We start from the raw sequence: 973,683 nt of genomic DNA on the forward strand, positions 1-973,683 counted from the left end.
AGTGGATAGAGCATCAGCCTGCGGACGGAAGGGTCTTGGGTTCGACCCCAGTCAAAGGCATGTACCTCGGTTGCAGGTTTGCCAGGTCAGGGCCAGAGATCAATGTGTCTTTCTCACATTGATGTTTCTCTCTCTGTCTCTCCCCCTCCCTTCCACTCTCACTAAAAATCAATGGAAAAAATATCCTTGGATGAGGATTAACAAAACATTTAAGAAATGGTTAAAATAGTAAATTTTATGTTATGTATCTTTTACTATTAAAATAATAATAATAAATAATAATAATAATAATAATAATAATACAGGAGGGGACAAGCAGGTGAGGCAGAAATGGAACAATATAGCCATGAGTTGATGATTGTTGAAGCTGAGTGATGGAGGTTATATGGAAATTTATTGTACTTTTCCCTCTACTTCTGTGTATATTTGAAATGCTCCATAATAAAAATATTTTTGTACCAAAACAAGATTTAACAAAGATACAAGCAAATTCTGTTCAAAAGAAAAAAAAAACTAAAACAGAAAAATGGCTCATAATACTCACCATAAAAATGTTAACACAGCCGAAACCGGTTTGGCTCAGTGGATAGAGTGTTGACCTGCGGACTGAAAGGTCCCAGGTTCGATTCTGGTCAGGGCATGTACCTGGGTTGTGGGCACATCCCCAGTAGGAGATGTGCAGGAGGCAGCTGATCGATGTTTCTAACTCTCTATCTCTCTCCCTTCCTCTCTGTAAAAAAAAAAAAAAAATCAATAAAATATATCTTTAAAAAAAATGGTATCACAGAGATGAAAATTGACCAAAAATTTTGTCCCAAATCACCACAGCCTAAGTAAGATATCTAGTTGAAATCTCAATGAAGAGATGGAGAGCTAATGGAAAAAATAAATCTTGAGCCAGAAATGCCAAAGAAGAAAAATCTCAGTTTAAAAGGAAAAAGACAATTGAAGGTTAAGGGAACTGTTGGTCTTTCTTTTGGTTTTCTACTAAGTCTTGTAGAATTAGTTGAGTTTTTAAACTATGTTTATATGGAATTTTTTAAACACTAAATTTAAATTTTAAATGTGTGCTTTTTAAAGGAGGCAGAGCCAAGACTGTGTCAAGATTTCAAAACCTGGCCAATGTTATGTAGACACCAAAAGTTAATTGTCACATTGACCTAATACTTTTGCTTTGCTCTGTTGCCCACATTTTAACCTCTTGGGTTCTCTTCGCTTCACACTTTCAGTGTTCACACCGTGGTTTGGGGTCACCTGTGGAGCCACCTACTTGCTTTAGAAATGCACGCTGTAGGTTAGCTATCAAAAAGCTATCTACTGCCTTCTGCTGCTGTATATTCCTTTGTCAGAGAGGCTGGAAAGCTAAAATATACCTTTTCGGGCTCAATCCATTGAGCCATGGCAATGTGACATAATTCTGCACAATGAGACTACAGGGAAAGCATTCTCAAGTGAAAAGGCAAGACCTCAAGAGAGTGGGTTCTTGCCTCTTCCACTTCCATTCTGTCCAACACAGGCATCAGACCTTGCAACTCAGAGGACGAAAGCCACTGGAGGAGGCAGAATAGAAAGAAAGGTTGAGAGCACCCGGGTCCCTGAGTGCACACATAAGCAGCTAGAGCAGACCTGGAATGCTCCGGGTGCCGCCCTTCCCCAATGATCCACCTCCTTGAGTCAGTGCCATACTCTCAGGTCCTCCTAACCTGGGACTCTCCCCTGGGGGAAGCCTAGCAAGTCACTATTCCTCAGAGCTGTCCTCTGCCACTTTCCTCTCACAGACATCCTTGAAAGCTGATCTTTCAAGGATGTCTGCCCCCACAAAATACAACACACCCTTGAGGTCAGTGATTTCCACCAAGGTTAAGCCTTCTGGGCATAGAAAGCAATTTTCACACCATTCTTCAATATTTTTTCTTTTGAGTACAGCATACTCTTCCACTGTCATATTTTAGCCACAAGTACTATCCAGTCAAGCTTCAGGGGCTGTTATAAGAGTATATTTACCTCCAGGTAGTAAAATGTGTTTGCTTGTTGAACTTCCATCAAGTTACAGATTTTTGCAAATAGAAATTGTATAAGGGAAAAGGAATAAAAACAATCTATAATAATAAGAGCATAATATGCTAATTAGACCAGATGTCCTTCTGGATGTCATTCCTTCCAGACAAAGCCGCAGCAGGCAGGGGCCATGGCAGAGGCAGCAGAGGCCCCCAGCTGTGGCAGGCAGAGGCCGAGGCCAAAGCCCTTGCACAAATTTCATGTATCGGGCCTCTAGTATACACATAATTAAATAAGTCTGTATATATTGTTTTTATATATTATCTATATATATATAAAAGCTTAATATGCAAAGTGTCCCCTCGGGAGTTCAACCGACTGGGAGTTCGATTGCTCGCTATGATGTGCACTGACCACCAGGGGGAGGCACAGAATGAAGAAAGGCCCCAGCTGGCAGCCAGCAGCCGCTAAGGACCCTACCTGTTCACAAATTTCGTGCACTGGGCCTCTAGTATCTGTATAATATGTTTAGAATATAAGTCAAATAGTCAATGTATAAAAATAAAAAGGACTTGAAACAGAAACAAAATAGAAATGAATCATGAACACACCCAAATCCCTGGGTTTGTGGTCCCCAGTTTTACTCTCTTTGGTCACCTGCCTCCAGACCTTAGACTTCGTTCTGATATCTTTTCCAACCTGGTTTCATGTACTTTTCCATGCAGTCCCACCTCAGTACTCACCCTGAGCCTGTGTTCATTCATTCATATTTAGCTCATTTTGGCTTCTGCTCCCCTCCCAGGGTGAGCTCATCCCAGCCACACAGTTGCTTTTCTCAGCTCCTTGCTTTCACAGGCACCAAATACACAATTTGGCTTCCAGAGGGCCTGTCACCCCACCACCAAACTAGTCTTCTGTGTGATTCCTCAATGAGAGAGATGATATTTTTTCATTTTAGATACGTTAAGAAATCAGATATTAATGAGGACTTCATTTCAGGTGCATCTTTTAATTACTGAAATAATTTATTGCTGCACCCTGCCCTTTTCTCTTTTTTAAAAAATATATTTTTATTGGTTTTAGAGAGGAAGGGAGAAGGATAGAGAGCTAGAAACATCAATGATGAGAGAGAATCATTGATTGGCTGCCTCCTGCATGCCCCCTAGAGATCGAGCCCACAATCCAGGCATGTGCCCTTGGCCGGAATCAAACCCAGGACCCTTCAGTCTGCAGGCCGACATTCTATCCACTGAGCCAAAACCGGCTAGCACTCCTTTTCCTTTTTACCCCCTCCCCCCCCCCACCCGTTTTATCTTTTAAGATTACCTAGGTATGACCTATGGATTAAGGGCCATCAGAATTGTATCTGATGACCATCTTTATCAAGAATTCCTAGCATAGGGAGCAGGAGCGGGCAGGGAAAGGAAAGGAGACATATATAATACTTTCAACAATAAAGAATTTAAATTTTTTAAAAATCAAAAAAAAGAATTCCTGGCACAAACAATAGGGTGATGAAGGCCTGGGGTGGTGGGTGGAGTGGGAGAGCTAGAAAGGATCAACAAGGGGGAAAAGGGGACATATGTAATACTTTCAACAATAAAGATTTATTTTTTTTAAGTTAAAAACAGCCTGCCACCTAGTGGTCACAGCAATTGATGCAATATGTTACTTGGTGTCTCCAGTCTCCACAGGATCCATACACCGTCATGTGCCACTTAAGAAACGTTCTGAGAAATGCCTGGTAAGGGGATTACAGCCTTGTGTGAACATCATAGAGGGTACTTACACAAACCTAGATGGTATCATGGTAGGCAGTTAGACAGACCAGGACGATGGGCCAGGTACCGAAGGTCACCAGAGTAGGATCTCATTCCCAGGGTGACCTTTCCTCCTGTAGCAAGTTGCTGGTCATGGGGTTCAGACCCCCTGACTTTTCACCCCTAGAGATAACATCTAGGCCTCAGTTGTATTTTCGCTCCAGGCCAGAAAAGCAGCAAAACCAGACAAGTAAAACCACGACTGACCTTAAGACCAGCTGCATTGAACAATGATGCCCCGCTCTGGCACTGACCACTCAATCAGTGGAGACCCTAAAAGGACAAACCTAGAAAACTGATGGATATTCTACTGAAATCTTCAGCTGGAACCGCCCCTAAAATCTCCACCCTAAAAGCCCTAGGACAGAGGGCTCAGCGTGCTCTCCCTCCTGGGAGCATGCCCATGCCTGTCCTTTCCCCCTATTAGACTGACTAAACTCCAAAACACTCCAAATGCTGGTGAGCTCCCAGGTATTTACCCAAATGAGTTGAAAACTTATGTCCACACCAAGACCTGTGAGCAAATGTTCCTAACAACTTTATTCATAATTGCCAAAATTTGGAAGCAAGCAAGATGTCCTTCAGTAGGCAAATGTATAAATAAATTGTGGTACACCCGTGCATTGGAATAATATTCAACCATAAAAAGAAATGAGTTATCAAGCCACAAAAAGACACAGAGAAAATTTAAATGCTCTTTTTAAAAAAATATATGTTTTATTGATTTTAGGAAGAGATAAAGGAGGAGAAAGAGAGAGAAACATCAATCAGTTGCCTCCAGGGAATCAAACCCTGGTATGTGCCCTGACTGGGAATTGAACTGGCAACCTTTTGAAACAGGAATTTTAGGGATAAAATTTGACAGGTTTAGGAAATTTTATAAATTAAGAGGACAATGGAAGAAGCACAGGACTGAAGAGCAGCAAAAGGTACATTTCCATAGAATAGGGAAGCTGAAAGGCTGCAACAGGTGCATTTCCATAGAATAAGGAAGCTGAAAAGCTGCAACGGGTGCATTTCCACAGAATAAGGGAGCTGGGAACAGCAAAAGGTCTATATTTACAAAATAAAGAGAAGGAAGCCCTTCATCCAGAAGGAGAAAAAGAAAGCCCAAAGGGAATAGGAAAACAATAAGGAAGTGGGGGGGTCGGGGAGAGACCCTCACATGTCCCAAGTGAAGTTCAACCTTTGAGCCCAGGAGTTACTATAGTAACCAGTCCAAGGGAATAGTGACCAATCAGAGGGGATATCAAGGCACCAAGAACTGCAGCCTTTATAAGCCCTAGGGAGCAGGGACTCAGTGGGACCCTTTCCCCCTCCCCACGTGGGAGTCCGTTCTGTGGGACTCTTTCCCTCTCCCCACATGGGAGTCTGTACTTGTTCTTCAGTAAATCTCCACCTTTGCTATACAACTCTCTGTCTGTGGATTCATTCTTCAACTCCAGCGGACAAAGAATCTGGGTTCCAGTCCAAAAATTCCGTTTCAAATTGGTGTGTTGGCCGGGAATTTCTCCCTAAGTCAGTCAACCCTCTCCACATCGAACGGTGAGTAGCCACGGAGTCTGTCCCTCTGTCCCTTTTCTGTCTCTTGTATGATTTTTGGAGGCTGACGACTGTCCGCCAATCACTTAAACTTGGCTGCCATCTAAAAAGCGGGTCTCTCTCTCTCTCTCTCTCTCTCTCTCTCTCTCTCTCTCTCTCTCTCTCTCTCTCTCTCTCTCTCTCTCTCTCCTCCTTTCTAGATGTATTCTCCAGGGCCAAAACCAAAGCGGGCATGGATCAGTCAAGTAAAGGTCACTATGGCAACTGCAGCTGCAAAAAAAGGTCTCCCATGTAAGGATAAACTGGTGCCAGGTCGTTAGCGTTAGGCTTCCGCCAGTCGCAAGTCAAAGCCCAGCCATCGACTAAATGAGTGCTTGGGTCCCTGCCCTGCTCCGAAGATCAAAGAGGCAATTCCTCCCCCTGGTTCGAGGATCTCAAATGTCCTTAGGTGAGTACAGGACCTTGCAGGGGTGTCTGGGTTGTTGAACCCTAAAAGCCGTGCAGGGGCCTCACAGAAACAACACGTGTAATTAAATTCTGACCTGTCCAGGGGATGCAAATAAGGTTGGTCACCCAGCATTCTGGGTCCTCGTGGTTGTCCTAAACAGCCTAGATAGAAACTGAGACACAGTTCCAAGAAAACAGCATGTTGCTGATCCACTCCACACACCCACTCCCCTAGCCCAGATCCCAAGCAGGTTTTAATTGGAGAATCATCTGCCTTTTTCTTCTGCTCTCTATCTCAGTCAGGTCAAATAGTATCCAGCCAAGACCGTTGCCTCACAGTCCAGGTCCCACTAAGCTTAACTCCTCAGTCTCCATTTGTGCAGGCCTTTATAGTAAGGCTCCTAAGGAAAAACTTCTAGGCAAGAGTTAAGAAAGGGAGGGCCAGCTAACTGTTTTCCACTCCTGGCATATGAGCATGGCCCCTAGATCTTCCCACCAGGCATAACAGGAATTAATCACAGCCCTTAGCCGCTTCTGCCACCACCCCTGTAGAGGTTTTAGCCTTTCAGAGAATTCAGCATGACAGCCAGACACAGCTGTTAAGTTAGCCCATTAATTACTAGGTAACTCGCCTCTTGTCTTTGTTGTGATTCTGTAATATGGTCACACACTCTCAGGAGTGTTCTTAAAAGCCTCATTTTCGCCATGTTTTTATTTCCCAGTCCATCATTTGAAATTTGGATAGATGAGACATTGCTCACAATTTAGGGATACTTCCGGGACTTCTGTAACCGAGGGAAAGGCTAGTTCAAGGGGAGGCGCCCCACCCAATTTTGGGTCACCTCTTGGCCTGAGTCCCATCTCTTTGCGGGTGCTATAGAATAGGCCCCAGACGGCTTTTCTTTAGAAAATGGTGAAAATGAAGCAAGGGGAATAGACCCGAGGCAAGCCACATGGCCAAAATAGTCCATTGGAAGAATGCTGAGGTTCTGGGAAGGGTCAGTCCCCCAAACCTGGGATGAGAGACATTGCTTTTTTAATGGAGTGCTTTCTGGAGTGTCTGGATTGTGTGCACTTGTAAATATAGTGTATAAGAGTGTTTCTATTGATGTTTCCTGTTGATGTCTGAATCAATCTGTTTAAAGATAGGGAACGTCCCACTTTGCTGGGGCCCAGCTGCTTGTGGACAGGCGGAACATGTGGCAGAGTTTGAATCTTGAGAGTCATTTTGTCTGTAATGTATCTTGGTTACTGATTCTTTGCTTAGTTTGCTCCGCGCTGTTTTTATGAACATAGAAAGCCTTCTGTCTCTGCTCTGTGTAGGCTTTGTGTCACTCAGAACCAAAGGTTATTTTACTGTGCTGGATTAAGATTTTAAGATTCTAAGACTAATTGGAAAGTGTAAAATTTGTGAAGGTTACATATATCTTAACCCAGGGAAGTTTAAACAAAGACCACTAGCTAAAGTTGTAGCCTGACTGTGGTTGGCAAACCATTGTCATCACCGCCTGGGGCGAAGCGGGAGGGGGAAGGAAAAAAAAAGCAGTTTTACTCAGACGAGTGGCATTTGGTTCCAAAAGCGGCAGAATAAGAGGTGGCACTGGCCAAACCTGTGCGGGTGCTTAGAAAAGAAGCAGGGAGGGGGAAATTTACAAGGCCCTGTCCAGCATCGCATCCATTAAACATCCGGTAGGCAGCTTAGGTATTAATAGGGACGGGGGACCAGGTGGTCCTCGCCTGCCTCTGACATCACAAACCCGCGCAGGCTGGCCAAAGTGGAACTGAGCCTTTGGGGGCACGGCAGCAAGGTAATGGGCAGACGGTAGGCTTGTCCTCCCTGCATTTTCTCTGTGACATTCAAAGTTGTTGTATCTGTGACCTTACTAAGATATAAAAATGTAATGGCCAAAATGAAAAGAATTAATTCTGTGGTCAAGACCAAATCTTTAATATTAAAGCCAGTTTAAGTTTTAATAATCTTTAAATTAGGTATATTTGACAGCTTTTCTGAATGTAGTATTTCAAGAATTTAACGGAGACACAGCTTTGTGACACTCCGAGGGTCCTGAGGTGACACAAAGATTTATTCTCTCTCCCTAAAAAGAAATATTTTGAACTAAATTAGACCAATGCAATATACTTGAGATTGCATGAGGAAACTCTGCCAAACAAAAATTGATAGCAATGTTCTATTTGAAATACATATACTTTGAATGTTATAGAAATTTTTGTCTTCTTCAGGAAAAAAAAGAAAACTTACACAGATTCGAAGTTCAAACAGAAAACTTTCAGTCAGGGAAAAAGGGCAAGAGGGATAATTCTCTGTGTCTGCCAGTGACATTCTGGGGGGTTTATGTTTATTTTATTAGGATTTATAAATGGTTTTCAATGCTTTAATGCACTGTCTGCAATAAGCCATGTGCCACACGTTATATATACAAATTGTTTGTTGTACTAGAAGGTTGTTGTCTCAGAATATTATAAAGCAAAGGCTTTATCAATTGCATTTTTTTAATAATATATTTTTATTGATTTTTTACAGAGAGGAAGGGAGAGAGAGATAGAGAGTTAGAAACATCGATGAGAGAGAAACATCGATCAGCTGCCTCCTGCACGGGCTTTAAGTCTCCCAACAGGTCGGCGGCATCGACTCCTGGATACATCTGTCTCCAGTAAGGCTTTGGACACCAGCCCAGGAGGAGGATGAAGCTGCATTACCCTCAGCTGAGTCACCAAATCCCTATTCATGTGAACCTCTAGAGCAGGGGTCCTCAAACTTTTTAAACAGGGGGCCAATTCACTGTCCCTCAGACCGCTGGAGGGCCGGACTATAGTTTACAAAAAAACTATGGACAAATTCCTATGAACACTGCACATATCTTATTTTGAAGTAAAAAAACAAAATGGGAACAAATACAATATTTGTATGTGCATGTGGCCCGCGGGCCGTAGTTTGAGGACCCCTGCTCTAGAGGACCTGAAACTTCTCTTTCAAAGGTATCCTGAAGAGTTAACAAGTACCAAATAAGTAACAGTATACTTATCTGGTATTTTTTAATAATTCTTATTCTGTCTTTTTATAAGTGTCATCTAAACCCTAGGCTGGTGCCTGGAGGAGACCTTCCCTGTCCTTACTGAGACCCAGGAACACCACAAGATACTCCTACTTATAGCCCCTCTCTGTAACCCTGGTACAGTAAATTTCTCAAGCCATACTGGTTCCCCGAATCCCTAACTACTAAGTATGTTATAAGTAGCCCAATTCAGGGTCAAATAATCTCAAGTAGATATGTATCTCCCACATCTCTTTCAGAGTAAAATGTGCTAAACCTTAGTCTATAGAACAATGTATGCTACCACTACCACCAACCAGAACCACTTCTCAAGCCTCTATAGATTTTCACTCACAGAAAAGTCTTTGATTGAGCAGGGCAAAGTCTGTGCCATGAATAACACTTCTTGCTGCAAGCAGCTTAGCTAAAAGGAAGGCCTCATAGCCTCTTGCCCCAGAAGTCTGGGCACCAATTAAAGATATAATGCCATCCCTATTAGCTAACTCCCTTCCTCAGACCTTGGTTTATACTGTTTTATTATTACTCATCTTTAATCATTGCTTGTTATGTTTCATATCCTCCCATTTAGAAGCCCTAAAGCTACAAATGGTCCTCCACATGAAACCGCAGAATAAGGCCACTGCATCCATCATCCATGGACCCTTAGTTAGCCCACTTCTGATGGGACCCTGACTGCCGCGCCCCCCAAACTACGACCCCTTTGCCAGCAGGAAGCAGCCAGACAGATCGGTGTCCATTGTCCCCACAGCAGTTGGGGTTTTCTAATCGGAGGGGGGACTGAAACAGGAATTTTAGGGGTAAAACAGGACAGGTTTAGGAAATTTTATAAATTAAGAGGACCATGGAAAAAGCACAGGGCTGAAGAGCAGCAGAAGGTACATTTCCATAGAATAGGGGAGATGAAAAGCTCCAACGGGTGCATTTCCACAGTATAAGGGAGCTGGGAACAGCAAAAGGTCTATATTTACAAAATAAAGAGAAGGAGCCCTTCATCCAGAAGGAGAAGAAAACCCAAAAGGAATAGGAAAACAATTAGTGGGGGGGGGGGGGGCGGGCGACCTCACATGTTCCATGTGAGGGTCAACCTTTGAGCCCAGGAGTTACTATAGTAATCAGTCCAAGGGAATAGTGACCAATCAAAGGGGATATCAAGGCAACAGGCTCTGCAGCCTTTATAAGCCATAGGGAAAAGGAACTCAGTGGGACCCTTTCCCCCTCCCCACGTGGGAGTCCATTCTGTGGGACTCCCTCTCCCCATGTGGGAGTCTGTACTTGTTCTTCAGTAAATCTCCACCTTTGCTATACTACCCTCTGTCCTTGGATTCATTCTTCAACTCCATGGACAAATAATGTGGGTTCCAGTCCAAAAATTCCGTTTCACTTTCAGTGTATGGGAGGATGCTCAACCAACTGAACCACACCAGCCAAGATTGAAATGCTTATTCTTAAGTGAAAGGAGCCATCGTGAAAAGCTACATACTATATCATTCCAAACATATGGCAAAGGCAAAACTAGAAAGACAGTAAAAAGATCATTAGTTGCCAGGGTGGGAGGACTAGATAGGTGCATAGGAAATTTTTACAGCAGAGAAACTATTTCGTATGATGCTGTAATGGTCGATACATGACATCATGCTTTTGGCAAAACCCATAAAATTGTACCATATGATGTAAGCTATGGGTTTTAGTTGTTAGTAACAGATCCATATTGATTTATCAGTTATAAGAAATGTACCACACAGATGTGCCAATGCAAGATGTTAATAACTGGTGAAACTGGGGGGAAGAGGGGGACTGGGCAGAGACAGATAATATGGGAACTGTCTATACTTTCTGTTCAATTTTTCTGTAAACCTAAAACTGCTCTAAGAAATACAATCTATTAATGCTTTTTTAAAAGAGAGACATATCAACCAATTTAAATTGAACATATTTTGGATCCTGATTCTAACAAATTAACTATAAAAAGATATCTTTGAGCCCAGGCCAGTGTAGCTCAATTGGTTGGGTGTTGTCCTGGGGCACTGACAGGTTGTTGGTTCAATTCCAAGTCAGAGCATATGCCCGGACTGCGGGCTTGATCCCCAGTGGGGGGTTTGCAGGAGGCAGCCGATTGATGTTTCTCTCTCTCTTTCCCTCTCTCCCTTTCTTTCCTAAAAAAAAAAAAAAAAAAAAGTCAATAAAAAATATTGTTAAAAAAAATCTCGTTGAAACAACTGGGGAAATTTGAATATGGATAAGTAATAGGTAATATTAAAGAATTATTTGGACCAGTTCCAGCTGGGAGTGGGGGAGTTATGGGGTTCTTTTGGGACTGGGTGTTGGCGTCCCTTCTTGAGGTTCCCAGGGTGTACCCTCTTAGGTGAGCAGTGCTGGGAGCAGAATTTTTGTGAGTTTACTTGAGCCAACCTGTTGACAATTGCCAGGAAGCAGAATCTCAACATATTGGGATAATGCTCCAGAGAGTGGCAGTTTTTCACCTTGTTTTATACATTACAATTAAAGGAGGAGACATAAGTGGGTTGCATGAAATCCACTGGTGATAGATTAGGGAGGTGGGAAAAAGCAAAGGGGGGGGGAACCTCTGGGGTTCGATAAAAAAATAAAGTGATCGACACATACTTCTTTTACTTAGGTGGGTACAGGATAGTTAACACTCCACAATCAACAAGAACAATGAAGTGATTTATGGCATCAGTCCCAGGGCCCAGGCGCATTTGGTTGTGCCCTGAGAGGTCCAGAAAGAGGGAAGTTACAAGTTACCCTGACATTTCACAGGGATGTTATCTTAGATGCAAAAAGACAACAGGCTCAGTTAAGGTAAAGATTGACCTTTGTCAGGGAAGATACTGTCCTAGGACATGACTACCCACTATAAACTGTTTCTACTTAAAGTTTTAATTTCAGACCATCCTTTGTGGTTACTTCAGGTCTTTGAGTTTGTAAGACTGCCATGCAGGCCTTCCCTGAGCCTGTCAGGTTAGCACAGTGATGGCGAACCTTTTGAGCTCGGCATGTCAGCATTTTGAAAAACCCTAACTGGGAGAACCAAGATGGCGGCATAGGTTAATGCCGGAGTTTGCTGCTTTGAACAACTACTTCAAAAGTGAAACTAAAACACGGAACGGACATCACCCAGAACCACAGGAACGCTGGCTGAGTGGAAGTCCTACAACTAGGAGGAAAGAGAAACGCATAGGGACACTCAGAGGAGGCGCAGTGCTGAAGTCAAATTCTGAGGTGCGGAGTGCGCGGAGCGGGCTGGTGGCGGAGGGCGCAGTTGTTGTTTTCAATCGGGAGGGAGTCGCAGACTCTGAGCTCCAGATACAGGCGAGTCTTTAGGGACCCAGGCTCAAACGGGAGAAGCGGACTGTCTGGCTTCGGTCAGAGCGAGTGCAGCTTTCTCTCCGAGCTTTGCAGCGGGTGCTGGGACTCAGAGAGGCAGAGCCCCTGGGGACAGGACTGAGAGCCGCCATAACTGCTCTCTCCGGCCCACCCTGCTGATCCTGTGCAACCCGCCCCGCCCAAGCCCTGCACAGAGGCATTTGCCAGATAGCCTCAGGCAAAGGCTAGATTAGCACCTCCCTAGAGGACAGAAGTTCTCTCACTGCTGACACAGCTGATTCTCATAGCCACTTGGCCTGGAGGTCAAACCCTCCCTGGAATTAGCTACAACAATCAAGATTTATCTATAAGACTGCGAACAAAGACCACTAGGGGGTGCACCAAAGAAGCATAACAAAATGCGGAGACAAAGAAACAGGACAAAATTGTCAATGGAAGATATAGAGTTCAGAACCACACTTTTAAGGTCTCTCAAGAACTGTTTAGAAGCTGCCGATAAACTTAATGAGATCTACACGAAAACTAATAAGACCCTCGATCTTATATTGGGGAACCAACTAGAAATTAAGCACACACGGACTGAAATAACGAATATTATACAGACGCCCGACAGCAGACCAGAGGAGCGCAAGAATCAAGTCAATGATTTGAAATGCGAGGAAGCAAAAAACATCCAACCGGAAAAGCAAAATGAAAAAAGAATCCAAAAATGCGAGGATAGTGTAAGGAGCCTCTGGGACAGCTTCAAGGGTACCAACATCAGAATTATAGGGGTGCCAGAAGATGAGAGAGAGCAAGATATTGAAAACCTATTTGAAGAAATAATGACAGAAAACTTCCCCCACCTGGTGAAAGAAATGGACTTACAGGTCCAAGAAGCGCGGAGAACCCCAAACAAAAGGAATCCAAAGAGGACCACACCAAGACACATCATCATTAAAATGCCAAGAGCAAAAGATAAAGAGAGAATCTTAAAAACAGCAAGAGAAAGAAACTCAGTTACCTACAAGGGAATACCCATACGACTGTCAGCTGATTTCTCAACAGAAACTTTGCAGGCCAGAAGGGAGTGGCAAGAAATATTCAAAGTGATGAATACCAAGAACCTACAACCAAGATTACTTTATCCAGCAAAGCTATCATTCAGAATTGAAGGTCAGATAAAGAGCTTCACAGATAAGGAAAAGCTAAAGGAGTTCATCACCACCAAACCAGGATTATATGAAATGCTGAAAGGTATCCTTTAAGAAGAGGAAGAGGAAGAAAAAGGTAAAGATACAAATTATGAACAACAAATATGCATCTATCAACAAGTGAATCTAAGAATCAAGTGAATAAATAATCTGAACAGAATGAACTGTTGATTATAATAGAATCAGGGACATAGAAAGGGAATGGACTGACTATTCTTGGGGGGGAAAGGGGTGTGGGAGATGTGGGAAGAGACTGGACAAAAATCGTGCACCTATGGATGAGGACAGTGGGTGGGGAGTGAGGGCGGAGGGTGGGGCGGGAACTGGGAGGAGGGGAGTTATGGGGGGGGGGGGAAGGAACAAATGTAATAATCTGAACAATAAAGATTTAATTTAAAATAAAATAAAATAAAAAAAAGAAAAACCCTAACTTAACTCTGGTGCCGTGTCACATATAGAAATTTTTTGATCTTTGCAACCATAGTAAAACAAAGATTTATATTTTTGATATTTATTTTATATATTTAAATGCCATTTAACAAAGAAAAATCAACCAAAAAAATGAGTTCGCGTGTCACCTCTGACACCCATGTCATAGGTTCGCCATCACTGGACTAGGCAGAGTATGAGAATTCTCTATCCTATTTCTGCAACGTTTCTGTAAACCTAAAACTTTTAAATAAAAAGTGTATTTTTGAAAAAGGATCTTCCCTAGTTTGAAATGTTTCAAATCTCTTGGAATCTTTATTCCCTGGTCCAAGTCCTCTATAACCTAACTATTCGAAGTGTGGTCATCGGTGAACTTCTCAAAATCTCAGCCCACCCCAGATGTACCAGTCAGGGTCTCCAGAGAAACAGAACCAACTGGATGTAGGTGTGTGAAATTATAAGAAATTGGCTCATGCAATTATTAAAGCTGGCAAATCCAAGTCTACAATGCAGGCCACCGGCCTGGAGGTCCAGGAGATGTGCAGTCCAGACAACTTATCACTGATGATTATCACTGGTGACATCACATGCCTGAGATAGTGTTTGCCGGGCGTTCCCCCCTGTAAAGTTACTCTTTTCTTCCCCTCCCTTTCCGTACTTTTCTCTTTGGAAGGAAGTGAGTATGTGCAAAGGATGTCTGAAAGCAGTCTGCGAGGAAATGCCCCCTCGCTCAGAGTTGGCCTTTTTGTTCCACTCGGCCCTTGATTGATTGCATCAAGTCTACCCAAGTTAAAGAAAGCAATCTGCTTCACCCACAACTTGCTCTTTTAAATCCAAAAACACCCTCCAAGCGGACACACAAAACTTATTGTCACACCAGACCTGACCAATCTGAGTCTGGATCTGCCAGGGGATTTCATGCCTATTCAAGTTGAGCAGCATTGCTCTACAAGGCTCCCAAAAAGCTGGAATCCCTTCCCTCAGAGCGTTTCAGATCTACATGGTAATAACTCAGAAACAAGGCTAGATTTGTTGTTTTCAACTTGGTAACTTTTCTAGCATTTACTGATCTGGAGGTTAGGGGTATCTTCGTAAACCCCAGCCCTCCTTGTGGGGCAAGGGTGACCTTCCCATTGTTCTCGACCTGGACCTCACCAAACCTCTGATCTGGTTTATTCAATGACTGGCTTGCAAGTCTTCCCTGGCCACAATGAACTCCCCAAGGTCACCTACCACGTATTTTTTCCTTTTCCTTGCATGTCTTTATTACCCACAAAAACCGATGGTCAGGACAGAGGCCCCAGGTCCGTTCCACCCTCGCCCCCACCCGCCTCCCAAGACAAGCCGGTTCCTCTTGCTCCTCTTCCGGCGTCAGCAAATACCAGGGGAGGCTGCTGGGAACCTCAGACCGGCAGGGGGCACACCACCCACCTATCAGAGGATTCTAGGGGTGGAATCCTATGAAACTGCCGACATTGGGTTACTTTGACCTACACAATCGGGAACTTCACGGGACTCAACAGGTTTCTGCTGCCTTTTTCCTTCTCCAAAGCTACTTTAGGGACAGTAGGCGGCCACAGGTACATAGCAACAGGGCTGCTAATACTCATGGCAATTTACCACCCACAAATGAACGTCAAATGTGCACCATCCACTTCCTAAATCCGAGCCAAACTCTCCTTAACCACGCGCGACCCCAGGGCCCTCCGTCAGCCCCCAGTTCCCACTCCTCCGCGGCCCCGGAGGGCGGCCCGGGGGCGGACCGACCGGAGCATTGTGCGTCAGGCCCCGCCCCCCAGCCGAACTCCCAGAATTCCGCTGCCCATTGCCCAGTCGCCCACAGCCAAGATGGCGGCGGGGGCGGAGTCAGCGCGGCCGCCTCGGGGCGGGACCGCGGCGACCGGACGGGGCTGAGGGGCGTTGCCAGGCCGGGGGCTGCCCCGGGGTTCGGCGGTCCGGCCCGAGCGCTGCCCTGCGCCGGTAGATCGGCCGCCTGCTCCCCGGAGACGCCATGAGGTCTCCGGTTCCCGGCCAGTCCCCCGAGGGCGAGAAGGTCTCGGACAGCACACCCCTCTTGCAGGGCGCCCCGCAGGCGGAGGCCGGTGAGCCGCGGCGCGATCCGGGGGCTTCGGGCGGCCGTTCGGCGCAGGGATGGCCCGAGGCCCCGCGCCCTGGGTCTGTGGGGCGGGCGGGGTGGGGGAGAGCCAGGCGTGAGGGGGCGCGAGGACCGGGGGACCCGCTTCTGGGCCCCGGGGGCGGGCGGGAACCGTGAGGCCAGGTCCCGCCGCGGGTTGGGTGGGACCTCGGCAAGTGGCGCCGCCGGCGATGTTGGGTGGTATCGAGAGGGGGACCCCACGGGAGAATGAATGAACGGGGGGAGCATCTATCAATCAATGAGACCAATAGGCCAAGGGGCGGGCGGAGGACCCCGCGTGAGAGCGAACCGGGGGAGAAACCTGCGAATGGACCGGCCGGACAGAGCTGCCGGCTCTTCCTCCCCGTCCCTCCGGGTTCCCGCTGCACGTCCGCCAGCTTGTGGTCGGAGAGCTCCTTGGGCGAGGAAGGGAGACCAAAAAGGAGGTTTATATTTGTGAGGACGCGGATGGAAATCATTGCATAACCCAGCGCATATCTTGAAATTGTTTGGTAAGAGATAAAAAGTGCTGCGCTCTGTTATTTCCGTCTTGACATTTATGTTAGGAATCAGTTGGGCTATCCTCAAGGGATATCTATAAAAGTCTCTTCCAAGGTAACTTGCCAGAGGTCTTGCAACAAATAGGAACGGGGAATACTTCACAACGCATCCTCCCTGAACGGGGGGAGAGGGGGAAGATATTGTGCTCTTTGCTATTTCTGTAATGAAACTTCTTTAAAAATAATTGAAACTACAGAGCAAAACAGCTTGCGTGCTTTCGGTAGTTGCAAAGAAGTGTGCATAAGAAACAGCTGAATTAGAAATTTGACTTTTCCTGACCAAGAAGAGTATAGTCCTGTAGTGTCTTTTTTATTTAACGTTCCCAGATGGCAGCCGTAGAGGTGGCAACGTTATAGTGCCGTCTGGCAGCTGGGAGCTTGTGTTGGTGGACGTTCGTGTAAATACTGGGAGTTGGACTTAGTTCCATAAATTGATTTTTTACCCCCTGTGGCATATAATGTTAGATTTCTATAGTTTTCCTCTGTAAAATAATCTAGTATGGAAATACAGAAATAAAGGTCATAATAAAGATATTCCCTAGAGACTACTAAAGTCTGTTGCAATTTGGGAGGAGATATTTCTGTGTGTGTGTGTGTGTGTGTGTGTGCGCGTGTGTATAAAATTTTAGCTCAAATATTAAACATCATTAGTTGTCAAGAAAATGCAGATTAAAATCACAACTATGTCACTATGTACCCGCTAGAGTTGCTAATAAATTTAAAAGGCTGAAGATACCAAATGTGGACTAAGACATGGAGTAACTAGAACTCTCATTTTGCTGGTAAGAGTGTAAAATGTTACAACTACATTGGGATCTGTTTGGCAATTTATTTTAAAGTTAAACATATATTACCATAATATAGCAGCTTTATTTATAATAATAAAAGACTGTCAACGACCTAGGTATCCATCAACAGGTGACCAGATAAACATTGTGGTATGTCCCTACAATGGAATACTGCTCAGTAATAAAAGGAAACTACTAATATACATGTTAAACAATAACCTTCCAGGCCAAAAGTTTTTCTGAAAGAAAGGGTTTATTGAGCAATATGCTAACCAGGAAAAGGACCAGGTCTTAGGACATACCATCTTAACCATCAGCAATAGAGCTAGGTGGGAAGAACAGACATGCCCGCTGTCCTAGCATTGATAGGGCTCCTTTATGCAGTGATTTTGGGGATGAAAAAATAAAGGGGCAGAGGTGGTAGTGGTCTGATGCAGGGCTAGTTTGGGGATAGGTGTATTGTCCATAAGGAAGAAGTGTACACTGCTTTTGGGTTGGTTGTGGGCAACAGTCCAGAGAGTTTATGCGTAAGCAGCATGCCAAGTTATCTGGTGGTGGGCTATCTTTTTAGATGAGATGAAATAGCCACCTAGGAGTTGATTCATAGCTTCAACATACATTTAGGAATATGAGCAGTCTTCATTGGTTTCTTGCCCCCAGTTCTATTAATTGATTAACCTTCCTCCTCCATCCTCGTTTATTTTAATTTAGGACATTTCAGAATTTTTCTCTTGTCACATATAACAATCTGGACAAATCTCAAAAACACTGAGCAAAAGAAGCTACCATATTAACATATGGTTCCATCAGCATGAAGTTCTAAAATAAGCAAAATTAATCTGTAATAGCAGAAAGTAGATCAGTAGTTGCCCTCAGTTCTATTAACTGATTTTAATTTAGGACATCCAGAATTGGCTTTATTAGGTCATTCCAAGAGGCCCTGGAATGCCTCAAGAATTTGTTTTCTCTCCTTTGTTTCTTCCATTCCATGAACAGGTAGTATATCTTTTCATTTTTTTCTGTCTTCTTCAGTTTCTCATAATAATGCCTTGTGGTTTTCAGTGTATAAGTTCTTCACATCCTTTGTTAAGTTTATTGCAATTGAAAAATGAATTGTTTCCCTTTTTCATTTCTTTTTATGAAATGTTATCAATGGATTTTTATACATTTTTCATTAAATTATGTTCTATATATATTCACTTTGCACTTTCATGAAAGTAAGGATGTTTAGAAAAAAAGCTTCCCATCCACATCAATACATACAGACCCAGGGAAAGGTCCTGGGCCTGAAAATCTACCTCCCTAAATGCAGGGCAGAGTAAGATCAGAGAATGAGGCTGCCACTCCACTCTGATAATTAGAAGTTTATTAAGGGAGCATATGTGACAAGGCGGTTGCAAGACTAAATGGATCCCTGCACTGCTTGGCATGTGCCAGAGAATTATACAGAACAAGACAGGATAGTCACAAGTACTTTTAAGTGACCGGTCCTAGCTACAAATGCTTTACATGCTTGACTGATTGAGGACAATGGCCTCTTCCAGGAGCCAGTATGTAGCAGCAGGCAGGGGAGGGGTGGTGATTTACATCAGAACATCGACTACCATAAGACGGTCTCTAAGTCGGGTTTGCCATAAGTAATCTCCAATCTGGCTCAGTCAAGCTAGAGAGCCTGGCATTAGTCACATTATGAAACAGTCTAGACTTTTCCACAATTCAGAATTAGTTTTTTTAGGTATGGTGCCTGAAGGAGTAAGTCTTTAGAAGTCCTAAAAAATTTCTCTTCCCATATGTTTGCATACATTTTATTTATCTTTTATGTTTGTTTCTGGAACAAACTGATAATGGAATTAGCTGTACCTCATCTATGCTTAAGTGTATGGTTTTGTTTTTCAGAAGAGAAATGCTGATAAATGTCAGTCATAAAATTGTACTTAACAGACCTTAGAAACCAATTACCACCTACTGGCACATGCTTTCATATATAAACTAGTGGCCCGGTGCATGGATTTGTGCACATTGAAAGGAAATTAATTAGAAGAAATATTTTAATATCGCTATTCGCCCTTTCTCTATAATTGAAGTGTCAACCAAATTCACGATCGACAATGACAGATTAAAACACACGCATGTGATTGGCACCAGCGAGAGCTTTATATGAATCGTGCATGCGCATGTTTATTTTTAAATTGCCAGCGTGCATCATATGTACTGGCTGGTTTGTCAGTCGGATGGACAGTCGGTCACTTAGCCATATATATATATATATATATATATATATATATATATATATATAGATAGATAGATAGATAGATAGATAGATAGATAGATACCTGAGGGCCAAAGAAGTTAAGTTCCCAATGATTGCATGAAGCTCTATTAATGACTAACTTGAATTCTGAATTTTAGTCCCATCCTCCTTCCTTAACACAACACTGCCACATTTGTGTTATATTTGAGAAATTCTTGTTTGCAAAATGCTTCATTTTTACATGATCCTTAACAAAATTGAAAGTTTTCCACTTCATTAGGAATAAGATGACATGGTTTTAAATTATGTATAGTGTTTCTTTATTGAGGGAGCTAAAATTAGGATATAGTTCTTTGGTGTTAAGAATTAATACCTCTCAGGTTGATATAACAAAATTCTCCGTAACCCTACTGTGGTTTGCCTCTCAAGTATTTGCTTTAGTACTTAGGCCAGCGGATTTCAGAGATGCACACCGAAATGATTTGGGAAGGGTGGCTCAATGCTCATAAACAACAGGAAGTCTATGGAGTTTTCTAGCTAATTTAGGTAGAAAGAAGGGAGGGAATTAGGTAAGGAAGAGCAAAGCGTCCCCTCCCATACATAAAAATTCTTTATTCCTCACATTTTCCACTAATTGAAAGTTTATTTTTGTATGAATGAGATGTGACTTATATATACTTAAATGGATTTTCAAAATACTGTTGCACCAAAAATGAGCTCATTCATGTTGAGCAAATAAGCTTTAGGGCTTCTAAGACATTTGTTTGTGCTTAAAGGCAGAGCATGGATTTGGAGCCAGAGTGCCTAATTGCCAATCCCAGGTCCACTAACTATTTGTGTGAGTTACCTAATCTCTCGTGTTTTCTTTATTCATAAGTCAAGGAAAATAATACACCTGATTCATAGGGTTATTGTGAATATTAAATAAGCTAATAGAAAGTGCTTAGAATAGTGCTTGGCACATGGTATTAGTTACTATTAGTATCATTATCATAATCATCATGATAAATAAAAAGACCATTTGGACTTTATATTGCTCAGAGAAGCAGGAATCCACAAAATGAGGGCCCCATTCTTCACTATCATGCTCTGTAGGAACTTGTGATTTTCTAGCTTAAAATATAAGGTATGATGTGCTGGTAAGCAGCAACCATGAATGGAAATTGATTGGGGAGCTAGGAAGGCATAAGGATTTATGAGGAATTAATAAGGCAGGGTAAGGCCAGTTGAAGATTACCCTTTTTTTATAAATATAGTTTATTGATTTTTTACAGAGAGGAAGGGAGAGAGATAGAAATATCAATAAGAGAGAAACATCGATCAGCTGCCTCCTTCACATCTCTTACTGAGGATGTGCCTGCAACCCAGGTACATGCCCTTGACCAGAATCGAACCTGGGACCTTTCAGTCCGCAGGCCGACACTCTATCCACTGAGCCAAACCAGTTTCGGCGAATATTACCCTTTTTAAAAGCAAAGCTTATGGGACTGTAGAAGATGGCAGCGGAATAGACAGGCACGTCCTAAGTCTTGCCCAGAGCAAAGGAGTGAGCAGCTGAAACTAATAACACCCACCCCGAATTGGGGAAGTATACTCAGCTGGTGAGACATTTTGCAGCCGGGAAGGGCAGAGTTCCCCTGGAAAGGTAAAAACCAGGGATCTGGGCAGGAAAGTTTGCCAGACCTCTGAGCTCAGAGGGTCAGAGGGAGACTGCGTGGCACACAGCCGCGTCTCTTGGGACAGGCACAGCCACTGACTGGAAAGGAGATCCACAGGACTGTTGGCGCTGGGGGATTTGAGATCTGGGTTCTGTAATTACGGAGGACTGAGCCTAAAAGGGGCAGCCTGAAGCGCTGACCAGACACCATGCAGTGCCGGTAAGAGAGGAGCTTACAGAGACTCAGCCTTACCTGTTTCTGTGGCCAGCGTTTGTTTGTTTGTTTTCACTGAACCCTATTTATAAGACATTTCGGATACAGACACTCACCCGTGCTGAAGAGCGGGAGAAGGTGCAGACGAGTGGAATCTGGGGAGAGGCTGGGGAGAGAAGGGGGGCCAGGAGAGGTGGCAGCAAATTGAGTGCTGAGTCACCCCTGAGCCCAGAACTTGGGCAGCCATTTTTTCTCCTGAAGCTATAATTCCTCCCTCCAGGCCCCAGGCAAGGAATACAGCCACACCCAGATTCCACCCTGAATGAGATGAAGGATTAAAATAATCTGATTAATCCCTGGGAGTTAACAGGGTGTGGCCTATAGAGGGGCTTTCAGTCCCAGCAACAACAACAACAACAGAATCACAGACATTCCAGAAAACTGGGATCTTAAGCCAGCCAGAGGAATGACATTTCAATTTTTCAATTTTATTTTTTTATTATTTTGTTAGCTTTTTTTTTCTTTTTTCTTTTCCCCCCCTTTTTTTGTTTGTTGCTTTCTTTTTCTTTCTTTGTTCTCCTTTTTTTTTGTTTGTTCCTTCATTTCCTACTTCTGTTCACATTATTTTTTCAACCACATGAGCAACAGACACGTGAGCGGCACACTCTTGTCCAGGTAGCATCAACCCTGTGAGCAGCCTGCCTCGAGCCTAAGAGCAGCAGCCTCATGTGGCCTGCCCCTGTCCAAGGAGCAGCAGCTGTGTAAGCAGCCCGCTTCCCCATCTGAAGAACAACAACCACGTGAGCAGTTCAACCTGTCCGAGGAGCAGAAGCCGCACGAGCAGTCTTCCTAAGTCTGAGGAGAGGCAGCCCTGCGCAGCCCGCCCCCATCCGAGGAGAAGCAGCTGCGCACAGCCCACACCCTGCACTAGTCCGAGGAGCAGCAGCTGCGCAAGCATCTTGCCCTCGCCCAAGCAGCAGCAGCTGCACAAGCATCCTGCCCAATCCGAGAAACAACAGCTGTGTGAGTGGCCCGGCTCCATTCGAGGAGCAGCAGCAGCCCACCCTGGTCCGAGGAGCAGCAACCACACAAACAGACCACCCACATCCAAGGAGTGGCAGCTCTACGCACTGGTCCGAGAAGCAGAGCCACAACAGCCAGCACCTGTCCAACGAGCAGCAGCCGGTCCTAGGACCAGTAGCCCCACAAGCAGCCCACCACATCAGAGGAACAACAGCAGCGTGCAGCCAGCCCCCATTCAAGGATCAGCAGCCACATGAGCACTCCGCCCCAGTTCAAGGAGTAGCAGCTGCGTGTGTAGCCCGCCCCATCCAAGGAACAGCAGCCTCGTGATCAGCACCTTTTCTGTCTGAGGAACACCAGCTGTGTGTGAAGCCTCCCCCTACCAGCCAGAGGAGCCACCACAGCGGTGAAAAGCACCCACCACCAGAGCTCCTGCCAACTGAGGAGCAGCTGCTACCATAACTGCCCAAGGAGCAACCACAGCCACTCCCTCCCAAGGAGCAGCCACTGAACGACTCAACATCTAGATATGTCGGTGAGATCAAACAGGGTAGACAAAGAAACCCCCAAAGGAAAGAAAAGGAGGACTCGCCAGAAAAGTAGCTAAGTGAAACCGAGGCATGCAGCATGACAGAAAAAGAATTCAGATTAAGGGTCCTAGAATGCATAAACCGGATGGAGGGAAAAAATCAACAACTTATGCAAGAAGCAAGAAGAAACAGATGAAAAAATTAATAAATTATGTAAGAACCAAGAAGAAATGAAGATATAGCTGCAATAAAAAACACCATTGAAAGTTTCAACAGTAGACTAGGAGAAGCGAAGGACCGAATTAGCAAATTGGAAGACAGGGAAACAAACCACACCCAAACTGAACTGCAATTGGAGAAAAAAATTAAAAGAGGAGGAGAGCCTAAGGGAGCTATGGGACAACATGAAACGAAACAACGTACTAATAATAGGGGTGCCAGAACAACAGAAAGATGAACAAGACTTAGAAAACCTATTTGAAGAAATAATATCAGAAAATGTCCCTGAGGTGGGGAAGAAAAAAGTCACACAAGCACAGAATGTACCAAACAAGGTGAACCCGAAAAGACCCACACCAAGACACATCATAATTACCATGGCAAATGTTCAGGACAAAGAGAGAATCTTAAAGGCTGCAAGAGAGAGACGGAAAGTTACATACAAGGGATCTCCCATTAGATTATTAAATGATTTCTCAACAGAAGCACATCAGGCCAGAAAATAATGGATGGAAATCTACAAAGTGATGCAAAGCAAAGGACTGAATCCAAGAATATTCTATCCGGCAAGGCTATCATTCAAAATTGAAGGGGAAATAAGAAGCTTCATAGAAAACAAAAAAGGCGAAGGGAGTTTATCAACACCAAGCCAGCAAATCAAGAAATACTAAAGGGACTAGTGTAAACAGAAGAAATAAAAAGCTCAGAAAGAAAACAGCCACAAAAAATAGAAATGGCTACAAACAAGTACCTTTCAATAATAACTTTAAACGTAAATGGACTAAATGCTCCAATCAAAAGACATCAAGTGGCTGAATGGATAAAAAAACATGACCCATACATTTGCTGTCTACAAGAGACCCACCTCAGAAGAAGGGACTCACACAGACTGAAAGTGAAGGGATGGAAAAATATCTTTCAGGCAAATGGAAATGAAAAAAAAGCTGGAGTAGCAATACTTATATCGGACAAAATAGACCTCAAAGTGAAGGCCATAACAAGAGATAAGGGAGGACTCTTCATAATACTAAAGGGATCAATACAACAAGAGGATATAACCCTGATAAACATACGCACCCAATGCAGGAGCACCCAAATCCATAAAAAAAAACTCCTGGAAGATATCAAGGGAGAGATCGACAACAATACAGTCATACTAGGGGACTTTGATACACCATTGACATCACTGGATAAATCCTCTAGACAAAAAATCGGCAAAGAAACAGCAATCCTAAATGACTCACTAGATCAGATGGGCTTAATTGACATCTTCAGAACATTTCACCCCAAAGCCACGAAATACACGTTCTTCTCAAGTGCTCATGGGACATATTCAAAAATAGACCAAATATTGGGTCACAAACAAAGTCTCCCCAAATTCAAGAAGACTGAAATCATACCAAGCATCTTCTCAGACCACAAGGCCATAATATTAGAAATAAACTACAATAAAAACAACCCAAAATTCTCAAACACTTCAAAGCTAAATACCATGTTATTAAATATTGATTGGGTTACCAATGAGATCAAAGAAGAAATTAAAAACATACTGGAAACTAATGACAGTGAAAACACAACAATCCAAAACCTATGGGAAACAATGAAAGCAGTCCTGAAGTTTCTAGCTCTACAGGCCTATCTCAACAAACAAGAAAAAATGGTAGTAAATCATCTAAATCTACAGCTCAAAGAATTAGAGAGCAACAAGAAAAGCCCAGAGTGAGCAGAAGGAAGGAGATAATAAAGATTAGAGCAGAAATAAATGACATAGAGACCAAAAAAACAATACAGAAAATCAATGAAACCAAGAGCTGGTTCTTTGAAAGGATAAACGAGATTGATGAACCTCTAGCCAGGCGCACCAAGAATCAAAGAGAGAGGACCCAAATAAACAAAATCAGAAATGATAGAGGCGAAATAACAACAGACCCTGCAGAAATACAAATGACTGTTAAAAAATACTATGGACAACTCTACTCCAACAAACTAGACAACCTGGAGGAAATGGACATATTCCTAGAAAATACAACATTCCAAAACTCAATCAGGAAGAATCTAAAAATCTCAATAGGCCAATAACTATGGAAGAAATTGAAGCAGTCATCGAAAAGCTTCCAGCAAATAAAAGCCCAGGGCCAGATGGCTTCACAGGGGAGTTTTACCAAACATTCAAGGAAGAACTAAAACCTATCCTCCTCAGACTACTACAAAAAATTCAAGAAGAAGGAACACTTCCAAGCTCATTCTATGAAGCCAGCATCACCCTAATACCAAAACCAGGTAAAGACAACACAATAAAAGAGAATTACAGGCCAGTATCCCTCATGAACATAGATGCCAAAATCCTCAACAAAATCTTAGCAAATTGGATCCAGCAGTACATCAAAAAGATCATACACCATGACCAAGTAGGATTTATTCCAGGGATGCAAGGATGGTACAATATCTGAAAATCAATAAACGTGATACATCACATAAACAAATTGAAAGAAAAAAACCACATAATCATATCATTTGATCCAGAAAAAGCATTTGACAAAATTCAACACCCATTTTTGATAAAAACTCTCAGCAAGATGGGAATTGAAGGATCATACCTCAACATAATAAAAGCCATACATGACAAACCCCAGCCAACATCATACTCAATGGACAAAGACTAACACCATTTCCCCTAAGAACAGAAACAAGACGGGGATGCCCACTTGTACCACTCCTGTTCGACATAGTACTGGAAGTATTAGCCATTGCAATTAGACAAGAAATAAAAGGCATCCAAATTGGACAAGAAGAAGAAAAACTGTCCTTATTTGCAGATGACATAATATTATACATAAAAAACCCTAAAGACTCCATCAAAAAACTATTAGACTTAATAAATGAATTCGGCAATGTAGCAGGACACAAAATAAACGCCAAGAAATCTATGGCATTTCTATACACCAATAGTGAACTTACAGAAAGAGAGACTAAAAAAACAATCCCATTTACCATCACACCAAAAAAATTAAGCTACCTAGGAATAAACTTAACTAAAGAGGTAAAAGACCTCTACTCAGAAAACTACAGGACGTTGAAAAAAGAGATAGAGGAAGACATAAACAGATGGAAGAACACACCATGTTCTTGGATTGGTAGAATCAACATCATTAAAATGTCCATACTACCCAAAGCAAACTATAAATTCAATGCACTTCCCATTAAAATACCAACGACATATTTCAAGACCTAGAACAAACTCTCCAAAAATTCATCTGGAATAAAAAACAACCCCGAATAGCTGCAGCGATCCTGAGAAAGAACAAAGTAGGTGGGATCTCAATACCAGATATCAAGCTGTATTACAAAGCCACTGTTCTCAAAACTGCCTGGTACTGGCACAAGAACAGACATATAGATCAATGGAATAGAATAGAGAGCCCAGAAATCGGCCCGAACCCATATGCTCAATTAATATTTGACAAAGGAGGCAAGAACATACAATGGAGTCAAGATAGTCTCTTCAATAAATGGTGTTGGGAAAATTGGACAGATACATGCAAGAAAATGAAACTAGACCACCAACTTACACCATACACAAAAATAAACTCAAAATGGATAGAGGACTTAAATATACGATGGGAAACCATAAAAATACTAGAAGAATCCAAAGGCAACAAAATCTCAGACATATGCCGAAGCAATTTCTTCACTGATACAGCTCCTAGGGCAATGGAAACTAAAGAGATAATAAACAAATGGGACTACATCAAAATAAAAAGCTTCTACACAGCAAAAGAAACCATCAACAAAACAACAAGAATGCCCACTGCGTGGGAAACATGTTTGCCAATGTTATCACCAATAAGGGTTTAATCTCCAACATTTATAGGGAACTCATACAACTTAACAAATGGAAGATAAACAACCCAATCAATAATGGGCAAAGGTCCTAAATAGACACCTTTCAAGAGAGGACATTCAGAAAGCCAAGAGACATGTGAGAACTTGCTCAAAGTCACTAATCATCCAAGAGATGCAAATCAAAACAACAATGAGGTACCATCTCACACCTGTCAGACTGGCTATCATCAACAAATCAACAAATGACAAGTGCTGGAGAGGATGTGGAGAAAAAGGAACACTTGTGCACTGCTGGTGGGAATGCAGACTGGTGCAGCCACTATGGAAGATAGTATGGAGTTTCCTCAAAAAACTACAAATGGAACTCCCATTTGACCCTGTGATCCCTCTTCTAGGAATATATCCCAAGAAGCCAGAAACACCAATCAGAAAGGATATATGCACTCCTATGTTCATAGCAGCACAATTCACCATAGCTAAGATCTGGAAACAGCCTAAGTGCCCATCTGTAGATGAATAGATTAGAAAACTGGTACATCTACACGATGGAATACTATGCTGCTATAAAAAAGAAGGAACTCTTACGATTTGCAACAGCATGGATGGAACTGGAGAGCATTATGCTAAGTGAAATAAGCCAGTCAATGAAGGAAAAATACCACATGATGTCACTCATTTCTGGATAATAAAGACCATTATAAACTTATGAACAAAAATAGATACAGAGGCAGGGCTGCCTCGAACAGACTGTCAAACTGCAGCGGGAAGGCCAGGGAGGGTTGAGGGGCAGGAGGGGAGGGGTAAGAGATCAACCGAAGGACTTGTATGCCTGCATATAAGCATAACCAATGGACATAAGACACTGAGGTGTAGGGGAGGCCAGTGGATTGTCAAGGGCGGGGGAAAAAAGAAGACATATGTAATACTCTTTGTAATACTTTAAGCAATAAAACAATAAAAAAATTTTAAAAAAAAGAAAGCAAAGCTATGGTATCCATTTAGATAGGAAATCTTTTTAAATGTAATTCCCTGGCCACGGAGGCTCACTAGATCCAGTTCCCACCCTCATCTAGAGAAAGCCTTCATCTTTGCATAGGTCAGTGCCCCTCGCCAAGGGTTTTCCACCTCAGTCTCAGCCTTTCCCTGTTAAGTATTTACATGCTTCTCATCCAGGCCCACACCTCCCCACTAGCAAATCCTTCCACAGTGAATAAATGCTTGACATACTCGGGTTTTCACCAGTCTTGCCTGACCACCTGTGCCTTCTCTCTTCAACAGGAACCTGGCTTCTGAGCATACCACTCTCACTTTCCACTGCTCTCTCAAAAAGTGGTCATTTTCAATTTTCTCTTGCCTTGTGTTAATTGATGAAATTGATGCCTCCTTATTCCACATTAATGCTTCTGGACAAGTACCCCTGCACTCTCAATGCCTTTGGTCTAGATCACTTTTGCCCTACATTTTTGTGTCTTGTACCCACTTCCTGGCACTTTGCTTCATTTATCAAAGGTTTGCCATCTGACACCCCTCCATCTTCTACAGTATTTCTTGCCATTTTCTTGAGTGACTTCTCATCCAACACCATGTCCCCTCAGTTCTCTGGACTTCTACATGTCTAATGACTTCCTTTCCTCCTGTCCTCATAGATCAGCGGTTCTCGACCTGTGGGTCGTGACCCCTTTGGGGGTCGAACAACCCTTTCACAGGGGTCGCCTAAGACCATCGGAAAACACATATATAATTACATACTGTTTTTGTGATTAATCACTATGCTTTAATTATGTTCAATTTGTAACAATGAAAATACATCCTGCATATCAGATATTTACATTACGATTCATAACAGTAGCAAAATTACAGTTATGAAGTAGCAACGAAAATAATTTTATGGTTGGGGGTCACTACAACATGAGGAACTATATTAAAGGGTCGCGGCATTAGGAAGGTTGAGAACCACTGTATAGAGCTTTTATATTCTATTTTCTTGCCAGTACTCGAGATTCCCTTGTCCTTTGTGTTGTTACGACCTCCATCTCAGTGCCATGTCTTCTTTCCCAGTGACTACCTCTGAGCACAGGTGTGAAATTCTTAAAGGTCACACACTAGGACAGATTGCTCCTGCCAGTTTTGTATGGGTATCTATGCACTTGGCAATCTTGTATGTTTCACTGGGAACTTTACACCTCTACTCTCTTGTGCCCTGACCAGGAAACAAACCAGAGACCTTTTGGTGCATGAGACAATGCTCAACCAACTAAGGCACACAAGCTAGGGCTCAGTTAATCTTTATATAAGCAAACACACTTGGACTAGTGTAGTGACAGGAACCTAGTAATACTCAATAAATATTAGTTATTACTTTTTGTTATAAAACTCAATACCCACTGTCCCCCTCACAGTTATTATAGTACCATAGTCCAGCCACATCAAATTATTTGTAGTTTTCTTCTCTCCCTTTGCTTGACTTTCTCATTTCCTCACTTCTGTACATACTGCTGTTTTTGCTTACATTGTTCTACCTCCTCTAATATGTCTGGTGAATTTTTGCTCATTGGCAAAGACTCAGTGCAAATGTACTTTCTCCAAGAGGACTTCCCTGATTCCCTCCCTCCCCCCTCCCCCACACCACACGCAGATTAATGTAATTCTTTTGTCCCTTGTTACACACATATGTCTTATTGGTATAACTTTCTCCAGGGTCAACAGGAAAGGAACTCACTTTTACTGCATGCCGACTATACCGCTCTACAGTAGTTTATTTAATCACACAAAACTCAGTGAGGTGGATGGTGGTCACCTCATTTTCAAGCTGAAAAACGTGAGAATGAAAACTTAACTTCCCCAAAGATACACAGCCAGTGAAAATCAGAACTGAGGTTCATTCCCACACCTGCTTCATTCTAAATTAGCCCGTTTTCTTTCAGTTACACCCACTACACATTTCCTAAGTTTAAATCATATTTGAGAAGCTGATGTTTGCTTTGGTGGGTGCTCTGTTCAATATGCAAGCATGATTTTGCTTTGAACTTGATTTCAGTGTGTCAGATGCTCAGTGGATATTATGTTCTTTTTGTCATGCAAGCATGCTTTCATTGGACCAATTTCAAACATTATCCAAATTCATAAGCACATTTTGCTTTATCACCATACTTTTTTGAAATAAAATTTTTCTGACTTCTAATCAACAACCATTTTTATAAAGATATGAACCATCTATCTTTGATATTTCTTAAAACCTCATAGTCATATACTTTGTGGCATCTGTGTTGGGTTTTTATTTTCTAATTATTGACCATGCCCCCAAAAGTTGAAGTAGTGTGAACCACAACTTCTACGTCATATTTTCAAGTAGTATCCTATCTAATAATAGACAAAGATTGAAATTAACCCTACCTCTGCTACGCTTCCCATTGGCTAATCAGCAAGATATGCAAATTAACCAACAACAAAAATGGCGGCCGGCAGCCATGCAGCTGAAGCAAGCAGGAGGCTTGCTTGCTCCAGTGATGGAGGAAGCCAAGCTTCCTCCCTGCTGCGGCCAGGCTCTGAGCTCCACTCTAAGCAACAAAGTTCCAATTATAGAAGCTAAACAAACCCCAGATACCTGCTTTCAGCACGCCGTGGCGTCAGAGCTGGAGTGGCAACAAAGTTTCATTTATAGAAGGTAAATAAATCCCAGAATAAAGAAAAAAAGGAGAGGCTGGGAGCTTCAGTCGCCAGCAGGCTTGGCCAGCCTGAAAACCCTCAGCCCCTCATCCAGGCTGGCCAGGCACCCCAGTAGGAACCCCCACCCTGATCCGGGACACCCTTCAGGGCAAACTAGTCGGCCCCCACCCGTGTACCAGGCCTCTATCCTATATAGTAAAAGGATAATGTGCAAACTGACCCTAACAGCAGAAAGACTGGGAATGACTGGTCACTATGACACACACTGACCACCAGGGGGCAGATGCTCAATGCAGGAGCTGCCCTCTGGTGGTCAGTGTTCTCCCACAGGGGGAGCTCTGATCAGCCTCAAGCCAGGCTGATGGCTGCCCGTGTAGCGGTGGTGGTGAGAGCCTCTCCCGCCTCCTCAGCAGTGCTAAGGATGTCCTACTGCAGCTTAGGTCTGCTCCCTGCTGGCAAGTGGACATCCCCCGAGGGCTGCCGGGCTGCCAGAGGGATGTCTGATTGCCAGCTTAGGCCCAATCCCCCGGGCAGCAGGCCTAAGCCAGCAGGTGGTCATCCCCTGAGGGGTCCCAGACTGCAAGAGGGCACAGGCCAGGCTGAGGGACCTCCCCCCACCGAGTGCACAAATTTTTGTGCACCGGGCCTCTAGTCACTAATAATTTGAAATAATTCACTTCCCAAGCTTTTAGCCTCACATCTTAATCAAATGATAAGGTATGTCAGAGTCCAAATCAAGGAACATATGGAAGAAACTAATAATATACAATAAAAAAGTAACTAAATAAGGATGTAATGGGGTAATAGCAATACAAATCAGAATAGCATAAAATATTATTTAGAGTAAGAGAATAGTAACTTCATTCCTCCCCTTTTTTCATCCCATATCTAATACATATCTCAAATCTGCCCATTTCTCTCCATTGCCCCTGCTCTACTCTAGTTTAAGCCACTTTCATCCCTTACCCAGAAAAATACAGTAGTTCCTAAGTAATCTCCCTGTGTCTGCATTCCCTACAATGATTCACACTTCTCTCCTTTGTAATCTCCATACAGCAACCAGAGAAGTTCTTTAAACCATAAATTGCACCTTGTCACTCCTGCTAAAGTAGATAATGAACTTTGCAAAGCAGACTGTATCTAAATGTAGATTTTTCTTACTGTAAATTACTCAAAGTCATACAGTCTAATAGCCAAAATTTCTAGATTATGAGTCCCCATCCAGACTTCTCTGTATTATTGTCCAACACAAAATGATTATTTAAAAAAAAGTGTTCTCCTATTAAACATGCCTTGCAATATTCAGACTGTCCTTAACCAGACCACTGCCTATTTGGTTGGAGCAGAGAGCAAATGTGTCTAGATTTCAATAACAGACACCATGAATGGAGTCTGGAAATGCAGTTTTCATGGGTCTGGATCTAACTGGCAGTGCTGCCATAATCTGATAGCTGTAGTCCTGAAAAACAGATGAAAACTTCCCTGTTAAGAGATGTAAATCTTGAAAGAGTAAAAATGATAGCAGTTGTTTAAGTGTGTGAGCGTTTATGGAAAAGTGAGTTGGATTGTAGTATATTATATATCTAAGTATAGTTATGGCCTACTTATTAATGCTTCAGTCCAAATAAGTACCAAAACCTTGGTACTCTGAATAATGTATTATTGTTGGAGGCTAGGTCAGTGAAAACATCAGGATTTCTGAGTAGGAGACTCAATAAAAGTAGAAAAAAGGAGATAGAGGAAGCAAGATGGTGATGCAGGTAAACTCAGTACTCGCATCCTCCCACAACCACATCAAAATTACAACTAGCTCAGCCAGAGTGGCTCAGTGGTTGAGCGTTGACCTATGAACCAGGAAGTCATGGTTCTATTCCTGGTCAGGGCACATGCCCACGTTGTAGGCTTAATCCCCAGTGTGGGACATGCACAAGGCAGCTAGCTGATCAATGATTCTCATCATTGATGTTTCTATCTCTCTCCCTCCCTTTCTCTAAAATCAATAAAGACATATTTTTTAAAAATTACAACTAAAATTCAGAACAACCATCATTCAGAACCACTTGAAATCTGGTGAATGGAAGCTCTACAATTAGAGTTAAAGAAGAAACCACATTGAGACTGGTAGGAGGAGCGGAGGCCTGGAACAGGCTGGTTTGACACCCGCATCTGGAGTTTATTTAATTCGGAGGGACATCTTGAGTGTGGAGGTACCCCCACCTTGGAGGAGATAGGGGTCCTTGCCCCACACCAGGCCCCCAGCCCAGGGTTTCAAAGCTGGGAATAGACGTCCCCATAACTTCTGGCTGTAAAAACCAGCAGGGATTGTGGCTGAGTGACATGGAGGCTGCTGGAGTCCCATGCAGTTCTGAAACTGGACAACCAAGGGGTCTGGACTATCTGTCACTACTTGAGCCAATTAAACAGAGACAGGGGTGAATCATATATGTGCATTTATTCCAATAATGCCAGCAGTATGGGAGAGCAGCAGTTCATCCATGAAAATCTGCTCTGTACCTCCTCCCACCCCCCCCCCCCCATAAGCCAGTTGCTTATATTGGGTAGGACAAAACTTATATGGGGAAGTAGGCAAAAGAAATAAGAATGGGTATGCAGAATGGGTATTACAGGCATGGGGAAGTAGGCAATGTAGGCTGGGGTGGGACTCCTTTGTTTAGTTAATAAGGTTGCTAATTTTCCATGATAATAAGCAGTTCTCCAATGAGAGTGGACTGCATTCCAAGATTGATTCCTAGGTCCAAGGTTGACTCCTAGGTCCCTGGGACATACAACTCCTAGCTAGGTTAGAATGTGCTTCATTTAATTAGAACAAAATAATCAAGGTTAACAGAACATGGTTAATACTTTTATAATTATAGCTAGTCTCCAATATTCTATTTCTGCCCCCTAACAGTTCCTCTTAAAGGGCCCAAGCATGGACTTACTCAGACTTACTTCCTCTGAGCTCTAGCACTTAGGCAGTAGCTTGAAAAAATCCAAGGACAGAATTTTTCCAGGGAGGAAATAAATTGTCTGGCATTAGAGCAAGAACTGGGAGACAGCTTTCTCCCAGACAAAAGTGGTGACAGATGTCATTGTTCCTCTGCTGAGACCTCCCATGCCACAATGCTGAAAGGCAGTTGCCATATCTTAGTCTCCATCAACCTTGCTCATACTGTTCATCCCACCTTGCTGATTCCCTGAGATCCTGCCCCACCCAATTTGCAGCCCACCTAAGCTATTTGTAGTGGCTTTTCCATTCAAATGGCCTGTCCTGGATCAGACTCCAGACTTTCCTAAAATCTCTCAAACAAGTAGCAGCTGATCTCAGTTTGCCCCATACCTCTTGATAAGTTGACCCCTGGCTCAGCACTAACAGCAGCTTGCCAAGGTTCACAGCTTGGCCTCTCCTCGGCACCTCCAAGCCCAACACAAATAGCAGCCATCTGCAGATGCTCTCCAACTCATGCCGGGTGGCCCCAGGTGGGGCATAGTCAGTGGCTGACTTTGTACCTTCCAGGAATCCCCAGAGCCAATACACCCAGGGGACAGCTTCAGACCACACTAGATTACAACTCTACCACATCCACCAGTGACACACTCAAGGGGCAGACTCAGTGAGCACCAAAGCCCCACTGAAGCAAGTCCTGCTCCATAAGGGTTTCTCCTGCACAGCAGTTTTTCTGCTGTAGTCACAACTGGTCCTCACAGCTAATTGGCCTGGATGTCAGTTCCTCCCAATAATGCCAACAGCAATCAAGGCTCAACTACAACAGGACAGTGCACACAGCCCACACAGGGGCACACCTAAAATGCCCAGCTCAGGTGCCTGGGCAGGCTGAGCCACTGGGCCCTACAGGACACACTACATATGGTCACTCTACCAATTCCAGGAGAAACAGCAGCTCTACCTAATACATAGAAACAAACACAGGGAAGCAGCCAAACTGGGGAGACAAACATGTCACAAATGAAAGAGCAGAAGAAATGTCAAGAAAAAGAATAAATGAAATGGAAGCAAGCACACTACTAGATACAGAGTTCAAAACAATGGTTATAAGGATGCGCAAGGAACCTAATGAAAGCTTCCAGGAATTTAGTGAGAATGTTAAGGAACTTAGTGAGAATTTCAAGGAAATTAGTGAGAACATCAAAGACATGAAAAAGGACCAGTCAAAAATGAAGGAGCCCTGCCTGGCTTGGCTCAGTGGATAGAGCATCAGCCTGAAGATTGAAGGGTCCCAGGTTTGATTTCAGCCAAGGCACATGCCTGGGTTGCAGGCTTGATCCCCAGTGGGGGGTGTGCAGGAGGCAGCCAATCAATGATTCTCTCTCACTATTGATGTTTCTATCACTCCTCCCTTCCTCTCTGAAATCAATAAAGAAATATATTTTTTAAAAAATGAAGGATAATTTACAGTAGAGTAGAGGATGCAGAGAATCAAATCAGTGATTTGGGATATGAGGAAGTAAAAAATACCCAATTAGAAGAGCAAAAAGAAAAAGAATCGAAAAATATGAAGATAGTGTAAGGAGCCTCTGGGACAACTTCAAGGGTACCAACATTCGCATCATGGGTATGCCAGAAGGAGAAGAAAGGGAACAAGAAATTGAAAACCTATTTGAAGAAATAATGACAGAAAACTTCCCTGCCTGGTGAAAGAAATAGACGTACAAGTCCAGGAAGTGCAGAGAGTACCAAGCAAGAGGAACCCAAAGAGGCCCACACCAAGATGCATCATAATTAAAACACCAAAGGTTAAAGACAAAGAGAGAATCTGAAAGCAGTGAAAGAAAAGCAGTTAGTAACCTATAAGGGAGCACCCATACATTGATCAGCTGATTTTTCAACAGAAACTGTGCAGGCCAGAAGGAACTGGCAAGAAATATTCAAAAGTGATAAAAACCAAGGACCTACAACCAAGATTACCCAGCTTTATCGCTTAGAATTCAGTGGTTCTCAACCTGTGGGTTACGAACAATGAAAATACATCTGCATATCAGATATTTACATTACGATTCATAACAGTAGCAAAATTACAGTTATAAAGTAGCAACGAAAATAATTTTATGGTTGGGGGTCACCACAACATGAGGAACTATTAAGGGTCGCAGCATTAGGAAGGTTGAGAACCACTGGAGATAAAGAGCTTCATAGACAAGAAAAAGCTAAAGGAGTTCACCACCACCAAACCAGTATTACATGAAATGTTGAAGGGTATTCTTTAAGAAAAGGAAAAAGGAGCCCTAGCTGGTTTGGCTCAGTGGATAGAGCGTCGGCCTGCGAGCTGAAAGGTCCCAGGTTCGATTCCGGTCAAGGGCACATGCCCGGGTTGTGGGCTCGATCCCCAGTGGGGGACTTGCAGGAGGCAGCCATCCATGATTCTTCTCTCATCATGGATGTTTCTATCTATCTCTCCCTCTTCCTTCCTCTCTGAAATCAATAAAAATATATTTAAAAAAAATAGGGTTGAAAGGTCTGAGTTAGGCCCAATTCTTTAAAAAAAAAAAAAAAAAGGAAAAAGGAGATAAAAAAATATGAACAATAAAATGGCAACAATGGAATCTAAAAATCAAAATAAACAAGAAATCTAATGAACAAAATAAACTGATGAATAAAACAGAACCAGAGTCATGTAAACCTAGAACAGACTGATGAATCTCAGAGGGAAGGAGGGAAGAGATTAACCAAAGAACTTATATGTACATATGCATTACCTATGGACACAGACAATAGGGTGATGAAAACCTAGGGCAGGTTGGGATCAGGGTGGAGGAGGGCAATGAGAGAGGAAACAGGGCAGCGTCTGTAATTCAACAATAAAGATTTTAAAGATGAAGAAGGAAAAAATATGTGCATAAGCCTACAATTAGAGTTAAAAATAGGTCAGATTTCTCTCACATGATCCTTCTTTCACTGGCTCCTCCAACCTACTCTGTTGGCCTTTTTTTTTTTTTAAAGCATTGCAGTACCTTCACTTATTTCCCTTTTTGCTGTGGGCCCTATAAGCATGATCAACTTAGCAACTGCCACATATGCTGCCATTTTCATATATTCTGCAAGTTTTTCAAGGTAAGAAATTTATCAAGGGGAGTTTCCTGCCTTAGTGTTGGCAGTAAATTTTTTATGCTATGCTACATTTACAATGAGATGGCTACTAACCTGTATAATACATGCTATGCCCTAGCGAGTACTCAAGTACTTATTGGCCATGTTTTAGATAGTTTTTTAGAAATAGTGATGCCATTAAACCCTCTCATCTATTTTTCTCATATTTTTGCCAGCCAGCAGGGATTGGGTTCAGTATTGATTATGGAATGGAAATTTTTCTGAGCAAAGTTGATAAAGCTATTGCCTCCCATGTTTTTTGTTTTTTTAAATAAATCTTTATTGTTCAGATTATTACAGTTGTTCCTTTTTTCCCCCCATAGCTTCCCTTCACCCAGTTCCCACCCCACCCCATGCCCTTATCCCCTCCCATTGTCCTCGTCCATGGGTGTAAGATTTTTGTCCAATCTCTTCCTGTACCCCTCACATCCCCTCCTCCCCACCGAGAATTGTCAGTCCACTCCCTTTCTATGCCTCTGATTCTGTTATATTCACCAGTTTATTCTGTTCTTCAGATTTTTTATTCACTTGATTTTTAGATTTCTCTTGATTGAGGTTCTCTGTGCTTCCTGATTGTAAGTCTATTTCTTTCACCAGGTAGAGGGAGTTTTCTGTCAATATTTCTTCAAATATGTTTTCAATATCTTGCTCTCTCTTCTTCTGGCACCCCCATAATTTGGATATTAGTATGCTTGAAGTTGTCCCAGAGGCTCCTTACACTATCTTCATATTTTTGGATTCTTTTTTCTTTTTGCTCTTCTGGTTGGGTGTTTGCTTCTTCATATTTCAAATCTTTGATTTGATTCTTGGGATCCTCTCGTCTGCTGTTGGATCTCTGTATATTATTCTTTATTTCAGTCAGTGTATGCTTAATTTCTGATTGCTCCTTTTTCATATCCTTGAGGGTCTCACTAAATTTCTCAGAGGTTTCTAGAAAATTCTTGAGTAACCTTATAACCGTGTTTTTGAACTCTATATCCAGTATTTTGCTTTCATCCATTTCTTTCATTTGTGACTTGTTTCTTTGTCTCCGCATTTTGGCTGCTTCCCTGTGTTTGTTTCTATGTACTGGGTAGCTGATAAGTCTCCTTGAGTTGTTAGAGTGGCCTTGTGTGGTTGGTGTCCTACAGGGCCCAGTGGCTCAGCCTCCCCAGTCGCTTGAGGTGGACGCTCTTGGTGCACCCCTTTGTAGGATGTTTGCACAGTCTTGTTGTAGTTAACCCTTGATTGCTATTGATATCACTGGGAGGAATTGACCTCCAGGCCAATTGGCTTTGGTGACCAGCTTTGTCTACACTGGAAGATCTGTTGCATAGGAGACACCCTTATGGGGCAGGACTTTCTTCAGCAGGGCTTTGGTCGTCACTGAGTCTGCCCCTTGAGTGTGTCTCTTATGGATGTGAAGAGTTGTAATCCGTTATCATCTCCAGGGAGTTGCAAGGTCAACCACTGTCTGGGGCCACTCAGCCGGAGCTACAGAGACATCTGCAGATTCCTCTTCTTTGTATGGAGTTTGGAAGTGCCCAGATGAGGCCCAGCTGTGGCGCAAGGCCACTGCTGCTACCAGGTATTGGGCGTTCTTTTGAAATCTCTGGGACTCTCTGACCCAGGTACAGTTTGTTTTAGGCAAAAGGCCAGGCCATTCATATGCAAAATCCGATGCACACAGCTTGGGTGGAGTTGTAAATTGGGAGGGGCAAGGTCTCTGGGAATCACCAGGGCAGAACAAACAGCAATGGCTTCCCTGAACAGAGAAGTCCTGCACACCAGCTCAGGAACAATGATTGCTTCGAGCACCTCTACGAGTAAGTTGCCTTCACATTCCTGTCCCAATGCCAGACAGTCCAGTTTCTCCCCATATGTGTCTGGGTCCCCCAGAGTCTCACCTGTAACTAGAATCCAGGACAAGCGGGAGCTTGTATCTCCCTCCCGGTTTAAAGAACAGCATATCCAGGTGCCAGCACTTTCCACACCTCTGCACCTCTTACCGGTCTCAGTGCACTTTCTTCACCTCTTTAGTTGTAGAATTTCCACTCAGCCAGCTTTCCCGCGGTTCTGGGTGGTAGTTGTTCTGCCGTTTAGTTGTAATTTTGGTGTGGTTGTGAGAGGCAGCAGGTATAGGTGATTACCTATGCCACCATCTTGGTTTCTCCTCTGCCTCCATGTTTTAAGAAATTCTTACAGTATAGGCTTGCATGTGTTAAGTGTTTATTAACTACAGATACCAGGAACAAATTCTTTTGTTGTTGATGTTGTTTGTTTGTTTTTTGTTTGTTTTCTTTTTTTTAAAATATATTTTATTGATTTTTTACAGAGAGGAAGGGAGAGAGATAGTTAGAAACATCGATGAGAGAGAAACATCGATCAGCCGCCTCCTGCACATCTCCCACTGGGGATATGCCTGCAACCCAGGCACACGCCCCTGACCGGAATCGAACCTGGGACCTCTCAGTCTGCAGGCCGACGCTCTATCCACTGAGCCAAACCGGTTTCGGCTTCTTTTTTTTTTCATTGCTTAAAGTATTACAAAGAGTATTACATATGTCTCCTTTTTTTTTTTCCCCGCCCTTGACAATCCCCTGGCCTCCCCTACTCCCCAGTGTCTTATGTCCATTGGTTATGCTTATATGCAGGCATACAAGTCCTTCGGTTGATCTCTTACCCCTCCCCTCCTGCCCCTCAACCCTCCCTGGCCTTCCCGCTGTAGTTTGACAGTCTGTTCGAGGCAGCTCTGCCTCTGTATCTATTTTTGTTCATAAGTTTATAATGGTCTTTATTATCCAGAAATGAGTGACATCATGTGGTATTTTTCCTTCATTGACTGGCTTATTTCACTTAGCATAATGCTCTCCAGTTCCATCCATGCTGTTGCAAATCGTAAGAGTTCCTTCTTTTTTATAGCAGCATAGTATTCCATCGTGTAGATGTACCACAGTTTTCTAATCCATTCATCTACAGATGGGCACTTAGGCTGTTTCCAGATCTTAGCTATGGTGAATTGTGCTGCTATGAACATAGGGGTGCATATATCCTTTCTGATTGGTGTTTCTGGTTTCCTGGGATATATTCCTAGAAGTGGGATCACAGGGTCAAATGGGAGTTCCATTTGTAGTTTTTTGAGGAAACTCCATACTATCTTCCATAGTGGCTGCACCAGTCTGCGTTCCCACCAGCAGTGCACAAGTGTTCCTTTTTCTCCACATCCTCTCCAGCACTTGTCGTTTGTTGATTTGTTGATGATAGCCAGTCTGACAGGTGTGAGATGGTACCTCATTGTTGTTTTGATTTGCATCTCTCGGATGATTAGTGACTTTGAACATGTTTTCATATGTCTCTTGGCTTTCGGAATGTCCTCTTTTGAAAGGTGTCTATTTAGATCCTTTGCCCATTTTTTGATTGGATTGTTTATCTTCCTTTTGTTAAGTTGTGTGAGTTCCCTATAAATTTTGGAGATTAGGCCCTTATCAGATATGACATTGGCAAATATGTTTTCCCACGCAGTGGGTTTTCTTGTTGTTTTGTTGATGGTTTCTTTTGCTGTGCAGAAGCTTTTTATTTTGATGTAGTCCCATTTGTTTATTTTCTCTTTAGTTTCCAATGCCCTAGGAGCTGTATCAGTGAAGAAACTGCTTCGGCATATGTCTGAGATTTTGTTGCGTTTGGATTTTTCTAGTATTTGTATGGTTTCCCGTCGTATATTTAAGTCCTTTATCCATTTTCAGTTTATTTTTGTGTATGGTGTAAGTTGGTGGTCTAGTTTCATTTTCTTGCATGTATCTGTCCAATTTTCCCAACACCATTTATTGAAGAGACTATCTTGACTTCATTGTATGTTCTTGCCTCCTTTGTCAAATATTAATTGAGCGTATTGGTTGGGACTGATTTCTGGGCTCTCTATTCTATTCCATTGATCTCTATGTCTGTTCTTGTGCCAGTACCAGGCAGTTTTGAGAACAGTGGCTTTGTAATACAGCTTGATATCTGGTATTGAGATCCCACCTACTTTGTTCTTTCTCAGGATCGCTGCAGCTATTCGGGGTTGTTTTTTATTCCAGATGAATTTTTGGAGAGTACGTTCTAGGTCTGTGAAATATGCCATTGGTATTTTAATGTGAAGTGCGTTGAATTTATAGATTGCTTTGGGCAGTATGGACATTTTAATGATGTTGATTCTACCAATCCAAGAACATGGTATGTTCTTCCATCTCTTTATGTCTTCCTCTATCTCTTTTTTCAACGTCCTGTAGTTTTCTGAGAAGAGGTCTTTTACCTCTTTAGTTAAGTTTATTCCTAGGTAGCTTAATTTTTTTGGTGCGATGGTAAATGGGATTGCTTTTTTAGTCTCTCTTTCTGCACATTCACTATTGGTGTATAGAAATGCCATAGATTTCTTGGCGTTAATTTTGTATCCTGCTATATTGCCGAATTCTTTTATTAGGTCTAATAGTTTATTGATGGAGTCTTTAGGGTTTTTTAAGTATAATATCATGTCATCTGCAAATAAGGACAGTTTTACTTCTTCTTTTCCAATTTGGATGCCTTTTATTTCTTCTTCTTGTCTAATTGCAATGGCTAATACTTCCAGTACTATGTTGAACAAGAGTGGTGCAAGTGGGCATCCCTGTCTTGTTCCTGTTCTTAGGGGAAATGGTGTTAGTTTTTGTCCATTGAGTATGATGTTGGCTGTGGGTTTGTCATGTATGGCTTTTATTATGTTGAGGTATGATCCTTCAATTCCCACCTTGCTGAGAGTTTTTATCAAAAATGGGTGTTGAATTTTGTCAAACGCTTTTTCTGCATCAATTGATACGAATATGTGGTTTTTTTCTTTCAATTTGTTTATGTGATGTATCACGTTTATTGATTTGCGGATATTGTACCATCCTTGCATCCCTGGGATAAATCCTACTTGGTCATGGTGTATGATCTTTCTGATGTACTGTTGGATCCGATTTGCTAAGATTTTGTTGAGGATTTTGGCATCTATGTTCATGATGGATATTGGCCTGTAATTCTCTTTCATTGTGTTGTCTTTACCTGGTTTTGGTATTAGGGTGATGCTGGCTTCATAGAATGAGCTTGGAAGTGTTCCTTCCTCTTGGATTTTTTTTAAATATATTTTATTGATTTTTTTACAGAGAGGAAGGGAGAGAGAGAGTTAGAAACATCGATGGGAGAGAAACCTCGATCAGCTGCCTCCTGCACATCTCCCACTGGGGATGTGCCGACAACCCAGGTAAATGCCCTTGACCGGAATTGAACCTGGGACCCTTCAGTCCGCAGGCCGACGCTCTATCCACTGAGCCAAACCGGTTTCGGCTCCTCTTGGATTTTTTGTAGTAGTCTGAGGAGGATAGGTTTTAGTTCTTCCTTGAATGTTTGGTAAAACTCCCCTGTGAAGCCATCTGGTCCTGGGCTTTTGTTTGCTGGAAGCTTTTTGATGACTGCTTCAATTTCTTCCATAGTTATTGGCCTATTGAGATTTTTAGATTCTTCCTGATCAAGTTTTGGAATGTTGTATTTTTCTAGGAATATGTCCATTTCCTCCAGGTTGTCTAGTTTGTTGGAGTAGAGTTGTCCATAGTATTTTTTAACAGTCATTTGTATTTCTGCAGGGTCTGTTGTTATTTCACCTCTATCATTTCTGATTTTGTTGATTTGGGTCCTTTCTCTTTGCTTCTTGGTGAGCTGGCTAGAGGTTTGTCAGTCTTGTTTATCCTTTCAAAGAACCAGCTCTTGGTTTCATTGATTTTCTGTATTGTTTTTTTGGTCTCTATGTCATTTATTTCTGCTCTAATCTTTATTATCTCCTTCCTTCTGCTCACTCTGGGGTTTTCTTGTTGCTCTCTTTCTAATTCTTTGAGCTGTAGATTTAGATGATTTACTACCATTTTTTCTTGTTTGTTGAGATAGGCCTGTAGAGCTATAAACTTCCCTCTCAGGACTGCTTTCATTGCGTCCCAAAGGTTTTGGATTGTTGTGTTTTCATTGTCATTAGTTTCCAGGATGTTTTTAATTTTTTCTTTGATCTCATTGGTAACCCAATCAATATTTAATAACGTGCTATTCAGCTTCCAAGTGTTTGCGTATTTTGAGTTGTTTTTGTTGTAGTTTATTTCTAATATTATGGCCTTGTGGTCTGAGAAGATGCTTGGTATGATTTCAATCTTCTTGAATTTGGGGAGACTTTTTTTGTGACCCACTATGTGGTCTATTTTTGAAGATGTCCCATGAGCACTTGAGAAAGGTGTCCCATGAGCACTTGAGAAGAACGTATATTTTGTGGCTTTGGGGTGAAGTGTCAGGAACAAATTCTTTTTGACAAATGTTTTTAGATATGCTTAATCTGAGAATATTTGCAGAAAAATATTCATGATTTATTAATTTGTGCACTTCGAAAATGTAACCTTTTTAGTAATTTAGTCAATATTATCTGTTATTCTTTTAATGAACCTTTTTCCCCAATCTTTTATTTCAGCTCCAGTGTGCTGCTCTGCTCGTTACAACTTAGCAGTTTTGGCCTTTTTTGGTTTCTTCATTCTGTATGCATTACGTGTGAATCTGAGTGTCGCATTGGTGGATATGGTTGAATCAAATACAACTTTAGCAAATAATAGAACTTCTAAGGAGTGTGCAGAGCATTCTGCTTCCATTAAAGTTATGCATAATCACACAGTAAGTACTATTTTTTTAAAGCAAGCAATCTTAATCTTAAAATATATCTAAGTAAAAAATATTGAAAGGTCTTTCTTCATCCTACAAAAAAATCAAAAACATTTCTTCATGTAAATTCTGAATCACTTTCTTTTGTATTTTCCCAGGAACAGGTTGGACAGTAACTTATAACTAACTTTTGCTATTGTGCTTTAATACTTGTAACATGTGTAATATACCTTGATCTGTTTGAAAAGTTGTCATTTCCTCTATAAACATAACACCCTTGAAGAAAATTTGAAAACCTGTTTGGCATACCAGTGAAGGGGTTCAGAACAGGCCTCTTCAAGATATGCCACTTTGGAATGTAAATTATATTCAGGTGAAGGCAGTTGTGACCCTGTGAGCTTACAAGAAACTTTTATCTCTCCTTTAAAATTTCAAATTAGGGGCCTTGCCCATAATAACAGTTATCACCAGAAATAACTTTTTATGACCTATCTGTAAGGGACGGACAAACTTCTTTTATTTATTGATTGATTTGAGAGAAACATCGACTTGTTGTTTCACTTATTTATGCATTCATTAGTTGAATCTTGTATGTGCCTTGTCTGAGGATTGAAAACTTCTAATTATGGAACATCTGCTTTCATCATTCTGCAGTGACCTTCCTCTCCTCTGAAGCCCAAAGGTTTCTTGCCTCATCCTTAGTTCAGAATGCCCTATATACCCTTGTTTAAACTTTTTGTCTCTGAGCCTCTCATGTATGTGGTGTTTTCATATCTACATATATAACTAAATTTGGTTATTTTCTCTTATTAATCTGTCTTATGTAGATTTAATTATTAGACCAGCCAAAAGAACGTTGAGGGTAAAGGAAAGTTTCTTCCTCCCACACAGCACTGTGAGCAGAATATCTCACAGGCTATTTACTGCTCACCCCGACGCTATTGCAGTAGAAAGTTCTTTGGTCCTCTAACGTGGCCCAGCAAAAACATGGTAAGAATTCTTGCCAAGCCCAACTCCCGGATCTCTACCTATAGAGTTTGGTGGATTAGAATGGTGAGAGTCCTTTTTTCCTTTTCTAAATTTAGGTTAGCAGGAGAAAATATTTTTAAAACTAGTTTCTTGGGCTTAGTGACTCTTGGTTTTTTGGTATGACTGCACATAGGTTTTGTATTCTGATTTTCTTTGTCTCTGGTATTTCTCCTTTCATTTTGTTATATGTTCTGAGAACACAGCTTTAAGACCATTCCATGCTCTCAAGGGAGTTTTCTGTGTCTATCCATTTTCTCCCAGAAATCATGAAAACAGGGCCCCTCATTCTTGTTTTGCACCAGTCAAAGGATGCATATGTATCTGGCAAGCCCTGTGTAGGCTGTGAATCTAACCCCATTAAAAGGAGTAGAGTTGGCCCTGGCCGGGTAGCTCAGTTGGTTAGAGGATTGTCGTAATATGACAAGGTTGCGGGTTTGACCCCCAGTCGAGGCACATACAAGAATCAACCAATGAATGCATAAATAAGTGGAACAACAATCTAGGTTTCTTTCTCTGTTCATATCTCTCTCTCTCTCTCTCTCTCTCTCTCTCTCTCTCTCTCTCTCTCTCTCTCTCTCTCTCCCCAAAATAAACAAATAAATAAGGCATCAGGGAATACATGATTCCCTGTGTTTTAGAATGGCTTTTTCTAATTCTGGGAGTGAATTTTATCTTGTGGAGTTGCATCTTTTTTAAAAAACTGATTTCGGAGAGGAAGGGAGAGGGAGAGTATCAATGATGAGTGAGAACCATTGATCAGCTGCCTCATGCACACCCCCTACTGGGGATCAAGCCCACAACCCGAGCATGTGCCCTCAACCAGAATCAAAACCAGGACCTTTCAGTCTGCAGGCCGCAGCTCTATCCACTGAGCCAAACCTGAGGGCAGGGTTGCATCTTTTTGCACTCTTCTGTGGGGATGTCTCTTGTATCCCCAGTTCTTATTGGTTTGAGTTGCTATTAAGATTCTACTTGTCAAGATCAGATGGTGGATCCTTTGAATTGGAAAAACTTCTAAATTGAAAAGAAAGAGAAAAAAAATTTAGAGAGCTTTCATATTGTTATAATTGCTGGTCATTCAGGTTCGCTTAGTAAGATGGAAGAACATCTCTAGCCGATTTGGCTCAGTAGATAGTGTTGGCCTGTGGAGTGAAGCGCCCCGGGTTCAGTTCCGGTCTAGGGCACATGCTCGGGTGGCAGGCTTGATCCCCAGTTGGGGGGTGCATGCAGGGGGCAGCCAATCAATGATTCTCTCTCATCATTGATGTTTCTTTCTCCCTCTCCCTTCCTCTCTGAAGTCAATATAAAAAATTTTTAAAAGATGGAAGGACAGAAATTAGAAGAAAAATAAAAGTCCACTCGGACCCATTCTTAATTGCCTTCAGATATCTGTAGATACTGTTTTAAAAAAACAAAAAAACAAAACAATGGAAGTACAGTTGTCCTGCGCTTAAGAATAAAAAGGGAAGGAAAAAAATTGGCAAAATCTTACTAAAAGACAACTTAAAATTTTTGTGTCCTAAGAACTCAGCTTGGTAACCATCAGGTTGGAAGCTTTAAAACGTGGTCAAACGAATATGGGCTAAGCTCTTTTTACAGGTAGGGTCCTACCAAACTACTGCCAGCCCTCAAGAAAAGTGTAACCTAATATTACAATGGCAATTGTGCCTAATGTTCCAATTAGATTAGATCACTTAAAAGTGCACTTAAAAGCAAGGATTTCCAAATCAAATAAACACAATGAAATGCCTGTTGTAAAATATTGTAACTGTGAAACAAAGAGAAAACAAACTGAAGTCACAGAACTCGTCCCAGTAGGGTGAAAATCTTTAGGTCAGTGGTTCTCAACCTTGGCTGCACATTAGAATCACCTGGGAATCTTTTTAAAATCCTGATTTCTGGGCCTCATCCTCCGGAAATTCTGTTTCTTTGTTACTAATGTTGTGGCCCCACCCCATAACAAAGAAACAGAATTTCCGGAGGATGAGGCCCAGAAATCAGGATTTTAAAAAGATTCCCAGGTGATTCTAATGTGCAGCCAAGGTTGAGAACCACAGCTTTAGGTGATTATTAAAAAGGGGAGGGAATACATAAAATGGACATAGATGGGGTTAAAACAAAGCTCTTACTATGGTATTACAAAAGGCTGGATGGACCAAAGTGGCCCCGTGTTGGTCCCCCAACATTAAAGGGCCTCAAACAAATCTGTTCTATTTACCCCAGTTTAGAAAAAGGGAAGGAAAAAATTGGCAAAATCTTACTAAAAGACAACTTAAAATTTTTGTGTCCTAAGAACTCAGCTTGGTCAGTGGCAGAGATTACAGTGAAAAACCTGACCAGCAATCATTTGGGGCAGCGGTCAGGCTGGTTAATCAAGTTAGAGATTGAAAACAGGGCAGGGTCTCTTGGCTGGACCCTTCACTGGGGACCTTTTTACACAATTGTGGGTAAATGGTCAGGGAATAGAAAAGAGAAACTTCCAGAACTCCTGACTCAGGCTTCAATTAGATTAAAATAATATAGAATATAGGGATTGATAAGATTATGAAAATTTGAATGTTTAAGCAAGCTTTATGTGAAGTTACTGGGTCTCTTTTACCTGATCTATTACAGAGGTGGACATTGTCTCTCACTGGGAAACATTTCCCCTGCCTACTTTTATAAAATGAACAGCATATAAATTCACCACTCAAGCAATATTAATTAGACATGCTAAAGAAGAAGAAAAAATGTTTCATTGAGTGATTGTTGGAAAGAGCAAATTAGAAATTAAAGAGATAAAAGGTACCTAAAATAAAAGACTGTATGACTGACATTACTCCTTACAGATGATTTTCCTCAGATAGTTTTCACTCCTTGGTCTAAGGCCAAATGAAAAGGCCATAATTAGATAATTCTTAAACTCAGGGAGGATGCCCAAAAGTTTTTGTAAATGGATTACCTCATAAGCCCAGTGAGAGAGGGAAATAAAATTTCACACTGCTCTGACTGATGAATCTCAGAGTGGGGTATGTGGGGGGAGATTAATGGGGGAATTTATATGCATATATGCATAGCCCATAGACACAGACAATAGTGTGTTGAAGGCCTGGGAGGGGTGGGTGCAGGGTGAAGAGGATCAGTGGAAAAAGGGGAGGCATTGTAATATTTTCAACAATAAAGATACATTTACAAAACATAAAAAAAAAAAATTTCACACTGTTCCTTCCTTCCCAAATCCAGACAAATTGATTATTGATCCTCTTTCTCCCAGGGATAGCTATTGCCTGTGTCCTAAGGGCTTGGAGTGGCTTTCTGCTTGCCTGGGACATGCAGACTGTCAGTGTTTTCTTTTGCCTATCAGAGGAAATGACTCTGGAAGGTAATGACTTCTGCATCCTCTTCATTCAGTGGGGAAGGAAGAAACTTTTCCTCTACCCTCACAGTTCTTTCGGCTGGTCTAATAATCAAATACACATGAGACAGAGTAACAAGAGAAAATAACCAAATTTAAAACATCTACTGGTACATGGAACCCCCCATACATGAGAGAGTGAGAGACCTTACACACATGAGAGGTTCAGGGATAGAAAGTTAAAATGAGGTATACAGAGTGTCCCCCCTAAAAATGTATTCACACTTTAACAGCTGATAACAGCTGATAGCTCAATTTTGAAAATGGAATGTATTTAATAAACTGCCTTTATAATTATGCAAAGTGTGAGTATACATTTTGGGGGGATAGCCTATATAAGGCACTCTGACCTAAGTATAAGAGGAGGGGCCCTGGGGGCAGCTTCAAGAGGTCATTACAGAACTATAGGGAGAGAAGATGTTTAGAATTAGAAATTTGCCCTGCCCTATAGATAGGCCATAGTAAGTTATTTTTAGTAATAACTCTTATTATGGGCAAGGCCCCTAGTTCTTTAAGAGAGAGGTAAAAGTTTCTCATAAGCCTGCAACGTCTTAATGTCTTCCGCTCAAAATAATTCACATTGCAAAGTAGCACATTTGGGGAGGCCTGTTCTGAGCCCCTACAAGTCCATGATATTGTTTAATACTGCCAGAAATATTGTCCAAGCTGAAACCTGACAAGACACTTGAAAAGATTTAATAACTTTTTGGCTCAGTGGTTGGAGCCTCGGCCCACGAGCCAAAGGGTCTCAGGTTTGATTCCCGGTCAAGGGCACATACCTGGGTTGCAGGTGTGCTCCCCGCCACTGGTGGGGATGTGTGCAGGAGACAGCCAATCTATGTGTCTCTCTCACATCGATGGTTCTCTCTGCCCCCTCCCCTTACACTCTGAAAAGCAATGAAAAGAATATCATGTGAGGATTAACAAAACAAATTTGGAAAAATTGGAAGCTAAAGATTAAAAGCCTGATGGGAACTTTTAAAAAAGCCTCCTCCCCTAAGCTAAAATAAAGAATATATACCCAGAGGAAAAGAAGAAAATTAGGAAGATGTAGTTGTCACAATTGTATTGTAGTTAACAACACAATTCTTTGGGGAATTGAGAATAGTTGTCATTACCTTACAAATCTGTGAAACCAGAAATGCAACTGTAGAAGTCATTTAAACCCTGTGACTTGGGACCACTGAGAACTAAAACTCCTTTTCCCAAAGTCATTAAGAGCTAAAGTTGGACAACTTGATGTAAGCTTCAGAGAAATCACCACTACAGCTCTTATACGGACAGTCTTTTTGCCTATTGCCGAAAGATCACCAGAGACATTCAAACTTCAAACCAAGAAAATCCATCAAATTGTCACTGCCTGCCTTCAATCCCTTTGAAAAATGCCAGATATCTAGAAATCTTCTTGACTGCCTTCAGAATTCAGAAACTGGGATTATAGTCTGCTCAATCATTAACTATAGTTATTCTTTTGTTTCTATAAGGATACCTCCTAAATACTTGATTGTTTGCACCATAGGCCTAACTTTGGAACTCAGCTGCATCACTGGTTCCTGAAATAAAACTGTTTAATTAAACTGATCTATTTTCAAGACAAAGACTCTTTTACTGAGATATGGAACAATCTATCAACCTAGTTTCTAGAATATAACTTCTCAGGAAGTTTCAAAGGCAGGACTGAAAGGGTTCAGAAGAGGCCACCCCAAGATGTGCCCCTTTGGCATGTGAATTATTTTGAGTTGGAGCCTTGTGAGAAACTTTTACTGTTCCCTTAAAGAATTTTTTTTAAAATATATTTTATTGATTTTTTTACGGAGAGGAAGGGAGAGGGATAGAGAGTTAGAAACATTGATGAGAGAGAAACATCGATCATCTGCCTCTTGCACACCTCCCACTGGGGATATGCCCGCAACCAAGGTACATGCCCTTGACCGGAATCAAGCCTGGGACCCTTCAGTCTGCAGGCCAACGCTCTATCCACTGAGCCAAACCGGTTAGGGCCCCTTAAAGAATTTAAATGGGTGGCCCTGTCCATAATAAGAGTTATTACCAGAAATAACCAGGGCAAACTTCTAATTACTGAGCATGTCTATTCTTATTGTTTTGCAATAATCTTCCTCTCCTCTGAAGCTCCTAAGTGCCTTACCTTATCCTTACTTCAGAAGGTTATATATATACTAGAGGCCCAATGCACAAAATTCGTGTGAGGGGCTCGGCCGTCCAGAAGGATGTCCAGAAGGATGTCTGGTCTAATTAGCATATTATGCTTTTATTATTATAGATCATTTTCCCTTTCTGTTTCTGAACCTCTCATGTATGTGGGATCTCTGACTCCTCATGTACTAGTACGTGGGTTCTCACATAGAGGTAATTAAATTTGTTAATCTGTCTCATGTAGATCTAATTATTAGAAGCTGAAAGAACCTGGGAGGGTAGAAGAAAATTTCTTCTTCCCTCACACCAGAAAATTTGATTGTTTAATGTATTGCTGAATAGTTTTTATGGGTCTATTATTTAATAGCTGTTTTACTTATAAAGCTTCTGTTGTAAGAGAGCTTAGATCATCTAAACTACAGGATGAAAAAATAAGATTAGATCAATTTCTTGGGACATTCTTTTCCAAAATTTATACAAGCCTAAACTAAGTCATTTAAGTCACTTTGCCTGCCTCATATTATAGTGGAATTGATCATTGTGTTTATCATTTGTTCAGAATTGAGTTTTAAACACTTTGAATACAGTCATGTGCCACTTAATGACAGGGATTCATTCTGAGAAATGCATCATTAGGTGATTTTGTCATTGTGTGAATGTTATAGAGTGGCCTTACACCAATCTAGATGTTATAGCCTACTACACACCTAAACTATATGGGATAGCCTATTGCAGTATAGGGAAGGAAAAATAATTTTACCTCTACCCTTAAGGGCTCTTGGCTAGCCAGCCCTGTAATAAAATACAGATTAACAGGAGAAAAACAAACAAAAGTTTAATAGCATGTACACTTCCTTTAAACATGAGAGAGACAGGAAAACTGAGTAAACTGCCAAAATGGCTGAAGCCACTACCTTAAAGATCATCTTCAGCTAAAGACAAAAGATGTTGGGGGTCTAGGGAGTCATTTATTTTCCATCCACTTCTAGAAACTGTCTGTATCATGGTGGCTCACCTACCTTGTAGGAAGTTTGCTTGTTTGTCAGTCTAGTAAAAGGAAAAGCCCAGTACACAAGAGTAAGTTTGTTATGGAGATTTAAGTCATATACTTATTCACTGAGATGAGGTCATCCCCACCTTCCAGATATAGAGAGCAAAACACCCTTACAAATGGAGATTTCTTAGAATCTAAGTGTCCTTTGTTTTATTTTTGTTGACACTATTACAGATGTCTCCCTTCCCCCTCTTTGCCCACCTCCACCCAGTACCCCCCCCCCTTCCCTGGCCTTCATCACACTGTTTGCAAAGATGGGCTATGGATATATGTTTTTTGGCTAATCTCTTCACAGGGTAACTTCTACTTGGTTTTCAGAGCTTCTCCCATATATGCTGTTTAAAATAAAGTTAACCAGCCTAGCATAATCCTTATGCCAAATAGACATATTTGGGGGTAACAAATTCTGTTCCCCTCCAGCTCCTAGGCTATAAACCTATAAAGCATGTTACTGTACGAAATACTGTAGGCAATAGTAACACAATGTGAAGTATTTGTGTGATGTGTTGCACTACAGTGTCACTAGGCAAAAGGAAATTTTCAGCTCCGTTATAATATTATGGTACCACTTGACTATATGTGGCCCCTTATTGACTGAAATGTCATTATGTGGCACGTGACTATATTTTATTTTGCTTATCACACAGGGAGACAATACAGGGAGAAAAGCCTGGTGTCCTTTTTTATGAGTATATTTTCATCCATTTTCAGTGCTCACAAAGGAGCCAGATCACACTTGGGTGAGTCTCCGCTGCCATTTACAAATGAAAGCATTCAAGCAAGGTTTTCTTACCCAAGGAAGCACATGTACAAAAAATCTTTACATTTGACTTAACTAATGTTGCTAAATACATATTTGGGTACATATCACCCACTTTCACCCATGCCAACCTTTGACATATAACTGTATAACTAAAGTCCTAAAATTGTACAGATACACTACAAATTGGTACCATAAACAAGGATAATTAGGGATTTGTTTTGTATCTTTCCCTTTTGCAAATGCTTTTGTTGATCTAGCTACTTATCTTCATCTGCCTTATAAAGAGAAATCATGGAATGGTTCTTGACACCTTGGCTCGGTTATACAGCTATTAAAAATGTCAAATATTCAGATCACTTACTAAATCTTCATTATTACCTTACTATGTGCCGCTACTAATTAAACAACATTTCCTATTCACATGAAGTTTGTGGAACGTTTGTGGCTTGGTTTAAATTCTTGTTCTTTTGTATTGTTCTATATGCTTATTCAAGTGCTTGGTCTGAAATGGGGAGATATTAGTGATCCATATTTATGTATACTAAAATCCAACATTAAGTGAACGCTTAGTATGTGTCAGGCCTTATTTTATGTGCATTTTCATTTATTCTTCCCAGAACATAAATCCAGTAAGTAATAGAGCTAGCCTGGAACCCAGGCCTGGCTTCAAAGCTTGGCTCAGCCATTACAGTAGCCTATTTAGTAGTTTTCTGGATTAAGCCTGTGCCTCTTTTTTGAGCCTTCTTGGTCCTGATCATTCCAAAACCTCTGCAACTCATCCTGTAATCTAGTTTCATAAAATAGTAAGCCTTCTTGAAGTTTTTGTCTTTCAATTATTTTCCATTCACTTCTAGATAAGAAACTGCATGCCTGTGTCATGGTGACTCGCCTACCTTGTAGAAAGTTTGTGTGTTCTTCAGTCTAAAAAAGTGGTTCAGAATTACATTTTTATGTACTTACATGCCAGTAAGATAAAGGAGCTGTTTAATGAAGGTCTTATAAGGTTGGTGTTTTTTTCCTCCCTTCTACTCTTTATAGGGTAAAAGGTACAAATGGGATGCAGAAACTCAAGGATGGATTCTTGGTTCTTTTTTTTATGGCTACATCATCACACAGATTCCTGGAGGATATGTTGCCAGCAAAGTGGGGGGGAAACTGCTGCTAGGATTTGGGATCCTTGGCACTGCTGTCTTCACCCTGTTTACGCCCATTGCTGCAGATATCGGAGTTGGAGCTCTCATTGCACTCAGAGCACTGGAAGGACTAGGAGAGGTAATTTTTTTCTCTCTTCTGGTTTTATTCTTGCTCTATATAGCTTTCTTGTCTTTTTAAAGATACCATTCTTTGGTATGAATATGAACCAAAAACTAATATTGGAAGATAATAGGAATTTATTTTTTAATGAGAAAGATGATTAACTAGAAAATCACCTGAGTGGATTTCCTTTATGGTCAATAAAGTCTCGAGTGGGAGCACCCTGACATTGGAAGCTTTACTGAAAGAGCAGAGAAAACATTTTCCAGGAGACATTCCATTGCTCTCTCTTTTACTTTAGGAGCTAATAAAATAAAACACTATTAAAACAGTTAAGACAGACCTCTGGAACTTTTGCCATAGTTTATCTCTGCTATGTCAATGATTGCACAGACCTAAAACACATTTTACACAATAGATTATTGAATTACCTTTTTACTTTTAAATTTGTTGCTTATTCAAAGAACTTCCTCTATATCATTTGTTCTTTTTTCTGGTCCTTTAACTTAGATAAATTATTTTATTTGTCATTTTATGTAAGTTTCTTTGTTTCTGTGATTCTTCTGTTCTTTCTGTTGCTTTTAGAATTATTATTAATTTTTATGTCTTTTCTCCCTCCCCTACTAAGACTTTTATCATTTTAAAATTTTTTAATTCCTTATCTTTTTTCCTTTCCACTTCTCCTTTGCATTTCGTATTTGTACCTCCATCTTTAAATAAGGATTTCTTTTTGTTTCTTTTAACTTCTACCCTTGAAACCAAGGCATAGGTTAGTTTTCTCTCTCTTAACACTTCTCTGACCCAAGCAAAATAGTGGCCTTTGGATTTGGTGTAGAGCATGAAGTTATTTCAGGTAGTAATATATTATGCTATGTTAGAAAACCACTAACTGGAGTCATAAAAACAGAGTTTGAATAATACCTTCACTGTGAAAATGTTAGGTACATCCTAATGTCTAGGCCTCAATTCCATCATTTTTTTAAAATTGGGACTAAAATACCTGCCCCATATTCAATCACAGCTCAAATGGATAATGATTGCTAGAGTACTTTGGAAATTGCCAAGTACTAATTTAATTTAAGCTTTGATCACTCATCTGAACATTCTTATTTTGTCCTTATCAAATAGAGATGTACTAAATAAATCCCTCTTAACTACAAAATAAAAATTATCCCTGTAATACCAGGTTCCTCTTCTCCTTACTTAAGTAGATTATACTTAATTGTAGCATATTTTCTCTGTTCCAGGTATTGAATCTCCTTGCTGCATGTATTCTCATATTTTAGCACACTGTCTATTGATGCTACTAATTTAGCATTATAGCATATTAATTGTATTACTACTGCTATCTCAAGTGACTATTTTATTTCTGATAGAATTTAATTTGTGTTTATTCTGAGGTTCTTTTGTCTTTCTTTATTCCTCCAATATGTATCACATGTACATCGCCTCATCCATAAAATTAGGCCAGCATCTCATCCCTAGCATCTGATTCACCATAAAATATACCTACATTGTGCCTAGGGTTTTATAATAAAGTTTTCCACAATATAATCTCGGTAGACATTTCTGAATGTTTTATGATTTATTCTATAATGACTCCCCCTCTTGCTCCATGATACAGATTATTGCCTATTTGGAATGCTGCCTAAGTCATTTTTGCTTCTATTAGTCATTTTTGCTTCTATTAGTATTTCTTCTTTGGGAAAGAATTAGCAGAAAGTACAAAGTAATAAAGCATATATTCTTCTCTCCATTAATAATAGCACTAGTACCATTTATTTTTACAACAATCATGCAAGATAGGGAGTATCTGTTTTACATATAAAGAAACTGAAGTTTAAGGAGATTGAGACTACACAAAGACTATACACACTGTAATTGAATGTATTCCCCACCCCCCTGACCTTTTTTTTTTTATCAATTAAAATCAACTTGAATTTCTTCCAGTATCCCAAAGTATTAGCTCAGTATTTTTAAAAGTTATATTGGTGCCCTGTCTGGTTTGGCTCAGTGGATAGAACTTCGGCCTGCGGACTCAAGGGTCCCAGGTTCAATTCCAGTCAAGGGCACATGCCCAGGTTGCAGGCTCGATCCCCAGTAGGGAGCTTGCAGGAGGCAGCCAATCAATGATTCTCTCTCACCATTGATGTTTCTATCTCTTTCTCCCTCTCCCTCTCTGAAATCAACAAAAATATATTTAAAAAATAATTTTAAAAAAGCTATATATGTTGGTAACATTTCCATTTCATTCAGGCCTTTAATAAAGTTAATGAGTAAAATTAACCTTGAGAGGGATCTTTTATATCATCATTCAGTCTGTTCTTTTAGATTTATTACAACCTTTACCTTAGTTCTCAAATCAGTTGATAGAATTCACAAATCTTTGTTCAGATTTTGAAAGTACTTCATATAAGGTATTGTCACTTAACACTATAAAGACATTTCCCTTTATGGAACCTGATTCTGGTTTGATTCTTATCCAGAAATTTCTCTTGCAATAAAATTCAACTGAATTTAAAACATTAGCACAACTACCTTATATTTCATCAGAAATATCCTTTCCTCTCCTCAGGGTGTTACATTTCCGGCCATGCATGCCATGTGGTCTTCTTGGGCTCCCCCTCTTGAAAGAAGCAAGCTTCTTAGCATTTCATATGCAGGTGAGATAACTATTCTTATAAAAATTTTGCTATAATTGATTATGTACATAACAACCTTGGAGAAAAATGCCTGCACACCAGCATCATATAATGTCAGATGCCTCCTTTGGGGGAAAATTAACTTTTGGGGGTATAACTTTATTTTTCATTTTTTTCCTTGGCTCAACTGTATAAAGCAATGTGGCTTAACTAACTAATGTTATTTTCTTCTACCATAATTTATTTTTTAAAATGTTGACTTTCATCGCTTCTCGGCCTTTTGGCTAAGATCAAGTGTAAAATGTTGACTTTCCAGATATCCTATATAATAAAAGGCTAATATGCAAATCAACCGAACGGTGGAACAACTGGTTGCTATGACGTGCACTGACCACCAGGGGGCAGACGCTTAACTCAGGAGCTGCCCCCTGGTGGTCAGTGTGCTCCCATAGGGGTGCACCACTCAGCCAGAAGCCCTGAGCCAGGCTCATGGCTGGTGAGCACAGCGGTGGTGGCAGGAGCCTCTCCCGCCTCTATGGCAGCACTAAGGATATCTGACTGCCAGCTTAGGCCCAGTAAGCCATCAGTCGGATATCCCCCGAGGGCTCCTGGACTGCAAGAGGGTGCAGGCCGGGCTGAGGGGACCCCCCCCCCCGCAAGTGCATGAATTTCATGTACCAGGCCTCTAGCTGGTATAGAAAATGCTATGGGTTTTTTTGTGGGGGGTTTTTATTGTTGTTAATCCTCACCAGAGGACATTTTCTCCATTGATTTTGTTTTTAGAGACAGTGGAATGGAGCGGGGAGACAGAGAGAAACATCTATGTTAGAGAGACACAGCCATTGGTTGCCTCCTGCATGCTCCCCAACCTGTGCTGGGGATTGAGCCTGCAACTGAAGCACATGCCCCTGACCGGTATCCACCTCCAACCCTTCAGTCTGAGGGCCAATGCTCTAATCACTGAGCAAAACCAGCCAGTGTGAGGATGCTATGTTTTTTTCTTAAGTCCTATGGCTGGAAAATTGAAGGCTTATTCTTAAATTGTGATTTCTGATTTTATCGTCTAATGCACATATCATGACTCTCAATCCCTCTCTTCATATATCTTTTTTCTATGCATTTATTTGCCATCATTTTTTATCTATAAGTGAGATAGCATAGGCTTTATATATGAATTATAATTTTACCAGATTACACAAGAATTTGAGCCTTCTTTTAACTGAATTAAATCTTTTTTACCTGACTGCTGTTAAATACAGAAAGGCCTCTCTGTGGTGACTTACAAGCTAAAATATAAAGGGTAAGAATGAACTAGTCATGCAAAGAGCAGAAAAAAGATCATTCCACCCCATCAGAACAGCATGTACAAGGGCTCTCAGGCAGGAAATACATAAGGGTTCAAAGCAATGAAAAACCACTACAAGTGGCTAGAACATAATGAATAAAAGGAATATTACCTAAAAGTTTTGAGAAATAGACAAGAGCCAGATAATATCAGGCCTTATAGGCTATAGGAAAGAATGAGGATTTTCATTTCCAAGATAGAATGCAGAGACATCAGAGGGTTTTATTTTTTGTTTTTGTTTTAGTTTTTTTTTTTCAATCCTCACCCAAGGAAATGTTTTTATTGATTTTGAGAGAGAGAGAAAGGGAAACATCAATCGGTTGACCCAGGGATCAGACCCACAATCTAGGTGTGTGCACTGACCAGGAATTGAACCCACCACCTTTTGGTGTATGGGATGATGCTCTAACCAAATGAGGCACCCAGCTAGGGCATAGATATCAGAGGTTTTTAATCAAAAGAGAGACATAATCCAATTTATATTTTAAGAAGATGATTCTTACAGCTGTATAGAAATTAACATGAGAAATCTGATTATAAGTTCAAGAACAGGTACTATCTGCGGTTCCCCTTCACCAATTGAATACAGTCTAACCTCAAATTATTAGTCAACATTTTTTACACTCTTCACCACTTCATGTCTGAACCATGTCCAGCATAGTCAGTGGTGAACTTGAGGAGGGGTGGTGAAGGATTAAAGAAAACAGACAAGAGAATACAATTGGGGACAGATGGATCACTGTGCCTGGTTGAGGATACAGTGACACAGCCTATAAGCCAAAGCTTTATTTTATAGTCAGGTCACACAAAGCAAAACAAGGACAAGATGTTTACAATGTTCTTGCGAGTTTCAAATCTGCTGCTTTCCTGTTGTTGCCATTCTCTGAACTTTTATCTAGCTTTGTTTTGGCAGCACTTGCTGCACCTCCCGCAGCCCACATCTCTTAGCTACCTCGAACTGTAGGGTCCGACTATAAGGTCAAGTTTACAACTATAGCCTTTGGCTATAACCGTGCTGGGAGGGCTTTGCCCTCCAAGATGGGACTTGTATGTGGCTTTGCCACAAGTCAGTCCAAGGCTTGATCCTGTCCGAACGCTATAGCCACTCTCCACACATGTCAACCAGCCTATGCCCTGGCACATAGTACCTGGCATGGAGGACATATTCAGTAACTATTCGACTTGTTTTTCCAGCCTTTATCTTCTTTTCCTTCAACCAGAGTTCCCAAATCCACTCTCTGCTTTTCTACTTCCTTGACTCATCCTATTACAGTTCCCTCTGTATCTTCTTACCTTGTTTCTATGGGTCTAAATTTTACTCATCTTTTCAAAGCCCACTGCTGCTTCTTATATCTTTTCCTGACCTCTGAAAGTCAGAGGTAATCTGTCTCATATTTGAACTTTCATATTGCTCTGTGACACTTAACACTTTCTAACATCTATATATATACATAAGCCTAAGCAACCAAACGACTGGTTGACTGGTTGCTATGATGCACACTGATCACCATTGGGCAGATGTTCAATGCAGGAGCTGCCCCCTGGAGGTCAGTGCACTCCCAGCCAACCTCCTGTGGCTGGCCAACCTCCCATAGTCCCTCCCCCTGGCCAGCTGGCCTCAATCGGGATTGGGCGAGATGGCCCTGATCACCCCCAATCGCCGACCAGGCCAAGGGACCCCACCCATGCATGAATTTGTGCACCGGGCTACTAGAATAATATTAAGACCACAATTTGAGCCAAGAAACAATATCTGATTATTTTAGCTCCTATCATACCCACTAAGGTGTCTTGTGTATGGCAGTTAAACTTAATTTTCTTTATTTCTCTGAAACAATTGTTTGTAACATATTGTGGACAAATTAGATTATTACAAGTTTCATTCTTATTTCATTAAGTATGCTGCTGTAGGTTATGTTTATCAGCCTTAGAGACCACCTTTGAACCTCAGGTACCTGGATTCCTAACACATGTGACATTTACCCATTCATATTATAATAGGTCTTATATTGATAGATGCCTTCTAATGCAATAGCTACATAGTTGTAACTAATGGAACTACATATTAACATATACATTTTACATATTGTGGATTTTCTGGTAAATGATTCCTTAAGAAAATGGATTGTTTGTATTTACTTGTGACTAATTCAGTTCTTGGAGGGTCTGAATCATTCTTTCTCTTCTCCATTATTTGTTACCCATCTTCTTTAAGCAATAAATGGGTAACAAAGTCTTTGTTCATCTCTTCAAAGTTTACAAAGTCTTTGTTGTTATTCTAGGAGCACAGCTTGGGACAGTAGTTTCTCTCCCTCTTTCTGGAATAATTTGCGTCTATATGGATTGGACTTATGTCTTCTACTTTTTTGGTAAGTTCATTGAAAAATTTAACCTAAATTATAGTGTAACGAATCCAAAATGTAATAGTAGTCTTATAATTGGTTAAAATATATATATTCCAACTCACTGAAGTAATCATCTCCAAAATCACAAAGCTCTAAAACACTGATAACCTATTTTTCAAGTTGATATGGTCAAAATGATCTGGCTGAGTTTTGACCTGATATTAGTGTGGGGATATTTCTCAATAGAAACTGCTGTTGAATCCAAGACTTAAAGCTATACTTACTATCAAAAATTACTATGTTGAATATTATAAAAATGTATATTTTGAAAATTTTCTTCTCAAGCAAGGTAGGAAGCTTTCACTTGTTAGTTTTAATTTTGTCTCAGGGCCTTTTACTTCTCAGTCTCATTAGCATAGTGATACATGTTTTCAATAAATTAGATTGCCACAAAGACATTTTATGCAGGAAATCTAACTGCAATCAAAACAAAAGAAAACCAACACAAAACAAAGCAGATACCTGTGGAAATTTATATTTTAAAAGGTTTGTCAGCTTGCTCTTTCTCTCTCTGGAGCACACCCATGCCTTTTCCCCTCTCTGTCTCTCTGCCTTTCTTTTTCCTAAGCTCCAGGGCCTTCTTTTGTTTTTGTTGGTGTGGGGGTTTTTTTTTTTGGTTTGGTTTTTTTTTTTGGGGGGGGGGGGGTTCTCTTCTTTTTTTTGTTAATAATTCTTTATTCTTGAAAGTATTACATATGTCCTCTTTTTCCCCCATTGACCCCCTCCAGCCAACCCCCATCCTGCTCCCCAGGTCTAGGGCCCTTCTTTTGTCTCTAACTTGTTTCCTGAGCCCACAAAGCTCAGCTGGTTCTATAGCTCACTTCTTCTACCTCTGACTTTCTAAAGAAACTTTTGCAAATAAATAAAAATTAAAGATTTGTCTGGTATACTCTGAAAGGCAGAGTCATATGGTCAAAAGTTGTTCTCTTCAAAATTTATAGGAAATAATACAGATAGCAATTATCCCATTAAAGAATTATGATAGGAACTTGAAATAAAAACTAAACTGAAACCAATATACATTGATTTTATAATTACATACTTTTTTCAACACTGTAAAAACTACTGTTGGTGCATTCTAATTTTATTTCTTATTTTTCTACTTTAAGGTATTGTTGGAATCATTTGGTTTGTTTTATGGATCTGGTTAGTTAGTAATACACCAGAAACGCACAAGACAGTCTCTCACCAGGAAAAGGAATACATTCTTTCATCGTTAAAAAATCAGGTATTGACTTTGGCATATTTTAAAAATAATTTTGAAACTTTTTTTCTTCATAAATAAGATACCAATTGTTTTTGTTTTTTTACCACGTTGCCATCTTAACCAGAAGCCGAAGATCCCAGTTTTTAACAGATATTTTCATTATGCATGCTCTAGGCAAAATGGAACAGGCAAATGAAATAAATGTACAAAGTATTGGTTTGTTTTGCTGGAGGAAATCTAATTCTCTCTAAAATCTATGAAAAAATTAATTTTTAAAGTTATTTTAAACCTTCTAGAGCAGCAGTTTTCAACTTTTTTCATCTTATGGCACACTAATTACCAAAATTCTGTAGCAGATGAAAAAATGTATATATTTTTTGCTAATCTGACCAAAAAAATAGGTATAATTTTGATTCTTTACACCAGATGGCTATTGTTGTGGTGGCTCTTGTCATTTTTTTATAAAATATGTTTTTATTGATTTTAGAGAGAGAAGAAGGGAAAGAGAGAGAGAGAAATATCAAGTGGCTGCTTCCCAAGGATGAGGACCTAGCCCACAACCTGGGCATGTGCCCTGAACAGGAATTGAACCAGTGACCTTTCTTTCAGTGCATGACATGCTGCTCAACCAGTTGAGGCTCACTGGCCTGGGCGGCTGTTGACTTTTTTTAAATTTGACAGTCTAAGGGAAAAGAGGTCAGTGCCCCTGACTAAATAGTCAGATATTGCATGTTTTGAAAATTCTTGTGGCACACTGGTTGAAAATTACTGTTCTAGAGTAATTATCAGGCGAATCTTAAATATGTTTTCTTCTTAATTAGTAGAAAATAAAATGTGTTATTATGAAAGGAATCTTATAGCTACACTAGAGGCCCAGTGCACGAAATTCGTGCACCAGGGGGCAGGATGGTGGGTCCTCCAGCCTGGCCTGTGTGCTCTCACAGTGCAGGAGCCCCGCAATTGATCACCTCAAAGAGGTAGGTCCCACCCACCCATCCGGGGCTCCTCGATGGATTGCTCCAAAGAGGTAGGCCGGAGCCAAGGGACCTGCCTCCGTGCTGTGCATGCAGCATCAAGCCCCCGCCCACCCAATGCTCATGCAGCCTCCTGGTGATCACTCGTTATGGTGTGAGGGCATCACGACCGCATAGGCTTTTAGTAATAGGATTCTAAATGTTAGCTGTTAGAAAACTAGTATGTTTTTATCTGTATTTTAAATGAGTGTGATTTAATGATGATAGCACATTTAATATAAATACCTGTTTGCCCCTCTACAGTAGATCTTTAGAAAAAAACATCTTATTAAAGCTAGATTTCTATCACTTAATCAAACACAGTAGCAAGTCAGAAATAAAAGTCTGTCATAATTTAATATAAGAAATACTCAAGCCATGAAAACAAAATATTTGGCCCTAGTTGCGTTGGCTTAGTGGACCGAAGGGTCCTGAGTTCAATTCTAGTCAAGGGCATATACCTTCAATATAGGCTCCGCCTTGGTCAAGATGCATGCAGGAGGCAACTAATCAATGGGTTTCTCTCACATCAATATTTCTCTGTCTTTCCCTCTCTCTTCCACTCTCTCTAAAAATTAATGGAAAATATCCTTGGGTGAGGATTAAAAATATATATATTTGCCTTTTGGGGAGAATAAAAGATAATCTGAAATCATTAGGAAAAATTAAAATATATATAGTCCTTTCTTAGCTTTATTAATGGCTTCAGAGTCACTTTATTAGTTTAAGAACATAAAATAATTCATTTGAAACTTTTGCCCAATAAGTTACCATTATTGATATTTTCTTTTCTTTTTTTCTTTTTTTGATATTTTCAATGTTTCTAGAAAGTATAGGCAGGTAGAATTTAAACATTTACTCATTTACATTTCTTTTAAGTTTTTAAATTTTGCTACAAATATATCTACAAACTGCTGAACTTTAGAAAAATATGGCATATCTTGTTCTTTGCCAAAGGTCAGCAAAAAATTAGAAGAAATCAGCAATGTAATAAGGAAAGTTACTTTGAGATCTTAGTGTCCTTCATGATGTTAATCAAATGTATCACCCACTTTTTTCCTTGAAGAAACCAATAAAAAGAATTTAATGCCATGTTAACAGGTCTTGCCACATAAAACTTTATATGTTTGTCACGTTTTCTCAGCATTGCTGGGCAACAGCGAGCTTCTATTATTATTTTCATGGACTTATGAAACTTTTTAGTTTTAGATTTTTTTCCAAAGCTTTCTCTACTTGATGTGTGTCTAAATCTGTCCATTATCCAAACCTACGGCTAATTTGTTCTTTCATATGTTTCAGAAAGTAGAATATTCAGAAGCAAGAGGAGTTAGAAGGATTAAGTTTCATAGAACCCCAAACTGCATTCTTAAATCAGATGATATCATAGTTGAAATGTCATAAAATAATGTGTTTCGTGAAACTTCACCTTTAAATCTTGGATCCAAGAGATCTAGATCATCTGCTGTACTTTATTCATCCTTTAAACATTTTTTGACAATTTACAATGTCCTAGTTTCTTTGTCAGGTACTGGGAGCTTAAAAGATAAGAGAAAGAAAATGAACAAGACATGGTTCTTGTGGGATCTGTGATCTCCAGAGGGAGACAGACATGAATGAACAGAATTTCAATATAATGTAGTCTGCATGATGCAGTGCCATAAGATAGACACATAAGCTCTGGCCTGTGTGGCTCAGTTGGTTGGAGCATTGTCCTGTACACCAAAAGGTGGCGTGTTCAATTCCTGGTCAAGGCACATACCCAAGTTACAGTTAGATCCCATAAGCAGGAGGCAACTGGTGGATGTTTCTCTCCCTCCCTCTCTCCCTCTGCCCCCGCTCCCTCCCTTCCTCTCTCTAAAATCAATTACATAAATTAATTAAGTAATGTTTTTAAAAAAAACAGACAGATGCACAGGAAATCTTTGAAACAGAAGGCAGGGCGTCTCAGCCAGCCTGGGACATGTCATAAGTCCTCTGGTATCAGTGCCCCCCGGCCAAAGATCATTACGAACATACCTGTAGTGGAACAGAATTGGGTTTCTTGATTTGTTTTAGTGAGGGAGAAAGCACATCATGAGGAACCATAGGGCATCTCAGTGAGAATTAGGAGCTTGTTATAATTTAGACTTGGATTCATTGACTTTGGGGAGGATTTAAAGAACTGTTTTGGTGTCAGTAGCAATTCTATAATTATCTTAATTTTTTTCTAGAAGGTGGACTAAAGCTGTTAGCCAGTAGAGGAGATTTTTGCTCCTTTTTTGTGGTTCATAGCATTCTTATTTTGTCTGTGTTCAGACATGATTATAGAGTGGTCTTGTTTTTGTCTCATTCCATCATGTTTATAGAATGGCTTTGTTCAAGTTCGATGGTTGAACACCAGGACCTAGTTGTTACAAGCAGGCAAGCTCAGGTGACAATAGCCTGGGGATGCTTTTTTCTTTCTCACAAATAAAAGCTTTATATGATCAGTCTAGAAAGGGAAATTGGAGTCAGCCAGACAGATTGGGGGAAGTGAGAGATGTGCAGGCATTCCAGGCCAAGTATATGGTGCAGCGAAGGCACAGGAGACAGGGTAATATCTCAGGAAGTCAGCAGTTAGGTAGGGCTAAAAGTAAAAAGCAAAGAGCAGCAGAAGATATAGGAGGTAGGCAGAAGTCAGATCAGAGGGTCCCCTATGTCTCACTGAGGAGCTCAGATTTTATCGTGCAGGCACCGGGATGCCATGAATTGTTTGTAAGCTTGGTGACGGAATGAGGCTTGCATTTTAGAGAACTTACACTGACAGCTGTGTGGAGAGAAGACCTGAGCCAGATAGGCGAGGTTCCAGTTAGATGCTTTCTTACTTACTAAGTTCAGAAAAAGTCCATACTTACAGGCAGAAATGTGATTTCATTCTTACAGTTGGTAGATCTTACATTTATGGCAGCATGTATAGTTCTAATTCTGATTTAGAAATTGTTACAAAAAGAACAATAAAATCTTCGGGGAACTCTACAAGTAAACTCCCAAGGCCAGCTCATAACTAGTGAGCTCTATACTTGTGAGTGCTTTAAGATCATCAACATCTCTGTTTTAAAGATCTCTCTTTAATAAATTATAAACAGACATTACCACTTCACCCATAGAGGTTTTCTTTCCTAGAGATCTCATATTGGTTTTTTCTTTTCTTTACTTAATTCTTGAGAACAGCATGTTTTATAACTGTTTTTGCCTTTATACCTTTAAGAAAGAGTATACAATTTGGCAACATTAAGTAAATGGGGGCCTTGGTTTGAACAGTTAGTTGCTATAAATTAAGAGCATCTATTGCATGCAACTTTTTCTAAATCAATTTGTTGTTACTTGCATTTGACAGGAAAACGTGGTTTTTTTGTGAAGTTGCACATAGAAGATACTCAATATATGTTGAATGGCCTTACCCTTCATGTATTCTAGAAAATAAACACATTTTACGACAAATAATTTTTTTGTAGTTATCAGAGCAGTATGTGCCTTGTCTTCCCCCAGTTACTGCAGGGAGCAGGATTCTTGTGATATCCCGAGAAAAGGAATTTTCTGAGACTCACACGGGATGATGAGACATAATAGAAAGCTTTATTTCTATGGAATTATATCCCTGGGTTTCCAAAGTCCCATTTCCTTTAGTCCAGTCATAGAAGTGTAGCTGGGATTTCAATAGAGCTGGAAGCAGAGCCAGTGTCCAGACTTTCCTTTCCATGTTGGAGCAGGTCCAGTCCAGCATCAAGGTAGTTTAGCTTGTGTTTCCCACTGCCGTCTTGCAGTCCATTGCATGTGGGGTCCGCATGGCTGTGGGCCATCCAGGCAAAATAAGGAAGCCAAGAATCACAAGAGTCACGAGCCAAGTGCACCAAGAGTCACAAGGGGAACCAAGCGAGTGAATTTCTTTGTTTAGGGGATTATGTATCCTCCTACTTCCATGCGCTGGCAGTGGCCATGCCCCTTATGTACAACTATCTCAGTGTTCAGATGTAACTGACAAGAAAGCAAATTAGCAATTATATTCCCCATATAAGAGTCCAGACCTCACTGTTTCATCAGAAATTCCATTATCATTCAAGTATCTAAAGAAAATTTGCTGTCAAAATGTTGGCTGGAAAGATGATGTGAGCAATTTAAAATTTTCCTTCCCAGTGTATTTTCATTTATCAGCAGTGGCATTTCAGAATAATGTAGAGCTCTCATGTTTTTGCCAACATGAAGGTTAATGAAGCCATAGAGAATGTGTGTGTGGACACTGTTTGATTGACAAGTCTTCTCTAACAGTAATATTTCAGAATCAATAGCAAGAGAATAATTTCTAGATCTAGAATATCAGAAAAAGCTGTTTTGTACTTCATTAAGGTCTTACCTTAAACCTGTGTCATCCATTACGGTAGTCACAAGCCCATGTGGCTATTAAATTCTTATTTAAACTAACTTAATTAAAAATTTGGTTCCTCTGTTGTGTTAGGCAAAATGCAAGGGCTTAATAGCCACACTGAGAAATGCAGATATAGAACATTTCCATTGTTGTAGAAAATTCTACTAGACAGCACGACCTTAAAACCTTGAAGGATTTTTTTAGTGTCTGCTGGATACGTGGATAGTTTCTCTTAGTAACATTTAAAAAAATCCTCTTTAACTTGAAACATAATGTATAATGTGAAAATGCTGTAAATTGATCTCATAATTCTTATTGGGAGACAAGACTTTTGTTTTGTACCCAGTTTACAAATGAACACGAAGCTGTAATATGTGCATATCCTATTCTTTCCAAACCTCACATAATTACCATTCCTTTTTGTGGAGAGAACATTTAAGATCTGTCTTAGCACCTTTCAAGTATATAATACGGTATTATTAACTTTCGTCACCATGCTGTACATTAGGTTCCCAGAACTTATTCATCTTATAATTAGAAATTTGTACTCTTTGACCGACACTTCCCCCTCAGCCCCTGGCAACTACCATCCCACACGCGTTATATCATACAGTATTTTTCTTTCTCTAATTTTTTCACTTAGCATAACGCCCTCAAGGTCTAGTCATGTTGCAAATGGCAGGATTTCTCTGTGGCTGATTGTCTAAGTCAATATTCTGCACGGGCTCCCGGACCTCAGCCAAAAGGGGCTGGAGCTGGTTCATAACTGCCTTTAGGGTTCATGGCCGGGACCATGATTGGTATTTGTTTTACCCAATGCACAGGTGTGTGAGGCTCCTCCCAGGTCCCTTGGCAAATGGAGCTGGATCCCACAGCTCCCACAAAGGCACTTTTGTCTATGGATGGATGCCAGATGAGTCTAGGACAGTGATGGCGAACCTTTTGAGCTTGGCGTGTCAGCATTTTGAAAAACCCTAACTTAACTCTGGTGCCATGTCACATGTAGAAATTTTTTGATATTTTCAACCATAGTAAAACAAAGACTTATATTTTTGATATTTATTTTATATATTTAAATGTCATTTAACAAAGAGAAATCAACCAAAAAAATGAGTTTGCATGTCACCTCTGACACGCGTGTCATAGGTTCTCCATCACTGGTCTAGGACATCTTATTTGGCTATCTTGCTGATGTCATTCCACTTATAGCTGTTCTTGGTTGGGTGTTTCTCAAAAACATCAGATTATCAAAAATTCAGTTGATATGTATAGGCCGTGAAAGTACGCTAGTATGGCTAAATTTGCTTCATTTGTACAAACAAGATTATGCCTAAATACTGTTGAAATGCTATTATCAGAGCCATATATTCTTCTAAAATAATACTGTTAAGCTCCAGCCAGTGTGGCTCAGCTGGTTGGAGCATCTTCCTGTACACCAAAAGGTGGTGGGTTCTGTTCCTGGTCAGGTTGTGGGTTTGATCCCTGGTTGGGGCATGTATGGGAGGCAACGGATCGATGCTTCTCTTTCTCTCTAAAAAAAAAAATTAAAATAGCCCAGGAGGGGATGGTTCAATTCCCGGTCAGGGCACATGACTGGGTGCAGGCTCAATCCCCAATAGGGGGTGTACAGGGGGCAGCCGATCAATGATTCTCTCTCATCATTGATGTTTCTACCTTTCTCTCCCTCTCCCTTCCTCTCTGAAAACAACAAAAATATATTTTATAAATTAATTAGTTAAAACATCACTGTCACTACATGCAAGTACATGCAGCAGGAATCTTAAAATTATTACATATTTCATACTAAAGTTTCTTTTTCTGGAAGGGGGGGTACATTATTCAGAATATATTTAGTTTCCAGAGATCAGATACATTTAAACATGTACCTTTCAACACAGAAGTGTGATTCATTTCCTTTGTGGGTTTCAAAGCCATATAAAATATATCTATGTTCCAAATTCCTTTAAATTCTGAAATCTCTAGACTGATCTTGTCCTTCCTCTTGTCTCTAACTTTTCAAGCAATAGGGGTGGATGGGGAGGTTGCAGACCTCTTATCTCCATAACTGTGGGTGACTTCTGCCATTCAAAAGGAATGTTTGGAGTTGACATTATCACTCTAATTACATTTCAATTTTTCTTCTAATCTGAAAAATGGACTTTATTACTGTATAATATTTTTAAAGAGTTGGTTTAAAAATCTGTAATTTACTAATCAAGGCTGATAATGTGTTCTAGATGGGATTTTGGCTAATAAGGTACAGATCTAAACATAGCTGTAGCTTATCCTAAATGCCCCTGGTTGTTTGTTTTTTCAGCTTTCTTCACAGAAGTCAGTGCCATGGATACCCATGCTAAAATCCCTGCCACTTTGGGCCATTGTCGTTGCACACTTTTCTTATAACTGGACTTTTTATACCTTGTTGACATTATTGCCTACTTATATGAAGGAGATCCTAAGGTTCAATGTTCAAGAGGTAAGAAAATATAATCTATGCTTCTTATATAAAGTACAGATTTTGAACTGCACACAGAATTTGTTTTTATCCATGAGAAATTCAGTTATTTTTACCTTCCATTTTACTCTAATTACTAAATTTGAAAGACTTCTCTTTTTTACTTCACAGTTGTTCTTTCTTTTTCAGTCAGTGTGTGTAAACTCTTGATTCATGGTATCTTTTGGCTGGAACCCCAGTAACCATAAAGTCTTGCTAATCCCTAGTAACTTGCAGGATATCAGATCTATGTTCCAAATTCCTTTAAACTCTAAAACTTAAAGTGGCAACAACATTCACTTCTACAAAGGATGGTAGCGGGACTGCTGGCAGCTGAGCAAGGAGTTGGAAAGTGCAAGGTTCTTGTGCAGAGGCTACTCTGCAGCATCATTTAGGATTGGAAAAGCTCTAGTTGTAAAGCTGTATAAGAAGGACCTTCCTGAAACTGCCAGTTCCTTTGAACTCATCAGTTGAGGTAATTCCTGTTATCTCTATTTACATTGATGGATTTTGTCTTTAAAGAGATTGAGGAAGAGCCTAAAGAGAAAGAGGCACAGTGTGTAAGGAAAATTGGTGGCATTTTTGCTTTCAAAATTAAGATAAATTAAAGACAAACATAAGAGTTAAAATGATAAAACTCTTAGAAAGTATACATCTCTGTGACCTTGGACTAGGTAAGTTTCTTACATATAACACCGAAATCAAAGTAAAAAACTAGGTAAGTTGTACTTCATCAAAGTTAAAAACTTTTGTGCATCAAAGGACACTATCAAGAATGCAAACCCACTGGAGGGGAGAAAATATTTGCAAGGCACATATCTGATAAGGGTCTAGTACCCGCATTATATAAAGAACCCTTACAACTCAATAATGAAAACACCATTTTTTAAATGAGCCAATGATTTGAATGGACATTTCTCCAAAGATATACAAGTGGCCAATAAGCCCATGTAAAGATGCTCAGCATCATAAACCATTAGGGAAATGTCAATGAAAACCACAACCATATACCACTTCACACCTATTAGAATTAAAAACAAACAGAAAATAACAAGTGTTGAGGATGTAGAGGAAATGAAACCTTCATACACTACTGGTGGGAATGTAAAATGGTGTAGCCACTGTGGAAAAGAGTTCATCAGTTCCTCAAAAAAAATGTAAACGAAGTTATCATATGACCCAGTAATTCCATTCCTAAGTTTATACGAAGAGGATTGAAAACATAGGTCCACACAAATACATTTACACAAATGTTTGTAACAGCATTACTCATACTAACCAAAAAGTGGAAATAACCCAAATGTCCATCAGCTAGTGATTAGATAAACAAAAGGTAGTATATTCATATAATGGAATATCACTCAGCCACAAAGTGAAAGATAGCCCTTGTTGGGGCCCAGGGCAGGCCAACCCAAGATATCCCACAATGGCATATTGATAATTTCTAAGTGGTAAAATCACTTAAGAAGCATATATTCTTTCTGATGTTCATAGCAGCACAATTTATAATAGCTAATATTTGAAAACAGCCCATGTGCCTATCAGTAGATGAGTGGATAAACAAGCTGTGGTACATTTACACCATGGAATACTGTGCAGCAGTAAAAAAGAAGGGTCTCTTACATTTTGAGACAGCATGGAGGGACCTGAAGAGTATTCTGTTAAGTGAAATAAGCCAGTCAGAAAAAGACAAGCATCACATGATCTCACTCATCTGTGGAATCTAATGAACAAAATAAACAGTTGAACAAAACAGATCCAGAGACATGGAAGAAGGGAACAGAAAGGGAAGGCGGAGGTGGGTGGGTGGGTGGGTGGGAAGAGATGGACCAAAAAACGTGTATGCAGATCTAAATATTATTCCACTGAGGTTTGTATTTGAGATTTTCCCGGGAGAACTATGGAAAGAATGAAATATCAATAGCTAGCCAGTAATTACTGCTGTGCACTTAATTGCCTTTATTTTTTTAAAAATATATTTCATTGATTTTTTACAGAGAGAAAGGGAGAGGGATAGAGAGTTAGAAACATCGATGAGAGAGAAACATTGATCAGCTGCCTCCTGCACACCCCCTACTGGGGATGTGTCTGCAACCAAGGTACATGCCCTTGACCGCAATCGAACCCCGGACCCCTCAGTCTGCAGGCCGACACTGTATCCACTGAGCCAAATCAGCTAGGGCTGCCTTTATTTTTTATGGAATTTTTAAAGTTCTATAATGAGAGAATTTAAAATAGGAATCTTTTATCTTGCATTTCATATTTTTAAAGACATTTTCTTTTTTGAATCAAATTTTTTAAAAATTTGAATAGAGTTTGACAGTAATTCTCTACTTAAATAGAAGCTTTTTTATTGAGGTAACATTGATTAGTAACATTATATAAATTTCAGGTATACAATATTATAATTTGATATTTGTATACACTATAGTAAGCTCATCATCAAAAGCCTAGTTTCCATCCGTCATCATATATTTGACCCCCTAAAAGCCTCTTTTTAACATGGATTTTTTTCTTGAGAAACCAATTTATTACATTCATGAAATGGCCTTTCCTTAGGATAAGGCTAGCTTTGTATTTAAAATTATAATCTCATTAATTAAAAATTGTAAAGCTTTTGATCTTGTTATAATCTTGCTTTTTCATGTAATTTTAGTTTCATTAGTTATCCTACCATTTCTTTTTTTCCTAGTTTTTTTCAATTCTAGCGTCCATATTTCTTACAACTCAGTGAGAGCCGGGGCAATATCTATTACCCTATTTTAGATATTAATATTTTGGGATCAATTTTTTAAAATAAATGAATACAAGGAATTTTATCCTTGCACAGAAAGTTGAATAACTATAGAAGATACTCATGGAATGAATAAATGTTGAAGATTTTAGTAGTTTTAGGTTGTTGGGAGTTTTTAACATTGTAGTTTTAGAAAAAAAAATTGGAGCTTTAAGTGGAAAACTTCAGTAACTCTGTGGAATTATCAGCCTTATCCCATTAGGGAACAAGACCAAGATCTGAAAATTCATTTCTCTACTTGCTACAGCTTATTTATCTTTAGGATTCTTCCCCAAGTAACAATAGCTTTAATCCCACTATGGACAAGTCTAAATGGAATAAAATTTAAAGAGGAAATTACACAGCATAATACCAGAAAGAAACAAAAATTTTCAGTTAGAGCCCTAGCTGGTTTGGCTCAGTAGATAGAGCGTCAGCCTGCAGACTGAAGGGTCCCAGGTTCAATTCCAGTTCAAGAGCACATGCCTGGGTTGCAGGCTTGATCCCTGGTGGGAGCTATGCAGGAGGCAGCCAATCATCAATGATTCTCTCTCACCATTGATGGTTGTATCTCTCTCTCACTCTCCCTTCCTCTCTGAAATCAACGAAGATACATGTTTTGTTTTGTTTTTTTTAAATTTCAGTTATAGAAGAACTGGAAGCATACAGCATCTGAATACAGAAAACCAAACTATGATGAAAGAAATATTTTCTTAAGCACTTTAATTTAAAATATTAAATTTTTCTGGTCTGCACCAGGAATGATGCTTAAATGGATTATAAGATTTAATTATTGCTGATAAAATATCTTTCTGCCTTTTTTGTGTTTGTAAACACTAACACGTGTATCCATCTCTCTTAGACTATAAAAACATTTGTATGTGTGTGTGTGTTTGTGTTTTGGTGTTGTTGTTTTTCATTTGGTCTTGGCACCTCAGACTTATGCTGAGGAAAAATGAACGGAAGAAAAATTTCTCTTATTCTGAGTGTGTGTTCTTCATTTTACAGAATTTGTGATGTCCTAAAAAGCTGTCAAGTAATTTCCTAAAAAAATAACACATTTCCATGATTAGTTCTGTTTCATATCTCCTGGTGTTTTCATTTTGTTTAGGTGGTAACTTAAAGCAAGAGGGAAAAGATAGAGTGTCTCTCAATCATAGCCTTTGTCCTCTGCTCAAAGTATGTGCTAATGCACCAGGCACCTGACCTAGATGGTGTTCACTTAAGAATAACTTGTTGAGATATATATTTGACTTATATGTTTTCTTTATGTGTTTTATTTTATAATAAAAATATTTTTAAGATAAAAATAAATGACACTTAAGACAAAAACTTCAGTGGGGAAAATCCATAGGCTAATAGAAAGACTTATCTTCTCTCACTGAAGCTACTGCCCAAGTCCCAAAATAACATTCAAGACTGCCTTGAGCAGATTGGACTATAGTGAGCCCTGGTTCCCTTTGAGACAGGATCTTAGGGACTGCATTGAACTGAATCCCAAAATCCTTCTATAGACCAAACTTATTTACTATCTATAGTAATACCTGGTAATATGCTAATTAGACCAGACATCCTTCCGTATGACCTTCCGGACAAAGCCGGGGCTGTGAGGGAAGCCCAGGTCCCGGGTGCCTACCAGCAGCCGAAGGGAAGCCTGGGTCCTGGGTGCCAGAGGGAAGCCGGGGGACGGAAGACCTACTCTTGCACGAATTTCATGCATTGGGCCTCTAGTACCTATATAAAAATTAAGTTTATTGCTATGGATTTACTTTGTTTTTGAGTGGTGAATGCGTGCGTGCGTGCGTGTGTGTGTATGTATGTATGTGTATGTGTTAGTTCTTTCTCTCATCATAATTAATTCCGTATCTTCTTATTCCTCCCAGAATGGAATTTTATCTGCAGTGCCTTATTTTGGCTGTTGGTTATGTATGATCATGTCTGGTCAAGCTGCTGACCATTTAAGGGCAAAATGGAATTTTTCAACCGTATGTGTTCGAAAATTTTTTAGCCTTATAGGTAAGTGATGTGAATCAGGTTTTGTTTGGGCTCACAATTATTTACTATGTTTACAGTATAAAGCAAGCTACAAATGCTAATATTAGTCATTTATTTTGTTCACATATTAAAATATATTTTAATGCATGTAGTATATTTGTTTATAGAATTATTCCAGGTAGGATAATTCTGTAAACATTCTGGGCACCTACCACTGAAAGTTGCTGTCCTGTTTCACTGCTTACTTACTTCAACTCTCAAGAAGTTATTCCACATCTTTAAGTGAAATAAATCTCTTTAGATTAAAAAAGGGGGGCCTTTCTCTTTTTTTGGCTTTCTGTGGACCTGCTCTCTTCAGTATGGTAGCCACCAGGCAGATGTCTCTATTGTAATTCAGTTGAAACTTAAAAATAAGTTTCTCAGTTGCAGTTTCAGTATATACAAATACAACAATTCTATTCTCACAGAGATAGGATTGTACTGCTGTAGACACAGAAAAAATGGCAGCCCACTCATAAGTCCTCTTCTGTTACTTGTATTCCATGCTTAACTGCCTGTAATAAACTATGTGTATTGTTTGCAGTTGTTAAGACCTATTTGGAGTGTTTTTCTAACTTTATTTAACAGTTTATCATTTAGTTTATTTTCTTTGAATTTTAAATCACACTCTGTATCAGCTATTGCCTCTCTCTGGGACCATATTTTTCATCATTCTCTTCTTGCTCTTTTCTATAACATTGTAGAACTTTAGCTGAGTCTTGGTCACATGTAGATTTAATGGCAATGCATAATAAGACTTTACTTTTACTTTTATATTGGTTGCATTATGCCTATATGTTTTCCACAAATTTTTTTCATGAAACTATTAATTTAAATTGAGTCTCCTAGGCAATACAATGTTTGTACAGTAGGTGGCAGTAATATCCAATCTCAGATTTATACTATATTAAGGTAGAGCAGGCAAATATTAATGCTGGGGCTTCTTTTCTTTTTGTAACCTTTTCACTTCAGGAATGATTGGACCTGCAGTATTCCTGGTAGCTGCTGGATTTATAGGTTGTGATTACTCTTTGGCTGTTGCATTCCTAACCATATCAACAACCCTGGGAGGCTTTTGTTCTTCTGGATTTAGCATCAACCACCTGGATATTGCTCCTTCGTGAGTACTAATAGAAAGATTGGCTGTGATTAAATTATTTTGTAATTGTGGTAAAATATACATAACATAATATTTATCATTTTTAGTGTACAACTCTGTGCCATTAAGTGCATTACCATTGTTGTGCAACCATCACCACAAATCCATCTCCAGAACTTTGTCATCTTCCCAAACGGAAACTCCCTAACCATTAAACACTAATGCCCCATTCCCCTTCCCCTACAGTTCCTGGCAACCACCGTTCCACTTTCTGTCTCTATGAATTTGACTACTCTAGGGATGATTTTAAATTCTTGAAGATGTTTTTAAATTTAAATTTCTAACTACCAACATTTCTGCACACACTGTTTCCATAAAAACATTACATAAAATACATTATAAGTGCTGCTGATCATACTGAGAAAGTACCATCAGTGCTGCATATACCCTTAACAGTGGGGAATCAAGTAGAGAAAACCTGGAACAGTTAGGACCAAGAACCCATTTGAAATAAAAGGTAGCCTAAGCAAAAGCTCCAAGACTGTAAGCTCTGAGAGTGCAGAGGCCAAGTCTGTCTTCTGTACCACAGTAGTACCGGCACCTGGTCCTGCACTGGGCCATAGTGAGTACTCAGTCAAATACAGAATTCTCAATCAACATGCAAAATCCTCCACATTATGGTCCCAACCTATCTTTATAATTTTAGTCCTCCCTCCCTTACCTCATCTTCTACTGATTCTTTGCTGTAACTGAACTAAACTACTTTAATTTTCTAAAAATATCCCCAACACACACACACACACACACACACTTTCCTACCTTTGCCCCTTTGCTCATGGTAATCTATATACCTGGAATGCCCACACTCAACTATGATTTGTCTCTCATCTTATAATTAAATTTAGATAATGTATCCTTGGCCAGAATAACTGGCCTATGACCTTCTCAGGAAATCATATCCAGAGGACTCTAGTGATGTTAATTTTAATCACCCAGTCAAGGTGTTGTCAAGTTTCTCCAATAACTAATTACTTTTTTCCCCTTCAACTGAAAATGCATCTCTGGAGAGATGCTTTGAGATCATACAAACATCCTGCTCCTTATCAAACTCCCCTCACCTCTACCACCTTAGATTTAGTGTCTGTTGATAATCTATGCCAAACCAGGTTTTCTGTGGTGATTTCAAAATGAAAATATTTCAACTCTATCCTCAACATGTATCAGTCGGCACTCTGTTGTAAGGAAGATCTCTCCTTCTCCATTTGTTTATCTATTAATGATCAGTGTGGGCTTAGAGATTTGTAATTTATTTACTGTTATAATCCATTATTGTCCTTATTTATTTTCATGTTCACATTATCTCAGTTTTGGCTAATGGGAATGCTTTTTAGCTGGCTCCTGTGACCTGTTTTCATGCCCCATCATTGTTTTTGGGGGTTTTTTTTGTACTTTCTTATTGATGGAACAACCAGATGTTTTGGCTTCATCTTACACTTTCCCTGACTTGCAATTGAATATTTCTCAAAGGAACCTTGGTTCCTTTTAGCGATGAATGGTATTTAGCAAAGATGATATGCTTTCATTACTAAGTATATTGCCTTTCCTACAAAAACCTTTTTCTTTTTTTAATTTTTTTTAAATATATTTCATTGATTTTTTTATAGAGAGGAAAAGAGAGGGATAGAGAGAAGCATCGATGAGAGAGAAACATCGGTCAGCTGCCTCCTGCACGCCCCCCACTAGGGATGTGCCCGCAACCAAGGTACATGCCCTTGACCAGAATCGAACCCAGGACCCTTGAGTCCACAGGCCGACTCTCTATCCACTGAGCCAAACCAGTTAGGGCTTCTTTTCTTTTTTTAAATATGGAACACTTCACAAATTTGCATCATCCTTGCACAGAGGTCATGCTAATCTTCTCTGTATCATTGCCATTTTAGTATATGTGCTGCAGAAGCAAGCACTATAAAATCTTAATTACTACTTACAAATCACATAAAGCATTAACAACTGTCAAAGATTTATTTACAAATAGAAACAAAAGTCAGCATTTTATCAAATTATTTCTTCCACATCTTTTATATGCTGATTCACCTACTAGGTTTTGTTTTAAACCTTTTCTCACTTTCTTTGGGATTTTGAAAATTTATCCTATAGCCTTCAGAGAATTATAGTTATCAGTATAGACTTGTAAATCTTTTTAGAGTGAATTGTAGTGACATCTTTCTCCACAAAATCAGCAAAAGAAGACAGCTTTAAAGGTATATTACTTTTTTAAAATTGATTTCAAAGAGGAAGGGAGAGGGAGAAAGAAATAGAAACATCAATGATGAAAGAATCATTGATCGGCTGCCTCCTGTATGACATCTACTGGGGATCAAGCCCACAACCTGGGCTTGTGCCCTGACCAGGATTCAAATCGTGACCTCCTGGTTCATAGGTCGACACTCAACCACTGAGTCACACGTGCTGGGCTAAATGTATATTACTTTTAATGTTATACTTTCCTAATTCTAGTAAATGAAATATGAAACTTGTTTAGTTATCTCTTCATTTCTATAACCATAACTTTTAATTAGAGAAGTTAATGGGTTAAATAACTGAGTTTACATATCAACTACATGTATATATATTTAAATAGCTACAAAAAGTAACTGCATAATAGTGAATTCTACAGGATATTATTTAAGTTTATATTAGGAATAAAATTGAGGTTGAAATAGAAAATGTAATATATCCTGAGATTAGGAATAGAAAGGAAATAATACATCTAAATTTATCGCACTAATTTATATCTTGATAATCTAATCACAGTCCTTCAATGGAAGGGTCCTCTCAAGGTTCAGAATTCCAATAAAAGTTAAAGTGCCCAAGTCTAGAGAGCTTATTCTTTTGTGTGACTATGAAGCTGATAATTGCTCATTTGATAGTGGTAACTATTTGTCTTAAACAGTAATATTTTTATTAGTAACTAGAAATTTGTAGGAATAATAATTGCTTCTATACTGACCTCAAAATAGCCACTCATTTTACAGAGAAAATGGTACCTTCGTGGGTCAATTATTTTCATAGTTTTCCATATAATTAAAATTGACTTAAACTTTTAGAATAAGAAACTAATAGTTTCTTATCTGAATCCTTTCCTATAGTTGAATTTGGATTTATACTGTCAGAATCTGTATTTCATACCCTTAATAAAGTCTCACTTGTGAGTAAAGTACAATTTTTAAGTTGAGCATCTGAGAGAGAAAAGCTAAAATAAAGGTTATGTTGCAGAAATTACTGCATTATGGTGGTGGTGGGGAGACATTACTTACAATCTTTGCAGTGTTTAAATTTTGAATTTCAGATTTATCCTTGTATAGTTTTATATGATTTTTATTTTTAAAAAGCTAGAAGTTTACATTGATCTGGTTAAATATAAAGCATTTTGTCTTTCTAATATGAATATAGTGGCTGAATGACATTTTTAAATGCATAAGGGTCTAACAATCAGAATAATAAAAATATTACACTGTATGTGGAAAGTCTATTGTGATAAATAAAAACCGCTTTGAAGATATCTCTATCCAGTCTAGCAATGTAAACATTTTCACATCCCAAGATTGGTCATGCATGAAAGTTTTATTTTACAGTGCCTGTCACATAGAGTATGCTCAGTAAATATTTGTTGAATGAGTGACTTTCTGGTTTTAATCATTGGACTAAATGTCAGATGTTGAAAGTATTTACAATACAGCAGAAACTTTTGTCAAAAAGAAAACATTTAAATAGAGGGAAGAATTTTGTAAACCTTATAAGCTAGGAAATTTTTATTTAGTATACATATGGGTCAGTTAAGAATTGAAAGAGTTTAACATAAAAATGAAAGAAAAAAAGAATACTTGAAAAGCGAATTAATTTTAAAAAATTCTTTTTTTCTAATATATCTTATTGATTTTTTACAGAGAGGAAGGGAGAGGGATAGAGAGTTAGAAACATTGATGAGAGAGAAACATCGATCAGCTGCCTCCTGCACACCCCCCACTGGGGATGTGCCCACAACTAAGGTACATGCCCTTGACCAGAATCTAACCTGGGACCCTTCAGCCCACAGGCCAACGCTCTATCCACTGAGCCAAACTGGTTAGGGCCAAAAAATTCTTCTATAAGTTTAGTGGTAATTTGAAAGATCTGATACACACATAACTGAAATAATAAAGAACCCCTTGAAGTTGAAGGACTAAAGGCATAAGAAGCCATTTCTGTGGAAGAGAGGATGGAAAGAAGTTGACGTGCCTAAATAAATGCTGTACAGTGACTTGAGGCATGTATTTGGATTTACAAATTAGAACCTAAATCTGATTACCCAAAAAAGAATTCGAGGAAATAGCAAATAATTAAAGGACTAAGATATATTTCTCTATGCTACTGACTAAAAAGAAATCTAGAAATTATCTCACTTGAAATAAGTTAAACAAATAACATTGTCTAACTATGTGATTTATCCTATCTAATAGAGGGAATATGCTAATTGACCCTCATACCATCACAAAGATGGCAGCGCCCACCGCCAATAAGGCCAATAAGGAGGGAATATGCTAATTGACTGCCCCACCCTCAAAGATGGCAGTGCCCACAGCCAATAAGGAGGGAATATACTAATTGACTGTCCCACCCTCAAAGATGGTAGTGCCCACAGCCAATAAGGAGAGAATATGCTAATTGGCTGCCATGCCCTCAAAGATGGTGGCGCCCACAGCCACAAGATAGCTGGCAAGGGAGGGCAGTTGGGGGTGACTGGGCTGGCAGGGGTGGGGGGGGCAGTTGGGGGCAATCGGGTCTGCAGGGGAGCAGTTAGGCATCGATCAGGCTGGCAGGAGAGTGGTTAGGGAGTGATCAGACTGGCAGGCAGAAGCGGTTAGGGGCAATCAGGCAGGCAGGCAGGTGAGCGGTTGGGAGCCAGCAGTCCCGGATTGTGAGAGGGATGTCAGACTGCCAGTTTAGGCCCGATCCCTGTGGCAGTCTGACATCCCCCAAGGGGTCCCAGATTGGAGAGGGTGCAGGCTGGACTGAGAGACACCCCCCCCCCCCCGTGCACAAATTTCGTGCACCGGGCCTCTAGTAGAATTATATAAAGTTAGAACTAGGAAGGCTTTAGGGCAGTGGTTCTCAACCTTCCTAATGCCGTGACCCTTTAATACAGTTCCTCATGTTGTGGTGACCCCCAATTTCATTGTTACAAATTGAATATAATCAAAGCATGGTGATTAATCACAAAAACAATATGTAATTATATATGTGTTTTCCGATGGTCTTAGGTGACCCCTGTGAAAGGGTCGTTCGACCCCCAAAGGGGTCGAGAAACACAGGTTGAGAACCACTGCTTTAGGGTAATCTCATTTCTTACTACTCAAAGTATGGTCCTTAAAACCTGCATTTTAAGATCCTCAGGTGATTCTTGTTCACATTCATGTGTGAGGCCCTGGTCTAGTCCAGGCCTCTCACTCATACAACAGGCATGTATTATTTATAACATTATACAGAACTATATATTTAGCACTCTACATGACTCTACAAAAGATAAAACCTAGGTCCTCCTTGCTAGAAGATTAGTCTATTTGAAGAAAGAAACAACAAAAAGAAATAATTGTAATATATTATAATAACGCTTGGTTGAGTATCAGATGCCTGCCAAGTGCCAGCCATAACAGACACAGTCCTGGCCTGTGGAACTTTTAGTCTGGAGTGATAGACATGAATTACACAAATGAAAACCAGCTTTTGGAGGGGCGGGAAATAAGGGAATATAATAAGGGGATATAATGTAGTTCAGGGAATAAGAGAAGGTCTCAGGAAGTGATCTTTAAGCTAAAGACTAACGAGGAGCCCAGCTGCTTTTGCTCAGTGGTTGAGCATTGATCTATGAACCAGGAGGTCACTGTTCAATTCCAGGTCAGGGCACATGCCCGGGTTGCAGACTTGATTCCCAGTGGGGGGCATGCAGGAGGCAGCCAATCAATGTTTCTCTCTCCTCATTGATATTTCTATCTATTTCTCCCTTCCCCTCTCTGAAATCAATAAAAACATATTTTTAAAAAACACAAGAAAGCAAGAAAATATAACCATCATAGATGTGCTTGGCAATATAGGCAAAATAGTTAATAAAGTTAACTTTAAAAGAATAAGAAGTTAGCCACGTAAAAAGGAAGTGGTATTCTTTTTTTTTTAATATTTTATTGAATTTTTACAGAGAGAAAGGGAGAGAGATAGAGAGCTAGAAACATCGATGAGAGAGAAACATCAATCAGCTGCCTCCTGCACATCCCCCACTGGGGATGTGCCCGCAACCCAGGTACATGCCCTTGACCGGAATCGAACCCGGACCCTTCAGTCCGCAGGCTGACGCTCTATCCACTGAGCCAAACCGGTTTCGGCGGAAGTGGTATTCTTGACAAAAGAATTTATACGAGAGGAACAAGAAATTGTGCATGTCTTAGCCTGGTTGGACTGCCATAACTAAATACCACAGGGTAGGTGGCCTAAACAACAGCAATTTATTTCTAGCACATAGTTCTAGAGCAGGGGTGGGCAAACTTTTTGACTCGAGGGCCACAATGGGTTCTTAAACTGGACCGGAGGGCCAGAACAAAAGCATGGATGGAGTGTTTGTGTGAACTAATATAAATTCAAAGTAAACATCATTACATAAAAGGGTACGGTCTTTTTTTTTTTTTTTTTAGTTTTATTCATTTCAAACGGGCCGGATCCGGCCCATGGGCCATAGTTTGCCCACGGCTCTTCTAGAGGCTAGAAGTCCAAGATTAAGGTGCCCACATGGTTGGTTTCTAGTGAGAACTCTCTACCTGGTTTGCAGAAGGTCTGCCTATTGCTTCTTGCTTACATGGCCTTTCCTAGGTGTGTGCATATATGCAGAGAGAGACTCTGGTGTCTCTCACTCGTCTTACAAGGGTACCAACTCTACTGGATTAGGGCCTCCATCCTTATGACCTCATTTAACCTGTATGAACTCCTAAAGACCCTGTCAAACAAACATTTAATCCATAGCAGTCTGTTTTATTAACTAAGGGAAGTCTGTTTGTGGCTGAGATGTAGAGAAGACAGACGAGCCTGAAGTAATAAGCATTTTACATTGTATCCAGAGAAAGTAGGAAATAACATTTTCTGTATTTTAAGATCACTCTTGTGTGGACAAGAGTACAAGTAGAAGAAACCAATTAGGAAGCTATTGTAATAACCCAGATAAGAGGTGATGAGTATAATAGGAAATATAAAGATATAGATATACTTGAGATACTTTGTAAATACAACAGGTGGGGCTTGACATCTGTTAGACCTGAAGAATCAGGAAGATATCAAAGATGATTATTTCTAGATATTTTGTATGGGCACCTGGGTAGATGTGCCATTTACTGAATTGGGATGGCTGAAGGAGGAAAACTCTTGGGAAAAGGTAAGAAGTTCAGACATGTTAAGTTTTATATATTTTTGAAAACATATAGAAAATAGTAGTTGTACTAGTGGAACTCAGAAAAGAAGTCTGGTTGGAAATGAAAATTAGGGAATAGTAATCCACAAATAGAGTATTTAAAGACAAGGATTGCCTGGGGAGAGAGGGTGGAATGACAAGCGATCCTAGGACTGGATCTTGACAAACATTTACAGACCAGAAAGAGGGGAAATAACCAGAAAATAAAATTTAAAAAGGAACCACCAGAGAGATAGAGGAAAATCAAGAATATGGTGTCAAAGAAACCAGGACTATCCAGTCTTCAAGAATGAGAGCTGGATGACAGATAAAGATTTAGGAGTCATCAATGTATGAGTAGTAGATGAAGCCATGGGATTGGATAAAATTACTCAGCAAACTGATGAGAATCTTGGGAATCCATTAAGTGAAACAAGAGCTTGATGCAAAGATAATTGATAAGAAGCAACAAGAGAAGAAGGAAAATAAGTAGAGGTTGGGATCCCCAGAGGGAGGGCTTGATCAGCAGTGTCAGGTGCAGCACTAGGTTGAAAAATCTTAACTGTTAGTCTTTCGTTATTCTTTGATTTCTCTGTGATATAGGAGTCACTAAGAAAGGTGATAGGCAGAATAAAAGACTTGAGAGTAATAAAGGTTCGAAATAGCTACTGAGAAAAATAGTCACTAAGAACTCAAAGGGATTTTTGGCATTGGTGAGGATCTGCTGAAATTGGAGATTAATTTTGTACTCTCGTTGTTGTACTAAATTATTTCTTTCTATGGCATTCAGCAGCCCATGTGTAGGATTGAAAATGTGCTGTTGTATTGATCTAGGCTTGAGATTTTAATGAGCTTTGGGTTGATGAACAGTCAAAAAGGGATATGGGAATTGAGAGTTGGGCACAGAAGAGATTTAGGCTGTGTTATCTCTTAGTTACTTTTAGTTAAAGTAAGAGAAATCCCAATTCAAGCTGGCTAAACAGCATACTCTATTGATTCACTTTAGTGGAAAATCCAAAGACTTCAGGCAAGAGGTGATCTCCAGCTGTCTACTAATATTCTTTTCCACTCCCTACCCTGCCTTTCATGATAGGTTTATCCTAAGACTGGATCTGCATGTAAATTCACACAAATGAAATGATTGCCAATAACAACTAGAATTACATTCACATCAAGCAAGTAAGAAAAAGGATTTGTTCCTTTCCCACCCATGGAAATAAGGGGTTGGGAGAGGGCTTCATTTTGATTGAACCAAACTGCATCACATATGCACCAGTAAACCAATCCCTATGGTCAAGGGAATACCATTTTACTTTAGGACAATCAACACCCACCCCTAAAGTTAGAGGTGAAGGGGTCAAAGCCCCTCAAACCTCATGGGAATGGATGCTGAGGAAGCCATTAGTAACATATATAAAGGACTCACTCTGAAGATGAAGCAACTCGGGCACAGAGGAGTCATTGACTTTTAAAGTCACAGCTAGTAAATGGTGGGCTTTGAATCAGATCTTCCACCTCCATAATCCAAGCATCTTTCTGGTACATTAAGTAGCCTTTCAGTTACTTATTTGGATGATCCTAAAAATTGGTCATTGTAGAGGAATTAGAAGTTATTTTGAGAACTCAGAATAAAGAACTCATTGCAGGGAACAGACACATACTCTGGTTGCCTCAGTTAATGTGAGTTTGTTAAAGATGAAAGTGGATGCTGGAAAAACAAATGTGCATGGTACCTACCTTCTAATAGTGAGGATTAAATAGAGCACACAGACACTCACACATAACACTTAGCTCATAATGTAATAAGTGTGTTTGCACATGATTTAATAAACAACTATTATTTTATGTCAAACTTTGAGTCCAGTGCTGTGACCAGGGTCACAAATCAATCCCCATAAAATATTAAAAGGATGATTAATGAACTCCTAGAAAAGAAAATATTGATCACTAAGGAGCCGCCATTGGATTACTAAGAGCCAAAATAACAAAATAGTCTAATATCTCAGTGTCATATTAGTTTCATATATAGAGGAAATAGTATTTGGTATAGCAGGATTTCAACAAGATCTCCCAATGTATCCTTTTGGACAGGATGGGAAGAAATGCACAAGACATACAGTTATGTAGATTTGCAATTATGAAATTTTAGTATCATAGCTAGCTGATTAATATATCCAGTCATTTAACAAACACTGTGCCAGGCACTGTATCAAATATTGAAGACACAAATATGAAAGTAATGGTCCCTGCTTGCATCTATAAGCATATGCAGGCTTGGAGGGCAATAAGGTCATGTCCTGAAGCATATACTGATACTACTTGTAGGTAGGGCCCTGAAACTGGGCTCCAAGCATTAGCTGAGTGGTTGAACTCTACAATTTTTTTTCAATATATATTTTTATTGATTTCAAAGAGGAAGGGAGAGAGAGATAGAAACATCAATGATGAGAGAGAATCATTGATTGGCTGCCTCCTGCATGTCCCACACTGGGATGGAGCCTGCAACTGGGCATATGCCCCGGACCTGAAATCTATCCATGACCTTCTGGGTCATAGTCAATGCTCAACCACTGAGCCACACTGGCTGGGCCAACTCTACATCTTAAAGACCCTGGTCCAGCCCTAACATTTTGTGAGTCTTATAGGTTCAAAAAAGACATTTATCTATATATCTGCAACACTAAACCATTTAGTGGCATGAATGGTGCCAGCAAATAGTCCTAAAAGTTAGGAGAATGGTAAGTGCCTGTAGACCTCAGGTAATGAAGAAAGTTGTACGTTCTCTAAGCTGATGGAGGCACCAGATTTATGGCTGTGATCAACATATGTATATATGTATGTATATGTGAACAACATATGTAACTTTTAAAATTATGCAGCTGTACAACTGTAAATTAATCTAATCAAAGGCAAAATTATTTCTCTCCATTGCATTTTGATTCAACTCTTCAGATGAGCTTTTGGTTTCTGTTTTCCTACTAGAATTTCTTTGTTCAAAGCATACTAGCTGTTTCTAGTTCCCTGTGTCTTGGTTAACTGAGGCATTCCGTGTCTTATAACCATGTTGTTGCATAGTTGCTTTTTGTCTTGGTAATCACTGAGTCCCCACACAGTGGATAGCACTGCAGGTTAGAGCAACACTTGAGTACCACTGACGAATAAGCATTCAGCACTGAGGCTTGTAAAAAATTAAGCATGGGAAAATTGGTCTTATAGATTGAACTCAGTAATGGCTACATTTTTAACAAGGCAACATTAGAAATTATAACATTAAAATATTAAGTACTGATTTAGAATCAGACAAATTGGGTAACATATTAGTCTTTCTTCATATATAGAATGAAGATAATCCTCATGGAGTTGAGTTTACTATTCAAATGAGATTATATCTATATGTGTGTGTGTGTGTGTATGTGTATGTGTATAGCCTATCTAATAAAAGATAAACATGGTAATTAGCCGTATGTCCGCTACCCTTCCCATTGGCTAATCAGGGTGATATGCAAATTAACTGCCATCCAAGATGGCGGCCGGCAGCCAGGCAGCTTGAAGCAAACATGAGGCTTGCTTGCTTCAGTGACAGAGGACTCCAAGGTTCCCCGCCTGCCTTGCCGGCCTCTGAGCTTGCAGTTTGAAACATTGTTACAATTATAGAATCTAAACAAACTCCAGAAACCTGCTTTCAGCCAACCCAGATCTCAGAGCTGGAGTTGAAACAGTGCATCGATTATAGAACCCAAACAAACCAGATACCTGCTTTCAGCAGCAGAGGCCTCAGAGCTGGATCCAGAGCTCAAGCTGGCCCAGAATAAACAAAAAAAGAAAAAAAGGAGCAGTTGGGAGCTTCAGTCACCCGCGAGCTTGAAACAGCCCTCAGCCCCTCACCCAAACTGGCCAGGCACCCCAGTGGGGACCCCCCACCCTGATCCAGGACACCCTTCAGGGCAAACCAGCCAGCCCCCACCCATGCACCAGGCCTCTATCCTATATAGTAAAAGGGTAATATGCCTCCCAGCACCGGGATCAGCGGAGCCGAGAGGCCTCCCAGCACCAGGATCAGCGTGACAGGGGGCAGCGCCCAAACCCCCTGATCACCCTGTGGCTCTGTGTGTGACAGGGGGCGGGGCCACAACCTCCCTATCCGTCCTGCTCTGTTCGTGACAGGGAAAGGCGCCCCAACCCCCTGATCAGCCCTGCTCTGTGCCTGATAGGGGGGAGCTCCCCAACTCCCTGATCGCCCTGCGGCTCTGTGTGTGACAGGGTGCGGCGCCCCAACCCCCTGATTGGCCCTGCTCTGTGTGTGACAAGGTGCGGCGCCCCAACCCCTCCCCCCACGGGCCCTGCTCTGTGTGTGATGGGGTAGAGCCATAACCTCCCCATCGGCCCAGCCCTGAATGTGACAGTGGTGGCGCCCCAACCCCCTGATCTGCCCTGCTCTGTGTGTGACGGGGCGGTGGCCCAACTCCCCTATCGGCCCTACTCTGTGAGTGTCAGGGGGGAGCTCCTCAACCCCCTGATCGGCCCTGCTGTGTGTGTGACAGGTGGGAGCTCCCCAACCCCCTGATGGGCCCTGCTCTGTGCGTGACAGGGTATGGAGCCCCAACCCCCCTGATGGGCCCTGCTCTGTGCGTGACAAGGGGCGGCGCCCCAACCCCCTGATTGGCCCTGCTCTGCGCGTGACAGGGTACGGAGCCCCAACCCCCCTGATGGGTCCTGCTCTGTGAGTGACAGGGGGCAGCGCTCCAACCCCCTGATTGGCCCTGCTCTGTGCGTGACAGGGAGTGGCGCCGCAACCTCCCCATCGACCCTGCCTTGAGTGTGACGGGGGGCGGTTCCCCAACCCCCCAATAGGCCCTACCCTGAGCATAGCTGAGGGTGGCATCGCAACCTCCCAATCCGCCCTGGTCTGTGCATGACAGGGGGCGGCGCCCCAACTCCCCAATCGGCCCTGCTCTGAGCCCGACCAGGGGCTGCACCTAGGGATTGGGCCTGCCCTCTGCCACCCGGGAGCAGGCCTAAGCCAGCAGGTCGTTATCTCCCGAGGGGTCCCAGACTGCAAGAGGGCACAGGCCGGGCTGAGGGACCCTCCCCTCCCCCCCGAGTGCACAAAAAATTTTTGTGCACCGGGCCTCTAATATATATATCTCCTATATAATAAAAGGGTAATATGCAAATTGACCCTAACAGCAGAACTACTGGGAATGACTGGTCACTATGACACACACTGACCACCAGGGGGCAGACACTAATATAGGAGATGCCCCCTGGTAGTCAATGCGCTCCCACAGGGGGAGTCCGCTCAGCCACAAGCCAGACTGATGGCTGCCAGTACAGCGGTGGTGGTGGGAGCCTCTCCCGCCTCCTCAGCAGCGCTAAGGATGTCCGACTGCAGCTTAGGTCTGCTCCCCGCTGGCAAGTGGACATCCCCCGAGAGCTGCCAGGCTGCCAGAGGGATGTCTGACTGCCAGCTTAGGCCCATTCCCCCAGGGAGTGGGCCTAAACCAGCAGGTGGTCATCCCCCGAGGGGTCCCAGACTGTGAGAGGGCACAGGCCGGGCTGAGGGACCCCCCCCCCGAATGCACAAATTTTTGTGCTCCGGGCCTCTAGTATATATATATAGTATATACACACACACACACACACACACACACACACACATATATATACACACACATATATATATACACACAAATACATATACACATATAGATATAAATTTAGAACCATGCCTGACATAAGGTTTTTCAATAAACAGTGTTCCTATTGACATATAAATATGCACATGGTATTTTCTAAGCCTTTTCTTCTATAGACTGAAATAGGGATTTTCTATGGATGGTTTTGTTGCCCGGATTCAAGGGAATTGGGTAGGTTTTTAACTATTAATGCCACAGAATTCTAGTACTCCAATAGCAAAAAATCCAGACTGAGTCCATGCACCATGTTTTTTCCAATCACTCATCAACCTTTCATGGCCCTTCCTGGCCTAGTGTAATATAAATACTTGAATGAGCTTCTTGGTGCTGACATTTAGAATTTCACAACATTCATCTGCACTTAATATCTGTCACTGAAAAGATCTGGCAGCACTGCTGTCAGTTCCTCCTACTGCCAAGGTGTTAATGGTTTTTTTAAAAAAGACAGGTTCTGCCAAGCTTGGTTAATTTAAGATACACTCCCTAAAGGGCATAAGCCAAGAAAAGTCCGTGCCACATGGTTTTGTCATTGTATTCTGTATGCATGAGTTTTGAACATAAAAATTTATGATGTTCATAGATAACTGAATTAGGTTCAGGATTTTTTTTTTTTATTCAGGCACTGTATTAGTCAGCTCAGGCAACCATACAAAAATGGACTAGGTACCTGAAAAACAAGACTTTATTTTTTCATACTTCTAGAAGCTGGAAGTCTGAGATTGTAGTGCCAGCATGACCAGGTTCTGGTGAGGACTCTTCCTTCTCCCTGTGTCTGCACATGGCCTTTCCGCGATACTTCCTCAACAAAGATCAAGAGAGCATCTCTCTCTTTCCTATTCTTATAAGACCCAGGGCACATTTTCCTCTTCATTTGGGGACGTGTGGGAGACAACTAATCAATGTGTGTCTCTCACATCAGTGTTTCTCTCTCCCTCTCTTCTCCTCTCTCCTTTCCATTCTCTCTAAAAATTAATAGGCCCTAGTTGGTTTGGCTCAGTGGATAGAGCATTAGCCTGTGGACTAAAGGATCCCGGGTTCAATTCCAGTAAGGGGGCACATGCCCAGGTTGCTAGCTTTATCCCAGCAGGGGATGTGCAGGAGGCAGCCAATCAATGATTCTCTCTCATCATTGATTTTACTATCTCTTCCTCTCTAAAATCAATTTAAAATATATTTTTAAAAGATCAGTAAGAAAAATATCTTCAGGTGAGGATTAACCAAAAAATTTAAATAAAAAGAGGAGAGGAATTTTAGGTCAGTAGCCTACAGCCGAGGAATTGAGAATCCTAAGCCCTAATAGAAATAGTATTATACCACTTTAAGGTTCTGTAGACTAGCCCTGGCTGGGAAGCTCAGTTAGTTAGAACATTCTCCCAACGCCAAGGTTGTGGGTTTTATCTCTGGTCAGGGCACATACAAGAATCACCCAATGAATGCATCAATAAGTGGAACAATAAGTCAATATGTCTTTCTCTCTCTCTTTCTCTCTTTTTCTCTCAATCAATCAATAAAATATATTTTTAAAGATTATACATACTAATAATCATCAAACTTCCTTAATTTGACTGGAATTTTATAATAACCTTGAATATCATAAAAATTAAAAGGTCTAATTGGACTTTTCTTATATGTAGGTGATTTTTATGACAAATAAATGCCATTTACTTGATTAATTTTTCTTTTAAAAAAATACTTTGATTAAATTCAGAGAGGAAGGGAGAGGGAAAGAGAAATAGAAGCATCAATAATGAGAATCATCCATCAGCTGCTTTCTGCACACACCCCCTCCTCCCACTGGGGATGGAGCCCACAACCCTGGCATGTGCCCTAACCGGGAATTAAACTATGACCTCCTGGTTCATAGGTCGATGCTCAACCACTGAGCCACACCAGCTGGGCTCGTTAACTCATTTTTAACTACACCACCACCTTTAAGTTTTCTTGCTAAAAATATCAGACCCAAATCTAATAAACCCTCTAGGATCTAGTCTAGATACTACCAGTGTGCAGGGGACATAATATTATGTTAAGTGATACCTTAGGGAAGCAATCTACAAAATCCAGAAAGTAGGACTATCTACAGGATAAAATCCTAGTTCCTTCAGTTAGAGAGAGAACAATGAAAAAGGAATGAACTACTGATCCACACAACTTGGAATGATGCTCAGCAACCCTAGTATGTAACTTAAAAGGTGGGATACAATATGATTCCATTTATAAGAAATTTCTGCTTAGGAATTGTCACCCTTTGGAGTTGATGCCCAAGTTGGGTGCCAGTCTCTGTGGGACTAAGCTCCAGCAGTCAGTGCAGCCAGAGCCCCATGGATCCATGCAAGGGGCCTCGAACAGCTGTGGGTCATGTGCACCGTCTCTGTGTATTGGATGAGCACATATGTTGTACTGGCCACTGGAAATAATAAAGGGGAGTAAACCATGAGTTTGCAGTGAGACTAGCGTCGGAATTAGCAAACATGAATTAGAGAACAGAGCCTCTTAAAACACATAGTACCAGCTTTAAAAGCATTAAAGATTCTGAAAAGACAGAGCTCAGTATGAGCTGAACTGGACAGAAAAAGCTTCATGGAACAGGTGCCAAGCAAGTGGTTTGGATGGACAGGAGTGTGGACTTCAGATAGTGAAAATAGATAAGTACCAGGAATGAGCATGGCAGAGTGAGCAGCTGGAATGAGAGCTGTCTGGGTCTAAAGCTGAATACTGTGTGGTGCTAGGAAACAAGGCTGGGTAGATGAGCCAGGGCCAGGCCACTGCAAATCAGGCAGAAGATGACAGTGAGCATTAAACCATCTTTGTAGGTTTTTGAGTAGGAGAGAGGTGACCCAACAAATTTAAACTTATACAGTCTGAAAGGCAATTCAACCATATATAAAATGTCCTTTAAAATGATTTTACCAGTGGGTTCTGTTTCTTGATCAGGTGCTAGTGACATGATTGTGCTCACTGTGTGAAGGCCTGGGGAAGGGGTGGGAAGGGGGGTCAACAGGGTAAAAAAGGGGACATCTGTAATACTTTCAACAATAAAGATAAATTTAAAAGATTAATAAATATAATAAAAACGATTTGCATTTATTTTTTAAAAAATTTTCAAGCTCCATATGGTTTTTACACATTTCCATATGTATATTCTACTTAAAATTTTTCTTTTCATATACTTGGTGGGATATGGGGGAGCTCAGGTGGGACCACCAGATATTTTACATATACACATCTGTGAACCCATCAATGACAAGGGAAGTAATTTATCACTAACTTGCCCAAGGTCACATAGATGGTTAATGGTGGAACTACGTAGGAATTTTTAGGTCTCCTGATTATCATCCCTATGACTTCTTTATAGAAAATGATAAGCATTTCATTCTTTTTAGGATGGTAACCAAAATATTGGCTATGGTAGCCTTGTTTAGTCTATATACATTCTTTATGTACTGGAAAAATCAACAGTTCATTAGCATTTCCCAAACACAGGCAGGAATTCTTTAAGGATTTGCATGTAAACATAGATAAGAATATCACACTCCCCTAAGATTTACCCTTAAAATAAATCATAACTTTTTCTGAGCTTATTAAAAATGCATTCTCTCTCTCTCTCTCTCTCTCTCTCTCTCTCTCTCTCTCTCTCTCACACACACACACACACACACACACACACACACACACACACACACTGTAGACTCAACTTGTCTACTTCTGGGACAGTATGAAAGGATTTCAGTATAAGTAGATATATAATAAGTAGAGCAAGTAAGATGTAAAATTGATATTCAGTATGATCTCATTTCTATAATAATATGTTAGAAATATACATAGAAAACATAATTAGGATATTTACCAAAATGTTAATGTTGATTATATATGGAAGGATTATAGATCATTTTATTTTTTCTTAATGTTTTTTGTTTGTTTTCAACAATGAAATAAATTTTGTGATCAGGAAATAACTTTTTTTAACTTAAAAAACGTAAGACATATCAAGCTTCCTATTTAGATATGCTCATGATGAAAATCATCTCTCAGCACTTTCCTATATCACTATAAACAGGATTTATTTCAATGGCCGTGTTTAAATAATGTTAGAATGCTATTTAACTATTTAAATGCAAGTTTTCACTAGCTAAACATTTCAGTAATGTCCTGTTCCAGTAAGGCATTTAATTTAAAGTTTCATAAGAACACAGCCTGGAAGTGGTATAGCTATCTATTGAAAAAAGTTACTTAAGTGTGTGATACAATATAACCCTCTATGAAAATGTTCCTGCAGGTATGCTGGCATCCTCCTGGGCATCACAAATACGTTCGCCACTATTCCAGGAATGATTGGGCCTGTCATTGCTAAAAGCCTGACCCCTGAGGTAAGGAGATAATTAACATATAAACTGAAGAGATCTAAACAGTTCACTGGAAGCTACACATCTGTGTCAAAGTTGAATGTACTTTAATTAAGAGTAAAATTCTGAATGTTTATTCTTATGCAATTCTTTATAGCAGCAAAAAGTAAATGTCTTAATGGGTAGAAATGTATATTTTCAAAGAACACTCCTTGGATTAGACAGAACAATAGAACTAAGTTTAAAAAAGATCTTATAGCTGAAACTACACAAGTACTTAAAAATTGTGATATTATATCATACAAATGACTGTGCTTTTTATTTGAATGAATAAAAATTGGTAATGTATAATTTTTCAAAAATTGGATGCACGAAGGTAAGGTACAGGAAGTCATGTGAGAATGAATAAGGAACAGTTGAAATAATGGAGACTGTTTAGAGGAGCAGAGACTTGGGAAGACTTCCACATGAAAGACAGCAACTTGCTCTCAGCAGTTTCACAAAGACAGATGGAGAGAAGTCATGAGGAGACCATAGGAAAGTTTTTTGTTTAAAGCTGTTGCTATATGGGATGAGCTGCCTTATGAATTAGTGAGCCCTGAAATAGTCAAACATGTTTTCAAAGGCATTTCTTGGGTGCTAATTAATGTGCCAGATACTGAGGATTCAGTGGCAAAAATGACAAGTTTCTGCACTTGAGAAAAATCATCATTTAGAGATTATATGAAATCAAATAAAATAAAGCATGACAAATACTGCAGAAAAAAAAATGTGTGCAGAGTGTTCTGGTCACAGAGGAGAGAATAGCTAGTCTGTGGGGATGGAGCACTAGAGGACTGAGCCCGGTGGGTGGGAAGAGGCCTGTACAGAGGTCCTAGGCCAGGGGTGGGCAATCTTTTTGTGAGTGCGTGCCCAAACCAGCAAAATCTCTGACTCAAAATTCTTCTGCGTGCAAACCCTAGTTTTTTGAGAACATGTTACGCCTACTTGATATCTCTTAAGGTGTACATATGTAAAGAACCTTGAAGAAATACTAAAATTCATTCAAGTGACAAAAACACAGTATATGATGATGAAAAATACATTTATTTTTTAATGTATACCTGTACACTGATAGTCCGACAGAAAACTATGACTCCGTTTGATATTATCAGTGGGACTTTTGCTGCTGCATCACTGATGACAGAGATTTTACATCAGGTTTATATTTCATGACCTTCAGAGATATGCACGAGCTGCTACTATCATCCGTCAGGCTACTCCTATTACGAGACTTAACAAAGTTCATCACTGAGAACAAAGATTCACAAGCGTATGTGGATGAAAACATAGAGAGTAACGCTGTTGCAAAGTTTTTTAAACAGAAAAAATTTTCTGGAATGGCATTCCAAGTCTTCAGTAGTTCATTTTCAACACTGTTGAAATTGCTCTTCCCCTCTCTCATCAATCCATGTCTATGGTTTTTAAGATAACTTGTTATGTAAAATTATTTATTTATCTAAGATGCACCTACACTGAATTTATCTGAAAAATAAAAAAGTTGATAGTAAGAAAAAAATTGTAAATGGAAGATTATAAGAGAGGGTTTCGCGTGCCAGCAAAAGTTATTGGCGTGCCATGTTTGGCATGCATGCCAGGGGTTGCCCACCCCTGCCCTAGGCCTTGAGGCCTGAGAAGTAGGGTGGGCCGAGTTGTCCGGCCTGCAGCTGGCAGCATGGGGCCAGATCAGTAAGCAGAGGCTCTGCCATCTAAAAGAGTTCCTCCAGGGACAGCCAAGATGGCGGCATAGGTAACACCTGAACTTGCTGCCGCGCACAACCACATTAAAACTACAACTAAAAGACAAAATGAATATCATCCAGAACCACAGGAAGGCTGACTGAGTGGAAATTCTACAACTAGAAGGAAAGAGAAAAGCGCATTGAGTCCGGTAGGAGGTGCAGATGTGTGGAAGTGTGGAGGTATGGAGGCGTGCGCGGAAGGGGCCGGCAGCTGGGTATACTGTTGTCTTTTTTAATCAGGAGGGAGTTGCAAGCTCCCGACTGCTCTGAACTCCAGTTCCAGGCGAGAATCTGGGGACCCAGACTCATACGGAGAGAAACTGGGCTGTCTGGCATTGGGCTAGAATGTGAGGGCGGCTTTCTCGCAGAGGTGCTTGCAGCGGTCATTGTTCCTGCACGGGGCCGTGGGACACAGAGACCCTGGGACCTGTCTGGGGCAGAGCAGATTGGCAGCCATTGCTCTTTGCTCTGCTCTGGTGATTCTGAGATCCCACCCCACTCAATTTACAATCCCACCCAAGCTGTGTGCAGAGGCTTTTGCATATGAATGTCCTGGCCTTTCTCTGCCTAAAAACCTGTCAAGCTGCAGCTGGGTCAGAGAGCCCCAGAGCTTCCAAAAGAAGGCCTAAGGCTCCTCAGCAGCCTGCACTGCTTCACAACTGGCCCTCATCTGGGCACTTCCAAACCCCACACAAAGAGGAGGAATCTACAGATCTCTCTGTAGCTCCTGCTGGGTGGCCTCAGGCAGTGGGTGACATTGCACCTCCTTAGAGATCCAAGAGCCAGTGTACCCAGTGGTCAGGGTGAGACCATTCAGATTACAACTCTTCATATCCATAAGAGACACACTCAGGGGGCAGACTCAGTGAGCACCAAAGCCCCACTGAAGCAAGTCCTGCCCCATAAGGGTGTCTCCAGCACCGCAGTTCTCCCATTGTAGACACAACTGGTCCTCACAGCCAATTGGCTTGGAGGACAATTCCTCCCAGTGATACCAACAGCAATCAAGGCTAAACTACAACAAGACTGTGCACACAGCCCACAAAGGGGTGCACCAAGAGTGTCCACCTCAGGTAATTAGGGAAGCTGAGCCACTGGGCCCTATAGGACACCTAGCACACAAAGCCACTCTATCAACACAGGGAAGTAGCCAAAATGCGGAGACAAAAAAACAGGTCCAAATGACAGAAATGGAGGAAAGCAAACTACTGGATATAGAGTTGAAAACCACGGTTATAAGGTTACTCAAGAATCTTCTAGAAACCTCTGAGAAATTTAGTGAAACCCTCAAGTATATGAAAAAGGACCAATCAGAAATTAAGCATACATTGACTGAAATAAAGAATATTATACAGAGATCCAACAGCAGACTAGAGGATCCTAAGAATCAAGTCAAAGATTTGAAATATTTGAAATACCCAACCAGAAAAGCAAAAGGAAAAAAGAATCCAAAAATACGAAGATGGTGCAAGGAGAGGAGCCTCTGGGACAACTTTAAGCGTACCAACATCCGCATTATAGGGGTGCCAGAAGAAGAGAGAGAGCAAGATATTGAAAACCTCTTTGAAGAAATAATGACAGAAAACTTCCCCTACCTGGTGAAAGAAATAGACTTACAAGTCCAGAAAGCGCAGAAAACCCCAAACAAAAGGAATCCAAAGAGGACCACACCAAGACACATCATAATTAAAATGCCAAGAGCAAAAGACAAAGAGAGAATCTTAAAAGCAGCAAGAGAAAAACAGTTAATTACCTACAAGGGAGTACCCATATGACTGTCAGCTGATTTCTCAACAGAAATGATGCAGGCCAGAAGGGAGTGGCAAGAAATATTCAAAGTGATGAATAGCAAGAACCTACAACCAAGATTACTGTACCCAGGAAAGCTATAATTTAGAATTGAAGGTCAGATAAACAGCTTCAAAGATAAGAAAAAGCTAAAGGAGTTCATCACCACCAAACCAGTATTATATGAAATGCTGAAAGGTATCCTTTAAGAAGAGGAAGAAGAAGAAAAAGGTAAAGATAAAAATTATGAACAACAGCCCTGACCGGTTTGGCTCAGTGGATAGAGCGTCGGCCTGTGGACCGTAGGGTCCCAGGTTCGATTCCAGTCAAGGGCATGTACCTTGGTTGCGGGCACATCCCCAGTAGGGAGTGTGCAGGAAGCAGCTGAATCGATGTTTCTCTCTCATCGATGTTTCTAACTCTCTATCTCTCTCCATCTCCCTTCCTCTCGTAAAAAAATCAATAAAATATATTTTTTTAAAAAATTATGGCCGAAGCCGGTTTGGCTCAGTGGATGGAGCGTCGGCTTGTGTACTGAAGGGTCCCGGGTTTGATTCCGGTTAAGGGCATGTACCTGGGTTGCGGGCACATCCCCAGTGGGAGATGTGCAGGAGGCAACTGATCGATGTCTCTCTCATCGATGTTTCTAGCTCTCTATCTCTCTCCCTTCCTCTCTGTAAAAAAATCAATAAAATATATTTTTAAAAAAATTATGAACAAATTGACAGCAAATACATATCTATCAACAAGTGAATCTAAAAATCAAGTGAATAAAAAATCTGACGAACAGAATAAACTAGTGAATAGAATAGAATAAGGGCATAGAAAGGGAATGAACTGAAAATTCTCGGGGGCAAGGGGGTGTGGTGGGTACGGGAAGAGACTGGACAAAAATCATACACCTATGGACGAGGACAGTGGGGCGGGGGGTAAGGGTAGGGCGGGGTGGGAACTGGGTGGAGAGGAGCTATGGTGGGGGGGGAACAACTGTAATAATCTGAACAATAAAGATTTATTTTTAAAAATTTAAATAAATAAATAAAAGGGTTCCTCCATTGTGTGTGAAATCAAAATAAATGATCTCAAAGGCCCTTTCTAACTCCAGTTTCCTATTTTTAAAAAAATCTAATGAACTGGTGAAATATATTCTTCGAGAAGCTGACTTAAACTTCTAAAAGAGACTTAGTTTTCTCTGTTTTGTCTCTGTAATCAAATTAACACTTTTAGAATATGCAAACTTTTTCATTACCAAATAGACTATTTCAGACATCTATGTGTTCACCATAGGCAATGCTCCTATACTCTGTTCCCACCAATTCCTTACTTAAATGAATCAGTATCAGTGCCCCTTGTTACTGTGTTCTCACATAACGGAAAGATATGTTGGGAAAGTGTTTGTTTTTTTCCTAAAATTCTGTGTCTCCATGTGGACATGTCAGAAATGTTCAACATAGATCATTGTGACAACACACTACCACATGTTACTTTCACTTATTGATACTCCCAGCGCTTATGCTAGGGAAATATGGACTCCTGAATTAAATCTTGAATGTTTGTAAAATGGGAACTGAACTGGATTTTGGATAAGTTACTAAAGCATTAGTTTAGTGATATCTTTTAAAAGTAAAACCACATTTGCTTTAAAATTAAAATTGCTTACAATGAAATTTACTGCCTCAAAAACTTTGTGGAATGAATCAGAGTATATATAAATAATTAAAAGTCAAAGTGTGTCTGAGATTCAGGTTTGGGGGTGGGGTTTTTTTATATGTTTTTTATTGACCTTTTGAGAGAGATAGAGAAATAGAAACATTGATAGATACTGATGGATTTTTGTCACATGTACTATTTGTTGAATCAGCTGCCTCACTCCCTACTGGGGATCGAGCCTGCAACCCAAACATGTGCCCTGACCGGGAATCAAACCAGCAACCTCTTGGTTCCTGGGTCAACACTCAACCGCTGAGCCACACCAGCTTGGCTAAGATTCATTTTTGTTACAAACAAAACAGCATTCTCTAAAAACTGGTGAAATTTTTGTTAAAAAGCCAACTAGGAGCTATGTGAGATTTCTGGTACAATTGATTGATTTTAAGTTACTCACTGTCTCCAAATAACACTAAGGTGTTATTGTATCCCATTAATGACACAGAGAAGCTTGGTCTTTAGGAATCCTAAGAAGCTGTCTTAAACATTTCTTCCTGGCATATGATGTAATTATTGACTGACTCCTCTAGGGTGGCAACACCCTGTTGGCATATCTAAATAGTTACTAAAATTCAAGATGGATTTCTAAGATTTTTTTCACCAAAATACATTCATCTCAGATAAGTATAACTTAACCCCACAGTGCTCCTTTCTTCAGATTTTTCCTTTTTTCTTCAGTAAATGACCTCATGCTAGCTTTCTACTGCCTTTTCTTTTTCTTTCTCATTGCCAGTTCTACTGGGTTGTGTGTGTGTGTGTGTGTGTCTCTGTGTGTCTGTGTCTATGTGTGTGTGCGCGCAGTGTGTGTTTAGCATTATAGAGTGAACAAGAAATTTTCATGTGCATTTTTTCTTTCTTTCTCTACAGAACACTATTAGGGAATGGCAAACTGTTTTCTGGATCGCTGCTGCTATTAATGTATTTGGTGCCATTTTCTTCACACTCTTCGGTAAAGGTGAAGTGCAAAACTGGGCCCTCGATGATCACCATGGACACAGAAACTGAAGGAACCAATAAATAATTCTGTCTCTACTCATGTATTTTTGCTTATCAGTAACCTAAAAGTGCCTTTGATATTTTAATATGTAAGCATTCTATATACAAGAAAAAAATTGTATGTGTATTAAATTTTTAAGGCTTGTAATCATGAAATGTCATTAGTGGCCAGATTAGTAAAATTAGCTATTTTTAATTATTAATAACATATATGCTGGAATTCATACTTAAGGGTCACATACCTGGCTGCAAGTCAGCAATATGAAGTAGAGGAGTTCTATTGAATGAGCTGAAGTGGACTCTTCTATGCCTTTGCTTAATTAAACTAGATTAATAAGTCTCAGGTCTTGGTAAACACCTATTTTCACCCACTTTCTTCATAATTATTTGTCATCAGCAATCCCTGACACTTAAGTTTCAAACTTTAGCATCTCCATGGCGCTGCCAGCCATTCTCTAATTCGGATCGGCAGCTGGGCTGAGGGAAGCATGCCCAGGCAGCTGCCACGCAGTCCCTTCCTGGCTTCAGGGACAGTGCCCAGCATTTATCAGAGGCGGCAGCCAAGCCCAGGCACAGGGCCAAGTCTCTGGATGGTGTTCTTCCCCTGGGGGCTGTTAAGGTGCAGATACAACCCCGAGGAGGCAGGAGCATTGAGATCACAGCCATGGCTCTGAAGAATCCTCAAACTTTCCCCTCCCAGGAATATCGATTGGCATGTAACCTGCGAGAGCAAAGTGTGCTGCCCAATTAACCACTAACGCCATCATCCTTGATTAAAACTACCTTTGAGTAGATCAGACTATAAGTTCCAAGTCCTGTGTTCTATGAGCTACGCCAGCTATTTGTCCAAATGTAAGACCCTGGTTGCAGTTTAAGGTTTAAGTGACTTTTAAAGGCCACGTCTCCTGAGACCAGTTATAATGTAAAGGTGAAAATCATCTTCCTGCCGATTCTTGAAATCATACTTCCATTTTTTCCTAGACCGTCTTCCAGTGGGTTTTGAACATACTTTGAGGGCTTTTATGTGATTAGAACTTGGTTTATGTTATATGTTTGTTCAACACTACCTGTAACATTTTAATAAAACTGCTTAATGTAATATGATGTGAATAATTTCTGTAAATTTATTTTTAAATCTGTAAATAGCTTTGGGTTGCAGTGGTGATATTTCTTTTATAAATCATCAAAATAAACCTTTTTTGATTGATTTTTGGATCTGACAGTTCTATGATATTTTCTAGTGTCCACAGTGGCTATTTTACATCTTTTCTGCCATCCTCCTAAAGCCCCCAATGTACCTCGACATGCATCTCTGCCACACCAGGTAGAGGAGAAGTAGGCCAGCTATTTAAAATGGAAATCAAGCCCTAGCTGGTTTGGCTCAGTGGGTAGAGCGTCGGCCTATGTACTGAAGGGTCCCAGGTTCCATTCAGGTCAAGGGCACATGCCTAGTTTGTGAGTTCAATCCCCAGTAGGGGGCATGCAGGAGGCAGCCAATCAATAATTATCATCATTGATGTTTCTATCTCTCCCTCTCCCTCTCTGAAATCAATAAAAATATATTAAAAATAAATAAAATAAAAGAGATATTGCTATTGCCATTGACCTGCCCTTTCTAGCCCACCACTGATTCTGTCCTGTTTTACCTTCTCTAAGACCTTGCTTCAGTAATTCCTTTTTAATTCTTTAATCTCTCTTCTTCTTTTCCTTCTGTCTCAAAGACAATCTTCTCTGGCCTTTAAAAAACAAAAATACAAACTCTCCTAGGGACATATACATGCAGAATATCTTGAGAATCGTTCTCAAGAAACCAGAATCCGTGGCTACCTCTGGAGAGAGAAAATAGGCAATCAGCAGTAGGAAGGAGAATTAATTTTCACTTGACCAAAAGTGGCAGTGGAATAACCTATTCAAATAAATACATCATTTTTTTAAAATCTGTTGCTCAGACTACTACATAATCACTATCAGGTTTTCAACTACCTGCTGGACATCCCCAACTGGCGATCTTCTCTGTACCTGAGACTCTGTACCTAAATCCAACCTCACTCCCTCATCGCCATCCCCAATGAACGTGGCTGTTCCTGCCACTTATTCCTGTTAAAAGTTTCATTTCCGCAGTCACTTAGACTTGGACCCGAGGTTATTTTTTATTCTTCCTCCTTTCTAGTCTCCCACCCCCAGCCCTGTGTCTAATTAACCACCTGCCTTTTCCATTCCAGTTTTTCAAGTCTCTTTTAATACCCCTGCCATCTCCTAAATAAAATTCTTGTAGCTTTTGTTTCCACCTAGAATGGAAAAGTTAAGTGGCCTCACAGCCGTTTTAGTCAGATCCTTCTCTGTCCAGCTTCCCACCAGTGCTGGTTAATGCCCCCAATACAGTGGGGCCTTGACTTACGAGTGTCATGACTAACAAGTTTTTCGAGATACGAGCAGTCTCTCGGCTGATTTTTTGCTTTGAGTTGCGAGCTACAGTTCGGGTTACGAGCCAGCTTCAGAGACCCCACTGCTAGTTGGCTAGTCTATTTGCATATTAGCTTTTTATTATATAGGACTAGAGGCCCGATGCACGAAATTCATGCAAGAATAAGCCTTCCTTCCCCCCCCCCCCGCCCCGGCTGCCAGCACTGGCTTCCCTCTGACACCCAGGACCCGAGCTGGCTTCCCTCTGGCCACCTGCAGGCACCCGGGACCCAGGCTGTCTTCCCTCTGGCCCCAGCTTCATCCGGAAGGACATCCAGTCTAATTAGCATATTACCCTTTTATTATTATAGATTAGATTCATCTTGAGCATCTTGAAGGCAGGGTCCATTTGATTCATCTCAGCATGATAGTCCTCATAACTAACTATATATGCTTTGTCATAATTTTCAGTTGCTTAATATTTAGAAAATAACCCTTCATTAAATAGACAAAAAATTGAATTTGGAATATATATACACCTATATGTATGTATATTCTTATATTCATGTTGTTTTCTCAAAAAAAAATTAAATGTGCCAACACCTTTTAAGTGAAGAAATGCTCACCTCAAAATGTTATGTGGCAGTTATTGGTAAGTGGTTTTGAGAACAGCTTAGTTCCCATAGGCAGAATACTTCCCCTCCCAGTTATGCAACTGATACTTACTGAGCATTCATGGGCCCGGCTTTCTTCTCTGCACCTGGGACACAGCAGTGAAAAAGCCCCTCCCTCTGCTCACGGAGCTCAATTCTAACTTATCGAACCTTTCTCTTCATGGGCTCCAGCCTTTGAAACCCTGCATGTGAAGCGTCACTATCCACCGAGCAGTCAGATCCAGAGGGAATGGGCATGCCAACTGGCCTTGTGAATCAGTTATGGAAGAAATTGAGACACACGCTGAAGTCAGCAGTTTGTATTAACCATTGTAATGTCTTTCTTACTTCAGCCTTTATTTCATTTTCAAGAACCAGAAATCAAGGTGTTTGAATTTAAACCTTGTTGCAAAGTAAAAAAAAAAAAAAAAAAAAAAATCGTATCTCCTCTCTACGGGCGGCTTATCACCGCTGTTCAAAATAATATTCCCCCAATAGAAAGATATTGATAGTATTTAAACTTGAAGGCAGGACGAACACCATAGGACGTGCCTGGTTCCTCTCAGGAAAATCACAGAACTGCCTGAGATGAACAGAGTGGGACAAATAAATGTCTAATTTCAGTTCAGGAATAAATTATCTTTCTCATGGAAATGGAAATTAAGATGGATCACAAAGCCTTTTCAGATGCCTATGCGGGTTAGAGCAACCATAAGCAACAAAGCAATTATAAGTTTGTGCTCTAAGGGGGCGCTATAGAAGAGACTTCCTAGGAGCTGGGGTCTGGGGCGCAGTGAGTTCTGGCAGTGCCAAAAAGAAAGGAGATGGAACACATTTTCTGCCACCGCTTTCACGTGCCTTGCGGAGGAAGGACACGAGTAATTTTCCAAGCGCCTGTTTACTTTCACTTTATCTTGATGTTGGGGAGGAGGAAACTTAGAGGGGCCACGTCACTGCAGGCCTGTGCTGTGAGAAGCCATTATGTTCCACTGAGCTGAAAAGGCATTTAAATGCCCTCTTCCCGCCACATGCCTCCCTGCCGCGATAGGCTGCACTTTGGGCCAGGGGGAGCCTACTGTCCTACATACTGCATTAAGTCTTTTCCTGAGGTGCTCTTTTTGACAGACAGAACAAATATGCCAGCATTTCCAACATCCTTGCCTCTCAGGCTTGAAGTCGGTGCTCCTTCAAGCGCCACAAATAGCCCAGGTTTTATGCATTTCACAACTTCACACTCACTCCACAGGGCTCCCCACAGAAGCGTGGTGGAGGTTGACGGCAGTCTGAATAGGGTACAGCCTGCTCTCTCATGCTCAAGAACCGCTTTGTGTGAAGTACTAGCAGGCAGCTAGAGGAGATTCAAACATGTATATTGGGCAACCTATACAATTACCTATACAATATCTATTATAATGCCCTTTTAAAATTGTTTTACTGATCGAATGATTTTAGAGAGGAAGGAAGAGAGAGGAAAATATCAATTCGTTGTAATATTTATGCATTCATTGGCAGATTCCTGTATGTACCCCGACCGGGGATCCAACCTACAACCTTGGTGTATCGGGATGATGCTCCACCAATGAGCCACCCGGCCAGGGCATCATGCCCCCCTCCTTTTTCTTTTAACACCAAGGTCATAGTTCAGAGGTGTGCCGTGCTTTACGTTATCCTGTCGTCAACAGCAGGAACCCTGCGGCTGGCCATCACCAGCTACAGAGAATCATATGATCAATCTGATCGATTTGTGTGGCACTGTCACGTAGTTACCTCAGTCAATGCTATGATGCCCCTGAATATGCCGGGAGCAAGCCTCGATAGACCTGGGCTCAGAGACACATTCTCTGACTGCTCACGGAGGGTGTCTGGCCCTTACAGGGACCCACCTAGTAACCTGCGCTCCCCACACCAACTTCAGCCGAACAAGCCCACAGGCTCTCCTATTACATTAGACAAAAAAAAAATATTCCTTAACAAGATATGTCGCCAGCACAGAAGCAAATGATTATTTAAAGGACAAAGCTGCTTCTTATTAATTAAGAAAACAAATTCTACAAGAAGCCTGTGCATCGGGGTGCACTGAAGGTTTTTACCTTCTCCCAGAATAAGGTGTGAAATTAACCCTGGGCCCCAAAGCAACTCCAGCTGAGAATTTATTGTAATATTATCTTAGCTCCTTGTATTAGGGAATATTTAATTATTCTATCTTTATTCTATAGTACTATGTTTTTAAGATGTTTTCTGTAAACCTAGGCATGCCAATACACAATTTAGTTGCTTCTGTGAAAAAGGAAAAAGAAAAATGAACTTATTATTCCTACTAACAAACCAGTTTGAAAGTTTTAATGATTAGGACACTCTGAAGGGGTGCCAAAGACCAACCCTCCCACTCTGTGCTGTTACTGAAGAGTAAAGTCCTCACAGAAGACCTGTGGGCATTCAAACCTTGTAATTTCAAATTATGGGACAAACCTTGCAATTTCAAATTATGGGATAGGTAACAAGGACTTGGGGGGAAGAACCTCAGCTCCCATTGAGAAGGGAAAGTTCAGAATGCCGGAGGAAAATAAGTGTAGACACCTCACCCTGTGTTTTCTATACCTCCCCTCCCACACCTTCCTCACTCCCTGCCTCTGTGACACGCTCCCCTCACAACCACCTCTTTTCAATCTTCCCTGTTAGCAGGACTGTTTGGTGTCATCGCAGGAGTCATTACGAGGGCACCTGGCCTCTCTGTTCTTTCTGGGAGGTTTGCTCAGTTCTTCTTCCAGCTCTCATTTTTTAAAATATGTTTGTATTTCACAGAGGAAGGAAGAGGGAGCGAGAGGTAGAAACATCAACGACAAGAGAGAATCGCCCTTTGGCTGCCTTCTGCACACCCCACACTGGGGATCAAGCCCACAATCCGGGCATGTGACCTGACTGGGAATTGAACTGTGACCTCCTAGGTTCATAGGTCCATGCTCAACCACTGAGCCACACCAGCCGGGCTTTCTGATCTTACTTTTGACCCACACAGTAAAATGGAACCTAAAAAGGCTGATGGGGAACAATGGTGAGTTTCTCTCCAGGTTTAGAGTGGCCTGAAGAGCAGGCAGGCATGTGGTGCACATTATTGCATCTTCTGAGTCCCCTTCTCTTCCACTGTAAGTTGAGAAGGTTGAAAAGAAGAGGAAGAAGGTGAAATGGACTGAACCAGGACCATCTGAGGCTGTCAATTGAATAAAAACTGAAGCAGATAAGGAAATAGTGAAGATATGTTCCAAATTCAATGTAGTAGTACCTAGTATTATAATATTATAAATGCCAATATTGATAAATTTCCCAGAGTAGAGAATTGGTGCCAGGTATTGTATGAGGGCTCTACATCAATGTTTATTTCATTCTCCCCACTGCCCTGTCACATAGGTATTCGCACCACCGTTTATAGATGAGGACACTGAGAATGTCACACAGATAATTAGCAGAGACAAGATTCAAACTAGGTCTCTCTAATGCAATGGCAGACTCTCTTTAGTCCTATGCTATATGCTGTCTCCATTAAAAACTCTGTTTGTGGGGAGGAGGAAGAGAATAAACAAGGTCAAATATATGGTAATGAAAGGAAACTAGGTGGGAATCCTGCAATAGAATAAATGGATGTTAAATTATAATCTTGTACCCCTGAAAAGTATATAATGGTATTAATTCATGTTACCTCAATAAATTTAATGTTTTAAAGGAGTAAAGGAATAAGCCTCATTCCAATAGGGGGGAAATCATGTTTGAACACTGTTAATGAACATAAAAATTACAGTTTTGGAGAGCAGTTTAGCAATATGTCAAAATTAAATAAATATGTTCATTGAAACAGCAATTCTACCTATGGTCATCTAGTCTAAAAAATACTTGAGCCCGGCTGGTGCGGCTCAGTGGTTGAGCATCGACCTATGAACCAGGGAGTCACAGTTGATTCCCAGTCAGGGAATACAGGAGGCAGCCAATCAATGGTTCCCTCTCATCATTTGATGTTTCTATCTCTCTCTCCCTCCCCCTTTCTTTCTGAAATCAATAAAAATGTATTTTTTAAAAACACTTGAATAAGCACCAAACAATTTTTTGGATTATTGTCAATTTTTCATCAATAAGAAAATTTAAAATAAGTTCAGGTACATTTAAAATAGAGAATACTATGCAGCCATTTAAAAAAAAAAGCAGGAGAACCAAGATGGCGGCATAGGTTAACGCCGGAGTTTGCTGCTTTGAACAACTACTTCAAAAGTGTAACCAAAAACGGAAGGGACATCACCCAGAACCACAGGAACGCTGGCTGAGTGGAAGTCCTACAACTAGGAGGAAAGAGAAACGCACACGGACACTCAGAGGAGGCGCAGTGCTGAAGTCAAATTCTGAGGTGCGGAGTGCGCGGAGCGGGCTGGTGGCGGAGGGCGCGGTTGGCGTTTTCAATCGGGAGGGAGTCGCAGACTCTGAGCACCAGATCCAGGCGAGTCTTTAGGGACCCAGACTCAAGCGGCAGAAGCGGGTCTGTCTGGCTTCGGTCAGAGTGAGTGCAGCTTTCTCTCCGAGCTTTGCAGCGGGTGCTGGGACTCAGAGAGGCAGAGCCCCTGGGGACAGGACTGAGAGCCGCCATAACTGCTCTCTCCAGCCCACCCTGTTGATCCTGTGCGACCCGCCCCGCCCAAGCCCTGCGCAGAGGCATTTGCCAGATAGCCTCAGGCAAAGGCTAGATTAGCACCTCCCTAGAGGACAGAAGTTCTCTCACTACTGACACAGCTGATTCTCATAGCCACTTGGCCTGGAGGTCAAACCCTCCCTGGAATTAGCTACAACAATCAAGATTTATCTATAAGACTGCGAACAAAGACCACTAGGGGGTGCACCAAGGAAGCATAACAAAATGCGGAGACAAAGAAACAGGACAAAATTGTCAATGGAAGAAATAGAGTTCAGAACCACACTTTTAAGGTCTCTCAAGAACTGTTTAGAAGCTGCCGATAAACTTAATGAGCTCTACACAAAAACTAATAAGACCCTCGATCTTATATTGGGGAACCAACTAGAAATTAAGCATACACGGACTGAAATAACGAACATTATACAGACGCCCGACAGCAGACCAGAGGAGCGCAAGAATCAAGTCAATGATTTGAAATGCGAGGAAGCAAAAAACATCCAACCAGAAAAGCAAAATGAAAAAAGAATCCAAAAATGCGAGGATAGTGTAAGGAGCCTCTGGGACAGCTTCAAGCGTACCAACATCAGAATTATAGGGGTGCCAGAAGATGAGAGAGAGCAAGATATTGAAAACCTATTTGAAGAAATAATGACAGAAAACTTCCCCCACCTGGTGAAAGAAATGGACTTACAGGTCCAAGAAGCGCGGAGAACCCCAAACAAAAGGAATCCAAAGAGGACCACACCAAGACACATCATAATTAAAATGCCAAGAGCAAAAGATAAAGAGAGAATCTTAAAAACAGCAAGAGAAAGAAACTCAGTTACCTACAAGGGAATACCCATACGACTGTCAGCTGATTTCTCAACAGAAACTTTGCAGGCCAGAAGGGAGTGGCAAGAAATATTCAAAGTGATGAATACCAAGAACCTACAACCAAGATTACTTTATCCAGCAAAGCTATCATTCAGAATTGAAGGTCAGATAAAGAGCTTCACAGATAAGGAAAAGCTAAAGGAGTTCATCACCACCAAACCAGGATTATATGAAATGCTGAAAGGTATCCTTTAAGAAGAGGAAGAGGAAGAAAAAGGTAAAGATACAAATTATGAACAACAAATATGCATCTATCAACAAGTGAATCTAAGAATCAAGTGAATAAATAATCTGATGAACAGAATGAACTGTTGATTATAATAGAATCAGGGACATAGAAAGGGAATGGACTGACTATTCTTGGGGGGGAAAGGGGTGTGGGAGATGTGGGAAGAGACTGGACAAAAATCGTGCACCTATGGATGAGGACAGTGGGTGGGGAGTGAGGGCGGAGGGTGGGGCGGGAACTGGGAGGAGGGGAGTTATGGGGGGAAAAAAAAGGAACAAATGTAATAATCTGAACAATAAAGATTTAATTAAAAAAAAAAAAAAAAAAAAGAAATTCCATAAAAGCATAAAAAAAAAAAAAAAAAAAAAAAAAGCAGAGAGACAGAGATGTAGGAGACTGTCCATATGTTCTGTTGGAGGATGAAAGTGTTACCTAATAATATACAAATTGTTTTATCGTATTTTTAAAAAACAGCAAATTGTGTATATGTTGATATGTGTATTGAAAAAGACCTACTCATACTAGTAAGCAAAATTAGAAAGTGAATAAGAAAAATGTTAGAAAATACCTATACAGCCTAGGAGTACGGGAGGGAAATACTAGCTGGATGTCACTACATTAATAAGTGCTTCTGTTCAGCAAAATATGCCAAAGCTAACAGATGACACAATGGAGGAGAGACTGTAACATCTTTCAGGATAAGAAGTTAATATCTAGAATATTCAAAGACTTCTTGCAGATCGACAAGTAGAAGGCAGAAAACCCAAAAGAAAAACGAACAAATAATGAAAAGATAATTCTCTTAGGAGGCCTAATGTCAACCAATTATATGAAGAGATGATCCAACTCCTAGTAGTTACAGAAACAAAGAGAAATACGATCTAAAACTATAATGAAATATTACTTTAGACCCATCAGATTGGCAAAAATTAGAAAGTTTGATGCTACCCAATGTTGGTAAAGGAAATGAAGAGATGAAAATTCTTGTCCACAAGGGAAGAGGAGAGACTATAAACTGGCATATCCATTCCAGAAAGCAGAATATTTATATTTACATTAAATAAGAATACACCATTTGACCCTATATAATGCCCCCCACCTGGTATATGTCATAGGGTAAATATGCTTAAGTCCTTAAGGGAACACATAAACCACCGTTTATTGTGACAGTATTGGTGGCAGCCCAGGTGTCCCTCACTGGGGAAACATGTAAGTTAAATGTGGTGTTTGTTTACTATGAATACTATCATTCAGGAATATCCAGAGACCTCAAAAAGTATTGAGCAAAAAAAGGACTTATACCACTTCTGAAAATTGAAAAAGTAGTATTTCCCAGATAGTTGCATAATTTAGAACATATAACAAACTCATTTGTGCTTCTATGCAGGAGAGAAGAATGAGAGTAGAGATGGAGGAAGGGGAAAATTAAAAATAAGCCTGTGGGCTTGAGCTAAACATAAGGTTCTATGAACAGAAGAGTAGGAGACAAAAATAATTTTTAAGTGGGCACCCTGCAGGTGTTGAAGTTGGGCAGGGGACGAATACTTCTCTTTTTAATTTTAACTCTTCTGCATTATTTTTCTTACAATGAATGTGCATTACTTAGATAATTAAAAATAAAAATGTTGCACAAGAGTAGTTATTGGGAATATTCGGGAAATGTTCATAATATATTACAGTGTGATTACATTTTTTTGTTTTTTTAATAAAAGTTCTATGGAGATATAACTCACATACTCTAAAATCACCTTCTTTACAGTGTACAATTCAGTAGCTTTTAGTATATTCACAGAGTTGTGCAACTATCACAGATCTAATTCCAGAACATTTCATCACTCCAAAAAGAAACCCCTTAGCGGTCACTCCCCACCCCCCTGCTGCACCCCTAGAGCCTGCCACCACTAAGCTATTTTCTGTCTCTATAGATTTGCCTGTTCTGGACATTTCATGCAAATGAAATCATATAGCATGTGGTCTGTGTGCCTGGCTTCTTCCTCTTAGTATAACTTTCTTTTTCTTTCTTTTTTTTTTAACATAGCATTTTCAAAATTCATCCATGTTTTAACATGTATCGTACCTTCTTCCCGTTTATTACCAAATGATGTTCCCATGGATTACTGTACCACTTTTGTTTACCCATTCATCAGCTGACGGACATATTTGGATTGTTTGCTTTTTGACAGTTATGAGCAATACCGCCATGAACATTCATGTGCAGGCGTTTTTGTGTGGGCATATGTTTTCAATTATCCTGGGTATAGTGATTCCATTTTTGTTTCAATAAAATATGCATATGGGGCAAAACTGAATACATACATCAAAGTGTGAACAGGAATTATTTCTGGATAGTGGGGCAATCGGCACATTTTTTTCTCCTTTGTGCTTTCCTATTTATTTTAAATATTCAAAAATAAAAATTGGGTATTTTAAAATCAGGGGGAAAAATATACATTGTTTTAAAAAAAACCAAAAAACTAAACTAAACTAAACTAAAAAAATAACAACAAAAAAACCCTCAAGGTCAGCTTCAAACCCAGGGCCTGGCACTGGAGCTCCAGGCAGCCGTGCCCTGCGCCCCGCTGTCATCGCCCCGGGCTTTACACCTCGCGGGCACAGAGCGGCTGCTGCGGCCTGCAAAGTGGCCCTTGTTGGTATCCGTGTCAGCTCCCGGCCCTGCCAGTGACCCCTATTTGCTCGCCAAAAACAGACACCGGCGGAGGGTGCCACTCAGTTCTGCTGTTTTCCTCCACTTCCTTCTCCACTACAATATCCATCGTTTCATTGTACGGATTTTGTATTTTAAAAATATTTTTTAAAGAACTGATATTAAAGCGCGCGCGCAGCACTCCCGGGCCGAGGGGCGGTTACCCGGGCACCGGGAACCCTCCAGACTGAGCCGCTGGGCGCGGGGCCTGAGCCCCCCCCCCCCCCCCCCCCCGCCGGGGGTGGAGATCTGTCCGCTCTCCGCTCTCCGGAAGCGGGTCTGACTCATCTCCCGCTGACAGTGAGTCAGAACTGCCAGAGGCTGGCTGTTCCCCGAGGGGAGGAGAGGAGCGCGAGAGCGACCGTGTCCCCGCCATCGCCCCAGAAAACAGAGGGAGAAGAACCGAGGTGACTCCGCGGGGCGCGGCCGCGCGAACAAAGGGAAGCGGCCGCGGGCGGCGTCTACACCGCCCCGCAGCGTCTACACCGCCCCGCAGCGTCTACACCGCCCGGCGGCCCGTGGAGGGCGGGGCTGCCCGCAGCCTGCAGCAGCGGGGACACTAAGAAATGTGACTATCTTTTATCCTCATTTCTTTTCACCTAAAACGCAGAACCAGCTATTAAGATAGCAACATAATAATGACAAATTTAAAAAAAAAAAACCCACAGGTGCTGTGGGAGCAAAAGCCAGGGTCGGGGCCTCGTGCCCAGAGGCCAGGGTCCCCGCGGCCGCAGCTGCAGACCCAGGAGACCTCACATCGACTCCTCCGCACCCCGCCCCACGCCCTGAGCAGGACCCCGCACCCGTTATCTAATTCACCCGAAAACTAACCTGGGAAAAGGCCCCGTGGCAAACCTGCGCTCCAGGCCCCAGGTGAAGGGTGCGCTGAAGTCGGGGGGCCAGCCTGGGCCGCACAGGATGGAGCCCGACGTTTGGGCAGAAACAGGGACTCGATGGTGCTGGCGTGAGGCCTGGTGGACCCAAGGTCGTTGCTGGGGGATGCAAGGTCTCCTGCAGGATGTGTGAGCTGGGCATTCCTGTCCGGACTCGGTTGCTCTCAAGGAAAACGCAGCTGCAGCCAAGACGGGAAAATCAACGGAGCGGTTAATACCCCGGTTTAGGTCGTGGCGTGTTCGGTGCCTGGGATGCAAGCGTCCTGGGCGGGGCAGGCCAGCTCTGAACCTGCCCGGCCAGCGTCCCCAGGGCGGGCCGGCCGCAAGGTCACCCCCAGCTGCCCGGGCGTTTCCAGGGGTTGCCCCGGTTCTGCGGATCTTCTCTGCGGGAAAAGGGGGCATCGCCTGGGCGTCCAACCCGCGCTGCCAGCACCCCTCGCCTGGAGTCCGCGCCACCGGGCTCCCTGCCCAGGACAGCCTCCTGCCAGCCCCAAAGCCCAGAAGGCCGTCCAAACTCAAAAGTTGCCCCTCTAAGTCTCTCTCCCCACCTCCAAGAACACACCACCCCTCATACACTGACATCCCAAACCCCAGACCCTCACACATGCAAGTCCCTCTCCTTTCCCCATCTGTGAGATGGCCTTACCACCCAAACCAAGGCGTTTAAGAGGGAAAGGAACGCTATTAGTAATCACACCTGCCTGGGGCAAGCCGGGAAACCAGTGTTGGGTCACCTTGGGGGATTTGAGCAATTTCTCTAAATTCAGAAAACATTCTTGACTCCTCACACTCTTCCAATGAATGAGAAGGAGGGAAGCAGGTGGGTGTATTTTAAAAAAGAAAATAAAGCCCAATTCAGCACTAAATTTTGGAAAATATCCTATTTCATTAGGAACACTTAGACCTAGTTAGTGTATTTTGCCCCGCTTCTGTTAACTACTTGGAGATTTATTTGTAAACGCTGCAACAATTTCTGTGGACGTCAGCAAAGCAGAGCTAGTACGTCTTGCATGAGATGCGGAACTAGCCTCACTGTGCCAGACTGACCTGACAATGGTATTTCTTCTCGAGGGATTCTCTCTGTGCATTACCTTTATATGTGTTTTGTGCATTACCTTTATATGTGTCTAGTTATCACATTTATACAGCTTTTGAAAAAATAGAGACTTTTTTAAGCAGTAGCATTCTAGCTGCCTAGCTATGCGTAATCAGCAATAGCCAAACAATTTTAAGACAAAATAGCACATACTGTGTGCTTACACTATGCATTCTAAATTATAAACTCATTTAACCCTCCTAATAACCCTATGAAGTATAGTGTTATCATTCCCATTTCACAGATAGGGAGCCTAAGGCAAAGGAAGGTTAAGAAAATTGCCCAAAATCTTACATCTAACAATTGCACAGATGGGATTGCCAAGTCCATGCACTAACTAACCGATGCTGACTGACCAGCCTGCGAGCACCTCCAAAGGGCATAGGACAGTGGTTCTCAACCTTGGCTGCACATTAGAGTCACCTGGGAATCTTTTTAAAATCCTGATTTCTGGGCCTCATCCTCCGGAAATTCTGTTTCTTTGTTATGGGGTGGGGCCACAACATTAGTAACAAAGAAACAGAATTTCTGGAGGATGAGGCCCAGAAGTCAGGATTTTAGAAAAAGATTCCCAGGTGATTCTAATGTGCAGCCAAGGTTGAGAACCACTGGCATAGGAGATGTGCGCACTGGCTTAATGAAGCTCATTTGCTAAAGTGCCGAGGCATGTGTTTTACTGCTGCCCATTGCGCTTTAATAAATTTTCCCATCGGCTGTCCCCGAATGAAGCTGCTACTAGGATTCCCCCAAGGGGCCCCGTAGGCCTTTAGCCGTGTGACCCAGTCTTCTTTTCCTCTCCCCCTCAGCTTCCGCTAAAGCAAAACTCCAGTGTACACTTTCCTGCCTCAGCGATTTCCCTGTGCTTTTCCCTCCACCTAGAATGCCTTCCAAGCCAACTCTTGGCGCTTGACTTCTTTTCTTGAAACCCCATCTACCTTCAAGGCCCAGATCAAACTGGCATTCCACCGTCACTCAAGACAGAATCTCTCTCGCCAAAGTCTGAAACCCTAAAGCCTTTATGGACGGCACCGCTCGCACGTCTTTATATATCTCCCCTCCTCAGTCAGCAATTTCCCCCCCAGCACTTAGCACAGCACATTTTCACAGAAACAGTTCCCAGGGAATGTATGGCCCTACATTGTTTGCACTTCATCCGTCCTGTCCGTTAAATATCTGCAGAGAAAAATTACGTATTGATTATCTCAAAAAGAACAGATTCCTCTTTCGGAAAGAACCATGGTTTTATTCAGGTGTCTCTCTCTCTCTCCAGTTCTGGAAGGAGACTGGTTGGTCTGAGCCAGTGCAACCCAACAGAAATAGAAAGGGAGTTTAAGTTTTCTCGGAGCCACATTAACAAAGTAAAAATAAGCAGGGGAAATTAATTAAATTTTATTTAACTCAGTATACCCAAATGGTATCATTTCAACATGTAATCAATATAAAAAACATTAAAGAGATATTTTACTTGTCTATGTGAGAAAGAGAGAGAGAGGGAAAGAGAGAGAGAAAGAGAGAGAGAAGTTTTTGGAGTCTGGTGAGCATTTTATACTTACAACATATCTTAATTCAGACTAGACACTTTTCAAGTGGCCAACGGCCACATGTGCTAGTAGTTGCTATATTGGACAAAGCAGGTCTGAGTCCATCAACACAGCATTCCCATGGCCACGAATATTGGTCCCGGAGCGGTAGGCTGCTCAGGCTGAAGGAGAGGAGCTATAGTCCCTGTCTGGGAGAGGTGTCTGCGAGGCGGCAGGAAAGCCTGTAAGTCTAATTGCCTGGCAGCCTTGGGAACCATCTTGGAACCATGAGGGTTGACTTGCAGGACTGGGGTTAGAATGACACCAACATTGGGGGTTGGGGGGCTGGGTGAAAAAGGTGAAGGGATTAAACAAAAAAAATAAAAACAACTCATAGGCACAGACAACAGTATGGTGATTACCGGAGGGAAAGATAGGGGAGGGAAGAAGAGCATATAGGGAGTATAAATGCTGATGGAAGGAGACTTGACTTGGGATGGTGAACACACAATTCAATACACAGATGCTGTATTATAGAATTGTATGCCTGAAACCTGTCAGATTTTATTAATAAATGTCGCCCCAATAAATGAAATAAAAGGATTTAAAAAAAAATAGGATGACACCAACATTGAGGATGGGAGGAATGTGAAGACAGAAAAGCCTGGTGTCCTTAGCGGCATCGAATTTAATTTCCCTTTCGTTAAGCCAGACTGGGCCAGGGTTTTCTGTCGCAGCCAAGCACATCCCAACATCGGAGGCAACCCTTGAATCCAGGCCGGCAGCTGCTCTAGGCCCAGACTTCTCTATCGGGTGCCTCTCAAGATTGGTGACTCATTCTTTTGGATCCCACTTAGGTTCTTTCAATGGCCTGGTGGTTCCAACTGCCAGTGGATTAGAAATAAAGACCCCCCAAAATGCTGGTGCTTGTGAGGCCTCACCCACCAGGTGGGTTGGGGCAGGTGCAGGTGCAGTCATCATCTGGGGTAAGAAGTCCCCTCTCAGGGCAGCCGCTGCTGCACTGCACTCTCGCGTTAGCCAGGGCTTGCCCATCTGCCAGGGCAGGCATCTGTCACAGCCGTTCCTCACCTCTCCTGGAATCCGTAGACCTTGGGGCTGGCCCAAAGCTGGACAAGCAAGAGCCCTTTGCCAGCAGGCAGCTCAGGAAGCCACACTTTCCGCTGTGCGGTGGCAGCTTTCTCTGGCAGGTGCCAAAGATAGGATTAGGTGTCCTAGGCCAACTGCTGGTGCCAGGAATTTGGCAGAAAGGTTGGCAAGAGCACTGACAACTACGGGGCCATAAACTGAAGAGAAGCAGCAACAAGGAAAAGGGACTGAAAAATAATGCCGCCACAGGAGTGAGATGAAATAGCTGATGAGCCCGGGCCATCACATTGTGCCTACAAGCCATGTGTGCAGGAACCTGCCCTGAGTCACACAGACCTTACTGTTCACTTACAATGCACAGGTCTGATAGCCACCAATAACCGCGCCTCCCTCCCATCTGTCTTGGAGAATATGCACCTTGCGCTGGTTGGTGAAAATCTGGCAACGTGGGACAGTGAGATGAACGGACTAGAGATCTGCCGCTTGGTGCTAGCGCGCTGGCGGGCAAGTCACAAGGTCTCCTTGAGGCTCAGCCCCTAACACGAGGATTAGTACATCGCTCTCATAGCTTTCCGAGGCCTGTGTTCTAAAATGCATGTAAAACCCCTTGTAAGCTCTAAGTACTATAAATGTTCACTGTTATAAGAAAAAACACCTCTGATTGGTTTTTTCATACCAAGAAGCTACTACCTCCTTATTGTGGTGCTTCTGAAGAAGAAATGACAAAGATAGTGTTTTTAATAAAAGTATATGTTCTTTTTAAAAATATATATTTTATTGATTTTTTACAGAGAGGAAGGGAGAGGGATAGAGTGTTAGAAACATCGATGAGAAAGAAACATCGATCAGCTGCCTCCTGCACACTCCCTACTGGGTATGTGCCTGCAACCAAGGTACATGCCCTTGACCGGAATCGAACCTGGGACACTTAAGCCCGTAGGCCCATGCTCTATCCACTGAGCCAAACCTTACAGCATTTATTTCTACCAGCTCACTCTCTCTGCGCCTCTGGTTCCTGCATTACAAGGCCAGACCTCACATTCCTGTCCTGCACACAGTGGGGGACTGGAGTGATGGGTTGCAGATCCAAAAGGTTTACTAAGACTTAGAGTTTACACATCAGGGGGTCACCCCCAAAACATTTATAGCATCTAATTGCAAAAGTGCCTCCAGGGTGTGTTCCAAGTCCTGTTTTATGAAACGTTTCAAACATTGGAAAGTACAGAAACGAGTAGGACACCCACATTACCATCTGTTAAATCTGGATGATGGTCACATTGGTGTCATTTTATTTTCTGTATGTATTAATGTTTGAAATGTCTCATAAAACAATTTTTAAAAATAGTAATTTTTAAAAAGACCTAAGTCAAATATCCACATCTTCTCTTGGATGCATTTTTAATGTCCCAATCTTTCATACATTCGTTTCCCAAAATTGAATTAGATGCCGGTCATGTGCATCTCTGTGATATGCTGAGGTGACTTGTGTTAAGTTACTTACCACACTTCGTTAGAACGTCTCGTTACCCTAGGTTTTGCAGTCTGAGGGCAGGAATCAGGCCCCTCATCTGTCTTCTCATCAAGCCTCACACCTGTCCTATTGTAGGGCTTAATAAATGTCTCATAAAATCTAAATAAACTGCCCTGGCCGGTTTTGCTCAATGATTAGAGCATCGGCCCATGGACTGAAGGGTCACAGGTTCAATTCCTGGTCAAAGCACGTACCTCAGTTGCAGGATTGGCCTGGTCGGGCCTGTGTGGGAGGTAACAAATCGATGTGTATGTATGTGTCTCTCTTCCCACCTTCCTTCCTCCCTCCCTTCTATTCTCTCTAAAAAATCGATGGAAAAAATATCCTCGGGTAAGGCAAAAATAAATAAATAAATCTAAGTAAATTAATATGAATGAAAGACTCTGTTTCTCTCTAAGCCAGTGGTTCTCAACCTTCCTAATGCTACGGCCCTTTAATACAGTTCCTCATGTTGTGGTGACCCCCAATTTCATTGTTACAAATTGAACATAATTAAAGCATAGTGATTAATCACAAAAACAATATGTAATTGTATGTAATTGTATGTGTGTTTTCCAATGGTTTTAGGCGACCCCTGTGAAAGGGTCGTTCGACCCCCAAAGGGGTCTCGACCCACAGGTTGAGAGCCGCTGCTCTAAGCCATCACCAACACCAGAATCTTCTCTGCTCCCCAAGACTGTTTCTCCTCTCCCTCCCTCTTCTGTATTAGACATAAATCATTCTGAATGTTACAACTCTACATGTCTAAGGAAAATCTGACAGCCACATTTCAGAGAACCATGCTTTAAGTTGATTTACATATTGCTATAGATTGAATGTTTGTATCCCCTCCAAAATGCATATGTTAAAAACTAATCCCCAATGGGATGGTATAGTGGAAGTGATTAGTTCATGAGAAAAATAGCCAATGAATAGTATTAACGCCCTTATAGAAGAGACCCCAGAGCGCTCCTTTGCCATGGGAGGACACAGTGACATGACAGCTGTCTATAAACCAGGAAGAGGGCTCTCACCAGACACCAAATCTGCCCAGTGTCTTGATCTGGGACTTCCCAGCCTCCAGAACTGTGAGAAATAAATGGTGTTTATAAGCCATCCAGGCTCTGGTTTTCTATTAGGGCAGTTTGAATGTACTCAGACACGGCACTAAAAATGCAAAAGAAAAGGCAAATTCAATTAGAACATCCTGCTTCCTCTAGCCCAGTGGTTCTCAACCTTCCTAATGCTGCGGCCCTTTAATACAGTTCCTCATGTTGTGGTGACCCCCAATTTCATTGTCACAAATTGAACATAATTAAAGCATAGTGATTAATCACAAAAACAATATGTAATTATATATGTGTTTTCCGATGGTCTTAGGTGACCCCTGTGAAAGGGTTGTTCAACCCCCAAAGGGGTCGCGACCCACAGGTTGAGAACCGCTGCTCTAGACATTCAAGACTATAAATTTGAAAAAAATATGGCAAATATTTAACATTGATAATCCAACAAATCAATCCCATGACCCGTCTCCACATTGCTTGAGAACAAACCCCCGCCCTCTTTTTTTAAGGACACATTTTATTTACTTTTATTTTTTTAATTTTTTTTATATTTTTTTATTGATTTCAGAGAGAGGAAGGGAGAGGGAGAGAGAGCTAGAAACATCAGTGATGAGAGAGAATCATTGATCAGCTGCCTCCTGCATGCTCCTCACTGGGAATGGAGACCACAACCTGGGCATGTGCCCTGGTCGGGAATCAAACTGTGACCTCCTGGTTCATGGTTGACACTCAACCACTAAGCCACACTGGCTGGTGGGAACAATCCCCTTTTGATAAGATTCCTGTCTTCTTCTTGTTATAGTCATGATATTCAACCAGTATGACTGAAATAAGATAGTAATGTGTATCTACCACCATCCTATGGAGTATTGAACTTTTTGATCACCTACACTGCCCTTTCTAATACATATTTAACTGAATGCTAGTTTTAATTTCATTATAAACAAAGGCAGTTGTCTTTAAGGTTAAAATTAATAGGCTAAAAACCACAATTCGTCATCTCACACTTCTTGAAATTTCCCTACTTTATAGCTAAACAATTTGTTGAAATGCTATCCAGGACCAAAGCTGGAAGATCTGATTGCTTTATTTGATGTCCTTGTTTACCTTTCCAGTCCCATCTGCTGCCTCTCCCTTGCCACACCCTGTCAGGCAGCCTTGCTGGGGAAGTCATTCTCTTTCTGACCTCCTTGCCTTTATATGTATTATTTCTTTGGCCTCATTAGAATGTCTCTCATCCCCCAAGTCTCAGGCCCATTGTCACCTCCTTGGGGATCTCGTCTGAGCCCTCCTTGCTCTATCACACACCTCTATTCCAATACTCGCCTCTTGGCTGGAAGGATCTGCTCCCCGTGTCTTGTCTCAGGAGGACCCTGAAAGCCAGTGCTGGTCTGAAACCTCAGTCTGCTCATCTTTGTGGTTCAAACACCAAGTATGGCACCTGACACTGAACCAATGCTCAGTGAACGAATAGCTGAGACTGAACAGATAAGCAAAATGAATGTATCTGACACAAAGCTGTGTGTAAAATCATTTGCTCATAGGTGACAAGGGAAGTTACAGTGAAATGATTAAGTAAAATGCATAGACACACAAAGAAAAATGACTTAACCAAGGATCCATTTGGTTACACAGGGAGACGGTGGGTTATGTGTGCTGGACAGGGCTGGGCCGCCTCATTGGGGTCCTTGGCCCTGCTCAGTCCCTAGCGCTGTGTGCCTGTAGAGTTTGGAGAAAGCTCAGTGCTAAGGCAGTACTTTTTACTATGATGAAGGACTTCCTTGGCTGAAGCCTGCTTGCTCATCATGCCTTGTCTGCCTCCTGCTTGCTACTCTGTTCCCAAATTGCTGTTTCCATAAGTTTTCCAAGGATTATAAAGCAGTGTGTATATGAGGGTGAGCAGAGGGGAAAACAGCAACACCCAGGAAGCCAGAAAAAAAGGGCAGATTACATAATGAGGAGGCATCCGCAAGATTAGCTACGGCTAGGATTGTGTTGGAGCCCCCAGAGTTCAACCACCTGCTTTCAAACCACAGTGCAACTAGGAGAGCGGCCTGATCTCCCATTTACAAGTATGAATCCTTTCCAATTAGCCTACACTCTGTGCAGCAGCATTCTTAGTATATAAAGACATTATTATATCTAAAAACGTACTTATTCATCTATTGTACTCGACATGCACATAAACTAACTGGGAAACTTACAGCGATTCAAAATGACTGGGAAATAACCTCTTCTGAGACGACTTTTGAAGACTGGCAGGATTCGGGGCAGCCAGAGGCTGGGAGTGTGCAGAACTGGCCCTGAGGCATGCTCTGACTATTAGCAAGCTGCTAGGTTTCGGAGTCTGACCTCTAAGACATGATTTGTTCACAGGTCACCATGTGCAGGCAATGGTTCTCCAAGTGTGGTCCAGGGACCAGTAGACTGTGCATCACTTTGAAATTTGTAAAATGCAAATTATTGAGACCCTCTCAAACTAACAGAATCAGAAACTCTGGGGCCCGGCAATCTGTGTTTTCACCTGACCCCCAGGTGTTGAGTATGTATCCTGAGGTAGGAGAACAGCTGCCCTAAAGTGCTGGGGGCTCCGGCAGGAGCTGCAGAGTAAAACCCGGAGCCAGATCCTGCTCATCCTGGAGTGCATGGAATTTGGAACCAGGCATCCCCGATTAGCCTGTTGTATTAACAGCCACGGCAAGAATCCACTTTCCACTTCAGCGCACAACCCTTGGCAATCCAAACACTGCTAGTCCCACCCCCTTCTCTACCTCTGCTCAGCTTAACCTCATCACTCATTCGTTCACTCATCTTCCAATTTACCCTCATGCCACTGGCCTCTAAGCCATTTCCAGATAAAACGTGTAACAGACCCAAATGAATGCAAACGGAAGCATTACCTGTGCACTTTGTACCCTCCTCTCTTACACAACCGCAAACTGCCACAAAGCGGGCTGAGCACAGGGACATCAGACCCCACCCTGCAAGCGGAGAACAGGACGGGGACACCTCAGAAAGGCCTCTCTCCGTAATCCGGGGAGGGCCTGCTGGGAGGATCTGTTATCCTGGCTCCCTCGAGGTAATAGGAAATCAAATTATACAAAGCAATCATAGTTTATACGTTAAAATAGCTTGTGGGAATATTGCTGTGTGCTACATTTATCTAGTGCTTTAAAATAATTCTTATGTTTTATTTTACTATTTTATCTTGAGGTTGATGCTATGACATAGGTTTTTAAAAATCAGAAATTATCATTACTTTAAAAGTTTAAAAAAAGTTTTGGCGGGGTTCATCATTTCTGCAGCTCAGCTGTGAGGAGCTGCATTAGATCAGGTGATTGTTGCTGAGGCCCTTCTGGGGGGTGTTGAAGCCGGTCCCTCCACTTGAAGGCTCTCTATCCTCTTCTTGGTGTAGTGAACTCCTAGGCATTCTTCAAAACCTCAGTTAGAGAAGCATCACTTTTCCACAAAATGTTATAATGGCTGGCATGTGCTTCAGAATACTTCTGTAGGAGAGGGGGTTAGTAGGTGGGGACAAGAAGAAAGAAGACTGGTCATAGGTTATTAACAGTTGCATCTGATGGATCTGTGCATGGGAAGTTGGGGTTGGGGAAAGAATTAGGTTATTTCCCCATTCTCTCTACTTTTGCATGTTTGAACTTTTCCATAATAAAAAGTTAAAAGTATATGTATATAAATAAATATTTTAAAATAAAATACTTTAAAAACAAATTATATATAATAATAGTAACAATAATAGTAAACATTTTGGACCAGCACAAAGAATGGGGCAAATGACTCTTACTGGAAATGCTGAGAAAGGTAAATGTATGTATATTATAATCTCTGTGCTGGCCCAAATGTTGTTTTGTTGCTTGTTATTTTATATGTCTATCTTCCCTTTAGACTGTCAACTTTTTGTTTTGTTTTGTTAGTCTTCACCTAAGGATATTTTTCCATTGATCTTTTAGAGAGAGTGGAAGAGAGGGAAAGACAGAGAGAAACATCAATGTGAGAGAAACACACAGATTGGTTTGCCTCCTGCACATGCCTGACCAGGGCCCAGGCCAAGGAGGAGCCTGCGACCAAGGTACGTGCCCTGACCGGAATTGCCTTTGGTCCGCAGGGCGATGCTCTATCCACGGCGCCAAACCAGCTGGGGCTAACTTCTTTTTTGTTTTGTTTTTGCTAACTTTAGCCTGTCAACTTCTTGAATTCAGACCCTATTGTTCTGTATCATTTATCTATATACTAGAGGCCCGGTGCACAAAATTCATGCACAGGGAGGTGGACCCCTCAGCCCAGCCTGCACCCTCTCCAATCCGGGACCCCTCAGGGGATGTCAGACATCCCTCTCACAATCCTGGACCATTGGCTCCTAATTGCTCACCTGCCTGCCTGCCTGATTGCCCCTAACCACTTCTGCCTGCCAGCCTGATCACCCCTCACTGCCTCTGCGTGCCAGTCTGATTGCCCCTAACTGTCATCCCTGCTGGCCTGGTCACTCCCAATTACCCCCCGCCAGCCTAGTCACCCCTCACTGTCCCCCCTGCCAGCCTAATTGCCCCCAACTTCCCCCCCTGCTGGCCTAATCGCCCCCAACTGCACCCCCCCCCCAGCTGGCCTGGTCACCCCTAACTGCCGCTCCCTGCTGGCCTGGCCGCCTCTTACTGCACCCCCTGCTGGGCTGGTCACCCCCAACAGCCCCCTTCTGCCAGCCTGGTCACCCCTAACTACCCCCACCCCACCAGCCTGGTTGCCCCATGCAGCCTACTTGTTCAGTCGTTTGGTCATCCCTCACTAACCCCCCTGCCGGCCTGGTCATAGGCAGCCATATTTGTGAGGTTGTGATGGTCAATTTGCATATTACCCCTTTATTATATAGGCTCTTGGGACTTAGCACATTCTCCACTAATTGAGCAAATGCAAAATTGTCCCTAAATATATAGTTTGTTAACTTCTAATAGAAAATGGGACTATAGCCTTAGAGGACAGAAACATTTTGATGTTTAATGGCATGTAATAAGAGTGACATTGTAAACTCCCGTGTGGTTTCAAATTAGAGAGCAATAAACTCTTTCTTGAATCTGACTAATGAATAAAGAGCAAATCAAAAGATGGTCAAATGGCACACTGTGTGCTGAGTATCTATTGAAGGAGGCCTGTAGGCTACACCATCTTGCTCACAACTAAGCTAGCATTTGCAAAAAAGCTTTAGCAAAATATTTGAGCTACTGTCTCTCAAGCTTCTCTACAGCAGTGCTTCGGGCCAATTCCTAATAGGTGGGTGCTTCCGCTGGCCAGGAAGCTCCTTTCCCGTCAGCAAGTCACAAATGCAGGCTGGAGATGGACTGTGGGATACTGGCTAATTTGATTATCCTCCTGTTATCAGCTTTCTTCAAAATGCCATGGCAAAACTAATAGTAAGCCATGCAGACTTGCATATGGCTTCCTGTTCTCTGGCTTGCATATGGCTTCCTATTCTCTGTAGATTTATATGCAGGAATCCCACAGGCCTGAGGCAGGAATGTGATTTTAAATGGCAGACATTCTTTAAATGTCTGTGGACCCTGTCCCTTCGCTCCTCTGTCTCCAAATCTTCAAGCCACCCAATCTCCTAGTTGCCAGACTTGCCCTCCTCCAACCCTTCAGCCAAAGCAGCACAATAGAGTAACAATGCTTCTTATACTTGAATATGCACACAAATCATTTGAGATGCTGCTGAAATAAAGCTCTAGATTCAGCAGGTCTGGGTGGGGCCTGAGATTGTGCCTTTCTAACAAATTCCCAGATGCTACTTGCTGCTCCTGATCTGCAGACCACACTCTGAGCAACAAAGCTCCACAATAGGCATCAGCAGACTTCCTGTAAAGAGACAAATATCCCTAACAGGCTTGGCTCAGTGGGTAGAGTGTTGGCCTGTGGATGAAGGGTCCCAGGTTTGATTTCAGCCAAGGGCACATGCCTGGGTTGTGGGCTCAATCCCCAGTAGGGGGCATGCAGGAGGCAGCTAATCAATGATTCTCTCTTATCATTGACTAGAGGCCTGGAGCATGAAATTTGTGCAGGGGGTGAGGGCGGGGTCCCCTTGGGCTGGCCACAGCCGCAGGCGCCCGAGACTGCAGGCAGGCGGCTTCGCCCGGGCCAGCTTTGTCAGGAAGGACATATGGAAGGTTGTCTGGAAGATGTCCGGTCTAATTAGCATATTACCCTTTTATTAGTATAGATGTTTCTCTCCCTCTCCCTTCCTCTCTGAAATCAATAAAGAAATTGATTTTTTTTTTAAAAAGAGAGATAAATAGTAAAATTTAGGCTTGTGGGCAGTAGGTTCTCTGTTCACCCACATGATTCTGCCATTATAACATAAAATCAGGTGGATAGCCCTAGCCAGTTTGGCTCAGTGGATAGAGCATCAGCCTGCAGACCAAAGGGTCCCAGGTTGGATTCCAGTCAAGGGCACATACCTTGGTTGCAGGCTCCTGCCCAGACCAGGCCCTAGTCAGGGCTCCTGCAAGAGGCAACAAATTGATGTGTTTCTCTCACATCGATGTTTTTCTCTGTCTTTCCCTCTCTCTTCTACTCTCCCTAAAATTCTATGGGAAAATATCCACAGGTTTTGAAATAAAAATTAAAAATGAATAAATTGAATATAAATAAATAGGAATCTTTATATGGAAAAAAAAAAAAAGAAAGCTGAGAGCAAGTGTGGTTGAAATCTACTCTTAGTAGCTTTATAAAGAGTGAGCCAAACAGTAGTGATAACAACAACAAATGTGAATGTACCTCCATAGCCATTTATCAGGGGGAAATGCCTAAAATTATTTTCCATTTTTTGAAGAGTCAAGGGACTCCTGCTATTAGTACTAGTTAAAAACATTTACTAATAAATGAGATTTTCACACGTCTAAGAAAAACCCAGACTTGAGATAGTTAAAATAACCCCCATATACCTAAAAATGAGCTCTGCATGTGGATCTAAACTTAATTTCCCTGGTAGTGAAAAGGGTGCAGCCAAGGTAGCTGCTGTGGTTTTCAATTCTTGGGTGTAATTTCTCAAGAGCAGCTCAAGGGCGGCCGGCTGGCTCGGCGGTACCTTCTCCAGGGGCGGATTTAGCGGCTCCGTCTGTGCTCATGGGCAATTAGAGCCAGGTTTCAAGCACAGACTGAAAAATTAGTCTCTAGAGTCATGAGGGGAATTATCAAGGCCACTTGGCTCGAGGACCGAGTGCCTCGAGTGCCTGGGCCTGGAGTTTCTTTTCCCTTCGCCGGATGTGCCCGGCTGTCCATTGTCTGGGCTTTCTTCATTCATGCTGAGAGGACACAGTGCAGCGTTGCTGGAGAGCATGCAAATGACTCTAAGATCCTTCCCAACACAAGTTAGTATGCACCTGTTTTCCTGCTTCTGTTGATTAGAGAATCTGGTCTCGGATAGGCATTTTTCTTGTGTGTAAATATAGCACATAGTGCAGTTCCTTTTCATAACTAAGAGGCCTGGCTTCTTTAAGAGTGGAAAGAAGTGATTACCCAAGACCACTCTCTAAACTTGAGGGGATCTCTTCGGCTCTTTATTATTTGCTCCAGGGGAAACGGAGGTTGAGAAAACTGTGACCAGCTCAAAGATGCAGGGCCTGGCTTTCTCCTTGCCCCGTAGGGTTGTTAAAAATAGCAGTGGAATTATAAAGAGGAATCTCAGCCCTCCCGGAGAAAGAGGCCATACATAGCGCAGTGTGGTTTGTTCTTACAAAGCAAGACCGGACAGTGGCTCTTTCATCCCGGCAAGGCCCTCAGCTGCTTCCCTAACACAGGCTTCACAGTTGGTGGGACAAGATAGGATCAGCAAGAAAAAGAGAAAGATAGGGCAGAAGGGGAAAGAAACCTAGAGAAACTGGTTTAATTTGTGTGTGTGTGTGTGTGTGTGTGTTTTACTATTCTCAAAAAGTATGCCTAACAGTGAAGAAACAGAGAGCTATAACATCCAAAACCTACTCTCCCTCCTTTTAAGTGGTTTGGGGTGTTTCCCCCCAACAGATTTCTCCCTTCTCATACATATGGTTTTAAGTTTTCTCACTGGCTTAACATGGGCAAACCTGAAAATACAAAGTGTGTGTGTGTGTGTGTGTGTGTGTGTGTGTGTGTGTGTGTGTGTGTGTGTGTGTGTTTTGGGGAAATCTATCCACATCCCCATGAACTAAAGACAACCACTACTAACATTTTAGTATATCACTTTCTAGCATTTTCATACTAGAGAGGAAAAAAGAAACAAAAGAGGAAGGAAAATGAAATGGGAGGGACAAGGAAAACATTTACGTCATCGACAGCATTATTAAGTGCTGAGAGCTTCCTGCTGTCTGCGTAGGGAGGTCAGGTGCCCAGGACTCTCTCCGCGGAGCCAACTAAAAAAATGGAGGGTGAAAAGAAGGGAATTGTGTGTATTTGCATTTAGAAGTGATCTGTAATTTCTAACCCGGGGGGCTGATATTATTTACATGTCTAATCTGGAAACTCTTGCTTCCCCTAACAACCTGGAGTTCAAGGCTGCCCAAAAGCTACATCAAAGTGAAGTAATCGATGCTGAGAGCTCTTGGCAGCCGCTGTAGGGGAGCGTGTTAGTGTGAGTAAAGAATTGAGAGATGCCAACCGTTTTTTTCATGCTTGAATGTATATAGAATTACTCGGGAAGCTGGTTAAACGGGCAGGTTTCCAGGCCCTTCCCCAGAGATTGTATCCAATTGACCTGAGGTTGGGCAGGGCCCCAAAATGTGCATTGTTAGCCTGTATCCTGGGCAATACTCCTGTTATCCGTCGAAGGCCACACGTTGAGAAACACTGCATAGCATTAAAATTAGCAATCACTTAAGTGTAAGGAAGAATTTCTTTTTTATATAGGCAAAAGTTTACTTAGAAAGACACAGAGGTAGAAGAAGTGAGCCTAGAAGAAACAGGTTCAGGAAACAAGTTACAGAAGCAAGAGAAGAGCCCTCAGAGCTTGGGAGAAAAACAGAAAGAAAAGGTAAAGGTAACACGCCTTGGGGGGGGGAGGGGGGAGGGGGGAGGGGGGGAGGGGGGCGGCGAGGGGGGGAGTGGGAAAAGGTGTCAGCATGCTCCAGGTCCTGCTCCAACAGGGAGAGCGCCAGGAAGAATTTTTTTCAAGTGAAATAGAGTTAGAATTTTGACCGCAGGACTTTTCAGGGCCTTTACTAAATAATGCTCACTATTAATATCCCAGTGGGGATAGTATGCCAAATTTCCCAGATTTATTTCCCCAAGAAAGCCTTTTTTCTCCCCCAAGGAACATCTTTGCATTAACGTTCTGTGGAACATACTTGGCATTGCTGGTTTATTTCAGAATCACTTTCTTTTGGATACTCCAGTAACGAAACATAAGGAGAATCAAAATGTCCTCTTTCGTTGGTTTCTGTAAATACGCCATTCTCTAACCCAGTGGTTCTCAACCTTCCTAATGCTGCGACCCTTTAATACAGTTCCTCATGTTGTGGTGACCCCCAATTTCATTGTTACAAATTGAACATAATTAAAGCATAGTGATTAATCACAAAAACAATATGTAATTATTGTTTTAGGGGTCTTAGGTGACCCCTGTGAAAGGGTCGTTCAACCCCCAAAGGGGTCGCGACCCACAGGTTGAGAACCGCTGCTAACCTATCAAATAAAGTCAGCATGGTACTGAACTATGGAAATTCCAGTGTGGTCATTGTAGGAAGAATATATTTTAGATGAATAGGAAAGAGGTTTTACATTTCTTGCTAAACCTTGTGGGGTGGTAGCAAAAGGCTTTGGAATTGATCAGATTTCCCTCCAGTGTGTTACTAGTTGCAGATCTGTAAAAGTCTAATGTCTCAGAATCTTTGTTTCCTCACAGGCAAACTGGGGACGATAATGCCTATCACACTAAGAGGCACTTTTGTAAAGATTAAATGAGACAGCATTTGTAAAGCACCTGGGATACAATAACCCAATGTTAAATTCCCCTTATCAAAGTTCATCTGTTTGTAAATAGTTTACTGAAAAAGTGGATACACTGGTAAAGACTCTATTTTAGTGGTGAAACTTTCATTTCTTTTAGGATCAGACAGCAAAAGAGAAGTCAGATGGGAGGGATATTTCAATTTTATGTATATGACAGTTGAAGTTTTTGCTATAATGTTATCACTTTCCTTATTATTATAATGCCTCCGTTTAAAAATGTAAATAATGGAATTCCTAACAGTCTATATTTTACAGATGAACTAGAAAAAGGTTTACTAACAATGTAAATAAAATTGAAACTAAAATTCATTCCTTTGTGAGAACAAACACTGATTTATTGAGGTTTACATAAAAGGTGGTTAACTTCTTGGAATAACTACCCAATGTCTTTATTTCTAACAATAAAAGGCTGTTAGGATTTCATGGGTTTACAAAAAGCAATGTTGGGGAAGGATTGCTTCCCATCTTCCCAAGATGCCATTGAAAGATATTTTTATTTGTATTTTGGAATAATCTTAGATTTACAGAAAATTTGCAAAGAGAATACAGAGAGTTCCCATATACTCATATTCAATAGAAGATTTACTTTTAAAAATAACCTAAGCACTTTGTTGTACATGAACATTAATCACAACATTCTAGTAACATAATCTTGATGACTTCGTTGTTTTGCTGGCGAACCGAGGCTGGGTTTTCTTTCTCCTTGTTCTCTCTGTACCAAAGTTATCATTTCCTAACCCCACTATATCTCAGGACAAAGCTCTGTAGGGGATGATAATGTTCTCAGCACCCTTCATTCTAACTCCTGGGGGTTTTGGCATGTAACAATAGGTAGGTGATTAAATACCTTGGTGGCAGCTTGGCGTTGACCCATAAATGATGCTAGCATTGCTGACCTCCATGGACCTCAATTAAAGGAGCTAACACTTAAGATCTAAGTGGGAGGCATCCTGGTTCCTTCCCATTCTTCCATAAAGAACCCTTAGAGGTCTTTTGTCATGTCTTCTGGGGACTAGAAATAAATCATTTCTGCAGATCATTTAAGGATTTACATCCTTCAATAAAAATCTATGCTGCGCTGGTGTGGCAGCTCAGTTGGTTAGAATATCATCTGGATACACAAAGGTTGTGGGTTTGATCCCCAGTCGGGGCACATAGAAAAATCAACCAATGAATGCATAAATAAGTGGAACAACAAATTGATGTCTCTCTCTCTCTCTTTTCCCTTTCCTCTCTCTCAAATCAATAACACACACAGAGACACACACACACACACAGTCTTGTAAATCAGGTTGTCTGGTATGAACTTCTTACATCAGCATGGCTTTTGGCCAACGCACATTATTCCCATTATATTGATTCTAGCAATCGCCATTAGTATAGATCATTGAATTAGGAAGTAAATACGTTATTTTTCCCATGTTAACTCTTTATTCCCTTAATGGAGGAGCTTGCACTCAATAAAATGAGTGGTGGAAGGAGGAAAGAAATTGCTTTGGAGCCAAGCAGTCACTTGCAACTTGCCACTTTGAACAACTTAATTTCTCATAGCCCCAGTTTCCTCACCTGTGAAATGGTTACACTAACTATCTCATTTGATAGTTGTAAGTGACAGGATTTGGAACATGCCAGTCCAACGTGTGGCACTTTGGCATATTGAATATTTTAAACTGAAGAAATGTGAGACCTCCGCTTTCTTCCCTGAAGCAGGTCGGAAGACCCTCTTGTGAGAAGTGCCTTCCCTATACTTGATGGGAAAGAGCATCTTCCCCTCCAAAGACAGAGATACTGAGAGAACCGGAGTGAACAGGCCTTGCCGAGTTTCCCCTGGTTCATTGCCCTTGTCCATGCCTCTTTGTCCTGTGATTTTCCCACAACTTCCCACTCTCCAAAACACTCAGGCTCAGCCATCACTTTGGGTCTTCATTTCCTTACCAAAGCCCCTGGGTCACATAAAATTCTGTTCGATAACTCTATACACGTTTCTTCTGTTACTCTGACTTTTCTCAGTCCAATTTACAGGCCTGCAGCCCAAGAACCTAAATGGGTAGTAGGAAACATAATTTTTTGCTCCTCTATATCAGGACAAAAATGACATAACATATAATTCAGTGACTTGTAGGAAATGGGTGTTCTCAAGGAATTAATAAATCCATTATGGTTTCTTGTATATTCATTTTGTCTTTCCCACTGAAATGCAAGCTCCTCTAAGGTACAGTAGTTCTTTTGTGTGTCCACAAAACTAGCACAGTACTGAATAGGAAATAAATTCCAATTGACTATATTACTGTGCTCCCATCCTCCAAGTTTCCAACCAGTTTGAATTTTAATAAAAGCTACTTGTGAGGTGATATTGACTCACTAAGCTCTCAAACAGTTGCAACATAAACCACACAAACTGAGTAAAGTTTCATCTCAAAAACAACAACAGCAGCAATAAAAACTCTAACTATTTAATGAGGTTATTACAAAACTACTCTTCGTGTACTGGAATAGTTCAGCACTGAAGATAAAGTTAAGTGATTAAGTGGAACAAACTGTGACTGCATTTGGAGGTAAAGAAGATGAGATCATGCTTAATATGTGACCAGAAGTGTGAGTGACTTCAGAAGGAGCTTTTGGAAAAGAATAATTAGCAAGACTGTTAATTAAAGTGCCATCTGTAGTCTCAAAGAATAATAACTGGTTAGCCTGAGTAAGATAATGGTTTTTGATCTGTCCTTTTACTATTTAAACATGAGTGGGACTTGACATTCTAAAAAAATGTAATGACTGTTCACAAATTGTGAAACTCAATGGGCCTAAATGAGCTATAAAGACCTCAGTGCAAACAAAAATTAGTAAAGAGCAGAGGTAATGAAACTGCGATGGCCCACAGGCTGAATCCGGCTGTTTTTGTTGGGCCTGAGAGCTAAGAAAGGTTTTTATGGGTTTTTTTTTTAAAAAATATATTTTTATTGATTTCAGAGAGGAAGGGCAAGAGAGAGAGAAGTAGAAACATCAATGATGAAAGAGAATCACTGACTGGCTGCCTTCTGCACACCTTCCACCAGGGACCGAGCACAGAACAGGCATGTGCCCTTGACTGGTATCGAACCCAGGACCCTTCAGTCCGCAGGCCCACGCTCTATCCACTGAGCCAAACCAGTCAGGGATAAGAAAGGTTTTAACATTTTTAAATAGTTGAAAACAAATGTTTTAAAAGGTTAAAATTTTATGACGTGAAAATTATATGAAATTCTAGTTTCGTATTGAGACACAGCCACACCCAATCATTTACATGTTGTCTATGGCTGCCAGGGAATGACAGTGGCAGAGCTGAGTATGTGCTTGCAACAGACACCACATGGCCAGCAAAGCCGAAAATATTCACTAGAAAAAGTTTGCATAGGTTACAGTAGGAGTTCAAATTGAGCTCAGTAAATGACTTGAAGTAAAATATATTATTCTTAATACATCATTGATGCTTTCTATTGAATTTTATTGAATCAAAAAGGATTCTGCTTATTTCTACGTGGCCTTAAAGGGAGGGAAGCGCCTGTGGCCCATCACTGGGCACTTTGAGGTGCAACAGGGCCTATGAGTTTCAAAGATGTATGAAGGTTGTCCTGACAAATGTTTTCCAAAAACTTGTCACAGAGGATGGCTGTGAAAAAAGTCACTAGAAGCACAACTGCATGTAATGAGCATATATGTAGCTGCAGATGAATGCTCAAGCCCTTAGCTAAGTGTTATACCTTAAAACTTCTTTATTGCTTCACGTGTGGCATGCAACCTTTTAGAAGGAAAAATGAAGAAATGACCCAGAAGATATGAATAGAAGCAAATGATGAAAATTAATGTTATTTGACATTCATCACCTCACAATAAATTATGTAGAAAAAAAAAAGGATTCTATACAACAAATTGTTTTCATACTATTTGATATCTGAGGACACACTCCCATTTTTCTTCATTCTCACACAATTTCTTCACTTCTGACACCAGATTTGTAGGTGTTCCTGACACTAGCCGAGTGTCCTGCAATTCAGTTCAGCTCTGACACTACCTGCCAAGGGTTAGCGTCAGGTCCTACAAGACTACCCCCGGCTTCAGATGCCTATCGCCTAGTCAGATTGTCACTTCTGACCGGCCAGCCGGAAGGGTTCTTACAACCCCTCCATGGGGGTGATCATTTGTTAGATGCTCACAGAACTTAGGAAAACACTTATGTTTACTGGTTTATTACAAAGGATATATAGTAAAGGAGACAGATGGACAGCCAGGCAAAGAAATGCAAACAGCTGGACACAGGGAACTTCCATGGCCTCTCCAGACACACCACCCTCCCAGCTTTTCCAAGTGCTCAGCAATCCAGAAGCTCTTCAAACCCCGTACTTTCTGGATTTTTATGAAGACTTCATCGTGATGATGGATGATCATTAACTCAATCTCCAGCCCCTCTGTCCTTCCCAGAGGATGGAGAATGGGGCCAAATGTCTAAGTTTCTAACCATGGCTTAGTCTTTCAATCCATAAGCCACCAAGAGTAGCCTCATTAGTACGTAAGACACTCACCCTAGCTGGTTTGGCTCAGTGGATAGAGTGTCGGCCTGCATACCAAAGGGTCCTGGGTTCAATTTTGGTTGGCCCGAGTCCTGCTTGGGGCTTGTGCAGGAGGCAACCAATCGATGTGTTTCTCTCACATTGATATTCCTGTCTTTCCCTCCCTCTTCCACTCTCTAAAAAGCAATCGAAAAATATCCTCGGGTGAGGATTTAAAAAAAAAAAAAAAAAGAAGAACATAAAGCACTCTTATCACCAAGGGATTTAGGAGCTGCACCAGGAACCAGAGGCCCAGACCAACACATAGGTTTTCCGCTATTTCACACTTGGTATCTACATGTTTATATGATTGACTTGCATGCAGGCTACAATGTAGTATGTATTTCATGCATAGTCATATCACCAGCACTTAGAATATGGTAAGATTAGTCCCCAATGCCAGGTAAATGAAAATGCCTTCCTGAAAAGCTATAAAACATAACTTTTAAGAATCTAATATTTGCCAAAACTGGTTTGGCTCAGTGGATGGAGCGTCAGCCTGCAGACTGAAGGGTCCCAGGTTCGATTCCGGTCAAGGGCATGTACCTGGGTTGCGGGCACATCCCCAGTGGGGGATGTGCAGGAGGCAGCTGATCGATGTTTCTCTCTCATCGATGTTTCTAACTCTCTATCTCTCTCCCTTCCTCTCTGTAAAAAAATCAATAAAATATATTTTAAAAAATGAATCTAATATTAAAAATGCTCTTTCTGGTAGAAAAATAGAGGTTACCAGAGCCTGGCGGGGGCTGGGGGGGGGGGGGAATTGTCATTTAATGGATACAGCGGTTTTGTTGGCGATGATAGAAAATTTTTAGGTATAGATAGTAGTGATTATTTCCCAGCATTGTGAATGTATTTAATGCCACTGAATTGTACACTTATGGATAGTTAAAGTATAAATATATTGTTTTGTATTTTTACCACAATAAACCCTACACACATATACCCCCAAAAATCTCTTTCTGGGTTCTTTCCAAAGCTTGATTATTTTCCATAAGGAATAGATTTTCTACCTGACCCTGTACTTTGTGTTTAGCACAGAAGGGAGAAAAAATATTTGACCTCTTCGAGCACATTTTTATGGTTATTTTATTCTATCTTGAGGTCGTAATCAATTAGTCTTCAATTCTCAAACTCAAACTTCACAACTACAAACCATAAAACAAGTCAACACCAGGACAAACAAACAAACTACCCACCCAATAAGTAAGTCAGGAACCTGGAGGAGTGAAGCTGTGGTGAGAACTGTAAGTATCTCCTTCCTCCCACTGGATTCTAAGAACTTCCTTCCCACCATTGTTTGTTAGAAAGGGCCTATTTCAGCTATTTGGGCCTGAAAACTGATAATGTGACTTCCAGCAACATAGTCATTATTTAAAAATCTCACCAAAACATGACCAAATACTCAATGGGTTAAATTAAACTAAGTACACATGGGCAGTGTGTATTTTGTGCACACTCTGCCAAAGATAAACACAGCTGGACGCTAATTAAAGTGCTAAGGACAGATTTTAATCAGTAATATATCATTGTAATAGGGAACAGTCCAGTGTAAACTGAACTCAACTTCGATTTATACAGAGGTGACTGGGCATTTTAAGGGGAGAATGAAGGAATAGGTGGGGTGAGTAAGGGCTCAGTAGCGTCAGGGAAATGAAAAACATGGGGAGGGTATGGGCCCCTGTGAAAACCGCCTGGGTTTGTTCACTGGCACTTATGGAAGTTAACAAACTTCCTACCATGTCACACCTCCACCCTCATGACCTAATCACCCCACACCGGCCCCACTCCCAATACCATCAGGCTGGGGACTGGATTCCACCATGTACATTGTAGGGGACGCACTCAGTCCATAGTAGTTACCACACAATTTAAGGCTTCCCTTTCCATCCATTTCTCTATCTACAAGATGACATAAGTGTGAATCTTATTATAATGTGTTGAAAGTCATCATTATTAAGACAGGCACTTGCCTAATACAGGCCACATCACTCCTCTGCTCGAAATCCTGTCCTGGCCCTCTGCCTCATCTGGAGTAAAAGTCCGTCTTTATAATTAGCCATAAACCCACGTGACCTCCTTTTCCTCTCCATTCTCCCCCTGGCCACCTCTCCATTCCCGCCTCAGGGGCTCCTGCTTTCTGTTCTCTGGCTGCAATGTGCTTGCTCTGCTCCACATGGCTTGCTCATAGGTCCTAGGTCGTATTATTAGAGAAGCCTTCCGTGAACATCCTATAAACACACTCTAGCCCAGTGGTTCTCAAAGTATGCTCCTGGACCACAGCATCAGCATCACATGGGAACTTGTTAAAAATACAAATTCTTAACGCTTCCTTTCAGGGAATACACTGATGATTTAAAAAAACAAAACATAAAACCCACCTCTCCCCATGAGGCTAATAATCTTTCCAGCCTGGTGTTTATTTAGACTTTGTCAGAAACCATAGTAACAATCTCAAAAGAGCTGAGGAAAAAACACTGAAACTTAGGGTTCATCTGGTCCGACCCCCTCATTCTACAGATGAGGAGAAATGAATGCAGAAAAACGGTGGGACCTGCCCCCAGCCAGTCCGTGGCCCCGAACCTAAGTCCTCAGAGGTTGTTCTCCCCCCACACACACTCTCTCGCTGCAGTGCTCCTGATAACCTGCAATTTACCCACACTCTCCTCAGATCTGTTCAGTTTCACATCTTCACCATGCTGCGTTATCAGGACGTTCGTTTATAACCTGATAATTTATAACCACTGCAGAAAAGCTACGGTTAGTCAAATGGGCATCGATATAAACTCTGTTAACTGCTTTAGTCTATAATAAGCATGATTTTTCATTTCAAAATGAAAATAACTTATATTCCTATACTTATATGATAAAAGGTTGATTACTACGTGCTTATATAAAAAGCTTTTATTCCTACCACCTAGACACTTAAAATGTTCAGAGTATATATTTCCAGACATTTTACATTAAAAAAGTAATACAGCCCAACTGGCATGGCTCAGTGGTTGAGTGTCGACTTACAAATTAGGAGGTCAAGGTTTGATTCCCAGTCAGGGCACATGCCTGGGTTGCAGGCTCAATCCCCAGTAGGGGGCATGCAGGAGGCAGCCAATCAATGATTCTCTCTCATCGTTGATGTTTCTATCTCTCTCTCCCTTTCCCTTCCTCTGCAAAATCAATAAAAATATTTTTTTTAAAAAAACTGTATCACTAAAGTTCTGTTTAGTTAGAAAAAAAAGTAATACGTATAGGGGGAATAAATGGTGATGGGGAAAAAATAAAGGGGAAAAAGAATTAAAAGTAATACACATTCTTTCCCCCCAAATTCAAACCTGACAAATATGTATAAAGTACAAAATAAAAATACCCCTTCTTACCTCTGCCCTTTCAGAGAGCAGAACTCGGAGATGGCCCCCAAGAGTTCCTGTCTTGGTGTATAGGCCTCCATAGTCCCTGAGACTGTGACGATGATGGACTTTACCCTCATGGTTGGGTTATTACACAACACAGTACAATCAACCTTGACATAGGAAATTATCTGAGTGGCCTTGATCTAATCACATGCAGGTGATTAGATCCCCTAAAATCAAAGAGGGTTTTTTCTGGATGATGACAGAAGAGGAAGTGAGAGGTTTGAAGTGTGAGGAGATTAGGCACACTCGAAGATGGAAGGAAATTCCAAGAGTCTTAGGAACTCTGTGTCAGACACTGGGAGAAATGTCAAATGTGTATTTCTTATTATAAATCACAGCATCACAGCAGCCTGAATGGGCTTGGAAGTGGGTTCTTCCCCATCGCCCTCCGAGGAGAATGCAGCCTGGCTGACAACCTGATTTCAGCCTGTGTTCACGGAGCAGAGAACCAGGCACCCTGGGCCAGACTCCTAACCTACAGAGACTGTGACATAATCGTGTTAGTTTGAAGTCGCTGAGTTTGTGGTGGTTTGTTACACAGCAATAGAAAACGAATAAAAACCCAATCCTACTTCTGGGGAGGTAATTACTTTACATACTTTTAGATTATTTGAAAATATCCCTTTCCAGATATTTTAATTCATAGATAAGTATATATTTAAATGAGATCATTGCTATTATTTGCATCATGTTTTCTTCATTTAATATACTGCCAGCATCTTTCCATGTAGCCCTTGGGTATGTTTTATAAAACAGATTTCTAGAATCTTTGTCAAGGTGTATGCCACTTAAAATTTTGGAAGAGACTGTCAAATTGCCTTAAAAAGGAAAAAAAAAAAAAGACTACATTGATTCCCAGTCCCACCAAAAATATAATGAGTCCCTACTTCCCTACATTCCCTCCTTTACTGGATATTCTCGCTCTTAGTAATGTTCCCTGCCCACTGGTATTTTTTTATAGCCAACAAACTTATAGAGTCGAGTAAAAACTAACCGCTATAGTCTGTTTTTGTTTATTAAGCATTATTGAAAGTCTAGGAATGTAACTTAATAGTGATCTTTATACTTAAATGCACATAAAGCAGGGTACAACTACTGAAATTTGGCCTACCGATTGACTAAGCAAGTGTTGTTTCTAGGCATAAATATCTATTTTGGAAGACTTTCAAACTTTTCCTGAGTTTTGGCAGGATATCTTTTAAAATCAATTTGCATTAACTTTTTTAAACCTCAGAAACCCAAAACATTTTTTTTTTAAATCTCTCCTATTTCTTACTTGAATTACTTAAAAGTCCAAAAGCATGGTCAGCCAAAACTCGTAAACAACCAAGGAGTCCTTCAGACATCTTGCTATAAACACCTGTGTGCTGGTATTTGTGTGGACATGTTTTCAACTCTCCCAGGACTGTTTAGTTTCTATTATCCATTCCTGAAATTTAATGAGATTGCACAGCCAGTCATCAAGTAGGATTACACTGCCAATAAAGTGTAACTCAAAGAATAAGTATTACTTCGCCTGCTCGTCCCTCTGTGGAAATGGGAAATGGTTCTCAGCGGAAGACCCTCTGAAAAATGACATATTCTAGAGAGAACTGACCCTGCGCCTGCCTGCCTGGCTGAAGAGGAAAGTACCTCCTATCCCATTCTGGGTCTGGAGAAATGTCCTTCAACATTTGCCCTCAATTTAGCATTTAACTGGTTTTCAAGTCTTAAATTCATTCCACAAGCATTTGCTAGTATAAGTGTGTCCTAATCAGTGTTTGAGGTTGTCAGGATGGACTTGGGGCTTTCCACAATAAAGCCTTAAACTGTGTGTCCAACTCTGTTTATTCTGGAACAGGGCTTCTCAACCCCAGCACTACTGACATGTTGAGCTAGAATCACACATAATTCTTTGTTGTATGGGCCTGTCCTGAGCACTGTAAGGTATTTCCCCATCGCCCTCTGAGGAGAATGCAGCCTGGCTAACAACTTGAATAGGCCTCTGCCTAGTCAATGCCTGTAGCGTCCCCAAGTCATGACAATAAAAACTGTCTAGGCCCTGGCTGGGTAGCTCAGTTGGTTAGAGCATCATCCTGATAGGCCAAGGTTGCAGGTTCGATCCCTGGTCAGGGCATATACAGGAATCAACCAAGGAATGCATAAACAAGTCAATGTTTTTTGTTTTTTCTCTTTCTCACTCTCTCTCTTTCTCTCTCTCTCTCTCTCTTAAATCAATAAATTAAAACAAAGTAAATTAAAATAATCTTTTAAAAATGTCTCCAGACATTGATAATTATTTCCTGGGAGAGGCGGGTGAACTCACCCCTGTTTGAGAACCAGTGTTCTAGAAAAACACAGGATTATTGAATTTTCCTTAAACAAACCATGAATTTACATATATTGAATTACTGCTTTCCAACCTTGATGACAGTACAAATCCTTTACACTTTAAAGGCCCATATCCTCTGTGAGGGTTGCCCAGGCACAGGGAATCCAGCAGTAAACCATATATGTATATAACAGCTTTCTCGAGGCCTATGTGGCTGTGGGTAGGGAGGGATTACTACGTGTATAAGTACATGCTAAAACAAGTAACCCGAAGGAAGACAGTAAAGAAATGTGGTTCTATAAACACTTATGCAAAGGAATCGTCGTAGTTTTGGGGGACAAGGGAGCAGAATGTGTGAGGAGAGGGTCAGGGCATGCTGCTCTGTGATGGTGACAGAGGGAGATCTGAGGGACCACTCAGCTTTAAAAGAAGTGAGTGGCTCACCCAGGCCCTAGTTAGTGGATCCCCGGACACTTTTTTTCTGCAGGAATTGATAATCTAAGGGAGAGGGTCATATCAAGAGTACTTTCCATGTGGCAAATGACAGCAAGACATTGCAAAATGGATGGAGAAGCACAGAGAGCCTTTAGCCAGGTCTGGGGGGTTCAGGAAACTCCTCTAGAGAACGTCGCTCTCACTTCCCAGGTGTAGAAACTGATCCTCATGCACGTGCCCAAGACACAGAGCTCATGGGAAACAGACCTGATTCAATCCCAAGCCTCCAACCCCAATTCCACGTTCTTTCCACTCTTCAGCTTCCTCCCTGCAGCCCTTTGCTCATTTCTCCTCTTTAGCACTGACTTCATCCAACGCGTGTTGCATGGCAACACTTCCCATAATCTGGGACAGTGCCGGGAGCCGGTCCATCCTTGCTGTTTCAAGGGACCCGGCATATATGGAATACTGTTCTTAATATGTTTGCTCACCTTCTTGGCACTGTGTTTTAACCAAGGTCACCTCTCCGAGAAAGGTTGTTTCCCCAGGTAGGGATTTTCCCCTGAAGTTAGGGAGGGAATAAAACCTTTTAACTAAATGCCAGGCGGGTAATTAATCACTTTAACTACAAACAATCATGCTTAAGCTGCATAATCTTTACTCCCTGGAATGGAGATAAGAAACGCCCTAACCTTTGTAATAGAGATTGATAGGATTGAATCAACTGGTATAAATACAGATGTAACAAGACAGAAAGAGACAGAGCTTAGAAGAGAATTCAGAAGACAGAACTTAGAACAGAATCAACAAGACAGAACTTCAGAGACAGAATTCAGAAGACAGAACCTACGCGGAACCTGGAGATGGAGGAGCTTCGCTGGAGAGAACATGGCAAGGGATCCTGGACTGAACCTGACTGCAGAGGCTGGCAAGAGAGCCTGACTAGAACCTGGTGACCGAACCTGGCTGGAGATCTCAGACAGAACCTGGCTGGAGAACCTAGCGAGGGAACATGGCCACAGAACCTGGCTGGAGATCCGAAGCAGAACCTCTCTGGAGATCGAGACCAGAACTTGGCTGGAGATCCTGGCTAGGCTGCTGATCAACTGAACGCTGTCTCCGTGTCATTCCTTCTTCGCCGACTCCGTCCACACCTTTGGGGACCCCTGGACCCGCTGGGGTTGGATCCCGGCAGGACAGTACATGTAGTTTTGCTTAAATACTATTCCATTATGATTTCATGGGTCAAAGGTGATTTGGAAAATTATCAGTGTTTTTTTTTTTAACTACATTATCTATCTGATTAGAAAGACTGTCAGCTCCTTGTCAAAGACTACTGAGCAATAAATGCTTAAGATGTGGTTATCAGTTTTCTCATTTATAAACTGTTAGAGTAACTGTAAGGATTAAATTAATTAATATGCATAGGCCATCCAGAACAGTGCTGGTATAGGTCTGAGCTCAGCTATAATTACTGAATGAGAGGATGACTGATGGGTGGGTGGGTGAATGGATGGAGAAATAGGGCATGTGTTTGTTCTCAATGAGCTTCCACAGCCCTCACCACCCCCTACTTGATTCTAAGTCAATCCCAGTTATAAGTGTGGTCGACTCCCCTTTCAGGCCACATTAAATGTCATTTTCTATTTGCTAGGCAGACATTAGGGCAACAATGTCCAGAATGTTCCCTGCCCCCACGAAGGCTGGGGTATAACCCTCATTCCTCATCAAACCTAAAAAAAAAAAAAAAATCAATTAAGAAAACATAGTCCAAAATAGAAAGAGAGAGAGAGACCAGGGCCCATTAGGAGGGCTACTGGAAAACACATGAATTTTAGAATGATTTTTAATACCAAAGGAAGATTTTTACAGTTGATTCTTAAAGTGAAGACAGCATTCATGTGTCAGTAGAAAAATATACTAAAGGTGAAACAGACTGCATTCCCATATTCCCTCTCCATTTATTCAACAATGTTTATTGACCATGGACTATGTGCCAGGCACCAGATTTCATGGTAAAAGCAAAAAAAAAAAAAAAGAAAGAAAGAAAGTCTACAAGGTCTCTGCTGTCATGGAGTAGAGGAGACAAAGCTGAAACAGTCGCCAAGTGAATAAAATAATTACATGTTGTGAAAAGTGGTAAAAAGGAAACAAAGAAGGGACTGTAATGGAAAATAACAGGGAAGCTTCTCAGACAGACTCCTCTGAGAATACAGCAGCTGGAATGACACCTGAGGGAGGAGGTGGAGCCAGCCAGGCTTGAGTCCTGTCCTTCGCTCAGCTTACCAACTCCTGGGCCATTTATGATGTAAAACAAGTTATGTGAGCAAAATATTCCTGCACTGATTGCTTCATTTCATGATAAAATAAATTGCATTTTCCCCAATTTTCTTAATTTTTTTAAAATATATTTTTATTGATTTCAGACAGGGAGAGGGAGAGAAAGACAGAAACATCAATGAAGAGCTGCTTCCTCCACACACACACACACCGGGAATTGAGCCTGCAACCCAGGCATGTACTCTGACCAGGAATTGAACCAGTGACCTTTTGGTTCATGGATTGTTGCTCACTGAGCCACACCACAGGACTATATAGTTCATTCCTCTTTACTGCTGAGCGGTTTTCTATTGTATGGGTATACCATCATCTGTTTATCCAGTCACCTGTTGATGGACATTTGGGTTGTTCTCAGGTTTTGGTGATTACAAATAAAGCTGCTATGAACATTTGGCCCCAAGTCTTGTGGACACGTGCTTTAATTTCTCTTAATCAATTCGTAGAAGTAGTAATATGGTAAATGTATGTTTAACCTCCTTAGAAATTGCTAAACTGTTTTCTTAAGATATTGTAGCATTTTATATTCTCACTAGCCATGTTATTTCCAGCTGTTTGCCCAAAGTTGGTACTGTCTTTTTAATTTTAGCCTTTTTAGTGTGTGCGTAGTGATATCTCAGTGTGATTTTTATCACCTCAATTCATGAAGGATATTTTCACTAGATAAAGAATTCTGGGTTGTTCAGGTTTATTTTTTTTCTTTCAGCACTTCAAGATGTTGTTCATCTATCTCTTTGCTTCCATCTTTCTGATGAGCTGTCCACAGTCATTTCAATCTGCCTCTTTATATGTGCTCCCCTCTTTTCCTCTGAGCACTTTCCGTTTTCTTCTCAACCTTTGTGTTTTGGCAGTGTGACTATGATGTATCTAAGAAAGGTCTTATCTTTCGTGGGCTTCACTGAGTAAATTGTCTCTGTCCTTCACCAATTTGGGAAATGTTCGGCCACTATTTCTCCATACTATATTAACCAATGTAGGGGAAAAAAGAAGTTCTACCTACAGCTTTCACTTACCTTTTGCAACAGAAACTAATCTGCTGATGTCTGACAGTGAGGGTCATCTTTCCACAAAAATACAGAAAAACTCTTTTTGAGTCGATTAGTCAAAGATAGCACAGAGACACACTAACTCATCCTTCATCCATTCACAGGTACTGTTTTAGGTGCTGAGGACAGAATAATGAACAAAACAATAATAGTTGATTTGCCGAAACTGGTTTGGTTCAGTCGATAGAGCGTCAGCTTGCGGACTGAAAGGTCCCAGGTTTGATTCCGGTCAAGGGCATATACCTGGGTTGCGGGCACATCCCCAGTAGGAGATGTGCAGGAGGCAGCTGATCGATGTTTCTCTCTCATCGATGTTTCTAGCTCTCTCTCTCCCTTCCTCTCTGTAGAAAATCAATAAAATATATATTTTTAAAAAAATAGTTAATTCTTAGAGAATGTAAGGAACACTTAAAAATATATATATTATCTTATTTCATTCTCATTATAACTCTATAAATAAGTCATATCCCCATTTTACAGATGAGGAAGCTGAGACTTAAAGAGGTTAACTAATATGTTAAGGTTACATAGCTAGTAAATACCAGAGATAGACTTTGAACTTAGCTAGTCAAGCTCTGCATGTGCACTTTCAATCTGTACTACTTTACTTGCCAAAGGCAAGAAATGGAGGCCAGAGGATGGGCAGCCTTTATCTTTAACCATGTGAGTACTAGGCAAATCACTCATTCTGACACTTTTCCTTGTCTGTAAAATTAGTGGGATTCACTATCAGTGGTTCTCAACCTTCCTAATGCCGCGACCCTTTCATACAGTTCCTCATGTTGTGGTGACCCCCCAACCATAAAATTATTTTCGTTGCTACCTCATAACTGTAATTTTGCTACTGTTATGAATCGTAATGTAACTATCTGTTATGCTATATGTGTTTTCCAATGGTCACAACCCACAGTTTGAGAACCGCTGCACTAGATGAAAACTAAACTCTCTTCCAGCCTGGAGAGTTTATTATTGTAGACTTTGAGAGCAAAGGCAGGTACAGGTTAACTAAAATTAATGAAATCAAATATGGAAACAATATCTCTAATAATAAAAGCATAATATTATTCCGGATGACCTTCCGGATGAAGCCAGGGCTGTGAAGGAAGCCTGGTCCCAGTGCCAGAGGGAAGCTGGTACCAGCAGCCAGGGGAAGGAAGGCCTACTCTTGCACGAATTTCGTGCATCGGGCCTCTAGTAGTATTATATAAAAAAGGACAGTAGTTGCTATTCCAGAGTGGATCCACATATATATACAAATTCATGGAGAGATCATCAATAGTTTTTATGCATATGATGGCTTTCAGATTTTTTTTTTTTTCATTTTGAATGAGTGTGTTAAAAAAAAAGAAAAAGAAAGTGACCTAATAGCTTCCCATAGTGCTTCCCCACTTACTGAAACCTGGTTTTCCCTTTTCATTGATGAGTATATGACATGCTGTTTCCATAACAATCATATAAAAGAGTTGTGTTTTAAAAAAAAAATAAGTCTGCAAAGTTCTTTTTGTAGCAAAAGCAGCTTGCCAGTAGACATACCGGAAGCAGATGGTACTAGAAAAACAGAAGAGATGACATAGCAACAATTTAAAAGATACCAAACTAAAACATTTTTAAAGGATGGACATTCAATCTTAAAAAGTACAAGGATGTGACAGGACTTTAGAATTAGGAGGGACTGTTAATGCTGCCTTTGATTTTTAAAAATCCTAGTTTAAAAATAACTTTTTAAAACATATCTAACTTCAAAATATTTAAAACACAGTATCTTTGAGATTTAAAAATGGAGCTGATAAGGAAATTAATAAGTAAACCTAAAATGCAGGGATGTTAAACACAGAGATCAAAGCAAGGTCGTAGTGGGCCCGGCTGGGTAGATCAGTTGGTTGATAAACTAAGATTGCAGGTTGATCCCAGTCAGGGCACAAAGAAGAATCAATCGATGAATGCATAAATAAGTAGAACAACAAATCAATGTTTCTCTCTCTCCCTCCTCTCTGTCTCTAAAGTCAATAAATAAAAAATAAAATAAAGCAAGGTCATTATGGTATTTTCTTAGTAAAGAAACTTCATTCTATGACAAGATTCTAGTTCATGAGGACTCTCAAATAACAAAAAACAAAATAGCAAACAATTAAGATTTATCGAAGGATATTCAGATGCTGGGCACTGTGTTAAGTACTTTACATTGATTGTCTTATCCTCACCACAACCCTAGGGAGTAGGTATTATTTATTATTATTGCACTTTATAGATATGAGAACCGAGGCTTAGAGAGGTTAAATCACTTGCCAAAAATCCCATCGCTAGCTGTGGTAGAGCCAACAGGGATCTGAGTGAAGGCTTTCTGACTGCCTCACTCTGAAAGCACTACTAGTATACTATATACATAACGGATAAAAACAAACAAAAAAGAAAAACTCCCTGCCAATTATTGTTCTAACTTGGTGCAAAAACACATGCTCAGCACTTTTCTTATCTAATTTTCATAGTGGTCTTATGGGATAGGAATTGTCATCTTCTTTTTATGGATGAGGAGGCTGAAGCTTAAAGAGGCCAAATAACTTGCCCAGAGCCATTCAGCCAGTAAGTGATGGATTCAAGACGTGGATCCAGGTCTGCCTATCTCTGAAGCCCCAATGGTTTTCACAGGCCCCTGGGAGGGTGGAGGGGGTGGGAATCACAGTGAACACCCCAGACAGATATGTCTTGCTCTCTGTACCTGTCCAGGGAGGAGCAAGATCCCTCTCCCACCTTTTTTCAAGGGCAATCACCCAAAACACTCATTCTCCAAGGTTTCTACTCTGTTTCCACCCAAACAAGGTGAAACCCTCTCTATTCTGAGCAGGTTTTTCTTCTAATGTCTTAGCTCCACCCCCCGCCCCAGCCTGGGTCCCTCCTGAGTGCTCAGAAGCACCCTGGGCTTACCTGGTTCCAGCACTCACACGCCCCTGGAATCCTCTGTTTGCTGCTAGTGTTCCCCCTCCCACCTCTCCAGGGCTCTGCCGCACACACCATCCAACAGTGATTGTTTTTTGTCTCCTCGATGTCTAGCTAAGTACCCGGCACACAGTAGCTGCTCAGTGAATGTTGATGGATGAATAAAGACTGACTTCTGAAGTCCTGTACAATTACCAACTGAATACCATAATATGAAAGTCCCTGCCACTTACAGTACACACACACACTGTCACATGTATTTGTGAATCTATAGTTTTATACTTAAGTGAAATGGACCAAAGAGTACTCATTACTAGAATAAATAATGATAATTGATAGAGTAAATTTCTCTATAGTTGGAGCAGAGTTTTCTTTTTTCAGCTTTTTAAAAAAGAGCTAATGATTGTTTTCTAATTATAATAAGCACTAACATTTGTAAAACTGGTCTGCATGTTCAGGTACATTTTCTCATTTCATCCTAATGGTCAGTTCTGTAAAATAGGTACTATTAGTGTTTTTTTTACAGTAGAATACCAAGTTCAAGGGTGATTTATTCCAGATCACACAGCTAATAAATAAGATTGCTGAGAACAGACTCTAGCTCTTTAGTCCAGTGTTCTTTCAACTATGTCACCTATGAAGACAGAAATACTGAACTGAATGCTGTCTATAAAATGTGTATTCGTCAAAAATAGTGAGGGAAGGCTATCCTTTCTTCTCCTTTTATTTTTTTTTTTAAATCCTTTCCTTCATACCAAATGAAAGGGCATCTATCCTGATAGGCACTGGCTTTGGAATCATGAGAAAAGTAATAGAAATAACTTTAGTTTCCTGGCATATTCTTTAGACTTCTCTAAACCCCTAAAAGGAAATTAACACTTCACTATATAACCCCCTCTACAATTTTTTACTATGTACATATATAACCTATTTCAAAATTTTTAGAAATAGAAAGATACCAGTGAGTTTATTTTCTCTACTCTCAATGTCACAAGGCAAACCAATTGAGAGCAGGTGTTGTCCAAAAAGCTTATAGAAACACAATTTTAATTAGATAACTGAGTGCCCCCATATGATTTCATGTCATTGCATGACATTAGAATTGTGAGGTAGATACTGAGGTTGAATCACAAGCAGCCCTGTTACAGATGCACTGAGAAACCAAGAACTACTGGCTATCACAGCTCTGTAAGCATTAGAACCGAATGCCTGATTTCCTGATTTCAATGCTATTACTTAGACCTGCTAAAAAAAGTTAGGGCTAGCTCTCTGGTCAGATTCCTGGGTTCCAAAGCTGCTATACTGGGCCCTAATGTACTCACAATAAAGATCTCCAAGAAGTATTAAGTGAAAAAAGCAAGGTAATATATTGTATTTTACCATTTTGTGCAAAAAAAGGTAAAACTTTAAAAAATAATATGTCTGCCCTAACCGGTTTGGCTCAGTGGATAGAGCGTCAGCCTGCGGACTCAACGGTCCCAGGTTCGATTCTGGTCAAGGGCATGTACCTTGGTTGCGGACACATCCCCAGTAGGGAGTGTGCAGGAGGCAGCTGATGGATGTTGCTCTCTCATCGATGTTTCTAACTCTCTATCCCTCTTCCTTCCTCTCTGTAAAAAATCACTAAAATATATTTAAAATAATAATAATAATAATAATATGTCTGCATTTCCTTATGATGCATAAGCTATCATTTGCCTTAAGGTCCCGCCATCTGCAAAATGAGGGTTGTGGGGTTACATTAAATACTGCAAATGTTAGAATAGTGCTCGGCACACTGAATGAAGTACCCATTTTACTTGGATTCTCAAGCCAAATATTCCTTGGCTTAATCATATTCTAAAATATCCTTTAAAAATATATTTTTATTGATTTTAGAGAGGAAGGGAGAGGGAGAGATAGAAACATCAATTAAAGAGAATCATTGATCGGTTGTCTCCCACACGGCCCACACTAGGGGAAGGAGCCCGAAACCCAGGCATGTGCCCTGACCAGGAATCAAACCCTGACACCCTGGTTCATAGGTCGACCACTGAGTTATGCGGGCTGGGCTTAAAACATAATTTTTAATTGGCACAGGCAAGATGAAAACGTGGCAAACCACAGCAAAATGTAATTACTTAAAGCTGCTTTAAATTAGGTCCAATAGAGTAATTAGCCAATACTGAAAATGTTTGGTGAATCACAATTACAGATATCAAAGAACTAGTAGTGTTTACCCGTTTACTAAGCAAATTAATAACTAAAATCCTTTTTTTAAAAAAAATAGGGTCTTGCATATGATCTCTACAGTGTATTTTAACAGTCTGCTACTCTAAATAGTATGTGCAGCTTTAAGAAAAATCTTCAGGAAAATTCGACCTTAGGTTGTTGACCCCAAAGCACATTGACAAGTCTCAACAATGTTACTGTTACCGTTTTAACATTTAAAAGGCATACTGTGTCTGCTCTAAAGTCGTGGGGGGAAACGATTATGGATTAGGATTATATTCAAAACATAGGGTCAGGGGAAAAAAGCTTTTTTTTTTTTTTTTAAGTGTATTTGCTTCAGTCTTTTAGAGGCCAAGCCACCCTGACGAAAACCGACCCCCACCCTGAGCCACGTGGGTTCTCCGCCTCCGCCCGGCGCTTCCTTCCGCACTCGGAGCGCCGAAGCAGTGACCTCAAGGGGGGGCGTGTCCCGGGGCGGATCGGGGTGACCGGGCGGGCCCCTGGCCGATCCGAGCCAGCGGCCCGAGCTGCCCGGTCCATGTCGCAGGACCTGGCCCGCCCACGCGTGTCCGAGCGCCCGGGAAGCGTGGACCGCGCGGTCGGGGGAGCCGGAGCGAGGGAAGGACCGCCCCCGCCCGCCTCGCCTTCCTCGGGACCCCCGTTCCCGTCCCGCGGCGGCCCCGATGGGCCGGGAGGGTGGGCACCGCCCCGGCCGGAGGCTTGGCCGGTGTCTAACCTGAACGCACCATCTGGCTCGAGTTCCCCGCTCCCGCGCCCTGGCCCCGGGTCTGGCCGGTATCGCGACACGAATAAGGGCGCCCACTCAGAAGTGCCCAGGAGGTTACTAGGAAAATGCAGGGAGAAAAAAAGAATTTGCGAGAGAAGCTAGGAAAAAAAAATATAGAAAAGATTTTTGTTGCTAGAAAAAGATGTATTCTAGGGAAACTCTTACGTGGCCTGGTTTCTTTCATGAAAACGATCTTGAAGTTAAACTGAGGCTAGAAAAACCTCTTAAGAAAGAGAAAAACCTGATTTTAGGAGTTTATATCCACAAAGACTGGTAAAACAAGAAAACATAGGAAGGCTATTCCGAAAGGCTTCTTTCATTAAAAGGGGGGGGGGGGCATCTGAGTGTGAGAAGTAACTGAAAGCCGACTGGAACTATATCCTACAATAGAATAGAGAGCCAGCACACGTCTGCCCTTCACTGCTCCCCAATTGTTTTATGCATCAGCTTTGCTCCTCCCGTTTGATTGAGGTTCCTCTCCAGAAAGTGTTTCTATTGCACGTGCCACAGAGCTTCGCCCAGCACTGGACACGGCAGGCTCTCAACCATTTGCTAATGGGTTGGCTGGAGATGTGGCATCAGAATGATGTCGTGATCAGCTAATTTTAAAAAGGTGCTTTCTCCAGGGGAGTATTTCTGAGTCTGCCCCATTGGCCGCCAAAAGGGCCTCATCCAGTTTCCCAGGCGACTGTCGAGAAGCAGTGATTTCACACGGGGGGGGGGGGGGGGGTGACCTTGCCGATGCGTCTCCACATGAGGTCATGTGGAAAGGCTGAATTTGAAAATTCCTTTTAGATTGCTCATGCGTGCAACCCGAGTGAACGACTAACTGGGGGAAAATGCACCACGAGGGTGACACGCCATCAGGGTCCCTTTAGTTAGTGTAATAAAACCAGCGGTAGAAGGAAGGCAAACTGTAAGACTAGAGTCTATTCTACACTGAAACACTGGACTGTGGGGCGAACGGGTGAGCCGGGCTTTGACTGGAACAAGGCAAGTGGCCACCCCGATAGCATGTCGGTGGGGCTGGTGGCCACCCCGGTAGCATGTCGGTGGCGCTGGTGGCCACCCCGGTAGCATGTCGGTGGCGCTGGTGGCCACCCCGGTAGCATGTCGGTGGGGCTGGCGGCCACGGAGGCGCCTGCTCACCATCCTCTAACGCGAAGCGCGGGGCTCTTCAGCTGGGAGGGGCGTCGAGGGCAAAGGCGGGGGAGGAGCCAGCCGGAGGGGCTGTGCGACCCGCAGAGGAAGCGGTTCCAGGGCCGGTCCCAGCCGAGACCTGCGAGGGGACAAAGGTGAGCACGGAAGGTGCCTCGCGGGGTGCAGGGAGACCCCAATCTCGAGGTCACATCGTTGCAGCTCCGCCGGGAATGGCGGAGGGAAGGTCCCGAGCATCCCCGCCCACCGCCTCCGCGCCGCCCATCCCCAAGCCGCGGCCGGGAGCCATTCCTACAAAAGGGGGCCGCGCCGGGGCCGCGGGAGGTCCCAGGGACCGTCGGCAAACTCCCACGAACCTAGAATCCGGGCGGCGCGCGTCCCCGCCCCGCGCCCCTCGCGCGCGTCGTCACCGGCGTCGGCAGGAGCATGCGCGAGGCGACGTGTGCTCTTCGGCGGGGCGAGCGCACCTCGCCCACGGCCCCCGGACGGCGGGGGGAGGGCCGGCGCGGGCGCGGGGCGCGCTGGGAAAGGCTGTCGTGCGCTGGCTCCGCCCCGTTCCCCGAGGGTGGGGGCAGCGCCGTATATAAGTGCCGTAGTCCTGCCGGACGTTCTTTTTCGCAACGGGTTTGCCGCCAGAACACAGGTGAGTACCGGGCGTGGCCTCCGCGGGCCGGGCCTCCGGGAGCCGGCCGCGGCCTCGCGGGCCTGTCCCCCCGCCGCGCCCCGGCGCCCCTGTGCGCGGTTCCGGGCCCCGAATTTCGGGCCGGGAGCGGGTGGGGGGTTCGAGGCCTGCGCTTTTTCCGGGAGCGCCCCGCGGCCTCGTGCTGGGCTTGCGGCCTGGTTGGCGCGCCGTACCGGCCGCGTGCGAGCCCCGCTCGGCCTCCCGGCCTGGCCCGGCACCCTAAAGCCTCCGGCCCTTTGCGGTTTCCAGGGAGAGCACCTCTCGTGCTTCCCGTCGGGGTGGTTCAACCGCGGTTGGTCGGGATCTCGGCAGGGTTATTTTTGAGTTGGGGGGGGGCGCCCGGCGGGTTCGCGGGGGACGGCGGCGGGGCCCGCCAGGCGCACATGGCCGGCAGGCAGCGGCCGCCTCGGGGGGAACGAGGCGCCCGTGGCGAACGCCTGGGACCCACCCCGCCCGCCCGCACCAGTTGCGTGCGCGGAAAGATGGCCGCTCCCGGCGCCGGGCAGGGACTCAAAATGGAGGACGCGGCCCGGGCGGGCGGGTGGGTCCCCGCACAAAGGAAAGGGCCTGTCCCCCGCGGCTGCCGCTTCTCGGGGCCGCACCGTGAGCCGGCCCGGCCTGGCGCCGCCTCCATTTCTACCCGTGGCCGCGGAGCGGGGCCGGCCGGCGGGGGAGGAGCCGGGCGCCGCGGAGGTGCCCCGCTCGGTGGGTGGAGGCCGGAGCGGGGCCAGCTTGGCGTTGGTTCCGATTCTCCTTGGAATTTGCCCTTTGAGTTTGGATCCTGGCTTATTCGGAAGCCTGTGGGGCAGGGGTTTAAAAGGTTTTTTTTTCCCTTAAATGTAGGTGTTGTGAAAACCACCGCTAACTCAAACCCAAGATGGGAAAGGAAAAGACTCACATCAACATCGTCGTCATCGGACACGTAGATTCCGGCAAGTCCACCACTACCGGCCACCTGATCTACAAATGTGGGGGCATCGACAAGAGAACCATCGAGAAATTCGAGAAGGAGGCTGCTGAGGTGGGTACATTAACTTGGGCGATTACAGCAAGTGGTACTTTTCCAAAAAATAGTCTCCCGTCCACACCCGCATGGCACACGAGTTTGGGGATGGGCCAACATGCGTGGAATCGCTTTGCTCCGTCCATGTTCCCAGACCAGGGTAAAGCGACCTGACCTGGGGTTAGCAGTTGTAAGCTGGAACCCAGCGTGTATGCCAACTAGCGGAGTCAGGAACTTCGGGTTGGGATTTGAGCGTCTTGGTTCCCGAGTAACCATTCTTAATCCTCACAGATGGGGAAGGGCTCCTTCAAGTACGCCTGGGTCTTGGATAAACTGAAGGCCGAACGGGAGCGCGGTATCACCATTGACATCTCCCTGTGGAAATTCGAGACCAGCAAGTATTACGTGACCATCATTGATGCCCCAGGGCACAGAGACTTCATCAAAAACATGATTACGGGCACATCTCAGGTTTGTAGAGTTCACCATTTTTTAGAAAGTTAGCTCTCTGGGTCTGTTACTTTGGGCTCATCCTTTTTGAAGAGCTTCCCTTTACTAAAAGGATATGGCCTTGTTTTCTTTTAAAGGCTGACTGTGCTGTCCTGATTGTTGCTGCTGGTGTTGGTGAATTTGAAGCAGGTATCTCCAAGAACGGGCAGACCCGTGAGCACGCCCTTCTGGCCTACACACTGGGTGTGAAACAGCTGATTGTTGGTGTTAACAAAATGGATTCCACTGAGCCACCCTACAGCCAGAAAAGATACGAGGAAATTGTTAAAGAAGTCAGCACCTACATTAAGAAAATCGGCTACAACCCTGACACAGTAGCATTTGTGCCAATTTCTGGTTGGAATGGTGACAACATGCTGGAGCCAAGTGCTAATGTGAGTTTTAAGACCATTGAAAAAAGCACTGGAAAGAAGCGGGCCAGGTATGGGGGCAGGTAACAGTAATTGATGATCTTCTGTTCTTCAGATGCCTTGGTTCAAGGGATGGAAGGTCACCCGTAAAGATGGCAATGCCAGTGGAACCACGCTGCTTGAGGCTCTGGATTGCATCCTGCCACCGACTCGTCCAACTGACAAGCCCCTGCGTCTGCCCCTCCAGGATGTCTACAAAATTGGTGGTAAGTTGAACATTAATATCAGAATGTGACATGTATGGGAGGCTACAATTTCTTCACAAGCATTTATGACTGTGCCCTAAACATTTCAGGTATTGGGACTGTCCCTGTGGGCCGAGTGGAGACTGGTGTTCTCAAGCCCGGCATGGTGGTCACCTTTGCTCCAGTCAACGTTACAACTGAAGTAAAGTCTGTTGAAATGCACCATGAAGCTTTGAGTGAAGCTCTTCCTGGGGACAATGTGGGCTTCAACGTCAAGAACGTGTCTGTCAAAGATGTTCGCCGTGGCAATGTGGCTGGTGACAGCAAAAATGACCCACCAATGGAAGCAGCTGGCTTCACAGCTCAGGTAACACTGCATGTCATGTTCTTCCTCCCAGACCCTTAACTGTCTTTTGAGACTCGGGAAATAAATTCAAATCCTTTTTCCCAGGTGATTATCCTGAACCACCCAGGCCAGATCAGTGCTGGATATGCACCTGTGCTGGATTGTCACACAGCTCACATTGCTTGCAAATTTGCTGAGCTGAAGGAGAAGATTGACCGTCGTTCTGGGAAAAAGCTGGAAGATGGCCCCAAGTTTTTGAAATCTGGTGATGCTGCCATCGTTGATATGATTCCTGGCAAGCCCATGTGTGTTGAGAGCTTCTCTGACTACCCTCCTCTGGGTAAGATCGAGCATTTACAGTAATGATACGTTTTACTTGATGAAAACTTTGTTTTGTGTACTGTGTCTAATGATAATACGAAATTTATTTTAATAGGCCGTTTCGCTGTTCGTGACATGAGACAGACCGTTGCTGTGGGTGTCATCAAAGCAGTGGACAAGAAGGCAGCTGGAGCTGGCAAAGTCACCAAGTCTGCCCAGAAAGCTCAGAAGGCTAAATGAATATTATTTCCAACACCTGCCACCCCAGTCTTAATCAGTGGTGGAAGAACGGTCTCAGAACTGTTTGTCTCAATTGGCCATTTAAGTTTAATAGTAAAAGACTGGTTAATGATTACAATGCATCGTAAAACCTTCAGAAGGAAAGGAGAATGTTTTGTGGACCATTTGGTTCTTTTGTGTGTGTGGCAGTTTTTAAGTTATTAGTTTTTAAAATCAGTACTTTTTAATGGAAACAACATGACCAAAAATCTGTCACAGAATTTTGAGACCCATTAAAATAACAAAGTTTAATGAGAAACCTGTGTGTTCTTTTGGTCAACGCTGTACCTTTCTGTTATACTACTTAGGTAAAGGACTTCAGAATTGCCCATGACCTCTTTCCAGTATTATATCTGCTGATACTTACAATTGGATGGTTCTGTTAACATTTTTTTTCTGGGTGGGAACTTTGGGGGGTTTTTGTGGGATTTTTTTTCCCCCACTGAATTGCCTGTCTCATGGTAAAAGCTATGGGAAAGGGGGGCTGTTGGTGTAACACTAAATAGGTTAGAACAGGTAAGCAAAGAGTATAACTGTGTTTGTAAGCTAGTTTCAAAAGGCCAAATTCTGTTAAAGCCATGTGTTAACGTAAAATTTTGTAGTTATATCAATATTGAGTAAATTCGTTGGTCTGTCAAATTTTAGTTTTCCAGTTTTACTGGAATGTGAATTCACATTTACAGATGCTGAGGTAGCTTAACCTTAAGTAAGGTTTGAATAGTATTGAGCACTGTCTTGCTGCAGTTACTGTATCCAAATTCTAGGAAAAAATAAATTGATGCTGGAAGTTGAGTGTGTTTTGTCACTTAAATGCTTCAAAGTCCACTTCCAATAGGAATTTTCATCTAAAGTTGGAGAAATACTACCACATTGGAGATTAGGCAGTTTAAGGAGATATAGTTGCAGATTGCTCTGATTTGAAATTTTGCTCAGTGCCACTTTAAAAGTAACCTCACTGAAAATTAGGTTCTAAAATGTGACAGTTGGGTAGGATGTAAGAAAGCACTTTTAAACTAGCTGGGGTAGTTGCATGCAGTGATGGTTTATGGTTAAGTTGATGTTTGCTTGAGTGGTAGCCATCTAGTTTTTGATAGTTGGTAAATCAATGCACAGAAAAGGAATTCCACGAGTCTGAACATTTTAATTCTGTGTAATAGTATCCAGCTCAAAGTGGCAAAATCAGACAGCTTGTATGTTAATTGTATCCTGTTAGGTAATGACTTTCAAATGGATAGCAATTTGTGAAGTTTTTGCCTTTGTTGAAATTACATGTCCCCCTTTCCTCCCAATGATCTCCACCCAAGAGTGCAGCCTTGCCCCAGCTGGTTTGTCTTGGTGAATAGAGTGTTGGCCTACAGACAGGTTCCGGGTTTGATTCTGGTCAAGGGCACATGCCAGGTTACTGGCTTAATCCCCAGTAGGGGGAGGGCAGGAGGCAATTGAATGACTGACATTGATGTTTCTCTCTGAAATCAAAATACATTTCTTAGGTAGGCCTTGAGAGTACAAGCTGAAACATTAGAGGGGTGTGAAAAGGCTAAAATTTCTCTAGTTCCATGAGGGAAGTAGCCCCCTTAAGTTTTTTGTAATTTGCTAATTTGTACAGGTGAGGAAAAATTGGCCAACTCAAGTGGTAGCTGATACACAAATTTGTCACAGCTGTAGGATTTACTAGAATAAGATTGTTGCAGCGCCCCGCCCCCGCAATAGTGGTGGTTAACTGCAGAGAACACTATTAGAAAGGGTAGGAAGGAGGGTGACCAGAGTCAAGGAAAAGTTCAGTTGCCAGCTTCCTCCACAGAACCGGGTATCTGTAGGCTTGCCAAGACAATTGCCTGGTTTTGAGCACCACCTACTGGTCACTACAAACTAGTTTTACATTCATGAACAAAGATTTTTGCACCACCTACTGGTCACTACAAACTAGTTTTACATTCATGAACAAAGTTACATTTTTTTTAAAATACATTTTATTGATTTTTTTTACAGAGAGGAAGGGGGAGAGATAGTTAGAAACATCAATGGGAGAGAAACATTGATCAGCCGCCTCCTGCACATCCCCTACTGGGGATGTGCCCGCAACCCAGGTACATGCCCTTGACCGGAATCAACCCGGGACCCTTCAGTCCGCAGGCCGACGCTCTATCCACTGAGCCAAACCGGTTTTGGCAACAAAGTTACATTTTTGCTCTGAGGTTCTACACTAATGGCATTTCCTTGTGTTGCCATCAATGTAAAGATCTCAAAGTCCTGTTGAAATTTGTTCCCGGGAATTGTGTTTTTAGGATATGGAAAAGGGCATTCAGGTGTTAAAGATAGATTGCCTTTAAGGCATATCTTTTTAACATCTTAAGCCCAAAATAGTCAATGCAGTATAACCAGATTTCGATCATTTCAGAACACAATTTATTCCCTCACCTTCCCTAATTTACCTCCCAAGTCTCAGGTGCATCAAGAACTCTGGCTATCTGGATCAAGGACCCAGTCTGGTGATGACAGTTTATTCTGATCTAACATTTAACCCAGTCTCTGCTCTTTTTAGTCTCTGATTTTGTCACAAAGAATGCATATGGTTCTTCTCAACGTTACCTTGGGGTTTTAGTGACAGCATTCATATCTTCCTGTGGTGATTCTAGAAGACTTAATTCAACTAGAGATTTCGATTTGTAAATATCCCTGGCTCTGATCAGATTATTTGCAGCTAACTAAAAGTTCCCCCATGGCACTAATAAACTAAAATCACCTTGGTTTTTTTTTAAGTATTTGGTATTTCTAAATGTTTTTAGTCCTCACCCAAGGATATTTTTCCATTGGTTTCTAGAGAGTTGGGGTTGGGGGGGGGGGGGGATATTGGCTACATCCTGCACATCCCCTACTGGGGGTTGAGCCACAACCCTGGCATGTGCCCTTGACCGGAATTGAACCTGAGACCCTTCAATCTGCAGGCCTATGCTCTATCCACTGAGCCAAACTGACTAGGGCCAGAAGCAGTTTTTTTAAGAACACAGGTGCTCATTTGGTTTTTGGTTCTGCCCAATAGACTATTGACTGTACAAATCAGTGAAGAAATAGTGGTTTTCAGTAATTTTCAGTAGGGGATGTAAAAACCCTGAAGAATATTACCAGGACTATGGTTTCAATTTTATTAAAATTTATCTTGGTATCATTTCCTGTTGAGTTGAGAACTGAGCTAATGCCAAAAGAATGTTTTCATGGTTGTAGTATTCACAATTACTCAAATGGCAACTTGAGATCAAGGGTGTCTATTTCATGTGTGTCAACATGGCCTTACATGTTTTAGATAGTCAAATGCTAGTTCACATGTCATGAAATGCTGTGGAAATAAATCCAGTCAGTTCAGAAAGTTGCATTCTGGAGTGAGTTCTGGATTCTGATGATGGAGACTGTGCTGTTTCAGGTGAGAGAAGAGGGGGAATAATACATTTCCTCCTCTTTTTCTTGCTTACCTCCCTAAAGTTTTCTTCTCTAATCGGGTTTTGCTTTTCATAACTGCTATTTCCCCCCCCACTTACAAACCCATAGGTTCTTCCAAGTAGCATCAAAGTTACGTAATGACTGGCCTCCATTTGCATATTTCTGGAAACTCTCATGATTAGTTAAAACCAGAATTGAAGCATAACTATTAATTAGAGGCCCGGTGCCCTCTCGAAGTCCAGGAGCCCTTGGGGGATGTCCGACTGACATCCCTGTGGGAGGGTACTGACCCCGCCCCCTATTACCCACTGCGGGTGGCCTCCGTCTGTGGGAGGTGACTGGAGGGCAGCGAGCAGCGGGCCCCACCCCCTGATAACCCCTCTGCCACTGCTGCTGGTTGCACCCCCCCATCACTCCCCTCCCTCTGTCCACTGACACCCGCCTTGGCTGGCCTGGCGCCACCCACTCGCCAGCCCCTCCATGCCACCGCCATTCAATCGATTTGCATATGAGGCTTTTATTATATAGGAGGATACATAACTTGCTCATCCAGTGATTTAAAAGAGAAAATGTATTAACTTCGTTAGGAAACTGCCACATGGCTCTTGAAGGTTGACTCAATCCAATAGAAATCTCTCAGAGGGACCATATCATTTTGCTGTTTTCTAAAGAAAGGGTTATGCTGTAGTCCAGCAGTCACCAATAGAAATGAGTGAAGTAAATAGAAGGAATATTGTCTTTTATCTTTAACTGCTTTTACTAGGCTCCTGGATCTCTTAAGTGTTTAGAGCTCAGTTTGGTCTCTGTGGGACAGATATGACAACAAAAATAATGTTTAATTGATGTTACAATAATCATATCCTAAGCAAGCAAAGGATATTAAAAAACCTAAGCAAGAGATTTCATATATAGTTTTTTAATATATTTTATTGTTTTTGTTTTTTTTACAGAGAGGAAGGGAGAGGGATAGAAAGTTAGAAACATCAATCGCTGCTTCCTGCACACCCACTATTGGGGATGTGCCCACAACCAAGGTACATGCCCTTGAACGGAATGGAACCTGGGACCCTTCAGTCTGCAGGCCGACGCTCTATCCACTGAGCCAAACCAGTCAGGGCTCATTTATATATTTTTAAAATATATATATTGATTTCAGAGAGGAAGGGAGAGCGAGAGAGAAACGTCAATGATGATAACCATTGATTGGCTGCCTCCTGCTCACCCTATACTGGGGATCCAGCCTACAACCTGGGCATAAGGCCTGACTGGGAATCTTAACCATGACCTCCTGGACCATAGGTCACAATGCTCAACCACATGCTGGCTGGGCCTTCCCCACTTTTTTATTATTTACCCTTTTAAAGTATATAGTTCTGCAAGTATTTTTTTTTAATATATTTTATTGATTTTTTACAGAGAGGGAGAGAGAGATAGAGAGAGAGAAACATTGATCAGCTGCCTCCTGCACATCCCCCACTGGGGAAGTGCCCACAACCCAGGTACATGCCCTTGACCGGAATCGAACCTGGGACCTTTCAGTCCGCAAGCTGATGCTCTATCCACTGAGCCAAACTGGTTTCGGCAGTTCTGCAAGTTTTGACATGTATACAGCTCATCGCAATAAAGTTTCCATCCACCCTTCCCCTGAAACTTTCCCTGTGTCTCTTTGTGGTCAACAGCTATCCTCTCTCCCAATCTTTGGTAACCACTGATCTATTTTCTGTTCTTATAATTTTGGTTTTGCACCAATATCATATACCTGTATTCATACAGTATATAGCCTTTTGAGTCTGGTTTCTTTGATTTACCATGATGCAGTTGAGATACCCATTTTGCATATGTCATTAATCAGTGTTGTTGTTTTTTTTAATAGATGTAAAACAGTTTACTCATTCCCAGCAACTAAGGGACATTTGGTTGTTTCTAGTTGTGGACAATTAAAATAAGTCCACTGTAAATGCTCACGTATAGGTTTGTGTTTAACTACAGGTTTTCATTTCACTTGTGTTAAATACCACTGGGATTACTAGGTTCAATGGCAGGTGTAAGAAACTGTGAAACTTTTCTCAAGTGGCTGAGCCAATAATAATAGATTAATTTTTAAGTGACATTTTAAATTTTGCTATGATTAAATTTTTAGGGAAGAAAAATAATTTGATGAAAGGAGTGTGACACTGAGATTCTGTAGGACAGTGAAGAGCTGACAATGTTATAAACTATATTTGCGTGGTTAATTTTTGTCTCTTTTTTTTTTTTTACAAGCCTTTTATTTTGGAGTAACTTTAAATTTATAGAAAAGTTGCAAAGATAGGATAAGAGTTTCCATATACACCCTCACCTAGTTTGTTTCCCTTAATGTCACCATCTTGCATTTCCAAAGTACATTTGTATGTACTGTTCATGTACTGCTAATCAACATTGGTACGTTACTGTTAATCTCCAGACGATTCAGATTTTGCTACTACTCCCAATATTGATTCAATCTAAGACACCAATGTATGGTTAAAATGAAGAACTCCAATGTTGGAAGTTTACATATATCTCTGCTATATTTCATCATCTTGTTGAGATACTTTTGAATCTCAAGCCTGCCATCTAGAATGTTAAAATGTGGACTTTGTTATTTACACATCTGATACTTATAATTATGTTTCTTTAGTTTTATTTAAATTATTGATTACTACTAAACAAACTAGGCCCAAAAACAGAGACCTAGGTATTGCACTAGAGAATGTTCTTTGATTATGGTCCAGCCAATTGCAAAGTCACCTAATAATCTTGCAGTACCAAAATTATTATCTAGGTCACATCTAGATTATTATTATTATTACCAAGACTATAATCTAGTCACTTTCCACCATTTTAATCAAGGTATTCGTGAAAAAAAATTTTATCAAATGTTTGGTAAAAGCAAGATGAAGCAGGTGATAGCTTTAAATTTACTTTCTCTCATAACTATATAGAATTTAAAAAACATAAGAAAGTCTAAAAGTCTTTTAACCTAACCCCCTCAAGTCAACTTTGAATATATTCATTGAAATCTAAGGTCAAGGTGGGAGTAAAATCTCTATACTAGGAATTTAAATGTTCTATGTTAAGCAATCATGGTTTCCCTAAAAGAGTTCAGTTGGTTTGGGCTTTCTGTCAGACTTTACACTTAGACTAGATCAAAGCAACAGCACATGCAGTCTGGATATTGTTTTTGACACAATCTCTTTTGAGACATTATCTAAAATGTGGGCTATTGCTTATATAAAGCAGAATAGATTTTAAAATAGACATAGTCAAAAGGTAGGTAGTTTTGTTTATTCTAGTGAGAGTAACTGGCAGCAAAAACTGACAGAAGACAGGGTGATGTGATCCTGCAAGTGTGGTTTCCAGAGGTCAAAGGACAAATGGCCATTATAAGAAAAATCGTGCCGAAACCGGTTTGGCTCAGTGGATAGAGCGTCGGCCTGCGGACTGAAAGGTCCCAGGTTCGATTCCGGTCAAGGGCATGTACCTGGGTTGCAGGCACATCCCGGGTAGGAGGTGTGCAGGAGGCAGCTGATCGATGGTTTCTCTCTCATCGATGTTTCTAAGTCCTTATCTCTCTCCTTTCCTCTCTGTAAAAAATCAATAAAATATATTTTTTAAAAAAAGAAAAATCGTAAGATATTCCACTTGGTTATTTGAGTAAAATCATGTGATTGAGAGAATATCTTAGTTGGTGTTGCAATAAACTAGGGTTGCCACATAAGCAATTTTATCAAATGTTTGGCAAAAGCAAGATGGAGCATGATGAAATAGTTCTCAGCCCCTGGTGACAGCATCTGTAACATTTTCTGAGGCCTGGGTTGTAGCCATTAAGTGTAAGGACTGCAGCTGTGTCATTGCAAAAAAGGAAGGGCCTGACACAGGCTTGACCTGCAGTCCCTCACTTTAGCTATTGTCATACCTTCTTGACTGGCCCTTTGGACTTTGTTGAACCTCCTACAGGATTCTGCATAGAGCTGACAACTCAGTTAAATGTCTTATGAGAAATAAGGTGGTTTTATTACGTTATAGTTAGATATAGTAAACATTTTCTCATAGCCAAATCTTTATATGAAAGAGGGAATACATCTCTTAGAACTCAGTTTCTCATATTATATAGAACTGCTCATGAGTGTTTTTCAACGCTCTGATACCTGACTGGTGTTTATTAAACTGCCCCACCCTTGAGGTGGTTCTTTGTGAAACTGGAAATACAGAAAATTCAGTAAGTTTTCTTTCATTGTTTGAAATGTGTGTACACACACACACACGAAGTCTGGTTTTGTAATAAATACGGTATAGTCTAAAAATGTTTCCTTTGAAATTTAGGCAGTGTGTTTTTTCTGTATCTTAACGTGCTATTTTAAATTTGGATTGTCCATATTTTAAAAGGGTGTAGAGTAGACCAACGCTGAAAGAGAATTCAAAGAACAACCAACATACACTGAGTGGCCAGATTATTATGACCGGCCAGATTATTATGACCACCCCATCAGTACTTCATTGACACTTCCCAAAATACTGAATATTGAAAACTTCCTAAGCAAAGACTCTCAAGGTTTTATTATTATTTGCTCAACTAATTCACTTCATTGTACTGTGAGTGCTATAATGGCTCAGTAAGCATGGCAATTCCATAAATACTTAGCATGAACTGAAGGTTAAATAAAGAGAAACAGACTTCTAGATCGTTTAGAAGGGATGGAGAAACTTTTATCTAGTGGAGGACCTCTCGTTCTTAGGAGAAAAAACCCCCCACTAAATATTGCAGACAGATATCCTGAAGACTGATGCTCAATAGCTACTTGCAATTATACTTTAATCATATTACTTAACAAGCTACAGCATAGGAAAATATAAACAAGACTTGGTTTTTAAAGCTTTAAAACATTCTTACTTTGAGGAATACATTGATGTAAAAGAATCCTACTGTATTGAAATTTTCCCATCAGGGAGTAGTGCTATTCAAATAGATTAGTCTTTTTTGAACATTTTTTACTAGGATCCACAGTAAGGAATATATATTTTCTATTATAATACAGTATAAGCACACCCTATTTCATTGCCTCTAAGACATTTTCAACTGGAAGTCACAAATGCTGCCAATCATAATTGTGAGATACTAGAGCAGTGGTTCTCAACCTTGGCTGCACATTAGAGTCACCTGGGAATCTTTTTAAAATCCTGATTTCTGGGCCTCATCCTCTGGAAATTCTGTTTCTTTGTTATGGGGTGAGGCCACAACATTAGTAACAAAGAAACAGAATTTCCGGAGGATGAGGCCCAGAAATCAGGATTTTAAAAAGATTCCCAGGTGATTCTAATGTGCAGCCAAGGTTGAGAACCACTGTACTAGAGCATGATTATAGAGCATACACCAATTTAGAGATGATAAAATACAGAAAAAAATATGCATTTTAAAATTGGTGAAGTGTAATTTGTATATAAATCACTGAAACAAATTTCAGAGAATAGTACTTATACTTTAGCCTATACTTGTCCAGGCAGACATTCAAGTGGCTTAAAAACTTGCATTTGAAAATAATCAGGTCTTGTCCACAAATCATCGCAGCCCACTTCTCATTGGAATGTAGAGTGACATTTCATTCAACTTAAATTTCTATAATAGAATGCAAGTTCAGTTTTCTGCACATAGATTATTTGTATTCTAGGTTCCTGAGCCAGCACAAACTGTAAAATTAATTGCAATTTAGTTTCTGCCAAAAGCAGCTGAGACAATGGATATTTATTGAAGCAAGCTAGTGGTTCTCTCAGTTGGCTGGGCACCAGAATAACCTATGGAGCTTGTTAAACATAGATGCCAAGACCTTTCCAGGCCAAATGAATTAGAATTGCTTGTCATAAGGCTTGGCCATCTATTTTAATAAGCTTTATGGGAATTCTGATGTCCAATCAGATTTAAGAATCATTGCTCAAGGGCTTGCCAGTCATACATTACTTTAGTTTTTGTTTTTACATAACAGCTTATTGATTATATGTCATATTAGAAAATTCACCCTTGGAAAGTGTACAATTCAATGGTATTTAGTATCTTCACAGAATTGTACCACCATCACCACAATCTAATTTTAGAACATTTCATCACTTTAAAAAGAGGTGTCCTTTTTAATGGCTAAGAAGCCACCCAGAAGACTCCTTTTATAATTCATCCAGTCAGTTTCACACCAGCCTCAGGCCTAGACTAAATGCTAAATGTGAGGGGGATTGCAAAGACCAAAATTGGTTTAAACTTTGAAGATTTACCTCCTGCACTTCAGAAGGGAGTAAACAAAACCATGGTTCTTTTGGCAAGGCAGAGGGCAGTGGACAGACATGGTTATTGGGAACTCAACTGGCAGTGTTTATCATAAGCAAGTTATTTAATGTCTCCAAATCTTGTTTCCCTTTTCTTTGTAACAAGGAACAGCTTTGTTATGGGATTAAATGCAATAATGCAAGTAAAGCATTTAACTTCATATCTGGCACACAGCAAACATTAGGTAGTAGCTACTTTTATATAAAATCACTAATGAAAGCATTGTTTTCCATAAGAGATTGTGTGATAAATGGCTTTTAAATGTGTTTTTATGGATTTTTTAAAATATATTGATTTCAGAGAAGGGAGAGATGAAAACATCAATGATGAGAGAGAATCACTGATTGGCTGCCTCCTGCATGTCCCCTACTGGAGATTGAGCCCGCAACCCCTGCATGTGCCCTTGACCAGAATACAACCTGGGACCCTTCAGTCTGCAGGGCGATGATCTATTCACTGAGCCAAACAGGCTAGGGCTTATTGATTTTTTTACAGAGAGAGAGAGAGAGAGAGAGAGAGAGAGAGAGAGAGAGAGAGAGAGAGATCAATGATGAGAGAGAATCATTGATTGGCTGCCTCCTGCACACCCCCTGCTGGAGATCGAGCCCAAATCTGGGTATGTGTCCTGACCGAGAATTGAACTTTTACCTCCTGGTTCGTGGGTTGATGCCCAACCACTGAGCAACACTGGCCAGACTTAGATTTTAGTAATAGGAAAAAATATTTCCTGGTCCCCTTGTATCAGTGCCAGGAAGCTTTGAGGTAGAATTTAATGTTTAAGTGTAATCTGCCTTTTCCTCAGCTGATCTTTAATTCTGAACTGTTTTGCTTTCTTTAAAATGTCTCACCATTTTTAGAATAAGCAGGGGATAAATTATCAATCAATAAGCCAAATAGGTTTTGGAATCTTGAGATATGTATAAATTAATTCATTTTTACAAAAAATTATAAAATACAACAAAATTTATCATCTGAACCATTTTTTTTTCTTGAACCATTTTTTAAAAATTATGTTGTCGTTCTCTTTTCTTTTCGTTAATCCTCACTCAAGGGTATTTTTCCCATTGCTTTTCAGAGAGAGTGGAGGGGAGGGAGGGAGGGGGAAAGAGACAGAGAGAGAGAAACATGGATATAAGAGGGACATATTGATTGGTTGCTTCCTGCACCTACCCCAACCAGGGCCAAGGATTTAACCTGCAACTCAACTATGTGTCCTTGACCCCCTTGACTGGGAATTGAACCCTCAACCCTTCAGAGTATGGGCTAATGTTCTAACCAGTAAGCTATGCTGGCCAGGGCACCATTTTTAAGTATAGAATGGTATGAAGCATACTCACATTGTATAGCTATCACCACCATCTTCCTCCAAAAACACTTTTCACCTTGCAAAACTGAAACTCTGCACCATTAAACAGTAAACTCCCCATACCTGCAACTCCTGGCAACCACTCTTCTATACTAGGTACCTCACATAAATGAAATCATGTGTTTGTCCTTTTGTGACTGTCTTATTTCACTTAGTGAAATGTCCCCAAGTTCACCCATGTCCTAGTGCAGTGATGGCGAACCTTTTGAGCTCGGCGTGTCAGCATTTTGAAAAAGCCTAACTTAACTCTGGTGCCGTGTCACATATAGAAATTTTTTGATATTTGCAACCATAGTAAAACAAAGACATATTTTTGATATTTATTTTATATATTTAAATGCCATTTAACAAAGAAAAATCAACCAAAAAAATGAGTTTGCGTGTCATCTCTGACACGCGTGTCATAGGTTTGCCATCACTGTCCTAGAGTATCAGAATTTCCTTCCTTTTAAAGTCTGAAAATATTCAATGTTATTTATATACTAGTGACCCAGTACACAAAATTCGTGCACAAAAGGGAATTAGAGGAAATATATATATTTTTAAATATATTTTATTGACTTTTTAAAGAGAGGAAGTGAGAGGGATAGAGGGTCAGAAAGATCGATGAAAGAAAAACATTGATCAGCTGTCTCCCACATACCCCCTTACTGGGGGTGTGCCCGCAACCAAGGTACATGCCCTTGACTGGAATCAAACCTGGGACCCTTCAGTCTGCAGGCCGACGCTCTATCCACTGAGCCAAACTGGCTAGGGCTAGAGGAAATATTTTAATATTGCTATTTGCCCTTTCTCTATAATAGAAGTGTCAGAGATGAAAGAAAATTAGTAAAATGTATATGAAAATCTTCCTCCTGTCAGAGTCGGGTGCGCCACTGGAACCAGAGTCAAGTCTCTGCCCACCCACGTGTGCCTCAAAATCACGTGAGACCCACCCCCATTGGGCTAGATCCAGACCCAACCAGCCCCACCCCCGTCAAGCGCCGCCAGGTGGGGGTGTGTGACCTCAGATCCCTTGGCCTGGCGCCAGGGCAGGGGGCGTGGCCTGAGGTCCCCTGTCCCAGGCCAGGGTGTGTGCCTTGAGGTCCCCTGGCCCAGGCCATAGGGCATAGCCTGAGGCCCCCCATCAAGCCCCGCCAGGCAGGGGGTGGGCACACAGCCTCAGGTCCCTGCTGATTGCTCGTTAAGGCTTGTTCCGGGAACTCCTCCACTATGGGTGCAGCCATCTTGACTGTTACAATGTGATAGTCAATTTGCATATTCCTGCTATTAGATAACATTTTGTTAATCAATGTGTCTGTTAATGGGCACTTAGGTTGCTTTTACCTTTTTTTTTTTCTTTTTATAATCTTAACTTTTTTTTTTTTAATATATTTTATTGATTTTTTACAGAGAGGAAGGGAGAAGGATAGAGAGTTAGAAACATCGATGAGAGAGAAACATCGATCAGCTGCCTCCTGCACACTCCCTACTGGGGATGTGCCCGCAACCCAGGTACATGCCCTTGACCGGAATCGAACCTGGGACCTTTCAGTCCGCAGGCCGACGCTCTATCCACTGAGCCAAACCAGTTTCGGCTGCTTTTACCTTTTGACTATTGTGAAAAATGCTACTATGACCATGACTCTGTTCAAGGGTCTTCAAGACCCTGATTTCAATCCTTTTGGGTATATGCCCAGGAGAGGGCTTATTGGATCACAAAATAATTCTACTTATAGTTTTTGTGGGAACTGTCATACTGCTTTCCATAGCTGCTGTACTGTTTTACATTTCCAACAATAGTACACAAGGGTTCCACTTTTTCCACAACCTTGCCAACACTTGCTATTTACTGTTTGATAATAGCCATCCTCATAGTTGTGAGATGGCATCTCCTTGTGGTTTTGATTTGCATTTTCCTAATGACCAGTAACAGTTGAGCATCTTTTCCTGTGCTTTTTTTTGCCAATTGTATATCTTTGCTTGTTTTTTAATGTTTTAGTTGTAGGAGTCTTTCATATATTCTAAATATTAACCACTTGTTAGACAGATGATTTGCAAATATTTTCATCCATCCCATAAATTGCCTTTTTACTCTGTTGTGTATTTCATCTGGCTTTTAAATTAGGAAATACTAATAACCTGCTTAAATAAAAAATAAAATATCATAAAAATTAGCTTCAGTATCATATTAGGGACAGTGAAAAGCCGGGACAATGCATGTAGGGAGGAAATGAAGCTGTAGAGAATGTAAAGACAGAAGAATTATGGAGAAAGGTATGAAGTCCTTAACATTTGTGTCATAAATATTTTTATTCCGTTAATTCAGTTAAGTTTTAATTTTGCCATCTTTTACCTTTAGCAATAGTCATTCATTCATCCATTCATCCAAAAAGTATGTTCCTGCCCTAGCTGATTTGGCTCAGTGAATAGAGCGTCAGCCTGCGGACTGAAAGATGCTGGGTTTGATTCCAGTCAAGGGTACACCTGGGTTGCAAGCTTGATCCCCAGTAAGGGACGTGCAGTTCTCTCATCATTGATGTTTCTCTCTCTCCTTCTCCCTTCTCTGAAATCAATTTTATATATATATATATATATATATATATATATATATATATATATATATATATATATATATATATATATATTTTTTAAGCATGTCCCCAGTGTCTATAACTATGGCATTGCCTGCACTCAAGAGGCTTTTAACTTGTTAAGAGGTTAAGGTAAGACAGATATTAAAAACTAAGGTGGAATGAAGTAAGTGCAATACTAGAAATGCTGTGAAAAGGGTGCCTAAAAGGAACAATTTATCTTCTCTGTGTGCCTTCCAGCATTAGCGGATCTGCCCACTCTGAATGAGTCTCTAGTCACTTAGGGGGCTTTCCTGGTATTTCTGACCACTTCCCTTGGACAGGGCATTTTCTCGTAGTTGATATTTTTTTGAAGTGGAAAAGCCATGGCTATTCCAATCTAGGTTGAAACTCAAAAATGAAAAAAATATTAAAACAGTAATAAAATCCAAACTCTTGGCTATAAGGTAACTTTATAATTCAAATCTATGATGGTTTAATTTAGCATAGGTCTCTATCTTCATCCTCCCTCCCGCCCTCAAATTTTATAAATGTTTAGTGTCTCCTAGCTGTTTCCTCTTTTGATGTTGGTTTCTGTTGAACTTTAGTACCTATAACTATTAGGCAATGTGGTCTGCGGTGGGTAGAGGAAATCACAACTGTGACCAACTTCTGCTGGAGGCTGACTATTGTCATTACTGGGAGATTTCTATTAAATAACTGGACTGAGTAAGGTTACATTCTTAGCTGATCTTTTCCTAGGGCATCCTAGTCTATCGCACTTCTGGCTAGCAGTACCAGAAGGAAGGCTGTTTTAAAATATTATTTGAGGTCAAGTAATTTTATACAAGTTAACATATATTTTAAATTGTAGATTTAAAGAAGTTTTACATTCTAAACTAAATGGAAGAATGTGTAACAAATGTTTTTCATAGAACATTTTTCAGTGAGTTACTATTGTAACAAAATTGCATTACAAAACTTAAATTTCTTTATATGAATAATGTCACTAGCCCCAAATTGAAACTCTCAAAGCATTTAACCCTTTGCAGTCCAATTTTATTTTTGGAACTCAAACAGTCTGGTCCAAATTAATTGACGGGATTGAATGTTGAACTTTTTAATGTTCTTATTTTAAAGTTTAAACCAAAAATTCACTGGTTATATTACTTAGTATGTTCAATCAAAGAGTTTATTCTTTAAAACATTTCATAGTGTGGTATCTTTTGAAACTGGTCTGTCGAGTCAGCCTCAACGTTGGACCGAAAAGGGTTAAGAACTTTCTATTTCCTCAAAATAAATTTTTGTTGTAGTCCATTCAATGAGCACTCCATTCACTACTTTTACTCTTCAATTTAATCAGAACAAAGTTTAAAAACAGTGGTTTCCTTTCTAGTGATAAACAATTACCACAGATAGCTTATCTGAAAAAATATGTAGTATTGTAGTAAACATTGCCTCTGCAGTAAGAATTCTGCCCAGAATAGCCATGATAACTAAAGTTATCCTTTTTATGAAATTGCTAAATCAAATATCAAGAACAATCAGTCATGCCCTAGCCCAGCAGTTGCCAACTGGTGGTCCACAGACCACTGATGGTCCGTGAGGTCCAAAAGGTTGGCGACCCTTGTCCTAGCTGGGTTGCTCAGTGGATAGAGCGTTGACCTGCAGATTGAAGGGTCCCAGGTTTGATTCTCGTCAAGGGCACATGCCTGGGTTGTGAGCTCGATTCCCAGTAAGGAGCATGCAAGAGGCAGCCAATCAATGATTCTCTCTCATCATTGATGTTTCTATCTCTCTCTCTGAAATCAATAAAAAGTATATTAAAAAAATAAAAGAGCTCGAACCGGTTTGGTTCAGTGGATAGAGCGTGGGCCTGCGGACTGAAGGGTCCCGGGTTCGATTCCGGTCAAGGGCATGTACCTTGGTTGTGGGCACATCCCCAGTAGGGAGTGTGCAGGAGGCAGCTGATCGATGTTTCTCTCTCATCGACGTTTCTAACTCTCTATCCTTCTCCCTTCCTCTCTGTAAAAAAATCATAAAATAAATAAATAAATAAATAAAAGAACAGCTCTAGCTGGTTTGGCTCTGGGGATAGAGCGTCGGCCTGTGGACTGAAGGGTCCCAGTTCGATTCTGGTCAAGGGCACATGTCGGGCTGCGGGCTCAATCCCCAGTAGGGGGCGTGCAGGAGGCAGCCAATCAATGATTCTCTCTCATCATAGATGTTTCTATCTCTCTCTCCCTCTCCCTTACTCTCTGAAATCAATAAAAATATATTTAAAAAAAAGAATCAGTCACTACTATATGATCAACATTAGAAGTACTTTTTACTTGCTACTGATCTTTTTTTTTTTAATCCTCACCTGAGGACTTTTTTTTTCATTTTTTTCAGAGAGAGTAGAAGGGAGGGAGAGAGAAATATTGATGTGAGAGAGACACATCGACTGGTTGCCTTCCACACCTGTCCTGACCCGGGGCAGGAAGCAAACCCAAAATCCAGATACATGTCCTTGACTGGGAATCAAACCCGAGACCCTTGGGTTTGAGGGCCAATGATCTAACCACTTAGCATACTGGCCAAGGCTTGCTACTGCTCTTGACTGCTTTATGGAAAAACTTAAGTTAGATGAAACAAATCTATGAAAACTGCGCTATATCCAAGTAGCCATATATAATTATAGCAAGATATTTGCCTGCCTCAACCCACAATCATGCTTAACCCCTAGATCTGTAGTCAGAGTGACTTCAGGGTTCTTAGAGCTATCTTAGTACCTGGTTTGGCCTGAAGCTGACTTGGGAAGCATCTCTAGGCTGATGACAGATCTGAGTTTGCATTTCCAGGGACAATTAGGGCCCTCTGGCCCACTTGGCTATATTCTTCCTCCAATCTCTCCAGAAAGGTTCAGGTGTCACCCAAAGGGCCCAGCTGGCCAGCCCACTCTGACCTTATGACTATGTACCATGGAAGTACTGGAACGGACGAGTGATAGCATCATTCTGACTTTCTGTCAATTCTGATTTAAAAACAGGGAAACACTAGTCACCAGTGATTATGGATTTGCCTTCCATGTTAAAAAATTGTATCCATGAGTTCCATATAATATAAAATAACTACCTTTACTTTACTCTGCCTTAATCAGTTTACCAAGAAATTTTCCACACTGTAGATGACAGGAAACTATGATAATTTCCAATTTTTCTATTTTATAGGAATTAATCAACATTCATTAATGTTCAAAGACAATTACTGATGAGGCTTTCCTGTAGAAGTACAGAAATCTTAGAAGTCAACTTTCACCCTCCATACTAGATTCTGATATTGGAAATTAGTTGAATGATTTTGATAATTTTGTGCAGTTTAAAATTTTTAGCTCTAAGAATTTAAGGGTTCTGAAATTGCCTCCTAACCTAGCATAACCAAATAGAAGACTGCTAACTTTCAGAACAAGTTGAAAAATAAGTGTTTTAATTTGGTACAGTTAATGGACAAAATCCTTATGGGTTGAGTAGGCAAATCTGCAAGCTAAGATTTTTTTTTCAGCTTTAGTTTTAGGTCCACTATCTCTCTCTCTCTCTCTCTTTTTTTTAAATATATTTTATTGATTTTTTTACAGAGAGGAAGGGAGGGAGATAGAAACATTGATGAGAGAGAAACATTGATCAGCTGCCTCCTGCACATCTCCTATGGGGGATGTGCCCGCAACCCAGGTACATGCCCTTGACCGGAATCAAACCTAGGACCTTTCAGACCGCAGGCCGATGCTCTATCCACTGAGCCAAACCGGTTTCGGCTCTCTCTCTTTTTAAAAAAGATTTTTTAAATTGATATTTAGAGAAGAAGGGAGAGGGAGAGAGAGCGCAAAGCATCGATATGAGAGCAAAATACCAAGCAGCTGTGCAACCTCGTTGTGTGTGCTCTGACTGGGAATTGAATCATCAACCTTTCAGTACACAGGACATCACCCAACCAACTGAGCCACACCAGCCAGGCCACTATATCTCTCCTTTAATGGGCTTTGCACAAAGTTATATTAATAGGCTCACTGCATTAGAGCACCTGAGAGAAAGAGTATAAATTAAGAGTCTATAACTATTTTTTCAGATGTACAAAAAAAGCACAATAATATCTGTCTTCTTCATACATTAATGACAAAACCATAATAATTAAGGTTTTATAACAGGTGTTAAGTAGAAATACTTCTTATCTCCTATCTATACTCTTACATTGATTATAAGTCTTCGATGAACAGAAAGCTATAACTGTCTCTCTTCAAGTCTGTCTGTATCACATAAGTATTGATCACTTTTGGGCAACTCATTCATAGCTGCCTGTCTTTGCTGAATGGTCTTCACAAATCTGAGCAGATTGACGATGGCAGCAGGTGTCACTCCAGGTATCCGACTTGCAGCCCCAATCTATGAATTGAAACCACAAGAAAAACATAAAGTGAGCTATGTCAAATAAAATTTTCTTCCAGTAACAGTAACAATTTATATATTACAATTTATAAAATATTTTCAAAACTATTATCTTAATGTTTTCAAAATAACTCTATAAAATAGGTAAAGGAAATGTGTTTATTATCTTCTTTTTTTTTAATGGGAAAATGACGCTTAGTGAAATTAAAATGACTTGTCCAAGACCACATAACTAACAGATGTTGGAATACCTACTTTTTCTTTTCATTAAACTAATGTAACATCCCTAGCAGTGTGTTGGGCAGCACCCTATAATTAATCTCAGTATTTCTGTGTTGTATTTTTACAATGAAATATATGAATATTAACTCTAAGTGATGTAAAGACTAGCCTCAGGCCAGTTCAGGTCAGTTTTTTGTGATAATGGATATTTTCTATAACATTTGCACTGTAACAATATTCTGTCCAACATGGTAGCCACTAGCCAAATGTAACCACTGAGCACCTGAATTGTGGCTAATATGAGTGAAGAGTTGAATTTTAATTTTTAAAAATTTTAATTAATGTAAATGGTCTATTTGGCTAGTAGCCATAATTCTGGGCAGTGCAGCCTATGACTATCCATAAAAATATAACCCCAAAACGAATAGTATATATAGAGGTATAAAATTTAATGCTTGTTTCCCTGGTTTCCATGACTACTGCTAGGAATACCATGCCATATTGATGAAATCACTCCTTCCTTTAAAAATCATTAAAAAAATATTTACAGACCATATTTTTGTTAATTGTTCCTTTTTTGTTATGAACCACTATTAAAAACAATGACAAAAAAACCCACTGTCATTAAACTATGGCACACTATCAATTTTTAAGGTACAACTTAGCTTTTCAGAGATGTTAAAATATATGTCTTAGAATCAATAAATACAGCCTATCAGTCTTCAGCTATTTATTAGAAGTTCAATACTATAAACTACAAAGGTTTTTATAGACATTTACAGATGTGTGTACATGCATGTGCAAATACACACACACACGTGGGCTAAAGCATGGGGCAGGAAACCTCTTTGGCTCCCCTTTCTCCTAGTTGCTCCCACGGCCACACTATGGAGCCCCTAGAGAGGGATCCAAGAAGTGATTTGAAAATCACCAAATTATAATCAACCGAATTCTTTTTTTTTTTTTAAATATATCTTATTGATTTTTTACAGAGAGGAAGGGAGAGGGATAGAGAGTCAGAAACATTGATGAGAGAGAAACATCAATCAGCTGCCTCCAGCACATCCCCCACTGGGGATGTGCCCGCAACCAAGGCACATGCCCCTGACCAGAATCGAACCTGGGACCCTTCAGTCCGCAGGCCGACGCTCTATCCACTGAGCCAAACCGGTCAGGGCTCAACCGAATTCTTGACTGGTGGTTATTTAGACTAAGCTTTTTCTTCATAAAAATATATTGACATCTGTCACAGAAAGAGATATTGAAAATAAGAAGTTACATTTTTTATGATGAAATAAACCATTAGTTATGTGACCATGGTAATTCCAGGTTTAAAAAAGAAAGCACTGGCTCTTAATTTACAACCTATTCCTACCCATTGCTCATGTTCTTACCGTCTGTGGGCGACTGAAATGTAGCTTCTCTCGAACTTCATGGGACAAGGACACATCCCTGAGAGTCAAGTAATCTAGGTCTTTTGGCAGCTGGAGAGCTTCATCTCGCTGAATGTCCTTTATTTCTTGTTGCTGATAGGACAATACTGTTTCATAAGTGGCTGGTGAACAAAATAAATTATGTCATGATAGATTACATTAACAAGTTACATTTTTATAACTTTTTATAATTTATAAAGAGCTTTTGCCGCATTATCTCATTCAACACTTAATCTTAACACCATGAGATAGGTGGGGTACATGTTCCCTTTCGCAGATGAGAAATAAAAGCTAAAATAGAGGGAATATCTTACATATTACTACAACATTCTGTCTGGTAGTATACTGCATGCCCTTTTCATTTCAAAAATTTGGAAAATTAAGAGAAATTGTGTGTGTTTCTTCTCAGTGCAAATTTTGGTGGAACATTCCTCAACAGGCTGTGGGTTTGAATTTTAAGTCCTAAAGAACAGATGTTTCTTCAAGAAAATGGTTCTGAATTATGAACATATAAAGCTGTATTTTTTTAATTTAAAGCTTCTCAGATGATAACATAATTTAACTGAGGTTTTACTCAGACGTAAAGTTAAAAAGATAATTCAGCCATTATTTTATAATTAAAGCATTCTGCTCTTAGAAACATAAATTCAAAATTTATTTTAAAACCTAACCTGAGGTAGTCACTCTGTCCTGTTCAAGAAAGTACGTCTTCCCTGAAGGTTTTGGTAGCACCTGCTTCCATCACTTGTCTGGCAGCTCTGAGCCTGGCTCTACCAATGAATTACCCTCTAAATATGGGCATGTCATAATCATTCTGGCCCTCAGTTTCTTTATCTAGAAAATGTAAGTGCTAACTTGGATGACTTCTGATGGTCTTTAATGATAAAAAGGGTGGTTGTGAAGCATAAAGGCCTAGTCAGGCAAGCTAGATTCAATCCCAGCTCTGCCACTAACCAGTTGTGTGTTCTTGGGAAAGTTACCATTTATCTGTAAAATTAAGGTAATAATGCTAATACCTATTCTTCACAGGACATCTATAAGTATCAAAAGAAATAATGCACATAAAGGGCTTAGTACAACATGACAAAATAACAATTTAGTACAACAAACTGTAATACAACTTTATGACTCATGAATAGACTTGGCAAGGGATCATGGAATATAAATGAGAAAACATATATTAAAGTATATTTATTTAATCTTTCAAATATGTATATAGCAAAAACATCAGAGATAATACAAAGAATCTGAAGTTGATTTCTGCCTTTAAGAAACTTAAAGATCCTCTAGTGGAGGATCTGTGAAGTAATTGGAAAACCACTGATAAGTGTTATATTTTAACCTAGTGTGGTTTCTTTTAAGGCATGAATACGAATTAGAGTCTTTATTTACAAACAAGTTAAAAATCATTATTCTGGATTATTCTAACCTGAACCTGGTGATTTATTGGACAAATTAAGTTGCAAATCAAGTTTAAAATGTAGAATTTAATCACTTTTTCCCAGTGCTAAGAGCCTAAACATTCAATAAAGTAACTTTTACTTAATACAGAAATCATAATATTGAAATAAAAGGTCAACATTACTTCTTATACATTAGTACACTACTAGTGTCTGGTTATTTGAAAGAATGATTCTAGAGTTTAAATGGGTTTCCTTTCGTTGCTAGGCTTTTGTTAACTTGCATGGTGGGGTGGCAGGCAGCACTTGGGTCATCCTAGAAAAGCAGCCAAAGCATAGCCAGGTGATAGGCTCTGGAACTGACAGAAGATGCCTCGGCTAGAAAGAATGTAGCATTCTTACCGCCTTCGCTGGGCCCAAGGAGCTTTAAAGTCCTTTCCTGTGTGAACAGCGCATCATCATCCAACTTTTACTACTGTTCTCCCCATCTCATTCTGTTCCTTGCCTTTTTACCACCCCAGGAAAACACTTCCTCTATCAAAATACAGAAGCTGATCTTATTCTCAGTATTTTTATGTTTGAAATTTTTCACAATGAAAACCTTTTAAAAGTCATCTGTAGCTTTGGGAATCAATGCACTGACCCAGGGTAGGACTCAAGAGTATGGATTTCTTTGCCTGATACAAAATAAGTACCTGTTAATGGTAAAATGTTCCAGTATACTGTGAAAGCCAAACATAGTAATATTTTTCTCATTATTAGAATATTATATGAGGAAACTGTAAAAAGGAAGTTAAAAAAAAAAAAGTTGTTGCTTTTTTCTTTAAGGGAGAGATTTACGGTAGTAGTTCCTAAACTTGAAATGTGCACAGTAATCACATGGGGATCTTGTTAAAATGCAGATGTTTACTCAGTGGGTCTGCAGTGGAGCCTGATATTCTGCATTCCTAACGAGCTCCCACGTGTTGCAATGCTCCTAGCCTGGGAACTCCACTTTGAGTAGCACGGAGCCTAAGACTATGCTGGTCCTATGGTAATAATGGCCCCTCTTAAAATAGAGCTCTGCTGTCCATTCATAATTTGTACAAATGGAAAAGAGATAATATATATAGGCATCTTAAGTAAAAGAAGTATTTCCTACCTTCTATTTTCAGTCTTTCAGCTAGCTCTCTACATTCAGTATACTTCTTCAAGGGCTCTGGAACAGCCTTTGCCAATAACTCCAGGTCAACTTCTTCATACTTCAGAACATCTAGAGCTCTGCAAATACACAAAAATTTCATTAACAGAGGGGTCCATACAATATAAGACAGATTAAGAACAGGATTCCTTGGAAATAATAATCTCAGAATAAATAATATCAAAAGACACCTAATTTTTTCCAAGGACAGTGAACAAATGCAGCAGCATCTGCAACACAGAACCTCAATAAGATGTGTGTGATTCTCCCCAACTCCCTTCCCTTATCATGAGAAATGAGTTGTTGGTAAAGTTTGCATTGCTATAATCCATTTTTCCTTTCTTGTAAGGACAGAATATCCTCTGATAACAAGGGTTTGATTGAATTCCCTAAGAATTTATATCTAAGCCATAGCCATGTAAGCCCATGTTCTGTAAGAGAGTCATCCTTTTGCATTCTCGGACCCAACTGAAGGAAGTCTCCTGCTTGCTCCAAGACTGCAAAATATTCTGCACTTTCCCTCTCATTTTGTGTGGTTTTCACAAGGCCCCACTGATCTGTACAGTTTGCCTATATTTACTACTGTAATTCATTTTATTTTTATTTACTAACTTTGATCTTACCCTCTTTTTGTAGATTGCCTTTTTAATAAATGCTGCCCACCCAAAACCAATTAAAACAAGTCATTATCAAATTAACAGGAAGTCAGATCTGCCCATCCAGGGGTCCCAAGTACTCCCAGGCTTCCCACCAATCTTATTTATAGCACATTCTATTATCACAGTCACGCATTACCACCTTTTGCAGATGTCTGACTCATCTATTCCTGAGGAAGCCTGCTCTAGGAAAGTCCAAAAATTCTCTCTCCACAGGAGACTGGACAACTAATTACAGAGGCCTCAGCAGATAAGCTACACTGAACCCATAGAACCAGATGCTCCAAAAGGGTAATGGTTATCAATTTCAGAAATTATAGAACACTAGAGGCCCAGTGCATATATTTGTGCACGGGTGGGGTCCCTTGGCCTGGCTGGCGATCAGGGCTGATTGGGGCCATCTTGCCCAGTCCTGATCAGGGCCCATTGGGGCTGGCCAGCCAGGGGGAGGGACTGTGGGAGGTTGGCTGGCCGCAGGAGGTTGGCTGTGGGAGTGCACTGCGTTGAGCGTCTGCCCCCTGGTGGTCAGTCAGTGCATGTCATAGTTATGGGCCGGTTGTAATGGTCACTTAGGCTTTTATATATATAGATAACGGAATGCACTTCCTAATGACTAACCCAAAAAAAGAGTTACTTTGGAATCAAATAGGGTTGTGACCTCAAATAAGAACCCCTGACCATCTAACTTATTAAAAAAACAACAACCCTGGAGAAACTAAGATGGCGGCATAGGGAAACACCGAAATTGCTGCCTCCTACAACTTCAAAACGCAATAAAAAGACAAAACGGACATCATCCAAAACTTGCAGGAAGGCTGGCGGAGTGGAAATTCTACAACTAGAAGGAAAGAGAAAGGCACATTGAGGGTCAGGAGCTGCGGAAGTAAAGTGCAAAGGTACGGAGGCTCGAGAGTGCGCGGAAAGGGGCTGGTACCTGAGGACGCAGCTGTCTTTTTGAATCGGGAGGGAGTCACAAGCTCCCGACTGCTCTGAACTCCGGTTCCGGGAAGTCTCTGGGGACCTAGGACTCATACGGGGAGAAACTGGACTGTCTGGCAGCAGGCAGAACTCGGAACTCAAGGGCGGCTTTCCCTCAGAGGTGCTTGCAGCAATTGGATTGTTCGGGACACTGAGACACGCGCGGCCTCTTAGGGCAGGGCTGAGAATCCGCCATAGTTCCTTGCTCCGCCCTTTGATTCAATGAGACCCCGCCCCACCCAGGCTGCGGCAGAGGCTTTTGCATATGAATGCCCTGGCCCTTTGCAACCTGAAAATTACCTAACAAACTGCAGTGGGGCCACAGACCCAGAACTTCCAAGAGAAGGCCCAAGGCCCCACAGCAGCTTGCATTGCTTCACAGCTGGGCCTCATCAGGGCACCTCCAAACTCCAAAAAAGGACGGGGAATCTGCAGTTCTCTCCATAGCTCCTGCTGGGTAACCTCCAAGAGCCAGTGTACCCAGTGGTCAGAGGGGGACCATCCGGATTACAACTCCTCAGATCCATAAGGGACACACCCAGGGGGCAGACTCAGTGAGCACCAAAGCCCCACTGAAGCAAGTCTTGCCCCAGAAGAGTGTCTTCAGCACAGAAGTTCTCCCACTGCAGACACAGTCGATTCTCACTGCCAATTGGCCTGGAGGTCAATTCCTCCCAGTGAGCCTACAACAACCAAGGCATAACTACAACAAGACTGTGCACAAAGCCCAAAAGGGGGTGCACCAAGAGTGTCCACCTCAGGTAACGGGGAGGCTGAGCCACTGGGCCCTACAGGACACCTAGCACAGAAAGCCACTCTATCAACACAGGGAAGCATAAAAAATGCAGAGACAAAGAAACAGGTCACAAATGACAGAAATGGAGGAAAGCAAACGACTGGATATAGAGTTCAAAACCACGTTTATAAGGTTTTTCAAGAATTTTATGGAAACCGCTGATAAATTTAGTGAGACCCTCAAGAAATCTAGTGAGACCCTCGAGGATATGAAAAAGGACCAACTAGAAATTAAGCATACACTGACTGAAATAAAAAATAATATACAGAGATCCAACAGCAGACAAGAGGATCCCAAGAATCAAGTCAAAGATTTGAAATACAAAGAAACAAAAAATACCCAACCGAAAAAGAAAAAAGAAAAAAGATTCAAAAAATATGAAGATAGTGTAAGGAGCCTGTGGGACAACTTCAAGCGTACCAACATCAGAATTATAGGTATACCAGAAGAAGAGAGAGGGCAAGATATTAAAAACCTATTTGAAGAAATAATGACAGAAAACTTCCCCTACCTGGTGAAAGAAATAGACTTACAAGTCCAGGAAGCGCAGAGAACCCCAAACAAAAGGAATCCAAAGAGGACCACACCAAGACACATCATAATTAAAATGCCAAGAGCAAAAGACAAAGAGAGAATCTTAAAAGCAGCAAGAGAAAAACAGTCAGTTACCTAAAAGGGAGTACCCATACGACTGTCAGCTGATTTCTCAACAGAAACCATGCAGGCCAGAAGAGAGTGGCAAGAAATATTCAAAGTGATGAATAGCAAGAACCTACAACCAAGATTGCTTTATCCAGCAAAGCTATCATTCAGAATAGAAGGTCAGATAAAGAGCTTCACAGATAAGAAAAAGCTAAAGGAGTTCATTACCACCAAACCAGCATTATATGAAATGCTGAAAGGTATTCTTTAAGAAGAGGAAGAAAAAAAAGGAACTCTTACCATTTGCCACAGCATGGATGGAACTGGAGAGCGGATAAATACCACATGATCTCACTCATTTGTGGAATATAACGAACAACATAAACTGATGAACAAGGACTGATCCAGAGACGGAGAGGCATTGATTGGACTGTCAGGCCTTGGAGGGAAGGTAGGGGAGGGTGGGGGTAAGGGGGAAAGATCAACCAAAGGACTTATATGCAAGCATATAGGCCTAACCAATGGACACGAACAACCGGGGGGGGGGGGTGAGGACATGAGCGGGGGGGGGGAGGGGGTAACGTGGGGATAAGGACACATATGTAATATCTTAATCAATAAAAAATATATTTTAAAAAAAAAGAACAACCCTTTGTTTATAAGGCTTGGTTCACAGGTACAGACTTAAAGACATGCTCTGAGTCAAGCCTAAGTCTCAGAGTACAGAGGTCTGGCACACTTCAACAGAAGATAAGAGAACTTCTGAGCTGCCTAACTCATCAATGGGTTTCTATGTAATCCTGACAGGAAATGAATGTGCACATGCATTTGTGTATCTCTCTAGTTAAAATGCCTGCTCAACCCAGCTGGTGTGGCTCAATGGTTGAGCATTGACCTATGAACCAGAAGGTTTGATTCCTGGTCAGAGCACATGCTTGGGTTGCGGGCTCGATCCCCACTGGGGAGTGTGTAGGAAGCAGCCAATCAATGGTTCTCTCTCATCTTTGATGTCTCTCTCTCGCTCTCTCTTTTCCTTTCTCTCTGAAATCAATTAAAAAAAAAATGCCTGCTCAACTTGTCAGTGCTTGGCACAGAGCCTGGCATGTATGTAGTAAAAGCCATCAATGTATTTTGACCAACTTTCTATCTTTTTAGTTTTATATACCGAGGCATTGATAAAGTGAGTTCATTTAGGATATTAAATGTCAACGTAATCAAAATATAATTTTTTATTTTTATTTGTATTTTATTGATTTTTTACAGAGAGGAAGGGAGAGGGACAGAGAGTTAGAAACATCAATGAGAGAGAAACATCGATCAGCTGCCTCCTGCACATCTCCTATTGGGGATATGCCCACAACCAAGGTACATGCCCTTGACCAGAATCGAACCTGGGACCTTTCAGTCCGCAGGCCGATGCTCTATCCACAGAGCCAAACCGGTCTCGGCTGATAGCATTTTTATACACCAATAATGAACCCTCAGAAAAAGAAACTAAAAAAAAACCAATACCATTTACCATCGCAACAACAAAAAGATAGTATACTTGGGAATAAACTTGACCAAGGAGGTAAAAGACCTATACTCAGAAAAATTTAGAACAATGAAAAAGGAAATAGAGGAAGACCCAAAAAAGTGGAAGCATATACCGTGTTCATAGATTGGAAGAATTAACATCATTAAAATGTCCACACTACCTCCAGCAGCGGTTCCCAACCTGTGGGTCGTGACCCCTTTGGGGGGTCGAACGACCCTTTCACAGGGGTCGCCTAAGACCATCGGAAAACACATATATAATTACATATTGTTTTTGTGATTCATCACTATGCTTTAATTATGTTCAATTTGTAACACTGAAATTGGGGGTCACCACAACATGAGGAACTGTATTAAAGGGTTGCGGCATTAGGAAGGTTGAGAACCACTGACCTAGAGCAATCTAGAGATTCAATGCAATCCCTATTAAAATATCAATAGCATATTTCACAGCTCTAGAACAAATATTCCAAAAACTTACATGGAACCAAAAAAGACCCTGAATAGCAACAGCAATCTTGAGAATTAACAAAGTTGGAAGGATCACAATACCAGATATCAAACTATACTACAAAGCCACTATAATCAAAAGAGCCTGGTGCTGGCACAAGAACAGGTATATAGACAAATGGAACAGACTAGAGATCCTAGAAATTGACCCATGACAATATGGCCAATTAATATTTGACAAAGAAGGTAAAAGCATACAATGGATTAAATATAGTCTCTTTAATAAATGGTGCTGGGTAAATTGGACAGGTACATAAAAAAAACAAAACTAGACAACCAACTTACACTATACATAAAAATAAACTCAAAATGGATAAAAGACATAAATGTAAGACATGAAACCATAAAAATCCTAGAAGAAAACATAGGCAGTAAAATCTCATTTTTACTGATACATTGCCTAGGGCAAGGGAAACAAAGGAAAAAATTAACAAATGGGACTACATCCAGCTAAAAAGTTTCTGTACAGCAAAAGAAGCCATCAACAAAATGAAAAGGGAGCCCACTGTATGGGAAAACATACTTGCCAATGATACGTCTGATAAGAGTTTAATTTCCAAAATATACAAAGAACCCATACATCTCAACACCAGGAAGACAAACAATCCAATTAAAAAATGGACAAAGGATCTGAATAGACACTTCTCCAAAGAGGACATACAGATGGCCAATAGACCCATGAAAAAATGCTCAAAGTCACTAATCATCAGGGAGAGGCAAATTAAAGTGACAATGAGCTATCACCTCATACCTGCCAGAATGGCTACTATCAATAAATCAACAAACAACAAGTGCTGGTGAGGATGTGGAGAAATGGGAACCCTAATACGCTGCTGGTGGAAATGCAGACTGGTATAGCCACTGTGGAAATCAGTATAGAGGTTCCTCAAAAAACTATAAATGAATCTGCCATTTAATCCAGTGATCCCACTTCTGGGACTATATCCTAAGAATACCAAAACACCATTCTGAAAGAATATATACATCCCAAGTTTCATGGAAGCATTATTTACAATAGCTAAGATCTGGAAAACAGCCCAAGAGCCCTTCAGTAGGTGAATGGATAAAAAAGCTGTGGTACATTTACACAATGGAATACTACACAGCTGTAAAGAAGGATCTCTTACCCTTTGAGACAACATGGAGGATCCCAGAGACTATTATGCTAAGTGAAATATGTCAGTCAGAGAAAGACAAATATTACATAATCTCACTTGTAAGTGGAATCTAATGAACAAAATAAACTGACAAACAAAATAGATCCAGTGACATGGAAGCAGGCAACAGACTGATAATTCTCAGAGGGAAATGGGAGCGGGGAGGAAGAGATGAACCAAAGAACATATATGCATATATACATAACCCATGGTGAAGGCCTTGGGAGGGGGCAAGAGGAGGGAGGGGACAAGAAGGGGATATCTGTAATACTTTCAACAATAAAGATAAATTTTAAAAAAATGAGTAGGGAGTCTTTAATATCTCTCTGAAATGATCTCATTTTTCTGTAAATCCTGTAATTTGTAAGTTCTGTAATTGATATTAAAAATGCATACCTGAGAGATACAACTTTACCCATACTTATAGAAGCCTCTGGGATTAACTTTTTCCATTTAGAACTTGAAAACTCAATGGATTTCAACACAGAAATGCCTTCTTCTAAAGAAGACTTCATCCAAGAAGCTCTTGCATATCTTTGTTGGGACACACAGCCAGCTTCCTTATACCCTAAAGAAGGGAGGAGAGAACATAATGAGAGAGGTCTGAGAGAAGAGTGAATCTGGTTGGCAGACTCAGTGAAGAGTTACCTCGGAATGTGAGGCGGCTGTCAGCATTATCAGGGCGCAGTGACAAACGGAACTCTGCTCGACTGGTAAACATTCGGTATGGTTCATTAGTGCCCTGTGTGGTGAGGTCATCAATCAGGACTCCTATGTAGCCTTCCGTTCGGCTAACGACAAAAGGAGGCTTGCGTCTGACCCGAAGACTTGCATTGATTCCAGCTATCACACCCTATAAGAGGACTGAAATGTTTAAAAGGCCATTATGAATTGAATAAAGAGCTGTCCTGTTCAGAACACTACCTAGAAAAAAATAGCCTGGGGCAGTAAGAAAGCAAGCACTGCCCAGAATGGACAGACTCAGGCAGAAAATCTGAACCTTATTCAGAAACAGAATATGGGTAACGTACCACTTTACAACGCTATGATTCATTCAATACATGCCTAAAAACTTTTCTAGCCATTTCCCGCTTTTAAGTAAAAGGAATATAAATTCCCACTTAATAAGAATAATATATGATCATTTTCAGTAAAGTTATTTTAAAAGAGTAATAAAGCCGCAAGTGTTTTTTTAAAAATTCTATTGTATACAGTAACCATCTCCACATAACCTGAAACAGAAATGTCTTCTATTAGTTATGTGTTGTATCTAAGATCTATATGATTATCGTAACAGGCATTAAAAGGAGGAACACTGGTTAAATAGTCCCTTTCTGTTGACATTAACATTTGAAAAAAATCTTACTTGAGCTGCAGCTTCCTCATAACCAGTAGTGCCATTTATCTGTCCAGCGAAGAAAAGCCGTTGCACCAAATGAGTCTCGAGAGAAGGAGTGATCTGACGGGGGTCTAAGTAATCATACTGAACACCATAGCCTGACCAAAGAATAAATGGTACAAAGTAAGTAAAAACAGAGCTGGATTTGTCTCAAGGTAGAGATGCAAAGATTATCATTAAATGCTCTTTAAAAATGGACACAGACACTGATGGGGGGATGAAGGAGGGCAAGTGCCGGAGGGTAGGAGAGGCTAGGGGGGTCAATGGGGGGAAAAGGAGATATAAAGTATTACTATTTGTAATACTTTAAACAATAAAAGAAAAAAATGAAGACTATTTTAAATGTCAAGTTGTTGGGCTTTGTCTTCTGAGGCTCTAAGCAGCCCTGACTGCAGTTACCATCTCCTCACTATCTGCTAAGGCGATGCTGAGCTCCTACTGAAGGGCGCCGTGATTCTCTTTACCTGGCTGGATCATTTTAGCTTTCTCCAAGCCTCTGATGCATGTGATCATTTTCTCCTGTAATTCAGCTGGTAGCGTCACAGATAACCCTTGGGGGTAGATGAGGTCAGAGTCTATTCCTTCAGGTTCCAACCAAACCTGATGTATACGGTTTGGAAAACGCAAAACCTTTGATTCAATGGAAGGACAGTATCTAGAACAGGACATTGAAATAAAAAAATTTAATGAAACAAACGAAAGAGGCTGGCATCATTTCTTAAAGTAATTGAGCAGTGGCACTTTTTCCTTACCGGGGTCCTTTTGTAGTTTCCTTAATGTGACTATTAAGGTGCAGGTTCTCAAGGATAATCTCATCCACTCTAGGGTTGGTGTGAGTCAAGTAACACAGCAGCTGATCTTCTGGCTAAAACACATGAATTAGTTATAGCACTTTTGCCTCTCTACTAGTTTGCTTCTTATTCAAATAGACTGCACACATAATATTGGATGATGTTAAGAAATGATGTTGTTGCTGGATGTGATAATGATATTATGGTTAATGTTTATAACATTTTTATCTGTTAAAGACATATAACTAAGTATTTATAAGTGAAATGATGAGATATTTGAGACTGTTGCTTAAAATCAGCAAGAAGAAAGTGATAAGGGAAGATAAAACAAGAATGCCAAAAAAAGTTATTTGTGGAAGCTGGGTGATGGACACACAGATTCATTATACTATTTCTTCTATTCTCTATAAACTTAAATTTTATAATACAAGTTTTAAAATACACATACCAAGAAAGTGTCACAATTTATATTTTCCCAAAGCAAAAATATAAAAATGAGTTTTCAAAAAAAAACACACAACAATATTTGAAGCCACTCATTAGGATAACACAAGAAACTAGGGCCATCAATTATTAGTCCTCAATTCTAAAAACACAACATACTATTTTTTTTTTAATATTCAAAAGACAAGGCAAAAGTAACCTGTCACTATTGTGAAAAACTGAAGAATTATTTCAGATGAAAGAGAAATGATGGCCCTAGCCAGTTTGGCTCAGTGGATAGAGTGTCAGCCTGCGGACTGAAGGGTCCCAGGTTCAATTCCGGCCAAGAGCACATGCCCAGGTTATGGGCTTGATCCCCAGTGGGGGGCATATAAGAGGCCGCCAATCAATGATTTTCTCTCATCATTGATGTTGCTATCTCTCTTTTCCTCTCCCTTCCTCTCTGAAATCATAAAAGAAATATATTTTTAAAAAAGAGAGAAATGATGATTAAATATATGATCCTAGATTGGAAAAAAAATGGTTGCTATATTATAGGACAATATTGGGATAATCAGTAAAATCTGATTATGGACATTATATTATAATTCATGCACAGGTGGGGTCTGACCAGGACGATCAGGCTGGCCAGCCAGGGAGAGGGGCCACAGGCAGTTGGCCGGCTGGCCCTGCCCTCTGGTCGAACTCCCAGTTGAACTTCTGGCCAAACTCCAGGCTGAGGGGACAATTTGCATATTATCCTTTTATTATATAGGATAACACTATTGAATCAATGTTAAATTCCCCAAATTTCATCACTGAATTGAAGTTCTATAAGAGAATGTTTTTGTGTTTAGTTCAGATACAGACGGAAGTATTTAGGGGTGAAGGATCATGATCTTTGCAATTTGCTCTCAAATGTATCAAACAAAAAAGAAGAGTCAGAATGACACACACACACAGAGTGGCCAGATTATTATGACCACCTGATGTTTGTAGGCAAATTAGCCATACACTGCATCTTATGGGATATGGAAGCTGAAGGCCTGTTCAAACACCTTTGCTGTCTGCAGTTACCAAGATAAAACGTCTCCAATTCGCACAGGAACACAAGGATTGGACAGTCGAGCATTGGGAAAAAGTCATGTAGTCCGATAAATCACGTTTCCAGTTGCATCATGCAGATGGCAGAGTGAGAATTTGGCAGAAACAGCATGAAAGCATGCACCCCATATGCATGAGTACAACCCTTCAAGCTGGTGGGGGCAGTGTTTGGTTTGGGGCATGTTTTCCTGGCATGATTTGGGCCCTTTAATTCGTGTGGAACAACGTCTGAATAGCACAACATATTTAAGTATCGTTGCTGATCAAGTTCATCCTATCATGTTGATGGCATATCCCAATGGAGATGGCTTCTTCCAACAAGACAATACGCCATGCCATGGTGCTCATATTGTGCAGGAGTGGTTTCAAGAACATGAAGGAGACTTTACCTTGCTTAGGTGGCCTCCACAATCACCAGATCTCAATCCAATTGAGCATTTGTGGGATGAAGTTAAAAGAGCCATCAGGCACCTGGTTCCACAACCATCAAATCTCACAGAATTGGACAGTGCTATTGATCAGGCATGGTGTCAGATTCCTCGCATCACCTTTCAACATCTCGTGGAATCAATGCCAAGAAGAATTGCCACAGTATTGAAGGCAAAAGGTGGCCTAACAAAGTACTAATGGGGTGGTCATAATAATCTGGCCACTCATCATAATATATATCCACATTCAAAGGCTGTTAAATCATTTTGTTTACCCATATCTTCAGAAAAGAAATCACTTCTAATGTCGTGGTAAACAACTGGCTTCCCTATTTATAATGGTCTGGCCCTCTAGCAACTTCAGCGCAAAATTACAGGTAATTTGCCTACAAACGTCAGGTGGTCATAATAATCTGGACACTCAGTGTGTGTATGTATGTATACATATATATACATACATACACACATATAGATATGTATCTAGAGAGAGAAATATGGTAAATTATTAACAATGGGTGAATTTCAATTGTTTATAGGAGATTGTTTTAGCTACCTTGCAACTTTTCTGTAGGTCTGAGATTGTTTCAAAAAGTTTAAATAGGCAACGTTACTGAAGTAATGAAACTTAAGAACATACGGAGAAATGACCCAATCAGCTAAATTAATCCTTTTAAAGATCCTTTTTTTTTATACACTAAGTAATAGTGATGTAAAGTGCATTGCTACTCAAAGAAAGAGAGAGAGATCACAAAAGAAAGAGAGAGAGAGAAGGAGGGAGGGAGGCAGGAAGATGTGTTAGGCTATACAGACAGTCCTCGGGCTACGTCGGCACGTACGTCATTTTGTGGTTATATCGCCATCTCCCATTTATTAAAAAAAAAAAAAAATTCCATCATTTCGATGTATGTACATATGTGCTTTATGTTTTTTATTATTTATTTACCACAAGTAAAGGTCAGGAATTGTTATCTTTCTTTTAATTTTTTTTTTTTTACTGTTTCACTTCATTACTGCTGTGTATGTGCTCCATGTGAGTGCCGTAGGTGCTTATGTAGGTGGGTTCCGACTTACAGCGAAAATCGCTTTACGTTGCACCATAGGAACCACAGAAACCATAGGAATGGATCTCCGACATAACCCGAGGACCTACTGTATCCTTCTGTGAATGGCCACTATTTAGCTGTAAAGCCAAATTTTCATAATTATCTTACCTTAATCCACACTGTTTCATTAATAAAGCTGAATGGTATGGATGGATTATCTGGTGTCTGCTTGTTTAGAATACTGAAATTAATGGACTCTTTGGCAATTCGGGGTGGAGTCCCAGTCTTCAATCTTCCCACAACAAACCCCAACTTCTCTAGAGTCTGAGCCAACCCAATGGAAGGCTGGTCTCCTAAACGTCCTGCCGGATGCATCTCCAATCCAATTACAATCATGCCTCTCAGAAATGTCCCAGCAGTCAGAATCACGCTGTCTGCATATACTTTGCTTCCATCCACTAAAGGACAGGAAAGACAGTAAAAATCATGTTCTAATTGTACTATGGATCAAACTGAAATCTGACTACTTTACATTAGTACAGAAAAACTTTCTCTTTAGAAACCTGAGAAATAATTTCAAATGAGTAAGAAGGCTACATGTTATCAATCTCTAGAATCCAAGAAAGTTGGGAGGGAGAACATAATGTACTACCATCTATTCATATGTTCCTAAAATTATACCAGCACTGAAAAAGATTAAATCAATTGATTTTAAAAATTAATTAATGTAAGACTTCTGGTTACCAGTAAATCTGATAGACTACCTCATATAATTCCTTCTTCCTCCTGAAACTTCAAGAAAATGAAATAAAGGGGCAAAAGGGGTATAAAACCACAAGGACAATGAATGGGAGAGAGCTTGCCAAAAGATGAGACATTTAAAAATATTTTTAGAAGACAAAGTGGTTGGAAAAGTGATTAATGATCTAGCAAATGGGAGAAGACTATAAATCAAGAATCTGAAGAGAATACACCAATGGGGATGAACTAATTAGCCCTACAAAGCCCAGAAATGGGAAACTGAGGAATGTAGGAATGAAGCTTGGGGCTGAAATGAAGAGAAATAGTTGAAATCTACACATAAAGGTTATATCTGCAGACAATTCCTTACAGGAAAATTAGGTTTATTTTTTGGGTAATGGGGAGTTACTGTTTAATGGAAACAGTTTCAATTTAGGATGATGAGAAAGTTCAGAAAGTTCGGGAAATGGATAGTGGTGACAGTTGTACAATATAGTGGATGGACTTAACGGCACTGAATTGTACACTTAAAAATGGCTAAAATGGCCCTTGCCGGTTTGGCTCAGTGGATAGAGCGTCAGCCTGTGGACTCAAGGGTCTCAGGTTCGATTCCGGTCAAGGGCATGTACCTTGGTTGCGGGCACATCCCCAATAGGGAGTGTGCAGGAGGCAGCTGATCGATGTTTCTCTCTCATTGATGTTTCTAACTCTCTATCCCTCTCCCTTCTTCTCTGTAAAAAATCAATAAAATATATTAAAAAATAAAACAAAATAAAATGCCCAGCTGGAGTGAATCAATTGGTTGAGCATTGTCCTGTGCATCAAAAAGTTCCTGGTTTAGTCCTGGCCGGGTGGCTCAGTTGGTTGGAGCATCATCCCATATACCAAAAAGTTCCTGGTTCACCGAAACCGGTTTGGCTCAGTGGATGGAGCGTCGGCCTGCGGACTGAGGGGTCCCAGGTTCGATTCCGGTCAAGGGCATGTACCTGGGTTGCGGGCATATCCCCAGTGGGAGATGTGCAGGAGGCAGCTGATCGATGTTTCTCTCTCATCGATGTTTCTAGCTCTCTATCTCTCTCCCTTCCTCTCTGTAAAAAATCAATAAAAAAAAAAAAAAAAAAAAATATATATATATATATATATATATATATATATATATATATATATATATATAAAAAGTTCCTGGTTCAATTACCGGACAGGGCACATACACCTAGGTTGTGGGTTCAATCCCTGGTTGGGGCACATATGGGAGGCAACCGATTAATATTTCTCTCTCATATTGATGTCTTTCTCCACCTCCCCACCCCCACTTTCCTCTCTTTAAGCATGTCCTTAGGTGAGGATTTTTTGTAAAAAGGCAGGCCCGGCCAGTGTAGCTCAGTGGTTGATTGTCAACCCAGGAACCAACAATAGGTTGCAGGCTTGATCCCCAGGAGCGGGATGTGCAAGAGGCAGACAATCAATGATGTTCCTCTCTCATTGATGTTTCTATCTCTCTATCCCATTCCCTTCCTCTCTCTCTAAAAATCAATAAAAACATATTTTTTTAAAAGGCAAATTTTATGTTATGTTTACTTCCCCATTTTGCTGGACTATATCTCCCAATAGCTTCCTAAGAAAAGATGCATGGGAAATAGGTTGTGTGAGTCCTGGTATATCTATAAATGTATTATTCTCCCCTTAGACTTGACTCTTAATTTGGCCAAGAATAGAATTCTAGTTTAAATCTTTTTTTTCCTGAGAATTTTGACAGTCTTGCTCCATTTTCTAGCTTCCAGTTTTGCTGTGAAGATCAGTGCATATTTACTTAAATTTTTTTGTATATGACTTTCTCCCCCATTTCTGGAAGCTTCTAGGACCTTATATGTGTCTCTGGTGTTCTGAAATTTTAAAATGATGTCCTCAGTGTGGTCTTGGTTCATTCATTATGTACTAGGTGTTCTCCTAAAACTAGAAATCTGTGTTACAGATTACAAAAAAAGTTACATTATTAAGCCTATAAAGTAGACAGGGTAAAACACAGCATTTAAAGATATGAAATTAAGTAATAAAAACATAAATAAAGGTATAAGGTCTATACTAATAAAAACAATATAATCATTAAATTTGAAGAGGATAGGAGGCAGAAGAGAGAAAAGGAAAATAAAATAAAATTAAGTATTCATAGTGGAAAGTCAACAAACACTGACAGAAGAAAAAGATTTAGTGTATAAAAATCATAATTAAAATAATCACCAGAACAAAAATACAAGCTTCTAAAAAAGAAACCTAGTTCCTAGATACAAAGCAAACACAGACTAAGTGTTTAAAAGAAAGTACAGAACAGTGTATATAATATGCTGTTATGTGAAACACACACACACACAAAGATACATGTATATTCACAGCCAGAAAGACAACCCAAGACACTAGGAATGCTCCTAAAAAAGAAAACTGATTGGCTGGGGGACAGATGAGAGAGAGACCACCTTTTCACACTATGTTCTTATGTCCCCTTTAAACTGTTTACTATATATATATGTATTCCCCATTTTAAAAAATTAATAAATCTATAATTTTATACTAGGGAAATTAAGTCAAGATTTGTATTTTAAATATATTTTTATGGATTTCAAAGAGGAAGGGAGAGGGAGAGAGAGAGAGAGAAACATCAATGATGAGAGAGAATCATTGATCAATGCCTCCTGCATGCCCCCTACTAGGGACTGAGCCCAAAACTGGGCATGTGCCCTGACCAGGTATTGGCACTGTGACCTCCTGGTTCATAGTCTAATACTCAACAACTGAGCCACACCAGCCAGTCTCAAGATCTGTATTGTAAATGTTGAGATTCTCCAGCACAGCTCCTCTCATCATTTAAAAAAATATATCTTTATTGATTTCAGAGAAGAAGGGAGAGGGAGAGATAGAAACATCAATGATGAGAGAGAATCAATGATCAGCTGCCTCCTGCACACCCTCAACTAGGGATCGAGCCCGCAACCCAGGCATGTGCCCTTGACCGGAATCGAACCCGAGACCCTTCAGTCGGCAGGCTGACGCTCTATGCACTGAGCCAAACTGGCCAGAGCTCATCATTTTTTAAAACTGATTTTTAGAGAGAGGGGAAGGGAGAGGGAGAGAGAGGGAGAAAGAGGGAGGGAGGGGGAGGGGGGGAGAGAGAGAGAGAGAGAGAGAGAGAGAGAAATCAATGTGAGAGCAAAACATCAATTGGTTGCCTCCTGTATGCTCCCTGGGACCCGCAACCAAGGCATGTGCCCTGACTGGGAATCAAACTAGCAACCTTTTGGTGTACATAAATGAAAACATAAATTTAAAAAATTAATTACAAAGATTTGGAAAATAAAGTTAAGGAAATCTCCTAAGAAAGTACGACAAAATGACAAAATGTACAAATAGAAAAAAACCTAGAAGACCAATCCAGGAAAGGATAGGAGTTACAAGAGAGCATGGAGAAATAATAGAAGAAAATACCTCAGATATCAAGGACACAGATTTCTAGTTTCAGGAGAACACCTAGTACATAATGAATGAACCAAGACCACACTGAGGACATCATTTTAAAATTTCAGAACACCAGAGACACATACAAAATCCTAGAAGCTTTTAGAAGGGGGTGGGGGGAGTCTATATACAAAAAAATGTAAGTAACTATGCACTGATCTTCACAGCAAACCTGGAAGCTAGAAAATAGAGCAAGACTGTCAAAATTCTCAGGGAAAAAAAGATTTAAACTAGAATTCTATTCTCGGCCAAATTAAGAGTCAAGTCTAAGGGGAGAATAATACATTTATAGATATACCAGGACTCACACAACCTATTTCCCATGCATCTTTTCTTAGGAAGCTATTGGGAGATATAGTCCAGCAAAATGGGGAAGTAAAAAGGAGACAGACTGAAGTTCCAGTAAATAAGGGATGATGTAACACAGCAGAGTATTAAAAGGAAGTTGAAAAGGACATCTGTGGCCCTAGCCAGTTAGGATAGAGCATTGCCCTGAGGACTGAAGGGTCCCGGATTCGATTCTGGTCAAGGGCACATGCTGGAGTTGTGGGCTCGATCCCCAGTAGTGGTTGTGCAGACAGCAGCTGATCAATGATTCTCTCTCATCATTGATGTTTCTCTCTCTCTCCCTCTCTCTTCTTCTCTGAAATCAATAAAAATACATTAAAAAGAAAAAAAGCACATCTGTGGCCCTGGCTGACGTGGCTCAGCAGCTAGGGCATTGGCCCTGCACGGAAGGGTCTCGGGTTTGATTCCCAGTCAGGGGCATGTGCCTGGGTCCCTGCCCCCTCCACTCTAAAAATCAATGGAAAAAACATCCTTGGGTGAGGATTAACAACAACAAAAATGACATCTGTGCAGAAGGCCTAGAGAGCAATTGTCCTGATTATAGCAGTAAATTGTGGGGGATTCGGAAGTTGATATTTTTGGAAGGGAAACATTACAGAAAACAACAGAATTGATAAATTATTTGAGCACTGAGTGTTTTTTTAAAAAAAATATATTTTATTAACTTTTTACAGAGAGAAAGGGAAAGGGATAGAGTTAGAAACATTGATGAGAGAGAAACATCAATCAGCTGCCTCCTACACACCCCCTACTGGGGATGTGCCCACAACCAAGGTATATGCCCATGACTGGAATCGAACCTGGGACCCCTCAGTCCGCAGGCTGACGCTCTATCCACTGAGCCAAACCGGTCAGGGCATGAGTTTTTTTCTGATGAAAAAGTTGAACAGGTCAGGTACACAGGTAAAATAAGTAAATAAAAAATAAAGCAATTATTAACCCAAGGCAACAAAAAAGAGGTATATAACATAATACACTACTTGAACCTGTAGTGAACAATATTCAAATAATCATAATACTATAAATATTATCAACCAAAATTTATGGTATAATTATATTGGAAGGATAGAAGGAAGGAAAGCAGGAGATTAAAGAGAGCTACCATATCCCTAGCCAATTTGGCTCAGTGGATAGAGTGTCGGCCTGAGGACTGAAGGGTCCCAGGTTCGAATCTGGTCAAGGACACATACCAGGGTTGTTGTGGGTTTGATCCCCAGTAGGGGGTATGCAGGAGGCAGCCAATCAATGATTCTCTCTCATCATTGATGTTTCTCTCTCTCTCTCCCTCTTTGAAATGAATAAAAATATATTTAAGAATAAAAAAATAGAGTTACCATAAAAAAGTTAATAGATAATGTTTAAGACTGATAATTTAGGGGGTAAAAATATAAGCTTATTATTGAGAAATATGTTAAGTATAGATCAGAAGTGACAGTTAAAAAAACTGAACTATTAGGTTTATAGAGGGGGATACAGAAAATAAACATGTATCTATACACATTTTTCTAAGTACATTCTTTTTTTTTTTTTTTTAATATATTTTATTGACTTTTTCACAGAGAGGAAGGGAGAGAGACAGAGAGTTAGAAACATCGATGAGAGAGAAACATCGATCAGCTGCCTCCTGCACATCTCCCACTGGGGATGTGCCCACAACCCAGGTACATGCCCTCGACCGGAATCGAACCCGAGACCCTTCAGTCCGCAGGCCGATGCTCTATCCACTGAGCCAAACCGGTTTCGGCTAAGTACATTCTTTTTAAAAAATATATATTTTATTAATTTTTTACAGAGAAGAAGGGAGATGGATAGAAAGTTAAAAACATTGATGAGAGAAACATCAATGAGCTGCCTCCTGCACACATCCTACTGGGGATGTGCCCGCAACCAAGGCACATGCCCTTGACCGGAATCGAACCCAGGGCCTTTCAGTCCACAGGCCAACGCTCTATCCACTGAGCCAAACCGGTTAGGGCTATCCACATTTTTTAATTCTACTTGATTTTTATAAAAGGTAGGTGCATGTGCCATTTTGATTAAAAAATTAATACATAACCCTTTTAAATATAAAATATGTAATAATCTTATAAATATAAGCTTTAAAGATTTAAGGTCAGAACTAGGAAAAATAAAAAGTACAACAGAAAAACCAAGAGAAAAAAGACACAATTATTCAGGCTAAAGTCGTACACGTGGTATAGATGAGCCCAAAATTTGACTAAGCTTCACAAATGCCAAAATGAAAGAATTATGATCTTTTTATACAGTTTTCCTCATTCATGAAAACACAACAATTTCCTAGAATAAGTAAAACATCCCCATACTCTGCTCTGAAATAAACTGCTTACACGGAGCCTGATACTGTTATTATTATCTATAACTAGTACATACCCAAAACAACACCACTGACACGGCATTTCCCAGTGTGCTCAGGTTCTGGTTCTGTAAGTATAAGATCTTCTACAGCTCCCTCCTGAACGGTAAGCAGTGGTGTATTTAGGATTTCTTTCTGTCAAAAGAGAGTGCACGTTGAAACAACAGTTAAATGATCACTACAATCTCGCCTGTTTTTGTGCCTTATTCTCACCTGCATGTTCTGTTTGTAGAGTTTCCTATCAATTTGAGCTCTCAGACCCCAAACAGCTGGTCCCTTACGTCGGTTTAATACTTTGTAATGTACACCAGACTGGTCACAGATTCGGGAACACAGGCCATCTAAAGCATCTACTTCCCTCATTAAATGCCCCTTTCCGATACCACCAAAGGAAGGATTACAGGACATCTGACCTAAAGAAAATAGACAAAATAAATATATGAGCACCTTGCAATAGTGAGTGCAATAGAAAATTGTTTGTACAAGTGGCTAGAATCAGCTCATGTGATAAAAAAAATAAGAGACTTGAAACAAACACTAAAAAGAAAATTCCAAAGTCCCAATAGGGTATCATTCAGGGCATTCTGGAAGACAAACCCTTGCCTGTAGTTTCCTTTCAATCTTTTCCTTGATGCATATTTTATTTCATTAGGTTGCCTTTTCCTTTAAAATGTCGTTTTTGAAATCTTTACCTCATGAAACCTTTCCAAATCAAGAATACTTTAGAAGTACCTTGGCAATGGTTCACTGTTATAATCAATTATATCTTCTATAAATGCCATCTGTTTTCTTTTTTGCTTATTTTGCAGAAATAATTAAGTTATAAGTTTCTTCAAAGTAAAAACCATATTTTATAGCTTTTCTTTAAATTTCCCTAGTCTTATTTGGAAGTCTGGATACTGCTACTCATCAAAATGACTTACCTTTATTTATTTATTTTTTAATATATTTTATTGGTTTTTTACAGAGAGGAAGGGAGAGCGATAGAGAGTTAGAAACATCAACGAGAGAGAAACATCGATCAGCTGCCTCCTGCACACCTCCCACTGGGGATGTGCCCGCAACCCAGGTACATGCCCTTGACCGGAATCAAACGCGGGACCTTTCAGTCCGCAGGCCGACGCTCTATCCACTGAGCCAAACCGGTTTTGGCCTTTATTTTTTAATTGATTTGAGAGAGAGAGGGAGTGAGAGAAAGAGAAGGGGGGAGAGAGAGAGAGGGAAAGAGAGAGAGAGAGAAACATCAATTTGTTGTTTCACTTACTTAAGCACTCATTGGTTGATTCTTGTATGTGCTCTGACTGGGGATCAAACACAACCTTGGTGTATAGGGGAAGATGCTCTAACCAATTGAGCAATTGGGCCAGGGATAATGATGTAGCTTTTATTTATTTATTTTTTTTAAATATATTTTATTGATTTTTTACAGAGAGGAAGGGAGAGAGATAGAGAGTTAGAAACATCAATGAGAGAGAAACATTGATCAGCTGCCTCCTGCTCATCTCCTACTGGGGATGTGCCCGCAACCCAGGTACATGCCCTTGACCGGAATCGAACCTGGGACCCTTCAGTCCGCAGGCCGATGCTCTATCCACTGAGCCAAACCGGTTTCGGCAATGATGTAGCTTTTAATATTCATTATATATCAGTTAATTTTACAGAAATTTCTGAATCCTACTAATTTCTTACATGTTCTCAAACTTCGATCCCCAGAAATGAGTCTCCTCATACACAGAAGGGGGAAAAAACAGAACACCTAAAATACCAGAAATTATTGAAATTCCACTACTTTTTTTATTAAAATATATTTTTATTGATTTCAGAGAGGAAGGAAGAGGTACAGAGAGACAGACACATCAATGATGAGAGAGAATCATTGATCGGCTGCCTCCTGCATGTTCCGCACTAGGGATCAACCTGCAACCCGAGCATATGTCCTGATTGGGAATCGAACAGTGACTTCCAGTTTCATAGGTTGACGTGCAACCACTGAGCCATGCTGGCTTGGCTCCACTACTTTCTTATATCCCTAAACTAGAGAACTTCTAGGCACTTTATTAAATTAGTGTAACTATATTATAAACCTATTTATAAAATTTACGTTTGTGAAAGGCAAAGAAATCCTCATGTTTTTAAATTGCTGAAAACTTTTTCTCAAAGAAATGTATGCCTATAAGGAGCTTCTCCTTATGGGCATTGTTGAACATGTCACTCTCTTTTGCTTAGTCCTCCAAATTTTTCTCAACAGAGAACTCTAGGAAGCCAGCATTCATTCCCAATCATTTGGAGTTGGAATAAGATCTACTAAATCATCTGTGCTCTTAAATAGAGGCTACTAACATCCCAAGTGTGGCACCAGTACCTGGGCAGTGGTAGTAGAAATGTATAAAGAGGTAAATTTTTCACTCTACTAAAAAATTTAAGTCAGCTATGTAGAAAAGCTCATGGTAAAACAACAGTTAACAACTGACCACTTAATATGGGCCAGCCATTATCCCAGGTGAGTTGTATGTATTTTTCTAACTTAAACTTTCTGACTTAAACCTGATGAAGTTGATACTATTACTTCTATTTCATGGAGAAAGAAAGTGAGGCTTAGATAAACTGTCCCTTGCCAAGGTCACCCAGATAATACATAGCAGAGCCTAGAATAAAATTCAGAAAGTCGCCGAAACCGGTTTGGCTCAGTGGATAGAGCGTCGGCCTGCGGGCTGAAGGGTCCAAGGTTCGATTCCGGTCAAGGGCATGTACCTGGGTTGCGGGCACATCCCCAGTAGGGGATGTGCAAGAGGCAGCTGATCGATGTTTCTCTCTCATCGATGCTTCTAACTTTCTATCTCTCTCCCTTCCTCTCTGTAAAAAATCAATAAAATATATTTAAAAAAAAATTCAGAACGTCTAACCGTCTCTTAATGGACAACATTCTCCATGAAATCCATAGATGATACAGCATAGAATAGACAGGCTCAGAAGGCTAGTCTTTTATGGTGAAAGGCAAAATATAACTTTGCCAAAAAACATTATTTTCCAGGTGAGTGTGAAAATAGAAGACTTTCTTTCCACCTCTGACTTCACCATTGGCAAATGGTATGACTGAATCATAGCAGGACAAATCTTGCAGTTCAACCTACTAAGCCAAAGCTATCTTTATGAGGTCACACACAAATATCTAATACTCCACTATAGCGAATTACCTTAGGAAATGAAACCTTGATTTTAAGATAGAATTGTTATTCACTAAGGTCACCTGTAAGAGTTATTAAAGTATCTCTGAAATATATTTACTTTTAAAACTTATATTTTGTTGAGAATGAGTTTTGATAGGAATCCCTTTATCCCTGACAGAACTACATAATATACTATATAATGATCACTTTAGTTCAATAATACTTTTTTGTTCATTAGATTTTTGTTATTATTATTGAAAGGTAGTACTATAAGCAATATTGTACAATAAGCTAAGAGTAATTTTTTTTGGAAATCATATCGTTCCTCTCCAAACGAATCACAGTTAAACAGTGTATATTTCTCCACAGTTATGACCTGGATGGCAATTTTAAAAACGTATTTCAGTATACAAATATGTGATTTATTCACAACTTTTACAAAGCGCAGTTAATATTGTAATTGATCTTCACTCCTAAGTAAAATTCAGGAGGAAAGACATAGGCATGCATAACTTACCAGATACTGTTTTGGCTAGCATCTACCATGATGCAAGAGAGCGATCTAGCGCCCTACCTGGTTTGGCTCCGTGGATAGAGAGAGCATCGGCCTGGGGACTGAAGAGTCCCAGGTTCGATTCTGGTCAAGGGCACATGCCCGGGCTGGGGGCTTGATCCCCAGTAGGGGGAGTGCAGGAGGCAGCCAGTCAATGATTCTCTCTCATCACTTTCTAATCTCTCTTTCCCTATCCCTTCCTCTCTGAAATCAATATGAGAGAGAGAGAGAGAGAGAGAGAGAGAGAGAGAGAGAGAGAGAGAGAGAGAGGGAGAGAGAGGGAGGGAGAGGGAGAGGGAGAGAGAGATCGATCTAGGCCTAGCAGATTTGGCTCCGTGGATAGAGCATTGGCCTGTGGTCTGAAGGGTCCTGGTTCCATTCGGGTCAAGGGCATGTACCTCAGTTGAAGGCGCTGAGGCTCTATCCCGGCCCTGGTCGGGGCAGGCGTGGGAGGGAACCAATCACAAAACCGGGGAACAAACATCCAGCAGAAATATAGAATGCAACAAGAGGTAAACGATCACTAATAATGCTAGCTCACTCTTTACCCAAAGCAACAAGCTAGTCAAGGTTAACCGGCAGCAATGCAATCAGAAGCTACCAGAAAGCACCACATTCTTAGTCTCCCCCTTTCCCGAGGCACCGCCCCCACATCCTCCAGGCAACCGCTTTGGTGGGCAGCAGCACAGTCCGTGGTGCCCGGCACAGCTGACCCGGAGTGCGGACCCGGCCCGCCTATTCCGCGAGGCACAAATCGGGCTTAAACCGCCGACCCCAGGATTCTCGCCAGCCTTGCGGGAGGGAACAGGCTGCCCACACCCGGCACTGGAGGGGGGTGAAGGGGACGGATTATTCGCGACGTGCGTCCTTCGCAAAGCGCCACGGCGGCCGGGCCCCTCACCGATCGTGTCCACGCGGTGCGTGAGGAGCAGCGTTCGGGAGCCGCACCGCGCGGCCGCGGCGGCTGCCTCCGTGCCCGCGTGCCCTCCGCCGACCACCACCACGTCGTAGTGCGGGGCCCAGGGCGCAGCGCTGTCGCCGCGGAGCCGGGCGAGCGGAAGGTGCTGTTTGGCGAGGGAGGCCGCGACCCAGCGACCGCAGCCTCGGAGAGAGAACATGGCTGGAGACGGCAGAGTCTGCCTGACTCCAAACCTGACACGAGCTACGCGCAATCGTAAAGGGCACCGGCGTGAATCTTCAGGGCGCCGCCACCTACTCTGACGTCACGGCGTAGCACGTCTCCGTCCAGCGTCGCCGCTGATTGGCGGTTTGGCGCGACTTGCCTAGTAAATCCAGACCCGGTCCCGCGCTGGTGGCTCCTGGGACGTGCACCTGGGTTGTGTGACCCCCTGAGGCACCGGAGTGAGAGACATTGATTTATTGTTCCGCTTCTTTCTGCACGCATTGGGACTTTCTTATATAGGGTGTCCCAAAATTCACGCAAGATTTGAATTTTGCGTGAGCATTAACAACAACAACAACAAAATAAAAGCCTAATTTGACTTGGTTTATTGAATCAGATTCTAATATCTGTTGCCCTTTGATTTCAATCCCTTCAATTTGATAAGCGTTACCAAGTACCAATTATGGCCCAGAAGCAGGGACAATGAAGACCAATGAAGACCACGGCTTTGCGTATGTGAGGAGGCCATTTACCCGATGTGCTATTCCATACATAACCCTATACTGTATACTTTATGAATCAATAAAAAATTTACAATTTTTTAATTATAAACCTGTGTTTTCTATCAAAATTACTTCTTGCGTGAGTTTTGGGACACCCTATATGTGCCCTGACTGAAGATGGAACCTCCACCGTGGCATATGGAGAGGACGCTCCAAGCAACTGAGTTATCCAGCCAGGGCCTTATTTTTCTCCCCTTTTCAATTCAACTTAGCATCTTCTATTATCTGTTTATTGGCTGTTTGGCCAAGCCAAAATGTAAGCTTCAGGAGGGCAAGGATGATCTTTGTTTACCAAGAACCTAGAATAGTAGATGCTCAAACACTTCTTGAGGGACTAAGTAAATTACTGAGACAAACATGAAACATAAAGGATTAGATGTAAAATCAAGTAGGGCCCTAGCCAGTTTGGCTCAGTGGATAGAGCTTCGGCCTGTGGACCGAAGGGTCCCAGGTTTGATTCCAGTCAAGGGCACCATCTCGGTTGCAGGCTCCTCCCCATCCCAGACCCTGGTCAGGGTGGGGGGGAGGCAACCAATTGATGTGTTTCCCTCGCATTGATGTTTCTGTCTTTCCCTCTCTTCCACTCTCTCTAAAAATCAATGGGAAAATGAATCTCTGGTGTTATTTTTCTTCTAGATAAAGTCCAAGATTCACATCAAGACAACTAAAAAGTCATTCCCTCTATGATCTGGCAAAGTGGATACTGTTGTCATCAATGACCCCTTCATTGACCTCAACTACATGGCCTACATGTTCTAGTATGATTCTACTCATCGGAAGTTCAAAGGCACAGTCAAGGCTGAGAACTGTAAGCTTGCCATCCATGTCCATCTTCTAGGAGCCAGATCCCGCCACCATCAAAAGGGTTGATGCTGGTGTTGAATATGTTGTGGTGTCTGCTGGTATCTTCACTACCTTGGAGAAGGCTGGGGCTCACTTTAACAGTGGAGTCAAGAGGGTCATAATCTTTGTCCCTTCTATGGGTGCTGCCATGTTTGTGAAGGGGATAGAATCATGACAAGTGTGACAACTCCCTCAAGATGGTCAGCAGTGCTTCCTGCACTACCAGCTGCTTGGTCCCCCTGGCCAAGGCCATCCATGACAACTTCGGCATTGTGGAGGGACTCATGACCACAGTCCATGCCATCACTGCCACCCAGAAGACCATGTGTCAGGGCCAGCCTGACAGGGTTGAGCCGGGCTGAGGCAGGGAGGTGGGAATTGAGAAAAAAAAGAAAGACAGGAAAACGGGGTCGGGAGGACCCCAGTTCTCAAAGAACTGAAGCGAGTTTATTAGCTATACAATCCTATTTATACACAACACACTGAATAGGAGGTCTGTCAAGAGGAATGTATTCTTTGTTCCTCTTAATCTCTAAGGGAGAGACACAGCACAAGGACAAGTTCTCAGCACAGCATATCTCAGTAAATAGACTTCTTGGTAAGCTATGAAAGGCTGTTCTCATTCTACAAATGTTGCTCTCATTCTACTGATAATCGCCATCCAAACAAGTCTGGGAAAACTATGTGGGTAAGGGTCCCAGCCTTGCTAGGCCCTTCAGGTGCAAGGACCTTGCCAGCTTACATATGGCCCCCAACAACCATGGATGGCCCCTCTGGGAAGCTGTGGTATGATGGCTGAGGGGCTGCCCAGAACATCATCCCTGCTTCTACTGGTGCTGCCAAGGCTGTGGGTAAGGTCACCCCTGAGCTGAATGGGAAGCTCACTGTCATGGCCTTCTCTGTCCCCACCCCCAATGTGTCAGTTGTGGATCTGACCTGCCACCTTTAGAAAGCTGCCAAATATAATGACATGAAGAATATAGTGAAACAGAGGGGCCCCTCAAGGGCATCCTGGTTATACTGAGGACCAGGTTGTCTCCTGGGACTTTAACAGTGACACCTACTCCTCCACCTTTGATGCTGGGGCTAGCATTGCTCTCAATGACCACTTTGTCAAGCTCATTTCCTGGTTTGACACTGAATTTGGCTACAGCAACAGGGTGGACCTTATGGTCCACATGGCCTCCAAGGAGTTAGAGCCCCCTGGACCACCGGCCCCAACCAGAGGAAGAGAGACCCTCAGCTGCTGGGGAGTCCTTGCCCCGAATCAATTCCCCAACACACTGAGAATCTCCTGACTTTCACAGTTTTCATCTCAGACCCCCTGCAGAAGAAGGGGAGGGTTTAGGGAGCCCTACTTTGTCATGCACCATCAAAAAGTTCACTGCACCCAGCCAAAAAAGAAACAATTAAAAATAAATATTTATTACAATTACAGTAATCTTAATCTTGTTTAGTCTTGTAAAAGATGAACATTTACTTCACATTAATTTAAAAAAGGAACCTCATTAAACTTATATTGAAAAAGCTTGTGAACTTCAATGGGCGAGAAAGCTTGTAGTTTTCCACAATTCTTTTAGGTGGCATGCCAGCAAATGCGTCGGGCTGTCAGTACTGCCGAGGGTGTTTGCAGCTTCTCTCAGGTTAGCTTTTTGCCTTGGAGCAGAACATTAGCTTCTCTTCAGGACCGGGGCGTGGCTCCCAGGCCGCGCTCCCGCGTGGGGTCACATTTCCTGCGCGTGCTCCCTGACCGCGCCGCTGCCTTCCCGCCAGACTTCAAGTTTTAAGTTTCATTTCCAGTCACTGGCCGAGACTGCAGGTTCCTCTAAGCGAAGCCGAGTCTATTTTCCAGGAGCAGAGAGCGCCAGCTATGGATCCTCGGTGCGGAAAGGCGACGCGGACAGCTTCGAAGGCGGGAGCCGCCACCCCCAAGATTTTGGCGCAGAGTGCGAAGGGCGCCCCGACGAAACCCTCGTCGACGAAGCCCACCCAGACGGAGCCCGTCGAGTGTCCGGTTGTCCCCAAAGCTGTCCAGCCCAACGAGCAGAATTGCAGCTCCTCGAGAGCGTCGGGGAACCCGCGGAAGAAGAGCCCCCCGGGCTCCCGGGAGAGACCGCAGGTCCGCGCGCGGGGTGCGCGCGCCGAGAAGGCCCCTCTGAGCGGTGACGCGGTGAACGGGCACACGGATCTGGCCATGGCGCCGGAGCCGCCCCTTCCCAGAGCTGGATCTCGCCGAAAAGGGAGTGCATGTGCCAAGACAGCGCCTCTGAGTGCCCAGGACTCCTTGGACGGGCAGCCGGGTCTGGCCCAGGAGCCGGAGTCGCCCCTTCCCAGGGCTGGATCTCGCCGAAAAGGGGGCGCATGCACCCAAAAGGCGCCTCTGAGCGGTGACGCGGTGAACGGGCACACGGATCTGGCCATGGCGCCGGAGCCGCCCCTTCCCAGAGCTGGATCTCGCCGAAAAGGGAGTGCATGTGCCAAGACGGCGCCTCTGAGCGTCCAGGACGCCTTGAACGGGCAGGCCGGTCTGGCCCAGGAGCCGGAGTCGCCCCTTCCCAGGGCTGGATCTCGCCGAAAAGGGGGTGCATGCACCCAGAAGGCGCCTCTGAGCGGTGACGCGGTGGACGGGCACACGGATTTGGCCAAAGCTCCGGAGCCTCCCGCGGCTCCGGAGCCACCCCTTCCCAGAGCTGGATCTCGCCGAAAAGGGAGTGCATGTGCCAAGACAGCGCCTCTGAGTGCCCAGGACTCCTTGGACGGGCAGCCGGGTCTGGCCCAGGAGCCGGAGTCGCCCCTTCCCAGAGCTGGATCTCGCCGAAAAGGGAGTGCATGTGCCAAGACAGCGCCTCTGAGTGCCCAGGACTCCTTGGACGGGCAGCCGGGTCTGGCCCAGGAGCCGGAGTCGCCCCTTCCTAGGGCTGGATCCGCGCGCTCCGCTGGGGAGCGGAGACCTCCGTCCAGGCCAACGGAGGACGCCGGCCAGGATCCGCTGGTTCCAGCCCCTAGTCTGGGCCGGAGGGACGCGGTGCCGGGCGCCTGGAAGCTCGGGACGGTGCTGAAGAAGTTGAAGCTACGTAGCGCAGAAATCTCAGAAGCCGCGGAGGTTGTAAACAGGGTCGTGGACCACCTGCTACGAGGACTGAGGAACGGCTGGTCCGAGTTTAAAGGTGTCGAGTTGCTTGGCACTGGGAGCTACTACGAGCAAGTGAAGGTGAGTGCCAATCGCCTGCCCTCCCGTACCCTAGGCACGCGCCCGGCTTCCTCACCCCTCTTCTAACGTCCCCGATATTCCCCATCTCCTATGGTTCCTCACTTTACGTTGTAAGAAACTCAGACTAGTTCTTACGTTCTAATTGAAACGACATACCTTTGTTCTTTCGTTTATTCATCACTACATCCAAGGAACATAGAGCCAACCTATATTGATTGCTAGCCACTGTTTTGGGGGGAATTCAAATGTATAGACTCATTCATGTAAGCAGACCTGCATTGTGTTTCTCCAACAGTGTTATACTTGGTAATTTCTGGTCAGATTATGACTTGGATGATTAGGAGTGTGATCTGCGAAATATCCACAAAATTAATATATCTAAGAAACTTTTTTCCTATGAGGATTTTTGTACTGCAAAAGAAAAATATTTTCAGTCTCTCCCTCCAGCCCCTGCGAACCCACTCTTTCTCTCAATTTCTTATTTAGATGTTATGGGAAGCTCCCAGTGAATGATGTTAAAAGTAAATTAAGAGAAAATCTCCTACAGGTACTAAAAAGCATTCTTCCTAAATACACATCAGATGGAACTATTTTTAAGTGTGTATTCCACAGCTCCATTTGTCTGTGGGTGGTTGTCATTAAAGCCATCATTCCAGTATAAATGGAAGGTTTAGGAGCAGGTTTCTGACTGGAGTTTGTTTCCTGATCAGTGGCAGTGATGAAAGTGGACCACCTTGTCGTATTCTTGATCTTAAAGAAAATACTTTTAGCTTTCCCCTGTTGAGTATGATGTTAGCTGTGTGTTTGTCATATATGGGCTTTTATTAAGTTGAGGTATGTTCCCTTTATTGCCACTTTGTCGAGTTTTATCATAAATGGGTGCTGTATTTTGTCAAATGCATTTCTGCATCTTTTGATATGGTCATATGGTTTTTATCCTTCATTTTGCTTATCACATGGTATATCATAATAATTGATTTGCAGATATTAAACCAACCTTGCATCCCAGGAATAAATACCACTTGATCATGTTGTATGATCTTTTTAATATATTGCTGAATTTGGTTTGCTAACATATATATATATATATATATATATATATATATATATATATATATATATCCTATCTAATAAAAGAGAAAAATGGTAATTGGCGTACGACGATACCCTTTTCATTGGCTAATCAGGGCTATATGCAAATTAACTGCCAACTATGATTGGCAGTTAACTGCCAACTAAGATTGGCAGTTAACTGCCAACAAGATGGCGGTTAATTTGCATATGTAGGCACAATGCAGGGAGGCGAAAGGGAAAGCAGGAAGAAGCCCCCTGCCACTGACAGTGATCGGAAACCCAGCGGGGAGCTAAGAGCTGGGGGGCAGGGCAAAGGCAGCCCCAGGGCTGCCTTTGCCCTGCCCCCCAGCCATGATCAGAGAATCAGGCGCCTTTGCTGCCCTGGCCAGTGATAGCAGGAAGTAGGGGTGGAGCCAGCGATGGGAGCTGGGCACGGTCGAAGCTGGCAGTCTCGGGAGCTAGGGGTCCCTTGCCTGAGCCTAAAGCGAAGCCCATGATCGCGGGGCCGCTGCAGATGCGGGTCCCCGCTGCCCGAGCCGGATGCCTAGGCCAGAGGTGTTAGGCCTGGGCAGGGGCGGAGCCTGCAACCACGGGGAGCTGGGGGTCCCCCGCCCAGGCCTGACACCTCTGCCGGAGGCCTCAGGCCTGGTCAAGGGGCCGATCCGGTGATTGGTGATCGGAGGGTGATGATGGTCAACTCCTCTGGCCGAGGCATCAGGCCTGGGTGGGGGGCGGAGCCGGGGATTGGGGGGATATGATGGTCCCCTTGCCCAGGCCTGAAGCCTGGGTCAGAGGTGTCAGGCTTGGGCGGGGGGTGGAGCAAGCGATCAGAGGGAGATGGGGGTCCCGTGCCCAGGCATGATTCCTGGGCCAGAGGCCTCAGGCCTGGGCGGGGACCAGAGCCAGTGATCAGGGGGAGATGGGGGTCCCCTGTCCAAGCCTGACACCTCTGGCGGAGGCGTCAGGCCTGGGCAAGGGGCCGATCCTGCGATTGGAGGGTGATGGGGGTCAACGCCTGAGGGCTCCCAGTATGTGAGAGGGGGCAGGCTGGGCTGAGGGACACTCCCCCCCCCCTACACACACCCAGTGCACGAATTTCGTGCACTGGGCCCCTAGTATATATATATATATATATACACACTAATAAAAGACAAAGATGCTAATTCACCGTACCTTCACTATGCCCACCAGCCAATCAGAAGAGTGTGCAAATTAACCCAACAAAGATGGCTGTTAAATTTGCATCCTGCAGGTGGGGCGGGCAGTGCCAGATGCCACCCGGGGAGGTGGAGCCGGCAATCGCCCTGGTCAGAAGCCTGAGGCCTGGGTAGGGGCAGAGCCGGCGATCGCCCAGGGCTGGGGATCCTCTGCCCAGGCCTAATGCCCCAGCCAGAGGCCTGAGGCCTGGGAAGGGGCAGAGCCTGCAATCAGAGCAGGCTGGGAGTCCCCTGCCCAGGCCTAACGCTCTGACCAGAGGCCTGAGGCCTGGGCAGGGGAAGAGTGGGCCATTGGAGTGGGCTGGGGGTCCCCTGCCCAGGCCTATGGCCCGGGCCAGAGGCCTTAGGCCTGGGCAGGCAATCGGAGCGGCCTGGGGTCCCCTGCCCAGGCCTAGCCCCAGCCAGAGGCCTGAGGCCTGGGTAGGTGATCAGAGCAGGATGGGGGTCCCCTGCCCAGGCCTAACGCCCAGCCAGAAGCCTGAGGCCTGTGTAGGAGTGGAGCCGGCTATCGCATGGGGCTGGGGGTCCCCTGCCCAGGCCTAATTTCCCTACCAGAGGCCTGAGGCCTGGGCCGGGGCATAGCCAGCTATTGCCCGGTGCTGGAGGTCCCCTGCCTAGGCCTAATGCCTGGCCAAAGCCTGCGATTGGAGTGGGCTGGGGGTCCCCTGCCCAGGCCTAGCGCCCCAGCCAGAGGCCTGAGGCCTGGGCAGGGGTAGAGCCAGCAATTGCATGGGGCTTGGGGTCCCCTGCCGAGGCCTAACGCCCAGCCTAAGGCCCTAGGCCTGGGCAGGGGCCAAGCCGGGGATCGGTGTGAACTAAAGAGGAAACACATTTTCTGACCGCTCATTGGCTAAGCTCCCTATATGCCACTGGTAATATTCCTAGCAACTTGGATAATAAGAATCCCAAGAAAGTGATGTAGGGTTTTTCCACCTTACTCCTAGAGAAAAAAAACGAAGGCCTGCTGCAGGAGGGGCTAAGAAATGTCATATCCTGCCCTAGCCAGTTTGGCTCAGTAGATAATGCTTTGGCCTGCCTACCAGACGGTCTGGGTTCAATTCTGACCAAGGGCATGTACCTAGGTTGCAGGCTCTTCCCTGGCTGGGGCCCAGGTCAGTGCTCATGCAGGAGGCAACCAATCAAAGTGTTCCTCTCACTTTGATGTTTCTCTCTGTCTTTCCCCTTCTCTTCCACATTCTCTAAAAATCAATGGAAACATATCCTCAGGTGAGGATAAAAAAAAATAATAAAAAAATGTCATATCCTATGAAAGACACATCTTGAAAATGCCTAAAGAAAGTTGTCATTTTTTCATGGTGAAGGGACTGGAATCAGTGTTGATGAAAACACCTTGGTGGCTGTGGTGACTGGCAGTGGCTGCAGCAGCGGGGTGATGGGGCTGGTGCCTTCCCCTGATCAGCCCGGTCACCTCCCACAAAGGGAGGCCAGACAGCGGCTTATGCCCGCTCCCCAAGGGGAGCAGGGAGCAGGCCTAAGCCAGTAGGACATCCCCTGAGGGCTCCCAGTATGTGAGAAGGGGCAGGCTGGGCTGAGGGACCCCCGCCCCCAGTGCATGAATTTCATGCACCAGGCCCCTAGTGTGTGTGTGTGTGTGTGTGTGTGTGTATCCTATCTAATAATAGACAAAGATTGAAATTAACCGTACCTCCGCTATGCCTCCCATTGGCTAATCAGTGAGATATGCAAATTAGCCACCAACAAAGATGGTGGCTAATTTGCATACTGCAGGCAGATCCCGCTGCACGGCCCAAGGCGAGATCCTGGCCTGCCATGTCTTGGGCGGGGTGGGCAGGGGTGGGGGGGTGGGGGAGCAGCAGCGTGATCCAAGCTGCTGTCTGCCCCAGCGCGGGATCCGGGACTGCAGTGTCTTGGGCGGGGTGGGTGGGGCTGGCGGGGTAAGGGGCAGCATGATCAGAGCTGCTGTCTGCCCAAGTGCGGGATCCAGGCCTGCCGTGTCTTGGGTGGGGCGGGCAGGGCGAGCAGCAACATGATCAGAGCTGCTGTCCGCCCCAGCGCGGGATCCCGGCCTGCTGTGTCTTGGGCGGGGCAGGCAGGGTGAGCGGCAGCGTGATCCATGAGAGGGCACAGGTTGGGCTGAGGGACTCCCCCTTCCCTGCCAGTGCACAAATTTTTGTGCACGGGCCTTCTAGTATATATCCTATCTAATAAAAGAGAAACATGGTAATTAGTGTACAACCGCTACCCTTCCCATTGGCTAATCAGGGCAATATGCAAATTAACTGCCAGCCAAGATGGCGGCTGACAGCCAGGCAGCTTGAAACTAACATGAGGCTTGCTTGCTTCAGTGACGGAGGACTCCAACGTTCCCCGCCTACCGCTGCAGGCCTCTGAGCTGCAACTCTAAGCAACTATGTTACAAATATAGAAGCTAAACAAAACCCCAGAAACCTGCTTTAGTCCGCTGGGCTTCAGCCAGCAGGATCGCAACATTGTTTCAAATACAGAAGGTAAACAAAGGCCAGAAACCTGCTTTCAGCAGCGGAGGCCTAAGAGCTGGAGCCAAGCCTCAAAGCTAAAGCTGGCCCAGAATAAAAAAAGAAAAAAGAAAAAGAGGAGCGGTTGGAAGCTTCAGTCACCCGCCAGCCTGAAAATAGCCCTCAGCCCCTCACCCAGACGTGCCAGGCACCCCAGTGGGGACCCCCACCCTGAAGGGTGTGTGACCAGCTGCAAACAGCCATCATCCCCTCACCCAGGCTGGCCAGGCACCCCAGTGGGGACCCCCACCCTGATCCAGGACACCCTTCAGGGCAAACCAGCCGGCACCCACCCATACACCAGGCCTCTATCCTATAGAGTAAAAGGGTAATATGCCTCCCAGCACCGGGATCAGCGGAGTTGAGAGGCCTCCCAGCACTGGGATCAGCGTGACAGGGGGCAGCGCCCAAACCCCCTGATCGCCCTGTGGCTCTGTGTGTGACAGGGGGCAGGGCCACAACCTCCCTGATGGGCCCTGCTCTGTGAGTGACAGGGAACAGCGCCCCAACCCCCTGATGGGCCCTGCTCTGTGCATGACAGGGTGGCGCCGCAACCTCCCCATCGACCCTGCCTTGAGTGTGACAGGGGGCGGTGCCCCAACCCCCCAATCGGCCCTACCCTGAGCGTGACTGAGGGTGGCATCGCAACCTCCCAATCCACCCTGCTCTGTGCATGACAGGGGGAGGCATCCCAACTCCCCAATCGGCCCTGCTCTGAGCCCGACCAGGGGCTGCACCTAGGGATTGGGCCTGCCCTCTGCCACCTGGGAGCAGGCCTAAGCCAGCAGGTCGTTATCTCCCGAGGGGTCCCAGACTGCGAGAGGGCACAGGCCGGGCTGAGGGACCCCCCCTTCCCCACCGAGTGCACAAATTTTTGTGCACCAGGCCTCTAGTGTATATATATATATATATATATATATATATATATATATATATATATATACACACATACACACATATATATATAAATATATTTTTATTGATTTCAGAGAGGAAGGGAGAGGGAGAGAGATAGAAACATCAATGATGAGAGAATCATTGATTGGCTGTCTCCTGCCTGCCCCTTACTGGCATGTGCCCTTGACCGGAATCAAACCTTGGACCCTTCAGTCCACAGGCCAACGCTCTATCCACTGAGCCAAACCGACTAGGGCTGGTTTGCTAATATTTTGTTGAGTTTTATATCTATGTTCATCAGGGATATTGGCCTATATTTGTGTGTGTGCAATGTCCTTGTCTGTTTTGGAAATGAGGGTAATGGTTACCTCATAAAATGAGCTTGGGAACCTTCCTTCCTCTTGAATTTTTTGGAATAGTTTGATAAGGATAGGTGTTAGCCCTAACTGGTTTGGCTCAGTGGATAGAGCGTTGGCCTGTGGACTCAAGGGTCCCAGGTTCGATTCCAGTCAAGGGCATGTACCTTGGTTGTGGGCACATCCCCAGTAGGGAGTGTGCAGGAGGCAGCTGATCGATGTTTCTCTCTCATTGATGTTTCTAACTCTCTATCCCTCTCCCTTACTCTCTGTAAAAAAAAAAAAAATCAATAATATATATTTTAAAAAGGATAGATGTTAATTCTTCTTTGAATGTTTGGTAACATTCACCTGTGAAGCCATAGGTACAGGACTTTTGTTTGTTGGCAGTTTTTTGAGTACTGATTTTATTTTATTGGTTAGGTGTGTAAGGTTAGATTGTTTATTTGAGATTTTTGTTTGTTTGTTTCTTGAGGTAGGCCTATATTGCTATGAATTTCCCTCTTAGGACTGAATTTGCTGTGTCCCATAGATTTTGGGTCATTTGGGTCATTGTGTTTTCATTTGTCTCAAGGTATCTTTTGGTTTCTTCCTTGATCTCATTGTTAACCATTCGTTGTTTAGTAGCATGTTATTTAACCTCCATGTGTTTGTGTGTTTTTCAATTTTTTCTTACAATTGTTGTCTAGTTTCATACCATTGTGGTTGAAGAAGATGCTTAATAGCATCTTTTTCAATCTTTTAAAATTTATTCTTACTGTTGTATGGCTTAATATGTGGTATATACTAGAAAAGGTTCCAAATGCACTTGAAAAAATGTATATTCTGCTGCTTTGGGGTGAAATGCTCTGAAGATACCAGATATCCATCTGGTCTAATGTGTAATGTAAGGCAGCTGTTTTCTTGTTGATTTTCTGTCTGGAAGATTTATAGTTATAGTCCCCAGTGTCCTCACTGTGTTCTTTGGTATATGTACACAGAGAGAATGCAATCTTTCTCTCTTCCTTTTTTTTACAAAGTCACCAATCCTGTCAGATTAGAACCACACCCTCATGATCCCATTTAACCTTAATTACCTCCTAAAAGTCCTGTTTCCAAGTACAGACCCTTTGGCGATTAGGGCTTTAATATCTGAATTTGGGGAGGACAGTTAAGTACACAGCACAATACATCTAAGTTTGGACTAGACACATTTCATGTGGTCAGTAGACATATGGCTGCGAAGTACCGTGTTGAACAGTGCAGTCCAATAGCTGTACCTGAAGCTTATCCTAACTGGGTAAAGGCATTTTTAACATAGCAAAAACAAGCATTTATTATAATTGCTTTAGTTAGTGTGAGAATGGAAAAGGCTCTTTGAAGCTTCTACAAATGCTTCTAAGACACTATTATTGTACATAACTTGAAGCTCACACTCACTTGGGTGACCAGTAGATATGAGATAACCCTTGTGCAACTAGCCAGTAGGTGAATACACACATTTTTGAGAGCATACAATGATCTCAAAATTGTAACAGGAGGGTGGCTGCAATGTGTATCTTGTGATGTGAAAGGTAGCTCCTTCCAGGTCTTTAATTTTATTAAGCTTTAAACTTAGAGTAAACCTGGTACAGATTTTAAAAGCTTACATGCTATATTTTTGTTGTTGTTGTTAATGCTCACTCACCCATGGATATTTTTCCACTGAATTTTAGGGAGAGTAGAAGAGAGAGGGAAAGACAGAGAGACATATCGATGTGAGAGAAACACATCAATAGGTTGCCTCCTGTATGAACCCTGACCAGGGCCCGGCAGGGGAGGAGCCTGCAACCGAGTGAGGTATGTACCCTTGACAGAAATCGAACCCAGGACTCTTTGGTCCGCAGGCTGACGTTCTATCCACTGAGTCAAACTGGCCAGGGCACATGATATGATTTAAAATTATTTTAAGCCTGATCAGCATGGCTCAGTGGTTGAGCAATGACCTATAAACCAGGAGGTCTCAGTTGGATTCCCAGTCAGGGCAAATGCCCAAGTTGCGGGCTCTATCCCCAGTGTGGGGTGCGAAGGAAGCAGTTGATCAATGATTCTCTCTCACCACTGATGTTTCTCTCTCTCTCTCTCTCTCTCTCTCTCTCTCTTCCATTCCCTCTCTGAAATCAATAAAAATATATTTAAAAATAAAATAAAATTGACTTAATAATCCTGGCCAGTGTGGCTCTGTTGGGTGTGGATCCTGTGCACCAAAAGGTTGCCAGTTCCATATCCCGTCCTGACATACTAGTATGCTCAAATTGTGGGCTTGAACCCAGGTACGGGGTGTGTCGGATGCATCCAGTCATGTTTCATTCTCACATGAACATTTCTCTCTCTCCCCCTAAAAAAAAAAAAAAAAATCAATAAAAATATATTTTTAAATTAATAAAAGTGTTTTAAAGTATAGAAATCCTATATATATATATATATATATATATATATGTATATGTATATATATATATATATATATATATATATATATATATATATTATGGTTAAAAAAATGAGTATAGAAACCACAAACTAAAACCAATAATACTTTCCCAACTCCACTGGTCCTAATCCCAGAGGGTATAAATACTAGGAGTCTTGTTTTTAAAGATAGGGTTTTAAGTGGAAATTTTAAGAAAAAAATTGCAGTTGCTTGGAAAATATTCCTAAGCAAACATTTCACTGTTGTTTTTACTTTTTCTTAGGTTTCTGCTCCTAATGAATTTGATGTTATGTTTAAACTGGACGTCCCCAGAATTCAGCTAGAAGAATATTGCAACAGTGGTGCTCATTACTTTGTGGAGTTCAAAAGAAACCCCCAAGGAAGTCCTCTGAATCAGTTTTTAGAAGGGGAAAGATTATCAGCTTCTAAGATGCTGTCCAAGTTTAGGGAACTCATTAAGAAAGAAATCAAAAACATTAAAGGTAAGATTTTTGAGTTTTAATCCTTAAAGTTCTAATCATACCTACTAATTGCCCATGTATATTCCTCTCCTGATCTTTCCTGACCTCCTACAGCACACTGTTGACCACTACTTCCCAGAAACAGCTCTTTGCACTTGATGTTATTCTACTACATTTTCTTGGTATTCTTTTTTTTTTTTTTTTTTTGTATTCTTTTAAAATGTTGATTGGCTCTATTTTGGTCTCCATTGAATATTCACTGAACTGCTGCCTGTGCCACTGGGCATATGTGGTTGAATAAAATAATAGAATCCCCTCTTGAAGCTTGGATCTTGGAAACACAAATTGTAGTGAATACTCTGACGGGAATGAACTGGGAGAAGGGGTAGCAATTGAAGTGGTGGAGCAAGGTTCTGAGGCAGAAAAGAGCTTGGCAAGCTCAAGGAACTACAAGAGGCCCATGTGAACAAGGAAAGGAAAGAGGAACAGGAAGTGTAGTTGAAGAGGTGACCACAGACCAGATTCTTCAAGGACTTGGAAAGGTTCAGATTTTATTTTATGGTCATTGAGAAGCCAGGTTTTAATTACAAAATAGTGATTCCAATTGTATTTTTAAAAAATATGTTTTTATTGATTTTTTGAGAGAGAGGAAGGGAGAAGGATAGAGAGAGATAGAAACATCCATGGGAGAGAAACATCATCCATTGGTTATCTCCTGCACATGTCCTGATCGGGACTCAAATCCGTGACCCTTGGTTCCTGGGTCGATCTCAATTGCTTAGCCACACTGGCTGGGATAGCTTTATATTTTTAAATGTTTACTCTGGCTTCTTTGGAGAAGATATTATAAGAAAGCAAGTAAGAAGATAGGAAAGGAAAATATTTTAATAGTTCAAATGAAAAGATGGGGGTGAAGTGGGGTGCCAGGATGGAGAGAAGCAGACACACCCAAGCTGGATTACCGTAAGTATCGGGGTGAGAGAGAGGATGGAACTGAAGAAAGCTCCCAGGTTTCTGGATTGAGCACCTGTGTAGATTGTGCCATTTACTAAGATTGCAAGGACAGAAGAGGAACACTTCGGGGAATGAATGAAGAGTGCGGCTTTGGATATCTTAAGTTAGATATCCGTGTGATATGTTAAACTGAACGTGCCAAGTACATAGTTGGATATGGTTTGGAGTTCGGAGGACACATTTGGCTACATGTCAACATATAAGCGGTCCCTTTGACAGAGAGTGCAGAGGAACTTATTCATTAATTTAATCAATATTCATTGATTATCTAATGTGACAGATGGTCTAGATGTTTGGGATATGTTAATGAACAAATAGATGAAGACCCTCACCCTTCTGTACCTTATAATTACGTAAGAGCAGATATGCAATTAATGACGAATAGAAAATATAATTATCTTGTATATTAGAAAGTAGTAAGTTCTATGGGGGAAAGGCTAGCAAAATGAGAGGGATCTGGAGTGTTAGGAATAGGATGGGGGAAATTATAATGTTAAGTAGAGTGGTAATAAGAGGATCCCATTAGAAGTTGGGGAGAAGAGAAGGAATGAAAGAGGACTGAGTGGTTTCATAGGAGCAGTGGTCAGTGTTTACAATGCTGCTGACATCCAAAAACCATTTGATTTGGTCCGTGGTTTAGTGGGGATTGTTGTTAACTTTGACTTAGCAGTTTTAGAGAGATTATGAACACACAAGAAAAAAGGGACAGGGATGCAGTAGAGACAGCATGTATAGGCCATTCTGGAAAATTTTGGCTGCAAAGGAAGAAGAAATATGGGTAAGTATGGGGAGAAAACTGATTTAGGGCCAAAAGAGAGGTATATTTTAGAATGAAGGACACTGGGACCCTTTGTATGTGGAGAGGAATGATCCAGCAGGGAGGGGGAGTCCAGTGATGCAAGAGAGGGAACAATTGAAAGAGCGAGGTCTTGAGCAAGTGAGAATCCAGAGGCAGGTCCGGAGTGGCCTTGGAAAGGTGAATGGACGTTTCCTCGGTGGTAATAAGAGGAAGAAGGATAAAATGGGTAAGAGTGGGGGAGGTTTGCAGATTTGATGATAAGAAAATGAGAGTGTTCTCTAGGATTTTCTCCTTGGCATTCGTTCTCACTGTGGTCCCTTCCAGAGGTCTTATCTTGGAGTAGTCTTTACTGCTTATACACCCCTAAACCCCAAAGCCAGGATCTCTCATCTGGAAGTCTTTCCTGAATTTCTGACCACCATAGCTACTTGTCCAGTGGCTATCTCCACGTGGGTGTCCCATAGGCACATAGAGCTCAGTGTGTCTAAAATGAAGTTCATTTCAGCTCAACCCTTCTTCCTCCTGCTTACTCTATATCAGCGGTCGCCAACCTTTCAGACCCCACGGACCACCGGTTGGTGACTGCTGCTCTCTACAGAAGAATGGAATCAACATTAATCAATTCCTAGGCTAAATTTCTGGCTGGCATCCCAGAACTTGTACCTTCTTCCTTATCTTGCAGGTTCAGTCCATCTACCAGTTCTCTGGTTTTTAACCTCTTTAATTGCTCTCACTTCTGCTACCTGTGTCTTTAAAAAAATAAAAATTGTATTTATTTAAGATGCTTTGATACACATATACATAGTAAAATGACTTCCACAGTCAAGATAATTAACATATCTCACATAGTTACCTTTTTTGTGTGTATGGTTAGAGTACCTGAAATCTACTCTCTTAGCATAATACTTAATATTGTACAGTTTCTAGTCGTCAGTGTGGTGGTATTAATGACAGTCATCATGCTGTACACTAGATGTCTAGACTCACTCTACCTAACTGCAACTTTGTTCCCTGTGACCAATATCTCCCATTTCCCTCACCTCCTCACCTCTGGTAACCACCATTCTACTCTCTTCTTCTGTTGTCTTCCGCTTTTTTAGATTTCACATAGAAGTGAGGTCATGCAGCATTTGCTTTCCTGTATCTGGTTTATTTTCTCCAGGTTCACTCATGTTGTCACAAATGACAGGATTTCTCTCTTTGTTAAGATTGAATAATATTCCATTCATATACAAGCATACCTCATCTTACTGCGCTTCAGTTCGTTTCACTTCACAGATAATGTGTTTTTACGAATTGAAGGTTTGTGGCAGCCCTGTGTTGAGTGAGTCTGTTGGTGCTATTTTTCCGACATGCTCAGATGATGCTTTAGCATTTTTTAGCAATAAAATATTTTTAATTAAGGTATTTACATTGTTTTTTAGACATAATGCAAGAGCACATTTAATAGACTACAATATAATGTAAACATAACTTTTATATGCACTGGGAAACCAAACAATTTGTGTGACCTGTTTTATTGCAATATTCACTTTATTATTGCAGTGGTCTGGGATTGAAGCCACAATATCTCCAACGTGTGCCTGTACATACCACAATTTCTTTTTTAAGTATATTTTTATTGATTTCAGAGAGGAAGGAAGAGGGAGAGAGAGCTAGAAATGAGAATCATTGATCGGCTGCCTCCTTCACACTCCACACTGGGGATCGAGCCCACAACTCGGGCATGTGCCCTTGACAGGAATTGAACCCAGAACCCTCAGTCCACAGGCTGACACTCTATCCACTAAACCAAACCAGCTAGGGCCATACCACAATTTTTTTTTTATCCACTCATCTGTCAATGGACTCTGAGATTGTTTCCATATATTGGCTATCGTGAGGAACACTGCAGTGAACATGGGTTGCTTCTGCCGCTCATCTGCCCTCTTTTCCAGGCTTCTCTCCAAACTGCTATTCATCAATTTAAATGAAAATCTAACCAAAGCGCTCCCAAACCCCAGTTTTCAGGGGCTCCTCATCATCATGCTAGACAGATTTTGACAGTACGTTCCCGCCATAATACATTATCAATGAATATTGGCTAAATGAGTAAAACATTTTGTGTTGTGGGGTCAGTTTCTGCTTTAGAACTAATTTTCACCTTAATACTCTCTAGATATCCAACTATAGTTATGCTATTTTTCCTATATTTTCAAGAAAATTAGATTGCTAAACCCTTTTTTTCCCTTTTACATGTTTAAACAGATACAGATATTATTGTGGAGAAGAAAAAGAGAGGATGTCCTGCTGTAACACTTCTTATTAAAACACCTAAAGAAATATCTGTGGATATAATCTTGGCTTTGAAAGTACAAAGCAGCTGGCCACTTAGCACCCGGGAAGGCATGCCCATTGAAAATTGGCTTGGAAGAAAAGTAAAGAAAAGCCTGAGACTACAGCCATTTTACCTGGTACCTAAGCCTGCAAGGGAAGGAAATGGTTTTCAAGGTATCTTAAATGTGAAGGTTAATTTAAGAACATCTTAAAGAGTTGTTAATGTTATATACAAGGGTAGTAAAAGTTCGACGACTGCTGTTGGCATTTCAAGAGTCATCAGGCTCAATAGGCTACCAGTACAAGATGGGAGTTTGATGAGTGATGGAATTGAAAACGGCATAGTTGTAGTAGTAACATCAAATACTCAGCTTTAAAATGTCTAGTAGCCCACATTTGAATGTTACCTTTTTTTTTTTTTTTTTTAAATATATATTTTATTGATTTTTTACAGAGAGGAAGGGAGAGAGACAGAGAGTTAGAAACATCGATGAGAGAGAAACATCGATCAACTGCCTCCTGCACATCTCCCACTGGGGATATGCCCGCAACCCAGGTACATGCCCTTGACCGGAATCGAACCCGGGACCTTTCAGTCCGCAGGCCGACGCTCTATCCACTGAGCCAAACCGGTTTCGGCAAATGTTACCTTTTTTATTTAAAAAACTAGAGGCCTAGCCCTAGCTGGTTTTGCTCAGTGGATAGAGCGCTGGTCTGTGGACTGAAGGTCCCAGGTTCTGGTCAAGGGCATGTACCTTGGTTGCGGGCACATCCCCAGTGGGGGATGTGCAGGAGGCAGCTGATTGATGTTTCTCTCTCATCAATGTTTCTAACTCTCTATCCCTCTCCCTACCTCTCCATAAAAAATCAATAAAATATATTTTTAAAAAAAGAATTAAAAAAAAAACAACAAAAAAAACTAGAGGCCCGGTGCATGAAATCGTGCATGGGTAGGGTCCCTAGGCCTGGTCGGTGATCAAAGCCAATCAGGGCCTTCCTTTCCCCAGTTGCTGGCTGCTGGCCATGGCCTTCTTTTGTTCTGCACCGCCCCCTGATGGTCAGTGAACATCATGTCATAGTGGGCGGTCAAACTCCCAGTCGGTCAAACTCCCGAGGGGACAATTTGCATGTTTAGACTTTTATTATATAGGATATTTTTATTGATTTTAGAGAGTAAGGGAGAGGGAGAGAGATATAGAAACATCAGTGATGAGAGAGAATCATTGATTGGCTGCCTCCTGCACACCCCCCTCTGGGGATCAAGCCTGCAACCCGGGCATGTGCTCTGACCAGGGATAGAACTGTGACCTCCTGGTTCATAGGTCAATGCTCAACCACTGAGCCACACTAGCCAGGTTTGTTGTTAATAAAGAAAGGCAATACTGGCCTCAGAGTCAGACTGCTCTTTGGTTCTAGACCCTAAGGCTTCTACTCATAACTAACTGAGATTTTGGACTAGTTACCAAGCCTCTCTAAATAATATTTTATTCACATTTCCTTAATTTTTACCCATGTCCTTTTCCTGTTTCAGGATCTCATCTAGGATACCACATTACATTTAATTATCATGTCTCCTTAGGCTCCTCTTTTTTGTTGTTGTTAATCCTCAGCCAAGGATATTTTTTCCATTGATTTTTAGAAAGAGTGAAGGGAGGAAGGGGGAGAGAGAGAGAGAGAGAGAGAGAGAGAGAGAGAGAGAGAGAGACATATCAATGTGAGAGAGACACATCAATTGATTGCCTCCCGCATGCACCCTAACTGGGGCCAGGGATCGAACCTTTAACCCAGGTACGTGTCCTTGACCGGGAATTGAACCTGTGACCCTTCAGTACGCAGGCCAACACTCTGACAACTGAGCCACACCAGCCAGGACTCCTTAACAGTTTCTCAGCCTTCCCTTGTTTTTGATGACCTTGACAGTTTTGAGGAATACTAGTTAATTATTTTGTAGAATGTCCCTCATCTGGCATGTATCTGATGTTTTTCTTTCTTTCTTTTTTTAAATAAGTGGCCTTAATTTTTTACCTTTTTATTTATTTATTTAAATTTTATTGATTTTTTTTTTACAGAGAGGAAGGGAGAGGGATAGTTAGAAACATCAATCAGCTGCCTCCTGCACATCTCCTACTGGGGATGTGCCCGCAACCAAGGTACATGCCCTTGACCAGAATCGAACCTGGGACCCTTGAGTCCGCAGGCCGACGCTCCATCCACTGAGCCAAACCGGTTAGGGCTGATGTTTATTTTATGACTAGACTGGAGTTCTGAATTTTGGAGAGGGAGACCAGAGTATTCTTGACCCCTTGTATTTTCATGAAAATTTTCATATCATCTTGTCAAGTTCTATCAAAGCATTTTTTTGAATATTGATTGAGAGTACATTGAATCCATAGATAAAATTTGGAAGACTTGATATATTTATAATGAGTTTTCCAATTCATGGATAAGTGCATATCTCCATTTATTTAGATTTCCTCTAATACTTCTTAGTGACATTGTAGAGTTTTCTCCACAGAAGTTTAATATATCTTTTGTTAGATTTACTCATAGGCAATTGTAAGTTTTTAGTCTGAAAATTTTAAAACCAATAGAAAAGTAGAATGAAGAATTTACTAAACTCATACATATCTGTCACCTAGCTTCTTGTGTATTTTCTTCCTACATAGTTGTATTATCTATCATTAATGATACCTTTGTTCCTCTCTTTCCAGTGCCAGACCCCTTATATGCTTGCTAGGATAGCCAGTGCATGTTGAACAGAAATAGGGATAGCAGACATCTGCCTAACTGATTTCAAAGGAAAAACCTAAGCTTTTTACCTTATATTATCATGTTGCTGTGTCCTTTTTAAAATCTGTCTTTCATCAGATCAAGTTGACAGCCAAATTTAAATTGCTGAGGCTTTTTTAAAAAATGATGAATCAGCCATGGTCGGTTTGGCTCAGTGGATAGAGTGTAGACCTGCAGATTGAAGGGTTGCAGGTTCGATTCTGGTCAAGGGCACATGCCTGGGTTGCAGACTCGATCCCCAGTAGGGGGCCTGCAGGAGGCAGCCAATCAATGATTCTCTCTCCTCATTGATATTTCTCTCTCCCTCTCCCTTCCTCTCTGAAATCAATAAAAACATTTTTTCAAAAACTGATGAATGAATGTTAAATTTCATTACCCGCATATTCTGGGTTTTTTGAGATCATGTTTCTCCTCAATTCTGTTAATGTGACAGATTATATTGATTGATTTTTAAATTATAAACCAATCATGCATTCCTGGTATAAAACCAACTATATAATAGGATAGCCAAAACTTAAAAGAGCTGGCCGTGCTAAAACTTGTGGGAAGGGGAGAAATCTATTCTTAATTAAATTCTCACAGGGAATAGAAATGTTCCCTAATTCATTTTACATGAATACCAAACTTGTAAGAATGGTATAAAAATTTTTAATCAATTAATTCAAATTGTTATTGAAACAACATATTAACAAACTGAATTTAGCAATATGACAGTTTACATGGCTAACTATATTAAGCAACCTGCTCCATCCCTTCCCTCCAGTGTTTTCCTAATTTGGTCCATTGTTTGCTTCAAATGACTTCTTTTAATATGTAATTACATTATATGTTCATTTCTTTGTGTCTATATCTCCCTAGAAATTTTTCAGAATGATAGTTTAATGAAGGAAATCGTTTCAATATTGTGTTGTTTATATGTAGGCACTTTGGGTAAATTACTTCTCTATTTTTCTTTTGGAAATTAAGAAGAAACATGGCGGCTATCCTTCTCTCACATTGAAAAGGACATTTTGAAAAATCATGGAAAAGAAAAAACATGCTGTGAAAGTAATGGAGTGAAATGTTACAGGTAACTTTCTTATTTTGTTAATTAGGGGCTTATCTATGATGGAATGTTTATTTTTTTAATGGACTCCATAGATCAGACCTAAAGATGGTCATTACTGGGTTGAGTCCTAGGGGCAGCACATGGCTGGGCTGACCTGGAATATTATCTAGAGAGTGAGCATGAAACTAGGGAAGCCAGATCCAAGGGACCAAGGGAAGAGTGTTGTCAGAAGGCAAGGCCAGGGACCATAGTCCTGAACCTGGATCAGATGGATGTATAAAGTAGGACAGAACAAGAAGTAGGACAGAAAGGACACTAGCCATGATTAGCCATTAGCCACTGGTTGTGTCTTAGTATTCTGGTTGCTTCAAGGTAATGAATATTAATGTCACATAATGGGAAGGTGCCAGAGGATCAATCTTTTTTTTTTTTTTTAAATATATTTTATTGATTTTTTACAGAGAGGAAGGTAGAGAGATAGAGAGAGAAACATCAATCAGCTGCCTCCTGCACACCTCCTACCCGGGATGTGCCTGCAACCAAGGTACATGCCCTTGACCGGAATCGAACCTGGGACCCTTGAGTCCGCAGGCCGACGCTCTATCCACTGAGCCAAACCACTCTTTTTGATACTGGTGCTGCTTTGAGATGGTTTGGCTGCGTTGAAAGCCAGGACTGACTGGCTAAATTTGAAACAACTAAAAATGGGTAATTCTTTTTCTTGGTAGCATACACACCATAAAAAAGTGAGGCCCTAGCTGGTTTGGCTCAGTGGCTTGGTCGGCCTGGCAATTGAAGGGTCCTGGGTTTGATTCCAGTTGAGGGCGCATGCCTGGTTGCATGCTTGATCCCCAGTAGGGGGCGTGCAGGAGGCAGCGGATCAGTGATTCTCTCTCATCATTGATGTTTCTATCTCTCCCTCTCCCTTCTTCTCTGAATTCAATAAAACAAATATTTTTTTTTTTTAAAGTGAGATTGGAAAAGAATTGTTCATTTGAGTTTCTAAAGTTGTCCAGTATAAGGGTAACAAAAGTTAAAAGGTCAAAACAAGAATGTCCAACATGTGGGCCCAGGAGGTTCTTTAAAGCTTCAGGTACAGGCTTTGAAACCAATGTTGAGAAAAATATATTGCTGGTAAAGCTAAGTATTTTTAAAAACATTAAATTTTCTCAACTATGAAATAATTGGATGAATAATGTAAATATTTATAGTCTATCAAGTCATTGGATGAATAATACAAATATCTGCTAGTTTTATAATTGAATTAATCCTGATAAAATAAAATATTTCAGCTAGGAATGGTGAAGCAGGAAGAAAAAATATGTTTTTGAAACTTCAAAGCATATATTTGAAAAAATAGAGTGACTAGAATTATATTTATATGCTTTATCTTTGTGTCTTTATATGTATTATAATATCTGTATCGTTTATTGTATCTTCCTGTAAGATACCTAAAACTCTTTGTGGAATGAAGCAGGTTGTAAATAAGTAAAAATAAATGGTTTTCTTTTTTATTGAACAGGAAACGTTGTTTACAACTAATGAAATATCTTTTAGAAAAATTGAAAGAAAAGTTTGAAGACCAAAAGAAATTGGGTAAATTCTGTTCTTACCACGTGAAAACTGCCTTCTTTCACGTATGTGCCCAGAACCCACATGACAGTCAGTGGCGAGACAACCTGGAGCTCTGCTTTGATAGATGTCTGGAATACTTTCTTCATTGCCTCAAGTCAGAAAATCTTGAGCATTTTTTTATTCCTGAAGTCAATCTATTCTCTCGAGATAAAATTGACAGGATAAGTAAAGAATTTCTGACAAAAGAAATTGAATATGAAAGAAACAATGGATTTCCAATTTTTGGTGAATTTTGAAAATATATAAAAATATACATCAATTATATATATTTAACTTATTTTTATTGTTGAGAGCATTACCAATGTCCCCCATTTTCTTCCCTTTTGTCCCCCTCCACCCAGCTACTGCCCCACCCCAGGCCTTCACCACACTGTTGTCTGTGTCCATGAGCTATGCATATGTGCATACTAGCAGCCTGGTGCACAGATTCATGCTGCACATTGAAAGGAAATTAATTAGAAGAAAGATTTGTGTGGTAATTACATTACTGCAAAAAATTACATATCAAAATAGTATATTTAGCCCTGACCGGTTTGGCTCAGTGGAGAGAGCGTTGGCCTGCGGACTGAAGGGTCCCGTGTTCGATCCCAGTCAAGGGCATGTGCCTTGGTTGTGGGCACATCCCCAATGGGAGGTGTGCAGGAGGCAGCTGATGGATGTTTCTCTCTCATCGATGCTTCTAGCTCTCTATCCTTTCCCTTCCTCTCTGTAAAAAATTCAATAAAATATATTTTTTTAAAAAAATAGTATATTTAATATCCTATATAATAATCCTATATAATAAAAGGCTAATATTCAAATCGACTGAACAGCAGAATGACTGGTCGCTATGATGCGCACTGACCACCAGGGGGCAGATGCTCAACATAGGAGCTGCCCTCTGGTGGTCAGTGTGTTCCCACAGGGGGAGTGCCTGTCAGCCAGAAGCTGGGTTCATGGCTGATGAGCACAGCGGCAGTTGCAGGAGCCTCTCCCGCCTCCACGGCAGCACTAAGGACCTCGGGGGATGTCTGCCTGCTGGCTTAGGCCCACTCCCAGACTGCGAGAGGGCATAGGCCCGGCTGAGGGACGCCCCGAGTGCACGAATTTCATGCACCGGGCTTCTAGTAGTATTATAAAATTACAACACTTGTGCAGTTGGCACCAGTGAGAGCTTTATATGTATTGTGCATGTGCGAGTCAATGTTTATTTTTAAACAAGAGGCCCGGTGCACAAAAATGTGCACTTGGGGGGGCTCTCAGCCTGGCCTGTGCCCTCTCGCAGTCTGGGACCCCTCGGGGGATGTCCACCTGCTGGCTTAGGCCCGCTCCCCGGGGGGATCGGGCCTAAGCTGGCAGTCAGACATCCCTCTGGGAGCCCAGGAGCCCTCAAGGGATGTCCACTTACCAGCGGGAGTAGTCCTAAGCTGCAGTCGGACATCCTTCGTGCTGCTGAGGAGGCGGGAGAGGCTTCTGCCACCACCGCTGTGCTGGCAGCCGTCAGCCTGGCTTGTGGCTGAGCGCTCCCCCTGTGGGAGCGCACTGACCACCAGGGGGCAGCTCCTGCATTGAATGTCTGCCCCCTGGTGGTCAGTGTGTGTCATAGTGACCAGTCATTCCCAGTCATTCTGCTGTTAGGGTCAATTTGGGTATTACCCTTTTATTATATAGGATTGCCAGTGCACGTCATATGTACCGGCCAGTTGGACAGATGGATAGTTGGTCATTTAGCCTTTTATATATAGACTAGAGGCCCGGTGCACAAAAATTTGTGCACTCGGGGGGGGAGGGGGGTCCCTCAGCCTGGCCTGTGCCCTCTAGCAGTCTGGGACCCCTCGGGAGATAACGACCTGCTGGCTTAGGCCTGCTCCTGGGTGGCAGAGGACAGGCCCAATCCCTAGGTGCAGCCCCTGGTCGGGCTCAGAGCAGGGCCGATTGGGGAGTTGGGGCGCCGTCCCCTGTCACACTCAAGGCAGGGTCGATGGGGAGGTTGTGGAGCAACCCCCTGTCACGCACAGAGCAGGGCCCATCAGGGGGTTGGGGTGCTGCCCTCTATCACCCACAGAGCAGGGCGGATCAGGGGGTTGGGGCGCCGCCACTCTCACACTCAGGGCAGGGCTGATGGGGAGGTTATGGCTCTACCCCGTCACACACAGAGCAGGGCCCGTGGGGCGGGGGGGGGAGCTCCCCCCTATCAGGCACAGAGCAGGGTGGATAGGGAGGTTGTGGCCCCGCCCCCTGTCACACACAGAGCCGCAGGGCGATCAGGGGGTTTGGGCGCTGCCCCCTGTCACGCTGATCCCGGTGCCAGGAGGCCTCGTGGCTCCGCTGATCCCGGTGCCAGGAGGCATATTACCCTTTTACTATATAGAATAGAGGCCTGGTGCATGGGTGGGGGCCGGCTGGTTTGCCCTGAAGGGTGTCCTGGATCAGGGTGGGGGTCCCCACTGGGGTGCCTGGCCAGTCTGGGTGAGGGGCTGAGGGCTGTTTTCAGGCTGGGGGTGACTGAACTCCCAAACGCTCCTTTTTTCCTTTTTTTTTTTTTTTTTTTTTTTTTTTAATTTTGGGCCAGCTTTAGCTTGAGGCTTGGCTCCAGCTCTTAGGCCTCCGGCTGAAAGTAGGTTTCTGGCCTTTGCTTACAATGTTGCGAATCTGCTGGCTGAAGTTGGGCGTATTTGTTACAGAGTTTCTTAAACTGCCCGCTCAGAGGCAGCAGCAGGCGGGAACGTTGGTTTCCTCCGTCACTGAGGCAACCAAGCCTCATGTTAGTTTCAAGCTGCCTGGCTGCCGGCCGCCATCTTGGCTGACAGTTAATTTGCATATCTCGCTGATTAGCCAATGAAAAGGGTATCGGTCGTACGCCAATTACCATGTTTCTCTTTTATTAGATAGGACTAGAGGCCTGGTGCATGGATTCATGCACCAGTGGGGTCCCTAGTCCTGGCCTGCGGGGATCGGGCCAAAACCGGCTCTCCAACATCCCCCAAGAGGTCCTGGATTGCAAGAGGGTGCAGGCCAGGCCTAGGGACCCTTCCAGTGCACGATTGGGGCTGGGGAGGGACCCCGAGAGGGCTCCAGGGCGTGTCTGGCTTGTCTTGCCCAGTCCCGATCAGCCAGACCCCAGCAGCAAGCTAATCTACCAATCAGAGCATCTGCCCCTGGTGGTCAGTGCGTGTCACAGAAACTGGTCGAATGGTTGGACACTTAGCATATTAGGCTTTTATTATATAGGATAGATAAGTTCTTTGGTTAATTTCTTCCCAACAACCCACCTCCCACCCCTTCCCTTTGAGATCTGTCAGTCTATTCCATGCTTCCTTGACTCTGCCCATGTTTGTTCACCAGTTTATTTTGTTCATTAGATTCCACATGTAAGTGAGATCATGTGATATTTTTAAAAAGAGAAGAATTAGAGTGACTATAATTGAAATGTTTGGCCCTAGCTGGTTTGGCTCAGTGGATAGAGCGTTGGCCTGTGGACTGAAGGGTCCCCAGGTTCATTCCAGCCATGGGCACATGCCCAGGTTGCAAACTCAATCCCAAGTAGAGGGTGTGCAGGAAGCAGCCGATCAATGATTCTCTCTCATCATTGATGTTTCTATCTCTCCCTCTCCCTTCCTCTCTGAAATCAATAAAAATATATATTTCTTAAATGTTTGAAATTTGTCACCGTAATGATGGCTAAAAATGAATAAACAATTATTCTGCTCTATTTGTCTTAAACTAATTAATATTAAAGGATTAATTTTTGGGGAAAGAAATTAGTCAAGGAATACAAAGCAAAAGGAGTATTTAAAATCTGAAAGCTTTACCAGATTGGAATGATAAAGACAAAATATATAGTTATCTATCACCTTCATTCATTAAGCCCTTACTGAACACCACTTTTCACCAAGCTCAAATGTGTGGAAGGTTGCAAGAGACAATATTAGAAATGACCATTGCCTCCATAAAACTGGTGGGCTTTGTTCAACATACAAATATATTTGGAAGCAGTGTCCTATCCTAAATATTAGGATATATAAGAAGGAAATGAAAAACTAAATTCTACATTGTCTTTACATGTCTCAGGAAATTCATAATGTTATAGGAAAATATTGGCTAAATTAATACACGTGGCTAAATATAAAACATGTAATATTTTTTTAAAGTAGCACTTTTATATATATTTCAGAAAAGGCAATACATACACATGGTACAAAACTAAAAGAAACAGGTGTGGAGTAAAATTTCACCTATTCTCTGTGCTCAGGTAGCCTTTAACCTCAAGACAGAATATCTTGAGAATTTTTAGTGACAGCTGCTGTTTGTTCACTTTTTTCGGTTCCTATATTTTGCATATTTTCTTTTTGGCTATTTTATTGTTTTCTAGAACTTTAAAAATGTATTTTAGATACAGTCATGTGCCATATAGTGACAGACCACATATATGATGGTGATCCCATAAGATTATAATGGAGCTGAAAAATTCTTATCAACTAGAGACATAGCCATGGTTACATCATAGCACAACACATTACTCATGTGTTTAAGGTGATGCTCATGTAAACAAACCTAAGTCAAATCACACATGCAGTTATATACAGTACTTAATATTTGATGATAATAAATGACTATGTTACTGATTTACATATTTACTATAGTACACTTTTTATCATTATTTTAGAGTGTTACTTTTTCTACCTATACAAAAAATAGTTTGTGCCCTGGACAGTGTGGCTCAATTAGTTGGGTCTTGTCCCATGCACCAAAAGATTACTGGTTTGATTTCCAGTTGAGGCACATGCCCATGTTGCAGGCTCAATCCCCAGTAGGGGGCGTGCAGGAGTCGGTTGATATTTTGCTCTCATATCAATATTTCTCTCTCTCCTTCTGTCTAAAAGTAAATTTAAAAATTTTTAATAGTTTGCTGTGCCCAGCTGGTGTAGCTCGGTGATTGAGTGTTGACCTGTGAACTTGGAGGCTACGGTGCACATGCCCAGGTTGCAGGCTCGATTCCTAATAGGGGACGTGCAGGAGGCAGCCAATCGATGCCTCTCTCTCATTGATGCTTCTCTCTCTCTATCCCTCTCCTTCCTCTTTCTCTAAAATCATTAAAAAAAATAGTTTGCTCTAAAACAGTATACTGTTACATTGGCAGCAGCCTCATCTCATGTTTACCGTGTCTCTTGATTGCATCATTTTCTCTTGTTACTGATTTAATCTCATTTTATAAATTTAGTGTAGCCTAAGTGTATAATGTTTATAAAGTCTACAGTAGTGCACAGCAATGTCCTAGGCCTTTATATTCACTCACCACTCACTGACTCACCCAGAGCAACTTCCAGGCCTGCAAGCTCCGTTTAGAGTAAGTGCTATGTTGGGATTGTGCCATTTTTATCTTTTATACTGTATTTTTATGTTTATATATGTTTAAATATGCGAATATTTACCATTGTGCTACAGTATTCAGTACAGCAATATGCTGTACAGGTCTGTATTCTAGGAGCAACAAGCTATATCATATAGCCTTCGTGTATAGTAGGCTACACCATTTAGGTTTCTCTAACTGCAGTCTGTCATGTTTGCACAATGACAAAATTGCCTAATGATGCGTTTCCCCGAACATATCCTCGTTGTTAAGCGGTGCATGACAGTACTTATATTTGGTTGGTTGTCTACACAATAACTTCTTCCACTGTGTGGAAAGTCTACCATTTTTGGTTTCTTTCTTTTAGTAAACAAGGTTTAAATTTTTAAAAATTCTAATTGATTTTTTTAGAGAAAGGAAGGGAAAGAGAGAAACATTGATTTGTTGTTTCACTTATTTATGCATTCATTGGTTGATTCTTGTATGTGCCCTGATCTGGGATGGAACCTGCAACCTTGGTGTATCAGGACGACACTCCAACCGAGATACCCAGCTAGGACTAAGTTTAAAAAAATTTTTTTAATCACCTGATATTTTTTTCCATTGCTTTTTAGAGAGAGGGGAAGACAGAAATATTGATGTGAGAGAAACTCATTGATTGGTTGCCTCCTGCACAAGCCCTGACCAGGGCCAGGGCCAGAGAGGAACCTGCAACCGAGGTATGTGCCCTTGACTGGAATCGAACCCTGGATCCTTCGGTCCACAGGCCGACGCTCTATCCACTGAGCCAAACCAGCTAGGGTCAAGTTTTTAAATTTTGAATGTAGATGAATTTGTCAGTCTTCTGATTTTTGTATTTTATGTATCTTAAAACAACCTACTATATTTGAACATATAGTAGAAAAGTTAGACATCTGTAGGAGAGTTTTGGGGACAATGAATGATAGAGAACTAGGCAAACAAAAAAATCTAAGCTACTTCAGGAAAAAAAAAATGTGTGCAAAAGAAATCAGTCTGATTTGAGAGTATTGTTCAGCCATAAGTATTGAAGTCAAAGTGACATAACCATTGACTATTAATCAAATTCTATGGGGAGGACAGGGCAACAGGCTGAGTGCTTGTGTGGTGATAGTGGTGGTAGAGTGTGTTGGATTGATTTGTTTCCTGGGCTTTACATCTGTGTGGATAGAACTACCTCATCCTTCCTAGGGTTTGCATTTTATTCCATTACAGTATTCAGATTGCTGTTATCGTCTAGATTTATGTACAGAAGGGAGAATGGTTTGACTTTTGTGCTATTTTTCAGTTTTGATACCAGTTATGCTAACTTTATAGAATGAGCTTTGAAAAAATCTTTTTTAATGTTCTGGTTTGTAGAATTTACCCTCCTGTTGAAGGACTCTAATTACCTTTCATGTTTCTTCTGTTTTGTCTATTGAGCTTAACTACCTGAGTTAATTTTGGTAACTTAGGAAAATATAGTCAAGCTTATGAATTCATATTTGTTGACATAGTGTTATACACTGTTCTTAAAATTTTTTGCCTCCATATTCCTAAGGTAGTTAGAGTGGGAAGAGCTGTTCTTCCCTCCCCACTCAGACTTATCAGAAACGTATCTATTTGATGGTTCTTACTAAAGAATCAGGTGTTGGCTTTCAATGAACTCTGTATTTTAAAATAATTAATATATTTTTATTGATTTCAGAGAGGGAGAGAGAAAGAGGGAGAGAGGGAGAAAGAGAAACATCGGTGATGAGAATCATTGATCAGCTGCCTCCTGCACATCCCACACTGGGGATCAAGCCCGCAACCCGGGCATGTGCCCTGACCGGGTATTTAATTGTGACCTCCTGGTTCATAGGTCAATGCTCAACTACTGAGCCACGCTAGCCAGGCTGAACTCTGTATTTCCTAATTAATTAATCTCTACTTTTACCTTTATTTCCTTATTAATCTTCTTAGGAAACTATTACTGCATGAATAATGTAAGATGAGATGGTGAAGGCCTAATTATACACAAATATAAATACCTACCTAAATACTAAATGTTAATAAAAGTAACTATCATATATGGAATACAGGAAGCTGTACACAGAACTGTAAGGGAAAGGTGGGGAGTATCATTCGTCATGGAAATGAAATTTTCCTACGATATATTTTAGCATGGGGCTATAGGCTAAAATGTAAGGAACAGCTGTTGCATATTTTGTTGCCATGAAATCCTTTTACTGTTTCATTTCAAAGTAGGTGAAGTATAATCACTTAAAACCCCCGAACAAAATACTATTTATTTTTTAATATTTTTTGTTGATTTTTTATAGAGAGGAAGGGAGAGAGATAGTTAGAAACATCGATGAGAGAGAAACATTGATCAGCTGCCTCCTGCACATCTCCCACTGGTGATGTGCCCGCAACCCAGGTACATGCCCTTGACCGGAATCGAACCTGGGACCTTTCAGTCCGCAGGCCGACGCTCTATCCACTGAGCCAAACTGGTTTCGGCTAAAATACTATTTAGTAAGCGCAAAATTAAAGGGCTCTGCAGACAGACAAGAGATCAGCATGTCTTTTATCATAGAAAAATTTTTATTTTGTTAGTATCTTTTTCCACTGCCATGACAATATCCAAACAAGCTTTAAACCCTTTAAAGACTGACCTTAATACAGGAACATTACAGAAGACAAAATTTACTTTTATTTTTAAAAAGTGAAAAAAAAAATTATGCTACATTCCTTAATATCCATTAAAAAAATTTTCAACTCAAGTTGAAATACTTTTAATTTTGTTAAACTATTGAATTCTACATTTTAAAGCACTATTATTTTAATAATCAGTCAAGTCTTTCAAACACCATCAGCATGTTTCCATATTTCCATACAGCTGAAGTACTATATCTGTAAAAAATCTTGAGTTCTGAAAAATAAGCAGAAAAAAATGTAAACCGCTGTTCCCAAATTTTTAAGTTATAATTGTGATGAAATACATAACAAAACTTACCATGCTAGTGATTTTTAAGTGCACAGTTCAGTAGTAAAGCATTAAGTATATTCATTTTTCTACAACCAATCTCTACGACCTTTTCTTTTTGCAAAACTGAAACTATATCCCCATTAAACATTTCTCCATTTCCCCCTCTCCTACTAGCTCCTGGCAACCACCATGCTAGTTTGTCTTTTTATTGACCACTCTAGCTACCTCAGGTCCTTATTTCATTGAGCATGATATCCTTTCACTATCCTATCCATGATTTCAATGGATCTGACACATCCATTTTATAGGATGTGTCAGAATTTCCTCTTACGCACCACTTAGTTCATCAATGCATTAACACCTGGTTGCCTCCACCTTTTGGCCATTATGAAGAAAGCTGCTATGAACATAGGTGTACAAATACCTCCTAGGGACCTTGCTTTCCATTTTGGATATATACCCAGAAGCAGATTTGCTGGATTCTATTTTTAATTTTTTGAGTAATTGCTAGTTTGGATAGTGGATGCCCCATTTTACATTCCCACCAACAGTGCACAAGGGTTCTGGTTTCTGCATATCCTGGCCAACACTTACTTTCTGTTTATTCGGTATTAGCCATCCTAATGGGTATGAGGTGATCTCATTGTGGTTTTGATTTGCATTTCCCTAGTGACTAGTGAGACTGAGCATCTTTCATGTTTGTTGGCCATTGGTACAGGGTGGGGCAAAAGTAGATTTACAGTTGTTGGTATGGAAAAGAATATAATTAATAAATAATAATACAAGAATAAGCTGTTATGTATACTCAAAACTGTATATCTTATTTGGAGAAATGTCTGTCCAAACCCTCTGCCCATATTTTATCAGGTTGTGTGTTTTGTTTAGTTTTAGTTCTCTATATTGTGGATAAATAGTCCCTTACCAGAAATATGATTTGCAAAAGTATTTTCTTCATAGTTTATTCACTTGGTGCCCTACTGGACATTTATAGTCTCTTCCTACTACAAATATTGCTGTAGTAAATCTTTACTTGTACATGCCGACATATTTATAGAATACATTCTTAGAAGAGGAAATGCTGGATTAAAAGGTCTATGTATTTTAATTGAGACATTACCAAATTGCTCAGAAGAGGGTATGATATGTGTACCTACACCAAGTCCATTACACTCTTGATCTTTCTGTACAATTTAAAGAATTAATAGTTCTAACTCTAAATAAGATATATTACCTAGAATTTAGGTAACAGGTAAAGAGTAACACCTAATAATTTATTATGTTAACAACTCTTAAATACTGCTGATTGCAGTAAACATACAAACAAAGCCTAGTTAAGGAAAACAGGCATTTCAAAGACCATGTGTTATTCAAATTTTACCTCCTATAAGTAGGCTGAAACCACTTTTCAACACAGACATTAATAATGAAACTTCTTGGGTTTTCCTTGGGGTTTTCCCAATTTTTTTTCCACTTCTTTTTTCAGTTTATTTGCCTTATATCTCTCAGCCATCGATACAAGCTCCTCTGGGATACTCTGAAACCATTAAATGTGATTTTAGGATTGAGATTATTCTTTTAGTAGAACAGCTTTCCCACCATATACTAAAATGCCTACAAACCATTCAATCAGAGCATGTCCAGAACTGTTTACATGACATCTTTCAAATGTGTCTCTGCATATTAAACTCTGAATTTATCTTCAAGCTATAAAATCAGGCTGATCTTAAAAACACCCATCATTATACACTCCCCCGTTTGTATAGCCTCCCAGTTGCTTTCCAAGTCCTTTAACTTGCCTTACCTGGTGCCACTTTCTTTATGTTCTTTCTCATCTCTAGGCCTGAATATGTTGCCGTGCTGAAACACTTACCCTATTCTTCTACAACTCTCCTAACCCACTTGTTTCTTCCTCAGCAGGGCTTTCAGTGATGCTCATCTCCATTATACTAGTGGCCATAATTATATAACTTTATAGCTCCTCATCTTTGCTAGGCTACAGTCCTCATAACATGTTTTTATTTATTTGAGAGAAAAAGAGAGAGAGAGGGAGGGAGGGAGGGAGGGAGAGAGAGAGAGAGAGGAAGAGAGAAAGATTGATTTGTTATTCCACTCACTAGTGCATTCATGGTTGCTTCTTATGTGTGCCCTGACCTGGGATTGAACCCACAACCTTGATATCTCAGAACAAAGCCCTAACCATATGAGCTACCTGGCCAGGTCTCATAATATGTTTAATTACTTGTTTAATATCTGTCTTTTCTGGTAAGCCAAGTAATGAGAACAAATGAAATTATTTGAACATATGTGACATGAGGTAGTGTTCTAATGAGTTTTATATTCTCACCTGGTTTGCTCTTTCCAGAATGTTAATTAATTCATTGGCAACCCTCCAATCATTTCTAGTGATAAGGGTAATTGACACTCCAGTCCTCCTTTAAGGGGGAGAAAAACGCGCAATTTTGATTTATAATTTATATTCATTATTCAGTTAGCAAAATAGAATAAAAACAGCTGCAGCAAAACCTCAACTCTTTCACAAGCCCAAATATGTATTATACATCAGAATTTAGCATCATTTAAACAGCAATATGGAATCTAAACACGCTGTAGTTGTTTAAACAGCACGTTACAAGGGGTGTGTGATAGTGGTGCTCTGGGAAGGAAAGTCCTCTTACTTACGCCAACTTGGACAAGAGTAACCACTGGGTATATGACACTATAGATATAAAGCAAAGAGTGGAATCAGAAAGTTACATGCAGCTAACCATAGAGGGGTCTACTGAACCAGAACAGGCCAGTTCAACAGAAGTAAAGTAGCAAAGCAGGTTATAGGGCAGTGATGGCGCACCTTTTGAGCTCGGCGTGTCAGCATTTTGAAAAACCCTAACTCATTGCCCCACCCTCCTGCTGATCTGGTCATTACTTGGCAAGGTGTAACGACCATTTGCATATTACCTCTTTATTATATAGGATGTCTGTGAGGGGAGTAATGAGGAGACAAGGTTGGCTTCTCACAGGTAGACTATGCTTACTTACCCTGCTCTTCCAGTGCGCCCTACTCTGTGCACATATTCTTCAATGTTCCGGGGAAAGTCATAATTATAGACATGTGTGACATCATGGACATCAAGACCTCGAGATGCTAAGTCAGTAGCAATCAGTATTCTCACTTTACCTAAAGAGTAAAGCCAAAAAAATATAGATACATTTTTGCATAAACCCAAGATATATCAGAAAACATATTTTCCCCTAATATCTAATCGGATGAAATATTATCATCTTTAATATTAAAACACTTAAGGTAAAAACACTTAATATTAAAACACTTAAGCATAACCCCTGGACATAGACAGTAGGAGGGTGAGGGCATGTGCCGGGGGGTGGGAATGGCCGGGGAGAAGTCAAATGGGGAAAAAGAAGACATGTGTAATACTTTTAACAATTAAGAATTTAAATTTTTTAAAAAGGGGGAAAAACCAAAACACTTAAGGTAGTGAAAATGGGAAAGGGATATTTATTTAGTCTTTCTTGTTAACTGCTGGCAAGTTACAACACAGTAGATACCATGGTTCAGCAAATGCTCCCTAAATCATCTGAGCCATATCACCAAGATACATGTGTCTCAGGTAAATTAATAGAAATATCCCCCATTGCAAATTGTTGCCTTGACATCCAGGTTTAAGCATTAGCTCTCTGAATTTGGACAGTCTTAGTCTGATTAGTATTTAGAGCTCTACCAAGTATAGTTTTGATGTCTATAAGCTGAGGACAGATCTTAGAAATGGGTTCTATGAAGAAGAGCTGCCACACAGCCAATTACATGCATTGTACTCATTTAAAATGCAACATATAACCCCAGCTGGTTTGGCTCAGTGGACAGAATGTCAGCCTGCGGACTAAAGGGTCCCAGGTTCGATTCCGGTCAAGGGCATATGCTCTGGTTGTGGGCTCGATCCCCCCCAGTAGGCGGTGTGCAGGAGGCAGCCAATCAATGATCATGGATCATTCTCTCTCATCATGGATGTTTCTATCTCTCTATCTCCCTTCCTCTCTGAAATCAATAAAAAAAATATTTAAAACAAAAAAATAAATAAAATGCAACAAATAGTAATTAAATAAATGTACCTGTTTTAAAGTTTTCTAATGCTTTCTCTCGATCGCTCTGTTCTCTGTTGCCATGCAGAGACTCTACTGATATATGCCGGAGAATCAGGTCACTTGATAAGTGATCAGCACTGAAGCAAAAGATCAAGTCAGTGATCTTAAGTGCTTATTCTAATACCACCATCAATTCACTATTTTACTTCTATTAGCATATCCACTCTCATTTGAAAATAGGATACAAATAGAAATAATGCTAAATAAATCCATTTGATGACTAAGGATGTAAAAGAAAAAAATACCTACACAGCTTTTCTGCCGACAAACACTATGACTTTGTCTTTGGGAGACATGCTCTCTAAGAAGGTTTGGACATGAGATCGTTTCTCCTCTTCTGTGGTGACAATTATATTTTGTGTCACAGTACTTACAGCCTAAAAGATTCAAAGATCATAGTACATCAACATTGATAGGCAAATCCCATACCTCCTTGGCTCACAATAGATCTTACTTCACATCATTGGTTAATGCTTTAATAAACTGCCAACAGGAAAAAGAGCAGCAGGTCCTTGCAAAACTATTTCTATTCAAGGATTTGTAGAGAAGTTGGAAATTCTTTCATAAAAAAAATATTTTATTCCCTTTTTATGATTGTATTGGGAGTGAACTGGTTAACAATATTGTACAGTTTTCATGTGCATTGGAAACTCTTGAAGGCTTGGCAGTGTGTTGAAGCTATTTGGTTACCATTGTAGGAAAAGAAATACCCATGGGGTGAGGCTAATCTGACAAAAACATGAATATAGCCCTTTTGAGTATAGCCCTTACAACAATGGAGGATTCTTGGCTTATACACAAGAGTTTCCATTCTATGAATATTTTGACAATTTAATGCAAAATTTCAAAATATCTCTGGTACCATTTTGATCCAGAGATAAAATAGATTTTTAATACAGTGGGGCCTTGACTTACGAGTTTAATTCGTTCCATGACGGAGCTCGTAACTCAAATTACTCGTATGTCAAATCAATTTTCATCATTACAATGAATTGAATGCTGGGCTGATGTTGTGGCGTTCACTGTGACGTTCGCTGTGCCAACTAGCGGTGGGTTATCTGAAGCTGGCTCGTAACCCGAATTTTAGCTCGCAACTCAAAGCAAAAAATCGGCCAAGAGACGGCTTGTATCTCGAAAAACTCGTTAGTCAGGACACTCGTAAGTCAAGGCCCCACTGTAGTATTTAATAACAGGAAAGAACCAACCATTTATCCTGCCTTTCATGAAATCTAATGAAGTGAGCTGAGGCAAAGAGCCATTATTATTACCAGTGACTGAGTAAAAAGGGGCAATTTTCATTAATGATTACCTGAAAGGCCAATTACAATTATTAAGTGAAAGGCGAGAGAACTTTATAATGGAAGAGAGATATAATGGAGATCTTTAGTTATAAATTGTATAATTACTAACATCATCTGAAACTACTGATCTATCTTAACTTCACAAAAAGAGAACACCAGGCTTAAGTATATGCAAAGATATAGACCTTGTTCAGGACCTGATTCTAACAGGGTTAATAAAAATGAGACACCAGGAAAATAGAAACACACAGGACTGGATATCCTATGGTATTAAAGGATTCTTAAAATTTTAGGTATACTACGGTATGCTAAATTAGTCTTTTAGACATATATACTGAAGTATCTACACTAATAAAAGAGAAAAATGGTAATTGGCGTACGACGATACTTTTCATTGGCTAATCAGGGCTATATGCAAATTAACTGCCAACTATGATTGGCAGTTAACTGCCAACTAAGATTGGCAGTTAACTGTCAACAAGATGGCAGTTAATTTGCATATGTAGGCACAATGCAGGGAGGCGAAAGGGAAAGCAGGAAGAAGCCCCCTGCCACTGACAGTGATCGGAAACCCAGGGGGGAGCTAAGAGCTGGGGGGCAGGGCAAAGGCGGCCCTGGGGCCGCCTTTGCCCTGCCCCCCAGCCATGATCAGAGAATCAGGCGCCTTTGCCGCCCTGGCCAGTGATAGCAGGAAGTAGGGGTGGAGCCAGCGATGGGAGCTGGGCACGGTCGAAGCTGGCAGTCCCGGGAGCTAGGGGTCCCTTGCCTGGGCCTAAAGCGGAGCCCACGATTGCGGGGCCGCTGCAGCTGCAGGTCCTCGCTGCCCGGGCCGGACGCCTCAGCCAGAGGCGTTAGGCCTGGGCAGGGGCGGAGCCTGCAACTGCGGGGAGCTGGGGGTCCCCCGCCCAGGCCTGACACCTCTGCCGGAGGCCTCAGGCCTAGTCAAGGGGCCGATCCGGTGATTGGTGATTGGAGGGTGATGAGGGTCAACTCCTCTGGCCGAGGCATCAGGCCTGGGTGGGGGGCTGAGCCGGGGATTGGGGGGATATGATGGTCCCCTTGCCCAGGCCTGAAGCCTGGGTCAGAGGCGTCAGGCTTGGGTGGGGGGTGGAGCAAGCGATCAGAGGGAGATGGGGATCCCGTGCCCAGGCATGATTCCTGGGCCAGAGGCCTCAGGCCTGGGCGGGGGCCAGAGCCAGTGATAGGGGGGCAATGGGGGGTCCCCTGTCCAAGCCTGACACCTCTGGCGGAGGCGTCAGGCCTGGGCAAGGGGCCGATCAGGTGATCAGAGGGTGATGGGGGTCTACGCCTCTGCCTGAGGCATCAGGCCTGGGCAAGGGGCAGAGCCAGCAATCGGAGGGTGATGGGGGTCAACGCCTGAGGGCTCCCAGTATGTGAGAGGCGGCAGGCTGGGCTGAGGGACACCCCCCCCCACACACACCCAGTGCACGAATTTCGTGCACCGGGCCCCTAGTTTATAAATAAAATCATATGTATCTAGTATTTGCTCTAAAATTAGGGAGTGGGCAGAGAAGACTTGCCAAAACACAAAGTATATTTTTGAAGATGGTTTTACTTTGGGTGGTAGACACACAATGCAATATACAGATCATGCATCATGGAAATGTACACTTGAAACTTATATGATCTTACTAACCAATGTCACCCTCAAAAATTTAATAAAAAAATAAATGTGATAGCATTTTAAGCAATCAAATAAAGTTCTCCATTTGCATTGGAAAAAATATTTTTTATAGTATTTATTGATTTTGAGAGAGAAAGGGAGAGGTAGAAACATCAATGATAGAGAAACACCAGCAAACAGCTGCCTCCTGTACACCCCCCATTGGGGATCGAGGCCGCAACCTGGGCATGTGCCCTGACTGGGAATGGAACCAGTGACCTCTTGATTCCTAGGTAGATGCTCAACCATTATGTAACACAAGCGGGGTTGAAACATTTATTAAAATAGTAATTAAAAAACAAACTTACAACTAGGTCCAAAGTACCAACATATACAATCATTGGCTCTTTTAAATAAGATTGTGAAAGCCGACGGACTGCATATGGCCATGTTGCACTGAAAATTAAAAAAAGGGAAAAAGATACACAAACATTAAAAATTTACTCTAAATCAAACATTACTAAGTTTCCTAAGAATGCTATGAACCAAATTGCTCACGAAAGACAAATTTAGTACTTTTCAATAAGACAGATTTTACAGAAAATATATGCTTCACAAAGAAGTGTTCAACTTTAGTGCAACTACTAGGAGAAACCTTCAAATATGTTTTTTTAAGTTAATAAATCTTTGTTGTTCAGGTTATTACAGATGTTCCTCTTTTTTTCCCCCATAGCTCCCCTCCACCTGGTTCCCACCCCACTCCATGCCCTTACCCCCTGCCACTGTCTTCATCCATAGGTGTAAGATTTTTGTCCAGTCTCTTCCCACACCCCCCACACCTCCTTCCCCCCAAGAATTGTCAGTCCACGCCCTTTCTATGCCCCTGCTTCTATTATATTCACCAGTTTATTCTGACTTAATTTTTAGGTTCACTTGTTGATATTTATTTGTTGTCACTTTGTTGTTCATAATTTTTATCTTTACCTTTTTCTTCTTCCTCCTCTTAAAGAATATCCTTCAGCATTTCATATAATCCTGGTTTGGTGGTGGTGAACTCCTTTAGCTTTTTCTTGTCTGTGAAGCTCTTTATCTGACCTTCAATTCTACATGACAGCTTTTCTGGGTAGAGAAATCTTGGTTGTAGGTTCTTGCTATTCATCACTTTGAATATTTCCTGCCACTCCCTTCTGGCCTGCATGGTTTCTGTTGAGAAATCAGCTGACAGTCATATGGGTACTCCCTTGTAGGTAACTGTTTTTCTCTTGCTGCTTTTAAGATTCTCTGTCTTTAGCCCTTGGCATTTTAATTATGATGTGTCTTGGTGTGGTCCTCTTTGGATTTCTTTTGTTTGGGGTTCTCTTTGCTTCCTGGACTTACTTCTTTCATCAGGTAGGGGAAGTTTTCTGTCATGATTTCTTCTAATAGGCTTTCAGTATCTTGTTCTCTCTCTTCTTCTGGCACCCGGATAATTCGGATGTTGGTACATTTGAAGTTGTCCCAGAGGTTCCTTACACTATCTTCATATTTTTGGATTCTTTTTTCATTTCGTTTTTCCGGATGGGTGTTTTTTGCTTCTTCGTATTTCAAATCTTTGACTTGAATCTTGCAATCCTCTAGTCTGCTGTTGGACCTCTGTATATTATTTTTAATTTCAGTTAGTGTATGTTTAATTTCTGACTGGTCCTTTTCCATTTTTTTGGCATTCTCATTAAGATCCTCGAAGGTCTCACTAAGTTCCTCAGAGGTTCGTAGAAGATTCTTAAGTAACATTATAACTGTGGTTTTGAACTCTATGTCCTCCATTAGTTTGCTTTCCTCCATTTCTTTCATTTGTGACATGTTTCTTTGTCTCCGCATTTTTGGCTGACTGCGAGGACCCGCTGTGTCTACAGTGGAAGAACTGCTGTGCTGAAGACACCCTTATGGGGTAGGGCTTGCTTCAGTAGGGCTTTGGTGCTCACTGAGTCTGCTTCTTGAGTGTGTCCCTTATGGATGTGAGGAGTTGAAATCTGATATCTGACCAGGGATACCCTGGCTCCTGGATATCAAAGTCAACCACTGTGTGAGTCCACCCAGCAGGAGCTACGGCGATACCAGCAGATTTCTCCTCTTTGTTTGGGGTTTGGAAGTTTTGGAGCTCTCTGACCCAGCTGCAATTAGGTTAGGCTGCAAAAGCGCAGGTAATTCTTTTGCACCGCTGCGCACAGTTTGGGTGGGGATGTAAATTGAGTGGGGCGGGGTCTCAGAGAATCACCAGGGCAGAGCAAACAGCAATGGCTGTCATCAGCCATCTCCATGTCTCTGTGTCCCAAGTCCCCGCCCCACAGCAACAATGATCCCTTCGAGCAGCACTGCAAGAAAATCACCCTTGCTTTCCGACCCGCTGCAAGACAGTCCAATTTCTCCCCGTAGGAGTCTGGGACTCCAGAGTCTCGCCGTAAATTAGTTCAGTGCATTTGAGAACTTGTATCCCTTCCGATCGAAAAAAACCACGCACCCAGGTGCAGCCCAGTTCGTGTGCCTCCGTACCACTGTTCTTGGCGCCTCTGCACCTTCTACCCGGTCTCAATGCGCGTTTTTCTTTCCTTCTAGTGGTAGAACTTCCACTTGGCCAGCTTTCCTGTGGTTCTGGATAGCTGTTTTGTCTTATAGTTGTAGTTTTAATGTTGTTGTGGGGGGCAGCACGTACAGGTTTATACCTTATGCCGCCATCTTGGTTCCTCAAATATGTTTTTTTTTGTTTGTTTTTGTTAATCCTCACCCAAGGATATTTTTCCATTGATTTTTATGGAGAGTAGAAGAGAGAGGAAAAGACAGAGAAACATCGATGTGAGAGAAACACAGCGACTGGTTGCCTCCTGCGTGAGCCCTGACCAGGACCCGGGCCAGGGAGGAGTCTGCAACTGAGGTACGTGCCCTTGACAGGAATTGAATCCAGAACCCTTTGTCCTGCAGGCCAACACTCTATCCACTGAGCCAAAAGGGCTAGGGCTCAAATATGGTTAATACCTAGGTTTATAAACCAATGGTGAAGGAGATTTATACCTTAAATTCTAATATTTGAAAAGGTAAAATGAATGCCAAGTGTTAGATTTCTCTTGGCCTTTATTTTAAAAAAAGTAAAAACCTTGTATTTTTCATACAATGTCAGCAGGCAAAACTATGCCCCAAAAAACATTTTAAGCGTACTTATGAGAGGATATATATATTCAAATGTTTCTTAAATATATATATATTTAAGTATATATATACTTTCACAGAAATTAGATGGAAAGATTAGTAAGAAAACAAAGTGAGGGCCCTGGCCAGTGTGGCTTAGTTGGTTGAACGTCATCCTGTGCACCAAAAGATCACCAGTTTAATTCCTGGTCAGGGCACATACCCAGTTTGTGGGTTCAGTCCCATGGGAGGAAAATCTCTAAAATCAATTAAAAAAATTTTTTAAAAAGAAAACAAAGTGAAGAAATTTAGTATAGTTCACCAAGTATATACCACTTTTTTATGCTAATAACACAAAGGAGAAAATAGTTTACAAATCACTTTGCATTAGTTTTTATTTTATTTTTTTAAGATTTTAAAAATTGATTTTAAACAAGAGAGGAAGTGGGACAGAGAGAAACGACCGTTGGTTGCCTCCTGCATGCCCCGACTGGGAATCAAGCCTGAAACCTGGACATGTGCCTTATGGGGAATCAGACCAGCAACCTTTTGATGCCTAGAATAACGCCCAACCAACTGAACCACACTGGCCAGGGTGAGATCACTATGCATTTAAATAACAATCACTGCTTCCTCAGTTTGACTTTGGGCAAAAAGTACTCAGTAATCAAATGTTTATCCCTAAGGACAGGGGATCATTTATTCAAATGTGAGAGCCCACTATGAAACACGACCTCCCCTTTAAGAGTCCCCTCCATGTTTTTATAGAAATCTCTATCTGTAATTTAGGAAACACAATAGTCCTTGTTACACTGATACATTGAGTTGCTATACTAAGTGATGACATACCTTTCACCTAAGGATCTCAAAATACTTTCAAGAAATGCTCTGAAAATCCTGTGGGGAAATCAACCGAAGAACGAATCTATTCCAGATTTATATGTTGTAGGCTAGCAATTAGTCACATACCTACCTTGTCATAATAGTCTGCCTGTCTGGGCGCACATCCAATAAAATCTTCATTATCTGTGGTTCAAATCCCATATCCAGCATCTTGTCAGCCTCGTCTAATACCTGCATTAAAAATGTGGCTCGATTAGATATGAGAGGTAGCTAGTATGTATGCTCTCTATGAATAGAATACTGAGATAATTTTTTCTCATTTTCCCTATTACTTAAACCTCTATTTTAACTTCTCCAGGAGAATATGACAGTGATGGCGAACCTATGACACGTGTGTCAGAGGTGACACGCGAACTCATTTTTTTGATTTTTCTTTGTTAAATGGCATTTAAGTATATAAGTATCAAAAATATAAATCTTTGTTTTACTATGGTTGCAAATATCAAAAAATTTCTATACGTGACACGGCACCAGAGGTAAGTTAGGGTTTTTCAAAATGCTGACACGCCGAGCTCAAAAGGTTTGCCATCACTTATATAAAAGGTCTGTGTTTCCAACATAAATTGATTTGATTATTTATAAGTTGGCTAAGTTTCTAAATCTATTTAATGAAAAATTGTATCTAAATATCCATGTGGATTTTTATTTTCTTTTGTACTTATCTACATTTTTCAACATTTATTAAAAAAAAGCATTAAAATAAAATTATCTTAAAACCCTTACTTTAACATAGTAGAGGAAATGAGAAATGTTCCTATGATTTAAAACTATTATAGCCCTAGCCAGTTTGGCTCAGTGGATAGAGCATCAGCCTGTGGACTGGAGGGTCCCGCGTTTGATTCTGGTCAAGGGCACATGCCCGGGTTTTGGGCGTGATTCCCAGTTGGGGGCATGCGGGAGAGCCGATCAGTAATTCCCTCCATCATTGATGTTTCTCTCTCTCTCCCCTCCTCTGTGAAATCAATAAAAATATATTTTAAAAAATAAAACCATTATAAAATGAACAGTCATTTGAAAAGTATTTTAATAAGAGTTCAGCTCTTCCATTATTCCAGACCCCTGTCCATGATTACCAAGTAGGTTATGCTTTTCAGGTTGACAAAGTTATTCATTTGCAGGTCATTCAATCTTCCAGGAGTTGCAATGATGATATCTACACCTTTTGTCAGGTCTTGTATTTGTCCATTTCTATCTCCACCACCATATATACAAACACTTAAAAAAAAAAATAGAGGTTCACGTTCAGATGCCTTTGGAATTACATGCCCCTTTCTGAGAACTATCAACACCCATCAACCCATGCTGGTGTGTCATAAAGAGCCATCTTTACATCACTGTTATTGATTCCATTGCCCTGGTTATAATTATATTGTCAGGGATAATACCTGAGCCATGCCAAGCCAATCATATTCTTGAAATGTGTGAAAAATAATAGGAAAATGTATAAAGCTACAAATGATCAAGATGCTGATGCAGGTGCAGACAAAGAAATGACTTACTTTTTAAGACCTTTATATGAATACTTAGAACATTCAGCTTGCACTTGAAGAGCTAATTCCCGAGTGGGTGTAAGGACTAACATGCCAGGGCCATTCCTTTTCTCTCTAGCTCTTCGGAGAGAAAAACAGACTATTAAAGTACCTGTCTCAGATACATGGTACATTCATTCAGTGCTTTTAAAATTTGTAGCAATGAGGAGTGTCAAAGTCACATATATTCACCATAAAAGGTGGAGAAATATAGAAAGACAGTAAAACAAAAAAATCCAAGGGCCCAAATAGAAGCCTTTTCATTGAATATGGCCAATGCTTTCCTATGTCAAACATTCTCTCACACAATTGTACTGAACATGATAATTTAAATAAATTGTTTCCCTTGTTTCGCTGTTAAGACCTTTGGTAGGTACTATCTATTGCTTCATCAGAATGTTTTATCTGCCGAACCGGTTTGGCTCAGTGGATAGAGCGTCAGCCTGCGGACTCAAGGGTCCCAGGTTCGATTCCGGTCAAGGGCATGTACCTTGGTTGCGGGCACATCCCCAGTAGGGGGCGTGCAGGAGGCAGCTGATCAATGTTTCTCTCTCATCGATGTTTCTAACTCTCTGTCCCTCTCCCTTATTCTCTGTAAAAAATCAAAAAAAAAAAAAAAAAAAGAATAAACAAAACCTGACAAAAAAAGCTAATCAAAAGTCCAGTGGTTCAAAAACGCATTATTTAAAAAAAAAAAGAAAAGAATGTTTTATCTATTCATACTTTCACCAGCACAGTGAAAGTGTATTTCCCTGGGACTAGGCATTACCTTTTGACTGATACAATATGTCAAAGAAACTTTAAGTGAATTTTTGGTATCCACGTCCATTAAACCCCTAGAGAACCCAGCTGTAGAAATTCTTACACTGGTTGAGAGTCAAGGTGAATAAATCCAGGCATTAAGTAAGACAGTGTCTTCCCTGTTCCAGTTTGGGCTACTCCTATAAGATCTATTCCTTGTAGAACTATTGGCCATGCCTGCGACTGAAATAGAATGATAAATAGTGAAATCAAAAGTGCATTTCTTTGTGTCAAGTGTCCCTCCTATTCCAGTCCCAAACTTCATTCAACAAATATTTTCTGAGTGCTAGAAGTGGTAGTGCAGGAAGTGCTGGAGGAGTGCTCATAAGAGACAGTTGCTCCCTGGTTATTTAACTTCTAACAGATATTGTTTGGGGGTGGGGATGGAAAATGGCCAATGAAATATTAGAATTAAAGAATTATTCAGAAAAAAAAAGAATTATTCAGCATACCTGAATTGGTGTTGGTTTTTGAAAACCTGCCTTTTTAATGTTTTCCATAACTTCAGGATAACATTCAAAGGCATCCTCAAATTTACAAGTAGGATTGGGGATAGGACGTTTCTCACCATCTTTCAAGTCATCACACACTATATTATAATTTTCCTTCCTTTAAGGGAAAAAACAACAACAACACAGAAGAAATATTATTGGTTTTGGTCACTTTACTCCCCAAGCAAGAAATTTTCCAGCATTAGTTCAGGTCATATCTAGAAATTCAATTGCAACTGATTAAAACCAGACTGTTAGTACAGTTACAGTAAATGAGCACATCTTTTTTCTTATCAGAATAGTTGCAGAAAGAAGGGAAAAAATTACATTGTATATGTGAATGGGCCAATGAAAGTTTCATGGAAAAGTTAAGAATAGAGCCTGAGCCTGAAGTGTGTGTGTGTGGGGGGGGGGCCGCCAAGATATAACGGGTCAATGGGAGAAAAAAGGGGACATATGTAATACTTTCAACAGTAAAGATTTAAAAAAAAGAATAGAGCTTGAAAATTATATGGTTCATGATTCAAAATTAGATTGGCAAACACTTGAGGGCCAACATGTTACACACATATTTCCTTTTTCTAAAAATTTTTTTAAAAATTTTCTTAGGAAGGGAGAGGAGAGGGAGAGAAAGAGAAACTTCGGTGTAAGAGAGAAACATTGACTGGTTGTCTCCATCATACATCCCGACTGGGGATCCAAGCTGCAACCTTGGTATGTGCCCTGACCAGAATGGAACTGGTGACCTTTTGGTGCACAGGGGGACCCTCAGTCAACTAAGCCACACCAGTCAGGGCTTTATTTCTTTAAACCTCAACAATCCTGTGAAGTGGGAATTATTCCCATTTGGCAAGTGAGTATTAGTTACTTTTCCAAGGTCTGAACCCCATCCCAATCTCTAGAATAACTATTGTTTCTGCTATACTATCTTAATTTTCTAACAGGCGTTATTAGAAAAAAAAAATGTTGCCAATAGGACCTTTAATTCCAGATAATAAGGATTGAAGAGTAAAAAATTATTCTAGTATTCAGATACCAGATCAATTTCTTATGATTTTCAGTTGCAGAAATAATTCTCTAAAACTTCTACTCAATACAGCAAGCATCAACCACATGTGCCTTTTTAAATTAAAAAATTTCAAGTAAGCTGTGGCGGATGTTTCTCAGTGGTTAGAGCCCTAGCACTGAAGGGTTGTGGGTTTGATTCCTAATTAAAGTCATTAACCTGGGTTGCACATTTGATCCCTGACCCTGGTAGGGTTGGGTGTGCAGAAAGCAACCAATCTATGTGTCTCGCTTTCTCCCCCTACCCCCTTCCACTCTCTCTAGAAATCAATGGGAAAAATACCCTTGGGTGAGGATTAACAAAAAAAGACAAAATAAAATAATAAATAAATAATTTAAGTTAAAATTTCAGTTCCTCAATTATAATAGCCATACACACACACACATATATATACATATTTAAATATATTTTTATTGATTTCAGAGGTGAAGGGAGAAAGAAACATCAATGATGCCTCACACTGGGGATGGAGCCTGCAACCTGGGCATGTGCCCTGACCCGGAATCAAACCATAACCTCCTGGTTCATAGGTCAGGAGGTAGCTATATATTAAGTGTTCCATACCTATATATATACTAGAGGCCCGGTGCACAAAAATTTGTGCACTCGGGGTTGGGAGAGGAGGTCCCTCAGCCTGGCCTGTGCCCTCTCACAGTCTGGGACCCATCAGGAGATAAGGACCTGCTGGTTTAGGCCTGCTCCCCGGTGGCAGAGGGCAGGCCTAATCCTAGGTGTAACCCCTGGTCGGGCTCAGAGCAGGGCCCATTGGGGAGTTGGGGCCCCGCCTCCTGTCATGCACAGAGCAGGGCGGATTGGGAGGTTGCCATGCCACCCTCAGTCATGCTCAGGGTAGGGCCGATTGGGGGGTTGGGGCACCGTCCCCTGTCACACTCAAGGCAGGGTCCATAGGGAGGTTGCAGCGCCACTCCTGTCATGCACAGAGCAGGGCCGATCAGAGGGTTGGGGCTCCGCACCCTGTCACACTGATCCCGGTGCTGGGAAGCCTCGCTGCTCCGCTGATCCCAGGGCCAGGAGGCCTCTCGGCTCCGCTGATCACCGGGGCGGGAGGCCTCTCGGCTGATCACCGGGCCAGGAGGCCTCTGGACTCCGCTGATCACCGGGGCTGGGAGGCCTATGGACTCCGCTGATCACCGGGCCCGGAGGCCTCTCGGCTGATCACCGGGCCGGGAGGCCTCTGGACTCCGCTGATCACCAGGGCTGGGAGGCCTATGGACTCCGCTGATCACCGGGCCGGGAGGCCTCTGGACTCCGCTGATCACCGGGGCTGGGAGGCGTCTCGGCTGATCACCGGGGCTGGGAGGCCTCTCGGATGATCACCGGGCTGGGAGGCCTCTGGACTCCGCTGATCACCGGGGCCGGGAGGCCTCTCGGCTCCGCTGATCACCGGGGCCGGGAGGCCTCTCGGCTCTGCTGATCACCGGGGCTGGGAGGCCTCTCGGCTCCGCTGATCCCAGGCCCTGAGGCCTCTCTGCCCTGCTGCTTCAGGGCTGTTTGGCTTCGCTCTGCTTGGAGCCTGAGTATGCAAATTAACTGCCATCTTTTAGCTTCTATAATTGAAACATTGTATCTTTTGGAGTTGTTGCTTCAGGAGCTCAGAGCCCTGCAGCTGCGGGGATCCTTGACTTTCTCCATCGCTGGGGCAACCAAGCCTCCTATTCTCAGCTGCCTGGCTGCCAGCCGCCATCTTGGCTGACAGTTAATTTGCATATCTCGCTGATTAGCCAATGAAAAAGGTACCGGTTGTACGCCAATTACCATTTTTCTCTTTTATTAGTATAGGATAGTGACTATTCTATCAGACACAAATATAGCCCATTTTCCATCTTTGCAGAAAGTTTTATTACATAGCAATGCTCTAAAATATGTCAATAGGTTACCAAGTTTTCATTTTTATATCAAAGGTGTAGACTTCAAATGCAATCATTTCAAATCTTTGCCCAAATTAATTTAATAACATAACTATACAAATACTCATTTGGAAAAGTAACCCACCTCCAAATGTCTATTTGCCCTTGTGACATTGACCTTGTTGTTTCTGACTCCATGTAAAAGTTTTTCTTAATTGGAGGTAAATCTGAGACAAAGGTGAAAATTCAAACTTTGATGAATAATGACAATTTACATTTCATTGACACTTAAAGTAACACAAATCAACCAAAACACGTATCAAGTTCATCCATACAGTTTTAGACAATTGTTCCACACTTTGTCAGCCAGGCTTATGCCAGAATTTTAGTTTGTCTTTTAATTACATTTTTCACACAAGAAAGAGGTCTTTAATTATAAAATTAAATATAAAAGAAACCATGCTTTGCAAGATCACAATGATCACAGTTGATGAATCTTCTCTCAAATATAGTAAACTGATTTTATCTTTTCTTTAAAGGTATTTCCTATTACTACTTAAAAATAAAATATTTGTCCTTATTCTACCCTCAGAAGCTACTCATCTTTAAGTGCCTTTATATCTCCTCCAAACTTGAAAATCCTTTTTCTGGTCACCCATCCCAAATCCCCTCAACTCATATATTGTTGAGGTGGCACTGGAAACTTAATATGAAGAAAGGTTGACTGCCACTGTGGAATTAATCATCGTTAATATTTGTTACATTTAGTGCATTAGCTTTTTAATTTTAAATAAATATATTGCTGCCTCATTCTGATAGACAAATTTAGTGCTCAAATTTACTCTGAAATTTGGTTATGGAACATTTCACTCCATATATAATTCCAAGTAAGAATTTCATTTAAAATTAAACAAATTTAAAAAACTCATATCTTCTCAAGAACTGAACGCTTATTAAATGTTCTTCCCTTGTTATTTTGTCCTCGTCAGTCAGGATACTCCAAGATCAACTTTTGCTCAATCACAGCAACAATGTTAATAACTCATGGTCAGCATGTCTATTCCCTTCATTTCCCCTTGGGCCTGATTTTCTATTTTATTAAACTTTTGCAATAAGTTACCTCAAATAAGACAAAGAGTGGGTAAGTTTAATATTTTAATTTCCTACTTATAGCATAAATCACAACAAAGAGAACATAGAAAGTATCATGTCCTAGGAAATAATTGCAGCATTGCAAACTTGACTATCATTTTTCATATAGACCTTATTACTAAAAGTAACACATTTTACAGAGGATAAAAACCTCAATTAAGAGAAACATCAACACCACATGTAAGTGTTAGAATACAACACTTGCCTGGCTCAGTGGTTGAGCATCAACCCATGAACCAGGAGGTCACAGTTCAATTCCTGCCTGGACAGGACACATGCCGGAGTTGTAGGCTTGATCCCCAGTAGGGGGCATGCAGGAGGCAGCTGATTGATGATTCTCATCATTGATTTTTCTATCTCTCCCTCCCTCTCCCTTCCTCTTGGACATCAATAAAAACATATTAAAATAAATAAATAAAAGAATACAGCACCAACCTGCCCACTTTTTTTCCTCCCATTTCAAAGCATCTTCTCGAATTTGGTCCCAATCAAGTAGTGGCTGATCTTCTGTAACAACACTGTCATCTGTCCTTACATCTCTTCGAAAAGAAGGTTGGAATGCAACAATATCTGTTAAAATATTTTTACCGAATTAGTTTCAAAACAAATCCTACCAGTACAAAATGCTCAAAACCATTTTACTATTTTGTGTTTTAATAACCTGACAATAATGCTTGCAATATAAAAATTTAGGATTTTAATGCTATAGTACCATGACAATTCTGGTCATGGTTTTTGTCATCAGTTATCTACTTCAGATTTATGAAATGTAACTTATTGGAGAAGTTAAATAGCATGAGAGCCTAGTGTCTACTAATAAATCACACATATCACTTAATTTTTATTATAATGCTGTGAGCTGAGTTTACTCCAGGTTAACAGATGAAGAAATGGAGTCTTAGCCCTGGCCAGTGTAGCTCAGCTGGTTGAGTGTTGTCCCGTGCACTGAAAGGTGGCTGGTTCTCAATTCCTGGTCAGAGCACATGTCCATGTTGCTGTTTCTCTAGCCCAATCAGATCTGAGATTTTTAAAATACCAAATTTATTAGGCAGTTTTCAAAGTCAGTCACGTTCCAGGGAAGAGACCATAGAGACAGGAGGCCAGGACTAATCTTGCTCTATCATTAATAGAAGTATGTTTGAAAGGCTAGTCTGTTTTTTCCCAATCATCTGTAGCTAAAAGTAAAACTGCTAGGCTTCACCAAGGAGGTTATGTGTTTTCATTTGAGGAAAATGTATCCTGGAATTCCACAGAAAAAAAATCCTATAACAGACTAGATTTAATGATGGCAACCTAAAGCTTTATTATCAGGAAAAGCATCAGCTATAACATGGCTTATAATACTGAATGAAATTTTTAAAAAATTTTACAGGGCTTTAGTGGGCAAAAATCACTTACCAACTCTGGGTTGTGAATTGTAATTTTGTTGTTTTTTAACAAGATTATCTATCACTGCTTTTGCTTTTGTCTGCATTGCCTTGCTACCAAAAATTTTGATTTCTGCTTCAGGGCACCCTTTTATTACCTAGATTCAAGGGAAAAAATTGGTATGATTGAAGTCCCCTTGCCACTCACCCCTCCAACAATCACTCAAATAATATAAAAGCACAAGTAAGTATAGTACTGCTATCAGTGTCTGAGATATTATGAAAGGCTTTTATGCAGAAAAGGTCATGAACACACATAATTTGCATTTTAGAAAGATTGGTCTGGCCACAGTGGAGAATGGTTAGAGGAGGACCAGTGGAAGCAGGATGCTTCATTTAGGGAAGAATGCCCCAAGTGATGGGATTTTTCCTTGAGAAATACAGGAAATAGAAAGGACTTAACAATGATGGGCTGGCTGTAGATTAATGAGACGTTAGTAATATGAGGTTCCTGGTTTGGGAACTTGGTGAGTGATGTGGCTGCCCACTGAGAGTGGGAAACAGGAACAGCTCAAGGTCTGAGGAATGGGGGTCAGGAAGGGCATATCAGATAGTCCCCAGAGATCTCATTCTTCAGTGAAGCTTATCTCTAAAGATTTTTACCTCCACCCTGGCCGGTATGGCTCACTTGGGCATCATCCCATGACCAAAACGTTGCGGGTTTGATTCCTGGTCAGGGCACATGCCTGGGTTTCAGGCTCCATCCCTGGTAGAGGGCGGGCAGGAAGCAGCCAATTGACGTTTCACTCACATCAATGTTTTGCTCACATAGATGTTTCTCTCTGTCTCCCTCCCCTCGCCCCCGTCTAAAAATCAATAAAAGATTTTATTTTTTTAAAAAGATGTTTACCTCCATGAATCAAAAAACTGAGACCTGGAATGGCCCATAGCTTAGGTGAGTTCTTGAAAAGAATGGTAGTATAAAGAGCTTTGGCAGCTTATCTAAGTTACCACGGTATGTTAATAACTGAGCAGAAACGAGAGTTATGAATGAACTATGCATTTCGGGATTTAAGAACACAGATCACGTACCTGTATTTTAGTGTTTGTTGCACTTTGGATGTCTTTTATTTTTGACCCACCACGACCTGTTTTTAAAAAATAAAGGAAAATAATTTTTTTTTAGCCAAGTTGAAATCAGTAAGAGGGATATACCTACTTTCCCCAAAGAACCTTGTCTAGTTCTTTCCCAGATCATTCAAACAAAGGCTCCTGGGGTCCAATAATCATTTTCAGTTTGGAAAAAGGAAAGCAAGCATTTTCTATTTCAAATTTTGGTGCATGGAAAAGGCTCATTTTCTAGACGTAGATATTAAGGATTCATTAGCAGTCCCAACAAACTAATTAGATCCAAGGATGTGGAGAAATTAGAACCCTTACACACACCAACTCAACAACAACAAAAATCCAATTAAAAAATGGTGAAAGCCATAGCTAAGATCTGGAAACAGCCTAAGTGCCCATCAGTAGATGAATGGATTAGAAAACTGTGGTACATCTACACGATGGAATACTATGCTGCTCTAAAAAGGAAGGAACTCTTACCATTTGCAACGTCATGGATGGAACTGGAGAGCATTATGCTAAGTGAAATAAGCCAGTCAATGAAGGAAAAATACCACATGATCTCACTCATTCATGGATAATAGAGACCATTATAAACTTTTGAACAATAATAGATACAGAGGCAGAGCTGCCTCAAACAGATTGTCAAACTGCAGCGGGAAGGCCGGGGAAGGTTGGGGGGCAGGAGGTAGGGGGGTAAGAGATCAACTAAAGGACTTGTATGCATGCATATAAGCATAACCAATGGATATAAGACACTGAGGGATAGGGGAGGCTAGGGGACTGTCTAGGGCGGGGGGCAGGGGGAAAAATGGACCCTTTGTAATACTTTAAGCAATAAAAAAAAAATGGTGAAAGGTCTTGAATAGACATTTCTCTAAAGAAGACATACAAATGTCCAACAGGCATATGTGATAAGATGCTGAGATCATTAGGGAAATGTAAATTGAAAATCACAATGAGAAGTTACTTTATAAGTGTTACAAGGGCCATCATCAAAAAGATAAGAGGTTAAAAAACAAAGGTAAGTGTTCCAGAGGATGCTGAGAAAAGGGAACCCTTGTGCACTGTTGATGTGAATATAAATTGGTGGAGCCACAATAGAAAACAATACAGAGGTTCCTAAAAATAAAAAATGGAATTATAGTATAATCCAGCAATTCTACTTCTGGGTATTTATGCAAAAGAACTGAAATCAGGATCTCAAGTGATATCTGCACTCCCATGCTCATTTTGGCATTATTCACAACAGCTAAGAGGTGGAAACAATGTCAATGTCTGTCAATAGATGACTCTATGAAGAAAATATGGCATGTGCACACAATGGAAGTTTTCAGCCTGAGGGGAGAAAAAAAGAAATCCTGGATTTGTGACAACAGCGATGGACCTTGAGGACATTATGCTAAGTGAAATAAACCAATGATGAAAAAAAATAGTGCATGACTCTACATCTATGAAGGATCTAATGAAAGCAAAGTAAAATGGTGGTTGCCAGGGATGTGGGATAGGGAAAATGGAGAGAGATTTGATGGGTTGGTTCAGCCATGCAAAATGAGAACATTCTAGAGGTCTACTACACAAAACTGTTCTTACAGTTATCATTTTGTACTGTACACTGTACACTTAAAACTGTTATGTGTAAAGTTGTATTTATTTTGAAAAATTGGAGCCAGAATCAACATCAGTTGTTCTTATAGTTAACAATTTTGACCTGTACACTTAAAATTGTTGTGTGTTATATTGTAAATCAGTGAGCTAAACAGAGGATGCCTTAATTAATCAGTAAGCCAAATTTTAGAGTCTTTTATTACACCAGTGGGCTTAGAGGAATATTGTTTCCAGAGTCTAAGCAAGCACATGGAGGAAGCTTTTCCCTTTTATACTCTTCCCAGCCCTTTGTCTCCCAAATATGGATTATACTTCCGGACCTTTTGCAGGCCTTGCTTGTAACCTGAGCTTGTAACTTGAGCATAGTACATTTCAGATAACTGGAGTATGGGAGTAACCAGGGACCCCCTGGAGCTGCTCGAAAGGTCAGACAGCTGAATCCACCCTCCCTATTATTCAAGTAAGCAAGCGTGCTTTACAAAAGCCAAGAATAGCCAGGTTAAAATTTCAAACAGCAGTTTTTACAAAATGGAGGAAACATGAACAAGATGGCCTATGCTTCATGTGTAAATTAAAGTTGTATTTATTTATTTATTTTTAAATATATTTTTATTGATTTTAGAGAAGAAGGGAGGAGAGATGGAAACATTGATGATGAGAGAGAATCATTGATTGGCTGCTTCCTGCCCACTGGGGATCGAGCCCACAACCCAGGCATGTGCCCTTGACTGGAATCGAACCTGGGACCCTTCAGTCCACAGGCTGACGCTCTATCCACTGAGGCAAACCAGGTAGGGCTATTTATTTATTTATTATTGTTTAAAGCATTACATGTCTTTCCCCCCAATTGAACCCCTCCCCGCCACTCCCTCCCCCCAAAGTTGTATTTATTTTTTAAAAAACTGGATCTAGAACCAACATCAAGTCGGTGCTCTTGAGCACAGTGCTTGCATTTCACAGGTGCTCAATAAGTGTTGAGAGCTTAAGTGATTTTTACTGTAACCTAGTAGTGGCTTTCATTTGTGGGGCATCATTCTTCAGATCTTTGAGCCTGAGCCACCCTGAGAGGTCAATTACTCTCTGGCTGGTCAAGCAACTAGTCTTATATTGCTCTATTTAATAGCAGCCTACAAAATCTGTTCTTTTTTTCTTTTTTTTCAAAAGAGGTTAAAAAAGGGGTAAAACAAAATGTTGGCTCCCATACTTACTGGTCAATTGTTGGAACTCATCTTCAGACTTGATGGCAATAAATGGAGCAAATCTAAATTCCAATAATTTCTAAATGCTTTTCGAAAAAGAATTTGTAAGACTCTAGATATACTAAGAAAAAAAGATGCCGTTTTCAGCAGATAAATCATATTTAAGTTAAACTATGTGCAAGATATGGCTAATGATCTGAGCTGCCCTACATCTTCCACCTCCTTATTTGTGGTTAATGGCTCCATATGATGCTGAGATTGATTTCAGCACTGCTGTATTGTTCATTTTGGGGTAAGCTGTCAAGGGCCTGATCTTTCATTCCAAAGCTTTCTGGAAGTCTTCTAAAAGTTCGTACCTTGGTTGTGGGCACTTCCCCAGTAGGGAGTGTTCAGGAGGCAGCTGATCAAAGTTTCTCTCTCATCGATGTTTCTATCTTTCTCCCTTCCTCTCTGTAAAAAAATCAATAAAATATATTTAAAAATAAATAAATAAAAGTTTGCACTCCCATCGGCCCTCAGACTGAAGGGTCCCAGGTTCTATTCTGGTCAAGGGCTGGATCCCCAGTAGGGGGCGTGCAGGAGGCAGCCGATCAATGACTCTCTTTCATCGCTGATGTTTCTATCTCTCCCTCTCCCTTTCTCTCTGAAATCAATAAAAACATATTAAATAAATGAATATTTTTTAAAATAACAAATAAAAACTAAAAGTTTGCTCTCCCTAAACAATGTCTTTGTAAACATCAAAAGGTGTGCTAAGTGATTTATCATTCGAGTCCCAGAAGATAATGGAAATATCACCAGGGATGCTCTTGCCGAGGCCCCGCCCCTGCCGAGGCCCCGCCCCTGGCCACAACCATTCTCCTCTTCCGGCCCTGCCCCCGCACACCCATCCTCCCGCTCTCACCGATCACCACGCCGACCCAGTCGTTCTTCAGTCCAAAGCAGAGCGGTGGTTCCTGGGGGACATCAGCCACAGGCTGCTGAGGGCTGGAGGGCTCCCTCCACTCGCCGCCTCTGCCGCCCCTACGGCCTCCTCGCCCTCTTCGATTCGGCTCCTCCGTGGGCCTCCATTCCGGAGTCCGGGGCCCTGCCGAGCTTCGCTGAGAAGCAACGACCCAGGAGGAGGAGGAGGCGTTGGCTCCGGCTTCCTGCCTAGACATGGTGCCTCGAAGGGAACCCTGCGCCGCCGACGTCGCTCCCGTCCGGCCCGCACCTCCCGGCCGTGCCGTCGTGTGGCTGACCTGCCAGGGCGTCCACGCAGCCGCTACTTAAGGAGCCCGCGCGAGGCGCGCCCCGCCCTTGCGCCGGCCCTCGTGGCCTCACACCCATTGGTGGACGAGACGTTGTGGGCGGGGCACTCACGGCTGGACCAATCCGCTCTTTTCAATCGTGTGAGCGAAACGTCTGTGCGAATGGATCCCTGCGCCTCCGCTGTCTGTTCCCTTTGAGGCGTGGGGCGTCCCTGAAGCCCGCTGGGCGCTTTTCCTGCTCAACCCCCGAGCCCTTTCCATTTCACCAAGGCCCTCAAACGCCGTCACCTTCACAGCGTGGTGCTATGCACGCATAGAACAGTTGAAACAAAAGGTTGGCAAAACAGCATTTACCATGGCGCTGTGAGCAGCACTTTGATGTAATTGAGCCGATATTAGTTTTCAGAATGTTGGTGGTAATCTACAAATTTAATGATCCACAATTTTAAAATCTCGGACCTGAGAGATGTGGCTTCAGCACTTGACCTGAACTACCTGGTGTAGTTTTATTTTTTAAAATATATTTTATTGATTTTTTTTTTTTTTACAGAGAGGAAGGGAGAGGGATAGAGAGTTAGAAACATGGATGAGAGAAACATCAATCGGCTGCCTCCTGCACACTCCCTATTGGGGATGTGCCTGCAACCAAGGTACATGCCCTTGACCATCAATCAGCTGCCTCCTGCACACTCCCTATTGGGGATGTGCCTGCAACCAAGGTACATGCCCTTGACCGGAATCGAACCTGGGGACCCTTCAGTCCGCAGTCCCACTGAGCCAAACCGGTTAGGGCAACCTGGTGGAGTTTTAGATCTAATGCAATAAACTGAGTAAATGCCGGAGGGCACTCCAATCTTTGCAGCCTGGCTCTGTTGCTGGGCATATTATTCCAGGCAAGCAAGCCAGCTGGGAGTGCCCCTGCTTTGATTAGGATCTTCAAATTGTCTGAACAAATCTCATGTCAATCATCTGTCAAACATGGTAGACATCTATTATGATGCTAGGATCTGTGGTCTGTGTCCAGGATTGAAGCACAAAAAGTACTACACCTTTAGATCAAGTGTTGAAGTCACATCTCTTAAGTCTGAGATTTTGAAACTCAGGTCCATCCAGGATTAACTAACACAGAATTAACTTTAATTCTTAATGTGATTGTTTCTGGACAAATAGGATTACAGTGCTATTGGAGCCCCCAGGAAATAGAGAAAAAGATAAATGTTCTATGTATTTAATCTCTTTTCTCTGATCTTTAACCTGAAATGGATAATATGAATCATCTTTACAAACGAATTTTATTGGATTCAATTTACAAATATTTTATTAAGTATTTTGCATCTGTGTTCTTAAGAAATAGTTTGTGATTTTCTTGCAATGACTTCATCTAGTTTGGTATTAGTTCAATGCTGGCCTCATAGAATGAATTAGGAAGTTTTCCCTCTGCTTCTATTTTCTAGAAGATATTATAGAAAATTGGTGTAAGTTTTTAGCCCTAGCTGGTTTGGCTCAGTGGTTAGAGTGTTGGCCTGTGCATCAAAGGGTCCCAGGTTCAATTCCGGTCAAGGGCACATGCCCAGGGTTGCTTTTGCAGGAGGCAGCCAATCAGTGATTCTCTCTCATCATTGATTTTTTAAAATATATTTTATTGATTTTTTACAGAGAGAAAGGGAGAGAGATAGAGAGTTAGAAACATCGATGAGAGAGAAACATCGATCAGCTGCCTCCTGCACATCTCCCACTGGGGATGTGCCCGCAACCCAGGTACATGCCCTTGACCAGAATCGAACCTGGGACCTTTCAGTCTGCAGGCCAACGCCCTATCCACTGAGCCAAACTGGTTTCGGCTCATCATTGATTTTTCTCTCTCTCCCTTCCTCTCTGAAATCAATAAAAAAAATTTAAAAAAAGAAAATTGGTATAAGTTTTTAAATGTTTGTTAGAATTCACCAGTGAAACATTTATGTCTGGTACTTTCTTTTTGCAAAGTCATTAATTATTGACTCAATTTTTTAAATAAATATAGGCATATTCAATATTATCTGTGCTTTAATATAGTAATTCATTTTGCTCTTCTCTCTTCCTATATTTAATATGAACTCTATTTACTTTATGTCTAATGTATCTCATGAGTTAGCATCTATGCTTAGTTTCATCTATCTTCATTTGTTTCTCGTGTTCTCTACATAGCAGATTTATTATTAAAATACCAAACACACATGGCAATCTACATCTTGAATATTATTTCCTAATCTTCTTTCTATACCATGAGTCATTTTTTAGTAGTCCTTCTGGGTTGGAGTGCTCCTTCCTGAATATTTCTTTGATTTGGAAAGGTGATTCTTAGCATTTATTCGGGATGCTTTTTAATTGCACCCCCTTCACATTTCTAGCCACCACAGTAGGAGATTTCCTCGATGCAGTGATGTCTCCAAGTACTCTATGAGGCAAGATGTCCCAGAGCTTACAGGACAGACCAAATCACACAGTTATTGAATCAATTTAAAACATTCAGTGAGAAGCAAGTGAAAAGAGAGATGGAATAAGTTAACACACGTTAGACTGCAGGCAGGATCAAAAGACCACACTACATGAATCCTGCGTTATGCAATGTTCATGTCTTTTCCCTGCTGCATCAGCCTTTGGGGTTTGAGCGAGGGGAGAAGGAAACAAGTGCTGTTCAAGTGGAGATACCCTGGCCACAGCTGTAACTTGCTAAAGTGCTGAGCAGCTGTGAATTTTATCTTATGTCTCTGGGCAGAGAAAGCATCAGACCAAGATGGGTGTTACCAAAGATTTAAGGCTTGAACATTTGGTGCCTCATGAATGTTGGGTACTATTTGTTTTTCTATAGCAAACTGAATCTTCTTATGTAATACAATAAACATAATTTATATTCCATTTACTTCAATAAGAGCAAATAATGCCCTTCTGGCCCCCAATCTAGGCAGAAGTAAACTTTGCTACTTTCAATCAAGCCAAGCCATGGTCCCAGTTCGGTAGAAGATGTTAATTCAGCACAGAACTTTGTTGAGGCTCAGAGGAGGAAACAAGTGATAAATTGGGGGCCTACATCAAGAGAAGGGATAGAAAAAGGAAAATGAAATACCAGGTCACCAGTGAGTTCAAGACTAAAGTGAAACAAACAAAAAGACTAAAGTGAAAGACTAGGAAATTCTTTTCTAGGAAAAAAAAAAAACCTACTGAGAGAAAAAAAAATGTAGTGGGAAAAGTGACTTAAAGAGGTCAAACTGAGCAAAAAGCAACAAGAAAATGGCTAAGTTACAAGTTAATACTCTGAAAGGGGAATAAAGGGACATGAGCAATGCAAGTAAAAGTTTTATTTTGTAAGCATGAATTAAAAGCAAGGGACATGAGCCCAGCAGGTGTAGGTTGACCCATGAATCAGGAGGTCACAGTTCGATTCTGGGACAGGGCACATGCTTGGATTTCGTGCTCGATCTCTAGCAGAGGGCTTGCAGGAGGCAGCAATCAATGATTCTCATCACTTATGTTTCTATCCCTCTCTCCCTCTCTCTGAACTCAATTAAAAAAAAACACACAAACGGATCATTGTGTCAAAAAAAGCAACTTTTAAGGTTATGATCCTATCGCAGCCTTCGAAAGATTAATATATGGAGGGTCAAAGAAGACATTATAAAATATCAACATTTAGCCCCTGATTTTGAAAAGGAGGAATGGAAAAAATTTGGTTGTACCCTTTACTCAGTCTTTGGCACTTTCAGTATGGCCACTTGGTGGCTCCAGATTATTTTAAATAGATATTAGCTAAGTTTATCCATAAAATCATCCATCATGGAACAGACAAATTTGTTATTATCTTAAGTCAGCATTGATGGGGAAACTTTATAAAGACAGCTGAGGTTATTTTCAGATTATGTATCACCTGTCAACAACATAATCCTTAAAAAATTGCAAAGGTGGGACAAGACCTGGAACCAGAGCCTCAAGGACCCTTTGACAGTGTTTGTTAAATATCTCCTTACAACTCTACTTTCCTTATTTTAACCATTTTTTTCCTATCGGTGACATACATTTTTGATGTTATTATTTGGTACAAAAATTGGTATTATGTCTTCTTTATGCTTTGTAACATTTTTCACTGTATAGAGAGACTTCATCCTTAGAGTCGAAGGTTACAAGGAGTGAAGTAATGAAGAACAAAGTTTCGCAATGAGAAATTACAAAACCAATTCACTCACGTACTTTACTGTCTAAATCCAAAGCCCCTCAGACTGGTTCCTCCAGGGCTAAGCAAAGAAAATGAAAGCAGCTCTAGTCAGTTTGGTTCAGTGGAGAGAGCGTCAGCCAGCGAATTGAAAGGTCCCAGGTTTGATTCCGGTCAAGGGCACATGCCCAGGTTGTGGGCTCTGTAGGGCGCAGCTATAGGGTTAAGCCTGGAACTGACCTGTTGGCAAAGCCACAAACAAGTCCCAGCTTAGAGGGCACAGTCCTCTTAGCATAATTAGGCTTGACCTTATGACGGCTTCCTAGATCCTTCCTAGGTAGCTAATGGGCTATGGGAGGTGCAGCCAGTGCTGCCAAAACAAGTGAAACTCACAAGAACTATTGTAACTATGGTGACCACTACCTTGTTTACCTCTGGCTATAAAATAAAGGCTCAGCTTGCCTCTGGATCTCTCTCTGTGGCCTCAGCCAGGCACAGGAGGATCCACCTAGACCCAGCTTATTCTCTTTGTCATTTCTTCATCCTTCACCGCCCTCACTCAGGCTTTAGAACCCTTGGCTGAGCTGGCTCAGCACAGGGCTCGATCCCCAGTAGGGGGCGTGCAGGAGGCTGCCCACCCATGATTCTCTCTCATCAATGAATTTCTCTCCCTCTTCCTTCCTCTCTGAAATCAATAAAAATATATTTAAAAAACAAACAACACAAATGTATTTTTTTAAAAAAAAAAAAAAAAAAGGAAAGAAAAATGAAAGCACATGAGCCACTGGAAGTCTTCTTGGTAGAAGAGTTTTAACTTGCACTCAGTCACACAGCTAGAAAATGTTGGAGCCAGAATTAAAACCGTGCCCACCTCCCACTCATCAGAGCCAAATTAGGAAGCCTTGGAGATAAGAGAGTGGAAAAACTGATTCATCTTGGCAGATTCTGCTAACTTCTAAAAACCTTTCTGTTTTGAAGCTGGCATGGGGTCAGCAAGTAAAACTCAAGGCTTGCCAATTGTAGGAAACTTTTTTTAAAAAAAACATTTATTTTATTGATTTTTTTACAGAGAGGAAGGGAGAGGGATAGTCAGAAACATCGATGAGAGAAACATCAACCAGCTGCCTCCTGCAAACCCTCCACTGGGGATGTGCCTGTAACCAATGTACATGCCCTTGACCAGAATCGAACCTGGGACCTTTCAGTCTGCAGGCCGATGCTCTATCCACTGAGCCAAACTGGTTTGGCCAATTGTAGGAAACGTAATATGGGGTCTCTGTATAAGACCAGGACCCCAGATGACTATACTTCCAAAAATGAAACTAAATCAGAATTAAATTTTGCCATCCAGATGGAAATGTCAAAGAACATAATCTTAACTTTGCCTTTCTCAATTATGTCTATATATATATATATATATATATATATATATATATATATATATTATTGATTTTTCACAGAGAGGAAGGGAGAGAGATAGAGAGTTAGAAACATTGATGAGAGAGAAACATCGATCAGTTGCCTCCTGCACATCTCCCACTGGGGATGTGCCCGCAACCCAGGTACATGCCCTTGACCGGAATCGAACCCGGGACCCCTCAGTCCGCAGGCCGACGCTCTATCTACTGAGCCAAACCGGTTTCGGCTCAATTATGTCTTGACCTAATAATTAATTACTACAAACCAGCCTTGTGACTAATTCTACGTGTAGGAGTCTGAAATTTTCCAGGCGATAATGTGAACTGGCCTCAGGTTGAATGCATCCTTGAGAGAATGGCTCAAGCCAAAAATTATCATTTTATAAAAAGGTGACATTATCTCCCTACCTAATGTCAATTTTAAAAAATTAACCCCAGGTGGTACAGGATTTAAATGTTAAGATAGAAACGTCAGCATTCTCAGTAGGAAGTATAGTGAATATTTGTAGACCTCCAGGCAGGAAAGGATTTCTTAAGCAAGACACTTACTGTAAAGATTGATGAACTTGACTGCATTAAAATTAAACAGTCATCAAAAGACACCTTAAATAAACTGAAAAGACAATTTAAACTAGAAGATACTGAGAATACACACAACTGACAACGGATTAGGAAGAGACTGAAGAATACATTAAATAAAATGCTTTCACATTTTTATATCTTCCATACTTGTTTTTTACAATGTGCATCATTATTATGTGATTTTTATTTATTTATTTTTATTATTTTTCTAAGAGTCTTCACATGAGAATACTTTTTCCATTGATCTTTAGAGAGAGGGAGAGGGAGAGAGGGAGGGGAGGAGAGAGAGAGAGAGAGAGACATCAATTGGCTGCTCCTGCATGCCCCTTACTAGGGATTGAGCCTGACACCCTGGCATGTGCACTGACCTGGATCGACCTACCTCTTGGTGCATGGGACAACACTCAGCCAACTGAGCCACACCGGCCAGGGCTGTTATGTTGATTTTTAAAATTAAATTGAAGAAGTAAAAACATCCACTAAAGTTAGATTCAACACCTTCTCTTATACAAATTATCTATTGATAACTGTTGATGCCTAGATGATGCGGATGAGGGAGTTCAGTATATTAATACTATCTCCCTTATATAAATGATCAAAAATGTCCATTAAAATGATTTAAAAAACAACACATAGCTAGTTGTAAGAACAAAACAGTTTGTGCAGCAGCTGCTATCTATTCTAAAACAACTACCAAATAATATTTCTAGAGATGCATTAGAAAAAGTATATAAACATGCATGGAATGATATAGACCAGCTTCAGGAGAATGATATCCTGTGGCGAGAGAAAGGAAAGCTATTTGAGTGATATCTATTTTAAAGAGAAGAGAAGTGAGGCAATGTGGGGAAATGTTAACATATTGTAGGGGTGTTGTTCATGGGTGTTTGTTATATAACTTTTTGAATGTGTGAAATCTTTTATAATTTAAAGTTTTACCTAAAATTAAAATCATTGGGAAGAAATGTACATCCATATTGTTTTAGGGTTTTGGAAATAAATGGGATTTGTCTATACTTGCTACATATTCTATAAGGAACAGCTTTGACTTTTATATTTTAAAACACAAAACACTTGCTTGAATGACTTAGAGGTAGTAACTAACCAGACAATCAGAAGATAACAGGAAGCAGAAGAGAGAAAAATGTAGATTCAATGAGCCTGCCCTCAGCCTGATTTGCCTACCAAACTCTGGTTCTCAACCTTGGCTGCACATTAGAATCACCTGGGAATCTTTTTAAAATCCTGATATCTGGGCCTCATCCTCTGGAAATTCTGTTTCTTTGTTACGAAGGTTGTGGCCCCACCCCATAACAAAGAAACAGAATTTCTGGAGGATGAGGCCCAGAAATCAGGATTCTAAAAAGATTCCCGGGTGATTCTAATGTGCAGCCAAGGTTGAGAACCACTGCCTTAAAGTGACTTCCAGTCAACATAGTCTCCAATGCAAACCACACTGTTAGTCAGCTGGGGGGAGAGGAGAGGGGAGGGGTCTTGGAGGCCAGGTGATGCCTTACTTGTGGAGATGACCTCTGAGACCCAGCTGGAGCCAAATAAAGACTAAGTCAAGGTCCCAAAGAAGTCCTGGTGATTGATGCAGAGCAGGAAGCGCCCTATGGAGCCTGCAGGCCCTGGTGCCCAGTGTCCATTGGGCTGGGGGTGGGGTAATGCCAGAAGGGGCGGGGCTGCACGGAGACCCTAAAAGCGGGCACAGGCTCCGCCTCTGATTGGAGTTCTGCGAGAGCCGCTCGACCTCGCCCTGAAGCTGCAGCTCCCAGCATGGTCGACCAGCCCGATGCTGTGGTCCAGGAGGACCCATGGATGTCCGCGCAGGCCCTGGACAGGCTGCTGAAGATGCCGCTTCCACTGCCACGGATTCGCACCCGGCCCTGGTGGTTTCCTGCGCTGGAGCTGAGAGACCCATTGGTGTTTTACCTGGAGGCATGTCTGGCTGACCCCATCTTCGGTGAGCGAGCCGGGTGTGCAGGTGGCCTGGTCCCCTCCAGTCTGGGAGGCCGGCCAGGGCACCTCTCTACAGCCTTTCCCAACTTCGAGGGCCACGTTTCACGCCAGGAAAACGGCGGCGGCGGCCTTCCTTTCCCATCTGCCTCCTCTTGACCTTCGACCATGCCACCCCTCAGTCTCTCTCTTCCTGTTTAGGCAAAAACGGAGCCATGATTCCGGAAATAGAGTGGATGAACCAGGTCCTGCTGACGGTGGAAAAGGTGAACTCCGGGAGCTTAATCGAAATCACTGTTTTCGGACAGCCCCGTGTCCAAAATAGGGTGAAAAGCGTGCTCCTCAGCCTGGCAGCAAGGCACCGGGAGAACCGTGCCCGAGGTGAGGCTCTTTGCAACCTGCATGTGGAGGGAGCCCAGGTGAACCGCCTGGCGGTACCTGGCTTCCTTCCAGCCTCTCTTCCCTTCCCAATACTTTCTGCAATTTCCCAGGTCCAGTAACGTGCAGGCAGCCCCTGGGCATCCCTTTGTGCTGAGTCCAAGTAGGAACTTGGGGTAGTAAGCTGAGATCTGACACATTCATGCCCTTCACTGCCCATGTCGGCCTCAGTTTGATTATACAACTATTTCCAGATCCAAGTTCAGAACCTCCACCCAGAGAAATGGTGTTGCCAGCATCCCCCCCCCCTCCAGCCCCTCCCCCTGCCCGCAGTGACCGAGTAATTTGAAACTGAGTATTTTTGCTTATCCAGATAAGAAGATAAAACAACTTGAGAAGTTCTTGAAGGCCCATGGGTCACCTCCCCCGACTCCTCAGTCTGCCGGGTCTGGGTCTCCTGTTGCATGATATTGGCAGGAGCATTATGAGAACCGACCTGCTCCTGCTCCTGCTCCTGAAGTTAAAAGAAGGAAGTGTCCTTAAATCTCAGCTTCTTTCTTTCTTTTGCTGGATGGATGGGTGGTTTGGTTATTCTGATGCAGATGTGAGTGCTGTTGTAATAAAATGAATTTCCTTTTTGTCCACTGAAATAAAAATCTTTGCTCACTTAAAATTAAGCAGATTTACAAAAGATTAACAGTTCATGCATGTCTTTTTAAAAAAAAAAAATTTGTGGGTTTATTTGAGCCAAACTGGACAGTTGCTGGGAAGCAGAACCTCAAAGAATTGAGATAATGCTTCAGAGAATGGGGGTTTCTCATTTTTATACATTGTAATTAAAGGAGGCCAAGTAGGTGAGTTACATGAAATCCATTGGTGATAGATTAGAGAGGCGGGAGAAAGCAAAAGGGAAACCTCTGGGATTGGATAAAAAGTAAAATGATAGACACACACTTAGGTGGGTGGAGGAATAATTAACATGATAACAATGAAGGAATTTGTGGTATCTGTCCTGGAGTCCAGGCACATTAGGTTGTGCCCCAAGGGGTCTGGAAAAAGGGAAGTTACAAGTTACCCAGACATTTCAAGGATATGTTATCAGAGATGCAAAAAGACAGATAGGTTCAGTTAAGGTAAAGGTTGACCTTGTCAGTGAAGACACCTGTCTAGGAGGTGACCACCCACCATTACTGCTTTCAGTTAAAGTTTAATTTCAGACCATCCTTTGTAGTTACTTTGTCTTTGAGTTTGCAAGATAGTCATGCAGGCCTTTCCTGAGCTTATCAGGTTAGTTGTGTGGCCCCTTTCGTCCATACATCTGAAGTATGGTAGCAACCATTTCAGGTGGAAACTGTAGTTTAACTTTAACCCTGTTGTTTGGCTTAACGATAGAAAGGTTACTTTGATTTTCTAAATTGTATAAGTCATCCCATTCGATTGAATGCCTTATTGATTGAATGACTATTCCATTGATTGTTATCATACTGGTCTTAGAGAGCACATTCTTCTGTACCTGGGAAACAGGACAGCACAATTACCCTAAATTGTTTTAGTGGCCACAGGTGGTGCGTTCCAGCTGCCTCAGTGGTCCCGAGACCAGGACAGCACAATTACTCTAAATTGTCCTGACAACTCAGTTGTCGGGAGACCCGAGGGCTCCAGATAATGTGTTTCTATCAACTCAGTGATCCAGAGACCCAAAACTGTAATTTAGATAACATGCCTAAGTTTAACCCAGGTTACCTAAGGACTCTAGATAATGTATTTCTGTCAATTCAGTGACCCCGAGACCCGAAACTGTAATTAACATGCTTAATTCTGCTTCTGTAATCTGCTTTTTTGGGAGCCAGGTGCCACATTCCAAACCCTGGGATGTAATCAATACCTTTGTAATTTTTGCCTATATAAGTCTGGTTTTGCCACCATCTTATGGCTATGAGATTTGGGAATGGCCCCTCATAGTCCCGGATTGCAGTAAATGTGACTCTTTAATTCGACTTCTTGAGGCGTCCTTCTGTGATTCGCGAGGTACATTATAACACATCTCCCTTTTGGTCATAAATCAAACCAAAGGATTCATGCATGTCTTGATGTGCGGGGTAGGTATAAGGCCTGATGAGTGGTTTTCTTTTGGTCTGTTTGTTTCTACCATTTTGAAACTATTTTATGATTTTTATGGTGTCAGTCAGGCCTTCATTCACAGGAGGTAGAGATGTTGGGTCAATATACTTTGGGTCTTTTTTTGTTTGTTTTTTGTTTTTTGCATCATTTATTCTCAAACTTGAACATGTGTGTAATCACCTTGGGAGCTTACTAAAAGTTTAATGCTCCTCAAGTGATTCTGATCAGTACATTGGGCCCATGAATTTGCATTTCTAACAAGCTCCCAGGTAATTCCAATCGGTGATTCTTCTTTGAGACTCTCACTTTGAAGCTGCTGTGCGTTTTCTTCTGGAGCAGTGGTTCTCAGCCTTGGCTGCACATTCGAATCACCTGGGAATCTTTAAAATCCTGATTTCTGGGCCTCATCCGCCGGAAATTCTGTTTCTTTGTTATGGGGTGGGGCCACAACAGTAGTAACAAAGAAACAGAATTTCCGGAAGATGAAGCCCAGAAATCAGGATTTTAAAAAGATTCCCACGCCCTAACCGGTTTGGCTCAGTGGATAGAGCGTCAGCCTGTGGACTGGAAGGTCCCAGGTTCGATTCCGGCCAAGGGCATGTACCATGGTTGCGGGCACATCCCCAGTAGGAGATGTGCAGGAGACAGCTGATCGATGTTCCTTTCTCATCGATGTTTCTAACTCTATCTCTCTCCCTTCCTCTCTGTGAAAAAATCAATAAAATATATTTAAAAAGATTCCCAGGTGATTCTAATGTGCAGCCAAGGTTGAGAACCACTGCTCTAGAGGGGTGCCTCCCTCTCTGCACATGGGTGGGTGTCCTAACAGGAAAGCTAAGCCATCAGCGTTCATTCTGCTGGTGCTGGGATTCACTGGAGAGCTGTGATCCTGGGCAGTGTGTCCCGAAGGAGGTGTTCTATCCCCAGGCTGGCTGGCTCCGCTCCCCGCTCCCTCCCACACACACACTGGCCTGCAAAGGTGTCCTGAACCAGGGGATTTGTTTTTCTATTACCAGTGAAATAGTTATGAACAAATTGTGCAAAACAACCTTAAACCCTTGCTGTCTCCACTTTCAGGAAGCAGATTTCTTGGGAGAGGCAGCTAAGAGCTCGGCAGCTTCAGACACAAAGTTTGAGCTGATTTAACTCCTGCACTTTCTTTACCCCTTAGTAGTGAAGGATTTTACCTGTTTCCAAGGGTTTTTAAACACACACGTGTCTTTTAAAATATGTCTTTGATTACAGGTGATATTGATCAGATTCCTAGTTTGCTTCTCATTTTTGGTCCATTAGAACTAATATTTTTTTTTGCATGAGAGAAATTGTTATGTGTAGCTAAACCAATTGTTTCCTGTGTGATTTTCCCTCATCCTTTTTAAAAAAAGTTTTAATTGATTTTTAGAGGGAGAGGGGGAGAGAAAAACATCTATGAGAAACATCATTGATCAGCTGCCTCCTTCACACCCCCTACTGGGTATCTTGCCTGCAACCCAGCCATATGCCCAGACCTAGATAGAATCCAACTAGCAACCTCTTGGTGCATGGGCCGATGCTCAACCACTGAACCCCATGCTATTGGGGCCCTCATCCTTACTTTAAGCTTAGGAACTCCTGCTTGCTCTTATTCTGTAGATTTTTATTTTATTTTATTTTATTTTATTTTATTTTATTTTATTTTATTTTATTTTATTTTATTTTATTTTAGAGAGGAAGGGACGTATGGGAGAGGGGGAGAGAAACATCGATGTGAGAGAACATCGTTTGGTTGCCTCCCACACTTGCTCTGATCAGGGAGAAATCCACAACCTGGGTATGTGCCATGACCGATAATCAAACCTGCTACCTTCTGGGGTGATGTGCCAACCACTGAACATCACCAGCCAGGGTATCCTGTAGAAATCTGATAAATATTCCTGCAGGTTTTCCTATTGGGATTTCTCAAAACCATTGAGCATTTTGGACTGGTATTTGGAGGAAGAGGGTTATGCTTAAAATTTATTCCAATTTCCCCCAGATTAATAAAAATTAAATTATTAAATGATTCTGCACTTCTTACCCCCCATTACTTCCAAATTTAAGTGTATTTGGAGGTAGGGCCTATAAAGAGTTAATAAAGGTAAAATAAGGGTATATGGGTGGGCCTTTTCCCAGTATAACTGGTGTCTTTATAAGAAGAAGAATATGGACACAAGATAGGTTGAACACAGAGGAAAGCCCATGTGAAGACATACATACAAGAGGGCAGCCATCTGCAAGCTAAGAGTCTTCAGAAGAAACCAAACCTGGGAATACCTTGATCTTGGACTTCTAGCCTTTAGAACAGTGGTTCTCAACCTGTGGGTTGCGACCCCTTTGGGGGTCGAACGACCCTTTCACAGGGGTCACCTAAGACCATCGGAAAACACATATATAATTACATATTTGTGATTAATCGCTATGCTTTAATTATGTTCAATTTGTAACAATGAAATTAGGGGTCACCACAACATGAGAAACTGTATTAAAGGGTGTCGGGCATTAGGAAGGTTGAGAACCACTGCTCTAGAACTTTGAGAACAATAAATGTTGCTTAAGCCACCCAGTCTGTTTTGTTTTCTCTCTCCCTTCCCCTTCTCTAAAATCACATTAGGTTGTGCCCCAAGGGGTCTGGAAAAAGGGAAGTTACAAGTTACCCAGACATTTCAAGGATACTAGTATGTTATCATAGATACAAAAAGACAGGCTCAGTTAAGGTAAAGGTTGACCTTGTCAGTGAAGATACCGGCCTAGGACATTAACTACCCACCATAACTGATGTTAGTTTAATTTCAGACCATTCTTTGTGGTTACTTTAGGTCTCTGAGTTTGCAAGACAGCCATGCAGGCCTTCCCTGAGCTTGTCAGGTTAGCAAATGGCCCCTTTCATCCACAGTGATCACCTATTAATGGTAACCAAAGGGCCTATGACAGACATACCACTGCCCTGATCTTTAAAGTGAAGTTCTCTTAAAATTTATTTCAAATCCTCAACTGAGGATATTTTTCCATTGACTTTTGTTTTTAGACTGTGGAAGGAGGGGGAGAGGAAGAGAAACATCGATGTGAGAGACATATCAATTGGTTGCCTCCCTCATGCACGCTGACCAGGGCCAGGAATCCGAGGTTGGTGCTCTTGACCAGAATTGAACCCCGGACCCTTCAGTCCGCAGGCCTAAGCTCTATCCACTCAGCGAAACTGGCTAGGACTTGGAAGTTTTTTTGTGTCTTAATTTTTAAAATGTTTATTTTAGAGAGGAAGGGTGAAGGAGAAAAACATCTGAGAGAAATAGCAATTGGCTGCTTCCTGTATGCCCACTCCTGGAGATAGAACCCCAAACCCAGGCTTGTGCACTGAAAGAATCCAATGGAACTGACCTAGGTGCATGGGAGGATGATCAGGCCCCTGAGCACAAATGAAAGTTTTCCTAACACTAAGATTGGTGCTTGCTCTTGTCTTTTAATCCCAGTGCCCAGCTGTTAACAGTTCGCTTCCGTCTAGCAGGCACCTGGTGTTGGAGCTGCCTGGAGCCAGAAGCCAAATCTGACAAAGTTGCTAATTATCGCTACAAGGGCATTCATAATGTATCAAATTAACATGTTACATACCTTAAATTTACATTGTATTTCAAACATCAATTTTAACCGTGAAAAGGGTGCCCCACTCCAGGTTTGGAGAGGTTTCCCAGTGAGGGCAGACTCCTTGGGCCAGAGGGGCTGCTCAGTGGGCAAAGCCAGGTGTGTGCGGTCAAGGAGCATGAGGGATGCACCTGTCTGCGACCTCTGGACGCTAGAATTCCAACAGGTCTCACCTGCTTGTAGACAGAAAGCAGCCTAGAGCTGATATTGCCTCCCCTTCTACCTGCCAAACAACAGACGGTAGGTAATGCAATTCTTTATTAAGGAAATTCGATTCTTTTGTTACAATTTTAGATTTGTGCTTGCAAACATTTAACATGGGGGTGGGGAGGGGAAACCAAGAACAACCCACACCACCCTTTCCTTTCCCCAGCTTCTGCTGCAGAACTTGGACCTAGAATAGGGCTCCAGAGAGGGGTTTTCACTTGAACCTTGCCTGGCTCGAGCTCCGGGCCCCGAAATGCCTTCATAACCTGGGAACCGGGCTCTAGGTAGTGTTGGGGGAGCTCTAGGTAGTGTAGGGGTCGCCACCTCCTAGACTGTGTTGGGGAACAGCTGGGTCGCCACCTCCCAGACAGCGTCGGGGGACCGCTGAGTCGCCTTCTCTTGGACAGCGTCGGGGGACCGCTGGGTCCCCATCTCCCGGACAGCGTCGGGGGACCGCTGGGTCGCCTTCTCCCGGACAGCGTCGGGGGACCGCTGGGTCGCCTTCTCCCGGACAGCGTCGGGGGACCGCTGGGTCGCCTTCTCCCGGACAGCGTCGGGGGACCGCTGGGTCGCCATCTCCCGGACAGCGTCGGGGGACCGCTGGGTCGCCATCTCCCGGACAGCGTCGGGGGACCGCTGGGTCGCCATCTCCCGGACAGCGTCGGGGGACCGCTGGGTCGCCTTCTCCCGGACAGCGTCGGGGGACCGCTGGGTCGCCTTCTCCCGGACAGCGTCGGGGGACCGCTGGGTCGTTTTCTCTTGCACAGTGTCGGGGGACCGCTGGGTCCCCTTCTCCCGGACAGCGTCGGGGGACCGCTGGGTCCCCTTCTCCCGGACAGCGTCGGGGGACCGCTGGGTCGCCTTCTCCCGGACAGCGTCGGGGGACCGCTGGGTCGCCTTCTCCCGGACAGCGTCGGGGGACCGCTGGGTCGCCTTCTCCCGGACAGCGTCGGGGGACCGCTGGGTCGCCTTCTCCCGGACAGCGTCGGGGGACCGCTGGGTCGCCTTCTCCCGGACAGCGTCGGGGGACCGCTGGGTCCCCTTCTCCTGGACAGCGTCGGGGGACCGCTGGGTCGCGGCCTCCCGAACTTTGTCGGGGGATCTCTGGCTTTTGACCACTCGGACTTTGTCGGGGGAGGCCTGGAGCATAGCCACCCGGACCGCAGCGGAGAAGCTGGGCAGCTCGGCCTGCTGGGCAGCGTTCTTCAGCGAACCTGGAAGAAAAGCAGGTGAAGAGGCCGCATCTGTGTCCCCATACTCTCCCCCCACAGGAGTCACCCGTGAGGGCTGCAGGGGTGGGGCGGGAATCTGAGAGCACGGGGTCCATTTGGGCTTCTAGATGCCTTGCAAAGAGGAAGCCCATTCCCGGAGGACTAAGAGGACGAGACCGCTGCCCGGCCACACCCAGGACGCATCAGGATCCCTCCCAAGTGAGCCAAGGTCTGCCCAGGCTTCCCCTTACCATTCCCGGCCCCCTACCTTGTGCCCGGAGTTGGCGGTGGTAGTGAGCCAAGTTCATGATCATCTTGGACACATCCTTTTGGTAAGAAGGCCGGCCAAAGATCAGGATCTCGGCCTCGCCTTCGGGATCCCACTGGTTAATGCGAAGCAGGGTCTGCGACACACACTCGACGTGCGGAATGTGCTCTCCGCCGGGGCCTGCACAGGAGGGAGAAAGGCCGTGAGGGGCGCACAGGAAGGGGAGGTGTCGGGAGGGGGAGAATTGCCAGGGCCACAGAGGAGGCTCGCCCCCAGGTGCGGTGAGGCGGGGTGATGGGAGCTGGGGAAAGGAGGCCACTCACCGAAGATCGCTTCCACCAGCCACGCCTCGAGGTGAACCATCTTCGGGCTCTTGAGATACTCAGTGTGGAACCAGTAGGGCTGCTTGGCGTTGTCGCCCAGCACCTGGAATGGCGCCCCTCCCCGCTGCTCTAGCTGCACGAGCGTGGGAAAGCGCTTGGTGGTGGCCATGCTGCGGCGGGATACGCAGACAGAGCCGGGGCAGATGCAAGTGGGCCTGGCTACGGCAGCGGCTCGTGGGCCCGGGCCTTCTTATAAGGGCCGTGGCAAGCTCCTCCCCAGCGCGCCCTGCTCATTGGATTCCAGGCCGAGCCGTCCGCAGCCGGCGTCGATCCGAGACGGCACAGGTGCGCTCTGTTGGCCGGGGGTTCCCACGGGGCCCGCCCCTCCCTCCTTCCCCGCTGCCCGCACTCGGGGAGGGAGAGGCGGAGCTCTAGCGTCAAAGGGGAGATCCAACAGCAGGACAATATCCGCAGAGAAGCAAACCGATATTTTCAGGGACCCGGGTGCTTTTCAGACAGTTCTAATGGGCCATTTTAGCATTCCTGAGGAGTTGGGATAACTTTCTAATGGAAAACTAATTAAATACACACACACCAAAAAAAAAAAAAAAAGAGCAAAAATTCAAAGGGTAAAATAGTAGTCAAGGGCTAAAGTCTCCCACTTCCTCCTGAACCCCTGACCAATAAGTTTCCTACCCAGAGCCAGCCCATTTCCAGTTTCTTCCTTAACCTGCCAGAGACAGCTGAACACAACCAACAGCAGGTGGTCCGTGTGGTTTGGACGTTAGAGGGGAGTCCCTTGAAATTTTTGATGTCTTAATTCTCTAACACAATTACATTTCCATTTCTCAATTTTTCTGCCCAGCTTAAAGCATTACTTATTACCTGCTACTCAGGAAGATGAAGTTATTTAGCTCTCACATCAGTAGTTGGGTATCATTCCCAGGCCCAGTGGGCTGAGACCCTCAGAATACAGGCTCATCCTTGAATCCTCCATGGAGATCTGTTGGCCAAAGAAGTGCATGAGAAGTTTGTGGGTATTTGACATGGTCCACAGTCTTGAGACCTAAGCAGAACATGCATTAGGAGCCAAAGAAAGGCAACATCAATTCAAAAGGTCACAGGATTGCCTTGGCTGGTTTGGCTCAATGGAGAGAGTGTCAGACTGGGGACTGAAGGGTCTCTGGTTCGATTTTGGTCAAAGGCACATGCCTTGGGGGGGGGGGGGGGCTCAGTTCCTGGGGGGATGGTGCAGGAGGCAGCCGATGAATGATTTTCATCATTGATGTTTCAATCTCTCCCTCTATGAAATCAATAAAAAATTTAAAAAAATAAATAAAAGAAACATGACTATAAAACAAAACAAAGGCCGAAACCGGTTTGGCTCAGTGGATAGAGCGTCGGCTTGCGGACTGAAAGGTCCCAGGTTCGATTCCGGTCAAGGGCATGTACCTGGGTTGCGGGCACATCCCCAGTAGGAGATGTGCAGGAGGCAGCTGATTGATGTTTCTCTCTGATTGATGTTTCTCTCTCATCGATGTTTCTGACTCTCTATCTCTCTCCCTTCCTCTCTGTAAAAAATCAATAAAAATATATTTTAAAAAAAAACAAAGATCACAGGATGGACTTATAAACTCCTGTGGCTAGGCATCAGAATTAGATGAATGTATAACTGAAACCCAAGGATCTGGGCTCCATGACTGCCTCCCCTGGAGCTATGGAGTCATTAACACAGCGACTATAAATTGAAATCTGAGGCCGAAACCGGTTTGGCTCAGTGGATAGAGCGTCGGCCTGCGGACTGAAGGGTCCCGGGTTCGATCCTGGTCAAGGGCATGTGCCTGGGTTGCGGGCACATCCCCAGTGGGAGATGTGCAGGAGGCAGCTGATCGATGTTTCTCTCTCATCGATGTTTCTGACTCTCTGTCTCTCTCCCTTTCTCTCTGTAAAAAATCAATAAAATATATTTAAAAAAAAAAATTGAAATCTGAGGTCCCATCGGATTTGAAGGATCAAATCCAGGAAGCATCTCCATGACAATCTCTAGTCTGAAATCTGTTTCTTCTACCAAAATGATAAAGGATGATAATATTTCCCCTTAGTTGACATAGGGATACTGCAGTTCTATGCATATTGCTGTCATTTGTGTGTGTGTGTGTGTGTGTGTGTGTGTGTGTAGATCTTTTACTTCCTTGAAGTTTCAGAATTGGGTATAGAAATATTTAAGAGAATTAAAACCATAGTATTAGTAATTATGTTAAAAAAGAATCTGTATTTAAATGAAATCCTAGACTATGAAAACTAATCTATAGTGATAGAAAGCAGGAAGTGATTGCCTGGGAAAGGGGATGGAAGGAGGAAGGGATTAGAAAGAGACACTAGGAAACTTGGGGATGATGGAAATATGCATTAGCTTGATTATAGTGAAGGTTCCACTGGATGTATCTATATGTCAAAATTGGTCAAATAGTACACATTTTAGTATAAGCAGTTTATTGTACTGTATTCTTCAAAGTGGCTAAAAAAGAAGGAATCCATATGCATGGTACTTTATTTTCCTGTAATATTTTAGATAACAACATATTAGAGAAATAGTTTTGTAATTCCAATTTGAAATATATAAGTAATTGATTTATATATGTGGGTTAAGATGAAATATTAGTTTATATGCAGTATTGGATTTCTGAAGAGAAATTCAGGTTCAACATATTAATAAATTGTATTTATTTGATTTATAGGAATTATTTGGTAATTGGGAAGTTATTTAAGGCTTAAAGTACCTTGCAATGCTCTTTACCATGTATGAGAATATTTAGTTAATTAAATTTGTCAGTGGAACCTGTGATATTTAGAGACCATTAAATGTAATTGTTAAAACTTTCTGCCTGGTTCAGTGGCTAGAGCATTGGCCTTCAGACTGAAGGGTCCCAGGTTCAATTCCAGTCAAGGGCACATGTCCAGGTTGTGGGCTCAATCCCCAGTGTGGGGCATGCAGGAGACAGTCCATTGATGATTCTCTCTCATCATTGATGTTTCTATCTCTCTCTCCCTCTCCCTTCCTCTCTGAAATCAATACAAATATATTAAAAAACAAAACTTTCTGCCTGGTCAGAGTGGCTCAGTTGGTTGAAGGTCATCCTGTGCATGGAAAGGTTGCCAAGGCACATACATGGGTTGCGGGGTTCCATCCCTGGTTGTATGGAAGGCAACCAATTGATGCACATCAATGTTTCTTTCTCTCTTTTCCTCTCTCTAAGCATGTCCTCAGGTGAGGGTTAAAAACACAAAAATCCAACTTTCTATGCTTATGAATGGGATAATAAGGTTTGAAAGTGAAACTTGGAAGCCTAAGAAAGAACTAAAGTTTTGGTTTTTATAATTTTCAGGAAAGAAAAGATGACTTTTCAAATAAGCCATGGTCATAATAGCCAGCTGAGGGATTATTAGATAGAAGTTCCCAGAAGGTGGCCTTGGGAAGACCCAGCTTCATCTCCATCTGTGAAGCCCTAAAACATTGAAATCATACCCTCATTGGGTGAACCCCGTACACTGCTTCAAGCAATATATTTTAAAAAATAAATAAACCAGTTTATTTAGAGCCAGAGATCTGGACCATACGGTGCGGTTCTAGTGGCCAGGCAGAGCCAGATGAGCTTCGAAATAGCAGACTCAAAATGTCCAGGCCCAGGGGCTTCAAGGAACTGGAACAGTGGGAGCACTTTAGAGTCCCTTTACGATCATGAATTTCTAAAATCTCGTTTCCTCTTTGTTAAGTGACAGGAATGACTCCTGAGGTCCCAGAATTCACACTTGTGATGTGAAGACCCAGGATCCAACCCTCAGAGAAGGAAACGGACCCTCCTTTGGAACGTGGAAGGCCGAAAGAAAGGCTGAAACTCGATTGGCAGCTCCCGGGTGGTTCTCGCACCCTTAAACCTGGATTTCCACTTTCTGGGGTTCAGGCCCAACCACTCGTTCCTGGGGCACGAGTAGCGCCTTTGCCCCGCGAACTTCCAAGGCCCAGGGTTTCTGGTGCGGAAGAGTCAATCAGGTGGAAACCCTTGTAACCTTGTGACCTTGCGGACAGCTGGGCCCACCAGCGCCCGGGAAGGTTCAGGAGGTCACCTCCTAGATCCCAGTGCAGGCAGGAGGCGGGGCGAGCAGGGCGATGTGAGCCCCGGATTGGGCCTCCAGGTGGGCTCTTCCGGGGCGGGGCCTGTCCGGGGCGGGGCCTGGCTGGAGGCGGGCCCTGGCTGGGGGCGGGGCCTGCCCGAGAGTTCAACTTTGGCGCGGCGGCGGCCGCGCGGGTTACTCTCAGGCCTAACGTAACGCTGAGGGCGGGTTTCCTTTCGAGGCATTCGAGATGGGGACGATGCCGAGACGGAAAGATATCCCCCCGTGGGTGAAAGTCCCCGAGGACTTGCGAGATCCGGAGGTGCTGCAGGTCCAGACGGCGCTGCTGGAAGCCATGTTTGGTAAGGGAGCCCAGTCCTGACTGGGGTGCCTCCACCCGGGCGGGCGCCTGGGCCTCCCGGGGTGGGGGGGTGTCGGAGCGCTCCATCTTCTTCCCCCACGTAGGCCCCGGAGGATCTCGAATCCCATACATCGAGCAAGTGAGCAGAGCCATGCTCGAGCTGAAGGTTCTGGAATCCTCGAACCTCACCGAGGTCGTGGTTTACGGCAATTACTTGTACAAACTCCGAACCAAGTGGATGCTCCAGTCCATGGCCGAGAGGCACCGCCTGAGGCAGGAGCGAGGTGAGAAGCCTTCGCCGGGTGCTGGGGGCGGGGGCGGGGAGGGGCAGCTTCACCCCCACCCCCGCTCCCAGCCCTCCGCACCCCTGCCTCCTGTGCCCCCTGCCACCGCCGCACGGGCCTCACCGCCATTCCGCCCGGCCCTCGGTGTTGGGCTGGTCCTGGGCGCCTTGGGGAGGCCCGGGGGCTGTTCCTCGGGGCCCTGGAGTGAGACTTGAATGGGAGGTGGCCCCGGGTTGGTCTTACCGGGTGGGGTTATCTGAGATCGCAACCCTGCCCGCCCCCGCCCCCCAGTTCCTCGGAGGTGGTTGGAATGCGCCCAGTGGTTCCACGTTCCGAGGTCCCTGAGGATCCCAGGCCCGGAACGTTGGGCCGGGACCTTGGAAGAGGCCGGAGCCGGCCAGGCTGTTGCCTCCCTTTCCTCACCACGCCCGCCTTTGCCTTCTGATCCAGGGATGCTCAGACTCGAGGACGCCATGAGTGCCCTCGAGCTCGGCCTTTAGCCCAAGCGAAGCGCGCTTGCAACCGGCGCACCTGGGACCAGGATGTGGACAGGAGGCTGTGCATCTGCAGTGGGTCTGCTCCCCGCGCAACAAGGGAAAACAGCGTGTTGGGGATTTTTGCATTGGCCTCATGAGTCCTGATGTAACTTTTTCCCAAGGTTGCTAATTAAATAAAATGTTAACAGTTCCTCGACCTGTGGTTGGAGATAATATCTACCTTGTACTTAAGCCTTAAATGAAACCCCCCTCCCCGCCAAAGCTAAGTGTAGAGGTCCAAAAACACACTTGGCTAGCGTATCTATATATAAAAAAAGGGCAGATGTCTAGGAGCAAAGTTTTGAGATAAATCTCCAACCAAAAACCGGTCAATCTAGGGGAGATGTGAGGTGGTCTGGAACTGACTCAAAAATAATCGCTCTGCCCTGGCCTGTGTTGCTCAGTAGTTAGAGCGTTGGCCTGCAACTCAGTCTTGGGTTCAGTTCCCAGTCAAGAGCAGGTACTTGGGTTGCAGGTTGATCCCCGGCCCTGGTTGTCTGTGTGGGAAGCAACCAATCCATCGATGTATCTCTCACATCTGTTTCTCTTTCTCTTTCCCCCCCCTCCCTCCCTCCTTCCCTTGCACTCTCTAAAAAAACCGTATGGGAAAAATATCCTCAGGTAAGATTAAAAAAATAATAGCCCTATAATACATTACCATAACATGTATACAATGAAAAGCAACTATTCTATAAAACAGATACAGAAGTGTCAATAACTTGTTAGTATAGCAGTTTTATATCTTTGTAAACTCATTCGGTTCTCATCTTCAGTCTGCTGCAGAATGTTATTTAGGTGAAATTTGAAGAAAATTCAGCCTTACAGATAGGTTCTCCTTTTCCACATACCTAACAGACCTCTTGAAGGGGGCTTTGGGGTTCTCTACCACACTTACAGGGGTTCCCAAAGGGTATGTGAAATTGCAGGCAGATAAAGGCATTCTAGGTGGGGATCACCCCTGATTTGTCGAGGGGTCATCAGAATGGGGGCTACAGTTTTCCCTAGTAGAGACTAGCTTAGTAGTTCCAAACCAAAATGAGTCCCACTGGGGGAACTTTCTGGCCCTATGGCTTTAGTCAAGTTGTTCTATCCTCTCAGTCTCCAAATTGAAGATAACAGCATCTGACTCCACATGAAGTTGTGAGGGTTAGCTGTTAATACAGGTAGGGAACTTAAAACAGGCATCACACTCTAGCAAGTGTTGACTATTCCTAGAGATTGACCAATAATGGAAGAGAAGACTAATAATGAGCTGTCTTCTGATGGCATGTCTGTCAGACAACCATAGGCTAAATTCACAGAATGCTGGTCCAAAGGGAAAGACCATCTATAATTTTGCTAGATGCTACTAACTTGCCTTCCAAAGGGGTTGAGATAATTTCACACTCAGCAACAATATATGTAAGATTGCCTCTTTCCCCACAACCTCACCCAGAGACAATTGGCACACGTTTCTTTGCTGAGCTGTTAGGCGAAGAGTCTTCCGTCTTTAGTACTTCGTGATGGAGTCTGCTTTGTGGGCCAATAGTTGTGGACCCTCAAATTGCCCTCAGCTAGTGCACCCTTCAGAGTCAGTGGGCAATGAGTGATTGTATGTAGGACTGTAAACAAAAATGAAACCCAATCTAGTGCAATCCTTTGGTTTATAAGTGGCTAGCAATAGACAACACTGATTGCCAGTGGAACTCAAACCACCTGGTGCATTAACTCAATTCTCTCAATATTACCATGTTACTAATTAGAAAATCAAGACCCATCAATCACTTCCCCTCCCCAGGATTCATCTGAGTGGAGAAAGGAAGGGGAAGGTTCCAAGCTGGTGTGAATGCTCCTAGGAGAGCCCAAACTGATCTCATTCCCCTCCTGAGCTCTAGAGTACTATCTGCCTGGACTCCAGGGACCAAGGACCTCTGGGGAAAGGGGTCTCTGCTGTTGTGTGTGGGCTGGAGTAAGTTTACCAACCTCTGATGACAGAAGGGCCTGGTCCTCCAGGAGATTCCAATCTGGTTGGGGCATTAATCGGATCTAAGAGGCAGTGACTTTATGACTGCATTGTTTTTTGAGGAGCTCCAGGTTCTTTGGGAAATGGCAATGGGAATTTGACCTGAACAAGGTCAAGGAAGGTTCTAGGAGGAAGTCACTCCTGGGTGAGAGCAGAGTGGCAGCAGTGACCCCCAGCCCCCTAGAGACCTGGGGGCAGGGCCAGAAAGGGAGGTGGGGAAGCAGGTTGGCCCAGAGCCTTGCTGACTATGCTAAGAGCAGAGGAAGCCACCAGCAGGTAGTGAGTTTTCTAAAAATCTAGTCCAGTTTTCCCTATACCACTTATTGAAGAGACCATCATTTCTCCATTGTGTATTCTTGCCTCCTTATAGATTAACTGACCATATAAAGCGAGGGTTTATTTCTGGGCTTTCTTTCTTTTTTTTTTTTTTTAAATATATTTTATTGATTTTTTACAGAGAGGAAGGGAGAGAGATAGAGAGTTAGAAACATCAATGAGAGAGAAACATCGATCAGCCGCCTCCTGCACATCTCCTACTGGGGATGTGCCCGCAACTCAGGCACATGCCCTTGACCAGAATCGAACCTGGGACCCCTCAGTCCGCAGGCCGACGCTCTATCCACTGAGCCAAACCGGTTCCGGCATGGGCTTTCTATTCTGTTTCTTGATCTATGTGTCTGTTTTTATGTCAGTACCACATTGTTATTGTTTTTTGTTTGTTTGTTACCACATTGTTTTCTGTAAGATTTTATTTGAGCCAAACTGATGATGATACTGGGAAGCAAGATCTCTAATACCACATTGTTTTGATCACTATAGCTTTGTACTGTAGTTTGAAATCAGGGAGTGTGATACCTCCAAGTTTGTTCTTTTTCAAGATTGCATCAGATTCCACAGATTAAGTGTTTAGGCCAGAAGGGAGTGGCAAGAAATATTCAGAGTGATGAATAGCAAGGACCTACAACCAAGATTACCCAGTAAAGCTATCATTTAGAGTTGAAGGTCAGATAAAGAGCTTCACAGACAAGAAAAAGCTAAAGGAGTTCACACTAAATCAATATTACATGAAATGTCGAAGGGTATTTTTTTAAAAAAGGAAGCAGCACCCTAGCCCAGTGGTCGGCAAACCACCGCTCGTGAGCCACATGCGGCTCTTTGGCCCCTCGAGTGTGGCTCTTCCACAAAATACCACGTGTGGGCGTGCACATACAGTGAGATTGAAACTTCGTGGCCCATGCGCAGAAGTCGGTTTCTGGCCTGGGCAAGTCTATTTTGAAGAAGTGGTATTAGAAGAAGTGGGGGTACGTTCGCTGAGGTCGACCCCTCAGGTTGAGGACGTTTTTAGCAAAGGCCAGCTTAGGAGTACCCTAATTAAGTTAATAACAATGTACCTACCTATATAGTTTAAGTTTAAAAAATTGGCTCTCAAAAGAAATTTCAATCGTTGTACTGTTGATATTTGGCTCTGTTGACTAATGAGTTTGCCAACCACTGCCCTAGCTGGTCTGGCTCAGTGGATAGAGCATTGGCCTGTGGACCAAAGGGTCCCAGGCTCGATTCTGGTCGAGGGCATGTACCTTGGTTGCAGGCTCCTCCCCAGCCCACAGGCTTGTTCAGGAGGCAACCAATTGATGTGTTTCTCTCACATTGATGTTTCTGTCTTTCCCTCTCTCACTCTCCCTAAAAGTCAATGGAAGGATGTCTTCAGGTGAAGATTAACAACAACAGCAAAAATTTAAAAAAAGGAAGAAGAGATTAAAAATATGAACAATAAAATGCCAATAAATACATATCTATCAACAATTGAATCTAGCCAGAACTGGTTTGGCTCAATGGATAGAGCATCGGCCTGCGGACTCAAGGGTTCCGGGTTCGATTCCGGTCAAGGGCATGTACCTTGGTTGTGGGCACATCCCCAGTGGGGGGCGTGCAGGAGGCAGCTGATTGATGTTTCTCTCTCATTGATGTTTCTGGCTCTCTGTCACTCTCCTTTCCTCTCTGTAAAAAATCAATAAAATATATTTAAAAAAACAACAAAAACAATTGAATCTAAAAGTCAAAATAAATGAACAAGAAATTTAATGAACAAAATAAACCAATGAATAAAATAAAACCAGAAGCATGAAAACATGGAACAGATGGATGAATTTTGGGGCGGGGGGCGGGGGCAGGTTGTCAGGAAGAGATTAACCAAAGATCTTATATGCATGAATGCATTACCTGTGAACACATAGACAATAGGGTGGTGAAGGGGACATCTGTAATACTCAACAATAAACTTTTTTTTTTAAGGCAGAAAATAAAAGATTTTTGTGGAAAGGAACAATTCTGAGTTTAAAAAACAAAAGATAAAAAACAAAATTTAACTGAGTAAATTTGGATATACTAGTTGGCTTTATTAAGCAATTCATGAATTAGGCAACATCCCATCTAGCAAACAAAAGGCTGCTTTGAGGGGTTGTGCAAAATGGAAGATTTTCATAGAAAGAAGGGTGGGACAAGGGACCTAATGACAAAAGAAAGATTATTTGGGGGCAGGGACATCTTTTATTTAGGGAAAGAATAGAGAAGAGGTTTTTTTTTTTGTTTGTTTGTTTTTTTATCATGCAGATTGCTTTTTTTCTATGGGGAAGGGAGGAGGCCCATGTGACATTGCCTGGCTAGACCTGGTTGATTTCAAACTGGTTGATTAAGGTTATATTTCTGGGAGAGGTTGAAACTGCAATTAGATCAGCTATTAAATCTAGATTAGGTATCATGGGATTTTAGCACAAGTGCTTTGTTTTCTCCATCTGAAAATGGGGGTTATAACTATAGTATCTCCTGAAGTGAAGAGGGTTACATGAGTTAATATATTTAAAGACTTAGAAAATATCAGGCAGGTATTGAGCACTCTATAAATATTAGCTATTCTTTAAAAATTTTAAAAAATATTTATTGATGAGCGAGAGAGAGAGAGAGAGAGAGAGAGAGAGAGAGAGAGACATCAATTTGTTGTTCTACTTATTGATGCATTCATTGTGTTTCTTATACATATCCTGACCAGGAATCAAACCCACACCCATGGTATATCCAGCCAGGGCAATATTCACTATTCTTTTTTTTTTTTTTTAAATATATTTTATTGATTTTTTACAGAGAGGAAGGGAGAGAGATAGAGAGTTAGAAACATCGATGAGAGAGAAACATCGATCAGCTGCCTCCTGCACATCTCCCACTGGGGATGTGCCCGCAACCCAGGTACATGCCCTTGACCGGAATCGAACCTGGGACCTTTCAGTCCGCAAGCCGATGCTCTATCCACTGAGCCAAACCGGTTTCGGCAATATTCACTATTCTTATTGTTGCTGCTCTTACTGTTCTTTTTCTCAAACTGCTTATTAACCATTCTTTCTTTGTATCTAGTAGGCACGTGTAACCAGTATTTTATTGAATTCCACTTGGTCCAGTGCAAGCAAGAAGTAACTTTTTTCTCACTCACTATTTCCCATTAAATTTACTCAAATTGTTTTTCCACACACCCGGAATAAAATCTCAAGCAGATTCCATAGCTTTTTTTTTTCTTTATCACTTTCAGATACTATTGTGTTCCATTGATTTATTTGTCCAATACCACACTGTATTGATTACTGTTGCTTTAAAGTAAGTCTTGAAGTCAGGTAGTGTTGGTCCTTTGACTTAGTTTTTCTGTATCTTATTGTTTTAATATTCATTTTTTAACCTCAGAAGATCATCTCACACACTTATAGGTAATTTATTTTCCCTTTCTGTGAATTGCCTAATCATATTCTTTATCCATTTTACTATTGGGATCTGCACTGTTTTTGTTTATTTTGAAAAATTCCTTACATGATCTATATACCAATATTCTGGTGTTGTTGGGTTTTTTTTGTGTGTTTAAGTATCTTTTTCAAAATCTGTCATCTGTTTGATGATTTCATGATGTAATTTTTATGTCTTTTTATTGAAATATAATTGATATAAAAGAAAACAAAAAAAAGAAATATAATTGATATACAACACTGTATTAGTTTCAAATGTCAAGATAATGATTTGATATTTGTGTATATTGCAAAAATGATCACAATAAGTTTAGTTAACATCCAATACCACTCATAGTTATACTTTTTTTCTTGTAATGAGAACTTTTAAACTCTACTTTCTTAGCAACTTTAAAACACAATACAGTATGATTAACTACTAGAGGCCCAACGCACAAAATTCATGCAAGGGGCCCGGCCCTCACAGCCCTGGCCGGCCCTCACAGCTCTAGCCGGTTCTCATAGCCACTCGCAGCCTCGACTTCATCTAGAAGGTCGTCCAGATGGTTGTTCTGCTGTTTGGTCTAATTAGCATATTAGCTCTTTATTATATAGGATAGTCACCATGCTGTCCATTATATCCCCAGCACTTATTTATTTTATAACTTGAAGTTTGTACCTTTTGACCACCTTCAGTCATTTTGCACCTCTCTCCCCCCCCACCCCAATCTGGCAACCTCTCATTTGTTGAAATGAAAAGTCCTTAAGTTTTAGGTATTTGGGACAAATACAAAAAATTTTATCTAAAATTCAGATAAAACTGGACATCTTGTATTTTATCTGTCAATTCTGGCTATGAAGGTTTTTTGCTTTCCAGGCACTCCTATTTGCTCTTAAGGATTGTGTCTGTTAATATGCTTTTATGTTGTAAATAGCCAACTCTCTCTTTACATTTAGTTTGGGACTAATTCTAAAATAGATGGTCAGTCAGTTCTTCTTGGTCATCTTTGAAGAGTAGAGCTGAAAAATACAAGCACTGCCAAAGACTAACATTTGATCATGCTTGTTTTACCTAGTGCTCTTTTACCTTGGCATGTGGACAGACCTCCCCTCAACCCCTCACCTTTGGTTAAGAATGCTCATGTCGCCCTAACTGGTTTGGCTCAGTGGATAGAGCGTCTGCCTGTGGACTCAAGGGTCCCAGGTTTGATTCCAGTCAAGGGCATGTACCTTGGTTGTGGGCACATCCCCGGTGGGGAGTGTGCAGGAGACAGCTGATTGATGTTTCTCATCGATGTTTCTGGCTCTCTATCCCTCTCCCTTCCTCTCTGTAAAAAATCAATAAAATATATTTAAAAAAAAAAAAAGAATGCTCATGTCTTTGCAAATTTGGCAAATTTCTTGTTTCAGGTTAATCCCATTGTTGGCCACTAGGTAGAGCAAGAATCTTATTTATGCGGATTCTAACTCTCCCTTTCCTGGATGTCTCATTTAAGAGGTAAAGTGGTCTTATTCTTGGGATTTTTAGGCACTTTTTAGCACACTCTTCATCTTAAAATTCCTCACAGATTATTAAGGATTTAAAAGGAAAAGGAAAGGGAAGAACTTCTAAGTTCGTCTACCTATCATGTTTCAGCATAATAACTATAATTTACTTGAGAACGAGTCTCACAATTGTACTCAGTTTGAGGGAATTCTACAGCCTCCTTCTGAAGTAAGTCTAAGATGGTTTAGGTGACTGTAGCCAGAGGTCAAGGACACACCCATTTCTTTACCAGGTCTTAAACTTATCAATTGTTTCTTTTTTTTTTTTTTTAAATATATTTTATTGATTTTTTACAGAGAGAAAGGGAGAGAGATAGAGAGCTAGAAACATCGATGAGAGAGAAACATCGATCAGCTGCCTCCTGCACATCTCCTACTGGGGATGTGCCCGCAACCCAGGTACATGCCCTTGACCGGAATCGAACCTGGGACCTTTCAGTCCGCAGGCCGATGCTCTATCCACTGAGCCAAACCGGTTTCAGCATCAATTGTTTCTTTTAAATGGCAGTGAGTATATGATTGAGAACTTAAAAAAAATTTTTTTTTTTGGTGAAAATCTTTTTATTTCCTACTCAGTATAGTATTCAGTAATACAAATGTTGCTCACATTGGTTTGTAAGCCAGCCCTCTGCTAATGAGGTTTTTATTGACTTGTTTCAGAATTAACAAAGTTAAAGCCCTTGTCCCTTCTTTGGAGTGGTAGATCTGTAGAAAGAGTGGTTGGCAACAGTCAAGCTCTGAGGACATAGCCTCATAGGTCTGTTGGAGCCCTGGCCGGTGGTTCAGTTGGTTGCAACATTGTCCTTGAACACCAAAAAGTTGCAGGTTTAATTCCGGTCAGGGCACATACCTCCGTTGAGGGTTCGATCCCTGGCTGGGGTGATTGGGGCATGTATAGGAGGCTACTGGTTGATGTTTCTTTCTCACATCAATCTGTACTGTAGGTTGTAAGTCATGTAAATTCTGTTTTGGAAGAGAATGGCTCAAGACTTGACTGCCATGCTCTCTTAGTTGCTATTTATCAAATGCTTTTTCTCATATGTAGGAAGAATTGTCACATTGGGAATGGCCATGAGTCTCAGCCTGCTGGTTTGGCTAGTTCAAGGGCTTCCTGACACAACAGCTGTTTAGAACCTTGGCTCTGCAGAAGGGAAGCAGTTGCCATACAGTCTGCTATAGTTCCAGACTAAAGCAAAGCAAGAAGCAGCACCAACTACCAACAAAAAACACCGCAAACTACCCGGCCCTTCAGTCCAGAGGCTGACGATCTAGCCACTGAGCCAAACCAGCCAGGGCTGGAAGAGACAGGGAGAGACAGAGAAAATATCAATGTGAGAGAGACTAGAGACAGTAAACTCTTGGTTTATAGGTTGATGCTCAACCACTAAGCCACACACACTAGGGGTGGCTATGAGCTTGGCTTTTCTAAACTAAAAAGGAAATACAGACAATCCTGGATAACTTGTTTTGCTCAACTTGGTTTTATTAGAAAGTTGATGTGAAAAAAATTAAGGGCCCAGGCCTAAAACCGAGGTATGTGCCCTTGATTGGAATTGAACCTGGGACCCTTTGGTTCATAGGCTGACACTCTATCCACTGACCCAAACCAGCTAGGAAAGAAATGCATTATCTTAAAAGCAGTCACTGTAAAGCAAAGAATGAAGGTAAATATATTAAGAGGAGAGGGTGTTTCTATCCTTCCTCATCCACCAGTGGAGAAAAGAATGGGGATGGGAGTAGGGGTGGGTGGAGAGGAATTTTTCCATGAAATACTCATCTATATATATAAAAGCCTAATGGACCAAATGACTGAACAACCGAATGACCGGTTGCTATGACACACACTGACCACCAGGGGACAGATAATGCACAGGATCAGGCTCCCTCCTGTCTGGATTGGGCCTGTGAGAATCGGGCTCTCTCCTGTCTGGATTGGGCTTTTGGGGATCAGGCTGAAACCGGCTATCCGACATCCCCTGAGGGGTCCTGGATTGTGAGAGGGTGCAGGCCAGGCTGAGGGACTCCACTGGTGCACGAATCCATGCACAGGGCCTTTAGTGTAAAAATAATACCATCAATAGTTTATGCCCAGTTGGCCTTAAATACTTGAGCTTTTTTTTCTATTTTTTGCAAGTAAAAGATGATTATATTAAGTCCTCATTTAATATCCTCAAGTTTTTGGAAAATAAGGAAACCAATTTTGCCATAGGCTAAATGAAAAGAAAAAAAGAGCTAAGTTCCTATGACATATTTCTAGTCACAAAAGCATCACCTAACTTCTAAATAAAGACCCAAACATTTCTGGCCCTGGCTGGGTTGTTCAATTGGTTAGAGCATCCTCCTGATATGCCAGGGCTTTGGGTTTGCTCTCTGGTCAGGATACTTACAGGAAGCAACCAATGAATGCAGGAATGCGTGGGACAATAAATTTATGCTTTTCTCTCTCTCTCTCTCTCTCTCTCTTTCTCTCTCTCTCTCTCTTTTGTTCGCTCTCTCAAATCAATAAATATAAATTAAAAATTAAGAAAAGAGAAACAGACCCAAACATTTCTACTATTAAACACTGAAGTAAATGTAGATATACATACATTTAAGAAAGATTAAGGTAACGATTTTCCAACCCATTTATTCCCAGGTATCACGTGGCAGGACCCTATCCTGGCAGCTCAGGGTGAAAGGCAGTATCTAATCCTAGACAGGGAGCCACTCCATTGCAGAGTGCACCCTCACACATAGTTTGATGTGCTAATTCACCTCACATTGCATATCTTTGGGATATGGGAAGAAACTGGAGTACCTGAGAAAACCCATGCGGACATGGGGGAAATGTACAAACACCACAGTGGCCCTGGCTGGGAATTAATTTTTTTTTACATCAATGTTATAATAAAACCAGTTGATCAAAACAAGTTACCCAGGGTTGTGCTGTATTTCCTTTTTTGCCGGGAGCCGGTCCATCCTTGCTGTTTCAAGGGACCTGGCATATATGGCATACTGTTCTTAATATGTTTGCTCACCTTCTTGGCACTATGTGTTTTAACCAAGGTCTCTGAGAAAGGTTGTTTCCCCAGGTAGGGATTTTCCCCTGAAGTTAGGGAGGGAATAAAACCCCTTAACTAAGTGCCAGGCGGGTAATTAATCCCTTTAACTACGAACAATCATGCTTAAACTACATAATCTTTTCTCCCTGGAATGGAGATAAGAAACGCCCTAACCTTTGTAATAGAGATTGATAGGATTGAATCAACTGGTATAAATACAGTTGTAACAAGACAGAAACACTCAGAACTAAGAACACAGAACTCAGAACACAGAACTTAGGACACAGGGCTTGGAAGACAGGACCAAGAGAGACAGAGCCTAGGCACAGAACCTACACAGAACGTTCTCTAGGGACAGAACTTCGCTGGCGAGAGCATGCCGGAGGATCCTGGGGAGGGACTGGCCTCGGAGCCTAGAGACAGAGCCTAGCGGGAGAACATGGCAAGGGATCCTGGACTGAACCTGACTACAGAGATTGGCAGGAGAACCTGACTGGAACCTGGACACTGAACCTGCCTGGAGAACCTGGACAGAACCTGGCTGGAGAACCTAGCGAGGGAACATGGCTACAGAACCTCGCTGGAGATCCGAGGCAGAACCTCTCTGGAGATCGAGACCAGAACTTGGCTGGAGATCCTGGCTAGAGATCCTGGCTAGGCTGCTGATCAACTGAACGCTGTCTCCGTGTCATTCCTTCTTCGCCGACTTCGTCCACACCTTTGGGGACCCCTGTACCCGCTGGGGTTGGACCCTGGCACTTTTTAGTTTAGAAAAGCCAAGCTCATAGTCCCACCAGTGTGTGTGGCTTAGTGGTTGAGCATCGACCTATGAACCAAGAGGTCACTGGAAGTCACTAGTTCCATTCCCAGTCAGGGCACATGCCTGGGTTGTGGGCTCAATCGCCAGTAGGGGGCATGAGGAGGCAGCCAACTTATGTCTTTCTCTATCTCTCTCTCAAATCAATATATATATATATATATATATATATATATATATATATATATATATATATATGCCAATTTCATAGAATTGCCTAAGATCACATAACCCATAAATGACCAAATCAGTACTTTAGGATCGATCTAGTACCATTTCTTATATATACTATCTCCCCAATTTGTTCCCACTCCCTGTTCTCACCAGCTCTGGTGAATTGTGAAGGTTGCTTGGACATGTGTCTGGAGCTATCCAAATTCAGAGTTGCAAGTCAGGGGCCTGTAGTGCTCACCACTAACTAGTTCAGGCTCTTGGGCCACAACAGTAATGGTCATAGATAGTCCTGAACATTACTGCAGGTAGCAAATAAGAGACAAGGTAAGGTGAAGGCTCAAAAAAAGGACTGAAAAAGTCTGCCAGTGGTTGAAGGAGAGGTACTTTGTCTGGGACCCTTTGCCTGGCAAGGCAGAGGGGGAAACCCAGCAATATTTGTTTTTGTTTGCATGTAATAGGGAAAACAAATAATCTGTGATAAACAGAGTAGAAGAATAGGTGTGAAAAGGCAAGGTTGGGGAAATTATTACAGATCCTGCAAAAAATTCCAACACTTAACCACCCCCCCCCCCCACCGAAATGGCGCCACTTATGTGCGAATTCTATCAATTGCACCACCACAATGCAAAAGACTGCATATAAGCGTTTAAAGGCAGATCTGCGGTTGAAAGGCAGATGAGAAGGTTCATCCACATCCACAAGGGTGGTGAGCCAGGTGCAACCTAAAGCGCCAGGGATGGGATCTCACTTTCGGCCGGCGGGCCATGTATCAACCTCTTTGCACCGACTCCATCCAGCTGTGAATCCGCTGGTCAGACGGTTCCAGTGATTGCCAGGGGTTACCCAACGCTTGGGGTCAAAGAAGCGAGGGAGGCTGCGCCTCGCTGGGCCATCAGAATGTTGGAGCTGCTCTTGGGAAACGGGGTGCCTGGGGGTGCCAGGCGGGGAACGCGGTGCCCACGGTGGAGCCCCACCTGCCTTGCGGTCCCAGGGGACTGGCTTCGTCCAGCATCTCCCCCTGTTCACACTTTCAGCGCGGAAGTTCGAGTCTGTAAAGTGGAATGCCTGAGTAGGGGCACCTGGTCTCTGAAGGATGGCTCGGGCCTTCGAGCCACAGAGCTTTGCATTCAATCGCAGGTTTCCCCCTCCAAACGAGTTGTTTCGCATCTAGGGAGCCTCTGAGGCCTGCAGGTCACCAGTGAGTTCCACGGCCAGGATCCGCACATGGTTGCAGGCTACCCCCGGAAAGGCAGGTGCGGTTTCCGCGGCTGCGGGAGAATGCGGACCCCGAGACAAGGGCCTTCTACGTGGAGACTTTGGGGATCCTAGAATCCTAGGAGGCGACGCGGTTTCCATTCAGCTGCCACCCTTCAGCCCCCCTCACTTACAGACTCCCCACGCTTGGCACCCAAGGCGCCCGTCTCTTGGCTAATTTGTGCCCGGAACCTCGCCAACCTGGAGCCTGGAAGGCCTGGGATGTGCTCAGGCCACCGAATGGCAGAGGCCGCGAAAGAGCATCGCCGAGCGGGACCTGTGCTTTCGGACGATCCGATCGAAGAAATGGGATGTCCGACAGCCCGCGGGCGGGGGATGGGAGCACCAGGTGTGGGCACTAGGAGCGGCGCGCAGGGGCGGGGCGCGAGGCGCCATAAGGGGGCTGCCCGCACCCGGCCGCCCCGCGCCTCCTGCGGGATGTCCCTGCCTGCTCGCCGCCAGTGCCGCCGCCAGCGCCTGGACCCGCTCACGAGGCATCTTTACGACCAAGTCCTGACCTTATTACAAGACGACCCTTTCACAGAGGTCGTTCACGTCGAAGTGTGGATGGTACCGACGCGGTTTGGTGAGTGAGCGCGGACCGCATGCCCTTGGAGGTCCTGCCAGGCGCATCCTACCCCTTCCCGTAGCTCAGTGCCCACTTCCCTGCACAGGCCCGGGGGCCCAAAGGCTGGCCGCGTACGAGAGGTGCTTGGGCATTTTAATCCTGATGAATACGGCCTCCAGACGCAGAGTCCTGCTCGTCGTTACCGAACAGCCCTTGAGCCGGCGCGCTGTGCCGGCCCTGATGACGCGCATGGCTGTCCAGCTTCTGGCCCGCCGAAATCGAGGTGAGTGGCTTCGGGGGGCCTGGTGGGGGCGCTTCGCTTGCCCAGGGGCCCAGAAAGGTGCACTTCACTTCCCCGCATCTTTCTGGCTCCAGTTCCCTAGCCTGAGGGCCTGGGCCAGTTCCATGGAGTCTAACCCCAGGGTGTGGGTCCTGGCTCCGGAGGGCAAAGAGCGAGATGCGAGATGCGGTAGGCGAGTCCATGGCTAGACCCGAATGTGGGAAGTTCAGGATATGTGCACGCCAGGGCTGGCAGCCCCTGGGGCGTCTTCAGGGTAGCACTCAGGGGACTTGTCTTCCGCCAAACCTCTGCTGTGGGCACGCCCCGTCACTTACGTTGCTAGGACTCAGCAGAACCAGCCTCACCTAGAAATGTGCTAAGAATGCAAACTCCGGGGCCCACCCCAGACCCGTAGAATCGGAACTCTGGGTTCGGGGCACTGTCACCTGGGCTTTAACAAGCCCTCCAGGTGATTGCGATGCCGGACAGCATTTTAAAACCACCGCCCCAGGGTATTCTCCAGAAAGCATGCACCTGACCAGCTGCTTTCCTTTTAGCCAGAAGGAGGGCCAGACAGCTGCAAAGTCCTGCGTGGGCCTCGGGGCGCTCTGTGTAAGCCCGGCCTGCTTGTGGCTGACCTCGGGAGCGGACGGCATTGCTTGTGGAAGGAATGCTGGCCTGGAGGTCAGGTGGCTAAGGGCTCCATCTAGTTTTGTTTGTGCCATGAAAATGGGGTTGAGGAAGGGTGTGGGGCAATGGTTCTTAATTCTGTGCCGTTCACATTATTGCAAACTCGATCTTTTATGGGAAGTTTCAATGGTTTTATAATAAACGATTTTTACCGGTTTTGTGTGAATCAGTTTTCCTTCCAGGTTATAATGAGGAAAAGAAAAATTGTTTTCACAAAGTAGTTTCAGCTCTTCACAGTTTTGGGTGCCTGTATGAAACCCCCTCTGCCACTTTAGACTCCAGCCCTCCATTTTTGCCTGGGTTCCTGCCAGTCAGAGTGCGGAATTTCAAAGAAAGTAGTGGGAAGGCTGTTATCTGCCCAATCAGTTGAGGGCAAAGAATTGCCGCTTCGCTGGTGTAATAGGCTCTCTGCTCCCCTTTGCAGGAACGGTTCAGGTGTAGTTCTGACAGTCTTAGAAGCCAGTTTGGAGAAAGTTGAAGAACTTAAACGGAATTGCATGTGGAGTATGTCTAGTGGTCTTCATGAGTAAACAGAACTGATGTTCCTGGGAGGTAAAACCTGAGTCATTTTTGTTGAGGTGGGGAACAGAGAAATAGTTGGCAACAGAAAGGGCTTTGGGTTAAGAGGGAGAGAATCATTTCTGTAGGAAAGGGCAGGCTGCTGGTTGGGGTGAGGATGAGGCTTGGGAAGGAGAGGCGAACAATCTGGAGCAGCGGTTCTCAACCTGTGGGTCTCGACTCCTTTGGGGGTCGAACGACCCTTTCACAGGGGTTGCCTAAGATAATCGGAAAACACATATATAATTACATATTGTTTTTGTGACTAATCACTATGCTTTAATTATGTTCAGTTTGTAACAATGAAATTGGGGGTCACCACAACTTGAGGAACTGTGTTAAAGGGCCGCGGCATTAGGAAGGTTGAGAACCACTGGTCTAGAGGCAGATGGGGATAATAGAAGCCTCCAAGCCCTTGTGAAAGCAAGAGCGATGTAACCCAGAGCCCTGGTGGAGGCACCAGCCTTGGGTAGGAGGAGGAGCATATGTAACAGGAGGCCTAAAGGGTAATGATTCAGGGAGCTTTGTGGAGAGATTCGTTCTACCTAAAGGGAAAGAATACTCTTATTTATACCTTGTCTGAGCTCTGATGGCTTAATCTATGACTTTAACATTTCTCTAATAGAAACACGAAATACTTATGCACTACATTCATGACTAAGAAATTAAAACGTATGTACTATGGGGGCAGGGGGAAAAAGGGGACATCTGTAATACTTTCAACAATAAAGCTAAATTAAGAAATATGTACCGTATTTCAAATGTATTTGCTCAAATTTTTAAATGATTGGTCATACATTTCCCCCATTATCTGAAAATGGAGTGTTCCTATGAAACTGTCTGTAAACTGAAATGGGGAAGAAGCAATTACCACCTTACGACATATCTAGGACACGCAAAATAAATTGAGATAAATAAAGCACAGATACTCACACACATAGTTCAAAGCTAAGGTGGCTTGTTCCTGCGGAAGGAGCTAGTGGTACCATTCTCCCTGCTCAGGGTGAGTGCTGGCCTCTGAAATGCTCTCCCTGCCAAACAATGCTGAACACTACTTTTGCTTTTCTTATTCTTTTGTAGACTTACAATTCCTTTTCAAATTTCTTTTGGTTAGCAAAAACATGTATTAGTGTAGGTCTTTTATAAAAGTGAAGTGGCATAAAGTAAACTTTCAAAAAGCAGTAGATACTTGTAGTGAATGAAATGTAAATTTTAATTAAATCACGGCTCTAATATAAATAGATCCTCTTAAATGCTAAAAACTTTTAAAGTAGCTAGAACATTTTCAAAATATACAGGGCGTCCCCCCAAAAATCATACATATACACACTTTAATAGCTGATAGCTCAATTGATGTCTTTTTCTTTACAGATTTAACCCATTGGAATTAATAATTATTCAAAGTGTGTATACTTCTTTTTGGACACCCTGTATTTGCTATCATTTGAGACCTTAAACACCAGGTCCTGCTCTGTGTTAGCTGTGTGATTTTAATATCCAAACCAACCATATGAAATTATTCCCTTGAATCTCAGATACAAAGAAAGTAAGCATATCGTAGGCCAGAGGACGGAAGGATCATGGGTTTGATTCTGGTCTAGGGCACGTACCTTGGTTTCAGGCTTGATCCCCCACATGTAGGAGGCAACCAGTCGACGTGTCTCTCTCACATTGATCTTTCTCTCTGTCTCTATCCCCCCTTCCATTCTCTCTAAAATCAATGGAGAAAAATATCCTCAAATGAGGATTCAAAAAAATGAAACCTATGCTCTTACTCGATCTTTCCCCTTTATTATTATAGTGAATACAAAATAGATTAAACAGTTTTGTTAAAACTAGTTAGAGAAATGCTAATATCATAACTTTAAATTAGTTTCCTTATTATCTCTATTTAATGACTGAGTGGGACATAATTTGTTATGTATAGTGTGCCTCCCAGAGGTATATGCACACTTAGAATAATTATAAAAGAAGTGTTTATTAAAAAACATTTCATTTTTAAAATTGAGCTATCAGTTGTTGAAGTATATATAGACTTTTTGGGACACCCTGTATATTCCTAGAGATGCAATAATATCACCAGGCAATATGTTTATATTTTACTTGGGTTTTAAGACCCCAAAAGGAAAAACATCCCAGATTAGACATATTTTTGGCTCATCGATGCTGGAAGGAAAATGGACCTTGTTTTACAGTCTAGTTCTTTAAAATCTGAGCTGATCGTTAAGTTGAGTGCTTTTTATAGTAAAGTGTAGCAACCCACTAATTATTTTTCAACTTCACACAGATTTTACTTAAATTTTTAGTTCTATAAATATATAATACATGCACATGGTAGAAAATCCAGAAGATACAAAAGGGTATGTGGAGAAAGGTAAGCTTCTCTCCCATTCCTGTCCCTCAGTCATTCAGTCTGTCCTCAGTGGTGTTATATCTATCTATTTAGGCACATTTTATATTGCATATATGGATGTATTTTTATGTGTGGCGGAATATCTCACACATTGTTCTATACCTTTATTTTTTATTTTGAGCTAATTTTAGACATAAAAGAATTGCAAACATAGTAGAGAGAGTTCCAAGATGAGCGTCACCCAGAGTCCACTTAGGTAAACATCCTACATAACAGAACATTTTTTAAAACTAAGGAATCATTTGGATTGCAACAGTTTTCCCACTCATGTAGTTTTTCTGCTTGAGGATCCAATTTAGGATTCCACATCATGTTTAGTTGTCATGTCTCCTCAGATTCTCCCCACTTTTGACAGTTCCCCAATCTTTCCTTGTCTTTCATGACTTGACACTTTGGAAGAATATCGGTCAACTATTTTGTAGAGCGTCTCTCAGTGTGGATTTGTCTGATTTTTATTTTTCTTGATTAGATTGATGTTATGCAGTAATGGAAAGTATGCCACAGAGATGATCTGATCATGTGCCCTTCTCATTATAGCTCATTTCTTTCATGCTGAGAGTTCTTCCAGATCTATTCCTATGGTGTGTCCTTTCAATATGTATTAGCCTTTTTTTTTCCCCCTGAGAACTTTCTTACTTTTGGCACTACAAGATGCTCATATATGTTATTTTAATATGTGGGAATATATTTCATTGATATGTATATTTTAAACCCAATTTTATTTTGGAAATTATTCCATATCAGAAATAAACTACTTAAAAATGCTAACTAGTATTCCAATGTATAGATGTTGTATGATAACATTAATATAATATTTTACTGGTCTCAGTTGATGGGCTTTTAGGAAACTTAATCTTTAGCTATGATAAGCAACGTATGTCAGAGGACATTTGTAGCATGAATTCTTAGCAAAGTTTTTTTCTGGGATATTTTGTCATTCCCAGAATATTTTAATGTTTTTTTATTGTGGAATATAAACACAAGTAGGAAGGTGCACAAAACACAAAGGTGTAGGTCAATGAATTATCACATGGTGACTATCCATGTGATAATCATATAGGTTTAAAAAATAGGCCATTGTCACCCTGGCCGGTGTGGCTGGTCATCCCATACACTGAAAGGTCACAGGTTCAATTCTTGGTGAAGGTACATATCTTGTTGCAGGTTCAATCCCTGTTGGGGTGCATGTGGGAGGCAACTGATTGATGTTTCTCTGTCTTCTTCCCTTCCTCTCTCTAAACATATCCTCTGGTGAGGAAAAAAAAAAAAGATGCTTGTCAACAGGCACCCTAGAAATCCCTCTTGTACTCTTCAGTTACTCCCCTCCTTAACAAAAGTTCTTTTTTATACCTCCACCTGGATCAGGCTTTGGAATTGGATGCCTTGAGAAGGGGGCATGCCCTCAGTGAGGCAGCTCTTCTCTGTGGAGGCCAGGCCCACAATGCTGACAGCTGAGGGCTTTCTGCCTCAGGGTCTCCCTTCAGCTGAGGCTGATTCTAGAAGGATGATTGGGTTGACCCATTTCACAGCTCATCATACTGTTTGACGACTCTTCCTTCACCAGGGACAAAGACAGGCTTGATAAAATAAAATGTTACTGCCCTGGCCGGTGTGGCTTAGTTGGTTGAGTATCGGCCAGTGCACCAAAAGGTTGCTGGTTTGATTCCCGGTCAGGACACATACCTAGGTTTACCCAGGTTTTGGGTTCAATCCCCGAGGTGCATATTAGATGTTCCCTTTTCTCTCTCTCTCCCTTTCCTTTCCTCTCTCTCTAAAAATCAATAAAAAACATTAAGAATAAATAAATAAAATGTTACTAATAGAGCCTAGAAAAGCAAGATTTATGCACCATTCATGAGAGATTGGATAAGTTTTAGTAAGCAGGAGGACTATGGGAAGGTGAGAGCATTATAGGCTTCTTAAAAATATTTATACTTTGCTCTTTGTCATGAGAAGTTCTGCATGCTCATCTTTGCAATATTTCTTTAGAGAGTAGAAGAGGCATGGCTTTCAGTGGTTCAGTTGATAAATGAAAAGTTGATCTGTGAGTGACACTGTCCATTATTTCAGGTGTAAATGAGGGAAGAATGTCTCTTTATCATAGTCTCTTCTTTTCTCTATAGTTCTGAATTTTGATATAGTTCAAGGAAAAAGATCCACTATTATCTTATGTAAACCACATAGGGATATTTTTGGACATCCTCCTTGATATATTTCTGTCAGAGTTCACGCAGGAAGCAGCCGATCAATGATTCTCTCACTGATGTTTTTAAAAATATATATATTTTATTGATTTTTTACAGAGAGGAAGGGAGAGGGATAGAGAGTTAGAAACATCCATGAGAGAGAAACATCCATCAGCTGCCTCCTGCACACCCCCTACTGGGGATGTGCCCGCAACCAAGGTACATGCCCTTGACCGGAATTGAACCTGGGACTCTTCAGTCCACAGGCCGACGCTTTAGCCACTAAGCCAAACTGGTCAGGGCTCTCATTGATGTTTTTCTCTCTCTCTCTCCCTCTCCCTTCCTCTCTTCATATATACAATTGTTATATATATATAAACAATTAGAGAAAAGAGGGTCAAGATGTCGGTGTAGGTAAACCCAGTATTTGCCTCCTCCCATGACCAAATCAAAATTATAGCTAAACCATAGAACAACTGTCATTCTGGACAGCCTGAAATCTGGCTGAATGGAAGCTCTACAACTAGAGAAGTAAAGAAGAAAGCACATTTAGACTGGTAGGAGGGGCAGAGGTGTGAAAGGGCTGGGTCAACACCCATGTGTGGTGTGTTTTTAATTGGGAGGGATATCTTGGCTGCAGAGGCCTCCTGTGAGGAGCAAAGGGTACCAGCCCCCCAGCCCAGGGTTCCAGTGCCAGGAAGAGAAGTCCCCGTAACTTTGGGCTGTAAAAACCAGTGGGGATTGTGGCTGAGTAATATAGAGGCTGCTGGAGACCTGGACAGCTCCTCTTAAAGGGTTGGCACACGGACTTACACTCCCTTGGAGCTCCAATGTTGGGCAACAGTTTGAAAGGATCCAGGAACATATGAGTGGATAAAAAAGCTGTGGTACATTTACACCATGGGATACTAAGCAGCAGTAAAAAAGAAGGATCTGTTGCCTTTTGAGACAGCATGAAAGGACCTGGAGAGTATTATGCTCAATGAAATAAGCCAGTCAGAGAAAGACAAGTATCACCCGATCTCACTCATTTGTGGAATCTAATGAACAAAATAAACTGATGGATAAAATAGATACAGAGACATAGAAGCATGGAACAGATGCAGAATCTCAGAGGGAAGGCAAGGGAGGGTGGGAAGAGATCAACCAAAGAACTCGTATGAATATATGCATAACGCATGGGCATAAAGCCATAGACAATAGGTGGTGAAGGCCTGGGGCAGGGGACAGGGGCTGGGGCAGGGGCAGGCTAGAAGAGGTCAATGGCGGGGGAAAGTGTGTTGGGGACCAGAGGACATGGCAAAGCCCTGGACTCTACCCTATGTTGATCCTGGAAGATTTTAAGGTCGAAGCTCAGGAAAGGCTTAATTAGAGTTTGCAGCAAAGCAGAACTACACAAGGCTTAACCGAGGCACGACCTCTGTGGCTAAAAGCAGTAAAGGGCAAAAGTGCAGTTAAGCTAGCATAACCTGATTGTCATAGTAACTGTCAAACATAGATGAATCTAGGCAAAGCTTGCCCAGTCTTGCCCAGCCTGTAACAATCTGCTACTTGCCTATAATGGGCCAAGTCCTAGCAGTGATCTATGAAGCATGACCAGCCACAGCTTATATATAAAGCAGTGTGTGTAAAGAATAAAGTTGCTGGTGCTGGTGCCTTGTGCCAGTCCTCCTAACCCCGGTCTCTTGTATTTCATCCCACGCCACCTCTACCCTGCGGGACCCCTTGGGTGCGGGCCTCCACAAAAGGGGACACGTAATACTTTCAACAATAAAGATTAAAAACAAATAATGATAGAAAACTTCCCCTACCTAGTGAAAGAAATAGACATATAAGTCTAGTAAGCACAGAGAGTAGCAAACAAGCAAGATAAACCCAGAGGCCCACACCAAGGTGTACCATTATTAAAATGCCAAGGTTAAAGACAAAGAGAATCTTAAAAGCAACAAGAGAAAAGCAGTTAGTTACCTACAAGGGAGTGTCCATATTACTGCTAGCTGATTTCTCAACAGAAACTTTGCAGGCCAAAAGTTAGTGGCAAGAAATATTCAAAGTGATAAAAAGCAAGAACCTACAACCAAGATTACACTACCCAGCAAAGCTATCATTTAGAATTGAAGGTCAGATAAAGAGCTTCACAGACAAGAAAAAGCAAAAGGAGTTCATCATCACCAAACCAGGATTATATGAGATGTTAAAGGGTATTCTTTAAGAAGAAGAAAAAAAACCAAGAATATGAATAATAAAATGGCAATAAATACAAATCTATCAATGATTGAATCTAAAAACCAAAATAAATGATCAAGGAATTTAATAAACAAAATAGAATTAGAATGGGGATATTATTCTATTTTATAAACAAAAGGGTTAAGTGACCAAATGCCTACTGATTGCTAAAAGTTGAGATATTTATCCTTCTTTCCCTAAGTAGTCCCAGAACTTTTGAGCCATACCTTTACTATTCAGGCAGGAAACCTCAGGAGTCTTTGCAGGGAATCTGACCAGCTCAGAATACTGACATCAGGGTTCCCCCACCAAGAAACCAGTCTGCGGTAGAGCCCAAAGTTGCCAAGCTCTCACCATGGACTAAAAACTTCTAATCGGCTTTTTAGTGCTGAGAGGGATCAGAATCTGCCACACCAAAACATGCCACTTTTGCATGCGGATTATTTTGAGCTGAAGATAAGTGGGGCCCAGGAGACTCAGTTTTTTACCTCTCCCTTACCTGCTGAAAGAATTTTGGTATGGGGCCTGTTAATCTGTGGTTGGGATGGGGAGAATTACCCGCCTCTATCCTTCTTTAGTTCTTACGACTGGACTAATGATACAATAAAAAAATTAACACAAGACTAGATTAACAGGAGAAAAACGACTTAATGTGTGCACAGGGGATAATCGTCATATGAGGCTGTTTTGTTCTCATTTTGGGGAGGCAGCAAAACTTATACTCAGAGACTAAAATCTGTCTTCGACAATTTATTTAGCACAGGTTCACTGTGGGAATTATAGTAATTTCACAAGCCAAATGCATACAGGATAATATCTCTTAATCAACCAAATAAAGAAATAATGAACTCCAAACAAGTCACAGATTAATTATGCTATAGTTCCAGGCAAAGGAAGGTGAGAGAAGGAAAGTCCAAATTTAGTATGAGGTTTACCTTGTATATGAGTAGGCTCTTAGGAGAGTGCTTGCCCAACCGAAGAGTCATTCCAGCTGCCAGCTGTTAGTATACACAGACTCAGGGAAAGGTCCTAGGACAAAAACCTGTGTCTGTAAGCCAAGGACAGGGAAAGACCGAAGAAAAGAGTCTAGCCACTCCAGTCAGATAATTAATAGAGTTTGTTAAGGGAATCTTACATATGAGGTATGATTTGGATGGCTGCAAGCTATCCAAATGAATCCCTGTGCCAGTTAACAGGTGACAAAGAATCATACATGGGCAAAAATGGGATAGTCACAGGCACTAGTAAGAGAATGCTACCAGGAACAGGAAATTATTTACATATTTGACCAGGTCAGGACAAAGGCCTATTGAACCAACACATAGTAGGAGGCAGGAGATGGGTGCAGATTTATGCCAGAACAAACATCGATTACAATGTTGGAAGCAATCTCCCCCTTCTGGCTGAGGTCCTGCTCACAGCCCAGACTGTGGTCATGTCATACAGCAGTTGCTATTCCACACCAGTGCAAAAGCGAATGTCCCCTGTTGCTAGGTAACAAAGACTCTTTCATAGAGTACTGCTCAGTTTCTCACCAATGTCTACAACAGCGGTTCTCAACCTGTGGGTCGCGACCCCTTTGGGGGTCAAACGACCCTTTCACAGGGGTCGCCTAAGACCATCAGAAAACACATATATAATTACATATTGTTTTTGTGATTAATCACTATGCTTTAATTATGTTCAATTTGTAACAATGAAAATACATCCTGCATATCAGATATTTACATTACGATTCATAACAGTAGCAACATTACAGTTATGAAGTAGCAACAAAAATAATTTTATGGTTGGGGGTCACCACAACATGAGGAACTGTATTAAAGGGTCGCGGCATTAGGAAGGTTGAGAACCACTGGTCTACAAGGAGCACCTCACCAACATAGGAGCATATGTCCCAAGGGTGTTTGGAGAGATCTTAGGTTAGGGAAGAATGGCCTTGCCCAAACGGAAACGCTCAGATAGTCCTCACAGACTCTCGATATTTGTAGTCTAAATATCCCCTAACTATAGTTGCTTCTCCACATTTAAAAAAAATTTTTTATTGTCGAAAGTATTACATATGTCTCCTTTCCCCCCCATTGACCTCTCCCAGTCTGCTCCCGCCCCCCAGCATAGGCCCTCACTTCCCTACTACCTGTGTCCATGGATTATGCTTATATGCATGCATACAAGTCCTTTGGTTGATCTCTTACCACCCTCTCCACCCTCCCCTGCCTTCCTTCTGCAGTTTCACGGTCTGTTCAATGCTTGTATGTCTCTGGATCTATTTTTATTCATCAGGTTTTTTTTTGTTCATTATATTCCACAAATGAGAGAGATCATGTGATACTTATCTTTCTCTGACTGGCTTATTTCACTTAGCATAATGCTCTCCAGGTCCATCCATGTTGTTGCAAATGGTACGCGTTCTTTCTTTTTTACAGTAGCATAGTATTCCATTCCACATATTTTGTTGTTAATTCCCATCCAAGGAAATTTTTTTGATTGACTTTTTAGAGAGAGTAGAAGGGAGGGGCGGGGGTGGGGGGGGGAGAGAGAGAGATGGGGGAGGTAGAGAGAGAGAGAAAAACATCTATGTGTGAGAGACACATCAATTGGTTGCCTCCCGCACGGGCCCTGTCCAGGGCCTGGGATTGAACCCAGATATGTACCCTTGACCAAGAATTGAACTTGTGGCCCTTTGGTGCATGGGCTGATGCTTTAACCACTGAACCACACTGGCCAGGGCTCCACATGCTCTCATTGATAAGTCCCCAGCAGGACTCCTCAGTAGCTGGGCTGCTGACTGCTTATCAAGGACAACAGATATAGAACGATGACATCTGGCACAGCTTTCTTCATTTTTATATCAAAGCAATGTGGATTGATGACATCCCAACACAACTTCATACTTATGTCAAAGCAACTTTATCTCTTTGTCATAATCAAGTGGATTAAAACAACTTCACTTAAGTCATAAACAAATGGATTTGAAATTATTTTAAACCAATATACATGGATGATCAGATCATAAAATGATGTTCAAAGAAATGATTGAACTAGGCACCTTTTTATCCTTTTTTTGTTTTTGTTTGTTTGTTTTTAAATCATATATGAGTGTTTATTCCAATAGTGACGGCAGTATGGGAAAGCAGCAGGTCATCCAAGAAAATCTGCTCTGCACAACCCCCGCCCCCTCACCTCCCCCATAAACCAGCTGCTTATATGGTGCACAAGGACAAAGATTACATGGGGAAGTGGGCAAAAGGAATAAGAATGCTTACAATGGTTACAGATTGAAGGCAATGTGGCTGGAGGGTTTGCAAAGTGTGTGTGTGTGGGGGGCGGGGGCGGGGGATCCGGAACTCTATTGTTCCTGTCCTCAACAAGATTGTTAATCTTTCCATGATAAAAGGCAGTTCCCAAATGGGGAGGATGGGCAGCATTTCCAGGTGAGCTCCCAGGTCCCAGGTACAATTCCCGCGCAGGTTAGAATGTGCTTTCTCATGATTCCAGTCAGATATGACATTTCTGAAAAGAGAAAACTATGGAGACGGTAAAAAGGATCAGTGAGTGGCGGAAGGACTGTGTGTGTGCGTGTGTCCCTTTTTATACTTTTTAGACAAACAATACATTTATAAGAACTGACAGGACAGCCCAGCCATTGTGGCTCAGAGGTGGTGCATTGGTTCAATTCCTAGTCAGGGCACATGGCTGGGTTTCTGGCTCCATTCCCAGTAGGCAGTGTGAAGGAGGCCACAAATCGATGTTTCTATCTTTCTCTCCCTTTCCTTTCCTCTGTTTAAAAATAAATAAAAATATATTTTAAAAAATTGACAGGACAAAGAAAGTGCTCATTAGAAAGGAACCTAAGGGGAGTGAGGGCAGGGTAGAAGGTGGGTCCATGGCGGAGGGGGGGCGGGGAGGAGAATATCTGTAATAATTGCAACAATAAAGATAAATTAAAAAAGAAAGTAAGGAATCTAAGCAAGGTGTGGGTATTAGTGAGGAATCTAAACAAAGCTTGGGCTTGGGCAGCCAATTAGGAAAGGCCTTCCAAGGCTTGTTTATATAAGCTTTGAGTCTGGATTCTTTTCACCCTTGTGATGAAGTTGTCTCTCAGCCTTAGCTGCAGGGAGGGCACCTATCCTGGAGATTTGTCTCCTGCTTTCAGAGGAACACAGATGTCAGAGTTTTCTTCCTGCAAAGGCAGTTTCCTAAGTGACTGTAATTCAAAATGGTCCATATGCCATTGTGGGATATCTCGGGGCCGCCTGCCCTGGGCTCCAACACTGTCCTATGTCACTTTAATGATCAGATCAGCCAAAGTACCTGGAAGGGGCGTTATCCACCCCTACTACCTCCCAGTCGTAATCAGGAGCTAATCAGTGGTTCTCAACCTTCCTAATGCCGCGGCCCTTTAATACAGTTCCTCATGTTGTGGTGACCCCCAATTTCATTGTTACAAATTGAACATAATTAAAGCATAGTGATTAGTCACATAAACAATATGTAATTATATATGTTTTCCGATGGTCTTAGGCGACCCCTGTGAAAGGGTTGTTCGGCCCCCAAAGGGGTCGCGACCCACAGGTTGAGAACCGCTGAGCTAAGTGATAAGTTAATGTACAAATTTAAAGATGATTGTAATTCATCTAAAGAAACAAATGGATATGTTTAACTTTTAATAACTGGTAGGAGGGTAGACATGTGGGTGTTATTCTATTAAATACAGATATGAGTATAAAATATAAATAGGTGCACTTCCTCTATATAAGTGGAGAAGATGGATTTAGTAAACTGAATAGGCCAAAGGAACGTAGAGAAAGTAGGAATTATAACCAAGAATAGGAAGGGTAAGAAACAATGATGCTCACACCCAAAGCAAAATGGAAAGAGGGACCAACGGTGCCTCACAATAACAATGGGTTGGACACGTGTCCTAAGGAAACAGCTACGATGCAAATTGGATCCCTCATTAGGAATCTTTAGTTGACAATTCTAATTTATTTATTTATTATTTTTTTTACAATTCTAATTTAAATAAAATGCAAACAAGACAAGATTTCAATTATGTTAATAGAGCAGTTTCATAGATAGTTTGACAAAAACAATATAATCAGAACCACTTATCAAGCAAAGCTTATGTCCTTAAGGAGAGAAACAAGCCTAAAGTCCCAATACTTCAGCAAGTAAATAACAACTATAAAACAGGAGCCCAGCCGAAACCGGTTTGGCTCAGTGGATAGAGCGTCGGCCTGCGGACTGAAAGGTCCCAGGTTCGATTCCGGTCAAGGGCATGTACCTGGGTTGCGGGCATATCCCCGGTGGGAGATGTGCAGGAGGCAACTGATAGATGTTTCTCTCTCATCGATGTTTCTAACTCTCTATCTCTCTCCCTTCCTCTCTGTAAAAAATCAATAATATATATATATATATATATATAAAAAATGGATTATAAAACAGGATCCCAGGCAGCTCTAGCAGGAAGCTGCTTCCTTCCCCAAACCCCAGGGTACTCCCAGGATCGAGGCTGAGGTGGTGGTGGTGGTGGGGGTGGGGGGTGGGGCGGTTTGAAGTAAGCCTGAGAGAGAAGATGGGCTTGCAGTTGTAGATGGAAATGGAACACTGCCTCTTCTTGTGCCAGTGGGGGCAGAACCCTGTGGTCCGTCAACAAAGATGACAGAATAGAAAAAACACCTCCTGCAGCGGGGTTGGGCCGGGACAGACTCTGAGACCCTAGGCCCCAAAGCATCTGAGAGCCACCCTGGATCGAGATGACCTCAAATTAGAATTCCTAAGAGTCTACTGATCATGGCCATGATGAGTGATGTTATAGTAGTCTGCTCATTATTCGTTGTTTAAGCTGCCCACTGTCAACCATTGGCCTGAAAAAATATATATATATAATTTTATTTATTTATTTATTTGTTAATCTTTACCTGAGGATATTTTTTCCATTGATTTTTAGAGAGAGTAGAAGGGAGAGAGGTAGGGGGAGAGAGAAAAAAAGAAAGAAACACTGATATGAGGGAGACACATTAATTGGTTGCCTCCTGCATGCCCCTGGACTGGGGCCCAGGATCAAATCTGCAACCCAGATATGTGCCCTTGCCAGAAATCGAACTCGTGACCCATTGGTGTGTGGGGTGACATTCTAACCACTGAGCAACACTGCCAAGGTGAGGCCTGAAAATATTAAATGGAAAGTTCCAGAAACAATGCACAAGTTTTTAAGTTGCATTCCATTCTCAGTGTGATAAAATCTCTTGCTGTCCAGCTCTGTCCTGGCCAGGACGTGAATCAGCCCTCTGGCACCTCCGGGAAATATATGCTCCTTGCCTTTAGCTACTTAGTAGCTGACTCAGTGATCAGATTGACTGTTGTGGTATTGCTGTGCTTATAGTCAAATAAACCCTATTTTACTTAATAATGACCTCAAAGCCCAAGCAAGAGTAGGGATTCTGGCAATTTGGACATGCCAAAGAGAAGCTATAAAGTGCTTCCTTTAAGTGAAAAGGTATGTATGTATAGGAAAACATAGTATGTATAGGGTTCAATACCATTCACTGGGAGTCTTGGACTGTATCCCCCGTGAATAAGGGCGGACTGTTGCATTTATGCCTGGGTGGCCCCCAAAGGCCTTAGTGTTGCAGGCTGCAGCCCATTTGAGGCCCAAGGGGAAGCTGACCTTTGTCTTTTAGAGTTTCTCCATGTCACATGATCTAGAGCTCCCCTGAAGCCTCCCGTTTACCCATTCATTCTGTGCCTCTGGGCTGGTGACTAACCCCAGCCACAGCCCCGCAGGGCAGCCTGGGGGGTGGGAGGTGGGGGGTGGGGAGGGAACGCCCACGAACCTACTACCAGTCTTTTTTTAAGCCCAGCAATAATTTTTTTCTTTAGTTCTTAGGCTGAAAAGAATCTGGGGACCCATATTATTGCTGAGGGAAATGGAAGAAAAACATTTCAGTAAATTATCCTGATTATTAATATGAAACTTAAGCAAGGACTTTTCTTAATACTGTATAGTATATATAGGGATTCATGTATGGCCAAATGGCCATGAGGTAGATCTGTTTTTTTTTAAATTTAATTTTTATTGATTTCAGAGGGCAAGGAAGAGAGAGATAGAAACATCAATGATGAGAGAGTATCATTGATTGGTCAGCTTCTTCCTGCATGCCCCCTACTGGGGATCAGGCCTGAAACCTCGGCATGTGCCCTTGACCATAATGGAACCCGGGACCTTTCAGTCCTCAGGCCAATGCTCTATCCACTGAGCCAAACCAGCTCTGGCTAGATCTGTTTTATAGACATTAATACCATTATTTGCATTAACTAGGCTAACTGGTTGATAAATATGACAATCACTGTTAATAGTCAATAATCCAGTGTTTGTCTATGTGCCTCGGACCTCAGGGGTAAAACTGAACCATCTTCCCTAATTCCAGAAAGTTTCTAGCCTAGTGTAACAGGCAGGACACACATTATTATGTTTCCATTTTGCCCTTTCCTCATTTGTAAAATAAGTATCACATCCATTTCCATAGGATTATGATTTCATAGAATTATTATAAAGATCAAGTCAAATGTATGTAAAGTGTATGTAACAGGACCTGTCACACACCAGATGTTCAATAAATCGTATTTTAAAACTCAAAAAAGGGGGTGGGGCAGTTTTGACTATTTAGGCCTTGGGAGCTGAAGCAGAAGTAACTGACAGTAAACTTGAATATACAACCTCAGTTGGGCTGAGATAGAATCCTTTTACTTTTATTTATAATAATACTCTGAAAAGGTAAACAAAATTATTTAATCCAGGAAAGCTATCCTATTCTATGTAGATTATAGAAATAATGAAGAAACATACTGATGCCTATTAGTCTTACAATAGCTTTCATACTCAGTGAGGGTGTTTTGCCATTTAAGCTATTAATAAAGACATAATAAACACAATAGACTTATTTTTCATTAAAAGCTAAGGAGGACAGAATCAGTTTGTCATCAATGTTTTAACACTTAAGAATTCGATTTAAAAAGCTTGTTTTATATCAATGAAACATTTTTTCAATATTAGCATTAATGAAATAAACAGTAATGTTCTTCCTTATCCACAAAAGCTCCCGGGACATGAAAGATCCTCCCCACAACCTCCTAGTACAAAACACTATGAAAAGCAGAACTGATCTTTCATAATTATTAGCCTTTCCCCATCTTGGAACAAGCAATGATGCTTTGCTTGATAACCAGTACTAATCCATATACATGTGTGTATGTGTGTGTGTGTATCTTTTAAAATTTATGTATTATGACTCATATTTGAATCTTTAGACAAGTGTCTATGCAGGAAAAGGGCGGTAGACCATTAGCAATTGTTTCCCCTCAGTCACAGGAGCAAAAGCAGCATTTAGACTGGGCCTTAAACACCAAGGCTCCTGACTCAGACCCAAGCCCCTACACCAAGGTCCTAATCACAGCAATGGCCTTATTTTGGGAGATTTCTAGACAATCTTATGACCTATTTCCGGTAATTGCATGGCTTCACCCCGTCTGTTCATCACGGTGGCAGAAGGAAAGTACTGGAACGAACATTCTTTCTTTCAAGATGTTTCACGGTTTCCAGGCTTCATGAGCATCGCTGTCCCTGGAAGGAAAGCAAGAACTTGAGCATGTACTCTGCCCAGGGAAACATACTGACACAGAGGGAAAGTGACTGCACAGAAAACACTCCCCACTGGTCACCTCCGAGCAGACCACCTACATTAGGACACCCAATGGGAAAAGCCTGAGTAGTTTGCCAGGATTCTTAACTCCTGGCTGGGGAGGGGGTAGGGAGGAGGTCCTTCCTGCTGGGCTATCTGCATTAGCACAGAGCGCATTCTAAGTCTGAGAATCGCCGAGTGGGGGATCTCTGTGGCTGGAGTTTTTATCTCAGAAAATGGGGGACAGCCCTAACCGGTTTGGCTCAGTGGATGGAGCGTTGGCCCGCGGACTCAAGGGTCCCAGGTTCGATTCCGGCCAAGGGCATGTACCTTGGTTGTGGGCACATCCCCAGTAGTGGGTGTGCAAGAGGCAGCTGATCGATGTTTCTCTCTCATTGATGTTTCTAACTCTCTTTCCCTTTCCCTTCCTCTCTGTAAAAAAACCAATAAAAATATATTTTAAAAAGTAAAGAAAATGGGGGACAGTAGGTCCTCCCAAGCTCTGAACAGTGTATTCGGTGGGAAGGGGTTGTGATGGCGAACCTATGACACGCGTGTCAGAGGTGACAAGCGAACTCATTTTTTTGGTTGATTTTTCTTTGTTAAATGGCATTTAAATATATAAAATAAATATCAAAAATATAAATCTTTGTTTTACTATGGTTGCAAGTATCAAAAAATTTCTATATGTGACAGGGCACCAGAGTTAAGTTAGGGTTTTTCAAAATGCTGCCACGCTGAGCTCAAAAGGTTCGCCATCACTGCCTAGGCATTCCTTAGACCTCTTCCTTCCTGGGGGTTTCTGGCTGCCACCCAGTGCCCTATTCCAGGGCGTCCCTGCTTACTTTGGAAACCCAGGAATCCTAGCATCTCAGGGGGTGAAGTCCCCGTCTTGTGGGAGGGAGCGGTGGAATTAAAGCCCTCTCAGCACAGCCCAGTCTGCAGCGCCCACGACCTGGCACAGAAAGCTCTTTACCTCGATACCGCTTCCTTCGGGATTTCTCAGTCAAGCTCTGAATCATCTTTTTGGCGCGCTTCGGGCACCAGTGTCTCCCCAGGATATTGATTTCAACCTTGCCCTCGGGGTCTGGCTCTCCCATGTGGAGCAGGACTTGGAACTCCCGCTCGAACACCGGGAGGAGCACTCTGTTCGGACCTGAGTGGAACAGAGGGCTCCTGAGAGATCAGGTGGGGTGGGGAAGAGATGACTCAGACCCTGGCTGATTGGGGGACCCCGGAGACCGCGGTGGGCCGAGTGGTAAAGAGCCCAGCGCACTCACCGAATATCTTCTCCAGCAGACACGCTTCCACTTGGAGCACCGATGGTTTCAGAAAGAACTTAAGCTTGGACCTGTAGGGAAACTGTGGGAAAGGGGCCACTTCCTGGAATGGGAACTCTTCCTGTTGGTCCCTGGGCAGTGCGATCTGTTGAGGACCCTGTTGGGGGTCGTCGGGCCGGGCGCCATCGAGGATACTCGGGAGAGGACCTGAAGGAAGAGAGAACCCCATGTGGAGGAGAGGTAGGATGCGAACGCACACAGTCAGGCCACGGCTCCAGGTTTATTCCTTTCGTTCGCCCCGCCTCCTCCAGGGGCGCTTGCTCATTGGCTCGCAGCCAATAGAGGGTCAGCAGCTTCCAGCGCCAACCTTCAGTCCGCCCACTGGGTGCTTTTCGCCGGTTAAGGATGGAGGAACCTGGGTCGGAACACAGGACTCCTTTGAGTTACATTGTTTTCCCAGAAATAAAGTCACAACACTGTGGGATTATGGAAAACACATTGCTCACCAACATTACAGTTCAGAGATTTCATGTCTCCCAGCCTGGATGCACTCGTATGAGGACTATTTCTACAGTACCAACCCGGTAATATAATAACATTTATTGAGGTCTAAGTACTTCAAAACAACAGTATGAGGAAGATACAATTATTATTTCCATTTTTATAGATTAGTAAAATGGAAATGATGGGATTGGGTCAAAAGTCCAGGCAGGAGGCTGCTGAGTTCCTGCTTGACTATGGTGCTAAAAGAATTTCATTATTTCTTATAATTGACACTTCTAATGTTATCAGAGCTTTGCTTGCCCACAAAATATCAGACAATAGGGCTGCCTCTTAGTACTAAAAAAATCAGCTAAAAAAAAAAAAAAGGTTTTGCAGATTTGTAGTGATCCTAAATACTTTGCTGACACAATGAAATCCACAAACCTAACACCTACTTCAATGACCATGCCTTTACACGACACATTGATTAGAAGCCTCTTTTCTAAGGATGCCACTTCAGGAGTTTTAGTGTTGCTATCGGTCTATTATTTCACAGATCTTTAGCACATGCTCTGATATAGAGAACCTCGCCTGAGTGTCCCAGTGAGTCTCTAAGAACCTTTTAGGGGCTTTATGAGGTCAAAACTATTTTCATAATACTAAGGTCTTATTAGTCTTTTTTTAGTCTTATTCTTTCATAAATGTAGAGTGAACTTTTCCAAAAGCTACATAACCTGTGATAGCATAGCAGGTCATATGCAAAGCAGCTGTATAAAAATCCAGCTGTCTTCTATTAAACTGTACATTAAAGAGGTTTGTAAAATGATACCACTCTCCGCAATAAAATATTTTGTTTTGGAAAATACAGTTTTTTAAAAAATAAAAATGTTATTTATGTTAACATTTAATATCTTTGTTACTTTAAAAGTAATAAATGAATATTTTGAAATGTTTAACTTTTAATTTCTAATACAGTGAGTATCAATAGATAATATAATTGATACATAGAAAAGCTCTTTGGGAGGCAGGTCTCCATAATTTTTAAAACCGTGAAGGAGTTCTGAAATCAGAGTTTGACAGCTCCTACTCTAATAGAAAAAAACATTAGCCCTAGCCAGTTTGGCTCAGTGGATAGAGCATCCGCCTGCAGACCAAAGTGTCCCAGGTTCGATTCTGGGCCCTGGTCCAATTGATGTGAGAGAAATGCTACTTCTTTCTGTGTTTCCCTCTCTTCCACTATCTCTAAAAATCAATGGAAAAATATCCTTGGGTGAGGATTAAAAACAATAAAAATAAATAAAACATTAGACTTGGTGTCAGGAGTCCAGCTCTGACGTCCTCACTTACGATTTGAGTGCTCTTAGGCAGTTCATTTTCCTCTCTCAGTCTTAGCTTATTTACATATACATTTAGGAGACAATATTTGATTGCAAAGGAATGTCATACAGTTTAAATGAATCAAGTCAGGAAAGAATATAGATTATTAAGCACTAGACCAATGTCAGGAATTAATCTTATTACATACAGTATTTGACCAAAAGCCTGGATTGGCAGTTGAAATTTAGCTGTCACTGAAGAACCCAGATTATACTGTGCCACTGCCAAGAGTTTAGATATTTGACTATTTATTTTTATTTTATTTTTTTAAAATATATTTTATTGATTTTTTTACAGAGAGGAAGGGAGAGGGATAGAGAGTTAGGATCATCGATGAGAGAGAAACACCAATCAGCTGCCTCCTGCACACCCCCTACTGGGGATGTGCCCGCAACCAAGGTACATGCCCTTGACTGGAATCGAACCTAGGACCCTTTAGTCCACAGGCCGACGCTCTATCCACTGAGCCAAACCGGTAAGGGCATATTTGACTATTTAAAACCTTATCAGAAGTAAACACACACACACACACAAGCTCAGTTTATCCTTAGGAGATGCATGCTGAAGTATTTAGGCATTATGTGTCATAATACTGGCAACTTATTTCAAGTGGTTTTTAAAACAATATTAATTTATAACTATATACATACTTATAAGCCTGGTGCATGAAATTCATGCATGGAGGGGGAATGACACCTCAGCCCGGCCTGCACCCTCTCCAATCTGGGACCCTCGGGGGTGTCTGACGGCAGTCGGACATCTCTCTCACAATCCAGGACTGCTGTCTCCTAACCACTTGCCTGCCTGCCTGATTGCCCCTAACTGCTTCAGCCTGCCTGCCTGATCACCCCCTAACCACTTCCCTGCCAGCCTGATCAACTGCCCTCTCCTGCTGACCTTATCGCCTCCAACTGCCCTCCCCTGCCAGCCTGGTTGCCCCCAACTGCCATCCCCTGCAGGCCATCTTGTGGTGGCCATCTTATGGCAGCCATCTTGTGAGATGTGAGGGTGCGAGGGCGCCAGGGTGTGAGGGCCACCTATGCTTTTATTAGTATATGTATGTATAAAGTAAAAAAGGGAAACAGATAATAAAATTGTTGAGTCAAGCTATAGCTGGTTTGGCTCAGTGGGTAGAGCGTCAGCCTGCAGACTGAAGAGTTGTGGGTTTGGTTCTGATCAAGGGCATGTGCTTAGGTTGCAGGCTCACCCTTGGTCTTGGTCAGGGCATGTGCAGGAGGCAACAATCTATGTGTCTCTCTCACATCAATATTTTCTCTTTGTCTTGCTCCCTCCCTTCCACTCTCTCTAAAAATCAATGAAAGCCCAGCTGGTGTGGCTCAGTGGTTGAGCATCGACCTATGAAGGTTTGATTCCCGGTCAGGGCACATGCCCAAGTTGTGGGCTCAATCCCCAGTGGGGGGTATGCAGGAAGCAGCCAATCGATGATTCACTTTCATCATTGATGTTCTATTTCTCTATCCCTTCCTTTCCTCTCTGAAATCAATAAAAATATATTTTTAAAAGTCAATGGAAGAATATCCTCCAGCAAGGATTAACAACATCAAAAATAACCAAAAATTGTTGAGTCAAGATGGAAGTTGTGAAAAAACAAACAAAAGAAAAAAAAGATGGAAGATGTGGCTGTTCATTGTACCATTCTTTTTTTTTTTTTTTTAATGTTTTTATTGACTTCAGAGAGGAAAGGAGAGGAAGAGATAGAAGCATCAATGATAAGATAGAATCATTGATCGGCTGCCTCCTGCACAGCCCCCACTGGGGATCCAGCCTGCATGTGCCTTCACCGGGAATTGAACCCTGACCTCCTGGTTCATAGGTCTATGCTCAATCACTGAACCACACTGGCCAGGCAATAGTTTTATTACCTTTAAAGTCAATAGACATACTCATCTTCACAGAAACTATTAAAATAGGAGGATTAGTAATATAAAGAAAAATATAAGGACTGCCTGGCTGGGCATGGCTCAGTGGTTGAGTGTCAACCTATGAACCAGGAGGTCAGGGTTCGATTCCTGTCAGGGCACATGCCTGGGTTGCAGGCTGGATCCCCAGTGTGGCATGCAGGAGGCAGCCAATCAATGATTCTCTCTCATCATTGATGTTTCTAGCTATCCTTCTCTCTTCCTCTCTGAAGTCAATTATAAAAAATATAGGGAAACCCATTTTGTAAACAAAAATACTGTATGCACTACCATGTTGCTAGATACAGGGTCACAGGTAACAATGATGCAAAGATATCCTGCAAATTTAGAAAACTAAAAATAAAATAGGATTGATTGAGGGATTAGGAGGAAAATTAACCCCAGGGACATGGATATATAGATTTTTTAAAAAAATATATATTTTATTGATTTTTACAGAGAGGAAGGGAGAGGGATAGAGAGTTAGAAAGATTGATGAGAGAGAAACATCGATCAGATGCATCCTGCACACTCCCTACTGGGGATATGCCCGCAACCAAGGTACATGCCCTTGACCGGAATCAAACCTGGGACCCTTGAGTCCGCAGGCTGATGCTCTATCCACTGAGCCAAACCAGTTAGGGAGGATATATAGATTTTTAACAATTGATGATAGACCACCCATTAAGGCTAACTGCCTTCTAGGTCCCAATTTTGAAAACATTTTTAGAATGGATGTAATAGGACACCATATCCTATATTATAAAAAACCTGTGGTCGTGACACCCTCATGCCATAGTGACTGATCACCAGGAGGCTGTGTGCGCAGCAGGCATGCGTGGGTGGGCAGGAACTTGATGCTTTGTCCCTGAGGGTGCTGGCGGGGACTTGACCAGGAGGTCATCTGAGGAGTCCCACAGTGCCAGCCACGGGGCAGGACTTGGGGGAGTCCCACGTGGTGCCAGCCCTATGGGGAGGGTCTCTGGGATTCGGGGAGTCCTGTGAGGCTGGTGAGGGCTTGACGCTGCGTCCCCGTGGGTGCCAGCAGATCTGGGTCCCATGCAATTTCAAGGAGCACGCGGGTGGGTGGGGACTTGAATTGTGGCACCAGCAGGACTTGACGCTGCATCCCTGCAGGCACCGGCCCAGACTCTGACAGGAGAGAGGAGGGAGTCGGATACTGTATCCAGGACTTGACTTTAAATTAGAGGCCAGTGTCAGATGGGGACCAATGAATTCTTCTATTATAGAGAAAGGGCAAATAGCAATATTATAGAGAAAGGGCAAATAGCAATTTAAAAATATTTTCTCTAATTAATTCCCTTTTAATGTGCATGGATTTCATGCACCAGGCCACTAGTAACAAATAAGGATGTAACAATTTCCAAAACTAATTTGGCTATAGCAAAATGGACTTCAATTAAGTTACCTATTCCATCTAAAATAACAAATACACTCCAATATGATCTTAAGGAAGGACATACTCAAATTAAGGGAAAAATTCAGGAACTCCTAAGAGAAAAAATTATTGTGCCTACTGTTTTACAGTATAATAGCCCAATCTGATCTGTTAAAAATCCAGATGAGTCATATAGATTTACAGTGGATTATAGGAATTTAAACACTCTCCCAAAAGAGAGTGTACTCCCAGATACACCATAAAGAATATCACCACTGGATCAGAATTTATGCAGTGATATATTTATCTGACATGTTCTTTGCCATACCAATTGATGAAAAGAGCCAACCCATGACAACATTCACATGGGAAGGTAGACAATATCAGTTTACTAGATTACAACAAGGTACCCTAAGAGCCCAGTGATAGCCCATAAACTTCTAACAGACATCCACACACAACACACACACAAACCATTATTTCCTATATTGATGACATCCTTGTTTATGGTGGTAACTTGCAAGAACAGATGAAGGTCAACATAGACAATTACATTTCTTTTTCTTTTTAATATATTTCATTGATCTTTTACAGAGAGGAAGGGAGAGAGATAGAGAGTTAGAAACATCGATGAGAGAGAAACATCGATCAGCTGCCTCCTGCACATCTCCTACTGGGGATGTGCCCGCAACCCAGGTACATGCCCTTGACTGGAATCGAACCTGGGACCTCTCAGTCCGCAGGCTGATGCTCTATCCACTGAGCCAAACCGGTTTCAGTGACAATTACATTTCTTACACTGAGAGGATGGACAGTCAATCCAGGTAAAGTCCAAGTACCTCAAACTACAGTAAAATTTCTAGGCATAATTTTGTTCTCAGAAGATAGGGAAATATCAGACCCAGACATAAACAAAACAGATTGCACCCTGGCTGGGTGGTTCAATTAGTAGGAGTGTTGTCCCATACACCAAACGGTTGCAGGTTTGATTCCCGGCTGGGGTGCATACAGCAGGTAACTAGTCCATATGTCTCATGTTGTTGATTTTTTTTCTCTCTCTCTCCCTTCCTCTCTTTCTAAAAAATAAATAAAAACATATCCTTAGTGAGGATTAAAAACAAAACAAAAAGAGCAAGATAGATTGCCCACCAACTCTTACCACAAAAGAATTGTTTGGATATTGGAAACAGTGCATACCCCATATGGGGATAATATTAAAACCCATCTATGAAATAACTAGGAAGAGTAGAGGATTTAGATAGATAGAGACTCAAGAGGCTGCCTTTACTTATTTGAAAAATGCTGTCTGAACTTTTGACACATTAGTATTAGCCAATGTGGACACATTAAAATATATATATATATATTTTTTTTTTTTAAATTTATTTTTTTTATTTACTGATTTTAGAGAGGAAGGGAGAGGGAGAGAGAGATAGAAACTCAATGATGAGAGAGAATCATTGGCTGTCTCCTGCACACCCTCTACTGGGGATGGAGCCTGCAATGGAATCGAACCTGGGACCCTTCAGTCTGCAGGCCAACGCTCTATTCTCTGAGCCAAACCAGCTAGGGCTAATGTGGACTCTTAAATACAAACTAGAGTGCTTACACTGACAAGGGTTTGCAGCATGGTCACTGTGGACTAAAACACTACAGAACCCCAAATCTTACCAAATTGGATTTCGGACCAAGAAGTACCAATAGTTTGAGACTAGATGCCAATCAATTGAAAGGCTCACCCAGCACTTTATGAGTCTCTACAATATAGAGTCACTAACAAAATAAGCCAATTATACTTAACCTCCAACAGCATGTTTTGGAGTGGGAAAAACAGATCCTTGACAGACAAAGGGGAACTCTCCTTGACTGTGATGTGCTAATATGGAAATGGTATCTGCCATCCAGAAGGTGCATGGACCAGTGCATTTCACAGCCAGCCAAACAGACTGGGGATATGGGCAGCTGTATGCAGTAGGACACATGCACAGGAATTTACCTGGAGCTTGCAACTAGGTATCTCCTTGTCTTTATGTCCCACTCTACCAGTTCTCAATGGAATTTGTCATGATGGGCCCTAGTCCATAAGGGATCTTTGTCATCCTGACCTTGTTGCTTTACTGCCTGGAGCAATGAAGGGCTTTCACTGCCTGAGACTACTCTGGAGGTGAACTTTCTACATCTTGTGAGGGCTGCATCCTTTGCATTCTTTTGTGGAAGCCTCTTGCTTCCTTGTTAAGCCATAAAAGCCTTGTATTAAAAGCCCATGATACCAAACTCAGATTAAATTTTTTTTTTTTTGTTAATCATTTTTTGTTGTTGTTGTTAATCCTCACCTGAGGATATTTTTCCTTTGACTTTTAGAGAAAGTCGCAAGGAAGGGAGAGAGACAGAGAGTAACATTGATGTGAGAGAAGCACATTGATTGGTTGCCTCCTACACATGCCCGACCAGGGCTGGGGCTTGAGCCTGTAACTGTGATCCTTTGACCGGAATCGAACCTAGGACCTATCGTTCCACAGACACTCTATCCACTGAGCCAAACTAGCTAGGGCCCAAGTTCAGATTTAATACCAAATCTAATTGCAATTTCAAACCAGTTTTAAACCAGTCAGTCTGGAATTTCCTGATCCTGACTAGTGAGGTAACATGACTGATAGGATCCCCTGCTTCCTCTAAGGCAGTGGTTCTCAACCTTCCTAAGGCCGCGACCCTTTAATATAGTTCCTCATGTTGTGGTGACCCCCAACCATAAAATTATTTTTGTTGCTACTTCATAACTGTAATGTTGCTACTGTGATGAATCGTAATGTAAATATCTGATATGCAGGATGTATTTTCATTGTTACAAATTGGACATAATTAAAGCATAATGATTAATCACAAAAACAATATGTAATTATATATGTGTTTTCTGATGGTCTTAGGCGACCCCTGTGAAAGGGTCGTTCGACCCCCAAAGGGGTCGCGACCCACAGGTTGAGAACCGCTGCTCTAAGGGAAGGTGTCCTTGTTTGAAATAATCACCTCCAGAGTAGTTTAAGACAGTAAAAACTCTTCCTTGCTACAGACAGTAAAGCAACAAGGTTGATATGACAAAGACCCCTGATGGACTGGGACCCCTCATGACAAATTGAGACATAAAGACGAAGAGATATCTAGATGCAAGCTCCAGGTAAAATCCTGTGCTTCTGACCCACTGACAACAGCTGATGTCATTGCAAGCCCCAGGTAAATTCCTGTGCACATGTCTTACTGGATACAGCTGTCCAGATCCCCAGTCTGTTTGGCTGGCTGGCAGATACATACTGAAAGGTGTACCTTCCCGATGATGGAGATCGAAGAGGATATTCTGCTTTTGTTTTTAAATTTTAATTACACTTTACATTCAATATTAGTTTTAGGTGTACAGCATAGTGGTTAGACAATCATATACTTTACAAAAGGCTACCCCTGATATTTCCAGTGCCCACTTGGAACCATACCTAGTTATTACAATATTATTGACTATATTCCTATGCTGTTCTTTATACCTCCTTGATTACTTTGTAGCTACTTCTTAATCCCTTCACCCTTTTTCACCCAGTCCCCCAACACCCCTCCCCTCTGGCAACCATCAGTCTGTTCTCTGTTGTCTATGACTGTTTCAATTTTGTTTGTTTATTTTGTTCTTTAGATTCCATATATAAGTGAAATCATATGGTATTTGTCTTTCTTTGACTGACTTTTCCCCCCCATTTAGCACAATACACTCTAGATCCATTTCACAAATGGTGAGATTTCATTCTTTTTCTGTAGCCAAGTAATATTCCATTGTATATATGCACCACCACTTTTTTTATCCACTCGTTCATCGGTAGGCTCTTGAGTTGCTTCCATATCTTGGCTATTCTAAATAATGCTGCAATGAACATAGGGGTGCATATATGCTTGCAAATTAGTGTTTTGGGTTTCTTTGGATATATACCCAGAAGTGGAATCATTGGGTCATAAGGCAGTTCCATTTTTAATTTTCTGAGGAACCGCCATACTGTTTTCCATAGTAGCTGTAGCAATCTGCATTCCACCAACAGTGCATGAGGGTTCCCTTCTCTCCACATCCTCCACAACATCTGTTATTTGTTGTTTTATTGATGGTAGTCATTCTGACAGGTGTGAGATGATATCTCATAGTGGTTTTATTTTGCATTTCTCTGATGATTAGTGATATTGAACATCTTTGAGGCCATCTGAATGTCCTCAAAGAAGGTATTCTTATCAGTCAAAACCAAGTTCTCAAAACATAGAACAAGGCAAATAATATAACAAACAGGTGACAAAGAAAGTTAGTCACCAACTTTGGGAGGAGAAAAGATCTATAGAAGAGTTGCTCTGCCCAAGGATCTCAATAGTGACTCTAACCAATAAGCCTTTTTATGGCTTACCCAAGGCAAACAGTTTATTTCCAGAGTTAGAAACAGCTGTTCCAAAACACAGGCTATCACTTGTTTTCCCCACTTTTGAACAGACTATGATGACTTATCAAGCCACAAGTTCACCATTTCTTAGATTCCCTAAGCTTGGATCCACAGCCTACTTGGCTGCATGCCTGATGCATCTATATCCTCTGGCTGGTGGAGAATGAGAAATATGAGAGGCCCTGTTTTTACCATCTCTGAGAGGAAAAGAATTAACAAAAACCCATGAGTACTCATACCAAATAACCAGAGGCACTAAACCCCAGGAACTAATTCCACAGATATTTTCTTCTGCTAAAGTAAATTTAGAAAGAGAGGAAAATGACTTTAGCCATGTCTAACTCCCACCGAACCCCACTGACAGAGATCTGGGAGGCTGACTGGGCAAGTGCTTCCTTCTTGCCGGCTGTGCCTCAGACCTCACAGGATTGCTCAGCTGCAGCATTCTGGGCTGGGGATGGGGTGGAGTGGGCGCATGGGTTTCCTGCCAGTAAATTTTATCCTGCTAATAAACCAATTGTTGGGGAAAATTTTTTCTCTCTACTCATCTAGGTTCTTCTGGATGGCCTAATAATCCCATTGACATGCGACAGAATAGCAGGAGAAAAATGAATTAAAGTTCAATGACATAAACACCTCCTATATACATGGGAGAGACTCAGGCAAACTGAGTAACTCGCCCAAAGGGCAGAAATCATCACCTTAAATACCACCTTCAGCTAGGAAAAGCACAGTAAACAATAGTAAGATTGTTATGCTTATATACTAGCAAGTCTGTGTCTTTTGCATTGATAGTGAAGGCAGGCCTCTTTTTTTTGTTGTTGTTAATCCTCACCCAAGGATATTTTTTCCATTAGTTTTAATTTTATTTTTTATTTATTATTTTTAAAAATAGATATTTATTGATTTCAGAGAGGAAGGGAGAGGGAGAGAGAGATAGAAACATCAATGATGAGAGAGAATCATTGATTGGCTGCCTCCTGTGCACCCCTTACTGGGGATCGAGCCCACAATCCAGGCAAGTGCCCTGGACTGGAATTGAACCTGGGACCCTTCAGCCCGCAGGCTGATGCTCTATCCACTGAGCCAAACCAATTAGGGCTCCATTGGTTTTAGAGAGAATGGAAGGGAGGGAGGGAGACAGAGAGAGAGAGAGAGAGAGAGAGAAAGAAAGAGAAACATCAATGTGAGAAACATTGATTGGTTGCCTCCTGCATGCGCCCGGACTGGGCCAGGGATCGAACCTCCATCTCAGGTATGTGCCCTTGACTGGCAGTTGAATCTGAGACCCTTCAGTGCAGAAGCTGATTCTCTAACCATTGAGCAATGCAGGCCAGGGAAGGCAGGCCTCTCCCAGTGAGGGAAACACCCTTACAGGTGAGGATTTCCCTTACAAATCTAAATGTGCTCTTACAAAGGGTAACCTCTACTTGGTTTTCAGCGTTCTCCCCTATCCGTTGTTTTTTAAAAGTAACCAGCCTAAAATAATGTCCCCAAAGAGGCATATTTTCGGTGGCAAACTCAGCTCCCCTTCAGTGACAATAGAAAAAGATATTATTTAAGGTGAACATAAGTAAAGGACCTATTAAAATAACTGGAGAAATGGTTCACATTGAACTTGCTAAAATTAATCTAGCAAGGGTAAGGCATACATTAGAAAATTTAAGACAAGTAGAACATCTGGAAGATGAGACTAATAAAATAAAAATAACTTTTTTGCAGGAATTTAAAAAGAACAAAAACATGTTTTCTCTAAAATTATGATGTTATGGCAATCAAATATGTGCTTGATAGTGTTAATGGTCCAATGCTTGGAAAGGCCAAAACTCAAAACGTCAGAGTTTGGAGTAAGGAAAGACGTTTTATGAAAAGATGCCAACTGAGAAGATAGGAGACCTAATCCTTAAATCCATCTTCCCAAAGTACAGAGTTTAGGCTTCTTTTACGTCAAGGGAAGGGTAAATGGAAGGGCTGTTTTTATAGAATTTCTCTAGTGATTAGCATGTCTATTTGCAAGACTAAGCAGAAGCCTGAAGCCATGGGAACAAGGCAGGCTTGGAGTCGGAGAGTCTGAGCAATTTTCTCTGTTAAAACAGTGCCATGCAAGCGTGTACATAGTGGGGCTTTAGAAAAATGGCTTTTACATGGAAACCCAATTGTCAAGGAAGCTTAACTGAGTGTTTTAAAAAACTTAATTTTTGGTCTGTTGGTGATTGGATATGGCATTATGTTAAGGAGTTCTTTTTCTATCTTGCATTTGACATTTGAGCTGAATCCTGAATATTTTAATTATATAGCATTTTATTTTTATTTATTTTAATTGAGGAAATATGCTTAATTATTAAAATAAATATTTACTTTGAAATAGTTAATTTAGTAGCTTTCTTCACATTTTCACACTTTTGAAAGAGCTACAGACAGTGGATGAGCATCAACCTATGAACCATGAGGTCCTGGTTCGATTCCTGGTCAGGGCACATGCCCGGGTTGTAGGTTTGATCCCCAGTAGGGGGTGTGCAGGAGGCAGCTGATTGATGATTCTCTCTCACCATGGATGTTTCTATCTCTCTCTCCCTCTCCCTTCCTCTTTCTGAAATCAATAAAATATATATTTTAAAAAAAGAGCCACAGAGATTTCCTTCTTGTTTTCAGCACTTCAGTTGGTAAAGATCCTGTCTCCATTTCACAGGAAATGGCTTACATCCAATTACTCCTCACAGCAGCCAACTGGAAGATTATCCCATTACTTCTGAAGGACTGGTTTGGCTGGCATCTGCAATGGTAGCCAAATAAATGAGATTTCTATGGAACACATGCTGGTACTGGACACACACATTGACCAGGCCTTTGTTCTGTCACTCCACGATGCAGCAATCAGCTGGTCATGCTCCTCTTGGAGCCGCTGATCGTCTCCTGATTGACATGTGCCTTGCCTCTCAGCCAGTCGGGTAGGAAGGCCACGGACATTCCGGGAAGCCAGGTTGGAACCCGGTCCCAGGCCCTGTGAACCCCCCTGCAGCTAGAGCAGAGCCAACCAGCAGCTCTAGACACCCCAGGGCCGCAGCACAGACCCACAGTCCATAGCACTTTAAAAGCACTTTTACATGTCCTGGCTCATTGAATCCTTGCAACTTCATCAGATTATTTTGTTTTGTGAAAAGATGGTAACTCAAATTGCTCAAAGTTCAATAAGTTAGAAAGTGGTCATTAAACTTATATTAGCAGTATACACTGGTCATTAACGTTGCTGTAAAAGAACGTGCGTCAAAAGAAAAACACCCATAAAACATGAGTGTTTTTGGTTAGATTGTAGGTGATGTAGAAACACAGGATGGACTGATATTTTCTTGAGCTTAGATTTGTACTGGGCAGCACTACTGAACAGGATTAATTAGCATGTGAGTGATTTGAAATCGCAGGGTGGATTATATTATATTGCGTTAATATGATTTCACATCTACTTGTTTATGATTTAAGTGAAGCTGTTTTAATTCGCTTGTTTGTGACAAAGAAAAAAGTTTCTTTGATAAAAGTGTGAAGTCAGCGGTGTCAGGAGGTTGAAATTCTCCATCTGTTGCTGATAAACAGCGGCCCAGCTGCTACACAGTCCTGCTGGGGGCTTGTGGGTAAGAAGGAGCATGTGGAGAAGTAACTATGGCAAGGGGGACATTGAAACTATAAATACTGACAGGTTGTGAGTCCTATTTGAGAGTTTCTGTTTGGGTGATGTGAGCTTTGCCAACCTAAAAGCTCTCTAAAGACCCCGGGGGCATCAGCTCCCCTCTCAGCCCGGTACTCTTCCTAGACCAGTGATGGCGAACCTATGACACGCGTGTCAGAGGTGACACGCGAACTCATTCTTTTGGTTGATTTTTCTTTGTTAAATGGCATTTAAATATATAAAATAAATATCAAAAATATAAATCTTTGTTTTACTATGGTTGCAAAGATCAAAAAATTTCTATATGTGACACGGCACCAGAGTTAAGTTAGGGTTTTTCAAAATGCTGACACGCCGAGCTCAAAAGGTTCGCCATCACTGTCCTTGACGGTGGTGAGGAACCACACAGCTGCTGTGAAAGAGATCAGCCTCCCCAGCAACATGCTGTAGCCACAGGGGACTTTCCCTTTGTACCGGCAGCTGGAAATCAGCTCCCGCCTCCTCATTCCTGCCCACCAAATGTGGGCTTGGTGGCAGCCAGACTCAGCGCCGGTGAAGGGGCGGAGATGCCTGGGTCCTGGTGGCATCACTGAGATGCTCAGTTCCGAAATTTCCTCTTCCTCATGGGTGGACTCAGTTTGAGTTGTGGGTCCGCAGAAAGCATCTTATCTGGTGAGTCTTCATCTAAATCTTGAACATTTCTTATGTTCATCCCTAAGGATATTTTATAGATAAGGAAACTGAGCTCCAAAAAAGTGAAAAACAATGGAAACGTAAAATAGTTGACAATATAAAGAGAAATTAACCTAGATAGCCTGACTTCCACTCTATTGTCAATGATTCGGGATATTTTAAACCAAGAAATAAACAGAACCATAGGTTTTGACATCGGAAAATGGGCCAAACACCTTTAAAATGTAAACCATTTAAACGTTGATAGGCCTGGCTGGATATATTTGTATTATTCTGAAGTCACTTAAAATAATGACATGAAATGTTGGTTGTTGTTGGACCAGCAGTTTCTTTAAGGGACAATATTCAGTTAAAGATGCAGTGTAGGAAAAAGAGAGAAATAATACTGTCATAGGAAAGAAGGAGAAGAAGGAGCATATGAAAATGGCAGAAAGTGTTGCCTTTAAAAAAAATCCTCACCGGAGGATATTTTCCCATTACTTTTAGAGAGAGTGGAAGGGAGGGAGGGAGGGAGAGCAAGAGAGGGGGAAACAGCAATGTGAGAGAGACACATGGATTGGTTGCCTTTGGCATGGGCCCAACCAGGTACATGCTCTTGACTAGAATCTAACGGTGACCCTTCAGTCCACAGGCTGACACTCTATCCACTCAGCCAAACTGGCTAGGGCAAGAACTGACGTTTAACAAAGAATTAACTATGTGTCAGGCACTCTTTTAAGCTCTTAAACGAATCTAATCCTCACCACAACTCTGTGAAGTGAGTGTACGATGGTCACGCCTGTTTTACAAAGAACGTAGCGAAGTCTGGAGAGGTTAAGCAACTGGCTGAAGGTTACACAGTAAGTGTCTAAACCTTTGCTTGAACTTTAGCACTCTGCCCCCAGGGTCTGTGCTTCTAACCACCATGCCATATTTCCTCTGAAAGAGAGAGTAAGACTTGAACCAATCGTATCTGATGCTATGAATGGGGGTAAACAAGAGAAGTTTCAAGTGTCATCATTCCATTTCTATGCAGAGGATGAGGGCCTGGGCTGGGAGGTTGCATATGACAAAAATGCCATGAATACAGTTAAAAGGGAGAGAAAATATATATAGTGGACAAAAGATTAGTATTTGGAATAGACAGTGGAAGGATATTATATAACCTTATAGAAAAATGGGCAAATGTGTAAATAGGCAATGCACAGATGAGGAAGTAAGAATGGAATAAAAATGACCAAATAAAAAGACGCTCAACTGCACTAGCGACTGCTGGCACGCAAAGCAAAAGAAAGAGAGATGCCATTTGCCTCTCTCTGACTAAAACTGAAGATTGAAAATATCAACTTTGAGGGCACATGGATGGATATTCTTGGTAGGAATATAAATCAGTATAGCTACTTGGGACATTTGACTCTCAATTCCAGTTTGATTCTGGTCAAGGGCACGTGCCTTGATGTTTCTGTCTCTCTCCCTTTCCCTTCCTCTCTGAAATCAATGGAAATACTAAAAAACAAACAAAACAAGACAAACACACATCAATTCCCCTTCAAATCTGAAAGGGTTTCCTCTAAGCTACTATCTGAGCTACTCCTTCCTTTCATCCAAATACCACAGCCAGCACCCATAGATTTATTAGATAATCAGTCTTTTTCGAGAGGGAGCTATTAAAAAAAAAAAGCCAGCTTAAATAATTAATACCCAGAGAGGGATATTTTAGTGTGAGGCTGCTCCCCCTCACACTAAACAAATGTCGATTGCTTACTAGGTGCTAGGTGTCAGCACCAGAAACGTCCAAACTGTACAGAATTTTTATGAGTTTATTTGAGACAAACTGACGACTGTCCACTTTGGTGGACACAGGATAGTTAGTAGTTAACAATGAACATGATGACAATAACAATGAGGGACTCTGGGGTCTCTGCTCAGGTGCAGTGATTGTGCTCTGAAGGGTCTGGAGAAAGGAAATTACCCAGACATTCCAAAGGTACATTATCATAGATGCAGAAGGACAACAGACAGTCTCAGTTAAGGTGAAAATTGATCTTTTGTCAAGGAAAATACTGGCCTAGGACATGACTACACTCCATGACTCGTCTTTAGTTAGCAGGTTTTAATTTCAGAGCGTCCTGTGTGGCTACTGTAGGTCTCCGAGTTTGTAAGGCCACCATGCCGGCCTCCCCTGAGCTCGTCAGGTTTAGTATGTGGCCCCTTTCCCGTCCACACTGGCATTATTCTGATCATTGAGAATAAAAGGACAGTTATCTTTGGGAACTGGAGGAAGATGATAGGATGAAGCAACCTTCCATGTAAAGGTTACGTTTACAGCCCAGATGCTTCCCCTTAATTCCTTCCGAGGGCTTTGATAGAAGGATTTCAAGCTGCTCTATGAATCACATTGGACCTCTGTATACTACTACAACAGCTCTACTTGTTTTCATAGTTAGGTAGGCTGCAATCTGAAGGGTGAAAAGCACAAGAGAGAACTAAAACAGGGATGAGGAAAGCTGGGAAGGAGGGTTCCATGCCTATCATGACCATCAAGAAAAGCTGGAAGCAGAAGTCCCCACTGCCTGAATGACTGACTTCACTGAAATGCAAGAAATTGTCTTCTTCTTTTTCCTTTTTAAAGAAGTGATGTATTTATTTTAAATATATATTTTTATTGATTTCAGCGAGGAAGGGAGAGGGAGGGAGAGATAGAAACATCAATGGTTTGATGTTTCTATTCAATGCACACCGCTGCTAGGGATTGAGCCTACAACCCAGGCATGTGCCCTTGACCAGAATCGAACCCAGAACCCTTCAGCCCATAGGCCGATGCTCTATCCACTGAGCCAAACCACTAGGGTAGGAATTATCTTCTTGAATATGCTCCCAAAGATCTGTGTCCTACTCCCTGAACAGCTTTTAATGAAGGCAGGAAATTGCCAGATAATTGGTTAAGGAGAAAGACTTCAAGGGGCTAATTTCTTATTGTGTTTAATGTCTAGTTAGGGCAAAGACAGAGAGATTGGCCCTGGCTTGCTCACATCACCTCTGGAGAATAGATTCAATTACAAAAGAGATTGATGTCTCAGCCATGGCCAAAAGCTTGGCAAGCTCTCAGCTAAGACCATAATGTGGCAGTTTAAAGTGTGGGGAAGAGGCCAAGTGAGGGAATAACATAACAAGGAGTTAATAAATCTAAAGGATGACTTTCCTGATGCCTCTAAATACTATGGGACTGCTTCTAAGGCACTCCCTCTGATTGACCCTGAGCTCTGAATGTAAGCAGTTTTGCTCTACAAGTTGGGGACCAGATCTGGTATCAAGGGGAAATAAAAAGAGCTCCAAGATCATTCTCTTTCCAAATAAGTTATAAACTTGGATATTTGTCTGCAGTGAGACTTTCTAAGGCTAAAAAGAGGAAGGCGGGGATGTGCACTTGGCTTCAACTCTGAGGTACAATGATACCTGAATCTCAGAACCAGGTTCTTCGAGCAGCTCTGTGGGTCCCCAAAGCCAGGGCCCAGAACAGCTCAAAGCTTGGGACCGCAGTTGGTGGTCCAATATCCAATAGTCCCACCAGCCAATCTCCACCTGGGGATCGGATCCAGTGCCTGCATGAGCAGCCCACCTGTATCTGAGGGTGAGGTAGAGCCTGGCATTTAGACACATTAACATATGTGCCCCCACAACTCCTGGGAAATTAGGAATTATTAGTGCCCTTTTGCAAGTAAGGAAACTAACACTCAGAGAGATAATAACTTTTCTGAAGTCACTCTCCTCCTTATCTCTTGAAATCCCTGTGAGGAATTTTCTAAGCTCATGGAATGATTAAATGCACATTTTTCTCACCAACAGCAGGGGCTGTGACGTATAGACACAACATTCATTTTCTTGGGGCTAAATCTTATGTGACTCTTTCTTGTCGGCCAAGAAGTTCTTAGGGACTTTTAGGACCCACGTCTACTTTCTTTTATTTCTATGGAACTGGCATCTTTGAGGCTGAAAGAGTTTTGGTTTTACTTTTTAAAAATTGTGATAAAACGTACAACATAACATTTGCCATTTTAACCATTTTCACTGTGTACAATACAGTGGCATTAATTATATTCACACTGTTGTGCAACCATCACCACTATTAGTTTCAAACAGAAAGTGTAATCGTTAAACAAAAACCCCCTAATCCCTCCTCCCTCGAGCCCCTGGTTACCTCTAATCTGCTTTCTGTCTCTATGAATTTGCTTACTAGTCAGGAGGTTTCATATAAATGCAATCATACAGATTTGTTCAAGGGTCAAAGAAATTTAATTTACTACAAATATCACACACCATAGCTGCTAATTAGCTATTCAAGAACAAATCATAATTAAGAACCAAAGACAAAAGATTTCAACCATGACCACAGATAGCTGCAATTGCTTGCCGTGGTTAGAGAATTCATGAACCAATGACCTAAGAAAGGCCATGCCTTTGTAGTAAATATTAGACATAATGTCTTTGACTAATATTTAAGGATCAGCTGGTATTTTTAATTATGCTAATAACTTAGCTGCACCTCTAGAGAATTTGCTTAAAATATTTTATTTTATAAACATTGAGCACATGCCTTAGTGGAAGGAATATAAACCTTAGCACCAGGAGAGTTGGGTTCCAATTCTAACTCTACCATTGCTAATTAGACACCTGGTGCTACTTGTCATATGGGATTTGATAGCAACTAGACTTCTTTTGAGTGCATATTTATTAGCATCTTTCCTTGCTTTAAAAAAACTCTGCAATCAGAAAATTGACACTTTTGGTTTCAGATGTGGCTGCTGCTCTGAGTTCACATTCATCAGGAGACAGCAAACCCAAGAGCTCAGGGTCCTGTCCGTGTTGGTGTGCACACTCATAGGGCTGCAGTGAAGCAAGGTGAGTGCTTACTTCGTAGGTTATACTTGCAACCTTGCCTTTTTTGTTGCTCTAAATTATGAGGCAACGAAGATTGTGCCTTATTGGCATTTGATAATCCACAGCACACTATTTCTGACTCTGGTCCCATTGTGTTACTTTGGAATTATGTTTATTTATGTAATTTTGCATAAATATTGATTAGTGTTTTTTCTTTCTTTTTCTCCAAAGATAGTTTTTCTACTTTGAATCTGATTTTTTTTTTTTTTAGCTTTACCACAAAAGTTAAACCATTGCTTTATATCACCAAAGGGTTAATGTTAGAGAAAGGAAATGTCAACATGTATACAAAGCTAACTACAAGGTCAACTTTCTCAAAGTAGAAATCCAAGTTTCCTGTTAATACTGGTGTCACCAGCAAATGTTTGAAACTTTACCTTTTCTTTGGCCCCCACTCTCTCTCCCTCCCAAGGCCACACCAGGGAACATCAGGAAAGTCACACTCTATTTTAAAAGAAACCTTTAAAGCTCAGACAGTGATGTGCAACACCAACTAGCATCACGGCACAAATGGGAACAGGGAAAATCAGATGGTTGGCACTTACAAGCAGTCTGTCCCCGCAACACCCAGTGTCCCAAGAAGAAAATCTCAGGGCGATGCAAATAAATAGCTGAGCGTCCGTCTGGCACCCTTAAAGGGAGGACGGACCAGGGCCTGGCGCCTGGGTCCCTACTGCTCTCCCTGCGTAGAGGTTGAGGGAACACATTTCTCTCGCTGCCTCTGCTCTTGGACTCGCAGCAGGCAACACAAAAGGGGAGTGTGGTTGTGGGTGTACGGGAGGTTTTACAGGGCCCGCAGCTGGTCCCAGCTGGCCATTCCAACCGACACACATCTATGTCTTCAGGGCACTGAACTCCCCTGGTATCTGAGCACCCCTCTTATCTGAGCACCACCCTGGGGGACATGCAGCAAGTTAGGCTGGAGGGGCAGTTTTACATCGCAGGTGTTGACTGCTGCTGCTACAGAAAAAATAGACACTAGGGGGCACTACTCAGTCTCAAATCTGAGCTTTAAAAACTTTTTTTTTTGAGTCACTTGTGGAAAATATTCAAGTCAGAAAATCCTACTTGCTCTAGCTTCAAAATACACCCCAAATTCATAACTTTTCTACTATTTCAACCACTTGCACTTTAAGACACACCTTCTTATTTCCCCCCTAAAATTCAGGCCCCAAATCCAAAATAATCAAACCATTGAGATATCTTTTATTTTGGTTTTTGCTCTTTTAGTATATATAGGAAAGAAAAATAAGGATATTCCATTTTGCATGACAATCTCAAAATTTGGAGTAACTAAAAATACATTATGAATATTTTTTTTTGTTATCAAATTAGAATAATATAAAAAAACTGACGAAAGAAAAGTTAAGTTTTTTTTTTAAAATATGTTTTATTAATTTTTTACAGAGAGGAAGGGAGAGAGATAGAGAGCTAGAAACATCGATGAGAGAGAAACATCGATCAGCTGCCTCCTGCACATCTCCCACTGGGGATGTGCCCGCAACCCAGGTACATGCCCTTGACCGGAATCAAACCTGGGACCTTTCAGTCCGCAGGCCAACGCTCTATCCACTGAACCAAACCGGTTTCGGCAAAAGTTAAGTTTTCCTAAGTTAATTATCCTATCTAATAAAAGAGAAACATGGTCATTAGCATATGACCGCTACCCTTCCCATTGGCTAATCAGGGCAATATGCAAATTAACTGCCAGCCAAGATGGCGGCTGACAGCCAGGCAGCTTGAAACTAACATGAGGCTTGCTTGCTTCAGTGATGGAGGTCTCCAACGTTTCCCGCCTGCCCCTGCAGGCCTCTGAGCTGCAACTCTAAGCAACAATGTTACAAATATAGAAGCTAAACAAAACCCCAGAAACCTGCTTTAGTCTGCTGGGCTTCAGCCAGCAGGATCGCAACATTGTTTCAAATACAGAAGGTAAACAAAGGCCAGAAACCTGCTTTCAGCAGCGGAGGCCTAAGAGCTGGAGCCAAGCCTCAAAGCTAAAGCTGGCCCAGAATAAAAAGAAAAAAAAAGAAAAAGAGGAGTGGTTGGGAGCTTCAGTCACCCCCAGCCTGAAAACAGCCCTCCGCCCCTCACCCAGACTGGCCAGGCACCCCAGTGGGGACCCCCACCCTGATCCAGGACACCCTTCAGGGCAAACCAGTCGGCACCCACCCATGCACCAGGCCTCTATCCTATATAGTAAAAGGGTAATATGCCTCCCGGCACCGGGATCAGCGGAGTCGCGAGGCCTCCTGGCACCAGGATCAGTGTGACAGGGGGCAGCTCCCAAACCCCCTGATCGCCCTGCGGCTCTGTGTGTGACAGGGTGCGGCGCCCCAACCCCCCCCCCCCACCCCCCCCCAACGGGCCCTGCTCTGTGTGTGACGGGGTAGAGCCATAACCTCCCCATCGGCCCTGCCCTGAGTGTGAGAGTGGCGGCCCCCAACCCCCTGATCGGCCCTGCTCTGTGGGTGATAGAGGGCGGCACCCCAACCCCCACCCCATGGACCCTGCTCTGTGTGTGATGGGGTAGAGCCATAACCTCCCCATCGGCCCTGCCCTGAGTATGACAGTGGCGGCGCCCCAACCCCCTGATCCACCCTGCTCTGTGTGTGACAGGGGGGCGGTGTCCCAACTCCCCTATCGGCCCTACTCTGTGAGTGACAGCGGGGAGCTCCTCAACCACCTGATCGGCCCTGCTCTGTGCGTGACAGGGTACAGAGCCCCAACCCCCCTGATGGGCCCTGATCTGTGCGTGACAGGGGGCAGCGCCCCAACCCCCTGATTGGCCCTGCTCTGTGCGTGACAGGGGGTGGTGCCACAACCTCCCTATCGACCCTGCCTTGAGTGTGACAAGGGGTGGTGCCCCAACCCCCCAATCGGCCCTACCCTGAGCATGACTGAGGGTGGCATCGCAACCTCCCGATCCGCCCTGCTCTGTGCATGACAGGGGGCAGCGCCCCAACTCCCCATTCGGCCCTGCTCTGAGCCCGATCAGGGGCTGCACCTAGGGATTGGGCCTGCCCTCTGCCATCCAGGAGCAGGCCTAAGCCAGCAGGTCGTTATCTCCTGAGGGGTCCCAGACTGCGAGAGGGCACAGGCCGGGCTGAGGGACCCCCCCCCAAGTGCACAAATTTTTGTGCACCGGGCCTCTAGTTTATAATAAAACTAGGGACGCAGGGCATGAATTCCTGCACCTTGAAAGGAACTGTGATCCACGAGGCAGTGGTGGGCACAGGGGCGGGTCTCGGCCCATCCTCCACACCACCACCTGGTCCCTCCTGCTGCGGCCCCTGGTCCCCTGTCTGCCAGCAGCCCTGCTCTCGCTGCCATCGCTTCCACGCGCTTACAGTGCAGGCCCAGCTTGCATCTGCTTATGGTGCAGAGCGATTGGGGCTGGTGCCAGCAGTGAGTGAGAGTAGGGCCCGCGCCGTTAGTGGGTGCAAGCGGTGACTGCTGCCCCAATCGCCCCTCAGGAGCAGGGGGAGGTGAAGAAACCCTAAGGGGACTGGGGGGTGGGGGGTGGGGGGTGGGGGGTGGGGGGGGGTGCAAGTTGAAAAAAAAGAAAAGAAAAAAAAAAAAAGAAAAAAAAAAAAAAAAAAAAGAAACCCTAAGGGGAGATTGGGGCCAGCACTGGGCATCAGCAGCGGTTCGAGTGGTGGCTCTAGCGCTGGCAGCGGGTTTGAGTGCTGGGTGGGACCACAGTGTGCGGGAGCAAAGAATTTTCAGTAACCACCAGAGGCTCACCCCGATGACAGCGACCGGTGCCCCGCCTTGGTCTAGCGCCCACACTCACCTGCTCCACCATCCCGCCATGCCCGATGCCCGCCATGTTCCGTGTGCGCCCCCTGGTGGTCAGCGCACGTCATGGCAACTGGTTGTTTGGTTGTTCTACTTGCATGTTAGCCTTTTATTATATAGGATGATGAGTACTTCTAAACAAGAACCTCTTTTTCATTATGCAGACTGATATAATAACTGCCAACATGTCGATTTTAAAAAAGACAATATTTTGTCAACTGGTGACATCGATGATACACCTTATGGGATAAATGAAAGTCCCTGGGTGTTTGTTAATGCCCTTGTTAACTCTCCTGGCAACTCTCCTTTTCTTACTTGGGGAAGGAGAGTTCGTGATTATTTCACCAATACTGTGTTAGGGCACGGTGCTTCGCCTGTTTGTTTGTTTTGCCTGAAACTCCTTTGCTTAAGATTATTTACTGTGGCTGCTTTGCCCATGGAGTCGTCTTTTCTCTGTCCCACTCCACTAATTAGCTCTCTTTCACTTTAAACTCTAAAAACAAACAAAACAAAAGATTATTTAATGTTGTTTGTTAATGGTCCATACTTAAAAATATAAACTAGAATTATTTTCAAGTATTCCATGTGATTACAGAGAAACGCACCATTAGAATATCACCTTCTCCCAGAAATTACATCAGCTCACATGGCTGTTCTGCCTCACTGGAGCTTGCCAGCTAACAAGAGATTAAAAAAATAAATATTTATGTAGGCATGTAGTTGGATTGGTCCATTTCAGAAAGCTTTGAAAATAGCGAGTTTTTGAAATTGTTATTGAATTTATTGAGATGACATTGGTTAAGTTATATTGGTTTTGAGAGTTTTTGTTAAATATATTTTTATTGATTTCAGAGAGGAAGAGAGGGAAAGAGATAGAAACATCAATTATGAGAGAGAATCATTGATCAGCTGCCTCCTGCACCTCCCCTCCTGGGGATTGAGCCTGCAACCCAGGCATGTGCCCCTGACCACACCCAAACCCGGGACCCTTCAGTCCTCGGGCTGATGCTCTAACCACTGAGAAAACCAGCTAGGGCTTGAGAGTTTTTTTATAGCACGATTTTCCTATTTATTGTGAACATTTTCCCATAGCAATCAGTGGTTTTCTACAGCAATTTACATGACCATTTGTTTATGAATGTACCAAAATGTATCACTCTCACTCTAAATAATGCTGCCCTAAGCATTCTTATCCCTAGATCATTGCAAACATGTTTAAAACATCTGATGCCTGTGTTACCACACAGCTGGAGTTTATGCCTTGACAGCAATGTTGGTCTGTTTCCCATACTCAGTATCATTTTTTTTGAGTGATACTGCCTTTTATTTATTTAACCATTTTAAATTTTTTATAGTTCTTGCCTCATCCTAATATCCTAGCATTTGATGAATAAGTCTACATGATCTTAGCTAGATATTTCCTTTTTTTAAGAGCCAAATTTCTAATCTGTTTTCAAATAGCTGCCCTCTCTTGCCACCTATCAGTTTAGCTTCTTTTAATCTCTCTTGAGGCTTGGTGTAGTAACTTTCTATTGCTACTATTACAAATTCCCACAAACTTCATAAAACAAAAATTTATGATCTCCTAGTTTTGTAAGTCACAAGTTTGGTCTGGGTCTCTCTGGGCCAAAATCAAGGTGTCAGCAGCCTGCATTCCTTTTGGAGGCCCCACGGGGGAATCCATTCCTTTGTGCATTGCTTTGACATTTTCTTCTGCCTCTTCTTAAACTTTCTGTTTTCTGTGGTGGGTGATTTCAACAGTGATGAAGAACGGGATGAAAACGTAAGTGGAGCTCTCAGCTTTGACTGAGCCAGGAAGACCTCTGGCTTCTGTGTTTCTCTCATAGTTCCATGTCCTTCCCAACCTCTTCACTTTATTACCAACTGGTCAGAGTAGATTTATTGTTATCTTTTAAAAAATATATATTTTTATTGATTTCAGAGTGGAAGGGGGAGGGAGAGGGAGAGAGAAACATCAATGATGAGAGAGAATCATTGATCGAGTCTGCAACCCAGGCATAGGCCCTGACTAGGAATTGAACTGTCAGGTTCATAGGTCGATGCTCAACCACTGAGCCATGCTGGCCGGGCTTGCTGTCATCTTTTCACTTCTCCATCGATAGCAACAGATTTGTATAACGAAGTTCGTTGTTCAGAACCATCTTTGGTTGCGTTCCCCAGTGGAGAGATTGGGTCGTATTCTCAGGATCAACATCTGTGTGGCGTGAGACAAGCAGGAGCAGACAGAGAGATGTCAGATGTTGGACTGTGGTATGGTTGTAGCAGAGGACCCAGCCAACCTGCAGTGCACCTTTATTTATTTATCGTTAACTTCTTGTGCAAGTCTCAGAAGAAATGACAAGAAATTGAAGAACTTTTAGAAGCTTTGTTGTTCCCAAGGGGATAGCCATAATAAAAAAGTGGAGGCTCATTCAAAGGGTAAAGGGCCAGAATCCGGAGGAAATACCTAAGCTTACCACTGCTAAAGAAGTAGCACGGAGCAAAGCAACAGCCCCCAGTGATGGCTTATAAATATGCGCTGGCTATTGTGTGCTTATTTTCAGGATGCAGTGAGAATATTCCTGATGGATAGCTAGGGTTCTGATGATAAATTGCTTGATTGTTATTCTGGACCTAAGAAATTCCAGCTGATTTCTTCAGTGATGTGGGGCACACATTGCACTGTGCTTGTTATTAAAAAGCAGCTCCAGCCCTGGCTAGTGTGGCTCAGTGGTAGAGCATCAGCTCGTGCACTGAAGGATCATGGGTTTGATTCCTGGTCAAGGGCATGTACCAGGGTTGCAGGTACATTCCCCGGTCCCATTCAGGGCTCAGGTGAGAGAGAGGCAACCAATTGATGTTTCGCTTTCTCTCTCTCTCTCTCTCTCTCTTTCTCTTTCTCCTCCCTTCCACTCTTTCTAAAAATCAATGGGAAAAATATCCTGGGGTGAGGGTTAACAACAATAACAACAAACTACAACCTCTCCAAGCCCCCCAAAACAGGTCCAAAATGTCCTTTATTAAAAAACAAACAAAACATCACTGTTCCAAATTGATGTCGAGAAAAACCAGAAAGAAAAAATGAATTCTAAATCTAAATTTGAGAATAAATACTCTCCAAGTCTCTTGAACATCCATAGTCTGAGAATTGCTATTAGCCTTGATGACAATAAGAACAACTCCTGGGATTTGCTTCTGCCATATTGCAAGCTTACAATTCTAAGTATTACAAAGGACTCATTTAATGCATCCAGCTTTATCATTAATATAGGTATATGTAATATATCCCAAATATCCACCTAATCAGACTGCATGATTGGAAATCAGAGATGTATTCTTTTGAAAGAGACTTAAACTGAAGATGTGTCCTCTAGCAGCGAATGATCTTTGGAAAAAGACTGAAAAACCAAGACCTTCAGAGCAAGCCAATGATGACATGAGGTAGATAGCTTCCACTCAAGATAATAAAACAAGACAGATTTTTTTGATATCTTTCGCCTCCTTTTTTTCATTTTGCTCCACTTTTCCTTTTATTTTGGCGCCCCCTAGAGGCCAACCAAAAAGTTCCTTGGTTCTTGCACATACCTGCACATTTTATCCTTATCCTCTGTCGCATTTGTCTGCACCTACGGAAATGAAAACGCTCTTGTGTGTTTTACTCAGGCTATAGCTATTGTTCTTAGTCTAACGGAGTAATGGATTTGTCACCCTCTACCTGATCTGACTAACAAAAATTTGATAGCTGTTCCTTTCAAAACTTTGTTAAAAGCTGGATTTTTTTTGCCCTGGCCTGTGTTGCTCAGCAGTTAGAGCATGGGCCTATGCACAGAAGGGTCCCAGTCAAGGATGCACACCTGGATTGCAGGGTGTGCAGGAAGCAACTAATCCATGTTTCTCTCTCTCTCTCTCTCTCTCTCTCTCTCTCTCTCTCTCCCCATCCCTCCCTCCCTTCCACTTTCATATATGAATAACCCATGAACACAGACAATAGTGCGGTGAAAGCCTGGGGGAGTGGGCTGGAGGGGATCAATGGGGGGAAAAAAGGGAACATCAATAAAGATACATTTTAAAAAGGCAACTCCAAACAAAACAAAACAAAACAAAAAAGGTAGACTTTCTATAGATCTCTTCTGGAATTCGAATTTTCTCACAATATTAATCCTAACCTTCAGTTCTACCAAAATTGGACATTGACTCCAAATATCAAAACACTTATGCTCACATATGAAGTAAGCTTACAGGAATAGAAACAAATATTTGAGGCTAGCCTTGCCATATTAATCTGCTATCTTCAGTGACTCCCCAGCCTCTGCTCAAACCTTATGCTAAGGGACTAATAATTGTCCCACTTTCATTGTGATTAATGATACTTATTTTCCAATTTTGTTTGTGCAACACTAAGGTACTACTCTTAACACAGACACCAGGCTTCCACCTGATTATTATAGAAACCTATCTTTTAAAAAAAATTTAAACATTTATTTTATTTTTATTGGTTTCAGAGAGGAAGGGAGAGGGAGAGAGAGATAGAAACATCAATGATGAAAGAGGATCATTGATTGGCTGCCTCTTGCACACCCCTCACTGGGTTGTGAGCCCCCAACCCAGGCATGTGCCCTGACTGGGAATCGAACCGTGACCTCCTGGTTCATAGGTTGACACTCAACCACTGAGTGACACTGGCCAAGCAATAAAACTATCTTAAAATTTCTTCTTCTTTTTCAATCCTCACCTGAAGATATGTTTTTAAAATTGATTTTTAGAGAGAAATATTGATTTGTTGTTCCACTTATTTATGCATTCATTGGTTGATTTTTGTATGTGTCTTGATGGGGGATTGGACTGTGACCTCCTGGTTCATAGGTCAATGCTCAACCACTGAGCTATGCTAGCCGGGAAAGACTTTTCAATATTTGAAATACCTACTTCTTCAGGAACGATGTTTCTCTGAGAAAGATAGAGACCTGAAATGAGGAAAGCAAGGACTATTCAGGAAGCTCCCAAGAGAGATAGCTGACCTTTTCATCTATACTTTGGTGCTCCAATTCTAATAGAAGTAATAATACAATTAGAAAAGGTGCTCCAAAATTATCTCTGACCCTAGCAGAAGTCATAAATGAGCTTAGCCGGCGTAGCTCAGTGGTTGAGCATCACCCTATGAACCAGGAGGTCATGGTTCGATTCCCAATCAGGGCACATGCCCGGGTTGCAGTCTTGATCCTCAGTAGGGGGCGTGCAGGAGGCAGCCGGTGGATAATTCTTTCTGATCTTTGATGGTTCTATCTCTTTTTCCCTCTCCCTTCCTCTCTCTGAAATCAATAAAAACATATTTTAAAAAGGTCATAAATGACACCACATCTGCTCAGGGGGTACAATAAACTAGTTTATTTTAAAGTTCTGTGATGGTTATAGATGATTACGTGGCCTCCAGAACTGGGAGAAATAAATGCTTACTCACGGGCACCCAGTCTGTGGTGTTCTGTCATAGCAGTGCAAACAGACTAAAGCAGTGCCTGTCCAAATCTAGGGAGGCCGTTTTGGAACCTTCTTGATTCAGGACCTTCTATCCCTCAACCCCTGCCTGGTGGATCTGCTCCAAAATATTTAGAAATTTGAATGAAGGTAATTTTGAATATCTGGGTATCATGGAGGCAAGAACTAATCATATAATCCAATCTGGCATGAAAGGATTAAGATCAGAATAGCTAGAGGGCCAGGCCACCCCTCCCTAAGGTGGTCCAAAAGGTGGGGTTCATTAGAAGTACATACCTGGGCCTTTTCTGACTTCTTCCAAGTCCTTTTGCGACAGGTTACTTGGGCTTGCCCTATTCTGAATCAGGAAGGAGCAGTTCAGAACATGGAGACAAGGCCTCACAGCAATGAGCCATGGTGGACCGTGTCTGGAAATTTTTACTTTCCACTGATGCTTTACATGGAAGAGGAGCAGGAGGAGCGCATCTTTGGTGAGTGGCCTTTGCCCACACCCCCTCCCCCATCCCTTTCTTCTGGGCTTCCAATCCCAGGTCTCTACCCCGGAATGCACCCCACCTCCGCCCCCCTCCTCCGGCATCCCGCTGCTGGTACTTCAGGAATCCCTCCTTGGGCTTGGCTCGCAGGCCGCCTGGACGCAGACCTTGGCTGCATAGAGGTGCACAGCCACACCCTCATCCAGCTGGAGGGGTGGTTCACAGTCACAGGCTAGACTCGCGTCACTGTAGTCAGACTTCCCCAGGCCAGGAAGTGGCTGTTCCTCATGATCTGGAGCATGGAGAGTGGGGACCCTGTCATGCAGGCCCAAGGTAGGTGTCCTTGGCTGATTGTGGCTAAGGGCCTGATGGTGGTGTCTTGGTCTCTTTAAGAATCCCTTGGGCTCCGCTGGCGTGGCTTAGTGGTTGAGTGTCAGCCTATGAACCAGGAGGTTACAGTTCGATTCCCGGTCAGGGCACATGCATGGGTGTGGGCTTGATCCCCAATGTGAGGGATGCAGGAGGTAGCTGATCAATGATTCTCTCTCATCATTGATGTTTCTCTTTCTCTCACCCTCTCCATTCTTCTCTGAAATCAATAAAAAGAAAAAAAGAACCACTTGGGTGGCTGGGAATCAGGTATTCCTTGGAGCCCTTGAGAAGTGGGGGCCTAGAGCCAAGCTACCTTCGTGGGATGGGGCAGCCAGGAAGGCCCAGACCGGGGTAACACTCCTCAGTGTTCCCGTGGGGTTCTTCCCTGCCCTGGGGTCTCAGTTGTGGATTCTGCCTCACCAGGACTCTCTTGCAGGCCTTGAGCTGCTGCAGCGCGTCCAGAGCCAGCTGCTGACAGAGGATGACCTGGCAGTGCCCCTGGGATGCAGCTGCACCCCACCGCCCTGACTTTGCCAGCCTGGATGGGCAGGCCTGCCCCTGATTAGTTGGTTGGTTCTTCTGGATTTTGTTAGATTTCACTCTGTCAGAAATAAAAGCCTGATCTGCCCAAGGCAGTTGAGATGGGAGGGAAAGTTTTGCTTAGCCATTGCTGAGAAACATGTGAAGGGCATTGACTGAAGTTGGAATTGGTAGCCTAATCCTGTGTCAGGCCTTCTAGGCATATATTTGAGACATGTCTCCTAAATGTAAGAAAGTGCTCTTTGGACAAAGATATCCAATAAAATAAGAGACTCAATGTGCAAGGTCTTTGATGTGCTGTCCTTTTTCCTTTGGATAACTCTTATGGCCCAGCAGGGGCTCTGGGCAGGCCCAGTGCTGACATCTGGGGAGCTGGGGTGTGTCGCCTGTGCAGCCCCTGGAGACAGGGCAGAAATGGACTATGAAACAGAAAAGACAGCTTCTTCACCAACAACTTCTCTCAGACTCAGAGACTGGTCAGGCTGCTCTGAGTTAAAAACAGGGGCTTCTAGAAAAGAAGGAACCCTTCTAGGGTCCTCAGGAGCCCCCTATACCTTAAAAGACAGATAAATGAGAGAAAAAAGGTATGGGGAGGGTTGTGTCTAGATGGAGACAGAAAGTGGTCCCACTCCAACTGCCTGGGGAAACAGGCAGCCTGGTGAACGTGGGTACCCAAGCATTGTCCCGGCTGCCAGAAGTTTGGGGGTGGGACTGGGAAGGGTTTTTTTTTTTTTTTTTTCTGGAGCAAAGGATCCTGAGGTTCCCTCAAGCTATGAATAAATTGATTAGTAAGGCATGCTAAATCTCCATTCTAGAACTTTCCTGAATGCCAAATGCACATTTGGATCTCTTAACCCATGATTGTGGTAAGCTACACATGTCCTCACTTGAACTCTTCTCTTGAGCCTTCTCCAGCAGCCAGCATCTCACAATGAGCTTTTATAGTATTCCAGGTGTGAGAAGGTGGTGACTTGGACTACAGGGCAGGGATGTGGTGAAAATGCTACGAAATGTTTGAATTTGAAATATAGTTTTGAAGGCAGCAAAATTTGTTAATTTCATGTGTGTTTTTTTTGTCCAGTTATTAAACAAAAGTTAGATGATGTTCATGGTAGAGAAATACTCATGAATTTGTCTGGAAGAAAACCAAACCATACTATTCTTCTTTTTTTTTTTTCTAAATATATATATTTTTTATTGATTTTTTACAGAGAGGAAGGGAGAGAGATAGAGAGTTAGAAACATCGATGAGAGAGAAACATCGATCAGCTGCCTCCTGCACATCTCCTACTGGGGATATGCCCGCAACCCAGGTACATGCCCTTGACCGGAATTGAACCTGGGACCTTTCAGTCCGCAGGCCGACGCTCTATCCACTGAGCCAAACTGGTTTCGGCCTTCTTTTTTTAATCCATTGATTTTTAGAGAGAGTGGAAGAGAGAGGAAAGACAGAGAGAAATATCAATGTGAGAGAAACACATTGATTGGTTGCTTCCTGCACGAGCCCAACCAGGGCCCGGGCCGGGGAGGAGCCTGCAACTGAGGTACGTGCCCTTGATGGGAATCAAACCCAGGAGTGACCCTTTGGTCTGTAGGCCGATGCTCTATCCACTGAACCAAACTGGCTAGGGCATAAACCATACTGTTCTTAAAAGCAATACTTCCTAATTAATAATTTAAATATTAATGGCTCAAAGTGGAGGGAAAACTTCTCATTTTGTAAAGACACTTACAAAAAAACCCTATTTTCTCCCTCAATTAAGTTTCATATCAAGAATTGTCCTGTTGTGGAGTATAATGAACAACATGAACCGATGAACAAAGCAAATACAGAGACATAGAAGCATAGAACAGACCGTCAAACCTCAGAGGGAAGGCAGGGTGAGAGGGAGGGTAAGAGAGCAACCAAAGGACTTGCATGCATGCAGATAAGCAAAACCAATGGACACAGACACTAGGGGGGTGAGGGCATGTGTTGGGGGGCCGGGAGTGGTGGGAGAGAGGTCAATGGGGGAAAAAGGAGACATATGTAATACTTTCAATGATAAAGAATTTAAATTAGAATGGAAACCAAGATGGTGGCATAGGTTAACGCCGGAGATTGCTGCCTCGAACAACCACTTCAGAGATATAACTAAAGGACAGAACGGACATCATCCAGAACCACAGGAAGGCTGGCTGAGTGGAAATTCTACAACTAGGAGGAAAGAGAATATCATACCCAGACTCAGAGGAGGCGCAGTGCTGAAGTGAAATACTCAGGTGCGGAGTGCGCTCGCGGAGCGGGCTGGCGGCGGAGGGCGCGGTTGTTGTTTTCAATCAGGAGGGAGTTTCAGACTCTGAGCTCCAGATCCGGGCGAGTCTTTAGGGACCCAGACTCAAACGGGAGAAGTGGGACTGTCTGGCTTCGTTTGGAACTCGAAGGCAGCTTTCTCTCCGACGTTTGCAGCGGTGCTGGGACCTGGAGAGGCAGAGCACCTAGGGACGGAACTGAGAGCAGCCATAACTGCTTGTTCCGCCCGCCTTGTAGATCCCCAGGGACCCGCCCTGCCCAAGCCTTGCACAGAGCCATTTGCCAGATAGCCTCAGGCAAAGGCTAGATTAGCACCGCCCTAGAGATCCAGCACAGAAGCTCTCCCACTGCAGACACAGCTGACTCTCATAGCCAGTTAGCCTGGAGGTCAAATCACCCCTGGTATTGCCGACAATCAAGGCTTAACTACAACAAGACTGCCCACAAAGACCACTAGGGGGTGCACCAAGAAAAGATAAAAAAATGCAGAGACAAAGAAACAGGACGCAAATGTCAGAAATGGAAGATATAGAGCTCAAAACCACACTTTTAAGGTCTCTCAAGAACTGTCTAGAAGCTGCCGATAAACTTAGTAAGGCCCTTGAAAAGACTGGTGAGACCGCCGATAAATGTAGTGAGATCCTCAAGAAATCTAATGAGACCCTCGATGTTGTGATAAAGAACCAACTAGAAATTAAGCATACACTGACTGAAATAAAGAATATTATACAGACACCCAACAGCAGACCAGAGGAGCGCAAGAATCAAGTCAAAGATTTGAAATGCGAAGAAGCAAAAAACACCCAACTGGAAAAGCAAAATGAAAAAAGAATCTGAAAATACGGAGATAGTGTAAGGAGCCTCTGGGACAACTTCAAGCATACCAACATCAGAATTATAGGGGTGCCAGAAGAAGAGAGAGAGCAAGATATTGAAAACCTATTTGAAGAAATAATGACAGAAAACTTCCCCACCTGGTGAAAGAAATAGACTTACAGGTCCAGGAGCGCAGAGAACCCCAAACAAAAGGAATCCAAAGAGGACCACACCAAGACGCATCATAATTAAAATGCCAAGAGCAAAAGACAAAGAGAGAATCTTAAAAGCAGCAAGAGAAAGAAACCCAGTTACCTACAAGGGAATACCCATATGACTGTCAGCTGATTTCTCAACAGAAACTTTGCAGGCCAGGAGGGAGTGGCAAGAAATATTCAAAGTGATGAATACCAAGAACCTACAACCAAGATTACTTTATCCAGCAAAGCTATCATTCAGAACTGAAGGTCAGATAAAGAGCTTCACAGATAAGGAAAAGCTAAAGGAGTTCATCACCACCAAACCAGGATTATATGAAATGCTGAAAGGTATCCTTTAAGAAGAGGAAGAAGAAGAAAAAGGTAAAGATACAAATTATGAACAACAAATATGCATCTATCAACAAGTGAATCTAAGAATCAAGTGAATAAATAATCTGATGAACAGAATGAACTGGTGATTATAGTAGAATCAGGGACATAGAAAGGGAATGGACTGACTATTCTTGTGGGGGAAAGGGGTGTGGGAGATGTGGGAAGAGACTGGAAAAAAATCGTGCACCTATGGATGAGGACAGTGGGTGGGGAGTGAAGGCGGAGGGTGGGGCGGGAACTGGGAGGAGGGGAGTTATGGGGGGAAAAAAGAGAAACAAATGTAATAATCTGAACAATAAAGATTTAATTAAAAAAAAAAGAATTTAAATTAAAAAAAAAAGAATTGTCCTGGCCAGATAGCTCAGTTGGTTAGAGAATTGTCCTAATACGACAAGATTGTGTGTTTGATCCCCAGTCAGGGGACGTACAAGAAGCATCCAATGAATACATAAATAAATGGAATAATAAATCAATGTTTTTCTCTCTCCAATCAATAAAAAAAGTTATCAAATTAACATTCTGCTTTCTTGGAGCTGTAATTCTGATCTTTAAATCCCATCACCAAAGATTGCTGTGTGGACACAACTCAGGCATTAAGGTAGAGTTAATATCTCAAACAGTGGAGTGAGACTACATGCATTTAAATCTTAGCTCTACCACTAAATAGCTTTACAATCTTGGGCAAGTTATTGACTTCTCAGTACATTTATTTTTCTCACCTAATAGTAGCTACCTCTAACTATACAGGTATAATAAATACATATATTTTGCCTATATCTGTTCACTGACTTTCTTCTAACAGGATTATAGTTTTATAGGCCTCTCCCTAGTTTCAAAAGCAAGGAGGAGGGTCTCTTATTGGCTTAAGCCAATCCGGGCATACACCTGGTGACTGTTACCAGGTTCAGGAATAAGCATGTGACCTCTATTAGTCTAATCAGGTATCAGAAGCGGGCTTATATTTCACTGTTGGGTAAAGGACTCCCCACCTCCTCCTCTGTGAGATGAGATCAAAGAGTTATGTGACACCAGTTGCCACTGGCAGCCTGCTTGTGAACAGCGAGAGGAACCACCAGTATATCCTGCTGACAAGGAGGAAAACAGAGAAGGAACTTGGAACCTTGATGATATAATTGAGCAAGCTGTACTCTGCCTGGAACCACCCTACCGCTGGCCTTCAGTTATATCAGATAATAGAATATCCTTATGTTTAATGTTGTTTCAGCCAGCATTTTTATATACCTGCAACCAAATGCGTCCTAACTGATACATTACCTGTGGTAATGTGAGGATTAAGTGAGATAATACCTAGGAAGCATTATTGGCATGATACTGGAGAGCTTCTAAGCATGGATTGTTATTCTAAAGTCTGGGATCCAAAGACTCTGTAGTCTGGCTCTGGCTATGGGCCTGGCATTAGTAGGTTATAAAGAAAAATGGGGTCAGTAATGTGTTACAGGGCTCAGGGACAGAGGAAGGGAAACTAGCACCTTCTCAGGCATGGGTGGGGTTGACAATCCAGGAAGGTAGTCATAGCAGTGTAGGCAAAGGGGAAGGAAAGGAAGCAGCAGCAATGAATGGAGAGATGAACATTACTAATGATAAGAAAAAAAGCATATTGGTGACAAAGTGAATGCTGATTGTAAACTTGTCAACAAAATTATGATAGAAACTAGAGGCCTGATGCACAAAATTCATGCAAGAGTAGGCCTTCCTTCCCCCAGCTGCTGACACCGGCTTCCCTCTGGCACCCAGAACCCAGGCTTCCTTCCAGCCGCCGGCAGGCACTGAGGACCTGAACTTCCCTTGCAGCCCCAGCTTTGTCTGGAAAGATGGGAGGATGTCTGGAAGGACATCTGATATAATTAGCATATTATGCTTTTATTATTATAGATGAAGTGCCTCATGTGAATGGGCAAAGAGGAGTATATCATTCCAATGTGCCTTTGGATTTTCCATTTATTTATTTACTAGAGGCCTGGTGCACAAAATTCGTGCATGGGTGTGTGTGTGTGTGTGTGTGTGTGTGTCCCTCAGCCCAGCCTGCACCCTCTTCAACCTGGGATCTCTCTCACAATCCAGGACTGCTGGCTCCCAACTTCCCGCTTGTCTGACTGCCTGATTACCCCTAACTGCTTCTGCCTGCCAGCCTGATCACCCCCTAACCACTCCCCTGCCAGCCTGATCTATACCTAACTGCTCCCCTGCCGGCCCGATTGCCCCTAACTGCCCTCCCCTGCAAGCTTGGTCGCCCCCAACTGCCCTCCCCTGCTGGCCCGATCACCCCTCACTGCCCTCCCTTGCCAGCCTGGTTGCCCCTAACTGCCCTCCCTGCAGGCCTGGTCCCCCCAATTGCCCTCCCCTGCAGGCCTGGTCCCCCCAACTGCCCTCCCCTGCCGGCCATCTTGTGGCAGCTATCTTTGACCACATGGGGGCGGCCATCTTGTGTGTTGGAGTGATGGTCAGTTTGCATATTACTGCTTTATTATATAGGATTTAGAAAAAAAAATTCCATTCATCAGTTCTGTGGTGCTGTGATATCCAGGGCAGTGCATAAAACCTATGGTATAAAAAATGTGTCTGATGAATTTCTGCTTTGAAATGTAGTAAAAACTTCAATAATTTGGAATTAGGTAGGCATTAGGGTGAATTACTTATTGTAGTTAGTGAAAATTTAAAAATTTTTAAAGAAATGATTTTTACTGTACTAGATTCTGGAGGCAGTTAAAACCAGGCTAATAAAACTGGTCACTTGAAGGTCTGGGAGCCAGTATTTATCAACTAGAGGCCCGTTGCACGAAGAGATTCGTGCACTAGGCCTTCCCTTCTCCTGGCTGCTGGCACCGGTTTTCCTCCGGCACCCGGGGCCCAGGCCTTCGCTCTGGCTGGAGCCTTTAGTTTTCGCTCCACCACTTCGCGCCTACGTATGCAAATTAACCGCCATATTTGTTGGGTTAATTTGCGTACTCTCCTGACTGGCTGGTGAGCATAGCAGAGGGCGGTCAATTTACATGTTTGTCTATTATTAGGTAAGATGGTTAGGGCAGAATAATTGTCCTAAGTATATTTTGTTTCTAAATGGTGGGGGTGAGAAGTACTGCTAAAGTAGTTCAAAGGCGTTTGGAAGGGTTTACACTTTTACGTAGGTTAAGCGGCATGTTCCATGCAGTTTTATTTTCACTGGTTGCTCTGGGAGGTGGTAGAACAGGCACATACTTTTTCTGACCTCATTTAGAGCCATGATGGGAAGGCCCCTCATGTAATCCTCACTCTTCTTCCTACGGTCTAACACGCCTCTGTTAGGGCTTTGTTGCTGTGTATTACAGGGTTCTAACTTTCTGAGCCTCCGCTAAGATCATTCCCGTGGAATTAACCATGGACACGTAGTGCAAAATCGCTAGTGGAACAGAAAGAATGGGGATTTTTTTAGGGAAGAAGGAAGAGATTCCTTTTGGAGCAGAAGCCCTCCCCTGGTAAGGCAGAGCGGGGTGGGTGCTAAGAATGGTAATTGTGAGTAGCCAGGGGCTGGGGCATTTGGGCACTGCCTGGCCACCACTTCCTAGCACTTGCTGAACAAGCCCTTTTATCATAGTCAACGTGAAGCCCACATGCACTAGTATCTGAGTTTTGATATATGAAACAAAAAAATAAACTCAATGGCAAATTATTTTTTTAATAAAACCCTCAAAAATATTTTCAAGCCTCTCTCCCTGCCAAATTACCAATGATGTCTTCAGCCACCCTGCGGAAATTTACTTTTTGTATGTTAGCCCCAAATTTGTATACGGCCAGTTTGGTTGACTGGGACCAGTCAGGTCGGAACCCACCAATTAGTTCCAGAGAAAGACAGTCACATTAGTTGTTTATTGACATCTTTTTAATGTTTTACTTTAAAACAAATAATCCCAGTAAAAGAGAGCAAAGGAAATGACATTTTCATGGTAGCTTGAAATGGATATGGTATTCCTGACTTATTTGTTTTCAGGAAACAGACAATTGCATTGTCGTACATGACTTTTAGAACTGCTCACGTAAATGCACGTACTTAAATTAAGTTTCTCTTACAAAAACACAACCAAGTCATTTTAAGGCAAAAAAGAAAATAATCAGCTTTTGGGGAGATAAGGTAATATTGTGGTATTTTCAGAAGTGACCCATTAATTTAGTTGCTCGTGTGTCCATATTCCTTACAGTTTTGCTTTGCAAATGGGCAAGAGAATTAGTCACTTTGTGCCTGGTGTCCTCCTCTCTCTCAGACTTGTTTTACCTGCGGATTAAGAACTTTCAGAATTGCTGAGTCGATGGGAGGTGAGAAAGGCACCCTTGAGCAGGGGATAATGACTAAAAAACTCAATAAAGCGTCTCCCTTTAAACAAAACTTGCAATCTACATATATTAACTTAGTTAAACACAATGCAAACATTTAGATCAGACACAGAACATCTGTTAGTTAACCTCATATAAGGGATGTCTGCAATGAAGTGTTAGCTTGATCAGCCCTGCATGTTGAAGAAGGCAGACAGACTGGAGCTGAGAAAGCATGTGGTTACTCAGTGCTCAGCGAAACTGTGCTTCTAGACACCATTTGGGATTGTCCAATGGGACTCTGCTAGGCATAAACGGGAGACCCCTCCGAACTCCCCAGAGAGACACACAACAGACAGACCCTACATTTTCCACACCACACAACTATCTTTGAATATCCAGTAATTTTGTGTGTGTGTGTGCTAGAGTTAAGATAGACACAATATGGTCATGGCTTCAATGTACAATAGTTTCTCACAACATGGTTCATTGCATTTTGCTGTGATTAAGACCTCAGTGATATTTGTAGGGTTTGTTTCTGAATCTTCCATCCTCAGCAATGCTGGCTGAACTGCGCTGGGTTTGAAGCCCAAGGAGGGGTCCCCAATACATTCAGAATTCCTGCTGCCAGTGGGGTTTGACCCAGGACAGAGCGTGTCCAAGAATCAGTGCTGCCTGAAAATTGCTGCCTCCTCCCGCTTCCTCCGAGTATATGGAGATGTCTGGCTTTAGGTCAGTGGAGGTGTGTGTGCGTGCGTGTATTTGTGTGTGTGTGCAACCTCCTCCAGAGGGTGTATCACAACTTCAGGTTGAGCAGAGACATGGGTCGATGAAAAATTGCATTGGATAATTGACTAAGATTCTATGTTTCAAAAATGAAAATAATTGCTTTAAAAGTTTGGCAAAATCCTTTCAGCTGGAGTGTAAAATCAGACTCTACCTTCAGTGTGCCTCCAGCGGCAGAGAAGATTCTGAATGATACACTCCAGGGGAATGTGCTAGAACTTGGGCAGGCGAGAAGAGGAAGCTTTCAAAATGTCGGTGTCTATCAAAAGGGACAAGGACTTTAAAAGGTTGGGAAGCTCATTTTAGGTGGAGTGGAGAAGTGGTTTCCTTGGGGTTGGAGGCTGGGTAAGGCTAGTGAAGTTCAGAAGCAAAACAGTGGCAGAGAATTGACAAGCAGTTACTGGAGAAGAAAAGTAAGGAGAGAGTCAGAGGTGGAGAAAGCAGGTTGTGAGAGAGAACTGGGGGATTTCAGGGCCTCCTCCTGCCTTTGGCTGCCCAGTTGATATCCTTGCTCATTCTTTGGGCTGCTGGAGTTTTTCAGCAGGCAGCACTATTTGTGGGGGGTTGAGTGGGGAGGGGTTAGGGGGAGGAGGCCTTTAAAAATGTCCTTTGTGGCTAGAGTTGAAGTGAATTGAGTGCTATCTTGCTTCTCCTTGCTTTTCGAAGACCATTACCTTGGCTGAAGTTCTGCTGGTCTGAGATCAGTAGACTGGTTTCTAACAAGCTGTCAGCATTGCTTGCTTTCCGGTAAATACATGTTCTATTTCATTTCTCTTGGGCTTTTTGTGGTCCTGTTATATGATGAAGTGTTTTGATTTGCAGACCCTGCCAGTGTTACCCGACTTTTCTAACTATAAATGCTTATACTGTACCAGGAAACCGAACCAATCATTTCAGATTTGGGACAATATTCTTGGGGAGAATAGAAAATGTTCACTATAAGAAGTAAAGGAGGTTTCGTTTTAGCCGTTCATATGTAAATGTACTACATAATAGCAAAAAACATTCAGGGCATATTAAAAAATAAATACCTTGCAAAATTCTCTGTTTATATATAAGAATAAGATGTTTAGGTAGTTGAATTTCTTAGTAGTATTCATTTTCTAAAAAAAAAAAAAATTGAGTTCTTTTATTTTGGTATTTTTCTCTCCCTCTCATTGCCCTTTGAGGGGAAGTCACTTTCTTGAACTTTACTGACTTCCCAGTGTTGTGTCTCGGTTCTTCTCAGGCCTTCCCCATCTCAGTCCCACTCCCATGTCTCAGTCCCTGGGATCCTGCCTGTGAACCAGCTTAGTGGGAACGGCTTCTCACACTTCCCCTTTCTGTGGGCAGCATTGCCAAGTCTGGGCAGGCGCCATTGCGGAGAGCTCAGCCCAACCACACTGGCCATCCTACTGATCAGCATTTCCTTTGTTTGGGTAGAAGTTGACAACTTATAAAGTTGATTCCATTAGAGGAATATGTTTCCATAACGTCAAATGTGTCAAATGGTCAGTCTATTTGCCCCACTGGCCCTGAATTTCATGATTTGTACATTTTCTAACTGAAGAACATTCTCATCATAAAGAACAACATGAAAGTGATGTGCAAAATTGCTTGCCACAGCAGTAAATCGCCAAAAGCACACATACTGACATTCAAAGTACATTAATAATAATATGACTGAATAAGGAATGGGTTGGCAACAATATATCTTGAAATAAGCAGCCATTTCTACTGTTCCCAAATTCTGCTTTACTTGGTACCTTGTTGGCAGCTGTTGATGAGTGCCATTGTGTTTAAATATACATTATGGCCTAATTTTGAAAATATAGTTTGCATTTAATCGCAAAGCAGAAATGGCTGAAATTTGAAGGTGTTTACTCCCATAATTTCAAAATAGAGAGTCAAAATCTTCTAAGTGGCCTAATTTTCATACATCCCACAGCATTAGCAGTGTTTGGTTTCTCAAGATTATTAACTCAAGGTACGTTACTAAATGAGCGGGTTAATGTTGATGTACCTCGGAATTTCAGCCATCCCTAAACATGCATTTTCATGCAATTAAAAGATAATGGGCTTATAAACTGCCTTTCATGTTCTTCCTGATTCTTGCAAATTCAACTTTAGAAGGGCTTTCGAAATAGTTCATGCAAATGATATGTATGGCTAAAGGAACTGCTATGCCTAGAAAGAAGACGAACTTATTTCAGTTTGACGTGAGGCAAGCTGAGGGCATCTGTGCTTTCTCCGGCCTTACAAATGCTCTGAGATGATCGAGACCTTCCAGTCCTTAGCGAGTCTGATGCAAAAGCAGTTTCCCTGGCAGGCTGCGGCGCGGCGTCGAAAGCGTCTGTCTCCGCCTCTTCCGAACCCACCTCTTCATCAGTTATAAACAATTTGGATTCCCTCCATTTGGGGTAAAAATCTTGGCTGCCCCTGGAGCCACTTGACTCACTCCCCGAAAGCTGGATGTTCAGCTCCTCTGTGGACCTGACCAGGTTTTGTACAGACAAAGATTTGCCCAAGTCCTTGGGCGCCACTGGGTGGACGGACAACAGAGTTTCTCCTCCCATGTCAAAGCTCTTCCGCAGAGAACGGTCCCTGGTCAGATTTGACTGTGCAACCTGGACATTTTCCTTGGAGGCAACAAGGCAGGCGGTGACATCAGGAATGCTCTCCTGTAAGCCTGTGGGGTTTGGGTGCAGGGTCTCTGGCCTGGGCGGGTGCTTGATGGCTGGGAGAGGAGGCGGGATCTGTAAAGTTGCTGGGGCTGCGGGCTTAGGGGCCGCATTTATTTGGTTTGCAATGTTGTTGGTGGCCACCACCGAGGAGCCATCGCTTTGACTCAGCGGCACCTGGGTTGCTTGACTGTGCATAGTGGGGCTCAGCGCGTAGAAAGTCTGCGCACTGAACTCATTTGGCGTCAGGATGAACTGCAGGCCTCGAGAGATGTTGGCACTAGCTGATCTGGTTAGGCAGCCACTGTTCCGGGCGGAGCTGGACAGGTCTTTGCTGTCCACGGGGCTGTGATAGTCAGATGTCTGTTCACATTCAAACGGTGGGATCTGGAATGAGGCCAAAGCGAGGGCTGAGGCGGAGCCTTTCCGGAGGACCTGCTGGTATATGTCCAGTAGGCAGTCCAGCTTGGACTCAATGGACTGGACCTGCAAAAGGGGAAATGGCCACGGATGAGTATAACTGTTACCAAGACAGGGCTTCACCGTTAGAATTAAAAAAATGAAACCATCGTGTGCCAATGCAGTAGAATACAGAGTTTAAGGATAATGCAGACCTGATATTTATTATTATTTTATTTTATTTTTAATTTTTTTGATTTAGTACCATTTTGCAACGTCATGTCTAGCAGTGCTGGGCAAGGGAGGACTTAGGAGAGGGATGCTTTGGCCTCTTTGTAATCTTCATTGGCACCCCTCTCCCTCAGTTCTTTAAAATGGACAATTGATATTCTCCAAACCCATGTAATCACTGTACAGATGCAACTTCACGACTGCCCAGCCCAGCCAGGTTGCCTTTCCCAAGCCTCTTCTGTGGAACTCTGCTGCAGTGTAGTAAGGAACTTATTCTATAATAAAATCAAGACCTTAAATAGCAATCTAGGTGATTCTGAATTGAAAAATAAAGATACAGAATGCTTCAGAATTAATACCTGAAGTATTTATGATTAAATTGGGGTAGCAATTTGATTTCTGGAAAATGGTCTTTGTAGCGGTAATGATTTTTTTTTTTTTTTTTTTTTTTTTTACAGAGTGACCTAAAAGAGAGACAATAAGAATAACCAAAACACAAATAAAAAATAGATTTTTTGCCAAAACCGGTTTGGCTCAGTGGATAGAGCGTTGGCCTGCGGACTGAAAGGTCCCAGGTTCGATTCCGGTCAAGGGCATGTACCTGGGTTGCGGGCACATCCCCAGTAGGAGATGTGCTGGAGGCAGCTGATCGATGTTTCTCTCTCATCGATGTTTCTAACTCTCTATCTCTCTCCCTTCCTCTCTGTAAAAAATCAATAAAATATATTTAAAAAAAAACAAAACTCATTAAAAAAAATAGATTTTTTTTTATCTTAGTGTTGAAAATCTCCAATTGCTTCCTGTGTGATGAGGTGAGATTTTCTGTTCCTTATATGGAAGTCCAAACGCTTAGAGAATTCTGTCTATGCACAAAGAAAATTTCATTTCATTCGTTCTTCCTTGATTTTATTTCTTTATCTACCTTTCAAAATATATTAATCACTAAAATACATCCAATTGCCAAATCCAGTTTTTATTTTAAAAAATTCTGGTTAAAATCTTAACCAATATCGTTCAGTTGTACCTGTTTTTCAACCTTGACCACCCGGCCGAGCATACTGAGGTCATCTGTGGTCTCATGTTCTGCTGGTATTTTCTCTCGGCTCTTCTTATCTGATGTGATTTGACCTTTTCCAAGAATTTGATCAACACTAGCAGAGAAAGAGGACATCTGATTATGAGTTGAAGATGGAGATGGAGGTTGCCCTAGGCCAGAATGAAGTGTTTTGAAAAGAAAAATTCAATACAATTATTTTTAATTTATGTAAGTGAAATAAAAATGAACTGGTTTCAGTTGATGTGCTTTATTTTCTTAACATGAGAATTACATAAAATATTAATTTTCTTATTATTCTGGTCCAGGATGAAATCACTTAAGGGTGATCTTCTGGAGGCAAAATTGCCTTAAACTACAAATTACAGAGTGACCTAAAAGAGGTCACTTGTCTGTTTTCATCTTTGACCAAGTATTTCCAAAATTAACTACTTAAGCTATTACAATATCATAATTATGATGATTTCACATTAATAGATTACTCAATGAACACTTACTGTTCATCTGATATGTGAAAGATAAGCAGATAAAAAAGCTATTGGAATTCTAGTTGGAAAATATACTCTACATGAGTTAGATACTCTAGTTCTGAAAATTCGGTAGCAGTTCAACTTGCTAAAAAAAACCCCTAAGAGCCACAGATAGTTCTATTAAAGGACTTGGAAGACTGCTACCATGTAGGCAAAGATTGTCACATGACCACAGGATGAGTTAAAACCATTTCCAAGGGAACTTGATCACCCTAACTGGGAATTACAGTACTTTCCCATTTTGTGTGTTTTAGAACTGAATTACCAGGAGGACCGACTCAACTTCCCGGTTACTTTGTCTGCATAGAAATACAGGCAGTGCCTATCTTCTGTCATGACATCTAATCTATCAAACTCCAAGCTCAAAAGAATGGAGTCATTATTTTATTAATATCTGGATGCCCACAGCACGTGGCACACATTACATGCTCAATAATTATCTGCTAAAAGAATGAATGAATGAACAAATTGTAATTTTTTTTGGTAACTGATTAACAGGTGTTTTACTAAGGGTCTAGTTTATATCCCTTACCCTGGGCTAAATGCGCTGTGGGCATATAAGCCAATGTTTCTGACTCAGTCCTTATATTTTAAGACTATTTCATCACAAATGCTGGTAATTTGTGCCTAAGAGTGAAGCAAAATCCTTAAAAAATGGAATTGACTAAATATTTTGCCTTCAAGATAACACAATTAGACACATATAGTTGGAATAACATGTTGAACTAATTTCTTCTAATCACTCAGTAAGATGCTCACTGGAAAAACAGTGTGTATCTAGTATATACAGGACATGAAGGAAGGGAAGGGCCCAGTCTTAATCACAAGGAAGGAGAACAAACTTGCAACCAGGAAACAATACAAGAACCAGCCAGTCATTTTTCAGTCTTGACTCTGGCACAGTATACCGAGATTCCGAGTGCTTTTATTCCCATAGTGGACTTTATTTTTTTGTTAATCCTCACCCAAGGATATTTTTCCAGTGATTTTTTAGAGAGAGTGGAAGGGAGAGGGAGAGACAGAGAGAAGCATTGATGTGAGAGAGACACATCGATTGGTTGCTTCCTGCACACACCCCGACCAGGGCCAGGGAACCTGCAACCAAGGTACATGCCCTTGACTGGAATTGAACCCAGGACCTTTCAGTCCATGGGCCGATGCTCTATCCACTGAGCCAAACTGGCTAGAGCTCCATAGTGGACTTTAAATGCTTTGGGAGGTCAGAGTAGGGAAAGGTATTTTTGTGGGCTGTATAGTCAGGTAAAGCCAAAGAGGAAAACTAGTTTATTCCTGAAGGATGGTTAGGATTTAGATAATAACAAAACAACAGCAGCAGCAATGATAATTCAGATGGCATCAGAACAGCCATTAACATTTATTGAGCACTCATTTACTGTGTGTTTAATTAACTCGATCCCCGTGACAACCCTAAGAGGCAAGTACTAACATTATCCCCATTTTTTTTGTTGTTGTTAATCCTCACTCAGTATTTTTCCATTGATTTTTTTTAGACAGAGTGGAAGGGAGGGGGAGAGACACACAGAGAGAAACATCAATGTGAGAGAGACACATCCATTGGTTGCCTCCTGCGTGCACCCTGACCAGCGCTGGGGATTGAGCCTGCAACCAAGGTACATGTCCTTGACCAGAATCGAATCTGGGATCTTTTAAATCTTGGACCAATGCTCTATCCACTGAGTCAAACTGTCTAGGGCAATCCTTATTTTAAAAAATATGTTTTTATTGATTTCTAAGAGAGGAAGGAAGAGGGAGAGACAGATAGAAATATTAATGAGAGAGAAGCATTGATTGGCTGCCTCCTTCACGTCTCCTACTGGGGACCAAGCCTGAAACCTGGGGAATTGAACCGGCGACCTCCAGGTGCATGGGTCGATGCTCAACCACTGAGGCACACGAGCCGGGCACATTATCCCCATTTTTACAGATGAGGAAACTGAGACACTGTATCATTGAAGGCTTCTAATACCTGATTTACATCCTTAAATAAAATCTATGCTAAAAGCAAGGCCCCGTTCCCCACTGAAAATGAATTAGAACTATGGAATTTAGAAGTTTTCTCTTCTACAGAGTTCCTCCCAGGTAGTTTCTGTGCCTTTCCTTTACAACCATAACATTTTCATTGCTCACCGTGTTTGAAGGCTCTTAATTCTACACAACATGTCCAGGTGACCAGCAGAATATTGTTCAATTACATCTTTTACATCATATGGGCGTAATGTTTCTTTAAACTTCCGTTTTGCAACATGAAATTTCATTATTCTGCAAGAGCAACAAATGACACATTGTAAAGTAAGTTACCAAAATAGCATACTAGTAAAATGTAAGAAACTCTGGGGGGAAAAAGTCATGCACCAAATTATTTTAGACTCCTATGAAAATGCAATATGAAAGCCTGAGATTACAGTGGACAATTTCAGAATATCTCATTTGGGGCAAACCACTTTTAGTAGAAAAACACACTAAAAAGAGATTATGTTTGAAGTGTTGCACCTTTTTATTGTACCTTTTTAATGTTCACTGAAACCCTGATTTAAAATTAAGGTCAAAATGCAATTCTCCCTTTTCCATGTGGCCCCCAGAAGTCCAAGATATAGCACCTACTGATTGCATCCCTTGTGAAATATAAAAATTGTTAAAATGGTCTTTTATGTAACGAAATTCATTTTAAAAATATATTTTAATTCACTTCAGAGAGGAAGGAAAAGGGAGAGATAGAAACATCAATAATGAGAGAGAATCATTGATTAGCTACCTTCTGCACGCCCCCTACTGGGGATGGAGCCCACAGCCTGGGCATGTGCTCCGACTGGGAATTGAATCTGCAACCTCTTGGTGCATGGGACGATGCTCAACCAACTGAACCACACTGGCCAGGGCATGAGATTTTTTTTTTTATTATTACTATGCCTCCCCCATGTTTTAAAACAATATTTTATAAATACATTCCATGATGCCATAAATAGCTAAGCTGCCTAAGATAACCAGTGCTTGCAATAACTTGGTATAATTCCTGAAGAAAGCAAAGAAACAATGGTTGAATGAGTCTGTGCAGCCTTATTGCAGGTAAATGTTAAGTCTTGGTGTTTTTCACCTATGAAGTGGCTCATAGACTCCCATTATCACATTCAGGCCGGGAATCAATCAAGGAGGCTCTATGAACCAAAATTTATTCTCCCTTGGTGGAAAGAGGGAAGATGAGGAACAAATGAGTTTAAACAGAAAATCCTCATTACCTATCCTACGTGAAAGCCAATTGCAAGGAATCCAAATTACTATATTGGTTAAAAAGCCCCCAACTCTCTTGTAATTGTATTAACTTCAAATTAATTGTATCCTAATTAATCCTGAACCATCTATCCATAATATATATTGTTTTCTTAAATTCAAGTATACTTGTAATTGACATACTGTATTAGTTTCAGGTGTGCAACAGAATGATTTGATATTTAAATACAGTGGGGCCTTGACTTACGAGTTTAATTCGTTCCAATACCGAGCTCATTAAGGAGCTCGTTAACTCAAATTACTCTATCAACTCAATGCATAAAATCCGCCAAGAGACAGCTGGTATCTCAAAAAACTCGTTAGTCGGGACACTCGTAAGTCAAGGCCCCACTGTATACTGTTTTACAAAATTATCACCACAGCAAGTCTAGTTAATATCCATCCCCATACATAATATCCATAAGAATATGAACATCCAGGAATGTCCATAATATTCTTTCTCTCTCTACCATATTTTCTCCTCCAATCTCTTCTTTAGTTAGGATAGGTTTTTGTTTGCAAAGACGTTTAAACAACGTTATCAGCAGAAAGTAAAGAAAATCTGTTTTTAATGTAACCTCTTAGTATTTAGCTTTGGTTCACAAATTTGTTTATCAGCATTTAGGTTTGATTGGGGCTCAGCCTCCTATATTGAAAAACTGGGGAAAAATAGTGCAATACGTATCCCGTGAAATTTTTCGCCCTGAGTGACCACGTTAAACATATCTGTTTCCTCACACTAGGCTGTCAGCTGCATGAAAGCGGATGGGCTTAATAAAGGTTAGCGACTGTTACTACCCCTGCCATGGCTGTTACTACCCCTGCCATGGCTGTTACTACCCCTGCTATGGCTGTTACTAACCCTGCTATGGCTGTTACTACCCCTGCTATGGCTGTTACTACCCCTGCTATGGCTGTTACTAACCCTGCTATGGCTGTTACTACCCCTGCCATGACTGCTACTACCCCTGCCATGGCTGTTACTACCCCTGCCATGGCTGTTACTAACCCTGCCATGGCTGTTACTACCCCTGCCATGGCTGTTACTAACCCTGCCATGGCTGTTACTAACCCTGCTATGACTGTTACTACCCCTGCCATGGCTGTTACTACCCCTGCTATGGCTGTTACTACCCCTGCCATGGCTGTTACTACCCCTGCTATGACTGTTACTACCCCTGCTATGGCTGTTACTACCCCTGCCATGGCTGTTACTACCCCTGCTATGGCTGTTACTACCCCTGCTATGGCTGTTACTAACCCTGCTATGGCTGTTACTAACCCTGCCATGGCTGTTACTACCCCTGCTATGACTGTTACTACCCCTGCTATGGCTGTTTCTACCCCTGCTATGGCTGTTACTACCCCTGCTATGGCTGTTACTACCCCTGCTATGACTGTTACTAACCCTGCTATGGCTGTTACTACCCCTGCTATGGCTGTTACTACCCCTGCCATGGCTGTTACTACCCCTGCTATGACTGTTACTACCCCTGCTATGGCTGTTACTACCCCTGCCATGGCTGTTACTACCCCTGCTATGGCTGTTACTACCCCTGCCATGACTGTTACTACCCCTGCCATGGCTGTTACTACCCCTGCTATGGCTGTTACTACCCCTGCCATGGCTGTTACTACCCCTGCTATGGCTGTTACTAACCCTGCTATGGCTGTTACTACCCCTGCTATGACTGTTACTACACCTGTTCTTCAACACTATCCTCAGGGCTTAGCACAGTTCCTGATACACAGTGGAAAGAAACATTTATTGAATAAAGGATTAAGGGAAGAAAGAGAAAAATAAAAGATCCTCTGATAAGATTTAAAATAAAGACAACAACAACAACAACAAAACAACCCAGAAGAAAAGCTAATCTAACAGCCCAGAAACCATTTTTGCTTCTCTTCAATGGTGCCTAGATGGGCAGGAAAAAGGGAAAATCTTTTTTATGTGCCGTAGGTGTTTTTTTGGTTGTCACTGTTTGTGTTTTCAATATTATTACCACTTGTTATGTGAAATATTTTATATGTCTTACGTTTAACAGCACTTGATAAGATATTTTTAGCTCCCCTCTTTATAAAATTTATTTCTAATCTGTATTGTTGAAAGCATTGCATATGTCTCCGCTTTTCCCTCATTGATCCCTTTCAGCCCGCCCCGCCCTGCCCCCAGGCCTTCACCACCCTGTTGTCTGTGTGCATGGGTTATGCACTCTGTGAGCTCCCTTTTGTATTAGGGAAACTGAGGTTCAGAGAACTTAACTGACTTGGCTCCAAACTAGAGCCAGCAGGAGGCAAAGCCAGGATCCCACCCAGATCTGTCTGGTTCTCACCTCACATCACCTCTCAATCTCCCACGGCATCGATTCTGGAGAAGTTGAGTTAACTGCGATCTTTGGCAGCTTTTGTTGCCTATGGTGGCAGAAGCCGCCCTACATGCAGAGGGGCAAGCTTTGGCGCAATCAGTGCATCTGCTCTGGCTGTAGCTCAGGCATTTGGGGCCAGTGGGGTGTGTGCACTGCACCTCCAAACTGAATTCCCTGTTTTGCGCTAATGGGGACCTGCCCTTGTTTCCTGGTGGAGAGCTGTGTGAGTTTGATATCATAACTTGTCTCCAAGTTGTGCATTGCTTTTTTCTTTTCCTTTCACAAATGTTTTAAGAGAAAGAATAATCTGAAGGCATTCAACGGGCAGTGTTACACTCCAGCCCTCGGTCATATTTTAAGCAAAACTTAAACAATTTCATTTTTATTTACACAATTTACTATAAGAACTAGCCAAATTAAAAGAAAATCTGTTTTAAAGTTGTGATCATCTCTTATAATTTTAATCAATATTAAATAGGAAACGAGTAGTCTTTTGTGTGATTTCAGTATGGCCATATGCAAAGTAAAGTAGATATTAGAATTCTTAATTGGCTTCCCGTTTATTTTCACACATCCCATCATTCTTTCGGTGGCATTGTTCCTCTAGTGCTTTACTCAGATTTTCCCACCTTCATGTGAAATAGTGCAAGTTGGATTAATAAGTATCACTTTAATTATTTGGAAAAGAGGAGTATATGCAGTGATGGGCTGGAGCAGGCTTGTACTCACCCCCAAGAGCTGATTATTACACTTTCAGGAATTTTCTGTTTGTTAAACACAGCCATTATTAAAAATCAAATTACATAAATGTATAATAAAATAAATTATATTAAAAACAAAGGTAATGTACCCTCAAAACTCATCACTTCCTAATTATTTTACCACATGTTACTTTGTTCTTGAGTTATGCACATCAGTTGTATCAGTATGATGGAAATACTATCTAACACTGTAGTATTGCACATGTCTCCCCAACTTTTTGTCTAGTGATGTCACACTGAGAGTGTGCAATTAGCTATGGTAAGAGTATTTATACCATGGAAATCGGCCAACACTACAAATCAGGCATTGATGGAAGCATTTACTAGTGCATTACTGAGTGTATAAACCATCTCATCTAGTAAGACTTGCGTTTTCTATGATGTAGATCAAATAGATTTTCTGGCTTTGTTGTGGGTTGAAAAGAAAAACATTAAAGAGGTCTGAGGGGAGATATGAGAATTCTAAGTCAGGTAATATGTTTTATAAATGTGGAGGAAATGTTAAAAAGCATATTTGAAATCAATAATTTATAGAAAGGATAATGACAGTCATTTTGCCTCTTCTGAGAGCAGACCAAGTATGTACTAATAGCTCTCAAAGCTGTCCCCTCCTTTCCATCTGCACTACTGCAGCCTTAGAAAGAATAAACCTTTCAAATGCAAAGATTACCATATTACCCCTCCCCCGCCAGAGCCTTTATTGCCTATCGGGTAAACATCAAATTCCTTAGCACATCCTATAAGACTGTTTTGGACTGGCCTCCGTCTATCTTTTCCGCCTCATCTGCTCTCACTTCCTCCTTGGAACTTGAGGTTCCAGCAACAATAAGATATTTGTAGGTTCACGAAAACAACATTAAATCAAATATATACATCAATTATTTGCATACACTATTTCTTCTTTCTGAAATCTTCCGATATCTTTGACTCAGCTCTAACATCACTTTTTAATGGAAATTTCTATAATTTCCCCAAAGTAGTTCATCAGTTGCCTATCAAACTCTATTTTAGTATGTAACACACCACATTATAATTATTTGCTTACTAGAGGCCCAGTGCATGGATTTGTGCACTGGTGGGGTTCCTCGGCCTGGTCTGCAGGGATCAGCCAAAACCAGCTCTCCGACATCCCCTGAGGGGTCCTGGATTGCGAGAGGGAGCAGGCCAGGCTGAGGGACCCCACCGGTGCATGATTGGGGCCAGGGAGGGACTGAGGGAGGGCTCCAGGGTGGGTCTGGCACATCTCGCCCAGTCCCAATTGGCTGGACCCCAGCAGAAAGCTAACCTACTGGTTGGAACATCTGCCCCCTGGTGGTCAGTGTGTGTCATAGCAACTGGTTGAACGGTTGAACGGTCAGACACTTAGCATATTAGGCTTTTATTATGTGGGATAGATCAGTCTCCACCACAAGACTGTATGAAGTCCTGGAATGCAGGGTTGTGTTTCCCCATTGTAAACCAATACTTGGCGTACAGTTTAATGGGCAGAAGAGGTTTGTTTGCCTAGAAGCTTTTCAGTGAGGCTCAGTGGGCGACTTGAGAGGGAAGAGAGTAATGGGCGGAGAGAGCTCTTGCCTTTCCAGATGCTCATCTCTAATCATTCCTCTGCACAAAGGTGCAGTCCAGTCCTCTGGAATTTCTTGTCCTCAAAGTGCTCATTTCTCAGCATTCTGTCTTGGCACACTTCCTAAAACTAACTGTTCCAGATTCAATTCAGGCATTGACTTCTCTAGGCAATCTCCCTTGAGGGCTCCATGGGGGGGTAGATGGTCTTTTTTTAAAAAAATATATTTTATTGATTTTTCACAGAGAGGAAGGGAGAGGGATAGAGAGTTAGAAACGTCGATGAGAGAGAAACATCGATCAGCTGCCTCCTGCACACCCCCTACTGGGGATGCGCCCACAACCAAGGTACATGCCCTTGACCGGAATTGAACCTGGGACCCTTCAGTCTGCAGGCCGACGCTCTATCCACTGAGCCAAACCGGTTAGGGCAGGGGGTAGATGGTCTTGCTCTGTGCTCTCAGGTAGCGGAATCTGTGGCATTGTATCTCACCCACTGGATGTAGTGATATCAGAGGCTGGGTTTTACACTAGCACCTCACAATCTCTGGCCAGTATTAGAGATGCAATATGTGCTTGCTGAAGAAATGATTGAGTATTAGCTGCCCTCTAGTTGTTCAAAGCTGTTCGTGTTCTGTGGCAAGGCACACGCTTGTAGAGATCTTCTAAAAAGGTTGCCTTAGAAGAGATCTGAGGTCTTCAGACACATTTCAGAAACAGTATAAGCCTTTGCCTCTATTTCATGAATACCAAAGTACTTCCTAAAGTAAAAGAAATGTTCATTCATTCATCAATAGTCAGGACCTTGCCTGGTTTAGAAAAGTTATTTAAATAGAACTGCTTCTGAAAAATCATAAAAATATAATATTCTTTTCCATTAGATAGCTAATATAAAAGCATTTCACAAAGCCATTAAGGCACAACAATAAACTGTCATTGTGAGGAAGTAAAAAGAAACACAATAACATTAAAAGTCAAGGAATAAATCACACTGTCATTCAGTAAGGGCCAAATATGGAGAGAGCTAACAGCAAAATGAAACTGTCCAGAGAGAGGGAGAGGGATAGTTCGGTGGGACACCGATATGTTGGTTGAAGGAATGTTTAGTATCATAAGACCATCAAGAAACAGAGATGAGCCCTGGCTGGTTTTGCTTGGTGGTGAGAGCACAGGCCTGTGGACCTAAGGGCCTCGAGTTCAATTCCAGGTCGAGGGCACATACCTGGGCTGCAGGTTCCACCCTCCACCCCCACCCACCCCTGGTCCCAGGCAGTGCACTTGGGAGGCAACCAGTTGATGTGTCTCTCTCACATCAATGTTTCTCTCTCTCTCTCTCTCTCTCTCTCTCTCTCTCTCTCTTTCTCTCTCTCTCTCCCCCCCCTCCCTCCCTCCCTCCCTCTCTCTAAAGATCAGTAGAAAAAAAATATGCTAGGGTGAGGATAAAAAAGAAAAGAAAAAGATGAAAACATGCAGTGGAAGTCTAAAAACAGTAAAACTTAGTTCTTTTTGTTCCCAAGAGACTACTCTAAGTGCTTCCAAAAATCATGTCACTCAAGAGGGAGTGAGTGTGCAGCACAAAAGGTTCCTGACCATTTAGCCGGAGTATGACAGTCCTTCTTGAGTGAAGACTCCATGTCATCAGGGCCAGGTGATTTGAGATGTGCCTATCATTCAATTCCCTCAGCCTCCTTCCCTCCACCCAACCCTCTCCTCCCCCTCATGTCTCCTGAGACTGGACATGATTTTCATGGTTAAAACCAGAGTGGGCCACCAGTAGTCCCTAGGCAGAAAAAAACATGGTTTAAAGTTCTGCAATAGGAGAGAACCAAGATGGCGGCGATATAGGCAGACGCGTCCCAGGTCCTGTCCCAGAGCAAATGGAATGAACAGCTGAAACTAGTAACACCCACACCGAATTGGTGAAATTGCTCAGCTGGTGAGAGGGTTTGCAGCCGGGAAGAGCAGAACTCCCCTGGAAAGGTAAAAAAAACAACCAGGGATTTGGGCAGGAAAGTTTGCCAGACCTCTGAGCCCAGAGAGTCGGAGGGAGACCGCGTGGCAGACAGCCGCGTCCCCTGGGACAGGCACAGCCCCTGACGGGGGGGAAAGGAGAACCGAGGGATTCCTGGCGCCGCCAGGAAAATTGAGAGCTGGGTTCTGTGACCGCGGAGGACTGAGCCTAAAGGGGGCAGCCTGAAGAGCTGACCTGACCATGCAGTCCCGGTAAGAGAAGAAGCTTACAGAAACCAAGCCTTCCCCGTTTCCGCGGCCGGCGTTTGTTTGTCTGTTTTCACTGAATCCTGTTCATGGGACATTTCGGATACAGACACTCACCTGTACTGAAGAGAGGGAGAGTGTGCGGAGGAGTGGAATCTGGGGAGAGACTGGGGAGAGAGGGGGAGCCGGGAGAGGTGGCAGCGAATTGAGTGCTGAGACACCCCTGAGCCCAAGACTGGGGCAGCCATTCTCTCCAGAGAGTGAGGCTCCTCCCCCCGGCCCCCAGGCAAGGAACACAGCCACACCCAGATTCCACCCTGTACGAGACCAAGGATTAAAATAACCTTATCAGTCCCTGGGAGTTAACAGGGTCTGGCCTATAGAGGGATTTTCAATCCCAGCAACAACATAGCGCCGGTAACTAACTATTACGCAGTCAGCTCTGGGCAGTGAACTTCCACTGGACAGAGAGGCCCTATAGCCCCAGAGGCCAACCCCAGAACACTGCCACCCAGAGGCTGACCCACAAACTGACTCTTTGCTAAACACAAAATAAGGCAGTCTGGGAAATAAATGCGACCTGCTTTAAAATAAGGACTGTGGTTCACAACACAGAGGAACAGTATATCGCAGGGAAACTCAACACTCTCCTGAATACCTGGAAGGTCTAAGGCGAGCCACACTGAAGAATAGAAGAACCGAAGGACCTTCACTACTGCATTTTTTTTTTTCTTTTTCCACTTTTTAACTAAGAAATCAATTTTTTTTAATTTTTTTTTCTGTTCTTTTTTTTTTTTCTTTTTCCATCACCTGATTTTACCCTTTTAATTACTACCTTCTTATTTTTTAACCAGTATTATTACTGCTACCATTTTACCATTTTTTAAAGTGCCATTTTATTTTCTCTTTATTTTATTTTGGGATTAGTGTTCTCCATTCTATTTTCATTGTTATATTATTGGTTGTTTCTAGTTTGCATTCATATCCAGGGAGCTGTTGCTGGAATTTGTTGGGATTAATGGCTGTTCTATAGGAGTATTCTCCTCATATAAAAAGTCTCTTCCCCTCTTCCACTTCATTCTCTCTTTTCGCTCTTTTTTTTTTTTCTTTTCTTTTCTCGCTTTTATTTTCCCCCCTCTTTTTTCCCGATTTCATTTTTGCACTCCTTTTTTTGGTCCCTACTTTTCTTTTCTTTTTTTTCTTTTATCTTTTTCTCTTCCTTCTTCCTTATCCCCTAATTCTCTTAATTCAGGTGGTCACCTTTATTTGGAGTTATTAATATCGTGAATATATTTGTGTATAGTGCCTGGTACGTGGTGCCTTGTTGTGTTGTATTTTGTGCCTTCAAATCAATGCAGCAGATCCAAGCAACAGCAACCTCCTGAGCACCACATCCTCTGCCGAGGAACAGCAGCTGTACGTGAAACCTCGCCACACCAGCCAGAAGAGCCACCACAGTTGTGAACAGCACCCACCAGAGGAGCTGCTGCCAACTGAAGAGCAGCAGCTACCACAACCACCCGAAGAGCAACCACAGACCAAGGAGTCACTGCCACCCAGGGAGCAACCACTGAACGACTCAACATCTAGATATGTCAGTGAGATCAAACATGGGTAGACAAAGAAACCCCCAAAGGAAAGAGAAGGAGGACTCTCCAGAAAAGCAGCTAAGTAATACAGAGGCATGCAACATGACAGATAAAGAATTCAGAATAAGGGTCTTAGAGTGCATAAACCGGATGGAGGAAAAAATCGACAACCTCTTCAAGAAGCAAGAAGAAACAGATGAAAAAATCGATAACATATGGAAGAAGCTAGAAGAAACAGATGAAAAAATCGATAACATATGGAAGAAGCTAGAAGAAACAGATGAAAAAATCGATAACATATGGAAGAAGCTAGAAGAAACAGATGAAAAAATCAACATCTTAAGTAAGACCCAAGAAGAAATGAAGAGTGATATAGCTGCAATGAAAAACTCCATTGAAAGTATCAACAGTAGACTAGGAGAAGCGGAGGACCGAATTAGTGAATTAGAAGACAAGGAAGCAAAACACACCCAAAATGTACTGCAATTGGAGAAAAAAATTAAAAGACAGGAGGAGAGCCTAAGGGAGCTTTGGGACAACATGAAGCGAAACAACATACGAATAATAGGAGTACCAGAACAACAGAAGGATGAACAAGGATTAGAAAACCTACTTGAAGAAATAATATCAGAAAACTTTCCTGAGGTGGGGAAGAAAAAAGTCACACAAGCCCAGAGAGTCCCAAACAAGGTGAACCCGAAAAGACCCACACCAAGACACATCATAATCACCATGGCAAATGTTCAGGACAAAGAGAGAATCTTACAGGCTGCAAGAGAGAGACGGAAAGTTACATACAAGGGATCTCCCATTAGACTGTCAAATGATTTCTCAACAGAAACACATCAGGCCAGAAAAGAATGGACTGAAATTTACAAAGTGATGCAAAGCAAAGGACTGAATCCAAGAATACTCTATCCAGCAAGGCTATCATTCAAACTTGAAGGGGAAATAAGAAGCTTCACAGACAAAAAAAGGCTAAGGGAGTTTGTCACCACCAAGCCAGCAATGCAAGGAATGCTAAAGGGACTGGTATAAAAAGAAGAAATAAAAAGCTCAGAAAGAAAACAGCCACACACACACACAAAAAGAAATGGCTACAAACAAGTACCTTTCAATAATAACTTTAAACGTAAACGGACTAAATGCTCCAACCAAAAGACATCGAGTGGCTGAATGGATAAAAAAATATGACCCATACATCTGCTGTCTACAAGAAACCCACCTCATTAGAAGGGACTCACACAGACTGAAAGTGAAAGGATGGAAAAATATCTTTCAGGCAAATGGAAAGGAAAAGAAAGCTGGGGTAGCAATACTTATATCGGACAAAATAGACCTCAAAGTGAAGGCCTTAACAAGAGATAAGGAAGGCCACTTCATAATACTAAAGAGATCAATACAACAAGAAGATAGATATAACCCTGGTAAACATATATGCACCCAATGTAGGAGCACCCAAATTCATAAAAAAACTCCTGGAAGATATCAAAGGAGAGATCGACAACAATACAATCATAGTAGGGGACTTTAATACACCATTGACAGCACTGGATAAGTCCTATAGACAAACAACCAGCAAAGATACAGCAATCCTAAATGACTCACTAGATCAGATGGACTTAATAGACATCTTCAGAACACTTCACCCCAAAGCCAGAGAATATACGTTCTTCTCAGGTGCTCATGGTACATCTTCAAAAATAGACCACATATTGGGTCACAAGCAAAGTATTCCCAAATTCAAGAAGATTGAAATCATAAAACCAGAGTGGAAAACTTGAGAGACTAAGCTAAGCTAGAGAAAGCATCTCTGAATAAGTCATGTTATGCTGGGTCCCTGTAGCACTCCTCATTTCTCTGGTCATCACTGGGATGTCTAAAACTGCTCCTGTCTCTAGCAATGAACTTGACCTGAGCGCCCAGTTCCCATATACTGGGCACACAGCTTGATAGCAGGGATATGAAGATGAGCAAGACACAGATCTTGCCCATGTTGGCGTAACTTCCAGAGGGCTCTGATAGTGAGGCGCTCGCTGGATGGCTGGTGCTACAGTTAAACCTCTAAGAGTTCCCCACCTTTGTATTTGGGTCAAGTGAAGGCTCAAGAGGTTGAGTTACCTGTCCACGGTCACACAACTAGTCAGAGGCAGGTTATTGCTGATGCCGTGGCCTGTGTTTTTACCACTCCACTAAGCTATCATCACAGGGTGGATCCTGGCAGGCAACCTGGTAAAGGTTAAGGAAAATGTCTAGGCTTTCTACTGGTCTGACCTGCTGTTACCTGTTCTCTCTGACACACTCATGCAGGTAAGTCTGAGTCCATGTTACTCTATTCAACCCAACTCCATCTCCGTGTTCCCAAAGGGGACCTCTTGCTTGGCACGCACTCTGCCCTTCAAATTGGCCACCTTCATCTCTCAAAGGCCCTCTCCAGGATCAAGGCCATGGCGAACATGGGTTCCCCATGCCCCCAAATTGTAGTGTTTTCCATTTTACCACAAATTCTAGGGGCCCTCTGCTTACTATGCCCCAGATGTCGGATATGCCCCTCAGTTTCACTGTGGAAGTCGGTTTTGCTTGACAGTTATTTCCCAGCTTCTAGCTACAAGGGCACAATGAACCTTTACAGACAGAAGTGAGCAGCCCACTTTCTGGTTATTGGCAGGAAGAAACGAAGCCCAGCGTACAATAGTTCTCAATTCCAGCAAATATCTGAGGGTGCTGAAACTGAAGAAAAAGTCCAAAAGTAGCTGTCAGACTATGAATTTGAAAGGCTTTTCAATTTCCTGAATTTTTTTCTCTTCAAGACCATGCAGTTCAGATACTAAGGATTTTTTACTACAAAGTGAGGGGGAGAAAGGAGAGCTGGGGGCTGGGGGTGTCCTAGGTTGACATCTTGGTTCTTGCACAGGCTAGCCAGTTTAGAGAGTCGAGAGCGATAAAACCAGAGCATAAAACCAGAGCAACTTGTAGTCTAGACAAAGGGCCAGACAGTACCCATTTTATGCTTTATGGTCATCTGGTCTCTGTTGAAATCACTCTACTCTGCACTGTAACATGGGAGCAACCATAGAGCACACATACACAAATGAGTGTAGATATGTTCCAATAGAACTTTATTTACAAAAAGTAAGGATTGAGTTGGCTTTGGCCCCCCTCTAGTTTGCTGACCCCTGGTCTAGATAAGAAGAGCCATGAGGAAGTGCCTTGAGACTGGGAATAAATGAAACATTGTGTACTGGCCTGGGAAAAAGAGGCAGAAGGACTTGGTGGTCTCTGCATGCTTATTAAGTTTAATATAATCTATGCATTGCTTCGCAGAAAGGAATGTTTGAGCAAATCATTCTAGAGTAAAATTGGGACTTTTAGAATACATTTAATGATTAAGATTAGAATAATGACAAAGAAAAAGCTAAAGGAGCTCATTACCACTAAACCAGCATTACATGAAATATTGAAGGGAATTCTTCAAGAAGAGGGAGAGGAGCCCTGACTGGTTTGGCTCAGTGGATAGAGCGTCGGCCTGCGGACTGAAAGGTCCCAGGTTCAATTCCAGTCAAGGGCATGTACCTTGGTTGCAGACACATCCCCAGTAGGAGGTGTGCAGGAGGCAGCTGATGTTTCTAACTCTCTATCCCTCTCCCTTCCTCTCTGTAAAAAATCAATAAAATATATTTTAAAAAAAAGAAGAGGGAGAGGAAGAGGAAGAGCAGGAAGTGGAAAAGGAGGAAGAGAAGAAAGATAAAAAATATGAAAAATAAATGGCAATAAATACATATCTATTAACAATAGAATCTAAAAATCAAAATAAACAAACAAGGAATCTAATGAACAAAATAAACTGATGAATAAAATAGAACCAGAGGCATGGACGTGGAACAGACTGACGAATCTCAGAGGGAAGTGGGGCAAGGGGGCAGGAAGAGATTAACCAAAGATCTTATATGCATTACCTATGGACACAGACAAAATAGTGGTGAAGGCCTGGGATGGGGTGGAAACCAGGTGGAAGAGGGTAGTGGGGGGACCTAAGGGGGAAATTCATAATACTCTCATGATGTCAGGTGGTACTTTATAGTATAACCCTATGAGAAGGGTACTATTGTCATCTCCATTTTGCAGATAATGAAACTAAGCACAGAGAGGTTAAGTAACTTGCTTGGGGTTAAACATATTGCTCTACTATTGTTTTAATATTAAGATCTTAATATTTTAACATCAAATAACAACAGAAAAGATACTTTGATATGAAATAGTTCTTTTTACTCATATGTGCCTGGTATATAATAGGTGCTCAATAAAATTTTGCTAAGTGAATGGCCTGTTCTTACAGGTGTTAGAAGGTCCTTTGGAGGACCAACAGAAGGTGAGGAGTGAATTGCACTCTCATTGTCTTTTTCTCCTAATGAGGGTAAATTGCACCACTGGAGCTGATACAGCAGCAAAGAGCAAAAGGCCCTAAAGCCAGTCTCCTCTGCTGCTGTTGGGAACTAAGAGGGTAGGAATCTAAGAGAAGAAAACCTGTTGCGCACAAAGCTGATATGCCCCAGCACTACCACTAGAGGGAGACAAAGATTCATCACAAATCTAAACTGGCAACTGCTCTTGAAACTGAAGGAAGTCTGCTCACAGTTTTCGGAGCACGAAGAAATAACTAAAGCAAAGTTAAACTCTATCTATCTATCTATCTATCTATCTATCTATCTATCTATCTATCTATCTATCATCTATCTATCTATCATCTATCTATACATACATACATACATACATACATACACAAACACATGTGCACTTATAAGGAAATGTAGGTGCATTTGCTGTGCTGCCATGAGTTATAAAATCTTGCAAAAGTCTTGTTCCAGCCCTCTAAGTCTGGGCAAAATATTGCATGTGGATATGCAGAGATAAGAATGATTAGAAAACAGAGGCGGCAGTGACTGTTGCTGCCACCAAACAGATGGAAGGGCCCGGACGGCAGCCAAACCACGTGCAGTGTGGAGAGGCCCAGCCGACCGTGAACTGAAGGGCAGATTGATTGACTGTAAAGACAGCCGTCCTTCCCAAGCTTGGCCACTCACTGGAATCAGCCCGGGAGCTCTCACAATGCCACCACCTGGGTTTCATCTCTAGGAATTCCGTTTTAATTAACCCAGGTGTGGTCCAGAGAGGGTATAAGACTCTTCAGGTGATTCTAACGTGCAGTTCAGGTTGAGAACTACTGACATGGACGTGGGATTGGATGGAGAGGGCAGAACCATCTGCATACTCCCTGCTTCCATGCAAAGAAGTGATGTGGGTTTTGCATACGAGTCACACAAATCACACCCTTGAGGCAGAGTGTCAGTGTGTCTTGGTGTCCTGCTTCCAATCATAGCCCAAGTGCTTCCTAACCCCCTCCCCTACATCAGGCCTGAGGTTTTCATGCAAGAAGTTCAATTAGTTTTTTAAACAACTACCTTTGGAGGGAAGGGGGTGGACCATTCACTCATTCATTCAACAGATAATCACTCGGCACCTTCTGTGTTGTGCTAGGCACTGTTCTAGGCGCCGAGGAGCAGTGACTCCGCGGAGTTGAAGGGGCCCCCAGCATCACTTGGCCTGCAGCTTCTTCCCGCTGCAGCCCTGGTGGAAAGCAGCAGTCACTGCACAGGAGGCCTGATAGGATGCTAGAGCCCAATAGGTCAGAGTTTGGAGCTCTTTAGATGAGTTCAGTGTGGCTGCTCCCCGAAGTGATGCCAAAAAAGTGATGCCAAGAATTTATTCATTCATTCACTCATCAGACATTTATTGAATGCCTACTATGAGCTGCGCTCTGTGCTAGATGTCAGCGATACATCGATGAAGAAATAAACCCTGCTGTTTGAGCACTTCCAGTCTAGCGGGCAGACAGACAAGCAGGCAGACAGTCCTAATTCACCTTTGAATGGAAGGTGGTGGGAAGCCACCTTCCATTTCAGTAGCTTGATGGGGAGTGCGGACCAGGAGGGTTTACCCCAGGTCCATAGGGGTGATAGGAAATGCTTGCCGGAGGAGAGCACAGTCCTTTACTCATTCTGCACCCACACCTCCTCGGTATATTACCAAATTTCTCCAGGCTGCAGACATGGAGAAATAGAGAGTAGGAGGGAGGGGGAGAGACAGAGAGAGAAACATTGACTGGCTTGCAACTGAGGTACATGCCCTTGACCAGAATCAAATCCAGGACCTTTTGGTTCGAAGGCCAACGCTCTATCCACTGAGCCAAACTGGCTAGGACCCAGAGCTTACATTTTTGGTGTGGATCTCCTCTCGACTCCTCTTCTTACTCTTTGTTGGCTAGTTGGGTTGACTCACTCTACTGACATGCATTCCATACCGCTCTCTTTTCCAGTTTGGAAAACTCTATCCCTTGATTTCTGACTCTCTGTGAGAAACATAGCAGCTATGGTGTCACTTAGGGAAGTGGCCCTTAAAAGCAAGGGTCTCAGGGCTCAGTCTTGAGGTGGCTCAGAGCCTTTGGTCACCTAATCTTTCCCAAAGTAGCCCTCTCTCGCCTTTTAGAGATTGGTTGTGGGATGGTGTTGATCATGGGCAAACTCAGCAGATAAATAGGACTATGGAACTTGATAATTTGGATCAGTATTAAAGGAAGAGAGAGAGAGAAAAACATTGATCGACTGGCTCTTGCACACTCCCTACTGGGGATCGAGCCCACAACCCAGGCATGTGCTCTGACCAGAATCAAACCAGTGAACTCTTGGCGCATGGGATGATGCTCAACCGACTGAGCCACGCCAGCCAGGGTTCTTATGATTTTCTTAGTAAGATTTTCCTTTCTCTAGTTTACTTTATTATAATACAGTATACAATACGCATACAAAATATGTATTGATTGACAGTATATGTTATCGGGAAGGCTTCTGGTCAGCAGCAGGCTATTAGTAGTTAAAGTTTTTGGGAGTCAAAACCTATATGAGGGTTTTGGACTATGGGGTGGTGGTGGTGGTGGTGTCAGTACCCCTAATGCCCTAGTTGTCCAAGGGTCACATGGCTAGTATTTAGATTCCGAAAACCCTTCAAAAGTAGTTATAGAATTACAAATCCAGTATTGCTTCACCTTCCTTTTATCTCAGATTGGGCTCCCAGCCAGGAGGGTCTGGGTGTACTGACCTGTCTCATTTTCTTGCTTTCAGCCCGTGGTAGACAAGTAATTGAGTTTCATCCATATACGGTCTAACAGATGTTCTTACTGCAGGAGCAAGCCGGTATCTCGCTTGGCTGACCCAGGGATCAGGAAAGTTCTGTGGCCACACTGCTGCCACCACGGGGAGTAGGGCTGTTCTGCTAGTGCTCGTTATTATTGTGTTTTATATTCAGAATCCAGTAGACTCTCCAGTGCATTTTGTTGGGTTAACTTTTCTTTTTAAATTAAAAATATTTTTGTTGTTGTTGTGTTTTCTCCCAAAGAGTTTAAGAGTAGTAAAACCCAAGCGAGAACTTCTGGATCCTAGCAACTCTGCAATGGTGAACGTCTCTCCTAGGATTTTGTGAGCACGGATACAGTAACTAAACTCGGGGATTTTATTTTCCTAGGAATATGAAATTCTAGTAATAAATAAATAGATAAAGTGCTTATACATGCTGATTGCTCTTGAATACGTTCAGTCACGGCAATGAATAGGAGATTCAGTTTAAATTATAACCAAATAAATGGTTAAAAATTAGATGCTGCAAAGTACATCTTCAGTGAAAACACTAGTTTAATGTGGCCTCAGAGCCAAGTGTGGCCACAATTAGCTTCAAATTAGAAACACACAAAAAAAGATTATTCCAGGGAGTATATTAGCTGATTTTAAAAATATGTGCTAAATGATTCATAAAACGTTCTCCCAGCAGCATCCTTTCCTGTAACATGTCGCAGACGTGGTTGTCAAGAATGCCTTCCTAGTGACTTACAGACTCCTCACCTCTGCTGAAGAGCAGCGATGCCATCCGCACAATGAAGAACTGGTGATGATGAAACAGCTTGTAGTTTTAATAACAACCCACAACGTCAAACATGTGCCTCCCTTCTCTATTCGTGTCAGATGTATGAAGTGTGATTTGAGAAGAATTCAGGGTTGAGAATACCTGTCAGGGCATGGTCAAGAGAATGGCCCGGTTCTTGCCTTTCCGAATAGGAAGAACACCAGGGCAAGGAAACTGGGCAACCTCACCACCTCACCGAGGGGTACAGCGAGGACGGATTTGCATAACCCTCCTCCAACACGCCAGCGTGTCAGCAGTGGTTCTTCTCTCTGCTGATCAGATCGGAGCCGTTTTAGAAGAGCTGATGAGCTTTGCTAGTTAGGAAGAAATTCTTGACACCTCATCTATGTTTCTGTTAGAGTGAAAGATTCTGGTAGATAATGTTAGAAATTACACTCTGGCTTTAAGCCTTTTTGCCTGTATTGAATTTTTCTCCAAAGCCAGTGGGGGCCTCCTTGTGGTCACTTTTGAAGGACCTCGCCAGTCTTTATCTCCTTGACCTCTTGGCAGCATTTCCAGTCGGCCATGGAGTGTCTCCTGATCGGAACACGCCTCTTCCACATGCTCTCTTCGTGCCCATCTGCCTGGCTGCTTCGAGTCTGGCTCCATCACAGGCTTCTTCCTTTTGCCGCTCCTCTCATGCTTGTGAGCCTTGGATTCTGTGTCGACCGTCATCCCTCTTGACTCCCACACTCTCCCTGGGGTGATTCTTCTGTAACTTACCTATTTCTGTGCTGACATCTACCAAGTTTGCCTTCTGGGCCTCAGATCTAGGAATCCACCTGCCTGCTGGGCCCCACTGAACGCCCCAAACTCAATGCTTGCAACAATGCACTATCTCCCCCAAGCAGGCCTCCAGGCACCTAGAAGTATCACCTTCGATTCCTCCTGATCTTTCCCTCTGTCCTCTCAACCAGTAAATGTTCAAGCCCTATTATTTTTTACAGCTGAGGAGCTCTGAAATCCATCCTTCACTACTCTTCACCCTGACTGTCTGGCTCAGGCCCCCAGAAGGTCCAATCTGTTCTTCACACTACAATCAGAGTCATCTTTCCCGGTGTTAGAATAAAGCACCAGTCTGATCAATTTATTTCTGTACTGAATAGTCCTCACGCCTTCCTGCTTGTTATAATGGTTCCTGTTCCTCTTTTCAGTATACCCTCTCCTTCCTATATCCTTCATCCTCCACCAGCTCACATGCTTTCTAATGCCACATTCACCTTTTGACCACTGCAGTTCCCTCTGCCTAAATGCACACTCCTTCAATAACCTGCCTAGAGCCTACACATCTACCAGATCTCTGCTTGGATACCCCTTCTTCCAGGAAGCCTTCCTGAATGCCACCTCCCATGTAAGTGCCCACATTATGTCTGCCCGAATATCTTGGACGTCTATGATTTCAGTGAATTGTTGCTCTGTACCCTAATTGACTCTACTTTTCTAGCTGCCCTTCCTGACACTAAACAGGGATCCATCTTTCTTGTTAATGTTTACCCCGCTGCCTGGTGTAGAGTAGAAGCTCAACACATTTATATATATTTTTGAGTGCATAAATTGAACCCCTGGGAGAAACTTTAACAAGTTGTAGGCAGGCTTCTGTGTGGGTAGGGAGAGGACAGGTAACTTCTACCTCTCACTGTCCTCTTACTTCTTGGGATGGTTCCTGCAGAAGCAGCAAACTCACCCAGAGGAGAGGTCTTCTTGGAACATCGCTTCACAGTTGGGTGAAAAACATTGGTCTTCTCACCTTGAGTGACATTACTCTGAGTGATTCCTCAGCGCAGGTAGTGAGGAGGAAACTCCAAGGGCTAAGAGCAACTGCTTTGGGGGGAAGTGGGTGTAGGCCAGCTTATCAGTAAATGGTTGGAAGTTGGGAGCACCCCTTCAGAAGAAGGAAAGAAGCGCTCCTCTCACGTGATGCTCATAGACCTCAGAAAGGAGAGAGTCTGGCGCGAGTGGAGGATGGGCAGTGGAGGCACTAAGAAGCCTAGGCCCTAGACACCTGGTTGTACTACGTAGCATTTACATAGTGCTTACCATGTGCTCAGCACCGTCCTAAGTGCTCTGCAAATGTTAATTCATTTAATCCTCACCACAACCCTACGGGTCAATACTATCACCATCTTCACTTCACCAACAAGAAAGCAAAGCACAGAGCAATGACCTGGGACACCCAGGGCTGCACAGAGGCCACTGTGTCCTTGGACTACCTCTCCTGGGCAGCTCTGGTGCCAGGGTAAAGTCGGGCTGTAGCTTTAACGACAGAATTCTTTGAGTTGTCACTCAAGGCCTTATTTATTCCCTTGATTCTTGAGAAGGATGGTTTAGTCCGAGAAATAAAAGGTTGCATACAAGTGAAATGTGGCCGGCGTGGTGATGACTGCATAGAGATACTAGGAGAACAAGATAGAGTCAACGGCTGTTCTGTGATTTCTCTGCAGAAGAATGAGCAATCTCCATTGGGTTGCTTTGGTTATCTTCACAGGAAGAACAGGTTGTACATTAATCTGATTCATTTCTTGATGACTGGCAGACAACATGGTTGTCTAAAACAACTGGACAATTAACCAAAGAACTTATATGCATATATGCATAACCCATGGACATAGACAATAGTGTGGTGAAGGCCTGGGGAGGGGGCAGGAGGGAGGAGGAAGGGGTCAATGGGGGGGATAAAAGGAGACATCTGTAATACGTTCAACAATAAAAATAAATAAATAAATAAATAAATAAATAAATAAATAAATAAATAAATAAATAAAATATGGAAGGCAAAGGTGCAATAGTAACCCTGAAGCAACAATCAGGAAATTGTCTAACTTTTACTGCTTCCATTTCTGTGGAATTTTAAAAAAATGTCTGTAGAGGTACATTGCCCCAAAATTTTAATAGTGTTTTAGGAAGAAATTGTAGGTAATCTCTGAGCATCCAGGTAGTCTTCCTGTATGGTGTCTCTTTACTTCTTTTTGTTTGTATCTTGGAAAAATGCCTCTTAGATTTTTAATCAGACTATGACTCTTCATTCATAAAATAAAGACATATTTCAAAACTCAAAAAAAGCAAATTAAATCATAACATACCACAATAGACTTATTAGAATGATTAAAATGAAAATCTAATAATACCAAGTATTGACAAGGATGCAGAGATACTAGATAACAGATACATTTTGGGTGGGAATATAAAACCGTAGGGCCACTCTGGCAGTTTCTTAAAATATTAAACATATACTTTTCATACAACCCACAAATAACTCCTGGGTATTTTCCCCCAAAGATATAAAACCTGAAAAAGAAATCACACACACACACACACACACACACACACACACACACACACACACGCAGCGTGGCCAGTGTGGCTCAGTGGTTGAGTATTGACCCATGAACCAGGAGGTCATAGTTTGATTCCCAGTCAGGGCACATGTGTGGTTGCAGGCTCAATTTGCAGTGGGTGTGTGTGTGCAGGAGGCAGCAGGTTAACGAATCTCTCTCATCATTGATGTTTCTATCTCTCTTCTGCTCTCTCTGAAATCAATAAAATTATATAAAACAACAACAACACACAAAATAAAACAAGTGGAGGAGAGAACAATTGTTCTTTTTTTTTAAAAAAGATATTTTTATTGATATCAGAGAGGAAGGGAGAGGGAGAGAGAGATAGAAACATCAATGATGGGAGAGAATCATTGATTGGCGGCCTCCTGCATGCCCCCCACTGGGGATCGAGCCTGCAACCGGGGCAAGTGCCCTTGACTGGAATTGAACCCGGGACCCTTCAGTCCGCAGGCCGATGCTCTATCTGCAGAGCCAAACTCACTAGGGCAGAGCAATTGTTCTTGATGATCTTAAGTGTAGTTTTGATCTGACATGTAGTAGTTCTGTAAAAAACACTGGTAAGAAGCAGGTAAGCTTTGCATTGCAATATTTTAACAGACAAAGCTCTTTCTCCAGTTGCCCAATCCTTGACACATGCTTGTATGTTGCCTTGGTGTGCATATCTGAGAATTTATCTAGCTAGTTTGGCACAGGAAAACAAATACAAAAATTTCTTTTGCATTTAAAAAATATTCTGCGACCCTTCTACAAATAAACATTGTATTGAGCATGACTTAAAATTTACTCAAACACACATGTTAATTTTTGTGTGGAATTTTGCCCAAGATTCACACTTATGTAATATTTACACAATGCCAAGTGCACACTTGAAAGGTAAATCAGTCAACCCATTCAGATAGTCTCAAATAGCCAGATGTTTAATATTGTGAAGGAACATATCCAGGTAATAAATGAGCTTATTTTTAACCTGAAAAGTTTGACATTGTGCCTGAGAAAATATTTTTCAGTGATACAAAAACAGGGGTCTTGCCACGAGTTATGGACTGAATTGTGTACTCCCAGCTCCCCCAAATTTGTATGTTAAATCCCTAACCCTCAGTACCTTAGAATGTGCCTATATTTGGAGATAGGAGCTTTAAAGAGAAGATTAAGTTAAAATGAAATTGTTAGGGTCGGCCCTAGTCCAATCGGACTGTGTTATTATAAGAAGGGGGAAATTTGGGCACAGATAAGTGGGTGCATGAAGGAAAGACCATGTGAGGACACTGTGCGAAGACAGCCATCTGGATGCCAAAAGAGAGGCCTCAGAAGAAAGCAACCCCACTGACCCCCCTGGATCTTGGACTTTGAGCCTCCAGAATTGTGGGAACATAAGCTCCTGCTGGTTAAGCCACACCTCCGTGGTATTTTGTTATGGCAACCCTAACAAATAAATATCCACGACACAGTGAACAGTGAGTGTGTAGAATGTTCAAGAGTTTATCAATTTGCTTGTCAATCTGTTTACTTCCCTGCTAATTTATAAATTACTTTCTGAATGGAAAAAAGACACTTAACATTGTTTGAATTAGCCCATCAGCAAGCTATAAAACTTTTCTTAAAAATAAGTACAGTCTTCACTCCCAGAAATGAGTTTGAAAACACATTTCCAGTGACTTTGTGCATTCCCACTAACTGATATTTTGAGAATAATCTGTGGTAATCTTGAGAAACTATGTAAAACTCAGTATTCTTTTGTCTTTTAATACACATTTTGGAAATGTCTACATTGCTCAGTACTATAAAACATGATGTCATTCTTTGAAAAATGTCTCAAAATGCATTCGGGTAATAGAATCCAGACAAGTTGAGAGTGGTCTTAATCATTTCATTACCTGAGAATCTTTACTCTCAAAAATACGCCCTGGCTGGTGTGGCTCAGTTGGGTGTCGTCCGTGCAACAAAAGATTGCTGGTTCAATTTCCATTTAGCCCACTGTTGTGGGCTCAGTCCCTGGTAGGGGGCCTGCAGGAGGCAGCCAATCGATGGCTCACTCTCACATCAATGTTTTTCTCTCCCTCTGCCCTCCTCTCTAACAACAAAAATCTTAAAAAAAACCACCTAGATAATGGAAGATGCTTAATAAATATTTTTTAAAAATATATTTTTATTGATTTCAGAGAGGGAGGGAGAGGGAGACAGAGATAGAAACATCAATGATGAGAGAGAATCATTGATTGGCTGCCTCCTGTACACCCCCCACCGGGGAGCCCACAACCTGGGCATGTGCCCTTGAGTGGAATTGAACCTGGCTCTTCAGTCCAGAGGCCAACGCTCTCTCCACTGAGCCAAATTGGCTAGGGCTAGTAAATATTTTTAAAGAATTCCTACTTTGTTCTTTGGGAAGGTAATGAGATTATTTTCCCTGCTGTCATCCTTGCAGTGGAATACATATTTCCTGTTACACATTTTCATTTTAATTTGACTTTAAGAAAAACTATTGTTATTGTAAAAGCTACTGGAAGACAAAGTCATGTTCAAGTAGTTACAGTCAATAATCAAACAACCAAAAATAACAAGGAGAATGCCAAAACAAAGCCGCTATTTTAGAGATGAACGATGAGAGGAAATCATTGATCAGCTGCCTCCTGCACGCCCCCTACTGGGGATCAAGCCTGCAACCTGGCATGTGCCCTTGATCGGAGTCAAACCTGGGCCAAACCAGCTACGGCAGAACCCAATAATTTTAAATGGAACTTAGAAGTGAGAAAAACACCACACTCTCTGCAATAGTGTCAACAATATAAAATAAAAAAAGATGAGTTTGTTAAAGTGACTAATTCAGTTTTACTTAAATAAAATCAAATTGTAAAATAACCAACTTATAACTGTGGAAAAATAATGTGTATTTCAAAACTGCTAAAATAAAATGTTTAATAAAAACATAATAAAACAAAACAAAAAGCACTAAACAGAATCAGATATGGGGGAGAAAAACATTCCCCCTCAAGTGTCATGAAGCAGCAACCAGAAAGCTTCCCAAATCTACATGTAAGATATGAAGTTCTGTTAAAAATAAAAACCAAGAAAGAATTCTGAAAAGAAGGGAATAAAAGAAGGGAATTCTGCAAAGGACAAAAATCAGTCAAGTTTCTAGAGGAAGGTATAAGGAATTAATCCTAAACTGCTGCTAAACTGCTTAGCTGGCAGAACAAACCTATTTCATTTTCTTTCTTGCTGCTCACGATTCTTTTTATAATTTGTGAGGCAAACGTAGAAAGTTTCTGCAGGTCTTGGGAAATGACACAAACTGTATTAAGTATGACTTTTAGGAAACCTAATCTGCTCCCATTAGATAAGATTTTACTATACTTGCTGGAAATAAGACTCATCTGTTATGAATTGCCCTACCTTTGCTTTAGGGCAGCGATTTTCAACCTTTTTCATCTCAGGGCACACAAGCTAATTACTAAAATTCTGTGGCACACCAAAACATATGTTTTGCTGATCTGACAAAAAAGTATAATTTTGATGGAATTACAAAAAAGTAATAATAGTAGTAATTACTTACCCTTTTTGCTCCAAAGTGACTGTAAAAAAAAAAAAATCAGAAGCCCATACTTGTATATCAGGATTTCTGGTACCAAGAATTAACCAATCAGCTGTATCCTTATTATGTGATATGACCAATAAGATGCAACTCTATTATATAACCTATGTATTTGTGGTTCAAGACAGGGCATTCACACTGGATGGCTATTGTGTTGGCTATTGTCATTTTCTTTAACAAATATATTTTTTATTGATTTCAGAGAGGAAGGGAGAGGGGAGAGAGAGATAGAAACATCAATGATGAGAGAGAATCATTGACTGACTGCCTCCTGCATGCCCCCACTGGGGATCGAACCTGCAACACTGGTATGGACCCTTGACCGGAATTTGAACCTGGGACCCTTGAGGCTGCAAGCTGACACTCTATCCACTGAGCCAAACCAGCTAGGGGGGCTGTTGTCATTTTTTAAAAATTTGACAATCTAAGGGAAAAGAGGTCAGTGTCTCTGAATAATCAGGTATTGCATGTTTTAGAAATTCTTGTGGTACACTGGTTGACAATTGCTGCTTTAGGGTCTTTGATAGATATGACGAATGAATGTAAAGAATTTCATGGTGACTTCTAGATCAGCAATGTCCAATGGAACTTTCTGCTATGATGGAAATGTACTATATCTTCTCTGCCCAATATAGTGGCCACTTGCCACTTAAATATAGGTAATGCTACCAATGAACTGAATTTTAAATTTTCTTAACAAAATACATTTTATTTAATTTTAATTAATTTAAATAGCCTCATGTGGCCAGTGGCTACCATATTGGACAGTGCAGTTCTAGATCCTTTTTATCCCTTTATCTGAAGGCCTCAGGCATCATTTTACTGCATTTCCTTGGGTTTTCTGGGATTAACTATTATCCAAGGCTTCTAGGTTCCCAGGGGATAAAGTGATCATATAATTGTCCAAACCTGGATACTTTTCGAGAGACAGGGAGTGTTACTCCAATTATGGTGAAGCAAGAGGCATAATCTGGGTTATCCAGGGCACACAAGAAGGCTGTTCCCCCCCCACCCACAAGGATTGCTGCTTGAAGATTCTATTGGGAAGTCACTGGACTTTTCAGACTGCTGTTACAGATCAGGTTTGAGCATCTCTTTGAGGCACACATGTCATCATACCATGATTTTCTTTGCCCCCAAAAATATTTACCAAAAATCTTTATAATTCATTTCTGCTTTCTGGTGACTTCCAACCATGAAGTAAAGCAATGTCTAATAAGAGGCTAAATGACCAACTCAAAACAGAAGTAGATAATCAATCATACTGATTTGAGTTTAGACCAAGTATCTGAATAGCTAATTGGGCTCATTGTTAACTTTTCCCCTGGCTTTTGGGTAAGAAGCCAAAGAGAGCCAAAAAGATCAGAGCGATTTCTTTGCAGTGTAGTCACTCAGCATTCCTGGATGGACACAACTTCTCCCAAAGGGGTTAAAGTGGGCAGGCTGAGCACGAGGCAGTTTATTTAGTCCAGATTCTGAATTTTCTGTCAGGAGTGGATCCCAGAAATAAGTTGGGTCCTTGCTTACCTTTCTGCCATCAGTTGAGGAAGCATATTAAGAGCTGCTTTTAACAGTTACATTTCAGCAGGATATGAGCAACTGCAGAATACTTCAGGGTTCCCATTTTTAGAACTCAACCTGTTTTGAAATAACCTAGAGGGCTTTTTTTCCCCTTTGACACAAGGTACAGAACATGGATTGAAACATCAAATCATAAAAATAATTTCAAAATTCCAATCCAAATGCATCTATACACTAAATGTCTTTAAAAGCAACCAAGTCACAAGACAGGCCAATTCTCATGTAATCTCACTGACATGCCATGGCTTTTCACATCCTGCCCACCTTTTGTAGCATACTTTATGTTGAACACAGTAGAGTTTTGTGTTAAGAAAAAATATTTCAGAATTTAATAGGCATGTGGGTGAATAGGAAAAGAGAAGGCAATTATTCCAGGAGATTTACCTGCCGGGAAAAGAATTTAGCTGCATAGTAATTCAAATAATAAAAGCGAGGTCTCTGAATCATTTTGTCAGAGGTTTTCCACCAACCTGATAGCTCGAATGACAGTTTTAAGTGGTGGGGTGAGGTCTTCTACAGATACATCACACTGGCATCCCTTTTCATCATATACATCATCAGTGCCAAGGGCGGTGTCAGCTGCAAGAGAAAATTCCCAGTTAAATGCCACCAGCAGCAATTTAAAACATGGTGCGGAATTTGTCTCACAGAGCAATAGGGGGGAACTCACAGACTAACCTTTCACATCAAGTATAAGGTCAGCCAATTGTTTTCCTCAATGTTATTTCTTCTCCTTTCTCTACAACCTCACCAATTTTCTGTCATTTAGCTTGAATACCCTCCTAAGCTGATCTCCACAGGGAAGATGAAGATGTTGATGCGCTGTCTTTCCTTCAGTGGTGATGGATTTGTGTTGAACCACCCCTGCTCTTTGCCCAGTTCTTTGAAACTAACAGCCAGCATTTAAAAACCGGTTGTTTGGAGTTAGGGAAACAATCTATGGATACTTAACTAATTGAGCTCTATCAATAGAGCTTGAAACCCATGACAATGACCCTGTTAGCCCCAAACCCTGAACAGGCAAGTAAGCCCTCAGACCCAAGAATCCTGATTTATCAGTTACTGCCTGACTACACAGGCAGTCCATGAGAGAGCTTGCTTAAGGCAACACAACCAATGCCGAGAGATTTTCAGGTTGGTAATAAAATCAGTTCCTCATAAACTGAGCAAATTAACTTTTTTTTTCTTTCTGAAACAAATTAACTGTTGGGTTAATAGCAAAGGTTGTAAAAGGGGGTAGGGTTACAATAAACCAAATTAGTAAGGATTTATAAAATTAATAAGAAACTCATATCATTGCAGCTTTATTTTCAGCAACAAAATATCAAAAAGAAATTACAGTTTTTGGAATGGGAGATGAGTGAAATAAATATTGGCAGGTTTATATAATAGAATATTAGGAAGCCGTAAATATGATGTTGACTATGTGGAATCCAATTAACAAAATAAACTGATGAACGGGATGGATCCAGAGACATGGAAGCGTGGAACAGAGTGGAATCTCAGAGGGAAGGCAGGAGAGGGAGGGTAGATGGGAGGTAATCAACTAAAGACGTTGTATGCATATACTTATAACTCGTGGACACAGACAGTGGGGTGGTGAGGATCTGGGGTGAGGGGTGGGGGCAGGCTGGATGGGGTCAATGGGGCATACGTAATACTTTCAACAATAAAGATTTAAAAAATTGCTAAAAAATAAATAGAAAATAAAAAATGGTGTTGAAGACTAATGATTGAAAAAAAAGTCACAATATATTATTATTATTTAAAATGTTTAAAACAATTTTTTAAATTGATTTTAGAGAGGAAGGGAGAGGGAGAAAGAGATAGAAACATTAATGATGAGAGAGCATCATTGATTGGCTGCCTCCTACATGCCCCCTACTGGGGGTCAAGCCCATAGTCTGGGCATGTGCCCTTGACCAGAACTGAACCTGGGACCCTTCAGTCCGCAGGCTGACTCTCTATCCACTGAATCAAACCAGTTAGGGCAAAATTATTTATTTATTTATTAAATTTATTGGGGTGACTTTGGTCAACATGAACATATAGGTTTTAGGTCACAAAATATTATTAAAGAAAAAATCTATATATCTATTGGGATTAAGCATAATTTTATTATTTTGCTTGGCTATATTTCTAAAATGTCTACAATAAACATATATTACTTTGGTAATAAAGTAATAAAAAAATCATACATGAGATGAGTTATATAGCCTCCAAATATGCGGCTAAGCCTCTTTAAATGCTGACATACACTACAGGACTAACACTGCTCTCTGTTGCCTTTGCTCTGCCCAGTGGTCATGTGCTAAGTCATGAAAGTTCCTTTGCCATGGGCTGTCCAGGTTGGGTTAAAAGTCCTGCAAGACTTTTGGAGGTCCATTCATTGAAGCAGTGCTTAATGAAAGGCAGTTGATGTGTCATTTAATTCAACTATTTACTGTGTGTTTATTCAGTTTATTGTGTGCTGAGAGTGGAGGTGGTGGTGGTGGAAGAGATGGGTCTTCCCAGCTCTTCTTCATGGTCCCTCTGGCCTGATAGTGATGAAGATGATGATAATAATAGCAGCCACTCACTGAAATTTATGCCAGGCACTTAGGTGAAGCTTCTGAAAGCATTAATTTTCTTCCAGGAACTCTGTAGGTTGTTGGTGATATTATGTCTAGTTTTTAGATGCCAAAACAGGCTCAGAGAAGGTAAGTACCTTACTTGAGGCCACAAAGGTGGTAAGTGTAGCTAATAAGTTGCAGAGCATGTTATTAATTTTTAAAATTTATTGATTGATTTTAGAGAGAGAAAGAGGGGAGGGAGAGAGGGAAAGAGAGAGAGAAAGAGAGAGAAAGAGAGAAAGATTTGTTATTTCATTTATTTATGCATTCATTGGTTGATTCTTGTATGTGCCCTGATTAGAGATCAAACCCACAACCTTGGTGTATCTGGATCATGCTCTAATCAACAGAGCTACCCGCCAGGGCTGCAGAACATGTTATTAAAATTCTGTTTCTTGAGGCTTCAAAGCCCTTGCCCTGGCATTATGCAGTGTTAGATGCATTCAGGGTTCAATAGTGGCATGCGACATGTCAGGAGAGGGCCGGGGGAAGAGCTCAGCTGGCGTGCTGCCTCTTGGGTATATTCCAGTTCTCTCCAGACAAGTTTGCCACTGGATAAGAGTACACTGATTAACTCTGTCAGTAGGTTCTGACTCAGTGATGACCTTGATGGTAGCTAGCCATTTTGCTTAATCAACCACCCACACAACACAACCCTTTTAGCTTATAACATCATGCCCAAGGTTAGATGACATTCTTCCAGGAACTCTTCATGATTTCTTCCTCTTAGCTGGTGAAGTAGGTTGAATAATGTTGCCTCAAAGTTCATGTCTACTTGGAATATCAGAATATAACCTTATTTGGAATAAGGGTCTTTGCTGATGTAATTAAGGTAAGGTGTCAGATGAGATCATCCTAGGTAAGAGTGAGCCTTAAGTCCAATGAAAGTGTCCTTGTAAGATAGAAAAGGAGAACACACAGGAGCACGAGAATATGGAAGAATAGGAGGGAATGATGGGTCTCCAAGCCAAGAACACTGAGCCTGGCTGTCAACCGCCAGAAGCCAAGGGAGGCACCTGATGGCTTCTCCCGCAGAGATCCCAGAAGGAACGGACTGTGGAGGCACTCTGCTTTGAGACACCCTGATTTCTCAAATTGTGAGTGAATACATTTTTATTGTTTCAAACTACCCAGTTTGTGGAATTGGTTATGCCATCCTTAGGAAACTGATACAATTGGGAACACTTTTCTTTATGGTTTCTCTTCACTCAAGAACAATAATTATGATGATAATAGTAGTAATATGTGCTTTTAAGGGAAATCTAACTATGTGCCAAGGACTTTGATTAATTGCTAAAAACCCCAGGAAGGACATAATATTATTAGCTCCTATTTTACAGATTATGAAAGTGAGGCACACAAAGCTAAGAAACTTGCCCAAGGACACATGGGGCAGAAGCAGAATTTACATCTGGGCAGTTGGGCTCTGGAGCTGCACTGTTAAACCTGGCTCCTTCCAGATTTGTCTTTCTTGCCCCTCTTGTTAGCATCTAGATTTCCTTCTCCTGCATTTCCTTTTCCTTCACATGGCTGTGAGCACCTGGCTGTCGTGGTCTCAGGTGAAGTGACCCCACAACATTGAAAAAGGGTCAGACTTGGAGCAATGAGGTTCCCAAGACCATGTGCTGAGCCAGTCCACACCCCAAGGAGACCTGGAAATACACATACCCTGAAACTGCAAGGAGACTGTGGGTGTGGGGGGCGCAGGTACAGGTCAGGTGGCTGTCAGAGCCACAGTCACCAGGCACCACTATGGAGCCCTGAGAGACACCCTGATGTTACCTACCCCAAAGAAATATAGAATCATGCCCTTTATCAGGATTCCCAGCAAGGAATTCAGGAGAGTATTCTATGCTGCCCTTGACAATAGAGGCATGTGACCTCTCTCCCTCATCTGAAATCTCGTGAGAACCACTCTGACATGGTCCCATTTTACACCTCAGAAAACTGGGGAGAATGAGAGAGGCTCCAGGGAGGGCAGTTCCTACTTGAAAATACAATACACCCAATCATAACACAATGATGCAGGTCCAAACAATGGAACAGTATAAAATACAGGGTCTTTTAGAAAAATTAAAAAAAAATTGGTCATTGGTCATTTTATTTTAATTATTTTTGTTAATCCTTACCTGAGGATATTGTTCCTTTGAGTTTTTTGAAAGAATGGAAGAGAGAGGGAAAGATAGAAACATTGATGTGAGAGAAACACATTGATTGGTTGCTTCCTGCTTGAACCCCAACCAGGGCCCAGGCCCAGGAGGAGCTTGCAACCAAGGTATGTGCCCTTGACCAGAATCGAACCTGGGACCCTGGTTCGCAGGCAGACACTCTATCCACTGAGCCAAACCAGCTAGGGCAAAAAATATTAATATTTTTAGAAAGAGAGATAGAGGAAGGGGGAGATAGGTAGATAGAGATTTGTTCCGCTTATTTATGCATTCATTGGTTGATTCTTATATGTGCCCTGACCCAGGATCGAACGTACATCCTTCATGGTATTGGGATGATGCTCTAACCAACTGAGCTACTTGTCCAGGGCCAAAAACAGGTTCTTTTATTATGAAACTTTAGTGCAAAACTTTTTCAGCAGGTTTACACTGTCACAATAAGCACAAAAGTAAAGATAGCGAAATTACATTTGCACTGACTGTAAATAGAACTGGGGACATCCCAAATGATGATGAGTTTCCTCCCAGCTTAATGCTGCTCCCCCTCAACCTTGTCCAGTATCCCAACAAGAGCTTTAATCTATCATCTTGTTTAAATACAGGACTGGGTAGAAGATGGGAGTCAGTCACCAACTGCATCATATCCAAAGGCATCTTATTGTGGAATTTTAGTATACTACCTAAACTTGATTGCTCACAGCACAAATTAAACTCTCAGTCTTTAAAAAATTTTCTTTGTAGGTTTAGTCAGAGCAAATGAATAAGAACTATATCTTTGCTGGCCTCTATTGAAGCCAGGGCTCAGTTAGAAGTTTTTTCTCCTTATTTTAAAGTCACAAAAATGGAGAAAATGCCATCTTTCTGCCTTGTAAATATCTTGAGTTGTCAATTTTCTTTCCAGTAAGGTTAACACCACATTAAATGTCTTTCTCATGATTCCTAGAGGATTAAAACCCTCTGTGAACTCTAAGGCACCTGGGTGGGGCTAAGTTTTCAGCCAAGGTTGGCTCTCACTCCCCAACCACGCATCTGGCTCTCTGTCCTGGCATTTGGGGAGAAGTGGGTTAAGGGAACATAAGTTCACGGGAACACTGACCTGCATAAAACGGAGGCATGCACGGCAAGATCCCTGTGGGCAACCCGTCTAGGGATGGTGAGCCCAACCCAGTGCAACATCCGTGCTGCAGAAAACCAAGTGTAAAATGCAACCTTTCATCTCTCCCAACACTCTTCTGTTTCCTATTAATTAGCAATGTTCAAGATTTGCTTTCAAAAACCTTGTTCCCCCACATTTTGGAAAAATGTGTCTTATGGTGTTTGGAAAGGACCACTGGGACCTTAGATGATGAAGAGGGAGGAGGTAATAAAACATTCTGGAAGCTTCTGCTATGTCCAAAGACCATTCTTCTGTTCCCATTAGATGTAGGTATTTATGAAAAAAAGGGTAGGTAGTTTCTAGTTCTTTCTTTTGGTCACCTTGTCCTACAGATTAGATTTCATTTTTACATTTCTTGATGAAATGATTAAAATAGTTTTCATTATTTATATTTCTTTTTTTAAAAAATATGTTTTATTGATTTTACAGAGAAGAAGGGAGAGGAATAGAGAGTTAGAAACATCGATGAGAGAGAAACATCGATCAGCTGCCTCCTGCACGCCCCCTACTGGGGATGTGCCCACAACCAAGGTACATGCCCTTGACCAGAATCGAACCTGGGACCCTTCAGTCTGCAGGCCGATGCTCTATCCACTGAGCAAAACCGGTTAGGGCGATTATTTATATTTCTTGATGACATGATTAAAATAGTTTTCATTTGAATCAAATGGGGAAGGTTAAAAAACCCCTCAATCCCCATAATGCCCTCAAGACCAATCATATTAGGAAACTGAGCGTTGGAATCCAGGCATTAAAGGTTTTTTTTAAAGCTCCCAGAGGAATCCACTTTGCAGCCAAGGGCCAGGACCATTATTGTAAGTGGAAAAATGATGTCCCTGGTTTCTCTCAGCCAGAGCTGAGGACTGTGTTTGGCTAATCTGCCATTGGATTTGGACTAATTCTCCATGTTTCCCCTGGTGCCACTGGTATGTTTTCCTCAGGAACAATCTATATATATAAAAGCCTAAGTGACCATCTGACTATTCGACAGTTTGATCGTTTGACCAGTAGCTATGATGTGCACTGACCACAGGGGGCAGATGCTCAACACACAGGCATGGAAACATGGAACAGACTGATGAAACTCAGAGGGAAGGGGGGGTGGGGCGGGAAGGGTGGGAAGAGATTAACCAAAGATGTTATATGCATACTAGAGGCCTGCACCAGTGAATCCATGCACCCGTGGGGTCCATTGGCCTGGCCTGTGGGGATTGGGCCTAAACTGGCAGTCTGACATTCCCTCAAGGGGTCCTGGATTGTGAGAGGGTGCAGACCATGCCGAAGGACCTCACTGATGCATGAATCCATGCACTGGGCCTCTAGTTTGAGATAATATAGGTACTTCACAAGACAACAGGAAATGATTGAGTCATAAAAAATAGGGAAAAACCCCCTGAGAAATTGGTGACATGGGAAGAAGTTTCATCATTTTTGTACTTGGCTCGAAGGCCTCCTTTTTCCAAATTCCAGCTGTTGTCCTCTATGCCTCCATCACCTGAAACCTCATTCTTTCCAGGCCTTGGCACTGTCCTCTTGGAAAAGGACTACTGGTTTTCAAAGACCTTGCATGTATATATGCATAACCCATGGACACGGACAATTAGGTGGTGAAAGCCTGGGGTGGGGGTGGGCTGGAGGGTGTTAATGGGGGAAAAAAGGGGACATTAGTAATACTTTCAACAACAAGATTAAAAAAAAAAAAAGAGTCACTACTGGTTTTACATATGAGTAGCTTACATGTTCATAGGCCAAGATCAAAAGGTCAAAACCTAGCAGAAAACATTTGTTGTCTGAGGAGGAATGATAAGGTCCCCTGTTTGCATCAATAGAAGAAATAAGAGGACAGGTGACAGCTTTGATCATGAAGACAGAAAATATTACTACTTGAAATAACTAATTAGAATGCAAAGAAAAATGTTTGACTAGGAAAAAATATAAAGAGACTTAATATTTATAATGGATAAGGAGCTTATAAGATTGGTCACAATCCAAAATATAAATGTACAAGTAGAGCAATCAGGAGAAACCACTAGTGGTGAAAAAGGACTGAAAACTATTCAAGCTTACTAGAAATAATAAAGAAATTAAAATCACGTGAAAGCATGGACTTATGCCTATTAATTAACAAAAGAATTATGAGTAATGCTAACAAAGATGAGGTGAATCTGGTATATTTTTACATTGCTAGTAATAATGTAAACTGGAACAAATTTTTATGCCAATAAAAAATAGAAAAACTTATAGTCAGCAACTTATAATTTTAAACCAGAGAAATTTTTTTTGGAAAATAATTTCAAAGAGAAAATAAAAACAGAAATTAATACAAAATAATATTGAATATAGACTGTAATTTAAAAAATTAAAAAAGAAAAAAAAGATAGCTTAGTACAATAATGTTTATTGAATTATTGCCTATTATAGAGAAGTAGTTATATATATTTCAACATCCCAAAGTAGGAAACTGTAAATTATAGTACTTGACAATGATGATGTATTATCTATATATATAAAAGGCTAATATGCAAAGTGTCCCCTCGGGAGTTTGACCAGGAGAATGAGAGTTCAATCACTTGCTATGACATACACTGACCACCAGGGGCTGTATGGACCATGGTGGGTGACCAGTGGTGGAGGCAGGGAGCGAGGGAAGGAAGAGGCAGGGAGGGGCGGAATCTGATTGGCCCTGATTGCATGAATTTCGTGCACTGGGCCTCTAGTATAGCTATAAAAAGGTAATTATGGATAGTATGTAATATGAAACTATTTTTAAATGTTCAATAAAATTAAGCTATGAAACGAAATATTCATGTTGATTATAACTATGTACAATGATATTTGAAAAGAAAACCAGCTAGAAGAGAATATGTAAAAGTGAAATTAGCTATACTAGTGTATGAGATTAAAAATAATTTGTATTTCTCTTAAAATTCTCTAAGAAATTTAAAGATTTTTTCCATTACAAAAGTAATATATGGTGGAGAAACCAAGATGGCGGCATAGGTAAACACCGGAGATTGCTGCCTCACACAACCACTTCAAAAATAAAACTAAAAGACGGAACAGACATCATCCAGAACCACAGGAAGGCTGGCTGAGTGGAAATTCTACAACTAGAAGGAAAGAGAAAAGCATACCAAGACTCAGAGGAGGTGCGGTGCGGAAGTAAAATACAGAGGTACAGAGGCGCATGCGGCTGAGGACACGGTTGTCTTTTTCAATCGGGAGGGAGTCTCAAGCTCTGAGCTCTAGTTCTGGGCGAGTTTCTGGGGACCCAGACTCATACGGGAGAAACTGGACTCTCTGGCATCAGTCGGAACTCGAGGGCAGCTTTATCTCAGGGGTGCTTGCAGCAATTGCCTGGACACTGAGAAGCAGGGCCTCTGAGGGCAGGACTGAGAGCAGCCATAACTGCTTGCTCTGCCCTGTTGATCCCCTGGGACCCCGCCCCACCCAAGGCTTTTGCATATGAAAGGCCTGGCCCTTTGCAATGTGATAATTACCTAACAAACTGCAGCTGGCCCAAGGCCCCAGGGCAACTTGCATTGTGTCACAGCTGACTCCTGCTGGATAGCCTCAGGCAGAGGCTAGATTAGTACCTCCTTAGAGATCCAGGAGCCAGTGTGCCCGGTGGTCAGAGTGGGACCATCCAGATTGCAGCTCCTCGGATTCATAAAGAACACACTCAGGGGGCAGACTCAGTGAGCACCAAAGCCCCATTGAAGCAAATCTTGCCCCAGAGGGGTGTCTCCAGCACAGAAGTTCTCCCAATGCAGACACAGCTGATTCTCACAGCCAATTGGCCTGGAGGTCAATCCCTCCCTGTGTTACCTACAACAATCAAGGCTTAACGAGAACAAGACTGTGCACACAGCCCACAAGGGGGTACACCAAGAGTGTCTACCTCAGATAATTTGGGAGGCTGAGCCACTGGGCCCTATAGGACACCTAGCACACAAAGCCACTCTATCGACACAGCGAAAGATAAAAATATGTGGAGACAAAGAAACAGGATACAAATGACAGAAATGGAGGAAAGCAAACTACTGGATATAGAGTTCAAAACCACACTTTTAAGGTTTTTCAAGAACTTTCTAGAAACCACTGATAAACTTAATGAGACTTAGAAGAAATCTAATGAGACCCTCGAGGTTGTGATAAAGGGCCAACTAGAAATTAAGCATACACTGACTGAAATAAAGAATATTATACAGACTCCCAACAGCAGACTAGAGGATCACAAGAATCAAGTCAAAGATTTGAAATACGAAGAAGCAAAAAACCCCCAACCAGAAGAGCAAAATGAAAAAAGAATCTAAAAATATGAAGATAGTAAGGAGCCTCTGGGACAGCTTCAAGCGTACCAACATCCAAATTATAGAGGTACCAGAAGAAGAGAGAGAGCAAGATATTGAAAACCTATTTGAAGAAATAATGACAGAAAATTTCCCCTACCTGGTGAAAGAAATAGACTTACAAGTCCAGGAAGTGCAGAGAACCCCAAACAAAAGGAATCCAAAGAGGACCACACCAAGACGCATCATAATTAAAATGCCAAGAGCAAAAGACAAAGAGAGAATCTTAAAAGCGGCAAGAGAAAGACAGTCATTTACCTACAAGGGAGTACCCATATGACTGTCAGCTGATTTCTCAACAGAAACTTTGCAGGCCAGAAGAGAGTGGCAAGAAATATTCAAAGTGATGAATACCAAGAACCTACAACCAAGATTACTTTATCCAGCAAAGCTATCATTCAGAATTGAAGGTCAGATAAAGAGCTTCACAGATAAGGAAAAGCTAAAGGAGTTCATCACCACCAAACCAGGATTATATGAAATGCTGAAAGGTATCCTTTAAGAAGAGGAAGAAGAAGAAAATGGTAAAGATACAAACTATGAACAACAAATACACATCTATCAACAAGTGAATCGAAAAATCAAGTGAATAAATAATCTGATGAACAGAATAAACTGGTGAATATAATAGAATTAGGGGCATAGAAAGGGAGTGGACTGACTATTCTTGCGGGGGGTGGTGGTGGTGGAAAGGGGTGTGGTGGATGCAGGAATAGACTGAACAAAAATTGTGCACCTATGGATGAGGACAGTGGGTGGGGAGTGAGGGCGGAGGGTGGGAGGGGAACCGGGTGGAGGGGAGCTATGGGGGGAAAAAGCAGAACAACTGTAATAATCTGAACAATAAAGATTTAATTAAAAAAAATATATGCTTTCCAAGATAGAATATTGGAAAACAATAAAAACTTTTAGAATAAAAAAAAAAGTCTTTCTAAGTTCTAGAACTTAAAGGCAACAGTTATTGCAATATGTTTCTTCTAATAAAAGTGTGAGGACTAGAAGTTCACAAGAAAATTTTATATTAGGATTTTAAATGAAGCATGTGATTATTCTATTTCATTATCCTATGGGGAGCACAAATGGCCACTATTTACAATGGTGACAACTAATTAATTACATCCTGTTGTGAATTACAATTTATTTCTCCAGGGTTCCTTCCTTCTGCTGCTGGTTGTGTTTCAGTTACCTTTTCCCCACGATCATTTCTAAACACTTTAAATACCATCCTGAATTTAGAGGTTCCAGTTTAGTCATGTGTTAGTCCAAAGGCAATTCCTTTAATCCAGCTAGGGGTTAGAACAACTGCTTGGGCCTTGAGGTAGTAGCACAATTTCATTTTGCTGTGTCCTTGGCTCAGGTCTCTTTAAAATTTCTGTTCTGTGCTTGATGCTGCAAACTCACCAAGAGACATTTTGGGCCCTCAAGACACTAATGAGCCCAGAAAAATACTCCAGATAATATATCTTTTTTTAGACTTTCCTCTTTCCAAATACTTTTTATTTTAACTTTGTTAAAATAACTTTATTTTATTTTCTCTCATTATAATCGAAATATTTGCTCTCTGCAAAAACTTTGAACATTTGAATTTTAAAGGAAATAAAAGAGATTGAGAAAAAATTCACATACTTCTAACACTCTGAGCCAAATTCTATTAAATTTTGGCAGATTTCCTTCCAGTCTCTTCTCCACTGAATCAACTGATGTTGAATGTCAAAGTAAACACACACTGAAGGTTGACCATCCTTGGTGGCCATGTGAGGGAACTTTATTCTGATAGCTCAGAAGCCCCCATTCAGGCTCCTCTTCTTATTGCCTTCCCATCCATGCTCCTGCTACAGCGGACTATACTAGTTTCTTGACGTGCTCTTTAAGCATGATTACCTTTAGACACCCCCACAGGGTACTGTCTACGCACCTCCATTCACTCTCTCCTTTCCTTTCCTTATTTTTGGCTGGCACTCTCTGGGTGCTGAATTTGCAGTGAACAGACTATGATATGCATACAGTCCAAGAAAACCAAGAGGCACCAAAAAACAGAAGACCATCAGAATATTTAGAACAAACCAATTAAGTTTCAGCACCCTTATTACTTTTGTGCCAGTTTGAAAACAAGACTTTTATTTTGTAGTTTAGCAATTACTTTTATTTGAGTTATCCAAAGCAAAGGGAATGAGGCGTGGAGGGCAGCGTGACAGTTTAGAGCCTGTTTCAGCTCTGCAGTCACAAGCCCTTCAGGACCCATCACCTCCATGAAAACCAGCCTGATGCCCAAGACGGACCCAGCCCAGCCTTCCTGTACTGTGCACAGATATCTCTTATGGTCCTTATTATAAAGCATTCCATTTGAGTGCTTGCAAGTACCCTTCCTTGTTCGACAGAAAGCTGTGTGAGGGCAGGGACCACGTCTTCTCATCCTTGTATCTATCTACCATCTATCTTCTCATTCCTGCCCCAGCTGCCCCTAGGACACAGTGTGGTGCAAAGAAGACACTCAACACTCGTTTGCTACATGAATGATAAAGGATTTCTCTCGGCACCACGACAGCAGCTCCTGTGACTTCAGTAATGTCTGGATTTAAGATTTTAAAAATAAATAAAAACACATAAACTCTGTGGTTGGGTAGACGGTCCTTCACTGTGTCCTTGTTCACTTGGTGAATCATCTCCTGGAAGTCAAGGGGCGAGTGTCTTCCCCGAAGAAGCTGTCAGCTGAGAGGCCGTGACGGCCCGTTTCTCGGCTTGGTGTTTAGAGGTGCGTGATTTCAGGGCTCTGCCTCGAGCACCTTGTGGCATGGAGGCATGGGCCCCTTTCATTAACGACAGCTGTAATTTATTCAGTCCTTACCTATGAACTGGCTCACAAATATGAACTGCAATTTAAAATATAATATTACCAGATTGGAAATATTATGCTCATTTTACAGTCGAAGAAACTGCAGCTCAGCAAGGTTAAATGGCCTGCCCAAGACACAGGGTTATTAAGGGCAGAGCAATCCTTTTAAAATTGAGATCATGTCTCTCTGCTTACAAGTCTTCAACGGTGCCCCATTTCCGCCAGGGTAAGAGCCCAAGTCTTTACTAGGCCTACGGGCCCAGCATGTCTGACCCCTGGCCACTCCCAGCCTGCCCTCATTTCCCATCACTCTCCTGCTTGCTCTTTTCCTTCAGGCCCCCTTCTCTACCCCAGGCCTCCTACGTGCTCCTTGAAGGAGCCAGGATCTCTCTCTGCAGGGCCCCCTTTGGGGAATGCTCCTCTCCAGACAATGTCCAGGCACCTTAGCAGCTGTAGGTCTCTGTTCCATGTCAGTTTTCCAGGAGAAGCACCTGGACCACCCTCTGCAAGGTCACTACCCCCTCCACCAACCTGAATCCCCATACCCTGTTCTCCTTTTTCTTTTTTTCATAGCACTTGTCAGCTTCTAATAGATCAAACAATGTACTTGTTTGTGTTCATTCTTTATCTTCCCTATCAGAATGTTAGCGCCACAAAGACCAGGATCTGTTCTCTGATGTTTCTCAAGCACCTAGGACAGCGTCGAATATTTATTGAGGGACCCGTCAGGGTGAGAGTGATTGATCATTCTATCTTATTGATGGCAAAGTATAACTCACTAGCTAAGCTGGATTTGGGCCTCATAGTGTTCTCTTGTGGCTGTGTGTGTGTGTGTGTGTGTGTGTGTGTGTGTGTGTGAGATTGTTCATGATTAGGTATATTTTGAGATCATACAGTGAAAAATATTCCAATTTCCCTCATCGTGTGTAATTTTTATAGGATTTTAAGATAGAATCCCTACCCAGTGCCCCATGAAAATATTTAAGAGGCAAAGTGAATGTCAAGTAAAAGAATAAGTAACTTCTACAGTAGAACTCAGGAAATGATGGTTGAATAAAATCATACTCTGGAATTTTATTTTTAGGTTGAAATGCAACCTGTAGGTCCAGTTTAAATTATTTTGGGTCTCTAAGTTTATAATCATCTACATTAATATAACAAAAAGGCAACCTAGACATATTTTTCTTGTCAGAAGCAGTGTAACACTAATAGAAATGGAAATATATTACAGTGAGATATAGTGTAGCTTCATATGTCACTTTTGAATATTCACACCCATGTGTTTTACCAAATGTCCCCTTTGTCCCAGTACCTCAGATGGCTAGTACTGTAGAGACAAATTGTGAAATTTTAGTCACATGAACATTATTTACTCAATTCTGAATCTTACGAAATTTAAAGTAATAGCTTAAAAGTGAGTTCATATTAAGAACTAGGAAATAATCTCATTGAATTCCCATATAAACAAAAGATAACATAAAAAAAATTTCTGATGCACCTCTGAAAATATTCCATTAAATTTTTTTCTAGGTTGTAGCATTCAAATGCTATAGTATTTCAAAAAATTTGATAAGTAAAATATTTTTTAATTGGAAAACAGTTTAAGTATTAATATCTGCAACATATATTGGTCTGACAATAATAAATCCTCTTGAGTTTTTAAACCAATATTCTAGTTAGAGAGATAATGTTAACATTTTGAACAGGTGATGAGCATAATATTTCCAATCTGATAGTATTATATTTGTGTATTTTTACCATAGTAGGTGCAATTTATATAGCAAATGTTAGCACAGTTGAGTTACAGATTGATAGAGATTGCATTTAGCTGTGCTTGCTGTTTATTTTACTTTTCGTGTTATGATATTCTTAACATGGAATAGAAAATTTGGGACCCGGAATAAATAATCCCAATATCCTGAATATAAATAAAGAGGCACATTTGAATACACTATCAGAGGAAGTGCAGCTTGTCTTTTTTCTCTTTTTTTTTAAAAAGAGTTATTAGGTCTAGAGTTTTCTGTGAATACCACATTCTGAAAAAAATGGTCCCATACACCTTTAAGACTCCCTCAGATCCATGGAAGACTTTCAAAGTAAAGACAAGCTACAATATTAAGTGCCTTGTATGGATTTGACTGCTTCGTTGTTGGCATGGCCTAGTAGCGGTTTTTAAAATTTTTAATTTCCATCCACAATAAGAAAGGCACTTAATATTGTGACCCAACACACCGACACACACACACACACACACACACACACACACACACACACACACACACACACGAAGGACATTCTTTTCTGGGTTAAGATGGTAGGTTTACCACACACATATAATTTTGATCTCTCTGAAAAACCCACTAAAACTATAGTGATGAGAAACTTTTAAAAAAGACAAACTCAAAAAAGGATAGAATGGGAGAGGAGGCAGTGACACCATAATTTTGGAAGTGGGAAAGCAGATGGACAAGTTAGGTAACTGACTAGCTGATACCAGAGAGAAAATCCTATGCCAACACTGGGAAAAGCTGAGAAACAACAAAATTTACACTTCAGAAAACTCAAAGGCCTCCGGAATTGGCAGCACTAGGGACCTCTGCGGATAACAAGGAAGGTCGCGTGCAATCTGCCCCACACCCTTGGGCATATGCATCTTTCCTTTGCCAGCAGGGGACTGACTGGAAGTCTTTGGAAGAAGGGTTGAGGATGGGTATTACACCAGAAACTAGTGCACCAAGTGACCTCATGCAGCATGAACGTGGAGACCTACTGGCACCCCATCACCATGTAACAATGGCGGCAGGACCGTTCCCCTCCAGTTAGGAGTTTGAATCAGAACTCTCAATGGAATCTGAACAGCCCTCCTCCCCCTTCCCCAAAAGAGCTACATACACTGACACCAGTTTTCTAAGAAATGGCTGACCCAGATCAGCCTATGGTAAAGATCAAAGTTGTTGATTGGCTTCAACCATGTGCTTAGAAATTCCAGTCACCCTTGTCATCTTCCACACTTCATTATGAGGAGACATCCAAAGTTTACTAAATATCTAAGGAAATCTTCCCATACAACGACAGAGATAAAAATGAACTGGAAGGAAACAGAAATGAAGGAAACAAAACTTCAAAATACTGTCATATTAATATCTTCACAGAAATAAGGCAAGATGCTATATCTATGAAACAAAACCAGGAAGCTAAAACAGAAGGACACTTAGCAAATGACAGCAACAATAACAAACCTTAGAAATGATAGCAGAAATACAAATTGGAATTAGAGGTTTGGTTGATAAAGTTGGTCAAAACTCCTAGAAAGTAGAGCTAAAAGGTACACAACAAAATCAGAAATTTAAATTTATAATTGTAGAGTCACATGGAAAATAGGAGAGAAAAGACAAGAAAATCTAAGTCCCAGTCCACAAGCCCTACCTCCCAATAATGGCTTTTTGTAAGAGACAACAGAGAAAAAGAAGGGAAGAGATCATTAAAAAAAAAAGCAATAACATATTCCAGAACAGAAGGTCATGAATTACCAATTTGAAATGACCCCTTGAATATCCACTGTGATTGATAAAAATACACCCATACCAAGAAATATCATTATGAAAATTCAGAACACTGGGGACAAAGAGTGAATGCTACAGCTTTTAAAGAGAAACAAACAAACAAACAAACAAACAAACACCCCCGCTGCTCATATAGAAAAGTCAGAATGGCTTTGGATTTAACAACAATACTGAAAACAAGCGCACAGGGTGCCATGCTTTCAAAGATGTGAAGGGACATTATTTCCAGCCTAAATTCTATACCAAGCCAAACTATCAAGCAGCATGAGGATGGGAAAAAAAGCCATTTCCAGACATGTAAGGTCTCAATCAATTTTGCTTTCCTTGAACTTCTTGTCAGGAATGTACTGGATGATGTGCTTCATCAAAATGGGAAAGTTCACCAAGACAGAGGAGACCGAGGCACGGGAATCACAGGATGATGGTGAAGGAAATGCCCTGTGTGAGCACAGTTCTCCAGGAAGATGGTAATCGGTCTGGGTAGGACCAGTGTGAATCAGGGGCCAGGCACACTGACAGCTTTCAGGATCACACCTGTCATCGCATCATCTTTTTGCCTGAAAAATACTGAAGTTTTATTTTCTGAAATAAGAATAAATAAAAAAAGACAAGAACATGAGATCCTGTAAACTGGGAATTCAATCCAGAAGAAAATAAAAAATTCAAAAGATAAGGGCTGTGCAGCAGGCTTGGAGGGCAGTCAGCTTAGCCAAAAAGGGGGTGGAGGTTTTCAGGATGGATTCTCTAAGAAAAATCACAATGAAACTGATAGGTGACCTGATACAATTGACTTTGTGGAAAATTTTGCTGAGATAGTTTTGGAAGAGGTGGGAAGAATTATGAAAGCGACAACAGCAGCAATGAGCAGGGCGTTTATTTACTACAGGAAAAGCAAAAAAACTTGTAGTACAATATAACACACCATGTGGACAATGAATTTTGACTTATGGAAAAATTGTAAAATGTAGATTAGAAGGATCGGAGGGTCTATAGAAGGGAGAGAGTAAAAAAAAGACCTGACTCTTCACTTAGTAGAATTGGGATTAAACAGATAATGTTCAAAATTGATTAACCAGAAGTCAGCTATACACACATACTATTGAGAGATACATCGATTGGTTGAGGGGATGGAGCCTGCAACCGAGGTACATGCCCTTGACCGGAATCAAACCCACAACCACAACCCTTCCGTCTGTGGGCCGACGCTCTATCCACTGAGCCAAACTGGCTAGAGTGATGCACACAGTCTTTCCTGCCTGGTGCACTTCCTGAGTTTTTACTTCTTTTCAATATTTCTCCTCCTCCTTCTCCAACTTCGTCAATCCTATCTCATTAACAATTCTATCTCAGATGTTTTACAAAAATCACCCATTGCTCTTTGACATGAAGGATAAAATATCTTTTTTTGTCCTAAAGTTTATTAAAAAATATTTTTTATTGATTTCAGAGAGAGAGAGAAAAACATCAATGATGAGAGAGAATCATTGATCGGCTGCCTCCTGCACTGGGGATTGAGCCCACAACCTGGGCACGTGCCCTGACCTAGAATCAAACTGTGACCTCCTGGTTCATAGGTCAACACTCAACCATTGACTCACACCGGCCAGGCTGTCCTGAGCTTTCTTATTGCTCTCTTTTCACATTTTCCCCTACCAGATGGTACACAGAAATGCACACAGGTTGCAATCGATTTAACTTAGAGTCCTACAGAACAGTAGTCCCCCTTCATCTGAGGGGGTACATCCCAAGACCCCAGTGAATGCATGAAACCTTGGATAGTACCAAAACCTATATGTACTATGTTTTCCACATACATACATACATACACGCACTTTACCATTTCTCTTTGGCATATCCAAATTGCCAGCATCATTTCTCTTGAGCTCTGGGGTCATTATTAAGCAAAATAAGGGTTACTTGAACACAAGCACTGTGATACCACAACAGTCTACCTGATAACCTAGCTAGGTATGAAGTGACTAACAGGCCTGCCAACCACAGAAAAACTTGGTTACCACAGGATTTAAAATAGTACTCTAACCATGTTTATCAAATGCACTAACCAGCACTCTTTTGATCTGGCAAACTTGATTTTTATTGTGTTCATTCTCAGGCTTGCTAATTAGAAATACTAATAGACATTAATGAGGATTTTACTACTAAGACACTTCTGCACTTTCTCTTTAAGGCCAAAGTTCCCACTTACACTGATTGAGTAGGTAATTCATGCATTATCAGCATTTTAAATTATGTTAATTATAATACAAAGCTCTCTAAGGTTCTTTACTCAAGGTTTTCAAATATGCTTCCTGGTTAGCAGAAATGCTGGCAAAATTTCATAGAAGATAGTTCATGACACTTAATTAAAAGGAGTCTTTCTGTTTTGAATGATGATATGAAGCACTAGAGAGTTTTCAAAAATAATTAACATTGTCTATAGTGCTAAAATTGCTGATCACATTTTAATAATAGCTTAGGACCTGCCCATAAGGTAAAGAGGAAAAAAGATAAAACCTTTTTTCTTTCTTCTTCCTTTATTTTAGACAGAGAAAAGGGGGGGGGGGAGAGAGAGAGAGAGAGAGAGAGAGAGAGAGAGAGAGAGAGAGAGAGAAAGAAAGAAAGAAAGAAAGAAAGAAACATCGATGTGAGAAACATAGATCGGTTGCCTCCCTCACACACCCTGACAGGGGATGGAGCCCAAAATCTAGGTATGCGCCCTGACTGGGAATTGAAACTGTGACCTTTTGGTATCTGGATGACACTTCAACCAACTGAGCAACCCAGCCAGAGCTTTTCTTTCGTCTTTTAATTTTATGTGTTACTATATTATCTATCTTTATTCAAATGGGAACACTGAAGTATGTTTTCATGTGTTCTTTTAAAATTACTGTAATGCAGGAATTTCAGTTCCTTTTTAAAAAGTCAATGGTGTGCTCAGTTGGTTGAGCGTAGTCCCATGCACCGAGATGTCATTGTTTTGATTTCTGGGCAGGGTATATCCTGGGGATGTGGGCTGATCCCCAGCAGGAGGCTGATGTTTCTCTCTCCCTCCCTCTCCCTTCCTCTCTCTTTAAAAAAAATCAATAAAAATGTCTTTTAAAAAATCACTCAAATACGCCCTTTATTAAATATCTCAGCAGCCTGTGATTCAGCAACAGACATTTTTAATTGTATCATACTTCATGCTTCAGTGATACATTTTATTTGTGTGTGGGCTTTTCACAATCCCGAAGCAATTTTCATCACTAAGGTTTAATGAATTGACCTCTGGATAACTAAACAATAAATCATTTACTTGTTCATCAGCTGTTCATCATTCATTCACAATAAATATTTTTCTCAGCAACTATTATGCTTCATGCATTGTGCTGTCAACTAGTGAACCAATGCCTCTCCTCCAGAACAAATGAACTATTTGTCATCTTTAATAAAGGCAACGATCCTTCAAACCCTCATTCTCTTTGTGATTATATAAATTATTCAACAAGAGGATTCCTAAAACTCAGTCTAACGAATAAAGGGAACAATTTTGCATGAATATTTATTTATTTAAAATAAATCTTTATTGTTGAAAGTATTACATATGTCTCCTTTTTTCTCCCATTGACCCCTTGTAGCCCCCCTACCCCTAAGTCTTCACCACCCTACTGTCTATGTCCATAAGTTATGCATATGTGCATATAAGTTCTTTGGTTGATCTCTTCCCACTCACCCACCCACCCCTTACTTCCTTCTGAGATTCCCATAGATAGGAGTTGCCATCAGTTACTGGAAGAAGGGAAGATGAAAACATGTAAATTAATCAAGCCTAGCCCTTTAACTCATGAAAATTAAGGCAGAAATTAGCATTAATGAATTAATAAATAATAGCAATCCATTCAATTTATTGAGTATCTATTCTCAATAATAGATATTATGCTGGGAATTGTACAAGGATTTTATTCATACTGTCTGTCATACTACTTTAATGATAGATAGATAGATAGATAGATAGATAGATAGATAGATAGATAGAAAGAGAGAGTGAGCCAGCACCGGTTTGGCTCAGTGGATAGAGTGTCCGCTTGTGGACTCAAGGGTCCTGGGTTCGATTCCAGTCAAGGGCATGTACGTTGGTTGCGGGCACATCCCCAGTGGGGGGTGTGCAGGAGGCAGCTGATTGATGTTTCTCTCTCATTGATGTTTCTAACTCTCTATTCCTCTCCTTTCCTCTCTGTAAAAAATCAATAAAATATATTAAAAAAGAGAGAGAGAGAGAGTGCAATGAGGATCAGTCACTTGCCTCATCTCACTCAACCTAGTGAGGGAATGAGAATTTGTAACAAGTTCCAGTTAATTTCAAGACTTTTTCTCACCACTGTGTCGAATTAATTCAATTTTCGTAAAAAATTCCTTGAGGACTCACCATATTCAAGGCACCAACTCTTTCCAATACAACAAAAAAAGACATACAACTCCCAGCTTTGTAAAAACACAAAATGACTTTTGTAGGCTTTTGTAGTTCCTCTAGTAAATCATCTAAATGTTTGTAATCAACACAAGGTAAATTCATAGTCTAGCAGGGCTGCCGTTATTAGAACAAATGTTCTGGTAATCCTAGCAAAGCCAGGCAGTTATAGCAAAGCAGAGGCCAACCACACGTGGATAACTGACACAGACATTGATCTGGGGCTGACAGCAACATGTCAGACACCCGCCTTGCACAGCACAATAACTTAGCTAGGTCAAATTAGAAGAGATCGATGGATTGCTCTTGCCATTCAAGACCAAGACAGACAGTACTTCACCTTAGGGAGAAACATTCTGAATCAATGAGAAAGAGACTTAAAAAAAGTATTTAATCTTATTTTCAAAAGGATGAGATCTGTCTTCTTTGAATCATATTGAGAGACATATAACCTCAATCAAAGCAGTCATGGTTTTCAATGTCTGACAAACTGAAGAATCACAAATCTGCATTATTTATCAATCAAATCTTTTGGAGAATTTGAAATAAACCTGAATTTTTTAAATCAATTTTCAATTATTGTTAGCTTATCAATAATACTGCCAGGAAATGCCAATGTGTAAACCATTTAGACTAGACTGGCAGAGATGGCAATGTTTTGTTGCTTTAAAAAAATGAGAATTGCTGGTGCATGACCTTAATTGACACTTGAAGGGATAGGGAGAGAATATTTATAGAGTAAATATAATGACAGAGGCATGCCTTGAGCAGATTTGCCATGTTAACTGAAAAAGAAGATAAATTATTTGACTAATAGTAAACTTACAGCTGATTTAAACCAAGTTTCACTCATTCAATTATTAGTGATGAGACTTACAAGAAAGAAAACATGCTGAGGAGCATGGTCAAACATAAAGAGCTTTGGAATTATATCTAAATGCAATTTCAAACTCCAACTCCAGCATTTGGACTGAGCTACATGAAAAAGTTATTTACATTTTCTTCTGGATCTCGATTTTCTTATCTGCAAAATGGCTATGTCGGCATCAAATGAACCAATAGAAAATGCCTAGTCTGTGCCTGACAATATTAGGTGCTAACAATACTATTTTCCTTCCCTTTCCTTCTTAGACTCAAGAAGTGAAGGAAACTACAGGGAGGAATAAAATGTGAATCAGACACTAACACATTGGCTCATAGAACCAACATAATATTGCAAAGAGTAAAAGCAAATAAGCTACAAATGACTGTGGTGGTGGATTGCAGTACTGGCCACAATACTTGCAGCTCCTCACCTTAAGAGGCAGAGCCTTTTTCTCCACTCCTTGCATTTGGGCTCTCCTTGTTATTTGCTTTGACCAGCAGGATCCCGTGGACATTACTCTGTGAGAGTTTAAGCCTGAGCCTCAATAAGGTGTTCTTTATTACTCTTAGAAACCCACGACCACTATGTGAACCAGTCCGATTTACTGGACTGAGAGACCACATGGAACAGAGAAGAGTCAGCCCAGCTGAGGCCTCCTTAGGCCAGTGAGCCCCCAGGTAACCCAGTAGCTGATCACAGATGTATGAGCTCAGCCATGACCAGAAATACTGCCCAACAGAATTGCTGTTTTAAACCAATAAATATGGGGGGAGGGAATAGTTTTGCTACAACAGATAACTAATCCTATATAATAAAAGCCTAATATGCCAAATGTCTGGTCATCTGTTCAACCAATCAAAGTGTAATATGCTAATGATATGCTAAGGCCACTCAACTGCTCGCTATGATGCACTGACCACCAGGGGGCAGACAGTCAACTGGTTGATCAGTCACTATGATGTGCACTGACCACCAGGGGACAGACACTCTGACCGGTAGGTTAGCTTGCTATTGGGGTCCAGTTGATTAGGACTGAGCGAGATGGGCCTGACATGCTCTGGAGCATTCCCGAGGTCCCTCATCAGCTGGCCAACCTCCTGCGTCCCTCCCTGGCCATGATAATGCACCAGTGGGGTCCCTCAGCCTGGCCTGAGCCTTCTTGCAATCTGGGCTGAGGGACCTCCCCACTCTCCCCCCCCCGCCCAGTGCACAAATTTCATGCACTGGGCCTCTAGTATAAATATAAGAAGACACGAGGTCATGACATTTTTCAACCAAAATAAAATCAAGGGAACATAGGTTCAAAACAATTTTGGGAAAGATTAGTCACCGACGCCAACAGAATGAATGATGTGGTATAGCAGTTGCTACTGCATTAGATTAATGAAAGATGCAAATTTCTCACCACTGGGAATTAAGAATTTCATGTGCAAATGAATCTTTGTAACTAGAGATACAGAGATTAATTTTCCCCAGTTAATATTCTTCTGAGGTTTCCTATATTTTTGGAATCCAGGAACTGTTGTTATGCATTGCACATGGCAACAGAAGAAAAAATGTCAAGAGAGGAAATGCTGGTAAAAATTAGACATTGACAATAAAATAAAAGGAATTTGGGACAATGTAAGTGAGTTTCATGCTGTAAATAGCAGGAAGCAAAGCCTGGGTAACATGTCTTTTTCCATCCATTGCAGAAAATGGATCCTGGCCTTTCCCTAACCTTTTTTCCTCCTTCTTTACCAAGTAGAGTACACCATGAAAGTGATTAAATATAATTTTAAAATTGTGTCATATTGGTTTCTCTTTGTGAAGCAGACAACTAAGTGTGCCTTTGAAGGAAATAACCTGGGAAGTACAAATGAAAAATCACCATGCAGCTGCAAAGTGCCTCTCAAATACAGGCTAAATTCCGTGATTTGTGCAGTTGTTAACTTTGTGCTTATTTTGTGCAAATTTTAGTGGTCACCCACAGGTTATTTCTGAAGAGTGTAAAGTCTGAAGAGTGAGGAAGATGCTTTTTGTTCTTCTCAGTTTCAATCAATATTGTAACTGGGGTGAGGCTGGGTAGTAAAACGTATAGATAGATGGCAAGTTCTTTGAGGTGGCAGTTATCACGTCGACTCACTTTATCCTCATTAGTGTCCAGGAAAATGCTAGCCCTAAGAACAGCCCCCAAATACGTGGTGACTTGACTTGAAACCTGCTAGTTGAAGACTTATCCAAATTCTGTGAATGCTCCATTATGAAGCAGACACATAAGCCTCATAAAAATAGGTGGGACACATGACACAGTTCGCAGGAAATTAAGGGCTTCGGCTGACAATGGAAAGGGTAGAGAAAGAGAGGGACTCCTGAGAGGTCAGAAGCAATGGGAAGCACTTTTCTCTGTGTCAAAGAGAGATGGGACCGGCGTCAGGACAGAAATCGTGTTCCTGGCATTCCCCAGCCAACCCTTCCCTCCCTTTTCCACATTTCAGTTTAGAATTCCCATGGAGGATAAGAGGTAACAAGGAAGAGCCAGAAGAGTAGTTCCAGAAACTTGGGTTTGGAAGAAAATTTCTTAGGGTTGTCTGGCCTGATCTCTTTAAGGGCCCAGAAATTCTTGAATGTTGACCATCCAAGTTCGGTTTGAAAGCTTCCACTGGTGGACTCTATTCCATTGGCATGGGTTCTCTAATTGCTAGGCTGTCATGATGTTGAGCTAAGAATTGGTACTGCACCTTTGGTTCTGGTTCTGCCCTTTGTAGTGACCAAGAACATCTCTTTATCCTCTTGAAGCAGCTGAAGACGAGCCACATGTGGTAAAAAATAGAGCGCTGGGGTAGAGGTTGGAACACTTTGGTTTTGCTACTGACTAGCTGGTTTCCTGCTCTCTCATTTTTTAAAATTTTGTCACACTAATGAAATGCTCAATATATTTTTTTAAAATATCACTTTTGAAAGGCTGCACTAAGAATGGAATATAATTATCTAGTTCTAATGTGATCAAGGTTGAGGGTGTGAACTATATACAATACAGAGAATACTGGACATAAAATGGTTAGGTTAGAGGTTACAAACCCAAATGCCTTTAGAGGCAGGCAGGTAAAGGAAAAGTTTGAAAAGGATGGGAGCTGGTGGTTAGGGTTTTGGCAAAGACCACCGGGAATGGTAAAATACTGCCACTTGAAAGATGAACCCAATTTAAAAGCATTGTGGTAGTTAGCCACTAAGGTAGTCTCCAATGATACCCATATCTCCTGGTACTCACTCCTTTTTACAGTCCCCTCTACATTGTACCAGAGCTGATCTGTGTGCCCACTAGCACATGGAGGAAGTGATAGTATGTCACTTCTGAGGTTAGGCTATAAAAGGCTGAAGCCTGCCTTGGGCACTCTCTCTCGCTCAAGTGTGTACTCTTTCTCTTTGTCAGCTGGATGTCATGAGGATATTTAGGCAATGTATACAGTTGCTGATATAGTGAGGAGATGAGACCTGCTAGCAAATGCTTGAGTGAGCTTGGAAATGAATCTTCCCCCCCAGGTGAGCCTTGAGCTGACTTTGTGCCCAGCGAGAGCTTGACTGCAACTCATAAAAGACTGAGCCAGAACCACCAGCCAAGCTGCTGGATTCCTGACCACAGAAATGGTAAGACAATAATTGTCTATTATTTTAAATTGCCAAATTTGATGCAAATTGTTATGTAACAGTAGATAACTAATACAACCTTCTAACTCATTTTTTTTTATTTTGTTTTTTTTTATATTTTATTGATTTTTTACAGAAAGGAAGGGAGAGGGACAGAGAGCCAGAAACATCGATGAGAGAGAAACACCGATCAGCTGCCTCCTGCACATCTCCCACTGGGGATGTGCCCGCAACCCAGGCACATGCCCCCAACCGGAATCGAACCTGGGACCTCTCAGTCCACAGGCCGACGCTCTATCCACTGAGCCAAACCGGCCTCGGTATAACTCATTTGAAAGCACCAGTGTACACATGCACAAACACCCTTTCCTGTGCTGTGAAACAGAATTCAGAGCTCCTGTTTACACCTCTGGGTCTATTGAAATCCTGGGTCTGTGGAAATCAGAAAGGTATGGCTTACGGTTGTACTCAGAGGTAATTTGGCAGTTTAGATTCTGCTTAAAGGGAGGACATGGAGTCCATTTATAGCTCATATCTTAAGTAGAAAGCTATTTTTCTCACCAATGGGAACAAAATATAATTTTTCTTATCACTGTAGGGTGACAAAAATTATTGGGGCAGAACTTAGAAAAATCTGGGCAGAAATACAAAGTACTTGGACTAGAATAGAAAGCCAGGGGAAACTCCAGTCCAATCAAAATAGAAATACATTTCTCCAGTAATTAAAAACTAGGAACAAACGTTTCACAAAAAAGTATTGGAAAAAACAATCCTTACCAGAAATACAATAAACACTTAGTCACTTAGAGTCCATAACCAGAGATTGACAGGTCTCTTCTCTTCCCTCCAACCAATACCAATAACAAGAACCTTGGAACACAGAGCAGATCTTAGGGAAATAGGACCAGTATAGAACATACAGGAGAGGACTAGGGTGTGTCTTTGAATGAAGAAATGACTGACTGAATGAGTGAGGAACCTGGATAACTAAAAGACAAAAAAACCTTTGGACCAGAATTCAGAAAATTCCTACAGGTAATGGTTTTCACCAATCCTATATCATAAAAGGGTAATATGCAAATTGACCCTAACAGCAGAACCACTGGGAATGACTGGTCACTATGACACACACTGACCACCAGGGGGCAGATGCTCAATGCAGGAGCTGCCCCCTGGTGGTCAGTGCGCTCCCACAGGGGGAACTCTGCTCAGCCACAAGCCAGGCTGATGGCTGCCAGCAGAGTGGTGGTGGCAGGAGCCTCTCCCGCCTCCTTAGCAGCGCTAAGGATGTCTGACTGCAGCTTAGGCCTGCTCCTCGCTGGCAAGTGAACATCCCTTGAGGACTCCCGGGCTGCCAGAGGGATGTCTGACTGCCAGCTTAGGTCCGATCCCCTGGGGAGCAGGCCTAAGCCAGCAGGTGGACATCCCCCGAGGGGTCCCAGACTGCGAGAGGGCACAGGCCAGGCTGAGGGACCCCCCCCCCCCAGTGCACAGATTTTTGTGCAGCGGGCCTCTAGTTCCTTAATAAAGAACTGGAAGTGTGTTTCAGAAATGTTGAATAAGTTCTGCAGGCTTTTGCACAGAATGATGCTAACAATGAAGTGGTACAGAGTGAGCCACAGAGTGCTAATTTCTAGAGTTTAGAGTCCAGTCATTCTCAAGAAATCCTTTAGTTCTACCATGAAAAAACCCCTCAGGCTTTGTGATAGAGAGAGCTACAGGAGTGGGCATGCTCCTCAGTCAGGGATCCCCTGCCAAAGATGTGCACAATCAGGGTAAACTGAATCCCTAATCGAATGCTGCTTTAATAAGAATTATTTCTCTCATGGGGTTACCATACGACACAGCAACCCATCTCCTGGGTATCTACTTGAAAAATTTGGAAGCATTTATTTGCAAAGATATAGACACCCCGATGTTTATTGCAGCATCATTCATGGTGGCCAACACATGGAGACAACCAAAGTGTCCTTAGATGGATGATTGGAGTGAGAAGATGTGGTACATATATACAATGGAATACTACTCAGCCATAAGAAAAGATGAAATACATCCACTTGTGACAACATGGATAGATCTTGTGAATATCATTCTAAATGAAATAAGTCAGGTGGAAAAAGTCAAGAAACTTACATAAAAAACTGAAAGCAACAAAGAAGCTCTAGCCAGTTTGGCTCAGTGGATAGAGCGCTGGCCTGCAGACTCAAGGGTCCCAGGTTTGATTCTGGTTAAGGGCATGTACCCCGGTTGTGGGCTCATCCCCAGTGCAGGAGGCAGCTGATCAATGTTTCTCTCTCATCGATGTTTCTAACTCTCTCTATCCCTCTCCCTTCCTCTTTGTAAAAAAATCAATAAAATACATTAAAACAAACAACAATTATAAATACAGACAACAGTATGGTGGTTATCAGGGGGGGATAAGAGGGTTGTGTCAGAGGAGGTAGTAAACGGTAAAGGAGGTAAAATATAGGGAGGTTTGACTTTGAATGGTAAACACATAATGCAATATACAGATAAGGTATTATAGATTGTACACTTGAAACCTATATAATTTTATTCAGTAATGCCACCCCAATACTGGTACATTTAATATTTAAAAAGTGGTGGATACGTTTAAAAAAAGTATTTCTGTCAACACAATGCAGCGTCCTTATCAGGTAATTTCCAAAAGTGCCAGGAAGCTTCATATATTGTGGAACATGGTAACTGAAGTCTAGCTTAAGCTGGGCCATCTACATGGAAAATCAGGAAAAAGTGCAGCAGAGTGCTTGGCATTTTGGGCAAACACCAAAACAAAAATGTCAAGTGGGGAGACTTAGAAACACATGAGGAAAGTAGAGGCCACTGGAAAATTAGTGTCAAAGAGGCCAGGAATGAGATGAAAGCCCATGTGGGTAAAGTAGTCAAGTATAAAATGTTTTTAGCTTGTGATTTATGCTGCTTGGAAGAAATTGTGGCATTGTTGGTAAAGGAGTCTGTTAGTTCAGGCTAATTATCAAAACCACTACACTAAACTGCTTCCTTTTTGTCACTATTCTGGTCGATCTTAGACTGATAATCTCAAACAAGAGCTTTAGGAGACAGAAGTTAAGGAGGAGAGGAAAGGGATGGACTTACTATCTTCCAGAAGAGTTAAGGGTTCCAGCAGCTCATGCTGTGCATTTCTACTCTTTAAAAAAAAATTTTTTTTAAATTGATGAGAGAGAGAGAGAGGGAGAAAGAGAGAGAGAGAGAGAGAGAGAGAGAGAGAGAGAGAGAGAGAGAGAGGAGATGGATTTGTTGTTCCACTTATTTATGCATTCATTAACTGTTTATTGCATGCGCCCTGACTGGGGAACAAACCGAAACCTTGGTGTATCAGGGCGATGCTCCAACCAATTGAGCTACCCTGTTAGGGCCTCTTTCGTTATTTCTAAGGGAGACCAAGTTAGTAATCTTTAGCCTGAAAGGGAAGAAGGAGCCCTCAAGGCAAGCGGCGTGAGGAATGAGGCATCTTGGGACTGGTGAAGACAACTGCACCCATTCTCCCTTGGTGGGGGCACACGGCTGATTGTATGTCAGGGGGTATTATGTGATCTAAATGCGAATTCATTTATTTTTCCCTAGATCTTCCTTCGCCCACTTTTTCCTTTTGAAATCCAAGGAGTTAGGCCAGTCTCTGCTCATTGTCTCATGAAAAGTATGTGGCAAAAGAATGCAGAAAGAAAAGAATTCTAAATCTGGCTTTATGTTTAAAAAGCATAGCCACTTAGAAGAACAGAAAGGACATGTAGACAGAATACTTGGGAGAAGACATGTTTAAGGGCCTTCTTCCTCCTCACTTGCACCAACTGAAAATATTTCTTGGCTGTATCAGACATCACTAGAGGTTGCTTTCCCAACATCCAGTCTCTGAACACGAATCCTCAAATCTATCCAGTTCCAGCCCACACCCGGACCCATGTGCTTCAGGGGAGTCTGGCCCCAGATTCAGGTGCCCCGGATCCTGACCGGTGATTGCCAATGCCCATTCTCCTTGCCAGTGATCATTTTAGGCGTGAGACCCAATTCTGCAAAATAAGAAGGGAATGGACAGTTTCCCTCACTTTAAGAAGAGATACCAACAAAGGATGGTCCCCTTTCTGCCTCTCAGCGTGTTGTGCCTGGAAAAGACGCATGAAGCCACTACAGCATGTTGCTCCCTTCCTGAGGGAGAGGCAGACGCAGAGACTGGCAGAGACAAAGAAGACGAGAGGATCACAGGGAAGTGAAGCCGGACCCCGATGGTCCTTGCCAGGAACTGTCCTGCCTCTGAACTTCTTTTTTTAAAAAAATATATTTTATTGATTTTTTACAGAGAAGAAGGGATAGAGAGTTAGAAACATCGATCAGCTGCCTCCAGCACACTCCCTACTGGGGATGTGCCCGCAGCCAAGGTACATGCCCTTGACTGGAACCGAACCTGGGACCCTTGAGTCCGAAGGCCGATGCTCTATCCACTGAGCCAAACCAGTCAGGGCACTGAACTTCTTTTTATGTTACATTATTGTTTAAGGTACTTGCATTTGCTCGTTTTGTGCCCTGCAACCAAAGGCATCCTAACTGGCTGAGGGGAGAAAGGAACATGGAAGACAGAAGAGATAGTAGCAGTGCCTGAATGAGGGAACTAGCCTCCAGGGACTCTCAAGATTAGAAGGTATTTCACATTTTCCACCCACTCGGCCTCTGATCAGGTGACCACCACACATTTGTACCCAGGGTCCTGCTAGTCTTTCTCATTAACATCTGGTGAGGATGTACCTCCCACAGAGCCAGGGTAAACCCTGAGAATTGCCCAGCAAAACTGATATGCTTTCCTTACATGGAAACCATGTTAAACATGTTAAAACATACAGGTTATACATGTTTGTTGGACAGATGTTTTAAAAATACATGTGCAGGCAGCCAAAGAAAATTATGCATCACCTTCTCTGAAAACCTGCAGCATACTAATGGGACAGATTTTTAAAGCACTGCAGTGTGGGGCTACCTCAAACCACCTCCTTGTGCTTCTCTATAAAGATGATTGTACTCGGAGTGTAATTCTGAAAGGCATTTCCAGGTGCAGCAGGGTCCAGCCAGGATAGCCCTCCTTGGTAGCAAACTAGACAGTGCAAATCTGGACTCTCCCCTCGCTCTCCTTTAGTTTCACTCTTGTGGATTTTGGCTACTTGGTCTTCCTTTTACTTGCGGTTTGCCACTTTCCATTTCTTCTTTCGTTGTTGACAGGTGTCCAGCTCTTGATACCACCTTTTGCATCTTGAAACAGGCCTCAGATGACCTCACCATTTGCCTCCTTCCCTGGGTAAACAGACACAGCCCAGCACGGCTGCTATTCTGAGTCTCTTCCCAGATACTCGATCAAAAACAGAGAAGGGTCATCTAAAGGTCATTTCCCCAATTTGCCTAATCTTCTAGCTCTGGCAGTCTTTGAAAGTGATGTAGTTCAGAGGTTTGGCAGCAGCGACTGGGAGAAAAATGGGATGGGATAGCGGCAAGGTCAAATGGTTATAGGGGAAGAGGATCTGACCAACGGAAGATGGAAGAGTGAAAGCAGGCGGGAGTACGTTGCAGGAAAAAGAAGATATTAAAGATGCTTAAAGGGAAATTGATATGACATCTGGGAGCACATCGGAGACTGTGTCCTCCAGGAGGGCTATGAAAATAGACTGCGTGGGTGTGTACTGCGACTCACTTCAATCTGTTAGACTTTGGGCAAGTGACTTAGCCTCAAGGCTCAGGTTCCTCAACCATAAAATGGGGATGAAAGGATTAAATTAAATAATAGAAGTAGAGCACTTAGAACAATGCCCACCACAGAGGAGGATCCAATAAATGTTACTTTTATCATTTTTCCTACCTAATTTCTTTTATTTTTAAAATAAAATTGTATGTTTAAATTGTACAACATGATGACTTGATATACACATATATAGTGAAATGAAATTGTGGTATAATAATACAATGGAATATTATTCATTCTTAAAAAAGCAAAGACATCCTGCTATTTGCAACAACATGGATGAACCTAGAGGACACTATGCTAAGTGAAATAAGCCAGACACAGAAAGAAAAAGCTACATGATCACATTTACCTGTGGAATCTAAAATAGTCATTTCCTACCTAATTAAAAAATTATATGAAGGGGCTTAACTACTATTGATTAACTAATGAAACAGTCCTCTCTCATATTATTGGATTTATAAACTGAAAATACTATTCACATCATATTGATCAAAATAAATTTGCTATGGCAATACCACACTAGTCTTTTATAGTTTACTCCTTCCTTTTTGCCATTTGTCTTTTTATTTTTTAAATTGATTTGAGAGAGAGAGAGAGAGAGAAAGAGAGAGAGAGAGAGAGAGAGAGAGAGAGAGAGAGAGAGAGAGAGACAAGGATGTGAAAGAGAAACATCCATCCATTGCTTCCTATACACACCCAGATCAGGGATAGAACCCACAACCCGGGTATGTGCCCTGACCTGGAATCGAACCTGCAACTTTCAGTGTACAGGGCGATGCTCCAGCCAACTGAGCCACATAAGCCAGAACTTCTTTTTGCCATTTGTAAATTTCTGGCTTCAACATCTATTATTTTCCACTTCTCTGGTACATATGGATGTGGAATATTAGGAGACAATTGTAGCCCTTTTAAGTATAATACATAAATTTCATAGATATTTATAGCAAAGAAAAGCAGCATGGGATACTTAATAACCTTTTGTAAGAGCCATTAAATTATAAAAATAATACCATCTGCAGTAAAGGGTTTTATTTTTATTTTTTAGAATATATTTTTATTGATTTCAGAGAGGAAGGGAGAGGGAGGGAGAGATAGAAACATCAATGATGAGAGCGAATCATTGATCGGCTGCCTCCTGCATGCCCCCTACTGGGGACTGAGCCTACAACCTGGGTATGCGCCCTTGACCGGAATCGAACCCAGGACCCCTCAGTCTGCAGGGCAATGCTCTATCCACTGAGCCAAACTGGTCAGGGCTGCAGTAAAGGGTTTTAGATTTCACAGGAATTATTAACATTTACAGATTAACTCTAAATTTCTTTTTTTCCCTATTATAGTATCTTTCAGTTACAGGCCCATTATTTTCCAAATGTAACTTAGTTATTAACTTAAAGGTCAACCTGAATTTCCATAATTCTTGCTGCTATGCATCCACCCTGCCAGAGCTGTTAATGGGCAATGAAATGCCTACAATATGTAAAGGAAAGAGAGAAGTGGAAGAAGAGAACCCAAGAAGCGAGTGAGCATATAGATTTGAAATACAGGGTGGGGTAAATGAAAGTTTATAGTTGTGCGTATGTGAAACAGAGTTTATTCTTGGATTATTATTTATTAACTATTGTATTATTTTCTATCTGCACAACTGTCAACCTACTTTTTCCCCAACTTGTATTTGGAGGTTGGCAATAGTGTTATGTATTATTTTCTATGAGTAATAGGTGGATTTTAGAAATACTTAAAACCTGGACAGGCACCATAAATAAAAATGCATAATTCAGGAGTAAAGTGCACTTCAATGAAAGCTGCTTCAGGGTTTTTTTTTTAGTTTTTTATTTTTATTTTTTTAATAAAAAGAGAACTTCTGTTTCCCCAAGGCCTAACTTTGAGTTAAGGCAGAGGTAAAGATTCTGGACTGTTGGATGCAATGAGGCGTCAGAAGTCATGATCTCTTCCAGGTGGGCAGCCAACAAAGCTACTTGAACAGAACAGCGGTCAGGCCTCCTGTCACTTGGGGAGCTCAGAGCCAATCGAGCAGGACATCAACCAGAGAAAGCAACTCCTTTCTAACGAAACAGAAGTGCACTTGTATGGGATGACGTAGAAAATGGATGGCCGAGGCCGTTCCGATTTGTGATCCGGTAGAGAGTAGGACTTCTGTTTCTGTCTGTCTAAACTCTGAGACATCTTTGCCATAACTGAAAGTACTGTGATGAATAGTGCCGACTCTTGGAGTCCATGAAAAATGCTTTTCCTCTGGCCAAACATACAAGTAAAATTCATTTTTCATATTCAGAATCCAGGTTCTATAAATTTTATATTTAGATGTGCTCAGCTCACCCTAAGGACCTCACAGCACACAGTCGAATGCTTTTTGAAGCCCACATTCACAAAGGGTATGAACCCATTAGGGCTAATTTATTCTTCCAGCACAGCGTGAAGCCAGGGCGAGGCCTGAAGATGTAGGCACACCCCAGCTTTCCCTGGGATGCTGTGATGTGGTGAATTGGGGCTCTGTTATGGGCTGAATTGTATCCCATCAAAATTCATAGGTTGCATCCTAATCCCCAGTACCTCAGAATGCCAACCTATTTGGAGATAGGATATTTAAAGAGATAATTAGGTTAAAATGAGGGCATTTGTATGATCCCTAATCCAATAGGACTGGTGTCCACATAAAAGGAGGAAATCTGGACATAGAGGGAAGATAAAGTGAAGACACAGAGGAGGTGGCCATCTATAAGCCAAGGGGGTCAGACTTGTAGCCTGCAGAAGGGGAAAAATACACTGCTTTTGTTTAAGCCATCTCGTCTGTGGTACTTTGTTACAGCAGCCGTAAAGCCTAATAGGACAGCTCTATTTGTTCTAGGAACTGTTAAACCTCATTAGACATTCCGTGTCTACATTCAAGAACGCTGATCTTCCACTAATAGAGCTGGTGTTCCTTCCACTTGGGGGGGAACATCAACATAAGGAGAGGGGTTTGGTGGAAATACAGGTGAACAAAATGAAGAAATAAAATATAACTATGATTGCACCACTTAGAGGTAACTTCATATATTGCCAATTTTTCCAGACTTTACTATAAATACTTAAATTTACACACACACACACACGAAAATGGAATCATTTACTTTTTGTGATCATCTTTCCATGTCAATAATTTTGAATTTATAGCATCACTTCTAATGTCTGATATCATTTCAGTGCATCAACTATATCCTAGAAGTGGAATTGGTGGGTAGGGTGTGTCCAAGCTTAGGCATATGTAAAGGCTTTTGATATATGTTGCCAAATTGCCTTCCAGAAATGAGAGATTCATTTATATTCAGAAAGCCTATTTTGAGAGCAACATAAAGCCCTGTAACTGGTAACTCTTGACTCAGCTGTTCATGGGCTTTCAGCCAAATGCCTAGGGAGTTGAGTGTGGAAACCAGGGGACACTGAAAATCTGTGTTGCCAGGGCCTCAGCACACTCCCTGATGGAAGAGTGTCTGGGGCTGGTGGAGGGACATTTCCCACCTTAGCGAAGTGACAGGTGGCGGGAAGCCTGGTAGGATCAGCACCCTGCAGCTGGGATGGGAGCCGCAAGCCCCGCCAGGAGGGGCCGCCTCGGGTCAGCTGCTAGGCTTCTCCTGGCAGGGCGTGGCATCCATGGGATTGTGGAGAACGGAGTGGGAAGAGGGACTCACGTTGCTCACTCTCGTCCCCAAGGATCTATGAATGGGCTGGGAGGAACCCATGGGCTGAGGTTTGAAGGATTTCACTGCAGGGAGCCTGAGGTCACTGAGATGGCCCCCGGCTGTGAATTTTGTCCCTCGGGCTTTCGGGGCCTGGGAAAATACAGGTTATGCTAGGGAATGAGACGAGAAGGACTGATAGCCTCCGCAGTTTTCATGCATTAATGGAAGATGCCATTTGATTTTGGTTCCTTGCCCAGTATTAGAGATCCCAGGGGGCACACTTCAAAGGAAAGCCAAGCTAATCTTAAATGAAAAAGAAAATGTTTTCTTTCATAAACACAAAAATTATGTGGCACTCGATAAAATGTGCTGGCAAGTAAATGTCTGACATGTCGTGTGATAAATAAAATAGGTTAATTCCTCGGGAGAAGGACTTGAATGCCACTTATCATTAGATAGAAACTTTCAATGGGATCTTTCTAAGGAAGATAAGCGGTGGCCTCTGATTTAGTAACGAACGGAGCTCAGCAGACGGGAGAACAGCACCTTCACTGTTGCCTGGAAAGGGGCTGTTCCCCTTCTCAGTGGGTTTCCAGACCGTCACAGAGTCTGCTTTGGAGGCTGGGCCTCTGCTGGTCAGACATAACCTACACAGCAAAAGGACAGTCACGTTGATCTTGGTACAGACCTCGTCTAATAAATGATAATGTGTTGTAGGTATGAGTGCAGAATTAACAACATTTTGTTGGATTTCTTTGAAACTGAGATTTAGCTGCCAAAGTTGCTTCCCAAAGTAAACGTCGGTTTCGTACATTTGCCCGAGGCAAGGACTAAATTTCCAATAAAACAAACGAGCGACTCTTTCCCGGAGGTTGTTTCCTTCTATCTCCAAGTGGTACCGAGGAGAATGAATTACTTCATAATCTCACTCACTGTAGCCTATCAGATTGAAAACGGTTATGGAAAAGCAGCGCTTACCGTCTACCATGGGTTTGGGCTGAGAGCTTTTGAGGCGCAGCGAGGGCCGGAAGCGGGTTCGGTCGTTGAAGCTCCAGCTCTTCTGCACTTTGGTGGGGCTGCCCTCGGCTGTGATGTCGGTGCTCGGGGACCTCCTGTCACCTATCGAGGCTTGTCTGCTCTTAATACTCTGGCCTCTTGGGCTAGCCATGCGCACCCGCTCCTTAAAACTTAGCTTCTGACTGTGGACAACAGAGGCACGATTATTCCATTTCAAGCAGTTTCTTCTATGCCACTTGGGTAAATAATTTGATGAAATGGTAAATGGTCATATACTTCAGTAAATAAAATGTTTTTAGCAAGTAGGAGCATAGAAATATATTTTCCTCCTATTGAAAATCTGAGTTTTGTTTAATCTGTTGGCATTCATTTGACATTAATCTCATGCTACAGGTATACACACCCTTTCTGCATTCATCATAGAAAGAGCTAAGATCAAGTGCAGTAGTTTGTATACAATTAATTACACTGGAAATAGCCAAGAGCTGGTTTGGTCATCACTTTTAAACAGATTTTAGTTTTAACCTCAACTTTTGAGATAAAAAAAAAGTTACTTTTTTATTTGGGAGCATCTCTTTTTATAATTTCTAAACATTTCTACAGGAAAACAGGGAGACAGTTACATATACATATATATATCTACATTCTGCATGCATTTTATATTCCAGGCAAGATTACGATATCCATAAATTCATGCAATCTCATAGCAGTTGGTAGCACTGCATACGTAATATTAAACATACCAACACAACACCGCACTTCTTTTATGTTGACACTCATTCTTGTGAGATGAAACCACACAAGGTACAACAGCCCCAACATATAATGAATGTGATGACTGATGAACAGAATGAGACGTCATGTTCACTAACACAATTTCCTGCTCTTAAACAGGTTTATTGATTTGCTGTGGCAGCTACTGGTAAATTATATCTGTTCAGGTATTCAGTTCTTAGATGCCAGCTAGGATTGAACTGTTGGGGATTGATAAAGGAAACATTAACAACAATGATAAAATCCAAAGTACTGCCCGACTGGCATGGCTCAGAGGTTGAGTGTTGACCTATGAACCAGGAGGTCATGGTTCCATTCCTGGTCAGGGCATATGCCTGGGTTGCCAGTGGAGGGCGTGCAGAAGGCAGCCAATCAATGATTCTCTCTCGTCATTGATGTTTCTGTCTCTCTCTCCCTCTCCCTTCCTCCCTGAACTCAATACCATTATTTAAAAAAAAATCCAAGTGCATCTCCATGTTTTCCTGATTAAGAGATGTGGGGTGATGTGGTGGGAAGGGCAGACTGAAATCCGAGAGGCTTGGGTCCTGGAGTCCTCATCTCTCACACGGAGACAACAGTAACAACCCGGCTAAGGGATTCCTGTGGGAGTCAAATGAACTGCAAGAAGCTTTGTGTACCTATTTTGTTTGTGTTCTTGTTTCATTTAGAAACTGCTGTGTTATTTATTAGAAAGTGACCGTTATCAGGTAAGAGGTCCAGGATTTTCCAGGGCCTGCAGACATGAAGGGTGTTGGATTGGAGGGGAGTCACTGAAGCAGCTACGCGGAGCTGCCGAGACCCGCAGCGGTTGTGGGGCGTGAAGCAGCGTTCTCATGGAAAGGGATTATCTGAGACGAAGTGGAGGCCTGGTCTTTTCCACTTACCGCAACGTCCACTGTCCCCAACTGCAGCATGCCAACAGCAAATGTGTTTAGTGGATATGTGTTTTGCAGCTAACAAGAAACAGTAACATTTATTTTTCCATGCCTAGTTGCTTAACAAATGATATTCTAAAAAGACACCACGTTTTATGTGTGTTTACATGAAAACAAATCAAATAATGAACTATGGTGATCAGAAAGTCCTGGGAACAATAACAATTGACCATGCAACTGACAGCTCTCCTCAGAAACGCAGACGTAGCTAAATCCAGCACAACTAGCTGAAGGCACATGCAAAGAACAGGCTGGGCAGTTTTGTGATGGGGTCAGGTGGGTTCAAGAGTTCTTTAAAACAATCCCATCAGTCATCGGCTTTTTCTGTACTTGATAAGTGTGTGATTAAATGGTAGATTACATTAAATAACAGCAACAATAACATCATAAAACTGCATCTTTTTATTCTCAGGCTAGGATCTACATGTACTCTACAGCCTTCAAATTATTTCAACAAATCCTTCAAGGGATAGTGCCCAAAATGACTAACTACTCTTCTCAAGCTTTTTAAATTTTTTGGGGGGGTAAAAATTTCAAATCTCTTTTTAGTGTTAGCACATCTGTTCCATCATTGAAATTTATGATGATCTGGTTCAGGAACATATGTTTACCTCTGCACCTTGATTTAGATTAATGAGTGGCTTAAGTGGACATGGCTATCATTACAAGTGTTCTCACTATACTTGATCTAATCGATTACCTTTTCTGGAACAAACTGATCCTAATTACTACAGAAGGTTGCATTTTAGTTAATATAAAATTATTTTTTTCAAACTTTCAAGATATATCTTTTTCCTAGGTCAGTTAAATGAACAGAAAACTAATAAATATATCACAAAAACATTTGATATAGAATCTAATTTTTCCTTTAAAAAAATCTCAATTACTAAAAAAAGTAACAAATACCCCAAATAAGTATCAAATCCACTGTGGCTCATTTACAATAGCAAAATATATAAAAACAATTGTTTCCATGAAAATATTTTAAAAATTGCTCCTTTGAAGTATTTTGATATTATCTCTAAGAATAAATGGAAAGTGAAAATATTATTCTCTGAATCTTAATAGCATTTAAAACACTTAAAGTTGATATAAATGAGTTCTAGGTACCATTTTGCCTTCTGTCCTTCTAAATTACATGAATATTTGCCCATGTCTACTATTTAAAAAATTCTCAAGAACTCTTTTAAAGTGAACTCAACATATTAGAAACATATTAAACACACGAAATTAGAAAAAAATGCAATATTTTCACTCTCTCTTTTGACATAATTGTATGAAAGTTACGAATAAGATCCTAATCCAGAACTTTTAAACCAGGCAACATTTGTTTTATTAGTTTTCCTACTTCATTTCCTCTTTGGAAATCAACAGAGCATCATGATTAGATGGCTATTAAACAGATTAGGTAGCCATTATTGAAAACACACATTGATGAAAAAATATAGGTTCTTCACTGGCCCATTGAAGTTTTCATTATTTCCCTGTTGTGTGTGTGTGTGTGTGTGTGTGTGTGTGTGTGTGTGTTGATCAATAAACATGATTTTATATAAAGGAAGATTTATGTAACATTGTTTTTTTGGAAGAATGCCAAGGATTATCCCCAGGGCAACAACAAAGAGGTCACTCTTTGGAGAAAGTAACTAACGGGTCGCTGTGGCCATTGACGGCAGGATCTGAGTATGCAGTCTCACATTCCCAGCTGAAGACTATACCCAGGGGAGCCTGTACAACTGCTCTGCAAGGGAATGCTTCCCTCTCTAGGAACCAGATGTACAATTTACTCAAACGGCCTAGCATGCAGTCTACTAGTGGGTATTTCCTGCCAGAGAATGGTGTGGCATCACTGTAAACCCACAGTAATCCTCTTGGACTTAGAATGCTGTAGTTATTGTTATATTTAATTAGGGTTTTAGCCCTTCATAAGATAAGCATTCTACAAATGCTCGCCTCAGGCACAATATGGCAAGTGAGCCATTAACAATCCAGTGCGTGCAGCAGCTCAGCAGTTGTTCCACCACAAGGAGGCGCCAAGGGGATGACTGCCAGTACTGTGCGGGACCTGCCAATAGGACAAATGTGTCCCAAGGGTCGAGAGTATCAAAGCAGGCAACAGGCAAAAAGGAAAATTACAAGCGGGTTGAAAACCCCAGTCGAGAAGTCCTTAGAAAGAGTGAGTCTCAGACAGGGCTCAAGTAGGATGGCGCTGAAACCTGGTCATGCACCTGAGGTTAGCTGGCATTCTCAAGTCTCATGTCAATAGCTGGGATGCTGGGTACCTCTGCTTCCGTGTGGTGTACATTCTGAAGAGCTTCTGCTTATTACTACAGAACTGACTAGGAGTGAGGGAAATAGAGTAGCACATTATTAAGCATTTTACCACCAGGAACGTGCTGAGGGATTTTATTTTCCATTTTGAAAAATAAAGTCATGTGTTTATATTGCTTTTTCAGATATAATAATACAGCGTATTTAAGCAGTAAGTACTATGCAGTTTCATTGTGCTGCTCAAAATATATCTAGTGCTCTTAATGGTTAGAATGAAATAATTAGCTTTGATAGAGGCATTAGAAATGATGATAATCTCTGTGTTAGCATATGATACATATGAAAATAAGAATATAAATATTTTAGAATACAGCAACCCTTATAATTAATAGCAGTGCAACATAGTATAAATAATTGAGGAACAAGATATTTCAGAGCTATAAAAAATATTTACAGGAAGTTGGTAACATTAATTGCTTTGAAATAAAAAAAAAATAAGTTCTGGATTTGTATGAAACACCTGCAGTTATAGTTAATACAGGTAACCAATGTCAGGTAGAATACCTGTTCAAAATGACAGAAGAAAGGATTCTAGGTTGCTAGTTTGTTAGAAAAAAGTTTTTTATTTTAAGTCTTATGATGTGTTTTTCCCCCTCTATAAATAAATGTGAACAGAAGAGACCACTTTGAAAAAAAAATTTGAAACAATCTAACATTTTGCCAATAAGGGCACAAGTTGGCTATCCTGGGAAAAAAGCCTAGTCTTACTGCATTTAACAACACATGCAGATCATTCATTGCAGACAGAAGAAGGAGGTGTAAATAATGGAAAATAAATGCGGAAGAAATATAACATAGTTTTTGCATCAGTGTTCTAGAATTCTTTCCTAAGAGCCACACATTTCCTCCATGCCTAATAAAGCCAGCCATGGAGGAGCCATTTGGACAAGGCACTCAGCGGATTGCAACACAGTCTTGTAATGTAATAAAATAATATCATTTATGCTTTAACTTTTAAGACGATGCATCTTTATAACAGTCTCACAACTACCTGTTATAGCAACTCTAGGTAGTCTACTAAGAAGTCTGTCAGAGTTCTGTTAATCCCTTAGAAACTGCAAGCAAGGCAGCTGAACTCCGAAGCACATATTCAACAATGGTTGAGAAGGAGACAGGGTAAACAGAGGCACACAGCTTTATAAATGATCCCTGAACCTCTGATGGTGTGATTTATTCTTGTAGCAATAAAAACTTAACAGGTAGGAAGAAGTAAAAGCCTGCTTGTACCATCGTGCTGGCTAATTCACCAACTACTTGATGGCTAACTGACCTTGTCAAGGAGGGAGGGATGAGGACATAAAACCTCAAGGTGAGAATAATGGCTTAATCTGGCTCGATGGGTTTACAGGCCAATTCTATTCTCTGAAAGTGATAATTTATACCCAAACAAAGAAAAACTGCCCAGTTTAAAAAGTGAGTTGGAAGAATTACTGAATGGAATGATTAATCAGAATAAAATTAATAAGCACATTCACTACCACATATGAGATTAGAACTCTTTTAGTGGGAAGACAGAGGAAAACAAATAAATAATTAATTAACGTTAAAGAAGTTGTATTTATGGTCTCAGTAGAGGAAGAACAGAGCAGGCTCAGTTGAGACTAACAGTAATTCGTACTTGACCCTCTACCAAAGAGAGTCAAAGAAATATTATTTTCACTGTTGTTCAGTTGAGCTCTTCTTGAGACTGATAGTATTATTAAAGAAAATTTTGGATCTGTCACAAACAATACTAAGCCATGTCAGAACTGGATGTCTTTCTTAGTGGCCTCAGTCATTGTAGATGAATTTTTTTGAACATACCCTGACCTCAGTGTGGAAAGACAAAATATCTTTAAGAAGAATAGTCCAGAGCAGGGAACCTAGTTCACTCAGTATGATCCTTAATCCATTCTGCAGAGAGGAAATCTCTCTGTGTGTAGGACAGCCCTGTCTACAATGTGGCCTTCTCTTCCGGAGGGAGTGAGTGCCAGGCACCAGGAGAGGGCTACTGCTTGCTGTATTGAACTCATCTACACTTGGGTTATTCCCAGTTCTTAACACAATGAAACACCAGGAGGAAGGATTTAGGGGATCACAGGCTCTGAGATACCTGGCGAGTTGGCTAAAGGGTATTTATTTTGCTTATCTGAATCACCATCAATAACCCAATAGCCCCAATCTGTCAAGTGCTCTCCATGTGGGCTGTATTCATCATTCCAATTAAAAGTGGGCCAAGCATTAATCAACAATATTCTGGACCCAGATCTGCTTTCTGCTGAGGGAGAATTCTCATTATAAATGCATTTTCCTTTGTGCATATTTTGGTTGAGAAAGGACCAATTTGTTATTTCCTAAGATGGTACTGTTGCCATTGTTATTACAATAGTCTTTCTACATTTATTATGCAATGTTATAAATTTCATTGCCAAGGTGAAAGCTAAGGTGATAGTAAAAAGGGAGCTTCAGCTTCTTCCCTTCAGATTATTGAAATGTTTTTCAGTTATTCTCTCTTTATGTTTCTCCTTTCCCCCCATTTTTGTTGCTGTTTTCTCTTTTTGCATAAACTACTTGAGATCAGGGACATTTTATTACACTATCCAAGAATTATTGACTAAGCACATTCTCTGTCAGAACTTTACACAGGGTGATATGATATATGTTTGGCAGATAGAATACCTAAGTGTCTGAACAGTAAGTAAGGCATGCATGCTAAATAGTAACACACGCATGGCGTGTTTCAAGGTGGTTTTGCCAAATGTCCAATGACCACAGAGAAGCAAGAACTCCCTGTGTGTGATTTTCTGTGTCAATAACTTAGCTCAGTTGTTCTGTATATATTTAGATCCTCAAGTGAGTTACCTTTGATAATCTCAGACACGAGTATGCAGAAAAAATTTTAATGTTTCAGGTACATATGAGCATCATGAAGTTGAAAAAGCTTGGTTGGCAGATTTTTTGACAGCTGACTACGAAGTTCATTTTTTGACTGAGGGGCTGAAGCTCAATAGTTAATTAAAAACACACACAACAATTCTGAGTAATTTAATGGAATAAGTGTGCTGGAACTTTCATATAAATGTGTTTCTCCAGGCTAGTGTGCCATCACAATGAAGATGTGCGATAGTTACCTTTTAACCCTGTCTCTGCTTTCTGCCTTACTAACATTTGGAACAAGAGCGATATTATCATGTGAGCCCAAGGTGACCCCTCACTTAGGACTGCCACAGAGGTTGCAAACTCCCCCTTTAGGTGCCAACAGCTCTGTTTTGGAGAATGAAACCAAGACAGGTGACCTTACTCTCAGGTGGCTATCAGGTTTGTGCCAAAGATGGTATCTGACCTTAGCATTTGGAGACAAATCACTCTTTGAGATAATTTGTAAATGGCTAACTCGTGAGACAAGGAAAGCTTTTTAAAATACCACCAAAGATACTAAACAGCTTACAATGTTTAATTCTGTGTAACTTTTTTTCAAGTAAATTTGTCACAGCACAAGGATGGCGGAGTCTGCTCTAACTCTATTCCTACTGAATAAGAGAAGGGTCTTTAGTGGCCTCCCCTGTGTAGGCGTACCTGCCACATCTATTGCCATCATAAATGAACCCATTTGTGATTTGATTTGTGAATCTCGTTGATCTAATGCAGAACCTCATCACCCCAAGTGAACTTTCAACACTAGTTTCAGTGCTGTATACAGTCCAGTAAGTATATTATGATTAATGCCGTTCGAATAATGAAGCTAAAGGAACAATTCCTGGACCCGCACTGACCCCCACCTGGGGGCTAACTCTGGGCAGGAGACGCCTTTGTGGCCTCATTACTGAAGCAAGTGGCAATAACGGAAAAAAAGACTTGTGTCCCTTCTTCCCTCCCAGGCACCTGGGGTTCTCCTGCTGGTCCTGCCTCTGCTACATCTCACGCCATCACCTGGCTCTGTCCTCCAGGGCTTTGCTCCCAGACCCAGATCCTCGGGGCCCTTGCTGGTACTCACTAATACCAATTAAAATGATGCCCTTCACGTCCTATTCCCTCTAGGTCTAAATCTCTGCTGTTTGATGAAGCATGCCCTTCTAAGGCATAAAAGAATGACCCTAAATTATTTGGTTAAGTTTCTGGGAGGGTTATCTTCCTTTTAAAGGATGGGAGTGGGGGCTCTTCTTTTGAACCAGGTCACCTAAGTAAACCTCAGCACTCAGTGAGCTGGAGATGCCGCACAGAGACCGTTCTCACCTCCTGTACACAGTGTTCCTTTTCCCAAAAAATGAAAAACCCCACAAAACAACCAACCAAGCCCAATGTCTCACTCTAAAAGAAGGACCCTGATGAAGGGAATGTATCTTATACTGCTTCTTGGGGTTGAAATGCTTGGGTGAGACTTCTGTCTGGGAAAATGGTAGCAAGGAAGAACCAAAGACTATAATGATTATTTCCCCCCCGAATGTTGCACGCTCTGCAGATTGTGAAAAGCAGTGAGTGGGTTAGGGAAAGGCACTTATGCTCCCAAGGGGAGGGGGGAATCGATAACACCGCAACCTCTGCAGGCAATCCTGGGAAAGGCCACTTTTAATCACTCTGCATTTGTGGATCGATTTTACTCACATGAGACACATTTAAAACACCTGTTAGGCACAGATTTATAAACAAACATGCGGCAGAAAAGATCACAAACCTGCTTGATGCTTCCCCTTGTTCTTTCCTTCAGGTGCGTGTGGACAGAAGAGAAATGATGATAAACTGGTGAATACATTTACAGCACTTGACAATGGCCCAATTGGGGGTTGGGGGACATAAGTACCTTAAGTAATTCATTTCAAGCAAGATCCACGGAAGCCATTTTAAAAATAATAAATGTATCTAGCTTTTTAACATATATTCTTTGTGGCACAGACCAGAGATAGCATAGCATCTACTTAGCAACAACAATACTGCCTACATGTAATGAAAAGCTATGGGCGCTTCCGCAGCCAGAGTTATTCATGGCTAAAGAAAAGTGGTTCTGATCTGATCAGCTTTAGCAGAGACTCTTAAAGCAGTGCTGGCCACGCTGTAGCTGCAGTCCTCGAGCTTTAGACAGACATTTGGGTTCTTAATCTGGATTCATGAATGTGTGGCTTATGTACCTCAGTCACTTTGTTGAGGCAGACGCTGCTTTCCTATTGTATAAAGTACGAATTCCTTTGGAGCCTAGTAGGCACAGAGGAATCTGTTAGAACTCTTCCAGCCTAGTGTTGGGTAGTGTTCTTAATTACCGAATTTAGCAAACCCAGGTCTATACAACATGGTGCAAATGACCCGTTGTCCTTGGGTGGACACCTCACTTTCCTATGGGTCTTGATTTTCTTATGAATAAATTGAAGGCATTGGATTAGATAATATCTAAATTCTGACTTCTTAAGATACCGCTGGGCATCTGTGTGCTTGATAATCCCCTATAGCTTCATAAAATATGTGACTCATTCCCTAAAATAATACGTTTACCCATGTTTCACCCTTTGCATAGCCTACATTCCCTTCAAGAAGAAAATCAAGAAAAATATGTTCCCTTTATGAATCCTTTTGTTATAAACAAAAATTTAAAGTAGCAATTGTGGAAACCTTAAAGGAAATGTAAGAGACAAGCCAGACCAGAGAGGAGAGTAAGAAATTGCTGGTGTGTCCTTGGCAGGTTTGAGTGGGTGTGGCATGCCCCTCACCCCACCCCTCTCTCCCCGACACGGTTCTCACTCCTCTCTCCTATATTACTCCTCAGAAGAGGTGGTGGAGTCAATGCATCCCATTGTATCTCTAAACTGTGGGGAACAAGAGCATGGTTGGTTTTTTAATGATGATGATGAAGATGATGATAATGCTATTGGTAATATGATCACTTTGCTGGCCACCTATTTAAAACTGCAGCCCCTAATGCTTCTTAAATTCCTTCCCTATTCTACTTTTCTCTTTAGCACTCACCACCCTCTGATCTAGTAAATATTTTACTTATTTATTTTTATTGTCTCTTCCCAGCAACCCTTGAGTATACTATATTCCCCAAGGTCCGAGATTCTAACCGGTTTGTTTTTGTTTTTCTCTTTCACTGCTGCATTCCTAGTGCCTGGAACAGTGCCTTGCACATAATAGGTACTCAATGAATCCTTGTTGAATGAATGCATGCATGAATGAATGATCTCTCCCTTGGGAAGTTTTTAAGCCCTAAATGTTATGGATTAAATGTTCCTATTTACATAGAAAGAAGTTTTGGTTTGTTTCTTACTACATATCACTTTGTGCTCATAAGACACTTGGTTTTATAAATGTAAAAATATCCCTCGAAGTCACTGTAAATTATTTACCTCACAAACCCACACACTTGATTAAAGCAGGTTTGCTTTCTGAAACAGAGATTCTGAACTTGGCTTCAGGGAGTTTATAACTACATTAAAATTGTAGGCAAAGTTTTAATTTTTTATGCAGTAAACATGTTTCTTGGGAAAGAGTCCACAATTACCATCCCATTCTCAGCAATTTAACAAAGAAAAATGACAACAACAAAGATTAAGAGCCACTACAGTTTAGAACAACGAAGCACGGCTGGTGGGAGGGATGTTAGTACACCCGGGATCCCATGAACTTGGCCAGTGACTGCGGTGTCATTCTGGACAAATCCCTGTTATTCAGTAAATGGGGCTGAGTCTCCGGGGTGAGTGAGGGAGTGCAGGGACGGGGAGTGAGAGGTGGTTGATAGTCACAGTGGCACAGAATAAATGCAGGTGTTCGCATAAATTCTCCTCTACCCTGTCCCCACTTAAAACAGGAAAAATATCAAAGGAGAAGAGAGAAATTATGTGAGTAAAATAAGTTTATGCATTGGAAGAGTCTGACTCATTAGTAACGTTTTTCTAGGCTTCAGAATGAGTTTTCTTCCAAAAACTGTGGAAGGGGAAAGCCAATCAATCACATGTGCTGACAGGCCACTCTCTTCGGTCACCTGAGAACCGTCTTTTGGTTTCTCTGCAGGCCTTCCTCTTATGCATTTATGAAGAAAAGAAATACAATTTTTATGTAATTCCCAGTTTTGATTCATACCCCCAAGAAACAGACAGCATAAGAGTTATATTCATTTTTTCTTCCCTACTACAACTTTGAAAGAGTCCAGTACTCAATAAAGGGCATATGACTACATTTTAAGATCTAAATGAAGAGGATTCTCATCCACACATTCACTCAACGGCATCCATGCTTCTGTCCTTGCTAAGGTCCCATCCCTTTTAAAATCCTGGCGTTCTCTGACTATCTCTGTCACAGGTGCTGGCAGAGTTCTGATACCAACTTTTAGGAGACATGTCCCATGAGAGCTCGGAAGTTATCTTGCCCAGCTCTTGCCCTTCACTTTGTGGATGGGAACACTGAAGCCCAGGGCAGGACAGGGAAGCCATACAGCAGATCCCATCAGTAACTGGTGGATCTGCTGCCCTCTACAGTGTGTATTCTGCTGCATCACAAATGTCCTTTTGAGACTTCAGTTCCAGGGAACACCTCATGACGGTTTCCTGAGCCCATTTCTCTCTCACATCAGTAAGAAAGAAGTTTCCGGGTCATAGTAGTTAGTTGCCTTGAATCCTACGACGCCACTAGGATGAAGGTTTCGTTGGATTATGAAGGGAAATGGCTGACGCTCTAAAATCCTAGCTCAGATAAGCAATTTGATAATGTTTGAACAATCTGAGGAACTGACCGCTGTAACCAAGCTGGGTGACTCACAGAAAGCCTTTCCCTTGACTTACGTACTTTGGTTATTTCAATGAAGCGTTCTTTAATTAGATGGTGATTATGATTTAATATGTGCTCTGCCAGTGGAACTGGAGTCCAGGATTCCAGGACTAAAGATCGTTTTTGAAAATTAAACTTCACTGTCGTAACCATCAGGACTGTTCATAACTTTTCTAGTTCTCCTCTCTTTCCAGGCACGTGGTAGGACTGCACTCCCTGTCCTCTTGGAGTTTTGCTTTGGCCAATGAAATGTGAATGTAAGTAATATTACTTTAAAATTCTGAATGCTAATTCCAAATTTTAATTTGTTTGGTCCCATTGCTTCACTGTAAACTGTAATCCTATTAGGATTCCAACTCTTCTCTTATTTTGCTACTAATGTTAGTTTGATCTGCAGGTAAAAGCTGGAGAGCCAAGGGGACCTAAATGAGAAATGACTTTGAGGAACTTCAATGTGCAAAGATATATTGATCTCAAAGCACTCCCTGTTTGGGGTCAGGTGATGGATGGAGTTTAAACAACCATTATTTTTCAAAAATAGTGGTGCTTACCTTTAGAATTCTGGTGGGTTTTATGAAATGAGATATTAGAAAATAGTATCATGAGATAGTAGAAATAAATCTCTGGAAAGTTTAAATTCTTTTAATCTTTAAACCCCATCAATGGATGGTGAGGAATGATACTGGGTCAATTGAGTTTTGTGCCTGAGTTGCTATTAAAAAGGTTTGAAAGAGAAGCAGAGAATAAGACAAGACCCAAATTGACACTGTGTGCGTGTGCGTGTGCGTGTGCGTGTGCGTGTGTGCGTGTGTGTGTATGTATGTGTATGGTTTGTTTTGCAAATTTGAAGAGACTCGACTACAGCACCAGCTGTCACACTGATACCTACTTGGTGGGGCTGCAGGTGTGCAGGGCCTTCAAATGCGGCTTCCAGGTTGCAATGGAAACAGATTTTTCATCAGCTGCATAACTACGCCAAACACACTGCATGCAATATACGTGGGGACATAAAAAAGAAAAAGAAAAGAGAGAAGAAGATAGAATGAAATAAAGGGCTATTATTAAGTTAATACACATGAAGAATTTTTAGCCCTGAAAAATACCCAAAGGGGTGACGACTTGTTTGGCATTTTCAGCTGGCTATGAAACATATTATGCCACATAAGTAGAATTGCTTTTCAAAACAACGCACACCAAAGAACAAACATACTAAGAAGTCCAACATGAAGTAATTTTTGAATCAGTTAGGGAAAACTATGACATTATCTGAGATAATCTACCCAAGCGTGAACATGCATTGCAGGACCCAACTGCACATCTTTAGTCACTACTTGATAAGATGGAGGCAAACGACTACTAGAAACTCACAATGCAACTAGTAAACTGGGTAGTAAATTAATGATCACCAGAGTATGTTAATGACTTAGTGAAATTTCATGAAGTTGAACTGTGCAACACTTATAATGCTACAAATGAAGACAGTGCTAAACAAGATAGAGGAAAATGTATTCTCTAGGAATATAACTGGAAGGCACTTAAGGATCTAATGTCATGGTCTAAGAATACGTTTGCAGCTCCTTGATATAAACAGAACTCTGTCTACTTCATATAATTCAGGGGTGAGGAACCTTTTTTCTGCCAGGGGCCATTTGGATATCTATACCATCGTTTGCAGGCCATACAAAATTATCAACTTAAAAGTTAGCCTGCTATATTTGATGAAACATTTAATTAACTCACCCCTAATGCCAGACCAAATGATTTCCTGGGCTTCCTCTGGCCTGCGGGCTGGATGTTCCCCATCCTGATAGAATTATACCTGACATATATAATATGAAGTATTCCATGTAAAATCCTCACCGAGTATGAATTAAGACCCCCATTTTACAGATAAGGAAATAAAGGCTCAGATAAAATAAGAACTTTACACAAGTTTGGAAGGGTTGACATTGTCTCCGGTGACTGGCTCCTGCTCTTAGAATCCCTCACTGTCCTTTGCTGACGGCTTAATGATTGCTGGAAAAGCTTCCCTCTGAAACTGTCCATTGCCTGAACTTACTGTTTATACAGATTTTGGCAAATTTCTTCCTTTGTAATAAATCTGAAAACGTTTCTAATGACCAAGTGTTGACTCAAAAATCCTCAGAAAAAATTTTTTCATTATAATTCATAAATCAAAGCATTCTATTTTATGTAGCAAACTAGAGGCCTGGTGCATGAAATTCTTGCATGGGCGGCGGCAGGGTGTGTGTGTGTGTGTGTGTGTGTGTGTGTGTGTCCTTCAGCCCAGCCTGCACCCTCTCCAATCTGGGATCCCTCTCACAATCCGAAAGTGTTAGCTTCTAACCACTTGCCTGCCTGCCAGCCTGATCGCCCCCTACCTGCTCCCCTACCAGCTTGATCACCCCCTAACTGCTCCCTGCCAGCCTGGTCATCCCCTACCTGCCCTCCCCTGCTGGCCTGATTGCCCCTAACTGCCCTCCCCTGCCAGCCTGATTGCCTCTAACTGCCCTCCCCTGCCAGCCTGATCGCTCCTAACCATCTCTGCCTTAGCCCCCGCCACTGTGGCTTTGTCCAGAAGGATGTCTGGTCTAATTAGCATATTACTCTTTTATTAGTATAGATTTGTTTAAACAAGTCATATTCCTATTCTATAACCACCATTCATGATTGTGAAACCTACAATGAAGAAAACAGTTATCTAATAATATTCCTTTTCCTGAGTATCATTAAAGCAATGTGTGCTGAATAAAAAGTTAAAAATCAACACAACTACTTTGGAAAGTTGTCTGGCTATTATCTAGCAAAGCTGAATACATGCAGACTCTCTGACATAGCTACACACTTCTTCATATATACTCAATAGATACGTTTATACATGTTCATTGAAATATATGTGCTATCATGCTGAAAAAAACATGAAACTTCATAAACCTGCTCAAACACCTATCAACAGTAGCATAAATAGATACGTTGTGAATATTAACATAATGGAATAGTACACAGCTAGAGTACTCTACCACTACATTCAAGAATATGGATGAACTTTACATGAATAATGTGAGTGAGAGAAACAAGACACAAAAGAGTACATGCTGTGTGATTCCATTTCCATAAAGTACAAAACCCAAAACTCCTCAGGGGAAACAAATTTTAAAAGGCAGCACAGTGGTTACCCTTGGGGACAGTGATTGAGAAAGGGTACAGAAAGGTCATATTCTGATTCATTAACTGGGTGCTGCTTACACACACAGGAGTGCTCAGTTCTCTTAGGACATGTGCTCTTTCCTGTATGCACACTATGCTTCAGTAAAATGTTCAAGAAGTGATATTAAAAACTAAAAAAATATGTAGTAGGACCTGAGGGCTTTTTAATATTATTAAAGAAGGTTTAAATAATTGAAGCAGGGTTCCTTGCCTAGAGTCTTACTTCCATGGCTCACGTTGATTTATCCTACAAATCTGTGAAAACTTATGCTAAGCATTGGGGCATCTTATAGAGAATAAAGCAAATATTGTTGTGTCAATGTTAGTTTTTGCAATTATTGCACAAACACAATTTACAGAGTGGTCTAAAGTAATCCATGGAAACACATGGATTTATTATTACAGCTTCCGATGTAGTGAGGCCCAGAGAACCTCCAATACCATGAAGGCCTAGATGGCTGCTCTAATGAAACAATCTTCATACAAGGCACCATATATACATGAACTCAGATGCTTTGAAAGCAAGACTCATGTAAAACTGGAAGTATACAGCAGGACTGTGCATTATTAGATGCCAGTGAAAAAACCCCACAACAATACAACAAAAAACGGGACCAAGACATCACCTGCCAATGTTACAAAGAACTGGGGACAAAAGAGGCCACTCTCAGAAAATTGAAGATTTTCTTAACAATGCAACCTGGCTTCTTGCCTTTTTCTATCAAATTGATCTAAATGGCTAAGCTCTGATTCCTTTCATTACTCTTTTCCTAACATGTCTTCTAAATGGGAGGCACAGAAGGAGTAAGTGGTATCTATCTCAGGGCTGATATGAGCTAACAAAGTCTAAGTGGAAAGTGTAACTCTATTACTCTTATACTCTAATAACTTTGTCCTGTCCTTAGCTCTCTCTCTTCTAGTAGCACAACCATAAGATCAAGTAGCCGATGCTCCCATATTTTAGCCAAAATCACAAAGTGGTTGGCAAGAATAAAATTATGAGCCAAAGGGATTTAATTTACAGGGCACATATACTCCAAAGGACAAATCAAGATGGAGCAAAAGGAAAGTTTACCATCTTTCAGGTGACTCTGGTGCTCTAGGCAGCCAAACAAATTCAAAATTTGGTCTATAATTATAATTACAATGTCAGTATAACTAAGTTTTTAGGGAGTATTTAGTTTGTATTGTCTGGAGTATTACCACTATGGCACATTTGACCCTTTCTAAAATTTTTAATTTCAGCTGACCATCCAAAGGTATAATGAACATGGAACTGATTTTTTTCAGGGTACACAATTTAAGAAGTCAGAGATATAAAAGATTCAAGATGAAAAACAGTAATCCCTTTCTCTACCTTGCTTCTCACTAATTTTTGTTCCTTAGAGGTAACTGCTTTCAATTCTTATAGTTGTTGCCTCTATTTTTTAAAATATATTTTTATTGATTTCAGAAGGAGAAGAAGAGAGAGATAAATGACTTTGATGAAAGTCATTGATCAGCTGCCTCCTGCACACCTCCATTGGGGACCAAGCTAGCAACCCGGGCATGTGCCCTCACCAGGAATCAAACATTGACCTCCTGGTTCATAGGTCAACACTCAACCACTGAGCCACACCAGCCAGGCTGTTGCTTCTATTTTTAAGAATCCTAATTTCTATTTTTTTAAAAAATATATCTTATTGATTTTTTACAGAGAGGAAGGGAGAGAGATAGAGAGTTAGAAACATCGATGAGAGAGAAACATCGATCAGCTGCCTCCTGCACATCTCGTACTGGGGATATGCCCGCAACCCAGGTACATGCCCTTGACCGGAATCGAACCTGGGACCTTTCAGTCCGCAGGCCGACGCTCTATCCACTGAGCCAAACCGGTTTCGGCAAGAATCCTAATTTCTAAGGATTGTTCTCATACTTACATTTCTTGATTTTTGAATTTTAGGCACTATCAATTAACTTCTTATAATGAAAAATAATGACATCCCACCTACACACTCTCTTCCCTTCTTCTCATTCTAAGAACAATTTTTAGTTGTTACTATTTAGTGTTTGCTTTATTATAACCCTGTAACTATTGTTTATAGTTCAGCAATGTGACGTAGCATGACTTTTTCTTTCATGTTGCTTTTATGTACCTACTAGAGGCCCAGTGCATGAATTTGTGCATGGGTGGGGTCCGGCAAGCCTGGCCCCAATCAGGGTGGATCAGGGCCGGGCCTGTTGGGAGGAGGAGATGGTGGGAGGTTGGCCAGCTGGCCCACCCCAATCAGGGCCAATCAGGGCCAATCAGGGCCGGGTCGCCTGGGGGAAGGGGCTGCGGGTGATTGGCCGGTGAGTCCCACCCCCTATTTGGGCTGGGGGGCAGATTGAGGGTGGGGTCGGCCATGGGGAGAGGCTGTGGGTGGTGGGCCAGCTGGCCCTGCCCCTAAATGGGGTGGGGGTGCTGATTGGGGGCCAGCGGCATGGGGGAGGGGCCATGGGTGGTTGGCCAACTGGCTCTAACCTTGATCAGGGTGGGGGGGCCCATCTGGGATAGGGCTGAGTGGGGGGAGGGGCTGCAGGAGGTTGGCTGGATGACCCCACCCCCTATTGAGGTGGAGGGGTGCAATCAGGGGTGGAGTGGTCAGGGGGAGGGGCTGCGGGCTGATCAGGGTGGTGGGGGCCCATCGGGGGTGTGACTGGGTGGGAGGAGGGGCTTCAGGAGGTTGGCCAGCCAGCCCTGCCCCCTATTGGGGTGGGGGGGTGCGATCAGGGGTGGGGCTGTGGGCCTATTGTGGTGGGGCGGGCTGATCAAGGGCGGGGGGGAGAGGGAGGGGGTGTTTGGCTGGCCAGCCCCCTCTTGATTGGGTTGGGAGAGTCCAATCAGGGGCGGGCTGGCAGTTGGGGTGGGGCCGTAAGGTTGGCCTGCCGGTCCCACCCCCTGATCAGGCCGGTTCACTGGCCACAGTGGGTGTCATAGCAACTGGTCGTTACAGTTGTTATGGTCGCTGGCTTTTTATGTATATAGATTATGAATACATTTCTGAGTTCTCCAAAAGAACTCTAAAATTCCATTAGTTAAATATGTTATGAAAAGAACAAGAGCATTCTGCAGAAGAAGAGCTAAATGAATGAAGGCAAGCAATTTATCATATATAGAGGTCAGAGTAAGGATGTTCAACACCATGAAAAAGGAGTAGAAGTCACAAAAAAGGACTGGTCAGAAATGAAGAATGGAATCAACACTAATAAAAGAGAAAAATGGTAATTGGCATACGAGCTACCCTTTTCATTGGCTAATCAGGGCTATATGCAAATTAACTGCCAACTAAGATTGGCAGTTAACTGCCAACAAGATGGCGGTTAATTTGCATATGTAGGCACAATGCAGGGAGGCGAAAGGGAAAGCAGGAAGAAGCCCCCTGCCACTGACAGTGATCGGAAACCCAGGGGGGAGCTAAGAGCTGGGGGGCAGGGCAAAGGCGGCCCTGGGGCCGCCTTTGCCCTGCCCCCAAGCCATGATCGGAGAATCAGGAGCCTTTTCCACCCTGGTCAGTGATAGCAGGAAGTAGGGGTGGAGCCAGCGATGGGAGCTGGGCACGGTCGAAGCTGGCAGTCCCGGGAGCTAGGGGTCCCTTGCCTGGGCCTAAAGTGAAGCCCACGATCGCGGGGCTGCTGCAGCTGTGGGTCCCCGCTGCCCGGGCTGGATACCTCAGTCAGAGGTGTCCTGCAGGGGCAGGGGCGGAGCCCGCGTGATCGCGGCACCCCCTGCTGCCACTGCAGGTCCCCGCTGCCCGGGCTGGACGCCTAGGCCAGAGGCGTCAGGCCTGGGCAAGGGGCCGATCCTGCAATTGGAGGGTGATGGGGGTCAACGCCTGAGGGCTCCCAGTATGTGAGAGGGGGCAGGCTGGGCTGAGGGACACTCCCCCCCCCACACACCCAGTGCACGAATTTTGTGCACCGGGCCCCTAGTATCTGAAATAAAGAATACACTGGGGAAAATGGCATAATGGGGGAAAGGGGATAAGAGAGATCTGTAATACTATCAACAATAAAAGATATGTTAAAAAAGGAATACACTGTAAGGAATAAACAGTAGGTTGGATGAAGCAGGGACTGAATTAGATATTTGGAAGACAAGGTAGGAAAAACCACCTAATCATGCCTGGCCAGTGTGGCTCAGTGGTTGAGCAATGATCTATGTACCAGGAGGTCATGGTTCGATTTTTGGTCAGGGCATATGCCCAAGTTGCAGGCTTGATCTCTAGTGCGGGGCATGCAGGAAGTGGCTATCAATGATTCTCTTTCATCACTGATGTTTCTCTCTCTCTCCCTCTCCCTTCTTGGAAATCAATAAAAATATATCAAAAATAAAAAGACACCTAATCAGAGCAGCGACAAGAAAAAAGAGGGATAGTTTAAGAAACCTCTGGGACAACATGAAGCATAACAACATCTGCCTCATAGGGGTACCAGAAAAAGAAGAGAGAGCAAGAGATTGAGAACTTATTTGAAGAAATAATGAACCAAAACTTCCCTAACCCAGTGAAGGAAAAAGACAAAGTTCAGGAAACGCAGAGAGTCCCAAACAAGATGGACCTAAAGAGGCCCACATCAATACACATCATAATTAAAATGATGGTAAAGACAAAGAGAGAATCTTAAAAGCTGTAAGAGAAAGACAATTAGTTACCTATATTCATTGCAGCATTATTCACAAGTAGCCACGACATGGAAACAACCTAAACAACCTAAGTGTCCATCAACGGATGAATGGGAAAATATGTGAGATATATAAATTTTATATATATATATATATATATATATATATATATATATATATATATATATATATATATATATATAATATACACATATAATATATATATAACATATTTGAAAGGTAAAGTTTTGAGGTATAAAAATGTCTGTATCTTACTCATAAATTCAATGAATAGTTTGGCTGAGTATAGAATTCTATGTTGGAAAGGATTGTCTCCATAATTTTAAAAGTATTGTTCCACTGTTTTTTATTGTTAGCGGTATTCATGAGAAATTCAACACAATCCTGATTCTTGAACCTTTGGATATGTCATGACCAGAAGGCACTTAGAATTCCCCATTTTTGCAAGTGGTATTTCACTATGATGTCCTCAGTGTGAAGTTTTCTTATCATAGGGCTGGGCACTTGGTGGGCCCTCTTATTGTGGCCACTCAGTTTCAGAGAATCCTATATAATAAAAGCCTAATATGCTAAATGTTCCACTAATTGGTCGACTGTTCAGTTGACCGCTAGATCAGTTGCTATCATGTGCACTGACCACCAGGGGGCAGGGTTCTGACCGGTAGATTAGCTTGCTGCTGGGGTCTGGCAGATCAAAATTGGGCAAGAGGGCTGGACATGCCCTGGAGCCCTCCAGCGGTCCCTCCCCTTGCTGGCTGGCCCCCACCGGCCCCGATCAGAACTTTGCGAGATGGCCCCAATTGGCCCTGATCGCAGGCAAGGCTGAGGGACCCCCCCCCATGCACGAATTTGTGCACCAGACCTCTAGTAATAATATAATATCCTCCTCTTAGTTTTCCTGTACTCTTTTTGAGATACTCATGTTACTTTGATGTACCCCTGGAAGGGTCATCCAATTTTCCATCTCTGTTTTCATTCTTCTTTCTAGGAGATTTCCACAACTTTATCTCTTCTTTGCTTTCTTTTATTCTTCTGTCGCATTTTTCATGACTATGATTTTTTTTTCTAAGTCTGTTCTTATTTATGACTGAATCACTAAAAAGATATATAAGCTCCGTATAAGTGGTTTGAGTTTATTGACTGGTGGCCTCACTCTAAGGTAACTGGGTGCAAACTCAGTTATTTTACTAGTTAAAGCCACAGTTTCTAGATAGATAGATAGATGAATTTTTCTTTCTTTTTCTTTTTGGGCCAGTTAGCTTCTCCATAGCAGCATCTTCTAATCTCTTCCTTTCAAGAAAATAAGCCCATCATTCAGCATTATTTCATAAACTTTCACTTAATTTCCCCATTTCTGTTTCCATTAAAGCATCTTGGTTTCATCTGAACTGGCCTAATCTCTCCAGAAGTGAACCTGTAACATAGGACTTTGAAGTACCTTTAAATGCTAATCTCAAGGCTTCCATAACCTATATATATAAAAGGCTAATATACTAAATGTCTGACTGTCTGACTGGTCGCTATGACATGCACTGACCACCAGGGGGAAGACACTCAATGCAGGAGCTGCTGAGCTGCAGTGACTTGGCAGCGGAGGTTCTTGGGTGACGCATCCTGAAATCAGAGAGGAGGGAGCCCAATTCCTCACGGGGCCGTGCAATTCCACCTTTGGCCGTGGGTTATATCATTGCTGGGGCACTGTTGGCCTGAATCTGGTTTACTGCATACTTGCGTTTGCGTTCCACACTCTGTACCACAGCAACTTTGCAGAGTGCCGTCTCGCATCCTGGGACCCCTTGGGGGATGTCAAAGAGCCAGTTTCGGCCCGATCCCCGCAGGCCAGGCCGAGGGACCCCTCCTGCCAGAGGGACCCCGCTCACTGTGCAGACACTGGGGAGGGACCGTGGAAGGTTGACTCCAGGGCATGTCCGGCCCATCTCTCCCAGTCCTGCCCCACCAGCCACCTTCTAATTAATTTTCTTTCAATGTGTACAGATCCATGCACTGGGTCAGTAGTAAATACATAGGTGATGATGCAACTGCTGCTCTTTGAAAGGAGTAATGGATTCAAGTTCAGACACCAGGGATTTGAGTCCTAGCTCTTCCTAGGCTTGCCCTTAGGATCAAGTGACTTAATGTATAGAAACATTCTGCCAACTAAAAAGCACATCACAAGTCTTAGGTATTATTAAAAGTTGCTACATTTGGGCAGGTATTCAAAATGTTGGTGAGAGCTGATTTCTTTTCCCAGACTGCTACATTTGAAATAAAAAGTTAATTTAAATGAATCATGCAAAGATATTGACACAGCTAAATTTGCTGCAAGCTGCTGGGGTGGTTTTTAAACTTTTCCCTAAAACCCGGAAATGCTGGTTAATTTAGTTGCCTCGCCAACCAAATGACAAGGCAATTTGGGCATTTCAGTGCCCTTTTAGAAAGATAGTTGCTCTGGCTTAACACTAATGAGATTGCTCTTGAGCTTGATGCCTTGTGTGTTCAGCAAACCAAGGCAGGTTTATTGGGTAAGAAAATAAATGGATCAGCAAATGATGCTTGCTTTTCAATCTAGTGCATCCTTGAAAATAAATTTCTAATATATATAACCAAGGTTTAAAGCCCTGAATTCTGGCTAAGGGCCATCAAGAAATAACAGTGAATACATTTAATTATATTATTATTCTTATGGCTAATAAATAAATTAATAGCATTTGGATGGGGAAACAATTGCTTTTTAAATTAGTAGATCCTACTTTGATTACTGAAACTATGATTAGATTTTAAAGTGTTTTTGAGTATTTCAAGTCTTTTTTTCCCCTTTCCCTTTTAATCCTCACCTGAGGATATGTTTCCATTGATTCTAGGAAGAGAGAAAGGGAGAGGGCGGAGGGGGAGGAGGGAGAGATTGAGATTGAGAGGGAGGGGGGAAGAAGAGATTGAGATTGAGATTGAAGGGAGGGGGAGAGAGAGAGAGAGAGAGATCAATGTGAGAGAGAAACATTGATCCATTGTCTCCCACACATGCCCCCGATTGGGGATTGAACCTGCAACTCAGGTGTGTGTCCTGATGGGGAATCAAACCCTCGATCCTTTGGTGCATGGGACAATTTTCCAACCAACCAAGCCACACTGATGAAGGCTTAAGCCTTTCATTTATCCTCACTCAAGGATACTTTTCCATTGTTTTTTGGAGAGAGTGGAAGGGAGAAGAAGAGAGGGAGAAGGAGAGGAAGAGAGGGAGAGGGAGAGGGAGAGGGATATTGATGTGAGAGAGACACATAGATTTGTTGCCTCTTGTATACACCCAGGGCCGGGAATAGAGCCTGCAGCCAAGGTACATGCCCTTGACCAGAATTGAACCCGGGACCCTTCAGTCCACAGGGTAACTAGGACTATAGCTAGGGCTACAGTCTTTTTTTTTTTTGTTTGTTTTTTTTGTTCAGAACAACACATGAGCTAAAGTTTTAAGTAAAAGAAATATTAGTGGTTTCACTCTACTGCTACCCAACATTTGTACAAGTTCAATTATTGATCACAATGTTTACATAACAGAATTCCATGAAATATACTTTTAGATCTCCAGGCAAAACTGTTCAGTCAGCCTCTCCTCCACTTAAGAGGAAGGCCTTGTCTTGCTATGACTGTGGAGATATAAATGTCTTTGGTCCAATGATTTGCTGCAGGAGTGGTAGTCTATTTTCAAGTTCAGTTGGAAATTGTTTTTGCACAATTTAGTAGTTGATAATGATAAGTTAGATTTGGAAAGTTTCTCCTATTAGTCTTGATATCTGCCTTGTGCAATATGATGGCCAATAGCCACATATGGTTATCGAACACTTGGAATGTGGCTAGTGTCACTGAGGAATTGACTTTCTAAACTTAAATAGCCACATACAGCCTAGTGGTCACTGCACTGGGCAGCACGGCTCTATATCATCACAAGGAATACATGCATAGAAATTCCTCAGAGGGCTGACTTTCTAACAGAATAGTTAATACTGTAAGATTTTTTTTGATATAGAGCCCCCTTTTAACATCCAGAAGTATCAAAGATCTATACACAGAAGTGGCTGTATTTTGAGTATGTGTTGATTGATAAAATATACAATAGAAAGCTAATAAATAACTTATAAGCTTTAAATAAGTTATAACTTTAAATATAACTATATTTATTACATATAATAAATAACTTTAAATAAATTTGAACTGTATTCATGAGAAAGCAGTCTAGATATGTGTAAGATATATCATTGGTTCCATACATAGCTAGGGCTTGTTGCCTGGATGGATGCAAGGAATCTATGAAAGAACTTCTATATTCACAGATTGGAAAACATTGTTCTGAAATTAAAAAATAAGAAATAGATGCAAGGATAATGAAAAGATAAAAACAGTAAGGAGGAGAGTTCCTTTGAAGGATGGAAATGCCTCCACAACTAGTCAAGAAGAATCAAATGATGGAAGGCCATCTGTGCTGGGGCAGCTGTGCGTGCACTAGAGTCTGCGACACCTCTTTCATCATTTGGCTTTAGATCTTAAACTCCTACCACTTAGGGATTTTTTCCTTCAAGCAAACAAAGCTTACTTTATCGTTAGTGCTCTTTTAAAACCTAGACATTTAAAAAAAAATAGAGACTCTCAGTGGTTCATATTAGGAGTCATGCCCAATGGCCAATTCCCTTGTCAATAGTTGCAGAATAGCTTGATTTAAAAACTAATATCCTCATTTAATCATCAGATACAAAACAGATCTCTTTCATAATATAACTGAGCCATGCTCACCCACTTTTTCCTCTTGGTCCATTTCTGTTGGAGGTACTTCATATCATGGCCACAGGGAAAGGCTAAGGGTAGGGTCGTGTAATGGTTCCCCCATCCCGCAACCCACCCACTTAAACCTACAATCTAAATGAAAACAATGTGCATGTTACTCCAGCAGGAAGACAAGTCTCCTAGCACCTCAGGTCACCAGCCCAAACCCCTTAGTTAGGAGTTCTGGACCTCCCACTGGCTGGCAAGGCGGGAGGAAACTAGATTGTATAATCATTGTGTCCATAATTCAATACCAAATCCATCTTGTGGATCTATAAAAAGTATATTTTGTGATTCTTAAACAACTTAGTTCTAGGATGGTGCTATGCCCAAAATATATGGATGGCAAAGGATGAGGGTTTCTTTTAGTACTGAAGCAATCCTGAGTTATACACACACACACACACACAAAGTTAAACTATATATTGTTATGAGTTAGCTTTCAAATAATATGTTAATGATTTTCACATTCTCAAACACTTATGTATTCCATAATCCCACCAGCTCTTAAAAATAACTATTTCAAGTAATTGCTCTAAACGGCATTAAAAATGATCCCACAGGTACTAAACCTTGACATTCTAAACAAATACATTGTTCTGCAGATCAGTGGCATCCATTCGGCTGGAGAAAGTGCTTGTAATGCAGGGAACAATTCCATGTTCTGCTCCACCACTTAATGATCAATTATATGTCACCAAGTAATTCATAAGACATATTAGGTTATTCCAGGAGCAACACAGCTGCTAACCTCTACATGGCCTTGCTGGCACGGCTAATTAACCCGAACAACACATGGACCATTTACTGAAAATATATATTATTTTTCTGTTTGGGATGGGGGGCACTTGCTCAAATCTAAGACTGTACGTTAAGTTCCAGCTTCATTAAACACACACACACACACACACACACACACACACACACACACCCCAAAACAGTAGCTTGAAAGCAATGGAGCACAGAGATTGGAAAATGACCCAGCAAGCACTTATGAAGACAGATGTTGCCATCTACCTATTACATTGACATTTACCTGAATGAGGTTGGCAGCTGGGTTCCTTCTTTTCTCAAAGTGTTTCTGGCGGTGCTGTTCTTGTACTTTTAATGCAAAACCTGAGCCAAGAATGCCCTGGAACAAAACACAAAAATAACACTCAAGTTTTTTTCCCCTCCCAATAGCACTGTTAAAAATTAAAACACACACACAAAAACACAACTTCTAAAAAGAGGCTGAGAAAAGACACAGTATGTATGCAACCTGTCCAGAAATATTAAAACAAACTTATTAACACAAACACTATTCACTTCTATTATATTACCAGTGGCCAATGGCGAGTTGTTGGGCAAGACTGCCTAGAAATATAATAGCTTCCGTTCTTTAGTAAATCAACCAGGCATTGCCAGTTATTGTCTCTTATGATATGGTAGAGGCACTCTAATTACAAATAAAAATCACCATTAAAAAATGTCTTTTGTGTGCCCTCTCTAACATTTCTTTCTGCCTAAGTTAGAGTAAATGGTCCTACCCAGTGGTGGAATATGGAGGACATGAATTCTGCTTTTGAACAGAGGTGGATATGAAATTTGGAAGAGTTAAAGTCTTGCTGCTGTGGACATGGGAGTGTTTCTAGCACTTTGGTGAAAGAACTGAATTTTCTATTTGTGAAATGGGGGTGTGTGTGGAGAGTGTTTAAAATCTGTCCCCGTTTAGTTCTCATAATGCTATAAGTCTACACCTACCAAAATAAAGTGAAAGGGGAGGGGAGGACAGTTTTTCAGGTGAGACAAACAAACACTCAGTTTTCAAGACATAGGAGGTTTTCCATTTTGCCTGTTTGTGCAATAAAGACAAGAACTTGGGTTATTATTGCAAAGCACATTCCTGTTTCTCGGAATTTTAATCTCACACTTTTGGCATTCCTTACTTTTTGGTCTTGGCTCATCTATTCAGATGTTGGGGTTGGTAAGATTAGTATGTCCCTCTTATGTTTATGTTAATTTTTGGCCTGGCTTGCTTATGTATCATCTCCATCTGCCAAAGTTCTGGCTCTTTGAAACGCTCCCCTCTTCTCACTTTGCTTTGGTCTAACACTGTGGACTCAAGATGCTGTGTGTCAGCCCCGTGCTGGCTTTCAGAGCTTGCTAAATCCAGTCTCCGGGCTTTGTAAGTCTCCAGTTTATTGCCATGGGACATGGAGCATCACTGCTTTCAAGTCTGTGGATGTTACTTGCTAGCTATAAATTATTAGCTTTTTATTAAACTTCAAGGAGTCTAACCCTTTGGTGAGAGATGGGTATCTGATAAGTGCTAAGTCAGTATTTGCCACAGATAAGGAATGGTTGTTTTTCTTTTCTTTATTTCTTCAAAGAAGCTCAAAGATGGTATTGGCTGCCTGGGAGGTGGTGGGTTTCTCTTCTTTAGGAGGTGGTAAGTCTCAGCGGGATGAAACTTGGCTAAGATATGGTTACACTCTAGATAACCTTGAACCTTCCTTCTTATCTTGAGAAGCCACAATTCTGAGTACATCTGTGACAATAACCAGATAATAAGCAATGTGATTATAGTGGTCCTCCCAGTTATTCACGGGGATATGTTCCAAGACCCCCAGTAGATGCCTAAAACCACAGATAGTACCGAAGCCTATATGTACTGTTTTTTCTATTCACACATATCTACGATAAAGCTTAATTCATAAATTAGGCACAGTAAGAGATTAACAACAACAGTAATAAAATAAAACAATTGTAACGGTACACTGTAATATAAGTTATGTGAGTGTGGTCTTTCTCTCTGTGTCTGATAACTGGTTTGATAACAGAGATGACTAAGTGACTAATGGGTGGGATAAGGTTTACAGCATGGATATGCTGGACAAAGTCCCAGGCAGGACGAAGCACGAGGACAGGAGATTTCATTACACTACTCAGAACGGCATGCAATTTAAAACTATGACTTGTTTATTTCTGGAATTTTCCATTTAATGTTTTCCAATCAAGATTGACCATTGGTAACTGAAACCACAGAAAGTGAAACCTCAGAAAAGGGGGGACTACTGCATGTTTAAAATAGTTATATAATACTATTAATGAGCAATGATTAACTCTATTATTAGCTAGGGTAAATGACTATCATTAAATTAGAACTTATGTCATAGGTTCTGTTTTCCATTTCTTTTTCAGAGACTGTCTCTTGCTAAGATCTTCATCTTATATAGCTTATGATTGATTGCACAAACTAAACTTGATAAAAACCGGGACTGTATAGCCTTGATTTTAGATTTAAACATTTCCCTTCATTAGAGGTTATAAAAATGGCCCTCCATTTTCAAATCCAGGTCAACTATAGTTAATCCTAACTTTTAATTTTTTTCTGCTATTTAAAATAATTTAGGAAAGATTTAGTTATTTTCCTTTTTTGAAAATATATATTGCATTGATTTTTTACAGAGAGGAAGGGAGAGGGATAGAGAATTAGAAACATTGATGAGAAAGAAACATCGATTAGCTGCCTCCTGCACACCCGCTACTGGGGATGTGCCCACAACATGCCCTTGACTGGAATCGAACCTGGGACCCTTCAGTCCACAGGCTGATGCTCTATCCACTGAGCCAAACCGGTTAGGGCTAATTATTTTCCTTTTGATGTCAATTTTCATGAAGTATAAACATGTAAGAGAATAGGAAGCATTTGAACTTATAGCATATGTTTATACTATGTATTATATATAAACCACTCATATGCAGCCTAATTCTGATTTTGTAGATATTGCATTAACAGCAATAGCTACCATTTTGGAGCACTTTGTATGGGGGTATGAGGTTCAGAGTTAAATCCCTCTTGAAAAATGAAGACAGGCCCTACAAATCACAGAGTTAACATCTGCCAAACAAACTAAAATGTGCTAAAAATCTTATTGGTATTGCTTAGAAACATTAATAGTAAATGTTTGTTCCCATCTCTTGCGCCAGACTGTACATTACAACTATTATTAAACCAGGTCTGCTGATCATCTCATGATGGCTCCATTCCAACCTTCTTCTGCGTCCCTGAGGCTACAACATAGCAAACCTAACTGGAAGTGTGTTAAAGTCTATTATGTATATATATTGGTGTAAGTTTATATGTATCCTCACATGTAACTTACATATATATATAATTTGTGTGCCTTCTCTTCAACATACAACTTCTTAGAAATTGAGTTTTGTTTTAATTCATTTTCTCATATCACATAACTTACATTTTTAGGTTTTGAGTTTTAGTATTATGCCAAGAGGTGATAGATATACTAAGTGGCAAGGAAAGATGTTTTGGTAGACATTTAAAATATTTATCCCTGTTTCCTTCCAGAGTAAATGAGCCCAATTTGTACCCCACACATGGTGAACGGACTAGACTGAAAGCCACTCCTAGAAAGAGGGAAGAACACGCCCTGAAGGGTAGGAAGCCCTGTTCCGCAGGGTGATGCTGAAGCTGGGGCTGCCCCTGCGAGCTCCTTAGCCTGTTAGCCCCGGGAGGCAGTGGGCCTCAGGGAAAGTAACCTCCCAGAGGAGCTTGGAGAGGCTGACCTGTATGCCTCTGTGATGTGCAGGAGAGTCCTTCAGCTTTGAGGGGAAGATGAGAAAAGGCTCTTCTCTTTCTTTGTCCTCAGGTTTCCAGGGTGTGAGAAACCCCAAACAGTGGTGGCCCACAATCCACCTCTAACTTTCATAGCAAAATGCCAATGCACTATCCTAAATCTCAGACAACATGTTGGCCAGTGGGTGTATAGACATAGTGGCAATTCCAGTCACCTTGTTTTTTTTAAGGTATATATGAACAATTTAGTCTTTCATTAAATACATAAGAGCCTGGCTGGTGTGGTTCAGTGGTTGAGAATTGACCAATGCACCAAGAGGTCACCGGTTGGAGTCAGCAGTTGGATTCCAGTCAGAGCACATGCCCCGGTTTCGGGCTTGATCCTCAGTAGGGGGTATGCAGGAGACAGCTGACCAATGTTGATGTTTCTTTCTCATCATTGATGTTTCTATGTCTCCCTCCCTTCCCCTTCTTTCCTTTCTAAATTCAATAAAAACATATTAAAAAAAAATATAAGAACTCTGCACCTGATGTGAGGTTGCAGTAAAAAGATCCATGGTAAAGTTAACTTTTCTTGGCATTGTTAGGGAATGTTCTGTTCTGTGCAAGCAAGTTTTTATATTTCCAACATATATTGATTTAATTGGCATAAATAAAAATTATAATCACTTCATTGGGAAGCATTTCCAAGAATGATTATTTAGTCTCTGATCTTGAACTGAGCAGAGAGACATAGTTCAGAGTTTCATGTTGGGGACCTGCTATCTCTCTGACAGATTCAACCAGCTCCTGGAGGCGTGGTGACCCTAACACTAATTGGGCCCTGGTCTTTACACATTTGGAACACTTACGTCTGCTTGTTTCCTACAGATTTTCTATTCTTTCCCTTGTTAGTCTTTCACCATCTCTTCCTGTTTGTTCTATCAACCTACCTTTTCATTTGCTGTTTATAATCTTCAAGGAATTGTGAAACGATCAAGTTTTCCTCTAAGAAAAGTTCATGCGTAGCTCTTAAGAGGCTCGCTGATGAGGACAGCACACACACTGTTGTCAATTCTAACAGCCCAGAAGTTGCCTACTTCCCTATTTGTAGGTTTTCACTGGATCAGAGTTGTTACACATGTGGCCTCAGGTTAAGTATAAACACAAAAGCAGCAGGCATTTTGTGCCATTATTTTGGGGAAAAAGCCCAAGACTGCATTTTATTTACAGGTTTTTCCTGTCGGAAATCTGATTATTGAGCGAATTGCTGCTCTGCTCTAAACTGTTGAGGTAAACAGGTAAGTTGATTCTGGATAAGTCAGATGCTGTTTTTACTCTCCTTGATTTTTTTTCATTTCACAACAGGAAACATACATCTGGATTCATATAGGAATTTTTTTTTTTTTATGACAAGCACTGGTCTGACATTATCACATAGGTCTTCACAAAATTTCTCAGGGTATAATAATTCTTTCTCCATTATCTAGATGAATAAATGTACCCAAGGTTATTGGTATGGGCAGAATGGCTTCCCTCCAAAATTCATATGTTGGAAACCTAATCCCTACTACTTCAGATGCTGACTCTGTTTGGAGACAAGGTCTTTTCAGAGGTAATCAGGTTACAATGAGGTCATTGGGGTGGGTCCTTATTAAATAAGACTGACATTCTTAAAAGATTGGGACACAGATGTAGAAAGAAAGATAATGTAAAGACTCAGGGAGAAGATGGCTACCCACAAACCAAGGAAAGAGGCCAGCATTCTTCTCTCCTGGCCCTCAAAAAGAACCAATGCTGTCATCTTCTTGATTCTGGATTTCTAGCCTCCAGAACTGTGAGACGATGCATTTCTGCTGATTAAACCACCCAGTCTGTGATGCTTTCTTACAGCAGCCCTAGAGAACTGGAACAGTCACAGAGGTAGTTCCTGACAAAACTAGAATTCAAAATGAGGTCTCCTGCTCAAGCTTCTGCATGGTCTTTCAGTCTCTACTCTGTGATTCTGTGTGGTCTGCGCAGAACCAGCTGGGCGATCTGGAGTTGGCAGTGGCCATGGGAAGGACAAGCCCCTCTGCACTGGTTCACAGGCACAGAAGGAGCCCGTGAGCTCAAGGCCATGGTGTTGAAAATCCCCACTCGCCTGGCTTCCCTTGGAGGGGTGCCCGGGGTCTCTGCTAGGCAGAGGCTGTGACGAGTCAGCTCATGTCTGAAGTGAAACTGGGGCTATTTTTCCTTAAGCATGACTGCTGCCACTCCTTTAAAAACTCCTTTTTGTTGGCTCTGTTCCCCCCATGAGGGGTGACATGAAAGAAGTGAGAGCTTGTGGATGGAGGCAGATTGCAATATCTTGACCAATTTCCTTTAAGGAAATAAGAGGAGACACAATGATCGGAAAGACAAGCTTCATCCATTAAGGAGAAAATAATCAGAAACTTGGGAGAAGATAAATGTGTTCTCCATTTTGATAAGATGCAGAAACTGCTCATTATGAAAAATCAATGATGATGACACAAAGAATAAATCATCTGATATAATGAAAACCCTTTAAGGTCATATGCTTTTCACACAAATGGACTGGGAGAAGTAAATACTCCACTTGTGAACATCCTCCTCTTCAGTAGCACACAGTATAAACCAAATTGGAACCATCTGTTTAAAAAGAAATCTTTCGGTCTTTACAAATCTTCTAAATGTATTAGTAGCATGTGGACTGAGTGGTGATGCTATCTGAATTGTTATTTGGTCATAAAGACCTAGCTGGTATAAAACTCCCAGGTTAAGCGTCTCCAAGAGAAGACTATATTTTCTACATTGTCCACATGGATATATGTAGAAAACTCAAAATTATATCAGAAAAATTATATTTGTATATGATATAGATATGTTCCTGGGCATATCAATTTGTGAAAGCTCATACTAACAAACCTCTAAGATCGAATGTAAACTGCTTTATTTTTGCGAAGATACTCACGGCAGGAAGTGCAAAGAAAGAAATGCCAAGGAGCGCAAAGCCTGCAGAAAGCAATCTTCCCAGCCAAGTTAGGGGAGTTTTGTCTCCATAGCCAATCGTTGTCAATGTAATCTAAAAACAAAATAAATAGAACGTGCAGCTTAAGTACGTGAGAGGAAAGTCAGGACCTATGAACAGGAGGCAAAGCAACGTTTCCACTAAATCAGTATTCAACAAGTCTTGTTGGCTCATTTTATTACTGTGCTTTAATTTTCCATGACGCATAACAGAACTTCTCTTTGTTTAAGATAGGGAATAACCTACATACTTGTTCCTACTTTATAACACAGTTTTCCATCTTTTCTAAGGGCATTCAAAGAAAGGTTATTTAAGTGAGTGGATAACCATCAGTGATACAGAAATGATAGCACCGCGGATTTAGGACTGATTCAGTACACAAAACGATAATTTATGTCAATTATGGCTGTTCATTTATTACCTTGGCAGACATTTCCTAAAGGTCTGGTGCATGCAAGGTACGTGCTATGATTTGTAGTGGAACAAAAACAAGTGGTACATAGTTCTTGTCCTGAGATATTTACGGCATAAGAGGGGAGACATGTCACACAAAAATCATTAAAACAAAAAAGCAAGACAGGTATTATTATGGATGCACAGTTAATCTGCCATGGGAATTCAGAGAACAGATGATTACTAGCTTGGGTGGTTGAAGAGGCTTTACTGGGAGACGTCATTAAACCTAGGCTTTGAAGGATACACACATATACATATATATATATATATAGGTGTATATATATATGTATATATATATACATATATATATACACCTACACACACACACACACACACACACACACACACACACATATATATATATACCTATATACCTATATACCTATATACCTTCAAAGAACATATATATATATGTTTTAGAGAGAAAGGAAGGGAGAAGGAGAGAGAGAGAAACATTGATGTGAGAGAAACATATCAATGGGCTGCCTCCTGCATATCCCCTACTGGGGATCGAGCCTGAAACCTGGGCATGTGCCCTGACTGGGAATCGAACCAGTAACATTTTGGCGCATGGGATGACATTCAATAAACTAAGCCACACTAGCCAGGACAGGACTTATATTTTGAGAGGCAGAAATGATAAAGAGGGTGATCTGGGTGAGGGTGACCAGCTGCACAGTAATGAGAAGAAATAGGGTAGGTTCTGGAAAGCATAAGTTGTTCAGTTGTTCAGGTAGGTCTGAAGAGGATTAGTGAAAGGGGAGGTTAACCAGATCAGGGAGTGCCTTTGTCTCTCCCATGGTCAACTGCCCAGAGGCTTTCCATGCCCCTTAGAACAGTCTCAGCTCCGCTCCAGTGCCTATGCGGTTCTGCAAGATCTGGCAGAATGAAGGGCAAGGGGACTGGAACAGTGGCAGTGGGACTCTATGGGAGTGGAGGAGGAAGAGATGCGTTTAGGAAGTTCAATAGGAATACATTTATTGACTGCCTGGGATGAAGGGGAAGACTAAGTGAACAAGGGCTTGACAATTTCAAGGGGAAGGTAGTTGTACCATAAATAAAAATATAATAATGAGGAAGAGAAAGCTTTGGAGCAAAGGTGAAGAGTTTGGTTTTGCAAGAAAGGGTTTTAAAAATGTCAGTGTGATGCTGATCTAGAAATGTTGAGCAGGAAATTGAGATCGAAAGCTTGAGTCTTGAGAGAGAGATTATTGGGGTTGGCATGAGATTTGGGTTTTGGATTCAGGCACAGGGTGATTATTGAAGTTCTGTGAATAAAGGAAATTGCAAAGCATTCAAAGAAGGGTCCCAAAGACACTTCAGGAAACACAGACATTTAAGGGAAAGTAAAATAAAATAAGAATTTTGTTTTTTTAAAAAAACAAGAGAACTAAAAGTGAGTAATAGAAATGTAAACTTAATGGAGAAGAGTTTCACAAAGGACCAGGTGATCCCTGATGTCACAGGCTCATAGATAACAAGGAGAATGAGGACTGAGAAAAGATATTGATACAGAGATAGACTAGTGATTTTTAACTAAGTGGTTGCTGTGGTCACATCATCTTACCAGGGCTTTGAAGGAGGGTTAACATTTTTAGAGGCAGAAACAATAGAAGGAGGTAAACTCCATGATGCCAGACTTTTCAGAAGCATTCCATTCAGCTGACCACCCCTTCCTAGACTCTCTCTCCTCTCCTCACTTCTTTGGTTTTCCCTTTATGTCTTTGGTGGCTCCTCTTACGTGGCTCCCCCTAATTTAGTCAACCCTTGAATTTTGGATTCTTGAGGGTTGTTTCTGGGTCTTTTTCTGTTTTTTAAAATTATATTTTCCTCTAACTTTCCTTTCTCTTCCATACCCTCCTCTCCCATTCCCAGGTGATCTTAAATGCTCTCATGGATTTAAATACTATATTAACGCTGAACACAGCAAATTTATACTTCCAGGCCAGACCACTCTTCTGAACTCCAGGTTCACAAATCTGCACTTGATTTTTTTTCTATTTGGATGTTGCACAGTCATTTAAACTTAGCACGTTTAAAAGAAATCTTGTTTCTTTCCAACCCATTACTCCCCAAATGTTTCCCCTTTCATCCTAATTCAGAGCACCACCATTTACCCAGTTGCTCATGTCAGAAGCCTCAGAGTCATCCTAATTGCTCCTTCCCTCACTCCTCTTACTGAATATGTCAGCAAGACCCATTGTTTCTATCTCCCAAAGATACTGCATACTCATGCCCTTCACTCTGTCTTCACTGCCACCACAGTAGAGCAGGTTGCTACTGCAGCCTCTTAATTGCTCTGTCTTTGCTCTTGCCTCTTTCCAATTCCTTCTCCACACACCTGCAAGGGGTATCATTTTCTTGTTGTTTTCTAAAAACCCTTCAATGGCTACTTATTGAATTCAGAATAAATTCTAATCTCCTAACTATGGCCTACATGATCAGGTCTCTGCCTACCTCCGCAAGAACATCCTGATTTCCCCCTTGCTCACTACCCTTTAATCACAGCGTCCTTTCAGATGCTCAAACAGGCCAGTGTATTTCTGCCTCAGGGCCTCTGCACATCCTATTCCCTCAGCCAGAATTGCTCTTCTCCCCACTCTTTCCCAGGTTCTTTCTCATCCTTCAGATCTTCTCCAAAAGACCCCAACAGCAGAGAGGCCTTCTCTACCCACTTCGTCTATCATGGAACCTCATTCATGTCAATTTCAGATCCTTGTTTCTTAAGAGCACTTGGCATTAGTGGTAGGTAGTTCACTGTCTTTTTCTTTGGTGGAAGGGCTCTTATTTCCTTTACTAGAGGGAGGAACCACGTCTTTAATCTTTGCTAGCTCCCTCATATCTAACACAATGCTTGCCACAAAGTAGAAGGAGCTCAATGAATATTTAGTAAATCAATGAAGAATCCTTTCAAGAATATTGGTGACAAATGGAGGGAGGGCGAGAACTCCCTGACTTGAGGAGAGGCTTTCCAGGATGTATGTGCACCTGTCTGCAGAGAGGATGAGACTGAGGGGGGAAGGGGTGATGGTTTTATGATGGGGTAAGGTACCCAAGGAGGCAGAGGAAAAAGAATCAAGGGTACAGTTGGAAGGGTTAGCCTTGGCAGTGTGAAAAGACACCTATTACACGCTGGGGAGGAAATGTGGATGGACACAGTGGGAGTGGAGGGCAGGACTGGGAAGGTTCTAGCCAGTTCCCTTCAGTTCCAGTGAAGGAGATGACTGGATTACCTGTGGGGAGGAAAAGGCACGTAACAGAGGAAAAGACTTGGGCTGTGAGGGTGTGAGAGGCATCAAGTACAAATCAACCAGAAGCAGAGGAAGGCCATCAAGGTTGAAGAGAGGGACTTTGTAGTGGAACCCAGTGACCAAGTTAGTAAAATGCCACCCACAGTATCAGCAGGGGACTCTCAAAGGGATTCCCTGGGTTTGCAGAAAAAATATCTGGCTCAATTTTATTACAGGTTCCCAATCTGAAATCTATGGGAAAGATTTTAATCTACTGCACTTTTCCTACAAAATACCTTAATCCTTTTACAGCCGTTTATTAATTGTAATAAACTGAAGGAGAAATTTCATAGTTTGGTCACAGCAATAATGTCACATTTCACGGTTTGCTTTACATTCTCATTATACATGTGCATTATTCTCCTGGGCCCTGTGCTTAGAGAGTGGGTTTTAAACCACTGCCTCTAGCTCGGAAGAATGAGACATGGCCAAGTGATGACGTGCTCAGTGTTGCTTTCTGAGTAGAGGAATGCCTGCTCTCTCATTCCCAGAGGGTTGCCCTCAGTCTTACAGGGTGGTTTGTGCGGGAGAAGAGCGTTGTGAACTCTGAGAGCAGCACCCTGGAGTCCCTCTGGGGGCAGCAAAGACTCTGCCCACCTTCTCTGCACTCTGGTTCAGATTTCTGGATGATCACGTCTCATCACGTGCAGGAGACTGGAATGACCAGCAGCTTGGCCACAGCAACTTCCTCCACTCCGATTTCAAAGTCACTCCAATTTCAACATCTCTCGGGTGTTGCTTGGTTGAAAACATAGGGGCCTTTTATTGCCAGGCTAGGTTTGAGAAGGATCTGCCAACTGAGTGGCAGTTTGTCTCTTTCTGAGCCAGGGAGGGGGTTGGTGAGGGGTTTCCTGGGCGTATCATTTCACCTCCTGTGGCTAAAAGGGGACCACTGAGCTTTCTGATGTGAATGAAGAGATAGCAGCAGACATGAAATTAGGACGTTTCTAAGATGAACGTACAATAAAAAGATGTGAGCCATCTCGATATATTCATGCTGGCCCATCCTTTCCACGTAGCTGCTGACTCTCTAAGGCAATGCCTGGCTGCATTCGGTAAAACCATCCTCAGATGAGGCTTGCATAGGTGTTCACTGATTTTCTGGACTTTCAGGTCAAGCTGTCCTTGAAGTACAAGTGCGTCTCCTTGGGACAGAACAACTACATTATGTTTCTTATCCTAGCACTCGGCAGGCTCTGCTAAAGGTTATCAGCGTGTCCTCTGCCCGTGGGCTGGACAGCAGGGGCCCCTTTGGTGCTTATTCTCCTATCCTTATGCTGAACAATAGACCCACGTCTGTCTCCCCGAAAACTTGTGACTCTGTCAGTGGCTGGGCCCAGTAATGATTCCTTTCGCGTGGATCTGAAGTCAGAGGAAGGTGGCTTGCACAGGACCCCGAAGGCACCAGCTCTTCAGGGGGCTCCTGGCACAGCAGCCTGTTTCAAGGGAAACTTGGGAGGCGGCCTACGTGAACTTCAGGGGATTGCAGAAAATCACACTTGGAGGAAATCCACTATATTGGGCATAATTCCTTTTTTGACCTACTTCCAGGGTTTATAAGAGATATGCTAGCTAACATATGCTAGATTAAATTTTAAAGATTTATTACTCTATTTATTTATGCACTTATTATTTATTCCTACTCACTGACATTTTGTTTTCTTTGCCAGTTATTTATTTAGCATAGGTTTGCCATGGCAATTATAATAAATTTGCTAGTCAATGCCACACAGGATAATGTTTCTTAATAAGCTAAATAAAGAAATAACATACTCCAAACAAATGACAGATTAATCACATTATTGTTCCAGGCAAGGGGAGATGATAGAAATAAATTCCAACTTTTAATAGTGGTATATCTTTTTATACACTGCTCATTAACTTTTGTTGCTGTTGTTAATCCTCATGGGAGGCTATATTTTCTATTGATTTTTAGAGAGAATGGAAGAGAGAGGGAGGGAGGGGGTAGAGAGAGAGAGAGAGAGAGAGAGAGACTGACTCATGGACTGGCTCCTTCATTTGCCCCAACCAGGGCTGGGGATTGGACCTGCAACCCTTTGGTGGGCAGGCTGGCACTCTAACCACTGAACAGCCAGGGCTGCTCATTGACTTTTGACCATGGTGCTTACAATATCATTAGAAATGGTCATGAAAATTTTGAATTTACTTTTAAAAATTAAAAGATACATTTAAAACATTTCCAGTATCTTTTTAGTGCAGTTTCAGTCAGAGTAATACTTTGATTAAGTGAGAGGATGCCATTCGCCAACCAGCCTGTATGGCTTGAGGTGAGGCTGGCAGATGTGTCCTCAGGCTGTGCCTGATGGGACAGCTGGGGGCCTGAGAGGAAGCGACGTCAGCCCCTGCTCCATCCCGTCAGCCTCAGGAAGGCTGGCAGTCCGTGCTGCCTCCCCCCACCCCACCAGGTGGACCATTTATGTGAAGGTGACTTGGCAGGTAGGAAGAGCTCAGATAAATGTTTGCCCTCATATTCCATATGCTCAACTGCAGTCACCCAGGCGAGAAAGGATATTTTCTGAAAAATCTGTGGGTTGCAAATATTGGCATAAAGGTGTATTTGCATTAGCAAAGGCTGAGGTGCATTGGGAGTACTTAGTGTGTTTAGCAATCAAGAATTCTTCCTTAGGAATAACACTACAAAATAAATGCAAATTCTGATTTTAAAAAATGAAATGGCATAAGCTATGGCCAGATTATAATTTAGACATCAGTTAGGCTAGTTTGTTTTTTTAATAGCAGAATTAATTCCAGACCAGGAGTTATAAATCCTTTCTTCTTTCCTTCAAGCAACAAATCAACAAAAATTCATTGGTCTGATTTGGAAGATACAATTAAGAATACTAGTTTATAGTTAATTCACTCATGTGAGCAAGTTAAGAATATACTAGTTGTAGATTTCCATAGCACAGTATAGTTTCTCCACAAGGTGGGGGGGGGGTCCTTTAAGGGAGGATGATTATCATTGGCAGTTTGTCGACAATTTTTCTCCCCTTCCCTCGCCTCCCCTCCTCTCCTTTTTCTCTTTTCCCTCTCCTCATTTCCTTGGGTCACCTCCTGAGTACCTGGTTTCAGGTAGTGGGTACACAGAACCTGTGCAGTTAATTTTGAAATTTGGTCACCTTGGACTAGTAGATCGGAAAGGTTTTCAATCTTTAAACATCAGAAGCTCCTGTGGTGGTGGCATCATATAATTTGGGTTCTGCTGCGGCAGGTAGCTCAGGGCATTAGCATTCTATATTTTCCTACCAGGCTTGTGGTCAAATATGTAACAACAGGAGTGACTAACATTTGTCCAGTGCTCGATAAAGCACATTTACATGCCCCGATTTAACACACACAGCAACTTCATGTTTGGGTAACATTATAATAGCCATTTTATGGAGATATTAAATGATTGCTTAGTATCACACCTTCACTAAATCATAATGATGGGGCTGGAACCCAGGTCTCCTGACTATTACTTTGTCATTTTCTATATAGCATGTGCTCAATAGTTATGGAATAATACCGAGCAAAAGTGTCCAGAGCCATGTGTGAGATGACATTAAAAAAGGAACAGAGTTCTCAGGAAAGACTTCTCCAAAGAGGCTTATGACCAATGTACTTCATAAGTGCATGCCATTAGGTAGGCCTGGGACTTGTCGATGCTCCTAACAGCCAGGGTGCTTTGGTGGGTATGGTTGGGGTATGTGTGTTTCAGTATTTACTCGGTGGTTAGCAATATTCTTGAAGAGTTAGAACTGGTGTGTTGGTTATCTCACGGCAAGTAAGGCTTTGATACCATCAGGTAATGCATTGGTGGTAGGAAACTTTTGTTAACTTTTATTTAATGTACCAGCACTGAGTCAGAAAACAACAGCTCATAAAAGTTGCAGAAAACACTTTGTCCTGGGAAACCCAATGTAAGGAGGGTTGATTCTCAGAATTATAACTGGTATTAACAAGGGCAAAGGTATTTTTGTTCATTCCACAAATCTGTACCATTTCTTATTCTTAGATTTTGTAGGTGGTACGACCTGTTGAGTACACAGTATACTATATTATACACAGAGCCTTCCATATTGTTTGCTTTGAGACAGATTGTTACGATATTCAGCATGTATTATAGGACTAACTCTGGCTGATACTGAATTCTTCTACATGCCTAAAGTAATTTCAAGGTGAAGGTTATATTCAGATGCTACTCAAGAGTATATTTATACTACATGCTACTGTACTTATTTTATTAAAAAAAACCCACCCCAAACAGCATCTTCATCATAGGAATAGCAGTAAATAGAAAGAGGATCAGCTGGTCTTTACCAGGTTATTACAAGAAAAAATTACTTCAGGAAAACCTGATCTTAAGTTATTTCAGAACAAATCTAAAGCAAATCAAGAGGAGAAAAATAATAACAGGAAAAAAGGTAATAAAAAATAACTGCAATAAAAACTGTTATAAATTTATTTCAGGATAAATCTACAGTAACTAAAGAGAAAGAAAATAACAGGAAATAACATTAAATGGAGCTCTGCCCAGCAATTAGAAGCTCCTTCTTCCAGGAGCTGGTGCTATCTCAGCCACTAGGTTTACTTCACACACCCCTCCTCTGCTTCCTTTGTCATCAACACCCTTCAGTTGCCACTTCAGAGCCCAGAACATCTTTTCGTCTCAACCCCCAATCCCAGCTTCTTTGCTTAAGCTCTGGGTCCGCCATGAAGCATATAGCTTTGTTTGTTCCTTTGGTTATAAAGGTGCTAACATCCAGGACAGCAATGTCTACATCAACAGTAGCCACCATTTCTGACTGGGCACTTGCTGTGCTGTTAGTATTGGACTCTTTTTTAATTGGTTATCCCACTTACTCAATGAGCTAATAAGTACCATTATTCACTAGCACAGAATTGTTTTCAGAGAACAAACTTCTTTGAATTTCTGTTGGCTTTAAGCAGTGCTGATCACGCCATTGTATTTCTCTAAAAGTTGCTCTTGGAAATAGCTTTCAGCATCTTCTTAATGAAAGAAGTTTAGTAGCTGATATTTAGAATTCACTGGGATGCTGTTACCCTGGGCCACAAATTGCATTTTGATATTTAATGTTGATACTTTGGGCTTTTTTAATAAAGGAAATTTCCTTTTTTTTTTTTTCACCAAGCCTAGAAACACTTACTTAGAAACACTCCATTCAAGACGTGTTCACTTCCCTATTTATTCTGGATTCTTCCATAGTTAGCAAGGTGTCTGTTATGTGCAACGCAGACAATTTTAACTAAAAAGTATCCAGATATATATTCTTTAATGTCTTGATTAACACATAATGGAAAGTATAGTATTCTAAATTTATTTTTATTTTACACTGAAGATGTACATATTCTTATAATGAATAGTAATAATAAGTCCACTGTTTGCTTATTATTTTAGGCTTTAGACAATTTCATTAATGAGTCAGTTAATATCAACAAACCACTGTGAACCAAAAAGGCCATTTTACTCCTAGAAACTTAATGTCTTAGGAGATTTTCATTCTTATATTCAAGACTAGATTTTTTTCTTGAAAAAAACAAACAAACACACACACAAAAAAGAGACATATTCAGCCATTCAAGAAGCCAGTTAAGTACTGGTTAAACTTCAGTCAAAATAACACTATTGAAATGCAAATTGATGAAAATATGTTGCTCCCCTCATGTGGGAAGAGCTCAGGAGATTTATCTCAGTGCAGTGGCAGATGCAATGGCGTGAGCGCACTCCGCCTATACAAGCTTCCTCGGCACACCGGGAAGTGGTAGCGCCCACCTGAGTAAGCCCCCTAGAGCCCCTACATAGTACCCTGATCTTTCCTACCATTGGTTGCCCTAAGGATGGTGTAAACTTCTGATTGGTCTGGAATGTTATATATGTTGCTGCACTTAAACAATAAACTCAGACTGCGTCTTGAACCTGTCTCCGGAGTCGGGCATGCTTTGTTAGGACTCCGTCGGCCTCACCCCCGCGGGCCCCCCTGCCTCACCCTCACCTTCCCCAAAGTCACAGATATGATCTTTGAAAATCTGCTGCTCAGATTATTCTAGCAAAAGAAGCAAGCTGTTGACTAAGTGAAAGATATAGTAAGAGTTTCCCATATACTATTTAACACAATACAACAATTCATATCTATACTAATAGTAGAGGAATATGCAAATTGTCCAGGACGCTGTCACAGTAATGACTGAACAGCAGGCTGTGTGGGGTGACCAGGCTGGCGGGGGTGGGGGTCAGTTTGGGATGACCAGGCCGGCAGGAGGGGCAGTGAGGGGCAACCAGGCTGGTGGTGGGGCAGTTGCGGATGAACAGGCTGGCAGGGTGCGGGCAGTTGGGGGCAACCAGGCTGGCAGGGGGGGCAGTTAGAGGTGATCAGGTTGGCAGGCAGAGACGGTTAGGGGATCGGGCGTAAACCGGCAGCCAGACATCCCCCAAGAGGTCCCAGATTGGAGAGAGTGCAGATTAAGCTGAGGGAACCCCTCTCATGCACGAATTTCATGCACCAGGCCTCTAGTGTTATAATAAAAGCCTAAGTGACCGTTACAATGGAATGACCAGAATGACCGGTCGCTATGATGCGCACTGACCACCAGGGGGTAGATGCTCAACACAGGAGCTGCCCCCGGTGGTCAGTGTGCTCCCAGAGGGGAGCGCTGCTCAGCCAGAAGCTGGGCTCACGGCTGGTGAGCGCAGCGGCGGTGGCAGGAGCCTCTCCTGCCTCCATGGCAGGACTAAATAGCAGCGAGCAGGCAGGCAGTAAGGAGAGAGGTCCAGGACTGTGAGAGGGCACAGGCTGAGCTGAGGGATCTGCCCCCCCCCCCATAGTGCACGAATTTCATGCACTGGGCCTCTAGTTAGTAATAAGGGGGAAAGGAAGACCAATGGAAAAAGGGGACAGAGCTGGCAGGCTGAAGTCCCCAACAAGGGCATCCCAATGGGAAGAGGAGCACCCAAGTGACATGGGAGTTTAAATAGTTAGAATTATCAAAGAGAAGCAAACACTAAGCTTAAATTCAAGTCATTGCTTTAAAGGCTGGGTTTATAAATTCTCTTCCCCTCATTAACTAGAGAAGTCTTTTGTTATCTCAGTTTACACAATTTATCCCACCATGAGTCACAGATTTTCATTCGCTCTCTACATACAGGGGTGGGCAAAAGTAGGTTTACAGTTGTGAGCATATGAAACGGTTTTATTCTTGTATTAATTATTAATTATTGTATTATTTTCCTCACGAACACCTGTAAACCTACTTTTGCCCACCTCTGAATAAGAAGTGTTTGAAGAATGTCAGATGACTTTTCTCTTTTGGGGTTTCTATTTTCCTCCTTTCTAAATGACCATTATTGCTGGTGGGCGTGGGAGGAAGTGGTGTTGAAAACAAATTAGTACAACAACGGAATGCTTTGTTGTCAATGGTGCAATCTTGTAGACATTTACTCTGATAATTTAAAAGATCTTAATCTAGAGGTGAATACATTTTTGATTCTTACTCATTTTATTGCTGCTATACAATCAACAAAAATACCAAGTTCTGCTTAATATAAGCCCTGACAAATTTCCTTTGTCCTTGACAAAAGTTCTGGTTCCTGGTGATGTGGTTTTGGGGAACAATGCAACAACTGGTAATAAACCTATACTCCACAAAGTTAAAACAAACAACTTGCCAATGTTTTAATCACAGTTTAAGAAAATGATTTATTTTTATTTTGGCAACAATCCAGCCAAAGTTATAAGAGAACTTAACATTGTTAGACCAAAGAGATGGAGAGACTCTTTAAATAAACAATTATAAATGCTGTATATTTTCACATAACACTCTGTTGGAATGTCTTAAGGAATAAAATAAAAAGGATATAGTTATGAATTGAATAAAGCACTTCTTTATCCTGTGACATTCTTATTAATGGAACATGTTTCAATGAATATTTTTTATTTTATTTTATTCATTTATTTATTTTTTCTTTTAGGCAGTACATTTATTAAATGCATAGTAATATCAACATATTTGCAAACATTGAACTTGATAAACTTGTTCTGACTCAGATCTAGTTAATGTCAATAGTTTCATAGAAAGAGGGCCTTGGGAGTTAGTGTTGCCCTGGCCATTACTAGTTATAAAATATAAGGCAATCAGTCGCGTTGGCCTTACATTCCTCAATAGGTGATAAGATTATGTGACCTCTAAGGCCTTTTCTAGTCAATGACTGTTTTTTAAATTCTTTACAATGCAGGGAAATTTTGCTTCAATGGAAAACTATGCATTGTTTAGAGTACCCCTTCCAGGTTATTGAATTGTGATTTTATGGGGCTCTGTACCTTGCATGGCCTTTGAGTTATTTTACAGCTCTGCAGATTGTAGATAATTGGTAGCAATGCAAAATAATTCTTGTCTATAGACATGGAAATAAATTCTGTCTAGTGGTAGTTTAATTGACTTCCCTCTCACACTGTTCAAAGCAGCCAGATTTGCCTTTATTTGTACATTCATTTAAGAGGACATACAGATGGCCAATAGACATATGAAAAACATGCTTAACATCACTAATCATCAGACAGATGCAAATTAAAATCACAATGAGTTATCATCTCACACCTGCCAGGATGGTTACCATCAATAAATCAACAAACAACAAGTGCTGGCAAGGATGTGGAGCAAAGGGCACTGTGGTGCACTGTTGGTGGGAATGCAAAGTGGTGCAGTCACTGTGGGAAACAGTAGGAAGGTTCCTCAAAAAATTAAAAATGGAACTGCCTTTTAATCCAGTAATCCCACTCTAGGGATATATCCTAAGAATCCTGAAATACCAATTCAAAAGAATATATGCACCTCTATGTTCATAGCAGCATTATTTACAATGGCCAAGATATAGAAACAACCCAAGTGCCCATCAGCAGATGAGTGAATAATAAAGCTGTGAGACAGATACACAATGGGATACTATGCAGCTGTAACAAAGAAGGAACTCTTACCTTTTGTGACAGCATGTCACAGGTGAGGGACTGGATGAAAGAAACTGAAGGGAGCAGCCAAAGCACATATATTCATAACCCATAGGTTCCCACTTCCACCCAGCCCACATCACCCCTTCCCTCTGGCCATCACCATACTGCAGACAACAGTGAGGTGATGGCCAGAGGGAACAGTTGGTGGGGGCTGGGTGGAAGTGGGTAAGGGGAAAATGGGGACATCTGCAATAGTGTCAACAATAAAAATAATTTAAAACATTTGAAATTTGTATTGAATTTATTAGGCTAACATTGGTTAACAAAATTATATAGATTTCAGGTGTACAATACTGTAATATATCATCTGTATATTACATCATGTGTTCACCATCCCAAGTCAAGAATCCTTCCATCACCATTTATCCCTCCTTTAGCCTCTTCTACCTCCCTCCAACCCCTTTCCCTCTGGTAATCACCGTACTGTTGTCTGTGTATAATTTTTGTTTTGTCTTGTTTATCCCTTTGACAGGGGCAGAAACAGAACATTGGGGAACCAGCTAGAATTGTAAGAAATATTAATCATGCTCTGTTAACCGGGATTGTTTTATTCTGATTAAAGAAGGCACATTCTAACCTGGCTGGCAGTTACCCACATGGGACGTGGGAGCTCACCTAAAAATGCAGCCCATCCTCCGCATTTGGAGCTGCCTATTATCATGGGAAGATGAACAACTTTGCCACAGAATCGACAGCTCTTTGAAGACCCCCTCCCCCAGCCTTTGCATATCACTAAGCCCTTTGAAGACCCTCTGCCTTTTTGCATCCCTTTGAAGATCCCCAGCTCTCTACTTATCTGTTGACTGCCCATGTGGCACACCTTTTTGTTACTTCCCCATGTAATCTTTTGTCCTTTTACCTTATATAAGCAGCTGGCTTATGGTGGGGTGCAGAGCAGACTTTTTTTGGATGACCTGCTGCTCTTCCATATTGCTGGCAGTATTGGAATAAACACTCATAATGTTTCAACCCTGTCTCTGCTTAATTGGCTCAAGTAGTGACAGGCAGCCCAGACCCATTGATTGTCTGGTTACACCTTCACCTTTTTCACTCAGTCCCCTAAACCATTCCCTTCAGACAGCAGTTAGTCTGTTTTCTGTATCTCTAAGTCTCTTTCTATTTTGTTTGTTAGTTTATTTTGTTCATTAGATTCCACATATAATTGAAATCATATTGTACTTGTCTTTCTCTGACTGGCCTATTTCACTTAGCGTAATACTCTCTAGGTCCATCCATGCTGTCACAAAAGGTAAGAGTTCCTTATTTATTATGGCCACATAATATCCCATTGTGTAAATGTACCACAGCTTTTTGCACCTTCATTCCTGATCTTGATATGTTTTTGTTCTTTAGGTAGTCCTTCGAACTGCTTTTGACATCTTACTGGTGCCATCATTAATACTAGTACTTACTTAAATGATCAAAAAAATCAGTTAAAATATTTAGCATATGTTATTTTCTTTCTGTATGAGAGTCATGATTACTTTGATTTGGTTAAAACTAGCCATTAGTAAAAATATAAAGGGAAAGGAGGTTTTTGAATGCAAAGTTTTGAAATCAGGTGTTTATAATCTCTGATCTCACAGATGGTTACCAATCTTCTCGTTTTCACTTTTTGTGCCATAATTTCACCTTTATAACTTTTGTTCAGCTACCATTCCTTTACTTTTTACATCATTTTGATGAATGACAAACCAATGTAGCACTTGGTAATTTAAATCTGTGCTCCATAAAGCTAAACCAAACAAATGAGCTTATAAACATTTTAATCACAGTTAAAATTGATATGCTTTTATTTTGGCAACAATCTAGCACTCAAGAATTATGACTAATGATTTTTAAGAGAAGTTAACTTTGCTGAGCCAAAAGGGGGTGGGGAACTCTTTAGACAATTATAAGTACAGTATATTTTCACATAACTCTCTTTTGGGAGTTAATATTTTATTGAAAATTTTCATCAGAATCATTACACTACACTGTATTCGAAGGGGAAAAATTTTCACAACATCTAATAAATAAAAACAGATTTTTATACTTACTGTGCCCCACCACAGAGCATCTGCATATGTAGAAAACTCCTTGTTGGCATCCTTTTCCACCAGGTAGACAAGGAAAGATGAAAAAATAAGAACCAAAAATCCTATGTACCAAGCTGTGATTAATTCCTAGGTAAAAAAGGAATGAAAGATTTTTAGAAGTGAAAACAATCTTTGAAAAAGGAAAACAAATCTATTTATGCACGATTCCATTCATTTGACTACTTCTTGGATACTTATGATGATTTTTAAACAATCCATTATATACTGTGCCTCTAAATTACTTTGGCCAATTTCTGAAATGACTAAGTTCGCTAATGACAAGCTTATCAAATATTTCAGCAAACAACGCAAGAGTTTAAAAAATCTTGTTCTATGAGTCAGAAAGTAAATCTTACCTTGCTGTGAGCATAAACCACAGAACCTAGTAATTTCCAAGTGCCTCCCCTTCGGTCCATGCGCACCATACGGAGGATCTGTAGGAAACGGAGACTTCTGAGTGCGGACGTGGCAAAAATATTACCCTGAGTTTTTGCAGAAACAACTGCTATTGAAGCGATAAGAACAATGGTATCTGAAAGAAACAGGTTGAAACAGCCATAAGAAGCACGACAAGGCATTTTTAGTTCCAAAAAACATTTCAGAAAGGTTCACTCGGACCTGCTTGAGGTACAAATAACCAGATCTCGAACCCCAGCACCGCGTCGCGCTACTTGGGCTCTGCGATGCCTGGACAGCGAGAAGGCAGAGAACAGGACTATCCATCCTCGTAGTTCTGGCCCATCACCATCCCATGCTCTACCTATGCATTTTTGAACCACTTACTACTTAACCCTCAGCAAATTGGCAACAGCTTTCGGAAAGTCTGGGGTTCCCGGGAGCCTTGAAGCTGTGGGCAGCTTTCCCCAACATCCCGGTTTCCTCAGCATCCCTGCGGGGCAGGAAGGAGCTTGCCCCTCAGCCTGCACACCTCGGCTTCCTGGTTGATGCCACAGAGGATCATAGTCTGTCCAGCCACGAAAGAGCCACTTGGGACAATCATGTCTCTTGTTTACTTTTTTTAAAAAAATATATTTTTTATTGATTTCAGAGAGGAAGAGAGAGGGAGAGAGAGATAGAAACATCACGGATGAGGGAGAATCACGGATCGGCTGCCCCACACTGGGGATCCAGCCTGCAACCCAGGCGTGTGCCCTGACGGAGAATTGAACTGTGATCTTCTGGTTCATCGGTTGATGCTCAACCACGGAGCCATGCTGGCTGGGCTCTCTTGTTTTCTTGACAAAGAAGCTTATAGCTCCTCTGGGAAAAAAATTTCCTTATGTTGTAAAGTCTGCAGCATTACATTTTGTCTAACAAAGGCCTCAACTAAGCGGAATACTCTAAGCTCTCTGCATAAAGTACGCTTGATATCTGGTCAGCCCATTATGTGCAAGTTTGGAAACACAAATTAAATAACATTACATTTGTTACAATAGAGTATGCAATTATACACATTGTGCGTTGCATGGGAATAAATATTTAATTTTTGACATATTGGCATTTGGACTGAAAAAAATCTTCCCTTTTGTAAGCTAAAATGAGGGGAAAAAATGCAGCGAATGAAAGCGTGGAAAAGATAAAAGAGGACTTAATCGCTCCAAGGGTAAATATCTGGACGATGGAAAGTGGGCTTTGAAGTGGAAGACGTGAAGTGAGGATGAATGGCCTCCTATGACAATTTAAAAATGAGTTAGCTTGACCTTAACATCCTCAAATAAACTTCCCTTCCTGCTTCAAGTGGACTGTGCATGACTGGGCATCCACACTCCAAGAGGAGTTTCACTTCGAGGGCGCTGCATTTATAATGTTTCTGTGATCCTTGGGATTGACTGCTGGATGGATGTGAGCCCCTCACTCAGCTCAGTCCTCCCTGCACGTCGGAAGCTCTGGTCTGGACTGAGAAGATCTTCTGAGTCATTCTCCTGGTGCCCTTTGGGGCCAGGACTTTGAGAGGGAGAGAGGGTAAGTAGATGGCAGTACAAAGGTCAGCAGGAAGGTTTCATTCCCCCAGTCAGATCTGAATGCTCTGTGGCTCTATGGGACATAGAGAGCCACATATGCATCCTTGAGTTGCTGCTCTCTGCAGCTGTTGAAAATGAGAAGGAATTAAATGTGTTGACACAAACACCAAAGACATTATATAAGTGAATAAAAGCCAGTTACAAAGCAGTATGTGATTTTATTTTAATAAATACATATATAACTAGGAAAAACATATGAGAACATACACAGATTACTACCATGAATTATCTCTCGGAATAAAGAGTCCAGGTTTGAATAAATAGTTTTTTTGCTTTCTAAGTTATTAATTTCTCTAATGTTGGAATTTTATTCATTTATTTAAAAAATATTATAGTAATCAATGAAAAGTTTTAAAAATATTGTTCTATAACTCAGAAAGCACATCTTACTTTATTGTTAGCATAAATTTATTTTTAAAAAATGTATTCATTTTAATGTTGGAATTTTATAACAACGATGGTTTTTTGAAATCAGGAAGAAAACTTCAAAGAAAGAGTTAAGTGTGAAAAGATCTCGGTTTTCATCATTTTAAGGGATTGACTCCTGAGATAAGCAGTTTACAAAGAGATAGTCTTTATATGGCCCTGCTGGATATATGTTAGCCTTTATTTTTCATTGTAATCCTGCTTCCTCCCAAGAGTACAAAGGAAATAAAAAATGTACAATACTCCCATTGACTGTGCTAAAATATTAGAAATAAGTAAATGACTAATAAGGGTACAGAAAACATAGCACTTAAAACTTACCATGTCCTGCCCTTTCTTCAAATCGAAGTGTTTTCAAATGTTATATTATTGAATACGCATAACAACCATGCTGGTTAAGTATTCTATAGTTCCCATTGTACAGATGAAAAGGTGAGGCATACATTGTATGAGTTTTTAAAAAATCAGCTATAGCTCTGTTAGACTAAAGCACAGAACGTATACTATGAAGTTAATTCATTAGAGAAAAGCTAGAAAAAGTGAAAGGAACACCGCTGGCTTCAGACAATTTAAAACGTTATGCACACAGTGATTCGTAATCTAAATGTTTGAAGTCACAAAATATGCAAAGGTAACCAAAAACTTAATTTAGTACCCTCATTGAAATTCAGATCAGAAGAGAATGTCAGAGATTAGCAAAATGAAATCATAAATGAGCAACCAAATGGCAAGCAATGAATGCAGTCATAAAAATGTTTCTGGTTGGATTGCAGTCATCTGCTGGAATTTTGCTGTCAGTACCACCTAGACTATTTTCTAGGCTCATATTTTAGAAGTTAAAAGTAATCTTTACTTTTATTTATGTAATTGTTATTTTTATAGTACATTACTTTATAGAATGGAGGTTCCACAAGGTTGGATACTTGTATTCCAAGTGCCTAGAACAGTGCCTGAAATATGGTAGGTATTAAATAAGTATTTATAAAATGAACTTAGATTAATAAACACCTAAAGGTAGCTTGAGCCTTATTCTCTTATCACATCAGCGGCTTAATAACTGAAAGTATCAATCTAAAATACTCTTAGGTTAGTCGATGATCACTTCAATATCTATCACTGAATTCAAATGCAATATAATAGTTCATAGCTATTATCCATTAAAGTTTATTAAAGACAAATCTCACTAACATTTACTTTTTGTAAAATTGGGTAGGGGCAGTTCTTAAAGATGGCAACATAGGAGGCTCTTGAACTCTCCTCCTCCCACAGGAACACTGAATGGACAGCCATACAGGGAATAATTCTCTTTGAAGGAAATACTGAAACTAGCTGAGGGACTCCAACACGTCAGTTGAATGAGAAAATACCCACACTGAAATCGCTAGGAAAGGCTGAGACACAGCCTATATAATAAAGAAGTAATATGCAAATTAACTCTCACACCCTCACAAGATGGTTGCCTACGACCAGGCTGGCAGGGAGGGGGCTGTTGGGGGCAACCTGGCCAGCAGGGGGGAGGGGGAGCAGTTAGGGGCGACCAGGCAGGCAGGTAAGCGATTAGGAGCCAGTGGTGCAGGATTGTGAGAGGGATGTCCAACTGCCAGTTTAGGCCCGATCCCCACATTGGAGAGGGTGCAGACTGGGCTGAGGGGATTCCCCCCCATGCTCCGTGCATGAATTTCATGCACCAGGCCTCTAGTTCTTATCATAAACCCCATTCCCAGCCTAATGCCACACAATTGGGAGAGAACCATCACCTCCCAGCTTCTCCCTGAGCATCTAAGGGTTTGAATCCCACATCTAATACCCCAACTTTTAAGACTCCCACTTGAGAGACAGGCTCCCAAAACATCTATCTCTGAAAGCCAGTGTCACTTGCATCCATGAGACCCACAAGACTATAGCAAACAAAGAAGCAGTTATTAATGAATATGAACACTAGCTGTGGCTGTCCCGCAGGGCTCAGTGCAGAGGAAGTAGGCAGAAATGCTCACTTCCCAGTCTTTCCCTGAAAGGATTCTATTTGCATACTTCAATTCTGCCTGGGGGTCAGGCTTCTAAATTAGTAAGCATTTAGGGGCTGGCTGCAATCCCTCTCTCTTCCCTCTCTCTCTAGCCTTATCCAAGTTGCCAGAGTCTCCCTGGAAGAATCTAGTATACACACCTGGCGCCTCAGCTCTTCAACCCCTTCCACCCCCCAAAAGAAGACAGAACACTTCTAGTAATTTTACAAGGCCAGAATTACCCTGGTACCAACACTAAAGACACCACAAGAAAATAAAATTGTGTATTCCCGATGAACATAGATATAAAAATTCTCAATAAAATCTTAGCAAATTGAATTCAATAGTACATTAAAAGGATCAGACACAGCTATCAAATGGGACTTACTCCAGGGATGCAAGGATGGTTCAATACCTGCAAATCAATGTGATATACAACATTAACAAAACAATGATAAAAATCATATAATCTCAGTAGATGGCAAAAAAAACTTTGACACAATTCAACATACTTTCATGATGAACACTGTCAACAAAGCAGCTTTAGAGGGAACATAACTCAACATAATAAAGGCCATATATAACACACTAATAGCTAACACCATACTTAATGGTGAAAAACTAAAAGCTTTCCCTCTAAGGTCAGGAATAAGATAAATATGTCCACTCTCACTACTTTTATTCAACATAGTATAAAAATTTTAGCTAGAGCAATTAGGAAAGAAAAATAAATAAGAGGCACCCAAATCAGAATGGAAAAAGTAAAATTATTACCTTTTGCAGATGGCATGATATTATATATGGAAAACCCTAAAGACCACCAAAAATGGTTGGAACTAATAAATGAATTAAGTAAAGTTGGAACTAATAAATGAATTAAGTAGAGTAATTCTTTATGTACAAATAGCAATATATAGAAATCAGCTGCATTTCTATACACTAACAATAATGTCAGAAAGAGAAATTAAGAAAAAAGTGGATTTACAATAGCATAAAAAAAATCCTTAGGAATAACTTAGACCAAGGAGGGAAAGGATCTGTTCAGTGAAAACTATATGACATTTGATGAAATAAATTGAAAAAGACACAAATAAATGGAAAGGTATTTCATGCTCATGAATTGAAAAAATTAATATTATTAATATGTCTATGTAATCCCTATCAATATTCAAATGGTATTTTTCACAGAAATAGAGCAAACAATCCTAAGTTTATATGGAACCACAAAAGACCTCAAGTAGTCAAAACAATATTGAGAAAACAAAACAAAATAAAACTAGAAGCATCACACTTTCTGGTTTCAAATTGTATTACAAAGCTAAATACAAAGCTATAGTAATCAAAACAGTATTGACATAAAAACAGGCACATAGATCAATCAAATAGAATAGAGATGCCAGAAATGAAATCATACATATATGGTTAATTAATTAATGATAAACAAGTCAAAATATATATAATGGGGAAAGACTAGTCTCTTTAATAAACGGCGTTGGGAAAACTGGACAGCTACATACAAAAGAATGAAAATGGACCACTATCTTACACCGCACACAAAAATCAACTCAAAATAGACTAAAAACTGTAACACCTGAAACCATAAAACTCCTAGAAAAAGACACAGGTGGTGAGCTCCTTTAATATGGGTCATGGCAATAATTTTTTTTTTTGGGGAGAGAACCAAGATGGCGGCATAGGTTAACGCCGGAGTTTGCTGCTTTGAACAACTACTTCAAAAGTGAAACTAAAAGACGGAACGGACATCACGCAGAACCACAGGAACGCTGGCTGAGTGGAAGTCCTACAACTAGGAGGAAAGAGAAATGCATACGGACACTCAGAGGAGGCGCAGTGCTGAAGTCAAAATCTGAGGTGCGGAGTGCGCGGAGCGGGCTGGTGGCGGAGGGCGCGGTTGGCATTTTCAATCGGGAGGGAGTCGCAGACTCTGAGCTCCAGATACAGGCGAGTCTTTGGGGACCCAGACTCAAACGGGAGAAGCGGGACTGTCTGGCTTCGGTCAGAGCGAGTGCAGCTTTCTCTCCCAGCTTTGCAGCGGGTGCTGGGACTCAGAGAGGCAGAGCCCCTGGGGACAGGACTGAGAGCCGCCATAACTGCTCTCTCCGGCTCACCCTGTTGATCCTGTGCGACCCACCCCGCCCAAGCCCTGCACAGAGGCATTTGCCGGATAGCCTCAGGCAAAGGCTAGATTAGCACCTCCCTAGAGGACAGAAGTTCTCTCACTGCTGACACAGCTGATTCTCACAGCCACTTGGCCTGGAGGTCAAACCCTCCCTGGTATTAGCTACAACAATCAAGGTTTATCTATAAGACTGTGAACAAAGACCACTAGGGGGTGCACCAAGGAAGCATAACAAAATGAGGAGACAAAGAAACAGGACAAAATTGTCAATGGAAGATATAGAGTTCAGAACCACACTTTTAAGGTCTCTCAAGAACTGTTTAGAAGCCGCCGATAAACTTAATGAGGTCTACAAGAAAACTAATGAGACCCTCGATGTTATGTTGGGGAACCAACTAGAAATTAAGCATACACGGTCTGAAATAATGAATATTATACAGACTCCTGACAGCAGACCAGAGGAGCGCAAGAATCAAGTCAATGATTTGAAATGCGAGGAAGCAAAAAACACCCAACCGGAAAAGCAAAATGAAAAAAGAATCCAAAAATGCGAGGATAGTGTAAGGAGCCTCTGGGACAGCTTCAAGCGTACCAACATCAGAATTATAGGGGTGCCAGAAGATGAGAGAGAGCAAGATATTGAAAACCTATTTGAAGAAATAATGACAGAAAACTTCCCCCACCTGGTGAAAGAAATGGACTTACAGGTCCAAGAAGCGCGGAGAACCCCAAACAAAAGGAATCCAAAGAGGACCACACCAAGACACATCATAATTAAAATGCCAAGAGCAAAAGATAAAGAGAGAATCTTAAAAACAGCAAGAGAAAGAAACTCAGTTACCTACAAGGGAATACCCATACGACTGTCAGCTGATTTCTCAACAGAAACTTTGCAGGCCAGAAGGGAGTGGCAAGAAATATTCAAAGTGATGAATACCAAGAACCTACAACCAAGATTACTTTATCCAGCAAAGCTATCATTCAGAATTGAAGGTCAGATAAAGAGCTTCACAGATAAGGAAAAGCTAAAGGAGTTCATCACCACCAAACCAGGATTATATGAAATGCTGAATGGTATCCTTTAAGAAGAGGAAGAGGAAGAAAAAGGTTAAGATACAAATTATGAACAACAAATATGCATCTATGAACAAGTGAATCTAAGAATCAAGTGAATAAATAATCTGATGAACAGAATGAACTGGTGATTATAATAGAATCAGGGGCATAGAATGGGAATGGACTGACTATTCTTGGGGGGGGGAAAGGGGTGTGGGAGATGCAGGAAGAGACTGGACAAAAATCGTGCACCTATGGATGAGGACAGTGGGTGGGGAGTGAGGACGGAGGGTGGGGCGGGAACTAGGAGGAGGGGAGATATGGGGGGGGGGAAGAGGAACAAATGTAATAATCTGAACAATAAAGATTTAATTTAAAAAAAATAATTTTTTTTGATTTGACAACACAAAAGTGACAAAAGCAAAATAAGTAAGTGGGACTACATCTAACTGAAAATCTTTTCTATAGCAAAGAATGCCAATCTATATATATAAAAGCCTAAGCAACCATTAAGATGGAACGACCAGTCGATCAGTTGCTATGACACGCACTGACCACCAGGGGGCAGACGCTCAATGCAGGAGCTGCCCTTTGGTGGTCAGTGCACTCCCACAGCCAACCTTTCATGATCCCTCTGCTCTGCTGGCAGGCTCCAAGTGGCCTGTCGCCCACCTGCCACCGTGGCAGTGTGGCAGTGAGGGAAGTAGGAAGAGGGGAGGCGGGGAACTGTGGTGGTGGGGGGCCTACATAGGCGTCCGGCATCCGTTCCTTCCGTGCCGGGCCCAGCAACTGTCTAGGGACCCTACCTGTGCACGAATTTGTGCACCAGGCCTCTAGTAATGAAATAAAAAGGAAACCTATGAAATGGGAGGAAATATTTGCAAATCACATATCTGATAAAGTGTTAGTAGCCAAAATGTATAAATAATTAATATAACTGAATAAAAAGCCCAAAGAGTCTGATTAAAAATTGAGCAAAGAAACTGAGTCCCCCTCCCCCCAAATATTATTAATCATCAGGGAAATGCAAAGTAAAACCACAATGAGATACTACCTCAAACCTGTTAGAATGGCTATTATAAAAAAGATAAATCACAAATGCTGGTGAGGATGTGGAGAAAAGGAAACCCTAGTGCACTATTGTGGGAATGCAAGTTGGTGCAGCCACTATGAAAAAGCATGGAGGTTCTTAAAAAAATTAAAAATATAACTACCACATGATCTAGCAATCCCATATATAGGTATATATTCAAAAGTAATTAAAACAAGATCTTGAAGAGATATTTGCACATACAGTTTATTGCAGCATTACTCTCATTAGCTAAGATATGAAAACAACTTAAGTGCTCATAAACTTAATGGATAAAGGAGAATATATATATATATATATATATATATATATATATATATATATATATATATATAGTGGCCCGGTGCACAAAAATTTGTGCACTCGGGGGAAGGGGGGGGTCCCTCAGCCCGGCCTGTGCCCTCTCGCAGTCTGGGACCCCTCGGGAGATAACGACCTGCTGGCTTAGGCCTGCTCCTGGGTGGCAGAGGGCAGGCCCAATCCCTAGGTGCAGCCCCTGGTCAGGCTCAGAGCAGGGCCGATTGGGGAGTTGGGGCGCCTTCCCCTGTCATGCACAGAGCAGGGCGGATTGGGAGGTTGTGATGCCACCCTCAGTCACGCTCAGGGTAGGGCTGATTTGGGGGGTTGGGCACCGCCCTGTCACACTCAAGGCAGGGTCGATGGGGAGGTTGCGGTGCCACCCCCTGTCACGCACAGAGCAGGGCCAATCAGGGGGTTGGGGCGCTGCCCCCTGTCACTCACAGAACAGGGCCCATCAGGGGGGTTGGGGCTCTGTACCCTGTCACACACAGAGCAGGGTCAATCAGGGGGTTGGGGAGCTCCCCCCTGTCACGCACAGAGCAGGGCCCATCAGGGGGTTGGGGAGCTCCCCTCGTCACTCACAGAGTAGGGCCGATAGGGGAGTTGGGGCACCGCCCCCTGTCACACACACAGCAGGGCGGATCAGGGGGTTGGAGTGCCGCACCCTGTCACACTCAGGGCAGGGCTGATGGGGAGGTTATGGCTCTACCCTGTCACACACAGAGCAGGGCCCGTGGGGGTCGGTTGGAGCGTCACCCTCTATCACCACAGAGCAGGGCCGATCATGGGGTTGGGGTGCCACCACTGTCACACTCAGGGCAGGGCCGATGGGGAGGTTATGGCTCTACCCTGTCACACACAGAGCAGGGCCTGTGGGGGGCGGGGGGGTTGGGGCGCCGCACCCTGTCACACACAGAGCAGGGCCGATCAGGGGGTTGGGGCGCCGCACCCTGTCACACACAGAGCCACAGGGCGATCAGGGGGTTTGGGTGCTGCCCCCTGTCACGCTGATCCCGGTGCCGGGAGGCCTCGTGGCTCCGCTGATCCCGGTGCTGGGAGGCATATTACCCTTTTACTATATAGGGTAGAGGCCTGGTGCACGGGTGGGTGCCGGTTGGTTTGCCCTGAAGGGTGTCCTGGATCAGGGTGGGGGTCCCCACTGGGGTGCGTGGCCAGCCTGAGTGAGGGGATGATGGCTGTTTGCAGGCTGGCGGGTGACGGAAGCTCCCAACCGCTCCTTTTTTTCTTTTTTTTTATTCTGGGCCAGCTTTAGCTTTGAGGCTCCCGCTCTGAGGCATCCCCTGCTGAAAGCAGGTTTCTGGCCTTTGTTTACAATGTTGCGATCCTGCTGGCTGAAGCCCTGCGGACTAAAGCAGGTTTCTGGGGTTTTGTTTAGCTTCTATATTTGTTACATAGTTGCTTAGAGTTGCAGCTCAGAGGCCTGCAGTGGCAGGCGGGGAACGTTGGAGTCCTCCGTCACTGAAGCAAGCAAGCCTCATGTTAGTTTCAAGCTGCCTGGCTTCTGGCCGCCGTCTTGGCTGGCAGTTAATTTGCATATTGCCCTGATTAGCCAATGGGAAGGGTAGCGGTCGTATGCTAATTACCATGTTTCTCTTTTATTAGATAGGATAGGCTACATATATATTATATGTAATAGCATATTCAGCCACCAGAAAGAAGGAAATCCTAATATTTGCAGCAAGATGGATGGACCTTAAAGACATTATGCTAAATGAAATAAGCCAGACAGAGAAAGACAAATACTGTACATCACTTATATGTGGAATCTAAAAAAGCTGAACTCATATAAACAGAGACTAGAATTATGGTTATCAGGGGGTGGGAGTATAGAAGGGGGGGAAATGAGATGTTGGTCAAAGATTACAAACTTCTAGTTATAAGATGAATAAGTTCTGGAAATTTAATATACAACACAGTGATTATATTTAATAATATTATATTAAGCATTTGAAAGTTTCTAAGAGAATAGATATAAATGTTTTCACCACAGAAAAGAACATGGTAATTATGTAGTATAATGGAGGTGTTAGCTAATAATCAATTTCTAATAAATGTGTATCAAATCAATAAAATTTTAACTTACACAGTATTATGTCAATTATATCTCAATAAAGCTGGGGAAAATTGGGTGGAATAGATTACACTGTGCAATTAATTAATTATCTAAAATGTCTTTTGAAACATAGGTGCTTTGTCTTAGGTGCAGATACCATATTTTAGTATAAGAAATAAACTATAGACAGCCCTTTAAGCTCATTGGCTTCAGATACATTTGTTTAAACATTCATGAGTTAAGCAGTTAATCAAGTACCAAGTGTTATACTAGACACTTGCATTAGAAATGAATATTCATTCATCCATCTAATAATCAATCTATCACAAATATTTGTTTAATCACTACTAAGTACCAGGCATTGTGCTAAATTCTTTATGTACATAAATGACTGTCAAATGGGGACAATTTTGCTTCCCCAGGGAGAATTGGTAATGTCTGGAGACATGCTATTTGGTTGTCCTAACTGGGAAGGGGGTTACTACTGGCAACTAGTGGTAGAGGCCAGGGTTGCTGTGAAACATCCCTCATTGCCCAGAACAACCCCTAGGAAAAAGAATTACCCAGTCCCAAATGACATTAGTGCAAATGTTGGAAAAGCCCGATGTACATTTTTAAATTTAATCCAAACAACCCTATGAGGTAGTGATTATCATCTCCTTCTTACAAATGAAGAGCTAAGGCTTGCAGTGGTCTGTTAGTCAAGGTCCAAATCCACGAGAGGCTGAGCTGGCCCCTAATTGACACCAAAGTTGTGCTCCTAAGTATGGTACACTATTCCTTGGATAAAGAAAATTCAGGGTGACATAGGTCAAGGTGGGGTGGGGATGAGTGAGGGGAGAAAGGGAGAGGCTGTGAAAGCAAGTGGATAATAAAGCAAGAATAAATTGTTACTGCATAATGCATTCAGGGAAAAGGCAAGTGCAAGGAGGATAAAGCAGACATAAAATGACACTAAAAACAGATGGTATTTTTATGGATGCATCAAGAGAAAATGGGGCTAGAGAAAGAAATAGAACTGCTAATAAACAAGGAGGAGCTCCAAATTGCATGGAAAACAAAAAAGCATGTGATCCTGAGCTCTTAAAATCTGCCTCTCCCAAAGGAAACAGATGTGAGCAAGTTGGGAAGTAGTGAAGAAATAGTTATTGATTACAAGCAGCCCATTAGAAATGTGAAATATAGGCTTATAAGATATTAGGAAGTAGGCTCACATACTTACTGAATCACTTAGAGTGATTTATGGACGAATTCTTGAGATTTGAGGAGGCTGCAAAGATTTGAACAAAGTAAAAACTGTAATGATATTTAAGACACATAGGGACTATAAAAGAGCTTATTATGAGACTCCAGTGGAACTTTGTTCCACTATTATTTACAAAATCAATATAAATTGATCAATGTGAACCCTGTTTGAGAGAAATCAGCCACTGAAATATTGAAAAGCCCTCACTATAGGGTGGATTCACATTCAAGGGTATCCTATCATGCAGCCAAAGGTTGGGCTAAAGCAAGGTCATTTGTATATCTGAACTCTAATGCGCTGTATTATGTTGCTACAATTACATGGAACAATATACCTACTAGAAAGAATACAGTCACCCCTTGGTGTCTGCGGGGGATTGGTTCCAGGATCTCCCATGGATACGAAAATCTGAGGATGCTCACGTTCCTTATATAAAATGATGTAGGGTTGGCCGCTGTAGCTCAATGTTGAGTAACCTAAAGTCCATTTACCCATGAACCAAGAGGTCGCCAGTTCGATTCCTGGTTATGGCACATGACCAGGTTGTGAGCTTGAGCTCCAGTAGGAGGCGTGCAGGAGGCAGCTGATAGATGTTTCTCTCTCATCAATGTTTCTATCTCTCCCTCTCCCTTCTTTTCTCTCTAAAAAACAATCAATAAAAACATATTTTTTTTAAAAAAGATGTATTTGCATATGACCTACAGATACCCTCCCATATACTTTAAATCATCTCCGGTTTATTTATAATACCTAATACAATGTAAATGCTATGTAAGTAGTTGTTGTTACAATATATATTGTTTAGGATATAATAACAAGAAAAAAAAGCCTGTCTATGTTCAATATGGATACAACCATCATAGGCCTAACTATGCAGTAGACATGAGCAACAACGTACACCGCCCCCCCCCCCCCCGAATATTTATGATCTGAGGTTGGTTGAATCTGCAGAAGTGGAACCCATAAATATGGAGGATCAACTGTATGCTACATTTGACTTTATTTAAAATCATAGTGGGAAGAACTAAATAATATGGATTAAACCAAGCACTTCTGGATTATAATAATATGGATTAAAAGTGTTCAAACACTTTTAAACTTGTAACTGTAGGACAGATAAAATTTCTAGAGGTAAACCACAAAAAAAGTACTTCTTGACTCCTAGAAACTGTCTGAAGTCTCAGAAAAATTTTCCCTAATAGCTAACATATATATCCCTTTTGCACCTTAAACTCATTGCATCTTGTTATCTCTGGGAAAAACAGAAGTGCAGCAACTGCAATATTCCTGATGATTGTATCCTCCTCTCCCACCACCATTTTTGTTCCAATTCCTTGAGCTCTTTTTAGTGGCCTCATTATAAGCTAAAATTTGAATAGATTTAACCAAATGCATGTTTGAACATTGTAAAAGTGACAATTGCCATAAGCTATCAAAACATTGGACATATGGATAAGATAGGAAATAAATTTAATGACTTGATTTACTTAGTCAACAACTTGTTAATGACCTTTGGATTACTTACTTTTTGCTATTAAAATGTAAGGACCTTGAGGCAGGAGCATGGAAGTGTGCTTGGGGCGGGGGGAGGAGGGGGTAAGGAGGTTAATTTAGCTTGAGTGGAGTGAGGATGGGGGACAGTAAGTGGGCCCTGGTCAGGTCACAATGGCTTTGGGAAGAACCATAGATGTCCTGATGGGTTTTGAGCAGAAGAATGCAAGATCAGATTTGCATTTTAGAAGATGGGTTTTGTTGCCTTTGAGAAAGAGATCAGGAGGGGGCTGGATGGCAGGCATGGCGGTCAGAAGCCATTGCCATGCTCTGGACAAAGGGTGAGAGTGGCTTTAGAAGAGACAGGTTAAAGTGAGGAGCAGCAGAGAAGGGGTTGCATTTGGGACATGTTGTGAAGGCGGAGATGTCAGGACTTGCTGAAGGACTGATTGTGCGGTGTGTCACAGAAGGGAAGCCAAGGGTAATATCCAGGTTTCTGGCTGAGCAATTGGGTGAATGAAGTGCTATTTACAAAGATGGGGAAATACTGTAATGGGGGGAGGGAGAGCAGAAAGGAGGGCTATTTGAGGAGTAAAATTAACAGCTTGGTGTTAGCCACATTAATATTAGGATGCCCTCTAGACCTCTGGTAGAAAGTGGGTGAGGCTGGCGTTCTGGAGAGAGGTCAGGCCTGCATACTTAGGCAATAGATGTTTTGTTTGTTTTTTATACCACAGGACTAATCTCCTCCAACTCAGTAACCTACTGAAACTATTGCTTCAGAAGGTGGGATCACAAATGTTTAATTTCAGATGTGGGTTGCAGATTGGAGGATGTAGGACACTGTGTTTCAGTATTTATAAACAGGAAAGGAGCATTTGTCCTCTGAGAATCACTGTGAATGTGTAGGAGGAAAACCATCCTCTTTAAGGCACGCTACAGTATCTTGAGTAAATTACCTAGGTGCAGTCCCATCAGTCCTCAATAAATCAAAAGGATGAAAAGTCATGCATAGTTTTGGATGATTCAGGACACGTTTTAGGGCAATGACAGAGTGGCTATATATTATGTTCCTTTATATAGAAAATTAAAAAAAAGCTTTTAGAAGCAGCCATTTTGCATGCTGATATCTTCAGATGTACTTTTCTTTCAGCCTTTATTTTCGCACGCACCAAATGAAAACCTGCAGCCAGTTTCAATTCAGCAGAGCCCCACACCTGTATTTGACTGCAGGTCTAAAAAAAAATTGGGGTCCGACCAATGAATAATCAAAGTTGAAACTTCTTCTGGAAATCCCCTAACATCCTAGGATGAAACCCAATGCTTAGATATCTTGTTCAGTGTCATACCTGAGTGTTTATTCATCAACAGTCAAACAATGTCATTACAGGTTTAAATTTACAGAGTGAAAGCAAAATACCTAACTTTCAACACTCCCTTTTTGCACTTATTCTAAGCAGTTGAATGATACGGACTCTTTGAATTTTGGCAGCTGGTTATGTTTAGTAGTGCTGGGAACTGTAATTTTTCTTTGAGAAACCTGATACGTATTTTCAGACATCAGGTTATGGTTAATTATCATCTACTACTAAAAGTTTTTGAAAGGATATCTTTAGGAAGTGGTTTGAATAGACTGTGCTATTTGGATTTTGCAGAGGAACATGCCACTTCAGCTAAAATGTCACTAAGCAAAGGGCACCTATGGATGGGGTTTCATTTTAAGTCTTCTGGAGGGAAATCGAGAATTACCTGGTACACCTGGCTTTCTTTTTTTTTTCTTTTTAAATAATATATTTTTATTGATTTTTTACAGAGAGGAAGGGAGAGAGATAGAGAGTTAGAAACATCGATGAGAGAGGAACATCGATCGGCTGCCTCCTGCACATCTCCTACTAGGGATGTGCCCGCAACCCTGGTACATGCCCTTGACCGGAATCGAACCCGGGACCTTTCAGTCCGCAGGCCGACGCTCTATCCACTGAGCCAAACCGGTTTCGGCAACACCTGGCTTTCTTAATCTTTTTCAATGTGCAACTTCTTATTTTTAGAAGTAAGAAATAGATACAGTTTAGGCTCCTGAATAATCCTTAGGGATAAAAACTGGAGTGTGAGAAATGGACTTTTTCTTCTGTAAAGAATGAAAAGATAGTGCTTAAAAGGAGTAAACATGAGTAAACACAAGCCACAAATAAATACCTGACACTCATAATTTTGGAAATCCTGCCTGTTGCCATGTGCAGATCTATCCTACCCTCTATCTGTATTTTTAGAGGGGTTATTAACTAAACAAATTGTGTTTAATTACACTCTAAATTCCATCTTTAATTATGAAATTCTTGCCCAAATTTGCCCTCATTGGCACTAGCTACAGGGCAGTTTTTAGAACATTTTAATTTCATATTTACTTTTATGTGCTACTGTTTATGAACCCTACAAAGTATATTTCTGTTCTCATCCATGTTTAAAAGGAAAGAAATGGTGTCCTGGAGAGGCTTATAGAAGATAACATAAGCCAGCACAGGATTAGAATTCGTGGTAAACAACTCGGGAAGCTGTAGCTCAGTCTGCAGAACATACATACGGTCTCATAACACATCCTAAGCTATGAGAAAAAAATCCTACTTTGGACTCACTTCCTTTTCATTATCAATTCCTTTCCTACCATTATGAGCTTTTTGAATGAGACAAGCTCTGCTTCAAGGAGAACAAAAACAAGGGTTATTGAAAACATGTGATGATTTGACCTAGGCATCCTTCATAATGAGGCCGGAGATGGCCGACCAGAGCGCATTGCCATTCGGAGCAGGATATTTTCCCACACACTAAATGTGGAGACGTATCAAGAAAACGTAACTCAAAAATAGTTTCAGATGTGCACATTTTAACATTATGACCAGTAAATACTCCAGAAAACCACAGAAACTTGATAAGAAATGGATTCTTAAGGGCAAATGTCTTGAGGATTAGCTACAGTCCTTTGATCTCCAAATTCCAAACACAGATTTGGAGTCTGTGGTAGGAGCTAAAAGCAAATACAGTATTTAAAAGGCAAAAGTAAAAACACTGAGAGAAAGGTAACATGGGGGTAGAGGAGCCTCCTGTAAAGAAGCCCATAATTAATTACAAGCATGCAAAGTAAGCACTTTACTTAAAAATATCATCACATTCACATAATCAAATGAAAGTAGGGAACTGAAGCAATTAGACCAAAAAATGAAGGTAAATATTATTCTTCTGAAAACTCTTGATAACTGAGGTAAAGGTGCTATTTTACTTTATTTTTTGTCTTGCATTGCTTGGATAATGGTAACAGTTTTTCCCTTCATTTTCTCATATTGTTTTTACACTGTGTATGTAGAAGGACAACGGGAGGGGGCGGGGTACGATTCTACATGTGAATGTCTACTAGCTCGAGCTGTTTTGAACTTTTTATTCACTTGATACACATTTATTGTGGCCAGAAACTGCTGGCACCTGGGTATACAATAGTAAAGGCACGGATGGCACTTGGATGGGTGAACAAGAGAGATGGCACCCTGCACATACGGGGATGAGAGGACAGTCGGCATAGGAGACACTGAATGCAGGAAAACAAGGAGCACAGTGGAGGGTCAGCTAACCTAGTTAAGGGGCCAGGAAAACCAGGGGGAAACATAGGCTAAGCCACAATGGACAATCAAACCCCGCTTCTTAACCCAACATCCTTTAGGTACCATAACACAATCATATCTGACATGATCACATCTGAAGAGCTCTAGACTAAAAAAGTACCTGGAATAGTTCCCTCCCCATCCACTCCTCTTTGAAAATAAAATATATTATTACTTAAGATACATAGACTCTCAAATTCTAGGAAATAAGTATTGATTGAGAAAAAGCAACCAACAAAAACATACAAAGAGGTCTTACAGAATTGATACTTTTTCTTCTGATTGTATTTATTGATTCTGGGATTGATCAGAGATCAGACTGAACCCATTACGTTTTTGATTCAATGTATTCCACTAACAGTTATAGTGTACTAGTATTTATTACATGCCAGGCACTAAGCTAAAATTTTTACATGTATTATTTTATTTAATCTTCTTGGGCAATCTTTTGGGAAAGTACAATTAAAATTCTAAGTTTAATATTAAAGAAATGTGTGGAGAGCAAATTAAGGCCAATCTTAGGAAACCTTTCCAGACAGGGCTCTGTTAAGGGAGTTAAAAATGCTGTTTTGTGTTACTTCAGCCTAGGGCTGAGGAACATTCAAGTGAAAATCCTATGGTAAGTTACCTCCAACACTTATCTTTGCAATGACAAAAATGCCTCCAGTGTGAGATTCTGCATAATGGCACATTATGGGAACCGATCAACCCATCCCAACATCACTGGACAACAAATATAATAATAGTCAGCATTTATGTTGTGCTTATTATGTGCAGGCACATTCTTTTAATTTAGTTTTTAAATAGTTAATATGTTTATAGTTTAAATATCAAAATGGTATAAAGAGAAATTAATGATTACTCTTGCTCTCAGCCCTATCCCCATTCACTTTGCCCTTTCTCATTAACAAGTGAACATTTTTATTTTTTTTAAAAACATGGCCAATGTGTCTTTATACAAATAAAAAAACCAATATGACTATATATTGCTTGTCTTTTCTTACACAAAAATATAGCATACTACATATGCAGTATTAAATTTTTTCCTTTTGCTTATATATACTGAGATCTTTCCAAACTACATAACTATATAACTTCATTTTATGTTATTTATTATATTCTTAGCTTATTCAGCTACACTGAATACTTATTATACATTAATGAAACTATTAGGAAGCACACTTTTGAGTTGAAGTGTAAATGCCATGTAATTTTATGAGACATTGACACTTTTCCATAAGGGTGATACCATTTTGCATTCTATGGAGTATAAATGCCATTTCCCTCATGGTCTCACTAAAAATGTGTAGTCAGATTTTGGATTTTTGTCAATCTGAGGAAATACTATGAGGACAACAGATATTTTTTCTGTGAACTGTCTGTTCATATTCATTTGACATCTTTTATTTTCTACTGGGATGTTAAATTTTTCTTCTGAATTTCTAGAGCTCTTTACATTTAAATGATTAACTCTTTATCTCTGATAGGAGCTGTATTTTCCCATATTTGTCTTTTGACTTTGCTTGTTTGTTTTATTTTATGCAGCATTATTTGATTTCACTTAGCCTAATTTTATAAATTTTTAATTTTTATGTAGTCTAAATTTATCAATATTTTCTTCTATATCTTCTATATTTTTAGTTGCAGTTAGAAAGGTCTTCTGGTTCCATGACTATAAAAAAATTTACCCAATTCTGCTATCCAGTATTTATAGTTTTATTTAAATCTTTGATTTATTTGGAGTTTGTCTTGGGATCTGGAAAGATATATATGGATCAAATTTATCTTTTTCAAAATGAGTAATTAGTTGTTCCAATATCACTTATAAACACAGTGAGAATGAAGTTGAAATTCATGAATTTGAGCACATGGGGTTGTTATTAACTTTTGAGAACATGACCTTTTTGTTGATGGTGATGAAGAATCCATTGGGAGACATTAAAGAAAATGATGGAGGAAAAGCAGAATCTGAGAGAATCGTTTTAAGAATAGGGGAATTTCAGAAAGGTGTGGAATTAGGGAGAACAAATGACTTCTTTTTAGATCACATCAGAATCATGAATATTGGGGCTCACTTTGCTATAAAGCTCCACTGGGCCTTGGTAGACATTTTAAACTTTTTATTCTGTTCAAGTTGCGCTTTAAAGCTCTAACTAATGTGCTTGCAGCTGGCCCTCCACGGGTTTCCTATCCAGAGATTTAACTGACTGGGAAACAAAAATATCCCAAAGAGAAAAGTTATGTTGTTGTTGACATGCACTATGAAGTTAGACCTAGGATGGTTGCAGACTTAGTTTCTTTTCATTATTCCCTAACAATGCAGTATATGTATGTCACTTACATTATATTGGGTATTATAACTAATCTGGAGATGAATCAAAGTATATGGGAGGGAAATATATGCGTAGGTTATATGCAAATACTAGGCCATTTTACATAAGGGACTTGTGCTTCTGGGGATTTTGATATCTGTGGGGGTTCTGGAACCAACCCCTGCAGAGACTGAGGAACAACTGTTCGTATATCCTTCAGCAGGCAAGCATAGTTAGTATTGGTCTCATTAATGTTTGTTTGAAAAGGGACTTTCTACAAAATAAAGTTAGATTTAAGTAATGGTCCTTCAGGAGTCTGTATAGTATTGACTTTTTACATTAATTGGTCTCTCAACACTTCATCTACGTAAACGTCAAAGTTACATTCATTTACCAGATCACGAAGAACTTCTCCTTAATGACTATATTTTAATTTGTTTTATTGATCCAAGTGGTTAAATATGAATTTTAGAAACTTCTGCTTATGAAAATAATTTTCATAGAAAAACAGATAAAGTAGAATCATTCAATTTCTATGATGATAAAAAATGTCACGTAAGTCAGCCTAGCTGTAATTTATTACCATGAAATATTCTAGGCATTTTTATATTTTGAAAGGAATGGTCGCATTCTGGAAGACAGTTTGGCAATTTCTGATAAGGTTAAAGAAACACTTACCATATGACCCAGTAATCTCATTCCTGGGCATTTACCCTAGAGAAATAAAAACTTATGTTCATACAAAAACCTGTGCACGAATATTCATAGCACCCTTATTTGCAATAGCCAAAATTGAGAAACGATCCATTGACCATTTAAAGGTAAATGGATAAACTATGGTATATCCATATTATGGAATACTATTCAGCAGTAAAAAGGAATGAGATACTGATACATGCAGTGACTTGGATGGATATCAAGAGCATTATGCTGAGTTAGGGGGAAAAGCCAATTTTGAAAGGTTACTACTATATGATTCCATTTATATAACATTCTAAAAATGACAAAATTACAGTGATGGAGAATAGATTAATGATTCCCAGGGGTTAGGATCGGGTAGGGGAGTGACTCTAAAGGGATAATGTAAGGGATAGCACTCCAAGATACTTTAGGGCAGTGGTTCTCAACCTTCTGGCCCTTTAAATAGTTCCTCATGTTGTGACCAAACCATAAAATTATTTTCGTTGCTACTTCATAACTGTAATGTTGCTACTGTTATGAATCGTAATGTAAATATCTGATATGCAGGATGGTCTTAGGCGGCTCCTGTGAAAGGGTTGTTTGACCACCAAAGGGGTCGCGACCCACAGGTTGAGAACCGTGCTTTAGGGAGATGGGAAAGTTTTGTATCTTGACTGTGATAATTAAATTAATCTATACATGTGATAAAATTTCAACGTGGTATATATAGAAAAAATTGAGTGCATGCAAAAATTGGCGAAATCTGAATATCTGCAGTTTAGTTCGTAATACAGTGGGGCCTTGACTTATGAATTTAATTCGTGACGGAGCTCATAACTCAAATTACTCGTATGTCAAATCTTAAAGTGAACGAGTGAGACGTGTGATGCTGGGCTGATGTTGTGGCATTCACTGTGACGTTTGCTGCGCCAACTAGCGGTGGGGTATCTGAAGCTGGCTCATAACCCGAATTTTAGCTCGCAACTCAAAGCAAAAAATCGGCTGAGAGACGGCTCGTATCTCGAAAAACTTGTTAGTCGGGACACTCGTAAGTCAAGGCCCCACTGTATATATCCATATCAACTTCCTGGTTTTGATAATTGCACCATACTTATGTAAGATGTTACCAATGGGGGAAGCTGGATGAAAGTTCATGGGTACAAGGGAACTCTTTGTATTATATTTGTAAGTTCTAAGTCTAAAGTTATCTCAAAATAAGAAGTTGAAAAAAAAAAGGCCTGACCTTAGGAAGATGGCTAATGGGAAAAAGAATTGTACATTTATGACACTGATGTCTATTTTCTTTTAGACTTCAGCTAAAATGTGGGGTGGAGGAGCTTTGGGATGGGAATCAGACTTCAGCACATGGTTTATTCATTTGTTCCTATGCCACAGTGGGTAGTGGAGGGAGATGTGGTGTCATAGAAACACCTTGGGACTTGATGTGAGCAAATCTTTCTCTGTATTTTTTGTTCTGATTCTTTTGCTTATATGTAGTGCGACCCTTGATAAGACCCATAAGTTAACACTCCATTTTTAAATTTATAAAATGGGTATCATATGGGGGGGAGATGGAAGAGGGCATATGGGAGATAAATGGTGATGGAAGGAGACTTGACTTGGGGTAGTAATGTGTTGTGGAATTCTGCAACCTGAAACCTGTATGATTTTGTTAATCAGTATCACCCCAATAAATTCAATACAAGGAAAACAAATAAAATGGGTATCATAATCTTTTCCAACTTTAATAAGATTTTCATAGGATTTAGCTGAGATAGTCCATAAATATGATTTATAATTTAAACTATGAAATTTTATTCCTGTTCATGTAACACCAGATAGCCCAACTCTCAACCTTCTGGTATTTTCAGCTTTAAAAGAAGATTACTTATGTAAGTACATAACCACAGTGAATTAGTGGACAAGTAATCAAAAGTCAAAAATGAAGCAAAGGCTCACTTATCTTTTGTTTCAAGGAAGGCTGTGAGTTGAGCATTTAGCTCAATGTGGTTCTTTCTTTCAAACCAGAAGGGTCCAGAGGGAAAGTAATGCACTGTTTTCTTTCATAATTAAAGAAAAAAAAATCAGTAAGCTATTTCTAACAAAAAAAGATGGTTCTGCAGCATTTTCAGTTGGAACTTTTGCTTATGTTTAAAAATGAGGAAAATAAAAAGTCCTTTCCAATTGTGGCCAGTAGAATTAGGATCATCTCTTTCATGGCATCAGATACCACATGAAAATCTGGATCCTGAAAAGAAAGTTGCTAATCTAACATGGTCTCCCACCAACCCTTTAATAAATTCATTTTCCCTGCTCCATCATTATTCTTCCAAATGTAGATTAAATGGATTATGCTGTAATTAAATTTGACTCTCAGAAGAGGCAGTGCTTTAGAGCAATAGGCTCTAGGGAGGCAGAATTCTATTACTAGCTTCACTGCTGACTTAGGGGCCAGGTATGAGCCCTCCCCCCCCGCCTTATTTCACGGCACCTCAATTCTTCTGTCCATAGAGGGAGGTAAACAATGTCTCAGAGGGACACGGTGCTGCTGCTTTATGAGCTCTACATTCTAATTGTGCTCCAAATTCCTTGATGGAAAAGTGCTCTTTGAAGAATTAAAGATGTATTTATATTGTTGTTGTGACTCTTAACAGGAATGAAGCTTTAAAATCTAATTTTAAAAGCCTCCTACTGCACAGTACATTACCCACTTTCTTAAATACTGCAATCAGCTGTGCACTGAGTAGCTCTGTGGTATTTATTAAAAATAAAAAATAAAACACTGCAAAAATGTACTGTGGAACATTTTCAAAGCCATGCGCAGCGGTTTAACGGCAGGACTTCCATTGAAGTGAATGGGACTCATACTGGCAAATTCCAAGCACCATTTTGAAAATTTACCCCATAGTGATAGTTTAATGTTTCTTATTGATCATAAGTTTTCAGATAACATTTCGAGGCAAAAAGGGACAACTTATCAAAGGAAATAAATAATCTTTAATGAGATAACTCTGCATTGCCACCGTTCTAAGTAAGAGGATGCTCACAGTCCTTTGGTAAGTAGGCTCTTAGGGATTGTTTATCGGCAACTGCTGTCAATGGGGCTGAGAAAAGTTTTCACCATATTCTCTTAATTCCTGTGGCTTATAGAAAATAACACATGTCCTTTTCAGTTTTGATATTTCATGTTTGCAAGGGTAGAGATATAGTTATATGGGAAAGTAAGAGCGAATAGGCTTATATTCTTCTGAATGAATAAAATTTGCATATATTGCTGCTACAAAGTTCAAACAGGTATAGATAACTAAAAAACCCAGAGCTTTGTATATCCATACTTTTTGTTGCCTGATCAAAATGTGTTTTTCTTAGTCCAAATATTCAGCATCATACTTGCCACTGATCTATTGAACCGTTAACTAGTGTGGTAACCCGATATTAGAAGCTGCCTTGTATCAGGTAACTACTAGTATATGCCCTCATATGGCCTACATGACCCTCATGTGGCCTCTGCCTATCTGTCCATCAGCTCCTACTCCTCTCCCCACTACTCACTGAGCTCCAGCCAAAATGTCTCTCCCTTGGACAAGCCAAGCTCATTGGGTTTTAAGAATGTTTGCAATGACCATTTTCTGGCCTGGAAAGATATCTGCCTAAATCTTCTCATGACTGGTTCCCTTTTACTATCCAGATCAACTTGAAGGTCTATTCCTTAGAAAGACTTTCTCAGGCCCCCCAATCTAAAGCAGCCCCTGACATCTCTGTTTTATTTTCTTCATTGCATGTCTCTCCAGTTGATATCTTACTTCTCAAAAATATGTTTGTGTATTTTTTATTTCTGTCCATGGGATAATCGTTCTATGAGTAGGACCTTGCCCATTTGGTGCAACACAATCTCTCCAGCATCTTGAATTATGCTTGGACAGAGTGCACATTGTATAAATGTTTGTTGGGTGACTAAACTAAAAACCTGGGGTACCTTTTGCTCCGGTGTCTCATACAATTTATAATGAGATTCTATATCTTCTCCCCACAAGTACTTCCACCTCCATCACCTTTACTTGGTGTCACCATAATTAGTCTCCCTCCTTCCAGTTTTGCCCTTCTTTAAGAGCCCAGGAGACTGTACTCTTACAGGCAGGGACCATGTTCCATTCATCTTTGAGTTTTTTACACATAAGACCATGTTTAGCATGTAATAAGTGCTCTGTCTGTGAATGAATTTTCTTACAGAACATTTGATAGTACAGAATATTAGTACAATACATCACAGTGCTCTACTGAAGTTTATAGAAAGAGTGGGAAATAATCATTTGTTATTCATTTCCCTCTAAGGGCATTTTCTCTATGGTTAAGTCATACCAGCTAATCAAGCTACTTTGTAAGTTCAAATTTGTGCATCAGGTCAACAATCACCTAAACAGGTTTCTGAATAGTCTACTAATGTTAATAAACATTCAATGGCTTTTCTGGGAGTAACATTACATATCCTGGAGATGTTTCCAATTAGGAAATACATGGAGAACCTCATGATAATTCTGCTTAAGAGAATATGCAATCTGATACAAGGCAAGTATAACTACTTTAGAGCCCAATTTCCCCTTTAGGTTAGAGAACAGAAATAAGTGACCTGATACTAAACCTGGTAAAATTAAGACTGATACTGCAAAGAAAGTCATTTTGTAAAGTCCAACTTCTCATTAAAAAATCTTGGATTACTAAAGATGTACATAAAAGTATCAGGTTCTTTTGTGAGTTGATGACAATGAACAAGATTCAATTACACTTAAACAAGGGTAATTTTGTCATAGTTGGGTAGTGTGGTACAACGGAAAATAGATAATTTCTTGGTCGTTGTCCTTGGTATGGGAAATAGATAATTACTTGGTCAGTGTCCTGGGTTCCTGGCACACTGCTCCCAAAATCCTTGGAATCTCTCGAGTGATAAATGTCTTTTGTATGCTAATGAGATGACCATAGTTTTAAGATTGGGACCAGTTACCAGAAAGACCAAAGCATTGTCAGAAAGTTGGAATTTCAAGCCCAACCCTGGACCTCTGGAAAGGGAAGGAGGTCTAGAGATGAGTTCAATCAACAATGGTCAATGATTTAATCAATTGTGCCTAAGTAATGAGAACTCCATGAAAATATCTAAACCATGAGGTTCTGAGAGCTTCCAGGTTGGTGAACACATTGAGGTGCTGGGAGGGTGGCATGCCTGGAGAGGGCATGGAAGTGCCATGCTAGTCATTTCCCCACGCCAAATAACTGTTCTATACTTCTCTTCCATTTGCCTGTGCTGGAATTGTATCTTTTATAAATAACCAAAAATAGTAAGTAAAGCACTTTCCTCAGTTCTGTGAATCATTTTAGTGAATTTTCAAACCTGAGATGGGGAATATGGAAGCCCTTATAGTTGTAGTTAGCTGGGTAGAAGCATGTGTAGGGAACCTCATTATAGGTGGCAAGTCAAGGCTGGGAGTGGGGTGCAGGGGGAGTCTTGTGGGACTCAGTTCTTAACCTGTGGAATCTGCACTAACTCTGTGCAGTTAGTATCAGAATTTAATTGAGTTGTTGAATACCCAGTTGGTGTCTTGAGAGTGGGAGGATTGGCTGGTATGAGAAAAAAAGCTTCAGATTTGGTATTGTGAATAAAAACAGCACATTAGGTAAGTATATTTTTCTAGAGTGAAATCACAAAACAGCGAATCTTGTTTCTTTAACCTACATCTTTCTGTGGGCAAGTCTCTTAAACCTTGTCTTACTTCCTCATACAAAATGGGATATAATATTTATAGAGTGCTCAGAGCAGTACCTAGCATAGAACAGGTCTTAATAAATATCAGCTATCAATAACTAAAGGGATTGAAAAGACTTTAATGGCTTTTTGTGATAAATCAATCCAATAGGGTTTAATTGTCCTCAGATGGTTCAATGAATCATATGGAATAAATCTATATGTGAAGTAGTTTGAAGACTTAGAAGTAAAGAGAAACAGAAGAAGATAGGAAATAAGAGAGGATATAATTTCTACCAAAAGAGAGAAAAGATTAGAAGGTATATAAAATGATGCAATTCAAAGGCTTAGAACAAAATTCTATGTTTCATAGAACTGAAGATGGAGAAGGCAGAGAAGCAAAAAACAAAAACAAAAAAATGCTGAATGCTTGTTGATGGTGATGAAGAATCATGTCTCAAATCTTCAGTTGAGAGGGCAATGGCAGTTCTGGGAATCTCTGATTTAACTTTTGAACACATTAGCAGCTGAAGTTGCCTTTTAATAGGATGAACTCGCAGATATATTAGAGTGGCCTTGGCTGTGTGGTTGATTTTAATAGAGGCTTCTATTTTGTTTTAGCCAAGTAAGAGGCTGGTTACTTTTTTCTTATTAAAAAATTCACTTGTTGGCATTTTCCTGAGAGACCGTTATCTCATGTCAAAGGCACATGTGCTCAATTCATGGGGGAAAGATCTGTGCTGTGATTTTTCTCCTTTGTCCTCTTGTGGAAATATTACACTGAAGGAAAACTGTTAAAACTGCATTAAGAAATCAACATAAATTTAGCATCAAGTACAGATCCAAGATTAATAACAGGCTGGTATTTTCTGTTTCTTTAAGATGCATTGCAAGACTGAAAAATATGGCCCTATTATACCTGTCTTTAAAATCACCAGGGAATCCAAACAAGCCACTGTTGGAAGTAATTTGTTGGCTTCCTGACACATCAGGCTCATTATCCTGATCTAAGTACCAGCCTTTGGTATTATTTGCAATTTTCAGGTAGGTCATTAATAAAAGCTTGAAAAAAGAATGACTACAAAGTCAGTCTTTGAAGTTATTTCACACATTCTCAATATTGAGGTCATTGAATGAGTGATTTGTGCTTGAATGTAGAAATATTGTATAGGGAGACCTGGATTGTCATCCTAAAATATGCTTGACCCTACAAATTGGTAAGGCAATGATTATTGCCTATAGTTGTAGAAATGTTATTTCAACCGAGTCTTTGAGGGGAGATGTAAATTAAGTATATAGGACTAAGGAATAATTTTGTAATAAAAAATAAATTTTACCACTTTCCAAAGGAAACTCCCCAAACCAAGCAGAGATAATTACAGTAATGAAAGACAGCACCTAATAAAAAAATTAATAGACTTTTCTCTTCCCCTAGGTAAGCAACTGTTGTTTAAAATGTTTTCCCAACACACAAGTATACAATGATTTCTTAAATCAACAAGTTTTTTAAATGCTCCTGATTCTGGTTAGAGTGCAGGGGTAAGAGGTTGGGCAGTTCAGGAGGGGGGAGTTCTAAAGTCTTTGGGAATTAGCCTGTGCGACCTCTATCAAATTGTGTCCAAACATTATCATTTGGTCTATAGGGCTCAATACTATAGAAAGGTTACTAGATGCCCACTCAAGTAGCTTTCATCTCTTTCCAATCGGAAAGAATAATATCAGTGTGCTTACAGAAAGCATTTTTCACATTGAAGGTACAGCCAACTTATCACAATCTTATCTGTATCTTTTTCTTGAATGCTTAAGACTTCTAAAAACATTTGGGTGTGTATTTGGCATGTTCAGAGTAATCAAGTCATACAAACACAAGGAGATCTGAGAAATTTTAGCTACATTTTCAAACTCAGAGCAGTTACCATGGACAGATGAGAGAGATATTACTCCTTGTTCCATTTCATCACAGTAAATTATGTTGAACACGGGAACTACAAGGTTCAGTTTACATTATACTTTATCATTTTACCATGACATCAATCATTTTTATGGACCTATTAAACAGGCCCAGAAGGGGTTTTGTCATTTGTTACAGCCTGCTGCCTTCAGGCCGGTGACATTTGGTTCCTCTGTGTAAGTTAAAATTGTATTGACCTCATACTAACGAGCCACATTTGAACATGTTTCACTATTACCTCAATTCGGCTGGGCCATGGATCAAACTGTTACATGCACTTTAAATAAAAGACTGAAAAATGCATAGCTACCTTAAATGTAAGTATAAATATTGTCGTTGTTCTAATAGGGACTCATTATATACTTACCCATGAAATTTTCTTCCAAAGTGATTAATTTACAAAAATACCCAAATGAAGAAAAGGCTTAAAGAGTTAACTAAACTTGAAACTATGCCTAAGCCATGTTGTACTAAATTTTTAAGGTCACTATTGACAGGGTCAAAGGTGTCTAAAATTACATATAACCTAACATCATTTTTAGAAACATGGGCCACATCCAAACCTCAAGGATCTGATACAGGGAGAGAACGATTAAAGCACTAAGAGTGGCTGATGCATCCAGAGTTGAAAACAGCTATCAAAAGGCAGCAGGCATCTGGGAAAGAACTTTCTTTTCAACTCAGGGGCCGGAAATACATTGGCATTGCCTCTGGAACTGGAACCAAACCAATTTGTAATTGGTTTTAAAGTCTGGAGTGGAACATTCCTGCAGCCATCCATGAACCAATCTTATCCTGTAGAAGCTGAGTGAGTCTTGGCTAACCATTTGCCTTGTAAATTGTTTTGTTTGGTCCTTTAAAGGACAGAAAGTACTCGTGCAATAGTTTCACATCAAGTTACAGCCTTCTGTGATGTTGCTTGAGCAGAGAATTCCAAAAGAGAAAAAAATCTCCAGGGAGAAAAATCAAAAGCCTTCACTAATATGTTTTGGGGCTGGATCAGCCTGCAAGGCTGGGAGTTCCTACCTATTTTCCTCTCTACCTGAGCAATGGTTTCCAAAGAGGAGAAAAGCCCACTCTTGCAGAAGAGAGGCAGTTGGACAAATAAAAATTCATTAGCAGAGGCCAAACAGGACATTTTAAGACTGTGTTAATTTAGAATTTCACTATTGTCACTGCAGTGCTTCACACACCGCAAATTTCTATAAAGTTTGACTGAATAAATGGTGACTGTTTTGAAGTGTGTATACTATGAAAGGGCCTCAGTGGCAGAGAGTGTGGGGAGCCCACCCATTCTTCCATCGCTACGACAGTGCTCTTCCTTTGCAACAAGGGTGGAATGAAAGATTGTTCTTAACAGGACCCATGGATGGGGAGACCTTCTCCAGTGCGTCCTTACATTTACTCTGCCCCTGCCTCAGGGAACAGGGGTAAAGGAGGAGACTAAGAAGATTGCTCAACAATTCCTGACTTCTAAAACAAAATGAAAACCCGTCGTGGATGAAGAAGATAGTCTAAATCACTTTGTAGATTAAAAATCCACTTTCTGCCGAAACCGGTTTGGCTCAGTGGATAGAGCGTCGGCCTGCGGACTGAAAGGTCCCAGGTTCGATTCCGGTCAAGGGCATGTACCTGGGTTGCGGGCATATCCCCAGTAGGAGATGTGCAGGAGGCAGCTGATCGATGTTTCTCTCTCATCGATGTTTCTGACTCTCTATCTCTCTCCCTTCCTCTCTGTAAAAAATCAATAAAATATATTAAGAAAAAATAAATAAATAAAAATCCACTTTCTGAGAGTGGAAATGGTCGAAATAATAAGTAAGCCTCCCCAAGAACTTTCAGTATTTGGATTTGAATGGCTGCCAAAGAAGTGAGAAGGCAAAAAGAGCAAGAAAACCAGGTTTAGCTGTTAAATAGCAACAACAACCATAACCATATAGCTTATATATATGTAGGGTTTTTCTGCTCAAAAGGAAGAACATTCTATTTTTTAAAAAGGGGGTGGGGCTGAAGCTATGTTCTTCTAAAATGTCAATGTCATGCAGCAAAGAAGGTCTGAGGAATTGTTCTAGATTAAAGGTGACTAAAGAGACATGGCAACTAAATGCAGTATGTGATCTAAATGCAGACTGGATCATGTACTGAGGAGGGAAAAATGCTGTAGAGGACATTATGGGACCAGCTGACAAAACTGGAATACAACCAGGAGATTAGATAAAGTGTTGCATCAATGTTAAATTTACTGAAGGTTATATAAAGGAATATCTTTATCTTTAGGAAATCTACATTGCAATATTTAGGGGAAAAGGACTTGGATGTAGGCAATTTACTCTTTTTTTTAAATTATTTTTTGAGATATAATTTACTAGAGTTTCCAATTTTATGATATACTTTTAAATATATTACTGGTAGATCATCCCAGATCTTAACCCCAGAATGCTATATGATGTCTTCATTAATAAGTATAATTTGAAATTGGTACCTAGATGAATGGAATCCCTCTGAAAACCACAGCATCTAGGGGGATGCAGAGATGTGATTCTTACTTAGGGACTGCAGGGAGGGTGACTCATATTTCAGAGTATAAAACACTTAATCCTGTCTGAAGTTACCAGTGCATAAAGTGAAACAAACTTGAGGCACACTAATTGACATGCATTACCAAGTCTAATACACTTCTATCCATTCCAGTTAATTAGAAGCAAAAAGGGACATTGCTTATATTATAAGGGAGAAAAGGGTCTTATTTATATTTGCTGAAATTAATGCTTCCCTAATTCAGGTCAACACTGAGAACCATATAGTTCAGTGTAACGTAATTGATACAGGTGGGTGTTCTAGAGCCAGACCTTCTGGCTCAAATCCCAGCTCCACCACTTACTACTGATATGACTTTTAGTAACATATTTCACTTTTCTTTGCCTCAGTTTCTTCATTTGTAAAATGGGGATAATAAAAATACCTACCACACAGTGTTGTGGTGAGGATTAAATGAGTCAACACTTTGAAAAACACAAGCGTGCCTGACATGATAAATACTCCACAAATATTAATTTTAATATAAATTAAATGTTGCAATGCAGTAGGCAGAAGAAAAGGATGCAGAAGTCCAGGCATCTGGACTTTGATATTTACCTATAACACAGAAGGGCTTTCGGGCAAACCTCAGTCTTCCTTGCCATCCTCTGTACCGACAACAGCAACCTGCAGACCAGATTCGAATGATGAACTCCAAACCAAAGACGACAATCATCACAAATTCCTAAAATATCAAAGCGGACATGTTAGAGGTATTGTGGAGCAAACCAGAGCAAGAAGCTCGGAGCGTATTTCTGAACACTTAGGCACTTCATCTAAAACGTCTATTTGTTAAATTTAGACAATTGAAGAACATCTCTTCTCCAAACCAAAGTAAACCTGGAGAACACTGAGAACTCATATTGTCTGCATTTGCTATTACGGAATGCCATTCCTTTCCAAGTCTTGAACACTGCAGATTTAAGAGTCAGTTTCAATACTAAATTTGCAGGTTGAATTACCAACCTGCCTTGTACAGCTGACTTACCAGTGTAGCTGACTTCAGCTACCTGGTAACATGTGAAGGATCTGAAATGAAAGAGAGGACCCTGAAAACACAACTTTACAGTTTCACAGAAAACAGACCATTTGGCTGCAAGAAGTGACTATCTCTAAGCCCTCAAGGGTTGTTCTTACTAGCAGAGAAAAAGAACTGACTATTTAAAACTTTGCTGAGTTCTTTTATTATGGTGTCTAAATCTCCTCATAAAACAGCAAGTTTCAGAAACATTACTGTGCATGTGGCATATGCACGCTTTGTCAGACATGAGACCCTAAACTTTAGGGCCTAAAGTCTTCGAATCTGAAGGTTATTAATTATCATATTGGCCTTTGGTGAGAGCTGCTTGGAAAATAACACCTGCTCCAGCAAAAGGACTTTGAGATTATTTAGGAAGAGTTGTGAGTGAACCTTGGGGAAAGGCCAACTAAATTGGCTCATTAAGCAGTGGGTCATAGAATGAGAAACCCAATGGAATTTTTAAGAAGAAAGCATTTTTGGAGCAAGCTAATCATACCACCTTGTTTCCCCTATAGGGACAGGCACTGAGTTGATCAAAATTGGTTTCTTTTTAAAAACAATTCTCTGTCTTGTTTTGAAATAAGGGTTGGTTCAGCATCAGTAATGTAGAGCAGCTATCTTCAACCTTTTTCATCTCATGGAATACATAGCTAATTACCAAAATTCTGTGGCACACCAAAATATATATATTTTTTGCTGATCTTACAAAAAAATAGGTATACTTTTTGACAGCCATTGTTGTATTGGCTGTTGTCATTTTTTAAAATTTGGCAATCTAAGGGAAAAGAGGTCAGCGCCCCTGACTTAATAGTCAGGTGTTGCATGTTTTAAAAATTCTTGTGGCACCTGTTGAAAATCGCTGATGCAGAACAACATATATATATATATTTAAAAATTTTATTGAACTTATTATTTATGAAATTATTTTTACTATAATTGCTTAATTATAAAAGTGATACATGGTCCTTATGAAAACATGAAACATTACAGAACTATAGAGCATAGAAAGTAAAGGTTCTAAGCCACTCCCCATTCTCCCACCCCATGCACCAAGATAAAAACCGTTATCAAATTTAGAAAAATGGCATTTGTGTTGCAAGTTTCAGGCAAATGTCTATTTCTTCAGTTAGAGTATGTGATGATGTGTTGCACTTTGGAAATGCCTAGTAGAGATACATCATTTTATCCGTCTGTTATTTTGCACTAAGTAACCCACAAATATTTCTCACGATGGGAAATAAATCTCCAACATCATTGCTGCTTACTTACAGTGATTTAAAACTATTTATGGGTTAAATCTCTGAAGATGACTTTACACACAGATGACCAAAACTATACAACATTATTAGTAACGAAATGAGGGTTTTTGTTTTTGTTAATCCTCACCTGAGGATATTTTTTCCCATTGATTTTTTTTAGAGAGAATGGACTGGGGGCAGTGGGAGGGGAGTGTAAGAGAGAGAGACAGAGAAACATCAATGTGAGAGAGACACTTCAATTGGTTGCCTCTGGCATGTGCCCTGACAGGGGCCAGGGACAGAGCCGCAACTGAGGTACATGCCCTTGACCAAATTGAACCCCCGACCATTTAAGTCAAAAGGCCAACACTCTATCCACTGAGCAAAACTGGCTAGGGCTGAGGGCTTTGTTTTGTTTTGGCTTTGTTATATATCAGGGTGGTTGCGTCTAGTAATTTATTAAGGTGGCTACAGTACTAGATCACTTGTGTTTCATCCAGCACATCTTCCCACACACAGAAAGCATGCCAAGGCCTATGATGCCCTTGGAGCTGTGCCCCATCAATATCTAATGGCAAGTCCACTTTTCTACCTCAGCCTCTAACTCCTACTTGTGCCAGAAAGGTTGGCACACCACTGGTGACAGGTCATATTATAAGATTACCCAAGAATATCCCAAATATGCCTGAGGGCCCAGGCACTGCCATATCATGATGTTTCTTTTTTTGTGGGAATTGTTGACATTATTCTAAAGTAATAAATATTTAACCATTGTAATTTTGCACCATTTTTAGGTGGCACTGAGGTAGGATAAATTAAGTCTACAAATTCGTTACTCAGGATTCCTTGTTCAGGAATATTGCTTACAACTTTTTTTAAGGGGTAAGGGAAAAATCTTTCATTTCCAAATAAGCTAGAGGAAGTTGTAACTGGATTTCACCACGGGAACATAACTTGTGCCTTGAGGGAAATAATAATGGAATTAGAATTTTCTTGTCCTTCCTTGCTAGAGACCATTACTTAGCATTCCCTATGAGGGCTTGGTTTCAGACTGTGTGAAAAGTAACCTCGAAAATCTTCTGTCACTGAGTAAGCAGCGGTGGGAGGTGAGAGCTCAGCAGGTGTGGAGAGCTTCCTCAGGCCCAGCGCAGCAGCTGTGGGGAAGTTCTCTCTCCAAGACTTGGATGGATGTGATGGGGACAAAAGTGTGAAAACCACTTTGAACAGACTCTGTCTCCTGGTTCTTGCAAGTTGCATCTTATTTCAGTAAAAAGGAATAAATTTTATTGAGCTAGAGAAGGGCAATCACCCCTCATCTGACAGGTGTAAAATGAGTGGGGAGAGGAAGTGTGAAAAGACCACTTTTCCCCTCTTTTTTCTTTCCCCAGCTTTGTTGAGGTGTAATTGATAAATAAAAATTGTATATATTGAAGGTATACAACATGATGTTTTAATATACATATACATTGTATAATGATTATCATAATCAATCTAATTACGTATTTATCACCTCACAGTTAACATTTTGTGTGTGGTGAGAACACTTAAAATCAACTTAGCACATTTTTAGTACACAATACAATATTATTAACTTCTATTACTAGAAGCCCAGTGCATGAAATTCATGCACAGGGTGGGGGGTGGGGGTGTCCCTCAGCTTGGCCTGCGCCCTCTTGCAATCCAGGACCCCTTGGGTAGGGTCCCTAGGCCTGGCCGGCGATCAGGGCCTATCGGGGCTTTCCTTCCCCCCAGCTGCCGGCAGCTGGCCCCACCCCCACCACTGCCTCTGCTTGCCATTTGTGCAGCACTGCCTCTCCTTCCCCCACCACTGGTCACCTCCCTCTGTGGGCGACAGGTGTGGGGTGCGATCGCTTGGCTGGCCTGGGCCTCCCTCTGCAGGGTGATTGCTGGCTGGCCCTGTACACCTGCCACAGCATCCCTGGCCAGTGGCCTGGGCCTCTCTCTGTGGGGCAATCAATCACCAGGATCTGCGATTGATCACCCAGCAGAGGGAGGCCCTGCCACTTGGCTGGGGTTTTGCAATCGATTGACGTGCAGAGGGTGGCCTGGCCTCCCTCTTTGGGGAAATCACAGAGCCCTCCCCCACCCCCGATTGATCGCCCTGCCAGCTGGTGGTCTGGGTCTCCCTCTTTGGGGTAATTGATCGTGGAGCCCCCCCCCCCCCATCGATCACCCCACAGAAGGTGGCGTGGGCCCCCCTCTGTGGGGCGATCATGAGACAGTGGCAGGCCCCTCTGACCAATCGCATCACACCTGCCTTGGCTGACCTGGCACTAGTGCATGTCATAGTGTGGTCATCTGGACAGTTGTTCTGCTGTTTGGTTGTTCAGTCGATTTGCATATTATGCTTTTAATATTATAGATAGTCACCATGTCATACATTAGATATCCAGAACGGGTTCATCATGAATAACTGAAATTTGCATAGCTAAGCAGTAACAACTCTCCATTTTCCCTGACACCCAGACCCTGGTAACCACCATTCTACCCTGCCCTTATGAGTTCAACTTTTTTAGATTCTGTATAATTGAGATCATGTAGTATTGTAGTTGTCTTTCTCTGTATGGCTTATTTCACGTAGCATAATGTCCTTCATGTTCATCCATGTTATTGCAAATAGCAGGATTTCCTTCTCTTTCAAGGCTAGTCCACTGCACATATACACCACATTTTAAATCCATTTGTCCTTTGATGGAGACAAAGCTTGTTTTCATATCTTTGATATTGTGAATAATGTTTCAATGAACATGAAAATGCAAATATCTCCTATGATCCTGGCTTCATTTCCTTTGGATATATTCCCAGAAGTGGTATTGCTGGGTCATATGGTAGTTGTAGTTTTAATTTTTTGAGGAACCTTCATACTGTTTTCCACAGTAGTTGCACCAATTTAAATTCCCACCAACAATGCACAAAGGTTCCCTTTTCTCCATAGCATCACCAGAACTTATCTTTTGTCTTTGAAAATAGACATTTTAACAAGTGTGAGATGATATCATTGTGGTTTTGATTTTCATTTCCCTGATGATTAGTGATGTTGAGCATCTTTTCATATACCTGTTGGCCATTTGTATGTCTTCTTTTGAGACATGTCTATCTAGGTCCTTTGCTCATTTTAAAAATAGGTTATTTTTGAATTTTAGCTATTGAATTATAGAAGTTTTATATATATATTTGTTTTAGATGTTTTCTCCCATTCTGAAGGTCGTCTTTTCACTCTGTTGATTATTTCCTTTGCTGTGCGGAAGTTTTCCAGTTTGATGCAATCCTATTTGTCTAGTTTTGCTTTTGTTGCTTGTGCCTTGGGATCTTGTTTAAAAAAAATCATTGTCCAGATCCAAAGTAATGTCAAGCTCTTCCCCTAGAGTTTTGTTCTAGAGTTTTAGGCCTTACATTTAAGTCTTTAACCCATTTTGAGTTGATTTTTTGTACAGGGTATTAGATAAGTGTCCAATTTCATTCTTTTGCATGCAGATACCCAGTTTTTCCATGTATTATAAAAATCTCAGCAAGTTAGAAATAGAGATTTATTATCTCAATTTAATAAATAACATGTACAAAACCCCAATGAAACATTTAGCTATGCTCTTAGCTATGCATGCTAAAATTACAAAATGTTGATAGAAGAAATCAGAGAAGACCTAAATAAATGGAAATACCATGTTCATGAATTGGATGACTCAACATAATAAAGACGTCAACTCTTCCCAAATTGATTTATAAGTTTAATGAAATTCCTATAAAAATCTCAAAAAGCATTTTTTTTAAAGAAATAAACAAACTTACTTTAAAATTAATATGGAAAAGCCCAGGTCCTAGAATAGTTAAAACAATCCCAACATAGAAGAATAAAGTTAAAGGAATCACTCAACATGATAGTAAGACCTACTACATAGCTCCAATATTCAAGACTGTGTGGTACTCTCAGAGGGACAGACACACAGAGAACAATAGAGAGAACAGAATAGAGAATTTGGAAACAGACAAATATGCTCAATTGATTTAAAAATATTTTTATTAATTTCAGAGAGTAAGGGAGAGGGAGAGAGAGATAAAACATCAATGATGAAAGTGAATCATTGATCTGTCTCCTGCATGCCCCACACTGGGGATCAAGCCCACAACCGGGGCATGTGCCCCGACTGGGAATCAATCAGTGACCTCTTGGTTCATAGGTCAATGTTCAACCACTGAGCCATAATGGCTGGGCTGATTTTTCTTATAAAAGTGCAAAAGCAATTTAGTGAAGGAAGAAATAGCCATTTAACAAATGATGTTGGGGCAATTGGGCATTAATAGGCCCCCCCCAAAAAGTGAACCTAAATCTATACCTCACACCTTATACAAAAATCAATTCAAATATAACACGGACTTAAATGTTAAACTATAAAACTTTTAGTAAAAAACCGGAGTAAATTTTGGGAATTTGAGTTAATAAAAGTTGTTAGACTGAACAGGAAAGCACAAGGTATAAAAGGAAAAATTAATGACTTGGACTTCATCAAAAGCAGAGAGAATGAAAAGACACACTATAGTCTGGGGGAAAACATTTACAAACCACATATATGACAAAGGACTAATATCTAGAATATGTAAAAACTCTTAAGACTCATGAGTAAAAAAACAACACACAAATTCAATTAGAAAATGGGCAAAAGTCATGAATGACATTTCACTGAAGAGGATTTATGGATAGCCAATCAGCACATGGAAAGATATTCAACATCAATAGCCATACAGAAAATGTAAATTCAAATCACAATGAGATAACACTACACATGTGTCAGAATGGCTAAAATAAAAAAATAGTGATAACATATAAAATGCTGGGGAGAATGCAGGGAAACTGGATCATTCACACACTGCTGGTGGGAATGTTAAATGGTACCACTCCTCTGAAAAACAGTTTTATTAATTCTTATAAAAATACCGTTGCTATATTCATGGACATTCATGTCAGAGAAATGAAAACTTATTGTTTATACAAAAACCTGTACACACAAGTGTTCATAGTGGATTTATTCATAATGACCCCAAACTGAAAACAGTCCAAATGTCCTAACCATGTGAATGAGTTAAACAAGGGTTACTGTATCCATACCATGCTCTACTACTCAACAATAAAAAATGAATAAACTGTTGATACACAAGACAACTTGGATGGATCTCTAGAGAATTATGCTGAGTGAAAAAAGCCAAACTCAAAAGGTTGCATATCATATTATTCCATTTATATAACATTTTTACACACCATCTTAGCCAAAAGGCTGAGAAACGATTATATAACATTTTTAAAATAAAAAAAAAATAGAAATGCAGAACAACTAATGGTTGACAGAAGTCGAGGATTGTGGGGGGGAGTCGTGGGTGGGTAGGAAGGAGGAGGTGGGTGTGGGTATTAAAGGGCAATCTGAGAGACCCTCGTGGTGATGGAATTGCTTGGTATCTTGATTTTTGTTACAGATACATGAGCCTCTAACATTGCACAGAACTACAGCCACACATTCTAACGTGTACAACCAAAACTGGAGAACTTTAAAAAAAGATCTGCGGATTGTAGCAATATTAGTATTCTGGTTGTGATATTATACTACAGATTTGCAAAATTTTATTGTTTGAAGAAACAGGGTAAAGTGTACCCAGGATACCTCATATTATTTCTTACAACGGCATGTGAATCTGCAATTATCTCAAAAAAATTCCAATAAAAAAGGCATTGCCCATCATCCAACTAATGGGGGAGACTTATAAGAGGAAATGTCTTCCTCTTTAAGTTCAGATGCTAGCTCTGAGCTCACTGAGTTTTGGTTTAGCGGTGTTCTCCAAATGATCCTTTGGAGGGGGTCTCATTTTATTTTCAAATGAGTTAGAAATTCAAAAATCTTTTATGTTCAGTTGAAAATGTTTTATGGGTGGTTCTTCTGACTCTTGCTGGGCCAGCAGGGACAGGTGCCTTTGCTGCTGTACCTTAGGATAAACCCGTTCATTTTCTCTTGCTTGTTTTTAATTGAAATAAGATGCCCACTATTTTTTCAAGTGGTTGCTAAAGAGATAAGTGAGTAACAATCAGAGTACTTAACCTACTTGGAGGAAAGCTGTAATGTAAAGCTGGTATTACTAACAATGGTTCTGTCCTTCCTAATGGAAGTCCCTAGGCGTTTGGCTTTGCCAGCCCTCTACAACTAAAGGCAATGTTTATTATTTTTACCATCGGTCTTAAAGGAGTTTTATTATTTCCCCATTTGTCTTCAGAGAAATTAGGTAAAACAACAAGCATTTTTCCTACTCTCTTAAAGACTAAGGGAATGCATATAGAACTTTAGAAATCCAAGACACAGGGGTAGAGCCAGTCTATCTTGAATATCTATTTGGAATGCTAACTTAGCATTAACCCTCTTTACTAGAGATTAAGGAAGAATCTTTATATGTCACACAAGAGAACTGTGGTGCTATTTTATTGATATTTATGAATTTGCTGTATAATTTGAGATTGAAATTCTATTCTTGCAGTTATTTTGCTCTTGAGTTACTCAAAGTGGTTTTAAGTAAGATTGATTGATTTTTGGGGGCACAAATTCACAATGCCTAATAGCTCACATTCTAGTTGTTTTCTCATTAATTAACAACCACTGTTTATTAAAAGACAGTGACCTTTGTCTAATCTACAAGCTGTCTTCTGTGACCATTAGTTTTTTTCCTGGTTTTATGCCATCAAATAGCATTTCTGTGAAGATGAAATGCCGACATTATAAACCCTGTGACATTTGCACCAATTTTTGAAGAGCTGTGGCTAATTAGACATACAAAATTGGAACTATTGCCTTTCTTCAGAATATCAACATAATCAATTTCCAGCTATTTTTGCTCCTTTTGTGTGTGTGTGTGTGTGTGTATACTTAAAGTAACATAGGGCAGCAGTCTAGCGTGCCTCTTTCAGACAATTCCTGCAGAAAAAGGATGTGTGATGTAAACTGAGTCATAAATTGCCAAGAAAGGCATCAGCCAGAAAGGTTGCAGTTATAATTCTTTGTAATTTGGAAAGTTTTGCTAGTACAATAGATATTAAGGAAACAAAATTAAGGTATAGAGATGGCCCCACACAAATCAGAAAATGGGGATAAATACACAAAAGGAAATCATCTTTTGATTTTTGTCTCTTTAAAGCGCAGAAAGACCCTACCAGGGGTCCTCAAACTTTTTAAACAGGGGGTCAGGTCACTGTCCCTCAGACCGTTGGAGGGCCGGACAATAGTTTAAAAAAAAAACTATGAACAAATTTCTATGCACACTGCACATATCTTATTTTGAAGTAAAAAAAACAAAATGGGAACAAATACAATATTTGTATTTGCGTGTGGCCCGCGGGCCGTAGTTTGAGGACCCCTGCCACTCGCCATCATCAATTTAGATTACTTTCACATTTCTTTTTACTTTTTAGGAAGATATATTGACTATCAGCACATTGGAAGAGAATTTGAAGGAAAACGTGTGTCTGTCAAAGGGGCTGATTTGACCTGGAGTTGACATATCAATGCCTTTAGAATCATGTCTGCGGGGGCTGGTGGTGAGACTACGATGGAAATTTACTAAGTTACTTAGTAGACACTGAGTGGGGGTTGTGTAGAGAAGAGGGACATAGAAGTAGGCAGTGGGGTGAGGATGGGGAGACCAGAACAAGGTGTGAAGAGCATCAATGGCTCCTGCCTTGGGAAAGAGCAATTGAGATAGTCTAGAAAACCAGTGTATCTGGGGGTAGACTTTGTGAGCTGGAAGGATTAGGAAGACACTGAAAAAGGAATTCACTTTGGGAGCACCAGGAGAATCAAGTGGCTCCTGAGGTCCTCCTGATTTTTTTTAAAATATATTTTTATTGATTTCAGAGAGGAAGGAAGATGGAGAGAGAGATAGAAACATCCATGATAAGAGAGAATCATGGATTGGCTGCTTCCTGCAAGTCCCCCACTGGGGATCGAGCCCACAACCCAGGCATGTGCCCTTGACCGGAATCGAACCTGGGACCTTTCAGATCCCAGGCTGACGCTCTATCCACTGAGCCAAACCGGCTAGGGCCCTCCTGATTTTCTGTTGGGTGATTCCAGAAATTTCTCTAGAAACAATTTATCCCTTTAAGTTTTTTACACCTGATAAAATGTAAATCTCCCTCTGAAAAGTAATTTATTTAACCACACTTATATAACAGTGTTCATTTATCTCCAAGGTTCCTCAGAGAGGCATAGGGAAGGGAATAGATTGAAAATGTCCCATTTCAAATGACTGATTTACAGCTGGTTACCAAAGGAAGATCAGGGACAGGTCTTTCTCAGGTGTTGGGGCCACAGGTTGAGAGCAAATGGGCAGGGGCAGGAAGCGGATGCCGCTTGCTGGGGAGGAGAGCAGTACTACAAACACGGGGAACAGAGGACATCCCAGGTTTCCCCCTCTGTTCAATCTAGCAGGGGTCCTATGCATCCTCGTTGCCAGGGGGGATGCCATGATGAGGACTTTTGCCCTCTTGTATTGATTTTAGACTCTTAGGCTTGGGCTGGCTGCTATAAAGGGCTATAATGCCCATCCAATATGGAGGAGACACTCAAGAGACACCTTCTGTGTTCATGTTCTGTGTTCTTAAAGACATATCCTACAGCAGGGTAAAACATGACTCCATCTGCCGCGGGGGCATCTCTCTGTGGGACAGAGCCACAGCGGTGCTCTCTGCTGGGGTGCCCAAGTTGACAGTGCACATAGGGGCTTCCCTCACATTCTCCTCTTCCCTCCATTAGGAACAGAAAGCGGGTTTACTGATTTTTTTACGGTTGTCTACCCTCCCCCACTCCAAGCTAAATTGTATCTGGCTGTATATGGTTGTGCCTGCAAGCAACCACCTGTGTATATAGCAGGGATTAGAACTAAACCTCTGAATCATGAACTCCAAGCTGGAAAAATTGAAAACAGTTTGCCGCACCTTGAACTGAACCTAGATATTTATTCTGCTACAGTTTTGCCAAATAATCACAAATGAGTCAGTTCAACTTAGAACTGAAGCCGAAAGCCCTGAATCAGATAAAAATGGAAATATCAAGAAAGCCTCCAAAAGGTTCCTCAAAAAAATTAAAAATGGAACTGCCTTATGACCCAGCAATTCCACTTCTGGGTATCTATCTGAAGAAACCCAAAACACTAATTTGAAAGGATATATTCACCCCTATGTTCATTGAGCTTTGTTTACTATAGTCAAGATATGAAAGAACCAAAGTGCCCATCAATAAAGTGGCTAAAAAAAGCTGTGGCACACATATACAATGGAACATTACTTGGCCATAAAAAGAATGAAATCTTACCATTTGTGACAACATGGATGGACCTGGAAGGTATTAAGTTAAATAAGTCAGAGAAAGACAAATACCATATGATTTCACTTATATGTGGAATCCAAAGAACAAAATAAATGAACAAACAAAACAGAAACAGACTCATAGATCCTCGTTATGTCTCTGCCCTTACACCTGCCCTTGCTTGGACCAAGAAATTGCTCTTATATTGAGAGATCCCTTCACTTCAAAACAATCTGTCCCTTCCCTGTTCCTTTAGGGTACTTGCATTAGTCATCTAGGCTTACCAGAAGAAAAGGAGAGACAAAACTCTAAGAATGAAAATCTACAGTAGACCCTATTAACAGAGCATATTACCACAAATAGAAAGTGCATATCAACTCTAGGTGCAATCTCTGATACACATAAGATGTTAACTATCCCCAAAGTATATAAAACAATGAAACAATGACATTATAACAATATTCCATTAATAACACTTTCTAAATTGAAGGGAAATTTGAAGATTTCTGCCCTCTGAAACATTCAAATCACTAAGAAAAATAAAATATAACTGGAGTTATTTTAATAGTTTCAAGTTTATTAGCCATGTGAATCTTCACATTGGATCCTTTATGAAATCTGTCAAGATTATAGGATATTTATTTATGTCTCTAGTTAATTGTTTCTAGTTATCCATCAAAATCATTCAAGATCAGCCATGCTATAAATCAAGTGTACTCTTAAATTAGATAAGACGAAGGGCCTGTTTATAGGTAACCTTGAACTAATTTAATAAGCTTCTCTGCCTGTTGTTCATTTGAACCATTAAACAATAGATTAAGAAGGAATATATCTTCTATAACCATTGGCTTAAGAAAAACTGAGATGAGAGTAAAAACAAGAAAACTTTGGGAAATTTCCAGGTGTTTTAGAGCGCCAATTTTTTTATGATCCTTAAACATAAAATATAGCACGTGACAAATATTTATTAATTTGATTGAATGGTGAATTATTCTGACAGCTAAATCCAAGGAGTACTTGCAATAGCCTTTGTGTCTTCCATTTCTCTGCTGTGTTATTAATTAAGCTGTGTTCTCATCCTAAAGCCTTTTGGAGAGAAAATGCCTTCTCTTGATACATCTAATCTTTAATTCAGACAGAGATGGCTTCTATTGTACATAAACCATCATTTTTATTTGCCTATAATAGTATTTAGAATGTTATTTCTCCAAACACCTGTGTTTACATCATCAGCATATCTTTAGTAATACACCACTGCCTGCTTGCCACCCAGTATGCACACCTGCCAAACAGCCTCTGATCGGTGATGGACTGATTTGGAAAATCACTTAGTGTAGGAGGGAACTGATCTGCCACAGCAACTTGAAACCCTGCTCTGCTCTCCCGCTCTTTTGTTTGGCTGTGGACTTATTCCTATCTGGCAACACGACACCTGACTTGGAGACCATAGTAGTAATATAATGACATATGAGAGGACTGATTCACATGTTAGCTAATAAAGCATCTTGTGCACAACTAATGCCCAAGCCATGGTAATATAGACCCATACAACTTTATAGGACATTAACAACAAGTAGGCTCTGAGCAAAAATAACTGTCATTTAGAAGTAAGGCTCTGCCCCCAGAAAAGAATGCATTGGAGCAAGTATACTCCTTACCATTTCTGAAGACACATGGACTGCCTGGGTAGATGTAAAGTGATATAGCAGGGTCAAGTTGACCTTCTGTAGAATCTAGACAAAAGAAGTCCTGGAGCGGAATTACTCTTTTGCCATCTTTCCACCTCTCAGTCAGATGGCCCAGAGAGGCTTCTGGAAGTGACATCATTATGGCCGCCCAAGGAGAACCCCAAGTTCAGTTCAAACTTATATTGGTTGGCGATGGTGGGGCTGGGAAAACTACATCTGTGAAACACCATCTGACTGGGGAATTTGAGAAGTAAGTAGCCACCCTGGGTGTGAAGTCCATCCCCTCATGTTCCACACCAACAGAGGGCCTACTATGTTCAATGTGAGGGATACAGCGGGCCAGGAGAAGTTTGGGGACTTCTAATGGCGAGCCCAGGGTGCCATTTTAATGTTTGCTGTAACTTCGAGAGTGACTCACAAGAATGTGCCTAACTGGCATCGAGCTCTGGTACGGAGCGTGTGAAAACATCCCCACTGTGTTGTGTGGCAACAAAGTGGATACTAAGGACAGGAATGTTAAGGCAAAATCAATTGTCTTCTACCGCAAGAAGTATCTTCAGTACTACGACACGGCTGCCAAAAGTAACTATCACTTTGAAAAGCCCTTCCTCTGGCAGCCTAGAAAACTCACTGGAGACCCTAAGTGGGAGTTTGCTGCCGTGCCCACTCTTGACCCACCAGAGGCTGTCCTGGACCCAGCTTTGTCAGCACAGTAAGAACCCGATCGAGAGGTTGCTCAGACTTTTGCTCTCCTGGACGATGACGGCCTGTGAGAAAGGGAAGCTGAAGCCCCGAGTCGGAAGTCCAGTTTTATAGGCGACTGTCCTGGGGTGTCAGTGGTGCCGCGTGTTTGCCACTTTACTGTGGAGCTCAGCGGGGCCTGTGCTTGATCTCTGGGCCGTGAAAGGAGATGAATGGGCTTCGGAGTGAATGTGGCAGCTAAAAAACACCTTCATTTTTTGGACCTGCATACTTAGCTGTGTTGGAATGCAGTTGCTTCCTTATTGAGTTTCAAATATAAGACTGCTGCAGTCACGTCACGATACTCAGTGGTGAGTCCTTGTTTATTACTGTCATTCCCATTTCTTTTCGTCTAGAATCAGAATAAAGTTGCACTTCCAATACCTTAAAAAACAGAAAGAAAGAAGAAGTCCTGGGGCAAGCTGTGCGGCTGCGAAATGTCCGCAGCCTGAGGTGGAGGCAGGAGGTGTTAGGCTGGAGGGAAAAGGAGCAAGGAACCCACAGAGGTGGGTTCTCCCGTTGAAGCAAGCAGGGCCCTGGAAAATGTGTTCCCCTTTTCGTCCTTGGTTATCTTCCAGCCCGACCATGAAGCTTCCAAGGAAGAGATGCTGTGAGGCTCACCTCAAGGTAGCCTGGCTGCGCAGCTGCGTCCATCACAGCCTCTTGTCAGACTTCCCTGCTGCTCCCCCACCTCCCAGCCCCATATCCTGACAGGCAGGAAGAGAATTGTATTAAAGCAAGCATTTCACAGCCCCTGGCCCCCCATCCTCCATAATAAAGAGAACCTAAGAGTCACCAAAGGTATAGTTTTCCAAGACTAGCTTTATGTATTCAAAATTGATATCTTATCAGAGAGTATAGCCTGTTTATATTGTTGAAAGTTCCTATTTTTACACCTTCTTCCGTTATGTTTGCTCTGCTTGTTTGCGTAGTAAATGCAGGCTCAGTGGATTCTTAGCTTCTTCAAGAACACAAATACAATTCATTACTTCCATTCCGACTCCCTTGGTTCAGGGTTTGTGACAATTCTGCTGGACTTTAGGTAGCACTGATTTGGTACCATTGATTAAAAGAGGATTTAGGAGGCAAATTAAGAACAGGAATGAGAGGACACGGGAAAAGGTTTAACATATTTAAGACGAAAGCATTTTCAAGGTCTTTAATAGCACTTATTTGCATTTAAACAATTAATGGAATAGTTGCAACCAAGCCATCTCATTAATTAAAGAAAACCCAGCAGGATCTTTATTTGGCAACAGTTTGTTAGCAGAAATTCCCTAAGTATTGACTCAATGGAAAATTGGTAAGAAATATGTCTCCTCCCAAATTCTAACTACCCCCTTTCAATCATCCTAAATGTTTTCCAAACATTGCAATAATCATTCCAAAAAGCTATAGCTAGCTGCATAAATTAGTATGTAAATATGTGTCAGTCTGTCCCACAGGTAGCTCTAGGCCCCTGTGAGGGTGGGAATTAGTCCCCAGCCGGGTAGAAGCATGCTAGGGTGGACCCACAGGAAGGGTCTCTAGCGCATCCAATGGGCCTGAGACCCACCAGTCTGTTGCTCTACATTTGTGTGTTCTGTTCTGATCCATTTTTGTACCTCTCTTACAACTGGCCCAGTAGATAGGCCCCCTTGCCCCCCTCTCTTCCTGAAACTGGCCTTGGAGACCTAAAAAACTGCAAGTTCTTCTTCTAGGAGGCAAAGGACTGGCACAGTGATTTGATTAGGTCCCTATAAAACACTGGGGTCATTAATTTGGTCATACTAGGAAGCTCAAGACAAAGTGCTAAAAAATGGAGACTCCACCATATTTCATTCATTCATTCATTCATTCATTCATTTGGCGGAGAAAGGGTTAGGAGCATGGAGGGGGTTCTGCTACTTACTAGTTACTGGGCAATTTAACTTAACCTCACTGCACCTCAGTTTTCTTTTCTATAAAAGGGGGATAACAACTCCTTCTTTATAGGGTTTTTATCATGGTTTAAATGACTTAATATTTAGACATGGCTAAGTACAGTGCTTGATATATTAAATCACTTTTCTAACTGCTATAAAGTAAATCCACTCATTTGAGAGTTATTGAGTGCTTACTATGTGCCAGGTACTCTTTTATAGTAGATGCTGGAGATACCTAAGCGAGCAAAGAGTCATACATTTCTGCCCTCTTGATCCTTCTAGTGAGGGAGGCATAGAGTAAATATAATGAATAAGTGCATTTTATATAACAGAAGGTAAGTGCTACGGAGAGTGATAAAGGAGGGTGAAGGTGCTGGAGAGAGCTGGCAGGTGTCCAGCCTTAAACAGATAGTCAGCATAGGCCTTTCTGAGAAGACTAGACAGTGTTAAGGGAGTGAGCCAAGCAGATTTCTGATGAAAGAGGCAGAAGGATCTGTTGGTGCAAAAGCCTTGAGGTATGAAGAGGAACACAGAGATGGGTGGCTGTAGTAGGTCAGGTAAGGTTAGAGGGGTAGGAGGTAAAGACAGAGGGGAAAGGAGGGCCAGACTGTAGGGTCCTTCAGGGCATTGCAAGAACTTTGGTTTTTACGCTGAGAAAAAAGGGGAGCATTTCAGGAGAAGGGCCTCAGGAAGAACCAGCTTTCATTTTCTGTCTCCTCACCACAGCTGCTCTAGGCACTCACCAGGTTTTGGTAAAGGTGGGGTTTCTCTCTCTGAGAGCAACTGGGCACCCACAGATGATCCAAGAAGCAGGGCATGGGCTCTGGGACATAAATCATACGCATGTCTATTCCAGGCAAGGGAATAGGAATGAGAATCTAAGCTAAGAGCAAGACTTTTCCCTGACACAAAAAATACTAAAAAGTAGAAGCTTGGAGATATAACATATCCTTGATGATGATTTCCTATAAGAATTAGAACTTATTAGAACTTCCAAGTGGATTTTGTTCTCCTCATTGCCAAGTGACAACCCAACGTTCTTCATGCCTAGTCTTCAATGTGGCCCTGAACTCACAAGTTTCCAAGAGTGGCTCTAAGGAGACAAGAAACAGTGTTAGATTTGTTATCATTTGTTACCAGTAAAGGAAGAAAAAAACCACAGCAGCCACACAAAGAATCATCTTATATTTGATTGTTATATACTTTCAAGATAATTTTAGAGAGAGAAACCAAGATGGCGGCACAGGTAAACACCGGAGATTGCTCCTCGCACAACCACTTCAAAAATACAACTAAAAGATGGAACAGACATCATCCAGAACCACAGGAAGGCTGGCTGAGTGGAAATTCTACAACTAGAAGGAAAGAGAAAAGCATACCGAGACTCAGAGGAGGTGCAGTACGGAAGTAAAACAGTAAGGTGCAGAGGTGCATGCAGAGCGGGGCTGGCAGTTGAGGGTGCGGTTGTCTTTTTCAATGGGGAGGGAGTCTCAGGCTCTGAGCTCCAGTTCCGGGAGAGTCTCTGGGGACCCAGACTCATATGGAAGAAATGGGACTGTCTGGCATCAGTCGGAACTCGAGGGCAGCTTTCTCTCAGAGGCGCCCGCAGTGATTGCTGGGGCCTATTAGGGCAGGACTGAGAGCAGCCATACTGCTCATTCCGCCTGACTTGTTGATCCCCTGGGACCCTGCCCCGCCCAAGCCATGCACGGAAGCTTTTGCATATGAAAGGCCCTGCCTTTATAATCTGAAAATTACTTAACAAACTGCAGCTGGCCCAAGGCCCCATGGCAACTTGCATTGCTTTACAGCTGGCTTCTGCTGGGTAGCCTCAGGCAGAGGCTAGATTAGTACCTCCTTAGATCCAAGAGCCAGTGTACCCAGTGGTCAGAGTGGGACCATCCAGATTGCAGCTCCTAGGATCCAAAAAGGACACACTCAGGGGGCAGACTCAGTGAGCACCAAAGCCCCACTGAAGCAAGTCTTGCCCCATAAGGGTGTTTTCAGCACAGAAGTTCTCCCACCGTAGACACAGCTGATTATCACAGCCAATTGGCCTGGAGGTCAATTCCTCCCAGTGATACCTACAACAATCAAGGCTTAACTACAACAAAACTGTGCACAAAGCCCACAAGGGGGTGCACCAAGAGTGTCTACCTCAGGTAATTGGGGAGGCTGAGCCACCAGGCCCTATAGGACACTTAGCACAGAAACCCACTCTATCGACACAGCGAAGCATAAAAAATGAGGAGACAAAGAAACAGGACACAAATGACAGAAATGGAGGAAAGCAAACTACTGGATATAGAGTTCAAAACCACACTTTTAAGGTTTTTCAAGAATTTTCTAGAAACCGCCGATAAACTTAATGAGACCTTCAAGAAATCTAGTGAGACCCTCGATGTTGTGATAAAGGACCAACTAGAAATTAAGATTACACTGACTGAAATAAAGAATATTATACAGACTCCCAACAGCAGACCAGAGGAGCGCAAGAATCAAGTCAAAGATTTGAAATACGAAGGAGCAAAAAAACACCCAACCGGAAAAGCAAAATGAAAAAAGAATCCAAAAATATGAAGATAGTGTAAGGAGCCTCTGGGACAGCTTCAAGTGTACCAACATCCAAATTATAGGGGTGCCAGAAGATGAGAGAGAGCAAGATATTGAAAACCTATTCGAAGAAATAATGACAGAAAACTTCCCCCACCTGGTGAAAGAAATAGACATACAAGTCCAGGCAGTGCAGAGAACCCCAAACAAAAGGAATCCAAAGAGGACCACACCAAGACACATCATAATTAAAATGCCAAGAGCAAAAGACAAAGAGAGAATCTTAAAAGCAGCAAGAGAAAGAAACTCAGTTACCTACAAGGGAATACCCATATGACTGTCAGCTGATTCCTCAACAGAAACTTTGCAGGCCAGAAGGGAGTGGCAAGAAATATTCAAAGTGATGAATGCCAAGAACCTACAACCAAGATTACTTTATCCAGCAAAGCTATCATTCAGAATTGAAGGTCAGATAAAGAGCTTCACAGATAAGGAAAAGCTAAAGGAGTTCATCACCACCAAACCAGCATTATATGAAATGCTGAAAGGTATCTTTTAAGAAGAGGAAGAAGAAGAAAAAGGTAAAGATACTAATTATGAACAACAAATACACATCCATCAACAAGTGAATCTAAAAATCAAGTGAATAAATAATCTGATGAACAGAATAAACTGGTGATTATAATAGAATCAGGGGCATAGAAAGGGAGTGGACTGACTATTCTTGGGGGGGAAAGGGGTGTGGGGGATGCAGGAAGAGACTGGACAAAAATCATGCACCTATGAATGAGGACAGTGGTGGGGAGGGGAGTGAGGGCAGAGGGTGGGAGGGGAACCGGGTAGAGGGGAGCTATGGGAGGAAAAAAGAGGAACAACTGTAATAATCTGAACAATAAAGATTTAATTTAAAAAAAGATAATTTTAAATGGGAATTCAGAACTTTTAGATTCTAAGACTTAGAATGTTTTTATTTATAAGTTTGTAGAACATAAAACTTGACAATACTTGCTTATCCTGTTCTTTTGCTTACATTCTTCTTGCTGGGGTTCTAGAGCAACAATTATGTTGTAACAGTTTTGGAAAAAGGCCACATTTTTCTTCAAATTTGACAAATATCTGTGTCAGAAATCTTTGAAGTAGTATGAAGGTAGTGAGAATCAGATTACTCTTCACTTTCTGACAGCTAAGCCAAAGTTGGAGAGAAGAGACTTCAAATATCCCTTATTTCTGAGTTTATGGCTACATGTAAAGGAGTGACCATAAAATGAGACTATTTTAAAGAGATCAGGGACAAAATAATACTGTCTTCCTCAGTCTTTTAACCAAATGTTGAATGTTTAAGATTTTAAGAAAAGCATATGGCTGACCCAGCAATTCCACTTTTGGATATATTTCCAAAGACATTCTAAAACACTAATTCAGAAAGATATGTGCACTCCTATGTTCATTGCAGCATTATTTATAATAACCAAGATATGGAAGCAAACTAAGTGACCACTGATAGATGAATGGATAAAAAAGATATGGTACACATATACAATGGAATATTGCTCAGCCATAAAAAGAATGCAATCTTGCCATTTGTTACAAGATGGATGGATCTAGAGGGTATTAAACTAAGTGAAATTGGTCAAACAGAGAAAGACAAATACCATATGATTTCACTTATCTGTGAAATCTAAATAACAAAATAAACTAACAAAACAAACAAACAAACTCACAGATACAGAGAACTAATTCATGGTCACCAGATGAGAGGGGGGTTAAGAGAATAGGCAAAAATGGTGAAAGGGTTTAAGAATAGCAACTGCTAGTTATAAAAACAGACATGGGGATGTGAAGTACAGCAGAGGGAACACAGTCAATAATATTGTATTAACTATGTATGGTGTCAGATAGACACTAGACTAATTGGGGTCATCACTTCCTAAGTTATATAAATGTCTAATCACCATGTTGTACACCTGAAACTAGTATTGTATGTCAACTGTAACTGAAAAATAAAAATACTTTTTAAATTAGAAAAAGAAAGCATATGGCTTATAATTGATACTATTACTTAAATGTTAAAATTTTTAAGTGTCAAGGGGACTTTTAAGCAGTGCTGAGCTGTGTCAAGGAGGGATGACCATTGGGCAAGCAGCATGCTCTTCCTACCTTAGCATCCTTAGGCTGGGACCCAATTCATAAAAGTTGAGGGTGGTTATTTGCTTTGGTGATTTTTTTTTGTCTATTGTAAAAAGAACCTACTTGAATAATGTTTTTGTTCATCTGAAATGCCAGTCTTATAAAAAGTAGCTAGTCACCATAGTTGTTAGAAATTTCCATCTTAAAATTTTAAAAAGTTGTCATCAACAGAAATACAAGAATGAATTTTGGTTCTGGCTACAAGTCAAATCAGGTTGAGATTTTATTTCATCCCTCTATATTTCTGAATATTACTTAGACAAGAGAAAGGGAAATCCCTCATTTCAAATTGATTTTTCTTGGAGATTTCCCCAAGCAATTAATTCCTTTCCTCTTCAGTGTTCCCTCTCTCATCTCCTGAAAATCTCACACTTGGATAGTTTTTTATTTCCAGCTGTCATTTCATGACATATCAAGAGAAGCACACATATGTAGGTTACCCAAAACCTCTTTTAAAAAAATTGTTTTCCTTTGATCATTCTGTCCTAATGATACAGACACTTGTGCCAGTGATTGAACTCTTATATTGATATTTGCTGTTCAGGTATTTGGCCAGGATTATTTATGCCTGAGGCTTACGGCTAAGGACTGACTTTTTACTGTTCACAACAGCTTAGGTGAGTGGTTCTCAAATTACCTACCATGTGGTAGGAAGTGATTTTGATTATTGAAAAAAGATTGATATTTGGGGAAGATGCTAGATTTCTGAAAAGCACTGTTTCCACACAACCTTAGACATTTGTGTAGATGAAAGGTAACAAACCTTCCAAGGTGCTCCATTTCTTGGAGAACTCCATCCCTCTATGATGTGGGAAAATGGACAGCAACGGGGGATTGCAACACCCTTAAAGCTTCCTGGATTTTTATCCTAGATTTAGGGTAATTAAGAACAGCTCTCAGAGTTTTGCTTTAAAAAAATTAATTAAAATCACTGGATCCTCGGTGCAATATTGACCCATAGCTCCTCAAGGGAAGAAGGCTCCATCCACAATTTTGTATCCGTTATCCAGGAGCCACAACACTTTGGACAAAGACTGCTGCAAACGAATGCTCTAACCATTTAAATTCCAGTGCTGAAGATGACATAGGTGGTGAACCATGTCCTGGGAAGTTGCCTAGTGAAATGACTAAAGTCTAACTTTTAACATTGGCATTAGGTTTCTAGGGGCATGGAATAAAGAAGAGTATTCATAAGACATCTGATCTCAGAGTGATTTGCTCTCCATAATGGTGGCTGCTATTTCCTTTTACAATTTTCTCACTGTCCACCTCTCAGAGTTCTTTCATTTCCCCTACATAGCATGATCTCCAAATCTAGACTCCTACATCCCCTGGACTAGAGATACAATATTTCCAATATGTTCTGATGGTCCCCAAATTAATGAAATGTTATATTTTATAAGCCAGCTTATCTTTCCTCTGAACCTGTTCTGTATTCACAGTCTTGGGCAATGATGTCACTATCTGACCACAACCTAAAGTCAGATTCACAGGCATCTTCATCCCCAGTCTCTCCTTCAAATACCATTCCTCCTTGCTCGATCTCAGAAATGCCACCTGAATCCAGCCTTTTCTCTCCTTTCTCTGTTTCTATCTTAGTCCAGATGCTCATTATGTGCCTCAGGGCAATGCAGCAGTCTCTATTCTCATCCATACCTCCTCTATTCCAATTACTAGTATCCTCCGAGGAGAACTCAGAATTGTCTTTCTCAAAACCACACTTGATCAGGTCATTGTACTACTTAAAGACCTCTTTTTGATTTCCATCACTGACAGCATAGAATCCAAATGACTTTATTTGGGAAAACTAGGTTCTTTTTCAGCACAGTTTCAACCTTCCTCTGAGTCTCCGTTTGTCTACCTGACCCCCCTAAAATCCAGCCAGACTAATCTAGACCTTTGTGACTTTAGCCAGGTTTAAAGCAAAATATGTGTCAAAAGTGAAATATAAATAATATATTGAGTGAAATCTGAGGAGGGAGTGATAACTATGTCTTAGTTTGATTAAGTTCTGTTGATCTAAAATGCTATCATAGGAAGCTATTTAGAGACATTGGTCCCTATTTCTTTTTGCCTCTAGAGACCATTAGTGAATGACTTAGTCATTACTAAATGAGTTTTTAATTAAAATATGTTAGTGTTGAATCACTGGCTAGGTCATTACAGTAATTCTCTCTTGTTACATGATCTTATTAATTTTTAATGTTGGCTACTGATTCATATTATACTATTATTCTTTAATGCTAATGATCAGCCTGCTTTGATATTAGGTAAGAGTATTTGTTTTAATAACATAAATCTCTTGATTATACCAGATTCAGAAGAGCACATGAAAGTCAGCAGAAAATGAGGATGAGTGAAAAAAAAGGTAAAAATTAGCAAATAATCATTTTAGATTATTGAACCTTGTATTCTGCAATACTTATACTTGTCTTTATATGTATTCCATCTGAGTAAGAAATTGGTTTTGGAATTTCATACTGCTAAACTTAAAAGATTAATTAAAAACAGAGTATCTTAATGTCTCTCTAGAGGCACTGACTTTATATAGTAACTTATTAAAAAGCTTGCTATTAGTTGAGGAGAACAAAATCTGGATCGCCTCATTCATTTCACACACTTGATAGCTTACCTTGTACCTTTCTTGTTGTTCTAGGCATTGAGTACATGTTTTGTGTAGGCATGGGGTGAAAGTAAACATAATAACAAAAGTCCACTTGTATTCTAGTGACAGAAACCAGCAATGAAAAAGAGTTCCAAATAATCAAGAAAATATCAAGTAGTGGTAGACACTATAGAGACAACGAAAGAAGCATACATGTGGAGAATTACTGCTGGTGTCTTTAGACTGGATGGCCACGCCACTTAGTTTTCACATATTTATTGAGCATCTCCTACGTGCTAGGCACTGTGGTATGTACATTCTAGGAAATAAAAAGACTAGTGACAGACAATCCTTAGTCTTATGTAGTTTTCAGTCTAACAGAAATGAAATACAGTATATGCTTGGAAACTAACAATCATACTGCAGTGTGAATGCTGCTATCAGCCATTTCTTCTGAGCTGTGCTGGACCCCAGAGCACAGAGGAAGGGAATATCATAGCTCCTGGGGAGTCAGGAAGAACACCCAGGAAGACGGGAGATGAGCTGAGACTTAAAAAATGATAGGAGTCATTAAGGTGGTGAAGAGAAGTGGTAGAACTGGGCTTTTCAAATAGAAGAACTAAAATTAATAAAGGCACAGAGGCAGTGTGCATAAAAATATGAATGGCTTAATATTGCTGAAGTGTAGAGTGTGACTGTGAGAGAAAGAGAGAGAGAGAGAGAGAGAGAGAGAGAGAGAGAGAGAGCACGTACACACATGCACACAGGGATACATACATACAATGATACTGTGTGGGTGACTTTAAGGGAAACATGTTGAAATAAGCCTCAAAATTTAAGGTAAAGTTAGAGCTATGTGAGAAGCCTGTGTGTGGCAAGGTAAGGGATTGGATCTTTTTTTTTTTTTAAATATATTTTATTGATTTTTCACAGAGAGGAAGGGAGAGAGATAGAGAGAGTTAGAAACATCGATGAGAGAGAAACATCGATCAGCTGCCTCCTGCACACCCCCCACCGGGGATGTGCCCGCAACCCAGGTACATGCCCCTGACCGGAATTGAACCCGGGACCTCTCAGTCCGCAGGCTGACGCTCTATCCACTGAGCCAAACCGGTCTTGGCAGGAATTGGATCTTTTAATTCAAAAAATTATTTGAAATTTTACTTCAAGTTAAAAGGAGGATAAGATAGGATGATAAAAATGCTACATTTTTTTTTTTTTTACATATTGAGGAGATATCAAAAGACTTAGAGTTGCTGGGCCAGTGTTGATCAGTGGTTGAGCTTCGACCTATGAACCAGGAGGCCATGGCTTGATTCCTGGTCAGGGCACCTGCTTGGATTATGGGCTCGATCCCTAGTAGGGGGTGTGTAGGAGGCAGCCGATCAATGATAGTTTCTCATCATTGATATTTCTATCTCCCTCTTCCTTCCTCTCTGAAATCAATAAAGATATATTAAAAAAGACTTAAAGTTAAATAAGGTGAAAAATCTTTAAAATAATTAAATCAAATTATGTTTTTAAAAATAAAATATTCTCAATTTGCTCGAATGCAACAGTGTTAAAATTTAATTCTATCTATAGCACTATATAACATTATTTTTCTATCTAAATTGCATAAAAGTTTCTTTTATTAAAATTTAGGCTGAATGTTAAAATTTGAAAGCTTGAAGGTTTCTTTAACATCGCTTGATAAGGGAAGAGTAGAAAGGTTTGAGTAAAGATGACTCTAAACCACCATTTGATATATAGCTTTTTAGCCTTTTGATTTATTTGACCTAAGGATGACACCCCCTCCCCGTCACCCCCCCCACACCCAACTTAGTGCCGCCGATGCCTTTCACTTGAAAAGACCATATTATCAAGCCGAATACTGGTGCACTTCTGAGTAGACAGAATATATAAGCTTGTTCCACTTACATACTGGCTTTCCAGCCACAGTGCAGTAAATGCATTTCTGCTTTAACACAAAGCCAGGTTTTAGGGCAAGACTGCTCACTAAAAAGAACAGGGCTTATGATGAAAATAGAGCTAGAGCAAACCACTCTACACCCATAGAAGCAGAGATCTTACAAAAACAACAATCCTAATAAGACTTTAGTAGAGTTAAAAAGATATGTCAACATCAGAGATTCAGAGAACCAACTGATGATTGCTAGATGGAAGTGGGATTGGAGGGGTGGGTGAAAAGGTGAAGGGATTAAGAACTGCAAATTGGTAGTCACAAAACAGTCACGGGGATGCATGAGAAATATGGTTAATATTCTCATAACTATGTATGGTGTCACATGGATACCAGACTTACTGGGGTGATCACCTTATAAGTTATATAAATGTCTAATCACTATGTTATATACCTGAAACTAATATAAAATAATATTAAGTGTCAATTGTAATTGAAAAATAAAAAAATAAAAAGATATGTCCACCAAATAAAGGCCATATTTCTATAATCTAAAAAAAAGCTATGTCAACATCTAATGAGAAAACGCTGCAGCACCCCTGGCCTTCACTCCACAAATGTGAAGGTAGCTCGATGGGAGGGCTGTCAGGAAGGGTGCAGGTGCTGTGTTATGGAGACAAGGGCCCAGCATCACGTCACTAGTAGAGAGAGTTGCAGACTTTGCACAAAATGTGGTGAAGCTAAAGATGGATCTCTTTAGTTTCCCACCTTATGTCTGTGTCTTTTACACAAAGACTGGGAGAACTGCCTAAAAGCACTTCCAAGGCAGAGTAAGTGTCCAAAATAAAGAAGGTGGACGGGGCAGTTTGCACTCCAGGCTTGCTGTGTTCAGCTGCTGTTATTTGGGAAAAATCACTGTCACCTTCCATGTTACACTGACATCATTATTCTATTTACAAAGCATGTGAGGTAAACTGCATTATGGAAATGTAAGGTAAGAGAAGGGACCGCATATGCATAAAACTAAAAAATTTCCATCTGATTTAGTTAGGGGAAAAAAAGAGTAAAGAACCATCACAGACAGGGATGGGGTGTGTAATGTGGGCAGTGCCTCTGGCTCACAGCCTACCTCATAGGTGCTTAGTGAACATAGATGGATGGGAAAAAAAAAGAATCAATGAGCAGCTCAAAAAAAAAAAATCCTTCAGTCTGCAGAGGCGACTCAAGGAAACACATGTCCTCACAGCGTTGGACTTCTGAACGACCCAGCTGGATGCTTTCCCATTTTGGACCTCCAGCCTAATGCTCTGCATTGCTCTTTCCTGGACTCTACAAATAGATGAGCTTCCCAACCTGGTGACACAGCTCACTTGCTTCAGCTAGTTGAATGCCTAGCCGTGCCTGGCAACAGTGACCCTGATTTGTAATTTTCCACTGCTGTGGGCCATAGGTCCAAACCAGAAAATGACCCAGGAAGGAGTGTTTTTTTTTTTTTTTTGGAGAGAAGCCAGTGGGTTGGCTAACTGGGAAGAAAATCCTCCAGCTTTATAGATATGCAATGCCCAAGTCCTCCAGTCTTTATTATCATGACATCTAAAAGGCAGGATTGCTCACCATCCCCCTTCACTTCTGTATAACACTCTCCCATTATGCTAGGGTTTCTCTTTCTCATAAGGTTGCATTTTATATTGATTAGTACTTGATTTCACCTGATTGAAAAATGGCCAGTAGAGTTAGGGACTGGGGAGTGAGAAACACTGAATTCCCCCTCTTGACCTCACTCATAGGGGTGGTGGTTCCTCACTCCCTGCCTCCACCTTACCCAAGGGTGGCTGAGGTCTGGGGTTGGCATTTCCTTGTTAAGCCTGCTCTGCAGAAAGGCTTTCCAGGTTTCCCATGATGCTGAGTTCTTGCAGCACTGAATCTCCCTCAATTAGTCTTCAGCGAGCAGGGCTGGAGGGCCTGTCACACGCGCAATCTCTTTCCTGTTCTCCATTTTCCAGTAATGTTCTGTGGATTCATTGTGATTTATAGTCCCGAGGGAGCCAGGTCTGCAGCATTTTCATTGAATCCAGCCTGTAATGCTGTTTGTCAAGCTGCCATTTATAGCTTGGAAATTTTTTCTCTGACCCATTATGCAGAAGCATGATATGGCTTGTCACTTTAATAGTGACCCCTGATGTATGGCTGCATGGGGGCAGGGGCCCACCCACTGCTTCTAGTTTTTGGCCTGGTGCAGTACCAGCCCAATATCCAATATACAGGCATGATTAGTAGTAATCTATATTGAAGATAGTTTTTGATGATCTTATTTGTGATTTTCATGAGAAATAGATCACTTGAGATAGGTCTATTCTCTCAAGTGCACATGTCTTAAAATGGGAATTTTAAAAAATAACAAATTAACCCATTTATTTTTCATCTCCTAATTTCACCATTTATACTCTATCAATCCATGATTTCAAGGCTTTTATTTTTTCTATAGTTGGTCAGAGATTGTAGACAAGAAGGTGCTTTAGACACGCTTCCAGGGCAGGGCATGAATATGCATATTTAGGACTCCAGCCCCCAGCACAGAGGCTGGAATGCAGGAAGCACTTCATATAGATTTGAGTTAAAACTGCAGTGAAGTAAGAGATGGGGCCTGGAGAGATTAGGAGAGGGCCTAGCAGGATCCAGGGAACCATCTGACAATCGATGGAAATCCACAGGATCAGAGGCCAGCTGGAAAATCCTGACAGGGATACACAGGTCAGAGCAAGATGCAGATCTAAACCAGAGAGGCAGTGAGGAGAGAGAGGGCGAATGAGAACTACAGGTTGGCACAAAAAGCATCTGAAATGAGGCAGCAGGCGGCACTTGGGAGCCATGTAGTGTGCACCGGGCAGACTATCTCAGTTCTGAGAAGAAAAGCCCTCCCAGACTTTCTGTGAGGCACCGACCAATTCCACAGGATGATCAGCTTTGACCTGACCCTGGAACTACTCTTACTGCTGCAGTGCATCCCCTCCCTCCGTTCACAACTCCGGTTTTGTCTAGGTTTCCATCGTGTTTTCCATGAATGACTTCAGTTGCTTCCTAAATGGCTTCAATCCTATGACTCCCTGTTCCAGTCCATGCATCTTGTTTTAATCTTGGCATCATATTCATGATACTGTGACAATTCCAATATGAATGTTGTATATTTAAATAATTGGCCATCTTCTCTCACCAAATATTTAATGATAATTTGCCGCCAGATACCACTATGTTAGTGCTATCCCTGAATCAGCTTTGTATCCTATTCTCAAGAAATTTATAGTCCACCTGGTGCCTCATTTTTCTCCATTCTGCCCCTGGCTTTTTCTCCATCAACTGTTCTGGTCTCCATGCCCTTCCTTTATTCCGCAGGTGTGCTCCTGCCCAGGGCTTTTGTCCTTGAAGCTCCATCTGCCTGGAATGTTCTTCCCCCAAATCAAATCTCTACACAGCTTGTTGCCTCACTCCACTGAAGTCTCTGCTATATGCTTCCCTTTCTTTTTAAAAATATATGTTTTTATTAATTTTAGAGAGAGGGGAAGGGAGAGAAAGAAACATTGATGAGAGAGAAATATCACCCATCGGCTGCCTCTCGCATGCCCCCTACTGGGGATTGAGCTCACAACCTGGGCATGTGCCCTGACCGGGAATTGAACTGGTGACCTCTTGGTACATGGGTCGATGCTCAACCACTGAGCCACAATGACCGGGCTAAGCCTCCTCTTTCCAGTGGTCTTCTCTAAATATGTTATCAAAACACCACTCACTATCTATTCCTTTTTTTGCTTTTCTTTTATTTATAACATTTAACATATTGGTTTGTTGATTTGTTTACTATATGTTTTCCCCACAAAAATGTGACTTCCCTGAGGATAGAGATTTGCCTGTTTTGCTCATTGCTATATCCTTCGGTGCTGCATAGATATTCTTGAATAAATGAATAAGGAAGAACAAGTAGCCAATGCTGAGGGAAGGCAGAGGGAAGAGATCATTTACTCTGGGAAAGCAAAACTGTCTGATCCAGGTTCAAGTGGTGGAAACTATTTAAACCCGGAAAGATCCTAAGAGAAGGGTGTTCCTCCTTTATTGCCAACCATCTTGGACTCTGTTATTCTCTGATAACCCTCAGATATTTATCATGCCACCTTGTTTCTCTCTTTCTCTCTCAGTCTAAATACTTTGTGGAGCTCAAAAGCACATAGGGCGTCAGTGCAGACCTGCTTGAGTTTGGCTCACTGAGAGCTGTTTGGATGTCTGCTGGGCTGTGCGTCAAGTCTCAAAATAAAATTGTACAGAGCAATTCTGTGATATAGACTGGGCCAGCTGGTTAGATACCATGCTCGCATCAGAAATGTGGAGAGTTCTTTCCTTCCTAATTGTAGAGAGAAATCTGGTCTTTTTCAGACACTATTTCATTACCTTTAATGTGAACAATTCTTTGCTCTAATATCTGAAATACTTTTCATAAGGCAACTTACTATATTATTATCCCTCAGTTAAGAGTCAGTGTAGGTGTTATGCTACTTCTGCTTTTTCTTTTCAGTCCTCACCAGATTGATGAGGTTTGTTAGATTCAATAAATCATTTTAAAGTTTATGTGCATTTTCCTTGATGAAAGACAAGGAAAGGAAAATAATTACAGTTTTCAGTGCTCATTGGGATATTCTGAGAGCTTTCTGCAGTAAATTACAGGGGTGTGATAAACAACAAGAAGCATCACTCATTCTTCATATCTGATTATTTAGTATCTTAGACTCTGTCACTTCCATTGCAAACATAAGATTTAATATTCTCAAATGGATTCTTATACTCTCTTATACCTTCTTACAATGTTTAGCTAGTGCTTTGAAATCGAACACTTAATGTAATCTCATTTTCACACCAAATCCATACAATTTTATGTGCAAATCTTTCTACTCTGCAAGGACAGGAAAATGTGTTTGGGACTGATTTCCCCCCTCTACTAATATTGATTGATAGCAAGTGGCAACAACCTCTCTAATTCTTCAATACTGCATTATATCATGGACAGTTATCTAACAATTTAAAAACCCTACAGGCACTCACATTAGAAGAAGAAAACAAACATCAAACAGATTAATTATGTAGCTGTTATTAGCTTTTCAAGAGGACTCTTCACTCTACAAAAGGATTCACTACAGATTTCCTTTAAATAGTAAGCTCCACTAGTGCATTGAAGATATAATTAGATCTGCTTAAACTGGATTTGTACACATTTCAGGAACTGATTCATTGTGCAAAGGAACAGCAAACCCATGTTTGCTTTGCTACATGAAGCAAAAACAGCAAATATGCATATGCTCTATCTGGAAGGTGCCAAACACCCAGCTGTTTGGACAGACCTGAATGTTTGACCATGTGTTTGAGTGCTTGTCCAGATGCTCAGTACAATCCATTTGTGGTTTGGAGTCTTTTTGACACAGTAGGAGGAGAGAGGCACAAATTCGCTGAAACATTCTCTATCTTGCTAAAATTGATAATGGTATTCCTTTTACTGCGTTGTGGCTGGGCACTTTTAGAAATGACCATCTTTAGTGAAAATTTTACAAATGAGAATAATCACTTTTATTAAGTGGAGAGGTAGCCCATTTTCAATATGTTCAACAATCTATATGAAGGGCCTAAAATGAATACTTTAAAATTAATCTGGAAGGCAAGAAGTTATCCAATCAATAGAAAATGTACTCTAAACAGCATTGTTCTTAAGAAAGTAGGATATGAAATGCTAAAATATACAACTTAAAGGTAACAGAATTAAAACAAGTCAAAACAAAACTTTTCACTATATGTTAACCTGGAAACAGGAGCTTTCCCTTCAATAGCATAATGCTTATTGAAACAAAGTGAGCTGGGACTAGAAGACACAGCTTCCTTTATACTTGACTATTTACCCCACAGGTCAGGATATTGACTGTTGACAAAATAGTATTTAGAATTCTTGATACAAAGACCTTATAGTGGTCTGATTTGATATAGTGGTCTGATTTGTGATAACTTTGTAAGTGAATCCTTTATAAAAAAGGAACAGACATCCCTAGTACAAGGGTGCAGGCATCACTTGGCATATTTGGAACAAAAATGAAGCCATGGACCTCAGTGCTTCATTGACTGGTGGAAAGTGCACTTCAGTAGACCTGTCAGTCTTGATTAAGAAGCAAGAGAATGAGGTTGCGAGGTTGCTGGATGCCTTGAAGACAATCCAGGTTTTCAGTCAGCCAGGCCATGAAATCCTGGCTCTCTCTTAGGCTGGGTGCATGATCTGCAACTTAGTTAGCCATTCAGTAAAATGGGAGTAATTTATTCAGCAAGTTTTTTTCTTTTAATAAGAAATCAATGAGTCATAAACAAAAGTTACTTAAAAATATGCCAGCTCTATTTCAGTTTTAAAGAATTTACAAACATAGGAAATTAACTTCAGCTTTTAATTGTCCTTGGTGTTATCCCTGCCCAGTGCCCCATTAAGAAGAGCTAACAGAGCTATGGCATTGTCATCAGATACATTTGTCAAAAAATTACAACAATAAAAATCTGTTTCATTAGTCATCAAAAAATACGTGGTTATTGTGAACACACATTGCACGCTGAATGTGTACCACTGACTCAGTTTTAGTTAAATGAATGTTTGTGAAGAAAGTTGCCCTAGTTCACAGTATTTGTGGTGAAAAATACCTGCTTTCTTTTAGAAAAGTAAGATTTTTCTCTCAAATATAGCATTTTCAAATAGTCCACGGTTCACCTGTACTTGGGAGAGCCAGTGATTATTATAATATTTGCTAGCTTTCCCTATGCTGGGCCCAGATCTGAGCACTGGAATTTAACTAATTCTCACAACAACTTTATGAAGTAGGATATATTATTATCCACTTTCAACTGATGAAAAAACTAAGATACAGGAAGTGATTTCCCAAAGTTACACTGCTATAAAGTGGTAGAAGTGAACTTGAACTCAGTGTTGTCAGTAACATTCTTCAGTATATGCTCTGCTGCTTCTGTGGAGAGAGATAAGGAACCTCGTATATAGCATGAAACCCTAGTTCATACAAGAATAAAAAAGAAAATTAACATGGGTGTTCATTTGACTTGTAACTGAGGCAAGTAAGTTACAAGTTTGCAAGTAGCATTGGGGGTGCAGATCTGGATGAGAATGATGAGAGCCTCCCCTTAGGGTTGGGGATGGAGATTGAAGACTCTATGGAGACCTAGAAGGTGAGCAAGAACAAGTCCAAAGTAATGGCCTCTACCTATTATGCTGATGCCCTCAAGGAAACAGGTGTAAAGGGTGTCAAAGAGGGTCCTGGGCAGTCTGTCCAGGGGCCAGTTTGGCTGGAGTGTGCTCCCTGACAGAAGTGTGGGTGCCTTTTATTTTCACAGAAATAGAATCTGAGTTAGAATATAGGAACGTCTTTTAATATGTTTAAAAAACCCAAATGAGACAGAATTATGAAAAATATATAATTGTGATATATGATTATCTATCTATCATCTATCTATCTATCTATCTATCTATCTATCTATCTATCTATCTATCTATCTAATCTGTATCTTTTTTCCCTGTAGTGATTCAGTTTCTGGTTTTCTTTTTAAAAAATTTATCTTTATTGCTGAAAATATTACAGATATTCCCTTTTTTCTCCCCACTGACTCCCTTCCCTAGGCCTTCACTACACTATTATCTGTGTCCATGTGCTATGCATATATGCATATAATTTCTTTGGTTAATCTCTTCTAACCCAACCAATCAACCACCCACGCCTTCCCTTGAGATTCGACAGTCTGTTCCATGCTTCCATGTCTCTGGATCTATTTTGTTCATCAGATTCCACATATGAGAGAGATGATGTGATAGTTGTCTTTCTCTGACTGGTTTATTTCGCTTAGCATAATGCTCTTCAATTCTCCTAAATTGACTCCACTGTTATACTTGTGACCAAAAGTACACAAAAGTGACTTTATTGTAAATTTCTGCAAACACTTTTAAAGCCATTCTTATTACTATTTGGGTGGCAATTCTTTAGATATGTTTCATCTTGGGAACTAATCAGAACTGTGTTCTCTGAATCATGTTTGATTAGATGTTCAGAGTACAGACATACTTTGAAATCAAATGAACTATCTCAAATGTGCAAGTTAAAAGAATAAGTAAGAGATTCCCTAAATAATTGAGATTTCTCTTCTCCCCCTCACCAATATTCTACAACTGATCAAACTTTCATCCTATACTCTGCTTTCTAATTTATTAATTGCTAAAGAATAAAAAGGCTAGGCTTGATTATTTTTTTGTTCGAATAAAACATAATTTTGGGAGAAAACGTTAATGAAGAAGAATAACATCAGTATGATCTTAGACCTGTATCACAATCTGCATATTCCTAGGTAGGTTTTAAGAATACACTTTGGGTTAAAAGGTACCCTAACAATTTATCACTATAGCTTGAAAATAGGAGGGTAACCATACTCTCCCTAAGAAAAGCCATGCAGCAACACCTTTCTACCTGCAGCACTTACCACCATGCTCAAAACAAAGGCCTCATTTGCATTAAGGGACTAAATCCAAAGGTATTCAATACTGAAAGAAGATATACAATGGCAAACAAGCATAAGAAAAGGTGCTCAACAGTACTAATCATCAAGAAAATAAAAATAAAAACTACAATGAGATATCACCTCACGCCTGCCAGAATGGGTATTATCAAAAACACAAGAGATAACTAATGCTGGGCCAGGATGTGGAGAAAAGGGAAACCTTTTGCACTGTTGGTGGGAATATACATTAGCAAAGCCACTATGTTAAACAGTATGGAGGTTCCTCAATAAATTAAAAATAGAACTGCCATATGATCCAGCAATCCCACTTATGGATATATACCTGAAAGAAATGATGTCACAATCGCAAAGAGGTATTAGCACTCCCATCTTCATTGTAGCATTATTCACAAAAGCTAAGACATGAAACAACCTAAGCGTTCATTAATGAATGAATGCTTAAAGAAACTGTGGTATGTATACAATGCAATATTCAGCTATGAAAGGAAATTTATCTTGCCATCTGTGATAACATGGATGGACCTTAAGGGCATTACTCTAAATGAAACAAATCATCCAGAGAAAAACAAATGTTGTATGATCTCATTTCTATGTGGAATCTAAAAAAACAGTAATTAAAAACAAAACAAAACCCAAACCAAATTCATAGAAACAGAGCGGGGTGGGAATGATGAAAGTGGTCAAAGGGTACAAGCTTCCAGTTATAAAACAAACAATTCTGAGGCTCTGATGTACAGCATGGTACTTGTAGCCTACAATACTGTATTGTATACTACAATACTGTATTGTATACTTGAAAGTGGCTAAGAGAGTAGATATTAAAAGTTTTCACTACACACACAAATGGTAACTATGTGAGGTGATGACATGTTAATTAATTTTATTGTGGTAATCATTTTGCAACATCTACATATATAAAATCATCACATTATACATCTTAAATTTACACAATGTTTTATGTCAGTTTTATCTCAATAAGGCTGGCAAAAAAAAAGACTGAGGTATGTGTGACATCTACATTTTTATCTTCTCAAATGCACTCTAGTTACTAAACTCTGATCAATTGTTCAGAAGTTTTAAAATCAAGACACTAATAAGCTTTGGGCTTTTTACTAACATGGGTTCCTTAGAACTATTTACCAACTCATGAGCAATGACTGAGTTTATATTTCAGAGATTTAGAGAAGGCAACATTTTGGATTCTTGACCTGATTATAAGAGACACCTTTTTGTGGCATGCCTATGTTTGATTTCCGCATACTATTTCTCAGGGGTCATGCAGTGGATCTAGTTTTTCATGTTTCTAAATATAACAATCAGATTTATATTTTGACTCGAAAATTCCTAGTTGTAGTTCTGTATGTAAACATGAAAGCCAGCTGTGCCTTAGACCTTGTGTGCAGATCATTCGTTGTTATTAAAGGGGTGTATGAGGCTAAAAGGCCACTTGTGACCCAAATGGAAATCTTGCAAATGGAACAGATCTCCAGTGTGCTCTTTGGTCTGTCTGTCTACTCTCTGTGTTGAGTTTCAAAAGAGTAACCTTAAAATTAGCAATATGCAACTGAGCACAGTTTGTATGAAACAAACTGGAATAGATTTGTCCCAGGCTCAAAAATGATTTCTCCCTGATGTAGACTGAGACTTGATGAGGTCTTGGTAACATCAGCAAAAACTAGCCATCTGAAGCATTGGTGAGAAGAGTAGCTGCCCTCTGCTCAGGTTATACTAGTTGACATCTTTCAGTTTCCACCTTCAAGGCAAGAATGATTTTCTTGTAGTAAATGCTTATTGCTGCACACACCAATCTCTGTCTAGTAGGGCACACAGCCATTGTATCCCATTCTCTCTTTCTCTCTCTTCCTTTGTAGCTCATCAGGTTTTAGAGTGGAAGTGAGTTCCAGTTTAGAGTTCATTCAGACAGTGCTGAGACTATCAAGTCTGATATTTTTGAACTAAGCAAGAAAGGTCAAAATGGAGGTACATGAACAAAACTTTCAATTGGGTGTGATTTGAGAATACAGTGCTATAGTTTAGTTGCAATAGAAAATTTAAGAGCTCAAAAATTCCAGAATAATTTAGAATAAAATACCTTGGGTCTTTTTCCATTTTAAAATAAATTAAGCAATTCTGTGTGGTTGAGGATTGACAGCAAAATGTAGAATTTCTCACCAGGGAATTGTATTAGCAGCAAAACTCATAATGCATTCCATTTGTTGAAAAGACCATGAAGGAGCCCTAGCTGGTTCGGCTCAGTGGTTGAGCGATGACCTATGAACCAGGTGGACACGGTTTGATTTTTGGTTGGGGCATATGTCCAGGTTGCTCAGTACCCAGTAGGGGACATGCAGGAGGCAGCCCATCAGTGATTCTCTCCCATCATTGATGTTTCTATCTCTCTCTCTCTCTCTCTCTCTTCCTCTCTGAAATCAATAAAGATATATTAACCAAGAGGTCGCTGGTTTGATTCCAAGTCAGAGCATATGCCGAGGTTGTGAGCTCCATCCCCAGTGTGTGTGTGTGTGTGTGTGTGTGGGGGGGGGGGCAGGGGGGAGGAGGTTGTGTGTGTGCAGGAGGCAGCTGATCAATGATGTTTCTCTCTTATTCATGTTTCTATCTCTCTCTCCCTTCCTCTCTCTAAAAAATCAATAAAAACATTTAAAAAATGGAAAAGAGCATGAACCAGGTGCTATATTCTTATAGTTCTTGGCCAATTATACTTAGCTACAGCCAAATTGTGGTTATTTGGAAAGTGCTTTCTATATTGTAACTTTTATCAATGTAATAAGAGACCTCATGGACATTGATTCTTATAATGTGTTACCATAGATAAACATCATTAAAACTGCTTCCAAGTATTTACTTGCATCAGTGATGTAGCTATAACACAAGATATTCCTCTGTAATAGCAATCCTGAACATTGACTAAAGGTTAACATGGTAGGCAAACGTTTCAGTGATCTTTGAACCTTTTATACTTCACAGTAACTCTCCCTTTTCTAGATAGAACTTTTTGTGTGCATTGCATAAATATTATCGACAGTTCTTACATTACATAAACTTTATGTACATTTTTGTTCATAGGTTTCACTTACCAGAATCAAGAGGCAACTCGAGGCCAATTTTGTGTGCTCAGGAATGGTGGAAAACACTGACAAAATCAAGCAACCAAAGACAAGGAGAAAGCTGTAAAACGACAACAAAAAAGAGAAATCTGATGAGAACCTTGCCTTATCATGACAGACTTAATTTCTTCTTTCTAATGAGTAAAGCAACAGATCCATGTGACTTGTTACATGTGATTGGTTAAATCATACATGCCCTGGAAGGGACCAACCATTTTTAATAGCAACATACAATATGATGTACGTGAAAAATACAATATGATGTAGGTGCAAATGGGGGTCCTTCGTAACTTAACTGGTGAAGCGAAGGTTGTGTGTGTTGCATGCTGTATTTAAATGTCCACATCCTAGAATCTAGGAATTTCCCATAAACATCTTCCCAAGCAGGGGTTCTGAGAAAGGCCCAGACAGTGTGCACTTGAACTCCTATCCAGGAGCAAGTGCCGCAGCTGCTCTCCCTTCAGAGAAGCCGAATATGCCTCCCATTCACTCTTCTGGTGACCCGTCAACTGTTCTAAATAGTTGTTACTAAGCCCCTGGCTCATTTTCAGAGTCTTATATTGCTCATGGATTCTAATTTGTTATTTTATTTTTTTTCAATCCTCACCTAGGGATATTTTTTTCTATTGATTTTTAGAGAGAGTGGAAGGGAGGGAAGAGGGGAGAGAGAGAGAGTGAGGGAGAAAGAAATACCAATGTGAGAGAGACACATTGATGAGTTGCTTCTGCCCCCCACCCCCGGGGCTGGGGGTCAAACCTGCAACTGAGCTGTGTGTCCTTGACTGGGAATTGAACCCACAACCATTTGGTGTGCAGGCCAATACTCTAACCATTGAGTCAAACCGGCCAGGGCTATTTCTTTATAATGATAATGATTAATAATAATAATAATAATAATAATAATAATAATAATAATAATGTAAGGGAATAATTTCCTCTGATATCCACATGCTTTCTGTGTCCTTATAGTCAAACTACTAGAGAAAGGAGCCCTCAGCTCTGTCTGCTCATACACAATGATTGGGATCAGAAGTCAGGAGCAGACTTTTCTACAAGTCATCTACAGAGATTTTTATTCCTAGAAATATGCAACTTCTGAGGGCCAAAGGAGGAGCCAATTTCCCAAGGAAATGTCTAAGAAAAAGGGAAGACTCTGTTGTAAAGTTGAAGTTATTTATCCTGAAATGCAAGATTAAAAAAACAAACAAATCTAACAATACCTGAGCTACTTGCTCTAGGCCAGTGATGGCGAACCTTTTGAGCTCGGCGTGTCAGCCTTTTGAAAAACCCTAACTTAACTCTGGTGCCGTGTCACATATAAAAATTTTTTGATATTTGCAACCATAATAAAACAAAGATTTATATTTTTGATATTTATTTTATGTATTTAAATGCCATTTAACAAAGAAAAATCAACCAAAAAAATGAGTTCATAGGTTCACCATCACTGCTCTAGGCCATATTTTTCACTTTCACGTATTTCTGGGAAGTTCATATAATAACATCCCTGAAAATATCAGTCTCCACGTTCTTTAGTATGGCAGTGGAGTGGGTTCCCAGCTCCTCTGGCTCACCTTGGCAAGTCTTATAAGTCTGTCTACTGCACTTGACTGGGAGCCCAAGTGATTGGTGAATTACGGTCTTGAAGACAAATCTGGACTCTAATGCCTATTGTTAAAAGTAAAGTTTTATTGGCACACAGACACACCCATTTGTTTCTGCATTGTCTATGGCTACTGTCATGCTACAACTGCAAAACTGAGAAGTGTGACAGAGAAGTATGGTGCACAAGAGTGAAATATTTATTCTCTGGCCCTTCAGAGAAAAAGTTCCCTGACTCTAACAAATATCACGTATTCCTTATCTCTTTATATCTATCCCAACACCGAACTAGAGTGCAAGTTCAAACTGCTTATATTCTATGTGCTTAAAACAATTACCAACATCCACAGAGCCTTTTCTACAAGCTGGACATGGGTCTAAGCCCCTTTCACATGCATCACCCACATTATCCTCACAAATGTATGGAATAGAAATATCATTACATTTACAGATATGGAAACTGAGAACGAAAATCATTTTGTAACTCATTCAAGGTTGTGTAGCAGAAAGAGTATGCATGGATGAGAATGGAAATAACACTATTGGCTCAGCGAGACTTTTGGGGATACTTCTCTGTCTCTTCACACTGAAAAGGGAAGTAGTTATCATTCCAAATAGAAGCCTATAAGGGAAAGGAGTTCACTAGTGAAAAACACCCAGCACACAATGTTAATAACTACACATCAGACTTTTCACTCATGCGTATAATGATTCAAGATACTTTAGATGATTAAATTGGTCCTGATGGACTGGAAATTACAAACCAGGAATCAAATTCCATTGCCCCTATATGACTCACAGACTCCTAATGAGAAGTTGAAAATCAGGGATCAGGAAGATAGTTTGGAGGATGATGTGGCATCAAATAAAGACAGTGACACATGTTTCTTGGCTGGTGAGTGCCTATTACCTACATATGCCCATGAGTTCAGTCTTCCCAGAAAACATTAGAAAAAGCAAGCAGGGGGATTGCTTAATCACTAAGACACCACCTTCTTTCAAAAGCATCCCAATACTAGCTGCATTTGTACTTAAAGCAGATCTATGCAAAGATTCTTTTTGCTAGTTCCTTCTTCATTAATCTTTTTGTTTAATATTTTTGCTTCATGTCATTACTTTGCCCATTTTCTTCCTTGAGCTGATCTTACCCTTTCTAACAAGTAGTTTCTGCACTAGAATTCTGTTATTGCTATAGGGGCCCATCTGAGGACTGCAAGCCAAACACCTCCAATGCTCCAGCTGTCCAAAGGGCTATGGATGGTCAAATACATTCATTAATTTGTTAGTTCCTTTCCTTTTTCCTTCCCTCAACCACTCAGCCACTTATCCAATCATCAAATATTAATTATGTATATAATACTATGCTCAACCTTGGGTATATAACAATAAATAGTGTTCTTTTTTCCCCTTTCAGAACTTAGGATCTGTTGAGGCACACAGAATACTAAACAGATGTAAATAGAAAAGTAAAATTCTGAGTGATTATTGCAGAGATAGGAAAAATACAAGAGGAGACAGAAATATACAGAAAGGAGAGGTTAGGCACAACTAACTATAGTTAATTTGTGGAGTCAAGTGCAAAGTGAATATGCAGAGACCTTTATTAAAAAATTATTAAAAATGTAATAGATACAGAGGCAGAGCTGCCTCAAACAGATTGTCAAACTGCAGTGGGAAGGCCGGGGAGGGTTGGGGGGCAGGAGGTAGGGGGGTAAGAGAGCAACTAAAGGACTTGTATGCATGCATATAAGCATAACCAATGGACATAAGACACTGGGTGATAGGGGAGGCTAGGGGACTGTCTAGGGCGGGGGGATAAAATGGATACATATGTAATACCCTTTGTAATACTTTAAGCAATAAAAAAAAATAAATAAATAAAAAAAACAATAAAGATAAATTTTAAAAATAAATAAAATATACAATAAAAAAAATTATTAAAAATGTCAAGATGATGACAGCAGAACATGACACCAAGTATTGAGTCCTTCTTGGTGTTGGGTCCTTGGGACTACACAGGTGACAGGCCCATGAAGCCAGACTTTGGGTTAGGGAAGACCTCCTGAAAAAAGCACTGACCAAACTCAGTCCTGAAGGTCCAGCAGGAGTTTGCACAATGGTTGGAATGACTAGTCCATAAGACTGTGGGTTAAGGCCAGGTGCAACCACAGTGTCACTAAAATTCACTAGTTAATCAATAAATTACAATTAGTGAACACCTGCCAGCTAGCTTATTCTTTGGTGGCACATGGAAAGTGTAAGGTAGGGCATTCCTGCAACTCACTTTCTGTTTAGGGATCATTTCAGCTCAACTGAAAACATGCACTGAGCACCCATTGTAAAAGAGACTGTGCCACGCACTGCCGAGGTACAGGATGAATTAAAGCAGCCCCTACCCTGAAAATATAGTGCAGTGGGTGAGATCAACATAATGGATCTTAATGAAGGATTGAGGCAGATAAGTCATAAGAAAAATGTTTAGAGGCTGAAGTGGGGAGGGTTCTATTCCACCAAATTGGGAATGGTGGAAGCACATCAAAAACATCTCCAAAAATGGGTGGTGCTTGAGATGGTCTTTGGAGGAAGGGTAGGGCTTCGACCAGAGAAGGTTCTGGGGAAACAAATTCCAGAAGGAGGGTACAATATGAGAAAGGCAACAAGCCAGAAAATAAAGGAGGTAAAATATTTGCTCTCTGTTTTATGGAACAAAAAGTTATCGAGTTAGACTGAAGCACTGGGTCAGACAGGTGGCTGAACTGGGAGTCTGGGGACATGATCAGGGGAAAAGCTTGTATGGCAGGGTCTGTCTTTAGTTCAGTGGCGCTGCCCTCTGGTAAAATCAAGTTGGCAGCAGTGTATGTTAGGACGTATCTGAATAGTTGAGTAGCAGAGGCAAGGGTAGTGGTGATCTAGGCTAGGTTGTAAAGTAACTGGTGGAAATGAGAATAGAATGGAGATACAGACTATAAATATAGGGGCTCCTTGCCGTTCCTAGTTATTGGATTGGGGAGTAAAGTTTGGGAAGGAGGTGTGGTGGTTGGAAAGTCTGAAGTTTCTATACCTCATTATTGGTGATGCTCCTAACAAGCCATGAGGAGAAAAGTCAGGAGGAAAAACTGATTTTGGGGAGAAGAGGATAAATCCAATTTAAGGCATCCACATAGATTGTGGATCTAAATCTTGGGCACAAAGTCTGGGTGGAGACATGAAAGTACTTCTTTCCTAGAGGAAGTTAGTGTGTGGAACATGTTATCCTCAGGAAAGTTGTAGACCAAGCATGTAAGGTGTAGCTAAATAAACAAAAAGGATATTTGGGGAACATTTCCTGATGTTGGAGAATGACATTATGGAGAACAAGGAACATGTTTTTGTATACCAGAGACAGACTCTCTGGCTGGGGAAGCACTGAATTGACATGGAATGACCCCGGGGAGTGACAGTGTTTAGACATCAGGCTCATTGGCAGTGAATGGCGCACTGCTGGGTTTTGAGTGTGACTGCTGACATCATTGCTTCTGAGGGTCCCATGCACATGCATGCATGCTGACCACTGACCAGTACCCCACTCCACTGGTTGGATAAAAGTGGGAGCAAGGGAAAGAGTCATTGGATGCAGTCTTAATCTAGGGTCCATGGGCCACCAAGGGGTCTGTGGATAGGATTTGGGGGGGTTGTGAATATAGAAGGGAAAATTGCACTTTTATTTGTCACTAACCATGGCAACAAAACATGATGGTATTAGAAGTATTTATGACTTTCCCATTCATAGAAATCACAGATATTTTTATACCCCATTTTATAATTGTAGATAAAACCATAATTATTTCATCTTGAATATTGATTTTGCTCATCACTATGTCAGGATTATTGTAGTTATTAGCCTCAATGCCAGGGGTTATTTTTTAATGTATTAATAAAGAAGCATGTGTGCTAATATATCAGAAACTTATTTAATATTTTAATAATAGCATTTCAACATCACTTTTTTGTGTGTGTTTTATGCATTTAGAAACGTTGTTCTGAGGGATGGTTCATAGGCTTTATCAGACTGCTGAAGGGTCCATGGTACATACAACAATACAGATGCCTGTGGTGGGGGATCAGGAAGGAGGGGCTGAGAGCTGGAAAACGGGTAATTTTGGCGTGGGTCACCAACTTACTCAGGTAAGTTTTAAGGTAAGTTAGAAAAAATAGTGCTATTTCTTCTTTTATACATTAATCCCAAGATATTGTAAGATCCATATTCCTTCAAAATTATTCTGTAACAGTCATTGGTCTTTATTTTGCCTGAAGCAATAATTCCTATTTTCTTTCTGAAGAAATTCTCTTAATGCAGATCTTTTGACAAAAATTCTTCTTCAGAAAGCACTGATTATGGTAAGAGGAGAAGAATGGCATTTATGATAAAAAATATTATCAGTTCAATGGCCTATACATGTACGCAATAAAACAACGACCACCACCTTTTCTTGTGGGTTAATTAAGAATCGATTTGTCAGATTTAATCGGATAAAAAAGTTTTACTTGGAAATATCATGGTGCTTGTGAGAAGATAATGCCCAGTTTCCAAAGCTCGTGCTTCAAGCATGGGTTCATTTAGCAAGAATTAAAATGATATGAAAACAAAGCATTCGGAGAAGCTCAACTGATGTTTCATCAAATGACCCATGGCAAGTTACACAATGTCATGCACACAAGCACAACCCCCAGCCACTCACAAGCAATTATGAATAACACAGTGAAGAAAGAAGTGGAGCTGGTGTTCAGAGCAGACATCTCAATGAATTTAGCTCAGTGGAGCAGGCAACTTTACAGAATGGGCTTTGCGGACTGAAACAACCACATGTTTCCACCTAGAAGGCGCTCTTGGGTGGACTTTCAGCTTTCCACGGCACAATGCCCATGTAAGTAAACCATTAAAAAAAGCTTTGGGAGGGGAGCGTTCTTAAAAGTCTTAAAGGGAATGGAATCTTGGGATTAAGATAAAAAATGTTATTAAGAAGTAGTTATAGATTTTTTAAGGAAATCATTCTTCAGAAATAACTTCCAAAGGAAATTCGACCCTGCCTCTGATTTTGATACATTTTTAAGTATTGCTTTGATAAAGTGCGTACTTCAGCACATTTGATGGAAGTGCTCACAAGTACATCTTGAATTATAATGGCTGAAATACACATGCTAGCATTACTGACTGTGGATGACCCACTGGCTGGCATGACATCTTCTAGAGATCATGCTGCCTAAAGAAATTAAAGCCTTACCATCAGATGAATGACTGAAACTCATTTTTTTTTTATTTCCAGTGTCTCGAGTTTACCTTTCTGTATAAACTTGGCACTTCACAAAATGTCCTTCTGCATATTTTTCCATACCAGAAAGGCATTTTGCACATAAAATCTATCCACAGCATGCACAGCTTCCATTGCATAACAATAAAAATTAAATATGACATTTTTGGTGACTGTGCAGATGATTCGGAATATTTGCTTATAAACACAGCACAGCCTGGCTGGTGTGCTCAGTGGTTGAGCATTGACCTATGAACCAGGAGGTCATGGTTCGATTCCTGGTCAGGACACATGCCCAGGTTGTGGGCTCCATCCCCAGTAGGGGCCGTGCAAGAGGCAACAAATCGATGTTTCTCTCTTAATGATGTTTCTATTTCTCTTTCTCTCTTCCTTTCTCTGAAGTCAATAAAAACATTAACAAAATAAAAAAATAAAAAAATAAAAACAAAGTACAACTCTGTTTTCCAAATGCAATAAATCCTAAATATTACCAAAGACCCTTATCAATAAATACTGTCTCTGTGAAGTTGTAACATCAACTAACAGTTCTAAAAAATGAAATGTATTTTACATGTGTGTGATGTGAAGAAGAAATGGGAAGGAGTGGTTTCTGCTCACACCGCGTGTTTCTGTAAAGGACTATGGCTGATGTAAATGAGCTAGAACAAGGCAAGGGGATGCACAGTAGTTCACGACCCTCCCCTCAGAGCAGTTCCTGGACTCTACACACAGACACAGAACACACTCAGCCTGATTTGCACTCAAGAACAGATAATCCTTGTGGCTAGAAGAATTTCTGACTGAGCTCCTCTCCACGACAGGGATTAACTTTAAGCCATCACTAATAGACCATTGTGCAGATGGTTCTCCCTGAACCCTTCCAGCATCCAGAACCCTCCCAGGACTTAAGGCAGCACAATGCTGTTATAGATGGCTCGACTGTTGGAATTCTCTTTTCCCCTCTGAGTCAGGTCTCCTCATCTAGGGCCATGACTCATTGGTCCTCATTCAGGCCCTGCTACCGAGGATATGTTATCCCCTCCTCCGTATGTTAGTTTTTCAGATATTAGGTTTTATCATGACTTCCCCGTCAGTCTTCAGATGAAATCTACCAAGCCCAGTTCTTTGTCTACTTTGCATATAGAACATTGTCCAGATTTGTCATTATTCTTGTCACTGTTATGTAGATATACCCACTGTGTTCCTGCATCCTTCAAAGTTTGACTCACTCTGAGCAAAAGGTTTAGCATTGAGTCATGAACATGAAAGACCTGCACTGTCGATTCTTGCCAGGGAATCCAAATTCAAACTTTCCACTGTCTAGCTGCTAGCAAAAGTTTGGTTTCAAAAACTGTCTTGAAGATATTCATTTGCTTATTTTCCTGTATTTTTCCTACCACACCACAGGGTCTGGAGCAAACCTGGCCATTGACTTAGACCTCATTCCCTTGATCACTCATGGGATACTTTTACTAAACTCTGAGTTTTTGCTATTTTCTTGAGGAATAAAAAGCATTCAATCAAGTACTATATTTTAAGTTTCTCCATACTTCACATTGTATTTATTTAATGAGGTAGCATGTTGCTGGGTCTATATTTATGCTATAAGGCATCAAGTACTGATGGATAAAACTGAAGAACTATTATTAATAAACTTAATAAATCTTGAAAAATGTAACAGGTGCCAAAGGACCAAAGAGAGGAAAATATTCTGAGTGTCAAAAAAAGAGTAAAGTAGGGGACTCTAGACTTTGTATATTGATAAGCTCAATTACAACTTTTAGGAATATTCCAGATAGACTATTAAGCAAATTATTTATAGTAAATTCGAAAGAACAACCATGATTTCTAGAAAAAAATAAAAGTTAACCACCATAAAGAAACACAAAACTATGCTTGTGTTCTGCTTCTATAGGCTTACCACCTTGTTATAAGAGGGGAATAGAATAGATAAAATGTCTTGATTTCAGCAAAGCACTGAAAAGTGTTTTATAATATTCTTGAGGAAAAAAAGAAGAAATTCAGGCAGGATAATATGACTCTTGGGAAAAGTCTCCAGAAATGAGCCACCGTTATTTTGTAAGAAATCTCTGAAGATAAGTGTCCTGAAGCAATTGAAATTCCTTGATCCATCAAACCAAAACATCATCTGTTATTTCAGGAAAAAAAATGACAGAGTGTTGCTTTATGGAGACAGTAATTTAAAAAAAATGTTTTTATTGGTTTTAGAGAGAGGAAGAGAGAGAGAGAGAGAGAGAGAGAGAGAGAGAGAGAGAGAGAGAGAGAGAGAGAGAGAGAGAGGCATCGATGAGCAAGAAACATTAACTATTGATCATCTGCCTCCTGCACCCCCGCTTCTGGGGAATGAGCCCACACCTAGGGAATCAAACTGGCGACCTTTTGGTGCATGGGTTGACGCTCAACCACTGAGCAACACCAGCTGGGCTCCTAGGAATCTTAGAGGTGAATTTGCGACCCACGTTAATAATGGTGCAGATCCTTCTGGTATACGTGTTTATGGATTACCTTCATCCCTGACTTCTTTATATCATCCTATCATTACTTTGCCTTCACTATATTATTTCAGTTACAAATATTTACAGACACTGGGAACTTAGGCATGGTTTGTGCCTAACAGGGCTTTCAGTTTGGAGGGAAGACAGACCTTTGCTTATTTTTATCCATGTGTATTTTGTTAGCAGGCTAAAGTTCTTTCTGGATGACACAGGGTATTTGGGATGTACTTGACTAAATATGAAAATGATAAAGATGTGGTTTTGGTTATCACTACTCTTTACTTGGAATAGGAGTATTAATGCAGCTTAAAGGTGCATTTTTAAAAAAGAAGCAAGTGATACTATTGACTCAAAATGACTTAATGTAAACTAAATCTAATAGATTTCTCTCATTTGGATTTCTGAAAAGTTTTTTTTTTTACATTCGTTATTTTTTTTAACTGTGTATTATGTTGATTTTGATTCATTTGTACCTAACATGAGCTACCAACTCCCTGCTCCAAGAATCTTTAAATGTCTTACTTTTGTCTTCAGAGATTTCTTATAGATCCCGTGGCTCATCTGTGGAGACTTTTCACCAGGTACAATGCCTCCCAAGAGTCATATCATCCTGCTTGAATTTCTTCCCAGTTTCTTCAAGGATATTATAAAACACTTCCCAGTGCTTTGCTGAAATTAAGACATTTTATCTACTCTATTCCTCTGATATAGCAAACTGGCAAACCTACTCAAATAGGAAATAAGCATAGTTTAATGTTTCTTGCTCTTGTGAATTTGTGCTGTTTTCTAGGAATCATAGTCATTCTTTTGAATTGATTAGAAATCATTTGCTTACTATTCTATCTGGAATATTTCTAGTTGTTATTGAGCTTATTAATATACAATGTACAGAGTCCCTTTCATTACTCTTTTGGACACTCAGAATAGTTTTTTCTCTCTGGTCATTTGGCACCAATTGCATTTTTCAGGGTTTATTAAAAGTTCTTCAAATTCACCCACAAATCATTTGATGCCTTATAACAGTGGTGGGCAAACCGCGGCTCGTGAGCCACACGCGGCTCTTTGGCCCCTTGAGTGTGGCTCTTCCACAAAATACCACGTGCGGGCGCGCACGTACAGTGCGATTGAAACTTCGTGGCCCAGGCCCAGAAGTCGGTTTTCGGCCTGGGCGAGTCTATTTTGAAGAAGTGGCGTTAGAAGAAGTGAGGGTACGTTCGTTGAGGTCGACCCCTCAGATTGAGGACATTTTTAGCAAAGGCCAGCTTAGGAGTACCCTAATTAAGTTAATAACAATGTACCTACCTATATAGTTTAAGTTTAAAAAATTTGGCTCTCAAAAGAAATTTCAATCGTTGTACTGTTGACATTTGGCTCTGTTGACCAATGAGTTTGCCGACCACTGCCTTATAACATAATAAATTTGGACCCAGTGACACTAACTCATTAAAAATGGCCAATAATTTGCCCATTATATAATTTCATTTTCTCTGAACCACCTTAAAAAATTCCTTTTAGTTTGAAAATCATACTTTTTGATGAAAAAACCACACACAAAAAAACCAACAACCAACAACACACAAGAGGTTAGAATTTGAATAGTTCTGCCTTTTCTCTGTGTAATTGTAACAACACTGGTCCCCAACAGTAGGACTATACATGCCTTCCATTGTCTCTATGGTTAAAAAATGCATAGTAAATATCTGAGTTCTTTGGAACATTTCTGGGTAGGATGTCTGAAAAGACGAGGTTGGTTTCTTTCAATGCTCCTTCTTTCTAGGTCTCCTAATAGGTTTCTGTCTTTCGTTCTTACTCTTATTAAAATTGTTTTCCTGAAGCAAAATCATAGATACAGAGAACATTTTGATGGTTTCGGGATGGGTAAAAAGGGGAATGAATTAAAATGTACAAATCTCTAATTACAAAAACAGTCACAAGGATGTAACGTACAGCATAGAAAATATACTAGTAGTCTATAATATTGTAATAGCTATGTCTGGTGTCGGATGGGTATTGGACTCATTGGCGTGATCACTTCCTAAGTTATGTAATGACTAATCACTATATTGTCACCTGAAACTAGCAGAATGTTGTATGTCCACTGGGACTAGAAAACACATAAATAAAAAATAAATTGTTTTCTTGACTTCTATGTTCTCTGTCTGCTCCCATCTGTGTTTTTTAAAAAAGGATCCTACCTCCTTGGGAAGTGGTCTTGAGATGGGGAAGTTCAGACTTTTCAGTTGTTGCCCCATCTTCAGGTACCGATCATAAGTCTGAGTTCTGTGGAGACACTCACTTGGTCTAAAATCAATCGAATGAATCATGGCCTATCAAAATTAAATTTAAAAAAATCTTTTTTCGATAGCAGTCAAAAAGCATGTTTTTCATCCTGGTAGATGATGAAAGCATGTTTTACATCTTGGTAGACTGTGTAGGCAGTCATCGGCTGAATGGAGTGGCTGGGAATGAATGGTCTTGCTGAATAGAACAAGGCAACTTGAACATTATTTCTTAAAGGGTCTTAGGTCTGCAATTTAGAAACCCATCAGTCAGGTTCTTGCCTTAGTAAGCTGTTTCTGTGTCCTTTCCAGAAAACATAACTGAGATTGAAAACTGGTGTATACTGTTTAACAACAATGCCTTTAAAATAAAAAACAAAAATGGTCTTTCCTACTGTCATATATTCAATGCATGCAATAGGAGAGCCTTCTATTTTTGATATATACTTTATATTCTTGTTACCCTGTTATATTTTCCTCTGAGAAAACAGCACCATCTGGAATTCTTATATGTTTTGGGCTCCTCTGCTAGAATGTTAGCTCCTTGAGGGCAAAAACTTATCTCCCTATTTGCCACTTTATTACAAATACCTAGAATCAGGCCTGGTACAAGTACTAAAAAATTCAATAATTTATGCAACTTGTAGTACCCAGGGCCTGCTATGCACAACATAGTGTTTCATATGCTGTAGGTATAGAAGTGAATAAAATAGACTAAAATTTCTGCCCTGACAGAATTTACATTCTAGTAGAAGACTAGGTCATACTAGTAGACAATGTAGATAATAAAATGTATGCAGTGTTAGAGAGTGATAACTGCTAAGGCAGGGGGTAGGGGGAGCGATGGGGGCTCCACATATAGCAAAGAAGGAGAATAGGATGCAGACTTTGAGGATTTGCAAGTTTGGACAGAGTGCCAGGGGAGGCCTTACTAAAAAGGTGCCATTTATTGAATGGCAGAAGTGACATTTCATGCTCCATCGCTCCATCGAGCCAAAGCAATAGTGCCTTAGAAATTCAGCCTGCATAGGCCTCCCAGCCCTGCTCCCTGAAGAACAGCTTTCATCATGCCAATTCCTTGTTCGAAAACGTATGGTTCCTCTCTCCTGCCGTCATTTCCAAACCTCTTTGGTTTCTAAGATCCCCACCAGAACATTAATTCCTCCATTCTTCCAGGGAGGCCCTTTGGGCGGGCCTATCTCCTTTCTAATTTCTGCACAATGTCATGCTGTAATATAATAATGTGATATAATAACCGAACGTCACCCTTCTGTGTGCTGCTTGTCCTGCCTGCAGCCACAGTCAGCGAGTCACACGTCCGTGGTCTGTCTCCAGGCTCCAGCTTTCTGTCCCACTCGGCCTCACAAACCCCATTGCCTCTCCCCTACAGCTGTTTTAACAATGAAACGAGAGCATCAAACTAAAAAAATGTGTGTTCTAATGTAACCATTAAATACACAAACATACAAATGAGTTTTAAAATGCTCACTGAACATCACGTGGGCACCCAATTGCTACCTAATTCCAACAAGTTTTGAGTCACACGGATAATATTTATGACCAAGAATTAAAGTGACTTATCATCTAAGATCTCTCCTTATCAAGCACAATATCTGAAAATGTAAAACATGCAACAGTGCTCAGCAAAGTCTGAGAGGCTGGAATAATTCAACCGTGTGCCTCAGCAAACCCTTGGGAATGACAAAGTCCTAGTTGGGTTTGAACCTGTGCGATGGTGTTCTCAAGGTGGACCTGCACAGTGTCTTCCTGACACACAGCAGCTTTGGTGAGCTGAACCTCAGGGTGCTGTCCCTCCTTAGCCTAGTTCCTGGGAAATGACATGAGGCTGCCCTAAAGTAGGACAACTGTGAAGCTGCTGGACAGCAGTCAGTTTGTGGGCATGAGTCAATTGACCAGGCAAAGACTCACCACCATTCAAATGACCATGAATGACCATGAATGACTGCCGACCCAGGCTGTCTGCTCCACCTGACTGAGAAAAGGGCCACATTAGAAGAATGTGCTAATTATAGCCATGAATGAAATAAATGTTAACCATAAAGGGCGAGGAAGAGACAATATTTGTAAAATCTATGTGAATGTTCCTTTTAAAGTCATCTTTTCAAGAGATAATTTTGGTGCCGACACCATGGAAAGTAATCCAGTCTAATAGTTTTGATACTGTGAACCCATGTGGATTAAATTTTCCATGCTTTGTTTCAAAGGGTCTGTTTATGCAAGAAAGTGAGTTATGACAAAGGTTGAAAACATATGTTGAAAGATGTTTGACAATAGTTGTCTGGCCTAAATTGTTTTGCCACAAAAAAGGTTGTAAATTTATTAGACAAATATTGACTTAATCATTGCCATTTGTTATGATTATATGATAATAACCATTACATTATCTGAAACTGAAAAATAGAAATTCTGAAGTACATTTATTTAAATATTATTATTGGGAAAAAAAGTAAAAGGGGCTAAAAATAGGCTTCAAGTTATTCTTCCCTGCAAACAAAAAGCTATTTTTAAAGTACTATATTTGATAATAAAAATTCTATTATGAATTTGGTTCCTTTCAACTGATTAAACTCATATGACCTAATTGCTTTAAAAATAGGCTTTCCCTGAAAGGTTTTTTGAGAGCATTCACACTTCATGGGAAATCTCTGTGCAGCTCTTTGTTGCACATATACACAAGAGAACCCATCGTGCAATGAGAGTTTTAAAGGTCTCACAGAATAAAAACTTGTAACCAAATGAAACCAGGTTATGCTGTGAGGGCTATGGCTGTGGAGTGGGAATTGCTACTGGTGTTCTCTACTCTACTTGGCTTACAGAAATAAAGTAGAAAAGTAAGTAAAACAGCAGAAAACAAAATCTTCCTGACTAGTTAAAGGACTTTTGGCAGTAGACTTTATGATGTGGTACAACATCAGGAAAAAATAAACTCAGCAGACAGATGTCTCCAGAGAGTAATAACCATAAACCCTGAAACTACTACACATGTAAGTACCTGCCCAGGGGATGTGGAAGATACATGTTTCTCTCAGGACTGGCCCACAATGGCACTTGTTGCTCTTGCTGACCCGAGTTGAAAGGAAGCTCAAAGCCAGCATTACACTGTAGATTCACTGAACTATTTTATGGACCAGCCAAGTTGGCAAGCCGTAGACAGACACTAGACAGCACGTACTTTTGGTCTCCAAAAATATATTGGCAGCCAGCTTAAAAAACTCTACACACACTTGCAGGACTGGGTAAGTAAGTAAAAGAGTCTGCTCTTGCTGCTGCTATATAGATAGACATAAATTTGTGTGTGTGTATGTGTGTGTGTGTGTGTGTGTTCAAAACATTGAAGGTGGTGATTTCATGTAGATATAAACATAGTTGAAACAAAAGTGGGGGGGGGAAGACAAAATGTAGCTGTGTTTAACATAATATTATGCCCTTCAGTGAAGATTTTAGAGATGTTTACTTAGATTTTGTTGTATTGTTTCAGGTGCAGAGTTAAAACTAAACCATGTTAAGTGGTGAAGGATGATGTAAAAGTGACAATTGTATGGATGTTTGGCCCTAAATCCTCAGTTTTCATGGGTACTGATTCTTCTCTCTTAAAATGGAAGCATATCTTAGTTTTCTCATCAGTAAGCTGGCAGAGATGCACTAAATGAACCCTAACATCCCTGCCAGTTAGCAATTCAGTGGTTTCTGGATATTGTGATGTTTTGCTTCTGTTCAGAGAGCAGTGGCAGGAAGGCCATGCTATTGAAGGGTCAGAAACGGCTTCTGATTCCCGGGTTCTTTAATGCATGAGGTTGGCAGGGATCCAGAAGTATCACCTGCACAATAAAAAACCCCCAAACTGCCCAGCCAGCTGGTTCAATGGTTGAGCGTTGACCTGTGAACCAGAAGGTCACAGTTCGATTCCCGGTCAGGGCACATGCCTGCGTTGCAGGCTTGATCCTCAGTGTGGGGTGAGCAGGAAGCAGCTGACCATTGATGTTTCTCTCTCTCCCGCTCTCCCTCTCCCTCTCCCTTTCCTTTCCTCTCTGAAACCAATACAAATATAAACAAACAAACAAACAAAACCCCAAACCAAAACATTATTTTCTACTTCTTGCCATAAGACATTCTAGGCTGTCTTTGCTCACTAATTATTGCCATCTGCAGGAAAGGAAGGGAAAGGAGAAAGATTTACAGCAGGGACTGTCAAACTTTTCTGTAAAAGACTAGATAGCACATATTTTGAGCCATACAGTCTCTCCTGCAGCTACTTACCACTGCAGTTGTAGCAGTAGCCTTAAGCCAATATGTAAACAAAGGGGTGTGGCTGTGTTCTAATAAAACTTTATTTACAAAAACAGGTGGTGAACCAGATTTGGTACACCAGCTATAGATTGCTAACCCTATATTTATTGTTGAGGGGGCCACAAAGTGATTTCCACTCTCAACTGGCAAGACAATTGTAATTCTCCTGATCTGTAGCTCATCCCCAAGAAAGGTTTTCAGTGTATCTCCTCCTACTCAAGCCCTTGTGATAAAGCCCATCATGAGTGTACTTTTACGCCAGAATTTGTTTCAAATTTAAAGGTTCTCATTCAAAGTAATTTTAAAATGCGAGAAAAAATTTGTCTATAAAACTGAACGCTTTTTGTCTCTTTAAATATAAAAATAACCGAAGGACAAATAGATGCAGGCAAACTGATGTCACACATTTAAAAGATTTTTTGGCAGAACTAAATTTAATACTACTTTTTGATTGACAGGACAAAGAGAAAACCAAATTCCTTTCTTTATTATTCCCATGTTGTCATTTGATTTAGATAAAATAAGCACCAGCTGATCAGAAGAGTATTTAATCTTTGTCTTCTCTGTTTAATGTCGCAAATTAAGGTGGAAAATATTAATTGAGAGAAGAGCATTAGTAAATCAATGAGATACTATTTCTGCAATGGGTGTCAGGCAACTTTTTCATCATTATAAAATTTTAAGTGTTTGAAAAGTTTTCCAGAGCATCTCTCTTTGCCATGAAGATTTGGGAAATATAAATTAATTTTATGTTCTCAAATATCAAAATGATTTTCCATAATAATTCAGTGTTGCAAAGGATTTCTATAAAACCCGTACCCTCCAATAAAAAAGCAAATGCTAGAATGTGCCTATGTACATACATACTTTTAAAATGCATCTGAGAATAACTCTTTAGCATTAAATGCTTGGAAAAAATCCATAGCATCTCTAAAATGTACTGTAGACCCCAGGGTTTTAACATTTTTCTTTCCATGGAGTAAAATTAAAAACTTTTAGACATGGATTTTCTTTTTACTAATGAAAAAATTTATAATTCTATCAATATGATATAACTGTGATAACCAAGAACCTAAAGCCAGTAAATTATTACCTAAGGGCCACATGCTGTTGAAAGTGGGTCATTTTTTTTCTCGTTTGGGGCATTGGTGAGTAAATGAATGGATATTGTTTTCTTCTGTTTGCCAAGATATTTTCTTTTTAGTTTCATTTAGTGAGTCTGGAAGGTTTGGTGGAACCCGTGTTGGATTAGGCATTAGAAGGCCTGGATTTTAATTTCGCTTCACTACTTCCTACCTTGGAACCTGTGAGGGTTAATTTTATGTGACCACTCGATTGGCCGTGGGGTGCCCAGGTTACACATTATATCTGAGTGTGTCTGTGAGGTGTTGCCAGATGAGATTAGCCTTTGAATTGGTGCACTCAGCAAGGTAGATTGCCCTTCCCAATGTGGGTGGGCATTGTCCAATCTCTTGAGGACCTAAGTAGAACAAGAAGTATAGAAAGGAGGAACTCACCCCCCTTTTCCTGCCTCACTGCAAAACTAGCACAGCTCCTCTTATCTTCTCCTGCCTCTGGTCTGAGATTTAGCCCATCAGCTCCCCTGGTTCTCATGCCTTAGGACTGAATTACATCACCAGCTTTCCTGGGTCTCCAGTTTGCTGATGGCAGATTGTAAAACTTTTCAGCCTCCATAATCACAGGAGCTGATTCCTTTTAATAAATATCATATATATATATTCTCCTGTTTGTTCTGCTTCTCTGGAGAACCTTGACTAATACAGAATGCTTGGCCAAATCTCTTATCTTCTCTGAGCTTTGGTTTCCTCATTTGCAAAATGAGAAGTTTAATACGTGTCACAGGTGGGTAAGATTTGATTATGCATGTGATGAAATAAAAGTATTATACAAACACATGGTACTCTTGTGAGAGGATTATAAAATCCTTGAGAACAGGCCTTTGCCCTACTTCTTTGGCTTTAATTTAAGAAAAATTCATTGAACACCTACTAGGCCCCAGTATTATCCACCAGGGCTTCATACAATGAAGCAGCTCAATAATTATTCACTAACTTGTATTATTTAAATGCCATGTTTAATATTCAACTATTCACTAATAAATAGAAACAGCTGGTTCTTTTAAGACGTTGCCTGTTTCTACATTAGATTTCTGAAAAGAAGAATTTGAAAACCAGCTCTCTGGCATGGCAGCTTGCGTTTGGATTGATAGTGGTTTGCAGAGGTAGAGGCTGTGACAAATGCTGTTAGGGTTAGAGAATTTCTTTACCAGTAGCTAGGAAGGCAGTGCAACCTTTGACACCATGCAAAAGCCATAACATACAATTGTTCCTATTTCTATCAACAGATACCTGTCACAATACTCATTGGGTCATATTAAGCACCTCCTATAAAGTCTAACTCTCTTCACCTGGGTAATTAGATTTGGTATTACTGAAACTCCACGTGGGAAAAACCCACTGCAATTTATATTTTCAGGTCATTGTGTCAATATTGTATACATATGCATATGTAATACACACCTGGGGGTAATCAAACTATTAAACAATCACATCAGGTTTACATACTTAATCCATGGAAGCTAGTACTATAGTTATTTTGATCTGTATTCATAGTGGGGAGCAGTGAAGAATGAAATACAGGGGACAAATAAACACAAGCATGCTGAAGTTTGGGGGAATATTGTTTTTAAAAAATAATTATTGCCGTAGGCCAGTGGTCGGCAAACTGTGGCTCGAGTGCCACATGTGGCTCTTTGGCCCTTGAGTGTGGCTCTTCCTAAGCCTTAGGAGTACCCTAATTTAGTTAATAACAATGTACCTATCTATATAGTTTACTTTTAAAAAATTGGGCTCTCAAAAGAAATTTCAATCATTGTACTGTTGATATTTGGCTCTGTTGTCTAATGAGTTGGCCGACCACTGCCCTAGGCGGCTTGGCTCAGGGCATAGAGCATAGGCCTGCAGACTGAAGGCTCTCAGGTTTGATTCTAGTGGAGGGCACATGCCTGGGTTGCAGGCTTTATCCCCAGTGGGGGGTTTGCAGGAGGCAGTTAATCAATGATTCTCTCTCATCATTGATTTTTCTATCTCTCTCTCCATCTCCCTTCCTCTCTGAAATCAATAAAAATATATTAAAAAATAATTCTTTATTTTTCAATTACAGTTGACATACAATATTATATTAGTTTCAGATGTACAACATAGTAATTGGGCACTTATTTAACTTACTAAGTGATCACCCCAATGAGTCTAGTGCCCATCTGTCACCATACATCATCATTACCATATTATTTACTGTATTCCCGATGCTGTCCTTTACTTGCTTGTGACTATTTTTATAACCACCAATTTGTACTTCTTAATCCCTTCACCTTTTTCACCCAGCCTCACAACCCCCTCCCACCTGGCAGCCATTAGTCTGTTCTCTGCATCTATGGTCTGTTTCTATTTTGTTTGTTTATTTTGATTTTTAGATTTCACAAATAAGTGAAGTCATATTGTATTTGTCTTTCTCTCTCTGACTTATTTCACTTAGCATATTACCTTCTAGATCCATCTATGTTGTCACAATGGCAAGATTTAATTCTTTTTTATGGCTGCTTAATATTCTATTGCATATATGTACCACCTTTTCTTTATCCATTTGTCTATTGATGGACTCTTAAGTTCCTTCGATATTATGGTTATTAGAAATAATGCTGCAATAAGCATAGGGGTGCATATGCCTTTTTTTTTTAAAAAAAAATCCTCACTCAAGGATATTTTTTCCTTTGATTTCTAGAGAGTGTGTAAGGCCAGGAGGAGGGGGGAGAGAGGGAGAGGGAGAGAGAGAGAGAGAGAGAGAGAGAGAGAGAGAGAGAGAGAGAGAGAGAGAGAGAGAGAACATTGATGGGAGAGCAACACATTGATTGGTTGCCTCTCGAACTCAACACGCCCCCACTGTGCCACACTGGCCAGGGAAGCATATGTCTTTTTGAATTGAAGGAAATATTTCTTGACAGCATTTGTCCAAGAACCAGTCTTCTATGCAGGCCTTTCTGCCAAGCAATTCACAGTGACATCAGGCAATCAGAGGTTGACATCCTACAAAGTCTCCTTAGGTACCTGGATTTCTAGGATCCTCTATAAGCTTTTAGATAGAATTGAGAGTAATAGAAATAGGGACAGGTAATAGAGAAAGAGCAACACAGTGGATTAATTCTGTGTCCATGACACTGAACTCAATATGAGAACTTCCTCTGGCCTTAAAGGTCTGAGGTCTGATAATCTGCCAACCAAGAAATGGATCAGCATATAAGAACTACTATAAGTAACCAGCCTGTACAGTAATCTTTAGGAGATAACAAGAGTCAGAATAGAATGACATAGAAGTAGAGAAAGCCAGAAAAAAAGGAATTCTGACCCAAATTGGGGGTATGATACATAACACCCCAACAAAATTGGCAAGCTGTCTACTGAAGTGAGGAGAGACCACTGAATGAGGTAAACTCTAAGGTTGAACCATATGAAAAACTGCCTTTATTGCATTTCAGAAACAATACAATTTCAGCAATTACATGGTCCAATCACACATGTTATACCTGTATACTTTGCCAAATACATGTATATACATTTTTTATACTCAACACAATGTTTATATACTATGTCTTTTTCCTAAATCAAAAAAATTCCCTTAAAATAGTATCTTATGGATATGAAGGAAACCATGGCTTTCCAAGCTTACAATAATCTTTACAAAATTTTCTGGGAGGGTTTTGAATTCATTTACTTTCAAACTTGGTTACATTTTCAGATTTAAAACTTGTGTTTTAGGCACAAGTACCTTATTGAGTATTAAGGAATACCTGAATTTGCCATTTTTAAAATAAAATGTACCTTAAAAATGGAATACACTGAAATTGAGGAGCAACCAAAAGGTTCCTTTTTAAGGAAGCTGAACTATAGTTAGGAACTGCAAGTTGGCTATTTTTCAGATTACTCCTCAGCTCATCAGTTTCAAGTATAAATTCATCACATACTGATTGGATGACTTGCCAAAACAGAAACTTAGTAAGGGACCACATCTTTAAATCTCATCCCCGAAGTCAGCCATACTTGAAAGATGAATAAACAACAGGTGCTGTCCAAGTTTAAAATACAGGTTGACACTGGTGCTTCAACTTGTTTTTGACCAAGACATTGTATTTATACAGATGTTTGTGAATATTTCATGCACACACATATACTATATATTTTATATATATATAAATTATGGAAGTAAATATCTATATACATCTTAGTTAATCTGATAGGTAAACCTCAGTAAATTTTAGGAAAATATCATCTGATTATAAAAACAAGCCATTGTATTACAGAATATGTATTATAAAAACAAGAATAAAAATAATGCAAAAACTATAACGTAGATAGTCAAAGTGCCTAGTAATCATTGTTACACCTTTGCAGCACTCCCTCCCCCCAAATAATCAACCTGAACACTGGGGAGATATAACTTGAGTTTCTCTTTCCTCATCTCAGTGTTCTGCTTTTATCTCAACTACACCTGTATTTCTTTTAAAGCCCAACTCCTTTTAGATTCTTTTCTTCACCAGCTTATGTCATAATGATCTTTCTCTTCTGCATCGAGTTTGCACTCAAATGTTAATAATAAAATGCTATCTGTGGCTCTCTAATTCAGAATTTCCCAACTGGTTTTTTATAGAACACCAGTATCCCAAGAGATTTTCATCAGTCTGACTCAACAAAATAATTTCTCTGTTAAATACACCTAGGGAAGGCTAGAATAACAGTAACTGGGGGTATCTCAGGACTTCTGGGACACCTTTAAGACTTACTGTGAATGGCAAAGTTTTAAGGAAGATTTTAGTATAGCATATTTCTGAAAGTTGGATCAGGAAAAACCATTATTACCCACCCACTTTTTGATATCCTAAAGGACACTTCTATTTCTTAGAACCTGGTATGGCAAACATTACATTCTTGAAAGCTGGGAACATGTAATTTATTCCTATTGATAGCCCTGTAGTGCATAGTATAGTTCTGAAAACATCAAAGTATGTAATAAATATCTGTTGATTGCTTCATATGGCTGAAGGAAAATAAGAAGAAAGGAATAAAAAATACACTGAAAAATAATATGTGCCAAAGGCTTTCACAATACATTTTCTAATCAACTTATTTATCTTTAATTAAGAGAGGGATACCTGTTGTTTTAGATGTATGTCTTAAAATTACACAATGCCATTATATTGCACTATGCTGATCAAAAGTCATTTCAAAGGAAGGGTACAGGGACTAGTTATCAAACCATGAAGAGGAACTTGAAAAATTTATTGGCTAAAATTTTTACAGAGCAAGAAATGTGTTTCTATCCTAGAGGGTAATAAAAAGGAGGAAGTAAAACACTAAAATTAATGCCATTAAATTTATGGCAGTTCATTTCTGATGTGTGAATGGAGTCTAATGGAAAATGCCTTAACTTTGGACCATATGCCTTGACACTGCTGAAGGGAGCCCGTGCTGACATTTTATTCCATTTAGTGTATTGTATGGTAGAAGGAAATATTCTGCTATAAATATATCTCTATACACTATGCACTATAAGGACACAGAGCTTCCTCTAACTGCTACAAGATACAAAACAAATCACTTTTCATTCCTTAATTTCTCTAACTCCCCCCCAAAACAAGACTTCAAGGCACAATTGAGTGAGTTTTATTGAAATCAGCTGTTAGTAGACCCTGCCAAGCACCTGTGCCAATTATTGAGTCACCAAGGAAGTGCTGGATCCCCAAATATAGTCTGTATGGAGCAAATTTTTCTCAAAGCATTTCCCTTGCATTGCTACCTTGCCCCATAGTGCCTTTCACTTTGATCTGCACAAGATCCAGTTATGGGTTTCAAACTAAACACTGTTGAGTTTCTAATGACAGTTCAGCTTTAATACTAACATTTTAATGTCATCACAGATTAATAGAAAGGTACCTTTCAAAATATTGTTTTCCCTTTTAAAATGAAAAGATAAAATAAAGTTTCTGATTCCAAGTTAATTGGAAATATTTGACTTCTATTCATAAATGTGCTTAAACTAATGAGGAAAAAAAGTAATAACAATAAATCCTCTTGGGCCTGGGATGATATCTCAGAATTGTAAAAATGTATTGTCTCACCCTTGCCGTTGGAGCATCTTCCTGTGCATAAAAAGGTTGTGGGCTTGATCCCCGGTCAGGGCTTGTGCAGGAGGCAGCTGATAGATGTTTCACTCCCACATCGATGTTTCTCTCTTTCTCTCTCCCTCTCCCTTCCTCTCTCTAAAATCAATGAAAGCATGTCCTCGGGTGAGGGTTACAAATAAAGTATACTCTCTTCTTCAGGACTCAGGGGAAGGGTGGTGTGACGGAGGGAAGCATGCTCATAGGGCTGAAAGGCAGCCCCTCTCCAGCTCAGCCCTACCATCTGCACTTGGGAGGCACCTTCACCCCTGGGCCTGGCATTTCCCTTCTGGAAAACCAAGAGGTTGATCTGTATAAACTCACATATCTCTTTAAGCTACATCCTAATTCATGACCCTATTATTACACATAAAAGCATGCTCTAGATTAGTGATGGTGAACCTATGACACGCCTGTCAGAGGTGACAAGCGAACTCATTTTTTTTGGTTGATTTTTCTTTGTTAAATGGCATTTAAATATATGAAATAAATATCAAAAATATAAGTCTTTGTTTTACTATGGTTGCAAATATAAAAAAATTTCTATGTGTGACACGGCACCGGAGTTAAGTTAGGGTTTTTCAAAATGCTGACACGCCGAGCTCAAAAGGTTCACCATCACTGATCTAGATCCTCTCATACAAAGGAGTTTACTCTCATACAAAGTAAGTTACTCTCTGCTTACATAGTGCTAGCGCTAAAGCAATAGGAGTCTATTCTACTCATCCCAGTGATGAACCTTTCCTAAACATTTAAGCATTAATTCCTAATAAGTTAAACTTTAGTAGCAGCCTGATTGTTGAAGTTAAAGAATACATGATCATCCAATGGTTAACTGTGGTCACTACTGGGCTACTTTTTTTTAATGCTGTAGGTCAAGGGATAGTGCCAACAAAAATGGGTATGAGATCATCTGCCCAAATGGTGTAGTTCACATTCACAACCATCATGTAATGGTTCATAGTAAAATGTTGGGAAAATGGCTTCTAGGAAAGAGCAAAACAGAAGACAATCGATTTTTGTTATTTGTCATAGTTAAATGTTCTGTGAAGTTGCAGGGAACACTGAATTAGGGAACACTGAACCAATGCTGTTAGGGAAAATACAAGGTAGGGCTCCTGTGAGTCTCTGGTCACAACAGTTTTTTCAACCATTCAATACATAACCTTGTTTCATGTGTGCTTCTATTTAAAGACATCTTATTTAACATATATTGCGGATTCATTAACATTGAACTCATGGCCAGTAGCCTGAAAGAAGCTTATCTAACACATGTATTTTCTTCATAAGGCACAACACAGCTTTCTCGTGTTTGGGAACACTAAGCAGCACTTCAACACTATCAGTTCACTTTTCCCTTCCTATTCTTGGGGACCATGTTAGGTAGTGAGATCATCAACAAAAAGCACAAAAATGTGAAAAATGTGGCAGTAAATAGGCCGTGAAAAGGACACTTGTTTACAGTGTGGGAACTAAAACAAGAAAGCAGAGTGCAACCTTGCCCAACTTTAACTGGAAACATGTGCGTCAAGGGACTGAAATTTTTTCTTGCTTTGCCAGTGACCACAAAGTGCCACAAATATTGATTTTCATCTCACAAGTACATTTTAGTCAGTTGGCAAGTTTTTAAGTATGAAATTCATGAATAATGAGGATTGACTAGATATAAACTGCATATAAATTTCTAAGTATGTAAATATCTGAATATAACTTCCTTTATGTAACAAGATGGTATTACTATGATCAGTTTATGTAAAATATGAGCTTAAATATATTTTCTTATGAATATGGTAGATATGAAATCAATAAAATATTTATAGTTCACACAAAAATAAAAATAATACATATTTTCACTGTGGGTGAAGGTTATAGAATCAACAAATACACAGGAATTACAACATGAAGAACTATGGCAGCTTGTTCCTACAATTGATTAACACAAATTATTTGGCCATATCCTTACAATAATCCACATATAATACTGTAAGGGCCACAGACAGAAGTAAAACCAGCCACTTAGATGATGCTATTATTCTTAATGTTTCACAAATTACACTTAAACGTCTATCAGGGCATAATTACAATTATTGAATCTATTGATTGAATAAGTACAAAGCTGCCAAGCCACTCACTCTATGACTTGAGAACTAATGTTGTAAAAATGGCCAAGACAACATCAATCTATTTCAGTAGATATCCATTCATCTTAATTTTCCCAAGCAATGGATAATTGTGGGGACTCAAACGAGTCACTAAAACGCATCATGACCGACTTGACAAGATATATAAACTTGCCATATTAAAAATAAGAGCTGTGATGAATAGGTAGAGCAATCTAATTGAAGGTTTCAATGTCAGTCTTTAACATGAATGCTTCCCACTCTCGTTTAAGTAATGTATATTTGCTAACCAATACTCCTTGTAGATCTTAGGTATTTTCATGCTAGTAGAAATGCAGATGTCAACTGGTTTTCTATGGCGTTAAGTAGAAAAGAATAATCATGTATTAAAATAAATAATAAATTGAATTCCCAGTAAGGCTAAGGTTTGTTCTGTGAAAAATTAGAATTAAAAATATATTAGTTAAATTATATTGTCTTCCAGCTTTAAATAGATCACTCACAAATATGAATTCCATATATGCAACGCCATGTATTGCACTGTGGCCAAAGAAAAATATTTGATTTTCCATCTCCATTGTAACTTTATACTTTTTAATTAACAAAGGTAAGGAGCCCTTCTAAATTATTTTACTTTAGATCTGCAGTTTAAACCAATATCACTGCCTCCAAAGGAAACTGACTACAAAGTCTCTAAAATTACCTCATCACTTAGACTCAACCAGCCTTAGAATGTTTTTTTATTATGTAAATAGGTTAACTCTTTTTTTGAGTAATATTATAATGTTTGAGCTTGGCAACAGTAGAATTTGGATGAAACTCTGAATTTTTCTCAGAAAAATATAAGATATAAATTATAATATCTTTAAAATGAATCTAAATCCCCAGGTAACAAAATTTGTAAACTCAAGATAGCTGTTGATAGTACATGAATATTACATAATAACAAGCTTAAAGTCTTTTGCAGAAGGGACTGTGTGGCCCTAAGAAGCAACCAAACTGGCTCTGTTCAGTCCAGACTCCAAAGGCCTCACAACTAGATGCTCCCATTGGCTTCTTATCATTCTCTCTGGCTCCACTGTTTTTTCTGCTGCCACATAGTCTACAAACTGCTCCTAAATCCTCCTTTTATCAGTTCACTTTCCCCTTCCAACAACCTTTAGTGGTTCCCTATGGCCTCTTGAACTGAACAAAGTTTTGCCCACCATTCAAGATCATCACACATGACCAGACCTGGTCTTTCTGTTCTCCTCTGTCAACCACAGTTCTTCATACCTCCGATGCTCTGGAGTGTGGTGGTGGTGGTGATGATGATGAAGGAATCCCCCCATTTTCATGCTTATTTGGCATCTTACTCAAATTCACACCTGAAATACTTTATCCTGTCAGCTCAACACATGCAAAATTCCACCAACCCCACCTTCTCCAGGCCACTCCCCTCCACTTTCCCCTGATATTACCTCCTGTCATGGCTATAGTCTTGCGTAATTTGACACATGATCACACACTGTTGTATGTTGTTATCTAACTTTTTATTTATATCGGTCTTGGCCATAGGTAGATAAGGGTCAGCATCATATTTTATACCCTGTTCAGCTTAGTAAGTTGTATCAGTTTTAAAAGTGAATTAATTAAGTTATTAATTTAATTAATCAATGAGATCAATGAGGATAGTCACTTTTTTGTTTTCTATGATAATACTTCTAACAACTTATCTGGGGGCATTGAAATGAAATATTGAGGGAATTATTTAAATATTTATTTAATATTTAATAAAAGGTAAGAAAATAACAGGAATAGAGATAACTGATAAATAATTTTATAAATTGACATTAGGGGTAGTTTAAAGGTTGTCTTGATGGCTACTATTAGATCTTGATCATTTGTGCTAGTGATACTATAGTTCAATGTCTGTAGGATCATTTGGGCACCCCTTCCTCAAGTTCTCAGTCTTATGTTGGTAATTCTCATTATGTGACAGGCTCAGATGTCACAATGCCTGTAGAAAGGCTGTATTGTCATGCCTCTTTCATTGCAATCCCGGTCTATCTCAGATGAAAACTCAGCTCACACAAAATATTGCACATCAAAGTATTCCTTTTCATTGTGGTACATGGCTGGGCAGGTTTTCAAAAATTCTTTGCAGTGCAGAATCACTCAATATTATATATATTTGTTTTACAGTATTAGATCAAAAGAGCTATTGCTGCAAGTTTCGTTAAAAAATTAAACACACTCGAGATACTCCCCATACCTCTGTGCTCTGAAACGCCATTTCTGTAATTAGATTTGAATTGTATTGTGAATTTCCTAGATCCTCAAGTTTATAAATAAACTTTTATTTACCAATAATTTCAGTCTGGGTTTCTTGAAAACAATTAAAATGATAAGACGATCATTTTGTATTATAAGCTCTGCAATGAGAAAATGTAATTTATTTACACCCTCCCTCCCCAATTTGTGACCAAGAATTCTTGTTTTCTTTCACATTTCTGAATCTCAGAATATTATGTAACTGATAATATTGTGTGCTACCTTTTAGATTCAGATATGCTGTTCTAAACCTTGTCTCCTAAAATATTTTCATGGCATCCTTAATTGGTAGTGCAATTCTGGAATAAGAGTCTGTGTTGACTGTCTTTGTGGATAATCCATATATATGCATACTTCCTAAAAATATGGAAACCTGAACTTTAATTGGGAGCTATGTTCCTTGGAGAGTTCCTTAACTCCAGCAACTTGTAAGCATCTTCCTTTTCTTGCCCAAATAAGAAAGTTAGTGTTAATTTGATGCGTATAAATGAAATAGCAAATATGAAACAGCAAAAATGAGAGCCAAAAATGCCCTGGGCAAGATTCCCAGTCAGAGCATCTAGAATTCTATCTCTGATTTGCAGGATCATTACTGTCCAGTCCTAGCCTGGAAGCTAAATGCATTTTATTCTGCTTATTGATGCAGACTCTGCCTCATAACAACACCAGAGATTACTAAACTCATTTTCTCCTGCAAAAAATCCGATTTAAAGTTCACATTTTCAAAAGGGAAAGCAAAAAGCACTGGCTGGTTGGTAACACCCTGAGTATTAAAATATAACTCAGAAGAAAAGAGGAGAAAAGAGAAGGATTAACACCTTCCAAACCCTCCTTTTCAACTTTACTGCAGTAAACAGGTAGCCTATATATAGGCTTGCATGAAGTTTTGTATTCATTGTTGTTATTAGTAAAGTGGGTCCTAGTCATGATATAGAAATATTAACATCTCTATGTAATGTGGTACTAATAGATGGTCACCATATGTTTTCCTATTTTCAGATAATATATGGCACTTTGAAAATGTAAGAAGTCATGTTCCTATAGTACCAATTAAGGCAATTCTCTCATTACTGTCAATGGATTTATAAGCTGCTGCTTGCCCTTTGTGTGAGGCCTGTTCAACATCAACTGAACATATATTTATTGTGTATCTCATGTGTTAGATCGAAAATGTTTTTCATATTTCATTTACCTTAATATATCAGCACAAAAATCTAAATTCCCTATCATATTGTTCAATATAGAGACAATGTTTGACTTTAATAGCTTACAGACAGACACTTAATTTAAAGTAAGAACCTAGCAAGTGGACATGCTTTTGATAGAGGAAAGTGCTTTGTTTGTGCCCATGGGTATGTTAGGAGGAAGTGCAGAATGAATTTTTGGGGCTAGGCTGACAGAATATTATATCTCACATACAAAACGCCTATGAAACAGTGTTCATAAATTGAACATAACAGCAGTTTTGTGCTCCTACTAAATATATGTTATGGATAAGTTATTTGGGATAATCTTTATCCTTGATACTGTAATTCCATAAAATCAACCAGTTGTCTTTCCAAGTGGTAAATGTGGAATGGGGATGAGGAGGCTATAACACTGAGTGTCTCAACTGCCTATTTGCTTTATGGTAAATTGAAATTGTTCTCCTGTAATGGGTAATTTGAAGCCTCATGAGGGAACTGTATTTGTATAACACTATTCTGCTTTCAAGAATTCATCGGCTAAATTGGATGCCTTTCATTTACTAAGAATAAAAAAGGAGCACCGATTATGTGCCAGTGATTTACGGTATTAGAGGCTGGGTACACATCAGTTCCTAAGGCACAGAAGGCCCCGAGGAATCTAGTAGAATAATGTAGTCATTTTCAAAGAGGGATCAGAATTTTTCTTTTTCACAATTTGTGAGGCTTAGCATTCAAGAATGATGGATAGAAAACACCTCAATGGTCTGCAAAAGGAAAATGAGAACAAGAGTAAAGTCTTTTCCTGGGCAGCCCTTAAAGCCTTTCTCTCGGGTTTCCGGTGGCCAATCATGTGATTAAATCCAGTCCATACATAGTATGGTCACAGGGGAGGGAAATTTATAAAATGAACCTCTCTTAAGCTCGTGATGCCATGGAGCATGATGGCGGAGACACATAAGAACGTCCTCATCAGGATTTCAATGATAAGGCAATGATCAGTTAGAAATGGATAGACTCAGGGAGATCATCTCTACCCGTGGTTCTCCATTCTGACTACACATTAGAATCATCTGGGGAGCATTTAAAAAATATTCATGTTCAGGTTTCAACCAAAGATGAAAGCAAATTGGAAGCCCTGGGGGTGGGACTTGGGGATTGAAATTTTAAAAAGATTTTAATATATGTCCTGCCAGTGTTGAGAACTACTGCTTTGGGTCACCCCTCACTCATCTCAATGCTTAGAAAACACAGATCCTTAAGTGATGCACTCAAGATCGTACTGTAAAGTAGGAGCAGAGCTGAGCCTGCGAAGCAATTTCTGTACAATATAATGGTCTGGACACTAAGTGCTCCAAACATCTGCTTTTATCCATGCTGACATCGGAGGAACCTCTCAGTAGTCTACCAACAGTAACTGAACATTCAGAACCTCACAAAGTTTTGAGATGTCAAAAGCTCATCTTGATGGGCGAGGGGGTAAAGCCAGAGTTTCGGGAGTTCAACCTGCCCTGCCTCTCCCCTCCTGCTATCAGACAATATCAGTTTTTATCTGTTTAATACATAGGTTTTCACTACAAGATTTCATGTAAAAAAAAAAGCAATTAAAAAAAGCAATTAAAGTCTTCACCCCACCCTCAAGGAATACAATGGTGAGAGTTCTTATTTAGATATTGTTTAATTTATGCCTCCTGTCCTTGAAAAAATATTTCTGCAAGAAGGAGGGTTAGACATTAAAGGCAATATAATTATGAGGTTGCTAAATAACTTGGTCCTGGTTTGGGTCCCTTCTCTGATAACTGACTTGCTGTGCGGCTTTGAGCAATCTGAGATTTGGTGTGTTTTTTTTTCATATGCAAAATAAAGATATTGACACTGAGTATTATATGAAATGATGAATGTGTGTGTTTGAAATTCATTAGCTTCATTCCTTTCTCTTTTAGTTGACAGCAAAGAAAAAGTTTCTATTAAATGGTGACAGAATTATAGGCTAAAGAACTTGGCACTTAAAATTATTAAGATTTGCCTTATTTTGAGAACAATTGGTATTGCATAGGAGCTTTAAAAATGAAGACGCAATATTATTATTATTTTTTAAGCCTTTTCCAAGGACATGTCTTCCCTGATTCATAGAGAGGGGAAGGGAGAGAGAGAGAGAGAGAGAGAGAGAGAGAGAGAGAGAGAGAGAGAGAGAGGAGGAGCATCTATTGGTTGCCTTCTGTACACACCCCAACCGGGGATTGAACGTGGAACATAGGTGTGTGCCCTGATCGGGAATCGAACCCGCAACATTTTGGTATACGGACCATGCTCCAACCAACTGGGCCACCAGCCCAGGGCCAGAAGACCCATTTTTTTGGTACAGGCTTTAGTGCATCACAGTGCTTCCAAAGTACAAAATGCAAAATAATTCAGTTTCAAGATCGTTAATATCAGAGACACTATTCAGGTCCTAATTCCTTCTATATCAACCTGCACCGTTGCCCAACTAACCCAACCAACATAAGGTAGATTAAGTCACCTACAATAAACAACTTCTTTTTATTAGAGGCACAAAGTTCTTATAGTTATAATAGATTAAATGAGCATGCATTTTGGCAACACCCAAAGCAATTAAAAATGATTTAAAGTGCAAAAAGAAAAAATTACCAGAGATGCAATATGTCAAAATAATCTAGTTGTTCCACTTTTATTTAATCAGAGGCCTCAATTTGATTTTTTTTGTATTAACTTTAAAGAAGTGTATACCGAACAATTCAGAAGACTTTTGGATGATTTATTCATGCTCTGCCATAATGTTTATGTATCCAATTTGAATTTAAATTTCATGATTACTTAGGCTACACAATGATAAGAATGGACAAACAGGTTCACTTTAAGAATGACGGTTGTGAGTGATTATGTTAAGTGTTTTTAAAAAAAGAGGGGATGACAAATTGTGGAACGATCGCCTGTGAAAATAACCTAAACTAATATTTAGATCTGCCCTAGTCCTCAACTCACTGCCAAATTTCCATGATGCTACTGACTTAACTGCCTTTGAAGAAATCTGCCAAGAGACTTCTCCTATCTGACGGAAGAAAACAAAGGGAGATCTTTTCCATGAGCTAAGAACAAATTTTGAGTTAACAGGAACCAGATAAAAAGGTAGGTAACAGCTGACAAGACTGGGAAACTGTGAGATTATAAATTTTCACATACAAATACATAGCGTCGTGGCCCCCAGGGTCCTTCAAGTGTAATGCCAAGGTTTGCCCTTCCTTTTAAGCATCATGTGTTCATTAACCAGATGTCAGACAGTTTAACCACACATTTGAAACCAACTATTTACTGTTTGTCTGGGGAAGGGCTACATATCTAGGAAAGCATATTTGTCACTGTATCATGCTTTCAACTTAAATTCCTGCTACCCTTTACTGTAGAGTGACATTTTCTATAACTGATGAGAGATTAACAAGAAAAAGCTTATTCTAAGTTTACTGGAAGTGAGAGTTTTATCAACACACACACACACACACACACACACACACACACACACACAGGCCTTGAAAAATCTTCAGAGGATACAATTATACCCTACATCAATTCCTTGCTCACCAAAGTTTAACTGTATTAATAACCCTTCCTTAAGTGGATGCACTGGAATGCTGTGTTCATTATCTCAGATTGTTTTCCTGCAGCAACATTTTGTACTTATTTGCACTCATTCTTCACCATCTACCTCCACCCTGTCAGGCCTCCTGCTGCCCCCTTTCTCCCCTCCTCCACCCCACTTTGCTCTTTGACACAGCACCGATGCCAGACAGACCTGGATGTGAAACAGTTGATTTGTCAGGTGAGCCTCTCTAACAGAGGCCTATGGTTGGAACAAGAAGACTGGCATGGTCTTAGTGAATCTTGTACTGTCACTGATAAGGAAGCTGCATATAGTATCTGAAGATGAACCTAGAGACAAAATACTCTTACTTGGTTGTGAGGAGTTAGATGGGATCAGGCAATTTAGGGAAAGGGCCACAGGGAGGGAAGATGGTAGATAAAGAGGAGATGAGCCAGATGGTCAGGATTTGAGCAAGATAGGGGGAATGTACCAGTCAACCATAGAGCTGCCCTTCCCCCTGAACCCATGAGCGGGAACTAAAAGTGGGGAGGTGACGGCAAAAGGAGATTGGCCAGTGCTTTTTTGAAAAAGCCAATAGAAGACAAGTGCAGGAAATTTAAACCCCTAGACTAGTGAGCTTCTGTGGCAATCCTTTTCGAGACCCCTCTCATGAGCTGAGAGCTTTGTTACTTTCGCTGTAATAAACTTTGCTTCCCTTAGCTTACCTTTCCCTTGTCCATGAATTTATTCATCGACTTCTCGAGATAATGAATCCAACAGCTCAGATCCACATCTCAGTTGTACTGAGGTTTGCCAACCCCCTCCCCCGCACCCCCCCTCAAAAAAAAAAAATCCTTGAATGATTGCCAAGGAATTTGAACTTTAGTGGCCAGAGACTTTTGTTGATACAATTTTGCTACTGTTCTTTGTTGATGGATAATCATGATTGAAGTCTCATAAATTTACTCCAGGGAAGCATTTTGGGCCCAGAATGATGAGATAAAGAATGAAGATTGTGGTAAAATATTGGCTGTGTTGTCTTCTCCAGTTGGTTGCATTTTCTCACCAAACTGTCTTTCTTTACTTTCCTTACATTTTTTTTCTTTTAAATTTCTGTTTGAATAGATAATACTTTCTCATGCCTGACATGTCACAAGTCTGTAATGTGTACGCATTGAGGAAGTCTCATCCCACTCCTGACTCTCTACCCTGCTCCTGCCTCCACAGGTAACTGCAAAAACCAGCGTCCTTGCTTTTTTATTTTAATTTTTTGCTCAACTTTTGTATAATTACAAATCACCCCTGAAAGGATAACTTGCCAAGGCATATATAACTCCTCCTGTGCTCTTTCCTGTGGAGAGGAGCATTATACGACTAGACATCCAGGTGTTAAGGCTGCTGAATCAGGGGGTGGGGTGGAGGCGGGGGTGTGGAAAGGAGGAGGAGGGAGCCATAAAGTATTGATCTCTTGATAGATACCACAAACAGGGAGCTCTTTTCCTTTTGTTTCCTACTTCACTCTCCAACATTACAAGGCATGGAAAAGAGAAGTCCTCAAACCATGAAAACATTAATTACCAAATGTGTCACTTATGAAACTAGTTCCCACCAAGACTCCCTCCCTGCTCGCAAAATATTCAGGATTCTTTGAAACTGGCAAAAGATGTGTCAGAAAACTGCTGAAATAAAGCTCCAAACTCTTGCCAAAACAGCATGGGGGAAAGAGTTGGATCTATTAGCAGTTGAATCTGAGGAAAATAATCTGAGGATGGTGATGGATGAAAACTTCCCAAAAGAGAGGTTTGAATAGCAAATGTTTAAGGAAGGCTTTTAGGTATTTTTCCAAAAATTATTCATTTTTTTATATTTAAAAAAACTATGAAATAAAGGATGTCATGTCATGGTATTGTACAATGTTGACAGAAAAAAAAATAGTCTGGACATTAACTCTTTTTTTTTGCGACTTAAAGCAACAGTATAATGTCATTTCTTAAAGGTCTATGGGTTGATTGAGTTGAGTTGGGTGCTGCTCACTTGGGGCCTTTGCAGCTGTGGTCAGATGGTGACTGAGGCAGCAGTCATGTGAAGGCTGGACAGGGCGGGGCACCCAGATGCTGCACTCACCCGGTTCATCAGCAGCAGGGGCTCAGCTGGAGAGGTCATCCAGATTTCCTACACATGACCTCTTGTTATGGCTGGAATTTTTTTTATAACATGGCAACTGTGTTCTGAGAGGAACCCTCCTGTGAATGAGCTTTTCCAAAAGGCCAAAAATTAACTATTGATTTTTTTTTTTAAAAAGAATTAGTATCTGGTAAAATTGCATAAATTTTGATAAAGGCAAACTAAAAATTTTAAAAAATCTTTATTGTTGAGATTATTACAGATGTTCCTTCCCCCCCCCCCCCCCCCCCGCCTCCTCCACCGAGTTCCCACCCCATCCCAGGCTTTTACCACCCTATTGTCTGTGTCCATAGGTAATGCATAGATGCATAAAAGATTTTTGGTTAATCTCTTCCCACCCCCACTTCCCCCTGAGATTTGTCAATCTCTTTCATGTTTCCAAGCCTTTGATAGTATTCATCAGTTCATTAGAATTCTTGTTTGTTTATTTTGACTTGTAGATTTAATTGTTGATAGATATGTATTTATTGACATTTTATTGTTCATATTTTTTATCTTTTTCTTCTTCTTTTTTTCTTCTCCTTCCTCTTCTTAAGAATACCCTTCAACATTTCATGTAATATGGTTTGATGGTGATGAACTTTTCTTAGCTTTTTCTTTGTCTGTGAAGCTCTTTATCTGACCTTCAATTCTAAATGATAGCTTTGCTGGGTAGAGAAATCTTGGTTGTAGGTCCTTACTATTCATCACTTTGAATACTTCTTTCTTTTTTAAAAAAAATATTTTAACATGGAACTTATTCAGAGATATTATAAGCATTTTATTTCATAATTATTTTACAATTTGAGTAGTATTCTTTTTTGAGTGGAAAATAAGCTCTTTCATTATTATTTAGTAAGTGTTGTGCAATATCATGGTGTTAAGAAGTTGTTTTTCTGTGGTACATTTATATTAATTATAAAAAAATACCTATTTTCTATGTGGAAAATTGTATGACTCTGACAAATTAAATATCCTGTTATGTTATCTCACAATCCTCTTTGGTACTTGTAAAATAAAATAAACTAACAAATGAAAACTTATAAAAAAGTGAAGTAAATACCTATTATTTTAAGCTTTTGAGTACACAGTACAAACAAAGTCATCTTCTTCAGTTCACTATAAAAGATCTCAAATATTAAGGTCACAACTTTGAATATTTCTGGCCTGCAAAGTTTCTGTTGAGAAATCAGCTGACAATCGGATGAGTGCTCCCTTGTAGGTAACTAACTGCTTTTCTCTTGCTGCTTTTAAGATTTTCTCTTTTTTTAAAAAGTAATTTTAATTTTACTTCTCAAAATAATGTACTACACTTTTTTTTCTTTCTTTCCTCAGAGTTTACTATGAAATTTTGGTTTCTTACTCTAACAAGCTTCTCTTTTAATGGACTTTTACCAAAACTAGTTGTCCCTGGATAAGGAGATCCTCTTGTTACTCGTGGTGTTGGCAGCAAAATTGGACCTTGGTTCTTGAGTTCGGCAAAGAAAGATTTCAGAGCCAAGAACTCAAATTATAAGAGAAAGTTTATTTAGAAAGTTACAGAGGTCGTAGAAGTGAGCCAGCTGGGCTGCATAGGCTCAGGAAACAAGTTACAGAAGCAAAAGAAAGGACTTCAAAGTTTCGGAGAGGGAAAAGCAAAGGGAATGTGCCTGGGGGTTCAGAAAAGGGGCTGGAAAAGGCTTGGGTGTGCTCCCCAGAGGAGCCCTTTCTTGAAGCAGGCAAAACAGACCAAGATTTCTTAGTGACAAACAAGGGATGGCCACAAAAGGACCTTAAGGGGGTGAAGCAAACCAGAATATGTCACTCTAAAATATGCCATTTTGGCATAAGGATTATTTTGAGCTGATTATTTTGAGAAACAGCAGACACAGGAGAAGCTCTGGAAAAAGAGAAGTTACCCTTTTCCAAAGGACATTTACACTTATAAAGGAAATTTCCATTTGTAACGGTGTGCCCCTCTCTATACCAGAAGAGAAGGATGGCTCTAAATCACAAGAGAATCTTTTCAATGGAGAAGATTTGGCACTTAAATTTGTATGACAAATCTTACTCTTGTTTACAATACTTTTTTCTGGTCAGCTTCCTGTAACTTGCCTCCCTCACACCCATCATTCTTCATTTTAGCTAAAGATGCTGTTCCAGCCCAAATTCTAAGTTATATCTTTGAGCTTACTTATCCCTGAGTTTCTCCCATGTATATATATTAGATATATATACATGTTAATAAACTTGTTTTTTTCTCTTGTTAATCTGTCCTTTGTTACAAACATCCCAGCTGAAAACTTAGAAGAGTAGAAGGAAAATAAATTTTTTATCCCCTAAAAAGGGCAGCAGGCTAGAGCAGGGGAGTGAAGGAGCTGTCCTAAGAGAAAAGCTCTTACTCTGTGAGGAGGAAGGAAGGACAGAGGTAATAGAGTAGTATGATTCACTGGATTTGAAGGTAGACTTAAGTGCAATTGTTGTTTCCGTAATAGTACACATTTTACAATTTGTTGATGTCATTTTCTATTTTCTTTAATAGGAGAAATATACTCTGCAACTAAAACACACAGCAGCCTGTTAAACAGAAACACCAACTCTGAAATGGAGTCACTTGTGCTAAGCCCCACCAGCACCTAATACCTAGCTTGACTGCAGTTTCAGTTTCTCCCAAGATAAAAATTTAAATTAATCAGCCTCGAATTTCCTGGTCAGCACTAGTGAGGTAACCTTGCCTGAAATAATCCTCCGCTCATTTAACTTCTTTGTCCTATTCTCTTTCTGCCTATAAAGACCTTCCATTTTTACAACTCTTCAGAACATCGTTCTATTTGCTAGACATAATACTGCCTGATTCATGAATCACTCAATAGAGCCAAGTAGGTCTTTAAACTTACTCTTTGAATTTTAATTCTTTAACAAGTTCAATACCAGTGACCTTGGTTACATTTAGTTAGTAAACTCCCCTTCCAGAACCAAAGGATTAGTTAGCAGCTCTTATTCTGAGGGCTAGTAAGGTTTTGTTTATACCGTTGTAATTAACCTAGTTATTAATAACAGGAAAGGAGCAAACGGGGAAGCCCGCCATTATAGGCATATCAGTTGGACAATTTCACAACTTTACACTCCCCAGCTGTCCAACAAAGGAAGATAAATACATGCCTACTAAAGTTGGGGTGACAAAGGAAAGGTACTTTTGTCAGTCACACCTGGAAATGGTGATCATTGGATAGAATGGGTGTGGCCACTGCGATCGTGGTTAGATTTGGGATATTTAGTCCCTGACCAAGGGAACTTGCTCTCTTGTACTTTGGGGGACGTTGGGACTCTTGCTGCTTGGGGAATGTTCTGCTGCATTCTCCCTCATGGCCCATGGCAATATGGACCTCCATACGCAATGGACTAATGGACTGCAACTAGCCTGATGCTGTATTTGACCCGCTCCTACATAGAAAGGAAACTTTGGACACTGGCTCCTTTAGTTCAGCTAAAACCCCAGCTACACTTTTTCTCTGACTGGAAAGGAAATGCTACTTTAAAAACACAAATATTTAATTCCATGCAAATAAAAATCACTTATCCTTCCATATGAGTCTCAGAAAATTCTTGTTCTTGAGATATTGTAAGAATTCTATCTACCCCCAGCACCCAGTTGGGAAAAGGACCCCCCCACCCCCACTTCATCTGATAACATTGTGATTCACAATCTGCCAATTGAAATATCTACAAGAAGAAAAGACAAACATGCAAATTGACCGTACCTTCGCTATGCCTTAAGCCACGCCCACCAACCAATCAGAGCGACTATATGCAAATTAACCCAACCAAGATGGCGGCCAGCAGCCACGGAGCTGGAGCAAGCAGGAGGCTTGGTTGCCCCAATGATGGAGGAAGCCAGGCTTCCCAGCTGCCGCAGCCGGCTCTAAGCTCTACTCAAAGCAACAAAGTTTCAATTATAGAAGGTAAATAAACCCCAGATACCTGCTTTCAGCCGGCCATGGCCACTGAGCTGGAGCGAGCAGGAGGCTTCCCTCCCACCTGCTGCGGGTGGCTCTGAGCTCCACTTAAAGCAACAAAGTTTCAATTATAGAAGGTAAATAAATCCCATAATAATAATAATAATAATAAAAAACAAAAACAGAAAAAAAGGAGAGGCTGGGAGCTTCTGTTGCAGGGGGCTTGGCCAGCCTGAAAACGGCCCTCAGCCCCTCACCCAGATTGACCAGGCACCCCAGTGGGGACCCTCCCACCATAAAGGGGGTGTGGCCAGCCTGAAACAGCCATCAGCCCCTCACCCAGGCTGGCCAAACCTCCATGGGGTGAGGGTCCCCACTGTGGGGGGACTTGACCAGCCTGCAAACAGACACCAGCCCCTCACTCAGGCTGGACAGGCACCCCAGTGGGGACCCCCACCCTGAAGGGGGTGTGACCAGCCTGCAAACAGCCATCAGCCCCTCACCCAGGCTGGCCAGACACCCCAGCCAGGACCAACACCCTGATCCGGGACACCCTTCAGGGCAAACCAGCCGGCCCCTACCCATGCACCAGGCCTCTATCCTACATAATAAAAGGGCAATATGCAAATTGACCCTAACAGCAGAAAGACTGGGAATGAGTGGTCATTATGACACACGCTGATGCTCAATTCAGGAGCTGCCCCCTGGTGGTCAGGGCGCTCCCACAGGGGGAGCTCTGCTCAGCCACAAGCCAGGCTGATGGCTGCCAGTACAGCGGTGGTGGTGGGAGCCTCTCCTGCCTCCTCAGCAGCGCTAAGGATGTCTGACTGCAGCTTAGGCCTGCTCCCCACTGGCAAGTGGACATCCCCCGAGGGCTGCCGGGCTGCCAGAGGGATGTCTGACTGCCAGCTTGGGCCTGATCCCCCAGGGAGCGGGCCTAAGCCAGCAGGTGGACATCCTCTGAGGGGTCTCAGACTGCAAGAGGGCATAGGCCGGGCCGAGGGACCCGCCGAGTGCACAAATTTTTGTGCACCGGGCCTCTAGTTATTCATAAGAAGAAATTCTTGATTTATAGCCAGTTGGTTGCAAGTTAGGTTGAAATCTAGTTGGAAAAATGTTAATTAATCAATTTTGGTACAAATATATTGAATAAAATGTGTCAAAAGAAGTTCTCATTGTGTAAGCTTCATTATTGGACTGTAAGATCAGAGGCCTGGGATCAAGTCTGTTTCACTCACCTACTATATCCAGAGCCTAGTAATAGGCCTGGCACACACTAGGTACTCAACAAATAATCACTGAATGGATGTATAATAGAATCAGATGGAACCAGCCTGCTGGAAAGCTCCCCCCCATTTTCCTTTTCATTAGCAAGTATTTTCTATATTCAAGAGCACATTATTGGGTCCTCAGATGAAACAGAAAAAGAATGAAAGAGGACAGATGCCTGTTTCTGGAATTTATAGTCTAGATGTAGCATAAAAGTTTATGACTTTTGACTTAAAACAACAAAAATAGACTAAAGAAAAAAGTCTTCAGTTAAGGAATAAACTTGGCAGGATTATAAAATACAGGACGGATGGTACAGAATATTCCTGAGAATGTCCTTCAAGAGCTGTGCTAATTAGAGAATTTCTGAGGAGGGAACGTGTTACTATCAAAGTGAAAAAAGGACTTTCAAAGAAGGTGAAATCTGATAATTTGGCTTTGAGATTCACAATGTCTAAACTCAGTTCAAGCTGGAAAATAATTTATAAAGTGGACTTATGTTTAAAGTTCACCAATGGTGTAGGAGGCTGAAGAGGGGCAGAATTTGTTACCCTAAAATAGGCCTGTTTGGGATAAGGATTATTTTAAGCTAATTAGTTTTAAGGAAATCAGACATAGGAATATGTAACTCTGAAAACCAAGTAGAAGTTACCCTTTTATAACAGACATTTACATTTGCAAGGAAAATCTCCATTTGTCTCTCTCACTGTACCAGAAAGAGAAGAATTACTAAATCTCTAGAAACTCTCATCAGTGGAGAAAACAAGAACTTAAATTTGCATAACAAACATGCCCTTGTTTATCATGCTCTTCCTGGTAGTCTCCCATAACTGACCTCCCTTCCACCTCCAACATCTTTTGTCTTTACCTGGAAATAGTATTTAAGGTGATGGCTTGGGCTATTTAGGGGATTTATTCAATTTTCCTGGGTACCTTCCAGGTACACATGGTATTAAACTTCCCTTTTATTTTTCTCCTGTTTATCTGTCTTTTATTACAGGGGGTATCTCAGTTAAAAACCAAGAACGGTAGAGTGAAAATTATTTTCCTCCCCTAGAAAATTAAAATATTTTTGTCATGTTTCCAATTCTGAGGTGATTTCACACCACTATAAAAATATTTTTCTTTCTAAAATTATGGATTGCGTATTGAAACAGTTGCAAGAACAGACTCTAGAATACTGTGGTTTAGAAGGAGGAGTTCTGAGCTATGTATAAGAAGTGTACAAAGCTAGGTCTTTAAAATTTTTCTTATTGATTTTTAGAGAGAGAGGAAGGGAGAGGGAGAGAGAAACATTGATGTGAGAGCAAAACATCAATCAGCTGCTTCTTGCAAACCCCTATGAGGAATTGAGCCCACAACCCCAGTATGTACCCCAACCATGAATCTAACCAGCAACCTTTTGGTGCATGGGACCACATCCAATTTAGTGAGCCACACTGGCATGGGCTACAATGCTAGGTCTTAAAATGGATCTAGCATCATGTCTAATGAAATTTCTTTTCAATGATGCAAATGATGAGGCATCTTGGAAAGGAAAACTCCTGGAACAAATAAATAGTGAAGTTGCTGGCATAAGTAAGAGAGAGAGTACTGGGTATTTGTGTTTGCTTCCTGTGTCTATGTATATATGAACATGTGTGCTTTCTTGGAATGTTTTCTTTGAAGTTGAACTTTGACATTGCCTTCTTTATGTGACACAGCAACTATCCTCATTTAACAATACTTTACTAATCTCAGTGAATCCTTCCTTTTAGCTTTCATTTCACCACCTACCCTTCTAATTTACTTCAACTTGGCAAACTTACAATGGCCATTTTTTTCCACAGGGACAAATTGTTCTTAAGTAATGACCTCAGCTGTCAGGCACAAATACTATCCTTTCATATCTAACCACAGTTACACAAGCCAAACTATTTAATTTCAGAGACATGACAACCATTTTATTTGGTAAAATGTTAACTACTGTTTCATCAAGTTACTTTATTTCTCCTTTAATTTAATGGATTTGGATAGAATGTGAAATTCAAAGTACATTTCTTCTATGCTCTTCAGGAATGAAATAATCTTTGTCATGTATTAAGAACTATATTTTTCCTTTTGTTCTAGGTATATAATCTTCATCTCTATTTGTTCCCTGGGATGTTCTATGACAAATGGTTGTGGATTAGGAAAAAATAAAAGTACTACCACCAAATAAAAAATGAGCAAAGGTATATATATGGTACTTTCATGATTACTGCCAGGTTATATATGTTAGAGGAGGGCATAGGGTTCTGTACTAGCAAACTAAGGGATAAATTAAGCAAGGATAATTTCTGGGAAAAGAGATTCTGGGACAAAGGAGAGATTTGAAAATTTAAATCATGGGGAGAATATACCCAATATACCCACTTTTACTTCATGTTCAAATGCTCCCTCTGCATGTGAAAATACTCAAATTTTCAACATTCCCCCCCATCCCCACCCCCCTGGGTTTGGGGAGCAGCAGAGAGAACTGAAAATCAGGCTCAAAGTTTTCAGAGAAACATTTTCAGATCTAAGAAACAGCAATAGGAAAGGCTAGAGAAGACTTGTTTTAAGGTCTTGGAACCAGATATCTAATCTAATCATTAATAGGAGCTTCATTTCACATGACTTTTTGTATAGCACAGAAAGTTACATTTGGATGATTAATCCTTATGACATCCTCATAGGCAAAAAGAGTTAATATTTGGATTTCCCCTTCCATGGTATGGTCTTCTTCTAAGTTATGGAAGCATATCCTTTGTAATCAAGATGAACCATGCCAGACTGTGATAGTTCTACTACTTCAGCCCTTGGCATTCAACTCCTTGGCATTCAACTCCTCTAACACATACACAGCTGTGGCCCAATTGCCCACATCCGTGTGGTCATCACTGTGGTCATCACTGCAGCTGGCAAACGAGTCTTAGTCATGCTGTGACCAGGTGAATACAGGGCACAGCAGCTGGCTTACCCACCCGAATGAGGCAGTGAGAGCTGAGAGAGACTCAGTGGCTCCTGTACTCATGAGTGGGGACCATACAGTTAGAGTATTACCAACCAGTTGGGCTTTTCTTTCATGCTTCACACAGGTTGGCAATAGGCAGTGAGGATTTTCTGCTTGAATTTTGGACAATTTTTAGTTTTCTTTCTTGTGAAGTGTTAGCCTCATCAACTCCATTTAGTGACACTAAACTGTGTCCTGACTCCAAGCAAGTGAATCAGTATAAAGGATAATAAAATTCTAGATGATAGATAATCTATTTTTTAAAACCATATTTTTATTAATTTCATAGAGGAAAGGAGAGGGAGCAAGAGATAGCAACATCAATGGTGAGAGATAATAATTGATTGGCTGCCTCCTGCATGCCCCCTACTAGGGATTCAGCCCGAAACCTGAGCATGTGCCCTGGTTGGGAATGGAATCGTGACCTCCTGGTTCAGGTCGGTGCTCAAATATTAGCCAAATGGGCCCGGTGACAGATAATCTTTTAATCAGTTTGTTTACCAAACTGGCCACTGGTGGTATGCCATAAAAAAATGATATTGGGTACTCTACCAGTTTTTAATACAAACAATTCTCAAGGAAGACTTTTACAACACACAATAAGAGATTCAAATTTCTAGTGGCCCTTGAGAGCACAATTTTTAGTTTTTCTTAGCTATTCTTGATTTTTAGTGATTTGGTTTATGTGGATAGTTGTTGAAAAAAATATTCAAGAGACATTTTTGTGATTTTTTTAATACTAATTCTGTTTCTGAAAGAACAAAAGCATTTTTTTAAATGTTTCCTTTGGGAATTTAACAAAGGTAGAAAGTTTTGAATAAAAAGATTATTCAAGATAGTTTTGAATAAAAAAAAAACACTTGAGAGAGTAGATCATTTTGAACAAAAAGAAGTAAGTCTGTTTTTCCCTCATGATTAAATATGGCATTAAGTTAATAATCACTTTACAAAATGAATTTAGTTTATTAGGGGAGGGTGAAGCAAATCTTACTCTTGCTTTCCAGTGTAACCTCAGTGAGACTAACAGCTAGACTTATTCCTATTATAAGTTTTGAAAAAGATTGATTTATTAATCATTGCAGAAATGTCCACTTCACATTCCATTCAGCACAGATGCCAACATTAAATATGATAAAATATTAACTTGAAATATATGTAAAAATGATTATAATATAAATACTTTTAAAGTTATACCAATGTAATTAAAATGTTTCTGTATAGTTTGTAATATTGACAGTATACTGTGCATACAGCATATAAACTCAGGAAAATCTCACACTGATTCATGTTGATGTTGCATAATCAATTCTAAAGAAACAGGAGAGATATAAAAGTACAGGGTATTTACAGCTGTCCTTGCCCATCACTTCACCCGGGAGGCTCTGTTCCAACATGGTGGATCCAAGTGTCCTGCTCCACTTTACATGGCTGGCAATGCTATTTGCCACATGTAACTCTATCCTGCACCCTTGGATTCCAGGCCATGAAAAATAAGTGCCACAATAGCTTCAAGAGAGGAAACAATACTTTCACTATTCATATTTCCTATGAGATAGTACAGGCAGATGATTTGTATAATATTATAGAGAATTAACATTAAAATGCAAATCAAGTCTCAACTTTCCAACCATTTGAGATGGCCAATAACTTGTGTCTGTGTTTTACTTTAATTTAATTTTATTAAAAAATTTTTTTAATGTATATATTTTTTATTGATTTCAGAGAGAAAGGGAGAGGGAGAGAGAGATAGAAATATCAATGATAAGAGAGAATCATTGATTGGCTGCATCCTGCACACCCCACACTGGGGATCGAGCCCACAACTCAGGCATGTGCCCCGACTGGTTATTGAATCATAACCTTCTGGTTCATAGGTCAGTGCTTGAACCCTGAGCCATACCAGTGGAACTAATTTTAACGAGTTAACGATAAAAGTGTTCCTTTCTCCTTTTCCTGAATCAATGTAAGTAAATATGAACACTGCCAATCAAGGAGCAATTCTGATCTAATAACAATGCTAACCAGAAGAGAGTGAAAAAAATAGTTTTAAAAAGTAGTAAGGGGAGTAGAGATTTGTGAGATTGTTTAAATGTGTTTGCTATCTAAAACTTCCTTTGGTTCACGGATCTACCATCCTCTCCCATGGAATTTCAAGAAGATAATGTTGTTAACACTGAGTTATTAAAAGAATCACATAAAATCTTCATGATCTCTTGATAAAACTCAAGTACTTTCAGGCCTTCCTTTATGAATCTACTTAAAGAAAACCAAAATAAACTGTAGGTATGTGCTAATCTAGTAGTATGGCAAGTAACCTAAGTACTAAAATACAGACAATAACTTAAGGGAATATTTTTATAAATATGGAAACATGCATTGCTTTTCTTTGGGGCAATTTAACGTTAAGATAACTGGCAACCTTAGTAACTGGCAAAGGTAAAAGATAGTCCATCTCCCACTTTCTCTTTTCTCAGAACACATACCTTGAGAGGAAAAATGGGTACTGACCATAAATCCATGAAAAAGAAAAAAAGAACGATCCCTTCCATGGGAGGAATGAAGCCAAAACCTAATAAAACACTGTGTATATGTCACAGAGGATGCGTGCTCACTCTGTAGATGGAGCCAGCCAGAAGGTGCAGAACAACTTCTTCTCATGATCCTTCACTGCGAAGGGTGGTTACAATAGGTCAGCTGAATTTATAGGCTGGCTGAGTTAGAAAGGTCTTGGCCATTTGTGAAGTCAATCTTTTTTTTTCTTTTTCTCTTGTAAGAATGACCTGAAGGCATGTTAACAAATTTCCTTCAAACTTGTGGTATTGTTCATCAAAGTTCAGTCTAGCAATTATTTTAAAATTAAGTATCTGACCACCATAAAATTTGATCCTGTGATGGGGAAATATAATAATTGCTTTTTAAACTGATGGGGTGCTACATGAATTGGTTTCTTAGTATTCAGGGAAAACCCCAGCATGTTGGTTCCTCTTAATAACATTGTATAATTGGACTCCAAGGACTTTCCTGAAATTTTAAAAATATGTTTACTGTATCTAAATTGTGCAGAAGTCAAGCTTCTAATTAAAGCATTAAATTGTAAAACAAAATTAACTATAAGCTATCTCCATGTAACATCTGTGTAACTTTCCAGGGAGATCTGTCCTCTGTGTCGGCAATAATACATCTCATTATTTAATATTTGACAGAATAAGTGTGGTCATTATAGATAGATCAATAGACTAATAGTGACATGTGCTATGGGGTCTCTTTAAGGATAAATAACACTTTTTGTTTTCTGAAGTGCAGAAAGATAAGCGGGTAATGCTTCTGGAGATGTGGTGCAATTATAGCTATTGAATTTTATACTAAGTGTGAGGAACCTTTAATGCTTCCATTGGTGTTTCATTGGAGATACTCCACTAGCCTCTGGGTATCCCAGACAAGTACATAATAGGCTCATGACCTACTAAGTATGCAAGAAGTTATATTTATCAGTCCAAACCTTGCTCTTCTTCTGTATTATTTTCTGATGATAATGACATTAGATACTTCAAGCTTTCCTTCCTGTCTTAGGGTCACAAGAGTAATTAAAAGTTGCCTGACCTCACATTTGCAGTATGAAACAATGCCTATTTCATATGTAAAGCTCAGGAGAAACAGCATGTCAAGTGGAGTATATTTTTTAGTTTACATGTAATAACAAAATTTTACTCTTTTTTTCTCTGAACATCATCATTATTAATTATGATCCAGGCCCTGGCAGCTCACTAATACAGTTGCAGTTAATATTGAGGTTCAAAGGCTATTGTGGATATTAGTCACCTCGGGGTAGAGTTAAAATAATCCTTGGTGGAAAACTAAAAGTGCATAACCTACGACTATGAAGAGCTGTGAAGCTCTGACCAGCTGGAGAGCCAGGCTCCCTCCCAGCCTGGAGACTGGGCAGGCTGCGCAGCTCAGCCTGCACTCTGGGTCCCTCACCTGCCACGGTTCATTTTCCGGTGGAGAAAATGAGAGAAAGGAATCTTCTTCTTCCCGTGTTGTAAACGAGGCAAATTTAGTTTTAATACTTTAAGATTTCTGTATGCAAGTTGTTCTGTGGTTAAAATATAATTAACAGCAAGATCAAGCGCTTTTTCTACCAGCAAGTTTGTACTTATTTCCTGTTCTCTTTTTCAATTAGATTTAATAGATGTTTAGGTGAGGAAGAAACAAATGTGTTTGGTTTCTTAGAAGGAACAGTTAAATTCAAAGTCATACAAAATATCTGTAAGCTTTTTAAAAAAACCCTGAGAGAGAGAGAGAGAAAGAGAGAGAGAGAGAGAGAGAGAGAGAGACATTGATGTGAGAGAGAAACATCAATTAGTTGCCTCCCATACATGTTTCGATCAGGTATCAAAATCTAGGTATATGCCCTGACCAGAATAGAACTCCCAACCTTTGGTATACAGGACAATGCTCCAACTAACTGAGCCCTCACCCCTGCTCCCCCCCACCCCATCCCCTGCCAGGGCTATCTGTAGGCTTTTGATTTGATTCCACTCTTCTTACAAATGGGTACAAAGATTTTCCAAATCACTACATAACATTTCTATTGTAGTTAAAATGGCTCATGACCTATTAAATAAATAATGTCTTGCTTTCCTTATATCTCAGTTAAGTTTTCCAGTCCAAACCCTGATCTAAAAATTACAGTGTGTAATATTATTTGATGATGATGATGACTTTCAAAGGTATATAATAAAATGAATGGAAAAGGTGTTAATTTCATCTATGCCAATTACTTAAGTTTTATTCCTTTTAAAGGATCATCAAGTAATTTGTTAAAAATGCAGCACCTGCAAAATATAATTGATTTAGAATTATTGTGGATGGCTATCAATTCAACAATTTTTGATAAATTATATGAAAGCATATAGAGATGGTTCTTCATACTAATATTAATGTGATATATATATATCTCAATAGAGTCTATAAAAGACAGTTCAGAACTGCTTTCTCTTTGAACTGCAGTGGTTTCATAATTATCTGCATGATCTCTGTCCAAGTAATATACTATGCTGTCATGGACTATACCATACTACACAGCTGCTATAGTCCTGGCTCTGCTTCCTCAGTGAACTTGGAGTAGATACATGGCTTTCCTGAATTTCTATTTTCATGTGGTTAAATGCACTTACTTCCATAGTTGTTGTGATAATTAAGTGAGATTATGCGTGTTAAATTTGTGGGTGGTCAATTTATGTAGGTTTCCTTTCTCCCCTGTCATTTCTTAAGAATAGATCACCCAAACTGCAGAATAAAAGAAACACTCATGTTCTCTTAAATTTTTAGGAGATTACATTTTTTATGAGCTCAGTTATTTCCCCTCAAATAACAAAATGACGGAAAAAGTGTCTTGAATAATAATGTTACAATAATGAGTTGTTTTCCCTTGTATATCAAAGGACATAATCTGATATGAAACGCCTTCACTAATATAATTAATCACTTTGCATGATATTGATGGTAGCAGAATATGAAAAAAAATAAAAAAGAATACCTGCAAGAGAAAATAGCCTTAAGGGAATAAAATAAATGGTCAAAGTCTGCCCTCAGGAATTTAAAATCCTCAGCTTCTATTTTGGAACTCGGATGGCTTTTCTCCATGCAGCAACAAGGAGAATGGACTTGGAGACACCCACTCATATGCCAGTGGAGAAAAAAATGGCCAGCACATTCCTTCCCTATGGGCTTCATTAATGGATGCAGTTCTCAGGGATCCTGAAATGCCTTTTCTTAAGTGTGTGGGGGAAAGCTGGCGACACAGAGGACTGTGGCCTGTGTAACGCATCATCCTGCTAATGTCCCAAGAGTGTAACAGTGGAAGATTTCATTTTAGTTATAGCACTGTTTCCCAGGATTAAAGGCTGAAGCTGGAATTGAGTCAATGGCACAATGATTTATTAGGAGGTAAGATCTCTGACATCCAGGACCTGGTCTCTCTGGTTCTCAGTTGAATGCCCTATAACAGTTCCTGTAATAATGCCAGGCAGTTAGTAGGTGCCTTATTCTACAAGTAAGTACTTGTAGAAAAAAAAAAAGAATGAATGATTTTTAAAAACTGACCTTGTTTCACACTCTGGTGTGTGAAATTATGGAAACCAAAAATGTGTGATGGCTTTAGTGTATGTTGACCCCAAGATAGCCTTATTAAATCCCACCAAACATAGCTAAATATGGTGTAAAATGGAAAATTTGAGTGAAATGTTATTCATTGCAATAAAAGAGACACCATAACAAAATGTGGCTTATAACATTTATGAACCAGTAGCAATAATTACTGCTCATTGAATATTACTAGAACCACACAATGGTCTAAGTGCTTTATGTATAGGATCTCCTTTAATAGTCCCATGTTGACTTGTGCATTGGGCACTATAGGGTAGTGACTGAGGAGAAACTTTGGGGCTAGACACCCTGGGTCTAAATTCAGACTTTGGCAGTTAGCTGCCTCTGGGCAAGTTGTTTTACTTCTTCTCAGTTCCTCAGTTTCCTTATATGTGAAGAGGGGGAAATAGTGCCTGCCTCATATGGTTGTACGAAGACTAAATGTATAATTGATCTGAGAATAGTACCAGTCATGTAACATCTATTCTCTCTCTTTCTCTCCCCTTCCCTTTCCCTCTCCCTCTCCCTCTCTCCCACCTTCTCTCTTAGAACAGTGCCTGCCTGGTACATAGTAGAGGGCTATGAAAATGTTAGTAATCATTGTGTATTATTATCATTCCCATTTCACAGGTGAGAAAAGTGAGGCAGAAAGAAATAACTTGCTCAGGATCACACAGCTAGTTGTTATTGAAAATGTTTGGAATCTAGATAGTCTAGTTCTAGAGCTTATACTCTTAACCTCTACACCACCGTATCTCCCCAAACGGATGTACTGAAAATGTAGTTCTTAGTAATAAAATGCTCCTAGAGTTTATTCAATAAAATAATAATTTGACACTTCTTGCCGAGAACATCATTTTGAAGATTTCTTGTGAACAAGTACAGGTGTTTTTGTAGATGATTAATAAAATGTGCTATTATTAACCCAGTTGCCTGATTAAAGAGCTAATATACTAGAAAATGGTTGCTATTTTCTGTAGTCTTCAAAAATTGTTAGTAATTAAAAATAAACCTCAGCTCAGTGCACTTGACACGAACCAATTCCTAATGTTTGATTCCCCCCCGAGGTAAAGGCTCCTCCCTAATGCGGTAGTGCAGGACATAGCCATGCAGATTGCATGCTGCATAAGGAAGGTGAGGTTATCCTTCAGTGACTGCATAAGAGATCAGTGTTTTTGAACAGCAGTTGAGCCACATCTTTAATTAAAAAAAAATAATGTGGGACAATAACTATGCTGACTATATTTAATAGTAAACGAGGAGAAACTGTGTTTGTTTAAATGTTGAATTGCATCTTTAGTTGCATTGATGGCGTGACCATGAAATGAATAAAAGAATTGATTATCTAATTTCCACATCTCCCCTCAGAGTAGTTGTAAGTTGAAACATCCTGTGAAACCTGGCTGGGTCTGTAAAGCACACTATTTGTAAAGCGAGAGGCTGAAACTTCAAACAGGTTATTTCCCATTAAAAATTGCAATCGTCTTCCTTCCTGGAATCAGCCAAATAGGTTGATACGCATAGATACAGGCCAAGGCTGAAGTGATTAACCTTTTGGCTAATTTAACCAGTTATTTTAGCTCCAGTCACTGCCTCTACTGCAGTCTTTCCATGTGACCCAAGAGTCCTTACAGCACCACAGTGAACATTCAAGGAAAAATTGATTTAACAAAAGCTGCATTTCTTTCTACTTGGAAAATTCAGTTATACTTTTGAAGCTTCAATTCTATATTCAAATTTTTCTCAAATATTCTGAAAAGTTAGAAAGCAATTAGAATAGTGAAAGTAGAATCTCTGCAACTGGGTTAGTTCTTTAATGCTTTTATCTGTCAATCTCTTTAATTTTTATGGGTAAAAATTATTTTTGAGCTTTTTCTGGATGCCTACATGACAGCTACAGAGCTTGAGGTGTCAAGAATGACTCTACTTCTCAATTTTTATAGAGTAATCATAAGATCCTCGATGGGTATTTGGCTGTATTGGGGTAATTCTCAATAATTTATTAAAACAAATTTATGTAGAATAAGGAACATAGGTTTAATTTTAATACTCCAGGTCAATCCATAAATAACTACATATATTTAAAACACATGATCCTATAAATGCAAAAGAAACTCTTATTTAGAAATAAATCACAAGGTACTATTTGGTTATCTGTAAGGCAAAGCATCCTTTTGCTTGCTATTGTAATATTCCCCCAAATCTCTCCAGTGTATCACTTTTTGCCTTGGCACCATTATGGCATCTTTCTCCAAGTTTCAGTCTCATTCTTAAAATGCCCGCACTGGCCACAGGTCTCTGTATGAGCGATTGTTTCCACAGAGAAGGTCACCCCCTCCTTTGGGCTTGGTAAACTCCATCACAGCCTTCAGATTGAGCAAATCCTCCCATCACTCTCTCACAGTCAACGGCTTCTAACATGTCCTTATGAAAGTGTTCTGTTGGCTTAGGACGCTTACCTAAAGTTGTAATTATGCCTTCATTAGTGAGGCAATCCTTCCTAGATTAGATTAGATTAGATTAGATTAGACAAGAGTCAGAACCATGTTGACCTGCTCCCCAGTTGTATTCCCAGAGTCCCCATAGTGCCTGACATGGGGGAGGAAACCAGTGATCATTAGTTGAAAGAGAGAAGAAGAAGAGGAAGAAGAAGAAGAAGAAGAAGAAGAAGAAGAAGAAGAAGAAGAAGAAGAAGAAGAAGAAGAAGAAGAAGAAGAAGAAGAAAAAGAAGAAGAAAGGGAGAGAGAGAGAGAGAGAGAGAGAGAGAGAGAGAGAGAGAGAGAGAAGACAGATATCTAGAGAGAAGAAGAATATGGAGAAGGATTAAGAGGAGGGGAGAAAATAGAAGAGAAAGTAAAGGAAATAAAATTAAAGATACCAGGTAGGGGAAGGGAACTAATACTTATGGAGACCTATCTTACTTAGTCTAGGCATTTTATAAACAGTTCATTTCAGCTCCTGTCAACCTTACAGAACAGGGATTTTCTGATTGTGTTCCATAAGACTCCCCCAGTGCCAGTACCCTTCATGTTATATCATATTGTTTTTGCCCATATAAATGTTCTTTTCTTTATGGTTCAATTTTAATTTTTTTCTACATGGAGGAATGGCATACAGACAATTAACATAGAGTGTTCATCATGTGCCAAGTACTTTTCTAAATACTTATACTACCTCACTCAATCCTTGGAACCCTATTATTATTCTCATTTTACCAGCAGGGAGCACCAAAGCTTAGAGTCACAGAGCTTAATGTGCAGAAGCCATGACTCAAACCAGGTGGTCCAGATTCAGAGTCTGCTTGATTACTGCCGTGTACTGCCTCTTCATGTAGAGCAAACAGGTTTGTCTGAATAGTCTTTGTTTTTCTGACCAAAGTGATTCACTTGAATGCACACACCAATGGCATCTCTGCCGTCTTCCGGGATTGTGACTGAAAGCTGGTCGCATCACAGAGTCACACACAGGCCTGTATACCCAGTGGCCCAAGGCCCCCGCCACCAGTGGTTGAACATGAGCACTGCAGCCCCAGTGGCAGGAGGAGGGATGGGAGCACACTTTTCAGTCAGACAAAAATTAGGCTAGATTAGGTGACACCCATTCTACTCATGAAAACAGAGTTGGGCAAAAGATTTTTCCTGATGAAATTTTAATAATTTGATAAAATTATTAAACGATAGCCACCCCAATATTATTGCATAAATAATCAGCTTGAAGGAATGTGTCTTCTGGTGGATGCAGTCAAATCATTAAGCCTTGTTTTTGGTCCAAACTCTACTTATCGCTGTGGAGCTAAGGGCTAAATCTTGGGTATGATTCAGAGTCTCAAAGACTATTTAAGTTTAAAGAGGACTTGGAGGTCATAAATTCACCCCCTGTATTTTATAATAGAAAAAACTAAGGCCCAGAGAGATAGTTTAAGAAGAATAGGTATTGCTTTCAAACCTTAAAATGACTCAGAGAGAAAGACACTGGAAATAATTATTTTTCATGTGCTGCCTCATATTTAGCTACAAAATTGAGGAATCCAGTAAGTAAATGATAGTTGCTATTGATATTTTAAATCATTTTCACATTTTATTCAACTTCCACAGAAGTGAATAAAAGGAAGTCCCAACCTGTCTGTGCTATGAGAACACATGTTTACAGTGTTGTCCGGGGCCAAACACAAGATCTCTATTGAGAGATGTCCATGTAGGTTTATGTGATTTAGTACCAGAGACACTATCTGATTTTATAGATTTGAATCAACCTTAAATAAAAAACATTTTGGTAAATATTTGTTGAGTGAATGAAAAAAGTACATAAATTAATTGATGAGCAAATGGGGGGGGGCCCTTCTCTCATCTGAAGTGTACAGATCAAGCTGGAATAAGGTAACATCTAGTATATTTTTAGGGCGGTAGACACTGTGGAGAGACGTATTTCCAAGGAGGAATTGTCTGTAAGTTGAAAAGGAGTGTGGGGGTTTAGGATTTAAAGTGGGATAATCACTGTAAATTCAGGAAAACTTGGAAGAATTGGGATCCAACTTCAAACTGAGAGCAAGGGAGTCCTTTGCGTTGTGCTAAAGCAGGAAAGTGTCTCTGGAGATAGGAAGCATGGATTGAAATGGAAGACTCATTCCTTCTGTCTGGAAGCAGAGCTCCAAGCTACGGTGGGCTTGAGGTCACCTGCTCTGCCTAGCACCTTCCATTCTGCTCATTCTGTGATCTGGGATCCCCGACAGGCAGCTTGGCCTGGGGGTCGGTTCAAGCAAATGATTGTGTCAGGGCTTGGCCCGTCCTCTCCAGCCTAGCTTCCACCTGCTCTCCAAACATCACTAAGGGTTCTGTTACGCTCAATCAGTGTCAAATTTAAAACATTGGCAACATTTCCAGATATATCAGGGCCATATTTCTGTTTTAAAGAAAATATTTAAAAATCATTTTTTAGAGAGGAAGAGAGAGAGAGAGAGAGAGAGAGAGAGAGAGAGAGAGAGAGAGATGAAAGCACAACATCGGTAGGCTGCCTCCTACGTGCCCCCTACTGAGGATCAAGCCCACAATCAGGGCAGGTCAGCAACCCTTCATGCACAGAATGATGCCCAATCAACTGAGCCACACCAGCCAGGGCTGCCATATTTCTTAAACTAAAGTCTCATACATGGCAAGTTCAGCATAAGGGTTAATGAGTTGTTGTTTTTTAAATTTTAGATATCGTATGTCTCTCATAGAGTGCGAAATCTGTTCTAGGTTTGAAACAGTTTTGCTATGGAACTAGCATTATGTTAATGTGTTTTTTTCAAATACAAAAATCATTTTTCAAATACAAAAATGATTTGGAAAAAAAATACAACTGTAGGTCAACAGCATCCATATTTCTCCAGCATATTGTAGCATTTTTTGTTTACATGTCAGTCTTCCCCATTAGACTATAAGCTTCCTGAGAGTAGAGACTATGCCTTATTTATTTACAAAAAGCTTTATTGAAGTATAACATGCAAACCTTAAAATTCACCTCTTTTAAATGTACATTTCCATGATTATTAGTAAATTTACAGAATTGTGCAATCATCATCGCAATCTTATTTTAGATCATTTCTATCGCCTCAAACAGAAACTTCATGCTCATTTGCCTTCGTCCCATTCCTACTTCCAGTCCTAGGCAACCACTTATCTACTTTTTTTGCCCTACTCATAGAAACCAAATGCTCTGGGAAATATTGGGCACCTAGTTGGCACTCACAAAAGTTTGTGCAATGTTTTAATTAATTAACTAATTGGGTACTAAGGGCAAACACTTTCTGCTAACAAAATTTGACTTTTTGTTTGTGTACAAAGCACTTTAATACGGAATCATACTTCATCAGAAGAACTCGTGAGGTGGTCAGGGAAAGATGAAAAAAATAGATCTAGAGAGGATGAATGATGAGTTCAAACTACCCAACTACAAATGGGAAAGCTGTGCCTTTTGACTATACAGCCAGCATTCACTCCACTGTGGTCAAATAAAGGTGAAAGGATTTTGAGAAGACTATGGTCTACCTAAACGTATTTGGAATTTCACATAGAGTGTGAAATAAAAACTCCCACTATCCTAACCCCTAAGTTTATTTGATGTGGTGCAATAAGAAATAATTTTACTTTAATATGAAGTTTACAAATGCAAAACTACAGGAACTGAGAATTTACTTAGGGTTTCAAAAAACACACATTACTCCTGTTATTTGGCTAATTCAAGACCTTGCAGCCTCCGTGAGGTCCTCTTTGTATGGCTGATAGTTCAACTTTGCTCTTCATTTTGGGCAAGGAAGTATGACTTTGATATCACCGAAGTGCTATGGGAAAGAATATTAAAAGGTGTACAAAGGAAAGAAAATTACTTTTCATTAAAATGTACTTTAACTTGATCAAAATTTTATCAGTTTTCATGTGTGCTATATTTTGCAGATGTGTGATTCTGTGGTGGAAACAAGCATAATTTTGCTTGTTATGCGCATGCCTATGGCACAACTTCCTATACCTTGGCACAGATTCTTGCTGGTTCAAGGAAAGGATGACATAGTTCTTTGCCCAAAGTGACTTGGGCTTCAGTTGGCAGCTGAATTTGACCTGGGTTTACAAAATATCACACAGGACCTTCAAGTCCTGTTGCCCTTAAATATCCCAAAAGTGAGTTTTCTGGGCACCTAAAGCTATAATTCCTTTTTATGGAGCATTATTATAAATTACTGCAATGAAATTTTACTTCTTTAAAATCCCAGGTTACATGTATAATTTATCAATATGAATAGCTGCTTTTATGAGTTAGCTTATTTTGTGTGTTCTCTCAGCTCCCGGGGGACTCTTAAAGCCCCAGTTAGTTATAGCTATGGCTCTATCCTAATTATGCACAATGCGCAATTGAAAATCTGGAGCAATTACAGAGACATACAAACACAGGAACGCATTTGTAGGATGGTAATGTTAAGGTGGAGTCAGAGTATTTAAGGTTTAGAGAGATTAAACAATGTGTGGGAATTTAAATTGAGGAAGAGGCAAGAGGAGGTTTTGACAAAAGCCATGAATTTGCTAGAGAATTTATATTTTAATGAGTTAAGTAGATTTATCAATTTTAAAGACCACATATATGTATATAACTGAAATATAAAATGAATCTTATGTACTTATAAAAATAATTGAAATGTAATATTTATCATGGTTGAAGTCAGTTGTAAGAGGTTGGAAAAGTGATAAATTTATCAGTCCAAACTTTGTATGTGACTCATTTTAATACAATATCTAATTTTATGCCATTTTTCCTCCTTTAGAAAAAACCATCATGTAATTAAGGTTAAATATAAGGTTAAAGTTGAAATGTCAAATTTTTAATTCATTAATTTTATAATAAATATTTACTGACTGTCAGCTATGAACCAGGCTTGTTCTGTGCTGTGGGACTAAAGTCAGAATAAGTCTGATAAGCTCTCTGCTCTCGTGGAGCTTACATTCTAGTAAGGAGGCAAATCATGCACAAAAAAATAAATAAGCGAGTGAGAATTTCTGATAGTCAGATCTACAATGAAGAAAATGAGAAAAGGGCAATAGGATAGAGTGACCAGGCAGCCTACTTTACATAAAATGGCCAGGAAGATCTTTTGTAGGGAAGAGCATTTGAGTTGATACCTGAAGAAGACAGTTCTAAGAAAAGCAAGACATGCAGGTGTATTCCATGTGGAGTGATCAGCAAGTATGAAGACCCTCAGGCAGAAATAAGCTTAATGTATTTAAGAAATAGAAAGACAAAATGGCTGGAAATGAGTGAGGGAGAGGAAACTTTGTAGAGAAATGTGAAGAAAAATCAGGAACCAGATTAAGCATTTTCTTGCACGCCATGATAAGGAGTTGGGATTTTCTTTTAAGGGCAACAGAAAGTCAAGAGCATTTTAAGCAAAACAGAGTCAGAATCTGATTTATGCTTTTTAAGGTTTTGGCTGCTGTTCGTATAATGGGTTATAGGGGGAATGGTGGAAGCAGGGGAGTAGTTAGTAAACTATTGCAGTAACTCAGGAAAAAAAGATGGGCGCTTGTGATGGTGACAGGGGGAAGGGACAAGTAACACAATAAGTGAAATGGACATATTTGAAATATTTTGGAAGTAGGATGGACAGGATTTGCTGATGGACTAGAAGTGGAGCAAGATACAGGAAAAAAACCCAAGAATGCTTGTAGTCAATATGAACAACTGAGTGGAGAGTGCCAGTTACTGAGACAAATCAGTAGACATGTCAAGGAGCCTTCTAGTTGTGTGAGACTGGAGTTCAGGGCAGCATACAAAAGAGGAGCACAAAAATGAGATTCGAAGACCTGTCATTAAGGGGAAATCTGAAAATAAAGAATGTCCAGTGCTGAGTCCTGGGACAATCCCAAGTGTAGAAGTATGTTAGGGAAGAGAAGCATTAAAGAGGTGGAGAAGGGTTCTTCCAGAGAGAGGAGAAAACCAGGAGAGTGTGAAGTCTCAGAATGAAGAGAGAAACATTTCTAGACAGAGGCTGGTCATCTGCGTGGAATGCTGCGGTGAAGCAGAGTGAGAGGAGGACAGAGATGATGCCATTGAATTGGGCAAAGCAAGATGGAAGCTCAATGGGAATTAATTAGAGTGAATGGGAGGCTAACAAAGTGGAGACGGCAAGTACAGACCACTCCTTTGAGAAGTTTTGCTGTAAAGAGGAACAGAGAAGTTGACAAAAGTTGGATGGGGATTTGAGACCTAAGGTGTTTGTTTTTTAACAGGAAACATTAATCGTGTTAAATGCCAATAAGAATGATGCAAAGAGACTTGACTTTGAGTGGTCAACACACAGTATAATATACAGATGATGTATTACAGAATTGTACACATAAAATATATATATATATATGATATTAACAACTATCATGCTAATAAATTCAATAAAAATTAAAAAAATAAAAACCATTTTTATTTTAAAAAGAAAGGAAACAATTACTCATGCAAAGGAGAGAAAGCTTGATGCAGCTATCCCTGAGTGTTGGGAATTACACTTAGCAGGAGTATGATGACCATTTGAGACAAATGGTTACGGATTCTAAGGGACCAGTGGGCATGGCTTGTGATTTTCTCAAATGCCATTTAGTTTCTCAGGCACAGGACATGAGAGGGCCAATAATTGGATTTAGTCAAGGTTGGGGTTTTGTTGAGAGAGGGGTCTGTAAGGGAGTATTATAGTGAAAATACATGGAATGTACACTCGTCAAAAGAAGGAAGTGAGCACACGAGGGTGATAATGGATAGGAGGTTCCAATGGGCTGAAGATTTAGTGGCATTGGGGGATACCTACATAAGTGCTGCATGGGTAGAAAGTGAGATGCTTAAAACATTTTCAGAGTTGGTGACATTGTTGGCTGTGGAGTGAAATAGTAGACCTGCTATGCAGGTGATGAGAACCCAGACAAATGAAGAGCGGCCTGTTACCAACCTGGAGATAAGCTTCAGCACAGGATGAGCTCCTGTAGTTCAGGAAGTACTTAAGGAGTCTTGAAGTTAGGGGATTCCAGTGAAGATATGCCTGTTCTCTAAGAGCGCCTTTAATATGACAGCAAAAAGTGGACATTCAGGTCACCCTTCAAATCTCATTGTCACTAAGTACTTTGGTTTGGGGGCCAAATCATTTACAATTGTGTGGACATGGGCATTGTATTTAGTTTTTGAGTTTCATTTGTAAAAGAACTGTGTTACCACACCCACCATTATCATTACTATTACCACTATCACCATATCATCATCATCATCATCATCATCATCATCATCATCATCATTCTCACCATATCATTGTTGTCTTTGTCATCATCATCATCATCATCATCATCATCATCATCATCATCACCATCACTGCTATGTACAGGGTGGGGTAAAAATAGGTTTACAGTTGTTTGTAATGGAAAATAATACAATAATTGATAAATAATGATACAAAAAATAAACTGTGTTTCAAGTACTCACAATGGTAAACCTACTTTTGCCCCACCCTGCATAGGTTGCTATAATTTATTTAGGGTCTTTCTACTGGCTCTGCAGGGAATACTCTGTCCCCAGATCTTTGCTCAGTCGTTATTCAATCTTCATTTCAAACATTACCTCCTCAGAAAAGCCCAGGCACTTAAAAATTTAAGGAGGACCCCCTTGTTTGCTGACATCCTTTATTTCTAAAACACCCAGTTTTATACCTTATTGCATTTATGGCTACCTGGGATTATCTTTTTAATGGGAGACATTATATATTTATTGGTTTAATTACATTTATATATTCACTTATTTATTGTTTGTACTATTTCTTTCAAGAAAAAATTCTATGAGATCAGGGACCTTGTCTGAAAATTAGAACAATGACTTGCTTATAGTAATGAATAAAAAATAAACTGGAAATCCTCTGCAGTAACTGTTATTGTTAGAAGATACATGAGCTCAGTATAATCAGCTTAAAGAAAGGAAGTAATAGTTTGTAACTTGAAGAGAAGGCAATTGATTTTTATATTGTATAGTTGATGCCTAGTTGTTATATAGATTAAAATTCTTTTTTTAAAATATACTTTTATTGATTTCAGAGAGGAACAGAGGGAAAGAGAGATAGAAACATCAATGATGAGAGAAAATCATTGATTGGCTACCTCCTCATGCCCCACACTGGGATCGAGCCCGCAACCAGGGCATGTGCTCTTGACCAGAATTGAACCCGGGACCTTTCAGTCTGCAGGCTGACAATCTATCCATTGAACCAAACAGGCTAGGGCTATATTTTAAAATCCTTAAGACTTAGGCTTATGGAGTTAAAAACAACTGGTCAATTCATTAGACCTAATTTGAAATAATCAAGTACAATTAATTACCTATGACAGATGACAGAGATCATTAACTGGTACTTACAGCAGAGACTGAGCTAACATAATGCAGTCAGAGGCAAGGTTCAAATCTCCCTGGATAAGGGTGAGTTGCTTGCCACCCACTTTACCCCCAGGCCGTAAGCATCATGGACTAGAAGCAAAGCTATCATTCTTTAACAGATGGTAGAAACTAACCTGATGTAGAGATGAAACAGGAAAGGTTAATCTCGTAGCTCCTTTGACGCTCATTGACAGTTTTCCTAATACCTCTCAAGGTAAATCCTAATCTAATTAAGACTTTTAACTTAAATTCTTAAAATGATTAACAGCATATATTCTGTTCAGAATTCTTTCCAATCTAAGCATCTGAAGGCAATTTTCATTTAACATACTCCAAAATAATTGGTTTCTAAAAATGCAGATATTTTCCCTTTCTTGCTGCTTTTCTGAGGACTGTTACTCAAGAATGGCACTGCATTTATTTTTTTCATGCTCAAACCTATTTTAAGGCAATATAAGTAATTTGCATTTCATATAAATCATAGTCAATTGACAGACTTATATTCTTAGTTAAGAAAAACGTTATACATTAATTCATGAGAATTTTCAAGAAACATTTTCTAGGCACTTTGGAAAGCAGCTTTAGTATAAAATAAAGTTCAGAAAAGCTGATAATGCTAACAAATAAATCATCAGGAAAATGAGTTCCTTGAAGCAATACTACTTTAAAAAGCAAAATTATAAAAATCCTCTTAAATTTTATACCACATATAATTTATATTCAATGTAGAACATAGATGCATTTTTAAGTTATTTGGTATGATGTAAGATGGGTCATCCAAAAATAATAATTCCTAGGGCTATGTAGGTCTTAAGATGACAGACCAGCATGAGGATATACATGAAAATAGGTTATAAAGGATAAATGCTGGGGAATTGGTAAAGAAAGAATAGTAGCTTTCTCTTAGACTCACTAAAGTTTGCTCTTTTTTTTTTTAAAAGAGAAATATTTAAGCATGTATTATAATTTAAATTTAGGGTTTTAAAAATCAAAGTTATTCATGTATACAATTAAGAGTCACATAGTTTCCTGTTTTCAAGTCTAACTGATTTTTTAAAAAGTACAAGACCTCTGGCACTTACCATATATTTTGTGCTTTTACTTCCAGCTCTCTGGTAATTTTGTGTTAGTTTTTCAAATATTCAGATCTCATTTGAGCCACAGGGAATGAACTTTTGCCACGGATCTGGTTGGCTGAAGACCTAACTTAACTGAAAACCTAAGGCTCACCTTTAAGGAATCTTTGTTTCATTTAGAAAAATGTCTAATAAGCTATTGAGCCCCATGAAAGTAATTATTGAGAAAGGTCTTTCTTTGCTTACAATTTGACCCCAATTTAAAAAATCATCAAAATAAGATGCCTCTTTGCTGCTTCTTGGTTATTCAGGTGTTATCTATTGATTTGTCTTAGGAGGATAAGGATGTAGCCCCCTTTCTCCTCATTTTCCTGCCACCCTCAACGCACACACACACACACACACACACTTTCTGTGCTCTAGCTCTCACTCTTCTAATAGAGTTGGGTCATACTTTTGGTAGGATTTATGTTCAATGTTTCTATTTCATTCCCTAGTATATATCTGAAACAACCCAATATACTAATTCAAAAGAACATATAAACCCCAAAGTTCATTGCAGTGAATTTACATTAGCCAAGATATGGAAGCAACCCTATTCCCATCAATAGACAAGTAAATAAAAAAAATCTATAGTACATATACTGTATACTAGTACAATGGATTATTAATCAGCCATAAAAAAGAATGGAATCCTACCATTTGCTACAGCATGGATGGACTGAGAGGGTACTATGCTAAGTGAAATAAGTCAGTCAGAGAAAGACAAAAAACACACAATTTCACTTACATGTGGAATATAAAGAACAAAATAAATGAACAAACAAAACGGAAATAGACTCATAGATGCAGAGGACAGACTAAGGGTTGCCAGATTGGAAGGCAGTTGGGAGACTGGATAAAAAAGGTGAAAGGATTAAAAAAAATACAAATGGTAACTACAAAATAGTTATGTAAATGTAAAGTATAGCATGTGGCATATAATAAACTATCCTACCTAATAATAGACAAACATGGTAATTAACTGTACCTCCGACACACTTCCCAGTGGCTAATCAGGGCGATATGCAAATTAACTGCCAACCAAGATGGCGGCCGGCAGCCAGGCAGCTGAAGCGAACAGGAGGCTTGCTTGCTCCAGTGATAGAGGAAGCCAAGGTTCCCCGCCTGCCGCTGTCGGCCTCTGAGCTGCACTCTAAGAAACAATGTTGCAATTATAGAAGCTAAACAAACCCCAGAAACCTGCTTTCAGCCAGCTGGGCCTCAGAGCTGGAGTTGCAACAGTGTTTCAATTATAGAAGCCAAACAAACCCAGATACCTGCTTTCAGCAACCGAGGTCTCAGAGCTGGAGCCGAGCCTCAGAGCTAAAGCCGGCTCTCAGTTCCAGTGACAGCCATAGACGGTAAATAAATCCCAGAATAAAAAAAAAAAAAAAAAAAAAAGGAGAGGTTGGGAGCTTCAGTCACCCACCAGCCTGAAAACGGCCCTCAGCCCCTCACCCTGACTGGCCAGGCACCCCAGTGGGGACCCTCACCCTGAAGGGGGTGCGACCAGCTTCAAACAGCCTTCATCCCCTCATCCAGGCTGGCCAGGCACCCAAGCGGGACCCCCACCCTGATCCGGGACACCCTTCAGGGCAAACCAGCCGGCCCCCATCCATGCACCAGGCCTCTATCCTATATAGTAAAAGGGTAATATGCAAACTGACCCTAACAGCAGAAAGACTGGGAATGAGTGGTCACTATGACACACACTGACCACCAGGGGGCAGACGCTCAATGCAGGAGCTGTCCTTTGGTGGTCAGGGCGCTCTCACATGGGAGGAGCTCTGCTCAGCCACAAGCCAGGCTGATGGCTGCCAGTACAGCGGTGGTGGTGGGAGCCTCTCCTGCCTCCTTAGCAGCGCTAAGGATGTCCGACTGCAGTTTAGGCCTGGTCCCCCCTGGCAAGTGGACATCCCCCGAGGGCCGCCGGGCTGCCAGAGGGATGTCTGATTGCCACCTTAGGCCCAATCCCCCCAGGGAGCAGGCCTAAGCCAGCAGGTGGTCATCCCCTGAGGGGTTCCAGATTGCGAGAGGGCACAGGCTGGGCTGAGGGCCCCCCCCCCCCTGCCGAGTGCACAAATTTTTGTGCACTAGGCCTCTAGTATTGTAATAACTATGTATGGTGCCAGGTGGGTACTAGAAATACCAGGTTGAACACTTTACAAATTATATGAATGTCTAATCAGTATGGTGTACACTGGAAACTAATACAAAATAATATTGAATGTAAACTGTAATTCCAAAAAAAAATTTTTTTTTGAAAACCATACAATCTATATTCTCAGCTGAGATTCTCAGTGATGAGCCTAAAAGCTGCCCGGGAGCTGGGAGATGGGTGGGCTTTAGCATTGGGGGATCTGGCTGGGCCTTTTCATGGGGATCAGCTCCACAGCCCCCTTTACTGTGGAGTCAAATCTTTGTTTTTAGGCTGTGAAAATTCCCCCAAGAAGGCTCTTCTAGTGCCTGGGAGTGCAATATTTTTGTCCATGTTTTGGGAGTCAGGGTGGAGACAGCATACTCATATGTTAACTTCCATTTTACCTGCCTGTGTTCAGCCCAGTGTTCCTCTCTCAATGTGTGGGTGGACCACAGTCTGGAAGCTCTCTCTTGCAGTCTCTCCCCTTTTTGCCAGGGTAAGGGAGGATCAATTACGTGGTTGTGTGGAGTGGGAGGAGGGCAGCGTCTGGGATGTAACTGACTCTTTCACAAGCTTCCAAGGAGCCTTTTGTCTTGGCTCCTTTCATGTCCACTTCCAGAGGCGCCCAGTGTCACAGTCCTGAGCCTTTTGGTGCCAATATAAATCAGGGGGCTTTTTGGCTTTTCCAGCTGCTGACTTAGGATTTAACTATCTAGGTTCTGCTAAGTCAGTTACCACTCGTCCATATGTTTTCCATGTTGCTTTCTCTCTTTTATTTCCTGTGTCCTAGTGAGTTAGGACCTTTTAAAAAACTCTTTATACTCATTTTATTGGGATTTCAGAAAGGGATCAGAGACAAATGCATGCATTCAATTCACCATCTTTAACCAGACATCCTGAAATTTGATTCTTAACAAAAGTGTTTTAAATACTATTTAAGAAAAATATGTTTTAATATGTGATTCTTTAAGAGTAATGTATTACCACACTATATTGGTCAACATAGCAGATTTAGGGCAACAAACTCATGTAACAAAAAAAGTAAACTTTTTTAACAAAATAAAAAATGAGTTCTCTTAATTAAAAAATGTCATCTATATATATAAAAGGTTAATATGCAAAGTTGAACCTTCAGGAGTTCAACTGGGAGACCAGAAGTTTGCTCACTCGCTATGATGTGTGCTGACCACCTGGGGGTGGTGTGGAACATGGTGGGCAACCAGTGGCAGCGGTGTGCTAACGGAGCAAGGGAAGGAGAAGGTGGGAGGTGGGGAGGCAGGGAACCTGATTGGCCCTGATCCCTGGCCAGGCCTGGGGACCCTACCCATGCATGAATTTTGTGAACTGGGCCTCTTGTCTATATCTCTCTAAATACAAACTTTAGTATCCAGTTAAAAGTGGCCATAAAGGACTCAGGCCTGTGTATTTCTGTATGAAGAACAGGTGTATATTTGACTGTTTAAAAGCACAGATCAGTTCTGTCACAATGAAAGTAAATCACAGTCAATGATGACTCAATTAACTACAGACAGCAGAAGATAGAAACAAATGCAAAGGTTTACAACTTTATTACTGAGCTAAGTATGACTAAACAGTGATTAAAATTGGAATTACACGATCATCACCTCCCAAGTGTCTTCTCTAATGTATTAAGAGTCAAGACAGCTTGAGATAGCAGATTTAATTTAAACAAGTAAACCAATGGTTTATTCATTTATTTTCTTCAATCACTTCCACAGCTGGTGTGAACATTTGTTAAGTTTCAAATAAACCAAAGCCAACGTGTGTTGTAGTAATTAACTTATGAAAGCAATTAATGTAAGCAACATATGCATGAACATTATCATGTAGTAGTGCATATGCTTAATTAAAGTTTAACATAAATTAGATCTATTTAACCTTATTTCAAGGACCGTAGGCACAGGTTTTTTCATAAAATGCCCATATGTCTTAGCTAAGGCGATTAACTGCATTATAGCCATGACCTCAAAAAATTAGCCAAGGCCTTGTAGTTTATTACTTAGTTAGCAGCAAACATGGCTCAAATGCTCTGTGTGTTTTCAAGATGATTTAGAAAACCAAGACTGGTTACCACACACAAAAGCCAAATCAAGGGTCAATCTTTCTGGAAATAACTATTCATGAAAAGAAAAAAAAAACAATTGCCTTTGTAAAAATTAAGGTTATAAAATATTCCATAGTTGCTCCTCTCAGGTGAACTTTAATTGCTTTTAATAAATTATTGGATGTCTTTTTCTCTTTATTTACTTTTTAATGAAAGACTCCACCAATAAATTAATACTTAATGTGGTAAATGTGTGCTAAGCTGCTACTCTACCTAAGGAACTCTGTTCAACTCTATGATACAAAGGTACATATTTTTTATTATATACCATCTCCTTGCAATGATTTAAGAAAGCTATAAAAATGGTCATTCATCTAACAAGATCAACATAGAATAAGAAAATCAAATGGTATGAACAGGAAGAGAGCACAAATAATTACTATTTACTATGACTATGCATCAAATCTTACACTGAACATCCTGACATTCATGGTAAAAAAATATCTTAAATTACATAAATGAAAAATGAATAAAATATAGTCAGTGCTCTTGGAATTTCCTGTCACAAAGTTGTGTTTAATATTAACATCTACCAAATGGTTTTCTTGATATTCTTTTACGATGTTGTCAACAATTATATTTAACAAACTGTACACAGTTTAAATGATCTTGGATAAAATGAATGGTTTTAATGTTCTGGACTTTGCATGTTCTTACCCTGGGTCATTTTTCTCTCTCCCATTAAATTTCTGTTTCAATCTAATGTATTCTATATATTCCATTTGCCACAACAAAGGTTTGTATAGGGACACCTTTTCAGTTCACATAAAACACATGGAGCTGGCTTTATATTTCGAAAAGATAAGATTTTTAATTCATATATTTTGCAGTGAATAAATAAGAAACCATGCAGATATTTCCTTGTACCCAGATAAGTGAATGTACATTTTCAAGTCGTGTGCCTGTGGGAGGCTCAGGAGCAGTAACCGGTTCATACTGTCCATTTGGTCTATTCCACTGAACTTTATTTTCTCTTTCCTGTGGTTAACCATCACAAGCTCTCATCCCTCCACTTCTCATCCACATTAATGAAGCTTTTGATCAATGGTCACTCTCGGCTCAATCCCATAAATACAGACATTTCAGCATTTTACAATCCAAACTTCTCAATTCATTGGAAAGTTAAGGAATTTGCTCATGGCTTTTGAACTGGATAAGTAGCCTCAGTTATGAGTCAGCATTTCTGAGGCTAGAGTTTTAAAATATCACATACTAATTAATTACATAATCATAATGATCCTCCTAAACTTTTATACACTGATCCTCCTATTGTCAGTCCTATCTACAGGATTCAGGATTGGGAACTAGCCGTTAGTCAGTGATGGCGAACCTTTTGAGCTCGGCGTGTCAGCATTTTGAAAAGTCCTAACTTAACTCTGGTGCCGTGCACATATAGAAATTTTTTGATATTTGCAACCATAGTAAAACAAAGACATATATATTTTAAAAAATATATATTTTATTGATTTTTTACAGAGAGGAAGGGAGAGGGATAGAGAGTTAGAAACATCGATGAAAGAGAAACATCGATCAGCTGCCTCCTGCACACCCCCTACTGGGGATGTGCCCGCAACGAAGGTACATGCCCTTGACCAGAATCGAACTTGGGACCTTTCAGTCCGCAGGCCGACGCTCTATCCACTGAGCCAAACCGGTTAGGGCAAGACTTATATTTTTGATATTTATTTTATATATTTAAATGCCATTTAACAAAGAAAAATCAACCAAAATAATGAGTTCACGTGTCATAGGTTCGCCATCACTGCTTTAGATGCTTTGTTAGTCTTTGACCAAGTCTTATTTATCTCTGTGTCTACAACACTTAGAGAAGTGCCTGACACAATATTTAATAAATGTTGGCTGATTGAGTGAAGAAATTCGCAAATGAAAAATCGAAAGTTTACTGGCACCTGCAGAGTAAGAAAGTATGCTGGGGGGCGTTAGTTCATTTTAATGTCTGATGTCTATAGCAATCAGACTACTGATTATTTTTCCCCATACAGTAGATACACATATAGCCATACATTAGAGTATATTCTATATCAATACTACCTATCTAGGGATTACTGTTTTTCTAAATCAAGGCTTATTTGAAATAAAATGAAGATTTCTCATGCCACCACACATCTGAAAAATATGGACCTCTGTTTATCTTCTCTCATATTAATTCTAATTTAAGTGAATTTTTCTTCAAATGAAGTGGTTGAAGGCTAATAGAAAATTATTTAATGCTAAGATTCTTCCTAAGGAGAGGGAGAGAGATAGAAACATCAATGATGAGAATCATTGATCTGCTGCCTCCTGCAAACAACATACTAGGGATTGAGCCAGCAACCCAGGCATGTGCCCTGACTGGGAATGGAACCGCAACCTCCTGGTTCATAGGTCAATACTCAACCACTGAACCATGCTGGCTGGGCTAGAAAGGATATTAATATAAATGTTATCTACTGAGCAATTATGAAACGCACTGTGGAATCTCCAAGATTTCTCAGAATTTTTTCAGAATGGGTTCTTTCAATTGCATATACTAGTACAGTAGTTCTCATACCATTTGATGTTGGGGCATATTTTAGAGTATCCTCTTCCCTAAATTCAGTTAAGCATCTAATAAAATATTTGCCCAGTATAACTGGCTAAAAGCAAAGTTGTATTTCTGATTTAGCCAGTTAAATTAGAACATCACAAACCAAGAACTTTGCAATCTGTTGTTTACCTGAGGACTGACTGACACGTGTTAAAGAAATTAACACAAAGGCTTTGTTTTCTTCTCAAGGTAACCTTATCTGTCTGCATTTAACAGAAGCAACAATTTTGTTGCTTAAAGAGCTCTAAGCACTACACATTTTTTAAAAACATGTAATTTTTCTATTCTTCTTCCTTTTCATGCTTTTATTTCCTGGACTGCTGTTGAAGGGTCATATTTTTTTTTTTCCTCCAATGCTTTCAAGGTCTCAAGTACAGGAATGGGAACCATTGTTTGCTGAATGTCTGCTGTGACCAGGAATGTGCCTAGAAATCTGAGTCAGGAATTGCCATTTGCAAAAATAAGTGGAAAAAACACTTGCATTGGTCACCTATATATTAATACCAATATACTTAATTAAAACAATACTAATTGATAAATACAATGCAATCTTAGTTGGAAAATTGAAAACAACAAAGTATTTAATATTATAGAAAAGTACAGAGGACGGTTGAGTTGGCACTCATGCTATTTACAATATAGCCTTTAAGTATTTTCTTTTCTGATAGGAAGAAATTAGCCAGATTTTCCTCCCTCCTTCCCCAGCCCATTTTCTCATTTCCATTGACTGAAATGATTGTATGTTTTAAGACACTGAATTTTTAAAAAATTCTTGTGTTAGTCTCATTGTCATCTACACGGGCTAAGAGCCTTTGTTTGTAGAAAAAAGCCTTTGCTTAACTTTAGGATCCTCAGTCATAGGAGAACATTAAAAAACAAAACAAAAAAACAAGCCATCATAAAATAAGAGGGGGCACACTTCTCTGATTTGTAGTATAAACAAATTAAGCAGTTTTCCACAATGAGATATGAACAAAGTCATATTTCCTGAAAAAAATTAAGCTTGTAATAGTTGAAATATTTGAGAAGCTCAGTGGAACTTAATCCAGGGATATTTGCCACATATTAAAACTACAGAATTCTGGGTTGTAAAAGTTTTAGCATTTCCACATGGCTAATAAAGAACCACTAAATACTACTGAAGCTACTATAAAATTTCCCACTGTGAGACCAAAGTTAGCCAGTTTTGTAGAATTTAATTCCTTGTGTCAATGTTTTGTAAAGCTTTGATTTTTATTTTTTAAATGAAGCCTCTGAGTCTTTATCAAAACATTTACCAAGTAGTAAAAATGATTTGTTGAACTTAAGAGACAAGGAGTTGCTATGGTAACGAGAAACTTGTTGGAGCACATCATTTGTCCCCTCATATCTATAATAATAAAAGCATAATATGCTAATTAGACTGGACGTCCTTCCGGAAGAAGCTGAGGCTGCAAGGGAAGCCTGGGTCCTTGGTGCCAGAGGGAAGCTGGTGCTGGCAGCCAGGGGAAAGAAGTCTTACTCTTGCACAAATTTCATGCATTGGGCCTCTAGTTTTTAATAAAATACAAGTCTTATATCTTCCTCAAAAATGTTAGAGAAAAGCAATAGCCGGTTTGGCACAGTGGATAGAGTGTCAACTTGTGGACTGAAGGGTCCCAGGTTTGATTCTGGTCAAGGGCACGTGCCCGGGTGGTGGGCTCAATACCCAGTAGGGGGTGTGCAGGAGGCAGTGGATCAATGATTCTCTCTCATCATTGATGTTTCTATCTATCTCTTCCTCTCCATACCTCTCTGAAATAAAAAAATATATATATTAAAAAATGTTAGAGAAAAGAGATTTTGAATTTTCACAATTAGAGCACCCCCTCTCCTTCCCAAAGATTTAAATTGAAAGTTCTAAGGAATAGTAGAGTTGTTGGCACCCCTTAGATATTGCTCATTGTCTTTTAATATAATTTGAGGCTTAGGGAGTCATTAGGCATCACTGTACATAAGAAACTATGTGATTAGAAGTAATAAGTATAGTTAAAATATACTGACTTCTAGAAGCCAGAATATAATACCAAAGAGAAAGAAGAGAAGTGGAAAGGAATGATGCCTCAGCAGATACAGTGGATAGATGTTTTCCATGAACAAAATAAGCATGTGAGTTTGAATACAGTGCAGCTTTTCATGAGCTGATAATTTCTTGCAGCAGTAAAATTAATTAATCTTTTTCTACCAAGTTCTGTGTCCCAAACCAATAAAATTCTGTGGGGCAGAGCAATTTATCAACTTCCTGGCAGTTAATGGGATGAATGAAGACTGGATCCCTGAAGGCAAAATAGCGAGCAAGCAGACACTCTGTTATCCATCTCCACCTCCGGCCTCCAGAGGACTCTTCCCGGGGTCACCATATAGGCCAGAGGCAGCCTCGTTTGGTTCCCTGGTTCCTGCTATTTCTCTGGTGTTTCCATGTCTGTTTTCAACATGGTGGATGGGGTAATCTGTATACAGCATCAACTGGACCACACATCTAAGCATCCAAGGGTAGAGCCCTTTGGTGGCTTCTTATGGCATTTCATAAAAAAATGCAAAGCCTTGCCCTAGCCAGTTTCACTCAGTGTATAGAGTGTTGGCCTGTAGACTGAAGGGTTCTGGGTTCCATTCCTGGTCAGGGCACATGCCTGGGTTGCAGGCTCGATCCCCAGTGGGAGCATGCACGAGGCAGCTGATTAGTGGTTCTCTCTCATCATTGATGTTTCTATCTCTCTCTCCCTCTTACTTCCTCTCTGAAATAAAAATATATATTTTTTAAAAATGCAAAGCCTTTGCCTCAGCTCACAGGGTTCTACGCAATCAAGGACTGCCACTCTCAGCAGGATCTCCCCTTTGCCTGCAAATTTCCAGTTGCAGCACAACCCTCAGGTTCCTGAAACTACTGAGCAAGCTCCTCCTTCACATAAACTGTTCTCTCCACTCAGAATCCCCCTTCATCCCTACCTGGATGACGCCAACCTTCAGATTTCAACAAAGCCACCTTTCCTCCTTGCTGTTGTACCCATTTGTTTTCCTACAGAGCCCATATTGTGAGTTCTAATTATATATCTACTAGAGGCCCGAGGCACGAAATTCGTGCAAGAGTAGGACTTCACAGCCCCGGCTGCCTCGGCTTCATCTGGAAGGTTGCCCAGACGGGTTGTTCTGCTGTTCAGCTGTTCGGTCAATTTGCATATTATACTTTTATCATTATAGATTGGATTACTTTTTAAAATGTCCTCAGTATATGATAAACTCTGTGAAGCCAAGAACTGAGACTGTTTTGCCTAGAACATGGTAGATACTCAATTAAAAATGGTTGGTGCTTAAATGAATAATAATTTGCTGATCTTTTCTGACGACCTTGGTCTCAGAGTTATAACTACAAGATAAAAAATAACTAGATGTGTTATTAAACATTTAGTTAATTGCTTCAGATGCTAGACAATATGTTTATTATATATTTTTTCTAAAAAATATGTTAAAATAATTCCGTTTATTAAGAGTTGTTAATGTTTTACTGAAAGATAATTTTCAGTGGTAGGCTCTATTTCTGCTCCATATTTCAAATAAAAACATTTTCATAGTTTATAAAATGCATTCAAATCAGCCCTAAAATGATAAATTATGGAAAAAAGAACTGAAGAGTAAAACACTCTCACTTTCTTTTTCACATACTTTCAGGAACAAAAAGAATTTAAATTTGCATAGCTCTGGGAAGAGAAGGCAGGGGCCTGCCAGCTGAGAGAAATCTCTGAGCTTGAAGAGCAGATTTTGAAATAACAGATGGAGCTCAATACAGTGCTGTGCCATGGATGACAACCAGACTCTGGGGTCTGTGAGGACAGGCTGGTGCCCATAACCAAGGTGGGCATGGGGACTGATGGGACTCAGAACATGCTATCCCAAAAGATGGCACCTAGGCAAGCTGAATATTTTAAGCTGAAGGAATTTGAGAAAATTGCAGAGGAAAGAAGGTCATTCTGACTGTCCCCACCCCCTGGTCCCTGCCTCCTGTCTGAAACAGGTCATAAAAACCTGATGTGAGAGGTGTCCTCCTTATTCCAGGAGGAGGGGAGAATCCTTATCTCTGAAGACAAAGGAATGCCAAGAAGAATTCTAACAGGCCATACTAAGTGTCCTTCAGTTTACTACACTTCCTTCATATCCTTAACCTCTCATACTGCTCCACAATTTTCCACTCTTCATCAAACTAGTATAAAAACACACAGGTTTAACTGTTTCTTTGGTCTTCATTTCTTTATGTCATGTAAAACTTCTATTAAATTAATTTGTATGCTTGTCTTCTATGAATCTGTGTTTGTCACTTTACTTCTCTGACCCAGCCAGGGTCCCTAAGAGGGGTGAGGAATACTTTTTCTTCCCTTGCAGGACCACCCAAGCAGACACTTTTACTTTATGCTGAGGACCTCTAAGTGGGATTTTAGTGACTCCTAGTTTTGATTTTTATTTAAAATTACTGAGTGGAGAGTCCAGACACTCATTTCTCTACAGAAAAAAATTGCTATTTCTACTTTATAGTTTCAAAAAAAAATCTGTTATGAGTTCTTATTTTAGCTACACTGCAAGTTATTTTGAAATAACTGGTGAGTCGTAGGTGAGCATGTTATGGCATGTAATGACTAGAAGATGAAGTATAAGAAAACTTCTTTTCACATTAAAATTCTTTAGGAAAAGAAACTAAAAGGAAAAATAGTACAAATATCTGCCAAGTTGAATGCTATTGATGTTACCCACATAGTATTAGCAAACATTCTAATTTAGTACACTGTGATTGAATTATTTTAGTACCTTTTTCCAAACTCATCTTGACCTAAAAAGAAAATCACTGTGTACAAAACCATCCCCAAAGATAAAAGCTGTGTTTCTAGTTCTCTTTTATTTAAAGACTAGAGGCTCGGTGCACGAAATTCATGCACGGGTAGGGTCCCTAGGCCTGGCTGGCAATCAGGGCCAATTAGGTTCCCTGCCTCCCTGCCTCCTCCTTCCCTCACTCCCTCATTGCCCCACCGCTGTTGGTCACCAGACATGTTCAGCACCGCCTCCTGGTGGTAAGCGCACGCCATAGCGAGCAATTGAACTCCCAGTCTCCCGGTTGAACTCCCGAGGGGACAATTTGCCTATTAGCCTTTTATTATATAGGATCATACAAAGAAGCAGAGTAGTATATTTTAGGTGCTAAAGCACAAGTAGAAAATGTTATATTCTTCTATTAAATAATTCACTGAAATTGACTGAGCATCTGTTCTACCAGTAAGTTTATTAGGAAGTTTACGTAAAGTATGACCACAAATATGAAGTCAGTCTTAATACAGAACTGGGGCTGGTACCTCAAATTTCTTTTGAGTGAATTACCATTGCCTACTAAACTGTAAGATGGATTTTTCTGGCATTGTTCTCTGCTAACCTCCTTCCCCTTTCAGAGAAACATCCTTTGACATTATCAAAAGTTTCAAGCAGAAGGAGCTACATGTCTTAACTTTTTTTAAAAAAATATATTTTATTGATTTTTTACAGAGAGGAAGGAAGAGGGATAGAGAGTTAGAAACATCAATGAGAGAGAAACATTGATCAGCTGCCTCCTGCACACCCCCCCACTGGGGATTTGCCCACAACCAAGGTACATGTCCTTGACCTGAATCAAACCTGGGACCCTTCAGTCCACAGGCCGACGCTCTATCCACTGAGCCAAACCGATCAGGGCTTAATTTTTTCTTTATGTCCTTAGCTGACAAAGTTACCATATTAGGATCACAAAGCCAATTTAGATTTTAGATTCAGTGAGTTATACACTGTTTTGATTTGGTCCACTGGGAAATTTACTGTTAAAATGTTCAAACCAAGGCTCTCTAGGATAAAAGATTAGCTAACAAAATTTGAGTACTTATGAATAATTAATTATTATGTACCTATTAAGAATTTAACATGGCTTTTAGCTCATGTAATTTATACTATAATGTAATGAAATAGATTCTCATATTTTTCCCATTTTAGAAAGAAATAGAAGCTCGAAGATCCTCATGTGAAAGCAAGGTTGTAGTAAGTAGCAGAGCCAGGACTCAAACCCCGATATTCCTGGTTCCACTGTCTTGCTCTTTGCCTCTCATCACACACTTGGTTTGCCAGAAATACCCCGTCAATTATTTCTGGCTCATCTCTCACTCTTCTCCTGCACTTTACATGCTGTTGAGCTCAATCAACCTTCACACCATCTCTAAACCTGCCATGCATATTCCTGTTTCCATATCTTTGCTCATATACCTGGACACTGGTTAAAAAGGATGGCTGATCTATCCAAACTTTACTGTGTAGCACTAAATATGCATAAAAGGAATTGGCTAAGCTTTAGTAAGAAAAGCATTTCTAAAAGAGCCTAGAATTGGGTGAGGAATTGGAACCGTTAACAGCATTGTGAACAAAAAATGTAAAACAGAGAAAAAGAAAAGAACATCAGGCCTTTTCTTCAAGGCAATAAATGTCAGGAAAATGTTAACGGTTACAGTTCCCTGATTCTGAAAGAACACCTGAGTGGCAGAAGTCTTCAGGAAGTAGCTCTAATGGCACCTTATTAATAAGAGAGCCAGTGAGGGAGAGTATAAGTGATCTGCATAAGGTCACAGATGGCCTTAGGTGTGGATTCCCACACTCAGGTTCAGAATGCTCCATTATATTCCATTGATTAACCAATGAAAAAGAGATACACAGATCGTGACACAGGCAGACGGGAGGGTGAAAAGGGATGCAGGGTCCCCTCTCTTGAAGAGATGAAGAGGAGACCGTGCTGCTGTAAGACAGCTTCAGGGAGCATCTGGGACTCGGTGGAGATTGAGCTGAACAGCCCCTGGGCTCTCGCTCTTGGGCTCCACGCAATAGGCACACTCCAAGTGCTGAAAATGCTAGTGAGCTCACCTAGAACACATCTATCATGGGCACGAACCCTGTGAAATAGCTACATGATTGATCTATAACCACCGGCAGGTTTCCTTTAATATCACCTGATGCTTTTTCTGAAATAACAGCCCACCCAGGATAGTTTGTTAAAAATCTAGGCATCTAACTGCCTACAGCTATATTTTTACTTTCTGATTTTTTTTTTTTTCGCCAGAGAGGGATGTCAGTAGAATAACTAAGAGCATAGGCTGAGTCAGATAGCTAGGTTTGAATCCATCATTTAGCAGGTGCTGGGTTTAGGGAACTTAACTTTTCTGCTTTTCTGTTTCTTCACCTGTAAAATGGGAAAAATAATTGTATCTATTTCATAGATTTGCTATGAGCATAAAGTAAGTGAACTACAAAAAAGCATTTAGAAAAGCACCAGATGTACATACAGGCTGCATTCAACTACTCAACAAGTGTTAGGTATTATTATTATGGTTTGTGTCAGGACAATTGTAAATGGAACATGGCAGTGGGTTGTAACAGCTATGCTTTGGGGTTTCTGTCTCACCCATAGCCTCTTTCTTTAAGAGTGGCCTTGGCCCTCCTAGCCTGCTGAATGAGCAGGTCTAGGCTACCCTATAAATATTTTGTGCCTGTCCATTCTTCCCCCGTCCATGGATTGCTAGACCAGAAGCAAATACCTGATCCAGGGCCAACTAAATAGGCCATTGGATGGCCACAGATACTCAAATCATTTGGGAAAAGGTCATATAAACTCAGGGCCAAAATCAAGCCCAGATCAGAAGAAAGTCATGTGCCAAGTGAAGTTATGAGAATTGAAACAGTGAGGAAGCAGAAACCTGTCCATGGAGTGCAGGATGGGGCAGCCATTCTGAGAAAAGAAAGGATGAGAAATTGTGAGCGAGTGAGAGAATGGAGAGAAGGGAAGGGAAGGGAAGACAAAAGAAGGGAAAGGAAGCGAACCAAAGGGAAATAGAAGGGAAGGAAAGGGAAGGGAAGGGAAGGGAAGGGAAGGGAAGGGAAGGGAAGGGAAGGGAAGGGAAAGGAAGGGAAGGGAAGGAAAAGGAAGGGAGATGAGGTGAGACTAGACAAGAACAGAAGGCACTTTAGCCCTTGAAGTGAGCCTGGTTCCTAGCTCTAGTCTCTACGAATCCTTTTTGAACTTCATGCAACTTTTCAATACTTACTATTTGTTTACTTGGGGTTGTTTACATTAATGTTTGTTCTTTTACCGTAATATATTATAATACTGTAGAAGTGTATATGGCATAGGAACCCCCAATTTATTGATAGGACCCCAAAATTTTATCTGGCAGCTATTAAGACTAGGTATTGTCACATATGTCTCTCATTGTATTAATTGGTTGGTTTGGCTTGATGTTCTAGAAGGGAAAGGAATTCAGGGCAGCCAGCATTCAATCTCCTTTGAAGTTCGGATCAGGAACTTGACTGAGGGGCAGCTTCATCTTGTTATCTATTGCTCTGACTCTCTCCCAAATTCTCAAAATTCTGGGAAGAATAAATTTTGCCTCTCCTCTCAAAAGACCTCTTTCTTGTGACCTTAAAATATATTCACAAAAATGATTTCCTCTTTGTTTAGAGATTTTTGATCACAGAAACCATTAAAATAATAACATAAAGTGTTCACTATACTAGGCTCTATCAGTCAAAGCCTATTAAAAATGTGTTTCAAGGACAAAGAGCCTCACAAACTATTGATGAATGTTTATGAAAACAGGGGTACCATGCTTAAATAAATTGGGCTTTGGTTTAAACAAAGTCAAGCAGGGCTTCTGAGAGATTTTAACATGCTAACGTGCGTGGGAATCTTTGAGAAGGGGAGAGAGCGTGCACCGGCTCCCAAGGTGTCACTTTTTCATGGAGCATAGTGACACTGAGAACCCACTTTGGAAATTTAAACTAGATTCGGGGTTCTCAACTGAAGACAGTTTTGTCGTCCCCCCCTCACTCCCCTCACCTTCCCTGAGAACATCTGGCAGTGTCTGGAAACATTTGTCACAACTTGGGAGAGTAGGAGGTTGCTATTGCATCTGGTGGACAGAAGCCAAGGATGCTGCTAAATACCCTACAATGCATAGCGCATCCATCTATAACAAAGAACTAGCTGGCCTCAGGTGTCAATAGTACTGAGGTTGAGAAATCCTGATCTAGATGATAGTAACTTGATCTAGTGATATTAACAGTAGCTTTCAAGGGGTAGAGGGAGAAGGGGGTGGGAAGCAGGCTTCTTGGGCACAGCCTTCCTTCTACGGCCAAACACCTCATAATAAGCCCTTAAATATTTCAGAATTTGTACTAGAATAAGTCCTCTGCAGGTTGCCCATGTTCCCAGTTCAACAAACTAGCTCTGAGTCTTATTATAATCATTCTTTTAAAACGATTTCAAATTTACAAAATAAAGCAAAATTTACAAAGGAAAGCAAAGTTGAATTAAGTATTGGTACTTCCCCCCCCCCCCTAACCTCACACTTTTTAAACATTTACTCAGTCTAATTTAATTCTACCACATGCGGTGGGAGAGGAGCAGCAGCAGGGGTGCCCCTGGTTACCACGGTAAAGCGATTTTGAGTACTGCTCCCTTCCTCTCTTCCTCCCTTCCTTCTGCATTACCTCTTCCTTCAGTGTCCAGGACTTCTCTGGAGTTGCCCTGCTCTCTTCCTAGATGGAGAACTCACTGCCGTGAATGTAAAAGAACAAGAGCGCCTTATTCCTCCACAGCTAGGAAATGAGCTCCCAGTGCAGAAAGTGGACAAAGAAATGATCATTCACATGGAAGTATTAGGTATCTGCATTTTAGTGCAGGGCCTGCCTGGAACCTCTTAAATCTGTCCTGTAGATGACCGATTTCTCACATTGGAGGGTGCCTTTCTCAGGCATTCATCATCATCAGGAAACATCACTGCCCAAGGCAGAAATGGCCTAGGAAGCATAGGCTGTGGATTCTTTCTCGACTCAGCTAAGCCATGTTAGGATTCTTTCTCAAATCTGCTGCCCCCTCCTCTAGCTCACTAGTCTTCCCATCCTCCATGGAGGTTCCCAGTTTGTCTTGGAATGCTGATACTCTGAGATGTTTGGGAAAGGCATCCTCATTGGGGTGCAGTGAGTGACCCTTGCCCAAAATAATATATACCATAATCCTATATAATAAAGAGCTAATATGCTAATTAGACCAATGGCAGAACGACCATCCAGAAGACCTTCTGGACAAAGTGGGGCTGCGAGGGCCAAGGCAGCCGGGCCTGCGAGGGCCGAGCCCCTTGTACGAATTTCATGCACCGGGTCTCTAGTATATTATAATACTGGGAGAATGTTTTCTCTTTCAGACTTGAGAAGGTATACTGCTGAGGTCTCCAGCAGGGATAATCGAGCTGAACACAAGCATGCTCTTATCCCCTCGTGCTTCAGAAGCAGTGCTGTCCGCCCAACTGTCCCCAAGGAGGCGCCAGCTGACCATTGGCACTGGCCTCTCATTGCAGTACTCTGCTCTCTCCTTATCATCAGTGCCGTCCTTAGTTTTCTATTCCCCTCTGGCTCACTTTGATTTTTCTCCTGGTCTAGGCCCCTGGAAGGTCTAAGAGAGCATGGGCCAACATCAGTTTCATCTGAAATATTTCGAGGCAGGCACACTATCTGGAAGTTATTGGGTTATGGTCAAATAAAGCTGAGGGTGAAACCTGAATTGTTCTAGCTTTGTATTAGGAATTAATACCCATTACTGATCCTGTGTAAATAATGAAGTGGCTGGGGAGAAGACATGACATGAGGAATTGCTGCCATAGAAACTGCCAATGATTCTGCTCTGTCACTGTGACTTTGGTGGTTGTATCAAAGAGCTTAGTTTTAATAATTTAACAATAAAAATGAATCAGTTTTCTTCAAAAGACTGATTTTATAGCTATGTCTCAATTCCCTAAGATTAACTATTAGGGATAAAGCCAAGGCCACTTCATATACACTGTCTTGGGAGAGATTCAATTAGCAAATTCATGTGTGGGGCTCTGTTTGCACTGGAATTTCTGTGCAAATTCTGGTTTAGGTGAGAATCTTGGTACTGACTATGAACTTTAGTGGCCAGATTCATTTGTATGTGTTAATATTCAAACAGGATCTTACATAAGTGATGACACAAGGTTAGACATGAAAAGAGAAGTATAATGAATCAGTCATTTTTCTAATGGCTGAAAGATTTTTGACAGCACTTAAAATTTAGTCAGTGTGCCTGTGTGTGACTATAAGTGTGTGTGTATATGTTTGTGTGGTGGTGAGTGTGTGTTTGTGTGTGTGATGATGAGTGTGTGTGTGTGTGACAGTGAGTGGGTATGTGTGTGTATATATGTGTGCATGATGGTGAGTGTGCCTGTGTGTGACTGTAAGTGTGTGTGTGATGGTTAGTGTGTGTTTGTGGTGTTGAAGGTGTATTTGTGTGTATGTGTGTATTATGGGGTGTGTGTGGTGGTGAGTATGTATGTGTGATAGTGAATATGTATGTGTGATAGTGAGTGTGTGTGTGATATGTGTGTGTGTGCATGATGGTGAGTGTGTGTATGTGTGTTTGTGCGCATGTACACAGGTGAGGCACATCACAGAAAAGGATCCACTACCCTTTAAATCTTCAAGCCTTAGCAAAGACACATACATTTATATTTTATAGAAATGTTTTCTAAAATTTAAATACTTAAGATAGAATCTGCCATTTTCAGGGAGATTTATGGAATGTTTATTTTGGAGAAATTCAGGAAAACTGCTTAATATGGAAGCCATTTGATTAATTTTTCTGATTTAAGTGGTCATTATTTTCAGAAAAAAGGAAAAATGTGGACCTTTTTATTTGGGAAGCAAAGGACCAAGAGTTATTTAAAAATTTAAAAATAAGAATCAATAGTTACTTAATCTTTTAAAAATAAGAAACCAGACTGTCTCAGAAGCAGCTAGGCTATATATACATCCCTTTTAATTAGACAAGACATCCTGGAAGTCTAGAAGTTTGTCCTCATGTCTAACCTAATCATATCTTGCTGACACCTCTGACTTCTTATTTTGCCTCAGTGCAAAAAGAAAATAGATCTGCATTTTCGCTGTAGCACATTTTTTAACTAAAAGCCATTATTAACTTGTTCCTTTGGCATCCCTTCTCGTGACTAAATAACCCCAACTCCTTTACCTTTTTAAATGAATAGGTTCTATTTTCCGGTTGTTGTATTATTCTTGTAACTTTTCTCCCCACATCTTTTTGTAGAAATGCTGAACCATAGCAAAGGCACAATCTCTGTTGATTGGGGAGAGCAAGCCAGCTTCAGCCAAGAGTGTTTATTTGGTCTGGGTTTTGCATGTTTCCTTGGACCAGCAGGCCTGCTGAGCTTGCACGCTTCCCAGGGTTTCCCCCTTCCTCCCGCCCTTTGCAGGTACACAAACACATAACTGCCCAAGTCCTGGCTTGAGGCTGAGTGTGGGGACTCAGCCAATAGCACATAGCTAGCTGCCCAGGTCCTCCTGGCTTGAGGCCTGAGTGTAGGGACCCAGCCAATACCTCTCCCAGGGCCACCACTGTCTGGAAGGCCCCTTCCCCCTTCTCCTTTCCTTACCTCCCCATACAATCTATCCTCATAGAAACCAATATTTATCCTTTAGCTCTTCAGGGCCTGGAAACTTTTTCTTTCTTCCTTTTTAATCATAGCAATGGGTGTTTTACTGTTTTATTTTACTTTTTAAAAAACCCTGCTTTTACTGCACTTTATATTTATATTTTCACACTTCAGATGGGGAAGAGAGAGCCCCGTGGCATGGCAGATGTGTTGGTGGGAAGCTGGGGCCTCAAAACATGGGACCAGCACTCTCTCCCTCCACCTTCTGCTCCTGTCAGCACTGAAGAGGTTGAGTTCACAAGGGCAACCTGGTCCTGAAAGAGCCCCCCGTAGAGCCTTGATCACCCCACCCCTGAAACACCTGATTCTGGTAATAGAACAAATTAATTAATTTTCAGGCTAAAAATGATCTCATTGCCCCTTTTCTTTTTCCTTTTTTTTTTAAAAAAAAATATTTTATTGATTTTTTACAGAGAGGAAGGGAGAGAGATAGAGAGTTAGAAACATCGATGAGAGAGAAACATCGATCAGCTGCCTCCTGCACATCTCCTACTGGGGATGTGCCCGCAACCCAGGTACATGCCCTTGACCGGAATCGAACCTGGGACCTTTCAGTCCGCAAGCCGACGCTCTGTCCACTGAGCCAAACCGGTTTCGGCATTGCCCCTTTTCTTACCAATAAAACAAGACCATGCATCCTTCCTAGCTTTTCTCTGTACCGTTATTAGTCTGTTTCATGAAGTTCCTCATTATGTTCTTCCCCAGACTGGACTGAGTTAGTAAGCTCTCCCAATGCCTTCTGGACATGCCACAGTTTCTGGGTTCCAAGTTTTCATATTCCAAGTCCTTGACATTCAAGTGCATGAGCCCCCTTTAAAATGTCCACATGTTCTTCTACATGAGTGCAGTTGTACTTTATGCAACTGTTCACTGAGAAAGCACCTAACAAAACACTACTCAAATTTAGTAATTCTTTAAATATTTTTTTTCTAATCACAATAGCATTTGTACACCTTTGGAAAAACAGTTGTACATATGTGGGATACCTAATTCTGATTTTTTTATAGACAACACGTAGTGGACCCATGAACTCACATACCTCTGGCTGAGACTCGGTTTCCCAGTGGTCCCCAGGATACACAATGGGAACAGCTGCTCCAAGGAATAGTGAGATCTACATGGTACATTCTATTACTCTAAACTCTCACAATGATGTGGTGGCCCTGAAGGTCAATTTTAGGTCTGAGTTTCTATAATTTTGCTGCAGGAGATAACCTGAGAATTATCCAAGCTTGTTTGGCATCAACAATACCACTGATTAAAATCTAACTGAAATTTATTGGTGATGAAGAAAAAAAGAGGGAAACACATACCTGGAATGTTAGATTGTAGCTAATATTCTAAACATTTCAGTTAGGATTTTAATGTAAATAATATTAAGCTTACTCTATATATCATGACTGAAGAGTGCAAAAGTATGTGTCAGACTCAGACAAGTTAGACTTCTTGTGCATGATTGCCAAGCTGAAGTGTCCCATGACTTGAATTTGAACCCAAGTCACTATGATGACAAAGCCTGAGCACTTCACATTACACGAGGCTACAAACTTCTCTGATAAATTCAGCATAAAGGAAAACAGTTGTTCCTAGTTCTGGTAAATCACAAACAGCTCTGAAACTAAGCAAGAGGGGCCCTGGATTAACAAGGAGGTGGAATGCTCTACTCTTTAGCGGAAGTATCTTATAAATTTAGTAAACAATTCATGCCCATTATGAGAACGTTATGGATTAATAAGCCCATTAACTCTATTTCATTTGCCTTCCATGTGCATAGCCCTGTGTGACAGCAACAGATAATTCTGCCAAGCAATGAACTATTTTCAGTGGTGGTGAGTATTTTGGATCCTATCCAAGCTTGATCTGTCAACATTTGGGATGATAATGACATCAATGAATAGAAATACCCCGCAATAACGCACCAGGTGTGGATCTGCTTACTCTCTCGTTTGCTCTCCAATCTCTTCCTCTCCTAGATGTTAATAATTAGAAAACTTATATATGTCTGAACCTTGCTGTGAAAAATGAAGGAAGAAATGTGCACTGCCAAATGGGGAAGAAGAAAATGTATGGGCGAGCCTTCCAAAGCGCAGAAGCCATCAGCAAAACTGCCAGCTCAGAAATAATGCAACTTCAGTGGCAAAAGAATGCAACATCTTTAAGGAAAGGAAACTGCTAAAAGGGACAGGCTCTCTTGTCAAACAAAATAAAAAACCTTTCTTTAACTCTGAATACATAAGATGCTCTTCATTTTGCAGACTTGTATTGGACACTTAATCCTGATGCACACTCGATGACAAGCTACCATGCTGGCCTGGTAAACGCTTCTCACGCCTGGATTTCTGCAACAACTGGTCTCTCGGCTACCATGCACACTCAGCAGTCACTTGTTAATCACCTCTTATTTTCCAGGCACTATTCTAGGCATCTGTCTTACTTTCCACTCTTTCTCCATCCTTCACATTAGAGCCAGAATGGTTTTTCTAAAACATAAATTTGCTCATGTCATTTTTCCTGCTATAAACTCTTCATGGGCTTTCCATTGCTCTTGGGATAATGGTCAGAGCTCCTTAGTTGGAACAGCTAGCAAAGCGTTCCACAATCGGACCTTGGCCCCAACTGGAGTCATGAGCGCAGGCCCTGTGTCTGAGCTCCCTCCCCAGGCCTCCCCCCCCCACTCCCCTTTGAAAATGTCTCAGACAACGTGTCTTTCATCCAGGACTTCTTGAGGACACAGTTGTTGTGAAGTTGATGTACCTGCTTCAGTGCTGCTCATACAGTGAATACTAAGTCACGTCCATGTTCACTACTTTATATATATATTGTTACTCGTGTTAATTTTAACCTCTTTCAGCTTCTCTTTTAGAAATTTGTCCAGGAACTCAGAGCAACCAAATTAAAATTCAAGGATATTTGAGTAAGAGGAGTAGGAGGTCTAGAAAGAGATGTAGTATATGTAAGAGAACAGAACACAGGGGACAATAATTTATCTGCCTCAAGCATACACAAATTCTATGAGTGATTATAAGTGAAAGGGTCAAATTTATGAATGTTTACACATTAATCAACTAACCAGATGAAGAATGACATATGATAGCAATAAAAGCATCCTGCCCTGACCGGTTTGGCTTAGTGGATGGAGCGTCAGCCTGCAGACTCAAGGGTCCCAGGTTTGATTCCAGTCAAGGGCATGTACCTCGGTTGTAGGCACGTCCCCAGTGGGGGGTGTGCAGGAGGCAGCTGATCGATGTTTCCAGCTCTCTATCCCTCACCCTTCCTCTCTGTTAAAAAATCAGTAAAATATATTTTAAAAAAATAAAAGCATGCTATATAATAAAGAGGTAATATGCAAATTAACCCTCACACCCTCACAAATGGCTGCCTGCGACCAGGCTGGCAGAGTGGTTAGTGAGGGATAACCAAACGACTGAACAGCAGACTGCATGGGGTTACCAGGCCGGTGGGGGGCAGTAAGAGGTGACCAGGCTGGGGGGGGGGGCAGTTAGGAGTAACCAGGCCGGCAGGGAGGAGGCAGTGGGGGCCGACCAGGCCGGCAGCGGGGGGCAGTTAAGGGCTACCAGGCTGGCAGAGGGGAGCAGTTGGGGGTGACCAGGCCAGCAGGGGGGGGGGCAGTAAGGGGTCACCAGACTGGTGGGGGGACAGTTAGGAGTAACCAGGCCAGCAGGAAGGGGGCAGCTGGGGACAACTTGGCCAGCAGCGGGGGAGAGTTAGGGGTGACCAGGTTGGCAGGGGGGCAATTAGAGGTGATCAGGCAGGTGAGCGATTAGGAGCCAGCAGTCCAGGATTGTGAGAGGGAAGTCTGACTGCCAGTTTAGGCCCAATCCCTGGGATCGGGCCTAAACCGGCAGTTGGACATCCCCCAAGGGGTCCTGGATTGGAGAGGGTGCAGGCTGGGCTGAGGGCCACCCCCCTGCCCCCCCGCCACACAAATTTCGTGCACCGGGCCTCTAGTAATTCTTATAATATTCAATGTAAGCATTGAGTGCATTGGCAGGTGGCTTCTTTTCTATCTCTGTCACTAACTGTAACATTGGGCAGATTTACCTTTATGGTTTTATTTCCTCAACTGTTAGGATGAGAAGTTTAAAATAAATGAACTTTAATGTCATGTCTAGCTCCAGATTTTTTTTTAATATATTTTATTGATTTTTCACAGAGAGGAAGGGAGAGAGACAGAGAGAGTTAGAAACATCGATGAGAGAGAAACATCGATCAGCTGCCTCTTGCACATCCCCCACCGGGGATGCGCCCGCAACCCAGGTACATGCCCTTGACGCTCTATCCACTGAGCCAAACCGGTTTCAGCCAGATTTAATAATTTGATTAGCATGTTCTTAGAAATGTGTAAGGTATAAAAACATAATTAATCTTAGAGCTTAGTGTAATAAACAAGGATTAGATTAGCTGTATGGGTAAATACTATATCTGCAATTTAAGTATATCACCATCAGGTGGCAGTAATGTGCTTGTATCATGCAATTCAAGTAAAAATGATTTGTGTTTGATAAAGGGATTTATATATTCTTTTTCTTTAAAATATATTTTATTGATTTCTTACAGAGAGGAAGGGAGAGGGATAGAGAGTCAGAAACATCGATGAGAGAGACATCGATCAGATGCCTCCTGCACACTCCCCACTGGGTATGTGCCTGCAACCAAGGTACATGCCCTTGACCAGAATCGAACCCGGGACCCTTGAGTCTGTAGGCCAACGCTCTATCCACTGAGCCAAACTGGTCAGGGCGATTTATATATTCTTTTATTTTATTATTGAAGATATAACTATGCATTAAAGAAATTTGGTAACATTTAACTGTAAGGAAACAATCAGGGATTGTTCTCACTGATGATCATCTTTTACTTTAACCACTAGATATGATCTTGGTGTCTGAAATCCTTCTGATGGGATGTCCTAAATCTTTGATCTTACTAAATATAAAATTGCCTATGATTATCAGTTTGGAACATTTACTTTTTTGCATTAGCCATAGTCTATTTAGAAACTCCCAGATATTTCTTTCAGTGTCTCTCCTTTAAATGGTCTATTTTCTATATTGAGGCAGCTAAGAAACCTCCAAATAGGGTCATGATGACCTCCAAATACTGAAGCATTGGCCCTCATCATAGTTCTTAAAGCCCTAGCCCTGGACTAGAGTCACAATACAGGCTGGCTGTTTCCCCACTTAAGTTGCTACAACTGTAACCTTTCCTCAACTCCCATCCATGGGAACAATCTGCTGTTGGCCAAAGATTATCCTTCTCTCTTCACTTTGGTGTTCCATCAGATTGATTAAGGAAAAAGATTTGGGATCCCTTATGTTCTATCTTCTGATCTAATCTTCTCTTTCCTTTTAAAATATATATATTTTTATTGATTTCAGAGAGGAAGGGAGATGGAGAGAGGGATAGAAACATCACTGATGAGAGAGAGTCATTAATTGGCTGCCTCCTGCATGCCCCACACTGGGGATCAAGCCCACACCCCGTCATGTACCCTGACTGGGAATCTCCTGGTTTTTAGGTCGAGCATCATCGGGCTAATCTCTTTAATTCTTGAGCTTTCTCTGCTATTAGTGTTTCAGTTTTCTTTATTTCTAATACTTCGCTTAGTATCACACCTCATTTCTCTTCTGTCTACCCAAAAGCTATTTTCTCTAGAGAACACTATCAATTTTTGTCTGCTATTTCTCACAACCATTAAATCTTATTACCTGTAACTTTTCTCCTTACACTTACATTTTCTTTCAAGTGATTTAAGATCTGACTATGCCTCTACTGCTTTGCCTTTTGTTTGAAAACTTCCCATTGAAGTATTATTTCAATTTTAAAATATCTGAGATTTGAGGGAGAACCAAGATGGCGGCGATATAGGCAGCCGTGTCCCAGGTCGTGTCCCGGAGCAAATGGAACGAGCAGCTGAAGCTAGTAACACTCACACCGAATTGGCGAAATTGCTCAGCTGGTGAGAGGGTTTACAGCCGGGAAGAGCAGAACTCCCCTGGTAAGGTAAAAAAAAAACCAGGGATTTGGGCAGGAAAGTTTGCCAGACCTCTGAGCCCAGAGAGTCGGAGGGAGACCGCGTGGCAGACAGCCGCGTCCCCTGGGACAGGCACAGCCCCTGACGGGGGAAAGGAGAACCGCGGGATTCCTGGCGCCGCCAGGGAAATTGAGAGCTGGGTTCTGTGATCACGGAGGACTGAGCCTAAAGGGGGCAGCCTGAAGAGCTGACCTGACCATGCAGTCCCGGTAAGAGAAGAAGCTTACAGAAACCAAGCCTTCCCCGTTTCCGCGGCCGGCGTTTGTTTGTCTGTTTTCACTGAATCCTGTTCATGGGACATTTCGGATACAGACACTCACCTGTGCTGAAGAGAGGGAGAGTGTGCGGAGGAGTGGAATCTGGGGAGAGACTGGGGAAAGAGGGGGAGCCGGGAGAGTTGGTAGTGAATTGAGTGCTGAGACACCCCAGAGCCCGGGACTGGGGCAGCCACCCGCTCCTGAGAGGGAGTCTCCTCCCCCCAGCCCCCAGGCAAGGAGCACAGCCACACCCAGATTCCACCCTGTACGAGATCAAGGATTAAGATAACCTGATCAGTCCCTGGGAGTTAACAGGGTCTGGCCTATAGGGGGATTTTCAATCCCAGCAACAACATAGCGCCGGTAACTAACTATTACGAAGTCAGCTCTGGGCAGTGAACTTCCACTGGACAGAGAGGCCCTATAGCCTCAGAGGCCAACCCCAGAACACTGCCACCCAGAGGCTGACCCACAAACTGACTCTTTGCTAAACACAAAATAAGGCAGTCTGGGAAATAAATGCGGCATGCTTTAAAATAAGGACTGTGGTTTACAACACAGAGGAACAGTATATCGCAAGGAAACTCAACACTCTCCTGAATACCTGGAAGGTCTAAGGCGAGCCACACTGAAGAATAGAAGAAACGAAGGACCTTCACTACTGCAATTTTTTTTCTTTTTTCACTTTTTAACTAAGAAACCAATTTTTTTTTCATTCTTTTTTTTTCTGTTCTTTTTTTTTTCTTTTTTTCTTCTTTTTTTTCCTTTCTTTTCTTCTTTTTCCATCACCTGATTTTACCCTTTTAATTACTACCTTCTTATTTTTAACCAGTATTATTACTGCTACCATTTTACCATTTTTTAAAGTGCCATTTTATTTTTTCTTTATTTTATTTTGGGATTAGTGTTCACCATTCTATTTTCATCGTTATATTATTGGTTGTTTCTAGTTTGCATTCATATCCAGGGAGCTGTTGCTGGAATTTGTTGGGATTAATGGCTGTTCTATAGGAGTATTCTCCTCATATAAAAAGTCTCTTCCCTCTTCCACTTCATTCTCTCTTTTCGCTCTTTTTTTTTTTTTCTTTTCTTTTCTCGCTTTTATTTTCCCCCTTCCTTTTTCCCAATTTCATTTTTGCACTCCCTTTTTTTGGTTCCTACTTTTCTTTTCCTTTTTCTCTTTTATCTTTTTCTCTTCCTTCTTCCTTATCCCCTAATTCTCTTAATTCAGGTGGTCACCTTTAATTGGGGTTATTAATATCGTGAATATATTTGTGTATAGTGCCTGGTACGTGGTGCCTTGTTGTGTTGTATTTTGTGCCTTTAAATCAACGCAGCAGATCCAAGCAACAGCAACCTCCTGAGCACCTCATCCTCTGCTGAGGAACAGCAGCTGTACGTGAAACCTCGCCCCACCAGCCGGAAGAGCCACCACAGCTGTGAACAGCACCCACCAGAGGAGCTGCTGACAACTGAAGAGCAGCTGCTACCGCAACCGCCCGAAGAGCAACCACAGACCAAGGAGTCACTGCCACCAAGGGAGCAACCACTGAACAACTCAACGTCTAGATATGTCAGTGAGATCAAACATGGGTAGACAAAGAAACCCCCAAAGGAAAGAGAAGGAGGACTCTCCAGAAAAGCAGCTAAGTAATACAGAGGCATGCAACATGACAGATAAAGAATTCAGAATAAGGATCCTAGAGTGCATAAACCGGATGGAGGAAAAAATCGACAACCTCTGCAAGAAGCAAGAAGAAACAGATGAAAAAATCGATAACATATGGAAGAAGCTAGAAGAAACAGATGAAAAAATCGATAACATATGGAAGAAGCTAGAAGAAACAGATGAAAAAATCAACAACCTAAGTAAGACCCAAGAAGAAATGAAGAGTGATATAGCTGCAATGAAAAACTCCATTGAAAGTATCAACAGTAGACTAGGAGAAGCGGAGGACCGAATAAGTGAATTAGAAGACAAGGAAGCAAAACACACCCAAAATGTACTGCAATTGGAGAAAAAAATTAAAAGACAGGAGGAGAGCCTAAGGGAGCTTTGGGACAACATGAAACGAAACAACATACGAATAATAGGAGTACCAGAACAACAGAAAGATGAACAAGGATTAGAAAACCTACTCGAAGAAATAATATCAGAAAACTTTCCTGAGGTGGGGAAGAAAAAAGTCACACAAGCCCAGAGAGTCCCAAACAAGGTGAACCCGAAAAGACCCACACCAAGACACATCATAATCACCATGGCAAATGTTCAGGACAAAGAGAGAATCTTACAGGCTGCAAGAGAGAGACGGAAAGTTACATACAAGGGATCTCCCATTAGATTGTCAAATGACTTCTCAACAGAAACACATCAGGCCAGAAAAGAATGGACTGAAATTTACAAAGTGATGCAAAGCAAAGGACTGAATCCAAGAATACTCTATCCAGCAAGGCTATCATTCAAACTTGAAGGGGAAATAAGAAGCTTCACAGACAAAAAAAGACTAAGGGAGTTTGTCACCACCAAGCCAGCAATGCAAGGAATGCTAAAGGGACTGGTATAAAAAGAAGAAATAAAAAGCTCAGAAAGAAAACAGCCACACACACACACAAAAAGAAATGGCTACAAACAAGTACCTTTCAATAATAACTTTAAACGTAAACGGGCTAAATGCTCCAACCAAAAGACATCGAGTGGCTGAATGGATAAAAAAACATGACCCATACATCTGCTGTCTACAAGAAACCCACCTCATTAGAAGGGACTCACACAGACTGAAAGTGAAAGGATGGAAAAATATCTTTCAGGCAAATGGAAAGGAAAAGAAAGCTGGGGTAGCAATACTTATATTGGACAAAATAGACCTCAAAGTGAAGGCCTTAACAAGAGATAAGGAAGGCCACTTCATAATACTAAAGGGATCAATACAACAAGAAGATATAACCCTGTTAAACATATACGCACCCAATGTAGGAGCACCCAAATTCATAAAAAAACTCCTGGAAAATATCAAAGGAGAGATCGACAACAATACAATCATAGTAGGGGACTTTAATACACCATTGACAGCACTGGATAAGTCCTATAGACAAACAATCAGCAAAGATACAGCAATCCTAAATGACTCACTAGATCAGATGGACTTAATAGACATCTTCAGAACACTTCACCCCAAAGCCAGAGAATATACGTTCTTCTCAGGTGCTCATGGGACATATTCAAAAATAGACCACATATTGGGTCACAAGCAAAGTATCCCCAAATTCAAGAAGATTGAAATCATAAAAAGCGTCTTCGCAGACCACGATGGCATAATATTAGAAATAAACTACAATAAAAACAACCCAAAATACTCAAACACCTGGAAGCTGAATAGCATGCTATTAAATATTGATTGGGTTACCAATGAGATCAAAGAAGAAATTAAAAACATCCTGGAAACTAATGACAATGAAAACACAACAATCCAAAACCTATGGGACACATTGAAAGCAGTCCTGAGAGGGAAGTTTATAGCTCTACAGGCCTATCTCAAAAAACAAGAAAAAATGGTAGTAAATCATCTAACTCTACAACTCAAAGAATTAGAAAGAGAGCAACAAGAAAACCCCAGAGTGAGCAGAAGGAAGGAGATAATAAAGATTAGAGCAGAAATAAATGACATAGAGACCAAAAAAACAATACAGAAAATCAATGAAACCAAGAGCTGGTTCTTTGAAAGGATAAACAAGATTGATAAACCTCTAGCCAGACTCACCAAGAAGCAGAGAGAGAGGACCCAAATAAATAAAATCAGAAACGATAGAGGCGAAATAACAACAGACCCCACAGAAATACAAATGATTGTTAAAAAATACTATGGACAGCTTTACTCCAACAAACTAGACAACCTGGAGGAAATGGACAAATTCCTAGAAAAATACAGCATTCCAAAACTCAATCAGGAAGAATCTAAAAATCTCAACAGGCCAATAACTATGGAAGAAATTGAAGCAGTCATCAAAAAGCTTCCATCAAACAAAAGCCCAGGACCAGACGGCTTCACAGGGGAGTTTTACCAAACATTCAAGGAAGAACTAAAACCTATCCTCCTCAGACTACTACAAAAAATTCAAGAGGAAGGAACACTTCCAAGCTCATTCTATGAAGCCAGCATCACCCTAATACCAAAACCAGGTAAAGACAACACAATGAAAGAGAATTACAGGCCAATATCCCTCATGAACATAGATGCCAAAATCCTCAACAAAATCTTAGCAAATCGGATCCAGCAGTACATCAGAAAGATCATACACCATGACCAAGTAGGATTTATCCCAGGGATGCAAGGATGGTACAATATCCGCAAATCAATAAACGTGATACATCACATAAACAAATTGAAAGAAAAAAACCACATGGTCATATCAATTGATGCAGAAAAAGCATTTGACAAAATTCAACACCCATTTTTGATAAAAACTCTCAGCAAGGTGGGAGTAGAAGGATCATACCTCAACATAATAAAAGCCATATATGACAGGCCCACAGCCAACATCATACTCAACGGACAAAAACTAACACCATTTCCCCTAAGAACAGGAACAAGACAGGGATGCCCCCTCTCACCACTCCTGTTCAACATAGTACTGGAAGTGTTAGCCATTGCAATTCGGCAAGAAGAAGAAATAAAAGGCATCCAAATTGGAAAAGAGGAAGTAAAACTGTCCTTATTTGCAGACGACATGATATTATACATACAAAACCCTAGAGATTCCATCAAAAAGCTACTAGACTTAATACATGAATTTGGCAATGTAGCAGGATACAAAATTAACCCCAAGAAATCTGAGGCATTTCTATACACCAATAGTGAACTTTCAGAAAGAGAGATTATAAAAACAATCCCGTTTACCATTGCACCGAAAAAACTAAGCTACCTAGGAATAAACTTAACTAAAGAGGTAAAAGACCTCTACTCAGAAAACTACAGGACGTTGAAAAAAGACATAGAGGAAGACATAAACAGATGGAAGAACATACCGTGTTCATGGATTGGTAGAATCAACATCATCAAAATGTCCATACTACCCAAAACAATCTATAAATTCAACGCACTTCCCATTAAAGTACCAACAGCATACTTCAGAGATCTAGAACGAACTTTCCAAAAATTCATCTGGAATAAAAAAAGACCCCGAATAGCTGCAGCAATCCTGAAAAAGAACAAAGTAGGTGGGATCTCAATACCAGATATCAAGTTGTATTACAAAGCCACTGTTCTCAAAACTGCCTGGTACTGGCACAAGAATAGGCATATAGATCAATGGAATAGAATAGAGAGCCCAGAAATCGGCCCGAACCAATATGCTCAATTAATATTTGACAAAGGAGGCAAAAACATACAATGGAGCCAAGATAGTCTCTTCAATAAATGGTGTTGGGAAAATTGGACAGATATATGCAAGAAAATGAAACTAGACCACCAACTTACACCATACACAAAAATAAACTCAAAATGGATAAAGGACTTAAATGTACGACAGGATACCATAAAAATTCTAGAAGAATCCAAAGGCAAGAAAATCTCAGACATATGCCGAAGCAATTTCTTCACTGATACAGCTCCTAGGGCACTTGAAACTAAAGAAAAAATGAACAAATGGGACTACATCAAAATAAAAAGCTTCTGCACAGCAAAAGAAACCATCAACAAAACAACGAGAAAACCCACTGTGTGGGAAAACATATTTGCCAATGACATATCTGATAAGGGCCTAATCTCCAAAATTTATAGGGAACTCATACAACTTAACAAAAGAAAGATAAACAATCCAATCAAAAAATGGGCAAAGGACCTAAATAGACACCTTTCAAAAGAGGACATCCAGAAAGCCAAGAGACATATGAAAACATGCTCAAAGTCACTAATCATCCGAGAGATGCAAATCAAAACAGCAATGAGGTACCATCTCACACCTGTCAGACTGGCTATCATCAACAAATCAACAAACAACAAGTGCTGGAGAGGATGTGGAGAAAAAGGAACACTTGTGCACTGCTGGTGGGAATGCAGACTGGTGCAGCCACTATGGAAGACAGTATGGAGTTTCCTTAAAAAACTGAAAATGGAACTCCCATTTGACCCTGTGATCCCACTTCTAGGAATATATCCCAAGAAACCAGAAACACCAATCAGAAAGGATATATGCACCCCTATGTTCATAGCAACACAATTCACCATAGCTAAGATCTGGAAACAGCCTAAGTGCCCATCAGTAGATGAATGGATTAGAAAACTGTGGTACATCTACACGATGGAATACTATGCTGCTGTAAAAAGGAAGGAACTCTTACCATTTGCAACGTCATGGATGGAACTGGAGAGCATTATGCTAAGTGAAATAAGCCAGTCAATAAAGGAAAAATACCACATGATCTCACTCATTCGTGGACAATAGAGACCATTATAAACTTTTGAACAATAATAGATACAGAGGCAGAGCTGCCTCAAACAGATTGTCGAGCTGCAGCGGGAAGGCCGGGGAGGGTTGGGGGGCAGGAGGTAGGGGGGTAAGAGATCAACTAAAGGACTTGTATGCATGCATATAAGCATAACCAATGGACATAAGACACTGGGTGATAGGGGAGGCTAGGGGACTGTCTAGGGCTGGGGGATAAAATGGATACATATGTAATACCCTTTGTAATACTTTAAGCAATAAAAAAATAAATAAATAAAAAAATATAAATAAATAAATAAAAAAAAAAATCTGAGATTTGAAAACACCACAAGGATGCTCACTTAGTAATCTGTTAGTACTTTCCTATTTCAGGTATTCAACTTCATAAAAATATTAAGTTATATTTGTACACTTTTAGTTGCAGAGAATGAGAAATATTTTCAAGTTAAATGCATTTTTTTCTCAATTTATATAAAGAATCTGTTGAACATTGCAGTTAAAACACAAGTGATAGATTCAAATTAGCAGGCATCTCCAATTTAAAAAAGAAAATAGATTTATAAGAATTTTTTCAATTAATTAGATTCTTTTAAAAAATATTTTTATTGATTTCAGAAAGGTAGGGAGAGGGAGACAGAGAAACATCAATGATGATAGAGAATGACTGATAGGCTGCCTCCTGCATGCCCCCTACTGGGGATGGAGCTGGCAACGTGGGCATGTGCCCTGTCTGGGAATTGAACCTTGACCTCCAACTTCCTGCTTCATAGGTCAATGATCAACTGCTGAACCATGCAAGTTGGGCTAATTAGATTATTTTTCATGCCACCAAGTTAAATGATCCTGAATATCATCACATATTAATTTACAGAGCTTTGGTTCTACAGCACAAAATTGTTTCCTTCACTCCTTTGGTCTCCTGTTTTGAATAATTCGCTACGGCTTGTTGCATTCAGCATTATTCAAAAGTCTCTTCAAATTCCAAAAAGGTTTTCTTAATTTTAGAAAGTCCATATGCTAAGCTTCTGTTGATAAATGCTTTCTGGAGACATAAATGGATATGGAAAATCTGCCTGTGAATAAAATACATTTTTTTCCATATATTTTTAAATGTCTAGGGGAAAATAAAGATCAAAATTCCAAATTCTTGTTGATAAAAATGTTGAACAAATGTACATACTAGGTAAAGGCACTGTGGAAGAAAATGTTTTTGCCTGTCAACACATTTCTATTAATATTACTGGTTCAGACTGGCTGCATGGTACTTTTATTTTCCAGTATGCAAGAAAATACACATATCTATCTGGACTGAGGATAAACTACTATTACTCTGTCTCAACGAAACAACAAAACAACAACATGGAAAGGTATGAAGTCATAAGGGAGGGTTGAGAGAGCAATAAAATAGTATTCAGGAGATTAGACTCAAGCCTTGGCTTAACCACTAATAGCTTTGTAAACAGGGCTTGTTTCCGAGGAGGATTCTTCATGTGCAGATGGAAGGTGAGCCGAGGACCTCGTCCTCCAGCAGTAAAATGCAGTGCCAGCACTCAGGCAGTCTGAGAACTGATTCGAAAGCTCAGAATTTCAAATGTATATTATTGAGAAGGTTAAGTAGAAACCAATTCAGCAGATTGGTTTAATAATAACACTGTGGCAATATTCACATATATTAAAATTTCAAGGGTCATGATAATTGCTTGTCATGGTTCATTGTATGTGCTAATCACTTAAGAAAAGAAAAGCCTACATCCCATTGGTGTCACAGCATGAAAGGTGGTTAGAGAAATTAACAGAGAAAGACACCACTAGGCCTTTAGTCTCTTGATGTGGGTTTGGAACACTACATATTTTAAGTGGTCTCCTCCTCTTAAAATAAAAAGTACCTAAAAAAAAATAAATAAAAAAAAAATAAAAAGTACCTAAAACTCACTTTTTATGGAAAGTACTTGATTGCTTAAAATCCAGAACTAACCTATTTTGCACATGAAGAATATCTACTTCGAATTAACTAAAACATGTTATCTTGATTTGTCATTAACTGTTTGAAAGTTTATGTTTAAAATCAAAATATAAAATATAATAGTTAAGATGGTATGCAACATCATAAGGATAGACCTATCAAAGATGTAAAGAGATAGCCTAGGATGCAATATACACAAAATTCATTTTACCTCTAATGAAAGAAATGTCACAGTTAGTGGAGAAGGATTAATATATTGTTATAAAACAAGTGGCTAGCTACTTAAGAAAAAACACAATGAAGTCTTTGTCTCATACTCATTCACCAACAAGAAATTCTGTACATATTGGGGATAACTGTAAATAATGAATAGCAAACATTCTAAATAAAAATGTAAATGATAAGTTATAGAAAACCATGTACAAAATAACACATAAAAAGTAACAATTTAAAAATTTTATGTAATCCAAAAGAATACAAAACATAATGATCAGACTGGTGAGAAAAAATACAGTATAGTCAACAATACGATGACAGCCATAGACTACAAAACTGTTCCAAATCTTTAATAAAACATTATGATCCCAATTAGTAATGGGCAGTAACACAGATAGAAAACTTGCAAAGAGGGAGATGAGTAAATAGGTTTGACTTTGCTGGTAATCAAAGTGATTTAAATTAGGAAAAATAAATAGAATAGGTTATTATCAAAATAATGAAATATGAGAAACAATTTTACACACGACAGAATATATGTAAAGAGTACAAGCGTATTTTCTTTTTCTAAAAAATATTTTATTGATTTTTTTACAGAGAGGAAGGGAGAGGGATAGAGAACTAGAAACATAGGTGAGAGAGAAACATCAATCAGCTGCACACCCCCCACTGGGGACGTGCCCGCAACCAAGGTACATGCCCTTGACCGGAATCGAACCTGGAACCCTTCAGTCCACAGGCCGACGCTCTATCCACTGAGCCAGACCAGTTAGGGCGACAAGCGTATTTTCAAAGTAATTAGTACATCAAATATAGTCATGCTGCTTGATCCAGTAATTTTTAAAAAAGTAACTGACTTTTTTTTTTTGCTCAATCCCTCCACCCAGCTAGAATCTGTATTTTAAACAGGCTCCTCAGCTGCTTATTAGTTGAGGTTTGAGAACCACTGCTCTAAAAGGTTTTTTTTTAAACCTATGTATTTCTCTGTGATTCTCTTTAAATAATTTTCCTTTAACCCATAATGGAGATCATCATCAATACATTTTATAAGTAATCTGTATAGGATGTCTTTAGTGTAAAGTACACAGATAAAGTTAAAACTTGATTTCTGTCTGCCAGTTCTAAGAATGCACTTAAGTCCATTATAGGGTATTCAATTTAAAGACTTGATTTAAATACTATAATTATATAAGTATTGTTTTATACTATTTTTCAGGACAATTATATGAAATTTTGATTATAATGTGGCCTCCTTTACAAACTTTCATTGGGTACTTTATTGTAACCTACACATACTGTTATTATAACTTAATAGGCTTGCTAAAAAAAACTTTTGGAACTCAAGTCATGTCTAATTGAGCCTATTAAGTTCTGTGACTCAAGCACATTTTTAAAATAAAAGATTTTCTATTATGTCCACATCTCTAAAGTTTAGAATCTGTACAATTCATCTTGTAAAGATCTTATTGAAACTTTCACCAAATAAGTAGATTTTCTGGAGTAGATCAAAAAGTTTTCTGAGTTGTAACCCATTATAAATCCTTTGACAATTAATGTAGATTATTTTAGATGTAAGAAAATAGCTTTTTCTAAAGTCCTTTTTCCATTCTTTAAAAAAACTACCAGTTTGTATATATATAGTTAAACATAAAATAAATGCATTAGGCCTGTTGCAGCTAGATTATAAATATATCATCAGTGGTTGAATAACATGCAAATTGAGCACTTTATAGTGTACATGGTAATGAATAATTCAAAGTATCAGTTAATGTTCTTCCTAATGCTGATGTACCTTGGTTTTGTAGTCTTTTGAAAGAATCCTTGATAACTGCATGCTATCTTTTTCCTCTCCATAAAGGTCCTGCTCTCTACCCTCACATCCACCCCCAAATCCCCATATTCTTAAGGGCATGCTCCTGAATTTTTCATCAGATGTATGGCTAACATTCTTGTCATTTCACAGCCCAGCTGAAGTTAAAGTAGTATATTTGCTGTCACTTAACCAGGAATAAGCAACTGCATCACCTTGGAGCTTTTTGAAAATACAGACTTCCAGCCCCCACCTTAAATCTACCGCATAGAACATATGGAGCTGAAGCCTACATGTGTGTGTTCTCATGGTCATCCCCAGGTGACAGCTGCTGCACGCCCTTCATTAAGAAAGAAACCACTGAGAGCTAGAGTGCAGAGGGCTGATTGCTTTAGAATTTGAGCTTTAGTTTTCAGGGAAAGATCTAATTCAAATCCCTGTCTGGCCAAATGACAGTTGTGTGACCATATTATTTAATCTCCCTGAGATTAATTGCTCCTCTGAAGTTATCATATTGAATTCAAAATGTTGTTTTTGATAATCAAAATAATGTGCATGAATTTCCTTCCATGTAAAACACATTTCCTTCGTTAGCTTCTAAAAGGAATAATTTTATATGAATAATAGTCTTTATACAATCTCCTTATGCTAGTTTTCACTTAATCAGACAGATCTGACAGTCTCAATGAGGAATCATAAAAATAATCAACCTTACCCCAGAAGAGTTGTCAACTAAGACACAGCCGGAGAGAAATTCATTTCACCATCTCTTTAAGTAACTTTTTTTGGAGGCCTTTCTCACTTTGAGAATAAAAGCTTGAGACATAATCTCTTGGAAAAATTTGCATATCATTTCTAACAAAGATGTTATGACCATCTATCAAAGCTTGATGCCACTCAAATTGCTGGACAAGAACTAAATTACTATAGAAGTAACAGTGACAGCACAAAGAAACAGGGAAGCATTAAGGCACCGGGTAATTCTGTGTATTCATGGCTGTTTTCTAAATCACTCCCTCTTTAAACGCAATATATTGACCCAAACAGGAGGGGTAAGGATGTGTATAACGTGTTTCCTAGGAAGCATCAAAGGTAAAGTTTCAAGTGTCAAGAATAATTTTGACAGATTGGAGTTGAGAGAGATGCCTTTTTTTCTTTACTTGGGACACTGTCATCAGGGCCTAGGCTCCATCTCCTTTCCCCTGTGTATATGTGATCTGAGCTCTGAGCCACTAGCCATTGGCAGAAGCACATGGCAGAGGCCAACTGCCTTCTCCTTGGATTCATGATTTCTCCTTAATTGTGGCTGTTGAAGAGCTCCCTTTCTTTCCTACCAGTTCAGCTATGCATTTTTTAGGTGGTGTTTTAAGAGAGCTTTCAGGGTACCTATTCCATCATATTGTTAGAAAGGTAAGTCCTTTTTTTAGTATTCTTTGTTTGGGTATATTTTTTATTGTTGATAATATTACTGATGCCTCCTGTTTAGCACCCCTTTACTCACCGCCTCCCAGCCCCAACCCACCTACCCCCAAGTCTTCACCACCTTATTGCCCATGTCCATGGGTTATGCATACAGGTATATAAGTTCTTTGGTTTACCTCTTCTCGTTCCCCCACCCCCACATCAGGTCTGTTCCATGCCTCCATGCTTGGGGTCTTAATGTATTGGTCAATTCATTTTGTGCAGTAGATTCCACAAGTGAAATCATGTGATATTTATTTTTCTCAGATTGGCTTATTTCACTGAGCATAATATTCTCCAGGTCCATCCATGCTGTCCCAAATGGTAAGATACCCCTCTTTTTTTTTTATAACTGCATAGTATTCCACTGTGTAAATGTCCCACAGCTTTTTTTATCCATTCATTTACTGATGGGCACTTGTTTCTGAATCTTAGCCATTATAAATAACACTGCTATGAACATAGGGGTGAATATAGTCTTTCTGATTGGTGTTTTGGGATCAGTATTCTGAATTACTCATTTGATAACATTTAGTACATTCTTTTGTAAGTTTCAATGACATTTTCTATCTCTCCCAATTGATTGTGTTCATTCGGAGGGCAGAAACTTTCTTACTAGGTCCTAATTTATTCAGTAAAGAAATATTATTCAGTTTCTATTATTTACTAGGTACTGATGCACTGAGTCAGTTGTTGTACATAGATAGGTGGTCTGAATGAAAAGGCTCACTGAACTTAAATAGATGGCGCTTTAAAAATAATAGAAGCTAACTTTTGTTGAATCATTTCTAGTTCAACAAATGGTCTGTTGTTCTGATGAATGCTTTACATATATTATCTCATTATTCACAATTACCCTATCAGTTTGTCATTTTTACTTCATTTTAAAGATTATATTGAGAGAAGTGACTTTTAGTTATTATGGTAAACTAGCCAAGTCCTAATTAAAATATTAAATAATCTTTGCTATTGAATTCTCTTAATGGTTACCTGCTGCTAGAGACTCAATGCTCTACATAGATTCAGTAATTCACTTGAACATATGTAAAGGGAAGTGGGGAGCATCCCTGAGGATGGACTCAGTCATAGACTCTAGGTTATATCCAGGATCAAAGAGTGAATATCTTCATGAAAGAACACCATTCCTATCATAGCAAGAAACCTCTTGCTAAAGAATTCTAACCTCTGTTATTTTACATGTAAAGAATTCTCACTGAGTCCTATCTTCAAATACCTACATGACGTGGCAGAGTTTTATCTTATCTTATAGATGGGAAAATGAAGACATATTGTATATGCCCTTAATGGAATGGATTCTTAATATGTATCAAGCCATGATAAGAGTTCTTACTATGGAATATACAGATGCATTTAATTTTACTAATGACATCCTGTCAGCAGCAACTTGTACTTTATTCAGCCTCACTTGGGCTTGACATTTTAAGTCCCCCTCCCACTCCTCTTAATCTGCCTTATTTTAGATTCCAGCCTCTTGTGTGCTTTGTTCTCTCCACGTCCTTATCTTTTATGGCAGCCGAGGTGGCTGCCTGGTCCCTCATTCGCACTCATTGCCTGCTGGGTGATGAGTTGCAGCATGAGATTCTCCTGCAGGTAGCAATGGAACTTTTCTGTTCAGTTCCGAACCCTGGCCTCTGTGCATACACAATGCTGGCTTTCTGAGAACTTTGTTCTTTCCGAGTCAGCTCCATTCTAAGCATATTTGTTTCATATTGGACTCGTCCCTCTTTTTTTCCTCTTTCTTTCTCTTGCTAAAGCCTTTCAAAAGTTTGGCTCTGAATTTTCAAGATAAGTTTATACACTCCAAGGCTGGATGCTCCAGGGATTTTTAGTAGAGCACGAGTCTAGCAGGAAAAGTAGTCTTATTAGGATTTTCCATGTTATAATTTCTCACATTGTTTTACCAAGACAGTACACCAGAAAAACACACTGGAAGGCAGCAACTGTTCTAGAAGGAAATGGTAGTATAAGTAAGTAGATGAAAGCAGCATAAGGGGGAAAATCATCTTGTTTAACATTTTGAGAAGTGTGGGCAGCATAGGTGTTCTAGTTTTCAGCAGCTCTCATCAGGCAAGGATTGCCTGGTACATCTTAAGGGTGGAGAAGGAAGATGGGTGAGTGTAAGGCTCACAACTGCTGGAAATCTCACGGAAGAGTGGGTTTTTGATAGATCTTAGGCCTGTGATTAATTACAGACCAACAACTGCATGAGTCATAGCTTGTTAGTCACATTAAAAAACTCTCATCTGAATCAAGTTGAAAAATAAAATGGGGATATATATATATTTCCCACATGAAAACATAGAAAAGCCTTTCCACATTAAAGGCCATAAAGCTCCTACAATGATGTGTGCACTGCTGTCAAACTTCCCTCAACTCTTGAGGAAAACATCTCACAATCAACACAAATCCAACAAAAGGCAGAGAAATGAGTGAAACCATCCCTACAAAGTGTGTGATGTGTGCTGATGAGAAGAAAATAATAATAACCCTCATATGCATGATTACTCCAAAACTTTCAATAGTAAACTTAAAAGGACTGATTTTTAGAAAAATGAGTACCTAAAAGTTAAAGACAAGTCAAGTAAAAGTATCAACACTTCTGAGCATTTATTTTTTTAAAAAAATATTTTATTGATTTTTCACAGAGAGGAAGGGAGAGAGAGAGAGAGAGTTAGAAACATCGATCAGCTGCCCCCTGCACATCTCCCACTGGGGATGTGCCCGCAACCCAGGTACATGCCCTTGACCGGAATCGAACCTGGGACCCCTCAGTCCACAGGCCGACGCTCTATCCACTGAGCCAAACCGGTTTCGGCTTTTTTTTTTTTTTTTTTTTTTATAAAATATATTTTATTGATTTTTTACAGAGAGGAGGGGAGAGCGATAGAGAGTTAGAAACATCGATGAGAGAGAAACATCGATCAGCTGCCTCTTGCACGCCCCCTACTGGGGATGTGCCCGCAACCAAGGTACATGCCCTTGACCGGAATCGAACCCGGGACCCTTGAGTCCGCAGGCCGACGCTCTATCCGCTGAGCCAAACCGGTCAGGGCAACACTTCTGAGCATTTAAACCTGATTCTCTCAACAACTTCATACAATATTGGTGCCTTGTGCTTTTCCTGAGGACATTAACTACTGATAGATTCTTTCATTTTTCTTTATTTTTTTATGACATCTTATGCATTTAGAAGTTCACCCAAGATTTGTTTGTGCAGATTCAGGTCTTTTAAAAGCAGTATTTTCCAGGTGATGCCTGTACCCTGTTACGCATTACTAACAATTATGCAAATGAATCCCTGAACCACCCACATCCATTTGTAACATGAAGCTCTCTGTACATTAGAACTAACTTTTAAAGATTAAATACGTACATCTATAATAGTGCTGGACTTTTAAATTTTAAATTGGAACATTTTGTCTTTTGAAGTGGCAATAATATATTTTATAGAGTATACCAGTGAAATGGTGGTATACTGTCTTTTTTTCTCCCCCATTCTGTTCATTAAAAAAATCAAGTGCATGGACACGCCCTCATAGTAACTCACCAATTCTCTCCTTTACCTTTTTATCAGTAAGTACACAATCAAAAAACTGAAAAGTAAAGACTGAATTACAGAATCACCAGCTGGAAAAAGTCTCAAAAGATAATCTAATCTATTCCCTGGCTTTCATCCCAAGTAGCATTTTGCTTTTACTTATCATACTTCTTTTATTCTGCCAGTGATTACAGTTGGTCACATCCTCAATAGTTGCTTCAGAAATGTCTTTGAGGAGATTGTGTTTTTATCTATTTTTGAATGTCTCATGCTTAACACATAATAGGTGCTCAATCATTGTTTGTTAAGTGGAATCTAAGAAACGTGGCGTTCTATTCTGTTTTTAAAAACCTCCAGAGAAAATAATCAGACATACTTGAGTAAGAAGTAAAAATGAGCTCAAATGATTTGTTCTGGAATTGTCCATTACTTCTATTCTGTCCTTCATAGAACTAAACAAATTAGCTGATGGTTTAATGTGGAGAGTTCTAAGGGAGATAGCTGAATTTTACATCTTGTATCTATCAATTCCTAGCTGTATGATAATGAGTAAATTACCAAACTTACTAGGATTCATTTTCTCATCCCTAAGATGGTGATAATAACATTTATCTTCCTCATATGGTTTTCCTAAGGATTAAATATGATATAGGTATAAAATATTTAGCAGTTTCTGATATGTAGTAATATTCAGTTATTAAATGTTGATCATCATCATCTAGCTGTATTGTTACTGTCAATAGTTTAAAATATAATCTTTAATTTCTTTAATTCCTTTCTGCTCCATCAACCTGGAATCAATTCAACTGCCTATTTATTTATTTATTTATTTGCGCTTGCCATTTGCCTTTTGAATCAGGGGTGGGCAAACTTTTTGACTCGAGGGCCACAATGGGTTCTTAAACTGGACCGGAGGGCCGGAACAAAAGCATGGATGGAGTGTTTGTGTGAACTAATATAAATTCAAAGTAAACATCATTACATAAAAAGGTATGGTCTTTTTTTTTTTTTAGTTTTATTCATTTCAAACGGGCCGGATCCGGCCCGTGGGCCGTAGTTTGCCCACAACTGCTTTTGAATGCTATTAATCCTACCTTTAACTTTGCACTGGAGTACAACCTGAAATTGAGTTCAAAAGGTAGAGAAAAAAGTTGACATGATTGATAGATTTGATAGTATATATACAAAATCCATGATAACATAAAACCACCTATTAAAACTAAATAGGCAATTCAGCAAGGTGGTGGGCTATATGACCAATCTATAAAAACCAGTAGCATTTCCATACAGCAGCAATAGCCAAGTAGAAAATGAAATAGAAAAAAGACACTTTGATAATAGCAACAAAATGTTTAGGATTCCCAGTCATAAATATGACAAAGATGTGCATGAAGGCCAGAAGACCAGAATGAATGGCAAGCTAGGACAAATTCATGATAGGAAGACACAATATTATTCAGATACATTGTTTTCAAAATTTTCTATAAATTCTGTCAATTTTCAAGCAACTCATGAGTGTTTTTTTGGGAGGCGGGGGGAAAGAAGGGCATACTAACAAAGTGATTTACTTATCATGTGGAAGAGTAAAGATCCAAAATTAGACAACTAGGAAAAAGAAAACAAAAAGGGGAGAGTTGCCCTACCAGATGTTTTACTTATTTTATTTTATTTATTTAAAAAATATTTTTATTGATTTCAGAGAGGAAAGGAGAGGGAGAGAGAGATAGAAACATCAATGATGAGAGAGAATCATTGATTGGCTGCCTCCTGCATGCCCCCTATTGGGGATGGAAATGGAAACAAAATAAATTAGACTTGCATTTTCATACCATTCATAAAAACAAACTCCAAATGATTTAGAGACCTAAATGCAAAAAAAAGAACTTGAAAAATGTGGAAAAGGTAGGAGAATAACCCTATTATATTAGGCAAGAAAGGACTTAAATGAGTCCTTTCAATTTTCAACACAAGATGATGAAAATTGATACATTCACTATAGCAAAATATAAAATTTTTCTACAATAAAAATCACCACATGCTAAAAGTGAAATACCTGAAAAAATGTTAACATATAAAATGATATACATTTAGAATACATAACATCATTTAGAAAAAGACATAAAAGAAATATAACCAAGGATGTGAATTGGACATTCACTGTATAGGAACCCTGAATGGCAAATAAATGTATAAAAAGATACTCAATCTCTTATATCTCTTATAATAAGGGCAGTGAAAAGCAAAAGAATGAAGAGGAGACATTTCATGTTATCAGAAGTGGCAAAAAGTTAAAATGTCTGACAATATCAGGTATTGATGAGAATAAGGAGAAACTGGAAGGCTTTTGTGCTCCTGGGGTTAATGAAAATTGTCAGCCCAATTTGAATTGCAATTTAGCAATATTTAGTAGAGTTAAAATTAACTTATGACCTAATAATTACACTTATAGATACAAGATCCCAGAGAAACTTTAGCACCTGATGACAGAGATATATTTAAGGACATTTGTTTACAGCATTATCTCTAATAGCCACAAAGCTAGAAAAACTCTAAATTTCATGAATAAATACTTGTAAAGTCATATGAAGGACTAATACATAAATACAGATCTTGAAAAAGGTAATATCCATCCAAAAATGAATGGTAAAATAATTTACATAAAGAGAAGACTCAGTTACTACTGATGTGGATACAGGATTTAAACAAATCACATCTCATTTTATTAAGGTTAGACATTCTCATAATTTAATCATATAATCTGATATAACATGGCATATTTGGACTGGTGAAAGAATGATAGTCTAAACGGGAAAAATGAGATAAAATATTTCATATGAGAACAAAATTTTTAACAGATTTTACTAAAATGGAATTTAAAAGGTAAAATAAACTTCATAAAGTTCACATAAACTTCAAAAACTGCCTCTCTTTGCTTTGTTATTAAGTGTCCTGGGGAAATGTCACCATGTCTATGTCCAGCACTCGTGAGTTACAATCTGACATGCAACCCTGGTGCCCAAATTTTGGCCTCTATGTTCTGTAAAAGAAGCCAGGATTCCTTGACATGTAGTTAATTGCCTGTCAAGGAGTAGGGAAAATGAAGTTATACTTGAAATGCTTAGTTGTTACCAGAAAGTGAGCCACTTTCAAAATGACTGGGGGCAGTACTACAGGGGAAAATGCCTCCAGGGGTTGTGACAATCAGAGCACCAAAAAAGAAAATAATTCTGTCACAGGCCATGAGTTTATAATATTAGTCAAATTAGGTCAATCCTCCGAGTATATAGAAGCAAAGGCATCTATGGATTTCCAATAATGTCTATAGAAATACATATTTCAACTGAAACTATGTAGGTATGTTGAAGTTTATTTTCATCAGTTCCATTAGGAAAACTCAGATAGTAAACAGTTGTCTTTGAGGTGATAACAAGACTATGGGTAAGGGTGACAGTTAAGGGCTGCCCAGGAGACAGGCTGCGAGAAACCATTTCTTAACAGTAGACCAATGGCATGTAGCAGCTGAAGGTACTGCACAGGACTCCAGCCCAATATCACTGGCTCTGTGGGACCATATACGAAAGCACACCCAGGTTCTTGTGTCTCAACTCTCTGGCTAATAATCTAAATCTAAAAACATATCAAGGTCTTAATTCTATAATCCCTAAACCTAATTTCTAACCAAACAGCCAGCTTGAGATGGTCATTTTGTTTCCATGGCAAATGATTCTGACATGGGATGGTATGAAAAATGATGGAGATGATAAAGAAACAAGCCAGATTCTGAGTATTAGTAACTTTTGTGTTAAGTTAAAGTGTAGTTTAACTTAATTTGCAATTACTTGGTTGACTCGTATTTGTACTATCTGCTTTTTAAAGAGAGACTTAGAAAGGATTCTGAATTAAGGAACTTGAGATTTTCAATTAAGTACTCAGAGATTTAACCTTGTGACCAATGTTTAGATGCTCAAGGCAATCTGATTTCTTAGAACAATCTACTTAGATTTATTGTATGGATAAGCTATTGTATGTACTAGTATAAGCAGTGTTTTGAGTGTCTTGCTGTGTTTTTGTTTTTTGTGGGGGTATTTTAAAGCCTGCCTTTCTGGTTGTTATAAGTGCTAGAAAAAATCAGAGACATAAAATTTGTGGTTTTATTTAAAAATGTTTAAGACAGTTTGCTTATAATTTCTTTAAATATTTTTAAATGTGTAGGGATTTTTATCCACCAAATGCATAAGTGAATAGAATATTAGTTCAAGGGCAAATACAAGTTAGTGTTTAATGTATCCACAAAATTGAAATTTTAAAAAAAATAAGATTTATAAATTTGCTTTGAAATCTTATGAAAGATGGGCTTTAAAATTAAAACTCTAGTAAACAGGATATTAATTTTAACACAAATTACTAACTATAGATATTCTTTTTTTGTGTATAAAAGAAAGCCACTTCCCCCATGGCATCAAAAAGGCAATTGACTAGATTAAATGAAAAAAAATTATAGAAAATAATAATGAAAATGATATAGAAAAATTATACAAACAACTCCACATACTATACATGAACTAGAGGCCTGGTGCATGAATTCGTGTATCAGTGGGGTCCCTCAGCCTGGCCTGTAGGATCTGGCTGAAACTGGCTCTCCAACATCTCCTGAGGGGTCCTGGATTGCGGGAGGGTGCAGGCCAGGTCTAGGGACCTCACCGGTGCACGATCGGGGCCAGGGAGGGAAGCGGGAGGTTGGCCAGCCGTGGAGGGGCCATAGAAGGGCTCCAGGGCATGTCTGGCCCATCTCACTCAGTCCCCACCGGCTGGACCCTAGCAGCAAGCTAACCTACCAGTTGGAGCGTCTGGCCCCTGGTGGTCAGTGCATGTCATAGCAAGTGGTTGAGTGGCCTTAGCATATCATTAGCATATTACGCTTAGATTGGTTGAACCGACGACTGGACACTTAGCATATTAGGCTTTTATTATATAGGACTAGGGGCCCGGTGCACGAAATTCGTGCACTGGGTGTGGGGGTCGGGGGGAGTGTCCCTCAGCCCAGCCTGCCCCCTCTCACATACTGGGAGCCCTCAGGCGTTGACCCCCATCACCCTCCAATCACAGGATCGGCCCCTTGCCCAGGCCTGACGCCTCCGCCAGAGGTGGCAGGCTTGGACAGGGGACCCCCATCTCCCCCCGATCACTGGCTCTGGCCCCTGCCCAGGCCTGAGGCCTCTGGCCCAGGAATCATGCCTGGGCAAGGGGACCCCCATCTCCCTCTGATCGCTTGCTCCACCCCCCGCCCAAGCCTGACGCCTCTGACCCAGGCTTCAGGCCTGGGCAAGGGGACCATCATATCCCCCCAATCCCTGGCTCAGCCCCCCGCCCAGGCCTGATGCCTCGGCCAGAGGAGTTGACCCTCATCACCCTCCGATCACCAATCACCGGATCGGCCCCTTGACCAGGCCTGAGGCCTCCGGCTCAGGCAGCGGGGACCCGCAGCTGCAGCGGCCCCGCGATCGTGGGCTTCGCTTTAGGCCCAGGCAAGGGACCCCTAGCTCCCGGGACTGCCAGCTTCGACCGTGCCCAGCTCCCATCGCTGGCTCTACCCCTACTTCCTGCTATCACTGGCCAGGGCGGCAAAGGCACCTGATTCTCGGATCATGGCTGGGGGGCAGGGCAAAGGCGGCCCCAGGGCCGCCTTTGCCCTGCCCCCCAGCTCTTAGCTCCCCCCTGGGTTTCCGATCACTGTCAGTGGCAGGGGGCTTCTTCCTGCTTTCCCTTTCGCCTCCCTGCATTGTGCCTACATATGCAAATTAACCGCCATCTTGTTGGCAGTTAACTGCCAATCTTAGTTGGCAGTTAACTGTCAATCATAGTTGGCAGTTAATTTGCATATAGCCCTGATTAGCCAATGAAAAGGGTATCGTCGTACGCCAATTACCATTTTTCTCTTTTATTAGTTTAGATTATCATACAGATAGTAACAAAGATATGTAAGTGTGAACTGAGGAGAAAATATAAGTAGACATGAATTTTAGCTAAAATATTTATGAAAAAATCTAAAATAATAACAAAATGTTAATTTTTTTGAGTGGCAAGAATATTGGTGATTATTACATTATTCATTGTATTTTTTATTTTCCTCAGTTAAGATATCCATAATGTAAAGATTCAAATAATAGTGCATGAAGAACCTAAGAGAACAATAAAAATAATAAATTGGACATAGGCCTGGGATATTAGAATAAATTATGAGAATAATGGCTAAATAATTAAAATTATGTAACAAAATATTTTAATTTAAAAGAGAACAACTTAAGACTAAAAAAAAAAATAAAGTTGGAAAAAAAAGAATGAGAGAAATTTCTGCCAAGATGTCTCACATTATGACTGACAAAAAAACACAGTGACAAGTTAAGCTTTGTTGTGTTTTTTTTTGCAAGTAAGGGGACAAAATAATGTGTTTTTGAGGAAATTAGTAACTGGTGATGAAATATGTTCCTTCCAGTAAAAGTCAGAAATGAATCATAATAGTCTGTCATGGAAAACAGCAACACAGAGAAAAGTTTACCTGCCAAATTCTAAGTGAGATGAATGATGATTTATTTCTATGATATCAATGACATTATTCATGAAAAATTTGTATTATTAAGTAAAATACTCGAATTTATTGTGATGGAGAAATCATGATGCCTCTGAGAGCTTCCTTATAAAACAAAGCTAAGGGATTGAGGGGCCGTGGCTGACTTCACTATGAGAATGATGCCACAAAGATGTTGCTGTAAACATTTTTGAATAAATATATTAATTGCTTTTATCACTCCCTTTATGCATAAAACAAAGTTCCAAATGCTTTCAGGCTGCTTCTACATGAAACCCATCTCTCATGGACTAAGATTTTCTATCAGTGAAGATAGTCAAAGAAAATGTGCTGCAGGATTTATAGTAATTTTAGAACCAGACTTGGAAGAATTGTATATAGCTTTATTTAAAGAAAATAATATTTGACTATAAACCCTGCTGTCCCTTTTCGAGAAAATTGTCTATTTTGCAAAATATATGATTTTGTGTTTTCTGTAATAGTTTAAGGACAAATATTTCAGGGTAGGGTATAACATAATGAAGCACATGGGCTCACATGGGCTATGGATTCAGCTAGAGATGAAATTCTATTCATCCCTTTAAGTAATGTATTGGTCTCAGTTTCTTTATCTGTAAAATGGGGATGAGAAGAATTCAGTGGGGTGTGAGGCATGGCAATGAGTCAAGTACCTAGAACTGCCTGGTATGGCAGATAATAAGAGGTAGCTATTAAGACTATGAGTGTTATTTTGTTTATATTATGTATTCGACAAAAGGTTTGTCAACTTTTTACCTTTTCATTAAATTACTTCCATTAGACTTGAGAAATATAGGCTTTTCAGTGTTGGTTTTAGTACCTCAGTGATTGAAGTGAACATATACTTCCCTAGAAAATCTCATAGTATGATTGTTAAATCATTTGCAATGAAGAATTATGTCAATAGACCACTTGGGCCCCAGAATTATGTTGCCCATCATTTCTACAGCTTTTTCTAAGATATTCAGTTCAATGATAGTATTTATCAGTAAATGAATGTATTAGCTTTCAAATTTTTCTAAAACAACAACAACCAAACCTTCATTTAACTTATCTGACCACTTTGGTAAAATTATCAGTAGTATGTTTTCCAGGAAACTAAAACTATGATATTTCTTTGCTCTCAATACAACAAAGACGAATTATGTTTCATACTATTAAAATATTTGCTCTTTCAGTTTGGAAGAGACTTTCTCATTTGGGCTAAGTCACTATGACTTTTAATGCTTAAATTATACCCAAATTAAGACATTAAATATAACATCAGCTGAATTTAGGTTTACTCATGTGTACGTAAAATGAGGAGCCTTAAAACAAAGGCACATTTTCAGAGTCTATATTTTACTGAGTGTCATACTTTATACAGTCTTTTCTCAACTCATACTATTAATATACTTGCTGAGTGTCATTAAAGTTTTATAAAAGATATATATGTATATATATTAGGGAACACTTCAAATATATATGCATGTACCTATTAAAATGACTATCTTAGACTTTTTCTAGCCAATGGATCTTAACTCACCTAATTATCAAGTGGGCAAAATGGAGTTTTTCTAGATTGCTTTAATGTGCTACAAACACGACTTCTATTGAGATACTTTGGAAATATAATTAAACACAAAGACGGTTACTAATACAATTAAGGAGAAAGTACAGTTAGGCTTTTCTAACCCAGTTAAAACCATTGTGTCGGCTGCCTTAGTCAATAATAAATCACAGCTGATATCTGGAAGCAGAAATACCGTGTAAGCATTTCTGTTCTTTTCCTGTCCACAGAAGTTTGGAGGGTTGTATTAGAATAAGATTTCTGACGGGATCAAATGAAATATCACCCAGATTGTGCAGGTACCAGCAGAGCCATTTTATTTAGTGGAGTTTGAGGCTGTTTTGCAAGATTGATAGCGTTCTTCAGGAAGGGTATATCATATTTATGGTAGATATGACACAGACCCATAAACTACAATAATTTAGATTACCTGAGCTGCAGAGCATAACTGACAAGTACCAATAAGGAGTTATAACAAAATACACACATTACATTTGAATCTCACTTTCAATTGGTTCATTTTATCTTAGTTTTAATAATATTAATGCCAATGAGAGAAGGTGAATAGGAAGACTATGTGAACACAAGAAAGTGAAAATATGCTCATTGGTTGAAAAGCAATTGAAAGCTGTATTAATTCTAGAGCTTAAGCGAAAAGAAAAGGGGATTCCCTCTAAGTGTGTAAGGGTCTCTAAGAAAAATGTGAGCACTCTCATTCTTGCGACTTTTAGAGTAGAAATATCATGCATATCTTTCTCATTTTGTTTTTGTATAAGAGGTATTTATTAAGTCAAGAAGGATTATAAAGTTTTGCCAATACCTGTGTAAATGAATGACTGATTCTACATAAAAATGATTTAATGTATAATATGAAAACCAATTTCATTTCTCCCCAAGTTTGGTCACACAATACATAATTTGAATACTCCCCAGAGATGGCAGTAATGAAGGGTATTTCATTAAGGTAGCTTTGAATGCAGATCCCTCTATTTTTGTACAAATTGGAAAATGAAAAATGTCCTTTTTTTAGAGCAGCAAAACACAGGCTCTGGGGCAAGATGGCCTAGGCTCATATCCTGGCCCTACCAATTACTAATTGTGTAACCTTGGTCCAGTTATTTAACCACACTAGGATATAAAATAGGGGTAACAATACCTGCCTGAGAGAGTTCTTGAGCGTATTAAATGAAATAATACAAGTGGAGCTTTTGCAAAAATGTCTGCATGTAGAAGTTGTTCAATAAGTGTCAACTTTCATTGCTATTTCAAAGCAGTGGCCCGTGAAATTTGTTTTTTGCTGAGACACACACGACAATGTCCACAGGTGCAACCTGCTCTGTTGGTCCATTTTGCACAGAGCTGCGTTCCATCCTCACTCATGACACACGTATTGGAGTGCAAATAAGCGAGAGTGACATTATCACAGAGAGAACTCTAATTCTGTTCTAACTTAAAATAAGAAATAATTTAAAAAATCTCAGCACTTAATATTGGTCTCAGGTTCATACTAAAACATGTCACAGTAGATTATGACACAGTCATGCTGCCAACACTTCTTTTAGGAAGTAAAGTGAAGGGAGAGAAGTACATGGTTTGGGATAAGTCTATGAAATTAAAATCAGTTCCTTTTCCATTTGTCCATCAATTCATCTGTTCATCCATTATCCGCCAACCATCCTCGCTTTATCATCAAATATTTATTGAAAACCTATAGGGGCTTGAAAAGACGGAAGAAACCCTGCCAAGAAGTTTGCATGCTTGCATGGAGGTCCAGGTTCCTTTGTTTTATTGTAGTTCTTTGTTCTGTTTTTGTTTCTTACTCTCTGGGGAACCTCCTATCCTAGCAGGAGGGAGGGAAGAGTAAAATTTCTCCTTTACTCTTAAAATGAGCATTCATCTCTTCAACAGTACATTTGAGAGAAAAAATCCGAGGTGGCAGATAAATGTTTGCCCAATCTCAGATTCTGCTAGATGGAAAGTATTCTATTCAAAGGAGTGGGAGAACGAGGGAGAGGCATGTTTATGTGCAAAATTGAAATATGTACATGGGTCAGTTTCTTTGATTTTTCACTGGCTTTTATTATTCTCTATTTAGTGAACTAACAAAGTGGCCGTTAGTTTACATTTAGGTTAAATGTTGTTCTTTTTGGATTAATAAGGCAAGTGTCATTTAGAATATTTTTGTTTAACACTGCTTTTTACTACTATAAGGGAGTTATCATACTCAAAGTAAAATAAACCTTTAACTTTAGTGAGTAGCTACTTCTTTAATGATTGATTTCAACATACATTTGTTTATTTAACAGATTAAATGATGAAGGAGTTGACAGCCATATTATCACAACATTTACTAATAAATATGCAAATACATCACAGAGAGGGGGATATAACAGAAAAAGCTAGCAATTTACTTTGATTTATTTCCCAGAATTTCCTGCTTGGTTGTGCATAATCAGTAATAATATGTTACATGGTCAAATAAAAAATTGGACATAAAACTATAGAAATGATAGGTATTGAAATTACCTCCTGTTCCAATTTTTTTTAAAAATAATTTAATGAAGAAGTCCCTCTCGGGTGAAAAAGGCGGAAGGATTAAGCAGTACAGATGAGTAATGACAGAACAGTCACATCTGCAGATTACCGCAGAGGGAATAGAGTCAACAATTTCATGATAACTATGTGCGGGGCCAGGTGGGTACCTGAAGCGGCAGGAGGACCACTCTGCAAAGTACATACTTTTCTAGTCACTTTGTTGTAGATCTGAAACTAATCCAGGAGTATATTGTCTACAAACTGTGACTGAAAAAAAGAAGTTCTCCCCTTGATGCTGCAGGCTTCTGTTAAATGGGGGTGCTAGTTCTTTCCTTGAAAACGTGAGGTGACCATTAGGAGGACAGTTGGTGGAGCAATGCACTCAGGACAGTAGACACTCACTGACAGTGACTCAAACTGTATGTGAAACATCAGTCAGACCAACCCTGAGCCAGTGTGTATCAACTCTCAGGTAGTTACTTGAAAGCTAGAAAACCTGTTCTTTTCAAGAGTATTGCTCTCAAATGATTAAAACATAAAAGGGAAAAATTAACACAAGAGAAAACTGAAGCAGGAGGGAAATAACCATCACCTTCTATTGAGTTTTTGATTTTTAAAAATCTATGCATTCTATGTAGAATTCTAGTCATTATAATGACATACGCAAAAAAATCTGTCATGGACGGACAGTAGTGCAGGGAAGGCCTAGGGAGAGGATGGGAACAGGGTGGAGGGGGTCAATGTGGGGAAAAGGGGGGACATCTGTAATACTTTCAACAATAAAGATAAATTTTAAAATGAACAGAAAAATCTGCATCACTGGGTTATATATTATATATATTTTTCCCTGGGTATGAAATTTCCAATGGTTACATGTTAGATAAAAGTGCATTAAAAATATACTATAATGCCCTGACCGGTTTGGCTCAGTGGATAGAACATCAGCTTGCAGACTGAAGGGTCCCAGGTTCTATTCTGGTCAAGAACACATGCCTGGGGTTGTGGGCTCAATCCCCAATGGGGGGCGTGAAGGAGGCAGCCAATCAATGATTCTCTCTCATCATTGATGTTTCTATCTCTCTCTCCCTTTCTCTTCCTCCCTGAAATCAATAAAATTAAAAAAAAAAAATATATATATATATATACCATTTTCAGGACAATAGAATTATGATAAATTGGTCTAAAAATGAGTGATGGCTTTAAATATTTGAATGCATTTTAATAAAGACGAGGAAGTTATTATATTTTTTTGCCAAACTCTTAGGCATATCAGCATGGAAATAATAAAAGTTATAAAATAAGTCAATGGGTAGCAAGGTTCTCCTGAAGTCATTGTGGTCACAGCAGAAATCCAGTTCTCTGATAACTCAATGTAATACTTATACCATGATTCCGAATTTTAATTTTTTTTTAAATATTCAAAATTATAATTATAATGCCAGCGAATCAGAAATAGTTGTATTTTACAGAATGAGCATGTGCAAGTAAAATGGATATGGCCAGTTTGATGCTGTGGACTTTTCAATGCAGCAATATGAGAGAGGGGACATTCTGATATTCCCTAAAGAGCAGACCATTAAATTCTCAACTTCTTAAAATGTCAAGTTCTTTACACAAAAGCCATCTGCATTCTCTTCCTGACACTCACCAAACCCCTGGAGCCCGAACTGTCTGGAAGTTGCACTGAACCCATGTTCACCCTAACCTGACATTGAGTCTCACTCACCAAGTGGGGAACATCGTGAAGGATGGCACAGAGGGCCAGCATCTCTTATGCTCATTACTTAAACATACCACCCTCTTTAATATTCTTTTTTCAAGTTTTACATCTTGAAGTGACTAAATGTCAAAAAGGCTGTGCCAAAATGCTCTGTCTTTACAAGTGCTATGATTATAAAAGATGAGCAAGGAAACCCATGGAAGAGAAGACATTCATGCATTTGTCTAAAGTACATGTAAAAATGGAAAATCTCACTGCAAAAAGTTCAAATATTAATACAGAATCAGGGTATTTAAAGATTGGAAATGCTGACAAGACCCTGCAGTTTAAACACTGACCTAATAAATGAATTATCCCCATGCTCTTGCTTCCCTGATATCATAGGCTGCTCTCTCTTCAGGTAAGAGCCACTTGACCCTCACCTGCAGTGTCAGTCTGCCCCAAGCTCAGTTCCCCAGATGGTGAGGTTAAAAGGAATTCTGGTTCAACACCCGCGAAGACTCGACCTGACCTCTTCCAAAGTCCTGTTCATTGGTGAACGCTAACTCTAACCGAGAGTTTTATGGTACTTATAGTGAAGGCTAAGCTTGGGTCAGAAACTGGCTCTTGACATTGTTTCTTGTGCTTGAATCTCTGTTTTCATTATGTATCTTCCCTGGGAAATGAGAGTTGCCTCATTCTCCTCGGGTCCTACAAAACACCACATTTAAAAAATTTTTTATTTTAAATTTATTTTTATATGCATTTATTTTTTTTAGTTAACGCATCCTTCACCTTACACAGTTATATTTTTGTTTTTGTGATTGTGAGGCTATTTAGGGTTTACCCTTTCAGCAACTTTCAGATAAATAATACAGTATCATTATAGTCACAATATTGTACATTAGATCCCAAAACTTCTTACAGCTGAAAGTTTGTACCATTTGACCAAAATTGCCCCAAATCTATAATGCATAGATTTTTAAATACTCAATAGAAGATGATGGTTATTTCCCTCCTGCTTCAGTTTTCTCTTGTGTTAATTTTTCCTTTTATGGTTTAACCATTTGAGAGCAATACTCTTGAAAAGAACAGGTTTTCTAGCTTTTAAGTAACTACCCTGAGAGTTGGTACACACTGGCTCAGGGTTGGTCTGACTGATGTTTGAGTCACTGTCAGTGAGTGTCTACTGTCCTGAGTGCAGAGTCCTCATTGCTCCACCAACTGTCCTCCTAATGGTCACCTCATATTTTCAAGGAAAGAACTAGCACCCCAATTTAATCAATGGAATCACCATTCTATTCTCTCCTATGAGTTCAGCTTTCTCAGATTCCACATATAAGTGATATCACACACTATTTGTCTTTCTCTGTCTGACTTGCTTCATTCAATATAATGCTCTCAAGGTTCATCCATGTTGTCTTAAATGCCAGGGTTTCCTTCTTTTTTATGACTGAATAATATTCCTTTGTATACATATACCACATGTTCTTCATCCATTCAGCTGACAGTGGACATTTAGGTTGTTTCCATGTCTTGGGGATTGTGAATAATGTTGCAATGAACATGGGAGTGCAGCTATCACCTCAAGGTCCTGATTTAATTTCCTTTGGATATGTATCCGTAAGTGGTATTGCTGGATCATATGGTAGTTTTATTTTTTATTTATTGAGGAATCTTCATATGTTTTCCATAGTGGCTGTACCAGTTTAAATTCCAACCACATCCTCACAAACATTAGAGCACCACCTTTTTTTAAGGAGTTCTTCTGCCAACAGACATTATCTTTCTGATGTAGACTGCCATCATTTAGCTGTATTTCTAGAGCTTGCTGTTTGCTGTTTTTCCTATGATTGTGCTCCACTTACTTGCTACCTTTGCCTGGTTCTTCTTGATGCTAGTCGCAACTGCGGAGTCACCTGCTGCCTGTCACAATACTCACTGAATGCAATGTGGCACCTGCTGAATCCATTTCCTCCCATTCCAGGTAGGCCCACTCTAACAGCCTCTGCCAGTGTTGGGATTCTCAGATCCTGTCCTTCCCAGGCTACCTTTGATTAACACGTTAAGCGCCCAGCCTGTTATTTCTTCTGGATGGAAAGTATAGTGTCAGTCACCGGTGACTGACTGGGCGCTTAACGTGTTAATGGCTTTCCTGTATCATGAATTTCTATTAAGTGATCATCTAATTGTTTGAACCTTAAAGGTCCAAGTACTCACTAATTTTTGAGGAAGTCCATTTTCTTATGAAAACTAACGACTAATAGAAATGTTTTCATTGTATGAACTTGAAATCAGCGCCTACACTGCACACACAATGCTTTTGTGTAAATTAGGAAAAGACACTCCCTGTAGACAGACCAATTTCCAAAAAGGGCCTTTACCATTCTACAGTCTAATCCAGGCCACAGGGCTTGGCCAAAGGAATATGGGCAGAATTTCGGTCCTCATGTAACCCCTTCGCTGTATGTCCTTGTGCGGGACACAGCCCAGGCAACTCTATGTGGTGGTCTGTGGATTGGTTCTGGTTCTGTTTTTTCAAGTCTAAAATAACAGATCTAAATGGCTCTTTCATAGAAGAATTTTTCAATTATTTGGTAATGGCTACTCTATTCCCGTTGCAATTTCTCTTCTTTGGATTAAACATCGTAGGTGCCTTCAATTATTCCTCTTCACAACTGTTTTAAAATCCCTCCACCTCCCTGTTGGCTTTGTTTGGAACATGCTTCCATTTTCTGTATTTTCATTTAAGTGCACTCTAAACCAAACAAAGCAATACTCCAGATTGGTTTCACCAAAGTGGAGTGGATTGGGTTCTGATTCCCCTTGTTGTACAACATTCTGTGCTTCTTTTTAAATTAGCCTATGATTTCAGAGAGTTGGAACAGGCTGGCAAGAAAGACTCAGAGCTTTAAATAGCAAGTATTTGAAGTTAAATAACCATTAAACAGAACAAAACCAAAGTTATGTTTTCTTAAGATCATCTTTCAAAAATAAGTATAAAAAGTTGTGAGTTACTTTGAGAAAGCAAAGTCAAGCCAATTTTGCCTGATAAATTTAATTAGATTAACATTTAGAAATTTATTTTACTTCATAAAGCAGATGCTGATTTACATACATATTTTAATTCTATTTTCTTTCAAGTCTATGTACACACATATATTTATCATTCAATTATATGCAATTTGTGCCTTGTATCAGTGTCAGAGCTTAATGGGTTAGATTAATTTCATAAAGGCTAGACAGAAACAAATTTAATTATATTTTTGGGGAAAATAATTTGAGATCATTCAAAAGAAAGATGGCAAGAACAAAGAGGCTTAAGTAGTTTTCCATATCAAGGAAGGATTTTCTAATATGCTTTGAGTGGTATTGAGAATGTTGATGATACAGATCATGAAGTTCAAGGTCCTTGGGCACTATAGTTAGATAATGGCACAGTTTGAGTTCTGCAACTGTTTCCATGTTTTTAAATTAATTGACTGATGATTTGGATGCATGGCAAGATTTAAACTGAATTAAAGGACATGACTAAGGTATGGTTTGGAGTCAGACCTATGTGTCTAACTATTAACACACCTTGGTATCACCTTTTTTGTGTTTCTTTTTAGTAGATCCTCATAGGGGAGGACGAAGAGAGAAGTGGCTGAAATAAAGAGAGGAGAGGGAATGAGAATCAGCATGATGATTATGAGGTGGCATAATAAAGTTGTAAACATGGAGACTCTGGGGTCAGACAGATACAGTTTCAGCCCTGACATTTCACAGTGACATTTGGCAAAGTTATCTAAGTTATCTGAGTCTTAGTATTTTTGTTTATAAAATGGGGTTAATAATAGCTATTTTGAAGCATGGCTAGAACAATTAATCTCCCAGTTTAATAAAGTGCCCAGCATATAGCACATGTTCAACACATTGTTATTACCATACAACAGTAAAGCTGACACAACAATATGTACCAGGAAGTGACTGAAAGAGTGGATAGCTAGGTTTAGATCTTCAATTTGCCATTTTTGTTTGGTTCCAAGGTTGGTTAGAAACATCAGCCTTTATCTCTTCACTTTAAATGGATGTGCTCTGCAGTTTCCATCAACACACACAGAGGAGCAGTGTACAGTAGCCCTTCTCTGGAGAAAAACAATATTTCTCTTCCAATTGCCCCACATGAAAGATTCTGGGGACTTAAAATCAGACAGTTAAATGACTGCTACACACTGATATGATGACTTGAAATCTTCCTGGATAAGGGCACATATGTGTAGAAGACATGATTAGTAATCTCCAGTTGTCAGTGGGAAAGTATGTAGCCAGGAACTAAGTAAATGATATGTCCTAATTTCAAAATACTGTTGGCCTTGGAATTGGGGCCAAGTGTTCATGACATGTCTCCAGCTGGCATCACAGTAGTGCTGGTTTTCTAGATGGCAAAACATCCTGTTTGGGATCAAAAGAACTCAGCATGGGGATTAGTCTTTCAAAGAGATAATGCACTGAATCTTACCGAGAGTATGATTGTGACAAGACCATTGTATAACCCTGAGACAGGTCTAATATTTTGTAGTGAATCCATTAATTCCACTTAATTCCTTTAATTATGGTGGATAAGGGAGATTGTATATATGTGATAGTTTGCCTATTAATTTTCTGTATTTTGGCCAAGTCTATCTTTCAGTATACATTTTCATGATGACTTTTAGATATTTACACGCTTGAATGACAACGGAGTCTCTATATAGAATGGCAAAAAGGAGAGTGATAACACAATGGCAGGAAAAGAACCTGAGATCCAGATCCAGAGGATTTGGGATTCAGGTCCAGGTTTTCACTTACATTAGTATCATGGTAAAGTCACTCCACTACTTTAGGCTCCAGGTTCCTTATCTACAAAGCAAGAATTGTGATATCCACCTTCAGAGACACTGTAAGGATTAAATGAAGAAATATAAGCAATGTACTGTAGACCCTAAAGGTAAAAGGGAGTCAACAAATGTTTCCTGGGTCAAAGACATGAAATATTTCTCATGGGGGTGGTTCTCCAACATAGCAGGAACTTGACTAATAGAAACAATGTTCAAATATGGACTCAGATGGAAAAAGCTCTGTGTAAATCTTAGGACTCCAGTCTTTCCATTTCCATGGAATGCCTATCAGTCCTTCTGACAGAAGATGGTAAATGACTGAATCAACAAAAAATATCAAAACTGAAATTTTATTTTTCAAAATTTACAAAAATAAATAAATGAAAAATATATATATAATTAAACATGCAAATGATGTAAGTTTATAGTATGATAGCATTTATATGTACAAGTTAGACCTAAAACCTAGCTAAGACTTTTGGTGCGTGCGTGTGTGTGTGTGTGTGTGTGTGTGTGTGCAACAAAATTATGTAATTACTGATAGGAACTAGCATTTTCAAATAATTCTGCATGGCTTCATAAAGTCCAATTGATTCAAGCTCTGGCTACTGCTAACATTTTAATGTTTAATAAGTGTTACCGTGTGCGAATATCTGATTATTTCGCAACGAACTGGGCTAATACCACAGGAAAGTACCTGAGATAAGGAAAAGACAAGCGGCTTACCTAAGGTCAGGTACTGACCCAGATTTTCTGTGAGCAAACATTGCTTCTGAGGAAAAGCTTGGTGGTTTGGAATTGGCGTGAAGTAGTAAGGCTACTAGGATAGTATTTAGTCATTTATTTTATATTTTTACTAAGTAGATTTGTGTCCTGGCTAATACTGATGACACATGAATACTTTATCAACGATCAAAAGAAAAGGAGCAACACAGAGAGCCAGGTAGCACTGGAAGTGCTTTCACATGGTACAGAGGAAGCAGCATGCCGGCTGCATTTCAGGCAGGTGTAGAGTACAAGGGGAAGGGCATAGGAAGAAGGAAAGAGTAACCTATAGAGAATGTTATGTTGAGATGCAAGAATTCAGAGCATGAGAAGCAGGGTCCAGGCATAGTTTTGTATTTGGGTGTTGAGCAACCCCTCTGCAATGCCAGTAAAAAAGATGAATATGAACTGAGACAAACTACAAAGTAGGAGTAAGTGGTGGTTGAAAGAAAGCTTATACTTTTGCTATTTATTTATAATACACAAAAATTATAATTATTTATGTACTATAAATTGAAATATTTGATATACTCAGCTGTAATTTTTTATGTTACCCATATTCACCAATAATTTTAAAGAAATTTATTTTTTTTAAAAAAATACCCTAATAAAATAAAATGAAATAAAAACACTTTGAGGAAGTATTTGTTACAGAAATACCTATATAGAGAGGAAACAATGTCCTACTTTGTTGTCCAGGGAGATATTGTCCAGTCTTCTTTGGGTCTACCTATTATTTCCCCTTTCTTACCATTGAGCTATTTAAATTGTTTTAAATTATTATTTCTCAGAATGGTTATCTAGCTGGCTCTCTCATCAGCTAAATTTGCCTTTCCCTAAGTCTTTTAAAATATTTTCAATAAAATGCATGGGGATAAATGAGAAGTATATTTTGCAATCTATGCAAACATTTTACATAAAATTATGTAAATTTTAGAAATGCATTATTGAAAAAATACAATTGGATCAAAGAAATACCTGTTTCAAAAGTGGGTATGACTTATGGTGTTAGGATGACACATCTTGCTTACTGAGAACAGAGTTGTTTGACCCTGCTTATTTTGAGTTCTCTGGTAACTTGCTCATAAGGATTAACATGTAAGGAAGGGTTTGGAAAAAGGTGGTCTCTCTGTGGCTATGCAGCATGGGTGTACAAAAAAAGCTGATTGTTCTAGAAGTCTGGATCAGGCCTTTCCTACATTCCTATCTAACATATTTTAGACATACCTGCTTGCTAAGGAATACAATCTTTGCACACTATAGGGTGTGTTTATACACACAAAATCGATCAAGTCTAATTGACAGCCGTAAGGTGCTACCAACACCATTTCTCTTTTGGGCTATATTCCTATTAATACCAGTGCAAAGGTATTTAGCTTAGAGAAAAACAAACATACATTACTGTTTTTAGATATAGAAAAGATACTGGTTAGATTTTCCCCCCTAGCCTAACAGGGTGACTAGATGGGTGCTATAGGACTAGAATGAGCTCATGCAATATTCTATAAATTAGCAAAAATGTTTTTTGAAAGCTAAGAAAGTTTGAAAATCATTAGAAATATAAAAAGCCAGGAAAACAGGTTTCTGAGCACTATGTGTATCACAGTGAAAAAACACACACACAACCAAGCCATTTGTTCAGTTATTGGTATATCTTAAGTAGACTGAAAACACTGAGTCAACTTCCTGCTTAAATATAGTAGACATAACATTCATGCCAACCCACTCACACTCCTCACTCTCCTTAGATGATCTGTCTTCCCATCCCCAAGAAATCGTTCTTTTAGCCCATGATAGGACCCCCCAGTTAGCCCAGTCAGAGCTGATGGGATGGAGGTGACAACTGCTCCGAGCTGGACAGTCAGGTCCCTCTCTGAAGAATTTAGAACTGGAGCATAGGGACAGGAGTCAGTTACTTGCCTGTGTGGATTTGGTTTGAAAGTTCCTGTAGAATTGGAGCCAAACTTAGCACCACTGTTAGCCAAACGACAGGCAAGCCCAGAGATCTAGTAAGGCCAGGGACCCACGCGCAGGCAGAAAAACTGTTTTGCAGAGGGTGGGAAAATGGAATGGACACAGTGAGAGGAGTAGAAATAAGAAAGACCCCATGAGAGATGGGTTACTTGAGTTCATTTAAATGCATTTCTATCCTTGACAATTGGGGGTGGATGCATGCTTTGTGAGGTCTAAAACATATACTATTTAGGGAGCATTCTTTTGAAGAATTAATAATTACAATAGAAAATTTGGTACAAGGGCCATGAAGCTTAAGTGAGGGGCCCTGAAGGTTAAGCTCAATGACTTGACATCCACCTGTGCTTTTACAGAATCAAGTGATTTCTGATGAAGACATCCAAAGGGGATCTTCTGCAGTAGGTGAGGAGGAATGAGGTCTGATTTTTAAAGGAATATTTCTAGAGACCACTAATAAGGGACATTCTGGTGAGTCCTTTCTTGGGCCATTCTGTCTTTGGGAGGCTCACATGCTCCTGAGATTCTAGAGGCAACACTCAACGAATTCATTCTCTGATTCTCCACACACATCACTGGTCCTCCTACTATTTCAATTTTGCTGCTGGCTTTTTTGGGATTTACTTGTGCTTTAAATTATCCTCTAAAGGGATCCCTGATATTTATTTTCTGTATTTGGAGTTTTGCTGGTTGGCAGCATAGTTAAAAACCATCTGCTTTATTTTTGAGTCATTATCAATAAAAAAGAAAATTCATGAGGCATATGGTGATTCCTGGTTGGCTGGGCTTCTTCATTCTGGTCACATCCTACAAGGATCTGAAATGGCTTCATGGTCACTCTTCTAATTCTATGAGCTGGGGGATACTTTAGGAAAAACGATTTCAACCTTTCTCATCTCCTGGCACACGTAAACTAATTATTAAAATTCTGTGACACACACAAAAAATACTTTTCTCCCCCCCCAATATGACAACAAAAGGTATAATTTTGATTCATTCACACCAGAAGGCTATTATTGTGTTGGCTATTGTTACTTTTTTATTTGACAATCTAAGGTAAAAGAGATCAGTGCCCCTGACTAAATAGTCAGGTATTGCAATTTTTAAAAATTCTTGGGGCACTCGGGTTGAAATTACTGCTTTAGGAGACTAAGTAGCAATACTTATATTATAATCTGAAAATGTGAGCTCTCAAACCCAATATGCACAGGACACTTGAGATAAAGCTTCTAATATGGTGTATATCACCACTAATCTCCATGAAATGGACAAAAAAATACAATCAAAGGGAAAACTATTCAGACTGAGGGGTGATCTCCCTTCTCTCCCTCTAGTCTGCCAACACAAACACACTTGTACACCCCTCCCCCCCCGCCACACACACAGAGATTAGATAGCCATAAAAGGCAGCAGTGAGCCAGAAATATATAAACTCCAAGACAAAAAAGAAATAAAGATAATAGGAATTAAATTCTTGCTCCCAATGTATGAAATACAATAGCGTTTTTGAAGGAGGATCTATACTTGGAATGAAAGGATTTTTACAGGGAAAGTGGATACTGCTTGATTAACACTGAATAAATATTATTCATTGAATGAATAAAATGATTCTCTAAAAGTCAATGATACTGAAAATTAAAAAAAGAATAAAAATATAATATACATAGGAATGTGCTGACTAATTTTTGGTATTGTACTAAGTGCTTTCCATAAATTATGCTTTCCACATATTTCTCAGAACAGCTCTGTATTATTATTCCCATTATTTTACAGTTGAGTAAATTGAAGTTTAGAAAAGGCTAAGTAAGCCAAACTCACACACCAAGTCCAGGTGAAGCCAGGACTTCAATTCCTAAATGCCAGGGCTTTTAAAAAACTTTTTCCTTCAAGAAAGACTGAGCACTTTGTAAAGGTCTTACTGAAATAACTATAGTGGACAAAAGTATAAACAGGATTGGGGTCAGATACTTGTTGTATTGTTACCTTGCAGGTGGAACTTCAGAGGAAGACAAAATGAATTACAGTAAAAATGGCGGTATCCATGCCTGCATTTGAGGCATTATGAGAATCATCTCATTTGTATTTGAGTACCTGTATTTCCTATCTCTTCACTGGGCTTAGCTTTTCAGAAAATGGTACTGTTTTCCCTTGGGTGTCCTGTCCAGTATCTACACAGAAAAGATGGCTAAGAATTATTTACTGAAGGGACAACAAAAGGGAAAATATTTTTTATCAATAAGATTACAAATGATAAATAAATAACAAATAGGTAGTTAAAAATCAGGAATAAGTGCGGGAGGTAGGCACAAAGATACAAAAAAAAGAGAACAGAGCTTAAATATTTTAGGAGAAGCAAAGATAAAATCTGTGGAGAGCGACTACAGCATTTGGACAGGTTCAAACCTTGGACTAAAGAGAGGGCACGGTCCTCTCGTGGCAAAGCCACGTGCAGGTCCCAGCTTGAAGGGCAAAGCCCTCCCAGCACAATTATAGCCAAAGGCTATGGTTGTAAGCTTGACCTTATGGCCCGAACCTGTGGTCCCAGGTGGCTGAGTGATGTAGGCTACGAGAGGCGCAGCAAGTGCTGCCAAAACAAAGCTTGATAGAGTTCAGGTGCATGTAATTAAGTAGATTCGAAACTCATGAGAACATTGTAAACATCTTGACCACACCCTTACTTTGTCTCGTGGGATCTGACTATAAAATAAAGACTCGGCTTACAGGCTGTGGCACTGTCTCCATCTGAGGACAGTGTCCCACCTGGCCCCAGCTGTATTCTCTTGTCTGTCTTCTTTAATTCTTCACTGCCCCTCCTCAGGTTCACCCCTGGCCATGCTGAGCACAGTTCAAAAATCATATTGGAAGAACAAATGTGTGATACAGTCAATTTGAAAGAAAACTGAAAAAGTTGGGGAAAATTATAAATTATTTGTCCGCCATATTTACCTATATCAGTGGTCGGCAAACTTCGGCCCCTTGAGTGTGGCTCTTCCACAAAATACCACGTGTGGGCGTGCACGTACAGTGCAATTGAAACTTCATGGCCACACTCAAGGGGCCAAAGAGCCGCAAGTGGTTCGGGAGCCGCAGTTTGCTGACCACTGACCTATATACTTTGGAGTAAAATTAATTAAATAATTTAAAAAACAGTATTATATTTATTAATAGGTTGTTACAATGCTATCGATGGGAATTTTTTCTTACAGCATTATGTAAAAAGAAAGCAATGTAGTTAAAAGAACTTTATTATTATTATAGGGTTCTACTATAATAAAACTTTACTGTCATAGGAGAGAGCCTTGGAATTTTTTAATGAGATAATTTATACACTCTTTGAGTGTATAAATCTTTTAAATTTATTGGCCTAAACATGCTCAATATGAAGAAAGGTGGGAATAAGAGAACCTCTTAAATTTTTTTTTAAAGTAAGTATACAAAAGTGTATTGAGGAGTCCTGTATACCCTTTAATAGGCTTCTCCCTTCAACTGTAACATTTGACCATTGATCAGCTGACTATTGATCAATGTTGGTGTTATGGATGACAAACCCCTGCCCTGTTGAAAATCGAGTATAACTTTTGACTACCTCCAAATGTTACTAATAATAATAGCCTACTATAAGCCTTATTGAAAATATAAACTATCAAATTAATACATATTTTGTATGTTATACTGTATTACAATAAAGTAAGATAGAGAAAACAATATTATTTCAAAAGTCATAAAAGAGCAAATGCAAATGCAATTACAGCTTAAAAAATCCACATAAACGTGGATCTACACAGTTCAAACCTGTATTGTTCAAGGGTCAACTGTATACTAAAAGCAAGAAATTGGCATCGGCACAAGACAATTAACTAAACTACAGATCTTAGACGTCACCAGTTGTTATGTTCTATTGAATATGTTTATATAAAATGATGACATTTTATTACATGTATAGATTTGTGCTACCAACCACAATCAAGATAAAGAATTTTAACATGAAGGGTCAGATAGTAGAGAGATAACATATATAAGAAAGCTAGTATAGAAAAGACAAATGTGCCATAAAGCCAGAAGAGTTTTAAAAAATGGAAAAATTAAATATAAAGAAAAACTATAATAAACTAAAAATATAAATGTAAAGGCTGAGGAACAACAATGTAAAATTCATATTATGAAAGTTACTAACTTCTGAAGACTTGGGAAATATAAATATATACATGACAGGTTGCACAATGAGGAGATGGTCAAACCCAATAAAAATGTAGAAGTGTCAGAAAATAGCCTTTCTTCTTGAAAAAAAGATATGAAGTGACAGAAGCATAGGAATAGCTGATCTCATTATTGAAATGCAAAATAATTTTTTGAAATAAATTTCTATGGACATAGAGATAAAGATATTAGGGAAAATGTTATAAATAAGATCATTACTCAAATCAAAACAAATGGGTGATACAGACTATATAGGTCTAATAGGGATTTTTTAAAAAGTCTTGTGGGTTTTGGCTAGTGTGGCTCAATGGTTGAGCAATGACCTATGAACCAGGAGGTCACGGTTAGATTCCTGGTCAGGGCACATGCCTGGATTGCAGGCTTGATCTCCAGTAGGGGATGTGCAGGAGGCGGCCAATCAATGATTCTCTCTCATCATTGATGTTTCTATCTCTCCTTTCCTCTCTGATAGCAATAAAAAATATTTTTTAAAGTCTCGTGGATTTATACATTTTCATAGTGGGTAAAAGCATTTACGCCAATCTACAACCATTTTTTTAACCCCCCCCCCCCCCTGCCACCACCCCCAAACAGAGCCTACCTCCTGCTACAGAAGTTGAACTTGCTTTCTCAACCTCTTTTGTAGCTGGGGCATGGATACACAATGCAATTTTGGCTGATGGAAACTGGAGGAAAGCATGCTAGAGAGCACTCCAAGAAATAACTTCTTTATGAATTAAAAACAGAGAGTGAGAAAGAGACTAAGAAAGAGAACAAAGAGATAGGAAGCCCCCCTGTCCTTTCCTGCTATTGATGTTCTATGAGGACAAGATGTTTGGCTCTGCTGCAGCCATCTTGCAACCATGAGATGAGGACCAGAGAGTCACAGAGCAGCTGAAGCATAGTTCTGTCCACTGATTTAATATCAGATATACCTTGTCACTTTACTTCTTGATGTATGATCAAATAAAACCCTATTGCTTTACTCAAATATGATCAGACTCTGTGATTTGAAGGCAGTTAAGAATCATGTAGGACTGTAATAGTCACTTACTAAATACCTACCATGTGGAAAGCACTACACGATTCATTTTAGTTCAATATCTCTTCCAACAAATTATCTATGAATACATGGAATATAAATGACCAAAAGCCAAGAATGGGCAAAGAATGACAGTTTTATTTTAGAAATAGAAAAGAATCCCTAAAGAAGTTTTTTTGGTGTCCCCCCCCCCCAAGGAATTTATGACTTTAGGGGGGTTGGTGCTGAAGGCAAGTATGAAACTGGAGTAATAAAAAATAAAAATGTAAATGTGCATTTAAATACTACTCTGTAAATATATTCAATAGCTAAATATATTTCTCAACTTCAGAAACTGGAAATCTTAGAGATTAGCTCTTTTTTGACAAGAGAAAGGCCATTTTTGGCTTGATGATCATGGATAATTCAGTCCGTATGACATATACATGTTTGGATAAACAAGAGTAGTTCTTTCCAGGAATTCATTCTCTCAATTGTACCAAAAGTTTGCACTCATTTGAAGAGAGAAGTTGAGTGTTAATATTGAGAAAGAATGATTTAAGGCCATAGCCTGAGACTTTGCCTTTTGAAGGGGAAGAACTTAGCCAATGGAAATTACTTTGGTCAATATCTGCCACTCAGTTAATAAGCAGAGAATTTTAGGATGGCTGTCTCCCTTGCAATGCTGCTATGTGGATATTTTAGTAGAGCATAGATTAGTGTCTGAAAACTTTTTTTGCTGTATTTATAAATGCATTTTTTCAAAGCAAAAAAGTATTTGAACATCAAATGCCATGGGAAAATTTATAATAATTTTATTCTATGCATACTCCATATATAGTTCTACTAGCTGTGATTTAGCTCAAATTCTATGTTCTCCAATAACTTCCCGTAACCTCTCAAGCCCTTACTATTTGTCTCTTTTTTTTTTTTGATCCACATCATTTTTCACTTAGCTCTACATTTTTTTTTATTGCTGTGGAATGCAAGTTCTATGAGGCAGCATTCTTTGTATATTTTGTCCTTTTATGTATCCCAAGTGTTTGCCTGATGCCTGGCACATATTAGGTATCCAAATATTTATTGAACAGATTAATGAATATGTTTTTATTTTCTAATTAAATTGCAAATTCCTTGAAAGTGGGGCCCATGGCATGTAATTCTGTCTTTTCTTCTATATACATAGTGGACTATTAGTAAACAATTGCTAACTAACAGGTTGCATGATGGAACACATACTGAGAGAATTCCCATTACTTCAGCTCACAAGTCAGTGTTCTGGGTCAAAAAAACCATCACTGTTTTTTCTCCCTGGACTTAAAAATATGCCACACACATAAATTATTTCACTGGGAAAATGTTCATTTATACTCTAAAGTCATTTAGTTATATGCTTAACCCAAAAGGAAGAATATCAAGGTCAATGTTGAGACAACTGCAAATGCTTTATCTTGTAAACTATTTGGTACTTAAAACTGTTCCTCCCAGACAATGCCAACGCTAGAAGTATGTAGGCAGTCTTTGCTTGGCACCATCATAATCAATGGGAATATTATGATTGACCTATGATCTTTAAAACTTTTTGTGAAAACATTCAAAATCTCTCATTGTCATTTATAAAGGTGTGGGAAAATGAAAAAGGGGTAAAACAAATATAGTTTAAGTATATTATAACTTAAAACCTTAGAAGTATTGGGAATTCACGTGTTTTAGTTTTACTCCTTTGTAAAAACACATTAATAGTGTGAATAGTGCTTTCTTCTTCGTCTTGCCATGTAAGTTTCTGTTGGGAAAGGCAGTTATGCACAGCTTCTTGCCCCATGCACAGGACAAGAGTAGCCTTGGCAATTAGCACATTTATCACCTCACAGAGTCTACACAGGCACTTTCATCATTATTATTTTGGTGAGCATGCTTAAGATTCATTTAATAAAGTTAAAAATTATCTATAATAATAAAAGCATAATATGCTAATTAGACTGGACATCCTTTTGGATGACCTTCCGGTCGAAGCCGGGCCAGTGAAGGAAGCCTGGATCCTGGGTGTCTGCCAGTGGCCAGAGGGAGGCCCAGGTCCTGGGTGCCAGAGGGAGGCCCATGCTGGCAGCCAGGGGAAGGAAGGCCTACTCTTGCATGAATTTCGTGCATCAGGCCTCTAGTCTTTAATAAAAACAGGGGCCTTTGGTCCCAAACATTTTCTTACTGGGAAATAAAAAGCCCTCAAGCCAGTCCTGAGGGTATCAGCTGGAGTATCTTTCCCTGATTTGGGCCTGATGTAGACTCCTTTGTTCTGCTTAAGCACGTGCATCCACGGCCTTCATGCACCTCCCCCCTTTCTGTATTTCAGAGCCCACCAGGAGGGGTTAGGTGTGTTGCTGCTACACTGCCCCAGTGAGCTGTGGAGTAGATCTGCTGGCCATGTGGGACTGATGCATTGCATGGGGCTAGGTCTTGTGCACTTTCCCACCTCTTGCTGTATCACTTGTGCCTGGTGTATGTGTTGTCAGTTCTCAGTGTCCTTGAATCATGCACTGGTCTGTTTCCTGGGTGGCACTTACCTGCCTTCTGACCTTGGCCGCACAACCTGGCCACTCAGTGAAGGGTGAAAACACCTACAATATGGGAAAAGTGTGTTTCTTTTAAAATATATTTTTATTGCCGAAACTGGTTTGGCTCAGTGGATAGAGCATCAGCCTGTGGACTGAAAGGTCCCAGGTTCGATTCCGATCAAGGGCATGTACCTGGGTTGCGGGCACATCCCCATTGGGAGATGTGCAGGAGGCGGCTGATCGATGTTTCTCTCTCATCGATGTTTCTGACTCTCTATCTCTCTCCCTTCCTCTCTGTGAAAAATCAATAAAATATATATATATTTTGAAAAATATATATTTTTATTGATTTCCTAGAAGAAGGGAGAGGGAGATAGAAACATCAATGATGAGAAAGAATCATTGATTGGCTGCCTCCTGCACGATGGGGGATGGAGCCCACAATGTGGGCATATGCCCTGACCGGGAATTGAACCATGACTTCTTGGTTCATAGGTTGATGCTCAACTACTGAGCCATCATGGCCGGCAAAAATGTGTTTCTAATGTCTTGGAAAACTGTCATAGTCCTTTCTAGGTTTGGATTAGCTTTGAACGTTTTTCTGTCCTTTACACTTCATGGCATGAAGTATTTCTAAGAAGTCTTTTCAGGTGAATTTTCATTTTGCTGGCATCCCTCTCTCTTTTCATCACCACCACTCCTCATGTCTATCAACAGGTTCACCTTCCCAGAGGTCCTCTGACTGCATATTTAGAGCGAGTTGAATGGGGGTGGTGTCGGCATTCCTATAGTCAGCTATTTCTTCCATAACTCCTTTTATGTTTGATTTAAACTTCACTTCCAAAATTATTACTTTTTGTTTCTTTGCTGCATTTTCATCTTTGTTGGCATTTCCATTTTTCATAGATACACACACACACACACACACACACACACATTGCTATCATTGATTTTGTAAGTTTATAATTGGCCTACTTTTATTTTGAAGTTCTTCTTAAATCCTACATTTTCCAACTGTGTAAAACCCTTATCTAAGACACTAACATTCACATCGGGAAACTTTGAACCCTTTAAGGGAAGAGACTCCTGCAGCTGATGTCACTGTCGGCCACAAGCATGATTGCAATAAAAAATTCAGCAAGTGAATACATGTCAGGCAGGCTCTGATCTCAACCAAAGTTTCATGGGAGTTGACTTCTCAGAAGAGCTCTTTTTAAAATGCTTGGAGAAGTTGAGAAAAAGGGCAATGATGGGAATGATAGAATCTTTAACAGAGCAGAGCCAGATTTTGTATGCAGCTGTGTCTACTAAACATTTTAAAATGCTCACTCAAAATTTAAACATTAAGAAGGTACACTTTCCTCAATTTATAAACACCCCCCCCCATTTTAGATGTATGGATATGAATTACAATGGTTTTATACAAGAGCCCCTATTCGACTTCTTAGTTTATTAAATCTCAAGGTAAACTCAGATTTACTGACAAATTCAAAGCAACATTTTTTAGTTAAAGTTTTCAGAAGATAGGCCTACTGCTAAAATTTAATTAAAAATCTCATCTATATGAGAGGGTGAAATCTGCGTGGTGAATTTACATCTCAGCTGGTAGCACTCATTATTTCTCCAGCTTAATATACTCCTGACTCATAAAGCACTTACTCCTAAGCCCTTGTTTTCCATAATAGTGCTTTCCCCACCCCCCAGTCTAAAATTAGCCAAAATTTCACCAGAGTGTCTTTCCAAAGTATATTGAGCCATATGAATATAATTTCCTTGGTGTCCTATCAGAATAACTGAAAATACTTAATCAGACTGAAAGAAATATTTGTATTCTAACCGTGTCTACCAATATAATGGATGATGGTATACAAAATTAAGAAACATACATTCTTTTGCTTAAATGATTTTTGTGTGTGTATGTGTGCATACTTACAGAGTCAGGATCAAAGATTACCTTTATTCATTTAAATTGGTATTTGTTTTATTATATTGTGTGTTTACCATCTCAAGTCATGTCTCTTTCCATCACCATTTATCTCCCCTTTACCCTCTCCTGTTTTAATAAGTCATTTAAAAAACCCCAGCTCTTTAGTAACATAATGGCTTGAGCATAACCAAGACTTAAGCATTATTCTATTTTCTAGTTAAATTTTTATTGGCAATTTTGTATTAAAAATAAACTTTTAAATTTTAAATAGTTTTAATTTATCTTGTTTAAAATGCCACATCTGATAAAAAATATTTTGGTTTACCATGGCATAATTTCTTATCTTCCTATCAAAAGCATGAACTTAATCTGAATGTTTAATACGGGTGAGGCATAGTGAGAACATAATAATTTGCACTGGGTGAGGCTTGGTGCGCTTTCTTTTCTAATTCCTGGTAATTGCTGATAAAACAATGGCCATTGATGAGTGAGTGCTTATATAGCACTTCATGTTCCTCTGAATGGAATAAGAGTATCATTATCCATGGTACAAAATGTCAATATCAAGAGCCATTTGCTCAATGAGGCCAGGGACACTGAAAATGATAATTATGTCTTTTCTTCCACAAGGCCATGTGATTATAATAGGAACATTGAGAATCCATAAATTAAACTTCTCATTTGGCATGATAAAATTAATGTACTTGCTCTGATCACCCATGTAACATGGTTTAGTGTGGGGCAAAACGTAGGCTTACAGTTGTTCATATGGAAAGTAATACAATAATTAATAAATAATAATACAAGAATAAACTGTATATCTATAATAATAAAAGGGCAATATGCTAATTAGACCAGATGTCTTCCGGACGTCATTCCAGATGTCCCTCCTGACGAAGCCAGGGCCCGAGGGAAGCCAGCCCGGGTCCCGGGTGCCTGCTGGTGACCAGAAGAGGGAAGCAGCCTGGGTCCTAAGTGCTGGAGGGAAGCCAGTGTCAGCAGGTGGGGGGAGGAAGGCCTACTCTTGCATGAATTTTCGTGCATTAGGCCTCTAGAATATATATAAAATACAATTTACAACTTCCCAGCAAATAATTTAGATATAACTGCTTTTTGTTTTGACACTATAAAGAAATTGAATAGAAAATACAATCCCTCAGAGGACTAAAATATGAAAAAAAAATCCTTTGACTTATATTTAATGATTATTCTATTTTAAAAATTAATAATTGTAAACCTTTTTGGATTACTTAAAAAAACTATGACAGAATTTTAGAGAAATATTGAATGTCTTTTATATAATCAAACATAGATTACTGGTAAAAAGATACATTTTCATTAATTAAAGCTAATTAATCTCCTAACAGTTTTACCACCATGGATAATATTCTGATCATCTCTTATTTAGGGTTGTCTCAGTAAAGTGTTATTACAAGTATTTTATATGTAACATTATTAGTTGTTTAACTTGAAATTTCAATACAATCAGATTATAAAGAGATAATTCATTGACATTCATACACCCTTTCCTTCTCTCTCTCTCTTTTTTTAACTTTACTAGTTGGGACAAGCATGTGTTTCTATTACCTTGTAAAGATCTGTATTATATTTTAGGAGGAGAACCCATATAAGAATTCAATTTAAATTTTGAATGGAATCCTGTCTGCATATTTTTTTAAAAAAGCTTTCATCTTTGCATTTACATTTATTAGGTCACTGTAATCTCACCACACAGACACTTCACTACAAAGTAGGCATTGGCTTACTCTGGTCTGTTGTGTTCCCTATTGGAAGAGGTTTACACAAAAACACAAACTGATTTCATCCAAAAAGTGTACAGTAAGTTGTAAATATAGTTTTACTTTAAGATTTCAGTGTACTTACCAATAATGCAATTCCACATTTCTCTAAACATTTACAACATGCTACAAAACCAAAAAGAATGGAAACTGAATTGTGAGGGTTTGGGATGTTGTTGGAAAGGATACTACTGATAAATTACTATACTGAGCTATATGTAGACGAAGACCCCCCCCCCCCCAGCGTTGCGCTTTTCAGTGAATGTTAACTTAGCTTCATTCCTGCTACTGGACACAAGAGCAAGCTGTTCAACCTGACTGCACATCAGCCAGGGCTGCCCTAGTGAGGGGTGCAAATGTATTTGCCAACCGACACTTGAACTCAATTTGTCAGCGTTGTCTAAGATCCCATCTGACTTTCAAGTTTAGGAAGAGGTCTTAGAATCATAAAATCTCAAAACACTCTTTATAGATTGAAATATATAATATTGTCCTTTCCTCATTTTCATTAAAGTCTATCATAAAAAGAAGGATAAATTGATATAAAGAATCAATGGAATTAGATATTAACCCAATAATTTAGTTAGGATAAGTACTGGTAAGTGGTGTGATAGAATTGTAACAACCAACTCTCCAAGGGGGCAGGGGGAACATAATCTGTAGGATTTGCTGATTTTTTTTTAGAAAGTGACATTTGCAGTAAGTTGCAGGCAATGGTAATAATGGTGTAGGCATTAAAACAACAAATGGGAATAAAGTTCTACCCAGAAAAGTATGACATGAATTGAAGGACTAGTAGCCAGATTTGTTAAGATCACAGGGGCCTTTGTTGAGTTAGTCCCAGATTAACAGCTGGAAATGAACTCAGTTCCTGACTGCTGAGTGCCAATTAATGCTCCTAACGGTTTACACACATTACAAGGAGCACAAAATTGTATTTTCAAAGAGTGTCATTGAACTAATAATTTTAGATGTATATTGACAACTTTAAATAGCAGAGTTACTGGAAACTTACAAAATAAATTTGCAAGATGTTCAGCAAATCTATTAAAAACCTGCATATGAATTGCTCTTTAATGTTTAAACTAGTTGAAAAAGTGATAACAATATGATATTTAATCTCATATATATTGTTTTAATGTGATAATTTCTTAAGTTGTTTGGGAATTCAATAGGACTTTAATAATTATTAACTTCAACTAAAGGTAAAACAACTTCTAAGCAATTAATTACTTTTGGGTTTTGAACATCTTTTGCAAGAATTTTTCTGAACATAAGGAATGTTTGTTCCTCAAGATGTAGTTTTTAAAATCTGTAATAAATCACAAGATTTGAGGCACTCAAAAAAATGTAAAAGATTAGGAAACATTTAGTCTAGGTAAAAATAATTTGATTATTATAAGCTTATCTTCTACTGGGCCATGAATCATGAACTCACATTAATAAAAGGCACATCAACTATCTCAGAATAACATAGCTCTAGGCAGGTAACATCCAACCAGAAAAACCTGGCTTGTCAGAGAAGTTCCTACTCTGTGGCCTGAAGGGCAGCATTCTTCCATGTTTACATGATACGTTCATCTGAGGATTTCACGTACTTCACAAACATTCATTTGCCAATTTTCACAGCATCTCCAGGAATTAAATCGTGTGAAAGATTATTATTCTTATAGGAGAGTTGGGTGCAAGAGTCATACAGAAGATGTGTTTGCCATTGGTTGATAAAACTATATAGATTTCAGGAGTACAATTCTATAATGCTTTCTTCCTTGAGAAAGAAAATCTGATGTTGCTACTAAAAGTCTCTTACTCTTCCACGCGTAGTAGATCATTGTTGACAACCTTTCTATCATCACCATCATCATTAAAAGAGCCAATTGGAGGGCAAGTAATTTTTCACAGGGACTTAAATCTGATAACATTCTGGCAAGAAAAATCAGTAGCTATCCTCCTTAATCTCTACTCCATCCCTTATTTTCTAGGACGAAGCAAACACAGAGCAAGGCAGGGGGTTCACACTTGGATTTTAAAAGAATGAGTCTGATTTGGGGTCTTATGAATAACTTACTTATCCAAATGAATACGACTGTCATCAGAGTTTCCAACTTAGTGGACTATACCCTTGCAACAATGCCTTTAGTACTCACAACAATTTGCAACTGATTAAAATAAACTGCAACAGTTCCCTTTGAATACTGTGGCAATTGGCACATTTTCACTCTTTGAGGGTGGATTTGACGGCTTTAACAGCCAAATATCATTCAGAGGCTACTCTGGTGAGGCAGTTAATATACATGCAGGAAATCCTTTTGGGTAAAAAAAATAGTGGAACTATAAAGCCACCAGGCCAAATTGTATACATTTGTAGCTTATAAATGGGCTCCACTAGTAAAGTCAATCCCCAAGGATAGTTCCACAACTGTTTTGAGACTTGATGGTGCCATTAGCATAAGATGAGAGTGTCCCAAGGGACCTATTCTGAAACTATATACATATGAAACCAACTGATGGATTTGTTTGAAAACAAGCCTCATTATTCTACCATCACATTCTATTGCAGCTTATGTCTTCTTCTGAGCTGGAGTATCGTTCATTTACTCATTTGCTCACTTAAGAATTGGCCCATTGACATAGTGTTGATGTTGAGGAAAGAACTCTGAGTCAGAGTGGCTGGATCCAAATCCAACCTGGACACTGTGTACTCTGCAACCCTGAGCAAATGTCCCTAACCTCTCTGACTCTCTCTCAGTCTCTGCATCTGAGCAGAATGGGTATAATATCAGTGTGGTGGGGGATTCAGTGAGTGACTCCATGCACTGCCTGGTGCCCACAGTAAGTATTCCACATGTCAGCTGTCATGAAAGTTTTATTGACAGCCCATTTTGTGTTAGTCTTGCCACCGAAATTCTTGGTTTGGGATTAAGGAGAATCACAACAAAAATTGATAACATAAATTCAAATAAAATAATAAAATAATAAAATAAAAACATCACTTTCATATGATTATTTATTTAAAATTACAAGGATATAAAATCTTCTAAAAGATTTATCCAGGGAAGGTTTATCTAGGTTATTGTACCAGTGACCAAATCATGACTTGTTATGACAATAGTAGCTAGATGACAGTTATTTTAAATTCATATATGCTAATGGCCCTGAAAATTTCTCATTAAAAGCAACTGTTGTTTTAATCTGAAAGCTCGTAGTGTTTAAACTATAAAAAGCATATTGCTTTTATATAATAATATTTGAAGTAGGAGCTATACAGATATATTCTGCATAAGACTCCATTACTATTCTTTTGTAAATGTTGCACATTTATGAAGATTAAGTAGGTTTTGGATCAAGTTATGCATGAGGTTGTATGAAGACTTCTTCCAGTGATTCTGACAGAAGAACTCCTACAGCCAGAATCTACATCTGACCATGGAAACGTGATGCTCTGCTCAGAGCTCAGTAGGATAAGACTGGACACTTTCTTTTCTAGTCACAAAAGACTGATATTTGCAGTCATTTTTCACCTGTGTGTGTTTACACATTTACTGCATATACGCCCTGCATATAAAAAATGCACCTGAATTTCTCCTGAAGTTGGCAGTATTAGAAGAACCCTTTGGTTTCAGAGGACATTGAAGAAGAATAAAGCCTTTCCATAAGGTTTTCCAAACAATAGTTTTAGGTTAAAATTGATCCCAGTTATTTTGGCAGTGGCAATTATAGTTTCTTGGGCTTAAATGCTTAATTAGGAGCCTTTGGAAAGTTTCATGTCAAGCTAAAAATATTTCTAATGTACACTCTCTGCTTACTCAAAGCTGCGTGGAGCTGTAATTTACAAAGGAAACTTGTTTCTTTAATTGTTGTGTCAGTCAGTAAAAGCATGGGGAGCAGGCACAGAATAATCTGTTTATATTTAGCTGTGCCAGTGGCCATGAAATGTCGCAACCTTCATGTAATTGAAGGAGAGGTTAGGGATGTTATTTCTATAGAACTGACTGCTTTACAATTTGTTTTACTTTCTAAAATTATGCACTTTGCAGGATTTTTGTGTAGAACTTTTACTTCCATCATCATAATTTTGCTTTCATACAATACTTGGAAGTGAAGACTTGAGTAAGGTTTATTAGTTCATTCCTTTGTTTTTGTATTTCAGTTAGTCATTACAGAAAGCAAGATTGATAGACAATATAGACTAATAAGTAGAATTTGAATTAAGAGGCTTATTTATCTTAATTCTACTATTTTTATATTGTCTTCAGTTTTGAAGAGTATGTTTCATTATGGAATCAATTTAGAGATAATAAACTAAAAAGAAGCACACATTTTCAGGATGACTCATCTATTTACCAAGTGTGATGAGAGAAAGAAGGAAAACAAAGAAAAATGAGCAAACAAGAAGGAACAATGCCTTGCATCTGTATAGCACTCTCTGGCTTTTAAAGCATTTTTACATCTATATCTGCAGCCTTTCCAGAGAGTTTACAAGCTATGTTCTTTTTAGCTGAACTCATCTCCCAAAAGTGTAGGGTCCTGTGTCATGTAGTGGTTACAAGTTCAAGATTGAGAGTTATATAGATGTGGGTTATGATCTCAGTTCTGCCACTGCCATCAGTGTGACCTTGCATTAATTCTGTAACATCTTTGAGTGTCATGCATCTCCTCTGAAAAAATGGGGGTTACAACAACTGCTTTATAGGTTGTTTGGCCACACAAATGGCATGATGTATGCACACAGTAACCACTCACTGAGTCATAGTCATTAATTCTTGTAATCATTATTATTGCTATCTAGCCCTATAGGTAGATACTTTCCAGCTATTGTAGAAAGACAAGGCCAAAGCAAAACAGACATTGAAGACTTGACAATGAACTTAGAGAAAAAGATGTTTCACTTTCTTTCTGGAAATTACTTTAACAGATGATGTCAACATATTGGCATGCTCATTTCCACATCCCATTAACTTGCAAAAGTTATTTCTTAGAGTTGACCCTCCCCCACTGGGAAAGTTTTTGGCCCAATCTCTAATGCACCTTTACTTTATGATGTGTGGAAATCTCTAGTTAATGGAATCATTTGATAGTTCTCATTTATTCTACTCTTGAGTTAGTTTTGCTTGAAATTATTTTTGTACTTTATGTACATTAATCAAGAGACAATATGATAGCAATTAGGGATCCCTTGACAACCAAGGTCCAAAAACAATCTTCTAAGTTATTTAACTTCATAAACTTATTGGTACATCTGTTTTATGCTATATTTCATTTTGAATATCAGCATCACTGAAATGTCTCATAACAATTACAGAAATGTTTCATAATAATTCCAGTAATGTATAGTTAATCTATTATTGATACAAGTGGACATATGAGTTCTACATCTTTTTTGGGATTCAGTGTTTAATTAGCATTATGTATCTAAATGGAAAGAAGGGGCATTTTCATGCATATATGGTTTTTAAGGAATAATCAGGTGTAATATGGGAAGAGAAAGAACTAGGGGTTGATGGTGAATGAAAACAGCATGTAAGAAATATGGCACTATAATCTTTATCACAATTCATCCTGGAATAAAAATAATAAAGAATGTAGAAATCTACACTTCTTTCAAAATCTTAAGCATTTTACAACAAATTTCTGTTTGAAGAGTGACTTGGTATTTTATAGTAGAATAAGGATAGAGGCATTTCATAACATAGTAGTAAAAAGTTGGAAGAACAGATACATTCAGTTTAAGAAGGTGTTTTCAAGCCAGATAGAAATTTTGGTTCAATTTAATTACAGTAAGTACTTGGCTGGTCTTCATCATCAGAAGTTCATGATCAAAATCATGTTTTTACAAAACTATTGAGAATTATAATAGTTTTATTAAAATAATCAATGAGCAGTGTGCAGTGTGACTGCAAAGAGGGAATGTGAAGGGGTGTGGACTCGAGCCTGCAAATTGTGGCAGTGACAAAGGCAGGGGCTAGATTTAAATTCGATTTTATTGGCAATCCTACATGAAGGGTTGCATGGATTACTCCGAAAGGGATGGAAACATTCTCTGTAGTTACTTATGAGCAGAATTGATTCTCAACAGTCTGGGTGCTGTAGGCAAGTGTTTCAGCGAAGGTGAGGGTCAGGGACAAAAGTAAAACATTGCCTTAGATTTTGTATAAAATAGTCACCCACAGGTTTAATGGTATGACTGTATCAGAGTAACTGTGTGTGCTTGTGACAGTATGCATACACTGTCAGGGCTGCTGCATAGAGAAGGTGGATAACTGCCTAACCTTCAAGGAAACTGTGTGAATCAATTTGTATGTTATCACAATGTGTTTTTGGCAAATGGCAGAAAAATGTTTTGTTCGATAAAATCAATATAGGAGTTTCCACTTCTGGTGTGGGAGAATAAGCTCCTAACTGAATCGCTTGCAAATAACTATAAATTCTGATTAAAATATAAAAAAACACACCCACAAACTATTTGAAGACTCTGGAGCGTGAACAAAAGTAGGGAAACTACTGAAGGGGAGTAAATACTTGGAGGAACAACTAGCACACGTTGATTTTCAGGTTTTTGCAGTTTTACCATTAGGGTAGCCGGGGCAACCAGAGAAAGAAGCCACTGGAAAGTGAGGGGAACATTTCAGAAAGGAAAGTGTCTGAGAAGGGGAGCTCCAAGGTCTGTGTATAAATTCTGCCCAAGGCCCCCATTAACCCCTGAAGCATGAATGGGCACGGCACACTCAAAACAATCTTAACTGTAATTTGAGCTGCTGATTGCTGGAGGTGAGACAGTTGGAAGTTTGAGACTAATCATGGCAATTGTCCACTGAAACAAAAACATCAAGTAATATCATAGAATCCAGGGTGTCCACAAACTAACATTCACAATATTCAGGATATAATTTCAAATTATTTGACAAAAAAACCCCACAAGAAAAACATGACCCATTTTCAAAGGAAAACAACGAATTGATGTCAAACCTAAGATAACCCAAATGTTAAAATTATAAGATAAGGATTTTAAAGCAGCTATTATAATATGCTCAAGGTCATAAAACAAAATATATTTGTAAGGAAGAAAATGATGTAAAATCTTAGTAGAAAAAATTAAACAATACAACCAGTGTATCACAACAATTTCTAAACAAATGGAGAAAAGGGTTTCTTTACTGATTTGCACCAAGCACTGTGTGGACGATCAGTTAAATACATATTCCTAGAAAATACCTAAAGCTTATTACTCTTGAAAGGTCATAAAATAGTTAAATTTAAGCCAGGAAAAACTACTTTTAAGTACTTGGGATCCATCCCATATGAAAAGTGAACTAAACATAATTTAGCAATGCCAGGACAAAACTAAAGTGTGCAAATTTTCCACTAAGTTCCATTATCTAACAGGCTTCCATGAAATACAATATATAGAGTGGGGAAAAAGTAGGTTTACAGTTGTATGTGGAACAGTTTATTCCTGTATTATTATTTATTAACTAGAGGCCTGGTGCACAAAAATTTGTGCACTCAGGTGAGGGTGGAGGGAGTCCCTCAGCCCGGCCTGTGTCCTCTCGCAGTCTGGGACCCTTCAGGGGATGTCCACCTGCTGGCTTAGGCCCACTCCCTGGGGGAATGGGCATAAGCTGGCAGTCAGACATCCCTCTGGCAGCCCAGGACCCCTCGGGGGATGTCCACTTGCCAGTGGGGAGCAGGCCTAAGCTGCAGTCGGACATCCTTAGCGCTGCTGAGGAGGTGGGAGAGGCTCCCATCACCACTGCTGTGCTTGCAGCCATCAGCCAGGCTTGTTGCTGAGCGGAGCTCCCCCTGTGGGAGTGCACTGACCACCAGGGGGCAGTTCCTGCATTGAGCATCTGCCCCCTGATGGTCAGTGTGTGTCATAGTGACCAGTCATTCCTAGTAGTTCTGCTGTTAGGGTCAATTTGCATATTACTCTCTTTTATTATATACGATTATTGTATTATTTTCCATATGAACAACTGTAAACCTACTTTTGCCCCACCCTATATAACAACCTTTATGAAGACAATACCAGCTACTTAAAGTGGTATATAAAGTTAATTTTTCACAAATTTTTGGCCTGTAACTCTTCTTTTTTAAATGCTGGTGGTTCTTTTAGGTTGTATAATATAAAATATATTGAAAAGCATAGTTCATGAAAAATGGGGATGTAATTTGTGAGCAACTTATGTTATTATGTTATGGTTTGTATATATTAGTCACAGCAAAGATAGGAGAGAGTATTTGTGAATGATAACTAATTTTTTTTTTTACTGACTTCCATTTGCCAAGTACCATTTTGCTCATTTCTTCAGAGAATACAATGGTCTATTTTGTGAAGTACTTAGAAATTTCCAGCATACTACTAGTACATAAGAAGCATTAGAAGCAAAGGAATTATTCAGTCAACAGTGTTGTACGTAGAAAAAGAGTTGCTGAGGTATTAGGTGGTGATATCTTCTCTCTTCAGAGAGTTGGTGTCTGAATAAACTGTGCAAGAGCTATCAAAGAACTTGGTGTCCATGTTATATATTATCAGGCTTTTACTTAGCCACATTAATTCAACCTATAGTGTATTCTATGAATATTATGGGTAGCAACACATGTATATGATGACTTCCCAATTTAACTGTCAGGATTGATAATATGAATGTTTTAGACTGGCTAACGGAAACTGTACGGTAAAGAAAACTCAGTATTGCATAAAGAGAGGCAAGTTCTTTAATTCTGTCTTCAAATTTTGTGTGTGTGTTTGTTTGTTTTTGGTGACTCAATGGATATATATATATATATATATATATATATATATATATATATAGTAATCTTTTTTTAATGTTATCATTCCAAAGTATCTTTACTCCAATGAGGTTGAGAGTTGTTCAATGTTCATAATTATGTTACATGTTTTTCACTAGCGCAGGTGTTAAATATAGAAGCTTGGAAATAAGAAACACTTATCTGGGATTAGATTTAGATAAGTAACTTGAACTCTCCAAACAATAGTTTCCCCATCTTTTAAATAGGAATAATAATAGCTACCTCGTAAAGTTGCTGCATGTTTTGCACAAGATAGAGCACGTAAAGTGCATATATCAGAACCTGGAACATAGTAAGTACTAAAAAAGTAGTTATTAGGTTTATATTTTATTATAGTTAGCAAAATTCATTGAATAAATGAACAAATAAATAATGACATAATTTTATTAACTTGACAATTTTATTTCATATTGATCCCCAAGAGCTGCTAAATTGTTCCTTTGAGTGCTCATATAAAAAGTGAATGCAAGGACTTGTATGCATGCATATGAGCATAACCAATGGATACAGACTGGGGGAGGGGGGATAAGGACATGTGCTGGTGGGGGGGGGTAGCCAGGGAGAGGTCAATGGGGGAAAAAGAAGACTTATGTAATAGTTTAAACAATAAAGATTTTAATTAAAAAAAAGTGAATGCAAACACTATTTGGCAATACTAGGTGAGAACAGAAATATCCACTTAGTTTCATATTCTAGCAGACTTTTAGAAATACAATATATAACATTTGTGAGGAGAATACTTGCTATGAATCTTATGACCAGATAAATTCCACAATTATTTATTAGCACCTAGAAACTATAATACATTTTGCAAGGACAAAGGGTAGAATGAAGAATAAAAACCTATCTATAATAATAAAAGCGTAATATGCTAATTAGACCAGAGGACCTTCCTGACCATCTTCTGGACTAAGTTGCAGTGCCGTGGGGGCTGAGGCAGAGGCAGCTGGTGCCGTGGTGGGGGGGCTGAGCCTCTTGCACAGATTTTGTGCATCAGGTCTCTAGTATATATATAAAAGGCTAATATGCAAAGTATCCCTTCAGGAGTTTGACCAGGAGACTGGGAGTTCTCTCGCTCACTATGATGTGCACTGACCACTGGGGGGCGGTGCGGAATGAAGGAAGGCCCCAGTGTGCAGCTGGCAGCCAGAAGGCCCTGACCGGCCCTAATTGCTAGTCAGGCCTAGGGAACCTACCTGTACTCAAATTTCATGCACCAGGCCTCCAGTATAAAGATAAAAAGACATGGCCCTGTTTTCAAAAACCCACAACGTTCACTTAGAAATTGAAACAATAGATTATCTGGTATGGACAGTGGTCCTAGATGCTGCAGCTTTTATTAATAAATAAATAATCATGTTTATATAAAACATAGGTTCCCTCTTTTCCCACTGCAGTCATTACTCCAATATTTCCCTTCTGAATTTCTTCTGCTGCCCCGACCCAACTCCACTTTTCATCTGAAGCATAGGGAACAGAGAGAGCAATGTTAAAAGCTTACATTTTTAAGCAGGTAAGACTGGTACTTAAACATATCAATGGAAAACTAGAGTCCTTAAAGTAACAAAGGCTAGAAAGGGAAGGGGCAGGAGAGGGCAAGACATATTATATCCAGTAATCTATGTGGGGACTGAAAACTTTTTAATGATGAGAATCAGTGAAGATATGAATCAACTAAAATAGTTGACAGGGACAATTCTTCCATCTTTGAAAATATCTATATCAAGTCTGTTTAAATAGGTTTTCATCTGCATAATATAACACATTCTGACAAGACCACTGCCACCAATGTGGTCAGTGTTCTGCTGGTAAATGTTTAACAACTGGCTCTCAGTCAAAGAAAACAAAACCCTGATTTATAGTAACGGCCAATTTCTGTGGCATAAATTCTCCATCCATGGCTGATTTCAGCTGCTAATGTGATGCCACTTAAATGCAGAGCTGAGGAGAAAAGTCAGTAATACACTTACTATATTCCACCAGAAAGACCCAAAAGACATAAATAATGTCAAGAGTCCAAACAGTAAAGTGTAGTAAATAATTGAGGAGTGATGAATTTTGAGTATGTATTACCTTTGGTTTTAATGTAATTTATTCACTTTCAAGATTATATAATTTAATTTTTAATAATGACCATGTTTAACAACCACCTTACAAAATTCCTGAAAATTTGTGAGCCAGTAAGAGCACTGTACAGTACCTGAAACAATAATTCACTCAATTTGTTATAAACTGTTACTACCTCAATACGTTGTTGACAAAATTACTCCACTCACGCTGAAACAATGAAATTTTATTGATGAGAAAAATACCTTATTTTGCAATCTACATGGAGACAGTCAATTTTGCTTCCTAGGCAGTAGATGGTAATCTAATACTAGAAATTGCAAGGGGAAAAATGACCTCAATCAGCATGATTGAGGCAATGTGTTATTAGCTGGATCATAAAGCAGAGAGGATGCCATACATTCTGGGATACATCTGCATTCAGAGGCTTCACCACAGGTATTAATTCTGATCAGCTAAGCATCAGATTTAAGATGAATGATGAGAAGGATTCTGAGGCTGCTTCTAGACTTAGCAGGAATAGCACTTTAATACATAAGCAAGAGTTACTATGGTTAGTGATGGCGAGAAAAAACACTCCATGATTTGCATATAAAATCCTTGATCTAGGTGTAAGCCTACAATGTTTGGAGAAAATTTATGTGTACTCTGCTTGCAAAAAAAAAAAGGAATTAGAAGAAGAAGAAGAAGAAGAAGAAGAAGAAGAAGAAGAAGGAGGAGGAGGAGGAGGAGGAGGAGGAGGAGGAGGAGGAGGAGGAGGAGGAGGAGGAGGAGGAGGAGGAGAAGAAGAAAAAGAAAAAGAAAGAAAAATATATTCCTAAGTTTGGAGGAATATCACACATTTTAAATGGAGGTTGATTAAATAAGGTGATGACTTTATAAAAAAAATTCACGTAAGTTATGGTCAGAGTTAGAGAAAGAAAACAAAACTGACCAGTTCAGCAGTTCTTTGGGGGAAGGGCAGCTGGAAAAGAAAATGGGACTTGGAATCAAAAGAAAAATCAACATTCCTGGCTATTTTTCCACATTCCATTTGAGAGCCATACAACAAAAATAGCGATGCTGGAATATTATTTGGGATATGTGTTAATGGAAGTTACACATGCCTTTTTATGAAAAGATTATAGGCCTCGCTTTGGCGTTCTAAGCAGTGTAATAATCCCATTTCCACACAAAAGCAGCAAGGCCAGCAGAGTCTTGCAGCAGATGGCCAATTCTAAAGTTTCCTTAAGTGAAGAGGGTAGAATTAAATTGTGTCTTGGCCTTTTTACCAAAAAGCAGCTTATGTTCTGTGGGATGATTTTGTGTAAAACCTTTGACAAGTATCATACTCTCTAGAATCAGGTTTTTCCAAGTTATAAAAATCAGTTCCTAGATTTTCCAAGTATCATCAGGGTATTCTCTTTAGAGTCTCCATTCAAAAGCCAACATCGCTTATCCTATTTAGGTAAATATTTCATTTATCCTGTTTAGTTACATACTTCAGAGTCAAATGAATACCCTCATATTCAATACCAAACCTTACAGGAATGGAAATAGGTATTACTTCTTTTGAGCAGTACAGATCTTGACAAATTATCCTAATTTAAGGGTAGTTACTTTGCAGTCAATTTAATTCTGTTTTTCTACACTCAAGCCCCCTTTAATGAAATACTATTTTCTTTCTCTTTTTAAAGCTTAAAAATACAGAAAAGTATAGAGAATAATTTCATAAACATTCATATATTTATGAATTCATAAATGTTCACATTTTTGTCATTTTGCTTCTTACATATTAGTTTGGTTTTATAAAAGAACTGCAAAACTGCTTGCTGTAGCATGGATGTACCGTGGGGACGTTGTGCTGGGAGAGATGGATCAGTCACAGGACAGGTGTTGTATGATTCCACTTGTATGAGGTATCTGGGGCAGTCAAACTCAGAAAGAATTGTGGTTACTAGGGGACTTGGGGGAGGGAGAAATGGGGAGTTGTTTGATGTGTACAGAGTTTCAGTTTTGATCTGTTGCACAGCAAAATGAGTGTACTTAACACTACTAATCTGCATACTTAAAAATAGTTAAGATGAGCCTGGCTGGTGTGGCTCAGTGGTTGAGCATTGACCCATGAACCAAGAGGTCACCAGTTCAATTCTCAGTCAGGGCACATGCCTGAGGGTGTACAGGAGGTGACTAATGGATAATTCTCTCTTATTGATGTTTCCATCTCTCTCTCTCCTTTCCTCTCTCTCTAAAAAGGAATAAAAATATATTTTAAAAAATGATTAAGATGACAACTTTTGGATTATGTGCTTTTTTTTTTTACCACAAATAAAAATTTTAAAAATATATTTAAATAAATTTACAGCTCATCATTTGTTTCTTTCTTCTAAAAGTCGTGAACACTCCAAAATGCTTCTTCATTTGTTCACCACTATATTTGCCTGACAGAGTGAGAGGCATTATGAATAAAGAGATGAGTAGGTGTGGTCATTGTTCATAAAGAGTTGTAAGTCAAGTTAGGGGAAATAAGCATAAACAAATAAAAGAAACCCTGCAAAACTTTTGATAAAGTTGAGGTTCCTCTTTCCTTTCCTTTGTATTCTCTAATCTCTTACCAGATGCAATTATTATCACAAATTAGGTGCCTATTATTCCAGTCTACATTTTTAAATCTTTACCGCCTACATAATCTAAAAATAATCCATTTACAGTATTGTTTAATGTTTCTTATTAAATTTACACAAGTAATATAGTTTTACATATTATTTTATAACTTGCTCTTTTTATTCATTCAATGTTACCTTTTTTTGAGATCTATTGATGTTGGCAAATATAGATGTAGGTCATTCTTTTTAGTTGCTATATAGTTATCTCATCCTATAAATATTCCAAAATTTATTTTATATTTTCCTATGGATTGACATTTAGGTTTTTCAAAAACCAACCCTGAAAAAAAAGACATGAAATTTTGTCATCTTTAAAAATATGCTATTATCATATACGCACCCCTATGTTCATTGCAGCATTATTCATGGTGGCCAAGATATGGAAACAACCAAAGTGTCCTGTGATAGAGGACTGGATAAAGAAGAGTTGGTACATACACACAGTGGTATACTACTTAGCCATAAGAAAGGATGAAATAGCACCACTTGCAATAACATGGATGGACTTTGAGAACATTATGCTAAGTGAAAGAAGTCAGTCAGAAAAGCTAAGAACTGTATGACTTCGCTCATATGCGGGATTTAAAATTGAAACTTGTGAACAACACAAACAGCAGTGTGGTGATTGCCAGAGGGAAGGGGTTTGGGAGAGAAAGGGGCCCTAATATATGGTAACAGGAGAAGATTTGACTTTGGGTGGTGGGCACATGGTGCAATATACAGATCTTGTAGCATAGAAACCCACACAAACCTAAAACATATATGCTCCTGTTGACCAATGTCACCCCAATAAATATAATAAAAAATAAAAATAAATAAAAATATGCTATTTTCCAATTTTTAACTTAACAATTTTATTCCAATGCAGACAATTTAGAAACTAACCAAGAAAAAGACAAATAAAATCTCTTCCAATCTATCTAGAAAGTTAAATGAATATTAATATTATATTAATATTTTTGGTATGGGGTTCACGGGTTCACTAAAGACACACACACACACACACACACACACACACACACACACTTCCAAAAATGACATCCCAATATTCAGGCTACTTGTCCAGGGGTTCATGAAAATTTCACTCTTTCACATTTACTTTTTGTTTTGATTTTCACAATGAATTTGGTAGGCCTCTGTTGAGGAAAGTTATAAACACAAAATATCATTTCCAAGTGTAGCAACACTAGGAACCTGAGCAATGCAGAGTGGGCCCAGCAGAGGCCTTGTGGATTGCTGCTGCCATTGGCAGCAGGCAAGGAAGTTCAAGGGCAGGCTGCGGCTGCTCAAGCACATGAATATGTTTTCTATTGGTCATGTACATCTATGAACATCCTGGACAAATATAACCAAGTGTATACTCATTCCTGGGTTTTCCATGAGTGGTTTTACAATATATGTGTTAAGTTAAAGTTACATGAAAGACATGAGTGTTTACTTGCTTTTGTGTAAGTAATTTGGTCCAGAACTGGCGTTCTAATTTGAGTAGTTTTTTTTTTTTTTTTTTTAATGGGGAAATGTGATAAAAGAGCTAGAGACACTTGTGGAGAGCTTATTTGCTTCTGAAAGGACTTCTATTTTTTATTATTTTTTATTCTTGTAAGCGATGAGAGCATTTGGGAGACAATGTTTGTTTGACTAAACAAGGTGTCGAAGGGATTTTCTTTTGGCAAACACAGAGCAGGGTTTCTCAACCTCTGCGCTATTAACATATTGAACCAGATAACTCTTTGTTGTGGGGACTCCTGTGCATGGTAAGATATTTTCAGGCTTCCCTGGGCTCTACCACTGGATGCTAGTAGCACAGCACTCGCCCCTGACTTCACCCCAGTTGAGACCTGCTGATGCAGAAAGTCACTTAAAACAGGGAGAATGGTAAAAGCTAGGGCTGGTCACTAAAATTTGGGTAAAAATAAGATCCTATTCTTAGTTATTCTCTTTGTTCTTATTCTTTAAAATAACTTAGCCATTGCCAATCTCATCAGTTCTCATTTTTATGAGAGTGACTCCCAAATATGAACCTTCAGTATATGCTCTCTCAAATCCCAATCCCTTCTTTCCTGCAGTCTGCTGGATATTTCTCTATGGACAACCTATTATCCCTGTAGGAAGTTGAGAAAGTCCTCTTCCTGATTGTCCAGTTTCATTAAAGGCCCGACTATCCCACCAGACATCTGGGATCAGCACCTTGGTTACCTTAGACACCCCCCTCTCTGTTAGCACGTATTCCTTCTTCATAACTGCTTAGGCTTTGCCTGCCTTTAAAGTTTCCCCCAAATCAGGCCCACATCACCACACTAACCCCATACCAATCTTCTCCATACCTGAACTTAACCCTACTAAAGAAATCTAATCATGTCACTCCTTAAAAACAATCTTAAAAAAAAAAACAACTTTATTTTTACAAGTATTATATATGTTCCCCCTTTTCCCCCATTGACCTCTTTCAGCCTGCCCCCGACCCCCACCCCAGGCCTTCACCACCCTATTGTCTGTGCCCATGGGTTATGCATATATGCATACAAGCTCTTTGGTTGATCTCTTCCCACCCACCCACCCTCATCCACTCACCCTCTCCCGCTATCCCTCTGAGGATTAACAGTCTGTTTCATGCTTCTATGTCTCTGGTTCTATTTTGTTCATCACTTTATTTTGTTCATTAAATTCCACATGTGAATGAGATCATGTGATACTTATCTTTCTCTGACTGGCTTTTTTCACTTAGCATAATACTCTCAGGTCCACCCATGCTGTTGCAAATGGTAAGTGTTCCTCATCTATCAGTACACAGATCTAAAGTCCCTCAGCCCACATCTCAGATTATCCACAAGCTGTCCACCACAAATCTTTTCCATCCCACTTTTCCATCACTCTCTTAGAGAAACCTTCCATTTCATGTAAACTTGAAAACTAGCCTTGTCTCAAACATCTATTCACTCTCCCACTAATATGCTTTTTATCATATCTTCTCTTACCCTGGAATTCCTATGCCTTCTCCTCTACTTACAAAATGTCAACTCATATTTAACGGCTTCATTGCTAGTTCATATGCCACCTCCATTCTGAATGCCCCCCTGATTCTTTGCGCCAGAGCATTCTTTCTCCTGGAAACCCTATGGCACCTGCAGAATCATCCAAACTATTCATGTGGCAAATTCATACTGTAGATTTTGGGCTATGCATCTTATGAGTCAAAAGCTCCTCTCATAGTTCCTAGTACTGTACCTAGACATATTCAGTAAGTACGTGTTAAATAAATTCATAAAGGAGGTGAGAGAGAGAGACCTTTAATTTACTGCAAAGTCATTTGTAAGCAGAACCAAGAAGACTCCTTTACATGGTATATGCTACAAAAATGCCTTGGGCTGAAAATATCTCTTATCTATGTAATTGCTGCATAAAATTCCACTTTAAAAAATAAATTTCTTTGGTGGGGGCAGGCTAGAAGAGGTCAATGGGGGAAAAGAGCACATATGCAATACTTGCAACAATAAAGATTAAAATAATAATAATAAATAAATGTCTTTGTTGTCTTGAGGCTTCTTGAAACAAACAATAACTAGTTAATAAGAGCTTCTCACTAAGAGGTTCTGAAAGGAGAGTGTATGAGAATATCTGGAGAGCCATGGTACACAGTCAAACGGATTTACAGTGAATATCATATATATGTATGCATGTATTTTTATATATACAGATATATACATAGATAAGTATATATATATGTATATCTGTGTGTCTATCATCTATCTATCTTTGTTTTGTAGGTTTTATTAAAATCAGGAGTACTATTCAAAAATTTTTAAAATCATAGGGCACTTAGGAGGTAATATGAAACATAAATCTCCCTATATATAAAAGGCTAAGTGACCGACTGTCCATCCATCCAATCATCCGACCAACCAACCGGCTGGTACATACCAGTATGATGTGCACTGGCAATTTAAAAATAAACATGTCTCAAGCATGCACGATACATATAAAGCTCTCACTAGTGCCAATCGCATGTGTGTGTTTCGATCTGTCATTGTATATCTTGAATTTGGTTGTTTTTGTTGACATTTCTAGTATAGAGAAAGGGTGAATAGTGATATTAAAATATTTCTTCTGCTGCTCTAAAAAGGAAGGAACTCTTACCATTTGCAACGTCATGGATGGAACTGGAGAGCATTATGCTAAGTGAAATAAGCCAGTCAATGAAGGAAAAATACCACATGATCTCACTCATTCATGGATAATAGAGACCATTATAAACTTTTGAAAAATAATAGATACAGAGGCAGAGCTGCCTCAAACAGATTGTCAAACTGCAGCGGGAAGGCCGGGGAGGGTGGGTGCAGGAGGTAGGGGGGTAAGAGATCAACCAAAGGACTTGCATGCATGCATATAAGCATAACCAATGGACATAAGACACCGGGGGATAGGGGAGGCTAGGGGACTGTCTAGGGCGGGGGGAAAAAATGGACACATATGTAATACCCTTTGTAATACTTTAAGCAATAATAAAAAAATATTTCTTCTAATTAATTTCCTTTCAATGTGCAGGAATCTGTGCACTGGGCCACTAGTATGCTTATATTTAAGCAGCTAGGCATCCAAAGAAGCTGAAATAAAAGCCTTTTTTTTCCAGCTAGAAGCATGACATATTTCTTGCAATTCATTATTTCTTATAATGTTCTTGCAGCTTCTGAGGTGAAAAGACTGATAAGAGACGCTGACTTTCACTATTTCTAATCCACACACACAAAAAAATGACTTGCTTCTAAATTTAGCTCATTGTAATTACCTGGTTTTCCCAAGGCATTAACAAGGTTAATCAGGGGGTTTAATGACTAATCTCGGAAGAAGAATGACTGATGACTAAAGTATTCCTAAAGTCATATATGAATAAATGTATCTTTTGATGATTAGGGCAGATTAAATTGGTATCTTTACCTTGCAAGTGTGTAGTTTTAATTTAAACCCATGTGTAAATGACAGTCTCAGAGTTGAAGCCTGGCCTTGGCTCTATGAAGGGAAGTGATGGGTAAAGGGCCCCAGAGTCAGTGGCTCTTCATCCAGGGAAGTGCATTGCTTGCTGGAACCACACCTAAGGTTGACCCCAGAAAGGCAGATGCAACCGGACAAATGAGTTGGCCTCCCAGATCCCAAGTATTCTTCCTATATTTGCCAACTTCTGCTTGATTGAGGCTTTCTCTCTACAATTAAGAATAAAGCATTTCATAACATTGGTTTACATTCATATACAAATGACTGGTTTCATTTATTTATTTTCATTCATTCATTCATTCACTCACTCAAACAAATGAAATGCCTCCCAGGTGCCAGTGTGGGTAGACAAAGAGGAATGATGCTAACAACTACATCCGGGTTGCCCAGGAATGACACACCTGGACTAAGGAACTCGCCTCCTCTAAGCGGGAGGGCCTGCTCCTAAACTCAGCCCTCAAGGTTCCACGTATTAGACAGTGGGGGTCCCATAAATTTCTGTAAAGGGCTGAAACCTAAGGCCAGACAGTTTGTTCTCTAATTTAAGCTCTATTTGTCTTATTTTAAGATTATTGTCACCCTCGCCCCTAAAAAGGAGAGAACTCCCCAGCTGGAGCCGGGCTAATGGTTTGTGCCCTGAGTCCTAGTGACTCATGCTGGCTTTTCATCGGGCCCTTTACCAGCAGTATTCCAGTTGCTGGGGAGATCCATACCAAACAGACAAAAATCCTTACCCTCAAGGATCTTGCATTCCAGTGGGGAAGCTGGACAACAAATACATTGTGTGAACAAGTATGTATGTAGTGCATCCGAAAGCAATAAGTGTGATTTAAAAACGAAGCAGGAAAGGGTACAGAGGGTGTTGGGAGTGGGGGTGGGTGTCGTACTCTCTTTTCAGAGTAGATCTGGATGGGTGATGTGGAAAAGGCAGCCTGGTGGCATGGAACATTTGAAGGTGGTGGTGAACATTAGACCAGGGGAAAAGGGCATCGGAGACCTCTAGAGGGACAGCAGTCCCACAGGGTTTTTCTTTTTGTTTCTCCCCAGGCTGCTCTTGGAACAAAGATCAGCTGGCAATTACAGATGAAAACATGGACCAAATTCCCTCAATGACTGAGAAGCTTGAAGAGGTCTCTTCACGTGTCAAAATGGGAATATTATTGTCTTTTCTGCTCACCTCTCAGGGTTTTTGGGAGGATTGAAGGAGAGAATGGCTATAAAGATGCTTTGAAAGCTTTCCACACTGGCAAGGCGTTATCATTGCACAACCGCGTTAGAAACAAGTGAGGTGACTGCTCCTGTATCCAAACATTATTGAGTGTAGTATAAAGATGGGAGAGAGAGAGAGAGAGAGAGAGAGAGAGAGAGAAAGAGAGAGAGAGAGAGAGAGAGAGAGAGAGAGAGAGAGAGAGGAAGAGAGAGAGAGAGAGAGAGAGAGAGAGAGAGAGAGAGAGAGAGAGAGAGAGAGAGAGATTGAATACAGGTGTGGCTCACAAACTTGTGTATCAAGCTGTTAGCTGACTGTTCAGGTGAAGGGACTTCCTTCCTCACCTGCAAGTCACTGCTGTCAGCCGTCACAGCTTTGTTCTGAGGTAATTTTACCCTTTACCCTTAGACTGCAAAGCACATGCCCAACTCTAAGGTAGAAATATTGACTTGACCCTAATAAGTAAATGTGTAAATTGAAAGGCAGGCTAATTAGTCAGGCAATAGAAAAATAGCAATAATTGGCAAGTGGAAAAGGAGAAACACTGATGAGAAAAATGTGTGTTTTTAAGAACATAACAACTGTCAATATTAATGAATATTTTGATATAAGAAATAAAACAATCTCCTGATTTAGTTAAGACTTTTGTTTTATTTTAAAAACATCAGATTTTTTTCTTCATTATTTCAGAGACTGCCCCTCTAAATTTAGTAGAGATTGAGAAGACCATTCCTACTGCTCAATTACTTCTAAAATAGTAGGTAGGGAGCTTGCAATGAGATGATGATAATAATCTTCAAATATCACTAGTTGTTTAAAGGGAACATTTTCTGAAACAATATGAGAGCCAAGCCTCTAAGGTTTAATTTTTGTCTCATTGGAATACAGTGCTCCTGTTTTAGATAAGAATTGCAGGAAATAAACATCCCAATGCTATTTATTATTAGAAATAATTTGGAAACATTAAAGTGATTCTAACAAAAACACACAAAATTATTCTACAGATTGTGTACAATGGAGGAAATTTAATCAGAGACAAATTGATGGATGCCATAGATCAAACTAATTGATTTACAGTTGGTCAGACTTCATCATAGGAAATGTATTTGAATGCGTTGTCCTGACAATCCACAATCTCCCCATGTGTGTTTGGTTTCCAAAGTTAATTAAAATTTTTTTCATTCCAATGTTCTCTATTTTTGAGTTCTTGAGCTGGCATATGGTTTGGCCCACGGAGTGCAACCTTAGTCGTATGGCAGAAGCAGGACGTGCAGGGAACTGTGAGGCATCTGGCAGACTCGGAAGGCTTGGGTCAGGGACCGGAGGAGCCCTGGTGCCTGCCAACAGCATGCCAGGCCCCTCTCTGCAGCTGTCATTGGCTCACGGGGTGTTATAGGGAAAAGTGTTTGTGTCCAAATACAAACGCTGAATAAAACAATAGGCAGAGTGAGAAAAAGTGTTGCTGGGAGAATTTTTCAGAAATCTGACATATTCTTACCTTTAAAAATTCTAAGTGATTCCTATAAGTAGTTGTATAGAATAGACTCCAGCATTTTTTACATCTTGTTTATTTTCTAAAAATATGTTTTTATTGGTTTGAGAGAGAGAGAGGAAGGGAGAGGGAGAGACAAACATTGATGAGAGAGAAATATTAATTGGCTGCCTCCTGCAGGCCCCCTACTGGTAATCGAGCCCACAACCTGGGACTATGCCCTGACTGGGAATTGAACTGGTGACCTATTGGTGCATGGGTCAATGCTCCACCTCTGAGCCACACCAGCCAGGCTGGTCTTGTTCATTTTTAGTGCTACATACTATGAATATGTATATATTGTATGTAGATATGCACAATAATTTGATATGTAGCCACCACGGTGGATTAGGAATATAAGATAAATATTCTTCCATATATAAGGTAAAACATAACGCTCTATTGATCATGACACACCTGCTTGCTGGGTTCTTGAAAAACAACTTTCCTTTTTGATTTGAATATTAATACTTATTTTCAATTTAGCATGTCGAAAGATTATACACAGGCTCATATATATTTTTGAGACTTTTTAGTGTGTTTCTTTTATTTATTTATTTTTCAATCCTCACCCAAGGATAATTTTTCCATTGATTTTTTTTTAGAGAGACTGGAAGGGAGGGAGGGGGGGAGAGAGAGAGAAACTTCAATATGAGAGAGAGAGAGAGACATCTATTAATTGCCTCCTGCACATGTCACAAGGCCGGGGATCAAACCTGCCACCAGGTATGTATGTGCCCTTGACTGAGTGGTAATTGAACCCAAAATCCTTCAGTTTGCAGGGCAATGCTCTAACCACTGAGCAACCAGCCGTGGCCACAGGTTTATAGTCACATCTAAGTAGAGTGAGGTAGGCAGAATAATGCTCCCTCAAAGATTTTCATGCCCTAATCTGTGAATATGTTGACTTACTTGCAAAAGGACTTTGGGGACATGATTAAGTTAAGGATCTTGAGATGGGAGATTATCCTGAAATGTCAGAGTGGAGCCACTGTGATCACTAGGGTCCTTCTTAGAGGGAGGCAGGAGAATCAGAGTCAGAGCAGAAGTGACTGTGGCAGCAGAGATCTGAGTGAGATGGGGTCCTGAGACAAAGAATGCAGTCGGCCCCCGGGCTCTGGAAAAGAAAAGAAATGGCTTCTCTCCTAGAGCCTCTGGTAGAGAGTGCAACTGTGTCGATACCCTGATTTTAGCCCAGACCCATTTTGGACTTCTGACACTCAGAACTATAAAGTGACAAACTTGTATTGTTTCAAGCCACTAACTTTGTGGAAATTTGCTTCTGTAGCAATAGGCAATGAATGCATAGAGTTTATAAATCCATTCGTCTCCCCATTCTCCAATACATGCTCGAGGCTTCGTACAAATAGGAAATAAAACTTATTTAAGAAAAACCCCCTGAAGAAATAGAAGTACCTGCAAGTTCCCAGATGCACAACTTAAGAAGCGCGCTTTACGGAAGCATCTGTGATGCCTCTCCTATTGCCATGCTTTGTGATGTAACCCCTGGTTACCATGGTGCAGACCGTCCTATGAACAAAGCTCAGCAGACACGCACAAAGAAAGGTGAATGGCTGAAGTTCTAAGGAAAACGTGGCACATCATTCATTCTCTGACTTTATCAAGTGGTAAATCCCTAAGTGTTTATTTCAAACAGCCATTGGGGCTAGTAGAGTTTGCAGAAAGGCAGTTACCCACATGACCACGCACCCAAGCAGAAGCTGACTGGGTGTATGGACTGCATGTCTGTGTCCCTTCAAATTTATATATTGAACCCCTAACCCCCAATATGATCGTATTTGGAGATGGGGCCTGTGGGAAGTAATTAGGTTTAGAGGAGATCATGAAGGTGAGGCCCCCAAATGGGATTAGTGTCCTTATAAGGAGAGGAAGAGGGACCAGAGCTTGCTCTTCCCCTGTACCTTGTGAACACATTGTAAAGTATATAATTACCTAACGCCTATGATGTACACCTGAAGCTCATAGAAAGTAATATTTAATGCAAACTGTAATTGAAAAAATAAGAAAGAAAAGACAACGAAAAGGTAGTAGTCTGCAAGCCAGAAGGAGAGATCTCGCCAGGAACTGAATCTGCCATACCTTGATCTTGAACTTTCTAGCATTCTGAACTCTGAGAAATAAATGGCTGTTGTTTAAGCCACCCAGTCTATGTTTTGTTATAACAGCCTGAGCAGATGGAGACACTGGGCAATAATCATGTTTCATAGGAGGAAAGTTCAAATTAGGTTGCAGGGAAGGGAGGCCCAGGAGGCTGCACCCTTAGTCAGTCACTTCAGGAATTTGATCGTTTCCCCAGGTTGATCAGGAAAAGGTGGATGCAGAAGAAAGACTTTCCAAGATTCCTTGAGGGGAAAAGGAGGGTAGTGTGGAGCATGCTATGAGCCTGGGCCCTTGGGGTAAGACTGACCAGGAAATTAATAGCAGACAGGAGGCACAGGATGCAGTGCAGCAGGTCAGGGGTGTGATGAGAGCCTGAATGCAGAGACTGAGGTCCATGGTCCAGGTTTATTAGACAATAAGAACTATTGCAAGAAGTTTGGAGAGAAAAACTAGCAATCATTAAACAGAGTTCTGTGAAGGCAGTTTTGGCAGCAATACTAAGGCACTTCAGTAAGATGCTACTAAGGTCCCAGACCCCAAGAAGTGCAATATAATAAAAGTATAATAGTCAAGGTAGGAAATAACAACTGGTTTTTAATAAAAACAAAAGCAAGACAACTGGAGATATGATGAAAACTGACTATATATATATATATATGCCTTGCAACTTCATGAGTGGTCGCTCTGCAAAAAAAAGAATATTTGGAAGGAGAGATAAATGGCTGTGGCATTTCAGTTGTGAAGGAATATTTAGCTCCAAATGTCTTCCACAATGACAAGACATAATACATGAATTTCAATGAAAGGCAATTTGGGAGGAATATATGAAATTCAATGGAAGGCAATCTGGTGTTCCTTCCTTAAAGTGGATTTTTATTGGGGGTGGCATGGCTGGAAGGTATGGGGAACAGGAATTTTAGTAGTAGAGAGCATCTTTTGTGGACATATTTTGAATGGCTTAGAACACTAATATCAGGTAACTATGCAGAATATTTCACTACCATTTACAAAATACAGTTGCAACCCTGCCACTTTTCTAACATCTGACCCACACAGTTATTAGAACTTTTATCAGTCTATCTCAACATCCCAAGATTATCTTCACGGTTACATTCGTCTTTAAAGCCACACAATCCTTGGTGGTATCTGTCCCTTTTCTTTCTTTATCCTTCCACTCCTCTCTCAACATGCATATTCACTATATATCAGCTTCTCTTTTTTAAATTTTTTGTTGTTGATTTTTTACAGAGAGGAAGGGAAAGGGATAGAGAGTTAGAAACATCTATGAGAGAGAAACATCGATCAGCTGCCTCTTGCACAACTCCTACTGGGGATGTGCCCACAACCAAGGTACATGCCCTTGTCCGGAATCGAACCTGGGACCTTTCAGTCCTCAGTCCAACACTCTATCCACTGAGCCAAACCAGTTAGGGGCTATATCAGCTTCTGTTCCCAGAAGATCAACTAAAAGCTTAGTGGGACAAATTTATGCAGCACCATCCACATTTATAGATGTACCCATAAAATATTCTAGCAATCACAAAATAAATGCATAAGACACTCTTTGGAAAATGATAATTCTTATAAAACTTGCTAAAACCCTAAGTTCATGTGTGTATAGTTCTCAGGCTCCTCTGGTGTTCAGAGGCAGATCCTCATTTCCAAGGGAAATGATGCATTTCATTGATATCTCCTGGATTGCCTATGTCTTTCTGTGAGTCTGTCTTTGATTTCATGCCAGAGAGCTGAAAAACTGCCACTTTCCCCCTGAACTCCTGCCCCCATGCCTAATCTGTCTTTCTCTTTAATACATTTTATTCTCCCTTCTAGAGAAAAATGAGATATTTAAATATTCTCCTTATTAAAGAGCAGCGCCAACTTTTTGGAATCCTATATAATAAAAGGCTAACATGCAAATCAACTGAACAGTGGAACGACCAGTCAATATGATGTCCACTGACAACGAGGGGGCAGATGCTCAAAGCAGGAGCTGCCCCTTGGTGGCTAGTGCACTCCCACCAGGGAAGCGCCTCTCAGTCAAAAGCCAGGCTCACGAGTGCAGTGGTGGTGGCAGGTGGCGGAAGCCTCTCGCCTCCATGGCAGCACTAAGGATGTTCAACTGCTGGCTTAGGCCTGCTCCCTGCAGGGAGTTGACCCAAGCCATCAGTCAGACATCCTCCAAGGGCTCCCAGACTGCAAGAGAATCTCAGGCCAGGCTGAGGGAACCCCCCACCCTGGAATGCACAAATTTCGTGCACCAGGCCTCTAGTTTATACATAAACTCATAACCTATTAAATGCCTGCTGGTAACTTGTAATGGGTTAGTAGACTTCTTAGAACTCTCCTCAATATTCCACCCCTTTCACCTACCCTCATGTTGTCAAGGTAGTTAAGAAGACACACTTAGGCATTCTGATTCTTTGGGTTGGATTCCCAGCTGTATTTCTCACCAGCTGGGTGGCCTGTCCAAGTGACTTAACCTCTTTATACCTCAGTTCTCTCATTTATTCAGTTAACGGCAATAGCCTTTTGGCCCTCAAATGGAAACCACGAGGTCCTCTATTTGTTCAACCTGAACTTCCGCACACTATGATAAAAAGAGTTGATAGGTGTTCCCAAAGAAAAATATAGACTGAAACACAATTACTGTGGCAGAGAGTGGAAGTATCTGAGCCTAATGAATATAAGGAAGATGGGCTCTGAGGCCCTAGATACGAAGAGTGCAATGCCTAGCTGGAGGATCCTCTATTATGGGGATCTGAAAGACACTGGAGAGAGGAAGGCATTGGAGTAGAGGAGACCAGAGAGTAAGCAGAGAAAGAGTCCAAGTGTGGGCTCTTAAGTCAACAGGCTGCCCAGGAAGTGGAAATCAGGTGCTACTGCAATAGGCAGACAAACAGGAAGCTTAGGTTACCTTCGGAGAAGCTCAAGAGGCACTGGCCAGAGCTGAGCTGGCAAAATGGGATAGGTGAGAAGTTACTCAACTAACTGAGACAAGCCAAACAAGCATGATAGCTCATCCCAGCTGATTAACCATGAAGTCCGAAGGCATTGGACAAGAAAGTTGGTGATGAGAGAGGGAGAACAGTTTTTCCTGGAATAAGGGGACCAATCTATAGGGCCCTAGAATTTTCACTGAGTATTTATCTTAGATATTCTTCACTTGTGTTACTTTGGGAATTTTAGAGAATTCTTGCTGGGGTCCAACCCCAGCGGGTCCAGGGGTCCCCAAAGGTGTGGACGGAGTCGGCGAAGAAGGAAATACATGGCGACAGTGTTCAGTTGATCATCATAGCCGGGTTCTCTTATCAGGGTCTGGTCAGGATCTCTAGCGAAGTTCTAGTTAGGATCTCCAGCCAGGTTCCGTCCAGGCTCTCCAGCCAGGCTCAGTCACCAGGTTCCAGTCAGGTTCTCCTGCCAATCTCCGCAGTCAGGTTCAGTCCAGAATCCCCTGCCATGCTCTCTCACCAGGCTCCGCCTCCAGGCTCCGAGGCCAGTCCCTGTCCAGGATCCTCCGGCATGCTCTCGCCAGCGAAGTTTTTCTGTCTCTAGAGAAAGTTCTGTGTAGGTTCTGTGCCTAGGCTCTGTCTCTCTTGGTCCTGTCTTCCAAGCCCTGTGTTCTCAGTTCTGTCTGTTGTTGTCTTGTTGCATCTGTATTTATACCAGTTGATTCTAATCCTGTCAATTTCTATTACAAAGGTTAGGGCGTTTCTTATCTCCATTCCAGGGAGTAAAGATTATGTAGCTTAAGCATGATTGTTTGTAGTTAAATTGATTAACTACCCGCCTGGCATTTAGTTAAGGAGTTCATCCCCTCCCTAACTTCAGGGGAAAATCCCTACCTGGGGATTCAACCTTTCTCGGAGAGGTGACCTTGGTTAAAACACAGCGCCAAGAAGGTGAGCAAACATTAAGAACCGTATGCCATATATGCCAGGTCCCTTGAAACAGCAAGGATGGACCGGCTCCCGGCAAATTCTTATTTTTTTATATCCTTGGAAGAAATACCAAATAGATTGGCTTTTAGTGGTGATTTTGTAAAAAAAAGAAATCTTTAAATTATGAAGAAATATAAAATCAGTTACATTATATTATGATTTCATATTAAATTCTGGGTGTTTTTATTCACAGATTTAGTAACTTTGTTGTTTTATAAATATTAATTGCCTGCATCTACTACACATATTACTAACTTCTCAAGTTTTTAAATCATGAAATAATGGACATCAATAGTTGCAGAGCTTTTTACTCCATGATATGAACATGTAGACATTAACTCTTTTCAGAGTATGTGTCCTGTCTAACAAAGCATATGCTTGTATCCAACTAAGTATTACTGTAAAATAGAAAACTATGCAAGTCAACTAATTCTGACATTGAAAATTCAAAAATATCTCTAAAATTCTTAAAACTTTTGACATATGGGTCAAGGGAATCACCCATATGGTGTAATATTTATACTTCTGTAAAATACAACTCAAATACAAAACATCACTTTTTCAACAACAAAGAGCTTATGTATTTATTGTACTGAAGCAAAATAGATGGTATGACATATTTCTATAGTTACCACATAATAAAAATTTCAACTAATCATGAAGATGTAAGTCCAAACTTGTATAACACAGCCATTGTAAGTAATTCATAGATTTCAGTTAAATATTGATGGCAGTGTTTATGTAAAATTCAAATTAGTTGATAAAATTAGCTTTTATAAAATCAATAATCAAAACAGTCACATGTGCAGGATAAACACAACCAAATACACTCAGAAAAATACTACTTCTCTCTGTTTTCTCATATAATATGCTTACTTTGTGTGATAAACTAAAACAGATTTTTAAAAATTATACAACAATGCAGTCTGTATTAACTAGTGTTGATAAAATATTAAATTTGGAGTTTTATGGTTTTAATAAATGGAAAAAGCAAGTTGATTTTAAAAACCTTGTTGAAATTAACATGACTTCTCAATAGAATTTTTTATTAATCGGCATTTCTTCAAACTCATATGAGTTTAACTAAGTATATGGGAACACCTATTCACAAATTTTTCTTACTCGTGTGATGTAAAAGAGCAAGTTATATTGCTTATAAGTTAAGCCATATTCAAACTGAGCTTAGATATTTAAAAAAATTAACTGATGAACGTACAAATATAAAAGCTGTCACAGTTTAATGTGCCCTACTGTTTTATTAAAGGGACTTTGCTTGATTTATCTGTAAATATTAACTTAATGGGAGGTTCTCTTACATTGACCGCCTAAGAGTCGCGCTGTAAGAAGCAACAACTTCTCCTCTTCCTCTTTGCCATCTACTTGGTAGCCTCAAAGCAGCAACCATGCGTGAGAGCATCTCCATCCATGTTGGCCAGGCTGGTGTCCAGATCGGCAATGCCTGCTGGGACTCTACTGCCAGGAACACGGCATCCAGCCCGATGTCCAGATGCCAAGTGACATGACCATTGGTGGGGAGATGACTCCTTCAACACGTTCTTCAGTGAGACAGGCGATGGCAAGCATGTGCCCAGGGCAGTGTTTGTAGACCTGGAACCCACAGTCATTGATGAAGTTCGCACTGGTACCTACCGCCAGCCTTCCACCCTGAGCAGCTGATTACAGGCAAGGAAGATGCTGCCAATAACTATGCCCGTGGACACTACACCATTGGCAAGGAGATCATTGGCCTCATCCTGGATTGAATTCGGAAACTGGTTGTCCAGTGCACAGGCCTTCAGGGCTTCTTGGTTTTCCATAGCTTTGGTGGGGGAACTGGTTTTGGGTTCACCTCTCTGCTGATGGAACGTCTCTCCATTTATTATGGCAAAAAGTCCAAGCTGTAGTTCTCCATTTACCCAGCCCCCCAGTCTCCACAGCTGTAGTTGAGCCATACAACTCCATCCTCACCACCCACACCACCCTGGAGCACTCTGTGCCTTCATGGTAGACAACAAGGCCATCTATGACATCTGTCATAGAAACCTCGATATTGAGCACCCAACCTACACTAACTTGAATAGGTTGATAGGTCAAATTGTGTCCTCCATCACTGCATCCCTCAGGTTTGATGGAGCCCTGAATGTTGATCTGACTGAATTCCAGACCAACCTGGTGCCCTATCTCCGCATCTACTTCCCTCTGGCCACATATGCCCCTGTCATCTCTGCTGAGAAAGCCTACCATGAACAGCTTTCTGTAGCAGAAATCACCAATGTGTGCTTTGAACCAGCCAACCAGATGGTGAAATGTGACCCTTGCCATGGTAAATATATGGCTTGTTGTCTGTTGTACCATGGTGACGTGGTCCCCAAAGATGTCAGTGCTGCCATTGCCACCATCAAGACCAACTGTACTATCCAGTTTGTGGACTGGTGCCCCACTGGCTTCAAAGTTGGCATTAATTACCAGCCTCCCACTGTGGTACCTGGTGGAGACCTGACCAAAGTACAGCAATCTGTGTGCATGTTGAGCAACACCATAGCTATTGCTGAGGCCTGGGCTCACCTGGACCACAAGTTTGACTTGATGAATACCAAGTGTGCTTTTGTCCATTGGTATGTAGGTGAGGGCATGGAGGAAAGAGAGTTTTATGAGGCCAGTGAGGACATGACTGCCCTTGAGAAGGATTATGAGGAAGTTGGTGTGGATTCTGTTGAAGGAGAGGGTGAGGAAGAAGGAGAGGAATACTAAATTTAAAATGTCAGTGCTGCTTTTACAGGGAAACTTATTGTGGGTTTTTTTTAAAAAAATTTGTTTTATTGCTTAAAGTATTACAAAGAGTATTACATATGTCTCCTTTCCCCCCCCCCTTTGACCTTCCCCCTGGCTTCCCCTACCCCCCAGTGTCTTGTGTCCATTGGTTATGCTTATATGTGTGCATACAAGTCCTTCAGTTGATCTCTGACCCACCCTCCAACCCTCCCTGCGTTCCCGCTGTAGTCTGACAGTCTGTTTAATGCTGCTCTGCCTCTGTATCTATTTTTGTTCATCAGTTTATAATGGTCTACATCTACACAATGGAATACTATGCTGCTGTAAAAAAGAAGAAATTCTTACCATTTGCAACAGCATGGATGGAACTGGAGAGCATTATGCTAAGTGAAATAAGCCAGTCAATGAAAGAAAAATACCACATGATCTCACTCATTTGTATTTTAAACATTGAAAAGTTCTGGTCTGATCAGTTTATTTGTTGTGTAGAGAGAGCAGTATACACTCTCATATACAATTACTGGCCTATGCTTTAAAACACAATGCTTTGTTACAGATCCAAACTGTCAGTTTCTCTGATGGGTTTGAATAGAGTATTCCCTGTCTTAAATGAAAAAAAAATTAACTTAATGGGGTTTGTGAACATCTTTGCCCTCATTTTCCTCAATTCTAAAACCAGGAGGATATTAGAGGAGCCTTCAAGTCTCACCAACTTTAATTCTGGTCTGTGATTATGCTGAATGTTCTTTCTTAATTTGGTACTCAATTTTAATGCATTTATCTGAAATATTATCCCTATTTTTATAGTGAATTTTTAGCAGCCTTTGTATTTGCGCTGTAGCAAACCTTTGTTTCACATTTTTAGAATCTAATTTTGAGTCATGTACACTCAGATAAGTATCTAAATTCTTTTGTTTTAGACATTTAAAATGAACATACTATGATCATTTTTCTCATATAATTGAATCTTATTAAACTAAGATAAATTGCACCTTATTCCCACCATTTCTCAGTTAGATATATTACAGCAAGTGGGATGTTTTCACCAATTCTATTATGCTGATAATAATAATCATCATCACATTAATTGTATCATTTAAATGTGATCTCATTTTTAAGATGGAGCCATCTATATATTTTTTCTTGGTTGGCAAGCAGGCAAATCTTCATTATGTCTTCCCCAATATTTTACTCTGAAGTAATTCCTACTCAGCATTGGAAATAAATGCATTTTAGCCACTCCTGGATAATACCATATAGTATATTTCTGCATTTCTTAGGTCAAGGAAATATTTGTACTGACTTCTGTCTTTCATATACGAGGCTGATTTTAGGAGAATGTTTTACCTAACTATTTCTGAATGCACTCCTTACTCTGGTTTCCTTTTCCACTGTGAGAAACTCTCTTGTGAAGAGATGCCTCTTTTATTTCTCTGTTATTACTAAGACAGTGGTAGTGGAAGGACAACGGTAATCGAGAGATAAAATACTCACTACTCTTTTGCTCTCACAGAAGATAACTGACTTCCTCTTAGTCACCAAATTCAGCATCTCATCTCAGGTTCCATATTTATTTGTAACAATAAAATTTTTGTCTGCCCTTTTATTTCTGACACTTTCTCCCTCTGTGACTTCCTTGACACTCACTCCAAGGTATTCATTTCGTTTTTGTGCTGTTCCTTCTTTGTGTGTCCTTGCTCTGTACATGAGGGTATCCCTTAAGGTTCTGTCCTTAGGCCTTTCTCACTTGGTCATTAATTCCAAAACTTTGATTATCTTCTGCACGTGAATGATCTCTCCACTGAAAACCTCTCTCATGGGTTCTGGTGTTGAATGTCCTGCCAGCACTTTGACCCTTAATGTGACCCTGGTAAAATTCGTCATCTCCCACGTCAAGCCAGCTCTTCCTTTTGGGCTGCCTGGTTCTGCTAATGATACCATCGTCAGGCTCAGAATGAGTCAGATCAATTTTAGCTTCTAAGTGCCTCTTGCACTGGTCTCATCCTTTCTATGCTCATTGCCAGACGGATCAGCTCTCCTTCCCGTTGTATCATCATTGGAAATTACCAATGCATTTTAATGATTCATCCTCCAGAAGCTCAACTCTGACTATGCTCTAATGCAGTGATTCTCAACCTCCCTAATGCCACGACCCTTTAATACAGTTCCTCATGTTGTGGTGACCCCCAACCATAAAATTATTTTCATTGCTACTTCATAACTATAATTGTGCTACTGTTATGAATTGTAATGTAAATATCTGATATGCAGGATGTATTTTCATTGTTACAAATTGAACATAATTAAAGCATAGTGATTAATCACAAAACAATATGTAATTATATATGTGTTTTCTGATGGTCTTAGGCGACCCCTGTGAAAGGGTTGTTTGACCCCCAAAGGGGTTGCTACCCACAGGTTGAGAACCGCTGCTGTAATGTTTTCTATGGGTCCTCACTGCTTGTTGAATCAAGTCCAAGTTTCTGGTCCTAACTTTCAAGGTCTGGAGCAGATCTATTTTTCAACCTCATTTCTCACCACAACCCTCCAGGCAAACAATTACTCCTGTTTCCTAAATCTTCTAACCTCACTGTCTTTGCTCATATCCTCTCTGCCCATAAAGCCACATATCCTGCACATCATTGAAGACTTGACTGGAATATTTGCCCATCCATGCTTTTCCCTCATCTCTCTATAGAATTTTACATCACTCTTAGGGCATTTATAAAAATTTGTGTTTAATCGTTTGCTGTATTTTATCATTTTGCTGTGTTCTGTGGGTAAAAAGTGAGCGATTCATAATTCCTATCAGCTAGGTATGTGTTAGATTCTGGGATGTAAAGTTCCCAGGCCCGTGTCATATGCTACCTACCTGACTCGATAAGAACCTTGTGAGTAAAATACATGTCTGATTCTTTTTCTGTGTCTTCTAAACACCAAGCCCTGGAACTCCACACACACATAATTTAAAATGTATTACCAAAACTGAATCCCTAACTTCCTCACCAAGGTCCACTCCTTCAACCCTTTCCATGCGCTCTTCTGCTTGATATTTGGTCTTTGTCTTCTGAATTCAGCTGACAAAATTCTATGTAAAAATTCATGCAAAATTATACCAAATTTTTTTCTTTCTTAAAACTCTAAACAGGGGTTCTATTTTGATTGAAAAGAAATGCATACAAAAACAGACAAGGGAGAGTTACTCTGTATTGTTACTGTGACCTGGATTGGTAGTATCCTCAGGACCTTTTTCAATTAACAAGATGAAAAAAGGAAAGACTGGGACTATATATTTGCATGCTTAGGTGTTCCACATGGGTAAACCTCTGGATTTAAAATTTAAAATTAACTTCCTGCAAAGAATTTGATAAGGAAACAAAGACTCTTGCAAATACTATTGGTGGAAGAAAGCCATACAGAAACGAAGGAGTTCAATTAGCATGAACCTTGGAGGTGCAACAGACAATATAATGCTAAAATACTTAACTCCCAGTGCCAGCTGTTGCTCTTTACAGGAGCAAGCCAGACTATTTTATATTAGGTAAGTAACCCAGGAGGTTGGTAATCTTCTTATAACCTCTATTTTACAGGTGAAGGAACAGGAGCAAGGGCAGCTCGAGTCATCTCACTAAGGAGGCACAATTAGTAAGGAGCAGAGTAAGGATGTGAGGCCAGGCAGCCTGCGTGGAGGCTGAGAAGTGAACTGCTGCATTACTCTGCAGCCGAAGGGTACAGTGAAACACAGCTAATTCACCCTATCCACAGAGGGCCCACGTTCCCTACAGGTACACTCTTTCTAGGGGGCGTGATGGCTCTGCCATTCTCCACTGGGCACCGGGCCCTTTTCTGTCCTTTTGCTGTACTTTCTTCTTTTGTACACACCTTCCATTCTGCTCCTCCCCCTGAAGTGTTGTGTCTCAATGGCCTTGGGGTGTGCTGCTTTGTGCTCTTGTTTTGGCAGCCACCCGGCCTGCTCTCTTCCTGCCTGGCCCCTTAGGCTCTGGGTGATGGTGCCATGAATCAGGGCTCAATATAGTCAGCAAGCCCTAGTGACTGCTAAGTGCCTGGTCCAAGGGGCACAATAAGGTAATTTAAATGAAAGCCTTTACTTTAAATGGTGGTACCTGAGGTGGGTGTGAGATAAGGTAAAATGTCTGTTAATTGTGGAAAGTAGAGAAAGGGGCTTATTTAGATAGAGTTATTTCTCTCTGACCGTGTCTTATGCTAATGAACCACTGAATAATCTTGTAAACTCATATCACTGCTACCTGGCAATAAGTGAAGTAGGCTTCAAAAATAACTTTCCCCAGTTGGCTCACATATTCTCAGGGTGAGACCTTCATGCTGGGAGAATCCTGGAAACAAGCTCCTAAAAAGAAGGCTATTTAAAAAGTTTTGTTTGGTTTAAATATATTTCTTAGATTGTTCACTTTAGTCATAGGTAGCTATTAAAAACCAAATACAATGAACTGCAAAAATCAAGTAGATGAAACACCACAGTTTCTCACTGGTGAATAAATAAAAATCCAAAAATGAAACAATGCTTAATTTCACCCAGAAAGCTATCACATTTAGAATGCATCCAAAACAATGAACACTATATTGTAACACTATCTTATAAATAAATTCTCCCTAGATTATAAATCCCATTGGGAAATGTGCACTGTAGTCCATTTAAATTTTTAAAAAATGCCCCTCCTTTGACTCAGTAATTCTCATGACAGTAGGTACTGGGGTAAACTGGCTTGCTGCTTATTTTTATAAATTTCTCTCACTTGTTCCTAAAACCTTTGCAATTTCCTCTTAAAGTAAGGAATGAAGCTTGGGCACACTTAATGTGCTGCTCACTGTGCCTTCTCAACAGATCTCACTGTTGAAGCCAGTCCACTCAGCTTAGCTCCATTCTATGCAACACTAATGAGCCTCCCCACCTCCATTCCTGTCCAGCAGTGATATTCTTTATACAAAGTGGCTCTTTAGCTCTTTCACACCAATTTTTAACATGAAAGCTCCAAGTTACTCTGTCTACACAATTTTAGCAGCCAGACCACGACAGAGAACACAGGGGTGTTGCCGTTAAATGGATTCCGACGCCCAATGTGTTTCAGCACAGTCTACGAGCTATTCTCTGTGGGCTCCCTGTTCTATATGACTTCACTCAATCAATGAGATTTTAGTACCCATTATGGGCAAAGTGCTGGCCTATGCACTGTAGGAGGAGTGGGCCTCCAAGTCTTAGCAGTGGGTTCCAAGGATGAGTGGGCCTGGGGACTTAGCACCCACAGGCTTAACATCAGCGGGGCTGAAAGAATCGCCCTGGAATAACTCTAATACATGCCGCCCGTGAAACATGCTGTTACCACCAAGGAGCTGTGGGAGCACAGCAGATTAATTCTGAAAGGAACCTGTCTTAAGCAACCTGCGGGTGGGATAGAATGTTCTTTTTTAGTGGGCAAGAGATGCTTGCATATATTATTTATAGTATATTTATCCACAAACACAGGACAAATAAATTATGATCTTTTCCTAAGAGAGGATGCATAGAACCTGGCTAGCTGATGATATATAAATGAGACTTCATGCCATTCTTGAGAATTTGGAATTTATTAGACTTCCTCGATTTCAGGAAGCATACATAAGTAAAAGATTCTTCTGGGAGGAGAAAAGAAAAAAGTCTCCCTCCATGATTCTTCCTTTCTACCAAAAGTATGTTTTACAGAACTGTCAATGGAATTTTCCTTTGCTTCAAGCTTTGCACAGGGAATTATCATGGAAGTTCAATGACAATGGTGGTCTCTTATTTTGCACACAAACTCCGAACCTGGCAGCTCCCAGGTCCCCTTGCATTTTCAAGCCACCTGGCGAGGTCTGTGCTTGAGCAATGCCCCGTGCGATGATGCTATGCCTGAGCTTTAGGCAAGCAGACATGTTCCTGCTTCTGTGTAAACACAGAAATGAACCTCATCAGTTCAGAAAAGGGAATACTCTGCACCAAGAAGACCTAGACACCAGGTATTCTTAGCACCTGCAGGTTGGCCAGCATAAAAATGTTACCATGTTGTTTTAGAAAATAGATGAAAAGATACTAACTCTTTATGGTTGTTATCTATAGAAAATAATCTTAACTCTATATGTCAGAATGAAAAACACATGTTTCTGTTTCAGATATTTTTTCCTGTCTTCATTCTTAACCCCACAGTAATGACTGAGTGTGCCCAAAGAGGCACTTTATTTTTATAGCCATGCTCACAGAAAGCCAAAATGGCACCTGAATGACTTTTCCCTCTAATTGCCTATAGTCATAATTTTTAGCACTCACATTACAGTAGCCGGGACTGTTTTCAATAGCAAGCATTTCCTTTTTCATTTTCAAGCACAGCGGAAGAAATAGGAAGGTTCCCTGCAGATCTGGAGGGTGGGAACATTTGATACGTTCACTACTCCTAGGATGGGAAAGGAAAATAGATTTCTACTCTGGTGAGATCACAGAAATCCTGATTCTCCAATCCCCAGAGGAAAGCTACTCCCAGCACACAAGAATATCATGGTACATCCATTCTGTGCAATGAAATGTCATATCAACCCTAGTGTTTGGATCCATGCACTGTGTGTTTTTAACCTCCTATTTCTTCTTTGAAAAGGATTCCTTTATTCAACAGGTCAAAGAATATTACTGCAAACAGGGATAGTCTCCTAGAGTGAGTGGCAGGCTTTACCAAAGAATTCAGAAAGCTAACTAAAATACTTCCCCGAGGAAGCACGTACAAACCACACAGCATCATTGTTAAAGGAGCACTTAGCTGTAGGAACCCAAAAGGAATGATTCGCTATTTCAGACATAGGGAAATGGCAAACGTGTTCACGGGAGTAACAGTTATGCTTTGAGAACTTATTTAACTGGAACACGTTTAATGACATGTTAGCTTGAGCCTAAAGTGCAGTAAACATTTACTGCCCATAGTATATAATGAAGCAGTGGAGTAATGCCTTTTATCAGAGGCTGTTTCTTAATCATTCAGGGCCCATTAACAGTCACAACAGAGGCAAACAGAAACTGTGACATGTGCCTCTAAAAATACTGCTTATTGGCAACTGCTCTCTGGAAGAGGTATTTTGTGTTCATTGGAACCATTAGTGTGTGAGTGAAATTTTCCAGCAGTTCACAAAAATACCCGGACCACATCAAGGGCACATCTGTGAATTCAGAAAAAAGTGGAAGTAAGAGGCAGCATTAGAAAGCAGCATACCTCTGTTATCTGGGCAGATTACTTGTCGCTAAATTCTCCTTTGTCTTGACAGTATTAAGAATAAATAACAAGGAAGTGCTCTATGTGAAAGTTTCGGTCCAACATGGTCAGCATCCAGCCCACACGGATTATTATTTTTACATGTGTTCTTCTGTGTGTAAAGTTTTGTCTAGTCAACACGGATGTGACTCAAAAAATGTGGTGTCACTTTTACAGTCATTTTCATTCACCACCTGACTTGGGAAAGGCTCCTTCTCAGTCCCAAGGCACAAGACATAAAAATAACAAATAGAAATGGCCTTTTGTTTTTCCAGCTTTAAACTGATTTATTTTGAATAGAGATAGTGCATCATTAGAATGACTGGCACAAGAAGGTAGAGGTAGAGCTATAGCTAATCAAAAGGTAACATGGCTTTGGTGATGGTTACACCTCAGGCGCTAAAAAAGAGACTTAATAGAGATGCTTTTTTATTTTTATTTGGTTGAGGTAGGTGTCTTAACTGAATATTCCAGACCAAACAAAAAGAATCTACTCAACTGTGGCTTCTCTATGTTGCACTCTCCACTTTTCCCACTCCCCTGGTAGATGCTCTTCCTGTTTCCTGTCTTAACTGTGCATTCAGTCATTTGAAGTAGAAAATTCAAAATCATACCCGATAACTTCTTTCTTAAATCTTCCTAAGAATCTCTCAAATGAGCCCACTTCTCTTCATTTCCTTTTCCACTGGCCCGGATAAGGCCACCATTGATTCTCTATTCCAATTTCTGTCCCCAGTCAACTCTTCAAATTGCTTCCAGAGGAAGGGTCTTTGTAAAACAAGCAATTGATCACATCTAGCTCCTGCTTACTCTTCTTTGGCAATGTATTACTCTCAGAATAAAAAATCTAGTAAGTAGTAAATAGTTATCAACACTACTCACTCCTTATTTCCATTCCTACTTCCCTTTCTACACAACAGCCATACTGAACTTCTTCCAGTTACCACCAAAGATCACATTGTCTTGTTCTGTAGGCCTTTGCACTTGCAGCATCCTCTGTCTGGAATACCTTCCCACTTCCTGTCTCAGCCTCCTGGAAAGAGCAACTCCTTATGCTTCAGGTCTTATCTCAGCTGCTACTTCTAGGAGGTTGGTTTGGGTGGGGCCCAAAGAACAGGTATGTTGAACATATCCTTTACTACAGGAGTGTTAAACAATTATGCTTTACCTTAGTGGTGTATAAGCTCTATTTAGTTTCCTGATTAACTGAGCCCCACTATTGAATAGATTTGGGGTGCATCCTGGACATCTATTTGACAAGTTCCTTCAGGAGGCTGTGGTACACTCCAAACTTTTAGAACCAGTACCTCAACTCAAAATTAATCCAGTTAGCAGATAACAAGTAGAGGAAAAATTTCAAAGTACAAAAGATGCTTCTTTTAGATAATAATTTAATTTATAGTTTAATAAATTATACCTCCCCTTGAGAGAAAGATGACTACTGCATAAATCACTCATACCTTTGAAACATCTATTCTATTGTTGTACACATAGTAAATAATAAATAAACATGATGAAGTAAAAATAATACTTTGTTGAGTTTTTGCTATGGACCAAGTCCTATGATATGAATATTATATGTATAAGCAAGAGGTAGCTGGTACTTGAACCCAGATATTCTTAAATCAGAACCTCTTGACTGATTTAAATAATCCACCTGTAGGATATCCTGACATCAAAAATAAACACATACGGCAAGGATGTGGAGAAAAGGGAACTTTTCCTTGTGCACTGTTGGTGGGAAGGCAGATGATGCAGCCACTAAGGAAAACACTATCGAGGGTCCTCAAAAAAATTTGAAAATAAAACTGTCTGGATATATATCCAAAGAAAGCCAAAACACTAATTTGAAGAATATGTGCAATCCTATATTCACTGCAGCATTATTTACAAATAGCCTAGATATGGAAGCAATCTAAGTGCCCATCAATAGGCGAATAAATAAAGAATTGGTGGTACATTTGCACAATAGAATATTACTCAGCCATAAAAAAGAATGAATCTTACCATTTGTGACATCATTGATGGACCTAGAGAGTATTATGCTAAATGAAATAAGTCAGTCAGAGAAAGGCAAATACCATATGATATCAGTTACATGTTGAATCTAAAAAAATAAAATAAATGGCCAAACAAAATAAAAACAGACTCATAGAAACAGAGATCAAACTGATGGTTGCCAGAGGGGGAAAGGGTTGAGGGACGGGGAGAAAAAGGTGAAGGGATTAAGCAGTACAAATTGGTAGTTACAAAATAGTCACAGGGAAGTAAAGTACAGCATGGAAAGTATGGTCAATTATATGGTACCAACTATGTACGGTGGCAGGTCGGTCCTTGAAAATTGGTGAGAGCACGTTGTGAAGTGTATGACTGTCTGAGCACTGTGCTGTACACCTGAAACTAATATAAAATAATATTGAATATAAGCTGTAATTAAAAAGAAACACTCAAATAAATAAATAAATAATTGGAATAAAACATTTTACCACACAAACTGAGAAACTTCTCAATGACAAATCTTCATGACAAATGAGATATACCTATAATAAATAAAGAGCCAAAGGCTGCTTATAGTACTGAATGCTTATTATGTATGTAAAAGAGATTTTCAAGCCATAATGCCATCTACAGATTTTATTCCCATACAATGGAAAATTAGAAATTAACAAATAAAATTTAAAGTAAGAAAATGATTAATCCTCAAAAAGATAAGGTAAGGAGTTAGAGTAAGTTCAGCAAAAGTTCTAAGGACCAAAACTGGAGAGAGAAAAATAGCAACAGATAAAGTAAAGCAATAGCATAGAGTAATAGTGCTTAGGCAACTTCAAGAGTTCTCCTTGAGATGGACTGTAGGAAAAATAATTTTTTTCTGGAAATTCTGACTCCCAGATGTTTAGTCAATGTACTGTAACTAGTAATTAAATGTCATACTGGGACATAAATCCCATAATGTTGGGAAATAAATATTTGTTGGTTTGTTAACTGATGAATGAATGACCAACTGTATGAGAAATAAGTTCCATACTGTTGATTTGGCCTGTAAGTTTATTACTGGGTCCCTACTTTTATTTCCTTAAGCCAGTCCCAGTTTTGCACTATAAACCAATGAACTGGAGCTTCCAAGTCTTCCTCCAAATCCATTCGAAGAAGTCAAGGGGCAAGGGCACCATGCAAGAAACAACTGAACAGATATGGATGAACAGAAAAGGAGAAAAAAAGACACATACTTTGTTCTTCTTTTTAAGACTCTTAGAAAAGTCATACAACCATTAAGAGGAAATAAAAAAACAACAACATGCAGGATAAAAGAGAGCTATTTTTTCATTAGTCTGTACTGAATTCTTTTAGATTCCGAGTGCTTAGATCTGTGAATATAATGATGTAATTCACTGATGATAATTAGTGGTACCTGGCAATTAAGTGCTTATTTGAATATTAACATTTCCATATTTAATATTATGTCACTTGGAAAGGGCACACCAGATAAGTTTCACACTACCAAAGAGCTCTTATGTAAATTCTTTTTCAAAATTCACATTTACGTTAGTACTTGAAAACCTACCCCTCACCTGCTGTAAAGACAGATTTGGTAATTAAAACTTTGGTAAAAGGAGTAGTGAAAGTATAAATTATAAATTGCTATAGCCCTTTGGTTGTGTGTGTGAATCAGTAATTCCACTTCTAGAAATCTATCCCAGGAAAATAATCTGAGATACACACACACACACACACACACACACACACACACACACACAACTGTTTTAGTACAAAGATGTTCACCATTGTACACTTCATAATAGTGAAGAGTTGGAAATAAGCAAATGTTAATCAATAGAAAAATTCCACATGATGGATTATTACCAAATCATTAAAATAATTTTTGTGAAGAATTTTTAAGAAAATAGATGAATATGTTACAAAGTTAAGTGAATATAAATAGAATATATATTATAACCCAAATTGGTTAAAATGCGTACATTCTAAGGAGTTCAGAGGAACTACTAGCAACACATTAGAAACAGTGGTACTCAAATAGTGGGCTTATTAGAAAACTGTTCTTTTTATTTCTCTTAGTTTTCTAATTTTACCCAATAAATGCATATTACGTTTACTAGCTCTATCAATATTGTTGGGAATGATGCCTCAATCCCTTTTTGTAGTCATTAATATAGCTAAAGAATTAGCACTATTTGGCAAGGATGCCAATCAATGACAAATAAAAGAGAAAATACTCTTGCAAGGTTCAGTTTCTGTCTAGGCACATGGAACTTGTTTAGCATCATGAAAGTAAAAAAATGAGAACTGTGGCAGACCAAAAGAGAAAGAGAAGTCAACATCCAGGTACTTCTGGGGTCTACTTGCATCCTGCCTCCTTCCTCACGTCTCTATTGTCAGTTGCCTCTCAGTAGATTTTGGGCAGCAGGAAGAAGTAACCTATAGATGAAGCATCTCAAAAATCCAGAACAGTGGAAGGTATGTTCGCATAAATGTGACTTACAAATGCGTTTGCTTATATTCAAGAATCTAAGCTCCTAAAAGGCATCTATTTATAGCTACTAAAGTTATCAAGGGAAGATTATTGGGCTTATATTTCTCTAAGAATAAAGAAGAATATTTCTGAAACGATTCTGAAAAAAACCACTTTGGTAAAATAAAAACAATGAGAAAGACTGTGGAATGAAGCATCTAGTCAAATAATCCATTAAGTAAAAAGTATCTGATGACAACAAGTAGGATCAACACGTCCCGGTGACTATAGTCTGTGAACATATTAAGAATATGTTTTCTTTTTTGTCAAGTGTATAAAACATTTAAAGCATTAACACAATGTAGCAAAAGCTCCAGAATTTTGAGGGAAATCACGTATAAGACTAATTTATAGAACAGATCCAATGCCTGTGGTGCTACTCAGGTGTGGACAGACCTAGTATAGGTAGCAAGCTCTACGTTTGGAAATTGAAACCATTAAGCATAACTCTTTGAAAAGCCTGTGAGAATTAAGATCCTTGATCCTTGGATAAATGTACGTGCTTGGCAATTCCCATAGCAAACTTAGGGGAACATGGCTTTAGAATTCAGCAAGTAGGCAGTGAGGTGACTTTTCCCCCATTAAGTATCTGTTCCTGGCCCAGATTTTATCTTAAGCCCATTACATGAGTTTGTATTTGCAAAAATTAAAATACTGAGAATGAACCAATACACAATGACATTCCATATCCCCACCCCCACCACTCCCAAAGTTGAGTTTCTTTTGAAATGAGGATTAATGAAAGTGTAATAGGAACAAATATTATGTCCAAGAAAAATATTGACTATTGCTGGCCTGAGAGTGGACTCTGAGGTTGCCTCAAAAATAAGGTCAGGTACTGCTGTTAGACACCAGAAAAAACATCCTGGTGCAATTTCTTAAAACATTCACTTACTCTGGAAACTTTAATGCTGGTGCAGCCCAGGGATTGGCAGTGCTGTGGCAGAATCATAAGGACATAGGGTCACTCATTATAGTAAGGGGTCATGTTCTAATTTCTTACATTCAACACAGAGAGGCATATTTATATGAAGAAAGAGTTTACAAGGAGAAATGAGTTTTATGAGACTGAGCTCTAATAAGACCAAAATGCAGTGTTATTGACTGGGCGCAGTTGGAGTAGGGAGCCTGTCTGATTTTTGGCTTTTGCTCTAATTTTTAAATAGCTGTAGGACATGAGTTCTTGGACCTACAAGAGGATTAATTCATATGGACACCAAAGCTCTTTTAAAACCAAGTACTTTGATTCAAAAATATTTAGAAATATGCCTTATGTTGATTTTTATTACTGAAATGAGACTATTGGTAACACAAATAGAATTTTTTATATTAGTTAAAACAGTGATATGAAGTCAAGCTCTGCTTTGCCTGCATGAGGGACCAGAACTAAGTCAGCAGTTAATTTCATCAGCAAATTAAGTATGAAAATAATTGTTTATTTTGTTGTATAAAATGCTTGAGTAATTTAAAATTGCTGTCACAGTTTTGCTGCATAAAGGACAAGAAGTTAAATAAGACTTGATTAAAAAGTGGGTGGCTTTTCTCCTTGAAACTCAAACCATAACTTGGAGAGTATGTGGTGGGGGTGGAAATAAAGATAGGCTTTCTCCTATAAGTATTTATTAGTCTGGTTATTTAGATTATGTGATCTAAAGTGCTCAATGATAAGGTGTTAATAATCAAAGTGAACTGTTTCCCCCTGTGAAGGTATTTTGTAGATGTGGCTTCACCTTTATAATCAGTTGACTTTAGGTAAAGGAGATTACCTTGATAATGTGGGTGGGCCTCATCGAAACAGTTGAAAGGCAAAAAGAGGAAAACTGAGGTTTCTCTTACGAAGAAGAAATTCTGCCTCATGACTGCAGCATCAGCTCCCGTCTGTTTCCAGCCTGCTGGTCTGCCCTACAGATTTTAGATTTCCCAGGCCCTACAACTCTGTGAACCAGTTCCTTGAAACTAATCTCTCTCTCTCTCTCTCTCTCTCTCTCTCTCTCTCTCTCTCTCTCTCTCATAAATATAATAAATATAATATCCTATGAGTTTTGTTTCTCTGGAGAAATATTCCATGTTTGTCCATTTATGTAAATAACTATATGTACATTAAAAAGACATATCCCACACAATATATATTGAAAAGAGGAGAGAAATTGGACAGATACAATTTTAAACATCAATATTATATAAAAAGAAAGGCAGTTTTTGCACTAATAATGTCAGTGTATCATGAACTCAAAGGCTTGCTCAAATCCCATTCTGTGCCCCCACCTGAGAATATTCATATTTATAAATCACATTATGCATTATAATGTGTCAATGAAACCTCATGCCTGAAACTAAAATACCAGATTAAAAGATAGTTTTTTTTAAAAAAAAAATGTAGACAGATTACATCTAAAAAATGTCAGGATGTATCTGAACATACATGTGAACTTTCAATAGATTTCACTAAATTATTGAAATTATATAAATTATCTATCTCTCAAGACCTTGTTCAGTTTCCATAATAGTCTTGCTCTGTTTTTGAATTATTAGAGCATTAACTCTCCAAAGCACACATTGGGTAACACAGAATGTTTTATACTGTTAATTATTTTTTTAAAGTATTTTATGTCTTGCATCCCATCGAGGCTGTAAATTCCTTAAAAAGATCTATGATTTTTATATTTATTTGTTTCCCCATAGCGACTGGTTTATGTCTAGCACATGATGATATTCTTATTTTAGGAACTCAATAATTGAATAATGGCAACTAATAATGAAGGCAGAAGGTAATTCTAATAAAAAATAATGAAGTTTTTAAAACTGTAAATAGGATCCTAATAACTTAATATGTTGATTTTTTTCTGCTAAAAATACTAGCCAGAACTTGATTTTTATTTTTTATTTATTCACACCATAAGTCTGTTGTAGCTAAGTCCCTATTCTATAAAAATCTAATAAAATGTATCCTATTCACACAATTAAAATCTCAATTGAACTACATAACATCACTATAATAACCTATTAAATATATCATTATTTTAACTGGCTGAGCTCTGATAGCATATTGGGGTTCTTGCCAATGTAACTATAACAAACAGTATTTATGCTTAAGATTTTAATTTAAAAATTGACATGTAAAAGTCATTGTGAGTTTTTATTTGATATGCTATTCTGACTAACTAGAATAGTTAATTGGCACAGGTAAATTTAGGATTAAATACAAATTTAGGTGCTTCCATGAAGTTTTGCTGAGATTCTATGATGAATGTCTTTATTTTCCCCAAAGAAATCAGGATGAAGGTATATTAACAAAACACAAAACGGCAGTGAGTTCATAGAAGTTGCAATATTACACATCTGCTTTATATAGCTCATTTTTTTGTTTAAGCTGTGGACTCATCTGCCTGAGAATAATCTCATTATATTCAATGAACAGATTCACCATTAGCTCTTCTTGCCCTTTAATCCCATTACAGTATCTATTTGTATTCCAATTTTTGACCTTTGGAAAATTTTAAATCAGTATTTCCTGCAAAATGTAATATTACAGTCTTTAATACGACAAAGACATCTAATTATGTTGAAATCTTAAATAAACTCTCATGGCTCAGCAAAAATCAGTTTGATACCGTCCCCATTGTTTTATAATTCTCATTTATGATGTTAATGCCTCTGGAATGAAGAGTCTGGCTACCAGCACAATACAGCATGCTCTGCAGATGGGCTTATGGGGCTGGGAATGTTCTTCCTTACTCTATCCACATACCTCAAGTCAGGTGCAGGTGTTGTAGGCGCTCCCAGAGACCAGGTCCCTGACCTTGGCCTCCTTATCACCAGCTCTAATGACTTAAGATAAGCAATTGCACACACAAGTGAGTGCCTTTGGCTCAGTGTGGCCCTGACTTGCTTTGAAATGATGCCTGTTTTACATCATTGTCAGGATGGGGAGAATTTATCCATTTGGGTTCTGTTTTGAACTTATTTTAAAGGTGTATGCTTTCTGAAGTGAACACATACACATTTTTGAAATAAGTAATTTCTGTTAACAGAGAGGGCTTATCTGAAATAATTAGGAAAAACAGTGATCAGAGGAACCAAAATATAAAGATTTTAAAAAAATCAAAATTACTTCTCAATGTACATCTCTGACCGAATAACAAGTTACTATAATAATAAAAACGTTAGAAATGATAACATAGATGGGAAGGGGGAAATATGGGATTTGTTTTTTTAAATTTTATGTAAACTTTTGTTATGACCCCTGCATTCCACACTGAATGCTTTAAATAAAATTCTGATTCATATTTTATATTACTTTACTCAAGTATTTTTCACTGCTGTAAGATAACCAGCTCTTGCAATTAGCAAGACTCAATTTTAAGATGAGCAAATTCTCAAAAATTATTTAAATTGATGGTTTCCAACTACATAATTTACAAAGTCTCTTTCAGTTCTAAAATTCTGTCATTTCCTAACTATGCATTTTTACATCTCAAGAGGAAGATGGATACATTTAGGATTTATGTAGCTGTAATATATGTAAAACAGATTTTCTTAATATCTGGCTGCTCCCCCTGTGTTGGACCACCAGCATTTGGAGGATATAGAATCACATCTCCTCCAATCTCAGTGCATTTGGCTCGGGTTCTGATGGAGCTAAAACCCCTCCCCCATGAAGGCACATGATTTTGGTCTGGCCAGTCAGCATCATCCATCCATCCCTCAGCCCACAGTATTTGCTTCATGGACATGTGACCTAAATTAGTAAAGTAAAAACACTTATTTATTTATTCATATTTTGGAAAAGAAGCTTTTCACTCTGCTTGGATAAGGATAATAGAAGACTGGCACTTCTATCAACCAACCTATCAACAGAGTCTACTCTAAACTGAGGCTAATTCAGAGGAAGCACAGCAGAGCTAAGAAATGGAAAAAGAGAGAGACAGACATCAATCTAATAACAAAGCTTGAGTCCTAGCTATGCAGGAAGCAAGTAATACCCTAGGACTTTCAATTAAGTGAGCTAGCACATTCTCATTTTTGCTTAAAACAGTTTTATTTGTGTTTCTATAACTTGTGACAAAGGAAACCCAAGAAAGAGTGGTTTAAAATGATTGATTCTAGTTATCTTCAAATTTATAGCAGTGACTGCAATGTGCCACTTTCTCAGCACAGGGACCCTTTTTCCTGAACTTGGCCCCTCCTACGTTGTCTGTATTCTTTTTTAAGGCATATTCTGGTCAATAAAAAAACAAGATGAAAGGATCACTGTCCTCATTAAACACCCCCACAGCCTTTCCTGGGCATTTAAAAAAGAACATAATCTGTCACTTATTCAAAATTTTAATATGTTTAAATTGACTTCTCTGAAATATTATATAGTAAAATTATCTCCAATGCTTAAAAATGACTTAGACTATCTCTGTATCAGAAAGGTCCCCTTTGTTCAGTTTTTAAAAACTTGAATCAACCAACAAAGAAGGATTAGTACTGAATTCTGGTGACGTTTATTTTTCATACCGTACTTAAAAAAAAATAATTTTGGCCCAGGCCGGCTTGGCTTAGTGGATAGAGCATTGGCCTGTGGACTGAAGAGTCCCAGGTTCGATTCCGGCCAAGGGCACATGCCTGGGTTGCAGGCTCCATCCCCAGTGTGGGGTGTGCAGGAGGCAGCCAATCAATGATTCTCTCTCATCATTGATGTTTCTATCTCTCTCCTTCTGCCTTCCTCTCTGAAATCAATAAAGAAAAAAATTTTTTTAAAAAAATAATAATTTTGTTTCAGATTCATGATGGTAATATATCTTAGTCTTTGGTTTTCTTTTTGGTTCATTTTGGGAAATTTAAATTTTTTGTACTTTCTAAATGCCTGAGATTTGGCTTAGTGGAGATACTACTTTTGACACAACTCCCTAGCTAAAAGTAGATATAAACATATGTATTGCATTTCAGAGTTCATTTATCACTTACGGATGTGTTCCGAAAGCTATAAATAGGGAGCACCGGCTCCCCAACCTTCACTGACGTTCATGTGCATATGAACGCGTGTGCCTCTACTATGACTTTTTTCAAATTTCATAATACTTCTCTGTGAAAATTTCATTAGCCACCCTAAATCCGGCTCTGAGGCTGTCACATATTTAATAGAACTTTAAAATAAGTTTAACATTCCAGCAATGTCAAGAATATTCATCTACTCTTTTCCCCTCAGTCTCTGCTCGCCAAATGTCAGGGCAGACAGCTCTCAATGTGGCACTCCGGGCGGGAGAGTCAAAGCACACGGGGCATTTCTCAGCGCTTTGCACACAAATGAGATCATGCATTAGAAGGCTGGGCCCAGGGCCTGACACACAGTAGGAGCTGAAATCAAGACCAATTCTTCATGCCCCTTTCCTGCCTCTTCTTTTTTTGCACTAAAACGCACATGTGCATATGATCAGCATCCTCTTTCCTCTTGGAGGAGTGATATATTTTAGAAGAATGGCCCTTAGCCTTCACTTGCCTAATTCTCCTTTAAAAATATAATTATTTTATAATGCCCCTTTAATATCTTGAAACAGAATTCATGAATAAAGTAATTTGCCTAAACACACAATTCTTCAAAGACCTGAAATATAAAGGAAACATAAGGAAAGTAATTCATCATAAAAAATGTACTTCAATAAGTAAATATTTGGGCATGATACATTTGATTAGAATATATAATTAAATTGTTGGACAATGGCACCTAAACACAGAATCCTTGAGATTGCTACTGCTGCAAATTTATAATAATACAGGCATGTTTTATTGGCAGCTCAAATACCGTATGCTGGGCTTGCCGTCAATGGCATTTTTTTTTTCTTCTAATGGTGATCAACTCTTTGTAAAGTTCCAAATAAAACTATAGTTGTCTCAATTTACACAGTAGGTTTCATTCCCAGAAAATTCAATGAGTATTAACATCTTTGTGTTTATTTGCAAAATGGAATTAGGCTTAAGTTCAGACAACGTTAACCGGCTTTTTACCTACATAAATGTCCAGGAGGATTTGAAAGTGTAATAGCATTGCAGACCGACATTCAGCATTTCTGACTTCTGCTCAGATATTTTAACAACCTGAAAACATCTCATCCATTTTTAAAATTCTCCCTGGGAAAAGTGGGGGCCAATTCTATCCCCAAAGAGACTTCTTAGAGTTACAGGTTTGATTTCACAACATCTTTAGTTATAATAAAATATTTACAGCACACAATAAGTATTCCATATTCTTCCCAAATTCCTCTGGCATTGCTGTTCACTGTAACGAAGACATCACCATTGTTCCTACGCATCCCTAAATATGCATGGGTAGTTTTTGGGTTTTGAATTTGCTGAAATGGCCTCGAAATAGAGACATTAATTACATGCTTAGTTGCAGACAATGTAATAAGTTTTCTTTGCCAGAGTAATTGGAACCCTGCAGCTATGGTCTCCTAGTTATAAGGTAGCAACAAGTTTTAAGGCATATAAAACACGAGAGGTAGGTTGAGTGGTAATAGCAGCTCAAAGTCAATTGAAAATATTCTAAATTAAGATAAAAAACAAAGGACCCATCATTGAAATGCTCTGATTCATGACTCTGTGATGGCCAGGAGGTAGCCATTTTATAGTCATTTTAAGAACTGTATTTACTTAAAGATCTGTTTCATTCAAGACGTGATTTACTTGAAAGTCACCTAAAAAAAGCACACTGATTCCAAAATACTGGTGCAAGAGGATATCTCCGATATCTTATTGTGCTCCAAAAGTCAAAGGAAGGACATGGCAAGATCTTCCCCTACCAAAGCAGAAACAACAGCAAGAAGCTTGAATTTAAAACAAGATTTTGCAAAAGTTTTATGAACAGTGATTTTGTGAAATATATGGATGTGGTAAAAGAGAAAGGCTATCAGATGAGACATAGAATATGGAAGAAAAACAGCCAAATATTTAAACATACCCTATATAATAAAAGGCTAATAGGCAAATTGTCCCCACAGGTGGGAGTTTGATCGACTGGGAGTTAGACGTGCGCTGACCACCAGGGGGCGGCAGGGAACATGGCGGGCGTCACCATGTGGTGCTGGCAGTAGAAGGTAGTGGAGGTGCTGCTGGTCCTGATGGGCCCCAATGAGAGCGGGGCTGCAGTGTGATGGTGGAACAGGTGAGCGAGCAGTGCCAGGCCAAGGCGGGTGCGAGCAGGGGCCCCAATCTCCCCGCCGGTCACCCCACAGATTGGCTCTGATCACACTGGCCAGGCCTAGGGACCCTACTGGTGCACAAATTTCATGCATCGGGCCTCTAGTTTGGAATATAAAACACTAGCTTTCTCCATAGAGTTAAAAATGTATTCAACAGTTTGTCTTGCTACCATAACTTAGAAATGAAGGTCAAAATAGTGTTTTATATTCATGGCATCCAAATAATTTTATTTTCTGGGAGTCTCAATTTATATTTTTCAATATGTTTTTATTAATTTTATAGAGAGAGAGGAAAGGAGAGGGATAGAGAGATAGAACATTGATAGAGAGAAACATCAATCAGCTGTCTTCTGCATGCCCCCAACTGGAGATTGAGCTCTGACCAGGAATCGAATTGGGGACCTCTTGGTTCATGGGTCAATGCTCAACCACTGAGCCACACTGGCTGGGCTCAGGGAGTCTCAGTTTAGACAGTGTATTATATTAGTTTTCTTTCCATAAAAATTTAAGAGCCTTCTTTGCTAATGGTTTCCAGATAGCTGAATTTATAAAAACCACCCATGAACCAAGCATAGGCAGAAGTCAATTGCTATGGCATTCTGAACTAAGATCAAGATGCACCTTTTGGAAGTCAGTATTTAAATCTCTCCCAAGTTACGTGTGTTTGAGATGGGGGAAGACATGGGAGTATGAGAGAGAGTTAGGACACCTCAAAATATGACATGAAGGGATTTTTTCATCTTAATTCTCCATCCTAATTTCTGGATACTTGTCTAGTTGATGTTGTACTTTGTCATCGTTCAGTATGTGTGTGCATGCATGTGTACACAATACACACACACACAAAACTATGCATTCTGGCCTCCTTTTTATTCCTCTCCTATGAAAAGCTGCTATTTCAGCCATTTACATAAACTGAGTCCTCTGCCTCACATGTTCTTCCCCTAACTCAGTCTGTGCTGCCTCTCAACCTTCATATCTCACTGCAAATGTCACCTCTTCGGAGAAGCCCTTCCCCATTCTCTATCGAAGGTGCCATTCTCACCCACTATCAAATATAAGATTCTATTTTTTAGGGAGGATAAAGAAAGACAGAACTGTGTCCTATGATTTGAGTTTATTTCCTTACTTTGCCGTTCACTAGCTATGTGACCTAATACAAGTCTATTGACCTCTTTGTGTATCAATTTCCTCATGTTATATGTGGAAATGGTAATATTCACCTCACTAAAAGGACCTAATGATGAAAGAGTCACCATATCTACTACATAAAATCTGCTTACTGAAATTTATTAATACTTTAATTAATTGAAAACTAATACTTTAGCCCTTCCTGATATTCTCTTTATATCCATACATTTAAATTACTTAAGCAATATCCCATATAGCAAAGTTTTTGTGTGCATCAAGAAAACTGCACATCCTAAATAGCTTGGAAGATTGGTTTGGAGGTGGAAAAACTGGGTCTCAGTTCCAGTTCAGCTAAGGGGCACTGGACAAGTTGTTTAACCTCTGGGCTTCATTCCCCCTCCTATGTTAAACACAGAGGGTGGGGTAGGTTAGTGGCTGACAACTTCGGTTGCACGTTGGCATCTGGGAGATTGAAAACAGATGATTCCCTCTGGCTCCAGCCTCAGAGATTCTGATCTGGAGTGGGGCCGGGCATTGGAATTTTACCTCCTCAGGTGATTATTACTTGAAGCCTGGGTCAGAGGCTTTTAATTTTTTATAATGTATGACTATTCTGGGACCAACAAATAGGAAGGTACAATACTTTTAAGCACAGACATGTTTTCTCTAAGTATAGACAATATAAGACATGCATTCAAATGAAGTAATTCCCCATCTCAAAACTTATGAAGCCTTTGAAAAAATTGTTATGTAAAAAGGAGAAGGCTTACAAAGTAAATAGGTTTATGTGATGCTTATATTATGGGAAAAATCTATTATTAGAGCCATGGTATTGAACTATAAGGTCAACTATAAAATTCTGTGATCTAAAATTATTTGAAAACTTTTATTATAAAATATATGTTCAAACAATACATGATTTTTTACCAAGTCATCTATAATAATATTGCTATCAGCTGCATAATTTAATAAATGAGACTGCAAACTATTTATAACTATAAACAATTCAGGTGAAAAAGGATGCCTTAGCCTTGAAGAAGGCAGGAGAAAACTTTCCATTAAGACACTATTGTGGGTCAGGCATTATACTAGGGACTACTGCATTTGATAAGTCATCCTCACACAATTCTGTGAAGTAAGTTTTACTCTCCCTATCTTACAGATACTCACAGAAAAGACCTAATGATGAAAGAGTCACCATATCTAATACATAAAATCCAAAATCTGTCTCAAAGAGGTGAAATGATCGATCGTCTCATGGTGCTTTCCAAAGAAAGTAGCAGAGCCAGGATTTGAATCTGATTTTGAATTTGATTTTAAACTCACTCTACCCACAACACATAGTCTGCAACATTCCTATGTATTTTTTCTAGTTTTTCCTTCCATTCTGACATTTCATTCATTCATTTACTCATTCATTCGCTCATTCATTCAACTACCAATGAACTTATCCACCAAACACCAAAGTGACACGTCAGGCTGGAGACTCACAGATACTCAAGAAAAGCAACAACTGGGATGTAAACTGTCTAAGGCACAGGCATTGAGGCAACCGAAAACATATTTTTTTGGGGGGGGCAGAGGGAAGGAAAATCAGATTGGTCTCGAGGAAGCTATAAAAGCAGCACACACATAGTGATCCAGAAGAGACATAAAATCATGTGAGAGGCGGAATGGCCCCAGGCTGATACGGTGGATTAACTGGTGAATGCACAGGAAGAATGTGTCAATCAGCAGGAGCTGGTTAAGTGGGGGTGGAGGAACGCCACAGTCACCGAGGTGAAGCGGTGAATGCCGGCAGGTCCGGAGAAGCCCCGAGTTAGAAGAATGTGCCTTGGCATGCTGACTTAAGTGGCCTGTATGCTGATGGGCCTGGATGGACTGAAGATGGATACTCAAGTTGCTTTCCTGACCTGAGTCCAAGTTCTTCACACAACCTTCTGGTTATTTTGGCTTCTTACATAGATTGGCTATTGTATTAGAATGAAAAAAGATTTCTTTAATATCGATGACAAATTGAGGAGGGTAGAGCAGACAGAATCCCAGTTCTTAATGACACTGTAAAGTCTTGACTTCTTCTAGAATTTTTGTGTGAAAAAATAAATGCTGATCTTGTTAAGCCACTGTTCGTGCAATTTTCTATTACCTACAGTGAATATAATCTTAACTAACAATGTCACAGTTGAAGTCTTTTCCCCCTTCCTGGAAATCTCTCAGTGACCGTACCCTTCTTCCATCTTCTGTCCAGTTGTCTAGTTCCCTCTGCTCTCTCCCTTCTCTCCTCCCTATGGGGTCTTGCTCATTAGATTCAGAACTTTCAGAAAAGGGTGCATAAAGGAGAAACACAGTGCCAGGAACAGCACTGGTGGTTTAGAACCATGCTCAGTAACACACTCCCTCCCCTTGACATTTTGGTCATGCTCGCCCCAAGCTAAGGAGTTGCATCAGAGCACTTTGCTGAATGAGTGCTCAGGGACTTGGCCATAAAGAGCCAGGCTTGGAGGGAGGGTGAAGTCGCCAGCGGAGATACAGAGGCAGGACAGGTGGGGGTGGCAGCTCCCCATGTTGCCAAATTCATCTCGTTTCCACATTTGGTGAGCCTTGGGGCACAATAGGACATTGTCCAGATTATTATGGGCGACACAGGCTTTTGTGTTCTGTGGTAAATCCACACAAGCTTTGCCATCCCAGCAATGTCATCAAGCTCGTTAGAAAAGCATTCCTCCCCACAGATAAGAAAAAAAGAAGCCTCCAATCCAAAAACAGCCAAGTCAACAAAGGAAAATTGAAAAGACGCCCAGACAACGGCACAGAGACACATTAACTCAGAAAAGGAAAATGTCTTTTTCCCCTAGAGCTATTTATTCGGAACTTTTTAATGTAACTAGGTGACATTGGGTAATGTTGATATAGCTACAGTTCTCCACTTTTCTTTCAGCACAGTGATATACTCTGCTTTCTTCCTACAATTTTTTCATCTGGAAATACATACCTAGGATATTTTGGGTGAAATAAGCCTCTCTTGTTTCCTATATAAAGCCATGTGGGACCAGATGTAGAAAGAACACATCCCAGAGCCAGGTAATGTTATCTGAATATTTGCTGGAATGTGTTTTGCATATTTTAACTTAGTTATTTTATTTCAAAGTTTAAGTTGTTCCCCCCCCCCAACAATGTTATTGCACTGCCCACCACTGCTATATTATAATGCCATTCTCCATGGAGAATATATATACATAAACAAAGAATTGCAAAATGCATATATTTATTGTACAGGCCCTAGAAATGGTACTTGGGAATTCAGCAATTTCCTTTCCTGAGAGTGTGATTTACTTGTCACATTTTATAGGCAAGCTTTGGAAATGTTCAGCTCCCATACCCCTTACCCCCCACCTCTCCATACACCTGCCCAAATGACATAACTTTAGGAATTGTCCTTCCATCCCTGACCCATCGCTGCTTTGTGCCCAGGCTCTGGATGCCTCCCTCCTTTGTCTCTGCAGATCGTTGACAACCCTTTTCTAAAATTACCCAGTATTTTCCCCAGGTCTCCAATAAAGTCCTTGCTTCTATTCATCACTTTGAATATTTCTTGCCACTCCCTTCTGGCCTGCATAGATTACTCTACCCAGCAAAGCTATCATTTAGAATTGTAGGTCAGATAAAGAGCTTCACACATAAGAAAAAGCCAAAGGAGTTCATTACCGCCAAACCAGTATTATATGAAATGCTGAAGTGTATTCTTTAAGAAGAGGAAGAAGAAGCAAAAGGTAAAGATAAAAATTATGAACAACAAAGTGAAAACAAATACATATCTATCAACAAGTGAATCTAAAAATCAAGTGAATAAAAAATCTGATGAACAGAATAAACTGGTGAATAGAATAGAATCAGGGCATAGAAAGGGAGTGGACTGACAATTCTCGGGGGGAAGGAGGTGTGGGGTGCGGGAAGAGACTGGACAAAAATTGTACACCTATGGACAAGGGAGGGTGGGGGTGGGCGTAAGGGCAGGAGGTGGGCTGGGAACCGGGTGGAGGGGAGCTATGGGGGGGAAAAGAGAAACAACTGTAATAATCTGAATAATAAAGATTTATTAAAAAAATAAAGTCCTTGCTTCTACACTTCTGCTAAAGAACCTGTCTTCAACTATATTTAGCTTCTATCATAGCTTCTTTCTCTCAATACTCTTTGTGGTTCCTGGAATATCTACTTTGCATGATTGGTTCATTCATTGAACAAACACTTGAGATTAACCAAAGAACTTATATGCGTATACTCATAACCAATGGACACAGACAACAGTGTGGTGAAAGCCTGGGGTGGGACAGGGGCTGAGAGGAGGTGGGTAAAGGGGAGGGGGAAATCTGTAATACTGTCAACAATAAACAACAACAACATTTGATTGGCAACAGGCACAGCTCTAGGCTCTGTAGATTATGCAGTGAACTAGGTAGGTAAGAATCTGCTACTCTGGACAGACAGAAAATAAATCAATGAGTAAATTAATAAACAATGAAACTCAGCTAAGTGTTACAATAAAATAAAATGAAGATCATGTGACACCGAGGGTTGAGGGACTTCTATGCAAAGGAGATAAAATCTAAATGTGTAGAACCTCTGCATTGCTGACTCTAAGGCCTGCATCCTGTCTCCTAATATAATTAATTCATCAAAGCAGCAACCATAAAAACACTGCAGAAGTGAATTTGAAGAGCAAAGTGGTACTGGCTTTGTTGTAGTTTATGTGTGTTTCTGGAGAATAGGGTGGTAATCATTTACCTCCTTAAGCACACACAACTTATAATAGTCGTGCTCATTGGAAAGCATAAAATGAATTACATTGTCTAGGATCAGGGTAGCAAATGTGAGGAAGATGCTCTGAGCAGAACTGCTCGAGTCACCAAGTCTCCCTCTTTACCATCAGGTTGCACCTCAAGCTCTTGTGAGTGTGTGTGTGTGTGTGTGTGTGTGTGTGTGTGTGTGTGTGTATGTGCACATAAGGGGTCTCTGTGACTGATGAGTCTGAGTAGGCAGCCCCAGAGAATCTCAAATATACTGGTGTCCAGCTTTTCTTTTGGAAAAATATAAATGGTAAACAAAACCAGCCCCATAGCATTTGTGAAGTAGGTAACAAATACAATTGTCATGTCAACAAAAAAATAGTTTGCAGAGAAAAGAATAAATGATGTAGGGTTAAAGTTAAATCAATGCCACTGTGTTGGTAGGAATTAAAAGGATTATAACTCCTCTTGTTACATAGCAGTTACATGTCAATTCTATCTGGCTAGCTCAAAAATCCAACAATTCTATGTTGTGAAAACTCAGGGTTTCAAATAAGATGTGAAGACACTCCTTTTAAGTTTGATTGCTTATCATGTGCTTTGCAAACAGCTCCTGCTATTTCTGGTCTTGAATAAGAGCAGGCTCTGTCAACTCCTGGGTCAATGCAAAAGTCAGGCCGAAAGCAGGCGTGCACTATTTTTATACCATTTTCAAGCATAGAGGTAGATGTTCCGGTCATAAAGTAAGTCTTAACTTCATATTACTGCCAGGCTAGGGTAAAAAGGACTCTGTTTTTGGAACCTGAAATATTTAAAGTGTGGGTAACAATATGAAGGTGAAAGCAAGATTTGCCCCAGGGAATCCAAATGAGGTTAGTCTATTGGGCAAATGTCAGTGAAATGCAATAAAGATGGCAGCCTCATGAGGTCATCAATCATGAATGATGTTTCCTTCAAAAACTATGCGCTTATTTGTATGCAATTATAAGTATATGAGAATATAACCATGAGCAGAAATTTAACTTGAGAAAAGAAAGCTGTATTAGTTTCCTGGGGCTGAAGTAACAAATTATCACAAACATTTTGGCTTAAAACAACAGAAATTTAATCTCTCACAGTCTGGAAGCTAGAAGCTTGCAATTAAGGTGTCAGCAGGGCTATGCTCACTCTGAAGGGTCTGGGACAAATTTTTCCTTGCTTCTTTCTAGCTTCTGCTGGATCCTTGCAGTCCTTGGCATTTCCTGGCCTACATATGCATCATTCTATCTGTCCCCATTTTCACATTCTTCTCTGTGTGCCCTCTCCTCTTCTTCTTCTTTTTAAAAAAATATATTTTATTGTTTTTTTTACAGAGAGAAAGAGAGAAGGATAGAGAGTTAGAAACATCAATGAAAGAGACACATTGATCAGCTGCTTCCTGCACACCTCCCACTGGGGATGTGTCCGCAACCAAGGTACATGCCCTTGACTGGAATCGAACCCGGAACCTTTCAGTCCGCAGGCTGACGCTCTATCCACTGAACCAAACCAGTTAGGGCCTCTCCTCTTCATATAAGGACACCAGTCATTGTATTAGGGCCCAATCTAACTATGACCTCATCTTAAAAACTAATTACACCTGCAAAGACCCTGTTTTCAAATAAGATCACATTCAGAGACTCTGGTTATGTGAATTTTGGTGGAACACTATTCAAACCACTACAAGAGATCTATGAGATCTATGTTTAGATATAAAAGCAAAACTAAAAAACACACATGTACACACAAAAACCCACAAAAAACTAATGTCAAGCACATTGGGCTCAGATCTAGGAACCTGGGAGTGATTCTTCTCTAGCTCCATTGCTATTGCCTGAGGTCTGATCCTCTCAGGAGCTTTATCTGAGGCCATTGCAATAGGCTCTCAACCAAGATCCCTGCCTTAGCCAGTCTGCTATGTTTAAATTCTGCCTCTGCCCCTTTTTGGCTTTGAGATCTTGGGCAAGTTACTTAAACTATCAGTGTCTTAGCTTTCTCATCTGTGAAATGGGAATAATTACACTTCCCTCATAGGGGTTCTATGATGATCAAATCATTGAACCGGTGTAAATCACTTACATAGTGCCTGAACCAGAGTAAGTGAGAGCTTATAATTTTAATAATTATTACTTTCCCTGTTGTATAATCCATCCTGCTTGTTATTGGCAGGGCCATGTTTCTAAAACTCAAATTTGATGTCATTCTCTTCTTTAAAACTTACATGTCATCCAGCTGTTACCAGATAAAGTTCTCAATAGATACAATGTCCTTAATACCTGGTTCCATATTTAATGTAACTTTTGCATCCCTCACCTAACAGTCACCCTATGTCCCAGGTTCATTGAGCAAAAATGTCATGCCTTCACATGCCTCCTTGCTTTTGCACATACAGTTCCTGAGTCTGGAATGTTTGTGACTCCTTGTTCACCTGGTGAATACTGACTCAGATTTGCTAAGGGCTCAGGTGTCAGCTCCCTAAGACTTCCTTAAAGCTCAGTCAAAGGGACGGGTTCCTCTTCTTTGTTCTCTGTACCTATCCACCCCTCGAATTTGCTTGTGATTATTTATTGACACGTCTTCTTTTGTGGATTAGAAATTCCCCGAGGCTAGGCAAAATATCATATTAATCCTTAAAGCTCTAACTCATTGAAAGGAAATATAGCCTATTGGCTAACAACATATAATCTGGAGTTGGGCAATCTGTGCCCTGCCTTTTCACCAGCTGTGCAACCTTGGAGAAGTTAGTTATATTATAAATTGAAGTAATGCACATGTCTACTGGAATTGAGGTAATATTTGCAATGCATAATGCCAAGAATATATTAAGAATATACTACTTAATAAATATCATTAAAAATTCTGTTAGTTAAACACAACTGACAAAACCATACAAACTTGCAGATTGTTACTGTCAAACATTAAGTCTCCCACTCTTAGCAGCTTCAGTTTAATCTTATTTTCAAGTGATACCCTTGCCTACACGCCTTAGTCTTCATCCAAACCCTCACTGCTTTAAGACTCTACTTAACTTCCTCATTCTCAGCAGATGACTCTACCTCAGCAGTTCTCAACCTGTGGGTCGCGACCCTTTGGGGGTCAAACGACCCTTTCACAGGAGTCGCCTAAGACCATCGGAAAACACATCTATAATTACATATTGTTTTTGTGATTAATCACTATGCTTTAATTATGTTCAATTTGTAACAATGAAATTGGGGGTCACCACAACATGAGGAACTGTATTAAAGGGTCGTGCCATTAGGAAGGTTGAGAAACACTGCTCTACCTCCTACCAGAAAAATGAATCAATAAGTAAATACCACTCAAAATCTTTTTTTCACATTTGAAATTTTTGTTTTATTGTTGACTCTATTAGATATGCCTGCCCCCTTCTTTGCCACCCAGCAGTCAGAATCTTTAAGCATGATCTCATCTCCCTACTGCCCCACCATTTCTCTAGAACGACACACACACACACACACACACATTTCTCTGTGTCTTTCATCCTGGCCTCACCTGCCTCCTCTAGAACTCTGTCTCATCATGCCTCTCTCATCAACACCTGTCGTGGTAGTTGGCATCTGTCCTTGTAGCCTATGAATATACTAAACATCTTATTCCAAATAAAACAGACAACAACAAGAGTTTCCCTTGGCTCTGTCTCTAGATTTTTTCTTGCCTTCTTCTCCCAATCTTATCCAAACTGTTAAAGAATAGTCTGGAAAAACAATCTCCACTTCCTCATCACCTACATGCTCATCAACTCACCTCACTGCAATTACGGACAATTGCTTCAGTGACGTCACTCTCACAAAAGTCACCTAAGACTTCCTCATTGCCAAATTAATGAGTGTTTTGAGGTACTGTTTTTAGTGGTTCTTCTTTTATGCTATGCCATGGAGCATAAAACTCTTCTGAAAACTATCTAAATTTCTATGCTCTGGGATATAAATCTCTTCCTGTTTTCCTGGTTGATTTCCATCTCATTGAACTTTTAATTGAACAATTTTCTTCTATTCCAAATGTGTGTAATTTTATGACTTGCATCTTTGGCCTGCTATTCATTCTATGGCACTTCCTTTTCTTTCTTTTTTTATTAGAGAGAGAGTGGAAGGGATGAGAGACACAGGGAGAGAAACATCAGTGTGAGAGAAAGACATCGACTGTGTTGCCTTCTGCATGCACCCCAACGAGGGCTGGGGATCGAGTCTGCAACCAAGGTACATGCCCTTGACTGGGAGTTGAACCCATGACCTTACAGGCTGCAGGCCAACACTCTATCCACTATGCAGAACTGGCCAGGGCACCTACTGCTCTTCTTTTATCCCAGAGAAATAGCAATAACTTACATGAGTTTTTATTACCACAACCTATGACTCTCAAATAGGTAAGTCTCCCTAGGGTTTCAGAGTTGATTATCCCACTGCTCTTTAAAGGTTTCTAACTGAATATTCTACAGGCATTTTAAATTTAGCTTGCTTAAAGCCAAACTCAATATCTTTCCTCCAGATCCTTTTCCCATAGTCTCTCTTATTGGAGGTAAAATCATCTAACCACCAAAGCCTAACATGGGATGCATCAGGGCAGGGATAAAAGGTGGTGCCCCTTTTGGGGCAGATGTAAAATTTAAAGCAAGCTCTCTATAGCTTACAAATGAAGAGAAAAGGCTTGGAGGCAGATCCTCTTGACTCTGCAAATAATCGCCTCCATGATCTCTCCTGGCCTCGCCTCGCCTCGCCTCCCCTCCTCTCCCCGTCCCTCCCGTCCCCTCCCCTCTCCTCCCCTCCCCTTCCCTCCCCTCCACTCTCCTCTCCTCTCCACTCCTCTCTCTTTCTCTCTCCTCTCTCTCTCTCTCTCTCTCTCTCTCTCTCTTTCTCTCTCTCTCTCGTTGTTATTGTTAAATTCATCTTACGATATTTTTTCCATTGATTTTTAGAGAGAGAGCGGAGAGGAGAGAGAGAGAGAGAGAGAGAGAGAGAGAGAGAGAGAGAGAGAGAAGAAACATCAATGTGAGAGAGACACATCGATTGGTTGCCTCTGGCACATGCCCCAGTGGGGACCAGGTATCAAACCTGCAATCCAGGTATGGGCCCTTGACTGGGAATCAAACCTGAAACCCTTTTGTGCACACGCTGATGCTCCAACTACTGAATAACACAGGCCAGAACTCCAAGATCTCTCTTGATTATGTGAACATAGGGCAAGAAGTTACCTTTTATCCTTTGTTTTTATTCAAAAACAAAGAAATTTGTTCCGTTGTTTTTCGTTGTTTTCTTTTGAATTCTTTTTTTTTTATTGCTTAAAGTATTACAAAGAGTATTTATTACATGTGTCTCCTTTTTCCCCCTGCCCTTGACAATCCCCTGGCCTCCCCTACCCCCCAGTGTCTTATGTCCATTGGTTATGCTTATATGCCTGCATACAAGTCCTTCAGTTGATCTCTTACCACCCCCCCTCCTGCCCCCCAACCCTTCCTGGCCTTCCCGCTGTAGTTTGGCAGTCTGTTCAAGGCAGCTCTGCCTCTGTATCTATTTTTGTTCATAATGGTCTTTATTATCCATGAATGAGTGAGATCATGTGGTATTTTTCCTTCATTGACTGGCTTATTTCACTTAGCATAATGCTCTCCAGTTCCATCCATGCGGTTGCAAATGGTAAGAGTTCCTTCTTTTTTTACGGCAGCATAGAATTCCATCATGTAGATGTACCACAGTTTTCTAATCCATTCATCTACTGATGGGCACTTAGGCTGTTTCCAGATCTTAGCTATGGTGAATTGTGCTGTTATGAACATAGGGGTGCATATATCCTTTCTGATTGGTGTTTCTGGTTTCTTGGGATATATTACTAGAAGTGGGATCACAGGGTCAAATGGGAGTTCCATTTTTAGTTTTTTGAGGAAACTCCATACTGTCTTCCATAGTGGCTGCACCAGTCTGCATTCCCACCAGCAGTGCTTCTTTTGAATTCTTATCTCAAAATACTCCACTTGCTGATATTCAGAGCTACTGCTTGGTGTGGAGGTAGTCAAATGGGTAAATGGAGCCCAGGGCTATGTGTGCTTCTTGAGATCTGAAGTTCTGTAGCACAGACCCGGGGCCCAGCTTAAGACTCCTTGACCAGCACCTTCATTTACCCACCCCACTCCCCACCCATCCCATTACCACAAGTCATTTTTCTCAACTATTTACACCTCCTTCTCTCCATATTTACCACCATCTTTCTAAACCAACCCTTTACCACATGTCTCTTGAGGACTGCAGTAACCTCTTCGACAAGTTCCCAGTAGTTGGTCTTGTCCTTCTCAGATCTGAGTGACCAAGCTAAAATTCAAACCTTTCAATGACTTTCCATTTCTTACAGGATAAAGATACAGCTCGTGAAATGGCACAGAACCCTCTCCATACTCTAGCATTTTCAGTTTAACTCTCCCTGCTCCCTGCTCGCACTACTGTACAGTAACAGCAGACTGCCTAGTTTCCTGAACCATACATTATTTCACCTTGCTTCTGTCATTGGCTCATATGATCTGCTTTGCTTGGAATATCTATTCCAAGACTCCTCAGCTGCATACATTCTGCCTGTCCTACAAAGGCTTAAGGGATACCTAGCTGTGCCAGGTGATCTGCTCCTTCATTCCATGGCACCCCGTACTCATGTCTATTGGCTCGATTACACATGTACTGGATCATCCATTCATTTGCCTGCCTCTCTCCACCCCTGCCTTCTTCTCCTGAAGGACAAAGTCTTCCTCATCTTTTTAAAAGATTTTTTAAATGACTTTTAGAGAGAGAGAAATGGAGAGGGAGAGAGAGAAACATCAATGTGAGAGCAGAACATTGATTGGCTGCCTCCTACATATGACCCTTACAGAGGATTGAGCCTCCAACCTGGTCATGCACCCTGAACGGGAATCAAACCAGCAACCTTTAGTGACACCCAAGCAACTAAGCCACACTGACCAGAGCAAGTCTTACTCATTTTTATATCTCCAGCACCTATCATAGTGCTTGAACCATAATAAATATTCAGTAAGTGCTTGTTCAAATAAACAAATGAATTCCAGCTCTCTCACCAACTTATTATGATTCTTGGCAAGTACCAAATTCTCTGGAACTCAGTTATTTCATATAAAGTTAAGGAACTGAACTAATCTTTTAAATGCCCCTTTCAGTTCCAACATTCTATGATGCTTCTATTATATTTGTTGAAAGAGTGTAATGGAGTGAAAATTAATTTTTAATGGTCTGTAATTACTAACAAAAACATTCCCTATTTCATCACTCAGCTGTTCTGTGTGGAGTTTCATATATAGTTTAACTTAAAATATCTCTTAGCAAGTTATAGTGCATAAAGCTTCCACCTTAATGTGTCCAAGTAAACAAAGCAATTCACATTCACAAAGTTTAATCACTTGTAGAGAAAGCAAAGAATAATTACTGCATTATAACTAGCTCTTGGGTTATGAAACTAGTCTTTGTTTCCTGCTCTTGTATTTTCTTATTGTGAATAACTTAATTCCATAAGCCATGTTTCCTGGTTTAAGCTTATTATATGTGGTGTTTTTTTTAAGAAACTTTTTACTTTGGAATAATTTTAGATTTATAGAAAAGTTGTAAAAATAGTACAGAGAGTTCCAGTGCTTTCTGCACCACACTTCCCCTATTGTTAATAATCTTACATTAGTAGAATATATAAAAGTATATCACATATCATATATATATTATAATAAAGTATATTTACCATACTTTAATCAGATTTCCTTAGTTTTTACTAGTAACCTTTCTTTTTTGTTTGTTTCAGGATCTCATCCAAGATACTATATTACATTTATATGTTATATATCCTTAGTCTTCCCTTGATACTTTGTTAGGCTTTCCTTGTTTTGGGCGACCTTAACAGTTTTGAGGAGTACTTGGTAAGCTATTTTGTGAAATGTCCCTCCATTTGGGTTTGTCTGATTTTTTGTTATGATTAAAGCTATGGATGGAGGAAGATCATGGAGTTAAAGTATCATCCTCATCACATCATATTTAGAGTACAGACTATCAATATGACTTACAGATGATGCTGTTGACTTTGATCACCTGGCTGAGGTAGTGTTGTCAGGTCTTACATCATCAAGTTAATCTTCTCTCCTTTACATACTGTACTCTTTGGAAGGAAGCTGCTATGTTCAACCTACCCTTAAGGGGAGGGTATAGTCTACCCCCTTGAGGATAGACTTTTGCAGAGTATCTACATAAATTATTTGAATTCTTCTGTATGGGAGATTTGTCTCTTCGCTCCCATTTATTAACTTACTCAATAATTCATTTTGATCTGTACGGCATATGGATTGTGGGTTCTTTTTGGAACATCAAATTTACAAATTTAGAAGTAAAAGAAGAATAAAATTTAAGTGAAGCAGATAAGGGGACAGGGAACCAAGAAACATTACCCTCATTTACTCTGATGATAATCTAATTCTTTTTCAATGACTTGAGCCGCCTATACAGTAAACTACAGCAGAATACAATGTACATGGAACAGTCTCCTTAAATGTACATCCCAATTAATTTTCACAAACTGAACAAGCCTTGGAAACCCATACCTTGTTCAAGAAACAGAATATTACTGTCCCCCTCCCCATGGGAAACCTTCCACATGCTTTCTTCCTTCCTGTTATTATGTCCTCCCACCTCAGTGTATCCATGATCCTAAATTCTAACAGCATCGATAAGTTTTGTTTGTTTTTGAACTCCATACAAATAAAATCACATTATATTCACTTGCTTGCATTGGGCTCCTTTCACTCAATATTTTTTGGTGAATTGCCACAGATTCACCAAATGCTTCAATTTTTGGTTAACACTTTTTGTATTCAGTTTAAAATCTCCCCAGATTCACCCACCAAAAAATACTGAGTGAAAGGAGCCAGATGCAAATACACATATAATGCATATTGTGTGCAGTTGTAGATTATTCTTGTTGCTCTGTGTGTGCATATATATTATGTGAATGTACCACAATGAATTTCCCTGTGTGCAGTTGCAGATCATTCTCAATGCTGCACAATATTTATAGTGTGAATATGCCACATGTTATTTATGCTCTTCTGTTGATGTAAATTGTGACTATTATGGATTGTGCCTCTATGGGTATTTAGGTACATGTCTTAGTAAACATATGGACATGCTTGTGTTGATTTTATACCAAAAAATGGGATTGTTGGATTAGAGGATATACCTATAACCACCGCAAGTAGCCAATACAGTTTTCCAAAGGCATTATAGCAATTTACATTTTCACTGGTAGAATATGAGAATTCTGTTTGTTCTACATCCTGGTGATACTGAGAATTGTCCCCTCTCCTCCCTTTTTCATTTGTGTATACATAGTAGAATGTTACTGAACTTTTATTTCCATGATAACTAATGAGGCTGAGAAACTTTCTTATGTTTATTGGCCAATTGGATATTATCTATTGTGGAGTTCCTTTTGTAGAATTTTCAATCAAGAATTCCTTTTCATTTTTTTCAATAGGGTCATCTTTATTTTTTTTTTTAAGTCTATCTGTAGTGTGTGTGTGTGTGTGTGTGTGTGTGTGTGTGTGTGTGTTCTGGATATGAATCCAGAAGGTTCCAGGAGGAGCAGTAATATTCTGTTTCTTCCTATGTTTTTTCAGTTTGTAAAAATTAAATGAGATGTACATAGGTATTTTGAATATTTTTGTCTACTTTCTGGGTTAACTTTTCACAATGTCAACATTGTTTTTGATAGATTGAAATATTTTAATGTAGTCTAATTTATCAAATGCTTAAATTTTTGGTTAACACTTTTTGTATTCGGTTTAAAAAAATCTTTCACACTCCAAGGTCAGAAAGATGTTCTAGAACAGGGTTGGAAAACTTTGGTCCAAAGGCCAAATCCAGCCAGCCATCTGTTTTTGTAAATAAAGTTTTATTGGAGCATAGACAGGCTCATTTACATACATGTCATCTATGATTGCTTTTGCTACAATGGCAGAGAATTGAACAGTTGCAACAAAGACTGTATGGTCTGCAAAGCTTAAAATATTTACTGTCTGTGCCTTTAAGAAAAGTTTGCCAACTCTCTTTCTCCCCTTAACCTTTACACTTAGATTTGCAATTCATCTAGAATTGATTTTTGTGTGCATTGTGAAAAGGGGCCAAGATTCCTTCCCTCCCCTCCCCCATAATGCTATCCAATTGACTTTGCAGCTCTTGCCTAGAAAAAAAATCTTTTTTCCACTGCACAACAGTGTCGTCTTTGTTATAAATCAGGGGATCTGTATGTGTGTGGACACTCTATTCTGTTCCATTGATTTATTGCTGTTCTTCCTCAAACCAATACTTCACCATCTTAAATGCTATTGTTCTATAACAAGGCATGTATTTTGTAATGCAAATCCATCAGAAGACCTCAGCTATTCTTGGTTCTTTGTATTTCCATATGCATTTTACAAAGTTTGGTATGATTTTTACCAAATATTGTTAGAGAAATAGAAAAAAGGTTTTTCTTTTAAAAACACAATTTTCAGATATAAATTTGAAATATAAAAATATTGACTAGTGAATAGTTTCTATTCATTACTTTTGCTTATTGATATATTCAATATTGTATATATTTTAAAGTGCACATTGACAAGCTACAATCTAGGTTGCCTGTGAAACTGACATAAAAGATGTCCTTGGCAATTTAGTTCAATTTTTAACCTTTCTGTTTGATACCCTGAAAGTAACCATCATAATTCAGGTGTGGTGGGTGGGTGTGCAAATACTATTTTTTCATTAATAACAAATTTTTTGGTAGCTTTAGAGTTCTTAGGAAAACACTCTCCCACAAATTTCTCAGTGTTTTTAATCGGGGGGCGGAGGAAGGGGATGCACTGTTATTTTTTTCTAAATGCTGCAGTTCAAAGAAGTCTGTTTTAAAAGAAATAATGCCTTCTTATCCAACAAGCAACAACTAATAGGTTATGAATTTTCACTTCTATGAAGCCTATTTATTTTACTAAAATAAAAAAGGAATTTTACTACTTAGTATATAAAATCACTTAACAATTTACAGCGAACGATGCATAAATTATTAACTATTGTCCAGTTTCTAAAATTTGTAAATTATTATCCTTTTTAAAAATTAGCCTTGTCCTGGCCAGTTTGGCTCAGAGTGTCAGCCTGCAGAACTGAAAGGTCTGGTTAAGGATACATGCCTGGGTTGCAGGCTCGATCCCCAGTAGGGGGCGTGCAGGAGGCAGCCGATCAATGATTCTCTCTCATCATTGATGCTTCTGTCTCTCTCTCCCTCTCCCTTCCTCTCTGAAATCAATAAAATATATATATTTTTAAAATTAGCCTTAAGATTTTCCTCATTGTACTTTGTAACAGGTAAACTACTGCAATGGCTGGTTACAAGTTCCAGCCTACAATGTAATTTTGTGTGTAATCTTTTATAACAGTGTATTTTCTGTGGTGACTACTCTAAAATATACACAGGATTTTTAAAATGTGAGTGCATCAGAGATAAAATATCTCAAGAACTAAATTAGGGTCAAATTTCATAGTGGAAGATTTTTCACAAATTCAGAATATAAGGGTACTGAATTAGATAAAAGTCTACCATAAGATATGTAAAATAAGTTTGTAACCTAAGGCAGAATATTTTAATGTTTTTGGAGTTATAAATCATTTGGGACTTTGTTGAAAACTATAGACTACCTCTCCAGAAAATACACACACACACACACACACACACACACACACACACACACACACGTTTTGCATTCAGTAGTTCAGGGATTCTCAAAGTCTTTGTTCCCTATCTCTAAATACCCTGTCCACAGATCCCACCCTCTATTCCCTTGTACCTATCTGCCCAGCTTCCCAGCTCTCAGGAGCTATTAAATAATCCTGTTATCAAAATTACAGAAGTCCCATTTTAATGAAGTTTAATAAAGATAGTCTTATGTATTAATCTCATTACCATCAGCAGCCATTTTTAAGTTACTAAAAAATAATTTGGTTTCCTATCAATCTTTTGAGTTAAAAAGGTAAGTTTAATTCAATTGAAAGTATATAATACTATTTTCTTGAGAAAGAGTAAATGAAGACATGCCCATCTTATCTGAGCCTTGAATGCATACTCACCTTTTGAGATTGGCTCTTGTCACTATCTTCCATCCTTCCAGGACCCCACATAACCTCTCCTTCCTGGCCACCCATAAACAGCACACATTACAGCAAAGTTTTTCTCTTTCATCTCCTGCTCACCTTTCCCAGAAGGCTGCCCACCCCTTTATCTGCTCTTCCTCTAGGTGTGCAAGAGCCTCTTTCAGCACATCTGATGCATTGCTTTCTTTGATGATAATCTCCCTACCATCTCCTACTTTTACTCTGAGGGTTCCTTGAAGGCCAACAAGATTTCATATATATATATATATATATATATATATATATATATATATATGTAGATATAGATATAGATATAGATATAGATATAGATATAGATATATAGATCTCTCTCTCTCTCTCTCTCTCTCTCTCTCTCTCTCTATATATATATATATATATATATATATATATATGGATTCCTGATACAATGCTTGCCACATTAGTAAACAATTAAAGTTTGTGGATAAGTAAGTGAATGAAGAAATATTTTCTGTAGTTGTACATTTATTTTAAAGATATTTTTAGTATAGTGAGAACATTTTAACATAAAATCTACTTTCTCAAATTCTTATATCAAAATATAATATTGATAAGCATAAGCACAAACCTTCTTTAGAGTGAATATTACTATTTTATGACTGTATGCACAGAGTCCTAAAGTATGTATTTTCATTTGTTCAGTTTTTTTCTATGATATTCATGTTAGTACTAAATGAATCTCAGTAACAGACAAGAATTGTAGTATCTAAGTCCACATGCAATAGGTACTCTAAAAGTGTGAAAAATGAAAATGACCCACATTTTTGAATAATCGTTCCTTCCTCCTTGAAATAATTATTGATTTCATACTGAATGCTCTTAATTTTAAAATAATTCAGGTCATCTCACAGTCTTTAAAAACAAAACTGATTGTTCTGCAGATCATATTTTGTGTCATATTGTATTTCTTTTAAATATTCTAATAGTTAGTTTCATCATATTTCATTCCTTTCAAACCCCTGAAGTAAATCTACTTGTCATTCTTCTTCCTCAGACATCAAGTCATCACAAAAAATTCTCACAATCATCTACTGATGCTCTAGTGTCTTTAATACAAAAGCAGAAGAGTAGGTTAGAGTTTCCCAATTCCTTTGGATGTAACAGCTACCAGTCACCTGGAGAACTAGCCCTATCTGTCCTCCACCTCTTTTCTCTCTATTTTTGGACTATTGGTGATAGAATGATTTCACCTAATAAAGCTACCAACATTTTAAGTTTACTTATGCTAAAAAGAAATTTCAGCTAAGTGAGGCATTAAAACCCATTTTTAAGCCATTATCTCCCACTTAATCTTTCTCAACCTGTTGCTTAAGATGGTATTGAGAAGGCCTTTATGCTGTTGCCTCTTTTACAGATTTATAAGATTTCTTTTCTTTTACTAAATGTGGTTTTAAAAGTCATATCTACTCCAGTAGCATTTGATGGAAGGTTCACCTGTCAGCACAGTGCCTAAAAATAGTTCTTAAACAAACTGGCTGACTTCCCACTTCAATTGAATTTGCAACTGTTGAGTCCTCTGCATTTCCTAAGTCTGTTGAACTTTTAGTTCTATTTTCCCATCTAGAAACAAACAAAGAAAAAGCCGATCAAAGCAATGAAATTGGACATTTCTGAAGGTTATAGGATTGAATTTTAGGTTTGCTTTCCTTCCATATTTCAGTCGTAGGCAGATTGCAATGATCAGAATACCAGTTCACGGGATAACACCGTGCATTTCTACAAGAAATCTTCAATAATCAGCTCAAGGTTCTCAACTCTGGCTGCACATGGAATCACCTAGAGAACTTTAAAAAAAATCAATGCGTAGATCCCCATCCAGAGATGCTGATTTAACTGATCTAAGGTGAAATTTGGGCATTGGTATTTTCTTTCAAAAGCTCCCCAGATGATTCTAAGGATTAAAAAAAATAGATTTTACAGTTTGTGATGTACCTATGATTTTGCATATGATTATGCTTAGATTTATGTAGTACTTTCTAATTCTATCAAACAACCCAGAACACAACTGCTATATGAAAGGCTGCATTTTTATTATGTGCACCACAATAAACATTATGTCATTGATTTTATATAACTTTCAAAAATCCAAAATTAGTTTTGAAGAGATGTTTTGAACAAATATATGCATTTGTTCTCTACCCATGTGGTGGCATGCCATAATATTTCTGTTGTACTTTTAAATTTTGTTACTCTGTTTTGCTTTTTTATTGGTAGTCCATCTTTTCCTGAACACTGCATTAGTAGAAATAGGAAAAGTATTCGGGGAAGAGGAGTGTTTGGGGAGTTCCTGGCTAGGGCCAGGGATAGGGAGACTGGCTATTTGGGGAGTGATTCTCTTCCAGATGATGAAATGCTTTCCTCTCCTCCTCCACTGCAAGAATTGTTGGCCAAAACCCCAATACGCAGCTCCAACAGTGAAGTGGACAGTGAAATATGTATAAATGTAAACCATGTAGCATAGTCCCAGATTGGAACATGATGAAAGGGAACCAAAAGTTGAGTTTTACAACTGAGAGAAATTACACACACACACACACACACACACACACACACACACACACACACACACGTTTTTATAAGCAAGGCAGCTATAAAGAAGCACACAAACCTCATGAACTGGATTGCTATAACTAGAGTCACTCATTTGTACCCATTCTATCTGGCTCCCTTCCAATTTTGTTGGATAAAGGGTCCCAGCTCCCATTAAAGGTTGATCCCTCTTCCAAGTAGGCTATGGATTTCATCTTCTCCCAGAGCTTTATTCTGGTAATTATCCACTGTCTCCCTCTTATAGCATCAATTTCTCCTTCTGTACTAGGACAATCATGTCAAAGAACAAAGCTGCTCTAAAACAAATGGAAAAATAAAGACATACCCACCAACCAAACAAAAACAAATGAAAGTCACCCTACCTTAACCCAGTTCCTGTCTCAGCTCTTTGCTCACTTTCTAAGCCAAATTTCTTAAAAGAAGCTATAAGAAGTTATCTTCCCTTCCTCACCTCCTTTTTCTTCTCCATTCACTCTAGTTGACCATTCCCTCTTCCTAGAAACCCACTCTTTTCAGATTCTGTGAAAATGTATTTCCCTAATTTCTCTTCAGGCCTACTGCCCACTGTTTTGCTGGTTGCCTTCTCTTCTTTTATTTTTTTGTAACAAAAGCTATAATTTAAATGCCACACATTCACTCATTTCAGGTGTATTATTGTGTGGTTTTTAATATGTTCAGAGTTGTCCAAACATCACTACAACCAATTTTAAAGCTTTTTATCACATTAAAAAACCCCGATATATTTTTTAGCAGTCATTGCCCTTTTCCTTTTAACAGTTACTCTCCCACCAGCCCTAGGCAATAACTAGTCCACTTTCATGGAAGGATGTTGGATCTTTTAAAATGCCTTTTCTGCATTCTTTAATACAATCTTGTGACTTTTCTCCTTCAGCCTGTTGATGTGAAGGATTACATTAATTGATTTTTAAGTGTTGAAGCAGACTTGCATACCTGGAATAAATCCCATAGGTTGTGGTATAATTCTTTTTACTCATTAAATGATTCAATTTGATACTATTTTGTTGAGAAAGTTTGCCTCTATACTCATGGGAGATATTGATCTGTAGTTCTCATTTTTTGTAATGCCTTTGTCTGGTTTTGGAATTAGGGTAATGTTAGCCTCATAAGTTAGGAAGTATTCCTTCTGCTTCTATTCTGTGAGAGAGGTTGTAGATAATTGGTATAATTTTTTTCTGAAATGTTTGGAATTCACCAATGAATCCAATGTTATTAATTATTAATTCAATTTCTTTAATAGATATGGGTTTATTCAAATTACCTGTTTCTTCTTGGGTGAGTTATGGCAGACTGTGTCTTTCAAGGAATTGAATCATTTCTCCTAGTTTATCAAAGTTGTGAGAATAGAATTATTTGTAATAATTCTTTATTCTCTTATAATATCAACAGTCTCTATTTCATTTCTGATATTGTGGGTTTTCCCTGACCAGCCTATCTAAAATAGTTTGACCACATGTGAATCTTCTTGTTTGTCTATATCTCCCATTAAATATAAAACACATGAGGGCAGTTTCTGTGCTTTTGACCCTTGCTGCATGCCCAATGACTAGAACAGGATTTGGCACATAATAGGCCATCAACAAATATTGTTGAATAAATGAGTGAATGAATAAATAAATGTCTTTATTACTACTATCCTAGTTTAAGCCACTATGGTCTCTTGTTTAACAATTCCATAATCTCCTAATGAGTCTTCCAACTTCCACTTTTGCCTCTTATAGTCTAATCTCCATAGAGCACATAACATTATGTTTTATAGATGCCAGTCAGATCAAGTCATTCTCTGCTTAAACTTCTCAGTGGTGACTCATCATATATTCAAATCCAACACAACACCATATATAAAGTACAATCTGAACTCCTTACTTGTGGTATAGGAAGGTCTAGACATGAGCAGCCTTCTGTCTATCTCTCCTTATCTTAGTCCACACTTCCACTTTGATCAGGACAGTCTAGTCAAACTCACCTCCAAGTACCTCTAGCTCACTCCCATGTTAGGGCCATATTTTGTACTTACTGGTCTTTCTTCATGGAACACTCATACCCCAGTTTTTACGGGGTTGGTTTATTTTTGGCCCCTGAGACTTCAGCGTAAGTATCACCTCATCATTTAAAAAAACAACAACCAAAAACTTTTCCTGATCACTTAGTGTAAAGTAGACACAAATCATTCTGACTCATTGCTATGTTTTATTTCTCTGCATAGCCCTTATCTTGACCTGATATTCTTCTTATTCATTGATGATTGATTGTCTGCCTTTCCCTCCCCTCCTCAACTAAAATATAAACTCTAAGAGAGGAGGAATTGTGGTTGCTTTGCTTAACACAGTATCCTTAGCACCTAGTATAGTAGCTGGAACATATTAGATGCTTAATATTTATTTGTTACATCGAATAAGTTTATATATTTTCCATCTTACCTGATACCAAACACCAATTTCTAGTTAGAGGAATATATTCTGTAAAGTTTCATACACTTCTTTTGTTTTTATTTTTGTCATTTAAAATGAGTGCAATTTTTAATTGGAAAAATTTTCTAATTAGCCTAGCAGGGTGTTTCCTCATGATTAGAAGTCACATATTTACAACATTTGCTTAGTGTTCTGAGTATGACCTTGGCAAATACAGCCTTTCTTGTGACTTGGCTTACTTAGATTTTCTTTTCCTTTTCTAGGTAACTATTATTAAAATAACAATCATTTTAGTTGTACAGTAACTTAGAGTTTACATAGTCATTTTACAAAAGCAAGCTCTTGATCTGCACTCTTGTATTCATTAGCGTTGTATAATAAGATGGACACTAAAGTGCAAAGAGATAAATTTCTCTTCCATGGATACAAGACAAGAAGATAGTAGAGCCAGAACTCAGATCAGGATTCTTTTTCTCTCCCCAAATATTTTGTTCTTTTCACAACAGCCCATGATTACCCCTCAAGGGACTAGTTGGAAACATGAAACATTGAAAATGTTCCTCCATACATCTTCCTCCTCTTTAGGCTTTCTCTCTCCTTACTTTGCCAAATCTTAACTGTGGAACTGAGAGAATACACTAGCTGCAGGCTGCCTTTTTGTTAGAAATTATAATAGAAGTCTCAGAATTGAAATGAACACCTTGCCTTGGATAACATAATTTGTTCTGCTAATAAAATATCAGAATTGTAAGAATTTATAGTTTAAGCATTAATATAAGAAGAATCTTGACACAAGATAATAAACTGGCCCTAATCAGGTTGGCTCAGTGGATAGAGCGTTGGTCTGCAGACTGAAGGGTCCTAGGTTAGATTCTGGTCAAGGGCATGTACCTTGGTTGCAGGCACATTCCCAGTGGGGGGTGTGCAGGAGGCAGCTGAATTGATGTTTCTCTCTCATTGATGCTTTTAACTCTCTATCCCTCTCCCTTCCTCCCTGTAAAAAAATCAATAAAATCTATACTTTTTAAAAAGATAATAAACTGCACCAAGCATGACTTATAATTGACACTTTATACATTTATTTAAAGGAAGGACTTTATTTGAAAACTTTTGGGAAAGAATATGACAGGGGATGAGTATGTGTGGGAGAAAGATGAAAAATAGATTCTCGGACCTGTAATTTAAACTCCCACACTGTTTCTTTCAAATGTCTACATGGATAGTATTTATAATAAATAACTCATCCCTTTGAGGCTAACACTTCCTGCTTGTGGGGCTATTAGGCCTGTTTAAAAAATAATTAACATAAGGTTTGTTAATATTGTTCAATGCACTGTGGAAGTGATATATCTAGGGCCCAGAGCACTAACACTTTTTCAGAAAAATAAATAACTAATAAGTAAGTAATATATTACATTGCTCACTGGTAACTAAAGTCTACCATCTATGAAACTAGTTTATTATTATTATATAAAAACAGATCTGATTCTGGATAATATCTTATTAATGTAACTAGAGGCCTGGTGTATGAGATTTGTGCACTGGGGGTGGGAGATCCCTTAGCCCAGCCTGTGCCCTCTTGCCGTCCAGGACCCCTCGGGGGATGTCCGCCTGCCAGCTTAGGTCCCCCAGAGATTGGGTCTAAGCCAGCAGTCAGATATCCCTTTCCCAGTTCAGAGCTTTCGCAGTCCGGGACCCCTCACTCTGTACTGCCCACCTGCAGCGGAGGCAGGAGAGGCTCCCGCCACTGCCGCTGGGCTTGCCAGCTGTGAGACCGGCTTCTGGCTGAGCAGCGCTCCCCTTAAGGAAGCACACTGATCACCAGGAGCACACTGATGCTCCTGTATTAAGCATCTGCCCCCTGGTGGTCAGTGCACATCATAGTGACTGGTTGTTCTGCTGTTTGGTTGATTTGCATATTAGGCTTTTATTATATAGGATTGTGTAGGAGTGTGTGTGTGTGTGTGTGTGTGTGTGTGTGTGTGTGTGTTTACTATAAGCATTACTAAAATAGTTCACTGCTATCCAATTAGCTTTATACGTTGGGAAAATGAGATTAAATGTTTAAATCAGATTCAATGACAATAATAGGTCAATTTAGCAGAAAGCATAAAAAGAAAATTTAATTAAATGGATGACCATAACATACTTAAGTGATTCTTGAGACACAGCAGTGAATCTAACTTACTCAAACAGTGGCAGACAACTCATAGTATTAAATACTCATTTAATAACAACACAGTGACATCCTCCTCTTATTTGAATAATAGGTTGTGTTTATTCTAGAGCCTGGGGAAAACTTCCTAAATTTGAACCTCAGTCTATATTAGCTTTTTAAGTATCATATTTTTGGCCACATTATACTGCCTGTTGTTCCTGATGTTTTCAAAATCCTGCAGCTTGCCTGACCCCTTGTGAAAGCTAATGTCTGAATAAAATGATAATTGATCAATACAGGTGGGGCAAAAATAAGTTTATAGTTATTTGTATGAAAAATAATACAATTAATAAACAATAATACCAGAATAAACTCTGTGTTTCCGTACTCACAACTGTAAACCTACCTTTGCCCCACCCTATATCACTTCATTCAATGTGTTGTCTTCAGTCAAAAGATGTGGAGGATCCAAATTAAAGACATTAAAAAAAATCCTCAGGTCACCCAGCTGGTTAGTGACAAAGCTGTGTTTCAAAAATAGGCCTATGCTTTTTACATTCTATTTCTCCTCACCTCCTTATGCTTTCTCACAAAATTAAAATCACTAATACTTTTAAATTTGCCAAGTTACAAAAACAAAACAACACAAACACCTCAGCATTTTTTCCAGATTGTGATACTCTGGCCTTCATTTCTCCCTGCCCCAAACACTTAATGTGATTTTACAAATTCGTCATATATAGAATGACAGCAGATAGCTTTGATTGACTGGGATTCTCTAAAGGGGTTCTCTCTGAATAATAGTGAATATATCCTGTAAGTAAGGCTGGGAGGAAGGAAAACGGTTCCTGGACATGCCATCGCCCAGCTCTCTGACAAAGAGGGGTGTGTATGGGACCCACAAATTCCTCTGCATGGGCCTCTTGGCATTGTGACAGCAAAGGAAAGCCAGAGCTTCTCAGCGGCCTTGGACACCTCCAGATACGATCCAGGAATCTTGGTGACTTCTGATGATCAAAGGCTTGTTTCCAATTGCTACTACTGCTATTGGGGATAAAAATATTCTAAAATGTAACTTCACCTTATATTTGGGAATAGTGAGCTGAAATATTTTCAGTTATTGCATCTCCTCCCCAATCCTTATCTAAATATATAAACACTAAACAAGAAAATATACACATTGCAGTAACTGCAAAGACATCTTTTAGAATTATAGGTCAAATGACTTTGCCCTGATAAGGAAATGAAATGACATGTGAAGAATCTGTGTATTATTTAATAAAACTGGAAGAATTATGAAAAATTATGACTTTATAACCTTTTATGTTCATATTTGTGATAGATTAAATCTGATAAATATGGACATGTTTTAGTAGGCTATGAAGAATCATATGCATATGTTAATTATTATTTAATAACGTGGCTTTGAAAAATATATATTAGCAAAAAGACTCAAGAAAAAAAGAATAAAATCAAAGAAGCTATAGAATTTTAAAAATGACTATCAATTACCCATTAAATTATCTACTTTTATCTTTTGAGACTTATGTGGAAAATACCTTCATAATTTTACTGTATCCTTGCTTTATGTAATTTTTAAAAATGTTTAAGCTTCCCTTATTCCAGAATCTTTAAAATGGTAATTTACAGCTAGCTATTTTGTCAAAGTTCTTTTCCCGAAGGTGTTATAATTCCAAGAGAAAAAAGACCAATAAACTGATTTTCTTGACTGTTAATATTTTTTGATATTTATACCTTCCATCTAGAAGTGAAGAAAATGAGGCTACCAAGGGCTAACTTCACAAATTCAGTCAAGGCTTACCTTATGTCCTTTAGTTCTTGGTTCCTCGGAACTGACAAACACACTAGAAAAAGGCACCCCTCCCCCCAGCCCCTCAAATGAAAAAAAAAATGCATAGGAGGGTGACTATGATCACAGATAAATATATGGGAGGAATATATAATAAAATGTAGCCATGACCATGACTCCAACCAGGAATTGGAAACTAGTTACAGAAACTAAAAGCATGAGCATAGTATGTGAAGCGAGGTGGCTCATGTTCCCTTTTTTTCTGTTAAGCTTTCCTTGTGAAAAATGTTGGTAAGTACAGTCATTGCTGTACTCTTTTCCCCTTTAGATAAGGATTCCAGATAAGCAGGTGCCTTCAGGGTTTCGCTCCTCAGTTTTGACAATAGAAACAGTCCTACATTAGGAAGAAGAATGATGTGCTAATGGGCAACAGTTATTCAACCAATAGCTGGTGAAAAAATAATACCCGCCCCTTCTAGCCCAGAGGGTTTCCATGGGAATCCTGTCTATATTAGCTTTGGCTGAGACGTGTAGCTATTTTTAGAGAATTTGAAAGCAACTAAGAATGCCTTTCACTTTTATTCCAAAACTGATCTGGTATGTTTGATTACAAACCCTCTCACCACATGTGCATACTCCCCCCACTCCCACCCCCCCCACACACACTTCTGAAAAATACAATTGTATTGAGCTTTAACTTGGGTGCAGCTCAAAATCAAAAGCCAAGTCACCGCCTCTCTTTTTCCACTTGCTCAGGTGCTGACAAGCCTGTCTTTTTTAATTAGCTCTAATTGCTCTTAAAACTTTACCCAAGAGACCTTGCTACATTGCCTCTTAGACCCAAATCTGGAGGTTAATGCTGCTTTTCCAATAAGAGCGCTTCTTGGTACAACATGATTGACTGGACTTGGTGTGTTAATAAAAGTTACCAAGTATAGACACAGTTCCGTAGGAGCACACCCTCATTGTGAAGAGAAAGGCTTCACAATGGAAAAAGGGTCCTTTCTCCTTCTTATGAAATCATTTGCTCAGGAGAGTTCTGTGTCATTCTGGGACAGGAATGCTGAGCAGTTTGGTCTGCTCTGGTCAGTGATAGCAGCACTTCTTGTCCTCTCGCCGTTAGTTAAGAGTTGTCTCATTTTCATGCCTTATCTTTTTTCTTCCCTTCATTTCTTACCAGAATTCTCAGTTTCACAGGCACTTCTAGTTGTTTGTTTGTTTGTTTGTTTGTTTGTTTGTTTATTTATTTATTGTTAATCCTCATCCAAGGATATTTTTCAATTGATTTTTAGAGAGAGTGGAAGGGAGGGGGAGAGACAGAGAGAGAGAGAGAGAAGCATGGATGTGCGAGAGACAAATTGATTGGTTGCCTCCCGAACACACACCCTGACCTGGGGCCTGGGATGGAGCCTGCAACCCAGGTATGTGCCCTTGGAATCAAATCCTGGACCCTTCAGTGCGCGGGCTGACGATCTATCCACTGAGACAAACTCGCTAGGGCCAGGCACTTCAATTTGAAGAAAGACGAATGTGTGTGAATCTTTATCCCTTTAATTACATTGTGCTTCTTTTACTTCAGTTCTTTTAATGTGACTATAAAATATATGAACTTCACTTTTCAACGGTATCTAATACTATCTATGGCAGTGGTTCTCAACCTTCCTAATGCCGCGACCCTTTAATACAGTTCCTCATGTTGTGGTGACCCCCAATTTCATTGTTACAAATTGAACATAATTAAAGCATAGTGATTAATCACAAAAACAATATGTAATTATATATGTGTTTTCCGATGGTCTTAGGCGACCCTGTGAAAAGGTCGTTCGACACCCAAAGGGGTCGGGGCCCAAAGGTTGAGAACCGCTGATCTATGGATATATTTAGCTAGCAATTTCCCCTCTAGGGAAGAGCTATCTTGAGAGGAGTGGCTCATTAACAGGATGACCTGTGGTTTTATGTTTATAACCAAGCCATATTTTGAGAATGAAAAGGGCAGTTAAGCTGGGAGGCATGGTTACCTATTCTTAAGGAAACGGGCCTCCATTCAGGTACAGGTAAGACCTAGGCAATGCCTCTACTAGAAATAATGATTCCAAAATTCTCAGCTGCATGATCATTTCTATTCTATCCCATTCCATAAAAATGGAAAGAGAGATTATTAGTATATGAAGTTTACATAGATATGCTTCTCCTTTAACCTTAGCCAAGATCAGCTTGAACGAATCATTCTTTCTTCTAGCATGATTAATAATAATAGTTATTGTTATTATTATTTTGCTTATTACTGGGGTAGGAAAGAGACTAACTTGGAGAAAAGATTTATGTCTTTTGACTTCAGACTTACAGCTCCAAAATTTATAGATAAGTTTTTGGACTTCGACCCCACCTGTTTGCATTTCCAGAGAGGGATCTTAATGAGGTGGTCATTTATTACCCAAAGTTTTGGATTTTACACAATTCTGATTGCTGCTCAATAGTGCTTCTGTTCTGGAGAGAACAGAAATAAGCATCCCATGATACTTTTAACTTTCTTTTGGCTTTAGGTAATTTATACAATAAAAAATTCTTGAAATCCACAGATACCTTTCCCTAGTTTAAACACATTCTCTCTCAGAATTATTCATGCTGAAATTTCTGGCCATTCTTGGTGGAGTTAGTGAACTTTTCTTCCTGGCATGCTTTCATTCCTTTGGTTGTATCTTTTTTTCTTTTTTAATGTATTGGTCTTGTTTTTTTATCCACTTAGCCACCCTATGTCTTTATTTTTTTAGGGAGGAAAAAGTCATTTTTATTAAATTTATTAGGATGACATTGATTACTAGGATCATATAGGTTTCAAATACACATTTCTGTGATGCAAGATCTGTATATTGCATTGTGTGCCCACCACCCAAAGTCAAATCATCTTTAGGGCAACCAAGTTAGTAAGAACTCTGGATAGGGCCTAGCTCTGACACACCACCTACTTAGAAATACATAACTTGCTATTTTCTTTTTAGAATGGTAAACTAATGGACATATTAAAAAATAAATAAATGAGCAACACATAGTGCACAATCTAAATAAGTGAGCACATTCAAAGAGGGTTATGGCCCTGACTACATATGTTAAAGGCTTCTTGCTCTATCCTGCCTTGAATTCTGGTTTGACCAAAGCACTTTGTAGTTAGGCGACAGGGTTATCTGTGGCTACAGATTTGATAAAGTTATGCTTTTTCACACAAAGTACAAAAATCTCCTCATAAAAATGTTTGAAATCCGGAAAAATAATCTAAAACAAAGACACAAAAGAAAATAATAATTATTCTAAAGTAGTGTAGTTTTAAAGTGCATTCATACAAACAGCTACATAGAAAGGTAATTGCTGATGGGAGAAATGAGGGCTGGGGAGATGTAAGTGAGTTGCACATTGCATTCTATGTTCTTGTTGAAAAGGAGAAAAGCTCAGTTTTGAGGCTGTAATCTTAGCAACTGTACCATGGAGCTGAGAAGAGGGAATTCTTCCCTATCTTCTTCCTTCAATGCTGCCCTCCTGCCATGAGCCCCATCCTCCTGTTCTCTTCCCCTTGGCTGCATGGGAGACCCCTGGTCCTTTGGAATCCTGTGCACGCCTCTTGGAGCTCTTACACAGGTGGCTCTGTGTTCTTGCCTTTGTGCTGAGTTTTCCTACTCCCCTCACCGGACTGGAAGCTGCTTGAGAGCAGAGACTGTGCTATCACAGCTGCTGAAGTACGTGGTCTGTGCCGGGCAACTAAATAGATCTTGAATTACTTTAATTCAAATGCTAAACTCCCAACTCCAAGAAGAGCTAATTGGTATAGCCTGTAACTTCATAATTAACTGTCAATTTTCTTGTGTTCTTAGAAATGGATTTAAATCAAGTGTTAATTTCTTAATGACATTAATTTTTTTCATAGTGGAAAATTCTAGAAAGTAAAATAATAAAGATCTATACACAAAGAATGGATATATTTTCCTCACACGATGCCTTAAATGCACCCTGATCAGGTGGTGTGATGTGAACAGCATTCTCCTGGGTGCCTTGCTTGGCAAACGGCTTCATCACTCACTGCTCCTATGGTTCAATCTGATTCGCATTTTTTAAGGGCTAACATTATGCCACTACATGAAAAAAAACTCAGTTTGAATGCTCTATGATAGCCCAGTTTCTTTTAATATTAATCCACCTATATTGTTCAATTTTCTCACAACACTTCATCTCAGCATAAATGAAGGTGACATTATTTTATGGGCATTAACATTCCTTACACTCCATACTGTCCTTAATTACTATTTAATAATATATACTTATCTTAAGGAAATCCTGAAATTTACTTTTGCAGGCAATCTAGATTCAAAAAAATTAAAAGTAGCTATTGTTTTAAAATGAATTTATTTTATTTTTAGTATGTAAACCATTTGAGTTCATATGAACAGGGAATGATAAATATGTTCCAGAGATCAGCTGGCTATTAATCTTAGTCATAAAATTCATAGGAATTAAAGTGAGTAAGAAGTATAAATAGGAATTTGAGCACAACAACGGTTAATCCAATCGCATGCCATCACCTCCAAACACCTCCCAACCTTGACCATGGAACTTGCAGTACTTTCACAGTTACTGTGTTTGTAAAATGACTGAATGCCTATGTAGAAATAGACCCTTTGGGGTCACGATAAATAAATCTCTAAAATCCAAAACTCCACAAGGAATTAGTAGGTGACATATCCTTCTGCATAATTAACAACTAAGGTAATACAAGGTATTATATAGGGCAAAGTAGGCTCCGTTCTAAAAAAACATGCAAAATGGAGTTCTGAAATGCTTTGAACCATTTCAGATCCCAAACAGGCTAGCACTTGTCTTTGTTTGAGTGGTGAAAGAGGAGGTTCACTCGAACAAAGAGGCAGAGGATGTAGAAAACCACAAGAGCTTGTTGCTCCCTCTGTCAGTGAATAGAAGCCAGCAGGCACACACATGTACAACTTTCCTTGAGCCCATCAGAGAGCTGAAGTGCAAAGCAACCAAGTAAACTAAATTTCAAAGAGTGACAAGCCTCTCCAAGAGGGGCATAAAGAGTGTTTTATCTTTGACCAAGTGTGGAAGAAAAGAAGGATTCCTTACAAAGGGTTAAGAGGAAATTAGTTAAAATTCTCATGAATTCATAAAGGTCAGCATGGACTAATATGTCGGTTTGAAATAGCTAGGAATTCCAGACACACTTGCTCATAAACTCTTGTCCATGGATGTCTAGCAGGTGCACATGAGAAAGTCTGGGAGCGGGAAACTAGAGAGAGTGAAGTCCTTGCTTTGGCAGACATGCAGGAGCTGACCAGTTGCCTTGGGGAACATGCATAAAACCAACAAAACTATGGTACAAGGAAAGTTCAAAGAAGTACTTCAGAAAGAATGTGTATGATACCAGATGGAAATTTGGAGCTATTTAAGAAATAAACAGGGCTTGAAGAGGTAAAAATAGAGGTAAATAAAAGATTTTTTTTCTCACTTTTAATCACTTTTAAGGATAACTGACTGCCTAAAGCAAAAATAGTAATAATGTATTATAAGGTTTATAACATATATAGAAGTAAAATGGATGATATCATAACAAAGGATGGAAAAAAAGTAAATGGAATCTGTGTTGTAAGGTTCTTATACTATAGGTGAAAAGGTATAAAATTACTTGAAGGTAGATTGTGACAAGTTAAAGATATATATTGTAAATTCTAGAAAAATTACTAAAAATTTTTAAAAGAGGAACAACTAATAGGCCAACAATAGAGATAAAATGGAATCATAAAAATATTTAATTAACCCAAAGTTAGGAAAAGAAGAAAAAAGAATAAAGAACCCATGCAACTGATAGAAAATAACTAGTAACATGGTAGGTTTAAATCCAGCATCTCAACAATCACATTACATATAAATGCTTTAAACACATTTATTAAGAGACAGAAATTGTCAACTTGAATTAGAGAAAGTCCCAACTATATGTTGTCTACAAAAATGCAATTTAAATATAGAGACATATATAGGTTAAAGTTATAGAAGAAAAAATATACCACATAAACGCCAATCAAATGAAAGTTGGAGTGACTTTGAAAATATAAAATAAGTAGACTCTAGACAAGAAATATTGCTGGGAATAAGAGGTACATTATCCTATATAATAAAAGGCTAATATGTAAATAGATGGAATAATGGAACAACTGAACAACTGAACAACCAGTTGCTATGACATGTGCTGACAACCAGGGGCGTGCGCAGAACATGGCGGGCATTGGCTGCAGTGGGATGGTGGAGCAGGTGAGCGGGGGTGCCAGACCAAGGTGGGGTGCCGGTTGCTGTCATTGGGGCGAGCTTCTGGTGGTTACTGAAAATTCTTTGCTCCCACATGCCATGGTCCCACCTGGCGCTCACACCTGCTGCTAGCACCAGCCCCGCTTGCACCCACTGCTGGCACCCAGTGCCGGCCCTGATTGCTTGGCAGCATAAGCAGGTATGAGGAGCAGCTGCTAGCCCCAATGCCCCTCAGGGCTTCTCTGCCTCCCTCTGCTCCTGAGAAGTGATCAGGGCTGGCAGCCACCTCTCGCACCCACTGCCGGTGCCAGCCCTGCCCGTACCTGCAGCAGGCACATGGCACTGGTTCCGATTGCTCAGCATCGTCAGTGGGTGCAAGCGGTGGCTGCTGGCCCTGATTGCCCCCGAGGGCTTCTCCACCTCCCCCTGCTCCTGAGGGGTGATTGGGGCAGCAGCTGCCACTTGCACCCACTGATGGTGCCAGCCCACTTGCATCCGCTGCTGGCGCCAGCCCCAATCACTCTGTGCTGTTAGTGGGTGCGAGTGGGTCTGGCGCCATCAGCATATGGGAGCAGTGGTGGCAGGAGCGGGGCTGTTAGCAGACAAGGGACCCGGGGCCGCAGCAGGAGGGGCCAGGCGGGGGCATGGAGGACAGGCCGAGACCCGCCCCTGTGCCCACCGCAGCCTCGTGGCCCACAGTTCCTATCAAGGTGCACAAATTTGTGCACTGGACCCCTAGTATAATGATAAAAAGGCCAATTCTTCAAGGACTTATAAAAACCTGAATGTACCTAACAACATAGCTCCATAATATGTGAAGTAAAAACTAATAGAACTGAAAGAAGTGACACATTTACGATTATAGATGGAGATTGCAACAGTCTTTTCTCAGTAATCTATAAAGCAAGTAGATGGAAAATTCAATAAGAATATAGAAGACTCAAATAGCACTATCTACCAAGTTGACCTAATTGACATTTATACAACATTCCCCCATACATCAAGAGAATGCACTTTTTTTTTTTCATGTGTACCTTGAACATTCACCAAGATAATCATATTCTGGGTCACAAAACAAATGTGAACAAATTTAGATGATTCAAAACATGTAGAGCAGAATTTCTCAAACTTGTCACTGGCATTTGGGGTCCAATAATTCTGGTTGTAGGAAGCTGTCCCTTGTAATTTAAAATGTTTAGCAGCATCCCCAGCTTCTACCCACTGGAAGCCAATCGCAAATCTTTCCCCCTCCTCCCAGTTGTAACAACCAAACATGTCTGCAGATATTGCCAAATGTCTGCTAAGGAGCAAAATTGTCCTCAGTTAAGAATCTCTGATATAAAACATTCTCAAACTACAAAAATAAAACAAATTAGCAAATCAAATCCAGCAGTATAGAAAAACACACACATTATGACCAAGTAAGTTTATCTCATATATGCAAAGCTGATTCAATATTCAGCAAATTAAAAGAGCTGCACTCATGAAAATATAATACACTTTATAGATAGGAAACATCATTTGACAAAACTCAGGATCTATTCATAATAAGGCCCTCACTAAATGAACAAACAGGAACTACCTGATAAAGGGCACCTTCAACTGTCACACCTAATGGGGAAAGACTGAATGCTTTCCCCTAAGATCAGGAGAATGTGGCAAGACTGCCTGCTCTCACTGCTCCTATTTAACATTGTAGTAGAGGTCCTATCCAATGCAATCATGTATAATCCTATATAATAAAAGCCTAATATGCTAAGTGTCTGGTCGACTGGTCGGCTGTTCAACCATTCAAAGAATAATATGCTAATGATATGTTAAGGCCACTCAACTGCTCACTATGACGTGCACTGACCACCAGAGGGCAGACAATCGACTGGTTGACCAGTCGCTATGATGTGCACTGACCACCAGGGGGCAGACAGTCAACCAGTCTACCAGTCGCTATGATGTGCACCAACCACCAGGGGGCAGATGCTCTGACTGGTAGATTAGCTTGCTGCTGGGGTCCAGCCAATCGGGACTGAGTAAGATGGGCCAGACATGCCCTGGAGCCCTCCCGCGGTCCCTCCCCGGCTGGCCAACCTCCCACATCTCTCCCCGGCGCCAATCGTGCACTGGTGGGGGGTCCCTCGGCCTAGCCTGCACCCTCTCGCAATCTGGGACCCCTTGGGGGATGTCGGAGAGCTGGTTTCAGCCCGATCCCGCAGGCCAGGCCGAGGAACCCCACTGATGCACAAATTCATGCACTGGGCCTCTAGTAAAGAAATAAAAGCAATAAATAAAACTGCCTTTTATTTGCAGACAACATGATTGTCTATGTAGAAAAATCTCAAAGACTCTATGCAATTTAAAAAGACACTGCTAAGAAAATGAAAAGGCAAGTCATAGACTTGGAGAAAATATTTGCAAACACACATATCTAATAACAAATTCTTCCATTCAGAATTTGTAAAGAACTTTTACAATCAATGCTAAAATAGCAAACATGTTTTATTTTTTAAAAATATATGGGCAAAATACTTACAAGGATAACTGCACCTAAGAAGAGAAATAAGTGGCAAGTAACATGGAAAGCTGTTCCTCATTATTAGGTACTAGTGGCCCATTGCACAGATTCGTACACATTGAAAGGAAATAAATTAGAAGAAATACTTTAATATCGCTATTCGCCCTTTCTCTATAGTAGAAGTGTCAACCAAGTTAATGATCAACAATGACAGATCGAAATACACGCATGCAATTGGTGCCAGCGAGAGCTTTATATGTATTGCCCATATGTGAGTCAACTTAGCCTTTTATCTATGTAGAATAAACTGGCTTAATTAGACCTGCTTTCTGATTTAGCTAAACTTTTTCCAGCCCAGTGAAGCTCCCCAACTTCTCTTCCAGGTAATTGTCAGCAACACAGCAGTAAATAACAGCACAAAGCAGATAATTATTGTAGATCACCCAGGGAGAACAAAGGCTGCATATTTAACTGCAGCAGTATTTGACTATATTCTGCACAATGAGAAAACTTGAAGTCATTTTCAAGGCCCACCATTTCTTATTTCTTTTCAGTCAGGTTGAGTTTCTAAGCTTTCTAAATCTCTGCTTTCTGGCTAATGAAAAGAAAATAGGATTCCACCAAGTCTCCTATCTACATACTCCAGGACTTCTGTGAGGATCAAATGAGATGAGACATGGGAAAACACTTCACAGACATTTGGTTAAAGTGCAAAATGTTTGCACCTGGCTATAAAGCAAGTTGTGTTCCTGGGCTGAAGAAAGTGCAAGGAGGCTAGTCGCTAGGAAGAGGAAGCAAGGCATTGCTACATGATGTCATTACCCAGAGCCCACAGCCGCCAGGTCCTTGGTGCTGTATCTTTGTAAATGGCCAGTGCGCAACACGGCAGCTCCTGCATTGAGCATCTGCCCCCTGGTGGTCAGTGTGCATCATAGCGACTGGTTGGACAGTCGGAGAGACACTTAGCATATTACCCTTTTATATATATATATATATATAGATTAGAAAAATGCAAATTAAAACTACCATATGATACCATTATACACCAATTAGAAAGGTTAAAATTTAAAAATGGTCACTACTAACTGCTGCTTTAGATGTTGAGCTACCAAAATTCTCATATCTTGTTGATGAGAATGAAAAATACAGCCACTTTGAAAATAAACAGTTATCAATTTCTTATAAAGTTAAACATACACTTACCATACAACCAGAATCCCTTTTCCTACATATTTACCACACAATATCCATACAAAGACGGATACAAGAATGTTTCTAGCAGTTTTATTCATAGTCACCAAGACATAGAAATAACCCAAATAATCATCAATTGGTGAAAGAATAAACAAATTGTGGTACACCCATACAATGAAATATAACTCAAAAATAGAAAGGAATCATCTCTGATACATGCAACTAAATGCATTCAACTCAAAAACATTATGTTAAGTGAAAAAAGTTTATGTGATATTCTGGAAAAGGCAAAACTAAAGGGCCAGAAATCAGATCAGTGATTTCCAGGAACTAAGAAAGAGAGAATATAAATAGAGGACCTATCTTGATTGTGGTGTTTGTTACATGACTGCAGAGGTTTCTCAAAACTCACCAAATTATACAAAAAGTCGAATTAACTGCATATAAATTGAACCTTAATAAACCTGACTTAAAATAAAAATAATATTAAAAAAAATCTTTAGAAACATCATAGTATCTTATAGGGTGTTTTGTGGAATATTCAGAAAGAAAAGACCCATAAATGAAGCCTGGAGAGAAACTAAAATATGAATTCTGCTCTATTCAAGAATTCAGTACCAGAAAAAGAATTGAAAAATAACAAAAATCAGCTCTGCTCTTCCAAATCTCAAAGTATTTCTTCTGTTGTCTACTTTAATTAATATTTGATATTCTTGGTTATAATAATAAATTAAAATGTTTCTCACATGAAAGCAATTTTTCTATATTCCTAGAAAGCAAGAAACTGCATTATGGTTTAATTATTAATTTACAGATAACATTCAATCATTCATAATGGGCACACAGTTTTCTTGTCTCTTCAGAAAGTATCCTTCTAGAATTTAGAAGAATCTAGATCAATTCATTTTCCCTTCCTGCCCTTTGTCACTGCACATATTCTCTATACCCTGTTTTACATAAAACCTCCTATTCAATAGAGTGGTATCAGTACCTGTATAAAACCCAGAAACACAATATTATAAATTACTAGGACAGAAGTAGAGCTTCAAATAACCTAGTCTAATTCCCTATTTACATGTACTGGCTGTCCCAGTTGGTCAATTGACAATGTGTGCACATTTGGATGTACGCAATTCAGGGAGATGTGGGGATTTTATTCTTTTTAAAAAATATGTGTTTTTATTGATTTTTAGAGAGAGAAAAGAAGGGAGAGGGAGAGAGAGAAACATCAATTGGCTGTCTCCTGCATGCTCCGCATCGGGGATCAAGCCTGCAACCCAGGCATGTGGCCCAATAGGGAACTGATCCTGTCATCTCGGTGCATGGGAGTACACTCAACCAACTGTGCCACATAGGCCGGAGCGAGATTTTATTCTTGTAATGGACTGTGGTAGTGAACATTTGAGATACAACCTGGAGACTCAGAAAAAAAAAATTGGTGTTGATTTGAAGATGACTGCCCATATCAATGGGTGGAGCAGAGACAGAGTGAAACTACGTTCAACACCCTGGTTTTCCTTCCAAGCCTATTTGCCTTGAGACATAGTTATTATTTAAAGAAAACAAAAATCTTTACCTATGTTATTTTCTTTGTCTAAAATCCTTTTATCTGTTCCCACATGTAAGGATCAAGTTCTTCCTTTTACTTTGTCTTGAAGCACAAAGCTTGATTTTAGTGATTAATCAAACAGTTGTGATTAGTGTTTTTAAAATCTGTCTGCCAACTTAAATATATGATCTATAAAAAATGGACAATATAATTCTTGGTGACCACTGTTCACCTAGTGCCTTATTCTGTGTCTTATGCAGAATAGGTGCTCAACAACTGTTTGATTTTCCACTAGGGCAGTGGTTCTCAACCTGTGGGTCGCGACCCCTTTGGGGTCGAATGACCCTTTCACAGGGGTCGCCTAAGACCATCGGAAAACACATATTTTTGAGGGTCTTAGGAACTGAGACACTGCTCCTCTATCCGTCTCCAGGTGGGTCTGCCCACATGCAGATATGCCCACATACAGGTACCCGGCGTGATGACATCATCGCGCCAACCCCATCACATACACCCTGTACAAATACAGGTGTATGTGACATTGTTGGCACCATAATGTACTTATGCGGACCAGTCACACATGTGTAGAAAGCAGCTGCTGTGTTGAAAGCATCTACTATATTAAAAGCAGCTACTCTGTTGAAAGCAGCAGTATTGAAGGTAAAATTACACTTCATGAATTATAATTACTGGGTAGATGTAAAATCATGTACTGTAAAATCATCAACTATTGCAAAAAAAAAATCTGTACCATGGGAACTTAATCTGGATGCTGATTGGTCTTTTTATATTCAGCTGTGGTTGCTGTGAATACTGCCCCCTTGTGACAGTAACAGGTATGTAAAAAAAACAACAGAGAATGGTAAATCATAGGAAACTTCAATGAACTGTATTGACTGAACTATGCCATGTATCATCTTTTGTATTATTAAAGCTATTGTTATATATTATTTTCATTAGCAAACCATCCCATGACAATGATCATGTAGAGAAGAACGTTAAGAAAAGAAAATATAGTGAGGATTTTTTACAGTATGGTTTTACCTCAATAATTATAGCAGGAATTGAGAAACCGCAATGTGTTATTTGTTGTGAAGTTCTATCAGCCGAATCTATGAAGTCAGACAAACTAAAATGCCATTTTAATAGCAAACATCCGAGCTTTGCTTGCAAGGATACCAACTATTTTAGAAGCAACGCTGATGGACTCAAGAAAGCCAGACTTGACACTGGTGGCAAGTACCACAAACAAAACGTAGCAGCCGTTGAAGCTTCATATTTGGTGGCACTCAGAATCGCCAGAGCTATGAAACCTCACACCATTGCTGAGGATTTACTGTTGCCAGCGGCCAAAGACTGTTCGAGTTATGATCGGAGAAAAATTTGCTATGAAATTGAGTGCAATTTCCTTATCTAATGACACTGTCCGCAGAAGAATAGATGACATATCTGCTGATATTCTTGATCAGGTAATCCAGGAATTAAATCTGCTCCACTTCCAATATTTAGTATCCAGCTTGATGAATCTACAGACATTGCAAACTGCTCAGTTACTGGTTTACGTGAGGTATATTAATGATGGTGACTTTAAAGATGAGGTTTTTTTTTTTGCAAACCTCTTGAAATGACAACTACTGCACGTGATGGATTTGACACAGTTGGTTCATTTCTGAAAGAGCATAAGATCTCTTGGGAAAAGGTTTGTGGTGTTTGCACAGATGGTGCTCTAGCAATGCTAGGATGTCGATCTGGATTTCAAAGTTTGATACTGAATGAGTCACCAAAAGTCATCAGAACTCACTGTATGATTCATTGGCAAATATTAGCAACGAAGACGCTGCCACAAGAGTTACAAGAAGTAATGAAAAGCGTCATAAGTTCTGTCAATTTTGTAAGACGAGCACTTTAAACAGTTGACTGTTTTCGCAACTGTGCAACGAGTTGGATGCGCCAAACAATGCTCTGCTATTTCACACTGAAACGAGATGGTTGTCGAGAGGAAAAATTTAAAAACGTGTTTTTGAGCTTCTTGATGAACTCAAAATGTTTTTTAATCAGAAACCAAGACCGCAGTTCGAAGCACTTTTTGGCGATAAAAGTGAACTACAAAAAATAGCTTACTTGGTTGACATCTTTGCCATCTTGAATGAGTTAAATTTATCACTGCAAGGACCAAATGCAATATGCCTCGATTTGTCTGAAAAGATCTGATCATTCCAAATGAAACTTCAGCTTTGGCAAAAAAAAAAATTGGATGAAAATAAAATTTACATGTTGCCTACCTTATCTGCTTGCTTTGAGGAACATGACATTGAACCAGACAAAAAGATTACGATGATAATTCCTGTGAAATAACACTTTCACATGCTTGCAGACGAAATTTCATCTTACTTTCCAAATCTACCTGACACCCCATTTGCACTTGCCAGAAGCCCATTCACAAAGTTGAAGATGTTCCTGAGACAGCACAAGAGGAGTTCATTGAACTTATTAACAATGATGCAGCGAGAACTGATTTCTCTACAATGCCAGTTACAGAATTCTGGGTCAAGTGTTTGCAGTCATATCCTGTTCTGTCTGAGACTGTGTTGCACCTTCTTCTTCCATTTCCAACAACATATCTTTGTAAAACAGGGTTTTCCAGCTTGTTGGCTATCAAGTCTAAATACAAAAGTAGACTTGTTGTGGAAGATGATCTTCGTTGTGCTCTTGCAAAGACTGCCCCGAGAATTTCTGATCTGGTGAGAAAGAAGCAATCTCAACCTTCGCACTGACGTTGGCTTTTTACGCATACTGTCGCAAAATGTAGCAATGTAGTTTACTGTTCTTATATTAAGACTGTTACCCATGCTACACCATGCTTCAAGACAAAATTTCATTTATTTGTAATTAGAAATAAATATTTCACAATATATAATTACATATTGTTTTTGTGATTAATCATTATGCTTTAATTATGTTCAATTTGTAACAATTTGTAACATCCTGCATATCAGATATTTACATTATGATTCATAACAGTAGCAAAATTACAGTTATGAAGTAGCAACGAAAATAATTTTATGGTTGGAGGTCACCACAACATGAGGAACTGTATTAAAGGGTCGCGGCATTAGGAAGGTTGAGAACCACTGCACTAGGGGATTGCTGGTCATGCTGCAGAAATAGCTTAACTCAATGTGCAGCAAAAACCCAAACCCAAACCCAAACCCAAAATTAAAAGCAAAAGATGTCCATTTGAATCCTAACACTATCATTTACTTGCTAATGATTTGGGGAAATATATATAAACATTCTAACCATTATTTGTCCTTTAAATGCATTTAGTAACAATTAATGAATAGAGGTATGTAATGTGCCTGAGAGTGTACTTAGAATGTAGTAGGTAGTCAAAAAAAAATTACGGAATCGATCCATTGTTTTTTGCACAGAATCACAGTGCTGCCCTTCTCACTCTTTATTACATTACATTTTAAAAATGTTTTTATATAAAACAAGTCAAAGGTAAAATATACATTTAAGATTCAAAAAATGAATTTATTAAGGTGAACTCTATGAAAATGGTGATGTTTGACTGTTGCTGACATTCAAAATTGGCAGTTTCAAGTGGTTCAAACTACTTGATGATTTTGAATTCTAAGTATGTATATTTTCTTTACATTTGTTTTTTTGTAACCAATGTGAATGTAATTTGATGACAGAAAAACTCACCAAACATTGTTTCTTGGTTCCCCGTTACGTAAAGGATAGTCTTAACTACATAGCGTGTTGTTCAAGCCTCTCTAATCTGGCTTCAATTTCCACTTTCATCCATATTTTCTAATCCCCTTTTCCACCCTGAGCTCAAATCATACCAGATGATTCATTACCTAAGTACACCTTGTACTTTTGTGAGTCCATGCCTTGGCTCACACTGTACCCTCCCTCTCTTTGGAATTACCTTTCAGCATTTCTATCCACATATTGTCTATCCCTTAAGATCCTGTTCAAATGCTATTTCTTAGTCTCTCTGTGCCTCTCCCTCCCAACTACTATTTCGGATAACCCGTCTTATGTTAAAGCTAGTTTTAGACAGGGTTTTCTATTGAGCCAAATTGTTGTCTTCTGAATGGTAGGCCCCATATGTTAGCCATCTTTTTGTGCATCCCACTATTAGCTCTATCCAAGAAAACATCTAAAACAATATCTTTGGTCATACTCGGAAAATGTATATTTTTGAGTGACATAAATCAATAAAAGTCACTAAATATATATTGAAGGGATGAAACATTTTTTAGGATACTATAATGAGGTAAAAGGATTTACCTTGGGCAAGTTTATGTGATATTCTGGAAAAATGGACATGTGACCAGGTGTGAGGGATCTTATTAGTTTCTTATTTGAGTGATGGAAATGGTATAAAACTGGATGGTGATGATGGTGAGCAACTTGCTTAATTTACTAAAAATTATTGAATTGTGCACTTAAGATAGGGGAATTTTCTGCTATGTAAATTATATCTCAAGAAACTATTTAAAATCTAAAACATAATTGAAAAAAATTAAAAAGCTTATTACTTTCTATAGCTCCATCTATGACCACAATTTAATATCATCTTGGTTTTATTATTAATAAAATTAATAAATCCCAAAGTATATAGATAATTTATTGAAGGTTAACTGACCCAAGTAAACGTTACATAGAGCTATGTTTCCAAACCTACTGTGTTGAAATGGAATATTTTCTTTTCTAAAAATGAAATCTCAAAATGACGTTGAATTTGGTTTCCAGTACATTTTTATTACTAAAAAATCAATACTTAATCATAGCAGACTTCATAGATTATTTATTTCCAGAACATTCTTTCACTCTGGATGGAGGTAGTGTATTTAAACTCACAAACACTAATTTAAGAAATACATTTGGGAGTTCTTTTTTAAGGTTTGTGAATGACTCACTCTGTGGCCAGGTTATTTATTTACTTCTTTGTTGCTTACATGTCCCAAATTATAAAAAGTATATAAAATTTGCCATGTGCTATTTCATATAGCATTTTGATAGCAAGATATATAGACCAAGGTTTTATGAAATGTAAATTCTATGTTATTTGCTTTTTGACTTAAAAAATTATGAACAATGAAGTAATTATGTGTTTTAAAGAAGGTTTTGCTTTTTTGAATAATGTTGTCATTGTAATCTGACCCGTGAATGGTGAGTACTTCCTTGACAGGCAACATTAATTTATATGTTCGCTTTTAATTAGATAATCCTTTCTGAATAAATAATAAAAAAATCTTAAAAAATTTCAGCCTTAATGGTATGTCAGAAACAGCCCTAAGTTGATTACATAAATGGAAATAAAAACATTAAAAAAATATTGTCAGTGACCATTCAAGTCAGGATTATTCCTTATGTGGGCTATTTGTGCCTTGTATTTTTCCATCCACCTACCTATGTTTGGACCATTTCCCAGCCCATTTCTGTGGAATGGAAAGCAGAGCATGGCAGGAGAAATAAAATGTAATGAAGTTCAAATCCTTACTTTTGGCTACTTGTGAGCAACTGGAGGAAGTGGTTCCAAGTGAATTTTAACAGCAGGTACTGAAGTTTGTTGAATAGGAATGGTTTTAATTTGCCCATATTGTCCCATGAACAGGGGGTAGCTGAGGATGAAGTGATTGACTGATGACATTTAAAGCATATAACTGAGTGAGAATAATTCCTACCCCAAGTACAAAATAAGCAAAAAGTACAAACACCCCTCATAACCAGGTTGCTTTAAACTATAAACCAAAATCACTCTTTCTAATTGGCTGGATACATTGGTATTCTGTTTGAACTTTTAACCGAACCAAAGTCTAAATATCAGAGCAAGGACCTGCTTTCAAATGAAAATGCTTTGGAGTGTTGAGAATTTCTTGTGCAGTTTATTCAAACTTCTCTGAATTGTAAAGTTCTGCCATTGCAATGGGCAGTGAAGAGAAAGATGAGGGGGATGAAAATAAACATGTAATTTAAAATCTGTCCGAGATCCAAGAGTTAAGTCCCTTTATTCAAGAAAGTTGAGTCATGGGCAAACCGCAGGTGGTCAGGGAGTGGGTGAACCATGACACATCTGTTTCTCGTAAAGCCAGGCTGTGCCATTCTAGAGCCTCTTCCTTTTTCTGAATGAAATACATTTATGTGGGAACATGTCAGAGCTGGTACAGGAAAAACATTAGTTATTGCTGGCACACTATGCACTTATGATTTGCCTAATGCAATACTTCGGCCTTCTTGCTCCCTCTAAACATTTACCATGTACATTCACTGAGCATTCCTGGCAAGTCTGTGATGTCAACAGGGGCCGGTTTTCCTAATACACTGTGCTCTCCATCATGAAAATCTATAATAATAAAAGGGTAATATGCTAATTAGACTGGACAGCCAGACATCCTTCCGGACAACCTTCCGGACGAAGCTGGGATTGTGAGGGCCGAGGCAAGCCACCGGGGCTGCGAGGGTCAAGCCCCTTGCACGAATTTCGTGTATTGAGCCTCTAGTTTGTTTATAATCGCTTTAGGAACATCTGCCTGATTTAATGAAATTTTCACTGCCCCCCCCCCATTAATGCATTTTTATTAGTATGGGCCTCATAACTATTGATGAAGGTACAAACAATAGCAAAAACTCAAACTATCAAAGACCGAAATGTAGAAATTTAGTCATCTCTCAGTTATGATAGATGAACTTAAAGTCAGTAGTGCTTCTCAAACTTTAATGTGCATATAGATTATGTGAGGATCTTGTTGAAATTCAAATTCTGATTCAGTAGGTCTGGGGTGAGGCTCAAGATTCTCATTTGAAAGAGCCTGCCAAATAATATTCTAATGAAACACCTTTTAAATAAATTTAAAAAAAAATCCTAGGGATAGTTCCTTACTAGGGAGATTACAACTAACCAGAACATATTGAAGCCAGGTTGGTTCATTTCAGCTCAAATCATCTCTTTTCCTAGCTTTTCTGAGTACTTGTATTCAGAAAAGTTTGGGATAAAAAAATGATTGCACATCAACTGTATCAAGTTCATGGACAGTGACCGCTTTCCCAATCCCAACATCCTTCTCCCTCTGTTGAGGTCTTCCGATCCATTTCATTCCTAATAAGCCATCTATAACTTAAGAAATGTATGAATTGGATACTGCAAAAAAACCCTGGAGATTTCCTAATGTAGGAGTTTTTTATGGAAATGGTGATGTGAAATGAAAAGTCCTACTGAGCTACAATTTGAGGAGCTGACAATTTTCTTACTTCATCTCATTTATTCCCTGCTTAAGGGAAAGTCACTTCTTTACTTAGAAACTGGAATGATCTTGCTCTACCAATTTAACAACACAGTTGATGATGTCCAATGAGTTCTCATGCAGGACAGCATTTGGAAAACATTTTTAAAAAACATTTATACAAAGTAAGTCATTATTTCAAGATGTATGAACAATGGCAATTCATATGTTATGTAACCAACTAGACTGTAATGTAATTGAGCACTGGAATTATCCATTACACTTCTATTTTTATGACCTAGCATCTTCAGTCATTTAGTTCAATGCTAGATATCACAGTATTCTAAAAATAATAATTCAGATGATGAATAAATTGGTTGACAGAAAAAGAGATAAAGTTGTAGTATGTGATGCTGACATTTGAGCCTACTGCTATCTTGCAATTGTGAAATAGAAGGAAGTAAAACTAACAAAAAGGTTCTTTTTTTTAATTGATCAGGATTTGTTATTATTTATTTTTTCATTTATTTCTAATCCTCACCTGAGGATATTTTTCTATTGATTTTTACAGAGAGTGGAAGAGAGAGAGAGAGAAAGACAGAGAGAAACATCGATGTGAGAGAAACACATCGATTGGTTGCCTCCTGCACACGCCCTGACCAGGGCCCGGAGCTGAGGAGAAGCCTGCAACCCAGGTACATGCCCTTGGCCGAAATCGAACCAGGGACCCTTCGGTCCACAGGCCAATGCTCTATCCACTGAACCAAACCAGTTAGGGCACAAGGAGGTTCTTAATCTCTTTTGTGTCATGGGCCACTCTGACAGTCCCAAGAAGCTATGGAACCATTTTATTAAATGCATAAAATAAAACATTACAATGAAAACAAATACATATAAATTATTATAAAATATTAAGAGGATTCCTTATTAATGCATTAAATAACAAGGTCCAGCAGCAGGTCCACTAACTAACATAATTTTGAAGTGGTGGTGAGTATAAAATACATTTTATGTATTTTTAGTAACTGTGTTGTGATTTTTAAAGGATCTATGATTTTTGTTGGTGCCAATACTAACTGTGGTTTGTAGCTTACATTCGTTAATTGATGGCGGTATCAAATATTAAAGTTGGTGAAAATAAAGATTGTTTCCAAGTGCTGGACCTTAGGTTTTAAAACTCTGAACTAGAGACAGGTAAATCTTAGAGTTATAAAATAATACAATCCTTAAGAGACCTCAAAATCCCTATCCTTGTCTCCTTCTAGGCAAGGTTTACACTACCACATATTACCTTCTGTTACTATAATTGTAAAGGTTTGCAGTTCTGCTGGGTAGAATCAAGTAGTTTCATTACTTTATGAAATGTATGACATTCAGTAGTTTAACATAGTCATGCAGTATAAAAGGGTGCTATTGCACCTCAATTTATTATCTGGCACTTGTGGGTCTCAATTTATTATCCTAAATGGAATTTACTAACTTTTTCTATTATTACAATACTCAAATTTATTAATGTTGCTTTGAAAGAAAGGGCGGTGCTCCAAGATTTTCCTTAGATTAAAAGAAAAAAGCATTTAACTAAAAGTATCCAATGTAGTTACTGAAGAGTTAGAGGGAAAAATAATTCTAAGTATCTTCATTAAGAGCAGTTTCAACCTTGTTTTCTTTTACGTTTGCTTCAGATTCAGTTTAATGACAGCTACCATTTGAATCTGTCAGCAGATCCCTGCCAGAGGTGGGAAATAGTGAGTCACCCTTGATCACTGCATGTCTACTGTGGTTCATCTGAACTGCCTCCCAATGCTTTCAGAAAAAAAGTAGATGTTTGACAAGACCCACTGAGAAAATCATGAGAAAGAGAAGAGCTGATATCAAGGAACCAGACCGTAGATCAAGTAAACAATGATGCAGAATTTTAATGAAAGTGGCAATCAGAACCAAGGGGAAATTATTATCTGGCAATCAGAATCATGATGAAATTAGTATCTGTCATATATTTTTAGGCTGGGAGAGAAGGTATTCCACAGGATCCTGCCGGAGAATTACAGAAATTGTACCCCCAAAAGATAGGTGAAGTCCCAACCTCTGGTACCTTTGACTATAACCTTATGTGGAAATAGAGTCTTTGCAGATGTAACATAGTTAAGATGAAGTCACACTGGATTAAGGTAATCCTTAAATCCAATGACTGGTGTCCTTATAAGAAGAGAAAAATTTGCACAGATACACAGGGAGACAGAAGGAAAACAACCATGTGATGACAGAGGCAGAGATTGGAGTGATGCAGCTACAAGCCAAGGAACGCCAAGGGTTGCTGGGAACTATGAGAAGCTAGGAGAATGCAAGGAAGAATTCATCCCTGGAGCCTGCAGAGAAAATCTGACCTTCTGACACCTTGATTTCAGGCTTCTGGTCTCTGGAACTTTGAAAGAATAAATCTGTTACTTTCAGCCACCTGGTTTGTGGTAATTTGTTATGGCAACCCTAAAAAATAGAATCCAACCACCTTTCCTTTAAGAAAAGTTGAAAATTCATTATGATCACCAACATGGTAGCACTTTAATTTCTGTTTCAAAAAGTTGCTTTCATTTCAAACCAAAATATAGCTCAGTTTAAAGAGAGAATGGCTGTAACATTCCTGTAAATATAGGCTAAAATTTAGGAAAAGAAATGAAAAGTTACAAGTACTGGTATCTGATCCTAGCTTGCTGGCATTATTGAAAGACAATGCTGAGTGATCTGGGGTGGCTCCTAGAAACTGCAAGAAGTGTGAAAGACACAGCACTCACTTCTTTAAAGATATAATCTTTTATTGATCTGACGCTATAATGGATTTTAAGTCTGGAGAGCACAACTCAAGCAATTAAGTGATTAGAGGTGACAAAAGAAGTATGATGGGGCCAATGATTTCCTAATTGACCTTTTCAGTTTTAAGGAGCAATTGTACACATAGAAATGGATATAGTTTCCCAAATTCCTTTCATTGCTGGATTTTTAAATGGCAAAGCAAAAAGACAAAGAACAAAAGAAATAGAGACACAGAAAAGCTGAGTCATTAGATTAAAAGGTCCTGATATTTTAGCAAAAACAACATAAAAAATGTACTCATTAAGAATAGCCCAGACATCAGAATTTCTGAGTTGGAATTTTTCTTCTTTGCATATTAGTTCCTCTTTTCCTCTTCACAAATCCACATCCTTCCTATTTTTTCAATATTTAGTTCTGAACTTTGTTTCCAACAAAACCTTCCCCAGTCTAGCTGTATGGGTCCTCGGCAAGCCTGGTGTCCTTCTGCCTTTCTTCCTGTTTTCTCATTTTTAAATATATTTGTATGCATACAAATATATATATACACTGTTTCTAATAGCAGTACATGTGCCTTGATTTTTATTTACTTCATATCATAACACCTCTATTTCTCAAGTCTTGGCTGCATACTTCCACAGTTCATAGTAGAAAAAAACTACATAAGTGTGTTCCCTACGACTGTAAGGCAAATAGAGAACACCTACTACTGTATTTTGCCCTACAGGGTAGATTGAAAGTAGGTATGGAAAATAATACGATAATTAATGAATAATAATACAAGAATAAACTGTTCTCACAACTGTAAATCTACTTTTGCCCCACCCTGCATAATTTCATCACTAAGTTTGTGTTAGGATAAATAAATTACAGTTTTACATTTAAATACCTGCGATTCTGTTAGCGCTCCTCACATATATGCCTGTTCCCCTCTGCATCTGGTGCCAGAACTTCCTCACTCACCAAGAGGTTTGATGTAGCTGTGTGACTTGCTTTGGCCAATGAAATGTGGGCATATGAGCCGATTTGGTGTGCAATTTCTGGGAGAAAGTTTTAAGTGCCTAAATTGCCAGCATCTTTCCTCTCACCTGGTGATTGTGGAAGCACAAGTTAGCATGGAGCATTGAGTCTGGTCTCACAGGATCTCATGGGGATTACAGAGACCAGCTCCCACAGTTGCTAAGCAAGAAAGAAAAATAAACTTTTTCAAGCCTTTGAGATTGGGGCTTTGTTGTGTGTTTTTATTGTTGTTTGGTTTTGTTACCACAGCAAAACCGAGGTTATCCTGAGAAAAACAGTAACAAAAACTCACACTGAATTCAGTATTTTATTTTCACCTAGTTATTCCTTCTCCATAAAATAGGCAGGGTTTAGGTGATAATGACCAAGTACCAAAGAGAAAGCTAAGGTTTAGTGTTACAGACCTGGTAAGAATACAAATCAGAAAGTTGAATCTAGGTCCGGCATTCTTTCCTTTATAAGTTGCTTAATATAGCATATAAATATATTCCTAACAGCAAAGACGGGATCTGGATTTTAAAAGGGCATATGTTTACTGCAGCATAATATGGTGTGGTCACTACCAGGGAAGCTAATAAATTGAATTTGTGAATTTGCCATCATGTTCTGTTTTCATCTATTACATTGCATAATGGAAAATGACAATGAATGGGTTTTTATTTACTACAAACTTATTTTAAAATTCAAATTATAAAGCTGCATGGCAATGTTAGATTAAATTTCATTAAAATTCTATTAACATAATTAAATTACAATTTAATGACTAAAATGAAAAACACTTAATAAAATGAATTATTTATATTATGAAAGATTTCATTAATTAGACTTAATATTTAAATTAATTCATTACCAGTAGAGAAAAACTATAGCTTACTTATCTATTAATGCTTTTCTGTATATAGTTACACATCTATTTCTATTCCATACTTTTATCTTTAAATCTTCTTAGTATTTCATGACTGCTGTTATATTACCTGAAGTCAAGAGTGCATTTTAGATCAAGATGCATCTAAACTGATCAAAGGTCTTTGAAGAATTTTGTGCAGAAGCTATAGAGAATAGCCTATAACATGGACAATTTCAAGATAAAAATGCTGTTGGATAATTTCACCCTTAAGAAGAATTTTTCATTTTTGTTGACTGATTTTATTTTTTAAAGAAGCAATAATATTTAAGGAATCTTTTGGTTATAGTGTAAGAGGCATACAAATAAGCAGAAGCCCACACTCCCTAGTCTAAAAGCTACCTGGGCAGACCTGTGGTAAATCGGATAGCTGTACTCTATTGGGTACATTGTGTTCATTTCTGCATCTGGACTTCCCCAAAGGCTCTCACAGAAATTCCAGCTAAAGGGCATGGCCTCAAAAGTCTACCAGTTCTGCTTGTTTATGTCCCTGTTCTGTCCAAACTCACTTTACCTGCTCATTAAGAATAGTAGAGTTTTTAAAAAACAACTGAGGTCAGGTGTAAGGTTATTGCATGTTCATATAAAATAATTTATATTAGCAACAAAAGCATATCACTGCCAAATCATGAATACAAATAACCAGATATCAGTCCATGAACTACCTGTAAATCTTGAGCAGATCGTAACTTAGGGAGCTGTGGTTATTTATATCAGATACTATGAAGAAAGCTGATCTCCTGCAGGACAGCTGATATAAATAGCAGTAGAAAGAGGAGCAGGGGAAGTCACATTTGTATATGTGAGCAGATCAAGTAGAAGTTTTGCAACCCTTATGAACTCTGAAAACTATTTCTAAGATTGCGTACAACAGCATCTATTATACAAGGGAAGTTTTACTGCATTACATTTTAAGAGCAATACAAATTCTTTGGTGACCTTTGAATTGCATTGCATTAAATATTAAAATGACCTATTACCATAAAGAATACTGAAGCTGTGTTCTAACCAGCCTTCCTCCACTGCTCCACCCCTAGGGAGATTTCACACACCACCTCAACCCCATCACCATCATCGCCAAATCGCTCTAGAGTATTTGATAGCCAAGCCTAAAATTCATCTACAAAGCAGGAACCTTCAGCTGCTTCCCTATTGTATGAAAGCTGGTGGCATGTATGGGATGAAAGGCATAGCATAAAGGGGCATCAGGGGTAGGATGGGGTGTGGGTGTGTGGCAGAGCTCTTTAACCAGCTGGCATTAAATTGTCCCTAAAGCTTAAACAGAAGATCATATCCTTCAGAGTTAGGGAATAATGGAACTAGGTTTTTCTGATTCTCTAGTAGCTTTCAGATTTCCCGTTCCCTTCTGACATGTCCTTTAGCAATTCGCTTCAGTAAATATATAGGTTTGAGTCTTGTTTTTTCCTTGAGATCTCTAAGTCTTCCTGAAGAGCTCTTTAATTTCTAGTTCAGTTGCGTGGGATAAGCCAAGTTTCCTCTTATTTTGCTGCTTTACAGTGTATGAAGACCATGCTCACAGTTCCTAAGGTATGTTTTCCCTATTCTGATGCTTCAGAGTTTTGCTACTTAAAGTGAGTCTGTGAATCAGAAGAGTTAGTATCACTTTGGAACTTGTTATAAATACAAATCCTCACCAGTTCCACCTCTCCAGCCTAGGACATCAGAGCCTGCGTTTTAATAAGATTCCCAGGAGAGCCATATGATCATAATCGTTTGAGAAACAATGCCCTAAGAGACATTTGGATTCTTTCTTCCCTAGTCATTCACCCTTTGGAACTCTTTTTCTCACAGGTTGCCTCCAAAGGAGGTCAAAAGTGGAGGGGCACCATCAGTCTTCTTGGTTATGTATTACTATTAGAAAGGCCACTGAAAAAGAAACATGATATGACCTTAGGGGACACTTGAGACCTTAATCATTTACTGGGCAATCTTATATCCAAGCTCAAGCCAACTAAGGTTCAACTCATTGCCAATCAATTTTTCTGAGCATTCTGACTCCTATTTCCCACTCTCAGAGAAAGGACAAGCACATCAGTGACTCCACCCAAACTCCCATCAGAGACTCTCTTGCCTAACTTACAGGTAACTAATGCCATCCTCACATTTTTAAGCCCTGCCTGTAGAGAGAGCCCTCTAGTTGCATTACTTCAGCAACAAAGTTCATTATACTGCAAGCCCTAGAACATGACCTCCAAAACAATCAAAATTCCTACAACCATTCCTAGGACTCACTCCCAAAAGATGCTCAATTCCAGCATTAATAAAGTCATACTTAGAGGAAAAGGGAAAGGATTAGACATGGACACAAGACCTGACAGAACTTAGCAGCAAATAACTAGGGTTCTACCTAGAGTTCAAGGTATAAGATGGTACCAGCAGCTTGTTAAAGCTTTCAGCAGACAAGTCTACTTCTTAGAATCTTTTCTTTCATTTGCATAGCCACTCTTTGATTCTCTACTCAGAATCTCATCTTTCTCATGTGCTGGGTGAACATGCCTCTATCTTCTCACTACATAGTCATAAAACTACTTCTTGGACTTGGTCTGTCATTGAGCAGCTCATTTTAGCTGTTGTAACAGTCTTCAACTCAGATGACAGCTGCAGTCTGCTTCATAGTATCCCAATATAACAGCTCCCCCTTGTAAATCTATTATTTAGAGAGAATTTCTAGTTACTGAAAGACAAAGTAATCCTGGCAGCTACTCTGAGTTTCTTTCCTCCTCTCAGAATGATTCAGGCTTGGTCTCCCTTAAGAAACTTCCGCAATCTGCTTCACCACTAGATAATTTAATTCCTGCAATCAGGTCCTCTCATTCATCTAGTGTTTCCAGTGCCTTGACCTGGCAAATAAGAGGTACTCAATAAATATTTTCGAACTGAAGATAATTGGAATGGAAAAACTAGGCTCTCTGAAGATGCTACTGTATCCAAGGAAGACATCAAAACTGATGTGGGAGGGCTGAGGGATTACTGTGCTAAAAACTTGGAAATCCTATTTCTCTGGTAGGTACGTCTGTTTTTTTGGTGGCAGACACTTTTATTTCAATCTGGTGATTTCCTGAGCAGGGAGAACCCAGATAAGCCTGCCAAGACGCCTGGCCACCAGAAACTGTAAGACAATAAACTTATTTGGTTTTTGAGCTGCTAAATCTGTGGCAATTTGGTACATTGCAATAGATAACTAATACAATAGCCTAAGCTTACAATGCTGTAAATATTCTTAAAAAGAAGAGTTACACTTTATTTTCTCATTTTACAGATTTATAGTGTCTGAAGCAGACACTAAATGACATCAGTTCCTGGGACCATAAAATAGTGGAAGAGCTGCTGTGAGCATTAACAGCTTCTGAGCCCTAAGCTCTCGGCTCACTAAACTTACCATCTGTAGCTCTGTTGCCTTCTCTGATAGAGAACAAATTACTTAGGGGACTATGATTTTCTTTAACTGTCGTATTTGTAAAAGTGGTGTCTGTTTATCATTTCTAAGAAGGAACGGGTTTTTAAATGAAATGTAGTGAAGCGGCAAAAGCTCAGAGTTCCTCTGATGAAATGAAAGACATTCAGAAGCAGTAGAGACTAAGCCGAGAAAAACCAAAATGAGAAGTTAGTGGGAAGGTCATTGGTAGAACAGGATGTGATAAAATTAAAAAATGTTTCCTTATATCTTATTTATTGGTCCCATATAACGCATTAAAAATGTGGTTTTAGTCCTTCAGAATAACACTGTTATCAGGTTTTTTTGGCAGGTACACTATGGAATTACCCAAACGAGAACTGATTTCTATATTTTCCCACAACTATATTCTTTTCATAACTCTTATATTAATATATAATTTTAAAATATTTTTAAAATATACTTTATCCTTTAGAACAGTTTTAGGCCCACAGCAAAACTGAACAGAAAGTAGAGATATTCCATGTAGGCTGTGCACCCATCTATGCCCCACCTCCCACATTATTAATATTCCCCACCAGAGTATAACATTTATTGAAACTAATGAATCTACATTGATACCCCATCATCACCCAAAGCCCATAGTTTGTATTAGAGTTCATTCTAGTGGTGTCAATTCTATGAGTTTCAACAAATGTATGATGTCATGTATCCATCATTAAATTACCACACAAAATAGTTTCACTCCCTAAAAATCCTCTGTGCTCTGCCCATTCACCCACCACCCACCAGCCCCCAACCTCTGGCAACCTTTTATCTTTTTACTGTCTCCATAGTTTTTCCTTTTCCAAAATGTCATATAGTTGGAGTCATTCAGTATATAGTCTTTTCAGATTCAGGCTTCTTTCACTTAATAATATTCATTTACGTTTCCTCCATGTCTTTTTATGGCTTGATTGCACATTTCTTTTTAGTACAGAATAATATTCCATTGTCTAGATGTACTACAGTCTATGTATTCATTCTCTACTTGGTTTAAATTCCTCTTTAAAATATTTTTATGCTACCCTCCAAAGTCTTATAATTTACCATGGAAAGTAATATAATAAATCCAATGCAGCAATAGACAGAAAAAAAATCAAGAAAAATAACAACAAATATGGTAATTGAAAATTTTTTAACAAATATGGGAATTGACAATCTTACCAATTTATTTTTATAGTTTTGAATATATTGAAAAATATTAAATGGCTATTGTTGAGGATCTAAAATGTAATGTAGTATTTTTATATACTTATAGTCATTTTAAGAGTAAAAGTTTATACCCCAGAACATCTGGATTCTATACTGAAGTTTCTAAGAATTGAAAGCGGCTCCAAACTCCTCCTCCAGGTGAACGAGGCCTCAGACCCTGAGGCTGTTTTAAATCTGAAGGACTTGGAGGGTCAATGTCTTCAGTCCTCCTTTATCAACAGATAATTTTTGCCCTCTAAAATAGTATTTTTCAAACTTTCTTCACTCAAATTATAAGTAATACATTTTGTATTCTCCATCTCTTCTCCCTCCTCCCTGAGACACACACACAAACACACACACACATACACATTGATGGTAGGCTTGGCCATGTGACTTGCTTGGCCTCTGGAATGTAAACAGAAGTAGTTGAGCAGAGGATTAAAATGTTCTTGCTTGACTGGGGCTTTGACACATTTACTCTGCCTTTCGCCATGAGGAGACTATGCCTCATAGATTTCTGGTCCAAGGAAGGTGAAAAAAAGGTTTAATATACCTAGACTAAAATTGCAACTAAAGCTAAGTTGAGGGCAGCCTAGATAAACCAAACACCAACTAATCTCACCTTTGACAAGAATTTTAAAAGCTGCCTGTTTATTTGAACATTGAAATTTATGAAAACATGCCATTTGTTGTAAGAAGGTGACAGTATTAAAAAACAGATTTTATTTATAGTTTACAAATATCTTGGCTTTTCTGATAAATAAGGAATCATGCTATTATTATTAAGTACATTCTTCTTTATCAAATTACATACTTTTTTTAGATTGTGTGAGATGAGAATTTTTATATACAATGAATCCATGCATTCTACATGTGAATTACTTTGGCAGTAAGACATTTTAGAAAACTGTACTAAGAAAAAAATGACAATCATGCACCCATTTTTGTTATGTAATAAACTATCTGATACAATATGGCAGATTTTATAAATTATCTTTACTGTATAATCAAATATTCTAATCTTAAATGGGGTTCTTGAAAAATTAAAAAAATTAAATTATTTTTTCCTACTATGCTTATTAAAGAAAAGTCATGCCCTACTATATATACTACTTTTAAATTAATCAGTGAAATCCCTCAACAAAAACAGCAATCAATATGATCAATTAGTTTTGGCAGCTTGTGTAAGAAGAGGAAAAATGATTGCTACTTGAACTTCGTTAAATTATTAAATGTTTATGCATTTTTGGAATTTATATTTACATATTAAGAGTTGAATATAACTCAGTGTTATCTTGTCATCAGATTACAATATAATTTGATACTTCATTAAAAAAACTATTTTAAAAGATATCATGGTTCCTCCTTTAGCTAAATTTTTTTCTTTTAAATTTCCTTTTTTTAACAAAAAAACCTTTATTGTTGCAAGTATTACAGGTGTCACTTTTTTCCCCCATTGGCCCCTCCTAGCCTGCACCCTTATTCAGCCCCAGACCTTCACCACATTATTGGCTGTGTCCATGGGTTAGGCATATGTGCATACTAGTTCTTTGGTTGATCTCTCCCTAACTGCCTTCCCTCTGAGATTCCTCAGTCTGTTCCATGCTTCTATGGCTATTTTGTTCACCAGTTTATTTTGTTCTTTAGATTCCACATATGAGTGAGATCATGTGTTTAGCCGATTTTTTTTAATGAATCATGCTTAGGGGAAAGTGGGGAAAATTGTAAGAAAAAATACATCTTTTTTTTAGTATATAAACCAATTTTTAACATATTCTTTAAGACAGTTTAGTAATTGCATCATAGGTGAGCTAATATATTATTAGGGATATATCAAGTTGTTTAAATTTGTTGTTTCCCTTTTCTAATGCAACCATGTTATAAAGTATAGCATAATTTATATTTCTGCTCTGGAGCCTATGGTAAGTTAAACAATATATTTTCTATTTGACTTCAAATGCCTCTTGTTAACTGAGAGACACCCACACCCAGAGGGCACACAGACAGACATTTTTCACAAGCATGAACTATTGCTTATTTATTTAAGAGTAAAACCACATGTCACGAAGTCTACGGTCGTACAGACTTTATTCGGCATTGCCTCTCAATTCTCAGCCATGGCACTCATGCATGGTGACTAAGGAGGAACATGGGGGCATAAATCTCTCAACAGAGCAACCTTTTCTACTTTGTCAAATGACTTCACCATTTCTTATTTTAAATCCACTTGTGGGGTGTGTGTGTGTGTGTGTGTGTGTGTGTGTGTGGGTGTGTGTGTGTAAGTGTGTGGGACCAGAGTCAGACTGTCTCCATAGAGCAGAATAGACAATTCTCCAAGGCACTGACTGGGCTACTGAGCAGTTTTCAGGGAAAGCCTACAATCACAGGGTTTGCCCTTGTTATATTCTAGCAAAAATGCACAAAGAACAGACTGTCCCACAGATCATAGAAAAAATTCCCAGGTGCCTTTTAGGTAAATTTAATCTCCGAAATTCTATACAAAATTAAATCTTTCATCGAATAAAAGTGGCTTAAGGAAAAAGAAGAGGAAATAATCTTTCTTGCTTTAAAAATAATAAATGATAAAGGCCAAGTTCTGAGGAATCTATTTGGTAAATTTAAGTATACTTATTATTTTTCTTTATAGAAATTATTTTCATTTTCCCTACTTGCTTCTAGCAGCAAAAGTAGTCATTACTACCATTTTTCCTAGTATTCTCATATCATATTTCCTTGGTGATTTGGAGCTATTTCATATAGCTTAAATAAAGATGAGTTATTCCAAGTCTCTCTAAAATAATTAGAAGGCAAAAAGGCAGAATTTAACTATATAAAACATATGAACATGTATACAGATAAAATATTTGCAAATAAGCCTGAGTTTCTAAAGAAGAAATCATCTCAAAAGGAACTCAATTCCTTAAAAATCACATTATAACAGCAGGCAAAGGAAGTGCAGAATATGTATTATACCTTAATTTTAGCATAGTAGCTCATGAACTCTCATTTGAAAAATAAATTCAAATTAGCTGGGATAGGAGACCACTCATCTATACTAAAATAGCATGAAGGATTGTAAAGGGAAGGTAATGATGAATGGCAATGTATTAAATCACAGATTTTTAGTTTTGCAAAAATGGTTCCAAAATATAATGTGTTCCAAGTACTTAAAGTATCAAACTATTCATACACTCATCTGAGGTAAATGAGAAAGAGGAAGAAAGGAAGGAAGGAAGGAAGGAAGGAAGGAAGGAAGGAAGGAAGGAAGGAAGGAAGGAAGGAAAGAAAGAAGAAAAAGAGGAAAGGAGTAAGAGATAGGGAGGCAGGCTTTAGGAATTTCCTGCACACTCTTATAGCTAGAGCATTGCTCCAACAGCAAGCCCTAAAAGGCTGTGAGACTTGTATTCTATAACACACATGATAGCAAAGCATGACATTAGGTATTAGATAGATACTCAATTTTCTTCCTCCTGTTTCTTTTGTTATTGCCATATATAAAGTACAAGAATATCACCAGTGAGGCCTGGCCTGCGGGGATCGAGCCGAAACCGGCTCTCTGACATCTCCCGACAGGTCCCAGATTTCGAGAGTGTGCAGGCCGGGCTGAGGGACCCCACCGGTGCACGAATCGATGCACTGGGCCTCTACTATGCATATAAGACCTTTGGTTAATCTCTTCCCGCCCTTCCCTCTGAGATCCATCAGTATGTTCCATGTTTCCATGCCTGTGGTTTCCACTCCTGCATTGAGGGTCTGCTCCCTAGTGGTCAGTGCATGTCATAGCTACCAGTCAGATGGTTGAACGATTGGCTGGTCGGCCAGTTGCTTAGACTTTTTATGTATAGATAGAATAAGAACAAGTAAAGAGAAAATTAAATACTCATTACCATTAACAACAGTTAATGTGTACTGAAATCTTGTTCTAGGTGCTGTGCTGAAATTTTATTTTATTTATTTTTTTTTTATTTATTTTTTATTTATTTATTTATTTATTTATTTATTTTTATTGCTTAAAGTATTACAAAGGGTATTACATATGTATCCATTTTATCCCCCCGCCCTAGACAGTCCCCTAGCCTCCCCTATCACCCAATGTCTTATGTCCATTGGTTATGCTTATATGCATGCATACAAGTCCTTTAGTTGATCTCTTACCCCCCTACCTCCTGCCCCCCAACCCTCCCCGGCCTTCCCGCTGCAGTTTGACAATCTGTTTGAGGCAGCTCTGCCTCTGTATCTATTATTGTTCAAAAGTTTAGAATGGTCTCTATTGTCCATGAATGAGTGAGATCATGTGGTATTTTTCCTTTATTGACTGGCTTATTTCACTTAGCATAATGCTCTCCAGTTCCATCCATGACGTTGCAAATGGTAAGAGTTCCTTCCTTTTTACAGCAGCATAGTATTCCATCGTGTAGATGTACCACAGTTTTCTAACTGTGCTGAAATTTTAAATTTATCATCTGAATCCTGAAAAATAATTTAGGAGGTAAATACCATTATTATTCCCATTTTACAGATAAAGAAACTCAATTTATTTTATTTTCATACATCCAGTAAATTTTGAAGATAGAACTAAAACAAAGTTTCCTCAAAACCCATGCTCCTTTCATTGTATCACTTATTATTATTATTATTATTATTATTATTATTATTATTGCTATTGTTATAACTATTATCATGCTTGTTTTTGTGAAGTTGACAAACAGAGAACAAAAACACAAACACATTAAAAATAAAGCATTGTTGAATAGTTCTTTCAGACAATAATCGGAGATATACTGGATGATATTTCATATGAATGCCAACACATGCAGAGTCCTTACTCTGATTCAGCCATCAGGTCAATTTACTTTTATGTGGGGCATCTCTAGACTTTACAATCCTTCATACAAAGGAAGATGCTGAGACTTCTCCAAGGGAGTAGTAGAATCAGGATTTAGACCCAGGCATTCTGATTTGAGAGATTTTGCACAAACTACTCCTGGGTGGAGCTTTCCATAACCAGATGCACAGCAAATTACACAGATCCTGATTGCCTTAGAGCTTCAGGGAAGGAAAACTCACTCTTGGTTGGAAGGGTCAAAGAAGGCTTTTATACAAATAGGATAAAGGATTTTACTCAGAGCTTTCAAAAATGACCTGGACTAAGAGAAGGAGAGTAAAGGGAGAGTGTGCCTGGAAAGTGAGCACAGCTCAGAGATGAGAAAGCACACGAGTAGCTCAAGGAAAAGCATAGGACCCAGTAAGAGAGGAGACAAGGGCTGACCAGTTGATTTCTTGAAGAAAATAAAGGCGTTAGTTTACTATTGCTGCTTTAACAAATCACCACAGACTTATTGACTTAAAACAGCACAAATTTAGCATCTCATAGTTCCGGAGGTCAGAAGTCCAAAATCAGTCTCGCTGGGATAAGTCAAGGTGTCAGCAGGGCTGGTTCCTTCCGGGGCCTGTGAGGGGAGAATTATCTCCTTCCCTTTTTCAGTTAATAGAGGTTGGCTGTTTATTTGGCTCAGGACCGCTTCCTGCATCACTCCAACCTCTTGCTTCAGTCTTCACATACTAACTCTGATCCTCCTGTCTCTCTCGATTACATAGACACCCAGATAACAGGTATAATCTCCCCATCACAAGATCCTTCATTTAAGCTCATCTGCAAAGTCCCTTTGCCATGTAAGGTACCCTATCCCCAGATTCTAGGCACTAAGAATCTGTGGGGGATATTTTTTCAGCATATTACAAGACTAGACAAGCAGGTTCACACAACCTGATAGTAAGGATCCATCTTGCCAAACTGGAGATTAGTGAGAACTACTGAAGGTTATTTAAATAAGGTAATAGCATGAGTACAGTTTAGGTCCAGGAATCCAGTGTTTTGGATGATTCATCTACAGCAATGATTCTAAAAAAATTAGACTATGTAAAATATCACATTTTGAGTTTGTTATAAAATAGAGATTCCTAGACCCCTTCATTGCTAAAGATTCTTATTCATTGGGTCTGTGGTAGAGCTCAAATTTTTAAATTTTAAATAATTCCCACAGGTGATTCTGATGCAGGTAACATAAGATCATGTTTTGAGAAACGATAGTCTGACACTTAAATGCCTTCATAAATCTATACTCACTCCTTCCCCATTTTATTCAAGAAATTAGATCAGGATTAAAAAACAAATGCACATTTATAACCTATTTACAAATTAATTTGTTTGTTAGATGTATCAAAACCCTAAAATAGCCGAAACCGGTTTGGCTCAGTGGATAGAGCGTCGGCCTGCGGACTGAAGGGTCCCAGGTTCGATTCCGGTCAAGGGCATGTACCTGGGTTGCGGGCACATCCCCAGTGGGGGGCGTGCAGGAGGCAGCTGATCAATGTTTCTTTCTTATCGATATTTCTATCTCTCTATCTCTCTCCCTTCCTCTCTGTAAAAAATCAATAAAATATATTTTTAAAAAATCCTAAAATAATAGCAATACAACAAAAAAAAATCACCATTTTAAGCATAAAGGAAAAAAAAGTTACCTATTTCTGAGAAAGGGGAAAAAAGTTACCTATTTCTGAGAATTGTCACCATCTTACTTATTGGACACTTACTATGGGCCAGGTACTGTTCTAAGCACTCTATAGTATTAATTCATTTAATCCTCAGAGTCACAACAACCCTCCACGGATAGTATTATAATTTCCCATTTATGAATGAGAAAACTGACATTTAGAGGGATTAAATAACTTGTTCAATACTGCATAACAAGAAAATGACAGAATTATCATTTGGTCATTGTCTGACTTGTAAATTCATATCTCCCTACTTTTTTGTTTTGTCCTCTGCAGAATGCTAACCCACAGGCGATTAACTACTACTCTACTCATACATTTAAATAGAAAAACTACAACCACTTAACAGACATACCTGATTCTTTTTAGATGGAGAAGAAATAAAGAGTGAGGGAGGGAGAAGCTATGGACTAAGAACAAGAAATTGGAATTTTATGCTGGTTCTGGTTCCACTATCTCTGGGTCCTTGAACAAATTCCTTAATCTCCATGGTCTACATTTTCCCAATTTGAAAATAAGAAAACCAGAGAAAACATTCTCAAGAATCCCATATTGTGTTACATTTCTGGGAGTTTTATCATTATGAATTACATCTAGTATCACATATCACTCCACACTGACTTGATCATGGTTTCCTCCAAGAAGGATTCCTATGTATTAGCAGAAACCTCTTTGGCTGAAAAAAGGCTAAATAAGAAGAAAATTGAAGAAAATTACATGCTCAAACCTGTATGAACAAAGAGAAAAGAAAATATCCTTTACCGTTCACTTATTCCAAAGATGCAGCAACACAAATAATACGATAGAGCTGAGAGCCACGGAGCAGGCAAAACTGAAAAGTCAACAATTAATTTGGTAGATTCAGAAACTTAAGCAAATGCAAAGGAGTCCTTTTCTGGGAGTCTTGTCATCTCTCATTTTAGATACAATGTGAAGAAGCATCTATTCCATGGCAGATTAAGAGCAGCAAAGCTACCAGAAGGTTAAGTGAGCTGTGCACTTGCAGCAGTAAAAAAGCAATGGAGAAGATAATGAAACTATTACAAGCTGACATAATAACACAAAAGCAAATGTCTGAAGCTCCTTTGTAGAGACAAAGGACACTCCAGAGGCCAAATGGTAGAATGATGATAAGCATTTTCTTGGGTGCCAGACAGATAGGGTTTTGGATCATGTCTCTGATGTTTATTCAACATTTACTGAGTTACCACCAGAGTTTAGTTTACATATCAGCCATAAGAAGGTAGGGAATGAAGAATATGAGTCTCTTGCCAGATCCCTCAGAAGTCTGGATCAACAGGGAAAGACTGACTCTATGGTATCATGCCAGGAGGGCCTAAATCAGGGGTGTCCCAAGAAAGTGCCTTGAGAGAGGTCTACAGAACTGCTGTTCCACTAGAAGGTCCTGGAGATGGTGCTGAGAGCGTAACACTGTACTTTCTAATTTCTGAGGAGTTGTTTGAAGAAGCAAGGGAGTTACATACAGAAAAAAGAGGAACCCATGAGCACCCACTAGGCCACCACTGCCCAGAGAAGATGCCACCTTCATGAAAAAAGACCTCTAAGCAGGATACTACAGAGTTATGACTTTAAAAATGCATATGGCCCTGGCTGGCTGGCTCAATCAGTTGGAACGTCATCTCATACACGAAAAAAGTTGTTGGTTCACTTCCCAGTCAGGGAGCATACCGAGGCTGTGGTTTCGATCCCTGGTCAGGGCTTGTATGTAGTCAACAGAGCAATGTTTCTCTCTCTAAAAAAAATACATATGGCTTTTGAATCACATAGACCTGGCTTTGAACCTATCTTGGCTAGGGTGTTCAGTATGCAGGGTTTTCACAGGTAAAATTATCTATCACATCTCATCAGTGTGAGAATTGAATGAAATGTTGCCGGTATTTGGCTGAATCTGTTACTTAAATTTTTTTTTTATTGTTTTACCATTACTTGAATTTGGCATGTGTGGCATGCACTTAAAGGAGGGACTCCATGAGAGGAGGGGCTTCTGAGTGGAATATTTTTGGGAAGCAGCAGGTAGAATGGATCAATGAGGGACACCTAATGCTTGGAGAAATCTCTGCCTCTGTCTTCCACCTCAATGTGCTCATCTCTGGGGAAGGGAGACTATATTAATATTTCAAAATACTTCCCAGAGCCAAGGAAAAAATAACACTTTCTCTATCAGAAAACCTAGCTTAGGGGCCTACGAATCTGAGTGGGAGTAGAGACTCTTGCTGTTTCAGTAGAAGATTATATGATTTTTCCATCTAGACTGTATGTTGTAAGAGAATACAATTAATTATATTTTATTTTTGTTTGTTTTGAAATATATATTCATTGATTTCAGAGGGCAAGGAAGAGGGGGAGAGAGGTAGAAACATCAATGATGAGAGAGAATCATTGATCAGCTGCCTCCTGCATGCCCTCCACTGGGGATCTAGCCCGAAACCCCGGGCATGAGCCTGACTGCGGGTTGAACCGTGACCTCCTAGTTCATAGGTTGATGCTCAACTATTGAGCCATGCCGGTTTGGCTACAGTTATGTTTTGTTCATCTTTTCATCTTTGTATGCTCCACCTATCCTAACAAACAATAGAAGCTCAATAGTTACTGAATGAGTGAATGAGTGAATGAATGAATGCATACATACATACATACATACATACACACTGAACAAATACCCTCTCTTCTGATCCCAGTAGGATTTCTTTTCTCATTGATTACATTTTACATCCATGTTTGAATTATTTCTTAGGAGCTATTTTTAGAAAATACAGCTAGAATATTTTAACATTTCAATACAAAAAGAACAACTGATAAAATATAAGCACACACAAAGGCAGGCATAAAACAGATCTTATATTGAGGAGTAGGGAGAAATGTCATTTTTATAAAAATCTTTCCTTGTCTGGGTATCCCAAATATGTAAAAGGATTTTAAATTGTACCATAAGAAGGAGCAGAAGGGAAGAGTCTCAAGACCTGGCTTAGATCCCGAATCTCCAAGTGAAAAGCAAGATAAAGATAAGACAGCTGCTGCTTAATGCCACCAACTGTTGATGGAAAACTGGCAAGCAGAGTAGGCAGACCAGCAAAAGATGAGGCCTACATGTGTAACATGATTAACTATTCCAAACCTCTTCACGATCCATTCAGAGGGACTCTTTTATAAGATCATATATAGCTAAAGAAAAAGTAAATGCTGGCTGCTTGGGCAACCTCAGTTCCTCTGAAAAGCCAGCCACTCAAGGGAAATTTTTAGGAATTCAAGGCAAGGAAGAGAGCTCTCCACAGCTCTTTGCCAAAACTAATTTGTAAAAGATTACGGGTGCTCCACGTGCGAGGCTCTTGTGTATACTTTGGGGTGGCTGTGGAGGGTGGAAGGGATGCTTGTATGAAACAAAATCTTTGGCCTCCAGAGACTTAGAGCTAATGACTGGCAGTGTGATGTTTGATTGGGAGAAAGAGAGGCATGTGAGGTCATGCAAGAGAAGACTCCGAGGCAGGATTCCAGCTACTATGAGTAGAACCATACTGTCAAAGCTGAGTGGATGTCTACAAAACAAATGGCCTTTAAAAAATAAGGGAATTTTTCTAACGCCTTTGTAGTGCTAAGAATATTTGTCATGCTTTTAGGGAAACTCACTCATGAATACATAAACAAAAGTATTCACCCAGTTTTTGTTTCTGGCTTAGATAGATGGCTGTTAGAGGCAGCCTCCTGGGGAGGAGTTCCAAATTAATGGCGTGGGTGATGCTGTGCCTATCACCCTTTAATTATTTGGCTAGTGCTAAGAGCCGAAATGTCTGCAGGCTTTATTAAAGATTGCACCAAAAATCAGTGTTCCTATACTGACACTTCACATGTGCTATTTTCTGAAAGCATGTGTCATCCGAGAACATTTTCCTATAACATGTTATTTTGTAACTCCTGGGATTTACAAAATAATGTGAAATTCAAAGTGGTCAACCATTCCTCTTAAGCAGGCCATTTACAGCATTGGTGAAAGAACACTAGGTGTTAGGTGTCCGAATGTCTAGATTTGCTCACACTGCATAACTGGTACTCCCTTCTGTGGTACAGTTTATGAATCTCATCAAGTTATGCCAGTGTGATCTCATTGCACTGGCATCATTACTTACATTTTGCCAACAATCAGAAACAGTGTTCACAAATAAGTTATAATATCTTTCAAAATCATCATTCTTCCCACTAGCATGCAAACTACTTGGGAATTCTGTGTTTACAGCTATTATCCCAGTCCCTAGAATGCTCTTTGGCAGGTAGTAGATGTTTAATAAACTTCGTGTCGATCCAATGCATAAATGAATTTAAATTGCTACTTTGAGATGGCACTGGGAAATAGTGGATAAAGTGAAATAAGAAGTTATATGTCACTTTATGAATTAGGATCCCTAAAATCCCTTCTCTAAAAATTGCTTTTGTAAAACCACAATTTTCACTCTTGTCTCATTTAAGCTGGACACTTCTCTCAAATATCGGGAAACCTAAGCATGACAAGGTATGTATCTGACACCCAGCATCCACACAACAGGCAGTGAGTGAAAACCTACTATGTCCTTGGTACTAGGTCAGTCATACACCAGTGAACCAAACAGACGTGGTCTTATTCATGTCATAGAACCATGAAAAAAAATAATCTTGTGGTTATATACACAGCTTTATGAAATGTGGTGCCCAGGATTAATTTGTAGAAAGTAAAGTAGCTGTTGAGATTAATAATTAGGGACCCTGGAGAAGCCTTTACAGCTGGGTTTTAACTACTGCTTGTGGTATTGCAAATTCAAAGAAATGTTCACCTAAGCAAAAAACTTTAAAACAAAAAGAAAAAAAAATTATATGTTTCCTTGAAGTTAAGAATGGTTTTTCATGCTATTATGTTAGTTCATTCATTAAGTTAAAAAAATAGGTAAAAATGCATGACTGCAAATATTATATCTTCTACATCTAAATAGTTACTTGCCTTTAAAAATATTTTTGTAAGGTTATATCTTTATTATCATGAATAGCCAGTTAAATATTTCAAAATCACCTTTTAACTTCCTTCAGAACTGTGTCCTATTCTTTTAAGTAAACTCAAAGGATGAATTTTATTTTGGGAGGCTGTAAAGATCACTTGGAGCCGCTTATGATAAACAATAAAGGTGACAATTACAACTAGAGAATTAAGAACAAGATGCAACCATAGCATATGAGAACATTTGTATGTATTCATAACTTGGTTACAAAGGCAAATCTAAAAGAGCTCTAAAATAATTTTGAACAAAAGCATTACCAGTAGAGTAAATGGAAAGATTATTCTGGTGACTCTTATTAAGATCAACTCCCATTGTCTTATTTAAATGTATGTTATTGAATAGTAGTATTTTATACTTAACCCCTAAAGATGCATTCCTAAAAGAATTATTTTATTTCATCACTTTATTATTATTACTTTTATTTTTCCCTAAAGAAATCACACATAGAACATTGCAAACTTTTCAAAATTATATATTTAGAAGTGAAATAATTTTATTTATTTTTATTATTGATTTTAGAGAGAGAAAGGGAAAGGGGTAGAGTAACATTGATGAGAGAGAAACATCAATTGGCTGCCTACAGCATGCCCCCTACTGGGGAATGAGCCCGCAACTCGGCCATGTGCGGTGGACCTCTTGTTTTGTGCAGAAGTGAAATAATTTTAATAATAGAGCTAAAATAATCCACAGATAGAATGTATTAACATGTAAGATGTAATGGGAACAATGTTCTCTAGAGGGACTTTGAAAAAGATTTGACCTGTATTTGACCTGATCTGTTTCTTTAAATTAAATTTAGAATTTTTTCCCCCATGGCCAATTCTTTATACCATTTTTCATTAAGTTTTAGGTCTTTCTTCCAAAAAGACATATGTAGTTTGTTGTCTATTTTTTTTATATCAAATCCCAGATACTAAGGCTTTTTGATGTTTTAATGTCACTTAGAACTTCTTCGGAATAGATGTTTCATTTATTAGGTAACATTCATAAAATTATTGTTTTAAGTTATAAATGTGGCAATGTATTTTCTTTAAATATGAGTACATGTCTTATAAAATGTTTACATTAAATAAAAGATCAAAGAGATATGAAAAGTTTAAGAGCATAAAAGTTTTAAGTTTGATAATTAATGTTGAGAGAATTAAAATTATTTTACCAGCTATCTTTTAATCTATTATAAATCATATGAATTAACAGTGCTTTATGTGAAAATATTTTCCAAAAATAAAAATTAATCAACTACATTATTTTGTCTATGATATAAATAATATCACATTTCTGGATAATATTATGAGGCAATATTCTCTCATTGCATTTCATCCTTAACAAACTATACAATAATTCTCATTGCCTTAAAATAGAGCTCATTACAATCTCAATTATATTTTTATTATTTAGCATGTAACAATAGAAAAGTAATTATACTATAAACATTAATCACAAACCCTTAAGTTTTGATACATGCTATGGATAAAAATTATTTTTTAGATATAAGATTTTTCATCATAGATGAAAAATTGAAGGAATATTAGGATATTTAAGTATTGTGAAATAATTATCATTTGTATGAACACAGTATGAGAATATCCTTAGAATGTCATAGCATTCGATGCTTATCTAATCATTAAAATACCATAACACAAAACCAAGTATTACTTTTAAGATATTTTATGAATGATTTCCTTTTGTATTTAAGTGTGTCTGTATTTCAAAGTGAGCAGTTATGCAGGATGAAAAAGTTTGAGACCTAATGTACATATGGAGGCTGTAATTACTAATGTAGTATTGTAACTGAATGTTCGCTAAGAGAGTAGATCTCTGGTACTCTCATCACACACAACACAAAGCTAACTGTGTGAGGTGATCAATATGTGAATTACCTTCACTTTAGTATTCATTTCACTATGTATATGTACATCAAAGCATTATATTACACAACTTAAGTATATACAATTTGAAAAAGCACAACAATATGAATTCCATGTTGTTAAATTGGTGCATGGCTTCACCCAACAAGGATCCATCTTCTTTACATATTAGGGAGGGACCAAGGAGGCTCACTCACTGTTATGTGAAGGCAAGAACCAATTTCAGCAAAATTTAGAATTGGCTTCTTTTGCTCCTTCCGTTTTTCAGCCTACGCTTCAGAATCATTTTCAACCTTTTTCATCTCATGGCACACATAAACTAATTACTAAAATTCTGCAGCACACCAAAAAGTACATATTTTTGGCTGATCTGATAAAAAAAAAATAGGTATTTTGACTCATTCACACTAAATGGCTATTGTGTTGACTGTTGTTATTTTTTTTTTCATTTGACAATCTAAGGTAAAAGAGGTCAGTGGCCTTGACTAAATAGTCAGGTATTGCATGTTTTAAAAATTCTTGTGGCACACCGGTTGAAAATCGCTGCTCTTTAGAAAAACAAACAAACAAACAATCAGAAAAGCCTTTGTAATAATCAAAGGGCAAATATTTATTGAGAGCTTATAACCTGTGCAAGACTGCAGCTGTGATTAATAGACAATTTGTGCAAGAGAAAGCCAGAGCCCCCGAGGGGTTTGGCCTGGGAACTTGGGACAGGTTAGGAAAATTTGATTGTACTGTGAACACCCAGGGACTGGTCATTCTGTGTGCTACAAACACTGGCCGATTCTTCAGTGATCTCACCAATAGGTACAGGGGCAAAGTTAATGCTCCACACCCACCCTGCAATGACCTGTCTGAAATTTGCTACTCTGTGACTTACTTCGGTCCTATTAAAGAAATATTCACTAGTAAATAATTTGGCAAGCACATCTTTGTCATAAAACATGTTTAAGTGTAAATTTTGGCCCCAATAGAAAGACAACTATTTAATGATAGGAACAAATATTATGGTATTTAGCTGAATTGTATAATTTTAAAACTCCCGACTACACTGAAAAAGTTCTATTTTAAAAAAGCTATTGATCTGCTCACCGAGACTTTATTTTTCCTCTTTGTAACATTTATTTTTGTTTGCCCATTTCCTTTATTATCTCCTGTTAGAAAACTGTTTTCAGCATTAATTTGTTTATTCTAAATATGATGGCAAAAATCTATCAGATTTATTACCCAGACTCTCTGGTGCCCATGAATATGATCCTCAAGGATATTAACGGGAAATCAAGGTTTTGCTAATTTTGAACTGCCTCGACATTAGCAGTTATCATTTAGAAACCGACGGAAATTAGCCAGTATATGAAGGAGTTCTCACATATATCAATTGACAATTAAGCTCTGAATCCGATGGTCATTAGCGAAAGCACAGTAGCTATCAAACAATACCTGCGGCTACCATTATCCATATTTACCATAAAAGAAAATTTTAAATTCTTTGTAAACACACAATATTAGGCATGAAGTACAGAAGTGACTGCTCCTGAGCTACAGCAGGGAAAGTATTTAGCCATATTACATAGGATATTCTATGAAGGCTCTATTTCAATTTAGTGGAGAGTCCATTCCCATTTTGAACTCTGAACACAGTGTGAGGTTTCCTACAAAATGGGCTGTCAAATCTCCATTGCTACAGCTCCGAGACAAAGAACTCCAGTGAAAGAATGGAAAATGTCTTGCACTATCGTGGCTAGCACTTTACAGAGCATATTGGAGAGAATATAGGATCTCCTTAGAAAGATAGCATTTGATATAAACTTAAAATCTCAAGTAGGTAATTAGGTAGAAATTAAGACTTAGTAAAAAGAGGACTGAAACAAAAATATGGGTTCACCAGGAGCATGTCTTTAGGTGGTCAGAATCTACTACCCTGCACACGTAAGTGCCTTTACAGAGGGATACATGAAGTCTGTCAGCAAACAGAGAAGTCTTCAGACTGCCTGGGGTAGTGGTGAGCTGACATCTGAGTTGGGCTTCTAAGAATGAATGGGATTTGATCACATGTGTAAAGGGAAAGAGGAATTCATTCCAGTCAGGGGAATGAGATTTAATAAATGGCACCCACTGGGGTGAAAGTGCATACCCCTTCTGGAAACAACACGGGAGTTAAATAGGATGTTTGTGTTTAGGGTCTTGGGAATGGTCTGGAATGAAGCTAAAAAGGTAAGAGAGTTTGGAAATATCATTTTAATGGATTAAGTTTTATTCTACTGGAAACGAGAGGTCTGCACATTTTTGTGAAGGGCAGTGACATGAGCATTTTGAGTCTCTATGTCCTTCTGTAAGACAAAGAGCCCCATGTAGGCTTGGACTACTCCTTGAGCCTAAAATGGACACATAAAAGGAATTTAACTAATGTTTATTTGTTGATTAATTAATATTTACATCAGTTAATTTTCTTATTTTAATAGATCTCAGCTGAAAATATGGAATACTGTCTGGACAAGAGAGAGACTAGAGGCACCAGAAGACCATAGGAGGCAACTACAACTGTCAAGAAAGGAGACTTATCCCATGAACCAGAATAGAGGCCAAGTGGTTTGGAAGGTGGTTATAAAAGACATTGCAGAGGCAAAATTAATGAAATTTGATAATTGGTTGGATACGTTAAGGCAAGAGAGGAGTTTTATAACTCAAATTAGTAGGTAGATGGTGAGGAGGAAGTGATCTGAGGGTTGAGTGCAGGTCAGGGGAAAAAATAAGAATGGTGTTTGGGATACCTCAAAGTCAAAGTGACGGTTGGATTTTCTTTAGAAAACATCCAATGTGGGGCTGGAGCTTAGGAGAAGTCACCTAGAAATGTCAACAAGCCATGGTTTCCTGGATTTTGAATGTGTAACTTGATATCAGAAATTGCAAACTCAACCAACACTATTGTATCCACCTTCTGCCATCAGGCTTTAAGCATCTATTCATTTGTTTGTTCTGTAATATTACTAAGCATCTACAGTATGACAGGCATAGTTTTGAGAGCAGCAACATTCTCGTTCTCATGCAGATTACCTTTCAACAGAAGAGTGACCAAGACCAAATAAAGTAATAAACACATAATAAAAGTTCAAGTAGCATAAATGTGTTGAAGAAAAATAAAGCAGGGAGGGAGAGGGAGAAGTATTCCTTAAACTAAATATTTACAGTCTACAGTTGAGATGTAAATCAATGACTAATTAATGACTTTTCTCCTTATTCTTTCCATTACAGATAATAACCTGTAAAAGTCAAGTGAATTATTTACCTCAAGAAAGAGGCCATCAGAGGAGCTGAAGAGGCAGGGTTTTCTGACGACTGGCCTTGATCTCTAGGTTGTGACCCTAATTTAGCTATAAGAAAACCATGCTTATGAGCGAAGAGTGGTCCCCCGAGGGTCCCACTGCTCTGAAGCAAGGGAGAGAATCTGTCTGAGAATAACTATCATTAGACTAATTATACTCACAACCTTAGAAATTAATTATAATCTGCACCAAAATATCATTTCCCTTTTAAAATCAATCTATTTTTTTCTTTTTTAGAAGTTATGCAGCTGGCAAAATAAAATTATTTTTTTTACTGCTCAACCAAATCTTAATTATGATTCATCATGCGGTTATGCATGAAGCTAATAAAGTCTGTTTCATGCAGAGTATAGGGAAGTGCAGAGTGAAATAAAAGAAGGGAGGGGGGAGGAAGGAAGGCAAAATGTGGTTGAGCTTCCATCCAGAGAGGAGACTACAAGTGAACTTGTCAAGAAAAGCTACCTGTGTTCTATTACTTGAATACATTTTTTTTGTAACTGTCATCATGATCATAATTTAATGCAAAGGATGATAATGTAATTATATATACGCCCATGCTGGAAATGTGTCAGTGATGTGCTTTCAAAGGTGGTTCCAGAGACTATTATCTGAGGTAAATGTTACACATAAGAAATCAAATCTTCTTTGATTCCAAGATTGACAACAGTGATAAATAAATTCAAGTATCTTAAAGACTGTCTGTGAGGATTCAGAAGTGTTCTAAATGTGCTAGGCTTGCTAATGCCTGCCTCTCACTCTGGAGAATGGGTCTGCCTTTTCTTAAAACACTTTCTTCCCTTGGCTTCCCAAACCTCAGACTATACTTATGTTTATCTTCCTCTCTCTGACTCTATATGTTCATTTTAAGGTTCATTATAGACCTGTTTCTCCTTTCATGTTAAACTCTTTCCCTGGGTAATCTATTTATTTGTTCCTTCATTCATTCACTCATTCACTCAACAAATGTGATTAAGTGCCTCTCATATGTCAGCGGTATCCCATGCACCTGGGATATATCCGTGCACAAAACAAGTACAGCAGCAGGTTTGCATTACCACATGTACTCCGTGACCTACAAGTTCATATCTCCAGCTCCCATCTGTTCCCTGAGCTCCAGATTCATCCATTACCAATTGGCCACTTGAATATTTTAGAAGAACCTCAAATTCAAATGCCCAAACTGGAACTGATCAGGCTTGGGGATAAAATTATGAGTTCAATGTCCCCCACCTCAAGAATGGTATCAACTTCCATCTGCGGAACCCAGAAATGTGTGAGAAATGCCTGATAGATAAACATCAGTCCACTTCTCTCCATCTTCATTGCCACCATCACAGTCCAAGCGATGCCATTTCTCTGGGACCTTTAGGGTGGGTCTTCCTAAACCCACTCTTTCCGTAGCCCAATTTGCCACAGCTAGATGATACTTAAAACAAATTTGAGGGGGAAAAAAGAATTCAAAGGAAGAAACTATAACAATTGAACTGAAAAAACAAAACAAAAAAAGCACAAATTGGATCATGTCAGCCCTTTTAAGATGAAGGCCAGAATGCTTTATAGAACTTTCCAGACCTTGAATTATTTGACCTTCTTCGACTTCCTTCACCTCTCCATATACTGCTTTCATCTTTACTCTCAGTGCTTAGCCAATGGGCTTTCTTTCAGGTTCTCAACACACTATATGCTTTCCAAATGTCAAGAGCCTTATGCTTCACTTCAAGTGGTTAACTTCTAACCAACCTTCGGTTTTCAGCTCAGAGATCATCTCCATAACAAAGCCCCAACGACTAGTTGACATAAATAATAGAAATATGTTTTCTCACAATTTGGAGGCTGGATGTCCAAATCAAAGTTTTGGCAGGTTTGATTTCTCCTGAGGCCTCTCTCCTAGGTTTGTTGATGGCTGGTCATCTTACTGTATCCTCACACAGTCTATTCCCTCTGTGCATGGATCCCTGGTATGTCTTCCTCTTCTTTTAAAGACACCAGTCCTATTGGATTAGAACCCCACCCTTCTGACCTCCTTTAACCTTAATTTCGTCATTAAAGCCCCTCTCTCCAAACACAGTCACATGGGTTTTAAAACTTCAACATATAAATGGGGGACACAATTCAGACCCCCAAAGATGCCTCCCTAATTCCTTAGGGTAGATTGGATTCCCCGTTATCTATTCCTTTAACACCTTATATTGTTACAAAGACTTTTCCGCATTTTGTAATAACCAAAACTGTTTGTATAAGATCTGGCCCCTTCCTATCTCTCTGACTTCATTTCCTACCCTGAATCACTCCAGTCCCCTTGCTGACCCAGGTACTCACTTTCTACCTGGAATTCTCGTCTCATGGCTCATTTCCTCTCTTCATACAGGTCTCTATGCAAATATCCCATCCATTACCATTGTGTCTACAGACATATTCCTCTAACCCTCAAAACTTCCTATGCCCTTCTGTAGCTTCATTTCTTTCATAGCACCACCAACCCTGACAATATCTATTTACCTATTTTTAAAAAATATTTTTATTGATTTTAAAGAGGACGGGGGAGAGATATAGAAACATCGATGAGAGAGAAGCATCAACATCGATTGGCTGCCTCCTGTATGACCCCTACTGGGGATCAAGCCCACAACCCAGGCATGTGCACTGACCAGAAATTGAATTGGTGGCCTCTTGGTGCATGGGTTGACACTCAACCACTGAACCATACCGGCCAGGCTATTTACTTATTTTTTTAAATTGTTTACTGTCTTACTTGCCTGCTAGAATGTAAGCTTCCAAGTTTTTAGCACTATATTCCCCAAGTCTAGAATAGGTCTGGAACACAGGGCCCTTCAACACATATTTTTGAAAGAATAAATAAGTGCATTTATTTGTATAGCTATTTGATTCTTATCTGTTTGCCCCATCAGACTGTAATCTCTTTCATACAGGAAGAATGCCTGTCATACTCACCAGTAACTGGGCACTTAAGACTAGTGGCTGGTACATGGTATGTTCTTAGTAAATATTTGTTGAATGAATGAACAGAATTTTTTAAAAAGCAAAAGTAGTGAAAGTTTATAGAAAACATCTTGAAACAATTTTCAGAACAGGAAGAAAAGTTGTGGCATTTCTAGCTATTTCACAATTCATTTTGATTTAGCAGGGGTACACCCCAGTTTAAACATGCTTTTTTTGGGCTAAATCTCTGTTAGGGGCCATAAAACTGGCCTCAGAGTGCTATGAAAATTACAGGAGAAAGAGAATAACAGTATTTTATTTCTAGAAATATTTCCTTTCCAAAAACCAAGCGTAATCCCAAATTATTATTTATTTGGATGGTCTTTTAGTTCACCAATGAATGGGATTCCAGTACCAAATTATTTGAATGTTATTATGGATTGAAATAAATGTCTTAAAAACAAGGCAATAAAAACACAGATTTAGAATGATTCCTACTCCAAACCAAGTTATTTTGTAAAAGTAAATATGTTCTCTCTGACTGTTTTATTTTTAGAGAATCTTAAAAGGAAGGAAAATTGATTAATATTTAGGTAATATATTGTTTTGGAACTTATTTTTTAAATAACTAATTTAATAAAAAGTATATATATAAAAGGCTAATATGCTAAGTGTCCGACTATTTGACCGGTTGCTATGATGTGCACTGATCACCAGGGGGCAGATGCTCATTGCAGGAGCTGTCAAGCTGCAGTGACTTGGCAGCGGTGGTTCTCAGGTGACACACCCTGAAACCAGAGAGGAGGGAGCCCAATTTCTCTTGGACCTGCACAATTCCACCTTCAGCCATAGGTTATGTTGTTGCTGGGGCACTGTCCACCTCGAATCTGATTGACTGCACACTTGTGTTTGCGTCCCACACTCTGTACAACAGCAACTTTACAGATTGCCCTCTTGCACCCTGGGCCCCTCGGGGGATGTCAGAGAGCCAGTTTCAGCCGGATCTCCACAGGCCAGGCTGGGGGACCCCACTTGCTGGAGGGACCCCACCCACTCTGCAGATGCCGGGGAGGGACTGCAGGAGGTTGGCTTCAGGGCGTGTCTGGCCCATCTTGCCCAGTCCTGCCCCGCCCACCACCTTCTAATTAATTTCACTGTGCAAGAATACATGCACTGGGTCACTAGTATATGTAATAATTGTGTTCTCTCTCTTCCAAAATCTCCTAGTAGGAACCTGATTATTTATCAAAAAGTACCTGAGCCAAAATAACTATACTTATTGCCATTTTGATTTGTCTCTCCAAAGTTTGAAAATAAAGTATTTGTTTAATAAGCTCAAATATAACTTTTTTCTCTCTTTGCAACAGGATAAAATTTCAAACAATTTTATGTATTTGAAAATAGCTAAAATAATTTTCCCTTTTACACTCTATTTTTTCTACCCTGCCTTTTTTCAATTTTGTACCTTAATATAAAATGTGTTAATATGTGCGACAATTAAAAACGTTGTGTACTTTTTCACTTAGTTATAATTAAAATTTAAATATAAAAATACATTGACAGAAAAAAAAACCTTATTGTAGGAGGTAATATGAATAAAAAAGGGTAAAACCTGCTGAATAGCACAGGTCACAGATAAATTTAGGAAGAAGAAAGCTGTTATCAAAGGATTAAGGTGGCCTTGACTATGTTTTAATAAATACAACATAGACTCAGTTTATCTTTGATTTTATCGTGTGGCAGTCCTATGAGGGCTTAAAGAACTAAGTTTTCAAATGTACTCTGGTTTTCTCTGAGTATGCCTTTCATCTTCATAAGTAGTGGGAGAAAAGAGGGGAATTGCCTGTAATTGTGTCCCTGGGCTGAATCCCAGGTTCTTCCTTTGGAGGAAGTATAGAAGATCCTTGGTTATTTACAGTTAACTGTAACATCCATTAACGACATTTCTTAACTTTGGTACTATTGGCATTTGGGGTGGGGGATAATTCTTTCTTGTGGGGCTGTCCTGTGCCCTGTGGAATGTTTAGTAGCATCCTTGGCTTCTGTAGGTACCAAAATAGGACCTTCCAACAACAACAACAAAATATTTTCAAGCATTGTCTAATGTCCCCTGGTGTGTGTGTGGTGGGGCGGGGGCGGGGGGGGGGGGGGAAGAGGGGAAGGGCAAAATTGCCTATGACTGAACAGTGTTGACTTAAAGTTTTCATAATGACCTCTGTAGTCTACTCATAAAATGAGAATTTACTGAGTATCTGATAGGTCTCTTTGTTTTCTGCATGGGGATCAAGAGAAGAATGAGACTTAGCTCTTTATCTTAAAAAGCTGTTACAGAGACAATATCACACATTTCATGTGATACAGAGACAATATCACATGTTACACATTAGAAAGACAATATAACAGTACAACACAAGACATATGTCACTGAGTTCTAGATGTCCTGTATTGCTAATAAATATGTATCTCAGCGACTTTAAAAAGTGTCCAGAGTAATAGAGAGCCCTGGGGGAAATTCTTGAAAGGCAAGAATTTATAGGGGCTCTGAAGACTGGATGGGATTTGGAAAGGCAAAATTAAGAGGAAAGTACATTTCCTGTATCATAAATAACATATTTGCAAAGGCCCAGACTCAAAATGTGTGAAGTAAGCGTGAGAGAGCAACGGAATAAAGGTGAATGGAATTCCTTCCCAGCTTAGAGAAGGAGGTTATTTGGAAATATGATAAGATGTCAGTGAAGGGAAAATAAAAGGTGTGGCTAAGCAAGAGGTAGGTTTCTTTAAAACTATCACTGGAATTTTAAGAATGATGTGATTTCTTCAAAAGTGGTCTAACACCCCGGATAAGCAGTTTAACAGCAGATGATGGGCATGATTAAGGGAAAGGGGACTACAGCTTGAGGACTGATGCAAGAGAAATGGATGTAAAGATCTGAACCTTAAACAGGGAAGAACTATAGTTTTGGAGCTGATTTTGGGTAAAAGGCCAGGTCAGAGTCAGATTCTTGACTTCTGGCTGATGAAATAAATGCTTGCATGCCAGCTGCAGACTGAGCACCTGTCCATTTGCTCTGGGTAGTGACTGGGGGGGTGGGGGATCTTTTAGAGTCAGATATTATTAAGAAGTTCTGTGGCTGCTGAATGATTAACATGTATATTTAAAAATTATAATTGGTATCTAGCTTCTCTTCTGTCCTAAATGAACTATTATCAGATTAATATGTAATTAAAATTCCAGGAGATTCAAGGATCATGGAATAAATTGAACATTCTTAAGCAATTTATCTTAGCTATAATTTATCTCAAGGGCTATTTTTGGATGTTTTTAAATATTAATCAATTCAATTGACAAACTATAAACTTTATTTTATTTCCTACTAAAACCAGATATACAGTATAATGTCATTAAAATTATTTTTAAATTAACATATACACATATACTAGTATACACATGCATAATCAAAAGCTGAATAATGCCTGCAGGTGAAGAAACAATGTTCACATATAGGACACTTTGAATACCAAGAAAATTGATACTGATATGTTAATTTGCTTATGGCTTTCTGCCTTGATATTTAAAAGTGAATAAACACTGATTCTCTAGGCAACATTTGTGAGATTCAAAATTTCACATTCAGAAATAGAGATGGTTAAATAGTTCAAAAAATTGCATAACTTTATGAATACACCTACAAACCTAAAAACCATTTATGAAGTATCTAATTGCCACTTTCAATTGGAAACCCAGGTTGTTACTTATGTCTAAACTAGGGGCCCGGTGCACGAAATTCGTGCACTGGGTGTGTGTGTGTGGGGGGGGGGAGTGTCCCTCAGCCCAGCCTGCCCCTTCTCACATACTGGGAGCCCTCAGGCGTAGACCCCCATCACCCTCCGATTGCCTGATCGGCCCCTTGCCCAGGCCTGACGCCTCCGCCAGAGGTGTCAGGCTTGGACAGGGGACCCCCGTCTCCCCCTGATCACTGGCTCTGGCCCCCGCCCAGGCCTGAGGCCTCTGGCCCAGGAATCATGCCTGGGCAGGGGACCCCCATCTCCCTCTGATCGCTTGCTCCACCCCCCGCCCAAGCCTGACGCCTCTGACCCAGGCTTCAGGCCTGGGCAAGGGGACCATCATATCCCCCCAATCCCCGGCTCAGCCCCCCGCCCAGGCCTGATGCCTCGGCCAGAAGAGTTGACCCTCATCACCCTCCGATCACCAATCACCGGATCGGCCCCTTGACCAGGCCTGAGGCCTCTGGCTGAGGCGTCCGGCCCGGGCAGCGGGGACCCGCAGTTGCAGCGGCCCCGCGATCGTGGGCTTCGCTTTAGGCCCAGGCAAGGGACCCCTAGCTCCCGGGACTGCCAGCTTCGACAGTGCCCAGCTCCCATTGCTGGCTCCACCCCTACTTCCTGCTATCACTGGCCAGGGTGGCAAAGGCACCTGATTCTCCGATCATGGCTGGGGGGGCAGGGCAAAGGCAGCCCCAGGGCCGCCTTTGCCCTGCCCCCCAGCTCTTAGCTCCCCCCTGGGTTTCCAATCACTGTCAGTGGCAGGGGGCTTCTTCCTGCTTTCCCTTTCGCCTCCCTGCATTGTGCCTACATATGCAAATTAACCGCCATCTTGTTGGCAGTTAACTGCCAATCTTAGTTGGCAGTTAATTTGCATATAGCCCTGGTTAGCCAATGAAAAGGGTATCGTCGTACGCCAATTACCATTTTTCTCTTTTATTAGATAGGATGGGTAGACACATACACACATACACTCAGTTTGTATGACCATATTAGCTAGACATCTCTATCCCTGATATGAAAACCAAGAAACGATTAAGTTAATGAATTGTCCCTAGAAATATCTAAATACAAGTAGAATGATTGCATTGGTGTGGGTGTGTTTATGATTATGAATATGAATGAGCATAGAACAGTGATGGCGAACCTATAACATGCGTGTCAGAGGTGACACGCGAACTCATTTTTTGGTTGATTTTTCTTTGTTAAATGGCATTTAAATATATAAAATAAATATCAAAAATATGTCTTTGTTTTACTATGGTTGCAAATATCAAAAAATTTCTATATGTGACCTGGCACCAGAGTTAAGTTAGGGTTTTTCAAAATGTTGACACGCCGAGCTCAAAAGGTTTGCCATCACTGGCATAGAACATTATTGCATGTGGTTCTAAGTATTATTCTTTTACAGGAAGGGAACAGATAAAGATGACACTTTATAATCATTAATGGTGTGGCTTACTATAGGAAAAGCTATTCTGTACTTTTCTTTTTATGAACATTTGCAGTTACATTCTCCTTTTTTGGTTAAATTGTGCCTTGGTTTTAATTTAGATATTTTAGGAAGGCACCTTGAAGCTTTCAAGGTCATTATGACACCAATTGAGTGTGCCAGGTTAGACATGGACAGAAATGATCTATTGCTTAACAGTTGATGTGCTTTCTCATTAACTTACTCTAATACCAAGATATGATTTGGCATGGGAAGAATATGAAACAAGTGGATTGAAAACGTGAATATATGCACACATTCACATATGTTCTCAGATTTTTTCAGTTAAAATTATATGAATATATTGTAGTATACAGAATAAAAACTTTAGAACCCAACACAGGCCATGGGCAAATTAAGATCACTATTCTGTTTACACTCCCTATATTGCAAATATCTGAGGAATGGTAGCTATAATTCACCTCTCTATTCTGAGTGCCTATCATTGTCTGGCAAAGAGAAAGCAGTAGTAAATGTCTAATGGATGAATGAATATATTCACATATATATTTGTAAATATATTCTTAAAACAGACTTCTAAATTTCAATTATAACAAGATATTATTTAAAATATTAAATTTACCAGAATGTCTCAACTTATACAGAAAACATCCTTTCCATTTCACTTTTGTTCTCAGAAGTGCTTCTTTTATTAACTGCTCAATAATTAATTATCAAAAGAAAAGATACAACTACTCTTTGTGGCATTTTAAACAAATTTAATTTTATGTTTATTATTTCTGATGTCTGCTATTTTACTTAACCAAAATTCCAAAGTAAATTAACTAATCCTTTTATGCAGTAAACACTGGTCAAATATTTATTTTAAAATAATTTATGCAAATGTAATATCTTATTTTAACAGTTTGCTAGTCTTTCTTTTGTTTAACTTTCATACTCAACACACTCAAATTTCTAAAAGTAAGACAGCAGTGTCAAGAATAATTTTTTTTGCCTTATACCATACTTCTTATTACGATCATTTATTTCAGGGAATTTGAGCTTGTCATCATTGTAACAATGTAAAAATTTTGCTCTCAAATTGAAGTAATTAAGGCATAAAATATGACAGCTCTTTTTGTGGTAAAAATTCGGTCTGATAATTACTTTGAAAATTTCCCTCTTCCCCAGATTACTTTTTAAAGGACCCACAGAATCCTACAGATAGAGAAATTAAGTTTTGTAATTTTTATTTTATCTTATTGGCTGTGCTTTCTCTATAAAATAATGACAGCAAAACCAAACAAAACAATAACAAATAGATACAGAAAACAAACTGATGGTTGCCAGATAGGAGCAAGGGTAGGGGGATGAGTGAAAAAGGTGAACGGATTAAAAAATACAAATTGCCAGTTATAAAAATAGTTGTGAAGTACATGGGGTTGTAAAGTACAACGTAAGGAATATAGTCAACAATACTGTAGTAACTGTGTATGGCATCAGATGGGCACTAGACTTACTGGAGCCATCAATTTGTAAGTTATATAAATGTCTAATCACTATGTTGTACACCTGAAACCATTATAATATTGTATGTCAGCTGTAATTGAAAAATAAAAATAAAGATTAAAAAAGAGAATGAGAAACTGTCTAGGCATATTTTTAAGAATAGTTACACAATTAACTGAGCCGGTGTGGGTCAGTGGTTGAGCATCGACCCATGAACCAGGAGGTCACAGTTTGATTCTTGATCAGAGAACATGTCTGGGTTGTGGGCTTAATCCCTAGTAGGGGACATGCAGGAGGCAGCCGATGGATGATTCTCTCTCATCATTGATGTTTCTATTTCTCTCTCCCTCTCCCTTCTTCTCTCTGAAATCAATAAAAAAAATTTTTTAAAAAAATAACAGCTACACAATTAAAATCACTTCAACCAGTAACCTATGTAAACATTTTTCTTCTTAGAAAAATAATACAGTATCTACAGAGAAGCAACTGGATATTTCTTTCATTCTATTGAGGCAATTCTACTATCTATTTCTTGGCAAAATGTCTGTCTTATTTATTCATACTTATCAAACACTGGCCAAAGTAGTAGTACATGCATTCAATATGAAGACATATTTAGCTTCTGCTATTTAACTTTACTGATGATTGACAGACATGCAGTGAATTCTAATGATTCAGGATGCCTCTCCTCACATTTAACCATCTAAATTGAAGTGAATGAGTAGTTACTTAGGGCACCCCAGATGCAAGTATCAAGAAAGTCACCACCTATCTGGTTAAGGGAACTGATGTGGACGGGATTTGAACTCAAATAAAGAGGAAAGCACATCAGGTGCAAGAAATAGATTGAACAAAGACAAAGAGGCAGAAAGGAGCAGAAATCATTGGAGAACACTGACTAATTCAGATTATTTGAAGCAAGGACTGAGAAAGAGTCAATAGGAAAATAACATAAAGGCAGGTTATGCTATTGTGAAAAGGCCTCAGTGCTTCCGAACTGAGGGGCCGTCATAAAATCTACAACTGCTACATCTCTGTAAGTAACTTTTCTATTTACTGTAATAGCATTGTAATCATCTTTTAAATGTAATAAATGTAATAGAGTAGAGGAAGAAAAAGGGAAAGAAATAGCATGTTTTTTATAGTATCACCAAATCAAGAGATTTGTAATAGAATTAAGTAGGAAGTCAGATAATAGCATTCCATGTTTAAAAGACATCTACTTACAGAAATGGTAATTCTAAACAAAGAGGAATCTTTACATTTTATGTGAATGGAAATAACTTCTTTTTTTTAAATATATTTTATTGATTTCTTACAGACAGGAAGGGAGAGAGATAGAGAGTTAGAAACATCGATGAGAGAGAAACATCAATCAGCTGCCTCCTGCACACCCCCTGGGGATGTGTCTGCAACCCAGGTACATGCCCTTGACCGGAATCGAACCTGGGACCTTTCAGTCTGCAGGCTGACGCTCTATCCACTGAGCCAAACCGGTTTTGGCGGAAATAACTTCTTTATCACTTACAATAATCCCCTTCTCCCCAGAAACTCTTTTTCAAAAGCAAGAACAAGATATATGGAAAATCTGAACTCATATTTATGTTCCTTTTTTATTAAGAAGGAATCCCTCACATCATAAAGTTCCTATCAGTGTATATCCTATCTAATAATAGACAAACATGGTAATTAACCATACCTCCAACTGGCCGATGTGCAAATTAACTGCCGCCATCTTGGTCAGGGCGCTCTCACATGGGAGGAGCTCTGCTCAGCCACAAGCCAGGCTGATGGCTGCCAGTACAGCGGTGGTGGTGGGAGCCTCTCCTGCCTCCTCAGCAGCCCTAAGGATGTCCAACTGCAGTTTAGGCCTGCTCCCCACTGGCAACTGGACATCCCCCAAGGGCTGCAGGGCTGCCACAGGGATGTCTGATTGCCATCTTAGGCCCAATCCCCAGGGAGCGGGCCTAAGCCAGCAGGTGGTCATCCCCTGAGGGGTCCCAGACTGCGAGAGGGCACAGGCTGGGCTGAGGGGCCCCCCTCCCCCCCGAGTGCACAAATTTTTGTGCACCAGGCCTCGAGTCTATATATATAAAACCCTAATATGCAAATAGACCAAACAGCGGACCAACGAACAACTGGTTGCTATGACATGCGCTGACCACCAGGGGGCACACATGGAACATGGCTGGCATCCACAGCAGGTGGCAGAGTGCGGAACATGGCGGGCATTGGCTGCGGCGGGATGGTGGAGCAGGTGTGAGCGGGGCACCAGACCAAGGTGGGGCGCCAGTCGCTGTTATTGGGGCGAGCCTCTGGTGGTTACTGAAAATTCTTTGCTCCCATGTGCCGGCCCCGCTCGCACCCACTGCTGGCACTGGAGCCACCGCTCACACCTGCTGCCACCACCTGGCGCCGGCCCCAATCACTTGGTGCCATCAACGGTTGAGAGTGGCGGCTGCCAGCCCCAATCGCCCCTCAGGGCTTCTCCACCTCCCCCTGCTCCTGAGGGGCAATTGGGGCAGCAGCTGCCGCTGCTCGCACCCGCTGATGGTGCCGTCTTCACTCACACCTGCTGCTGGAACTGGCCCCAATCGCTCATGCTGTCAGAGGATGTGAGCAGAGCCAGCACCAGCAGCATGTGGAAGCAGTGGTGGGAGTGGGCTTTCAGCAGACAGGGACCTGGGGCCGTGGTGGGAGGGGCCAGGCAAGGGCATGGACAAGGGACCGAGACCCGCGCCTGTGCCCATCGCAGCCTCATGGCCCACAGTTCCTTTCAAGGTGCACGAATTCGTACACTGGGCCCCTAGTAATTCTATAAAAACGCTAAATATTTCATTCTAAGCAAGAAAGTCATTATTTCAGTTGCCTAAAAGAACTTACTGAGCATCTCTTACAGACATCTCATGGGTCTCACTAGGTAATCTCAGAAAAGAGAAACAGGGCAATTTATAAAGGCATAAAGAGAACATGTATGTTGTGGCTGCATTATTAAAAGACTTAAATAATGAACTTGTAAATATTTCAATATGATCTTTATGAGCATTAGAAAGTAGTCTTTTTAATAAATTTAATATGAATTCAATATCATTCCATAAATACAGGAAGAAATATTTTTTCTAAAGATTTATGTTGCATACATAAAAAAGGAAGAACATAGGAAGGAAATGATCTTCCCAAATACCTAATTATGATAATGAAAACATATCTAAAACTGTGAAGCTCACCCCTAATATAGAAATTATTGATAACATTTAAAAATATAATTAACACCTTATGTTATGTGCAGTTATCAGTATTCAGAGAGATTTCAGGTAGGATTCACTAAAAACACTTATTGAAAAGTATGGCTTTGCCATATTCTTTAAGGCACACAAAAATGTGGTACAAAATATTGGTATTTCAAAGCAGCCACAAGTAAACCATTTATTGAATTTGCCCTATTTTAAAACCTTTTTTTAAGAGACAGTCTCTCAGAATGAGTAGTTTTACAAGTTTCACAGGAACAGGAACTATATCAGATGTCCTCGTCCTGGGTAATTACTTCCTTTGCAAGGCCATGTACATTCCTGCAATTTAGCTGAACATTAAAGCACACATTGCAAACAGAATTGGATAAATGAAAAAAAAAAAGTCAGACCAAGTAAAGGATTACTTAAAAACCTGAACTTGTTAGTTTATAGACTGAGCTGGCTTCTTTGCAAATGCTTCTTTGCAAGAATTTAAGTCTGTGTACGCTGGTTCTGGCCAAATATTTTTTAAGAAATGGGTTAACTAGATATGCTCAGCCCTTCTGGTTTTGTTGAATTGGTATGACATTATTCTTATCACCCCGAAGTTATTATACTGGGGGAGACAGACACAACAAATAATTACAAAGCAGCATAGGGACCTGGGCCCGGGAATAGAAAATAGGGATGGCCAGGAAGCCAAGCTAAGAGCAGACGGCTAGAAAGAACTTGGGCACAATGTCACCGGCCCACCACTCCCTAATCCAAAACCCTGAGGTAGCTGATTTTATCTCCCTTGTAACTTCCCATGTTGAAACTAGTGACTTGCAAGTGCAGTTGATCAAGGTTTGACTGCTGTACAACCTTCCTGGGGTGGCGGTAATGAGCAATCCCCCATCTTAATCCTCACAGCTCAGGCATGAAGATAGTTGCTAAGCAACCTCACAGAAGGAGAAAGTAGCTCCACCTGACCACCCACAAGCCCACCTTTCCGGCAAGCCCACTTTGTCCTCGCCTTATACAAGCAGCCAAGCTGAGCCAGCCTCCGAGCCAGTTCAGAGGACCTTCCATTCCTCTGTGCTGCCTCCCTTGTGCTCTACCATAAGCTTAATAAAATCTGTCTGGAAATTTCTCTGGGGTTTCCTCCTGATTTTTATCCTGGGGAATCCAAGAACCACAAAGCCAATAACAACGTGGAAGTGCAGTAATCTAGATATGTCCGGGACATGGGATCAAGAAGAAGGGCCACTCAATCTTCATCTGGATGAATAAGGGCAGAGTCTAAAAGGAGAAATTAGAGCAAAAGAAAGTGAAGAAAACTGAGGGCCAGCATGGGCAAAAACAGAGGGTGGGAAGGGCAGGACACTACCAGCAGTTCAGGGTTACTGGGGTGTAGTTATGAGTCATAGGGGAGAGGAGACAGAGAGAAGGCAGCTTCTGTGCATAGGTAGTGTGGTCTGCCCTGATTAAAGCTTGTCCTCTGCCTGCAGGGCTCTGGCAGTGGAGGGGGCAGGGCAGTGATGCCAACAAATCTGCACCTAAACAGATCACTGTGGTTGTGCAGAGGATGGCGGGAAGGAGAAACAAGCCAGTTAGGAGACTTTTTAAATGGGAGAGAGTTGAATAGAGTCTGAGGCAGGTCAAGAGTAACAGGGATGGAGAGGGGAAAGATGAAATATTTCTAGTACAACATTTTAAAAAGGAATCAAGACTAATTCTAAGGAGATGAAAATGCTGAACGATTGGAACAATAACTATGAATACTTTTTTAAAACTTGGACCTGCCAAAAAGTACAGCTTTATGAAGTAAAATCTTACTGTAAATGCACCATTTCTTTTTTTCAATTGCGAGGAAGTCTAGAGTAATGTATGCTCTTTGACAATGAGAATCTACCTTGTCTGTCAATGTTCTGAGTGAATGGGTCATGTGCTGAGCACCTGGGAAAACCACAGCTGAACTTATCTGATGCTGCACACAGTTCTGGGGCTGAGTTTTAAAGTCTTTCCACGGAGAGTGGAATAAAACAAAAGCTGTTTTTGTTCCTTGAATTTTGAAAACACATCTTTCTCTACTTGAACCATAGCTATTTATTGCAACATTCCAAGAACTTAATACTTTTTATCACTTGCAAAAAATTACCTGTTTCCTAAACCCTTCCATATATTCCTTTAAAAATATCTGTATTTCCTTCAGCTTGGCCAATAACTTAGGAATGCCCACCTTATTTCTCTTGAGCCACACTCTGACCTTCATACTGTATCTTCATTGGAAAGGCATTATTTTTGAATATTGGCTTTCCTCTGAAAGATGTCCAAATTCAGAAGAGCAGCCCGTCCCAAAAAACCATCCATATTGTATTTGTTTTGAATTATTCTATAATTCTAATGTTCCAAATTATTCTGTAATTTCTAAAGTTCAACTTAGTTGAACATTCTCTTAATAGTGATGTGTAGGGATGTAATACAGTTTATTAACTACATCAAAAACCACCCACAATACTCTTTTATTTACCCCTTATCCCAAAAAACACAAAATAACTCTTAACTACAGTATTTATAATACTGCCTATTTATAAAATTGCAAAATTTATTATTGAGATTATTTTATTTGCAAAACTTTATCACAATATTTGGCACTTGTTTTTTGGAAGTAAAACAAATGATCTAAAACAATTTTTGTCTATTTCCAGAGAGTCTGAAGTCAGGGTAAAAAGCTTTAAACAATTAGTTTTGGTTAACTTTTGTTCAACTACATAGATATAAAAAGTTTGACTGATTCTCTGGATTGCTTGTTAAATTTTCATGAATACAAAGCTTTAAGTAAACATCCCTTTACCTTGAGCTGGTATGAATAACCTACAAAGTGCACAAAGATGCAATTTTTCCATCTTCTCAGAGTCCTTTTAGTAAGTCAGCAAATTATAAAATTTCCCCCCATGTTTTGGTATTAAAGTCCCACCTGTAACTTGTTGTTGCTCTAGGCTTTCTAAAATGAGTTGAAACATAAACTTAGTAAGCAGCAATGTAGACAGATGATTGAAGAGTGGCCAAATGTCATTTGGTCCCTATCTTACAGGGTATCTGATGATTCTAGGTATATTAATACTTTTTCCTTCCCGGGTCAATTAAGTTCAGAGGAAAACTTTCGTAAAGTTTAGCTGAAGGGTGGGTTTGCTGAGCCATTCCCTATCTTTCAACCCAGCAATCTGGATGGATGCCATGGAAGACCCTCTTCTGGACATGTGCAGATCATAAGTAATGCAGATCCTATGAGATTCCCAGAGGACCCTTTGAGACTCTCCCTTTGCTTTTCCTCTTAAGAGCAAAGGGATAATCTTGCATCTGGTATAATTTATGTTTATAAATCATTTGTAAATTTTAGTTCTTTATTGTACTATTTTACTGCTATGAGTAAAATTACCTTTGACACATCTAACAACTGGCACTGTGGTTGAGAATCTCAGAATTGGATAGTGTTCTAAATGTAGAAACTCCATCTAATCTGATAAATCTTCCTTTAAAAAAAAAACTGAATGGGAAAGAGATGAATGGGCCTGAGCAGAGCTAGAATAGTGATGATAGGATTGGGGTTATTCATGGCAAGGTTCGTTTGAAGAATTTGGAATTTTTTAAACTAAAAAAAAGTAATAGCTATTTAGCTATTTGAATGTAGCTAAGGGACTGAACTCTGAAACGACAGAACTGGGTTTGCATCACAGCTTTGCCAGATGTATGAGCTGCTTGTCATTGGAATAATAATAGTAGTGCCTATCTTGCTGTCTGCTTTGATTATTAAAATATCTGATTTTGGCCCAGCCAGCATGGCTCAGTGGTTGAGCATCGACCTAAGAACCAGGTGGCCACAGTTCGATTCCAGGTCGGGGCACACGCCTGGGGTTGCGGGTTTGATCCCCAGTGTGGGGCATGCAGTAGGTAGTTGATCAGTGATTCTCATCATTGATGTTTCTATCTCTCTCTCTCCTCTCCTTCTCTCTCCCCCCTTCCTCTCTGAACTCAATAAAAATATATTTAAAGAAACAAAATATCTGATTTTATTCCATTTATTGAGTGCTTACTCTGCTGTTCTAAGTGTTTTATATAAATTATCTCATTTAATTCTCAAAAAAGCCTTTGAGATGTTTCTAATTGTTATATCAATTTTGCAGATGAAGAAACAGAAATAAAGAATAATTAATTGTGAATGAAAAGTAAGGTGTGGTGCATGGGAAGCGTGATGCCAGAAACATATTTAATACTAGTAAATGTTAACTATTTTGCTCACAAAAGTTTAATTCAGCAATGTAAGTAACAAAGGGCACACCAATTTAAGACTACTTTTTCCCCAAATATGTTTTTTAAATTGATTTTACAAAGAGAGGAAGGGAGAGGGAGAGAGAAAGAGAGAAACATCAATCTCACCCAGTCTGGGGACCAAATCCACAATCTGGGCATGCCCTGTGACCAGGAATCAAACTAGTGACCTTTCAATGTACAGACAATGCCCAACCAACTGAGCCACACACACCAGGGCCAATATAAGACTACTTAAGCATAATCTATAGTATGCTAAATTTTCAAATTGACCAAAGTTCAATTAATCATTTCATCTCAGCATAAACCAAACTAGGTAGCTAAGAATGAAAATTATGTGGCTAAAGGTTCTTAGTATTAAATAAAACTTCAACTCATCAAATTATAAATTCTTGAGGTTAAAAGAGCCATTGTTTATTTTTCAAATTGCAATATTTATGTAGCTCACAATAAAGTCAGAGGTTTGGCAATCTTCTAACTCTCTTGATATAAGCAGCCAAGTAATAATTAAACTCTCATCGTAAAAAGAAAATTTGACCTAAATCAATAATTTTAGATGTCAAGAGTTAAGCTAAGCAAGGTCTGACTCAGCTGGCATAAATGAAGGTATTGTTTAAATTATCACCATTGGAGCAATTTGCAAATCTCTGATGGCTGTTTGTTAGCATTTAGCCACTGATCTCATCTTCAGTCATCTTTAGTTTGAATCTGACAGTCACAGGATAAATAATATTTCATACCACAAGATAGACCTAGAGAAAAACTTTCTTGCTTCTTAATTTCTTCTAAATTTCCCAATTCTGAAATTCATCTCAGATTCTAGTTTGTTTTGCTGCCCTCACCTGCTTTCTTTGCATATAGTTTAGAGAAAAATGTTCCAGGCATGAACATAGAATTTGTATTCCAAATTTCAGCAGAAGAAGCCACTGAAATAAACACAGCTGTGAGTTACTCGATTCTATAACCATTCTACATGGCCCTTCCTTCCTCCCCCTGCATCCCACATGCTCTCTCCTCATTTCAAATGTTGCCCAGAAATACATAATTGGTAGGATCTAGGGTACAAGTGAACATTAGGAATGGCTAGTAAAAGCAACCATCCAAATACATCTGCAGAATCAATACTCATTGAAATACCATTTCACGGGGAAAAGGTCACTCGATGATTCTTCAGGAGAATGAAAACACAAAGCTAAACCCTTCTTTAATGACCACCTGATTTATAACATAGTGGTTTTACAGAATAAGGTAAAAGACTATTTCATCATGTTCACAGTGATGAACATTACAAGATACAGAAATGAAGAATGATGCCATGATTGACTGCAACTGTGAGGTTCTGGAAAGGTGCATAGTAGTAACCTGGTTATCCTCACTGGCAGCCGTTTATCATTCCAGTTATGGATATGTGGTATTGAAGTGCCAATCATTGCAATCATTGTTTAGTGCTAAAACTACTATCTTTCAAACTATGGATGTTCCTTTCCTTCTCATGCAATAGATGTATTCCTGAACATCAAAAAAATAAATTTAGTATATGAATAATATTTAAGGCACTGTGAGTGACCCTATGCAAAGGTGTTTATAATTATAAATCCTAGATCCTGTTTTACAAAATCTCAAATTTACCATATATTTTAAGTCCTTGTTTTAATAGGCCAGATTTTCTTAAAGCAAAGAGCCTCTATAACACTAACTTATAGGACTTCTTGGCTTGTGAGCCACTAAGAGAAAGTATAGAGAACTGCCACTCGGAATTGCATAAAAACATTGTATTCAAATGGCAAAGCAGATTTTGCCTTATTTATTATCCTACATCTCTTTTTGGAGATGTACTATTTTTCTCCTGTAGTTATCTCATGCAAGCCCAATAGTTTACAACACAAATAGATTATATAAAAATTATGGTGAGTGGGGCATAAGAGAATATATTTTACTTTGTAAAGTGTCTAATAGTTAAAAATATTTTTATATCTAGATTTTATCAAGTAATGATTGCACATATGTTTTCAATAGTTCTTTTTTCTAAGATTAGCATAATTTGGTTTACTGAAATGCTATTTTAATTGCTACACAGTTTTTCACTATTTGTATATTTCACTAATTAGGGACACTTCCATGTTCATTATTATAAATCACTGTTATGAAAAACTTTACATCTTTTTGCACATGTGGAGAGTTTTTTAAGATTCTACATAGAAGTGAAATTTCTGGATCATAGGGTACACATTCTCTCAAATTCACCCCATATTTCCAAATTGCTCTACTAAATATCTGTACAGATTTACTCTCTTACTAGCTAGCAGTATAGGAACCCACTTCTCTTTTCAAGTTAAAATGCATAAGAACTATATGTATAATATGGTAAATCTCCCAGAACATTATTTTTGAATGAAACAATTTATGTGCAAGTTTAAATCCTCCAAAACAACTGTGTATGTATATATGTGCATACAAATTACATATATATGCAAATACATATAAAATGTATTTATATATATTCAGGTTACGGAAAAATTAACGTGTAGTAAAATATGCATGGAACTGATAGACATCAACTTAAAGACAATGATAACATTCAGAGAGGGAAAGAGGTGACTGGGATGGGAAGGTGAGGCTTCAGCAATATTCATAAACTTTGTACGAAAATATGAAGGAAATGAGAAAGGTACAAGAATATCTATGACTTCCTGTACTTTTTGGTGAGCTCAAAAAATTCATAATGAATAATTAGAAATGAAAACATGATTGAGTTTAGCTAAAATTTAATGTCCTTTAAAAGTGACACTGAGTCATGAAATACACATTTTACAATGATCACTTATTTGTACAAATATCTAGATACTTTTTGTCCTATAACAGAGAAAGATGTAGTTTCAAAAGGACAACAACCCACTTCTTCAGGTTGCTGATCCAGGTGTCCTCTCCTTGGATGGTCATAGCTATTCTGCGAGGTCAGATTTATTGCCTTTATCTTATAAATGAGGAAATTAAGACTCAGCGAACTTAATTTACTTGCCCATAGGCAGTTACAGAGTGCATATGGGTCCAAGTCAGAACTAGGGCCCAAGACTCCTTCTTTCTCAGCTAGTGCATTTTCTCCTAACTCTGCCCCACCACCCCTCAATTCATGAGAAGAAAGGATAGACACAAAGAAAGGATGCATCTATTACCATATCAAACATTCACACCAAATTAACAGAAACCCAGTGACAGGGGCACAGCCCATGCATGGCGTCTTTAAGGGCCACAGTATGGGCATCCCATCTAAGGGGTGCAGATGCTGCATATTTCCTGTGTACTATTACTCATGAAAATGATGTCTGGTAAAGTACCGATGACAGCAATTACTAGAAAAAATAATTGTCCAAATTTTGCACAATCAAAAATGTATAATTTCTCACTACACTTTTAGTGACTTCACTGCTTAAAACAAGGTGAGTTGGAATAAACTTCCTAGTTTTTGTTGGGCAGAAGGCAGCTGGCATTCACATATAAGAGCACAAATGAAGAAATTAAATCTAAAAGTTTAAGCTAACCAGTGTGTTATTAAAAAACAACAACAAAAAAAACAACAACAACAGTGAAAAGAATAAAAGAAATATGGAATTCTGAGACCTTCAGAAACGAAAATATTTGAAGTTATATTTTTTTCTTTACTAAGGCACTTTTTTCAAAAGCAGCAACCAATTGCCAAATAACTATGGTTTTGAAAATGGTTGAAAGAAAAGCCTTAGAAACAGCTAATATAAATGTCTCTCTCCAAATTAAATCAGTAGGGTGCTAGTTTTAATACCTCTTCTTATTAGCTCATAATTTGGACTCAATATAAGCAATTAAAATACTCACCTCTCTGAAATAGTTTAAGTGGAGTCTTGGCCTACGGTGGTACAATTTAAAAACCAGTAATAGCCAGTCCTATAATTCTATGATTAGGGCTTCCTTTACTGCCATAAGATTAGTTTCATTTTCCAGTAATCCTTTTTTACCCTCTAAAGAAAAACGTTTCCTCCATTAGGTTCTCTCTCTTGCCACCAGAAAATCCTTTACCTCATTACTAACAGTTTTTTCTTCTAACAAACAAGACCTTATGAACTGAACCCAAAAGCACTAAGGTTCAAATGACCTTCTACTTGCCAAATCCACAGGTTCTTTTTCAATTTTCATCCTACTTGACAATTTAGCAGCATTTGGCACCCCTTACCACCTCTATCTTAAAATGGTCTCCTTGATGGATTACTAAAAACACTTTCCTGGTTCTCTTCTTTCTAATCACCCCCTCACAGTCTTATTTGCTTGTTCCTCCTCTTTTTGTCTCCCCAGACACTTCTAAAGATTCCTTCCTTCTTTCCTGATTGTCCTTATTTTATTGTCCTGCTTTCTCTGGATCCTCTCATCCATGGTTTTAATTATTAGCTATAAGTTAGCAATTCATAAATTTCTACCTCCAAGTTCAATCTCTTTCCTGAAAACCCAAATCCAACATTTTCTCCACTTTTCTACTAGAGTTATTCTCTTTTTTAAATAAATGATCATACCCCTTCTCTTGAAAAACTTGATGGCTCCTCTGCCTGGAGGACATAGTCCATATTTCTTAGTATTACGTACAAAACCTTGTAATAAAGCCCTTATATTCCTTTCTAATCTCAATTCTTTTTGTTCCTTATCATAAATCTTGCATCACACTATAGCAGAGCCTCGTAAGTCCTCCTTCCTTTCTATGTGTCGTTGCTACCTTGACCATGTTTCCAGAATCAAGAGCATAAGGACATAAAGTCTGACTAGGAGGTTCTTAGTAGGGTAAACAAACTCATTTGAAGTTGGGACTGTCTTGGGAAGTAGAGGCTATTCGAAGCTGTGCTCTAAGCTGAACTCTTTCCCCTCTTCATCAGCTCTTCTTAGAAAATGTCAAAACCATTCATGCTCACACAGAATATATTCAGAGTCTTAGGTAGAGAAACCCATATTCTAGAATCCCCACTCTGGGAGAAAGAATCTTCCCTAGTTATCTCCTTTAACCAACAAATTAGATTCAGAAACAGAGAGGAAGAAAAGAAACCTGCAAAGAAACAGGCAGACCAGTTGGATGAACCTTGATAATCAAGGAAGTGACGCCTCTGCAGGCAGATGTTCTCATGCACATCCTCAAGCTAAATCTGACTCAATCAGTGAAAACAGTTCTTTCTCTGTGTTTCGGTAACATCTAGTTATGCCTTGATTATAGCTCAAAGTATATTAATCTGCAATTACTTGATTTTATGTCCATTTTTCCAATCAGTCTATGATAGAGCAGATGCCAATAAAGGAGTAATGAACTCATCATTCAAAAACAGCAATACTGAGGGTACAATGAAGGAGACATTTCTTCAGGACTTTGGCAATCTCAGCTATGGCTATATTAAAATAGCACAATTGGTCAAAGGAATTATGAATGTTGCTAAAACACACTGTATGGACTATGAAGTCCCTCCAATTAAACCAACCTGCTCATGAAACAATCAAATGCTCAACTTCAGTTATAAATAACTGTCTGCAACAAATTTTCCAAATAGTAAAGCATTCATGATGGCACAAGCTATTTGTGCTTGAAGATACAAGATAAAAGAGTTGACAAATATTTCTCTGTGCAATTCATGAGAATTTCATTTGCATTTTTTTCAAAATCCACTAAGAACTAATGACATACATTTGTGCTACAAAAGAAAGTCAGATGTTAATATTCTAGCTGTGATGCATGAAAATGCATCATTCAGATTAGAATATTGGTCTAAAATGAAAGACAATTACCAAGAAAGTGCTGATAAGTAATTCTCTTTCTGATTTCCACATCTCTAATATTCCTATTTCTTTTCCTTTCCTGATATTTCACATTTATATTATTTCTTTCTCTGCAATTTAGCTCTTTATTTAGCTCATAAAGTAGGCATTATACTAAGGAGGTATTCATCTTTTGGCGTCAGTATGGTTGCCCTTAGCAACCACCACTTGAAGGGAAACCTTATTTTCATCTGGCAACTCAAAATAGGACTAAAGGGTCAACTGCAGAGCAATTGTAAAAGGCAGGTCTCAAACTGGCAAATTGCTCATGACAACACCCCTTTCATTTGGATCATTCCAAAGACATTGGAAGTTTTGTTCACAAATATTTCATAAATCATAGTGTTTATAAATTGGTTGCTAAATAATACTTTTAAAAATAGAATTGTACATTACCACTTGAAATATCTTTATTATTAAGACTATGAAGAGGAACCATATAATGCGCACAAGTCTAATGCAAACAGACTTGATGGGCAGAAGGCAGCTGGTAGGTGAAAGGAATAAATATCCATTTCAAATGTATTATGTCAAGTACTCTAAAGCTATAACTACTTTTGAATTTACTGATCTTTAATTTGCGTTCAAGCTTTCAAGAACCTATGCAAAGAAGCAAAGTCAATTTGCTGTCCATTACTTTAGGTTAAATATGCAATTATTAAACAGCCAATGATTCAGTATATTTTTGAATCATTACCTGATAAATAACAATTGTCACTCTATTATTAAAGAATATTAAGGAATAAATATAATTTTCATTCTTTTATGCTCTTTGAGGTCCATTTATATATCACTTATGTACTCTAACTGATATTTAATATATAGTATACATTAGCATCTTTCTTATAAGTCAAAGAGTGAAAAGAACTGCAAAAATATACACTCGCACTACTGTGGCTTAAGGAATCTAAACAATAGGGCTGTTAGGGTTTTCTTGGCAGCAGATTCCAGAAGTCATGTGTCACCCCATTTTAGAGTTCTGTGTGTGCTTGGGAAATGGACATTGTCATCAGCTTGGGCAGCCACGTCATTTATGTTGATACACAAAGGCTTTGCCTCTTGCATTGTAAGTCTTCTGTAGAAAGATGCCTCGTCATTGCTAACACCAATGTTTTACGTTGTTTAAGTCAGTTCAACAATGTATGGCAAGATATTTTACTAGTGCTTTGTCCACAATCCTAAATAGGACACAAGCCTTGCTTTCATGAAACACAATTTATTGAGGAAGATAGGCAAGGAGAAGAGTGGGAACTGAAGCACAAAGAAGTGGAAACAGGTTAAAAAATTTAGGGAGAGTAACTTGCAAATAGGATGAAGAAGGAGGAGGAGGAGGAGGAGGAGGAGGAGGAAGAGGAGGGGAAGGAAAAGAAGAAGAAATTATATAAATAAGCATAGGAGTGCTTATTTCATGCTTTTGCAAGCTACTCCAGCTAAGTTTTAAAATTCACATGTTACAAATTTAATAATTGTATTCTTTAACTCTTAAATAACACTTAAGTACATCAGTTACTAAATCAGACTGGGGTTTTGTTTTGTTCATTTTTCCTTCAAAATTGAGGTTCCATCAAAATTGGTTTTAACTGAAAAAATAAATATAATTAAACGACTTTAAAACTTCACAAAATGTCACTGAATTGTAGTGCATTTCATTATGTAAATTTTAGCTCAACAGTAAAAACAGAAAACTTAATATGACAAACACAGATAAACTACAGTTTGCTTAAGACTTTGTAAGCATGAGGATCTATAGTCTTTGAATTTTTCTTTGAGCCTAACTTCTCAGCTACTATAAAAGTGTGCTGCCTCTGAAACTTAGCTTTCCAAGGGGACTGAAATCTTCTGGGGTGGATCTGTCACAAAAGTGTTTTACTCTGTAAGCAGGGATGCTGCCCCAGACCCTCATCCACAGACGTTCGTTGTCTTTGTGAGTGGACACCCAGTGCTCTCTCACCTACTGTCCCTGTACCAAATGGTTACGCTTGTGAGCAGCCCGGATGAGCTTGAGATGATGCTTGAGACCACAGAACAATTTTTTTTTTTTTGGCTAGAGATTTTCTGTCTTGTTTTTCCAGTGTGAAAGCCAACTCCATCCACAGGGGAATTAGCCTCATGGCTTGAGGTCCACTAGTTACTGCCTCCTTGTCACGGCCCTCACTCATTCCGTTCCAACTGCTGCTGCTGTTAGGTAGCTCCACACATCTGGGGAAAGAGGAGGACAGGAGTAGCGGCCCAGGGTTTGTGGTCTAACCAGAGGGCTCCAGAGGGCCGTCTCTGTGAAGTTTCCTTTAAACCTCGACATTAATTGTAGAAACACCATCAGTAAATTAAGTTCCCAACTATGAGAACAAAATGAGTAAAAGTGCTTAATGACTTAATGTGACATTTTTAATGATAAAAACTCCAATTATTTTTATAGCTATAATGCTTCTTTCACTCTAAAGAATTGTTTTTAATTTAAATGTGCTCTAATTTGACATGAAATATTTCTGGAGGTGATAAATATTTACTGAGCTTATATTTTTTGGCAATTTGTGTACAAGAGAAAACATGCCAAAAGACTGAGATTTTAAAAAAAACAAAACTCACTTTTTGGCAATCACAGAGATTTAATATTATAAAGTAAATATTTTCTTTACATAAATAGGATGCAATTTTAATAAAGGGCATAAAGAATGATATTAACTGTTTTTCTGAAAAAAACTTTTACATTTTATTTTATATGTATGACCATACCTCACCTATCTCCTGATAACAAATTCAGAACTTCAACTGTATTGAACCTTGGTGAAAAATTAACAATAATTTTAAAAGATCCGATGACAGTCAAAATTGATTGCACATGTTGTACTGTAAAACTCATGCATTTATTTATAAGAGGAACTTCATTCTGTCACAGGGATCCTGTAACTTCTTTTAGGTACAGTTTTCTTTTTTGTTGTTGTTTCTCCTTTTTTTTAGAGAATGTTACCAGTCGGGGACTGGGCTCAGAGTGGGTTTACCTCATGCCATCCTGTAATGTGTGGGTTCTTGACTTTGTGCCGGAAAGATTTCACAACATGAGTCCAGGTGATTTGGGGAGTACATTTATTAAAGCTGGGGACAGCGAAACAAGTGGGGGGTCCAGGATAGAAGAAGCAATAGGAGAGAGACTAGGTGGGGCTGCTTTGGCTCTCTAGAAACATTATAGGAAAGAAGTGAGCCAAGGCAGGGCTGCTGTCAGCTCACTGGAGGGTCAGAGGAAAGGGGCCCTGAGTGACAGGGTCGGGGGGAGAGGGGGTTAGTTTGGGATGAGCTTCCCCTGCCCATTGCTCCCCTGGTTGCAAGTCTCATGGGGACCCTTAGAGTTTAGGCGATGCACGCCTGTGGGGGAAGAAAAGGGAGAAGGGAAACACACAGGCATGCTCCCAGGAGGGCGAGCACCCTGGCCAGTTTCTTCATCTATTTTCCCAAACCATACATGATAAGAAGCAGCAAATGAAGAAGGGCAGAGATAAAGAAGTGTGGAGGTAAACACTTGGATGCCAACTGAGACAGACAATGGAGGAGACAGAAAACTCTTAAAAGAGTGAACTCTAAGAACTTACTTACCCGGCAGGTCCTGAATGGCCCTGAAAGTGCTGTGCTGCACAAAAGATGTTCTTGATGGTATTTCTGAAATTCTCTCTTTATTGCCCATTTTTCTCTTTATTCTACGTGTTACTTTGTGCTGATCTGTTTTCGGCCTGATATATAAACTAACAGAGTAGAGGAGAGACAATGCTGTATGCCAAGGAATGCAGCCCTACGGGAAGTGTTTTCAATCATCACAGGGAGGAGGAATAGAGCAGGGCCCACGTGGCTGAGGCAAGTCTGCCCCAAAAGACACTGATGAAAGCTTATTGGGAGCTTTTATTGTCTGTCAGAGCAGAGCATTTTTCAGGCAAAACAGTTAAATAATATCTTGGGAAGAAGCCCAACTACTTTGTCAGTGCAGGCTCTCACCCCACTATGTGGATGTGCCTTAACGCGGGCAAGTGGCCAGGGTCCTGTTTGTCCGAACCACTGGGTATTGGGCAGTGTGGGATGCGGTCTCTGCTGGTGCAAAACAAGAGCCCCTGGACCTGATAAGAATCAACCTCAACTGAATCAAGTGGGATTGCACTCATCCAGAAGAGGGGGCTGGGAGAATCACAATGGACCTATTCTATCTATCTATCTGTCTATCTATCTATCTATCTATCTATCTATCTATCTATCTATCTATCATCTATCTATCTATCATCTATCTATCTGTTATCTATCTATCCACTTATCTATCTATCATCTATCTATCTATCTGTCATCCATCTACCCACTGCTTTGTAGAGACCAGGTAATCATACCTTGTGCATAATAGATGATGAGAATGTACATAATACAGAGGTAGCCAAGAATTGGTGGAGATATTGGTTGTCCAGGCTCTGAAGGGAAAGGAAGTAAAGTGGGGTAGAAGGTAGCAAGAAAGGTCAGGCCTGGGGTCAAAGGAGAAATAATCCAAGTCCTGTTGTATAAACTGGAAATGATCAGAGAAACAGAACAGAGTAGAGCTAGAAGTTTAGAAGATTACCTCTTCCAGAGGCTCCAGAAACAAATGTTTTTAGGGATCAGGAAGAGATTATCAATCAGGAAAGTGGAACAAATGTAATATAACAGGTACCAGTGGGAACTGTGGAGAACTTAAGCAAGTGTATCATTCCTAAAGACAATGCAATTGATAATAATAATTGATAATACAGTGCTGGCCAAAAGAACTTGACTTTAGGAGGAATTCATTCAGTTCCTTCAATGTTATCAATGGGATTGCTAAGCATTAAAATATATAAAGAAATATTTTATGATGTGAAAATCTCTACACAGATACAGCTCACTCAGGCTCTTTTCTCCAAGGACTTGAAAGTAGGGTCAGATTTGAAGATCTCGCAAGAAGTGAATTAACTCTGACACTCTAGGACAGGGGTCCTCAAACTTTTTAAACAGGGGGGCAGTTCACTGTCCCTCAAACCGTTGGAGGGCCGGACTATAGTTTAAAAAAAAAACTATGAACAAATTCCTATGCACACTGCACATATCTTATTTTGAAATAAAAAAAAAAATGGGAACAAATACAATATTTGTATTTGCATGTGGCCCGCGGGCCGTAGTTTGAGGACCCCTGCTCTAGGAAATCCTCAAATCCTAAAGAACTCCAGGAGTTTCCCAGTTCCTCTCTGGGGAGCTCCTTTCATCCTCCAAGGCAACTCAGGAGGGAATCCAGAATACGTCTAAAGATACCTCAAAGGAAAATTAAAATATTTTAAGGTGATTCTAGATTCTTGTAAGTCAGAAACAGGCATGGAAGGTATCGAAAGGGGATGGTACACAGTTGATTTCTTTAACACTCTATCAGACCTTGTCCTGAGTAGCCTAAGATCATAGCACAGAGGCTGTGCAGCAGCAAGCCATCAGGTTCAGCTTCTAGGAGCAGCTAGGGAGGTGCAAGATCCAGAACAAAAACAAGAGAAACAGGTTTATTTAGGGCATACATGCAGTGTCTGCATCTTTTTGGGCCGAATAAACCATTTATCAACAATATTATGAGTCTGCAATATCCACAGTTTTGATGTCAAACATGAAATACCCATCCTTGTCTACTTCAAAGAGAGGGACTTTGGAGTTGGTCAAGCTTGTGCTTGAATTCCAGCTCCGTTACTCATTAGCTCTGTGACACAGGAAGAATCACTTCACTCTTCAGGGTCATACTCTTTCATCGCAAAAATGGTGATGATAAAGTCTGGATAAAAAAGATGTAGCGCATGTGTACAATGGGATACTGCTCAGCCACAAGAAAAGATGAAATACTACTAATTGCGATTACATAGATGGATCTTGAGATATCACAATGAGATAAGTCAGGCAGAAAAGTTAAGAACCATATGATTTTACTCATATGTGGGATATAAAACTGAAAGCAACAAATGAACAAACAAACAAAAACTCATAGACACAGACAAAATGCAATGGTGGCCAGAGAAAGGGGGTGGGAGTAGTAAAGTGTGAAGGGAGTAAAATATATGGTGATGGAAGAGGATTTGACTTTGCATGGTGGGCACACAATGTAATGTCTAAAATGATGCATCATAGAATTGTACACTTGAAACCTATATAATCTTATTGACTAATATCACTCCACTAAATTTAATTTAAAAAATGGTGATAATAAAACTTATCTTAGAAGTTTGTGAAGAGGTAAAATATAAGTGTAACGTGCCCAGCAGATAGTAAGTATTCATTGAATAACAGCTGCTGCTATTATTCCTTATCATCCTTGTTATTATTATCACTAGAGACCCGGTGCACAAAAATTTGTGCACTCGGAGGGGAAGGCGGGGTCCCTGAGCCCGGCCTGTGCCCTCTCGCAGTCTGGGACCCCTCAGGAGATAACAACCTGCTGGCTTAGGCCTGCTCCCAGGTGGCAGAGGGCAGGCCCAATCCCTATGTGCAGCCCCTGGTCGGGCTCAGAGCAGGGCCGATTGCGAAGTTGGGGCGCCGCCCCCTGTCATGCACAGGGCAGGGAGGATTGGGAGGTTGCGATGCTACCCTCAGTCACGCTCCGGGTAGGGCCGATTGGGGGGTTGGGGCACCGCCCCCTGTCAAACTCAAGGCAGGGTCGATAGGGAGGGTGTGGCACCACCCCCTGTCATGCACAGAGCAGGGCCGATCAGGGGATTGGGGCGCTGCCCCCCGTCACACACAGAGCAGGGCCCATCAGGGGGGTTGGGGCTCCGTACCCTGTCACGCACAGAGCAGGGTCGATCAGGGGGTTGGGGAGCTCCCCCCTGTCACGCACAGAGCAGGGCCCATCAGGGGGTTGGGGAGCTCCCCCCTGTCACACACAGAGCAGAGCCCATCAGGGGGTTGAGGAGCTCCCCCCTGTCACTCACAGAGTAGGGCCGATAGGGGAGTTGGGGCACCGCCCCCTGTCACACACAGAGCAGGGCAGATCAGGGGGTTGGGGCGCCGCCCTCTATAACCCACAGAGCAGGGCCAATCAGGGGGTTGGGGCGCTGCCACTGTCACACTCAGGGCAGGGCCGATGGGGAGGTTATGGCTCTACCCCATCACACACAGAGCAGGGCCCGTGGTGGGGGGGGGGTTGGGGCGCTGCACCCTGTCACACACAGAGCCACAGGGCGATCAGGGGGTTGGGGAGCTCCCCCATATCAGGCACAGAGCAGGGCTGATCAGGGGGTTGGGGTACCTTCCCTGTCACGAACAGAGCAGGGTGGGTAGGGAGGTTGTGGCCCTCCCCCCTGTCACACACAGAGCCGCAGGGTGATCAGGGGGTTTGGGCGCTGCCCCCTGTCACGCTGATCCTGGTGCCGGGAGACCTCTCGGCTCCGCTGATCCTGGTGCTGGGAGGCATATTACCCTTTTACTATACAGGATAGAGGCCTGGTGAATGTGTGGGGGCTGGCTGGTTTTCCCTGAAGGGTGTCCTGGATCAGGGTGGGGGTCCCCACTGGGTTGCCTGGCCAGCCTGGGTGAGGGGATGATGGCTGTTTGCAGCTGGTCACACACCCTTCAGGGTGGGGGTCCCCACTGGGGTGGCTGGCCAGCCTGGTGAGGGGATGATGGCTGTTTGCAGCTGTCACACACCCTTCAGGGTGGGGGTCCCCACTGGGGTGCCTGGCCAGTCTGGGTGAGGGGCTGAGCGCTGTTTTCAGGCTGGTGGGTGACGGAAGCTCCCAACCGCTCCTTTTTTTCTTTTTCTTTTTTATTCTGGGCCAGCTTTAGCTCTGAGGCTCCAGCTCTTAGGCCTCCGCTCCTGAAAGCAGGTATCTGGTTTGTTTCGGTTCTATAATCAAAACAATGTATAACTTCCAGCTCTGAGATCCCGGCTCGCTGAAAGCAGGTTTCTGGGGTTTTGTTTAGCTTCTATATTTGTTACAATGTTTCTTAAACTTCAGGCTCAGAGGCCGGCAAGGCAGGCGGGGAACGTTGGAGTCCTCCGTCACTGAAGCAAGCAAGCCTCATGTTAGTTTCAAGCTGCCTGGCTGCCGGCCACCATCTTGGCTGGCAGTTAATTTGCATATCTTGCTGATTAGCCAATGGAAAGGGTAGCGGTCGTATGCTAATTACCATGTTTCTCTTTCATTAGATCGGATTGTAGTAGTTGCAGACAAAGCCCATCACACAGTACGTCCTCGTGCGTGCTTCTCACCCCCTCATGCTCTGATTTACCAGACACACAGGATGTGTGTCTTTCCTTGGAGAACTATGGTGACTGCACAGGTCATGGTGCATTGTGATTACACAAGCAAGTATAGACTGTGATGAGCACAGCTTCAGCACCAGTCCACGCTTTTTCACTCCAGCTCTTGGGTACATAATTAGTAAGTGGTATTTCTAGCAGCTCGTGATTTGCAATAAGTAATTGCAGTCTAGTGCTCTTCCTTCTATTGCCACTTACTAAACACCCACTTAAAGTATCAGATCATAAAATTCACTATAAATTGAAATTTACGTTTCCTTGTGAGTTTTCTGGAACTAATCCAACAAAGACAATGAGGAAAACATACTGCTAATTTTTAGTCTTGGTTTTATAACACTATACTGATTATTTTTAGATTTGATTTGGTGCAAAACAATTAAAAGAGATATTTCCTCATATTTTTGTTGATGTGTATTTTTCCCCCAGCCAATGAATTTACTACCAAATGTCAGGCAAAGCAAAGAAAAGCATTTGTAACTTGCTGAGGCATTTTAGTGGGGAACAAAAAAACCTCATGGTTCTCTTTTGCCTGAACAAATGGAAGTCAGGGTTTTTATTTTTAAAGGTATCTTCATAGACTGTGATTTTGTTAATATGAGAAAGAAGGCAAGAGTGTTTATTATTATCTGGAAACTAGCATGGCTTGTATTCATGCTTCTGTCCTACCGATTTTTAATATGTACGTAATGTATGACCCAAACATCCATCAAATGATTAATAGATAAATAAAATATGGTCTATCCACACAGTGGAATATTATTTGGCCACAAAAAGGAATGAAGTACTGGTAACATACTACACCATCAATGGACCTTGAAAACAGTATGTCACGTAAAAAAGCCAGGCACAAAAGGTCACATACTATATAATTCCACTTAAATTAAAGGTCCAGAATAGGCAAATCCATGGAGACAGAATGGATGGGAAGTGCCTAGGGCTATGGGGCAGTGGCAGTGGCGGGGAGCAACTGTTACTATGTATGAGTATGAAATTTCTTGTTGGAATGATAAAAATGTTTTGGAATGACATAGTGATGACTGTACAAGTCTGTGAATATACTAGAAACCACTGAATTTTACACTTTAAAAGGGTGAACTGGATGGTATGTGAGATGAATGTCAAAATTCTATGTAAAAAATTCTCGCCCGTCATCGTCATCATATTCCAAAACAAACACCCACTGTAAGCTCACCTTGCAAGGTTAAGGGGACTACTGAGTGACACTGCATTAATTAGTGAAACAAGTTTGGAAATTCTTGTATGTGAATCTCAAGTTGGTTTCCATAGTTTTATAAACAAAATTTCCTGCCAATTTTAAATTTTGAAAAGAATCGCCTTGGGTCATTCTTTCCTTTTATTAGCTTTTCTCATAGGTAAAATAAGTGTTCCACTTTTTTTTTTTTTTACTCATTTTTGTTTTTGGAATGAAGCAGAGTCAAAATGGAATTAAGTAAAAATTATATTGTGTGGCTTCTTGAAAGCAGCAGAAGATCAAATGTGGAGCACATTCCACGTGCGGAAGAAACAATTACTTAATTGAGCACATTAATAAAAAAGACCTCGCAAATTAAATGTTGTTCCAAAGACATCTTAAACACTTACTGGAGCATCACACACTTGGGAAAATGCCAAGTTTTATATTTTGGTCTTCTAGCAACTTAATGCAATGAAAATTCCCAGAAAAACAAAAAGAATAATGCAATTTTTATTTTAAAATGTACTCACACATAGCATGTTACTGTTTTCTTTACATTTAATGTAATTCATTTGGAAGTGCCATTAATGCAAGGTTTTATCTAATAACTAGAGGCCTGATGCACAAAATTCGTGCAAGAGTAGGCCTTCCTTCCTCTGGCTGCTGGCACCAGCTTCCCTCCAGCACCCAGGACCGGGGCTTTGTCTGGAAGGTCATCCGAAAGGACTTCCTGTCTAATTAGCATATTAGGCTTTTATTGTTATAGATGTATAGCAATGTGGTAGTTAAGAGCACAAACTCTGGAGTCAGGTTGATGTGAATCCTGATTCCCCTGTTTATGCCATTGAGAAAGTTCCTTAATCTCTCTAGGCCTCAATATCTCCATCTTTAAAGTGAGGATAATCACATAGGGTTGTGGGAATTCAATGTGTTAATACATTTAAAGTGCTTAATAAGATGCTGGGCACAGAGTGAGCTGATAGTATTGTTATTACCATCATCATCATCATCTTTTTTTTAGCAATGCTTAATGCCCTTTTATAGAATCATTTCTTATCCTAGTAACACTGATAGAATCCACAGATTTCAGCTAGAGAAACAACGGCAGAAACCAATTTCGCCCTACAGCGAGACACTTTCCTCTGTTTCTCTCAAAAATTCAAATTAGAATTCCAAGAAACCACTCATCCTTTTTGCTAACAGGCGTCTAACCACAGTTTCATAAAATATCTTTTTTTCCATAAACAAAGCCAAACAGAATATCTTGTTCATCTGATTATAAGCAGAATAGCTGCTATCTGAGCACTGCCATATCACAGACAATAATGGCAGTAATTACTAACTACCCGGGGGAAAAAATCACCTAAGAAAGACATGTGGCATCCATCAATGTAATGAAAAATGGAAGGAAGCAAACAAGGCTGCTCATTCAACTCTGTGTGTTGTGTGAGTTCAGTAGGATTACCTCTGTGTATAAGGAATTCTTAGTTGGTCACTAGGTTTTGAACATGGTAGGTGGCCAGAATACATTTCTCATTCAGTTGACTCTCCTAGTACTGTGCTAGGTATTAGAGATACAAACTAAGGTTAAAACACACTCTCTAACCTAAACGTTAAAACCTTAAGCTGAAACATGCTGCATTCAGAACAAAAACATAGTCAAGTTCTTCAATGACAAGAAAAGGTTTAATAAGGCAAAGCAAGCATCAGTCAAATGTCTGTGCCAGATACATTTATCCTTTGTGACAATTAGACACGGATCCCATTTCAAGATAAATTTAAGTAGTTTTAAAAAAAGTTCATAGTACAGCAAACAGTGATGGTAATCTTTACCACAAGATTCCCCTCTTCCTAAAAATGTTATTTTCTGTCATCCCAATTTAAACATTCCCATCCCTGAATTCCCAAATTATCTGGGAACTCTCCAACCTGCAGCATTCTTGGAGAGATCCTTAACCTAAAGGCGGATGCTGACCTTTCTGCGGGCAGCACTGGGAAGGCCCGGCGTGCTCACCAGTTACTGATGCATCTGCTGTGACTAACCCAGGCTGGCTTGTCCCATGTCACCGCAAGGAGCAGGACACTGGAAGTTTCTGTGACTAGTGTAGCATGGTGTGTGCATTTGATCCTGTGAATCAGGTTGGGGCTGGCCCATCGTTAGGAAAACAAAACAAACAAGAATCGGAAAAAAATTAGGATATCAAAGACTTCACAACGATTTTAAAGAGGATGTCAAACTTATGGGAAGATGCAAAATTAAGATACTAATAAAAAGATAAGTAATAGCATTTTTTAAAAGTCTTGCCAGTCAATTAGTGTCGCATTTTCATTGTAAATAAATAAATAGTAAAATTTCTTTCTAATTACCAAAGTCTTGCTTTCCTATCATTTTCACACAAAAATCTTTATATTCTTTTTTAATCTAGAAAAGTTTACTCCAGAAATTAATTTTGAAAACTAAGGACACGGATATCAACCTGCTTCTTCTAAGGCTTAATATATAACAGAAATATGCTGTGCCCCCATCATTTCTGAGCATGCTCCGACTCAGCATAATTGAATTTTTAATTAAGTGAAATACTTTACAATGGAACTTTTATTCTATTACTTCATGAAAGAGTAAAACAATACACAATCCAGGAAAAAAAGAAAAGGGAAAAATTCCCCTACTCCTTTTGGATGTATTGCATTTCCACACACTTCTATTCCTAGCTCACAACCTAGGAGGTGCATTCATATTTAAGAAAAGAATAGAGATACTTAGGCCTTAAACTAAGTGCTAAACAGTAGAACACGCAGTCAGCTCCCATTAAGTAACCTCAAAAGTCAGAAGGTCTTTGTAAGAGTTAATGAAATCAGATCCCATAATAGCAATTCTAAAGAAAAGATGCACTGAATATATTTAAACAGTTACAAGAGGAACAATGCACAGTTTCAAAATCAATAAGAGGTTCAGACTGGAAATATTTTAAAAACAAAGGAAAGACTGTCATAGTAAACTAGGTTAAAATGTCCAGCGATTTATTTCCTCAATTCTGAAATGGATCGATTCTTCTAAGCCACTGTTCCCATCACATAAAATCACCACTCTAAAAATTAATAGCATAAGGCTACAGGAATATAAAATCAGAAAGCTTACTTTAAAAGAATCTATCACCAATTCTGTGTCCTATGTTTTTATTTCAGGTGAAATAATTGGATGACAATAAAATTCTCAGTTCTGATAGAAAAAAAAGGGTCTATAACGAAGTTGTACATAGTGTTCTAGTTTCTTGATTGAGCCAGGGGGGCATCTTTATGTACTGTAGAATATCAACTAAATGTTACTGTATTTTCCCAAAGCTAGACAAGTATGCCTATGACTAAATTTTGACTAGGAGACTGATTATCTGGTGCATTTTTCCGAGAATCCTATAATTCAATCTGACTGGTGTCCTTATAAGAGGAGGAAATTTGGACACACACAAAGAGACACCAGGGTTGCATGTGCACGGAGAAGGGACCATGTGGGCATAGAGTGGGAGGGTGGCCATGTGTGGGCCCAGGAGAGAGGCCTCAGGAGAAACCTGCTGATATCTTGATCTTGGACTTCCAACTTCCAGAACTGTGAGAAAATAAATTTTTGTGGTTTAAGCCAAAAAAAAAAAATCTAAAGTGAAATAAGGGAGAGAAGTTCCATTCAGGAGGGAAAATTGTGACACGCTTTCAGGAGCAAGCCAGGGAACTTCACCGGTATTATCTCACTGGCAGTTCTCGCTATTGTCCAGTCACTCAGACTTAGCCACGATGGTTAATCTCAGGGGCCTGTTGTTTGTGCAGGAAGCAACACTGCAAGACGAAGTGGGAGCAGACACTAGGGCCCGAATCAAACATTGATATCAGAGGCACACAGACAGAGACTGGCTTTCCACAGCAGAATTCAAAAACACAATGTTTTAAGTCAAACATTACTTCAATCCCAAGACAAATTATTAATAGAATTTAGATCCCTTTCTCTAGTTTTCCCTGGGAATTAAACTTTTATTTGTTACAGATGACAGTTTTATAATTGTTTTTTGGAAAGCGCTTGGATAGAAAGTATAACTAATTTGATAATTTAACAAATAAGTTCATGACTAAGCCCTCTATGTCCTCAAGAGTATTTTGGATGTTCCATTTTAAATATCAAGCGATTCCACAGGTACCAATATATAAAGTCTTCTGGGATGTAGAAACAGAGGAAAAAAAGGTTTGTTTGTTTGTTTTGTTTTTGTCTCAGGAAGACCTGAGCAAAGCAAAAAACCACTACCGGATGTTTTAAAGCCTGAACTACAGTACCTTACATAATAACAAGTGCAAAGTGCAACTTAGCAAAAAACTTTCTACAAAGCAGTCTTTATGTAAGAATTATATTTCTTAAAGTAATAGATCTAGTAGCATCCATGCAGTTATGCTCACATACATATTTACTCCCTGAACAATAAAACACAAAGAGTTATTCTATGAAGCAGAGGCTTAAACTGAATTAATAGCAAAGCCTTATTTAGATTACCAAAAGACAATTTCCCATACCTACTCCCAACCTTTTTAAGGACATGGACATCTAGCACCTCTTGAATCCATCCTCCAACCCATCTAGTTAAGAAATTTAGCTCTAGTTATTATCAAGGATTTGAGAAAGTGAAAAATAATTTCTCCTATAAAAACAAAACACTGGAGGGAGATGATAGATGGATGGATAAATGATGATAGATAGATGATAGATGATAGATAGATGATAGATAGATAGGTAGATAGATAGATAGATAGATAGATAGATAATAGATAGATAGATAGATGATAGATAGATAGATAGATAGCTTTTCCTTCCCTTGTTTTCAAAAAGGACCTGGAGTACAGTTATTATTCTTTGCATAGTTTCAATCTTCAAAGTTAACTCACAATGTTTCATTAGAATAAAATAATTTGTTAATGCTTGTAGTGTATTAGTGTACTAAGAGTGGTTGAAATACCAGGAATAAAAATCTGATTCATGCTAACCTCTTTGTACAGTTCAATGAAGAGCTTCTGGTCAGCGGACACTTGGTTTGATTTTATCCAGACTAAACTGCTGTCACTGCCACTGTAGTCTACCAGTGGTCGGCAAACTCATTAGTCAACAGAGCCAAATATCAACAGTACGATTGAAATTTCTTTTGAGAGCCAAATTTTTTAAACTTAAACTATATAGGTAGGTACATTGTTATTAACTTAATTAGGGTACTCCAAAGGCTTAGGAAAAGCCACACTCAAGAGGCCAAAGAGCCGCATGTGGCTCGTGAGCCGCAGTTTGCCAACCACGGGTAGACAATCCCCAGTGTCCACTCTGTTGGCCCTCTCAAATTAGTGCACCAAAGGAAAGGAATCAGAGAGTTGAAACTCTGGACAAAATAGTTAACCAGCTAACCAACTTTCAAAAGCAGACGATAAAGGATATAACAATGTTGATTTCCACAGTCTAAATGGACAGTGCCCTTTACTAAATCTAGTGTATCCTTAATCCACCTCTCCTCTTCAATGGATAACCCTCATTGTCTGAATCCCTCCCTTCAGTTTCCTTTTCTTCCTTCCCTCTCTTCCTCCTCTACCACAAGTTTCTTTTAATATTTACCATACTCATTAAATAAATGTCATTCAGATATTTTAAAATAAAAATTGAACATTTTAGTTTTCAAGGAAAGAAAAGCACTTGGTGCATTGTGTATTTAGTGTGTGGCTTTCTGTTTTTTGCTTATTTTTTTCTGTAGGTAAACAATCATTACCAAGAAAAGAAGAAGTTCCCTTCCCCACTAGCGCAGCACCCTAGATTTATATGGAAGCATAGAGCAGAAAGCACACAGGGAACCCTGGGTCTATGGAGTCTGAGTCCCTCATTCCAAGGCAAGGCTGGAGGTCAATCGTCCCAGCCAATGGGACAGCTGCCACAAAATGGGATCCACAGCCTGCCCAGAAGCCAATTCTACTCTGCAGTGGCTTTCACTATTGCCAAGTTATTTTGTTTAATTAGCCTAAATAACTCATGCTGAACTTTCCCATTCTGCTCATCAGTATTAACTCTCTGGAATAGTTTTCATGGGCTTGAAGGCAATTATTGGATTATCTATTGGCCTTCTCTTCCTCATATATCATACCTATGAATCATTTAAGCTTTTAAAAATGCAAGTGCTTCTTTTCCTATCATTTTTACTATAATAATGATATATCTAGGCTTACTATCACCTTTAATTATGAAACATGAAAGCAATAAATATGAGAAAATACTATTATAGTAATGAAATAATGAATTAAATAATGGAATAGTTATAAAGCCGATTGGGGGCATGATATCATCTGATTCTAACAAGTCTGAAAAGTAGGTCTGGCAGGGAATATGGCTCCTTTTTTCCTCAGATGGAAAAACTGAAGCCCAGGAGGTTGTCACTTCCCAGAGAATGCACAGCCATGTAGTATGCCAAGGACTGAACTAGAACTTGGGACTTCTGACACCAAAACATTTATAGTTTTAATTTTAAAAAATACTAGGCTGTCTATTCATGCCAAAGCCTATGATACACCTTTGTGGATCTTTTTGTCCTTTTTCTTTTCTGTTACAAAAATTGTTTGTGTGTGTGTGTGTGTGTGTGTGTGTGTGTGTGCATATATACCAATACTAATGATTTTTATCAGTATCTATACTAATAAAAGGCTAATATGTTAATTAAACTGGATGTCTTCTGGACATCCTTCCAGACAAAGCCATGGTGGTGGGGGCCAAGGCAGAGGTGGTTAGGGGCAAGCAGGGGAGAGCAGTTAGGGGATACCAGGCTGGCAGGGGCGAGCAGTTAGGGGTCACCAGGCAGGCAGACAGGCAAGTGAGCAGTTAGGAGCCAGCAATCCCAGATTGCAAGAGGGATGTCTGACTGCTGGTTTAGGCCCAATCCCTGCGGGACAGTTGGACATCCCCCGAGGGGTCCCGGATTGGAGAGGGTGCAGGCCAGGCTGAGGGACACCCCCCCATGCACAAATTTCGTACACCAGACCTCTAGTATATCTATATTTATACAGCTATATCACCACAAACAAATAATTCCTGCTAAGAATTAGCTTGCCCATGTACTCTGTCATCATGGACTGGGTTGGAAGAAAGCTTGTTGTCATTGTTACTTTGATAATCCTAGTATACTCTGTTATGTATAAAGGTAAAATTACTATATATTATATAAAATTGATGCTATTTCTTGAGTAAATGTTAGAACATTTAAACCCAAGAGGCAGCACAATTTTAAAGTGATAAATAAAAATGAACTCACTGTCATTATCTTGTCTTTCTAGAAAACAAAACTCAAGAACTTAAATGTATGTGGTTTGGAGGTAAAGTTCAAGACAACCAGAGTAAACTATAGGAAACCCTTCTGGCTAACCTGACAATAAACAAATGTAAGCCTTCAACACAGCCCTGCAAGCCCTTACTTTAGACTCCCTTTGAAACTTAACAGTCTCCCTACTTTTTTCTCTCTCAGATTGTCCACTATTATAGACTTAATGTGGTGCCCCTAAAATTCATATATTGTAGCCCCGACCCCCAATGTGAATGTATTTGGAGATAAGGTCTTTATGGAGGGACTTAAAATTGAGACAGATTTGGGGACCCAGAAGTGAAGTGTTTATGTGACAAATACCTAAAAATATGGAAGTGGCTTTGGAACTGGGTGATGGGTAGAGGCTAGAAGAGTTTTGAGGTGCATGCTAGAGAAATCAAGATTGACGTGAATGGATTGTTAGTACAACTATGGATGTTAAAGACAATTCTGGTGAGAGCTCAGGGGGGATAAAGGGGGATCTTAAAAGAAAGCTTCCATCTTCTTAGGGAATTCATAAATGATCATAAACATAATGTAGAAATATGGATGTTAAACACCATTTTGGTGAAGTCTCAGACAGAACATGAAGAAAAGGCATTCCTTGTTATACAATGGCAAAGTTATGGCTAAATTGTGGCCTAGTGTTTTGTGGAAGGTTGAATTCATAATCGATGACATTTATCCAGTAAAGTAATTTCTAAGCAAAGTATTGAAGGTGTGGCTTGCTGCTTATCACACAATGTGAGATGAAAGAGATGAACTGAGGCAGGAGTTGTTAAGCAAAAAGGAAAAAAAAATTGGAGATTTGGAAAATTCTCTGCCTATCCATATTGGAGAGAGGGGGATAGAAAGAGAGAGAGAAAGAAGAGAGAGAGAGAGAGAGAGAGAGAGAGAGAGAGAGAGAGAGAGAGAGAGAGAAAGCTTGTGATTAAGAGAATACTGAAGGCCTTGACTGCTTTGGCTCAGTGGATAGAGCATCGGCCTGCGTACTGAAAGGTCCCAGGTTCAATTCTGGTCAAGGGCATGTACCTTGGTTGCGGGCACATCCCCAGTAGCGGGTGTGCAGGAGATAGCTGATTGATGTTTCTCTCTCATCGATGTTTCTGACTCTCTATCTCCCTTCCTCTCTGTAAGAAATCAATAAAATATATATTAAAAAAAAGAGAATACTGAAGGTGTGGCTGTTGTTAAAGGCAATTAAAAATAGATATAGGGCCCTAACCGGTCTCAGTGGATAGAGCGTCGGCTCCGGTCAAGGGCATGTACCTTGGTTTCGGGCACATCCCCAGTAGGGGGTGTGCAGGAGGCAGCTGATCGATGTTTCTCTCTCATCGATGTTTCTAACTCTCTATTTCTCTCCCTTCTTCTCTGTAAAAAATCAATAAAATATATTTTAAAAAAATAGATATAGGGAAAGAGAAAGAAGGGGAGACAATAAGCATTTGACATATTTCTTATTAGAAGCCATTTCTCATATCTTCTTTGAGGGGAAAAACAGTATTTCATTAATTTCTTAATGAATATTTGGTAATTTATAGTAGCCTAAATCTTTTAAAAATTTTATTAATTGATTTATTGGGTGATGGATCTTGGCCAATATTTTAGGAATATTTATTGTGATATATCTGTAAACAATGGAACATATATAATTGTGAAAGATGGAAATAATAACCTGCAAATTAGTTAGAACCCCAGCAGTTAGTTTAGCATTATTTTATGGCTACACCTGATAATTTTCTTATTGGAGTTTCTGCTACCCTTTAATGTAAATTTTATAATAATGCAGTTTAAAAGTTTTTAAGTATAAATGTTCATGATAAAATAATTATGAGTAAGTTGTAGTTAATTAATAGAACATGTCTCAGTTTTGAATCTTTTCATATACATATGTATAATTTCAATATTTTAAGTTATTAAAAACTTAAAAAATAATTTTTAAAGGTATAAATAAAATTCAAACTTGCAGATATAAATCAATCCAAAATAAGGGTAAATCACTTATCAACTTACTAAATTTGATGAAAAATATTAAATTGTCCTTCATTTTAAAATGATTCTGCTTTATGATAATTTGGTAATATCAAGAAGTTGGAATAAAGCTTGGCTTCCCCAGAAGTCAAAATGTAAATTTATTTCATTTGTTATATTCTTTTTATAGAATGTGAAAATAAACACAATTTTAGAGTTGGAATTTTTTAATAATTACTTGTACATTAAATGCCCTTACCATGTCATGATATATGGCTCCATTTTTCTTTATTGTTAAACTTTTAAAAAATAAATTATATTTACACACATATATATATATATATATTACTGTGGAAATAACCTCATCAAAGCCTTAAGATTCAGGTCTTCAACGCTCATGAGTAAGGTACAATCATATGGAGAAGCCATAAAATTGTTCCTATTGTACTCTCATGGTGGAACTTACTTATGGAACACCTAGTTTGGAATTCTTTCTTTTTTGATTATGGAAACAAAGATAAAGTCATTAGAAGCCATGAGCAGTGAGGATGGTGGGTGACAGGTTTGGGATTTCAATTGTGACCAGAAGCCAAATAGGAACTGAAATTCTCATCTGGTTCATTAAGTGACTGAAGACAATTCCAACAGCTCCCACTACACAGCTATAAAAAAGACGGAACTCTTACCTTTTGTGACAGCATGGAGGGACCTGGAGAGTGTTGTGCTAAGCTAAATAAGCAAGTCAGAGAAAGACAAATACCATATGATTTCATTAAAGTGTGGAATCTAATGAACAAAATAAACTGGCAAACAGAATAGAACCAGAGGTATGGATACATGAAACAAACTAACAAATGTTAGAGGTGAGGGGGGTGGGAGGGACTGAATAAAGGAAGGTGAAGGGATTGGCTAAAGAAAGTATATGCAGAGCCCATGGACACAGACAATAGTGTGGTGAGGGCCAAGGGAGGGGGTAGAGGGTTGGAGAGGGGCGGGGATGTGAGCAAAAGGGGAACATCTACAATAGTGTCAACAATATAAAATCAAAAAAGAAAGAAATAGCTCCCTCCACTCTGCACCCTAGAATATATACCAGTGGTAGGTATGGCCTCTAAGGATATCTTCTCAAAGACAACAGGATGCAGGAGTCATTACCTCTGGCACTATAACCACCTTCACACAGACAACTCTTGATTATTTTCACCAATGAGGATAAACAGTGGAAATCTGAAAGGGTGGACTATCCATGAAAAATACAGTTATGGAAAGAAAGTAGCTTGATTTCTTGGAGAAGAGCTACCATGCTTCTAATGAGTCCTGATTCTTAAAGTGGTTTGTTATGTAATGGCCCATCTACAGTGTGAATAATCCACACTGAGCTAATTAAAGCCTTACAAGAATGTTACTGATTCTCTTTCCAGAAATTCATGGAAATTTTGGGGTGGATATAAATGATGACAATAGAACTTTTAGACTCTGGAAATTTTTAAACATCGTATTACACAAATGGATTTTGTCCGCAAATTAGTCTTAGAATTGAAAATTTTAAATGTTACAAAGGGTAATACATAAATTTCACACTATCATGTGAAAAGGGAAACATTTTTGCTTATAAGCAATACTTAATTGTATATTTTAAAAAGCCTTGTTTTATTCTCAAAAACAATGCTTTTATCCTAAAATATATTTGCACACAGTAAACCACAGTCTGTCTACCTACCTAATAAACTATCTATGCAGCAAAGCACTTCATGTTTTTGCAGTTTAAGGGAGATTTATAAGACTAATGGCAAACAGATTTAATAGCAACAGTGACAGAAAGAGTTCTAAATAATAAACTTTAGTACTTGTTTATTTATTTAATTCTAATAAAGTTCCTGGCCCTAAATCAAGCATTTAAACATATTATATTCTCAGCCTGACTGTTATTTCATGAGTTCAGTTCATTCTCCTTGCCTCTCATATAGCTTTCCAAATATGTACTAAAATTATATTTTATTAATATAGACTGTATTTTTATAGGATACATTTTGTATTTCCCCCTATAAAATATGAAAAAGATGTGCCTTTGAAAGAAAATCATATTTTAGAGTTGAGGTCTGCATTTTCAAAGCACCATAGTTTATTGGGAAAGTCCTAGACTTGGGTACATCTCAAAACTTTCCTTTCTCATTTGGGAATTTATATTTGAGATCATTTTGACCTGGTATGCTAATTTCAGATGTACTCATGGTTTACATCTTTATAACCCAAATCTGAACATTCCTTTAAGAAAAGTCCATTTAATTTTAGAGAAGTCTGACATTCTAAGAACTTAATGTTGCACAGCATCTATGGGAAGAAGGGGTGTATTTTCACAGTACTCACTCCTAGGGACCCTGATTAGTCTTAGTCAACATCATAGGCGGCCAAGGATACTGGAGTAGGGAGTCAGAGAGCTCAATCTCCTAGAAAGTAGCCCTGAAGAAACACTGGTCTAGGTAATCCCAGGCTTCATCAAATCTCCATACGATAATTATGACTGTTGTCCATAAAAGTATACTGTTCAGAAAATCATAGAGCTTATTTTTCAGAGTTCCTTCAAATTAGACTAGGATTACATTGAAACTAGGTAGAATTTGTCACAGAACAATAGGTAGATCTCTCTTTGAGAAAAAAAATGCAAGATTACAAATATAAAATTAGAAAATTAAAATCAGAGCCTTGGAAGGAATTGTGCAAACGAGGGATGGTGAAACTTAAGGTTCATTTGCTTTGTGGTGAATTTCCAAGAGTATTATATACCTTTGGAAAATATAGACTTTTTTTAATCCTCAACTGAGGACATGTTCCCATTCATTTTTATAGAAAGAGGAAGGAAGAGAGGAGAGAGAGGAGAGAGAGAGAGAGAAAGAGAGAGAGAGAGAGAGAGAGAGAGAGAGAGAGAGAGAGATCAGCCAGCCACCTCCCAGAGCCTGGGTATGTGCTCTGGCTGGGAATTGAACCCGCCACCCTTCAGTTTATGGGGCAATGCTCCAAACAACTGAGCCACACCAGCCAGGGAGAAAATGTAGACATTTTGTCATATTTTCCCACTTCAGAAATGGTCTCCATGAATCCTGGAGTGTCAGGTACCAGACCAAAATATGTTTGGTTAGCTTATGACAAATACAAACAATATAATATGAGGACAAGTTTAAAAGTAATTGGCATGTGTTTATAAGACTTTTTCTTCAAAGATCGTTGCTACCTGAATAACAGGTATCACTGTTCTCTAAAACCACAATGATATTTTCCATAGGTCCTTTCTTTACTTGACCAGTCCCTTATTTGCTCTTCTTGCACCCTGTTAGGGATAATGATAACTCATGAAGCTTTCTTCTTACTCTACTTTCCTGGTGTAATGAAAACCATGTAAGACAGACTTCTGATGATGCTGCTCTCTGAAGCCAGAGAAATATCCAAAGAGTGAATCCTGAATAAGTTGTGAGATTCCTCAGAGAAGCCACACACTTTTTTTATGGTCTTGAGGGGCCCTCAATGACCTGATTGCAGAATATTCCTTGGGGAAGCCAGAGGAATGCTAAAGAGAAGGGGGGTGGGGGTGACAAGTGGAGCTTGAACTAAAGTCAGCAAAGCTCTCTGGTCATGAAGATGCCATGGGCTTGCCATCCCCAAAGTGTTCTCACTTCTCTGTCCTCTACTTTGTGCTGGGGTCAATGTCACCTCCATGCTTGGAGCAGCCACTGCTGATGAGGGGACAGGCACAGGAAGGTAGACTGGAAACCATAGGATGGGGAGTGGGAGTGAGAATAGAAGAATAGGGAGAGAGCTCAGAGAGATAAACCTCAGTATAGCTCAATATCCTCATTTATATGTAGAAGATTAAATATTTTGAAACAACTGACCTTAAAGTATTTCCCTCAAGAAGTGAATTACACTAAGCACCAAGTATGATTATAATTGCCTATGTGATCTTCACATACTTGACAAATCTTGAAGTGAAACTTTAAGCCTCCTTGAAAACATGACTATTTTAATGATCAGGCAACTGCTATCATACCATGCATGAGTTTTCCCAAAGACCTTTAAAGCATTTCCTCTTGGCAGGTTTTTAAAAGAGCAACATAAAATTCATCAATATTACTCTCTATGCTTTTATAAGTTCAAATAAAGTTTGGCAATTATTCCAGATAATCATATTTATAGGTCGTAGCTGTCAAAGGTAGTCTTTATTTTTCTTTTACCAATAATTAGAGTGATTTAAATAAAACAATAACAACAACAATAAAGTGATCTCCTGAAAGGATAGTCAGTTCTTAAATTTCCTAAAACATTGTACTTGCTTAATGACACCATGAGCCCTTTCTAGAGGTAAAAACAAACAAACAAACAAACAAAAAAACCACTTCAGGTATATAAAAACATGTTCTTTTCCAGGAGATAACTTGAGTTTTTGATCACTTACTGTCTTAATTTTATTACTGGTGAACATGATTTAATTTTTAATTTCTCTCATGCGCATAGCATAATGTTACCTATCGACACTTCTCCATACCTGTCTTTCAATAGTGAAAATATTCCAGACAAAAGCTATTTATGTCATCAAATTACCGCCATACTTTTTGAGTGGCTAAAAACAAACAAACAAAAAAACCCCAAACAAAACAAACAAACAAACAAAACAAAACAAACAAACAAAAAAACCCAGAAACTAATCGCAGATATATTACTAGACAAGGAAATGACAAAATTTTTACTTCTCCTCTTATTCCTAGAATGTAAGTATATATTCTTCATGTGTATTACTTTTAATGATCAAAAAATCTGAAATAGTAGTTGTGACTAAAACAAATGTGCATATATGATAATATGAGTCTCAGCTGCACCATAATGTTCTGGATGTAAATGTACTGAGAGGAAAGGAAGAAAACTGAATATTGCTTTTAAAATAGGTGGACAATTATGCATCAGATAAGAAGAGGAACAGGAAGAAAGGTCATGCCAAATAGAGGCTTAGGAAAGGAAAGGAAATATTAAACAAATGTCAAATAAACAAGGATTGCCTATGTGGGGGATCACGAGCATGGTGCCCCTGTATCACCTGTGCACATTTTGAAGTGGTCCTCTCTACTATCATGGGTGCTGTAATGGATAAAATAAGTAAATAATTTAAAAGCAGTCTAGTCTTTCATCTCATGAAGTTTATCTAGCCCATGATGAGACTCTGTAAATCCAGAAATACAGCTTATTATGCACCAAGCAATCTGCTAAATGCTTTACATACATGAACCCATAAAGAACACCCTTAGGAAGATTAAATAACGTAACCAAATAACAAAGCCAACAAAACTAGTTAAATAACAGGCCGCCTTTACGCCCCAGTCTTTAAGTATCTGAAGCTCATCTAATCACTATACCCTAGTGATCCACAATGGTGTATGTGTCAATAAAAATACAGGACAATCTTTAAAATATGTGCAAGCCTAAATCAATGCGAAACAGTAAAGCCAGATAAATGGTAAACATGTAAAAAACCAACTCCTTTGGGAAAAAAAAGTATCTATGTGCTTTCAACTACATTAGAGTAATTTGATAATATTATGGATGGTGGGTTAACTAGTATTTTTGCAAGAGTAACTCTCAATCTACTTATATAAAAACCATGGGTGGTGTTCGTCACATACAGACAAACAGCCGTGGCCGAGCAGAAGGAAGTCAGTCCTACAGGGGTTGTGTTGGCAACGGCTGCACCCCCCCCCCCCCCCCCGCACCCCCCAACCCCCCTCCCCCAGCTGTTTCCCAGAGCTGTTTCCTGTAAAGGCGGAGTTTGAGGCAGGAACCCGCCCTGGGAGCAGGGAGGCAGATCTTTCTAAAGTGTGCCGCGCCAGCAGAGGGTGAACCTGAGTGGGGCTGCTGAAAGGCTTAGAAAAGACAGACAAGAGAATGAAAGCCGGGTCTCAGTGGGACGCTGCTTCTCTGAGAAACAGCGACCACACCCACAGCCATGCCTTTATTTTATAGCAGATGCTGCGAGGCAAGGTAAGGGCGTGACCAAGATGTTCACAACATTCTCCTGGGTTTCAATGCTACTCAACTACATGCACCTGAACTCTATCAAGCCCACATCACTCAGGCACGTGGGGCCACGTGTTTGGACCATAGGTTCAAGCTTACAACTACAGCTGTTGGCTATAATTGTGCGGGGAGGGCCCTGCTCTCCAAGCTGGGACTTGCACATGGCAATGAGAGGACTGTGCCCTCTCATCAGTCCAAGGCTTGAACCTGTCCAAAACACTGTAGCGGCTCCCCCACAATAAAGTTTTAATTCTGTTTCTTTGTTACTAATGTTGTGGCCCTATCCCATAACAAAGAAACAAAGGAAAATTTCCCCATCGAATTTCTGAATAGTATTACTCCTTCGGGAATGCCATGTCATAAATTAAAATTGAAAGTGGGTGCAATCATCATGCTATTGAGAAAACTCAATAGTAAATGGGGTCTTTGTAATGGTACCAGATTTATTATCAAAAGATTACAACCTATCATTATCGAAGCTGAAGTATTAACAGGATCTGCAGAGGGAGAGGCTGTTCTGATTCCAAGAATTAATTTGTCCCCATCTGACACTGGCCTCCCATTTAAATTGATTCGATGAGTGTTTCCCGTGATGCCAGCATTTGTGATGACTATTAATAAATCACAAGGACAAACTCTAGACAGTGTACGCATGTTCCTACCTGAACCCATTTTTGCGCATGGTCAGTTATATGTTGCTTTCTCTCGAGTTTGAAGAGCATGTGATGTTACAGTTAAAGTTCTAAGTACTTCATCACAAGGGAAATTAGTCAAGCACTCTGAAAGTGTTTTCACTCTTAATGTGGTGTACAGGGAGATATTAGAATAAGTTTAATCACTCTATCAGTCATTGTTTGCATCACTGTTGTTTTTATATCATGTTTTTGTCATTTTTATATCATGCCTCTGTTGTTGTTATATCCTTTTGTTACTGTTTATTTATTAATAAATTTATATATTATTTTCATATATATTTTACTAATTTCCTTTCATCTCTCATACTTCTATTATAGAGAAAGGGCAAATAGCAATATTAAAATATCTCTGCTAATTAATTCCCTTTTTAAAAATATATATTTTATTCATTTTTTACAGAGAGGAAGGGAGAGGGATAGAGAGTTAGAAACATCGATGAGAGAGAAACATCGATCAGCTGCCTCCTGCACACTCTCCACTGGGGATGTGCCCACAACCAAGGTACATTCCCTTGACCAGAATCAAACCTGGGACCCTTGAGTCCACAGGCCGATGCTCTATCCACTGAGCCAAACCAGTTAGGGCAATTAATTTCCTTTTAATGTGCATGAATTTTGTGCACCGGGCTACTATTTTAAGGATAATACCTCAAGGCAGGCTTTGTTTTTTTATTATTTTTATTATATAACCATGCAACAGTCATCATAAGTCTTCCTGGTAACAACAAAGAAAAATTACCAAGTTTTAAAAGTACACTAAGGTGAAAAATTATGTCAGTTTTATGTTGTACTCATTCAATAAATTTGCAATGTATGATTATTATAATTTAACTAGAAATAATAATAAATTATATAGAATTTACATTTCTAAAGCAGTATGAAGAATATATTAGTGGCTTAGTTCTTGGCAAGAGGGCTACATCTTACATCTATACAACAAGATTCCTATAGTTGTATATAGGACAGTTATTTAGATGAGGATATCTTAATAAATATTGCAAAAGAAAATATATGACACTTAAATTTGCTTACATTTCATGGAAAAATTCAGATGTGACTTAAAGAATGTTTGTCACCATAAAAATGAGCTTTCTATACATTTTTAAGTGATTTTTAATCATATACCAACACATAGGTTTGTAATGATTTTGGAACCAATCATCATGAATAGTTTTATAAAACACAGTAACATTAACTTCCCAATTAAACTAAAATTTTTCTTTACCTACAATTGCATACCTTTTAGTGCCTGCTGTTTCTCATAAAGAGCAGAATCTATTAATGCGATTTCCTGAGAACAGCACTCATCACTTATATTCACTTGTCTTAATGAACACAGATTTTAAAAATACAGTAATGGTGAAGAAGTTAAAATAAGACATTGGTAGCAGAAATTCAATAAGGATTAAAGTGCAAGATAAACATTAAAACATAGCAGTGGAAGCTCCAGCCAGACTAAAACACTACTGGGGCCCTTCAGTGTCAAGGGAAATATTTGGTGGTTACTAAGTGTACTGCTAACAACTTCTTACATGAACAGTATACTAAGAAACTTTATCACAAAGTTACCTTCTAAATATATTACATCTTACTGTGGGCTTTTTTCATTGATAAAAAATGGATGATCAGATAGTCCATGTTTATAACCATACACCATGCTAAGAGGTTAAACAGTTACAAAGAAAGGGGAGAAAACTGAGCTTAGCCATTTAGTATCCAAGCTCTGGAATCTGGATGCTTATGGTTAAAGCATAGCTCTGCCATCTCACTAACTGAGTGATCTTCAGAAAGTTGTTAAATTTTGCTTTAAGTCAGTTTTCTCATGTGAAAGCTAACAAAAATAAAAAGAGATTGTAATGAGGATAGGCATGTATGCTTTTAGCATAGGCTCTGCTACAGTGTAAGCAATCAACACAAATTAACTGAAGATGCTATTAATAAAGTTCATAACATTTCAATGATATCAGTAGAAGGTTTTCAACAGAGAAAATACATGATCTAACTTAAATTTTAAAAGGTTCATCTATGCTTCAGGGTTGAGAACAGACTGCAGAGGGCAAGAACAGAATGAAAAAAATGATGTAAGTGGCCAATGTAGTGACAGCCAACTTGAGAGTGGAGGAAATGGTGAGAAGTGGGAAGGTTATAGAGATATCACATAGAGATTACCTTATTAATGGAACATGGGGTGTGAGAAAAACAGAAGCATCAAGATAATTAAAAATTGTTGACTTTTTTTGGTGGAGAGTGTTGTGTATTTATTTGTTTCTGTCCAAGTGACTAGAAGGATGGAGTTAGAAGTGGCAAGATACCCAGATGGGGATGATTATGCAGATGTAGGTTTGAGATGAGGAGATGAGAATGGCCAGGAATTTGGTTTTGTACACATTCGGGTAGAGTTGCCTATCAGACATCCATGTGGAAATGTTAGGGAAGCACTTTGATAAACAAGAGGAAGGTCTGGGCTGAAGATTTAAAAGTGGAGTCACCATTGATTAAATTATATTGTATGGGATGAGACCCAAATTTGAGATGGTAAATTGAAAGCAGGTAATCCCAAGCAGACATTGAACCACAGGTAAACTAAATCTTCCTTGACAGAGATATTTTTTAAAACCCTTAAATTATCTGAATAATTGCTGAGCTACATGCATAGTAAACTTTGTTTGGCACTGTCTAGATAATGTTAAGTATGTCAGGAAATCTCACAGTCTTTAAAGCAACAGATCATTGTGAAAATAAAAATTCACGATTCTAAGAAACATCTATCACGAAATGTGCATATTGGAATAAGAACACAGGAAGTTGCCAATACTTAGGAAGGAGAGAAGTTTAGGCAACAGAACTCAACTGTTGATCCAACGTACACTAATCACTGGTTATAAGATTCAGACATTAAAATAACTCACCACAATTCAAATGGGAAGCTGGAAATAGTATTTAATAACTTAGAATTTACTGATTCAGCCAGCCAGTCACTGGGAATAAATATGAAGAGTCCAGCCCAGCAGGTGTGGCTCAGTGGTTGAGCCTCGACTTATGAACCAGGAGGTAAGGGTTCGATTCCAGGTCAGGGCACATGACTGGGTTGTGCGCTCGATCCCTATTGTGGGGTTTGCAAGAGGCAGCCGATCAATGATTCTTTCTCATCATTGATGTTTCTATCTCTCTCTCTCTCCCTCTCCCTCTCTGCCTAAAAACCACTAAAAACATTTTTTAAGCTGTGGTACATTGACACAATGGAATATTTCCCGGCTGTAAAAACGAAGGAATCTTACCTTCTGCAGCAGCCTGGATGGACTTGGAAATTATTTGCTAAGTGAAATAAGCCAGACAGAGAAAGACAAATACCAAATGATCTCACTTATATGTGGAATCTAATAAACAAAATAAACTGACAAACAAAGTAGAACCAGAGGCATGGATACATGGAACAGACTGACAGCTGTCAGAGGGGAGAGGGACTGGATGAAAGAAGATAAAAAAGAGATTAGCCGAAGAACATATATGCATAGCCCATGGACACAGAGAACAGTGTGGTGTTGGCCAAAGGGAGGGAAGGTGGGGACTGGGTGGAGGTGGGTAAAGGGGAGAGAAATGAGGGACATCCATAATAGTGTCAACAACAAAAAAAATTAAAGAGGATAATAATAAAAGCTATGACTATATCATAACATCGCTTCCATATAAGCTATGAATTTCTATTTACAAAAGCCTTTATTTGCAGGAAGAGGTTTTTTTAAAATATATTTTTATTGATTTTGGAGAGGAAGGGAGAAGGAGAGAAAAATAGAAACATCAATGATGAGAGAGAATCATTGATTGGCTGCCTTCTGCACACCCCACACTGGGGATTCAGCTTGCAATCCAGGCAACCGGCCCCTGACTGGGAATCAAACCCTGACCTAGTTCATAGGTCAATGCTCAACCACTCAGCCACTTATTAAGCACCTCTGGGATCCATTGTGAGTGAACAAGACCCTGTTTCTTTCTTAGCATTTAATCGTCCATGAGGCAAACTCCAAGAAATCATCTCTTTTGCTCTGAGAAAGCACATTATAATACTTAAATCTATTTCGGCGACAAAGGCCCCAGTTATCAAAGGGGTGACTTTAAGATATATCTTAAAAGTAAGTGCTAAAAAAATTATGTGACACTTTTAAATATTGAAAATCATTCCACATTTTTAAGATCTCTCTCAATTAAAAATATGACTTGATTAGTCATATTTGAGTGAAGGGTTAAGAAAATTATGAAATGGATTTTTTCAAGATGGGTTTCTCCCCCACCCCATCCTCGTCACTTATTAGGCTCTTTGGGCTTTAAAGGGTACTTTAATTCGTAGGCTTTTGGTTAAAAATAATTTGTTTTGTGATGTGGTGTGATAATGTCCTAAAGCACCCAGTGACAGAGCCAAATGTCTCCCAGATGCACTGGTCAATGGGAATGACTACATCCAAACCAAAGAGTTAGAGCCAAAGATAAGGGCCTCACAGTGGACATTCACATGTGTGCTGGCAAAACTCTTGAAGAGCATAAATACCAGGAAATTGAGTGTATGATGTTTATTTAATTCATTAAAATGAGGGAAATTAAATTTACTTTTCATTAGGTGAAAGGGAGACAAAAGCAAGGCCACAAATGCTGGACTGACTGCTGATTCTTGTTTCAGAGTTATCTGTGTTAGAAGTTTTATTATAATTAAATATATTTTAATATTGCCAAGATGTAATAGATGAATAAATAATTTGATATCACTAACTGAAATGCCCTTTACTGAGAGATTATTCTTTTTGCTGAGTGGGAAACTGAGATTTATGAAAAATAAATAAAGCAATAAATCTTCAAGCATACCAATTGCTTCTGATGGAATACCAAGAAGAGGGCATTTGAGGACTGAACCTACAAGGCAATCATGCAATGTCCAAGTTATGGTGGGTGAGAAAAGCAGTTGTCTTTCTAAAGTAATTAAAAAGCATCTGTAAAAATACTGGGCAACCAGTTCATAACTCCATGTCAGGTCATGTGGTCCTGAATCCCCAATGAGATTTGGCTGTGTGAGCATCCAGGACTAGTAGACAAGAGGCAGCAACTGACTTTACCTACATATGCACTTTCATGGCCCTGAGAAAGTGAGAAGATCCCATTAACACAGAACAAAAGCAGTGAGATTGGCCTGCGCCAAACCAGAGCACAGTTCAGACTATCTGAGACAACGTGGAAAATTAAAACAACTATCCGGACATGTGCTCTATGGAATTCCACATGAAATGTTTCTACATATTTGCATTTCAGAAGACCTACATATAGAGTCTTTCCTTTTCATTCTATCCTGGTTCAGACTTTCATTAACTGCTGGGCTATAACAACAGGTTCTCAGTCAGTTTCCCCAACTCCCATCCGTCTTCACTGCAGAACATACTCTGCACTGCTGTCATATCAGTCTTCTAAATGACTACTCTAGTAATAACATTCCCCTACTCAAAATCCATCAATACCTCTTCATTGCCTGCTGAATCAACCAGAATTTCCTCACCCAAGCACTCCCAGTATGCTGCACACACCACCCTCTCTGTCCTAATTTCCTACTATGCCCCCACTTTTGAGTCCCTTTGCATTTAGCCAACAGGACAGTTATTCCCCAGGAATACCAGGCACGAAGACTGTCTCTACATCTTTGTTCATGTCCCCACTGACAGGAACATGGCATCACTCTCCATTCCTGCTTCTCATTTCTAATTCTACTTCTCCGTGAACCTTTTCTTGCTCTCTCTCAACCAGATGGTCTCTTTCTCCTTAGAATCTTCACAGTCCTTTGGAAATGTCCGCAGTGATCAACACTCTCTCTTTCGTGTCTTGATTATTTATATATTCTGTACTTGTCTCCTTACACTTAAAGACAGGGAGCTTGTGGTTTGAAGAACCTAACACATTGCTCAAAAATGGGCAGTCAGTACATATTTGTTGATTTGAATTAAATTTAGCAATACTTGAGTTCTCCTTTAGTGATTGGGTGCTGGGTGATTAACACTGTAGGTGGATCACAGTTGTTTCTGAAGGCCCATTCCCCATTTTTTTTTCTTTTGTTTGTATATAGCCGCCAAGACAAAGCATGTATAATTTTTTCTTTAAAAAAATCTCTGCTGCAGAAACCGGTTTGGCTCAGTGGACAGAGCGTCAGCCTGCGGACTGAGAGGTCCCGGGTTCGATTCCGGTCAAGGGCATGTACCTGGGTTGCGGGCACATCCCTGGTGGGGGATGTGCAAGAGGCATCTGATCGATGTTTCTCTCTCGTCGATGTTTCTAACTCTCTCTATCTCTCTCCCTCCCTCTCTGTGAAAAATCAATAAAATATATTTAAAAATAAATAAATAAATAAATAAATCTTTGCTATCAAACATAAAATAAAGTAAGCAGTATTTATCAGAAATGTGTCTAGCGTATTGCAAATTATGCATACAATTGCATAACTAAACATTTGCAAACATGTGAGCACGCTTAATCTGAATTTAGGCACAAGTACATCCTTCACTGTTCATTAAACAACTGCTTGAAGACATTTACTTTTATGAAAACAATGGTTTCATATAAGAATAAGTAGATATGTGCAATCATTTTAATTTGTAAATATGGTAAATATAAGCTAGTAATATTTTATTTTTATCTTCATTTTCTATCACTGTAACTTATAAGAATGACCCTAAACTCTAAAAAACACATTCAATACCTACAAAAGTGACTTTTATGAACATCCATAATTTTTGAAGCTCTCTTCTCTCCTAATACAGCACTCTCTTGATACACCTTCAGCCTCTTATGTCGGTTCCTTGGAGATTTCTTCCTTCTTTTCTCCTCTATTATTGGAAATTATTAACTAACTCTTCATGCCTAGTACATTGTTCATCACTCCTAAACTTTTCCTGAGAAAACTGACTCATAAATTTACATATTTCCATCCTAAGTTTGTCACCTAAATACCATATCAAATACACAGTTGGCCCACAATAGATATGTCTTGAAAAAAATAGTTAATAACATAAACATTCTAGTCCAATCTGTGAGGTGGCTATAGTATATATTCACTGCAATGACCTTCTATCACTTTAAATTCAATGTATCCCAAACACAACTCAATATTTTCCATTCTCCTTCAAATCCCCAAATACTCTCAATTCCCTGCTCCTAGACCCCAGTCTAATTTCCCTCTATTCTTATATCACATGGTCTCAAAACATAGAAGTCATTTATTTTCTTTCTGTCTTCCCCTATCTAAAATGTTGATTATTCCTATTATTATATCCTTAAGGTCTTATTCTGGGCTATGTTTATGGCATGAACTCAGTCATAACAGCTAGCATTTATTAAGTGTTTACCATATGCCAGGCACTGGGTTCTGTATGTATTAATTTTCAATGTAACTCAATGAGAAGGTGCTACTATTATTTCTCTTTTACAGATGAGAAAGACAAAGTATTTCAAATACTTATTGAGAAGAAGAATATGTAATTGTATATGAAACTATCAATATACAGGAGTTTGTATAAGTTTCTATCACCTAGTCAAATACATAATATCTATCATTTATTTTTTCCTATAACATTTTCTCTTGTAAACACTTGCAAATAGTTGTTTTAAAAATATTAAGATAATGTCACTTTATTTTGATAAATAATTATCTTTACTAAGAGAATGAACTGTTCATAGCAGCACAATTCACCATAGCTAAGATCTGGAAACAGCCTAAGTGCCCATCAGTAGATGAATGGATTAGAAAACTGTGGTACATCTACACGATGGAATACTATGCTGCTCTAAAAAGGAAGGAACTCTTACCATTTGCAACGTCATGGATGGAACTGGAGAGCATTATGCTAAGTGAAATAAGCCAGTCAATAAAGGAAAAATACCACATGATCTCACTCATTCATGGACAATAGAGACCATTATAAACTTTTGAACAATAATAGATACAGAGGCAGAGCTGCCTCAAACAGATTGTCAAACTGCAGCGGGAAGGCCGGGGAGGGTTGGGGGGCAGGAGGTAGGGGGGTAAGAGATCAACTAAAGGACTTGTATGCATGCATATAAGCATAACCAATGGACACAAGACACTGGGTGATAGGGGAGGCTAGGGGACTGTCTAGGGCGGGGGGATAAAATGGACACATATGTAATACCCTTTGTAATACTTTAAGCAATAAAAAAAAATAATAAAAAATAAAAATATATATATATAAAAAAAGAGAATGAACTGTTTTTATATCCACTTAGCAACAGGTACATTTTGCACTAACAAAATAAAATGCCACATTTGCAAATACATTAAAGATATTATTCAGATCTTGACATTAATGCAGTTATTCAAAATAACAATTTTAATAAGTAGTATATGACCACAACTATAAATTAATGCAGCTCATAAAAATCACCAAAATACAATAAAAATGCAAAAAGGCATTTTTTAAATTTTTTTAGGTTTTGCTTTTGAGCGCCACTCATTTTCTTCTTCTCTCTGAATACTACTGACAGAAAATTAACATCTATGAAACAAATTTCACAAATAGAGATGGAGGTAAAGTTACATAGACTGATAAAACATGTACCCAAACCAAAAGGGACCCTTACAGCAAAACTGAAGGGCAAGGGGGAGAGAGATTCATTCAGTGTATCTGAGTCACACAGTAAATGGCTCGCTCCACTGATTCTGACAACCTGCTGGCTGTAACCAACACAAAGGCTTTAAGGCATGGGCGAGTCAGAAACTGTGGCAGCTGAAACATATTGTAGTGAATCTAAGGGAGATGCCCTTCTCCTAAAATAAACTGAAACCTATTCTTGTGGAATAAACACCCTATGGGAAGTCCTAGAATCTGCAAGTGCCTGTGATTTTGGGTACAGGTTTCCACTACAACGGAGAACATACTCAGGATGCTGTGAACCATAGCACAGAGGGAAGGAACGATGAACTAGGCGCCAGCTGGGTGCCTGGCTTTTTACTTACATCATTTCACATAGTCCTCATGATACCTCCGTGAGGCAGGTCTGACCATTCTCATTTTACAGATGAGGAAACTGGGACCAGGAGGTTTCCTTGTTTAAGACCATACTCAGAAGAACTTGTGAAGCTGAGTTGACCTGTGTCTTCTGACGAGCAGGGAGTGTTCCTTGTTCACTGGTATAGAACCTCTTTTCAGGATTAAAATAGAACACAGCCATTTTGATATTAATAAGTGTGCCTTCCACCTTTCCAAAGGCCCCAGAGCAATTCCTGTGACTAGGGTTGGGGGAGAGGTTGGCTGGGATATGGATCAGAAAAAGCCGAAAGGAGCCGAGGATATTCAGGTCCTCTTCGCATCCCTAACTGTGCTTGGCACACGTCGGGAATGGAAGGAAGTGAGAACTATTCCCAGTTCCATTCTAGAGAATCACCACCAAGCTCTTTGGGATTTTTGCAGGAAGGAAAGGAGGGAGGAAAATGAGGAGAAAGAAAAGGAAGAGAGGAGAAGGGAACACTGGGGAGAAAGAAAAGTGAGTGGGACTCTAAGTCGGAGAGAATGATTCATAGGCGCTAATATCCCACTCCACAAAGGAAGCAATAATTACAACTTCTTCATCTGAAAAAAGACACAAGACTAGAAAGCTTATTTCTCTCTCTTTTTTTGGTTCTGTCTCAAGCACTTTTTAAAGTTGCCTACACATTACAGAATGCTTTATGTTCGATTTCCTTTTAATGTCTTAGTGACTACTTGGAGTGTTTTTAAATTTATGTATAGTACTGGTTGTTTACAGATAGGTCCCATGGAAAAGAAAAAGAAAAAGATGTGAATATTCAGGTGTGAGTGTGTGCATAGAGAAGCAAGGAAGAGGTAATTAAAGGAGATGAAAGAAGCTTATGAAACCATGTTTCTTACCCTATTCACCCCCATCAAAAAACAAATGGTAATTCATGAATAAAATATAGTGTGGGTTTTACATCAGCATTATAAAGATTCTTATAAGTTTTTAAAATGTTATTGTGTTATAAAATTTAATGAAAAATTTTTTCTTTCCCTTAAAAATAAACCCAAATACCACAGACATTTCCCCAAAATTCCAGCTGTCTGCTTGCTCTCCTTGTGTCTCCAGAGCTATTTTATTTTTCCTCCATTGGTAGTTAAAAGGTGTACTCTTTGACATGTAACACAATTTTAAAGAGTTTAACAGAATTAAGATATTTTTTTTGCCAGTGTGTTAAGCTGTTTATTTTCACAAAATTGAGCTACACCTTGCAGTGTTTTAATTGGAAAATTTTCATTACTAGGTAGAAACTGTCATCTCAATGAAAGACTATACTTCCAAATCAAAGAAGAGTTTAGTCCAACAACTTGACAAGTGTACTAGTGTATGCATGAGTGTGAAATTTTGGAAGGACCAGGCATAGGGGGAAATAATTTCTAAATTGTAATAAAGTCCAAGAATATTTCTAATAAAAATATTTTTACATACTTCCACACCCAATGTATTGCATTTTTTCTTCCTATGTAATTTATTCCACTAAAGCAATCATAGCCCAAGTACATTTCTTTATAAATACAGAGCATCCATCCATCCACCTATCCTTTCATTCATTCAATTCCACCAAAAGAACATTCTTTTTTTAAAATATATTTTATTGATTTTTTTACAGAGAGGAAGGGAGAGGGATAGAGAGTTAGAAACATCGATGAGAGCGAAACATCGATCAGCTGCCTCCTGCACACCCCCTACTGAGGATGTGCTCGCAACCAAGGTACATGCTCTTGACCCGAATCAAACCCAGGACCCTTCAGTCTGCAGGCTGACGCTCTATCCACTGAGCCAAATCGGCCAGGGCAGAACATTCATTTTGTACACACCTGGTGCCTGGTCCCATGCTAGGCACTAGGGAATAGAGACAAATGAAATATTGTTCCTACGCTTGAGAACTTTACAGAGCAGACTAAAGGGTTATCAGGTAATTGTGGTACAGTGAGGAGGAAACTACATTAAATATATGGACAAAAGGCTTGAGAACAAGCTCTAAGAAGACAGAAACATTACCTCTTATCTCACCTTCACACACAAGGTAAAATGTACAGTTCACAAGAAACAGGAGTTCTCAAATTATTCTCTCCTGCATTTGGCCTCTGTTCCTAATCCTTCCCACCTGTCGCCTCAAACAAGCTGACCGTTGGCATCCTTCATCCACCTAATGTAAGCAACACCTCCCCTGACTATCTTTCTCCTCCGTGCCCCACGGAATTAGTTGCTGCTTAATGTATTCTCATGGCACACACAGGTTCCTCAGGTTTCTCCTTAAAATTATAACTACTTAAAGACAGGGGCTACTTCTTTCATCTTTGTATCACCAGTGCTCATCTTGTAAATGTGTGATGAACAAAAAAAGAGAAAATAATTACAAATAAACAAGACCCTACACAAGTACATTGAATTGTACCCTCCTATACACATATATCCTCTCCCCTCCCACTACCAAGAACTACTCTTTTTTTTTTTTCCTTCTGGAAAGGTAAAAATTTAAAATATTTTCTCTTTTAAATGGATTTTTCCCCCAGAGGACAAACGATTCATTACTCTCCTGGCAGAGAAAAATAGCAAAGTGTCAAAATGCCTAAGCCAGTTTGAAAATATTCTGGAATTTCTGTGTTGTTTTCTTTTTGCCTTGCTTTTCACAGAGCTATATAAATGTGGACCTGTTCTGAAAGTCAGCTTGAAACACACATTTCAAGGTCCTTGCAAGACTTTTTCTTTTTCTTTTTACATTTCATTTGGCTGGACAGTTGTTTAAAATGTGGTATCACCAGACTGCACCTATTTATATTGGTTATTTCAAAATAGATGCTTATGAGTCACTGCTTTTATATACTTTAGCTAGTCAGCCCGTTCAGAGAAAAATAAAATGGTTACGGTAAATTATGAGAACAACAATTACTAGATGAATGGTCTGATACAGATTAAATTATAAGAAAGAAGAAAAAGAAATTTAGTTTATATCTCACAGAAGCGCATTTTAATTGTCTGATCAAAGCAATAATGATATATTTCAGAAGAATGGAAAAAATGGAGTTTAGGATTACAAGAGTCACTATGTATTTATATCATGAATAAAAATGTGTAACAGTCAGAGAACAAACACCATACTTGCAAGGAGAGACTGTCTGTATTAAATATATTTGGATATGTCAGTCACTGCAATATTTACTCAATAAACCAAGCTTCTGGGACTCCATTTCTATTTACCACCTGGTGAATAAAAATGTGTTAAGTTCGTGTTGCCTTGACCTTTTAACAAATTTTCATTCCTGAGTTATATTCTACATTGGTGGTCGGAGTGGGTTGCCAAGATTTTGCCTGTCATCTGAATTTCCTTTCACTTGCAATCCCTCAGCTGGATTACACCATCCCAGATGACTGCACATGAGGAGGCAGGGCGAGCTGAAACATTTCCTATGCCCAGTGGCTTCACTGTTAAAAGAACTATTCGAGAACCATGACAGAACCATTAGAGCAAGGGCAGATTCTGAAGAGTTTGGTCATTTGTGCTCTGTGATCAGGCTATCTAAATCAATGCACCTATGACCTCTCATTGAGTGACACAAACTCTTTAAGAAGTCTGCAACTCCACATCCAGAATCCTGTGCATAGTCACAGAAACTGCACCATTAGTTGTCTTCCCTGGAGAATTTGATCACATTGATCTGAGGCAGTGTGTCTATCCATTAGGTCCTTAAGCCAGGTTCTCAGGTCCCATGGTCTATGAAATTCAGGAAATGTGTGCAATCATGTGTGTATATGTACATGCACATGTGCATATTTGTTTAAGGAGACAGTTCATGGTTTTCTCATATTCTGAAAGGTGCTGTGACCCCTAAATATTTGGAACCTTGTTTTTGCAGCAGAAGCATTGGCCAGGGATTCCTGACATATTTGCCCCTCAGTTGCAAACCTCTCTGCTGCTGCGCATATATGCACAGCTGCACACCTGTGGCAGGACACAGCCTGTGCTCAAACCATCTCCAGGCTTCATTTATTAGTTTGACCACATGAAATAGCGCCTTGACTCTATCACAGAGTGACTTTCACTTGGCTGACTAATACGATTAAGCACACAATAAAACCGAGGAGCTCAGAGCTAAAACTGGATTCTAATCCACATCATCTGGCTGAGGAGATTAACTGAGTGTAACCATCCACATTTCCTTTCTTTGGAATGTCTCCATACACACACACACACACTTAGGTTTCTCTCTTTTTTCCTCCTCTGAGATATTTCAAACAGGAAAGGTCTAAGAATAGTAAAATGAATGTCCAGGTACCCATCACCCATTTGGCTATATTTCTTTCAGGGTTAGGCCTTTAAAACAAAAGATTTAAATATTCAGATACAGTTAAAACCTGCTCCCTCCATCCTACTTCCCTCACTCTTTCCCCAGCTTTAAAAGCTATCATTGTATCTATCAATTCTAAATATTAAAAAATATTTATACCATATATGTATGTTAGAGTAAGCAATACAGAAGGATTGGTTTCTGTGTTCTAAAATATTATATAGTTGGCCTCATACTGTAAGAATGTTTTTGCACCTTATTTTTGGCTCAACATTAGTTCTGAGATTTATCACTATGGATTCATGTAGCTCTCATTCCTTTCAACTACTTACTGAGTGGTATTTTATCATATGATGACACTGCCAGTTATTTACTCATTATTCTCTTCATGGATATATCGTTTTTCTATTACCCATAATGCTGCAAGGGGCAATCTCATTACATCTCAAACACCCATCTGCTTGCCCCCCCCCACTCTGGCTCCCCTGGTCAGGAAGCAATCTCCCTTCTCCTCGTGCACAGCACTACTTACTGTTCTTCCAAGGTCAAAGTCTCAGCCTCATCTATGTCAGTATCCATGGTGCCTGGCATTACGCTTCAGTACATAATGAGTCTGCTATAAATATTTACTAAATTTAATTACCACTGGTTTCTCTGTATGGTAGTTGTTGGTGTACCTGGCCCAACTTTCTTAGAAGATTGCTTATGTTCCCTGGGGGTGAGTCTTGTTATGCACTTGTTCTTATCCACCAAGCTGTCATGCACATGTTCTTTATACTTAGGTCTCCAATATTTGTTGGATAATTAAATAAATAAAAGGGGGAATGTTAATTTCATTAAGTATGAGATGTCTTAATTGGAGTTGACATTATATTTAAATTTTCTACCAACGTGGCCCTTTTCCACTATGTCAAATGACTTTTCTGCCCAAGCTAGTTTACTGGTGCTTATTGGCAACTGAGATCCTAAAGGGGAATCATTCCCATGGGAATTTAAAAATAAGGGAACTAAATTTGCCCCATAATACATAATACATAATACATAATACATAGTCTCTTTCAGTCCTTCTCTTTTAATTGCAAAAAGAGCTCCTTGCCTTATACCAGTGCTTCTCAACCTGTGGGTCGCGACTCCTTTGGCGGTCGAACGGCCCTTTCACAGGGGTCGCCTAAGACCATCCTGCATATCAGATATTTACATTATGATTCATAACAGTAGCAACATTACAGTTATGAAGTAGCAATGAAAATAATTTTATGGTTGGGTCACAACATGAGGAACTATATTTAAAGGGCCAGAAGGTTGAGAACTACTGCCTTATACAAAGGAGGTTGATGTACGTACACCTGTGATTGGGCAGCTATCTGAAACCCTTGGAGCTTGAGGAACAAGCTAATCTTGGGCAATCTGGTCTTTCTCTCTCTCATCTTATAACATCTCACTTTTCTCTGGCTCTGATCCACTGCCCTCTGTCCCCTGGTTAGGTTCCTCTACTTAACTTGTGCTTCTGCTTCCTCATATCTCTGCCTTATACTCTCCCTCACTGTCCAGGACCTGAACTCCAACTAATGGCACCCTTTCAATTTCACCTCTACCACAATTGACTTACCATGTTTGTGTTTCATCCCATGTCTCCATAAGACATCTGCCAAGGGCAAGACCACGTGACAGAGAAGAGATTTTTCTGAATGGACATCATAATAAACATTTACTCGGCCAGAGAGTAAACATTTTCAGCTTTGTGAGCCATAAGGTCACTGTTGTGACTACTTAATTCTGCTGTTATAGCATGGAAACAGTCATGGACAATACATAAATGAATGCGTAGGGTGGCATTCCAATAAAACTTTATTTATGAAAACAGGGAGCAGGCTGGTGTGCCCTGAGGCCTAGGCAATGGCAGTCTCATCAAGGGCTATGAATGGAAGGCATCTACTGACAGCCCTGATACAGATCAGGATAGGAATAGGCAATGGACCTAGATCTACAAGTCTTAATCAGAAACTGACTGTTCTATGCTTATGTCACTAAGGCACCTTAGTGATGATGTTTGGTTTTGCTCATGGCTCTGCCTACAAGAGAAATAGTTATATGCATTTGAAGATCTTAATCATTAAAGAGGCTTAGAGGACTAGTAAGTAAGAAGAGCCCCTTCAAATGTGACTAACGTACACAAAGTAATGGTGACTCATATCTCAGTGCTCACAGATATGGCTAGAAGGTATTATATATAAACTAGAGGCCCAGCGCAAGGAGGCACCCCGCAGGAGACCAGGACCCGTGCCTGACCCTAGCATGGGCTGCCGCATTGTGTCCGCTGGGGTGGGGGCAGGCGCTCCTGTGTGTTGTGTCTTCGCTCCGGCCCGCCCCCAGCCCCAGCCTCTCTGTCTCTCCGTGTGTTATGGCTCCACTCTGGCCCACCCCCAGCCCCAGCCTCCCCGAGGCCGCTGGGGTGGGGGCGGCACACAGTCCCCTCCCGCCCATCTGCATGTGCAGCTCATCCTGAGTGATCCTGATGCAGCCTCCTCCTGAGCGGTCATGATGCTCGGCTAATTAGCATATTCCCTGTTTATATAGATAGACTAGTGGCCCAGTGCACGAATTCGTGCACATCGAAAGGAAATTAATTAGAAGAAATATTTTAATGTCATTATTTGCCCTTTCTCTATAATAGAAGTGTCAACCAAATTCACGATCCACAATGACAAATGGAAACAGACGCGTGTAACTGGCAATAGCAAGAGCTTTATATAGCGCATGCCTAAGTCAATTTAGCCTTTTCTAGATATAGAATAAACTTGCTTAATTAGACCTGCTTTCTGATTTAGCTAAACTTTTTCCAGCCCAGTGAAGCACCCCAACTTCTCTTTCAGGTAATTGTTAGCAACACAGCAGTAAATATCAACATGAAGTAGATTATTATTGTAGATCATGTAGGGAGAACAAAGAGTAAAATATTTAACTGCAGCAGTGTTTGACTATATTCTGCATAGTGAGAAAACCTGCAGTCATTTTCAAGGTACACCATTTCTTACTTTTCAGTCGGGTCAAGTTTCTAAGCTTTCTAAATCTCCGTTTTCCAGCTAATGAAGAGAAAATCGGATTCCACCAAGTCTCCTATCTATCTACTCCAGGACTTCTGTGAGGATTAAATGAGATGAAGCACAGGAAAATGCTTCACAGACATTTGGTTACAGTGTGAAGTATTTCCACCTGGCTATAAAGCAAGTCCTCTTCCTGAGCTGAAGAAACTGCAAGGAGGCTAGTCACTAGGGAGAGAAAGCCAGGAGTTGCTTCATGACATCATTTCTCGGACAGTCGGACACTTAGCATATCATATATATATATGTGTGTGTGTGTGTATATATATATATATATATATATATATATATATATATATATATATATATATATATTTGGCAATGCACTAGGCTGTGCCTTTGCCAGTGGGCAGCAGTCCCATCCTTACAATGTACACTCTGGACTAAGTGACATTAGACCAATCGTGGAGAATTTGATCCCAGGTAGTTACCAGCCAAAAGGCATCCTCAATAACTCAAGAAAGCCTTGACCAGTGCAGCACACTCACTACACACAGGTTCTGATCCAACAGGTCCCTTTACTTGACTGAAGGCTCCTGTGTACAGATACAGCTGTACAGTGTAGAGACCAATAGATATCCATGTGCTTCTTCCTAAACCCTTGTGGTGTTGCAGACATAGGATCAGTAATAACTACAGTCTGTTCCACTGTGGGTAACTGTCATATTTGGTAATAAAAATAAATGTTTGAGAAATTTTTCTATTTTTATTTTTAGAGGTCCATACATTTATAAAGTTTATTCTTAAAATAAACTCACCATTTGTTGCTAAAGTTATTCTTTACAATTCTGTATTTTTCCCCCCTGAAGGGGTGTTCTCACACATTTTGAGGATATATATGTATACTAGTATGCATATAAACATATTGAAAAGAAGTATTCTCAATGTTGGAGAAGAGATACAGTGATGGGTGGCAGAAATCCAATTACACAGAAATTTGAATTATTTTAGATTATAAACTAACAATGGGCATAGGGTGACATGGGAAACTAATGAATTCCAGCTATAATTAGATGTGGACATGCCTTATACTTCTTTTCCTTTGCTCATTGTCAGCTTAGCAACAGTACACCACAGGAAGTACCTGGGGGAAGTGGAAATCTCTAGATTAATTAGAAAGAAAGCCTTCACAGGGAGGTTACTTTCTATTCAGGCTTTTCATGGGTAGTAAAGGAAAAGAACATCATGGCATATGCAAGGAAGGAAACATTAGACAAACTAAAGCTTTTCCCTCTTTTCTAAAGTTACAAGTTATGAATGGCAAGATTTCAAAATAATCAAAGAAACCAGCCTATGAGCTGTGGACAAGCCAGAAATGAATGCTCCTGAGTTCTGGGTGACCTGGGGAAGGTGGGACTCAAGAACTCTGTCTGAGCCCAGCATGAAGTCAGCGGGGACCAAACCCCGCGGACTTGCTACCTCTTCTGCCCCCAAGAGGAAGGTGGGGGGGAGACCAGACCCTAGGATTTTCCCCAAAGGAATTTCCACACAAATACCACCCATCTATTTGGTAACTGTCATAATAGCATTAATATTATTTAAGTTGTTTCCTACTTATTAAGCTTCCATTCTACAGTCTATGGTAAGAATTTAAGCAAGAGTATTTGGCAGACTGAACGTGCCCTGAAGGCCAGGCCTCCCCAGGGAGCTGGGAGACAGGGTAATAGTCTATAACACACATTACCCAGAGAACCCCTGTTCTGAATATCATCCTTAGCAATTGTAAAACACTCTCCATCTGCAAAACTATAATGGCCAACTTTAAAAGAACCTGGTTCAGTGGGTGTTCACTATGATAAATTTGGCTCAAATGAAATCTCAGAAAGTGCACATGACTTGCTGAGAGAATGGAGATAGATGGTGGGGGAGGTAGGGCAGGAGGAGAGAGAACAGAGGAGAAGGTATATGTCATGTCCTCAGTCAAAACAAAAAGTCACGTGGGACAGAGAAACTTACAATAAAACGTGCACCTTGTCTCACTCCTGCCCTACAGTTCTATTATCCAAGGGTCACTTCCATCAAGCAGTTTCTTTCAGTCCCTTCAGAAACTTTCCATTTGCATAAATGCAGGGTGCATATACTATATTGCTGATCCTCATTATTTGTAGATTTCATATCTCCAAATTTGCTTACTCCTAACCTGTGTTTGTAACCTTGAAATCAATGCTTGCTCGGCATCTATAGACATGCAAAGGGCCACCAAACATCTGAGTCTCCTGATGCTCACTTTCCCAGCTGACACTGAACGTAGTGATTCTCTCTGCCTTCTTGTTTCAGCTCCCATATTGCAAACAAGGGTCCTTTCCAAGGTCTGCGTAATGCCATGCTGTTTGAATTTTTTGGGGGGGGGCGTATTTTGCTGTTTATTATAGTGCTGAGTGCTCTCTAATGTTCTCAAGTTCAAGAAGGATGGGATGTGCCTTCTAGAGAACATACATCTAACGTAAGCTTCACTCAGATGTGAGTTATGGTGCTACTGGCTATGTATTTAACATCAATAAACCAATTACACATTAAATAACATGCCTTTAAACAAAAACACACATACAACTGGGTTATGTATTGATTGGTTGATGAAAATATGACCAAAAACTCCAAGAAGTCCAAACTTATCTTTCTTTCTTTCTTTTTTTAAAATATATTTTTATTGATTTCATAAAGGAAGGGAGAGGGAGAGAGAGAGAGAGAAACATTAATGATGAGAGAGAATCATTGATGGCTGCCTCCTGCATGCCCAGTTGTGAGGATCAAGCCCACAACCCTGGCATGTGTCCTGACTAGGAATTCAGCCTTGACCTTCTGGTTCATAGGTCAATGCTCAGCCATTGAGTCATGCCCAGCCAGGCTCCAACCCTGTATTTCTGCTAGGAGCAATAATTCGGTCTTCACAAATTCTTGGTTTGCAGTGACTTTATAAACTATTAAGTACCATGAATAATGAACATCTACTGAGTGTGTGTATTTTTTTAATTTACAAAAGTGGATTCTTGTGTATCCTACATACAGTCTTACACCTTGATTTTTTTCTCCTAATAATTCCTTTAGAAACCATGTTATACAATGTCATGCATTTTTACTTTTTTCTTTTCAAAGAATTCAGTTTTCCCTTGGACAATGTTGCCATCATTGATTTAACCAGTTGCTAATGATAGGGTTTTATGTTGTTTCTGAATTTTTTTAACTGCCAAAACAATGCTTCAGGGAACATTCTTTTGCTTACATGTTTGCAAACAACCCAGATCTTTGAATGAAAGAAAACTCTGGCCTTTGTAATAAATACATAGTAGCTGAGGCTGTCTTTAGAAGCCATCAAAAAATTTAATAGATTGACATTAATACATGGGATGGGGATTTGCCCTGAGTTTGATGTGGCTGAGCACAGGTTACTGCACTGAGGATGTTTAACAAATGCCACAAAACCAGACTTCGTTGGGTAGGTAAGGTCAGGGTTTAACGACTTCAGCGTCCATTTTTTTGTGGGCCAATGTAAGTACTCTGCATTTGTGTATAAATCTGTTCCAAGACAAACGATGACCTTTGTAAAGTGCTCTTTATCTTGTGGCACCAAACCAACTGTCTTCTCTAAGGAAAAAAGCAACAGCCATGTGGCCAAAGAGAAGCAGGTGTCTCCTTTACCTGATTTCTACCCCTCAGCACACCTGCTGGCTGTGTTTGGGTAGTGAATGAAGCAGCACTGAATTAGAACCATCAGTGAGGGGGGTTATGAGGACCAAGAAAGAGTACTGTCAATATTTGAAACTCACAGGAATAACTTACGACATAATGAATTATTCATAAGAGTAAATGAGAGTCCTTTGTTTTCTCCAAGTCACTCCTTGGCCTCAAAACTTTCCTAGCAAAAATAAGAAGATGCCTGAAGAAGCACATAAAGTACACACTCTCAATGTATGCATGTGACTCATGCAAAAAATGGCCATGAGTGGGTCAATAATTTTAAACAAACGCCCAAATTCCTTTCACCTCCTAATTCATTCTTGAAACCACTAATTTTCTAATGGTAATATTAACCATGAAGAGCTTATGAGATATACACAAAGAAATACCAGGAGGTGAAAAACAAGTTTAAGGAAATTTTAACCATTCACATTCGAAAAAAAAAAGATATTGGGCTTACAAAGCTGGGAATATGCCTAGCCTCTCATGAAATAGGGCAAGGATTTTCAGAAGGTAGGGTCAGCTCATCCTGCTGCACCTGCCTACGTGGGACTCTCTTGGACATATAAGCTAGACCGGTTTCACATTTCTATGCAGATGAATTTCTGGATGGACACATTTACTTTCCTCTAATGAATTTACCAAGTATGATGAGGGAGACAGAAAGAGAGAGGCAGCAGAGAGAGACAGAAAGAGATACAGAGGGAGAGAAAAATGCTTTTGGAATTCTCATATAACATTTATATATATTCTTTCCCACTCCCACTCCCATTTGCTCAAATTCTGGAGATATTTCTCACAAAATTTTCATATCTGGAAAGAAACCACAGTGCTGCAACTGAAGATATAAATATTAATTTGTTTCTTACTTGATCTATCCATTTATTGGAGACTGTAAAGAGGAAGTCAATGTATTTTTAACCCTCAAAGACAGTCTTTCTTTAGGATTTGACTTCTTTAGAAGAAAGAAAAGTCATGGACATTAATATCTTTTGCTGGTTTTTAGGAATTGTAAAAGAGAAATATTTTCTCTGATCATACACACAGTGAAAAGGTACTAAAATGCTTTTTAATGCAATAATCTTCATAGAATAGTTGCACCAACAATAGGATTTGAAATAAATGTCACTCTTCATCTTTTTTTAAACCCTAGAGAACCTTCACAAGAGGGAAGCTAGGGCAGATCACAGGGCTTAACACCGAAGCTATTTCTGTGAGGGTTGTGGGAAGGCCCGGCCCCCAGGGAGTTCACATCTCCCCAGTCTCAGTCTTCCCATCTGAAAAAGGACAGCATGAGAGTAGGTGACCAAAGGCCCGCCCAGCTCTGCAATCCTATTACTTAAATGTGGCAAAGCAGCAGCCTCTGGCAATGTTTTCCAATGTAAGCTTTATCCATGTATTTAAAAATAAAAGGGATTATAATATGTCTCTCGATTTCTGAGAAAAATCTTTTTGTTCAAGCTCAGGGAGTGGTCACCAACCTTCCGGGCCTCCAGGACCACCGGTTGGTGACGGCTGGCGGGGACTCTCTGACCACATAATCTTGTCACCAAATACAGTGCTGCTGTAAAATAAACAATATACCATTTTAATTCCTTTATTCACTCATGTATTCATTAAGCACATATTTTTACCTGGGCTTATTATTGCAGTATTTCCAACTCTGAAGAGGTTAAAGACCATATTTGGTTAGGGAGTAGGAACACTGTGTGTGTGTGTGTGTGTGTGTGTGTATGCGGGTACGCACGCGCAACTGCATAAGGAGCCTTCACACTTGCACATTTCCACATGGATTAGGCGGTCGATGCTGAGAGATGTTAGAGATTTGTTCAGGGTCCCACATGTTCAGTCTCTGGGGCTTCTAGAGCATTTCTCATTTGCTTTACCTTACCCACACGGTTGCCAGCTCTGGGTTGTGTGTGGTTCCATCTGCTTTGAAGTATCCTCCGCACACCATTGTCAAAGAGATTCTCAGAATCACACACACTGAGTCCCCCACCTGGTCTCGCAAACTCCATCAGGGCCTTTCCTGCTGTCATTAACCATGTTATCCACCTCCTCCTGCTGCCTTATCACACCCCAAAGCTGACATCCCAACCTGGTATTTACCTAAACCCCCTCTTTGTCTTCTTCTAGGATCTCCGATAGTCTCTCAATTACTTTAATCTTTCCCCTTGGGGGAGAGGGAAACTTTTCCTAAGCTTTTATATTTGTATGCACCTCCTGGTGCTTAGAAAATAAAGATTTAGTTTGACTCGGTTGCTTCCTAATCAGTCATTCTCCCTCACGCTTCAACCATTGAATTGTCAGTTACACAGTCTAATCTGTCTCCTCCTTTTCCCCTCCTGGCACTGCTTGGTGTCTTATCTCAAACTCTTTAGAACTGCTTTGCACTTATCAACATCTCTCTTAGAGGCTGCAAGATTGCTTTCAAACCAGATTTCCCTGCTTTCACAGGAGGCTCTCTGAACACCTCTCCCCCGGAGTCCTCATTCCAGTTAGACCTTCCAGGACGCCCCTCACCCTTCTGGGATGCTGATTTCTATGCCGGCATACTACCCAATAGCTGGGTTATTTTGGCCTTATTTCTGGGACATGATTTTCCCCCCTGTGATATTGGATGTCCTCCTCACACATGGTGCTGCCCTGCTGATGCTGTCTGCTCCTAACCATCAGGTTTTCCTCTAGGTTCTGGCCCCTCCTCCCACATCCCAGCTTTCTACATTATTGCTCCTTTTTTATGTTTACATCTTCATTTCTCTTCTTTATAATCCTCTCACCCACTTGCAATCCCTTCATTGAGACTTGGTCCTCCTATAGATAAAAGCCTATAGCAGTTTTATTTTGCCCCATCAAATGGAAAAGACAGAGAAGCTGAATGGCAATACAATTGGGAGAATCCATTTATAACCTTCAAAATAGGATCTTGAACACAAGGGGCATCTGTGCTAATTCCTGGCATACTGCCCTAGTCCCGTGGTCGGCAAACTGCGGCTTTCGAGCCACATGTGGCTCTTTGGCCCCTTGAGCGTGGCTCTTCCTAAGCCTTAGGAGTATCCTAATTAAGTTAATAACAATGTACCTACCTATATAGTTTAAGTTTAAAAAATTTGGCTCCCAAAAGAATTTTCAATCGTTGTACTGTTGGTATTTGGCTCTATTGACTAATAAGTTTGCCGAACACTGCCCTAGTCTTCTTTTCTGTCTCTCTCACAAACCCCTTTCTCTCTTTTTTTCTCCCCAAATGTTGGTATTCCCTACAACTCTCTCCCTACATTTTTCTCCCAACACCTTTATTATTTCTTCGTCCATCACCTCATTGGTAACTAATGGCCCTCTGTCTTTCTTTCCCAAGGCCAAAATAGGTTACATGTCCACTTACTTATATATCTGGTCTCTCCCTAAAACAAAATTAAGCAACTTCTGCTTGGTCACAGTCACATTTGCTTGAAAGCTTGGAAATGTTGATTCTTTCATCTCTTTTGCCTACCAGACTCTAATCAAAGACTAAGAAGTCCTATTTTCCCTTTGAAATCTCTCCTATTCTCTCTTTCTTCCTGTTCCCAGAACTAAGACTCCAGGCCAGGCCCTTGTCATGCTATGTTGCTGCACCTCACTTCCTCCCAGACACTGATTCTGAGGTAACCACTAGCTTCACATGTGGCTACTGAAGCAAGTCTTTAAAAAAGCGTACAACAGCCCTAGCTGGCTTGGCTCAGTGGATAGAGCGTCAGCCTTTGGACTTAAGGGTCCCAGGTTCGATTCTGGCCAAGGGCACATGCCTGGGTTGCAGGCTCGATCCTCAGTGGGGGGCCTGCAGGAGGCAGCCGATCAATGATTCTCTCTTATCATTGATGCTTCTATCTCTCTCTCCTTCTCCCTTCCTCTCTGAAATCAATAAAGAAATATATTTAAAAAAATAAAAATAATAAAAAAGTGTACAACAGATATATTGTGAATAGATCATTTAAGTGTATTATCATGTGCTTTGGAAATCTATATTAAGATTGCAATATGACTTTGGATCAACAACAAACCAAAACAAAACAATGGGTTCAAGTAATTGCCATTAACCTTTTTGGTAGGAAAAATGGATGATCTCTCACTGATAACAGTTGTGAATTATGGTATCCACCCTTGAATTAGAGGGATATTCTGTTTTCTTCAGCACAATGTGACGGTTTCTTGACTCTTCTTATTTAAGGTTGTCTAGGCAACCTCACTTTAGTGCCATCTATGAACTTATTTTTATTATTCACTTCCTGCCCCGAAGCCTGGAATAAAACTCCATACCCACCAGCCCTGGAAAACGGCTCTCGGTGGCATGACCCAACTAGTTTGGGAATAGTAATTTGTAAAGGAACACACCGAGTCCAACACTGGAAGCAAAAATTCTGGAACCATGTAAGGGAATCTCTCCTGCTGAAGGTAACTTCCACTTTCAGTGGAATGCCTTCTATTCCCTTCTACTGACAGAAGGGAATAACGGGCCACTGAAGTATGGTCAAATCAAACTGGTGATCTGAATGACTGTCTAGAAGTCAACATGATTGACACAAATGTGATGACTAAATACTTGTTTTCTTTCTTTGTGTGTCTCCTGTCCTACATTTGGAAGGTCTGTAAGACCATCTCAGTACAAGACTGAAGTAAGACTTTTTGGCTAAGGTAGCTACCTCGCTCCATTGGGCTAATTCTAAAACATCTAATTGTGTTTTTCCCTTGGTGGGTCTGAATTTAAAGAAACTTATCTGTCTTTTTTCTAAGAAAACATTTTGGATGCCAATTTGAATGATCAAGCTTGGTAAAAATGTTGTCCCTAAATAAAGTGACTGTATTTCTTCCAGTTGTCAAGGACACCTTGAATAAGAACAGATGCCCCTTGGGTTCAAGATCCTATCTGGAAGGTTATAAATAGGTTCCCCCAGGTCTTTTGTATTGCCATTCAACTTCTTAGTCTTTTCCATTTGATGGAACAAAACTGCTATAGGATTTTATCTGGCATGGTAAATTTAAAGCTAATTTAATGGCACCTTGTAATTCCTTAACCAGACTGCCTATCAACTTCGGAAATACTTCTGAAAGGTTAGGCTGTGATCTTAAGGAGCTAGATCAAGAGTACCTTAGGGATCACAAGGAAAAACCATTCTTACACCTGCTGGCCTTCCCTTTACTCTGAAGTGCCACTCTCTAGTTGAAAAAAAGAGTCATGTTCACAAGCCTGAAGAGAGTTAATCAAAAATCAAATGGGAAGGAGTATTTCTACAATGTTCCAAGAACACCGTTTGTGGTGGGCACTCAAGTACTGAATAAATGGAAGAAAGAATACATAAGTGAATGGATGAATTCTAAGCCCCATGGAAGGCTGGGTGTAATATTTTCCTTCCATGTACTAGAATAAAAAAGTTAATAATATCAGAAACTTAGAGTGTTTACTGAAAATAAACAGGCATTTCACTTGATTAAAAAACAACAACACACCTTTAGATTACATTATTGTTCATAAGCCATTTTAGGGAGGAAAAAAATAACACCCCCAAAGTATTATAAAGAAGCATCAGTTTCTTTTCTATATTTGAAAATACTTTGGAGCAAATTAAACATACTCAGAATGTTTTATTAACTAGAACATTTAGTTTAACTAGTTTAATTACTACTCTTTGAAAATTACTATGATCAGTGGGAACTCCTGTGTTTGGTTTCTGTGTGGGAATGCCCTGAGCAGAATGCCCGCCCACCTGCACAGGCAGCTGGACACCCAACTCCAGACTTTCTCAAGGGTTCTTGAGAACTGACATTCAGCATTTCTCTATATGGTGATCCTGGAGTTTACCTTGTAAATCCCTTCAATAGGAGCAATAGCTAAATGCCGCTGGAAAAGGGCCAATCTTTGCTTTTATCCTAAGTCAGTTCAGAGAGATGTTTTTTGTAGTTCAGTAGATGATAAATTAATATCCTTCTTGAGAGAACAGGCTGCATTTTATTTCCATTCAGCCCTGTAGTTCCTACTCAGGGCCTTACACATAGCATGAGGTCAGGTGCTGAACAAACATTGAAGAATTATTTCTTAATTTTGCAAATCAGAAATTTGAAAAATGTATCCAGTGACTCAAAACACAGAGAGAAGTATCTAAATTTTCAACTCCAACCAGTCCTAGATTCAATCAGGTGTAAGAAAACAGGTTTAGAGAAATGGATTCCCTAAACTTGGTTACCATTCTATAAATGGTTAAGGAAATCGCATTCAAAAGTCTATGCTTTGGAAAAATACAGGTAATTTCCTATCCTATATGCAGTCTTAAGACAATTGCATTTTGAGCCCATGCTTTAATCTCCCAATTAAATAGGAAAACTGCAGCTCGTTGCTGCCAAATTATAGATCTATTCCTTGGCTCACTAAGTAAGAAAACTCATAATGACTATTAACAGTCTATGAAAGAAAAATATTAAAAATATAGTTTTATTGATTTTAGAGAGAGGAAGGGAGAGACATAAAGTGAGATAGATTCATGGATGAGAGAGAAACATCAATAGGCTGCTTCCTGCATGCCCCCTACTGGGGATAGAGTCCAAAACCCTGGCATGTGCCCTGACCTGGAATTGAACAGGGACCTCCTGGTTCATGAGCCAATGCTCAACCACTGAGCAACACTGGCCGGGCTCTGAGATAAATATTTTTAAGTTAACTACTTTTAACTAGGTTACAAATATATTTAGACTTCTTTAATGTGCCTTTTTCTATAAGAATTCCATCTAGAATAAAAATAATTTCTAATGTATTTACCAACTGTATATAGCAGTCAACTTCTAAAATGTAAAGTATGACCTTTTACAAATTATTCACAGAATATCTGAGTATCCCCAGATTTCAAAAGTAATAGATAGATATTTAAAAACCTGAGAGCAATTTTAAGCCCTCACTTTCTTATTTTCTAAGAAATCTGAGCCTAACTAAAACCCCAAGAAAAGTTCTCTACTCACCATCTTTCTAGAGGCCTCTGTTAATTACTGCAGTGTGATATGTAAATTAGGCGGCCCGGTCTACTTATGCAGTGCAGTCTTGGAGCTTACAAGCAATTACAGGGTCAATGCATCTCTTGATTAAGAGCAGACAGCTTTAAGAGGAAGAGAAATCAAATTATACAACATGGTTAAAAGAAATGAAGAGAAACACCATTCCAGAAAGGCAGATGCAAAGAGAAGAAGGAAGAAACAACAACTAGCAGTGATTTAATTGGGGGGAGGGAGTACAACAGGACAAGTGGGAGACAGAAAGGGAGAAATATCCAGAAAAAAATGTATATGTGGGAGGAGAGACAAAGAAGAAATGTATTTATATTAGTGTGATAAACACACACACACAGACACACACACACACAAGTATTTTATTTATTCATTTAAAGAAATAAATCAACTTGAAGCAAATGGTTCTATATTCAGCCATTATGAAACTTAAATGAAGCAATTGCTGATATTTTTTTAAGTGAATCAAAGGTATTCTGCAATGAAAGTATAAATTAGAAATTTAATATTCACAGGAAATGGTATTAAGAAGCTATTATAGCAGTTAGGGATTGCAATGCAAGTTGCTCTACAATTTAAACAAGGAGAATTTAAGGAAATTCTTGTTTGGAAAAAAAGTTGTAGCATTTAAATAGTCTCCCTGGTAGCAATACGCTAGGTGAATTTTTATTAAAAACAAAGAATAAAAACTGTGACTTGACGACATAGAAGATACAAGAAAAGAGAGCATTTTGATTTCTTTAGGTGCAATTTTTTTGTAAAGAATTAGATAAATGATTCAATTAAAAGACAATGCAAAAATGTAATTAAAAGCTAAAATATATGGTCCAAATAATAAACACTATGGGAGGCAAATAAAGCTACGGAAATAGGCCAGAGCTACCAGGAAAAACTTAATGGAAAAATTAGGATTAAAAACATATGGGAGAGAAACCAAGATGGCGGCATAGGTAAACACCGGAGATTGCTGCCTCGTACAACCACTTAAAAAATACATCTAAAAGAGGGAACGGACATCACCCAGAACCACAGGAAGGCTGGCTGAGTGGAAATTCTACAACTAGAAGGAAAGAGAAAAGCATACCGAGACTCAGAGGAGGTGTGGTGCGGAAGTAAAATACTAAGGTGCGGAGGTGCATGCAGAGCGGGCTGGCGGCTGAGGACACGGTTGTCTTTTTCAATCGGAAGGGAGTCTCAGGCTCTGAGCTCCAGCTCCAGGTGAGTCTCTGGGGACCCAGATTCAAACGGGAGAAGCAGGACTGTCTGGCATCAATCGGAACTCGAGGGCAGCTTTCTCTCCGAGGTACTTGCAGCAATTGCTGGGACACTGAGAAGCAGAGCCTCTGAAGGCAGGACTGAGAGCAGCCATAACTGCTCCCTCCGCCCGCCCTGTTGATCCCCTGGGACCCGCCACGCCCAAGCCTTGCACAGAGGCATTTGCTGGATAGCCTCAGGCAGAGGCTAGATTAGCACCTCCCTAGAGATCAGGACAGAAGTTCTCCCACTGCAGACACAGCTGATTCTCACAGCCAATTGGTCTGGAGGTCAAATCCCCCCCCAGTGTTACCTACAACAATCAAGGCTTAACTACAACAAGATTGTGCACAAAGACCACAAGGGGGTGCACCAAGAAAGCATAAAAAATGCGGAGACAAAGAAACAGGACACAAATGACAGAAATGGAGGAAAGCAAACTGCTGAATATAGAGTTCAAAACCACACTTTTAAGGTGTTTCAAGAACTGTCTAGAAGCCGCCGATAAATTTAGTAAGGCCCTCGAAAAGACTGGTGAGACCGCCGTTAAATGTAGTGAGATCCTCAAGAAATCTAGTGAGACCCTCGACGTTGTGATAAAGGACCAACTAGAAATTAAGCATACACTGACTGAAATAAAGAATACTATACAGACTCCCAACAGCAGACTAGAGGATCGCAAGAGTCAAGTCAAAGATTTGAAATACGAAAAAGCAAAAAACACCCAACCGGAAAAGCAAAATGAAAAAAGAATCCAAAAATATGAAGATAGTGTAAGGAGCCTCTGGGACAGCTTCAAGAGTACCAACATCCAAATTATAGGGGTGCCAGAAGAAGAGAGAGAGCAAGATATTGAAAACCTATTTGAAGAAATAATGACAGAAAGCTTCCCCTGCCTGGTGAAAGAAATAGACTTACAAGTCCAGGAAGCACAGAGAACCCCAAACAAAAGGAATCCAAAGAGGACCACACCAAGACACATCATAATTAAAATGCCAAGAGCAAAAGACAAAGAGAGACTCTTAAAAGCAGCAATAGAAAGAAAGTCAGTTACATACAAGGGAGTACCCATACGACTGTCAGCTGATTTCTCAACAGAAACTTTGCAGGCCAGAAGGGAGTGGCAAGAAATATTCAAAGTGATGAATGCCAAGAACCTACAACCAAGATTACTTTATCCAGCAAAGCTATCATTCAGAACTGAAGGTCAGATAAAGAGCTTCACAGATAAGGAAAAGCTAAAGGAGTTCATCACCACCAAACCAGTATTATATGAAATGCTGAAAGGTATCCTTTAAGAAGAGGAAGAAGAAGAAAAAGGTAAAGATACAAATTATGAAAAACAAATACACATCTATCAACAAGTGAATCTAAAAATCAAAGGAATACATAATCTGATGAACAGAATGAACTTGTGATTATAATAGAATCGGGGACATAGAAAGGGAATGGACTGACTATTCTTGGGGGGGAAAGGGGTGTGGGGGATGCGGGAAGAGACTGGACAAAAATCGTGCACCTATGGATGAGGACAGTGGGTGGGGAGTAAGGGCAGAGGGTGGGGTGGGAACTGGGTGGAGGGGAGTTGTGGGGGGGGGGGGAAGAGGAACAAATGTAATAATCTGAACAATAAAGATTTAATTTTAAAAAAAGAAAAATTAGAACATGAGCTGATTAGAACTTGAAGACAGAAACAAACAGTCCTAATATTACAAAGTTATACCTAATTTTTTGGTACTAGGTCATAAGAGATTTTAACTATCATTCATTTTTTTCAACAAATATTTACCATGCATATACAGTAGGTGCTTGAACAACATTGTCATTCTATATATATAAAAGCCTAAGCGACTGTTACAATGGAACAATCAGTCACTATGATGTGCACTGACCACCAGGGGGCAGACATTTAATGAAGGAGTTGCCCACAGGCCTTGATCACCAATGGGCAACTCCTACATTAAACGTCTACCCCCTATTGCCCTCTATCTTTACATAGTTTTATCTCTTGTCTCTACTTTTTTACATGTTTTAAATCTTCATCTATAGCTGCTAGACATTTATAGTTGGAAGTCCCACAGTCACCGAAAGCTCAGCATCTCCAAAGCTAAACTCATTTTATCATCCCCATTATCTTAATCTTAGTTAATGGCTCCATTATCTAGCCAACTACCCAAACCAGGAATAGGGAAATAACAACTCTGTCCCTCTTCCTCAGCTTCCACATTCATTTATTCATTAATACATTTCAATTCTATTGCCATAGTTTTTTTCATCTATACTATCATTGTCTCAGTCTAAGTCCTAATTATGTCTTTTCTAAGTAGGAAGAACAGTTTCAAAATTCATCTCCTACCTCCAGTTTGTTCCCTTCATGCCATCATTCATAGCATAGCTGGCAGAGTATCAATCTAAAATGGAAATTCAATTGCATTATTATCTGCCTAAACCCCACCTACCTCAAAGACTGTCTATCATCTACAAGATAAAATCCTGGAACTCTAATATAGCAGTATAGCCCTCTACCACAATACCTGTATTTTTCTTTCCATTTTTAATAACAGCAACCATGTTATGTGTAATTATATACATATATATGTATATATATAAAATATTGTGATACCTTGATGTAATACTATTATTCCTATTTTACAAATTAATGGATGGTATTGGAAGCAATTTGCTCATACTCATCAAATTGATAAAGGTAAAGTTAATCATTGAATTCAAATCTAATCATCTTCCCCAGTGGAATTTCTTTAAAGTCAAGGTCTACATCACTCCCTTTTTTGAACCACCAGCCTCTAGCCCATTAACTGGTACACATATGGCTGTTAATTAAATATTAAAATCAAATGGCTGTTTAAAAGAGAGAAATTATAACATGATCATTATAAAAGGTCATCCTGACTGAAGAAGGAATAGAGAGTCTAGAATTACCTCACAGGTACTATAAATGGAAATAAACACTTTGGCTAAGTTTCTAAAAAGTGTGTGCCTTCATAGATTCTTAAATTTAAATATATTTCAGATTGTAATATAACCTCCACATTATCAAGAATAACTTTAAGATTCTTTTTATTTTTAAACAAGAGGTCCGGTGCATGAATTTGTGCACATTGAAAGAAAATTAATTAGAAGAAATATTTTAATATCGCTATTCACCCTTTCTCTACAAAAGAAGTGTCAACCAAATTCACAATCGATAATGACAGATCAAAACACACATGTGCGATTGGCACCAGTGAGAGCTTTATATATATAGACTTGCTTAATTAGACCTGCTTTCTGATTTAGCTAAACTTTTTCCAGCCCAGTGAAGCACCCCAATTTCTCTTCAGGTAATTGTCAGCAACACAGCAGTAAATATCAACATGAAGCAGATTATTATTGTAGATCACACAGGGAGAACAAAGGGTAAAATATTTAACTGCAGCAGTGTTTGACTATATTCTACACAGTGAGAAAACCTGAAGTCATTTTCAAGGTCCACCATTTCTTACTTCTTTTCAGTCCAGTCAAGTTTCTAAACTGTCTAAATCTCTGTTTTTCTGGCTAATGAAAAGAAAATAGGATTCCACTGAGTCTCCTGTGTAGCTACTCCAGGACTTCTGTGAGGATTAAATGAGATGAGGCACGGGGAAATGCTTCATAGACATTTGGTTAAAGTGTAAAATGTTTGCACCTGGCTATAAAGCAAGTCGTGTTCCTGGGCTGAAGAAACTGCAAAGAGGCTAGTTGCTAAGGAGAGGAAGCCGGGAGTTGCTACATGATGTCATTACCTGGAGCCCATAGCGACCGTTTCTGGGCTGGGCTGGGCTGTGGGCCGCATTTTGCCCACAGGGTCGCAGCAGCATTGGCTGCAATTTGGTGGGCTGTCACTCCAGGGTGGTAGCGGGGCCTGTCTAAACTTTTAAGTTTAGAAATAGATGACTTTGGTAACATTTAGGAAACTCATTCTGACAAACTGATAAGAAAGGATCAAAGGATCATCTGAAATCTGAGACACATCAAAAAATTTCAATAATTATTAAAAAATGCAGTTGTGTGGCAATCTATCTCCCAGGTTGCAACCAAATACCATTTCAAATAGAATACTTATAAATAGTTGAAGAAAAAGGAAATTAAAATGTAAACATCTATAAAGCATTAAACATAACTATGAACTATGGCTATTCAACAATTGGACTTTAAGTAGTTTCACACCACTGAGCTGGGATAAAACATGCTCTCTTGGCATATTCATCTGCCAAAATAGCCATTTGCAATTAAAAATTAAAACTGGCACCATTTCTTCAGAAACAATAATCAAAAGGAGCAGGCTATCTTCCTTGTTTATAGTGTTTCTTGTATCAAGACTTCATTCCATTTTGAAATAGTCTTTTCTTATGTTTTATTTCTTTTAGGTAATCATAGTCCCAATACTAATATTTTAACACTTTTCAACATTTATAATTATATGTTCCTCCAATACTATAGCATTGTTTAAATTTCTGGAAACAGGTTTGAAGGGTACATGGAACATTTTGCTAACAGACTATAAAGCAGTATAGTTTATATAAAGGCCTCTCTACGTTAAAAGAAATCAGTGATTTTTAAGGTATGCAAAAGCAAAAATGAAATGTGAACAATTTCTATAGACTTAATTCAGAATAGAATGTATATGTAAATAGTAAAGTTATTCATTGAGTCTAATTGAGTCTGGACACAGAGAGTGGTCAACAGAGCAAAATTGTATCTTCTACCAGGAAACCAGTAGTACATTTTGGAGATTTGGAGTATCAGTAAGTGAAACAATCTGTATGCATGGGGAGATCTTCTATGTGGCAGACATCATTCTGGGTGCTGATGATATTGCAGAGAACAAGATGGAGAGAGCCCTTGACTTTGAGGAACTGGGTAGAGGTAGGCAATAATAAACAGTTTCCTCCTCCAAGCAGATGAGTGATGTGTTTTGTTGAACTCTCCTTTAGAAAGATCAATTGGGCTACTATGTGGCATAGACCTCTCCAGGAGTTAGAAGTAAAGTTAAAATGACCAATTAGGAGGTGGCTCTGAAGCTCGGAGATTAAGGAAGAGAAATGATAAAAATTAAAAATTTTAAAAAAGGGCAAAGGCCAACAGACATGTGAAAAGATGCAAATTAAAATGACAATGAGATGTCATCTCACACCTGCCCGAATGGCTCCCATTAATAAATCAACAAACAGGGGCTAGCAAGGATGCAGAGAAAAGGGAACCCCAGTACATTGCTGGTGGAAATGCAGACTGGTGCAGCCACTGTTGAAAACAGTATGTAGTTTTCTCAAAAAATTAAAAATGGAACTCCCATTTGACCCATTGATCCTACTTCTAGGAATATAGCCCAAGAATCCTGAAACACCAATCAGAAAGAATATGTGCACCCCTATGTTCATAACAGTTTATTTACAGTAGTTAAGATCTGGAAATAGTCCAGGTGCCCATCAGTAGATAAGTGGATAAAAAAAAACTGTGGTACATTTACACAATGGAATACTATGCAGCTATAAAAAGAAGGATCTCTTACCTTTTGAGACAGCATGGATGGACTGGAGATTATTATGCTAAGGGAAATGGGCCAGTCAGAGAAAGATAATTATCACATGATCTCACTTATATATGTGGAATCTAGTGAACAAAATAAACTGATGAACAAAATTGGTCCAGAGAAGTGGAGGCATGGAACAGACTGACAGATCTCAGATTGGAGGGAGGAGGGATGGGAAGAGAGTAACCAAAGAACTAAGATGCATATATGCATAGCCCATAGACATAGACAACAGAGTGGTGAAGGCCTGGGGTGGGGCAGGGGCTGGGTGGAGGTGGAGAAAGGGAGGGAAAATAGGGGACATCTGTAATACTGTCAACAAGTAAAAACATATAAAAATAAAAATCAGCAATAACCTTACCACCCAAATAAAATCAATACCCTGTTAGTATATGTCCCAGGCTTAAAAAAAAAAATCAGATAGCTCCATATTACAAATATTCCCCCTAATGATAGTATTTAGGTAATCCACAATATCCTCTATCATCTTGGCTGGACCATAGACACTATTGTACCCATTTCACAGATAAAGATTTGGAGACTCAAAAGGGTGAAACGACCTATTCCAAATCACAAAGCTAATTAGTGGGAAAGTTGGGTGCAAAGAAATTGCTCTTCTACTGCTAGCCCATACATTTTTCCTCTTAATTCTATCAGTATATTCCAAGAAAAATAAAAAACTCTTGGTAGTTCCTTCAGTTTTTGTTCATTCAGAAATTCCCCTATGGAAAACTTCCAGGGAAAATTATTTACTTACTCATTAAGCAAGCATTTATCGAAACTATACAAGATACAATGCATCATGCTAGGTGCTTGGGATTCAGACACAAGTATATTTTCTGTGTGGGGAGCTCACCTTCCAGTGGGAGAGACAGACCAAGTAGCACACAATGCCAACACAGTGGAGCAAGCACCATCATGACATTCATAGAGTGCCATGGAACCTGAGACAAGGGGTACCTAAATCATTCTGGCAGGCAGGGAGAGATGCCCAATAGGAAGTGATCTTCAATTGTGTTTTGAAGAAAAAGTAGGAGCTGGACAGCCAGAGTGCAAGAAGTGGGAAGCGTCTAAGACAGTGGTCGGCAAACTGCGGCCCCTTGAGTGTGGCTCTTCCACAAAATACCACTTGCGGGCGTGCACGTACAGTGCAATTGAAACTTCGTGGCCACACTCAAGGGGCCAAAGAGCAGCATGTAGCTCGCGAGCCGCAGTTTGCCGACCACTGGTCTAAGAGAACAGCATGAGTAAAGACATGGCAGGGAAGCACAGGACAGTAAGTCTGAGGCTCAGGGTATAAATTACAGATGAGGCGAGAAAGATGGGCAGAGGCCATGTCATGAAAGGTCTTGTGAGCTATTCCAAGAAATTTGGAGTTAACTTACACTATTGTTTCACTTTCCTAAGTCTTAAGATCCTCAGTCCACTTATATCACATTTGTGACCCTCAGTATTCCCCCTGAAGTTTCTGTAGCAAAGGCCATCAGTTACCTCCTTCATGACCAATCTAATGACATCTTACTCGCCTCTTCTAGTCCTTTCTACAGCACTGGAAAGTGAAGACTACAATCTCCCTCCTCTGCTTTTGTGAAAATAAGGTCTCCTGACTTTTTCTTTGGCCTTTTGGTTGCTCTGTCACATTTTTCTGTGAACTCTTAGTCTTCCATTCACTGCTCCATGTTGGTATTCCCCAGACTCTGTCCTCCACCATGTCCAGATCTTACTCTGCATCTCTGAACTATCTCACTCATTCTACCCATTGCCTTAACTACCACAGAATTGCTAGAGGCTTCCAAACATGAATGTCTAATGTAGACATCTATATTAAGATCTTTATTTGTAAATGCATGCATTCATTCAAAAATATTTTATTGAGTGCTCTCTACTTATCAAAAATACAGTGGGGCCTTGACTTACGAGTGTCCCAACTAACAAGTTTTTCGAGATACGCGCCATCTCTCAGCCTATATTTTGCTTTGAGTTGCGAGCTAAAATTCAGGTTACGAGCCAGCTTCAGATACCCCAACGCTAGTTGGCACAGCAAACGTCACAGTGAATGCCACAACATCAGCCCAGCATCACGTGTCTCACTCATTCACTTTATGATTTGAGTTACGAGCTCCATCACGGAACGAATTAAACTCATAAGTCAAGGCCCCACTGTAGTTCTAGATGTAAGAGACCAAATGTACCTGGTTCACAGTTGTGCTTTTACCACTTAAAATCTCCACCTAAATGTCTTACAAACATCTGAAACCCATCAAGTCCAAATCTATACTCATTATATTGTCTTAAAAATGTGCCCCTCGCCCTGTGTCCCAAATAGTACTGGTTTGGGGTACCTTCATTCTCCATATCACCCAAATCAGAGTCATCTTTCTCACATTACACATCAGATTGGTGAAAACAATCTGCCAATTCTACCTACTTAACATTTCTCTAATTAAACTCTTTCTTCTTGCCTTCACAGTTGCTGCCCAAGTTCCTTAGGTAATCATCTCTTAGCTTTTTTGAACAGTTCATGACACATAGATTGTCAACAGACATTTGTAGAATGAATTTATAGATTAAATAATACAAGAATGAATGGAAAACTTGGACAACCGCTATCATCTTTTTCCAAGCCATACTGACTTCATTTTTTGTTGTTAATCCTCACCCACTGATATTTTTTTCCATTGATTTTCAGAGAGTGGGTGGAAGGAGGTGGGGGGGAGAGAGGGAAAGAGAGAGAGAGAGAGAGAGAGAGAGAGAGAGAGAGAGAGAGAGAGAGAGGTGAGAAAATTGGTTGCCTCCTGCATTTGCCCCATCTGGGCCAGGGATTGAACCTGCAACCCAGGTAATGTGCCCTTGACCGGGAATCGAACCCGAGATAGGCCAATACTCTAATTACTTAGCAGGGCCAGTCAGGGCCATACTGACTTCATTTGATCCATTTACTGAACCAATGAAAGACAGATCTTTCCAAAATTTGTATCTGATTACATCATTCCTTTGATTATCACCATTCAATGACCATTACTGCCAGGATAAAGACCAGATTCCATGGCCAGCATCTGAGGCCATCCAAGTTCAAGTTCTCTACTCTCTTTTCTTGTCACTGCCCTTATCCTGAAAATACTTAACAGTATCTAGAATTACTATGTTGATTCACAATACCATTTTTATGCCCAAGCTGTTTTCTTTACCAGGATTGCTCATTTTCCCTTGCTTTTACCACTTGAAAATTAACTACTCATTTGTCAAAACAGTTCACTCCTCACTTCCTCTTTGAAGCCTGTACTTACCTTTCTGCCTTCATTTCTACTTCCCTCTCTTTTCCCTTGAGACTTTGTACTTACTTCTATAATAACTCAGATAATGTTGTTTCATACTTGTTCACAAATTTCTAGTCATTCCATTGTATAGTCATTTTGCTCCTTGAGATTGGAGGCCTTTGCCTTATTAATTGGAAATTAGCAAATAGTAGGCACTAACATGTTTACAGATGGATAAATGAATGAATGAATGAGTACATGGTGAAGTGTCATGAAAATATTTTAATCAAGGGAATGATATGATGAGGTTTTCATTTTAGGGAGAACGTTGTGGTGTTAAAATAGAGCTGAAAGGCTGAGAACAGAAGCTAGATGATTAAGTAGGAGAATATCACATATAATCCAATGGAGAAACATTGAGAAACAACAAGAGCTAGTGGCAGTCATGAAGGCGAAAAGGGAACAGATTTGAAAAAATATTTGGAAAGTGAACACATAGAATTTAATGATCATTTGAATGGCCATTAGGAGCAAGTATGAGAAAAATGAAGGCATCAAGGATGACTTCCAGGTTCCTAGCTTGGGTGACTAGACTATTTTTCTAGTTTAAAATATCTATAAATTCCGATCCATTACATTACACCAGACAAAGATACACTGTACAAAGCGATGAATTACATGTATCTGCCACAGTTTCCCATGCTACTTCTGAAAGCCACATTTGATGCACAAGTGCAAATCATGTGTTCTTCTACTACCACCATTATTGTAAACTTTTCCTAAAAAGAAGGGGGATTAAAAATAGACAGACAACATTCAAAGAATTATGTCCCCTCATAGTTAAACAGCTTGTCTATTAAGCAAAGAACAGGTGAAGACAGAAAACACCAGGAAACATAGTTGTCTGGTAAATCTTAAAGAACAGTAAGGGAATGGACTTTCTAATCTCCACCAATTTATAAAGATTGGAAGCAAGTATCTGAAGTAAATCATCTCTTGTTCTTGCCAGCGATCTCATCAGGAGGCTAGGATATATATACATATATACTTTACACCACATGTTATACCCTTAAAGATACCTTTATAATAATAATTTTTGCATAATTAACCATATCTTTTTTTATCTGAAATAGAACTTTAAACACACTTTTCTTGCTTCTTGGCAGTGAAAACTTGGGTCTACCAAGTGAATCCATCCCCAAAGTACCTCATTAATCACAGTGCCCTTGTTCTTGGCAAGAGCCTTAATGTGCTACAAAAACTGTTATTAAAGTAAGATTTGGGGATTCCCAGGCTGGCAGGGAATTAGTTAGTTACACCCCTCTAGAAATAATTTTCTTATAATTTCCTTTATTATTAATAGTCTTGTTAGACTCACAGCTCAAACTAACTTTCCTTTATTCATTTAACATCCAACTATTCTAAAGCTCATTTAAAATCATAAGCAGCAATTGCCAAAGATGGCCTGTACCCCAGGGTTGGCTGTAGTTGCACAATCTCCTAGGAAATGACACTATTCATTGTGTTAATGTGGACCTAGCACCTCTATCTAAATGCTCAAGCATTATCATTTCAGACTCCAGAAATGTAAAATACAAAGCTTCACATTAGCATATTGTACTGAAAACTACATCATTTATTTCATATCTACCACTGAAGACACTGATAGACTGATTAAGCCTAGCGAATTGAGAATTATCCAAACTTGAACCTCTTGAAAAAAATCATTTGTCAAAATTTAGAAATTCTGTAAGGCCATAGAAACCTGTTAAACATGAACATATTGAGGGTGGGTGGGAGGCGGGATGTTGTACCCATTTCAGGTTCAAGGGCAACACATAGGACATATAAAGTGTCAGCACCAACAAAGTTTGTCTCTAACCCTCTGGGAATATACAATGTATAATTTACCCCAAATTAAAGGCCACGAAAGGCATCATAATGTAAATTTCAAAGCTATAAATATTTTAAGCATACTCTTTTTTAAAAAAGTGATTATCCATACAGTATATATTTTGCTGCCAAATTGAGTGCAGATCATTATTGCTGAATGTTTTAGTAGATCCTGACAGGTCAAAATTATTTATCAGGCTCATTAGGTAATAGGATTAATTATATATCACCTTGGAGGGGGTGAACATAAAAAACATCAGTAATGTTTCTCTCTGTCTATCATTTATTAAAGTAACCACATCTAAATCGATGTGAATCTTACACAAGTGAATAATAAATGTTATGGCTTTTGATGTAATAATAATACAACACAACGATCTCCTTGTATACATTGTAAGATGGAAAGTTGGCTGGAATATTCTACCTAATGTTACATGTTCACATCAATCCGGGACTGTAAAATTTTCCAGACACCAGAGCCCCACAGATTGTAGACTCCACCAATTTCCTGACTCTTACGTGGTCAAATTCCAGGTTCACCTATTTACAAAACCAGCCCCTTCTTGCATGAGACTTCAAAAGAAATTTCAATCCGGGCCAATCCTCCATCCCAGGTGAAAGCTATGTTTGGATGGCAGGCCTCATTTCTAAAAGAAACCTCGTTCACGTTTTCAAAAAACGGATTTACTAGGAAAGAAGGAAGTATCAGTGGCTGCAACTTTCTCTGCTGGTCTCCTAAGGCTGACGTCTTTATATTTTATTTTAACATAAAAAGACAAGAAAAAAAGGAACTAAAAAGAGAGGAGAAGAAGAAAAAGAAGAAAAAAGAATGAAAAGAGAGTAATGGCATAAAACTACCTTAAAATGTCCATCTAAACCCTAACTCCAACAGGAGGCTGAATGAATGGACGTTGTGGGAAAAACAGTAGTAAACTTTAAAGCCACTGAAAGGTTTTAAATGCCTAAGGGAAAAATAAACATTTGCTTCCAATCATTTTCTCATTAAGCATTCTCTGCTAGATGGCGAAGGCTTACTTAACACACACACACTTGGACTCAGCGCCACAAATGCCCACTTAACCCACTGGCTGATCCCTGTCCTGGGCGGCCCACTTGCGCGCCGGCTACTGCACTTCGGCCGGGGCTCCCGCGTCCCAGACTGCCCCGTGGCCTCCACCACTTTCTTGGGAGCATCACCGGGTCCGGCCCTGCTCGCCTCGTCTAGACCTGAGCCACCTCGGTGGCAGGAAGGGCTACAGGCACTGACAAATTTTCCGTTGGTGGTGGCTGAGTTGGTGGCGAGGCGTGTTTCCGGGCGCACTGAGAACCGAGCTGCTCTCCCCACCGAGCCGCAGCTTCCCCAGCTCCGCCCCCAGGACTCTCGCCACCCGACGTCCCCCGCCGCCACCTCCTAACCTCGCCAGTCAACTCTCAACAAGCCTCCCTCGGGCACACGTCCTCCCTGGGCATTTCCCAGCTCCCAGGCGCCCCGCTCCGTGGGAGTTTATCCGGTGGAGTTGACGTCTCCCGGGACCTAATCGCTCCCAATTAACCGCGCGGCTCAGGTCCCACGTCCGCCTGGCTCCCGCCTTTGGTGCCTCAAGCTACCCAACAGCTTATTGGGTGTGCGCGGAGACAGGGTTCGGTTCGGGGAGGCGGGAGAGGTGGGGCTGCGGGAGGTGGAAGGCTCTACGAGGAAGACCACAAACACGTGCAAAGAAATAAAAGCCACCACGTGTGCGCGCGAGTGTGAGTGTGTGTGAGTGTGTGTGTGTGTGTGTGTGTGTGTGTGTGTCTGCACGCGCGCGCACCGGGCCAGGGCGTGGGCGCGGAGCGCGTCCCAGGGGACCAGGCACACCGGACCCCCGAAGCGGGCGTGGCAGGGGGCGCGCGTGGGGCGCGGGTACTCACACGAACGCGTGGTAGATGAACGCCCAGCCGCGGGGTCTCTCCAGCACGTTGTACAGGTAGTTCTGCACCCTCCGGTACTTGACGTTGCGCCGGCAGCTCTGGCTACTGGAGTACGAGAGCGGCTTCCCCAGCAGGCTCATCCGGGCCCCCTGCTTGCCCCGGCGGCTCTCTCTCAGGCCGCCGCCGCCGCCGCCGCCGCCGCCGCCGAGCGCGGCCGCGCGGGTGCCCAGCAGCAGCAGGCCGTCGCCCCTGGCGGCCGCCGAGTTCAGCAGCACCCTGCCCCGGCCCGACTCCACATCCTTCATGCCGCTGCCCAGGCGCCCCCCGCCCGCCGCCGCTGCCGCGCCGCTCTTCACCCAGAGCCCGGCGGCGCCGCCCTCCTCTCCTCCCGCGTGGTGGCGGGGCATGGCATCACCACGGGCACCGCGAGGGGGGCGCCAGCGCCTGCGGCGGGGGCAGCGGCCTCATGCGCGGGCGGGTTTCAAGGAGGAAGCCGCGGCGGACCTGGGCCCTCGGGCCCTCGACCTGGGGGTTGGGCCGGGGGGGGGGGGGCGGAAAGGAAGCCAGAAGCTTAGCAAACCGCCGGGGCTTCGGGACTGGGGTGCAAGGGGTGTGCGGAGGAGGAGTTGCAATTTCTATCAGCCTTGAGCTTCGAATTCGCAATCCGGACCTGTGTGGGGCATCACTTGGAGGGTTTCTCTCGCTCCCTGTGATTCCCGCGGCTACCACTCCCTCCTTCCGAAGTGTCCCCGAGGCTGGAACGGGTGGTGCGGGGCGCTCCGAGGCGCGCTCCCACGCGCGCACACCCAGCCCCAGGCTCCCCCTTTCTTCTCTCCCTCCACTTTCCACGCCCAGGCTGCGTCTGCCCCCTCCCCCGGAGGGGACGGGGCTGCAAAGCCGCCCTCGGAGGCGCAAGTTTGGTTTGGTCCCCTCTGGGGCTTTGGAGCTGTCCGGGAGGTTAAGTCTGCCGCGTGCCCAGAGGAGAAACTGCAGCTGCAGGTCGCTGCTCTCTCCCGGCGCTACGCTGCTGCGCCAGGTCCTGCCATCCTTCCGCAAGGGGTGTGTGAGCGGGACCGGCCCTGCCCTGCCCTGCCCTGCCCTTCAGGTACCAACCAGTCCCGAGCCGGCGCGCCCGGCTACGCTCCGGGCAGTGGCCGTCGGGTCCCGCACTGCTCTCCAGTCCTTGGCAGTTCAGTGCGGAACCCCGCAAGGCATTACTGCCGAGAAGGAGAGCTGGGGACCGGGATCTCCCCGCGGCTCATTCCATCCCAGGATCCAGACAGCAAGCTCGCGACTCAAACTCTCCATCCTTCCCAGCCCTGGGGTGGAGTATGGGGAGGGAGTGAGAACTCCAAAGTGGCCCCTCCGCGGGTGAACGGCTCGCCTGGGGGCTCTGCCTGACAGTGCCGCGAAGCACGCGAGAAAAAACCCGGTTCCCTCCGTCAAGACATTTCCATTTAAGTCCGAGGAAGTGTTAAAACTGCGAAGTCTCGCAGTGGCGGCGGCGGCCCCAGTGTCTGGGAGAAAATCCTGGAGGGTGGGGAGCCCAGGGCACGGGTGTCTTGGAATCCCCACGCTACTCTAGTCTGCTGTGACTTACACGGGAGGGCGAGGGACGCGCGGAGAGTTAAGACTAGCTAGGTCTCCCACCACCGCTGACACTCCGGTAGCCAAAGCCGGCGCCCTCGGCCAGGAGAGAGGCCACGGTGCCACTGGCTGCCTGCGGCCTCTGGCCTTCAGCCGTTCTGTATTATAATAAAGTCTGAGCAGTAACACATCACAGTGGGCGTGGGGGAATTGAAAGTACCCAGGCTCGGGAACTTGTAGCAGAGGTGACCTCCCCTTCCCACCCCCCAGCCCCAGCATGAGAAGAAAATGATCATCACTGAGTTAAACTGAAGGAAAGAACTGAAGCCTCCACCACAAATCCATAGCACACAGTGGCCAAGTAGGGATTCCACGTGCCTTATTCCTCCCAGAAGGCTAAAACCCAGGCAAGGCTAAAGCAAACGTCTTATTTCTGCTGTCTCCTCCCCTCGGAGATACTCTCCCAATTCTCTCCTGTACACACACCCACCCACTCCCCCGGGACAGCTCCTTTCTGCCTCTGGCAGGAGTTCCATGTAACTGTTTTGCTTTTTATTGTTGCTGCTATTATTTTCCTGAAGCCTTGGTGCCGGCTCCTGGCCACTGGCAGGACCCTGCTTTCCTTCCCTCCTCTTCCCCAAGCCCGTCCATGGCAGGCACTAGCTCCAGGCAGCTGGCAAAGGTGCCACATGGCTGACTGTGCGCCAAGCACCAATACCCAGAGTCACTCTCGCTTTCCCTTATTACCCTTCACACCCACGCGATGTGGAGGTGCAAGAGAGATTGCTCCATGCTCTGCTATTCCAGGCAGATGCGGAGAGCGCCGTGGAGCAAGCTCTCAGATCCTGTGGCTGCGCGAGGGCCCCGGCTGCTGGCTGGGGGGAGTTTGATGTTGCTATATTTAGACTCCCGGCGGAGTTTCTGTACAGGGAGTTTCAGGGTGAAAGATCTAGAGACTTAAAATGACTCGCGTGCACTCTTTAAAATTGAAAATCTTGGCTTTTCTGCAGGCAGGAAAATGAAAACTATTTCCTCTTAACCAAGAGGTTTTTATTCTTGCAAACTTTGACCGCCGCCGCTGCCTAAGTCAGACCACTTCCATCTCATTGGTGTGGTGGGGCCGGGCGAGCAGGCAGGAAGTCTCTGGAAGGCGGGACGAGGATGTTTCCCCGGAAGAGAGCCAGCTGCTTAATTATCCGACGATGCCTGCCTGGTGGTGCAGCAATAATATCAGTGAAACCGTGTTGTTGATGAAACAAATGCAATTAAACTTAAAAAAAAAAAAGATCCGTAAGTGGGAAGGACCTTTGGGGTCATCTCTTTTGGAGTAACCCCTGGTTAGAGCGAAAGCCCAGAGGAGACCGGACCCAGCATCCACAGGTAGGTAGTAGAAGGGTTAGTATAAACCCAGCCATCACCCTCCCAGGTCTGTATGCCTTCCACTCATTGGTCGGCATCTCCATCAGAATATGTATGGGGTGGGTGGGTGGGTGGGTGGGAAGAGATTAATCAAAGAACTTGTATGCATATATGAATAACCCATAGACACAGACAACAGTGTGGTGAAGGTCCTGGGCTGGGGAGGGCTGGAAGGGGTCAATGGGGGGGGGAGGAGGGGAGGGAAGTACAACTGTATAACTTTCAACAATAAAGATAAATTTAACCACCCCCCACCACACACACATACACAAAGCAGATGGCTTTATTAAAGTGTGGCTGCATAGCCTCTCCTATCAGATTCTTTGTAAGTATCTCACTTCCTTTAGTACCTGCTAACTTTCCTCCAAAGGCAGGAATTAACTGTGGGGGAAACAAAGTATTGTGATTAAGCTTTTTCTGTCGTGCCTTTGAATACAGATGTTGCTAGGAAACTGCCTTTCATTCTTTTTGCTGAAATATTAAAACCCAAATATCAGAAGAGAGGATGGGCATATTGGGCAAAGATTAAAACAATTGAGTGCATAGTCTGTGCATAAATAATTACATTAGAGCATTATAAAGAGGCACAAATCTTAAAAGACAACCACCTTTTTCAAAGACAAAAGTTTATTGTGAGTGTAGAGCATGTGAGTTGTTTGGCCCTCCCCATCCTTTGGAGATGGGTTTGATTTCAACCACTCATTCTCTACACATTGTAAGATGCCTGCGTGAAATTTGATCATGGAAACTTCTTTTCTCTGAAGTCTACATGGAGGTGGTTTCAGTTGAAAATAGTTACTAGAAATGTTTTATTTCAGTGTGTTTCTGTCCCATTATACTTTTCTTCTCAAGGTACTCTAAAATAGTAGCATTGCAAATTCTATACAAGAGGTAGAGATACCCACAAGAGACTTGAATAACTGAATCTGAGCTGGTTTCACAAAATGCTCTTCCCCTCTCATTTTTTCCTATGCCTCCCCATCTTCCCATAGCCTCCCATCAAGTCATGTTCTGATCAACCAGTGAGTAATACAATGCCACTTTTTTTTAGTGATGTGGGTGTACTTTGAGCCATTGTGGAATTCCTGGGCCAACCAGAGTGGTAATAATAGATAGATTCCTCAAAACTGAGGGCAAAAGGAAATTTACTGAGGAAGAAAGGAAATCCATTGTTGGCTGCTGTTCAATGACTTGCCTGAGGCTCTTGTTAGCCTTGTAGGCCTAGAGGTAGAACTGAAGTCTCCTTGCTCCTGAATAGAAAGCCCTTTAAGCTATGTCACCCTTTTCCTCAGCTTTTATTTCCCCTCTATCAAGTTATAACCAAACCAATAAGCATAACAAATTTAATTGCATTTGTTAGGTATCTTATTATAACCATTGGTTCAGTAAACATATTTACCTCCTCTTTATTATTTAAAACATATCAGCATTGTTTTAATCAATCAGGAATTCTTACCTGTAAGAGATATGATGCTATGTTTTTCAAGATGTTTCTCCAACAAGCAGAAAATAATTGGAGAACCCAAAGCAATATCAGAGGTCATTTGAGCCTGGTCAGAGGACATGAAGATTCTAACACAGTAGGGATCCTAGCCCAGCCCCACACAGGGGCTGAGGCCTGGCCCTTTCAGAACAGCCTTTGCCCCAGGAGTACAGGAAGAGCATAGGTGTGAGTATATGTAGATGTGAAGAGACACCGTTAAAAGAGCAAACAAACAGTGAGAGAAAGGGCCCAAAAGGTTTCACCATTTTCATTCCAGCAACTATCAAAACTGATGTTCCTAGCAGTTATTAATGTGCAGATCACCATTGTCAAAGCAAAATAATAGCACATTTTAGCATATGTTACTGTGCTTTAGGCACTGTGACTTACAAGAATTATTTCACTTGATTCTGACAATTGCCTCATAAGTTAGACACTGCATTCCTATCCAGTTTACAGAAAAAGAAACTGAGCTGTGGACAAGTTAATCATGTCTCAAAATTAATGAGTATTTGAGCGAGGACCCAACTTACGGTATTTACAGGGGGGAAATGGAGATATCTGTAATAGTGTCAACAAAAAAAACAAAGAAAAAATGAAACAAAGCCCACAGAAACAAACAAAAAAAATTTAACCACTAAATTACGTTAACGTTTGAAATAAAAAGCTTACCAATTATTGGGTGTCAGTAATCTTGACAGTTTCTCTTTCAAAAAGAAACGATTTCTATTTGTGGCTTTAAAGCAGGCTTTGGGGTTTTATTCTAGATACAGAAATAGCCTCAATATTTCTCTTCATTTTTCCTGCAGAAATAAAGGCTTCCCTGCATAGGTACTTTTTTTTTGTATTGGTAACTGTAAAACAGTCACAAATCTTGCAGTATCAGTTTATTGAAATTGCACTTTGATCTTTTTCCTAACACTACCTTCAAGTTATATTCATAAAACCCTGTTTATTGTACTTGGCTGTACTTGATTTCATTTTTCCTGACATGTTAGTATGACAGCACTGCTCTCTTTATTTCAGCCAATTACTTAAACACTTCTTCCTGGAAGTATTCTGAATACAGTTGTCTGATATTTTTAAGAGTCATATATTTAGAAATTCTGTAAAGAGGTTGATCCACAAAGAAAACATCTCCTTTGAGCTGGTGTAGTGGAAAATTCTGTTATAATTATGTGCCCTCTAGTGGTACTGACATTTTACCTTTTTATCTTTTTCCAAAGAGGAATTAAGAAAGCATCCTTTATAAATCTCCCCAAATCTTTTCATCTCTTCAACATGCAATCATTAATCATCAGGTGCTGTGCTAGCTGGAGTGGGTGCAGACATAGAAAACAACCTGATAATTATCATGTTCATGGACCAGTGGGGGAGATCAGTAAAGGGGCAAGTAATTATAACGAGCTGATGAGTTCACAGGGATTCACAGAGGGATGTTATGGGAAGCCACGAGGGTTTCCTGAAGAGTGCACTCAATTGCTGGGCTAAGCCTTGGGGATAACTGGACTTTGGTGGAAACAGGAAGGAGGGTATTCAAAGAGAAAACATTTGAGAAACTGTGAAGTCTTGAGAGGTGATCATTCGTTGAGGATGACAAGTAGTTGGATTCTACTGGAGCTCAGGGTGCTTTTGAAGGTGGGACTATATGAAGGAGAGAGAAGTTAGGTAGGGGCACCTAACTTAGACCGTGGCTAAGAGTCTCAGTGAGAACTTTAGATTTTGTCATTAATTGAATTGGGAGCCACTGAAGAATATTAAGGAAGAAACTCCATGTTCCTAGTTCCACTTTCAGAAAAGCATTTGATATTAGTCCAGTTTAACGAAAAATAAAAGTGGCTTGAGCACCTACGTGTGGAACACATTACTCCAAGCTGGGGATTCAAAAATGAAGTGTCTATGCTGGAATTTAGTGATCGCTACCAATCCACCAACCAATGTTAAGCCCAACCTTAGTTTTCAGACATAAGTATCTGGGTGGATTGTGGTATCATCCCCTGAACTAGGAAAGACCAAATAGGGAAGCCACCTGGGGAAAGGGAAGATACTAAATTCTATTTGATATTGAGTCCAACATGCCTGTTGAGAGAGTCCAGTGTAAATGTCCGTTGGATATATGGATTTTTGACTCAAGGGGGAGCTAGGAATCAAAATTTGAGAAATAGATATATGATGAAAGTGATAGGTTGATATCAGATTGTTAGGGAAATCATGTAGGTTGACTTTCAAAGGATGAGACCCACCTCTGATACCCAGGCACATTTAGGATATGGGAGAAGGAAAAAGAAGGGCAGAGACTGAAATAGAGAAAGCTGTAGCCACTGAAGATCTTTGCCACAACAGCCAAAAAAGAAGCTTCAACAGGGAAATTCTGGAAAGCGATCAAATGAGATCAGGATTTTTGATCTGACAACAAAGAGATTATTTGAAGAAGTTGTATTGGGTTTTTTTGTTTGTTTGTTTGTTTTCTTGCAGAATTATAGGAATAGAAATCAGGTGAGGGAGTGGAGAGAATGGTTCTGAAGGATAGAAGACAGGTAGCAGCAAGCAGAGTATTTGGGTTTGAGGAAGGTTCTAAACAAAATGCAATGTTGTCTGAAGGGAGACTGGAGTGGCCACTACAGCTGCTCTCACAGGTCCTGAAGCTGAACAGGTACTTGGACATCTAAGCTGCAATCGCAACGGACAATATTTCACTGTCAGTTGTGGAGTCTGAAACAGCTTGGACAGCTTCCATTGATTTTGGACAACATTTTACTAGTAAATAAAAACTATCATTTTTATATCTTAAATTTCCAAAAGAGGTCGATTTAATAAATATGTATTTCTCATGTTTAGTTTGACCTGGAAGAAAGAAGCATGTTGTATTAACAATGCATTTTTGTTTTATTTAATTTATAATGAAGGCTGAGGAACTTACCATATTGTCCAGGAAAAAAAGAGTTAATTTGTATGAGAGACAAGTGTCCTGAAAAGCAGACAGAGTGAAAGTGGGGACTGCAACCATGTTGGTTCATTTTTGTTTGTTTCTTTTTGCTACTACGGTGTGAAGTTTTAATAAGATCAATGAAAGAGAAGGAGTATTACTTGGCATGTTTTCAAGGTTTTTTGTTTTGTTTTTGCTTGTTATTTTCTATGTAAGAATACAGCATGTCGAGGAAAAGACGGACAACATTGAAGCTGTTTGAAGGAAGAAGATATTTCCTGATATGAACAGGAAGGTAAAAATGAGGAAGAAACTGGGAGCCACCAGACCTAATGTTGTTTTCGTGATGAGAATTGAAAGTGGAGCAATAAATACCAATAAATTGCTTTTAAAGTGCTAAGGATTTGAAGTGAGATAAAACATATAAGCTGTGGGATCCCGGTTCCTGGCTGAGTTGCTGAATTTCCCTAAGTCTTCATTTCTTTCATGTTTAAAGTGGGGATGAAAATATCCTTATCATAAGGCTTTTGTGAGGATTAAATGGAATAGTTCATGCAAAGGCCTCAGAATCGCTCCGACATGAGCGCTCACGGCTAAGATTCATGCATATCAAGATCTACTGTAGGTTCCATTTGTAATTTAACTTGCAACTTGGAAAAAAAATGTCGATTAATTTTCTGAAACATCTGCTTCTGTACTTGTTAACATTTAACTGAAATTTAGTAGGCACATTAAATTATAGGAATATGAACTTGTAAAGATATGTTTTTTATGGATAAATCTTGAGATAAACTAGAAGTAAAACTTTAAATTTTGCAGATGATAGCTTTCAGGTGAACTCTGTGTGAAGTTTAAAAGCAAATGAAAGCAACCATAGCTGAAATATATTAGGCTTTGTATTCAGGTATTGATTAATAATACTTTATTAAAGGCTACTAGATATAATTAAAAAGACAAACCTTAGGATATATAGCATTAAATATTATTTACTTCTAACAGCAATACTTAAATGGTAATAGGTGTTTAATTCTTTCTTTCTAAAATGTATGTGATATTTTAGATGACTGGTGATGTGTTGAAGTCATCACCCTAGACTATCTTTGAATTTATGATTCAGAAGTTTTTTGGATGATAGAGGTTTGAGAATTTCAGGAAAGCCTTAGAAAATGTCTGAACAACATACCTATAATTTTGCATACAACAGCTAGGGTTCACAGATACTCTGAAGAAATTCATAAAATCTGGAGTTTATGGATCCCAGATTGTGAGTCCTTGGACTGTACGCTTAAAGGAATGGATTTTACAAGGAGCCCCTGGAGGCTATCTCCAGGATGCCTTGCAGTGGACAAATGGGAATACTCATAGCAGGAGGAACTTCCTTGACCTCCCTGGGAGAGCCCATGCTATTTCTCAGGCAGCCATTTATATAATGCATCATCAGGGTATCCCCAGGGCAGGAAGGTCTGCGGTCACCTCAAAGCCCTTAAATCAGCGGTTCTCAACCTATGGGTTGCGACCCCTTTGGAGGTCGAAGGACTCTTTCACAGGGTTCGCCTAAGACCATCCTGCATATCAGATATTTACACTGTGATTCATAACAGTAGCGACATTACAGTTATGAAGTAGCAACGAAAATAATTTTATGGTTGGGTCACAACATGAGGAACTGTATTTAAAGGGCCAGAAGGTTGAGAACCACTGCAAATGAACACAACTGAGGTTTTAGGTATCTGTGATGGCTTTTTCTGTCACAGTATCTAAATGAATTCTTGAACTCTTGTTACTTTCTTCATATGTATGAAGTATGGCATACTATAGGACCACATTTACTTAGAATAATAATACTTATGTTCCAAATTAATTTTTCAGAATTTGAATATTTTATCTATAAAATCATGACTGTGTGTGCATGTGTATAGCTTAGTGCGTGCATACATAAACACATATAAATATGCATTGATATAATTGCAATCCAATGCTTTAAGATATTACCCACCAACATACACAACCAAGAATCATCTACTCATGCAATAAAAGGGAAGATTCAACTCTGGTAAATAAAACAGTCATTCTTATGCTTAAATCTCTTTCGTTGTTGTCTAATAAGCTGGCATAATAAATTTTCAGCTTTGCTCTTGTCCGTCACTCCCAGGAAATTAAAGTCTTGACCTTGTGTCTCAGAATGGTGATTGGAGGGCTATTGCTGGTTTACCAACTTGTAACAGGTCAGCTGCCTACCTGCCCACCCACCTGAACCTGTGGATGTCATCTTGGCTGCAGTATTCCTTTAGGGCACTGAGTTGCATGTACTGGATAACCTCCAACTGATGATTGTACAGCATGATTCCTAAATGATGCAATCGCTACCTCGCAGACAAGTTCCTATCCACACCTGAAATTTGTGCTGTTCTCCTCCCGCCCTTGCCCGTGTTCCTAAACGAGCCTGTCAATATTCGGTTCTAAAGTGTTTGCCAGGTCATGACTAATCCTACCTGACTACTCTAGATGGCTATCTCATTCTCTTAGTGAGAGTTTATTCACTCAGCCATTCACCAATTCATTCAACACTTGTTTGAGTGCTTATAATGTGTCAAAACTCTAGAACAGATATTATCTCTATCTAATGCAGCCTGTAATTTACTGTAATTTTTCAAAAGCTTTAAACCCGTTTAAGCAGACTCAAATCTTATATAATAAAAGGCTAATATGCAAATCGACCAAACGGCAGAACGACGTCACTATGACGTGCACTGACCACCAAGGGGCAGATGCTCAACACAGGAGCACTCCTACAGGGGGAGCCAGAAGCCCTGAGCCGGGCTCACAGCTGGCGAGGCTAGCAGCAGTGGTGGGACCCTCTCCCACCTCTGCTGCAAGGCTAAGGATGTTCAACTACCGGCTTAAGCTGTCAATCAGACATCCCCTGAGGGCTTCCGGGCTGCGAGAGGGCACAGGACAGGCTGAGTGGATAATTTTGTGCACCGGGCCTCTAGTAGATAACATAAAATAATAGAAAGATTATCTAAAACTTGGTAATTCAAGGCCAACTAAAATAGTTTTATAGTATGCATTCATCCAGAGGTAATTCTTTTTTTTTTCTTTTTCTTTTTTAAATTAAATCTTTATTGTTCAGATTATTACATTTGTTCCTCTTTTTTCCCCCCATAACTCCCCTCCTCCCAGTTCCCGCCCCACCCTCTGCCCTCACTCCCCACCCACTGTCCTCATCCATAGGTGCACGATTTTTGTCCAGTCTCTTCCTGCATCTCCCACACCCCTTCCCCCCCACCCCCAAGAACAGTCAGTCCATTCCCTTTCTATGTCCCTGATTCTATTATGATCACTAGATTATTTATTCACTTGATTCTTAGATTCACTTGTTGATAGATGCATGTTTGTTGTTCATAATTTGTATCTTTACCTTTTTCTTCTTCTTCCTCTTCTTAAAGGATACCTTTCAGCATTTCATATAATACTGGTTTGGTGGTGATGAACTCCTTTAGCTTTTCCTTATCTGTGAAGCTCTTTATCTGACCTTCTATTCTGAATGATAGCTTTGCTGGATAAAGTAATCTTGGTTGTAGGTTCTTGGCATTCATCACTTTGAATATTTCTTGCCATTCCCTTCTGGCCTGCAAAGTTTCTGTTGAGAAATCAGCTGACAGTCGTATGGGTATTCCCTTGTAGGTAACTGAGTTTCTTTCTCTTGCTGCTTTTAAGATTCTCTCTTTGTCTTTTGCTCTTGGCATTTTAATTATGATGTGTCTTGGTGTGGTCCTCTTTGGATTCCGTTTATTTGGGGTTCTCTGCGCTTCCTTGACCTGTAAGTCTATTTCTTTCACCAGGTGGGGGACGTTTTCTGTCATTATTTCTTCAAATAGGTCTTCAATATCTTGCTCTCTCTCTTCTTCTGGCACCCCTATAATTCTGATGTTGGTACTCTTGAAGCTGTCCCAGAGGCTCCTTACACTATCTTCATATTTTCGGATTCTTTTGAAATTTTGCTTTCCTGGTTGGGTGTTTTTTGCTTCTTCGCATTTCAAATCTTTGCCTTGATTCTTGCACTCCTCAGGTCTGCTGTTGGGAGTCTGTATAGTATTCTTTATTTCAGTCCGTGTATGCTTAATTTCTAGTTGGTTCTTTATCATAACATCGAGGGTCTCATTAGATTTCTTGAGGATCTCACTGCATTTATCGGCGGCTTCTAGACAGTTCTTAAGAGACCTTAAAAGTGTGGTTCTGAACTCAATATCCTCCATTGACAGTTTTGTCCTTTTTTTTTGTCTCTGCATTTTTTATGCTTTCTTGGGGCACCCCCTAGTGGTCTTTGTGCGCAATCTTGTTGTAGTTAAGCCTTGATTGTTGTCGGCAATACCGGGGGTGATTTGACCTCCAGGCTAACTGGCTATGAGAGTCCGCTGTGTCTGCAGTGGGAGAGCTTCTGTCCAGAGGTAATTCTTTATACAAGTGGTGATTGTGCTCCCGAGGGGATATTTCAATGCCTAGAGACATTATTGGTTGGCACAATGTAAGGTAGGTTGATGTGTAGGGGCATTGTTATTGGTGTCTAGGAGGTAGAGACCAGTGTTACTGCTAAACATACTAGAATGCACAGGACAGCCCCCACAACAAAGATTTATCCTGTCCACAATGTCCATAGTGCTGAGGCTGAGAAAGCCTGCTTTAGACAAACTCTTTAAGGCAGCTTAAAGATATTGAGGTCGGGAGTTTGCTTGCTGTTATTTGGTAATGTGTGTTGGTCTATATACCACTTTTAGAATGTTAGTTCATCAGAGCATGATGCTAGATATTTATATAAAAAATATTTCACTATTTAAAATAAAATCCTTCCAAGTATACAATACCAGAGAGGTCAACAGGTTCATAAGCATGCTTATCTCAATGCTATTCTAGAAGGTTAAGGCACGATCAATATTACTTATACATAAACATAAACATTTCTTTCTGTCGGATGGAGATGAAAGAAGCAGCAAGAGTCAGAGAACACATGAATAGCCAGTCGGTTCAGAGTTTTGAGGGCTCTTTGAGACATTCTTTCTTGATTGCATTAGAATAGAGATCCTTTAAGTAGCACTATAGGTTTATTCAAGCTGTATCTAATTCCATTTAAATTTATACAAGAGCTCTTTAGGTTAGGATGGTAATAAAATGCCAATCAGCAAAGTAAATTAAATATGGTTTTTAGCTATCTGCTTACCACTTCACTGAAGGTATTTTATTGAGAGATTCAAGCATGGACATTTGTTCTGTCATTTTAATGTATTTCCATTGTGGTTACTGCATCTTTTTTTTTTTGAGAAATTTAATAAAAACACATATTTCTTGTTATCATGACCTTAGAAGAGCTATATCAACTGACAATATTTTTTTACTTTAATAATACGTGAATGTGCTATAGTGACTAATAATTTCATTGTATAACAATGGTCTCTGGGTTAGAAGGCACTCTGTGAGAGTGGGAAACTATCAAAGGGATTGAAGTGACAATACATTTTTTGATGTCATGCTATCCATGAATAAATTTACCTACTTTTTAAATGGCAAAGCTTGTTTTTAAACTTTTTTTTTCTTAATCAAAAACATGTTCTCTATAAGTAGTATTTATTTTTTTACATATACACAATTTGGATACAGATACATGGGCATATATAGCCACTAAAACATTAGCTTTATTTATTTTTTAAATTATTTTTATGTACTTTATTTTTTAAATAATTTATTGTTGAAAATATTACATACATCCCCCCTTTCTCCCATTGACCCCCTCTAGTCCACCCCAACTGCCCCCCCTCCCAGGCACCCACTGCCTCATTGTCTGTGGTCATGAGTCATGCATATACGCATAAAAGGTTCTTGGGTGATTACCTCCCTCCCACCCCTGGCCCCCAGCTTCCCTCAGAGATTCCACACACTGTTCTATGCTTCCATGTCTCTGGATCTACTCCATTCATCAATTTATTTTATTACTTAGATTCCATATAGGGGTGAAATCATGTGATACTTGTCTTTCTCTGACTGACTTATTTCACTTAGCATGATACTCTCCAGGTCCCTCCATGCTATCTCAAAGGATAAGAGATTCTTCTTTTTTACTGCATTTCCTTTATTTCTGCTTTCACTAATCCACTAAGCTCCTTAAGCTTCCTTGTTCTGTAAACTAAAAGTAAAACTGCTCCTCAAATTTGAATCATGAAAGAAATCCTATTTCCTTAACATTCCTTGAATGATGTTCTAATTTTTGGTTTAAATAAAAATAATTAAACTTTCGCTAGATTTTTTTTTTCTGTTAAAAATTATACTAGCCTGAGAAACTAAGATGGCGGCATAGATAAACACCGGGAAATTGCCGCCTCCCACAACAATTGAAAAACACCTCAAAGGACAGAGCAGACATCATCCAGAACAACAGGAAGGCTGGCTGAGTGTAAATTCTACAACTAGAAGGAAAGAAAAGCACACTGAGAGCCAGAGGAGCTGCGGAGGTGAAGTGCAGAGGTATGGCGGCTCGCGCGCGCGCGCTTGCGCGGAAAGGGGGTGGCACCTGAGGACGCGGCTGTCTTTTTGAATCACAAGCTCCTGACTGCTCTGAACTCCGGTTCCGGGAAGTCTCTGGGGACCCAGGACTCATACGGGGAGAAGCTGCACTATCGGGCAGTGGGCGAACTTGAGGGCGGCTTTCCCTCAGAGGTGCTTGCAGTAATTATCGGGTCACTGAGACGCGGGACTCCTTAGGGCTGGGCGGAGAATCAGCCATAGCTGCTTCCTCCGCCCTTTGATTCCCTGAGACCCCGCCCCACCCAGGCTGCTGCAGAGGCTTTTGCATGTGAATGTACCGGCCCTTTGCAAACTGATAATTACCTAACTGCAGCTGAGCCAGGCAGACCCGGAACTTCCAAGAGAAGGCCCAAGGCCCCGCAGCGGCTTGCATTGCTTCACAGCTGAGCCTCTTCGTGGCTCCTGCTGTGTGGCCTCAGGCAAAGGCTGAATTAGCACCTCCTTAGATCCAGGAGCCACTGTACCCAGTGGTCAGAGGGGGACCATCCAGATTGCAACCCCTCAGATCCATAAGGGACACACTCAGGGAGCAGACTCAGTGAGCACCAAAGCCCCACTGAAGCAAGTCTTGCCCCAGAAGGGTGTCTTCAGCACAGAAGTTCTCCCACTGCAGACACAGCTGATTCTCACAGCCAATTGGCCTGGAGGTCAATTCCTCCCAGTGATCCTACAACAACCAAGGCACCAAGAGTGCACCAAGAGTGTCCACCTCAGGTAACTGGGGAGGCTGAGCCACTGGGCCCTACAGGACACCTGGCACGCAGGGCCACTCTATCAACACAGGGAAGCAGCCAAAATGCGGAGACAAAGAAACAGGTCACAAATGGCAGAAATGGAGGAAAGAAAACTACTGGATATAGAGTTCAAGGCCACGTTTATAAGGTTTTTCAAGAATTTTATGGAAACCGCCGATAAATTTAATGAATCCCTCAATAAGTATAGTGAGACCATGGAGGACATGAAAAAGGACCAACTAGAAATTAAGCATACACTGACTGAAATAAAGAATAATTTACAGAGATCCAACAGCAGACAAGAGGATCCCAAGAATCAAGTCAAAGATTTGAAATACAAAGAAACAAAAAATACCCAACCAAAAAAGAAAAAAGAAAAGAGATTCCAAAAATATGAAGATAGTGTAAGGAACCTCTGGGACATCTTCAAGCGTACCAACATCAGAATTATAGGGGTACCAGAAGGAGAGAGAGAGCAAGATATTGAAAACCTTTTTGAAGAAATAATGACAGAAAACTTCCCCTACCTGGTGAAAGAAATGGACTTACAAGTCCAGGAAGCGCAGAGAACCCCAAACAAAAGGAATCCAAAGAGGACCACACCAAGACACATCATAATTAAAATGCCAAGAGCAAAAGATAAAGAGAGAATCTTAAAAGCAGCAAGAGAAAAAAAGTCAGTTACCTACAAGGGAGTACCCATACGACTGTCAGCTGATTTCTCAACAGAAACCATGCAGGCCAGAAGAGAGTGGCAAGAAATATTCAAAGTGATGAATGCCAAGAACCTACAACCAAGATTACTTTATCCAGCAAAGCTATCATTCAGAATAGAAGGTCAGATAAAGAGCTTCACGGATAAGAAAAAGCTAAAGGAGTTCATCACCACCAAACCAGCATTATATGAAATGCTGAAAGGTATTCTTTAAGAAGAGGAAGAAGAAAAAAGGAACTCTTACCATTTGCCACAGCATGGATGGAACTGGAGAGTGGATAAATACCACAGGATCTCACTCATTTGTGGAATATAATGAACAACATAAACTGATGAACAAGGCCTGATACAGAGACGGAGAGGCATTGATTGGACTGTCGGGCCTTGGAGGGAAGGTAGGGGAGGGGAGGGGTAAGGGGGAAAGATCAACCAAAGAACTTTTATGCAAGCATATAGGCCTAACCAATGGACACGGACAATGGGGGGGGGGTAAGGGCATGAGCGGGGAGGGGGAGGGGGTAGAGGGTAACGTGGGGACAAGGACACATATGTAATATCTTAATCAATAAAAAATATATTAAAAAAATTATACTAGAAAAATCAGAGACTTTACCTGGTTTAGTTTAAATCACATTATTTTTCTATTTAACTTATGAGTAAACTTGGATATATTATTTAGATTTTTTTTGTCCCTCAATGTTCTCATTTTCAAAATAGGGTACTATAAAGGGTTACTAGGAGACAAATTAAATCATATAATACATGCATAGTGCCTTGCACTTGGTAGATGCTCTGTTAAATAACAATTATAGATTCCTTCTCATTTTGTCATGGGAAAATAAGAAAAGTACTTTAGGAGAAAACATTAAGAGTCACAACAGGCCACTCCTGGTGCTGCTTGTGTGCCCTTTGGTGCGGACCTGGTACCTCTTTCCTGAAGCGGCAGCTGAGGAGACTCCGGCTTGCGCCATGGCCCACAAAAAGCCAAGGAAGGAGTCAAGACAGAGCAACCATCATATTAATTTGTAGGTGGCGGGGCAGGATGGCCCTGGGGTGCAGTTTAAGATGAAGAGGCACACACCACTTCGCAAATTAATTGAACCCTATTGTGAACGACAGGGTATGTCAATGAGGCAGATCAGATTCTGACTTGACGGGCAGCCAATCAATGAAGCAGACACACCTGCACAGTTGGAAACGGAGCGGGGAGATACCATTGATGTGTTCCAGCAGCAGACAGGGGGTGTCTACTAAAAAGGGAACCTGCCACTTTACTCCAGCACAGCCTCCAGACCAAGAAGACATTCTCAGTTAGAAAACTGCATTCGGTTTCAACACATCTGACTGCTACCGTATAGTGTTCTCTATTCTTTCCTTTCCCCCTTTCCCATTCCTTTATTGCACATAAAGTAACTGATGTATGTGCACAAGCACTTGCATTTTTTTTAACTAAATGGCCAATGGTATGTTTTTTTAAAAAAATATATTTTATTGATTTTTACAGAGAGGAAGGGAGAGGGATAGAGAGCCAGAAACATCGATGAGAGGGAAACATCGATCAGCTGTCTTCTGTACACCTCCTACAAGGGATGTGCCCGCAACCAAGGTACATACCCCTGACCAGAATCGAACCTTGAACCCTTCAGTATGCAGACTGACGCTCTATCCACTGAGCCAAACCAGCCAGAGCAATGGTATGTTTTGATGGGCATCAAATGGAGATGGATGGGAAAAAATACTGGTTTTGTGAAAACACCCCCTTTCTCTACTAGTGGCATGCTCATTCAGCTCTTATCTTTATATTCCAATAAGTTATTTTGCTCTCACTGTTTCACAAAAAAAGAACAACATAAAATTCTTGCATACCTTGTTTGATTGGAGAATTTTAATGTTTTCCATTTATCATTGTAAAATCAAGGACAATTTTATAACTTTTTGTACGAAGCTGTTACATGTAGGGCAATCTGTCTTTAAGTAGGGATAAATTTCTCTAAAAATATGAATCTTAGGTAGTTTCCCCTTCAAGTCAAGTGTCTTGTTGTTTAAATAAACTTCTTGTTAAAAAAAATAGAGTCACAACATATTGGAACACTTATCCACTTATTTAACATTTTTTTTTCTGGTAAAGGAACACAGTTAATTGGCTAGTTCAACATTGCTCAGTCATACAGATTTTAGATGTTTTTAGTTGCTCTAAAACTAAAGGAAGTATATGGAAACACTCATGTACAAGAACCTAAATAGGCTTACTCTCTCACTCTCCTATTCTGTTCTTTTTTCTTTTACTTTTTATTCCAAGTCCCTGTGCTTTGTGTCCATTGCCAGGAAGAACTACCAGTCCAAGATGACAGATGTTCAGACACCCTTTATTACTTTTCCTAGAGCAGAAATTATAGGCTTATAGTGACATCCACACACAAATTTCTTACCTCATTTAGGACACCGAGATCCCTGTTTGTCTCTATTATTTTATGGAAACACAAATTGCAAGCAAATGTAATTTCCAAGACAAGCAAACTAAGAAAACAAATAAAAAGGAAGACTTAACAGGGAATTTGATGACATTATATATTCTCTGTATTTTGGGAGAGGTCACAAGAAAATGGGTGTTATTTCATTTCCTCTTCAGGAGAAGGAAAAACCACATCATGCTGCAGCCAGGGTCACAGACTCTTATGTAGAAGATTTTTTTTTAGGGGCTCCTGTGGATTCAAATGCAACTAAAATGGAAACAATACAAATTGAAAATGGTAGGTCATCAGGAATGTTAGTTAAATAAACCAAGTAACTTAATGTTGTCCTCAGACATCATAGGCATTACATGTAATTCAACTAATTCCTGAATTTTTAATGAATAGTAGAGAGCAGATATTTTACACACATATGCATGCACATCTATACTAACTGAGGTAATAAGGAAACATACTACTGGTCTGTTTCTGGCATTGTGGAAAAAGATACACTTTGATCCAACCTCCCTCAGAAGTCAAAAACTAATGAAAATGAGAATGAGCTACCAGCCTAAGATATTTGCCAAATTAAAGTGAACTTGAAATTCAGTTTCACAGGGTAGTAAGGTCCAGGGCAGAGAGTGGCAGGAAGCTAAATTACTCAAGATACGGGGTCTAATGGTTGATTGTCCTGACATAGAATCTCAATGGGCTAACTCCTCAGTTTAAGGACTAATTGGAAAGAGACTGAAGGGAAAATTATCTGTCTTAAAACTTGGCATTAGCTTTATGGGAAAAGAGGCTTTCTCAATAATTCTTCGTTTTTAATTTAAAGTCCTTATTGTTTAAAGTATTATATAAGTCTCCTTTTCCCTCATTGGCCTCTCCCCAGCTGCCTCCACCCGTCAGCACATGCCCTCAACCCCCCTCCCCCCTCCACATCTGTGTCCATTGGTTATGCTCATATGCATATATACAAGTGCTTTAGTTGATCTCTTACCCCCTCACCCCCTGCCTTCCTTCATAGGTTGGACAGCCTGTTCAATGCTTCTATGACTCTGGTTCTATTTTTGTTCATCAGTTTATGTTGTTCATTATATTCCACAAATGAATGAGATCATGTGATATTTATCTTTCTCTGCTTATTTCGCTTAGCATAATGCTCTCCAGTTCCATCCGTGCTGTTGCAAATGGTAAGAATTCCTTCTTTTTTATAGCAGCATAGTGTTCCATTGTGTAGATGTACCACTGTTTTTCAATCCACTCATCTGCTGATGGGCACTTAGGCTGTTTCTAAATCTTAGCTATTATAAATTGTGCAGCTATGAACATAGGGGTGCATATATCCTTTCTGATTGGTGTTTCTGATTTCTTGGGATATATTCCTAGAAGTGGGATTACTGGGTCAAATGGAAGTTCTGTTTTTAATTTTTTGAGGAAATGCCATACTGTTTTCCACAGTGGCTGCACTAGTCTGTATTACCACCAGCAGTGCAAGAGGGTTCCTTTTTCTCTGCATCCTCGCCAGCACTTCTCGTTTGTTGATTTGTTGATGATAGCCATTCTGACAGGTGTGAGATGGTACCTCATTATTGTTTTGATTTGCATCTCTTGGATAATTAGTGACTTTGAGGATGTTTTCATATATCTCTTCGCCTTCTGTATGTCTTCTTTCGAAAAGTGTCTACTTAGGTCATTTGCTCATTTTTTTTTGATTGGATTGTTTATCTTCCTTTTGTTAAGTTGTATGAGTTCCCTATAAGTTTTGGATATTAAACCCTTATCAGAGGTAACATTGGCAAATATGTTCTTCCATGCAGTGGGCTTTCTTGTTGCATTTGTCATAGCAATATCTTTATTGATATAGCTCCCAGGGCAATGGAAACTAAGGATAAAATAAACAAATGGGACTACATCAAAATAAAAAGCTTCTGCACAGCAAAAGAAACCATCAGCAAACAATTCTTAACAGATCAGTACACAAGCATTTACAGATTGAAGTCATATCATCTGGGTGGTTCAAAAAAGCTTTTGGTGGAATTTTAGTTGAAAGATGTTCCAGGTTGTTCGTGTCCTCCAGAACTTGTGAAAAAATGAATGCAAAGCATGGTATCCACTAAGTCTCAAGGAATACTTTCAGATGACATTCCAAAGAATGGGAATTCATTGAAAAATTACAAACACACAAGGAAACAGGACAACATGAACGAGCACATCAGAGTAAACAAACAGCTCAATGAAACCAGTAAAACTTTTGATATGGATTTATCACACAATAAAATAGCTTTGTTTAGCATTTTTAAAGTGTTTGCTTTATAGAGAGGATTAAAATATAAAGTGCTATAAAGTTAAACAAGCAGACTTGAAAAAGAATAAAATAGAGCTTTTAGAAATGAAAAAAATATTAAAATGAAGACAGGGGTTAGATTTAATAGATAATTAGATACTTCATGAGAAGATATGAGAACCAGGTGATAGATCTAAAGAATTTATTGAGAATGTAGCACAGTGAGTAAAACAGAAAATATAGCAATGAAAAGTCAGGCAGAACAGAGTGAAAAATTCTAATATAATTCAAATAATTAGAGTTCTAGAAATAGAGAGAGGATGAGGTAGAAGCAACATCTAAAGAGAAAAATACTGAGAAATTTGCCAATTTGATGAAACATATCAATCTATAGATTCATGATTCTAAGGTAGGATAAATAAAAAATAAACAAACACCTAGATTATCTAGCTTAAGGTACAGAATGCCATAAACTAACAGAAAAAAAATCTTAAAAACAAACAAAAAACAAAACAAAACAAAACACAGCTACCAGAGAGAAAGGAAGTATAATTAGGCTGGTAATTGACTTCTCAGTAAAAACAATGGAAACCAGAAAATAGTGGAATATTCAGTGTGATGAAAAAAAGTACCTGGCAGTCTAGAATTGTATAATTACAAAATAACTTTGAAGAAAGAGAAAACAATAAATTGGCAGATGAGGAAAGGTGAGAGAGTTAGTAATAAAAGATTCACTCTAAAAAATTCAAAAGATGTACTCTTGGCAAAAGGAAACCAATTCCAAATGGAAGATGCAAAAAAGGATTAAAAAGAAAGTGGTAAAAATGTGGGTAAATATAAAAAACATTGAATGCACAAAAAATACTTCTCTTTGGGTTTAAAATAAGGTAGAATTTGGGTTTAAAACTGGCCCGTGTGGCTCAGTTGGATGGGTGTCATCCATGCACCGAAGGGTTGCTGGTTTGATAGCAGGTCAGGGCACACCCTCGGGTTGTGGGCTTGACCCCGGGAGTGTGAGATATTTTGCTCTCACATCAATGTTTCCCTTTCTCTAAAAGTCAATAAAAAGATCTTTAAAAACAACAACAACAAGGTAGAACTATAATATCCAATAATAATTACATATAAATCCAGGAGGCATGATCAGATTTAAAGGTTTAATAAGTTCATTGTTTTAAAGATGTGAAAATTGTAATTTCATATTTTGATAGGTTATGTAGGCACTCTGAGCCTGTTAAGGTAACCAATAAAAGAATAGATATAGAAAGTACAACTTTCAAATCAGTGGGGGGAAAAATGAGAGAAAAAAACATCTAATCAACATTGTAAAAAGGTAAAAGAAGCAAAGAAGAAAGGTAGGACAAAAAAAAAGGTAGAATAAAATAAGGTAGGGAGAATTGAAATCAAACCTATAGGACAGTAGAAATAATTCCAAATAGAGCTCTTTCTCACTTCTTAGCTCTAAGTATCTAGATATTAGCATTAATGACTTGCATGTGTTTTATCAAAATTTTTATATCAGAAATAAAAGCCAACTATGATAAATCCACATATGCACCAGCAAAAAGTAAAATTCTGTGCATGTTCACAAAGAGGTTATTGCAGAAGTACTCAGGTGTTTTCCTGATAATGTCGTATCTCTTGCTAATGTTATTTTCAGGAGGATTTAGCTTTTGTATTTGCTTCTGACAGTTATCATGGGGCACTCACACCTAGATCCAATATAAATAGAATCCTTGTCATATTTAACATATAACTTCTTTGTTTAGTTATATAACAGTACACATTTATTAAGCATAGAAGGTAAAGGTAATTTGCATCCAATACTCCATAGATTAAATACTCACTAGACACAACATACTCAACAACATCTATTTAACACTAATTAATTTGGTAAATTGGGTTTAAAATATTCTATGTAATGTAGAAATCTTCTGTGCTTTCTTACATGAGTTTTAGACTGTTTTTAATGATGTTTGGGGAAATTAATCTTAGTTTTTGTGTTATTATTACTGTTCCCCAATTGTATTTGCAGGAACATAAAAGTATTAAAATATAATTAAAGATTTGATTAGAAGACAAGGATATTTAGTCTTAATTAAAAATAAAAGACTCATCTAAAACATCAGGATATAGTTTGAAAAAATGGAATGGTGAAGCAAAGATCTATTGCACAAATGATAGTCAAAAGAAGAGCTCTATAACTATATAATTATCAGGAAAAAAATAGTTTAAGACAAAGCATTAGTAGAGATAGAGCAATTGCAAAGTAGAGAAAAGTCTCAATCTACTAGCAAGATTCAAGAATTTTAATTTAATGCATCTACTTAATAATGAAATCTTCATATACATATGTATTTAATATGAAAAGATATACATTACCAGAGTGAGAAATTTTAACACACTTGTTTAATAACTTCAAGATCAGGCACATAAAATCAGTGAGAATATAGAGAAGCTGAATCACACAATTAACCAGCTTATCCTAATGGATCAATTGCAAAATGTTAATTTGTTCAAGGGCACTTAGAACTTTTTTTTTTTATAATATATTTTATTGATTTTTCACAGAGAGGAAGAGAGAGGGACAGAGAGTTAGAAATGTAGATGAGAGAGAAACATCGATCAGCCGCCTCCTGCACACCTCTTACTGGGGATGTGCCCGCAACCAAGATACATGCCCTTGACCGGAATTGAACCTGGGACCTTTCAGTCTGAAGTCTGATGTTCTATCCCCTGAGCCAAACCGGACAAGGCAGCACTTAGAACTTTTACAAAATTAATCGCATATCCTATATAATAAAAGCCTAATATGCAAATTGTCCCCTCAGCTGGGAGTTCAACCAGGAGGCAGGGCTGGCGGCGTTGGCAGCAGGTGGCTGGGCAAAGGGTGGCGCCCAGGCCGGCAGCCGGCAGCCACTAAGGACCCTTCCTGTGCACGAATTTCATGCACTGGGCCTCTAGTTATGTCATAAAGTAAGGCTTTAAATCAGAGGTTCTCAACCTGTGGGTCACGACCCCTTTGGGGGATGAACGACCTTTTCACAGGGGTCGCCTAAATACATCCTGCATATCAGATATTTACATTACGATTCATAACAGTACCAACATTACAGTTATGAAGTAGCAATGAAAATAATTTTATGGTTGGGGGGGTCACCACAACATGACGAACTGTATTAAAGGGTCATGGCATTAGGAAGGTTGAGAACCACTGCTTTAAATGAATGGTGTCATGTAGAAAGTTCTCTCACCACAATAAATTGAAGTCAGAAATAATTAATGAAAAGATAAGACAAAGCTCATACTTTTGGAGATTAAACATTTCTAAAAACACACAGATCAAAGAAGAATCATAATGGAAATTAGAAAGTACTTGGAACTGAAGGATAATGAAAATGCTGCATATCAAACTTATGTGATGAAGCCAACATGGTTATTAGAAGAAAATATAGGGCTTTTAGTCATTATGTTAGAAAAAAAAAGCCTCAAAGTGAATGAGTTTAAGAAATTAGACAAACACTTGAATTTACCTTGCAAAAATAGAGGGCAGGAAATAATAGAGAACCAATGGAAATGGAAAGAAAACAGACATGCAGTAAAGAGAATGAACAAAGTCAAAAATTGATTATTTGAAATGAATAGCAAAATTGACAAACCCTGCCTTAGCTGGTTTGGCTCAATGGTTGGAGCATCGGCTCACAGACTGAAGGGTCCTGGGTTCAAGTTTGGTCAAGGGCACATGCCTGAGTTTCAGGCTTGGGTCCCCACATGAATGAAGCATGTGCAGGAGGCAATCTATCAATGTGTCTCTTTCACATCAATGTTTCTCTTTCTCTCCCTCCCTTCCACTCTCTCTAAAAATTAGTGGAGAAAATATCCTCGGATGAGCATTAACAATATCAACAAAAAAACATTGACAAACCCTGGTAAGACTAGACAAAAAAACAAACAAACAAAAAAAGGTAGGTACCACTGTATATGTTGTATCTATAAGATGTGGTACATATAAACAAATGGAATACTACTCAGCTATAAGAAAAGATGAAATACTGCCATTTGTAACAACATGAATTGATCTTAAGAATATTATGCTAAGAGAAATAAGTCAGACAGAAAAAGTCAAAACCATATGATTTCACTCGTATCCTATATAATAAAAGTGTAGTATGCAAATTGTCCCCTCAACCAGGCGTTCGTCCAGGAGTTTGACCAAGGGGCAGGGCCGGCTGGGGGAAGGGAGGGAGGCCCCGGCTGGTGGCCAGCAGCCGCTAGGGACCCTACCAGTGCACGAATTTTGTGCACTGGGCCTCTAGTGTGGGCTATAAATCTTAAAGCAACAAATAATCAAACAAACAAGGAGGGATTGAGCAAAAAAAAAAAAATCATGAACAAAGACAATAGTGTAGTGATTATCAGGGTGTATGGATGGAGGTGGGGGGGGTGAAGGCAGCTATCGGGAGATATATGGTGATGTATGGAGACTTGACTTGTGGGTGATGAACACACAATATAGTGTACAGATGATGTGTTGTAGAATTATGCACCTTAAATCTATATATAATTTTGTTAATCAGTGTCACCCTAATAAATTCAATAAAAAGGAAAAAATAAATTAAAAAAATTATAGACACAGATAACAATATGTTGGTTACCAGAGGGGAAAGGAAGGTTAGGAGGCAGTAAAGGGTAGAGGGGGTCAAATATATGGTGACAGGAGGAGATTTGATTTGGGGTGATAAACACACAATGGAAAATACAGATGATATAGAAATGTACACTGAAACCTATATACTTTAAAATTTTTGTTGTTGTTGAAAGTATCATGTATGTCCCATTTTTTTTTTCCATTGACCCCTTCTAGCCCACCCCAGGCCACTGTCAGTGTCCATGGGTTATGCATATATGCATATGAGTTCTTTGGTTGATCTCTTCCCACCCATCCACCCCCTGCCTTCCCTCTGAGATTCAACAGTTTGTTCCATGCTTCTATGTCTCTGCATCTATTTTGTTCATCAGTTTATTTTGTTCATTAGATTTCACATATGAGTGAGATCAGGTGACACTTGTCTTTCTCTGACTTGTTTATGTTGCTTAGCAAAAATACTCTCCTGGTCCCTCCATGCTATCTCAAAAGGTAAGAGATTCTTCTTTTTTACTACTGTATACTATTCCATGGTGTAAATGTACCCCAGCTTTTTAATCCACTTATCTACTGATGAAACCTATATACTTTTATTAACTAGTGTCACTCCAATAAACTTAAAAAATTAAAAAAAAGAGTGAAATGATAATATTAGCAATGGAAAGGGAGCATGACTAGGCACTCTGTATAGTTTAAATGATAGGTAATATTTGAATATTATGCCAATAAATATAAAACTATATATATAAAAGCCTAAGCGACTGTCGCAACAAAGACAACCGAACAGATGACCAAACAGGCTGCATGGGGCGACCAGGCCATCATGTGGGTTAGTGAGGGCTGACCAAACGACTGAGCAGCAGGCTTCATGGGGCGACCAGGCCTGCAGGGGGGTTAGTGAGGACTGACAAAATGACTGATCATCAGGCTGCATGGGGCGACCAGGCCGGCAGGGGGGTTAGTGAGGGATGACCAAAAGACTGAGCAGCAGGCTGCATGGGGCTACCAGGCCGGCAGTGGGGTTAGTGAGGGCTGACCAAATAACTGAGCAGCAGGCTGCATGGGGCGACCAGGCCAGCAGGGGGGTTAGTGAGGGATGACCAAAAGACTGAGCAGCAGGCTGCATGGGGTAACCAGGCCAGCAGGGGGGCAGTTGGGGGTGACCAGGCTGGCATGGGGGGCCAGTGAGGGGTGACCAAGCTGGCGGGGGGCAGTTGGGGGTGACCAGGTCAGCAGGGGAGGGATAGGTAGGGGTGATCAGGCAGGCAGGCAGGTGAGCAGTTACGAGCCAGTTGTCCCAGATTGGAGAGGGTGCAGGCTGGGCTGAGGGGACTACCCTCCCCCCACCGCCCACCCCCTGTGCACAAATTTCATGCACCGGGCCTCTAGTGTTATATAAAATGAACAAATTCTTAAAAATGTAAATTAACTTAAGGAGATGTGTGGAGGGGTAAATAACAGTAGAATTTTCATTACACCTTACTGTTAATTTCTACCAAATATTCAGTACATGAATTAATACCAATCTTACTCAAGCTATTCTAAAATATAGAAAGAGGAAATATTTCCAGTTTATTATTTTATGTGGCTCTCCTTACGTTGGTTTGAAAACCTAAAAGGACAGTCTAAGAAAATTACAGGCCAAACTAATTTGTAACATAGATAATAAAGTTTTAACATCTGACATATGTATATTCATTCAGGAATACAGTGTGGTGTAATAAACAAATTTCAAAAATACATCACATGAACAAATTAAATAGAAATGTATAATAATTTAAATGGATATAGATAAAGGATTTGGTAACATTAAACTTCCCTTTGTGTTAAAATTCTTATCAAACTCAGATTTGAAGCAAAAAACCTCCCTAATTAAAGGTATTGTCAAAAGCCTGAGAGCATACCTAATGATAAAACTTTAAAGTATTCCTTTTTAGATAAGGCAGAGACAGGGTTTACTGCTATCACAAGTTATATTTATCAGGACAATAACAGAACTAAAGAAAACATATAAAGTTTAAAAGGGAAAATTGAATCTCTTATACCATTTCACAGATGGTATAAGTGTTTTATGATTGAATTTGTGGGTCATTGATTAAATCTAGCATGGTTGTTGGACACATGCATCATGAAAAGCTTCAACCATATTTCTATATATTAGCAACATGGAGTTAGAAAATGGAATAAAACAAATATAATCTTTACCATGACATTAAAAAATTAAATACCCAAGAATAAATTATCACAAATAGGTGAGATATTCATTGGGAAAATTATAAAGCTTAATTGAACAATATTAAGTAAGACCTAAATAAATGGAGAGAAACACCATGTTTATGAATTGGAAGATATGACATTAAAAATATTACTTTCCCTTTAGTTAATCTGTAAATACAATATAATTCTAATAAAAATTCTGATGATTTTGTTTATATATATTTTATTCTGTTATGGAACTTAACTAACTGGGAATAAAATCTATATTAAAGAACAGAACCAAAATAGACACTGTTGAATAGAACAAACTTTGCCTCACTGAGATAAATTGTAAAAAATAATTATAAAACTATATAGTGAAGTCAGTCAACAAAACAGAACAGTTTCCAAAAACAGAATGAAACATATGTAAACTAATTAATGATGAGTTGGCATTTCATATTAATGGTGCTAATAGGAATTTTTATAAAACAGCATTGGAATAATTATGGGGAAAAATAAAATTGTGTCTAAACACAAACACAAAAATAATTTCCAATTGATGTAATAATAGAGAATAATGTATATGCCTATAGCATAAATATCCATTAATTAAATAAAAAGAAAAAAATGGAAGATATTTGCAATGTATATAACTGACAAAAAAATTAGAGTTTGGGATATTCAAGAAATTACACAAAATCAACAGGAAAAAGATAAACAATATAATAAAATGGACCAAAAAGAGAATAAGTGGGGGAAAAGTGGAGTCATTTCACTTGAGAGAAAGAGAAAGCCAGAAAATATATTAGAGGCTCACTTGCATTAAGAAATTAAGGAATGAAAATTAAGACTATAACAAGAAGTTAATGCATGTGAGAATATGATATTTTGCTTAATTTATGGAGCCACTAGACTACTATGTGCCCTTGGTGGACTTGTAAATTGGAACCATCACTTAAAAAATATTTTCTCTTGCCCTAAGTGGTTTGGCTCAGTGGATAGAACATCGGACTTCAGACTGAAAGGTCCCAGGTTCAATTCCGGTCAAGGGCATGTACCTTGGTTGCGGGCACATCCCCAGTAGGAGGTGTGAAGGAGGCAGCTGATCAATGTTTCTCTCTCATTGATGCTTCTAACTCTCTATCCCTCTCCCTTCCTTTCTGTAAAAAATCAATAAAATATATTTAAAAAAATATTTGCTATTTTCCAATTAAGTTGAAGATACATCAATTCTATGACCCACAGATTCCACTCCTGTTTATATTCCCCCAAACCACATGCACATGGATACCAGGAAATAATGTGCATGGGTGTTATTAGGAGCACTGTTTGTTAACACCAAAAAACCTGGAAACAACCCAGTAGTAGACTGGATAAATAAACTGTGGAATATTCGTACAAGGGAATAGTAAACAGTTGGAAAATGAATTACAATCACATACAATGTTTATGAATGTCTAAGGAGGAAAAAACAACAACCAAAAAACAAATTCAAGCAGACACTTGATAATTCCATTTGTATAAAGTACTAAGCCATGTGAAAAGTAAACACATAAATATACTTGGTAACAATTTAAAAAAAGCAAAGGAATAATACAGAAATTATGATTATGGTTACTTGGAATAGAAAGGGAAAGGGTTGGGATAGGGATGAGATTAGAGAATAGCATGTAGAAGGCTTGGAAAGTGATAGTAATGTTGGGTTTCTTAAACTGGGTTGTAGGTAAGCATGTGTTTGTTGAAGTTTTGCATTGCTACTTTTGTACTTTTCATATGTCATTTGTATTTTTGAATCTATACAATATTTAATGAGGAAAAAAGAAAAAAAAACTAGCTTCAATAAGTGCTGTGCAGCAAATTCATATTTTTAAATGTAATAACTGGGGAAATGTCTTCTAATAGTTCATTTCCTATGAGACATTCATGTTACCTGAGAACATCCCAGGCAAGTTCTTAAATATATTCTTTCAATGTAACCCCCCTCTGACATTACTAAGCCGTTTTTGGTAGGGAGAAGAGATGAACAACCAAATAATGATCCTCACACATCTTTACTATTCTTGACTTTCTTACGATTGCTGTACATGGGGGGTTAAAATATCTTGCGGGTAAAGCACAGCTTGATTTGAGTGAATTTGTTGTTTGGGGTACTGTAAGGTTAAGTGGAGAGCACTTATAGAAAGTGTTAAATGGGATTTACTTATAGACATTCCACATCATCTTTTAAATTACGGATTACATTACGGATTCTTTTCATGTGAAAACATCTTACTGGTTTTCAGTGAACATTATGAGCTGCCAACACTTATTGTTTTATTTTACAGGATATTCAGCAGCAGCATCTTCGTCAAGCATGTACTCGTGAGGTTTTCTTCCCCTCAGTTTTATGTGAGTCCTGATGTCTTTCCTTATTAGTGTTATCTTAATTGTTCCCCTCTTTGCTTAGGGCATAATTGCTGTTCAAGGAGCCACATTGAAGAGGCACTTAGCTACTGCCTTTTGAAGTTGTTGTAGAGATGTCTTCAATTAATTGTAAATCAAGAGCCAAGTTTACTCTCTTATCTTTCTAGACTCCATTGAGTGATTTTTTCCAGAGCTCAGCAGGCTACTGAAGACAAATTGAATGTAACAGTAATCATCTTTGACTTCTAGCTAATTTGAAGGCACAGTTTTCAAAAATAAAAAAAAAAGATAATTGGTATATTATTTTGAATTCAGCTGCCTTAGAAACTTTCAGTAGTAAATGAACTAATGTGATTAATATGGAAAATAAGTCTGCTTTCCTCCCCTCCCCCTCCCCCGCCCCCACTCCATTCTGTGTTTTTGTTGTATTTGTGCCAAGAAATTTTGGCAATCATACATCTTTAAAAAAAAACACAACAACCTCAAAAGTAAATAATAAAACACAGACTCTATCGTTGTGTGGTGGACTTTATAAAGTATTATGGCATGGCTAGCTGTGATAAAATTCTCCCAAATTTTCCTACTCCCATAAGTGCATCTGTGGAATCCTCCCATAGTGTGTGTGTGTGTGTGTGTGTGTGTGTGTGTGTGTGTGTAATTTCTAAATTGTTATTACGTTTACATGATTCAAACTTTCAAAAACAATTTAAAAGTAGTTAATGGTTCCTCAGCATTCTGAATGATAACTTTAAAAAGTTGAATAAAATGTTTTAAATTTTTCTTAAAGCATAGATGAACTAACAAGATAATGAAGAATTACCTTAGCCAAAATCTAAGATAAGGTGAAATTTCAGAGGGTTAGGCTCAAAACTAAAAGCTACTTTTGTCCCAGAGGCATTCATTTATTGAAAGAAAAAGCTGTGTTACTGAGCTCTTTTGGCAGCTTCCTAGGGCAAAAAGACAGACTTCAAAATCAGTTCCTACCTAACTATTGACTTCAAAAAGAGCTATACCCTCTGCGGAAGGGTGAACCAGAAGGAAAGAAACCCTTGATTGAACCGATGGCCTGGGTAGATGGCACTTTTGTAGCACCCTGGCAAAAGCAAATGAAAATTTTCTTTCAAGGCCTCACATTATTTCTGCAATTAATTTTTTTCAATATAAAGATCAGACACACAGGAAAAGAAAATAGCATAAATTAGAATGAGCATAGAAAAGTAGACAATAGAATAAAATCATAAAGAATTCAGATATTTAAATTAATAGACAGATAAGGTCACTTATGCTTATAAGCTAAAAATATAAAAAATAACGAGCTTAAGAAACAGAAATTACTTTGAAAATACACTGATTTAAAAATTAAATCAGTCTTCTCATTCTAAAACTATAAAATTAAGAACTCAGTGAAATATTTAACAGCTAACTAAAAATAGCTGAAAATAAACTTAATGAGCTAAAAGATAGGTTAGAACACATTTTCTAGAATACAGCATAAAAGTATAAAAAGATGAAAAATGCAAATGACATACTAAGGGACATAGAATACTCACTGCAAAAATATAAGATAACATGGGTAGGAATTGAGTTTTGTAATTTGTCCCTCTGAGCCACCAGTGGGGAACCTTTTTCTGCCAATGGCCACTTGGATATTTATAACATTATTCTCAGGCCATAACTTAAAAATTAGCCTGCTATAGTTGGTAAACCATTTAATTAACTCACCTTTCATGCCTTGGCAAGGCCAGACCAAATGATTTCAAGGGCCTTATAAGGCCCATGGGTTGGAAGTGTACCACTCCTGCTAGACTAAGGAGGCTGCAAGAAGGAAATGGGTGTGCTAATACAAGGCAACAGGAGGAATCCTCATGGTTTTGAAACTACTATTATTCTTTATCTTGACTGGCTAAGGGACACACAAACCTACATATAGGATAAAATTCTATGAAGCTAAACACATACAAACAAGTATAGGGTGTCCCAAAATTCACGCAAGAAGTAATTTTGATAGAAAACACAGGTTTATAATTAAAATTTGTAAATTTTTTATTGATTCATAAAGTATACAGTATAGGGTTATGTATGGAATAGAACATCGGGTAAATGGCCTCCAAGGCTTTGCTGGCACATACGCAAAGCCGTATGTGGTACTTGGTAATGCTTATCAAATTGAAAGGATAGAAATCAAAGGGCAACAGATATTAGAATATGATTCAATAAACCTAGTAAAATTAGGCTTTTATTTTTTTGTTGTTGTTGTTAATGCTCACGCAAAATTCAAATCTTGCGTGAATTTTGGGACACCCTATATAAGTAAAACTGGGGAGATATGAATGAGATCAGAGGATTGTACACATGATGTTATTCTACAGTTTTACAAAATTTTAACATTGGGGAGAAGTAGAAAAAAGCATATGTGAGTTCTCTGTATTATTTCTTTTTTAAGTGAATCTACAATTATCTCAAGAAAATCTGAATTAAAATAGAAGCATGCATCTTGACATAATGAAAACGCAGAATACTTAAGGCAAAGAGAAAACCTTACACACAACAGGCATGAGGGAAGGTAGAATAAATACCTTCAAAGTAGCAGCAGCTTCACAGCTTACGCCTTAACAGCAACCAAGGCAGTAAAATCGTACCTGCAGTGCTTCCCGTGGGTAGCCAGTGAAGCTATCCTCTAAACTGCAGTGGTTCTCAACCTGTGGGTCGCGACCCCTTTGGCGGTCGAACGATCCTTTCACAGGGATCGCCTAAGACCATCCTGCATATCAGATATTTACATTACGATTCATAACAGTAGCAACATTACAGTTATGAAGTAGCAACGAGAATAATTTTATGGTTGGGTCACAACATGAGAAACTGTACTTAAAGGGCCAGAAGGTTGAAAAATCACTGCAAAGTGAAGTTAAAATCTTCACATAAACAAACAACAACAAAAAAATAGGAGTGCTCAACACCCACAAAACTGACTTAAAAATAAATTCTAAATGATGCACTGAATAAAAATAAAAATTATCCCAGAGGAAAGGTTTGAGAGACATAAAGGAATAAAAAGCAAACAAAGTGGTAAACATATTAGTCTGTGAAACATAACTATCAGATATCCTCAACCAGATTCAAGACTTAATAACATTAAGAGAGTGCAGAATAATTAAAACCACACAAAGAGATGAAAGAGACATCCTAGAAACAGAGTCATGTATGTATGGACATTATATCAAGTAGTAGAAACCAGTGGAAAATGCTATCTTTTAAACAATACAGTAATAGTTAAATATATATGTGGAAAAATAAATGTGGTCTCCTATATTACATCATCACAGGTGGAAAACAAGGCACCAGATGATAAAGCTATTGGGAATGTGTGCATAATATATTCTTTATATCTAGGAAGGGAAATATTTCTCAAATAAGAAACAAAAAGCACAAACCATAAAGGATAAGATCAATAAAAATGACTACGTTAGAATTACAAATTTTGTTCATCAAAAAGTACTATGAGATAATTACTAAGACACAGAATGGGAGAAGATATTTGCTAACAGATAGAGTCATATTCATAACATACAATGAGCTCATATAAATCAATAAAAAGAATAGGCAATTTCCCCCAAAAATAGTACAAAAGGCCTATAAATCCAAAAGTGCTTGACTTCATTTATAATCAGAGAAATGCCAGTTAAAATCATAATAAGATAACAATACTATTGCCTCCCCCATCAGATTGGCAAAATATGAATTTTTAAAACACAATAATAAGAAAAACAAGTCAATGCCTTAGCCGGTTTGGCTTAGTGGATAAAGTGTTGACACCTAGACTGAAGGGTCCCAGGTTCGATTCTGGTCAAGGGCAGGTACCACCATTGCAGGCTTGAGTCCTGGCCCTGGCCCAGGCTAGTGTGAGAGGCAACCAATTGTTGTGTCTCACAACGATGTTTCTCCCTCTCCCTTCCACTCTCTCTCAAAGTCAATAAAAAAATATCCATGATGAGGATTAATAAAAAAATAAAAAGAAAAACAAGTCAATTTTAAAATGAGCAGAATCTTTCAATAGGCATATCACCAAAGATATCCATGGAAAATAAACAGACAAAAAGGTTCTCAACATCACTGGTCATTAGGTAAATACAAATTAAATTCTCAACAAAAACAATCACACCATTCACATGCCTACCATTAAAAACACTGATCATACCAAGTGTTGGTGAGGATGTGGCGGAACTAGAACTCCCAGGCTCTACAGGTAATGTAAATATATATATATTTCAGCCTTACATGTATTTTGTGTCTGGAATATAGCTTTCTCCTAGTTTCACTAAAAATGTAGATTTCAGATTTTTGTGGCTTTTCTATGTTTTCCAGTATGAGAGGTGGAGAAATGCTGACTTTCATAGCCATCATCATCTGGAAGCATTCCTTATATTTTTAGGCACTTTAATTAATAATTTTGAAAGGCTGGTTACAGGTGCCTTTTTAATACTAAACTTTAAGTAGTTATATGGGACTGTATAGTGCTATCATGTAACAAAGCAGAAAGAATATTTTCCTACACTATACCACTCATTTTTTAAAAATATATATTTTTATTGATTTTAGAGAGGAAAAGAGAGGAGAGATAGAAACATCAATGATGAGAGATAATCATTGATCAGCTGCCTCCTGCATACTATCTACTGGGTATTGAGCCTGCAATCTGGGCATATGCCTGGATTGGGAATTGGACTGTGACAGTCTGGTTCATAGATGGATGCTCAACCACTGAGCCACACTGGCTGGGCACTATACATATTACTTCTTATGAAAATTAATCTGGTCCAATTTATTCAGCAAAATAGAGTGAATATTGCAATCAGAAAAATGAAGGATGAAGGAAATCAAAGCTACGATACCATCCTAAAGTAATATTTAGTGTAATAAATAGGTGAAGAAAATATGCAGACATTCTCATCCAAGGCATGTGAGTATTTGAAATTCACAGTGGGCAGAGAATGTTTACCCTGCTGCAAACTCACAAAGGAGTTTGAGATTACTTACCTGTCTGCTGTTAGCTCGTCTCATTCCTATAAATACTCAGGGGTATGCTCTTGCTAGGGGATGGAACTGCAGTTTAATTGTTAGGCTTAGAACAAAGATGAATCCAAGATGGCCTCAGGAGTGCCTTTATAAATTTCTCCTGCTAGATTTGGACATTCCATGCTTGATTAAACACCAGAAAGAGTTCTCAGAAGCAATTTGTTTCTGTATACTAGTGTGTTGGTTTTCAATAGGCTTTTCGGTTTGTCCTCATTACCTAGAAATGCCCAACTCCATTTCCCCATCACAGCAAATCCCAAATTCCTTTTCTGTATTATCACCCAAACCAATTCCTGCAAATGTTATCTTATATTCACCACTTATTTTACTGAATTTATTTCGAGACTTTTTCTGTCTTCTCAGAAGTGTTTTTAAGAAGTCCCTTTTCTGAAAGGTAGAAAAGAAATATGAGAGAAGAATTGGTGGGGTGAGGGATGTGGGATGTGGGTTAGTCCAAAAAGGATGATGAATGGAGGAGCAGGAAAGACCGAACTAAGTGTTAAAATGGGACCTACACAGGGATAACAGAAAATATTTTAAAATAATGATTTACGCTAGATGTTCAGTAAGTCAGGAGAGAAAGCAGGTGCCTGAGTTAAGGGATGGTTTTAAAGAATTAAATCAACCTGAAGGTGGAAAAATCATCTAAATACTGATTTTTTAGATTTTTAACCAAGTGTGAACAGAATAGGCTAAATCACTAGCAGAACCTGTAAGATGTCTTCGTCCTGACCCTGATTTTTATTTAGCTCTCTTGGTATTTGTACGTGTAGTTTTCTGAAGAAGGACTATACCTCGGAGCCAAATGGACTTGAGTTAAAACAGCAGTTTCACTACTACTTTTTTTTTAGTAGTTATGGGTTAAATAATGTCAAGTAAAAATATTGAATGAACCCAGCTGGTGTGGCTCAGTGTTTGAGTGTTGATCTGTGAACCAGGAGGTCACAGTTCAATCCCCAGGGCACATGCCCAGGTTGTCAGCTCGATCCCTGGTGTGGGGTTTGCAGAAGGCAGCCAATAAATGGTTCTCTCTCATCATTGATGTTTCTATCTTTCTCTCCCTCTCCCTTTCTCTCTGAAATCAATAAAAATATTTTTTAAATAATAGGTTGAATGAATGGTGGATGCAGCACACATTTTCCAACCATAATCAACACACAAGCCTGGCCCAACCCAGCTATGGGTTGTGCACATCCAGGTATTTTGAAGGTATTATTCTGCCCATATGATTGTTTCTTACAATGTGAAATATCCCCTGAAAGGAAACTCATCAAAGTGCTGTAGTGTAGAGAGAATGGTTTTATCATCAGATTACTTGAATCTAAGAGTCATCAGGAGAGCATAAAAACATGGATACTGGCTACAACACGGCAAAGGAATATTTAGGACAAAAATAGTACAACAGCTGTTTCATGGTTTTATTTGCCAGTCCTGAAATAAGGGATCTTAGAAAGAAAAAGGCATTCTAGGAAAAGAAGTGTTCTTTTACTAATCAGTGTAGGGGATAAGTGACAAGAATTTGTAGGACAGAGTATACATGGGCTTGCATTAAACAAGGTGAAATTATGTCTCTGTTGTATATAAAATAAGACTTATTCTTAGCAATTAAAAAGAAAATCTAAATATTAGTTTATTTTCATGGTATTTAGGGAAGATTTTTGTCAACTCTAGTCAACAGGCTTTTAGAACAGTCACTGATATTTTCTCCCAAGAGTCCTGATAATCTCAGTATCTTCACAATATATTTGTTATCAGCTTGTAGGGCCTTTGATCATTTGTCCTTGTAACCTTTACTCTAATGCTTCTAATTTCTTTATCCCTTTGTAACTGTGATTTGTTTTATAAATAATTAAACACCTTTTGCATTATCACACCATCTAATTCATTTCCCATATTGAGGAAGTGGTTTGTGTACTTTTAGGAGGCTATGATCTTAAAACACTACAGGGAATAGGATTCCTGAATTAATTGTCTGCCAGACGAGGCATGGTCTGTAGATAAGGTGAAAGAAAGATATAATTCCCTGGGACAAAAAGGAAAATTAGCACAAGGGATCGTTACAGTACTAGAGGCCTGGTGCATGAATCTGTGCACATGTGGGGCCCAGCTGGCCTTCCCTGATTGGGGCTGATGGGGCCAGGCCTGCCAGGGGGACGGGATGTGGGAGGTTGGCCGGTCAGCCCCGCCCCCAATTGCGGTTGTGGGGGCTGATCCGGGCCACAGTGCATGTCAAAGCAACCAGTTGTTCTGGTTGTTCTGGACATACCAGTCGCTTGGCTTTTATATATCCTCTTTGGATATTTTATACCCACATATTTAGGTAATAAACTTGACTGTTATGAATTAAATTATGTAATTATCTCTACAGAGCATGTTTCATTATCCTTGCTACTGCAAATGTGAAAATCTATTTGAAATTTGGTACTTACTTAGCCCTTTGCAAGTGATCTGAAGAATGACCCAGCAGGTGAGCTGAAATCTGGAAGAGCATCCATTAAATCAGGGGGTCCTCGAACTACAGTCTACGGGCCACATGCAAATACAAATATTGTATTTGTTCCCGTTTTGTTTTTTTACTTCGAAATAAGATATGTGCAGTGTGCATAGGAATTTGTTCATAGTTTTTTTTTAAACTATAGTCTGGCCCTCCAATGGTCTGAGGGACAGTGAACTGGCCCCCTGTTTAAAAAGTTTGAGGACCTCTGCATTAAATAGTAGTCAGCATACTTGCTTGAACTTTAAGGACACTCTGACCTTCAGAATTAAAACAAGGGGATAAACTAGAACCAGGATAGACACAAGAACCTGATCTTACCTGGTAGTCACCCTGACACACACCAGATCTTACAGTAATTAAATTTATGTAAGAAAAAGATAACCTAATTAAAGAAAGTATCAAAAGTTACAGAACGTGTTTCCAAATGGTGTTGCTGGTTAAGGAGTCAGAGGGTTGAATACTTGGATGCAACGTCAACTTTTTCTGTGCCACAAAATTATATAATCACAAGCAGATACTTTCCTCCACTTAGGTAGTAGTTTAGCTACCAACATGTATCTTTGGAAATGCTCTTCAGAATAATGGGCTTATCTAATTTTTAATGACTTTCTATTTATTTTTTAGCTCAAAAACACACCCTTTAGTTAAAAATATGAATGTCCCCCAATACACTTTATTATTAGTGTAATCAAATTGTTTTTTCTGTTTCCAAATAGAATAAATGTGCTAATTTTCTAAGGAGCACGCAGGAAGATACCAATAGCTTCACTTTAGAAGAGCTGAAGCCAATGCTACCAGTAAGTGTCAGAAGGAATTATTACACACAGGCTTTTAAATAGAAGAAATAGAGCACACTAAAGAAATATTCTTTTGAGTAAGAATCACAAAGCTAATTATTATGGTTCACCTTTTCTAGATAGTTTCAAAGGCATTTTCTATGTAGTGCGTTTTCTTTCCACACTTGGATTACAAATCAAAAAACACAATGCCAGCTCTTTCTAGATTCATAAACTCGAATTAACTAGAGTAGCTCCCTTTACAGTAGCCGGAAGCATGCAGCAGATGGCACTAAGAACATTCAGCAAAGCAGCCAGGAAGAGGTCTTCCTTAATTGCTTCTTTGGGGTCAGAAAATTGTCTGACAAATGAGATATAGTAACTAACTGAATCCAGCCCTCTTAAGTTACACAATAGAAATTGCAAGTTCCATACACTGTTCTCTTCATTTAGAAGAACTTATTCAAAACAAACATAGAGATAATACCATGTTGAGCCTCTTCAAGAATTAGAATTTTGTGCTATTTTCTGAAATATGAGCCATCACAACCATTACTTTAAAATTCTCAGTTGAAACACATTAATTTGTTTTAACTTTGGAAACATAATACAATGTGTCATTTTTATATTCCAGGAAAAAAAATATGATTTATACAATCGATGGCAAAGCAAATACCTGAGTGTTTCCACAGTATGCAGTTCATGCTTTGACTTTGTGCCTGCCTTCCCTGCATTTCCACTGAAGCAGCGATGGAGATGGTTTTGTCGCAGTTCTGCTCTTATTCTCTACTGAGTGCTTTTCTTTAGCAAACTGATATTTGCTGCAGGATTGGATCGTTACGTTACAATATCTTTCAATATCCAATAATATGTGACTAAACCATGGATAAAAAGTGATCAAGATGTATTTTTATCTATCTTTATTGTCTACTATGGAAAAAATAAAACTCAAGCAAATTTTTGAGTCAGCATTTTGTTTTTTAAAATAACAACTACTATAGATTACTTTCTTTTGTATCCACAGTGCAAATTCCATCATCTTCTTGGTCCACAAATAACTTTCATATAAATTTTTTTGCATCAACTGCATGTATTTATGTCAGAGTCATAAGGTGCAATGAGTCTTGAAATGCATTTATTATACAAAGGGAAAATAGTTTTTTAGTCCTCTTTCAGTAATTGAACCTTTATTTAAAGAAAGTAAATTCAGTAGATGATATGGATAGAACATTTTGGTGAACCTGCACCACACAATGATATTGTCTCCATGAATGATTTGTGGTCACAATACTCTGTTATTCTACTTGGCCTCTGCCATCCATACATTCTCAAACTAATAGTTTTAAAATCTTTTTGTGATTTTTTTGTGTGCTGTTACTAATTGAGTTGTTTAATTAAGTCAATTCTATATACAATGCAGATGAAAATAAATAGTATGTCACCTGTTGCAGATATATGGGTAGAGGTGTTGAGCATCATTCCTGTCTCATTTTTTTATGAGGAAAGTATTCCCTCCAGATAAGTGTATAGAGGGAAGAGGGACATCATGGTTGATGAGGTTAGAGGTCCTGAGAGCCCCATATATCAAATTATAACACAAACGGAGTACTGACTTGTGCATTCAATATTCATCATTTCTTGAAGGTTCCCCATCTATAATAATAAAAGTGTAATATGCTAATTAGACCAGATGTCCTTCGGGACATCATTCCGGATGGAGCCGGGGCTGCTAGGGAAGCCCGGGTCCTGGGTGCCAGAGGGAAGCCCGTGCTGGCAGCAAGGGAAAGGAGGCCTACTCTTGCACAAATTTCGTGCATTGGGCCTCTAGTCCTTAAGAACAGGTTATAATAACTTCTGCCAGCCCAACATGACAGCATGCACATGTAGATTGGGAGACCAATGGCTGTGGAAGGAATATAATATGTCCTCTTCCCAGCAGCATCTCTTAAAAGTAGAAATGACACTATGGCTTAGCAAACTTCCATTAACATCCTGTCAATGTGTGCCGGGATGAAAAAAGATACTGCTTTTTTACTTAGGGCCTTATAATAGAATATTCCTCCTTTATTCGGAAGGGGCTTAATCACCTAGTGCAGAATTTTCCAAATCCTGTTCTATTGAATATTAGTGTTTCTAGAGATGTTAATAAGTGTTTTATAAAAAAAGTTAACAATTTTTTAGATGTATTTTTATCTATCTTTATTGCTGAGAGTATTATAGATGTCCTCCTTTTTTTCCACCATTACCCCCATCCACACAGTTCCTGCCCCACCCCAGGCCTTCAGGGCACTATTGTCTGTGTCCATGGCCTATCCCTGTAATGCATTCTTTGGTTAATCTCTTCCCTCTTCCTTCTGAGATGCCTCAGTCTGTTCCAGGTATCCATGCCTCTGGTTCTATTTTATTCATCAGTTTATTTTGTTCATTAGATTCCACATATAAGTGAGATCATGTGATATTTGTCCTTCTCTGACTGGCTTATTTTGCTTAGCATAATACTGTCCAGGTAGATGTATTTTTAAATCTAAGAAAAAGTTTAAGATATTTATATGTTTGTTTTCATTATTACGCTAGAATTTAACTTTCGAGAAATTCCCAAGAGTATTAGGAAGTGAAAAAAGGAAGTCCCTGACACATGCTGTTTGATCAGTGTGTTAAAGGAGAGCGGCGTTCAGCGGTACTTGGGTGCTGGGAGGCTGACGCGGACCATCTGCTCGTGAAGCATCTTCTGGTTTTGTAACTTGAACACACAGTGGTGACATTTCCAGTGTTTAAGGTACATGAAACATTCATAGATCAATGAGTTCCTGTTGTGGTTCTGTCAATATATCATAAATTAAAAATTATTTTTGGATCAAATAAGTTGGAGATATGTCACTCTGGAGAGCAATTTTGCAGTTGTCAGTAGTCCACGAATAATAACAAAGTCTGCTCATTATCTAGAGGAAGAGGAACATGAAAAAATTCCCATCTTATATGATAAGTAGTTTTAAGCACTGGTCTACACAGAATAAATGGCATTGTTACTTGAAGATTTTTTTAAACTAATAAACTTTATTTCTAGACCTGTTTTAGGGTATAGCAAAATGAGCAAAAAGTATGGAGAGTTCCCATATAGCTTCTGCCCCCACCCACAGAACCTCCCCCACTATTGACATCCTGAGCCACAGTGGTATACTTGTTACAATCAATTACCTGCATTAACCTCATTATTACCAAAAGTCCATAGTATATGTTAGGTTCACATTTTGTGTTGTTCTTTCTATGGGTTTTGACAAATGTATAATGGCATATATCTGCCATTGTAGTATTACACAGAATTATGTCACTGCCCTAAAATTCGTCTGGGCTCTACCTATTCATTCCCCCCTCCCCCTGCAACTCCTGGAAATCATTAATCTTCTTAGTCTCTCCATAGTTTTGCCTTTTCCTGAATGTGATATAGTTGGAATCATACAGTATGTAGCCTTTCAAGTTGACTGCTTTCTCTTAGTAATATGCACTTAAGTTTCCTCCATGTCTTTTCATGGTTTGATGACTCATTTCTTTTTAGTGCTAGATAATATTCTATTGTCTGGATGTACTATAGTTTATTTATCCAGTTTATTTACCTACTGAAGGCAGTCTTGGTTTTTATTTGGCTTGAATTTTAATGAAGTTCAACTTACCAGATCTTTCTCCCAGGGATTGTGCTGTGGTGTTTTGTCTAAATAGTCACCACCATTCTCAATGTCATCTCGATTTTCTCCTATGTGCTTTTCTAGGAATTTTATTGTTTTGCATTTTTACATTTAGATCTAGATTCATTTTGAGTTAATTTTTGTTAAAGATGTAGGTCTGTGTCCAAATCATTTTTTAAAAATTCTTTATTGTTAAAAGTTTTACATATGTCTCCTTTTCCCCCAATTGACCTCTCCCTGCCTGCTCCCACCACCCCCAGCACATGCCCCCACCCTCCTATTATCTGTGTCCATTGGTCATGCTCATATACATACATAAATACAAGTCCTTCGATTGATCTCTTACCCTCCCCTCATCCTACCCTGCCTTCCCTCTGAGGTTTGACAGTTTTGCATGTGGATGTCCAGTTGGTCCCGTATGCGTTTGTTGAAAAGGTTATCTTTGCTCCTTTAATCCTTTAATTGCTTTTTTAATCCTTTGCCAAAGATCAGTTGACTATGGGGGTCTATTTCTGGGCTCTATATTCAGTTCCATTGCTCTATTGCTCTATTTCTCATTTTTATTATTATTATTATTATTATTTTTATTTTTATTTTTATTTTTTACCAATACCACACTGTCTTGATTATTGTAGCTTTAGAATAAATCTTCAAGTTGGGTAGTGTCAGTTCTCTGACTTTGTTCTCCTTCAATATTGAATTGGCTATTGTCTGTCTTTTGCCTCCCCATATAAACTTTAGGAGCAGTCTTTCAATATCCACAAAATAACTTGCTGGGATTTAGTTGGGATTGTGGTTAATCTACAGATCAAGTTGGGAAGAACTGACGTGTTGACACTATTACTTTCTGTCCACAAACATGGACTATCTCTCCATTTATTTAGTTCTTCTTGACACCTTTTCTCCAAACCTTTTGTTTGTATCATATAGATCTTGTACATATTTTGTTAAAAATATACATAGTTTTTTAAAGTGTTAATGGAAATGGTAATGTGTGCGGTGTTTTCTTGATGCTATGACATTTATTAAAATAATGTTATGGGGAAATAGCAATAGCAAAGAACCAAAGTATTGCAATGCAAGCTATATAAATTCCCAACTAAAACCCCAAAGTATCCAATGTATTCATTCATTAGCTAACTAAAAAGTCCAAGAAACACAAAACACCCAATCTACTAAAATACTGCAAAACAACTGGCAATTTTTAATGATCTAAATTGTGGATTTTGCATTTTCTATCATGTTCTCAATCAAGAAAAAAGTTATTTTTAAATGTTATATAACATACATATCAAACAAGATAGAAAAATAAATTGTAAACTTATAACAATAGCTGTAAATATATTATCTTACATGTTTCTCATAGGCAATAAGTTGAAACTACTAAGATGATAAAGACAAAAATACATGTCAACTGTATGGTAACATACAAGCAACACTCCTACCTACCCATGCTAAAAAATTTCATAATACTGTCAAAAAAGTCTTAAAAATTACATATTTTAATAAACAAGTTCAATAAAGATAATACCAAGAACCAAGGCATTCAGATATTTCAAAAGTCATGCTTATTTTCAGTTTATCTAAAATTTATGTCAAGTTTTCAAGTTTGTTCAGAGCCAACATTACTTATAAATATCACACATTTATTTCATACATTTACTTTTTTCACCATAAAAGACCTTTGGTAAACATTTAAAATGAATGGTGGTATGTTTTTAATTTCAAATTCCACTTGTTCATTGCCGGTATATAGGGAAGTGGTAGCCTTTTTATATTAACTTTGTATCCTGCAACTTTCCTGTAATTGCTTATTAGGTTTAGGATTTTTGATGTTGTTGGTTCAGATTTTGCATAATCATGTCATCTGCAAATAAAAACAGTTTTATTTATTCCTTCCCAATCTGTATACTTTAGTGTCTTTTTCTTATCTTACTATACTAGATAGGACTTCTGATATGATGTTGGAAAGCAGTGATGAGAAAGGACATCCTTGCCTTTGTTCCTGATCTTGGTGGAAATGCTTCAAGTATCTTACCATTAAGTATGATGTTAGCTGTAGAGACTTTGTAGATATTCTTTATCAAATTGAAGACGTTCCTCTCTACTCCAAATTTGTTGAGAGGTTTATTTTTTAAATCATAAGTGCATATTAAATTTTGTCAGTTTTCTTCCTGCATCTTTTAATATACAATATTTCTTCTTTAGCCTGTTGATGATAGGTTACATTAATTGATTTTGAAATGTTGAATGGGCCTTGCATATTTGGGATAAATCTTACTTGGCTGGGGTATATCATTCTTTTTATATATTGTTGGAGTTGATTTTCTAATATTTAACTGAAGATTTTTACATCTGTGGTCATGAGAGAGATTGGTCTGTAGTTTTCCTTTTTTTGGAATACCTTTTCTGGTTTTGGTATTAGGGTAATGCTGGCCTTATGGAATTAATTAAGAAGTATCCCCTCTATCTCAATCTTTTGGAAGAGGTTTTAGAAAATTGGCATAATTTCTTCCTGAAATGTTTGGTAGAATTTACCAATGGAATTCAATCCATGTGGGTCTAGTGCTTTTTGTTTTGGGAGGTTATTATTGATTTAATTTCTTTAACAGGTGTAGGTATATTCAGATTGTCTATTTATTTTGTTTTTTTTTAAATAAGATTATATTTTTTAAGGAATTTGTCCACTAACTTCACTTTTTCAACTATTAATCTGTTCTATTCATCTGATTATTTTTTATGCATTGGTCAGTAGCTGAATTTGAGAATAGAATATTTTCCTTCTAAATCTTAAGAGATGAGATATATATTTTTGTAACAGTTTATTTGTTATATTAAACCTTATTTTCTCAACATTCCTCCAAAAAATCCCATTTATGTAAATAAAATGTGTATTTGATTAAGTGGCAAGATCACCAAAAATTTTTAAATAACAAGTTTTACCAAAGATGAAGTTTGTGGTATTTTGACATACTCAGCAAGTGTGAATTAACACTCAAATTGCTATCAGTAATGGTATTAACCTCACAAGACTATGATTACCATGAACTATTAAAACTTTACCTTATACTTTAGAAATATAAGCTACATTTTGAATTAACTTATATCTGTAACTTGAGAATTTTAGGAGTGGAACAAAACCACATTATCATTATTGTTGAAGTCTTGAGTAGTTAATATCTTTAACTACTAATGATATATTCTCTTATTTTTAGGAGAAAACAGAAAAAGGCAAAGAATTAAAAGATCATTTACTGATATTTCATGTTCTGCTGTGCATAGTCTGAATATCAAGAGCGGATATGGATCCTAAAACAGCACTCAAACGCTTCTGCTTCAAAATGTGACACTCTAGGGGACTCTCAAATGTCTAGTCACTTTTCACTGTGGCATTTACTATAGAAAATCGAACAGAATGTCTGGTTGTACTTTTCCATCCCTAGTGGCTTTCCAAATGCCAAATGACATTGCTGGCCGGAATGATTCTTAGTATTTCTTTTTCCTAAGCATGTATTTTAAAGCTGTTTTTACACCATTAAGTTCAATAGGGCCAAGTAGGTCATAGTCTCTGCTCTCAAGGAGCTTACATGTTATCAAGGGAAAGAGATGCATAGAAAACTAACCCAAAAGACTATGCTCTTTGTGGGAACACAGGGGAGGAAGCTGGTAATTCTTCTGAAAAGGTTCCAGTGGTTCTCAGCCTTCTGGCCATTTAAATACAGTTCCTCATGTTGTGACCCAACCATAAAATTATTTTCGTGGCTACTTCATAACTGTAATGTTGCTACTGTTATGAATCGTAATGTAAATATCTGATATGCAGGATGGTCTTAGGCGACCCCTGTGAAAGGGTCGTTCGACCGCCAAAGGGGTCTCGACCCACTGGTTGAGAACCACTGGAGACAAACTTTTACAGGTGAGGTGGGATTTAGAGCTTGCCCTTGACCAGTGAATTAATTCCACAGAAAAAAATGTCTGAGGGAAATGAGAAGTGAAAGAAGCACACTCAGACAAATTTTTGAACATGTAAGATTATATAATTGCTTATTAAAAATAACCTTTAATGTGGTTATTAGAAAATTACGAAAGATGCTCAAAACTGTAAGAAATGGAGCTATAGCTTTGGACATTAAGGAAGAAGGATTCATTTCTTCCTTCCCAACTTGATCACTTTCTAATGAGTATAAAAATCAAAGGATATAAAAATGCTTCCACTCTACCTGCCATTTGAGTATTTATTATAGGCAAGGCATGGTGCTAACTTCTTTGCACAGGCTATCCCAATTGATTCTGTTAATAATTCTCACAGGTATTTTTATTTCAATTTTATATCTGGAAAAATACAAAGGTTAGTAAAGGTTAAATAAACTTCCTGAGGTCACTTGGCTAGTAGATGATACAAGAAGGATTCAAATCCATGCTAACTTCAAAGTTCATTCATGATCTTAGCCACTAGATTGCACTATCTCATTGGCAAGAGATGTGCTGGAAAGCATGTTGAAAAACCCAGACACACGTGGACCTAACTTCTAGAAAGAAGCACTCAGGTTAGGGTCTTATCTGGAAGTAATCTGCAGAGACTGAGTTCAGAGCACTTACCATGTCAGTTTTGTTTTTTTAAGATGACTTTAGCAATCCTGCTATTTGATTTCATAATTTAGGAGCATATCCCTCCTTATATCTAGGGTTAGAGCAGAGTTTTGTCTGTTGACATTCTATCTCCTTGGTACATGACTGCAAAATCCTAACTAATATACATGGAAAATCCTGGTCTCTACCCTTACAATTCCATTGATTTAGTCTTTTTTTTAAAAATTCTGTTTGTAATTCTAGGACTCAATATCAAACTAGGAATTTTCCACTGTAATAAATTCAGATTGCTCTGCTTGGGAAATGTGAGATGGGGGATGGACATGGGAGACTGTTAATTTTGGCTGAGTATTCCTAGATAGATACCCAAAAAGGGAAGTTGCGCTGGCAGTGTTTCTGTCTCAATTTGCATTTCTGTGGCCCACAGGCTGCAGGAAAAAAAAGTGTCTGGCAGACTGCCTAGTAGTTGATATAAGTGTATGAGGGTTATAGAGTCCAGGTGGGTGTTGGTCAAATGACTGACTTCTGAGATTGACCAAAGGTAGTCTATAATAGGCCATTCTTCCTAAAGTTACTACTCAGAAATACATCAACCGGTCACATTTCTCATCAAGTTTTTTGTTTTACAGATGAGATAGTGCTTTTACAAAGTGAAATCCAACCTTAATTCACCTATTTTATACCTAGTTGAATACCATGAACAGTCCTGATGGTGAGCTACCCATGAACACTCTTTCTCTCTATTAATGATCTATTTAAAAATTTGCATTGAAAAAGGCAGTAGATTCCAGCACTTGATTCAAATTTTATATCACAAATTAGGCTAAAAATCATCTTAACTAAACTTTTCAGTTTAGAGATATGCTTGAAATGGGAATTGTAAAATTTAAATATCTTGGGGAATTTTTGTGTTCATAGGCAAGTTTCAGCAAGCCTTACTTGGATCACAGTGAAAATGATGTGTTCTTGTTTGTTTTGTTTTTTTCTTTTAATCTATTAAATGCATCATGCAGAAAGGGAGAATACCTTGAATGCTTTTGTATCCAGTATGCCAAGTGTGCATATCACTTGTAAGCAAAAGGATATCGTTATAGAAATTGATTTAAAGATTTAACACTGGGGAGATAATTTTACTATGACAAAGTTAATATATTCAGTAATGGAATTACTACATTGGCAAACCTCCTAATTGGAATTTTGTCTTTATATAAATCACAAAGCACTTGTACCTTATAAATGAAATAGTACACCCACCCAGATGATTATCATTTAATATGAGCTTGCAATTCATATAAATTTGGACTTCAATTATTAAAACATGTGCTTAATTTATATCTTTAAGTTATTACTCATTTGTAACTCTAGTAAAATAAAGAATGGGATGCTGTAATATTTTTCTGTTCTGATATGTTAGAGATAAAAATTTAAGATGGACACTGTAATAGTAGGTGCTATAAATTATAAATAATTTTATTAAAGAAAATAACTTACCTGTTATTATCACTAATATTGTCAGTATCATGATTGTTAAGAATAATGATATAAAATCTTAAAAGAACTAATAATAAAATCCCCCCCCCCCCCCAGATTATTATTACCTTACAGGGTAAAATTACTGAACATTATAAAAAACAAATACATATAATTAACAATTCATCTTTATTGAGGGCAACATGTTTTAACAAATGTGGTCTCAGAAATTGGGGGGGGGGGAAGCAGGAAAATACATCAATTATATGTAATTAAATAACCGGGAAATAAATGATATTGCTTTACTTAAATATTTGAAGTGAAAAAGAGAATGAAAACCTCAATATATTACTTCCAGTTACAGAAAGAGTGGTACAAAGAGTCAAAATAAAGAAATTGAGAAGTGGCAAATCAACTATGAGTGTAATTTCTCCTTTGACTTGAGTCCACGTAGACTAACTGTATAGAGGAGAACTGGAAATAGGTAAAGGACCTAACAAAATGCACTTCTCCTAATTTCTGTTTCCTTAACATTGTATTAAAATCATGTTCTTAGTAAGCTTTTCCTTGCCATCATTCATACAATTCCAGCAGAGGCTACTTCAGTCTCAGGAGCTGAATGGTAAGTGACCACCCTGCCCCTACACAATGCATAAAACAACAGGCCCTGCATAGAATAAGGCTCCAGGCTCTGGGCCATAACTCCCCCAAGGTCTGCAGTGAAGCAGGTGGAGACATTTGGAATATGCAGCTGAATGTGTGGACCTTAAGCCCAGGAGAGAGACTGGGTTGGAGGCAGAGATAGTTTGGTTTTCTTACAGGGGTAGTTAACTGCAGGGCGTGGCTATAGGGTTAAGCCTCGGACTGACCTGTTGGCAAAACCACAAACAAGTCCCAGCTTAGAGGACACAGTCCTCTTGGCATAATTAGGCTTGACCTTATGACGGCTTCCTAGATCTTATCTGGGAAGCTAATGGGCTGAGGGATAAGTGCTGCCAAAAACAAGTGAAACTCACAAGAACATTGTAACTATGGTGACCACTACCTTGTTTACCTCTGGCTATAAAATAAAGGATCTCTGGATCTCTTGCCTCTGGATCTCTCTCTGTGGCCTCAGCCAGGCACAGGAAGATCCACCTACCCAGCTTCTTCTCTCTGTCATTTCTTCATCCATTCGCTGCCCTCATTCAGGCTTGTGAACCTTTGGCTGAGCTGGCTCGGCACAGTGTACAATGTAGGAGTGGGCGATATAACTGCAGGAATTCAAATATGCTCCATGAGAAACATAGAGTGAAGATAGAACTTAAGGAAATAAAAATGTTATAAGGACGAGCCACAGAAGAAAATCCACAGGACAGTTAGCTAGATAGCCTATTTTATAAAACGGGAAGAGGCACAGTTTCAAGCATGATGCGCCAAGCATAGTGTCAAATGATGCAGGAAGATAGTGCTTAAACGACTGTGGGTTTGTCCAGTAGAAGTTAATGGGGAGCATTAGCATGTGTAGACTGAATGGATGGTGAGTGTGGGAGCCAGATTGCTGCTTTCCTAGGTGAGTTAGACGTGAGGAGCAGTGGAAAGCCAGTTTTGTCTCCGCTGGCATTGATTTATGCTACTATTTCTACCACAGAAATGCTAGAAGAAGAAACAGGATAGCGTAGTGCCATAGGCCACCAACTGCAGTCACCTTGAGGGGAGTTTATTTAATATTTATTTTTTACTAATGTCTGGGCCTCACTCCAAACCAATTATATCTGAATCTCAGAGGATGGGAGCCAAATATTGCTATTTCAAAATAGCAATCCAGGTAACTCTAATGTTTTGCTAGAATTGAGGATCACTGGATTAATTAGTTAAAAATATGGTTTCCACTGTCAAACTACAGTGGGAAGTCCAGGGTGGGTTGGTGGCGGGGGAGGGGGGAGGGGTAAGAGGTCAACCGAAGGACTTGTGTTGATGCATATAAGCAAAACCAATGGGCACAAGACACTGGTGGGTAGGGGAGGCCAAGGGAAGGTCAAGGGGCGGGGGGAAGGAGACATATGTAATACTCTTTGTAATACTTTAAGCAATTAAAAAAAAAAAGAACATGGTTCCCAGAATCAGCTTCACAGCTTTAGTTTAAATGTCAGCCTCACCATCTGCTGGCTGCATGACTTCTCAGCCTCAGTTTCTTTATCAAAGAAGTGGGAATGATAATAGTATTTTCCTCATTGGAAGAAAGATTAAATGACATAAAGTATATCAAACATTTGGCATGGTACTATTTATTATTGATTGTTGTTGTATGGGGAGAGAGAGAGAGAGAGAGAGAGAGAGAGAGAGAGAGAATCCGCTACCCCACTGATGACCATGTACTAATCAAGAGATGAGGAGAGACAGGTTTTGTAATTCTTTCCACCACTTATACTTCATGCCACCCACTCAACAGCTCTGATCCTGCTGTGCCTTAGTAATAGCTTGTCAAAAGTTTCTTGCTTTATTCTTGTTGTACATAGTGTTGAACTTTATCATCTATTTCCTTGCTATGTCTTTCTCTGGTTTAGATAGCCACTTTTGCATATATGATGTTGATTTAAGGCAACTCATTATTCTGGCTGTTTTCTTCAACATTTCTTTTAAGATGAGGTGCAAAACTTCCTGAACAGAGATGGACCAGTCAGAGTAGAGAATGATCACCTCACTTCATCTGTACCGTTTACTTCTATTAATACAGAGATCAAATTCATTTGTAGCAACTTTTCTATTCACATATACTTTCTTACTGTATTTAAAAAAACTAAGTGTCAGACCTTACATATGCTCATAGGAATTCTATTGTGTTGGATTTGATCCACTATTCTAACTTCTGAAGGACATTGGGGTATTGGTTATAGCCTACATTTTATTAGCTAATTTTCTCATTTTCATATAATCTGCTACACAGATAAAGATTACTTCTACTTTACCACCTGAGGCTAAGAAGAGCCTTGTTGCCCACCACTCACCAATGAGTCAGCACTTTTAGGGCATGGTCATTCCACAAGTTATACATTTACCTTATGGTGCCCAATCTCCATTTGTCTATATCCATATCCCAAGGTACTCAAATGTACTGGTAAAGCTTCTTTTCCACAAGTCTTTATTATTTTCTGAGCGTTCCCATGAACTTAGCTTTTAACAATCAAAAGATTTAAAAGAAATTATAGTAGATCCTTCAACCCTCTTGTGACACTTACAGACATTTATTGAAGCTAAAATATGTGTTACTGTAGTAATTAAGAAAACCATTCAATTTTGAAACCCATCCTGGCTTATCTGCAAAATGTATAGCTTCTCTGGGAAACATTGACTAGAATTGTTTTTGGAAAACAGCAAAATTCTCATTCTTCCATTCATGAGCAACCCAGAAACAGAAGGCCCAGGTATCCTTTGCTGCTCTGGCAGAGTGATTTCTTCTCTGCTTTCAACTCAATTAGAAAAATATCTCAAGGTGTAAGTCTCCTTTAATCCCCACATAATTAGTCTTCAAACATTAATTTTCATACTTCTTTTTTCCCCTGAATTGGCATTCTGTGGCTTTGGGGGCACAATAACATTTTTTAGGTGATTTGTTTAAATTTTTATTATGTCATATTTTACTAGTATACATACAAAGACATGTAATGAGTAAGGTATGATGGCTAGTAATAAAATAAATATTCATTCCCCAATTTAAGAAGTAGGAAAAAAATAGAATTAGATCATCACTAAACCATTGTGCTTTTCCGTATTGAATTTTACTGCTTTCCTTCTGGGAAGTTTTAAGGAATTCACTCAATTTCTTTTAAATTTTTTGTTTAACATCTTTTTCTTTTAAAAATATTATCACATAAACAACATACTTAGTTATGTTTGCTTGCATATTTTATTTTTTAAATATGAGGTAAACATCAATATGTTTAGAACCATAAGGACCAAAGTGGAGCTCTGCATGGTAAGTTTTCTTAGCAAGCGGATTGGCTGCACACTGGACAATCTGCTGCTGGTTGGATCCTCCCTTAGACAGGGAGATGCTTTTAAAAGTGCTGTTACAGACTGTGTATCTCTACTGCTCACTTGCCAATGTACTCCTTTACTTTTACTTTTTAAAAAGTTACAGGCAGTACATGCAATAATTTTGCTGATGTTCATAGAACATTAGAAAATAAAAAACATTTAACTCAAATTTTGATGTAACAATAACTGCAGGAGTAGTCAAGTACACTGACAACTGAACCGTGATTGTGCTGTTGAATTTATATAATGGCTAAGTTGGCTGTATATACAAGTACTAAACTTCAGATACTCAGATAGTGATTAGTCAAGGGTCTTTCGTCTAGATCTTGTGAAATCCCCTGGTCCTTTTTGTTTAATATAATTTTATTTATTTTAATGAGGAAGAGGGAGGGAGAGATAGAAACATCAATGATGAGAGAGAATCATTGATCCGCTGCCCCCTGCACTCCCCACTCAGGGGATTGAGCCTGCAATCTGGGCATGTGCCCTGACTGGGAATCAAATGGTAACCTCCTGGTTCATAGTTCGAAGCTCAACCACTGAGCCATGTCGGCTGGGCTCCTCTGGTCCTTTTTATAGCATCTCTATTCTCCTTGCCTGTCTGTCTAGCTTCTCGTGTATTTGTTGATTCATTTCTATTCTACCTGAATGTTGCCTCTCTCCATATCTGACTTTTCTTAACCCCCTATTGTTTGGTATCTGCCTTCATGTGATGTCTGTCTCTACAAGTCTCTCATTTTTGCTTCATCCAGGACGCAGAATAAATTTAAATTCTGATTTAAGATTCCAGATTGAAACCTGATGAGACTCTGGCCAGATCTAAAATAAGTTGTGTGATCACAAGGAGAGAGAGATGCAAAAACTTCAAGGATAGGGTAACAGATACATAGATAGACAAGGAGGAAGTGAGACAGGTGGGGATAAATTTTAGTGCCAGATGAAAACTAGGAAGACAGCTAATTTTAAAGTTAAAGGAAATCTACACAAACCACTTTTGAAAAACTGAGATTTTTAACTGCTTGATTTGTTCGCAATTTGCATTGAAGGCCTCTGGTTCTGGATGATTGAAATGCAAGTATAGTGTTCTTATTTTATCATGGATTGCTGGGACTTGATCATATATAAGGTAACCAGGTTCTGTTTTTTTTTCTCTTTTAAATTGTAAATACTCCCCCCCCCCCTTTTCTTTATTGATTAAGGTGTTACATATGTGTCCTTATCCCCCCATTGCCTCTGCTCATGACCTCACCCCCCTGGTGTCTGTGTCCATTGGTTATGCTTATATGCATGCGTACAAGTCCTTTGGTTGATCTCTCCCCCTTACCTTCACCCACCCTCCCCTTCCTTCCCTCTGAGGTTTGATGTTCTGATCGATGCTTCTCTGTCTCTGGATCTGTCTTTGTTAATCAGTTTATGTTGTTCATTGTATTCCACAAATGAGTGAGATCATGTGATATTTATCTTTCTCTGACCAACTTATTTCACTTAGCAAAATGCTCTCCAGGTCCATCCATGCTGTTGCAAATGGTAGATACTATTTGAGAATAGTAGTGCGATTAAGTAAATATTAAACATTAGTGTAAGTAGACTTTATTTATTTATTTTTTATTTATTTACTAGAGGCCCAATGCATGGATTCGTGGGGTCCCTCAGCCTGGCCAGCAGCCTCTCGTAATCTGGGACCCCTCAGGGGATGTTGGAGAGCCAGCTTTGCCTGATCCATGCAGGCCAGGCGGAGGGACCCCACCAGTGCATGAATCCGTGCACCAGGCCTCTAGAATGCATATAAGATCTTTGGTTAATCTCTTCCCACCCTCCCCCCTCCTCCCTTCCCTCTGAGATTCATCAGTTTGTTCCATGTTTCTGTGCCTGTGGTTCCCACTCCTGCGTTGAGCATCTGCCCCCTGGTGGTCAGTGCTCATCATAGCTACTGGCCAGTTGGTCAGCCAGTCAGCCAGTCGCTTAGGCTTTTATATATATATAAAGATTAGTAGCCCAGTGCATGAAATTCATGCACATTAAAAGGGTATTAATTAGAAGAAATATTTTAATATTGCTATTTGCCCTTTCTCTATAATAGAAGTGTCAGAGATGAAAGAAAGTTGGTAAAATGTATATGAAAATCTCCCTCCTGTCAGAGTCTGGGGTGCACCACGGGACCCAGGGTCAAGTCCCCACCCACCTGCACGAGCCTCAAAATCGTGCGAGACCCAGACCCAGCCGGCAGCACCCGCGTCAAGCCCTGCAAGGCGGGAGGTGCAGCCTCAGGTCCCCCTGCCTGGTCTCAGGTTCCCCAGCCCTGGTGCGAGGGCGCGAGGGCACAAGGGCACAAGGGCACAAGGGTGTAAGGGTGCAAGGGGCGAGGGCACGAGGGTGCGACAACCGTTTGCATATTAGCTCTTTATTATATAGGATTATTTTATTGTCTAAAGTTTTACATGTCTCCTTTTTCCCCAATTGACCCTCCCCACCCAGCCATTCCCACCCCGGGCAAACCCCCACCGCCCCAGTGTCTGTGTCCATTGGTTATGCTAATATGCATGCATACAAGTCCTTTGGTTGCTCTCTAACCCCTCTCCCTCCCCTGCCATTTGTCTCTGGATCTATTCTTGTTCATCAAATTATGTTGATCATTATATCCCACATATGAGTGAGATCACGTGATATTTATCTTTCTCCGACTGGCTTATTTTGTGTAGCATAATGTTCTCCAATTCCATCCATGCTATTGTAAATGGTAAAAGTTCCTTCTTCTTTATAGCAGCATAGTATTCCATTGTGTAGATGTACCACAGTTTTTTAATCCACTCATCTGCTGATGGGCACTTAGGCTGTTTCCAAATCTTAGCTATGGTAAATTGTGCTGCTATGAACATAGGGGTGCATCACAGGTTCTGTTTTAATAAATCTTTCATCCAGCCTGTAATATAAATAACTGGCATTTTAGCTCTTGCTGGTTTTTCTCAGTGGTTAAAGCATGGGCCCTGGGACTGAAGGGTCACAGGTTGGATTCTGTTAAGGGCACGTACCTGGGTGGCAGGATTGATCCCTGGTGTTGGCTGGGCACGTGCAGGAGGCAACCAATTGGTGTGTCTCTTGTACATCAATGTTTCTCTCTCTCTCTGTCTCTTCTCCTCCCTTTAATGGAAAAATATCCTGGGGTAAGTATTACCAAAAATAAAAATAAAAATTGGTGATTTGTTTGCAACTTTGTGTTGTGATTGTATTGTCCTTCTATTATTTAAATGCCCCGACCCCCCCCCCCCCACTTAGTAGACTATAAACCTCTATTTGTCAGGATAAGACTCTGGTACTAGACAATAAAAATTAATCTCTTGAATATTAAATAAACATTCAGGGAAAGGTGATTGCTGAGACAACCAGGAATAAAAGGAAGGAATGGGAGGCAGGAGTGGTGTTTCTCTATTACAAATCTGTCACTAAAGTTTCACTGTTAGCTGTCATGATTTCCAGGATCTTACATTGAACTAAATTCTATGTGGTTTTCAGTCTCAGCTTTGAGTGCTTTTGTGCAGCAAAGCACACCGAAGCCAAGGAGGAACTGAGCGATGTGACAGGTCTCACTCCCAGGTGAGGCTTTTGTGTCAGACTTCATTGGGCATCTGAGGAGAACTAGGGCTCCAAGAAAAACATACAATTTTTACAATTTACAATTCTTCGAAGAAGAGACATTTTCAAGTGTGGCTACTGCAGCTACCACCTGTGCTCTCTCCCCAGGGAAATCTCTAGGCAGCTGAGAGTGGCTGCCTGAGTCCTGGGGTCCTGAAAGACTCCCTGGGATATTCCAAATGTGCGGAGAAGTGATGGCCATAGGAAGTCCCCTAAGTTGATGTTTCTCAAACTTTAATGTGCTTACAACTCAGCTGGGGATGTGAATGAAAAGCAAATTCCACAGATACTGATATGGTGTGTCTGGGGTTGGGCGTGAGAAGCTGCCTTTCTGGGGAGCTTCCAGGTGCTTCTGCGTTGCTATTTTAAGGACCAAACTTTGACAAGTACTGCCCTCAGCAGTCACTTCCCTGTGGTTACTTCCATCAGGAATTTGGAAAGGTCTCTATGAATATACACAACCCAAGAATCGGCATCTGGAGGGCTGTCCACAGATAGGAGAGGGAGAAGAACACACCTGCCAAGCCAGCCATGTCAGCAGAATCAACCCTGGAAGTCAGTGTGGTGATACATGACACCGTTCCCAGCCAAGAACCACTGCCTTGAATAAAGAGATGAGCTCTGATTGTGACCCAGAACTGTGACCCTCTTCCACAGAACCCAGGTGCAACCAACACTAATGAATGAAGCCCACATTGGCCGGAGCCTGCAGTGGTAAGTGACCATTTGGGCATGCAGGCAACCCTGTAATATATTTTTATTTAATATATTTTATTGATTTTTTACAGAGAGGAAGGGAGAAGAATAGAAAGCTAGAAACATCGATGAGAGAGAACCATTGATCAGTTGCCTCCTGCACACTCCCTACTGGGGATGTGCCCACAACCAAGGTACATGCCCTTGACCGGAATCGAACCTGGGACCCTTGAGTCCGCAGGCTGATGCTCTATCCACGGAGCCAAACCTGTTAGGGCAACCCTGTAATATAGAGTAGTGAGCAAGACCCAGGCTTTTGGGTGGAACAGTCTGCTGTAGAAGACCTGCACACCACTCAGCTGTGTTCCTTAGAAAGTTGCTTAACCCTTCTGGGCCTTATTTTTTCCATTTATAGAGATATTTAAAATACCTTCTTCCCAGGGTTGTTATAAGACATACAGAAGCACTGACTACCATGCCTGATACTTCAAAAGTGCTCAATAAAGATGAGTGACTATGCTTCCAGCAAAGTAAATTTTGCCTTTGATGTTATCTAGTGATATCATCAGAAAAAAGACCTTTAAAAATATTTTAATGTGACAAATGCAAAATATTTACACAGGCGCTGGAAATTTTTGTAAGTTAATTGGACCAGAGTATATAAACTATCTTTTAAAGATTAGTGCAGTTACTGTTTTTGTGATAATAACTATGCCTGGCTAAAGGGTTCCTGGGCCATTTCCTCTAAATTTGAATTCTAACTTGGGGAAAATTTTATCTCACATGTTAGCAAATTCTAACAAAGAATGCCAGTCATTTCTGATTATCATGACAACTGGATGTTTTTCTGGCATACCTTCTCCATAGTCAGCTTAATTCTGAGTTCTCACAGAATACGTATTGTGTTTATTCATTATTCATTCACTTCTTTCCATTCTTTATTGCACATGATCTATTTCTATTGCCATGGGATAGCTATTTAATGACAATATATTTTTTTTTTACTTTCTCTCCATCATCTCCACAGTTACTGTTGTGTGAGGTTGATTCTAGCTTTGAAGTTGATGGAAAGGAAAAAAGAAACTTATTTAATAAAGTGATTTTTTTCCACTTCATTTGCTTTTGCATCTTTTTATCTGTGACTCATATTTAGCAAGTGAAACATTTGTTCCAAGGGATCTTTTGAAATACATTGTTGGCTGTCACATGCATGATTGATTTTAAACGTATGCTTGAATCCTTCTTACCAGACTAAACCCCTGGGACAGCAAAACACACTGTAAAAAGGGCTCTTCTGTCATTGTCAGGTACTCCCGTCACCTTTGACTTAACCCTTGTATTGTAAACAATCTCTGCATCTCTAGTTCTCACATGTCTCCTCAGAAAGGGTATCTCTCTGACATCACCCCATTCATCCTCTCTTGGTCCTTGACTCTAGTTGTCCCTCTCCTTGCATGCCATATTCACTTTCCCGTATCCATTTGAAAGCAGCCTGCACTTCTCTGGTTACTGTGGCTCAGCAATGAGTCATGGAAACTACTCAAGACTTGTCTCTCTCGATTTATCCTACCCGCCATATCCTGTTGTTTGTCTGCCTTTCAGCTGCCCTTGTCACAGATGCTTTCTCACTTGCCTTCTTCAGTGCTATTCCTCATTTAAATTCTTTAACTTTGAATTGCCAGCCCTATCTTCATTTTTTTATTTCAAATATTTCTATTAATTATTTTTAAAATGTAGTGACTTGGCTAAATGACAGTGTCTCTCCATAATATGGACTATGTAATACTATAATGTGCTAAATTTAATTAGTTCTAATTAGTGTTTCAAACTCAAGTGGTCATTTGATTATTCTCATCTCCCTTCAATAGCAGAGGGACACACATTTTCAGAGTATAGGTTCAAAAGCTTGATTTCTGTTTCCCTTAAAATCTTGTTATTTTTACAGCTTTTTCAGAGAACAGCTGTATTTAATTTTTATGATTTTTGAGACTCCAGCTATATTCAATTGGACCAATTTCCCAATACATTAAATTTAATGTCACTAGAATATTGAGTAAGTGCTAGTTTAATTTTTTTAAATTTTCTATTAATTATTCTGTACAAGTTTCCACTGTACATTAGATATTCTTCTACTCTTGCTCACACAGTGAACAAGCATACACCAGCCCTTAGCCTCAGGTCCATAGGTCTACCCTGGGCAGGGTATCCGGGCAGTTACACTCAGGGTGCCGTTGTCACCCACGAAACTGGCCTCCTCCCGGGAGCACTGAAGGCTCCAGCCCCGAGGAGCACAAGCCAGGCCAGCTGGGTGGGTGCAAAGAACTCCACGCACAGAGCTCCTTGCCTGGTGCCGAGCAGCTTTACCCCCTGGGACAGCAGAGAAGTATGCCCAACTACTTAGGGTAAAGTCATGCCCCTGGGAAGGAATCAACAAGCTGAGGCAAGATGTCTCAAAACCCTCAGGCTCCAGCTCCCAGGGCAGGACTGAAGACTGATGCCAAGGGGATGCTAGTTCAATTGTAACATGACTTGGAAAACTACAGCCTCTGGGTCAAATCCAGCCTGACACCTATTTTTGTAAATAAAGTTTTATTGGAATACACCCACACCCATTTATGTAATATCTGTGTTTTCACACTACAAAGGAAGAATTGTGACAGAGATTGTGCGGTCTGCAAAGCCTAAAATATCTGCTCTCTGACCCTTTAACGTTTGTCCACTTGTGAGCTACCCAATACGCCATGTCTGGCAAATTTCCCTGGTTAGGACTTGAGGCAAGTTTTATAAAATATTCACTCATTGAATACTCCTTCCCCCAAATTTGTGATAATCACATATTCACTCATAGGAAAGGCCAGATTATCTTCAGAGATAGCTCAAAGGTATTTGCATGTAAATAGGATTGCTAGATGCAATATATAAAACAGAGTTAAATTTCAGATACATTACCAAGATTTTTTTTGGTATGTTCCATATATTTCACGGACATACTTACACCAAAAATCAATTTGTTATTTATCTGAAGTTCGAATTTAATTGGACACATTGTGCTTTTCTTCGTTAGATCTGGCAGCCCTCTGTATAAAGGGATGAAAAGAAGAAAAACTGAGGAGATGTTGAAGCAACATCGACTGGGCACTGTGTGAAGATTTCAGTGTGTTAGCACCTTCTGGTACACTGTCTGGTAACAGCCCAGAGTTCTCCAATTTGTATTCATGTTTTGAATCAATAATGAGAAGCCTCATTCCTTATGCCCAGGTGTTTGGCTCACGGATGGTCTGCTTTCCGACCCAGGAATCCATGCTGTTTATTAGCAGGTGGAAAATTTCAATTGTACATCAGCTTGCAGGAGAAGAGCGCTTCCAATACAAAATAAAGGGGAATTACGCAGCAGGACTCCGTAGGTTTGATTTAGTTACCGGAGGAGAGCAAAAAATAGAAAGTTTACAACACGAGTGTGTGGGGAAATGGCAAGAGTCCACTTGTTCTAATACCATTCTGTGAGGAACAGTGTTAGGAATTTAGTTGTAGCTAGGGAACACTGGCCAACGAAGGCTATTAACTGAGAGAAAGCAAGGTTTGTTAAATAGAAAAATAATGTATTTTAGAAATTCTTATTAGAGGCACGCTTTTTCTTTGTCACACTTAGAATATTAAATGAACTCCTGTGATGGTGTTCTTTCTCACACCCATTTTACTTTTCTGATTTGACTGCACATTAAAAAAATCACACTTATATATATTTATCAGCATGTTTGTCCCAATATAAGTCTATACTAACTTGTAGAGTGATTTTAAGTCAGTAATTTCACCTTTTGGTTAATGATTTTTTATCTGAAGAAAGTGAATTGGAAGATTTTGAAGGTCTTGCCAGGTCTCAAACTCTACTTCTATTACATGCCTGCTGTGCATATTATATTTATAATGTAATATTAATTATACTAGAGGCCTGGTGCATGAATTTGTGTACCAGTGGGGTCCCTTGGCCTGGCCTGCAGGATCGGGCCAAAACTGGCTCTCTGACATCCCCTGAGGGGTCCTGGATTGCAAGAGGGCACAGGCCAGGTTGAGGGACCCCACCGGTGCACCTTGGGGGGCTGGGGAGGGACTTGGGAAGTTGGCCAGCCGTGGAGGGGCCGCAGGAGAGCTCCAGGGTGTGTCTGGCCCATCTCACTCAGTCCTGTTTGGCCGGAGCCCAGCAGCAAGCTAACCTACTGGTCAGAGCATCTACCCCCTGGTAGTCAGTGCATGTCATAGCGACTGGTCGACAAGTCGACTGTCTACCCCCTGGTGGTCAGTGCACATCATAGTGAGTGGTTGAGTAGCCTTAGCATATCATTAGTATATTATGCTTTGATTGGTTGAATAGCCGACTGAATGCCGGACACTTAGCATATTATGCTTTCATTATATAGGATGTCCAAAATATTAAAATTATCAAACCTCACTGTGAATACTAGCCTCAGATTTTGTAAACATGGCAGTATCAGAAGCCAGTCTCTATTGATGAGGCTGATCCCAGCAAATGATAACAGATCTGTTTAAATCAGACGGAGCACTGATTTAATATCTTAGGTTTGTCTATTTCTAGCATGTTTTCATGACATATTAGAATGTCTGAAATTCTATTCCTTTTTTTCTCTATAAATATTTTGGTTACTTGGTAATTTGTAAAGTTTTCACACCAATTTTAATGGGTAGTATCTTCTATTATATGGTGACTAGATTGGTAGTAGGTACCTTAGAAAGAAAACCTGTCTTTGGGGTTTGTAATGCCATAATTTATCAGTTTAATAGAAAAAGCACACATTATTCTTTCTCATCATTTATGTTTCTATTTCTCTCTCTCCCTTCTTCTCTCTGAAATCAGAGAGTCCAGCTGGCGTGGCTCAGTGATTGAATGTCAAGACCCATGAACCAGGAGGTCATGGTTCCATTCCCATTCAGGACACATGCCCCAGTTATGGGCTTGATTCCCATTAGGGGGTGTGCAGGAGGCAGCCAATCAATGACTCTCATCATTTATGTTTCTATCTCTTCCTCTTCCTTCCTCTCTCTGAAATAATTTTAAAAATATTAAAAAATGGTTTTTAAAGTACACATTAGCCCTAGCCGGTTGCTCAGTGGTTAGAGCGTTGGCTTTCAGACCAAAGGGTCCCAGGTTCGATTCTGGTCAAGGGCACATACCTAGATTGCAGGCTCCTTCCCTGGCCCAGGCCCTGGTCAGGGCTTATACAGGAGGCAACCAATCGATGTGTTTCTCTGACATGAATGTTTCTCTCTGTCTTTCTCTCTCTCTTCCACTCTCCCTAAAAATCAATTGAAAAATATCCTTGCGGGAGGATGAACAAAACAAAACAAAAAAAGAGTATACATTAGGTTATGGTAAACATTTAAGGGGATAGAACTGACCCTTAAAAATTATTCGAAAAGCTGCAATTAGAATTGGGGAGGTGATAATATGTATTCTCTGTTTTAAGCATTTTAAAAAAATATTAATCTGAGAAAGCAAGAGTATGTAAATATGCTAAGGTTAATTTATGTATCTACTAAAACACCATTTTAATTAGATTTTTTTTATCTACATAAATAGTATATGAAGATATTCTGTTTGCCCCAAATTAAAACATTATAAGTGAAGCTAAAAAATTGCCTTTGACCATCAGCTAATTCTTCTTCCTTTGCCTGTTCCTTTGAGGTAAATACATACTACTGTTGGTTTTGTATGTGGCCTTTTACATCATTTTCTGTGCATTTTCTGGCAGAGATTTGACCCTTTGTTGTATTACATATAGGCTAAGAAGCTCATCCTGCTGTTTATGGTAACGTTGAACAGGAAAATAATGATGCTATGAAAGACCTTTTGCACTGGGACTGATTAACTGAAGAAAGCTACATTGGTAGAGGGTGAGTCACATAAGTGCCCAGGTGTGTTTGTGTGTGTGTGTGTGTGTGTGTGTGTGTGTGTGTTATGTGTATATACAAAAAAAATTTGGTTCACAAGCCACTCTGAACCTCACAGAATGCAATGATCCAAAACATCGCTAAGGTTTTTGTCCAGCTCTCAGTTTATTTGGGTTTATCATTTCCAGTGCTAAGATAGCTGAAAAGATGGTCACATGAAAGGACTTCTGTTTGTTTCTTTGTTTTTTTCTTCCTTGGTATTGAGTCATAGTGTCTCTTTATGCAACTTAATATTGTTTGCAAAGGCTGCATATGCATTCCTTTGCTCAACATAGATTAAACTCATTCCTGGCTCCCACAGACCAGGAGGGAAGATCCAGTAGTGTTGGTCAACCTTCCACATCATCGCATGATCATTCCTTGAGTTTTTTCCAATTCATTTGGACTTGATCCCACTAAATTCACCCTCTTGTAATTGTTCTAGGTATCATTGCAACCCCCTCATCACACCAAACTTGGTGAGCAATGTTGTCAAGCCATGTATGATATTCTGCAACTTCTTATTTCAGAACTGAAAATTCAGCTTAGCTTCTATACTCCTTTCTCAGCCTCATTTTCTCTTGCTCAAAATCACTGCTACCCATACTAAAGCATCAAAAAGTAGGTTTTTCTTTTTTAATCTCTCTTACGTTTGTGAGGTCTACATATGTGAAAGTGAATTTTAATCAGATAATTTCCTTCTATATCAAGTAGATGAATATGATAAGACCTGGGTGCCAGTAGTTATTTTTAAGCTCTATGTTCTGGGCCTGCATGGATGGCATTAGGATTTTGTTATTAGAATGTTTTCTTTAAATCTCCCTCATCAGCCACATTTCCTATTACTCTCCACAGCAAACGAAGCCTGGTAAGAAAGAGTGGTTAGGGGGAGTGAAGCAAAAGTTCGGACTGAACACAGGTTAACAATGCATTAAGAATTCCTTGTTGTTTTCAAAGCTGTAGGACAAGTGCAAAACCAATAAAAATAAGGAATGAAAATATATCCATCTATAATTTCAGAGTTCATTGGAAAATACCTTTTGCAAATTTGTAATCTCTTTATAACTGTGTCTTCATTAACATTCATTTCTGAGTAGTTCAATTGCTACTTAAGCCAAGGTCTTTAAAATAGACTTGAATAATACTCCACCATAAAGATAACATTCAGATGTAACCGCGGACAGTTTGTTTTATTGTGCTTCACAAATATTGCATATTTTACAAATTGAAGTTTTGTGACAACCCTGTGTCATGCAAGTCTATCAGGACCATTTTCTCAACAGCATTTGCTCACTTTATGTCTCCTTGTCACCATTTGGTAATTATTGCAATATTTCAAATGCTTTCATTATATTTGGTATGATGATCTGTGATCAGTGAGCTTTGATGTCACTAGTGTAACTGTAATGGGGTGCCAAGAACCGTGCCCATGTAAGACGATGAATTCAGTAAATGTTGTGGGTGTTCTGACTGCTCCACTGACCAGCAAAGCCTGATGACAGCACATCTGTTCCTGACATGGTTTCCAAGTATTTTAAGGCCATGGTTAAGACTTCCTGATCAGAAAAGAAGATTCCTTTGAAAATATTACTGCCCATTGACAATGCACCTGGTCAGTCAAGAGCTCTGATAGAGATGTACAATGAGGTTAATGTTTTCATTTCTGCTAATAGAACATCCACTCTACACCCCATTAATCAAGGAGTAATTTTGACTTTCAAGTCTTATTATTTAATAAATACATTTCATAAGGCTGTGGCTGCCATAGATAGTGAGTCCTCTCATGAATCTGGGCAAAGTCAATTGAAAAACCTTCTGAAAGGATTCACCATTCTAGGTGCCATATGAACATTCATAATTCCTGGGGGAAATGTCAAAATGTCAACATTAATAGGAGTATAGAAGAAGCTGATTTCAACCCCCATGGATGACTTTGAGGGGTTCAAGATCTTTCAATATGGAAAAGGACAGTATCTATAACAAATTATTTTGTGAAAACTGAATATCCACATGCAAAAGAATGAAGTTGGATCCCCACCTCACATAACATAAAAATTAATTCAAAGTAATTAAAAAATATAAGTGCAAGATTGAAAACTATAAAACTTTTAGAATAAGAAATAGGAGTAAATAATGATCTTGGATTTGGCAATGAATGCTTAGATATGACACCAAGAGCATGAATAACAACAACAAAATTGGATAAACTGGACTTCATAAAAATTAAAACCTTTTGTGCATCAAAGCACAATATCAAAAGAGTGAAAAGACAACTCACAGTGAGCGAGAAAATATTTCCAAATCATCTATCTGGTGTCTGGTACATACAAAAGGACAAACAACCCAATTTAAAATGACTAAGGCCTCGAATACCCATCCCTCCAAAGAGGATGTACAATGGCCAACAAGTCCATGAAAGGATGATGTTCAACATGATTTTCATTAGGGAAATGCAAATCCAAACCATAGTGAGACTCAGATCTGCTGAGTTGGGTATAATTTAAAAAATGCAAATAAAAAGCGTCGATGCACAAACAGATTACTTAAAATCCTTGTGCATTGTTGGTGGGAATGTAAAATGGTGAAGCTGCTGTGGAAAACGTTTGGCAGTTCCTCGATAACTTAAACATAGAATTCCCACATGACCTAGAAATTCCCAAAATAATTTAAAGCATGTGCACATGTGTGAAGCAAACACATGTGCTATGAAAGAATGCTCATAGCAGCACTATTCACAGAACCCAAATCTCCATCAACTAATGAAGTGGTGAAAAATGTGATATATCCATAAAATGGTATGTTAGTGAGTCATAAAAGGAACGAAATACTGATGCATTTTACAACTTAGATGAAGCTTAAAAACATTATGCTGAATGAAAGAAGCCAAACACAAAAGCTTACATATTGTGTACATGCAATTTTATTCAAGTAAGGTACTAAAAAATGTAAAATTCATAAAAGTAAAAAACAGATTAGTAGTAACCAGGAGCTGAGGGGAGGGGGAATGGGAAATGACTGCAGTGGGGACCAGGTTTACTTTTGGGAAGATAAAAATATCTGCAACTACTGGTATGTCGTGGTAATGGTTATACATTTTGAATGTACTAAATGCCATTGGATTGTACTTTTAAAGTAGCTAAAGTGATACATTTTATGTTATTTATATTTATCAACAAAAAGTATAAGGTATAATTTAGAAAAAACACACATACCTATGTCTATCAATTATAAAATTCTATAATTCAATCTATGACTTTATTTCCACTTTAGTGATGTCTTAGACATCATGGCTTTGGGTGTCATAAAACTTTTGGTTCATGGCTTTCAACATTAAGGAACATTATAAATGTGTAAGTGAGCTTAGAATTAAAACATCTAACAACAGTAATCTATATCAACTGGAATGTTCCCATTCCAGGGCTGTGTATGATGGTTCACTTTGAGATGGTATATGAGGATCATAGTCTTAAAGAGATTTCAGAGAAAAGCCACTGACATTGTTAAAGGATAAGAAAATTACATTTGCGAGAAGAGATAAGAAGAATAGGGATTAATTCGCCTAGTGGAGAATAAACTCCAGTCTAAATTAACAGCCGGCATCAAGCACTGTATTAAACAACTTAGGGGAATAAAAGAATGCTGTAGTATTTAAAGGCTAGAGAAAATGTTGGACTTTTATGATTATCTTGTTGTCTTTCTCAGAGACATGTTGACAAGCTTACGTGAAAAATGGAGAAGGCCCGGTGGGGCAGGTGTGGTGAATTTGTCATAGTAACCTCCGTAAGAGTGGCAGATAGCAAAAAGATGTGCCATATCTTGTAAAGTTACAATTATTTTGATTGTTTAATGGTCAAAGATAGAAAAGGGAATTAATCTCACTTTTTCCTGAATATTTACAAGTATCTTTTGCATTTCTCTTCAGGTACATCTTAAGACTGGAAACTAAGAGGTAATAGACAAGGGTAGGACAAATGGGACTGAGGCCATGATTGGAGAAGAGAGAAAGAAGCTTGTTCAGAGTCAGAGATAATAAATATTACAACCATATTTTTAAAGTAGGGTTCCCTTGGAAAACTTAAAAAAAATTGCATCCTACTCTATAAAAATCTATTTCATTTTGCTTGAGAGGAATGAATGGATTAGATGACCACTCAAGTTTCATTTACGTGAAATAGGAGAATCATGTTTTTCTGATAATAGCTCTAAATTCATAGAAACTGAAGGGCCCTTGAGATATACTTTAATCCTTTAACAATCTTACTTAATTTTTATCTATTTTTGTAGGTAGGTAGTATTACTAGCACAGTACCAACAAAATCAGTACATGATTATAGATGCCAAACAAATTCTATCACTCTGGACAGAAACATACAATCCAGCATCAGCCTGGGAAACTATGGAAATGTATTACTATTAGTGCAAAATTTCTGCTATATGCAGTGTGTAAACCCCGGGACTGAAAACATGTCTCCAAAGGACCTTCCTGCTGAGCAAAATGAACTGTTCTCCCACAACATTGTCAACATTTGTGTTAAATAGAAAAGCAAGGGCGATGTCATCATCATGGAGTTGTTCCCTTGGACTCTGCCCTTTAAGTTATAACCAGTAGGACATCTGTAGCCCAATAAAGTATCCTCTGTGAAGCACACCAGGATGCTCAAGAGATCCACACATATCTGTGCATCTGAAGGTGGGTGTATGGGACCTCGTGGAGGAGGGGGATGGAGGAGCAGCACAAACAATGACCTGAGACTCCAGGAATCACTTTGACTCCTGAGATTCGAGGATACAGGAACTGAAGCAGTGCCTGAAACCCAGCCCTCCTCCGCCCCCTTCCCCAGCAGTGGTGGGAGCATTTGCAACCTAAGGCTCCAGGACCTGTGGCAGCAACCAAGACCAAAGGCTCCACTACCTGGCACTGAAGCCATGACTGCTCTGAGTATATTTATTTTTCATTTCATAAATTTTTTTATTTTTTATTGTTATATGGGTGACATTGGTTAATAAAATTATATGTTTCAGGTGTACAATTCTATAATACATGTTACCCAAAGATAACCCCCACATATGGTACTGGTGGTGGGAAAGGGGTGAATTCAGGAAATAATGTGTTCTGCCCTTATTTACAAATTGGATTAGAGATCCTATTACAGAGATAAAACCCTTGAAGTGCAGCACCCATGCTTAAAGAGTAAACTACACAAATAAAGAAACTTGCTTCCCACAGATTTGGCTCAGGATGAGTAGGGTGAAACATTTCTCATGTGGGTTTGAAGCCAGATTTCTCACTACCTACTTCTTCCCCCCCAAAAGAATGTAATTTGAAGTGATCCTGAATTGGAGGTTCCTTTTCCATGGCTAACAAAAATAAATAACTCCAAAACTGAAACAAAAGTAACGATGTTTCTCACGAAAGAAGAACATTGAATTCATACCTCAAAGTATAAAGAGTACTAACAAATATCAACCCATGATCTGAAAAAATTCACAAATAGATAAAGAACAAGTAAACATAAGAGAAAGAAGATATGACGGACCTGTAAAATACTCAAGATTAGAATGACACTAGATGCTAAATATAAAATGCATTTGTTTAATATATCTAAGGAAATACAAAAAGAAAAGAGTCCTTAAGATATCATCAAAAATGAAGAGGCAGAGGCGCTGATTCTGGTAATGATGTATTAACTGGATTTGAGATTACCCTACTGCAGGATACTGAGGGAGCACAAATAAGAGATGTCTAACCAAGCCAGGATGGGGGAACATGATGCTATTCAGGGACTGACCAAGTGTTAGGAATGAACTTTGACTCAGGAATGTACTGGTGTTGGGGGAAGAATGACAATTTGAGGTGTACTTTACTATGTAACCAGATCTTAGTATTTAGTTCATTACCAAAGTATATTTTATTATATTTTTACATGTCTTTCTTCACCCACACATGCATTTTCTTCAAATAAAAGTTTGTATTCATTCATTTGATACTTATTGAGTGTTTCTCATGTGCTAGGAACTATGCTAACATACTAGTGATTCTGCTGTGAAAAGGCACTGGAGATTTCCATGGGACATTTTCCACAGGGGCCTAAAGCTCAGATCACACAAATAAGTGCAGCCAGCAGAGTGTACTGCAGTAGGGAATAGTGAAGGCTTATTAAACCTGACAAAACCTCCTGTCTCTTGGCATTAAAATCCAGATCATTAAGCAACACTAAGTCACTCACCAGATGCCAGTTGGAGACTTCTGCAAGATCGAGAGAAATAGTTGCTCCCCAGTTAAAATACAGAGGGGGGTGTTCTATAATACAGCTTCTGAAGGACATTTGAGTCATTAGAACACTGGAGTGAAGGGAAGACAGACATAGGATCTGGGGATTAAACAGATATGAGCCAGCACTTCAGTGGAAGAAAGTATTTACTATACCTTCTACTTCTCACTCCTTTCTGTGTATTAGCTAATATACATGTAGATGGCTGATTCAGCTTCATTTTCTTCATATCTCTGATTGAGGCTTTCAGTACAAGAAAAAGATACATAAGAAAAACATAAAGAACAATTGGCATTATGATGCTGATAAGCTGCAGGAAGAAATCGTAGGTAATAGAAAATGATCTCCAGGTAGAAGCAAAAGGAGAACCAGCCACTTCCAATTTTAAGGGTGATGTTGAAGGAGGGTTCCTCCTAGCCCCTGTGAGTGGAGAGGAAGCAAACCCCTTAGATGTGGGGGAAAGAATGATGGGTGCATCTCTGAAAAGGCTGAACTCACTCTGGAGCACTATCAAATGCGGGGGGAGAAGCAGCCGCTCAGTGAGGCAGACTCAGGGCAAGGCTCCGGCTCTGCCCCAGGGTTGTGCCCCAATAGTAGGACACAAGCAAGCTGACAATTACGTGAGGAAGATAGCTTGGCAGTTATGTGGGCAGGTGTCAGCACTGTGACATGTGGAGATGGGTGAGCTGCAGGAGAGTGGCAGAGCCCTGGGTTAGGGGCACAGGATGACTTCTCCAGCGCCACCCATCTTGAGCACTGTGTGAATCAGACAGTGCTGCTAGAGAGGAAAGAACTTCAGAGCAGATGTGAGAGGCTTCCTAGTTGAAGATGGTGGCCAGGGAGGCTAGCAGGGCCAACAGCAAGGCAGGGTACTATTGGGAGCCACCATGGGACTCTACAAGTGAAGCAAGGAGGCATGACAATCTGTGCTGCTGGTGTGCCTGACCGCCACCCCTTGTTTAGGGGCAGTCATCTGTGAAATCTTGCTTACACACGCTGTCCTCTACAAGATCCATATCAAAAAGCACAAGTAGGGTGAGCACTTTTCTCCACTTTTGGAGAGTTTTCTGGAAACTTTTCTATCCCTGATGTCAGTGTTACCCAGCCTGAGCATACATTCCCACTCCATCTGGTGGTGATACACTTCCAACCGCCTCCTACTTGTGAAGAAGAAAGAGCCAATAGGTTTTAATGAGTAATTGGTTTAATAGCATGTCTTGAAATTTAGCCACACATTCTATTAGAATAATTACAATACATTTGCACAAGAGCAACATTTTGGGTGAATACATAAAGTTTAAAAGCAACTGAATAATCACTCTATACAGTGTTGGCAAAGGATGCTTTTATTTTTTCTAAAAAATATCTAGGCATAAAATGAAACTTTATATAGTAATGCTTTGGGGAGATGGGGTTGTTGCTAGTGTGGGTTTGTTTGTATTTGAAGTAAAAACTCTTGGGTAGCTTTATAGTCCAAGTTCAGACTTTCAAAGGAGGCACATTCCTCATGCCAGTTATAATATCAGCACTCTGTTCAGTAATGTTGAAATTAAGTAAACACAGATCTACTTGTCCTTCTCCAAAAGCCTAAATGTCTCTTTAATTTGCTTCTATATCGCATTCATCCTGCTTCTAATGCACTTATGGTTCTTCCATTTCTTTACAGTGTGATCACAGTGTATGGAATATTTGGAGATTAGCATCAAAATTCATCAGAAAGCATTTTTCATAAGATATGAGAACACCATCCTTCACATATGTCCTTGTTGCAAATTCTTAAATATTGATTGAAACAATTTATACCAATGATTTATTCCATGGTTGAAGGGTAACTGCAAACTGAGTTGGGAACATCTTTCTCTATACATTTTCAGGTTCTATTATTGGTGCTAACTTATTCTGTTTTACTGTACTTCTTCTCTTAGCAGATCCCTCAGATTTATCACTTACAAGTTGAGTAAATATGCAGCATATATATTGACAGATCAACAGTCTCAAGCAAGCAGTGAACAAACTTGCTACATATGTTCATCACACCACAGATGCTTTCCCCTTCACTCTGTTTTTTAAGTGCATCAAATATTAATAAATGCACTTGTGAATGTTCTTACATATGTCTCTAAGATAATCTGATTTTGTACTAAAATCCATCTTTTCTAGGCTTACGAAATCTTTATATAGGCAAATCTTCTGTAATAAAAAATTCCTGAGGGTGGCATTGTACTGCAAACACAGATGCTAAAGGCGGAGAAGCAAAAAGATTGATCAGTGTGGTTTAGACTTATCCAACTCTATTGAAAGGCATATAGCCAGAGTTATTATTTAGGAAATTCACAATTGGGCTCAAGACTGCTAATATGGGATACTGACTGAAATGATGCTGGGACTGCATATCTGGTAAATGATCACCGAAATCCACTGTGATCAATAGTAAGGCCAATATTAATAGAGTCCATTTAGGACCTGCTGAAAACCCATGGGCAACATAAAAATCAAAAGCCTCTCTTTCACTTGGAGTAGGGCAATGATTTAGAACCAATAATGTTCTACAGGTATGCTGACTTCCTCTGAGAAACGTGATGAACCCATTTCACAGAGCAGGGTCAACCCACTGTGTGTACAGACATAAAAATAAAGTGAGCCTTTAAGCAAAGAATTTATGGCAACAAATAAAGATAATAAGAAGTTGAAGAAGTTCCAAACTTGGAAGCCTGAGACCTGACTTTGGGTCCCAGTGATTTGAACAAACATCAATCTTCTTGGAACCTGTGCTCAGAAATAGTGTTACCAGCCCAGTCTGATGCACAGGTTACTGCGAAGGTCAGATGTGAAGTCACATTATTAGAGATTTAAGGTTCTCCTTCTATGTGGTTGAAGAAATGATGGCTTGGAAACATTTATACTAGAACCACTTAACTAGAGCATGCTTGTTCTTGATAAGTGGTGCTTTTCACTTACTAGTTCTTAATTAATGCTTGATTTATTTTTTTAAATCTCCTGTCCTTTGATTATGTGGTCCAAGGTTACATGTAATAGAGGCAGCATGGGATGCAGAAAACCTGGGGTTAGAGTCAGACAGTTTAACTTAAACTTTTACTCTATGATCCAGAGTAAGTTATTTAATTAAACAATGAAGAAGAAGAAAAAGAAGGAGGAGGAGGAGGAGGAGGAGGAGGACGAGGAGGAGGAGGAGGAGGAGGAGGAGGAGGAGGAGGAGGAGGAGAAAGAAGGAGGAAACTTTCCTAAGTGCTTGCGCATGCTCAGGACCAAGTCTCCTACATCTTGGTATTAATTCCTCACATTAACCTTACTATCATCCTCATGTTGTGAATCTGGGAAACAGAATCTAAAAGTGTTTATATGACTTGCCAAATTAACCAGTATTGCAAACAGTTAATAATTTGAACCCACACAACCTGATTCTATAATCCCTGCCATCCTCCCACAAAGTGGAGGTAACAGCTGACTTGCAGTGACTATGAAAGTAAAAGTCACCATTATCTCTAAAACACAGTCAGTCGTTAGTTTGAGATATACTGAGCTCCCACAAACAAAATTTTTGAGGGATAAAAGTTGTAAAAATTTCTTCTCCATCTTCCTCTGGAATCCCTACTGACTTTGAGCTTGAGAAAAAGATAGTTCACGATAACCGGAGAAGGGCTCCATTATGCATAATTCGAGGACTTTATGCATTAGGATAGAGGGAGTTATTCTTTCCCACACTAGGAGTTAGGACAGCCACAAAGAAAAGTTTCTGAAAGGAAGGGTTGTTCTCATCTCAATCAGTGACCAGGACGTTATTTTAACATGAATTATGACACACTGTGGATGCTCTTGGTTGTGAAATCCTTTGTGTAAGTCTCCATTAAAAAAGCAAAAAGCTACTCATCTCTCTAAATTTAACTTTGGCTTAAAGCTATAGAGTTAAAAGTTTAAGCTGATTTTTCAAAACCCCTTTTAAATCATTCTGAAGCTGTGATTTGTACATTTTAACTTTGTATGTATATTTAAACAAACCACTTCATGCAAACCTTTGAAAATAAGTCCTTTTATTGGTAAGCTTGCTAGGATCGCCAGAGATAAGAGACTAATAAAGTTTTGACTGAAATGTCTTTTAAACAATTCAAAAATGTGCATTTATGTTTCCATACATATGAACTAGTTTAATTTCAATTAAATTGGGTGGATGATAAAAAGTATCATAAAACACTCAAGATCTGGTAAATTTTTTGGGGGGGAACAGATGCTGTTTTGACAGTTGTAAAATTTTGATTACATTTTAATGTGAAGATGGGATGCAGCTTCAAGGGTGGTGTTGGAGAGCTTTTACAATGAAAACTGACATTCCAGGGCTGGTAGCTGCAATGAACGCCTTGGTGATGTTGCTAATATGACTATTGTATTTGTGGATATCTGCCTTTTGAAATCTTTCTGACATTTTGTTCTCATTTAGAATGTTTTAAATATATAGAAAACCGAACTTTGGAGCAAAAGCTCTTTATCAACCAGGCAGATTTTAAAATAAAATCATCCATTTAATTCTAACTAGGAAAGGTTACCAGGGCTGGTCATTAACACATAAAATAAAAATAAAAGTAGTGATCAATTCTACTTTGGAGGAGGGCCTACACAGAGGACAGTAATGGTTTAGGCTGGTTTGCATGTCAATAGAAGAATACAGTTGCTTCCTTGACAAGATGTCAAGAACCCACAATACATACAATATATACTCCTTTGGTTCAAGGCATTGTCAGCTTTTATTAAAATGCAAATATCAATTGCTGTATTGATATTTTAATTATTGTCAGTATTAACACCTTAACTCAAATGTATACATAAGATTAATTTAGTAATATACTCACCTTTATTTTTAAAGACTAGTTTATTAATTTTTAAAGAGAGAGAGGAGAAGAGAGAAACATTGATGCACAATATCAATCAGCTCCCTCCTACACGCCCCCTCTGGGGGATGAAGCCCACAACCCAGGCATTTGCCCTGACCTGGAATCCAACCAGCAACCTTTCGGTGCATGGGACAATGCCCCACCAACTGAGCCACACTGGCTAGGGTGTAATATTTTCATCTTTTAAGAAAACTTTCAACATGGGATGTATGTTCTCATTTTGGGTGAGGGGACAATAAAGGAAAATCTGGGGTATGAGAGAGTTCCTGATGTTGAAGAGTTTAGGCTAGACACCGTGGCAGAAGGGTTGTGGGTGGGATGAGGACACTGACTCCTTTTCTTGGACATGAGATAGATACTGAGAGTGATACAATAAAGAGAGGTAATGTAATGAGACTAAACCTTGTCTTCTTTCCCTGAGATAAACTTTAAGCATGAACACGTCATATAACCATTGCCTCCACCCAGGAAATTGCCTTCACATTATTTATAGCCATTCCTCACAGTAAGCCAATATCTTTCTTCCTAAAACTTGGAGTCATTGATTCTAACTTTGCCCTCCTAGACCACACAGAATTTGGTTTAAGGTAAAACACTAGCACTTGATTTTCGTAGAGTATAGGGCAGCTGGGATGATATACGTACAGGATATACTATGCAAAATACCCTGGAACAAAAAAAGAATCCCCATATATATTCATTCTGCTGTTCATAATTAATAATAATCTCAGTTGTATCCGCCGCTGTGTTTGACTTTGAGTACCTGGGAGAAGTGATTGTGTGTCTGGAAAAACTTGATGGTATTAATAGACTTTCCTATTTCTTCCAATGTTTAAAGGAAACAATAGAGAGGGGTGATTATTTCTGAAGGTCAGGCTGGAATAGTTGGGCCAGAGTGGTTATTCCCAAAAGAGAATGGGAAGGTTATTAGATTGATGTCCATCCGGGAGCATTTCTATTGAGGCTGTAACAAAAGACTCTATTTCATTCTGTCCGATTCAACAGTTTAAATGAATGGACATAGAAAAAATATATGGTGGTATATTAATAAAATTCAGAGATTAAAAAATTTAAAAGAATAATTAATATGTTGAATAAAGAAGAAGCAGGAATCAAATCTAAAAGGCCAGAATGCTCAGGTAAATATAATAAAGACATGTAAAAGGTATAAGTGCAAAGTTGAAGGGGAAAAATAAGACATTTGGGGGGCTAGCTATCTGAATCTGTGCCAGTAACTTGCCTTCTGACATACACTCTTGCTTGCCGATAAACTCCCTTCTTATCTGTGATGCCTGTCCTGCCTTGCAGAACCTGTTTCCCGGAATACGACCATTTTACAGAGGCCATGACCATGAACCATATACAAACCCCAGAGGGGCTGGCGCCAGTGCTGGCAGGTCTCTGGATGTGGTCTCACTTCCCCCATCCCAACTCATGGGGGGCCTGCAAAGCCTGAGAAGAGTCTGGAAGCCTGATCCATATTTGGGGGACAAAGGAACTAAAGGGTATAAAGGGAAAGCTTCGTCCATACTCATCACTCAGGATTTGGAGACTGACTCCCCTGAGTCACGGCACTAGCGCAGTCTGCAATAAAGGCAACTTTTCTGAGTGCCCTCTGCGTGCCCGGCTGATTAATTCTCCCGCGCCGCCTGGCAGCTTATCTGCAACAAAGTTATATGTTTGGGTTTAGAAGTCAAATTGCACAGTTCTAGGATAGAGGATATTTGATTTAGCAAGCTGTCAATTCGATGAATAAGGAGCAGATGTGTTCCCTGAGAAAGCTCCTGTGGTTTAGTCTGGGTTTATAGAAAATGTCTAAGTGGTCATGCTGGATTGTGTACTGATTAGACCTCACCAGAAATCGTCTGTTCAAGAATAAAGAGATTCATGAAGGATATCCAGAGGGAGGTGTTTGGAATAGCTAGTGGTCTAGAAAGTGTATCCCATGGCTGTAGGAGAATGGGATGTTTAACTTATAGGAATGAAGACTTGAGAGAGGGAACATGATGGGTGGTCTTGGAGGATAATATTTTTACACAGAAGGTGGATTAGATTTCTTCTGTGTGGTATAAGAAGGCAAAGCTAAAACCAATGGGTCCAAGTTTCAGGGATAAAAATATTGGCTTGCTACAAGGAATGATTATAGATGATGAGGAAGCAGCTTCCTGGGTGGGGGCAGTAGTTATTTGATGTAATTACTTCTACTTTAAGGCACTCCATTATTCCGGGAAAGCCAGAAATACAAGGAAAAAGGTAGTCTTTGGAAATGGTGATTTCCATGGCTAGTGGTTGTTAGGAATAGGCCCAAAGATTGTTTTTTTCAGGGCCGTGGTTATATTGAAAGGAGTTTTAGGGGTAAAATAGGCAGGTTTAGGGAGTTTTAGAAGTAGAGGGTCGCCCTAACTGGTTTGGCTCAGTGGATAGAGCATCAGCCTGCAGACTAAAGGGTCCCAAGTTCGATTCCAGTCAAGGGCATGTACCTTGGTTGCGGGCACATTCAAAGTAGGGAGTGTGCAGGAGGCAGCTGAATCAATGTTTTTCTCTCTCTCATCGATGTTTCAAATTCTCTATCCCTCTCCCTTCCTCTCTGTAAAAAAATCAATAAAATATATTTTTTAAAAAAAGAAATAAAGAGGGTCCATGGGGGGAGAACTACAAAGGTGAGGCCTATGGAGCTGCCTAAAGGTGCCACAGGATAACTGGAGAAGAAGACACCCATTCAGCAGAAGATAGGGGGGAAATGCCACAGGGGATGGAGAAATGCTGACAAAAGGGAGAAAGAGGAAAACAGATTTTCACAGGAAAGAGAGAATTCTACCACTGACGAGAAAGAGGTGACCCCACGTGGGGTTTGAGCTTTGAAGCTGCTATAGTAACCAATAAGAAGGGAGAATCAAGAGACAAAGAACTGCAGCCTTTATAAACCTTAGGAAAAAGGAGCTTAGTGGGATACCCCCTTTGGGACCGTCCCTATGTGGGAGTCTGTAGTTGTTTCCAATAAATTTCCACCTTTTCATACACCGTCTTTTGTCTGTGGCTTCATTCTTCGAATCCACCTGGACAAGAACCCGGGAAAGAAACCACCCTTGCTTCCTGCTCAGAGAGAAACCACGCGTTTCAATTTGGTTGCGTGGTTCAATATCTAGGGGTCATTTAAGCCCTCCCATCCTGAATTTCTGTGAGATCCTTCAAGGGGAGAATCTGAGAAAAGGTAAATGCTACACTTCTTTAAAGGAGAAAGTATAAATGTCTTTCTCATGTCATTTGCTCACGTGATTGTTCTAATTTTCATGTAGTTAGTGACCATGATTTTTCTGTGTAAATAAAACTTCCTTCGACATTTGCAATGCACACTTATATTTCTCTAAACACAGCATTTGAAAAACTCCTGCAGTTTCTTGTGCCAAACTATATGTTTCGTGACGATGGCTTAAGTTCTGTCAACAGTATTCATTAGAGGGTGAAAAGACCTCACCACCTGGCACAATGAAATAATTTTAGAACTCTCTACTATCACAGAAAACACACACACACACACACACACACACACACACACACACACACCCCAAAAAACAAACTGTGGGAGTGATGTTTCTTTCTGACAAGGAAAGAAAACCCAAAGGAGGAAAAAGAATAAAATGCTTCTTGGGAATGAACAGGACTGAATAAGTGAGAACTACTCAGTGAGGCACAAAATGAAATAATAGGAAATCATTCCAGGAGCTGAGAAGCACTTAAGCCAGGAGATAAAGCTTTCTCACATATAGTCTTTCAGGGCTCCCTTCCAAGAGGAATATTTTTTGAGTCCAAAGTTTGCCTGGTTTTTGTGCAGTATGACTGCTTAGGTGAATGAAGTGATTATAAGACCCCATAAATATATTTATATATAAAAATAAAGTGGGAGAGAAGCTTTGGATTTAGAAATCTTATCTGAAGTGCGCTGAACTTAAAGGCTATTAGCAATCAATTCTCCTGAGAAATCATATTTCAGAATGTTCTCTCAAATATCCTGGTTACTAATAGCTTCCTCTTCATACTTGACTTTATAACTTTTCAAGAAGCTAGAGAAAGTGCAAGGCAAAGTATGGGAACTTGAGATTCTTCTTCAAAGAATAGTGTTTTCTAGCTGCTATTAATTGTGGTCACATCTTTCTAAATAAGTTGTACCTCATTCAGTTCTCAGCATGAGCCAACACCTACAAAATGCTTTTGTTGACCAACTCCTAGGAAGATAAAAGCCAATTGCAGGGACCATTCAAAGTTTTGCCTCAAATAAAGTCTTTGATTAAATTTACTGGGGGAAAAATGTGTGTAACAGAAGGTCTAGCCAAAGATGAAAGTAACATATTACCTGCTATAGACTGAACATAGATTTTATTTTTCACTGTGAGGGGAACTGGAGTTTGCCACCCCCAATATGCCATTTTGAATATTGATTTTAAGTTGGTTATTAAGAAACAAAAGGAACCTTTGACTCTGCACTTTAATCAGGAATTTATCCCCCTTAAAGAAAGGCAGCTGTTCCCTTTAGGTATTCACCTTAGCATATATGCATTCAGTGTGGCAGACAATGTGAAATCTAGCAGCCTTGTTTATTGGGCTCCCTTCTGTGTCTCACTGCTCCTGGGCGGCCCAGCAAGAATGTGTGTAGCACCTGTTTGCTCTTTCCCATCTATCTGTGAATCCCCTGCTTCCTTTTCCTTAGTCCAGAAGCATATAAACTTCAACTTGAGCATTTAAAAACTTACGTTTACACAAAAACTTGGTAACAAATGTTTATAACAGCTTTATTTCTAATTGTAAAAAACTTAAAACAACTCATGTTTCCTAACAAATGTTAAAATAGCTGTGTCAACTCGTATCGTGGAATACTATTTAGCAATAAAAAGGAACAGACTATTGATCTACATAATGACTTGGATGTATCTCAAGGGAATTGTGCTGAATATACAAAGCGAATCTTGAAAGGTTACATACTATGTGACTCAATTTACTAGTATACAACATCCTTGAAATAATGAAAGTATAGAGATAGAGTGCAGATTATTTGCTTGTCAGAGGTTAGGTGTAGCTTGTTAGGTGTGGCTAGTGAGCAGAGCAGGTGAAGTTAGAATGGGCTAGCACAATGGAGTGTGATGGTGAAACAGTCTGTATCTTTACTGCTGTGATTACATAAATCTACATATATGATAGAATTTCCATAGAACTACATACACAAACACATATGCATACACACAAATACATGCACACAAACTTAGTGAAAACTGAATAAACTGTGGATTGTACTAATATCAGTTTCCTGGATTGTGTATTGTATTGTAGTTATGCAAGATATTACCACTGGGGGGATCCGGTTGATGGATACACAAGCCCACCGAAGTTAGAGCATAGAATCTCTACTTCTGATTTGAAATGATAAGCTACACATTATCCTTTTCGAAATACATAATATTAATAGGTGGCAGTTATCAAACATTCACTACATGTCAGATCCTCTGTTATTATCTGCAGATGCAGTTTCTTATATAGTCTTCCAATTTTTGAGATAAGTAGTATTTTAATCCATTTTTTCAGATGACAAAATAGAAGCTTAGAGAGGTTAAATTAATTTTTTTATGTTTTTTAAAATTAACATAGTACCATATTCCACAGAGCAAGACAGAACCTAAACTCTTTCAGAGGTAGTGGGAAAGCCTGCCTGTCTTGCCTCTATTATCTCTTCCTATTTCAGGAGAAAGACCTTTCAATTTCTGGTTAGAAATGTGTCTGATCCCAGGAGTGAAGGAAAAGAGACATAATATAAGGAGAAAATGTTGAAGACACAGATGTGAGGCTATCTGGGACATACTATATGCCCTTCATGATTTAGCTCAAGAAAAGTGTTAATCTCTCCTGAATGTTAAGAATTTCCTGGAGACAAACTTGGCACCCTGGAAGATTTCTTCTAAGATGGCCCTTGATCTTGATACTTGAAGTTGAAATGCAGCAAATTTGATCAAAATCAGTCAGCCCATTTGAAAATTAGTAGGAAACAAAGAGATGTAAAACACTAAAAGATCCAACTGATTTCACTATGTTCAATCAATATTATTTTCATTTCCAATTCAGCAGGTAGCCTTCTTTTAAACATCCATGTAAGCCAAGAATGATTGAAAAAGTGTTTGATTTTACCACATACTGTTAACTGAAAATTAACCACGGGGAAGCAGAAGACAAAATATTCAATAACCAATCTGTTTCTCTCTTCCATATGAAAAATAAAGGCTCTTCACGTAGATCATGTAAAAATACTCTGTAATTTATATATTAAGAGCTTAAATACATTTTGTTTGCTTTTTTGTGTGTCCCCTATTTCAACAAATGATTCCCTTTTTGTGTTGGAGAGATTGTGTGATAAACTTTAAAACAATAGCAGAGCTGGAATCATTAATTTAACATACTTTGCTGACTTAAATGATGACAGTTTAGCTTCTGATTTTAAAATACTAAATATTTGATCTTATCCTATAACAATGAAGATTTTATTGTTTTATTCCTGAACTGTGCAGATAAATCTCAAACCCAGATGTCAAAAATAATTCCTCCCCCCCCCCAATATTGTAAAACCTATTCATTCTTTTAACAAAACATTATCTAACATTAATTAAATGCTAGGTATTATGGTAAGTGCTGGGATATATCAAGTGAAATTACATGAAGTTGCTAATGTATGGTCTAGGGAATATATGACTTAAAAAACAACAATTTTATCCTGTCAAATCTAATAAAAATGAAAAAATGCAGTTTTTTCTATTAATACTTCACAATTTAATTCAAGAAACCTGCCCAACCAGTGTGTCTCAGTGGTTGAGCATTGACCTATGAACCAGTAAGTCACAACTGGATTCCTGGTCAGGGTACATGTCCAGGTTGCATGCTCCATCCCCAGTAGGGGGCATGTAGTAGACAGCCGATCAATAATTCTCATCATTGATGTTTCTGTCCCTCTCTCCCTCTCCCTTCCTCTCTGAAATCAGCAAAAACACATATATTTTAAAAAGAAACATATAAATAGAAATTATAAGTTGGGGGATTCTAGGATACTTCCTTGAGGAAGTGCTCAGGCTAATTTTAAAAGGCTTAGTAAGAGGATCTAAGTGAAGAAGTCATGTGGGAAAAAAGGTTGTTTCTGAGAGAGGAGAAGTGTTCATAGAGAGCTCTAGAATCTAGGAGACAATGGGAAATATCATGAGTCTTTATTGGAGAGAAAGAATCAAATAAAAAAAAAAACCCTCTTATGGGATAAAATTTTAACTGGGGGTAATTGGGAAACCTTTAACAATTATGAGCAAAAGAATGGAATGGAAGTTTTGCATTTTAGGAAGATAACTCTAGCAGCAGTGTGTGTGTTGGAAAGGAAGGTATAGAAGGCATTGGATAGGACTGGGGGCTGGGACATTACATAGAAGTTATTGCATCACTGTAGGGGACATTTTAGTCATGAAAGAATATATACAAGACCAATAGTAACAGAAATGGTGAGCAGGAGGCAACCCAAGGGAAATAAGGAGTCCTAGTCTGACCTCATGTAGGATGAATCAGGGAGAAATCAAGACAGTGATTTCTGGCTTGTGAACATGGTATGTAAAAACTGAGATAGAAAATACAGACGACTTGGGTTTGCATGGGGTCAAGAAGGAAGATAATAAGCCCAGGCTTATACACCCAAGTGGGCATGTTTGGTAGGCAGCTTGGCATTAGGGTTTTGAGACTCCAAGAGAAATCTGAACTGGGAATATAGATGGCAGAGTTAATAGCATGGAGATAGTAGTTGAACTCACAGAAATATATAGGGTTGTCCCAGCAAAGAATGGGGAGAACAACCAAAGGCCAAAGGCAGGTTGCTGCCTACACTGTCACTGAAGGGGTGGGACAGAGGGGGAAGGCCCAGAAAGGAGACAGGGCAGGGCACTGAGCAGTAGGATGGGTGCTAGGAGTATGTGGAGTTCAGAAAGTCAAAGGAAGTGAGAATTCAAAGACGAGAGTGATTAATAATATTAAAAAACATGAAAAGATTGAATAATAATGACAAAGGCATCCACAGACCTTTGTTATGAGGGAGCCATTTGTTATTTGGTGAAGAGTAATCTTTCTGAAGATTTGAGGATAGAAGCTAGATGGCAGAGGGTTTAGGAGTGAATGAAAAAAATGAGGAAGCAGAGACAGCCTGTTTATTTTCCTTAAAAAATAACATAATGGCACCATCCAAATGTTTCTTCATACTTTTATCATTAAAATAATGTATATTAATTTTTTTTTGGTTGGGGGGGGGGGTGGTGAACTTCAGATGTTAAAAAAACACCTGTAACCCCAAAGGAAAACACTATTAAAAATCATTTCTCAAACTCAAAGAAAATACAACACCAAGAGTGAACCCTCCTGTAAACTATAGACTTTAGTTAATAATAGTGAAAATGTTGGTTCACCAGTTATAACAAGTGTATCACACTAATACAAGACATAAATAGTAAGGAAAATTGAGGAGAGAAAGGAAAGAAGGTGTATGGGACCTCTGTATTTTCAGCTCAATGTTTCTGTAAACCTAAAATTCCCTTTTAACAATTTTAGAATAAAATTATTTTAAATTAAAAAAATCATTTGTCATATATATATATTCATAGGGGTGGGAAAAAGTAGGTTTACAGCTGTGAATACAAAAAATAGTTTATTCTTATATTATTTATTAATTGTTGTGTTATTTTCCATAAGAACAACTATAAACCTACCTTTGCCCAACCCTATACATAAATATTTGTATTTTCATATACACACAGGGTGTCTCAAAAATACATTTTAACAGCTGATAGCTTAATTTTGAAAATGTAATGTATTTTAATAAACACTACCTTTATAATTATTCAAATAATGTATATACATTTTTGGGGACACCCTATCTATGGCATATATATATATATATATATATATATATATATATATACACACATTATTGGCTGCCGGGGTCCAACCCCAGCGGGTCCAGGGGTCCCCAAAGGTGTGGACGGAGTCGGCGAAGAAGGTAGGACACGGCGACAGCGTTCAGTTGATCAGCAGCCTAGCCAGGATCTCTAGCCCGGATCTCCTGCCAAGTTCTGGTCTGGATCTCCAGAGAGGTTCTGCTTAGGATCTCCAGAGAGGTTCTGTCCAGGTTCTCCAGTCAGGTTCAGTCACCAGGTTCTAGTCAGGCTCTCCTGCCAATCTCCGCAGTCAGGTTCAGTCCAGGATCCCCTACCATGCTCTCTCGCCAGGCTTTGCCTCCAAGCTCCGAGGCCAGTCCCTGTCCAGGATCCTCCGGCATGCTCTCGTCAGCGAAGTTCTTCTGTCTCTAGAGAACGTTCTGTGTCGGTTCTGTGCCTAGGCTCTGTCTCTCTTGGTCCTGTCTTCCAAGCCCCTGTGTTCTCAGTTCTGTGTCTGAAGTTCTGTCTCTCTGTCTGGTTCTGTGTTCTGAGTTCTGTCTCATGAGTTCTGTGTTCTAAGTTCTGAGTCTTTCTGTCTTGTTACAACTGTATTTATACCAGTTGATTTAATCCTATCAATCTCAATTACAAAGGTTAGGGCGTTTCTTATCTCCATTCCAGGGAGAAAAGATTATGTAGTTTAAGCATGATTGTTCGTAGTTAAAGGGATTAATTACCCGCCTGGCACTTAGTTGAGGGGTTTTATTCCCTCCCTAACTTCAGGGGAAAATCCCTACCTGGGGATTCAACCTTTCTAGTGGAAGTGACCTTGGTTAAAACACAGCGCCAAGAAGGTGAGCAAACATATTAAGAACTGTATGCCATATATGCCAGGTCCCTTGAAACAGCAAGGATGGACCGGCTCCCGGCAATTGGCAAATTGCTTTCTAGTAATCTGTTTTAATTACTTAATATATAATCAACATGCAAACAAGTAGTCTTGTGTGATATTTATTTGATCAGGCTCCACGGATGGACCACAGTTATTTAACTGCTCTATATGGTTGGACATTTTCATTGTCTTCATTCATAGCTATGTGCTTATCCTCCATGCTGCTCCTATGTGCACTTGTTCTTTTCTCAACCTGAGCACAGCTGGTACCTTGAGACTTCTCATCATCGCCAGTTTGGGAAGATAATTGTTCTGATTCCTCACATGTCTGAAAAGTATTTTTAAAAATTCTATTGACTCATTTGATAATGGCTCTAGGTTGAAAGTAATTCTCTCCCAGAACTCCCATAACATTGCTTCATTATCTCTCAGTATCCATTGTGGATTAAAAACAAAGAATAAAAAATATTCATGCTTGTGATTCTCTCTCCTGTGTATGTGCTCTGACTTTTCCTCTCTGAAAGGTTTCAAAACTTTGCCTACATATTTGATGCTCCAAAATTTCAGAATTGAGGAATCCAGATGTGGTATATTAGAATTCATTGTTGTAGTTATTCTGTGGCCTCTTTCAATTTGGAGACGTTAAATCTTTTCACACTGGAGATTTATCTTCAACTGTTTATTTGATTATTTCCCTCTTCTATTTTTATCTGCTCTATCTCCAGAGATTCTTTTCTATTAATCAGATGTTTGAACCTTCTGAAATGTTTCCCATGCTTCTGTTTTCTCACAACTGCAGTCTTCCTTTTTGTGTTTGTTTTTCTCTTGCTCTATATTCAGGGAAAATCCCTCATCTTTCCCTTTCAATCCACCTTAGAGCTCACATGCAAGAGCTCTTCTTGATTCTCTGGTTGTTCCCTTTGTAGCTTCTTATTCTTATTTTGTGGATATAATTTCTGCACAAGTCTCTGAAGACAACGATTAGAAGTATGTTGTTATTGTTTTCTTATTTTTTTTTTAATTTGGTTTTGATGTTTGTTTATTTTGGTCACTGTTTCATATTGAAAGATTTCTTCGGGCTTCAGGTGCATCTTGGGTCCTTTTAAAAAACATATCAACTGGTAAAGAAGCTTTTTGGTAGCTTTACATATGTGGACCCCACTAATTGATAGATAGGCACTGTTTAGAGTAATGACAGTGTGGGCAAGGGGCTGGGGGAACCCTACATTTAAGTTTCCTATGCTGGTGACACCTGAAATAAGTTGTTTTCTTTAGAACTGCTCAATTTCTTTAGAGAAATCCTCTGCTATCTGGTAAATAGAAGCCTGCTTTTGAGCACGCTTCACTTGGGGGTTGGGAAAATATATTTGTGTGGGGTAGTCAACTGTTCCATATACACACATTGTATTATTGCTCCTGCTCTTCGCCTCCTGCCTGACTTTGCCCTCAATTGAATATAGCACTTTCCAGGCCCAAGCTATGCCTAGATTCTGCATTAGAAGTGAGTTCAGACCATAAAACTCTGTGTACTCTAAGTTGGACATTTCCTCTGACCTAGTTTACTGGTTACCACTTCTTCAGCTCTTTTATGTATTCCATACATTTTCTAAGATCTCTCATCTGTTTATAACTCCCCTTTTTTTCCTAATTAGTAAGTTCTTAAAATTTCAATGGGGGTGCTTGGTTGGAGATGAGAAAAGTGAATCTTTAACCAAATGCTCCCTTAGGTACAGGTTAATTCTGTATGTTGCTTTAGTTAATATACTCTGTGAAGGTAGGGGTTAGAATGTTTTCACTGCTGTAATCCTATAACTTCTTGTATTGTCTGATGCCTCAAAATATAGTTGCTGAAAGAGCAAATAGAAGTTGTGAAAACATCATAAAAGAATGTGCAAATACAAAAATAAAACCATTATATGTATATATACATATTTAGATATATATATTTTTTTATTTCAAGAGGAAGCGAGAAGGAGAGAGAGATAGATACATCAATAAGGAGAGAGAATCATTGATTGGTTGCCTCCTGTATGCCCCCTACTGGGGATCGAGCCCAAAACCCGGGCATGTGCTGACCAGGAATCCAACTGTGACCTCTTGGTTCATGGGTTGATGCTCAACCACTGAGCCATCCTGGCTGGGCAAAACCATTATATTATAATCCAGTTGGATCAAATTTTAAAATGTTAAGAAGGGTTACAATCTGTTTTACATAAAATTATCTTATATTCATTGAGAATCTCCACCTTTAATACTTGCTTTGAACATTGAAAAGGGTGACACGTTAGCTGGTTCTGCTCAGTGGATAGTGTCAGCCCTTGGGCTGAAGGTCCCAGGTTGAATTCCAGTCAAGGTCCCGTACTTCAGTTGCAGGCTCGATCCCTGGCCCCAGTCATGGGCACATGCAGGTTGTGTCTTTTTTGTATCCATGTTTTTTTCTCTGTCTCTTCCCCTCCCTTCCACTCTCTCTAAAAATCAATAGCAAAATACCCTCCGGTGAGGATTAACAACAACAAAAAAAATAATAAGGTCATTCTGGGACTGGCTGCCCTTCAGAGTTGATTATATCTACGTGTGTATGCTCCTGAGCAAGCACGCATAATACTGTTTTTATTATTTTCCTCAGAATCCCCTTTATTCTCTAGGCTTTGAACTTGTCAATTATAATTTTGCAACTTGAGGGTTGAAATAAAGCAATGCTTGTAGTTGGTGAGGAGTAGCTGCATTGAAGACCCTCAGATATCACTGCTGTCATCTGCCTGGCTCCCAAGTATTCATACCCTGTAGGCTAACAACCCAGTTAATTAAATAATGGCTTCTTGAGTGTCGGACACCTACTTCCTACTGCTCATTCTCATTAGTTCATTCATCCATTCATCAAATAACTATGAAATACTATTTAAAAAGCAAAAGAGTTAGGCTGTGTGTATTCAACTAGGTTAACAATATATATATATATATATATATATATATATATATATATATATATATATATATATACTGTTATATATACTAGAGGCCCGGTGCACAAAAATTTGTGCACTCAGGGGGGAGGGGAGGTCCCTCAGCCCGGCCTGTGCCCTCTCGCAGTCTGGGACCCCTCTGGAGATAACGACCTGCTGGCTTAGGCCTGCTACCGGGTGGCAGAGGGCAGGCCCAATCCCTAGGTGCAGCCCCTGGTTGGGCTCAGAGCAGGGCCAACTGGGGAGTTGGGGTGCCGCCCCCTGTCATGCACAGAGCAGGGCAATTGGGAGGATGTGATGCCACCCTCAGTCACACTCAGGGTAGGGCCGATTGGGGGGTTGGGGCACCGTCCCCTGTCACACTCAAGGTAGGGTCAATGGGGAGGTTGTGGCGCCACCCCCTGTCACGCACAGAGCAGGGCCAATCAGGGGGTTGGGGCGCTGCCCCCTGTCACTCACAGAGCAGGGCCCATCAGGAGGGTTGGGGCTCTGTGCCCTGTCACGCACAGAGCAGGGCCCATCAGGGGATTGGGGCACTGACCTCTATCACCCACAGAGCAGGGCTGATCAGGGGGTTGGGGCACCGCCACTCTCACACTCAGGGCAGGGCCAATGGGGAGGTTATGGCTCTACCCAGTCACACACAGAGCAGGGCCCATGGGGGGGGGGTGTTGGGGAGCCACCCTCTATCACCCACAGAGCAGGGCCCATCAGGGGGTTGGGGAGCTCCCCCCTATCAGGCACAGAGCAGGGCTGATCAGGGGGTTGGGGCGACTTCCCCTGTCACGAACAGAGCAGGGTGGGTAGGGAGTTTGTGGCCCCGCCCCTGTCACACACAGAGCCGCAGGGCGATCAGGGGGTTTGGGCGCTGCCCCTGTCACGCTGATCCTGGTGCCGGGAGGCCTTGCGGCTCCGCTGATCCCGGTGCTGGGAGGCATATTACCCTTTTACTATATAGGGTAGAGGCCTGGTGCACGGGTGGGGGCCGGCTGATTTGCCCTGAAGGGTGTCCTGGATCAGGGTGGGGGTCCCCACTGGGGTGCCTGGCCAACCTGGGTGAGGGGATGATGGCTGTTTGCAGCTGGTCACACATCCTTCAGGGTGGGGGTCCCCACTGGGGTGTCTGGCCAGTCTGGGTGAGGGGCTGAGGGCTGTTTTCAGGCTGGGACTGAAGCTCTCAACTGCTCTTTTTTTAATTTATTTTTTATTTTTTATTCTGGGCCAGCTTTAGCTTTGAGGCTTGGTTCCAGCTCTTAGGCCTCTGCTGCTGAAAGTAGGTTTCTGACCTTTGCTTACAATGTTACAATCCTGCTGGCAGAAGCCTGGCCGGCTGACTAAAGCAGGTTTTTGGGGTTTTGTTTAGCTTCTATATTTGTTACATAGTTGCTTAGAGTGCAGCTCAGAGGCCTGCAGCCGCAGGCGGGGAACATTGGAGTCCTCCGTCACTGAAGCAAGCAAGCCTCATGTTAGTTTCAAGCTGCCTTGCTGCCGGCCGCCATCTTGGCTGGCAGTTAATTTGCATATCTCACTGATTAGCCAATGGGAAGGATAGCGGTCGTACGCCAATAACCATGTTTCTCTTCTATTAGATAGTATATATATACTGGGCATACTGGGACACACATAATTTTGTAGCAGGTAATACAACCTCCACAGCCACTTCGCAGTGCTGGTGTAATCGTGATAAGGCTTCAGGAAAGAGGAAGGGAGGAGTACTGTGCCCTGTGGCTACATGATCACTTGAGCATCAGTTTAGGGGACCAGGAATTGAACACAGAGTAACAATACAGACCTCCAGGAAAAGTGGCAGGTCTGGACAGAGCCAGTCAGTTGCATGCACCAATACAGGGTTGCCAAGGGACCCCAATACACCTTCAACTAAGCCGGAATTAAGTTTGAACTTGGCTTTTCTGGAACTAATGGTATTGGTGGATCAAACTGCAAAGAAATGGGGAAAGGAAAATAATGCAGAGGCTGGCAGAGAAAGTTGCAAAATGTATTGAATAACAAAACTGGCCTTTCTGGTCTATGTTCTGAATTAAAAGGTTGCTTACGCCTATTTTTTATTATTTCTGATACCTGGAACTCACACTCAGTAATGCTGGAGCTCTGGAGAAATGAACTGAAGACAAGTTCAAGCATGGCTTGAGGACTGCTAGGATTATTAACTGTGGGGTTTCAGTTGCAATGGCAATGTAACAGCTCATGCTCAGGCTGAAGGGCTCAATTTGGGAAAAGACACCTTCTGTGTTTGTAAATGTTCCTCCTCATTATGGGACCTTGACTAGGATGCCAGATGGGAAGCCGAGGGGCAAAATTTAAGGGTGAGCTCACTCCCAAAGTCGTGCAAGTGCTACCCAGTCTTGCAAGACCCTAAGAGTGAGTGCCTTCTTACATTTTCTGCCTCTGGCCTTTCATTTGCCTTAGACTAGCTCTGGCTCTGCCACATTAAAATATATTTTACGGCACCTACCCATGATAGGCCTCATTCCTGCGCCAGGGCAACCTATAGCTCTTAAGCAGTGAAGGGATTTTCAACAAAAATGGGACACACGTGCCTGGACATGAGGCCTTCACTCCCAATCTAAAGATATTTATTTTTAGATGTTTCATTTGGTGATTTTTACCTTTTTTTAAGCTCTTGAAATCTTGTAACAAAACAGCACATGCCTATTAGCCCTTGTTGGCGACTTATGTGAAGATAGAGAACACATTTAAGCAAGTTACATTTGACATGAAGTTGGCAGGGACACTGAAGATATTGCATGCCAGAACCAAGATGCTAAAAGATCTTGACAGGTTGAAATGATGGGCCAAATATAATAAGTTGAAATTTAACAGGGATAAAAGTCTGTATTTATTTTTCTCTCTCTTCAAATCGAGTTACTCCTTCATCGAGGGGAGTAAATAGCTCTTTTGTTTAAGAAAACCTATTAGTGGTCCCCTTGTGAATGTGATATGTAGACTCATTGAGGGGAGAAAGTGTGACACAAGAGAAGCTAAAGTTTCTGGGTAATAAAGTAATGGGAATTTTCTGGAAGAAAGATCTCTGTGGATGGAAGTAGGTTCTAACAATACAGTGGCAGACTGGTGATTAAGGAGATAAAAGGCTAGTGACAGCTTTCTTGTTTGGGAAAAGACTGCTATTTAATAGTAATAGATTGCCTTCTGTTTTGAATTATAATCCCCCCCCCCATCCCTAAATCTTCATTACAAGTCAGTTACATACAATAGGTTTGTGTTTGGTGGAATAAAGGAGGGATTTTTTTTTTTGTGGGAGATAATAGGCAACAGCCACAGGAAGTAAGACTGAGATTAATGAGGTCATCAAGAATGGAGCTTGGGGAGTGGATTTAGAGCAAGAGGTGACTGTTGGGCCTCTGAAACTAATCAATCCCCATTCCCTGATGAATTCTTAGCAATATCAACAAGGGAGCTAGATTTCACTTGGGTGGGTTCTTGAGTTATTTTATATTATGTGGTTAAACTACAGTATGATTCTGGAAGTTCAGAGAACTTGGGGAATCGGATTTCATTTGCATGCTTGCGGTCTCTCCTGGGTTGTGTGAATTTTGCCACTGGGTTGTGTTTTTCTTCTCTTTTCTCTTCTTTTATTTTATACACATTTTTATTGACTTCAGAGAAGAAGGGAGAGGGAGAGAGAGATAGAAACATCAGTGATGAGAGAGAATCATTGATTGGCTGCCTCCTGCACAGTCCCTACTGTGCAACCCAAGCATGCGCTCTGGCTGGGGATCTAACTGTGACCTCCTGGTTCATAGGTAGATGCTCAACCCCTGAGCCATGCCAGCTGGGTTGGACTGTGTTTTTCTCATTTGGATCCATCAGCCCGTGCCTAGGGTATAGAAATAACAAATATCTATTGAGTGAATTAGTGATATTACTGCCTTTGATATGCTAAGGATAATGTCACATAAATAGAGGTTATTAAGATAGACTCTGTCCTCAAGAAGCCTAGATAGTCTTATGGGAGAGTCATTTATTCAACTAATTGATTATTGAAGTGTTTTTCTGGGCATTAGAAATATGTAAAGAAAAAAATAGACAAGGTTTGTGTTTTCATGGCGTTTACCTTCTGGCTAGGGGCACACAGATAAAAAATAAATGAATTAATAATTAAGAAAAATAGTCAGCAGCGATGAGTACTATTCAGAAAACTGAAACGGTATAAAGTGACAGAGAAAAGCAAAGCTAGTGAAGGGTTTGAAGCTTGATTGTGGCTGTGAGAGTGCAGACAGAAAACCGTGGTACAGTATAACAAATGTCTTGATAGAAATAAGAGATAACCACAGGGTCCTGAGGGGAAAACTAGCTGCTGAGGAGCTGTCAGGAAGGCTCCTTGGGAGACATGGTGCCTGTGAATCTTGCCCAACAGTTAACCAGATGAAGAAAGAGAAAGGAAATGGGGCCTGAAGTGTGTGCCAGTTTGGAAGTTGGATGAAATACGACTTTGTCATAGAACCGTAAGGAGCTTGATTCTAATAAAAGAGAATGGGAGGAGCTGGAGCTGGAGAGGTGAGTGGTGACTGATGGAAAAGGATCACAAAGGCAATGGAAAGGCAACACGGAATTTCCATCAGAGGATTTTTACAGCCAGATTTGTGCTTTAATGTGTAGGCCCTGGCATCATCATGAAAACAGATCGGAGGGGGCAAAACTTCTGTACAGGACACAAACCACGAGGCCATAATCCCAAGAAGAGACAACTGTGGCCTTGACTAAAACAGGGGAAGGGGGGAGTAAGAAATGTATGAATTTGATATATTATAAGGAAGTTAAACAATATCTTGTTGGCTGATTTGCCACTGGGTATTGTTGAAATGATTCACTAAGGGGGGAATAAAAAAAAGCACCAAGCCAGTGGAGGGGACTTAAGGGAGAATGGGGTGCGGTGACGGATTCAGTTTGCACTTACTGATATTGAGATACCGGAGGGATAGAAATTTTGAAGTATTTAGTAGGCAATGGACTATTCAGATCCATGCTCGGAAGTAATATCAGGCTGCAATAGAGATTTGGGCCCACCAGCAAGCACATGGGTGGCGATCAAGGCTTTGAAGAAATGACTAAGGAAGAGTGTGCATTAAGGGATGAGATGAGGCATTAGCACAGAGCCTGGGGGAGCATCAGTATTTTAGGGACTATGAGAGGGAAAGAGTCTATGACCGCCACCATGAAGGAATTCATGGGGCGGCAGGAGGAGTGTGAGGGACCTTGTCACAGAGGCAAGTGACTCGAGAGTTTCAAGGAGAAAGAGCCAAGAGTATCAGATGCTTTAGAGACTGCAGGAAAGGATGGGTGACTTCCTCAGAGTCTAACAAAGACAAAAGAGATTGGTGATAACAGTTGTTAAAACAGTTTCATTGAAGGGTCAAGGAGGTATTACCATAATAGAAAAGTATATAAAAAAAGAGATATCCCAGGAGGAAATGTGAGGTTGTCCTCCCTATGACTAAGTGTATCCAAGCACTACTACATCATAAGGTTTTACATAACGAAAATCCAAACCCAAGAATTTGTTTAAGATTTTAAAAATCATAATTAGTCATTTATAAGATGAAGGGTATAGTAATTACTGCCTTTTCACACCCAAATACCAAAATAATAGTTAAAATATAACAAAAGAGCTGCATTCTTAAGAAAACAAGTGATATTTCAGATTGACAATATAATAAAATATTTATATACACAAACAATTTTAGACATAGAGAATAGTTGTAAAAACAGAACAAAAAATACTTACCCTGAATTTGAGAGTAAGTTGCTGACATGATGTATTATCTGCCATGATTCTGCACTGAAAAGTTACTGTTTTGCCTTTTGCAATTAATACATATTTAGTGTGTATGTACTTTGTGATTATGAACTTATGAGAGATAGTCTCATCAAACTTTCAGTTAATTAATCTGAGTATGGGCTCATGGATTCTTATTTTACTTGCTGTGGTAATTTGTTGCTATTATTACTAATTTTTATGCTAAATTACCTGGCTTTGGCCAATGGGAGTCTTTTCAAGCTGCGTTCTGCGTCCTTTGACATGTCCTCACCATTCTTTGGGCACTCTTTTATGGCACAACAAGATGTTCTAGGAGCATCTTATACTTTTCCTGTCCAGTCTTGAATTTAGCCATTTCTCTAAGAAACCCTTTTAAGGGAGAATAGTACTTAGTAACCAAGACCTGGGCACTAGGTATTTTAAACACAGACACACAAACACACAAATTGTGATGACTAATTTCGTGTCAACTTGATTGGGGTGCCTGGACATTTCGTCAACCATTATTCTGGGTGTGTCTGTGAGGGTGTTGGTTGTTTCTGGATGAGATTAACATTTGAAACAGTAACTGAGTAAAAGGCTCACACTAGTGTTGGTGAGCCTCAACCAATCAATTGAAGGCTTGACTGGGATAATAGGACTGATCTTCCACACCTAAGGGAAAACTCCTCCTGCCTTTGAACTGGAACATTAATTTTTTTTTTCTGCCTTTCAACTTGACCTAAACTTTGGTTCTTTCTGGGTCTTGAACTTACTGGCCTTTGGACTAGATCAGCTCTCCTGGGTCTCTAGCTTGTCAGTCTCCATAATTATGTGAGCCAATTCCCTGTTATAAACTATACACACATCCACATCCACATCCTATTGATTTTATTTCTCTGAAGAACTGTAACACACACACATTTACCTCTACATTTAATTCTCTGTTATCTAAAGACATTGCAAAACATTAGTTCATACTGATATCTCTAATTTGGATACAATACCACAGCATTCATCCTAGTTTTCTCCCTTTCTATAATTTGTACCTCCCTTCTCTGACCATGAGAAACCTGACTCCCATCATCCTTAATATATTTTCTTCTTTGATCAAATCCCCTCTATGTAACCAGTCATCAGTGGCTGTGGCTACTCCGTGTCTTGATGTGCTGATGCCCTCCTAACTCTGCTTGGGCTCTGACACTACTGTCCTATGATCAATCCCTTACATATCCCACTGTAGCTGCAGCACACCATGCCACCATCATTTCAGATGTGCTCCTCACCCCTCTCAGGCACTGACATTGCATCGGACAGCCAGATTTGAACTTGTCAATTATAATTTTGCAACTTGAGTGTTGAAGTAAAGCAATGCTTATAGTTGGTGAGGAGTAGCTGTATTAAGGACCCTCAGGTATCACTGCTGTCATCTGCCTCTTCAGATTCCTGCCTCTTCTCCCCCACCATGTGGTTGCCCTGCTCACTGCTTGTTCCCCCACACCCTGTCCTCCTATGTGAAAATACATCATCACCTGTTTTGTTTTTTAGTCCACCAAAAATTATGGAAATTTTTCAATGCATAGTTTTAATGTTTTCTGGTTTCAACAATTTTTCATTCATCAAATACATTTAGAGAAAAATATGGATATCACATAGCTTCCCTCCTCAGTATGCCACTCTTGAGCCCTCAAAGTTAGTACCACCACCAAGTGCAGTAAGGAAACTCCTTTTCATGAAACCTATCTAGAGAACCGCAAAAGTTGTGCATTCAAATTTAGGATTCATGGCAACTGTGCTTACTATACTTAGGAGGAAGGTAGGGATAGACATTTAATTTTGACAAATGTCACAACACTGCTTGAATCCTGTTTAAAAATACAAATTATTTAAAAAACCACATTTATATGTATGCTATTCAAAGACTCAATTTAAAATAGTCAGAGCTTTAGTAATGAAGGCATATATATTGCATAATAAATAATCCCACTTCTGGTATAGTTTCCTGTAACAGATATTTTTTTTAAAAGGAGAATATTCCTATAGTGAAACTCTGGCAATACCTCTTTATCTTTCTGAATTTTTTTGTTGTTCAAAGTATTACATATGTCTCCTTTTCCCCTGTTTTTTAGCTCTTTCATTTAGAAAAACAATGAACGCTCTTTCCTTTATTGGGCACTGGAATGCTGACATCTGAAGGATAATATTTATTACTTTTCATGAGGCAACATAAAAGTTGGCAGATGTGTTATCCTTAAGATTAAAGAAGAAGCATTGCACATTTTCTTGTCAAACACCATGGTGATAGGAGAAGTTATATGTGATGAATTCACAATAACAGAGTTGTGTAGAAACAGGAAAAAAAAAGAAATAATATTCTGGAATGATTATTTATATATTGAATTGATTCCTATCACTAGCTTTATTTCAAGAAAATAAAGAAATTTGGATCGATGTGTAGACTCAGCAGAGAAGACTGAAAGTGGGAACTGGCCAATCCAGTGATTGTAACTCCTGCTCAGGTCGCTCAGCTTGCTTCCAATGATTTCCAGTGTGTGTGTGAAATGAAACGTACAAAAATTCTCATAAGCTATTTGTTGTCATTAAAAAATAGTTGTGGCATTGGCAGTGAGGATTATGTATTTGGGAAATTGATGACTTTTCAGTAACTCTAAAACTGAGAGAAATTGCTTATTTACATTTTATATGCAGCCTTAATTATTTACAGAAATCATGTGAATGAAAACCTGAGTAAACCAAATAGGGTAAACATGCTAAAATAGTATTTTCTAAAATAAGTCATAAAATAAATTTAGTGGATTATAGGTGACAATTTCAAAATAAAAGAGTTATGGAAAAAACATCACATGTAGCAAAGGTAAATATTGATTTTGTAAAATTTTTATTTCTGCTATTATATATTATTGGGTGGTAGAAGATTTGTGAAATAAAATGTATTTTTACTGTTGATTGTGTAAAAATACTTGAAAGTCATTCTGTATGAGGAGTCCCTTAATGAAGTTTTGCATTTACTTATTCGCTCACTCAAGCTTTAATTTGTCTCCTTAGTGTGTGTATTTTCCTCAAACTTGCTAAAACACTTAGCATATACTAAGTAATCACTTTTAAAGTATTATTAAAATCATCAGTACTAGTTCAGCAAATGTTTGTTGGTCACTGATTACATTTCATGTCCTGTGGTAAGTCCTATCGAAAAAGATAACCTGTGTTCTGGAAGGTTGGGGTTGAGTGGGAGAGACTGAGACATGGACAAATGGTTAGGGTAAGCTGTGACCTGAGTGTCCCGATAAATGGACGGACAAAGTAAGATGGCAGGGGCACACGTGGAGCTGACGCTGAAAATCCCGTGCAGAGAACTATTATTAGAACTGAATCTTGAAGGGGAAGAGTAATAGTAGAGGAAGGCAGAAAGAAGAGCAAATACATAGACGAGAAGATGTGTAAAACTACAGAACAAGAAATCGTTTGTGGCTAGTGTCTGTGGCGGGGGGGGGGGGGGGGGGGAGGGGGGGTGAGTGGTTAGGATATAGCTAAAGGATAAAATAGCACATTCCTACTGGTTCCACTTGCTGTCCTACTGAGATGCCAGCATGTTGTCCTAAAGGCAATGAGGAACTAACTTCATCCTTGAGATTTTCAGGTACAGAGTGAGTAATTGGATCAGTCTTTGTAATAGATGGCTTGGATTGGAAGGATTGTCACAGGGGGCCCCGTTGGATGAGGGGAAGCTCAGTGTGAGCTTATTATACTAGAGCTTATAAGACCCTGAAAGTGAAGGAATGCAGAAAAAGGTGTGAATTAGGAAGAGGTCTAAGAGGACGAGTTGTAGATTATAAGGGCAGGGAGATAGGGGCAGGTACTGAGTATAGCTAATCAAGTGGGCTATGTTAGCCTTCCCTGGAATAGTGAATACAAGCCTGTGATTAATTTAATTTCAGATGTGGATTAGAGTTGTTGGAGGATCATCCCATGGAGATACGTAATAGGAGCTGGGATAGCATAAGCTCTCAAAAAATGTTAACTGAATAAATATGTGCAGTTGGACATGAAGATTGAAACCTCAGGAGCAACATCAGTGATTTGGGAATCTCTGGTTTGTAATAAGAGAAAAATTACCTACATCAAGATTCTGGGGCATACCGATTATGGTAGGAGGCAGGGAGGAAAAATAGAGGTAAAATGGAATGTTTGCAAAGCATGTAATCATGCTAACATCATTTTGGTCTAAATGTGAATTTTTAGTCTCAGGACAGTGCATTTGTTTAAGGAAAATATCCAATTGGTGTATTATGTCAGGTTCCCTAATCTTTATTGCCTTGTAAAGGCCTTCAGATTATGTTAGTGTATGGATTTAAGACATGAATATCTATAAACTATGATATGACTCAGAAAATTTCCAGACACACAGGCACCCTTTAGTATCATTGTGTTTTTTACATTTCCAAGGTGTTTAAGAGTTAATTCAGCCAGAAGCAAAGAGCCTTGACTTGATGAGGTCGGAAATTCAGATGACTGTTGAAAGGCATTTGCACTGATCAGAAAGCTATAGAGTGTGGGCATCATTGTTCCTACTGGTACTTTTATATCATGATAGGCTAACAGAATGTGACTTATTGGTACTTAATATGATATTAAATATGATAGTATCTTTATGCTCTACTTGGAGTGTTTGTAGTTCACAGTGTTTGTAATGAATCCTTGCTCTTCTTATTTTTTTGTGTTTGGGGGGAGGGTGGTTTAATAAAATAAATTAAATGTAGTATCAAATGATGCTGTCTTGATAGGGAAGGAAGAGTTTATTGACCTTATTTAAATCTATGCAATTATAAAGCATCTTAATATTATTCTTTGCCTCAAATCGACTAAAATAAAAATTTAAATTCTGCATTTTGGATTAAAATTGCAAGTATTTCTGCATGTTAATGTAAAGAACCCACTTAAGGAATAGCTAATACTGAGTTCAATATAGTTAATAATTTTATTTAAAATTTAAATATTGTCTTAGATAATATATGTTATTATTTCTATACAATATAAAATTATACCTCTATTTATGAATTATAAACATCCTTAACACACACACACACACACACACACACACACACACACACATACTAGATCAGCTTATGTCTGATGAGCTGCTGGCAAAGGCTTCCTGGAGGGTAAAGCAGTGAACTTTCTAGTTTGTGTCTCCAGAATCCATCCTTCTTTTGGCAAAAGTCTCCAATTTTAGCTTCTCTTCCCCATCTCTTTCCTTTAGTCCAGATGGGCCTCTATCCTCAGCTCTAGGAGTGGAACAGGTGACAGAGGCCCAGTCTAACAGTGCATTGCTCCCTGTATTCTCCTGGTCACCATAATTTATTGAGGAATGGGCATGGGACTCAATCAGAGCCGATGAGACATAATAAAGCTTTCAATTGGGACTACTGAGACAGAGGAATTGGGCAAAATATTATATTACATAACCTGACTTAATCCCTATACAAACCCTGTGCAATGAGAGCTATAATTTTTGTCATTTTATAGATTTACATTGTAAGATATTGACAGGTTAAGAAATGTAATTTGAGCAAGTTGATGGTATATATTTTTAAAACTATAAGCCAAATTTAAACATGTAAAAAGATGCAGCCTTTTGCTTTGGGGGAGAAAATGAACTTAATCTAGTAGATGAAAGAATATAAAGTTACCACTAGGTGAGTATCTGGTAGCCAAAGATATCTTCTTGCAGCAGCAATGTGGAAGTGTTAGGAGGGAAAGATGAGTTTCAGTGTCCTCTCAAAATAGGAAATTATTACTATTCGGGAACTGCCTAACCTAAAGGAAATTGTATCTTTCTGAGTAGATGAACTCCTCTGGAGTGCTTACTACGAAGATTTAGGTCCAGCCTTTTACAAGGAATCTGACTTTTGGATGTCCCTGTTTATTAGCAGATAAGGCTTGACAGACACTCTCCAAACACTTCCACAAAGGCCACCCTCATGCGCCAAACATGAACTCTCTCATTAGCCAGGTCTTTGCACCGCAATATTTTGCTTCCATTTGGGAAGACACAAGTTTCTCCTGTAGGGCAAAAGCAAGGATCTTAACTGTGTTAAAAGAGTAACAGATTTAAGTGTTCTCAAATGGCTGTTCATCTGTATGTCTGCTACGGTATCTATATTTTTACATCCGTAAACATAGCAGATACAAAGGACAAACTGTCCTACACATAATCTCTTGTGCGTCAACTCACACCAAAGAACTGTTCAGTTCAGCAAGGCTGCCAAGACCTATTGGAGGAGCTAGTTCTAATCTTACCTTTCCCTGGTGCCAAGACACTGTTTACACGAACTCTCTCAAGCGTGCTATTTATTGAATAACACGTAGGGAAAAAAATAACAAATAAGGGACTTCATGGATCATCTAGTTAAGATTTCTTTTTAAAGTTTATCATGTTCCTTAGCATATTACCTTCACTTGTTTTTTACTTTGACTCTCTCTCTCAAGCATCACTAGGGGAGAAGATGTAACCCCATGCAGAGCATTAGATGCTGACTGCTTTAGAAATTTTAAAAATCTGTTTTAGCGATCAACATATGTTTTATTCAGTCAAGCTCTCATTTCACATTTTTCCAGAGTATAAATATTTAGACATCAATATTTTCATTATTAGCAGTAATGAAAATACTGTCATTTATATTTTGTTTTATATATGAAAACATTGTCAGGAGCCAGTTTAGTGATTTTCCATAACAGTTCTTTGAGGGGCATTAGCAAGAGAAACCCTTATGCTTAGTCTTAACCATGTGAGGGATCATTCTTGACATATATATATATATATATATATATATATATATATATATATATATAAAGAGATCAATTATAAAATTGAGTTGTGAAGAGGGGTGTCATTTGATGCTATTTTGAAGAGATCAGTCTCTTCCATTCAAGGAAATTTTGCTCAATGGAGACAAAATAAATGCACCCATATATATATTCAAGGTTGCTAGTAATTATTCTCTTGTCTGGAAGAAATTGTGTGCTTTTGAGACAAAACTGAATTGGCAAAATGAAAATAAAATGAACCTTAACTTTTCAAAACCTGGACAATAAATAAGGTACTTACTACTATTTAATTTTTGCTTTATACTTATTTTTCTGATTCATATTTAATCAACTTGCTTTTTGATCCTCTTCATATTAAATATTTAGTAATTTATAAATAATGTTACAAAGATACAACTAAAAGGGACTCTATGTTCTTTGTGTAGTGTTAGAAATCTTGTAGAGTTATGGTATTATCTAATTTATCTGTTTACAAATAAGATGTCCAAGTACAAATGTCATAATTCTGTTTAATAATTTAAAACGCTGTCTCAGAGACCTAGAAGGTACATCTCTATGGAAAATTTTTAATATCTTCCCATCCTTCTGGTGGCATGGATTTTTATAAAATACTAGAGGCCCGGTGCACGGATTTGTGCACCAGTGGGGTCCCTTGGCCTGGCCTGAAGGGATCAGGCTGAAACCAGCCGTCCAACATCCCCTGAGGGGTCACAGATTGTGACAGGGTGGTTCTCGAGTGACGCACCCCAGAATCAGGTTCCCTCCTCTCTGGTTCTGGGTGCATCACCTGAGAACGGCAGCTGCCAAGTCACTGCAGCTTGGCAGCTCCTGTGTTGAGCATCATCGCCCTGGTGGTCAGTGCCCATCATAGCTATTGGCTGGCTGGCCAGTCGCTTAGGCATATATATATATATATATATATATATATATATATATATATAGAAATATGTATGTGTATCTCT

At 40.1% G+C, this 973,683-nt stretch overlaps 9 protein-coding genes, 4 long non-coding RNA genes, 1 other non-coding gene and 4 pseudogenes across 22 annotated transcripts; 9 read left to right on the forward strand and 9 right to left on the reverse strand.

The window, feature by feature from the left end:
* The first annotated feature begins 15,734 nt into the window (after positions 1-15,734).
* SLC17A5 (solute carrier family 17 member 5) lies at positions 15,735-99,529 on the forward strand. Of its 4 annotated transcripts, none has more exons than XM_059701174.1 (11): positions 15,735-15,950; positions 43,318-43,514; positions 53,013-53,168; positions 55,726-55,813; positions 59,420-59,506; positions 60,652-60,770; positions 68,461-68,619; positions 73,294-73,426; positions 74,417-74,564; positions 91,984-92,074; positions 98,194-99,529. In XM_059701174.1, exons 1-11 carry the CDS (start codon positions 15,860-15,862, stop codon positions 98,329-98,331), a joined length of 1,407 nt encoding a protein of 468 aa, XP_059557157.1. In that variant the 5' UTR covers positions 15,735-15,859; the 3' UTR covers positions 98,332-99,529. The 4 variants fall into 4 exon arrangements, with proteins under 4 accessions (XP_059557157.1, XP_059557156.1, XP_059557153.1 ...); XM_059701170.1 differs by having other exon boundaries at positions 15,737-15,950; positions 52,935-53,168; XM_059701171.1 differs by lacking the exon at positions 15,735-15,950 and adding an exon at positions 38,560-38,644 and having other exon boundaries at positions 52,935-53,168.
* On the reverse strand, positions 76,403-76,507 carry LOC132237752 (U6 spliceosomal RNA). Its single transcript, XR_009453595.1, has one exon. It is a non-coding gene; the product is annotated as a U6 spliceosomal RNA (small nuclear RNA).
* Positions 99,530-140,217: 40,688 nt separating the features above from the next.
* On the reverse strand, positions 140,218-148,716 carry LOC132237152 (uncharacterized). Of its 2 annotated transcripts, none has more exons than XR_009453469.1 (3): positions 148,605-148,716; positions 141,126-141,277; positions 140,218-140,441 (listed from the first exon to the last, which is right to left on the reverse strand). It is a non-coding gene; the product is annotated as an uncharacterized LOC132237152 (long non-coding RNA). The 2 variants fall into 2 exon arrangements; XR_009453470.1 differs by lacking the exon at positions 148,605-148,716 and adding an exon at positions 142,552-142,742.
* Positions 148,717-148,757: 41 nt separating this feature from the next.
* Positions 148,758-152,776, forward strand: EEF1A1 (eukaryotic translation elongation factor 1 alpha 1). The gene is made up of 8 exons (XM_059701175.1): positions 148,758-148,891; positions 149,774-149,951; positions 150,225-150,404; positions 150,521-150,817; positions 150,909-151,059; positions 151,149-151,405; positions 151,490-151,724; positions 151,821-152,776. The coding sequence occupies exons 2-8, from the start codon at positions 149,808-149,810 to the stop codon at positions 151,943-151,945; spliced, it is 1,389 nt and encodes a 462-aa protein (XP_059557158.1). The 5' UTR covers positions 148,758-148,891; positions 149,774-149,807; the 3' UTR covers positions 151,946-152,776.
* On the reverse strand, positions 151,833-153,941 carry LOC132237153 (uncharacterized). The gene is made up of 2 exons (XR_009453471.1): positions 153,891-153,941; positions 151,833-153,836 (listed from the first exon to the last, which is right to left on the reverse strand). It is a non-coding gene; the product is annotated as an uncharacterized LOC132237153 (long non-coding RNA).
* Positions 153,942-159,430: 5,489 nt separating this feature from the next.
* LOC132237155 (uncharacterized) lies at positions 159,431-165,079 on the reverse strand. Its single transcript, XR_009453472.1, has 2 exons — positions 164,704-165,079; positions 159,431-164,442 (listed from the first exon to the last, which is right to left on the reverse strand). It is a non-coding gene; the product is annotated as an uncharacterized LOC132237155 (long non-coding RNA).
* A 4,035-nt stretch (positions 165,080-169,114) lies between these two features.
* On the reverse strand, positions 169,115-197,684 carry MTO1 (mitochondrial tRNA translation optimization 1). Its single transcript, XM_059701176.1, has 12 exons — positions 197,379-197,684; positions 192,971-193,170; positions 192,775-192,892; positions 185,956-186,245; positions 182,751-182,863; positions 182,463-182,653; positions 181,966-182,096; positions 181,248-181,452; positions 180,996-181,167; positions 174,286-174,404; positions 171,706-171,866; positions 169,115-170,086 (listed from the first exon to the last, which is right to left on the reverse strand). The coding sequence occupies exons 1-12, from the start codon at positions 197,593-197,595 to the stop codon at positions 169,925-169,927; spliced, it is 2,079 nt and encodes a 692-aa protein (XP_059557159.1). The 5' UTR covers positions 197,596-197,684; the 3' UTR covers positions 169,115-169,924.
* Positions 187,735-191,339, forward strand: LOC132237156 (uncharacterized). Its single transcript, XR_009453473.1, has 2 exons — positions 187,735-188,846; positions 188,919-191,339. It is a non-coding gene; the product is annotated as an uncharacterized LOC132237156 (long non-coding RNA).
* A 2,839-nt stretch (positions 197,685-200,523) lies between the features above and the next one.
* Positions 200,524-221,523, forward strand: CGAS (cyclic GMP-AMP synthase). 3 transcript variants are annotated; one of them, XM_059701178.1, is made up of 6 exons: positions 200,533-202,217; positions 210,989-211,208; positions 215,248-215,490; positions 219,073-219,175; positions 220,677-221,014; positions 221,131-221,523. In XM_059701178.1, the coding sequence occupies exons 1-6, from the start codon at positions 200,877-200,879 to the stop codon at positions 221,499-221,501; spliced, it is 2,616 nt and encodes an 871-aa protein (XP_059557161.1). In that variant the 5' UTR covers positions 200,533-200,876; the 3' UTR covers positions 221,502-221,523. The 3 variants fall into 3 exon arrangements, with proteins under 3 accessions (XP_059557162.1, XP_059557161.1, XP_059557163.1); XM_059701179.1 differs by lacking the exon at positions 215,248-215,490 and having other exon boundaries at positions 200,524-202,217; XM_059701180.1 differs by having other exon boundaries at positions 200,539-202,217; positions 220,677-221,266.
* An 8,891-nt stretch (positions 221,524-230,414) lies between these two features.
* DDX43 (DEAD-box helicase 43) lies at positions 230,415-253,654 on the reverse strand. The gene is made up of 16 exons (XM_059701181.1): positions 253,345-253,654; positions 249,601-249,656; positions 248,540-248,666; positions 247,577-247,711; positions 246,135-246,216; positions 243,017-243,173; positions 242,629-242,747; positions 241,734-241,844; positions 241,308-241,449; positions 240,305-240,405; positions 236,541-236,628; positions 233,497-233,624; positions 233,215-233,324; positions 232,126-232,264; positions 231,434-231,521; positions 230,415-230,623 (listed from the first exon to the last, which is right to left on the reverse strand). Exons 1-16 carry the CDS (start codon positions 253,598-253,600, stop codon positions 230,507-230,509), a joined length of 1,956 nt encoding a protein of 651 aa, XP_059557164.1. The 5' UTR covers positions 253,601-253,654; the 3' UTR covers positions 230,415-230,506.
* A 6,525-nt stretch (positions 253,655-260,179) lies between these two features.
* OOEP (oocyte expressed protein) lies at positions 260,180-263,481 on the forward strand. Its single transcript, XM_059699631.1, has 3 exons — positions 260,180-261,839; positions 262,034-262,218; positions 262,589-263,481. The coding sequence occupies exons 1-3, from the start codon at positions 261,653-261,655 to the stop codon at positions 262,676-262,678; spliced, it is 462 nt and encodes a 153-aa protein (XP_059555614.1). The 5' UTR covers positions 260,180-261,652; the 3' UTR covers positions 262,679-263,481.
* Positions 263,482-268,249: 4,768 nt separating this feature from the next.
* On the reverse strand, positions 268,250-270,246 carry KHDC3L (KH domain containing 3 like, subcortical maternal complex member). Of its 2 annotated transcripts, XM_059699632.1 has the most exons (4): positions 269,995-270,246; positions 269,672-269,851; positions 268,611-269,406; positions 268,250-268,576 (listed from the first exon to the last, which is right to left on the reverse strand). In XM_059699632.1, the coding sequence occupies exons 1-4, from the start codon at positions 270,161-270,163 to the stop codon at positions 268,276-268,278; spliced, it is 1,446 nt and encodes a 481-aa protein (XP_059555615.1). In that variant the 5' UTR covers positions 270,164-270,246; the 3' UTR covers positions 268,250-268,275. The 2 variants fall into 2 exon arrangements, with proteins under 2 accessions (XP_059555615.1, XP_059555616.1); XM_059699633.1 differs by having other exon boundaries at positions 268,405-269,406.
* A 4,023-nt stretch (positions 270,247-274,269) lies between these two features.
* DPPA5 (developmental pluripotency associated 5) lies at positions 274,270-275,416 on the forward strand. Its single transcript, XM_059699634.1, has 3 exons — positions 274,270-274,469; positions 274,573-274,752; positions 275,203-275,416. The coding sequence occupies exons 1-3, from the start codon at positions 274,358-274,360 to the stop codon at positions 275,250-275,252; spliced, it is 342 nt and encodes a 113-aa protein (XP_059555617.1). The 5' UTR covers positions 274,270-274,357; the 3' UTR covers positions 275,253-275,416.
* A 43,670-nt stretch (positions 275,417-319,086) lies between these two features.
* LOC132236504 (SS18-like protein 2) lies at positions 319,087-319,444 on the reverse strand (annotated as a pseudogene).
* Positions 319,445-344,770: 25,326 nt separating this feature from the next.
* KCNQ5 (potassium voltage-gated channel subfamily Q member 5) lies at positions 344,771-874,751 on the reverse strand. 2 transcript variants are annotated; one of them, XM_059701182.1, is made up of 14 exons: positions 874,337-874,751; positions 528,906-528,996; positions 492,593-492,719; positions 461,639-461,814; positions 461,244-461,369; positions 446,376-446,486; positions 439,880-439,975; positions 427,054-427,148; positions 423,088-423,114; positions 414,361-414,581; positions 378,786-378,894; positions 352,165-352,296; positions 349,457-349,583; positions 344,771-348,288 (listed from the first exon to the last, which is right to left on the reverse strand). In XM_059701182.1, exons 1-14 carry the CDS (start codon positions 874,741-874,743, stop codon positions 347,326-347,328), a joined length of 2,808 nt encoding a protein of 935 aa, XP_059557165.1. In that variant the 5' UTR covers positions 874,744-874,751; the 3' UTR covers positions 344,771-347,325. The 2 variants fall into 2 exon arrangements, with proteins under 2 accessions (XP_059557165.1, XP_059557166.1); XM_059701183.1 differs by lacking the exon at positions 423,088-423,114.
* On the forward strand, positions 505,475-506,107 carry LOC132236505 (GTP-binding nuclear protein Ran-like; annotated as a pseudogene).
* Positions 691,325-692,694, forward strand: LOC132236506 (tubulin alpha-1A chain-like; annotated as a pseudogene).
* A 15,994-nt stretch (positions 874,752-890,745) lies between the features above and the next one.
* Positions 890,746-891,032, forward strand: LOC132236508 (small ubiquitin-related modifier 2-like; annotated as a pseudogene).
* Positions 891,033-973,683: the final 82,651 nt, after the last annotated feature.

Source organism: Myotis daubentonii, chromosome 6 (genome assembly GCF_963259705.1).
Source record: "Myotis daubentonii chromosome 6, mMyoDau2.1, whole genome shotgun sequence".
NCBI classification, from domain to species: domain Eukaryota; kingdom Metazoa; phylum Chordata; class Mammalia; order Chiroptera; family Vespertilionidae; genus Myotis; species Myotis daubentonii.

Excerpts from the sequence above, each read along its gene's own strand:
- SLC17A5 (XM_059701170.1), top strand. The coding sequence starts at position 15,860 with ATGAGGTCTCCGGTTCCCGGCCAGTCCCCCGAGGGCGAGAAGGTCTCG. Across the intron at positions 15,951-43,317 it reads CGCCCCGCAGGCGGAGGCCG|CTCCAGTGTGCTGCTCTGCT; the intron begins GTGAGCCGCGGC and ends CTTTTATTTCAG. Across the intron at positions 68,620-73,293 it reads TAAGGTTCAATGTTCAAGAG|AATGGAATTTTATCTGCAGT; the intron begins GTAAGAAAATAT and ends TATTCCTCCCAG.
- EEF1A1 (XM_059701175.1), top strand. The coding sequence starts at position 149,808 with ATGGGAAAGGAAAAGACTCACATCAACATCGTCGTCATCGGACACGTA. Across the intron at positions 150,405-150,520 it reads TGATTACGGGCACATCTCAG|GCTGACTGTGCTGTCCTGAT; the intron begins GTTTGTAGAGTT and ends TTTCTTTTAAAG. Across the intron at positions 151,060-151,148 it reads GGATGTCTACAAAATTGGTG|GTATTGGGACTGTCCCTGTG; the intron begins GTAAGTTGAACA and ends TAAACATTTCAG.
- MTO1 (XM_059701176.1), bottom strand. The coding sequence starts at position 197,595 with ATGTTCTCTCTCCGAGGCTGCGGTCGCTGGGTCGCGGCCTCCCTCGCC. Across the intron at positions 181,168-181,247 it reads CAGCCGCCTCACATTCCGAG|GGTATAAGGAAGCTGGCTGT; the intron begins GTAACTCTTCAC and ends TCCCTTCTTTAG. Across the intron at positions 174,405-180,995 it reads GGTAAAGTTGTATCTCTCAG|AGCTCTAGATGTTCTGAAGT; the intron begins GTATGCATTTTT and ends GTGTATTTGCAG.
- CGAS (XM_059701178.1), top strand. The coding sequence starts at position 200,877 with ATGGATCCTCGGTGCGGAAAGGCGACGCGGACAGCTTCGAAGGCGGGA. Across the intron at positions 211,209-215,247 it reads AGAAATCAAAAACATTAAAG|ATACAGATATTATTGTGGAG; the intron begins GTAAGATTTTTG and ends ATGTTTAAACAG. Across the intron at positions 219,176-220,676 it reads AATGGAGTGAAATGTTACAG|GAAACGTTGTTTACAACTAA; the intron begins GTAACTTTCTTA and ends TTTATTGAACAG.
- DDX43 (XM_059701181.1), bottom strand. The coding sequence starts at position 253,600 with ATGTCTAGGCAGGAAGCCGGAGCCAACGCCTCCTCCTCCTCCTGGGTC. Across the intron at positions 249,657-253,344 it reads CTGGGTCGGCGTGGTGATCG|GTCGTGGTGGGTCAAAAATA; the intron begins GTGAGAGCGGGA and ends TTTTAAAAACAG. Across the intron at positions 243,174-246,134 it reads GGGCAAATAGACATTTGGAG|GAAGGAAAATTATAATATAG; the intron begins GTGGGTTACTTT and ends TTTCCCTTAAAG.
- OOEP (XM_059699631.1), top strand. The coding sequence starts at position 261,653 with ATGGTCGACCAGCCCGATGCTGTGGTCCAGGAGGACCCATGGATGTCC. Across the intron at positions 261,840-262,033 it reads TCTGGCTGACCCCATCTTCG|GCAAAAACGGAGCCATGATT; the intron begins GTGAGCGAGCCG and ends CTTCCTGTTTAG. Across the intron at positions 262,219-262,588 it reads AGAACCGTGCCCGAGGTGAG|AAGATAAAACAACTTGAGAA; the intron begins GCTCTTTGCAAC and ends TATCCAGATAAG.
- KHDC3L (XM_059699632.1), bottom strand. The coding sequence starts at position 270,163 with ATGGCCACCACCAAGCGCTTTCCCACGCTCGTGCAGCTAGAGCAGCGG. Across the intron at positions 269,852-269,994 it reads GCTGGTGGAAGCGATCTTCG|GCCCCGGCGGAGAGCACATT; the intron begins GTGAGTGGCCTC and ends CCTCCTGTGCAG. Across the intron at positions 268,577-268,610 it reads CGGGAGATGGGGACCCAGCG|CGGTCCCCCGACGCTGTCTG; the intron begins GTCCCCCGACGC and ends AAGGCGACTCAG.
- DPPA5 (XM_059699634.1), top strand. The coding sequence starts at position 274,358 with ATGGGGACGATGCCGAGACGGAAAGATATCCCCCCGTGGGTGAAAGTC. Across the intron at positions 274,470-274,572 it reads GCTGCTGGAAGCCATGTTTG|GCCCCGGAGGATCTCGAATC; the intron begins GTAAGGGAGCCC and ends TCCCCCACGTAG. Across the intron at positions 274,753-275,202 it reads CCGCCTGAGGCAGGAGCGAG|GGATGCTCAGACTCGAGGAC; the intron begins GTGAGAAGCCTT and ends CTTCTGATCCAG.
- KCNQ5 (XM_059701182.1), bottom strand. The coding sequence starts at position 874,743 with ATGCCCCGCCACCACGCGGGAGGAGAGGAGGGCGGCGCCGCCGGGCTC. Across the intron at positions 352,297-378,785 it reads ACTGTCATTCGAGCTATCAG|AATAATGAAATTTCATGTTG; the intron begins GTTGGTGGAAAA and ends TTGCTCTTGCAG. Across the intron at positions 348,289-349,456 it reads TGGTCAAGGTTGAAAAACAG|GTCCAGTCCATTGAGTCCAA; the intron begins GTACAACTGAAC and ends CCCCTTTTGCAG.